The 1,023,659-nt window shown below is 42.3% G+C and overlaps 5 protein-coding genes and 1 pseudogene across 11 annotated transcripts; 2 read left to right on the forward strand and 4 right to left on the reverse strand.

Annotated features, from left to right (window-relative positions):
• Positions 1-684: 684 nt before the first annotated feature.
• On the reverse strand, positions 685-59,583 carry MDGA1 (MAM domain containing glycosylphosphatidylinositol anchor 1). Of its 2 annotated transcripts, XM_055407106.2 has the most exons (17): positions 58,705-59,583; positions 26,109-26,248; positions 22,012-22,186; positions 20,737-20,933; positions 19,849-19,981; positions 19,342-19,611; positions 17,063-17,392; positions 13,772-14,068; positions 12,428-12,709; positions 10,659-10,810; positions 9,469-9,646; positions 9,195-9,218; positions 8,045-8,197; positions 7,125-7,259; positions 2,167-2,297; positions 1,888-1,996; positions 685-1,030 (listed from the first exon to the last, which is right to left on the reverse strand). In XM_055407106.2, exons 1-17 carry the CDS (start codon positions 58,769-58,771, stop codon positions 939-941), a joined length of 2,865 nt encoding a protein of 954 aa, XP_055263081.1. In that variant the 5' UTR covers positions 58,772-59,583; the 3' UTR covers positions 685-938. The 2 variants fall into 2 exon arrangements, with proteins under 2 accessions (XP_055263081.1, XP_055263082.1); XM_055407107.2 differs by lacking the exon at positions 9,195-9,218.
• A 114,919-nt stretch (positions 59,584-174,502) lies between these two features.
• Positions 174,503-513,297, forward strand: ZFAND3 (zinc finger AN1-type containing 3). Of its 2 annotated transcripts, XM_055407255.2 has the most exons (6): positions 174,509-175,048; positions 282,951-282,991; positions 429,270-429,452; positions 456,059-456,124; positions 487,276-487,443; positions 511,082-513,297. In XM_055407255.2, the coding sequence occupies exons 1-6, from the start codon at positions 174,978-174,980 to the stop codon at positions 511,234-511,236; spliced, it is 684 nt and encodes a 227-aa protein (XP_055263230.1). In that variant the 5' UTR covers positions 174,509-174,977; the 3' UTR covers positions 511,237-513,297. The 2 variants fall into 2 exon arrangements, with proteins under 2 accessions (XP_055263231.1, XP_055263230.1); XM_055407256.2 differs by lacking the exon at positions 456,059-456,124 and having other exon boundaries at positions 174,503-175,048.
• LOC129543871 (SUMO-activating enzyme subunit 1-like) lies at positions 467,951-469,217 on the reverse strand. Of its 2 annotated transcripts, XM_088831127.1 has the most exons (2): positions 468,396-469,217; positions 468,029-468,259 (listed from the first exon to the last, which is right to left on the reverse strand). In XM_088831127.1, the coding sequence occupies exons 1-2, from the start codon at positions 469,125-469,127 to the stop codon at positions 468,182-468,184; spliced, it is 810 nt and encodes a 269-aa protein (XP_088687253.1). In that variant the 5' UTR covers positions 469,128-469,217; the 3' UTR covers positions 468,029-468,181. The 2 variants fall into 2 exon arrangements, with proteins under 2 accessions (XP_055263229.2, XP_088687253.1); XM_055407254.2 differs by having other exon boundaries at positions 467,951-469,214.
• Positions 513,298-515,063: 1,766 nt separating the features above from the next.
• Positions 515,064-952,426, reverse strand: BTBD9 (BTB domain containing 9). 4 transcript variants are annotated; one of them, XM_088831208.1, is made up of 12 exons: positions 952,296-952,426; positions 916,387-916,598; positions 912,605-912,968; positions 910,871-911,135; positions 903,777-903,996; positions 900,581-900,700; positions 678,121-678,230; positions 630,763-630,952; positions 599,921-600,028; positions 538,978-539,056; positions 519,420-519,513; positions 515,064-516,145 (listed from the first exon to the last, which is right to left on the reverse strand). In XM_088831208.1, the coding sequence occupies exons 2-12, from the start codon at positions 916,569-916,571 to the stop codon at positions 516,075-516,077; spliced, it is 1,806 nt and encodes a 601-aa protein (XP_088687334.1). In that variant the 5' UTR covers positions 916,572-916,598; positions 952,296-952,426; the 3' UTR covers positions 515,064-516,074. The 4 variants fall into 4 exon arrangements, with proteins under 4 accessions (XP_088687334.1, XP_055263226.1, XP_055263227.1 ...); XM_055407251.2 differs by lacking the exon at positions 515,064-516,145 and having other exon boundaries at positions 516,369-519,513; XM_055407252.2 differs by lacking the exons at positions 515,064-516,145; positions 952,296-952,426 and adding an exon at positions 927,657-927,761 and having other exon boundaries at positions 516,369-519,513.
• A 9,546-nt stretch (positions 952,427-961,972) lies between these two features.
• Positions 961,973-962,742, forward strand: LOC129543420 (large ribosomal subunit protein uL23 pseudogene; annotated as a pseudogene).
• Positions 962,743-971,097: 8,355 nt separating this feature from the next.
• On the reverse strand, positions 971,098-998,585 carry GLO1 (glyoxalase I). The gene is made up of 6 exons (XM_055406588.2): positions 998,407-998,585; positions 982,643-982,725; positions 979,856-979,996; positions 978,982-979,049; positions 977,991-978,080; positions 971,098-974,821 (listed from the first exon to the last, which is right to left on the reverse strand). Exons 1-6 carry the CDS (start codon positions 998,488-998,490, stop codon positions 974,733-974,735), a joined length of 555 nt encoding a protein of 184 aa, XP_055262563.1. The 5' UTR covers positions 998,491-998,585; the 3' UTR covers positions 971,098-974,732.
• Between the last annotated feature and the right edge of the window lie 25,074 nt (positions 998,586-1,023,659).

The raw sequence follows: 1,023,659 nt of genomic DNA on the forward strand, positions 1-1,023,659 counted from the left end.
CGGGACTTCTCTGCTCCTCTCAAAGTCAAACCTCACCCCAGAAAATGGCTTGGCCACCACCCCTCCCCTGGCTCTAGGGGATGCAGCGGGGGCTGGCGGGGGGAGGTTGAGGTTAGGCCCGTGGCCAGGGTGGGGGCTGTGCTCTCAGGAAGCCAGCTGCTTGTGGGGGGCGGGGGGTGCAGTGGGAGGGGAAGGTGTGGAGGGGTCAGTCCTCAGACTGCCCAGGCCCAAGACCCTGCACCGGCTCCCTTCAAAGGGGGCACAGTGCTGGGGGGGGCGTGGAAATGACACCCCAGGAGTGAATGGGCCAGGCGCTGGGGGTGACCTGGGCTCTCCGGCGTCTGGCCTTCACTCTGGGAACAGGGTTCCGTGCAGCTGGTGCCTCATCTTGCGTGTCGTCCACACAGCTCACAGAGTTCCTCAGGGCCCCTCCGACCCCGGCTTCCTCGGTCCCAGGAAGTCCCAGAGTCCCTCTCAGGGCAGAGCTCCTATGCCTGCTCCCCTTCTCCTGCTGGGGAAGCCACTGGGCTGAGCTGAGCCTTGAGTCAGGGCCAGGGAAAGGGCAGAAACACGCTGTGGCTGCAGCCCCGACAAGGACCACGTGGCGCCGAGATCCCTGGGGGGGCAGATGCCATTCAGGCGAGCCCCCTGTCTCTGCAGTAAAGAAGGTGCTGGCAGGTTGGATAGAAACTTGTGCTTTAATATACCTCTGTGTGTGTGAGTGTGGGTGTGTGCGTGTGTCACACAGCCGCCCCGGGGCCTCGGTGCTGGGCCTCTCTCCTTGTTCTCTGCTCCTCCTCGCGGCCGACGCCGGCCCCCTCCCTGGTGGGCGGCCCTGCCCCTGGGCACCCCGGCTGGCGTGGGGTCAGTCTTTGGTACGATGCGGACACTTTGGTGTGCCGGGTGGGGCGGGGTGGGGGCAGGCCACGCAGCTCTCATCATCTCTGCAACGCCAAGAGGAAGGTGGCCACAGGCCCCCAGAGCTGTGGGAGGGGCTGGCAGGGGGCTCCACTGCCCGGCATCACCACCACTGCGACGGGAGACAGAAGGGACACAGGCCGGGGCTCTGGTCAGCTCGGCAGGGCCAGGGAGGGGCGGGCAGGCCACGGGAGGGCCGCTCCTCTGCCCCTCTCTGTGCACACAGACACACTCGCAAGACGTGAGGTGGGCGCTAACTCTGCCTGCTGGGTCCAAATCCTGGCCTGTGGCTCACTAAGGAAGACACGGATCAATTCATTCAACTTCAGGGACCTCAGCTTCCTCATCTATAAAATGAGTCTAACAGGGAACTTTCCTGGTCACCCAGTGGATCAGACTCCACGCTTCCACCGCAGGAGGCAGGGGTTTCATCCCTGGTTGGGAAACTAGGGATCCCACGTGCCTTGTGGTATGGCCAAAAAAAAGAAAAGAAAATGGGGAATGATAAAAATAAATAAAGTAAAAATGAAATGAGAGGAAGAGCCACTCTGGAGGACTGTGATGAGGAGTGAATGAGACCATACATTTACAGGTGTCTGTACCTTGCCTGGTATGTAGTAATTTCCAGGCAACCTCGAACTGATATTATTGCAAACACCTGGCCCCCAGTGTGGGAAGGAGTTCACAGGTTCACACTTGGACACACACATATACATACAGAGAGATGTTCCCAGACACAGATGCTGCTACCATAAACTTAGTTCACAGGAGGGTCTGGTCGTCTCATTGTCCATGTAGCCCACAGCCTGAACCAGCGTGGGGCCCGAGGTGGGTACCAAACACACCAGCACCTGTTTCCACAGCTACCAACACGTGTACCCCATAACCCCGCCACTGGGAACCCCAACTCAGACACCAACAACACCTCCCCTGACACAGGCACCCCCCCACCCACTTTCTGCCCTGCACCTTTATTGGGATCCATCTGCTTCCTGGGACACTCCCCCTTCTTCAGGGTGACGTCATCTATGGCGATATCCCCCAGGTAGCCCGAGCCTCGGACACCCTCAAAAATAATCTGGGGTGGGATCAGAGAGCAGGGAGCATGGTGAGGGAGGTTCTGCTCCCAGCCTTTACCCTCTATCTCCCAGGAAGGTCCCCCCATTCCTGCATGCTTTCCTCCTCAGCTCCTGGGAGCAGGCCCCAGGCTGGAAGAGCTGTAAGCAGAGGCGGGCCCGGGCGACTCACCTGGAAGGGCCCACTCGGGTTGATGGGCACATGCGCCTGCTGCCATACATTGCCCTTATTGCCGCTGAGGGACCAAGCGTGCGTGTCCAGGGCCCCTTTGTTCCGCGACCGCACCAGGAGGTTGAGGGAGCCTGTGTCGGGAGTGAGGAGAGGTGGCAGTGAGGGGCCACTCTCAGCTTTCCCCATTCACCACCCTTGACTCCCCAGAAGGGCCCACAGCACTGCCCCCACTGGACGGGACCTTCTCCCACTGCAGACTGGTCAGCATCCTGTTATCCCAGAGGGGACCTTGGCGTGGGAAAGAGAGAGGATAGCAGCAGGGCTTCTGTTCATCAGGACAGTTTGCAAAGTTTCTTTCGTGTCTTCCCTTCCTTTCTAATCAGTAATTCCCCCCCCCGCTGCCGACCTTGGAACACATCCACACACATCCACAACCCTTCCTCCTCTAGGCAGGAGAGTTGTCCTAGGACACTGGGGCCCAAGTCTGAACACAAAGCAAGATTCCCAAAGCACGCAGTACACACACTTGGTGGTACACGATGCTACTGCAACGATTTTTGGAGGTAAGTGTGTGCTAAGTTACTTCAGTCGTGTCTGACTCTTTGCAACCCCATGGACTGTAGCCTGCCAGGCTCCTCTGTCTGTGGGGATTCTCCAGGCACGAATACTGGAGTGGGTTGCCATTACCTTCTCCAGGGGATCTTCCCAACACAGGAATCGAACCCACGTCTCTTATGTCTCCTGGATTGGCAGGTGGGTTCTTTACCACTAGCACCACCAGTGAATCCCCTGAAGGTACAGGAACCAAGTTTAAAAATTTAACACTTGAAGGGTGGCGGGTGGGTGAAATGGGTGAAGAAACTAAAAGGGGTTGAACTTCCAATTATAAAATAAATCCTGCGGATGTAATGTAATGGTGACTACAGTTACTAATACTATATTGCATATTTGAAAGTTGCTAAGAGAATAGATCTTAAAAGTTCTCATCATAAGGAAAAAAAATTCTGGTGATAGATATTAACTAGACTTATTGTAGCAATTATTTTGCAATATACACAAATGTCAAATCATTATATTGTGCATTTGGAACTAATATAATGTCAATTATACCTCAATAAAAATGTAATACTTATGTTTTAAGAGGTGAATAAAGTGAGTCCTTCAAATCCACAACTTCTCTAATATCGATGCTTAGGACAAAGCTAAGAAAAAAAGGATGTGACTTAAAGAAAGATAGTGTATGTGTTACAGAGCTGTGGTAAAATGTGAAATTTTGAAGGTATTAACCTAGGGGTTGCTGAGCCCCTCTGCCCACAGACCCAGGGGCCTGGAATTATGGAGGTGCTGACAGGCAATGGAAAAAGGAGTGGATCCAGCCTTGGCGAGGAGCACCCAGGCAAGGGCGTGCCCCTTCACCGGCGCTGCCAGCCTATCTTGAGCCCCCTGTGACATGAAGACCTGGCTCAGAGGGAAGGGGAATCAATCTTAGGTGGCACCTGGTGCCTGGCATTTTCATGGCACTGCCCACAGACAATGCCACACCATCTGTGACACCAGATAGACAGACCCCTGGTGGGGGAGGGCCACCAAATGTTACCTGCCTGAGAGCAAAGGAGTTGGCTTGGACCAAGGAGAGTCAGCGAGACACAAGGTCTGGGGACAGCTGGTGCCCGGAGCTGCCAGGTAGGATGAGAGGGGCGGGGAGAGGAAGGACCAGGACAGCAGGAAATGCCCACCCCTCCCCAGCAGCAGGCCCGGGCCTGGGGGAGGAACACCCCAAAGATCCCAGGTCTGTGGGGACCCTTGCCAGCAGACAGGGCCCTCAGAGGGCTGCAGCCAGCACCCACACTGTGGAGGAGCCACACTGGCACAGGCAGGGCCCAAGCCCCAGTGCCTTTTGGGCTTCTCACCAGCCCCCAAGGGGACCTGCCTCTCTTCCCCCTTCTTGGAGATTTTTCTCCTGTCCCAATCCCCGAATCCCCAGGGTCTAGCCTCAATCTTCAAACCTTTCCTTCCTCCTCCACCACCCTGTCCCAAGGACTCAAATGGGAGAACACCACCTTTTCACTGCTCAAACCAAAACTGAAGTTCTGCCCCCTTCTCTGGCCATTCCACCAGCTCCAAGATCTCCCCTCTTCCTGACAGCCGTTCACAGGGTCAGCCAGAGCCCTAAGGGCGCCTGCTCACTATGTTCTTTGTCACCTCCGGAGCTGAACTGAGCTACAAGCTGCAAGCTGGACATAGTCCAGCTTTGCAGACCCTGGGTTTTGCCAGGGTCTGTTTCCACAGCTTGAGATGCCCTCTCCTACTATGTTCCCCTGACCAAATCCTTTTTGTGCTTCAAGGTCTCTCTGAAACACCACCTCTTCCAGGAATTCTTCCCAGGTTGGAGGTGGGAGCCCTCTGTGCTACTTGTGAATTCTGAGACCTTAAACTGTAGCTCCCCTTGCCCAGAGCACTCCCCTCTCTGCAGAGTGGTAGTTACTAGGATTCTCATCTTCTCTCATTTGACTCCACAGGGAAAGCCCCCATCAAACTGCTACCTGCTCTCAGTATTTGAATGCTCAATGAAGAACTTTCTATGACTGTCATCAGGACTGAAAAGGGACTTTCACAGCATCTCAGAGTTAGAAATTACCTCAGGGGTCATCAAGTCCAGCCTCCACTACCTCCCTTTCATTCACTCATTCATCTAACTGAGCAGGCTCTGCTCTAGACTCCAGGGACACCTCCATGAATAAGACAAAGAGCCCTGCCTCCTGGAGCTTATGCTCTTTGGGTGGAAAGCACAATAAAGAATATAATGCAGGAAAGGGAAGGAAAAGTGTTTTTCGTGGGGCTGTCAGGGACCTCTCCAAGGAGACCTGAATGACGGGGGGAGAATATTCCAGGTCAGGGGAAACATCACAAGTAAAGGCCTCTAAGGTACGAAGGAAGCTGCCTCAAATATATAAAGAAAAGCAAGGAGATCAGTGTGCTTGAGCTGAGTGGAGTCACAGGAGAGCAGCAGAAAATGAGATCAGAGAACCAGGCAGGGGCGGACCAGGTCTGGGAGGCCGGGAGAAGACAGTGAGGGAAGAGGGCTGAGCAGGGGAGTAACATTACCCGGCACAGAGGTCCCCTCCTGCTAGATGGCCCTCCTACCCAGGGACAGAATAGCCGACTCCTTTGCTGGGCAGATCTGATACTTATAGCACCTTCCTCAGGTGGAATTCAGGTCTGCCTCCCAGAAGTTTTCAATGATTGGTGTTTGTCCCACCTACTGAGGGACACTTAGCAAGCTCTGGAACACAGACAGCTCCCTCAGGGCTTTCTCTGCTCCCAGGCACCCAGGCATCCCAGCTCTTAAAGCTTAATCTCCCAGGGCCTTACTGTATCTAACATGCTCTTCTTGCCAACTGGGTCCCCCATGCTTCTCCTGAGCTGAGGACAAAATGACCACCTGTCCTGGTTTGCCTGGGATGTGGGGCTTCTAGTGCTAAAGGTGGGAAAGGCTGGGGCAAACCAGGATTGGTTTGAACTGGTTACTCTAGCTGGGCAGGGCGGTCCTGTTCATCCCCACCCCCACCTATCTCACAGGAAGCTTCTCACGAAGTCCAGACCCAGTCACGAGTGAACTGACTTGTGCGGACAGCCTGGAAGACTCCAGCGGATGCAAAAGGTCCCATCCCCACCTCATTCTGGTTCATCAGTTTAGCCTGACCCATTGGTCCAGCTGTGGACACTTCACAATGAGCCTTTAGGTCTACACTTGGTTAAAGTCACTTCCTCTGCTGTGCAGCCAAGAAGAACAGTGAAGATTTCTCTGACCTCTTAAGGCATGATCGTCAAGAGGTACAGTTCTGAGGGAAAAGCAAGGCACAGAACACTGTATATAAAATGTGGGGAAAGAGGACACATGTGTACTGGCTTCTATACAAACAGAGCATTTCTGGAAGTGTGCTGCCCCTCCTCAAACCTAGGACCTTGATCGCCTCTGGAGAGGCACTCTAGGTGGCAGGGGCACTGGGATGGGAGGGGGACTCTCATTATGTACCTTTTGTACCTTCTGACGTGTGCAAAAGACATTACCTTTCCCGTAAATATGTAAACAAACAAAATTAGAATTAAAATTGTCACTTCCTCAGCAGTCTTCCATAATCAGGTCCCCAGAGTCGGTCAAGTCTCCCTGTTATCAGCTGTGTCGACCCCCGGCCTGCCCTTGCAGACACACATCACAGTGGTTGCTAAACTCTACCTGGTGCAATTAGTTATTTAACATCTGTCTCTCCCACTTGACTGGAGGTGCCAAGAGGATGAGGAATCTGTCCATCCTGTTCTCTGAAGCACCTGAAGCCAGGCACAGAGCAGGACGTCTGGAAGTGATGGCTGAACTGACAAGTTCACTGACTAATGTGTGACGCTCCTACCAGAGCCGTCTCTTCCCAAAGGGCACACTCCTTGGGTTCACAGTTGTGCGTAGGAAGTAGGACTTCCTCTCGCTGCTCACAAATCAGCTCCAACCCTGTGTTTAGGGCTTGGGAGAGTCAGTAGAATTGGGCTGCTGTGTGATCTTGGGCATATGCTTAACCTCCCTGGTTTATATGGTAACACCTCAGTTACCATATATATGAGACCACAGATGCAGAGCATCCAGAAAGTCACCTGGCAGGCACTCAATACATGCAGCCTCTTAGCTCACTTCTCCATCCCCTCTAAGACTTCCACCTCATCCTGCTGAAGCCATTTTCTTTGCAGACTCAGCAAGACTTGATCATCTCAAGACCTCAGACGAGCTGACTCTCTGGACCTGCCACTTGCCCAGATTCTGCTCACATTCTCTACAATCACACTCCCTGTGATCTGGCCAAGCTGAGAAGCCGAGGCCTTAGGCAGACCAGTCCCCAGCTTCCTGTGGACCCCTGCCCTCTCCCAGCAGCAGCACTCACTTGGGCAGGTGCCCAGGTCCTCTGACTCACCGATGTGCTTTCCATACATGTGATAGAAGAAGGAGACACAGTAGAACTTGGCGCTGGCGTTGTACAGGGGACTCACCAACCTCGCACGGTCCCCCAGCTCCCGGGGCCTTGACGTCTCAATGAACATGTAGTAGCCTGCAGAGAAGTGGAGATGTACCAACACTCTCCTCCTTAGCCTTCTTTCCACCTGGCTCCTTTCCTGCCCTTGCATCAGCTATCTGAATCCCAGGTGCCTCACACCACCCCAATCTGTCCTCCCTGCCTCAGCACAGCACAGGAGTCTGGGCCAGGACTTGAGAGTTCTTAGCTCTGTGGCAGCTTCTCTTCTTCCCAATCCTCTAGCAGATCAGGACTATGTCTCCCCTCAAACTGGGGCTCCCTGAGGCAGGGCTGTGTCTCCCTTCAGACTAGGGCTCCCCTCAGACTGAGGGTCCCTGAGGGCAGGGCTGTGTCTCCCCTCAGACTAGGACTCCCTGAGGGCAGGGCTGTGTCTCCCCTCAGACTGTAGCTCCCTGAGGCAGGGCTGCGTCTCCCCTCAGACTGGGGTTCCCTGAGGATTGGGCTGCGTCTCCCCTCAGACTGGGGCTCCCTCAGGACGGGGCTGCGTCTCCCCTCAGACTGGGGCTCCCTCAGGACAGGGCTGCGTCTCCCCTCAGACTGGGGCTCCCTCAGGACGGGGCTGCGTCTCCCCTCAGACTGGGGCTCCCTGAGGGAGGGCTGTGTCTCCCCTCAGACTGTGGCTCCCTCAGGAGAGCACTGTGTCTCCCCTCAGACTGGGGCTCCCTGAGGCAGGGCTGTGTCTCCCCTCAGACTGGGGCTCCCTGAAGGCAGGGCTGTGTCTCCCCTCAGACTGGGGCTCCCCGGCGCTAGACCCCTCCCTGAAGCAGTTCTCCATTCCAAGCAGCAGGCCATCTCCTCACCCTCAGGGGTGCCACTTATGTCAGTGGGGGGACCAGTGTTGGGGGAGCGCTTGGGGTTCTGGGTGAGGGCATTCTGCCGGGTCCAGTCAAAATTGTCTGTCAGGTCCTGGGTGTAGCCACAGATCTTCTCATCCTCAAAGTGGCAGGTGTTGTCTGCAGTCAGGGCAGGGTGGGGAGGGAGTGAGACAAAGAGGGTCAGCCTGCTCAGGTCCCCTCATCCAGTTTTAACTTTCTGGTCACCCCCGAGGCAGCTCCCAAACATCCAAGTAGTGGGCCTAGGATCCCAAGGCTCCAGAAACCAGGCACCAGGGCCTCTGACACATCTGTTCCCGGAACAGGACTTCTTAACCTTTTTGGTGCCACAAACCCTTCTGACGTCTCATGAAGTTAAGGACCCCATTGCAGATTATTTAAGTGCATAAAATGAAAAGCACAGGGTTACAAAGGAAATCATATTATGTTGAAATACAGTCATCAAAAAACAAATGTGTGAAAAATAATAAGAGGGCTTCTCTACTATCTAACTAAATCACAAGATCTAGTATTAGGTCTAAGTACTGTAGTTTTGAAATACTAATGAATGGAAATGATGTTTACAGATAGCTGCAACAACTTTTAGGTGATGTAAAAACACTGGATTTCCACTGGTGACAAAGTCAATCAGGTAATGATTACACCATATTCCTACATGCATCATTGAAGGGGATGTTAAATTTCTGTGAGAAGTAAGGAAAAATAAAGAAGCACTTGTAGGTCCTTCCAGGTTCCAGTTTCACGGGCCCACCCTGATCATTTGGCGGGCAGTCAGTCCATGGATTTCAGATTAAGGACCCCTGCTCCAGGGAACAGAGAAGGTGGATTTAACCTGATCTTTCCATTTTTCTTCTGGGGACAGTGAATGCTGCTGAGTGAGGACAAAAGACCCTGAGTTAGAGATGTCCTCTTCACTCCACCCTCCCTTCAAGCCTTTAAGCCCCAGAATAAACCCCAGATGCAAATATCTCCAAGCCCACCCCTGCTCCCTCCTGCTTCTCCTGCCAATGGCGGGCCTCCACGCTATTTTCTCTCTGGGTATCTCTTGGGGGTCCCCACCCCCCAGGGGAACCTTTGTGACCCTAAAGGTAAGGAGACGTAGGCAGGGATATCTCACCTGACAAATTGGGAGAGCTGATGGCTGAGAAAGCAAGCAGGAAAACCAAGTCAGAACCAAGGTGTAGGGCTGTGCAGAGGGTGCCTGGGCTTAGGACCAGGAAACAGGGTCCCCAGAGCAGGACTGGGGGCCAGAGGCACCTGGCCTGCAGTAACAGAGTAGGACACTGCAGATTGGGGAATCCCAAGCTCAGGAACCATGCGGGAAATATGGAGGGGTCCCCTGAGCATGAGATGGGCCCACCTATCCCACCACCACCGCCGCCACCACCTACGCTCCGTGTAGTGGATGATGCGGGAGGCCATATCTCCAGCCCCAAAAGTGGTGTAGGGCGTGAGGCGGACCTCGTAGCTGTGGGGCACTCGGAGGTCGGTAAGGATGTACTCCAGCAGCTGCCCCTTCTCCACACGCCGCACCGGGATGGCCTTCACCAGGGCGTTGTGCTGATTCAACTGTAGATACAGGGAGTCCCCAGATGCCCAACAGGCCATGCCCTCCACCTGAGCACCTGCCCAGACCCTGGTGTGACTTTGCAGGGGCAGCATTGAGGAGCAGAAAGAGCAAAGGACTAGGAAGCCAGGCCCTCAGTTTCTTCACCTGTAAAACAGAGCAATCACCCCTTCCATGACCCCCCTCCTGGGCTGTCTTGGGGCAATGGTAAAGAATCCACCTGCTAATGCAGAAGATGTAAGAGATGTTCGATCCCTGGGTTGAGAGGAAGAAATGGCAACCCACTCTAGTATTCTTGCCTGGAGAATCCTATGGACACAGGAGCCTGGTGGGCTACAGTACATGGGGTTGCAAGAGTCAGACACAACTGAGCACACACATAAACAAGTAATGAACAATTAATGTGTGCTAGGCACTGCTCCAAATGCGATGTGATTATTAACTTGTTTAATCCTCAAGATAATGGCCCTATCAGGTGGAATATTATAACTACCCCCATTTTATAAATGAAGAAACTGAGGCCAAACAGATGTAGCCTGCCCAAATTAATACAGAACTGATGTTCAGCTTAGGCAGTCTGCCCCGGAGTCACACTCTTACCCTCCACCCAACTACTCCTTAGCTGGGTGGAACCACATGGAACGAGACTGGACACAAGACCAGCAGGGTGGCTCTGGCCCTGCATCCTAGGGACCCTGTGGGTGAGACTTAAGCTCCTGCTTTAAGCTTCTGATGTAAGAGCAGACTCTGTTTTGTGAGCAGAAATGGCTCTGCTCCCTTCCCCCACATGAACCCAGCAGACTCCTGCCTAATTCCCAGGGCTGTGTGCAGAGCACGGGTTCAGCGGGGATAGGTCCCTAGAGCCTCCCAGCTCCTGCGGCTGTGTCCAGAACACTGTGGCTCTGGCTCAGAAGAGCCCTCTATAAGAGGGTCAACGTGTCTCCAAGCCCTTCCCCTGGCTTGACAAGCACTCCCAGGGCCAGCCTGCACCTGGGCCCGCCCCCCTCAGCCCACCTGGCGGACACTGAGCCTGTAGTTGAGCACGGGGTCGACAGCCTCAGGCTCCCTCTGGGTCCACTGCAGCACGTAGGAGTAGTTCTTGGACAGCTTGTGGCTGCGGGTGGGGTTGGGGGTGTCGAAGTAAAACTCCGGGCTGTAGGCTTTGGCTGAGAGGGTGGGGAGCGGGGCACGGGGCCATGAAGGGTGGGGGGTGGGGAGAGACACAGAGAGAGGAGGTATGGGACAGGCAGACAGAAGGGCATGGGCGGAACAGAGAGCAGGGTGGGGGGAGACAAAAACAAGGAATATTGTGAGGAGAGGAGGCGGTGGGAGAAGAGGAGATTGGGGAGAATGAGGGTGGGAGGGAAGGTGGCAGAAGGAGGAATGGGAGATTGGGAATCCAAGAGGTGGTGTTGGTGAGGATGGAGCGGAAAGGCCAACGAAAGGCCAGAGAAGAGAAATATGGAGAGACACAGGGAAGAGATGTTCGAGAAGACACGGGGGAAGAGCATTGGGGAGAAGACACCAAGAAGGGTCAAGGATTTTGAGGCAGGAGGAAGGGAAGAGAGATAGAGACCAAGAGGTGGGGAGACAAGGCAAGTGTGGGAAACAGGAGAGAGGGGGAGGAGGTGGGAAATGTCACAGGGGCCTCTGGCTGGCAGGGCTGGGCAGGGTGGGGAAGGACTGGGGAGGCGGCCGGTGACCTGCGGTCCTAGCCCCCACTTTTGGGTGAGGAGATCCAGAAAAGAGCGAAAGGGATACCAGGCCAGTCAGGGGCTGTGGGGAGAGCCATTGTGCGGTAAAATGGGGGACAGGAACATCCAGGCTCTCCTCGGGGCGCTGCTTCTGACAAGGAGCTGGCTTTTCCCACAGGTGGTGGAGATGGGGTGGTTCGGAAATCCCATCAGCTGCTTTCCTTTACCCTCTGCTCTCACCATGACCTCTACCCCTTTCTGCCCAGCTGCAGCCTCAAAGTGCCCTCTCAAATGACTTGAAGACATGGGACTGAAAGGGATTTCTGGGTGCCAAGAGGCCGGAACCTCTAGAATGACAGTTCAGGAACTGTGTGCTGGCTGGCCCAGCGCCACCCTCCATGTTCCAGAGAAGCTGTCGAGGGGGGGGCGTCTTCTCCCTTCCCCCCAAGCTACAGCTCAGGTCCCTCACACCAGGCCTGCAGTCAGGAACAGATTCTCTATATGCAGCTTCCGGGGCCAAAGACAAAGGAAGAGGGGCTTGAAGAGTGATGACTGAGATGGGGCGGTACCCAGGCTTGAGCGGGTGAGTCTAAACCTAATTGTGGACCCAGCTGGAAAAGACCGCCCTGCCTGCTACCCGAACAAGTGTAAGCGGAGAGCTGGAAGGGGCAAAGCCTATGCTGGATGGGCGAAGCCTATGCCTTATTCAGGCTGGGCGTGAGCGTGGTGAGAACCGGCAAGGGTTAGTACCCAAGGGCTCTGGAGGCGCGAAGCCTAGGCCTGGTGAAGGCCTGAACAGGGGTGGGGCTGTCAGAGCCCAGGTCTGAATGGGCCTTGAAACGGGAAGGCCTAGAGTGGACGTGCGGAGTGGGGAGGGCTTCGAGAAGAGGTCCGAGTTAGATCCGAGAGGCCTGCGCGAAGGCTACACCTGGCATGGGCGGGTCCTGGCAAGGTAGGGGGCCTAAACCGGGTGCACGTGGGCGGAAGGGGCTGGGGCTCCAGGCCGGGAGTGGGCGGGCTGGGTGGGCGGAGTCTTGGTCCGGGTGGGCGGAGTCTCGTCTGGGTGGGCGGGGCCGCCGGGACGCTCACCCGAGACCTGGAAGAGGCAGGCGGCCGAGCCCACATCGTTGGAGACGCTGCACTCGTAGCTGCCACTGCTCTCGCGGGTGACGGTGTCGAGGCGTAGCTCGGAGTGGTCGGGGGCTTCGGCGCCGGGGACGGCGGGCGGCGGAGGCAGCAGCTGCCCCTTGAAGCGCCACACAGCAGAGGCGATGCGCTGGGGGCTGCCTCGAAGCAGCGAGCAGCGCAGGAGCACCGGCCGGCCCAGCGCCTGGCGCACGTCCTGGGAGCCGGGCTCCACCTCCGGTGGGACTGGGGGCGGGGGCGGCGGTCAGCGGGGCCTCTCCCCACCGGGTAGGGTCTGAGGAGCTGCCCCACGGGGAGGCGATGCATTCGCCCCTACGCCCGCGCCCCGCCCCCCAGCCTGGAAGGGTCTCAGGGCCCACGCCCCCCCCAGCCTGGAAGGGTCTCAGGGCGGACGTTCACAGCGTACTCAACAGCCACACCTCCCGACCTGCATATGCCTACTCCTCCCCACCGTAACTTCCAGCGGAGCTTCCCAGACGGGGCCTCTATTCGTGCCTCAAATGGTCCCCTCACCCCGTGTGATGAAAAGCAACACAACGTCAGAGTTCAGAGCATGATGCCCGCAACAAGATGGCTTAGGTTCAAAGCCCAGCTCTGCCTCTAAATAGCTGTGAGATCTTAGGAAAGTTTCTTAATATCTGTGTGACCCAGTTTCCCTATTTGTAAAAATGAGTGAATAATAGAATCTATATACAGAGCTGTGAAGGACTAGATGAGTTAGTGCAATAAGATACTCAGAACAGTGCTTGACACATGGCAGGTTAACTCTCTGGCTTCCCTGGTGGCTCGGAGAAGAAAGAATCCGCCTGCAATACAGGAGACCTGGATTCGATCCCTGGGTTGGGAAGATCCCCTGGAGGAGGGTGTGGCAACCCACTCCAGTATTCCTGCTTGGAGAATCCCTATGGACAGAGGAGCCTGGCAGGCTACAGTCCATGGGGTCGCAAAGAGTTGGGACACGACTGAGCGACTAAGCACACAGCACAGGTTAACTCTCATCATCACACTGAGGCAGTGTGTTCCCTTGAAGGTCCTTCCTCCTTCAAACTCTCATTTCCACTTGTCAAAATCAGTTCTTTGCTCACTGTGTCCCCGGAAATGAAGATAGGGTACGAGTGCCGCAAGGGTCATGGGCCTCCATGTCCTACAGCACGGGGGTCAAGGAGGGGTTGGGGTACCAATAGTAGGCGGAGGGGTTTGGTCGGACGTGGAGGGTGGGGGTGAAAGGGTGAAGGAGACCAGGAGGGACAGCTCGGACGGTAGTCTGGATGGGGCGGTGGGACTCACACTGGACGTTCAGCTGCACCTGGGCTTCGCGTGGGCGCACGTTGAAGCCATTATAGCGAGCGGTCTGGCAGCGGTAGGTCCCACTCATGTCGCGGCTCACGCGCTCCAGCCGAAGCTTCCCGTCCGAGGTCTCCTCCAGGGGCAGCCCCGATGGCAGCAACGCGGCCTCCTTGTCCACACGGGACCACAGCACAGGCGGCCGAGGCTTGCCCCGCACTTCGCACTGCAGCTCAGCTGGAGAGCCCTCGCGCACGGTCACCACGGCCCTGCCCTTGGGCACGCTGATAGTCGGCGGCACTGCAGGATGGGGGAGAGATAGGAGCCAGGTTTGAGCTTCCCCTGACCCCACCGCAACCCAGACCTCTGCTCTGGGGCGTCTGCTTCCCTCCCGCCACTTTCCAACCTCCCTTTCCCATCTCAGAGGGCCCACAGACCCTGCAGTTTCTCCAAAGTAGAACTCCCCCCCTCCCCCAAACCCTCTCCACTTCCTGAGCCTCTACCTCTCAAGGTCTCCCAACTCAGAAAGAGTACTGAAGTCGTCCAGGCCAATTCCTTTTATCCCCTAACCCCAAAATTACTAAGTTTGGGGGATTCCATTTTTTATTCATTTATTTGGGGGATGGGGGGGTTCCGCTTTTTAAATAGTTCTGCTGAATAGCTTCTCCCTTAATCCCCTCTCTCCAGCCAACCCGCCCTGCTCTAGTGAAAGCTTCCATCTTCTCTTTCTGGAGTGTTATACAGATTCGTAGTCGGTCCCCCAGCATCCTCACCCTTCCTTCCAAAGTGATAGACTATCTGGGCTTGTGCAGGGCACACAGCCAGAATGAAGACTACTTCCCAGCCTGCTTTATGGCTGGCTGTGGTCATGTGACTAAGTTCTGGCCAAGGCAGTGGGGTCTTTAAAGGGAGAGGCTGTGCCTCTCTTCCTCCTTCCTGCAGGCTGGAATGCAGACTGATGGCTGCAGCTGGCACTGCCATTGTGTATGAGGTGGCACATGCTAAGGAGAACAGAATAGCAAGATGAGATGGAGCCTGGGGCTCTGAGTACTTGATGGAGCAGAGCTACTATTCCAGCCTGGACTGCTCACTGTTACAAGAAGAAGAAATACATATATAGCTCATTTAAAGCCACTATCATTTAGGGTTTTTCTGTCATTCACAGCCAAACCTAATCCAACTCAACACGTTGCCCAAATGAAGAGTCTTTAAAGACTTCTGGAGAGAGGATATTTGCATACATATAGTTGTATATACACTGTGTATTCACTTTGCTGTGCAGCAGAAACTAACACAACATTGTAAAGCAATTATAGTCCAATTAGAAAAAAAAAAGACTTCCATGGGTCCCATCTCATATCACATCAAACAAATTAAAATGTCTTCATTAAATATAAATTGTAAATAACTCTACAAGGCAAGTTGAGGTCCAGTTATCTAGTTGGCATAATTTATACTCTGTAAACATTTATACATTTATTGACTTTAATTCTGTAGTTTTCGTTTTGTATTTTGGAGCCAATCAATTTATTTTTCCAATTCTACTCCATTTCCATAGGTTCTTTAAAAGCTTCCATGCCCTAGGCATCAAGCTTATAAGCCAAACGAAGGAAATGGCCCTGTACCCTCATTGATTTCCCTGTTTCTAAAACATCCCAGCTCCCAACCCTGTTATGCCCCACAAGTTAAAGGGCTGTCCCCCCTTTTTGAGGCCATACTGCCCTCAGGTTAAAACTCAAACTCCTTGGCTCAGAAACAAGGCCCTCATGCTCTTACCTCTGTCAGCCCTCAGCTTCATCTTCCCTTTCCCATCCTGAGTCCCAGCTGTGGGATCCATTTGTAAGGAACATACTTCCTGGATACAGCAAGTCTCATATACCTTGGGGGCTCCCTGTCCCTCCTCTCCTGGGCTTGTTCCCTACACCTAGCAAATGCTCACATGGAACTTGGCTCCTCTAAGAAGTCATCTCCCCTGATGACCCCAGGCATCCTGGTCCTCTTCTCATGTCCCCAGGATGCTCTGCAGACCCCATCTTTAGCTCCTGAGTCTTATCTAAGGTTTGTTCTTCCTTTTCCTTCACCTTGCCTGACCCCTCCATAGCAGGTCTATCTCCCTAGCTAGGCAGAGAACTCAGAATGGGGCTGTGGTGTTCATGGCTGGGCTCCCCAGCTCCTCATCCAGGACTTGGCTCAGGATTTAAGAAATGGATTTGTGGAATCTGTGGAGCCTAGTTCACTCCCAAAGCCCAGCTCAGGTCTGTCTCCTTCTGGAAGCCTTTCCTGACACCTCCAGTTTCACCTGGCTCCTCCCTGTTCAGGCATCAGGATGGGAAGGGCCTCCAAGGCCATCTGTCCAGTGTCTCATAGAGGAGAGACTGAGGCCCAGAGAGTCAAAGAGGTTTAGCCAAAGTCAGCCAGCAACTCAATGCAAGGTAGTGGGGGCTAGAGATGAGATTCCAGAGACTTTGTCCAGAGTCACTCCCTCCAAACTCTTTTTCCAAGTGTAAACCTTTCAGGGGTGGCTGAGAGCAAGATCTTAAGTCAGGCTGCCTTGGTTTGAATCCCAGCTCCACCACCTATTGATATGTTAAACTCTCTGAGCCTAAGTTTCTTCACCTCTAAAACCTGAAGATGAACCATCTACCACACACAGTAAATCATGAACATGAATGAGATAAATATAAAATCATCAGAACATACAGTGAACACTCACTAAATGTTGGCTATTATTTCATTATCATTATTTTTTTTTATTATTGGTATAAAGACCCAAATTCTCTGCAAAATCTGGCCCCTCCAACCTCTCCACTCTCATCTGACTCCACTCTCCCAGCCATGCTCTCCTTCTTTCAGGGCTCCAAACGGTTCATAGACTTGCCTGCCTCAGTGCCTTCGCACATGCTGATTCCTTGGCCTGCCTTTCTTCCACCTCTCTTGCTCTCTTGTGTCTACTAAAATCCTGCCCCTCCCTCAGATCTATATCAAAGCTATCTTAGGAAACTCTTTCCTGACTCTCATGCATCACAGTTTGCAGTGATATCTTTATTTGTGGGATGATCTGAAATACATTTGCTACTAAGTCCAATGAGGGCAGAACCTGTTTTGCCTACCGCTTCACTGCAGTGCGTAGCACAGTGCCTGGCATTTAATATGTGTTTAATAAATGCATGCAGCATGAACAAATGGGGTCCTCCTCACTGTGGCTTCCCATTCTCAAGCTGCTGCCCCCTCCCCTCTGTGGGGTTCTCCAGCCCCTTCCATCCTCCCTGTTGCCCCCCAGCTCTGGCTGCCCACCTGTCTCAGAGGAGATGTTGACCTCGACACTCAGGTCGGGCACAGGTGCCCCCGGGAAGGAAGCCACACACAGGTAGGTGCCGTAGTCGCTGAAGTGCAAGTCAATGAGCTCTAGGCTGCTGGTGACGGCAGGCAACTCAGGGTCATTGCGAGTCACCAGCAGCCTCTTGGACATGCGTGCTGGCTTGCCGTTCTTGAACCACTGGTAGGTCACCTTCTCCTGGGGCACTGCATCCACATGGCATGACAGCTTCAGATCTTGACCCAGCTGAATGTTCTCGCTCTCTTTGATCACATCTGGTGTGATCTGGAATGTGGCGTTCTTCATGGCTGTGGGAGGAAGGGGAGGAAAGGGTGGCTGGGGCCAGACCAAAGCCAGGGTTCCCGGTCTCACCAGCGCCATCCAGATGTGGCTTCTCGCCTCCAGCTGGCCTTCCTGGTCTACAACCCCATTCCCAGGAGAAACCATCACGCTTTCTGCTTGGAAATTGTTCTGCTTGCTCAGATGTGTTTCCAAAAAGTTCAAAAAAAGCTAGCTGTAGAAAAGTCAGTTTTGGTAATCAATACAGCCATGGTTGACCATACACTATGAGAGGCCCTGTTCTAAGCACCTAAATGTGTTTCTTCATTTAGCCCACCCCACAATCTGTGAGGGAGGCATTTTATTGTCCCTGCTTTACAAAGGAGGGAACTGAGGCTCAGACAGTTTAATCCACTTGCTCAAAGAAGTAAATAGCCAACCTTGAATTCACACCCAGAGCCTATGTTGTTAGCTACTGTGCTGCTTTATATTTATTGTTGTTTTAAACCCAGAATATACAAAATTCAAGTTTTGGAAGGAAGCACTAGAATGTAATACTGGTTAAATGTTGAGAGTGGGACTGAAGGGAACTGAGGGGAGACTTTGAACTTGCCCTTTTATGCTGTTTAGTTCTTTGCAACAGTTTGTGTCATTAAAAAAAGAAAGACTAATACAATCATCTTACATGCAATTACATAAAAATACAGAGTTTAGAAAGAAAATGATCGGGCCTCTTTTAGAAATCTGAATATTGTTTTATGTATGCCAAGAGATAGAATGCTTAGTATTAGGTGCTCATTGGAAAGGATTCTGATACAACAGCCATAAATCAGGACTGGGCTTAGTAAAACAGGCTGTATGTCACCCCAAGAGGTGACCACAAGTATTTGATGTAAATCGCAATCTTATCAAGCCGGGTTTTAAAGGTCAAATGGAATCAGGTGGAGAAAAACAATCTTCTGATGGGAAAAGTACCATCAAAGGGAAAAGTAGTCATTAGATAACCACAGTCTGACTATTATCTTTCTCACTACTTAACCAGAATTAAATAAAAAGTCATAGAGCGCCAGCTTCTTTTTTTGGAGGAGAATCAGGGAGAGACTGGTCAGTGAGAGATGAACAAAGAAGAGTGTTCATTTCATCAGAATTCTCAACTGAATTTGACAAAAGCTGTATTTTACTTTCAAATGCTAAAAAGCTGGAAACAAGCCTGGATCTTTAAAAAAAAAAAATCTTTAAAAACAAATTTTAAAACAGTAACCTAAAGCTGTACAAGCAGAAGAATTTAAAGGTTTCTCCTTACAGCAAAGCAGTAAAATCAAGATCTTATCAAGCAGCTAATGATCATTACTGAGGCTGAAATCTAGTTAGGAAAGTATCTGTACTTCTTTAGATTGTGCTCCAAGTTTTAATCATTTTTACATTTAGTAATTAGCTTCATACTTACTGAAATGCTTTGCTAATAAAGATTTACATAGGAAGCATGTGCAAACGTGTTTTATTTTCACTTTGATTCTATTAATATCTTGCAGAAACCGTTGTACAGGGAGGAAGTCAGGAAATTTCTGTTAGACACTAGAATGTCCAAATTTAGCCTCAGGCAGCCTCAGTTTCCCAATCTAAAAAAATTCAAAGTGATCAACACCAGCCCTTCCCACATCTTGGCTTGCTGAGGTTATATTTGAAAATGTAGATTGTAAGCTGTAAATAAAACTCTACACATCATATTGTTAATTGGCTATAACCCCAATTACAAAATTAAAAGTTTAAAAAAAAAAACTTTATATAAATTTTTGTCCTGCCATCTGCTGGCAGACACCTGAATTGCAGGGAAACCAAAGTGCCTGGAACCTTCTTCCTCAGCCTCTCTCTCCTACCAAAAGAAAGACAGGCCCCTTTCCCCTTCCAGTTCCTGAGTAACAGGAACCCTGTCTGCTTCCCAAGTTCCCTCCCCCACCTCCCCCCCAAAGCCACGTACATCGCACCAGGAGGTTGACAGTCTTCTTGGCAGGGTTGCCCACATTGTTGGTAGCTGTGCAGTTGTAGTAGCCAGAGTCTCGGGCCTGCACTGAAGGGATGCTGAGGGTGCCACCCTGGGCCAGGGCACCCAGGGGCAGCGGGCCTGGCCCATGGGACCACTGCAGTTGGGGGAGGGGATCACCACCAGTCAGCAGACACTGTACCGTCACATTCTCCCCAGGGTTCACCACCAGAGTTTCGTTCACAGACAGCTTCAGGGCTGGTGGTGCTGGGAGGACAAGAATGGGGTCTCAGGGGACAGAGGCGGAGCTAGATGTGGGGGAGGAGAAGCAAGGAGAGAAGGCCTCTGGGGGGGCTGTTGTCGGGGGGAAGGAGGGAGCAGGCAGGAGGGAGGAGGGCACAGACTCGTGGTGATGTGCCTGGAGTCCTGCATAGGGTGGGCCCCATCTCCTGGTTGAGGACTCAGCACAGGTGGGCAAGGGGATGAGCAGGGAGGTGTCTGTACCCGTGGTATTGGTGAGCCGGAAGGTGACAGCCTTGTCTGGGATGCCGCACACGTTGCGTACAGACACCTGGCAGGTGTAGCTGGCATAGTCCTGGGGCCGCAGATTCTTCAGCTTCAGGACCTTGGTCTCCCCCTGGGCAGCGACCACTAGGGTGAGGCGCCTGCTTGGGCCTCCAGGGGTCTCACACACATTCACCAAGCATCAGAGGCTAAAGCAAATTCCTATTCAGGACTGAGCCTGCAGTGGATGCCACACTCCCCATACCCTGGCCTTGCATGGGTCCGAGGGTGTCCTGGTACACAGTGGCCAGGACCCAGCCTCAGTTTCCCCATTCTAGGAAGTGGAAGGGTAAGGCGGGAATCCCGCTCTGTCTCACAATCCATTACAAATACAGGGCTGGCCCTGCAGGCCATGGCCACATGTGGAGTCTTGACAGCTAGGAAAGCTGCCTCTGAAAGCTCTCCCCTGAAGGATGGCTTCATCACCATCTCCTGGGATGGCAGGAGACCCTTGGGGAGTGAGTCATCTTTATCCCAACCCCTCCTCTGCCTGCCATGGGTTCCCAAGACCCTGCCAGCCAGCGACAGGTGGGGATGACTTGTCTGCCCCCCAGGGATGCTTTCCTAATCGGCAATGTTCTTAAAGGGCTCTCCTGTCATCACTGCTCCCTGACCTTTCTGTCTTGGTTCTGTCTTGTTCCCAGGCTGTCTGAAGCCCAACCAGAATGCTTGCTTCTGATGTCAGAAGAAAATTGTTGGAGCCAGGGCAGTCCCTGGAACTCCAGGTGTTGAGGCCTCAGCCCCCCTGCACCTCTCCTTTGTGGGGTACAGAAGGAAGAGTGTGGGGTAAGCCATGAGGAGGCCAAGCCAGCTGCTGCCCATCCTGACCTGGGTGTAGAGGGGCTCATAGATGTCAACCCCATTGTCCTGGCTGTGAGACAGGGTGTCGGAGCCCCGCTTCCAGATGAAGCGGGCAGGTGGGTTGGAGTTGACCGTGCAGCGCAGAAACACTGTCTTCTCCTGGTAGAAGTTGCCTCGGACATCACTCACTGTCTGGTGCACCGTCAGCATGGGCTCGTCCAGGTCTGCAAGGGCACAGTCCCGGTGAAGTCAGAGCTGTATGACCCCTAGGTTGGTGGGGTGGGGGGGTTGCCTTGAGCCCCTGGCAGCCCTCAGGGAAAGTTAAGCACCTTGGGATGCTTCCAGAGAACTACATGCTCTGCCTGCCCTGCAAGTTGACCAACCTGTCAGAGACAGGGGACTGGACTTGTGGGAGTCTCAGCTATCCCTCCCCAGGGACCTGCACTGGGAGGCGGAGGCGGGGGGCTGTCTGTCTTCACCTTCCTATCACCAGATGGAGGAATCAGCTGAGACTGGAAATCAGGCCATGCCTGCCAGCTCCTTCCCGCTGCAGTAACTTGAGAAATGACCCTCAGACCCAGGGTTTGGCAGACTCCTGGGTGGCTGATGGGGGATAAAAGAGACGGCCTGGGGTTCCATTGCTCACCACTCTATCAGGTCCCACCTGGGGGCCAGGGGGTATATTTAATAGGTAGGTTCATTGTAGGTACTAAGATGGTGGCAGACAGACCACTGGGCCTGGCCCCACAGCTTCTGGGTACCTAGGTCAGCCTGAACGGGCACACAGATGGGTGGTAAGCAGACAGATAGCCTCCTGGGGTCAAGGGGAATCCATGGAGGGCAGGCAGGGATTGGGGGCTTCTCATTCAAACAGCAGCGAGGACTGAGGGGTGCCTGGTCCTGCAAGTGTTGGGGCAGGGAAGTTTTAGAGTTGCCCTGGGACAAAAGCAGAGATATGAGGTGCGGTGGAAAGGGCACTGGTCAAGAGACCTAGGCAGTGAGCAAGTCACAAGCCTTTGATCTCAGTTTCTTAATCTGTGACATGGGTATAATCCAAACTGTCTTGGCCTCCCTGGCCATTTTACAGGGATGCTGGAAAGTTCATATTTGATTATGATGGGAATGGGTCAGTGTAGTACACATCGAAGGAACATCAAAGATGCCCTTCTCTAACCCCGCAGAGAGAGTCTCTAACATTGTTTTCCATGGAGATGCCATGTCTCCACCCTCCTCCCCACTCCTTCTTCCCAGCCTGAGCCCCCAGGAGCAGCGCCCTAGGGACTGAGAGGGGACCCGACTCACACTGCACGTCCACCCGGATGGACTTGATGGCGGGTACGCCCACGCCGTTCTCAGCCTTGCAGTAGTAGCGGCCACCCTGCGTGCGCGCAATGCGCTCGATGCGAAGCGTCTCATTGAACACCGACGTCTCCTGGAACTTGTCCGAAGCGCTCCCAGCTGTCTTAGTCCAACGCACCTGGGCCCGCCAGGCAGGACACAATCGGACCCGGCGCGGGGGGGTCCCCGCCCACCCCCATACTGTTCCACAAGTGCACGCGGGCTATATGAAGGCCTGGGAAGCTAACCCAAACAGCCTTGAAGAAATGCACACTGGAGGTGGGAACTCTCAGTGAAGAGCCTGGGCAATCTAGGAGCAGATGGAGGAGGTTTTTATAAAGATAGTATGTGCAGTTGTTAAGAGAATCGATTTGTGGGCAAGTTACCCAACCTCTCCTGCCTTCCTTTCTGCATCTCTAAAATGGAAATATTACTCCCTTCCTGGGCTTACTGGGAAAACTAATCGAGTATACAGTTAGTGCCTGGAAGAGTCAGACTTTGATTAAATTTTTGTTATCCCACTTTTTAGCTTAGTGGCCTGGGTAGTTTACTCATCTCCTAGTTTCAGACTTCTCATGTATGAAAGAGGTCTATGTGGTAGCCAGCCTCTACCGTGGATGGCCCCCAGTGGTCTCCACCTCCTCATTTTCACACCTTTCTGTAGTTCCCTCCCATTTTGTACCAGGAATGGTCCGTGTGACCAACAGAATTTGGCAGGAGTGATGGTAGGTCACTGCTACTCTGATCTCACCACCCTCACTCTATACTGATAACCCAGGGGTTACAAAACTTGGGGAAGACTACAGCAGCTTCAGGCCATTCAGACGCTGATCAGAGGGTGTTTTGGAGAAAGAACAAGACCATGAAAAGGATTTTTGTCTTTTTGTACTTGACATTTTGCAGTTTTACCATGATTTATCTAGATGGGGTTTGTTTACAAACTGCTTAGGGCCTGGTTTATCTATCAAAGAATTTATAGCATTCTTCAGTTCTACAAAATTCTCAGCCTTTATCTCTTTAAAGATTGCCTCCTCTAAGTTTTCTCTAGTCCTTCTAGAATGCCTTGATTTATGTTATAGCTTCTCATTCTCCCAACTTCCTTTTACACTTTGCATCCCTCTGTCTTCTCCAGACTGCATTGTAGCTGATTTAGATCTATCGTCCAATTCACCAGTTTCTTCTTTAGCTACTTCTATGGCTCTGAGGCCAAATTTTTCGAAAGACTGTATCATTTTTTACTTCTAGGATTTCTATTTGCTTTTTTCCATATCCTTAACTGATCAGATTTTATAATCTCCTGTCTTGTGGATTCTATTTCTTCCATTATCTCTTTAACATTTTAAACATATTTATTTTAAGGATTCCCTCCAGATTGCTCTATGATCTCTGTTTCCTCAGATGTGAGTTGTTCAATTATTTGGGTCTATGGACTGGCTCTCCCAGGACTGCATTTTAGGATGTTTTAAGATTTCACCCCATGGACTTGTATTCAGTAGGAATTACCTCAAAAGTCCCACTTGGGCCCTGACATGCCTGTCTAGGGTGTAACTATATGGCTGCCTACACCCAAGATACATGGATTCACAGGTTCAAACCAGTTTTTATATGTTTCGCAGCTTAAGATTTCCTTACCACTTGGATAGTGCAAGATACAGACTGGATCAGGGTTATTCCCTCAAAGGTGACTCTGTCTGCACCCACACCCTGAAGCAAAAGTCTGCTTCCTGCTGTGACTCTGGGCTGTGGGGCAGAGATCTGGTGGGGACCAGATTCACAGGTGGTATCATTCGTATTAAGCTTCCAGTTTTAGGTAGAGGGTCCAGCTCCAGCTCTAGTCATAGACGAGCCTGTGGCCTCAGCTCATACCACCCATATGTATACTAATACTACTGTCTCTGAAGTGAGTATGTGGTTAAGTCCCTCCAAGGACCAGGTTCTTCAGCTTTTGCTCAGTGCCACTGCTGTAGAGTTCTTCTTCCTTTTGGCCCATAGACATTCCCTCTCTCTTGCTGTTAGCTGGGAGTAGGGAATTCCAGGCGCACTCATTCCCCCATGTGACCACAAAGCAGGTCATGAGATGGTACTTGCTCCACCCCTTGACTGTGGATACTCTATGACAATGGGAACTGCAGCTGTATCCTCAGGACCCATCATAGTATGTGGCACATAGCAGGTTCTCAATATTTATTGCAAGGAAATGAGCAGAAAAGGTACCGGAAGGCATTTCAGAAGAGGTAAAGAGCAGTGGCTGGGGACTTCCCTGGCAGCCTAGTGGTTAAGACTCCATGCTTCCAATACAGGGGCACAGGTTGGATCTCTAGTCAGGTAACTAAGATCCCACATGCCACACGGTATAGTCAAGAAAAAAGGGAGAGAGAGAAGGTGAGCAGTGGCTACAGCAAGAATGAACAGGGTGTTTCTGGACCGGTTCACCGAAGACAGGGTGTGAGGAGGATGGCGGTGGGAGATCAGACAGGACAGGTAGGTGGGGGCTGGATTGTGGGAGGTCTTCCATTCCACCACGAGGAGCCTGAACTAGGTCTGGTAGGTAATGCGGATCCATGTGGGCAGGGGAGTGATGTGAGGTAACAGGTCTGAGGGTGGTGACTCTGGGAACAGGGTGCAGGAATGGATTGGGGGAGGGGATGGGAGAATGGGAGGCCAGTCAGAGTCTACTGCCATAGTCCGAGGGACAGGACAGAAGGTCTGACCTCAAGGGGTAATGAGGAATAGGAGATCCACGCAAGAGACATAAAAAGATAGGCCTCAGAGCCTGGCTGCAGGTGGAGACTGATATGGGGCTGAGTCAAATATGAGCCCAAGGGATTGAACCTCAGCAGCAGGAAGAACAATGAAACTATAAACGGAAATAGAAACCGGGTGCGTGGACACACAGTCACATCCATGAATGACTCTTACACATGATGCACAAGGGGGACACCCACAGGTGGTCAGTGCAGCCTTAGGGAGAGCTTAGGGTTAGGCTTTAGAGAGGACCACCCTTAAAGTTACACCTAGACAAGCAGCATCCTGAAGACTGGCAGCATTGTTTTCACTTCCAAACAAATCCTTAAGAAGGAGCAAGCAGTGATGATCGTTTCAGACTAAAACCTTTGGGGGTTTCTTGTCTGTCTGTTTGTCTTAAGGTCAAACCTACTAAAGCTGTCCCTGTTCCCAATATTATCCCCCCCAAAAAAAGAACTTTGCAATCACTGTGCTTCCTAGGAGCCAACCAAAACCTCTTCTGCTGCTTTTAAAGGTCACAGCGGCTCACCAGCAAATTCCACCCGTCCCTTCAGCCCATCCTCCTACCTCTTCCTGTCAGCTCTCAGTGATGACCAGCCAACACTTCCTGCCTGAAATATACGTGAGTCTGGGACAAACTTCACACCTGGCTTTTCCAGATACCCATCTTCTGTGGGGTTTGCACACTGGAAGCCTCCTGAAGTAGTGATTATATGATGTGTTTTTTGTTTGCTTGTTGTTGTTGTTTGTTTGCAATTGTGTTATATGTTGTTGGTAACTCCTGGGTCCCCCAACCGAAAGAGGAAGTGTGCTAAGCCATAGAGAACACTGGTTCTGGATTCAAATTCTGCTTCCGCCCTCACAAGTGCTGGGTGACCTTGGGCGTTTACCTAACCTCTCTGATCCTTGATTTCCTCAGCTTAAAATGGAGGCCTTCCTCACAGCCTGGCTGTGAGACTTCAAGGAGGAAACACTGGAGAACGTACCTAGCACAGGGCTTGGCACACGGTCTGCCTTCACACAGTGGCTGAAGATTTTTCTGCAGGAGCATTTGCTCAGCAGGTACAGGGAATGGAGTGGAATGGAACAACTGACATTCAGTTGTCAGTGTTTCCAGGTGAATAAGCCCACAGCATAGCCCTTCCCCACAGAGTCTATTTTCCAGCCATTTCTCCAGCCCCAGGCTCCTGTCTTCTGCTGACCTGCTACCATCTGCCTCCAGTCTCAGGTCCCACTGCCTCTTCTGATCCTGGGATAGGGTGGGGAGTGAGGAGGCGAGGGCAGGGGTTCACCGACAAGCCAGGGCGGGGGCTTACCTGGGGCCGAGGGTGCCCAGTGACGAGGCACTGCAGCACGAGGGTGTCCCCCTCCCGGATGGTGTAGACGCGCTCACTGATGTTGTCCTCTTTCACCACGCACGCCTGGCCCGCGTGTACGATCTGAGCCTGGGCTGGAGCTGGCGGGAGACGGGGAGGTTTAGACAGGAGGCTCGGAGGTCAGAGGAGGTCTACGGCTCCCTCCTGAGTGTCTCACCCAGAACTCCCCAGCATATCCCTCAGAGGCCTCATCCCGTTAAGCTCCTCCTGGGGCCCTTAGGCCAGAATTAGAAAGGTCAAGGACTCAGGAAAGGGGCAATTCCTCCCCATCCCACTGCTCTTGCAAGAGATCTGTACTCTTTGGGGCTTCCCTGGTGGTCCAGTGGCTTAGACTCCACGCTCCCACTACAGGGGACTGGGGTTTGATCCCTGGTCGGGGAACTAGATCCCCCATGCCGCAGGTAAGAGTCCACGTGCTGCAACGAAGATGGAAGATCCCGTGGGCTGCAACTAAGACCCAGCGCAGTCAAAAAATAAATAAAAATATTTTAAAAAGAGAGAGGTGCTCTTCAACGAGCCAAGGATTGTGAGGAGGCTTGGTAATCTGTGCAAATTGGTTATCACTCAATGAGCATCATGTCTTAGACCCCAGTTGTGGAGGCTGCTCTCCACATCTGGCAGGTGCCTCCACTCCCAGCTTTGGTGTCAGCTGTTAGGCACACAGAGCTCACCTGCCCCAAGGAACTGCCTTCAGACAGTGAGCACTGCCTGGACTAAACATGCCTAGGAGGTCACCCCTTGTCCAACATCCCCCCACACACATACACACACATGCACACACCAGTGACCTGATGGACATGATGCAAAAGCCCAGTGGCCTTCCCTCAAGTGGGGTGACTATGGTTCCGTTCACGCCCCAAAGCCCTTCTGCCCCCACGCCTGGGAACTGGCTGAGACTAAGTCAACTAAACCGCATTGTCACCCAGCTGTTTCCCTCATCCCCTTTCAGTTTGTCCTGGGAGCACTTTCTCAGCAAATCACTTGCCTGAACTCACTCCCACCAACAACTCCAGGCTCAACTTTCAGTGAACCTGACCAAGATATCCCCCAGCCCCACAGACTGCACATCACTCCCCTCACCCAAAGGCCTGTTATCGTTCCCTCGTTGCTCGCAAAACCTAGGCCAGCCTCCTCTCCAAGGGACAGAAGTCTTCACCGGGGAAACTGGAAGTTCTCCTAAGACTATATGTCCTCCTTGACCCTCTCACAGTGCCTGGAGGCTGGGGGCTGGCCAGGGCTGGGGGACCAAAGCTAGGATATGGCTGGGGGATCAAAGGGAAAATGATGGAACCGGAGAAGTTCACAGCCCTCCTTTGGTGTCTTAGCCCTGCTGTCCTGAAAGCAAACCAGCCCCCAGCCCACCAGTACTTGGGCTCTGGGAAAGAGGGCAAGACCTCAAGTTCAAACATGTCTGCTCACAGATGAGGGTGGACGAGGTGGAGGTAGGAGAGCTAATTCAGGGTACAAGGGACACAATAGGGTGAAAACTTGAGTCCTTGCCCTAAAGAGGCACAGGGAGATAAAACCTGTTCATACAATGTGTAACGTCCTCCAGCAAGCATTCCGTGATTGACCTACCTCCTCCCTGCTTCCGCATCCATCACTTTTCCAGCACAACAACAAAGCATCAGTCTGTTTGACTATCAAATTCAGGATTCTCATCTTTCTTCCTACCCAACCATGAGCTTACATTGGTATCCCCAGCCTTGAATACAGCAGGTACTCAGTGAACACTGAATGAATGAATGTATAGGAATATTCCATGGTGAAGGTGCTAAGCATTGTAAAAGAGGAAAGAAAGCCCCAGGAGGTCAGGGGAGAAAGACATCACTGCTGGAGGAAGAATCACAGAAGACTGTGGAAGAGGTAGATTTTGAACCAGTCTTCAAGGAATAGGGGGGCTTCCTGCAGGTTGACAGGGCAGTCTAATTTTCCATATTCAGTTCAGTTCAGTTCAGTCGCTCAGTCGTGTCCGACTCTTTGCGACCCCATGAATCACAGCATGCCAGGAAAAACACTAGTGACCTCTGGACCTTCATTTTCTCACCTCTAAGATGAGAGAATGCTACCAACCCTGACAACTCACAAGGGTAGAAGTGATGATACGCGCAAGGTAAGTCGCTTCAGTCACGTCTGACTCTTCGCGACCCTATGGACTGCAGTCAGGCTCCTCTGCCCATGGACTTCTCCAGGCAAGAATACTGGAGTGGGTTGCCATGCCCTCCTCCAGGGGATCTTCCTGACCCAGGGATCAAACCCACATCTCTTACATCTCCTGCACTAGGCAGGTGGGTTCTTTACCACTAGCTTCACCTGGGAAGCCCTCAGGAGTAATGATAACACAGGATAAATGAGAAGTGCTTAGTAGAACTCTGATGTGTTCTTACTGTCGTCACAAGTAGTACCTTAATTAACAGAGTCTCTCCAACCAACAGTGACAGGACAGTCGTGAACTAACAACAGAGATAGATCCACAGAGGCAGCCTGGCCATAGGTCAAGTAGCTTGCGGAGGGCGGGGCCGGCGAGGGCGCAACCACTGGGAGTGACCTAGGTTGGGTTTAACCACGAGAGTCTCTGCAAACAGCAGCAGGTTCTGCAAACAGTGGCAGCTGCCACCAACCCAGAGTCTGAGTGTCCAGTCTGGCTGCCCTGGAGGAATGAGCCTAGGCTAGTGGTCAGGAGACAAGCTGTGTGACTTGGGGCAAGTCAGACCGCAAGGACCTCAGTTTCCCCACCTGTAGGAGGTGCGTGTACTAGATAACTTCTGACATCTTTTTTCAATTCATACTTTCTATGAATTTTATCAATAGCACGTAGTCCCTGTGTGAGGTGCACCCTGGAATCTGGGGAACAAGTGTGAAACTGTCACCCCTTGAAATGGAAATGTATTGGAAGAGATAGCCATCTGTGGCCAAGGTCCTCAGGAAATCTCATCAGGAAACAACCCACCAATGTATGATGTGTGTGCCAGTTGCTGGTAAGACCAGAGGCTGCCTGGATGTCTGCAAGTGGCCTGGGGTGCCTCTCAACAAGGAAGACATCGATTTAACAGGCTCCAGTGGAAGATAAGCTGTAATCTTGGACAGTGTGGCTTGCCCATAGCCAGGCAGTGTTGTAATGACAGATGCTTTGGTGACTGATAAGGAATTCTGAAAGTGAGTTAGAGAGCTGAACTTCCTCAGGGCCTGGACAGCACAAGCGGGAAAAGATGGGGCCTGACCTGCAGACACAAGCCTTCTGACTAACTGACAGGTTCGCTTCCTCATGGGCCATGGGGCTATGAGTTGGCATCATGGATGATGACACAATGAAGATTACCCAACTTCCTTTAATGACATTAACCACGAAGACTATCCAACTCAAAATGGTAGAACCTCTTTGGAAGAGATTCTGGCAGCACCTACACAGGCTAAAGACTACTGCGGAAGCTGAAGCTCCAATACTTTGGCGACCTGATACAAAGAGCCAACTTACTGGAAAAGACCCTGATGCTGGGAAAGATTGAGGGTAAGAGGAGAAGGGGGTGATAGAGGATGAGATGGTTGGATGGCATCACTGACTCAGTGACATGAGTTTGAGCAAACTTTGGGAAATAGTGAAGGATAGGGAAGCCTGGTGTGCTGCCATTCATGGTATTGCAACGAGTCAGATACAACAGAGCAACTGAACAAACAAAACTCAGGTTAAACAAGCATATACCCCGTGACACAGGAATCCCAGTTCTGGGTATGTACCCACCTCATGCGACGAGTTGACTCACTGGAAAAGACTCTGATGCTGGGAAAGGTTGGGGGCAGGAGGAGAAGGGGACGACGGAGAATGAGATGGCTGAATGGCATCACCAACTTTGTGGACATGAGTTTGAGTGAACTCTGGGATTTGGTGATGGACAGGGAGGCCTGGCATGCTGTGATTCATGGGGTCGCGGAGAGTCGGACACAACTGAGCGACTGGACTGAACTGCACTGAACTGAACCCATTAGAAATTAGTGCCTATGACAACCAAACAAAAGGTCCAAGAATATTCACAACAGCTTTATTCATTACAACTAAAGACAAGAAACAACCCCCATGTCCATCAAGAGCAACAAGGGTAAATTAATTCTCACATATTCATACAATGGAATATTACACAGAAGTGAAAAAGAACTACGGGTAGACACAACAATGCTGCTGAATCTCACAGCACAATTTGAGTGAAAAGAACTCAGACATAAAAGAGGAAACAGTGTATGGCTTCATATATTTAAAATTCAGAACTAAAAAAACCAATCTTATAGTAACAGAGGTCTAAGCCATGGTTGCCCTTGGGTGGAGGTGAGGGATTATTTTCCAAGCAGGTACAAGAGAAGCTTCTGGGGAGGAGATGGGATCCCATCTAATGAGACGGAAATATTCATAGCCCTAATCTGAGTGGTTGTTATAAGGGTGGATGCACATGTAAAAAGGCACCAAGGTATTTGCTCAAGATTTTACTGTATCACTTTTATTAGATAAAGAAAGAGCATCCACCCACCTCCCTTTGATGACATTGTCCACTGAGGTAATCCAGTTTCCTCAATCACCCTCTCCCTTTATTCTAAATCCTTCTTGATGAGCCGCTTCCCATGACTGACTTCTTCCCAGTGTAGATGTTCCTTCTGGAGCAAGTGCTGGCTAGTTGCAAGGCACCCAAGACCCCTTGGGCTTCCCAGGTGGTGCTAGTGGTAAAGCACTCAAATGCCAATTCAGGAGACATCAGAGACACAGGTTCCATCCCTGGGTTGGGAAAACCCCCTGGAGGAGGAAATGACAACCCACTCCAGTATTCTTGCCTGGAGAATCCCATGGGCAGAGGAACCTGGAGGGCTACAGTCTATGGGGTCACAAAGTATAGGACACGGCTCAAGCGACTAAGCACATGCACACACACATAGGCCCCCTTGGCCTAGGCATTCCAATTTGCCCATCACCCCCACTGTTTCATTAACATGAGTCAGCCTCCCAACTCCGTTTACCCCCAGAATGGCTAGAACTATGTTTCTGACCCTAAACCAACAGAGATCCCACCAAGTTACAGTCCCCCCCCAAAAGAGGTTGTGTCCCACTGAGTCTCAGCCTCTCGCTCCACACACTCCAGGACGGCACTGCCAGCAAACAGCATCTTCTCATTCCAAAGGCAACCAGGCCAGGGCCTGAGTCAAGAGGCACCATGACATAATCCCTTCATTCAGTCTATCAAACGACAAGTGCTTCCAGCCGGCCGCTGTGCTGGATGCTCAAGAGACTATCATGAAAAGCAAACAAGGACCAGCTCTGAAAGAGCACTCTTGGGGAGACGGATGGCAAAGAAGGAAACAGAAATGAACAGGATGGTTTCAGAGTGTGGTTATTGCTAGGACGACCCTGAAGCGGGGGGTCGGGGTGGAGTCGTGACGAAAGAAATTGGGCAGAGGAGGGATCTGCTGGAGAGACAGGGAAGGAGCAGACAACCCGGGGCTCATTTCTGGCTCTGCTACCCTCTAGCTGGGTGACACTGGGTAAGTTACTTCACCTCTCTGAGCCTCAGCCTCAGGAGCAAGAGATGGGAACAATAACTCCTTCTTTCAGGGCTGGTGTGAGGGTTAAATACAATACATGTAAAATACCTGGCCAAACAGTATGTGTTTCTTTTTAGTGCAACTGGTCTTAGTTGCAGCACTCAGGATCTTCAATCCTCGCTGTGGCATCCAGGATCTTTAGTTGGAGCGTGTGAACGATTGGTGACGGCATGTGGCTTCCAGCTCCCTGACCAGGGATCAAACCTGAGGGCCCTGCATTGGGAGTGCAGAGCCTTAGCCACTGGACCACCAGGGAAATCCCAAACAGTATATGTTCTGTCAAGAAGTGACAGCTCTTGAGATGATTAAACAGGACCAAGAGATGGGGACAGGAGACCACCCTCTGTGGCCCGCGCTATATCCCAGAGGTGGAGGAACTCAAAGCAGACACTAAACCATTAGGGATGTTTCACGAATTTGTTCAAAATTCATGTTGAGGGTTGTGAAGGACTTTAGGGGGTCAGAAAACCAGAGGGGAAGGATGGAGCCCTTTTACACACTCAACTTTCAGAAAGTTAAGACTTTCAGCAAGTTATCCTGGCCTTAGTTTTCTCATTTGTAAAATGGGGTTGTGGAAAGGAATAAGTAAGTAAACTCAGGTGAAGTGTTTAAAACTGTCTGGTTCACAGCAAGCCCCCAAGCACACCAGCCAGCGTTATTATTCTGTATATGATCTGCACTCCTCTCAAAACGCCATCTCCCCAGGGCCTGCAAGGGCTTTGCATGAAAGGACGCTGCCTTATCTACCACAGATGGCGAGGCCTGATACATTCCTGGGGTCCACTGTATATCTGCAGGCTCCTGGCCTTATTTCCAACAGCCAGAAAAGGTATTATTTCTAAAGTCCTATTTAGCCTCCTTTGGTAGGGAAGGAGACTGAGGCCTGGAGAAGGGAGCACTCTTTCCACTCATGGATACAGGCACTAGCAGAGCTGGAGCTCGAACCCAGGCTTTCTGTCTGCTAGCCTGGAACTCAGTTCACTGCCCTCCACGGACCTCCCCGGCCCCCTCCCTTGTGTCACCCTGTGGGGGACTGGTGGGGAGCCCTTTGCAATGCAGATTCCCAGGCCCAGTGCAGAACCACCTGCCTGACTCTTCAGAGTCCACATTTGTAACAAGCTCCCTGGGAATTTCAGAGGTACTGCTGGATTTGTTTATCTCTGACACCACCCTAGTGGACAGAAACTAGGACAAGATTTTGGAACATTTCCCTGCTTTTGATCTAGGAGACTTTTGCTACAATATTTCACTCTTCCAAGCTTTATCAACAAATCCCCCCAGGAAAAGAAAAAACAGTGTCTCCTAACCTGGGTGCCACATGAGGCTCACGGAGCCCATCACTAGATAAGGATGCTGTACCTTCTCTCTCCCTCTGAGTCACAGCACAAAAGAGCATAATCTTAAAGGCTCTGAAAAGGCCTGCAGTAAACACGGTGGCTCAGCGGTAAAGAACCTGCCTGCAAAACAGGAGCTGCAGGAGACGCAGGTTCGATTCCTGGGTCTGGAAGATCCCCAACCCACTCCAGTATTCTTGCCTGAAGAATCCCATGGACAGAGGAGGCTGGCGGGCTTCAGTCCACAGGGTCGCCGGATCGGACCTGACTGAAGCAACTGAGCATGCGGGCACGCACGCAAACACGTCCACATAACTTGGTTTATTCCAGTGCTCTCCATTTGACCATAAAGCCCTTTCTTCACAGAGTGTAATGGCTATGGAGTCGAGGAACATGCCCCTCCCCAGGCCCTTGGCTGAGAAGAGCCAAGCGGCAGGAGGGCTCTCACCAATGGGGCAGCATGGTAAAGAGGACCGCTGAGCAGGAATGGCAAGTCCCTGGCAGGTGCTTCCAGCTCAGTCCTTCCTTCCTCCAAAAGTATACACCCCAAGACACAGTTGCAGGTAGGGACTGCCAGCACCAGAAGGCCCAGCGAGGAAGCCACCAATTCTCAAAGATTCGTTTTAAGGCAAATTCCAACTTGCCCCCTGGGCTCCTGAAGAGAATTCTCACTGCAACCTGGAAGGGGAATTTCATCAAAGATCCCCATCCCATCCCCCATGGGAGAATTTCCTCCCTGGATGTTAGCCATGGGGGTCGGGGTTGGGCAGGGGGTCGGATGCTGGCCAAGTGCAGGAGGAGTCAACAGTAGGATGGGGGGCCAAACGAGGCTGACAGCAGTGGGAATTAAACCCCTTGATTAAAAGCCCCATCCATCGCTTTCCTTCAGTTTTCCTCTCCATCCTAAATTTTATTTATTTATTCTTCCCAAACTTTAAAGTGTTTATTTTGTATTGGGGTAAAGCCAATTGACAGTGTGTGTTAACAGTGAAGGGGCTCAGCCATACATATACACCTACCCTTTCTCCCCCAAACCTGCCTCCCATCCAGGCTGGCACATAATGTTGAACAGAGTTCCATGTGCTATACAATAGGTCTCTGATGGCTATCCATTTTAAATATAGCAGTATGTACATGACCTTCCCAAAGTCCCTAACTATCCCTTCCCCCCCACCCCCCGGCAACCATAAGTTCATTTTCTACTGAGGGGAGTAAGTCAGAGAAGGAAAAATATCACATGACATCCCTTATATGTGGAATCTAAAAAAAAAAATATATATGATACAAATGAATTTACCTATCCTAAATTTTAAAAGGCTAATCGTGACCGAGTGGGAGCTGGTGTCCTGCTCCCCACTCCTGATTTTCATGGAAAGTGTCTGCAGGCTGAAGGAAACTTCCAAACAGAGCAGAGTGAGGGGAGGACAAGAAGAAAAAAGAAAAGAAGCTGGTTCCACCCGCCCCGGTTCCGGGCAGCCAGGGCAAGCACCACCACCCTAACCACCTCTCAGAAGCATCACTGCGTGCTCCAGGCCAGGCGATACGGAAGTGGAATCTGTGCTCTATCAGATCGCCATTCAACAAACCCTCATAAGTGTGAGGTGCTGAGCTGGGTGCTGGCAAGAGCTACAACACCCAGACCCTGAACTGGGGAAGTGGACGGTCAAGGAGAGCTGGGATAAAGGCCTGCTGAGAGGCAGACAGGAAGCAAGGAGGGAGGGACTGCTGTGGGCTGGGGCTATGTCTCAGGTGTCCCCCATCACCGTCACATAACAATAACAGCATAACATGTACATAATAAGTTACTCTGGGCCGGCACTGTACCGAGTGTTTTATATCTATTGTTTACTGCTCATAACAAGCCTATTACTGTTCCCATTAATCAGATGAGGAAGCTGAGGCTTAGCAAGGGTAAGTAACTTGCCCAAGGGTGCCCTGCTGGTCTGGAGTCCATCTGACTCTCTGACATTTGTGCTAAGCCCTCCGCATCTCCAGTTTCCAAGTACCTGACACAGAGCTGGGGACCCGGGGCTCCAGGCATAGGTCAGAGTCTCCGCCTCACTTGTTGGGCTTGTCCCAGGGCGCATCCTTAGAAACTCTTCCCCCCTCATCCTCCCAGCTCCTGGTACCCACATGTTTATCGATCCCTTTTTGTATGTAATGCAAATGGACACTTAATAATTTAGCAGAGTTAACCGTGCTGAAATATTAACAGGCTTTTCCCTTTTAATTAGCTGCTCAGAGAATGGCGGCCGGGGTCTGAAATGAGGCTCTCAGGGCAGGCGCTTGGCTGGCTCCGCCTAGGCCTTGTGATGCTACATGATGCCACGTACCTTTCCGATGGACCACGGGTCATCGAACAAGGACCTTGCAGGGAAATTAACCTTGTGCACTGTGCTCTCCACAGTGAGGGTTCAGCTTGCCCTCTGCACAGACCTATGCAGAGCTGGCCAAAGCCTGGCCTCTGGGCTATTGGCCGGGGGGCAGGCCAGCTGGTTTCTCAGGAGTGCTGGGGTCTAGGGGAGGCTCCACTTCCATGCTGGGAAAACCAGTTTGAAGCCGTACCATCTCCTCTGGCCTCACTCAGTGCCTCTCATCTTGAGGGGAAGCATCATCTCCCCGGCCCTGTCCACTGCTGGTCACTCCCTCAGGACATTAGATATCGGTCCAGGATGCTTTCCTCTCCATCCTCCTTTTTGCTCCTTGGCCTCCCAACCCTTCAAACACACACACATCGCCTGCTCATCTGCACTGATTCCTGGATCCCTTCTGTAACAGTTCCTGAGCACCTATTGTCCTGCCCTCTGCTCTGGGATGCAGAGCCAATCAGGCGTGGCCCCGTTGCCCCGAAGAACCTCTGCCCTCCCCTTGCTACAGACTCTATCTGCTCTCAGCAACTCGGCTTTTTTGCTTATCAAAACCAAATCCACGTTCAGCCGACCTTCCCTTTGGCTGCAAAAATCCCTCCCCAATCTGACTGTACGTATCTCTGACCTCCGGGTCCAAGAGCACTGAGCGTGGAAAGCAGCCACAGCTGAAAGATCAGGGCACAGGCTGCCAGCCTGTCACCATGACGGAGCGTGAAGACAAGCGCTGCTCTCACAGTCAGAGGCAGGGCCTCACATGGCTAGAGTCCGCTATGATGCATAAGGCCTGGTTCTGTTTTCAAGACCTGATGCTGTCTGCAGAGCTTGCTGCTTCTGGCATAGCCTGGCACTCCTGACAACCCTCCTCTGCTGAAAGTGGCGGGCAGTCCAGCCACACCCCCATCCCTTGGAAGGTTTGGCATCACTGCACCTACATCCTGGCTCCATCAGAAGGCACACAGGTTTCAAGAGTGCCAGGCTCTGCTCAGAATCTTCACTGAGTATCAGTGGAAGTCTAGTCTGCACAAGACTAATGAACTCTAGAATGTCAGGACAGGTCACCGAGAAGGCCCTCTAAGTGAGGGCTCTGAGGTCCCCTGGGGAAACTATAAAAAGACGTTCTCTCTGTGGGCAGGGAGATCAATTCTCAACAATGAGATGCAGGGATGGAGGAGCCTGGTGGGCTGCTGTCTATGGGGTCACACAAAGTCGGACATGACTGATGTGACTTAGCAGCAGCAGTAGGGCAGTTCTGGGATTCCCAGGTGGTGCTACTGGTAAAGAACCTGCCTGCCAATGCAGGAGATGTAAGAGATGTGGGTTCGATCCCTGGGTCAGGAAGATCTCCTGGAGGAGGGCTTGGCAACACACTCCAGTATTATTGCCTGGAGAATTCCATGGACAGAAGAGCCTGGCGGGCTACAGTCCACGGGGTCACGCAGAGCTGGACTGAAGAGAGTTAACGCAGCACAGCACACAGGGCGATTCTAACCAGTGTAGGCAGGACACTCAGGGAAGAGAGGGCAGAAAGGCACATACTACAAGTCAGGCGTTGCTTGAGCTGAGGCTGTAAATGTAAGTCTGAGGGACTGCCTACAACCTTGGGCAAGCTACTTGACTTCTTGAGGCCTCAGTCCCTTCATCTGCAAAATGGGCATAATATTATATCTCAGGTCTGGCAGAAGTAACTTCTAGGTTGTGAGGAGTAAACAAGACAACGTGGATACAGAGCATAACCACCGGTAAGTAGTAACTGCTCAGTAAATTTCAGTTCCCTTTCCATTTGATCACAGGGCCTGGGACCCTGTTCCAAGGGCCTGCAAGAGGAAAATGTAAAACTGAATGAAGAGGTCTACGTTGGGGGGATGCCAAGAGCCAGAACATCAATGTGGACTGAGTGAGGACTTCCCTGGTGGCGCAGGGGATGAGAATCCGCCTGCCAATGCAGAGGCCACGGTTTCGATCCCTGGTCTGGGAAGATTCTACATGCCAGGGAGAAACCATCCTGCATACCACAACCACTGACCCTGAGTGCCTAGAGCCTGTGTTCCACAGCAAGAGGAGTCGCTGAACGGGAAGCCCACGTTCCACAGCCAAGAGTAGCCCACAATCACCGCAACTAGAGAAAAACCACGCAAAGCAACGAAGATCAAGCGCAGCCAAAAATAAATAAAATCATATTTTTAAAATGTGGACTGAAAGAGCTCATCACTGGGAGGAAGGCTCTCCCCAGGAGGATGGCGAGAAAGAGAGGCTACCACCCAACAGGGTAGAGAATGGTTGCAGGCCCCAGGACCTGAGCTTGACTAGCCCAGGGACGTGGGACTGGTGGACATGGTATTTCTCCAGGGGTCTCGCTATTCAAGCCCACCAAGGTCTGCAGTCCTAGAGACCCCATCACCGCAGTTCACTTGGCCTTGGGTCCTGGCAGTGGGCCAAATTCTGGATATGACCACACTCCCACCTGACAAACCCTAGCGCTTGAACTGAGTCCATGGGAGGGGCAGGGCTGGAGTAGATACAGGGGTTCTCCTTCAGGCTGTTGCAATAATTGCTGTGTGACCTGGGGCAAATCATTTAACTCTGTGGTCTCCAGCCCCAGCTCCCTGCCTGTATAATGGACATAAGAATGCTGCCTATTGAAAGTATTAAATACAATAAGAATGGAATCCACCAAGCACAGCACACGCTCTAGACGTATAGAGAGAAGGGAGCAGAATAAAACCACACTCATACCTCGGAGTGTGTCCACCATGAGAAGGTCCCCCTAGTCTGAGAGCTGCAGCTTCAGTCGTGGAGCCTGACAGGCCCCTGAGAGACCCTGTTCATTGGAGCCCGTGGCTCAGTCACCAGGGCTCCAGCGTACCTGTGACCAGTACTAGGGACAGGCACGTCCTGGGTGGGACCGGAGATGCATTGCCAGGTCCAGGTTCCCAACTCAGAATGCAGAGCCTGGGCTGCCCCAGGGTCAGGGCATGGAGGAGGCGGCAGCTCTGCTAAAGCAAAGAACCCCCAAAGCCCACTCTGACCCAAAAAGCCCAATGGCTTCCTCCCACCCCACAACCTGAGACCCAAGTCTGAAGCACAGGGCACAGCTTGCAGCCTGACACAGGCCTGGCTTTGGGAGCCGAGGGAGACAAAGGGACTTGAGGCAGTGGATGGGGGCTGAAGTTAGCATCTGAGGCCCTGGATGCTCAGAAAGGGTGGGATGGTGGTGAGCGGGCACAAGTTCTTTCCATCCCAACCTGCAAGGACAGGCTGGAAGCTCCACTCCAGCACTTGACATGACTAAACCCCCCAGTTCACCATATAAAACAGAAGCCAATAATATTAGATGCATCGTGTCTTATTAAGTGAGATGACATATCAGAAAGTGCCATGTAAACTGTAAAGTTCTGTGCAGATCAGGTCTTATTATTATTAGGTGTTGAAAAGACCCAAAGAAGCAGGCCATAATGCACCTATGACACCAGTGAAAATAAATTAAAATGATAAAAATCCACCGTGGCTGGCCTCTGCACAAGCCTGGCTCAAACTTTTTTTAACACAGCCTGGCAGTGCAAAAGGAGAACCATAAAACTGTTCCTATCTTATGACCTATTAGACAATCTCACTTTGGGGAATAGGCCCCAAGGAAATAATTTAAAAGGAAAAAGTAATTCACATAAGGATATTCACGGCAGAGCTCTTTAGAAGAAGAAGAAATTGGCATCTGCCCAAATGCCCAGCACTGGAGAAACGGTGACCAAACTCCAGCACATCGATGCAGGGGGTGCCCTGTGGCCATTAAGCTGACAGGTCTGAGGGCTCAGTCAATACCAGGAGACGTGTGAAGGAGATAAAGTCGTCCGAGAGTGCAGAGTGGACCGCTGTTTACTGCTATGTAAAAATATATTGACAGGTATGGGCAGGGAATTTAGAATGAATGGCTCATGTTTGATGATCATTGGATTCCTTTTCTTTTCCTATGAAGTTGTTTAAGTGGATAATAATAACAGTAACAACTCTGAAAGCAAAATCAATCTTGCAGCTCAAGAGCAGGTGGGGCATTAGACCCCAGGACAGGAGGGCAGGGGAGGGAAAGACAGTGTTTCTGGAGAAAGGGAAACACTGTCTTTCTGGAGAGCTTACCACCTCCACTCTGGTGGGGGTAGCACTCTGAGCCCCCACTCCCACCCCAGGCCACTGTGGGTTCCTGGGCATCATCCTACCCGGCTTTGGGGTGAAATTATGGGTGTCACAACCTGACAGCTTGAAACCTCTTCATGCAGCCCTTGCAAAGTTCCTCTGGGCTTGATCTTCACCCCAGCTAAGGAGGAGGGAAGAGGATTAGCTTTGAAGGCTTAAAAACCAAGGAGCAAAGATGTAAGGGCCTGATTAACTTTATGCCTCTCTCCACATCCAATGACATCAGGGGGACAGCACTTAGTGCCCCCCAGCAACCCCAAGGCCTGGGAGCCAGTCCTCACCCCCATCTTGAAAACACACCATCAGCCAGAAACCTGAGACTCAGGGCTACCATGGTGGTCCGGTGGCTAGGACTCTAAGCTCCCAATGCAGGGGGCCCCAGTTCGATCCCTGGTTGGGAGCTAGATCCCACGTGCCACAACTAAAGATCCCACGTGCCACCATGAAGACTGAAGATCCTGCCTGCCGCAAATAAGACCCAGCACAGCCAAATAAGTAAATTTTAAAAAAATAATAAAGTTTTAAAAAAGAAAGAAACCTGGGAGTCATCCCTGACTTCTCTCCTCCCACACCCTACGTCCGAGCCACCAGCTCAATCTTCAGAACTGATCCTGAACCCAACCCCTGGAATACCAACCTGGACTGAGCCAGCACCACCATCCCCTGCCTGGATTTTTATAACAGAGAGGTTGACTCTGCTTCCTTCCTTGCCTGGTACAGTCTGTTCTCCACAAGCAGCCAGAAAGATCTCCTTACACTAAGTCTGATCCCATCTCGCCTCTGCTCAAACCCAACCATGACTCCCGTCTCACTTCACATCAAAGCCACAGCTTTTTCCATAGCCTGCTATGCCCCGCGTCTGCTCCAACCCACCCTTGTATCATACTCCTCACTACCGCAGTCACACTGCTCTTTGCTGTTCTTCAAGCAGACCAAGCCCACTTCTGCCTCAATGACCTTTGCACTTGAAGCTCTGTTACTAGACTGCTCTTCCCTAGATTTCCAGAACTACCCCATCACTTCCTTCAGCTCTTTTATGAGCGAGGTCTACCCTGACCACCCTTTTTAAGTCAGCATTCCTGCCCCCACAGCCATCACTCTTGGTCGCCTTCCCTGCTTTGTGGGTTCTTCATATGACCCGTCAACACTGGCAGATTAGTCACTGTTCATTCTCTTGTGTCCCTTTTGAAGGACAACACCCCTGGGAGGGAAAGCAGGTTAAATTCCTGCTTTAACAACGGGATGAATAATCTTGTTTTTTTTCCAGGAGTCAATTCTAGAAGCATAAAGTTTGGGAACATATTTTCTTTACATCAGGTATATTTATAAATCAAGAAATGTAATACCTGCCACCCCCCCACGCTTAAGTATTCTGATTATTTTTTTTCCTTCCATCACGGAAGGGTTTCTCTCCTTTTTTGGCTAAAATTTTAGAAACCACATAAGTGGCATGCACCGTAGGATCTGATTATAATGCTGAGCCTCTGAACAACTTGTAAATGACTTGGAACCCAGTCGGTTGGGGGAAAAAAGTGAAGGATCTGTGGATGGGGGAGGCCAATTGGCCTAAAGTTCAATCACAGCTAGGAACAGAAAAGTCATTGCCATTAGGAGGCTCCTAGGGGCGAAGGACGGGGGGAGGGGGAAGCTGCCTCTTAGGAGGAAAGCGAGGTCTGGAATGGGCAGCCATGTGGGTGGCGGTAAAGGTGCAAAACACAGCTGTCTCCCAAGGCACAAAGTAGCTCAGAGAGGACATCCTTGCTGTAAAGATCCCCAGGAGGGAGATGGGAGGAGGGCTGGAATCCTGCCACTCTTTCTCCAGGGCCAGGGTCTTGCTCCCTCTTTCCCCCAGCACTGTGTCACACACCTGTATGTAGAGCCTCACATGTCCCCTCCCTGGTGGCAGATCTGTGACTCACCAAGCAGGCCTGAGCAGGCTGGGACGCTGCAGTCACTCACTTAGCAGGGCCTCCTCTGAACAGCCCAGGCTCTGGGCCCAGAATGGCTTTCCACACCTTTCCCCATTTCTTCTTCACTGCATCCCCCTGAGGAGCACGCTATTATCCTCATTGGCTTGTGCATGGGGGAAACTGAGGTGCCGTTATAACTGCTGTGCCCAAGACCACACAGCCAATGAGTGGCTGAGGCTGGACTTGAACCCAGTTCTACTGCAGAACCCTCTGCTATACGCCTTCAGGCCACACTGCGTCCCTACACTCCCACCTGAGCGAGCGAGATGATTATTCATCGACTTTGATATATTTAGTTGCATGCTTCTGAAATTAGACCTTGGTGGTGTCAGGGAGCCTGGCGAGTCATGTGCGACAGCTGACCTCAGAGCTGCGAGTCACTGACACCTCGGTGTGAAGAACTTCTCCACTTACTCTCCTCCCCGGGGCACTGAGGAATGAGGGAAAGAGACGGTGGAGGATAGGGGTTGGGGGGTGGAGGCAGGGAACTGCAGGACCACGTGGCTGACCCTTCCCAGAATCCTCCTCTCTGGTTGCCATGGAGCTACCTCTGCAGAGGACCGGACCCTGGTGGGGATGAGAAGGCAAGGTGCAGTCAAAGAAAGTGATCCAGAGAAAGGGAGCTAGCCTGTTTGTGGAGTCCCGTGGAACAAGTCGGGACGGGGGGGCGGCTGCAGAGACATCAGTCCTAAGGCCCTCAGTCATTAGGGCCACTCTCAGGAGGAAAGGAGACGTCGTTCCCAGGAGAAACTGAAAACACTGAGCAGGAATGGGTGACGGAGGTGGCAGAAGAGTGCGGAAGATTGAGGAGAATGAGGGGCAGGAGAAAGCTGGGACCCTGCAAAAACTGGGTGCTTGCCAGTGCCCGGCAAGTAGTTGGTACTTAATAAATATCAGCCAGAGCTATCGTTATCAGAGGTGCTCAAAAGAGACTTCCTAGGTTGGGACACCAGTGAGCTTCGGTCTACTCAGTCCAGGAATGAAACATGAGCACTGCACCAGGCAGACATGCTCAGGGCTCCAGCAATGAGGGGCTCTCTGCCCTGCCAGGGAACTCTCCAAGGTGCCAGCTCCCCTCCAGGCCTGAGCAGTTCTGTTCCTAGCTGGACGGCTGGGGAGGGCTTTAGGAGAATAAGAGTCCCCACCCCACCCCACCCTCAGCCACTCAACCCAGCTGGGGCCACTGGGTCCATGCGCCCAGCCCAGCCCCCACCCTGGCACAGGCACAGCGGGTGAGCGCACGCCTGGCACAGGCCCCAGTGCCTGGGAGAGAGGCTCCAAGCCGGCGGCTTTGTATTTTGTGAAAATCGAATCCACAACTGAGCTCTCCAGCCGAGCAGGGCCTGCTGGGAAGGCTGGCGGGTCTCTCTTCCCGTCCCCCCTTGCTGGGGCCCACCCTCCCCTCTGCAGCCCCCACCCCCAGGAACCACGGGGAGTGCCAGCTGCCACCCCAGCTTCCACAGGGGTGCCAAGGGGGGACAGCCCGGGGCCCAACTCTGGCCACCATGGCAGGGCTCGCCCCGCGCCCACCCTGACCCTCCTCCTGCTTGGAATAAATTGAAATACAAATCAGAGGGAAATGCTTCCCTCTGTTTGAACAAATTGCTATGGATTCCTCCCTGTCTCAGGTCAGGGCTTGCGATGGGGGATATTTTCACTCGCCGACTGCTAATAGACTCAGGAGAAGCTGCTGGATCGATGGAGGCCGGGAAAATTAGCCAGGAGCTTCGGGCCAGCCTCGGCCTGTCCCTGCCCCCACTCCAGGCCTCCTAGAAGGGGTGGCAGACAGTTATAATGCAGGCCAGACAGAGTGCTGGGCTGACGGCTCTAGGAGTCAAGGCAAGGACGACCAGGGGCTGCCAGGGGGACAGTGGGATAAAGGCAGATCCAGAGAATCCCCCAAAGCGGTCTGCAGTGCTCTCCACACACATGCATACAGGACTTCCTGCACATAAACCCACGTTCCTGTGTGTATGCCCACACATATGCATGCCTTCAGCACATGCATGCCCATGTGTATTTATATATGCATGAAAACACTGATGAAGTATACATGCCCAGGGGTGAGAGGGCTTGGGGAGTGCATTTCAGCGCCTGCTGAAGTTTCCAGTGAGAGCAGTTTATCTCCTGCCAATGGTTTTCCATACACAGATGGACAGACAGACACACACACACACACACACACTGATCTCTACCAGCAACCACAACTCCCCATCAGTCACTCCTTTCACCCCTCAGCCTGGCTCTGTAATTCTTCAGGGGGAGCCCAAAGGAGCCACTGCCTTCACTGGTCCCAGCTCCGATGAATGAGCTGGAGGAAACTGGGGGGTGCAGGCCACCCTTGCCTTGTGGGACAGCCCCACAGCCCCTGCTCCCTCAGCTCCCGAGAATGTGAGGGAGGCAATGAGCCAGACATGGGTGTCGGTGCTTCTGGCACTTTAGGGCATCCCTCAGTGCTGAGCTCTCCCAGCATTGCCCAAGGCCACTGTGCCAGTGGGCAACGCCAGGGGCCACAGCTGTACAGGGAGCTGGGGAGAGGCAGGAGGGGAGGGGAGGGCTTGCTGCAGCCTCTGAATGCCCCAGAAGGAGGTGGGGAGGCTTGGTCTGGGGAAAGTCTCTCAGGTCTCTTGCCCTTGGCATGTGAAGCTATGACACGCACACACACACTCCTCTCAGTAACCTACAGCCCAGACCTGACTTGGGAGATAGAAGTGGGAGAGAAGGCTGCATTCACTGGCAGGCAGAACTTGGAGCGACCTTTCACCTCTGACCACTGGTTTCAGTCTCTAAAAACTGACCAGCTCGGCTAGGTGATCTCTGCATCCGTTACCTCTGACTTTCCCCGATTTCTCAAGCTGGGCTGCCTGTTTGCTGTGATTTGAGAACTTCTCTTGCCCTCTCTCAGCCTCAGGTTTCTTTTCTGACAAATGATGACATTTGTTCTAAGTTTCCTCCTGGCTCTGATTCTACAGGCTGTGATTCTAGACCATCTCCTTGTGTTATGTTCTTAGCACCTAGAACAGTGTCTGGCACACAGGAGGTGCTCAGTAAACATCTGATTAATTAATTAGTTAATCGCAGGTCCCCGCTGGTAGTGGAAAGACAGAGGGAAATTCACAACAGGGCAGAGGTGTTGTTCTGATCCTGCCGCATAGGCCCCAGGACATCCAGGGAAGCAGGTGAGCCTGACCCACGCGAGAAGGTGTGATGCCTGGAGAGGGGAGTAGACAGAATGCAATCAGCCTTCTTACCCACACAGAATCCTGCCTGCAGAAAGAAGAGGCAGTCTTCTAGTCTCAGAGATCGTCCCTATCTCTTTCTTAATCTTGAATTCAGCAGATGGGAGGCTAATGGTCATGCCTCTGGTAGCATGCCCAAAGGACCTATAGACTCTTGAGTTTGTGCCCAGTGACCCTCCGCCCTACCCTCCCCCGCTATAAGGTCCCCTCAATCCTTCAGGGAGAGTCTGGATTCTATCAGGAAGGTCTTGGGGAAATCGACATGCTGGAGGTTCTGTTCCCAAGATCCTAGGAAGCAAATGAGCAACTCACGGAGCTCATGGCCACAGGGGAGAGTTTTCAGACTGGAATTGGAGATGATTCATACAGAAAACAAGTTCTAAGAACAAGGAGTTCAGCAAAGCAGGCTGGATCTGAAAAAGCAAGACTGATGGCTCAGCCAGGAGGTAGTACAGGCTGTAGGTGCCCCCTGCCAATTGTTGTCGTCCAGTTGCTCAGTCGTGTCTGACTCTTTGCTACCCCATGCACTGCAGCACACCAGGCTTCCCTGTCCTTCACCATCTCCCAGAGTTTGCTCAAACTCATGTCCATTGAGTCGGTGATGCCATCCAACCATCTTGTCCTCTGTCGTCCATATCTCCTCTTCTCCCGGATTCCTTCCCCTAACCATTGCAACGCACAATGGCCAGCACCTGCTTCTCTCTGCCCAAGGCCGCCTCTGGTCACTAGAGCTCACGCTGCCAGCGTGTGCAAGTGCAGTGGGCCGAGTGCCACCCCTTGGGGCAACCCTCCCAATGACAGATGGGAATTAGTGTATTCAGGCCCCAGCTCCCACATCCCCACGGTGGGATGACTCTTAAGTGTGTTTTACACAGTGTCCCAGAGGGCCCTGGCTTGACAACACACCTTCCATTGGTTGCTTTATGTCCCTGTCTCTCATCCCCATTCCTCTATCAGAGCTTCCTGGGCTCATCTTCCAAATAAACCACCCGCACTTGGCTCCCTGTCTCAGGATCGCTTCTGGGGAACTCAAGCTAAGACTATGAGTCCAAACCAATTATGACCATCATGGTGTACACTATTAAACCTCTCACATGGCCATACCCAGGGCTCTCATGTTGCTCAAGACACACACACAAACACACACCAAATACCCTACCACACTCCCTTACCTCCCTCCACCTCTTCCTTGGAAACCTCCTTTCCTGAATCCCAACACTTCAAGATCCAACTCAAGTGATCAACCAACCTGGATCACTGGAAAAAGGCTGGAAAGATGCTTGGTACTCCCAGGACAACCTTCTGGAAACAGTTACTGAGTTTCCATCAGCTAACATAAATAATGACTTTAAGATGGAACTTAGGCCATGTGACAGAGATGTGGGGCCTGGTGGAGATTGGTAGCAACCTCCAGCTCATCTACCAAGATGACTGCCTCCTCCACCCACAAGGAGCAGGGCCTCCTAGGGCCTCCCTGACACCCCATTAAAGGATTCTAACATCTAACCAGGAGGCCTGGACTCAGAGTGAGCCCCAGAACCTGTAGTCCCAAGGCAGTGAGGCCCAGGAATAAGAAATGGAGTTTACAGGGATGAGGGGAGCTTTATTAGAGATGTGGGTATGAACTGGGCTTATAAATGCCATGCAGTCATGTCCTGGCTTTTCCTGAGCCTACAGAATAATAGAGAACAAGAAAGACCCAACTGGAAAGTGCCTGGCCATGACTTTTAACTTCGGTCTTGGCACCTAGTTGCTGTGTGACCTTGACCTCACCTCCTCTGGTCTCAGTCTTCTCCTGCACTGAATCTTTGACATTCCACTGCCTCTGGGTCACTTACGACCACTGGTTGGCAGCCAAGCTCTTGCCACAACCTCAAGTTCCATCTCCTGGCCTTCTCTGTGTCTACTGTAGGGCCTTATTCCAGGAAGGCAAGTAAAGCCAGGTCCTGTGACAGCACAGAAATCCAGCTTGCCTTGTGAGCTTCTGTATTTTGCTGGGAATAAACTGGCCTCCCCAAGTGAAAGTCACTCAGTCGTATCCAACTCTTTGCGACCCCAGAATACTGGAGTGGGTTGCCGTTCCCTTCTCCAGGGGATCAAGGGCCCCCTGCATTTTACTGGAACACCAGAGCCAAACCCAGGTAGAGGAAGCCACCAGAATCTAACTCCCTCCTCACCTCTACCCTCCCGATGTCCCTCTCAAAGGTGGGGGAAGTACCTTCATTTAGAGTTTCTTAAGAATTACAGAGGGGAAGTCTCAGAGCCAAGGAGATATTCAAGTTCAGCTCAAAGACCTCAGTTCCTGAATCCTTCATATTTATTTATTTGGCTGTGCTGGATCTTTAATTGCGGCATGTGGGCTCTAGTTCCCTAACAAGGGATCGAACCCAGGGCCCCTGCCTTAGAAGCGTGGAATCCCAAGGGACTGGACCACCACGGAAGTCACCTGAAACTTTCTGATAAGATGTTATACTATAGCAAGTTGAAATAAGGTTAGACAATCGGAAGAACTTTCCTACAAAGGACCAGACATTGAGCAAACAGCAGTGGGGTGGCCTGGGCTCATGTGGGTGTGGGGTCTACTGAGAGGCAGAAAGACAGACGGGGTAGATCATGGCTTCTAGAAGAGTCCCTCGGTTTCTTGGTCCCTCGAATAAGAAGGGTCCACAGAGCTCTCCTGCAGTTGGGATTGAGAGGAGCCACCTGCTAAAGGAGAGAGGTACCAACCAGGGAAAATGAACAACCTCACAGAAGGATAAATGAACAGTGTGTGGGGTGAGGAGGGGGAAACGAGCACGAGCAGATGGGCAGCTGGACTCATAGGAATGTCAGAGGCGGGGGCGCTAGCAAACCTCTTCCTTGCCCTGGCTTCCAGTCTTCTCTAAGGTTCCTTCTGGGCGTCCTCAGAGCAGCCAGAGCCTCCCACCCACCTGAACTAGGCTGGCAGGGTCCAGGGAGGTGGGGAGAGGAACAGCTGTTCACATCCATCTAAATCTGCTCATTTCAAGAAACACCAGCTGATCCCGAGGTGGGGATTTGTGGTAAAGACTGCTCATTACCTACCCAGCTTTCATTCTCCCCTTCTATCTAAATAAACCCTGATGTTCGCTTAGGTGAAAATCCATCTAAAAGGCTGTATTTCTCAGCCTCCCTCACCTAAGAAGGGCCAGTAAGATGTAAGCAGACATCATTCGGAGGGGGCTCCTGGAAAAGCTGACTCAACTTTTCTGACTGGGTAAATGACTCGCCGTTGGAAGTGTTCCTTCCTTCTTCCTGTCTGGAATGTGTCGTGATGGCTGAGCCCCAGCAGCCCTTTGGTGACTTTGAGGCAAAACGCCCTAAGGCAAAGGTTCCCGAACTTTGCTGCACATCAGAATCACCTGGGGATTTTTTTTAAAAAATGCTGATCCCTGGTTCTCACTTGCAGACATTCTGATTTATTTGATATATGACCTAAACGCTTTTTTTTTTTTTAACAGTTCCAGGTAATTCTAATATGCAGGAGGTTTGAGAAGCACCACTGTAAGGAGATCAGAAGAACAAGATGAAAGGGACCTGGATCTCTAGTGAGCAAGGAACCACCAGAACAGCTGTGCATAGCCTACTTCTAGACTTTAGAAAGTCACTTTAATTTGTTTGAGACTCTGTAGTCAATTCTTTGGTTCTGGCAACAAAATGTGACTCTTTTTTTTGGCCTCCCAGCATGGCATGTGGGATCTTAGTTCTCCAACCAGGTATCAAATCCACGCCTCCTATACTGGAAGGGCAGAGTCTTAACCACTGGACCACCAGGGAAGTCTTCAGAATGTGATTCCTAACTGGTACAGGACAAGAGAAGACTCTTGAGAGTCCCTTGAACTGCAAGGAGATCAAATTAGTCAATCCTAAAGGAAATCAATCCTGAATATTCATTGGAAGGACTGCTGCTGAAACTGAAGCTCCAATACTTTGGCCACCGGATGGGAAGAGCTGACTCATTGGAAAAGACCCTGATGCTGGGAAAGACTGAGGGCAGGAGGAGACGGGGACGACAGAGGACAAGATGGTTGGATGGCATCACCGACTCGATGGATGTGAGTTTGAGGAAGCTCCGGGAGCTGGTGTGCTGCAGTCCACTGGGCTGCACGGAGTCAGACATGACTGAGTGACTCAACAACAACAACAATAGGACCGAGGGTCCTCATCAGCACCCCATCACCCACAGCATAGTCTGGGGAACAAAACAATCGTCTGTTATTGCCCTCAGGAAGGTCACACTCGGGGCAAGCATGAGACTTGGCATGGAGCAGCCTTGAGTTCAAATCCTGACTCCACTACCTGCTAACTGCTGGGCCTTAGGCAAGTCCCTTGAGCTGAGCCTCAGCTTTTCCAACTGTAAGATAAGGATGCTGGGAAAGACTCCGTTCTCCTGCTGCACTGCGAGCTCCTGGGGGCAGGTGTCCCTCACCTCTGCAGCCATAGCACCGACCGTCCCTCCAGATACTCAGCAGATACTCATTCAATATCTGCTTGTTTTACATTGAACTGCTTGCAGTGTGGTCCAGCTCTGGAAGTTTCATTTTCTCTGAACTAAAACGAGAAGAGAATAAAAAAAAGGCCACATTTCCAAAAGGTAACATAATTTGCCTATTGAAAATGACATTCCTGGAGCAGTTTCTTGGGATCTCTCTAGGAGAGAGAAATTTTCTCTAGGAAAATCCCTGGCTAGAAGAAGGGCAAGAGAGTCCAGTCTCCTAGGCTCCTGACCTAGATGCTCCAGTTAGAACCACAAAACTAGAAAGTCCCGTGGTTCATCATTTAAAAAATAGTGAGGTTTTTTTTTTTTTTTTTAAGACCTGAGTGTCCAGATGATCATGGTAGAAACAAAGCTTGGATAGTGACCTGGAAAACGCAGAGATGCCCTCAGAAAACCCAAGGGAAGACGGCATCTGCTTGGGCCTGACTCATTCAGATGCACTGTCTACACCAGCTGTGCCCAGGAATCAACTGGAGGGCTCTTCCAAACACAGCTGCCTTGATGCCACCTGCGGAGTTTCTGATTCAGGAGGTCTGGGGGCGGAGCCAGGCATCTGTTGTTGAAAAAGCTCTCCAGGTGGTTCTGACAGGCTGCCCAGGCTGAGAACCACTTCTCTGCACAGCTTCCAACCCTCCAGATCATCAAAGTCAATCTCGGCTGAGTTTCTGGGACTGGAAACGAACCAAGAAGAGCCTGGGGTGGAATCTCCAAGGCCAGCCCAGCAGCAACTCCGGGCCCACACACGTCAGCAGCCCCCCCACCCCGCCCCCGCACTGCATCTCCAGCTTCTCACGGGCAGAAGGCCCGGCCTGGCAAGGGAAACTGGGGTTCCAGCCCTCCCTGGCCTGTGGCCTGCACCTCCTGCTTCCATACGCCGCCCACACCCGGGGCTCCCTAGCATCTGCCCGCCAGCCCTAAACAGAGTCCTCATAGTGCGCCTCAGAGTTTACAAAGTGCTATCCCTCTCAGCTCCTCTGCAATCCCAAGAGGTGGGTGTGCCTGAACCAGCCTTCCAAATAAGGAAGCTGAGCTCAGAGAGTCAAGACTCCTGGGTTAGGGGCCCTCAGTGAGCTGACCCCCTGGCCCACCAACCCAAGTTGTCCCATCTGAGTCCAATCCTCTTTCCTGCCTACTCTTGCTGCTCAAAGAGCAACCCGTGGGCCAGCCGCAACAGCATTCCCCAGGAGTTTGTTAGAAATGCATTATCTCTGCTCAGCCTCGGACCCACCAAATCAGAAATCCCCGGGGGACTCCCACTGGTCCTCGAAGACCCTACTCTATGCTGCAGCCGCCTCCCCACCAACCTCCCAGTCCCCAGATGGCCCTTACTCCAGCTCCTCTCCCATCTCAGGTGGCCCTTTCTCCCCTGGACTCCATCCCTTCCCTGGCTTTCCCGTCCCTGTCCTCTCTTGAGTCTCCTCCTACCTCCCTGGGGCCACCGGGTCTGTCTCCACCTTCTCCTCCCCCACCCTCCAGGGCACTGGTCTTAGCCCAGTCTCCTCTCTCACTCTATCCTGTCTTCGTTGGCCACTTTTTAGAAAATGCTCACTCCAGTGTAGTTGCTTTACAGCACTGTGTTCATTCCTGCTGGACACTTCCTTGGCAATTTCATCCCAGCTCATGGTCTCAGCCCACAGCGCTGTGTGGACATAAATCCAGAGATGCGAGTCCATCTCTCAGAACAGATGTCTCCCTCCTGAGCACCCCCCACCCACATCCACCTGCTCCATCAACATCTCTCCCAGACATCCCAGTGCCAGAATCGCATGAAGTTCAAAACTGCACCGACACTGTCATTCAAATCAAGCTATTCACTGAGGGGACTTCCCTGGAAGTCCAGTGGTTAAGACTTCACCTTCCAGTGCAGAGGGTGTGGGTTCGATCCGTGGTAAGGAAGCTAAGATCCCACATGCCTCCGGCCAAAACACCAAAACATAAAACAGAAGCAATATTGTAACAAATTCAATAAAGACTTAAAAAAAAAAACAACAACTATTCACAGAGGACTTGCTGAGTGCCCGGCACAGTGCTCAGGGCTTCCCAGGTATGGCTCATTGCATGCTTATCACAAACCCATCTGACAAGCAGTAAAGCCACAGCTTTGAAAGCAGATGTAATTTCTCGGACTCTCGCAGCTGGTTCAAAACCGGGTCCCTTACCAGAAATCCAGACATTGAACTACTTTACTCCACTGCGCCAAACCTGTCTGACTTACTGTGGTCTTTGTTCTATCTCATTGCCATTGTGTGCCAAGCTTCCCAACTCCAAACAGCTCCTAGCCCTTCTCCGAGCTCTGAACCACTGTCAGGACCTAGTGACTGGGCAGTCTCACTTCTCGCCTTTTGTAACAGTCTCTACTGGATCTGTCCCCCACCCTCATCCCCAGCCTCCTACAGTCTAGTCTCTACATGGTGGCCAGAGAGATTCTATTAAAAAGGTGTCAGTTCATGTCCCTCCTCCGTTCAAAATCCTCCTTCCTGTCCATTCTCACAGCCACCATCCTGGATCAAGCTCTCAATACAACCTCGTCAGATAACTGCCAGATCTCCTGACCAGTTGACCTCCTCTTAACCACAGCCTCCTCAAAACACACAGCTACAGGACTACCCAGCCTAATATGAACAAGCTCCCTGGGTCATATCAACCCATTCACCTGCTCAAGACCCTGCCAATACTACCCCCAAAACCCAAGAGTCCAGCCTACTGCCTCTAGGCACAGGCCTTATAATCAGCAAGCCCAGCTCTGCCACTTGGGTTCAATTTGGGTTCAAGTCCAGTTCTGCCACTTGGACAAGTAAATTCAGCCTCTGAGTCCTCAGTTAACTCTTTGATAAACCAGGCTGATGAATGACTCTCTCCTAAGGGATTGTGATAAAGATTAAAGAAGACAATACATATTCCTGATCTCATCCTGGGAAGTTAATGTTAGCAATTTTTATCAGTATTCCTTTACTGCTCCAACTCTCACTGCCCTGACTCCCTTTCAACCTACACTCCAGCCCAAATGAATGACTCACTACTCCCCCCCCGCCCCTCCCCCACACACACATCCTCCTTGCCTTTGCCATAATAAGCCATCCACCTGGGATGCCCTTCTCTCTCCTTACTTCTATTTGTCAAGGCCAGTTCAAATGCCCCCCTCCTCTAAAAGGCTTTGGAAGTAATTTCCTCCCCCTTGGAATTCCCAGAGCCCTTTATCTGCCCTTGCCACATGGCATTTATCAAGATCTTCCAGGAACCACCGTCTTGTATGTGATTCCTCTCTCCTTCTCTTTGAGGGCAGAGCCTGCATCTTATTTATCTCAGTAGCCCTGTCAATGCTCAGAACAGGGCCTTAATCAGGAAGGTACTCAGTAATTTAATGGATAGTGAGAGGGACACCGGGCATTCCAGGTGGCGCCAGTGGTAAAGAATCCACCTGCTGATGGATAAGAGAGACAGAAGAGATGCAGGTTTGATCCCTGGGTGGGGAAGATCCCTGGAGGAGGGAAAGGCAACCCACTCCAGTGTTCTTACTTCGGAATCCCATGGACAGAGAACCCTGGCAGGCTACAGTCCATAGGGTCACAAAGAGTTGGACACAACAGAAATGATTTGGCACACATGAGACGGACACCATGTTGTTGTCCTACTTCCAAATCAGAAGGCCCACTGGGACCGAGTCTCCAAGCCACTGCCTACCAGCTGTATGACCTTGAGCAAATCCTTACACTCTTAGAACCTTGGTTTCCTCATCTATTAAATGGGGACAATAGGACCCACTGTTCTGACCTCTCAGAAGGTTATGGGATCAAAGCAGGCAAAGGTGTGAAAACGCTTGTTAATGCACATGGCACTTACACACCTATAAGATGTTGTTATAACCAACAATTCTCCCTAAAATATTCATTCCTAGGACTTCCCTAGTAGTCTAGTGGTTAAGAATCTGCCTTGCAATGCAGGGGACACAGGTTCCATCCCTGGTCAGGAAACTAAGATCCCACATGCCGTGAAGCAACTAAGCTCAAATGCTGCAACTACTGAGTTCACGCACCACCACAAGAGGTCCCACGTGCCGCCATGGAGACCCGATGAGGCTAAACGAGGAAAAGCTCAGTCCTCTTTGCACAAGAAGACGCCTGAAAGAATCACCGTCGAATGCAGTGCAGGATGTCACGTGAGTTTTACTTTCTTCCTTATGCTTTTATGTTTTCTCTGATTGTTTTTGCAGAAAACACATGTTATTCATAGGCGTGGGAAAAGGGAGATTGAATTAAGAAAAAATAGGTTCATTCCTTTGAGTTAGGCATTGCTCGTGCCTTCTGTATCAGCATCTAAATGCAACAGGGGCCCTTTAACACCTAGTACCAGTGCACAGCAGGGTCTTCTGACTGTGGAGAGGAAGATGCAGAAGAGGGGCCATACCCAGGTTCTCAAAGAGGCAGCTCTGCCAGAGCATGAGCCCCTGCTCTGCACACAGCCCCATGGGTCAAGAACCAACCCAGCCAAGCCCCAACCTAGGAAGCTCTCCTCCAATCTAGGGTGTTGGAAGTGTGGCTCTGAACATAGGCAAATGCCCTGGGATGCTAGGGTGGGAACATGGGAGATGGTGGGGGAAGTCTGGAGCTTCAGAAGGCCCTACGGAGCCCCCGTGGGCCCCAGGCTAAGTAATTAGAATAACTCTCATCCTACTGGGAGGCTTGAGGCCAAGGGAGCCCAGGAAAGGCAAGAAGCAATGTGATGGCCAAGCCCTCCCCCTGCTGGCCACATCTGGAGCGGCAGTGCCCATGGCACAGGGCAGGGTCCCCAGGCGCCTGGGCCCTTCTCAGGCCCCAGAGTCCAGAGGCAGGTCAGAGTCCGGGAAGGCTCACCAGGACTGAGCGACCCAAGGTCCCATCTCCCAGGTTCCGTGTTTTTGCCTGATGGGGCATCTCCTGGCCCAACCTCCGTGAACCCGGACCCCAGGAGATAACAGGTAAGAGTAGGGGAGAGGAAGACGGAAGGGAGCGGGGTGGGGTGGGGTTGGGGGAGGGTACAGGGGAGAGGAGGGCCTCAGACTCCTGGCTGTCTCACTCCTCCCAGTCCTGCCCGTGCCTCCTGCGCAGCTGGAGAGAAGCAGTGGCCGCTGCCACTGCCCGGATTTCCACTCCCGCCCCCAGGTATTGATTTCCTGCATCATTCATTTGCCGGCCTTGGCGGCTGTGATTAGCTCTCTCCATTCTCCCTATGGAGCCCCCCGCCCGGTCCCTCCATGTTCCAGCAAAGCAGAGCTAATACCAGGCTCTAAATGAGGCTTTGCCACCCTGGCCCCAGCAGCTCATAGTCAGGTCCGGCCAATTACAAGGAGGCTCTCAGCCTGTTCGCACCCAGCCCCTCAAAGAGGTGCTTTCCCGGCTAATAAACAAACTCCTCCTCTCTAACCACCCCCATTTCCCAGAGCCCCCTTCTAGGCAGGAAGCACAGATCTGCAGCCTGCAGTGTAGGGTGGGACGTCATGTGGCTCTTGACCTGAAGAGTGGACTCTCCTGCCTGAAATGAGGCCTGGGAGCCCTCAGACTAGCTGAGGGGCCAACTTAAACTTGGGGGGGTGGGAGGTGGGGAGGTGGTGCAGATAATGCTGACAAAGCAAACAAAACAGCCTGGATCTGTGAACACAAGGTCCTCTTTCTCCCTCGTTTAGTTTCCATAACTGAGAAGGAAGAAGGGACAAGAGGCAGGTACCTCCTCAAGGATACTTAGAAAACCTCAAGCCTTCTGCTTGCCCTTGGAGGCCAGAGTTTTCATATGCTATGACTTCCTTCACCAGTGGGCAGCCAGTTTCAAGGTATGGGGTAGAAATGTCAGTGAAAACTCCCAAGGGTGCCCACACCCAGATCAACACCCAGAAGGTGGCACTGGGAGACATACCTCCTCAAATTCCCTTTCTGCACCCCTCAGAGGAGGGGAAAAAACCTGACTTGGTGATAATTCTGTAAGCTATGTTGCTCTTGTCAAATTACTCAACATCTGTCTTCATGTTCCCACAAAAATTAGCATAGGATAGTAGTTTCTGATGACACCTTTAGTGAAATATTTTGACTTCCACCAGTAAGTTGCAAACAACCTGTCTTAAGGATAATGTCAATTCCCACTCCTGCATATTAAATAATCCAGGGGTTTGTTGTGTTTTTGAAAGGGAGAGGAGTCCCACTGACCTGCTGCTGGCTGGAAGTCCAGCGGCTATGGGAGGAAGAGAGGAAGCCAGGGTGGAGGAGAGGGTGTTCTCTGATGCTAACCACACACAGGACACTTCTCCTCCATCACCTGGCTACTGTCTTTGCCCCAAAACGAGGTCTCTGTGGCCAGCCCACCTCCCCCTGGCATGCCAGAAAGCAGACTACAAGATCCACCCCGGAGCACAACAAACTGGCCCAGGAGATTGGGAGGTGGGAGAGAAGAGGAGCCCAGCTCCAAACGGACCATCTGCTCCAGTACTCAGCTGCCGTAGCATCTGTGCTCCCCAGAGCAGAGCCACCTGACCAGACTGAGAGCACCTCCCCAACCCTACTGTGGACAGTGGGACTCGGAGCCAACAAGTGGACACTCAGAGGGAAGCTGGGCATAGAGCTCCAGGCACCTTCTTCCTACCAGCCTCAGCAGAGAGCCACGGCCCAGGCAAGATCCTGATGGCTTCATCCTCCACATCCTGTTCTTCCTCCCTCTTCTCAGTTCAGCTTCCATGTTAATCTGCCACTCCCTTAGCCACACAGGCTGGGAAGATGCAGGGACTCCCTTGCCCAGGCACACTTTTATCTTTTGTGCCTCGAGTAAAAGCTTCTGCCTCCCCGCTCACTGCCACGGCAGCTAAGGTGCCCTACGGCTGCCAGCCTAGGACTCCATGACTTGCCCTAAGCAGAGACTCTCGAAGAGCCCCCACTACCCTGCTGAAAACCATCCTGCACAGACTTCTAGGAGAGAAAGAATTTCAAGAAGCATTTCCTCAACTTCCTCCCAACAATGGCCCTTCATTCATGCAACAAATATTTGCCCGTGCCAGGCACCATGCTGGGTGCCTACATACAGGCATGGATGGGCATGAGCGACCAACTCTCACCCTCACACTCTTTTCTCACCTGCTTTGGAGTGGGGGGCAGGGCGCAGAAGAACTAGCTCTCCATACTGTTTCTTAACCCAGACCCAGTGATACAGTAGTTCTCCCTTCTGCTAGAGCTGACCAAATTTCTAGCATCATAGCCGCTTGACATCCTTCTCCTCACACTAGATCTTCCATTCTCTCCATCCACCCCGATTAAGGCTTTCCACCCTGCAATTCCCCAGGGGCCCCAGACTTCCTTGGAGGTAAACTCTCAAAGGGCAAGTGGAAAGAATGTCACCCAAGGGCTCCAGGTGGCCCCAGTGCACCAAGCCCACCTTGATTGGCTCTGAGAGCAGCTAGAACCCAGGCACGCGAGGGAGTGGAGAAAATACAGTGAAAGCGGGACTTATAAGGCAATGGCTAAATCCTGGCCCCAGAGTCCTATGAGTGAGGGTCCACAGAGACCACTGCCCCACCCCTTGCCCTCATGGCTGGGGTTTCCAGGCCAGGCTCACAAGAGCCTCTTTGAGATGGGTCTTATGCAGTCCTGGAGAAGGGTGAAGAAGCTAGAGGGGATGGAGGAGACGGATGGCCAGGAGATGAGCCTGCCAGATCTGCCCCAGGGCACTGAGAAGGAAGAGCAGCACAGAGGCCGGCAGCAGAGGCGGAGGGGGTGGGTCCCCATCACTCTCCAGAGCCCCTGGGGCGTGGTGAGAAGGCAGAGGCCTTGGCTGGTCCCTCCTGAGGTCAACACTTAAGGAGGCAGTGAAGCTGTAGGGAAATCTTGAGGAGAAAAAAGAAACAGGACCTGCTCAGTACACCCGGATATCCGCCCCTGCCCCGGGGAAGCCGAGGCCTCTGGAACCCGCTCAGTGGGCTCCTCTCCACAGCCCAGCCTCTCTCAGTCCCTGCTGCAATCCCTTCTTCCCCTTTCTGGCCTACGTAAAGGGCCAGGCAGTAAGAGACACACAAACTAATTAAGAAGCAGAGTTTGGCCAGATGCCTGAGCCAGCCTCCCCGGGGAATTAAACCCAATCTAGCTAGCTGTGTAGGGCCAGGAGGATGTCACCTCACAGATACACCACCCCAGGACACCCCTCCCGCTTGCCAGGCATCCCCAGAAAGAGGCATTTAGCATCTGCACTCGAGGATGGCAACCGAGGGGACAATACCTCAGCTCTCACCTGCTCCCCAGAACAGCTCAAACCCTCTCCTGATTTAGAGGTGAATAATCAGGTCGTCCACCCTAAAGAAAGAGAATTGTCCCCACTCCAGCTACAACGCATTAAAAAAGTGACCCACACAGACCACCCTGCAGTCAGGAGAAGATACGGTAAGGGCCACCGGGCCCCAAAGACTTTTTGTGCTGTGGGTCAGGGCATGACCGCCTGCTAGAACTCAGACGGAGGGTTTCTGAGAGGGATGAGCCCGTGTGACCCTGAACGGATGATGCCGGGCTCGCAGGATCTTTCCCCCGGAAAACCCAGGAGAGAGAAGGGAGAAGGGGGTAACCAGAGTTCCCTCGGCGTCTGAAAGCCAGACGCGGGAGCAAAGCTGCGTGGGCAGGAGGCAGAGTTTGGACACGTCACCTGACGGGCGCGTGCCGGGTTTGCTTTCCCGGGGACCGTGGCTGAATGTCTGTGTGCGCGCAGGGAGAAGGAAGGTGGAGCTGGGGTTTTGTAGCTGGGAACCAGGGACAGGAAGAACTAACCGGCTCAGGAGAGGTCTGAGAAGGGATCCTGGCGTCTGGGGAGCCGAATCTAGGAAATGCCTGCATCCGCTTGGGCTGTCAAGAAGCGAAGCCCAGCGAGAGAGCTGGGAAGGCGAGCCCGCCGCCGGGCCGCGGAGCTGGCAGCCAGCTCGCCCGCAAGCCGCGCGCAACTCCAGATCGTGCAGCCCTTGGCTTCCACTCCAGAGGCCGAGTCAGGGTGGGACAAGATTTCGGTGCAAGTCGCTTTCTCAGTTCCCGGTGTGCGGTCTGTCAGGGTCTCCCGGGCCAACTGGATGCTCTCAAGGCTTCCGATTCATTCCCGCCCCAGGCAGGGTTTGGGAAAGTGGGTACTACCTCCCCCTGGCATCCCCTGCTTAACGCCAGACCCTAAGACCTGCCTCTGTGCGCTGAAGCAGCTAGCTCGATTTCCTCGCGCTCTGGAAAAGGGCGGGGACCCGGGCATCCACTCCAGAGTCCGAACCGGGGTACCCACCAAACCCGCGCAGCCCGCACTTTGCGCCTCTTGCAAAGTTTCCGCGCGGGGCTGAACGGGCTTACAGCGGGACGCGGGCTCTTACCGTAGACTCCTTGTCCCCGGCAGTGGAAGGGGATCAGCGCTAGAAGTAGAAGGCAGGTCACCTCCATCTTCACGGCCCGTGCTTCATCCCCGCGAGGCGGCGCAGCCCGAGAGGCAGTGGGGGGCGCATCCGCCGGGGCCCCTTGGTGCCCCTTGCCTCTTCCCCTTTCCCGAGAGGCGACGGAGGGGGCAGCGGCGGCGACCAGGAGACTGAAGAGGCGGCGGCGGCGGCAGCGGCAGCGATCCGGGTTTCTCCGCCGGCGGGGCCGCTGCCCGCGTGGGGACGCAGGGGGCGCTGGCCTGGCCCCGGGTGCCTCGGCGCGCCCGGCGCAGCAGCCAGCGCCCCGGCCCAAGGAGCCCGGCCGCCGAGCCTCTCCGGGTCCCCAGGGCTGTCCGCTCGGGGTTCTGGGTTCCAGGGACCCCTCCGCGGAGGCGGAGGCGCTTGGATCCAACAGGCCACCGACGACTGACAAACTTGTCGTTTCCCCGCCCAGGGGACGCCCCTCCGTGGAGCGGGGGCGGGGAGGCTGGGGCTTGGCTCGGGTTATTCCGCTATCTCCAGTTCCGCGGCCGGTGCTGGGGGCTCAATGGCCCGATCATAGGGGGCCGGGCTAGGCGTCCTCTCGCAGGCGAAAAGCCCCGACTCTGGGCCTCCAGAGCCGGGGAGAAGCGCGGGCTGGGCTCCGCCGAGGGGCGAGAGCCACGGGTCCCCGGGTCCGCGAAGTTAGCCGAGCCGCGGAGGAACCCCGGGGAGGAATCGCGCCCCAGCGCCCCGCGGGAATCAGGAGAACAATTCCATCCAAGAGAGGCCCCAGAACGCGGGGAAAGAAGGAAAGTTTGAGTCGTTTGAAAAATATTCGCGCTTTCGCGGAGGCCGGGGCTGCGCAGCTGGAGCCGCTCGCCGCCTCCGCTCGCCGCGCTCCGCTCCCGCCGTCTGGTCGCGGCGGTGGCGCTCCCGGGCTCGGAGCTCTCGGGAGAGCGGGGCTGCGCCGCGCCCCAAGTTGGTCGTCTCCGCCCCCGCCCGGCGGCCTCTGCCGGCGGGGGCCCAAAGCAGGCGGGGCCGGGCCGGGCCGGGCCGGGCTCCCGGGCGCGGCGGCCGCGGGGCTCCGGGCCGTGGGAGCTCTTGGCTCGCTCGGCAACTTGGGCTTCGCTGTGCTGCGTTCTCCCCCCCACCCCGAGCTTTTCATTCCGCGCTCCCCCCCGCCTCCCCCGGCCTGCCCCCACCTCCTCCCTCCTCTCCCTCCCCTCCTCCCTCCTCCTCGCGGCTCCTCGTTCGGTCTTTCGCTCTCCCACCCTTTGTCGCTCGCTCTCCTGTTTGATTCCCCTCCAGTTAAAAAAAGGAGCCAATTAAAGGCAGCCCAGCTCGCCGGGCCCAGCCTCTGTCCAATTTCCTCGCCTCCCCCAGGACCAATTAGAGAAAACAAAACAGGGCTGGGGGAAGCTGACTGCCTTTCTGCCTCTCTCCCTCTCTCTCCCCCCACCCCTCTCTGCCCTTCCCCCCTTCTCTCCGCCCCCCCATCCCCCCAGCAGGAAAATGTCAGAAAGCAGAAATGGATCCATCTATCCCGAGGACAGTGGCGAAGGGACGTGGGTTTCGGCGCGGGCTCTGCAGCGCGCTCGCACTCGCTCTCCGCCTGCCCTCGCACACCCAGACCCGCTGCTCGAGCCGGGTGCACGGATCCCAGTGCTCTCGCCCGACAAGCACGGCCGTTCGCCCCGGGGACTCTAACCTAGCCCGCGGGGCACGGCACACTTTGTAAAATGTTTTGCACTTTTGGGGGGCGGGACCGAAGCGGGGGTCGAAGGGGGAAAAGCCGGGGCGCCCGCGGCTCTCGGGATCCTGCAGGCGCGCGAGCCGGTCGCCCGCTGAGTGGGTCTGCAGGGCTGTCTGCGTGGCCCTGGAGTCCCTCCGCCCCCGGCCGAGCCCCGCCCCTTTCCAGGCAGCCGCTGCCTCTCCCCCGGTCCAGCGCTGGGGCCTCCGCGGGAGCCGCAGGCTGAGCCCCGGGGCGCAGAGGGCGCGATCAGAGCTCCAGCCCTCGCCGCGCGCGGCCCCCAGGTTGCCAACAGGTCTGTCCGCAGGACCCCGAAATCCCCTGAAATTCCCCCAGGCTACCCCCGTTCTCCGCAGCTTGTCCTTCTCCCCATCCTGCCTCCGCTCAGGACCTCAGGCGCCCCCAAGCGCCCCAGGCGCGCCCTCTCTTCCGGCAGCCTAGCCAGGGGCCGGCTCCCGCTACGTGGTCCCCGCACTCCCGAACTCCACTACCTCAAACCCGCCCTCCCGGTGCAGGGATGGGGAGAGCGCGCCTCCCAAACGTGGGCAGGGAGAGGCAAAGGCGAGCAAGCGAGGCGGGCGGCCTCCCCCGCACTCCGATCACTTTCCCCTCCCCGGGTCTGGCTAATCTCACCTGCTCCACCTGTCGCCGTTATTTATCTCGGCGTGTGCGCAAGGATTGTGTTAGGGCAACCCGTGGGAGCGCTGAAAACCGCGACTAGCAAGAGGCTAGATTACAAACCTTTCTGCCCCCCACTCCCCGTACCTGTTTAATATCTTGGCTGTGATGGGGGTCCACGACTCGATGCATTTTTCAAACCTGAAAGAACATATAAAAGACTTAATTTTTCAGCATGTAAATTAAAGCAAAATTTTCAAATAATTAAAGGATAAGTCACTCCCTTTCCCAGACCCATTTTCTGCTGGGTCCCTCCTCTCCTGCCTCTCACTGGGGTACCTGCCCCTGACTTCAGTGGTGTGACGGTAGGACTCAGGCCTCTGGAGAAATTCCAGGCAGCCTAGGAAGGGAGGGGCGGGTGTGCCCACCTCCTAGGTTTCCCTCTGTCCATCTCAGGAAGTCGGAGACCATCGGAAGAATCTTTTTTCCCCCCTTATTTTATTGAAATATAGTTAATTTACAGTGTTAATTTCTACTGGACAGCAAACTGATTCAGTTACCATAATCTTTCACCGGAAGAATCTTGTTCTGCAGCCCACCTCCACTTGACTGAGCCTCCTGCGTCCTCTCCTTGCTTTCCTGTGCGTCTATGGCTGAATAAGGGAAACCAGACCCACTTAGTGCTGGGCACCCAGCAGATGCCAGCTGAAGATCTGTTAAATGAACCAGTGAATGATTTCCATCATAGACCACAGACCACCGACCTAGGATACCCTCAATGCCGACATCTTTTCTACTCCCCACTACCCCCAACCAAAGAGAAAAATCAATTTTCTGCCCTCACAGACATACAGAGTTATCAGGTTCTGTATCTTCCCATCCACCTTCCCCACGTAGCCTGAAAGGATGTGGTACCAACTGAGGGCGCGATGATAAGTACCTTCTTTTATTATCATCCTCTTCCCATTATTTGAAAATCGTCACCTCCTCCAGGAAGCTCTCAAGGAGTGATCACAGTGATTCCTGCCCTCCTTGACTTTGCCTGTTTTAAGTTGAATGGGCACTTGTCCATGTCATGGGAAACTGCCTGACTGTTTTACAGTTAGCCAACCCCAAATAGCAGTTAATTGCTCCTTTTTGGCTTTGGGATGCATTATTGATGGACAAGGAACCCCACTGACTCAGCTAACCATCTCTTGAGTTTACTGTCTCTGAACACCTACCCTGGCCTGGAGAAGAGAGAAGACTCATAATGGGAGAGGGACAAAAAGGAGGAGAGAGCAGAGGACCAAATTCTACTCCAGCTGGGATTGAACATTTGCTGTAGCTAATCCATTGTGAATACTCAGCAGCTAATTGTATGCAGTGTAAATACCTTGACAGCCTGCTTGTCTGTGCCTATAAATTCAGTCATCTCCTCCCCTAGGTGTGCCCGTCTTTGCTGCCTCTGATAAAGCCCTGGGCCTGACAATGAGAAGCAAATAGGAGAAGGAAAGGAACAGTTGGCTTGGGAGCCATGGGTCCTGAGCGCCAGTCCTAACCTCTAGGCCTTAGTTTCCCCAGTTGTAAAGTGAGTAGGATCCATATTTCACAGAATGATTGAGAGAAACGAATAATAATAGTAATGGGTGACACCACATGCCAAGCACAGTTCTGAGCCCTTCATGTGCATTAACTGTTTAATCCTCACAACAACTTCGTGAGACAGGACTGTTATTCTCATAGAATAGCATAGAGAGATTTAGTGATTCATGCAGCTGCTAAGTAGCTGAAGTGGACTCTGCAGGCTTGCTCTTTCCTAGGTATTTAGTAAATATTTTCACAAGAAGCATCCCTATTCTCTTCTGGAATAGAGAAAATTCTTCTGAGCCCCAGATCGGGCGGTTGGGGGTGGGGCATGAAAGCTAGACCACTGGACTCGAGGCAACAGTGAAGGAGGCCATTTGGCACAAGATGAGACTGAAGCCACCTGGAGGCCTGGTGGTCAACACCCACTGCCAACTCTTGGGTTCCACTCATGACATTCTAAGAAAACCTCCATCATTTTGCCCTAGAGAAAGCCCAGCCTGTGGGCTCCAGGAGGACTAAGTAGCTGCTGACTGAGGGCGTGCATGAGAGGCCGGACAACTAGGAGACCCAGACCTCCGTCAAGCAGCTCAACTTCGGGCTTTTGTTGTGAGAGTACTTTACTAGAAAGTTCCCCCATCTCTTCCTGCCTCTCAATCATTCGCTTCTAGCAAGTCAGAGCCTCGAAGAAAAAAGCAGGAGAGACAACACAAGAGTCTTTGCAGGGAGAGAGCGTCATCACCTTGCAAGGGAAACCGTCTTGGAAAATCGTGCAATGGGAGGTATTGATTCAATCTTAGGACCAAGCCACTTTCTGGTCAGGTAGGAGAGGGCTGGCTGGGAGGGGTGAGGAATGAGGAGAGTTATGACCCTACTGAAAGACCAGTTTATTAATTCCGGCTCTAACAAATAGCCAATTAATGGTTCCAGCTGCTAATTAGTAAGCAGTTAACTCCTGTTATAAATCGTGCTGCTGGAGACTAGTACCATTGCAATTCTGCAATGACACCCTTGGAAAAGAGGGACCATAAAGACTTTGGTCACCCACCAGGTCCTGTAGACCCCTCTACTCCCCTCCCCCAGACCCCCAGCAGGCTCTCTGCTCGTGGAATGCAGGATTCAGAGCAGGGACCCTGTCCACCGTCCACATGTCCATTCATGTAAGATATATTTAATGGGTTCTTGCTATGTGGCAGGCACTACCCTAGGCACTGCAGATTCAGCGTGAACAAAACAGATAAGAACCCCTGCTCTCTTGGAAGTAACATTCTGGCGAAGAGACAGAGGATATAGTCTGTCAATAGTATTTATTCTAATTTTTAAAGATTTTTTTTGATGAGGCCATTTTTTAAGTCTTCATTGAATTTGTTACAGCATTGCTTCTGTTTTATATTTTGGTTTCTCCGCAACCAGGGATCAAGCCCACACACCAGTGGAAGGCGAAGTCTTAACCACTGGGCTGCCAGGGAAGTCCCGATAGTATTTAGAAAGTAAGGGAGATACTCAAGCTAGGAAGAGGAGTAGGAAATGTGAGAGGTGAAATGTTAGCAAGAGTGTCCACAGAAGACCCCACTGACATCTGAGGACCTTAAAGAGCAGAGGGATCAAGCCGTGCCAGTGTCTGACAGAAGGGCATTGCAGGGACGGCGGGGGGCGGGGGCAGCAAGTGCAAAGGCCTTGTGGTGACAGGGAGGATTTGGTTGGAGCTGAGTATGTGAGGAAGAGTAGCAGGAGTGAGATCAGAGAGGTTTAAGGCGACAGATCATTCTGGTTTTGCATTCATTGCGGGATGTTGGATTTTAGTCTGAGCAAGATGGGAGCTATGGCAGGGTTATGAACACAGGAGGGGCAGGATTTGACTGTAGTGTATCAGGCTTGCTCTGGCTCTGTGTGAGGAATCGATTGGCGGGGGGGTTCCACAGCATCCCTAGCACCTAGCACTGTGCCTGGCACTTAGTGGGTGCTCAATAAATGTTTATCATATGAACCGGGTCCATGAAAATTGATAAGGCCAGACTGAGACTGGGAACCGTGATTGCTTTTGAAAGGCTAATTTATTCAGATTCTCTTGTAAATTACTTGAAAACCCTCTTTCATATTTTAATTGTCCAAGAAATTCTACATCCACTCTCCTTCTTGGTCCTTAAAATGTGAGGTGAGTTAAGACATGTGGCCCCCTCCATTTTACAGATGTGAAAACTGAGGCAAAGAGCCATTCGCTGACTGGCTTAACAGTGTGTTACTAAAATACCAGTCCTAGAACGACGGGATGGGGAGGCACAAAAGAGACAGGAGTCTCTTCCCTTCTTTCTGGCCACTGTGTCATGACTGCACCCTGCCCCACTGTGAGATCATCCCTCTCTCATTTCCACAATGAGCTGACGTGCCCCGACTCTAGAGCCTTGTGAGCTGTGTCTGAGACCTGGATGCTACCATTTCCCAAGTGCGGGTCACCTGGGTCATCCCAAGCTCCTTATGTCCACACTAACGTTAGAACAGGGGACATTTTTGTTTAACTTTTTTGAGCTGACAGTTCAGTGGATCAGAAGTAATTTGGTTTGAAAACACATGGTCTTCCCACTCAGAGGAGGTGTAAGGAGCACTGATTTATCCCGCTGTGCTTCCCCAGCTGGTTGCTGGGTCTGAGAAGCAGGTGAATGGGGTGGAAAAGCCAGGTTCTCTTGAATATTCATTAATTCAATAAATATTTATTAACTCAGGCATTGTGCCTACATCATACTGAGCATCCTGGTGGAGATGTCCAACAAGAAAAGACCCTCAGGGAGCCCCAGTCTGAGGGGAGACACAGTCCCGCCCTCAGGGAGCCCCCGTCTGAAGGGACACAGCCCTGCCCTCAGGGAGCCGCAGTCTACGGGGAGACACAGCTCCGCCTCAGGGAGCCCCATCCTCAGTAAGCCCCAGTCTGAGGGGACACTCAGCCCCGTCCTCAGGGAGCCCCAATCTGAGGGGAGACACAGCCCCATCCTCAGGAAGCCCCAGTCTGAGGGGAGACAGAGCCCCACCCTCAGGGAGCCCCAGTCTGAGGGGAGATGCAGCCCCGTCCTCAGGGAGCCCCAGTCTGAGGGGGACAGAGCCCCAGCCTGAGGGGAGACACAGCCCTGCCTCAGGGAGCCCCAGTGAGGGGAGACGCAGCCCCGCCCTCAGCGAGCCCCAGTCTGAGGGGACACTCAGCCCCGTCCTCAGGGATCCCCAGTCTGAGGGGACACTCAGCCCCGTCCTCAGGGAGCCCTGGTCTGAGGGGACACTCAGCCCCGTCCTCAGGGAGCCCTGGTCTGAGGGGAGATGCAGCCCCACCCTCAGGGAGCCCCAGTCTGAGGTGAGACGCAGCCTCGCCCTCAGGGAGCCCCAGTCTGAGGTGAGACGCAGCCCCATCCTCAGGGAGCCCCGGTCTGAGGGGAGACACAGCCCTGCCTCAGGGAGCCCCAGTCTGAGGTGAGACGCAGCCTCGCCCTCAGGGAGCCCCAGTCTGAGGGGAGACGCAGCCCCATCCTCAGGGAGCCCCAGTCTGAGGGGAGACACAGCCCTGCCTCAGGGAGCCCCAGTCTGAGGGGAGACGCAGCCCCATCCTCAGGGAGCCCTAGTCTGAGGGGAGACACAGCCCTGCCTCAGGGAGCCCCAGTCTGAGGTGAGACACAGCCTCGCCCTCAGGGAGCCCCAGTCTGAGGGGAGACGCAGCCCCATCCTCAGGGAGCCCCAGTCTGAGGGGACCCTCAGCCCCATCCTCAGGGAGCCCCAGTCTGAGATGAGACGCAGCCTCGCCCTCAGGGAGCCCCAGTCTGAGATGAGACGCAGCCTCGCCCTCAGGGAGCCCCAGTCTGAGGGGAGACGCAGCCCCATCCTCAGGGAGCCCCAGTCTGAGGGGACCCTCAGCCCCATCCTCAGGGAGCCCCAGTCTGAGATGAGACGCAGCCTCGCCCTCAGGGAGCCCCAGTCTGAGATGAGACGCAGCCTCGCCCTCAGGGAGCCCCAGTCTGAGGGGAGACGCAGCCCCATCCTCAGGGAGTCCCAGTCTGAGGGGAGATGCAGCCCCATCCTCAGGGAGCCCCAGTCTGAGGGGAGATGCAGCCCTGCCCTCAGGCCCCTCACAGGTAGTGCAGAGACTGCTACTGCAGGTTCATAGATTCTGGTATAAAAAAGAAGCCAGGACACAGAAACAGCAACAGGTAACTGTTGACGGCAATAAAGAACCCACACAGGTAAGTGTTAATGGGATGGGGAACAAGGACAGCTTGGGTGTGGTTCCTCTGACTTCTTAGCTCTACTGCAAGATTGTTTAATGTGTCTAAGTCTGGTTGCCTGAAGCCCTCCAAGTTTCAACCCAGAGCCAAAGAAGCAGCTTGGTGCTTTATTTGGGTGTTTCTCCCAACAGAAATGTCTCTCTGGGCTCCTGGGAACCAGGCCTGTTTGAAGATGAGACTGTGAAGCTGGCATGAAGTAGTCAATACCCCCTGGGAGGAAAACCCAGTCTCTCTGGGAACCAGGTCCCATCCCCACCTGACTCCGCTGCCCTCTCTAGGAGACACACCTGGCTCAGGGAGCCGCAGAGGACCTGCAGACCAGCTCCTCCCCGGAAGGCCCTGTCTGGTACTCCGGTCTCATGGATGTCACCTCCCACCCCAGGCTAGAGTGGCGTGTGTGCAGTGTGCTCTGTTTCCACGTGTGCTGTGAGCTCCAGGGCAGGATGGGGTATCCTGATACTGTGTGAATGAGCATATGGCAGCCGTTTGTCTGCTCGTTGAAATGAACTGAGGACTTCCCCGGTGGTCCAGTGGTTAAGAATCCACTAGCCAATGCAGGGGACACGGGTTCGATTCCCGATTCTCGAAGATTCCACATGCCGCGGGGCAACTAAGTCTGCGTGCCACAGTTACTGCTTCACAGTGTGAAGCCGGCGCACTCTAGAGTCCGTGCTCCGCAACAAGAGAAGCCACCACAATAAGTCCATGCACCGCAACTGGAGAGTAGCCACCGCTCGCAGCAACTAGAGAAAAGCCCACACACAGCAACAAAGGCTCAGTGCAGCCAAAACTAGATAAACAAAATGAACTAGTTCTGGTTACCCTGACTGCCCAGAACAAAAGTAAGCCCTGGACAAGATCTGAATCTCCAGGATAAGGAAGACCCAAATGATCCAGGCAAACAGCAAATATAGAAGAAGAAATGTTTGAGTTATGTAGAGGCTGAGGGGAAGCAAATTCTTGGGGAAGGGAAGTAGGCAAGCGAGGGACAGAGCGTTCTGGGAAAATCACTGTGTACACAAGTGGCCTCCACTGCTGCCTCACTCTGGGATGCCCTCTAGGGGAGGAAGTGTGGGTCAGGTGAGTTTCCTGAAAGCGGGGTGGGGAGGTCTGCCAGGCTGGGGGTGGCTCTCTGTCCTTTGTCCCCAGGGCGCCAGTGCAAGGCGTGTCAAATTTCACTGAGCTGGTTCTTTCTCACCTTCTCCAGGACAGCTCTTTCTCGGAAGCAGGATCAAATGTTCTCAAGCTTGAAAAGACAGGCTGGGATGTGAGGGGAAAGGAGGAAAGGAAGGAGAGGGGTGAATGGAACTTATGGGAGGAGAGGGGGCCAAGACTGGGCCTGGGGACTGGACCCGTGATTCTCCCAGGGCCCTTGCAGTTTAAGTTCTCCAGCAAAATTCTTTCTCCTTTAACCGTCGCCTCTCTTTGAGGCCTGCAAAGTGGTGGGGGAGATGGGGGCCGGGGGAGCAGGAAATCTGGACTGGAACAATTACTCACAGACAGGACCGCTGTGTGGCATAAACTCCAGGGGGCGCCATTCACATAGAATACGGCAGGAACGGCGCCCACCCCCCGCCCCCAGCGTGCGACGTGGTGGCCCCTTTGCAGCTCCGTCTGCTCTGACCCGACTCCAGGACAGGCTGATGTCATCTACTCTGTACTTCATTCCCCCGTCCCCCGCTCCTCGTCCTTCTCTTCCCATCCCACCCCAGCCCCCGGCCCCTCTGACCTCCAGCACGCCCGGTTTAGCCACCCCGCCCCGCCCCCCACCACTCCGATGCGCTAGGGGATGGGAGGGGTCCCAGGACTGGTCCCACACGCTCCTTGTTCCAAACACACGAGTCCTGGGGGCTCGCTGCCTCTTCGATTAACTCGTCTCTGGCTCTCCTCGGGGAACCCCCACGCCCACCGTCTCTGGGACCTTCAGGAGACACATCTGGCCCCTGAGCGAGCGTGGAAAGAAGACCCCGAAGGGGCTTCCCACTCAGCCCTTTGAAGCCAATCTAGCCCCACCTCACACTGTTTTCATCCTTTAACCCAGGACTTCTCTGAAAGAGTATGTAGACAGTAGCATAGCCATGAAATGCTCAGCCTAAACGCCATTTGCCCTCATATCCGCCCAGGAGGCAGTCCCTTGCACTGCAAGGAGATCCAATCAGTCCATTCTAAACGAGATCAATCCTGGGTGTTCATTGGAAGGACTGATGCTAAAGCTGAAACTCCAATACTTTGGCCACTTCATGTGACTAGCTGACTCACTGGAAATGACTCTGATGCTGGGAGGGATTGGGGGCGGGAGGAGACAGGGACAACAGAGAATGAGATAGCTGGATGGCATCACCGACTCAATGGACATGAGTTTGAGTGAACTCCGGGAGTTGGTAATGGACAGGGAGTCCTGGCGTGCTGTGATTCATGGGGTCGCAAAGAGTTGGGCACGACTGAGCAACTGAACTGAACTGAACTGAAGGAACAGAGAGGTTCAGTAATTCCCCCAAGGTCACACAGCTAAAAAGTGGCAAAGCTGGTTTTCCAATCAGAGAATTTGGCTCCAGAGACTGTAGAGTCTATACTCTTCTCCACTACTCGATGCTCCCTCTTACAGAGAAGAGGGACCAAAAGCTGACATAACAGAGCTATGCTGGCCAAATACGTAGCCAATGTATACTCGTATTTAAGTTTAAATAAAGTCAAATTTAAGATTCAGTTTCTCAGTCACACTAGCCCGCTTTCAAGTGCTCAACAGTCACACAGAGCCAGTGGCTACCATTCTGCCCAATACAGATATAGAACTCTTCTATTAAAGTAGGGGCTTTGTTGACAGCAATGTTCAGGAGTCCAGTTTCACCCTGTATCTACTGCTTACTGTCTGAGTAAATGTGGGGAAGTTGCTTAACCTCTCTGGTCACAAAAATGGTGATAAGAATAGTGCCAAGTTCATAGGACTGCTAAATTAGGGGGATTAAATGAGAAAATACACATGAAGTGCTCCATACTGTGCCTAACACATTGTAAGCATTCCAAAAATTATTAGTTTTATTATTAGGAATCCTAGTCCAGTCCTTCATTTAACTAAGTAGGTAACTAAGAACCAGAGAAATGAAGGAATTGATTCAAAGTCACACAGAAAATTTAATGCCAGAAGCTAGAGCTCCTGGTTCTTTTATCACGGCCTGCAAGGAGATCCAACCGGTCCATTCTAAAGGAGATCAATCCTGGGTGTTCATTGGAAGGACTGATGCTAAAGCTGAAACTCCAATACTTTGGCCACCTCATGCGACGAGCTGACTCACTGGAAAAGAGTCTGATGCTAGGAGGGATTGGGGGTGGGAGGAGACGGGGACGACAGAGAATGAGATGGCTGGATGGCATCACCGACTCTGTGGACATGAGTTTGAGTGTACTCCGGGAGTTGGTGATGGACAGGGAGGCCTGGCGTGCTGTGATTCATGGGGTCTCGAAGAGTCCGATACAACTGAGTGACTGAACTGAACTGAACTGAATGACACCACTACAGCTGATAGAGGACTTTCATATTTGCTGCACTCCAAAATACTGGGAGGTAGTTAAATGAGGTTTCATCAACCCCATTTTACAGATTAAGAAACTGAGGCACGAGAGGGTAAGGTGGCTTCTTCAGGGTCATGATGCTGTTTAGTAGCAGACTGGGGACTTATTACTTTTCAGCATTCTGCCCCCTGCTCCATTTTCCACTGTCTGTGCAGGTTGACATGTGAGTGTGTGTTTGTGTTTTTCATTTGTTTACGGTTCAGAGCTCAGGGACCTTTGCCCCATCTATACTCTACAGATATAATATAAATTATATAAATAATATTAATATGGTTTCAATTATGTAAAAGCTGTTATATAGACTGAAGATGAGAAGAACAGACAGTTCATTTTAATGATTATTGTAGGTGATGGGATTATGAGTGATTTTCATTTCTGTCTTTGTATGCTTCTATTATCCCTATATCTCTGCAAGCAGTATGTTTATTTTTATAATCAGAAATAAATGTGATTTTCATATACTTCTTTAAAAATGAAGTTCCTCCAGTGTTTCCCCCATGGTCTCCAGTGCCCTCCAAGCAGTCAGGAGGCCTGACCCAGGGGTTGGCTTTGCCTGGCCAGATCCACTAGCAGACAGGAGGTTGGTGGTGTGCCTCTCAGCTCAGTCACCTTCATCCACAGGCCCACAGGTCCCTCTGCACTGTAGTGGGTTTGAATTTACTCAGCAACATCCACACGCAATAAATGTCATATTGTTTTATTTTTTCAAGTCAAATAAATTCAGCTCCCAAGCCTCCAATTGCCAGAGTGTTGAAAAATCTGCCTTAGTTATGTTTGAGGGGAGTCTCCAGGGTCATAGAAGAATCCGGGACCCAGGGAAGAGGCCTCAGGCCTTGTGGTTGCCATGGTAATTGACTCTTGTTGCCTTGGCTCCTGAACCCTAGGCCAGGCCTCAGTCGGCCGGCTGCCCTAGACGTGCTCTGAAAGGTCTCCACCACAGCAGCCCTCTCAGTGACCACAGTGGGCCCTGGAGACCTCAGGGCCTCCACACTTATCATCCAGCCTGCACAAATATCCCCTTCTGGCACTGCAGGCCAGAGGGACACAAGGCCCCAAACAAAAGTCCCCAGATTTTTGTTCCTTGCTGGGCTGGAGAGGCCCTTCTCCCTCCTAGTCACTCACTTTTTCCTCCTTCCTTATCTAGTCCACTCTCTCTTCTCTCTCCCTCAAGAGACTTCCACCTCCTACCCTAACTGGGTGGGGGTATCCCTGCTGCATTGATAACAAAACCCAAAGCTCCTTAAGGCAAGAAAACCTGGACTCAGTCTCTGACCTTGGTCCTTTCTCGGGATGAAGGATGTGGAAATGTCAGTCATTATTCCAAGCAAAACGGGGGAAAAAAAATAACATTTCAGTGTAGATCCTGGCTGTACCTGAACCTCAACTGAAGGCTTCTCAGACCTGTCCCTGCCAGGTCAGACCGAGAACAGAGGAGCATTCATGTGCCAGGGATGTGGAATGGAGTCCAGGAAGTCACACCTCCCCCTCACTGGGACCCAGGCTAGGAGAGGACATGACTAGGGGGAAGCCCAAAAACTGGAGTCAGAGAGACTTAAAGTGCTGGACCCAAAGTGGGTGCTCAGTAAATACTTCCTGTTGTGGACAAATCTAATGTGGGCACAGTCCTTCATGCCTCTGAGCCTCATCATCTTTATCAGTAAAATGGGCATCTATTCATTTGACAACTATGTCATGATTACCAGACAGTGTTCCAGGCATGGAGGTTGTACCTGTGTACACAGCAAAGTCCCTCCCTTCCTTCCTCCCACTAAAGCGGGGAAGACAACATAATGTTGTTATGTCATATCAGGTCTAGAAGAGCCTGTGGGTGCTCAGCCCATATCCTATTGTACTAACTTCACTGCCCTCAGGCTGACTTCTAATTGCCTTTGCCCAAGGCCTTCATGCCTGCCTCCATAGCGGCCAGAAGAGCCAGAAACTCTCAGCTCCCTGGGAGCAACCCTCAGCCAGTGACTCACAGGGCTGGTACATAAACACCCCGGCTCCCTCACCCTTCAGGCAGAATGTCTCAGAGGTGTGTGTCCTACATTGGCTCCCAGAGTTCCCCAACGGGGTTGGGCCACAGATCCCCACAGCTAATAATTACTGCAACTTTTATTGGCTGCCTTCCCTCCCCTGTATCCCTTCCCCATCATCCCATGGGTGTTTCCTAGAGTCACTGATTACTGTTTGCCCTCAGATCCTTATCTTGGGATCTGCCTTCTGCCATCCAATCCGAGACATCAGATTATGATTGATACTAGCAAAACAAAATTCAAGTGGGAAAGGGAATGGAGAACAAGGAGAGGTGTCTCTTTGGACAGGGTAGTCAGGGACAGCCCCTCTGTGGAGGTAACGTTCAGATCAAGGACCTGAGTGAACAGAGGGGGATTTCCGGCTGCAAGGGTGTTCCAGGCAGAGAGAGCAGCAGGTACCAAAGCCCTTCAGTGGAAACAGCTGGGAGTGTGGGGATGTTAATGACACCTGCCCAGTGGCTCACAGAGAAGGGTTCCTTGAGATGGTTGGTCTGTGTAAAGCCCTGGACACATATGAACCATCAGGACTTTTTAAGGTCCCTCTCGGGAGCTGGCAAGCTCTCTTCAGGGAATTGCTCAGCCTCCTGGGCTGGCCGGATCCACACCTCCCCTCTGTGCTCACCCAGCCTCTCTAGCAGGGCTTGGTTTTTCCAATAACTCATTAGTGCGGCTTTTGTCATGATTGAAGAAACAAAAGCCCCAACAAAAAAAGCATGTTCAATGGCATTATGGATTATTTATGAGAGAAAGCAAAGCCGCTTCAGCACTGGGGGAGGCCTGCCAGGGCCAGGGGAGGCAGGAGGTCCCTTCAGATGGAGAACTGGGGTACTTTGGATTTGCCTGGTGCTGGACACCAGCAGCCCTGCCCAGCACAGAACAACCTCTTCTCTCTTTTCACCTCCTCCGGCCAAAGCCACCATGAGTCACTGCTGCCCGAGCAACTCGATTCCCATCCACCTACTCATCCAACTCTTCATCCATTTATTTATTTATGTATTCATCAATTCATTCATTCTTTCAAACATGCACCAAGGGCCTACTATGTGCCAGGCACTAGCTGATGTCAACATCTCTGGAGCATAGTCATGAATCAGCAATCATGTCCTGGAACCAGCTCACACGAGCTCACAGCTGAATATACACATCTCTTCTCAACTGCTCCTTCACTAGTATCATTTCTATAGCTTTGTCAGCCATGGTGGGAGTATTTATATCACGGAAATTGGCGTGTGGTACAAGTCAGGGTCTTTCTCCTAGAGAGCTGGCTGTTAAACATTTACTAACCCACCACTGCACCAGGCCTCAGTATCTTGGGCCACACAGAGCTGAACCCCAAGACCTTACAGCCTAAACCCAGGAAGGACATTGACCCAATGTCCAGTGTAACAGGCCCACTTAGATTTGTTGGCCTCGGAGCCATACAGGACGCCTACACGGTTGTTTTTGCAACCTGGAATACCTAGAACAGAGAATTCAATTCTATCACACGAGAGGAGAGGTAAGAAGGTACAATAAAGGAGGTGCCTTTGAACTGAGCCTTTGGGGATAGGTGAGATGTCAGCTCGAATGAAGGTGTTCAGAATGGTGGGAGCAGTCTGAGCAAAGGTTCAGAGGAAGGGCCAGGCAGAATGTGTTCACTCCACTTAAGTAAAAATGCCGTGGCAGGGAGTTGCTCCCACCTATTACCTTCCCAATCACATAGCAAAAGTGAACTGCTTTCTGGAAGGGAAAATTGATATTGCAAGCACTGAATTGTCAGGGAGAGGCTGCTGGTTGAACACTGAGTACTGAGGGATGAAGACACCCCTCCTCCTTCCACCTCCGTTCCTTCTTAAGGAAGGGTCTGATCTACAGGAAAAAATGTGCACAGTGTGTGGAAGGGGTAGCCACGGGGCCCCATCAACCCACCCTCAACACCACCGCCATGTTACCACCAGTGTTCGCCGTGGTCTATGACCCCTAGGCTGGCCTCACTATTGCCACTGGCCCCATCAGACAGACTCCCATGCACAAGGTTGGCTTAGAGACATCAGACTGGATACACAAACAAAGCCAAGTGTTCCCAATACTCCAACGCTATGCATCGCACGTAAGAGGAAGCTTCTCAAAGATTTAACATTTGCCACCTCCTTACTCTGGGAGATAGCTGAGCCTCCCCCAGGTATACACACACACATACGTGCAGAAGTAAGTATACATTCAGGACACTGAATATACTGTGTGCTGTCTATACTTCCTTTGCTGATGCCAAACCATTAGACAGGCATGGAGGAGGCTGCAGTCCATTAGCCTTAACAATCCCTCCTGGACCCAAAGAGCTGTTGGCGACCCACACCTGGCCCCCGTCCTCCGGACACCCTGCTGACCTCACCCCACTTGTCTGACAAGGAACTGAGCTTCCCACCAGTCCAAGGCAGCTCATCGTCCCTGGTGTGCTGCCAACTGCGTTCTGGGAGGGGAGGCAGAGCTTGACCGTGCACCGCATTTGGAGAACACTCCACAGTCCTCAAAACACAGAGCCACGTTCTCTCATTTCATCACTGGAACCCTGGGAGGTAGGGATGCGTGTCTCCTGTCTGCAGGTGAGGAAACTGAGGCCTCAGGTGTTTTGTCCAAAGAGAAGGTAGAAAGAGAACCGAGGTGTTCTGATTCAGGCATTCATTCCACAGGCGCTCGTTGAGTTCTCGATGCTGTGCTAACCCCTGGAGACTGAAAAATGAGTACCAGGGGCTTCCCTTGTGGTTTATTGGTAAAGAATCTGCCTGCCAATACAGGAGACACAGGTTCAGTCGCTGATCAGGGAAGATCCCACATGCTGAGGAGCAACTAAGCCCTTGTGCTGCAACTATTGAGCCTATGCTCTAGAGCCCGGGAGCCACAGCTACGGAGCCACAGCTACGGAGCCCGCGCGCCTGGAGCCCGTGCTCCACAACGAGAGAAGCGACCGCAATGAGAAGCCTGTGCACTGCAGCTGGAGAGTGGCCCCCATTTGCCGCAACTAGAGAAAAGCCCTCACAGCATGAAGACCCAGCACAACCAAAAATAAATAAATAAATACAATTATTTTAGAAAATAAGCACCCATAACAATAACAGTGGTAGTCAATAATAATGATAACTAAACTTACTGGAGCACATGTACTGCATTATCTCACCTTTCACCACAGTCCTTGAGGAGGTTCCACTTTTACCCACATCTTTCAGTGGAGGAACTTTGGCATTGTTCCTGTGCTGAAGGAATTCACAGTGAGCTCTAGGTCCTCTCAAGGTCGGCCCCGGAGCCTTGACTCCTCTCCAATCAGTGAAGCAGAGATTCTTGGGTAAGACGAAGGGATATGTTGGAAATGTATTGTTGAAAAACATTCCCAGGGTGAGCAGTCTGAGCATTAAAGCGTGGGCACCAGAGGGGCCCCCAGAGGATGCAAAGGAATTGAATGCAATTGGCAAAGGAACTTTGGGGACAGATCTGTCAGTGTTCCTTGGGCTCTTGCCCCACCCCCACCCCCACCGTCTTTATCGCTTTAGTGTGACCGCTGTGTGACTTCATCCAGGCCCCTCCTCGGATCACCACCCATACTCTATGACCACAGACAGGGTGATATGAAGTCAGGGGCACTGTCTGGGAGTCAGACTGCAGCTTCTTGCCTGTGTGACCTTGGACAAGCAAGGTTGTCCTTACCCACTTTAAGTCCCAACCCCCCTGTCTGTAAAACAAGGCTGGTAATAGTAATAATAATAGCAGTTTCTTCCAGAACACTTACTTTGCGAGAGGCGCTGTCCTGAACCTCTTCCATGTGTTAACTCACGTAATCCCCGAATGTCCCTGTGATGTTGGCTGTTAGCCCCGGGCCCAGTATGCTACATGTGATTAGTAATCGTTAGCTGTTATTAGCTGCATCTTCAGCCTCAGGCTCCCTGAGACTGCCCACCTCTCTGCTTAACTCTGACAACCTCATTCTTCCTCCTGCATTTCTTCTCTCAGCCAATGGCTCTCCATTTCCACATCACCCAGATAGACCGCTGGGACCAAACCCTCGCACCTCCTTCCCTCTTTAAATCCACATTCAAGTCCTTCAACTTCTGCCTCCTCCACATCTCTCTATCCATCCCCTGCACCCACTTCCTCCTCCTATCACCATCACCACTGCTTTTGCAGTTTGAGCCAGCTCACTTCTCACCTGGATTATGCCAAGGCTTCCCTGCTTCCAGCCTACGCACCCTGCAAACCATCATCCTGCTCTGCCGGAGATTTCCGAATAGCAAATCCACTTAAAATCCCTCTGTGACTCACCACAGACTCCAGGATCAAGTGCAGACTCCTTCAGCTTAGCTCACAGCTCTCTGAGGGACCAGGGTCTGACTTCCCACCCTCTGTTCCCCCCACATACTGCAGCATGGCCCTTCTGGCCATGCCAGTTCATTCCTCTGGCCCTTTGCACCTGCAGTTACCCCGGCCTGGAGGGTCCTGCCCTTCCTCCTTTCTCTAACTAGTTCCCCCACATCCCTAGTGACTCAGGCAACATCTCTTCCCTGTAGTCTTCCTGGATCTCCACTAAGTTCTCCTCCATGATCCTCAAGAAATACCTTTAATACTTGAAATTATAATGACCATATATGTGTGTTCAACAAACATAGATATCACCTTGAGTGGATGGTTAAAATTAGCATTATCACTGTGGTCAGACGGCCCCAGGCCCATCACTTACTGATTAATTTCAGCTCCACCATTTATTAGCTGTGTGACTTTGGACAAGTTACTTAACTTCTCTGACTCTCAGCTTTCTTGTTTCCAATTTGAGGTGAACCTACCATGTAAAGTAGTTGTGGGAACTGAGATATAGAAGGAAAAGTGTTTAGCACAGGGTCTGGTACAACCCAAGTTCTCAATAAATGATTAGCTATTCTATATACAGGATGCAAGGCATCCTGGGAAAATGAGCTCTGGTTCCTACTAAGAAGGAGGCAGACATACAAGATATGAAGTCCCAAATAAAGAAAACTTAAAGGCAGCTCAGAAGAATAACAAATGTCTACAACAATCCACCTCTTGGCTGCATGAGGTCAACATATACCCTTCTTCCATTCTTAAACTCATCCACGACCAGTACTACCACCAAAACCTGCTTCTAGATACCAGTGTCATTATTCCTCACTAATGAAAACTTACCCTTTTGTCCAACAGGGTTCAGTCCAAATTCATATCAGTAATTATATCTGGATATCTGGGATGTCCATTCTCTAATTCCATCATTATCCCATACTGATATTCTATAACCCATTGAACAAATTGCAAATATAACTATCAAAAAATCCCTATGTACAAATAATAGGGAATGGGGATAGGAGTTAAAAAAAGAAATTTTATTAAAATAAATCAATATAGTCATCACAAAGGGGTGCAATATGGGTAAAACTATAGTTCTTGATTCTGCATCTAATCACCATAGCTGGTCATCTAATGACCATAGCTGGTATTTACCATTAATCCCATGTCCCTTTTGCCCTTCACAAACACCTCAGTTGGTCAGGGTCATTTATGTAGTGGAACAGTCTTAATTTTTCATCTGAAGAAGGCTGAGCTTTTGATGGTATTGCCTGTTAGGGGTTGCTATGGTCTTCCATTAACTTCTACCACTTAACCCAGAATTACTAGGAGATACCCCCATATACCTCCTTGCCCCATTTTCTCCCCGTGGTTATTAAGGTCAAATACCCCAGTCAACACTATAATCCCCCTTTTAGCATGAGAAACAAAAAAGGGCCTGATGAAAAACCCACCTTCCAGTTCAATGAAACCATTTTTGTCCCCTGCTAGAAATACTCCTATTGCTTCTAAAGTAGTAAAGTCTGGGACTTCCCTCATGGTCCAGTGGATAGGAATCCACCTGTCAATGCAGGGGACATTGGTTGGATCCCTGGTCTGGGAAGATTCCACACGTCACGGGTCAACTAAGCCCGTGCCCACATCTACACAGCTCATGCACTCTTGGGTCCCAGAGCTGCAACTACTGAAGCCTACACATTCTAGAGGCCGTGCTCCGCAACAAGAGAAGCCACCGCAGTGAGACCCCCGCGCAACATATGAAGAGTAGTCCCCACTTGCCATATCTCGAGAAAGCCGGGGCAAAGCAATGAAGACCCAGAACAGGCAAAAATAAATAAATGAAGTAGCCAAGTCCGGAGCCATGAGGCTAGAAAGCAAAAATCTTACAAATAGATCTTTAGGTAAAAGAGTGCGAGGTCTGAGTTAGAGACATGAATCTGGGTTTCATCAGTGCATTGAAAGCAATATCATAGATGGGGTGCCCCAAATGAGCATGAAGATGAAGACAAGAGCTAAAAACAGGTCTCTGTGGGGAACTTGCCTAGTAAGAAGAGTTCAGCAGGGGAGGCAGAGAGCTGGGGAGCTAGCGAGGTGGGGAGTTCTTTCTACTGAGAGTCCAGCTCTCTCTTTAATGAACTTCTGGGCAACAAAATCCCATCCAAAGGCAGGCATGTCAAGAGTTCATGCTCCCTGGATAAACCCTACGCCCCTCAAGCCACGCTGTTGACCTAGTGTTAGAGTGAAACAGTGTCTTCCCTGCATTTCTAGAAATTCTCTTTCTCAAATTCCAAGTCTAGAGAAAAGTCAGTCAAGAAAACTGAAAAATGGGAGAAAGTATTGTAATTCTGTTGTGAGAGTTAAAACTTCATAATCAACATAGAGATGTGACTACTTTGAAGGGATCAACTGAAGATGTCAAGCTGAAAGCAAAAGTTGAAAACCCTGATACATGGAGTTGAAGGTTAAGGTCAGTGTCTCTGGGAACTGGGTCAAGAGCTCACAGGTAGGAATTTTACTGTCTAAACTGTCAGTCTTGCTTGTAGCTGCGGCTATTATTTCAGTGTATGTTGGGAGCCCTGTCTGCTGCCAATGGTGAGTCATTCTTACAAATAAAATAAATATTAATAAGTTTATATGCATAGTATATCTTATACAAATCCCCTGAGTGATATTCCAAGAAATAAGCTTTGGAAGCAAATAAGCCCTTAAATTGGCAATTTGGTATGTGTAGTCCTGTTAACTTTGCTGGCATCTGAATGTTACATTCTTCAAGTACTACCCAGTCACGATCACTGACATTTTCCAGGGCTTGAATATTCACTGTGGGAGAAATGCAAAGAGAAGAAAATAAGAATGTTGCAGAATTCCCAGACCCCAAATCAGAAGCTGATCTAAAATCAGTATGAGCAAAGGCAATATCAATTTTAGCGGCAAAAAGAAAATCAGGAAAAGCAGACAAAGCATTTTTGTTGTTAAACAAAAAATGAGCTTAGATGAAGCAATGTGAGTCCTAACCATCAAACTGAAGGCAATTTTGGACATTTGCTTGACAATTCCAACAATGGGGAAAAAAAGTTTCTGTTTTTTCCTATGTCTGGAATTTTTTTACAAAACAAAGATCAGATCAAGTGGTGCCTTGTTGGGTTTAAAATTTTTTATTCATTCATTTGTAAAGAGTATTAAATTTGTTACAGTATTGTTTCTGTTTTATGTTTTGGTTTTTTGGCCACGAGGCATGTGGGAATCTTAGCTCCCTGACCAGGGATTGAACCCGCACCCCCTGCATCGGAGGGTGAAGTTTCAACCACTGGACCGCCAGGGACATCCCTAAAAAATTTTAAGGATAAAATTTTTTAAGTATTAAATACTTGTATCTTTCAATTTTTAATGACTTTAATCATTGCTGCTAAGTTACTTCAGTCGTGTCCGACTCTTTGTGACCCCATAGATGGCAGCCCACCAGGCTCCCCCGTCCCTGGGATTCTCCAGGCAAGAACACTTGTGTGGGTTTGCTATTTCCTTCTCCAATGCATGAAAGTGAAAAGTGAAAGGGAAGTCACTCGGTCGTGTCCGACTCTTAGCGACCCCATGGACTGCAGCCTACCAGGCTCCTCCATCCATGGGATTTTCCAGGCAAGAGTACTGGAGTGGGGTGCCATTGCCTTCTCTGGATTTTAGTCATTAATTTTGTGTTAATGCTCCTTTATTTTAATGTTTTCTCTCTCAAATATCTACATTAGGAGGCAGCAAATTTACATGTTATTGAAATACATAGTCTTGTCAAAATATGTTGATTCAGAGTATGGGCATACCTTGGAGATATTGCAGGTTTGGTTCCAAATCACCACAATTAAGCAAATATTGCAATAAAGCAAGTCACAAATTATTTGGTTTCCCCAGTGCATATGAAAGTAATGTTCTTACTGTGCCATAGTCTATTAAATGTGCAATAAATATTAAACGTCTAAAAACAATGTATATGTCAATGTATGGCAAAACCAATACAATAATGTAAAGTAAAAAAAAAAGAAATAAAAACAATGTATATACCTTAAGTTAAAATACTTTATTGCTAAAAAATGCTAACATCTTCTGAGCTTTCATCAAGTCATAGTAGTAACATCAAAAGATCACTGATCACAGATCCCCATAACAAGTATAATAATGATGAAAAAGCTTGAAATACTGCAAGAAGTGCCAAAATGTGACAATGAGAAACGAAGTGAACAAATGCTGTTGTAAAAACATCACTGATAGGCTTGCTTGACACAAGCTTGCCACATATCTTCCTTCAATTTGTAAAAAAAAAAAGAAATCAGTATTTGTGAACAGGACAAACCAACAAAGCAAAGCACAATAAAACAAGGTGTGCAGTTAACAGTGTTACAGTAACAATGAACCACATGTTTATTTTATATTTTTGGCTGTGCCACATGGCATGCAGGGTCTTCTGTGACCAGGGATCAAACCTGAGCCCCCTGCAGTGGGAGTGTGGAGTCTTTTTTTTTTTTTTTCAGTTCAGTTCAGTCACTCAGTCGTGTCTGACTCTGCGACCCCATGAATCACAGCACGCCAGGCCTCCCTGTCCATCACCAACTCCCGGAGTTCACTCAAACTCATGTCCATCCATACAGTCGATTAACAATGTTGCAGTAGTTTCAGGTGAACAGCGAGGGGACTCAACCATATATATACATGTATTCATTCTCCCCTAGACTCCCTTCCCATCCAGGCTGCCATATAACATTGAACAGAGTTCCATGTACTAGGTCCTTGTTGGTTATCCATTTTAAATACAGCAGTGTGTACATGACCATCCCAAACTCCCTAAGCATCCCTTTCCCCTGGCAACCATAACTTCACTTTCTAAGTCTGTGAGTCTCTTTCCGTTTTGTGAGTAAGTTCACCTGTGTCATTTCTTTTTAGATTCCACATATAAGGGACCATATGATATTTCTCCTTCTCTGTCTGACTTCACTCTGTATGGGGAGTGTAGAGTCTTAACCACTGGACCACCAGGGAAGTCCGACATTGTTTTTTGTTTTTAATAAAAGACCCCTGAAACTTTTAACACAACCCCATTACAGAAAAATGATTCATCATTTATTATTTATGGTCATTCTACTTTCTATAATACAAATATAGTATTATAGAAAGTAGAAAATACAGCATGATTTCAGGAATTTCCAAGGATTCTCAGGATTCCAGTTCCAAGTCCACCAAATTAGTAGCTGTCAGGAATTTGGGAACACTGCAGACCAGTGGACTCACCCCTGGATGGGATCTCTGGATTCACCCGGCGCAAGGGGTGCTGGAGCAAGACTGAGAGGGCAGTTTAACCCCACACCAGTCCCGAGTAACCTCCAGGGCAGGATGTCAAGTCCACCAGCAGTGACCACCCTCTCAGGCTGCAGTGACCTCACACCCAGAACTCCAGCGCCCTCACCAAGCTTGAAACAATGCAAACCCTGGGTCAGCCTCTCTCTTCCCTGGTCCCCAGGAGAAGAGAAAGGTAACATTTACCTTCCTCCTAATTTTGTCCTTTTCAAATGTCAACAGGGAAGGGAAGGGCCCCATTCCTATTTCAGCTTCACATCAGACAGCCCAGCAGAGTCCCTCCCCTGACATCTCTTCATAGGGGGTGGGGGAGGGGTGTGAGTCAGGATGCCCCCCTAGGATCCCTGAAAGTTCAGGGTGGCTCAGGGGCCAGTAAGGCTTCCCCTATTCGGTGTGGAAAGCTGGGCACCTCTCCTTTGAGCTTCCTGGGATCCAGGAAATGCAGAAGGGGATGAAAGGCACATAACAAAGAGAGTGTCTGGTCCTTTGCCTCAGGGTGGACAGTGCTTCTATCTATTGATGCATCCTGAAGTCCCGAGATTTAATGGTTTAACACAACACATCTTTCAAATGTTCACAGCTCTGTGGGTCAGAAATTCAGACAGGTTACATCAGGACAGCTCATCTCCGATCCATGTGATGATATCTCCTGGGGGTGGACTGTCCATGGCCTCTTCACTCACGGGTCTGAGCAGGGCTCAGAAGGCTGCGGGGGGGTTGGAGTGGCTTGACCGGGTAATTTATCCAAGTTCCTTGGTTTTCCTCAATGTAATCACAGGAGCTCTCTCTCACTGTGGGATTTTTCCAAGTGATGGTCTTCCCTGAAAGGTGTGCGTGCTTAGTCACTCAGTAGAGTTCGACTCTTATCGACCCTTATGGACATTAGCCCACCAGTCTCCTCTGTCCAAGGGATTTTTCAGGCAAGAATACTGGAGTGGGTTGCCATTTCATCCTCCAGGGGATCTTCCCAACCCAGAGATTGAACCTGGATCTCCTGTGTCTCCTGCATTGCAGGCAGATTCTTTATCTACTGGCTGAACTTCTTATGTGGTGGTTTAGGTTCATGAAAGTTCAAAAGTGGAAGCTGTCAAGTAGTTGGGTGCTGGCAACTGGCCCTGCAGGAGGAAAAAGAAAAAGGAGACAAGGAAATAGGGGGAAGGGGCAGGAAGGATAGAGAGAGGGTGGGAAGGAGGACGGGGAAGGAGGGAGAAAGAGGCGGAGGGGAACCAAGAAAAGAAGGAAGTCCCCTAACTTGTATATAGGATTTGCCAATTTCTATAGGGCAAATATTTCCACCAAGATTAATTTCAGGCTACAAACTTGATGTCAATCAGTTCATAAAATTCCTGAAAATTTAACAATAAGCCCTTGCAAGTAGGTATGAGCCAGCTCCAGCACACCAGGGCCGCCTGGCCTTCTTAAGGTTGAGGCCGGGAATTGACCCAAATCAGTTCTACCATATTCTGTTGATTAAAGCACATCTCTGGCCAGCCTAGAATCAATGCGGGAGTGGGGTACACAGGCCATGATTCCTGGAGGTGTGTTTCATTGGGAGCCGTCACAGTAACAGATAACAAGGGACAATAATGCGGATGACGGCTATTGTTACCTGGTAGCCGCAGGTAACAGACACTCGGGCCAAGCATCTTATACATATTACCCTTTTTCAGTTTGATGAGGTAAGTGTTATTAACCCCATTTTAAAGGTGAAGACCCTGAGATCAGAGAGGGTAATAAGAGTATGTAACTTCCGATCCTATTTGCCTCCACAGTGAGGCATCTCCTTTGCAGGAGGGCAGGGGCATTGCAGTTTGGGGTTAGTAGTGGGGAGTTCAAGAGTATTGGGGAGGGACTTCCCTGGTGATCCAGTGGTTAAGACTTCACGTCCTCACTACTGAGGGCCCAGGTTTGATCCCTGGTCAGGGAACTAAATTCCGAATGCCACAATGAAGATCCTGTGTGCTGCAGCTAAGACCTGGCACGGCCAAATTAAAAAAAAAAAAAAATGTACTGGAGAGCACAGGAAATCAAACCTTATTAAATGAAAGTAAAGTGCAAGTGAAGTCGCTCAGTCGTGTCCGACTCTTCGCGACCCCATGGACTGCTGCACACCAGGCTCCTCCATCCATGGGATTTTCCAGGCAAGAGTACTGGAGTGGGGCGCCATTGCCTTCTCCATTATTAAATGAGCATTCATCAATTCTGGGAACGTGATGAGAAAGGACATGAATGAACATGAAGAGGAAAGGCAAAGAGAGTAATTCACTGAAATCCTAAAATATTATAGCACAGCCATCCAGCACTTACAATGTGCAAGGGACACTGATACGAATTTCATACCTGATCTCATGTAACCCCTACGATCCTATGTGGGAGGCTCAATGGTTACCCCCATTTTACCTATGAGGAAATAGGCCCAGAGGAGTTACCTGGTGTGTTAATCTGCTCAGGTTGCCTAGGAGAATTCCATAGACCAGGTGGTTAAAACACCAGAAATTTATTTTCTCACAATTCTGGAGGCTGAAGTCTAGGATCAAGGTATCAGCTGAGCTGGTTTCTGGTTAGGAGGCCTCTCTTCCTGGCTTGCAGACAGCGGCCTTCTCAGCATAGCCTCCCACAGCCTTCTCTCTGTACACTTGGGAAACAAGGGAAAAAGAGAGACCTGGTGTCTCTTCACCTGCTTATTAGGACACCAGTTCTATCAAATTAGGGCCCCACCCTTATGACCTCATGTAACCTTTTAAAAAATGTATCTATTTATTTATTTGACTGGGTCTTAACTGCAGCATGTGGGATCTTTTAGCTGCTTCAATGCAGGGTATTTAGTTGAGGCATAGTGGGATCTAGTTCCCTGACCAGGGATCAAACCCAGGCTCCCTGTATTGGGAGCTCAGAGTCTTAGCCACTGGACCACCAGGGAAGTCCCAGACCTCCTTCAACCTTAATTACCTCTTTAAATGCCCTGTCTCCCAAGGATCCATGGCCCAGAAAAGGTTAAGAACTCCTGTTTAAAGGCAAATAAGTAAGAGGGACTTCTCTGGTGGTCCAATGGTTAGGACTCCATGCTTCCAATGCAGGGGGCACAGGTTCAATCCCTGGTCGGTGAACAAAGATTCCACATGCTACGGGGTGCAACCGACAAATGAAAAAAGGCAAGTAAGAAGCGGCACCCTGCTGCCGTGTGGTACCCAAAGAGGGGATACTGGCTGAGAAAAGACAGGAGACTGGTTATAATGAGCACCCGGGTGACCGGTGAGGGTCTGAGGACCTGGTTCTCGTCCAGTAATGCTGCCCTAGTGGTCCACATCTGTGTCAGGCATCGCGAACCTGACCCAGACCAAGGATTCGACCTGGTAGCGCCAGCCAGGGAGCAGGAGGATGGACTCTGAAGGCGAGCCAGTCCATCCTTAATCCCGTGACTGCAGCCTCCGCCCCATGCCACTCGGCCCCCTTACCCACCACGTGTAGGCAGGCCGGGCATCCCGGGAGCCAGGTGCCTGTTGCACCGAGAGGCAATTTATGAACCATGAGTATTTTGTCTGTTTACTTGAAAGCACAAAAATTTGTCACTTGTGTGGGTAATTTGCTGCTAATTACGAGCTTACAATCTGCAGATAGGAAAATCAGGGCCAACGTGCGCTTCTTGAGGAAGAGGAAAATTACCCCAAGTAGTGTGTAATTATACACTTAGCGGGCACTGCGCTCCCAGCCCTCGCCCTTCCCACGGCGGGGCTGACGGTGCAGGGTGAGTTTGCACACACATGCCCGCTGGGGCTCCCTCCCCGGCAGGGGATGGAGGAGAGGGGAGGGGCCCCCTGCTGCTACCGAGGCCCCAGGACACCCCGAGGCGGCCGGGACTCAGCCTCCTCCACCGAGCAAAGAAAGGTGTGGGAAAAGGAGTCAGGCGCCCCCTTCAGGAAGCATCCAGTCTGAGAGGAGAGACATCAGCCTCTGTCCTCAGGGGCTCCCAAGGCCACTGGAAAAGGCAGAGGCCAAGACCTCAGGAAGACTCCAACCTGATGGAAGAGACATAGTTCCTGCCTACAGGGACCCACTCCGATTGGGGGGCACAGAGGCCTGCCCCCAGGAACTGCTGCTCTGACATCAGGGCAGACGTCATATCACGCCCATGCCGTTGGGGTTGCGGTGCTATTAGAGCCGCACAGCACTGCCCATTGGACAGGGAGTGTGCTTGCCCTGGGGACCTCTCTGATGAGGAAGGTATAGGCCCTGGCCTTGGGAACCCCCAGTTTCATGGGGAGACAGTTGCTGTGCTCAGGAAGCCTTTGGTCTGGGGGGAGAGACAAGCTCCTGCACTCTGGGTACCTCTCTATTTGATGGGGACACATGCTCCAAATTCCAGATTTCTTGCTGTCTGAGCTTCTGTCTGTCCTTCTCCATATAAGAGGAACAATTTGACAGTGAGACTGAGGTTAGCATGCTAATCACCCTGTCCTGCTGTGGAAGTCATGCCTTAGCCCGCAAAGCCTTCCCATAGATACGTCCAGCACCCTATCCCCCAAAACCCTCATGCTTTTCAATTCCCTCCAGCCATCCCCGATGGTGAGTTGGGTGATCCTAGAAAATCCCTCTCCCTTCCTCTCTTCCTGATCCCTTTTATTTCCTGGCCTAAATCATTCATGACTTGTAATAAAGGCCTCCACTGCCCCTCCCAGGCCCCCGCAGAAAATATTATTTAACAGAAAGGTGACAGTTATGTAATTTAGTCTCTGTCTCCATTATTGATGAATTTGACCATGAAATATTTAGGCTCCTCCGTGTTCTACTGCTCAGGGTCTGACAGTAACAGTGTCACATTCTGGTTTATCCTCATGGAAGATGTGTCAATCAGGAATGCCCTGCCTCATACACCCAGGGCTACACCCTGCTCAGCACAAACCGCAGCTCTCCACACTCAGGGCTCCACCCAGCACTGACATTAAAGCTCCTTTTGTCCCCCAGGGATCTGCTGTATCACCTCGCCACCAGCAAAGTCATCAGTCCACAGAGGGAGCTGTGAATGCAGTCTGAGATGGAAGAGAAGAGGGACAGAGGGAGGTGGGGAAGGGAAGAAGGCATTGTGTGTTAACCAGCTCTGTGTTTACTCATTTAATTCTCCCACCAACGCTATAAGGTTGAAGGGAGAAGGCAATGGCAACCCACTCCAGTACTCTTGCCTGGAGAATCCCATGGACAGAGGAGCCTGGTGGGCTGCAGTCCATGGGGTCGCTAAGAGTCAGACACGACTGAGCGACTTCACTTTCACTTACCACTTTCATGCATTGGAGAAGGAAATGGTAACCCACTCCAGTATTCTTGCCTGGAGAATCCCAGGGACAGAGGAGCCTGTTGAGCTGCCATCTGTGGGGTCGCACAGAGTCGGACACGACTGACGCGACTTAGCAGCAGCATTACAGTTCATTTGCATTTGAGGAAACAGAGGCTCAGAGAGGTTAAGACATTTTCCTGAGGTCACCCAGCTAGTCTCTGGCAGGGCTGAAAGGTAACACTAATCTGCCTTGCAAGCCTCTGTTCTCTCTTCTCTACCATGATGAAAACAGACTCTGCCAGAAGACAGATTGTGACAGAAGACACGACTTGGGCAACACAACACGTACGTTCAGTCCTAGGATCTTTCTGTTCTGGATCCTAGTTCTTGTCTGGGAATTCCAGATGGAGTGAGAAGACAGGGTTCTCGTCCTCAGAGGATTTCCAGCCTGATGGTGGAGACAGTGTCCTTGAGGAATCAACATGCTGGCCCAGGTGGGGGTAGAGCTGCAACTGGGAAAACTGAGGCCTGGGCATCATCTTCCTGCCCTGGAAGCTGGAGAGAAGGACTTTGAGCCTTTTAACATGACATAGCCCTCCGAGCTGCTGTAACCCTTGGGGATGCTGTGTCCCTGAAAATTCACTGAGAAGACCTCTTCCTCCTGGCTCTGCAGGTTGACTGTCTGTCTGTCTGTCCCCAGATGCAGGTGATTGATGAACAGTTCTGATGTGATGTTAGAATATGCATTAGGCTAATCGTATGCTAATTAAACAGACGAGGCCATTATGGCTGCTCGGGGGCCCATCTGTGCTCAGGGGTATCCCCGGGTGGCTGGCAGGGCTGGAGGCCTCAAGACACTGAGGATCCAGACTGCAGGGGGATGAACGAGGTGACCTTCAGAGGGAGCTGAAGGGTCATCAGGCTGAAGAGAGCTGGCAAGTAGAATTGGCAGGCATTTCAATCAAGAGCTTTCTAACCACATGTTATTAAATAAGGGTAATAAGCTTCCTGTTAGTGGAGTTAAGCAAACAGATAAGTAAGGTTTCTTGCTGCATCTGGTGGAGAGAAGAATGAATGAATTCTGTGATTGCTTCCATTTTCAAGATTTGGGCTCCTAGAATATAGGACAAGGCCCTTGCCTTCCTAGGGAGAGTGGGGGAGGGGTGCCTACACAGACAGCAAGGAAGAGTCTGGAGATCTGCTCTTCCCCCATCAAACAAGGACTCATAGTATGTGCCCTGGGGGCCCCAGAGCTCTGGGAGGCGGGATGGGACCCATGGAGGCACCCCCACTTCTCAGCGCCTTTGCTGTCCCTGCAGGAGAGAGGTTTCTGCTGGGGTCTGGGGATGGGCTCAATTCATTTCATCGTCTGGCGCCTTGTGTGTAAATATTTCATATCCCCATTGAATATTTTGGGATGATTATGAATTCTTGATGTGATAAGAACCTTGGTATGTATGAGATGCAGTCAGCCGCCGGGAGGGGAGGCACAAGGGAGGGCGAATCAGATAAATCATTACACGCTCTGAGCCCAGAGTGAACCAGCCAACACCCACACCTCACTCCCCGGCTACGTGCCAACCACACATCACACAATTTCCCACCTAGGTACCACGCCCAGGCCAACCACACCATAACACGCATGTCACACATTCCACCCACATACCGCCACATGCCACTACATGCCAACTGCATGTCACCCCTACTCCAACCACATGCATGCCCTCTACTTTCTTTTTTTTCTTTAATATTTATTTTATTTACTTGGCTGTACTGGGTCTTAGTTGCAGCACTCATGTTCTTTTAGTTGCAACATGTGGAATCTTTTAGTTGGGACATGTGGGATCTAGTTCCCTGACCAGGGATGGAACGCAGGGCCTCTGCGTTGGGAGCTCGGAGTCTTGGCCATGGACCACCAGGGAAATCCTACCATCGACTTACTTTCTGATCCTGCTAATCCTCATTGCTGTCATCACCATCTTCCATCCACCCAGTGATCATTCCCAGAAGTCCTCCATGGGTCAGCATCTTATATGAGGTCAGAAGGACAGGGATCATGACCTTGCAATAATTACAGCATAGGCAGGGGAGACATCTATCCCAAGCCCAAACAGTACCAAAACAACTCTTCAGTTCATTTCAGTCACTCAGTCATGTCCAACTCTTTGTGACCCCATGGACTGCAGCACGCCAGGCTTCCCTGTCCATCACCATCTCCCAGAGCTTGCCCAAACTCATGTCCATTGAGTCGTTGATACCATCCAACCATCTCATCCTCTGTCATTCCCTTCTCTTCCTGCCTTCAATCTTCTAGCAACAGGGTCTTTTCCAATGAGCCAGTTCTTTGCATCAGGTGACCAAAGTATCGGAGCTTCGGCTTCAGCCTCAATCCTTCCAATGAATATTCAGGACTGATTTTCTGTGGATTGACTCATTTGATCTTCTTGCAGAAACAACTCTTAGGCAGTAAAAAGTTCTCATTTTGCTTATGAAACAAAAAGTGTCTCATTTGGTAATTAAAATGTCCAGTCCATTAAGGGGAAAAAAGGGGGCGGGAGTGCAGATGAAACAAAACTGGCCATGTGCTGAGAACAGCTGAAGCTGAGCAATGGACCATAGGAGTCCATTACAGAATTTTCTCCACTTGAGGATACATTTAAATTTTTCCATGATAAAGTCTTTTTAAAGTCCAGTTTACGTCTTTCCAGAGAGGCACATTCATACAAACTGGAAGGCTCTTCATAGGTGCCCACCCAAGGTGGCCAGCCCCCTGCTGTGAGAAGGGGATGGACGTGTTTCACTTGCTTCTAAGTCTCTTTCCCCATGAGAGCCCCACTTCCTTCCCCCAATCACCAGGCCACTCTTCGCCCCCCCCCCCAAAGTCTGGGGATGAGGGGAGCAGGAAAGGTGTTACTTGCCTGGTACTGTCTTATACTCTAGTGGAGGTCTCCTAGGGCTCAGCTGCCTCCTCCTCACAAGGGGACCTTCACAGGTTCTTTAAAGACACCCCACTGCTAGCTCACTGCTGGGCTTTCTCACCTGACATTGTTCCCTGGCATGGGTGTGGCACTCTCCAGCTGCCATTTCATCTGCCACCAATCTCTGGGCATCTGCTGGTCCATTCCTTTGGAAAGACTACAGACCAGTACCAGTTGGCTCCCAGATGCTCTGTGGGAAATCCTCAGCATCCTTTGCCCCTACAAATGTGGACTCATCTGCCATCAAAGCAAGTAGCCAGGCATCGCTACTAGGTTCCCCATATGGTGTTCTCTCCGTGTCTGCGTCCAAATTTCCCTCTATGAGGATACCAGTTATTGGATTTAGGGACTAGCATTGATCACATCTGCAGAGACCTTATTTCTGAATAAGATCACATTCATGGGTATGCCCAGTATATCTTTTTAGGGAACACAATTCCACCTACAACAACCATCCAGGAGGAGAGGCCTAGTGAGAGTTTGAGAATGTGGGCTTGGAGCTCGGAACTGACATCTTCCAGGCTGGGGCCAAGAGGAGGGAGGGTCTTATGTGCTGTCCTCCTAACCTCCTGCATGAACTTCCACAAGAGGTTTTGAAGAAGGAAGTGAAAGAGAGGGGAGAGACTCTATGATAGAGCAGATACAACGGGAGAAATTCTAAGATGGGAATATTGAGGGAGGGGGGACTGAAGAAGGATAGAACTGTCTCCCAGGGGCCAATGGGGCAGGTGTTCAGGGGGAAAAAAAATCTCATATAGCTCCCCCCAACCAAAGCCTGAAAAGTCCACCATTTGGGGCTCTTTGATGCTGGGAGGGATTGGGGGCAGGAGGAGAAGGGGATGACAGAGAATGAGATAGCTGTATGGCATCACTGACTCGATGGAGGTGAGTTTGAGTGAACTCCGGGAGTTGGTGATGGACAGGGAGGCCTGGCGTGCTGTGATTCATGGGGTCACAAAGAGTCAGACACAACTGAGCAACTGAACTGAACTGAAACTGTACCTAGAATATTATCCCCAATAGACTGTAATTTCAGAGTGGGATTGTTAAGATAGTTCCTATAACATGCCAGACACTGTTCTTTTTAAAAATTTTCTCGGAGTATAGTTGATTTACAATATTGTGTTAGTTTCAAGTATACAACAAAGTAAATCATATATATGTGTATATATATCCACTTTTTTAGATTCTTTTCCCATATAGGCCATTACAAAGTGTTACACAGAGTTCTCTGTGCTAGACAGTAGGTTCTTATTAGTTATCTATTTTGTAAGCGTGTTCACTGTTAGACACTCTTCTAAGTGCTGGGGACACGGAGGGAAACAAAGCAGATAACATCTCTTTTTTGGGGGTTGATATTTTAGTAGGACCACATATTAGACTCATGTTTTAATAAAAATTCACCACTCAGTTCACTTTCTGGAGCAGCAGAAAGCCCAGAGCAGAGCCCTTAGTTAATGGGACACAGATCCAGTCGGTTTTGTTCTTGGTGATGAGGGAGACAGCTGTAGCTCAGAAAAGAACCAGGGTGAGATTTGGAAGACTGGCTGGAACACATGAGGAGTCTTGGTCAAGTTCCTTTCTCTCTCCAGGCCTCAGTTTCCTCATTGGTAAAGTGACAGGACTACAGTAGACAATATGTCAGGTATATTCGTTTCTGAACTTCTCCAGGTCTATGAGCCATTTGACAACTCCGGGTCCGGTTCTCTCCTCCCCATCCCTTTTTCAGCTTTTCAGGGTCCCTTGAATCTTTCTCACAAACTCTATTTCCCTCCCCAGGATCACTGCAGATGCCTCCAGAGTTAGACGATCCCTTCTCTCAGATGCCAAGCTCTCTCCACCCTTTAAGAGGTGAGGCCAAGGTGTAGACTGTTCTGAGTCTCTTTTCCCTCTAAAGAAAACTCCTGGGCCTGGGCAGTGCCTCCAGGGAGAAGACAACTCCCCGGATCCTGCCAGTAGGTTCAGATGCATGCAGTCTGCTGGTGACCTGTCTCCAGCCGCTGCTTTACTTGATAAATGGATAGAATCTGTCTCCACCTTCTTGCCCATCCACTCCCCCATCTTCAGGCTGCCCTTTGGGACATCTTCCCCCTTCAAAGTCTGGCTTACTCAGTCACTGAAAGATGCTGACGATAGGAGGAAAACAATAGATCATCTTGCACAAGCCCTTGTTTTACAGTGAGGAGACCAGAATCCAGAATGATTGAGTGACCTGATGGAAATCACTGTCAGTCTGTCTCCGAAGCTCTGTGGGCTTGGTCTCAGTTCCAGTTTGATGAGGAAGAGTCTCCCCAGTGTCTGAGGGAACACAGGATGTTCACTTCTGCCCAGTCCTAGACACGCTGGCTTGTTCCCAAGTCAGGGTAAGGGCCTGGGTGAACTGACTCTCCTCCCAGCCCAGGCTCTGTTTCATAGGTAAACAATTCTCTTGACCCATCTTGAGCATATCCTGGGTCTGTTTTTCAACCCATCCTTCCCCCAACTCTTTTCTATAATGGACTGACCCTTCAGGCTATATTTATCAGTCTCTAGGCCAACCAGTTTCCTGCTTTTTGGGACTTATAAAAAGCACTGGTGAGAGATTAGAAAGCAAGAAGAAGGAAAACGCCAGGGAATTTTTGCCCCTTCTCCCTGTGCCTCTTTAGCAGCTTTTACATCTTTTTCCAGGCAGCAAGTCCTGCTCGACAGGGCAACTGTGTTTCCCCTGAAGCCTGAGAATAACTTCTTCCATTCATCTTTACAAACCAGGGGTAATAGCAGATCTTGCTCTCACTAACCTCTGAGTCACCTCACCATCTTTTGTTCAGCTTCTCTATTCTTCCACCACTTGTGAAACCAATCCCCTGCATTGAGTTCCTACTGTTTGAAAGTGGCTTCTGCTTTGCTGTTTGGACTCTGATAGCCTTCTGGAGCCACTGAGCTGGGGGAGAAGAAAGGGGCCTTTCCACTCAGAGCTCCCTGGGGTCTTCCTGGGCTTCCCATCCCGTCACGGTTCATTCATTCACCCAAGCAGCCAGTTATTCAGTTAATGGCTGTTGAGTCCCTTCCATGCATCAGGCCCATGGTTCCTAAACTGTGCATCAAGGTGCCCTGGGATACCTCAGTGAATTCACAGAGGCACTGTGGGATATTTAAAATTTTCAAAGAAAACACCACATCTGTTGTATAACATACAAGCTACCAGTTTGAATAGTTCTCATTCAACTAAACACGAGATTGTGCTACAATTCTTTGGACAATGTCGTATCTTTGTGAAGCTAGGTTTTCCTCCATGTGACAATCAGTGTGGAACAGGAACTGAGGAAGAGGGTGGAGTTGTCCAATCTGATTTCAAGGCTTGGGAAGTTGTGCAGTGCCCAGCAGGTATACACATCCCACAAGTAAGAGATTGTGGTTAAGAGTAAAGTGAAACTTCTCTTTTTTCTAATGTATGTGTGTTATTTCTTCTAACGGTGGCTAAGTTGTTAGGACATTGATGCTTATTAAGTTGTTTGGATATAACTGCTTAATAAACGGAAGTGTTAACGTTTCTTTTCATTTAGGGGAATCGTGAAAAAAATTAAGACATTAAGGATACCATGAGTCAAGAAAGTTTGGGATTCATGTCGATGTTTGACAGAAACCAACACAATTGTGTAAAGCAATTATCCTTCAATTAAAAAAATGAATAAATTTTAATAAAAGAGAGTTTGGGAAACTCTATAATTAGAGGACAAGGATACCCACACTACAGGATAAGCCAAGGTCCCTTTACAGGAGGTAAAGGGAGGTGCATTAGCATTCTCTCTCTTGCTGTGAGTGGTGATGCATCATGACTCGAAGTTACTGACTGAGACTTAAGATTAGAGCACTTATGGTATATAGACCTCAGTAATGGTATAGAGACCTCTATATGGTATATAGACCTCAATAAAGCCTTTGACTGTGTGGATCACAATAAACTGTGGAACATTCTGAAAGAGATGAGAATATCAGACCACCTGACCTGCCTCTTGAGAGACCTGTATGCAGGTCAGGAAGCAACAGTGAGAACTGGACATGGAACAACAGACTGGTTCCAAATAGGAAAAGGAGTACGTCAAGGCTGTATATTGTCACCTTGCTTATTTAACTTATGTGCAGAGTACATCATGAAGAACGTTGGGCTGGAAGAAGCACAAGCTGGAATCAAGATTGCTGGGAGAAATATCAAGAACCTCAGATATGCAGATGGCACCACCCTTATGGCAGAAAGTGAAGAGGAACTCAAAAGCCTCTTGATGAAAGTGAAAGAGGAGAGTGAAAATGTTGGCTTGAAGCTCAACATTCAGAAAACGAAGATCATGGCATCTGGTACCATCGCTTCATGGGAAATAGATGGAAAAACAGTGGAAACAGTGTCAGACTTTATTTTTTTGGGCTCCAAAATCACTGCAGATGCTGATTGCAGCCATGAAATTAAAAGACGCTTACTCCTTGGAAGGAAAGTTATGACCAACCCTGATAGTATATTAAAAAGCAGAGACATTACTTTGCCAACAAAGGTCCGTCTAGTCAAGGCTATGGTTTTTCTCGTGGTCATGTATGGATGTGAGAGTTAGACTGTGAAGAAAGCTGATCGCCGAAGAATTGATGCTTTTGTTGGAGAAGACTCTTGAGAGTCCTTTGGACTGCAAGTAGATCCAACCAGTCCATTCTAAAGGAGATCAATCCTGGGTGTTCATTGGAAGGACTGATGCTAAAGCTGAAACTCCAATACTTTGGCCAACTCATGCAACAAGTTGACTCACTGGAAAAGACTCTGATGCTAGGAAAGGTTGGGGGTGGGAGGAGAAGGGGATGACAGAGAATGAGATGGCTGGATGGCATCACCGACTCTGTGGACACGAGTTTGAGTGAACTCCGGGAGTTGGTGATGGACAGGGAGGCCTGGCGTGCTGTGATTCATGGGGTCGCGGAGAGCCGGACACGACTGAGTGACTGAACTGAACTGAACTGAAAGCCCTGTTACATGGAAGCAAACCCATCACAGACACAAGGTAGTTCCACAAGTGTACCAGCTGTAGACAGCGATCCCAACAGTGACTAGGCACCTCCAAAGGCCAGAGTCCCCAGGGAGAAAGAACTCGAGATGCTCAAGGGCTTAATTTGGTCGAAACATACTCACCAAGCACCTTCTCTGTCCTACTTGAATCTGGCCATAAGGAGGCTCAAGGTTGTAGAACACTCTGCCCCTGCCCCCAGGGGCTCACAGTCTGGGAGGGAAGATAACTCCAGAACTAACTGTAAGAGATGGCAGAGGGAATTTCTGGTAAGTACTATAGTCAGGGACCCAGGGAAAAAGTGGTTAATTCCATCTGGGGCTCTGAGAGGGCACTTAAAGGGAGAGGCATTTAAATGGGCCTCTGTCTGATGGCATCAGAGACTTCTAGCTATTCTCCAATATCCTCTCTTTCTTTGAGACTAGATTTTTAGCCAGGCACATGATTCAAAATAAAGACTAAATTTCCTATCCTCCCTTGCAGCTGGCCAATGGGAGATGAGTGGAGATGCACTCTAGAAGCCTTCCTTAGAAGCAATCACACCTACCTTTTGCCTTCTTTGCTGCCTAGAACACAGAGGTGATGGCTGGAGCTCTAGCTGTCATCTTAGACCATGAGGATGGGGATCATAGTTGTGGGTTGGCAGTGGCTCCCAAGTTTCTGGATAAAGTGATTGAAGGAGCTGTGGTGCAGGTTGAAGGTTTAGGATCTTCAGATTTTCTTGGGCTCCAAAATCACAGCAAATGCTGATTGCCGCCATGAAATTAAAAGATGCTTGCTCTTTGGAAGAAAAGCTATGACAAACCTAGACAGTGTATTATAAAGCAGAGACATTCCTTTGCTTATAAGGATTCGTATAGTCAAAGCTATGGTTTTTCCAGTAGTCATGTTCAGATGTGAGAGTTCAACCATAAAGAAGGTTGAGTGCCGAAGGACTGATGCTTTCAAACTGTGGTATTGGAGAAGACTCTTTAGAGTCCCTTGGACAGCAAGGAGATCAAACCAGTAAATCCTAAAGGAAATAAAGCCTGAATACTCATTGGAAGGACTGATGTTATAGCTGAAGCTCCAATACTTTGGCCACCTGATGTGAAGCACCGACTCATTGGAAAAGACCCTGATTCTGGGAAAGACTGAGGGCAGGCTGAGAATGGAGCAACAGAGGATGAGATGGTTGGGTGGCTTCATTGACTCAACGGATATGAGTTTGAGCAAACTCTGGGAGATGGTGATGGACAGGGAGGCCTGGCGTGCTGCAGTCCATGGGATCTCAAAGAGTTGGGCATGACTGAGTGACTAAACAACAAAAATCTAACTTGCAGCAAAGATTCTGACAAATCAGTAAACTGGAATGAGTCTGGGTCCCTGAGAACTTTATGGAGTAGAGCTCCACCTGAATTTCTGCAGGAGAGAGAAATAACATCCATCTTGTTGAAGCCTATTATTACTTCAGGAGTGACTGAGCACACGCCTGTGATTTGAAGCTAAGCCTAATGTTGACCAATAAAGTAAGGAGAATTCCCTGGTGGTCCAGTGATCAGGACTCAATGCTTTTACTGCCAAGGGCACAGGTTCAATCCCTGGGAACGGAATTAAGATCCTACAAGAAAAGTGAATAGGAATAGAATGAGTAAAAATCAGAAATGGGCAAGGAAGGGCCTTCCCGGGTGAGGGACAAATGTATGCGAGTGTCTGGTATCTTCTGAGAAAGTTGTCACACCCAGGGTGATGTTTGTACAAAGCGTTCAGGGAAGGGAAGGGAATTGAGCACAGGGAGGTGAAGGGGAAGGAGTTGGTTGGGAACAACCATGGAGAGCCCACGTATGCCTTCCTGAGTCATCTTTATACTCTGGTTAGGGTTTGGAGGGTGGGTGGGAGATAGAGCAAGATAAGAGACCCTTGTGAGAGGGAGGAGGCTCAGCCCAAGGGGTGGTCAGTGGGGATGATGAGGAGAAGGTAAAAGGAAGAGATATTCAGGGTGGAACCCCCTGGATCCACGTGGGGACTGAAGGGGCTGCAGTGCCGGTTGAAGGTTTGGGATTTGCAGAGGATAATTTAATTTGCAGACGAAGATTCTGACAAATTGATACAGACAAATTGAATTTGAAGTTCCAGAATGAGTGTCTAGTGGAAGTGTCCAGGACACAAGAGGAACTGCCGGCCAGGTGTCCTTGGAGAAATATCAGGACGCGGGGTAGGGATATATTGGGGAGTCTGGTTGGTGGCGATAAAAGAGTCGAAGACAAGAGGATTGACGAGATCAGGGCAGGGTCAGGGGTTTGTGGTGCCAGAAGCGATGTCCACTGGGGATGACGTCTCAGAGCAGCTGTTTGTGCTTAAGGGGAAGACAGAGGGAGGATGAGTGGAGGAGAAGGAGGAGCCGCCTAAGAAGTAGGAGGAGAAGTGAATGAGTTCAGCGTCAGCAGAATGGAGAGAGAGTTCAAAGAAGGAAGCAGATGGATACCAAGCATCAATATTGTGCAAAGGGAGTAGGAAGCCCTGCTGGCAGAAAGTGGGACCTACCCACGGTGACATTGTGGGATGGGGAAGGGGAGGGGAGCAGTCTCACCTTGAGATATACAACACCCCCTGCCACGTGTAATCCATCAAGCTTATTTCCTGCACTCTGCAGACTGGCTGAAGGCAGCTGCCCTAGCACGGAAAACAGCTTGGTTCTTTAAAAAGAAAGCCTGTTTTTGAATTCTTTTGTGGAGTTTAAAATGTTTTCCTAATGCAACTTATCATACAGTCTCACCTATTTGGCAGAGAAATGTTTCTAAATGAACATGTTATTTCTCATACTGACAAAAGCTTCTGGGACAGGTGTGCCTTAACAATGTGTGGGCGGGACAGGGCATTTATGCATCAGGAGAGTGAGTCCAGTGTGTGCATACATGGTCATACCCCTGCTCAGGGTCAGGACCCCAGGAGGCCAGGCCAGGGGACTGATTTGGACTATCATGCCCCACCACGTGACAGTGTGTGTCCTGTCATGGCTTAACTCGCTGTGCTCCAGCCAGCCTGCAGGCTCCTAGTGACCAGGGGCAGCGGTGTCCACCACGTCTTTCCATTACCCAGTGGGAAACCTAGGCACAAATCCAACAACAGAGCACCCACAGCCCCCAGCACACAGAGGTCCTCAAGGGACCCCTCGGAGTTCCCCTGACTGGATGCTACGATGCTCACCTCTGAAACAGTTAGATCCGGTCCTCCAGAGCCCGTGGTTACCCACCTGCCTCTTTCCCTCAGCTCTTTCAGCCACTAAAGGAGAATTGGAGAGAGAAGTGTGTACTGGATGAGCCAAGTGGAACATGCAGGGACCCTGGCTCAGCTATAAGGCCGCACCTTCCCCCACAATCTCATTCCCCAGTCACAGCTCCACAGAGGACTCACACTCACGGGAAATGTTTTTAATAATAATTAATTTAATTTATTTATTTGGCTATGCCAGGTCTTACATGCAGCATGTGGGATCTTTAGTTGTGGCATGTGAGACCTAGTTCCCTGACCAAGGATGGAACCTGGGCCCTATGCATTGGGAGCATGGACCACCAGGAAAGTCCCTCATGGGAAATGTGATTAACAATCACTCCAGCCTCCCCTGCCCCACACCCCCAAAACCTGTCTGACAGACCCCTTCCCAGCACCCGAAGGCTCTCACACCCTTGGCTCCACCTTTTGTTTCTCCTCTAGACCCTGCAGATTTAGACAAGATTTGTAATAATAATTTTTGTAATAATAATTACCAATAATTACTTTTGTAATAATAATTACCAATATCTCTCGAGTGATATATGTCCTAAGACCACGGTGTCCTTAAATCCTTCAACAACCCTGTGAGGATTATTCTCTTACGATCTGCATCTCATTTTGCAGGTGAAATGATACAATGTCTGGGATTGCTTCTAAGATCTTCAAACACGTGCAAGAAGGGAGGGTAGAATAGAAAGAGCAAATTTAGAAAACCAGGAAGTTGTAGAACCTGGATATTGTGTACAAAAAAGTTTATCATTGCAATTTTCTCTTTATGTTTGTCTGGAAATTGCCATAATTAAAAGCAAAATTATAAAGAAGCAGAAAGGGCACATAGTGCATGTTCATTAAGGCGTTTATTTAATCCCATAGGATTAAATGAGATCATGGATGTAAAGAACCTAGCTCAATTCCTGTACTCTAGAAAAGAGCGGGATGGCTGTGGTTTGCTGCTGCTACTATTATTGCTATTACCTAGAGCAGGCCCCTCCTGCCGCCGGATCCACAGCCTCCTACTTCTGGACGGGATTCCAGTCCTGGCCTCCACACACCAGCTCCATCCCAGAGAGTTCCGCAGCACCGCCGTCGCCCTTGAAGCGACCGCCTGGCTGTGAATGATGTGAGTACGTGCCCTGTCTCCGGGCGTCCCCGGGAGCCCCGCGTAGCCGGCACACAGGAGACGGACCCGCATCTCTCCTCCATCCATTCAGCAAACATTTGTGGAGCCAGGCGCCCTGGGAACCCGCAGCCGGCTCCGGAGGCCGCGGGCTGCCTGGGGCGCGGCGGAGCCCAGTGCCAACCTGAGCCTGGGAAGCAGCCGTGACTGCTCAGGGTCGGGGGACGCCAGGAGACCTGGGGGACCCCAAGTCTGCTCTACAGGCCGTCCGAGGCTCGGACACAGGGAGCGGGGTGGGGGCTCCCCTGCTGGCCCCTCCCAACATCCCAGAAGCCCAAGGCTGAGGGCGGCCTCCTCTGGCTCTAATTTTAACCCCGAGGAAGGTGCCAATCGTTCATTTTCAAAGCTGTTTCAAAGTGACTCTGATAAGCAAATTGCTGGCAGCCCTGGCGGGTGATTATTCCTGCATTAATCAGGGGGAAATTATGCCAGTTACTGATTAACTAATTACAGCAATCAGATCGGCTGGGAGAACAGGGCAGAGGAGCAGGCCAAGGTAAACACAGCCTGGGAAAGGTGAAGGAGGCAGTTTGGGGAGGGGAGCAGAGGGCAGAGACACTGGGCTCCGCCTGCCTCCTCTTGCCCAGCCACCCCTCCCCAGCTGAGTGCCCCTGAGACTGGACTTCAACCTCCAGAACTGAGCGCCCCCATGGCAGGAGGCTTGTCCTCTCCCAGCTTTTGCCAGTTCCCCATTTGCTGGAGGACGTGGCTCTGGCCTTCAGGAGGCCCCTTTCTGGTGAAAGAGGCTGAGGTTTCTATACCTACCTCACCCCGCCCGTCTGAGGGAGGAGACTAGAGGACAGTCAGGAGCTGGCCCTAAGACACAGTCTCAGGGGGACTTCTCTGGAGGTCCGCTGGTTAGGACTTTGTGCTTCCACTGCAAGGCCACAGGTTCAATTCCTGGTCGGGGAACTAAGATCCCACAAGACTCCCAGTGTGGCCAAAAAGAAAAAAAAAAAATAGGCAGTCTTAGAAGCAGGGAAATTAGTAGCAAAAAAAAAATTGGGTTACGCATGGCAGCAAGAGCTTTGGAACACAGAACCCTGAAGTATCCTGGTCAGCCCAGTAAAGGGTCACCTGTCCAGTGACTCCCCTCCCAAAACCCTGAGAGGAGAGGGAGCCCCATCCTGCCCTCCCAGGACTCAGCCTCAGAGCCCACTAGGCACCGGAGGAGATGCATGGAGAATCCTTCCAGAGTCCCCTGCACTCACTTCCTAACCTCCTGCCTCCCAAATACTTCCGCTCAGGTTTGGGGTGTGGGTGTGGGCGTGGTGGGACAGTGACCAAAGTCGGGGCCTATTTCAACAGATTGCCGACTGCCACCTGACTCAGTCCAGAAGGTCTCACTGAATGAGATGCTGATTCTAGACCCAGCAGAAGCCAGAGGACAAGGAAGGGCAGACATTTTCTCCTCAAGGCTTCTAATTATGGGGAAGGGGTGAGAGGCTTGATGCCTCTGGTCACGGGACACTGTGGAGGAGCTGTAGGGTTCCCAGGGACATCACTGCTGACGTGTGTGTGTGTCTGAAACTCAGTTAGGGTCATCTACAGGCTGGATTCCCAGGGTTCCCAGGAGTAGACTAGAACCTTGTTCCTCTGCATGGAAAGTGACAGAGGATGAGATGGTTGGATGGCATCACTGGTTCAATGGGCATGAACTTGGGCAAACTCCAGGAGATGGTGAGGGACAGGGAGGCCTGGCGTGCTGCAATCCATGGGATCGCAAAGTCAGACACACTTGGCAACTGAACAACAACAAATGGGAAGCCTCTGTGTGTCCCTTCCCTAGAAAGTGAAAGTGAAGTCGCTCAGTCGTGTCCGACTCTTTGCAACCCCATGGACTGTAGCCTACCAGTCTCCTCCGTCCACGGGATTTTCCAGGTAACAATACTAGAGTGGGTTGCCATTTCCTTCTCCAGAGGATCTTCCCGACCCAGGGATCAAACCCCAGTCTCCTGTATTGTAGGCAGACACTTTACTGTCTGAGCAACCAGGGAAGTCCTTCCCTAGAGTTCAGGTAATTTCTCCTCCTGGGGTGGCAGAGCAGGGAATGGGTGCCCAAGGATAGGGGTGAGGGCAGCCAGGTCAGAGGCTGTAGGGGTTAGCTGCAAAACTGGGCATTGGCTGGCACTGGGGGTCACAGGGTAGGAGTCTCGGATATCCGTTCTCTTCCGGGTCCTGGAGAACCACAGGTGCCCCAGTGCCTCACCCCATCCCCAGGAGGGTGACTTAAGGTCCCGGAGGTGGAAGGGAACCAAAGGCAGCAGCAAAGATGCTCTGCCCCGAGAGCTGTGCTCTGGGAAGAGCTGGAGGAGGCTGAGACCACTTGAGGGCCGTCACACTTCTGTCCTCCTTCTCCCCTTGTTCCTCCAGCTTCCACGTCGGGGCTGGTGGGAGATTAGGCTGGGGCTGACCTGACCTGTCCTGGACCTGGTCGCAAGGCTGGGCAAAGGATGTGAGCAGCATGACTCCTCCCGACCAGAGGAAGGCTAAAGAGAGGAAGGGAGGAGGAGAGAGAGATTGTGGCCTCAGACATCTGGCAGTCAGTAATCACCACCATGTGTTGAGTGCCACCAGCTATCATGAACTCCAGCTTACAGATGTGGAACTGAGGCTTTAGAGAGAAATTTGCGGGAGTTTCCTGGTGGTTCAGTGGTTTAGACATGGCACTCCTAAGGCAGAGATCCCAGGTTCAATCCCTGGTCAGGGAACTAGATCCCACATGCCACAACTGAAGATCTTGTGTGCTGAAACAAAGATGAAAAATCTCATGTGCTGCCACTGAGACCCAGCACAGTCAAATAAATACATATTAAAAAGAAAAAAAGAAATCTGCTTCAGTGTTATTACCTGCATCCAGGCAGGCTTGTGTTCTATGACCACTACACAGCATTCCACCCACTCCTGTAAAATGGGGAATGATGGTACTGACCTGACAGGGTTCTTCAGTCACTGAGTTATATCTGACTCTTTGTGACCCCACGGACTGCAGCACACCAGGCTTCCCTGTCCTTCACTATCTCTCAGAGTTTGCTCAAACTCATGCCCATTGAGTCAGTGATGCCATCCAACCATCTCATCCTCTGTCATCCCTTTCTCCTCCTGCTTTCATTCTTTCCCAGCATCGAGTCAGCTCTTTGCATCAGTTGGCCAGAGTACTGAAGCTTCAGCTTCAGCATCAGCCTTTCCAATGAATATTCAGGATTGATTTCCTTTAGCATTGACTGGTTTGATCTCCTTGCTGTCCAAGGGACTCTCAAGAATCTTCTCCAACACCACAGTTTGAAAGCGTCAATTCTTCATTGCTCAGCCTTCTTTATGGTTCAGTTCTCACATCCATACATGACTGCTGGAAAAACCATAGCTTTGACTATACAGACCTTTGTCGGCAAAGTGATATCTCCGCTTTTTAGTATGCTGTCTAGGTTTGTCATAGCTTTTCTTCTAAGAAGCAAACGTCTTTCAATTTAGTGGCTGCAGTCACCATCCATAGTGATTTTGGAGCCCAAGAAAATAAGATCTGTCACTGTTTCCACTTTTCCCCCATCTATTCACCATGATGGGGACTGGATGTCATGATTTTAGTTTTTTGAATGTTGAGTTTTTAAGCCAGCTTTTTCACTCTCCTCCTTCACCCTCATCAAGAGACTCTTTAGTTCCTCTTCACTTTCTGCCGTTAGAGTGGTATCATCTGCATATCTGAGGTTGTTGATAGGCTGATGTGAATTAAATAAGACAACGCTTATAGAGAGCATCTGGCACATTCCTACTGTGTACATACCTACCATGTAACCGTGTTAGCATGAGTGCTGGAGAACATGAACCAACGAGAGACAGTCCCTGCCCCTGAGGAGCTCCTGCTCTAAAGGGAAAGTGAATACAGATGAGATAAACCACCAGAGGCACAGCGCCTGCTCCAAAAGAGGCCTGGAGGCAGCAAGGGTGCAGCGAGAGGGGTGACCACCCAGGGCAAGGAGGGAAAGTTTCTAGGAAATGACTTCTGAGTAGCAGAAATGAGGAGATGAAATGAGGAGCAGAGAGGGCATTTAGGAAGAGGAACCAGAGTGCACAAAGTCACAGATGTGGGGAGATCTTGGGAGCAGTGGACGCTCAGTGTGGCTGTAGCAACGTGCAGGGAGGAGAAAGGAGTCTGCTAAGTGTGGCCCAGGTGATGTGAGAGGGCTCTGAATGCCGTGCTGAGAGATTTAGAGTTTATGCTAGAATTACAAGGGCCATCAGAGAGGTTTTTAAGAAATATGTTATTGGGATTTTTTATTACAAAAGTAACAAAATCACTTTTTTTTTTGGTCTGTACTTAATGGCTTGCGGGATCTTAGTTCACGGCTTCTGCAATCTAATTTCCGGACCAGAGATTGAACTCACACCCCCTGCAGTGGAAGTATGGCATCCTAACCACTGGACTGCCAGGAAATTCCCTAACTCATTTTTAAATAATTCAAACAGGTAAAGTAGTAAGAATTAATATTTGACTACTCCCTATGTCTCCTCCCAAACTCCCTTTCTAAATTAATCAATTTAAAGTTTGTCTCCTTCCCCTCGTCTGAGTCAATTAGTTGTCCCCCATACCCATACTCTTCTTCCTAAAAGACTTCTAGCTGGACACATGGCTACCTGGGAAGAAAATACATTTCCCAGCCTCCCTTGCAGCTAGGCATGGCTATGGAACTAGGCTCTGGCAAATGGGGTGTAACCAAAATTTATATGAGACTTTGAGGAAACGACCTTTTAAGGGAAGAGGGCGTGCTCCTCTGGATGCCTTCCTCCTTCCTGTTGGTTAGGATGTTGAAGTAATGACTGAAGCTAAAGCAGCCATCTTGGGACATGAGGTAACCTCGGGAATGGACACTAACCATGGTGGATAGAAGGAACCTAGATGACCTCATGGAGTAGAACCACTGCACAAGCCCTGAACCACCTGCCTCCAGACTTTAAGTGAGAGAGAAGGAAGCTATCCTGTTTAACACATTGTTGATTTGTGGTCTCTTTTTCTGTCACTCATCATTGAAGCTAATCCTAATCTGACCCCTCAATGTGCTTTTCCTTTTCTGCTCCCAAAATATAAACATACAAAGATTTTTTAAAAAATAGTACCCAAATGCACATATCACTCTGCAACTTGATTTTCTCATGAGCAACTTAAAAAATTTTTTTGTTTGTTTTTGTATTTGGCTGCGTTGGGTCTTCCTTTCAGCCCAGGGGATTTTCACTGAGTCGTGAGGATCTTTCATTGCTGCACACACACTGTGTAGTTGTGAATCCTAGGCTTAGTTGTTGCGGCACACACAGCCTGCAGAGTGTTCAGGCTTCAGTAGCTGTGGCACGTGGGCCCTCTAGTTGTGGCACTCAGGCTTAGTTACTCCTTGGCATGTAGGATCTTAGTTCCCCAACCAGGGACCAAACTTGCATCCCCTGTATTGCAAGGCAGATTCTTAACCTCTGGAACACCAGGGAAGTCCCTCATGTGCAACTTTCTAAGTCAACAATTAAGTCAACCTCCTGTATAACAGTTGTCAGTTGTGTGATATTCCAGAACTGGACCATAATGTAACCAACGATTCTCATATTAATAGACATTCAGCTTTCCTGTTTTTGTTTTTTTTTTGCTATCATCAGTAATATGGCAGTAGATATCAAGAATAAAATTCTTGTGGGCTATGATTTTGTTTTGTTTTGGTTGAATAAATTCTGCAAACATTTAAAAATTAGGCTTGGGCCAATGAGGAAGTGTCCTGAGGCCAGACCTGCTCCTGAGTCCTGAGCCTTGAAGGCAGAATGAGAAGCCTTATCTGGGTGGCTTCCCAATGTAGGAAGGATCTCTTCTTTTCCTCCCCCCTCCTCCTCTCCCTGAGGTTCTCCTTTTATCAGGATATAAGTAGTTTTACGCCATAGGTAGAGAGGAACCTCAGAGAGGAACCATTTAAACTCGCTCAGAGGCACCAGCCCTTGGAAACAAGGTCATTTCCCCAGAGAAAATCCTGAGAGTGAAGGGGGCCTGGTCCCCTAAAGAGGGAGTGAAGAAGGCTTGAGATATAGGAAAGGGAGTTTAGAAAGGATACTGAGGAGTCCAAAGATAAAACCTTATGCCGAAAGCCAGAATACTGAAGCCCAAGGTTTCCAGCCCCTTCCATCATAACTTGCTGTGTGGGGGACTCCGCTGGTGGTCCAGTGGCTAAGACTCCATGGTCCCAGTGCAGGGAACTAGATACCACACACCACAACTAAGACCCTGGGCAGCCTAATTAATTAATTTGAAAAAGATAACTTGCTGAGTGATCTTGGGCTAGCCTCCCATTTCCCTTAGCCTCTGCATGGGTCTTCAGCTGAAAATGGAGCTAAAATTTACTGCACATTTTGCTCAGGGTGGGCCTGGTACACATCTTCCTAACTCAGGGCTCCCTGCCCCCTGCCACCTTCACAGCCACCACCTTATTCTCACACAGTCTTCTCTTCCACATGGCCCGGAAGAGAGAGGGTGGTGCTTCCTGCCTCAGTTTCCCTCCAGTTCAGGTTTGAGGCCATCATCTTTGTTCCCTGGACAGGAAGCAGGGGTGCAGCTCTCGAAAGAAAATTGCACGTTTAATAGGGGGGAGCCCCCTACCCTTCCCCCAGGCAGAGCTCTGGTGGGCTGTCAGGACACGATTTAGGACGATTGCTTTCCACCAGGCTCATTGTTTCACTGCAGCAAATATTTCCTCAGCATTGCCGCAAGACGTCTATTTGGCAAACCCCAGCAGGCCTCCAGGCCCTGCTCTCGGCCAGTTAAAGAGGCGGGCGGGCGCTACTGATGACCGGAGTAAATCTGAACTCACAATTAAAATCTCTTTAGAGATTGCAGCCAAGTGACTGATGGATAGGACCCCCGGCTCCATCCGTCCCCAGCCACGCTCTTCCACCTAGACAGATATCGACAGGGCATCATAAAGAGCTTTGCATATCCAGGGCCTTGGAGGCTAGCAGGAGGCGTGGTGGGGAAATTCAAGGGAAGGGCTGAACTGAGCCAAGTTGGGGGAGGGTGTTCTGTGCAAATTGCCTCAGATGGGTAGGGAAGGGACTTCCATCCCCTTTTTGTAGCTGAGGCCCAGAGGATGCAAAGCTGGGCTTCCTCAACTTGAATCTTGAAACCATCCCAGACTGTGTGTGGGCTCCTGGGGTCACCCCCACCCTTTGCCACTGGCCATATTTTCACCTGTCTGACATGCCCTTCTCCCCTCCCTCAACACCTACGGTAGCAGATGATGTCAGGGCCCCACAGCACCTTACCACTTCTGTGCACAACAACTTGACTACCAACGGCCAAAACCTGCATTGTTTTTTTTTTTGCTATAGACCAAGTGAAGTCACTCAGTCGTGTCCGACTCTTTGCAACCCCATGGAATTTTGCCTACCACGCTCCTCCATCCATGGGATTTTCCAGGCAAGAGTATTGGAGTGGGTTGCTGTTTCCTTCTCCAGAGGATCTTCCTGACCCAGGGATCGAACCCAGGTCTCCTGCATTGTAGGCAGACGCTTTACCGTCTGAGCCACAAGGGCTTCCTTTGTGGCTCAGCTGGTAAAGAATCTGCCTGCATTGAGGGAGACCCGGGTTCATTTCCTGGGTTGGGAAGATACCCTGGAGAAGGGAAAGGCTACCCACTCCAGTATTCTGGCCTGGAAAATTCCATGGACTGTATCTACATTTTTTTGCTATGCCGGGTCTTAATCACAGCATTTGGGATCTTTGATCTTCCTTGCAACATGATAGATATTTTAGTGTGTCATGTAGGATCTGGTTCCCAGACCGGGGATCGAACCCAGGCCCTCTGCAGTCTTAGCCATGGGACCACCAGTGAAGTCCCTAGAACATGCATTTTTTTTTGCTTGAAAGCTGTCTCTGGTCACCAGAGCCCACTTTGCCAACTGGGCAGGAGGCCAGAAGTGCTGAGGCATTAATGCCTCTCAGGGTGGCTCTCACCAGTGGCCAATGGGAATTGAGTCTAGTTGCTCACAGCGAAAACTTGCTCACTGATATTCGCTATATTGACTCTTCCTTTCGGGTCTCTCCTCCCCACTCCTGTACTAGTGTATCCGGTTGTTGTTGTTTAGTCACTAAGTCATGTCCGCCTCTTTGCAACCCATGGACTGTAGTCTGCCAGGCTCCTTTGTCTGTGGAATTCTCCAGGCAAGAATACCAGAGTGGGTTTCCATTTCCTTCTCTCGAGGATCTTCCTGGACCGGGGATCAAACCTGTGGCTCCTGAATTGGCAGGCAGATTCTTTACCGCTGAGCCACCAGGGAAGTCCAGTGCACCCTGGGATCCTTCCAGATTAACTCCTTGCACTCTTTTCCTAATGGCAACCCACTCCAGTATTCTTGCCTAGAAAATCCTGTGGACAGAGGAGCCTGGTGGGCTGCTGTCCACAGGGTTGCACAGAGTCAGACACGACTGAAGCGACTTAGCATGCAAGCGTGCATGCGTACTCCTTTCCTTGCCTTAGGGTCTGCTTCTGGGCGAACTCATATCGAGATATCTACTTATCCTTGGATTCTCAGCCCAACTTGCTCTTCACCCAGGAAGCCTTTCTCATTCCCTCCTGGGCCTCATCCAACACTTTGAGCTGACTGACACGGTACCTCTAACATTTTCTGCCACATATCAGCGCCCAGACAAGTTTCCCCAGATAGATAGGAACCTCTTGAGGACAGGAACACTACTTTGTGTTATCTTTATGTCCCCTGAGACTCACAACTGGAACACTAGTGGGACTCAATAGCTGTTTTCTGAATAATTAATTGAATGAAGGAGCAGTGAGTGAATTAAGTGTTCTTGTCAATTAAGCGAATGAGGATAAGGAGCTTTCCCTTCCAATGAAAAAAGAAGCAAGAAAGAGCCACATGAACCAAGAACAACTTAACTTAGCTCTGCTTTGTTTTAAGCAAGGAACATAAAGCATTTTATCGATCTGCCTTTTAAATTAAGAACAGGAAATGTTCGGCCATTCGATAAATAATACATAATGAAAACACTTCGGTTCCAAAATATGGCTAATTAAGGGAGACAAATAGAGAACAAAGGAGGAGGGAGGAGGAGAAATGAGAGACAGGGACGGGGTCAGAGACAGCAGGACAGAGACACAGAGAGAGGGAGAGAAGGCCAGACCGCAGTGGTGTCGGATCACAGGGACGGAGAGGAGCCTGAAGCCGGAGGTCTCTCGGCTGCTGGGGCCACTCCAGAGCCGGGCTGCGGGGAAGATGCAGAAGCAGAGCCAATTCTTTTTTATAAGAAAATGTGTTTATTTATTTGGCTGTGCCAGGTCTTGGTTGAAGCATGTGGAATCTTTGAAGTTGTGACATGGGGGAATCTTAGTTCCCAAACCAAGGATTGAACCTGTGCCTCCTGCTGTGGAAGCACTGAGTCTTAACCACTGGACTGCCAGGGAAGTCCCCCTTGACTGATGTTGGGGGCTGCTACAAAGATGATGTTCAGCTTTCTTGAAAAAGAAAGCTGAGCACCAAAGAACTGATGCTTTTGAACTGTGGTGTTGGAGAGGACTCTTGAGAGTCCCTTGGACTGCAAGGAGATCCAGCCAGTCCATCCTAAAGGAGATCAGTCCTGAATATTCATTGGAAGAACTGATGCTGAAGTTGAAACTCCAATACTTTGGCCACCTGGTGCGAAGAACAGACTCGTTGGAAAAGATCCTGATGCTGGGAAAGATTGAAGGCAGGAGGAGAAGGGGACGAGAGAGGATGAGATGGTTGGATGGCATCACCTACACAATGGACGTGAGTCTGAGCCAGATTCTGGAGTTGGTGATGGACAGGGAAGCCTGGCGTGCTTTAGACAATGAGGTTGCAAAGAGTCAGACACGACTGAGCGACTGAACTGAACTGAACTGAACAGAGATGATGTAGATCTAGAAGAACAGTGCTCTTTCATTTGAGACTTGGAGGGAGAATTCCTCAGGCTGGTCAGAACCACCGGGGATCTGAGAGTCTTTGTGATTAGGGGTGAGGCCAAACTGGAATGCAGAAACTGAGTCACAGGTGGCTGGTCACCTGCATTAGTTATTGTAATAACTCAGCCAAAAGAAGCACTTCCTGCCTGCCAGGCTGCACGGGCTATGGGCTTTATGTACCTAAGTGTGTTTAAACATTATCACAACTCTGAGATGGTTGGGCTTCCCTGGTGGCTCAGACGAAAAGAGTCTGCCTGCATTGCAGGAGACTTGGGTTGGATCCCTGGGTTGGAAGGATCCCTGGGTTGGAAAGATCCCCTGGAAGAAGGCATGGCAACCCACTCCAGTATTCTTGCCTGGAGAATTCCATGGACAGAGGAGCCTGGTGGGCTATAGTCCATGGAGTCGCAAAGAGTTGGATGTGACAGAGATTAACACATACAAGATAAGTGCTGTTAATATCCTTGTTTCACAGATGGGGAAACGGCGGTTCAGCAATGTTAAGTAACTTGCCCAACACATCACAGGTCAAAGAAGTGTCATCTAACTCCAGGGCCTACTGCCACTTTGAAGCACAGGGAAAGGGGACAGGCATTACGGAGTCTCATGAAGAGAGAGGAGATCTCTTACATACTATCACCTCTGAGACACCCAGCCCAGCACTGACTTTTTTCTCTGCTTTCTCTGTGTCCATTTGGTACTTTTTCCCCCTAACTTATAATAACTTTAATTTGCTAGTTGGCCATGGAGGATCTAAAAAGCAAAGTATGGTCGGGGAGGAAAGGCTTGAGACACCTTGATTGAGGGTGTTGCAGGTAGGTGGGTTGGGAGTCTAGAAAGGTGTCTTCTCCAGGTGCCATCACTCTGTGTCTTTCCATGCAAGTCCATCCATGAGACCAGGATTGCACCTGCCTGACCCACAGTCACTGAGACATCCGCCCTCCTCACTCCTGGAGCCTCGGACTCTCCCCCAGCTTTCTCCACCCCCACACAGCCCCTCTCAGTCCTGCAGGTCCTGCTCTGGGTCCTTCGGTGTCTATAGGCTGGGGTACTCCCTTTTCCTCTCCTCCGTCTTCTATCCAGCCCAGAATTAGCTGTGCTCGTGCCTAGGAGATCAGGGCTCAGGTCAAAATCCAGGAGCTCAGGACACTGCTGTTCTCTTAGCAAAGAAATCAGGGGAGGGGAAAACCTCCCATATGTAGTGGACCGCCCCTCCCCAACCCAGGGACCTCACATATCCCAGTCTAGAAAGAATAGTTATATGGGGGAGAGGAGAGTGAAAGAGGAAGTCAGAAAGTCAGAGAGGGTTTTGTGAGTGAATTTCTTAATTCCCAACCCCAAACCAACATCAGCCAAACACCCACGGAACCCCGCATCTCACGGTGCCTGCTCCAGCCACTCCCACATCCACGCACTCCAACCTTAGCCTTTGCCCGGCTTGGGACCCACCACTCATTCTATAACCTCCGAGGACCCCAGTGACTTCCTCAAAGAATTTTAATTGCCTGACAAAAGTAATACCAATATTTATAAGGGAATAAACACAGATACCATAAATAAATGCATTACTGACTCATTGAATTAATTAGTGTTTAATTACTCGAAATTACCAACAGTTACTACCAATTACTCCAACAACGAAAACATTCTTTCTCCATTATGGATGGCAATTCCCAGGGTGAGTCTAGGGAGCTCAGGCCCCATTAGATCTCACCTGGCCCTTCCCACCCTGCTGCCCTCCTTTATTCTTCTGTTTGCTCCTTCATTACATATTTCAGTTCCGTTCAGTCGCTCAGTCATGTCCGACTCTTTGCGACCCCATGGACTGCAGCACACCGGGCCTCCCTGTCCATCACCAACTCCCGGAGTTTTCTCAGACTCACGTCCATTGAGTCGGTGATGCCATCCAACCATTTCATTCTCTGTCGTCCCCTTCTCCTCCCGTCTTCAATCTTTCCCAGCATCAGGGTCTTTCCCAATGAGTCAGTTCTTCACATCAGGTGGCCAAAGTATTGGAGTTTCAACTTCAGCATCAGTCCTTCGAATAAATATTCAGGGTTGATTTCCTTTAGGACTGACTGGTTGGATCTCCTTGTATTGCAAGGGACTCTCAAGAGTCTTTTCCAGCACCACAGTTCATTACATATTTATTGAGCATTTATGACACAGCAGGGATGCATCAGGGGACAAAAAGCAGACAAAATTCCTGTCCTCATGGAGCTCACAATCTGTATTTTAGAAGGTGACAAATGGCATATAGAAAAATAAGCAGGGGTGAGGTATGAAGTGCTGGGAGGGATATTTATTATATATGAAAGTATTAGTCACTAAGTCATGTCCAACTCTTTGAGACCCCAAGGACTGTAGCCCGCCAGGCTCTTCTGTCCATGGCATTGTCCGGGCAAGAATACTGGAGTGGGTGGCCATTTCCTTCTCCCAACCCAGGGATTGAACCCAGATCTCCTGCATTGCCAGCAGATTCTTTACCATCTGAACCACCGGGGAAGCCTATATATATTTATATTTTTTAAATTTTGTTTGGCTGTACCAGGCCTACTTGCAGTGCACTGTATCTTCGTTCTTCATTTTGCCATGTGAGCTCTCAGCTGTGGCTTGTGGGATCTAGTTCCCTGACCAGGGGTGGAACCCGGGCACCCTGTATTGGGAGCATGGAATCTTAGCCACTGGACCATCCAGCAAGTCCCTGGGAGTGATATTTAGATAGTGTAGTCATGAGTGATGACCTGACCACCTTCCCTTTGCCTCTCCAGACTCAGTCACCACCCTTCTCTACCAGGTTCTGCATCACCTGGACCCCCTTGCTCTCTAGCTTCTGTTAAGTCTGGCTGATGGGGAGCCCCACAGATCAGGGGGAAGGGAAGAGTACCCAGGCTGGCTGCATCCCTCCACCAAGGATCTCAGCCCCTAGCAGGTTGCCTTTCCACTCAATCCTTTTTGCATCCTAGAATTTATCAATGTAACAGCTGCCTCCCTCCAGCCGGACCTCACCACCTGTTGTCTGTCCTCAGGATGTCACAGCCCCTGATTAAGAGCCTAGGGATCCTGCACTATCCTTCATGGGTTCTGAACACCCTGCCCACCTCTTTGTAAACTCTCCTTAAAAGATCTGAATTTGAGTGTGCCATCTGCTTTCTTCTGGGATCTGATGGACAAAGGTGGTTTCAGTGACAAGGTGACATTTAAGCAGAGGTCCGAAGGAGACAAGGGAACACGCCACGTGGGTATCTGGGAGGAGACTTTTCCAGCCACAAGAACAGCAAGTGCAACAGCCGGAGACAGGACTGTGCTTGGCATCTCCGTGGCTGGGGCAGAACGAGCAAGCGGGAGAGCTGTAGAGACAAGTCAGAGGGGAGGCAGGGGTCCAGGTCAGCTACAGTTTGGTCAACATTTTAAGGACTTCAGCTTTTACTCTGAGCAAAACAGGGACATTTCCAGCATTCAGTGGAAGTGACTTGATCAGACAGATGGTTTCAAAGGGTCACTCTAGTGGCTGTCCTGAGAATAGACTATAATAGAATGGGAGACCGACCACTCAGGGGACTGTAATGGTCAAGAGCCCATAATAATGACTATTAAGGCAAGAGGCCGTAGTGGCTTAGAGCAGGATAGGAGCAGTGGGAGTGGTGAGAAATAGCCAGATTCTAGATGTAGATGTTAGAGTACAGCCAACAGGGTTTGCTGATGGATTGGATACTGGAAGGAGGGAAGTGTGGACCATTACAAGTTTTTGGCCTGAGCAAGTGGAAGGATTTACTGAGGTGGGAAGACATCAGGAGAAGCAGGTTTGGGAGGGAAGAGTCAAGACTCAAAGAGGAACATGACAGTCTATAATGTGAGCACATGGTGCCCCAGGTGTTGGGAGGTCAGCTTGCCACTCCCATCCCAAATCCAGACAGCTCCTCTCTCGTCTTCTCCTGCCCCCTTCCCTGGGGAGCTGCTCCTTTCACTAAAACTGAAATTTCAAAGGTGTTTGGGCTTTGCTTTGTCCCTAGCCCAGGACTTCCTGCTTCCCATTTCATGGTGGAGTGCCCAGGTATGGTTGCCTTCTGGAGCAAAGCAAGGAGAAGAAATTAGGGAACCTGGGAGAAGATTCCTGCTTGGGTACCATGGAGGAGGAAGGAAGCTGTTTTCTTCTCCCCACGCCTTAGGAAGCTTGCGCCTAAAGATAAATGTGGATTGAGAGCAACCCCAATCTCACTTGGGTCAGAGCAATCAAAATGTAATTGGGTTTGTGAATAACTAATGTTTACACTGATGTTGTCCTAATAGGGCGGTGAGACCTGGAGATGTGACTCTGCCGTCTCCACTCAGTGAGACACTTGGGTTCTCACAGAATCTGGGTCAGGCGGCGAGAGATGGAGAGAGACACCACTGTCTTGGGCTTGTGGACCAGGAAGGGGAAGTGCAAGAGATTCTCTGGGAAGATGCACAGAGGCTGTCATTTTAGGAATTTGATATCTAGGAGAGCAGTTTCACCCAGGAATAATGTGATTTTTTAAAAAATATATTTATTTTCATTTATCTGGCTACACTGGGTCCTAGTTGCAGCATTTGGGATCTTCAGTTGATCAGAATCCTCAGTTGCAGCATTTGAACTCTCAGTTGCGGCATGTTGCAGCATGAGGGATCTAGTTCCCTAACCCTGGCGCCCTGCGTTGGGAGTGTGGAGTCTTAGCCACTGGACCACCAGGAGGTCCCAGGAATAATGTAACTGTGATCATCATTTCACGGGTCACATACTGAGCAACTGTGCCTGCATGCTTAGTCTCTCAGTCATGTCTGACTCTTTGCAACCTCATGGACTGCAGCCCGCCAGGCTCCTCTGTCCATGGGGTTTTTTTTAAGGCAAGAATACTGGAGTGGGTTGCCATTTCTTCCTCCAGGGGATCTTTCCAACCCAGGGATCAAACCTGCGTCTTCTGCCTCTCCTGCGTTGACAGGAGGATTCTTTACCACTGAACCACATAGGAAGCGCCACCGAACACTTACTATCTGCCAGGCATCTCACTCTGTTATCCCTGCAATAACCTAGTGAGGTGAATTCTACTCTCCTCTCTGTACTAACAAGGCTGCTGAGGAACAGGGACGCATGTGGCTGACTCTGCGCCTCTCACTTGGTCACGTGCCACAGACGAGTTCAGGTCTGTCTAGAGACAAGCTCCCCTCACAACTCCACTGCCAGCATAGAACCAGGGAAGCCACACAAGAAGGACACGACTTCTAGGAGCCAGGGAGGTCCCAGAGAGGGCAGAAGTCAAGAGTGGAAATAGAAACAGCTCAGAAATTTCTAACAACCTTGTTTTTGGAGCTAAGTTGAAGCGGGTAGTGAAGCCAGGCTGGTAATTATTACCTTCCTGTTGGTGATGATGGTGGTAATGGTGGTGATAATGTGATGGTGATGGTGGTAGGGATGCTGGCTGCCTCCACATGACAGTGATGTCACCAGTAACAGTGTTAGTTTTACTGGTGGTGGCAGTGCCTGAGGTGGTGGGAGTGGGTGTCAGGATGCTGTTAGAGATGCGATTAGAGCCGCCTTAGCTGTGGCAGGGAAAGTGATGTTCCACACTGTGGTTCTGGCCATGATGTTGGAGATGGAGACCTCCTGGAAAATGGGTTCAGGCTGGCATTGGTGCTGGTGCCTTGCCCCACCCCCACCTCATCCTAGAGTTCCCCTCTGCTCTCCATGAAGGGGACAAGCTCAGGGCCTCCTGTAGAACTAGTTTTATTGCGTTCCCCATTCTGGACAGTATAAGCGATTGCCCTGCCTCTCCAGAGGGACAAATGTGATAAATAAGCAGAGAGGACAAGCCGGAGGAAGCCGCCCAGCCACCAGAAGTCATAAGTCTCTGTCCAGCCATGTGGCAGGTTCATTACAGAAAGCTCCGGGGTCATCCCAGGTTGCCTGGCCTGGGGCTCGGGAGAGCCCCCCATGCAGACATCCTGTCTCCTGTGGCTCTGCAGCTCGGCTCCTGGACTCACCAACCTCATCTCCTCAGCCCTTCTCAGCACACCAGTCCGAGTACACCCAAGACCCCCTTGGGGCATCCAGGGGCTCAGGATCTCTTATCCCCACCCCCACTGTGAAAAATCCAGGGAAGCATTTGACAAGGCTTTCCTGATGTCCCTGAAAATTGGGTAGACAAATATGAGCTGGAGGGCAGCCCAGTTAGATGCACTGGGCTGTGACATATCCATAGAGTCCTGAGTTCAAATTCTACCTCAAGTACTTACCAGTCAAGTGACTGGCATTTCATTTACCCTCTTCTCATCTATAACATAGAAATAATAACACACACTTTGCTTCATTGGATGAAAATGTGAGAGGACATAGATAAGGTCCTGATTACAAATGTAATGTTAACATTTATGTGCTTTCTATGAACCTGGTATAGGTGTTTACATAAATGATCTAATTTAATTCATGTATGGATGCTGTGTGACTAGTACTATCCTATCCCTATTAACTCCTGGAGGAGTAAATGGCAACCCACTCTGGTATTCTTGTCTGGAAAATTCCATGGACAGAGGAGCCTGGCGGGCTACAGTCCATGGGGTTGCGAAGAGTTGGGCATGACTGAGCACACACACACACACATCCCCATTTACAGATAAGGAAACTGAAACACAGAGGTGCTAATCAACTTGCCTAATGACATACTGCTTGTAAGTGGTGGAACTGGTTTGTGAACTAGGTAATCTGACATCAGAGCCTCTTCACTGCTAGACTGCCTACCTTGTATACATCAGGCATCCAGTAATGCATATTTATAGAAGACTCTTGAGAGTCCCTTGGACTGCAAGGAGATCCAACCAGTCCATTCTAAAGGAGATCAATCCTGAGTGTTCATTGGAAGGACTGATGCTAAAGCTGAAACTGCAATACTTTGGCCACCTCATGCGACAAGTTGACTCACTGGAAAAGAGTCTGATGCTGGGAGGGATTGGGGGTGGGAGGAGACGGGGACGACAGAGAATGAGATGGCTGGATGGTATCACTGACTCGATGGACAAGAGTTTGAGTGAACTCCGGTAGTTGGTGATGGACAGGGAGGCCTGGTGTGCTGTGATTCATGGGGTCGCAAAGAGTCGGATATGACTGAGCAACTGAACTGAACTGAACTGAATAGGGCAGCTATTTTATTAAGCCAGATTCATGAGGTCCTCCCAGCTCTAAGACATAAACAACATTTGCATAGAATATTATATTCAATAAACTGTTTTCTTATTTAACCTCAGGAAACCCTATGAAATGGGTATTATTATCTTTATTTCCTTGAGAAGGGAATAAATGCTTAGGAAGGCTTAGTGACTTCTCCAATATCACACGTCCAGAAGTGGTAAGGCCAGTGCCTGAGTTCAGGATTTCTGACAAGGAAACTCACAGTCCCCTACTCAGTCTACTGGGCCTGCCCGCTTTTGCCCTGTTTCCTTCAAGAGGTGATCCCAGACACTTGGACCACTTTTCTAGAGCAAGGAGCCTGATTACAAACACGACAAGTGGACTCACCAGTCCCTCCGTGATGTGGCTTCCCACTAAAGAGACACTCCTTCCCCCCTTGGGATCAAATGCACTCATTTGCAAAAATAATTGGCTGAAGTTAAGAGCAGAGTCAGTGCACATCTAGAATACAAAAAAGAAACTACAGCAGATCAATAAGAAAAAGGCAGACAACCCAATAGAAAAATGAGGAAAAGATTTAAACAGAAAAAAAAAAAAGATACTTCACAAGAGGCCAGCCAAGTGGCCAATAAGCCCATGAAAAGGTGCTCCACACTATTAGTCATCAGAGAAATGCAAATTCAGTGAGATACCACGTCATGCCCAGGGAAGGAATAAAATTTAAAAGACTAACAATATCAAATGTTGGTGAGGAGGTTCATCTATTTCTAGTCCCTCAGTCGTGTGTATTTCTAGTGGCACAACTACTTTCCTAAACTATTTGGCTAAATCTACAAAATGCATACATCGTGACTCAGAGGTTGCACCCCTCAGGGTAGACTAAAATATGAGTACTTATGTGCACCAAATTTTAAAGAGTAGAGTGTCACAATAGCCTCCACTATAGGCAACTCTGGAGAAGGCAATGGCACCCCACTCCAGTACTCTTGCCTGGAAAGTCCCATGGATGGAGGAGCCTGGTAGGCTGCAGTCCATGGAGTCACGAAGAGTAGGACACGACTGAGCGACTTCACTTTCACTTTTTACTTTCATGCATTGGAGAAGGAAATGGCAACCCACTCCATTGTTCTTGCCTGGAGAATCCCAGGGACAGGGGAGCCTGGTGGGCTGCAGTCTATGGGGTCGCACAGAGTCAGACACGACTAAAGTGACTTAGCAGCAGCAGCAGCAGAGGCAACGCTAATCATCAACAGTAGGATGGATAAATCAACAGTGCTATGCTTGTATAATGGAGTGTTAAGCATCCACAAAATTAATACAGGAAATTCCCTGGTGGTCCAGTGGTTAGGACCCTGTACTCTCAATGCTGAGGGCCCCAGTTTGATCCCTGGTCCAGGAACTAAGATCCCACAAGCTGTGAGGCATGGATGGCCAAAAAAAAGGAATAATATGAAGGAATCTCACAGATAATGTTGAGCAAAGGAAACCAGATACAGATGAAAAGATCTTATATGATTCCACTCATACGAAGTTCAAAAATGGGAGAAGCTAATATATGGTGTTAGAAGTCACAAGATAATTACTCTTGGTAGGGGGGTAAAATGAAAGTCGCTCAGGCGTGTCTGACTCTTAGCAATGCTATGGACTACAGCCTGCCAAGTTCCTCTGTCCATGGAATTCTCCAGGCCAGAATACTGGAGTGGGTAGCTGTTCCATTCTCCAGGGGATCTTCCCAACTCAGGGATTGAACCCAGGTCTCCCACATTGCAGGGGGATTCTTTTCTAGCTGAGTCACCAGGGAGGCCCAAAAATACCGGAGTAGGTAGCCTAAGGGGAAGTAACTGTAAATAGAAACAGGGGTGGGGTTCTTCAGGCCTCTGGTATCCTCCCATTCCTTCATCTGGGGGATGACAACATCATGTGCCCTTGTGAAAAACTGTCAAACTCTATGCTTATGATTGGCGATCTTTTCTGAATACACGCTTCAGGAAGAAGTTTTTTTTTAAGTGTGGCAATGGTGACTGGAGAACAGAATCCACTCTTCTTTTCTCGACAAGGTTGGCAGCCTGACAGAAAGGAAACTGTGTCAGCCGCGGTGTGTCTGGACTTCACTGAGGCGCGTGACAAGGCATCTTGTGATGTCCTTGTGAACAAGATGGACACACGTGGCTGGGTGACCATGTCGTTGGGTGGATTGAACCGCTGTCCCCACAGGATGCTAATTAAGGAATCTGTGTCCACCTGGAGGGAAACTTCTCGTGCCTCCAGGCTCTGTCCTTGTCCTCGCTGGCCCAGCACTGTTATCAGGGACTGTGATGAAGACTTAACAGGCAGGCTTATCACAGCCACAGATGACAGGGAGCTGGGAGGGAGACGGGGGACGGGGCACGACAGAAGCAAGATCCAAAATGATTTTGGCAGCATGGCCAAGTGGAGGAAACAAAATAAGATAGAATTAGTCAAGCATCTGTGGGTAGGCCCTCCTGCTATGGGCACCAAAAGCTAACTTGATGGGTACAGGGTGGGGTGGGAGTCGTAATTTTACAGCCGCAGCTCTGTAAGTGGAAGGGTTGGACTCCCCAAAGGCAGGGACCCTCCTGCTTTCTCTCCAGATCCCCAGGCCCTACCTTGGGGCCTGGTTCAGACAAAGTGCTTAGAAAAGAGCCAAATTAATCCTTGAATGAAGGCACAACTGGGGTGGTGCCTGGTTTTGACACGCTGGCCTCCAGGCCACCGGAGGGAATGAACAGTATCCCACTCGGTTCTGGATCCTTTTAAATGGATGTGGGCAAACTGCTACCAGGTCAGGCAGGAACCAGAGACCTTTCTGTGTGGAACCATAGAAAGCACTGGCCATGTTGAACTAGCAAAAGAGAAACCTGGGGTGCAAGGATGGGGGTCAGGAGTGAGGATGGTCAGGATCCTCAAACCCCTACAGGGATGCCCAGCCCCCTAGGGACCCACAGGTGGAGATGAATTCTCCATGGGGCTGGTATAGTTTCTGCTTCAGGGCCCCCTCACTTAAACAAGCCCTTTCAGGATTTGGTGGTCCAGTGGTTAAGAATTTGCCTGCCAATGCAGGGGACACAGGTTCGATCCCTGGGCCGGGAAGATCCCACACGTGGCGGGGCAACTAAGCCGGTGAGCCACAACGCCTGAAGCTCAAGTGCCTGAGTCTGTGGCTCCACAGCAAGAGAAACGACTGCAATGAGAAGCCTGCACATCTCAACTAGAGAAAACCTGCGCACAGCAGTAAAGACCCAGCACAGCCAAAAATAAATAAATAAAATTAAAGGATCCTTCAAGGGGAGCTGGCAAGTGTTCACATGGCCGCATGGCTCTGTAAAATTTGCAAACAGAGATTTTAACTCTCATCAGTTGAGAGCCTTGTCTCTTTCCTCTGGGACTTCACTCTTCATCCCAGTTTCCCTTGTGTTGACTGGCACTGTGGGCATTTGTGAGACCCGGCGCCACGGAAGCTAAGCATCCACTGTGATCGGGCTTAGCGTACATGTTTCTGTGATTCACAGTCACTCCCATGTGAGTTGCTTTATTGGTAGCTGTTCTGGGGCGAGGATGAATAGTCCCGCCACCCACTGTGTTGACTCATTTGGTGACAACAGAGGGGCCGGGTCCATCTGAGTGTGTCCTGGATGTCTGGCCCTGGAAGTATCAGGAGAGTGGAGACGAAACCAAGTGCAAAAGATATGGGGCCAAAAATGAACCAAAACTAAACCCTGCAGGGCGGTCCTTTGAAGCTGACAGTCGCTTCCCTGGCCCTAGGACCTCAAACAGGGACCACGGGGCAGAGGGCAGGCTTCATACATGTATGTACAGACTTGGTAATGCAGCTCCAAAAAGAGGAGAGACATTCTTCTCTGTGTCTGCATCTTCTCTGCACCCAGCATTAGCTTGCATGACTTTTGTCTTAAGTGTGGGTGGAGCCAACACCCTGTCCCTAGAAGCCGTTTAAGCACAGGCTGGAAACCATCTACAGGGACGCTGTAGGAGGGAGTTCAGGAATCAAATGGGTCTTGCCCTCTCTGACTTCCAGACTCCCAAGTTCAAGCCAATTTATTCTGGAGGCCAGTCACTGGCCTGTACTATTCAAGGCCCATCATTAATCCTCGAGTGGTTCTTGACCCCACAAAGCATCTCAAATTTTGAGAGCTTTATTTTTAATACTTTTAAAATGGTGATAAAATACACATAGTATAAAATTTACCATCTGAGCTACTTCTAAGTGTACAGTTCAGTAGTGTTAACTATATTCACATTATTGTGCAACTGATCTCCAGAACTTCTTCATCTTTCCAAACTGAAACTCATTACTCCATTTATCAAGATCTTTCCTGTCCCCTCCCCCCAACACCTGGCACCCACCATCCTATTTTCCATTGCTATGAGTTAAATTAGTCTTCTTTTTGCTCAGTCACCCAGCCGTGTCCAACTCTTTATGACCCAATGGACTGCAGCATGCCAGGCTTCCCTGTCCTCCACTGTCTCCCACAGTTTGTTCAAACTCATGTCCATTGAGTCAGTGATGCCATCCAACCATCTCATCTTGTGTTGCCCTCTTCTCCTCCTACCTTCAATCTTTTCCAGCTTCAGGGCTTTTCCAATGAGTTGACTCTTCGCATCAGGTGGTCAAAGTATTGGAGCTTCAGCTTCAGCATCAGTCCTTCCAATAAATATTCAGGACTGATCTCCTTTAGGATTGACTGGTTGGATCTCCTTGCTGTCAAAGGGACTCTCAAGAGTCTTCTCCAGCACCACAGTTCAAAAGTACCATCAATTCTTTGGCATTCAGCCTTCTTTGTGGTCCAACTCACATCCTTACATGACTACTGGAAAAACCATAGTTTTGACTATACATACCTTTGTCAGCAAAGTAATGTCTCTGCTTTTTAATATGCTGTCTAGGTTAGTCATAGCTTTTCTTCCAAGGAGCAAGCATCTTTTAATTTCATGGCTGCAGTCACCATCTGCAGTGATTTTGGAGCCCAAGAAAATAAAGTCTGTCACTGTTTCCATTGTTTCCCTGTCTATTTGTCATGAAATGATGGGACTGGATGCCATGATCTTAGTTTTAGGAATGCTTTTTAATGAGTTTTAAGTCAGCTTTTCACTCTCTTCTTTTACCTTCATCAAGAGGCTCTTTAGTTCCTCTTTGCTTTCTGCCATAAGGGTGGTCATCTGCATATCTGAGGTAATTGATATTTCTCCCAGCAATCTTGACTCCTGCTTGTGCTTCATCCAGCCTGGCATTTTGCATGATGTACTCTGCACATAAGTTATATAAGTAGGGCAACAATATATAGCCTTGACCGCATATAAGTGAAATCATATAGTATTTATCTTTTTGTGACTGCTTAGGACTTTTACTTTTGTATTTTTTTAAATGAAGTATAATTTACATCCAACAAAATGCATAAATCTCAAGTATAAAGGTCAGTGACTTTTATCTTAGACACATACGGGTATCACCACCACCCAAATGAAAAATACGGCCTTTCCAGTAACACAGAAGGCCCCTGTGCATCCCATCTAATATCTAACCCCACCCCAAGGCAACCACTGTTCTCACTTCTGCCAAAATTGTTTATAGCAGAATACACACTGAGCTTGGAATTGAAAGGGCAAGTTCTCATCCCCTTATTAATGGTATCACTTTAAGGCAAGTTATTCTGAGCCACAGTTTCCTCAGCTATAAAACAGAGATGCTAATATCTACAACACAGGGTGCTGTAGGGAGGGATCAAATAAAATAGCTTGTGAGAGAGAGCCCAGAAGAGACTCAGTACATGCTGGTTGAATACGGATGCCCTCCCCTTACAGTGGTGTCACGGTGGGGGGCTGAGGGAAGAGATGGAATGAGGGGAGGGGGTCCTAGGCTACAGAGGTCTGTGAGGAGTTGGTGGAAAGTGTCACCGCGTCAGGAAATTCTAGTCAAATGAGCTGAGCTCTCAGGCACAGACCTGGGGGCACAAGCCCACAAGCAGACCCCTGTGCATCCTGCCGGTCTGGACACATCGGACTCTAAGGCTCTTGACCACTGAGATGGTGACTGTATTGATAATTGTATGTCCTCAGTTCAGTGTTCTCCAAAGTAAGCAGGCACCAGAATCGTCAGGAGGGCTGTTGACAACACAGCTTACTGGGCCTCATCCCCAGAGTTTCTATTTTGGGGTCTCTGGAACCAGACTTGACAAGTTTTATTTCCCAGATGATGCTGAGACGCCGGCTGGTCCAGAGACCACACGTCGAGCCCCTCTGGTGTAGTAGAACCTGCTGCACCCGGGCAGGTGCACCATCCCCTAGGCTACTATCAACTTTGGCCGCTAATGCTTCCCAGCTGTCCCTTCGCTGGAGCCTCATCCCAGGCTGATGGGAAACACCTTGTCCTGGCGGTCACCCACCTCCGTGGCTAACCGCCAATGACAGTCTGAGAAGGGGCTGAAAAGGGCTGGCCCTCCTCTCAAAGCCAGAGGTAACTCTGCGGTGCCATTTATACTCCAGAGCTCCCTACCGATCAGACCAAGGTGAGACGTAAGCTGAGACCATGTCTTTAAATCCTATTACAGACCAAATAGCTGTGTCTCCCCTTCAAACTCATACGTTGAAGACCCAATCCCCAGTGTGATAGTATTTGAAGGTGAGCCTTTGGAAGGTAATTAGGTATAGATTAGGTCATGAAAGTGGGACACTCATAATGGGGTTGGTGCCCTTATAAGAAATCCTTCTCTCTTTCTATGAGCGTGTGCCAAGGAAAGGCTGTGAGAGCACACAGTGGGAAGGCAGATGTCTGAAAGCCAAGAGGTTGGTCCTCACCAAAACTGAATCGAGGGACTTCCCTGGTGGCCCAGTGGCTAACACTTCACCTTCCAATGCAGGGGGCGAGGGTTTGATCCCTGGTCTGGGAGCTAAGATCCCACATGTCTTGCGGCCAAAAAACCAAAACATAAAAGCGATACTGTAACAAACTCCATAAAGACTTTTGAAGTGGTTCACATCAAAAACAACAAAAAACTGAGTCAGTTGGCACTTTGATTTGGATTCCCAGCTTGCACAACCATGAGAGATAAATGCCTTGTTTTTCAGCCACCCCATCTTACTGTTACAGCAGCTTGAGCAGACTGACAGCTCCCTCCTCTACACAGGGTTCCTGACAAGCACCCTCGGATGAACCACATGTCTCTGAATCCCTGTCTCAGGCTCTGCTTTCAGAGAGTCTGTCTGACCCAAGACACAGCAGGAGCTTAATAATGTTTGTTGAATGAGTGAACAAGTATGAGGCACATCGGGCTTGAGAAGATGACCCCCTGCTTCCTCTAGGCCCCTCTCAGACCTGGACACCAGGTCCATGTGGCCGAGGCTGGAGTTACTGCTGTCTCCATTCTCCGTGCTGTGTCTGGGAGATGCTGCCAAGGCCAGCCTTGGGCCTCTGGATGGGTTGATTGATTAATTACTGCCAGCCCCGGGAAGAGACACAGCCAGCCGCCAGCTCGGAGCTGCTGGCAGGGCTCCAAGCACCCCTCCTGGCTCCTCCTGTCAGGTGAGGTCTTCATTTCCACCAGTTGGCAGGGGCAGGCTGGGGAAGGGACAGGCCTGAACTGGGGTGCAGAGGACACAGGGGCCTTTGTTAAAGCCTGGGAATCAGCATTTATTAGCACCACCACTGTGGGAGATTCTCTTGAGGAAAATTAATCCCATTGTCCAGTTAGAGAAACTGAGGCCTAGAGAGACACAGGTTTGATGGGGGCGGGTGGCACCCCAGGGCCTCTGTCTCCTAATGTGGCTTTTGGCTTGCTTTGGAGTGTGGATGGTAAGGGGAGGGGGCAGATATCTAGTAAATTCTCTCCTTTTCTTCCCTCCTACTCTAAATCTTCCCCATCAGCAGGTGCTGTCCCAGCCTGAGACAGACCAGGAAAAAGAGAGAAGCAAATCCTAGGAAATACCCATATCTACTCCAGGGAGGGGCTTCCTTGATAGCTCAGTTGGTAAAGAATCTGCCTACAATGCAGGAGACCCTGGTTTGATTCCTGGGTCAGGAAGATGCCAAGGGGAAGGGATAGGTTACCCACTCCAATATTCTTGGGCTTCCCTTGTGGCTCAGCTGGTAAAGAATCTGCCTGCAATGGGGGAGACCTAGGTTTGATCCCTGGGTTGGGAAGATCCCCTGGAGAAGGGAAAGTCTCGCCACTCCAGTATTCTGGCCTGGAAAATTCCATGGACGGTATAGTCCATGAGGTCGCAAAGAGTCGGACACGACTGAGCGACTTTCACGGGGAGGGGCGAGGAATGATAAGTTCCTGTACCTCCAGCTCTGAGTTTCTCCATGGCTTCCCACTGCCCCCCTCAGCCCCCAACCTCCTCTCGCCATCCTATGCAGACTTTCCCAGAGGCCTGGACTGAGCCCATAGCTGTTGGGTTGTTAGGAATGGCAGCTGCTTCGGTGGTTGATCACTGTACGCCACACATGGGGGAGGGGGTTTGGGGGCCCTGAGATGGGAGGGCTCCCACCGCCTCTGGGTGGGAGGTTTCCAGGGAGGGCTCTGAGGTCTCTTTGTTGCCCTGCACACAGCTCTGCTGTGCTTACAAGCCTGGCATTGGACTTTACAAGGCCACCCATGGAGGGGAGATGAGAATTCACCTCCCTGTGCTTCGGTTTTCTCATCTCTAAAATGGGAACAGAAATAACTCCTACTTCAGGGTGGTTGGGAAGGACTAACGTGTTTATATGTGTAAAGGGGTCAGAACAGCGGCTGGCAGGAGGAGGTACTGCAAGCGTGGCTGTCACCCAGTTTCATCAAATCTGAGCTGCCATGGTTTGGATACACCATGACTTTATGTACTGCTGAGAAAACTAAAACGCTGCTGACGATCACTGTAGCATTCACTGCTTGTAAGATGCATCCTGGTCTCAGAAACGTTAAAACTGCGAGGAAAGTGTGCTTCTTAGGAAGATGAAATACGGCATTCTTCTCATTATTGCTCTCTAACAGAAGCACTTAGCCCCCCACCGGCGGCACGGCGGGTGGGGAATAAACATTTGCCCAGTGAATGAATGAGTGACAGGTCAGCCCCCCAGCACCAGCGTCGGGAGGCACGTGGAGCCCGGCGCCGCGAGGGCAGCCCCTCCCCCACCGTCCCCCGCCAGGTTCCCAACTCCCCCCGGGTGGGGCATGCCTGGCTCAAGGCGTCTTCTGTCCTCGCCTCTGCCCCTCGGTCCACATCCAAACTAACAAAGCCCTCCAAACGCCTTGCGTGGCTCCCAACAGGTTAACTGGGTAGACTGGCTAATGGGCCCTCCCTGGCCGCCCCCCTCCAAAACACACACACACACCCATCCATGGGATGATTTACATGCTCTGGTGCCCTGGCCCAAATAAATCACAACCCTCTGCGGGACCCTGGAGAATGAGCGGTCACACGAAAGTGCAGCTGAAGGAGTTCCTGGCTCCTGGATTAAATGCTTTGTGGGGGCGGGTGGAAGGGATGGAGGGCGGGGTACACTGCATGTGTACCTCTCTCTCCTTCTCTCCAACCTTCTAGAAGGAGATTCAAATCCCAGCTGACACTAGCAGCCTGACCTTGGGCATGTTACTTCTAGGGAACCTCAGTTTTCCCCATCTGTAAAATGGGAAGTGACAGTAGCAGTTCCCTTCGCGTGTTGAGAGGGTTAAATAAAATAGGCAGAGATTCTGGCAGGCAGAGTGTCCCCTTCCCCTTCCTCTTCCCCTCCCGTCTGTCACTCCTCCCCCGCCCACTTCTTTCTCTCTCCCGCAACCCTATTCCAGTCCTGCCATGTAACCTACTTAACACCAAGACTGATTAATTTTCCTTCCACCGCTAAAATGCACTTGAATCCTCCCCGTGGGAGGGAGGGAGATGGGGCCCAAGGCCAGGTGGAAGGCTGGGGCTGGGGGAGGGTGGGCCAGTGAGGAGCCGTCCTCTCACAGGGAATCTGCTCTCTGGCCATTCCCACAAAGATTTAATTTGTATCTTAATGGCCCTCAGCCTCCTCCATAAAAGCCCTAAAGTGCCTTTTTATTTAAAAAGAAAGAAAGAAAAAAAGTTGCTGATTGTGTCTGCTGCTTCCTAGGGGATGGCAGAGGGCAGGGCAGGGCAAGGGGAAGAAAAGGATGAGCTGGAGCGGTCTGGGGGATGTCTAGATTTTGCTTTCCGGCTCCCCTTGCCTGGGCCAGAGCCAAGGCACACCAGCTCTGCTGGGTAGTGAGGAGGTGGCTGCCCCTGGTTAATCTGGAGAGCACAGTTATGGCGGGAAATGCTGGACACGCTTTCCCTGGGTCCCAGTCTCCTGGGAGCACAGAGCATGCGGGATGCACACATTACCCTCAGTGCAACCAACGACCTCCACTGATCAGAACTCTGGCGCTGTATGAAGATCTGGCTGGGGCCCCTGGGGCTCGAGGGAGAAAGAGAAGGAGGAGAGGTTGATATTTCACCAACGCTTAGTGGCTCTCACTGGAGGATGTTAATCAGTTCTATCTCCCTCCCTCCTTTTCCTACCCGTCTCCATACAGCACCTGCTCAGCAACTCCTTCAAAGCCCCCCAGTCATCAGCTCAGACCCTGGCCTCTACCACTTTTGCATCTCTAGCTCCTCCCAGGCTCCTTCTTAAAGCTTTTCTGTCTCTCCTGTAGCTGAAAGATCCCTATACCCTCCATTATTGGAGGCAGAGGGATATGGGAATTGCTAAGGAACGGGCTTCCATCTATGGGTCACACAGAGTCGGACACGACTGAAGTGACTTAGTAGCAGCAGCAAGGAACCCAGAGTGTGGTATTCACGTCTTCCAGCTGAGAAACACCAATCTTTTTAAACTGTATTTATGTATTTATTTTGTGACCACATGGCGTGTGGGGTCTTAGTTCTCTGACCAGGGATCAAACCCGCCCCTACCCCTGGCATTCTTAAACAATGGACTGCCAAGGAGGTCCCTGGGAAGCACCCGTCCTAAAAACAGGACCCCTAAGCCTTTGACTCTTAGTATCAGGATTTGTCTTTCCAACACAGTGTTCTAGGCCAGTAGTGTCCGGGCAGTTAGTTCCAATGAGGAGGAACACATATATCTGTGCAATACAATTCAATATTGATCAAGATAACTTGTAAAGCTACAGATAAAAAGAAAATAGCCAAGCTCCCAGCTTTTCTTCTGTTGAGGATTTTTGTGTGTTTGTTTTTAAATTGAAGTGTGGTTGATTTACAATGTTATATTAGTTTCAGGTGCGCAGCATCACGATTCAGTATTTTTACAGATTACACTCTATTAAAAGTTACTGCAAGATAATTGCTGTGAATCCCTGTGCTATGCGATACATCCTTGTTGCTTATCCATTTTATACATAGTAGTTTGTATTTCTTAATCCTTTACCCCTAATTCGCTGCTCCCCCTTCTCTCTCCCCTTGGGTAACCACTAGTTTGTTTTCCAGGTCTGTGACTCTGCTTCTGTTTTTCATATACATGCATTTGTATTATTTTTTAGGTTCCACAGGTGATACCTTACAGCATTTGTCTTTCTCCGACTTATTTCACTGAGGATAATATTCTCTAGGTCTATCCATGTTGCTGCAAATGGTAGAATTTCATTTTTTTTTTTTTTCTGGCTGTTGAGGTTTTTTTATGTCTTATCTCACCATGCCAACTTCATTCCACTGGGCACAGATGAATGTGTTTATTAGCCAAATTGAAAAACTGAGGCAGAGGGGTAAACAGCAGGCAGGGGCCAGTGGATTATACAACCAAGGATTCAGAAATTCAACCAAACCTCAGTGAAGCAGCCTTGCGTCCATCCTCTCTTGCCTCAGTTTTTTGGCCACACCAGGCAGCAGATGGGCTCTTAGTTCCCCGACCAGGGATTAAAGCTGTGCCCCCTGCAGTGGGAAGCTCCGGGTTGTAATCACCGGACTATCAGGGAAGACCCTCCTGCTGCAATTTTCCAGCTGATTTTTTTCTACTTTTTCTGTCCAGTTTTTTTTTTTTTTTTTACTGTGTTAGTTGCAGCATGCAGGATTTCTGTTGTGTTATGCAGGATCTTTCCTTGTGGTACATGGACTCTAAGTTGCAGGGGGCAGGCTTAGTTGCTCCAAGGCATGTGGGGTCTTAGTTCCCAGACCAGGGATCAAACCTGTGTCCCTTGCACTAGAAGGCAGATTTTTAACCATTGGACCATCAGGAAAGTCCCTCTGTCCTGTTTTTTAAGTAGAGATTTTAAGTAACTTTTCAAGTGGAGAAACTTAAGCAGAGATTGTCTCATCAAATACCACCCCCTTCACCATGGTCCTCTGGAGTTCTGATCTCTCTGGAGGTTACCTAAACCAGTGATAACAGATGTAAATGCCTGCAGGAAGAAGCCAGATGAGAAATATAAATGTACAAATCAGACTAAGTGTAGCATTGTAGGGAGAGGTGAGGTCTGGCAAACTGGAGTGCATGAATTTCTTATTGCTATCAAACTCTAAAATAATTAAAGAATGTGAATCTTCTGAGCATGTTTAAACCTTCAGATTAAACAAAGTACTTGAAGGTACAGATTTTTCTCTGTTTCTTCCTAAAATACCACCAAATGACAGTTAAAGATAACCCACACAAAGAAAAAGAATGAAGAAGAACTGCTAGCAGATGAGAGATCATTAAAATTTTGGAAGTTGGAAGCCTGATGGATGGGTGGTAATGGACTTTTACTGTAAAAGCAGCACTTTAAGCCCCTAAATTGGAAGGGGTATGCCAACAAGAAGCTAGATGATTCTCAAGGTATATGCCCAGTAGTGGGATTGCTGGGTCATATAGTAGTTCTATTTTTGGTTTTTTAAGGAACCTCCGTATTGTTCTCCTTTGTGGCTGTATCAATTTACATTCCCACCCACAGTGCAAAAGGGTTCCCTTTTCTCCACACCCTTTCCAACTTTTATTGTTTGTAGATTTTTTTATGATAGTCTTTTTTGACCAATAAGAGGAGATATCTCATTGTAGTTTTGATCTGCATTTCTCTAACAATTAGTGATGTTGAGCATCTTTTTATGTGACTCTTAGCCATCTGTGAAGGCTTCCCTCATAGCTCAGTTGGTAAAGAATCTGCCTGCAATACAGGAGACCTGGGTTCAATCCCTGGGTTGGGAAGATCCCCTGGAGAAGGGAAAGGCTTCCCACTCCAGTATTCTGGCCTGGAGAATTGCATGGACTGTATAGTCCATGGGGTGGCAAAGAGTCAGATACAACTGAGTGACTTTCACTTGTCTGTTTTTTGGGCTTCCCTGGTAGCTCAGACAGTAAAGGATCAAACCCTGGGTCAGGAAGATCCCCTGGAGAAGGAAATGGCAACCCACTCCAGTACTCTTGCCTTGAAAATTCCACTGATGGAGGAGCCTGGTAAGATACAGTCCATGGGATCGCAAAGCGTCTAGACACAACTGAGCAACTTCACTGGTTGCAAGAAAGTGAGTGAGACTTGTTAGCCATCTGTATGTCTTCTCTGCAGAAATGTCCATCTAGATCTTCTGCCCATTTTTTGATTGGGTTGTAAAGCAGATAATTAGCAGAAACCTGATGTATAGCACCGGGAGCTCAGCTTGGTGCTCTGTGGTGACCTAGATGGTTGGATGGGGGAGAGAGGTCCCAGAGGGAGGGCATATGATGGTTCACTTCATTGTACAACAGAAACTCACACAACAATGCAAAGCCACTCTCTCGTTGTGTAGTTGTTAAGTCACGTCCAGCTCTTTGGGACCCCATGGACTGTAGCCCACCAGGCTTCTCTGTCCATGGGATTTCCCAGGCAAGAATACTGTAGTGGGTTGCCATTTCCTTCTCTAGGGGATCCTCCCAACACAGGTATTGCACCCACATCTCCTGAATTGGCAGGCAGATAGTTTACCACTGAGCCACCTGGGAAGCCCCTCAAAGCAACTATACCCCAATTAAAAAAAAAAAAACTAAGAAACTAGATGATTCACACCACAGAACCTCGGCAAGTTTTGAGGATTAAAGATGCCAAATACCACTGAAAGTGGGGGTAAGGAGTGAGACTGAAAACTGGAAGATTAGTTTGAAAAGTCTCTAGTAGGAGCAATTAGGCCTTCAGGTTTCCTCTCAGACCTTAGTCAATTACTGATTCCACCCCAGCAGACTGGCAGCATATTCCTAGGAAAGTTTGAAAGACAAGGCCTGTGGTTTCGAGAATAACAGGCCAGCTGGAAGTAAGGTGCTGGGTAAGTTTCCTAGGGCTGCCATAATGAATTCCCAGAAACAATAGAAACAATACTTGGTGTCTTCAAACAATAGAAATTTATTCTCTCATGGCTCTGTAGGCCAGAAGTATGAAATCAAGGAGTTAGCAGGACTATGTTCCCTCCCAAAGCTCTAGGGGAGAATCCTTTTTGCCTCTTGGAGCTTCTCGTGACTCCAGGTGTTCCTTGGCTTGTGGCTGCATCACTCCAATCTCTTCCATCTTCACATCGTCTTCTGTGTGTCTTGCCTTTGTATGTCACTTATAGGACTCTTCTCATTGGATTTAGAGCCCACCCTAATAGTCCAGGATGACCTTATTTGAAGATTCTTAACTTAATTACATCTCTGAAGTCCTTCTTTCCAAACATATTCACATTCACTCTTTCCAGGAATTACAACACGGACGTCTTTTGGGGGAGCCATCAAATAACTCACTACAGGTATTTTGCTGGAAAAGATGATAAATGAAAGTCTATATTCTGAACAGGGGGACTCTCGCTCCCCTATTCAGGTCTCAGCATCCTGACAGTCAGGTTTATACCTCCAGAGGGAAGACTGGAAATCTTTTCTAGAGAAATTCACTGGCTCAAGAGAAAAGTCTCTCTATACTGACACTGGGCTTCTATCTATGAAGCAGCTGGGTCCCCACCTGATCACCCTTCCAGGAGGCCCAGTAGTTGATAGCTTTCCCATGGAGCTGTCAAATGATTTCCTAGTAACCCACTATTAAATATGAACAGACCACAGGGATCACCACATATATACAAAAAGTCTCTAACCCAAAAGATAGAGACCAAACAAAAAAGCAGAGAAATAGAAATCTGAGGAAACAGAAAACAGGAAACAGATGAAAACTTAATTTAAAAATATATAAAAACAATTTCAGCAAGATAAGGGTATGTTGTATCCACGAAACAAAAATAAAATGCTATGAAAAGAATCATTCAGAAAACAAGTGCTCTTAAAAATTAAAAAATAATTTAAAAGAATAACTGCTTAATATAAAAATTTAAAAATGAAGTTGTGGAAATCTCCTACAAAGTAGAGAAAAAGAGAAAGAATGAGAAAATGGGAGAGAAAATTTAAGAAAATTCATAAATCAGTTTAGAAGATCCAATGTATGACTATTAGGAGTATTGGAAAAAGAAAAGCAGAATGTATGGAGTAAGAAAAAGAAACCAAGATACAATGCAAGAAACTTTCCTAGAACTGAAATACATGCTTGAAATCATCCAGAACAAGGAACAGAAAGACCCCTAAAAAACCACCCCATTGTGAAATGTCAGAACATCAGTGCTTAAAAAAGAATCCTAAAAGCTTCCAGAGAGAAAAAAATAGGTCGCTTGCAAAGAAAAGGGAATCAGAATGGACTCAGATTTTCAACCCTACCAGTAGAAGCTGGAAGACCACGAATTGATGCATTCTAAATTCTGAGGGACATGGTTTTCTATGAAGAATTGCATGCCCAGCAAAACTCTTCTACCAACAAGAGGGTAGAATAAAGACATTTTTAGACATGCAATATTTCAACACATATATATCTTTATATTCCCTAACAGGAGCCTTGAGTCTCCTGATCCTGCTTTTCCTTAAAACATTGATATTTGGCTTGATATTTGATATTGATATTTGTATTAGTTTCCTATTGCTGCCACATCAAGATGCCACAAAACTTAGTGGCTTAAAACAGCAAATTTATTATTTTATATTTCTGTAGGACACAGTCTGACGGTAGTCTCACTGAACTAACACCAAGGTGTCAGCAAGACTTCATTCCTTTCTGCAGGCTCCAGGGGAGGATCTGTTTTCTTGCCTTTTCCAGGTGTTAGAGGCTGCCTGCACTCCATGGCTCATAGCCCCATTCTGTCTGCAAAGCCAGCAGAATCTTCATCACATCTCAGTACATCATATCACATCAATCTGACCCTGCATCTATCATTATGTTTCCTTCCCTGATTCTGGCTCTTCTGCCTCTTTTCTACTCTTAAGGACTTGTGTAACTACATTGGTCCCACCTGGACAATGCAGGATACTCTCCCTATCTTGAGGTAAGTTGATTAACAATTTTAATTCTATTTGCAACTCTAATTTCCCTTTGCCATATAACCTGACATATTCACAGGTTCTGAAAATTAGGACACAGACCTCTGGGGGTGTGGAGGGGAGGGTAGTGTGGGGCACGTTCTTCTGCATAGCACGATGATGGATTTTGTTTTGCATTGATTTTGATTTTTTCATATATTGCATGAAAATGTTTGGGGGTGCTCCTTAAATTTTACGCCTGAGCTGAGTGAGGCAACTTAATCCAACACTCTTTTTTCCTTCTTGTCCACCCCTCCCAGCCTCAGGCCCAGCCCAGCCAAGCAACCCAGGCCTCGGGCGGCCCAGAATCCAGCTGAGTTCTGCAAGTCCTTTCCCAGCGATGCATTTCTCAGCTCCAGTTTTAAGAGATGGGGGCTCAGATTGCTGAGTTGAAGAAGGAAAGAGAAGTCCTTTGATTCCTCCTGGGCCCCAGGGAGGAGGTGGGCCCTAACCACCACCACCTGATACCCGCTTTGGGGCTGCCGAGATAGTCAGCCTTCCAACCCGCCAGCAGGCAGGGAGGATTGAGGCTGGAGGTTGGGGAGGTGGTAATGGCGGCAGGGAGCAGACAGGAGAGCTGAAAGAGGATCTTGGTGCCACCTGAAGGTCAGGGGCAGCCAGTGGTGTCTATGTCACCGCGGGAGTGGGGACACTAGAAAGCTGATGCTGCTCACGTCTAGAGAGGCCCTTGGGAGGTGGGGGTCTGTTTCTCAGCCTCCTAGCAATGTCACAGAGAACACTTCTGGAGAAGGATGGATTGGGAGGAGAGAAAAAGACTGAGGAAAGGGGGTCTTTGTCCCAGAGATGGGGGCGGAGAGGGGAGTGGCCAATAGCGGAGGCGTGTGTGTGTGTGTGTAAGAGAGTTCTCAGAATTCAGAGTCCAGGGTGCAGAAGGCAAAGGGCAGGTTTAACAAGCACACGCTAACTTCTGCAACGATGTGAGCCTGCAGAGCAGTCCTCGTGGGAGACTGCGCACTGGAGACCTTCCCCTTGCATAGATTTTTCAAGTGACAGAGCCCTTCACCATTCTCTCCTGGTTCTCACCGCAACCCCAGGAGGCAGGCCAGACAACCCCCATTGAGCAGGTGAGGGAGCTCCATGCAGGTAGTCCTAGCTGCCACCATGGCTCAGACACCAGATCTCCCAGTTCCCCGCTCATCGCCTCCCTGAGCTCTCTTCCTGGAAGGGAAGGGAGAGTGATGGAGGAAACGGGGAATGAGAAGGGGCCCCTGGGCCAGATGAGGGACAAATGCCATCACTGTCACCCCCAACAGCGACACATCTGGCTCCAGGTGTTACTGTTACAGGATGCGGGAACCCCTTCCAGGGCCCAAGAGTGGGCTCTTGTCTAACACCCGGAAATGAGTTGTCTGAAGAGACATGCTGATGAAGTAAGAGACTCTACTGGGGAGGGCCCCTGGACGGAGAGCAGGAGGGTAAGGGAACCCAGGAGAGCTGCTCTGCTACACGGCTTGCAGTCTTGGGTTTTATGGGGATAGGATTAGTTGGCAGGTTGTCTCTGGCCCATCATTAGGACTCAGGATCCTTCCTGGGGGCACACACATTGCTCAGCCAGGACAGATGCCAGTGAGAAGGATTCCGGTTGGTGGAAGGAGATGTGTCATCTCCTTTTGACCTTTCCCAAACTCTTCTGGTTGATGGTGGCTTATTAGTTCCGTGTTCCTTACCAGGATCTTCTGTCGTAAAATACATCACGCAAATGGTTACTATGGTTCCTGGCCAGGGTGGGCAGTTTCAGTCAGTGTCCTTCCCCTAACGTTACCATGTAGGATGATGTGAACCCCAGCTCTCCTCCTGGAGTCCGCACCCGATGCAGCTGGTATAGGAGTCAGCGGGGGTGGGAGGATAGAACCCCCATGGGGATGTCGGGGGTGGAGGTAAAACCTCCATGGGGATGGCAGAAGGGGTGGGGGTAGACCCCCCCATGGGGATGGCAGGGAGGTGGGGGTAGACCCCCCATGGGGATGGCAGGGGGTGGGGGTAGACCCCCCATGGGGATGGCGGGGGCTGGAGGGGGGTTGTCCAGCCCCTCCTGTCCTGTGCTCAGAACTGCCTGGTCCCTGCTTGCTGCCCACTGAAAAGGGTCAGACTATGGGGTTGAGTGTCACTGATCTCAGGCCCCTGTAGCCCCCACCCCTGGGGTGAAGGTCGCGCTGGTTGCCCACCCTCCGTACCCCTGGCCTCCCTCCCCACTGGATTCAGGGCCTCTCACTTTCCCAAAGAAACCCAGAGGTGTCTGGCCAGCACAGCCTGGTGGGAGCAGGGGGCAGACAGGGCGCCCTCTCGGGGTTCCCCTGGGTGGCTCTCAGAGGATGGCCCAACTGGCAACTGCAGGTTTTTTTTTTTTTGATGAGCTGTGATGATGGAGCAGGTCCTCCCTCCACCCCACCTCCACCCCCACCCCAGGACTGGCTGGGCCCTCTGAACCCATCAAATGAGAACCAGGGACAAATTAAGCGATTGAGGCACAAGGGCATCATGGCAGATTTTCCTTCAAGAGCACAGAGGGATGGTCACTGGGAATAACTAACAGGTGGACCAGGAAAGCAGGAGGTGGAGCTCTCCGGGGACCTGGCACAGAGAGGGGCCAGACAGAGACTCAGAGGCTGCAGGGGAAAGGGTGGCGTGAACTCAGAGGGGCAGGGGATAAGAGACGTTCACACGTCACATATCTCACAGGCCCAGAAAGTGAATGGCAAGGGATGCCCTGGACTCTGAAAGAGTGGGCAGTCTGAGGGGTGAACAGGGATTTCTGAGCCTCTGGCTGCCTGAACCCTTCCCTGCCCCAGGGGGTGGCATAGGAGCGTGCCCAGGAGGGCTGGCAAACTGAGGGGTCAGAGGTCCTGGTCTGATGGGCCCATCAAGGCCACTCTGCCTGACCCTCCCCTGGGCCCAATCAGAGGCTCAGAGCAGAGAGCTGTCAACTTTTTCCTCAAACGACCCAAGCTGTTGACCCACGACTAATCACTAATCGTTTGCATATTTTGCATATCATTTGCATTCTCCAAGGGTCTGTAATAACCTGCAATCGCTCCCAGAGGCCCCTGCCCCTGTTCCTCAGGTCTCCATTCCCCTTGTCCCTGTGTCCCCCATGTTCCCCAAGCCCGGCCTCTCAGACTCCTGTTTCCCTGCCGTGCTCTCTCATGGAGATCGGCTAGCACAGGCCGTGAGCGGGGGCATCTCTAAGGCCCCAGGGTACCGCAGGGGCGGCTGGGAGCAGCTGGGGGCACCATGGAAGGGGGTAGCTGAGACCTGCCTGGTGATTAATCCTCCTGCTAATGGAGGCCTCACTGCCACCAGGGCTTTTAAGAAAACTCAGGGAAGCCCTTTAGCGCCATCAGAGCCGCCTCCGAGGTCCTTAGCGGGCTCATTAGCGGCCCTCCACCCTGCAATTATCAGCCCCTCCTCCAAATGGCTGCAGGAGGGGAAGAAAACTCCATAGAACCTCTAAGGCCCAAGGCCCTGAGTGGACTGCGGAAGCCTCCATTACCCCACCCCCGCCCCCCACTCATCAAATTCTCTGAAATCAAGTGACACTGCCCCTCCCTCTCTTCCAAAGTACACATTGCAGCTGAAAAGGACTTGCATTCATCCTGACCTGGCCGAGACTAGGTAAGCAAGGTCCAGAGAGGATGTGAGGCTTGCCTTGCCAGCCAGGCCGTGGGGCAAGGCATCCAGCCTCCCAGCGCTGTGTCCCCAGCCTCGGGTCTCTCTCCTCTGCTTCCTCCCCCATCCTCAGGAAAGGCAGCCCCTTCTCTAAGGGCTTTGGAGAGCAGGCAGATCACTGACCTCCTTAGGACCGGTCCCCGGGCTGGAGGCCAAATGTGACGATCCCTGGAAGTCTCAGCCCAAACACTGAGTTCTCCCATATGCAGGGCAAGAGTGAATGAGGTGACCCAGCTCACTTTCAAAGCAGGCTATGAAACTCCCCATTGCTTGTTACTTTTGGGGGTGGGGGCTGCATCTGAGCTTAGTTACGGCACACAGGATATCTGTTCTGTCGTGTGGGATTTTTTGTTATGGCACATGGACTCTCTAGTTGTGGCTGTGACTTGTGGGATCTTTGTTCCCCGACCAGGGATCCAACCCGCATCCCTGAATTGCAAGGTGGATTCTTTAACCACTGGACCACCGGGGAAGTCCTGTTGCATAGTGGTGTGAGGTGCAAGATGTTTCTCTCTAGGGGAGAAACCATATGCACAGAGAGGCAGTCATAATTCCCCAGAGAATGACTGCCCAGGAGGAAGGGTTGGGCATAGGAGGGATTTCCTTTTCAGTCTATTTCACAAACAGGAGCACCCATCCTGAGCCAGACCCTCTGCCGGGTTCAAGAGGCACAGAAGGTGAAAGAGACGTGTCTTTACTCTCAGGTCAGATGGATGAGCGATTTGGAGCAAGTCTTTTCAAATATTCTGAGACTCAGTTTCCCCATCTGTAAAAAGGGACTCATTCCTGGTGCTCTGAGAAGCCTGAGAGGCCACAGAGAACTGGGTCTCATGGAACAGCCATAGATAATGGTAGAAATGACAGCAACAGTCATGAAAGCACAGCATCGGCTTGTATGAGTGCTCAACAAACAGTCATCGGTGCTGTCATTATTTGCTGTCATGCTGGTTGCTATGGAGATAGCTTTCTGACCTCAGGATCCCAGGCTGGGGATTATATACTGCAATCTCCCTTCCCAGATCCCAGTAGATTACAAGTTAGAGGAAATGGCATTTATTAAGCACCTACTGTGTGCCAGGCACTGCACTGGACACTCTGCATGTGTTGTTTAATCTTCATGATCTCTAACAGGAGAGTTAACATCCTTCCTCCTTCTCATTTTAGAGATGAGGAAATTGGGGCTCAGAGAAGTCAGGTAACTTGCTCAGAGATTCTGCACCCTCGATTCCAATATGTGGGTGGAGTGGTGGGGGGAGGGGTCTCCCGCATCCCACTGGGTAGACCAGTGAACTGGTGTCTCTGTGACACCAGCCGGTGTCCTACAACCCAACTCAGTTCTGGCACCATCTACTCAGAAACAGCACCAGATCCCGGGGGCTGAGGGCTCAGCCCCACAAAGCTGCCCCCAGCTTCAGATGCCAGTCACAAGCCCCGGTTGTTAACTGTGCTTCTGACCAACAGGCCACAGATTGGAGGTCCAACAAGTCTGGTAGAGCAGCTCACAGAACTCAGGAAACCCGTTTATCCACTAGACTGCTGGCTCATTACAGAGAATATTCAAGGATACAAGCCAACAGCCAGATGAAGAGATACACAGGGTGAGGTCCCGAACCAAAGAACTCATGTTCTCATGGGAGGTGTGGGGCCCAGCGCAATGGCACCAAGCAGCTTTCTGTTTCCCAACCTGGAAGCTCTCTGATCCCCATTCTTTTGGGGGTTTTATGGAGGGTTCATTATCAAGGCATGATTGATTAAATGACTGGCCATTGACTCAACTTCCAGCCCCTCCCCTCTGTGCAGAGTTCCAACACTTTATTCACGTGGTTGGCTCCTCTGGTTACCAGCCCTGTGCTCAGGGCCTTTCCAAAGTCGCCGTATTAACATAAATTCAGGTGTGGTGGGAAAGCGCTTGTTATGAATAATGAACCCATTTCACCTTGATCAACCCTGAATATTCATTGGAAGGACTGATACTGAAGCTAAAGCGCCAATACTTTGGCCACCTGATGCAAAGAGCTGACACACTGGAAAAGACCCTGATGCTGAGAAGGATTGAAGGCGGGAGGAGAAGGGGACGACAGAGGATGAGATGGCTGGGTGGCATCACCGACTCAGTGGACTTGAGTTTGAGCAAACTCTGGGAGATAATGCAGGACAGGGAAGCCTGCCGTGCTGCAATTCATGTGGACACAAAGGGTCGGACATGACTTAGTGACTGAACAGCAACAACAGGTGTGGTGAAAAGGGGCTTGTTATGAATAAGACACCCATTTCACCTTAATGGCTCTCAAGTGATTTCAGGAACTGAGGACAAGACAGCAAATACTAAAACAAAAGACGTTCTTATGCCTCGGATCATTCAGGAAATTCCAAGGGTTTTGGGACCTGTGAGCCAGGAACTGTAGGCAAAAAATATATGTATTTCTTACAAATCACAGCATCACAATTGCCTAAGGTTACACTGCTCTCAATCTGCAGAGCACAACAGGTACAAGAATGTTTTATTATTATAGCCCCAAACTGAAAACAACCCAGGTTATCTACCAAGAGAAGAACAGTTGAGAGAACCGTGGTATATATTCATACAGTGGAGTGCTCCTCAGCAACGAAAAATGATGAGCTACTTCTCCAGAGACGAACAAACCTCACGACAGAATATTGAGCAAGAGAAGCCAGATACAAAAGGGCATCTACCGCGTGATTCTACCGCGTGATACATAAACTTCACTAACAAGCAAAATTAATCTGTGGTGATGTTGCAGGAAGGGGGACCCCTTCCAGGGCCCCAAACTGGGCTCTTGTCTAACACTCGGAAACAAATTGTCCGAGGAGACACGTGCTGACAAAGCAAGAGATTTTATTGGGAAAGGACACCTGGCGGGAGAGCAGTGGGGTAAGGGAACCCAGGAGAACAGCTCTGCTACATGGCTTGCAATCTCGGGTTTTATGGTGATGGGATTAGTTTCCGGGTTGTCCTTAGCCGATCATTCTGACTCAGAGCCCTTCCTGGTGGTGCACGCCTTGTTCAGCCAAGATGGATGCCAGAGAGAAGTATTCTGGGAGGTGGTCGGACATGCGGTGTCTCCTTTTGACCTTTCCCGAACTCTTCCAGTTGGTGGAGGCTTATTAGTTCCCTGTTCCTTACTGGGACCTCCTGTCCTAAAACAACTTATGCAAATAGTTACTATGGTGCCCAGCCAGGGTGGGCGGGTTTCAATCAGTGTGCTTCCCCTAACAGTGATAGAGGTCAAAATAATAGTTACCTCGAAGTGGTAGGGAGTGGAATTGGGATTGTGGAGTGAAGGGGCTTCTGGGGTGCTGGAAATGTTTCCTATCTTGATCCAAGTGATTGGTGATTATAAGGAGATGTGTGTACCTGTATAAAAACTCATCAAGCTGCATCCTTGAGATTGTCCTCCATTTAAAAAAGGAAGAAAATGGATAAATAAGTAGATAATTCAATGTGTAATATGTACGCCTACTCACTCATGTCCAACTCTGCGAACCCATGGACTGTGGCCCGCCTGGCTCCTCTGTCCGTTAAATTTTTCAGGCAAGAATACAGGAGTGGGCTGCCATTTCCTCCTCCAGGGTGTCTTGCCAACCCACAGCTCCTGAGTCTCCTGCATCGGCAACTGGATTCTTTACCACTGAGCCACCGTGGAAATATATTTCATTTAAAAAGATGCCAGGCCAAGAGTGGAGTAACCAAGTAAATTCTGGCTTTGCATCCTGCAGGGAGTGGGATGTGGGAGGAGTGCCTGCATCCTATGTCCCCCCCCAGGACCCCCGCCCTGAGGAAGGGGCCTGACCAGTGCCCCCCCACCCCCAACTCCATCTGGGAGAGGAAGAGGGAATGAGAAGTAGGAAAAGAAGAAACCGCAGGCAGGAGAAAGGGGAAGGTGGGTGAGGGCACGTTTCCTCCACGCCTCCTGTGGTTCTGACTCTCAGCGGAGGAAGTTCAGGGAGACCTTCTGAGCCACCCAGGGAGCAGGCCTGGAGCTGGCAGGAGCCTGGGAGAGACGAGACATTTCTGTGCATTCTGATGGGTCTTGAAGAGCATTCGCCCTGAGTGCTGGGTGATATGCCAGTGCATGTCCTAGATGGGGAGGGCCGGGAGGCCGGCTGGCTGGCAGATTCCTGGAGAGGCAGACTCCGGCCACCCCCGCAGGTGCAGCGAGCCGAGCCAGGGCCCCGCCCCCGGGGCCCGGACTGGAGCCCACCCAGCCCTCCTTCCCTCGGCTCCTTCAGCCCCCTCTGCTGCTTCCCGTCCAGCCGCTGTCTTTTCTTCTGTTTCTGCATTTCCTACCCCTCCTCGGCCCCCGGCCCTGAGCTGTCTCCCCACTTCCCTGTCTCTCTACCTCCCACCTCTCGTCCCAGCGCCCCCCCTGCTTCCGCACCCTAGTCCCCAGGCATGTGGCGCCTCTCTAGCCCAATATAAATAATAGAAATTAATTTGTCAGCCAGCGCACGAGCGGTCCAGCCGGCGCAGCAGCAAGCTGAGGAGGAAAGCTGGTTGAAATAATTATTCTTGACTTAAGAAATCGTTCTTTTTATTCCTGAAGGCTAATGGAGTGAGAGTAGCGCCCGGCCGGGCTGCGCGAATGGCCGGCGGCGTGGGCCTGGGAGGGAGCGGCCTCGTCTGGTCCTCCGGTAGCAAGCAGCCCGCCCACCCGCTCCCCCACCCCCAGGCCCATCCCCTTCTCCATTTAAAAGGCAAATGAAGCACTGTGCAGCACTCTCTTGCAGAACCGTCACACACTTGGTTTAGAGACAGGATTTTTCATCAGGAGCACTCCCTCCAGCCCCTAACTACCCCCTCTCTTCAATGCACAGCAGCCCCCGCCCCCAACCAGGAGATGCTCTTACCTTCCCAGGTCAGCGGAAGGCGGATGTGGAAAGCAAGCCACTTCCAGAAGGGAAAAGCACCGAACACCTATCGACGAAGGCACTGTGCTAGACCCAGGACTCGGGAATTCGCATTGAATCCTTACAACCTCCCTCGGAATGAAGTCTGACAGTCAATCCACTTACCCACCTGAAAACTACTGGGAGCTTAAGAAACTTGTGCAAGATAGAAGAGAAGAATCACTAGTGTCCAAGAGGAGACATACAGACTTCCTCACCCCTGCGGGAGGGTGGAGGGATAGTGATGGGGTGGGGGAGGGGAGGTATGCATCCATCAGTCCTGGCGGGAAGGTGGGCATCCAAGGCATATAAATGGACTATTTACAGAGGGATGGGCCGCTTTAAGGTAAACTATTAAGAGATGAGGAAGCACCCCGGGCTAGTTACTATCCCAGGCTTGAAGGGGAATAGGGAGGGAGGGTATAGCTATTGGAGCTGGCAGCCCACCCAGCAGGTGCTACAACCCATGGCCTAGGTGAGGAAATATGGCCTTCCCAAACTGCAGCCCGGCTGGGAGAGAGATGTGCTAAATACCCGGCCTTTCTCTCCTGCTGCTCTCAGAGCTATTGCTAGCGCCTCCCATCAAACAAGCCCAACCAGAAGCCAGAGAGCCAAACAGACCGAAAGATACAGATCTGGAGGTCGGTCTTCCAGGGCATAAAAACAAAGTGGAGAAGAGCACAAGTGCATGGAAGAGGAGGAAGTGTGGGGTGGGAGATTCTTCCAGGGGCTTCCTGAGAAAGGGCCAAGTGGATCCAACTGAGGCTGGGGGGGACTAGAGGGAAGAGGAAGGGAGCACCCCCAGACTTGGAAACCCAATTCTGGCCTAATGGGAGCAGCACCCATTCCTGTCTAGTGGGGAGGTAACCAAGTTGGGCATCCTTTGGCTGAGACATCAGTTGGGGAGCCAGGGAAACCCAAACAGAACTGGGAACCCAAGAAATGGTTGAAAACTCAGCCAGGAGAGAGTGACAGTTCCCTGGAGAATGGGAATCCGCCTGCGAGTTTGGAGGAGGGAGGTGGAGGAGCTCTTTTTCTTTTAATTACATAAGTTTCAGGTGTACAGCATTATAATCAACGCCTGTATGCGCTGCAAAGTGCTCGCCACCGCACGTCTAGTTTACAGTTGACCACCTTCACCCGCTTGAAAAGGAGCTAATTGAGTGATTCCCAGGTGCCGAGCACAGACATACTTGAAAAGCGGTGAGGGCCAGCTGAGTCTGGTGGCAGAAAGAGCACACAGTCTGCATTAAAGCATCCAGGTAGGAAGAGGTGCTGGGAGGAGGGGTGGAGCAGGGCGGAGCTGGGGGGGGAACTCAGAAGTCAGTTTTCTCAGCAAGAGGCTGAAGTCATGGCAAGAGCTTGGGGCTCTTTTAAACCACTGCTCTGCCCCCTCCTACATTTGGGAAGAGAGGAAATGTGTCCAGAAAAGGCTGTGATGACCCTGCTGAGCCAGAGAGCGTGGCGAGGCCTCTGGCCCGGTGGATGGAGTGCCCAGCCGGCCTCCCTGCTGCTCGGGTGGTCTCTCCTCCCATCCATCTTCCTCCACACAGCAGCCACCGGGATCTTTCCAAAACACCAGCCTGATCATGTCAGTCACGCTTGAATCCCTTCCGTGTTCCCCACTGAACTGATCAAGCCTGGAGCCCTGCCCTGCTCTGTAGTTGACAGGGCAAGCCCGCCGGGGCCCATCTGACCTCTCCAGCCTCCTTTCCCATCCCACCCCCCCACCCCCACCCCCGTACTGAATCACTAAGTGCCCAGAATGTCTTGTGTCCGCTCCTTGTACTTGTTCTCTCCCCTTAAAATCCTCCTTCCTGTACTCCCATCTGGTTAATGCCTGCTCTGTCATGTCACTTAAGCCTTTCCTGATAATCGTTCGGCTTTCTATTTTAAAACATATTTCTCCCATTATTAAATATACAGCAAAGGTTCTTGTCTTTGTCTCTCCCTGACTGTAAACCCCATGAGGGCAGGCACTTTTTGGGGTTTCTATAACCCCAGTACCTAACGCAGTTCCTGGCACTTACTAGGTGCTTTGTATATACGGTATCATCCATACACAGGAATGCAATGCAGCTGTATAAAACTGAGGAAAGCTTGATATGTGCTCATATAGAATCACCTCCAAGATCCCCTGTGAAATGCTGAACACAGTGTGTATTTCTATAAAACAGGAACACAGAATATACATGTATTTATGGGTCTGTACATAATATTTTCAGAAGGAAACTCAAAGAAACTGACAAAGCTGGTTGTGTCTGAGAAGAACATGGGGGCTGGGGAGAGAAGTGGAGAGTTCTTGGCTTTTGGATTTGGGACCTATTCAGTAAAAAACAAAAAAATCATAATTAAAACTAAGAAGTATTAGGTATTTAAATAGGTGTCCCAGAAGCCCTGGAGCGTGGGATGCATGCGTTTGGTCCTGGTTTGTTCCCTGGTGGGGGTGCCCAGGTTGTGCCAGGTACCACCCCAGACCCAAAGAAGGACCCAGAAAGGAAGGTGCGGAGGGTCAACAGGTGGGTCTTCCCTGAATGAGGAGGGTCTGGGAGAGATTTCTTAGGAGCCCAGGAACTCAGGGTGAGGAGGTAGGGTCTGGAATAAGCATCTCTTTGCTTCCCTGCTCTACTGACCTTCTTTGGCCTCTGCATTTCCACTGAAGACGGAAGAAAGAACGGGCCAGGAAGAACTCTAACAGGAGGGATGAGAGTTAGACAGCAGAGAGAACTTCCTGGAAGGAAAGGGCTGAGCTAGTTCTCTGTCATCCTCAGTCCTCGGGGCTGGCTGGAGGGCAGGCTTTGTGTCTACTCATCTTTTTCCCAGGCAGGTTGTATTTTCCCTTGAACCAGGATCAACAAGCTTGATTCTGGATGGTTCTGCATCACGGTGGGAGCAGTCCACCCCTCTCCTTCCCCTCCTCTCTGCCTAGAGCTGCCTTACATCCCATCTCTCCTGCCTTAGCTTCCATCACGGAAAATCCTCTTAAAGCAAAAGCCACACCCTGAACTGTCCTGAAAGGGTTTGGCACCACCCAGGGTAGGAGAGGCCCAGTAGGAGGGCGGGAGGAAAGGTGTGTCCTGAGCACAGAAAAGCAGGGAGGCTTCAGCTCTCTTCTCCCTTGGGGTGGGGGTGAGGATGGAAGGAAAGTCTGAGCTTTTTTTTCCTTCTGATTTATTTATTTATTTTTATTTGGCTGCACCAGGTCTTAATTGTGGCACATGGGATCTTTGAGCTTTGTTGCAATGTGGGGGATCTTCGTTTTCAGCTTGTGGGATCTAGTTCCCTCACCAAGGGTCGAACCCAGGCCTCTGCATTGAAGAGTGAAGTCTTAGCCACTGGACCAGCAGGGAAGTCCCAAGACTGAGCTTTCAAAGCACCCCAGATACGCCCATGACCAGTCCAGTCTCCACACATCTCCCCACAGGCTGGTCTCCAGCTGACCTGTGCTTTCTCACCAAGCCCCGCCCTCTCTCTGAAAGACCGCCCCCTTCCCAGGGTCAAGGACCCCACCCCAACTCCCCATCCTTTTCCAGCTGAAGGGAGCCCTCAGTGAAGAGAGAAGAGACTGGGCTCCCACCCAGCTCCCCACTAACTCACCAGGAGACTCAACCGCAACAAGGCCCTCAGTTCTCAGGCTCCCCTTCTCAGCAGTAAAATCCAGTAAACTCCAGAGGTTTTAATGAGGTAAAGTACCTGCAAGGGCTTAGAACACTGTCTCTGCCTAAGAAGCAGGTCTTTACTGGGATTTGCAGGTTATTGGCACTATTCCTTTAGTTTGCTTATTGGGTCAGGAGAGAACCCCAGGGAGCAACCCCACAAACCAAGGGCAAGACCCCCTCAAGGTGATTTAGGGGACAGTTAAGGAAAGGCTGCTAGAACAAGAGGCAGGCATCTGAGAACAGTGGGTGCCCATCTGTCTCCTCCCTTGAGAGAACTCCTCACCTGCTCACCTGCCCAGACCCCTGCGCCTTCCTTAGGCAAAGTGTTCATGTATGCATTCGGGAATCTGGAGAAGTTGCAGGGTATGGGTAACCCCCTGGGAGACATTATTATTTTCTGTGAACTAAGTGGTTTGGGTTCTGTTTTTTCTTTGGCTGTACTGCGCGACATGTGGGATCTTAGTTCCCTGACCAGGGATCCAACCTGCTCCCCCTGCATTGGAAGCACAGAGTCTTAACCACTGGACCACCAGGGAAGTCCTGACATTATTTCCTAATCTGAGTTATAATATATATGGAGTAGAGTGCATGAACCTTAAGTGTACAGTTCAATTAATTTTTACATATGGATATACTCATGTAGCGCTTCCCAGATGGCTCCAGTGGTAAAGAACCCGCCTGCCAATGCAGGAAACATAAGAGACGTGGGTTCGATCCCTGGGTCAGGAAGAACCCCTGGAGGAGGGCATGGCAACGCACTCCAGTGTTCTTGCTTGGAGAATCCCACAGACAGAGGAGTCTGGTGGGCTACAGTCCATAGGGTTGCAAACAGTTGGACACGACTGAAGCGACTTAGCATGCACAAACTCATATAACCACCACCTCCATCAAGGTACAGAACATGTCTATATTTCTAGCACCTCAGAAGGTGCAGACCTCCTCCCATTCAACACCCCTGTGAGGGCAGTCACTATTACAGTTTCTACTGGCTTAAATTAATTCCGCCCCTTCTCAAACGTCATACTAATAGAATCATACAGTATGTGATGTTTTTGGTGCCTGGCTTTTTTATGGGCTTCCCTCATGGCTTAACCGGGTAAAGAATCTGCCTGCAATGTGGGTGATCCGGGTTCGATCCCTGGGTTGGGAAGATCCCCTGGAGAAGGGAAGGGCTTCCCACTCCAGTATTCTGGCCTGGAGAATTCCATGGACTGTATAGTTCATGGGGTTGCAAAGAGTTGGACACAACTGAGCGACTTTCACTTTCTTTCATTTTTTATATATATTTATTTTTAATTTGAGGATACTTGGTGGTTTAGTTGCTAAGTCGTGTCTGACTTTTTGTGATTCCACGGACTATAGCCCGCCAGGCTTCTCTCTTCGTGGGATTTCCCAGGCAACAATATTGGAGTGGGTTGCCATTTCCTTTTCCAGGAGATCTTCCTGACTGGGTCTCTTGCATTCCAGGCGGAGTCTTTACTGACTAAGCCACCAGGGAAGCCACCAGGAGGATAATTGCTTGCCAATATTGTGTTGGTCTCTGCCACACAGCAACATGAACCAACCATAGGTATACATATGTCCCTTCCCTCTTGAACCTCCCTCCCGCCCTGTCCCATCACTCAAACCAGTTGTCACAGAGTGCTGGTTTGAGCTCGCTGCATCATACAGCAAATTCCCACTGGTGCCTGGCTTCCTTCACTTCGCATTACCTCTGTGAGCTGCCTGCATGGTGTTGCGTGTGGTTATGGCAATTTTTTTCTCATTATCGAGTAGTTTCATTGTATACTATTAGCATTATTCTATATATTGTGTGTAAATACATATAATGTATATATATACATATATACAATCACTATTTACTTAACTTCTTGTTGGTTGGTATTTGTGTTGTTTCCAGTTGTTGGCTATTATGAATGAAGTTGCTCAGAACCATCTTCTGATGAATCCATTAACATTATTTTCAGACACACACTTGACTTTTAAAATAAACAACAATATAACACTTTCTGCTTCCTCCCGCTGAGCTGTGCCATGCTGGGATGAGATTGCTGCAAACTCTGCAGAGTGGACGAGCTAGTAGGAGAAGAGGCAGCCTCAGGACCCCCTGGACAGACCCCAGAAAACTTTAACTACAGCCTTGGGTTTTTATGCCACTAGATGAGGGCCTGGCCAAAGTCTGTACCCAGAACTTCGGAGCAGGGAAAAACAGAACAGGTTCTAAAACATGCCTGGCTGTGTTGAGCATGGACTTTATGACACATATACCACTTCACAGATGAGGAAACAGAGGTTTGGAGAAGTTGAGCAACTTGGGTTCAAACTGTGGCTCTGCCAGCTGCGAGCTGTTTGGTTTTAGACAACTTTAAGTTCTCTGAGCCTTCATTTCCTCATCTGGGTTGGGGAAGGTGGGAATAGTAATATTTACCTCATGGGGTTGTCAGGAGAATTAGCAGATGTAAATCACCTAACGCAGTACTTGGCATCTATAATAATGATTTTTTTTTCTTGTTTATTTTCTGTTCAAGGTCACACAGCTAGTAAGCAGGGGAAAAAAATCAAAACCAAAGGGAAGGGGAAAGAGTAAAAAGGAATATTTTTTGAGTGCCAAAGTAGGAACTGTGGCCATCCGTTGCGTCTTCGCATTCTCCGTATCTGGCATAATACCCTGCATACAGTGAGCACTCAATGCATGCTTACTGGATGATGGAGTGGAGGAGGGAACATATAAACCCAGTCATCCACACCCAAATTGCTTTGAAGCCTTGTTTTGGAGGGGCGACCCACGGGGATTTATTGGGATGGAGAAAGTGGCTGGGTGGTCTTCAGGGTGGACAGGTGTCCCTGGCAGGCTCTCACCTCAGCCAGGAAGGATTTTTGGCTGGGGTTAGAGAGTATGTGTCAGGGAGCAGGTAGAAGGGAAGGTAGAAAGTGAAAGAGCAGGTTCTTAAGAACAGTAGGCGAACCACATAGGCAATGAACGGGACTCTCAGGGGCCACGTTAGATATGGGGGCCCTGAGGGCTCCGCATGGAGCTGGCCGGCTGGTCAAGAGGACAGCCAAGGCCCCTGGGAGATAACACAGCCCTTCTGTGCCCCTCCCCTCCCCGTAAACGCAGGGGCCAGGCAAGCCAGTTCTGCAAAGCATGTGGAGCAAGGCAGGGAAGCCGTCCTGGGATTCCTGCTTCCACCTCAAGGAGGTGGGGCTGCTTCTCCCACTCATTTATCCTTTGGGATGACTCACGGTGGACTTGTCATGAGCGCCGAGGGTTCCAGAGAGGAGGGGCAGCTGCCACCTCGCCCATCTGTGCACGGCCGGGGCTGGCAGCCTGGCAACGCGAGTGTTCCCAGGCTGGCCACAGGGGGGCGAGGGAGAGCCAGTCCCCGGCGTTCAGACCATCTGGGCCTTATCTGGGCCATTCCTGGGCTGGGACGAGCACTGGAGTGGGAGTCTGGGTGGGGGCTGGGTGCGGGACCTCCCTGGGCCTCCTGCAGGCTGGCCATCGTGGGCAAGCCCCTTTCTCCCTCTGTGCCTGAGCAAACTCCAAAACGGGCATGGTGGGACCTCTCTTGCCTGACACCAGGATTGTCTCATTTGTCCTTTGTGTTTATGCCTCAAGTTTGATAACTCAGGGAAGTTTTCCCAGCTGATTGATGTAGTTAATCACACTCCTAGCTTTGTTCCCCAGAAAGACTTAGGGAAACTGCTTTTGTTGAGATTATGTCTTACAAATCCATCAGGGGTGCAAATTGGGAATAAGAGAACGCACAGTGCCAGGCAGACTGTGTGGAATGCTTTGCGTTCAGCCTCTCTGTGAATCCTCACAACCGCCCTTCACGCTGGACTTGAAAACAAGGGGCGTCTTCTCTGATGCTTTACTTTTGTAAAAGCTGTAACTAAACCTGGAATGAAGTGCCCTCACCTTAACTGCACATACAGCTCAACAGATCTTTAGCTGTATGTACACCTGTGGAAGCAACACCCAGACCTAGATCCAGGTATTCGCACTGCCCCAGGAGCCTCCTCCATCCCACCCCATTCAATAATCGCTACCTCTATTCTGATTGCAAAATAGTATTTTGTTCCCATTACCTAGATGGGGATACTGAGGCTAGTATTGTATACGTTTTTGAAGGGAGAGTGTGTTTGGAGAGCTTGAAAGAGGATGCGAGCATGCCGGAACCCAACTTCAACACCGTTCAGCACTGTCCAGCAGGTTCCCATCCTCCTCCCATCCTGCCTCCCATCCTCCCCGTGAAGTGGCAGCCGGCTTCAGCTTCAGGAAGGGAACAACTTCGCCTCCACTGACAGAGGCCGCATCTTCCTCTCCTTCTCATTCCCACTGGCGCCTGAGTGCCTCACCTTCCCTGGAGGGTCTGCCTGGGAGAACAGAACCCTGTCTCATCCAAAACAGCTTTAAGCCTAAAGCCTTTACTTGCGAAGTGATTGAGGCTTCATTCCGGGAGCAAAATCCAGCAATTTCCTATTAGTGGTTAGTAATCTCTCTCCACCTGGAGTGCTGCAGACTGTCAGCAGGAAACCCACCCCCTACTAGATCCTCCCTGGGGTCCCATCTGGGCTTGAGCTACAAACTCTGCCCCTTCAGGAAGCGACCGACCCCAGTCCTTCTGGGAGCCTCAGCCCAGAGGAGTTTCTGAGAGGATGCTCCGGCCACTACTGTCATTGATATGTGCAAGCCCCTCCTGTGGAAGTCGTCCATCCCTGTGGGGCTGACTCAGAAATTTATTTTAATGCACGTATGTGTTTTGATTCTGACCTCAGAATTCTCCTTATCTCTGATCTCTTACATGCTCTACTCCCTCCTTAAAGTTTGGTTAACACCTTGCCCTGCCCTTCTGATTGTAAGAAGCAGCACAATTCACCAAAAGGAATCCTGGGCCTGGTGTTTCACAGAGATGGACTTGAGTTTCAGCCCTGGAAACTTCTCCACTGTGTGACACTAGGTAGATTGCTTAACCTTTAGTTAACCAGTAGTTGCAAAACTACTGGTGTTACCTCTCTTCTTTCATAATCACAAAATCTCCAACTTTTATTTTTTTATTTTGAAATATTTATTTATTTGACTGCACAGGGTTGGGTCTTAGTTTTGGCAGGCATGCAGGATCTTTTTTTAGTTGAGGCATGCAAACTCTTAGTTGCAGCATGTGGGATCTAGTTTCCTGACCGGGGATTGAATTCAGGCCCCCTGAATTGGGAGTGCAGAGTCTTAGCCACTGGACCACCAGGGACGTCTCCAGAAACTCCAACTGTTAGTTCAGCACATGGCCAACCAGATGACACTTCCCAGCCTTTTTTGTATGCACATAGGTGACCATATCGGAGAAGGCAATGGCACCCCACTCCAGTACTCTTGCCTGGAAAATCCCATGGACGGAGGAGCCTGGTAGGCTGCAGTCCATGGGGTAGCGAAGAGTCGGACATGACTGAGCGACTTCACTTTCACTTTTCACTTTCATGCCCTGGAGAAGGAAATGGCAACCCACTCTAGTGTTCTTGCCTGGAGAATCCCAGGGATGGGGGAATCTGGTGGGCTGCCGTCTATGGGGTCACACAGAGTCGGACACGACTGAAACAGCTTAGCAGGTGACCATATGACTAAGTTATGGCCAATGAGAAATAAAGAGAAATGTCATGTGACAGCTTTGAGGAACCTTCCTTAAAGTCAAACTTTGCCCTCTTTTTCATTCTCCCTCATCCATCTTCTAACTGGAACAAAGGAGTGATGGCTGGAGCTCTAGCCACAATTTTGTACCATGATAACAAGGGCCACACTAGGAGTGGTGGAGAAGCAAACCCTGAGGACTGTGTGTGGATGAGCTGCCATACCAGCCTGGACAGCTCACCTATGGACTTTCACATAAGCTGGAAAAAAAATTCTCTCTTGGGGTCTTTGTTACATAACCTATGTATAACATAACCTATTCCTAACTAATATACCTGCTACGTTTCAGTTTCCTGAGCTGTAAATGAAGATAACAGTTTCTACCTTGAAGATTACTCTGAGGAAGATCAAGGAGGGTAACACAGAAAAAGAACCTAGTATAGCATGAAAATACTAATTTAATAAAACATACAGTATCAATAGCATGTGTAGTATACATAGTGTAATAGTAAAAATACTCATACTAAAACATCCGTCCACACCCTCCACTCCGATGTCTGTACTCAGTGCAGCCCAAGCAGCCCCTGTGTATCAGACACTGTGCTGGGCACTGGAGATTCAGAAATAAAAGCTGCAGTCACTTACCCTCAGGGGACTCCCAGGTCATGAGAAGTCAGATGGATAAACAGACAGTGTGGCCGGTGCTCAGCTGGTGAAATTGTCACCAAGGTACAGAGGAGAAGTGTTGGATGGAGGAGAGCAGACTGAGTAGAAGGGGTGGAGCCGGTGGGGGAAGCTTTCTGGAGGAGGTGATCCTAGAGCTGAATCTCCAAACAGGAGGAGTCATCGGCCCAAAGGAAGGTCTTCTGGGAGAGGATGCCAAGTGTGTACAGGCGTGGAGGCGTGGCTGCATGAGTCATATTTATGGAACTTTGGGAAGTCATTAGGACTGGAGCCTGAGTGGGAGGAAGCAGCTGCAAGAGAGGAAGGCCTTGACTGCCTTAAGCGTCTATCTTTTGGCCCCAGGGGCTCAAGTACCTGCATGACCTTGATTAATGACAGGAGTCTGAAACTGGAAGTGTGTGTATATTGGAGTGGGAGGATATCAGTAAACACACACAGAATAAGATTATACATGTATAGGAGACTGTGTTCGTTAGCACTCTGGTTATAAGCAACAGAAACTAAGGACGGAAGGTGGAATTTATTATTATAGAGACAGAGGTGTGTCTTGTGGAATCCACTGTTAGCATCACAGTTGGGCCCCAACGTAATGAGGTCTCTGCCCCAAAGGAGCTTAGATTACAGCACCAGCCTCCAGTTGCTTCTGACTCCAGCTCCCTAGAGGTCTCCTTTTCTTCATTTCAAATGCCCAGACAGAACCTCTGATTGTCAGAGCTCAGGGCAGCCACCATCCCTGATCCAATCCGAAGGGTCAGTGGACAGGGCCATAGTAAACTAACTTGGCCCCTGGAGACCTTGCCTGTGACAAGAGGGAGGAGGGGACAGCCCCACAGGAGTGGCTGAGATGAGAAGGAGAAATCTCAGAGACTAAGATGAGCTCAAGGTGTCCTCATTCTCAATTCAATGTCTTACGACAAATAACAATGGTATAATGACACTCTGTGACATAACAATGCTGCTAATAGTAGAATAATGGTAAGGATAGGAACCAGGATAAACCGAAGAGTTATTCTATTGCTGGGTGCTGGTCTAAGCATTTAAAGTATATTCATTCATTTATTCTTCAAAACAGTAGTTGCCTATTTTTTTCAGGCTTTTTATTTTCTATTGGAGTATAGCTGATTAACCATGTTGTGGTTGTTCAGGTGGACAGCAAATGGACTCAGCCATACACATGTGTGTATCCATTCTCCCCTATACTCCCCTCCCATCCAGGCTGCCACATAACATGGAACAGAGTTCCCTGTGCTATACAGAAGGTCTTGTTGGTTATCCGTTTTAAATATAGCATCACACCCATTATACAGATGAGGACAGTGAGGTGCAGAGAGCTTTGTTTTTTTAAGCCTGCACATTTAGAAGCAAGGATTTGCATCCAGGCAGTATGGTGTCAGATTATGCTTTTGTAATCATGGCGCTGTGCCTTCTCGTCCCTATAACACAGCAGATTCTACCGTGTGCCACAAAGTGTGTGTTTGAACCCCTTACCCACATGTCCTTGCACACACAGCACCACAGATGTGTACCATTCTCTATTTGGCTCCCATCCCAGAAGGTGCCTGGAATAAAATGCCTCACTCTGGCTGCTTGTGGTCTATATCCCCCTTATATTGGGGCCAAGTGTCCCCAGGCCAAATTTCCCCAAACCTTCGTGCTTTCTCTTCTCTCTGCTTTCAGAGCTCTTCCCGTGAAAGCATTTGCAATTCATTCTCACAAACACATCAGTGACTGAGAAAAGCGTAAAATACTACCCTATACTGAACAGTCCTTAAAAGCCAGCCCTATGGATGCTTAGACTGGACCACACTCTCTTGCTCTAACATCATCCACAGCTCTCCAGTTCTTGCAGAACAAAACCCAAACACTGGCATTCAAAGCACTGTATCCAAACCATCTGTTCAGCCTTATCTCTTACCGCATACAACCAATGTGTCCATTTTTAAAACATACGTAGTTCAAATAAACAGAACTACTTGTCCAGTGTATCAAGGAAGTGCAGAAGAGAGAGAACTTTGGGAGTTTTCAGAGGAAAAGTGTCCCCAGAGGTGGAGAGTGGTACTGAGAAGTGTTGGCAGAGGGTGTGCTTGGAGAGAAGGACATGGGCTGTGAGGAAGGTGGGGAGGTGGAGACAAAGCAGGCTTATCTTTCTCTCCAGGTGTCCTGCACTCCAAGGCTGGAAACTAGACATGATGATGATGGTAACAATAGTGGTGATGAAAGTAAGAGAGCTCATGTTTATATTCAGTGGAACATCCAGACACTGTTCTGAGCATGTCGGTATATTGATGCATTTGATCCGCACCATAATGCTGTAAGGTAAGCCACCACTGTCATTTTATAGATGAGGAAACTGAGATCCACGTGGGTAATACATTCAACCCCTCTGGCTCCTCCAATCAGCTCTGGTCTCTGTTAGAGCCCCATTTGACTCTCCCTGTCTCCCAACTCATCTCTTTCTGTCCTTCTTCCTCAGTCAACGATTGGTATCTGGGCCTCTCCCTCCTGTTCCTGGCTTCTTTCTCTGTCTGTCTGCCGGTCCTCCCCTCATTGGTTTAGTTTGCACACACTCTTCCCGCTCCATTCATTCATCATCCATCAAAGACTAAAAGGGAAACTGGCGCTGTGACCAAAGCTCTGCACCATCAATAACGTGCTGATGCCTCACCCTGGAAGAGGCCCAGAGATGCCTGGGGCTGGGGGAGTCAGGGTGGGAGGGCAGGGTCCAGGTGGGCCGAGGGGATCTTCCTTCACCCTGTTTGCCCTGAATGGGCTTTGGTGTGGAAGAGATGTGGATTTACCCTCAGCTCTCCAGGAAAGTTCTGGAAAACCATCTGGATCTGGATTCCTTACAGTCCAGCTCTGTTTCTGGATGCCTCCCTGACTGTGACACGGAGACACAGGGTCCGTCAAGTCCAGGCCTTCTCAGGGTGAGAGCTGGGAGGCAAGGACAGCCCAGGAGGGCTGCAGCAGGAGCAGGCAGGCAGAGGCTGGAGGAGTCGTGAGTCTGATACAAAGAGAGATTCCACGGGGGAGCTGGAGGAGTCACTGAGGGTGGGCGGCTTCATTCTTTCCCACTGCACTTTAGACCCACTCCTTTCCATCTGTCCTCTGGAGGGCGGGGCAAGTGTGTCTACCAGTGACGGGGTGACCAAAATAGCTCTTCTATACACCTGGAAGGGCGGCGGCTGTACTTGGAAGTCACTGCTGTGCTGATGCACTGATGTGAAGGTATGTGGATTGCTCACCCTTCTGTCTTGTCAGTGGATTTTTTTATCATCTGCATTAGGGTCTTCTAGAATAGTCAAAGGCTTCCCAGGTGATGCTAGTGGTAAAGAACCCGCCCCCCAATGCAGGAGATGTAAGAGACACGAGTTCGATCCCTGGGTTGGGAAGATCCCCTGGAGAAGGGCATGGCAACCCACTCTAGTATTCTTGCCTGGAGAATCCCATGGACAGAGGAGCCTGGTGGGCTGCAGTCCACGGGGTCACAAAGAGTCGGACCCGAATGAAGTGACTTAGTGTGCACGCGTGTGTGCGTGTGCGCACACACACACACACACACGCACACCATGGTCAAATTAGTGAAAAATTTCAAATCAACCCAAAGACTTTGTACACGTGCAACCAGGTCCAGATCCCCAGGCCTTGGTAAATTAATGGGTCCAGGAGCCAAGGGTCAAATAAGCATCCTACAGATGTGAAGCTGGTTGATGGACATCTTCCAGATAAGGAATGTACTTTTGAACTGTGCCTTTTACTGACTCTCAAAGACTGGAAATTCTGACGGGAACAGACTGTGGCACAAAGTATAAATATAGCAAACACGTGTGCAGGAGTCAGATTTTGCTGAAATCCAAGGGCAGGGGATGGGGTTTTAATTCTTTCTGTGGTAATAACTCCAGTAGGAAGTGGGGAGTCTTCCAGGCTTCTGGACTCAGGATTTGTCCTGTGATTCTAATTCATTTTCTTTGATTTCCTCTGTGTAAGTTGGAATGCTCTGGGAGGACTTCTTTAGGACCACATGAAAGCTTTAAGAGATCTATGCTGCTGGTGCTGCTGCTAAGTCACTTCAGTTGTGTCCAGCTCTGTGCGACCCCATAGACAGCAGCCCACCAGGCTCCCCCGTCCCTGGGATTCTCAAGGCAAGAATGCTGGAGTGGGTTGCCATTTCCTTCTCCAATGTGAAAGTGAAAGTGAAGTTACTCAGTCGTGTCTGATTCTTAGCGACCCCATGGACTGCAGCCTACCAGGCTCCTCTGTCCATGGGATTTTCCAGGCAAGAGTACTGGAGTGGGTTGCCATTACCTTCTCTGTAAGAGATCTATAAATAGAGTTAAAAACCCCAGATTGTTTTCCCACAGATGGCTAAGAGAGGTGGCAGGACCAGAGTAGAGGGGACTTGTCCCTCCTCCCCAACCGCCCCATCCCCACCCCAGGCACGTTCACTGCCATTGCCTTTGCTATCAGGACCTCTGAACCCTGGAGAATAAAGCTCCTCTCCCTTCCCAGCTCCCACCAAGCATGGCATGGCTGGGGGTGGGGGTGGGGGTGTTGATGGGGGGTGGGAGAGCTTTCCACCAGCCCCCAAATTGCCCCCTCCTGGGCCCCTAACCCCATGGGCAGTTGAGTACTAGGAAGAAATAGAAGAATTCTAACAGCCCAGTCTGTAAAAAGTGTTGGGGGCCTACTTCTTTCTGTTTATTTTTAGGTTATTGGGGTATAAAGTACAATATCCTTCGCCCCCCCCACATTTTCCCAGCTTTATTGTGCTATTATTGACATACAACCTATACAAGTTTAAAGTGTACAATGTGATGATTTGAAATGTAAAAATATTGGAAAATGATTTCCACAATGAAAAGTGAAAGTGTTAGTCACTCAGTCGTGTCCAACTCTTTGTGACTCCATGGACTGTAGCCCACCAGGCTCCTCTGTCTATGGGATTCTCCAGGCAAGAATACTGGAGTGGATTGCCATTTCCTTTTCCAGGTTATCTTCCTGACCTAGGGATTGAACCTGATCCCTTCACTGCAGATTCTTTCCTGTCTGAGCCGCCAGGGAAGTTTCCACAATAATGTTAGTTAATACCTCTATCCCCTCACATAATGAGAATTTTTCATGGCAATAAAATTTAAGTTCTACTCTTTTACCAAATTTCAAGTATGTAATGCAGTATTATTAATTATTGTCACTGTGTTTTACATTAGATTCCCAGAACTTGTTCATTTTATAGGTAGAAGTTTATATCCTTTGATCAGTATTTCCCCATTTCCCCTACTCCCCAGTCTCTAGCAACCACATTTTATTCTTTATTTCTATGAGTTTCTATGAGTTTGGGAATCCTCTGTCAGTAAGAAATTTCTTCCTTCATGGGAAATCCCAAAATTTCCAAGTGAAGTGAAGTCCTTCACTTGGGGCATCTCTACCAATGGAGAAATTTTGGAGAGAAATTGGTACTCAAGGAAAACCCCTTTGTTGGTTTCTTGGTGGGTAGTCCTTGAGGCTGGGCTGGGTAAACTGGGGACTGGAGTGTGAGGGGTTGGAGAGAGGCTTCTGGATGGAAGAGGTCAGGGTTCCTGGTGTTTAGTCCAAAGTTGGAGGGTCATTTACTACTTTCAGTACAATGTGAATACACTTGAAGAAATTGAATGGGGAAGCGGGATAGATTAACTTGATGGAGACTGAAAAGACTCCATAGGATTTTTTTTTTTTGAGGAATTAAATAACTATTTATTTGTTTGCTTATTAGCCTTATTATTTGCGGCACTTGGGATCTTTAATTGCAGCATTCAAGCTCTTAGTTGTAGCATGTGGGATCTAGTTCTCTGACCAGGGATCCAACCCAGGTCCCTGAATTTGGGAGGTAGAGGGTCTTAGCCACTGGACCACCGGGAAGTCCCGACATCACAGAATTTTGTAGTCCACCTCTCCCTCACACTTCTCCCTTCCTCTAGTCCCCCCACTCCCCTCCTTGAGACATCATTTTTGATTATCACAACTGGGAGAGTGGTTGCTGCTGGCACCTGGTAGGTAGACACAGGACAAACTCCCACAAATGAATGATTGGTCTTGGAATGTCAACAGTGCCGAGGCTGAGAAACCCCAATCTAGGGCAACAGAGCCCAGTCTTTGGGGGGGTGAGTAGACCCAGGGATCAAGTCCTAGTGAGGAGGCCATTTGTGGCTCTTGGCTTGGTGGGCAAAGAAAAAGCCCTTCCACTCTATTCCAAAGATCCAAAAGTTAGGGTGATGAGGGGCCTTCGAGAACAGGGAGGATGTAGGGGGTGCTTGGGTAAGGGGGACACAAAGCTGGTCGCACTGCTATTGTCTGGGCTTCTCTCTCCACAGCTGATCTCAGGGGCAGCATTACTGGAGCCCATTACAGCCCTAACCAGAGACAAATACAGTAGCATTAATTTAATTTTATTTACATTTCAGAGTCATTTAGAGGGAATACATTGAACTGAAGTTGATTGAAAGTGTCCTACAGGATAAGCCCTGAGCTTCCTCAGGCTGCCAGACCTTGATGAATGATGGCAGCGGCTTCTGCCCAGAGCAGCGGCCCCCTGGAAGGCTGGGCAGGAGGCGGGAGCAAGCAGCGAGGGGAGAGCTCCCTCCCTGGAAGCCAGAGAACCCTGTCCCCTCCCGCTTTTCTGCCTTCCGCCAACTCCTTAAACAGTTTGTCCTTTCTCCTCTCCAGCTCTCCTATGGAGGCCTAGGGTACATTCTTCCCGCAAATCCATCCTTTAACTCAGTTCAACTACAGCAGACGTTAATTGATCTCTGACACTTGGCTAAATTCTAGGGATCAGAGATGAACAAGCCACCTTGTGGACGTTGGAGTCAGGGCTCAATTTCCAGTTTTATCCATTAAGAGTTTTTTGATCAGGGCAAGTTATTTATCCTCTGCGGGTCTCAATTTCTTCATCTTTAAAATGAGACTAAAGCAGGAAAAAACCAAAGCGCTATTTAAGAGAAAGCCGATACAGGCTCTTCTACTTCCATTCAGGAAAACACTTTGATGAATCTCCATAGGTGATTTTGGCAAGAAAGGGGGGGTGCTCTTGGCCTGGCCTGTAGGCTAAGGGGAACGAAACTGTTTTGCATAACAACATGGGGGTGGGGGGGACAGACAATCACATGATGAAGGGACCAGGGAAGGACCCACCCAGTGACAGAGAATGGCCAGTGCACTTCTAGGGCTCGTGACACCTACCAAGGAACTTCAGGTTGTTTTCTATCCTGTGTTATAATTACTCCCAATTGACTCCAAATCTTCAGTAAAAATCAACATTGTCATGATGTGTTAGTGGCACTTCGAGGGGATGAAGAAAGACATGACGGGTGGTGTCCAGTGTGGAGCAGAGTGTTGCAATAAGGAGATAGTGGCCAAGGAGCCCAGGGTCAACATTCAGAGCTGCATGAGAGTAGAAATGGAGGGTGACACCCACGAGTGTGCACTCTGGGTGGTATTGTTCTGGGAACAGGCAACACTACGGTGACAGGTCAGGACAGTGGTTGGGGGTTGTTAGTGGTGGTGGTAGGTTTCGTGGGGGACTGGCTAGGATGGGCCTTCTGGGGCACCTGAGACGTTCACTTGATCTGGATAGCGTTTACGCCAGGGTATATATGTGTGTGAGGGGATGTCAATCAAACTGGTCATTTAGGGTTTGTGTACTTTTTTGTATGTATATTACACCTCAATAAAAATAAACAAATACTAGAGAACCACCAGACGAACAAGTTACAGAGTTGTGCAATCCTCAACACAACCTTTCTGCCCATTTGCTTTCATTCCTACCCAGCCTCTGGCAACCACAAATCTACTTTCTTCCTCTGTGGATTTGCCTTTTCTGGGCATTTCATATTAATGGAATCATAAATATGGAGACTTCTGCATTTTTCCCTGAGCATAATGTTTTGGACGTTCACTCAGTTGCAGCAGGTATCAATGTGTTTTTTTCCTTTTGCTGCTGAATCGTATTCTAATAGATCTGTTGTTAACCAATTAATGAATATTTGGGCTATTTCCACTTTTTGGGTACTGTTTGGCTATTTGAATATTTTTCTACAAGTCTGTGCAGACATATATTTTCATTTTCTTGGTGGGTAGATTCTAGGAGTGGAATTGCTGGGTTATATAGTAAACAAATGTTTAGCCTATTAAGAAACTGCCAAACTCTTTTCCAAAGTGGCTGACCCTTTCTACCTCCCTTTCAGCAATGTATGAGAGCTCCAGTTTTCCTGCATACTCTTCAGGACCTGTTAATGTCTGGCTTTTTGCTTATAGGAATACTAGTGGTTGTGAGTGGTATGTCATTGTGGTTTTTTAAATTATTATTATTATAAAATATTGGCTATATTCCTTGTGCTGTACAATATATTTTTGTGGCTTATTTACTTTAAAAATTTTTTATTGCACTATAGTTGAGTTACAATGTTGTATTAGTTTCCGCTATACAGCAAAGTGAATCAGTTATACATTAATACACATCCAGTCTTTTTTAGATTTGCATTTTTCTAATGCCTAAGATGTGTATCTCCGCTGGTGAAATGTCTATTCAAATCCTTTGTCCATTTTTAAATTGGATTGTTTGTCTATTATTGAGTTTCAAGTATTCTTCATATATTCTAGATTCCAGCCCTTTATCAAATACATGATTTGCAAATATTTTCTCCCAGTCTATGACGTGTCTTTTCATGCTTCTGATGGTATCTATTTTTTTTAAGGGTTTTTTGATATGGACCATTTTAAAAGTCTTTATTGAAATTGTTAACAGTATTGCTTCTGTTTTATGTTTTGGTCACAAGGCATGTGGAATCTTAGCTCCCTGACCGGAGATCAAACCCACACCCACTGCATTGGAAGGCAAAGCCTCAGCCATTGGACTGCCAGGGAAGTCACTGACGATACTTTCAAAGCACACGTTTTTCTGGACTTCTCTTAAATGAAGGTGAAATAAATGGCTGTCGTGTTTAAGACTATTACTTGGGTTTTACATTATGAGCAGAAAAATAATGCCGGCCTGTCTCCCTTCTCCAGGAAGCATGTCCCACAGGCCCATAGGCAGCGTGTGGCGTGCGCCTCAGGAGCGTGAAAGAGACAGCGCAGGTTTCTAGGTGGGGCACTGGGCAGGAAGCCTCTTGGGGTAGCTGACAGTTGAGTTAGGGGATGAGTCAGAAAGTTCTTCCTTAGATACCTCATTTCTCAGCTGTGTCTTCAGAAGGTTCGTGCTCTCTCAGTGTGGCTAAACTCGGTTCCTTCATCCGTTTCTTGTTTTTCTTTACTTGGCGGCAGTAGGTCTCAGAATGTGGGATTTAGTTCCCTGACCAAGGACTGAACCCGGACCCCTGCACTGGGAGTGCGGAATCGTAGCTACTGGACTACCAGGGAAGTCCTCCTTCACCAGTTTTTAGGACAAATTTTACCAATCTCTGTATTTTGTGGAAAAACTTTGAGGGGTAGACTCCACACACTTTCCTAGAGGAAGAACTTCAGAGAATGGGATGGCACCCCACTCCAGTATTCTTGCCTGGAAAATCCCATGGACGGAGGAGCCTGGTGGGCTACAGTCCATGGGGTTGCGAAGAGTCGGACACGATTGAGCGACTTCACTTTCACTTTTCACTTTCACACATTGGAGAAGGAAATGGCAACCCAGTCCAGTGTTCTTGCCTGGGAGAATCCCAGGGACGGGGGAGCCTGGTGGGCTGCCGTCTATGGGGTCGCACAGAGTCGGACACGACTGAAGTGACTTAGCAGCAGCAGCAGAGGAAGAACTTACAGCACACAGTTTCATAAGCCTCCATTGAATCAGATAGTTCTCCCCCCAATTTCCTCTCTGGCTAGGCTCCCAATCTAGAAACCTCTCCCTGCTGCCCTAAGCCAGGATCCTTTCCCTGGGTCTCTTTCCTAGACTCTCTGCAGCAGGACTTCTGCCGCACAGTGGATCAGTTTGTCCTAGCTGCCACCGCTGATCTGACTTCTTCCCTCCCATCACAGACCAGGTCCTAACTCATGGATGATACATCACTCTGCTCTGGCTTCAGATACCCAGAGTGAATGTGAGGCATCTTCTACCTTCCAGACCTCCTGATATTTGAGGGAGCTCTCAGATTTCAGAGCATCTTTTCTTCCACCTTCGAAACACACCTTTGCGGAATGCCTGCCAGGCACCATGCTCTGGGCCAGTGTTTTAACTGTATCACATCATTTAATACTCATAGCAGGCTGTGGTCTCAGTGACGCATTGCACAGGGGAGGTAACCTACTCCCAGAGGATGAACAGCTCTATCTACTTCTCTGGGCAGTGGAGGATGGAGCCAGGACGTCCACCTAGGTCTGTTGCTGTTGCTGCTGCTAAGTCGCTTCAGTCGTGTCCGACTCTGTGCGACCCCATAGACGGAAGCCCACCAGGCTCCCCCATCCCTGGGATTCTCCAGGCAAGAACACTGGAGTTGGTTGCCATTTCCTTCTCCAATGCGTGAAAGTGAAAAGTGAAAGTGAAGGCGCTCAGTCAGTCAAAGGCCACAATCTTCTCTTGGCCACTACATAACAACGACCTTTGAAAGTTTCTGTTGTGTCCTTGTCTATAGACTCAGAACTATCACTAATTCTCCTAGATCCTTATCATGCCTTTTTGCCAGCCCATGGAGCACTCAGCTTGGAGTCCATTAACCTTAAGCCCCGCTCCCCATTCCATAGCCTGGGGGCTTCCTGAGGCCCCCATCCCAAGGGCAGGTTTGGGGTGCTTTCTTTCTCTGAATCTCTCAAAACCCCTGGGATTTTTTTTTTTTTCCATTTTGAGCTCTTTTTTAGGTGAAACATTCAAACAGAAAAGTGCACAAATCATACATATGTAACTAACAAATCTGAACAAACTGAATGCATCTGTGTAACCAGTACCCAAGTCAAGAAATACTATATTACCTATTCCTAGCCCCTAGAAGTCCCTTTAGTGCCTCCTTCCAATAATCCCCTGCCCTCCGCAAGGGTAACCATTCTCCTAACCCTGCACAGCATAGATCAGTAATGTCTGATTTTGAACTTTACATTAATGGAATTATGCGTTTTGGAATCAAGTATTTTGCGTCTGACTCCTTTTGCTCAAGATTAATTTAATATGAATGGTTCCTATTGTCATGTGTAGCAGTAATTTGTTCACTCTCATTCTGAGAAGATCTGGGAGGAGATGGAAATTAGTTATCATGCACCGTGGAATCAGAGTCATGGTCTCAAATCCTGAAAGTTGCTCAGTCCTGTCCTATTCTTTGCGACCCCATGGACTATACAGTCCATGAATATTCTAGGCCAGAATACTGGAGTGGGTAGCCTTTCCCTTCTCTAGGGGGTCTTCCCAACCCAGAGGTCGAACCCAGGTCTTCTGCATTGCAGGTGGATTCTTTACCAACTGAGCCACAAGGGAAGCCCAAGAATACTGGAGTGGGTAGCCTATCCCTTCTCCAGTGCATCTTCCCGACCCAGGAATTGAACTGGGGTCTCCTGCATTGCAAGTGGATTGTTTACCAACTGAGCTATGAGGGAAGCCCTCAAATCTTCAATCTACCACTTAAAAATTAAGTCTTTGGACAGCTAATTTAGCCCCCAAAACTTCAGTTTCCTCATCTGCAGGATGAAGAAAATAAAATTTATCTTGCATGGTAGCTGTAAGGTTTATATTTACCACAATAACCAAGGTACATAAAGCACCTTCCAGAGTTTCTGGTAGGTGGAAATTATCCAAAAAAAATGATCACGTTATTATTCACCAATGACTTATTTGCTAAATGAACTCCGAGAAGGAAATAGAACCGCGATGGTTTTGAACTCTACATCTGGGTGCACATGCGCACACGCACACCATACACGTCCAGGTTCACACCTGTGTGCACACCTGTGCTTGTGTATATATACAACACACTCCTGCTCATACTCCAGCATGAACAGGATGCAGATTTTTCCTTCCAGCAGCTCTTTAAAGAAAGGTACAGCAGATGGGACTGGGTCTGCCGCACCACTGAGCAGCCCCCACATCAGAAAGTCATAATCATTGAATCCATCATGCGGTGTGGCCCTGGCTGGGCCACCGTTCCTCATCCTGCCTGATGGGCTGTGGAGGAATGGTCCATATCCAGAGCAGGGAGCAGACATGGGTGGGCAGTTGCCAGGCAGTGGAGCCAAGAGAACAGATGGCAGCTGCACAGCCTCCTCCCCGCCCCGTTCCCTGGCTGCAGGGAGGAAGCCCGGGCAGCATGGGTCCAGCGGGTACCTCCCCCCTTCCCTAGGCTGGCCTGCACTCTGTCCTCTTAATGGGCTTTGGAGTAACACAGACCAGGCCACAGTCCTGCCCCGGCTCATCACCTACTAGCTGGGTAACTTTGGATGGATGTGATGAGTAGCCTCTGAGTGCCCTTAACAAACCCTAATTCTCTAATCCTGTTGTAACCTTATCTGTGCTCCCTAACTCCTAATCAGAAGGTAACTAGCTTTACTGGATTAATCATAATCTTAGGAAGACACCCCTGGATAATTTTACCAAATATCACCCCCCACACACACAACTACACACACACACACACACACACACACACACCCTGGATAATTAACTAGCTTTACTGGATTAATCATAACCTTAGGAAGACACCCCTGGATAATTTTACCAAATATCAACCCCCCCACACACAACTACACACACACACACACACACACACACACCCTGGATAATTAACTAGCTTTACTGGATTAATCATAACCTTAGGAAGACACCCCTGGATAATTTTACCAAATATCAACCCCCCCACACACAACTACACACACACACACACACACACACACACACACACACCCTGGATAATTTTACCAAATATCAACCCCCCTACACACAACTACACACACACACACACACACACACACACACACACACACACCCTGGATAATTTTACCAAATATCAACCCCCCCACACACAACTACACACACACACACACACACACACACACACACACTGTTCCAGCTATGGCAGACACTGCAGGTGCCCCATCCATATCCCTCGGGACAGACCACTTCAGAATGATACCATTACTGCAGGCTAGTCTCTGCACCTCTTTGCCTGAAGGCTTTCTCTGAAAGCTTTTTCTTGTGCTCTGCCAGCACAAAGCTGACTGAAGTGCTATATGTAAATACTCAGCCTCCCCTCCCTCAGATGGGATACCATTAAGGTATGGTGGGATACCATTAAGCTGTGATGGGATACCACCAAGGTGTGATTTTATCAAGTTTTTGCAGCTCTACCCACTCCCAGTGATAGCTGCTTGATGACACACCCTTTATTGGCCACTTCACCACCCCTAGAAGTATTCTCTGTCTCTCCCAATCCTTGTTTCAGGGCCAGCTTTTGTGGGGGGAAAGGAATCCAGTCTAAGACACCAACCTTAGCCTTTCAACCCCATCCTGGACATCTAAGCCTCTTCTCCAATCATAAGCATTTACCTAAGCCACCAGTTCTGTTTGGTATTATTCTAAATTCCTTCTCTTGACTCCCCAGCCTAGTCCTTCCAACGCTGGCTTTCTCCCTAATTTCAACCTAACAATGAGTTCTAAGCCTTTTCCCTAACCACTCCACCTTCCTCACAGACCTTTGGTTCTTCCCATTGGGTCGTGGAGCCCAGCCTGGCTGTGTGTGGTGGTTGTCTCTCCTAGATAGGAGAGACGATCTAGGAGAGATACTATGTCTGTGAACTTGAGCGAGGGACTTGATGGGGAACTTCAGGCCAATCTCTGGGCGCTGACAGAATTATGCTGCCACTACTCTGGCTGTTTTTCCACCTGTAGACAGGAAATCAGAAAGGCTGAGGCAGATCCTGGGCAAGTCACCTCAGGGAGCTCAGGACTGGCACCTGAGTGCTGAGGAGCTAGGCTGACCCAAGGAGGCAAAGCTGAGCCTGCCTGAGATGAGCTAGGGTTGGGGGCCTGGGGGGATGGGGTTTCCCTCAGTGCTTGCCCCCCATCTCCTCCAATTTCCTGTATTTTTCCCTTAATTCCTTTTCTTTTTAACCTATAAACTAGAGGCCTTAAGAAAGAAGTGTCTGTGTTGGCAATTCAAACATTAGCCAAAGTTCATTTGCAGAGTTCCTCTGAATTTTAGATTCCTGAAAACCGAAAGTCTAGATACAGTTAAGAAATAAATAGCAGTGAGATGATTTGTCATACATATGATGAAAGGTTAATATTCTCAATACCAACAGTAATGTCTTTTTTAAAAAATTTAATTTACGTTTGGATGCAGTGGGTCTTTGTTGCTTTGTTTGGGCTTTTCTCTAGTTGCAGTGAGCGGGGGCTACTCTTTTGAAGTTGCTTCTCCTGTGGCAGAGCATGGGCTCTATCTAGAACGTGGGGGCTCAGTAGTTGTAGCTCATGGGCCCTAGAGGACTGGCTCAGTATTTATGGCGTGTGGACTAAGTTGCTCTGTGGCATGGGGGAATCTTCCCGACAAGAGACTGAGCTCGTATCTCCTGCAGTGGCAGGCAGATTTTTATCCACTAGGGGAGTCCCAACATAAATGTCTTAAATAAGAAAAAAAATCCTTGTAGAAAAATTGACAAAGGCTATAAATAGATAATGCACACAAAAATAAATCCAGATTCAAATTCAACTATTTTTATATCATATGATATGATATACAAAAATCTGGTCCTCATTAATAAACCAAATAAAATATCCGTTGGGTTTCCATTTTTTACCTTTGACCTCGGCAATGATTAAAAAGAGTAATGATATCCCAGTGCTGCTGAGGTGCTGGGAAATCTGCCTTCTTACTCACTGTTGGAGGGAATATAAATTGGTTCAGTGTTTCTGAAGGGAAATTGGTCTTCCCTGATGGCTCAGCGGTAAAGAATCTGCTTACCAATGCATGGAACATGGGTTTGATCCCTGGTCTAGGAAGATCCCCTGGAGAAGAAAATGGCAACCCACTCCAGTGTTCTTGCCTGGGAAATCCATGGACAGAGGAGCCTGGAGGGCTACAGTCCATGGCTTTGCAAAGAGTCAGACACGACCTAGCTACTGAAAACAAACAAATGTTAAATGGTATTGCAATTCTTTTTCTAAAAAATTTATCCAAGATATTAATAGGACTATTGGGGAAGATTCCTTGTAAAATTTTTTATAAAAGTTGAAAACTGGACCTGTCTTTCATTTTTTTTTTTGTTTTGGTTTTTGGTGGCCTGGTTCCACGTGGAGGGTCCCTGATAGCTCTGGGCTTACATGGGACCAAGGACACTTGCTATCAGAAGGCAAAGACAGCAAGTCAGGCCAGGGGTGGCCCTGGTTCTCCATGAGCTAATCTGAATTTCTATGGCCAGAGGTTAGGGCTTCCTAACAAAGCCTAGTTTGTGTGTGCGTCTCTGCGAAGGTCTGGCAACAGGAAAAGTAGGGCCATAAAAGAGAAACTAGGCATGTGAAAAGCACTCCAGTAATAAATGAGGAAACTGAGGCACAGACAGGCTAAGGAACTCCCCTAGAGGCTCATCTTATAGTTGGTAGGAGGTTAATTCCAACTCAGGCAACTTGATTTTGGAGCCTGTCATTTTAGTATGATGTTTAATTTTATGTGTCAATCTGACCTGGCCATGGAGTGCTCAGATATCTGGTTAAACATTCTGGGTGTGTCTGTAAGGGTGTTTCCGGATGAGATTAACATTTGAATCAGTAGAGTGAGTAAGGCAGATAGCCCTCCCCAATGTGGGAGGCTTCATCCAAACCTGTTAAAGGCCTGACTAGATCAAAATTTGAGCAGGAGAGGATTTACTCTCTGCCTGATGGTCTCTGAACTGAGACATGAGTTTTCTGTCTTCAGGTTCAGACTGGAACTTAAGCCATTGGCTCTCCAGGTTCTCAGGCCTTTTGACTACAGATCCTGTGATTTCTCAGCCTCTGTAATTGCATGAGCCAACGCCTTATAACATATCTCTTTTTACATACATGGTAAATATAAATAAATGAATAAATAACAATATATGATTATACTTTATAGATATAATAAAATTTCACATATATGGCCATCATATATATTTTTATATGATTTCATATTAACTATTAGTAGACAGAAGATATATGTGTGTGTGTGTATTCAATTCCTGGGTCAGGAAGATCCCTCGGAGTAGAAATGACAACCTGCTCCAGTATTCTTGACTGGAAAATTCCATGGACAGAGGACCCTGGCAGGCTACACACTTCGTGGGGCCGCAGAGAGTCAGACATGACTGAGTGACCAAGCACACATGCATACATGTATGCACATGTATGTACATATATGTATCACATATATCTCTGGAGAACCCTACTACATTTAGCTATAAGACAATACTGTAAAAGCTATATGCATAGATTATAGAAGATGTTCAAGACATATTTCTAAGTTAAAAATAATCAGCTAGAATATGCTATGTGTTGAATGACCCCATTTATATACTCACATATAAATGAAAAGCCTGGAGAGCTATATACCAAACTGTTAACAAAGCATATTTCTGAGGAGGGGGGTGGTATTAGGAAGAACTTTTACTTTCTCATCATTTGAATTTTTTTCTCCACAAAGGTCAAGTATTTCTGGGAAAAACAATATTCTCATTCTTGAAATTTCAGTCAGTAAAAATCAAATTTCACACCAAGACGCGTGTGAGCAGCAGGGAAATCAGCAATAGCTTCACGAGCAAGAGAACAGAGGACGTGAAATGGCAGCATTTTCTCCATTCCTCCCCTCTCCTCCCCATCACACTCTTCATTTTATTTAATTTATTTTTAGTTTCCTGAGAAGAGCTGGAGACGATACGCTTGGTTGCTCCTCTTCTCCCTTGGCTCTGAGAGTTTATCCATGCCAACTGGACCGTAAGTGACTAAAAGAATCAACTGCACATCTGAAAACTTGAGGGCCAGAAGGAAGCTCAGGGAGGGGCTGGCTTAGCGATTTAAAAAAAATAAGAAAAAAGTTTTTTTTTTTTTCTTTCCCTTTGGAAAACCAAACTCAGAAACCAGAATTCTTGCTCTGAGAACATGGTTTGCCAGTCACTCTTCTAATCTAACCTGATCATTTTGCAGAAAGATGTCAGGTCTCCGGCTCTTGGCCAGCTGTACCACAGGTTCCTGAGTCTATACTTGGATTGCATTTTTTTTTTTTTTCCCTAGGCTCTCAGAGGCCAAGCAGCTCCTGAATTGGGCAACAGGCCATGTTGTGACTGTGGAGGATTGCTGTGTCCTGTGCAGGTGAGAGACTCATCCACTTTCTCTTTCCTGAAAGCCCAAGGATCTTTCTTTAGGATTAATGCAACTGATTCCCAATCTCCCCAGTGGTTCAGGGTATTAAAGAGTTTATTGGAGTGGGTCAGGGCCAAGGGATACAAGAAGAGCGAGGGAAAATAAGACAGTGGGAAGGCAAGGAGCCTAGTTAAGCTCTTAGTATTAGGGTTGAGATTAGGTTTACAATCTAGCATTAAATTTTACAGATAATATTAGGATGAGGATGAAGACTGAAGCTAGAATTTGGACTGAACATCAGGACTAATATCAGGTTAAATGAATGATAATGATGAAAGGGTATGAACTGGGAGTTAAGAGTCATGGGGTAATGATTAGAATCAGAGTTGGAGGACCATCTGCTTTGTCTCAGGTCTCTACTTGTGCCTCCTTTTAGGTTGTGACTTTCAGGGCCAAGGTCTTTGGACTCAGTATTACCAAGAAAGCAGCTCTTCTGAGAGTGAAGAACACGGAAGCATGGTATGCTGCCGTCCCCAGGGTCGAAAAGAGCTGGATGTGACTTAGTGACTGAACAACAACAAGCCCTTCTGAGTTCCTGCCCTTGAACTACATCTTTCACATACAACCTTGGTTGGTACTTCAAGAGCGGCTGAAGCATTAATATTATCCTTTCCTAAACCCTGCGGGCCATGAGGATGGCTCCTTTTGGGCCAATGGTGATTGCAAACTACTCCCAAGAGTCACATTATAGGTTCATTTGGAATGTAATCTACAGTAGAAAATAGTCAAGACAGTTATGACGAAAGCACTTCTGCCAATTACCCCCCCATACTTTGGTCCCCCAATTTGATGATGTCCTGAACTTTTAGGTTTTCTCTGAGCTTTCGGCCAATTGAGTGGGCACTTTATAGGAACTGGTTCAAGGGCTCTTCACAAAGAAACCTTGGGAACTAAAAATGAAGAGTTAGCAGCCAGCTAGGAAGATAATAAGAGGAAGCAGATGAACACTGGGTCTTATTTCTTACAACTGCTGTGTAACAAAAAAGTTCACCGTGAGTTTCAGTGCCTTCAGGTGATTTGAGTGTTGATGGAGACGTTTCCCCAGGATAGCCTGATTAGGATGCCAATTCATATATGAGTCTCACATTGATGAACAAATTATTGTGCTTTTGTATTCATTCAACAAATATTTATTGAATGCCAACCAAATATGCCCAGGGCATTATGTATACAGCAGTAAACAGACATGATCTTTGGAGAGGAGACAAATAAATATTTAATTATAAACTGTGAACGGTGCTGCAAAGGAAGAGAGTGCCACAGAAGATAAAAATGGAGTAATATAATTTTAACTGGTGCTGGCTATCAGTGAAGGCTTCTTTGAGGGAGTGCCATTTAAATTTAGGCCTGAAATAGTTTAAATAGCAGTTCTTCTGTTGGAAAATTATTGAACCTGTCCATTGTTCTATATGCTTTTCAATTTCAGGCTGCCCATTTATTCCTGTTTTGGTCTGTGGTAGACACCTTTTGGAATCTTTGCCAAGGATATAACTGATCTTCTTTGAGAACTGCAGGCTACAAGGATGGGCCGCTTCTAGCAGCCATGTTTGCATTACAAAGCAAAGAGCCCTGACTACATTATGCTCCACTGGCAAAAAGAGATTATATGAGGAATAGACAATCTGTCATGATTTAGATCAATGAAGTTCTTTCTCCTGGGAAGTGGGGTTCATAGATACTAATTAATCTCTGCAAGTTCTAAATTCTTGGCTATCTCCAATTTCTTTTTAAAAATATATTTATTTGGCTGCACTGGGCAAGCCACTCCAGTACTCTTGCCTAGAAAATCCCATGGACGGAGGAGCCTGGTACGCTGCAGTCCATGGGGTCGCTACGAGTCAGACACGACTGAGCGACTTCACTTTCACTTTTCACTTTCACACGTTGGAGAAGGAAATGGCAACCCACTCCAGTGTTCTTGCCTGGAGAATCCCAGGGACGGGGGAGCCTGGTGGGCTGCTGTCTATGGGGTCACACAGAGTCGGACACGACTGAAGTGACACAGCAGCAACAGCAGGGTCTTAGTCGCAGCACTTAGGATCTTTGATCTTCTTTGAGGCATACAGATTAGTTGCAGCATGCAGGATCTAGTTTTCCAACCTAGGGGTCGAACCCAGGGACCCTGAATTCGGAGCACAGAGTCTTAGCCTCTGGACCACCAGGGAAGTCCCAGTCTCTGTTAGTTCTTGAAATGAAGATACGTCAGCTTGGCAGCCATGTTCTGGAAGTGAGGATATGTAAACTTGGCCTGCCATGTTCCCAGAGAAGCAGTGAAGGCAAGTCTGCAAAGAAGGATGAAGCAGCTCTGTAGAGAGACCATTCGACCAGGGAGAAAAAGAGATAATGAAGGAATACCTACTGGGCTTCATGCTGCAAGTTAAATCCTTGTTCCAGTCCTTCGTAAGATCTTGTTGCTCTCTGTGCCTTTGGGTTCTATGAGATTATTTCCTTAATTTTTTTTTTTTTGGCACAAAGAAGTTTCAGTAGGTTTCTGTACTGGCAGACAAAAGAGACTTGACTAAAAGTGACTTTTATCGGATTAGCTCTTTCATTCAACACACAGAGACTGAGTTTGCAGGAGTCCCACTGAGACTGGTGGAACCCACAAGTCCACAGAGCATGCACAGACAGAAAGGTATATCTAGAAATAAAACAACAGTATTTGGTAACAAAATTAACCTAGGTAATACCCCACTCGGTTGTGGGTACATTAACAGCAATTTCTAAGAGCTAGTCCTTTTGGAGCTAGGTTTTGTGAGAACACACAGACATACAAATTTCCTAGGCCTATGATGGGGACTATCTGCGCAGAGGAAGGAGGGACCAGTTCTGCCTGTCAGAGTATGGGAGGCATAGAGGTAATTAATGAATGAAGGGGTAGTGGAAGTGTGCTGGGTAACAGAGGACGGGGCAGAGGGGAACAGGAGGGACAGAGCCTCAGGAAATGCCTGGTGGATACTGGGTACTTAATACATGCTCGTTAAACTGAATAACTGGCAAACATACAGGTAGACAAGCAGTTTGTAAGATGACAATCATGTTTTACATAAAAATTTCCTTTTGCTTTCAGGGTTTTCTTTTCCACAAACAATAGAAAGTTGTCAAGATGCCAACAGCAAGAGTCCCACTTAATCTCAGTTTGTTAAACTCAAAGGCTGTAAATCTTTCATGAATGTGGCAATTTTATGTCAGTTTAAGTGAAGATTTAAGGAAACACAAGCCCAATGGGAGCTAGGTGTGCCGTATGACTTCATCCACTCTGTAGGCTTTTGACAGAAATATTTATTGAAGTCTTGCAAAAATCCACAGTTGAAACTAAATATTAAGCAAAATAAATCACCATTTCATTTGGGAGGTGCTTTGGCTTTAAGTGGTTTGATTTTTGCAATCACTGTCTTTATCAGTGAGAGTCTGTTTAGGAGGAATGCTAAACTAAGTGGGATCTTTGCTATTTATGACATAGGAGGTAGCTGGGCCCCTAAGATCTCTCTTCAGGCCCGCTCACTGATGTCTCTCCCAGATTAATTATTAGAGGTCAGAAGCAGCAACAAGAACCTTAATAAGTCCACAGAACATGTACAAACAAAATGGGCATTTCATACCAGTGCTATGAGCGAGGGAGCTCAGTGGTGTCAAACTTCTGCTTTCCCAAAGCAACTGGAAACCCAGGCATTAAGAGAAATCCATTGAACTTAAACGGAGAAGGCAATGGCAGCCCACTCCAGTACTCTTGCCTGGAAAATCCCATGGATGGAGGAGCCTGGTAGGCTGCAGTGCATGGCGTCGCTAAGAGTCAGACACAACTAAGCGACTTCACTTTCACGCATTGGAGAAGGAAATGGCAACCCACTCCAGTGTTGTTGCCTGGAGAATCCCAGGGACGGCGGAGCCTGGTGGTCTGCCGCCTATGGGGTCGCACAGTCGGACACGACTGAAGCAACTTAGCAGCAGCAGCATTGACCTTAAAATAATTGTGACTATTTAGAAAACTTTAATTGGTGAGGGGCAGGAGGGGACAGCAAGCAACGTCTGTTTACAATAGGGTTTGTGGTTGTCAACGGCAAGCCCTCCTTTTCTCTCTATGCCAAGAAAAGGGGTTCAAGGCCCCTGTGGATGGGCTTCAAGACCGTCTGTGAACATGCTAAACTGTGAGAAAAGAAAACAAGAGAACAACAAAAAAAGGAAGCCTCCCAGGGACTAAGAAGTTCGCCCATAAGAGCCTCAGCTTTGGGTCATTTCTCCAGATCTGGTGGAAATTTGCTCCTTGTTGAAATCTGTCATCAATAATTACCTTCTGCTCACGATTGGGTGGAACTAAGAATAGGTTCAGGATTAAACGACAATGAGCGCTAAAGGACTCGTTTTTTTTAGTGGCTCAAACTTTCTGGTCACTTCCCAAATTTCCATCACTGATTTGGTCATAGCTCCTCTCCGAAAACCAAAATGTCCACTCCAGTAAGAAGAGAGGCTGTCCTCGCTTCGGCAAAGGGAGTGAAGTCGTGTCTCTAAGGCTGGGGACACCGATAGGCTTAGAAGAGCACGTAATCTGACCAAGACACTACACTCTTGCCCTTCTCCATTGCTGGTGCGGAGAGGAGGGACATTCCCAGAAGTTTACCGCTGCCAAAAGGAGACCAGTTCTCCGGGTGGAACAGGAAGACTGAGCTTGGGTGTGGGAATAGAGATTTTCCAGAGGTTAGCAGTTCACTGAGAAGAGCCCCCCCGATCACCCAGGAGTAAGAGCGGAGGGTCCGTGCATCCCTCGGCTAGCTGAAGACCCCGACGGCCCCAAGAAGACCGAGCCCCACTTCCGGGTTTGGAAGCGCTCCTCCGAGCCCTTCCCCGGGCCGGCTTACGGGGTCTCCGGGCGCATGCGCGGTGCTGCGCCGCGGCTCCGGGACCGGCCCAACTTACCCTTAAACAACTAGTCTGCTCCTCCCCCGCTCTCGCTTGGGGCGTACCACTCCCGTTTCGGGGGAGGCAACGTGCCCCAGAGTACTCAGCAGCGTGCTTTCCCCTTCTTCATACAGGGCGGGGGAAGGTTAAGTTTCCCTCAGACCTTAAAAGTCCCGAAGGATACGAAAGCCGCCGAGTGACAGCCCCGCGGCCTCGGCTCTGCCCACGGCACCATCCTTTTCCTTTGAGGAGCTGAACAAAGTGGCACGCCCGGCGCCCAGCTGATCAGCTGCCGGGCTCCGGCGGCGGCTCCCCCCACCCCCCCGGGCGAGACCATTGTGTGGCTCCTCGGGAGGGGTGCGCGAGGCGCGGAGGGGGCGGAGCGGCCATTGTCCGGTCAGCGCAGCCTCCGGGGGAGGGGAGGGTGTTGCGGAGCGAGCGGGGCCGCGGCTTTCACAGCAGCCGCTGCTACGCCGGAGTCGGCGGGGGGGGCCCTGAGGTCCTTCCCAGCGCCGCCGCACGGGACATCGCTGTGGCTGGGAGCGGCGGGGGGCGCTGCCGAGGGCGCCGGGTCTTCGCTCCTCCCCGCCCCGCGGTCCTCGGTTCGCCCGCACGTCCCACCTCCTCAGCTCCCCTCCCTCTCACTCTCCGCGCCTCCTACCCGGCCTCCCCCCACCCCCACCCCCCGGCTCCGCAGGCCGAGTGGTGCGGCCCGCCTCCAGCTGACCGGCCTGGAATCCCGGCTCGGAGCCCCGGACTCGCGCCCGCCCGCGCGCCCGCCCGCTCCCTTCCCCTCCCCCCGCCCCGAGCCCCCCGCCGCCGCCGCCTTCGAGCCGGGCCCAGGCCCAGCCGCTGCCACCGCCGCCGCCGCCGAGCTCCGCCGCCGCCGCCGCCGAGCACCATGGGAGACGCCGGGAGCGAGCGCAGCAAAGCGCCCAGTCTGCCGCCTCGCTGTCCCTGCGGCTTCTGGGGGTGAGTGCCCGCCGGGTGGGCGCGGGCGCCGGGGCTGCCAGGGCAGGCCTCGGGGCCCGGGGAGGCCGGAACCCGCGGGCTGGGCCCAGGCCGGGCCTGCCGGGGAGGGGCTCCAGGTTGGGGGAAACTGGGGGGGAGCGCTGGGCCGAGAAGGCCCTGCCTGGGGTGCGCTGCCACCCTCGGGGACTCGCCTGCCCGAGGCTCGGGCCGAAAGGGGCTGCCCGGGCCACGGGTGAGGGGGGCAGGGCCGCGGGAAGGGTGAGGGGCGGCGTTGGCACCTCCGGCTGGAGCTGGGGGGTGCCCCCTTCCCTCGGCTTTTGGAGGCCGGCCCTTCCTCCCCTCCTTGGTCTTGAGTTGGTGCCCCCAGGAACCGGGAGGGTATTTCCTCTGACTTTTTCACCTCCCCTCCTCCCTGTCCCCCGGAGACTTGCATCATCACTTCCTAAATTATATCCTAGTGCCCCATTTGCTTTTAGGAAGCTGTTCACACGTCACCCATTTTTGAAAGTTGAGCCCAGAACCCAGGCTTGGGTAAAGTTACAAGACTCTTGAGGTCTCTCACGTTTATTTAAAACACGTTTCGGAATATCTGTAAGAGTTCCTTGTCAAAAAAAAAAAAACAAAACACCTTAGGTCAGCTTGACTTAGGAATGTGAGAGCCAGCCTGCTTAATTGGCTCAAATTCTCTTCTTCTGTCATTTTTTTTTTTTAATGATAAAAATGTTCACCTTGGCCAGCTTATATTATTACTTGGCCATCCTGTGTTAGAGTGAAAATGTATGAGGTGGGAAGTCAACTTTACCACCTGTAATTACAGTTTAAATTCTCCTTGTTACACTTGGAGTTTTTAAGGATTGCCACCCCTTTTACCCGACAGGTGCTTCCATTATAACTCATGACTCTATGTCTATTGGAAAGAAACTGGAGACCTTGAAAGCCAACTTTTGTGATTTAGCTTTTTTGTTTTTTTCCCCAAAGATTCAGTATATTCCGAGGTGCATAGAGGCAGTAAGGACGTGATTATTTTTTGTGAGAGCATTTTAGAAAGATGTATTGAAGATGTATCTTTACTGTCTTTCAGATCCTGGGGATGATTAAGGTAGAAATTAAGGCTATCATTTTTGGGAGTGCAGAGATAAATTAGAAAGTGGATCTTAATGTAGATTACTGTGGAGTTTGTAATATTCAAAGGTTATGACCAAAAAAAAAAAAAAAAAGATTCTCATTTCCTCATCTTTCTGCCTTTTTTTCACAGAAATTTCCTGCTGAAAAGATGTTAGTGAAAAATAAGTTATGGTATTACCAAAAGTTCTGAAGATATGAAAATACCTTAGGTTTTGTAGTCTCCCCGTCTTTTTGACTTGAAAATAATAATGGTGTTGTCTGCTAAGTATTTTCATAGGTTGTCTAATTCCCACAAAAATCTTATTAAGTGGGAACCATTCTCTATAGCTGGGGAAACTGAGACTTTATTTACAGATGGTAAGCTTCCCTTTGCATTCAGGGATTTCAGGGTGGAGCTGGTGCGCTCTTTAGAGTGCTTAGTACCATCACGTTTATGACATCAGTCTGCTGCCCTGGAAAAATCTGGTGTCACAAGCCTCAGATTGTAACTCATAAGAAGACATGTGGCTCAAAGAAAGTAGCTGCCAGTGGCAGCTAATGCCCAGGATGTATTAGAGGTCTATTTCCTGGCAACACGTTTATGTCCTTGGGACCATTATTCTAAGTGGAACCCTTAATGAAAGATCTATGTCAGGACTTAGAAACTGAGCAAGGTTCTGAGTAACGCAAGGCGAGTTTGGTGGTAGAGAGGAATGATTAGTTACGCTCATACCAGCCTTGATTGAGAAGCCACCAGAGCTGCTTTTTTGGTACTTTTGTTATGATACTTTTTATGAACTACAATTTGCCTAATAGGAATTTGTTATTTGTTGTTTAGTCACTAAGTTGTGTCCAACTTTTTTGCAACCCCATGGACTGTATGTAACCTGCCAGGCTCCTCTGTCCATGGGATTTCCCAGGCAAGAATGCTGGAGAGGGTTGCCGTTTCCTTTTCCAGGGGATCTTCCTGACCCAGGAATCGAACCCTAGTTTCCTGCTTTGGCAGACAGATTCTTTATTACTGAACCACCAAGGAAGACCTAACAGGAGTTGGAAAAAAACCAATATTTTAACGATGAAAGGTGTTCTTTTTAATGTATAATGTTTTAACCTTTCCTAAACGGATCTGTCGGAGAAGGCAGTGGCAAGCCACTCCAGTACTCTTGCCTAGAAAATCCCATGGATGGAGGAGACTGGTAGGCTGCAGTCCGTGGGGTCGCTAAGGGTCGGACACGACTGAGCGACTTCACTTTCACTTTTCACTTTCACATATTGGAGAAGGAAATGGCAGCCCACTCCAGTGTTCTTGCCTGGAGAATCCCAGGGACGGGGGAGCCTGGTGGGCTTCCGTCTATGGGGTCGCACAGAGTCGGACACGACTGAAGTGACTTAGCAGCAGCAGCAGCAGCAGCAAACGCATCTATAGTTTGCACTTTATATGAAAGTATAAGGAAATTGCTGCCTAGATTCCGTTATATCATGACTGACTTTGAACATGTTTCCCTTATTTATGGGCTACATTCATACTAAGTTACATTCATTAAGTAAACTTAGAATATATTTAGCAAATATTTGAGTGCCTCTGGTACAGTCGACAAGAGGGGCACTGGCACTGTTCCCTGGGAGCAGGGGGCATAGAATAGTGAAACACTAGTTACAGTGAGTGTATTCGGCTTGGTGTAGCGTGTATTAGACTCATTGGAAAAGACCCTGATGCTGGGAAATATTGAGGGCAGGAGGAGAAGGGGACGACAGAGGATGAGATGGTTGGATGGCATCACCAACTCGATGGACATGAGTTTGAGCAAGCTTCGGGAGTTGGTGATGGACAGGGAAGCCTGGCGTGCAGCAGTGCATGGGGTCGCAGAGTCAGACACGACTGAGTGACTGAACTGAGGGTGTACTGGAAGGAGCATCTACTACAGTTGAAGAAGAGATAGAGGAAGTTAGCCTGGAGAGTGTTGCCCAGCCTAGACCTGTAGGAAGATTAAGAGAGAATAGAAATAGAAAAGTGATTTCTCTTAGGTAGAGGGGATAGCATGGGTGAAGGACTGAATGTTAGGGCACTACAGATTTGAGCAGCTGAAAGTTCATTGTAGAGGATTGGTAGATTGTGAAGACGGGTCAGCTGGAAATGCGGCTGAAGTGGTGAGAGCAGTTAGTGACCCAGGGCTCCATAGGTGATGCTTTAGACTTTGGATTTTTGTCCCGAGTGCACTGGGGAGCTGTCGAAGAACTTTGAGTGGGTTGTGAGGTGACTTTCTTTAATGTAAAAGATTATTGGATGATCTTGAGAGTTGCCTGGGTATGTGGGTATGATTGTGTGTGTGTGAGAGAGAATGTGGTGTCTTGTGGCATGTTGCCAAGGCCAGAGCTACAGAAGACTTGGGAGAAGGTGTGTCTGTGAGCCAGGGAGAATGGAGAGACGCCATTGAGGCGGTATCTTGGCTTTTCCCTTCATGAACATGAAGGTGAGTATGTTCTGTAAAAACTTTAGTCAGCATTGAACTCTTTGGAAGCCACAGGTCTGTAAAGTCAGCTAGCCAGGGCCCACACCCAGCCCTTTGCAGAGGAGCCTCTTAGCAGAATGTTCTGGCACTAGCTGACTAAAGGCAGTTCCTCTAGGATTGCTCTTCTCTGCAGTGACTTAGGCTGTAGGATTTGCTGCCCAGCATTATCTGCTCAGGACACCAGTCAGTTGGGGTTGGTTGAAATAGCAGAGCTTTCAGGTGGGTCTTGTGGTAATGCAGTTAGAAAGGAGAATGCCAGGAGGAGCAGCAGTGCAAATATGTTAGTGCTTAGAACACATACTGTTTCTCGTTTTGTATTGTGAAATTGTGTGTAGGTAGTTAAGTTACTGTGTTACAGAGAGGCCAGTGGGAAGCTTTGCTACCTTGCAGATTGTTGAAGATTTACCTCTATAAAATATGGAAAATGTTTGTGTAGCTCATAAATGTTTTCAGAGTTAATGACCATAAACAATTTTTTCCCTGAAAATTTTTAGTGAAATACAAGCAGGAGCATTTTCCTGGCTTATTTTAGGCATTCAGTAATCATGCAGAAATCAGGTTAGTTTGTGATTGTCAAATCTGAAATGAAAGTCAATTGGTCCTTTTTCTTTAGTTGAAATACAGATATATATAAAAGCACTTTTAAATTATATAGGTACGAGTGGTATTCATTGAAACAATGTACTGAGGGATATAGTCTTCACAAATATTTTCAAAAGTTATTCAAAGAGTAGACCTAGAATATTATGAAATAAAAAAAGACAGGAAGAATACTGATTGTATTATAGGTTAAGAGAAAGGTTAATTAAATAGGATGGGGAAAGGTGGACTTTTTTTTTTTTCCTAATTCTAGTTAGTATAAATATCTAATTAAAACTGTTGATATACTGCCTTTACAATTGGAGACAGTCTCAATCACAGTGTTATTTAATGGCAACTTTGAGAAGTATGATTTTTTTTGTAAATAAATTTAAAGTATGGTAGATATAAAAGTGCAGTCATATTTAGGGAATAATGGAGTGTTTTAGATACAGGATTTATTAGGTAGAAATCTTATTGTTGTGATAAAAAGACATTCATTTATTTTCTAATGAATCATGTCATAAAAGAAATATTACATGGGTACATTTTCTTTAGGGAAATAGATTTTATTAGTATTTCATGTTTGTGATCTATTCTGTTGAGAAGCATTTTGCTTACCAACTGGAGCTGCTAAATAATAATGAATTTTAAATAAAGATGGTGTTAGAGCAGAGATCAACAGTAATCTTACAAAATAAATTCTATTCCTGAATTGGTTACTAGTAGAAAGTTGATTCAGCCAAGATACTGACTAGTTAGCTTAAACAGAGGTTATTTATTTTTATTATTTCTTTCATTGTCTCTGAGACCAGGCTTTGGGAATTGGTGTAGAACTCTGTTTCTGTCACTCTGTGAGTTATCTGCCAAGTATGCTTGGCTCCTGGCAGTGTGTGGCCCTCTTGCTCACATTCGTTTTTGATTTTTTCAGTCTGTCTTCCAATTGGAACATGTTGCCACGCTTCACCCAGCTTAACCTGGGCTTTTAAATTCCATGTGAACACAGGATGATTCTGTAGTTAATCATAGAATGTTCATTCCAGTGATGTCACTAATTATGCGTTTGATTAGAAACCCCCTCCTTAAACATTCTCTTAAACACAAAGCAGCTCATTTGTGCAGTTTTATTTATTTTAAAGTTTTTATATATTTTTAGGGCTTCTCTGGTGGCTCAGTGGTAGAGAAGCTGCCTGCCATTGCAGGAGATGCAGGTTGGATCCTGTAAGGTTGAGATGGCCCAGGTCCGCCCGGGGGCGCCTGCCAGTAAAGCCTGTTACATTATCTATTTGGCGTCTGGGTTCCTTTATTTAACAGCATTGGGCCATTTCGACCTTACAGATCCATGGGTCAGGAAGATCCCCTGGAGAAGGAAAAGGCAACCCACTGCAGTGTTCTTGCCTGGGAAGTCTCATAGACCTGGTGGGCTACTGTCTGTGGGGTTACAAAAGAGTTAGACATGACTTAGCAACTAAGAAACAACAACAGACTTTTTGAAACAAGATTTTATGTTTTTAGAGCAGTTCTAGGTTCAGAGCAGAACTGAGTAAGGTACAGAGATTTCCCATATGCCCCTTGCTGCATCCATGCACAGCCTCCCTTGTTACCAGCATCTCCACCACAGTGGTGCGTTTATAGCAGTGATGAATCTACCTCGACAAGTCTTTATCACCAGAGTCCATGGTGTATACCGCAGTTCTGTCTTGGTGGTATAGTTTATGGGTTTGGATGACTGTATAGTGACATGTGTCTCTTACAGTGTGTAGAGTAAGTTCTCACTACTGGAAAGATTCTCTGTGCTCTACCTGTTCATTGCTCCCTCCTCCCATCCCCTGTCAGCAACTCATCTTTTTGCTTTCTCTGTAGATTTGCCTTTTACAGAATGTCATATAGTTGGAATTATACAGTAGGTAGCCTTTTCAGGTTGGCTACTTTCACTTAAAACATGCATTTAGGTTCTTCTATGTGTTTTTGTGACTTGATAGCTCTTTTTTTTTTTTTAAAAGCACTTAAAAGGTTCGATTGTCTGGAGGTATCAGTTTATCCATTCACCTACTGAAGAACATCTTGGTTGCTTTTAAGTGTTGACAATTACAGATACAGCTGCTATCAGTATCCACGTGCAGGTTTTTTGGATGTCAGTTTTCAGCTCCTTTGGGTAAATGTCAAGGAGTCATGCAGTTTTCCTTTGCATCTTTTGAATTTTCTGTGCATCTGAAGATGCAGAATGAATTAAATGAAGTAGTGTGTGTGTGTGTGTGTGTGCTCACATGTGCTCACTTATGTTTGACTGTTTGTGATGCTGTGGACTGTAGTCCACCAGGTGACTCTCTTCATAGGGTTTTCCTGGATGATCCTGAATACTGGAGTAGGTTTCCATTTCCTCCTCTACATCTTCCCAACCCCAGGGATTGAACCTTTGTCTCTTGGTTTCCAACATTGGCAAGCAGATTCTTTACCACTGCACCACTTTGGAAGCCCATTCACCGTCAGTATGTTTATCTGTCTGTCACATTTTCCTGATTACATTTGGGATATCCAGAAAATACAGACTTTGCCCTTTGATGTGATGGAACACAGGGAGATAAATTTTTTTTTTTTTAATGAAAGCATGGTCTTTGCGTTGTTTTGAGTCAGTGGCTTTTTAGCGTTAGATCTGGTTTACCAGTGTCAGACATCATGCTTGTTTGGTGTGGTCTTTTCCTCCTCCCCATTCACGCTTCTCGTCCCCATTCAGTCTTCTCTTTCCCATTCACTCCTCTCACCCCCCCGCCAAAAAAAGGCAAACCAAATTTTTTGTCTGGTTGAAAGTTTTGACTAAAAATTTCTTTCATAGTCCTTAATTGGGTATTAAAGTTAACATTAGCTTTCACAAATTAACCAGAAACTAGAAAAATCAGAGGGCTAAGAATTCTTTGAGTATATAAAGTTCTTAAAAAAAAACCCAACCCAGTGTGTTAAATATTTATTGAGGACAGAGTATGAAGAGGGTGAGAACTAATATTTGAATTTATTAGGTCATGAGGAGGTCGTGTCTATGCAAACTGATGCAAAGTTTTGAACTACCACAATAATTATAGATCAAGATTGAAGTTAAACGTTCTTTTTCTTTTTGAAGAAAGATTAAATTCAGTATCTCAACAAACCCACATGTAGGAAGTTGGCCAGTCACAACTCAAACTTTTATTTATATAATTTTAATGAGACACTTAAACTGTTCAGATTCAGCCTTGTTGTGGGAATTTGTGCCAGAGTGGTTTGCAAAAGAAACCCTTCATTCCACCTGGGTGGATGACTGATACCCATCTGTTCTCCTAGGGAGTTTGAGAAACAGGTGGGTCATGCTTTGGGCTGGGTCCCTAGGTAACAAAATTATGTTGTTCAATGAGATAATAAAGAAGAAATTTTCTCTGTGTGTTAAATGCAGAAGGGAGGTCAAAGAGCTTCATTTGAAGTTTTTAATAATCAGAATCTAAGACTGTATTCTAGAATTGTGTGTTCAGTACGGTAGCCACTAGCTCCATATAGCTATTAAAATTCATACTAATTAAAATTAAATAAAAATTCAATTTTCAGTTATACTAGCTGTATTTTAAGTAATTTTTTTCAATAGCTGGTGGTTACCCCATTGGGGAACACGAATATAGAACACTATCCTCCTGAAAAGTTCTGTTGGATAATGTTCTTCTAGAATGTTGGCGTGAGAGGCAGCCAGGATTTTCAGACCTATTTTCTTTTGTTCTAGTTTTATTAAGATAAAGTTGACTTTCAAGTGTATTTACTTGTGAGTTCTTTGGATCCTTGTTTTCTTTCATAATCTAAAAATGTGAGGCTTGTTTAGTTCTTTTTCCAGCTCTAACATACTTTATTTCTTTTATCTTCTTTTTTAAAAATTATTATTATTTTTTACTTTACAATTTTGTATTGGTTTTGCCATACATTGACTTTAATCCACCATGAGTGTATATGTGTTCCCCATCCTGAACTCTCCTCCCACCTGCCTTCCCATCCCATCCCTCTGGGTCATCCCAGTGCACTGGCCCCGAGCACCCTGTATCATGCATCAAACCTGGACTGGCGATTTGTTTCACGTATGATAATTTAAATGTTTCAGTGCCATTCTCCCATATCATCCAGCCCTTGCCCTCTCCCAGAGTCCAAAAGACTGTTCAATACATCTGTGTTCTTTTGCTGTCTTGCATACAGGGTTATCGTTACCATCTTTCTAAATTCCATATATATGTGTTAGTATACTGTATTGGTGTTTTTCTTTCTGGCTTACTTCACTCTGTATAATAGGCTCCAGTTTCAACATATTTTATTTCTAAAGGGAGAAGCACTGCTATTGTTAATTCAGATTACTGGGAAGTGCTCCTTTGGTCATTTTTGGGAATTAAAATTTCAGTATAAGTTAGTCTTATAATTTGAACTTTTTCTTTCATGTTAGCTTTTGGGTCAGTCATCTTTGCCCCTTTCTTAGCTTTATTAAACTGGCAGCCTCAGAGGCTTAATCAGGAAGATGTTGGACTAATAGAGAATCATTTTTTTTCTCTTTAGTGAGAATTTTTGAAGGTATGCACCTTGGACTGTGACTTTTGTAGATTCACAAATGTGAATCTCATATGATAGCTTTTGATATGTGAACAGAGATAAATGCATTCGATTTTCTGATAAATTCAAGTCCCTATATTCAGAGGAAGGTGGAGTGTGTCTTGGACTATCCAGCAGCATTGGGCAAACCCATGCTGATCTGTGACGCAGTGGACTGAGGAAATGGCACAAGATGAATGAAAATGTCATGTCATCGAGGCCCGGGGCAGAGCTGCAGAGAGTGCTAGACATCTGAAATTATGGCTGCAGCTGTTCACCAGAGGAAGGAAGAATGCAGTAGGAAGAAGATGTAGTACTAGCTAACTGCATCTGTTCATTCTACTGTACCAAGTGTCCTGTATCAGAGACAGGTGCAGTTGTGTTTTAGGGCAGAAGAATGTTCTGGGAAAGATCGTGGACTGCAACTGTGACCAGTCTGGTGTGGGGAGAAAGGGAAGCAGGGGCCGACCACACAGCAAAACACCTAGGTAGTGGACAGGCTCTATTTAGCCTCACTGCTGCCTCGTTGAAGTCCTGGTAAAGAGTGAGGTTGGTGATGTACTTGGGACTTTTTGGGGAGTACGTTTTCTAATTTCTTGCTGCCTAAGTGGAGTGATGTGGAATAACAGTTATTCATGTCTTATCTGTCTCTTGGACTCACACACACCGGTAAGTTGAAGTGCATTTATATAAATAATCACACTCTTAGCCACACTTCTGGAAGAAGTATTTTAACCATTCAAAAGTATCGCAGATACGCTTCCTGCAGTCAAGTTCTTGGGCCAGACATGTGGTTTTCTTACATGTTTGTACTGGTAACATTCCTGAACACAGTGTGAGAAGGTTCCTCTAGATTAATGGATAACTCATGAGAAGAATGGGGCAGGAATTTGAAGACTATGGATTGGGTGGGGGCTTTGCATATCATTTCCATACTTTCACAGTCTCTGCCTATATCAGGTCATCGTTTTTCAATTTTAACCCTTTCTAGATTATCTTATATAGATAGATGTGCTGGCAAAGTTCTCCTGAAAATTTTTTTCAGCATAAAGAATGAGGCAAAATAGATTGAATAATAGAATCATTCTTAACTGTGCAGGTGTGTGTTAACCTTCAAGAAATAATAAACTGGAGGCGGGAGAAAGTATTTCAGTGTATGTTTTTAGATTTATGATTTTTTGGTGTCTGTCCTAGCAATGGATGGACTATATTCCTCTTCTTCAAATGTCATTGAAATCCAGAAAACCAGGTTTTTCAAGTCATTGTGTTTGCATATAAAACTTTGCATGTTATACAAAATCTTCACAGTGTATGATCCTAAACATTTTTATCTAGTTTGCCTTTCCCTTTTAGTATAACACAAAACTGTGCTATTCACCTCTAAAAATAAAGGTGTGTTTTTGCATGTTGATCCACAGAAATCCTTGCTTAAATCCTTTTGGTTTATTCTTTTGTTGATTAGGGGGGACGTAGTCATGTACTCTCTGTGGCCTATATTCCCTGTATCTGTATAGATCACTGTTAATTAGCTTTACCTGTTGTCCATGTTACTCCTTCTCCCACCCTGCAGTATTGTAGCACTTTCAAGATGTGTTTAAACTGTGCATTTTATTTGTAAAGCTAATCTTTGTCTTTGCTAAATGTGGGACAGGATCTAATGGAACAGTTGCTGTAACTTAAAGTGATAAAGATACAGTCTTGAATAAAAGTGTGGAGTGTTACATGGTGTACTCTGAGTCTTTGGGGGTTTGCAGTCTGAATAATACCAGTATGGATTAATTTAGAAAATGATAGCCACAGAAAACCTTTACTGTGGAAGTGTGTCCTTAAAGGCTTTTTTTTTTTTCTCTTTGATTTTAAACTGTCTGGTGACTAGATATTTATGATTCCATGGTTGAACGGGCCCTAAGTTTACCTAAATAGTTTTCAATGTAGATAAATTACTTACATTGTATGTATTTTTGGTTGGAGTTAGGGACAGGAAGAATGGATTGTTCTGGTTTTGTGTTTAACTTAGGGATGCAGAAAACTCACTAGACAGATCTGTATCAGTCACCTGATTTGGAGGTGAGTTGGAAGAGTAAGGACACACTAAGTGCTCAAGGGGGAGACTGGGTTGCAAGGGGGATGAGAATGGGGAAATGTGCTAATTAGGAATGAATATGCTTTATGGTCACCAACCTCTAGTCAGAATAGGAGGTGACCACATTTGTAAGGTTTTGAGAAACTAATGTGAACAGGTGGTGTGGGTGAGATTAAAGAAAACATTCTTTTTTTTTCTTGAAGTGTAGGGTGTGAGTCCCTAGGAGTCTTCCAGGAAAGTGCTAAAGATCATAGGATGGGAGCTGTAGTGCAAATTCCAAACTAAAGTTAGTGAAAGTGGCAGCCTTTCAGCAGGATTGGTGTTCCATCTGTTAGAACCCATCTTCTGCAAAGCCTCATGGTACCTTCCCTAAGGCGTGTTTCATGGTGTCTCTGCCGCAGGCCTTCAAGAGTCTGCTTTCTTTCGTTATTGGTGTTGCCACAACCAAGTCCATGCCTTCCTTTTCAACCTCCAAGCCTGATGAGGAGAGTTCAATGTTTTGCTCATTTCCTGCTTTATTTGCTGTTCTTGGGGGAAGAAAATCACAGCCCTTCTATTTTAAAAGATTTTTCAAGAATACACATGGGGGAAATTACATTAAATTTTAAAGAATTTAATAGTAGTGTTGGTTGGGGGATAAGACCTCTTTCATTTGCTAAGAGGCCAATGAAGGGCTCCTCTTTCATCCAGCCTGTTTGTTTTGTTGCCAAGTCGTGTCTGACTTTTGCTATTCCATGGACTGTAGCCCGCCAGGCTCCTCAGTCCATGGGATTTCCCAGGCAAGAATACTGGAGTGCATTGCCATTTCCTTCTCTAGGGGATGTTCCTGTCACAGGGATCAAACCAGTGTCTCCTGCATTGTTAGGTGATGTTTTACCACTGAGCCACTGGGGAAGCCCTTCATGCAACCTAGGCCCTTCCAAAATGCCTCCAAAGATGAAGGGCATGCTGATCTATTATCTTCAGAAAACCATCTGAGCTCAGTGGCTGGGTATGGCTTTGAAATCAAAGACCTGGTTTGAAAACTTGAGTTTATAATTTTCTGCTTGATTTTGGGTGGTTTACCTCTTTGGCTTTTTTTGTTTAAAAAAGAATATCCCAGAGTTTCTTTGACGTTTAGTGAACTAATGCCTGTCAAGCCCTTTGGCACAGTGCCTGACCAGGGTAGTTACATCTATTAAGGACTAACTTCTCAGCCTTGAATGAAGGAGCATTGGTGGCAGATTAATAGATGCAGAACTGTGTTTCAACTGGCAGTTTGCATTTATGGTAATCTCCAGGCCAGTTCCACATCGTTAGTTGATGTGGTTTCTGACCGGACTTAAGCTGATTTGGCTGTTTTCCAGAGCCTTGTTCAGCAAGCATTGTTAAGTACTCTATTGTGTGTCTTGAGCTTTGCTAGGCATGTTATACCCTGTTCTGGCTTCCGTTCTAAGAAAACTCACAGTGTGGAAGGGGTGGCAGACAGTAAATGAGCAGAACACCCTGAAGAAGGTGCTGTGGAGATCATCACAGAACTGTGAGAACACTGACATTGCATCTTGCCAAGCCTGGGAGCGGGGGATGGCCAGGAGGGCTTCTCTGAGGAGGTGGTGCTTCAGCTGGCAGTAAAAGATGAGCAGGGCTTAACCACCTGGAGAGGGTGAGGAAGGGCTTTCCAGGCCGGGGGAACAGTTTATGCAGAGACAGAGAGGAGTGAGAAAGCATACTGAATTCAGAGAATTGCTGATTCAATTCGGGATGTTAGCTGCATTTATGGAGGAAGGCAAGGTGAAGCTCAGGGGATGAGCAGGGGCCAGTCAGGAACCTACTGTTGGCTGTTGAGTTTAGATTTTATCCTGGAAGCTGTTGATACCATTTAAGGGTTTTAAGTATGGATGGCAGATGATATTTATGTTTCAAAAAATTTACCCTGACTACAGTGTGGAGGAGAATTGGAGGGTATAAGCATAGAAGCAGAATCTAGTTAGAGCGCTTAAACCTTTTTGGGTTGTGGATCTCTTTGGCAATCTCGTGAGGCCTGCAGACCCCTTTTTGGGATAATGCATAAAATAAAACATGATGATCACAAAGGAAACCAGTTCAATCTAAATGCATTTCTACCTGTGGACTATAGAGTCTCTGAACCCTAGATAAAGCAACTCTGAGTGAATGCTCTAGTAGGAGAGCTGCGAATGAATGTAGGCTAAAAACGGGGTATTTGGGCTGTGATAACAAAGTGCCATAGACTGGGTGGCTTGTAAACAACAGAAGTTTATTTCTTGCAGTCCTGGAAGCTGGAAGTTCAAGACCACAGCACAGGTGGATTTGGTGTCTGATGAGAGCCAGCTTCCTTATTGCTCTCTCCTCATTATAACCTTCCATGGTGGAAGGGACGAGGGACTTCTTTCCAGCTGCTTTTAAAAGGGTTTTGATCCATGATCTAAGCAGAGCCCTCATGATCCAGTTGCTTCCCAAAGGCCTCACCTCCAAACACCATCACACTGGGCATTAGGGTTCTACATGTGAATGCTGGGGAGGCACAAACATTTCACTCCATAGCACTGGGGCAGTGAGGACTGAAGAGGAGGGCTTAAGTGTAAGAGCAGAGACAGATCGGTTGGGGGGGTCATGGAAAGGAAAAGAGAGGCAGAAAGACTTCTGACGTGGGCAGTTGGGTAAAAGATGGTCAGTCACATATAGTGGGTATAGAAGTTCTGCCTACACACTGGTTAGCTTTTGAAAGGTCCTTTGTGAATCCATTTATTTGTAAGTCCAGTGTGAAGTAGAGGCAACCTCTCATGCAGCTCTCAGTTGTGCGTGAAATCTGGTTTGGTGGAAGAAAGTTTATACTTTGGAATTTCTTAAGTTGAAGTGATCCCATCTGAAAGATGATGAGCAGGTTGTGGGAAAGGCATGATTAACTTTAGAATCGAGTATGCATTTTGATGAATTAGCATGTCAGTATATTTTTATCATATTTTAAGAATTGAGGTGTAATTGATATATCACATTAGTTTCAGGTGTACAGCATTATATTTGCTATTTGTAGATATTGCAGAATGATCCCACAGTAACGAGTTAACATCCATCGCCATACATAGTTATACAATTATTTTTCTTGTGATGAGAACTTTTAAGGTCTACTTTTTGGCAAATACACAGATTTCAAATAAATACACAATACAATATTACTAACTGTACTCACCCATGACATTCATTTTATAACTGGAAGTTTGTACCTTTTGACCCCCTCACTTATTTCGCCCACCTCTCACCTGCTACCACCAACTGTCAGTCTGTTCTGTATGTTACCTTTTCCCCCCTAAAGATTCCACATATAAATAAGAGCATACAGTATTTGTATTTTTCTATCTGACTTATTTTCATTTAGTATGATGCCCTAAGGGTCCATCCATGTTGTTGCAAGTGGCAAGATTTCATTCTTTGGTATGTATGCGTGTGTATGTATATATTCATCAATGGATGAGTGAACAAGGAAAGAGTGTGCGCGTGTGTGTGTATGACAACTTAGGTTGTTTCTGTGGCTTGGCTATTGTAAGTAATACTGCAGTGAACATGGAGTGCATATCTGTTTGAATTACTGTTTTCATTCTCTTTAGATAAATACCTAGAAGTGGAAATGCTGGATCATACAGTAGATCAATTTTGTAATTTCTTGAGGAAGCCCTGTACTGTTTTCCATAACAGTTACACCAATTTACACTCACACCAGCAGTGTACAGGGGTTCCCTTTGCTCCATGTCCTTGCCAACATTTGATAGTTCTTGTCTTCGTGATAGTAGCAGTTGTAAATGGTGTGAGGTGCTGCTGCTGCTGCTGCTAAGTCACTTCAGTCGTGTCCGACTCTGTGTGACCCCATAGATGGAAGCCCACCAGGCTCCCCCGTCCCTGGGATTCTCCAGGCAAGAACACTGGAGTGGGTTGCCATTTCCTTCTCCAGTGTGTGAAAGTGAAAAGTGAAAGTGAAGTCGCTCAGTCGTGTCCGACCCTTAGCGACCCCACGGACTGCAGCCCACCAGGCTCTTCCATCCATGGGATTTTCTAGGCAATAGTACTGGAGTGGCTTGCCATTGCCTTCTCCGGTGTGAGGTGCTACCACGTTGTGATTTTGATTTGCTTTTCCCTGATGATTAGTGATGTAGAGCATCTTTTCATGTTCCTGTTGGCTATCTGTATGTCGTCTTTGGAAAAATGTTCACATCTTTTTAATTGGATTGTGATTTTGGTATTGAGTCATGAGCTCCTTATCAGATACATGATTTGCAGATATTTTCTCCCATTTGTTAAGTGCCTTTTCATTTTGTTACTGATTTCCTTTGCTATGTAGAAAAGGCTTTTTAGTTTAATATAGTCCCACTTATTTATTTTTTTCCTTTTATTATACCTTTTTTAATGTAAACATTTTATTGAAGTGTAACATTCATCGTGAAAAATGCATAAATCTTAAGTGTCTAGTGAAATGAATTTTCACAAAGTGAATCTTCACAAATATTCACAAAGTGAATGTTAACGAGGGCTTGTATCAAGAAATAACATTCCCACCTGTAAGAAGCCTTCCTCCTGCCCTTCCAGTCACTGCCCCTCCTCAGGGATAATCACTATCCTGACTTCTAAAGCTATAGATTATCTTAACAGTTTGTTTTCTTCTTAAATCTTTTCTACTTTTTTTTTTTTAATTGAGGGTGGGCTGCCGTCTATGGGGTCGCACAGAGTCGGACACGACTGAAGTGACTTAGCAGCAGCAGCAACAACCTTGTTTATGACACACATTTTAAGTGTGCACTTTGATGAATTAAAAAAGTAATTTTTTAGAGCAGCTTTAGGTTCAAAGCAAAGTAGAGCAGGAGATACAGAGAGCTCCTCTATTTCCTTTGTCCCCACACATGCTTGGCCTCTCTCACTGTCCGCATCCCCCGCTAGAGTGGTACACGGGTCACTGTCAGTGAAGGTACATTGACACAATCATTATCAAAGTCCACGTCTGATGTTAGGGTTCTCTCCTGGTGGTTTTACATTCTGTGGGTTTTGGCAGGTGTATGGTGACATGTGTGCATCTTTATAGTAGCATATAGGACGGTTTCACCATCCAGAAAATCCTCTCTGTTATGCCTGTTCATTTCTCTGTCCCCTAGCAATCATTAATCTTTTTATTGTCTTCATAGTTTTGCTTTTTCCAAAATGTCATGTACTAGTTGGAATCATGCAGTTAATAATCTTTTTAGATTGACTTCTTTCACTTAAGAATATGCTTGAAAGCTCATTTCTCTTTAGCAAAATGATATTCCATTGTTTGATGTATGAGTTTTTTTTTATCCATTTATCCACTGAAGGACATCTTGATTGCTTCCAGCTCTTGGCATTTATAAATAAAGTTGCTAATCAACATTTGTGTGCAAGGTTTTGTGTAGACATAAGTTTTCGAATTGATGAATGCCAAGGAGTGTGATTGCTGGAATGTATGATAAGAGTATGTTTAGTTTGAATGTTTAGTTTGGAAGGAACTGCCCAACTGTTTTTTCAAAGTGGCTGTACCATTTTGCTTTCCCATCAAGGGTGAATAGGAGGTTCTGTTGCTACATATCCTTCCCAGCATTTGATGTCATTGTTTTGGATTTTGGCCATTCTAAGAGGTGTATTTTGGTATCTTGTTTTAATTTGCAATTCCCTTGTGACAAATGATGTTGAGCATCTTTTCAGATGCTTGTTTTCCATCTGTATATCTTCTTTGGTGAGGTGTTTGTGTAGGTCTTATGCCTGGGTTTTGTATAACCCCTACCTACCCAGATTGACATAGGTTCACATTCTGGCACCCCAGCAGGAGTCTCCTTGTGTCCTACCCTAGTTGATAATCCCAGCTTACTCTGATTAGTTTTGCCTGTGTTTGAATGTTATGTAAGTGGAATCATATGGAATTTACTCTTTTGTGTTTGGCTTCTTTCCCTCAGCATTGTAACTCTGAGATTCATCTACATTTGTGTAAGAGAGGTAGTGATTTTTCACTGCTTTGTGGTACTCTATTGTATGCTCACGTAACTTATCTGTTCTACTTTTTAGAGTTTTTTGGTGTGGGGGTACTCTGGATAACGCTGCTGAGAACATTCTTGCACATATCTTTTGGTGGATATAGGTACGCATTTCTTTTGCTTTTTCACCCAGCAGTAGAGTTGTTGGGTTTCAAGGCATTGGTTTAAATTAGTAGGTTACTGCTGGTTTTCTAAAGTGATTGTGTCAGTTTACACTGCTGTCACCTGTATGAGAGTTTTGGTTATTTCACATCTTCATCAATACTTAATATTGTTTCGATATCGTCTTCATCAATACTTGATCTTGTAAAGAGACATCAATACTGTCTCGTTCTACTTAGTTGTGGAGGGTTGCAGCAATATGCAACCCTCCACAACTTGCATTTACTTGCATTAACTTGCATTTTCCTCATGACTAATGAAATTGAGTATCTTTCTTTGTTGGCCATTTGGCTAAAATTTGTTGTGAAGTGCCTGTTCAAACCTTTTGTTCTTTTTTTTTTTTTATTGTGTTGTCTACTTTTTCTTCTTCATTTGTAGAGGTTCTTTATGTATTCTGGATAAGCCCTTTTTCAGATAGCACGTGAAGATATCTGTAGTTTTAATTGCCTTTCTTTTAAATTTGAAAAAGAATGTATACATACAGTAAAAAATTTGATCATCAGAGATGAATATGCAGTGAAAGGGCTGTCTCCTTCCTACACTATATTCTTAGTCCCACTTTCTGGCAAGAATCATGGTTAAGTTTCTTGAGTGTCCTTCCAGAAGTTTCCTGTGCATACACTACATTTACCTCCTTTTTTTCCTTAACACTAATAATAGTAGTGAACTGCATACTATTCTTTACTTTGCCTTTTTTACTTAATATATCTTAGCGTTTTCCCCAAAACAGCATATGCATTTCAAGTTGCTTCTTTAAATGGCAATGCAGTATTCCAGTAGATGGAACAAGTATGTTTTTTTTAGCCAGATTCTCTAATCACTTCTTGGTGGGTGTTATCATTATTTCTGTTACTACTACTCCTACTGCTACGCTACAGAAATGGTATCAGGTATATTGAATTTTAGGACTTACAGACCATCCCATTGTGGAAATGCCTTAGGGCTGTGCCATTTAGGGTGACTTGAGTGCGTAGTTCATAGCTAAAGCCAGTAGAGCAATTAGGATCACACAGGAAGTGCTGCTAGACCAATGGTTCTCTTGAGTACAAATGGAGTTGTCAGAATTATTTTGGGAGTCTTTTCTAAAAATCACATCACTGCTGCTTTTCCCAGCTCCAGTTTAGTGGATCTAAGGTGGGATTTGTGCAGTTCATTCGTGCCTTTTTTTCTTATCCCATGACTGTTACCCCATCCTAAAGGGAATCAGTCCTGAATATTCTTTGGAAGGACTGATGCTGAAGCTGAATCTCCAATGCTTTGACCACCTGATGCGAAGAACTGACTCATTTGAAAAGACCTGATGCTGGGAAGGATTGAAGGCAGAAGGAGAAGGGGACGACAGAGGAGATGGTTGGATGGCATCACCGACTCAATGGACATGAGTTTGAGTGAACTCCGGGAGTTGGTGACGGACAGGGAGGCCTGGTGTTCTGCAGTCCATGGGGTCACAAAGAGTCAGACATGACTGAGCGACTGAACTGAATTGACTGTTACCCCTGTGTATCACTTTCTTTTTGAGATCCAGTTGTATAGAATGAGATGACAGCTGAGGATGGAACCCTGAGATACACAAGTGGAATAGGTGGAGCTTGGGAAGGGGGATGGATGGACAGAGAAGTCAGGTCAGTATAGGTTCTCTGAAACCAGGAGACGGGATAGTGCAATGAGGAAGTGGCAGGAGAGTCATGCTGCAGAGTGGTGCAGTAAGATGATGATTGGGACTTCTCTGCTGCTCAAGAGTGCTAGAATAACTTAGTGCCTTTTTAGTCACATCGTGCATCTCAGCAGTATTCTTGCCCAGCGTGATACTAAGGTACTTTTTGTGGAAAATTGCTGTAATTACGTTCCATGTGTACCCAAAATTAACAACTTCTGTTAATGATCCAAGAAGCCAGTAACCTGAATTAAGAAACTTTTCTTGCATCTGTTTATAATTTTGGTTTCTTTTAATTCTCGTCAGTAATAGTTTGTTTTTAGGTTATATTTAAAAACACAAAGCTTGGCCCTCCGCTGTCTTCAGCTTTGAGGGGCGCTTGAATTTGTGCTCGTAGTCGCTAGGTTCTGGTGGACAGGATGGCACTCAGTTCATCTGTCTTGACATTTTACTTAGGTTTGTAGAGTTTAATCCTCCTTACTCAACTTTGGTTTTTCTAGAAGGTCTATTTAGTCTTCACTTTCGTCCTTTTAAATGCACAGATGTCTTTTCTGAAGTCGTTCCAATTATATGTTGTATTTTTGAAGTACATCTGTGTTGTTGAAGACACTGGATAGATGTATTCTCTCTAGTCCCCACTCCCCCCATATGTGGGGATGGCGTAGAAAGAAACTGTGTGGGAGGTAATAAAATTTGTTTCTTAAAAATCCAGGAAAGATTAGGTGAGATATGAAGTACTGTGAGGGGCATACTTCTCGCTTTACACTGATTTATACTCTTATGCACGGTTATGGTTGTATGGGTTGGTATGACACAGAGTGCATATTAGTCCATACACAGTGTGATTTAGAGTTAAGGCTGAGTTGCATTTTTCAGGTACTATGAAAATGTGATGTTGCTGCATGTCATTTGCTGTTAAGTCTTCTGTTTATTTAGCTATAAGACTGCTTTATTATGATCTTGAGGAATTATAAGCATTTTAGCACTTGAATTCTGTGATCAAGGACAGTTGGGTCACTGAATTTTTATGTGAGCTCTTATAAAATTGTATACTGCCCTGCTAATTATTTACTGGAAGAGAATTAGAAGTAAATATGTTGATGTTAAATATGTGTCAATGGTAAATACACAAAGATACACTTTAAATTTATTTAAAATTATGTGAGTGAGTGAAGGTTGCTCAGTCATGTCTGACTCTTTGTGACCCCATGGTCTATATAGTCCATGGAATTCTCCAGGCCAGAATACTGGAGTGGGAAGCCTTTCCCTTCTTCAGGCGATCTTTCCAACCCAGGAATGGAACCGGGGTCTTCTGTATTGCAGTCAGATTCTTTACCAGCTGAGCTACCAGGGAAGCCCTTAAAATTATGTGGATATAGTGTAATAGTCTCATAAGTATATTGCCAACTTGCTGTTGCTGCATTTTAGAATTACCAGGCCGAAGCCCTTTTGACTTCCTGCTGCTTTACAACGTGAAGATTGACAGGAAGGTTGCCTGGATCTGCAGACAAGGTGGGCTTGCGCAGTGTCTTAACCCAGAAAGATTAGAAAGGTGGTGCTTGATCTCTTGGCTTAGAATTTGATCCATGTACGAAGTGCTGCTGCTGCTATTTGTTTCAGCTAAAACCTCGGGATTACCATTTTCTAGTTATGAAAGAGATTGAAAATTTTTGAATATGGCCTTAATATTACATTATTAAATGTAGAAAGTTAGTTTCAATTGCTTTGTCATTTTTTTTTTTGCTTAATTTTTTTAATATTGAGATAACAGTTCACATACTGTAAAATTCATCCTAATTGGTCTTAGTGTATAATCCTTTTTATTTGTTGCTGGATTTGGTTTGCTAGAATTTTATTGAAGATTTTTGTGACTGTATGAGTTTTCGGTTTCTAGTTTTCTTTTACTGTGATATCTTTGGTTCTGGTATCAGGATAATACTGGGCTCATAGAGTTGGGATGTGGTCCCTGGGAAGAGTGAAGAATTTGTGTTCATTCTTTAAATATTTGGTGAATTCATCAGTGAATGTGTTTGTGCTTGGGCTTTTCTTTGTGGAAAGTTTTAAAATTTGTCGTTGGTGTTGTTTTAGTAGTAGAGTCATGCCTAACTCTTTGTGATCCCGTGGACTGTAGCCCACCAGACTCTTCTGTCCATGGGGTTTCCAAGGCAAGAATATTGGAGTGGGTTGCCATTTCCTTTTCCAGGGAATCTTCCTGGCCCAGGGATTGAATCCATGTCTTCTGCATTGGCAGGTGGATTCTTTACCACTGAGCCCCTCAGAAAGCCCAATAATTTGGGTCTTCTCTGTTTTTTTTTTTTTTTTTTTTCGGTCAGTCCAGATAAAAGTTTGTCAATTTTGTTGATCTTTACAAAGAACCAACTTTTGATTTCATTTATTTTCTCTATTGTTTTCTCTTATTTAAAATAGCATTATTTTCTGGTTATCTTTATTATTTTCTTCTGCTTTCTTTGGGCTTCCCTCGTGGTTCATCTGGTAAAGAATCTGTCTGCAATGCGGGAGACCTGGGTTTGATCCCTGGGTTGGGAAGATCCTCTGGAGAAGGGAAAGGTTACCCTTTCCAGTATTCTGGCCTAGAGAATTTCATGGACTTTGTAGTCCATGGGGTTGCAAAGAGTCGGATACGACTGAGCGACTTTCACTTTCTGCTTTTTTAGATTTAGTTTGCTCTTTTTCTCATGTTTTAAAGTGGAATATTAGTTTGATTTGAGATCTTTTTTAATACAGATATGGACAGGTATAAATTTTCCTCTTAGCACTGTCTTAACTGCATCCTATAAATTTTGTATATTGTTTTCATCTCAGAGTATTTTCTAATTTCTTTTTTTTTCAGTTTTTTTTGTTTTGGGTATTAGCTCAAATATACATTAATACTGGAAGCAGTTAAGAATTGCTGCCATTTACAGGATAACTGTCACCCTATATGTATTATTTCCCTAATCCTCATAGGAATTGTGTCGTTGGTGAAATACTGGTAGTTTCTTGTTTTACAGACAAGGAAACTGAAGTTTAGTCAGTTAACCAAGGTTTTTTTTTTTTTTATATCTTTTTAAAATTTATTTTTAATTGGAGGATAATTGCTTTACAATGTTGTGTTGGTTTCTGCTGTTCAACAGCATGAATCTGCCAAAAGTATACATGCGTCCCCTCCCTCTTGAACCTCCCCAATCCCACCCCTCTAGGTTGTCACAGAGACCAGGTTGAGCTCCCTGTGTTATTCAGCAGCTTCCCACCAGCTCTGTGGTAATATATATGTTTCAGCGCTACTCTCAGTTTGTCCCACCCTCTCCTTCCCCTGCTGTGTCCACAAGTCTGTTCTCTGTCCGCATCTCTATTCCTGCCTTACAGATAGGTTCATCAGTACCATTTTTCTAGATTCCATATATATGTGTTAATATACAATGTTTGTTTTTCTCTTTCTGACTTACTTAATTCTATATCACAAGCTTTAGGTTCATCCATCTCATTAGAACTGACTCAGATTCGTTCCTTTTTATGGCTGAGTAATATTCTAATATTCAATTTCTTAATCCATTCATCTGTCAATGGCCATCTAGGTTGCTTTCATGTCCTGGCTATTGTAAATAGCACTGCAGTGAACATTGGGGTACATGTCATTTTGAAATTATGGTTTCTTAGGGTATATGCCCAGTAGTGGGATTGCTGGGTCAGTTTTCCAAGATTTTGTATTCTAAAGCTTGTGTTCTCGTTGTGCTACACTTCTCCAAACTGCTTGGAAATAGTGATGGTTCCTGTAACTAGAAGGTTAAATACATTTTCACGATGTACAGGCAGTAGCAAGTTGCCGGACTGTGATTAGTACTCATCATCTTCTATTCACATGGGGGTTCTCACCCTTTCTTTCATTTGACTTCCCCTCCCAAATGTTGCAAGGACTTTGGCTGGACTTGGCTTTTAAATATTTGTTTTGTGGTAGCTCTGCTGAATCAAAAAAGTAGCTTTAAATGATATTTTAAAGCTATTTGTCTGCTGATTCTGGTATGAAAGGTAACTTGTGTCCACAGTTTTAAGTCTTCTTTTAGGTTGGCCATTCCTGTGCTGAAGAGCAAATGTCTAAATATTTTCATCTTTATTTTTTTTCTGTACAGTTGAATTGCTTCTGGGACAAAGAAGAGCCTTTGTTGACCCTTTGAAAAATTGGCCCAAGGATTTAGTGTGTATTTCCTGCTTCTTCCCAGATTTCTGTTATTACAGGGTTGTATAAAGGATACATTTCTGTATCTTTTGTAATTTATAATGGTGCTGAGCACATTATAACTAATCAGTAAATAACGAATGATGAAGGCCTTGGGATAAACTTTAATCAGCCCCTTTTTCTTTTTGTTTCTTTTGTCCACAGGGCATGTGGTGATTATAAACTTTGAGCCTAGAATTTTAAACTACTTTTAAATGAAACTTAGTTTTTTCCCCTTCAATCACTATTTTAAAAAAAGAGAAAAATTGTACTTTTAAGTATATCTCAATTTTCTGCAGATGATCCTGTCTTCAAATATGGTACTGTTTCTCATTTGAATGAGTAATCTTTTTTGTTTGTTTGTTTTTTGTAGATTACATTCATTATGGGTTATTATTGGGTTGGCCAAAAGTTCATTTGGGTTTTCTGTAAGATGTTATGGAAAAACCCAAACAAACTTTTTGGCCAACCCAGTATAAGATATTGCTATAATTCCCTGTACTGTCCAGTAAATCCTTAATGAATATCTATTTAAAGTATAAAATACTTGTTAGTCCCATATTCCTAATTTGTTCTCCTCCTCCCTCTCCCTGTTTGTTGTTTTCTGTGTTTTGTGAATCTGTTTTGTATATTGATTCATTTGTGTTATTTTTTAAAATTCCACATGTAAGTGATATACAGTGTTTGTCTTTTTCTGTCTGACTTACTTATTTCACTAAGTATTATATTCTCTAGGTTCATCCATGTTGCTGCAAATGTCAGTATTCTTTTTATGGCCAAGGAATATTCCATCACACATATGCACATATATATGCATATATATATATATATATATATATATGTATTTGTTTTTGGTTGCACTGGGTCTTTGCTGGTACACGTGGGCTTTTTCTAGTTGCGATGACCTGGGGCTTCTTGCCATTGTGGCTTCTCTTGATGTAGATAGAGCACAGGCTCCAGGCACATGGGCTTCAGTAGTTGCAGCATGTGGGCTTAGTGGACTTATTTAATAGTACTTATTGTAAACATGTGGGTAGCAGCCCATGGGCTCTAAAGCATTGGCTCAGTAATTGTGCCACACAGGCTTTGTTGCTCCGCAGCATGGAGTCCTCCCAGAGCGGGTATTGAACCTGTGTCCCCTGCTTTGGCAGATGAATTCTTATCCACTGTACCACCAGAGAAGCCCCTATGTTATATCTTCTTAAACTAGTCTTCTGTTGATGGACACTTGGGGTGTATCCATGTCTTGGCAACTGTAAATGGTACTGCTGTGAACATTGGGGCCCATGTATCTTCTAAAATTAGTTTTCTTTTTCCCCAAAATACACCTGAGAGTGAAATTACTGGATCATATGGTAGTTCTGCTTTTTAGTTTTTTAAGGCACCTCTGTACTGTTTTCTACCATGACTGCACCAATCTATATTCCCACCAGCAGTGTATGAGAGTTCCCTTTTCTCCACATCCTCTCCAGCATTTATTTGTAGACTTTTTGATGATAGCCTGAAATGAATAATCTTAAAGTTTTGCTGAATCTGTTGAGTAACTGTAGGGATTGAGGAAGAATTTTCAAAATCACAGTGAGGTCTTGATGTAAATCCTTAGGTGCTGCTGCTGATCTTCATGGGGAGTCTGTCTGAAATGGTCAAGATAATTTATTTGATGATGACTGCTTGAATTAGGGCTTTTTAATTGCTTAGTAGTGTTGTGAACCTTGGATTTGCCAGAGGTAGCACTTACTGTGGAGAAGGAAATGGCAACCCACTCCAGTGTTCTTGCCTGGAGAATCCCAGGGACGGCGGAGCCTGGTGGGCTGCCGTCTATGGGGTCGCACAGAGTCGGACACGACTGAAGCGACTTAGCAGCAGCAGCAGCACTTACTGAGAATGCCACTGAGCCATTTTATCAATAGTGTGTCTCCCCTGTTACTTTGTATGCTTGAATGTGGGTGATACACAAAGACCTGTTGTAAATGGGGGTAGTAGTTCTTGACTCATACAGATATCTGTGAGTCAACACTAATTACTGGGGGTCAGGTGTTTGTGCTGGAAAGTTCTCTTAAGTGACCTTATTCCTTTATGGTAACAATGTGTTGAAATAATTCTTTCCTTATTTGTCCAACAGTAAGTGACATTGTGCAATCATAATAACTTTTTAAAATATTTTAATGTATGTTACCTCATTTATCCTCACAAGCCTGGTGTGGGCAGGACAGATACCTGAATTTTACAGCTGAGAAACCAGATGGCTGCTTCAGGCATGATTATCTTCACAGGACAGGTGTTAAAATTTTGAGATATTGCTAACTGTGGCCTGGTCCTTTGCTTCCAAAGCTAGAAACTCTTATATTGAAGGTTTCCTAAGACTTTTGGGACCATAATTATGCTAACCAAACACATGAGGCTAGTTGATTAGAAAAATCAGAGATAAGAGGAAGATTAATTACATTAATAAAACACAGAACCAGTTGATTACAATCTTTTTAGGTTATGCTACATCTGTGACTATAGTGCTTTTATAAGTTTGCCTCAGTTCAGAGCATCACTTTTGTGAATTCAAGGTACTTGAATTTATAGTCATTCTGCTCCCCGTCTTCTGTCCCTGGGAAAAATTTTTTCCTACTATAGATCAGTTTTGCCTGATTTGGAGATCATATAAGTGGATTTAGGTGGTATGTATTCTTTTTGTAAGGCTTCCCTGACTCAGTATAATGTTTTTGATATTCATGAGTCTTGTATATATCAGTAGTCTGTTCCTTTTTATTATTGTGTGCTTTTTAATAGTTTCTATTATGTGAGTATACCACTATTTTGTTCCTCTGTTCTCCTGTTTATAGATACCCTAATTTGCTTTTTAAATTTTAACAACAATGACATAGAAGTCACTTATCAGCATGCTTTCTTACCTAACATCAGGTAATGGACAGAATTGATTGTAATTTTCTTAGATAGCTTTATATTTCAGCCTTGTTTTTTCTGGTTTCCTTGATTTGATTTTAGATATGGTATGTGAGATACCCTAGCCCTTTGAGCACCCCGGTTGCAAACCATCTCATCTATTATGTATTGATTTCTACTAGGGGGTGATTTTTTAATTCTTAATGCCTTTAGCCCACTGTGTACTGACTATTAAGGTGATTTACTTTTTAAACAGAAGTGTGCCTGTTCTCATTTATGGTCCAATTTTGTAAAATCTTGCCTGTCTCCCCAAAGCCAAAGGCAACACTGAGAGCTAATATGAGAGTTTTGTTTTGGGAACTTTGTGGCCCACTGTATTTCTGTTCGGAGACAATGTTTGCCTAACGACTTGACATTTGAACCTGTTTTTTCAGTTACTTGGCATTTTCCTCATTAAAAAGCCTTTACTATATCCAACAATCTTTGGTAAATGAGACCCCTTTTCCTTTTCTTTTCTAAATCAGACATCTCATGGTCCTTTAACATTTTCAGAACTCTAATAATTTTTCTACCATCTATGTGGAACCTTGTAGTTTTTTAGGGGAAAAAAAAAGGGATTGGAACATACCCTGAAAGTTAATAGATGTATGATTAATGCTGGGTATAATAAGATCATTTCTTAACTTTGCATATATTATACTGCTTGAAAAATAGTACTCCATGATCTTCTCCATCTCTTGCTCTTCCACTTGCTCTGTATAAGGATCATTTTTTACTAAGCTTTTTTTAATATCTAAATTTGCCGAACTTGTACTTATATTTTTCTTTGTTTATCAAGTTTTTATAAAACTCTTATTTATCAGTTCATGTTATATCTTGATTTGTATATTCTGTAATTTCCTCTGAGGGATAGAAACTAAACTGTAGTATTAGGATTTAGTACGTGGAATAACTCGAATCTGAGATTGTAGGACTCTAATAAATAATGTTTTGGAAGAAAAAGTTGGTAGCTAGAACTTGCTGAACCTTTGTTTCTGTTCTTTAAGGGAATCTGCCATAAACTGAGGGTTGGGACAGGCCCTTGGAAAGTCTTCTAGACAACAGTGAGTCTTAAACACTTAATGATACATCAGAGAAGAACCTAGCAAAACCCTGTGATAATTTAGAAACCTTGTAGCTTTTCTTGTGTTGATTTCCTTCCCACTTTGGTTCTTTACTTGACATTAATAATTGGAAGTAGAATAAAATGTTCTGAATTTCATCTTTCTTATATCTGCTTCCTAATGGAGTTTCTTAGAAGCAAGGAATTGGTCTAAAGAGAATAGGTTAGAGATGTGGATAGTTTATGAAAACTTAAGATATTCAAGGGAGGAATTATTTTCCTTTTTTGTTAGCCCCTCATCTCTCTGATTTGACTTTTTGTCAGTCTTTTTCACATATATTCAGCCATCTTGGTAATTTTCTTCAGATGAGTGTGGCAGAGGCCTCAGGAAGAGAACACTATGGAAAATGGTTTGCAAGGAAGCCTAGCACAGTTGCTGGAGGCATGGGGGCAGATTCTGAAACAGTTGTCTTTTTACCTTGCTTGCTTGCTTGCTCAGTCACTTCAGTCATGTCCGACTCTGTGTGACCTCATAGATGGCAGCCCACCTAGTACTCTTCAAAGCTTGAAAGAAGAAAGTCAAAAGTTTCCAGTTTCATAGTCCTCCCTTTGCTGAGCTCTGTGTTAATTGGTGTGTGTGTGTGCACAGTCTTTTACTTGTGTCCAACTCTGCACCTCCATGTACTGTAGCCTGCCAGGTTTCTTTGTTCATGGGATTTTCAAGGCAAGAATACCTGAGTGGGTTGCTGTTTACTTCTCCAGGGGATCTTCCAGATCCAGGGATTGAACCCATGTGTCTTGTGTCACCTGCATTGGCAGGCAGATTCTTGACCACTGCGCCACCTGGGAAGCCCGTGCTAAATGGTAGTGCCATGCTATTCAGAGACATGAGGCTAGTGGGATGAGAAAGAGATACAGAGAAAGCATAGGTTTCCATTTGGGGGCTGCGACAATCTTTCATTCTGTGAAAGCCTAGCTAAGAATGGCGTTTGCTATCATCTTCAGTTCAGTTCAGTTCAGTCATGTCCGACTCTGCGACCCCATGAATCACAGCACGCCAGGCCTCCCTGTCCATCACCAACTCCCGGAGTTCACTCAAACTCATGTCCACAGAGTCGGTGATGCCATCCAGCCATCTCATTCTCTGTCGTCCCCGTCTCCTCCCACCCCCAATCCTTCCCAGCATCAGTTTTCCAGTGAGTCAACTCGTCGCATGAGGTGGTCAAAGTATTGGAGTTTCAGCTTTAGCATCAGTCCTTCCAATGAACACCCAGGATTGAACTCCTTTAGAATGGACTGGTTGGATCTCCTTGCAGTCCAAGGGACTCTCAAGAGTCTTCTCCAGCACCACAGTTCAAAAGCATCAATTCTTCGGCGATCAGCTTTCTTCACAGTCCAACTCTCACATCCATACATGACCACGGGAAAAACCATAGCCTTAACTAGACGGACCTTTGTTGGCAAAGTAATGTCTCTGCTTTTTAATATGCTATCTAGGTTGGTCATAACTTTCCTTCCAAGGAGTAAGCGTCTTTTAATTTCCTGGCTGCAATCAGCATCTGCAGTGATTTTGGAGCCCAAAAAAATAAAGTCTGACACTGTTTCCACTGTTTTTCCATCTATTTCCCATGAAGTGATGGGACCAGATGCCATGATCTTCGTTTTCTGAATGTTGGGCTTCAAGCCAACCTTTTCACTCTCCTCTTTCACTTTCATCAAGAGGCTTTTGAGTTCCTCTTCACTTTCTGCCTTAAGGGTGGTGTCATCTGCATATCTGAGGTTATTGATATTTCTCCTGGCAATCTTGATTCCAGCTTGTGCTTCTTCCAGCCCAGCATTCCTTATGATGTACTCTGCATATAAGTTAAATAAGCAGGGTGACAATATACAACCTTGATGTACTCCTTTTCCTATTTGGAACCAGTCTGTTGTTCCATGTACAGTTCTGACTGTTGCTTCCTGACCTGCATACAGGTTTCTCAAGAGGCAGGTCAGGTGGTCTGGTATTCCCATCTCTTTCAGAATGTTCCACAGTTTATTGTGATCGACACAGTCAAAGGCTTTGGCATAGTCAGTGAAGCAGAAATAGATATTTTTCTGGAACTCTCTTGCTTTCTCCATGATCCAGGGGATGTTGGCAATTTGATCTCTGGTGCCTCTGCCTTTTCTAAAACCTGCTTGAACATCTGGAAGTTCACGGTTCACATATTGCTGAAGCCTGGCTTGGAGAATTTTGAGCATGACTTTACTAGCGTGTGAGATGAGTGCGATTGTGCGGTAGTTGGAGCATTCTTTGGCATTGCCTTTCTTTGGGATTGGAATGAAGACTGACCTTTTCCAGTCCTGTGGCCACTGCTGAGTTTTCCAAATTTGCTGGCATATTGAGTGCATATCATCTTAGTGCAACAAAAAGGCATTTAAAAGCTGTTAGGGCTACATTCGTTTGGTTTCTTCAAAGGAAATATCTTTTTAAATATTTAAAAGTATTATCTGCTTATTTGAAGCAATTCAGAATTGTATATAGCATAAAGTGAAAATCACTCTTACCCACCTCCTTTCTAAATACTACTTTTGGGAGATGACTTCTTGGTATCTTAACCTTCCAGACCAGAGGGTTTTCTTTGGTGTAAAGAATCAATGCATCACTTGGGTATACTCATGGAGTTTGATTTTTATAACCTTTCCAAGGAACTTGACTGACATTAGGTCATTCTGGTTTCTTAGGAGAAATTAGGGCACTTTGGTTGTCTTTTTTATGCTCTAAGAGTTGACAGGATATTCTGTTAGAAACCTGTACGATAAGTTGTAACTCCTGAATTTTTATTTCCTTTTATAAGTGAAGCAGTATTTTGGTTGCAGTGTTGTGAAAGCCCCAGTTATCTTAGCAAATTACTCCAAAACTTAGGGCCTTAAAAAACAATTTATGATTACTTCTATGAGTTGACAGGCCAGCTTGGAAAGGGACATAGCATCACTTCTGTTACCTCTGTAATGGTCAAAGCAGTTACAGAGCCTGCCCAGGTTGAAGGGAGTGGGGTGGGGAATGGACTTCTCAATCAGAGGCCTATCAGAGAGTTGGGGCCATCTTTAGTCTTCCACTGGCAGTGTGACTGATGCAGTGGCAGTCTTGAGAGGGAGAGGTGACAATTACAGAATATCTTTCTTACCACTCACTAGTCTTCTGGGGTAAAATTTATCATGCTCAGGCACAGCCTCAAGGTAAATTTATTTTGTTGTTTTTGGTTAAGGAGAAGAAAACATCACTAAAATTTGTTTATAGGAAAGGTTTTTAATGATATAAGTAAGAAAATGAACTCTAGAGGAAGAAGGTAAGGTTTCCTACTCCCCACTGCTCTCAAGGAAGCATACATAACTCTTAAGAGTTAACTCGCTTTATTGCTTATTGGTACTGAGAACTCTGGTAGCTTGCAGAATTTAAGAAGATTGTTTTTGAAGCAGATTGATACATTGAATGTGTCATCAAGGGGGCTTCCCAGGTGGTGCTAGTAGTAAAGAACCTGTCTGTGAATACAGGAGACTTAAGAGATGTGGGTTCGATCCCTGGGTTGGGAAGATCCCCTGGAGAAGGAAATGGCAACCCACTCCAGTATTCTTGCCTGGAAAATCCCATGGACAGAGGAGACTGGCAGGCTACAGTCCATGGGGTTGCAAAGGGTTGGACATGACTGAAGTGACTTAGCACAAGTATGCATGTGTCATCAAGAGAGCCAGGTATGCCAGTCTCCACTTCCTCAGAGATTTGCTAGACGAGACATCCCTTCCCTGTAACTCAGTGCCCCATACACATATCCTGTTAGATCTTGTTTGTCAAGTGCTTTGGGAAATGATGATGAAGTGGGTTGAAGCTAGCTAGCATGGTTCATAATTTTCCCAACCCTTTAACTTAAAATGAGCCCCTTGCTTATCCTTCAAGATACTTGCTTTTCAGAGATTTAATGGGAGGATTTTTGTCTTCCGATTAGATTTTAAAAATGAAGCTGCCCTTTTGGAATTTTGGAACTTGAACTGTCCTGCGTTCCTGAGTGTGTGGAGTGTTCGCTTACCTCTGTATGTGCTTGTGCGGTTCCCTCTGTTGCAGTCTCTCTCCCGTCACCTACTCAGGCCCTTGTTACATACCCGTGAGACTTTTTCTTATCTTACAGTATTCATGTTGGTTTATTTGTTCCTCTTACAGCACTGACTGACCATGTCTACTTATTTGAGTTTATTCTCAACTGAGTGCCGAGACCATCTCAGTCATCTTTATTGCCCTCACAGAACCTATTTGCTTAAATTTAATGTGTTGAATGAAGTGTACTACTAGATGCACAGTATTCCTCTAAACCTGAGGCTTGGCAGAAACTAACACTGGAGGGTGGTTTAAAAAAGTGGAAAGAGATAATATGAAGAAAGCCATTGAACACCTAATAATGGCAGCTGATGTTCCTATAGCACTGTGTAGTACGCAAGACTCTTCGCCTAAGTGTGGTTATATACTTTTGACTCTAGGAGGGTTGCAAATATTTCCTCTCCTTAACAGATGAGTAAAGGGAGTCTGGGACTTGCTCAGGCTTACTCCTCTAGAAAGAGGAGGAGCTAGAACTCAAGTCTAGTTATGTAAGTGTGATGCAATCCTGTAATTTTTGCTTGTGATTTTTAATCAGGTAGGTTCTGCTTTCCAAAGAAACAGTATCTAAAGATACAAAATAGATTGAAAGATGATAACTGAATTCTGGGCTTTCCTATTTCTGGCAGTATATTAACCAGATATTTCTTTGTTTTTTCTTTCTGGCTGTGCTGTGCAGAATGTGGACTCTTAGTTCCCTGACTAGGGATTGAGCCTGTGACCCCTGCATTGGAAGCGTGCAGTCTTAACCACTGGCCCTTCAAGGAAGTCCCTACTAACCAGAGATTTAATTTGCAGTAGTTTGATTTATATTATCCAGTGCAGTATGGATTTTCCCTGGTGGCTCAGATGGTAAAACGTCTGCCTACAATGCGGATAGACCCAGGTTCAATCCCTGGGTCGGGAAGATCCCCTGGAGAAGGAAATGGCAACCCACTCCAGTATTCTTGCCTGGAAAATCCCATGGACGGAGTAGCGTGGTAGGCTACAGTTCATGGGACCGCAAAGAGTTGGACAGGACTGAGTGACTTCATATACTGGATATGAAAGTTCCTGTTTATATTTCTTGTATTTTGAGACTTTGCACAATTTAAAAGTTACTCTTCTTAATTTGTCCAAGTTAACAACTGCTAACAAAATCTCATCAGTTTCATACTAGACAGAGTATTATTGTATTACATAATCAGAGCACTGTAGACACACAAAATGATTTGAGTGGCATTTTTTCAATTCTTTGTAGTATGGTGTGTAATTAGTACCATTCTGCATGCATAAGAGAGAAGTTAATCTATTATATACAAAGGATGGTTTAGGGAATAGGTTGACAAACTGCTGCTCAGAGCTACATCTAGCCAAAGAACTAAAATTTTTTTATAAGACTCATTTTATGTTTTATGCTTATTGCAGAGAGAATAGTATTTCTGTGAATATTATATGAAATTCAGATTTCAGTGTCCATAAATAGTTTCATTGGAACAGTCACCCTCATTCATTTACTTAACTGTTGTCAGCTGCTTCAAGCTCCAGTGGCAGAATAGAGTAGCTGTGACAGAGACCATGTGGTCTGAAAGACCTAAAGTATTTACAGAAAAGGTTTGCCAGCCTGTGCCTTAGAGCATCATGCTTAATTCTGTCCTGCGGAACCTCAGCTGAGAAAGGGTAAGCTTATGAATGAAGACGCCTGTTCGACTGCTGCAGTGTTTAAGAGTGTTTGTATTTAAGAGGAGGGGAGTATGTACATCACAGCTGTTTTGAGAATTTGATCCTATTTTTGCATTGGAGTGATATCCTTTGTCCCTTGGCTCTGACAATTACAGCCTGGATTGGGCACCCAGGTTTTATTTTGTTCTAACGTGCTGAGTTTGATTTATCCATTGTATTTGACACTTTGAAAAGCACTTTTTTTAACGGCTTACATTGAGATTTGCTTTTGAGAAGCTACTAATTGGCAGTTCCAAACTGGACAGATTGAGGCCAGGTAAAGCCTGTAGGTGTCTGTCAGGCAACAGTGAAGTTAAAAATCACCTGCTGTCAACACTAGGGAATTTTACTATCATTTTCATTTTTTGAGTAAATGAAGAATCATTAGATTTCTGAAGTTGCAGCACTGAATGGGGAAACTGGGTAGTTTGCCTCTGTGGAGTGTTCCCTGTGTTTCTGCAGCCTAATCATGAATTACTTTCTGCTAACGTCTTTCTGGCTTTGGTTAGAAATCATTTTTCTGGTAAGTTTTTAGTTAGGAAATGCAGAAATAGAACTGCTTGAGTTGTCATAACTTGAACTTGCTGTGGAACTTTTAAACTGGAGAGGGTGCCAATGAAGACTTGTTTGGAAAAACAGGGGAGGGATATGTTTGCTGCCTAAATTAATGCTGTTGGTTTTGTATTATATGAAGCTGAAGACAGTTATAGATGGGGCTAATAAGGACTGTTGAGGAGAAAGCTATCGACTTCTTCCTTTAAACTTCTGTTTTGTATGGAACTTTCGTAACTTAGATCTAATTTTGACAAGTGAGGTTCTTCAACATCATGTTTTCCTATAGAAGTAGATCTTCAAATAAAAATAATCAACTCCAAAGTTTGACAGAAATCTTAAAACATATCAGTGAATAGTTATTCAGGTTCTATGCTGTGCTTCGATGCTCAGTCGTGTCTGACTCTTTGCAACCACATGGACTGTAGCCTGCCAGGCTTCTCTGTCCATGGGGATTCTCCAGGCAAGAATACTGGAGTATGTTGCCATGTCCTCCTCCAGGGGATCTTCCTGATCCAGGAGAGACCCTTCCTGACCCTGGTCTCTTGCATTGCAGGCAGATTCTTGACCGTCTGAGCTACCAGGGAAACCCAATCGTTCTGTGACTTGAACAGGAAAGCACTGAGAAGTGCTGTGAGCAGGATTCGAACCTGCCTGGGGAGACCCCATGGGATTTTGAGTCCAAGGCTGTAACCACTTGACCATCACATCTCTGTGCACGTTGCCTAATTAAGATTACTTTGGTTATAAGAAACAATTCCATTAACACGATTTTAGTAAGGGGGAAGTTTATTTTAAGGCCATTCACTCAGTTCATTCAGTAAACATTTATTGAGTCAGATAATCTGTATCAGGCACTGTTCTAGATATTCAAGAATACAGGGAAATCTCAACATTAATCGAAGAGCAAGCGCCATTGTGTACCTAATAAACTTGGATTCATGGAGGTGCTGAGGATCTTAATGGTAGGTTGTATCAGTAATGTGAAAGACTTATTGAAATGCAGAAGAATAATTTGCATTTCTGACAAGTTCCCTGGTGATGTGGAAGCTGATGTTCCTCTGGGGACCACACTTTGAGAACTTTAATAAGTTCTTAGAGGGATTATCTTGGAGAAGGCAATGGCACCCCACTCCAGTACTCTTGCCTGGAAAATCCCATGGACGGAGGAGCCTGGTGGGCTGCAGTCCATGGGGTCACTAAGAGTCGGACATGACTGAGCGACTTCACTTTCACGCTTTGGGGAAGGAAATGGCAACCCACTCCAGTGTTCTTGCCTGGAGAATCCCAGGGACGGGGGAGCCTGGTGGGCTGCCGTCTATGGGGTCACACTGAGTTGGACACGACTGAAGCAACTTAGCAGCAGCAGCAGGGATTATCTAATTGATTCACCTCTGACAACATATGAATGTTGTCTAATTATCTTTTGCCATCTGGGGTGTCTGATATCCATCCTTCATCTGAACAGGAATTTTTCGGGAGGCAGTTACTCTTGAGGGACATGATGGCAGATACAGGCTGTGAAACGTGTCCAGTGAAACACATAACGAACTCTGGCAGGTTGTGTGTTATAGTCATCTGTTCTCCTTTTTCTTACCTATCTGTTCTTATTCTTTGTAAAACTTCTGATTTTCTTTATAGAGCCTGAGTCAGTTTTGGAAGTTCTTTTGAAAGGGAGAGTGCATGATGTTCCAGCTTTCTACCCTTTTCTCTCTTGAGGTTTAACACAACGAGAAACACATGTTAACTTCTCCCTTTTTGTCCAGAAGAGTCAGAACTTCACAGCCAGGAGGATTTTGGGGGGTGATAGGGGGTCGCTAAGGTTCGGACATGACTGAGCGACTTCACTTTCACTTTTCACTTTCACACATTGGAGAAGGAAATGGCAACCCACTCCAGTGTTCTTGCCTGGAGAATCCCAGGGACGGGGGAGCCTGGTGGGCTTCCGTCTATGGGGTCGCACAGAGTCGGACACGACTGAAGTGACTTAGCAGCAGCAGTGGTAATGGGGTGAATTTTTTTAAAATTTTTTGGAAAAAGTTGGAGACTTTCAGGCTATTGAAGTATGTGGTATAGATCTGAAGTAGGAATGGGGTAGTAGGAAGTAGATAAAATGGAGTAGAAGAAACAAAGAGATGAAAAATGTGTTAATGGAAAAGAAACTTTAAGAATTAATGTCCTTGTAATTTTCCTGAAAAAACATGCTATAGAGAATGTCACGGCAGAGGTGAAACACGGTGCTGAAATAAAACAACCTGCACACTGGAACAGAAATGTCCAGGAAGAAGCCATTGGTGGCCTGAATGTGAATTATTTTAGGGTGATTGGAAAGGTTTTTGATAGGGAAATAAAGGTACCCAGTGAAGATTGTACTTAGGGGTAGTTTTGCCAGGAATTTAAAAAAAAAGAGGAAAAGCCAATTCTTAGACTGCTTCTTTCCAAAGTGCTGCTGCTGCTGCTAAGTCACTTCAGTCGTGTCCGACTCTGTGTGACCCCACAGACGGCAGCCCACCAGCCTGCCCTGTCCCTGGGATTCTCCAGGCAAGAACACTGGAGTGCTATTACTGTGTTATTCAGTCTTCACAAATAAATTGGATGTGTCTTATTTTCCCCCTTTTCACTGAGGGTGAAATTTAGTAGAGATTTAACTTGCTTAAACAAAATTTAGGTTACTGAGTTCATTGAGGCTAGACTTTAAAACCCAAATCTTACTTGTTATCTTTTTCCTTGGAAATGAGGTTCTTTTACTGTTTTCCCAGTCTTAGTTATGTCTATGTAGCTGGAAGCCAGAGTCATCTCTGAGCTTTATACTTCCTCCATTATTCGCCAATCGCATCTTCTACCTGTATCTTATATTTTCTCTCCCTCTTTGCCGTCACTGCCATCGTAGGTCAGGCAGCCTCTGCCTCCTGTTTGGCCTGTTGTGTTTAAATGGAACTTCTTACTGGGTTCTGGTCTTTCTCTCATTCCGTTAATTTATGATCTTTGGAAAACAGACCTGTTAATGTCATTTATGCACCAAAAGAACAAGATGAATGTTTACTCTTTGAAATGAAATTCAGAAACTCTGTAGTTTGACTTCAGACTATACTGTTTTACCTAACCACCTAATTTTATCCACATATATTTTGCTTAAAGCCACATAAAACTAATTGTTCCTTACTTACAATAATCTCTGATCCCAAAGTGTTGTAGTATAATTATGAATGGATTTCCTAATGACCCACATCTTAAAATAGAGTTAAAATTTTCTTTGGTATTTTTATATTTTTGCTTAAGAGGGCAAGGCAGTATATAAAATAAAGATAACTGTCCAAGAGAGTTAAAATTGGGGGAATGGGGAACCACAGCTTGGTACTTATAAGGATAGGTTTTCAGCTGTTAGGAAAAATTGGCCTCTTAGACTCCTCAGGTACTCAGGGATCTGACCAGTTAATGTTTTACCATAGTTGCCCAGTTCCTGCTTTGGTTCCTTTTGTAGCTTAATATATTTTTTGCTTTGTTTGGGACTTGTTGGATAAACATGAATTCTTTAAAGCAGTACAGAAACAAGAGAAAAGATTATAGCATATATAGTATGTGTTACATGTAAAATGTCCAGTTTAGGCGTCAAAAATAATGTTGTGGTAATTTCTAAAGAATCATTAGAAATCTTTCTAAGTAACCATTACTTAAGAAGATCGCAAGCCCAATTTAACATGCTTCTTGACTTATCTTCTAGCTCTTGACAAAAGCAGAATCAGGCTATGTGACCTTAGCAACTTACGTAACTTCCCTGAGACTCAGTTTCCTTATCTCATAAAAGGGCTTAGACTAGGTAAGTGGTTCTCCATGGGTAGTGGGGAGGTTGAATTTGTCCCCTGGAGGACATGTGACAGTGTCTGGAGATATTTTTAGTTGTTATCACTTAGTGGAGAAGAGGTGCTAATGACATCAAGTGGGTGGAGGCCAAGAATGCTGCTAAGCACCCTACAGTGTACAGGACGCTCTGCAAAACAAAGGATTACCTGGAAGTGGTCCAGTTTTTGTTCTGTTCAGTTCTGTACTGTACTGTTTGCTTGAGATCTTTTTTTCAAATTGGTCCCATATACCTCCAGATCAAAACCACACGCCTTTCCTTTTTTAACCTAATGTGGTATGTTTATTACCTCACGAACCTATCTTGCTTTCCAAACTCCTTGCTGTCCTATTTTCTCTCTTCCTGGAATGTCTTTCTGCCTCCTACTTGTTGTATACAGTTGATCCATGAACAACACGGGTTTGAATTGCTCAGGTCTGTTTATGTGCGGATTTTTTTTTTTTCAGTAGTAAATACTGCAGTATTACATAAACTCTGGTTGATTGAATCTGCAGATGCAGATGACTGACTGTAAGTTATATATGGATTTTTGATGGCGCGAAGGGTTAGCACCCCTGACCCCATATTGTTCCAGGGTCAGCTGCAGGTATACCGTCTCTAAAGACATAGTTTTTGTATTCCCTTAGCATCTGGTGTTAATTTAAACCCAGTCATGGGTTTTAATTTCATATGTTCTTTGCGTACTGTATTTCTAGACTTCTAAGTTTCTCAGAGGGCGTCCTCCCTCTGCTTTTAATCTTTTCTCCACTTAGATAGATACCTTTGATGGTTTGGTTCTTTTCAAACACTGGTGGGCTTAGGAAAAAAAAGAGTAAAAGAGTTGTGAGAAGTTGATTGTGACTGGTGCACTTCTAGGTCATAATGTCTGTTTTGATGTGGTCTGAATATTTCACTTCATTTTATAGGATCGGAAATGCTCCAGCTTAGAATTAAGGGATTTAGTATGAGTTGGTTCATTCATATCACTCTAAATTTAACACCCAGAAGTGACGCTTACATTGGTAAGATAGGTGTGAAGAGAGGACTGGGTAAGGTTGCATCTTGGGAGACCAGGCCTGTGGTGGAGTTCCATAATAGGTGAGGGCAGGGGTGGGGGAGGGGCACAAGCTAAGGGACAGTCTAAAGGTAACAAGGCAAGCTGCCTATTTAAAAAATGTGCAAGGAGTATTCCTGAGCTTCAGAAAAGCTGGGTTTTTAGAGACTTCTGTTTCTTGCTATTGTATAGGTTGACCCTGGATTTTGATACCTAGGTCAGTAATCCTATCACTAGAATTCAGTAATAATATGGTTAAATAATCTTTCTGGGATAATCTAGGAGCTTTAACCATACTTACAACTTTGCCTTTAAGGAAGGAGTTCTGATTCCAAACATTTGTTTTGTACTCTAGAAGGGAACTTATGGTATATAAAATTTGCTTAAACAATACATTTTATAAGTCTGTTTTGTTCCCAAGATTTTGCTTGTGAGCAGTGTCATATGTACAAGAAGTAGGAAGAAAATACTAAAACCTCTAAGACTCTATTGTTGGAAACTTGGGATAAGTAATAAGTTCAGTTCAGTTCAGTCGCTCAGTCATGTCCGACTCTCCGCGACCCCATGAATCACAGCACGCCAGGCCTCCCTGTCCATCACCAACTCCCGGAGTACACTCAAACTCTTGTCCACAGAGTCGGTGATGCCATCCAGCCATCTCATTTTCTGTCGTCCCCTTTTCCTCCCGCCCCCAACCTTTCCCAGCATCAGAATCTTTTCCAGTGAGTCAACTCGTCGCATGAGGTGGCCAAAGTATTGCAGTTTCAGCTTTAGCATCAGTCCCTCCAATGAACATCGAGGATTGATCTCTTTTAGAATGGACTGGTTGGATCTCCTTGCAGTATAAGGGACTCTGAAGAGTCTTCTCCAACACCACAGTTCAAAAGCATCGATTCTTCGGTGATCAGCTTTCTTCACAGTCCAACTCTCACATCCATACATGACCACGGGAAAAACCATTGCCTTGACCAGACGGACCTTGGTTGGCAAAGTAATGTCTCTGCTTTTTAATATACTATCAAGGTTGGTCATAACTTTCCTTCCAAGGAGCAAGCGTCTTTTAATTTCATGGCTGCAATCAGCATCTGCAGTGATTTTGGAGCCCAAAAAAACAAAGTCTGGCACTGTTTCCACTGTTTTTCCATCTATTTCCCATGAAGTGACGGGACCAGATGCCATGATTTTCGTTTTCTGAATGTTGAGCTTCAAGCCAACCTTTTCACTCTCCTCTTTCCCTTTCATCAAGAGGCTTTTGAGTTCCTCTTCACTTTCTGCCAAGGTAGTGGTATCTGCATATCTGAGGTTATTGATATTTCTCCCAGCAATCTTGATTCCAGCTTGTGCTTCTTCCAGCCCAGCGTTCCTTATGATGTACTCTGCATATAAGTTAAATAAGCAAGGTGACAATATACAACCTTGACGTACACCTTTTCCTATTTGGAACCAGTCTGTTGTTCCATGTCCAGTTCTAACAGTTGCTTCCTGTAATAAGTAGATTGCATAAAAATTCCTGCCAAAACAAATTATTGAGGGGAAAAACAAATCTTATAACATCTATTATATTTTTGATTACAAAAGTAATGTATGTTCAGGATAGAAAATTCAAACACAAAAATAAGGCTTTTATCTTGCTTTGCCATTTATGGTGGCCTAACCCCATGATGCTAAAGCTGAAACTGCCATACTTTGGCCACCTCATGGGACGAGTTGACTCACTGGAAAAGACTGATGCTGGGAAGGGTTGAGGGCGGGAGGAGACGGGGACGACTGAGAATGAGATGGCTGGATGGCATCACCGACTCTGTGGACATGAGTTTGAGTGAACTCTGGGAGTTGGTGATGGACAGGGAGGCCGGCGTGCTGTGATTCATGGGGTCGCGGAGAGTCAGACACGACTGAGCGACTGAACTGAACTGAACCCCACTATCGAGGAACACTGGGCTGGAAGAAGCACAAGCTGGAATCAAGATTGCTGGGAGAAATATCAGTAACCTCAGATATGCAGATGACACCACCCTTATGGCAGAAAGTGAAGAGGAGCTCAAAAGCCTCTTGATGAAAGTGAAAGAGGAGAGTGAAAAGGTTGGCTTGAAGCTCAACATTCAGAAAACGAAAATCATGGCATCTGGTCCCATCACTTCATGGGAAATAGATGGGGAAACAGTGGAAACAGTGTTAGACTTTATTTTTTTGGGCTCCAAAATCACTGCAGATGCTGATTGCAGCCATGAAATTAAAAGACGCTTACTCCTTGGAAGGAAAGTTATGACCAACCTTGATAGTATATTGAAAAGCAGAGACATTACTTTGCCAACCAAGGTCCGTCTAGTCAAGGCTATGGTTTTTCCCGTGGTCATGTATGGATGTGAGAGTTGGACTGTGAAGAAAGCTGATCGCCGAAGAATCGATGCTTTTGAACTGTGGTGTTGGAGAAGACTCTTGAGAGTCCCTTATACTGCAAGGAGATCCAACCAGTCCATTCTAAAGGAGATCAATCCTGGGTGTTCATTGGAAGGACTGATGCTAAAGCTGAAACTGCAATACTTTGGCCACCTCATGTGACGAGTTGACTCACTGGAAAAGACTGGTGCTAGGAAAGGTTGGGGGCGGGAGGAGAAGGGGATGACCGAGAATGAGATGGCTGGATGGCATCACCGACTCTGTGGATATGAGTTTGAGTGAACTCCGGGAGTTGGTGATGGACAGGGAGGCCTGGCGTGCTGTGATTCATGGGGTCGCGGAGAGTCGGACACGACTGAGCGACTGAACTGAACTGAACCCCACTATATTGGAGAAGGAAATGGCCACCCACTCCAGTATTCTTGCCTGGAGAATCCCAGGGACTGGGGAGCCTGGTGGGCTGCTGTTTGTGGGGTCGCGAAGAGTCGGACACAACTGAGCGACTTCACTTTTCCTTTTCACTTTCATGCATTGGAGAAGGAAATAACAACCCACTCCAGTGTTCTTGCCTGGAGAATCCCAGGGACGGCAAAGTGGTGGGCTGCCGTCTATGCGGTTGCACAGAGTCAGACACGACTGAAGCGACTTAGCAACAACAACAACAACCCCACTATATTGGAGAAGGAAATGGCAACCCACTTCAGTATTCTTGCCTGGAGAATCCCAGGGTCGGGGGAGCCTGGTTGGCTGCCGTCTGTGGGGTCGCACAGAGTCGGACATGACTGAAGCGACTTAGCAGCAGCAGCAGCAACCCCACTATAAGTCCACCAGACAGGGAGAAATCAACACGCAAAATATTTTTCTGAATGTGCCATCTTTAGGGAGACAGAAGTTCAGGTAAAAAGCGCATATATTGATTTAATTTAAAAATATAGTGGAGGGACATATTAAGGCATGATTATATTCGGTTGGTGCAAACATAATTGTGGTTTTGGATTGTGAATTTTAAATCATTATGACTAGGCTCAAACCCATCTTTATTCATCAAATAGGAATCATTGCAATCAACACATTTTTGCCAATGAGAAATATTTGTTTATTCCTGTAGCATAAAAATCCATGCTTTAAGATTCAGCGAACTCTTGGAAAGCATTTTCTGCCTCCTGCTGGTTGTGGAAACATTTTTCCTACAAAAGTTGTTGAAATGCTTAAAGAAGTGGTAGTCTTTTGGTCATGTGAATGTGGTGAATGAGGCAGAACTTGGTAGCCCAATCCTTTGAACTTTTGAAGTGATGGTTGTATGATGTGTAATTGAGCATTGTCATGGAGAATTGGGCCCACTGTGTTGACCAATGCTAACTGCAGGTGTTGTAGTTTTTGGTGCATCTCATCGATTTGCTGGGCCTACTTCTCAGATGTAATGGTTTCGTCAGGATTCAGAAAGCTGTAGTGTATCAGACAGGCAGCAGACCACTAAACAGTGACCGTGACCTTTTTTGGTGGAAGTTTGGCTTTGGGAAGTGCTTTGGAGCTGCTTCTCAGTCCAGCCACTGAGCTGGTTGTTGCCAGTTGTATAAAGTCAACTTTTTGTCATACATCACAATCTGATCAAGTAGTGGTTCATTACTGTGGTGTAGAATAAGAGATGACACTTGGGAACGATGATTTTTTTGATTTTTGGTCAGCTCATGAGGCACCCACTTATTGAGCTTTTTCATCTTTCCAATTTGCTTCAAATGCCGAATGACTGTGAAATAGTCAATGTTGAGTTCTTCAGCAACTTCTCGTGTAGTTTTAAGAGGGTCAGCTTCGACAATTGCTCTCAATCAGTCATTGCAAGCTTCTAATGGCCGGCCACTACGCTCCTCATCTTCAAGGCTCTCGTCTCCTTGGCAGAACTTCTTGAACTTCCACTATACTGTACCTTCGTTAGCAGTTTCTGGGGCAAACGTGTTTTTGTTGCGAGTTGTCTCTGCTGCTTTATGACCCATTTTGAACTTGAATAAAAAAAAAACAAAACACTGGAATTTGCTTTTTGTCTAACATCATTTCCATAGACTAAAATAAATATAAACAGCAAGTAATAAGTCAATAACAAAAAATAAAACAAGAAATGCTCATTAAAATGATGTATAACATAACCATATTTAAGAATGTATTCCAGTATCAAACAGCAAAGTTCAAAACAATTCAAAACCTCAGTTACTTTTGTACCAACCTAATATAGTAGTTAAGAGAGGATTCTGGAATCAACTTTTCTGTTACAATCCTGACTGATCTTGGGCAATGTCTGTGTTCTCATGTATAAAATGCAGGTATTGCTAATATTAATAATGAGACTTCATAGATTAAGCTTAAATTACAAAAAATTTTATTTCTTATTTCTCCTTTTCACTTGTGAGGACTGGGCTGGCTTAAAATTGTATCATTTATGGTTGTTTGTGCTGATCTGAAGCTTCTGCGGTTCTATATGTTTTGGTCTAAAAAAGCTAAAACCAATGAATTTATTACTAAGAGCAGTTTAGAAGGCAAGCTGTTAGAAGTTGAGGTTCACACGAGAGATACAGTAGTTCTTTGGTGAGGCATTTGGGATCTTGCTTGATTGTGATGTGAATGCTTATTAATTCTTTCTTCCAAGTTTTTGGTGATCCTCTCTGATATCAACTTTTTCTTGTACCTGTTGTCTATTTATGTTTTCTTTGGAAAAATGTACTTAGTTCCTCTGCTCATTTTTTAGTTGGATTGTTTGCTTTTTTGCTGTATGAGTTCTTTATATATTTTAGATGTTAATCCTTATTAGATACATGATTTGTAAATGTTTTCTCCCATATGTAGGTTGCCTTTTCAATCTATTGATTTCTTTGGCTGTGCAGATGTTTTTAAATTTATGTCCTAGTTATTTAATGTTTTGTTTTTGGTATCAGATCCAACACATTGTTGTCAAAGCTGATGTCATGGAGCTTACCCCCTGTGTTTTCTTCTTGGAGTTATATGGTTTCAAGTTGTGTTGGGAGTTGTTAATCCATTTTGAGTTGGTTTTCTGCATCTATTGATATGATCATATGATTTTTATCCTTCATTTTGTTGTTTTGTGTCACACTGATTGATGAGTAGATATTGAAACATCCTTGCATTCTTGGACTGCTGCTGCTGCTAAGTCGCTTCAGTCGTGTCCGACTCTGTGCGGCCCCATAGATGGCAGCCCACCAGGTCCCCCGTCCCTGGGATTCTCCAGGCAAGAACACTGGAGTGGGTTGCCATTTCCTTCTCCAGTGCATGAAAGTGAAAAGTGAAAGTGAAGTCGCTCAGTTGTGTCTGACTGTTCGCGACCTCATGGACTGCAGCCCACCAGGCTCCTCCGTCCATGGGATTTTCCAGGCGAGAGTACTGTAGTGGGATGCCATTGCCTTCTCCTGCATCCTTGGACTAAATCCCACTTAATTGTGGTGTATGATCCTTTTAATAATAGTGTTGAATTTGATTTGCTAATTTTTTTTAAGGAATTTTTGCATCTGTGGTCATTAGGGATATTGGTTTTGTACTTTCCTTGCCTCGTTTTGTTATCAGGTGATGCTGGCTTTATAAAAAGAATTTGGAAGTATTCCCTCCACTTCTGTTTTTTTGGAAGAGTTTGAGAACGATTGGTATTAATTCTTTTGAAAATGTTTGATAGAATTCACAAGTGAAGCCATCTGTGCCTGGACTTTTGTTTTTTGGGAGGATTCTGATTACTGATGCTGCAGTCCTTGGGGTCGTGAGAGTCGGATGCGACTGAGCAACTGAAAAGTCTATTTACCGGGAATTGGTTTGTTCAGCCTTTTCTATCTTCATGACTCATTTTGTTAGGTTGCGTGTTTCTACGAATTTATTTTTTCCAGTTGTCTAGTGTATTGGCATATAATTGTTTATGTATCTAACTAAAAAATATTTTTGTGTCTATGCTGCTGCTGCTGCTAAGTCACTTCAGTCATGTCCGACTCTGTGTGACCCCATAGACGGAAGCCCACCAGGCTCCCCTGTCCCTGGGATTCTCCAGGCAAGAACACTGGAGTGGGTTGCCATTTCCTTCTCCAATGTGTGAAAGTGAAAAGTGAAAGTGAAGTCGCTCAGTCGTGTCCGACCTTTTTTGTGTCTATGGAAGCAGGTTAACCACATTTCCTATACCATGTTCTAGCCCTTGCTTTAGAAAGACATCATGTTGTGATGCAAAGAGTTATGCCTTTGGAGGGAGAAAGTCCCAAGTTTACATCTTTTCCCCACCACTTGTTAGCTTTGTAAGACAAACTCTCTCTACATCTTAATATTTTTCATTGTAAAGTAAGAATGTTTCCTGCATTTCAGAAAGGTTGTGTTCGGGATCAAATATGGTAACATATATGGAAGTACTTTTTAAGTAGAACAGAGAAAATTTGGGTATTACATTTTATATACATTATTGTATTTGTAATACAATATTGTATTACATTACAGTATTACATTTCGTCTCAGTCCTTTTTTAAAAATTTAAAAAAAAATTGTTAATTTTTTTGGCTGTGCTGCGTCTTTGTTGCTGTGCAGACACCTCTCATTGCGGCGTGTGGTCTTCTCCCTGTGGTAGGCTCTCTTGTTGTGTAGCGCGCACCCTCGAGCGTGAGGGCTCTGTAGTCTCAGCTCCTGGGCTCTTGAACACAGGCTCAGTAGTTGTGCATGGGCTTAGTTGCGCTGGGACATGAGGGATCCTCCCAGATCAGGGATGTCTCCTGCATTGGCAGATTGATTCTTTACCACTGAGCCACCAGGGAAGCCCTGTCTCAGCCCTTTTTGATAAAGACAGTCATGACTCGCTTTTACCTAGAGCAGGTTTATCTGAGGAGTCTGTTTGCCAATTTGAACTTAACATTCAGTGTTTCCTGTTGTTGATCCTCTTGTTGTAAGTTCTTCTCCATATCGTTTGTAATTGTGCTCATCTGTACTTGTCAACAGTTACTGTGATGCTCCTTAAACTGAATCTCAGAGATATATAATCTAGGGCCCTAGCTATTTTCTGATGAATCTTAACGGTTGCAGACTAAAAATGAGGTTTGCTTTTGGGGAGGGTCCCCAAAGATGAAGCTTTGGGAAGAACAGCAGATGAAGACTAAATTGATAAGTGGTTACTGGGATTTTGTATAGTCCATGGGATCGCAAAGAGCTGGACACGACGCAGCAACTTTCAGTGCTGGGATTATGAGACTGGCCTTGTGCTTCAGTCAGTCTGGGTCATGTTTCAGAAAGTAGTGACTTTTCTCCACTGTCATTTGACTTTTGATTAATATTGATTTTTCTGGCTTCAAAAAGGATGTGTGTTTACATTTTATTTGTTTGGAATGTACTTCTGTATCCCAAAGAAGTTGAGGTAAGTAGTGACAGTTTTATGGAGTATTTCCATTTATATGATGTGAAAGTAATATTATAAAATATTATAAATACATGGGCACTGGTAACTCTTGTGATTAATATTCAGAAGTTTAATTAGATTTTCCACAGTTTAAAAATTTGTTAGCCTTATTATTTGACTAGTTAATGAGCTTCCTCTTCCCCTGCTGGCTGACTCTTTAGAAATACAATGAATTAGGGAGAAAAAGAATACTAATTCTGAGCTGAGAATATCTGTTAAATTTTATACTCTTTGTAGAAGTGGCTGATGTTAGAGGTGTCATTTGGGTAAGGAATTGATTGCATTATGTCTTTCCTTATTTGTAACTTGTTTCCAGTGGTATTTAATGCTCAGGGGGATACTCATTTAGCATTTCTTCTAAAAAGGTAGACTATATTTTAGTTATAGCATGTGTCATAAATTTCCTTTTTTGTGTTCTCAAGAGCCACCTCAGCTACCTTTTCTGACCAGAACAACTTGTGGTTTGTGTGCCTTTATTTGGTCGTTTATTTATATGGCATTTATTTACTCAATATTGCTTAGTGTCTATTAAAGCCCCAATAGGCATTGAGGTGAACATAAGATGAGATGATACTCCATGAAAGCTTGGAGCTTTTTCTCTGCTTGAGATCTATACTGTATGCCTTTGAAATATTAAATAAAATCTAGAGCAGTGTCTCATTAAATAGAATGATGAATGCTATTATATATTAAATACATTTGAATATTAAATACATTTGAATATTAAAGATTAGGAAGGCCATTGTTGTGTTAAAGGTAAGGCAGGCATCAGAATGACTGGAAAGATTCTGAAGAATGGATGTAGTTCAGATAGCAGAAGCGGGGGTGTGAAGGACAGGCCTTCCATGACAAGAGGCTTGAGTAGGGTGTTAGCGTGATTTAGTTAGGGTACAGTGGAAGGCACCACCCCAACATCTTTACACTTTCAGTTGATTTAATCCTCAGGTTAATCCTCTGATGTGGTGTGATTCTGTATTTCACAGATAAAGTAAGAAAGACTTACAGGGGTTAAAACTATTGTTAACATCTCCATTTACAAGTCATGAAAGTGCTAGGTTTTTATTCTGCATATGTCTGGGTGCAGATAAAAACCTGTGCTCCTCTGGCTATAACTAAGAGAGAGTTGGATAAGGGCCATGGAGCCTAGATATTATGTGTGATTTTCACATTCCAGAATTTACTTACAAATACTTCTTAGTAGGCATTAAGTATGGGTAACGAGCTTTATTTTAAAATTTCACTGTTGTTAGTGCTTGCTGAAATTTTGACCTGTTGGTAGTAGGGATAGAAAATAGTTCCACGTGTTCTGCTCTGCACACATGCTCTTTCCCCACCAGTGGGTTGGTAGAAATGGGAAAATTGAAACATGGCACTGTTTCCTGTTTAGTCTGGATCTGGCCTCAGTATTGTTTTTTAAAAATGCAGTCAAGAAGGGAATGACAAGAAAATTTTGAGTTTAATTTTATTCTTTAAGTTGTACTTTGTCTTTTTAACAGTGATCTGTTTGGTGTTATTGTTGAAAAGCTTTAGTTTTCACAGATTTTCCATCTGGTTTAACCAAATTGATTTATCAAACATATTTTCAAATGGTTACTCATGGCTTTGATTATAAAAACTGCCTAACTCTTAAGCCTAGTCATCCACCTATTCTGTGAGACAAGCCAGAAGTTCCAGACTAGTGGCCTTTGGACCATTTGTTGACATCTGTCAGGTCAAATCGTTTTTGTCCAAAATGGGTGGATGGATTGGGTTGATAGCATACACTAAGCTGCTTGAGTGTGGGGCATTCTCTGTATCATTGAGGACTTAGTTAGAGACATTTATTCTTTCCCAAAAGGTTGTTTAAGGGTAAAGGTTTTGTCAAGTTTATATGGCTGATGAAACATACCATGATTAATTAAGGTTAGTGACAACTTTAAAGCTAGTTTTGAATTTAAATAAAAAATTAAATAGGACTTTTGCTTTGAGGCCTGACTCTTTATCTACATGATTTCCATTTGCATTCACTTATGTAGGCAATTTCCCTTTATATTCTTACCAGATAACTTTCTCCATAAGTGCACACTTATCTGGGGATCTAAGACAAGCAATATGATAGTTTCTTAATTAAACATGAGAACTGTTAAATAGTTACCATGATTCTACATGGGAAGGTATATAGATTTTCCTGCAGGATTCTTACACCCTGTGGGACGTGATGAAGAATGGTTAGGAGAAGGGATATAGCATATTGTCAAGGGTATTATATTTGTGTGGAACAGCCTTTAAAAAAACCCTGAGATATAATTGACATAATGACTTAATATATGTTTATGTTGTGAAATGATCACTGCAATAAACTCCCCATCCATTACCAAACATAGTTATAATAATTTTTTTCCCCTTGTGATGAGATCTTTCAAGATCTATTCTCTTAGCAGCTTTGAAGTATACAGTACAGTTATCTGTAGTCGCCTTGCTGTGCATTACATCCCCAGGACTTACTTATCTTAAACTGGAAGTTTATACCTTTTAACCACCTTCACCACCTATTCATCTGCTGCCCACCCCGTCCTCTGGCAACCACTAGTCTCTTCCTACCTGAGTTTTTTTAAGTTTCCACATATAAGTGATGTCATAAAGTATTTGTCTTTCTCTCTCTGACATATTTCCCTTAGCATAATGTCCTTAAGGCCAATACATGGTGTGTCAAATAACAGATATGCCTTCATTCTCATGGCTGAATAATATTCCATTGTATCTATAAAACACTTGCTGTATCCATTCATCCATTTATACAGATTTAGGTTGTTTTCCATGTCCTGGTAATTATTAATAATGCTGCAGTGAATGTGGGGATGCAGATATCTTTGTAAGACAGTTATTTTATTTCCTTCGGGTAAATACCCAGAAGTGGAATTGCTGTTTCACATGGTAGTTCAATTTTTGATTTTTTGAGTAACCTCCATACTGTACACAGTGGCTGCATCTGTTTACATTAGCACCAACCATGCACACTGGTTGAACAGCCTTTTGGGTGTGAAGACCAATTCAAGAAAATTAAAAACACACATATTAAGACTTCTCAACATTTTCATATATATATAATTTTTTCTCTGTTGAAATTATGCTTTTTAAACCCATGTAATAAAACAGTATCTGTAATTGCAAATAAGCATTGTCTTAGCTTTTTTTTTAAACTGAAGAATTTCCCTTTTTGATGAAAATTTAGAAACTATGTTTGACATGAATTGTAAAATACCTGTAGTGGTTTAACAGATTTTAAGTGAAATGGAACTTTATAAGGCTTGGGGATGTGGTTTGAACAGTTTGAGTGAAGAAGTAAATTGGCCTCATAATTCAGTTCAGAATTTAAAGGTTCTGAGGGGACAGGAGTTGCCATTGGGAATGGAAAGCAAGGTTGAATAGGAATGGCTCACAGATAATGTGGTTCATCGTGTTTGAGGGTGGCTCAGATGGTAAAACATCTGCCTGCATTCTGGGAGACCCAGATTTGATCCCTAGGTCAGAAAGATTCCCTCTAGAAGGAAATGGCAACCCACTCCATTATTCTTGCCTGGAAAATTCCATGGATGGAGGAGCCTGGTGGGCCACAGTCCATGGGGGTCGCAAAGTTGGACACGACTGAGCGACTTCACTTAATGGGTGCAAAAATGTCTTCTCTGTGCAGACTGAAACTGGGAATTGGGTTTTCATCCTTAAGTCTTCCTGAATCTTTGACTGCTTTACTCGATTTCTTGTCTGTGCCTTAGTGCCAAAAATCTCCAGTGGCTATTCCTACCTGCTTTTAACTTTAACCTTGAGACAGCAGCAGCTCTGCCAGCCCCATGCTGATAGTGAGACAGTTGATTGGAATTATTCAGCTAGAGACAAGCTTTACAAAAAATATTTGTTAGAAGGTGATTGGTTGGGATTATCATTCTTTGACCATTTTATATTTCTTCTTGAAATTAGACTTGAGGGTGATATTGTGAAGTTAGGAATCTTAGTCTATAGTTTGCTCAGTGTTGTTACATGATGTTGTACTTGTTGTTCAGTTGCTAAGTTGTGTCCACCTCTCTGCAACCCTATGAACTGTGGCATGTCTGGCTTCCCTGTCCTTTAGTCTCTCCCAGAGTTTGCTCAAACTCATGTCTGTTGAGTTGGTGATGTCATCCAACTATTTAATCCTCTGTTGCCCCCTTCTCCTCCTGCTCTCAATCTTTTCCAGTGTTTAGGGTCTTTTTCAATCAGTTCTTGCCTGGAGAATACCAGGGACGGGGGAGCCTGGTGGGCTGCTGTCTATGGGGTCACACAGAGTCGGACACGACTGAAGTGACCTAGCAGCAGCAGCAGCAGTCATCTCTTTGCATCATGTGGCCAAAGTATTGGAACTTCAGCTTCAACATCAATCCTTCCAATGAATATTCAAGTGGTACTTGAGGGAGTATGAAATTAACTTGATAACCTCTCCTTTCTTTTTTCTTAGCTAATTAATAAAAAGCTATATTTTAAAAGAGCTTCTTATTTTTAAAGACATTATTTGAACATTTCTGAATTCTTGTTGGAATTAAAGTGTGAAGTGATTGGCTTATCCATAAAGTAATCATGACAAAGCTGTTTGTTGATTTCTTGATTGAAATTTTAGGTCAGCCACTGGTTTTTATGGGACACTCCCAAAGATTGTTAAAAGGAGACATTTTGAGTACAGACTGTCTGAGACGCTGGTGTAGTCTACTTCGTAGTGCATCATCTGGTGACCTCTGAATTTTCTGTCACTTGGAGAAGAGATGTCTTTATTTTTACTTCAGTCACAATAAACTCAGTGAGAGATACCTCATAGTCACTGACTTTCAGCAGTAGTAAGATCCGATAAGAAATTCACCGAGCCTTTTAGGAACTTGTGTATAAAGGGCACTCACTGTGTTACCATGAAACACTTGGGCTCTTTTATAAGGGCCTGGGATGTTCACACAGAAGAGGAATCCTGTGGAGAAGGAGAAGGCTTATTTTTGGAGAAGGCTTATTTTATCTTAATTGTTTAATGTTTTGTCCTAGACAGATGACTTGAAGTCAAATGTTCACCTTTAGGGAATACAAGAAGATACATAGAAATGACTGGTCTGTAGGCAGCTGGGTGGTAGTTCTTCCTATCTTTTTTTTGTAGTTTTCTGGACAGGTTATTTGAAGACACTTGAGTTTCCCTCTGTACTTTGAAGTGAAGTGCATATTGTGCAGTAAAGAAGCAAATCCAACCTCACTGTGGAACTTGCTGGCTGTGGGTGTTTCACAGATGGAAAGATGTTAAGACAGCATTCATATTTTCCTGCATGAAAAATTCATTTGAATCGGAAACAGAAACTCAGAAGTAGCCATGTCACTTTGGATTCTTTGTTACGGAGCTGTGGGCCTCAGCTTCCAGCTGACAGCTGTTAAGGCATGGACAAGTAGCAGATTAAAAATATAAATTCAGATTAGGCTTTGAATTACCGGTTTATCTGTTCCTTTTTAGACCTTTAAAGAAAAATATTAGAGACAATTCATTAGGCACTTTTCTTTTTGTGGCACAGCCATTTGAGAAAAGGGGATTTTAGGTTCTTTTTATTGCGGGCTTAAAATGTTTTCATTCCATGTTAGTGTTACGTACCCTGTTTTATCAACTAATGAAATATAATGGCTGTTTGAATAGGTTACTCTTTGCTGTAATCACCTGGACAAGATGGCATACTATAGTTGAAAAGTACTTTTGGTCAAAGACTGGATTCTATAGGCTTTCTTACTTGGGTATATGGTTTAACTTTTCTGATCCATAGTTGCTATTAATACCAGTTGGGAGGATAATAGCTGCCTACTTAAAAAAGAAATTTTTTTTTTTTAATAGGGGTTTTGGAGGGCCATTGAAGATAAATAAGCATATATAAATGTTGAATATTGCTACTGAGGCTAGCACTTCTTGGAAAGTTAAGTATGTGAGTTTGTTTTGGGTGCCTTTATTGACATTTTCTTTAATTATTGATTTTCTGAGAGTTTTTTTCTGCACACGTGCATATTGACTTTTTTGTCAGATGATTTTTCTGTATCTGTTGAAATGATCATATGATTTTCCTTCTTTATTCTGTTAGTGAAAAGATTTGACTTTTGCTGTGATGACTGAGGGTTTCCCAGGTGGTGCTGGTGGTAAAGATCTTGCCTACTAAATGCAGGATACTTAAGAGAGGTGGGTTCCGTTTTGGGGGTCGGGAAGTTCCCCTGGAGGAGGGCATGGCAACCCACTCCAGTATTCTAGCCTGGAGAATCCCGTGGACGGAGGAGCCTGGTGGGCTGCAGTCCATGGGGTTGCAAAGAGTCAAGATACAACCGAAGCGACTTAATCGTAGGTGGTAGTTGGATAGAGACTCAGACAAAGAAAGAATGGTAATATCTATTATGATTGAGGACTGCAAAAGATGCAGTGGGAATGTAGAGAGAGAAGTAATGAAATCAACCTGATGAAGTCAGGAAGGCTTTCAGAGGAACTCGGCTAAGGGCGGAGGTTTGGAATTTGAGAGTGAAAGGAAGGAGTGGGGAGTGCCACATCCCAGCAGAGGGCGCGGCCAGTGTAGCTGGAGTGTGAGATCCATAGTCACAGTTGGTAGCCAGATATAAGACTGCTGTGCAGAGGCAGTGTTATGAACCTTCTATTTTATGTTAAAGTTTCTATATTGTATGTAGGTGTGGGGGGTCACCAAACAGTTTTGAGAAAATTAGAGGGACATTGTTAAGTTTTTGTGATAAAGAGATCTCTTCTGTATTGAGTACTGTGGATGATGATGAGTTATTTAATATTAAAAAAATCCTTACATTTCTGGGATAAACCTCATTTGGTAATGTATCATATTTTTAATATATTGATGAGTTCTGTTTGTTAGTATATTGGTAATAATATTTGCAGATATGCTCGTGAATAGTATTTATCCATAGTTTTCTTTATCTGGTTTTGTTGGCCTTAAAATGAGTTGGTAAATGTTACTTCTGTTTTCTGAGAAGAGTTTGTGTTCATTGGCCTTGCTCCTTCAGCATTTGAGAGAATTAACCAGTAAAACCATCTGGGCCTGTGGTTTCTTTTGGAGAATTCATTTGATAAGGAATTCAGTTTCTTTGATAGAGTGAGGGCTTTAGAATATTTTAGTCTACATTATGTCCATTTTTAAAAGTTATATTTCTCACAGAACTTATGGATTTCATCTTAGTTGTCAAATTTATTGCCATAAAGTTGTTCAGTTAGTATGTGTAAAGTCTACAGTGATACTGCCTGTTTCATTTCTGATATTGGTAAATAGGTGTTAATCAACTTTGCTAATCTTTTTGAAAAAATTCTGATTTTCTTTGTTTTTCAGCTATGCTGGTTTTTGCTTCTTTATTTCTTTAGGTTTTCTTTGCTGTTTTTCTACTTTCTTGGGAGTGTTTCTTCTCAAATTTGGGCGTTTAAAAGTATAACTTTTTCCTCACAGTATTGCTTTAGCAAAATGCCACAAATTTTGGTATATTGTATTTTTATTTTGAGTTGGGTCAGAGTATTTTCTAATTTCATTTGTGTTTTATTTTTTAATCCATAGATTATTCAGAAATGTGCTGGAATTGATGAATATATATTTTGTAGTTGTTGAATATAGTGTTCTGTAAATGTCAGTTCAAGGGTATTGGTAGTGTTTTTGGACCTTTTTTGGTTTTGTTTATCAGTTGCTGAGAGGAGTATTAAAATCTCCAGCTATGTGGATTTGTCTTTCTGTTACTAAAATTCTGCAGGTTTTTACTTTACATATTTTGAAATCTTAGTATTAGGCTCATATATGTTTATTATTGGAGAAGGCAATGGCACCCCACTCCAGTACTCTTGCCTGGAAAATCCCATGGATGGAGGAGCCTGGTAGGCTGCAGTCCATGGGGTCACTAAGGGTCGGACACGACTGAGCGACTTCACTTTCACTTCACATGTTTATTATTGTCATTTTTTTTCCTGATGAATTGACCTTTTTTCTTTATGAAATGTCCCTCTTTTCTCTGGTAGTAAAGTTCACTTTCCTCTGAAAGGAATGTAGCCACTTGAGCCTTGTGTTTTTTTACTTACTTGGCTTATTCTTTAGCGTCCTTTTACTTTCACCTTTTTTGATCCTTAGTATTTAAAGTATGTCTCTTGTAGACAGCATGCATTTAGTTCTTGTTTTTAAAAATGCATTTGTTCAATATCTGCCTTTTAACTAGAGTGCTTATTCCATTAACATTTAATGTAATTGTTGATATGATTGGATTTAGGTCTACTGTTTTAATATTTGTTTTATTTGTTCCAACTCTTTTGTTCTTTTCTTTATCTTTCCCTGTTTCTTGAACATTTTTAGAATTTTACTTTAGTTTATTGGCATGTTTGCTATGTCTTTATTTTCTGGAGGTATAATACGCACAGCAATGCAATACAAATCACCAATTTCAATTATTTAATGCAGTGTTTTCTTTGGTATATTCACAGGTTTGTACAGCTATTCCCACAGTTTAATTCTAGGACATTTTTGCTACCCCTAAGAGAAATGATGTGCTTGTTAACAGTCGCTCCCCATTTCCACCCGTCCCCTTGCCCTCACTCTGAGCAACTACTAATCTTAATTCTGTCTGTAGATTTTGCCATTCCTCCCTTTTCATATAAATGGAATTATAAAGAATATGGTCTTTTGCATCTGGCTGCTTTACCGTAACAGAATGTTTGCGTGGTTCAGCCATGCTGTGTGCTAGTCCTCATTCCTTTTGTTGAAGAGTTTTGTCCATATGTGGTTTATGCTACTTTTTATTTATCATCGATCAGTTTATTTTTTTTGGCTGTCATAAGTAATGCTTCTATGAACGTTTGAATAGAAGTTTTGTGTGGATGTGTTGTGTGGCTTCTTGAGGAATTGCGAAATTCCTTTCCAAACTGGCCATATCATTGTTCATTTCAGACAGCAGTGTGTGATGGTTCCAGTTTTTCTGCATCGTTATCAGCATTTGATATTATCTGCCTTTATGATTATAACCATCATAGCAGCTATCTCATTGTGTTTTGTTTGCTAATGGCTAATGATGTTGAACATCTTTTCACTTGCTTATTGGCCATTTGTATATCTTTTTGGAGGAATGTCTGTTCTTTACACATTTTAAAATTGGATTATTTGTCTTCTTATTGAGTTGTAAGACTTTTGGATACAAGTATCTTTGCAGATATATGATTTCCAAAATTTTTTTTTTAATCATGTGAGTTGTCTTTTCACTGTTGATCATATGCAACATAAAAGTTTTAAGTTTCGATGGACCTAATTTATCTTTTGCTTGTGCTTTTTGGTGTCGTATTTAAGAAACCATTGATTAATCCATGGTCATAGGATTTTTACCTAAGTTTTCTTCTGAAAGTTCTATTAAATTTTTAATTCATATTTAGGTCTGTGATTAATTTTTGGAGGTTTTGTGTGTGTATAGTGTTTTTTTGTTTATTGAGATGATCATATGGGTTTTTGTCCTTGTATTAACATGGTATATTACATTCATGATTTTAAGTGTTAAAACTTGCTGTCCTTGGATAAATAGCAGTTTGTCAGAGTGTGAATGCTTTTTTTGTGTATTTGGTTTGTATTTTGTTGAAGATTTTAATGTTCATAGTCATAGGAATACTGGGCTGTAGTTTTTTTTTTTGTGTGTGTGTATGTGATGTCTTTATCTGATTTTGGCTAAGGGTAATGCTAGCCTTAGTGTAAGTTGGGGTTTGTTCCCTCTTCCATTTTGGGAGAAAAGTCTGTGAAGAATTGGTCTTAATTTTCCTTTAAATGTTTGGTAGAATTTGCCAGTGTGACAGTCAGGGCCTGGCTTCTCTTTTTGGGAAAGAATTGAATCTTTTCCCTGTAGATCTATTCAGATTTTCTGTTTTTTCTTGAGATGGTTTTGGTAGTTTGTTTCTTTCTAGGAATTTGTTCATTTCACCTAAATTACCTACCTTGTTGGCATAGTTTTTTTCTAAGTTGCTATTCCTTTATAATCAGTTTTATTTCTGAGAGGTGGGCAGTGATGTCTCTCTTTCATTCCTGATTTTAGTACTTGATTTTTCTCTTTTCTTGGTCAGTTTAGGAAAAGACATTAAAAAATATTTTCAAGGTATCACCTTTATTTCTTTGTTTTTTTTTCCCCCCGCTATTTTTCTTCTTCATTGATTTTTGCTCTGATCTTAACTTTTTTTCCCTTTTCACTTGCTTTGGGCCTCATTTTGTTTGCTGCTCTTTTTCTAGCGTTTAAGATGAAAGATAAGATTATAGAATTGACATTTTAAAAAACAACTGTAGTTAGTTACAGATACCAGTTTCCTTATGAATTTGCTCTAGCTGAATCCCAGAAGCTTTAATGTGTTAGGTTTTCATTGTTCTCAAAAATACTCTAAATTTCCTTCATTAATTCTTTGACCCATTGGTTATTAGTTGTATGCTACTTAATATTTTAAAAAGTCACATATGATTAAGGAAATTAAAAGAAAATAATATTATGTTTACCCACAGAGTTACCATTTCCTGTGTTTTTCATTTCTTTTTGAAGATTAGAGATTTTGTCTTGTATAATTTGCATTCTACTAAGTGAACTTCCTTTAACATTTGTTCTAGGTCTGCTGGTGATACATTCTCTTTGTTTTTCCTTAATATTTTTATTTTGTTTTCATTCTGAAGAATATTTCTGCTAAATATAGGATTCTGAGTTGTCAGATATTTTTTTCTTTTATCATTTAAAAGATTCTTCCACTGTCTTTTGGCCTCCACTTTTTTTTTTTGTCAGCAGTAATTCATATTTTTGTGATTTATCATTTTTCTTTGGCTGTTTTAATACTTTTTATTTTTGCTTGCTGACAGTTAGATATGTTTACATATTTTCTTTGTATTCTCTCTGCTTGTGGTTCATTGAACTCCCAGAATCTATAAATTTCCATCTTATACTCCATTTGGGAAATTTTCAGCCATTATGTTTTCAGATATTTTTTTTGGTCCATTCTTTCTTCTTATTACAGAAGTCCAGTTGCATAGATAACTGTTCACTTTTCTTTTTGTTTTTTCCTCTCTATTCAGATTGGGTAATTGCTATTGATTTTCAAGTGTACTGACTATTCTGTCTTTAGTCTGTATCCATTGAATATTTTCATTTCAGATACTTTATTTTTCATTCTAAAATTTACACTTTTTGAAATAGTTTCTACCTCTGCTTATGTTTCCTATTTGTTGTGAGCATATCTTCCTCTTTAATTCTTATTTATGGTCATAGTAGCTGCTTTTAAAATTCTTGTCTAATGTGTAGTGTTGTGTTAGTCGTCCAGTCTTATCCAGCTCTTTGCAATCCCATAGACTGTAGCCCGCCAGGCTCCTCTGTCCATGGGATTCTGCAGGCAAGAATAATGGAGTGGATTGCCATTACCCCAGTGTTTATCACAGCACTGTTTACAATAGCTTGGACATGGAAGCAGCCTAGATTTCCATCAGTACATGCATGGATAAAGAAGTTGTGGTACATATACACAATGGAATATTACTTAGCTATAAAGAAGAACTTAAACTGGAGTCAGTTCTAATAAGGTGGATGAAACTGGAGCCTATTATACAGAGTGAAGTAAGTCAGAAAGAGAAACACCAATACAGTATATTAATGTGTATATATGGAATTTAAAAGAATGGAATGATGATCCTATATGCAAGACAGCAAAAGAGACACAGATGTAAAGAACAGACTTTTGGACTGTGTCGGAGAAAGTGAGGGTGGGATGATTTGAGAGAATAGCATTGAAACATGTATATTACCATATGTAAAATAGATGGCCAGTGCAAGTTCGATGCGTGAAGCAGGGCACTCAAAGGCGGTGCTCTGGGACAACCCAGAGGGATGAGGGGCATCAGATGGGGGAACACATGTGTACCTGTGACTGATTCATGTCAGTGTATGGCAAAACTACCACAATATTGTAAAGAAATTGTTCTCCAGTTAAATTAATAAAAAAAAATTCTTGTCTATAAAGGAAATGACCTCAGATTGAGTAGACAAATGGTACATGACAATTAAAGGCCTTGTGGATTCTTGGGTTAGATGCTAGGTCCAAAAAAGGACATTAGTGGGTTGATTGACAGAATGCGCATAAGGTTTGTAAGTGAATAATTTTGTGGTAGCTCAGATAGTAAAGAATCTGCCTGCAACGCAGGAAAGCTGGGTTCAATCCCTGGCTCGGGCAGATCCCCTGGAGAAAGAAATGGCAATCCATTCCAGTATTCTTTCTTGGAGAATTCCGTGGACAGAGGAGCCTGATGAGCTATAGTCCAAAAGAGGTTGAAATGAGGGGTCGCAAAGAGTTGGACAGGACTAATCAACTAACACACATTAATTTACTGCTTGCTTGACTTGCCTCTTGAGAAACCTGTATGCAGGTCAGGAAGCAACAGTCAGAACTGGACATGGAACAACCGACTGGTTCCAAATAGGAAAAGGTGTACGTCAAGGTTGTATATTGTCACCTTGCTTATTTAACTTCTATGCAGAGTACATCATGAGGAACGCTGGGCTGGAAGAAGCACAAGCTGGAATCAAGATTGCCGGGAGAAATATCAATGACCTCAGATATGCAGATGACACCACCCTTATGGCAGAAAGTGAAGAGGAACTCAAAGGCCTCTTGATGAAAGTGAAAGAGGAGAGTGAAAAGGTTGGCTTGAAGCTCAACATTCAGAAAACAAAGATCATGGCATCTGGTCCCATCACTTCATGGGAAATAGATGGAAAAACAGTGGAAACAGTGTCAGACTTTGTTTTTTTGGGCTCCAAAATCACTGCAGATGCTGATTGCAGCCATGAAATTAAAAGACGCTTGCTCCTTGGAAGGAAAGTTATGACCAACCTTGATAGTATATTAAAAAGCAGAGACATTACTTTGCCAACAAAGGTCCGTCTAGTCAAGGCAATGGTTTTTCCCGTGGTCATGTATGGATGTGAGAGTTGGACTGTGAAGAAAGCTGATCGCCGAAGAATCGATGCTTTTGAACTGTGGTGTTGGAGAAGACTCTTGAGAGTCCCTTATACTGCAAGGAGATCCAACCAGTCCATTCTAAAGGAGATCAGTCCTGGATGTTCATTGGAGGGACTGATGCTAAAGCTGAAACTGCAATACTTTGGCCACCTCATGCGACGAGTTGACTCACTGGAAAAGACTCTGATGCTGGGAAAGGTTGGGGGCGGGAGGAGAAGGGGACGACGGAGAATGAGATGGCTGGATGGCATCACCGACTCTCTGGACATGAGTTTGAGTGTACTCCGGGAGTTGGTGATGGACAGGGAGGCCTGGCGTGCTGTGATTCATGGGGTCGCGGAGAGTCGGACACGACTGAGCGACTGAACTGAACTGATAGTTGTATAAGGGCTTCCCTCGTGGCTCAGATGGTAAAGAATCCTCCTGCAGTGCAGGAGACCTGGGTTCGGTTCCTGGGTGGGGGTGATCCCCTGGAGGAGGGCATGGTAACTCACCCCAGTGTTCTTGCCTGGAGAATCCCCATGGACAGAGAAGCCTGATGGGCTACAGTCCATGGGATCACGAAGAGTTGGATGTGACTGAGCGACTCAGCACAGCACATAACTGTATAAGGGTTATATAAGATGTTAACACTATAAATGTTGGTAAAGGTAATTTAAACAGTTCTTCTTTACTAATTATAGTATCCATGTTATGTTGGTGTTGGTCTCCATTGGTTGTCTTCTGTGGAGCATGTTTCCCTCTTTGGATTGTAGTAATTTGGAATTGCATCTTGGACGTTACCAATTCATTGTAGAAATTCTGAATCCTTTTTGTACCTCCAAAGAATATTGCTTCTGCTTTAGTAGAATGGCGTTGAACTACAAATGATCCACACTTGTGGTTGACAGTTTAGGTCTGTATTCAGTTTCTAGTCTTATCTGGGATGTTTGTAGTCTGTTCCATACATACATATTTCAGGATTCAGTCAGAGATTATATGTTTATATAATAAACATATATAACCAGGTTTATATGTAGACTCCGGACCTCTCCCTTTGTGGCTTTTCTCCTTTCCTTGGTTTCACCCTCAGTTTCTACCTGGTGGGGTCACTCTGAACTCTATCCTCTGGTTCTTCATTCCAGTTCATTCTGTTCAAAAGAAAACTTTGTCAGTGCTATCTCCCTTTTTCCAGTGACCTTCTTAAAGTGTCTGTCTGCTTTTGATTGCTCTCCAGTGCCTTAAGGCACTGGAGGCACTTTTTATATTTTGTCCAGAGTTTATAGTTATCTTTGGGAGAGTTAGTCCAGTGGGAGAATGTTTAGTTCCAGCAGTCTTAGGAAGCAGCTTCTGAATTGCAACCTAAGTTTTTGGTTAACCATTTTCTTGAGGTATGATAAATGTCATACAACACAGTGAAGCAGTCATAACTCTATAGCCCAGTATGCCTTTCTAAATCGGACATGACTTAACGGAGCGAAATAGAACATTCCCATCGCCTTTGAAGTCCCTTTCGTGCCTTTCTTCCCAAACACCATTCCCACCTGCCTCTCCTAAGTAGTCACTCCTGGGAATTCCTGTGTTGTTTAGTAGTTAGAACTGGCACTTTCACTGCTGGAACCTGGGTTCGATCCCTGGTCGGGGAAGTTAAGATTTTGCAAGCTGTGTGGCACAGCCAAAACATGTTGTTATTCGTATATCATGCTTTTTGTCATAATGTTTGTTATTTTATTCCATGTTGTGTGTAGGAGTAAATTCATTCTCACTGCTGCAAGGTATTTCATTGTGTGAATATGATAATTCATTTAACGCTTCAACTATTAATGCATTTGGGGGAGGGGAGTTCAGGATGGGGAACACATGTATACCTATGGCTGATTCATGTCACTGTATGGCAAAAACCACAGTACTGTAATTAACCTCCAAATAAAATAAATAAATTAAAAAAATGGGCATTTGGATTATTTCCATTTTGGGCCTATTTAAAAAAAGTGTTGCTTGAAGATTCTTTTGCATGTCTTTTGGTATACATGTGTATACAGTTCTAGTAGATGGTAGCAAGTAATTGAATTATCAGATCATAGGGTATGTGACCTTTTTGTTCAACTATAGTAGCTTGTTGCTGTTCAGTTGCCTAAGTCATATCTGACTCTCTGTGACCCCATGGACTGCAGCACCCCAGGCTCCCCTGTCCTTCACTATCTCCTGGAATTTGCTCAACTTAATGTCCATTGAGTCAGTGATGCTATCTAATCATCTCATCCTCTGCTGCCAAACAGTTGATTATAGCAGTAACACCCAATTAATTTTTTTGAATGAATGAATATTAGGAAGTTTTAGCTTTTAGGAAATTGAAACTAAACTGCAGACACAATTTATCATTCTTTCCATGTGCTAGCCCCCCCTAGTATTTGAATTGGTAGTTTGATAATAAAAGGCAGACACAGCCTTAATTAATATATAACACTTGTTTGCTTGCTTAGTCTTAACTGAGTTTTAGTGGGATCATTTATGTAGTTATGCTTCTTGGGTCTTTTATTGACAGTCATATTGAGATTATTTTATTTAGTCATATTTATCTAATTTTATTAGTTTCATAAATCTGCTAACATTTATGGATTTCTCAGGTTCATGGTGGTACAGGAATATGTAAGTTATTGCCCTTAAAATTGTTTGCTACAACTTGTGTGTGGTGAAATTTTGTATCCTTTATATGTTTATATTTTACAGCTTAAAGAAGTACATACACTTATCCATCACTTAATCTATACATAGTAGCCTTGAAAAGTGGGTGTGATGTAACTAATTTTTGGAAGAAAAACAGGAAAGTGAAGAGCAGCTGAGATGGAAAATGATAACATCTTGATCTTGCTGGGTGCATCTGCACTGTACGATGTGATGCTTTGTGCCACAAAAGTTATCTCGGATTCGGAAACTTTTCAAGAAAGGGCTGGAGAGTAAATATTTTAGTTCATATACTCTCTGTTGCAGATACTCAACTCTGCCATTGCAGTGCAAAAGCAGTTGTAGGCAGTGTTTAAGTGAAGCAGTGTGACTGTGTTCCAGTGAAACACTGAAATGTGACATTGTATAATTTTCACATGTTGCAGAATAACATTCTTAGATTCCACCCCCCCCACCCCACCCCCCCCCACCCCCGCCCTCCGTCCCCAAATGCTTGAAATGAAAAAACAACAACAACAAACCATTTGTACTGGTCTGCTCGGCTGCTGTAACAAATTGCCAGAAACTGGATGGCTTCGACAGCAAAACTTTTCTGTCTCAGGGTGCTGGTCGTTGTCGTCGTGAAGTCACTCATTTGTGTCCGACTCTTTGCGACCCTGTGGACTGTAGCCTGCCAGGCTCCTCCCTCCATGAGATTCTCCAGGCAAGAGTACTGGAGTGGGTTGCCATTTCCTTCTCCAGGGGATCTTCCCAACCCAGGGATCAAACCCGGGTCTCCTGCATTCCAGGCAGACACTTTAACCTCTGAGCCACTGGAGGTGTTGGCAAATTAGGTGTTTAGGGATGTTTTCAGGGTGAGGGGAGGATCTGTTCTGGCCTGTCTCCTTGGCTTGTAGGTGGTTGTCTCTGCCTGTGCCACTTCACATCCTCCCAGGTCTGCTGTATTAGGGTCCACCTTTATGACCTCATTTTAACCCCTTACCTCTTCACGTGAAGGCCCTGTACCCAAGTAAGAGCACATTCTGAGATATTGGAGGTTAAGATTCCAATGGATCTTTTCTTGCAGGGGGTGATACAATTCAATTTATGACATCATTCTTAGTTGTGGGTCATTAAAAAATAAATGGTGGGCTGAACTTCGCCAACTGGCTGCCATGTTGGTCCTTGGCTTATCTGCTTGGGGCAGAGTTTTTACCTGTGGGATTTTCCAGCTTATCTTTGGGTGAGATGGCTAATCTAGTGAACTTAGGTTACTAGAAGAACAGTCATCAGTTTTGTCTTTGAATATGAAGGGCAGCAGTTTATACTGATATACTGGAGTATAGGATTATATCTTCTTAGACATATTTAGAGTTCAGGGTCAAATAGTCATTTTAGTATTTTTAATTTTAGAAGGAATAAATCCTCTCCTTGCCCCCGTCCCTGCCCCCTGTCCCCTGCTTCTCCTTTGCACATGTTCCTGTGAGGCGGTTCAGAGCTATAATGTAGTAGACTGTGCCTTCGAGCATTTGAAATAGTTCCTTAGTGTTTAGAATTTTAAACATAAACTCAGTTTTAATACGTCAGTTACCACTAATGCATTAATTGTCGCACTTATGTTGTCATTTTTGTGTCGATCTTGTCATCTGTGTTTCAAGTATATCCCTTATGGCTCTGCTGTTAAAGAATCCGCCTGCAATGTGGGAGACCTGAGTTTGATCCCTGGGTTGGGAAGATCCCCTGGAGAAAGGGAAAGGCTCCCCACTCCATTATTCTGGCCTGGAGAATTCCATGGACTGTATAGTCGATAGGGTCGCAGAGAGTTGGACATGACTGTGTGACTTTCACTTTCAAGGCTCTGAGGTGACCTGTTTAAAATAAAAAACCAGTCTGTTATCATTAGCAATTTAAGTGTTTGAGTCAGTATTTTCTTGATTGCCATCTATATAGTCCTGTTTGTATAGTATTTTAATACCAGTATATGATCCTTATAATCCTTGATTTCAGTGTATGTTAATCGTTAGCGGTTTTTTTTTTTTTTACAGTAGTTAACTTTATAAAATATGAAGGCTTTACATTTGAACTTAGAAAATATTTTTACCTTAGAAGACTTTTTTTTTCAGTCTTATATTCATGTTCTTTGTAAGATATCATTTGAAGAAGTTTTTTATTTCTTGAATATTTGGAAATTTGCTGATTTAGCATGTGTAACCTAATGGGAGAAGGTGAGATGGAAGATAAAGGAAATTGATTATTTTAATTTGGGTTAATATAAAGATGGGGAAGGCACAGCAGAAATGAAATCAATTCAGGTTACCCAGATTTTGTTTTCATTTCCCTGACAGCTTTTAGAATCCTCTGAGTACTGATTTGTTTCTTCTTTAACTTTAGTAGATAAACCATTCTTTATTTCTTGGTATAAGCTATTAAGTAGAGTTGCTAGTAACTCCTGAGTAGGTGAAGGACTTGTCTATGTCTTAGTGATATGAGAAGGCATCTCTGTCAGTATTATAGCAGAACAAGTAGCTCTAGAAAGGTTTTTTAAAAATATTTTTATTTTTTAAAAGATTTACTTATTTGGCTGCTCTGGGTCTTTGTTGCTGCATGTGGGCTTTCTCCAGTTGCAATGAGCAGGGGCTGCTCTTTGTTGGGGTGTGCGGGCTTCTCGTGGTGGAACGTGGGCTCTCGAAGCGTGGACTCAGTAGTTGCGGCTCACAGGCTTGGTTCCTTGAGGCATGTGGGATCTTCCCAGATCGGGGACTCCTGCATTGGCAGGAGGATTCTCAACCACTGGACCACCAGGGAAGCCCTAGAAAGGTTTTATTTATTTTTTAAAGTTTATTTTTAACGGAAGGATAATTGCTTTCCAATATTGCTTTGGTTTCTGCCATACATCAACATGAATCAGTCATAGGTACACATATGTCCCCTCCCCTTTGAACCTCCCTCCCACCTCCCACCACTTCCCACCCCTCTAGTTTGTTACCTAGAAAGGTTTTAAAATAGACCCTTCTCGGTTGTGGTGATAAGCTATGGAAGAAAATACAGAAAGGGAAGGGTCTTCTCCCTGTTGTATGTCAAAGACTATATTTTTAGAATATGTTCTTATTGTAGCAGTTCTTATATTTGTTTAATGTACATTAAAACAGTGTGGTTCTTTTGAGGTGGTAAGTAGATAGTTAATTTTATCTTTGGTCAGTCTCTCATATTAACCTTTAAAAGTCTGGAAAGAACAGTGGTTAGTTACAGTGTGTGCCTGTTTAAGATAGAGGCAAAGGGCATTTTGGAGTGTGGTAGAAAGAGAAATGAGTCTCTTATGCACATATTCATGAAAAAATATTATTGTGGTAGAGCGCCATCTCTGTTGGCCTGGAATGGGGTGGTCATTGCATGATCTTTTGGACTTGTTTCTGAGATTAAAATACACACACATATAAATTGGCTTATTGAAGTAGGTTACTGTAAATATTTAGTTATTTATGCATATTTATTAAATTCCTTTTATTTGAAGAAATTCGTGCTTCATCGTGGAAACTCTCGAAATGTACTAATTAATTCTGTGCCTGCAGCAATCATATCCGTGAGTGACACATGGATCTTGGGTTTTAATATTGTATATTTATGCAAGCACTTCATGCATGTGGAAGGAGGGTGGAGAGTTTTGTATAGGTGTTCAGTGGTATATATATTTTAACAATGTTCTTGACACTGTGTCATCCTTTTTCCAGTGGGAATAAATACAGTGATGATTTTTATTGTTTATCCTGAGCATGGACAAATCATATCACTTCTCATTTGGAATCATTGCTTCATTGATGTTTTTCCCATGCTTGTGGAGGTAAAAATTCTTTAGTGTAATGTTCTCATTTAATATTTAATATGAGTCCCAGATTGCCATGGAAATTGATTATTTCCTTTGTTTCTAGTTGTGTAGATATATTTTTGAAGCTGAGAGAAGTAAAGGAAGCAACTCAAGCTGTTATGTTTGGGAAAATTAGTTGAGTTTCTCAGAAGTGTTTGTACTGATCCAGTTAGTCAGATTTCTTGGACTGGCAAGGGAGAGACACTTTATAATCAGAGGTGGAATGAGAAGTAAAAAAGGGAATTTTCTTCATTCACTGTGTAGGTAGTACTCAGTGCCCAGTGTTCCTGATAATGTTCTTAAAGAGCTAGAAAAGTGTTTCATTTTTGCTTCAGGACAGCTAGCTGCTCCAGATAACCGCTTCTCAGTCCATTGAAGTAATCCTACAAACAAGGTTTGATTGTATTGATTTAACATTGTGAGTGGAGCAGACATCCTTGCTGGTCACAGTTGGGGTCAGGAACTTGGAAGGGAAACCCCTCACATCCAACCCTTGTGTGGTTGACTATCAGCCTAAGTAAACATGCTGTTCTTCATTCAACCTCATGATCTGTGTTATTGCTGGCCTTCTATTCCTAGCAGACTGCGCCTTGGAGCAGGGATTGGATAGAATGACAGAGAGAATGGGTTGGGACCATCTTGCTCAGATTGTCTTTATTTGAGGTAGGATGCTTCACAGATCTTTGGTTCAGCAAGAAAAGGTTTCTGCTCTATCTCTTAATTTTCATTTCCGGATGCAAAAGTGTTTTTTTTTATGGGTTGTGTGGGAGATGGAATTTTAGAAAGTAGGGAGGATTGAATGGAACCATCTTTATTTGATACCCTCATGGATTTGCATACTAGAGTTAATTTTTTCTTGTGGCTATTCAGTACAGCCTTTTCTGTCTGTAATTAGCAAATATGTATGTATCTCCCTATATAAGAACACCCAACTAAATGGATTAACTGCATAATCAAAGGTAGTTAAATATGTGGGTCTGGAACTTTGTTTTGCCTGTATTTAGCAAGTATTTTAAGAGTATTTAGCTGACAATGAAGTGGATGAATAAACATGCTTTTTGTCTAAATATGGAGAGTAGTAAATTCATTATTGGTAGACAGTACCTTGTATATAATAGATTCTTTCCAATCTGAGTTTGGGTATGAAAAACTAAATAATACTTGTTACTGGATATATTTGATTTAATTCTTTGAACTAATTTTAAACTATACCTCAAAGATGTTGATTTCGAATTTTTTGAGGGAGTTGTGTAACAGGCTATGCATGGGTACAGACCATTAGCGCTAGCTCCTGACTGTATTATAAGGATTAAAAGCAAAACCTTTGCATGGGATGTTTTGTATATTTGTCTTAAAAAAAAAACCCAGAAGCTTTTAGAGGTTGTGAGATATGGGTTGTTTTTGTTCGGGTAGGAGTTAGGTCAATAAAGCATTTACCAACATGAAATGTTTTTTATCTCCCCCTTTCTTGGTATTAACAGAAAGGTGAATGGACAAAATAGCTATTAAAGGATTTAATTTAAAAAAATTTAGCAGCAAAACCACACACACTGGCTGTCCATGTTACTTGAAGCTTCGTATTTCAAAACTATATTCAAGCTTTAGATATAAACTCTCCAGTAGCTGAGTGGTATTAACCAGTGCTTTTCTTCTTTGCTTTATCCTATTGTGTCAGCAGGGATGCTGCAGCAGTTCTTTTTGATTTAAAAACAACTTTGTTCTGGAACTGAAAAAGAAAAATGTCCTAATCTGCTGCTAAAATTTTACCTGACAGAGAGGTCAGTCAGACAATGGAATAACTTGCTGAGGGAGTTCAGAGAGAATCTTTCACTGGAGATGTTCCAGAGTTGACTAGAATGAGCCACTTGGAACTGAAGATCAAGCTGGAAAATTCCTCCAGGATGAGATAACTCCTCTGAACTAAAATTTTTAAAGGAATTAAAAACATCTGTATTACAAGTTTTCAGAAAATATTGCCGAAAATAATTTGTTCAGAATTTAGTTTTTCAGGTATGTTTTAAGCTCTGCAAACATCTTTCATGAAGGATATAGTCATTAATGGAAAGTATTTTTAAAAAGGTATATAGTTTTAGATCATAAATTTCTGTTTCATCTTAAATGCTTTCAAAAGTTCCTTATTAGATCCCCTACTTTTGTGCGCTAGTGTGTCATAAGAGGTAGCCTGTAGGGGTGGGCTGGGATTATGAGGGCTAAATTATTACTGAGCTGGGTGGTGGCTGGCCAGACTGTCAGAGTCATTATTAATGTCCTGTAAAGTGATGCCAGAGATCTAGATTTGGTTGCTTGTTGTATCTTTCTACTTAGGCCAGCAACAGGTACCAGGAGGGAGGCTGTTAGCTCTGGGGCAGGCTAGATCTTTTCTTCCTCCACAGGTTCCCCCATTCACTAATATGAAAGGAAAATAGCTGGACTGCTGGGTTTTGCTGTTGTCCAATCTCCTTAGCCAAAAGGTACCCATGATACAGGGTTTTGATCTTAGCAATGACCTCTAAGGGGTAAAAATAAGAATTGTTAGCCTTTTGAATTTTCATTGAGATTTTTGTTCCTGGTTTCTTATGGTTTGAAAGAGATTCTGTGTTGAGAGAGCAAGGACTGTAGGGGTGGGGGTTGAGACAGGGGTGGGATTGAAGACTGTATTTAGAATTTCAACAGATGTAGTTTAAAAAATTATTCCTCTGGATGCTGGTTTATGGTTACATAAGTTCAAAAATGTCAGGTCATTGGGGTACATGTGGTGTATGTCAGTACAATTTTGTTCTTTTTACTTCCTAATAGCCAATTTAATTTCACTGGTGATGCAGTGGAAATGTGCCCAGTGTTAATTTTCCAGGTTCTCTAAAGCGTTGCTAGTGCAACACACAACTGGCTTGTCGTTTTCAATGACAAGCCAGTTGTGTGTTTAGGTCACTGAACATGGGGCTGGGAGGTGGGTATTTTAATGTAGGGCCACTGTTAACAAAAGTGTTCCTCCTTGTGTTTCCTCAGAAACAGAAGGGAACAACCATGAACTTAACACTGAATTAGTTAAAATGTTAAAAGCTGTTTGTACTGGCAGTGGTTTCTTCTTTTCTCTTGTTATGGGATGGCCAAATTAAGCATTTAACCATAGACTGTTCAGATTCTGTTCACTGAGGGGCTGTGATCAAATCAGATACTTGATACAGCCCTCTTAATCTATTCCTGTCCCTTTGCCTAAGGAGGGAATACTGTTAAGGTTAGGACATATAATTTGTTTGTAAAAAAGTCTTTACAATTCTGAGCAAAAGCAGCTGAGCACATGTTTTTATTTTTTAAGAGCAGTTTTAGGTTCATAGAAAAATCGAGAGGAAGGTATAGAAATTTCCCATATAGTTCCTGCCCACACATATGTATAGCCTCGCCCATAATCAGCATCACCCAGCTGAATCCCTTTGTTGCACCTGATGAACCTATGTTGACACCTCATATATACCCCAAACCTATAGTTTATGTTAGCCTTCACTCTTGGTGTGGTACTTCCTGTGGGTTTGGACAAATGTAACAACATCTGTTCATCACTGTAATATACAGAGTATTTTCATTGCCCTAAAATTTTATGTGCTCTGCCTTTTTATCCCGTTCTCCACCTCAGCCCCTGGGAACTCCCCATCCTTTTGCTGTCCCATAGTTTTGAGTTTTCTAGAATGTCATATAGTTGGAATCATACAGATTGGAGTCTCTTCAGATTGGATTCTTTCACTTCATAGTACTCCTTTGAGGTTTCTCCTTGTCTTTTCATGGCATGATAACTCATTTCTTTTTAGTTCTGAACAAAATTGAATTGTTTGGGATGTTGAAAAAATGTGTTACAAGTCTAAAGAATATGCTGAAATTCAACCTTGAGTACCACAACCAAACTAGATAACAAATGCTGGGTTTTAATTAAGGAGTAATATGATATTAGGCATGTCCCTTAAGCATTTCTGGGCCTCTCTTCCTTCCTTTCACAAGGAAGTCTAAGGTCAAATTTAGACTTAACCTGTTAAAGTACAAGCCTAGTTGCTTTGATAGACTGAATCCTGAAACAGTTCATATTGGGCAGGACTAGTGATTTCTGAAATTGGAGGAAACTTTTCATTATCATGACTTCCCTGGTGGCTCCGGCAGTAAAGCGTCTGTCTACAATGCGGGAGACCTGGGTTCGATCCCTGGGTAGGGAAGATCTCCTGGAGAAGGCAATGGCAACTCACTCCAGTATTCTTGCCCGGAAAATCCCATGGACGGAGGAGCCTGGTAGGCTACAGTCCATGGGGTCTCAGAGTCGGACACGACTGAGCGACTTCACTTTCACTTTTCATTATCATAGCATGGAGTGAAAATGAAAATGTTAGTTGCTCAGTCGAGTACGAATCCTTGTGACCCCGTGGACTGTAGCCCGCCAGGCTTCTCTGTCTGTGGAACTTTCTAGGCAAGAATACTGGAGTGGATTGCCATTACCTTCTGCAGGGAATCATCCCGACTTAGGGGTTGAACCTGTTCTCAGCATTGCAGGTGGATTCTTTACTGTCTGAGCCACCAGCAACTCATAGCATGGAAAGTGAAAGTGAAGTTGCTCAGTCGTGTCCGATTCTTTGCGACCCCATGGACTGTAGCCTACTAGCTCCTCTGTCCGTGGGATTTTCCAGGCAAGAATACTGGAGTGGGTTGCCATTTCCTTCTCCAGGGGATCTACCCAGCCCAGGAGTCGAACCTGGGTCTCCCTCATTGCAGGCAGATGCTTTACCATCTGAGCCACCAGGGAAGAACTCATAGCATGGAGAAAGGACCCACCATTTCCACACTGATCTCTTCAGCAAACGTTTACTCAGTTAGAGAGTTTACTGTGGGTTGGCATATGTTCGTGTGAATATCCGTGTGTGTGCTGCAAGTGGTTCCTTGTTATAGCAGTCATAATCAAGAAGCTGTTGGCCTTAGATTATGCATCTGTTCTTTTATCTGGTAATTTATTCTATCATTGAAAATTATAAAGCATAAAGAAAGTTTTAATGAGGTAGGGAAGTGTGGTGATGTGGTGAAATGAGCCACTTTTACTTTTCTTTAAGGCTTCATTCTTAGGTATAGATTTTGTTCTTGGATTTGAAAGCAGTGAAATTGCAGAGTAATGGAAGTAATTCTCTTGTAAAAAATGTACATGAGAGCTACTTCATAGTTTAAAAGAAATGCATTTATTGTTCTTGTCATATGTTAAGAATCTGTATTAAATATGTAATCATCATGACTTCTTTAAAATAAAAATCATTAGTGCTTTGTACCAACTAAAGCATTTGCTGTATATCAGGATTATTAAAAGAAATAATCTATCTTTTAAACTAGTTAACCTTAATGTATATTATGAGAAAGTCATAACCAAATTGGAATGTATGGTGTTGGGAATGAACTTGTGGAAAAAGAAAAAAAAAAACCCACCTTAAATTGTACTCTCTGATGAAAGAATCTTGTCTGTGGTTTAGACTCCCTCTCAATTTAATAACATTAAAAGCCTTAAATAAAACTGTGCATGCTATTCTATATGCTTTTGAAATATCAGTAGATAACTTATATTTGCCAGTTCTATGCACAATCACGACGTGTATAAAACTGATCTTTGACAGTATGTTTGCAGTTCTCTGCTTTTATAAAGTCTTTATATGTTGCTCCTCGTTGTGTATGTTTGTCTTCTCGCTGCTCCTGCCATCGCTGTAACATGCTTCGTGTGTGCCTTACGAATGTGAGATCTTCATTCTAACCTTTTTCTAAAAGATAAATATTCACTTTATGTGGATTACACCCCCACCCTTGGAGTGGGGAAAAGTATCTTGTTGATAGTTCAAGTCCAAGGCAATTTGAATGTACAATTGTGATTTAGTTTTGTTTCTGTGTAGATTGGTATCTATTTGATACTAGATGCAGATTCCATAATTTTTGCCAAAAATATGGTTACCTTGTTTAGTAGTTAAGCATTTAATCATTGAGTTAATCTAAGGCTCTTAAGATGTTTGTTAATATACCCATAATTTCAGGACAAGTTCTTTTAGCTATTGATTACAGAATCTGGCATATTTTTTGAGAAATTAATATGTAGCCTTTTGAAAAACAAATGGCCTTGACAAAAGCCTTGTAAAGTCATTCCATCTCATGTACAGTTGGGCTTTGCTTTGTGTTGAGATTTCTACTTTTATGTTCTCTTATCATGTTTGACTTTCCTGAGAGGCGTTCACAGACTCTTCTTCCTGTGTGTTTCCAGTGTGTGCATTGTGTGCTCATTTACCCAGTTACGTCCAACTCTTTTGCAACCCTATGGACTGTATGTAGCTCACCAGGCTTCTTTGACCATGTCCCAGGCAAGAATACTGGAGTCGGGTGCCATTTCCTACTCCAGGGTATCTTCCAGAACCAGGGATCGAACCATCTCTTGTGTCTCCTGCATTGGCAGGCGGATTCGTTATCACTAGTGCCACCTGGGAAACCCGTTTTCCTGGTTTATTTAACAGAAAAAGACTGTAGGGTGGAACCATGAGTTATTTTCTTAATGGTGTTACATCTTCCTGGTATAACTAGTTTTCTGTCTCCAGCTATAAATTTTTTATACTTATGGTGCAGCTTTTTTATCTCAGAGTATGATTAAAAATTTTTGTAGATTGTGATTTGGAAAAGTTGTAATAGATGAGTAAAAAAAAGTTTTCCATTGTGCATTAACTTTTTTTTGAAGCAAGACTGACTGGCAAGTTTGAATGTCACATAGCTCAGTCTCTGAACCTGTAATTGATCAGCTCAGCTGAGTTCTGGACTACTTTAATGAAGTCAGATAATATTATATTCTGAAGAGAATTAACATCTGAAATGTAGCTGCATAATTATGGCATCAGTAGGAATGCATAATGATTCAATCATTTATGCTTTATTCTTTTAGAGATTAGTTTTTTCATGTCATTTGGGTTGTATGTGCATTGAATTTTCTTACATGACTTCCCTTTTGCACAGTGCTTTGGGATTCTTAGAAATTATGATTAGATGAGAGACCAAAGTGCTATTCTCCAGATCATGTTTGTTTCTATTTTTATTTAATTTCACTTGGTAAGTTTTATTTGCAGAAAGGTTGCTTTTAAAATGAAGCGATAGGACCAGATGCCATGATCTTAGTTTTCTGAATATTGAGTTTTAAGCCAACTTTTTCACTCTCCTCTTTCATTTTCATCAAGAGACTCTTTAGTTCTTTGCTTTCTGCCATGAGTGTGGTGTCATCTGCATATCTGCGGTTATTGATATTTCTCCCGGCAGATTGATTCCAGCTTGTGCTTCATCCAGTCCAGCATTTCTCATGATGTACTCTGCATATAAGTTAAATAAGCAGGGTGACAGTATACAGCCTTGATGTACTCCTTCATGGCATCACTTCACATCACATCACTTCATGGCAAATAGATGGGGAAACAATGGAAACGGTGATAGATTTTATTTTTTTGAGCTCCAAAATCACAGCAGATGGCCACTGCAGCCATGAAATTAAAAGATGCTTGCTCCTTGAAAGAAGAGTTATGACCAACCTAGACAGCATATTAAAAAAGCAGAGACATTACTTTGCCAACAAAGGTCCGTCTAATCAAAGCTATGGTTTTTCCAGTAGTCATGTATAGATATGAAAGTTGGACTATAAAGAAAGCTGAGCACTGAAGAGTTGATGCTTTTGAACTGTGGTGTTGGAGACTCTTGAGAGTCCCTTGGACTACAAGGAGATCCAACCAGTCCATCCTAAAGGAGATCAGTCCTGAATATTCATTGGAAGGATTGATGTTGAAGTTGAAACTCCAATACTTTGGCCACCTGATGTGAAGAACTAACTCACTTGAAAAGACCCTGATGCTGGGAAAGATTGAAGGCAGGAGGAGAAGGGGACGACAGAAGATGAGATGGTTGGATGGCATCACCGTCTCAATGGAGATGAGTTTGAGTGAACTCCAGGTGATGGACAGGGAAGCCTGCTGTACTGCAGTCCATGGGTCGCAAAGAGTCGGACACAACTGAGCGACTGAACTGAACTGCTTTTAAAATGTGTGAGAATATAGGAGGACTTGTATAGACTACTTTCTCTTGGATAATGCTAAGCCCCGCAATGTTTTTGGCCCCTAGTGACTTAATACCCCAAAGAAACGACGTGAAGAAATGTTTTCCCACTATGTGATGGGCCATTTTTTTTTCTTCAAAATGTCAATTTATTGCAGAGCTATATTTCACAAAATTGGGAGAATTAAAATTGCTAAAAAGTTTCTGAAAACTTGCTCTTAACTTCTGTACTTTTCTCATTGTGGGCTAGTAACACACACTTTGTAGTCTGACGGTAGTCTGTGGACCACCACAGACATTTATTATTTCACTTAAGCAGTCTGGAGTTGGTGGTTCCAGGGTACAGTCAGCAGCTCTGCAATGTGCTTGTCCTAACCACTGTGATCATAAAATGCCTACTGTAGCTGCAGGTATCCCCCTTCACGTGAAGACATTTGAAGAAGCAATGAGGGAGGAAGAGAAAAAAGGAATTTCTCCTTCTTTCTCTGTCTTTTATATAATTAGAGAATAAAGCTTTTCCAAGTTACATCCTCTGCCACCTCCCACCTCCAGAAACTTCCCTTTATGATCATTTGCCAGAACTGAGTTACATAGCCACATCTACACCAGTTACTGGCAGAGAGAAGCAGTGGATGCCGTACAGTCCTAGACCAGTCTTGATTTCACCCCTGGTGCTATGGCTAGGGCCACAGGAAAAAAAAAAAGTGATTTTGTGAGTTATGAGGAAGGAGGTATGATTGGGTATGCTACCAGTAGTATCTGCCATGCTGAGGAGAGAGAGGTCAGGCATTGACTTCAATAGCTTACTTCTTGTGTTATAGTTAACAAAGGCATAGGAAGGTGAGAGGAAAATAATAAATGCCTCCGAGACCCGGTGTCCTTGATACTGGGTTATGGGGCCCTCTTGGTGAGTCTGGAATTTGCTGTGGGCATTGCTGCTGTAAAATACTTAACCTGCTGTCTAGAGTGTATTTGATTTGAGTATGATTCAGTAACCAACATGACTTGAAAAAATAGAAAATGTATTGTTTGTTGATCTAACCTTTATAATTATTTTTATTGTTTTCAAGTATAGATTTCATTTTTAGAAGCTCCACAGTATATATTTTAAGCAGTGATTTATTTTGATGATTTTTTTTTTTTCTGATTACTTGTAGAGTTGTGTCAGAAAAGTGAAAAGATTTGGCATGTTAATACATGTTCCATTCATCATCTTTAGGATACCTCTCATGATACTTCATTTGAACAACCAGGCTTTGTAGTTTGTTATGTTACTGCTTGCATTTAGCACTCATTCTTATTTTTAGATACGACAGAAACAGGAATTAAAAAAAATAACATGTACCTGCTAGGTGTAGCTGCTCATAATAGCAAGAATCACTTTAGTTCTTTCTGTATTCTTATCCCAGCTAAACACATACAAGCTTTGCTTTTCTGGAGTCATAATAATTAATAATTTTGAGAGAGAAATTTATGCCTATGATTTATGAATATGTTCCCATATTCATAACAGTTGTTTAATGACTGTGTTCTGCCTTTGAGGACCATGAGTCTGAGAGCCCGGAACTCTTGTTTCTCCTTCTGACTCTGTTATTGACTACTTATATGATGTGCATGCTCTGTCGCTTCGTTTGTGTCTGACTCTTCTTGATCCTATGGACTGTAGCCTGCCAGGCTCCTCTGTCCATGTGATCTTTCAGGCACGAGTACTGGAGTGGATTGCCATGCCCTCCTTGAGGGGATTTTTCTGACTCAGGGATTGAACCCATGTCTCCTGGTCTCCTGCAGTACAGGTAGATTCTTTACCACTGAGTCACGGGGAAGCCCACTTACATGATGTGAAGAAGGCATTTCCCTATTTGAAAGATGGTTCTTTTTTCTGTAATACCTATTCTGTTATCTCTCTCATTGGCCTGCTGTGTGGAATGGATTAGATTATGAATACTCTAATAAAAGATTTCACAAATGTAGTTGACATGTATTATTATCTTTAATAGTGAGTTTTATGGAGTAATCAGATAGTTAAAAGGTACCCAAAGCACCAGAAGTATGGCTGAAGGAACACTATCAGATTAATTTAATTTTTGATACTTCACAAAGCAATATCATTTTACCAGTTTAAGATATGCACAGTCGTGGTATTCTTGAGTTCTTGATAATCCGAGAATTTGAGCATTGCCATATAGAATAGCAGAAGTTATTGTAAATTCAGTTTTTTCTTTGAAACAGTTTAAACTATTTTGATAGTTCTCCCACCATAGAACCTTAAAAATAGCCACCATAATACCTTAAAAGTAAACCTAGGAGTGACCCCATGGACTGCTGCAGAGCAGGCAGCTTTGAACGCTCATCCCTCTGCAGAAACACAGAAAAGCAAGCAGAAACTGTCAGAGCTTCCTTTGTCAGCATCTGGAAAGCAGTCATAGAGGGTTATAGTAACCAAGCAGACATTTTCATCTCCGCACATTAGACTGTGTGTGCTTTAGCTATCACCTCCGTACCAACCCCTCCCCCTTCCCTCCCAGCCCTCAGCAACCACTAATCTGCTTTCTGTCTCTATCGATTTTCCTCTTCTGGATAGTTCATAGAAATGAAATAAGATGAAGCAGGGTCTTTTGTGACTGGCTTCTTTCACTTAATGCACTGTTTACAGAGTCCGTCTGTATAATGCCATGCATTGATGTTTGCTTTTTGTGCCCAGATATTCCATTTTATGGATATACTGTGTTTTATCTTCAACTTTCATTTTTTTTGTGTGTGTGAAATGTACATAGCATACATGTGTAAAATTGTGCACCACTGATCAGTGAACTGTCACATACTGAATTCTTGTGTAACCACTGCCCAGAACACAAAATAGAACATTCTTTGCATCCTAGAGCCACTTTGTACCCCATCTCAAGTCTGACTTCTTACGGTCAGTATTGGGAGAGGTATGCCCCTTGCTGGGTATAGTTTTAATTCATCCATTTTCATTACTGTATTTTATTCCATTCTGCTGTTGCTAGACCTTTGGGTTGTTCGCTGTGAACATTTGTGTACATATCCTACAGTGTACCTGAGCATGTGTTTCTATTGGGTATATAACTTGGAGTGTTTAAGACATAGATTTCTATACTTGTCTATTTTAATAGATGACAAACTTTTTCAGAAGTGTACGGATGAGTTTCTAATTGTTTCACATTCTTGCCAATAGCTGGTATTGTGGCTCTTTTTAATAATTATCCGTTCTCATATTATTGTAGTTTTAACTTAAAATTCCTTGACTACTGCATTATTTTTCATATTTTAAAAATATTTTCTTGGTCCTTGCTCCCTTTTTCTTTTCGTTTGTCTTTTTCTCATTGATTTGTTGGAGTTCTTATACATTATGCATATTAGCACTAAGTTATGTGTGCTACAGATGGTTTTTCTTAATTTGTAGTTTAATTTTTTATTTGGTTGGATCTTTCAGTGATGAGATGTTCTTAATTTGGATGTATATCAGTGGAGTAATTCTGTATGGCTAGTGCTTTGGGCATTCTGAGAAATCTTCAGAGCGCATGAAAACACTTTTCTTACATTAACTATTTAGGAGCCATGCTGTTTTGCCTTTTATAGTTGAGTTGTAGTCCACCTGAATTTAATTTCTATGTATGAAGTGAGGTAGGCATTTCAAGAATCTGCCGCACTGTCTTCCAAGTGACTGGGCCTTGTTGTGTACTCACCAGCCCTGATGCCCCACATCTTGCCAGCATTTGATGTTGTCAGTGTTTTGGATTTTAGCCATTGTAGTGGATATGGTAATGGCATCTTATTGTCACTGTAGTTGCATTTCCCTAATTACATATAATGGTCTTTGTGTATTTTGAATAACAGTTCTTTATCAGATATAGAAATACATATCTTAAATATCAGATATATTAATATGTCTTTTGCAAACATTTTCTCTCAGTCTATGGCTCATCTCATTCTTTTCATATTTTTGCATTTTAATATGGGAAAATGCAAAAAATAAGAATAGAATTATAAATCACCTTTGTAATTGTGATGTAGGGTTTCCCAGGTGGCACAGTGTTATAGAATCCGCCTACCAAGGCAGGAGATGAAAGACATGTGGGTTTGATCCCTGGATCAGGAAGATCCCCCTGGAGTAGGAAATAGCAACCTGCTCTATTAGTCTTGCCTGGAAGATCCCATGGACAGAGGAGCCTGGTGGGCTACAGTCTGTGGGGTTGCAAAGACTCAGACATGACTGAGCACATGCACACACCCATGATGTAGCTTCAGCAGTTACCAACTTGCATTCAGTTTTATTTAACTTATATCTCTTCAGTTCAGTCACTCAGTTGAGTCTGACTTTTTGCGACCCCATGGACTGCAGCACCCCAGGCTTCCCGGTCCATCACCAACTCCAGAGCCTGCTCAGACTCAATGTCCATTGAGCCGGTGATGCCATCCACCCAGCTCATCCTCTGCCATCCCCTTCTCCTCCTGTCTTCAGTCTTTCCCAGTGAGTCCATTCTTCGCATCAGGTGGCCTAAGGATTCAGCGTCAGTCCTTCCAATGAATATTCAGGGCTGATTTCCTTTAGGATGGACTGGTTGGATCTCCTTGCAGTCCAAGGGACTCTCAAGAGTCTTCTCCAACACCACAGTTCAAAAGCATCAATTCTTCGGTGCTCAGCTTTCTTTATAGTCCAATTCTCACATCCATACATGACTACTGGAGAAACCAAAGCCTTGACTAGATGGACCTTTGTCTGCAAAGTAATGTCTCTGCTTTTCAATATGCTGTCTGGGTTGGTTGTTGGAGAAGGCAATGGCAACCGACTCCAGTGTTCTTGCCTGGAGAATCCCATGGACGGAAGAGCCTGGTAGGCTGCAGTCCATGGGGTCGCTAAGAGTCAGACATGACTGAGCGACTTCACTTTCATTTTTCACTTTTATGTATTGGGGAAGGAAATGGCAACCCACTTCAGGGTTCTTGCCTGGAGAATCCCAGGGACCGGGGAGCCTGGTGGGCTGCTATCTAGGGGGTCACACAGAGTCGGACACGACTGAAGTGACTTAGCAGCAGCAGCAGCAGCAGCAGCAGCAGTAGCAGGTTGGTCGTAGCTTTTCTTCCAAGGAACAATCATCTTTTAATTTCATGGCTGCAGTCACCATCTGCAGTGATTTTGGAGCCCAAGAAAATAAAGTCTGTCACTGTTTCCATTGTTTCCCCGTCTGTTTGCCATGAGTGTTGGGACTGGATGCCATGATCTTATTTTTTTCAATGTTGAGTTTCAAGCCAGCTTTTTCACTCTCCTCTTTGACTTTTATCAAGAGGCTCTTTAGTTCCTCTTTGCTTTCTTCCATAAGGGTGGTGTCATCTGCTTATCTGAGATTATTGATATTTCTACCAGCAATCTTGATTCCAGCTTGTGCTTCGTCCAACCTGGCATTTTGCATTATGTTCTCTGCGTATAAGTTAAATAAGCGATGACATATACAGCCTTGATGTACTGCTTTCCCAATTTGGAACCAGTCTGTTGTTCCATGTCTGGTTCTAACTGTTGCTTCTTAACCTGCATACAGATTTTTTAGGAAGCAGGTCAGGTGGTCTGGTATTCCCATCTCTTGAAGAATTTTCCACAGTTTGTTGTGATCCATACAGTGAAAGACTTTAGTCAGTGAAGAGAAGTAGACATTTTTCTGGAATTCTCTTGCTTTTTCGATGATCCAGCGGATGTTGGCAATTTGATCTGTGGTTCCTCTGCCTTTTCTAAATCCAGCTTGAATATCTGGAAGTTCACGGTTCACATATTATTGAAGCGTGGCTTGGAGAATTTTAAGCATCACTTTACTAGCATGTGAGATGAGTGCAGTTGTGTGGTAGTTTGAACATTCTTGGTCATTGCCTTTCTTTGGGATTGGAATAAAAACTGACCTTTTCCAGTTCTGTGGCCACTGCTGCATTTTCCAAATTTACTGGCATATTGAATGCAACACTTTTACAGCATCATCTTTTAGGATTTGAAATAGCTCAATTGGAATTCCATCACCTCCACTAGCTTTGTTCGTAGTGATGCTTCCTGAGGCCCACTTGATTCACACTCCAGGACCTCTGGCTCTAGGTGAGCGATCACACCATCGTGGTTATCTGGGTCATGAAGATCTTTTTTTGTACAGTTCTTCTGTGTATTCTTGCCGCCTCTTCTTAATATCTTCTGCTTCTGTTGTGTCCATACCATTTTTGTCCTTTATTGAGCCCATCTTTGCATGAAATGTTCCCTTGGTATCTCTAATTTTCTTGAAGAGATTTCTAGTCTTTCCCATTCTGTTGTTTTCCTTTGTTTCTTTGCATTGATCACTTAGGAAGGTTGTCTTGTTATTTGTTGGAATTCTCCTTTGCCTTTTGCTTGTCTTCTTTTCTCAGCTAGTTTTAGACCTCCTCAGACAACCTTTTTGCCTTTCTATTGCTTGGGGATGGTCTTGATCACTGCCTCCTGTACAATGTCAGGAACCTCCATCCACAGTTCTTCAGGCACTCTATAAGATCTAATCCCGTGAATCTATTTGTCACTTCCACTGTATAGTTGTAAGGGATTTGATTTGGGTCATACCTGAATGGTCTAGTGGTTTTCCCTACTTTCTTCAATTTAAGCCTGAATTTGGCAATAAGGAGTTCGTGATCTGAGCCACAGTTAGTTCCTGGTCTTGTTCTTGCTGACTGTATAGAGCTTCTCCATCTTTGGCTGCAAAGAATATAATCAGGCTGCGAAGAATATAATCATTCTGATTTCATTATCAATCATCTGGTGATGTCCATGTGTAGAGTCATCTCTTGTGTTGTTGGAAGAGCTGTTTGCTGTGATCAGGGCATTCTCTTGGCAGAACTCTGTTAGTCTTTGCCCTGTTTCATTTTGTACTCCAAGGCCAAACTTGCCTGTTACTACAGTTAACTCTTGACTTCCTACTTAACTTCCAGTCCCCTATGATGAAAAGGACATCTTTTTGGAGTGTTAGTTCTAGAAGGTCTTGTAGGTCTTCATAGAACCATTCAACTTCAGCTTCTTCGGCATTAATGGTTGGGGCATAGACTTGGATTACTGTGATATTGAATGGTTTGCCTTGGAAACAAACAGAGATCATTCTGTTGTTTTTGAGATTGCACCCAAGAACTGCATTTTGGACTCTTCTGTTGACTGTGAGGGCTACTCCATTTCTTCTAATTAATATTTGCCCATAGTAGAAAATGTAGTGGTCATCTGAATTAAATTCGCCTATCGCAGTCCATTTTAGTTCACTGATTCCTAAAATGTCAGTGTTCACTTTTGCCATCTCCTGTTTGACCACTTCCAATTTACCTTGATTCATGGACCTAACATTCTATTCCAGGTTCCTAAGCAATATTGCTCTTTACAGCATCGGACTTTACTTCCATCACCAGTCACATCCACAGCTGGGTGTTGTTTTCGCTTTGGCTCAGCCTCTTCATTCTTTCTGGAGTTTTGTCTCCACTCTTCTCCAGTAGCACATTGGGCACCTACTGACCTGGGGAGTTCATCTTTCAGTGTCATATCTTTTTGCCTTTTCATACTGTTCGTGGGGTTCTCAAGGCAAGAATACTGAAATGGTTTGCCATTCCCTTCTCCAGGGGATCTTCCTGACCCAGGGATTGAACCTCTGTCTGCTATATTGCAGGTGGACTCTGTTTCTGGATTTACATAATTTAAAGTATGTAAATTAATACTTGAAATAAGCCAGTTGATGGATATAGAAATGCCTATTATCTTTGCATATTTTGAGTAAAATTTCTTTCTAATTTTATTCTGCAATTTCCCCCTCCGTTTGAAAAAAGAAAACTAATATTCACATCATAAAAATTCAAACAGTTTCAAATGCTTTACGGTGAGAAGTAAATCATTTTACTCTCGTTCAGTTTCTTTATCCTACGGCAACCTCTTATCAGCTTTTTTTGATGGTGGGTGGGCATCCTTCCATATTGATCTTGACAGTGGCACATTTACACAGTACGTGTTTGGGTGTGTGCAGCTTCCTGTGGTGTATCTTTTAGGTTGTTCCATATCACTGGATAGGATTATGTCATTCTTTTGGATAGCTCCACATTATTCTCAAGAAATACAGTATACTTTAGTCTCTTCATAGACATTCAGGTTTTTTTCCAGTCTTATTTTAACTATTTAGTCATTTATTTACTTGAAACAATGCTGCAGAAAACCTTTCTTTCTGAAAATGTGTGAAAATTTCTTTCCATGCTTATCCTTGATACTTAAAATGTATTTATACTTTGTTCTGAATAAACTGCATAACAGACTGCCTTTTTGGTGCTTTTGAGATGCAAATTACCATTTAACAATTTTACTCACTGAGATAGGCTTTTAGAAGATACCTATTTTCAGGAAAATCTCAGGGGAAAGTAATCTTCCAAGTAGAGTTTACGTAAAATCCTTTTGTCTAGAAAGTCAATGTAAAATTTATAATCTCAAATAATAGACAGTATTGAATGTTTGCAGTTTTACCGTTAAATTGATTTAACTCCCTAAGCAGAGTATATACGCTATTCCTGTACTTTTTTTTCCATTTGTGTTTTGTAGGGACTGGATAATCTGTTACTAGTGTTTGTGATAATAGGATTATTAACTCATTGAGCCGACTTATTCCATGCAGTGTTCCATGCTTTGGAAATACAGTGGTGAACACAGTTCTACATAGAACTTTTATTTTTGTTGCAAGTGGTGGTGAGAGAAGAAATAATTAAACAAATAGTAGTAAATAATGCGGAGAAGGCAATGGCAAGCCACTCCAGTACTCTTGCCTAGAAAATCCCATGGATGGAGGAGCCTGGTAGGCTGCAGTCCGTGGGGTCGCTAAGGGTCGGACACGACTGAGCGACTTCACTTTCACTTTTCACTTTCACACATAGGAGAAGGAAATGGCAACCCACTCCAGTGAGAATCCCAGGGACGGGGGAGCCTGGTGGGCTCCTGTCTATGGGGTCACACAGAGTCGGACACGACTGAAGTGACTTAGCAGCAGCAGCAGCAGTAAATAATGAGTATATAATGATAAACCCATTGGTGATTAAGAAAAATAAAACATGCAGGAAGACTAGAGACTCCTGAGGTTTGGGGCACAGGGGTTTATATTTTAAAATAGGATGTGCCTCAGAGAAGGGTCTACAAGGCTGACTTGGGTTTCTTTTACAAAAATCAAAAGGACTCACAGGTCCTTGGATTAGTTACTGGACAGACCTAGTAGCTAGGACCTTTAACAAAATTGCAGAAGATTAAAGTGACTTTAACCTCTGATGCTATACATCAAACCAATTAACTTGTAACACTGATGCTGTTGAGGGTTTATCTTGATTAGTTTGTTTTTTTGTCCTTAGTAAATCTGACTTTTTGACTTTAGCATTTATACTTATAAATTTGGCAGGTAAGGTTAATCCCTGCTGAAGGTAAAAGTAGAATCAGTTTGGAATCTGAATATGAGATATGTTATTAAAAGAATTTAACAACATCAGTGAAAATTCTAAAGCAAAATTTTGTGTTTTGATATTTGTTGGACCCTTCTAATGTCCTTGTCTGATCATTCGTGTTTGTGTTTCCAATAGCTATAATCATTAATTGGATCCCATTTACTCAACGTTTCGCAGACATTATGTTGTTACTTTGGAAGTGATTTCATAGATGGTTTTACTATAAGTCTGAGATTACAGCTAGTTGTCTTCAGAGTCATGTAAAGTTGGAATATTGGCAAAATATATTAAACAATATCAGTAGTAATTTGGAATGAGTGCTTATACTTCTCTAAAAAGTGTTCATTTTTAAAAGTTGGTTTGATCACTGATCTCCAGTTTTAGAGAGCCTTTATTTGTACATAATGAGAACTTTTAAGATTAGAAAACCATTCTTAAAACTCTGCTATTTATCGAATAGAGTTGTATCAAAAATATAATTAGCTATATAGTTGAAAAACCTTGTAATTTAAAGTGTAAATATTTAAACTTTCAAGTTAGATTCAGTAACAAGACACCAACTAAAATACTAGAACAGTCTTTTTCCTTGTTTGAAGCATGAAATATTCTGGCAGGCTTTCAGACTAATAGAACACTTTCCAGAGATTGGATGAAATTGTTAGTTTCTCACTAATGTACCAATCTTCTAGATTACCACAGTAGTTTTCTGTGAACTCTGTCGTTCAGGGACTGATCATCTTCTGAATTTTCTAAATTGCCTTCAGGCTTCTATCTACTATACAGTGTAACATTTCTTGGTATTGATGCCTACCTCTTACTTACAGAATTTTCCCCTTTAATTTGCAGGGTAAGAGGGAGTTGAGAGTAGGTAAAATTCACGTTAGGTCAGTAGTAGCTATGGTTCTTGAGTGGGAAGGATAAAAGACAGCTTAACAATTGATGAGAATTTAAAAACTATCCATTGATTTTAATATAAATGGCAGCTTACTCTGGTAGCATGAATAGTATAACTAGGTAGAACTGATAAAGTTTTAACACTTACAATTTGTTCATCAGAAATATGCTTGCTTTTTAGAAATTGTTTTCCCAAAATAAGTTGTAATTTGTGCTCTTTACCTTCTAGCTGCTATTGCCAAACAGTAGTCCCTTTGTGAGGTATGTGGTTTTTGTTCTGTGGATAGTCCCAGAGGGCTTTATGAGGAAATTCTGAAATAAAGGGCCAGGTTAACTAGAAAAAAAAACACCCAACCCCCCAAAATCAAACCAAAAAACAAACTACTTGGCCTACTTGGAAGGGAATAAACAACTATGGGCTACAGTTTTTGCTTTTCTGGAATGCCAAATTTCAGCTCAGAGCAAATTCTTCAGCAGAGCAATAAACCTTTGAAAATTGCTTTATAATGGAAATGCTGACAGACCATTAACTATAGTGGTGCACATGCACTGCTCTGACATACATAAGGTTGTCCCACGTTGCTCAGCACAGTAAACCATGTTGAGCAGTGTACATGCTGTGGATGCCCCTATGGGTGCGTGAGGTGTGTTACGTTTATGCTATCTAATTATTAATGGAGAAGCTCAAACATATCACCTTTGACATACAGGAGAAGTACCATTTTAGAAAGAAAGTGGTTTAGGCTCTGCTCATGCTGATAGCTCATTTTATATTTGCCACACTGGAAAAGGCCCAGGGTAAATTTAACATGATGCATTTAATCACCATTCCAATTACAGTGCCACTGAAGCAGATCAATGTTTTCTTACTACCAATTCATTGGAACTTCTAGGTCATAAAGTATCATTATTTGGCATATTGGAAAGTCTCAGACCAATGGAAATGTGGATTCTGGGATTTTTCCATTTGCTTTGAAATAGTATTGGAGGCTGCTTGGATGTACATTTTCCCCATGTAGAATGAAAATGGGAATTTAAAGGGATTGATACGACAAAGTGAGAATCCTATAATGCCCCAGGGAAAGATGAAGCAGAATGTTCACATCTAAAAGTAAAATAATGAAAATGATGAAAAGGGATGGATACTTCCATAGCAGCCTGCTTAATGACTGATATCCCTGCTAATAATAAGTGTTATGAGAATTTGTCTTGTTCTTGGCTATATTTGTAAGCACCTAGCACAGTACTTGGCATATAATGTGTCAGTAAATATTTATTATATTTATTTTTATTTGTTTATTTGAAAGCTACTTGAGGCTAGATTGTCGGGCACCTTGCTAAATGGTATAAAGGTTACTAATATATGAATGTGTACATTTGTATAATATAAATGCATAATACACATAATGCATATACATATATGTGCAGCTAGAATTATTCCATAAAAAATTTCTTAAAGGCATTTCTGGGTACAATTTGATATGTTGAGTACCATGAATTAATGCAAAAATGCTAGTGTATTTGGACAGAATTATGTTGCCTGAGATGTACGTGTACAGTAAAGAGATCTGATGATATAGCTAGATTATAAATGTCAGGTGCTCCTGTACTCTAAAGTCAGTGCTGATTGGACCATGCCTTTTTGCTTTCTTCTGTTTGACTAAAAAAAATTTTTTTCCCCATTTGTTTGTGGCAGTTCCGAAACTTGGCTTTCTGCTTGGGTGGGCTTTTACAAAAACGTAAGGATGCTAAGGTATTAGCCCAAAGATTTTGAACCACTGGGTCTGGGGTAGAGACTGGGAATATATATTATAAAGGAATTTCCTTTCCTTGTATGCTTATATACAGCTGACCTCCCACACCACTTCATGGTGAACTTCAAAATGAGTGGTGACAATTATCTTGGACCATTTGAGTTCTCTGGAAACAATAACCAGCACAGTAATTAAAGTCTGGGTTCTATTCAGGTGGAAGGCTGCTAGCGTGTGTCATACGGAAGATTGTTTAGGATTAGTGTTGACCTTCTGTCTGTATATTTTTCCAGAAAGCTACCATCAGGACAGTTTGGAGAAGGATGTGATTTTCTTTTTTTCATGCGGCATTATTCATAGAGATGTATTACCAGAAGGTGCCTTAGAAATCATTTTATTCCATTCCTTTATCTTTGAGTTAACCTTAAAAATGTAAAAAGTTTGAATTCCAGCTTTATCTGTTATTCATTGTTATCTCATTATCTGAGCCTTCATTTCTTATACATAAAATGGGGGTAATAATATTTACCTACATTATAGGTTTTTTAGGATTAAAATGTATAAAAAATACCTACTAGCATGTGTCTTGCCTTTAGTAAGTGATCAACAGATATTAGATTTTATGACATACCTGTTACATGATCTGTCTGTGTAACTCGCTCAGTCGTGTCCGACTCTTTGCAACCCCGTGGACTGTAGCCCGCCAGGCTCCTCTGTCCATGGGATTTCCAAGACAAGGTAACAAGTGGGTTGCCATTTCCTCCTCCAGGGAATCTTCCTGACCCAAAGATTGAACCTGTGTCTCATGCATTGGAGGCAGATTCTTTACCGTCTGAGCCACCAGGGAAGCCCTATGTGATCTGTGGTATACAGAAAGGCCAGAAGAAGTAGAAAAATTATGATAGTCGAAATTCAAAAATATGCCGTATACCCATAAGCACAGTTATTAAAAAATGTAAAATAATTGTAAAATATACATAACACAAACTTCATCTTTTTAACCATTTAAAAGTGTATAAATTAGCGGCATTTATTACAATCACCATTACTTTTTTATTTCCAGAACATTGTCATCATCACCCCGAAAGGAAACCCGTACCAATTAAGGGATCACTCTCTATTTTCCCCCTCTTCCCAGCCACTGGCAGCCATTAATATGCTTTCTGCCTCTGTGGATTTGCTTATTTTATATAACTTCATATGAATTTCGAGTCGTACAATTTGTGGCACTTTGTCTACTTCTTTCACTTGTATGTTTTTAAAACATCTGCATTCTAACATGTATCTTCATTTCATTTTATAGCTGAATAATAGTCCGTTGTGTGGTTATGTACCATAATTTGTGTATCCATTCATCAATTGATGGACATTTTGAGTTCTGAACCTTTTAGTGGTTGTGACTACTGCTGACACAAACATACATGTGCAAGGTTTAGTTTGAACACTTTTTCACAGTTCTTTTTGCTACCTGCTTATGAATGGAATTTTGTGGCTGTACCATCTTACATTTTAATAGCAGTGCTTGAGGATGAGGGTTTCAGTTTTTCCACATCCTGGTCAGAACTTTTTAAAAATTATAGCCATCCTAATAGATATTAAGTGTGTCCCATTATGATTTTGTTGTTGTTGTTAGACTTTAAAAAAAATTAATTTTAGGTGCACAACAATGACTTGATTTGTATACATTGCAAAATGATCATCACAAGTCTAGTTAACATCTGTCGCCTTACATAGTTGGCCAAAAAAAAAAAAGAATTTTTTCTTGTGGTGAGAACTTTTAAGATCTACTCAGTTGGCAACTTTGAAATATATGATGTATTATTGTTAACTATAGTTGCCATGCTATTCATTACATCCTCATGACTTATTTATAACTGGAAGTTTTTACCTTTTGCCCCTTTCACTTATTTGTCCCTCACCTCTGGCAACCACCATTCTGTTCTCTGTGTCTATGAACTCAAGTTTTTGGTTTTAAAAAAATGTAAGTGAGATCATATGGTATTTATCTTTTTTTTTTCCTGACTGACTGCAGTTAGCATACCCTGAAGGTCCAACCATATTGTTGCAAATGGCATGGTTTCATTCTTTTTTATGGCTGAGTAATATATTCCATTGTGTGTGTGTGTATGTCTCACATTGTTTTTTATTCATTCATCCACTGATAGATGCTTAGGTTGTTTCCGTATCTTGACTTTTGTAAATAGCTGCAGTGAACATGGGAATGCATTTATCTTTTTGAATTAGCCTTTCTGTTTTCTTCAGATAAATACTTCAGAAATGAAATTACTGCATCCTATGGTAGGTCAGTTTTTTAATTTTATGAGGAAACTCCACACTGTTATCCGTAGTGGTTGCAACCAATTTATATTTCCGCCAACACTGTACAAGGGTTCCTGTTTCTCCACATCCTCACAAATACTTATTTGTTGTCTCTGTGATACTAGCCATTCTAGCAAGTATAAAATAGTGACTCATTGTGGTTTTGATTTGCATTTCCTTGATGTTTAGTGATGTGAAGCAATTTTTCCTTGCATTTCCATATGTATGTGTTCCTTGGATAAATATCTATTCAGATCTTTTGCCTATTTTAAAATCAGATTTTTAATAAAATAATGAGTTATATGAATGAGCTGTTTCTATAACCCACTTGTTTATTCTTCCTTTTGTTGCATTTGATGTCCGATTGCAGAGGATCATTGCCAAGATCTAGATTCCTACCTATGTTTTCTTCTAGGAATTTTAAGGTTTCAGGACTTACGTGCAAGTCTTTTATAATATATCCACTTTGCCCACTTGGTTGAGAATTTTTATCATTGATGGCTGCTGAATTTTGCCAAGTGCTTTTTATGCCTCTACTGAAATTGATCATACGATTTTTGTCCTTCATTTTGTTAAAACTGTGTATCACGTTGATTTGCAGATCTTAAACCATCCTTGTGTTACAGAGTAAATCCCAATTGGTCATGGTGTATTATCCTTTTAATGTATTGTTGAATTTGGTTTTCTAGTATTTTGTTGAGCACTTTTGCTTCTGTGTTCATTAGGGAAGTTGGCCTGTAGTTCTGTTTTATTGTGTCCTTGTTTGCTTTGGTATTAGAGTAATGCTGGAGTTTGGAAGCATTCCCTCTTAATATTGTTTTGTTAAGGGTCTGAGGAGGATTAGTATTTGGTAGAACTCACCAGTGAAGCTATTTAGTCCTGTACCTTTTTTGTTGGGAGGGTTTTGATTACTGAGTCGACTTCATTCCTAGTAATTAGTGTATTCATGTCTTCTATTTCTCATGATTTAGTCTTGATAGGTTGTATGTTTCTTGGAATTTATCCATTTGTTTTAGGTTGTCAAATTTGTTGGTATCATGGTTTTGGTTTGCATTTTGCTAACAAGTAAGTGAAATTAAGCGTCTTTTCAGTGTGACTATTGGCCATTTGTTTATCTTCTGTGGAGAAATGTCTCTTTTTTTTTTCTTTTATTCCTCTCCCTTCTGTTTTTGGCTGTGCTCTGCATTGTAGGATTCTAGTTGCCTGACCAGGGTTCGAACCTGGGCCCTTGGCAGTGAAAGTACAGGCTCCCAACCACTGGACCACCAGAAAATTCCTTCCTTTGCCTGTATTGTAATTGGTTTATTTGTCTCTTGTTGAAGCCAGAGTCTTTTGATTATAAAATTGATTTATATACTATCATTTGGTTGGGGACCTTATTTGGAAATGGGACAATAAGTGGTTGGAGTTCTTTTAAACATTTTATTGAATGTTTTATTTTTATCTATTTTTAATAGAAATGTAACTAGTTTTATTATATAGCTTAGCTTGGTGTCTTGCTCCCTGCCTCCAGTCTACACTAGCAGATAACTGGATTTATTCATCTCCACATTGTTAATTGTTTTACCTTGATTTTTTTTTTTGATTATAGATTGTTCTTTCTCAACCTTTTTGTTAATATAATAATAAAATAATAAAGATCAGGTATAATTTACCTACCATGAAATTCACCCATTGTATAGTTTGATGATTTTTAGTAAATTTACAGTGTTCTACCACCATTACCGCAGTACAATTTTAGAACATTTCCATCACCCTGAAAAGTTTCCTTAGGGTTATTGGTGGTAAATTTCTTTGTGGACTTCCAGGCAGCTGATGGGTTTTGTGTTTCTGTAGATATATCTTTTCTTATATTTCACATAAATGGCATCATAATATATGGAACACTAGCTTTTGTTCACTGAGATAATTGTTTTCAAGGTTCATCCATGTCGTAGCATGAATCCATAGTGTGTTCCTTCCTATAGAATTGTAGCCCATCTGTGGTTAATACCACATTTTGTTTATGCCTTCATTCATTGATGGGCATTTGGCTTGGTTTTAGTTTTTGGCTGTCATGAATAGCAAAGATTCATGTACAAGTCTTTGCGTAGACAACCTTCTTCAACTTTTTGTTTTGAAAAATTTCAGCCCCACAGAAAGGTTGAAATAAGTGGTATACTGAATGTCTATAAACTCTTCACCTAGATTCAGTAATTTTTAATATTCACTATCATCTTTACCTCTTTCTATAAATATACCTTTTCAAACCATTTGCAGATATCATGACAGTTTGCCTCTTAAATATTTCAACATGAATCTTACAGGAATGAGGGCACACATTCTCGTACATAACCGCAGTGTCATTTTTAGACTGAAAAAAATTACTAAGAATTTTGTAATATCAGCTATTTTATATACATGTTAAAAATTTCCCAGTTGTTCCAGAAATGTCCTTTAGAGCTTATGTAACCCTCCTTTTTTCTTTTTCCCACTAATTTAGAATCCAAAAATGATTTTCTAGATGTTTGGGTAGTTGTTTCTCTTAGTCTCTTTAGAATAGTTCCTCTTTCTCTGTTTGCTTTTCATGTCAGTGAGATTTAGAAGAACATAGACCAGTTATCCCACCTTTTAACTTTCTCTCATTGCTTTCTTATGATTTAAGTTGGTGGCAAGGATACCTAATAGGTGAGATTGTGTACTTTTTTTGTACACCAGTGATTAAATAAAGTGAGTTAAAGTAGAGAATCATAAAAACACCTAATATAATCTAAATTGAAAAGTGTATATTGCATCAAGAAAAACAATGTCAGGCTGTCTCCTTACTTGTGTAGGTAAATTTGATCACTTAGTTAAGGTATTGGCAGTTGAGATTCTAAAGGCATGACTTTTTGTATTTAGTGAGTTACTGGTGGGATGAAACTTTGAGACGATGTTCAGAGTTCTTCAACTTTCAAGACGATGTTCAACTTGTTTTTTAATAACCTTTTACTTGGCGGTTTCAGCCCCCATTGCTTGAAGTAATTATTACATTGATGAGAGGGTGGCTATTGCATAGAATGCTTTAAAAATAATACCTTCATTAGCTGTATCATGGAAAAATATTTTGCTTTGCCTTCCTTAGATTTCTGTGCTTGGATAAACATATTCCAGATGTCTGCTTGACTCGTGATATTGTTTGTACTTACAGTTTCAAAGAGTAATTTTCTGTATTAGTATCTGAGGTATGGAGGTGAATTTTATAAACATAAACTTTTGTTTTTGTTATTTGATTGCAGTTTAATACTCATTAATATAGTAGAGAAATTAATGAAATCCAGAAAACATCTAAATATTTATGAATGTTTAGATTTCATTTATAGTTCATGTCTTTCTCTCTGTCTAAGATTTTTGTAGTTCTTTTGTATTCCTGAAACTCCTTGTGTTATGGCACTGATTAATCTTGGGTAAGATCTCAGAATGTTACATGTAATCCTGTGAATATTTTTCTTTTCCTGGGAAAAGAAAATGTGATATGTTGATAATATCAATAGTTAATATGAAGCCATTTACTCTGTCATTGTTTGTTGTGACTGGACTAACCTTGATAATATATTAAAAAGCAGAGACATTACTTTGCCAACAAAGGTCCGTCTAGTCAAGGCTATGGTTTTTCCCATGGTCATGTATGGATGTGAGAGTTGGACTGTGAAGAAAGCTGATCGCCGAAGAATTGATGCTTTTGAACTGTGGTGTTGGAGAAGACTCTTGAGAGTCCCTTGTACTGCAAGGAGATCCAACCAGTCCATTCTAAAGGAGATCAATCCTGGGTGTTCATTGGAGGGACTGATGCTGAAGCTGAAACTGCAATACTTTGGCCACCTCATGCGACGAGTTGACTCACTGGAAAAGACTCTGATGCTGGGAAAGGTTGGGGGCGGGAGAAGAAGGGGATGACCGAGAATGAGATGGCTGGATGGCATCACCGACTCTGTGGACCTGAGTTTGAGTGTACTCCGGGAGTTGGTGATGGACAGGGAGGCCTGGCGTGCTGTGATTCATGGGGTCTGGCGTGCTGTGATTCATGGGGTCGCAGAGAGTCGGACACAACTGAGCAACTGAACTGAACTGAACTGCTGCACAGCATGGAAAGTGTATACCAGAAATCCCTTATTTTAATAAAATTGATGAGTAAGTGGAGATGTTTTAAAGCACAGAATTCTGGAAAAAAAGCTTAGATGTGTTAGTTCAATTTAAAATATGCGTATGTATGTGTTTGGGTGGTAGGCTTAAGATACTTTCTTTGCACATCAGTCAACTAATTTGAGAGTCATACACATTTGCTTGTGTCTGCCACACAAATAATAAATATGCTATCTGCGATAACTTGGCTTATTGCTTCTGGAACTGGCCTCCTGGGCTGAAACGCTCACTCTGCATCTTATAGCGTGTGAACTTAGGCAGGTTACTCAACTTCTCTGCACCTCAGTTTTCTCATGTGAGAAATGCCAACGATAAAAGCAGTGTGTTAATAATTGTAAAATATATGCTAGCATAAAATGGTTAAGTCATTTAATCTTGCTGGTGACTGGCACATGAATACCTAAATAGATGTTTGCTAGTTAACATCCAGTCTTAGTGTTATTAATGGGGGTGAGAATCTAAAGACATTTGTGCAGCAATTTAAAAGTACCGTTTAGATTTGTATGATTTGTTTCTTAGTCTTTGAGTTGTCTTGCTAAGGCCTAATCTGGCAGCATCTTTCTTTCTTTCTTTTTAAAATAGTAACCTGTCTTTTAATAAATTTAAACTATTCAACATAGATTTATAGAAATAATGATTTCTTGTTGCACTTACTCATTTGGGTAGTAACTAAATAATCTGATCACAGCAACAAGTCAGATAGGTGTAATCATAAGACATGAACAGATTTGGGGAAATAATAACTGGTTCTTCATTAACATTCAGCTCAAATGTTGATAGTGGAAATAAGCCTCTATATTGGAAAATACCTCTGCTGGCTGAGAGAGCATTTGGCAACTGACATTGGGCATATTTGTCTGTCTCATGGACGGTCTTGGCTTCCCTGATAGCTCAGTTGGTAAAGAATCCACCTGCAATGCATGAGACCCTGGTTCGATTCCTGGGTCGGGAAGATCCACTGGAGAAGGGATAGGCTACCCACTCCAGTATTCTTCGGCTTCCCTAGTGGCTCAGCTGGTAAAGAATTTGCCTGCAGTGTGGGAGACCTGGGTTCGATCACTGGGTTGGGAAGATCCCTTCGAGAAGGGAAAGGCTACCCACTCCAGTATTCTGGCCTGGAGAATTCCATAGACTACAGTTCATAGGGTCACAAAGAGTTGGACTTGACTGAGCAACTTTCACACAACTGAGTGAAGATGGTGCTGCTGCAGACTCACCGTTGTAGGGCACCTGCTGTAGGCTCTCTGTTACCTGTTTTCTGCCAGGTTACAGCCTTTCATCTTGGTTTTCTTGTGATGGTTTAGGTAGCCTCTGTTTGTGAGAGGTGGCAGAGTTGTCTGGCCAGTCAGATAGACTGACTCGTGATTACAAGGTTCTTCTTGAACAGTTCAGCCCTGCCTCAGCACAGGTCCTCAGCGCTGGGAGGGGAGCTTTGTACTCTTAAGTTGAATTCTGTCAGATAGATCCTGAGCTCCATATAGTTCCAGCAGAGTCTTAGATGGAGGTGCACAATATGCTCATTAAATTTGTGAATGGCATCAAGTTGGGTGGGATAGGTCGTTCAATAGACAACTGGATTAAAATTCAGAATATCTGGTATTTTCAAAAAGTTGATGAATATGCATAATACAGCATTTAACAGGATTAAGACAAGATAATTTTCTTAAGGAAAGTAAACAGCTGTGGAAATACAGTATGGAAGTAGGATTGGGTTTATACCAGTGGTAGCACAAAACAGTCCCAAGGTGATAAGAAAATCAGTTAATAAATACGAGTCAATGATGCCTTTGCATTTAAAACCATTGATGACAAGTCATGTAATTGGAATGGTTCTTAAAGAAATCACAGGTTCTTTCCTTCACCGTATTTAGTATTTGACTGTCATGGTGCATTAAAGAAAGGTCTTAGGGGAAATGTTTCAGAGTGAGAAAATTGAAAAAATTAGGAAATAGTCCCTATCAGAAGGTTTTAGTAGGTATTTAGCTTAGAAATAGTGGAGAGTTTAGTAATTCTCTTATTAAATTATATTGTTGTTGCTGTTGTTTAGTTGCTAAGTCATGTCCGACTCTTTTTGACTCCATGGACTGTAGTCCGTCATGTCCCTGTGTCCATGGGATTCTCCAGGAAAGAACACTGGAGTGGGTTGCCATTTCCTCCTCTGGGGATTTTCCCAACCCAGGGATCAAATTCTAGTCTCCTGCATTGCAGGCGGAATCTTTACCAATGAATCACCACTAGATTATATATGGTTGTATTATTGTGTGATCATAGATTCATAAAATGGCAGTAACCAGTTTCATTTTTTTTTTTTTCCAGGCTGTGTCATGTCTTAGTTGCAGCACAGGGAATGTCTTTGCCTTATACAGATCTTTCCGTGTGGCACGGGGACTTTCTAGTTGTGACGTGCTCCACATGCTCTGAGTCATATGGTATCTTAGTTCCCCAAAGCGGGGATTTAACTCATGTCCCTTGCATTGCAAGCTGGATTCTTAACCACTGGACCATCAGGAAAGTATCACATTTTATTTTAATGGACGAGAAAACACAAACCTGAGGTCATACATTGAAGACAGGCCCTTTTCTCTCAGTCACTGCTCTTGGCACTTAGCTCTTTGGCAGCCTGTGTTTTCACCCTGATGACAAGATTATTAAGGCATTTACAATGGTGGGAAGGTTATGAATAAGGCATTAGATGTTAATAATTTTGAGGTTTGGGCCACAGTGAAATATGACACATAAAGTAGAAATGAAATCTCTTGTGGTCATAGAACAGGGATACTTTAAGTCTTTCTGAGGCCGAGGCAGAAAAGATATACTCTTGAGTTTCCTTCTAGCTCTTTCTCTTTTTCTGCTGGAGATTATGACTGCTTAGGTGATTAAATGGAGAATTTTCTTTTGCAGGATTTAGGCAGTCTTTGTAGTGAATGACTAAAATCGCCAAGAAATGGAAATTTAAAACTTTTAACTTTATTCCTTTTCCATGAGCATTGGGCTCAGAATGAGAGCTGTTTCTCTTTTGCTGTCACCTTTCATCCATTTCTCATCTAGATTCGTGGTTGGTGGGATCCCAACCTTTTCATTTACCCCCCTTCCCCACCCCGCCCCGAGAATATCTTGGCAGACTCATGTAATATATGAAATGTTTAGAATTTGAACAAATGAAGTACAAAAGACATTTATTTTTTACTGTCAGTGACATGAACTGGATATTAATTTTTTGTGTTTGTATTTTGCTGGATATTACTTTCCCTTCTTCCATGTTTAGTAGATCTTCTTGTTGGTACATGAGTTTTAAAAGAATGACATGAACCAAAATGTTTCGTCTTATAGATGTCATTTCACCTGGATGCTTTCCAGGGTTAGAAGCACGTTAGGTTTTTCTTTCTTGACCATACAGCTATTGGTGCCAGCTTGTTTAACCTTGAGGCTTGAACCCTGTTAGCTGTCATCTCCCACGTTTATGACTCATTTTCTGACAAAGAAAGATCTAATAATGATGTGTTGTTTACTTTTCATCTTTTAGTGAAATTACCCTGTGTTTGATCTGATTTTCCATAACTATGGATAAGTGAATACTCTGTTTAAAAGCCTAAATTATCTTAATAATAGATAAATTAGAGTAGATAAATGCACACTTCACCAGGATGAAACAGAAGTGTTTGTTACTTGCGTAGAACAGGTGCATATATAATTTTTTAATAGTTTTTATGTAATGGTGGTTGCAAAGATGATAGCAAATGCAAGGGTCAGTTTTTTTTTCTAGAGGAAGTAGTTCTTTAGTAAATTTCTCACCCATTACAGAAGTTTGATAGCCAGTTAATTGTTTTAATCACTGTTCAGGTGAAGACACTCTGACTTCTGTAAGTGTAGTGTCTCCTATCCTCAACTATTTGCAACAGCAGCATGGCTAACCAGGAGAAAAATAAGGGCAAGGGATACCTCATTGTTCTCTCTCTTAAATTGTCTGTTTTCAGTAATTCTCAGGTATTGTTTTCTATAGCAAATGCTTGGGAAATCTTTGTATTGTTTTCCGAGCAGCACAAATAATTCCTTTTGTAATGAACCAGTTGTTGCTTCATCACTAAATTGTATCCGACTCTTTGCAACCCCATGGACTGTAGTCCGCCAGGCTCCTCTGTCCATGGGATTTCCCAGGCAAGAATACTGGAGTGGGTTGCCATTTCCTTCTCCAGGAGATCTTGATCCAGGGATTGAACCTGTGTCTCCTGCACTGGCAGATTCTATACCACTGAGCCACCTTGAAAGCCCCAATAAACCAGCAGTAGTAACTAATGTAGTGTAGAATTAAAAAATTATCTTTTAACCAGTAATACTTTATTGAACTATAATTTATATGTAGTAAAACTCAGTCTTATATGTATAATGAATTTCGACCAGTGTATACAGTTACATAGTCACCACCCAGATCAAGATACAGAACATTTGTATCCCTCCAGAAAGTATGCTTCATCGATGTACAGTTGTAAAAAACTTAAATGGATTGGAATTACTTAAGAGAAATGTTTAATAATCAACTCGTATGCAATTTCTTAGGTAAGTGGAAGCAGTGAACTTAGTCCCCCGCCCCGCTATTTTCTTTACTGCAAAAGTGAATTATGCACAGCATTAGTTTTATTCTAATACAGAGTTTGAATTTCCTAAAATAGTACATATGTTTGCAAATGAAGAGATCCAGATATAAGACATTTCCTCCATCTTCTTAATAAGAACAATAAGAGCTTTGATCACCATAAATACTGGCATTTTTAGGCGCAGAGATAAAATAATTAAAAATTAAGTAATTAATATTAAAATTAATTTCACATATATAGTTTAAAAATCTTTTAACTTTTTCATTTTCAGAAAATTTAGATTTACATGTAGTTGTCAAAAATAAAATAGCGATCTCATATATTCTCAGTTTATACCAGTAGTAACTGTACGTGCATATTTGAGAATAGGTTATACTGTCAAATTATAGGTATTTGAATATATTCCTAATACACATTTAAAATACTACTTTTCCACACTCATGAAACATGAATGCTCCACATCTTCACAGCTATGAATGTCTTTAATATTTATTCACTAAAAACACATTTAAGATTAATTGGCCACAGTTTCCCACTTATTTACTTCCTTACAAGTTGTTTGAGGTTGAGCATTAAAAAAAACTGTAAATGTTGCTCTCTGGAAGTTGCATCTGAAGCCACAAGAATTCATCCATATAACATTAGGAGAATTGCCATCATTTTGGTGTTATTTGTGATCTTCCTAACTTTTCCAGGGTTTTTTTTTAATTGCATTATTTTCTAAATGATTTTCAGAGGTCATTTTCAATGGCAGCTACCTCTTGTAATCATGACCTCACAATCCAGAAAGAAGTAGTTCAGTTCAGTCGCTCAGTTGTGTCTGACTCTCCGCGACCCCATGAATCACAGCACGCCAGGCCTCCCTGTCCATCACCAACTCCCGGAGTTCACTCAAACTCACCTCCATCGAGTCGGTGATGTCATCCAGCCATCTCATTCTCTGTCGTCCCCATCTTCTCCTGCCCCCAATCCCACCCAGCATCAGAGTCTTTTCCAGTGAGTCAACTCGTTTACTCTGTGTTTAAAACTATGTTTTACTTCCTTTGGAAACTTGTTTGGTGCAGTAACTTTGACAAAGCATCCAGCATAGTGTTGTGTGACAGTTTTCCATACCTCAGTGTTTATACTCAGAGATGAGAACTTCACTGACTTGCCCTTTTCACACACTCTGACTGGGTGGATGTTCCTGGGAGTTTGATTCCATTGGCAGGGTCTTCCTGTTTTGAAATCCCAAATGCCATTCCTCTGGGCATGACTGCATGCCTAGAGTTTTCACTTCCAGGTTTTGGGGAAACTTTTTCTTTTTTTCCCTTTCTACCCTGTTTGTATTTAATTTAAAATTATTGGTGCTTCAAAAGTAAGGATTTAATTTTGAAGCAATTCCTGTTTCTTGAAAGATAACTTTAGGGAAGAAAACCTTTCTGTTTGTGTGGGCCTATATGGTAAGACAGCTATAGCCTCTGTATACAGAGTGTTAGAATTGATAGTGTTATTAAGTTTCTCTTGTGTGGAAAAATTATTTGGCATTTTTATTCAGTTCATTGTATTGTTTTCCACCTGCATGTGTACATAGGTTTGTTGTTGTTCAGTTGCTAAGTCATGTCTGACTCTGTGACCCCATGGTCTACAGCACTCTAGGCTTCCCTGTCTTTCATCATCTTCTGAAGTTTGCTTAAACTCGGGTTCGTTGAGTCGATGATGCCATCCAACCATCTCATCCTCTGTCGCCCTCTTCTCTTCCTGCTCTCGGTCTTTCCCAGCATCAGGATCTTTTCCAGTGAGTCTGCTCTTCGCATCAGGTGGCCAAAATATTGGAGCTTCAGCATCAGTCCTTCCAATGAATAGTTAGAGTTGATTTCATTTAGAATTGACTTATTTGAGCTCCTTGCTGTCTAAGGGTCTTCTCCAGCACCACAATTCAAAATCATCAGTTCTTCAGCACTCAGCTTATGTTCGGCTCTCATATTCATACATGACTACTGGAAAAACCATAACTTGGACTGTATGGACCGTTGTTGGCAAGATGATGTGTCTGCTTTCAAATACGCCATCTAAGTTTGTCATGGCCTTCCTTCCGAGGAGTAAGCAGCTTTTAATTTCGTGGCTGCCGTCACAAGGGGTTTATTTACATGTTTTAATGTTTATTCTTCTTTTTACTAGTTTATTGATAAGCATGCCTTATCTTGTTTTACCTTTTAGTAATGTGTACAGGGTTACAGATGATAATGTTACTTATTTTACATCTGTATGTCTTTTTAATGTAGGGACTTTAAACACAGAAAACAGAGGCCTGTGCTATGTCCTTCTTGTCCTTGAATCTGGGTATAAAATATTAAGGAACGGTTCATTACAACACTGTATTTTTTTTTTTTTTTTTAAAACACTGTACCTGGAATCTCAATTATTAGATTGAAATTAGCTTTTAAGTTGTTGTTGTTTAGTTGCTCAGTTCAGTCCAATTGTTTGTGGCCCCATGGACTGTAAGCAGGCTTCTCTGTCTGTGGGATTTCCCAGGCAAGAACACTGGAGTGGGGGTTGCCATTTCCTTCTCCAGGCAGCATGACTGGTACTGCTACATTCTAGAAACTAACCCCACTTATTAACAACTCAATTTTTTCCTTTGTAATACTCCCTTGAAAACTTTGCAGACATTGTCTGAATGATATTTAGAGTGATGTATTGCCTGGAGAATCCCACGGGGGAGCCTGGTGGGCTTCCATCTATGGGGTCACACAGAGTCGGACACGACTGAAGTGACTTAGCAGCAGCAGCAGCAGCATAACAACTAAGACAGGCTGGATGCACTGTTGAAAGCCTGGTTTGTCATTCTGCTAGGATGTCATCTGTATGAACTGGCCTTTTTCTTGTTTGCTTGCGGTGAGCAAAGAGTATAGCTTTAGTAGAGCTGTTTGCTGCTTTCTAGCTATTGTAGGAAATTAAGACTTTGCTGGCTGTAAGTATATGAGGTGGCATGCAGATTGTTTCTAGTCTTTAATCATCTAATCTTACTTCTGAGGTGATGGGAATGATTTTTAGAGTGGAGAAAGCATTGTGGTTTGTTTTTTCCGTCTTTGCATGTATACATACATCCTTGCCCAACTCTCCTCCCTTCCCTGTCTTCTCCTCCTTCCTTTGGATTATTAAAGGAGATTGAGTTAGGAAATGTGGTTAGTTGGTTTTTGCAGATTGATTTTTTTCGTTAAGAAAGAAATCCCTTTGTAGTCTAGAGTTTTTACAAATGTTATGATCCATGCCTAACCTAGAGAAATATAGAGATGTTAGGCTGGAACAGCTTGACATATTTACGTGCTGATACTTTTGTTTTTCTTTTTGACTCGTCTTTATTTTTATTGTGCCTCAGTTTCTTCCTCACTGATACAGCAGCAGGGTTGTTTTTTATTTCCACATTTGTGTTAAAATATTTTGAGGGGGACCTGGCATGTGTTCCTGCTTGCTGAGAGTGTTGTATGAATGTCAAAAAAATAGTATTGTAAATAAAATGTTTTTAGAATTCTCAGTTATTAGGAATTTCTCCTAATTCCTTGAGGTAAATTAGCTAGAAGGTTAATTTATTTTTCGTTAAAAATTAATATTCTTCAAATTTAGGTTTTTTCAAAAGAAAACACATTATTAAAGCAAGATAACCATTTCTCCCATCAAACAAAGATTTGAAATTAGTTACTAAATGTTGGTAGGAGTACATGGAAAAGAAATGTACTTTCAGATGCTTTTGATGAGAGTATAAATTGGTAGAACTTATCTGGGAAGTAATTTGACAGTATTTACCAAATCATACTTTTCATTTCAGTAATTGTCCTTCTCAGAGTAAGTTTTAAAGAAAGTTATTCAGCCAAAGACTTGTGACAGAAGATTTATGTCTAAAAATGCTCATTATAGAAGCATTTATAATAGAAATCTAGGAAAAAGATTAAATATTCAACAGTAAGAGAGTGACTAAATTATACTATTAGTATATAATGAGCTATTACAGAGCAGCAAGAATGTTTCTGAAGAATGGAAATAAAAAATTAAATTTGCGTATTTTATTATTTATTTTTGGTGAATTATTTGATATATGCAAGATAAAATATGCAGTGTGTATGTGTTATAAAAGCATATGTGTGAGCATACCACACAACTTTTCCAATACTGTTAAATATAATAAGTTCTTATTACATGTATCTATCCATAAAGATAAGGAAGTATTTCAGAATGGTACTCTTTTGTTTGGGGAAAGGATTATCAGTAATCTTCGGCATTTTTCTTAAATGCTTCTGTTCTCTTTCTAAATTTTGTACAAGGGATATGTATTTTCAAAACCAGCAATATCACTAAACAGTATTTATTGAAAGAAGAAAACAGTTTAAGCTGGATTATTTGCAACTTCATCTCATGGGAAGAAAACTTATGAAAGTGTCTGCCACCTGTTACCTCATGAGTGACAGATCATGCCAGGTACACAGGGTGGCATTAGCTAACCATTTATAGGTATTACAATGTGACAGAACTCCTAAGAGATGACAGGCTGGCAGCTGTAGGAATTGTGGATGCCCTGTCTACTAGGAGGTGTTTGAATGACTTTTACAAAATATATTTAAAATTTTTCTTAGATTTTTTTTAATGGTTCATACCACCTGACCTGCCTCTTGAGAAACCTGTATGCAGGTCAGGAAGCAACTGTTAGAACTGGACATGGAACAACAGACTGGTTCCAAATAGGAAAAGGTGTACGTCAAGGTTGTATATTGTCACCTTGCTTATTTAACTTCTATGCAGAGTACATCATGAGGAACGCTGGGCTGGAAGAAGCACAAGCTGGAATCAAGATTGCCGGGAGAAATATCAATAACCTCAGATATGCAGATGACACCACCCTTATGGCAGAAAGTGAAGAGGAACTCAAAGGCCTCTTGATGAAAGTGAAAGAGGAGAGTGAAAAGGTTGGCTTGAAGCTCAACATTCAGAAAACAAAGATCATGGCATCTGGTCCCATCACTTCATGGGAAATAGATGGAAAAACAGTGGAAACAGTGTCAGACTTTATTTTTTTGGGCTCCAAAATCACTGCAGATGCTGATTGCAGCCATGAAATTAAAAGACGCTTGCTCCTTGGAAGGAAAGTTATGACCAACCTTGATAGTATATTAAAAAGCAGAGACATTACTTTGCCAACCAAGGTCCGTCTAGTCAAGGCAATGGTTTTTCCTGTGGTCATGTATGGATGTGAGAGTTGGACTGTGAAGAAGGCTGACCGCCGAAGAATCGATGCTTTTGAACTGTGGTGTTGGAGAAGACTCTTGAGAGTCCCTTATACTGGAAGGAGATCCAACCAGTCCATTCTAGAGGAGATCAATCCTGGATGTTCATTGGAGGGACTGATGCTAAAGCTGAAACTGCAATACTTTGGCCACCTCATGCAACGAGTTGACTCACTGGAAAAGACTCTGATGCTGGGAAAGGTTGGGGGCGGGAGGAGAAGGGGACGACGGAGAATGAGATGGCTGGATGGCATCACCGACTCTGTGGACCTGAGTTTGAGTGTACTCCAGGAGTTGGTGATGGACAGGGAGGCCTGGCGTGCTGTGATTCATGGGGTCGCGGAGAGTCGGACACGACTGAGCGACTGAACTGAACTGAACTGAACCTTCAAGAGAGGATGCATTTTTTTCCACTTAACAAATATTTATTGGATGCCTATTAAGTACCAAACAAAAGTGCCCAAGAGGGTCTTTGCTCTTATGACACTTACATTCTGGTGTTGAAGGATAGTCAGTACACAACAGGCCAGTGATGAAGTATCAAAGAATGATGTGTTGTGAAGAAAACAGGAAGATGACTAATTTAAATTGGGGGGGTCAGTTGAAACCTACTGAGAAGGTTCCGACTAGGACCTGAGTGAAGAAGAAAGACGCAGTCTTACAGTGATTAAGGGTAGCGGAAACAGCATGGGCAGGAGCTATACATTGATTTCTAGGAACAGATGAAAAGGCGAGTGTAATTGAAGTGTGGTAGGTGAGAGGAACGAAATGTAAGGAAGGAAGAGGAGAGGCAGGTGGAGACAGGTCATGAGGGGCTAAGGCTTTCCTAAGAAGTTTGAATTTTACACTAAATGCAATAGGAAATTACTGGATGGAATTAAGAAAGAAAATAGCACAACTTACCTTTTAAATAAAAGATTGCTTTGGCTCCTGTGTAGAAAATCATTGTCAAGGGTGGCACATGGGACTGGGGAGACCAGTGGAAAGTCATTTACCGTGGCCGGGTGAGAGCATGGTGGCCACAGTGGACGCACTGGCGAAGGAGAGAAGTAGACAGATTTAAGTCTGTTTGGAAATAAGCTGGTGGATCTTGCTCTGTATTGTGTATGAGAGACTGCAGAAAAGAGGGAAGTCAAAGTTGATGCTCTGGATTTCTGACTTGAGCAATTGGGCAGAAGATGTTGCCATTAATAAAGGTGGGCAGAAAGGGTCAGGCAAATTTAGGGGGGCTGTTGAATGTTCTAGTTTGAACTGTTGTGTCTGAGCTACGTGTAAAGATGTCACATAAGCAGTTGGATGTATGAGTTTGGAGCAAGGTGAAGAGGTTTGGGACAAATGTATACATTTGTGAGTGTATAGCATTTTAAGTGTATAGCACTTAAAGCTGGAGAAGGCACTGGCAAGCCACTCCAGTACTCTTGCCTAGAAAATCCCATGGATGGAGGAGCCTGGTAGGCTGCAGTCTGTGGGGTCACTAAGGGTCGGACACGACTGAGCGAGTTCACTTCCACTTTTCACTTTCACACATTGGAGAAGGAGGTGGCAACCCACTCCAGTGTTCTTGCCTGGAGAATCCCAGGGACGGGGGAGCCTGGTGGGCTTCCGTCTATGGGGTCGCACAGAGTCAGACACGACTGAAGTGACTTAGCAGCAGCAGCAGCAGCACTTAAAGCCATGGGACTATGTGAGATCACTAAGTTGAAAGTAGGACTGAGTCCTGGGACCTCCATACAAAGGCCTTGACAGTGGAGGAGGAACCAGTGAAGGTGGCTGAGAGGTAGCTGTTATGTGGGAGGGAAATGGGGTGGGGGGTCGTGGGTAGATTAGATCTGGGACCTGAGTGACAAGAAGGTAAAATTAGAGTTTCGAGAAGGATGGATCTGGTTGAACAATGCTGAGAGAGAAGGGAGTAAGATGAGATCAGGGTCATAACCCTGTGTATCAGTTTTCTGGGGCTGCTCTAACAAATTACCACAAATCTGATGGCTTCAAACAATAGAAGTATGTTCTTCTAAGTTTCTGGAGCCTAGTAAACCCAAAATCTGGCAGAACTGCCTTCTTTCTGGGCGACTTTAGGGAAAAACCCGTTCCTTGTCTCTTTCCACTTCCAGTGGCTACTCCAGCCTCCCTAGCTTTCTGACCACATTCCTCCAGGCTCTTCCTCCATCTTCACCTTGCCTTCTCCTCACTGTGTCTTTCCAAACTTTCTTGCCTCTCACAAAAGCATTTCTAATCCACTCATTCAGGGCCCACCACGATAATACAGAGTAAACTCAAAATCTTTTAGCTTAATTTTTGTGCGAAGAGCTTTCCCCGATAAAATGAATTCCATGGATTACAAATTTCAGGGATTAAGATTTGACATCTTCAGATTTGGTTTTAGAAACATGATAGCCATTGGATATCTCAGTAAGAGCAGTTTCCTTGGAGCAGTGGAGACTTGAGAATCAGATTGGTACAAACATAATTGGGCCCTTTTTGTTGGTCAATGCCAGCTGCAGATATGTTGCAGTTTTTGGTGCATCTCATCAATTTTCTGAGCATACTTCTCAGATGTAATGGTTTCACCGAGATTGAGAAAGCTGTAGTGGATCAGATGGGCAGCAGACCATCAAACAGTGACCATGACCTTTTTTGGGGTGCAAGTTTGGGAAGTGCTTTGAAGCTTCTTGGTTCAGCCACTGAGTTGGTTATTGCTGGTTGTCATGTAGAATCCACTTTTCGTTGCGTATGACAATCGATCAAGAAGTGGTTTGTTATTGTTGCATAAAAAAACAGAAGAGGTCACTTCAAAATGACGATGTTTTTGATTTTCGTTCAGCTCAAAAGGCACCCACTTATCGAGCTTTTTCATCTTTCCAGTTTACTTCAAATGCTGAAAGACCGTAGAATGGTCAACACTGAGTTCCTTGACAACTTCTCATGTAGTTGTAAGAGGATCAGCTTTGATGACAGCTCTCAGTTGGTCTTTGTCAACTTCTGATGGCTGGCCACTACACTCTTCGTCTTCAAGATTCTCATCTCCTTTGCAAAACTTCTTGACCCACCACTGCGCTTGTACATTCATTAGCAGTTCCTGGACTAAATATGTTGTTGATGTTATGGGTTGTCTCCACTAATTTATGACCCATTTTGAACTCAAGAAAATCGCTTGAATTCGCTTTTTGTCTAACATCTTTTCTAATCTCTAAATATAAACAACTATCATTAGCAAAGAAAAAATCAATTGAGAAATAGTGCATTAAAATGATGTATGACATAACCACACTTGTTTAACGTACTCTAATATCAAATGGCAAATTTCAGCAATGCAAAAACTGCAGTTACCTCTGCACCACCCAGTATCTCTCTTTCATACTTGCTGCCATATAGAGTACTTGAAGTAGTCTGTCCAAGCTTGTGCAGGACAATCACACTATGTTTTTTGGTAGTTGTATGAGTGTGATTAGCTTCAAGTTTGATGTGTCAACCATGAAAAAGGAGCAAGGGTCTCAGAAGCCTCTGGCAGTTTTTTCAAGTTCACTGTTGCTGACATACGGGATCCAAGTTGCCATTACCAGTAGCTATTAATTCTATAGTCAAAATCTGGGCTTTTTCAGATTTTAGACATCTCTGTTTTGATTAATAGTATCAGTATCTGTGTTATTTCTTTCATAGCCTGATTAATAACTGTGTTGCTGAAAAGTTCCTACTCAGAAAGTAGGATGGATATAATATATGGATATAGTGGGTATATATGCATCAGCCATCTGAAGTGGGTATAATGCGTCAACTATCTGAAGAGCGATAAGGGCAAGCGGGAAAAAATGCTACATTGCCATTTTTTCTTACCAGCTTGTGAAACACAGACGTGAAAACTGGCACCCTTGGTTCCGTGCTGCCCTCAGTTCTTCTCTCAGGCTCTCCGTGATTCCTGCTGGATCCTGGGGAGCAGCAGAGGATAAACGGTTACCTCTGTCTCTCTGTGGCACAGCAGGGGCCACAGGAGAGACGGTGACCACATCAGGAGACCTTCCTCCCGGGGATCGTTCTAGCATCAAAGAGATTCCTTCATCCTCAGTTCTTCCTTGGGTTGGAACTGAAATGACTGGCATTCTTGGGTTGCTTTCCTGTGTGTTTTATGTGTATTTGGAGAGGAGGGCAGGAGTTGTGCTTCCTCCAGATGAAAGGCTTTGCTTTTTCTGTGTGCGGCCTTGATTACCATAGATTAAATCTTCAGTTGTGGGACCATTCTCCCCAGCCTCTAGAGTGTGTTCCTCGCATCTTCTGTACTGAGGCAGGGGCCTAGTTCAGCATGATGAAAAGAACTCAGGCTTTGGAATGAGATCAGGTACCCTCTTGGCGCTTCAGTTTGCTCTTTGGTAAAATGAGGTTAAAGGAATTTGGTGTTATGCTTAAACATGTGATAGGCATGTAGTAAATGTTAGATGTCACTGTTAACGCATATCTTTGTCCATTAAAAATCTTTTTTAATTCATTTTATTGATACTGAAAACTTTTCTTACCATCTTTGATTTCTTTATGTTAGTCCATGGGGTTGCAGAGAGTCGGACACAACTGAGTGCCTCACCCCTGTCTGCATGGCATCTCTTTTGTGATAGAGAACTCTAGTGACGTCTTCCTGCCTCCTTTCACGACCCGTCTCCTCATTTTACCACTCTGTGACAATTACCGACAGTTAGATCTTGGGTCTCAGTATATTAGAAGACAATCATAGTCATCAGGGACTACTTCCTGAGGGAGGCTTTCATTAATTGTAAAGTTTACTGAGGAGGGCAAAAGATTGTTGCCATATTCCATGGGTACGAGTGGCTCTGGGTAAAGACTCAGATATTGGAAGGGGAATTGCTGAGGAATGAGGCTGTAGATAGCTCAGTTTACTCAACCAAGAGTATTCTAGAAGGTTTTTGTAGTTAGCTCAGACCCTAGGTCAGAAGCTTCCTCTGCAGTCAGTTCCCCAACGATGTGACTGCGGGAAAGCTGCTCCCCTGTTAAATGAGGATGAGACTGTATGTCCTTGATATCTAAGACCACTCAGTTTAATAACTCCTTGGAGGACATGGTGGAAACATTTCCTCTTTAAATTATTTACCACTTGTAGCCAGTTCTATGATGTTTCCTGGTTGTAGAAATGTTAATGGGACTTTTAAAAAGAGTGTATTTTAGAAACAAAGCAATATGGTAATAGTCTCTGGATGTTGGGAAGATAAATAAGATAGTGTATGTTAAGTGCCCATCCCAATTTAGTATTCAGTGAATTGTAGTTATTATTAACAGTTGAAAGGACATGAAAAATAATTTGGTTGGGAACATCTGTAAAAAGAATTTTAAATGACAAGGTCATAATGTGACCAGGATCTGAAATTGGACTAGAAAGAGGGGAAAGAAGACAAAAGTTCAAGTAATATTATAGAGGTAATCGAATGTGTAAATCAGGAGCAAGTTTTACCTCTTTACGGATAAAATTTTCCCTTTTTTGATGAGTTTGTGATATATGTTCCATTATAAACAGAGGGTATGTGGCAATTGTGGGATAAATTCATTCTTTTGTTATCTTACTGGCCTTTTACAGTATTCCTGAACTTGCCACCACATAAGCTGCTAGTCAGAAAAAATAACGTATTGGCTAACTCGTAGATAACAACCATGTGCTTTATATTGTTATTTTATTTTTGTCCTGTTTTTGTTTTGTTATGGGGTAGGGGTGGCTGGCTGGCTAGGGATTTCTCATTAGTTTATTAGTTTAGTTCCTTGGCCAGGAAGATCTTGGCCTAGGTTTCAAACATCTTTATGTTTTGATTAGAGTGATAACTGAAGTTTTAGCTCTTCTTTCTTTTCTTTCTTTGTTTTTGCCCCAGGTCCAGCAAGACTATGAACCTCTGTTCCAAATGCTTTGCTGGTAAGTGCAGAAAAAGGGTTTTCAATTTATTTTTATTTTTCTTCTTTTGGTTGTTTTTAAGACCGTCTAAATTATTTTAAGACTGTTTATCTTCTTTTGGGTTTATGCATGGGTTTTTATTTTCTTTGCTTGTGTGTGAAAGCAGTTTCTCTTCACCAAGTTCCTTTATATATTTGTTTAGAACTGTTGAAACAGTCTTCCCTGAGTGAAATGAAATCTTATGTGTGCTTGTATCAAACAAACTTTCTTCAGTTTACAGTTGTTGGACTATAGTGGGATTGTAAACACTCACGTTATAGAAGGGTTTTATATATGTGTGTGTGTGTGTGTATTCATCTTTGATGTTGACTTGAATGATTAATGGTGAAGGTTACTTTTACCAATGAGAATACAAGAGAAAGAATATTTTCATGTTGGAGTCAGAAAGAGAATAATGCTGAATTGGCTTTTCTAATTTAGACCCTCATTGAAATCACCTTGGGTAAGTCACTTAACCTCTTTGGGCATTAGATTGATCATTTGTAACATGAAGAGCTTAGGCTTGATGTTTGCCAAGGGCCGTTTCCATCCCCTAAATGCTGATTTATTGACTCCTTGATTTATGACTCCTTCATGAAGTTAATGGGCTTCCCTCATAGCTCAGTTGGTAAAGAATCTGCCTGCAGTGCAGGAGACCCTGGTTCGGAAAGATCCGCTGGAGAAGGGATAGGCTACCCACTCCACTATTCTTGGGCTTCCCTGGTGACTCAGCTGGTAAAGAATCCACCTGTAGTGCGGGAGACCTGGGTTTGATGCCTGGGTTGGGAAGGTCCCATGGAGAAGGGAATGGCTACCCACTTCAGTATTCTGGCCTGGAGAATTCCATGGACTAGTCAGTCCTTGGGGTCACAAAGAGTCAGACACAACTGAGTTGACTTTCACTTTCACGAAGTTAAAACTAAGATTTTTTTGTTTGTTTTTTAAGAACTCCGCATCTAATGATCTTATGTAAGTCTTTGTTAATTGGGATATGTTTACCTTTCATTATTACCTTTTTTAATTACTTTATTATTGTCAAAGACAGAGCAGCACTCAGGTTAAGGACAGATTTTAATCAGTAACACACTGCTATAGTAGGGAAGAGGGGACTTGTCTAGAGGGAACTGGGCATTTTAAAGGGAGAATGAGGGAGTAGGGGAGGGATTGCTAGCTTGTCTCAGGATGATCAGGAGAGTAGGAAAATAACAAAGGGCTGGTTGTTATAAATGATGATTAGCCCGGCTGTGTCTGTTAGTTGACAGTTATTGAAGTTAGGATGTTATCCTCCTATGGAGACTGAGAGATTGAAGCCCTGTTCTTCCCAATGAGTACAGTTAGAGAGATGGCTTTCATGTCCTTGAGAAGGACACTACTGAGTGATTGAGTTTCAGGAGATACACATACATCTCAAAGGGGGACAAAGGAAGGATTCACATTTTAAGCCTTTTTAAGTAAATGCTGTAGGATAGGGTAGTCAGGGGCCTATGGTCAGCTTTTGGCTAGAACAGATCTTAAATTCTTTTGTCAGCTTTGAGCTTTCACAGAGAGGCACTTTAAATAAGAGGGACTAGGACTATCCTCGGGATGGGTCCTTGAACTGTTAAAAACTGTATTGGTGGTTATTTAAATCTATTAGCGTAGGGGGATATGAATGTATGGAATGATTTGTGCTCAGACTCTAGTTTTTATGGGTCACGGTTGAGGCATGGTTGAGAAGAGGACAGGCCCTGGCTGGAATTTGGTTGAGGAGAGAATCTTTTGTCAGTATTCATCTTCCATTCACTGTGCTATTGGACAAAGAAATAATCATAGTGTGCTCTTTAGACCTTTATGCCTAAACTAGGGGATAGGTTGCATGGAGCTGGGAACGTTGGGAAAGTTGGCAGTTTGTTTCTGTTAAAAGTATGGAATTTGTCATATTCTGTAGGTTTTTAAAAGGAAAAACGTACTGGTAAGGTACCTATTATTCAACTTTTAACAGAATCTCTGCTATATTAAGTGAATGTGTTCTGCTTTTCTTGCTCTGCTTATCTGCAATAACAGATATGAAGAAATGCTTTCTCACTGGTGAGAGTTTATGGCTCAGATGGTAAAGAATCGGCCTGCTATTCAGGAGACCCAGGTTCAGTCCTTGGGTTGGGAAGATCCCCTGCAGAAGGGAATGGCTACCCACTCCAGTCTTATTGAAGAGGAATTCCATGGACAGGAGCCTGGCCAGCTACAGTCCATGGGGTTACAGAGTCTGATATGACTGACAGACTTAACACTTTCATATTTGCATTTGTAGTAGAGATAGAGTAGCAGTGAGAGAGCATGTATATTGTGTGTCTTTCTCCATTTAAAACTGTTTCCCCCATATAATTCAGTGACGTGTAGCTGGGGGGAAAAGTCAGGTACCTTGAGTCAGGTGGTTCACGTCCAGTACTCAAAGAACTGTCTCATGTCCCTGAATAAATATAAAATTTAACAATTATCAATGAAGATAGTTCAGCCATGTTTCTTTGGATTTGTTACAGTTTCATTTTTATGGTTATCATTATTTTTTGAATCTCTGGTGGTCTGTGTCCACTTACTCTTTATACAGCTTTGTTATTTTTGCTTTTAAAAATATTGAGAATATTTTCAAGTGTGTAATGAAAATATTCTTTCCTTTCTTCTTTATCTCTACCCCTCCACTCCCGATTTCCCCAACCTCAGTTGAAAGGAATGACTCATAAACAACATCTTGCTTGCTGAAGCAGCATTTGGTGTTCGTTTTGAAATTCAGAAGAAAAAAGATCATTGAACTTTAAAGATACAGTGGTGGATTTTGTTAGTGTATGAAGATAAAGTATAGACATGCATTATTGCAGCAGAAGCATGAGATGTGCAGGACAACATGAAGATGACTTTGTTCAAAAGCCACTGTGATTTTAAATAGTCTTTTATCTTAAAGTGTACAATGTACTTTAAAAGGTGGAAAAGTTACTTTAAAAATAGCTGTTGTGTACCATTAGGTTAGTTAAAGAGATTTTTCAAGATTCATTTTCAAACCTGTGTGGTGGGAAAGTGAGTTTGTTATAATATATTTGCATTAAATTGAATGAAATAAGTAAAAACATGATTAAAGTCTTGTCTAGTTTTAACTTTTTCTACCCCCTTTATAATGTTACCTGCCATACTATTGTTTTTCATTAAACATTTCATATTGACTTTTTGTATGGCTTTACTTAACAAATCAGTAAATATTTATAATAGAAAGCAAAAAATTTCATGACATGCTACTGATAGTTATAGTAGGATGATACAAACATTTCATTGGTTGAAACACTACTTTTTAATGCAGTTTTTCAAACTGTATTGTGAATCATTAGTGGGTATAGAAATCAATTTAGCATTTAGAATTTGAGTACAATGGAAAACAGTCTGAGTGTATCACCAATATCAAGGGTAAGGTATTTGTGAAATTTCTGAGATACATACATAAATGAAAATAACATGCAGTGGATTGTGATATAAATATATGTTACAATGGAGTATGGTTTAAAAAGTTTAAAACCACTGAATTGCAGAAATTCATTGGAAAGTCATTGAGTTATTGGAGATCTCATTCTCTTTGGAAAATAGGGCATATTTCCTTTCTATCTTTAGGCAAGGTGTTAACCAGCCGATTTCTTATGATCTTTGTTTGCTCTGAGCTCTTGACTAATTTGGATTATGTGATTTTCTGTGTGGAAACATGAACTAATCCCAATTGCCTTGAGCTGTGTTAAGGTATACAAAAGGTCAGGCATAGCATCTGAAGGTGGTCTTGCCTCTTAGAACTATAGAAATGCCTGGGGTGTTATTTTCTGTTTGAGTGCAAACTCATTTTATGAATTTTTGAGTTTTAGATACCAACTGATCTAAATTTTTAGGGACATTTCTTCCCTGGTGGCTCAGAGGTTAAAGCGTCTGCCTGCAATGTGGGAGACCTGGGTTTGATCCCTGGGTTGGAAAGATCCCCTGGAGAAAGAAATGGCAACCCACTCCAGTATTCTTACCTGGAGAATCGCTTGAACGGAGGAGCCTCGTGGGCTACAGTCCACGGGGTCGCAAACAGTTGGACACGACTGAGCGACTTAACTAACTTCAGTTCAGTCGCTCAGTCATGTCTGACTCTTTGCTACCCCATAAATCACAGCACGCCAGGCCTCCCTGTCCATCACCAACTCCCGGAGTTCACTCAAACTCACATCCATCAAGTTGGTGATGCCATCCAGCCATCTCATTCTCTGTCGTCCCCTTCTCCTCCTGTCCCCAATCCCTCCCAGCATCAGAGTCTTTTCCAGTGAGTCAACTCGTTGCATGAGGTGGCCAAAGTATTGGAGTTTCATAACTTAACTAGTACCAAATTCACAACGACCTCCTGTACTACTGTATTGAAGCTCAGCTATCTTTAAAGCAACGCTTTTCACAGAATGAGTTTGCTGAAAAAAATATATATGACAGAAATATCAAACAGGATGATCACAAGTGGGGAAGGCAGAGATTTTAATGACCTGACTGAAGTAACTCATCTCCACCATCCTTGAAAATTCTTGCTGTGGGGGACAGAGGAGTCTGGTAACCAGAGAGTAGCTGTGATCCATGGACCATTATACTTTACAAGGGAGTGAGCCTGAAGATAGTTTCCAAGGGGTGGGAGATTGTTTTAGTAGATTCTTAGATGACAGATGCTTATCAGAAGACAAACTTAACAAGTGCTGAGTGTAAAAAGAACCAGTTTGTTCTTATGGACCTTTAGATTGCATATATGTGGTTTTTAATAATTTTTAGCAGTTTTTTTAAAAAAAAAGAAAAAGGACCCTAATAATGTCTATTTATTGACTGACAAAAGTACTTCATTGCAAAATCAATGTAAGCAGGTTCTTTTAAACTGCAGACATGATTTTCAACATATTGTTCCATTTAAGCCTAACTTTTAAGAAACGTACTATTCCGTGATTCACATAAAATTGGAAAAATAAGGGAGGGATGATTAATCACAGTGCAGGAAGGTGTTGGTTTCTAAGCCTTTTATAGAATTGTGTGTCTGTATGCTAAGTTGCTTCAGTTGTGTCTGACTCTTTGCAAATGCATGGACTGTAGCTGGCCAGTCTCCTCTGTCCATGGTTTTCTCCAGGCAAGAATACTTGCTTGGGTTGCCATGCCCTCCTCCAGGGGTTCTTACTGACCCAGCGATCTTATCTCCTGTTCTGCATTGCAGGCAGACTCTTTACTGCTGAGCCACTAGGGAAGCCCATTTTATAGAATATTTCCTTTAAAAAGTAATACTTTTAGTGTGTTACTATGTCAGTTTACACAAAGGGGTAAGACTAGAAGAACTAAAGTGTGAGGGGTGTCTTGTCAGTTGAAGATTAATTAAAGGAGATAAATCATCTCTTAAATTATAAGCTAATGGTTAACTTAATTTTCTGAATATTAGTTTCAGTGTAACTTTTCAGATATATATTTCTTAGTGGAAAGATAGTTAAGCATACTTTTGCTTCGTAATTAGTTGTGCCTTGTTAGTGGTGAAGAACATTGCGATAAAGAAAGAAAATGATATTTGTCTTGTAGGAAGCATGTTCTACTATGACTCTAGAGATAACTGTACTTGATTGCATAGGAATCTGTTTTCAGGTCCCTCAGTTCAGTTCAGTCACTCAGTCGTGTCCAACTCTTTGCGACCCATGAATCACAGCACGCCAGGCCTCCCTGTCCATCACCAACTCCCAGAGTTTACTCAAACTCATGTCCATCGAGTCTGTGATGCCATCCAGCCATCTCATTCTCTGTCATCCTCTTCTCCTCCTGCCCCCATCCCTCCCAGCATCAGGGTCTTTTCCAGTGAGTCAGCTCTTTGCATGAGGTGACCAAAGTATTGGAGTTTCAGCTTTAGCATCAGTCCTTCCAATGAACACCCAGGACTGATCTTAGGATGAATGGACTGGTTAGATCTCCTTGCAGTCCAAGGGACTCTCAAGAGTCTTCTCCAACACCACAGTTCAGAAGCATCAATTCTTTGGTGCTTAGCTTTCTTCACAGTCCAACTCTCACGTCCATACATGACCACTGGAAAAACTATAGCCTTGACTAGACGGACCTTTGTTGGCAAAGTAATGTCTCTGCTTTTTAATATGCTATCTAGGTTGGGCATAACTTTTCTTCCAAGGAGTAAGCGTCTTTTAATTTCATGGCTGCAATCACCATCTGCAGTGATTTTCCGTTCGGTTCCGTCACTCAGTCGTGTCCGACTCTTTGCGACCCTGTGGACTGTAGCCTACCAGGCTTCTCCGTCCATGGGATTCTCCAGGCAAGAATACTGGAGTGGGTTGCCGTTTCCTACTCCAGGGGATCTTCCCGACCTAGGGATCGAACCCGGGTCTCCCGCATTGGAGGCAGACGCTTTAACTTCTGAGCCACCAGGGAAGCCCGCAGTGATTTTGGAGCCCCCCAAAATAAAGTCTGACATTGTTTCCACTGTTTCTCCATTTCCCACGAAGTGATGGGACCAGATGCCATGATCTTAGTTTTCTGAATGTTGAGCTTTAAGCCAACTTTTTCACTCTCCTCTTTCACTTTCATCAAGTGGCTTTTGAGTTCCTTTTCACTTTCTGCCATAAGGGTGGTGTCATCTGCGTATCTGAGGTTATTGATATTTCTCCTGGCAATCTTGATTCCAGCTTGCGCTTCTTCCAGCCCAACGTTCCTCATGATGTAGTCTGCATATAAGTTAAATAAGCAGGGTGACAATATACAGCCTTGACGTACTCCTTTTCCTATTTGGAACCAGTCTGTTGTTCCATGTCTAGTTCTAACTGTTGCTTCCTGACCTGCATACAGGTTTCTCAAGAGGCAGGTCAGGTGGTCAGGTATTCCCATCTCTTTCAGAATTTTCCACAGTTTGTGGTGATCCACACAGTCAGAGGCTTTGGCATAGTCAATAAAGCAGATGTTTTTCTGGAACTCTCTTGCTTTTTCAGTAATCCAAGGGATGTTTATCAATTTGATCTCTGGTTCCTCTGCCTTTTCTAAATCCAGGTTGCACATCTGGAAGTTCACAGTTCATGTACTGTTGAAGCCTGGCTTGGAGAATTTTGAGCATTACTTTGCTCAATTGTGTGGTAGTTTGAGCATTCTTGGGCGTTGCCTTTCTTTGGGATTGGTATGAAAACTGACCTTTTCTAGTCCTGTGGCCACTGCGAGTTTTCCAAATTTTCTGGCATACTGAGTGCAGCACTTGCACAGCATCATCTTTTAGGATTTGAAATAGCTCAACTGGAATTCCATCACCTACATTAGCTTTGTTCGTAGTGATGCTTCCTAAGGCCCACTTGACTTTGCATTTCAGGATGTCTGGCTCTAGGTGAGTGATCACACCATCGTGGTTATCTGGGTTGTGAAGGTCTTTTTGTATACTTCTTCTGTGTATTCTTGCCACCTCTTTGTTATAACATCTTCTGCTTATGTTGGGTCCATACCATTTCTCTCCTTTATTTTGCCTGTCTTTGCATGAAAAATTACCTTGGTATCTCTAATTTTCTTGAAGAGATCTCTAGTCTTTCCCATTCTATTGTTTTCCTCTTATTTCTTTGTATTGATCGCTAAGGAAGACTTTCTCTCTCCTTGCTGTTCTTTGGAACTCTGCATTCAAATGGGTTTATCTTTCCCTTTCTCCTTCTCCTTTTGCTTCTCTTCTTTTCATAGCTGTTTGTAAGGCCTCCTCAGACAACCATTTTGCCTTTTCGCATTTCTTTTTCTTGGGGAAGGTTTTGATCACTGCCTCCTGTACAATGTCATGAACCTCCGTCCATAGTTGTTCAGGCACTCTATCAGATCTAATCCCTTGAATCTATTTCTCACTTCCACTGTATAGTCATATGGGGTTTTATTTAGGTCATGCCTGAATGTTCTAGTGGTTTTCCCTACTTTCTTCGATTTAAGCCTGAATTTGGCAATAAGGAGTTCATGATCTGAGCCAAAGTCAGCTCCCGGTCTTGTTCTTGCTGACTGTATAGAGCTTCTCCATCTTTGGCTGCAAAGAATATAATCAGTCTGATTTCGGTGTTGACCATCTGGTGATGTCCATATGTAAAGTCTTCTCTTGTGTTTTTGGAAGAGGGTGTTTGCTGTGACTAGTGCGTTCTCTTGGCAACAAGTCTGTTAGCCTTTGCCCTGCTTCATTTTGTATTTGTTAGAGAGAGACAGTTTAGCTCATCAGATTCTCTGAACCATTTTGTGTCCATTGGTGGGTATCTGTCTGGTGTGGATGTCTGAAATTCAGAATATTATAGAAAGTAGTCTAACGTCCACAAGCTAAAGCCAGAATTAGTAAACATTTTGTAGTTTTTTTTTTTTTTTCTTCTCTATAACATATCTTAAAAGGGAACTAAAATCTTACCGTTTTCTTTTACTGTAGTCAATCATCCTCTTTTTACCTTGGAGATAATTGTTATCCTTCTTATCGTTATACTTTTTACTATGAATAAGTATTTATATAAACAAATGTGTGATTCTGTTTTTGATATGTAAAAGTGGTTTGTTACACTACTTTTCCTGCAACTTGGATTTATTATTATCCTTGACCACGTGGAATGTGGGGTCTTAGTTCCCTGACCAGGGATCGAACCTTCATCCCGTGCTTTGGAAGCCTAGTGTCTTAGCTACTGGACCACCAGGGAAGTCCCTGTATTTTTCAAAATAATGCTTTTCCAAAGTAATCATTTTGACACATGTTGTTCTGGTTCATGTTAAGTATTATAATCTATTATCACTAAAGTCTTAGTTTCCTGGAACAGTCTTAGTTTATGATTTTTGTTTCTTAATTTCCTGGAACAGTCTTAGTTTATGATTTTTGTATCAGTGAAATCAGTATTATCCCTTTGTACTTCTCCGTGCCCCAGTTTAGTTGATAAATTATTGGTTACCTTCATTATACTCTGCTCCAGTTTATCTAGTCCTCTGCCGATAGACAGACATATATAAGTTGATTTTCAACTACTGTTTTTATACCACAGTTGTCATGACCTCCTGTTCTCTCTCTCTGTTTTAACACTTGTTTGAATATGTACCACTGTATCTGTATTAGAAACCGTATCTTTGTGATGTAGCTTCCTTGCTTTCAACTGAAAGCAAGTCAGAGGGCAGCAAGCAGGTCCTTAACTGATTAGCAAAGCCGAACTCTGGCAACCTTTTCTGACCTCTTAGTCTATAGCAGTTTGCTGTCTTACTAATAAGCATTTAAAAATTGTGTGGTTAATTATTATGCTAGTCACGATAAATTGAAGATGATCTTGTTATGGAAATTATGTAAAAAATAGTTGTTGCATTTCTAATGGGAAACAAAATAGTGCTTTAAGTAGCAGAAAGACAACTTATTTTAGGCCTTAAGTAGAAAAATTGTGACCGTGTGTCATTGTTTTAGGTAAAGTGGAAGAAATCTCAGAGTCACTGAGTGTTTTGAGATAGTTTTGCTCTGTTTCTTGAACTTGGTTCTGCCCATGTTATTGGTGTAAAGCTGTGGTCTCTAGTGGTGATAACTGCACAAGATTGTAGGAATTTCTACTAAGATTTGTTTTTTATCATTCTTTAAAAATTGCTGATTTTTATAATGTATACATTCTTACTGGTATCAGCGTCCTAAAGTTACTATAACTAATTACTACAAATTTGGTGGCTTAAAACAACAGAAGTTTGTTCTCTCAGAGTTTTGGAGGCCAGAAGTCTGAAATCAAGATGTCAGCCACAGGGCTGGAGCCTCTTGAGAGAGAACCTCTTCCTTACCTCTCCTGGCTTCCGGTTGTTGCCAACCCTCCTTGGCTTGTAGACGCATTACTCCAGTCTGCCTTTATTTACACATGGCTTTCTCACCTGTGTGTGTGTGTCTTGTCTGTGGATGAGTGTCATCGGATTTAAGGCCCCACCCTTACTTGGGATGATCTTATCTAAAAAATCCTTAATTATGTTTGCAAAGATCCTGTTTCCAAATAAGATTACATTCACTGGTTCCAGGTGGACCTTTTTTTTTTTGGGGGGGCACACCCAAAAAATCAGGCACACCCTGATTGTGAAGGGGGCACACCATTTAACTGGGGCTTCCCATGTGGCTCAGTGGTAAAGAATCCGCCTGCAGTGCAGGAGATGCTAGAGATGTGGGTTTGATCCCTGGGTCAAGAAGATACCTTGGAGTAGGAAATGGCAAGCTGCTCCAGTATTCTTGCCTGGGGAATTCCATGGACAGAGGAGCCTGGTGGGCTACAGTCCATGGGGTTGCAGAGAGTTGGACATGACTGAGCAACTGAGTACGCATACCATTTAATCCACTGTAGGAGTATATAACTCTTTTGAAAACAAAAAGGCCTATAAGAGGTATGTGCTTAAATTTTATACTGATGGGCACCTTTGTGAAAGAGGCTTGGAGATCCCCCAGTTCTGAGATCTGCTTTGGTTAGATATGGTTGACTCCTTTTCATGTAATAAAGTCGGCCCTCTATGACATGAGAAGTGATGAATGCAATGCTAATGCTTCATGGTTTTAGACGAATGCAGACTAAATAAAAATGATCACTCAGTTTTATGGGCTTCCTTTTAGATTTGGTGGGAAAATGGGTAACTATCAGGTAGACTCAGAAAGCACCATGATGCTTCTGTGCTTCACTGGTCTTAACCCCATGTACTACAGGCTCTTAGAGTAGTTTTTAGTCTGGTTGTTTCCTTTGTGCTTGAATTAAAGGGTAATCATAAGGTTGCTTTTTGATACTTTTCTTGGTTATACTTAATTCTTAGTCCGTAGAAGGGATGGTTGGTAAAAAGATAAGAGCATTAGTTTCAGACCATTAATGTATAACTAAAATAGGATTTTTAACGATACAAAATTTTGTATCATTAAAAAAACCTCAACTGGTTCTTAGTATATCAAGTAGAACTGACTATATGTTAATAGTCTTAAATATTAGTTGCCAAGTCATGTGTGACTTTCTTGCAACCCAGTGGGTTGTAGCCCGCCAGGCTCCTCTGTCATGGGATTTTCCAGGCAAGAATACTGGAGTGGGTTGCCATTTCCTTTTCCAGGGGATCTTCTTGACTCAGAAATTGAACCTGTGTCTCTTGCATTGCAGGTGGATTCTTTACCATTGAGCCACCTGGGAAGCAGTCTTAACTGTTTTACCAAAGTTTTAAATTTCTTAATTTACTTGACTAAATATTGGCTATAGAGGAGAAAAAAAAATACATTAAACTAAGACTTCTGGTTTGGAGAAAACCAACAAGGGTACGTAATCTTAAGAGAATGCCAAAAAAGGATACTTAAAATAGCAATGAAATAAGAATTAGTTTGTAAAATAAGGTGGAGGCAGTGCGTGGACAACTTTGTCTATGTTTCTAATAAGGCAGTAGAATCCTGAAAAGAAGTAATTGCAGTAGTAATAACTAACTTCTTTGCAGCCCTTTTATATTACAAAGCCGTCTTGTACAATATTATCCCATTTGAACTTCACAACCTTGGCGATTTAGTATCTCCATATCACAGATAAAGGCACCGCAGCTCTGATGGATTAAATAATGTTTCCAAGATTAAATAAGTCTTAAAGCAGAAAACTGAAATTTGATTTTAGATGTTTACACACCAGTCCCTGTCTTCCACCACTGTTTGATGTTATCAGCAGTTAAGGTGGCTGGTGTAGACAGGGTTGTACTGTAAACACTCTGCAAGAATGTAGCTGTTGGATTGTTTTGCATTTGTATGTAGAGTAAGGTTAGACGCTTTTCCTGTTATCTTTTCCTCTAGTTCAGTTGCAGTTTGTCTTTCGCTCTCAAGGGAAAACTGGAGAAACGGTGCTGGAAGCTTCACCGAGTAGCTGATTTGGGAAAAGATGTGCATATGTGGTGGGGGGAGTGTTAACGTCTAATCCTTTTTCTATTTTGGTGGTGAGATCTTCATTTCTTAATGTCTTTCTTGTTCTTGTTCATATAACTTTTAGCTCATTAACCCTGCTCTCTGTACTGCATAGTGATGCACTGTTTTTAGTCTCCTGTGTTTTGCTTTTCAGAAGATTTTTTTCAAAAATATTTGGAGGTGTGATTTAATTGCAGGGCTGTTTTGCACATTGTCAATGTGAAGGCGAAGATGAGTTTCATATTTAGTGCAACCTGCAGGTTTCATTTGTTAAACATTCTTGTTGGTATTCCTATTCTCTCATACACATGTATGCATAATAGTGTTGGGAAAAAGTCTTGTTTTGTCGTATCCATATTTAAGCAATTTGGTTGAATTATGGAAGAGCCTGTCCTCAGCCTTATGTATTTGCTCATTTGGAAACCTTGTTTAGTTTATTGAGACACTAGTGATTTGTTCCCCAGCCTCCCTGTGGATTTTGTTCCATATTACAGTCTAATTCCACCTCTCTGTCCCATACTCCTGCACCGTTAATTTGGACATTTCGATGCAGTTTGTTTCATTGTGTGTTTTTGTAATCCAAACTGAATGTAACGAGCTGTGTGCTTTAGGGACATGGCTTTGCCTTGCCAATTAGAACAAAGTGGTTACTGAGAAAGAGTATGTTTTAAATAAAACATGGCACCTCTTGAGTGGGACTGACACTCATTTGGGAATAAAAGAGATGGTTTTAACTCTTTGGCTCACAAAGAATAGCCATTACTAAAGATCAGCACTTTTAAAGAGGGGAAAGAAAGGTAAATAGTTACTACCTCCATAAAATATAGTTTTGTAAATTTCCTTATGGACTAAGTAACTTTTAAAGTTTGTCCTTTCAAATCTGCTTTTTTTTTTCATGATCAAGACGTGATAGCAACATTTTTAAAATTTCTGCAGACTTTAATTCTGCTGCGGTTTCTGAATTTTGAATTATTCATGTTTAGGAAAGTGAGGGTCTATAAAACATAACTGTGTTAGCCTCTTTATTTTTCTAATATATCAAACCAAGTTTTTAATGCAATAGAGCCCTCCTCCCCCCAAAGATACTTGAAAATTATGAGGAAAATGTAAGATTTTTCCTTTGTTGTGGGCATGTTACTTTATTTTTACATGATAAATAGAATTTTGAGCTAACACTGACTTGACTATTTGGAATTTCAGCAACACTTTCATCAAATATTTAAAACACAGATGTCTTTGAATAGGTCTTTATAGGCTGACAGTTTACTAATTCGCTCCATAGGGAGACCTCTCATAAGTTGATTCAAGTATTGTATTTATATTTAACACTTAAAAATAAGAGTTCTGTTTTTGGCAGATGTACCAAATAAGCTGTAGGATCTAACCTTGGCATAAGGAAAGCAATGAAGTTGCTTTTTGTTTTTTAAAAATGTTTTCCATTGGACTTGATTTGAAAAAACAAACACAGAACTTTTATCAAAAGCTTTGAAATATAGATACCAAGGGGAAAGTTACACATATAAAGACTGGTAATGGGCTTACACAAGCTTTTAACATTTATTAACCTATACATGCAAGAGAGAACAAGAGGAATACATTTCTATGGAATAGTTAAAAAGTATATAGGTATACCCTGTTGGGGGGGAAAAATGTTTCTGGAAAAGTGAACTCTGTACTGGAAGAAGCTAGTTTAATTGGACTGAGCTAGACTTAAACTACACCTTTTTAACACTGTCATAATGTCTTGAAAGCCCTATTGATGGTTTTAAAAGAAGGTCATTATAACAATATTAAAGGCTGCTGCTGCTGCTGCTAAGTCACTTCAGTCGTGTCCGACTCTGTGTGACCCCATAGACGGAAGCCCACCAGGCTTCCCCATCCCTGGGATTCTCCAGGCAAGAACACTGGAGTGGGTTGCCATTTCCTTCTCCAATGTGTGAAAGTGGAAAGTGAAAAGTGAAAGTGAAGTCGCTCAGTCGTGTCCGACCCTTAGCGACCCCATGGACTGCAGCCTACCAGGCTCCTCCATCCATGGGATTTTCTAGGCAATAGTACTGGAGTGGCTTGCCATTGCCTTCTCCGAATATTAAAGGCACTGTACTCCATTTTTGAAGGTGAACACTCAGAATGATAGTATTTTAAGTTAAAACAGTTTTCTGAGTAAAGAAAATTACCTAACACTGCCTTTTGCTGCCTTAACATGGTTCTGTTGACAGAACTAACAGGCCAAGACAGATGACTTAAAAATAATCAGTATCTTCAGAAATCACTGAATTTGCTAGCTTTGCATAAGATGACAATGGTGTTTTCTTTGGCTAATATGATTTAAGATCCAGTCGCTGTTAATTTATTCCCATGCTTGAAGCACAGATTAGTGTGAGAAAAAATTTCTCTTAAAATACTTTTAACGCAGATTGTACACTTCTAATGGCAACTGAAACCTAGATTGTTCATTTCTTCTCTGCCCATTCAGTTACTCAGTATATGTCATAAGTGTTTTATAACATTGTTTTTAAGAAGTCTAGAAATGTTAAATCTCCATTAATCAATAAGTATTAAGAAGTGGTGATCATGGAGTATTTGATTGCAAGAACTCTTACAGTCTTTCCTACCTAAAACACTGGTTTACTCCTAGTGTCTATTGAATTAATGAGTTTCAAAGTAAACTGAAGTAATGGGGATAAAAACTGGCTTGTTTTTTCATCTTTTATGTGTATCTTTCAGCTTCAGTTTCCTTTCTCCTTTCATTGTAACCATGCTGTGTTAGTAATCTTGAAGATAGGACCAGAAAGAAATCTGTAACAAAGTGGCAACAACATTTTTATTTGTGAATATTTATAAGGGATTATGTGTGTTATTCTGCCATCTGTTAATTCATTTGCTGATGTTTGTTAATTAAGTTTATTGTTGTTCAGTAGAGTAGGTACAGTTGACAACTTTGTGATTTTACATGCACAGTAGTATCCTTTAAGATACATTTATTACAGTTATTTTAATCTTAAAAATTTCCTTAAACGTACTTGTGTTATAAATGAAATTTATCTCATATAACAAAGAATTACTGAGATGTCCTAAAAATGTTTTCTGTATCATTAGTGCTTTAAGCCCCTAAACTTCACAAGTCTTTATGTATATATAGACACACACACATATGTATAAACACACACACAGAGACACACACAGACACAGACACCCCCCCCCCACCACACACACCCATCACCTCCCTCCTGCCCCCAATGTAAGATAAAGTGTTTCATGTCCTAAGATACACGCTGGGAATAGACCTTTTTATGATGTCCTTCTATCAGGTGGTCTGGTTTTATGTGATATCACAAAGCAGACAAAATTCTACTCTCAAAATTCTTAAAAGGTACTGCTAGAGAAGCAGTCTAAAAAAGAAAAGAGAAAAAAACCTTGTATGCTTCCTTCTGGCCAAAATTTGTCTTCATTAAAAGGAAAGTAAAAAACAATAAATGAAGTTTTCTTTTGGGATGAGTGAGTTGTGTTGTTTTGACATGTGGGTGTCACATGGAGATGGTGTCACTTACAGCTTTTGTAGCATTTAAGGGCTTAGGTAATGATAGTGTTGTATATGTAACGGGGTTGTGGCCAATTGCTTAGTAAATAACAATGAAGCAGGTGATTTTGGACAATGGGAACTTTGTGTTGGAACATCATCGACATAGTTAGCAGTGGTATTCATTTATTTTTGTGTATGCCAGATGGTATAATCTTTATAAGACAAAAATGAATGTCTTGCCTAAAACACTTAAAAAATATATGGTTATCATATAAAATATCTGACTTTGTTTTAAGCAAATTTTTTACTTTTTTAATAATATTTTGAACCTGTGAAAAGCATAGTTCTTGTTTAAGTGCTTGTCGGACCCCTGGACACTTGAGGCACTACTGGTTATCAGTCCTTGTTAAAATTCTGTGGGTGACTCTAGTTCCAGCATAAATCAGAATTCAGAGAACCAGCGCACCCCAGTATCAGAGTGGTATTTTTGATATCTCAAAGGGCTGGTGTCCTTTGTCTGTTTAGTGGCTGCATTGAAAGGCTGTCTGGGACCTCTGTGTGGGTTTTAGATGGAAATAAATGCAGGGTATTCAGGGTAGAGATTCCGAGTAAGAGAATGGAAGGGAATGGAAAGGTGCACAACAAACCTGTTTGTTTTTTTTTTTAAAAACACTGCAGCCAAAGGAACCTTTTCAAAGTATATTGTAAAGGTCAGATTTCATGTATTTTCTACTTTTGCTCTGTATGACTGAATGGAGGCTATTTTGCTACTGATTTATATGTACCATGACTTAGTATTTTGTGAGAAGGAAATGGCAACCCACTCCAGTGTTCTTGCCTGGAAAATCCCAGGGACAGGGAGCCTGGTGGGCTTCTGTCTATAGGGTCACACAGAGTCGGACACGACTGAAGTGACTTAGCAGCAGCAGCAACATTGTTAGCACTCTTGTCTTTGTGTGGCCTCACCCTTAAAATAGAAAACAAAGACTCAGTCTGAATTTACAGAAGCCCTTTCTTATGGAACTTTGCTGCACAACATATAAGTGCACAACCTTAGAGGAAAAGTAATTGTTTGCAGTTTTCAAAAGCAGGACTGGGTTTTCCCCTTCCTTCGTGCATATTGTAAAGTACCAGCAAACCCTTTCTTGGTGGTTTACAGTTGTGACTTACTCTTCTTATTCTTTAGTGTCCACTAAAGAATCATGATTGAGGGAGAGTGAACATTAATTTTTCTTAACTAGTATCTCTTCAATTCATTGGTGGTTTAATTTCTCACAGCATTATGAAAGAAATTGATATTTTTACTGCTTTGGAAACTAGTTTTGAAAAGTTTTGCATGGATGAACCTTGAAGACACTGTGCCAAATGAGATAAGCCAGTCAGAACAGGACATAACTGATTCCATTTATAGGAGGTACCTAGCTAGAGTGGTCAGATTGACAGGACAGGAAGTAGAATGGTGGTTGTCAGTGGCAGAGGGAGGGAAGGATGATTCTAGAGATGATTGTACAAAATGCCACTAAACTGTGACTTAAAATGGTTGAGATGGTAAATTTGATGTTATGTATATTTTACCACAATTAAAAATAATAATTAAAGGAGCTGTTTAGTCTTGGATTTTAAGTATAATTTTGCTCTCCACATTTGCCAAGAATCAATCTTCGTTCCAGTTTCTTTTAAAAATCCATTATCAATAGGACGTTAATTGTCAATATTCCTTCTTATTCTGTGCAACCAATAAACTAGTAATCTTCAGTAGAGGAGAGTGGAAACAAATTATTTACAGAAATGAAAATGAGAACAGAAAACTATTTTTTTCCCTCTTAATTGTCTGTGTAAATGATGCAATGGTAAGTATTGTGTATATATAATTTATCAAGAAAGTGTAGTGGCTTTGATTTTGGGCAGACTAACTGGAATATGGAGGTCATTATACCTCCCTCACTAGGAATCAAATGACATGAGGTAGATGAAATCTCTTTAGAAAGTATGTATTTTGTCAAAGTACTACGTGCAAATAGTTGAAATAGCCAAAATATTACATGTAGCAAAATGCCTCATCCTACCCTACTCTCTCTAGTTTTTCCCAGATGCAGCTACTTTCAGTTCTTCTTTTTCTTCTAAATTTATACTCTGTGTATTTATTAGTGTACATATATTGCTACATTTTGATTGATCACTTTTAGGCATTTTAAACTTTTTGTTACAATGTATAAAATGTTTGCTTTTTCACACCATGCTCCCCATCCCCTTCCCCTCCAGATATGTTTATAGTGCAACTTTAGTTAAATAATTCTTCTGTATTTACATTATTAAGGGTATATAAGTATTATGAGCTGTGGGGCATTTCAGTAGAGTATAATATTTCCTTTATTTTTTCCTTTCCTGGGTATTTCCCAGATATTTTCATATTATTTCTATTTTAATTCTCTTGAATTCAGAAAATATATTTTGTGTGAATTCAGTTCTTTTAATACTTTATTGCGACTTATTTTATAGCCCAGTATGTCATGTTTTGGTAAATATTTCATGTGTGCTTGAGAAGAAGGTATAGTCTCCTGTTGTTGAGTGGTATGTTCTATAAATGCCAACTAGGTCAGGTTGGTTGATAGTATTTGTTCAAGTGTACTGGTTTTTTTTTGTTTTTGTTTTTGCCTTCTTGTATTTATCAGTTATTGAGAGAGAGGTATTGAAATATTTGACTATAAATGTGTATTTTTCTATTTTTTCCTGTTATAGTTCTGTCACATTTTGCTTCATGTATTTTGAAACTCTATTATTAGGTTCATAAATGTTTAGGAGTTTTATGTATCTTTAGGAACTGATCCATTATTATGAAATAACTTACTTTTATTCTAGGTAATATTTGTTTTAAAATTTACTTGGGGATGTCTTTTCCCCTTTACTTTTAACCTGTTTATGTTTATAATTATTAATACATGCATGTAAATGGTTTCTCTTTAGAAGCAGTGTAATAAAACATTACTGATGAGCAGTGTTAATATCTAGATTTGTTTTTATTCAAGGAGAAAATTTGGCTCTAGTAGCTAGATGCTGGTGTGGAATAATTGTGGATAGATTTAAAATAAACTGAAAACTCTAAAGACACCGATGAAAGAAATTGAAGACACAAATAAATGTAAAAGTGTCTTGTTTTGATTAGTTTGAAGAGTATTGTTAAAATATTCAACTACTTAAAGCAATTTCCAGATTGATGCAGTGTATAAAATTCTAATGGCTTTTTTCACATTTTCTTCAGTTTTGTATGGAAGCATAAAAGACTCCAAATAAAACCAAGTTAATCTTGGTTAATTAAAGCTGGTTGTTACTGATTTCAAACTGTTTACAAAGGTATAGTAATCAAAACACTGTGGTATTGGCATAAAAACAGACACAGACGCATAGAGAGAAATCGAGTGCCCAGATATAAGCATATCTATTTATACAATCAACTAATCTTTGACTAGGCTGCTGAGAATATACAATGGGCAAAGAGTAGTCTTTCTATTAAATGGTGTTGAGAATGCCAGACAGCCACCTTCTGTCATGTTCATGAAAATGAACTCAAAACAGATGAAACACTTAGCTGTAAGACCTGAAACTATGAAACTTATGGAAGAAAACATAGGGAAAGAAAAAGCTCTTTGCTATTGATCTTGGCATTGGTTTTGGATATGACACCAAAAGTGCAGACAACAAAACCAAAAATAAATATGACTGCATTAAACAAAAAGTTCCAGACAGCAAAGGAAATCATCAACAAAATGAAAAGGCAGTATACAGAAGGGGAGAAAATATTTGCAAGGCATGTATTTGATGAGGGTCTGATACTTGAAATATGTAAGGAATTCATACAACTCAAGAGCAAACCCCTCCCAAGTAACCCGATTAAAAAATGGGCAAAGGACCTGAATAGACTTTTTTTCCCAAAGAAGCATACACTTGGCTGAACGATAAAAAGCTGAAATGAGCCAGGCAGAGACACAAACACTGTGTCATCTCAGTTATACCTGGAATCTAAAAAAGTAATCATCAGGTCAGTACAAATCAAAATCACAGTGAGATATTACCTCACACTAGGATGTCTGTTATCAAAAAGACAAAAGATGACAAGTGTTGGTGAGCTGCATGGAGAAAAGGGACCCTTTGTATACTGTTGATGGAAATGTAAATTCATACAGTCATTATGGAAAATATGTATAGTAAGCTTCCTCAAAAAATTAAAATAGAATTACCATATGATCCAGCAGTCCTGCTACTGGGTATATATCCAAAGGAAATCAATCAGTGTCTCAAAGAGACACCTGCATTCCCGTTTTCATTGTAGCATTATTCACACTGTAGTGTCTGTCAATGTGTGAACAGACAAAATGTCACACACCCCATACCCCACTGAAAATGTGACTCACTGTGACACACTGATACACACACACAGATGTCACACACCCCCACTGAAATGTTACTGTGACACACACACACACACACACACACACACACACACACACACTCACTCACTCACTCACTCACTCACTCACTCACTCACTCACTCACTCACACACTCTTCAGTCGTGTCCGACTCTGTGTGACCCCATAGACGGAAGCCCACCAGGCTGCCCCGTCCCTGGGATTCTCCAGGCAAGAACACTGGAGTGGGTTGCCATTTCCTTCTCCAATGTGTGAAAGTGAAAAGTGAAAGTGAAGCCGCTCAGTCCTGTCCGACCCTTAGCGACCGCACGGACTGCAGCCTACCAGGCTCCTCCATCCATGGGATTTTCCAGGCAAGAGTACTGGAGTGGCTTGCCATTGCCTTCTCCGGGATGAACCTAGAGGACATTATACTCAGTGAAATAAGCCAACAAAGAAACAAGCTCTGTGTCATCTCAGTTATGCCTGGAATCTGAAAGTCTGGTGCTCAGGAGGAGAGTGGAAGGGTGGTTGCCACGGGCTAAGGAATTGGTGAAATGGGAGACATTGGTCAAAGGGTAGACTTTTCAGTTGTGAGATGGGTAAATCAGGCTTCAGTCTAGCTCTGTGACTTTCATGCACAGCGGCAGCAGATGCTGTTTCAGTGTCATCAGGGTAGCTTCTCCACAATAGTTCAGTTCAGTTCAGTCGCTCAGTCGTGTCCAACTCTCCGCGACCCCATGAATCACAGCACGCCAGGCCTCCCTGTCCCATCATCAAACTCATGTCCACAGAGTCGGTGATGCCATCCAGCCATTTCATTCTCTGTCGTCCCCTTCTCCTCCCGCCCCCAACCTTTCCTAGCATCAGAGTCTTTTCCAGTGAGTCAACTTGTCGCATGAGGTGGCCAAAGTATTGCAGTTTTAGCTTCCCTCTAATGCCTTCAGCCTGACTTCATCGAGATGGAAATATTTGCATTGGACTCATGAAAATGGCTTCAAATTTGAAGTCTGGCCTACTGTTCACATTATGTACAGTGTTAAAAACAGATTTTTCTTTTTACTTAACTGGTTACAGTTTTAAGCAGTTAACCGCGTATTTTCTGTTGACTGTGGTGGTGTTTTATCTGTGTCGTTTCACCTCTCAAAGTATGTCAGTTTGAATAGTATGGATGCACATTGTAGATAGAAGTGGTAATGATGTCATGTAGATCATCAGATATATAAATATAAATAACTGAATATATGAGAATCTCATGTGAACTCAATAGGACCTCACTAGAAGACCTTATCCTTGTTAACTTTTATCTTTCAGATCCAAAATTAAGTTGAGACTAAATGCAGGCAAGTTCTTCAGGCTTCCAATTTAAACTTAAACTGTTTCTTTCTTTCTGAAAACACTTGTAACCTGGGCTGATGAAACTTGAAAAGAAGTACTATGGGGAAAGAAATTGTATTTGTTCAGAAGATAATTTTCTTGAATATCTGCTATGTTTATTGCTTACATTAAACACATATATAAATGTATATATAGAACCTACTCTCGGAGATGTTAAAGTTGAATTGGGTAGTTTAGGCGTGAACATTGAAGTAGCAGTATAGTATGCCCTTCAGATTTGTGGGAGATATGTTCTGAAACCTTAAAGATACCAGTGAAACATATCATTTTCTTAGTTTTCTTAAGCATAAATGTGGGTGAAAATACCATACCTCCCATAATTGTTCTGAGAATTACTTAAGACCGTGTGTGAAATAAAAACTGTAAAACCACAATGAACTGGTCTGCTTAGGCTTACAGATCAATCAGTTCACTAACTCATGCCTGCACAGCTGTCCTGCAACAGAATTTAAATTCATACTTAGCAAAATAATTACATGTAGTGAACCTTGAAACCTCAAGTGGTAAACCCTTGAAAGCCAAATGTTGAGTGTGAAGAATGTTTTTAGGTCTCTGTTGCCAGCACATATTTGTGTGCACCTCACACACTCTGGATAGAGCACGATGGGGATTATGAGGGTGCAGGCTGGCAACAGAGGCCTAATGTGTTTTGTAAGATTGTTGTTCCACATTTCAGATAATGGGTTGGTTCCCCACCCCCCGCTTTGAGCTGTGTAGTTCTTCCCTAGTTGCTCTTCAGTTGAGAAGACTCTGCTTGGTGAAATCACAACAAGCATGCATTGCCTTGGACAAATTACTTCTGCTAAGTGAGAGTAGGATACTGAGTAATGCTGCCTTGTGAGCTGAGGTAAAGCTATCACTGGCAGTGTGGTCAAGAAAATTAACTTAAAGATTTCTTAACGCACGACCTCAAACCAGACTGCAGGCCTGTGGACAAATGAGAACCATAGACAGTTTCGTTCGTGTTTTCCTTCTGTGCAAAGGCAGTGTCGGATCATGCATCTGTGTTATAGGATTGCAAATTGCAGCTGTGGTTGACAACCAGAAGTCTGCAAGATGCTAGATGCAGCCAGGATTGGGTACTTTCTTCCAGGTATTTTAGGGGAAATCAAGTGTTATCAAATTTTATCTTCAGAGATGGTATAACTGCCAGCATAACTAAGTGCCAGGAATTGTGTTAAGGTGTTTTATAAACACATCTCACTTAACTCTCACCCCAGATTATGAGACTGATCCCCATTATTAAATGAGCAAAAAAGATTTAGAGAGATTAAGCAGCTTCTCTAAAGCCTTGTACTTTGTAAGTGGCTGAATCTGGTTTTGAAACTAGATTTGCCACATTCCTAAATGGATTTTCTTTCTTTTTTCACCTTAAGAAACAAACCACAAGTAACTTCTAGAACCATTTGAGAGTAAGTTGTTGACCTTATCGTCCATCACTTCCAAATATTTTAGTATTTTCTAAAATAAACAAAAAACATTTTCTTACGTAACTGAAGTATAATGATTAAGATCAGGAAATTGCATTATGGGGATATACGATATCCCCAAAGAGCCTGGAAGACTACAGTTCATGGGGTTGAAGATAGTCGGACGTGATGGAAGTAACTTAGCACGCACATTGCTATTATCTAATCCTTAAACGGCATTCACTTTTGCTAGTTGTCCCAATGATATCTTTTATATCTTTTGTCCCCATAATGTGTTTGTTTCCTTCTGGAATAGTTCCTCAGTCTTTTCTTGACTTTGTGACTTTGGCACTTTTGAAGATTACAAGGCAGTTGTTTTGTAGACTGTCTCTTGATTTTTATCTGTTATTTCTTCATGATTCAAGTTATGTACTATTGGAATGTCTCACAAGTGTCAAGTTTGTTTGACCCATTGCTAATGATGACTGCTTTATTGAGGTATTGTCTGATAGGCTTCATTAGGTGATGTTACTCTTCGCTATTATAAGTAGTAAATGTTATGTGGAAAAATCCTTGTTAAGTCGGTAGTTCATCTCCATGACACCATTTATTTGTGTCTATATGGACTCATGATTTCCTCGTTTATTCAGTGACTTATAATCTGTTAATACCATTATATATTTTGATGTTCAGATTGTCCCAGTGAGAGCCCTTTTCAGGCTGATATCTGTCTTTTTGACATGTCCATTGACAAAATATACTTGAACATTTTCTTGTTTTCCAGCACAAGATGATGTTCTAGGCTCCCCTTGTACTTTCCCTGCCCCAGTCCAGGAGTCACTCATTTCTCCAAGGAACTTTGGTTCCTTTTAGAGGAAAAGAGTGTTCAGAAGCAAAGATCTGGGTAATTGGTGTGCTTATTGCTATTGGTGTGGTATTGCTTTCAGGCCCTCTCAGTGGATACATATATATTTAACCTCTATATTTATTCACATCTTTATCTAAGTATTAGAGAAGAAAATGGCAACCTACCCCAGTATTCTCACCTGGAAAATCCCACAGATGGAGGAGCCTGGCAGGCTACAGTCCATGGGGTCGCAAAGAGTCGGACACGACTGAGCGACTTCACTTCACTTTATCTAAGTATATTGAAAATCACAAATTCATATTAACTCCAGTTGCAATCTAACACCACAGAATTCATTTTAGTTTTCTTCTAAGAATTTCTTGTTTTTGTAATGCCATTCTTTCATAGTGAGGAACTTGGCTTCCACCATCTTTAATATACTTATTAAGTGTCCTTTAGTCTATTAATATAGTTACAGTCTCCCTGCATGTCTTGTCACTACTTCCTCCCCTGCATGGAGGCTCTGTTTTTCTTTCTTGGTCTCTGACTCCCCATTCCAGACATTGCCACATTTTCCTAACTTGAGTTTTCACGTGAATTTTCATAGTGACTGTAATATGTTATCTCAGTCCTCTTATTCTGGTGTTTTTGCTGCTGCTGCTGTGTCACTTCAGTTGTGTCCGACTCTGTGTGACCCCATAGATAGAAGCCCACCAGGCTCCCCCGTCCCTGGGATTCTCCAGGCAAGAACACTGGAGTGGGTTGCCATTTCCTTCTCCAATGTGTGAAAGTGAAAAGTGAAAGTGAAGTTGCTCAGTCGTGTCCGACCCTTAGCGACCCCACGGACTGCAGCCTACCAGGCTCCTCCATCCATGGGATTTTCTAGGCAAGAGTACTGAAGTGGCTTGCCATTGCCTTCTCCGGTGTTTTTGCCACTATATATAAACTGCAATGTTAAGAGTTCTGAGAAACAATTGTCATGTTTGTAGGAGAGAACCAACTAAAATGTTTAAGCTGGGGAAAAAAGAGCTGAAAAATAAAACTTCCAAGGATCAGCCTGGGTCACTAATTTGTATTCTGCAGATTATCACAGAACTAGAATTGTTCCTTTGACAAAAAATTGGGGCTTAATGGACTGTCTCTAGAAGTCTCATTAGAGATTAAAAAGAAAAACAAGTTTTACTGTTATGCAGAGGATGTAGAATGGGGTAGATCCTGGGTGGGCAAGAAGGCTTAGAATGGATGGAAAGAAAGGATCTTCTCTGTAGGCACTAATTGGGGTAAGTCTAACTGTTGGGAGGATATTATGCATTCAAAAGGCCAAACAGAATGGAGACTTAGGTTGGGGCAAACTAAATGCAGAGGCTCCTCTTTGGAAGGGTGCAGGAGCAGACATCTGACAGAGGATCAGTAGGAGGCAAGAGGCTAAGTGTTCATTCATATAAGGGGGAGAGGGGAGGGTGACATTTCGTCTGTGCTGTTCTTTGGGGTAAATAAGCAGGAAGGATGGCTGGCAGTTACAGGGAGGTTTTCAATCTCTTTAACAGTGAGAACTGGGACAGTGAATGAGCAAGATGGCATGCTGCCCTAGAGCATACTTATTTCCAGGACTACATGCTTTCTTTTCTTTTTTTGCTCATCAGAACAAACTGATAAGAAAATTTATTCTGTTTTTGAAACACCCCAGAATGTGTTCAGTAATTTGGGGATATCATGAAATTCTCTCCCAAAGTTCTTAAGGATGTAATTCAGGGCAGTTAAGGAAATGCAACCCATTCCAGTATCTTTGCCTGGAAAAATCCCATGGACAAAGGAGCCTGGTGGGCTACAGTCCATAGGTCACAAAGAGTCGGACATGACTTAGCAACTAAACAACAACAAAACAAAAAAAAACTGTAGACTGTTTGGAGGTTTGTTTTTTGTTTTTTCTTAATAAGAGAAAAGTATATTGGTGAGTTAAATTATCATTGTGGTCAGAGTAGTGAGCTACTCAGAAAAACTTAAGATATTGGAGAAAATTGGTTTAGTAGTTACTGAAATTTGTTGCAGTCAATTCATAATTTTTTTCTATCAATTTCCTACCTGAATTCAGTAATTAGGAATTACTTACTCCCAGAATATCTTAGGGAAACGATTTCTCTGGTAGGAATGAACCCTGCTTACTAAATCTTGCTGCATGTTTATCTCTAGGAAACAGTCAGGTTCCCTTGTGGTTACCTATTTGATTTAATATCATTAAAGTGAGAGAAATTAGAGGGTTTGTCATAATGTAAAGTTATTTCCAGAAAGGAAAAAAGATTATAGATTTAAAACAAACAACAACACTTACCAGATTTTTCATGCCAAGAGAATGTGAGAACTTGATGGATCTGGCTAAAAGGTAGAGAGTTCTGTCAGGCGAGTGTATGCTCCTCGGTTCTCTGTCTCATGACAACAAAGATTTGGAGTGACGGACATTAAAGCCCTCAGCGCATCACAGCTCTTGGGTCTTGGACAGACCGTGTTATAGCTCTCAAGTCTCGAATGGACCATGTTATAGCTCTTAGACAAATGACTGTTACAGCTCAGTGTTACAGCTCTATTTTATTTAGAAGATAGCAGGAAAATCCATCTTCAAGGCATGAGGGCACGTTGATCCAAAGACACAAAGAGAAGAGTGCCCCAGCGCGCGGGAGAGAGAGGGCTAGCTTTGGCTCCTCTTTTTGTGTGTTTTTTTCTTCCCCCTGGGTCTGCCCTATGCAAATTGGGCTTAGTCAGGAGGGCGGATCTTCCTTCGACCTTCAGCTGTTCTATTTTCCTGGGCTTTTCCCTTCCTTGTCTTTTAGCCACTGCCATTTTGGACTCCTTTCCCCTATTCTACCTACCTCAAAGAGTTGGTCACGACTGAGCGACTGAACTAACTAACAGTTCTTTGTACTGTTCTTGCAGTGTTTGAAAGTTGGGAATTTTGTAAAAATTAAGTCACAAAAATTTGTACATACTAAGGTTCCAGCCAGTTTTTTCTGGTGTACTCAGAGGCCAGAAGAACCCATTCCAGTAACTTGGTATTGACAGAATTTGGTTATTTAGTGAGAATTACCTAGTACCTTATCATTGAGGACCAGGATCCAGTAGGTTTAAGGGTCTTGACTCAAATAGCAGGCAGACTAGGTGGAATGGGAGCTCTCCTAGTCATTAAAAAAAAACCCCAAAACATAAAACTGAAATATGCCTTGATCTAGGACTCTGAATTAATTCTTCCTCAGATCCACAAGTATTCATGAAATTATTCATTAATGCAGTAGATTTATCATGCATATAGTAGCTAAATACTGTGTCATAGAATATGTTTAAATCAATACTGTGTCTTTAAAGTCATGGTCATGATTAAATAGTTAATTTATTTTTAATTATAAAATACTGTATGCTAATTGAGGAATATGGATACAGTGAAGTAGGAAAAGAGAAAATTAAAAGTAATTTCCTATTTTATCAATCTGAAAAAAAAATTCAGTGATGTGGTTTGTGATTTTGATAAAGGTGTTTTTTTTTTTTTCCCTAAGAGATCTAAGGGAAATCTAAGGCCATCCAACCTGCATCAGGAATATATCTTATTTTTTATTTGGCTGTACTTTTAGCTCCTCTCACTATCAAATTCTTTACGCAGAGCAAAGTAGTTTTGGAATTCTTCTTGTTGTTGAATTTCATAATCTAGGCCTTAGGTTATGTTGACTTTTTTCTCAGCTATCTAGTTTCCTGGTGCTTAATTGTAATAAAGTCACAGCTGTGTGTTTGTGTACATTCAAGTACATTTTGTAAATGAAAGAGATGCTGTTCTTTGTGCAAAGGAAATGGTTTTGGATTGGTCAACTGTCTCATGAATTGAGATTAAAATTTTGCTTTTGATACTTGTTCATTTGACTACCTTTTGAGTAACAGGATGAACACATTCTAAATTTGTTGCTGATTGCTGGAGGAACTTTGGGGGCACACTTCTTCATGTTGCTAAGTTCTAAAATGACTGAATCTATTCTTGATTCATTCTAGTCCACAGTTTCACACTTATTTCTAAGGTTTGCTTAAGCATCAACAACATTTGGTTTTCATATTTGCATTATTCCCCCTCTGGCTTAATAGCGGAAACGAGGGTTTCATATTGCATTTGTATCGAATTCCTGTACTTGATATTTCTTGTCCTTACTAAATAGTGGTTTCCCCAGATTGTTTTTTGGGTACATAGGAATGAAGAAAAAAATGAAAGCTAGTTGTGTGCGTTGAGTTTTTCTCCTGCTTCCTTCCTTGAAGTTAAACAACGTCTCTCCTATTTTTTAACCTGTTTGCAATTTATCAGGCGTGGAAGGACCCAGATGTTACATCTTCAGTGCAATACCCCCCCCCTTTTTTTTAAAGCGTGACTTAGGCACCAGCGCCTCTTTGAGCTCCACACAGAAGATTCACATAAAACTGATTTCAGCCTGTAGCATCAGTTCATCAAACAAGTCTTTTCATTTTGTCAGCCATTCAAAGTCTATACTTGCCTCTGTAAGACTTCAGAAATAATTGATGATTCTTCTGTTGATGAAAATACATCCCTAGATGTCTGATACACATCAAATATGTTGTTAGAATAACAGATGTGGCTGCCTAGCCTTTTTGGGACTTTTGCAGGTATATGGTATTGTGAGCATGTTCATTTTGAAGATCTATAAAGAGTTAGGATTTAACCAGAGTGTGATTTTTGAAACATTGAAGGATAGCTCTTAGTTTCACAGTAGCTGTTATTTTATTTGAGTGGGATTATGCTGTTAGTGGATTGATAGTTGGGACAAGGTGCTATACTTTATGTTCTTCCTTTCCTTCATGAGGTTTTTGGCCTTATTAAATTATATATGACATTGTGAAAATATCTTATTTTGACTGAAGCGATTTAAGTGAAAGAGTTAGGTGAGTGATAGATAACACTCACCTACACTCGACCGAGCGACTTCACTTTCACTTTTCACTATCACACATTGGAGAAGGAAATGGCAACCCACTCCAGTCTTCTTGCCTGGAGAATCCCAGGGACGGGAGAGCCTGGTGGGCTTCCGTCTGTGGGGTCACACAGAGTCGGACACGACTGAAGTGACTTAGCAGCAGCAACACTGTTGTCTGCAACCTGGGATTAGAGTGGGTTTCTTAGCAGTCAACTGAAAGACAGGTGCTGTGAAGTCAGTAATGTATGGTTTCAACGAAAATTCCACCTAAATGAAAATGAACCTGAATTCATGCAATTTAGCAGCATTTATATCCATTAATAAGGTGATAGTTTATTTTGAACGACGTTTGCACTTGGTGAGCTTTGTTGGCACTTCTCTCCTCTGAGTTCATTTGTCAAAGCCATTAATTAGATCTTCTGTAACTATATCCGTGGCTTTTAATTGTAGACTGCTTTGTCTCAATTCCTGAGTTGGTAAAGCTGTCATGATTGTCTTCTCTGTCAGCTTTCAAATGTTCCAAATGTGTAGAACAGCCTTAGTGCAGTAGATTAGTGATGGCTCTTTGGAAAGTAGTTAACTACACTCATGGTAAGGGAACATTATAGGATTAAAAAAAAATCTGTACTGCGTTCTGTGTTGATGGTGTCTAAAGCTTGAATTTCATTCTGTGAGTGGCCTTTAATTTTGGACTTTAAAAATTATCGATTCATAAGACTATTTTTTTTCCATTATGGTTTATTCAGAATATTGTATATAGTTCCCTATGTTATACAAAAGGACCTTATTGTTTATCTATTTTATATGTAGTAATTCGTGTCTGCTAATCCCAACTCCTAGTTTATCCTTCCCCACTCTCTTTCCCCCTTTGTTACCATAAGTTTGTTTTTTACATCTCTGAGTCTGTTTCTGTTTCATAAATGATTTCATATTTTAGATTCCACATTATAAGTGATATCATATAGTAATTGTCTTTCTCTGAGTTCGCTTTAGTATGATAATCTCTGGGTCAGTCCATGTTGCTGCAAATGGCATTATTCCATTCTTTTTTATGGCTGAGCAGCATTCCATTTGTGTAATTTATACCACATCTTTATCTATCCATCTCTTGATGGACATTTAGATTGCTTCCACATCTTGGCTGTTGTAAATATTGCTGCTTTGAACATGTATCTTTTTGAAATAGTTTTCTCCAGTTATATGCCGGGAGTGGGATTGCTGGATCATATGGCAGCTCTATTTTTAGTTTTTTTAAGGAACCTCCATACTGTTTTCGATAGTGGCTGCACCAATTTACACTCCCAACAATGGTGTAGGAAGGTTCCTTTTTCTCCACACCCTTTCCAGCATTTGTTATTTGTGGACTTAATGATAGCCATTTTAATCAGTGTGAGTTGGTACCTCATTGTGGTTTTGATTTTCATTTCTCTAATAATTAGCAATGTTGATGTGCCTGTTGGCTATCTGTATGTCTTTTTTGGAAAAATATCTATTTAGATCTTATGCCCATTTTTGATTGTGTAAAAGCTGTATCTTTTAATGAAAATGTAATTTTCATGAAAATGAAATCTCCTTTATCTAAAGGACTAAGGATTTTGTGAAAGAGAGCCACCATCTTACTGTAAATTTGGTCACTGGGGAAGCGTGCTCTTCAATACAAGTTTCTATGATGGTGGGATTGGTCTACATCTGTGCTGTCCAGTATAGTAGCCACTAGCCACATATGCTGTTGAACACTTGAAATGTGCCTAGTGTGACTTGAGGAACTGAATTTTCCATGTTATTTAATTTAAATAGCCACATGTGACAGCACAGTTCTCTTCTGATGTATTAGTGCTGTTCTGGAGCATTATATTGAGTGTCTAGGTTGGATGTTTTGAAAGAAAGTGATTCCGCTGGGGTTTTCTTGAAAAGGAGAACCTGAACTGCTTGCAGTTGTTATTTCTGACTTCTCCATAGAGTAAATTAAGAACTGTTTTCTACTATTCCCTATTTTTGCATTGGGGGAACTTCTGAAATGTTCTTATTTGCTTAGTAAAACATTTACTATCATCTTAAGTGAGCAATAGAGTAGCTAGTATATTGTGTTACAGGTTAGATTAATTCTCTATGTCAGAGAGATGGTTTTAGTAACCTGAGATTTTGAGTACTCTCTGTAGGAACATAATTGTTGCTTTAGTCAAAACTGTTGGGCTTAAAAATGTAAATGGCAGCTTTTTGCCTTTTGACAGCAGGTAATTCTTTTGGCTACCTCTCATTCCTGTCACTCTTACCATCATGATCTACTTTCTTTGAAAAAATTTCCTCCTTAAAGTATTTTTTGCTTTACAAGATTTCATATGCAGGTACATTTGGGAGTAATTTTTCACATCACAAAAGTATTCCTGATGTTCACAGTAGTCTTTACAGTTTTCTCTAGCTTCTTTATGGTTGTCATTAGCCTTAAGTCATTCAGTTCATCAGTTGAAGGTCAGCTGGAAGTGAAATTATGTTAACCAATGGGAAAGTAGAATTCAGTGTACAAAAAAGTAATTTTGATCACATATTAGATGAAGGGATACATCACTGCCCTAGTATAACTGGTCAGTTAGCCATGAACTGGTGAGCTGTCTCCTGGTATTTCCGTTTACAGACTTCATTCCAAGCTGCCTCAGTTTCCTTCCTTGTACTGTAGCAGAAAGAAGTCCATTTCTGTGAAGTTAAAATTAATATAAATAATGAAGAGAAATAGCTGTTTCACTCAAGTTCATTTTCTGAATGAAAAAAAAAAAATGGTTCATAGGAGGCACGGTGAAGGCTGATTTGACCTTTTTACCAGTAGGGTCTCACCTAAAGCAGTCTTAATATGTGTTTGTTATTGTTCAGTCACACAGTCGTGTCCGACTTTTTGCGACCCCATGAACTGCAACATGCCATGCTTCCGTGTCCTTCACTGTCTCCCCAAGTTTCCTTAAACTAATGTCCACTGAGTTGGTGATGCCATCCAACCATCTCATCCTCTGTCGCTGCCACCTCCTCCTCCCCTCAATTTTCCCAGGATCAGAGTCTTTTCCAGTGAGTCTGCTCTTTGCATCATTCTTTATGTATAATTCAGAATAATCCACTGCTGAGATAAACAGGCTGTAGGAAGATCAGTTTGGTGGAAGAACTTACTAAAACATTTCATTAAGTATAATAGCATTCCTTAGTTGTAATGCAGAATATCTGAGGGAAAATTTGCAGGACAGTATTCCAGTTTGAGACCTGCTTTTTACTGGTTGTATTGTAAATGCTGAAGAAAAGAAAGGAGAAAGTGTTATTAGTGGAGACAAGATCGTGGTCTGAATTACTTTATGTGGTTTGTATTTGAAATATTTTTATTGAACATTTACATTGTAAATGTAAATTTACATTGAATATTTACATTTACAATTTTGATATATTTATTGAGATATATTTGGCAAATGTATTATGCCTGTGAAACCATCACCACCGTTGAGGTAGTGAACATACTTTTCATCCACAAAAGTTTCCTCTTGCTCCTTTAGACAACTCTACCTACTATTCCTACTCTGATCTGTTTTCTGTCAGTTTAGATTAGTTAGCACTTTGTAGATTTTATATAAATAGAATCACATGGTGTATATACTCTATTTGAGGGGGAGGTGTCTGCCTTCTTTCAACCTAGTTATTTTGAGATTCATCCATACTGTTGGCTGTATCAGTAATTCATTCCTTTCAATAATTAAGTAGTATTCTATTGCGTTGAGGGCTTCCCACGTGGCTCAGTGGTAATTTGCCCTGCCAGAGATGTGGGTTTGATCCCTGGGTTGGAAAGATCCCTGGGTCAGTTGGAAAGATCCGCTGGAGAAAGTGATGGCAACCCAGACTAGCATTCTTGCCTGGGAAGTCCCATGGACAGAGGAGCCTGGCAGGCTACAGTCCATGGGGTCGCAAAGAGTTGGACGTGACTTAGCGACTGAGCACATGTACATTCTATTGTGTAGATACATTACAAGCTGTTTGTCCCTTTATATGTTGATGGACATATCAGTTTCCAGGTATTGGCAATTACAAATAAGGGTGCAGGAAATATTCACGTACATGTCTTTATATGAACATATATTCCTTTTCTTTGGGGCAAATTTCTAGGAATGGAATAGCTAAATCACATGATAGGTTATATGTTTAACTGTTGAGAAATTACCAAACTCACACCGTTTAACACTCCTACCAGCTGTGTATGGGGATTCTGGTCCCTCCATATCTTCCCCAGCAATTGGTACGATCACTCTTTAATTTTCTGATAGATGTGTACTGATACCTTGTTGTGGTTGTCATTTGTATTTCTCTAATGACATTGAGCATCTTCTCAGTACTCAGTAGGCTTATTTGCTGTTCTTATATCTTCTTCCATGAACTGTCAATTTTTTGTTCAGCTTGGATTGTTCATTTTATTATTACTGAGTTTTGAGAATTCTTTGTGAAGTCTGGATACAAGTCTTTTTCAGATAATGCTTTGTAAATGTTTTTCCTCCTCTGTGCCTTGCCTTTCATTCTCTTTAACAGTGAGTTTTGAAGAGCAGAAGTTTTAGTTTTGATGAAGTTCAGTTTATTTATTTGTTCTTCTATAGATTATGCTTTTGAAGACTTTTTTCCTTTTTTTTTCAAGGAAAAAAATTGTGCTTTTGAAGGCGTCCATATTTTCTCAAGGAGTTTTATTATTTTAGGCTTCATATTTAGATCTGTGATTTATGTTAATTTTTATATGACGTATGAGGCAGGGATCCATGTTAATTATTTATTTTTCAGCACCAGTCGTTGGAAAAGCTACCATTTTTCACCACTGTGTTTCCTTTGGACCTTTGTCATAAATCAGTTGTCTGTTCACATGTGGATTTTTTTTTTTTCCTGGACTTGCACTGATCTATTTGTCTATCTTTATGTCAGTACCACACTTTTGATTACTGAAACTTTATAATAATTTTTCAAATCAGATGTTGTTAACCCTTCAACCTTGTTTTTCAAGAGTTGTGTTGGCTGTTTCAGGTTCTTTTTTGTTTCAATATGAGTTTTAGAATTAGTTTGTCAATTTCTATGAAGAAGGTATCAGTTTGTGATTGGGATTGCTGTGAATATATAATCAACTCAGGGAGAACTGAGGTTTTAACAGTCTTAAGTCCTTTGATCCATGATCTAGAATCTTTCTCTCCATTTGCTTAGGTCTTTAATTTCTCTTGGCAGTATGTTACAGTTTTTACTGTATGGGTCTTTCACATCTTTTTCAGATTTATCCTTAAGCATTTAATATTTTTGTTCTTACTATAAATATTATTTGTTTTTCTATTTCTGGTCATTTGTGTTTTGACTTTGTATCCTGTTAGGTAAACTACTTAACATATTAGTTCTAGTAGCTTTATTGTTGATTTCATTTGGTTTTCTACATAAATAATCATATTTTCTGTGAATAAGGGGAATTTACTTCTTTCTCTCAAGTTTGGATGCCTTTCATTTCTTTTTTCTTGCCTGATTGTACTGGCCAGATCCTGAAGTACAATGTTGAATAGAAGTGGTAAGAGCAGACATCTCATCTAAGAGGACAAGTGTTCCATCTTGCGTCATTATGAGGTTAGCTGTAGGTTTTAAAATAAATGTTCTTTAATAGGGTGAGGAAGTTCTCTTTTATTCCTAGTTTGCTCAGAGCTTTTGTCAAGAATGAATGTTTAGTTCAGTCGCTCAGTCGTGTCCGACTCTTTGCGACCCCATGAATCACAGCACGCCAGGCCTCCCTGTCCATCACCAACTCCTGGAGATCACTCAAACTCAGGTCCATCGAGTCGGTGATGCCATCCAGCCATCTCATTCTCGGTCGTCCCCTTCTCCTCCCGCCCCCAATCCTTCCCAGCATCAGAGTCTTTTCCAGTGAGTCAACTCTTCGCATGAGGTGGCCAAAGTATTGGAGTTTCAGCTTTAGCATCAGTCCTTCCAATGAACACCCAGGATTGATCTCCTTTAGAATGGACTGGTTGGATCTCCTTGCAGTCCAAGGGACTCGCAAGAGTCTTCTCCAGCACTACAGAGAATTCTTCAGCGATCAGCTTTCTTCACAGTCCAACTCTCACATCCATACATGACCAAGGGAAAAACCATAGCCTTGACTAGACGGACCTTTGTTGGCAAAGTAATGTCTCTGCTTTTTAATATACTATCTAGGTTGGTCATAACTTTCCTTCCAAGGAGTAATCGTCTTTTAATTTCATGAATGTTGGGTTTTGTAAAATGCTTTTTCTGTGTCAGTTGAGATGATTATATAACTTTTCTCTCTTAGTGTGTGAATCTAGTAAATTGATTATGCCAATAAGTTTTCAAATGTTAAACTAGTCCTTCATTTTTGAAATAAGCCCCACTTTACATTATCCTTTTAATGGTTAATATGGATTCAATTTGATAAAATTTTGTTTAGAATCTTTGTGTCTGTATTCATCATTTAGTTTATAGTTTTCTTGTAATGTCTTTATTTGATTTTGTTACCAGAGTAAATTCTGACCTCACAAAATGAGTTGCTAAGTATCCCCTGCACTTCAGGAATCTATTAGAGTTTGGTTTGCATCATTTCTTCCTTAAATGATTGGTATAATTCACTAATGAAGCTATCTGTGCATGGAGTTTTCTTTGTGGGAGGGTTTTTAACTATAAACATGATTACTTAAAAAAAATAATTCTTATTTATTTGGCTGTGCTGGATTTTAGCCATGGCATGTGGCCGTCACTTCCCTGACCAGGGATCAAATCCGGGCCCCCTACACTGGGAGCTGGAGTCTTAGCCATTGAATCACCAGGGAAGTTTTTTTTTTCTTAAAAAAACAAAACAAAACACGATTACTTTAAAAGATACAGGCTGTTCAGGTCATCTGTTCCTTTTTGAGTGAGTCTTAGTGGCTTGTGTTTCAGTGATTTTGTCTGTTTCATGCAGCTTGTCATATTTGTGACATACTTGTTCATAATACTCCATTGTGTTTTTAATATCTGTAAAACTGTAGGGATGACCCCTCTCATTTCTGATATTGGTAATTGTTTCTTCCCTCCCTTTCTGTTCAGTCTGGCTGGAAGTTTATCAGTTTTTCGGTTATATCAAGAAGTAGCTTTTGGTTTCATTCCTTTTCTCTCTTGTTTTTCTATTAAAAAAAAATTTTTTTTCCCACTCTGATCTTTTAGATTTTCTTTCTTCTGTTTACATTTAATTTGTTCTTCAGCTTCCAATTTCTTAATGTGGAAGCTGAGTTTATTGATTTAAGATCTTCTTTTCTAATAAAAGATGGATAACGCTATACCATTCCACCTAAGTACTGCTTTAGTAGCAGCCTCCAGATTCTGTTGATAATGTTGTTTTAATGTCCTTATATGCTAATTTGTACATCTTTGTTAGTTCTGGGTGGGTTGCTGCCTTCGTTCCTTCAGACTGCTACAACAATACCACAGACTGGGTAGATTATCAACAGGAGGATATTTATTTTTCATTGTTCCGAAGGTTGGAAGTCTAAGATGAGGGTGCAGGTAAGGTTGAGTGAGGACTGTCTTCCACATTGCAGCCTTCTCATTGTATCCTCAGATGGTGGAAGTGCCTGTGTAGCTCTGTGGGATCTCTTTCACAGGAACACTAATACCATTCATGAGGGCTCTACACTCGTGACCTAATCGCCTCCCAGAGGCCCTTCCTACTAATATTGTCACCTTTGGGGTTAGCATTTCAATATACGAATTTGAGGGTAATACACACATTCAGACTTTAGTGATTGGGAATGGTTGATTATTCTTCTTAATATGGGTTGTGTTTTCCTAACTTGTGTCCCTGATAATTTCTGTTTAGAAGCCATGTATGTGAGCTTTACCTACTTGGAAGCAATTTGATCTTTTGGAGTTGTGCTTTTATGATTTTTTTTTTTTTAAGATGAATCCTGAGTGGGTGCTCTCCCTGGGGCTGATTCTTCACTTCTGTGGCCAAATCTTGGGTGTTTTTACGCATTGTCTTTGGATTATGAGTTTCCTCCATCTGACCTTTCGAAATAGGCAATGTTCCCAACCTAGAGTGTAAGACAGGTACCACCTAATCCTTCGGATGATTATTTCCTCAGCCTCTAGTTTTTTTTTTTTTTAAATAAGGATGTGATGATCTGTAATATTCTGTCCTGTTAACTCTAGCTGCATCAGACTTACCAGATTAATCTCATTTCTTCAGCTCAGGGCATCTGCTGGGCAGGAACTGCTATACAGTTTGCAGGTCCTACTGTAAAATGAACAGTGGGCCTTTGCCCGAATAATAATTAGAATTTCAAGATGGCACCAGTAGAGCATTAAGGCAAACACAGGTTCCTTCTGAGCTGCGGCTGCACAAGGTGCAGGCCTCTGAAGCCAGTGCTGCCGCTGGGCTTCACCTCACTCCCCTTCTGTGGCCTGGAAACTCTCTTTAAGGCAGTAAGCTAGACAGCCTTAGGGGTTGCCTCCTTTGTTTCCTGTATCTCGGGAACCACTGTCCTTTTTTACCAGATGTCCAGAGTCTTTGAATGGAGAAGGCAATGGCACCCAACTGCAGTACTCTTGCCTGGAAAATCCCGTGGACGAAGGAGCCTGGTAGGCTGCAGTCCATGGGGTCGCTAAAAATCGGACACGACTGAGCGACTTCACTTTCATTTTTCACTTTCATGCATTGGAGAAGGAAATGGCAACCCACTGCAGTGTCTTGCCTGGAGAATCCCAGGGACGGGGGAGCTTGGTGGGCTGCTGTCTATGGGGTCGCACAGAGTTGGACACAACAGAAGCGACTTAGCAGCAGCAGCAGCAGAGTCTTTGAAAACGATTCTCTCATGTTATTATGTCCATCTTGGCTGAAAGCAGACGTTATTTTTAGTGTAAAGATGTGGCAGCTTCTTTCTCTTTGTGTTTTGTTTCAGGACCTACTAACTTCTTTTGTGTCAAATGAGTATCCTCCTGTCTGGCCTGTTGGCTTGGCACCTGATTTTGATAACTGTTGGGGGTAAAATCTCTCTTTTGTCATTTTGTCTGGTTTCTACTCTTAATTCCTTGCCTAGAGGACCTTGAAGTGGAAGCAAATTTCCTGGCAACCACCAACTCATTTTCTGAATTGTACCACTTGATTTCAGGCAAGCATTAGCTTCCTGCTTGAAATCATTCTGCCTTTATTCTTCTCCACGTTACATTTAAACGCAGGTGGCAGAGGACAGTTCTCTTTTCTCCCTTCTGCTGCAAAACACATCCCCTTGCAGTGCAGTTTGATGGGCATTTGTGCAGTAAGGTATTAGCAGCCTTTCCGATATGCCCTGCCCTATTAGCAAGAATATACAGTGATACAAAAATGAATTTGTCAAGAGTTTTATAGCTCCATGATCTATCGTACAATATTAATCCTGCTACAGTGTTATTAAGTCATTTTTCATCTCCCCTCAAATTAATGTTGACGTTCTATTACTGGATTTGTTCTTGTCCCTAGATTAAAACATAAAGGAAAAAATCTTCCATGCTACAATATTAAAATTAATTGTAGGGTAAGCAGTACCTTGCTTCGTAAAGTAGAATTCTCCTGGAAAAATTACAACAGGAATTTATTTCTGTGCTTACTACTTGTTCATGTGCACAAAAAGCACAATTGGAATATATTTCCAAGGATAACGTGGTGAGGGAAGTGGGTAAACGTAAAGTGCATGAGGTTTTCCAAAGAGAGAATTAAGAAAATCAGGGTCCTGAGCCTGGGGGAGCCACACTTAGTGAATGCTTCCAGCCTAAAGGCTAATAGAGATGCTGGTGGTACAGATGTATAGATAGAAGAATTTGGATTGCCTTAGAATTCTGTTATCTTATGTTCATATCGTTAACATGTTTCTTCCATTCCAAGAATTCAGGGGCACTTTAAAAAATCACACGTTGAGGTTGATACTTAATAAATCAGGATAGGGCCATAGTCAGGACTCAGGAGTAAACAGAAGCTGTTATCATTATTTAAAAATTAAGACTGAATGATGCTAACATTTACCCATATGGGAGCAGATAAGATATCAGGGTATTTTGGTGATTTTGGTCATGGGTAGGTAGATAATCTGGAATGCCAGTTGTTAATGTAAGATTATTATTTAAACCAAAAGGTAAATTTTAGTTTAGTTTAAAATACTTGTTTTTTTTTTAATGAAAGAAGCTGAGAAATAGTTACAGTACTTCACTATTGTAAACTATGTTTATTGAGTATAAACATATACAAAGAGAATTAAAATTTTTTCTTTGTAGAACGTCAACATGAATTGTATAGTAAAAATTGAACCAATTATATATATTTTTATATTTATAAATGGTGTAAGCAGTGTAGCAACTTTCAAGAGAGTGAATATAGAGGACAGAATGAGGAAAATTGATGCTGAATCTCTGGTAGGTTGGGACCAATCACCATTTACCATCTAGGTATGGTGGGTATTCATAATTTTTATTATTTTAAGTAATTTTTATGAGTAATGTAAGAAGTAAGAATAAAGGGATGATGAAAAACTTAGGAATTTTAATTAGAATTTAAATGTAGTAAACTTCTTTGTATCAAATAAATTTTGGCATGCAGGCATCATAAAAGGTGAAAATGCTATCACATTTACTTTTAGCAGAATAGGGTAGTCTGTCTGCTTTTTGCAAAATACTGTGTGACCAGTGTCCTTTGTGATAGATGGCTATCATTTTCTTTTTATCTCTATAAATGTGTTCTCAGAGTCAGGGGTGTTGCTTTCTGTTTCTTTTTGTTCATCTGATTTGTTTAATAATTGTTTAACCGTCTTCTGTTAATTGTCTTTGCTATCATGGGCAGAAAATGAGAAGTTCTGAATTCTCAACTGCATTCAGTCTATAAAGATGGTGTCTCCAGTCTTTTATTTCTTCTTGAAAGATAATAGAAGTATCTTTCACAATGTAGTGAGAAACTGAAGGATATGATTTACTTCTCTGTTGCATCATCCTTCAGTGTAGACAATTCCATCATTTTTCTTTTTTCTTATTATTACAGTCTTTTAAAGCATGCATGTATGCATGCTAAGTTGCTTCAGTCGTGTCTGACTCTGTGCGACCCCATGGACAGCAGCCCACCAGGCTCATCTGTCCACAGGATTTTCCAGGCAAGAATACTGGAGTGGGTTGCCATTGCCTTCTCCACTTTTAAAGCATAGTTTGATATAATTGATAAATAATGATGAGTAGTAGTAACATAGTTTTCCAGGATGATGAAATGGCAAAATGTTTCAAGATATAGGAGAAATAAGATCTCTAAGCTCCTATAATGTAATTATAAAATGGATCTCCTGGACCAATATGGTAATTACAAGATAGTGTATAGGATTTCTTTCAGTGACACTGAAGGTCAATAAATACCAATCCTTACAATTAGTTAGAACTACTGAAAAGGAAACCAAAATCTACAATTGAGTATGATGAACTAAGGGTTATTAAGATAAAGCTGTCTGGGCCTCCCATTGTACATTTGAGAAGTGGAAGTGGGTTATAAGTGGCAGAACCATGGATTGGAATGGCGGATCAGAGATAAATGTAATCTTAACTGCTGCATACCCCCAGTTGGTGTCAGAAAGCAAACTAAAAATTTGAATACCAGTCACTTCCTTATAGGTTCCTCTTTAGTTGATGGTAGAGTGTAGACATTTAAGTTTCTGGCAACTTTTTAAAAAATTTATTTTAATTGGAGGCTAATTACTTTACCATCGGCAACTTTTAAATTGTATTTGATTACCTAATATGAACAAAGCGGTGTTATTCCTGATAGCACTGCTAATGGTGAGTTAGCATAAACTTTGGCTTCAAGGAAGGATGATTTGTTCAAAGCTTCTTTGGAAGCAGGATGGACTTCCACATCCCAGAATCCAGTGTTAGCACACTCCAGTCTATGACTGTGAGAGTGAGTTGCTCTTCCAGATGTAAGGGCAAGGTCCAGCTAAGCTGTGTAAGACAGTGAGCCAGTTACAGATGCTGTCAGCATATCTTTCTTTCGAGAATGTGAAATGCCTAGGACTTGGTCTGTTAATTTTCAGAGAGGACATTGCTGTATGTGTTATATATTCATGGGGCTGATGCAGCAGTTGTATTTTTCTTTTTAATACAGTCTCAAGTTGAATGTGGAAATTGTCTGGAAAAATTTAAAAGGAATATTTCATTTGTAGTTGTTCAGTTGTGTAAGACTTCAAGTATTTCGTTTCCTTCAGCTTTTCCTAGCTTGGTAAATAAAGATCCATAATGAGTATTTACTGAGCACCAGGCATTTGTGAGGCACTGGAGGAATGAGATATTTAAGGGAGTCCTTTTGTAAAATAAAGATTAAAACATTTCCTTGTAATGACATTCTGAGTGAAGGTCACTCAGTCATGTCTGACTCTTTGTAACCCCATGGACTTATTTACAGTCCATGGAATTCTCCAGACTGAAATACTGGAGTGGGTAGCCTTTCCTTTCTCCAGGGGATCTTCCTATCCCAGGGATCGAACCCAGGTCTCCCACATTGCAGGCAGATTCTTTACCAATTAAGCCACAAGGGGAAGCCCAAGAATACTGGAGTAGGTAGCCTATCCCTTCTCCAGTGGATCTTCCTGATCCAGGAATCGAACCAGGGTTTCCTGCATCGCAGGTGGATTCTTTACCAACTGAGCTTTGAGGGAAGATGACTTTCAGTTTAACAAATAGTTAAATATTAAGATCTTAGGTGGGGCGAGGAATAGGAAAGTGGTAGTTGGAAGATGCATGACTATAATAATTTTGGCCCAAAGAAGATCTTAGAATTTGATACCTTTTTATAAACACCTAATTTCTAACATTTTAACTTTCAAAGTAAAATAATCACTAAAGTTGAGATTGATGTTACCACTTAAGCTGTTAGTGCAAAACCAGCAGAGCAAAGCATAGCAGTTGTGGAAGAAAAAAGGGGAACAGGTAAAAGAGTATTTAGGAGAGGAGGTAAATAGGAGAGGCACATCTCTGTGAAACTGTGAATCAGTGTGAAATTTGCCTTTTATTCTTCTGGTTTAACAGCTAAGTTACCTTTTAATCTTAGATCTAGCCACCCTTCTAAAAAGTCTCTAAGACTTGTTAGTCTTCTGACAAGTCTCCACTGTGCTTGGCATTGTGCAGATATCCTTAGACTGAAATTGATAACCCGTTCTTCATTTGTATTAATATTTTAACAAGAAGTGGAAAGTTGAGATTGTCTGCACATGTGTTTGATTTGGCCTGCAGTGTTTTAAACTAGGGGTGATTTCACAAAATTTTGAATGTTTGGCTTCTCTATACAAAATGTAGTATTTTTCTTTGCTCTTTTAATTCCCGTGTAGCTCCAGTTTGTTGGAGTTGATTCGATGTTGCCCTTTCAGACTGGCAGGCCTTCTTGAGTTTGCCACAGATTGGCACTGCCTATAGTTTAAAATTCAGCTTACTTTACTCACTTGCATTACTTCAGGTAAAATATTTGAGTTTCTAACGTGTGACCTTAAGTGACTGAGTTTTGGTGGTATTTATCAGCTACTTCTTAAGAGAGGATTTAAGCAGACTCAGTGGTGGTGACAGTGGTTGAATGTCATAGTAAGCACCAAAAATTATGCTTTGTAAGCTACTACCAGTACCACCTGCACGTAGATATTTCCTTTGGTAAGTGAAGAAGTTGTTCTTCAGTCTCTGTGTCGTCGTGTCTGACTCTTTGTGACCCATGGACTGCAGCACTCCAGGCTCTTCTCTCCTTCACTTTCTCCTGGAGTTTGCTCACATTCATGTCCATTAGTTGGTGTTGCCATTTAACCATATGATCCTCAGCTGCCACCTTCTCCTTTTGACTTCAGTTTTTCCCAGCATCAGGGTCTTTCCCAGTGAGTCAGCTCTGCATCAAGTGGCCAGAGTATTGGAGCTTCGGCATTAGTCCTTCCAGTGAGTATTCAGAGTTGATGTCCTCTATTTTTTTTTGCATTGTTCATTTAAGAAAGCCTTCTTATTGCTCCTTGCTGTTCTCTGGAACTCCGCATTCAGTTGGGTGTATCTTCCCCTTTCTCCCTTGCCTTTCACTTCTCTTCTTTCCTCAGATATTTGTAAAGCCTCCTCAGACAACCACTTTGCTGTCTTGCATTTCTTTTTCTTTGGGATGGTTTTGATCACTGCCCCCTACAATGTTATGAACTTCTCTCTGGTTCTTCATTCTGTCTGCCAGATCTAATCCCTTGAATCTTTCTGTCACCTCCACTGTATAATCATAAAGGGTTTGTTTTAGGTCATACCTAAATGACCTAGTGGTTTTCCCTGCTTCCTTCAATTTAAACCTGCAGTTTGCAATAAGGAGCTCGTGAACTGAGCCACAGTCAGCTCCCGGTCTTGTTTTTGCTGACTGTATAGAGCTGCTCCATTTTCGACTGCAAAGAATGTAATGAATCTGATTTCAGTATTGACTATGTGGTGATGTCCATGTGTCTCTTGGAAGAGGGTGTTTGATATGACCAGTATGTTCTCTTGACAGAACTGTTAGCCTTTTCCCTGCTTCATTTTGAACTCCAGTCCTCTGTGATGAAAAGGACATCTTTTTTTTTTGGGGGTGGGGGCGTTGTTGTAGAAGATGTTTTATGTCTTCATGGAACCAGTCAACTTCAGCTTCTTTGGCATCAGTGGTTAGGGCATAGACTTGGGTTATTGTGATGTTGAACGGTCTGCCTTGGAAATGAACCGAGATCATTCTGTTGTTTTGGAGGTTGTACCCAAGTATTGTATTTCCGACTCTTTTGTTGACTATGAGGGCTACTCCATTTCTTCTAAGGGATTTTTTCCCACAGTAGTAGATATGATGGTCATCTGAATTAAATTTTCCCATTCTTGTCCATTTTAGTTCACTGATTCCTAAGATGTCAGTGTTAAATCTTGCCATCTCCTGCTTGCCCACGTCCAGTTTACCTTGATTCATGGACCTAGCATTCCAGGTTCATATGAAATATTGTTCTTTACAGCATTGGATTTTACTTTCCCCACCAGACACATCCACAACTGAGCATCATTTCCGCTTTGGCCCAGCCGCTTCATTCTTTCTGGAGCTATTAGTGATTGCCCTCTGCTCTTTACATGGGGTCGCAAAGAATTGGACACAACTGAGCGACTTCACCTTTCAACCTGGGGAACTCATCTTCTGGTGTCATATCTTTTTGCCCTTTTATACTGTTCACGGCAAGAATACTGGAGTGGGTTGCCATTTCCTCTTCCAATAGACCATGTTTTGTCAGAACTCTTCACTGCGACCCGTCCGTCTAGGGTGGCCCTGCACGGTGTGACTCATAACCTCATTGAGTTACACGAGCCCCTTCACCATAAGGCTGTGATCCATGAAGGGGAGTTAGAAATAACTCAACCAGTTTCCTTAGACATATAGTGGCTAGCCCCCAGTTTTAGGTTTTTATCCTTAGTTTCAGTTCAGTTGCTCAGTTGTGTCCGACTCTTTGCGACCCCGTGAATCACAGCACACCAGGCCTCCCTGTCCATCACCAGCTCCCGGAGTTCACTCAAACTCGTGTCCATCGAGTCGGTGATGCCATCCAGCCATCTCATTCTCGGTCGTCCCCGTCTCCTCCCGCCCCCAATCCCTCCCAGCATCAGAGTCTTTTCCAGTGAGTCAACTCGTTGCATGAGGTGCCCAGAGTATTGGAGTTTCAGCTTTAGCATCAGTCCTTTGGATAATAATAAGTGATTTAATTAGTGAAACCTCCTAAATCCTTGGTCCAGATTTACTTTTACCTAGTTTAAAAAAAAATTAAAAAGCATTTTTGCAAATCATTTACTTTTATCTTTCTATCCAGGAAAGTTTAATCATTAGAGCAAGACATGAATCTCTGAAGAAAGAAGGAATGTTCTATTTAAGCATTCTTAGGTAACCAGAAAGGAGGAGTTTTTGGTTATTTATTCCTTTATTATATGTTTAAAAGAGAACTTTGTTTCATATGCATTATGTTATAAGAAGCCTAAGTCAAAAACAGTGAAAAAAATTTCAGAAAGCTTATTAAATGTTCCAGGCGTGGGGAATACAAAAATGACTAACATTCAGATAGCCTGTGATTTATCACTTTTAAAACTTACTTCTGTGAATGTAAGTCAATGATTAATCTGAGAGACTTCATAGCCTTAGAAAAAATGAAAAGTATTTAGATTGGAGTAGAGTTTTGCTTTGAATCGGGTTATGGCAGTTGCTGGCGAAGTTTGAAATTTAACTCCTGTCTAGAAGATACTGGAAACCCTCAGAACAAAGGAGGGAACTCTGGTGAGTAGTCAGAAGATCTCTGAGCATGAGAAGAATGCAGTGCTGTGATAGGAGGAGTCAGAGGTTGCAGAGGTGATGTTTGGAGGAGTTACTTGCTAGGTTTTGAAACAGTCATTCAGAGTTTTGAATGTGCTGTTGAAGTCTTCCCAGTAACAATATCTAGCATTCCTCTAATTGGTAACTTTATTGGCAAAAAGTTAACGCTCAAATGGGAAGTCAGTAGGATAAACAGAATTCACATTATAAAGATTTCAAATGTCATCCTGGAGTGCATTCTTCTGAGAAAAAGAAAAATACCTGTACTAGTGTGTGGCATTGGGACTGTAAACCTAAACCTTAAAACCTAAAAACACCCCAAGCGTTCTCAGTGCAGTAATTGTCCGTTGTTAAACAGTAGTTCAGAGTTACCTGCAGGATTTCTGCAAACTCGAACTTTGCCCCTGCCTCAGACTTCCAGTTCCACTCGCTCAGTCGTGTCCGACTCTCTGCGACCCCATGGATTGTAGCCTACCTACCAGCCTCCTCAATCCACAGAATTTTCCAGGCACGAGTACTGGAGTGGGTTGCCATTTCCTTCTCCAGCTTAAGTGAATCTAAATCTTAATCCCTGTGTAGATACCACTGTCCTGATGAGCAGAGCTTCTGAGGATCATTTGCATACATGTGTTGGATCAGGATTAAGAGGAGAGGAGAACAGTAAGAGCCAGATAGGTTAGGTGACCCTGGGACTCTTCTCACTGTAAATGGAATGGATCTAATGACCCTCGGTCATGATTTGCTTGGTTTCAAATATACTTCCTTTAAAAGGGAGTATTATTAATGTTGGCCATACCTTCAAAATGAAACATCCTCTTTAAAATAATGGTTTCTAATAGCTTTGTTAGAGGAGGAAATGGCAACCAATTCCAGTATTCTTGCCTGGAGAAGTCTATAGATGGAGCCTGGCCAGCTATAGTCCATGGGGTCACAGAGAGTTAGTATTTTCTTGGAAGAAATTCTGAGTTTTTCAGGCAGATCTAAAAGTGTTCTAATTATTTGCATATATTTGCTCTTATAGCTCATATTTTGAAAACTGTTAAGGTTATTGGAGCTGAGAGAAAATACTGTGTGAGTTAGATTTTTTGGTAAAAGTTTTAAATGCTACATATGGAGTAAAATACTAATTTTGCAAAAAAGGCAGGAAGATGAAGCCAAATTCCCATAGTAACGTTATCTTTGCCTTCACACAGCTGTATTGTTACCCTAGTAGACTGTGTGGTTTAATGCTTTTTCCTGATAACTGTAGAAGCACATAGGATTCTTTCTGTATCACTGGGTATGAACTTTAGTGCTGCTTTCCCAGTAAGCTGTGTAAATATGTGGTCTCAATATGTATCTCCAGTTTGACCTTTATGCTTTCTATTCCTGCCAAAATTTGTCCTTGCTGTGGTATCTTGCTACATCTGTTGCAAACTCTTTCCTGTCCCCCCACCCCCTGCCAGAAATGTCACTGCTCTGAAATTTATTTTATCATTTTTGTCTCTCCATTCCTGACATATTCTGCGTTATTTTCTCCCCATGTAATTCAAGCTGTTCAGGTTCCCTCAATTTAGTTTCTAACAATAAGCTTATTGGATTTCTTTATTTTTGTTTTGCAAAATTAAAATAACTACTTGTTAAATGCTTTTCTTATTAGCTCCATGTCTCCTTTGAAGCCAGCCCTTATTCTGAGATAAATATTTGACACTGACTTGTTTTCGTATTTATTGCAACAACTCTTCTTGTTCCTCTTTTAAGGGCTCATTTAAGGGCGTGGCCTGAATATAGGTTGTTAGCTCTTCCCTTCTCACCCTCTCTCCAGCATTTACTGAGTATACTGTATGTCAGGGACTCTAACTGAACACCTGATGTATACTAGGCACTACCCTCGCACTGGAAATATAGCAGAAAATGAAGCTGGCCAAGTGTCTGCCCTTCAGGGACCTTATATTCTTGTGGGAGGAGAGATCAATATATAAATATGTAGTACGTCAGATGGTGATGAGTGCTTTGGAAGAAAAGAGGACGGGGAACAGGGAGTGCTAAACAGGGGGTACTAGGGAAAAGGATGTGTGAATATGTAGGTTTCCTGTTTTATGTAGGGGAAGTCATTAGGTAGAGACCTAGTCATGTGGTTACATAGGTCACGGTTATCCAGGCAAAGGTGACAGCAAATGCAAAAGCCCTGAGGCTGGATGGAGAGTGTTCAGGACCAGAAAAGATGCCACTGTTGGTTGGTGAAGAGCGAGCGACCAGTAAAAGCTGGAGCCAGGAATAGGGTTTTTACTCTTGGTGAGATGAAGGTCAGTGTAGAGTAGGGTTTGTTTGATATTATCAGAGCAGTGATGTGATCAGACTTAGTTTTTAAAGGATTACTTGGGCTGCTATATGGGCAAAGGAGGATGCAAAAAGACTTATTTAGGAGATTATTGCAGTAATTCAGCTTTGAGATAATGATAGTGTGGATCAGGGCTGTGGAGTTGGAAGGAATTGTTAGTAGCTTTGGATACACTTTGAAGATAGATCTGAGAGGATTTTTTTGGTAGAGTTAAAGATGACTCAAGGATATTTGGCTTAAGCAACTGGAAAAATGCCTTTTACTGAAATGAATAAGACTGCCAGAGAAGAACTTTTGATGGGAAAATGAGTTTTGGACAGATTAAGTTTAAGGTGCATAAGGGCACCAAAAGTTTTTTGATAATCATGTTTCTTTGGAATTAGCTGTTTGCTTGGTTAAAAAAAAAAAAAGTGATCTGCATATGCATAAGCTTAAGTTTAACTTTTTTTTTTCTTTTGCTTGCAACTCTGTCTTCCCACTGATGAGAATCACTTTTTTTGTTGTTGTTGAAGAGCATGCTATGGTTTTGTTATCAGAAATATCCATGTGGTAAATTTGAGAGCCACATTAGTGTTTTGCTCTTGGTATGAATGCCATTTGACTGAGTATAAGAGTCTAAATTCAAAATTATTTTCCCTCAGAAACTTTCCCTCAAAAAGTTTCCAAAATGAGAAAGCAGAGAAAAATGGGAGGAGGGTCAAAGTAATAATGAAAGAAAATGTCCAGTGTTAAAGACTGAGGTTTTCAAACCAGATAGTACACCAGATAGTAAGACAAATGAATTAAGACCCAATACAAGATAAAATTTTGTTAACTCAGCAGATTAAAAAAAAAAAATGAAGCCAAAAGAAATTTCACACCAGGTTCCCTACTTAAGGAGAATGAGATAGCCAGACTTTCTTAGCAGCTTTGGATGCTTATGAATCAGTGAGAGGATGCCTTCAAAGCAATATATGAAGTATGAGTATATGGAGAGTAAAATTTTAGATAGGGTGACCAGAGAATGCCATTTAAGTAAGAATCTGAAGGATGTGAGGTAGGTAGCCCTGTAGCTATCTAGGAGATGGGCACCCTAGGCAGAGGGAACACAGGTGCAGAAATCCAGAGGCAGCAGTGTTCTTGATGTTTAAGAACAGGGGGGAGCCAGTGTGACTGCAGCAGAGAGAGTTGACGGTGAGTGGTCAGAGATGAAGTCAGGGGTGAAGGGCTCAGGTCACGTAGGGGCTTGTGTATCATGATGAAGACTAGCTTTTATGGAATGAGATGAAAATCCATTGAAGGGTTTTGAGCAGAGTGGTAATGTAATCTCTGCATTTTAGCAGTTAGAGTGATTCTCTTGTGGTTTGACATGGCTGGGGGACAGGAGCACGGACAGTGAGGAGGTCGCTGCAGTAATCTGGGGAGTGTTCACGATGGCTTGGATCAGAGTGATGATAGTAAGGATGATGAAAGGTAGTTGAATTTGGAATCTTATTTTCAAGGTGGAGTTGGCAGGATTGCTGGCACATCAGATGTGGGCAAGGAGAGAAAGGGGAAGAAAGTAACAGAGACCAGAGATCGATATTAAGCTTTTTGGCCTAAGTAATTCCTGAGTGAAATCACCACTAACTGAAGGCATGGAAGTGAGGCAAGAGTATTCGAAGCTTACCTTTAGACGTGACTTCATACCTTCTGATCTTTGCCAATCTGAAAAGTGGGTGTAAGTCCCATTTTAATGTTCACTTCTCTTACTTTGAGTGAAACTGAGCCCTTGCATTTTATTGTGACCCGTCTATTTTAATTAGCTAATTTGGAGAGGCATTTATCTCTTGGGTGGCTCTCTTTCTTTCCATTTGTTAGGATTCTTTTTATAAATTAAGAAATTAGCTCTTTGTGATAGTTGTTGCAGAAATCAGCCTGCCCCAGTTGTTTTTGTTTTTAAACCTTGCTCTGGTGTTCAGTCTTTTTTGAGGGGGAGGGTGTATCATTCAGTTAATCAGTCTTTTATAGTGTCACAGTTTGGGTCATACTTAGGCTTTCACCCTAATGTCACTAGAAACATACATATATATATATATATATATATGTCTAAGGACATTAACAACTATATACAAATATATGTATATATATTTGTAGTATTTCTGTGATTCTGTTTGCATTTAAATCTCTAATCCATCTGGATGTTCAGTGAAATGTTGTCCTGGACGATGGGCTTGTTGAAGGGATGCTCTGGGAAGTCAGGATGTCTGTGCAGAGCCTCAGTGCTTATCAGACAGAGCAGGTCTCAAGAGCTTCAGCACAGGACACAGTGACAGGGACTAGCCTTTTCTTATAAGTCTCATAGTTAGCAGCCTTTGGGAGGGTTTGATTGGCTATTACCTGCTGAGGAAAGTAGTTCTCAGGCTTTTGGACTGAATCTGCATCATCTGGAGGGCTTGTTAAAATACAGACTACTAAGCGACACCTCCAGAGTTTGATTCTCTAGGTTTGGTATGTAGCCTGAGAATTTTCATTTCTAACAAGTTCTCAGGTGATACTTCTTGTCCCAGGACAACATTTTGACATAGAGGTTGTGGACTTATGGTCTGGAACCAGAAGGTTTGAGTTCAAATCCCTGTCGTGGTATTTACTAGCTCTGTGAATTGGAGTAGGGTTTTGTTTGTTTCTCGTCTAACCTCTCCCTTCCCATCAAGCCAGATTTTAATTTCCTTGAACCAGGGTGTGTATTTCTTAAAGCTGTGGGAGCTAAAAAAGATACTGTGTTTAAAGTAGTTAGGACCCACTTGAAACATGGTAACTGCATCCCAGGTGGTGTTAGTGGTAAAGAACCTGCCTGCCAATACAGGAGATATAAGAGATCTGAGTTCCATCCCTGGGTTGGGAAGATCCCCTGGAGGAGGGCATGGCCACCTACTTCAGTATTCTTGCCTGGAGAATCCTATGGACAGGGGAGCCTGGCTGCTGCAGTTCATAGGTCACAAAGAGCTGGACATAACTGAAGTGAATTAGCACAGCACAACTGCCCCCTAATAAAGTTGCTACTGCTTTCATCGAGCTCTCTTTTTGGTTATAGTGTCAGTGCTGTTCAGTAAGAATATATGAGCAGCATGTAATGTAAAGATTTCTGGTAGTCATATGTAAAACATAAATAAACAAAGTTAACTTCTATTATTTTAATCCAGTGTATATGAAATATTTCAAAATATCATCATGAAATTATTAATAAGGTATTGCACATTCATTTCTTCATAATTTGAAAATTGGTGTGTATACAGCACATCTCAGTTGAGACTGAATAAATTCCAAGTGCCCAATAACCACGTGTGACAGGGAACAACCTTTATAGACAGTGCCACTCTGACTTCACTCTGTCTTCCTGGCCTCTTCCATTATATTTAGCCATTCTTCAGGTACTGATTCTTAGTCTGAATTAGTCACAGACTTGGAAGTGAAGCGTACTGTTTCAGTTGATGTGGAAAGAATGACTCTGGGCGTGGAAAGTGTCCTTAAGCTGGGTATAGACTTTTTAGTCTCTCAAGAGACGAACCAGGGACAAGAGTGTGTATTGCTGGGAGTCAGTTTCCACCAAGGATATCTGTCTGCATTAGAACCCAGTGTCATCTGAACGGTCTCTGTAAGTTCTGCAGGCTTGAGTATTTCTCACTGGAAGAGTGGTTCTGGAAGCCTCCAGAGGTATAAGGAATAGCCTTGATTCTTAAAGCATATCTTGTCATTGGTTTCTCTTGGCTCATGGGAGAGGCATTTTCCTTCTCTGTGTCTGTGGAGGGTTTTCTTGTGAAGAGAATCCCCTCAGGAATTGTGATTAGTTTTTGATAGAGTCAATATACTACTTCAGACAGTCACTGTGCCAGTTTTCTTGCTAGGATTTTGCTGCGCTATACTATATATGTCTGATAATTGCAATGTTGCAGTCTTAATTAAGGATTTTTTTTTCACATGCCTCTTTTTTGCTGACCCAGTAGCGCATTTGAAAGGCATAGATTGTACTTTTGTCTTCTGTGAGTATTTAGCAAATATTTGACTTCCCACTATGTGCACAGCTCAGTTTTTTTATTCTTTACAGTCCCTATTTTGGAATTTCATATTTTTCATAGATTGTTCTTAATCTTCTAGGTTTTACATACTGTAAGCAACATAATGAAATCCTACTAGAAGAAAGATGTCTGGTTATTAAACTTCTTATATTCAGCATCCTTTTCACACTTAACTCATTTGAAGATAAACAAATGAAATGTTAAGATTTTCTTGCCCATGGTGATAAATCATGTTTGATAAAGCTTTTTAAATTTATAAATGGGCAATATAATTTACATTTTTTGACAATATTTTACTACTCTCACTGACTGACTTTAAATTGATTAGGGCTTTTCTTTTAACTTCTATAATAAGGTTTGGGAACTGTGTTGTTCCTTTGACTAGGCTTTTTAAAATTCACCCTTGAAGGTCTCTTCTGAATTTTTTTTTTAGGACAGTATTTACTGTACTTGGAAAAAGAATTTTATATCTGTACTGCTTATCACACATCAGCATTTAATTTATCATCTTTTGCTACTGAGAGAAAAGAAATGATGATTTGGGGATATAAGCAAAGCACCGTACTGCAATTGGATAACACCCCCGCCCCCCGCCCCGTTTCCGTTTATACTTTTTCCCTAAAATAGTCAAATCTCTGGAGTGTTACCTGTTTGTATATTCTTCGTTTAGATTAACCAGTCATTAGTATTTGAGGACATTTGCTTTTCCTCTCTTCCCGTGTTTCTTTGCTACCTTGCTGCTTGCAGATCAGTTCAGTTCAGTCGCTCAGTTGTGTCCGACTCTCCGCGACCCCATGAATCACAACACGCCAGGCCTCTCTGTCCATCACCAACTCCCAGAGTTCACTCAAACTCATGTCCACAGAGTCGGTGATGCCATCCAGCCATCTCATTCTCTGTCATCCCCTTCTCCTTCCGCCCCCAACCTTTCCTAACATCAGAGTCTTTTCCAGTGAGTCAACTCGTTGCATGAGGTGGCCAAAGTATTGCAGTTTCAGCTTTAGCATCAGTCCTTCCAATGAACACCCAGGATTGATCTCCTTTAGAATGGACTGGTTGGATCTCCTTGCAGTCCAAGGGACTCTCAAGAGTCTTCTCCAGCACCACAGTTCAAAAGCGTCAATTCTTCGGCGATCAGCTTTCTTCACAGTCCAACTCTCACAAACATACATGACCACGGGAAAAACCATAGCCTTGACTAGACAGACCTTTGTTGGCAAAGTGCTGTCTCTGCTTTTTAATATACTGTGTAGGTTGGTCATAACTTTCCTTCCAAGGAGTAAGCGTCTTTTAATTTCCTAGCTGCAATCAGCATCTGCAGTGATTTTGGAGCCCCCAAAAATAAAGTTTGACATTGTTTCCACTGTTTTTCCATCTATTTCCTGTGAAGTGATGGGACCAGATGCCATGATCTTTACCCCTGAATTATTTAGCAGCACTTCCACTTCTTACTTAAGAAAAGAATCCACAGTTTCATAACATTTTAGAAAACATAGTCTCTATTCAGATTTCTCTAACTCTCCCCCCAGTTTTTATTTTCTCTTCAGCTTTTAAAAAAATTTTGTTTTTAATCTAGGATCCAGCCAAGGTTCAAGCATTTGATTATGTCTCTATTTTATTTTAATTCACAGTGCTTTCTCTGCCATTTTTTGGTTTATTTCTTTGTTTTTCCTTAAAAAAAAAAAAAAAAAAAGTGACTGACTTGAAAAAAAACTTTTTTTTTTTAAGAATCTTAAGTCTTGATCAGATTGTAAATTTTATACATTGTTCAGCATTCCAGATTTCTCATACTGGTTCTTCCCTCATGATTAAATTCAGCTTAAACATTATTCTGCAAGAATTGCTTTATAGTTGACATATAAAGGTCTTTAGGTGTTCTACAAAGTCAGATTGTGTTGCTTTTGGTACTTAGCAGCTCAGTTAGCCCCACTCCAGTACTCTTGCCTGGAAAATCCCATGGACTGAGGAGCCTGGTAGGCTGCAGTCCATGGGGTCGCTAAGAGTCGGACACGACTGAGCGACTTCACTTTCACTTTTCACTTTCATGCATTGGAGAAGGAAATGGCAACCCACTCCAGTGTTCTTGCCTGGAGAATCCCAGGGACGGGGGAGTCTTGTGGACTGCCGTCTAATGGAGTCGCACAGAGTCGGACACGACTGAAGTGACTTAGCAGCAGCAACAATAAGGTACTGGTACAGATTTATCCATTTTCTTTAAAAGCTCAAGAATTTAACCCTAGAGTTTTTTTTTTAAGATTTTTTCTGAACTCAGCCTAAGCAAATCCAGATTGTCCCATAGTAATGGTAATTGGTTTAAAAATATCAATATATACATTGCAGACCACAATATAGTGATGTTTTCTTTCTTCTCTTCCTCCCTGCTTTGTCTCTCTTCTTCTTTCTCTCTAGCATGTAATTCTGAACTCTTTTGGGGCTGCTTGTGGTATTTTCTTTCTTTTTTTTTTTTGGAGGGGGGGGTAAAGCTTTGGAAATCCTCCTTTAAAGAATGAATTTCACCAGTAAAGACAAGTCATTATTGAACTACCACTACAGGGTATGCCATGGAAATCAGTGAGAGAATTTGATTTCTAACTTTTTGTATTTTACATTTACTTACTAGAATTGTGTTCATGTTTCAAAGAACAAGTTGATGATATATATGTTGGCTTCTGTTAGAAAAAATGATAGTTATGTAATGAATATGGTGTTAGGATTCCAAAAACAGAGCAAAGAGGTTAAAGTCCCTGGAAGAAAAACATCCTAAAAATGTCTTAAGAGGATAGGTGGCTTACTTCCCTTGGTGGACCAGGGAAATGAGAAGACACTTATTCTTTCTTTGATTTTATTTTTCTTGCATTTCCTTCTACTGTGAATCAGTTAGATTAGATAGACCACCTGGTGTCTGGCTCTGAGTGAACAGGAATATTTATGAGCAGGCTGAAGCAGTTCTTAAGTGTCCACTTCTTCGGTAGAGAAAGACTGCTTATTCCAAGCTCAGACATTACTTTTCCCACAGAAATTGCCTGCCATCACCTCCCTAGCAGTAGAATGACTAATTATGAGCTGGAGTCTTAGCATTTCTCACTGTTTTGACATTGTGTGCTTGGCAGGGTGTAGGGTACTTCTTTACTTCTTCAGGGTGTCTGTATTTATCAAATACAGTGTAGATGTCATTGTAATATTAAATATATGATTTGTGACTCTTACCTTCCAATTTCCATCAATAAAACACAGCTGCTTAGTTACAAATCAGGCTGGATTAAGCAGTTTGTTACATCTTGTGGTTCACTAGGGTAATTTGAAACAATGAAGATTTACCAAGCTGTAGGGCCAGATTTTTGCTGGTGCTCTTCTGAATGCTTCGTTAGCTTTCACGTTTGGTGGCTACACTTCAGGCAGGTTGTGCAAGCTAACTGGTGTACAATAAATAGCAATCAGCCCCAAGGTTTCCTATCTCAGAGAGGAGGGATGATCCTAATGATAGTATTCTAGAATGTTGTCTCTAGCTGATCCAGCGGTTCTTGCTGCCTTTGTTGCTGGCAGTGGCGTGGCAGTTGAACAGTTCCTTTGAATAAATGAGAGTAAAAGGAGGGTAGAAGTGCGAAAGTGACATAATGCTGGAGGCACCTGTGTGAGGATGTTGGCTCTGTAGATGCTGTATGCTGTGTCAAGGACAGAAAGGCAGCTTTTGACTCCTGGCAGATCCTTTTAACCAGTTTTTTCCCCTCTCCTTTTTAGGTGATTTACCTAGGTGAAATTTATTTCCGTCACCTTTCTTAGGTGAAGGTGAGGGAAACTTCTGTCTTGGGTGTCAGTCTCATCCACAATTGTAAGGGCAGGGGTTTTAGGAGAACTTACTTCAAGCACTAAATTCTCAACCTTAGTTACCTTTAGCAGCAGCTGAATTCAAAATGACTCTACCCTGTTTCTTGCGTACATTGTTCCTGGGTTTCTGTTAATGAGAAAGGAATTCCCTTTTGGAAATTGCATTAGGAATGCACAGTGATATGGCTATTCCTTAGCCAAATGTTGCATAATTTAATTTTGCAGTGGGAATAAAAATGTTTAAAGAATTCAGTTTATAAATATTTATTGAAAGTTGACAATATATGTTGGGTACTGTGCTGGGAGAAATTGTAAGATGAGTGAAGCAGAGCTCATTTTTCTCAATAAAAAAGAGATTTTATTTTTAAAAAAGCCTTTTAATGAGTACAAAAATTAAAACAAAACTAACCAAACAAGTGTGTTTGAAATATTAAAAAGTCAGTAGGTAATTTTTTGCAGGATACTATCAAATAAATAATTCTAATGAAAAGTATTTTAAACCTGTGGGCTCTTATTTTATAGAAGAAAATTTTAAGGCAGATTTTCAAAAGCTGCAGTCTTGCCAACACCAAATAGTCAATTCAAAATATGTGCTGCTTTAAGATTGTATTGATAGCCTTCATAGTATTTCTATTTAGCACTTTAATCTGATCAGCATGTATATCAATGGAATAATAACTGCTTACATTTATCATATACATGTTGTACCCTAATTCTTTTTTATTTATAAGACTTTAAGAGCAAATTTTATGGAGGACTTTTGGAGATTAGTAACTGTCCCACAGTTAATAGAGTTTAGCTGGCAGACCTAGATTCAAATCGGGCAAGTTAGATGTTTTAACTCCTTTTATTTCTTGGGCTCATCATCCTCTGCACCTCCTAGCTAGATTCTACACCCCCTTCCCCTGACTTTTCAATATGATTTGGAAGAACTTGCAAAATGCAATCTAAAGTAAAGGTAACTTTTTTCCTTCAAACTTCTCTTGTAGAAAAATTTAAGAAAAAAATGTAAATTTTATTTTCTAAGTCAATTTCTACATAAATACACATATTTTTGCGATGTGTAAATGTATTTGTCATTTTTATTCTATTTCTTTGTCATTATATCAGATATTTCATTTATTTCTGTTATAAAATCATTTTGAATTGTTATATATTATGCCGTTGACTTAATTTATCCACATTTGCTGTCTGTTTCTCTACTTTGGGACCGTTCTGGTTGTTTTCAGTTTTTCATCATTATATATAATGAAATAATGAATATTTTTCTACATGGAATAGTAGTGTTCTATTGAGTTATTTTTTAGGATAAATTCCCATAAGTGGGTCAGAGTAATACTCTTGAACCTCATATGTTAGTTTTTGCCTAGCACTGTCTTTATTATGTTAATTAGGTAGGGAGAAGTAAATTTGCAGAATAAAATGTGTTATTTTCCTTATAAAGTTATTTTGTGTTATCCAGTCATTTTACATATAAAAAATAGAAGTTGAGTTATTTAAACCATTTTCTTATTTCCATTGGGAAAAGTAAGTATTGTAGAGATGTAGGCAGTTTTAAGTTAGAGGAGCTTGTAGCATTTCAGCTTTAGTATTCTCTGGTGTGGTCTTTTAGTTTTTATATTTTCAGGAATGTAGCTGGTATGTGATTCCAAGCCCTGTAAAGGAGATAGGGATAAAGGGAAGAAAGGCATTGCGTTGGTGAGAGTAAGGCTCAGGAACACCTATTTGTGATGACGATAGTTTTATGTCCCATGTACCAGGCAGCTAGGCATTTAGCCAGCTCAGATGCATAGTGGCAGAAGTAGAGAGACTCACATAAAAATGCACAGCTGGGTCATATCTTTGGGGAGCCCCAGGCTGGCTCCTACTTTGGGTGAAGACAGCTCTTGTAGGGAGAAGTAGCTGTTGGGGGGGCTAGCTTGCATGTGCTGTGAAGCACTCCTGTGGTGCTTTTTATGTCAAGTGACGTGCTTTTATTCATTGAGGGCCAACATTACCGTTTCATTCATCTTTTGAATCCTAGTACAATACAGTGTCTGGCACATAATAGGCCATTCAGTTGAATTAAATTCATGAATGAGTTTTGAAAAGAGTGGTTAGCAGATATGTGGTGAAAATTGTACTAGATAACTTGAGGGTGCTTGGGCTGATGCACAGCGTTGGTGGAAAGAGATTTTGATGACTTCAGTGGACGGTTAACAGAATCGGAAAATTGGGAAGAGATGATGTTAACTGTTGTACTAAAGCCCCCTTAGAAAACTTAAAACCACACAAAAGCCTGCAAAAATGAGTTTTTAGTAGCTTCATAATGACCTTTAAAACCTGGGATTAACCAGGATGTCCTTCAATAGATGAATGAAGAAACAAACTGAGTTACATCCATTCAATGGAATATTATTCAGTAATGGAAAGACATGGTCTGTATGGTAATAGACTAGAGTTGGAAACATCAGCAAGAATTTATGTTTAGCTTATTATAGATGTAAATGGGGTAATTCAGTTCAGTTCAGTTCAGTTGCTCAGTCGTGTCCGACTCTCTGCGACCCCATGAATCACAGCACGCCAGGCCTCCCTGTCCATCACCAACTCCCGGAGTTCACTCAAACTCATGTCCATAGAGTCGGTGATATTAGCCTCCAATAAAAAAAGAAAAAAAAAAGATGTAAATGGGTTGCCTACAGAAGTATTTATAAATATGTGTACACACTGGTTAGTTTACATATATATATTTCCTTGCTCTGTCAGCTGACAGGACTTAAAAGCAATGACATCCCATTAGCAATGAGCATACTTAGCACCCAAATCTTGGTTTTTAATACCATTCTTCAACAAACAGAACCAGGGTTCTTGGAGAAACAGCCAGTTCTAAGACTGGGGCCAAAAATGTACAAGATGAGCATGGATCATATTGTAATGTCAGAAAGTAAAGGAAGTGCTTAAAAAAACCCACAAGGATGGGAGCATGTCAGAGGGATGTTGGAACCAATGTTTCCATTGTCAGCTCTCAGTAGTCAGAATTGAAACAGTTGGAGCAATAAGATAAAGAAGTAGTGGATTATACCATAGTAAATGTCCATGAGTCCATACTGATACAATTAGTGATTGATTAAATAAATAAAAGTGTGAGACCCACTTGCTGTGCAAAAAGAATTCCAGATTGTTTGAAATCTGTGCAAAAATCTCTGTAAAGAGAGTTCCAGATTGTCTCTGACAAGAAGGGGGAGCCCAGGTCTCCACCCCTTAAATGTGGGTTGTAGCAGTCACTTTTCCCCAAAGAATGCAATATAGAAAGGTAGGGGAGAAGAGTAACTTTACCTGACAAACACCACCTCAGCCAGGTGATCAAAATTAACATCAACAGTGATAATTCATGTTGATAGCATATACCCTTGATATGATGTGATGAGAAGGGTACTCACTCCTACAGTCTTCATCCTCCAAACTTTTAAAACCTGGTCTTAACTGTGAGAAAAACATCAGGCAAACCCATATCAATGGCTGTTCTACAAAATACCTGACCAGTACTTTTCATAACTATTAAGGTTATCAAAAACAAGGAAAGTCTGAGAAGCTGTCAGAGTTAAGAGGCACCTTAAAGTGACATGGTGAGTAAATGTAGTGTGACGTCCTGGATAGGATCCTGGAATAGAAAAAAGGAATTAGTGAAAACTAAGGAAATATAAATGAGTTTTACACTTCACATTTAATTTAATAAAGTTAATAGTATATCATTATTGCACTATATATAGAAAATGCTGAAGATGCCACCAAAAATGTTATTAGAGCTCATCAATGAATCTGATAAACTTACAGAAGACAAAATTAACATACAGGAGTCTGTTTCATCTCTACATACCAATAACAAACTATCAGCAAGAGGAATTAAGGTAACAGTTCAATTTATTGTCTTATCAAAAAGGATAAAATACTAAGGAAGTGTAAAAACCTGTACTTGGAGGACCATAAGGCACTGATGGAAGAAATTAGAGAAATACTACAGTCAGATGGAACAGTACACTGTGTTCATGGATCAGAAGGGTTAATATTGTTACAATGACCATGGTCTCCATGGTAATCTACAAATTCAGCACAGTCCCAATCAAAATGCCAATGACATTTTTCACAAAACTAGAATAATATTTTAAAAATTTTATGGAAACACAAAAGTTCTTAAATAGCCAAAATAATCTTGAGAAAGAAGAACAGTATGGGAAATATCATGCTTCCTTACTTCAGATTTTACTGCATAGCCACAGTAATCAGAACAACATGGGACTTGAACAAAAAACAGACACATAGATCAACAGAGAGAACAGAATAGAGAGCCCAGAAATAAATCCATGCATTTGTGGTCAGTTAATCTATGACAGTGGAGGCAAGAGTATACAATGGAGAAACAGCAGTTTCTTCAATAAGTGGTGATGGGAAAACTGGACAGCTACATGTAAAAATAAAAAAGAAATAAGAGCATTTTCTCACATCATATACAAAAATAAAGGAAAAAATGGATTAAACACCTAACTGTAAGGCTGTAAACCATGAAACTCCTAGAAAAAAACATAGGCAGAACTTTGACATGAATTGTAGCAGTATTTTTTTTTTATCTCAAAGACAAAGGAAACCAAAGCAAAAATGAAAAATGGGGCATGATTTTAAGTTAAAAACATTTGCACAGTAAGGAAACCATCAACAAAATAAGACGACCTACTAAATGGGAGAAAAATATCACAAATGATACAACTGGTAAGGGGTTGAGATTCAACATGTGTAAACAGCACATACAACTCAATATCAAAAAACTAACAACTTGATTGAAAAATGGGCAGAAGACTGGCATAGACATTTTTCCAGAGAAGATGTAAGGATGGCTAATAGGCACATGAAAAGGTGCTCAGCATTGCTAGTCATCAGAAAAATACAAATCAGGACCACAATGAGATGTCACCTCACACCTGTTAGAATGTCTCTCAGTAAAAAGACCAGAAATAACAAATGTTGGCAAGGATGTAGGATAAAGGGAACCCTCAAATACTGTTGGTGGGAATGTACATTGGTGCAACCACTGTGGAAAACAGTTTGGAGGTTCCTCAACAAAAAACTAAAAATAGAATTACCATATGATCTAGTAATTCCACTCCTGGGCATATATCTGAAGAAAATGAAAACATTAATTTGAAAAGATACCTGTACCCCAGCGTCCATAGCAACATTATTTATAATAACCAAAATATGGAAGCACCATAAGTGTCCATCAACCAGCAAATGGATGAAGAAGATACATATATATGGAATACTGTGTGTATGTTCAGATGCTTAATACCACTCAGCCATAAAAAAGAATGAAAATTTGCCCTTTGCAATAGCATACATGAACCTGCAGGGTATTATGCTTAGTGAAATAAGTCAGATAGAGTCAAATACTGTATGTTACTACTTATATGTGGAACCTAAAAATTAAAATGAATACAACAAAGTAGAAAAAATAGAGTGTCAATATTGTTTCATTAATTGTAACAAACATACAATTAACATTGTAAACATACAATATGATTGTTAATGTTAGGGGAAATTGGGTTCCGAGTATATAGGAACTCTCTATACCACCTTAGCAACTTTTCTGTAAATCTAAAACTGTCCTAAAAATAAAATTTATTATTAAGAAAATACTTCTGAGTGGCACTCAGGATTGCTAATAATTATCCTCTGTTGGAGTTTTAACATTTTTTAAAAAATGAAAGCAAATTCAAATAACAAACCAAAAGGTTTCCTGTGATAAACCTAGAGGTTCCAATATGAGAACTATCTTGATTCTCATGTTTATCACTTGCAAAGACCCAGTCAGTGTCTATTAATTAATTATAAACTCTAGAAACTGGCTTTCCCATCCCTCCAAACAAGTTTTTGAAAGAGTGAAAAGCCCACGGATCCTGATTATTGGTCTTGTGCTTATCTTCTACTTTGCTTACTGATTCTTTTATCTTTATATGTCAGTGGAAGTGTTCCCATAAGTGAAAGGAGTATAGATACTGACTCTTTCTCTGATGCACTGATAAAGCTCAAGGTTTGCTCTAATTACACACGAAGGAGAACATGTTGAAGAATGCAGGGTAATTTAGAAATGCAAGAATGCTTGTGTATCCTTTTGCAAAGGAGAATTTTTAATCCCCAAAGTGAATTCTGAGCCTTCCTGTGGAAAGCACTAGGATTCATCTTTATTCTTTGTGCTTAAACTTGACCTGTTGGAGAAGGAAATGGCAACCCACTCCAGTGTTCTTGCCTGGAGAATCCCAGGGATGGGGGAGCCTGGTGGGCTGCAGTCTGTGGGGTCACACAGAGTCGGACACGACTGAAGTGACTTAGCAGCAGCAGCAGACTTGACCCATAGTGGATGGTACCAACTTTCAAGTTGTATAATAACCTTAATTCCCTAGAAACTGTTTGTTAAGATATTTCTTAAACTGGTTCACAGTTGCCCTCTTTCACAAATCCATTTTCTACTAATGTTTGATTTTCTGGAAGGTACAGAGTGCCCCTGAAACTGCAGAGAACTAGAAGACTGAGGCAGATGTATCTTGTGGGGTAGTCTGCGTTCTGTTATAAATGATCTCCATCCTGGTGCTCTTTCTGCTCAGTTTATTTTGTGTTCCTGGGATCTTTCCACAGAGCAGCATAAACTGTATTGGAATCTTATCTTTTCATGGGATTTTGGCCAGATGTCCAGAGCTCCAGATTTTAGAGAATGTAGCATTTTACTTTTTATGCCATGAAATTGCAAGCTTGATGTTAGTGTTTGTTCTTTTTGAAAATCATTAATTAGGCCTGTGATCACAGATAAATATCTTAAATTTGTGTGATGTAATTGGTATACTGAGATGTCTATGTATCCAGTTTTGGAAAACCGTTTTCAGAACATGTATTTGTACATTCTCAGCTCCCAGCATGCTCTGTAGAGAATTTCAGGGATGTAGAACTAAAGATAATTTCTTTGTCGCTGGGAATAAAAATGAGTTGTGCACAATAGAAGTGAGTTGTGTTGGTTTGAGTTCTTCTCATCTCCTTTTTTTTTTTTAAGTCTAAATGTTGCTCTATTAAGTGAGTGGAGCGTTAATAGTCATGTGATACCTTTATGCTTGATTTATGCTTTAGTTTTCCCATTATTTGAAATAGAGACAAGAATAGCTCTCAGTCACTGAAATTTTAGGGCTCAAGATCTTACAGTTTTGACTCGGATTTAGATTTGATTTCAGGTGGCTAAAACATTCTACTAAACTTTTGATATTTCTCTTTATCTGTTGAAATCATTGTCATATTAAACTGAAAACAAGACTAATTCCAAGATCAAATTGCTCAGTGATCAAAATGAAATAGTTATATTTTCATGATTAACTCGACATTTATATCCTTGAAGGTGAGATGCTGGAATATCTGACCCAGTGCCTAGCAGGTGATAAATAGTGGTTGTTCAGTAAAATCTACCCTTTTCTCCTCTTTTATGTACAAGATCTTTGGTCATAATAGAATCTGAATTATAGAGTACCCGGAGAAGATGTGATTTTTCTTATTCAGAAAAAATTTTTGGAGATATGATTTAAAAAATAACAAAATATAGTACTGTGTCTCTCTGTGTTATAAAAGCCTTTGTATCCATAAATTAGGTATGGTTCAATAATAAACAGTTGACAGTCTCTCTGAAGACATTATGAGTACAAAGATGATACCCACAGGAAGCCTATAGTTATGAATTAGATTGCTGTATTTTAACTTAATTTATAATTATTAAAAAGTACACAGTGTTTGCTTATAAATGGAAATTAATGAGATTTAAGTGAATGAACTTGTAATGTTAAAAAACCTTCTGCCTTTGGACACCCCTCAGTCACCGTTTATTCTGTGGTTCTCTATCATCTTCTGAAATGAAAACACTCTATAATTTATTTTTCTTTAGGGCTCTAATATTGAGTGTCAACTCACTTTTTCTTCCTGTTAGCTTTCCTGTTTAATTTTCTTGTATTTCATATCAGACTGAAGGATGACCAAAGCTTGTCATTCAACTTCCTGGGGCCAGCTTTCTAGTTGAACAGTGTGGGTCCTTGGAGGAAATTTTGAGTACTGTATTTTTAAAACTTTGTTAGCATGGAGTTGGGTATAGAAGATGAGAGACTATGGTAGGGGCTTCAAATTAATGTTCCAGAACTTGGATATATTCAGTTTGGAATCTTGTGGTTATAGAAAACTTTTGTTATGAAGTTGATTTCTGATATTTAGTAGAATTTTGACAAAGGAAGAATCCTTTTCAAGACATTAGCCCTCAGCATTACTGTATTGTCCACCTTGAAGATGTGATGAGTGTTCTTTTTCTGTGGGATTTCTTTCCCTCTCCCTTCTCCATTCCTCCTCCCATCTGTCCTTCTTTCCTTCTACTTTAGAATAGTGTCCTGAAAAAGTCAGTGTACTGTTGTAAAGAGAGAAACAAAATCTGTTCATTAAATTGGAAGTGGCCAATACTAAATGCAACAAATTTTTCATTTGTGCCTTTGATTCTGTAACTTCTGAATTTTTGATAATTGAGTGTGGAACATATAAATTTATAACCTTCAAACTTGATTTTTTAGCCCAACACATGTTATTGTAGAGTACAAATGGTGTGGAAAAATGAGACCCAGAGATATTTTCAAACTTTAACCATTAAAATTTTTCATCCCTTTCATTAAATGTCTAGATGTACAAAGATAAACATCATGTAGTAAAGGTATACCAAAGTGAAAAACAGAGCGACAGTTCTTTGGGGGTTCATTCAGTAATCATCAAGGCTTTGCCAAAGTCTATAAAATGCAAGTCTTGAACTGGAAAATCATTAATATCCCTTTTAACTGAAAGTGGGTGATTTTCTTGGCATCACAAAATTGGTGGAAGTATATGTGGATAGTGAAATGCTCAGCCTGTAACAAGAAGAGATGGACAATCTTCAAGGAGATAATCAGCTTCCGAAAGAGCAGTGCTTTGAAGTTTTTTTATGAGCAAGATCGAAAATGAGAGCCTGCTCAGCACATTTGCAGAGAATCTGATAAGTTTCTTTATCGCCTTTCAACTCCCTGCAATTCCATGTAGGATAGTTTTATTTTGGGCTCTGTTATGGACACATTCCATATCTACTCTCACTGGTCAGATCTGTCTACACATTTTTTTGTAAAAGAGCACTGAAGTATCAAAGATAGGATTTAATATCTTTACCGGAAGATATAGACATTGATAGATGGTTTCTAAGGATAATTCCTTGCAATCAAACCTTAATTTCTTTTTAGTGCCAATATATAAAATGAGTATAGGTATGTATATATTGTTGGCATTGCCGATAAGAACTAACATTCATTGCCAAAAATACACTTTTAATAGCACCTAGCTTTTCTAGATCAGAATCATGCAGTATAGTAGAAAACATTCTTTTTAAACAAGATTGACAAGTCTCTGTCCTTCAGTTCTGGGCTCTTGAGCAAATCATTTAACCACTCTCAGAGACAGCTTACTTACTTTTTGCAATGATAATTGCTACTTGTTCCATGTTTATCATAGAATTCTTGTGAGCAAAAATGATAAGATATATATTAAAGCATTTTGAAAATGATATTTAAAGAATTCATGGCCATACAACTGTCACAAGTGCATTTTCTGATTGAACAGGGACATTTTTCAATAATTAAAAATTATTTATGGAACTAGTTTTCATATACTTTTCAGAATTAATGAAACTGAGGTCTGTCTCACATAACTAGTAAGTTGCAGATTCAGGACTGCATACCCTACTGATTATATTTTTCCCCCTTAGACTCAAATTTAGTTATGTACTTCTCATGGTGTTATTCTTAAAAGAGAGGAGGAGAGAGGGAGGGAGGGAAGGAGATATATAGAAAGGAGGAGAAAAAGGAGGAAAGAAGGGTTAAAAACTGGTTTTGTGCTCTTACTTCCTTTTTATATCAAAATATTTAAGATGGATTTCTGGAAGGATAATTGTAACTAAGTAAATGAAGTTAAAGTGTACAGTAGTCTCCCCGTATCTGCAGGGAATATATTCCAAGACCCCCAGCAGATGCCTCAAACTTCAGATAATACTGAACTGTACATATACTATGTTTCCTCCTAAACTAAGGGACTGGTGGTTGGTTGGTGATTTAGTCACTCAGGCATGTCCGACTCTTTGCGACCCCATGGACTCTAGCCTTCCAGGCTCTGTCCATGGGATTTCCCAGGCAGGAATACTGGAGTGGGTTGCCAGGGAATCCTCCTGACCCAGAGATGGGACCCAGGTCTCTTCCATTGCCGGCGGATTCTTTACTCACAGAGCAACCCAAGTGGGGGTATGCTGGACAGCATGAGATTTCATCATGGTACTTGGAATGGTGTGTAGCTTTAAACTTAGAAATTGTTTATTTCTGTATATATTTATACTATATATATATATATATATAGTATATATGCAGACTGGGGTTGACCACAGGTAACTGGAATTGTGGAAATCGGAGCTCTGGACAAGGTGGTACTGCTGATTCTAGGTTGTAACAGGCAAGCACCAGTTTGATTAAATCTGATCCTCCCTCTCATGAGGGAGGTTTGTTAAGACTGGGTCCATTTCATGGTTATGTAAAGAATGGAATAAGAACTGTGAGTTTTTAAACTTAAGTCAGTCATGATCATGTATATTTTTAGCTTATGTAGCAGAATTATTTATTGTAAGAAGTAGGAAATAGTGTTGACAGAAACTTTCTCCAAATACCATTGCAATCAGTAATTTTGCTTCCTTTGCTAGTTATGACAAATAGCTTTCCATTTATACAGTGTTACACAAGAATCTGAACACATTAAATCAAATAATCATTTTTCTACAATGATGGATTTTTAAAAAGTCTTTTTAATTACTATACAGTTATTACATTCTGCATAGTTAATAATGTGCGACTTGCCAAGAGGAGAATATTATAGCTGAAAAATCTTAAATTTGATCAGGTTCCTAGAGCGGGATGGGATTCAGAATATTACTGTAGGTTTATAGTTCTTTTTGATGTGTGTGGTGGACTACTTGGGTGTTACCAGTCTATACTGCTAAACTGAATGTACAGTTCAGGGGATATGAGCACATATATGGAGGTTTGGTGGATTTATTAAGCCTATAATTCTGTTTCTTTGACATCCCTTTAAAAAGTTATTAATTAGGTAATCAGATCATTGACCCAGAATAGTCTTCTTGTGGTGTGCCGGGTGAACAGTTACTTCAGCACTTCCCCGCTGCACAGTATAGTTCTGAGGCTCATATTCAGTTCAGTTCAGTCGCTCAGTCGTGTCCGACTCTCCGTGACCCCATGAATCACAGCACGCCAGGCCTCCCTGTCCATCACCAACTTCCGGAGTTCACTCAAACTCATGTCCACAGAGTCGGTGATGCCATCCAGCCATCTCATTCTCGGTCGTACATATTGAAGATACATAATACAGGTTACTTTTGCTTCAGTTTTCTGTAATGACAGTTCAACTTGCATCATACCTAGAGAAGGTCATCATCATCTTACCAGTTTGACACACAGTATATAATTTATATGTAACCTTTTGTATGGGAAAGACTTGGGGAGAGAGTGAGTTTAAAGGCCCTGAGGTAATATTTAATAACAGAAAATGTAAGTTAAATTGACCAGCTGTTGTGTGTCTCTGCGTTTAATGTAATAGAATGTGGGATGGTGAGACATTTCACACTAATTTTATTTCACACTAAATAATTCTAATTGTTTCTTTTTTATACAAAACTTGTGAAATTTGCCTAGTTAAGAGGCTGTCCTTTCCAAATTAAATATAAATTTGGCTTTCTTCAGGAAGTCTGCAATGTATTTTAATGCAAAATAACCTACTTGCACCTAGCTAAAACAGAACTTCTTTACGAATAGCTGCTGCTGCTGCTGCTAAGTCACTTCAGCTGTGTCCGACTCTTTGTGACCCCATAGATGCAGGGTACCAAATTCACCCATATGCTTCTCTTCAGGAGAAAACAAACTTCTGCCTGACACTGACCTGAGCTCAGCCTGCAGAGCACAGGGTGAGCTGTTTGTTTTTTTTAATTAATTAATTAATTATTTATTTTAAAATTTTTATTGGAGGCTAATTATTTTACAATATTATATTGGTTGGTTTTGCCATACATTGACATGAATCTGCCCCGGGTGTACATGAGTTCCCCCTCCCGAACCCCCCTCCCACCTCCCTCCTCCCCTTATCCTCCCTCTGGGTCATCCCCGCATACCAGCCCCGAGCATCCTGTAACATGCATCGACCCTGAACTGGTGATTCGTTTCACATATGATAATATACATGTTTCAATGCCATTCTCCCAAACCATCCCACCCTCACCTGTTTGTTTTTTTTTAAACTGATAGTTTTGTCAGCTCTGGGTTGTACAGAGGAGAGAGGAACAAAAGGTATAGATTCCATGAAATCTTAGGCTGTCAAACTTCCAAGGACCTTAGAATTGCCCCACCTATTGTGTATAGTATCTTAAACCACTGTCCCCACCTCCACCCCAAATTTAGACTCACTTGCGAGAGCCAGCACTGTTCCATTAGTAAATAAAGTCACAACCTAAAGCGACTAACATAGGATTGCCAACTTTTATTTAGTTGGACATTTAAAAAGAAATCACCAACATAGAGTTAGCATAAAGTATAACAAACATAATAGGTAATGATGCAGCTTTTGAAAAACTGTGTCCTTACTCTTATTCAGCTGTGAAAAATTTCATCAGCAGGTCCGTGGCCCAGGATTTAGGAATTACTACTAATCAAGTGGTCATAATTAACTTGAACATTTTAAAATTTGAAATTATGATGTTAGCCTGTAACAGCTCAAAGTTCTTGCCAAATGGTAAGCACTGCTGCAGAATAGTATTTTTAATTAATTTTTGGTTCAACACCTAGAGAGGCTTACAGAAAATTTGAACACAACTGAGAAAGCAACCCAAATCAGTAACAACGCAATAGGAAAAACAAGAGATCTCTTCAAGAAAATTAGAGATTCCAAGGGAACATTTCATGCAAAGATGGTCTCGATAAAGGACAGAAATGGTAGGGACCTAACAGAAGCAGAAGATATTAAGAAGAGGTGGCAAGAATACACAGAAGAACTGTACAAAAAAGATCTTCACGAGCAAGATAGTCACGATAACGTGATCACTGACCTAGAGCCAGACATCTTGGAATGTGAGGTCAAGTGGGCCTTAGAAAGCATCACTACGAACAAAGCTAGTGGTGGTGATGGAATTCCAGTTGAGCTATTTCAAGTCTTGAAAGATGATGCTGTGAAAGTGCTGCACTCAATATGCCAGCAAATTTGCAAAATTCAGCAGTGGCCACAGGACTGGAAAAGGTCAGTCTTCATTCCAATCCCAAAGAAAGGCAATGCCAAAGAATGCTCCAACTACCGCACAATTGCACTCATCTTACACGCTAGTAAAGTCATGCTCAAAATTCTCCAAGCCAGGCTTCAGCAATATGTGAACCGTGAACTGCCAGATGTTCAAGCAGGTTTTAGGAAAGGCAGAGGCACCAGAGATCAAATTGCCAACATCCGCTGGATCATGGAGAAAGCAAGAGAGTTCCAGAAAAACATCTATTTCTGCTTCATTGACTATGCCAAAGCCTTTGACTGTGTGGATCACAATAAACTGTGGAAAATTCTGAAAGAGAAGGGAATACCAGACCATCTGACCTGCCTCTTGAGAAACCTGAATGCAGGTCAGGAAGCAACAGTCAGAACTGTACATGGAACAACTGACTGGTTCCAAATAGGAAAAGGAGTGCGTCAAGGCTGTATATTGTCACCTTGCTTATTTAACTTATATGCAGAGTACATCATGAGGAACGCTGGGCTGGAAGAAGCACAAGCTGGAATCAATATTACTGGGAGAAATATCAATAATCTCAGATATGCAGATGACACTACCCTTATGGCAGAAAGTGAAGAGGAACTCAAAAGCCTCTTGATGAAAGGGAAAGAGGAGAGTGAAAAGGTTGGCTTGAAGCTCAACATTCAGAAAACAAAGATCATAGCATCTGGTCCCATCACTTCATGGGAAATAGATGGAAAAACAGTGGAAACAGTGTCAGACTTTATTTTTTTGGGCTCCAAAATCACTGCAGATGCTGATTGCAGCCATGAAATTAAAAGACGCTTACTCCTTGGAAGGAAAATTATGACCAACCTTGATAATATATTAAAAAGCAGAGACATTACTTTCCCAACAGTGGTCCGTCTAGTCAAGGCTATGGTTTTTCCCGTGGTCATGTATGGATGTGAGAGTTGGACTGTGAAGAAAGCTGATCGCCGAAGAATTGATGCTTTTGAACTGTGGTGTTGGAGAAGACTCTTGAGAGTCCCTTGTACCGCAGGGAGATCCAACCAGTCCATTCTAAGGGAGATCGATCCTGGGTGTTCATTGGAAGGGCTGATGCTAAAGCTGAAACTGCAATACTTTGGCCACCTCATGCTACGAGTTGACTCACTGGAAAAGACTCTGATGCTGGGAAAGGTTGGGGGCGGGAGGAGAAGGGGACGACGGAGAATGAGATGGCTGGATGGCATCACCGACTCTGTGGACATGAGTTTGAGTGAACTCCGGGAGTTGGTGATGGATAGGGAGGCCTGGTGTGCTGTGATTCATGGGGTCGCGGAGAGTCGGACACGACTGAGCGACTGAACTGAACTGAATGAGGTCCTCACAGAGGTGGGTGGTATACATTGCCAGATTGAATTATTCACAAATAAAATTCTCATAAGATTGTGGAGTAGATACCTTGAATTCTTGAAGGAATGGTTTAGGAACTTGATGCTCCAGGTATAATCCAGGGACAATCTATGTTAGCTTCACTGGAGAGCTCCTGGAAATGCAGATTCTCAGCCCCCACCCCCTAGACCTGCTGAATCAGAGTCTGCATTTTGCCAGTATCCTCATGCATAGCAGAGTTAGATACTCATTTAGGGGATCTTACTACAAGCTAAGAGTTTTTAAGTTAGGTAGTTTTCACATAGCCTTTGCCTCATCTCATTAACAAGTGTTCCAGAGCTAGGATGAGAAGTCATCTACTTCACCTTGTGCCCCTTTAGCCCAGCCAGTTTCAGGGCTCTGTTTATAGTAAATATTTTGAATATGAGGATTCCACTCTGTTTGGACATGTGTAGCCAGCCACCAGGAGATCCTGCCTGCCTCCTTGTTTTTCTGTCTCCCTATCTTTTGTTTTCTTTCTCCCTCTCTATTCCACAGATAATTTCACTGTTAACCTTAAATTTAATCTTCTTGAGGACAGTACTAAACTTTTGAGGAGTTTGTCTAGTATTTACACAAAGACTGTTGTTCTTCTGCAGGGCATAAGCTTAGTGCTGAGTGTGATATGATCTGTGAGAATCAAAATGGAATTTCTAGTAATAGCTATTTAAATGCATAATCTTTGTTTTTTTTTAATGCTGTGTACAAAGCTCAGAGGTCCCTGTAATTAAGAATTCCCTTTAGGATCCTCCCTGCAAGCAGTGTTGTTCCAAGGTTGGCTCTCTTATTCCTCTACTAGAATTGGTTCACTTATATCTGTTATTAGTAAATAGTAAGTACCTGAATTGCCTTCTCTGGAGGAAATGAGTGACTGGAATATCTGGGCAGAAAGGAGTCATTAAACCTTTTTGTGTCTTTTGAATATTGAACCCTATACATATATGAAAGAAAGTGAAAGTGAATTCGGTCAGTCATGTCCGACTCTTTGTGACCCCATGGACTGTAGCCTACCAGGTTCCTCCATCCATGGGAATTTCCAAGCAAGAATACTGGAGTGGTTGCCATTTCCTTCTCCAGGAGATCTTCCCAACCCAGGGATTGAACCTGGGTCTCCCGCATTGTAGGCAGACGCTTTACCATCTGAGCCACCGGGGAAGTAGTAGTAGAATAATATATATATTACTAATCAAAAAAAAACAATTTTAGAGAAAAATTTCTTGTGTACGTGATTCTGATGCCAGACGATATTGTGTGGAAAGGGAGAAAATATGAGCTTTGGATGGCATTTTGACAAAGGATAAATGCTTTTGGCCTCACTTCCCACTCATACCCTACACATTTCGAGGTGGATTTCTTGTTTTTCTTCCTCAGCAGCAAGTAACTTCCAGAACACTGCTGAAAGTCAGGTTGTAAAAGTCAGTGTTTATCTCCCTTCCTTCAGAAAATGGTTATATCAGAAGAGATAAAAGCATCTTCCACATGTTAGTGGAAGAGCCTGCCATTCGTTTGCCATCATACATGCGTTAGTTTGCAAGAGCCTGCCAAGGCTGTATTCTGAACGCTTTATGACACTCTGCCATAACCAGTAATGTGTAGCCACCATCCAGATTTTGTTTTGAAAGTAGGTTTGGTTTAGCTACTTTTGGAGAGGATTCCGCAAGAAATTTCTGGGCCAGATTAGGTCTTCTCTTTCCAACTGTATTCACATCCCTATTAGAGACCTTTCTTTGCTTTGATCTGGACACATTTTAAGGGAGCAGATGCTACAACTGGTAGTTACCATTGATTTTAAGTTGTGAACTGTAATTAGTCACCAGAATAAGGATCAGTTCAGTTCAGTCGCTCAGTCGTGTCCGACTCTCCGCGACCCCATGAATCACAGCACGCCAGGCCTCCCTGTCCATCACCAACTCCCGGAGTACACTCAAACTCAGGTCCACAGAGTCGGTGATGCCATCCAGCCATCTCATTCTCCGTCGTCCCCTTCTCCTCCCGCCCCCAACCTTTCCCAGCATCAGAGTCTTTTCCAGTGAGTCAACTCGTTGCATGAGGTGGCCAAAGTATTGCAGTTTCAGCTTTAGCATCAGTCCCTCCAATGAACATCCAGGATTGATCTCCTCTAGAATGGACTGGTTGGATCTCCTTCCAGTATAAGGGACTCTCAAGAGTCTTCTCCAACACCACAGTTCAAAAGCATCAATTCTTCGGCGATCAGCTTTCTTCACAGTCCAACTCTCACATCCATACATGACCACGGGAAAAACCATTGCCTTGACTAGACGGACCTTGGTTGGCAAAGTAATGTCTCTGCTTTTTAATATACTATCAAGGTTGGTCATAACTTTCCTTCCAAGGAGCAAGCGTCTTTTAATTTCATGGCTGCAATCGGCATCTGCAGTGATTTTGGAGCCCAAAAAAATAAAGTCTGACACTGTTTCCACTGTTTTTCCATCTATTTCCCATGAAGTGATGGGACCAGATGCTATGATCTTTGTTTTCTGAATGTTGAGCTTCAAGCCAACCTTTTCACTCTCCTCTTTCCCTTTCATCAAGAGGCTTTTGAGTTCCTCTTCACTTTCTGCCATAAGGGTGGTGTCATCTGCATACCTGAGGTTATTGATATTTCTCCCAGCAATCTTGATTCAAGCTTGTGCTTTTTCCAGCCCAGCGTTCCTCATGATATACTCTGCATAGAAGTTAAATAAGCAAGGTGACAATATACAACCTTGACGTACTCCTTTTCCTATTTGGAACCAGTCTGTTGTTCCATGTCCAGTTCTAACTGTTGCTTCCTGACCTGCATACAGGTTTCTCAAGAGGCATAAGGATAGGTTACAGTTAATATTACCTTCTTTAACGTTGAAAGTTTGTATCTTCTCATTTATTTTTATCTTCTTGATGAAATAAGAATATTGAGAAGAATGTGTGGAGAAAAAATGTTTACTCTGTTTCATTTCTGTCAGATAACTCATCAGAGGGATACAGGCTGCTTTGGAGCCTGAAGCCTCAGTACAGGATTTTTAAAGTTCATATATGATAGCATCATTTGATTAGATTAATTCAGGTTCAGTGGTATGCCTTTCATTTTCATCTGCAGCTGTTAGTCTTTTCAAGCCTTTGTTAGAGCTTCAGTGGGAATGTAGTAATGACAGATTGTGAAAAGCTCTAACTTTTCTGTTTTAGTTTGTTAATTTAGCTGAACTTTTCTTTAAATACTTTGTATGCAGAATATGAAAGTTACTGGTGAATGCTTAATTGCAAGGTCACATTTGAAGATAGATACTCCCATAGGGCTATGCTTTACATATCTAATAGTTTGTGATTGTCTCAGAACCCTGAAAAGAATATGAACAACTCCATTCTGCTAAATGCTCCATTCTGCTAAAATCTGTGACTTGATAGCAGAGCCTTTCTTTACCAGCTGAATTGAGTTTGTGTGATGGGGTATTGGGTGTACCTCTGATTGTATTAAGGGCCTCCCTGGTGGCTCAGTGGATGAAGAATCTGCCTGCAATGCAGGAGACTCAGGTTCAGTCCCTTAGTTGGAAAGATACTCTGGAGAAGGAAATGGCGACCTACTCTAATGTTCTTGCCTGGGAAATCCCATGGACAGAGTAGCCTGGTGGGCTATAGTTCATGGGGGTCGCAAGAGTTGGATATGACTTTGTGGTTAAACCACCACCACATGATTGTACTTGGCTTTTTTATAGTTCCTTGATAGCTCAGTTGATAAAGAATCCGCCTGCAATGCAGGAGACCCCGGTTCGAATCCTGGGTCAGGAAGATCCTCTGGAGAAGGGATAGGCTTCCCACTCCAGTATTCTTGGACTTCCCTTGTGGCTCAGCTGGTAAAGAATCCGCCTGCATCCGCCTGCAATGTGGGAGACCTGGATTGGAAAGATCCCCTGGAGAAGGGAAAGGCTACCCACTCCAGTATTCTGGCCTGGAGAATTCTGTGGACTGTACAGTCCATGGGTTGCAAAGAGTCAGACATGACTGAGCGACTTTCACTGGGGTAATTAGAAAACCATTTTCCATATGCATAAGGAATTTTATACATAGGAACATGATTATATGATTTTTAAGAAACAGTTATACCCTTTGTGAACTTCTTTTTTTTAAAAAAATGTTTGTTTATTTATTTGGCTGCTCAGGTTCTTGGTTGTGGCACATAGGCTCTTTGTTGCAGCATGTAGGATCTAGTTCCCTGACCAGGGAACAAACCTGGGCCTCCTGCACTGAGAACAGGACTCGGGAAGTCCTGACTCTTTGTGCACTTCTAACCTAGGTGAGGCATGCTGGTATATAAAATCAGCATTGGATTAGAAGTCTGTTTTTTCTCAGTTTTAGCTTGGTAACCTTGGGTAAGTCACTTTTTCTGTGCATAAATTTCCTCTTAATGTAGAAATAGGAAAATAGGTAACGTGTTATTTAACTTAAAAGGTCTCAATATTCTGTGATTATCCATCTAATTTTTTAGGGTGGTTGTAAAGGTGAAGAAGTAAATTAGTTAAGATACTTTAGTAGATGATTTTAAAAAGCTTGATAATCATGAATTTGGAAAGGAGAGGAAGAAAAAAAAAAAAACCCAACAAACCCAACATTACTGTTAGTTTGTAGAAAAACAACAAGGAAGGTTCTATTAAGGGCGACAGATGTTCAGGGCCAGCCCTGAGTGCCTTTAGGGGTCTTTCAGCATTCCTTCCTGAGGCTCACTCTCCCAGTGCTGAGCCGCTTCATGCGCTTTCCTCTCTGCCCATCCATGCTCCTCTCCCAGGGGATGCTGAGGCTCCCCCTCTGACACCTGTCTGTTTCCCATCATCAACCCATTCCTTCACGCTGCATTAAGAATTTTGTTTCCAGTATTGGATTTCTAAACTAACATGATAAACTGTGTTGAATAAAAAAAAATAACTTTATTGAGATACAGTTCACATGCCATAAAATTCACCCAATTAAAGTTTACAATTCAGTCGTGTTTAGTATATTGATGAGAGTTGTGTAGCCATCACCACAATCTAATTTTAGGATATTTTCATCTCTCTCAAAAGAAATTCAGTACCCATAATCTATATTGATTTGATCATACTTAATATGGATCCTTAACTGCATATTTTGTACAATAGTTGCAGACTTCTCGAACACCTTTTAGTAACTCAAAAAAAGTGTGAGTCTGGTAGTGGAGGATTTAGGCACCATGATAAGGATATAGGAGCCAGGTCATTTTGGTGTTTCTCATGCTGTGCTGCTGGGCAGGCCCAAGAGATGGAATGAGTGGATTGTTTGTATGTTCAGTTGCTTAGTTGTGTCCGACTCTTTGCAACCCCATGGACTGCAGTACGCCAGGCCTCCCTGTCCTTCATCATCTCCCGGAGCCTGCTCAAACTGAAGTCCATCGAGTTGGTGATGCCATCCATGCATCTCATTCTCTGTTGTCCCCTTCTCCTCTTGCCCACTATCTTTCCCAGCATCAGGGTCTTTTCCAGTGAGTCAGCTCTTCAGGTGGCCAAAGTATTGGAGTTTTAGCTTCAACGTCAGTCCTTCCACTGAATATTCAGGGTTGATTTCCTTTAGGATGGACTGATTTGATCTCCTTGCAGTCCAAGGGACTCTCAAGAGTCTTCTCCAACACCACAGTTCAAAAGAATCAGTTCTTTGGCGCTCAGCTTTCCTTAGGATCCAACTCTCACATCCATACATGACTACTGGAAAAACCATAGCTTTGACTAGACAGATCTTTGTTGTCAAAATGATGTCTCTGCTTTTTTATTCTGTGTGTATGGTAACTGTAAGAAAGTGGTAAATTGTCTTCCAGAGTGGCTATACCACTATTATATTCCCACGAGTAAAATGTATGACTGTTCCACTTTCTCCACATCCATGTCAACACTTGGTATTGTCAATCATTTCAAATTTTAGCCATTCCAGTGAGTGTGTGGTAATATCTCACTATGGTTTTAATTTGCATTTCCCCAAAGTTTGTTTTTAAAGGAGGTAGATATGTGCCTTGTGGTGCTTGTGTTTAAAGCACCAAACAGAAACGTGTTTTGCGTGTTTTTATTTTCTCCAGATTCTGTTACTATTTTGCTTTCTAATCTTTATGTTCACAGAGTATAAATTGATTCTTCACAATCAGCAGCACAGTTATTTTATATTAATTAATTTTTCCGGTTGTCTAGAAATCTGTTAAATTTAAAATATGATCAAATGCTGTAATTCCTTGTGAGTTTACCTTATCAATTAGGATTCTGGAGAAATAAAACAGTATGTATGTCTTCAAAATGATTTCGTTTGCTCAGGTAACTAAAGGATACATAGCTGTATTTCATAAATTTTTTTTTTTTCTTGGTGAAACAGTACTATGAGAATTTAAAAAGAGATGGGGACAGGGAGGCCTGGCGTGCTGTGATTCATGGGGTCGCAAAGATTCGGTCACGACTGAGCAACTGAACTGAATTCAACTGATACCCAATTTTGACATCTGAGTTTTGACTTTGAGGGAAATTCTGTAGTAGTGTTCACAATTGAGGTTTTCAGCCTGAGAATGCATTTTTAAGTCAGGGTGGGGCTGGGAGAGGCAGTGGTGGAATGCTGCTGCATGCTGGGTGATGCCAACACTTTCATCCCTGCTGGAGAAACTGTATCTTGTTCCCAAGAAGTCTGGGAGGCATTTGGTCAAATATCTGAGCAGCCAAATTTGATATCCCAACTGTTGATTGCCCCGAGGAAGTCTCTTCTTTCTGTTTGAAACTACTTTTTAATCTTTATGTAATGAGGTGATAGGGTCCAGAAATCTTAACCTGAATGTCAATTAAAGGCCTTTGAGAAAATAGGGGAGGCTGAGGGATACATCAGCCTTGGCCACCCTCTAGTGGCTGTTATGGCCATACTGCAATTTAACCGATCCTCTTTCAGTGTTCACCAGAAAGGATGGTGGCTGAGGGGCTCTGTTTTTTGTAGAATTCTTTTCCGCATTGAAGAGTAAAATATCTGGGTCGATGAACAAGTTTAGTAAGGAGTTACTTGAGATAACATTGGTAATCTGGGTAGTATGATTATGGATGGCTTTATTTTCATAATTATACTTCCTGTATTTTCTGAATTTTATTCAGTTAACTTTTTGTGTTTCAAACCAGAGAAATAAAAAGGGAGATGCAGGGACAAGAAAACTCTTAACTGATCACTTCTTTGTGCCAGGCACTGTTAAATACATCATCCCTAATCCTTAAAATACAAATTTGTGTTGCCTTGATTCCTAGGTACAGGATTCTCAACCTCCTTTGGGGTTTTAATGGAACACTGATCATTTGCTAACATTTCTGTGGCACAGAGTTCTTGTTGATTCTGTTTCCGAAAATGTTATTCCACTTCTACTTCAGTCTTCTCAGTAAACTCCTCTTCATCCTTTAATGACCATCTCAAATATCACTTTCTTTCTGGACCATTCACCATGCCTGTGAACTTTGGAAGTAAATATGGTCTGTGTTCCTGTTAGTCTTGAAATGTTTTTCGTATGGTACTTACTGCCTTCTGTTGTCTTTATTATGTGTGTTGCCTATTTCCTTTGCCGTGCCTTTTTGTATCCTGCAGCTCCAGAACAGCACATACAAAGTACATAATTAGAAGTATTTGCCTAAAACCATCTGCCTGCCTCCCTTTGAAATTTGATTGTATTTTCCTTGTTTATTTCACCAGTTTCTTGGAACTGTAATGTATTTTCCTGGAACCAGTATTTCAAACCGTGTGTAGATGCCCAATCTGTAAAACTGATTTCAGAACTTTGTTGCACATTTAAAATCTCCAGGGAGTTTGAATAATCCCAGTGCCTAAGTCACTCCCCATACCAATTAATAAGTAAAAGTGTTTGGGATGGGAGCAGGCACCAGTATTTTGTAAAGATCTCCACTGAGCAGGATTTGTGAAACACTGCCCTTTTTAACCTATAATGCATGGGTGAAGTTAAACTTATGCCATTTAAACTGTTGCTTCTTATAGGGAAATCTTTTCCTGAGTCAGGTGCAAGGTGTTTTGGCCGCTTGAGACCTATAAATAACAGATAGGCTTAATATCCAGATATTTACTGCTAAAAGAGGATTTTGTTTTCTTTTTGTATTTTGTATATTTTTTCAGTTTACTCTCATATTATTCCAAAAATATTCAGAGGAAAATGAATGATAAGGCAAATTGGGCAAAATGTAAACCATTGTTGAGTCTTGTAAAGGGTGTATGGGAGTTTTTTGTATTAGTCTTACATGTTTTCTGTAAAAGTTTATAAAACTATAAGATTTGGTTAAAAAAAAGTCTGTTAATTTTGATCTCTAATTGGTGAAATATTGAGAGGGTTTTGTTTTTAATTTAAAAAGCACAGATGGCAGAGTGCATCTTAGCTTCAGTCATCTCATTTCACTCACGTTGTCATTTATCTGAAATTCTCTCCCTCCCGAAGCCCTTTTTCTAAAGGGAGACCCCTGTGGGGCACCCCCCCCAGAAGGTGGTATTTAGTTAAGCATCAACTCACTTCTTTTTGTCTCTTTTGGCACAAAAATACTGTTTCTTCTAAGGGTGCCTAAAGGTGATATAGATACAGTTCTTCAAATTCAGAAAATAGTTTTCTAAGCAAAAGCCAGTTTGCGAGTTACTGTGTTATTGATTCATTCATTCATTCACACATGGAGGTGTATGATTTTCCTATGAAAGGCTTTGACTGTATTTTGGATTACATTTTTAATTTGAAAATACCTTTGACCATTTAATTTAGCCTTCTGCTTTTTGTAAGTACAAGACTGACAGATGAAAACATATTTTTAAAGCCTCAGGGAACGCAGAGTGTGTGTGTGTGTACGTATGTGTGTGCATTTTGTGTGTGTTTGTGTGTAAAACTGTTTCTCTTTGTTATCTAGAATTCAATATTGAATATCTACTTTTATGTTATATCCCCCTTTACATTGCATCTTTGCCCTTGATGCTTAATTAACTGTGCTGTTGTTTCTGTTTTAGAAAAAATTGTGGCTAGTAATTATGCAAACATGCTCAATCTCATTGCTAATCATATTAAAATAGAAATGAGATATTTTCATACCTTTCTTATTGGCAGAAATTTAAAAGTCTAGCAATATAAAGTGTTGGCAAGAATGTGAGGTTATATCCCTTTCATGAGCAGTCTGACAGTATTTGGTAAAGGCAACATACCCTTTGGACTGGCAATTCTACTTCTACGTCTATACCCTGGATATACTGTAATGCTTTTACAAAGGAGACAGTACGACAAGTGTTTGTATTAGCAGAAAAGTTAGGTACAAGCTAACTGTCGGGCATCAGATGAATGCATTAATTGTGGTTTGTTCACACTGTGGAACACTGCAGCTGTCAGTCGAATAGGTCTCCAAAACATAGCTGAGTAGAAAAGCAGATTTCTGAGTGACACACACATTGTGTCACAATTACCTAACGTTTAAACACATGCCAAAATCATGTATTTTAATGGATATTTGTTTGTAGAAATAGTATAAAAACATGCCTTGGAAAAGCAAGTTCTGAACCAAATTTTGGAAAGTGGTTAGTTCTGGGAAAAAAAGAAGGGAATGAAAATGGAGGAGTAACATCAGACCTTCACCTTCAACCTACAATGTTTTCTTTCTCTTTAAAGTCTCTGAAGCAAATACAGTGAAATGTTAAATTGGGCAAAGCTAGAAAACAGTTCATGTTATTCTCTATAACTTTCTGCATACTTGTAAACCTTGATCAGTTACATTCAGAATAGTGTGTTTATAAGGTGCCACAAATTCAGTAATCAGTAGTAATATAGAACAGCAGACCCCTTTTTGCATGTAACCCTGAGACTGGAAGGCAGTGGTTCAGAATTTAGGTTTTGGAGTCAACTATATCTGGATTAGAATCCCATTTTATGCACTCATCAGTCTTGATTTTGGGCTTCATTATGCTCTTATGAGAAGTAGCCATCAAACTTAACTTCTAGGGGTAGGTTGTGAGATTTGAAAAAGAAAAAAAGATTTGTGACAGTAAGCACGCAATATATGATTGCTGCACTTTGTCTTTAATCCCCCAGATTAAATCATCCTAATTTCAAGGAGCAGTTCTTTAGTAGAGATTAATGGTGATGTGGAGACAAAGTGTTCCATACACAGTGTTGCTTGTTTTCTGTATGGTAGGTGTATTTAAGAGTTTCTAAAATACAAAATCCATGCCGAAACCTAGAGACCATGTTAAAGTTTTGTTTCTACACTGAGTTCTGCCTACAAACTTAGTTGTAACGATCATTGAGGTTAACTTTGTTACTGTCCTTTCCTCTTGTGTAGCCTGGCTTTTTAAAAGAAAAAGCTCCTTAAAAATAGGTCAATTACTTGTAATTTTTCAGCAACTGAAGTCTCTATTCTTAATGGATTTCTCTGATGAGAGTTATGAATAAAAACAGATATGACTGCATTTAAAAAGCACAGCAGATGAAATGGTGTTCCATGGGCTGAAAAAAAATTTGTTTGAAGATGATATTTTTGGTGATTTTTTTTTTTTTTTTAGTATAGGATTAACATTAATATATTTTGCCAGCAAAGGTCCGTCTAGTCAAAGCTATGGTATTTCCAGTAGTCATGTATGGATGTGAGAGTTAGACTATAAAGAAAGCTGAGTGTCGAAGAATTGATGCTTTTGAACTGTGATGTTGGAGGAGACTCTTGAGAGTCCCTTGGATTGCAGGGAGATCCAACCAGTCCATCCTAAAGGAGGTCAGTCCTGAACACTCATTGGAAGGACTGGTGCTGAAGCTGAAACTCCAGTACTTTGGCCACCTGATGGGAAGAACTGACTCAAAAAAGACCCTTGCTGGGAAAGATTGAAGGTGGCAGGAGAAGGGGTTGACAGAGGATGAGATGGTTGGATGGCATCACTGACTCGATGGACATGAGTTTGAGTAAACTCTGGGAATTGGTGATGGACAGGGAGGCGTGATGTGCTGCAGTCCATAGCATCGCAAAGAGTTGGGCAAGACTGAGCGACTGAACTGAACTGAATGTTAATATATGGTTTTATCTGTCTTTTGAGAATTCACTTTAGAGACTTCTAGAAACATTGTATTCTACTTTATAAACCTTGTAAACCAGACTCATTGTAACCTAGGTAGAGGATCAGTGTAGAAGAGACAGTAGCCTTTTTTTAAAAAAATGTCTTGAATTTTCCTAGCGTGGTTGCTTGCCTTCCTGTCAAACTCATCAAATTGAGAGGTGGTGTTGTCATATCTGAGAGGATATCATCTTAAATGACCCCCTAGTGAAAGGATTATAGGCATAATAAGAAACTTTAGAGTTGAGAGTGTGTGGCAGGTGCCCAAAGCCAAGGGGAATGAGAGAATGGTTTTATGAGTCCAGCCATGTTGGGGAAATGGATCAACTTCCTCATCCAGCTTCTTCCCAATGATTGATCACTTGTAGAAACACCAACCCAAAGGGTAGCTCTCAACTCACGGAGAGGCAGGAAGCTTTGGGGTACAGCACAGGAGGAAGAGACACTGGGAGATCTGGGCAGGGACTGTTTGGCATTCAGTTAGAAGGACCGCCTTTGCATTCCACAATGACTTCAACCGGTATTTGAAGCTAGTTATTAGTGTGCCCAGTGAGCCATACATTCCTGAGGTAGTTCAGTGTTTTTAAAATAAAGTCTGAAAGCCTGATCGGCTTAGTTCCACTCAACCACTGTTCATATTTTTTTTTTTTTCCTGAAGGCACTTTAGCAAAGCCTGTCTTTTCATCTTGTGAATACTAAACTGCAAAGTAAACGATACTGTCATGGTAAATACGCATTTTAGAATTTCTGTGTTTGAGACTTGAAAAGCTGGTGTTGGGGTGGGGCAAAGATATGGTGTTTGTGTCTCACCAGAGAGGTATAGGGGACTTCCCTGGTGGTTAAGAATCCACCTTGAAGTGTAGGGAACACAGGTTCAGTCCCTGGTGGGGGAACTGAGATCACATGCCTCTGGGCTACTGAGCCCATGTGCCACAGCTGGAGAGCCCGCATGACACAACTAAGATCTGATGCAGCCAAATAAATGAATAGACTTCCCTGGAGCTCTAACAGTAAAGAATCTGCCTGCGATGCAGGAGACCAGGATTCCATCCCTGGGTTGGGAAACTCCTCTGGAGAAGGGAATGGCAGTCCATTCCAGTATTCTTGCCTGGAGAATTCGCTGGACAGAGAAGCCTGGTGGGCTATAGTCTGTGGGCTCGCGAAGAGTCAGACATGACTGAACGACTAACACACACACACAAAGAGGGATGCCCCCTCTTTTATAGAAAAAGAACAAAACGTTTCTAGATGTACATTCTATCTTCTAAGTAGTTAGTTTCTTTGGTTGATTCCCCCCCCCCCACCCCCAATTTCACTCCCTGCCTGCGGGGCATACCTCTCCCCCACCCCCGGCCAATCTGTGCTGTTTCTTTTATGAAAATAGGTGTTTACTGAGTATTTTCTTAAACAACAGAAAATAATATTCATGTTCGCATTCTTGGAGTTTGGGTTTTGGCCTATTCTCCCGTGTCTCCCTTTATTCTCAAAATTGTGCTATTCCTAGTTTCCTGAAAAATAATTATTTATCCCCTCTCCCACTTCCCCAGCTTTCACAGGCTTTTTAGGGTCAGCTCTCTTTTACAGGTCTTGGTGGATTTATCACAGCTGGAGAGCCAGTTATCCCAGTAGACTATGAGTTTAGCATGTTTTTATGTGGCTTTGAAAATAAGGTAGGTTAGGTAATGCCACTTTTAACCTGTTTCCTACGTAATTAAAACATAGTGTAACAGTCTATAAGGTGTTCTTAGCCTTGTCATCTCTAATCTTTGTTATAAAAGGGATCTACTGACGTTACATATTTTTTAAATATCTTCTCATATAACTAAATGAAGAAAATATTTTAGTTATTTGCACTTTGAAATAAAATACAAAGCACATTAAAATACTATATCTTGCTGAGTGAAATGAGTCAGATGGAGAAAGACAAGTAGTGTATGATATCACCTCTGTGTAATCTAAAAATACCAAACCCAGAGAGACGGAGAGTTAGAGTGGTGCTTACCAGGGGCTGTGGAGTGAGGAAAATGAGATGAAACTGGTCAAAGGGCACAAACTTCCAGGTGTAAGATTAATAAGTTCTGGAGATCTACTGGACACCATAATGATTACAGCTAATAATACTGTGTTATATACTTGAATGTTGCTAAGGCGGAAGAAGATCTTAACAATTCTCATCAAACACGCACAAAAACAGTGGTAATTATATGACAAGAGGGAGGTGTTAGCTAATGCTGTGGGGGTAATCATTTTGCAATTTGTAAATGTATCAAGCCAACAGGATGTGTGCAGCTTACAGTGTTGTGTATCAGTTCTGTCTGCATCAAGCTGGAGATGAAATGTTGTAGCTCATCATAAATGGTTACAATTTATCTCATAATGTTTTTCTTTTCTTCACTATCTTCAAATATAGTTTAAATTTAAAAAAATATAAGTGCCAATTTACTTTTGCACAGAAAGTATACACAAATTCTGCAGAAAATTTTGAAGGTACAAGAGAGTCCATCACAAAAAGTAAATCTCTTGCTGTCCCACATCCATAGTCTGCCTACCTGTATGTGTATTCATTTTGGTTTTCTTATCAACTGTATGTTGTTGTTTCCATTAGTTATATTCCGGAGGTCATTTCATATCAGTAGAAATAGTGTTAAAGTTGATTCTTCTTCTTATTTTAAAATGGCTGCATAGTTATACTGTAAATTTAACCAGTTCTCTGTTGCTTCATAGTTAGATACCCCTGTTTTTTACTAAGACAATGTCGCATCATTACCTGAGTGCATTGGACACTTTGCATAAGTTATTATATTTTTAAGGTGAACTACAAGAAATAGAATAGGTCAAAGGGTATGTGCACTTTTAATATGAATATTGCCAAATTGCTCCCCAGAGAGGTTGCAGCACATTTATACTTGCATTAGCAGTGTTTGAGAGTACATTCAGTCCCCTCTTTTGGCAGGAGAGGACAAACAATTTGATCTTGGCCAATCTGATAGATTTTAAAATATTTTAATATTGTTTTAATTTGTATAAAAATTTCTCCATATGCATATAGAGTGATTTAGGTTTCTGTGCATTTGTGTTTATGTCCTTTGTCCATTTTCTGTTAGGCTTTCTGTCCTTCCCCTTTGTATTTGTGAGAAACCTTATCAAGGACATGAGTCCTTTTTCTGTACTGTGTGCTGGTTACTTCCCCCGGTTATTTGCCATTTTAACCGTTTATGGCATGTGTTGAAATGCAGAAAGTTTTTATTTTTAGTTTGTTTGGCCGTGAGGCATGTGGGATCTTAGTTCCCTGACCAGGGATCTGACCTGTGACCCCTGCAGTGAAAGTGTGATGTCTTAACTACTGAACCGCCAGGAAAGTCCAGAAAGCTTTTTTTATATAGTCAAAGTTATCAGGTTTTACTTTTATGGCTTCTGAGTTTTATGTCAGACTGAAAGGCTGTCCCTTTCCTGAAATTAAAATGAAAGATCCCTGTTTTACTACTTTTTGGTTTTGCTTTTTATGCTTGAATATTTTTGTCAACAGAAGACATATCAGACATAAATATCAAAATAGCAATTTTGGTTTTATTATAATAATAGCCTTTGTTATTTAGTTGTAGGATGGCCTGTATGACATAGAGTGTATATTCAGGCAGATTAATAGTCAAATCATAGCTCCATTACTTTACTGCTTTGTGAACTGGGCAGGTAAATGAGTCTTTAAGTCTCTGTTGTCTCATATGTAAATTAAGGATGCTTGTATCTACCAGCAGAATAGTTATGAAAACTGGAAGATAATGTGTGTTAGTTATATTCTTAGGGGAGGGCGTCACAATTTATGATTTGGTACATACTAGTTTTCTTCCTTCCTCTGACCCCGGTGTTACAGTGAAGGGGCTGGTAGTGGGGGCTATTAAAAAGATAGGATTCAGTTGATGGTAAAAACATCTTCTGGGTTATCTGATAAAATACTGTGCTTTAGCAACACTTTGGTGGTAACAAATCTCTGACATACACTGTCCATTGCATAATTAAATAGTAGTAGTGAAATACTATTTAATAGTACTATTTGATTAAATAGTAGTTAAATACTAGTATTCGATGTCCACAGAGAAGGCAGTTGCAAGTGTGTGTGTTAAAATGAGAAAGCTACACAGTGTCGTGTGAAAAAGAAAATTTTTTAATGCTTCTTCCAGAAAGAGGAGTTTAGAAAACACATCTTCTTGTTTTGCCCCTTTCTCCATTATACAGTCCGATGTTGTCCAGATTGCTGTGGGTCTTCTCACCAAATGAGTTTTGTATCTCCAAGTTAATTTTCTGCCAGAATCACTTCAGGATGATGACTGTGGTGTTTGTGTATCCATTAAGCACACTGCCAGGATACGTCCACTACTTTCCACCTCTCCCATTAAACAGCTGTCAGCAGGTTTACAGGGCTGCTCCCTTGTTCTGCATTAATTGTAGGCAGCCACAGGAGGCAATGCAAAGGGTCCATAAAGGAGTTAGATAAAGCTGGCTTCAAGGTAAACATAAATGCTGGCTTCTGTAGGTAAACATAAACCTTGTCATCAGCTGGGTCCAGTTTATTAATGTTTATACTTAACATGCATAGAAAAGGTACAGAAGGAAGTGAATTTCATTTTTTGAACTCTGTATCTTGGTTAACCTTGCCATGACTTCATTCAACAACCTTCACCAGTAAAAATTCAACAATTTTGAACAAGCATATATTGGAGGAGTCTTGGGTAAGAAGCTCTCATTAAAGTTGTATATAGCACCCTGCTGAGCTTTACAATTGGTTTTGAAATGAAAATCTGTTAGATTAGAGCAAACATTATCCTAGCTGCAGTGATAAGTAATGTGGAGAAGATTAATGAATTTTCTTTGAAAGCCAATGAGCATTACGTCTGCTACTGTGCCCTTTTTTAAAAGGTGGAGGTGAGAGAGGTGGCAGGGTAGAAGGATGAACCATGCTTTTCATAGCTGAATGCTTATCTTCTTTATATAAATTAGTGATTCCCTAACTCTCAATTGATTATACCAAGGAAGTTTTAAATTTCAGTTGTACCCCCAAGGACTAGAACTTTGAATTGACTGGAAAAAGTAGGGTGGAACCTAGAAGGAGGAGGGGTTAGAAAAAAACTACCTTCTTTAAATAACATTAAAAGTTCTCACTTCTTTCTTCCTGTTGGTATAGGTATGGTTTTCTTCTTCTCAGTTTTCCTGGATAAGTTGTGGTACCATATCTTTTCTCTTGGGGTGGATGTCTAAAGGTGAAGGGTGAAAAATTAGTGGTGGTAGAAATAATACCTCTTCTCTTTACCCATTGCATGAGTCGTTAAAGATGAAATTGAGTTGGGCTGCTTTTAAAACCTTGGAATCCCTGATTCAGCAGGGCTCCCTAGGGCAGCCCCTGCTTTCCCATTCAGCCACAGGTGCTTCTGTTTTCTGAGATCTTCAGTGTGAGGCAGAGAGAATGGCATCAGCATCATTTTGAGGCAGTGTGTGCTCTGGAAGAGAAAAGCTGGCTTAGGTGAGTATTTTAGAAACCATCAGCACTTAAACATAGATCTGTGTATCATAGCGGATTTGGGATGGTATTAGCACCATTCTGATCCTGTGGTTTGGAAATCCAGTATATGGTGTTCAGACCACAGTTTGGCTTTTGTGGTTGTTTGAATATGGTATCCTGTGAACCTGTGCTGTTCACAGTGTGATCTTCAGACCAGCAGCATCCTTACCACCTTAGAGCTTGTTACAGAAGTAAAATCTTAGACCCTGCCCCAAATCTACCAAATCCAAATCTGCATTTTAACAAGACCTCCAAGTCATTTGAATGCCCATTAAAGTTTGAGAAAATGCCCATTAAAGTTAGCCAGCTTTTCCAGAATCAGCATTAGCTTATGTTTTTCCTTTTGTTCAAAGTAGTCAAAAAGGTTTTTAGAAAGAAAAGCCCTTTTATTTCACCAACAGGAAGCCTGATCATGATTTTAGTGTTATTACAATGCCGTGCTGTTTTGTACTGTTTCTGTATCTTCCTGGAGATGCTATTTATACATGCAGTTATTTCTGCCTAATCTCTGCAACAAGAGCAGGTCAGTTCTTTTTTTTTTTTTTCCTTTACATTTCTTTTAATAACAACAGCTACCATTTATTAAGAGTTTGCTATGTTCCAGGCACTATACTAAGTTTACAGAGTTCTCTGATTTAATCCTTGTAACCTCCCCGCCCACTCAAGAAATAGGCCCAGAGAATTCTAATGTGACTTGGTTAGGTCACAAATCACCTAAGTATTAAGAGGTCCAGAACTAAATTTTTCTGGCCCTTTCCCAGTGTGGTTTTCCTTTGCCATTTGGTCAAATTTTTACCTTAGAGTAGGCAGTTGAAATGTATAATTTTTACTAATTCAGAATATTTGACTTGAGGATTACCATTCTTTTGATTTTTATAGAGCACAATACAGCTTGGTACAAATAGCCTTAGACTGGAATCCAGGAGATCAAGATTCTAGTACAGTTCTGCTAAAATCAAGTTTTTTTGTTTTTGTTTTCACTTGTAAACTTGTGTGGGGGTAGTGGTGGTTTAAAGAACCTGTATATCCTTTGCAGATAAAAAGTGGTTAATTACCTTTCAACAAATCTATAGTGGTAGAAGAGGCTTTCCTAGGTGAGCTAGCGTAAATGCTCACCTTTTCATTGAACGTTAGTTGGTCTGATTGAGGTATAATTGCTAACAATTAAATGTTTTAATCACAACATGGAAGTTTTTGTATTTTAAAAGAAAACTAATTCTTCTAAAGAAAAATCCATAGTGCACTGCCTCTAAACTGCCTATAATCTTTTTGGCACAGGCAAGGAGGAAATATTTCATTTTGGCAAGAGAGAGAAATCCAAATGTAAGAGCAGTTTCATACACCCACAAGAAAAATGTCATTACTTTTTGGAAAATGAGAGAATGAATCAGGAATAGCTTTTGTAGTTTGGGGGAGAATGGATACATGTATATATGTGGCTGAACCCCTTTGCTGTCCGCCTGAAACTATCACAACATTGTTAATTGGCTATACTCCAGTACAAAATAAAAGGTTTAAAAAAATAGCTTTTGAAAAGATTTCAAGTAATTTAATTGGTATTTCTATTTACTTACTCAGTTTGGTCTTAAATACTTTCTATTGGAGTTTAAAGTACTCCATTATTAGGAAGAAAATCAGACTAGTATAAAGGCCGGTTGTAGAAATCACTAATTGTATTCAATATTCCTTTCTTCAAGGGTGTATTTGTTATTCAACCCAGCAACTCTCTTACTAGATATGTATAGCCCAAAGAATTGAAACAGGTGTTGAAACAAGTACACGTAGATTCATATTTATAGCAGCACTTTGTAGAAAATGCCCATATGTCTTATCATTGGATTAACAGATAAACAAACTGTGGTACATCTGTACAGAGGAATATTATCCAGCCATAGAAAGGAATGAAGTACCGATCCATGCGGAAACATGGGTTAACTTTAAAAACATTTATTGTAAGTAAAGAGATGTGAGAGTTGGACCATTAATAAGGCTGAGTGCTGAAGGATTGATGCTTTCAAACTGTGGTGCTCGAGGAGACTCTTGAGAAAGTAGCTTGAGAGTCCCTTGGACTGCGAGGAGATCAAACCAGTCATCCCTAAAGGAAATCACAGAGAAGGCAATGGCACCCCACTCCAGTACTCTTGCCTGGAAAATCCCATGGACAGAGGAGCCTGGTAGGCTGTAGTCCATGGGGTCGCTAAGAGTCGGACACGACTGAGCGTCTTCACTTTCACTTTTCACTTTCATGCATTGGAGAAGGAAATGGCAACCCACTCTAGTGTTCTTGCCTGGAGAATCCCAGGGACGGGGGAGCCTGGTGGGCTGCCATTTGTGGGGTCACACAGAGTCAGACACGACTGAAGTGACTTAGCTTAGCTTAAAGGAAATCAACCCTGTATATTCACTGGAAGAACTGATGGTGAAGCTGAAGCTCCAGTACTTTGGCCACCTGATGTGAAGAGCAACTCATTGGAAAAGCCCCTGATGCTGGGAAAGATTGAGGGCAGGAGGAGATGGGGGAAACAGAGAATGAGATGGTTTGAGCAAATTCCAGGAGATAGTGAAGGACAGGGAAACCTGACGGTGCTTCATGACCGCAGTTGATGTGGTCGCAAAAAATCAGACACAGCTTAGTGACTGAACAACAAAAAGAAACCAGACATGAAAGGTCACATGTTGTATCATTCTATTTATTTGAAATACACAGTCTAGGTAGATCCATAGATCCAGAACGCAGATTGGTGGTTAAGGGGCAGCAGGGAGGGGGAAATGGGGAGCAGCCACTTAGATGTGACAGTTTCCGTATGGGTTGGTGAGAATGGCTTGGACCTGAATAGAGGAGGTAGTCACACAGCATTATAAATGTGCCACATTAAAGTTTTCATTTTAAAATGGTTAATTCTGTGTTATATGAATTTTTCCTCAATAAAAAGTACACATATATTATTCACTATTTCTCCTTTGGTTTGACTCTCTCGTGTATCTGGTGATGTTCATATGTCACATACTCATCTGGGAGATGTTCTTTCTAGATTTCAGTGTTGAGGTCATTACATTTTAATATTGGACCCGTTTATTTCTGTTACTTTAGAAATAAGTTTTATTTTCTAACTCAAGGGCGTTAATTAAATTGCTGTAAGCATGGCAACATTTAAAAGCATTTTCCCCCTCTTAAGAATTCACAAGCCACATCCTTCTAGGAATGGTGTCACTTAGGAAAGGTGAAGGTCCTGCTCTGCTCACATCAGTATATTTTTCATAATCACTTACAGCGCTTTCACTTCTTAGCTAGAAGTGCTGGTTTATTTTTTTCCCTTAAGTGGGTAAAGTATCCAAGTCAAGAAAGAAAAGTGGCACGTTATGCATATCAAATGAGAAATAATTTCTCTGAATGCTTTTGTTTTTTGAAATGGAATTAATATTGCAGTCAGATTATTTTTAAAAGTACACATGAAAATCTTGCATAATTCTTTTGAACTCATCATTCTTTCCTCATCATTCTTTTTTGTCTTTTTAATCCATGTGAAATATTTAGTACTGCCGAATTAGTGCTATTTACAACTATAAAAACATAACCCTTTAAAGAGAAGATGAATCCAACAAAGAACTTGCTTGCTCATCTTTTAGCCAGTCACAGCCATACAGGGAAATACTATTCAGCCATAGAAAGGAAAGTACTAATACATGCTATAAAAGGGATAAACTTTGAAAAAATAATGCAATCTGAAAGCAGTCACTCATAATAGACCATATATTGTGTGATTTGTTTATATGAAATGTTCAGAATAGGCACATTATAGGAACAGAAAGTAGATTGGTGGTTGCCTAGGCCTGGGAGGGGAGCTTGATGAGAACTGGCGGGGGAGGGGTGGGGTGGGAAGGTCACTCTAATGGGCAAGGGTTTCTTTTGGGGGATGATGAAAATTTCTGAAATTGGTTGTGGTGATGGTTGCACAACTCTGTGAATGTACTTCAAACTGTTGAATTACATACAATTGTAGTATGTGAATTACATCTTCGTAAAGCTATTGAAAAGTTTAAAGTATAAATTGACATCCTTTTCCAAAAGGACATCCCCCCACCTTAATCTCTCTGTGCTATAAACAGTCTGTTCAGTTTATACTGGATCATTTTATACTTGACTCATTGTTACAGCTTTTCTTTATGAATCCTGTTTCTCCAGTCTCAGGTCCTTGAACAACTTCTCTTGCACTGTGTTTCAGCACTGTGATCAGGGTCTTTGTTTACCCACAGATGACATTAGGAATGCTTGATAGCAATATAAGTATGCTTACTCAGCTTTGAAGTTCTGCATCACATTATGCAAGCATGTAGTTTTTGTATTATTTCAGGATCTGTCTTTAGATGAACTTTGGGGCTTCCCAGGTGGTGCTAGTGGTAAAGAACCCGCCTGCGAATGCAGGAGACGTAAGAGACATGGGTTCAGTCCCTGGGTTGGAAAGATCTGCTGGAGGAGGGCACAGCAACCCACTCCAGTACTCTCGCCTGGGAAATCCCATGGACAGAGTAGCCTGGCAGGCTGCAGTCCATAGGGTTGCACAGATTCAAACATGACTGAAGCGACTTAGCATGCAGCACGCAAGATGGACATCTCCCATCTACATGTGTGATAGGTATCATAGCTCTTTATATTGTGTTTGTGTGGACAGTATAAAACTTAGACATCAGTCTCAAAGTGTGGGTCTTCTCTTTGGGCAGCAAATTTAGTTTTAGTTCCTGCCTGCACAGTGGCTTGTTTTCTTTCTTACAAATGAAATTCCAGATCTTGGTTTTTAAATTGATTAGTGTTTATAATATAAGGAATGGATTTACTGCCAATTGATTGGAACGAATTGGATTCCTGCTCCATTTTGTAAATATTTCTTCCAATCTCCAGTCCAGAAAGAGAGACTTTCAGGAGCCTATGGGCTGTAAGGACATGGACACTAGTGATGAATAATGAATAATGAGCAGCAGCAAAATGGTGTTCCTGGATATTAACATCTCTGTCAGTCCCTTAAGATAAAGGATATTTAGTGTAGATCAGAGCGATTTCTTTACATGTTGCTCTGCCTCTTGTTTTTTAAATATTGCTTCTTAACTATAAATTCAGCAAGCTTTAAAAATGCTTCATTGTTTACAAGTAGTCCATTCTCATTCAGTCCTTATTCAGAAACCCCACGGACTCTTTAAGGTCCTTCTCAAAAAACCGAGGAACCTTGAATAGCATGTGGAGATACCTTTCTTCTAAGGTTAACTTTTCCTTTTGTAAGTATATTTTAGGCCGCAACCTGCCCTTCTAAAGGAACCTCTTCTTTTAATAGAGCATTTTTAATAGAATATATTGTTTAGCTGCCTTGGAATTAAATCTATAAAATATTAATGAATGTACTAAGGCTTGAAAAACCCAGCGGTGTGTGTGTAACTTATCTGGCTTTCAGTAGCTCTGAGAGAGTAGCAAGGAATCAAAGCAAAATTTTGAAGAAAAACTGTTCTTCACGGCTGGCTGCCTTGGTAGGCATAAAATATTAATATTTGTACAAAAGGCTGATGCTCTCGGCAGAAGCTTTGAAACCAACCTGGATATATTAGAAGGGTGGGAGGTGTGGTAGGGTGTGGAAGACACTGACTCAGCAGCACAGAGCCCTCAGCCACAGTCTCAGGTAGGCACACAGCCATCTCCTCTGAGCCACCCCTGCGATGGAGTCTGGCTTTTGTTTTCTCTAATTCATGCAAACTTCTTGTAGGAAACAGGAAGACATTGCTTTTACCGAGGTTTAAGCTGGTTAACTAGCATTCCCCAAGGAGCTGTTCTCCCCAAGTCATCATACTGTGGAGGAGAGCACATTTGCTAACAACATGTTTGGGGAACGTCTTCAGTCCTTGTTGTGTAGAGTCCTATAAGCCTCCCTTAAGCCAATATTCCAGAAATAACCACCACACCCAGGAGCAGGCCGAGTTTCTTCCTTTCCTTTTGTTCTGTAGCTTGTACCTCCAACTGAAATTTAGAATTAAGAGCGCAGCGTTAGATGGCATACTTCTTTTTTTTTAAAACAAGGTAACAATGTATGTGAATTAGAAAACATAGGACTCTAGCCTCCATTATAAATTTTGGGTGGGTTTATAGGACCTAAATGTCTGTATGGTAAATTAAGAGAGTTTTAAGTGTTACACCAGATTTTCTATATTATGTTATGATTTTTGAGAAGATATTCCTGTCTCTTTGTCTTTTTTTTTTTAAAGAAAACTCATCTTTAGTTAGCCTTCATAAACTGCAGTCTGAATGTACAGTTGTTGATATTCCATACTTGTATTTATTGTCTAGTAAAGATGTCCTTTTTTCCCCATTAGTTTCCTTGGAAAACTGCAGATCTGCCTGATTAGGTTCAGAAGGTGATGTCCCATTGCAGCGAAAGCTTGTCTGACCTAAAGTGCTTTGGTAGTACGGAAGTCACTTACTGACCTGTACTATATGATAGCAAAATAAGGTAGATGTTAATGTGCCAGTGAATAAATTCCAAATTGCAGCTTTTCATATTGCCTTGATGTGATGCTGTGAGATCTTGGCCTAGCTTCTTGTTTATCATGGATAGATTTAACACATTCCATTTAGAATTCCTTGATAGAGTGTAACTAGATGACTTGCCTTTCTTTAGGAAGAAAGCATGAGGCACAGCAACCTACTGTAAATGAAGCTCTGTTGTTTGTAAGGAATTGTTTTAATTACCCTTGATTAGATGTGTTTTCAGTGAGGTTGACCTTGACTCTCAACACGGACACATCTGTTTCTCTTGATCATCTTGATTTGAGCCTTACTTAATAGAGGAGGAACTGGCAAGTTGGTCAGGGCCCACATCTTTAGTCTTGGACCTGCTATCTAGTTCAGTTCTATCTGAACTCTTACCTTGAAAAATTAAGATTTATAGAAGAAGCCATTAATATTCTGTTCAGTTCAGTTCAGTCACTCAGTAGTGTCCGACTCTTTGCTACCCTGTGAATCACAGCATGCCAGCCCTCCCTGTCCATCACCAACTCCCGGAGTTCACTCAGACTCATGTCCATCGAGTCGGTGATGCCATCCAGCCATCTCACTCTCTGTCGTCCCCTTCTCCTCCCGCCCCCAATCTTTCCCAGCATCAGAGTCTTTTCCAGTGAGTCAACTCTTCGCATGAGGTGGCCAAAGTATTGGAGTTTCAGCTTTAGCATCAATCCCTTCAATGAACACCCAGGATTGATCTCCTTTAGAATGAACTGGTTAGGTGTCTTTAATCATCTTAATCAATATAGTTATAAAAACTAATTTTTGAAATATGTATCTACAAATTATTGCGGGTGGATAGCCTTCTTTCTGATAGCTGATATGAGGTTTCCCTGACTAGCAATCATCCTATAAACTGTACAAATTTTCAACCTCCTCCTGATCTCAGGAAGGATAGCAGTTCTGATTTTACCATTTGCCTTTACCTCTACTTTATTTGGGGTTTTTGTTGTTGCTTATACTGAATATCAACAAGCAAAAAAAAAAAAAAAAAAAGATAGGAGTGTAGTTAAGTCTTTCTTGTGATTTCTTACCTTTCTTATTCGTATCTCTGTAATACTACGGAAACAACACAGTACTTGTGGTTATGATGGTTGTCATCTCTCAGGCAGTGACTAAAGTGAAAACTCATATCCAGAATACAAAAGGAATACCTATATATTAATTAAAAAAGAAGACCACCCCCCTTTAAAAAAACTCTATTGGTAAATAGGCAGAAAAAATGGGCACTTTACGAAAGGGGATATCCAACAGGCAATAAACATGAAAAAAATTCTTAGAACATTTAATCATTATGGAAGTACAGAGAAAGTATGATGTATTGGTGAGGAATAGGAATTGGTAGAGAATAGGAATTTTCTTGGATTTCCAGTAGGAGGGTAAATTGTCATATATTTTACTTTTTTCTTCTTACTTTTTATTGAAGGATAATTTTGTTGTTTTCTGTCAAACCTCAGCATGTATCATCCATAGGTATACATATATCCCCTCCCTTTTGAACCTCCCTCCCATCTCCCTCCCCATCCCACCCCTCTAGGTTGATACAGAGCCCCTGTTTGAGTTTCCTGAGCCATACAGCAAATTCCCGTTGGCTGTCTTTTACATATGGTAGTGTAAGTTTCCATGTTACTCTTTACATACATCTCACCCTCTCCTCCTCTCTTCCCATGTCCATAAGTCTAGTCTCTTAAGTCTTTTTCTCAATTGCTGCCCTGGAAATAAATTCTTTAGTACCATTTTTCTAGATTCTGTATATATGAGTTAGAATATGATATTTATCTTTTTTTTTTTTTTCTGACTCACTTCACTCTGTATAATAGGATCTAGGTTCATCCACCTCATCAGAACTGACTCAAATGCATTCCTTTTTATGGCTGAGTAATACTCCATTGTGTGTATGTACCACAACTTCTTTATTCATTCATCTGTTAATGGACATCTAGGTTTCTTCGATGTTCTAGCTATTGTAAATAGTGCTGCAATGAACAGTGGGATACATACGTCTTTTTCACTGTTGGTTTTCTAAGGGTATATGCCTAACAGTGGGATTTCTGGGTCCTATGGTAGTTTTATTCCTAGTTTTTAAAGGAATCTCCATGCCGTCTTCCAGAGTGGCTATATCAATTTACAGTCCCACCAACAGTGCAAGAGTGTTCCCTTTTCTCCACACCCATTCCAGCATTTCTTGTTTGTAGACTTTCTGATGAGAGCCATTCTGATGTGTGTGAGGTGATATCTCATTGTAGTTTTGATTTGCATTTCTCTAATAAAGAGCATTGTTGAGCATCTTTTCATGTGTTTGTTAGCCACCTGTATGTCTTCTTTGGAGAAATGTCTGTTTATGTCTTTCCCCCACTTTTTGATTGGGTTGTTTTCTGGCATTGAATTGTATGAGCTGCTTGTATATTTTGGAAATTAATCCTTTGTCAGTTGTTTCATTTGCCATTATTTTCTCCCATTCTGAGGGTTGTCTTTTCACCTTACTTGTAGTTTCCTTTGCTGTGCAAAGGCTTTTAAGTTTAAAAAAGGTCCCACTTGTTTACTTTTGTTTTTATTTCCATTACTCTAGGAGGTGGATTATAGAGGATCTTGCTTTGATTTATGTCATCGAGTGTTCTGCCTCTGTTTTCCTCTAAGAGTTCTATCGTTTCTGGTCTTACATTTAGGTCTTTAATCCATTTTGAGTTTATCTTTGTGTATGGTGTTAGGAAGTATTCTAATTTCATTCTTTTACATGTAGCTGTCCACTTTTCCCAGCACCATTTATTTGAACAGGCTGTTTTGGCCCTGTTGTATATTCTTCCCTCCTTTGTCAAAAATAAGGTGCCTGTAGGTGTATGGGTTTATTTCTGGGCTTTCTATCTTGTTCCATTGGTCTATATTTCTTTTTTTGTGCCAGTACCATACTGTCTTATTGACTGTAGCTTCGTAGTATAATCTGAAGTCAGGAAGGTTGATTCCTCAAGCTCCATTCTTCTTTCTCAAGACTGCTGTGGCTGTTTGGGGTCTTCTGTGGTTCCATATGAATTGTGAAATTTTTTGTTCTAGTTCTGTGAAAAATGTCTGGTAATTTGATAGGAATCACATTGAATCTGTAGATTGCTTTTGGTAATACAGTCATTTTCACAATACTGATTCTTCCTACCCAGGGACATGGAATATCTCTCCATCTGTGTCATCTTTGATTTCTTTCATCAGTGTCTTATACTTTTCTGTGTACAGTTCTTTTGTCTGCTTAGGTAAGTTTATTCCTTCAGTTCAGTTCCGTTCAGTTCAGTCGCTCAGTTGTGTCCGACTCTTTGTGACCCCATGAATCACAGCACACCAGGCCTTCCTGTCCATCACCAACTCATGTCCATCGAGTTGGTTTCCAGATATTTTAATTCTTTTTGTTGCAGTGGTGAATGGGATTGATTCCTTAATTTCTCTTTCTGATTTTTTATTGTTAGCATATAAAAATGCAAGTGATTTCTGTTTATTGATTTTGTATCCTGCAACTTTGCTAAATTCACTGATTAGCTCTAGTAATTTTCTGATACTATCTTTAGGGTTTTCTATGTACAGTATCATGTCATCTGCAAACTGTGAGAGCTTCTTTTCCAATCTGGATTCCTTTTATTTCTTTTTCTTCTCTGACTGCTGTAGCTAGGACTTCCAGAACTATGTTGAATAATAGTGGGAAAGTGGACACCCTTGTCTTGTTCCTGATCTTAGGGGGAATGCTTTCAGTGTTCGACCATTGAGAATAATGTTTGCTGTAAGCTTACCATATATGGCCTTTATTATGTTGAGGTAGGTTCCTTCTGTGCCCCATTTTTTGAAGAGTTTTAATCATAAATGGGTGCTGAATTTTGTCAAAGGCTTTTTCTGCATCTATTGAGATTCTTATATAGTTTTTAATCTTTCAGTTTGTTAAAATGGTGTATTGCATTGATTGATTTGTGTATATTGAAGAATCCTTGCATTCCTGGAATAAACCCAGCTTGATCACGGTTTATGAGCTTTTTGATGTGTTGCTGAATTCTGTTTGCTAAAATTTTGTTGAGAATTTTTGCATCTAGGTTCATCAGTGATTTTGGACTGTAGTTTTCCTTTTTTGTGTTTGTCTGGTTTTGGTATCAGGGTGATGGCCTCGTAGAATGAGTTTGGAAGAAACACATGGAGACATTTTTTTTCTCCATGAAAAAAATTCCTCTCAAATTTTTTTGAAACCATTTTAGAAGGATAGACATTAGCTCTACTCTGAATGTTTGATAGAATTCTCCTGTGAGGCCTTCTGGTCCTGGGCTTTTGTTTTTTTGGGAGATTTTTGATCACAGACTCAATTTCAGTGCTTGTTCATAATTTCTATTTCTTGTCAATTTTGTTTATCTTCTTAAAGAGCCAGCTTTTAGTTTCATTAATCTTTACTATTGTTTCTTTAATTTCTTTTTCATTTCTTTCTGCTCGGGTCTTATGATTTCTTTCCTTCTACTAATTTTGGTTTTTTTTGTTCTTCTTTTTCCAGTTGTTTAGGTGTGAAGTTAGGTTGTCTATTCAATGTTTTTCTTGTTTCTTGATGTAGGATTGTATTGCTGTAAACGTCCTTCTTAAAACGGCTTTGCTACATCCCATAGGTTTTGAGTTGTCATGTGTTCATTGTAATTTTTTCTAGAAATTTTTTGCTTTCCCTTTTGATTTCTTTAGTAACCTATTGGTTATTTAGAAATGTGTTGTTTAATCTCCATATGTTTGTGTTTCTTACAGTTATTTTCTTGTAATTGATATCTCGATATGATGCTTGATATGATTTCAGTTTTCTTAAATTTACTGAGGCTTGACCCAAGACATGGTCTATCCTGGGGAATGTTCCATGTGCACTTGAGAAGAAGGTATATTCTTCTGCATTTGTTTGGAATGTCCTGAAGATACCAAGGAGATCCATCTCATCTAATGTATTGTTTAAGACTTGTGTTTACTTATTAACTTTCTGTTTTGATGATCTGTCCATTGGTGTGAGTGGGGTGTTAAAGTCTCCTGTTATTACTGTGTTACTGTCAATTTCTGTGTTACTGTCAATGTCTGTTAGTGTTTGTCTTATGTATTGAGGTGCTCCTATGATGGACAGGGAGGCCTGGCGTGCTGTGATTCATGGGGTCGCAGAGAGTCGGACACGACTGAGCGACTGAACTGAACTAATGTTGGGTGCATGGATATTTACAATTGTTATGTCTTCCTCTTGGAATGATCCTTTAATCATTATGTAGTGTCCTTCATTACCTTTTGCAATCTTCTTTATTTTAAGGTCTATTTTGTCTGGTATGAGGTTTGCTACTCCTGATTTCTTTTGGTCCCCACTTGCTTGGAATATATTTTTCCATTCTTGTACTTTCAATCTATATGTGTCTTTAGGTATGAGGTGAGTTTCTTTTAGACAGCATATATATCGGTCTTGTTTCTGTATCCATTTGGCCAGTCTGTGTCTTTTGGTTGGGGCATTTAATCCATTTACATTTAAAGTAGTTATTGATATATATCTTTCTATTTCCATTTTCTTAATTGTTTGAGGTTGATTTTGTAGATCTTTTTTCTTCTCTTGTATTTCTTGACTATATAAATCCCTTTAATATTTGTTGTAAAGCTAGTTTGGTGGTACTTAATTCTCTTAAACTTTTGCTTGTCTGAAAAGCTTTTTATTTCTCTATCAATTTTGAATGAATATCTTTGCCAGATACAGTAATCTTGGTTGTAGATTTTTCCCTTTTAGTATTTTAAATATATCCTGCCATTCTCTTCTGGCCTGCAGAGTTTCTGCTGAAAGACCAGCTGTTAAGTGTATGGGGTTTCCCTTGTATGTTACTTCTCCCTTGCTGCTTTTAATATTCTTTCTTTGTGTTTGATTAGTATGTGTCTTGGAGTGTTTCTCCTTGGGTTTATCCTGTATGGGACTCTTTGTGCCTCTTGGACTTGATTGCCTTTTCCAAATTTTCCATGGAAATTTTCAACTATAATCTCTTCAAAAATTTTCTCATACCCTTTCTTTTTCTCTTCTTCTTCTGGGACCCCTATAATTTGAATATTGGTGTGTCTGGTATTGTCCCAGACGTCTCTGAGACTATCCTCAATTCTTTTCATTATTTTTACTTTATTCTGCTCTTCAGAAGTTATTTCTACCATTTTATTTTTCTGCTCACTGATTCATTCTTCTGCTTCAGATATTCTGCTATTGATTCCTTTTGGAGTATTTTTAATTTCAGTAATTGTTTTGTTTGTCTGTGTATATTTATCCTTTAATTCTTCTAGGTCTTTGTTAATTGATTCTTGCATTTTCTCCATTTTGTTTTCAAGGTTTTTGATCATCTTTACTATCATTATTCTGAATTCTTTTTCGGGTAGTTTGCCTATTTTCTCTTCATTTATTTGGATTTCCTGTGTTTCTGGTTTGTTTCTTCATTTGTGTAGTATTTCTCTACCATTTCATTATAATTATTATTATTTTTTTAACTTACTGTGTTTGAGGTCTTGCTTTCCCAGACATCAAGGTTGAATACTTTCTTCCTTTTGGTTTCTGCCCTCCTCCTAAGGTTGGTCCAGTGGTTTGTGTAAGGTTTGTATTGAGTGAGTTTTTGTTTGTTTGTTTTTCTTCTGATGGGCAAGGCTGAGTGAAGTGGTAATTTTGTCTGCTGATGATTGGGTTTGTATTTTTGTTTTGTTTGCTGTTTAGATGAGGTGTCCTGCATAGGGTGCTACTGGTAGTTGGGTTATGCTGAGTCCTGTATTCATGTGGTTTTCTTTGTGTGAGTTCTCACTATTTGATACACCCTATGGTTAGTTCTCTGGTAGTCTAGGGTCTTGGAGTCAGCACTCCTACTCTAAAGGCTCAGGGTTTGATCTCTGATCTCCACAAGTGGTTTGTTATGGCATTAAGTGAGATTAAAACAAATATCCAAAAATGAGAAACCCAAGATGAACCCCAGACAAATGGCAGTTACAAAATCAAGCAAATAAAAATTAAAATAATGTTATATACAGATATCGGAGAAGGCAATGGCAAGCCACTCCAGTACTATTGCCTAGAAAATCCCATGGATGGAGGAGCCTGGTAGGCTGCAGTCCGTGGGGTCGCTAAAGGTCGGACACGACTGAGCGACTTCACTTTCACTTTTCACTTTCACACATTGGAGAAGGAAATGGCAACCCACTCCAGTGTTCTTGCCTGGAGAATCCCAGGGATGGGGGAGCCTGGTGGGCTTCCGTCTATGGGGTCACACAGAGTCGGACACGACTGAGGTGACTTAGCAGCAGCAGCATATACAGATATACATATATACCCATGAGCAAAGTCAAAACAGTCCAACAAAAGTATATTAAAGTAGATTGACCTGGCAAACAAAGGAAATCAAGGATTATATTTACCAGTTACTAACGAAAGCACAAAGTGGAAAACAAAACTAAAGCAAGGTGCCAAGTGGGGAATAAAGCAATGAGAATAAACTAACAAATATGTTGAGAGGAAAGGAAAGAAAGAAAGAATAGATATACAGAGTTAAACAGAAGTAGATGAAGAAGATTTATATACATTAAAGATTAACTGCAAGGGGAAAAGAACAGTAAGAAAAGCAAAAGAATAAATGTATAAAAAATAGGTTTGAAGTAAAAGTCATTCAGTCATGTTTGACTCTTTGTGACTCCCTGGACTGACTATACAGCCCATGGGATTCTCCAAGCCAGAATACTGGAGTGGGTAGCTTTTCCCTTCTCCAGGGGACCCTCCCAAACCCAGGCCTCCTGTATTGCAGGTGGATTCCAATAGGTTTAAAAAAGTTAATTAAAATTATAAAAAAGAAGAGCTGAAGAAGAAAGCAAAAAGGAAAAAAAGAAAATTCTACAGAACTGCAAAAGCCCAACGTAGAGATAGAGGTTTAGAACAATAATAAAAAGTGTGACTGCATATACACATATATTTTACACCTATAAGTAAAAACAGTCCAAGAAAAATAAGAGTGCAATACATTGACCCAGCGAACAAAGGAAACCAGAAATTACATCCACCAGAACAAAACTAACTACAGCACAAACTGGAAAACTAAACCAAGGTGCCAGTTGGGGGATAAAGCAATGAAAATAAAACTAACAAATATGTTGAGACAAAAGGAAAGAAAGAAAAGAACGAAGAGCTATGCAAAGTTAAATAGAGGTAGATGAAGATTTATATACATTAAAGGTTAACTGCAAGGGGAAAAGAACAGTAGGAAAAGCAAACAAAGGAATAAATATAGAAAAAATAATAGTTTTAAAAAACTAAAAATAAAAATAAAAAAAAAAAAGAAAATTCCAGAGAACTTGCAAAAGCCCAATTTAGAGACAGAGTTTTATAACAACAACAAAAAAATGTGATGAGAAAACAATTAAAAAGCTCAAAAACTTAATTAGATTTCATAGTGCCTATAAAATAGATAACTACAACAGAGGAGGGGAAAAAGGAAAAAAAGAAAAAAAGATCAAAAAGAATCTACAGAACAAGTGAAAACATAAGAATAATAAATCTTTTTCTTGAGTCATTGCTGTCAGAGTCCTTTCCCTTGCTGGTAGTCACAATTCACCTCACCTCCCTAGGATGCCCTCCAACACTGGGCTGGTCTCTGGACCTGCTGTGGGGGCAGCTCAGATTCCAATCTGGTCCTACTCCTGTGTGTTCTTGCCTCCAATGTCCACAGCTATCAGAACCAGTGCATTTTCTTTTGCGTGAGCTCTCAATGACCTTTTATATATTCCATAGACACAGAGTCTGCCTACTTGATCATGGGGATTTAGTCTGCAGCTTGTACAGCTGGTGGGAAGGTTTTGGGTCTTCTTCTATAGCCACACTGCCCCTGGGTTTCAGTTGTGGTTTTATTTCCACCTCTGCGTGTGGGTTGTCCACTGGGGTTTGCTCCTGAGGTTGCCCTGGTGGACTTGGGTTTGCCCCTGTGAGGTGCAGCTGCTTGGGTCACAGGGGTTCTGGCAGCACCAGGTACTCAGGGGAGTTGGTGGCTAGGACTAGGACAGCAGGAAATACAGTGCTCTCGAAGGGTATGGCAACCAGTATTGGCCAGTATGCTCCAGTGTTCTTGCCTGGAGAACCCCCCTCCCTGCCAGAGAAGTGTGCCAGGCTACAGCCTACAGGGTCGCAGAGTTGGACACTACCAAAGCAACCCTGCGCGAATACACAAGACTTTTTTTGCCTGTGGCAGCTCTGCCCCAGTGAGAGTTGAGTGTGAAGGTGGCACAGCTGCTTGACTTGAGGGGACCCTGGTGGCACCAAGTGTGCAGGGACATGGACTGCCTCCGCCACAGGAGTTATGGCCCTATAAGAGTCTTTTTTCTAGCCTCTTGTAGCTGGTGATCAGAAGGCCTCTCTGGCCACTCTTTGTCCGTAGCTCTAAGGCACTTAGAGGGCTCCCTTGACTGGGGTCCTTCTCTGTTGTTCTGCGTGTCAGGCACATAGAGGGGACCCCCTGGCTGGGGTCCTGCTCTGTAGATCGGCACATCAGGCACTTAAAGGGGCACCCTGGGTGAGGTCCTGCTCTGTAGTTCATTGCGTCAGGCGTTTGATGGGCCAGAGTCTCTATTGTTCAGCTGCCCATGCTAGCGTGTGGGGGAGGAGAGGCTTTGGTGATGGCTCCACCCCCAACACGTGACTCAGCACTACTTCCTTGCTTCCATGGCTGCCTGGCTTTCCTCCACAGGCATTTCCCACCACAATCTCCTCCCTCACATCCCCTTGATCTGTCTCTCCACAGTCAACAGCAGCTCACAGCTGAAGCACCCTCCAGGGGATCTACATCCCTGTCCAGGGTACGTGTGGCTGCAGCAAGGACTGTCTGATTCTCATTCCATTTAGGCTGCCACAGATCAGCTGTTTCAGTCTCAGCCTTAAATGTTTCTCCCCTGCCTGAGACAATTGCCCTGATGTGAGGATCAGTTACCCCACTGTGCTTCAGTTCCCCCACCCTCTGAGGGCAGGTCCAGTTACCCCACTGTGCTTCAGTTCCCCCACCCTCTGAGGGCAGGTCCAGTCCTACTAACACTCATGGTTTTCCCCTTGTTCCTTCATCCTACCAAGTTTTATGTGGTTCTATATATTCTTTTCCGCTGGTCAGGTACTCCTGTCCACTCTTAGCTGGTGTTCTGCATGCAGTTCCATGTCTGAAGGTGTATTCCTGATGTATATGTGGGGAGAGAGGTACTCCACGTCCACCTACTCCTCTGCCATCTTGTTCTTCGTCATAGTTTACTTTTATATATGCTATATATAAACACTTATTGCATTGCTATTGCTTTGGCTTTAAACAGTCACCTATCTACTGGAGCAAATACAGTTAAGGAAAGCACTGTTTATGTTTACCTTATTCTGTTTTTAGTGTTCTTCATTTCTTTGTGAAGATACAGATTTCAGTCTGATGTGAGATTCCTTCTTCCTGAAGAACTTACTGTAACATTTCTTGTTATACAGGTCTGCTGGCAATAAATTCTTTCACCTTTGTGTATGTGTGGGGATGAAGATCTTTATTCATGCTTATTTTTTCTAAATATATTTCCCCTGGGTATAAAATCATGGGTTGACTCTTTTCAGCAATTTTGAACGTATTGCTCCATTTTCTTCTGGCTTTCATAGTTTCAATGTGAAGATCTGCTGTAATTCTTATCTTGCTGTTAAGCATGTCTTTTCCTTCAGTTATCTTTAAGATTTGATTTTTATCCTAGTTTTTTAACACTTTGAATGGAAGATGCAGTGTGTTGTGTGTGTGTGTGCAGGTGTGCACACACATGCATGTGTGCATGGTGTTTATATTGATCCCTGGTTTCTGAGTGTCTTGAACTGGGATTTGGTATCATTAATTTTGTAAAATTTCAGGTGTGATTTCTTCAGCATTATATTTGCCCTGTTTTCTCTCATTCTTCTAGTATCACAGTTACACATATGTAAGATTTTTTTTGACTGCCCTTGACACTTTGTCTTTATTTTTCATGGTATTTTTTTTCCTTTTAATCCAGTTTGGCTAATTTCTGTTGAGCTCATCAAAACACTGCATACAGAGAAATCCACACCAGTGCTTATCATAGTAGAACACTGTGGCAGCACAGAGAATTGAATAACTGTCACAGTAAAGAGGCTAAAGTAAAAAGCGTTTGGAGAAAAAGACACATTTCATTAAAAGAAGCAATACTAAGTCCATCAGCTGAGTATTCAACAGAAACAGTGAAATCCAGAAGTCAGTAGGATGGCATCTTTAAAAAATCAGAAAGAAAAAAAATTTTAAATTATAATTTAAGCACAGTGAAAATACCCTTCAAAAATAAAGATGAGAAGGCACTTTCATGAAAACAAAAACCAAGGGAGTCTGTTAGTCACATATCTGCTTTCTAAGAAGTATATAAAAAACAGAGAAGAAGAAGAAGCAAGGAAACCTTTAGGGAGGGGAAGGTGTGATGGCAGATGAAAAATCTGCTAGAAGAAATGAACAAAAGGGGATGAAATAAATTTGTCATTTAAGTGAACTTTGGCTGTGAAAACTAATAAATCCAGTTCTTGTGCAGTTTAAAATAGATGTAGAACCAAAATGGACGACAGTGACTAAAAGGAAGAAGGGCAATAAATGGAGTAAAAACCTGCTGAGGTTCTCAGTATCTGGAATAAGGTTAAAAACAATAGTTTGAATAAGAATGTGGTAGAGTAAGGGTGCCACTGAAGGACACAGCTGTCTTCCCCAAGGTCAGGTGGCAGAGATAGGACCCAGGGCTTTCTGTATCCAGGTTGCTGTCTTCCGCACCGCCTCATGTTTCTGTTTCTTTTCCACTCTCGGTGCTCTATGGCATTTGCTTCATGTTTGTGCCTTGTACTTTTTCTTAAAATGATACATAGTACCCCGTAATCCTATGGTCGTTTTTTTCCTACAACTTTCTTTCACCTCCTGCCTCAGTACTTAACACAGTTTCAGGTTCATCTTCGATTTAACTGTTGCTCTTCAGAAGAATTTATCTCTAATTATCCCACTATGCTGAACCTTACCTTTTCTTATCTTGCCCTCTGGAAACAAAAGACTACCCCTTGCTTGCTCAGTCCTGACCTCAGTTCTAGATACAAACCTGTCTTAGTTCTGGAGTCCTTCCTTGGTGCATAGAGGAAGGTACTCAGACTTTAGAGACCAGTAAACTTGAGTCTGTATCCTCACTCTGCCTCTGTCTAATTCTGTGTTTCTGAGCAAATTTACTAATCTCTCTGAGCCTCAGTTTCTCCAGCTGTAAGGGAAGATGATTATAACTACCTCAAAAACTTGTTAGTTAATGGAGCTAATGCTTAACTGCCCAGTAAAGTTCCTACCTAGACATTTTAATATATTTTAATGCGTATTAAATATACATCTTACAGATATATATTTTGCATAATTGGAAGCCCACTTAGTTTTGCATCCTCCATTTTTTGCTGTATTTTGAGCATTTATCCATGTTAATGATAATGCTAATAATTCTGTTACGTATTGCAGTATAATCAATATAAAGATAATAACTGTTTCATCATGTAGCAAAGATGATAATCTTTGGCAGTGTTCTTAATGGTGGTGTAATAATCCAAGCTATATGGACATGCTGTACTTTAATCAGCTTTTTCATTGAGCATATTTTTCTGTGTGAAAGTTTCACCAGTAGAAAAATAGCCCTGTGGAGAATATCTTTGTCAGGTCTTTGAGACAGTTATGTTACTTTATCAGGAGTGTCACTGGAACTCTGTGCAGTGCTCATGGAAGTATGACAGGAAGGGCCAGAAGTGAGAGAGCGGATTACAGGGAGACATGGACCTCATTGTTGAAAAGAGAACAAAACTGTAAGCTCCCACTTTCTGTAAAATGTACTGAAGAATTGCTGGAGAAGGTGAAAGTCTGGATTGTTTTCAAAAGGTGTAATTAAGGGCAACTGACATAAGTTGCTTATCCCTGAAAGAGATTGGTGCTCAGGAGAGCCCAAAGGGGTCCTTGAACTTTGTTCAGCTCAAGTGTACCGGCATTGTTGGACCATGTTTTATCTTACAGCTGAACCTCCAACAACTTGGATTTGAGCTTTGTGGGTCCACTTAAACATGGGTTTTTTTGTTTGGTTTTTAAAAAAAACTGTCCGACTCTTTGTGACCCCGCTGGGCTCATCTGTCCACAGGGTTCTCCAGACAAGACTATAGGAGTGGGTTGCCATTTCCTTCTCCAAGGGATCTTCCCAACCCAGGGATCAACTCGGGTCTCTCATATTGTGGGCAGATTCTTTACTGTCTGCTTTAAAAACTGGGAAAATGTTACATGAAGCTTTTATTTAAAAAAAAAATTTCTTTTTATATTGGGGTACAGTCAGCAATGTTGTGATATTTTCAGGTGAACAGAGAAGGGACTCAGGCATACATATATACGTATGTCCATTCTCCCCTCCCATCCAGGCTACCACATAACATTGAGCAGAGCTCCCTGTGCTGTGCACAGGACCTTATTGGTTATCCATTTTAAATATAGCAGGGTGTACATGTCCATGCCAAAATCCCTAACTGTCCTTTCCCATCATTCCTCCTGCCCCCCCGTAACCATAAGTTTTTTCTCTAAGCCTTTTTCTGTTTTGTAAGTAAACAGGAGTTTTTAAAAATAGTAAATACTATAGTACTGCACAAACCTTGGATACTGAGGAACTGAGGTTACTGAGAGCCAACTATAAAGTTATATGTGGATTTTCCACCGTGTAGAGGAAAACCTTAGCACCCCAAACCTCTGTGGTGTTCAAGGGTGAGTTGTACTTAGAATTGTACAGATTCTTTTGTTTATGATCAGCTTTTGTTTACTTGAAAGGTTTGTTCTAAATTCATTTATTATCATCTGTTCACATCTAGGAAATAGAAAGTAACAATCAGACCTGGTTTTGTAACTGTGAATTTACTGTACAGAGCTCATGTTGCTACTCTGTGTAAGTCCTAAGCCTTGGTTGTCTGCCCAGAATGCTGATACAAAGATTGCTAAGTTATAATAACTTAGCAAAAAATATATATATCCTTTTTGCATAGAGCTAATGAGATCCAACCAGTCTATCCTAAAGGAGATCAGTCCTGGTTGTTCATTGGAAGGAATGATGCTGAAGCTGAAACTCCAGTACTTTGGCCACCTGACATGAAGAGTTGACTCATTGGAAAAGACCCTGATGCTGGGAGGGATTGGGGGCAGGAGAAGAAGGGGACGACAGAGGATGAGATGGCTGGATGGCATCACAGACTCGACGGACGTGAGTTTGGGTAAACTCTGGGAGTTGGTGATGGACAGGGAGGCCTGGCGTGCTGTGATTCATGGGATCACAAAGAGTCGGACACGACTGAGCGACTGAACTGAACTGAATGAGAAGGTTAGGCTTCCCTGGGGCCTCAGATGGTAAAGAATTTACCTGCAATGCAAGAGACTTAGGTTCGATTCCTGGGTGGAGAAGATCCCCTGGAGAAAGGAGTAGCTACCCACTCCAGTATCTTGCCTGGAGAATTCCATGGACAGAAAGGAGCCTGGTGGGCTACAGTCTTTGGGGTTGCAAAGAGTAAGACACAAATCAGAGACTTAACACTTTCACTTTTCGATTAGAAACCTACTGAAAAGACATTATAGTGACCTGCTAGCTGAAAAATTTAAACAGTTTAGCCAAGATGGCTGCAAGTAAATCCCTATCCAAGAGATAGGTTCCTGAGATCTTAGTTTGAAATATCTTTTCTAGTCGTTTTTTTTTTTTTTTAAGGTGGAACATTTGCCTTTCTGAGTGTAAATCAAGTTGAAATGTTTTTCTAGCTAGAGTTGATATCATTGAGCCATGTGCTTGTTTGATCTAAATTAATAGAACTTGTATTTATTGCAATGTTCCCTTCCTTACCTAAGTGTGAGACCAAGCTTGTTGATTACAGGAGGCTCACAGGAATTGTGTGCAGTCTGCTTTAACCAGGTAATTAGAACAGCATGTGTGTGACAATCAATAGTTTAAAGTAGTAATTCAGCTCTGTCTGGAACGATTATTTACCCTTCCATTTATTCACATTTCTCTATTTGTGCCAAATTTTACATGCCAATCCACCTGTTAGTTTTCTGTGGTAATGTACTATACACAATTAACAACTGTGCCTTGAATCACAAGTCCTTTCATCTTTTTACTGATAGTCTAGAAGAAGGTATATTTTCACATTCTCCATAGAAGCCTTTTAGGGATGGTTCAGTCAGTCATTCGCAGGATGAGATCTCATAGTTCTCATGATGTTCATTTAATGGCACTTGGCAAAACAATTAAAATTAATAGCTTTAGGTATGTAAGGAAGTGAAATTAAAACTTTTGTTTAAATACTCTACTTCTAAATATATACTATTTCAAAATAAATTTTATTTTGTAAATAACTTAAAATTCTATAAATTAATTAACTTCTAATGAAAGAATATTTTCTAGCATTTACATTGATTTTCCATCCCCCTCCATCGTCTCTGGATCTGAAAAGGTGTTAATCTAAAATTGGTCTTTTTACTGAAGCTGATGCTTCCTCAGCTTTTGAAAACAAATTAGAATTTACCGGTTATGTTTTACGTTCAATTTCAGCCTTTATGTGAATTCAGATGTGCCAGATGACAGGCTTGAATGTTTTTATTTAGTGAGAGATACCAGTACCTCCCCTTTCTTGCTGTGTAAGACTTTTTCCTTGTCTCCCCCCACTCCAGCCCATATGAAAAATGGAGATTTTAAAGCACGATAATCCAGAAGAAAGGGGAAAGTCCATTGATACTAGTCTATTGTTCAGTCGCTCAGTCTTGTCCGACTCTTTATGACCCCGTGGACTGCAGCACACCAGGCTTCCCTGTCCTTCACTGTCTCCTGGAGTTTGCTCAAATTCATGCCCACTGAGTTGGTATGGTTAGATACTATCTAACCATTTCATCTTCTTTTGCCTTCTTCTCCTTTTGCCTTCAATCTTTCCCAGCATCAGGGTCTTTTCCAGTGAGTCAGCTCTTCACATCAGGTGGCCAGAGTATTGGAGTTTCAACATCGGCCATTTCAGTGAATATTCAGGGTTGATTTCCTTTAGGATTGACTGGTTTGATCTCCTTGAAGATTCTCAAGAGTCTTCTCCAGCACCACAATTCAAATGCATTAATTCTTTAGTGTTCAGCCTTCTTTATAGTTCAATTCTCACATCCATACATGACTACTGGAAAAACCATAGCTTTGACTATGCAGACCTTCATTCACCAAAGTGACGTCTCGGCTTTTTAATACACTGTCTAGGTTTGTCATAGCTTTTCTTCCAAGGAGCAAGTGTCTTTCAGTTTTGTGGCTACAGTCACTGTCTGCAGTGATTTTGGAGCTGAAGAAAATTGTCAACTGTTTTCACTTTCCCCCCCCATCTCTTTGCATGAAGTGATGGGACTGGATGCCACCATTGTAGTTTTTTGAATGTTGAGTTTTAAACCAGCTTTTTCACTCTCCCATTTCACTTTCATCAGGAGTCTCTCTAGTTCCCCGTCACTGTGTGCCATTAGAGTGGTATCTGCATATCTGAGGTTGTTGATATTTCTTCTGTCTTGATTCCAGCTGCAGATTCAACCAGCCTGGCATCTTGCATCATGCACTCTGCATAGAAGTCAAATAAGCAGGATGACAGTATACAGCCATGTCTTACTCCTTTCCACATTTTGAACCAGTCAGTTGTTCCATATGAGGGTCTGATTGTTGCTTCTTGACCTGCATACAGGTTTTGAAAGAGACTAAGTGTGGTCTGGTATTCCCATCTCTTTTAAGAAATTTTCCACAGTCTGTTGTGGTCCATGTAGTCAAAAGCTTTTGTGTAGTCAGTGAGGCAGAAGTAGGTGCTTTTCTGGAATTCCCTTGCTTTCTGTATGATCCAACGAATGTTGGCAGTTTGATTTCTGGTTCCTGTGTCTTTTCTAAATCCACCTTGTTCATCTGGAAGTTCTTGGTTCACATACTGCTGAAGCCTAGCTTGAAGGATTCTGAGCTTACCTTGATAGCATGTGAAATGAGTGCAGTTGTCCAATAGTTGGAACATTCTTTGGCATTGTCCTTCTTTGGGATTGTAATGAAAACTGACCTTTTCCAGTCCTGTGACCACTGCTGAGTTTTCCAAATTTGCTGACGTATTGAGTGCAACACTTTAACAGCCTCATCTTTTAGGATTTTGAATAGCTCAGTTGGAATTCCATCACCTCCACTAGCTTTGTTTGCAGTAATGCTCCCTGAGGCCACTTAACTTCACACTTTAGGAAATCTGGCTCTAGGTGAGTGACCATGCTATCATGGTTATCTGGGTCATTAAGACCTTTTTCATGTAGTTCTTCTCTGTATTCTTCTCATCTCTTCTTAATCTCTTCTGCTTCTGTTAGGTCCTTACTGTTTCTGTCCTTTATGATGCCCATCCTTGCACGAAATGTTACCTTGATATCTCCAGTTCTCTCGTCTTTCCCGTTCTATTTTTTTCCTCTACTTCTTTGCATTGTTCATTATCCCTCCTTGTTATTTTCTGAAACTCTGCATTCAGTTGGGTGTATCTTCCTGTTTCACCCTTGTTTACACTTCTCTTTCCTTAGCTGTTTGTCAACAGACCCTTGATCAATCTTCTTTGCCCAAAAGCCACCCAGTACATTATAATGGGATGCACCAGCCTTCTCAGTTTACTTTATTAGGGGAAAAAAAATCTTTGTATTTCCACTTCTAGGGGTTGGTGGTGGTGTTCAGTCACCAAGTCGTATCTGACTCTTCATGACCTCAGGACTAGTGTGCCAGGCTCCTCTGTCCGCCACTGTCTCCCAGAGTTTGCTCAGATTCATGTCCATTGAGTCAGTGACGCTGTCTAACTTCAAGGGACTAGACAAATGGTAAGGGAGCATCTGTAAAGAATTACTGCAAAGCCAGCAGAGGGAGTACATCTTTTATCTGCTGAGTTGTCTTGAAAAATATGCAACGTCTTTTTAAAGATTCTTGACCAAAGTAAGTAAAAATAAATACAATTTCCAGTGTCATTTCCAAAACTGAAGTTAAGTAAAATCAGTAGAAAAAAATGAAAAAGATTGTCTATTGATAGCTGATGATGGATCTTCTACCCAAATAGAGACTTTAGGTACACCATTTTATTGTTTTTTGCCTACTGTGCTTTCTGGATACTGTATTTTTTTTTGTGTGTGTGTGTGTGACATATTGAAGGTTTGTGACAATCTTGTGTTATCAGATGATGGTTAGCATTTTTTTAAGCAAAAAAGTATTTTAAAATTAAGGTATGTATGTTTTTTAGACTTTAATGCTATTGCACACTTATTAGACTACAGGATAGTGTGAAGGTAACTTTTACATGCAGCGGGAAACCGGAAAATCCGTATGATTCACGCAGCTCCGATCAGATTTGCTTTATTGTGATGATCTGGAACTAAACACCAAATATCTCCAAGGTATTCCTGTCTAAAACTGAGACCATCAGTTTTAAAGAATGATTCTCAAAGTAGAGTGACTTCAGCAGACATGTAAAATGTTGACCTACACATTTTTTAAAGAGTTAAATTGAATAACCAATGAGAATTAAGATTTTATTTACTGAATGGTATTTTGCAGTTCAAGCATTTAATTTGATAAATACAATTATTTTAATTCTCGATAAAGAGTTTTTAAAAAACCCTTAGTTTTTAATTTAGAGTTAAAAAACTTTAGTTTTTAATTTAAAAATTCTTTTTAAAAAGAATTAGGTAATAATGAATTGTATTCAACATGTAGATTTAATCATGGAATTATATCATAGTGTAAAGATTAAATTAACAAGGCAGATTACAATTTCGAATCTGATTTCTTCAAAGAAAATAACTGCAGTAGTAGTGTTTCATATTTTTTTTCTGGGTTGATTTAAAATCAAATCTCGGAGTTTAAGCATGATTGATACTAGGTTTACCTCTTTTCACCAGCGTTATCAATTCCTCACATTGAGGAACTTCATCCCCCTGGGACCATATGAATGCTTTAAGGAAACCACTTCCTAATATTAATTTTTTCAATGCATATTTGCTCTCTGGGGGTGTGTTCTGTTTTTTTTTCCCCTAGCTCTGTGACTTAAGACAAATTATTTATTCTCTGGATCCTCACTTACCTCATCTCTGTAAGCCCATATTTACTTAAAGTAGGGTAAGGCCACTAGCTACAGTATTTGACCCTCAGTAATCAGTTACTCAGTGAACAAGTGGTAGTCATTTATTTGAGTTATTAATCCTTATTATGTAGGCAGTATCGTCTTCCAGTATTATGACTATGCACCCCACTTCTTAAGGCTAAATCAAGCCAGAATATATGTCTTGAAAATCTTTAAAGTATATATATAGAGAGAGACTTTATTATTTTTTTAGGGTAGTTTTAAGTCCACAGCAAAATTGAGTGGACGGTGTAGAGATTTCCTGTATATTCCCTCACCTTCCCCCATGCACAGCCTCCCCTATTATCAACATCCCCCACCAGAGTCGTACGTTTGTTATGATTGATAAACCTACGTTAATACATCATTATCACCCAAAGTCCATAGGATTCACTTTTCATATTGTATAGTCTATGGGTTTAGACAAATGTATGATGATATACAGTCACTGTTTTAGTATCATGCAGAGTAGTTTTTCTGCTGCAGAAATCCTCTATGCTGTACCATTTCTTCCTTCCCTCCTTGTAACCCTTGGCAACCACTGATCTTTTTTGCTGTCTACATAGTTTTGCCTTTTCCAGTATGTTGTATAGTTGGAGTCATACATTATTTATCCTTTTCAAATTGGCATCTTTAACTTAGTAATATGCATTTCAATTTCCTCCATGTCTTTTCATGGCTTCTTTATTCGTTTCTCTGTAGCCATGAGTAATAATCCATTGTCTGGAGGTATAACAGTTTATTTATGCATTTACTTATTGAAGGACATGTTGGTTGCTTTCATGTTTTAGCAGTTATGGATAGAGCTTCTGTAAACACGTTTGTAAGGTTTTGTGTGGGCGTAAGTTTTCAGTTCCTTTGGGTAAATACCAATGAGCTTGATTCCTGGGTCATATGGTAAGAATATGTTTAATTTTGTAAGAAACCACCAAACTGTTTTCCACAGTGGCTGTACCATTTTGCATCCCCACTAGCAATGGATGAGAGTTCCTGTTGCTACACATCCTCACCAGCATTTAGTATTGTCAGCGTTTTGGATTTTGGCCATTCTAATCAGTGTATGATAGTATATTGTTTTAACTTGCATTTCTCTGATGACATGTGATGTAGAACATCTTTTCATATGCTCACTTGCTTATCTGTTCATCTTCTTTGGTGAGGCATCTGTCAAAGTCTTGGCTTGTTTTGTAATTGGATTGTGTTGGTATTCTTGAATTTTAAGAGTTCTTTGTATGTTTTGGCTAACAATCCTTTATGTCTTTTGGGAATATTTTCTCCTGGTCCTTGGCTTGTCTTCTCATCTTTTTGACAGTGTCTTTAGCAGAGCAGAGATTAATTTGAGTGTAATCCAGTTTATCAGTCTTTTCCTTATGAGTTGTTCTTTTGGTGTTATTGTCCTCATTAAACCTAAACTCATTAGATTTTCTATCTTGAGGATCTTGAATAAGAGACAAATTATAGAGAGAGTGGTAGCTATGGGGTCAAGGATCAAAAGAGAGCCTTGCATGTCTCATAGGACCATATATTGGTTAGTTTATATATTGATGGTAAGGACCTAGCCCATAGGGAGAGCTAGAAGGGCCTATTTGTTTTGAAGTCTGCCCCATTGCATAACTCTTTCTGACAGAGTTCAGTAGACTAGATTAGAAGACAACTGTGGGTCTGATGGACTGATTCAGATTTGCAGGTTTGCTTTTAGAGCCTATGGAACAGAAGACAAAAGGTGCAAGTGAGTTAGGCTTTTGTCACAATAGGCCAAATAATGGACCGTAGGAATTTGGACTGGACTAGATGAGGACTCATTGGAAAAGACCCTGATGCTGGGAAAGATTGAAGGCAGGAGGAGAAGGGGACAACAGAGGATGAGATGGTTGGATGGCATCACTGACTCAATGGACATGAGTTTGAGCGAACTCCGGGAGATGGTGAAGGACAGGGAAGCCTGGCGTGCTGCAGTCCATGGGGTTGCAAAGAGTTGGACATGACTGAGTGACTGAACAAGATAAGAATGAAAGAGTAACAAGATCTTGATCACTTAAGAGGAACTGGGAAAGAAAAGCATGAAAAGTAGGAATAAAGGAGAGGAGTGCAGACCTTGGAGGTACAGTAGATTGCGGTCAGAGTATGTGATAGGGAATTTAAAATGGGTCAGGTTATTGTCCTAAAGATCTGGGAATGGTTAGCTGAAGCAGAACGGAAATAAATGCCATTAGATACAAGGTAAAAGCCTCAGTGAGTTCTGTGTTGGAGAGGTTGTCTGCAGGATAAGGTTGAGGATAGCAGTTCCCACTTACTGGATTTTCTATATAGTAGGTACTTTCCTGTATGCCTTATTTGTGTTAACTGAACAGAAAGTCAGTTTGGATACTAAGTAAACTTCTGTAGCCCCAGAATTAGGTTGAATATAAGAGAATAGGAAATAGTCCATTTTCTCAGGAATTTTACACTGTTCATCATGTTTGAAGATCAAGAAATGATCAAGAAATGTTGAGTGGAAATCAGGTTGTGTGGTGACAATACTGTTACGAAATATGAAGAAGCATACAGGTCCCCTGCTGACCTTTAGAACATACAGGGGCCCACAACCCTTTCTGTGTGCTGAGTCCTTTCCTTTTATTTGATCTCTGTACAACCAGAAAGATGAACACCATTTGCAAATTGTGTAAGTCTCCTAAGATTTGTAGCCCACAAACAAATGAACCATAAAATTCTGTGAGAGAGAGACTGTGCCCAAGGATTTTTGATTTTTATATGCTATTTCTTATTGGTTGCTAAGGTAATGTTCCTGTCTGCTACAGGAACTATAACTATTGTCAGCTTTAGAAAACAGCCCACTCTTCTCCTTCTAAAAAGGAATAGAGCAGAACATCTTATTCTTGCTTGAGATATTCTTGCTTTAGCCACTTGCTCTTGCAGTTTATTATTTTCAAAGGAAGTTGAATATGTAAACTTACAGACACATACATCTTCTGAGAGCATAATGATCCAGGACAAGTACCACCAATTAGAATTTAAGTTCAGTTAATTATTACTGATTACTTTTTGCTTAGATATAACCAACTATAAATTGCGCTGGTTATTTCCTAGAAAATATAAACTGGGATCAATCTATGTAAACGTTTCCTCTGTGTGATTAGAGGCATTGCTTTCTTTACAGATCGTCTTTTATTGTTTTTAATAAAGTCAGGCTCAACATTTCTTGTTAAATAAATGTTCAGGATTGTTGCTGGTTGCCTTACATCTGATTCATTCTATTAATGGTCAGAATTGAGTGGAAATTTTTACACCTCCTGAGCCTAGTGTATAGTTGATTTCACACTGACCTTTGGGGTTCATAAATATAGGTCAGCTTTTCTTTCTTGGTGGATTTTTGACACTTTGATGCATGGGGTTATGGAAATTTTGTACATGCATTAAAATTGTTCTTTTCCCTTACTGAACTGCAACTGAGTTGAAGTATGTAACTCAAGAGCAGTAAGAATTAAAGTGCTTTTTTGCTTAAGAAGACATCTTTATATGTGACATCCTAAACCTTCCATTATGTTTGTTTACTTTGCAGTTTCATTTTCAAAATACATAATTACAGCCAAGACGTTTTCCTCTGAACCTCTTTTTAACAAAAGGGTTCTTTCCTTCTACTGCTTTAATTTTGCTTATTCAGGCCATGCCTCATGGTTTCTAAGCAACCGAGATGATACATGGCTGGGCATGTATATCCAACATTTAAGTAATGGTGTGTTTTACCTGTGAAACCCTTAAAAAGAATCCTTGCAAGGGAAGAAAGTGGTACATTTTCTAATGTACTCATATTCTGAGTTTTCATTAGTATTGATATTTAGTCACCAAACAGTAAACTTACGTTGCTTAATCAGTACTTGGGAATTTCTCATTAATGTAATTCTTAAAAATTTTTGCATTTTCTTTTTCTGAAATATACACTGTTGTATAAGCAGTGTTGAGTCATTCAAGAACAGAGCAAGCATGTAACAGTAATCTGGGAAAGGTGCAGAATCTATTATCTCATGTGCATGTTTTAATTTTCTAGAAGTAGTTCTGAGTGGGAATTTATTCTGTGGCTGTGTAAGAAGGTTGATGGACCCCCTCCCCTCAGTGAAGCAACCATTTAATGAAAATTATTTCTAAAGAAATTTAAAAAATTCTGGGAATTGTCTCAGTGGCACACAGCAGGTAGAGAAACACTTATTCAACAAAAACCTAATCTTGGTAGGAACGGCAAGAACATTTGGCATTTGAGTCAAAACCTACTCCCATCCACTACTTCTCCCAGCTCCCTGTCACAGAAGGTCTGCTCCAAGCAGATGTGGCCAAGAATACCGAGTTGTTTCTCCCTCCCCACTCCAAGTCCAGGGATATGGTTTCACCCTGAAAGAGGCAGGCAGCCAGCAGCTCATCTGCTTCCAGTCTTATGCTACAGAAGGATGTTCTGGACAGGCATGGCCGACAGGCTGCAGGTGCCTTCCCTGACCCAACTTCTCTTCTCCTCGGGCAGGGACTCTGCCCCAGATGTACCTGACCAAAGACGCTAACCCCTCGTTGCCCTTGCCTCAGCTTGCACAAAGGATTCTTTAGAGGGAGGAGCAGGCCAGGAAGAGCTAGGGTGTCACTGTGAGAAGGGAACTGCTGTCCTCACCCTTGGCGTCTGTGTACTGGTAAGGGTTCTGCATTGTTGGGAATGGGGGATGTGCAGACACTGACTTCATTTGGAACAAAGCCTTGACAAGAAGTCATACCTAAGGTCGTTGTTGAAAACGATGGTGCAAGAAAGAGAGGGACTATGCTCTGTGACGTTGGTAGCAATAAGCAAAAAGGTAAACCAGCCAGAAATTTAAGAGAACCAAGGAAAATGACAACCAAAAAAGAAAAAAAGAACACACGCTAAAACCCTCCTGGGATCACATTAATTTGGGGGATGTGGAAGGCTGTGAGCATGCATTAGATTGTACGCACTCAAGCAATTTGAGTTGGTTGTGGGGTGGGCCTGCAAGCATTCCTCAAGCCAAACACAGATCTAGGAGCAAAATGTGGAAATCTTACCGGTTCAAAATGCTTAAGCACAACCTAAGAAGAAACACTGACTAAACAGTAAGTTTTTCTGACCCCAGGTAAACTCCCAGAATGCCACACATTCATCCCCAGTCAAGTGGAATACTGTGTGCATGCCCAAGGATGTACTGCTCAGTAGTGACCAGAAAGAGGGCCCTGACTTAATGCAGGAGAAAATCATAAATTCCTTGAAAAGTGAAAGCAATCTCCAAGCCACACACGCATTCAGAGGTTGAAAACCTAACTAAGGAGACTTAAGCACAACCTCTGATCAGCGTGTGCTTTATATGGACCCAGCAGTGACCCATGGGAATCTTGGCTAAAAGATAAAAACAAAGCAGAAGTCTGAAGAGGGACTTTGGAAAGTCTGAGCTGCACATTGCAGGGTCAAAAAGACTTCACAGAACTAGTACAGTCAAGTCCCTAAACAAATAACCAACTAGCTAACCAAACAGGGGAAAAGTAAACAGAGTTGGTATATTATCTAAAATGTCCAATTGTCAACAAAAAAAGTTGTGACATGCAAAGAAAATGGTAAGTATGACCATACATGGTGGGGAGTGTGGGAAGCAGGCAACAGGGACCGGTTTTCAGTGGGCGCAGATTTTGGACTTTAGGCACAGATTTCAAATTATAGTGTATTGAGCTGACCAAAAAGTTCATTTGAGTTTTTCCATAACATCTTTGGCCAACCCAATATTTAAAAATTATGTAATTATAAATATGTTTCAAGGAAGGTATGATGTCAATGATTCATCAAATAGAGTGTTAACAGAAATTATAACAATGGACCAATAGAAATAAACTTAGGAGCTTGGTAAGCAGATTTTAACATATAATATTAAATATCTGAGTATAGTGAGTTGGTTAAAAAAGCCCAGTGTTGGCTAAAAAACCTTATATTGGAGTTTTTCCATAAGATGTTACAGAAAAACCCAAAGGAACATTTTGGCCAACCCAATATTTTAAAAGTTAAACTCTGTAATGGTGTATCTAAAAACTTAGAAAATCACAATTCAGTTTCTGTATAATACATACTTTTCTCACGTGCACAGACAACACTTGTCTATTTGATTCTGCTTGTTGCTTCAGAGCTTGTGTAAAATGTAATGTAGTTTTTGCCCTAGGAGCAGAATCTCAACCTTAGTCTGCTGATCTTTTGTTTTTTTTTTTTCCCTCTCTGAGTTCCCGAGTCAGTTAGGGAACAGAGAATAGGAACCCCATGGTCTCTTACGTGAGTTTAGAACCTCTTACAGAGTTGTAAAGTGTTGTAGGTAGGCACGCACAACATAAAATATCAAGAAATGAGTAGAGAATATTTTTAGTATTATCTAAGTGATAGCCAACCCTTGGGGTAGCCTTCGTATTGTGGTCTTCTGATGTTTGATACAAGCTGGAGTTCAAGCCCAGGGTAGTTGAGTGCAGTTCACCTTCTGGGATATCAGTAAACCCTGTTTTTTTGTCATACACTTCATCTCAGATTTTTCAGTTCATGAAGTATAGCATTCTGATCAGGATAAGCATGGTGGGGTACTCCAGCTAATTAAATAAGATAGTCACATTCATAGTGCAGGAATACATTATAAAGAAGACTTGAAAATCTTTTTCCCTCTGAGTGTTGATTTCATGCATACATCGTGTCAAACATTTTCATCCTTAGGGGCTTTCCTAGTGGCTCAGTGGTGAAGAATTAGTTTGCCAATGCAGGAGATGCAGGTTGGATCCCTTGGTCAGGAAGATCCCCGGAGAAGGAATTCGCAACTGCCTCCAATAATCTTGTTTAGGAAATCCCATAGGCAGAGGAGCCTGGTGGCTGTAGTTTATGGAGTTGCAAAAGAGTCAGACATGATTTAACAACTAAACAACAACAGTTTTCATTCTTAAATCAGTATAATATCTTACATTTTCCTTTAAGCTGATCCAGTATTCACTTGTCTCCAGGAAGAATTTAGGCTGTGTCACAGTTCAAATTTTTGTTTCTCAAAGTGTGAATGGTGCTTATTTAATAAGCACTATGGCCACTAGCCCATCACCATTTTAGAGGTAAGTGCTTAGATAACCACTTCTTGATAAAATTTTTCCCGCAATCCAGGTTGCCCATGCATTAGTTGATGTTGATAATACAATTAATTAAAAGGCGTTTGCTGCTGGGTAAAAGGTGTATATGTTTTAATGTAGATAAAGGAAACAGCTTGTCTCTGCCCAGAGCAGGGGCTGCAGTAGCACTTCCCATTGGGGAGGATCCACACAAAGGTACCCAGTCACTGCCAAGACTCCCTAATTAGGATGCGGGCTCTTTTTTGGGCCCTTTAAAAACTCATCTTTGCCATTCTGTTGGGGGGTATATAGGTTGTGCTCTCATGTCGTCTCCCAGCTCTTCTGGACACTAGCCAAGTGACTGCCTATTCACCGAGTGTAAGTGACTGATAGGAAACCCAGCGTATTACTGAATGTTCACTGCAATATTGGGTGAATCAAAGGTTAATTACCCAAACTACACATCTTTCATCTCGTAGGGACTAACTTTTCCTTCACGTGGTCTTAATGTGCGTAATCTGTGAGGGGGTTGTATGGAAGGATACAAGCCAGTTAGTGCCAGAGAACACACAGGGAGCAGAGTGAGAACAGAGTGAGGGGGCCTTCTCTGCTCCTTGAAGGGCACCCGTGTACAGAGCAGAGTTTCCAGGGCTGCTCTGCAGCCCATCCAAGCAGAGCGCCAGGGATCCGTCAGCTGGCCTGCGTCCTCCGGTATTTATGCATCTTATCCTGTCTTTTCCTCTGCCGTTTCTCTGTTGAGGAACCTGACGGTAGAAGTAACTCTATTAGAAAGCTGTGCCAGCCTCTGATCTGTTGGTTACACACAGACGTAATGCATATACTTCAGAGATTAAAATTAGTTAAATCTCGGTGGTAAGAATGCAGGTACCTGTCATGTTCTTTGTGTTTTCAGTGTTTAAAATTACATGGTGGTGGTTTAGTCACTAATTCGTATCTGACTCTTGCAACCCCATAGACTATAGCCCTCCAGGTTCCTCTCTCCATGGCATTTCCCAGGCAAACATACTGGAGTGGGTTGCCATTTCTTTCTCCAGGGGATCGTCCTAACCCAGGGCTTGAACCCTGGTCTCCCGCATGTACTGACTGAAATAGCCACTTATGACATAAGTGTAGAAAATATTTTCCTTTGTAATTTTACCACCTGGATATTACTATTCCTAAACTTAACGGTATATCACTGTTAAGACTTCTGGGGGAGAACAAAACAAAAAAACCCCAATCAATTTAATTTTTATGCACAAATAGTATATCTAATGCAGTATATTTGTAAGCCTCCATTTTCCACCCCTTTCCACTATGTCTGTACGTAGAGTCCTGCCTCATCTCCTCTTAAAGGACATTTTGGTTGTTAACACTGTTATAGAAAAGATTGTGATGACTTTTTTTGTATATATCTCTTTATAGAATTCATTATATATCTTTTATATTTCTAAGTTGTGGTAAAATTCACATACCTTAACGTTTACCATTCGACCATTTTTGAGTGTACATTTCAGTAGCGTTAAGTGCATTCACATTGCCATGCAACCAACCTCCAGAACTCTTTTCATCTGGTAAAACTGAAACTTCGTACCCGTGTAACGGCAGCGCTCTCCCTTCTTCTCTGGCCCCTGGTGACCACTGTTCTTTTCGGTCTTTGTGAATTTAACTACTCCAGATACCTTGTGTAAGTGGAACCGTATAGTGCTTGTCTTTTGGTGACTGGCTTATTTCATTTAACACGGTGTCTTCAGAGTTCATCCATGTTTTGCTTGTGACAAAATTCCCTTCTTTAAGACTGAATAATATTCCATTTCATACTGTGTTTTGTTTATTAATTCATCCACCAATAGATACTTGGGTTGCTTCCATGTATACTCCTTTTAAAAACTTTTAAAATTTGATTCAATTTCAACTTGAAACGTTGCAAAAAAGAATATAAGAAACTTGTATATATCCTTTATGCAGATTGAGCAGTTTTTTACCCCATTTGTTTTATCATTCTTTGTATATGTATGTGTGGATACACACGCACACACACACACACGCACACATCTTTGCGTTAACCATTTGAGCATAAATTGGAGCACTATGCCTTTTTAATCTTAATATTTCACTGTGTAGTTCCTTTAGAACAAAGATATTCTTTTACATAATCACCACAATAAAATGATCAAAGTCAAAAATCTATACTGATACCATTTTATTATCTAATCCATTACATGCATAAACAGATTATATTCACATTGCATCGTTTGTCTCAGTAATACCCCTTTTATATATTCTCTCTCACCCCCCGGGATCAGAGTTTAATTCATCACATTAAATTGACATGTCTCTTGTCTGAAATTGTCCCTCAGCCTGTTTTTGTTTGTTTTTCTTGACCTTGACATCAGTGAGGAATTCAGTTCAATTATTTTGTAGAATGTTGTGTTTGTCTGAAGTTTCTTTATGATTAGATTCAAGTTACGCATTTTTGGGGGAATATTACAACAGTGATGTTTTATCCTCATTGTGTCGTATCAGAAGACATGTGATTAAGGTGAAATCCCCAGGTTTTTCCACTCTAAAATTGCTGTTCCCTTTCTAATTATTAAGGAGTTTGTGAGGAGATGCTTTGAGACTATATAAATACCCTGTTCCTCAGCAAAATTTTACCCACTGGTTTTAGCATCCGTTGATGGTTTTTATTAACCATATTTCTTCTGTAATTACTAGTTTGCTTTCTACTGTAACAAAGAGCTTTCCCTTCTGATTTTTAAATTATATCAGTGTGAACTCATGAATTCGTGTTTTGTCTGTACATTATAATCCATTACTGTCCTTTTTGTTTTTAATGCTCAAAATGTTTTAGCTTTGGCCACTGTGGATTCTTTCAAGCTGATTTTTATGTCCTTTTCCTCTGTCACCGTTAAAACACACACACACACACACGCGCGTGCGTGCGCGTGCACACACATCTTTTTGTACTTTGTTTTCCTTAAAACAATTTTCTTAAAGTGAAAATGTTGGTTTATAAAACATGCACATTTCGCCCCTGTGTTTGGTTTGAGGGGAGGGAAAATTATGCTCATTTAAACTTTTGATATGTATTTCTTGTGTTGCTTTTTAAGAAGCAGTAGGAAATTTTTGTCATTCCTGGCTTTCAGCTACAAAGAAAGTGAAAAGTGAAAGTTACTCGTAAACAGTCGTGTCCGACTGTTTTCTACTCCATGGACTGTACAGTCCATGGAATTCTCCAGGCCAGAATACTGGGGTGGGTAGCCTTTCTCTTCTCTAAGGAATTGTCCCAACCCAGGGATTGAACCCAGGTCTCCTGCATTGCAGGCGAATTCTTTACCAGCCGAGCCACAAGGGTAGCCCAAGAATACTGGAGTGGGTAGCCTATCCCTTTTCCAGGGGATCTTCCTGACCCAGGAATCGAACTGGGGTCGCCTGCATTGCAGACGGATTCTTTACCAACTAAGCTACCAGGGAATCCCTTTAGCTACAAAGAAACATCTTTAAGAAAAGTAGATCAAGAAGGGTTTATCTTTCTTTTGGAGTTGTTCAGAACTGATAGTTCACAACTGTCTGAACGCTGTACCAAACTTTTAAAGAATCAGCAGTTAACAGTACTGTATAAAATCTATTTGGGAAAATTATGGATTAGGGTTCATAGTAGGGTGCTTGTAGAATCAGACATTTTTGTGTTTCTGATTTGAGCTCTTGCTTCAGTGATTTAAGATGCCCAGAACAAGTCTACTTCTTTCCTTCCCTGTGTCTGTTTCCTCATTTGTAGAATGAAGGTGTATTTGATCATTGGTATTACAACTTTTTTACTATGGCCTGTGATAAGAAACACATTTTGCATTGTGAATCAATATACACATATGTATGTGATTAATACATATGTATAACAAACTCAAAAGTTTTATAAAACAAAATTTAACCTTACTATCTGCTGTGCATTCTGGTACTTCCTTTTCTGTTCTCTTTCTTTAAAATGCTAGTGATCCCTTTGAAGATGTTTTTAGATCAAAAACCTTGTACTAGATTATTTCTAAAAGCTTTCAGTTCAAAAATTATGTGAGTATATTCTTTGAAATTACTTTAAAATGACAAGGTAAAGAATATAGATTTTTGTGACAAGGTCTGTCACTAGAGTAGTCACAAAGAATCACTTCTCTTATAAAGATACTTGTAGCCAATTCAACAAAAACCAGTCCAATAAAAATCTAGTCCATAGTCTTTAATATGTCCCTACAATTATAATTACTCCTAATGTAAGTCAGTTTTGCTAATTTTCTTCTTTTAACCTGCATCCCTTTCCTTCTTCCTTCCCTTCCATCTATCCATAGCAGTACATTAAGTATTACCTATGGCTTATTTATTGCTGGCTATGATGAAATGGTTAATGGAAAAGATTGATTTTTTTAAAAAGTATTGCTGGATTTTAACTTGGTTGACAGTAAGGCTTGTCAGTGCTCTTTTTAAATGATTTCTGGGGAAGCATTGTTATCTGTGCAAGTAAGGTTTGTAATGTAATGTTTTCCCTATCTGAACTGAATAAAACTGAAACAAAAGCTCATCCTTTAGCTATCTTGCTAGAGCCACTATTCATTCCTGACTGGGCATGCCAGCATCTCTTACATCTCAGCAAGAACTTGGCTGGGAAGAATGTAATTTTCCTTGTCACTCTCAGTTTTAGTTTTTAGAAAAAAAGATGATTGGAATTTAACATCAATCAGGTTCATAAACACAAAATTAAAAGAGAAACTCGGAATGTGGTTTAGCCTTTCTTGACATGCTGGCCTTTTCCCTTGAGTTTGTACTATAGTGTTACTCACATAGAGAGTCAAGTGAAATGATACATAACTTTCATGAAATGGGAGTTTTGGGGTTGGTTGTATTTGTGAGATGTTTTTGCTGTTGAAAAAGTACAGGTGAAGATGCGAAAGTGATGGAGCAGATCTCTTTTAGGTTTCCATGAGTAGTGCTGAGATAGTTGAAATGTGAGTTGCAAGGGAAAATTGTACTGCTTTGGCAAAGTTATACCTAGCCTCCTAAGCATCCTCTGTTCATTTCTGTTTGTCCATTACTTTTCAGCTCCTCACATTTTTAAATCTATCACTTAGACTCGGCACGTCTTACCTTAAAATTTGTTCAGTTATATTTAGTTGATATTTTTTTCTGCATGTGTTCTTGGCCCTGAAAGGTAAAATGAAAAAAGCAAAACCAAAAACCCAACAGCCATAACTATGGTCTCCTCATCAGTTCAGTCCCTCAGTCGTGTCTGACTCTTTGTGACCCTGTGGATTGCAGCACGCCAGGCTTCCCTGTCAATCACCTCCCAGAGCTTGCTTAAACTCATGACCATCGAGTCAGTGATGCCATCCAACCGTCTCATCCTCTGTCATCCTCTTCTCCTCCAACCTTCGATCTTTCCCATAATCAGGGTCTTCTTTAGTTGAGTCAGTTCTTTGCCTCAGATGGCCGAAGTATTGGAGCTTCAGCATCAGTCCTTCCAATGAATAGTCAGGACTGATTTTCTTTAGGATTGACTGGTTTGATTTCTTTGCAGTCCAGGGGACTCTCAAGAGTCTTCTCCAACACTACAGTTCAAAAACATCACAATTCTTCAATGCTCAGCTTTATTTGTGATGGATAGCCTCACTGACTCAATGGACATGAGTTTGAGTAACCTCTGGGAGTTGATGATGGACAGGGAAGCCTGGCATGCTGCAGTCCATGCGGTCACAAAGAGTCGGACATGACTGAGCAACTGAACTGAACAGCTTTCTTTATGGTCCAAGTCTCACATCTATACATGACTACTGGAAAAACCATAGCTTTGACCAGACGGACCTTTGTCAGTTGCCGTGGAGTAAGGGGCGCTGTTTTGAAGGAGTTCGCTATTATCACCATTACCCCTACCATAGTTTGTCCTTAGGCCAAACCAAAGGTGGGGAACACAGCCCTGCCCACCAACAGAAAATTGGATTAAAGATTTACTGAGCATGACCCTGCACCTCAGAGCAAGACTCAAATTCCCCCACAGCCAGTCCCTTCTACCAGGGAGCTCCCAGAAGCCTCTTATCCTTATCCATCAGAGGGCAGACAGAGTGAAAATCACAATCACAGAAAACTAACCAGACTGATCACATGGATCACAGCCTTATCTAACTGAATGAAACTATTAACCATGCCGTGTAGGCCCGCCGAAGATGGATGGGTTATCATGCAGAGCTCTGACAAAACGTGGTCCACTGGAGAAGGGAATGGCAAACCACTTCAGTAATCTTGCCTTGAGAACCCCATGAACAGTTTGAAAAGGTCTCCTCATACAGGGAGAAGGCACTGGTGACCCACTCCAGTACTCTTGCCTGGAAAATCCTGTGGATGGAGGAGCCTGGTAGGCTGCAGTCCATGGGGTCACATAGAGTCGGACATGACTGACACGACTTAGTAGCAGCAGCAGCAGCCTCATACAGAAGTTCTAATGCAGTTAATGTAGAATTTTATTCCTAATTTGATGCTCTCATACGTTTTCTAGTAAAGTAAGTCCCCTACATACGAAAGAGTTCAGTCCTGAGAGCGAGTTAGTCCAATTTGCTTATAAGTCCAATGTAGTTAGCCTAGGTACTCAACTAACACAATCAGCTATATAGTACCATACTGTAATAGGTTTATAATACTTTTTCACACAAATAATACATTAAAAATAAACACAATAAAGGAAACATTTTTAGTTTCACAGTACAGTGCCTTGAAAAGTACGATAGTACAGGACAGCAGCTGGCTTCCAGGGATGGGCGTCATGTGAACAGGAAAGAAGGGTTACTGACTGAAGGAAGGAGAGGGGTGGGAGGCAGGGGAGCTGAGGAGCATCAGCTGCAGGAGATGGAGGGCGAGCCGCGAGGTCACTCGTGCCTGACGCTGACGGCACAGGCTCTGGTTCCTTGCTGGAATCAGAGGCACATTCACGTCTTAAGTTTGTAGCTTGAAGGTGTGTACATAGGGGACTTACTGTAATTTTGTACCTTTTGTTTTTATCAACCTTCATTTCAGCATCAGTTCATTTCAGTCGCTCAGTCGTGTCCAACTCTCCACGACCCCATGAATCACAGCACGCCAGGCCTCCCTGTCCATCACCACCTCCCAGAGTTCACTCAAACTCATGTCCATCGAGTCGGTGATGCCATCCAGCCATCTCATTCTCTGTCGTCCCCTTCTCCTCCCGCCCCCAACCCCTCCCAGCATCAGAGTCTTTTCCAGTGAGTCAACTCGTCGCATGAGGTGGCCACAGTATTGGAGTTTCAGCTTTAGCATCAGTCCTTCCAATGAACACCCAGGATCAATCTCCTTTAGAATGGAGTGGTTGGATCTAAATCCCCATGTAAAATGAGATTATGGTATTTATTTAATTGTCACTATTTTCTAAACAAATGGTAGTTTAGTTAAAAAATAACATACAGAGTACAATATACTTTTTCTTTTAAAAAAAGAAAACAAGACAACGGGAACATTCAGATTTATTAGTAAGATGAAGAATTTGAACACAGAAATTCATGCCATAAATGTCTGTATAATCATTCAAGACAGAGTACAAATAGAGATCTGAGCTTCCTAGGCGTCACAAAACAGAAACGCATACAGGTCAGCACCCTGTGAACTCTGAAGTGGATAGTGAGAAGACTAGTGAACCATGGTCTCAGTTATAGTCCTTCAAAGAGTAGTGTGTTTCAGACTCACAGGTACAAAAAACAAACTGTGGTTACCAAAGGGAAGAGGGAAGTGGGGAGGAGCAAATCAGGGATATAGGATTAACAAACTACTATTATAAAATAGATAAGCAGTAGGAGTATACTGTATAGTATAGGGAATTATGCCCATTTTCTTGTGATAACCGATAATGGAATATTATCTTCAAAAATACTGAATCACTTGGCTGTATACCTGAAACTAACACAATATTGTAAATCAACTATACTTCAGTTTGTTTTTAAAAAGTGTGTTTTACATGGTTCTTATAGCATTCCTGTTAGAAGCCAAGGATATTATCTATGAAGGCTGAGTCCTAGTGGTGACTGTTGAAATGTATCTCATTTTCTTTTCTTTCTGATCAGAATTAACAGTAAGCAAATTCTCTTTAATGTAAGATCTAAGCCCAAATTTAGTTACCTAAATTAGAAGTTATAAAGGATTTGAATTATATAACCACTTATTGGGCTACCTAGAATAAAAGTAGAGGCAATTAGAGCTGTGTCTACACATAACATTGTCACTTAATTTGTTTAGTATTAATATGACCTTAAAACTTGAAGAATTTGCTTGTATCACGTCATTAAATATTTCAAAGATAATTTAAAAATGAATATTAGTAACTTCCTCTTCCTCATCCCATTCAAAATGCATTTACCCATACTTGCAAGTGAAATAAAAGCATATTCCCAAATGGAAAAAGTATTTTAAAATGAGTTATATCAAATTTCACCTGTCTTAAATGAAATTTAGACAAAATCATATTGGATTATTTGGTTAGTATAAGGCAGTTGGTTCTTAAGAATTTTGTAATAACTTATTTTTCCCATTAGAGAAGGACCTATAAATATTTCAGTACATTAACTTAGTAGCCTTCATCCATCTGAGACTCAGGAGCAAACCTGGGTTGCAGTCATTAAAAGAGAAACAAAATAAAGTAAACATAGCATGGCCTCATTAATTTAAAACAAATTAAATTTTGAATTGGTGTCAGAACATCTTGTATTTTGGGCTTTCCTGGTGGCTCAGTGGTAAAGAATCTTCCTGCCAACGCAGGAAAAGTAAGTTGGATCAGGCAGATCCCCTGGAGAAGGAAATGGCAACCCACTCCAGTATTGCCCCAGATCCCATGGGCAGAGGAGTCCGGTGGACTGCATTCCATGGGGTTGCAAAAGAGTCAGACATGGCTTAGCCACTGAACAACAACAATCTTGTATTTTTTAAAGAACAGCGTTTTCAGTTGTCTGGAAAAAACAGTTTTCTCAAGTAAGGCTTTATTTTCAATAAACTGGTATCATCATAGCATAGGTTTACTGCAATATTCAGATTTTTCATAAAGCAGTAATAGAATTTAATAGAGCCTGGTAGAAACTTAAGACTGTTTCTTCAGCCCACACTGTCCAGTAATCAGCAACTTGGAAAGTCGGAATTAGGTCTATTGTATTGATCAAGTGTTATAAAATCACTAGTAATGGCCATATATTTGAGACATGACTTCTTTCAAACTCAGTCTGACTTCCTTTAGTCCCTTTCCATCTGTAATATCTTTCAGAATTATAGTATCTGTGTTCCATTTTCTGAGGAGAAAAATGGGCCTCTGTGTATACACAGGCCTGTATAATTTTGTAAGGTTAACCTACAGTTATATGCAAAATTGTCTGTGCGCCTGTGTTATGAACCCTAGGTTGTATTACTGTTCCCAGGTATTTCCTGCCCCTTCTGGTAGGAGGATTATATTTCCCCGTCCAAATCATCACACTTGACGATGAGACATCTTTTAACATGTCTGATGCACTTTAAGACATCTAGTGCATGCTGCATTAGCCCAAACTGATACAAGGAACTGTAGGATAAGAATCTGTTCCAGACCATGTGACACTCGTTTGTTACTCCTTCAGAAATTTATTCATTGCCTCTGTTTCATGAGGGACACACAGGTTATCTCCCATTGTCACGGCAGTCTTAGAGAATAGATCTTTTTGGATAGATGTTTTTGTAGATGAGAACAATCATAAATAGAGTCAATAACTTTTTTGAGGTGATACAGCTTCTGATTAGCTTAGCCAGGATTTAAACACAGATCTGAGTCTCTCTGTATATATTTTTAATCTCTATATTTTCCTGTTTGCTCTGTATATCTAACCATGAATCCTTTCTTTACCAATATGTGGAATTAATAATGCAGTGTACAAACCTTCTACGTCATAAATACTCTGTTTCTATTTAAATAAAGAGTCTTATAAACTGCAGGCTTGCAGGTCACAGATTTGTTGTATTCAGAGGTTTTCATTTTTGTTTTTAAGTTTGGAATCAGGTACGCTTAGGTGAGGCTTAGAGTTGCCAATTAGCAACAATAGCCATCATTCCCTACTGTTTTTAGCCACCTGACTTTGTACACTTTTCAGTGTGGTCTCTGTAAACTTGAGTTTATAACCCCAGATTGGCTTACCTCATGTACATTGTTATGAAGACAGGGTAGATGAATAATTCCCTTCTGGTCATTCCTTGACTCCAGAGAAATTATTTTTCACAGTCTCAGACTAGCAAATTTTAAAATTATGTCCAAGAAGGCAGAAGGTAATAAAAAGTCCATAGTTAATTTGAGATTTACTAGCTGGGCATTGTTTTAAAACTTTTAGCATTTAATTATCTAACATAATCCACCTAATAACCTTATGAAATAGATAATGATGATTATTCCCATTTTAGAGAAGGGGAAAACTGAAGCAGGAGAAGTTGAATGGCTTGCCCAAGGTCACACAGCAGTTAAGGGGTTGGGCCAGGATGTGAACTCAGTCTGATTCTGCATTCCTAGACGTTACACTGTGATGGAGGTCTGTAGGTATCTGCACCAGCTCTTCTCATGAGTGAAAAAATCTATTAGGTCATTACTTGATACCTTTTTTTTTTATTATTTTTTTTGGTAATTTATTTTTTATTGGAGGCAAATTATTTTACAATATTATATTGGTTGGTTTTGCCATACATTGACATGAATTCGCCCCGGGTTTACATAAGTTCTCCCTCCTGAACCCCCCTCCCACCTCCCTCCCCCCTTTATCCTCCCTCTGGTCATCCCCGCATGCCAGCCCCGAGCATCCTATAACATGCATTGACCCTGAACTAGTGATTCATTTCACATATGACAACATACGTGTTTCAATGCCATTCTCCCAAATCATCCCACCCTCACCCTCTCCCACAAAGTCCCAAAGACTGTTCTATACATCTGTGTCTCTTTTGCTGTCTCGTATACAGGGTTATCATTTGCATCTTTCTAAATTCCATATATATGCGTTAGTATATTGTATTGGTGTTTTTCTTTCTGGCTTACTTCACTCTGGATAATAGGCTCCAGTTTCATCCACCTCATTAGAACTGATTCAAATGTATTCTTTTTAATGGCTGAATAATACTCCATTGTGTATATGTACCAAAGCTTTCTTATCCATTCGTCTGCAGATGGACATCTAGGTTGCTTCCATGTCCTGGCTATTATAAACAGTGCTGCAATGAACATTGGAGTACATGTGTCTCTTTCAATTCTGGTTTCCTCAGTGTGTATGCCCAGGAGTGCGATTGCTGGATCATATGGCAGTTCTATTTCCAGTTTTTTGAGGAATCTCCACACTGTTCTCCATAGTGGCTGTACTAGTTTGCATTCCCACCAACAGTGTAAGAGGGTTCCTTTCTCTCCACATCCTCTCCAGCATTTATTGCATGTAGACTTTTGGATAGCAGCCATTCTGACTGGTGTGAAATGGTATCTCATTGTGGTTTTGATTTGCATCTCTCTGATTATGAGGGATGTTGAGCATTTTTTCATGTGTTTGTTAGCCATCTTTATGTCTTCTTTGGAGAAATGTCTGTTTAGTTCTTTGGCCTATTTTTTGATTGGGTCGTTTATTTTTCTGGAATTGAGCTGCAGGAGCTGCTTGTATATTTTGGAGATTAATCCTTTATCCGTTGCTTCATTTGCTATTATTTTCTCCCATTCTGAAGGCTGTCTTTTCACCTTACTTATAGTTTCCTTTGCTGTGCAGAAGCTTTTGATTTTAATTAGGTCCCATTTGTTTATTTTTGCTTTTATTTCCAATATTCTGGGAGGTGGGTCATGGAGGATCCTGCTGTGATTTATGTCGGAGAGTGTTTTGCCTACGTTCTCCTCTAGGAGTTTTATAGTTTCTGGTCTTACATTTAGCTCTCTAATCCATTTTGAATTTATTTTTGTGTATGGTGTTAGGAAGTGTTCTAGTTTCATTCTTTTACAGGTGGCTGACCAGTTTTCCCAGCACCACTTGTTAAAGAGACTGTCTTTTCTCCATTTTATATTCTTGCCTCCTTTGTCAAAGATGAGGTCTCCATAGGTGCGTGGATTTATCTCTGGGCTTTCTATTTTGTTCCATTGATCTATATTTCTGTCTTTATGCCAGTACCATACTGTCTTGATGACTGTGGCTTTGTAGTAGAGCCTGAAGTCCGGCAGGTTAATTCCCCCAGTTCCATTTTTCTTCCTCAAGATTGCTTTGGCTATTCGAGGTTTTTTGTATTTCCATATAAATTGTGAGATTATTTGTTCTAGTTCTGTGAAAAATATCGTTGGTAGCTTGATAGAGATTGCATTGAATGTATAAATTACTTTGGGTAGTATACTCATTTTTACAATATTTATTCTTCCAATCCATGAACATGGTATATTTCTCCATCTATTAGTGTCCTCTTTGATTGCTTTCAGTAGTGTTTTATAGTTTTTTATGTACAAGTCTTTTGTTTCCTTAGGTAGATATATTCCTAAGTATTTAATTCTTTTCGTTGCAACAGTGAATGGAATAGTTTCCTTAATTTCTCTTTCTATTTTCTCATTATTAGTGTATAGGAATGCAAGGGATTTCTGTGTGTTGATTTTATATCCTGCAACATTACTGTAATCATTGATTAGCTCTGGTAGTTTTCTGGTAGAGTCTCTAGGGTTTTCTGTGTAGAGGATCATGTCATCAGCGAACAGTGAAAGTTTTACTTCTTCTTTTCCAATTTGGATTCCTTTTATGTCTTTTTCTGCTCTGATTGCTGTGGCCAAAACTTCCAGAACTATGTTGAATAGTAGTGGTGAGAGTGGGCACCCTTGTCTTGTTCCTGACTTTAGGGGAAATGCTTTCAGTTTTTCACCATTGAGGATAATGTTTGCTGTGGGTTTGTCATATATAGCTTTTATTATGTTGAGGTATGTCCCTTCTATTCCCACTTTCTGGAGGGTTTTTATCAAAAATGGATGTTGAATTTTGTTGAAGGCTTTCTCTGCATCTATTGAGATAATCATATGATTTTTATTTTTCAGTTTGTTAATGTGTATTACGTTGATTGATTTGCGGATATTGAAGAATCCTTGCATTCCTGGGATAAAGTCCACTTGGTCATGATGTATGATCTTCTTAATATGTTGTTGGATTCTGATTGCTAGAATTTTGTTAAGGATTTTTGCATCTATGTTCATCAGTGATATTGGCCTGTAGTTTTCTTTTTTTGTGGGGTCTTTACCAGGTTTTGGGATTAGGGTGATGGTGGCCTCATAGAATGAGTTTGGAAGTTTCCCTTCCTCAGCAATTTTCTGGAAGAGTTTGAGTAGAATAGGTGTTAGCTCTTCTCTAAATTTTTGGTAGAATTCGGCTGTGAAGCCGTCTGGACCTGGGCTTTTGTTTTCTGGAAGATTCTTGATTACAGCCTCTAGTTCCGTGCTTGTGATGGGTCTGTTCAGATTTTCTATTTCTTCCTGGTTCAGTTTTGGAAAGTTGTACTTTTCTAGGAATTTGTCCATTTCTTCCAGGTTATTCATTTTATTGCCATATAATTGCTGATAGTATTCTCTAATAATCCTTTGTATTTCTGTGTTATCAGTTGTGATCTCTCCATTTTCATTTCTAATTTAATTGATTTGGTTCTTCTCCCTTTGTTTCTTGATAAGTCTGGCTAGTGGTTTGTCAGTTTTATTTACCTTCTCAAAGAACCAGCTTTTGGCTTTGTTGATTTTTGCTATGGTCTCTTTTGTTTCTTTTGCATTTATCTCTGCCCTAATTTTTACAATTTCTTTCCTTCTACTGACCCTGGGGTTCTTCATTTCTTCCTTTTCTAGTTGCTTTAGATGTAGAGTTAGGTTATTTAGTTGACTTTTTTCTTGTTTCTTGAGGTGTGCCTGTATTGCTATGAACTTCCCCCTTAGTACTGCTTTTACAGTGTCCCAGAGGTTTTGGGTTGTTGTGTTTTCATTTTCATTTATTTCTATGCATATTTTGATTTCTTGTATGATTTGTTCATTATTCAGCAGCGTGTTGTTCAGCCTCCATATGTTGGCATTTTTAATAGTTTTTCTCCCATAATTGAGATCTAATCTTACTGCATTGTGGTCAGAAAAGATGCATGGAATGATTTCAACTTTTTTGAATTTACCAAGGCTAGATTTATGGCCCAGGATGTGATCTATCCTGGAAAAGGTTCCGTGTGCACTTAAGAAAAAGGTGAAATTCATTGTTTTGGGGTGAAATGTCCTATAGATATCTATTAGGTCTAACTGGTCTATTGTATCATTTAAAGTTTGTGTTTCCTTGTTAATTTTCTGTTTAGTTGAAGTATCCATAGATGTAAGTGGGGTATTAAAATCTCCCACTATTATTGCATTATTGTTAATTTCCCCTTTCATACTTGTTAGTAATTGTCTTACATATTGCGGTGCTCCTATGTTGGGTGCATAAATATTTATAATTGTTATATCTTCATCTTGGATTGATCCTTTGATCATTATGTAGTTTCTTTCTTTGTCTCTTTTCACAGCCTTTATTTTAAAGACTATTTTATCTGATATGAGTATTGCTACTCCTGCTTTCTTTTGGTCTCTATTTGCATGGAATATCTTTTTCCAGCCGTTCACTTTCAGTCTGTGTGTGTCCCTCGTTTTGAGGTGGGTCTCTTGTAGACAACATATATGGGGGTCTTGTTTTTGTATCCATTCAGCCAGCCTTTGTCTTTTGGTTGGGGCATTCAACCCATTTACGTTTAAGGTAGTTATTGATAAGTACGATCCCGTAGCCATTTTCTTTATTGCCTTGGGTTCGAGTTTATACAACCTTTCTGTGTTTCCTATCTAGAAAAGATCCTTTAGCATTTGTTGGAGAGCTGGTTTGGTAATGCTGAATTCTCTCAGCTTTTGCTTGTCTGTAAAGCTTTTGATTTCTCCTTCATATTTGAATGAGATCCTTGCTGGGTACAGTAGTCTGGGCTGTAGGTTATTTTCTTTCATCACTTTAAGTATGTCTTGCCATTCCCTCCTGGCCTGAAGAGTTTCTGTTGAAAGATCGGCTGTTATCCTTATGGGAATCCCCTTGTGTGTTATTTGCTGTTTTTCCCTTGCTGCTTTTAATATTTGTTCTTTATGTTTGATCTTTGTTAATTTGATTAATATGTGTCTTGGAGTATTTCGCCTTGGGTTTATCCTGTTGGGGACTCTCTGGGTTTCTTGGACTTGGGTGATTATTTCTTTCCCTATTTTAGGGAAGTTTTCAACTATTATCTCCTCAAGTATTCTTTCATGGTCTTTCTTTTTGTCTTCTTCTTCTGGGACTCCTATGATTCGAATGTTAGAGCGTTTAACATTGTCCCAGAGGTCTCTAATATTGTTCTCATTTCTTTTAATTTGTTTTTCTTTTTTCCTCTCTGTTTCATTTATTTCTACAATTCTATCTTCTAGCTCGCTTATCCTGTCTTCTGCCTCTGTTATTCTACTGTTTGTTCTCCAAAGTGTTTCGGATCTCATCTATTGCATTATTCATTGTATATTGACTCTTTTTTATTTCCTCTAAGTCCTTCTTAAACCTTTCTTCCATCTTCTCAATCCTTTTCTCCAGGTTATTTATCTGTAACTCCATTTTGCTTTCAAGATTTTGAATCATTTTCACCACCAAAATTCGAAATTCTTTATCAGGTAGATTCCCTATATCTTCCTCTTTTGTTTGTGTTGGTGGGCATTTATCTTGTTCCTTTACTTGCTGGGTATTTCTCTGCCTCTTCATCTTGCTTATAATACTTTGCTTGGGGTGGTCTTTCCCTCTTCTGGCCGTTTGTGGAGATCTCTTTATTATGTAGTTTCCTCTCTGTGTGTGGGGTTGGACAGGTGACTTGTCAAGGTTCCCTGGTTATGGAAGCTTGTGTCGGTGTTCTGGTGGGTGCAGCTGGATTTGTTCTCTCTGGAGTGCAATGAAGTGTCCAGTAAGGAGTTATGAGATGTCAGTGGGTTTGGAGTGACTCTGGGCAGCCTGTATATTGAAGCTCAGGGCTAGTTTCCTGTGTTACTGGAGAATTTGCATGGTATGTCTTGCTCTGGAACTTGTTGACCCTTGGGTGGTGCTTGGTTTTAGTGTAGGTATGGAGACGTTTGATGAGCTCCTATCGATTAATGTTCCCTGGAGTCAGGAGTTCTCTGGTGTTCTCAGGATTCGGCCTTAAGCCTCTTGCCTCTGGTTTTTGGTCTTATTCTTGGAGTAGCCTCTAGACGTCTCTATCTGTCATTTCCAAGGTGGTTCCCTCTGTTTTAGCTTCTGTTTGCTGGTCTCTTCAGTGTCTAATTTCCACCCTGATACTAGGGGGTGGGTGGACACTTTTTAAGGTTCAGTTGTTCAGTCCTGTTCTGGGAAGGGAGGGACGCTGCAGTCGAATATCTCTGGCGTCTATGGGGAGTGCTCGCAGCGTCTCGGCCACAATGGGTTTGCCCCCGCTCACAGCACGTTTGCAGTCCCAGTCTATACTGCACAGGCTCTAGATTGCTCTGCTGGGAACTGTCTGAGGCCGGCGCCGGGTTGTATGCACTTCCCAGGTCTGAGCGGCTCAAGTTCAGGTTCTCAGGTACTCCACAAAGGCGCAGACTTGGTTGGGCCTGCGTTTTGTGCCTTCCCCGGTCCGAGCAGCTCAGGGGACCAGGTGTTTGGTGAGCACGGTCTCTGCAACTTATCGCCTCCCCAGTCCCCGCCACTCAGTTTTCTGGGTGTATAACCGGCACACCTTCTCAGGGGGAGATCGACTGGCCCGAGCCCCAGAAGTCCTGAATAGCAACAAGCCTGTCTGCAGTTTGTATCAGATGCCTTTCTGGGGCCGTGGTTGCCCGCTCCGGCTCTGGCTGCCCTCCCTGCCTGTCTCGGTGGGGGATGGAGGATGGGCCAGCCGCAGCCGGCTCACTCTGCTCAGTCCTTTATTCTGTGAGCGGGGCTGGCCGAGTTGTGGGTTAGAGCTTTCCGCCTTTTCGTGGGGAAGCTATCCCACAGTCTGCTTTGCTCTCCCCAGTTCTCTCAAATTGTTCTCGCGGCATTCAAGCCCAGTCCTCTCTCTAAGCAGTTCAGCCGGCTCCTCCCTGACCAGCCCCCGCTTGCTAATGGCATCTGCAGGCGTCTGCGCTGCTTCTCCGCTGGGAGTTACCGTTTGGCGGGTAATCTGTGGGTTTTTAAAAAATCTTAAAAAAAAAAGAGGGTTATGTGGCCCTCTGAGCTTCCAAGGCTCGCCACTGATTTGCCAGTGAGAGTGTTTCCTGGTGTTTGGAAACTTCTCTCTTTTTAAAGCCTCCCTTCCCGGGACGAAGCTCCGTCCTTACTTCTTTTGTCTCGCTTTTTATCTTTTATGTTTTTTCCTACCTCCTTTCGAAGACAATGGGCTGCTTTTCTGGGTACCTGACGTCCTCTGCCTGCATTCAGAGGTTGTTTGTGGACTTTACTCCGCGTTCAAATGTTCTTTTGATGAATTTGTGGGGGAGAGAGTGGTCTCGCCATCCTATTCCTCCGCCATCTTGTTTCTCTCCCCTACTTGATACCCTTATGTGAAGAACTAGTTTTGCCTTCTTTCATGCTACAACTTTTTCATAACTATCCATAGTTATGAACTCATACTCTTTCTACGATTAGGCAGATGCCTTTTAGGGATTGTGAATCATATAGACATTATATTCTTTTGCTACTTTGAGTTCACTGTATAAACATCAGTCGGCCCTGAACTTTGGATCTTGTGAAAATCATGGTGTTCACTGAGAATCCCCTAGTATGCTTTAATAGATGTAATAAGAAAATGTTAGCAAACCTATCACTTCATCCTTTAAAAATATTTCTCTTAGCACTTTGAACCAACGTGTGGTCTGTTACTTTTTGAGAAAGACTGCCATTCTCAAAATACACCATTTTACTTTGTTTGAAAAATAATGATTTGTGCTGAACATTTACAAGTTTCGTCTTGAGGGAGAGTGTGTCTCAAGAGTTAACACTGCCACCCTGAATTGAATTTCCAGAAACTTTGAAGTACTCAGCTTGGTGGTATGTGACCCTATGTGACCCTGTTGTGAGATGGGAAGACTGAGAACTGAGTGAAAAATGTGATTAAAGGTACTGTCACACCTGGAGAGGGGAGCAGAGACAGTGGAGAGGGGAGCAGAGACAGTGGAGAGGGGAGCAGAGACAGTGGAGAGGGGAGCAGAGACAGTGGAGAGGGGAGCAGTGGGTAGGAGCACAAACACTGCTCTCCTTCCACTTTCCCAAAATGGGGGCCCAGCAGGAGCCACTTTATTTTGTCTTTTTCTCCTATCACTTCTGCATGGTAAAATGAAGGGCTGGTAGCATGAAGACTATGAATATAATTGTGAAAACAGTCAAAGATCTAAAAAAGGTAGATTTTCTTTTGCTTGTGTATTCCCAAAGCTTTGCTAATTTTCTTTTCTGTTGTCATTGAAGTCTTTCCGAGGCATTTGAAATCTTGGGGGAAAATCTTGGGGGGAAAAAGAAAATCTTCTCGGCTCCAGCCTCTCTAGCAATGTTCATGTCACACCTGTGCCATCAGAGTGACTCGTGAATGACAGGAAGGACTACTGATTCAGGGGAGGTCTTTAGATGGTACAAAGGATCAGCTGTAAACAGGTCAGGGTTTTTGTTTCGTCGTTTTGGTTCTGATTTGCATGTTTTATTTTGTCAACTTTGCCTAATATTTACACACTATGCCTACTCTGTTGTTTATTTTGATGGTTGAGCTATATAGGATGTTACGTATAAACACACACATCATCAAATGTTCATTTTGTTGAAACCAGATTAATGTCACAATATTCAGAAAACTTCTTGTGCTTTCAGCTTTTTTTAAAAAAATTGACACTTTGATAGACCAAAATGAGGTAAATGTGTCTTTTGTGCGCTATGTTATGTAGTACTAATGGATTGTTAGATATTTGCCATAGTGTTAACATGTTAATTTATGGCCTGTAAATGAATATGAGACTGTTGCTGGGAAAACTGTATAGTCTGCAGAATAAATGCTGTATAAGAAACAAGCCTTCTAAATAACTTTTTTTTTTTTTTGCTAGTTCACACTTGAGCAGTAGGCGCTATAGGTGTGAAGAATCTAGAGACTGTATAATTTGAGTGATAAACCAGATTATAAAATAAGCTTAATTACTGATAAGAGTTTTGCTCATAAGTTTGATGCCGTCATGTAGTATCTATTGGCTACTTTTGCAAGAAGCATTGGAAGACCTACTTTTGGGAGCTAGTCGAGTGCTGTTTCTAGTGTTTCGAAATAAAAGCTTGCAGCTCTTTGGTAAGCAGACCTTTTTGAATTCTATCAGAACCAGTTACCTATAGTGAGTAGTAAGGAGGAAATATTTTATATGTGCAGGGATAGTTTGTAAAATTCACACGTCTGCTTATTGACAGGGATGCTTAATATTTCTGCTGTTTGTAGACACATTCTTGTTTCCTAGAAATAAATTTTATAGCAATTTGAAGTCTGTTAATATCGAAGAGAACAAATGTTTTTAAACTTAGTTATCACCAGTACTAAATAAGTTAAATTCAACAAATCTATATTATGTGGTGAGCATTTTGCTAGGAACTGACATCCATAGTGAATAAGACATTCATTCATTCATCCAAAAAATATTTATTCAGTGCCTTCTATGGGTAATCTTAAGGGCTTCCCTGAGGAAAGAGTGCTTATGTTAAGGTTCAAAATGAGTAGGAGATACCAAGGTGTGAATAGCTAGACAAAGAAAAAGAGTCTGTCACGTGCCTTGATCAAAGAACTCCAGGTTGAGAAAATGAAAAGTTAAAAAAGCCCAAGCTGTCCAGAATGGCTGAAGCCAGGGGAGGGGAGAGAGGACCAGTGGCTTAAGATGGAACTGAAAGAGATAGCCAGAAGCCAGTTAATGGAGAGAAGTCTAACTTGCAAGGTAAGCTTAGGAATGTGAAGCTGATTATTAAGGCAATGGAAGGTCAGTCAAAGGATAAGGGAGGAAAATGAGTTTTTTAATATCAGTCTGATTGCTTTGTATAGAATGGATTAGAGTGTAGGACAAGAGAGGATAGGATATAAAGAAAGCAAGATGCTAGTGAAGGAATCTGACAGATGATGATGACTCAGGCTAGAGTGGTAATGGAGAAGTGGATGGAGTCCAGAAATCCTTAGGAGTAGTAAAGAGTAGATGTGGTGATTTCTGGGATGTGGAATTAAGAGAGGGAGCACATGGAGTCTGAGAGAATTCCCAGGCTTCTGACTTCAGCCTCTAGGAGAATGTTGGTCACATACCCTGAGAAGGTAAAAAGGACAGAAGACAATGTCCATTTTAATTTCTGAGGTAATACCTCAAAGTGGACAGATTTGAGGACATAAATAGGGAACACAGGACAACAGTCATTTATCTTCAACAGGAGATGTATATGGTGTGTACATATGTACATATATATAAATAATTATGTATGTTTCCAAAACTTGACTGAAAGTATCAGGCAGTATCAAAACAGTATCAGTCAATGAAGACATATAGATTTTAAAGAGAAGGAATCATCATGAGAGAGAATCTGGTAGGCTAATGGTTTTGTTTTTGTTTTTGAAAGAAGCTAGGAGGAGGTTTATGAAAGAAAGTTAGAATGAACCAAGCCACATTGAGCAGATTACAGTTTTCCCTATAAGCTAGGATCTAAGGTGACTTCATTTTAAGATTTTAATGGGAGTTAGTTTGTACTTTGGTTCTTGGTCATTCTTGATTAAACCAGTTTGTTTTTTGCTGTGTCTATTAACCCAGATTAACATTCAAATACTAGAGTTTAAGATTTTAATTAGAAGGCTGGAATGGAACTCTGACTTGTGAATTGGTTGGCTACTGCTAATGGCTTTGTAGCTTTTTAAAATTCCATATCTAAGGTTTGTGGTTGGGGTGGGAATGTGAAGCTTTAAAAACCTAGAAATGTGCTATGGGAGGAAGCTGTAGCCTGTTGTGGAGATAAACTAGGAGAAGGGATGAAGAAAAGAGGAGAAAGGACGCTGTTTCATTAGAGGAGGCTTTTTATATTATACAATGCCTTGCATGAACCAGACTTTGGAGATAACAGAACTGAATTTTTATTTTCAACATTTCAATTTTGCTTTAATTGGGTACTTGAAACATGAAGCATTTTATGGTGTGAAATACGAAATTAAAGCTCCCAGTGGCAACATGGACTTGTCATCTGTGATATATGGGGGGTTGGAGCCTGGGAATGGAAATGTGGAGACTGGAAAAGTCACCCTACAGGCTGGGCCAAGGTTGCTTTGGTGATGCATTCTGTAGTGGGAATTTCGGTGCCAGAGTTACCCGAAATTGGGTCTCACACCCTAGCTCCAGCATATTTAGGAGGGAGCAGGTTGCTCAGACTTGCCATGCCCCTCATCCTCTGCTGAAATGTGGAGATGACATCTGCCACCCAGTTTATTTTGAGAATTAGAAAATGAACGTAAGGTCTCTGGCAGAGTGTCTTATTCACAATAGGCACTTAATTCTTAGTTCCTCTTTCACCTCCAGTTTAATTTCCTTTATATCCAACTTTAGTGGTCTCTAATAATGATATAGAAGCCTTATTAGTGGCCGGTTAGATTTAATGAATGAATTAGAACAAATGCAGTTGAATTTCTCACCTCTCCTTATTGATTATGAAAACAGAAATTCATAGCACTTCATCTTTTAGAATTGCTAAACCAGATGATGCTTAGGACTGCCCTTAGAAGCACACAGAATAGTTTTTGAAGGATTTAAAATAACAATTGATAAAATAATTTGAAATGTAATTCAGTGATAGGCTTTCTGCTGAAAAACATTTGGCCACTTACTCATCCAGTTAACATTTATGAAGCACTGTTTTTGTCCCAGGCCTGTGTAATGTGGGAGATGGACAAGTGAACAGATGATTCTTACACACCATAGTAAGTCTTGTGCTATGGGGAATCACAGGGAATTGTGCCAAGAAAATCTGACAACGTGTGCCAAATGCTTTAAAAATATGCATCCTCTTTTACCTAGTTGATGTGCTTCTAGCAGTGTAACCTGAGGAAGTTTGATGAAATCTTGCTTATAATGTGAAAAATTGGTGATTGCAAATGTATAACAAAAGTGACATTACTTTGTTAAAGAAGGTCCATCTAGTCAAGGCTATGGCTTTTCCAGCGGTTCATGTATGGGTGTGAGAGTTGGACTATAAAGAAAGCTGAGTGCCGAAGAATTGATGCTTTTGAACTGTGTTGTTGGAGAAGACTCTTGAGAGTCCCTTGGACTGCAAGGAGGTCCAACCAGTCTGTCCTAAAGGAAATCAGTCCTGAATATTCATTAGAAGGACAGATGCTGAAGCTGAAACTCCAATACTTTGGCCACCTGATGCGGAGAGCTCACTCATTTGAAAAGACCCTGATGCTGAGAAAGATTGAAGGCAGGAAGAGAAGGGGACGACAGACAATAAGTTGGTTGGATGGCATCACCAACTCTACGGACATGAGTTTGGGTAAACTCCAGGAGTTGGTGATTGACAGGGAGGCCTGGCATGCTGCAGTCCACAGAGTTGCAAAGAGTCAGACATGACTGAGTGACTGAACAGAACATGTACAGATACCTTATGTACATTATCTTGTTTAATCCACACTATCCTGACAGGCAGAAATAACTCCTTCCCTGTGTTTTACAGACAAGACCCCCAGAGAATAAACAGTTTGCTTTTAGCCATATGCAAAGTCCGAATTTGATTCTAGATCTGACTTTAAAGCTTTTGTATCATATAAGCTGTTAACTTTTGCCTAGGAGTTAGAAAACTCTTAAATTAACTGCGGATTTCGTCTGGTGAATTGCATTAACTTTCTTTATCTGTAAAGTGAGAGGATTGAGCTGAATCTTTAAAGTTAATTCTGGTTGTAAAATTCTGTTATTTCTGATTTCTTTATTGAATTGAAATGGAGAGTGTATAAAGCTTCTACTAGTACTCTTGTTTGCAGCCGATTTGGTTTGTGAAGAATACTGTTAGCCCTGTGATTTTTTTTCACACCATCGTCCTGTGGTGGTACATAAAAGACATCAGTGAGAGGATGAGTTAAAAGAAGGTACATTATGTCAGCTGCAGATTCACGAAAGAAAACTTTTTTAAAGAGGAGCACCTGGGACATCAGGAAACATGGCAAACATGGGCTGGAGATTGTGTAGGTGGGCCCTGGTAGTTGTCCTGGGACACCAACGTGATTCAGCCTCAGAGAGTTACTGTGCCTCAGTCAGTGGTCCTCTGTGTGTGTCTGTCTTGGGGCATTGGGGATTCTGTTAAAAGGTACAATGATGACTCAGTTTCAATTCTTCTAGGGTCTTATTTCCAATTAAGTGGTAGAGAAGTGGCTATAGGAGGGACACAATGATTATTGACATAGAGCTAATGAAGTGACATGATATAAAAAAAGCATTATCTGCAGTATTTTTGTTCCACTTATGTAGTACCCTTTTCTCTAAAAGTGCTGTACAACTAACATTGGGATAATAAGCCATTTTAAAATGTCAAAACACTGAAGAGTAAGAAAGTGGCTAGGAGACATAAATACACAGAAGTAGTAGAGGCTTTAAATCACTGATGGGCACAGCAGATTAGTGATCCTTTGGCTAAATCCATTGCATTCACCTTTGGTGCTGTAAATGGGTGGGATTTGACATGGAGGCCTTTTCCTTGGGTCAGTCTGCTGCTGCTACTGCTGCTAAGTCGCTTCAGTCGTGTCCGACTCTGTGTGACCCCAGAGACGGCAGCCCGCCAGGCTCCCCCGTCCCTGGGATTCTCCAGGCAAGAACACTGGAGTGGGTTGCCATTTCCTTCTCCAGTGTGTGAAAGTGAAGTCACTCAGTCATGTCCAACTCTTCATGACCCATAGACTGCAGCCTACCAGGCTCCTCCGCCCATGGGATTTTCCAGGCAAGAGGACTGGAGTGGGGTTCCATCGCCTTTTCCATGGGCCAGTCTAGTGGACACCAATTTACATCCTGTGGTTAAGACTGAAGACCATGAATTTTCATGTCAGATAAACCTATGTTTAAATCCGGATTCTACTGCTTACTAGCTATTGGGACAAATTAACCTAAATTTTCCAAACCTCAGTTTCTTCATCAACGAAGTGGTGGTAATTTATACCTCCCTTGGTAGGGTTGTTTGGAGGATTAAAGTAAATGAGTTAAATAGATAAAACATTTAGTTCAGTGCCTGGTACATGGTAAATGTAACATAAATGCTAGTAATTGTTATGCTCAGAATATGTCAGAATAGTGACTCTGATGAGATTATTGAGCGTAACAACAGCTTCTCTGGTTCAAGAGATAAGGTGATGTGGAGTGTACAGAATCTTGTGTTCCTTCTCTGAATTGATACAGAAAAGTATTATCTGTATTTCATAGACTAGCATAAGATTTTTTAATAAGGAAGCATACAGAGACTAAGCATAATACTTGAAGCAGTCACATACATACCACTGGCTTTAAGATATAAAAAGGTTTCAGATGCCCCGGAAAGACTTCGATGACAACAGAAAATTAGAATAGCTTTGGGAAAGCACAGTGCAGGTTTTGATCCCTGAGTTGGGAAGATCCCCTGGAGGAGGAAATGGCAACCCACTCCAGTATTCCTGTCTGGAGAAGTCCATGGACAGAGGAGCCTGGTAGATTGCAGTCTGTGGGGCCACCGAGTTGGACTCGACTGAGCGTTCAGTTGCTCAGTCGTGTCTGACTCTTTGCGACCCCATGGACTGCAGCATGCCAGGTCTCCCTGTCCATCACCACTCCTGGGGTTTATTCAGATTCATGTCTGTTGAGTTGGTGATGCCATCCAATCATCTCATCCTCTGTTGTCCGTCCCCTTCTCCTCCCACCTTCAATTTTTCCCAGCATCAAGGTCTTTTCCAGCGAGTCAATTCTTCACATCAGGTGGCCAAAGTATTGGAGTTTTAGCTTCGGCATCAGTCCTTCCAATGAATATTCAGGACCGATCTCCTTTAGGATGGACTGGTTGGATCTCCTTGCAGTCCAAGGGACTCTCAAGAGTCTTCTGCACCACCATAGTTCAGAATCATCAGTTCTTCGGCACTCAGCTTTCTTCACAGTCCAACTCTCACATCCATACATGAGTACTGGAAAAACCGTGGCCTTGACGAGATGGACCTTTGTTGGCAAAGTAATGTCTCTACTCTTTAATATGCTGTCTAGGTTGGTCATAACTTTTTTTCCATGGAGTAAATGACTGAGCAAAACACACATAGCACATTAGACATATATATCTTTCTTTAGCTTGCTTTTCTCTCTCAACATTGTTTTTGAAATTTTATGTTGTACTTACAGCTCTAATCATTTATTAATATTTTAACTACCATACATTATTTCATCAAATGAATGAATATACCATTTTAATCTATTCTCTGCCAGTGGACATTACCTATAATTTTGAATATTTCTGCATAGCTCTTACTTCACATCCCACTTCTCACCCCCAATCTCATAGGTAACCACTGTCCTGAACTGTTAATTTTTTAGTGACTTAGAGATACATATTCTTAAAGAATAGATGATTTGTTTTGCATGTTTTTAATGTTTATGTAGTACAATCTTACTATATTATTTAGTGACTTTCTTTTTTGTTCAACATAATTTTGAGGTTTATTTATGTTGATGTGTTGTGGCAATAGTCATTTATTTTCACTGTGTACATTATTCCACTATTAGAATATATCATGATTTATGGACATTTAGGTTGCCTCTGACTTGTTAGTATTATAAACAGTATATAATCAGTATCCTTGTACTTGTGTGCTGATTTTCTCTGAGGTGTATACCTAGTAATAGAATGACTAGGGTATAGATAATGTATGTTCATCTTTGTCTTCACTGGATATTGATAAGTAGTAATTATATTATCATTTAATTGTACATATTTTCTAATTTCTAATTTGACCCTTGAGTTTAAAATGCATTTTAAAAACTTACAAATATCTATGATTTTTATTACCGGTTTTTAACTTAATTGCTGTCTGGTCAATTAATAATGCCTATTTCTTACTAATTCTTTATTATCTGTTGAGACTTTTGCTTTATAACATAATGTGCGGTCAGAATTTATCCAGGTTTTAGGCAGTTTTTAGAAATATTCCACATGTATTTGAAAATAATTCATTATCTAATTGTTGGTTTTCCATAAATTCCAATCATTGAATCCCATAGATTCCAATGATTTCTAATTATTTTTGCTTTACATATTTTGAGGCCTTGTTTTTAGGTGCATATATAAATAAGAGTTGTTTTATATTTCTGGTTTTTTTTTTTTGCTGTTATATAATGATCTTCTTTATCTCTCATAATGCTTTTTCTTCAAAGTTTACATTTCCTTACAGTACTATAGCTGTGATTGGCTTTTTAATCACTTGTATTTACTGGTGTTTTGTTTATATACTTTAAACTTTTTCTCTCATGTTAATATTTTTAGTATGTCTCTTCAGTTCAGTCGTATGTCTCTTGGAAACTCCATAATTTTCCAAACAGGATTTTGTTTATTTAGTTTTAATTTTCTGTATTTTAACTGCTGAGTTTAGCCTGTTTACATTTATTACCACTAGTGGTATATCTGAACTTACTCCTACCACATTATTATTTGTTGTTTGTTTACCCTGCTTTTTTCCTCGGCTGTTTTTCACCTTCTTATCTGTCCAGTATTGGTTTGAACAGTTTTTGTTTATTCCTTATATCCTTGTTTATCTCTAAAATTTTAACATGCATTTGGCTTTCCTGAGTCTTACATTAAAATCAGTATGTCCACCACTTACCTGAATAACACAGGGACCATGGAAATCTTTAACTCATTGACTCTCTACCAATTTTCTATGGTTTTGATCAGTATTTTAGTTTTTAATCACTCAAATTAGTTTTAATTTTTACACTAGCTTTCATTATTTTCTAATATCCAAGGTAATTGTGAACTCCTTATTTAAACTTGTTCTTTTCACTCTTTCTCTTCAGATTTTCAAAAGAAACAACCAGACGATGATTCCACTCCAAGTACAAGTAACAGCCAATCAGATTTGTTTTCTGAAGAGACCACCAGTGACAACAATAATACCTCGATAACCACGCCAACTCTTAGTCCTAGCCAGCAGCCGCTTCCGACAGAACTGAATGTAACTTCACCAAGTAAAGAGGAGTGTAAGTGCCCAGATCCTGTGAAGTGGTAGAGAAGGCAGCCTAAGAATCATACCATGAGTTTCTTTGTAATGCCTCTCCCAGGAAAAGGCTAGCAGCTCTTTTAATTCAAGATTAAGTGTTAACGTACAGCCACGTAGAGAGTAAGTTTCAGCCTTCCATTGAGCTTAAACTTTTCTAAAAAGAATGCCTTTTATGTTAACTGTCAAGTCCAGGTACATGAGATTTTGAACCAGTCTAGGGCAGTTCTCCGGAGAAGGCAATGGCAAGCCACTCCAGTACTCTTGCCTAGAAAATCCCATGGATGGAGGAGCCTGGTAGGCTGCAGTCCATGGGATCGCTAAGGGTCGGACACGACTGAGCGACTTCACTTTCACTTTTCACTTTCACACATTGGAGAAGGAAATGGCAGCCCACTCCAGTGTTCTTGCCTGGAGAATCCCAGGGACGGGGGAGCCTGGCGGGCTGCCGTCTCTGGGGTCACACAGAGTCGGACACGACTGAAGTGACTCAGCAGCAGCAGCAGCAGGGCAGTTTTCAGAGAAGGCAATGGCAAGCCACTCCAGTACTCTTGCCTAGAAAATCCCATGGACGGAGGAGGCTGCAGTCCATGGGGTTGCTACAAGTCAGATGACTGAGCGACTTCACTTTCACTTTTCACTTTCACATTGGAGAAGGAAATGGCAACCCACTCCAGTGTTCTTGCCTGGAGAATCCCAGGGACGGGGGAGCCTGGTGGGCTGCCTTCTGTGGGGTCTCACAGAGTCGGACACTACTGAAGCTACTTAGCAGCAGCAGCAGCAGGGCAGTTCTCAGCCTTGGTTGTAAATTAGAATCCACTGGGGATCTTTAAAACAATTTTACTCTTCAGTACCATTCCCTGAATCTAATTTAATTGGTCTGGAGGGAGGCTCAGTGATACGTTCTTTTTAATTCTTCAGAGACTTCTTAATATGCAGCAAGAATTGAGGAACCACTGGTCTAGGGAACTTACCCTGATTTAACAACCTTCCATTAAAGCCTTGCCTTTCTCACTACATAGGCTTTGAATGTTTCTAGGCAGTTAACTGAGATAACACTATATCCTGTATACATAGGATATTTGAAGGGAGGAGGAAGTAATTTCTGTTACTCTTCTGGAAGTCCTTAGTGACAGAATACTGTTATCATGCATATGATGTGGAAGTCCATTGTCCACTTAAGCTATAGCCATTTCCTTTAGAGCACAGCTATAATTGACAGAGTTTGTTGAAAATTATAGTGATATTAATGACAGCCATTTTTACCTTTTCAAAGCTTTACCTAACAGGTTGAAATTTGGTGTTTCAAATTTGCAGAATATCTAGAAATCCTTGGAATATGGTAGGTTAGAATATTCTGTCTTCTAACTTCAGCAGAGAACAAATATTTATCTAAACCTATCGTAACCATCATACTAGGTAAAATTGAGAATATAAAAGTAAAAAAGGCCATAGTCCCTGTCCTCAAAGAACTTACTGTTTATCAGAGGAAAGTAAATATATTTCTTATAATAACTTGGTAGTTCTCAGCCAGGAGTGATTTTGCTCCCCCCGCTCCCCCCAGTGCTGTAAACCTCTGACACTGTGTGTGAAAGCCCTCCACAGCAAGGGATTATCCAGCCTGATGTGTTAGTAATGCCACAGTTGAGAAACCCCGATACACAGTTGTGTGCAGCCATTTTAGTGGTCCTTTTCCATGTGTTAAAGACATCGACTGTTGAAGGAGGGTGTTGATTTACTGGTTTACTGGTTTTGAAGACAGACACACGGAGAAAAGCTGCATGGAGTCTGCAGTGGCACATGACTCACTCCTTTAAGACCATTTATGGAGGACAAGGCTGGACAGATTATAGCCATGCCATAGTGGCTTGACTGCTCAGTGAAGATACTTGGATGTTAAGACAGTAGTCATGTTTTTGAGCAAAGGAAGTAATATTGCCACAGTTATTCTGAGAAGTAACCTGGTAGTATTGAAAAAGGAAAGGATTATACTAGATAACATTGCATAGAGAGAATTTTTAAATTGTTGTAACCTGTTGAAAGAGGCCTCAGAGAAGGTGTAGAAATTATATAAGAAGAGAAAAATAGATGAAAGTGGTAGTGATGATATTAGGACAGTAGGCTTTGTTTTATATTTAAAAATCTGTTTGGGGTTATTGAGAAGCTGATGAGAAACTGTGACCCCTTGTCTCAGAAAAACACACACCATCCATTTATACTCAGTTTTGAATAAAAATTTTTGTAAAGCTCACTCTGACCTTTAGGTTAAGGACTCCTTGTCTAAAGCAAGGTTGGAGCTGATCAGGATCTCTTTTTATGGAACAGCATTTGATTGGATCCACACATCAGGATCAGGCCAGGATCAAAACAACTTGAGCAGCCCAAGTGCTCTGAGATAACAACAGCTTTTTTTTATTGAGCACTTTTTATGTGCAAGATGTTGTTCTATATGTTTCGTGTATTTTCTCTTTTATTCCTCATGACAGCTCATTGAGGTGTGAATACTCATTATCCCCATTCTATAGGTAAGGAAACAAGCACAAAATTATCAAGTAATTTGTTCATGGGTCCCAATGTCTCAGCAGGTAAAGAATCCGCCTGCAATGCAGGAGACGCAGGAGATGTGGGTTTGATCCCTGAGTTGGGAAGACCCCTGGAGCAGGAAATGGCGACCCATTCCAGTACTCTTGTCTGAAAAGTTCTATGGACATAGGAGCCTGATGGGCTACAGTCCAGAGGGTCTCAAAGAGTTGGGCATGACTGAGTGACTAAGCACACACACAAAACAAACTAGTAGAAACCAGAACAGGATCCAAAGTTAGGCATCTGTCTTCAGAACTCATGTTTTTAATCAGTTTATTCATAATGCGAAATGTAACTGCCATAGAGAATAGAAATATTCATTGTGGCAAGCCTGGCGTGCTGCAGTCCATGGAGCTGCAGAGTCAGGCATGACTTAGTGATCAAACAACATGTTGGTAAGATCAGCTCTTTCTCTGTAATTAAGGTTATGTGGAAACTTACAGGGTAACCAAAAGTTTCTTGATTAATTCATCATGAAAAATCCTTGTAACAGGATTGGAAATAAAAACACTATATCCATGTGACTATATGACTAAAACGTTTTCTCTGGAGTCAGATCTTTATGGGAAGCAGATCCATAAAAAGGATTTACATAACAAATAGCAAAATATGGACTTAGAGCAAGTGGGGTTAGATGAAGTGAAATTTTAATTGAGTGAGCCTAATTGTCAGGTGACTCTAAGGACATATAGGGAAGGTCTTGTGTTCAGCACAAGGTTTCATCTTCATACCCTTTTCCCCCTCCTGTGCCTGGGCTTAGACCTGCCCTGAGCTCTTGAGCCCCTGGGACATAGCACTTCCTCTCTTTCTATAACTTGCCATTCTAGGTTGCTGTAGACTGCTATGTTTTTTCTTTTGAAATGCATAAATACTTTTAAGTCTGATTAAGGATGTGTGGCTCTGTCAGGTTGGCCAAAAAGTTCATTTCGATTTTTTTTGTCATATGTTATGGAAAAACATGAATGAATCTTTTGGCCAACCCAAAACGAGTTTCAGATCCATTCTCTTTCTGGATACATCACTGCTTTAACTGTTTAAAGCAAACTCTCAGAAGCTAATCTCATTTCCCAATTCCTGTTGGGCTCGTAATTCTAAATCTTGGCCTTTCACAGACCTAGAGAAAGGAGATTTGCTAATCTGAGATATAGTGATGACTTAACTGTTCAACTAGGCAGTCTGAATTGGAGCTCAGGAGAGAGAAGTCAAGGTTGATTTCATCCACACACAGATGATAGTTGAAACCTTTGGTTCAGTGAGATGGCTGAGAGTGAGAAGAAAGAAAAGCAGTGAGGCTGGAACTTTGACAGAAACTGGAACAGAGTAAGCAATTGAAGTTAGAGAGGAGGTGAATATTAGTGGGCAAGGTACCAACTCCAGTATTCTGTCCTAGAGAATTCCATGGACTGTATAGTTCATGGGGTCGCAAGGAGTCGGACACGACTGAGTGACTTTCACTTTCAAGGTCATAAAAGCCAAGGAACAAATTTCATTGTATGGCATGGGCTTTGTTAATAATAATGAAAATATTCACTCATATTTATGAAGTGTTTGACTATCTTCTAAACTCTTTACATATAATTCTCACAATACCCTATAAGGTAGGTGCTTTTATTAACCCTGTTTTTACAGATGAGGCAGTTGCATAGAATGGTTCAGTAACTTCTACCTGAAGTTTAGAGCTCTTGCTTCCCGGTGTAGCTCATGCTCCAATCCACTGATTTGGCTCCAGAGCCTGTGAAACTTTCAAGGCCTGTGCCTGTGAAACCATGCACCTCAGACTGGGACTTGAACGCATGTGCCGGGATTGAACCCAGCCAAAACCCTGATTGGGATTTGAACCCATGGCCTTTCAGTTAGAATCACTCACTTGGCGTCTGGACTTAACTGAGGCTCAGGTTCTTTGTGTCTCAGTGTAGAAGGAATTCAGCAAGAGGCAAAGTGATAGGCAAGAAGTAGATTTATTAATATAGGATGCTTGTGAGAGAGATGCAGGCAGACGAGTGAGGGAGCTCTGCCTCGAAGGTTAAGTGGGCTGCAATAATATAGTCAAGGGAAAGTGAGGGAGGGGGAAAAGACTGCCTTCTTTGAGTAGAGTCAGTCTTGTATCACTCACTCCTCCTTCATATTGGGCGGGAGAGTGTCTGACCCTGTGAGGTCAAACTGAGATTATCATGATGCTTACTCAGATCAATAGGAGTTGTAACATTTTTCTTCTACCTCATGACCTGGTGCATATCTTGTGCTTTTATGTTTAGCTTTATAGTTAAGCATGCCTGCTTTGTTACACAACATTCTTTCTGATAACTTTCTTGAGTGATCATTAACTCACAGTGGTCTCCCTAGGTTTCCCTTTCTATCTGTAGTCCCCTACTGGGACCCCTACAGCTACCTGTATAACTATCCTATTCTGTCCCTACCACTTTCAGTAATCACAGCATATTGCCTCAACATTGTGAAAATGCTGCAGGAAGCGGTAAATTGACAAGAAATATTCAGTTTGGTGATGGTATGATTGGTTGTCTAATAAACTCTTTAATAAACTATTTCAGTGGTTTCATTTAGCAGTCTTTGCTAAATGACACTTGGTTAAGTGCTGGGTACTGAAATGAGTAAGATTAAGGTCTGTCCACCAGGAGGTCACTGTTTCAAATATATACGTCTCTTGAGATTCTGACTTGTTCTCCTAGACAGGTGCATAAGAATTTTAGAGTAAGAGGGAGGCAGTAGCAGAAATAGTGGTTAAGAAGCATGTCATTTGCAAAAGCTTTCTCAGGTGGGTCTTGCCATCTCATCTAGGTTGAAAACTATGCTAGAGTGAGGAGATGTGTTCCTGGTTTGTGGATGGGGCCTATGGGGATAAGAAAAGGAAGGTTTGTTAAAGCTCTCAGGGCAGATGCATTGTAAGTCAACAGGAGATAATTAAAATGATTGCCAAGTACAGTGAGGACTCAGGTGAGAGTAGACAGCCTGATCCACTGACACCTTGCATAGTTCTTCAACTGTGATGTACCTAGGTGGAAGAAGAAGCATCAGGGGATTATGTATATTAATCTTTTAGTATTCTTAAGAGATCAGAATTCCATCTGTTGACCCTTAGCTTCCCCACAAAGTTATGAAGAAGTAAGGTGTGGGAGTTGCTGGAAAATGGGTTTGGAATTCCAAATCCAAATACAGCCTAATTTGTAAACTGTACAGTAGTTATGGATCTGTTGTTACTGTGTAGGACCAGAAGTGCTGTGTCTTCTTTCCTAATAATCAAGAGAATGAGTATTGCTTACATCTACTTTCTGCTTCTCACTGTTAAATGAACATAACAGGTGGCAAGAGTCTGGGTATGTTAATATAGTTTTAAAAAGACTGCAGATAAAATAAGAACTATTGGTTAAGAGTGTATAAAGCAGAGAATAGGGCAGATTTTATTCTAAAAGAATTTGTTAAAACTCCTTGCTGCTGCTGCTGCTAAGTCACTTCAGTCATGTCTGACTCTGTGTGACCCCATAGACGGCAGCCCACCAGGCTTCCCCACCCCTGGGGTTCTCCAAGCAAGAACACTGGAGTGGGTTGCCATTTCCTCCAGTGCATGAAAGTGAAAAGTGAAAGTGAAGTCGCTCAGTTGTGTACAACTCCTAGTGACCCCATGGACTGCAGCCTACCATACTCCTCCATCCATGGGATTTTCCAGGCAAGAGAACTGGAGTGGGGTGCCTGAAGGTCAAATTAAACAGGTGTCCAAAAGCTCCAAGTGATATTTTTTGTTTGAGCACATGGGTCTCTTCCTATCTCATGTTTGTCTGCAGAAGATTCCATGGACCTTTACTCATTAGGAACATTTTCAAAACATGGTGTAAACAAAATGCTAACAGTGACCAAAAGGACTTGTTATAATAATTAAACGCTGTAAAAATGGTAACAGGTATCACTAGCGTACTTATAAGTATTAGGCACTGTTCCAGATACTTGTTTGTGTTAACCTGCCTCCTGTTCATAATACCCTGTAAGGTGGGTACTGTGACCGTACCTATTTTTTGCAAATGTGGAAATGGAGGCCCTGGATGATTCGGTATCTCTCACCCAAGATCCCAGAGCAGCCTGGCTTGCCAGCTGCTGCCGAGTAGCTGCCTGTCTGTGTGATGATTTGTAGTATAAAGGACTACAGAGGACAGAGTTTTGCACACTTAAAAAGAATAAAATCACATATATTTCTTAATGCTTTTGCTACTACCTAATTATTTTTCTGCCAATTTCCAGGTTTTCCACTGAGGTGCTAAATTTTGGTTTGTACTTTGTTTCTTGAGCCAACTTTTGAGGAAAGAGAAGATAATGTCAGGTTGTGGGTCGAACACTGGAGCTAGTTGTTAAAGCCATTAGGGTGGATGCATGATAGGAAGTTCTGCTCTCTAGAGGATACTGTTAATGTCCGCAACCGCCTGCTGCCTCTTCCTCCACTATTCTTCTCCTAGGTGGGTCACAGTTGAAGGTGTTAATGGATCAGGCTGTCTGCTCTCACCTGGGTCTTCACTGTACTTGACAATCACTTTCATTATCTTATCTTGACTTGCAATGCATCTGCCCTGACAGCCTTAACAAGATGGGCAGCTGACTGGTCACCTCAAGTGAGAGTCTTACAAGATTGGATTTAAAAGATTTTTTAGAAGACATTTTTCTCTATTTCTCCTATAAATTAGGTTTTCTGTTGTTATTCTCTTAAAAGGCCTGGACATCCCTACTTGTGACCTGTTTGGGAGCCTTACAATGTACATACCTATTTAGCTAGGGTTTGTGGGGGGTTTTTGTTTGGGGGAAGGGGAGTTTGGCCAGTCCCACTGCATAGTCGACGGAAGTTCAGGTGTTGGTAGAGAGCTGGCTTGTCTGTTTCTTTCTAGGCAGGAGAGGAGAACTGACACCTGCTACTCGGTAAGGGTAATGGCAAGAAATGGACTTGTTTTTAAATATTCTGACATTCTAATCTAATAGAGAGGGCCCTCCTCATACAGAACACTTTCTGAACTCTGTGGAGGCTCATATTGAGAGATGAACAGCAGCCCGTACGCACAAAAAGCGATAGTTTATGAGAGAAGTTGGCAAACTATAACCCACAGGCCAGATTGGCCCATCACCTGTTTTTATATGTTCCACGAGCTAAGAGTGATTTTAAATGAAAAAGATCAAGAGAACAGTAATTTTACAACATGTGTAAATTATATGAAATTCAAATTCCAGTGTTCTTAAATACATTTTTAATGGAACACAGCCATGCTCATTCATTTATGTATTGCCTGTTGCTGTTTCTGCATTTTAACAACAGAATTGGGTAGTTACTACGGAGACCCAGTGGTCCCTTGCAGAGAAGGTTCGTCAGCCCCCGTTTTACAGAGCCCTTTGTCAGACATTTTTCTGGGACTGTCCTGACAGTGTGCAACATAGGCAGGGCACATAGTCTCTTCCTTATTCTCCAGATGAGGAAAAGATATGAATGGTGACCTCCCTTGAGTCACATGACAGGGCTAGAAGTCAGCTCTGGGCCTTTTTTAATTATCCATAATGCTGAAAATTTTTTCCCCTGTTTTTCTCTACTACATATTAATATACACAAGAGATGATTTTGTTGTAACCAAAAGAAAATATACAGAAAAAGTGAGAACTGTACTAACCGGAATGTTAGTGAAGACTTCTAATGAATAAAGCCTCATTTCCAAGTGCTGGCTGGATTTTCCTTTAATATAACAGTGATTCCCAAAATAGAAATTTGAGAGCATTCTTATCTGTGGTTAAATTAATTTGGTTAAACAAAGAGATTTCTGTTGTTTCCTTGGAAACTGGTTCCTGGTCATAGCCTAGCTTCCCCAGGCATTTAAAAAATAAAATGGTGGTGCATTTTAACAGATTTCCTTGCTCAACTGCCTTTGGGTCTTTGAACGTGCATAGGGCTTCATTGGCTGCTAGTCTTGATTCCTGTCTGACAAAGCAGTCCCTTGGAAAATTAATATCACTGCCACCGAGTGGCTGAACTTTTGTCTATTTTTACCAATTAAATTTCTAATTATTGCTCAGTTAAGCTAGTTTTCTCTTTTCAGACTATGCCTACTTGAAGACCAGATAGTGTGCAAAACCAGCTGACTTATTCTAGTAGAACATTTAGAAAATATTACCTATTAAAAAATATTTTATGACTTCCTGCTGGGCTGGTTTTAAGTGAAATATGGTGAGGAGATTTATTTACAGTTCTCTCTGTATGTGTCTTTCCCTTCCCTTTTCTCTAATGAAGCTTGGAGCATCAGGCCATTTATCAGATATAATTATACAACAGATGGAGCTTTTCTGATATATAATAGTCTCAAAGTGGGAAATTCTTTCCCATAATGAAGAATGCTGAAAATTTAAATGTCTCTTTTGATTTTAATTTAAAGGTATTTTTTTCCAGTGCGTTTATTTATCTTGAAGCTGATTCTATAAAACATGCTGTTTTTATTAGGGCTGTGTTCTAAAAAGATTGATACTTTGCAGTACAGTATGATAATGTACAGTTTTATGCTATATTGAATTGAATGGTTGTAATTCACTAGGACTCAATGTATGGAGTCATTAAGTGAATCCTGGTCAAAATGCAGGAAGATTTGAGCAGTTCAGCAGTGTTTTCTTATGGAAATTATTTCTATCCCACAATGTTAGCTGGATCAGACCTTGTTCAGGCACTTTAGTGTCATCTGGCTGTTTTTGTAGTCTAAAAATGAGTCAAAATTAAAGCAAAACCAGGACTTTTAAATTGCTTATTTGCTGGCCACTTTGTTGTCTTCTTAAGTTTTAATTTTATTTTTTTAATATACAAGTAAAGCAAAGACAGGTTTATATAGAATAGAAGGTGAAAATACTCTTAATACCTTCACACCTTCTCCTTGCCTCAAACTCTTTGAAGAGTATATTTATTTACACTGTGTATTTATTTTGGATTATATATTATTTTTATATGCAGTTGTATACATTTGTACGTAAATACAAGGTTTTCTTTATACAAATGAGAACGTACTATATATATGATTTTGTAACTTGCTTTCTTACTTAACAATATAGTAAGAAATCTTTCCAGGTCAGCCCAATTCTTCTCAAATTGCTATGTAGTATTCTCTATTATTATTTCCTCTTTTTTTTCCAGACTGTTTCTAATATTTTACTATTATAAACCAGGTGATGTAAGGTTTCTTGTAGATATTATTTATCAGGTTAAGAAACTTATTTGTAGTGTACTAATTTTTTTAAACTCAGAAATATTGAATTTTATAAAATGCTTTTTCAGATGATCATATAGATTTCTCCTTTAATATGTAATCCCTCAATTGAATAAACTTCCAGTGTTAAACCACCTTTGCATTCCTTGGATAAACTCTCTTAGGTCTTTCAGTACTGATGAATTCAAATGCTAATTTTATTTTAGATTTTGTACGTTTTTAATAAGTGAGTTAATTTTGTGTATGTGTGTGCTTATATATGGTGGGCATGCTATTCTTGTCTAGTTTAGGTATTAGTTGCATTAATCTCACAGAAAGTTTTTCATCTTTTCTTGTGCCATAACACAAGCTTTTTGTCTTATGTTCTGGCATTATGTATCTATTCTTTGAAAACTTAAAGAACTTATTCATAAAACTGATTGGCTTGGTATGTGATATTTTACTATTTATATTTCTGACCTCATTTAAAAGTCAGTTTTGGCAGCATTATTATAAAAATACCTATTTCCTTTACATTTTTTAAATTTATTGGAGGGAAGTTATACATATTGTTCTTACTTTAAAATTTTCTTCTATTAAAGGTGCTCTTAACTTTAGGTATTCACAATTTAAATCTTTTTCTTAATTGCACTCATGCTGTTTATATTTCCTAATGTGTCTTTGTTTGTGTTCCTCTAGTGTTAGCTCAGTGGAGAAATATTAAAGATCTCGGAAGTTGTCATTGCCACCATTGTGTTTTCATAGGACTACAGCCATAGTCTTTATTTTTTAAATATTTATTTTTTTCTTTGGCTTCACCAGGTCTTAATTGCAGCATGTGGGATCTAGTTTTCTGACCAGGGATTGAACCCAGGGCCCCTGCTTTGGGAGCACAGTCTTAACCATGGACCACCAGGGAAAGCCCAGCCATAATCTTTAGATTGTTCTTGCTTCTAATCTTGTCCTAGTCCATAAACTTGTCAGATGAATCTCTTATTGATATTATGTTAAAAAGGGAATTATTTCACTGACTCATCACTGCCTAAATTTGATCATCCAGATTCTTAATCTTATATCAGAAATCCTTCCCCCATATAATCTGGAACCTCATTGTATTTGACCCCCCTGCCTTTCCCAGCGGTGATATTAGCTCTGAACTGAAACCAGATTCTTATTGTCCCCCAAAGACACCATGGCAGCACATATTGCCGTTTTTATTCATGCTTGTGGAAGCCTACCTCAGAACTCTTTCATCCACACTTGCTTCCTCCAAGGAATCCCTAACTTCTTCCCTTAACATGTTAATGACGTATTGTGGTGGTCACCTCATTGACATGAGAATGTCATCTCTGTACCAGTTTAGAGGCTAAACTCAAAATTAGCAGACTTGATTTTATTCTGCTTTGCTCTTCCCTATAACACCCAGCAAGGCAATATTCAGAAATGATTTAAATATTTAGAAAAGTTTATTATTTTTTTTATTTTTGAGAAGATTCATATGCTTGTGTGTTTTGATGTACTAAAGAGGGGCTTTGTATTGCCTGAACTGGATTTTGAGCAGCTATGTAATACTCTTTTTATTATTTTCTGTGCCATTCAGTAACCTCAAGATGAAGTAACTCAGGAAGGCAGTTTTCCTCCCTAATTTTGAAATTTGGTTTTCTTGTTGTGGTGACAGGTCATCTCTTTTAACAGAGCTTTTAGAATAATGAGACTTGTCTTTTTTGTTGTTTTTAACTGTGCTAATAGCCCCCTGCTTGTTGTGAAACAGCAAGTTTTGCCGATAGGTATTTCTTTTATCACCTGAATTTCCCCCTTCAAACTTCCCCTTTGCAAGAGATAGTAGCACACTTTCAGTTCAGTTCAGTTCAGTTGTGTCCAACACTTTGCCACCCCACGAATCACAGCACGCCAGGCCTCCCTGTCCATCACCAACTCCCGGAGTTCACTCAAACTCACCTCCATCGAGTCGGTGATGCCATCCAGCCATCTCATTCTCTGTCGTCCCCTTCTCCTCCCGCCCCCAATCCCTCCCAGCATCAGAGTCTTTTCCAGTGAGTCAACTCTTCGCATGAGGTGGCCAAAGTATTGGAGTTTCAGCTTTAGCATCAGTCCTTCCAGTCTTTCAAGGATTCCTTAAGAAGCCCACAAATCTGAAAGGTTAGTTTCCCATAAAGGTTTCCTCAGGCACTTAATGAGATTATACAGTTATTGATATTCATACTAGGTTTTGAAGTAGCATCATCTCTGCCCCCTCTTTGCAAATGCAGATTTTTTAATGTTCTTATTAAATGAAATGCTCTATACTTGGCTGTGAAAGTAAAGGTCACCGTGAACAACCACACTTCACATAACTTTAGCCCTTTGCAGCTGTCACACTGTTTTTATTTTGTGTAGATATAGGTAATACGTGACACTGTGCTGATTTTAAATTAAATCTAAGTTTTATTATGACAGGCGTGTTTGGCTAGGGAAAAATACCATATTATTATAGGGGCATCTATCTGCGTGTTATTTTAAACTTAAGTGAATATATTTTGATGGTGTTTGTGAACTCTCTGAAAATTCAGAGTTGCCCATGCCAAAAAATGACTGCATATAACTTTACATTTTGTGTTCATATGTTATGTTACTTCATAAAACATTTCACTTTTTGATCTGTCAAAAGGGTAATTCTTTAGATTTAATAAACAATAGGATGCCATGTTGGTAAGGAATTTTTAAAATTCCAGAATACCAGTATAAACACTTCTTTACATAATTCAGATTATGACATTTTCAACTATTGTTTGCAAAGAAAGGTCCTATTAGTAAGACCTGCTAGTGTTTATTTCTACAAAACAAAGAAGTTTGACTCCGGTTCCTTTTGATCATTGTCACATTTGCCAGCTGTGGTACAGCTACTGATAGGAGAGACTCAGCACGAGTCAGGGAAGAGGGGTACCTATATTCAAGATTCTTTTTACATGCCCATGGGACAATACCTGTGGCCTGAGTAGACGTATTTTTCTATTTTTTCTGAAGCCGCTTACGGAGAACATGCACAAGTCACTTTTCTGAAGATGGCAGTGCATTCTTTCATTTGCAGACACAGGACAAGATTGATGAAAACACTCTGGGTAGCTAAATTATGTCAAAAAACAAAAGCTCTTGTAATGCTGAGTGGTTTCTTCATTAATGTTATGAGATTCATGCTCACGTTGATGGTATAATGCAAATGTAGAAATCTGAGTTGGGCCTTAGTTAAGCCTGTAAATAGTCAGAACTGAAGTCTAAATTGGAGAAGTGACAGCTCCTGATTTCATATCCATATTAAGTATGCTTTGTCACAGAAACAAAAGTGTCAAAAAATAGAACTGACTTCAATCACCAGGTGATGTTCTGACCTCTCAAAAAAGGATTCTTTCTAGTGGTGTCTTAAGAATTTCAGTGTTCATTTCTCTTGGACCTTATCACAGTTTGGAGTATTGGTGGTCAGTGTGTGTGAGTATCTTAATACATGGGATGCTCTTTCTTGGTTATAAGGGCTCTAGGTAAGAGATCACATTGGAAAACTGAAATCAAACATTTAACTGCTTGCTCAGAACCTTTGAGTTACATGAAACATGGTTTTACTCTTCCTACATAAGTAGCAGAAATAGAATGTCCTGGGTTGAAGTTATAATTGTAGAGTTTATTCTACTATTCCTTGCCTTCATGGATTCATGGGTCAGGAGACTCAGTGTTGTTAACATGTTGTTTCAAAATAAATGGATTGATTTGCAGATATTGAAGAATCCTTGCATACCTGGGATAAAGCCCACTTGGTCATGATGTCTGATCTTTTTAATGTGTTTTTAGATTCTGATTGCTAGAATTTTGTTAAGGATTTTTGCATCTATGTGTATCAGTGATATTGGCCTGTAGTTCTCTTTTTTTGTGGCATCTTTGTCAGGTTTTGGTATTAGGGTGATGTTGGCCTCATAGAATGAGTTTGGAAGTTTACCATCCTCTGCAATTTTCTGGAAGAGTTTGAGTACGATAGATGTTAGCTCTTCTCTAAATTTTTGGTAGAATTCAGCTGTGAAGCCGTCTGGACCTGGGCTTTTGTTTGCTGGAAGATTTCTGATTACAGTTTCAATTTCCGTGCTTGTGATGGGTCTGTTAAGATTTTTTATTTCTTCCTGGTTCAGTTTTGGAAAGTTGTACTTTTCTACGAATTTGTCCATTTCTTCCAAGTTGTCCATTTTATTGGCATATAGTTGCTGATAGTAGTCTCTTATGATCCTTTGTATTTCTGTGTTGTCTGTTGTGATCTCTCCCTTTTCATTTCTAATTTTATCGATTTGGTTTTTCTCCCTTTGTTTCTTGATGAGTCTGGCTAGTGGTTTGTCAATTTTATTTACCCTCTCAAAGAACCAGCTTTTGGCTTTTTTGATTTTTGTTATGGTCTCTTTTGTTTCTTTTGCATTTATTTATGCCCTAATTTTTAAGATTTCTTTCCTTCTACTAACCCTGAGGTTCTTCATTTCTTCCTTTTCTAGTTGCTTTAGGTGTAGAGTTTGGTTATTTAAAATGTTGGCTTTTTTCTTGTTTCTTGAGGTGTGCCTGTATTGCTATGAACCTTCCCCTTAGCACTGCTTTTACAGTGTCCCACAGGTTTTGGGTTGCTGTGTTTTCATTTTCATTCATTTCTGTGCATATTTTGATTTCTTTTTTGATTTCTTCTATGATTTGTTCGTTATTCAGCAGTGTGTTGTTCAGCCTCCATATGTTGGAATTTTTAATAGTTTTTCTCCTGTAATTGAGATCTAGTCTTACTGCACTGTGGTCAAAAAAGATGCTTGGAATGATTTAAATTTTTTCGAATTTACCAAGGCTAGATTTATGGCCCAGGATGTGATCTATCCTGGAGAAGGTTCCGTGTGTGCTTGAGAAGAAGGTGAAATTCATTGTTTGGGGTGAAATGTCCTATAGATATCTATTAGGTCTAACTGGTCTATTGTATCATTTAACGTTTGTGTTTCCTTGTTAATTTTCTGTTTAGTTGATCTATCCATAGGTGTGAGTGGGGTATTAAAGTCTCCCACTATTATTGTGTTATTGTTGATTTCCCCTTTCATACATGTTAGCATCTGCCTTACATATTGTGGTGCTCCTATGTTGGGTGCATATATATTATAATTGTTATATCTTCTTGGATTGATCCTTTGATCATTATGTAGTGTCCTTCTTTGTCTCTTTTCACAGCCTTTGTCTTAAAGTCTATTTTATCTGATATGAGTATTGCTACTCCTGCTTTATTTTGGTCTCTATTTGCGTGGAATGTCTTTTTCCAGCCCTTCACTTTCAGTCTGTGTGTGTCCCTCATTTTGAGGTGGGTCTCTTGTAGACACATATATGGAGTCTTGTTTTTGTGTCCATTCAGCCAGTCTTTGTCTTTTGGTTGGGGCGTTCAACCCATTTATGTTTAAGGTGATTTTTGATAAGTATGATAACTGAACTGACTGATGATCCTGTTGCCATTTACTTTATTGTTTTGGGTTCGAGTTTATACACTCATTCTGTGTTTCAAGATTCAGTATAAACCCAGCAGTGTACTTTCTCTGTCTGTGTGTGTAGCTAAATTGACAAACTGATGCTAAAATTTTTGTAGAACTGCAAAGGACCTAGAGTAGCCTCCAGGGGTGGTGGTTTTATAACCCGACAATATAACACCAAAATATTTAATAGTTATTTAAATATTAATGCTTTGTTGAGAATACGCAAACCTTTGACTGTTATTTGTACTAGTGCATTGATTGGGCTTTGCAAGACTAGAGTAAGTCAGTTGGCATGTGAACAAAGCGTGGAGAACTTGCAAATTATATTAACCCATTTTGTTCTATACCAGTGGTTCTCAAAGTGTGGTCCAAGGACCTGTAGAGGTACCTAGGACCCATTAATGATGTCCACGAGGCCCTCCCCTTTCCAAGTATATATCTGTGTGAGGGCGGTGTTTCTTCATATGTTTCAGATGAGTGATGCCTTGTAATAGATTGAATGCAAATGTGAAAACCTAGGTTTCTTCCTTTAAGCAAGGCTGCTCTCATTTTTTAGAAATGTGTATTTTTCATAAAAACATGTTTTATGTTTATGTGTAATTATTTTGTGAATTTTAAAGGAAAATTTACAATTATTTTTTCAGTTTTAATTTCAAATAAGGTAAGCATCAGTAGCTATAACCCACATAAACAAAAGGCCTTTCATGTTTTAAGTGTAAAAAGATCCTAAGATGCAAATGTTTAAGAACTACCATGTTAGATTAAAACATGTAAATATGGTGAAAGTCAACTGTTTATTGATGGTTCAGTTTCCCTTCTGAATAGCTGTGTATGTGTGATAATTGATTTTGGCCTGAATCATTTGCATTCATTAGTGAAAAACATATTGAACAGCTAATATGCTAGAGTATCAAGATGCATAAAACTTTGCCACTAAAAAAAAGCTCATGCCATTAAGGCCATTGCTGGGGTCAAGAGAGCATTTTTTCTAGAACATATCCCACAGACCCCGTAGGGATGTCCATGCATGCTCCTGTACGAGTGTCTTTGAGTGCTGTGCAAATGCAAAGTATTCCTGATTTCATTTTGCTTGTCATGGTGTTCCCTGGGGAAGGTGATGTGGGAGAATTTTAAATTTTATTTCTATTGTGCAAATAGGCTAATAAGCACACTTACGTAAACATGTATACATAGAATATTTGCAACACTGCCCAGCTACAATTATTTGAGAGAGTGGGGGTGGAGTGATAATGAAATTTTGTTGAGAGGCCTTTTATGAACGGAACAGGGAGCTACCATAGCAGCTTCTTACCCACTTTGGAAATCCCCTGCTCATGAATGTCTAATTCAGATCCAAATGGTATGAGAGATCACGCAGTGAGTTAGGGTTAGAACTTCTGAGAGATTAACACTTAGATTCTATAACAAGTTTTGTAAATGTTTTAATTTGGAAATTTCATTTGGAGAAGTGGGAGGGCTATTATCTGGGCTGAGGATTTTCTGTAAACTTAGATTCCCACTTGTTATATCTTTATGTATCCTTGTTTTTAATCGATGGTGCTTTTCAAACTCAATTATGTAGACAGATTAGGTGTGTCCTTTCTGATTAAAACAGTTCAAGAATTGCCGGTTTAGGGTAAAGCGGGATCGGGTTTTCTTTTCTGAAGAGATGGCTTATTTTCTTGTACATCTTGATCTGTCCCTAATATTCATGTTTTACGATTTACTCTTTTAAGTCTCCATGTGTGTTTTGAAGGCTTTTATAAAAGAAATGTTTTATTGCTGAAGGAATATACATTCTTTGGATATTTTAAAAAGATTTCTGCATTCTTAACAATATGGCCACATCAGAAGACAGTGTTGAGTTTATTTCACTATCTCCATTGCATAGATTTTTTTAAGTGGCTCATCAAAAAAAAAAAACAGTCCATAAGATATGAATCTCTAGAGTGGGTAGAGAATTATAGCTCTTGAATTCTATTGTCTGAAATCACCTTTTGAACAGCAAGCCTGGGAAAGTGAGATGTTGCAAAGGTAAACAATGTCCAGATTATGACAGAGTGGAATTGACAAGCTGGTTAAAAAAGGATGATGCATTTCTAATTAGCCCACAGTGCCTTTAGTTAGAAATTAATTAGATACTGTTATGTAAATGTCATGTTAATTAAGCAGGAATATTGAAGTGTTATAAATCTACAAAAAGAATGGCTATTTTTGTGTTTTAATGTTTTGCAGTTACCGTGAAAGAGCTGATAGCAGAATATTTGATTATTGAGCTTCTGGCAATTTTTAACTGACTGACTCCTTGACAGACCATTATTCCTAATTGATGTGGTTTAGCATGGGGTATAACTGCAGCCAGTGAGGACTAGTGGAATCAGGAGCCAAAAATAACCACTTATCACAGCTGTTTTAATAAGACCTTTCTTGAAAATTGTTGATCTCTATTCAAGGTTAAGGAGAAGTACTGTTTTTCTGTATTTGCTCAGCCTTGGATTTTTGAGTGCCTGAGATGATGGGCCAGCATACATGCGGCTTGTGTTCTGGGCTTTTCCCTGAGTCATAGTCTACAGTCAGTCAGTGGGATTGACTGCTCCATGGGAAGCGCAGTGTTTTTTGACATGCCCAGTAACTCTACAGGAGGCTGAAAAAGAAAATTTAAGATTCCTGCCACTTCTGCTTGAAATGTGAAAGTTGATAGTTGACAGGATACCTTTATTCAGTCCTTCTGGTTTTGCAGGTTACAAATGAAGTTAATATGCAGATTTGACCCGTCTTTTACTTTACACTGCTGAAATCAGTACAGTCTCCTGAAGAAAATCCACTGCCCTATTGCATTAGGCTATAAAGATTTCTGGTTGTTGGGAATACAGTTGAAGAATTTCATTTCATAGCTCTCATGTGGAATTGCAAATGCGATCCATGGTGCTGCATTATGTATGACACTTTTGATACAAGAATAGAAGCATCCCTAGAAGACAAGATAGAGCATTCAGACTTAGTCACGAGCCACAAGCTACCACAGACATTATTTACATGCAAATTCCAGACTCTGAATTGTGGAAACTTAGGAAAAAGTTCTGAATATAATATCAAGTGAAAAATGATAGTATTAAGTATCTTCAGATAATGAAGAAAATTGAAAAAGTTCACATTTAATTTTGCTTTAGCAAAAGAAAGCAGAAAACACTCATGGTGATGGGCTAAAAAGTTCAGGTGAGTTAATCTTGATATTGTCTGATTTTATTTTTAATATTTAACAACCCAAAACTCATTGTTCCGAATTCACTTGCTATGAATATAGGATAGAGGGTAATGGTGTGAACTGTCTTGTGCTTGCTGCTGCTACTGCTAAGTCACTTCAGTCATGTCTGACTCTGTGTGACCCCCTAGACGGAAGCCCACCAGCCTCCCCCGTCCCTGGGATTCTCCAGGCAAGAACACTGGAGTGGGTTGCCATTTCCTTCTCCAGTGTGTGAAAGTGAAAAAGTGAAGTTGCTCAGTCATGTCCGACCCTTAGCGATCCCACGGACTGCAGCCTCCCAGGCTGCTCCATCCATGGGATTTTCTAGGCAAGAGTACTGGAGTGGCTTGCCATTGCCTTCTCCGGTCCTGTGCTTAGAAATGCATTTATTTTCCCAACCTTCCACTCTTGATCCCAATACACACAGCATCTCTAGGTTTACCTGTAGAACCCAGGCCTGAAAAGGTTTCTTCGTTTTGCTCAAGTGTTAGCTCTGCCCATCCTGCTGCTTGGAAGGAAGAGGCCAAAAATAGGAACAGAATTTATAATGATTTATGAGACCATATGCCAGCCACCCTCGCAGACATTAGCCAGCTCCATTCCCTTACGGAACAGATGCCCTGAGTTTGACCCTTACCATCAACTCTCAAAATTACTTTGTTTGCCATACCCACATGAGACTAATGCTGTATTTTTATTGTTGTGGACCAAAACCTGGAAAGGGTCCCTGTGAGTATCCCTTAATTTCCTGAATTCAGTGTAACAGAATTGACTTGCAGTTAATTGTGTAAGAGTGGATATTGTAACCTCCTGTGGTTACTCCTTTTATTTGAAAGTATAGGAATTTTATATGACAGCACACTTAGTGTAGAATATATGTGCATTGCTCATATGCATCTGTTCTGGATTTTAAAGACTTTCATAGGTTATAGTCTGCCAGACCGAACTTAATTCCAAGCTCTGTGTTTATAATATTGTCCAGTTATCAAAGCAGGGATATATTATCACTGCCGGTTACTCTTGCTGTCAATTTGTTTTGACTCGACTATGGTTCTATTTGTGCGTTACTGTAATGTAGTGAATACATTGGGTTGGGTTGTTAGTTTAACAAGCTCTCTGGAGAACACTTTCATGATGATACATGTTGAGATATGCTAGGTAGCCTTAAACTTATTTGTGTATTTTCCAAAACGTACAGAAATTCATTCATTAGGAATTTTCAAAAGGATAAACCTTCAACCTACAGATGAGGTAAAGATTGCATTTGTAAACATGGGAGAGTTAATTCATGAGTCCCAGCCAAATTTCTTCAGGGATTTTGATTAAACTAGTTTCTCTCTGTTCTTAACAATTTTAGTAAATGAATTATTTCATGTCCTTTTAAACAAATATTCTGCTAGTTAAGCTGTTATTGACCCTTGTGTTTTGTGTGGCTCACTCAATGGTCTTGGCCATACATTGAGCTGGGAATTAGTGTTATCAGAGATTGGAACTAACTGGGCTGTTAATAGGTACGTTGTGCTCAGCTGGTTTAAAAATGTACATTAGTCTCTTCCTGTGCCTATGCCAGCCTGTTGCATTGAAATTTCCAGAATCAAGATCTGGGAATCTGTATTTTTAAAATGTACCCTTGAACTTTCTGGATTCCAGAAATGTTGCTGTATTTTTATTTGGTGGTGGTTGCACAAGTATATATGTGTTTAAAACCCTTTAAGGTATATACTTAAGATTTGTATACTTCATTCTAGTATTTCATTCTCTTTATGTTAAACCTCAATTAAGAAAAGTTTTTAAAAAATGTATACTTCTCTCCTGATTTGATCAAGTTGCTTGCAGTGGTCACTTACTGAACATTGTTAAGTGCCCTTTGTCCATACAGTCATGCTGCTAAGTCACTTCAGTCATGTCCAACTCTTTGTGACCCCATGGACTGTAGCCCACCAGGTTCCTCTGTCCATGGGATTCTCCAGGCAAGAATACTGGAGTGGGTTACTATTTCCTTCTCCAATACAGTCATGACCCAAGAGTAGATGACAAAGTGAGTCTTGACCCTTGGGTTCATAAAAACCTCATGGCAGAGACGGTGAAGATGCATAACATAAAGCGTTATAGTTTGTGAAGTCTTTTTTGTATAGATGATCTCATTAACTTCGTGGTTTATGGGCAATTTTACTATCCTCATGTTTTTGTTAAAAAAAAAAAAAGACAAAACCCAACCTAGATAGTATATTAAAAAGTAGAGACATTACTTTGCCAACAAAGGTCCGTCTAGTCAAGGCTATGGTTTTTCCAGTGGTGATGTATGGATGTGAGAGTTGGACTGTGAAGAAAGCTGATCACTGAAGAATTGATGCTTTTGAACTGTGGTACTGGAGAAGATTCTTGAGAGTCCCTTGGACTTCAAGGAGATCCAACCAGTCCAGTCTAAGGGAGATCAATCCTGGGTGTTCATTGGAAGGACTGATGCTAAAGCTGAAACTCCAATACTTTGGCCACCTTATGCGACGCGTTGACTCACTGGAAAAGACTCTGATGCTGGGAGGGATTGGGGGTGGGAGGAGAAGGGGACGGCAGAGAATGAGATGGCTGGATGGCATCACTGACTCGATGGACCTGAGTTTGAGTGAACTCCGGGAGTTGGTGATGGACAGGGAGGCCTGGCGTGCTGTGATTCATGGGGTGGCAAAGAGTCAGACACGACTGAGCAACTGAACTGAAGGATCACTTATCTGGGGTTACTAAGTAAAGAGTAGTTGTAGACAACCCAAAACCTATGGGACACTGTAAAAGCAGGGGAAGGTTCATAGCAATATAGGCTTACCTCAAGAAACAAGAAAAAAGTCAACTAAATAACCTAACTCTACACCTAGAGCAACTAGAAAAGGAAGAAATGAAGAACCCCAGAGTTAGTAGAAGGAAAGAAATCTTAAAAATTAAGGCAGAAATAAATGCACAAGAAACAAAAGAGACCATAGCAAAAATCAACAAAACTAAAAGCTGGTTCTTTGAGAAGATAGATAAAATTGACAGATCATTAGCCAGGGTGAAGAATCAAATCAACAAAATTAGAAATGAAAATGGAGCAATCACAACAGATAACACAGAAATACAAAGGACCATAGAGACTACTATCAGGAACTATATGCCAATAAAATGGACAACTTGGAAGAAATGGACAAATTCTTAGAAAAGTGCAACTTTCCAAAACTGAACTAGGAAGAAATAGAAAATCTTAACAGACCCATCACAAGCATGGAAATTGAAACTGTAATCAGAAATCTTCCAGCAAACAAAAGCCCAGGTCCAGACGGCTTCACAGCTGAATTCTACCAGAAATTTAGGGAAGAGCTAACACCTATCTTACTCAAACTCTTCCAGAAAATTGCAGAGGATGGTAAACTTCCAAACTCATTCTATGAGGCCACCATCACCCTAATACCAAAACCTGACAAAGATGCCACAAAAAAAGAAAACTACAGGCCAACATCACTGATGAACATAGATGCAAAAATCCTTAACAAAATTCTAGCAAACAGAATCCAACAACATATTAAAAAGATCATACATCATGACCAAGTGGACTTTATCCCAGGTATGCAAGGATTCTTCAATATCCGCGAATCAATCAATGTAATATACCACATTAATAAATTGAAAGATAAAACCATATGGTTATCTCAATAGATGCAGAGAAAGCCTTTGACAAAATTCAACATCCATTTATGATAAAAACCCTCCAGAAAGCAGGAATAGAAGGAGCATACCTCAACATAATAAAAGCTATATATGACAAACCCACAGCAAACATTATCCTCAATGTTGAAAATTTGAAATCATTTCCCCTAAAGTCAGGAACAAGACAAGGGTGCCCACCCTCACCACTACTATTCAACATAGTTTTGGAAGTTTTGGCCACAGCAATCAGAGCAGAAAAAGAAATAAAAGGAATCCAGATTGGAAAAGAAGTAAAACTGTCACTGTTTGCAGATGACGTGATCCTCTACACAGAAAACCCTAAAGACTCCACCAAAAAATTCCTAGAGCTAATCAATGAATATAGTAAAGTTGCAGGATATAAAATCAACACACAGAAATCCCTTGCATTCCTATACACTAACAGTGAGAAAACAGAAAGAGAAATTAAGGGAACAATTCCATTCACCATTGCAACTAAAAGAATAAAATACTTAGGAATATATCTACTTAAAGAAACAAAAGACCTATATATAGAAAACTATAAAATACCGATGAAAGAAATCAAAGAGGACACAAATAGATGGAGAAATATACCATGTTCATGGATTGGAAGAATCAATATAGTGAAAATGAATATACTACCCAAAGCAATCTATAAATTCAATGCAATCCCTATCAAGCTACCAACGGTATTTTTCATGGAACTAGAACAAATAATTTCACAATTTGTATGGAAATACAAAAAACCTCAAATAGCCAAAGCAATCTTGAGAAAGAAGAATGGAACTGGAGGAATCAACCTGCCTGACTTCAGGCTATACTACAAAGCCACAGTCATCAAGACAGTTTGGTCCTGACACAAAGACAGAAATATAGATCAATGGAACAAAATAGAAAGCCCAGAGATAAATCCATGCACCTATGGACACCTTATCTTTGACAAAGGAAGCAAGAATATACAATGGAGAAAAGACAATCTCTTTAACAAGTGGTGCTGGGAAAACTGGTCAACCACTTGTAAAGGAATGAAACTAGAACACTTTCTAACACCATACAAAAGATAAACTCAAAATGGATTAAAGATCTAAACGTAAGACTAGAAACTATAAAACTCCTAGAGGAAAACATAGACAAAACACTCTCTGACATAAATCACAGCAGGATTCTCTATGACCTACCTCCAAGAGTAATGGAAATAAAAGCAAAAACAAATGGGACCTAATTAAACTTGAAAGCTTTTGCACAACAAAGAAACTATAAGCAAGGTGAAAAGACAGCCTTTAGAATGGGAGAAAATAATGGCAAACGAATCTACTGACAAGAATTAATCTCAAAAATATACAAGCAACTCCTGCAGCTCAATTCCAGAAAAATAAATGACCCAATCTAAAAGTGGGCCAAAGAACTAAACAGACATTTCTCCAAAGAAGAAATACCAATGGCTAACAAACACATAAAAAGATGCTCAACATCACTCATTATCAGAGAAATGCAAATCAAAACCAGAATGAGGTACCATTTCACACCAGTCAGAATGGCTGCTATCCAAAAGTCTACAAACAATAAATGTTGGAGAGGGTGTGGAGAAAAGGGAACCCTCTTACACTGTTGGTGGGAATGCAAACTAGTACAGCCACTATGAACAGTGTGGAGATTCCTTAAAAAACTGGAAATAGAACTGCCGTATGACCCAGCAATCGCACTTCTGGGCATACACACCAAGGAAACCAGAATTGAAAGAGACACATGTACCCCAGTGTTCATCACAGCACTGTTTATAATAGCCAGGACATGGAAGCACCCTAGATGTCCATCAGCAGACGAATGGATAAGAAAGCTGTGGTACATTTGAATACATTTGAATACATTTGAGTCAATTCTAGTGAGGTGGATGAAACTGGAGCCTATTACACAGAGCGAAGTAAGTCAGAAAGGAAAACACCAATGCAGTATACTAACACATATATATGGAATTTAGAAAGATGGTAACGATAACCCTGTATGTGAGACAGCAAAAGAGACACAGATGTATAGAACAGTCTTTTGGACTCTGTGGGAGAGGGCGAGGGTGGGATGATTTGGGAGAACAGCATTGAAACATGTATAATATCGTATGTGAAACATACTGCCAGTCCAGGTTCGATGCATGAGACAGGGTGCTCGGGGCTGTTGAACTGGAATGACCCAGAGGGATGGGATGGGGAGGGAGGTGGCAGGGGCGTTCAGGATGGGAACACATGTACACCTGTGGTGGATTCATGTCAGTGTATGGCAAAACCACTACAATATTGTAAAGTAATTAGCCTCCAATTAAAATAAATAAATTTATTAAACAAACAGCTGACCAAAAAAAAAAGCAGTTGTAGGACTTAACTGCTTTTTTTTCTGAAATAAGAATTATTCATTTAACAAAAGAACAAAAACAAAAGCCAAAAAAAAGTCACACCTGGGGACAGAGGCTGTATCATTTTACGGAGCTGCAGAGCTGGTGCCCCGTGGGTTTTGAGGCTGTGGGTCTGTGCTAGTTTTCCTTGCAATGACTGTCCCTCCGTGTTGCTTACTTTGGTATCACTAGTGCTCGTTTGGGCCTCTGGGATTTTAGTATGTTAAGCTTTCTCTGCTGACTGTGACATTTGTAGAAAACTTCTCAGTTTTTCTTGCCCTCTTCTTTTGGTCTTTGTAACTTTTAATTTATTCTTGCCTCATTTTCAAATCCTTGAGAAGTATTTCCAGGTAATGCTGGCCAATGATGAATAATCCTTCCTGATTACATTTAGCATTTATTACTTGTTCCATAGTCTTTGGCACTTGATCATTTTGCATCTAGCTGTTTATTGCTGTCATGTATTATTCTTTGTATAAGTGCACACATTTTGTCTTTCTAACAAGATTATAAGCCCTTGAACATGAGACTAACCTGTGGTGGCACATCAAGGTATTTGCTAGATGCTTTGACATTAACAACATGCTTACTTGGTTTTTTCCGCCTTTTACTGTTTTCTCTCTGTGTCTCCTTACACCCACTAAGGTTTGCTGCTGTTTTGGGCCTTGGTATAGGAAAGAGTAGACTAATGATTAACTTCTTTGGTGGGCTATCTAGGATCCTAAATCCATGGATCTTGGTGGCACAAACTCTGAGCTCTCTCATTTCCTTCTTTTTTGATGACTAAGTTCAGTGATAGGAAGTCTGGTCATAGATGACATGTTGTTGTTGTTTAGTCACTAAGTCATGTCCGATTCTTTGCGACCCCAAGGACTATTGCCTGCCAGGCTCCTCTGTCCATGGAATTTTCCAGGCAAGAATACTGGAGTGAGTTGCCATTTCCTTCTCCAGGAGATCTTCCTGACCCAGGGATTGAACCCGCGTCTCCTGCATTGGCAGTTGGATTCTTTGCCGCTGCCCTAGCAGGGAAGCCCCATAGGTGATAAACAGTTATGCTAAATAATCATGTTTTCCTTCATTCTAGTCACCTGTAGAGACTTGTCAAAATACTTATGTAACATTTGCTTGTGTGTCCCATTCCTTAATGGTCATCACTATTGCCTCACCCAGTGTATGTCAAAAACCTCTGGTCTTCAAGTTTATAAGGTAACTTCCTATTTCAGAAGTAGGGTGTTAGAGTATATATCAATATCAGCTTAACAGTTTGTTTGCGGTCCTAATTCTGTAGAATGAAATGGTTGCGTTTCAAGTCTTCACCTACTGACTGACTGTGTCTCTCATACTCTTGAATTATACCTATCCATCAGCTCCCTGGGCCACGAAAATTCCATGAAGGCCCTCTTTGTGTCATATTTTTATAATTAAACTAGATATTCTTTCTTGGTTAGCAGTGCTGTCTTTAAATATTAAAATGATCCTTATTTTTTCTGATAAGTAGTTTGTTCTTTAGGGACATTCCCCGCCTACTTTAAATAAGGCCAGTTTTGCAGTAAATTCAAAGGTGAGGTGATCACTGAGATAAACCTAAGAAGGAGACTCCTGCTTAGTACTGTGTGGAAAATTCATCTCCCCAAATTATGGGTAATTTACCCATATCAGAATTCTAGTTAAAATTTTGTTCTTTACTGTCTTAATGTTATGTGAGATTTGAGTTCTTTTTTTTTTTTTAATGAAAACTATGTTATGATATAGAAAGAATATGGACCTTTAGCTGAATTGCTGAACTAAAAATTAACCCCCACCCCCCCACCATCACCATCTTCATCTTTCCCTACTGCTCCTCTTTATGCATGTTTACAGGCTGATCCCTTCCATTTTAGGTTTCTCTTTATCCAGGACAGCCTCTCTGGGAACGCAGAGGATATGAACTGACTCTTGTGCCTGCCTTTCTGTTTCTAGGTGGGCCATGCACAGATACAGCTCATGTCTCGTTAATCACACCAACCAAAAGATCCTGTGGGACAGGTACGTACATCATTCTTACCTGGATTCATTCTTACTGGAATTATTCACGGGCATTAGCTGCTGGTTTTAATGTGGTGTCCTTGTCAGGGTACTCTCTGATTTCTTCCATCATTTGTGAAGTGATGTGTTATGTGCTTAGTATTGGGAGTGGAGTGTGAGCTGAGGTCAGAGTGGTGCTCTTGGAGGTCAAATTTGGCTGAGTTAATGCTGGCAGCTAGAACCAAGAAGGTGGACATCAAAATGTACCTACTTCCTAATGTCTGAAGGATGTTATTAAGATCTAAACCATACAGAAAATGCAAATCAATGCCTAGTATAGCTTGTGGCTAATTCATGTAAGTTGCGGGCCTACTAAAAAAAAATTACTTAAATTATGTGACTGAAGGGTAAATAGAGTACAGGTAATCCGCTTAACTGCCTAGTATAGTATCTTAATAGTTTTAGAAAATCATTTCCTTTCATTCATGTTAAAGCCATGGCGTGTACTGAAATCATTCTTTTCAGATACATGGAGTATCCCAGAGATCTTTGTGCATCTGTGACATTTTTATTAAGCATGAAGTCATGAATCTTGTAGTTCTCTAAAGAGCGCTCATAATGCCTGTTGCTCCCTTACCCTGTAGCTTAATTTATTTTCAACAGTATTTGCCTTTTTAAGTAATGCTGCTTGCTATTTAAAGTATCTTAAGGATTATATTTGAAAGAGTCAAAATAATCATATTGTTTCTCTAAAGGTCAAAGTCAGAGTATTTTTCATAACTTAAAAAGTCCTTTTAACTCCCTGGTGGAAATAGCACAAACCATCTCTGTGTACAGACTTACCCTGAAACCCCAGCCCCTTTAAGTGCTCATGGTTTTGATGTTAAAAACTCAAGCAGGCCTGTCTGTGCTTGGTGTCAGAAGCGTTCAGTCTCGGCATTGCATGCTGAAGAAGTTAATTTTATTCTCTTGTTCGCAATGACCAGTTTGCGGCAGGGCTGAGATAGTCCTGACCTGCTCCATCCCTCCTGTGTCCAGTCCCCAAGCTCCGCTGGGTAGTTCCTGATTGAGACAGAATAGAACTGTGCCCTGGAGTGAGAGCGACTGTCCTGCTTTGACCAGTGGGAAGTTGAGCACCATCTTCATACCGACCCCAGCCAGAAGCCTGAAAAACTTGCAGAGCCCTTTGATTTCAGGTCCAGTGTTTCACACACATGGTATACTTTGGTCTTTGTTTTTTCCTTCCAATCTTGCCCTCAGGACAGGGCTTACTGTTAGCACTACCAAGGTGTTCAAGTCACATTACGGAATGAGTCTCGAGCCTATTGGGTCTTCCTGAGGATTTAGGAAAGAGACTGCGTGCTCAGCTTAGACACTGCAACCCTACTAGGAACCCTTCCTGAATATCTTGTATTTGTGTCCTTCATCTTCTTGGCAGATCTGTTTTATCCTTTCTGTTGTCATACTATTTTGTGTATCTAAAGATAATACCATTTATTGCATGCTAACTGCATTACCAGGCACCATTCAATATTCTTTACATGCATGCATATTTAATCTTCATAACAATTCTACATGATAGTTATTCCTCTTTTACAGTTAACAAAGACAGGCACTCAGAAATATAAATATATTTCCTGGGGTAATATTGCTGGTAAGAGAGTTAGGACTTGAATACATCCTTTAGATCCTGAAGCCTGCTTTTCAATACAAAAATATTATTGCTTATCATATTTTATTGTAATTATGCTCTTAACCAGACAGTACAGAACATATCATTGGATGAAATGTAGAGAAAGAGAAGCATAGATTTGGAACTTATAACATATAGTGACAGTTTTTAAAATAGAATTCTAGAGCAGATCTTGTTGCAAATCATGGCCTGGCTCTCTCAAAATGTGATTTTAAGTAACATCTCAATATTTGTTTACCATTTGTAAAATGAGGTGTTAAGTCTCATAAGTTGAAGAAAGAAAAGAAATGATACACATAAAGCTGGCATAGTAGATCTTCAGTAATGGCAGCTGCTCTTGTATTTTAATCTTAAACATTAAAGATTATATGTATACAGTGGCCAGTCATTAGATAGTGTTGATAGCAATCAATAGGTGTTTTAGGCAGAAAGGAGTTAGAAGTATCAGTACCAGAATACATTGCCATATCTAGTATCATTAATTGATTTTACACTGATCACATTCCTTATTGCCTGTCAGTATTGCAGTAGGAACTGAAGGTAATGTTTTAAGATCTCCTTACATGAAATGGTAAGTGAGACCCTAAGTTCTCAATCGCACATTTCCAAGTCGTCTTTAGGTAAACACATCCCTGTTAACTAGAAAAAGATTGAGAATTTCTGGCTTGGAAGAAAATTAATGCAATGTGCAGGTCATCTCCTAAAAAGCTGGAAGAAAAGTTGAGATTCCTGACTGAAGACATTAAATGTCATCAAGTTCATCTTGCTGTACTTCTCAAGTAGCCGGCCTGTGCCCCCTTCAGGCTCCTTAAGCTGGCCTGCTGTCTCAGCCTGAAGTAATGGCCCTGACTGTAGAGGACAGAGCGTTCTGATTTTCAGAGGTAAATTAAATGATTTGCTTTGAGAACCACAGGCCAACTGTCTTTGTCTCCATCTTTTTGTCTATCCTGGAATCAGCGACTTGACCATAGTGGGGATTCTGAGCATTTTCTTATAAGTACAATACTTGTTAGTGTTACATTGCTGGATTGTTCTGTATTCTTAATGGCTTGATTTTTCAAAAATAGGACGCATGCCTCTAACACTTGCTCTGGTGCTTCCAGCACAAGTGACTGCAGCTCCCAGAGCACAGGGCTTCAGGCACAGATGATAGTAAATAATTACTGTGGTGCCATTTCTTAGGAGCCATAGAGTAAACCCTTTGAATTAGATGTTACTGATCCCCTCCTAGCCAGGCTATCCATATAAGTTTGCGCTAAAGCAGCCTCCTTAATAATGAAGTGTGCTAGAAAAAGGATCCTTGGGTATAGAATAAAGTTCTTTTTTGGGGGGAAAATATATATATATATATAAAACATATATGTAAGTTCTTTGAGGTGTGCAGGCTCAGTTGCCCCGTGGCATTTGGGATTTGAGTTCCCCAACCAGGATAGAACCTGCATCTCCTGCATTGCATGGTGGATTCATGGATTCTTAACTACTGGACTACTGGAGAAGTCCCCTAGAATAAAGTTCTTTAAGTCAGTGGTCTCTGAAGAAGGGCAAATAAGGTACAGTATGTGGGGTGTGGGTAGAAAATCAGGTTTTCTCCCTTCTTTAGCTTTCCTAACTGTGACTGGCTCCTCTTCTCTTTCCCAGCTCCCTAAGTACAACCCTCAGCCCCCCTGCTCTTCTGGATGCATCTCTGTGACCCCATGAACTGTAGCCCACCAGGCTCCTCTGTCCATGGGATTCTCCAGGCAAGAATACTGGAGTGGGTTGCCATTGCCTTCTCCAGGGGATCTTCCCAACCCAGGGATCAAACCCGCGTCTCCTGCGTCTCCTGCATTGCAGGAGGATTCTTTAGCACTGAGTCACTGGGGAAACCCCTATCTTAGATGGTAGTGTGCACTTTAAAAAGGTTTGTGTACTGAAGAAGCAGGAGACGCAGGAGACGTGGGTTTGATTCCTGGGTTGGGAAGATCCCCTGGAGAAGGCAATGGCAACCCACTCCAGTATTCTTGCCTGGAGAATCCCATGGACAGAGGAGTCTGGTGGGCTACAGTTCATGGGGTCACAGAGAGTCAGACATGACTGAAGTGACTGAGCACGCATGCACACCATCTGAGATACTTGGCCATGTATCTTTTATATATTTGTATGTGGGCTTCCCATGTGGGACTAGTGGTAAAGAACCCCTCTGCCAACACAAGAGACGTAAGAAATTGGGTTCAATCCCTGAGTTGGGAAGATCCCCTGGAGGAGGGCATGGCAACCCACTCCAGCATTCTTGCCTGGAGAATCCCATGGACAGAGGAGTCTGGTGAACTACAATCCATAGGGTCACCAAGAGTCAGATTAGCATTACACTCATTATTACGTCAAGGCCAAATGTAGCGTGAGTGGTTTGTGAGTGTGTCTCAGGTGACTACTGTTGATCAGAGGGTATTGCAATTTAGAGGGGTGGATAGCAGTGCAGAGTGCTGGGTTTTTAGCCATCAAGTGAGAGGGGTTGGGGACCCTTTAAGAAATTGCTGTCTGGTAATTGTGAGTCTGAGAAGAAGATTGCAAAAGGCAACAGTGGTGGCAAGTGAAAGTTCAGTTCGTGTTTGTGAACTTGGTGGGAAGTGCTTTTCTTTAGATGCTGGCTTTTAGTCACATACCACGATTGACAGTTAAACTCAGTAATCTTTAAATGGAAAAGAATAGTGGCACTATGATGGTTTTGGTATTTAAGAGAGAAAAATTAATGAAGGTGTGTGTGACTTTGTAAGCACTCTGAGGTGTCTGCAGTCAGCAAAGTTGAAAAGTGCTGCCAAGTCCCACGTTGCTTTTGGTTAGAATGTGAGAGTAAAAGTAGATCACACCTTCAGATTACTAGAGAGAGCTTACATTTCTTTTAAGAGCTCAGAATGTTTTGCACATATTCCCTTGTTAATTCTCAGAACATTCCTGCCAAGAACAAGTATATTGTGAAGGAAAGAGTGTGCTTTTCTTAGCAACACACAATCTGAAGTGTCCTTTTTGTCCTCATCTTTTCTATCAAGTTATGCTTTAAACCAAAACTTGTAATCTGAGCTATAGTCATCTCCTTGAGTCAGCTTTTTGGGGACTGTATTTGGATATTTAGGTGAGTATCTTCATGAGGTCACATTTTTATATTTAAAGTGTCTTGTGCGGAAGGAGGGCTTCCCAGGTGGCTCAGTAGTAAAGAATCCACTTGCCAGCGCAGGAGACATGGGTTTTATCCCTGGGTTGGGAAGATCCTCTGCAGTATTCTTGCCTGGAAAATTCCATGGACAGAGAAGCCTGGCAGGCTATAGTCCATGGAGTCGAATAGAGTCAGCCACAGCTGAGCCACTGAGCATGCATACATGTGGGGAAGGAGGGAGGTTTGCCTTTTCTTATAATCTCTTGTTTAAAGACATGTTGTGTAACTTTTTTTTTTTTTTAACTTAGACTTAATTTGCAGAGTTATAGCAAAAGAAATGTTATTTTATATTTTATTTGTCGGTGCTCGCTGTTGATTAACCTTAAAGTGTAAGCTGTAATAGGCAGTTGGAACCATGCCTTGTCTTAAATTTCCTGAGAGAATTTAGTCTCCCCTCAGCAGGATCCATAACTGTGACCTACCTAAGAATCCTGCTCCTTCCAGGTGGGGCACTAACCAGCTCTACCTCTCGGCTCTAGATTGAGTTTGTCAAGGTTGACTGTAGCACATAAAGAAAGGGAAATGGCTCCTTCCCTGGTTTGTCACGCTTGCATGACCCTTTTCATTTTCATTTCATTTCCTTTTATTTCTGAGGTTAAAATTAGAAAAAAGTTAATCGACAAGTTTACAGACTAGGTGGTACTATGAACAGACTTTTGCTCCACTGTATCTATATTCATTTTTCTTTTCCAGCAAGTGTGTTGGATAAATAATATTCTTTCTGATAGACTTAAAAAATGATGGTTTAATTTTAAAATGCAGTGTGTATATTAAAAACGTGATTATAATTAGTAGACTAGCAAGTAAAATAACCATTTGTGGGACCATAAGGGAGCTGTATTATTGCCTGAGATGAAAGCAGATGGAACTAGAAACTGTCCCATTAAACATCAAGGGAAGTATTTCCAGAAAGTATCATCTTTCCGCTCTGTAAGAGGCATGCTAATTCATATTAACTGTCTGTCCCTCGCCTGATCTCATCTCTTCTCTTTTCTTTTCAAGCACGTTTGTGCTTTTGGGTCACCTCTTTCAGTGTGATGAACAGTGACGTGAACTAGATAGCATAGTATTGTTCATTGTTTCCTTTTTTCCACAAAAACCTTTTCTTGACTCACTTCCCTCTGGCATCCTGCTCGTGATATTATTTTTTGTTCTTACAAAGACAAGAGTGGAAACTCCTTTTCACCTGGGTGTTAAGATTGATGTGCTAAGCACTTTCCACTTCAGTGTTCAGATGCCAGTTAAAGGGAAATATTTCATTGTCCTTATATTACCAAGAGGTTTATATGAGATCTTTCAGATTGATCTGGAAGCTAAAGGGTGCTAGTGTTAAATCAGAGGCAGCCCTATAAACCTTAGAAATACCTACGGTTGTGCGCTTTATCTCCAAGTAGAGTTGATACTCATGGAAACAGTTCAGCCAGCGCCTTTAAGCCCAGAGAGTTGAGTCAGTGACTACAGACTATTGGTCACTGTCGCACACTGTAGGTAACTCTTCTTGGAAGGACTTCTCGAAGCTTTAAAGGAGGGAAGGTAGCTTTTGAGTGTAAGTTGAGCTGTGTAATTCAGTTCCTTTTTCATTCTTTCTTTCTTTTTCTGGTCCTTCAGGTATAGCTTTTCCCCTCAGGTCTGCAGTATCAGCATTTGAGATGGAAAATTAGAAATTTGACCTACTTATGTAATATGCAAGTTCCCATCAGGAGAATATTAGGGAAGATATAAACCTTTCATTTTTTATTAGCATTTAATGTAACCATTGAAGAAAGATCAAAACAGTAAATCTGTCATGGCAAGGGAAAAAGTATTAAAAAAAATGTTTTACCTTGTGCATGCATCATCTTGAGTCCTGAAGGAATTCATTTGACTCCTGGGGTGGGGGACAAAATGAATACCAAATATTTGGCAAGACTGAAAAAATTTCTCTAATCTGAAAGGTACCATCTTGCTATGTTTTATCATAGGAAAAAAGCCACAGGTTATTATGGTGTCCACAGTGACTGTTTACTGACAGTGGTTTTGGCCATTGAATGGGTAACTGGGAAGGGAAATATCTGCTAAATGCTTTTTTTGGGGGGAGTGGGGGGTAAAATTTAATCTGCTTGATTTGTTGCACATATTAAAGAACAGAATTCAGGTAGCAAGGCTTATTATAATAAGATGTTTGGATACTCAGTATGTAAATAAACTCAGGTGAGTTTAAAAGCACCTCACACAATGTATAGAGTTCAGGAAGGTTTAAGGGAAGCTTCCTGGTTTTCACTTGTGCCCTGAGTGAGAGTTAGGCTCCATTGCTCCCAGGTGCTGTGTTTGTGTTACAGACCAGCTAGACAAGTGTGTTTAAGTTTGCTGAACTTGAAATCAGAGGCTTGTTTCAGAGGCCTTGTTTAGGTTTTACTTGCGAGAAGCAGTGGCTCCCCCTCTGAGAAAAGGCTGATATAAGTGAATATCAAGCCAGGGTGCCAATCTTGTCAAGAGGAATTTTTGCACTTGAAGGATGAAAATGCACTCCAGTATAAAGAGAAAAAAGAAATGTGATGAGGTTTGTTGCTAGTGTGTGTGTCTGTGTCTTTGTGTTTGTCCTAGGCTTTGGCGTTGAGCTGCTTGTGGTCCACATGCTTTGTGTGAATTCAGGTTGCTTGAATCCATGAATGCAGTTACAGCTGTTTTTTGTTTTTTTTTTTCTTTTTTGCCGTTATGGTCATTTATTTTATCACAGCTTGCACTCTTACCAAGGAGAAAAGCCCTGAAGTTCCATTAATTAGCTGTTCTCTTGCTCCACTGGGGCAAAATGCCTGAGCCAACACTATTTATAAAGGATACCAAGGGAATTTAACACCCCTGTCCTCCTCTGAAACTGGACTTTTGGGTGAGTAGATTCTGCTCCATAGCACGTGGGTGCCTGCTAGAGGACAGCGTGTTGGGAACACGGCTTTTCTGAAGCGTCTTCCCAGGAGCGGGTGAGAACCACCGCAAAGCTGCACTATAAATCATCTGAGCCTCACACTGATGCTGCCCATTAAGGAGACTTTTTTTTTTTTTTTTTTCCCTCCTCAGTTCCTGGCTGTACTAATAGAACAGCGCATCAAGCAAGGCTGTAAATAAAAGTTATTACCTAATAGGTGGGTGCCGAAGTGGAACGGACAGAGCTGAGGCATGGAGCCCTTATTACTGCTCATCAGCAATTATAAACAGGATAAAGTGTCTGGGACTTGCGCTGATGCAGCGAGGGCTAATAGAGGCTGGGAATGACACCAGACTCTGATAGGATGATGTATGCTGATGGGTTTTTACTGCCTCATCGTGCTGCTTGCTTCCCAGACAAGTTGTGTTATCTGTTTTCCTGCTTGCTCATCTATCTGAGGAGGCAGTCCCATTGCCTCTGCTGCCAGCAGGTGGGCTGGCACTTATTCCTCATACCTGTGACTGCTTCTGAGGCACCCTCATCGCGAGGAGTTTCAGAAATATTTCATAATCATGGCCGATTAAAGCTGTGATCTTATTGTATTGCCTGCTGTCGTGGTTATAGATCACACCTTCAGAAGTGGTTGCTTACGTGGGATATAGGACAAGCAGAGGCCCTGTAGTTAGTCAGCCAGTCTAATACTTTATTAAAGGACTGCTGTGACAGTCCTGTAGTAGATGCTGTAGGAACATGCACAAGAAGTGATAAGCATTCATCTTGCCCCTGGGAGCTTATACCATAAAGGGACAAAATAAGCACAGAAACATAAATAGAACTTATTCCAGCTTTAGAGAGCAAGAAATGTAACTAATGTTTATTTTTAAAAGTGAGGAAAGGGAGGATAAATTATGCTAATCATTAAGAACAAATATAATACAAATGTGTTTTTTTTAATGCTTAGAATTTAGTGCCTTAGAGTCAGTACGCGTGATTAAAAGGCTACTGGAATGTGGAGAGAAAGTCTAGCAATGGGAACTGTGTTTTCTAGTGAACAGAAAACTGCAACTATGGCCTGGCAGTGCTTTTGAGTAGCGGGTAAGCACCTAATACTTGGGAAAATTTAGGTATAACTCTGTTCAACTTGGATCACTCAACTGCACTCAACCACAGTGATTAGACCTTTGAGATAGAAGAAATCTTCGCTGAGCACAGAGGAATGCTTTGAAAAGGCTTTACCCATTTGGTCCAAGACTTGATGAGCATTCTGGAGTTCAGTTGTTTGTCACTTGAGCCTTTAAGTGAATACACCTCTTTATGCAGTACCTTCAAAACTAACCTATCAGGCGGCTTCCTGCTGTTAGAGAGATTGTAGTTTTTCTATGGAGTTCTCTGATGCCTTATTTTAAAGAAGCCTGATATGTGATCATCTCAATGTTACAGAGTCTCCTTCAGTATGCAGAGTGTCTGAGTTGTGTGGATAAGTTGTTTTTTTCTTTTGCAAATTAATATTTCATTTACCAAAGAACCATTCATTCAGAGTGCTCTGTGTGTGGGTAGTGGCCAGCAGAATGGAGGAATAAAGATAACGCTGAGAAAAGTGTTTTAAAATAACAAAAGCAGGATGCAGTGGTTGATTAGAGTTGGCTGAAGAAAGCATGCAAAGGTATATACTCAGGGAACTGGAGGAAGAACAATGTCACCGATGGCAGGGAGAGAAAACCTGGTTGTAACTATTTTCAGTTCTTGATAAGCTAAAATATAGGTTATTGTAGATAGTCCTTGTAGAAAGTTATTAAATATAGACCTAGCGTGAAACTCATCGATCTTGAGGCAGTGATGAAAGGTGTGCAGGTGGGGGAGGCGATGCATCCAGAAGAGCAGGGGGGCTGAGGGTTGTACTTAGGGAGCTGGGAAAGAGAAGAGGAGCCAGTCAGTTAGGAAAGCTAAAGAAGGGAGAAAACCTGATGCAGCATCATGAAAGATGCCCAGGAAGAGGGGCCAGGGTGTTTGAGAACCAACAAAAGCTGTTGCCTGTGGCTAGCAGATTATTGGAAAACCTGAAAGAAGTTAGTGTCTTATGGTAGGAAACCAGAGCCTGGCAGGGAGGTCATTAAAGAAACTTTTGATAATAAGGAAATAAGAGCAGCAGACAAGTCATTCAGTTAAGGAGTTAGTTGAGCCATTAAAATAAATAGTTGAACCAATAAAATAATGGTGGTTGGTGGGAGACATAGGATCGAGCATTTCTTGGTGCAGAGGCAGTTGAGATAGGGAAACAGTTTGCTCTTGTTAAGATACAAACAAAAGTACATGAGGAAGAGAAAGAAATGGAAAATATTAGAGGAGGGGTAGCTCAGACAGTAAAGAACCTGCTTGCGATGTGTGAGACCCAGGTTTAATCCCTGGGTCGGGAAGATCCCCTGGAGAAGGCAGTGGCACCCCACTCCAGTACTCTTGCCTGGAAAATCCCATGGATGGAGGAGCCTCATAGGCTGCAGTCCGTGGGGTCGCTACGAGTCAGACACGACTGAGCGACTTCACTTTCACTTTTCACTTTCACACATTGGAGAAGGAAATGGCAACCCACTCCAGTGTTCTTGCCTGGAGAATCCCAGGGACGGGGGAGCCTGGTGGACTTCCGTCTATGGGGTCACACAGAATTGGACACGACTGAAGTGACTTAGCAGCAGCAGCTAATCCGAACTGTCCTTAAATAGTTTATAGTGGGCCTTTCCTGGTGGCTCAGCAATAACGAATCAGCATGCCAGTGCAGGAGACAAGGGTTCAATACCTGGTTTGGGAAGATCATCTGGAGAGGGAAATGGCAACTCACTCTAGTATTCTTGCCTGGGAAATCCCATAGACAGAGGAGCCTGGCAGGCTACAGTCCATGGGGTCACAAAGAGACGGACATGATTTAGTGACTAAACCACCACCACCACCACCAAAATGAGACTCTGGCTGTTACACTTAACCCAGAAGAAAAAAGCAAAGATAGCTTAAGTGGTTCTCATTTCTTTGTTTTTTTTTTTAATTATGTTTTCATTTTTACGAAAGTAACACATGGTAGCACATCATAACCCAGAATAATTTATAAGAGAAAGATAATTTAGGGACAGAGCAGCATCTCTCGATAGTTTCTATTTTAGTACTTTCAGCCTTTTTTTAAAATTAACTGTAGAAGAAAGAAAAAAATGTTTATATCCCTACTTTCTGAGGTGTCATGTAATATGAAACACAACGGTTTAGCTCAACTGTTCTTCATCCCAGCATTTGGAATTTGTATTATTTGTTTTCATCCTTTTCTTTCTTTTTTTTTTAAAGCAAATAACTTTATTTCTATCATTCCTTTTTGAAGAACCAAAGAAATATAGAAAATATAAAAAACACACAAACAGGTGCGATTCAGGGGGGTAACAAGAAGGACCAACACAGCCCTTCAATGAGACAGCCTGCAGCGCGATCGCCTGCATCTGTGAGGGGCTCTGTGGAAAGACAGGCCGGCTCCCCCATCCCACCTCAAAGCCAAAGAGTCAGGCTCCCCAGGGGTGGGACCCAGGAATCTGCCTTTTTAAACAAACTTTCCCATTAATATTCCACTGGCAAGGCCTCACCCTAATACCCAAGAGGATTTGGTAATACTTCCTCTCTTTCAAAATCCAGGCTGGAACTCAACTAATCCTAAACTAAAATTCAAGAACAGCACACCAGATGCCACCTGTTGTTTTTCAGAGCTTCAAACTTTGGTGGAAATACACTCCGCCCGCCATGTTTTTGGCTCTCTAAGGGCACCTGTCTGCACTTGGAACTGTGGTTCCACTGGGTGGTTTCATGGCCCTGGGCGTTAGTCCCCACCTGAAGTCACGCTCCTCACTGTGCGACATCAGGTGGGGACTGAAGACAAGAAGGTGGCGAGACGCTCCGAGGCAGCAAAGTGTGCTGGCTGCTGGCTGGGGCTTTCAGGACTGGGCTGCGCAGGCGAGCTGGGAGGCCTGGGGCGGGGAGGAGACCGTCAGGACCCTGGTCCTTGCTCAGCAGCCACTGGTGCCGCACAGCCTCAGGGCTCACAGCAAATGGCTGGTACTGTTGGTGACTTGATTTTTCCCTTGCCTGGACAGGCGTTCATGGGGGAGGGGAGGGGATCGACCGCACAAGGGCACCGTGCGGTCAGCATCTCTGGGGCAGCGGAGTCTTGGGTTCACTTGGGGCCCAGGCACTCCACAATCCCGTTCCCCTTCATGCCATCGAAGAAGAAGAAGTTGTTGTGAGGGCGGTCCCTCTGAGACAGGGCCTTCACAATTTCCTGGGCCAGGATCCCTCCAACCACTGCACACACTGGGGCCATCTCAGAAAAGCAGTACCTGACAAAGTCTCCAGGAAGCAGGTCAGGATTGACACCCAGGGCGTCGAGCACATCATTTCGTATCTGGAGCAACAACTCAGAATCTTCTCCAAAGGTATCAGAACTAGGATCTCTTCCTTTATCTGTGCGAAACTTCAGGAGCACTTGAAGGAGGAAGTAATCCGGAGTCGTGCGCTTCAGAGCTGCCTTTGCTTTATCACTGCTCCAGTCCACTTCCAGCGCCTCTTTGACGGAGCAGAAGACCACCTTCTTCTTGACCATGGTCGTCTCAGATGAATCAAGTTTGGCTCTCTTGGTATCAGGTCCATCTTCTATTCCTTGACTGACTTTGGCAACTTTGGTTTTCTCCTCTACAAATTCATGCTCTCCAAGATTGGCAAATGTGTATCCATGATAGCCAAAAACATCTCCCATAAAGAACTTGATGCTATTTTTGTGACAGATCTGGTCAACTTTCACTATGACGTCCCTGGAGCAGCAAGTCAGACATACAGCATCAAATTGGGTGAAAAACGACTCAGATTTCTTTTCTATATTCTCAGTGTCCACCTTCACATCCACCATGGGGTTGAGATTCTGTGCTCGTTCCAAAGAGGCTTCAGCCCTGTTTTGGCCAACAGACCCAGTACGGATCAGGAACTGGGCTCCGGGGTCTTCTGGAGATACCTGCTCGTGATCCAGCATGGTCAGTCCTTTCACTCCAGCCAGGATGAGATTCTTGGCGATTTCAGCCCCAAGTCCCTTCATGCCGACAAGAAGCACCCGGGAGGCCCGCAGCCGTTTCTGGGCCTCCAATCCCCAAAGACGGATCTGCCGGTCATACTGCGCCGCCTCCTCCTCGCTGATACCGCCGCCCGCCTCCTCCTTCTCTACCATGGCGCCGGCTCTAGCTGCCTGAGCTCTGTTCCGCTCCCGGCAACCGCCGGCCGGCCCCACACGCCGCCAACCGCCACCGCCGGCCGCGCGCCCCGGAGGCGTCTGCGCCTGCCTTCTTTCTTGATCCATTAGTTTTTAGCATCATCTCTTAATGAGGATATTAGTACCTCTCATTAGAGGTACTTCCTTATCATACCTCCTGTCAGCTACACATGTATTTTTTACATTGTCACAGTTGTTAGCTATTTACTTTCAGCCTGTAACCACAGCAGGTCTTCCATGTCATGTCCACAGCGTGTTTCTAAAAATTGAAAGCCAATAAGTGACATTTCCATCGTTGCTGCTGCTGCTAAGTCACTTCAGTCATGTCTGACTCTGTGTGACCCCATAGACGGAAGCCCACCAGGCTTCCCCTTCCTTGGGATTCTCCAGGCAAGAACACTGGAGTGAGTTGCCATTTCCTTCTTCAATGTGTGAAAGTGAAAAGTGAAAGTAAAGTCGCTCAGTCATGTCTGACCCTTAGCGACCCCATGGACTGCAGCCTACCAGGCTCCTCCATCCATGGGATTTTCTAGGCAAGAGTACTGGAGTGGCTTGCCATTGCCTTCTCCGTTTCCATTGTTACGACTCTGCAAATGTTCCCTGCCAGGAGGCCAAGTTACGTCCTGGGAATAGATTCACGTTTTCTGTGAGTCTGATGTCACAGTGCCTGGGCCTTTAAGAAGACTGATCTTACATCAGAGCCAAATCAGGTGGTGGTGGTGTTTGTTGTGTTCCATCAGTTACTCAAAAGTCATGCTACATTTTAGTTTGCTTTATATTTGGATTGTGATTTTTTAGATACAGCTTTTCTTCTTGGTGCTTACACTTTCCTTTCTCTTTTTCCAACATGTATTTATCCCTTTCACCTGAGACCTCCCTCCTGGAGCCCACTATCTTTCTGCCTCAACTAGACTAGCTGTTCTTTAAGCCTCAGTTTCCCTTTACTGTTCTCTTTTCTTCCCTCGTTTTTGGAATACAGCCCCCCAAGTAAGTTCCTAAGAGTGTTGGAATTCTTGCATATCTGAAAATGTCTCTTTTTGCCTCCATCTTGATGGGAAGTTTGACTAGGTGTAGAATTCTTGGATGAGAATTGTTACTCCCTTGACTTCTAACATTTCATGTTACCACTGAAAAGTCAGATGACACTGATCCTAAGTAGTATCTGTAGGATTTTCCCACCTCTGGAGCTCTGTAGGACCATCTCTTCATCTTTGGTGTTCTAGAGTTTATAGTAAGTACCTCAAAAGTTGAAGCCTCAAAGTGAAGTCACTCAGTTGTGCCGACTCTTTGTGACCCCGTGGACTGTAGCCTACCAGGCTCCTCCAACTGTGGGATTCTCTAGGCAAGAATACTGGAGTGGGTTGCCATTTCCTTCTCCAGGGGATCTTCCCAACCCAGGGATTGAACCCGGATCTCCCGCATTGTGGGCAGACACTTTATCCTCTGAGCCACCAGAGAAGCCCCAGTGGTCATCCTTTCCCTTTGCGCATTCAAGATGCTGGATATTCGCTAGGCCCTGAGACCTGAAGACTGATGTCATCCCTCCTGGAGCAGTCTGATAGTCCCCAGCCCAGTGTTCTTGTCTCTTTTGGGACACCGTAGTACAGAGTGCATGATTAGTGGTTAGCCCTGTGCTCTTCTGCTTGGGAGTTCTCTGATCGCCTTGCTGCCAATTTTCCTGTCTACCTTAGTCTTTTACTTCACGATTCAGGTTCTCCTCTTTTGCCTGATGAAGCCAAGTTTTCTGTCTACTTTTAAGATAAAAGGCCTAGATGAGTGGGAAGGGTTTCTACCATGCCTGTCTCTTGAATGGGCGTTTTCACTGGGGCTCTGTGGAATGGAGTGGGGATGAGGTGTTAATGGGCAGGATTTGTTGTGAGGAAACTGAGAAACTCATAGAGGAGGAGGACTGGACTGTGAGGAACCATGGAAACAGCTTTGCCCGGACAGATCGTTCAGTTACTCTAGATTAGAGCTGTCCAGATTGTTGCCATGTAATCTGTCCTGCTCCCAGAGTCAGTACAGTTGTGTTACAAGTACACTTTCAGTGCAGCCCCTGCTTTCTACTCTGCTTCTCATTTTGCTGAAGACTTCCTTTGCACACAGTGGCTACCACCTCTGCAGTGACAAGGTTTTAGCCTTAAACTACTCCCACCCCATCGACATCTAGAAGTCTGTTTAAAATCTCTTGCTGATTATGTTAAAACACACACAGTTCTATTTATTACAGTGGGTTCATTCTTGTTATCTTTGTGTTTTTATTTCAATTGGATCTGGGGGGAGGGATCAGAGGAAAATGTGTTTAATCCTCTTAAACTAAAATTACCTGGGACAGACTGAGGATTATGCTTTCTGATTTAACTATTGGTGGAAGAACGGAAGGAAAGGGTATCCTCAGTAGAACATTGTGGTTCTTTGGAAATCAAGGGGATAGGATTGTACCCAGGGTAAAGCCCCTAATCCTGAAGAGAAAGGAGGTACAGATGTTGGAGGTTGAGAAAGTGGGCAGGCTTCCTGGGTTCACATTCCAGTGACTCCGTTAACAACCATAGAACTGGAAAAATGATTGGGTCTCTCTGTGAGCCTTGATTTTTCTCTCCTGTAAAATAACAGACCCAGCCATGGAGTTGTTATTAGGGAAATGAAATTATCTGAAGTGTATCAGTTCAGTTCAGTTGCTCAGTCGTGTCTGACGCTCCATGACCCCGTGAATCACAGCACGCCAGGCCTCCCTGTCCATCACCAACTCCCGGAGTTCTCTCAAACTCATGTCCACAGAATCGGTGATGCCATCCAGCCATCTCACTCTCTGTCGTCCCCTTCTCCTCCCGCCCCCAACCTTTCCCAGCATCAGAGTCTTTTCCAGTGAGTCAGCTCGTCACATGAGGTGGCCAAAGTATTGGAGTTTCAGCTTTAGCATCAGTCCTTCCAGTGAACACCCAGGATTGATCTCCTTTAGAACAGACTGGTTGGATCTCCTTGGGGTACAAGTAGTGCCTGGTAAATGCTCAATAGGTAAAAGAGATGTGGACAGAGGTACCTGATGGTCTGAGAAGTTTGAGGCAGTGTAGAGGAAAGTGAGAAAGAACTCACATAACTCACAACATCTGTTGGACAAAGCTGTGGACTCAGAAACTGGAAGTGACAATCCGAGGCCAGTCAGACTGGAGAGTGCAGACCTGGAAAGGGACAAGAGCAGGAGTCAGGGGCAGTTAGTTAGCAGCCTTGTTTCAGTAGTTTGAGGGCTGTGAATGACATGCTAAGAAAACCCTTTCTTAAGAAAATTGGGCATCAGAATAGGGAAATCAGACTTTTTATTCTCTTTTGTTTCTAGGCTTTGTTTAAAAGTAAAATTTTACTGTATGTATTAGTGTAAAGTAATTCTTACAGAAATTTGACAAGTTTGCTTTCTATAAGAAACAATACATACTCTTATTTTCTGAGCTCTTTTCTGAACTTTTAAAATTGAGAACTTCTTTCTGAGGCAAATCACCGTTTAGGAGCCACAGAGAGTTGATACTTTTCTCATGGTTATAAAATCTTGATAAAAAGACTAGCTGTCGCATCCCACCAACATGAGAGAACTTGAGCCAAGAAATTTACTTCTTTATGATTAAAAATAAGACAGTTTAACCTTGGAAGCATTCTTGTCATGGGGGACTTCATATTGTGATTAGTTATCTGAATAGCCAAGTGCCTCTGTGGGCTCAGTTAACCAGCGTCCCACTACATGTGTATAATTATTTTTAGTGCATACACACACTCTGCTATAAAAGCTTGTTTGGCCTTATGCTCCCCGCCGTTCTGAATTCTCTGTTTCATTACCAGCATCCACCCACAGAGTTTCAGAAAGCCATTCCCAGATAGCAGAACCACAACTCAGAATTTTAAATAAACCACATCTCTATTAGCTCAGTGGACAGGGGAATTAGTTACAAGCTATGCATTTCCCACATCTAACTATCCTTTCAAAACTTATAAAAAATGTATACATATATAAGCAAGGAAACAGGGCCCTATACTCACATTGTTGATTTTTCTGTTACTTTAGCAAGGGATAAGGGAAGAATACATGACACCGACTTTAAGATTTTTACCTTGAAAATAGGCCAGAATTTACCTGAAAAAAAAAAAAAATGTTGGGCATTGTTTCTTTGTTTCTAGAGAAAGTTGAACAACTCTTCTCCAAAAATGATATTATGTCATAGCTTGAATTATGTGCTCAAATAGGGAGGGTGCCTTTTAAAAGAAAATTGGGCTGGGGGAGGGGGTTTGTGTAGTACTAATCTGAACGGGAGGTGTTAGCTGCAGCAGAATCTCTTTTCAAGCTTGGCATTAACTGATAGTTCCTATAACACTAGGGTTCAGATTTACTTTTTTTCTTTGGCATCCTGTTGGTAAATCCATTTCTAAAAGATTAAAATCACATCTTAAGGTCTTGGGTCATCATCCTTCCTGGAACAGCCATTGTAGTAATTGATGGCAATTAAAATTGGGTCCTTATTGGGATTGGAGGAACTATAGACTAAAAGAATGACATGTGCAAGTCTGTGACTAATCGTTAGAGTGTACTTAGAAGTAAGTAAGTACAAACCTGGAGAAGGGTGAGCTTTGACCTTACTGTTACAACTATTTGGTCATGCGCTTTCCCATCAGACCTGAGCAATATCAGCATTTCTGAGAAGGGATTCAGTAGACACTCCAGCCAGGCATCCCCATGTAAGGCTGCTCTGGGATACAGTTGTCATTGCTTTTGTTTTTTTATAAACATAGATTCAGACTTACAGAAAATTTACAAGAAGACCGTTCTCAGGAACCTCCCTGCCTCAGATCACCCGAATATTAACATTTTACCACAGTGGCCTTGGTCTCTGTTCTCTTCTCTGCTCTTCGTGTGTGTGTGTGTGTGTGTGTGTGTGTGTTGCATCTGCATCCATAACCATTTCGGCAGTTACCTTTGTTGCACTGAAACTTCAGTGTGTGATTCTTAAAATCAAGATATTGTCTTACATAGCCACAGTACAACGTTCAAAATTGGAAAGTTAACATTGATCAAATATATAATTTTTTTAGTATGATTGTCCATAGTGTGAACATCTTCTTGATAAGTAATAATTCTTTAAATGAGAAGTATTGAGCAAAGTTGGTTGGGGAGGTGGTTAAAATGCTAGATACTTGTTCCTCTTGTATTTCAAATATGAACTAAAGATAATCTTCATAATAATTCTTTGTAGAGTTTCTTGCCTCTGGTTTTCCAGCAGCTCATTTTACAAATGGGGGTTCTCTTTCCTTCATAAGCTGTTCTCTTAAGGCAGTTTTCTCCAGCCTCCTGCACAGTTGGTAGTACCTTCGTCAGCACTGATACAGCCCTGAGTGATGAATGCTGAGTGCGCTCAGCTGGTGGTGGGAGTGGCCAGGACGTGGCTTTCTCCGGGCACTCTTTATCATCATGTCAGATTTTAACTTTAGGTTCATTTAGCCTCACATTGGAAAGAGTTAAAATGAAGCACAGATGTGTTTTTTTTATAAGTTTAAGGATTTACCCTGGGAGTAATGAGTCAAAAGACTAAAGTAAATCTTGGGTGGAAGAAACTAAGTGATAGGTAGAGAGACGAACTGAATTAAGTTGATGCTAAATTAGAAACAAAAATAGTTTAAAAGCAAATCAGCTATTTAATTTTAGCATCTACTTAGTTATGCATTCAAGCTGTTTTTTTTTAAATAGCAAAATATAAACGTTCAAACATTTTTCCTGTATATTAAACCTGGAGCAGAGAGCCCACAGGATGACAGCCTCTCATTGCAAGATTACTGTCATTAGGAATTTGACCTCTGTTAATAGAGTTTTTTTTCCACTATTATTACTGTTTTATTAGTACCAGTGGAGTACTAAATTCAGCCAATTCTGCGTCTGCTCCTAGTGGCTTGCATTATAAGTCAAGGTAGGAAAAACAGTTGTAAGCTTTAGAGGGGTAAGATGATTTGCATGGGCATATTTGACTTTTTGTCTGTATGTTTTTAACAAAAAGTCGGAAACATTGAACTAATATCTCATTCTTCTTTACCCATGTCCTCACCCTACCCTGTATTCAAGTGTTTTTCCATAAAGGACACCTATTTTTCAGTCTTCCTGGCAGAAGACTTGGTGGGGTCAAATCACATTAACCCTCAGGCAAGTCATCAGCTTTGGAGACCAAGATATGAGGGTGCAACATTATTTGAAGATGTCTAGCCTGTCCCTTTGGAGAAGGCAATGGCAAGCCACTCCAGTACTCTTGCCTAGAAAATCCCATGGATGGAGGAGCCTGGTGGGCTGCAGTCCGTGGGGTCGCTAAGGGTTGGATACGACTGATCGACTTTCACTTTTCACTTTCACACATTGGAGAAGGAGGTGGCAACCCACTCCGGTGTTCTTGCCTGGAGAATCCCAGGGACGGGGGAGCCTGGTGGGCTTCCGTCTATGGGGTCACACAGAGTCGGACACGACTGAAGTGACTTAGCAGCAGCAGCAGCAGCCTGTCCCTTCCCACCTTGGGACAGGAGCCTGGTGGGCTGCCATTGATGGGGTCGCATAGAGTTGGACACAACTGAAGTGACTTAGCAGCAGCAGCAGCAGCCTGTCCCTTCCCACCTTGCTTCTTCAAATATAAGTCATCAGTTCAGTTCAGTCGCTCAGTCGTGTCCGACTCTCCACGACCCCATGAATTACAGCACGCCAGGCCTCCCTGTCCATCACCAACTCCCGGAGTTCACTCAAACTCATGTCCATCGAGTCGGTGATGCCATCCAGCCATCTCATTCTCGGTCATCCCCTTCTCCTCCCGCCCCCAACCTTTCCCAGCATCAGAGTCTTTTCCAGTGAGTCAACTTGTCGCATGAGGTGGCCAAAGTATTGCAGTTTCAGCTTTAGCATCAGTCCTTCCAGTGAACACCCAGGATTGATCTCCTTTAGAATGGACTGGTTGGATCTCCTTGCGGTACAAGGGACTCTCAAGAGTCTTCTCCAACACCACAGTTCAAAAGCATCAATTCTTCGGCGATCAGCTTTCTTCATAGTCCAACTCTCACATCCATACATGACCACGGGAAAAACCATAGCCTTGACTAGACGGACCTTTGTTGGCAAAGTAATGTCTCTGCTTTTTAATATACTATCAAGGTTGGTCATAACTTTCCTTCCAAGGAGTAAGCGTCTTTTAATTTCATGGCTGCAATCAGTATCCACAGTGATTTTGGAGCCCAAAAAATAAAGTCTGACACTGTTTCCACTGTTTTTCCATCTATGTCCCATGAAGTGATGGGACCAGATGCCATGATCTTTGTTTTCTGAATGTTGAGCTTCAAGCCAACCGTTTCACTCTCCTCTTTCACTTTCATCAAGAGGCTTTTGAGTTCCTCTTCACTTTCTGCCATAAGGGTAGTGTCATCTGCATATCTGAGGTTATTGATATTTCCCCCAGCAATCTTGATTCCAGCTTGCGCTTCTTCCAGCCCAGCGTTCCTCATGATGTACTCTGCATATAAGTTAAATAAGCAAGGTGACAATAATCTACTTATTATGTAGTTACATGAAACCTAAATTTTTCATATTATGCATTATTAAATTTACACAACTGTTTTGAGCGGCTGGGCAGTATGTGTGGCTATAGTCCCTTCTCCCTACTGGGGACTTATATTTGAAGAATGAATATTCTAAGAAACTAATTGAAAATAATATTACCTGCCTTAGACCCAGATATATGAAAATAAAAATCTGAGTATGTAGATAGTTTATGGATCCTCTCAAATTTCCTTTTCTTTTTATAAATGAAAATAAACAGTGGCTGATCTAAGTTTTATGGAAATACTGGAAAAGATAGTAGAACAGAAGTTCAACGCTAGTCTTAGCCCTGAAAAAGGTCTTAGAAACCTTGTGGTCATAGAGCACGACTTGTGGTCACAGAACAGGAAGGCGTGAGGCCCATGAAAAGTATGTATTTCTCCTGGGTTTCTTAATTCTTGCTTTCTGTCTCTGTTTGTCTTACCTTAATCAGTTAAGTTCAGTTGCTCAGTCGTGTCTGACTCTTCGCGACCCCATGATTCACAGAACGCCAGGCCTCCCTGTCCATCACCAACTCCCGGAGTTCACTCAAACTCATGTCCACAGAGTTGGTGATGCCATCCAGCCATCTCATTCTCGGTCGTCCCCTTCTCCTCCCGCCCCCAACCCCTCCCAGCATCAGAGTCTTTTCCAGTGAGTCAACTCGTCGCATGAGGTGGCCAAAGTATTGCAGTTTCAGCTTCAGCATCAGTCCTTCCAATGAACACCCAGGATCGATCTCCCTTAGAATGGACTGGTTGGATCTCCTTGCGGTACAAGGGACTCTCAAGAGTCTTCTCCAACACCACAGTTCAAAAGTATCAGTTCTTCGGCAATCAGCTTTCTTCACAGTCCAACTCTCACATCCATACATGACCACGGGAAAAACCATAGCCTTGACTAGACGGACCTTTGTTGGCAAAGTAATGTCTCTGCTTTTTAGTATACTATCAAGGTTGGTCATAACTTTCCTTCCAAGGAGTAAGCGTCTTTTAATTTCATGGCTGCAGTCAGCATCCGCAGTGATTTTGGAGCCCAAAAAAATAAAATCTGACACTGTTTCCACTGTTTTTCCATTTATTTCCCATGAAGTGATGGGACCAGATGCCATGATCTTTGTTTTCTGAATGTTGAGCTTCAAGCCAACCTTTTCACTCTCCTCTTTCCTTAATAATGCTTCCTTATTCTGTACTCTGCTGATGCTATAAATGTATATATTTTAAAATATATTTAAAAATATTTTTAAAAATCAATGCATTGTAATGTTGTTGAACTCTAAAATATCCAAGCAGGTTATAAAAAGGAAAGATTATCTATTGAGGGTAATTTGTCAGTTACCATTAGTAACTGAAAAATCTATGGGGAAAAATAATATGGTTTAGTTGAGCAGGCAGGACAGGTCTTGCTGATGGAGAAACTAAAACAAGGAACGTTGTTACCAGGCCAGTGCCAGCTGCAAAGGGTAACTGTTGTTATTGAGATGTTCACCAGCCCCCCCCCCCCAACTCCCCCCATGAAACCAGTTGGAGTCAAAGAGAGGAGGAAGCTGTATTGATACAACAGCTTTATTTCCCTGAAAACATATCAATCAGGTGTTCTCCATGTACTTTTGCTCCTTAGACTGTGAAAGTGTCTACTGATTGAGAGAGTTTTTGGTAAAGAGAAGAGGTAGAAGTTAGCTGAGCAACAAGTTTTGTACAAATGGTATTTTGAAAAGCAGGGCTAACAAAAATGTGAGGGTGATAAATGAGAGCTGCAAATCGTCCTTCTGCATATGTATAATATAGTTTGTAGGTTCAGTAGGTACCTTCTTGATCTTTCTTCTGCTTCTTAATAACCCCCCTCAACAGAATTTATCACGTCCACGTTTTATGTCTGTAGTCTGTTCATACATTAATGTACTGTTAAGTTTACTTGTGTCTTTCCTGGAATGTGGCTTCCTTGAAGGGAGAGATCATTGCCATGTGTGGTTCTGATTTGCAGCCCAGTGCCTGGCACACAATAGGCACTTGATAAATAATTAATAAGATACTGACTGTTGTCTGGGCTTTTGGAGGACCACATAGATCAGATAAATGGAGAATGTTATTTTATTTAATGAGATTATGATGATTATTACAAGTGAACCTTCCTGGGCTTTTGCTTTGTTTTTTATTCTGGTGAAAGTTTTCCTTCAGTTTAGAGAGTTGAATGATCAGCAATGAAGAGATGTCTCAGGAACAATTAGCAACAGTGTAGAGTTCATCAGGAGGGGCAGGGCATTCAAAACCCATCAGGAAGCTATTGGAAAGCAGATAATGGGAGATGCGACTTGTGGCCTTCTGGGACCAACTTCAGTCGTAGGCAGTGCCATCAGACTAAGAAATCACGGGCTAAGACCCTGACAGCTCACTCATATCCCAACGCTCACCTAAGCACACCATTCCTTGCTGAGGCACAGGTGAGCTATAGCCTGATGTCCTATATGGCAGGTGTGCAGTGGGGCAGATTCGGGGAAGAACACCCCCTCCCCTGACGGCCAAGGTGCAGTGGGAACTGGGCTGGCAACCCAGTGCCCGCCCTTCCTCACCTGCCCTGACTTGTGCCAGCCCTCCGGCTATGAAGGTTTGGCAGGGGCTTGTCAGAAGTTTTAATTTCTGGTCTCAAATATGAAACAGAGGAAGTGTTCAGTTAAAAAAAAATCTCCTTCTTTACCAGTAAATGATACCATTAAAAATAGGAAGATAGATGAAATGGAGAAACAATCAGTCAATCCAGGATGATGGTATATTCCACGGGAAAACCAACCAGGATTGTCCAGAAGTCCATGTCATTTGAATAAATGAACAAGTGACCAGTTTGAGGGGCATTCTGTTCTAGACTAAAAGAGACCCAATTCCACATGTAACGCCTGCAACTTGATCGGACATGTCTTTGAAACAATGAAGATAAACATAGAAAACAATGGAGACAATTCGGATATGGACCGAATGTTAGGTGACACTGGGGCATTATGCTTAATTTTCTTAGGTATGATATTTTGGTCATGTAAGGAAATGCCCTTATTAGTAAATGTGTATGTGTGAGGTATTTTGATGTTTGCAGGTTAGTTTCAGATGGTTGGGTATTGCTGAGTATATGGAGGAGAGAGAGAAAGCAACGTGACAGATTATTTGTTGAATCTGAATGGAGTATATACAGGTGTTTATTTACTATTCTTTGAACTTTTCTATATTTTTGAAAATCTTCAAAATAAAAAGGTGAAAGCTGACTACATGCTTCTTGGGGTTGAGTTGGAGGTCTGCGTTCAGTCTTGAGGCTGTGATGGAGGAGACCACCACTCTCATGATAAGAAGCAAGTGTTACCTTGAGGGAATAACCTGGAGGAATGGGTCTGGTGATGGAAGGAGGGTTTCATGGTTCACAGTAGCACTGTCTGGCAATTTGAGAACACTTTTAAAATGCTTGTGGTATAAGACATGGCATCCTAGGAGTAAATCAGGCTAAATTCACCTTTGTATTATATTTCAAAAGAAAATGGAGGCATTCTCCACAAAATTTTAGTAATTGACCTCTTCCAAAGAGTCGAGCTTCTTTGTCTGTGTAACAGCTTTTTAACACATGTGATCTTCTGAAATAGTTCTAGGACCATGAGGAAGATAAGGAAGGAGGGGGCAATTCCAGTCGGATAAAATGGAAACAGAATTTTAATGGGTAATGAGGGAGTTTTCTCTCCTGAAGTCTTTCATGACACACAGAGTTAAGAAGCTGGGAGAGGAGGAAGCTAATCCCTGCACACACTGAAAGCCAGCATGAGAAGAAACAGAGAAGGTACCTTTCAGACAGATTTTTATGAAGTGTCTTTTATCCATTTTTCCAGTGAGAATGTGGTGTTTTTCATGGACAGAGGTTTTAGCAGCTTAAGCCTTCTTTTAAATGGTCGAAGGAGAGATGGCAGTGATGTGTGAGGGTTCATTAATTATTGCTCTTACTGATGTTTGCACAGGCTGTTGGGATCATAAATGTCAATCTGTCAAGAGACTGTGATAGGTTCTAAAAAAACTGATTGAGCACCTCAAAAGCTGTCACAGAGCCTGAGATTAAACAGATTCATCTCTCTTTCTTAGAAGTAAGGGAAGGTGTGAGTGGAGCAAATAGAAGATGCTTCCTTTTCTTTGTGGCCACTTTGCTGTACCCACTCTCCCCTTCTCAGCTCTGAGTGCTGACTCGTGCAGACAGTCAGGAACCCCCTGCCCCAAGGTGTCAGCGGGACATGACCAAGGTTAGCCCTGTCAGTTGTGTGCGGGCTGCCAGCTGCACAGCGACAGGAGATTCAGAGAGACTGGGATTCAACTCTAGACAGGCCTGACACAATTTATTTGGGAATCTTCAGGAGAGAACACGAGTAATAAAGATAAGAACAATGACAGTAAGGAACAAATGTGAGTTTCTGTCAGAGACGAAACAGAATTTTAAAAGAAGGAGGTCTGTTTGTTGTCCCCAGTCAAGTTTCCCAGTTAAACTGTGTTCCTAAATTGAAAGTCTTTCCTCCACTGTTCTCTGTTGACTGGGAAAGTACAATTAGAAGACTTCTTCTCTTCAGAGAATTGTATATTTTAAAAATCATGGTACTTGTTTATCTGTCACAAAGCAACGACTACTTTTAGGAAAGTAAAATACTTTTAAGATTTTCCTTTCTAATTTAATCACACTGTGATTCTTGATCGGACTTCCCTTTGACTAGAAGATCTGATGTGGTATCTTCCTCAGGCGATAACTGTAGACAGAAGACGGGGTCTACTGAATGTCAGGAACTGTGAGCCTGGCATGGGCGTGTGGGCAGCTCCTGTGTGGGTACACACAGACTAGGTTATGTTCTCGAGGAAAAGCATACTGGGGAAAATGTGCTTTGTTGGCCCTTTATGAAGGACCTTAATTAGAAGTCACTCCTAACTCCTGGGGTGGGAACAATTTCCAGCCTGCCGCCACACTCCTCCTGCTGCTAATGAGCATGCTCCTTGCAAGGATGAGTTTCTTCTGACAGTTAAAGCTGCATATGAGAGTTATTTCTGTTCACCTTTCTCTCTGCATTTAACCCTTACTGCCCACATTCAGATTGTGCAAATGGAGTGGTAGGTGTTTTCCATCATAGTTGAGGAGTTGAAAATGCTTCAGGGTAACAAGAGCGATGTTTCTGAGCAAGAAATAAATAATCAAAGTTTAATTTATTCAGATACAGACAGTAGATGAGGGTTCCTTTAGTGGTGACCATAATTGGATCTTTTCTTTCTGATGGTCCTTTTTAAATTGGCATGAAATTTATAATTGAATAGTTGAATTATTTAGTTCATTATTATGTAGTTAGAATCCCTGTCCTGGACATCTGTTTCTCTTATTTGGGCATCTCCCCCCATGGCACAGGTTTCATTAAGTAATTAGCAGAGGAGATGTAAATTTCTTATGCAGACATGATGATGATCCTGTAGACCGCTATTTATTTCATCAGCTTCTAATTAAAACACTAAGTTGACTTGTGAGGAAATGCCAAGGAATGGTTTGCTTCTCCAGGAAGTTATATATAACACAGTCACTTTCCTGGATGGCAGCTTGTGGAGGGTGGTGAACAGTCCTTGTGGTAGGGGGCATCAGAGGGCACAAGGATTCCACTCCACTTAAAGACCATTGACTGAGTGCAGGGTAAGTGGGTATATTCCAGAATGCTAAGGTTGTGAATCTCTTAATGTCTAGGAGCGATTCCTTGATTCTGAAAAATGACACATTCTGATAAACCTTTCATCTTAGTTTAGACTCGCTGAGGACTGCTTCTCGTGACTCAGGCTTTCTCTACATGGATGCGTTTGGTCTTGGGCTTGCACCAATTGTGAGACGTTGACTCTCAGAGGACCAACTAGAGCTGAGTGCTGTTCCTTTAGGAGGGCCAGTGCAGTGCTGCCAGAGGGTGTTGGCAGCATTGAAGACCTCCCTACCGACCTATTGTTTCAGAACGTCCCATGCACCCTACCTTCCAGAACAAATAACGCTGTGGTCTTTATATGTAAAATGGAGTGGGTAAAGGAAAATTTCAGGATGAGAACATGCAGACTTTCTCCTTAGTTTTTTTTTTTTTTTTTAATTAAATGCTCACTGGTCAGACAAGATGGGGAATTAGAAGAAATCAGGCTTGAACAGGCGTATCCTAATTTGGGGGGTTCCATCAACTGGGTTGTTTGGTGGTGATCGATGATGATTATGATTATATAAATATGAATTGTTTCTCAGTCTTAGAAATCATATATTAAAAAATACTATCTTCATATATCACTCTCTTGCTTATTTGCATATGGTTAGCCATTGATGGTATTGACATACTGAAAGTAAACTGTCTTCTTGTATCAGAGGCTTGCTTTAGAAATGGAATGCCATATAGGTAGACAGCACATTTGACAGTTTGGAACAGACTCACTCTGGAGACAGCTTTGAATGTGAACATTGCATTTCCAGACACAAGCTCAGTTGTATCAGATCACAGTGCAAATGAAAGAAGATCCGGGTGGCCCTTCCTTCTGAAAAGCGTGCTGGCATCATGTCATGGCCCTCTGAAGTTTAGGAGCTTAATAATGCAAAGGCTGCAACCACTTCCCCTTCTTGTGTGGACCCTGATCTCTCTCCTCACCACCTGCACCCGCCCAGAGTTGGGGGATAATTTCTTACCTAGATGCTCCAAATGTAGGACCTTCTCTCAGAACAAACTCCATTTTCCTGTTTCAATTTTTACTCTAGAATTTTCTGTTTTTGTCACCCAATGGAAAAAAGTCTAAATAGAGTTATTAATACAAAAAAATGCCTTGGTTTGTTTGTTTGTTTTTAAAAAGAACCCCTGGAGAGCAGTGTGGCCCCTACCTGGAATATTTCTTTTGGCAGGCTGCTTTGTAATGATTTACATTTAGATTGTTGCTTGTTGCTTTTGTAGGGGAAGAGGAGGGGTCTAGTGTGTCTGGCTGCCTCAGTCCTCACACCGGCTGGGTTTGGACAGCTTTGCTCAGCAGAGCTGGAAAATAGGCTGAACTTGGCTTTCAATTGTTTTCATCAAAGGCCTTATTTAGTTGGTTTGTATTGGGGGAAAATGTCATGTAGGACTGCAAGAACTAAATGAGATGAAAAATGAAGTTTACAATTGCTGTGAATGGTGCATGCCTTCTGAAAGTCAGTGCGCGGTGCAGTGGGGTGGCGGCCGTGAGGAACCATTACAGTTGTCCCCATCCAGGCCAGTAAGTGCTAGGGCGACATGCAGCATCCACTCCACACGGGGCGGGGCTGGGAGAGGGATCCAGGCAGCCTTCAGTGAAACACTGCCAGAGTTCCCTGCAGATCCGGTGGGTAAGACTCCAAGTGTGCTTCCACTGCAGGGGCCACGGATTCAGTCCCTGGTTGGGGAGCTTAGATCCTGCATGCTTCATGGAGCGGCCAAAAGAAAAAAGAAATGCAGCTAACAGCCTACTGGTTCTCACTGGAGGCACAGTATATAGAAAATAGGACTGCCTAAGGAGAAGATTTATTCATGTAAGAAATAATGAGTTTAGGCAAAGAAGGTGCATTAGTGAACAAAGCAGGTGAAATTTGCTGCCTTCCAGGAGCTTACATTCTCCTGGAGGATAAAGTGAAAAGACAGTGCTGTGGAGGAACAAAAGGCAGGAAAAGTGGGCAGGAGTGGTCTGCATAAGGTTTTCAGGGAAGAAGATCTCATTGAAAATATTGCTTAAAAGACTTAAGAGGTGAGATCCCCTGTGGATCTGGGCAAAGAATATTCCAGTCAAAGGGAATAGAAGGTGCAAAGACCCTGGAGTAGGAGACAGCAGGCCAGTGTGGATGGAGCAGAGGGCAAGAGCAGCAGGGGACAGGGTCAGAGGGCCCACCATGCAGGGCCTTTCTGAGGGTTGAAGGAAGTGTCTGAACTTTTCCTCTAAGAAAGGGAGCTGTTAGGATTTTGATCAGGAGAGTGAAGTGATTCTAACTTGATTTTTAGCAGGGTCATTTGGCTGCCTGGAGAACAGACTGTAGGGACAAGGGCAGGTAGCCAGGTTAAGAAGCTACTCTGCTAGGCCAGCAGAGATGGTGATGGCCGGGACCAGTGTGGTGGTCGTGGTGAGGCGAGAAGGTGTGGCATCTGGGTCTGTTTTGAAGAAGATCGTTTAGGAGACTCTCTTCCAGAGGCGGTTCAGCACAGATCACTTGGGAACCTTGGTGAGAGGTGCATTGTCAGTATGCCGTGACAGCAATTCCAGGCGCATAGAGCCCCACAAGAGCTGGCTCTTGTTTTGTTTTGAAGGCAAGTTATTTACAGCCTGCCTGTGACATGAACTTCAAACTTCATTTCATTTTACTTTTTAAGGTTATACAAAACAGTTGTTGCACCCTACACCACCAGCCCCAACCACCTCCGCCATCCCCCACCCCACTAATTTGACTTCAGCCCTGGGGTTGTAGTACCAGGTGCTGTCTCTGCCCACCCCATGAAGGAGGCCATGGAACAGCTTGCTTGAGAACAGGCAAGGATACTTCTTCCCTCTGAGTGAACTGGAATAGTCTTCAATATTAGAGCCTGATTCTCGTGCATTTAGTTGTGCATAGGAATAGAAATGTATTTTTACAAGAAAAGGTTATGGATTAGCCACAGAAGACTGACTTTAGGTGCAGAATTGGGCTAAGTATGGTGATATAAAGAAGTACTGTCTCTTTCAATTCTGGTTTCCTTGGTGTGTGTGCCCAGGAGTGCAATTGCTGGGTCATATGGCAGTTCTGTTTCCAGTTTTTTGAGGAATCTCCACACTGTTCTCCATAGTGGCTGAACTACTTTGCATTCCCACCAACAGTGTAAGAGGGTTCCCTTTTCTCCACACCCTCTCCAGCATTTATTGCATGTAGACTTTTGGATAGCAGCCATTCTCACTGGTCTGAAATGGTATCTCATTGTGGTTTTGATTTGCATTTCTGTGATTATGAGGGATGTTGAGCATTTTTTCATGTGTTTGTTAGCCATCTGTATGTCTTTTTTGGAGAAATGTCTGTTTAGTTCTTTGGCCCATTTTATGATTGGGTCACTTATTTTTCTGGAATTCAGCTGCAAGAGGTGCTTGTATATTTTGGAGATTAATCCTTTATCAGTTGCTTCATTTGCTGTTATTTTCTCCCATTCTGAAGGTTGTCTTTTCACCTTGCTTATAGTTTCCTTTGCTGTGCAGAAGCTTTTGATTTTAATTAGGTCCCGTTTGTTTATTTGTGCTTTTATTTGCAATATTCTGGGAGGTGGGTCTTGGAGGATCCTGCTGTTATTTATGTCGGAGAGTGTTTTGCCTACGTTCTCCTCTAGGAATTTTGTAGAATCTGGTCTTACATTTAGCTCTCTAATCCATTTTGAGTTTATTTTGGTGTATGGTGTTAGGAAGTGTTCTAGTTTCATTCTTTTACAAGTGGCCGACCAGTTTTCCCAGCACCACTTGTTCATGTACTCCAATGTTCATCGCAGCACTGTTTACAATAGCCAGGACATGGAAGCAACCTAGATGTCCATCTGCAGATGAATGGATAAGAAAGCTTTGGTACATATACACAATGGAGTATTTTTCAGCCATCAAAAAGAATGCATTTGAATCAGTTTTAATGAGGTGGATGAAATTGGAGCCTATTATACAGAGTGAAGTAAGCCAGAAAGAAAAACAGCAATACAGTATACTAACGCATATAAATGGAATTTAGAAAGATGGTAACCTTAATCCTGTATACGAGACTGCAAAAGAGACATAGGTATATAGAACAGTCTTTGGAACTCTGTGGGAGAGGGTGAAGGTGGGATGATTGGGGAGAACAGCATTGTAGCATGTATATTATCATATGTGAAATGATCACCAGTCCAGGTTCGACGCATGATACAGGATGCTTGGGGCTGGTGCATGGGGATGACCTGGAGGGACGATATGGGGAAGAGGGAGGTGGGAGGGGGTTTCAAGAAAGGGAACACATGTACACCCGGGGCGGATTCGTGTCAATGTATGGCAAAACCAACCAATATATTAATGTAAGGTAATTTGCCTCCAATAAAATAAATTAAAAAAAAAAATAGTGGACATAGTCCCTTCTCTGATGACTCGTGGTTTACTTGAGGACAGAGATCCCAGAAGAGATCACCAGTACAAGCAGTGAACAGTGAGGACCCAAAGGAGGGGTACAGAGAGAGAGGGGTCCTGTTTCCATCTGGAACAGTCTCCTCGTCGGCATGGCTGTTTTAAAAAATGACATAGAACTGATGTTTGCTGAGCCACCCCACCCTCCTCTCTCAGGCCTGGCTTGTGAGAGGTCAGCTCTGAAGGTGCACGCTTGTCACAGTTTGTGCCTCCTAGACCGGGCCAGTCAGAACTGGCTCTGGCTCACACAGGTCCGGCGCCTGGACAAGGGCAGTAGCCTGGTCCGCAGCATGCCTGGCAGGAGATTAGTCTGCTCTGGCTCGCCAGGCCAGGCACTAACTCTGATGTCCAAATGTGTTGTTTTGTGCAGATTCACAGTCTGAGAATGAGGCTTCGCCAGTGAAACGGCCACGACTACTGGAGAACACTGAGCGATCCGAGGAGACCAGCCGGTCTAAACAGAAAAGTCGACGTCGGTGCTTCCAGTGCCAAACCAAACTGGAGCTGGTGCAGCAGGAACTGGGATCGTGCCGCTGCGGTAAGCATCCAGCTGGGGTGGGGTGGGGGGTGGGGCGTTAACTTCTGAGAGGCTGAGCTCCTGGCTTCTCCTGAGTACCTCCCTGCAGGCTGTAGGTTTGGAGCTCAGGAAATCGGGAGTAGAGGAGTCTTATTTCTAAACACCCCTCATTTCCTTCAGACATAACAAAAAAGGCTAAAACCTCCACGACTGTTGTTACACATAGTTCATTAGCGTTGCATTGTCAGTGCCCTCAGCTTCTCCCCACTGCATATTCCCGGGGTTCCTTCTCATTGATGACCTGTTTGGAAGTTAACCAAACCAGTGAAAATCTGGGATATGTACCATAAAATTCATATATTAATTTTGAATGAGCTTTTTCCTATGTATAATAAATGGAAAATTTCTCCCCCATATCCCTTTTAAATTAAAGTTTGACTAGAAAATTATTTTCCTTGAACCATAATTCATTGTCAGTTAGCCCCTTGAAATAGCTTTAAAGTAACCTTTCCTTTGGTGTTATTCAGTGTAATACCAACTCTTAGAGTTGCTGCAAAGGGGTGTCCTTGTTAAAAACTTTATGCCTGCCCACAGTGGAGCAAAGCTTAGAACAACGCTTCTTCTCCCTCTGACCACGTGCATCACGAATTGTGTAGCTGTATTGTTTAGGCTGACTTCAGTGTTTCCGTATTGTGAATTATGGTTTGGGACAGAGCTCTCATCAGGCACGCTGGCTCTGGCCTCTGAGAACCCTGTATCCTTGTGCCTGGGTGGCCGTAGATCTCCTGTAAGTACTGATGCCAGTGCTCAGGACTAGGTGGCTCTCTGGCAGTCAGACAGTCACTCAAAGCCCTTCATCTTGTGAAGAGATGGTCGTGGCTGCTCCTTGTCCCTCAGTTACCTGCCCTGTTGGATTTGAGGAGGACAGGAGGGCATTCCAGTGTCGCATGGAGACAAAGTGGGAGCTCCTTTCCTGTCATGACTAGAAATCTGTTGCATTCTCTGCTGTGTGGTACTCGGCGATATCAGAGACGTGCTCGGCTGCAGAATGGGGACTGGCATGTGGAGTCTGGGCGTCACCAGAGAGGTGTGACACTTTGGCCTGACATTTATTTATCCTGTTCAGTGCTTGTGTGGGAGCGTGGGGAGAGAGGTGGGTGGAGGCCGTCGGCGAATTTTCAAGCCTAGCCTGTTTTCCCTCAGAACCTTGTTCTTAGGTTGTGCCTTGATGAGCCTGCCAGGTAACGAAACATTCTTGATGAGGTGGTGAAGGAATGCTGTGGTTAGCTGAGGAAGCTCTGGGATCTGCTGGTAACCAGCTTCGCCCACAGTGGTTTGTCTGATCTTTCGTTGTCTGCACATTCTTGCTCTAGTCTTATGTGGCCCGTTGCGGGCTTCAGCAGTTCAGTCTGTTACCAGCGTTGTGAGGCTCCCCTGACCATTTGCCTGTTGCTTTTGTAACACAGGCCTTTGGGGATTCCTAAATTAGAATCATGGGATTTTCCTGTACCTTACATTCTTCTTTCCTTCTCGAAAGTAACTGAATCCTGGGTATTACACGGGATTTGCCCTAGTGGATCAAGCTGGTCCGTCCCATGAGCTGTCTTGCCTCTGGCAGTGGCTGATACCTCCCCTCCTCGTCAGGTAAGCAGTGAGAATTCACAGATTAGCGCTGAGAGACCCAGAGGTGTTGTTGCCGAGTCTTCCACTTTGTCCTTGAGCTTTGACGCAAACCGCCTCGTTTCCCAAGGCCTTAAGCACCCAGCTGAAAGTATCTAGAAGTGCATGTTGGATGGCTTCATGTGTCCCTAGAGTGAAGCCAGCTGGCTGGCCTGGTAAGCACAGATTCCCCTGCCACGCTCGCCACCTCTCAGCAGGAGGCAGGCTCCTAAGTAAGTGCCGATCCGTTTGCCACAGATGTGCATTCTTTTCAGGTGATGTAACACGTGTCCCTTGGCTTACACCCTGTTTTGAGGGCCTGCCTATAGAGATTCGATTTTTCTGCTGGAGATGAAAGCCCTGAGCTTTCTGCAGTCCTTCCAGGTGTAACTGGAGAGAGCTGGGTGTTCAGTTGGACCCACAGAGAGCATCACACTTACGTCCCCAGAAAGATGACTGAGTCAGCTGCCACACTTGAAAAGACAAAGGACAGCGATGGGAACACACACCTCTAGGACTGTCCCCGACAAGTACCTTGTGTTCCTCCTCCTGTCTGCTTGGATCTCGCAGGGAAAGGTGAGTTGTGTAGTTAGTTCCTTGAGGCTGCACCAAGTGTTGGAGAGACATTGAACTGCCCAGGAAGGTTTTAGAGGAGGAGAAACACAGTAATTTACTCCTGAAAGTGAAGACTCGGGAAGGCAGTTTAAACTCAAACAGAACACCTCTCCACTGCAGAAAGCCTTTTTTTAAATATATATATATTCACAATCTTTTTTTCCATTCCCCTTCCACTCTGTACAGGTTATTAACTGCTGACAAGAAATTCACATCTCATAAATAATGCTTAAGAGCCATTGCTATATAAATTGAATGTGTTATGAATTGTGATGGGCCTTTTTGTAGCATTCGGTGCCTAGAGCAGGAAGAACAGAGGATGTCATTTTCATTAATTTCTAATGAGGTGCCAATTAAAGACAGGGAGGACGCTCCGAAGGGAAGAGTGGCCGAGCTCCCCGGAATCCTCCGCCTGGGGCTGTCATCCAAACACTGCCAGCAAGCCTCCTCTAAAAATTCCATTAAATCACAGTCTCATCGAGAGCACACAGACACATTCAGCTCCCCTTTGATCTTCAAAAGAGCAATTTGTAAGGCGAGTTCTGAGCCTTCTCACATAGGGAACAGCTAGAGGTGATAGGAATTGTTAATTGCCAAGACACTCCATGGTCTTTCAATGAAGAGGTGAATTTTGAAGATGAATTCTCCTCTGCCTCGCTGTGACAAGATAACCTTTAAGTCAACAATACCAAAGTAACACCCTCTTCCTGTGAAATCTTTCTGGGTGTCAATTAGAAAAGGTGTGTGGTGCGGCCGGAATGATACCCTGCATCCCAGTGTCTCTTCAGCGCCTTAACTTCTCAAGATGGAAAACAACTGCATAAACATGGATTTATTTGTTACATTTTCAGCTCAGTAGGTGGATTGATCAGTCCGTTGTGTTGTCGTTACAGGGGCTTGTCTCTCCCATTGCCACCTAGAGAGGGTTCTTCTGAAACCTGGCCATCCTTTTCATATCTGGGCCACATCACAGCCATGTTACTGCTGTGTTTTCTAAGCAGATCTTGCATGATGCACACCTCATGGTGTTTAAATTGCTGTGCATTGCCTTCCAAAACCACAGAATTAATTTTTAAATGCCAGCCTAAGAGCTTGTGTAAGTTATTGCTTATTTTCAGTTGACAGTGACTTAAACTGTGAGCTGATATATCCCCCCTTTTGGGACAGCAGTGCTTTTACTAACCTCTTGAGTAATCTGACTTCCTTTACTGCTTTCAAAATAAATTTTATTTTCACTTTAGAAACTCAAAGAGTGATGCTTTAGCTGGAACCATTAGTTTATCGCCTTCAGGTGCCTCAGTGGTCATTTCTGCCTTTTCATTCACTGTCAGGCTAAATTCAACAAGTATTTATTGAGGTATGATTTTGTATAAAGCATTTCACTAGGTTTTGTGATGACTATAGAAGCTCGAGCACAGAGTGTAGGAGCTCACAGTTTAGGTCAGTGATTTCAGACTTGAGTGGACATCAGAATCGCACAGTCTGCTGGGCCAACACTTCCGACTCAGCGGGCCTGTGCCTGTCTTAACAGGCCCCCAGGTGACGCTGGTGCTGATGCTCTGAGGAACCCTGCTTTGGGCACTTCTCACTCCGGGAAGCCTCTAAAATGTAGACTGTCTGGGCCTCACACTGAACCATCAAATCAGAAAGAGTATCCGGGTATTGTTTTTTAACTTTTCGAAAGTTAAAAGTTCTATTGAGAGCAAGTTGAAAACACTGTGGCCCTTTATCTCTATAAACTTCAGCGAGTGTTTCCTCAGGATAATTATTTTATATAACCATAGCACAGTTATCAGCTTTAGCAAATTTACACTGATACTTCTATCAAATCTATTGTCCATATTCTCGCTTTGCTAGTTGATCCTATAATGCACTTTGTAACGGTATTTTCCGCCCTGTAGTGTGGAATCCAGTCTGTGATCATGTATTGCACTTAGTTGTCATGTCTGTTGAAGACTCTTAGGTTGGAGTGTTTTCATTGCCTTTCTTTGTTTTTAGTGATCACTGGCAGTTTTAAAGACTGTATTTCTCTACCCCCTTCTCCTTACCCTTCCCACCCCCTCATTTTTTAATTTAATTTTATTTTTCTTTAAATAGAGCACTCCTCATTTGGGGTTCATCTGATGTTTCTTCATGATTAGATTCAGATTACGTATTCCCAGCCAGAATACTAGGTGGATGATGATATAGTCCCCTCAGGGTTCTACACTGAGAGATGTGATAGTCATGCAGTCGTGTCTGACTCTTCACAACCCATGGATTGTAGCAGCTGGGCTCCTCTGTCCATGGGATTCTCCAGGCAAGAATACTGAGTGGGTAGCTATGTCCTCCTCCAGGGGATCATCCTGACCCAAGGACTGAACCCGGATCTCTTGCATTACAGGCAGATTCTTTACCACCTGAGCCACCAGCAGAGCCCCCACATGGGGAGGCATGGATATTTATCTGCCTCTCGTTATTGATACATTAATGTTGATTCATTCACCCTGTCTGTTATCTGATGTCTCTAAGAATAGTGTGCTATTGCCACTCCAACCAGTTAAGCATCTGTGGGAAGCCCTTTGACTACATAAATGTCCTAATCCTCATCAGAAGTGTCTCCTAGATTTAGCATCCACTGATGCTTCTTGCCTGAACGGACCTTGACTGTGATGGTTGTGCAGGGATGCTCTTCTGACTCCAGTCCTCTGCGTTCAGCATTTTCATTCTCCTCTCCTATTTGTTTATCTCTTGTTGATATGAACTCATGGGCTTTCATATTTTCTCAGTGGTTTATAATTCACTGCTGTACTTAATTATTTTGTTAGTCAAATTGTCTCAGATTTGGCCAGTGAAGTTCCTTTGAGCTGAATTTCATGTTTTTGTGACATGCCTCCAATTTTTGAAAAGTATTTTCCTACTCTCTGGCACAACTTGATGTGTTCTGGGTGATCTTGTACTTAACATTTGCCTCGTCCTGGAATCAGCTAGTTTTCCAAGGATCCTCAAGGTGATTTAAATATACATTGAAAGTAGAAATTTGCTGATCCCAAGTGGAAGGCAGTCACATGCATGAAATAACCAGCATCCAGGGCAGCCTGCCATAAGAGTTTTAATCATGGTGCACGCCATATGTTACAGGGATCTGGGGAGGGAGAGGTTAATTCCAACTGGCAGACTCTGGACAGGATTCCACAGTGGGGGCATAAGAGGAAGGGTGGGACTTAGAAGTGCAGAAAGAGGGACTGCGTGGACCAAGCCGGGTGGTGGTCTGCACGTGACCTCTGTGCGGCCTGCTGGAGCTTTGGGGTTGAGTGAGGAGAGACTGCTCAAAAGAGAGGGAAGTGATTCCAGATCCCAGTTTGAAGAGCGTGGACATTGGTCTGCAGTGAAAATCAGTGCTTTTGAATGTGGGCAACACTGTCTAATTTTTTTTTTTTTCCAATTAAGCACACAGGAAAGCCCAGGGGGCTGTTGAGTTCTTTTAGAGGAATGATCTAGAGAAGATGTGAACTGATGCACACAGTGAAAAGGAATGTGCACGCATCACAGCCGTCCCCATCCACTGGAGGGGACTGACTGCATGCTGAACAGATGGTGGTGTCCTCGGGTCTGGGGTGGGGCGAGAAGCTGTAGTGATTGAATATGAAGCCTGTAGGTGACCTGCTTCACCAGCATCGCAAACCACCACAGATGAGCCCATGCTTAGGCCTTTATTTTAACTCTCTTTCAAGTGTGATTTAAAATTGTTAGGATGTTTGGTATCTTGTCCTGTGTCTCAAAGAATCTAAGGCAGTGTGTTCTTATAAAAGGCCTTATTCTGTGTAGAGTTCTAGATGGAGTCTGTCAGAAAGCCCTGGTATCCAGGGAAACTAGGTAGGTGTTGGTTTGGCTGGTTAGGTGTTGTTAGTACTGCCTTCCAGTGTCGAGTACATACTCTGCCGTGTGTCACATGGAATGTGGTGACCAAGATCCCAACCCTGTAGGGGCTCCTGTATTTTATCCCCAGTCTGGCGGTGAAAGGCTGAACTTGTCCCAGTAGTTCCGGGGCAGCAGCTGGCTGTGTGTTACCTTATGTCTCAAGGGAAGGAGGTGCCTGCCCACCCTCCCCAAAGCAGAAACATCAGTGTTGACAACAAAAAGCTTTTAATGGGAGCTTATGGTAGGTATGAGAGCAAAGAGGAACTGAACATTTGGGGGCAAATTCTAATAAAATTTTCTCCCTTTGCTACTCTCTTCCTTTCACTCATTATACTTTTACTTAAACAAGAGTATGCTTGTCCATATTCCCCATTTAGTCTTTAATGTGTAAGAGTTCTGGTCTAAAACCAAGCAGATTAGTCCCTCTGCTGCTCTTGTAAATTGCAAGTTGAGGGGTTAGAGCAAAACAAATCAAACCTTGACTGAACACCAGCTCCATACATTTAGCCCATTAGTTTACTGCGTCCCAGAGATCCAGCGTACCATATGTCTTTTAACAAGATGAGAGATAGTGGAAACATGAAGAGCTCCCCTCCCCAACAAAGGAGCATCAGGAACCAAGTTTCTAAAATACAAAATGTGCAGCTCACATTTATTGAAGCCTGCGTCAGTTCCCCGCTCATACCTTACTGACAGGTGTGACAGCGGACCTTGTCCCACGAAGTGACTATTTTCCATCTGGTTAGCAAATTTGCAACTATTTCTATAGTTCAGTCTTAGCAATAGCAACACAATAACAATTTTATAAAACTATTTGATAAAATTACCCTGATTTACGGAGAGGGAAAAAAATGGCTTTATTGCAAAACTAAACAAAATTTTTTAAATTCTAAGAGTAAATCGTTTCAGTCAGTTCTTTGCCCAGCAAGGTGTGTGTGTATGTGTGTGTGTTTTATAGATTTTTTGACATATAATTTATATAATCATAAAATTCGCTTGTTTTAAAGTTCAGTTAGTTTTAGTGACTAAGCTGTACAGCACTCACCAAGTTCAGAGTTTAGAATACTTCTGTTACCCCCAGAAGGTCCCATACACCCCATCTTCAGTCTGCCCCTGCACCTGCCCCAGTTGCAGTGAACCACTGAGCTGCCTCTGTTGGTATAATTTTGCCTTTTCAGAATGTTAGCGTCTGTGGATTCTTGCGATGTATATATACAGTCTTGTGTCCAGGCAGTGTGCTGGTTTTGACATTCATCCGTAGTTACATATCGGTAGTTCATTGCTCTTTGATGTTGAGTATTATTTCATTGTATCAGTAATGCCATATTTGTTTATCCATTTACCATTTGACATACATCTGGGTTGTTGCCAGTTTGGGTATATTATGAATAGAGCTGCTGTCAGTATTCACTCAGAAGTCTTTGTGTGGGCATATGTTTTAGTTCCTTGGGCAAATACGTGAAGGTGGAATTGCCAGGTTGAAAGGTTGTTAACATTTTAAAAGAAAATCCCATCAGCAGTGTATTAAGGTTCCAATTCTCCATAATTTGCCAGCATTTAATCTTGTCATTCTTTTTAACTTTAGCTACTCTAATGGTTGTGTGGTACCATCTCACTCTCTTATGTTCATTTTCATTTCTCTAATGACATGATGTTAAGCATCCTTTTCAGATGCCTTTTGGCTACTCGTAATCTTCTTTTCCAAAGAGTCTGTTTATACTTCAGATATCTTGCCCATTTGGAAAGGTTTACAGAATTGCCATTTTAACAGTGTTCTAACCCATGATATTTTAGTTTGTTGATGCTGTTGTAAATAAATATTTTTAGATTGTACTTTGCTGCCACTTAGAAATGCAGCCAGCTTGTGTATATGATCTTTTATCTTGCAGCCTTACTAAAGTTCACTTATTACTTCTGAAAGTGAAAGTGGCTCAGTTGTGTCCAACTCTTAGCGACCTCATGGACTATATACAGTCCATAGAATTCACCAGGCCAGAATACTGGAGTGGGTAGCTCTTCCCCTCTTCAGGGGATCTTCTCAACCCAGGGATCAAACCCAGGTCTCCCACATTGCAGGTGGATTCTTTACCAGCTGAGCTGCTAGGGAAGCCCAAGAATACTGTAGTGGATATCCTATCCCTTCTCCAGCAGATCTTCCCAACCCAGGAATCGAACCAGAGTCTCCTGAATTGCAGGTGGTTTCTTTACCAGCTGATCTACCAGGGAACCCAGAGTGAAAGTGTTAGTCGCTCAGTCGCTTCCAACTCTTTGTGACCCTGTAAACTGTAGCCTGCCAGGCTCCTCTGTCCGTGGAATTCTCCAGGCAAGAATATTGGAGTGGGTTGCCATTTTCCTCCAGGGGATCTTCCCCAACCCAGGGATTGAACCCAGGTCTCCTACATTACAGGCAGATTCTTTACCATCTGAACCCCAGGGAAGCCCTTCCCAATCTGTATGCCTGTAACTTCTTTTCTTGTGTTACTGCACTGGCTAGAATGAACCTCCTTGCCAGTTCTTTGATCTCAGGTAGAAAACAGTTTTGTTTTGTTTTTACCATTCATGTATGATTTGGCCGTAGATTTTTCATAGCTGGCCTGACAAAGTTTAATAGTTGTTACCTGTGGAATACATTTAGGAAACCACAGGAAATGTTCAAATACATTTCCCCCAGACAGTTGATCTAGTCCTGGTGAGCTACCATGTGGCCTAACAAAGGTGTGTGTTAGTTTTTCTGTCCTGTGCTTCATGGTTGAAACACATGCTCTTTGTTCCTGGTCATAACGTGTCTGTCTAGCTGTAGTGGGGAAACCTGTGACCTGAGGTCACTCCTCTTTTCTGAAGACCAAAATCATAGCAGACACCCAAGATACTGTTCTGGGTTATTCTCACTTGAGGTAATGAAAGCAACGCACACTGAGCAGTGCTTTGAAATGCTTTGTTTGAATTAAGTGCTTTTACCACAATACAAACACACACACACACACATTGTGGGTAATAGGTAATAGAATCACACAGCACTAGGATTAGAGGGAGCCTTAGCAATCATTCATCAGTCCAACCCCCCTGCCCTTTGGTAAAGGTGGAAACTAAGGCCAGAAAGATGGCCACAGCCTCACATCACACCTGTGTGCTTATGCGGGCTTTGATCTGAAAGGAGTGTTGAGGAGTTTCTGACGGAAAGAGTGCTCACCACTCCCTCCCTCCAGCACGGCTTTCAGCCCCCACTGGCTGCAGCTTCTCATTTCATATCCTTGCCTGTTGCCCAGTGGACTTCTGTTCTTATCTCCTCTGAAGTACCCAGAAGATTTCTTGGTCTTTCTTTCCCCCAAATTAATATACTTTATTCTCTTAACCTCTTGGTTCAGCCTCCAGAACCTGGTTCAGGACTTGGGACATATGGATCATTTGCAGCAAAATGTCACCAAATTAGAGCAGTTGTGGTAAAAAATAGTATTCAGTCAAAATAATAGGATTAAAATATTATTTCTTTCAAAATAATAACAAATTGCCCACAAAACATTGGTAAAGAAATGTCCTTTTTAGTGCCTTTTATGTGTGTAGTTAAACTTGTGTTCAGTGCATCGCACGTGGATAATCTGCTGCTAAACGCCGCCCTCCATCTTCCTCCTCGGCTCTTCTGTGGCCCCCTCCTGAGTGGAGCTTCCTGAGAAGTACTGGCCTGGGACCAGCACTGCGCAGTGCCTGAGGAGCTGAGGGCACTTCAGAAAGCAGGAGTGCAGCTGCCCAGGCAGTTCTCACAGACCCCAAGGTTTGATGCACTGCCTACATGCTTCGTACCTCATTTTTATAGGAATGCAGAGATAATTTAAGACAAAATAGAGTTACCCGAAATTTCCAGTGCGGTCACCCACAGCAGCGGTTCTGTGTCAGATCTGGAGGTCTGCATCTTCTTCGTGTGTGACACATGCCCTCCTCCACTGCTGTCCTCTCTCTTGCTAGATCCTGAACTCCTCAGAGGCCAGCACCATGTGTTGTTCTGTGGCTTCTCACAGCCCTGACTAATGTGGCCTGGAGTGGGTACCCCACCAGGAGTCAGAGAAGTGTGGTGCTCTGGTGAACCTCCGGGCTCTCTTTAGGGGAAAAATCCTTTTGTGGTTGTGTGTGAAGGCAGGCCTGAGCAGGGGCACAGGAGAATTTCGGGGCTGGTCTCCATGGAGATTCTTGATGCCAGAGTGCATGTAAAACCTGAGCTTTTCCCAAGGGAATAACTAGCTTAAGGAATAAGGTTTAGATAGAAAACCTTAGCATTATTTATTTTTACATACCTTTATCTGCCTTGAATTTTTATTGGTAGAGGGGGAAAATCAGTCAAGACATTCATGCTGTCAGAGGAGCATTGCTTACTTGGTCTAATTAAAATTATGTGATACGCTTTTGGCTTAATTAAATACTCTACTTTGGAGATGGGTGTATTTGCCTAAATAAAACCTGTGATTCACTTGCAGATGGACAAGATGGGCTCTTTGGAGGTCACAGAGACTGGCAGGTCACAGACCTACTGTGTGTAACCACACCAGTCTCCCGTTCCTGCCTGACAACCCCATTGCTCTCTGGGCTTGAGTCCTGAAATGACCCAGAAGTTACTCATCTGGTGCCTGTCCGGCTCCCTGACCCAGCGCTGTAGAAACGGCGTCAGCAGGGCCCTGGCAGGTGGTCCAGCCCCCATTCAGGTGTCCAGCCTGCCCTGTCCTGGGGATGAGGCGTGTCCTGTTGTCAGGCAGCTTAGACTGACTAGGTGCTTCCTCCACGGAACTAAAACCGCCCTCTCTGTATAACATGCCCTCCTTCCTCGGCGCACTGCCCTCTGGACAGACCTGTCACAATTCACCTTCCTCTCCTGCAAGCCGTCTCCTCACACATCTGAACGCGGTGGCTTTGGCTTCCCAGCACCTCTGGTCCTCCAGGCCCAAGTCCATGTACAGGGACTAGAGAACAGTGTGGGGACGTCAGAGGTGAGGCGGGGCAGGAAGGCCAGACTGGGCTCCGGGCTTGTCTCCACGGCTGTCTTCATCAGGGACCCTCAGATAAACTGGATGTCTCTGTGTTGAAGCCTTTCACCTGCTGACCTCTCCACGGGGCTGCTCAGAGCCGCCTGTGGAGTCCACGGTTGGCCCCCGTTGTAGCTCCCAGAGCACACTCGGGTTGTCTGTCTGCATGTCCATCCTTCCTCCACGCCATGAGCCTGGAGGGCAGGGTGCATACTGTGTTCTTCGGCTGCTCCCGGCCCCTGCTGGTATGTGGTGTGTGGTGCTGCCTCTGTGAGCGAGTGGGTGAGCCCTGTTACGTTGCAGTTGTGACCCTCTGGGTGCAGGAAAAGCAGCTTTATTGAGCACCTACTTGGCGCTGGATGCCTGCAACCGTGTTACATCATGTGACCCTTAGCATGGGTGGACAGATGGTCCTTTTTACAGAGGTGCAAAACTCAAGCTTTGAAGTCAAGTAACTCAGAAATATTAAGGGAGCAGCTGGCACAGGGTCTGTTGAGCTCCCACCACTTTCTCGTGTTCCCACCCTGGGCCGTGGGTGCCCTAGACAGCGAGTGTGTGACTGCACGGTGCGTTGTCCCTCTTCCCAGCCGTGTGGGTCTGGGCCGCTTCTCGAGCTCTTCCCCATCTTGGTGATGCAGTGTAGTGAACGGTAACAGTTTCTGTAGCCTGCAGTGTGGGATCCACTGTCCCATGTGCCCCTTGTCACTCCACTGGGATGCAACGCTTCTGGAGGACAGGGCCCATGGCATTGCCACCTCTGTGTCCCCCGCTGTGCCTGGGTAATGTGAGACACAGCGGCACTTAATTCTTACTGACGTGTTCATTCCATTTTCTCCTGAGTGCTAATTCATGTCCTTGTTTTCCTTGAAAATACCTCCTCCAGGACACCTTAGCCGGTGACCTCTCCTCAGTGCCCCCGATTTATTACACGGAGCTGGAGCGTATTGATTTTATTTGCAGTTGATTTCTTGCTTTGCTTCTTGTGTCCTTCAGCATTTTCCTCTCTGTGCATCTTTAGCTGTCTTTAAAGGCAGGAACTAGTGACTTTTTTTCTTCTTCTCTTCCACCCAGCCCCTAGAATAGAGCTCTGTAAACAGTGCACAGATGACCAATAAATATTCTTGACTCCTTGAGCCTGATAGCTCCTTTCCCTTCCTGGACTGACAGCCCAACACGAAGTTTGAATCCTTTATTTATTAGATGAGATTTCTATAGCACCTTTCTTCTGAAGAGATCAATATCATTGAAGTTGGTTTCTGCTTCTGGAAAGTGCTTTTACCTAAGCAGACCAAGGTTCTGATATGATCACGTAAGAGTCCTTACTCTTCGACTCTTGGGCCCTGGAGAGGTAGGCTCAAGGCAGAGCCTTGCCGCTTGCTTCAAGTTTGGCTGCCTGTTGCCAGCAGTGAGCCCGAATAAGACCGTGACAAGACAGCAACACACGCTCTGCAGCATCACTAAAAGGGAACTTGCATTTGGGGAATGAGGCATTTTTGGAAGACTGATGTGAGAAGGCTGCCCTAACCAGAGCCCCAGGTGCTGTGGTGGTGGGTCGCTGGCTCTGATTCGGTGCCTGGTGTCGCCCAAACTCTTCAGCCTTTGAGGTTCCAAGTCATGCCACCAGGGAGCTGGGTCCTGGGGACAGACCCACGAAGGGCCTGAGACCCAGAGACTCAAGTGCTGGTGAGGCAAGGAGCAAGCGCTGGGAGCTGGCGGGAGACACGCGGTTACAGTGCCCATGTAGGTGGTCAAGACTGACCGTGAGATCCTGAAGCAGAGTTCGGAGGCCCCCGACTGAATAGGGAGAGGAGTCTGTCCTGTACATTATTGAAGTGCCCAAAGTAACTGCATCAGCTGGCTTCTCTAGAAGTTCCCACCTCTCTGTGTCTCCTTGTTGGCCAGACGTCGTTCCCGTCCCTGCTGGGAGCGAGGCGGAACCCAGGAGGGAATGAAGGCCTCTTCTGTGCCCTGGGAGGGATGGGGGCAGCAATGCAGAGCCCGCCTGGTGTGGAGGCTCAGTCCTCAGACTTGGCCCGCCCTCGAGCTGCCGTCCAGAGAATACCCTCTGCTGTCGGTCCGGAGTTAAGGCAGCCGCAGTTACCCAGGCACAGAGAAGGGGGAGAGAGCAGCACGGGGGGCGGGGGGGGGGGCCAGTCCTGGCACGGGCTCCCGGGGTGTGTGCACTTGGAGGGGCCCCTCTGCTTCTCTCCGGTGGCTTGGAGGGTGCTGTCTTCCTCTGTTGCCGCCTGTGGAGTTGCGCTAGGGCTACTGCAACCGTCTAGTATACTCTTGCCCCGGAACAGTGCCTGGGACGTAGCTGGACGATAAGAAACACCCCTCATTGCTTTGGGTACCTCATCCACTGCTGTGTAGGTAACGCAGGCATGCAGTGCCTGGCGCACACCTGGGCACGGGTGCCTGGCCTGTGGGCATCTTCCCCTGGGGCTGTCTCCTGCAGCAGCCAGCCAGGCCCGTTCCCCTTATTCCAGCAAGCCCTCTGGGGCTGCAGGGAGCTGGGGGGAGGTGTTCACGCACGTGTCACATGCTCTTTTCTGGCCAGAGTTTCTGTGAAGAGTCCATGAAGATATTCCCTGTGATGCCAGAGATGGGTTGTTAGGCCAAAGGGTGGGAGGTGGTGGGCAGAGGCTGTGGCTGCTGTCCTGTGGGTCGCGGAGGCTTTGTCCAGTGGTGGCCCACTGGTCCCTCGAGGAGGGGAGCGGGGCTCTTGCTCCCTGGCCCGTGAGGACCCCCGCCCTGCAGCGGCCAGCCTCTGCTCTGCCGTGGAAGATGGGAGTGCGAGTCAGCACACGGTGGAGTTTGTGTGTTCTTGTGATTTTTCATTAGATGACTTGTGTTCTCTAGAGCTGTGCACTGCAGTGTTACAGGTTCAGAGGGGGAAGTTCCATACGCACAGATTAAAGGCCCAGCTTTGTGTTAATTCTCTTAGGTCAGTTGCATTGCTCTTTCCTTGACCTGGATGCTACTCCAGGATTAATTTTCCTCAGAATCTGCAGTAATTGGCCAAAATGCTAGGGTAAAATGAGAAATGTCAGTGGAAACCTACGTGGTTATATCCGGTTCTTCATTGTCTGTGCTCAGCTCGTTTGTGATCATGAGTTAGTTCCAGGAGAGCGTCTAATGCCTTCTTGGACGTTTCTGGGTTGCCTCTCAGAGTGAGCTCAGTGAATATAGGCTCATATTAATAATGGCAACAGAAAAGCATAATTAGGAAAGTAAACTTGCTACTGGAGGGAAAAACAAGGAATCCACCCGAAGCTGAAGCCAGTCACTAGTTGTCTTGAGAGTGTGCCTGCTCCGCCTGGTCCCCAGGGGCCGGGGGGCACAGGCACCAGGGTTAGATGTTCTTTTCATTGCTGGAGGTCCTTTTCTTTGTGTAAAATTTTTTACATTATTCATTCTGCTTACGAATCTTTATTGAGCTCCTGAGGAACAGGGAACAGAACCGTCAGAGTCCCTGCCCTCGAGGTGCTTTTCTTCTCTGGGGGAAAGATGCAGTCAGTGAGGCAGCGTGAACGAGACAGCTTCTGAGAGGAGTGAGTGCCGAGACGGGACAGGTGTAGAGCCTGCGGGGCTGGGGGTGAGGCTGAGCTGAGAGAGAAGCTGGGAGGGCGCTGGGGAAGAGCGGCCACTGCCCCGGTGTGGTTGGCGCCGCGCCTGGCACGCGGGGGGCGTGGACTGGCGGGCCGGGAGGCCTTCGCGGGCGTCAGAATTTTATTCTAAAAGTAGAGGGCAGGCACTGAGGGGTTTACACAGTGAGTTTCATGACAGGATTTACGAGTTTAAAACAGCCCTCTGGGACCTGAACACAAACATACATGTATGCTCACTCGCGAGGATGTGTCAGAACTGGTGGTTGCTTTGCCTCTGGGTTGGTAACTGAGAGAATGGGATGGGGGACTTACGTTTTGCTGAGTATCATTTTATACAAACTGAATTTGGTGAAGGAGCTGGGTATGAGGTCAGCTCCTCCCCCCGATCAAGACGGGAAGTCTCCCAAATCCTGGAGTGGGTTGTCCATTTGGTGGGAGTTTCTGACTATATATAGTTTATAGTCTGACTTCAAATTTGAGCTCATCTCTTCAGCTGAAACATGTCTCTGCTGCAGAGTGAGCCTCTTTCCCTCCAGGAGAGGTGTGTTTAACCAACTTTATGCTCGCTTCCCTGGCCTCTCCACCCTGCCCTCCTGCCACACACATGCGCGCAGCAGATGTTGTGGGGCCTGTGACCTTAAAGCCCAAATTTGTGAAAATAGAGAAAAGCATGCTTGTACTCTTGAGGTCCTCAGAATGACCTTTTTGAGTTGTGTGGTGAAAACAAAATGCATGAGCTGTTCCTTCAGAGACGCACATAGATGGGTGCGGGTGGCGCTGGCACAGCGGAGGTGAAACAGCACGTCTGCAGTGTCTCCAGCCCATTCCTTTCTCCGCTCATCCTTTCACACCAGCTCCCAGCCCGACAGTCTTGGGAAATAGACATGGGCTTTTCAGCACGCGGTCAGTACGTGACCAAACTTGGAAACACACACACTCTGCCTCTGCTTCGGAGAGAGGCTTGCAGACTTCTCAGCCGTTCCTGGGAGAAGCCCTCACAGGAGCAAAGAAGTTGTTCCCTGCTGTCCTTGGAAAGTTTCTGCATCCCTTTCATGGAGTCCCTAACCACTGACTACTTTCCAGGCTGCCCTGTGTAGTCGTCATATATTTAAATCAGGTTTTTCTAAAATTTGCATATCTTCAACAGAAACCTTTATTGAGCTTGTCAGCTTCTGGCAGCGCATTTATAGTGTGCAGAGGGGTGTATGCAGAGGGACAGAGGAGACGCGTGCATCACACACTCGCAGGCAGATTTCCTTATTGTCTCTCCTTTGTCAGAAGAGACAGGAACACAGTGTAGACTGAAGGGTGCAGGTGGCGCAGGAAGCCCTGCAGGTGGGGGCGGAGCAGCGAGGGGGCCCAGCCTTGAGGCCCGACGGTGAGTGGCTCTGTGCAGCCCGGTGAGTGAGTGGGTCTTCCTCGACTCTGACTTCAGCTGCTCCAGCCCTTAATGCCTGAAAAAACCCCGTTATCGGAGCCACGCCTGCGGTCTGAAAGGCTGGATGGCTCAGCAGCAGCCACATGGCTGTCGGGGCTGTGCAGCTGGAACGGAATCCAGCACTTGGACTCTGGTGCACAGGCTCCTCACTGGATTCTTCAGAAAGAACTTGAGCTTCCCCTAAGGGACCTGCCATAGCAGGGGGGCACTAACCGGAGGGTCTGTTGTATCTGTCCTCCCCCATGACCCCAGCCTGTCGGCTGGAAGGCCAGCAGAGAAAACGGGGCAGGTGTCCCTCTCTTGCTCCAGCGCTGCTCTGGAGGCGCACGAAGCATCTGCAGCCTCATGTCCCCTGACGGCCCTGCCACTCGGATGCCCTGTGACTTGGGTGGACTGGCTCTTGCCAGCGTAGCCTTCAGGGAGGCCTGGCAGCCGAGTTGCCCACTTTGCCCTCGGCCACTCTTGGGTGGGACAGGTTCGACACTTCTCTTGCCTCTGCTGCAGGTTTGGAATTGGTTTTCTAGGAGCCCTCTCTCTGTTTGAGATGGTAAACTCTAAGCAGAGGAGATTGTTGAAAGAGATGGCCAACCAGTCAGGAGCCTGGGAGAGAAGGATGGAGGTCTCTAGAAAGCAGTTCCTCACGATTCCCCCGAAGCCCCCCCAGGGTGGGGGCTGGAGGGGGGCGGGGGAGGTGGCCAGGAGTGCAGGCATCTTCTAGGGTTTTTGGATTTTGAAAACTGCTCCGGGTTCTAAGAGGCTAATGCTCGTGTTTTCAGCTACTGAAATAAAATGATATTTGAAAGAGCAAGTCATTATTCCTGTGGCAGAAACTGCCTTGAGCCATTTTCTTAGTTTTTAAATATATGTTCATCTCTAGATAACACAACCTGGTCGTAATGTGAGCCTACAGCCAGCCCCCTTCTCCTCGTGCACCGGGGGGTTAAAGAGCTAACAGAGGGAAGTCAGGGTGGGGGGTGCGGTTCTCAAAGGCCTGAGCTGATGGCAAGGGTTCCTTTCTGGGCGGGTGCCCAGCCCCAGGTCTGGCCCATCGTTTCTGTCACACACACACACTGTTGAAAAACAGGCAGAAATGATGGGTGGAAGGCCTGTTCCCTGGGTGTCGGCTGATAGAAGGAGCTGTTCCTAGAAGTGGACGGGCATTCCCTGTGGAGAAGAGAGGTCAGAGTTTTTGCAGGAATGAGGCTGGAAGGTTTGAAGAGACGATAAAGGAGACCAGGGTGGTGGGCTGTTTGTAGCTGTGAACACCCTGTCGGGAGCTCCATCAAGCTGGGCTGTGACACAGGCGTCTCTTCACCACTGACTGCACTCAGGGCCTTCGCACTGGCTCTGCACGGGCTCGTGTGTCTCGGCGTTCTGTCACACTGCTTTTTGTTGTAGCATTTAGCTTGTATCTAACTTGATATTTTAATTGATTTTGGGGAAAACAAACAACTGTGTCTGTTTTAGAGCTGTCTTGGTATTGTTTGCTGGTTTTTATTAAATTGGTCAGTACATTGCTTGTGTGCTAAGTCGCTTCAGTCGTGTCCGAATCTTTGTGACCCTGCGGACTTGTAGCCCACCAGGCTCCTCTGTCCACGGGATTCCCCAGGCATGGATACTGGAGTGGGTTGCCATGCCCTCCTCCAGGGGATCTTCCCGACCCAGGGGCCAAACCCACATTTCTTATGTCTCCTGCATTGGCAGGCAGGCTCTTTACTGGCAGCGCCACCTGGGAAGCCTGGTGAATACATTGGGCTCTTGTGAACTGGAGGTTCTCCTTCCCCTTGGAAGACAGACAGACTGATGCCCACTTGGTGATTCACCGTGACTTTGGTTCCAGCCCCCTGGGTGACTGACTGTTCTTCCATCCATTCTCTCCCCAGCCCTGCCAAGCTCTGTGTCAGCCACTCAGGGAGCAGGGGTCCAGCTCTGTTTCTTGGAGTGTGATTGCTTTTCCCTCCACTGTGCGAAACTGGTGATGGAGGAGAGTGTGAAAGAGGCACATTCCATTCCCGAGACACCTGCAGCTGCTTTGCCTGTACCGTGGGCCTGATAAAACAAAATGCATTAAGCTCCTGTAATGCATTTTTGTGCTACAAATTCTGCCTTGGGCTCTGGGTCAGTGGAGGTGCTGTAATCCAGGGATCACTTCTGGTGGGAGCGTAAGTGGCTAATGTTTTCTGACAAGCGTTCCTGTAGGCGCCTGCTGTTCCCAACGTGCACTTACAAATGAGCTCTGAGGTCAGTCAGCCACCCTGCCTCTTAAGAAACTTTCATGTTGCTGGAAAAGTGTGATTCTTTATAACGAGCTTGCCCAGTCATTTCAGACACGATTCAGGGATAATTGTTGTTTACATTTGAAATAGACAATTCAGAGAGCAAATGGTCCTTACTGATAAGTTGAGATTTGGAGGGTCTGTTACCGAGGTATCTCGGAGAGCTTTGGGAGGTCTTGGGTGGGCTCTGTTTGCTGTCTGAATAACAGGTGTCTGATTTTCCTCCTGCCGGGACACACCTGCCTGGGGCTCATCACTGGTGGGAGGTGTGCAGGGACAGGCGTGTCAGTGCAGACAGCATGCTCACACAGTGCCACCTGAGGCTGCACCCCGGAGAAGGCATCACAGGGCCGCAGTCCCCAAGGCTTGTCAGTGTTTTTAGGATCTGCTTGAACCTCTGACATTCTGAAATCCAAATGAGCAAGAAAATGTAAAACATTTCTTGTGAGTGGGGTGAAAACACCGAAGCAGCTGGAGCCGAGGCCCACCCTGGTCTGAGGCCTCACTAACATGGCCGTCTTGAGAGAGCCCCCAAGTGGGGAAGTCTGTTAGAAAACATGTTTAATTAAAGTCCGTAAGTATTCAGACCTGCGCAGTTTCGCCAGCTTTATTATCTTTTTAAATATTTATTCAGCTGCGCTGGGTCTTCCGTTGTGGCATGTGGGATCTTTGATCTTCATTGTGGCACACACACTTAGCTGTGGCGTGTGGTGTGTGGCGTCTAGTTCCCTGACTGGGGATCAAACCTGGGCCCCCTGCACTGGGCGCACAGAGTCTTAACCACTGGGGAAGTCCGATGCCAGCTTTAAGTGGGGCTTTTTACTCCAACATTAAGCCAATAAGCAACATTTCTGTCTGGCAGGGTGAGACTCTGCCAGGGGCTCAGACTTTGTGAATTTTGGCATCGCTTTATCTCCTTTAGGAAATCCCATGAAAGAAAAAGACAGCTCCAAACCCAAAGACAGTTCCAGCCTGCTCAGTTCCTGAGGTTCAGAGGGAAGAGAGCCTAGGGGTCCCGGCCTCAGCCAGTGGTGGCGGCTGTGCCACCTGCAGGTGGGAGGCTGGCTCCACCCTTGGTCCTCCAGCTCCTCCACCCACCGTCTGTCCGCCCAACAGCAGGATGGGGGGGGGGCGAAGAGGGGCAGGAGGAAGGGGGAGGGAGGAGGGTGGGGAGGACTGGCCGACAGGTCCGTAATCTGGCTCAGGCCCTGAGGGCCCCACTGCCAGCAGTGCTCAGAGGTAGAGACCTGTCTCCTCTGCCCTGCTGGTCAGGTGTTGGATTTATATCATCTTTGCTTAATGATGGCATCTGTCAAGACTGTTCTCAGTCCTGGTCGGTGGTCTTTCTGGGAGCAGAGGTGAGGTTTAGCTGTGGATGAGGGTCTGAGTGGAATGGATGACTTTCGGATGTTGGCTTTAAAAGCTGATGTCTGGTTCCCACCGGATGAGTGTTTTTGGAAACCTGCATGTCAGACCTGTGTGAGTCCTGGAAGAATGCGCCTCAGTCCACTTTCTGCTGGGAACGTCTCCCGGGCCACCAGCTGTTGGCATCTTCAAGTTTACGCGGCACCCAATGCACCTGTTTCTGCCCGCGAGCGGCCTCCCCGTTTGTCCTTCACCCAGGGTGGTGTCTGGCTGGGTCGTGGGTTGTACTTTCTGCGCTGCTTTGTCTCTTGCTGTGCACGGCCACAGTCCCCTAGGAGGAGCCCATGCAGGTCAGCTGCTGTGGTGACCTAGGCAGGCCTGTTCTTCGTCAGGCCCTGAGGGTGTAGCTGCTGGACCCCTTGCAGGGCAGTGTGGGGTGGGGTGGGAGGTGGGGGCCGGGCTGACTGATCCCACCTGTGCGGGTCTGGCCTCCCCCCTCACCCAGGATGGCCTGGCCGAGCTGGGCAGCAGAAGGGGAGGGGCCTGAAGGGGGGCCATGGGACGTGGTGCTTAGACAGCTGCTTCTGCACCCTCTGCTTTTCATCAGGGGCTCATCCCAAGTGCTCTTCAACGCTGGCAAACGCACGCTTACCCAAGTTCATGAGTGTTTTGTGCAGATGTACTAAGAACAGCTCTGCAGCCCTAACAACTCTTCGGCTTCCTCCTAGGTCAGTATTTCTTGGGGAAGCAATGAACAGGGCTCCCAGGAGCCAGGCGGCTCGTGTGTATGATACGCCGGGGGCAGCGGTTGAGGTTAAACCATGTTTAGCATTATGAACCAGTTGTTTTTCAAAAACTTGCACCTTGGCTATTTTCCTCTCTTTTGGAGGGTTGGCATTCTTCTAATCATATTCTTTACTGCTTATGCCTCCCAAGGACTGTATATACAGCTATCACAAGCAAAAGAGTATTGAAGTTGTTTTTAAAACTACTTGACGCTGAACTGTGGGGCCATAAGGAGCCTGTAGATGAAAATATATATGTATGTGAGTGAGAGTGATGATGATATGTAATATCAAAGCCCCTTTCGCAGCTGATCAGTTGTGTCCTTTCTGCTTTCTTTCCCCCGGCGCATTCCTTGCCCAACCCTCTCTGGAAAGGCCCCACTTGGTTTCTGATGAACAGAGTGAGGAAGCTTGAGGCTGGCCAACCCAAGACGGAGGCTGTAAACACCCTGTGCTCTGAAACTGCTCCTCACTGAAATAAGAATAATCTTGTTCCCCAGTGGCCTGATTTTGCATCTCTCCATGTGCCCAGCTTGGTCTCTGGAATTCCATCAGAGAGTAATTTAACGTTCATGACACTTGAGTGGAAACAGGTCTGTGGGTATCGAGGAAAGAGGATAAAGATTCAGCCCACCCACCAATCCCCTGCCCCCTTTCCTGTATCCAACAGGCCACCCCACCCACTGACACCGAAATACATGAGCCAGTTGGCTGTTGCTGGTAGACAATAACCTACTCAGAATTTGGGACAAGTTCTAGCACGTGTCTTCCACTTGGTGAGCGGTCCTGACAGTAGAGGGAATTGAGCTTAATTTATGTCATCAGATAGCCTCAGTGCAGCACCGAGGGAAGTAAGCCTTCCAAAATTGCCCCCAGACTTTTCCCCAGTGAATTACAATGCCATCTATACTGTGGTTTTTTTTTTTTTTTTTTCACCAGCTCTACTCCCACAATTACCTGTTTAGTAGTTTCCACATTTCAAAAATCAAAGCCAGGTGTCAAGGTGTGTCTGGCAGGTACATGGAACCTGCATAGAGAAACACGGTGTTCCTGGCTGAGGAGACTCCCGGGTGGGGGGAGAATATCCAGGATCATTGTGGTCATGGCGCTCGGTTTCCTTTTCCAGACAGAACGCGGGCCCTCTGGTCCACCCGTCGACTTGGCAGAAGGTGGGCTGCAGCCGAGCTGTGAGGGGGCGTGGCGAGACCTGAGCTTCTCCCCCCCTCCCAGTCTGCCTTTGACTAATGAGGTGCTAGACTAAGCCAGGGCTGATCCATTTCCTGCTGCTTTCACTCAGCCAGCACCATCCATCAGGACGAGAGGAGAGCCCTGGGGACCCTCTTCTGCATCACCCCAATATCTTGAAGGCAGGGAAAGGCAGCAAGGGGCCTCCCGCCCTTATTAGAGATGCTGAAAGTGTAGAAACATGTGAGGCCTTGGCAACAGAAATGTCTCCACTCACTTCCGGCTGCTGTGCGGCTGGCTGGTGTCCCCACCCCCGCCCCAACCTGGCAGCCGCTTCTCCCTGCCCGGGTGGGCTTTGCTCCAAAAAGATGATTGTGCTTGTCAGACGAAGGATGCATATTGAGGCCATCCACACTTGTGCTGCGAAATCCTTTAGGAGAAAGACAACTGGTATCCAATATCTTCAAGTAATGAACTTATCAGTAAATATAACACACGGGCTCATTAATCTTAACTTTGCTTTTGGGCCAAGTGGGAGCTCAGCTTCTCAGGAGATGCAGTTTCATCTGTTCCTTCCCTCAAACCTCATCCCGATTTAGACTCAAACACACTACCCTGCTCTCCCTGGGAAGCAGTTAATAGTGTTTTCACAAAACGGATTGTCCAGGCTTGGCCTGTTTGCTCAGGCCGTGGGCACGTGTCTGCACTGGGTGTGATCAGGACATCAGAGCAGGGCCGTGAGCGTCCTGAGAAATCTTCTCTGGGTAAAGAAGCTGTTGTCCTTCGTAGCCGGTCTTTGCTTCAGCTCCTGCTGTCCTGAGATCACTGCCTCTGCCAGCTTTTCTCTGAAGGGAATGGAGGATGGGGAGGGCCACAGGCCACGGGGCGCTGCCCTTCACTCTGCCTGAGGGGGTCTGGGCTTGAGAGAGATCTGAGATGAGATGCTATTTGCCTGGGGAGCAGTGCGGCGGGCACTGCCGGCCCCATGTGTACAGGCCCCAGGAAGAGGTTCAGGAAAGGGTTCTGATTCTCTGTAGCTCGGGTCTCTGGGACCTGGAGGTGTGACCAGAGAAGAACTGATGGGATGTGGTGATGGGGGAGCCAGCCCAGATCTCCTGCACCTTCCCTGAAAGAAAGGGCCAGACAGACCCAGGAAACTCCGATGACTGTACACCCCCCCGACGCAGCTCCTGCCCCCGTGCCCTCCACCTCAGCTCTTCCTTCGGCGGCATCTCGGTTGCAGAGAGCCTGGCCTGCAGCCCGCCCACTCCCAGGAGAAGAGGCGGGCCCAGGGCAGGGGGTGCTCACCTCCTGCCCCCCAGGTGGGGTTGGAAGTATCCAGCTGCACTGAGACACCAGTTGGACTCGACATTTTTGTTCTTTCCTCTTTGAATATAATACCTTCTCCAGCGTTGAAATGACCCATTTTTCCTGGAGAGCCCCATTCGTGTGTGTTTGGTTTCCCTCAGCCTTTTAGAAGCAGTGGGTGTCCTGAGGTGGGTACTGAGGCTTGCACCGGCTGGGAGTGCCCAGCCACCAGCTCTGTGCTCACTGACACCCGCATGGGGCTGGAGGACGGGCTGCTGGCCACACGTGTCTGAGGGAGGTACTGCGCAGGCGCTTTGGGATTCCACCCTCAGTGCAGCAGGAGCCCCTTGGACTCAACTGAACGCACTGGCTCTCTTGTTGGGGAGGGCTCGTAACAGCAGGAACCCGTGCTGTGACCACTGTCCCTCTCTGGACCTGAGCAGGAGCCGGGCTCTGGGCCCGCGGGGCCGCCCTAACCTTGTCTCCTCTGCTTTTCCCGCTGCTGCAGGTTACGTGTTCTGTATGTTGCATCGCCTCCCCGAGCAGCATGACTGTACGTTTGACCACATGGGCCGTGGCCGAGAGGAAGCCATCATGAAGATGGTGAAACTGGACCGGAAAGTGGGGCGCTCTTGCCAGCGCATCGGGGAGGGGTGCTCCTGAAGGCCGGCTCGGCCTCCACGTGACGCTGTTCTTAGTTCACTAATGTTAGCCTTATTTAGGACAAAGTCAGCCAGACACCTTGTACTGGGCACGCGTCAGACTACAGCCAGTCCGTTTCCTTTCCTTAGCCAGCCATCCTGGTACTGTAGTTTAGGGGTTGATGGTGGTTGAAATTGATTTCTGGCTGGTTACTAAGGTGCCTGCTAGCCATTGTATAAAATTAAAACATGAAGAATATTTTTTTTGAGCATGGCTAGTGGATTTAAAAACCACACATACCTGTCACTGCTGGAGTCAAACTTAAAAAAGCCTTAAGTGGAAAGCGTTCCAGACGGAGACTCTGAGTCACTAGAGGAGAAGCTGGTGTTCAAGTCCCCATGACGCACGTGGCTTTGCCGGAAGCTCTGGGTAGCGTCCAGCCTTCACCTCTCCACTGTCCTTAGTCCCGGTAGCCAGGACCCCTGAGGGCCAGACGTGCCTGGGCCGCAGGCAGCTGCTGAGATCGGCCCGTGGCTGGGCTGGGGGTGGCCTTGCTCTCCCACTGAGCAGGAAATGGGGGTGGGGGCAGGTTTGTAAGAAATTTTTTTACCTGAATTAATATGAAAAAACTCTCATCACACAAGACGAGAAACAGTAACCTCACTTTGAAAATTAGCTCCACTCAAGACTAGCCCACGAACAAGAACCACCTTTTCTACACAGGCCCTCCCCCGGTCACAAGAAGCGGCCAGGCGCCCTGACCCTACGGCTCTGGCCTGCCGTCCGCCGAGTGCAGGGATCTGGCACTGATCAAATACGGCTAATTGCAGCACAGCAGCTGTGGCCAACAGACTGGCCTCTGCAGCTAGGTTTTTTTAAAGATGTTTCATAGCCACCGGGAATTGATAGCCGTGCTGGGAGCTGCCCGCAGCTCCGTCCTGTGCAGCAGGAGCGTCCTCGCCCCTCAGGTCAGTGTGGCCCCGCGGTCCCCGGGCCGCCAGCCCGCCCTGCCACGCGGAGGCTCATTCGAGGGGGCAGCACCCGTCGCCGGGACAGAGGTGGGTCTGTCTAGAGCGTGGTTCGTGGGCGGGCGGGGAGGGCGTGTGGCTCAGTGTGCGCCTCTCCGGAGGGCAGAGGGGCGGAGTGGAGGCGGTAGCTCAGGCCAGGCGGGGACGGGCCTGTTTGGCCCCTGTTAGGAAGTGCTCACCAGTCAGGTGGGGGTGGGGTAGTAGGGAAGAGGGGCCCTTGAGAGCCTGAGCAGGGGTCTGGACGGCCCGAGCCCCATCCGACCCAGGCTGTTTGGAGCTGCCCATGCACAGGCTACTGGGAGAGTCGAACCCAGCAACATAACCCTTTCCTACCACAACAAATGGTCACTCAGCTCTGCCCACAAATTAACAGTAAATATCTGCAACTATAGATGTTTTTGGTCCAAAAACTGAAATAAGAAATCATGCTCTTTCCCCCCACACCCCGCCCCCAAGGCACCCCCTCCCAACCAGAGTGGAATCCGCTGCAAAATCTCCAGCCTTAATTCTTGCTTCAGGACCCAGACCAGGGTCTTGCTCTTGGGCAGCCCAGGGCTGAGAGGCCAGGCCTGCCCACGTTTACCACTGTTGTCAAGCCACGGCCCTCTGGCCAGTACCTGGCCATCCTCAGCGATGTGGCCCGCCTCAGCGCCCCACCCAGCTCCGATCTCTAAACGGCCACCAGGCGCCCTCCCGGCCCCGCTGCTGCTGCTGCTGCCGGTGGCGGCCCCAGGACGCGGGCTCTGGGGAGCTGACCGCGCACAGGGCTCGCAGCCCCTGGTTGCTTCCTGAGGGCAGAGCTGGGGGGTGGGGAGGGCTTGTTCCCCTGCAGTATCTGTTCTGTGAAGTTTGTTAAATGTAAGGAAAGCTTAAATTCTTGTATCTTTAAAAGAGAAAAATCTTATTTAACCCTTTTGTGTTCTAGATTTACTTACACACATAGCCTAGAGCCCAGTTTTAGTTTTAACATTGTGAAAATATTAAAAGAATCTTGTAACTTTATTCTTTTTTCTCCTGCTGAAAAAAAATTAAACCAATCGTATGACAGTCTGGATTTCTGTGTTTCGCCGGTTTTCCTAAGTGCCACCTGCATGAGCAGGAAAACAGTAAAAGGTCCCCCTCAGGCTGGAGAGTGAACGAGGTGGAGGCTCTGTGGGGTGCTCACTCGTCCATCAGAGTCCAGGCTCCGCAGCTGCTGTGCCAGGTTCTGTTGGGTGGCTCTGCCTCAGGTGACCCTGGGGTGGAGGTGCGTCTGCTGAGCCGGCCTTTGCTGGCACCAAGGGTACGTACCTGGGGGGAGACAGGAGGAAGTGAGCACCAGCCCCGAGGGCCCCCAGGGGTGTAGGGGTGGGTGTGCCTGTGTCCCGGCACATCTGAGACCCAAACCTCCCCCAGGGACAGCCCTGGAGATGACCAGCATCTGATCGTCTGTAAGTGCCGGATCAATGATCACCTCACAGGCCTTAAGCAGGACTAGGCCGGCTCAGGGTGGAGGCTGTGACTGGCGTCTGCAGCGCCCAGGAGCCTGGAGGCGTTCTGGGAAGATGCTGCAGAGCTGCTGTGGCCACCTGGGCCCGCACCCCTCCTGACGGTCCCAGGGGAAGTCAGCCACGCCCTCCCGTCGGCACGTGCGCAGGGCCCACAGTGGGCTCGCTCAGCTCACGGGACAGGCATGCCCGGATGCTGCCTGCCCAGAGGCGAAGACGGCACCGAGCCCTGGGGGAGGGCCCACAACCCACAGGAATCTGCATCGTTTCTGAAGAGAGCCCGTGTCGCATCTCACAGCTGTGAACTCAGGACTTGTGAACGCACACTTGTATATTTGCTCACCTGGGCTGTTGTGCAAAACGAAGCTTGCATTCTGCCCATAAATGAACCGTCTGGGCTTCTGGACCAAGTCCTCCTTTACAGATGGCTCAGAAAAGCAGTTCCCCACCCAAAGAGGCCCCAGGCAACCTTCACAGACCCAGAAACCCAAGACAAAGGAGGGCTGAGTTCTCTGCTGAACCCCCTGCCCACACCCCACCCCAGAGGCCGCGTCTCTGCCTCACGTCCCCCAACCCCCGCTTCTCTGCGGGGGCTGGGGGGTGTAGCCTCAGGACCTCAGACCTGGGGGAGCCTGACGGCAGATTCCTGGCGCTTCCTCCCAGGTCCCTCTGGGAGCTGGTGCTGCCCTCCGCAGAAGGCACCCAGGAAAGCCGGGCTCTGAGATCTGGGGAGCCCTGCCCGAGGCGAGCTGGTCAGCGTTCAGAGCTCCCTGCGGTCCCTGCCCACAGCGTCTCCTCTCTACTGTCAGGGCCCAGGCAGGTCTTGGGAAACTCTGGTAGCCGCTGGGAGTAAACCAGGAAGCCAGGGCTAGAAGCGGCCATCGGGGAGGACAGCCTTCCACCTGAACACGGGGTGGAAAGTGGAGGCCACCTCCCACCACAAGCGGCACGGCGACCTTGGGCTGGCCGGTCCGGTCCCGTCCCGTCCACCCCACTGCTGCTCAAGTAGGAGGCTCACCTGGCGACTGGCTGTAAGTGTGTCAGCAGTGTTCCTGGGCGTCCACGGGAACCCAAGCCCCAGGGTTCCGCTCCCACCTGACGGGCCTTGGCTCCTCCTGGAGCTGGCTCTCAGGCGGCAGCTTCAGCTGTCCCAGCTGCAGGGACGCCAAGGGGAGATGGTAGCGGGGGCGGGTGGCGGCAGCCTTGTCCTCTCCCCTGGGCTCAGGGCTGTAAAGATGCAGGATGCAAATGGTAAACGCGTGAGACCCCAGTCTCGATGAGGGGAGTCTTCAGGCCATGAGCCCTTTGGGAGTAATATTTGAGTTTTTAAAAAAAAAAAAAAAAAGCAGAAAGTCACTTGGGGTCAAGGAGCCCCTTCCAGAGTCTGCCTTCCAGCTGGCAGAGGACAGGGACACAAGGCTGGGCCCGTCTGGATAGTCGGTCGCAGAGGAAGTGAGTGACTAGCCCAGCTCAGAGCCAGACCTCTCTGCTAGGTTATTCCATGAGTATTCTTTAGTATTTTTTTTAAATAAGTTCTTTAAAAAGAGTGATTTTCAGCAGTGCACACCTGTGCTCACCTCTGCAGTGGGGGCAGCTCCCAGCCCGTGTCGTTTCAGCAGAAGGTCCTGACTGCAGGGCCCTGGGCTGTGTGGTGGGCACGCAGGCCCTTGGCTCTGCTGAAGCATGGCCCGTCTCACAGACACCAGCAGGATCAGCACATCCTCTCCTCTCTCTCCACCCCTATGCAGGGTAGGGCTGGGGTGTACCGAAAGCTGGCTTACCCTCCAGCGAGTCCCCCTCACCACTCATTTTCTGCAAAATGCCAGGGCCGATCCTGTCCAGTCACCCAGGTGTGACCAGGTCAGCTTCCGGGGGGAGAAACAGGTGTGTCCCAGCTGCCTTGTCCATCCTTCCCCAGCCCCTCCAGTGACTCCTGAGTGGACACCAGACCCAGGATGACTTCTGCTACAATAAAAACCACGGACTGCATTTTATATCCCTCAGGCTGCTAATGAGCACGGGACTCCCACCAGAGCCACTGTCAGGACAAACAACGTGGAGTCGATGGCTGCAGCCACAGAAATAAACGGAGCGTGGCCTGTACCGCTGGCCACGGCCACCACTGCCTGCCTGGCTGCCGCCCCAGCCGCACCCAGAGGAGCCGGCCACCCACGTTGAAGATGGGAGTGAAATCACACCAGGAAAAAACACAAAAAGCAAACCATTAATGAGGAAAAACTCCTAGAGGAGACACATTTAATTTTGTTTTCCTCCTTTGACACCTTTTCTTCTCTGTCCGAAGGGAGGTTCTTAATTGAAGCCGCAATGGAGAACGCTCCCTTTATTACCAGCTGGCCTCCGCACACAGGATGCTCTGCTTTTTATCACAGATAAGACCTTCCTTTCCCCGTGGCTCTAGAAAGAATAAGTGATTACAATTTTGTTATCTTCTAAATTTAAAAAAAAAGGTGAAGCTGACTGGGTCGGCACTGTCTGCACAGTGGTTTGAGAGTTGGGGTGACAGCATAACTCCTGAGCAATTTTTGCACAATTCAGAAGCTGCTTTTTTCTTGGCCAAGGACTCTGTCTAACAAACACATCCCACTCTTGCTGAAAATAATTCTCTTTTTCCCAACTCTTCAAGGGATAAAACACTTTTAATGTATTTGTCAGGAATCAACACACTTCATTTACTAAGATTTAAAAAGTGATCATTTAAAGAGCAATAGAGCAGAGTCCCACATCCATCATGGGCTCATGGTTCTAACTAAAATCAGAAGAACATCAGAAAAAGCACTGAGAATATGGGAAGTATGTGTGTTTCAAGTTCCAAGTGCTTGGCACCTGTCATGCCCTGAGCCGGCCTTGACTGGGGCACACGTGGCACGTGCCCTGCCCGCCTTGCGCAGAGCCAGCCCTCCAAGGAGCTCCGGGAGGTGACTCAGAACGCTCTCCCCCAAAGTCCCAAAGAAGTCTGCCTCTTACTCTGCACAGAGCTTTATCTAAAGCGAAGGGCAAGAGGCTCCACTCATTCTATCTTGTGACCTGGTTACAAAGGCGGTGTTTCCAACAAAGGGCCAGAGGCCACGAGCACCCCTCTGTCCATCTGCCCCGGCCTCCTCAGCCCCGCTCCATGCAGCTGCGTCCTCACGGGGTGCGGGGAGCCCCGCCGCCCCCTCCCAGCCTGGCCAGACGCACAACCTGGTGCCCACAGCTTCCCAGGGACTTGGCCTCCACCCTGTGCTGGGCCTCCCTGGAGCTGGGTCTCAGCCTCTGCACTCCCTCTCAGCTCCTTTGGTTTCTCCAAGTTTGGGGGTCATTTTGGTCCATTTGACCCCCGGAGGGGGGAGTCCTCTATAGGACTGTCCAGGGCTCTGGAGATGCCAGTCCCCTGGGGACTTGTTGACTGCCCCCCATTCCCCAAACCAGAAGGCTCATCAGGGAAGGCGGAGCCCCTGCCTGGTAGCTGGAGGCAGACTGGAGTGGCCCTGCTGAGCTTCGTCAGCGTCCAGAGCTGGCTTCCAGACAATTGGGCCCCGGGAGGCAGCTGCCAGGGAGGGGCAACCTCGCCATCTCTTCCTTCCCTTTACGTGATAACAAGGGCGAATTGAGTGCTGCAGGAGCAGGGAGACAGTTCTGTTCTCCAGACAGACCTCAGGGTGGAGAGAATTCACTGGGGACAAGACAGAAGGGCTGAGCTGCTGGCCAGTTGGGCACAATACGTGCCTCCTGGTTGGCAGCTAAGCAGCCAGGTGGCATTCCTGTGCTTGGACGCAGAGGGATGCTGCTGGGCCACGGCCCAGAAGGCTCTGGATTTTCCCCAGGTCAGCAGTCCCCCTCCAGGCTGGGACTCCTTTCTGGACAGGTGACTCTATGAGGAAGCCCCTGAACAGGTGCTACCTGCAAAGGATTTGAACTTTGCCCGCGTCTGAGTCCCCTGGTCCTCCTGTTCCCCTGTTGGCAGTGAACATGCGGCTGGAGGAGGTGCTGAGTGGACAAGAATTCAGGCTCTAATTGGCAACTGGGGGCTGGACGCTGAGGGAGGTGGTCACCCACTCACAGCGAGCAAGCAAGCGGCCCCATTTATTACTGGAGCCCTCCTCCCACGGTGAAAAGCTGCCCCCCAACCCAGGGGTTCCATTCACCCCACACGGGGGGATGCAGAGATCAGAGTCAAGGGCACTGAGGGGGACCCGCAGAAAGACAACCATTTGGTTTATTCATGCAGCTTGAAGCGCGACCCTACTCCTCCGGGACTGATAAGCCACTCACATCTATGTCACGCTGGGAGGAAAGAGCCGACCCACTGGCTCTTTGCACACCCACGACCAATGTGTGCTTAAGACAGAAAGAATGTGCCCACCCTGCCTCAGGCAGGGTACGTGGAGGGCCTGACCGCCACAGCCAGCCACCGGGAGAACCTGGGGAGGGTCTCTCCCAGGGTGCTCAGCGCTGGGCGGACATCACTCAGACACGCGGAGCAGATCAAGCGACAACTGTCAGATTAGATGGTTTCAGTGAGAATTAAGAGGAAAGCTTCTTAGAACTGATTTTTTCCCCCCAGAGCCTGGCTGAGTGTTATGGTCTGGGGGAAAATCAGCAACCACTGATCACCAGCGGGCGGGGGAGGCCCCTCTTGCATTCCAGACCCTGACCGGCAGGATGGCCGTCTCCACGCACCTCCACTAACCTGTGGCAAACTGAGGGGGGTCCAGCTCAGCCAGAAGCTGGGGCACGTTCATCTGTGCATACTTCTGAACGTTAAATTAGCTGGTGGCATAATCACTGTTTCCTTGTCAGCCTCCCAAGCTTAAAGGTGGGATATGTCTCAGGAATGACAGGTTAATAACCTGGCATTTTGAGTGATTATTAACTCCAGTGTCCGCAGATTGATTTGTTCATTGTGTAGTTTGTTGAACCTCCTCAAAGGATTTTCCTCGTCAGACCATGAAGCCCTGCCTCCATGCCTCCCTGAGAGGACACACACGCTATTCTTCTGCTCTACCCTACACTCCACCGTTCAAAACTAAGGAAGGAAAATGACAGCATCAAAAGGGATTAGAACAAGTGATTTGTGGTTTGAGCCTTTCAAAAAGATCTGGAATACCTATGATTCAGCAAATGGAGAGTAACTGAAAGAAATAAAAACCATTTAGTTGCCAGGGCAATGTGTTCCATAAACATACACACGCTACGAAACCTTCCCAGGGTGCCTCCAGGCGCAGGCCTGACACACCCTCCAGGCCCGGGTCCATGCGCCGTTTCTGTATGCTGACCCGGGCCTGTCCACTGCTTCCTTCTGTGCCCTTTGCAGGTTAGATTAGAGAGGTAGGGTGTTAATGGAGGACTTGATGAAGATGGAAGAGCCACTCTCTCCCTCTGGAGACCAGCCTGATTTGAACAAATTGAGGAGAATAGAGCAGCCCCTTTGTGTCCTTGGGAGGAAACCCTTCTGTGTCCCTTTTGGCGGCCAGGTCTGCTCCTCCAGGGGGAGGGTGTGGGGGGAGTCCACAGGGATCCCTGCTCGGGCGGGGGACACGGCTCTCGCGCCACCTGGCCACCTGAGTCACTCCACACGTGCGCCTCCTTTATTGGTGCTGCCGGTTGGGTGAGTGCGAGTTGGAGCCGGGGCTGGAGGGCAGGGAGCTGCCGTTGGGGGCCTGCAGGGCGTGGGGGTCGAGCTGCTGACCGGCCGCGCTGGAGTCCCCTGTCTCGGGCTCGTCACTGTTGTCCTTCTGGCCACTCTGCTGCTCGGGACACTCAAAGTGGACGCAGTGGAACACCTGGGGGGAGAGGAGAGGCAGTGAGTGCGGGCCGGCGTCAACCCCGGGCTGTGATGAGTCGAGTCGGGTCACGGTCCCCAGGGGAGTTAGAGAGGGTCCTCTGCCCCCTGCTGCGGGCGCAGACAGGAGCAACTAGAAGGCTGGAGCATATTTCAGGATAAAAGAAAGCTGGCTGATAGTCTAAGAGTTACAGGCAGCGTGGTGTGGATTCCTATAAAATGTTCCCAATGCATTTCTCTGTTTTGGGTTACTTTAGTCTCACGAGCTTTTCTTTAATTCTTACGTCTGGCAGTTGGGTTAGAAGCTAGTGGTGTTGATGGTGGTGGTGCTGGCTGCATGACTCTGAAAATACTAGAAACCAATGAACTGTATGCTTTAGATAGGTGAGTCGTATGGCATGGGAATTGTACTGCCATAAAGTCCTTTACTAAAAAAAGAAAAATCAGCAGGGCATTACCCCAGGGGAGGACCCAGGCTCATCTCCAAGGGACCAAGGAGCCGGCTGACCTCATGCCGTGGCCTCAGGAAGGAACACGTTCTTGGTATGAATTCCTCCTCTGGGCAGCAGTGCTCGGGGGTGGGGGACTTCAACCTGATGGGACTTGGGCCAACCGGGAGCAGAAACCCTCACGTGGAAGAGCGGGCCTCCCACAGGACCCAGGAGACGCTGGGTGACTCCCGTGTGACTCAGGAAGCACCACTGAGCAGATGGGTGGGTACCGGACAGAGCTTGGCGAGCAAGCCTGAGCCTTGGCCCTGACCTTGAGCAAATGCAGCATGACTGGGGTGGCGGGAGCCTCACGCCTGGCGCAGGAGGGACAGCTGGGCGTGAGTGGGGGCAGCGGGGGCAGTCCCCGTCAGAGCAGGGTCTGCAGAGGAGCCCTCCCCGGCGCACACGGGGAGTCCTCGTTCCAGTGTCTAACGACCATATCCTCCTGGGGTCCCTGCTCCCTGTCCTGAGCTCTCTGCAGAGCAGAATCACACCCTCTGCAGTGGGGTCTTCAGTCGAGGGAACACACATCTACTTTCCAAGAAGCATGCTGGCAGTCTTCAGGGAATCAATTTCCAGATGCTCAAATTCTGTATTTTCCAAAACTGCCTGAGAAGTGACTGAATCCTGACACCCTCGCCCACATCCTGAGAGGAAAGCACAGCCCTGAGCTGCCCTGCTGGGTGCCACTGGGTGAGCAAGCACCCTCCTGTGAGTGAAGGCCCTGGTGGCTCCTGGTCCCTGAGAGGGGAAAGCGTGGCCTGGGGGAGATGTTCTGAATTCAGAACTGAACCATATATGTGACTAATGTAATTCTTCTAAACGTTAACTGGAATTTTTCCAGAATTATGAAGACATTCTCAAAATACGCTGGCTAAAACACATGAATGATTCCACAATTATTTTCAAATTTGATGTCCCTTAATTCAACAAGTTGGTTAAAATCTTAGCAAATTATGTCATCAACTATGTATTCCTAATAATTAGTCCTCATCTTCCAGCTTTTAAAATGTTTATTTTTCCTATATCATATTAACACAAATAATTATATTTAAACTTATGAACAAACGTTTTACTTAAAATGTTTGAAAAATTATACTTTTTTTCCCCAAAACTCTTTTAGGGGAATTGCAGACAGAAGAACTGTACAAAGAAAGTCTTAATGACTGGAATAACCACGATGGTGTGGTCACTTACCTAGGGCCAGACATCCTGGAGTGTGAAGTCAAGAGGGCCTTAGGAAGCATCACTATGAGCAAACCTAGTGGAGGTGATGGAATTCCAGCTGAGCTATTTCAAGTCTTAAAAAGATGATGATGTTAAAGTCCTGCAATCAATATGCCAGCAAATTTGGAAAACTCAGCAGTGGCCACATGACTGGAAAAGGTCAGTTTTCATTCCAATCCCGAAGAAGGGCAATGCCAAAGAATGTTAAAAGTACTGCACAATTGCACTCATTTCACATGCTAGCAAGGTAATGCTCAAAATCCTTCAAGCTAGGCTTCAACAATAGGTGAACCAAGAACGTCCAGATGTACAAACTGGATTGAGAAAAGGCAGAGGAACCAGAGATCAAATTGCCAACATTCTCTGGATCATAGAAAAAGCAAGGGAATTCCAGAAAACCATCTGCTTTACTGACTATGCTAAAGCCTTTGACTGTGTGGATCACAATAAACTATGGGAAATTCTTCAAGAGATGGGAATACCAGACCACCTTACCTGCCTCCTGAGAAATCTGTGTGCCGGTCAAGAAGCAACAGTCAAAACCGGATGTGGAAAAATGAACTGATTCCAAATTGGGAAAGGAGAACATCAAGGCTGTAAATTATCACCCTGCTTATTTAACTTATATGCAGAATACATCCTACAAAATGCTGGGCTGGATGAATCAAGCTAGAATCCAGGTTGCTGGGAGAAATTCAATAACCTCAGACATGCAAATACCACCACCCTTAGGGCAGAAAGTGAAGAACTAAAGAGCTTCTTGACAGAACCTGAAAGAAGAAAGTGAAAAGCTGGCTTAAAACTCAACATTAAAAACTAAGATCATGGCATCTGGTCCCATCACTTCATGGCAAATAGAAGGGAAAAAATGGAAACAGTGAGAGACTTTATTTTCTTGGACTCCAGAATCAGTGTGGACAGTGATTGCCACTATCAAATTAAAAGATGCTTGCTCCTTGTGAGAAAAGCTATGACAAACTTAGTGTATTAAAAAGCAGAGATATCACTTTGCCAGCAAAGGTCCATATAGTCAAAATTATGGTTTTCCCAGTAGTCATGTATGGATGTGAGAGTTGGACTATAAAGAAAGCTGAGCACCAAAGGGTTGATGCTTTTGAACTGTGGTGCTGGAGAAGACTCTTAAGAGTCCCTTGGACAGCAAGGAGATCAAACCAGTCAATCGAAAAGGAAATCAGTCCTGAATATTCACTGGAAGGACTGATGCTGAAGCTCCAATACTTTGGCCACTTGATACGAAGAGCTGACTCACTGGAAAAGATCTTGATGCTGGGAAAGATTGAGGGCAGGAGGAGAAGGGGACGACAGAGGATGAGATGGTTGGATGGCATCATCAACTCAATGGACAGGAGTTTGAGCAAACTCTGAGAGATAGTGAAGGACAAGGAAGCCTGACATGCTGCAATCATGGGGCTGCAAAGAGTGGACGCAATGGAGCAACAACAATAAAAACAACTTGCTTGAAGACCATTGCTCATGGAACTTAGGAGACTAAGCCCTCAAGAGAGTCCTTTTAAAAGTTAACAAGCAGGGATTCCCTGGCAGTCCAGTGGTTAGGACTCCACACTTTCACTGCTGAGGGTGCAGGTTTGATCCCTGGTCAAGGAACTAAGATCCTGCAAGCCATGTGGCTGCCCGCTCCCACCCCCCACAATCTATAGGCAGATCTGCAGCAACGTGGATCTAGAGAGTAACATGCTAAGTGAAGTAAGCCAGGAAGAGAGAGACACCATAAGGTATCCCTTACATGTGAAATCCGAAACATACAAATCAACATATCTGTGAAACAAAAACAGACTCAGACACAGAGAACAGACTTGTGGCTGCCTAGGGAGGAGAGGAGAGGCAGGGGTGGGAAGGGTTGAGAGTTCTGGGTTAGCAGGTGCAGACTGTATAGAGCGGATGGACAAGGTGCTGCTCTATACGGACCTGTACTCAATATCTGCTGACGAACCACAGTGGAAAGGAATATGAAAAAAATGAATATATATATAACTGGAGTCGTTCTGCTGTTCAGAAGAAATTAACACAACACTGTAAACCAACTGTACCTCAATAAAATTAAAATAAAAGTTAACAGACTTGGAGAGAAGGCAAGGACATTTTAGGGTTAGACGTGTTCCGGGCAAGGGGAATAATATGGGTAAAGACGCCGGGGAGGAGACAGCCAGCCAAGTGACGTCTGAGAAGCTCCAAGCGGCCAACTGTGAGGAGAGGTGACGGTGGTGGTGGGTGAGGCTCTGGAGCAGAAAGCTGGAGTGGGATTTAGGGGTGAGTGCCAGTTACGGAGGGGCCTGACGGCACCAGACAGCCTTGGAGCACTGGTGTGCTGGGCCAATAACAGGACAGGAGCTGAGGGAGCCAGAGGTCACCATGGTTGGGGAACCAGGAGACAGAAGACCCGCTGCTAGAACCACAGCACTCTGGATGAACAGCTGGTGGGGCCTGGTTCTCACACAGCACTACTGCACCCTAAGGGTTCCTCCCTCGGGTCTCCAGGCTGCTCCTAAAGCAGCCAGGGTCCTAGATATAAGTAAGACAACGCGAGTTGTAGTAAAGCTGTCACTGAATTTATAGAAGCCTGTAACCAGTGTGCAGTGATTGCTTGGAAAGGACTGCTGGCTGCCTGGGCCTGTGTGGACAGCTGTAAGAGACGGCACACGCTCCCAGCCCTGGCCACCCCGTGCTCCCAGGAGAGCTCAAGCCTTACTCTGCTTGGGTCGGGCGTACCCTCTCCTTTGGAGGGGCCTACTGGCGAGACAGGAGCCACTGAACTTGGATCTGCCTGTTTCCTGAGTCCTGGATAAAGGCTGGTCTGTAGAGGAGAAAACAATGGAGTTCTGGGCAGGAAGCAGGCCAGGCTGGCCACGGGCCTCCCCCTCAAGGAAGGACCAGGTGGAGGAGACTGCAGGGGGCTCACGGGTGTGGAGAGCTGGGGGCGGGTCTGCCCCTTCCTCCTGGGAGCTCTATGACCTTACAGCTCAAGCACACATACTGTGCACACACGCATCACACACACCCACACCACGCACACAGGCATACGTCCACTAGGCACGCATACATGTGCACCCTCCTTCAGAATCAGGCTCACAGAGGAGAAGACAAATGTAATATCAACTGGGAAATTATACTTAAAATATAAATTCTGTGCTTACCTCCCTGCATCACTATTTTTTCTATATTCCCACTTCAATTCACTTGTCTACCGCTGTTTGAAATCCTGCCTTTCAGACTCGTAACGTGGGGCGGGCTGGCTGAGCCAGGGCCCTCTCTGTACAGCAGAGCCTGCTGCTTCTCACCGTGAGCCCCCCTCTCTCTAAAGCTCAGGCTGGTGCTGCCTCCTGTGGACCCCCGCGGCAGCAGCTGCCCGGGATCAGCCCCTGCCCGGGTCTCTTCCTTTCTTTTTCTTTCTCCCTTTTTTTTCTGGAGCAAATCTCCCCACTTGGGCCCATCAGCAGATGCTTACCTGTCAGCAGCCTGATGGGAGGGCCTTTTCTGGGGATTTAAAAACTGTCTGCAGGGCCACTGGCTCCCACCTGAGCTACTTGGGGTCAATCTGAAAATCCTCTTCTAAGCAGCAACTATTAATCTACACTCCATCAGCTGCACATTCTTCGAGCTTCTGAAGTGACAAAACCATCTCCTGGTGGGTTACTGACAGTCTCTTGCTTTATGAGCAAGGACATGATGGAGCCGTGGAGATGGCCCCCTAGAACACACCTCTGCTTCCCCAACACCCCCCGCCCCACCAGTGGATCCTCTCTCAGACTTCCCTGTAAGTGAACAAACATCCTTCCGTTTCTCAACACGACCCAGTCTTCCCCGGTGCCATGACTCCATCTGCTCTGAAGGAGCTTCAGCACGCCTTCCCCGCCTTCCCCGAGCCCGCTCCCCCGCCGGCCGTGGCCTGCCCCAGGCGGCGGGTTTCCCTCCGCGGCCCTCGCGGCCGCCTTCGCCTTCGGCCGCAGCTCCTTGGCCGCCTGCGGGGCTGCGGCGCCCCCGCCCCGCCGCGCCCTGAGCGGTCGGTGCCCGTCCGACTCAAGCACCCGGGCCTGGCTCTCCTTTCTCCCGCTCAGGGCCTCACACAAGAATACACAGATCAGCAAAAACTCTGAAGTAAACCAAGACGGCAGCGGCCGCTGACTGACCGGCCGTCTCCTGAGCAAGGGCCCCGCGCGGCGCCGGCCCGGGGGCGGGTGGTTCTGCGCGCTGGGCGGCGGGAAGCCTGGAGGACTGTCTGGAGCCTCCCTCCTCTACCTGCGAGACTGAACTGACCGCGCGACCGTCTCCAGCCCACCCACCCACCCGTTTTGAAAGAGTAATGCAAACGGCTGTTACTCCCAACACAGCCAGTGGGGCCCAGCACGCGGGATCAGGCCCACTGGTCCGCCTGACCCCGCGGAGCTCAGCGACCCTGAGGAACCAGGGCCGGTCAGAGCTGCGCTTCAGGCTGTGACCCTGGAGTCCCAAGGGTGTCACCAAGGGACCAGCTAACTGATCCGGGTTCCTAAGCATCTCCAGCACCCAGCGGGATCCGCCGACTCATAGGCAACACGCAAGAAACAGCTATCCAGTCACAAACTGCGTGGGGAAGAGCCCAAGTGCAAAGGGTGCTTTACAAACAGAAAGACACGTGCAGAGGTGGACGGCGCGGCCGGCCGGAGCGAGAGGGATCGGCATCCCCAGGTGCCAGGCTGGGGGGCTGGGGGTTCAGGACACGGGTATGGTCAGGACCCAAACGGGAGGAGGATCCACGGGGCTCAGGAGGTCCGAGTGCACACACGCGGTCACCCCAAGCATGAGGCACCTCCTGTGCCCCTCCAGTGAGTCCTGGCTCCTTGGAGGGCGCGCCACACACAGAGTGAGGTCAGACACACGAGTGGACGGCTCTGACCATGCAGGGGCTGGGAGGGTGTGGGGCGGGGCACGCCTCCTGAGCTGGGCCTGGACGGGTGAGGCAGGACCGGTCAGGGAAGGATCCTCTGTGGGCGCCCCAGCCCCGTGTGATGGCACAGGAAAGGAGCCGGGGAGGTGGGCTGCAGGGACGGTGGAGCAAGAGGCTGTGCCTCAGAGGGCTTGGTGGGGGCCTGGCCTGGACCCGGGCAGGAAGCCAGGGCCTCTGGACAGAGGAGACACTTAAAACACTTAAGTGTTGCTTCAATTACAAATATCACAAAAGGAATATGTTTGTGGTGACAAATAATACAAGGGTCTGAAGAAAGCAAGTTCAGTTCAGTTCAGTCGCTCAGTCGTGTCCAACTCTCCGCGACCCCATGAATCACAGCACGCCAGGCCTCCCTGTCCATCACCAACTCCCGGAGTACACTCAAACTCATGTCCACAGAGTCGGTGATGCCATCCAGCCATCTCATTCTCGGTCGTCCCCTTCTCCTCCCGCCCCCAACCTTTCTCAGCATCAGAGTCTTTTCCAGTGAGTCAACTCGTCGCATGAGGTGGCCAAAGTATTGGAGTTTCAGCTTTAGCATCAGTCCTTCCAATGAACACCCAGGATTGATCTCCTTTAGAATGGACTGGTTGGATCTCCTTGCAGTACAAGGGACTCTCAAGAGTCTTCTCCAAGCAAGTAGTTGACAACAAATCCTTAAACTTGAAATCCTCTGAGGTAGAACACAGCAATGTGGGATAAACAGGAAAGAAGCATTTTCAAAGGATAAAGTACAGCACCTGCTAACGGGCTTGGCAAGACTGACAGAGAACCCCTGGGGATGACAGAGCTGGGGACCCCTGGGAGGACAGAGGCTGGGGTCCCCCCTGGGAGGACAGAGGCTGGGGTCCCCCCTGGGAGGACAGAGGCTGGGGCCTCCCTGGGGAAGACAGAGGCTGGGGTCCCCCCTGGGAGGACAGAGGCTGGGGTCCCCCCTGAGAGGACAGAGGCTGGGACCCCCCTGGGAGGACAGAGGCTGGGGTCTCCCTGGGAAGACAGAGGCTGGACAGAGGCTGGGATTTCCCGGGGAAGACAGAGGCTGGGATCTCCCGGGGAGGACAGAGGCTGGGGGACCATGGTGGCCTGGGGCTTCCGAGGACTGGACCTGGACTCGGCCTCTGATCCTCCTTCCACTGGTTGTTTTTCAAACCTCAGCAACCTTGCTGAGCATGAACGCTGGTCAGGCGCCAGGCCACGCAGCCCCCACTGTCAGGACCCGGCGCAGAGAGACTCAGCCCAGGAGCGGGAGGGGGTGCACCTTGGGGCGGGGCCATTCCCACTCCTGTGCCCTCTGGGTGCCAGGACAGCTCCTCACTCAGACGACAGGGCAGCAAGCGAGCCGGAAGACACAGCCTGTGAGCGAGATCCTGCCTGAAGGTCAGGAGGGAGGTGTGCGAAACCCAGGCTCGCAGCCGGGCGGGAGTGGCCTCCAGGCAGCAGGCACAGGGAGGCCTCCAGATGCAGGGCTGGGCCTCGCCACCCCGCTCTGTACAGTGTGCCGGCTCAGCGGTCTCAGTCAGTCATTCAACCCACCAGCCTTGAGCCCTGCTCGGTGACCGTGCGACCAGGCCTGGATGCTGCAGAGGCGGTAAGCGCCACAGTGTTCGCACTCACTGCCACCGTCTGGCTCAAGGCTGGGGCTCTTCCCGCAGGACCCCAGACCCCCAGCAGCAGAGGTGGGGGCGCCGCGCTCTCCTCACACAGACACTGCAGGGTCACTGTTGCCCGGAGGAAGAGTCATCAGTGCCACGAGGGGCCTGTCCCGCCATACCTGGGGCCTCCCCCTGGGAGGAACAGCCCACTCAGAAGCTTGTGTAATTCCATTTCTTTCCTCCGAACCTTCCCAAGACTGAGACCCTTGCCCTTGGAAAGGCTGTGACAAAGAGAATGAGGCGCAGAGCTGTGCTCGGATTTATGCAGAACCATTACCCCCGTTGCCGAGTCACCCTCCCTCCCCTCTTCAGCAGTCAGGCCTCCCATTAGCCAGTTTGATGGCCACTGCTCACGAAGGGGCACCTTCGCTAAACCAGCTTCAAGGCCTCTGGATCCGTCCCCAGGGAGGAGCTGGTTAATTTGGAATGTAGTCGTGTGTATGAGGCTGACACAGCCTGAGTCACCATCCGCGTGTCCTTTTTTGTGGCTGCTGTTTATTATCCCTTTCCTCTCTGGGAGCTGTAATTCTCGACATGCTGGAGACAGTCTGGGGTACTCTTTTCTCTGGGAGCCCTGGAGAGGATGCACATGTACGTGCAGCCACTCCTTGGTGAACCAGGGAATCCCTTTGCTGGCCACTCTTTGCTGCTTTTCATAGAGTGATTCCCCAAGCACTCTGTTCAACATGTCTTCAAGGTGTTTTTTTTTTCTTCTTTTTTTTGAGACAGTTTAACAAATGCCATTCCCCCTGACATTTTTAAAATTTTTATTATTTATTTGGCTGTGCTGAGTCTTTGGTGCTGTGCACGGCCTTTCCATAGTTGTGACGAGCGGGGCTCCTTACTGCAGTTGGTGGCTTCTCTTACTGTGGGGTACGGGCGCTAGAGTGCAGGTTCAGGAGTTGTGGCACACATGCTTAGTTGCTCTGCAGCATGTGGAATCTTCCTGGACCAGGGATTGAACCTTTGTCCCCTAAACTGGCAGGTGAATTCTTATCCACTGTTCCCCTGGGGAGGTCCCCAAGGTTTTTAAAAGCAGAGAGGGAGGCCTCGTTAATTTTCCCAAGTTGGCCTATGAGTCCACTTGTGAACTGTAGCAGAACCCACTGTGAATTGTAGCAGAAATCAGGAAAATTTAATAAATGTTGATCAATGACTCTACCTTCCTTTTCAGGTTTCTCTTGAGTAATTTTCAGACTTCTTTCATACCAACCAATACAAATAGGATTTCTGAGCCAAGCTTTCAACTTACATTTACGAGGTGACATATCTTTATAAATAGATACCTACCTCTCAATGATATCTGCCCGTAAGTCAGACACAGAGATTTGGCTTCTGAATTACACACTGTGAAGACTTCCTCTCTCCTTTTCCAATGTGTGTATGGCAGCGTGGCACACACTCAGTGCTCAGCAAACCCTTCTAAGCTTGGTGATGCTGACAATTACGTCTTCTTACACTTGTCTCAGGAACAGAAGTTCCAAGTCTGTCTAGACCATATAGAAATGTTTTATCTTTGTTCCTTTAAAAATGAAGACCAAGTATTTCCAATAAAACATGGCACTTTAAAATCAGAGTATCATGTATGTACATCTGAACAGCCCCAAACATGGTTTTCAATTAGACCAGTTATAGCAAGATATTTCTTGCTATATTCCTCCCATTTCATAGCAAGATATTTCCAGGTTGTGAGCAACAACTTTTTAGCATTGCTTTGGGGTGACAGGACACCCCAATAGTTTTGCACAAGTATTTATTCCTACTAGGTATCAGAGTAAGCTTCTTGATGACACTGCTTCTATATGGCAATGGCTTTTTTTAACTTTCCAATGTCACTTTGCCATCTTCCCATAAGCCTGGGCACTCACAAATATCTGGAACTCCACTGCCTGGAAGGTTCTGGAGAAAAGCCTTTCCAAAACGTGTCACCTCTGGCAGCCCTGGAATCCCTGACCTCTGGTTTTCCTGTGTGCGTACTCCAGAGTTCCCAGGAGAGAGATTCTTTCTCTTAATGAACCTGGAAAACTAAGGCAAAAAAGGAGAAATGTTCTAGTTCCCAGGGGGAACTGGTAGACACTGCCTTACTGGGGCCCTCCGCTCTCCCCTAGAGGCTGCTCTAGTGGCCCCACCGCCCAAGGCAGTTGTTCACTTCATCCAGATGTGTCTGCTTTGTCTTGAAGAGCACCGGCTCCTTGGGAGATCTCAGGCCTGACTCCTCACCACTGGCTCCGTAGCAAGACACGGCTGGACGTCATCCTCACGAGCTGGGGTCTTCATCCATCTCACCGCCCAGTGGCCCCCAGGTCCCACCTGCTCAGGTGCTGTGGGCATCCCTCGCAGGCCGGGTGTTTGGTGCAGAACTGCTCCACTACAGCAGCCATAAGGCTTGTGGAACGTTTGGAACAATGACGTGCTCACTGTTGTGTCACTTTCCCTTTGTTTTCCCAATAAAATCTTTCCTAAAAGACATTTAAATATAAAGATGTCTATAAAAGGTCTTGTATAAACTGTATTATAAATTAAATATTTTTCTGATTTTTTTTCTGTCTCACTGGGAAGGAACCTTTAAGATCTAGTCCACTCTCCTTATTTTAAAGACAAGTGTCCTGAGAGCCAGAGAGGTGAGGTGATAAAGCTGGTTGGGGGCAAGGCTGGCACCAAGGCCGAGGTCTCCTGGTTCACACTGGACAAGGCAGGCCCCCTGCTTCCTTCCTTCCTATTTCTCTCTCCTCCTGGGCTCATCCCCCACCTCCCTGCCCTGTGTGTTGAGGCTGTTTCTCAGACGACATCCTTTGGCGGATGCTACCTGGGAGGGAATCCTCGAGGGAGTGACCAGAACCGGGGGACAGGGCCTGGGAAATAATTGTCACCATTGTCACCGGCATCACTGACTCGATGGACTTGAGTTTGAGTAGGGTCCAGGAATTCATGATGGACAGGGAAGCCTGGCATGCTGCAGTCCATGGGGTCACAAACAGTTGGACACGACTGAGCGACTGAACTGAACTGTCACCAGGCCAGGAGGGAGCCTTTTTTAAAAAAAACAAAAAACAAACAGAATCTGTTTCCTTTTGTTTTTTTCTTCACTAGAGCCACATGTTGCTATGGGAACAAGGATGGCACTGGGAGCCCACAGCCACTCACAGGCCTGACAGAGCCTGTAAATAAATTCTGCCTCACTCCAGGCTCGGCGCTGCCTGGTCCTGGAGGGCAGCTCAAGCAGTCACTTGCAGACTCTCTACTCTGCTGGCGTCGGCAGTGCAGACCCTCCTGCAGCCAGTTCCCGGGAGCCAGGAGGAATCTGCACCCTCCACCCTCCCAAAGCCTCCACTGCACAGCCTCAGCCCTGTCTGCCCATCCAGGGCCAGGATCACCCAATCCGTTCTTCAGATGAGAAAACCCGTCCAAAGGGCCGTGCCCACCTGCCACGACTGCCTCCGTTCACTGCAACCTCACTTGGGCTCCTGTGCTTCACGGCATCCCCCTGCCCCCACCCCAGGTTCAGGTGCTCTTCCTGTGGGTTGATTTCCGTCAGGCAGTGAAGCTATAGCCCCTCTAGGGAAGGGTCCTTGCCTGGGTTTCTCTCCTGGTTCGAGCCCAGGCTGGTGCATAAAGCCTGCCCACAGGAACCATCTGCTCACCAACATCTGATCTGATGGCCCAGCCAGGGCAGAGCTGGGCTCTTTTCTGTGGCTTTACTATTTATTGGGTTGGCCAGAAAGTTCCTTCAGGTTTTTATGTAAAAATACAAGACATTTTGCATTTTCACCAAGAACTTTAGTGAACAACATGTTCACTGTTTTGTTCCACTACCTTCTACCATTTTTCAGGCAACTTCATAATTCCACCTTCCTAAAACTTTTAATTTTTTTGAGCAAAGAACTGTTCCAGGTATCTTTTACAGTCTTCCAGGGAACTGAAACTTTTTCCATTAAGAGAATTTTATAAAGGCCAAAATAAATAGAAATCTGGTATGTATAGTGGATGTCCCAGCCAAGGACGCCCCAGTCAATGGTGAGTTTTTGCCTGTTCATCAAAGAAACTTGCGGTCTGCATTGTCCTGATGGAAGATAATGTGTTTCCTATTGACTAATTCTGGACACCTTTCATCGAGTGCTGGTTTCAGCTGGTCTAACTGGGAGCAGTATTTGTTGGAATTAATTGTTTAATTATGAGCTCCTTTTCCGGAAGGAGCTCATAACAGAGGACTCCCTTCCAATCCAACATATACATAACTTCACCTTGTCTGGATGAAGACTGGCCTTTGGTTGGTGGTGGTTCATTTCATTTGACCCACAAGCTGTTCTGTTCCACATTATTGTACAGTATCCACTTTTCATCGCCTGTCACAATTTGTTTTAAAAACAAAATGTTTTCATTACGTTAAAGTAGAGAATCACATGCAGAAATAAGGTCAAGACAGTTTTTTTCACTTAACTTATGTGGAACCCAAACATCAAGGCGAGGAACGTAACCAAGCTGGTGCAAATGATTTTCAATGCTTGATTTGGGTATTTTGAGTATGCCAGCTATCTCTCAATTGATTGTTCTCAATTAACGTCTCAATTTGATTGCTATCAACTTCGACTGGTCTACTTGACCGTGGAGCATCGTCGGGCAAGAAACCTCCAGCATGAAACTTCACAAACCATGTCTGACACATTCGGTCAGTCACAGCACCTTCTCCATACGCTGCACAAATCTTTTCTCATGTTTCAGTTGTCTTTTTACCTTTCTTGAAATAATAGAGCATAATATGCCAAAATGTTGCTTTTTTCTTCCATCTTCAATATTAAAATGCTTACATAAAAATGGCTATACAATTTTGATAAAGTTTTAAAAATTCACACTGATATGACAGCTGTCACAATACTATCTAACCAAACTGTTTCGAATGACGTTAAAGACAAATAACACTACTGGAGTCATGGGGAAGCTGAATGAACTTTTTTGGCCAACCCAACATTATGCCTTTTTGGGAAATAGAGCACCCTGGATGTTAAGAGCCAAATTGCCTGAATTCAAACTCTTACAAATCACTTAACATTGCTCAGTTTTAGTTTCCTCATCAATTTATCCCTTTTGCTTAAAACAGAACATTTTTTATTGTGAAAACTATGCACTAAAAGGTGCACAAAATACAAATGTACAGCTTGTTGAATAACTATATAGTGAACTCCAGCTACGTAAACCGCACACAGGTGAAGAACCAGAAACATTGCCGGCACCGTATGGTCCCTTCCTGATCTGAGCCCCTGCCCTGCTATTAAAGTCACAGCCTGCCTTTAATAATAATCACTTCTTTTCTGTGTGCACATCCTTAGATGTCATAGCTTCAGTTCAGTTGCTCAGTCGTGTCCGACTCTTTGCGACCCCATGAATCACAGCACACCAGGCCTCTCTGTCCATCACCAACTCCCGGAGTTCACTCAAACTCATGTCCACAGAGTCGGTGATGCCATCCAGCCATCTCATTCTCTGTCGTCCCCTTCTCCTCCCGCCCCCAATCCCTCCCAGCATCAGAGTCTATTCCAGTGAGTCAACTCTTCGCATGAGGTGGCCAAAGTACTGGAGTTTCAGCTTTAGCATCAGTCCTTCCAAAGAACACCCAGGACTGATCTCCTTTAGAATGGACTGGTTGGATCTCCTTGCAGTCCGAGGAACTCTCAAGAGTCTTCTCCAGCACTACAGTTCAAAAGCATCAATTCTTTGGCGATCAGCTTTCTTCACAGTCCAACTCTCACATCCATACATGACCACGGAAAAAACCATAGCCTCGACTAGACAGACCCTGGTTGGCAAAGTAATGTCTCTGCTTTTTAATATGCTGTCTAGGTTGGTCATAACTTTCCTTCCAAGGAGTAAGCGTCTTTTAATTTCATGGCTGCAATCAGCATCCACAGTGATTTTGGAGCCCCCAAAAATTAAAACCACGGCTATTGAAACCACAGTCTGCCTTTAATATAATCACTTCTTTTCTGTGTGCACATCCTTAGATGTCATAGCTTAGTTTTGCCTTTTTCTGACATTTGTATGGATGTAATCCCACCACATGGATTCTTCTGTGCTGAATTCTATCTTTGGACACGCTGTGATGTTCATTCCCCATGGACCGTGGGGATGAGAAGTTGTTTCACTGAACCTTTTCCTTTATTTGGATGCCTGATGGGGAGGGAGCGATGGACGGACAGACTGAATCATTCATCCGCTTACTCAGGAAGCAGGTACTCTGTGCGCACACGGGCCGGGCCCAAGATAGAGCCAGACATAAGACAAAAAATTACCACACAGCCTCTTTCCTCAGCGACATAAATTCAACACATAACGGGAGCCCTGAGAGCTGCCTACAGACTGTCCACCCCATCCTCACTCTCTGTTACTGACAAAAAGAAACCAAAGGCTTTCTTTCCTGCAGGTTCTTGTGAGCAGGAATTTGGCCGTTCCATAGTGCAGAAAGGAAGCTTTTCCTATAAGTCCTTTCTAGCCCGTGGGGCTGCTTGTGCCCCTGAAATCTCTACCTCCTGAAAAATCACTCCATAACCTGCTCTTCAGCCAGGCTTCATCAAAGCCAAAATAAGAAATAGCATAAGCGAAATAGACATAAGAAGAAACAGGCTGACAGACTGACAACCTCCTCAAGGACAAAGCAGTGTGCCTTTGCTGCTCTTCTGTGGTAACTAGCTGAATGCAAATGAAAGGTTTGTGAGAGACACTGCCTCGGAACCAGCAGGGCTGCTGCATGGGCACAAGTGGAAACTTCAGATCCGCCAGGATGTTTGTGGTCCTGTCCACAAGGCAGTTTCTAACCTCCTGCAGGCAGGAGAGCCATATCTGCCTCCCAAGTAGCTCAGAGTCAGGCAGCAGTCAAGGCAGGTGGGCTGGAAGGACCACGCAGCTGCACTGGTGACTAGACCAGTAGAGAGTGATGGAGGAAAAAGCCAGGGAGACCTTTTCAGCTCTAGGCACCAGGGAGACTCAGATGAATGAAAATAACTGAAGGAGATCAGGTTGCAGGGGAGGGACTCGCTGACAGACAAACTGACATGTGCCTGCCGTCTAAGGCTTAGTGAGAGAGGAGGACGGCAAAGTCGTCTCCAAGTGGCAGAGGGAGGGGCGCGTCCAGGGGCAGAGCCAAGGAGGAGGGGCAGGATGACAGGCTCCCTGGTGGGCAATGAAAGGAAAACGTTGTGAGAAGTTAAGATAGATGACAAGGAAATGCTGAGCAGACAAGGAGCAGGAGGTCACTGGAGCCAAGTGGTGCTGTCTTCGACAGGTAAACATTAAGGGTATTTATTGACAGAAGTCGTAAATGTATCTAAAAAATTAAATGAATTCATTGCCTGGTGCTCACAAAGGAAGATGAGAGACAGATGCCAGCAGCTGACATGTGCTTCCCAAAGGAGAGGCATGAAATGCCAAGGAAATCAGAAGCGTGCCCGGACAGGTGATCAAGAAATCTGAATGCCTGCAGCCTGCCTGACGGCCGTCACCAAAGAGCTAGCCCTGGTGGAGGGGTGGGGGGGGGGGCGGGGATCAGCCTGCGGCCAGATGTCGAGCCTGGTGCAGGGAGGCCGGGCTGACTAGAGCAACAGACTAGAGCAACACAGAAACGTGGCCACGTCGGGCAAGAAATCCCCGAGGACTTTAGCTCTGGACGCTTCCTGTTTCCACAGCCCCGGAGTTGCCAGCAGCTACAGCCACGAACACGTGCCACCTTCCCACCTTCTGTCCAGACAGCATGCCCTCCTGCCGAATGCTCTTCAACTCACAGAGGTGCCAAGCCACACTTCCCCGCCTGGCTGTGCTCTGACACCCTCTCTGGACGGGGCAGCGCCTGCAGCAAACAGCCTTACCTGGGAGAACCGGCATGCTTGTTTCCCTATCTGCATACATCATCTTACCTCTCATGATGGAAACCAGCTCCATCTACACTTCTTGAAATTCGCACAGTCTGTGGGCTGGTAACATTCACTATCTAAAGGGAAACAGGTTCTGGCTCTGAGTCAATGAAGGCTACTGATGGCCCTTGGCAGATAAGCCAGGACAGACTGAAGAATCCCGCCTGCCTTCCACCCCATCCTCCACTGTAAGGAAGAGGCGCCCTGACCCCGTCTTCTCATGGCGTGGTTCTGGCTCCATGGGACTCGGGACCAGGCTTGTCCTGGACCCCTGCCTGCTTTCCCTGCTGACTGTGCCATAAGAGTCCCCCCAGGAAGTGGACCCACCCCAGTCAGCCTCCTTCCCTCACTCCTCTGACTCTGCACACATTCCTGCCTCTCCAAGAAGGGAGATATGACGCCCAGAACCGGTATGCTACAATGAAGAACGTTCTCTCTGAGGCCATGCTGCACTCCTGATACTCCGTGAAATCAACTCTTGTGCCTTCTTGTTTGCTCTGAGAATGACACAGTTTATGGATCTTGCCTTATGATCCGGTCATTGTTTATTTTATGATTTGAGATGTTCCCAAGTTGGCAACACCACACTGAGGTTTTTCTTCCTGATCAATAACTCACTCGACAAAGCAGCTGAGCAAGTTGCTCATCAGCCAGATATGATGGGGTCACCAGTTAATTAGTGACCTAAGTCAACCCATTCAAACTGGGGACTCCAATCTCCAAACTGGCGGGTCCCAAGTGGCTGGAGCTCCTTGCAGATATTTTTGTAAACTCATCGGGAAGAGGGGATCTGGCATGCCAGCTTTGAGCTCTGTAAGGGGAAATTATTCCTCTGGTCATTGAGGTGAGGGCCTTGGGGTCAAGACCTGGAAGAACAACACCTTGACCTGACTTGCTCCAGTGCTTCTTAGCCTTCTCTGACTTAAGAATTCCTTCTACTGTTAAATGACAAAGTCCCGTTCAGGAACTAAAGAAAACAAAATGGCCTTTTAAAAAATGCATTATATAAGAAACAAAGGATTGCAAATAAAAACATTTAATTTTAGTTTCATATACTATTAAGTAAAGATACGTTCAAATTGTTTTCTAATTTAGTAATATATATGTAATTTAAGTGGTTAGAAAAACTGAGAATTATTGGTAAAATTTTAAAACTATGTTTTGTTTGGGGCTCAAGTGTCTATTAAAATACAGATTCAAATTTATACTTCTGTTACATCTTCAAAGAAGAAAAAAGTGTTTTTATGACCTGATGTTTAGAATTCTCTAATTTTGTGCTTTAAAAACTATTAATGGCTTTCTTTATTTTATAATTTTCAGGTTTGTTTTGAAATAAAAAGGTAAGCAAAAGTTTCAGGCTTCTGTTTCTAAGCTCTTCTCTGCAAGAAATATATTGTGGGTGTGTATCATTTTTATTCTAAATAAATACAAAGGCAAAATGAATATATGTTATCACAATATTTTCACTGCTTAAAATGCTTTTCAAAGAACCAGAAGCAACTTGATGTGCCCTGGAGAAATTTCGTCTGACAAATAACGCATGATCCAGGGTGTGTAACGTGTGGGGCTCAGTGAAAAACGGAAATGTAGCATCTCTCCTTCAAAAGGCAGAGACCCTTTTCTCCCAGGGTCTCTCCTGACGTGCCCCAAGTTTTTCATCTGCTGTTTGATGCTATAGCTCTCTCCAGCTCGGGGGACAGCGTTAGGTCAGGGCACCCAGGGCCCCATCCTGTGACTCGCAGGGGGGACCCACACCAGATCCTGACTCTCCTCACAAATGTGTGGGGGTCCCACTGGGAGTGGCAGTGGTCACAGGGCAGGCTGAGGAGGCTGCGTGGGTCCAGGTACCAGGGGTCAGGGTGGGTGGCTGAGAACCCATCCTAGGGAGGGAGAAGGGGCAGAGGCTGGCCTGCAGGGAGCCCCTGGTGGATGCTCTTCCCTTAAAAAGAAAATCCAAAGGTAAGATTACTAAGAATTTCAAGAGGATACTGGAGAGCATTAAACCCTAAGCACAGAGCCCCTTCTGGTGTGGAGCCCGACATAACAGCCCTGGCCACACGCCCAGGATACTGGTCCTGTACAGATCTGAGAAAGTTTACATAGGGGTGAAACTGCAGGATGGTTATTACTTTTATGCCTTTCATTTACTTCTTGAGCTTCAACCTTACCGTTTCTTACAACTGTGGTGTTTAACCAGCGGTCTGGCCTTCAGGGTGTGCGCTAAGCACATCTGACTGCGTAAAAGCAAGAGCGTGATGAGCAGATGGACCTGCAGCATGGCCACCTGCCAACTCCAACCCCTCACTGCCAGTGTTTACTCTATGCCCATCTGAGGAACAAAGGCTAAGCAATTAACTTACAGATGGATTATTTTGCACTCAGAATGGAAACAGACGTTCTTCTCACCTTAAGTGGTGTGAGGGGGCCCCAAGGTGGCTCTTGGAGCCCAGGGGGATGCACACTGTTGGGGGAGGCAGTCCCAGGGGTCTGGCACGGTCCTGGTTTGCACTCAGGACCTGTGCTGCTGTAGCTCACAGAGCCCTTCCTCGGACCCTCAAGGCACTGCAGGCACTGCCCACCCCTCTCTCATCTGAAGGAACCCATTGCGTCCTCCAGAGCCATTTCCAGCCAAAGAAGACAGCACGTTTGAGGCCCAGGAACCTCACCTGCTGGCCACCCTGGTCTTGGGAGCCCAAACTCAAGAGAATAACCCACCCATTCCACAGGTGGAGGGACACCCAGACAGTGGCCCCAAAGAACAGCTGCTGCCCCAGAAACAAGGCCCAGGCCCAGGCGAGGAACAGGCCAGGGGAGGAAGCGGCTCACCCGTGCATACTATGTGCAGGCCGGTGCAGGACTGGGTAGACGGACAGAGAAAACCTGCAACTGTGCATCTTGGCTGCCCCGTGGAGCTAGGGTTTCTCACACACCACACTCAGGGGCCCAGAGACCCTGAGAGAGCTGGCGTCTGGGAGGGGAGAGGACTCTTCAGGTCTCTGCACAGGGGAGGAAGTGAAGCTGCAGGGGCTTCTTGCTACTAGTGGTGAACAGACACCCAGAAATGGTAACAACAGTTCCCCATGAGAGAGCAGGGCTCCTCCTTCCTGTGCTGAGCAAGCTGTCTGAACAACAGGTCATTGATGGGCGGAACCAACAGCTCCAGTTCACTTGGTATGAGGTATCACCCAGATAGCAGGAAATACCACTGTGTCTTTCACCAAAGGGTACCCTTACCTCGTTTGCTGTGTTGTGTGTTCCAACGATTCGGATGAAGGATGCTGGACGTCTTTCAAAAGTTACTGACTGCCAGGACCTGTGAGGAGAAACATAAGCACTGCTTGGTTACACCGTCCTGTGATCCTGCTGATGGCATGGGCCCAGCAGAGCCCAGGATGTGGAGTGGGCGGGGGTCTCTACCCACTGTGTGGAGTGGGGACAGGAGCACACGGTGGCCCATGATCTCAGCAAAGGAGGTGTCTGCCCTTCTATGAAGGCTCAACACAAGCAAGCGTAAGATGCAGACCCGTGCACGTAGTGAGAAGAGTGTGGCCACACCGGGGAGGGATCAAGGCGGGCGGGGCTCATGAAGTAACAGGGCCATGATGGGGCTGCCCTCACAGGGCTGTGGGCTGAATGGCCACACCCAGATGGGCACAGTGACTTCCTGGGAGGGTCCTGGAGGAGGAGCTGAAGCAGGGTAGGCAGGCCAAGGGCAGGGCGGCTGGGCCCAGCACTGCAGGTTGGGAGGGGGGCATTCATTGCTGTGCAAGCCCTGGGCTCCCATGTCTGACCCCCCTCCCCCATGCAAGTGGTGGCAGCACCTGGGGAAGAAAAGGCAAGTTTCTCCACTGGCCTCCCTTCAGCCCTCTTTTTCTGCTTCCCAACATATCCCTCAAACAGTTTAGTCTTTGGATGGGTGGGCTCAAAAGCAGCCCTAGGATTTTAAACAACCCTCCTCACGGATTGTCAGGGGCTAGGCCAGCAGAGCAGGCCCCCAGTACCCCAGAGAGGAAGTGGTCTGCTCCCGGTTTACCACTCCTGGCTCGTTGGAAGGCACGAGGTGTTCAGCACCTGCGGCTGCAAACTCTGCTCATGCTTTCATAATTAGCGCGAGGCACTCATGGCTGCCGCAGCCCTCCTCCGCACACATGGAGGAGCTGCCAGCTGCTGGGACGCTGTTTCCTGTAATTGTCTAATTACCAAGTAATGCTACCAAAGAAAATACATGTATTTGTGGCTTTTTTCCCCCCCTTTGCTTTCAGGTATTTCATCTTCCCTCTCACCATGAGCCACCTACGGAGACTGATTCACTGCTGCCTGGACACCAGGCCCCTTGAGGTCATTAAAAAGTCGTTACCATCGTATGTGCAAAGTTTGTGCCTCTGGAAGCAGTTTTCTGGAAACGCATAAGAAAAATCACTCTGTCTGTAGAAAAGCTATTCATACATGAAGGTGATGCCATCTGACCATCCCCAGGGTCTGCATTCCTGGCCCATTTTCTTAGTGTTTTGTTCCTAGACCCACACAGCTCCCTTGGAAAGCCCAAGGGCCAGGGTGGGCCTGTGAGGAAGGCCCCATGGGGCTTCAACACTGGACCTGGGCTCCGACAGGCCTTGGGGTCATTTCTGCACTAAGCACGGGGGCTGAGCACAGACTTGCATTCTTCCTCCAGCAGGTCGGGGAAGCAGCACATCACACAGGCATCTGACCCCCATCCCACTGCCAACGGCAGTGACAGCACACACCAGAGCTGGTGCACTGCACTTCTCAGACCACTACTTAAGGAGTGGGAAGCAGAGCTAGGGCAACTGGCTCAGCCAGTGACAGCTACTCACTTCAGTCACTCGTTCATGTCTGACTTTGTGACCCCACGGACTGCAGCACGCCAGGCCGCCCTGTCCATCACTGACTCCCGGAGCCTGCTCAAACTCATGTCCATTGAGTTGGTGATGTCTTATCCTCTGTCGTCCCCTTCTCCTCCTGCCCTCAATCTTTCCCAGCACCATGGTCTTTTAAAATGAGTCAGTTCTTCACATCAGGTGGCCAAAGTACTGGAGCTTCGGCTTCAGCATCAGTCCTTCCAATGAATATTCAGGACTGAGTCCCTTTAGGATGGACTGGTTTGATCGCCTTGCAGTTCAAGGGACTCTCAAGAGTCTTCTCCAGCACCACAATTCAAAAGCATCAATTCTTCGGTGCTCAGCTATCTTTATTGTCCAACTCTCACATACATACATGACTACTGGGAAAACCATAGTTCTGATATTAGGTTCAGCCAGTTTCACAAAAGGGACTGGGATGGAGAGGGGGCTGGGAGTGGAGGAGACAGAGAAGACTCTTCTTAGCTTTTTAGTCCTGCGCTTATCCAAAAAAATTGTCCAGTGCTTCTGGACAGGAAGGTAAAACCTGACTCTCGTAAGCTCACGGTCCTCAACAACATGCTCAGGGCTCTGAGAGTGCAGACAGGCCTGGCATCATGCCCCTGCCCCTGGACGAACCCACCCCCACCCTGCCCTACTGTGTGGTGTGGAGGCCAAGGCCCTGAAGGGAGTGAGGGCTCATCGTGGGGCATCCTGGGGGAGCTGGGCCTGAACCCCACTCATCATCCCACTGTCGCCCCCTCAGCTCCATCTCCTGTCCAGTCTCCTGGGGACTCAGGCCCTGGCTCCACCACCCTCTGTAGGGGGAGCAGGGCTGGCAGGGCCACAGCCTGAGCAGGAGGGAGCACTGCTGGAGTAACAAGATCAGAAGGCCTCAATTTAATACCAATCTTCCATTGCACTGCATTAATATCTAATCATATTAGAGTTCATTTTCACTAACACAGCCCGAGAGGTGAACAGATGATTTCATCTTTAGCAAACTGGATGACAACCCTAAGACCAAAGCACGAGCAGGAAGGGAAGCCAGTCAGGATGAGGTAACGAGCATCTCTCCCTCCCAAGTATTGGCTTCCATTTCCCCTGAACGTCTGCGAAATGGCTCTTCGCGTGCCCGGCGGGGAATGACGAGGCGGCGGGGGACCAGTCATTGCTGTGTCAGAGCCACATGCATGGCCACAGTGCCACCCCAAGGAGGCTCACGCGTCACAGAGCCAGGCGCCGCCATTGCCGCTCGGTCTACGCAGAAGCTCAGATCCCTTCTTACTGAGCTAGAGAGCTGGATGAAGACTCCTACTCGCCCAGGACTCTGCATCTCCTCTGTAGCAGGTGACACTCCCAGAGAAACATCATCAGTCAGTTCAGAGCCAAGGCTGGGTGCTGGGAGGACGTGTCTGAACAGGAACTACCAGTGGCAAAAAATACGTGCGGCCTTTGCTCTGAGCACTTACCCCAAACAGAAAAACCCACACAGGAGTGACGTCCCAACCCTGGCATTGCCAGCTCTGCAGCGGACAAATCACAACCCCTCGCTGAGCTGTAATTTCCTCATTTGTCCAATGCTGATGGAAATAATACCACGCCCTCCATCACAAAAATGCATCTAGAATGAGGTCCCGATTATATTAAATTGTAAATATCTATACACATATGTGTTCTAAGAGAGAGGTCTACAAGCATGTTTGCCAAAATATTGTTTGGATGGAAGACCTTCAAGAGACATTAGTTGTACTTCTGCACTCTTTGTACTATTTAGTTTGGTAGAATGTATATTAGAAAAAAGTTTCTAGCTTGCCTACTATCCAAGCCTTTAACACAGATCACATGATGTGAAGCAAGTGAAAATGCCAGCACTGGATTACTATGTAAAATATTTCCAGTTGAGAGACTCACTGGGTGACAGTCAAGACAGCAGGTTTTAATCATGGTCCTTCATGAACCACAGGGAGGATGGCAAAGTGGCTGACAGCATGGGCTGTGAAGCCAGGCTCCTGGGTTTGAACTTTTAGCCAGCTCTGTGACCTTAGACAAGCTACTTAACCTTTCTGGGCTTCAGTCTCCTCTCTGTAAAATGAGGATAATAAACATAACTATCTAAATTTGTGTGTGTGATTGCTGGGAGAAATATCAATAACCTCAGATATGCAGATGACACTACCCTTATGGCAGAAAGTGAAGAGGAACTCAAAAGCCTCTTGATGAAAGTGAAAGAGGAGAGTGAAAAGGTTGGTTTGAAGCTCAACATTCAGAAAACAAAGATCATGGCATCTGGTCCCATCACTTCATGGGAAATAGATGGAAGAACAGTGGAAACAGTGTCGGACTTTATTTTTTTGGGCTCCAAAATCACTGCAGATGCTGACTGCAGCCAGGAAATTAAAAGACACTTGCTCCTTGGAAGGAAAGTTATGACCAACCTTGATGGTATATTAAAAAGCAGAGACATTACTTTGCCAACCAAGGTCCGTCTAGTCAAGGCAATGGTTTTTCCCGTGGTCATGTATGGATGTGAGAGTTGGACTGTGAAGAAAGCTGATCGCCGAAGAATCGATGCTTTAGAACTGTGGTGCTGGAGAAGACTCTTGAGAGTCCCTTATACTGCAAGGAGATCCAACCAGTCCATTCTAAAGGAGATCAATCCTGGATGTTCATCGGAGGGACTAATGCTAAAGCTGAAACTGCAATACTTTGGCCACCTCATGCGACGAGTTGACTCACTGGAAAAGACTCTGATGCTGGGAAAGGTTGGGGGCGGGAGGAGAAGGGGACGACGGAGAATGAGATGGCTGGATGGCATCACCGACTCTGTGGACATGAGTTTGAGTGTACTCCGGGAGTTGGTGATGGACAGGGAGGCCTGGCGTGCTATGATTCATGGGGTCGCGGAGAGTCGGACACGACTGAGCAACTGAACTGAACTGAACTGAAAGATTAAATACATTAACAAATGCAAAACACCAAGAACAGTACTGGCATACGCCAGGTTCTAAGAGAAAGAGCTGATATTGCTTTTACGACTGTAATTACCTGCCAGCCACATAAACCTGGACAAGACACACTGTTTCCCAGGGACCCCAACGTGAGTCACCAAGTTTGCTGGTGTTGATTTAGTGACTACTGCAGAGATTCCCTGGAGAAGGCAATGGCAAGCCACTCCAGTACTCTTGCCTGGAAAATCCCATGGACAGAGGAGCCTGGTAGGCTGCAGTCCATGTGGTCGCTACTAGTCGGACACGACTGAGCGACTTCACTTTCACACACTGGAGGAGGAAATGGCAACCCACTCCAGTGTTCTTGCCTGGAGAATCCCAGGGATGGCGGAGCCTGGTGGGCTGCTGTCTATGGGGTCGCACAGAGTCAGACACAACTGAAGCAACTTAGCAGCAGCAGCAGAGATTCCCACCACACTCCATCAGTACCCATTATACCCATTACTTGGAGGCAGACAAGGTAGCTGGGTTTTGAAGGAATTAAGCAAGTATCTGGTGAAAGCCCTCTTGAGGTTGGTACCTGCTTGGTGTTATGGGAAACATGCAAGATGGAGTCCTGCCCTGATGAAGTTTACAATCGCTCTGGGGAGATCAGCGGTCCTTTCATAATCAGAGGACAATGTAAACTGTACTACAGTCCCAACTCATAACCTGGTGGTGTTCCAAAACCTCCTTGGTAATTGGCTGTTTAAAGTTTGGAAGCAGTTTTTTCAGAGAAATAAAGCCATACATTTTGATTGAGTTCTAAGACCTACCCATAAAACTCACTTTAACCCATAATGAGGCTGAAATATTATGTATATGAAGTTTAAAAAAGGAAGGAAAAAATGTTGTTGTTGCCATAGTAGTAATTAAACAAGCCAGAAAAACAAGTGATTTAAAACAGTCTCTTTAAAGCTGCTGCTTGAGGAATGAGGATTAAATACTACAACACATATAAAATCCTGGGGCTGTCACTGAAATATGGTAGGTAGTCTGTTAACAAGGAGAGTGAAAAGTGGGTCAAGAACTGTCATCCTGAAAGGCTGACTGCAGACCACAGTGTGGTTTACAGGGGGCTTCACAATCGCTGAGCATGTTACTCACAAAAACCGTACATGTTTGGAAAGTGTGCTGCGATTATTCTGGGGAAGGAGATATGCTGAATTCAGGAGAGCGGCTGTCTCTCAGGAGAGGGTGAGGAGTGGGCTCTGCTGATGGGGAACAAAGGACACTTCAACACCAATTGCAATGTTTCACTTCTTTGATGAAAATAAAAAGATGATGTGTATGTGAAAAATATTAACTACAGTCAATTCCAGGGGTGAGTATGTGAATGAATGTTATAATAGTTTTTATTCTTTTCTGCATTTTAAATAGTTCTTGAAATAAAAAGAAAGGAAGGAAGGAAGGGATTAAAATGGTGTCTGCGTTTAATGTGAGAAAGAATTAGCCAGAGGTGAAATTAGCTAAACTGGGAATATAAAAATTAGGGGGATATTGGAGTCAGTCCCTCTGGCGGGGTGTGTGCCAGGTCTCTGGACAGCTGTGTCTTGTCCAAAGCAAGCAGAGGACAGGGAGCTGCCAGGTAGGAGAGGAGGGTGTTGCCAGTGGTGAGAGTGGGGTTTGTGAGGGTGGCTCTGGGTACCACACAGGCCCAAAGGGCTCGGCCGAGACTGCCTTTGCATCCTCAGCCTCATCCTGTCTTCTTTGGGGATCCTGCAGATCCCATGCCAAGGGTGCCTGGTCTTTTCAGCTCTGAAAAATTACGTAATTTTGCCACTTGTGGTATAATGAGAAAGCAAATGTCAGAATTTTTCTGTAGCAGAACTGGTGGACACTGGGGAGAGGGCCAGGAGTGTTTGGCCAGGGTCAGACTGACAGTAAACACAGCAAACTGAATACATGGGTTAACCTTTGCTCCCTCTACTCAAAGGGCAGTTAGGAAATTTCATGCATGTTCCATATCACATATGTGTGTTCTAATACACACACACACACACACACACACACATGAGCATGAAACAAGCACAAAGAAACCACGAGAGATGTCACCACCTTTCTTTGCCAACACCTCAGAGAGAAACACCCAGGAAGCAAGTGGATTCACACTGCAGGCCCCAGAAAGGCTCAGATCCTGAGCCACCAGCCACTGCCGAAGGTGGGGGCAGGCAGGGGGCTGGCTGAAAACAGGTCAAAGGAGCAGGTGGGCTCCCCAACCCCCCTTTTCTGCTTCCTACACAGCGATGAGCCCGTTTCCACCTCAGCAGGAGACAGCGATTTCACCCTGGAGTCCTTTAACAGAGAGGGTCTAGACCCTGGGACACCAGGAACAGCGGAGGGGGCCCTTCAGGGGCTAAGCACAAGGAATGCCCACGAGTGAGCACCCTAGACAGCATGACCTCCAGCCCCCTTCCCACTCGTGGCTTTCAGGCCACTGTGACTCAGGCTTACCCACAGGCAGGGGACTGGAGGATCCCTCTGAGACTCTGACCAGCCCAAGAGGAAAGAGCTAGAAATACTGACCTACCTTGCTCCCCTCTGTCCCTCCATGCTTCCTTCCGTTAATACTTCTTGAGAGCTTAATGAGGAAGCCCCTATTTTTAACTCTGCCCTATAGAAGCTTAGTTTCTAGTCAGGGAGAGAGAAATAAAAGAAATAAAGAAATAGAAGAGTTAAAGAAGGGTTATGGGAAAAAAAAAAAAAAGCCATGTGAGTAAATGGAGAGGAGCACACGGCTTTAGAAAACATCTTTAAAGAAGTTCTCTGGTGAAGTCACAAGTGGGCTGAGACCCACACGATGGACCTGAAGAGCATTTCTATGAGAAGGAACAGACGGTGCCCAGAAGGCTAGATCAGAATGAGCGGACAGGGGTCTCCCAGGGAAACGCCTGAGCCAGGTCTGATAACCCTGAATCAAGTCCACAAACCCCTGCACAGAAAAAGCTTTTTGACAGCTTTCTCAGTGCCTAATGCTTCACTGCAAACAACCAAAGATCACCAAAGACTCTAACATGAATGATAAGAGACCAAACACAAATGGAAAAGAAAAATAACTCAGAGGATATAGATAAAGTTTAGAAAGCAGAGTAAAACTTCAGAAAAAACTTATATTACCCCTAGAAAGGTAAAAGAAAACATTATCATACCCTTGAAATAAGAATAAAATAACGTGAAAAAGAAATATCTGGAAAAATAAGAAAATTATCTTGCAAATTAAAATTATGAATTGAAAGAAGTAATTCAACAAAATAGAAACTCAAGTCGAGGAAATTTCCTAGAATACCAAGCAAAATGACAAAGAGAAAATAGAAGGAAAAGGATAAGAGAATGAGATGATTAAACCAAGAGGTTCACTATCCAATCAGCAAATGCTTCAGAAAAAAAGAGCAGAAAGGACACAAGTTATAAAATATAAAAATAACACAAGAAATTTTCCCAGATATGAAGGACATATGTTTCTAAGTTAGAGGCCACTGAGTGGCCACTACAATGAGGGAGAAAGCAAAGCATCTTGCTGAGAAACAGAAGATCTACACGCTTCTGGAGGGGAGGAAGGTGTGGGAACCAGAACCACATGGGATTTTCCAAAAGCTCTAACTCAGGTGCGCTCCCAGCACAGGAGCATGGCAGGTGTAGAGCCGTCGCTGCAGTGCTGTTCGCCCCGCAGGAGAACAGAGCCAGCTTAAATGCGCATCACTCGGGCCTGGCTAAGTAGACTGGTGCATCTCTGTCCTAACCACCAGAGACTGCGCAGCAGGAGAGACGGGGAAGGAGAAACTCAAGAGATCTCCAAGGTGCAGAAAAATTTGTATTAAAAAAAAAAGGGAAAAACATACATTTTTATATGTTTACACATAAACTATCACCTACAGATGAAGAGGTGGGTGGGAAGGAGACATTTCACTGTTTATAGTTTTATATTTTTAAACCATATTAAATATACTTTCTTTGAACGTATTGTTTTTTCAAAATGAACAGGGTCTGGGCTGGAAAAGAGTGAAGCAGGGGATTGTTGCTCTTTTGTTATAAGCCTTGTGCGCCTACTTGACTTTGAAAACTGAACGTGTATATCTTTGATAAAAAATTTAAAGGTTCAAAAGTGAAAAAAAAAAAAAGAGCAGAGCCAAGAACAGGAGAGAAGCCTATGGTGGTGAGGAGTGGGAAGGGCACGTGGGGAGCATTTTATTTACAATCTGCGCGAGCAGGGCTGGAAGGCAAAGGTAAACCTTCAGAAAAGAGTCTCGAAAAGGAAGGAAATACTGAAGACGTCCCCTGTCAACTGAGCATCCACACTGGCACCCCCTCCCAGCCACAGGGCACAGAGCTGGGCGGGCGCTGAAGGTGTGGGTGAGCCTCCAGGTGTTGAACGGGGCCTGAAGACCTCTGCCGGGTGTGATGCGCCTCTCGAGCTGACCCCACAGCGGCCTGCCATCCCTCCTCCCCTCGAGCATGCTGTTCTCAGTCTGCCGCCCAGCTGCCATGAGCCAAGGACCACGCTCATCTCTTTAGCCACATCTAAAGATGCGCCCTGAGGGAGATGGACCAGGCACATGAGGGTGGGCGCGTCTTCCATGACGTGGTGAGGTGGGAACCCTGGCATCATTACCACCTTGAGACTGGGCCCTGGAGCACTCCCCCTGGCTCCAGGCCTGGCACAGCCTGCCACCCCTTCTCTCCCCCCTCTCTCCAGCGGCAGGCTACACTGAAGCCCTTCTCGGTGCAGGCCTCAGGGACCCATCTGGCACCTGGGAGTACATGCTTTTGTCTAGCAGGACGTTTAACTGGATTTTATGGCTGACTTGATGCCCCGACCTAGAGGGGATTCTGGGCTCGTGCCATTCGCTCTGTCTGTCCCTCCATTCAGCAGCTATTTATCGACAGCCCTCTATGTGCCAGGCTTAGGAAGAACAGTGCCAAGGCTGTCTAACTGACCTAAGCCCTGAGGGGGCAGGGACACAGCCTATCAGGAGCCCCCGGGGACCAGCGACCCTTTGGTCACAGGCTGGTTGGGTCACAAAGGGGAGGTTCACAGACGCACCTTGCTGGTTTACAGAGTAGTTTTTTAAAACTTCAGTTGCCATTTAAAAATTAGAAGATGTCACACAAAAATAAAAATTCTTGGAGACTTCCCTAGTGGCCCAGTGGCTGGGACTCCACACTCCCAATGCAGGGGAACCAGGTTCAATCTCTGGTCAGGGATCTAGATCCCACTAAGACCCCGGGCAGTCAGATAAAAAGCTACTTTTAAAAAGTAAAACTTCTGGTTCCTCTTGAAAACCAGATGAACTGGCGTCCTGGGGTCGTGTGGAGAAAACACTGGCTGGCGCCCAGGTGGAAGTGATGGCCTGGGCCATTCCCCTGTGGTATTGCCCTCCCGCCTGGGGGGCTCTGCCCTGGCCGGGTCCTCCTCACTCACTCCCACCACCCTCCGGCCCAGGAGGTGGCCAGCGTTCTACCCCAGCCTTAGATACAGCTCAGTTCAGTTCAGTCGCTCAGTCGTGTCCGACTCTTTGCGACCCCATGAATCACAGCACGCCAGGCCTCCCTGTCCATCACCAACTCCCGGAGTTCACTCAAACTCATGTCCATCGAGTCGGTAATGCCATCCAGCCATCTCATTCTCTGTCATCCCCTTCTCCTTCTGCCACCAATCCCTCTCAGCATCAGTCTTTTCCAGTGAGTCAACTCGTCGCATGAAGTGGCCAAAGTATTGGAGTTTCAGCGTTAGCATCAGTCCTTCCAATGAACACCCAGGATTGATCTCCAATGGACTGGTTGGATCTCCTTGCAGTCCAAGGGACTCTCAAGAGTCTTCTCCAACACCACAGTTCAAAGGAGAAAAGGAAAGATATAAGCATCTGAATGCAGAGTTCCAAAGAATAGCAAGGAGAGATAAGAAAGCCTTCCTCAGCGATCAATGCAAAGAAATAGTGGAGAACAACAGAATAGGAAAAACAAGAGATCTTTTCAAGAAAATTAGAGATATCAAGGGAACATTTCATGTAAAGATGGGCTTGATAAAGGACAGAAATGGTATGGACCTAACAGAAGCAGAAGATATTAAGAAGAGGTGGCAAGAATACACAGAAGAACTGTACAAAAAAGATCTTCACGACCAAGATAATCATGATGGTGTGATCACTCACCTGGAGCCAGATATCTTGGAATGTGAAGTCAAGTGGGCCTTAGAAAGCATCACTACGAACAAAGCTAGTGGAGGTGATGGAATTCCAGTTGAGCTATTTCAAATCCTGAAAGATGATGCTGTGAAAGTGCTGCACTCAATATGCCAGCAAATTTGGAAAACTCAGCAGTGGCCACAGGACTGGAAAAGGTCAGTCTTCATTCCAATCCCAAAGAAAGGCAATGCCAAAGAATGCTCAAACTACCGCACAATTGCACTCATCTCACATGCTAGTAAAGTGATGCTCAAAATTCTCCAAGCCAGGCTTCAGCAATATGTGAACCGTGAACTTCCAGATGTTAAAGCAGGTTTTAGAAAAGGCAGAGGCACCAGAGATCAAATTGCCAACATCTGCTGGATCATGGAGAAAGCAAGAGAGTTCCAGAAAAACATCTATTTCTGCTTCATTGACTATACCAAAGCCTTTGACTGTGTGGATCACAATAAACTGTGGAACATTCTGAAAGAGATGGGAATACCAGACCACCTGACCTGCCTCTTGAGAACCCTGTATGCAGGTCAGAAGCAACAGTTAGAACTGGACATGGAACAACAGACTGGTTCCAAATAGGAAAAGGAGTACGTCAAGGTTGTATATTGTCACCCTGCTTATTTAACTTCTATGCAGAGTACATCATGAGGAACGCTGGGCTGGAAGAAGATACAGCTCAGGGAGTGTTAAATAGAGGGAACTCAATTTCTAACTCTTATACAGGAATCCCAGATACGTTAAAATTCTTTGGGGGAATCTAACAAAAGAAGTGATACACAAATTATGTTTCTGTTAAAAAAAAAAAATCTATGTATTGTCTTACACTGTTCTCTTCTTGGCCTCAACACAGGTATGAGTGGGGTTCGTGGAGAGACCCTGCAGCTGACATGGTCTCCACTGCTGGATGCCTGCCCTCTGTGGCCAGCTTAACAGAAGTCAGGTTCCAGTGAGACCAAAGGGTTCTCAATCCTGGCTGCACTCTGGGGTAACTCATGGGGCTTCGGAACCTTCCATCTCGCAGGCCACACCCCAGATCAGTTAAAAGTCTCCGGGGGTGGGCCCTGCGTGAGCCTGTGTTCAGCTGTAGTGGAGCCCCTCTTCAGGCTGGGGTGTCTGGTGGGGAGCAATTTGCTAGGACGACGGGTGTCACCTGTTCCAGTTACAGTTCAGAGCAGACTTCCCCTAGCTTCCTCCCGCCCCAGGGACTTCTGGACCAAGGGTGCGCTGCAGGGGGGTGGGGGGTGGGTAGGTGGGCATTTTACACTTCCTGGCCAAGGTGGGTCTTAGGCCGCTCTGGTGAATGCACTCGCATTTAATGCTTTAACCTGAGCACGTCTTGGCTTTACTATCCCTGCTCAGAGCCTAATTTTCCCTGTAAGAGAAGTTTCCTCTCAAAGAGAAGGTCGAGACCTTCCTGTCAGCTCCTCCTAAGAGTTGAGCTGAACGCTTCTAGGCCTGTGGCAGCTACAGAAAGGCGTGTGTCCTGGGACCGCTGAGGAGTGTCTGAACCAGAGTGTGGGGGAGACGGACGAGGGGGGCTGTTTTCATGCACATCTCGCTCAGCCCCCATCCCCAAGCTCCCCGCTCCCTCTCTCTGCCATGCAGCTCTCCTTGATTCCCCTAAGGGGACGCAGTAATTGATGATTAGCATTCCAAAGCTTGCCTTACATCCTGCTAGCCCGTCATATTTAATTACATTTTAACTATATTCGTCTTCGATAATAGCACGAACATAATTTAGATAATTATCTCTCTCTCTCTCTTATTCTCTGGCTCTGTCTGTCTCACTTAGAGCTCCTCGCAACAAAAATCGCTTCCTCGGCTCAAACACATAAACAGACTCTGGGGCCAAGTGCTTTCCTCTCTTTCTCTCTTGCAAAGCAGCTGTGCCAGAGACGCAGTGGTTTTGAGTCTCATGCAGAAAAAAAGAAAATGCATGTTTCCTCCTGCCTCTTTACTCATGTTTGTACACAACCGGTGGTGGGAGTTGCTGTCTGTTTCTGTGTGCGCACACACACATCTGCATCTGGGCAAGAGCTTTCGTGTGGCGTAGAAACAGGGGAGGCCTCGTCAATCAAATTACTGTCTACAAAGGACCCTCTTGGTCTGGCATTTCCTTCTTACAAGGTTTAATGGTTTCCCTCACAAATTTAAACTCTGTTGAAACTTCTAAATGTCTGGTAAGTCTTTGGAAGAGATGTGTTCTTTCTAATAGGGTTTCTGTCACACTTGGATCTTATAATTAAAGACCTTTCCCCCGCCTGTTATCTGCCTCCTCAAGGAGACCGTCAGGAGGAGAGCAAGCTGGGATTCTCCAAGGGAGAGTGTGACTTCAGCTGACGGCTGCACAGAGTCAGGAGTCCCTCCTGACCCTCCCGAACACCTGTGTCACCTACCTTTGGGGTCCAGGTCTAACAGGCCCTCCCCTCCCCCCTCTCAGGGCGAAAGGTGTTCCTCAGCAGCCTTAGTTCATGAGTTTTTCTGAGGAAGCTGACCAATAGAGCTGAGCTTTTTAGGTACAAAGATTTTACGCTGCAAGGTTCACACCTCTAAGGAGATTTATGAACAAACAAAGGAATAAGAAATAGGTTCAGATAGCTTACTACCCAAGATCACCTTGCTCAGAATGTAGAGATCTAGAGCCTGAAATAAGTTTAACAAACCAATTCATAAGACACGCTGTGGAGACTGGGAGGTCCTCAACCACAAATTCTCCAAGTTCTGTCCATTTCTCTGGAGTTCTAGAAGGCTCCAGTAATAAGAATTTTGTATTAAAAATTCACTGTGGCTCAGGTTTCTCTGATACTGAAGAATTAGCCATTAATTGAAGATCACTTATTCATCTTCTTCAGACAAAATTCATTATTCCACATTACAAACAAACACCTTTTCTTCCCCCTCTGATGAATAAATGCCAGCAAACTGTCCCTACACTGGGGGCACTAGCAGGAGGCGGCTGAACGGGGCTGTGTTTGTAAGTTAACACGGGGACTCTGGCTGCCACACGTCCTTGATGTCCCTGGAAATACACACTCGAACAGACTCCAGAAGCCAGGCAGTGTTGAGACCAAGGTTTTGCCGTCCCTGGGCAGAGTCCACCAATGTGCCTCTGGGGTGCCAAGGCCCACTGTGAGTGGCTGATGGGCATAAGGGAAGTCAGCAAGCTGCCCACAGGCAAATGAGAAGCCAGTTGGCATGGTGAGCAGGAGAGGCTGTGGGGGGTCCTGTCCTCGGTGGGGTAAAGAGACACACCTGTGTGGCCCTGCCCTGGAGGTGAGGAGAGCAGAGGAACAAGGGGTCTCCATGCAGCTGGGGTTCCACACGCTGTGCTGCTCCTTTCCAGAATGGACTGGACCAAGCTAGGCTGGGCCTGTGGTAAGGTGAGGGAGGACTCACCTCTCCTCCCTTAGGGCCCTACACCAGCTCCAGTACCTTGATTTGCTCCACGCTGTTCATTAGGGATGTTCCTACTTTTGATCTTTCAATACCCATCTCAGGTGCTTGGAAATTTTGCTGAAATTTGCCTGGAATACAATCACCACCTGGGTCTGGGTCTCCCCTGAAAGGATGGAGGAGCTGGTGGCTTGGTCACACTTTTTGCCAGCAGGCAGCCCTGGGGGCTGGAGGGGAGGGCAGATCCAGCTCGCTGTTCCCCAGAGGATTCCCGGTCCCAGGCAAGCATGATGCTCAGCACAAGTATTGATTTAACGATACCAGTGGCTCCTTCTAGCCTCTAAGGAGTGTGGAATCACTCTGAAGAGGCCTGTGCCTCCAAGGACAGTGCCGCCTCTTCCAGGCTCTGGGTGACCACGGCCACCTCCACGTGTCCCACCACAGTACCCGCCCCGAGGTGTGCGCTGGGAACGTGAGGACCAGGCGTGGGCAGGAGTCGATTTTCAAATGTTAAGAATTTGGCAATTTCATTTCCTAGTGTTTTAAATACCAAAGGGATTTAGAACACAACGAGGGCGAAATTCCCCCTGAATTTTAGGTTTAATAAAAAAAAAGTCTGCTTTTATGGAAATTCATGCCAAAAGCCTATGTGTGCAGAACAAAACCTGGCCCTGACCTCAGAAACCCACGATAGGACACAGAGCAAAGCAAGCCAGCGGCCCTTCAGAAGGACCGCCAGACATTCTCTGAGTCAAACCTGACCAATTTCATACCTAAAAATTACACTAAGCTCCTTAGGGCTTCCAGATCTTATGACATGCCAAATTCGTGCAGCACCTCACACTGGGAGGGAGTGAGGGGAGATTATTCAGTAAAAACTTAAAAATAGACTCTCCCTCTCCAGCCATTAAGGGCTTGATATTTGCAACTGAACAGATAAGAAATTGGGAGCACTGGAGAGAGCTTAAAAAATCTCCAGAGTATATTAAAAAAAAAAAAAAGTTTCTTTTTGATGAAAACTATAGCTCCTAGCATGGAGCTGCCCAAGATGAGCCTAGAGCCATTTATCGCTGGGACTCTCTGGATGTGGGCTCTGTAATGGAAAGGTGACAAGTATTCGAGACGGCCCCATAAAGGTCTCTTCTGGGACCTGCATAAGCGAATGAATGTAACGCAGTTCGTGCTTGTACCAATCTTCCTTCAGGGACTGTTTCTGAGGGTAAAAAAGTTCAGTTTAAAAAAAAAATCACCACTTCCTCTTTTCCAACACTTCCTTGATTTAAAAAAAAAAAAAATCACTGCCACCTTCAACTCGGTGTTGGTAACTTTCCAGGCCCAGCCTTTGCTGGCCTAGACCTCTCTAAAGATTTACAAGGGGCGAGTGTTCTCTTGCAGGCGCCCTGCTCTCCAGGGCTGGTTTTGAGTCCTTCCCAAAGGGGTCTCTGACCCCTTCCCACATTCCTGTTGTACAGTGGCCTAGACCCAGGCAAGAATGAACTTTCCCGTGACCTTGATCCACCCATCTCAGCACCTTCAGCCAGGCCGCTGGGCATCATCATGCTGGTGCCATAGGAAGAGATAGCTGCGAGCTCCGGTAAATTCAGTGTGGTAGCCGAGGAGACAGGACAGGAGACAAGCAGGGCACGTGATAAGGGCATACACTGAATAATTCAGAAAATTTCTGATACAACAATCAGATGCGAAGCCAGGTAGGAGGATTCAGCTCAGCAAAGAGAGAGGCTAGAAGTATGGCAGGCCAGGGGTTATATAGTTAGATCCTTTCAATTAGGCTCAGGGAGAAAGAAACTGCATGGGAGGTACCTTGCTGTTTGTGGCAAATCCTGACTCAGCCAGCAACCTCAGAGATTTCCTCCTATTTTCTGAACCTAGGCGGTGCATATATGTGTTTGCGTGCCTAAGATTTGACGCAGTGTATTTCTTCACATCTGCTTTGAATTCTGCTCATGCCCCCAAGGCTAAGACATCAAACAATGACTTCTTTACTGCTTCATAGTAGACAGGCAGCCATGACACACACACAAATATGGCTTCCTTTCTGGCTGTGTTTCAATCTACCCCTAGTTATTCACCATGCTAGTCCCCTGCCCTAAGGGTTCTGCAGAGTTGAAGGCAGATGCCAAGAAGTCAAATTGCATTCAACAAGGTTAAAAGTTATCCTTGGCACATGGAAATTTCCTGCCATAAAATACTGTAAAACTGTTGCTGAAGCTAAATCAGCTTATTTTTCTGTATTATTTCTTGGGGAAGAAGGCTGCTGGGTGAAGGAGATGGGTGAGAAAACTAACCAGTAACTCTTTCTGATTCCACTGTCAGGCTTTAAAACCAGATAGATCAGCTATTAATCTCAGAAAGCTGGCCGTGAGTGTGTGTAATAAATTTGTCATCATTTTATGAATAAGCTCTTGGTCATGAGGGCTTACTGTCTGGCAGTTCACCTTTTCCATGATATTTTCTATCACTTGTATTTTGGAGCGGCTTAGAAAGAATATTATTTGTGTTCCTGGAGATCGGAACATAAAGAGCACTCTGAGTGATGGAGATGTACAGGCAGGCTTCGTGTCCGCCCCTGGGCTTGCTAGGCAAACAGTTTAGCGATGCTTGAGTGCACAGCACCTGGGGGCAGGAATCATGGGCCAGGCCCAGGAGCACCCTCAGCCCCCCAGCAGCTGCTAACCAAGGCCCTGTTAGAGCCGGATGATGTCGCGCATGCCCATTGGCTTTATGTCAAGGACTGTCAAATAGAGCTGTTGGTAATCACAGCTGGCAAGTGGTTTATTCAATATTTTTGAAAAGTTCAACCAAGTGTGTGAAAGCCCAAAGTAGATTTTCCTAAAGTTGCGAGATGATTTTTACTCATCTCCCCGCTTTGTTGTGGCTCAGCTCCCATCAGGATCACACTGGTGTCCTGCTGGGCAGTCCTGAAGGGCTATGGTGTGTGACATGTAGAAATGGATGAAATTTCAGCTGTTCTGTCATTCAGCTCTTTTTTTTTTTTTTCCATCCAGTCAGCAGAACTCTAAATCTGAAACTCTTTACTGAGAAGCCTTTAAACTAGAGATGAACAACAACCAAAAAAACCCCCAGTATTACCACCACTAATGACAATCCCAGCCCTTGCCTAGAGACGGCTCCAGGAAGAAGACCCCTCGAGGGGTATCGATTTTAAGGCTCTGGGGAAGATATCTTTATTTTCACCCTCTGCTCCTTGTGAAGGGCTGTTTCTCATCTATAACTGAAGATGACAAATGTCCTTTGGAACCATTTCTTCTGGATGTGACCAAACATCACGAGAGGGACCCGTACTAAATTAACAATGAAAGTGACACTGTACCACCTGTGGACTCAGTGCCCGTGAGGAGTACTGGTGCACCTTTGGGAGACCCAACTTTGGTTTTATGATTTTCTTATTGTCAGTTTCCTAATGTTTGTTGGAAAGATCATGACTCCCAACTTTGAGTCAAAATGTGTCATTAGCCAGTGGATCTGGGACGCAGAAGACTGGTACAGGCTCTGTAGAGTGTTTCTGAGAACCCCTGGCTGGGAACCCTTTTCATACCAAATTATAAGTCTGGTTCTAGATACACTAGTGTGCATTCTACAGAAATGCAGAATTTGGGAAATGCAGGTTCCCTCTGGAAACCTGGCTGTTGGGACCCCCCCCAAGTCTGGTAGTATTAGGTTTATGTGACATGTTCCTAAACGCCTATGATTTTCCCCCAGTATGGGAGTGCTCAGCAGTGAAATTCTCACTGGGCCTCGTAACAGAACCAGAACACAATGACCTGTGTTGCTGCTGTCACCAGCACCATCACAGTCAGTGAAAATAGAGCAACTACCTTCTGGAGAGAACAGAGGCAATGTTCCAGTCCGTAGAGTTGTGTGTCCAGGGTGATTCTTCTGTGTGTTGTGATGTGCTCTCCCCAGATCTCCAACTTGAGCTCCCCAGCACCGCCTGGAGGGAGCGCTGGCACAGACAGCCAGCACCTCCGCCCCAAGTTTCTGATTCAGGAGGTCTGGGTGAGACCTGAGAATTTGTATTTCTAACATGTTCCCAGGTGACGCTTACTGTCCGGGTACCACGCTTCGAGACCCACCATTCTGCTCTGTAACTAGGAGGAAGAGCTCACGTTCTAGGAAGCACAAGCTGGAAAACTCTAGGAAGGTTTAGAATCAGGCAATCAGGAAGACTTGGGAGGTAATTTTAGTGTCAGTGGGGATATTGTGAGAGGGAGGTTCCAAACCCAGCTTTCAAAAGTGCTCCACAGATACCCTGGCTGGGTGGAGGGGTCTGCTGGCCAAGGGTTACCGAGGGAGAGGAGCTAGGGTGAGGCAGGAACCCCACCATATAGGAGCCACAGTATTTGGGTCTGGGCTCGGGTTCTGCCTTGGCCAAGTCACCTGCTTTCTGAAGTCCTTGCTGTCTCACCTGGAGAACACCTAACCTGCAGGTAGTCAGGAAAGTTAAAGGAGGCAAAGGCTGGCACAGCACTTGGTAAACTGTCACTAGAAATGTCAGGTATCCTCCACTGCCACCAGCTGTGTCCATGACCAATTTCCTGTAGCAGCCCCCCAGTCCTTTCTTACCTGTGGATTCAACCTGGGCCCCAGCCCAATCTTAACCCAGTGAGGGGGAATACGGGAAATCACTCAATTGTTAGGTAAGCCATGCTCTGGATCCTGCTCTTGTGTATCTGAGCACTAGAATCTGGCCCTCACTTTATTCCTGGTAATTCCAGAAATTATTCTATATTCCGGTCTATGCCTAACTCCTCCAGGGTCAGCAAACTTTTACTGTAAAGGGCCAGACAGTAAATATCAATATTTTAGACCACACAGCTCCTTGTCACATAGGCTTTATTTTTTACAATCCTTTTAAAATATAAAACTATCCTTAGCTTAGTGGCCATATAAAAACAGGCTTTGTGCTGAATTTGGCCCCAACCCCAATCCTATTACTACCCAACACCTTTCTCTCCCTAAAGCCCTAAGGTCCTGCCCTAACCTTTCCAACCCTCCTAGGGCCACAGTCTGTTTCTGAATCCCAGTTTCCAAGGCTAGGTCCCTGCTGTCACCTGCCTGGGACACTCCCTAAGCTGTACTGATTGCCTTTGGTCTAGAACAAGCCCCTGGACCTGCCGATTTCCACCCAGTCCCATTACAGAGACCTTCCCAAATAGTCTGTTCCATCAAAGTAGGCTGGGCCCATGTACAGGTCCTAAAATTCCTGGTTTGGAATGTCTGCCAGCAACTGCCTGGGCTCTAACCTGAGACTGAGGGTTACTATGAACAGAAGCTCACAGAAAAGACAGCCACGGTGAAGTTATGACTGAGCAACTTTATAAAGGAAATACTTGACACCATCCTGATTTTTTATTCTCAAATCCCAATGTATATGCATTGGATGTATATAAAATGTAATTTCTCTTATAGTTCTCTATGGCATTTTGTCTGATTGGGGAAAAACAATCCACTTGTTGGATCTGGCTTTCTAGATAGACCCCCTCTCTGTCACTTTTTTTTTGAGTGCCCACCTAGATAGACTGTGCCCAGGTCTGGCAATACCAACAGTTACTGATGACTAACTAGTTCTTTGTGTAGGTCTAGTAAAAATCAACACGCATCCACATGCTGGTCAGTCTATTCCTTCAGAAGGAAAATGAGGCCATTCCTTTACTACTTTCTCTTCCTTAGACTAAATGTTCCCTCCTTACTAAATCAGCCACCCAAGACCAGCTTCTCAGCATTTGTCTTTCTGATTAATTCTCTGCCTTGAAATGGTTTCAGTTTTGTCAGACCAACTAGGAGTCTGTCATGCATCTCACATGCAACTTGACTGTGGAACAACATAGCCACAAAGTTTTGTTATTCACTGAGAATAAATAAGACCAGGTGGTTTTGAGATGGGTGAGTGTTACTAAGGGGAAAATTAACTCAGCAATCACACAAGATGAGAAAGCAGATAATGTTGGCCGTTTCTGCCATAAAAGCCACTGTTATACACTTGTTATATTTTCCACAAACATGATAACCTAAAATACATTCACAAATACAAATAATACCCAAACTGAGGAAGGCATTCTGCTATCCCTGTCATCTCAGAGATGCTCTCCAAAGAGCAGACAATTAGATCCTCTCTGGCTAATTTATTTTTAATATGGCATGTCAATGGTATTTAATACGGTAGTATGGTATGTCAGATTCACAAGTTAGCATTGCTCTTTGTGCTTGAAATACTGAATTGACAACTGCAATTGTGAATTTATTAAACATCGAGATGAAGGAAAAGCAGTCTGCAGTGTCTGGCTCTGGGCAGGTAGGTGGTGGAGGTGGGACGTCCACATGTGCTGTTGGGTGTAGTATCCCGGGGTGGGTGGCACCCACCTTGCTTGGCCCTATGGTTCTGGGAGACTGGGCTTTCCAGCCCTGCTGAAGAGCAAGCTGTGTTCAGCGCCAAGATGAGGACAAAGATCCTCTGAAAGGGAGTATACTCTTGGCTTTCTTTGAATACGCTGCTTTGGCAGTGAGAAAAGCTCCTTACCAGCCCAAAGTAGCTTGCACTTGAAATACTGCTCCCAAGAAAGGGGTGGAACCCCATCAGCATTCTCACTGGGGTCTGAAGCTATCCTTCTGCATGGTTTGACAATATACACTTGTACTGGCCAACAAGGGATCCTTTACTCAACTCTCATAAAGTTTTACAATGTATGATTCATTTCAGAAATGAGACTTGATAATGCAGATTTATCACAACGAGAAACCTGCCTTTAAAATGTGATTTAATGATGCCTATATTTATTCACTGACATCTTTATAAAACTGTAAGTGTGGAAATATATTTATCTTTTCGACAAATAATTCTTCCTTTTACAAGTGTCGTGCAATACGAGAGCGATACATTAGGGTGCAGCGGGAAGAACAGCCATGGTCTAATTACGCCGAGGCTGTGTTGCATGGAGCACCACTGCGGCCTTCTTCAGATCCTAGGTTTACCACTGGGCATAGCAACTGTCTCCCCCTTCCCTGCAACCTCCATGCAGGTGCACGTCCCAGCAGCTCAGGGTTGCTACTGTAACCGGAGGGGGGAGAAAGGCTCTGCAAGGTCAGGCAGATGTGATAATGCAGTAAATAAACAAGCCACTGATTATGAGTTAACACCGCTGTTCTTCCTACCTTAACGTGGTTTATGAGCAGATCTTGATGATTTAACCTTTCAGCCAATTAGAACAGAAGGTTTGATTGACAGTAAATGAACAAATAACATTTTAGCGCAGGAGACAGAATCACCCCTCCCCTGTTAATCAGTCCCTCTGCCTGTGTGCAGGTAACATGATATTTATCACGCCCTGTGTTACAATCCCTTGGGGTGTCATTTCATGGCCTACCAGTAAAAATTTCACATTTACAGCAACTGCCCCTCTATTACTGTCGATAACATCTAATTGATATGTCAAACCTCCAAGGGATGCAGTAAATTGAAATGCTGCCTCCCCAAAGAAAATAAACTGGCAAACAGGTAAATCAGCACCTGCCTTCCTGTAATCACCCAGCCGCCCCCAGTCCAGAGCCTCCCCCTAGAAGGCCATTGGCATCTTCTCCCCTTCAGTCTCAGACACCCAAGAGCTCAGTGCACAGACACACAGGCCAGGAGCACCACAGAGTCCTGCCCACAGAGTGCCACAGGAAACCTGAGCACAGCGCACAACAAGCCACTGCACTGAAATCTTTCTGCTGGTGGAAGCCCCAAGAGGCAGTGGTGCTGCAAGTATTAGGTGGGGTGCACTCTGGGAAAGAACAATATTAACCTAATAACAACAGTGCAGATCTCCTCTGAAGAGTAGGCAGTGCTGTCAGAGATGTGATCTCATTTACTGTCCAAATATCCCCACAGTGCAGGGAGGAGCTGGGATAATTACTCATTGTTCGGAAGAAATGAAGCCCAGAGAAGGCCTAAGCACTTACCATGAATCAGATACATTTGACACTGAACTGTAAGATTTGTATGAAAAACGGGGCTGGTAGCCACTCAAATACAACACTTACAAGTATTGATAAAAATAAATATCACACTGATGAAGGGAGAAAGGGCTAAATTAGCACGGATGATTCATTCAGTTTATTTACTTAACAAAAGAACTCTAATTTTAATTGTGGACAGAATGAGATTAAGTATGTAATCCTGTGGGGGTACCATGAGCTGAGAAGGCTCTAGTTGAAGAACCTCTGTCTCTCACAGGAAAAGCCCACCTGGCAAATGTGAACAGGCATTCAGAGCTAGGCTTGTTACACACACACATCACGGGTAGGTCATGTGGCCACAGGTGTTCTTTCTGGCTTCCCATTCTAGTTTTTCTTCCACTGCTTTATTTACGTATTCCTTTTTTTTTTTTAAATAGATCTCATGTAGGCAAGCCAAAAGAAATGAGGTTCTAACCCTGCGTTTGGAGGAAGATTTGAAGACTGTCACAATTTCCCCACCAAACCACAGTGCCAAGCCACCACTCTTCTAAGCAGGGGGAGATATGCCTACACAGGAATTAGATGAATTTAGATGCTCAGTCATCTTCCTTCCTACCCAATTCCTCACCAACCACAGGTCCGCACTCACCTTGTCACACCCCTCCAGCTCATTTTCACCCATTTCAGTCAAACATTTCTTTATTCCCTTTGTTTTTCCTCTTTCTTATTTTCCTTTTTTAAAAAAATGTGTTACACCCAGCTTCAACATCTTCCCCAAGTTTCCCCAATTCCTCTTCTTACTCTGGAAACCCCTGTCTTGGTCTTACGTCTTCCTATGCGACTTCTTAACAATTCTGAGGTACGGATAATTCAGTAATACAATTTATTTGAGTCTCATGGCTGTACAGCCTCCTTTTCTGCGCTGTCATTCCTCTTCTGGAATTTATCTGTCTGCCTGGCTCAGCTGGCAGGCCCCTGGCCAAGGATTCCTAATCTTGGACAGGGCCATGAGCACACTTCTGGATGAGGGCCATCTCATAAAGATGAGGAAAAAAAGGACTGTCAAAACCAGCACCGCTGCTTGGGGAAAGAGGAGCTTTGGGGCGAAGTCAATGTTGGATGAAACACAAAGGTTTTTAGAGACTATCAGCCAAAGTACACATGATATATAAACAGTAGCAAAGGAGAAGCTCTGCGACGGAAGATCCGCACAGGGGTAAGGGGGTGCCAGGAACCTAACAGAAAGAGATTGTGTAAGACAGAGATGTACAGGAGAGAGAGTGGTCCACCACCGAGCCACAGACCAGTGTGCAGCTGGTTCAACGAAAAGCTAACACTGTTTGTTCCATTTCTGACTTTCATGAATTATATATTCAATCAGAGTTCTTCAAATGTTGCCCACTACACACTTGCAGCTTAACACAGGGCTTTTTTCAGAATATGTGTCAGGTGGTGCTTACACTGCTTACAAGGCTTGGTCATTCAGAATGAAATTGTAATTTCAAGGTAATAATGAAATGTGATGCTGCAATTCCACAATCTAATTAGTGTAAATCCATAAATGTGGGTCGGAAAGTCACATTTAGTTTAAGGTAACTAACTTCTGATGGAATTTCCGCTGTTCATGGTGACTGTCTTAATGGGCTCTCCTATGAGACAGGCACGTCACCACCAGAGACAGATGATATGAAAGCACGTGCTTCCTCTGTGTGCCCCTGGGGGGCCTCTGCATTTGTCCTTACATGCTTGGTCAGAAGTCCACTTACCTTCCTTTCTGCATCTGGAGCCCTAAAGTCATCCATCCCTCCTTCCACAGACAAATGGGACAGGAACAAATCAGCTCAGGTAGCTGCCATCTCTTGCCCAGTGCTGGGCCCCAGTGTCTCTGAGATTCATCTGAGTCAAGTCACTAGCAGTCACATTCAGAGGTAATGGGGAGAGGAGGAATGCTCAGGGTGCATTAGGAAGCTAGCCCAGCAGAACATGAAGGTGAAGGCCAAGGGTGGCCCCAGCTTGTAAGAGCTACGAAAACAGAGACGTTCTCTGGCCCTAAACTTGATGTCCTCTTGGGGAACCATTCCTTTAGTTACTCAAAAAATATTAATATGTACCAGGCATCATATGGATGCTAGGAATGTACATATGAACAAAGCAGACAGGGTCCCCTACGGTTCAGTTCAGTTCAGTTCAGTCGCTCAGTCGTGTCCGACTCTCCACGACCCCATGAATCACAGCAGCCAGGCATCCCTGTCCATCACCAACTCCCGGAGTACACTCAAACTCATGTCCACAGAGACGGTGATGCCATCCAGCCATCTCATTCTCCGTCGTCCCCTTCTCCTCCCGCCCCCAACCTTTCCCAGCATCAGAGTCTTTTCCAGTGAGTCAACTCGTCGCATGAGGTGGCCAAAGTATTGCAGTTTCAGCTTCAGCATCAGTCCCTCCAATGAACATCCAGGATTGATCTCCTTTAGAATGGACTGGTTGGATCTCCTTGCAGTATAAGGGACTCTCAAGAGTCTTCTCCAACACCACAGTTCAAAAGCATCGATTCTTCGGCGATCAGCTTTCTTCACAGTCCAACTCTCACATCCATACATGACCATGGGAAAAACCATTGCCTTGACTAGACGGACCTTGGTTGGCAAAGTAATGTCTCTGCTTTTTAATATACTATCAAGGTTGGTCATAACTTTCCTTCCAAGGAGCAAGCGTCTTTTAATTTCATGGCTGCAATCAGCATCTGCAGTGATTTTGGAGCCCAAAAAAATAAAGTCTGACACTGTTTCCACTGTTTTTCCATCTATTTCCCATGAAGTGATGGGACCAGATGCCATGATCTTTGTTTTCTGAATGTTGAGCTTCAAGCCAACCTTTTCACTCTCCTCTTTCACTTTCATCAAGAGGCTTTTGAGTTCCTCTGCACTTTCTGCCATAAGGGTAGTGTCATCTGCATATCTGAGATTATTGATATTTCTCCCAGCAATCTTGATTCCAGCTTGTGCTTCTTCCAGCCCCTACGGTTATAGAACTTAAAAGTCCACTCGAAAAGACATACATAAAAAAGTTAATTACAAATAACATAGAATTATATGCTAAGACAGCTTGTTACAAAGGAATGGAACATAGCGCTGTGAGAGAATAGCAGAGAACAACCCTACCAGCCAGGCAAAAAGCAGAGAGGTTAGGGACTCTATGAGAATGCAACCTTGGCTTCAAGAAGTTTATGCTCTAGTTGAAGGGAAGCCAGACATCTTGGAATGTGAAGTCAAGTGGGCCTTAGAGAGCATCACTACGAACAAAGCTAGTGGAGGTGATGGAATTCCAGTTGAGCTATTTCAAATCCTGAAAGATGATGCTGTGAAAGTGCTGCACTCAATATGCCAGCAAATTTGGAAAACTCAGCAGTGGCCACAGGACTGGAAAAGGTCAGTCTTCATTCCAATCCCAAAGAAAGGCAATGCCAAAGAATGCTCAAACTACCGCACAATTGCACTCATCTCACACGCTAGTACAGTCAAACTCAAAATTCTCCAAGCCAGGCTTCAGCAATATGTGAACCGTGAACTTTCAGATGTTCAAGCAGGTTTTAAAAAGGCAGAGGCACCAGAGATCAAATTGCCAACATCCGCTGGATCATGGAGAAAGCAAGAGAATTCCAGAAAAACATCTATTTCTGCTTCATTGACTATGCCAAAGCCTTTGACTGTGTGGATCACAATAAACTGTGGAACATTCTGAAAGAGATGGGAATACCAGACCACCTGACCTGCCTCTTGAGAACCCTGTATGCAGGTCAGGAAGCAACAGTCAGAACTGGACATGGAACAACAGACTGGTTCCAAATAGGAAAAGGAGTACGTCAAGATTGTATATTGTCACCCTGCTTATTTAACTTCTATGCAGAGTACATCATGAGGAACGCTAGGCTGGAAGAAGCAAAAGCTGGAATCAAGTTTGCCAGGAGAAATCTCAATAACCTCAGATATGCAGATGACACCACCCTTAGGGCAGAAAGTGAAGAGGAACTAAAAAGCCTCTCGATGAAAGTGAAAGAGGAGAGTGAAAAAGTTGGCTTGAAGCTCAACATTCAGAAAACAAAGATCATGGCATCTGGTCCCATCACTTCATGGGAAATAGATGGGGAAACAGTGGAAACAGTGTCAGACTTTATTTTGGGGGGCTCCAAAATCACTGTGGATGCTGACTGCAGCCATGAAATTAAAAGACGCTTACCCCTTGGAAGGAAAGTTATGATCAACCTAGATAGTACATTAAAAAGCAGAGACATTACTTTGCCAACAAAGGTCCGTCTAGTCAAGGCTATGGTTTTTCCAGTGGTCATGTATGGATGTGAGAGTTGGCCTGTGAAGAAAGCTGAGCGCCGAAGAATTGATGCTTTTGAACTGTAGTGCTGGAGAAGACTCTTGAGAGTCCCTTGGACTGCAAGGAGATCCAACCGGTCCATTCTAAAGGAGATCAATCCTGGGTGTTCATTGGAACGACTGATGCTAAAGCTGAAACTGCAATACTTTGGCCACCTCATGCGACGAGTTGACTCACTGGAAAAGACTCTGATGCTGGGAGGGATTAGGGGCGGGAGGAGAAGGGGACGACAGAGGATGAGATGGCTGGATGGTATCACCGACTCGATGAACCTGAGTTTGAGTGAACTCCAGGAGTTGGTGATGGACAGGGAGGCCTGGCGTGCTGTGATTCATGGGGTCACAAAGAGTAGGACACGACTGAGCGACTAAACTGACTGACTGAAGGTGCGTGATCTTAGTCTCCTGACCTGAGGGCCAACCTGCGCCCCCTGTATTAGAAGCACAGAATCTTAACCGCTGGGCCAGCAGGGAAGTTCCTAATGATATCTTATCTTTGCTTAGAGTTTTACCACCGAGAGAGTACCTCCAGGAAACCAATCCACCTGAGGCAGACAGGACACACAGATAACAAGAGAAGACTAACAAGATGCATGCACGCTCAGCCAGTGAGCACAGTCCATCGCCAAGGAAGGAGTAGGAGGCTAAGGGTTAGACGTGGATTAGCTTCTCCACTGCCCAGGCATCCCAAATCCTAACAGCCTGTCTTGCCCGACAGAGGATGAGATGGTTGGATGGCGTCACCGACACGATAGACATGAGTGTGAGCAAGCTTGGGGAACTGGTGAAGGATAGGGAAGCCCGGTGTGCTGCAATCCATGAAGTTGCAAAGGGTTGGACATGACTGAGCAACTGAACTGAACTGTCTTGCCCCAAGGTATACTGAGCTATTTTTGTACCTTCTGCTCCCCGCATAAAAGCATCTGCTTTAACGTGCCCTCACTGCTCTGTGCAAAGGTTCAGGTTATGAGAAAGAGGTTTACCTCAGGTGTCAGAGAGGGGATGAGAGTGCAAGACCCTGTCTCTTGTGGAGAACTGATAAAATGCTGACCCCCACCTCGCTGATCAGACTGCAGGATCCAAAGAATGGCAGCCTGTGCATAAGGAACTGCCTGTGGCTGCCCTTCTCTGGACGAGCAGCAGGCAGGCCCCTGGATGCTTTCACAGCCACTGAGCAGAAAACCAGAGGGGAGCATGTGGGGGCCTTGTTGCTGCTGCAACCCTGCAAAGGAAAAGTCAGCAAGCAGGGGCTGGAGGAACACAGTGGCCCACAAGACAGTGGACGTGTGTAACATACCCACGCATGGGGATCAGACATACTCACGATGTGTCTGGCTGGGCTGCTTCAACTGGCCCCAGAACAACATACACAATAAACAAGCATGAGAGGAGAAAGGTTATGAATCTAGGGGAGATGCCATATTTTTGACTCCGGAAAAAACAAGTATTAAAAATTCTCAAACCTGAGATGTGGGTCAAAGAACACTTAAAACTCTCATGGTGCCTGCTCAGGTGTGAGGGCACATGGGTATGCACACATGCACACGCAGTCCCAGAATTAGCCCCCCATACACAAGAGGCTTCTAAAGCCATTTGTGGTACCATGGGGATCCAATTAACCACAATCTCTCACAAACATTAAAACACTAGTTAGACATGAAAAACACCGCTGTGCCCCATCAAAGGCGAGCCCACAGCTGACAGAGCAGCCCCGAATAAAACAAAGACCTAGAGACGGCAGGGTTGCTTTGCAAGCAATCGACTTTCTAACCACAATCTGACCCAGGATTTTAAGGCTGAAACAAGCAGAGGTAGGACAGTGTGAGTGTCACCACTTAACAAGGGTGTCCTGGAGTGGCCTTCTCATCAGGTGGGCGCCCCAGGCTCGCTTCCCAGGGAGACCAAATGCTGTGTGCAAGGAGATGGAGAGCAGCGTCTAGAGAGGCGGTCAGACGCTTCCTCTCTCCAAGTTTCCAGAGTTCTGGGATTCTGATTGCTCTCCAAAGGAAGCCACTTCTGGGGCTTGTGCTTTGAAGTCCTGGCTGAAGTCATTAGTGCTGCCACTTAATGTTGTTTCAAGAGCACATATTTATTATGTGGTTCACAGTTATATCCTTCAGATGTCGAATCCAAAGATTCCTGGAGGCCTAAACAATGAGCCTTTCAAAAACATGAAGAATAGAGAGCCACACAATGAAGCCCAGTTGAACACTCAGACACCCACCTGGCTCCCCACCAGTTACTGTCCTTGTCCCCTCTGCTCTGACAGGCAGGAGTGAAGGAAAGCGATCCAAGGCACAGGGCAGCCAGGGCAGCAGGGCTGGTGGGCCCTGGGGGTGGCTGAGTTACTGGTTGAGGAGCCGGTGGGAGAGCTTCAGAAGTGGCCACAGACATGTCTGCAGATGCTCACAGCTCCGTGTCCATGAAAAACGAGGTCGTGATTCCTTCGTGCTTGCAGTTCCTCCTGCTGACGGAGCTGGGGGTGACAGTGTAAGGGAGCAGGTGGCGTGGGGCTGGCAGTCTCCCCATGCTGAGAACCCAGGCACCTTGAGTCTGATGGGTGGACAGACTTGAGCGAGTTCTTTTGCCACCGGTGCTTCAGGAATGATGTGTGGGACCTCCCCCAGAAGAAGTCCCTCTGCCTCACCCTCTGGCCGTCGGCTGTCCACCCTGCTAACTGGCTACCAGGGCACAGAGCTACAGGGTTTTTTCTGTCTTCCCTCAAGGGGGCCACCCCACTTCAGGTTCTCCAACAGAAGACTTCATGTCCCCACTGCAGTGGCTCTGCTCAGATGCCCACGGTCTCTCGTCTCTCATTGCTGCTCCCGGGCTTTCCTGTCTCTAGTCTCTCTTACTACCAAACCGCTCTACTTACTGTTTTAAGAATAAAATAGTTAAGTGCCCACTTCCAGGGTTAATAGAATCAGGGTTTCTTTCCCACAAAAAAGCTCTGCACATATTTCAAGATACTTATCATGACCTCACAACTCCCTCAGTCCTGTCCTACCTGGTCTTATTTTACCCCTTGTCCCTTCAGTTGACTCCCCCCATGAAACAGCTTCCTGAACTCTTATCTCCTGCTCCCCCTTCAGTGTACTCCTTTAAGCATTAACACACCCCGGCCAGCACGGCGCACCACAGGAAGGTGGTGTGGGCATATGGCAATGCAGTCAGGGTACATCAAGGCTGCCTATGGTCTGCAGCAGCCTCATCCCAATCATTACCTCATACTGGGTTTGTGGCCAATTAAAACCACAGCACTTTTTCACATGAACTTCTCTCAAGCTTGACTGCCCCCATACTGTACTTATACAATTGATTTTCTGAGCCTAAGTAGAGGACATCACATTTATCCCCATTAAGTCCCATCCTGTTGGTTTGGTCCCACATTAGAGGCTAGAGAGATCATTTTGAATCTCACGTTTGTCATCTGTCACAGTTGTCATCCCTCCCAGCTTTAGAAACCCAGGAAGAAGGCCTTCTGTCTTCTTTCAGGGCACTGATAGAAACAGCAAAGTGCTGAAATGTCCAGGACCAAGGACAGAGCCAGAAGTGCTGCATCAAGGTCTCTTTCTCTCCTCTCCCCCATTCCCACCCTGGTCTCCAGTCCAGTCCATCAGCACTATGTTTTCCAAAGCCAACCACTCTTACTATCTCCAGCATCACCATCCCAGTCCAAGACCCTGTATTCTCTCATCAGGGTTATAGCACCAGCCTCCTGACTGGTCTTCCCGCTCCGTATTTACCTCCCTCCAAGTCATTCTCCATACAGCAACCAGCGTGATCTTGAAAGAGCAGAAATCAGTTTACATCATTCCCTTGCTTAAAACCCTCGAATAGCTCCCCATTACTCTTAGAATCAAATTCAGCCTCCTTAACAAGACCGAAAGATCATATACAATCTGAGATTCATGAGCCTCTCCATCTCCAATTCCTCCTCCAAACTTCAGCAGCACTAGCCATCTTTCTGTTTTGTATACACACCAAGCCCATTCCATTTTTATAGCCTTACCTCTACCTTAAATTCTCTTCCCCCAAGCTTTTGTAAAGCTGGCTTCTGTATCACTAAGCTCAAATGTCACTTTTTTAGAGTGGCTGTTCTGACCTCAGGTAGCTGCTTCTTGCAGATCACAGACTTACCACTATCTACCTACTACCCTGTGTCATTTTTTTCACAGCACTTATCAGCAGTGAGAACTTGCTTGTTATTGCTGGTTTCCCCCAACTAGAGTGTAAACTTGACGAAACTAGAGATCTTGTCTGCCTTGTTCAGTGACTAACACTTAGTAGGTGCTCAACTTATTTCTTGGATGAATGAAAAACAGTATGAGTTATAGAATCAGGAGAAGCCAAATATATTTGCTATGACTTCACTTGCCATAATAAAAATGGTCCTTGGTTCCATTCTTTCACCATTACTATAATCAACTTTGTAATTAATATTTATGATGTCATCAAATAATCAAATTGAATTACTAGCACTGAGTCAAGTCAGACAATAATTGGTAGTAAAAATGCATTATGTAGGATAACACAGACATGCTATTCAAAAAACATGTACTATGAGACACCTCTGTGATGTTGGTACAGAATCAACATCTCATATGCAGCTTTGTGGTTATAGGATTAGATTGCTTTCATTATCAAAAGAGCCATTCATCAGGGTTGTGGCTCAGTCAGGTCAAGTTCATGTAAATGTCTCTAACTCCTGCACTTATATATACTGAGATATTTTCCATTATAACATTAGGGACAAGGATCATTCTGACTTCAATATCTGAATTTTACTGACTTAGAATCCCATTACAATGCTGGTGTAAGATCTGATTTACAGTAGGGATAGGGACTCCTACTGTTGACCTAGTGGCCAAAACATAAAACCAGCTCTAAAAGGGGCTGACGGCCCATCAAGGGCCACTGAAGCTGCATTGGCTCCCCCTCCCATCCTATCCCCCTCCCCACCGTGTCTCCAGTGATGCTGTGGGCCAGTTACACATGCAGAAGGTGGGATCAGTGCTTTTAGTCTGATAGCAGCGCCCTCTGGTCTGGGCTTTGCTCTCTTCACACCCCAAAACCCCACAATGAACTCTCTGGATTTGCATGTAAAATTAACAATGTGTTAAAGCAGTAAACCCTGGTACAGCCACAGCTCTGTGAGGAGAGAGCCTGGAGTAATAAGAAAGAGGTGAACATTCATATACGAGTTTTCAAGGTGGACGTATGTTTTCATTTCTTTTGAGTAGATATATCTGTGAGTGGAGTTTCTGGGCCCCATAATTTCTAATGATTGTGCTATCCATGAGTCCCTTGAATTCCGTGATTTTTAAGTTCTAGATTAGGAAACAGATGACCTCCCAGATCATTCATGCACATTAACACATTACCATGTACTGAGCTTCAACCAGGTGGCAGGAATGTAGTAGTGAACAGACGAGATTCAGTTTCTCTCTCATCACTAAGAAGAGGTGTGCAATTGAGATGGTCTCTCTCGAATCCTTAGGTGGTTCTGTCATCTCACCAGGCCTGAATCCTCCCCTCTCTTGCCATGTCTGTGAGTCCAGTTCCAGCACTGATCGAGCACTGGCGGAGGGGCTTCCTCACATTTAGCCTGAGTTAGGGATTCTGCCTCTTCCGAGTTTAGTCTGGAGAGGTCAGGATAACATTCAGAGATGACAGTGAGCTGGACATAAAGAATGACCTAGAATTCTTCTCCAGTCAGAGAAGGGGCAGGAGTTGGGGAGGGACAATAAAGACTAGCATTCCAGGGAGTGGCCCCACCATATGGAAATGTCACAAAGAGGAGAAAGCACAGACCGCATCCAGAGAAAAGACCGTAGCCCGCAACAGTGAGAGACAAAGGCACAGGAATGGGCTGGCACAGTCTCTCCTTCCTCTGTCAGTCTTCCATACCCCTACATCTCCCACCCCATTCCCTTTTTCTGCTGAAAGACTAAAGCTCTTCTTTTAACGGTATATTTTTAATTGAATAAATGTGACATGTAACATTGTGTAAGTTTAAAGTATGTTACTTTGATGCATTTATTTATTGTAATATGATTGCCTTTATGGCAATACTTATCACATTACATAATTAAGTACAATATTATTGTTTATATTCATTATACTGTGCACTGGATCTCTATGGCTTATTTACTGTTCATTAAAAGTTTATACCCTTAAACACCATTTATCTTATCCTCCACCCTCAATCCCCTGGTAACCACCATTTTACTATCCGGTTTTTTGTCTGTTTGCTTTACAAGTTTGTCTTTTTTAGATTCCGTATTTGGGTGGATCACACAGAACTTGTCTTTCTGTCTGACTTATCTCACAGCATAATGTGCTCAACATCTATCCACTGTCACAACTGACAGAATAACCTTTCTTATGGCTGAATAATACTCTGTTATGTATATGTACACCTTTTTTTAAATCTACCCAATGACAAAGTCTTTAAGTCAGAGAACCTCTCTTACTGTTTTTGTGAAATCTGATCTTCTCATTTGCCTGTTGAGGCTGTGGAGAGTCTTGCCTCCCAAGGGTTCCCTAGGGAGGCCGATGACGTAAGAAATCTACTTTCCAGGATGCAGGAAAGAGTTCAGTGAATTCTCAACCTGAGCCTGGAAACAGGATGATGAGTAGGAATGTAACAATGACTCTGTACCTCAGGTGCAGTGGGTATTCAACGTATTTGTTTGAAGAAGGCTCTTTTATACTTTCTAATGTTTAGAGATAGATACATAAGTAACTTCAGCTAGATGTATTCAGAATACACCTAGAAAAAATTCTGAGAGCCATTAGCAGTTCAAAACAAGAGGCAACCACAGTCTTGCCTGCTTGGGCTGAGGAGAGTGCTAAAAGGACAAGCAGCAAGGGACCATGAAGAGCACAGGACTCTTGCCAATCTGAACTCTTCCAACAGGGAAGAAGGTGGGAACCTAGAGAACAGCCCCCAAAAGTTTTCATCCCATTCCCCAGGAAACTCGAGATAAATAAAGATTCTTCAACAGAATCGAGATAAAAGATACAATAAAGACGTTGTGTAGCACAAAACTCTTACCAGAAGGATCCTGGCTGCCACTGGACTCTCCTGGCTGCAGTTCCTTTAATGAGGCCTTTTAAAATAAGTCTCTCTGTAGGAAGCTGGATTAGAATCCCATAAAGAGGTCGGGCTTTCTCCTAAAGCTCAGGTTGAGTCTTGCCCACTCCAGCAAGCCCTTCCCAGGGGATGCTCTGCTCACTGGGGAAACCAACCACTCCCTTAATCTGCCCACTGTGGAGCTGGGCCAACTGGGGTTTAATGCAGATTTTCGGCAGGGTGGTCACACTTCCACAGCTGGGAGACCTCTTCTCTCCAGATCTGCAGAACTCTATGCTGCCTGCTCAAGTTTTTGATCTTCAGGACAGACAGCAAGAATTTGGTTTGGATTATTCCAAATCTCTTTTTTTCTGCTCTACCACAATGATAACCTTTATTTAATTCACTATAAGTCTTAACAATCTGTTACAATTCCATTAAGCAATAATATAACTCCCAAAGTATAACCACTCATTCATTCATAAATTTATTCATTCATTTGTACATGGATCATTTCTAAGCTCCTGCTCCATGTCAGGCTCTCCCCTGTTATGGCGATTCAAAGACACAGTCCCTGACTCTTGAGGGGTATCAGACAAACCTATAAATGCATCAGAGATTGTCTTTGCAGCATATATTTAACTTCTATGACCGCAGCCTCCAGATTTCCCACACCAGTCATGGGGTATATTCTGGGAAGACTCCAACCCCACCTAAACTTCATTCTGTCACATCCAGCACAGCACTAGGCAGAGAGCAGGGGCTGGATGGGAGCACACCATGAGTGTTCCAGCAGCCACTGTGCTATCAATGGGGCCTCACTCTGCCAGCCCCAGCCTTTCAAGTCTTACTTTTTGGCAGGTGGAGTTAAACATGAGGCAATAGCCTTTCTACTAAATGACAAAAAAGCACAATCTGAGGGTCGATGACCTTTGTATTCATTTAAACAACTCAACCTTTCTCAACCAGAACAGTCATCCACCTTCACTTGTGAACCTGAATTTGACTGCCACATTTGCATGCATAATGTACTGAAAAGCCTTCTTTATAATGTTTACTTCTATGTTTCTTCCAAATGAAATCACTGAAGGGCAAATTTGATTTTCAAATCAGTTTTAAAACATCTGCCTTCTAAAAATGTAAGAGTAAAGAGATAAGACTTTTAGATTACAGGCAAGGGCTGATTATCTTAACTGATACCACTGTATTCATGCTAAAAATACAAATATTAAGACATTTTTAATGCACACCTAACATTTAATGGATGTGAACAGTTCACTAGGAAAAGGTTTCCAGGCAGATATGTTCTCAGTGATTTTAGGACTACACGGTGACACTTCTTTAAACACCAACTCATCTGACCTGGGTTTCAGCACCTCAGTTTGTTGTTCCAGATGACCATAGTTCAAATATAATTTAATTATATACATTACAGTCTCCATTTCCAGGAAGCTCAAAAGTATTTAATACATTTCAACTTGCTGTTAATATTATTTTTCCACTTCTTAATAAGACTATATGAGGTTGCAAGGTTTTCTCTAGAGATGGGGGTCCTTATGGTTGCCTGGGCCCAGGTATATGTGATAAATCCAGAGTCTAGGCCTAATGAAATGCAGAGAAGCGGCTACAGGGTTGATTCTACCTCATAAGTAAGAGTCAGAAGCTCACGCACATGTTTTGTGTGTACAGCACACGTGTATGTCAGCATCTCTATACCTATCAAACCGGTAACCATTTCTAGGAGAACTTTAGAACCACAAACATAAATATTAGAAGGAGCTTTAGAAAAGTATGGTGGATTTTATGTTTTCCATAACTTTCACACTTTTACTGGTAATAAAACATTAACCTGTACTATTTTAATAAAAGCCATGGGAGTCCAGCACTGAGCCCCATTTGAGAGATGGTGTTCCCCAGCTGTGGAGGCAGAGGTACAGGGAGACTGAAGGACCTGCTGAAGGACACTCTGCCCTTGGTGACAGACCAAGGCTGAGAGCCAGGTCTCCTGGTTTCTGGTCCAGAGGTTTTTATTTTGCCTGTTTTACTTCATTCATGTGCAGTTAATGTTGCCATACTGCACACTTTTCTTTCTGGCAAGATACTGGTAATAGTTTAAGAACATAATCACTAAGATAAAGGCTGAGCTTGAAACCACTTTACGTTTAAAACAAACAATTCCAAAACAGACTTTCACATCCATGGCTGTGTTTTTTCCTCCATCAGGGTCAACTCTCCTTGGGGGTGGGGCAGTCACCCAGGGCAGCCACACTGCAAACATCAGTCCATGCCCACAGGCTCTTGAACTTTGTGATCTGGTGGATTTTTGTCTAGCACAGCACCAACCTCATAGTAGGTACAACTGACCGTTGAACAATGTGGGGTTTAAACTACAAGAGTCTACTTATATGTGGGTATTTTTCCATAGTAAAATCACAGCGCTGCATGGTCTGCAGTGGGTTGAATCCATGGATGTGCAGGAACTATGGGTACAGAGACTGACCGTAAGCTATAAGTGGATCAACCCCCATGCTGTTTGAGGGCCAACTGCGCTTCATAAAGTGAGCTGCACTTTATAAAGACAAAAGTCTGCACAGGCTTCCAGCAGGTAGATACCCTATGAGTCCTGAAAGAAGACAGGTGGGCCTGGAGGGTCAGAGCAAGGGCTGAAGGAAGCCTGGGGCTGCCACCCTTTGCCCAGCCTCGATCTCCCAGAACAAACCTTCAGGATTTCTGTGTAAACGCTGCTTCAGAGAGAGAAGAGATGCTGAAATCTGAGCCAGGGGAGGAGGGCTAGGGTTCCACTGCAGAGAGTTTTTTTGGCTTCCAGCACCCCTGGCTGAAGCGTAACAACTGAGGTCACCACACTTCAAGGTATAAGATGAGAAGGTCAGTGACAAAAGATGAGCTGACAAGCTCATCTTGGCGGCAAATGGCCCCAGACCAATAGTGTGCCCCAGATGGACAAGGTCACAGGAGATAAAGTAGAAATCAGGTAAGGGAAAAATGCAGTAACAAGGATGTCTGTAAAGCCATGCTTCCTGCTTTTTGAAATTCCACATCATCTGAAGGTTCTGAGTATATAAGTATTCGTTTCACACTTAGACCTTTCCTTTTTGCACCATGCATCTCTCTGGCAGTCTGGTGAACCACGAATCCCTACTCAGAGTATTTTCAAATGCTAAACTAAGCCACACAAGGAGACCAATGATACTGACACACAACGCTGCGCACAGAGCCCTTGAGCAAAACGACCTGAAGACCCCTGGCTAGAGGGGGAGGGGCACTCGCCTGGGCATAATGCTTGGCATAATGGTGCTGCACAGGACAAGACTTCAGAGCCTGGAACCTCAGATTCTGGATCTCCTTGTAGCCAGAATCCTCATTTCTCAAGAAGAACCTAAGTTAGATATTCTTAAAGGAAAGGAACGCCTCATTTAAGAAGTAATAACTATGACGATAGCTTTTATACTCTTTCCCTACACCCTCTTCCCCATTCTGTCATGTGCTTTTCCTCCTCAGCCCCCTTCCCAAACAGCATGCTGCTGGTGCTGCTGCTAAGTCGCTTCAGTCGTGTCCGACTCTGTGCAAAACCAGAGACGGCAGCCCACCAGGCTATTGCCTTCTCCACCAGAACAGCATAGAAATGAGGAATTGGCAACACTGGTACAACTGCTGGGTTCCCTCCTTGAAAATTCAATCCGTAGCTTTCCCCCATTACTTTACTTTTCATTGCACTAAAATTCACAAATCATGCGATGTATACATTTCCAAAGGAGAACACTGGTCTGTGACATCATTTCATACAATTTGAGAAGCTATGCCCAAACCTGAAAGTCAAAGACTCAACATCCTAACAGAAACTAAACAATAACATTCAAGTCAAATGTAGGGGAAACCACTTCTGCTTTGAAGACAAGACCCTCATTCTGATCATGACAGATTGCCAGCCCACGATGTTTGATCTCCAGTGAAGGGTCTCCAAGTAAAATTCCTAAGTAGAAGTATCATCAGTTCAGTTCAGTTCAGTCGCTCAGTCGTGTCCGACTCTCCGCGACCCCATGAATCATAGCACGCCAGGCCTCCCTGTCCATCACCAACTCCCGGAGTTCACTCAAACTCATGTCCACAGAGTCGGTGATGCCATCCAGCCATCTCTTTCTTGGTCGTCCCCTTCTCCTCCCGCCCCCAACCTTTCCCAGCATCAGAGTCTTTTCCAGTGAGTCAACTCGTCGCATGAGGTGGCCAAAGTATTGCAGTTTCAGCTTTAGCTACAGACCTTCCAATGAACACCCAGGATTGATCTCCCTTAGAACGGATTGGTTGGATCTCCTTGCAGTACAAGGGACTCTCAAGAGTCTTCTCCAGCACCACAGTTCAAAAGCATCAATTCTTCGGCGATCAGCTTTCTTCACAGTCCAACTCTCACATCCATACATGACCACGGGAAAAACCATAGCCTCGACTAGACGGACCTTGGTTGGCAAAGGAATGTCTCTGCTTTTTAATATGCTGTCTAGGTTGGTCATAACTTTCCTTCCAAGGAGTAAGCGTCTTTTAATTTCCTGGCTGCAATCAGCATCTGCAGTGATTTTGGAGTCCAAAAAAATAAAGTTTGACACTGTTTCCACTGTTTTTCCATCTATTTCCCATGAAGTGATGGGACCAGATGGCATGATCTTTGTTTTCTGAATGTTGAGCTTCAAGCCAACCTTTTCACTCTCCTCTTTCACTTTCATCAAGAGGCTTTTGAGTTCCTCTTCACTTTCTGCCATAAGGGTAGTGTCATCTGCATATCTGAGGTTATTGATATTTCTCCCAGCAAACTTGATTCCAGCTTGTGCTTCTTCCAGCCCAGCGTTCCTCATGATGTACTCTGCATGTAAGTTAAATAAGCAAGGTGACAATATACAGCCTTGACGTACTCCTTTTCCTGTTTGGAACCAGTCTGTTGTTCCATGTACAGTTCTAACTGTTGCTTCCTGACCTGCATACAGGTTTCTCAAGAGGCAGGTCAGGTGGTCTGGTATTCCCATCTCTGTCAGAATTTTCCACAGTTTATTGTGATCGACACAGTCAAAGGCTTTGGCATAGTCAATGAAGCAGAAATAGATGTTTTTCTGGAACTCTCTTGCTTTCTCCATGATCCAGCGGATGTTGGCAATTTGATCTCTGGTGCCTCTGCCTTTTCTAAAACCTGCTTGAACATCTGGGAGTTCATGGTTCACATATTGCTGAAGCCTGGCTTGGAGAATTTTGAGCACGACTTTACTAGCGTGTGAGATGAGTGCAATTGTGCAGTAGTTTGAGCATTCTTTGGCATTGCCTTTCTTTGGGATTGGAATGAAGACTGACCTTTTCCAGTCCTGTGACCACTGCTGAGTTTTCCAAATTTGCTGGCATATTGAGTGCAGCACTTTCACAGCATCATCTTTCAAGATTTGAAATAGCTCAACTGGAATTTCATCGCCACCACTAGCTTTGTTCGTAGTGATGCTTTCTAAGGCCCACTTGACTTCACATTCCAAGATGTCTGGCTCTAGGTCAGTGATCACGTTGTCGTGACTATCTTTGTCGTGAAGATCTTTTTTGTACAGTTCTTCTGTGTATTCTTGCCACCTCTTCTTCATATCTTCTGCTTCTGTTAGGTCCATACCATTTCTGTCCTTTATCGAGCCCATCTTTGCATGAAATGTTCCCTTGGAATCTCTAATTTTCTTGAAGAGATCTCTTGTTTTTCCTATTCTGTTGTTTTCCTCTATTTCTTTGCATTGATCACTGAGGAAGGCTTTCTTATCTCTCCTTGCTATTCTTTGGAATTCTGCATTCAGATGCTTATATCTTTCCTTTTCGCCTTTGCTTTTCGCTTCTCTTCTTTTCACAGCTATTTGTAAGGCCTCCTCAGACAGCCATTTTGCTTTTTTGCATTTCTTTTCCATAGGGATGGTCTTGGTCCCTGTCTCCTGTACAATGTCACGAACCTCCGTCCAGAGTTCATCGGGCACTCTATCAATCAGATCTAGTCCCTTAAATCTATTCCTCACTTCCACTGTATAATCATAAGGGATTATAGGTCACACCTGATTTAGGTCATACCTGAATGGTCTAGTGGTTTTCCCTACTTTCTTCAATTTAAGTCTGAATTTGGCAATAAGGAGTTCATGATCTGAGCCACAGTCAGCTCCTGGTCTTGTTTTCGCTAACTGTATACAGCTTCTCCATCTTTGGTTGCAAAGAATATAATCAATCTGATTTCGGTGTTGACCATCTGGTGATGTCCATGTGTAGAGTCTTCTCTTGTGTTGTTGGAAGAGGGTGTTTGCTATGACCAGTGCGTTCTCTTGACAAAACTCTATTAGCCTTTGCCCTGCTTCATTCCGTGCTCCAAGGCCAAATTTGCCTGTTACTCCAGGTGTTTCTTGACTTCCTACTTTTGCATTCCAGTCCCCTATAATGAAAAGGACATCTTTTTTGGGTGTTAGTTCTAAAAGGTCTTGTAGGTCTTCATAGAACCGTTCAACTTCGGCTTCTTCAATGCCAGCCCCGTCAGCGCAGACGCGGGAGACGCTGGACAACGGCCACAGCACAACCGACCACGCAGAGAGGCGTGGCCCTGAGGAGCTACCCCACGCCTGAGGCCAGGGCCAGCGGCCGAGAGGAGCCGCCCCACGTCCTACAGGGGTGGCTGCGCAGGCACAGGAGGGCCGAGAGGAGCTACTCCATGTTCAAGGTCAGGAGGGGCGGCCTTGAGGAGATACCCCTCATCCAAGGTAAGGTACAGCGGCTGCACTTTGCTGGAGCGGCTGTGAAGAGATATCCCACGCCCAAGGTAAGAGAAACCCAAATAAGACGGTAGGTATTGCGAGGGGGCATCAAAGGGCAGACACACTGAAATCATAATCACAGGAAACTAGTCGATCTGATCACATGGACCACAGCTGAATGTGGTCCACTGGAGAAGGGAATGGCAAACCACTTCAGTATACTTGCCTTGAGAACCCCATGAACAGTATCAAAGGGCAAAATGATAGGATACTGAATGAGGAATTCCCCAGGTCGGTAGGTGCCCAGTATGCTACTAGAGATCAGTGGAGAAGTAACTCTAGAAAGAATAAAGGGATGGAGCAAAATCAAAACCAATACCCAGTTGTGGATGTGACCGATGATAGAAGCAAGGTCCGGTGCTGTAAAGAGCAATACTGCATAGGAACCTGGAATGTGAGGTCCATGAATCAAGGCAAATTGGAAGTGGTCAAACAGGAGATGGCAAGAGTGAACATAGACATTCTAGGAATCAGTGAATTAAAATGGACTGGAATGGGTGAATTTAACTCAGATGACCATCATATCTACTACTGTGGGCAGGAATCCCTTAGAAGAAATGGAGTAGCCATCATGGTCAATAAAAGAGTTCGAAATGCAGTACTTGGATGCAATCTTAAAAACGACAGAATGATTTCTGTTCGTTTCCAAGGCAAACCATTCAGTATTACAGTAATCCAGGCCTATGCCCCAACCAGTAACGCTGAAGAAGTAGAAGTATCATAAGGCTACAACTTCTAATTTAATTACACTGATTTAAGTAAACCCCAAAGACAACCTGCTGGGATAGATATCAAATCCCAGTAAACATCTAGAGAATGTGGGCACCAGTGATACCACGGCTCCAGAGATTTCACTAGAAAATGGTTTGTTCTATTGGTGTTTGATTAAAAGTCTGCTTCCACCTGAGTCAGGGCATTTCTTGTGCAGTCAATTCAGTTACACCTGCAGGACAGCTTTTCAGTGGAAGGCCCTGAGGGAGGAAGAAGACAAAACAATAGCTCCCCAGAGTCACTGAGACAGCGTATCTGGACCTACATCTGAGAAACAAAAAGCTGTGAATACAAATGTGTCAAATGGGCGAGAAGCAACTTTTCTGAGCAGCACTGGACTTGCTGGCATCTGCAAAAAGCCTGGTCTCTGCCTGAGCACACATCACCCAAACCCCCGCTGATCTTCATTCTAACTTTGCAGAAGTGTGACTTGCTTGCTGAAAGTTCTAATAAACTTTCTTCATAAACTGCACACTACTTCTGTGATTTAAATGAAATTTTACGCAGACATGGGGAAGCAAACAGTTACTCAACCTGTTTGCTTTTTAGGTAACACTTGGTAGGAGTCAGCTGACAAGATAGTCTTTTGATATGTATGTTGTTTCTGAACTAGACTTCAGGCAAGTGGTCCATCTTCTCTTTTCTTTATAACCCCACACAGAGTTCTGCACACAGAGGATCAATCTATCATTCTGATGAACAAATCCAACCTTTTGTGCCAAAAAGGCACAATCATCCTTTAAAGGTGAGGTCAGCTCAAGCAACTTCTGCATCTTACTTGCCACCATTCACTGACATCTTAGTTTTAGCAAGTCAGACACACCGAAGTCTTAGGCAAGAAATCTGCTGAAGGCCAGCTCTGTGACAGATAAATGGCAGTGCCCAGTGATCATGGAAGTATCAAGGCTCCCATCAACATGATTCATAACACTTCCCTGATATCACAAAATCAACAGCTGCTGGTCTTGCTCAAGCCATCTGATAGGGGTAAGCAGTTACCAAGAGGCCTACAGAAATAAATGAATGAATAGATAATGCCAGCTATATCTCAGAAAGGGAGAAGGCAGTCTGATGAAAAAACCACCTTAATTTATACCAAAAAAAAAAAAAAACCCACTGAATTTTACGGCATCTCAAGCATCAAGGGAAAGTCAAAGGATGGTTTTAAATGGAGGTGAGAAGGCTTACAACGTAAAGCTGTGTCTGTTTCTTTTCTGGAATTAATTCCCAATGATTAAAAAAAAAAAATCAGAGCAAGAACTCCTACCAGTCTTGAGTGTGTGACTCGGGGAAGAAGAGTACACAGCATAATAGCCATCCCCCTCTCTCCAGGAAGGACACCAAAGTTATCTAGGGCAAGTTCACTTTATACTTAAGATACAATCTCTTACAGGAAATTTAAAACAATAACTTGAGATTTGGCAGTTTTATCATCCAAGCTATTGGGCTAAGCTTCAAGCTACTAATCCCCTGAGGAAGAGCACAGCCAGGAGACAGCTAAAACGATCTTAGGAATGTATATAGCCATTTTATTATAAATGGCTACTTCAGCACCATTTTATTTGACTTTGACTTTTTTAAAGGCAAGATTACCTATTACACATTTTGGACACACTTGGAAAACAACTTGTCAATCTATCTTGTGAAAAAAAAGATGACTCTGGAAATTTATCATACTGGTGAAGGGGAAAAAAAAAACCACCCACATTTTGGCTATCACTAAAAGCCAAGCAGAAAACTGTTATTAAGGATAAGTGGGAAATTACTGCTTATTATATGGTATTACACAGTTTACAGAAGCTGCAAGTGCTCATTACAAACTGAACATCACACTTATCATCAGAGAGGGCAGCCGGAGCCCTGGCATAGCCTGCAACAAAACATGCTCAAAGTGCTAAGGCTCCCTGTGGCTGAGGTTATTGTTTCCAGCACAAAGGTAACAAAGGAGTGGATGGGCAGAGTGTGCAGGCTGCAATCCTGCCATCCCCAGAAAGATCTTCTCTGCTCAAAGGCACACTTGAACTTCCCTCTGGCATGCTGAAGGCAGGAGTGATCTTTACTTATCCACCAAGGCCGAGCTCACTCCCGTCTATGTAGTACGTGTTTCCAGATTTAGCATACTGCTTGCTCCCATAAATGTTATCCCCACTGACTCACTCAGAGAAGAGCTGGTCTAGCTAAGTACGTTAGAATCCACAAATGCCTCTATTTACACTTGGATCAAGGCCCCTCAGTTACTACTGGTTCTGAGCCGACTGGGAAAGCTTAGCTAACGAGCCCATGAGGGAAGGGAAGCATCCTGCACAGCGTCTGACCTCGAGAGGTGGCAAAAATACGTCCCCTAAGTGACGGATGATCAATCACACCTTTTTGAGTTAACATGGGCCTATGCCCCATGAACTGGGGGGTTTTAGCAGGGCAATGATTCAATACAAGTTGAACGATAACTTTACATAAGTGACTTAAGGAAATAGTGCCTGAGACTATCAGTTGTTTCATCCACAAATAGGAATGACTTAGAAGACTGGCCCTGGCCTCCCTTCTCATCTCCTCAGAAATTTATAAAGTTAATTAATATTAATGTATGACTATGATATTAATGCAATGCGAAGGTATAAATTTCAAAACCAGACTAGAGATCCCAAATTGAATGCATTTGCAATTGTAGACCACAGCACATGCCACGTTTCACTAAAAACTGGATCACTAAATGTTGCTGTGGCCCTCGGTCTTCACAGGGCAATCCAGCCACACGGCTGTGCACCTGAGGTCTTCATAAGCCCCTATGAACAGGCAGAGGCTATGGTACAGGGGCCCACTGTGCTGTGAGAACATGAGAACATGAACTCTGGGGTCACACCCTCTTGGTAAACTTGGGGTCTCAACATTAGATTAGTATAGGTTTGGATTTTTATTTTAATTTAGGAAAAATGAAAAGATTCAGAAACGTGAAACAAATAACCAAGCTTCCACGAGCCCCTCCTTCCCCTTCCCCAGCACACCCTAAGGGAAAGACCATACATTTCAAAGCTCCAGCAGTCTGAGTTTCTATTAAGCCTATATATCCACTGCCAAATCCTACAGAGAATTTGGGAACTCCCTAGAGAACCAGGAAGAAAACAGGAGCAATATAAACAAGTGACTTTCATCTGACAGTGGCAGCACCAAGACGCGCTGCCCTCCTTCGCCTGAGCATCTCCCACGCATGAAATGTACACTGAAGGCTTTCAGAACCAGAGCTGAGGAAGCAAGGGCTATTATCCAGTGTTTCTCAGGAAAGGAAACTCACCAGCATTCTGGGACACGTTTACTGTGCAACCCCGCCTGGAGGCAGACGGACGAACAAGATGACTCCTCACCACACCTTCCCTTCAAAACTGTGCAGCCACATCACTAAGAACACAAACATTCTTTTGCTCACTTTAGTTTTTTTTTTTTTAACGTGGGCTGTGAACCACTGCATAAATTTGGATCAAGAGGTGAAAAGTATATGAGCAAAAAGCACTCACTAACTCCCTCCAAAACATCTGGTAAATGTGTGCAATTCTAGATGATCACCACTCTGAAACTGCACTTTAAACTCTGTAAGAAATGTTTATTACTGATACTCAGTATGTAATTTACAACCACCACGGTGAAATTCACTTACATTCCATTTCAAGGGATCATGAAAAGAAAATGTCAACTGAGGGGAAAATATGCTTTATGGATCTTGGCTTAAAACAGAGGAAAAACACAAATGCAAGTCTCTTTTAGTAGAAGGAAATAATCTAATAAATGGCCTAATGAACAATGTAATGATTTTTTTAAGTAGGCAATAGGAAGGAAAAGGGAAGAAAAACAGAGGCTAATAACTCTAAACCTGGATAATGAAGCCCTAGGTAATCTGGTTTAGAGACTATAATTTTAAAACCAAGTTTTAAAGTATGAATTATGATACAGCTAATAGGCTGGTCAAATTAATACTGTGTGGAGGAAGCCGTAGTGACAATAAGGTAGGAAATTATGTGGAAATATAAGTGGACTTCTTTGTAATCTATAGTCTTCATCCTTCCTTCTTAAAGAGTCTATTTCTGACTTGTATGTCTGATTTTAAAATCTGAAGTTCACAGGTTCCTTTGGTTGGGAAATAACCAGTTTTCCCAGCTACAATGCAGGCCAATAGTAGGTGGCTAGGCTTAAATGCTTTTTTCCAGAAAAATTACCTAACCCTACGCCACATTCTGATCATGTCTATATGCTTACAGCCCTTCTCTGCTTTGTTTTGTTTTTACTGTGGTCTTATAGGCCGTGCAAAATTCTGGGGAAAGGGGATTCAGAATCAGGAGATTCAGGTTCTAATCTGGACTCTCTCATTAGATGAGGACTTGGAAATGTACTATGCCTTCTGCCTCAGACCTGCATAAATAAACTGAGAGGCCTGGACTATGAATTCCAAGGTATTTTGAGTCACAATATTTTAGAACTGCAGGATCCTCTTTTGTATTTTACACTGTGTGTGTGTGTGTGTGTTATGATGGTTCCTAAATGTTTGGAAGTTGTGTAGGGTCTGTAAGTTTCTTCAGAGGAGAAACGTCTTCCTGGTTCCTCAGCATTTTCCTTCACAATGTTGCCTCTATCTACTAGGGTCACTCAATACGTATGACTCGATCAAAGTCAGTTGGGCTATGTATTTGACTGTAGATCTATTAACCAGAGGCTACTCTGAAAAAAATCTGGCTTGTGCTTCCAAGGCAGCATGGGAGGGGGGCGCATAGAACCTTGAAAAATGGCTGGACTGGTAAAAAGCAAACTTCCTCACAGCCTAGCCATTTCCTCCCTTCTCTGAAATGGATCCAAGAAAAAGTGAATGTTATTAACTTAGATGTAAACAGATTACAGTAAATATTCAGTTAATAGAGCAAATTACTTGTATTTGGGAGGAGAAAGATCAAGGAAGAACTCACAGCATTTCTGGCTGGGTCTTGAGGGGAACAGAGGACAGGCAGCGACTTGAAGATCAGCCAGCAGAAATAAAGATAATTAGCTGATCTAAAACATGGATGCATTTGGCAACAGTAATTGGGCCAGACTGAAAGTAAAGTAGGATACCTGTAAGGAGAGAATTAAAGTGATAAAACTAGAAAGTTTGCTGAGAGTCAGAGAGATGTGGTATTTATATACTTGAAATCTGAACGTGAGGTCTAACAGTAGGACAGATATTTGAATACAAGCAGTCTGGGGAGAGCTGGTCATGTGGAGACAGACGATGACACAAGCAAGGACCTGAGGGTTTCTCAGCTGACCACTGGAGGTGCCCGTACAAGGAAACAAGACACCACAGCCAGGATAACCCAGCAACAGTATTCCAGACACCAGGACAGCAACAGATGCAAACAGAGTATAGACTGAGGGAATGCCACTGGAGGCCAATATAATATTCTGGGAGAGAGGTATGAGGGTCTGAATTAAGATGGAGGCAACACAGGGAATAGAAATAAAAGAAGAAATGATACAAAACAAAAGACACGGTACCTGACTGGCTGTGGAAGGCAAAGGAGAAGAAAAGAGTCAGAGGGGTAAGAGGTGCCCAGGAGAAGCCGTATCACCACCAATTCGAGCAGGGACATCAAAAGAGGAGCTGCTTTATGGGGAAAGATGAAGATGAACCTAGTTTTAGACAAATTGAGTTAGAGAAGCCATTTGAGAAAGGGCCAACATTTAATAGAAAATATGAATGGAAAAGACCCCTGAGCCAAGAGAATAAATCAGATGGTCAAGGAAGAATGCCCTTTTAGTTCTATAAATTAATTCTATGTGCATGCTGGACCCCTGAATTCACAGGAACACTTTCTATCTTTTCTTTCTTAAACCTAGGAAGAAAATCAGGGCATGATTATCAAGACAGCACTTCTTATTCTGACCCAGGACAAACTGAGGCAGGTCACTCTAAGAAGATATGGTCAAAACAACACTGACTTTCCTTCCTGCTGCCTTTGTTCACTGACCAACAAACAGGCTCTGCTTTCCTTTTTAGCAGATCACACGCTGACCATTCATTTTAACGAATGGATTTCTGCAGCAACTGTTATTCTGGTGTCTCTAGGTGCATAGTTTGCTTGCCTACTCAGGGTTATGTGACTCTGACTAGAGGCCCAGGGTAGGAGGGAAGACTGCACTGTTTTATTGGCAACGCCTATCTGAGAGAAGGGGTTAATAATCAAGGGTTGCTCATGGTAAGGGGTGTATCCCAAGCACCTTTCTGAACCCTCTGCAAGCCATCCTAGAACTCTGGGAGGGATCCAGAGTGCCAGGATTCCAGAACGAGACCTGTTCTGTGGAAGACTCTACCCTGCTGGGAGAGAAAAGGCCTTGCAAGTGGTTTCGAGTTCCTCCCGAGATAATGGCTCCCAAGATAATGCCAGTTGTTGTTTTTTTTTTCTCTTTTTTTCTTTTTTAACCTTTTATTCTGAAAGTCCAGAGAAACAACTGAAACATATTAACCTGACAAACTTGGGATTTTTAAATGAAATCAATTTCCAAAGTGAAAGGGGCACAGCTGGCAAACGGTTTTTAAAGCACTCAACCCCTCCGTAAAGAAAAACTTCAAGAGTATTTAAAAACAAATGTAATGGACTTCCAGCCAGTAACCAATCTAAAGTGATAAACTGTTACTGGGGGATATAGTGACTAACTTGAGGGGCAAGGATAGACGGTGAAGACCAGAGAAAACTAAACCTCTGGCAATGACTGAATCTCTGGAATAAGACTATAAATGAATCAAGGATGATAGATCAATAATGGGTTAATAAAGGGAAGCTGGGAAGACACATTCCTAGTCCACGAGGACTATAGTATCAGGGCAACAAGCAACTTCTATTCTCTCCCACAAACTCCTCCTAGTTCTATGTGACAGCATTTGAGCTGGGATGGACAGAGGTCCTGACTGAGCCCTATGATGACAAGAGCTCTGGACAGAAGCAGGGCAAAAGAAACCAACGTGTATGCATGACTGGAGACAGAGTGGAGGCCCTCATCCATTCATCTGTTCAGACAACAGTGCAAGTGCTAGGTCCTTGCTAAGAGACCATGGCTACAGCAAGTAAAACAGACCAAATCCCCGCTCTGCTGGAGCTTACACTCGAGTGGGGAAAGAACAACAGTAATTTAATAATCTTGCTAAGCAGAGTGTCAGTGTAAACTGTAGTTATCACTTTTGAAGGAAAAAAGCTGGGTTCTATGAGAGGGAAGAGAAAAGCAATGGTCGTGACAAGTGGTCAGGGCAGTTTCTGAGAAAGCAGACTTGAGCTGAGAACAAAAGGATAATAAGGGTTAACCAGATAAAGAGCAGGGGAGTGGGCTCCTGTGAGAAGCCACTGGCACCTGCAAATGCCCTGTGGGAGGACAGAGTATGACTTGAGCTGGAATATGAGAGGAAGTGAGGATGATGTAAACAGGGGGAACACAAGGAGGGGAATGAAGACCAAGTCTGGAGAGGCAGGAGGGGCCAGGGTGTGAAGGCCTCAAGGTCACGTGAAGAACCATGGACTCCGTCCAGAGAGCAATGGGGAGCCAGTGAAGGGTTCTAAGCAGATAAAGGGCAAGAGTTGTGCTTGGAAAATGCCACTGTGGTGACAGTGAGTGAGGTCAACTTGAGAAAGGGTACAACGAGAGGCTGTCGGCGGGGGTGGATGGGTCAGTTAACAGAGAAAAGTAGACAGCAGAGAGAGGATGGTAGTTGGCCTAGGTGGTCTTGACTGACCTTCTTCATTAGAAATTTAATATTAATATGAAAGCTATTTCCAAAAAATGAAAAATCTTTCTGATTATGTCCATTTTAAGTGTGTCCATGCAGCTCACTGATAAAGTTTTACTGATGCATGCTTTTTTTTTTTTTTAATAAAAGGCATGGAAAAATTATTATCCTCACAGAATAATATGGCTCCTGGGTTAAGCAAGGGAGAGGGAAGAGAGCGCTCAGTTTCTCCCAGCTGATCACTGGTTATCCGAGGAGACTACATTTCTTTCCAGAGCCATCACCGGTCAAATGGTCTGGGTGGGATGGAGCCTCTCCACTAGCAGTCCACAGAAGCTGCAGACAGCTCTAAGCTTATAACTCAGTTCACATACTGAGCATTGAAATCTACTTTCCATATGGCTTCCAACATAGGAATAAATTTTTCCTTAAAAACTTTCTGCAATACACAGAGGTAAATCCCTTCTCTGGGTGTACAGGGAGGAGTGCCTGACTCCCTTTTGATGTTCTTTATTCCAAAATACTCATCGACTCCTGCTACTCATAAACCCACAAACAAAAGCTTGATGAACAAGTGTCTCCAAGTCTGGTCTGACAGGTAGATGCCTTCTAGGGGCAGGCTCTGCTACCTTATCGTGAACATAGGGGTCTTCCTTGAACCAGACTTGACCTCTGTGTTTTATCTGAATTCCATTGTTTTCTCATTTTTTTGCCATTCCTTTTACAGGTACATGTTTCTCTATCATTCAAGTTCTAAAACTCTTGACAAAATTAACAGCAATGTTTGCCCTTTTAAAAAAACACAGGAAAGAACATGACTAGCTTTTCTCATTGCTGTCAAATGCTGTGTAGAAAAATGGAATTAAGTACGAAAAGAGAAAAATAAAATCTCCATCGAACATTTAGAAGTGACAATTACACAACCAGAGCCCATTAATTGGCTCACACTTCAAGAAGGAGCAGCAAGCACAGTCCTCCAACCTTGCAGGGAGGGGCTCTGAGGAGGGCAGTCGGTCCATTACCCCAGCAGACTCCCGAGAAACGGTAACATTTCAACACAGGACCTACGTGACAGCCAAGAGCTGCAATCACATCCTGGAAACTAAAACTTGACACTAACCAGGAACTTCTCATCAGCAGTCTCAATGGTGAAGTTACTTCCTCTGTTAAAACCTACTTTCTTTCTATTGCATCACATTAGTGACTCCAAGCCCTCAACCTACCGCCCCCAGGACACATGGTTAGCAGTGCCCTCCTGGAACCAACCTGAGATTTTCGTTTTGTGAAATGTCAGCCTAAAAAACAAAGCTGGCGGCAAAGAAGCTTTTTCAGCTTTATCACTAACAATGGCAAAGAAGATGCAGGCAAGGTAAATAAAGAGTCTAGGTTTAAATGTCCCATTTTTCAATCTTGCTACACTTTGGCAGAGTTTACTGAGGCTGTAACTCTCCACCTTTAATTTATCCCCTTGTCTTCAACCACTGCAGCACTTAGAGGAAGAAACATGACTCCTGGTCCTGAGATTCCTAGTGAATAAATAGTACCAGTTACAGAAACAGTCCCCAGAACAGAATGTTGGCCCTCCCCAGCACTAAATGACAGCACATTCAGCAACGGGGACATGCTGCTTGTCAGACAGGAATGAGGTCAGGCTGAAGTTCAGGGAGCAGATCAGCTGTCCCCACAGAGGCCTTGGCAGGTGACACAGCCAAAGTGCTCCTCAGGGAAGGCCCAGGGAAGAAACTGTTTCTAAAGTTAGGATGCTACAGAAATTGCCTGATCCAAGGTGGTGCTCCAAGCAGGCCTGGCCTCCCTGAGTGGGGAGACTCAGTGGACATGGACTTCTAAAACACTGAGGAAAGACAAAAGGAAGAAGTACTCTTGGAGAGCTGGGCTCTGAGAGGACCAAGGGGAGAAGCATAAGGAAAAGGGGGCTCAGGGGTCATTTTCAGGGAAACGCTTGTGCTTAGGGTAAGTGGCTTCAAGGTTCTGAAAGGCTAGTAGGATATTGCTATGTGCAGCACTTATTTAATTTCTTTATTGTTGACAGTGATGAAACCACGCTACTCTGCCAGCATATGCTACTCAAATAATGGCAAGGATAAATCTCTACAAAACATTTACGGCTGTAGCTAGAAAAAATACTTTTAAAATAAAGTTTTCTTTTTGATTTTAAGAGAAGTACATGTAAATTGATCAAAAACGTAGGGAATCAGATATAATTTCCCTAACCCTAATATACAAAGTCAACCTTATTAACATTTTAGCATGTCTCCTGGTTTTCTTCTTCCATAGTTTTTTTTCCTACTTGTGATAATACTTCTATAATTTTCAGTCCTGTTTTAAAAATCTTGAATGAGTAGTTTCTTAAGTTATTAAAAATTCTTTTTTTTTGTTTTGGTTGCACCATGCAGGATCTTGGTTCCCTGACTAGAGACTGAACCCAGGCCCTTGGCAGTGAGAGTGAAGAGTCCTAACCACTGGACCACCAGAGAATTCCCTAAAAACTCTTCACAACATCATTTTTAATGAACACTTAAGCTGAAGAAGAAAACTTATTCAAAAGGAAATATGGGTAGTATATCTGGCAGGTACATAGATAGTTTATGAGAAAATGAGGCTAAACTCTAGAGATGCTAGGTAGTTTCAGATTAGGACGACAGAATTCTCAAGCAGAAAAAAAAGTTTTCAGTAATACCCAATTTTTTATATCTAATCTTTTATATTTGCCAAAATGTTTGCCAAAGGTACAGTCTTAGATGATGGCCGAGATCACCAACACTCTGGCAGACACAACTATTAGTCAATGGGGCCAGGACAAAATGAAGAAATGGTGAAAAAATGAACACAAATGAGGTCAGTATGAAAGGAGCTCAAGCTTTGCAGGAAGCAAGACAGCTGCATAAGATGAGAGAAGTGCAGCCAAGCACAAGCAAGGAAAGGAAAGGAATGGGGTCCCTGGGGAATATCAGCAGCCCACAGAGTAGAGCTTTTGGGAATTCAAGTTAAATACAGCCGACATTATAGGCACATTTACCTTGCTTACTTCCTGGAAACCAATGGGGGGACATCAAAGGAATACAAAGGGAATACATTCATAATAGTGTTGCAAACTGAAAGGAAGGCTATTAGCAAATCAAGATTTTGTTGAATTTCTAGAAAATGGTAGGTGGATGAAATATTATTCATAAATCTGAGGGGAATGAGGCAGATTTCCATAGAGCAGCCAACTGGGCAGGATGAAAGGAAAGTGATTCATACTCGGCCATATCTACCACTGTGAAATTTAAGGCCTTCAAAGGTGAAGAGAAGATCCTAACAGTATCTATGGGGAAAAACAAATTACTACAAAGAATAAGAACATGATTATATCAGATTTTTCTTGCTAGATGGAAATAATTCCAAGCTTTCAAAATTCTGAAGGAATTGAACACTATACCCAGTCAAACTATGATTCAGGCATGCAAGTATTCTGAAAATTTGCTTTCCACATATCCTTTCTGAAAAAAGTACCTACAGATTTACTCTATGTAATGCTCATGAGGGATCTTCTTAACTGAGACCACATCAATTCATATTTGGCTTCAAATGCACCCAGGAGTGAAAACAGGAATTTCTTACTCAGGGTAGCAGCAGGCATTTCTCCTCGGGGGGAGTCCTTACAGCAGTCCACACAACTGTACAAGAGCCATTCCTGCTGGCATGCAGGGTGACAGCTCAGATGAGCACATAAAACTTATATTGAGTAAGAGTGAAGCCACTCTGGTCTAGAAGCCTCATATTTCAAAATGAAATGAATCTCTCGTGGAATAGCTCCATAAACACAGATCCCAGAACTTTCACAAAGGACACGTCTAACTCATCACAGTCAGAAAACCCAAAGCCATGACTTCCAACCAGATATTTTAAAGTTCTCCCAGTTCAGTTCAGTCACTCAGTCGTGTCTGACTCTTTGGTACCCCATGGACTGCAGCACACCAGGCCTCTCTATCACCAACTCCCGGAGCTTGCTCAAACTCATGTCCATTAAGTTGGTGATGCCATCCAACCATCTCATCCTCTGTTGTCTCCTTCTCCTCCTGCCTTTAATCTTTCTCAGAATCAGGGTCTTTTCCAATGAGTCAGTTCTTCGCATCAGGTGGCCAAAGTATTGGAGTTTCAGCTCCAACATCAGTCCTTTCAATGAATATTCAGGACTGATTTCCTTTAGGATGGACTGGTTGGATCTCCTTGCAGTCCAAGGGACTCTCATAAGTCTTCAACACTACCGTTCAAAAGCATCAATTCTTCAGTGCTCAGCTTTCTTTATAGTCCACTCTCACATTCATACATGACTACTGGAAAGACCATAGCTGGAAGTTCTCCCAGGCTAGAGGCAGTTTACCAATCCAGTGGTGATTTTACTGCCTGATAACACAGCCAACATTCCATTTCTCTCAGGTTTTCAGGGGAAGAGATCTAGAAAGGTAACTGGGCCAAAGGACAATATCTCCTACAAAGGACAAAGGGTCTTATTACTCCTTTACTTAAATTCTACAAAAAGAAAAACAAACGATCACAGTTGTAGAGTAGGCCTCAGAAGCAATCTGTTCAAAAATTAACCAATGATGGGAATGTAAATAGGTGTGGCCACTGTGGAAAACAGTACAGCAGTGTCTCAAAAAACTAAAAACAGAACTACCACGTGACCCAGCAATTTCATTCCTGGGTGTATATATATATATATAACAAACCACTAATTAGAAAAGATACATGCACCGCAATGTTCATAGCAGCATTATTTACAATTGCGAAGATATGGAAGCAGCCTAAGTGTCCACCAACAGACGAATAGATAAAGAAGCTATGTGTATGTGCGTGTGTGTGTGTGTGTGTGTGTGTGTGTGTATACACATATACAATATACCTGGTCACAGAAAAGAAAGAAATATTGCCATTTGCAACAACACAGATAGTCTTGAGAATATTATGCTAAGTGAAATAAGTCAGACAAGGAAACACAAGTACTGTATGGTATCACTTACATGTGGAGTCTACAAAATACCACAAACTAATCAAAGGGAAAAAACCAGATTCAGATACAGAGAACTAGTCATGACAAGTGTGTGGAGAGGGGCAATATAGGGGTACTAAGAGGTACAAACCATCCTGCACAAGATAAGCTGCAAGGATATACTGTACAATGCTGGGAGTACAGCCAATAGCTTATAATTGCAAATGGAGTATAACCTTTAAAAATTGTCAATCACTATACTATACACCCATAACTTATGTAATATTGTACATCAACTATACTTCAGTTTAAAAACAGGAAAATAATGAAATAATGAACAAAAGTATGCTTCAGAAGTTTCTGTAACAAGAAAAAGAAGCAATTAGGAACTCTAGGAAAACAAAAAGCAGGCTATCATGAAGCTACTTATTTATCATTTATGGAATAATTCTGGGCACTTGTAATAAAATTTAATCTGTGATTTGAACACAGTACAACTCTTCCAAGAGCGACATAAGTTTAGTGACACAGAACAGCATTTCTTTTACTATAGAATGAATTACTAGGTCTATAGTGAACAATGTTTATATAATCATAATGTTACTGTGAGTTCTGAGTGGTTTTCCCTTTTCAGAATCAGTTTATAGCCAACACATGGAAGACTTAAATAAGTCAAAAACCAGAAAATGATACCATAAATCTCACAATTTCAATGAGGTGGGACAGTTAACTGATGGGGAGAGACAGAGGGAAACACAGTCATGGTAATTTCTTCACTAAATAGTAGGGAGTCAAGAAATACTATCTACAATTGATGGATCAAAAATAGAGGTTTAACTATTTTGTCTAATTTTAAAAGAAGTGACAGTAGTGGGGTTCTCACTTCCAATATTCATCGGAAGGACTGATGCTGAAGCTCCAATGCTTTGGGCACCTGATGCGAAGAGCTGACTCACTGGAGAAGACCCTGATGCTGGGAAAGACTGAGGGCAGGAGGAGAGGGGGACGACAGAGGGTCAGATGGCTGGATGGCATCACCGACTCGATGGACATGAGTTTGAGCAGACTCAGGGAGACAGTGAAGGACAGGGAAGCCTGGTGAGATGCAGGCCATGGGGCCACAAAAAGTCAGACATGACTTAGCGACTGAACAACAACAACAGAACAAAAAAGAAAAACATAACCAACAAAAAACGAGGCGTGGTTAAGTAAGCGACATTCATTTTTATACCAAGGAGCCAGTGAAGTGGCTAAACTAATAAGCAGAGACAAAAAAGCATTATTTATAATTCAGAAGTTATAAAGACTAAAAAAATAGTCAAAAGTAGCTACTGCTAAGGAACGAAACAAGATGGGAGGGTAGATATTTACTCCTCACTTATATCTTTTTGTATAGTTGAAAGTAACTTTCCACAGGCAGGTTTTACATTTGTAACAGAAAAATATAACCTGATGTTAGTATTTTACGGTCCTGACACAAATTTCAGTCCAGTTCAGTTGCTCAGTCGTGTCCGACTCTTTGCGACCCCATGAACCGCAGCACGCCAGGCCTCCCTGTCCATCACCAACTCCCAGAGTCCACCCAAACCCATGTCCATTGAGTCAGTGATGCCATCCAACCATCTCATCCTTTGTCGTCCCCTTCTCCTCCTGCCCTCAATCTTTCCCAGCATCAGGGTCTTTTCAAATGAGTCAGCTCTTCGCATCAGGTGGCCAAAGTATTGGAGTTTCAGCTTCAACATCAGTCCTTCCAATGAACACCCAAGACTGATCTCCTTTAGGATGGACTGGTTTGATCTCCTTGCAGTCCAAGGGACTCTCAAGAGTCTTCTCCAACACCACAGTTCAAAAGCATCAATTCTTCGATGCTCAGCTTTCTTTATAGTCCAACTCTCACATCCATACATGACCACTGGAAAAACCACAGCCTTGACCAGACGGACCTTTGTTGGCAAAGTAATGTCTCTGCTTTTTAATATGCTGACACAAATTTCGGGTTCAGCAATTTAGAAGACAATAGAGAAAAGGAATCAATGATTAAAAAATGGAATAAGGTTAAAAGGTACAGGAATAGGTTATATGAAAAAAGAATAAAAAGTAATATTATAAAATAAGCCAATACATTTGTGAAAACATGGATAAACCTTGAGGGCATTTGCTAAGCGAAATAACTTAGACAGGGACAGACAAATATTTTATGATCTCACTTCCATGTGAAATCTAAAAAAACAAACTTATAGAAACAGAACAGATTGATGGTTGCCAGTGACTGGGGGCTGAGGGGAATGGCTGAAGAGAGTTGAACAGTACAAATGTCCAGTTATAAGATAAGTTCTGGGGGTGTAATGCACAGCATGATGACTATAGTGAACACTGACTGCTGCATTGTATATTTCAAAGTCACTAACAGAGATCTTAAAAGTTCTCACCACAAGAAATGAAATTGTAACTAGGTGAGGTGATAGATGGTAATCTTACTCTGGTGACCGTTTCAGAACATATACATATACCAAATCATTGTGTTGTACACCCTAACCTTATACAGTGTTATATACCAATTACATCTCAAAAAGCTGGGAAAAACTCCACAGCAGTCAATATGAAAACAATTACTGGGATTTCCCTGGTGGTCCAGTAGTTAAGATTCCACACTCTCAGTGCAGGGGGCCCGGGTTCGATCCTTGGTCAGGGAACTAGATTCCACGTGCCACAACTAAAGATCCCACAGGCCTCAACAAAGACATGGAACACCCAAAACAAAAATGAAACAAAAAACCCACCAGAACTATCTATGATAGAAAATAAGCCTTTATCGTGAAAGTTCCAACTGTAGCAGAAAGGACACCAAAAAAAAAAAAAAAGGAAAGAAACTATCCTACCTCAGGAGCAGGAACTTACAAGGAGACATCAGAGAATCTCATTCCCTAGTCTTTTTCAGAGGACAGCAAAAATCTGTCCCCTGATTCCCTGACTAGGGAGAATGCTATCAAGAGGCAGGGCTATGATCTCTAAAGGTCCTATAGAATTTCATTTATGTTATTCACATACTTTATTTCACTAAAAAAACAAAAAAACACCTAGGCTATAATTTGTGAAGCTAACAGGATCCTCTCTTGGGGACTGCTCCAGAGTCCATTAGTTCAAAGGAAAGGCTCTCTTCTTTTATCATCTGCATATCTTCTACCATATCTCTCAGGGCCTTACTCAGACATGGAAGGCATGTCTATAAATATGAAATCATAACCTTTGGCTCCACTGATTCCTAGAGGGTTAACAGGCACTTGCCTTCTTGCTATTACTCTTGTTCTTCTAATATATTATTTATTTATTAGTCTTTAAAACACTTACTGCTATAGCATCTAAGTGCTAAAATACAAGATAAAAAAACATTAAAATTATTGAGCTCCACCAACTAATGGAAACAAAAAATTGAGAAGGAAAAATAGATGCTCATGACTTAATGGAAGACTACTGGGAGAAGATCAAATGAGTGAGTCAAGGAAAACCCATTTAAATAAATACAAAAATCATGACATGCACCTTGTCAGCAGTCAGTCAACCAGTTCTTGTTGAAAACCCAACTGTATAACATCGTCAAAGGGGGACATAAAAGTGATGAGGAATCCAATTTGTAGCACATAAAAAGACTGAAGAGATGGGGGACTGTAACCGGGGAGACGTGTAAAAGCTAAGGAAGCAGAGCGCCTGGTCTGTGAGCTGTATACCCAACAGCAATGACTCTGGAAAGATACACTGGTGGTGGTTCATGGGCCTTGAAGGCCTTCCTGGTGTACAAAAAGCATTCTGGGAGCTTGGAAATAAATGAATCACTTCAGTTCCCAGTTTTCATCATCTAGCTTGGTTTAGTAATGCTTTGGGTTCAAGGCGGCAACGTGATCCAGGTGAAAGAGACTTTCCTTTTCTCTTTTATAAAATCGGGACAATATCCCACACAACGTGATTTATATTCAGGACAAAATAAGGTAAAATACATGCACTTAAGAAATACTAGTTACTAAAAAACTGTGAGTTTTCTTATGTTATCATAGAGATGGCAACAAGATGTGTGCTCCTCTGAGAAGTGGCTGTCCAGCCAGGCGCTGACTCCTTTTTCCAGTCCTATTAGCATCTAGCGTGGCAACTGACTAGTGCTCCCTGATGAAATGGAAGTGGAAGTGATGTTCACCATACTCAGGCCAAGGCTTTCAGAGCCAGGGTTACTTTCTCTCTGCTCTTTCCCCATCTGCCAGCCAGATGATGCTGATGAGGCCTTCGGTGATGGCAGAACCACAAGAAGGAAGATACCTGGGTCCCTCAATCATCTGTGAAGTCACTTGACACCCAGGAACACTCCTGACTGAGAAGTACACTGCTGTGTTAAGCTGCTGACATACTGAAAGCACTATTTGTCACAGTAGCAAGTGTTACCCTAACCAATACACACGTTCTATATAATTAATATATAATAATGGTGAGGATCTCAGACACTGCAGCAAACAAGCCATCATTAATGCTATTATAAAATCTTGAAAAGATGTTCAGCATCATCAGCCATTCAGTTCAGTCCAGTTCAGTTCAGTTCAGTCGCTCAGTCGTTTCCGACTCTTTGTGACCCCATGAATCACAGCACGCCAGGCCTCCCTGTCCATCACCAACTCCCGGAGTTCACTCAAACTCATGTCCATTGAGTCGGTGATGCCATCCAGCCATCTCATTCTCTGTCGTCCCCGTCTCCTCCCACCCCCAATACCTCCCAGCATCAGACTCTTTTCCAGTGAGTCAACTCGTCGCATGAGGTGGCCAAAGTATTGGAGTTTCAGCTTTAGTATCAGTCCTTCCAATGAACACCCAGGATTGATCTCCTTTAGAATGGACTGGTTGGATCTCCTTGCAGTCCAAGGGACTCTCAAGAGTCTTCCCCAGCATCACAGTTCAAAAGCATCAATTCTTCGGCGATCAGCTTTCTTCACAGTCTAACTCTCACATCCATACATGACCACGGGAAAAACCATAGCCTTGACTAGACGGACCTTGGTTGGCAAAGGAATGTCTCTGCTTTTTAATATGCTGTCTAGGTTGGTCATAACTTTCCTTCCAAGGAGTAAGCGTCTTTTAATTTCCTGGCTGCAATCAGCATCTGTAGTGATTTTGGAGCCCAAAAAAATAAAGTCTGACACTGTTTCCCCATCTATTTCCCACGAAGTAATGGGACCAGATGCCATGATCTTCGTTTTCTGAATGTTGAGCTTTAAGCCAAACTTTTCACTCTCCTCTTTCACTTTCATCAAGAGGCCTTTGAATTCCTCTTCACTTTCCGCCATCAGCCATTAGGAAAATGCAAATCAAAACCTCAAGGAGATACCATCCCACTAGAATGACTATGAACAAAAAATAGACAATATCAAGCACTGGCAGGAACGTGGAAAAACTGAAACCTTGACACGCTGCTGGTAGGAATGCAAAATGGTGCAGCTGTTGTGGAAACGTTTGGCAGTTCTTCAAAATCTTAAACATAGAGTTACTGTAAGATCCAACAATTCTACTTGTAGGTATATTCATAAGACAGCTGAAAACATATGTTCACACAAAAACTTGTACAGGAATGTTCACAGCAGCAATATTCATAATAGCCAAAAAATAGAAACAATTCAAATGTTCACCAATTGATAAATGGATAAACAAAATGTGTTATTTATATATTTCCATGTTATGGAATACTATTCAGTCATAAAAAGGAATGAAGTACTAACACATACTATAACATGAGTGAAACCTGAAAACATTATACTAAGTGAGAGAAGCCTGGAACAAAAGTTCACATACTATGTGACTCCATTTATATGAAATGTCCAGAATATACAGATCCACAGTGACAGAAAAGTACTGGGGCTGTGGGAGGTGGAGGGAAACGGGGTGACTGCGAGTGGGTACGAGGTTTCTCTTTTGGGTGATGAAAGTGTTTTGGAACATTAGATACTCATAGTGATGATGGCACAACCCTGAACACACGGAAAACCACTGAATCGCATAATTTTAGGGTGAATTCTACGGTATGTGAATCCTCGCAATTAAAATAAAAAAGATATACCAGCTGCTGGCTTTATCTTGCGTCCCAGAGCACTGGTCTCCACACAGAAAGAAACTGAGTTCTATTCAGGTAATGAATGACTGGGAAAAGGGATGAGGGAACGTTCTAGGATGCTGCAAATATGCTAATCTCAATCTGAGTAGTAGTTACATTTACATGGTTCTAGGCTGGTCAGACGGAGAAGGCAATGGCAACCCATTCCAGTGCTCTTGCCTGGAGAATCCCAGGGATGGGGGAGCCTGGTGGGCTGCCGTCTATGGGGTTGCACAGAGTTGGACACAACTGAAGCGACTTAGCAGCAGCAGCAGCAGGCTGGTCAGAACTCAGAACCCTTCCGCCTGGCATCCCCCACAACCAGGTAAGGTCAGACAGAGCCCAGATGCCATATGCATGAATGTCTGTTTCCTAAGGAGACCTAAGGTACAAACTTTCCTTAGTTTAGGTAACAGTGTTACTAACATGGAGATGAGATAAATATTTAAAGGTAACCCTGAGAAAGACATGAGGGTGGGGAAGAGGTGAGAGTTCCAGAATCCTACTAAATTGTGTACAGCATCAGCAAAAATCTCTAAGGAAGAAAAAGGTCCCAAAGAGTTAGTGTGGGATGTGGGGGGAGGAACTGAGAGAGGATTGCATGTGGAAAGTATCTTTCTTGTCCCTGCTTAGATATGTGCCATTTTAAAAAGTCAAGTTCAAACCACAAAATAAGGACCACTTCTTTGGTCGTATAAATTTTCATACAAGTACTTAATAGTCAAAACTGAAGTAAAGGATCTTTAAAATGTTTTTACCTCCAAGCAAGAATATAATCTGATGATTCCAGATCTGACTTTTCATTGGAACTTTCTGAGTCTGGTGGAAAGACTGTCTTTTAAAGTAGCATATCTTCCTGAAAGAGTGGCACTTACTTGCAGGAGACTTTGGTTCTGTCGGCCACCATGGTCCACTGCTGCTGGTTGGTGGAAACCTCAACATAGTAGCTGTAGCTCCGGTCGTCACAGTCCCACAGCAATAACCTGAGCAGAGGGAAGACACAAGAAGGTGGTCAGCACTCTGCCTGGCTCTCTCCTTAGGCTGTAGGTGTGAGGGGATCCATGTCTTCTCTGTCCTTCTAATCGGTCTCTTCTGCCCACACACTTTCAGGACCAAGGAAAGAAAGTGAATCCCCAACAAAAGTATGATGAAAGGCAGAGTCAGTCTGCAGGGAGAGGCTTGTTTCTTTAGGGATTTATTTCACAAGGCACCCACTAGGCAGCCTCTGTCCCCCATGTGGCAAAGATCTTCACATGAGCTGATCAGGGAGACATCCCCAAATCCTCCTTCCTGCTTCTTTCAGCCCTCACCTCCAGTTGTCTGGGCTGAACAAAGGTAACATTCTTGAGAACACTGTTTATGGGGAAACCTGTGCTTTCTAATGGGTATTCTAAGCAGTACTTACTAGCATGTCCCAATGACCTTAATTATGTTTCAGATTCCTTCTCATTCCAGACTTCCTGCATAGCTTTGGTAAGATTACCAAAGATTGGGAGATACAGGCAAACATATGTTTATCAGGAAATCTTTGTTTCTTAAAGATTATGTTGGTCTTGTTCTTATACCCTTCTTGGCTCAGATAAGAACCAAAAGCATTGACTATGTGATTCCATTTACCAGAAGCTCAAAAGAAACAAGATATATCTACGATGACAAGAGTCAGAATGGTAGCTACCTCTTGGGGAAGGAATGACTGTGAAAGGGTGAAGGAGCCTTCTGCTGCTGCTGCTGCTAAGTCACATCAGTCGTGTCTGACTCTGTGCGACCCCATAGATGGCAGCCCACCAGAAGGAGCTGTCTAGGATACTGCAAATGGGGTAATTTTGATCTAGTGATAGTTACAATGGTATATACACACGCAAATATTCATATTCATCAAGCTATTTATAAAAATTTTGTGCAATATATGTGTGTTATTCCTCAGTTTAAAAAAACAGAATAAAAAAGAATCGAAATATTATAATATGGCATTAGAGTACAGTCCAGCATTTTGCTTCCGACAGTGCTGCTATGGTGAGAGATCATTGTTTTCTATTGTTTCAGTCCCAGAAGTCCTTCCCATACAAGATGCCAATCTTACTGTTTTACAGCTGGGCACGCACACCGGTCTCCTTCACTGGCTGGAACAGAGCGAGCTCCCTAAACTCAGCGTCTATGTCTCACTAGTTTTCCACACTCAGGACTTGGCATAGCGCCTCACACAGTGCCTGCACTCCACGAATATCTGCTGTGCAAATCACATTACTTGCAACAACTACAACACTGATCATTATCATTATAATGGTACATTTCCTTAATGCCTACTGTGTACCAGGCCCTATATTAAATGTTTTACATAACATTCAGTTCAGTTCAGTCGCTTAGTCGTGTCCGACTCTTTGCGACCCCATGAATCACAGCACGCCAGGCCTCCCTGTCCATCACCAACTCCCGGAGTTCACTCAAACTCATGTCCATCGAGTCGGTGATGCCATCCAGCCATCTCTTTCTCTGTCATCCCCGTCTCCTCCTGCCGCCAATCCCACCTAGCATCAGACTCTTTTCCAGTGAGTCAACTCGTTGCATGAGGTGGCCAAAGTATTGGAGTTTCAGCTTCAGCATCAGTCCTTCCAATGAACACCCAGGATTGATCTCCTTTAGAATGGACTGGTTGGATCTCCTTGCAGTCCAAAGGACTCTCAAGAGTCTTCTCCAACACCACACTTCAAAAGCATCAATTCTTCGGTGATCAGCTTTCTTCACAGTCCAACTCTCACATCCATACATGACCACTGGAAAAACTATAGCCTTAACTAGACGGACCTTGGTTGGCAAAGTAATGTCTCTGCTTTTTAATATGCTATCTAGGCTGGTCATAACTCCTTGCAAAAATCCTCTTAGCAAGCATTATTGTTCTCATCAAATGATACGTGGTGAAAGTGAGGCTTAAAGCTGATAGGGAATTTGTCTAAACTCAGTGACGGTTCCAACCTGGTGTCCTGACGAAAGCCCTCTTCTGTAATCTGTCAAATGTTTTCTTTACTCCTAGTTTATGGAGTGGGGCATAATTGACAACTTATAACCTATCACTCTACAAAACCAGTTTGTATTACTTTCTCTTAATCCTGCAATTACCATCAATGAAAATCCTTTGCACAAGTTCAGTGTCACCTTTAGTGTCACCTATAAAGCTATTACTGAAGATTAGAAATGCCACTGTGTCCCCCTTTCCTCTTACCCTTTGTTCCTTGCTTTCAGTTGTGATTTTGTTTGCTATCAATGATGAAATCCATATTATTGAATATGATAGAATTCATCTTTTAAGTAAACTGTTAAAAGATTTTGGAAAGCATAAACAGATGTGTAATACTGTAAATACTACCGATTCTCGAGGTCATCTGAGTTATTTAATCTCTCAAAGTACTCTGAATCAATCAGACTGGAATCTACCCTATTGTTTTTAGGGTCCAATAATTCTACTTGTAGATTAAACCAGCATGCTTGATAAGAAAGTGAATCATTTCTCTCATTAGTCATTTTCTCAAATATTACTCTAGTGTCTCAGTACTTTATGCAATTAGTCTGTTATTATAATTTATATTGAGTAACTTTTTAAAATGTACTTTTTGCTTCTATGTTTGTCTGCTCTCAAGATGAATACGAGCCTATTAGAAAAATGGTTGATCTCTCTCTTTAAAAAAAATTCTACTCCAAACATGTGGGCTCAGTTTATATAGCATATGTTCCATATATGTACTGGGTTGAAATCATTCATAACTCTTCCAGAGTAGATTAAAACCAGGGGGGAAAAAACCTTCAAAATAATTAACATTCACTTTATTTAACAGCCCTGGTCACAGGCTTTTTGAGAGATGTTGTTGAGGCTGTTTTCCCAATGGAATTTTGGTTATTTATGGAGAACTAGGCTTAACATAATCCATATCCTTCTGGATAATCATGAGTTAGTGTTTCTACCAGTATATCCAAATGAAAATAATCAGTCCCTCTGGGTTAGACTCTAACCAGATCTTGAAATATTTCACAGAAAAAGATTGCCCCAAGGATATAGGATACCGAGAAGATAAAAGGAAAACCAATTACAAGTAAGTTTCATAAATGGTTTAGTAGATTCTTAAAGTAATAGCAGATTAAAAGAATTTTAAAGTTGTGCATATCGTGTCTTACAGTAACTTATTCTATGAAAGTGAAAGTCATTCAGTTGTATCTGACTCTTTGTGAAACCATGGGACGATACAGTCCATGGAACTCTCCGGGCCAGAATATTGGAGAGGGTAGCCTTTCCCTTCTCCAGGGGATCTTCCCAATCCAGGGATTGAAACCAGGTCTCCCACACTGCAGGCAGATTCTTTACCAGCTGAGCCACAAGGAAAGCCCAAGAATACTGGAGTGGGTAGCCTTTCCCTTCTCCAGGGGACCTTCCTAACCCAGGGATCAAACCCAGGTGTCCTGCATTGCAGGTGGATTCTTTACCAGCTGAGCCACCAGCGAAGTCTTCCAATTTCTCTCAAGGTAACATGAAGATCACCCATAATTCCAGTAATTTTGTAAACACACTCATGGTAAAAATTGCTTCTTTGCTCGATGATTATGAGTATTTTTTTTTACTAATTTTTTTTGGGCATCATCAAATATTTTCCCTCATCTTATGTACTGATTTCATAGAATTTTACTGTATGGATGCCCCAGAATTTATCTAAATAGTTCCCTTATTATTGGACATTTAGGTAGTTGACAATATTGTACTGTTATGAAACCTCTGTGATGAACATTCTTAAGCTAGATCTATGATTATTGTCTTTGGAAGGTGCTATAAGTAAAACTCCTGCAACAGGGTTTATTAGACCTTGACATGTATTATGAAATAGCTGGATACCTGTCCTCATGCCCCCAATGACAGACTGTACCAATTTATACTCATATTACCAGCAGTGTATAAAAATGCTTGCTTCTGTACATCATCACCAATATTGTGTATTATCTTTTAAAATACTGCCAATTTGATAGATGAAATATATTTCATTACTTTAATTTGCAGCTTTTTACTTGTCATCGAACTTGAACATTTTTACCCATTTTCTACTTATATTTATTCATTTGTTAATGACTTACAAGATGCCCTTTATATTTAAAGGATATTAATCCAGTGCCTATCACAGTTTGCATGCTGAAGATATTAATTTTTATTAGCCTACTCTATCTTTACCTCAATAATTTCTCCTGGCCTAAATTCTTTTTTCTGAACAGCAGCCAAGTGCACATAGTGGTTGAGACATCTCCTCACTAGTCCTCTATTAAGAGTCCCTGGAGGCTGAAAATGTGGGGTCAGGGTGACTCCTGAGTGGAAAAGGGACATTGATGGATCTCAGGTTGTATTCACCTACACTTAGGAGTTTTAAAGAGAGATTCTTCTTTTTTTTAACTGAATGAAAAGAGTCTTTAAATTCTATGGGTCTATCTGCTCAGTCGCCTCCAACTCTTTGTGACCCATGGACTGGAGCCCACCAGGCGCCTCTGTCCATGGAATTTTCCAGGCAAGAATACTGGAGTGGGTTGCATTTCCTCCTCCAGGGTATCTTCTCAATCCAGGGATCAAATCCGTGTCTCCTGCATTGGCAGGCAGATTCTTTACCATTGAGCCACCTGGAAAGCCCCTTAAATTCTATAGTGCTCTACAATTTTCAAAAATTTCACACACACAATTTTATATAATCCCAAAACAACCCTTTTAAAAATCCTCTCCCCCTACACTGTCCCTCCCTCTCCCCATTCTTCCACTGGCAGCCACTAGTTTGTTCTCTATATAAGAGGTATTTATTTTATGTGCCCAGATGCATATTTGCTTAGAAGGTAGGCTTAGCCAGGAATGGAAACCCCTCTGCTTATTCAACTAAGGGAGGGGGAAAAAAAAAAGCAAGCACAGCTTAAGGACATAAAGGAAAAATTGGCTCCATCTCTTTTTTTTTTCCCCATGGAGAGAAATTTTAGTTCTAATAAGGCACAACGGTAAAGCCCACCAACTCCCTTCACTTCGTTCCCTGCCAGCAAAGTCTGTTCCTGTATCTTTGCACCTGCAACAACACAGCAATATTTCCGACTTGTAATCTGCCAGAAAAGGTCTGCCAGGTGAGCTGGGCCAGGACAGACACACTCCCTCTGACTCTAATTGAGAGCAGCTCCTTAAACATACCCCTGACATCTGCACGCCCCCGCCCACACATCAGAAGCCATTTTCAAAAGGAGCTGCATAAAGGCAGCTGCTGGCAAAGATCTATCGATGCAGATCGAGTTTGTGTTTAAGCTGTGGCCACAAACCCCTCCACCTAATGAGCACAGCTTGAAATGCCTGGTGATATTAAATGCTGTCTCCTCCATCTTCCTTATCCTCATTGTGGAATTTCCCTGAAAAGCAGTGAAGTGCTGGGCTTTTTAAAAAAATTGATTAGCAGATGTGATTTCCCTTACATCTTCCATAAATGCTCTGGCTGGCTGCATACCATTGATTACTCAGGGTCAGTTTACAGCAACTAATTGCCCTCCTTGCTAGTGTTTTGATACGAAATTCAATAGCGAATGTTTTCAAAACTCTTGTCTTTGTGGCTTGAGTCAGAAGTGACTTGAGGCAAACCCAGTGGACTGAGTTTTCGCCTCTTTAAAATAATTGCTCTCTCATCAGTCTGTGAAGAAAGTTTCCAAATTATAGCATTCTAATTGGAAAGTCTGCATTATGCATGCGATGACAAACTATGTTGTGCTGAGCGGCACTTTTTTCATCCCTTTCTTAAGGGATTAATTCCGCGCCAGACTGTGAACAATGGCTGAGGTTTAACAGTGGAGATCAACAGCTTCTCCACTGAATCTGTCTTTTGGATCAGCAGCAAGTATCTGTTTTGCCTCCTTCTAACTGTTCGTCATTCGTGCGAGACTCCACTGGAGGGCCAGGGGTCAAGACAGTTGCTCTTGCCGAGTTTTCCCGTTTGGGTGAAAACAGACAACTGAGGAAAGATCAACTGCCATGATATTAGCCATGTAACAATAACTTATCATCAGATCCATTTCCAATCTCTCAGACAAAATGAAAGGTACTTCTGACCTCAAAAATTCGTTCAGACTATTCTTTGTTAAAGATCTTCAGAAATTAAGTTCTTCAGAAATAACGGCCTTCCATTAACAATTCAACAAATATTTACTGAGTATTGACTAAGTGACACTAGGCAAGTCACTTAACTTGTACTTCAGTTTCATCCCTTGTAAAATGAAAGGTCTACATCTGATGGTTTCTAAGGGCTCTTCCAGTTCTAACATTCTGTAATTTTTTGCGACAGTCTATGCTACCATCTATGGGGTCGCACAGAGTCGGACACGACTGAAGTGACTTAGCAGCAGCAGCATGCAGAACAGGGTTTGGGTTTTTTTTTTTTTTTTTGTCTTTTGTTTTGGCGTACCTACCCATTACATAGTAACTCTTCTTTTTTTTAAAAAAACTTATTTATTTATTGGCCATGCTGTGTGGCATGCATGATCTTAGTTCCCCAACCAAGGACTGAACCTGTCCCCATTGTAATGGAAGTGAGGAGTCTTGAACAATGGACAGCCAGGGAAGTCCCAGTAACTCCCCTCTTTGAAAACGGATTCTGGCCCAACCTTAAGGTATATGTAGTGGGTTCCTGAGCTCTGTAGACACAGCTGTGTTACAGGAAGGCATATGACCCTTGCTGAGCCGATCAGATTTCATATAAAAAATTTACAATTATGTAAGATTTTACCATAATTGGTTCTGTTCATTTAAAATTATGATAAAAATGCAGATATTCTGGAGGGACCCTCTTTCATTAGAAGCTCAAAAAAGTAAAGAAAGTCATCTGCAGTGAGAAGCAAACAAGACAGATGGTATGGCCCAGGAAGAATTGTCTGGCCTCCTTTCAGGATGACCAACATCTGATTTTAGTCCCCAGTGCCCCAGTGGGGGCCACTGGAGTTTCTGCCCTAGTGTTCCATGAGAAATTTCCCAATCACTTTAATAAACTCACCATTTAAGGCTTAAGTCATCTTCATCTGGTTTCTGTAGCTTGGAAACAAAAGGGCCTAAGATAAGCTCCAAATAGAGCACACGAGGCAGAAACGAACAGACATTCTGATGATGAGGATGACAATGACAACGTGATGGCTATGAGACCAGAGAGACGATGAGGTGAAGAACTGGGATGGTGAGGAGGCTCACTCTCCACAGCAACCTTTTCATTGAATCGTGAAAGCAGAGCCTCTGTTGAAGCCAAGAGTGGGAGGACTGCACTGTGGGTGAAATGGCAGGACGGGCTTTAGAATAGGCTCCATGAGGCCTGCTGAGCTGCAGGGAGCGGCCCTGGCCCTACAAAGACGGAGCAGTCAGTGTGGTTATAACTCTCTCCATCAGCGGTACTGAGAAGGCAGGAGGGGAGGAAGCAGGGGTGTCAGGGACGAGGAAGAGACAGTGCAGGATCCGGGCAGTGAAGTGCAGTATGAGTGTTTGCCACTTGAAGCTGCTGAGGAGTTACCGGGGCTCAGAGCGGGCTGACCACCTGCCAGAATAGAGGGAGGGGGATGGGAGCTCATGAAGGGCTTCCGTGGTGGCTCAGACAGCAAAGAATCGCCTGCAGTGCAGGAGACCCGGGTTCGATCATGAAGCAGAAGAGAAGATGTGATGGACACAAAGGTGAGGGAGGAGTTCTGGTCACAAGAGGTGTGGTGGAGTTCTGGTCACAAGAGGCAATTTCATTCAGTGCTTTCTCTCACTCTTCTGAATGAGGAGCAGAAAGACAAACATCATGTTAGAGGCTCTGTTCTAAGCTCTGCTACTTAGAGGCAGGAGGGAGCCTGTCAGAGTGCCAGAAGGAGTGAGTACAGCTTCAGAGGAACAACTTTACCAGTGAGAAACTGGGATTTTCACCAAGATGAGAGGGCTCCTATTGCCAGCTGTGAGAAAGTTCAATTGTGCAGCTTCTTCCTCAGGTGAGGAGCAAGGTCAAGCTGAGAAGAGCTGCCGGTCGGCTGCAGGGCCAAGATGAGATTCCCAGCAGGAGCCTGGAGCCAAGAGCCAGCACCCTACCAAAGCATGTGGAGCAGACCAGGTAGCTGTCCTGAAGATCCAGACATGGAAACTCCCAGGGAGGAACCACCATGGGTCCCCACTTCTACGTGGGCCACCACCTCGCAGGGCCAAGGGGGCACGAGAAGAAGAAAACGCAGACTTCTTGCCAGATGGAAGGGGAACTTGGGAAATACCCTAGTCAGAGGACATTAGAGTGTGCACGTACTGTCTGACATTGTTTAATCTCTCATACCTCTTAAGAGGGTGACTTCTCTAAGAGAGAAAGAAATAATGACACTGGTTCATAATCTAATCTTGCAGTTGGTGTGGGAAAAGGTAAGCATAAGCCCTTGGCTATCTGGCATGGCAGCTTCTGTGTTTAGTCACTGAAGCTCCAGGGTGAGGAAAGGTGAGGAGACACACATATACTCGGGCTTCACCATGAAAATTAGTTCAATGAGAAAGGGGGGAATAAAAGGAGGGGCCTTCCTCTCATTAAATGCTATATCCTCTTCAGTATAACCCAGGGAAGTGATCTGAAATGCAGAATACACCTGCAGGATACAGCTAGACGGAAAGCTGGATGGGACACAACTTTGAGACAATGCAAAACTACCAACTGTTAACAGCTAATTTAGACCATCATTTCACTCCTTGGAAGGATTAAGTTTTTAATTTCAAGTTTTAGGTGATGACATAAAAGGTAACAGCAAACTACCAAACAGTATGGCTGCAGCTGCAACATTTAATAAATACTGAGTGTGGAACGAATGGTGAACAGCTAATCATAATCTCACCTCACATTCACACAGACCTCAACGGCTTCAAAATCTTTTTGCATATATTATCACATTTTGGAAAAAAAAACAATTTGTAATCAGCACATTTCCTGCTTTCAATGCAAATCTATTTTTCTAACTTACTTGGTTAATTTTTTTAACATAGGCTAAATACTGCCCAAGCAATCTTTTACAGATTATTCAATCACTTGGCAAACCCTTTATTAATAAGTAAGTTTTAGCCAAGGCTTAGATTTCATCCTACACAGTCCAATTTGATGAAAATTCTTTCATTGTATGCTTTCGATGTGGATATATGAGAAAATTTTTTCCAGGCCAAACAGCCCTAGAGAAGAAAAGCTGTTTTCTTCTATTTTCCAAGGTGACTCTATTCAATATAGCCCCCTTTCTTAAGCAAGATGCTGGCATCAAAAATAGTGGGAACCATTTCAAATGGTTTTGTTATATTTTAAAAGGTGAAGTCTCATTATGTTGCAGACCTTTTCAAGCAGTGACATGCTAAGCAGATAAGCGGCCTTTACAGATCCTTCCCTATGTTTAAATTTGGCATCATCAATTCCCCTCTCTGCAGCAAGGCCAGCTGCCTTGATCGCAGCAGCATCCTCATCATGATGTGTAGACAGTCAGTGAGACTGGCCCGATCTGGCTCACAAGCAGGATCCAAAAAGGACGTGGGAGAGGTAGAAATGGAGAGGCCCTGTCCTGACCACAGGACTTAGCTTCCTAGGGATCGAACTCAGCTCCATTTCAGCTCCATTTGCCATGAGGGGCTGTTGGGATTTCAAGACAAGAATCAGTTTCTTCCCTTAATAGCTGAAGGCAGTATGCACTTGTGTGAGCTTTTCTTTCCCTACCCGCACTTTTATGAAATTATTAGGAGGGTGAGAAAGGACAGGCATCTTAAATTAGAGCTCCAAGTGAAGAGGAACTAAAAAGCCTCTTGGTGAAAGTGAAAGAGGAGAGTGAAAAGGTTGGCTTGAAGCTCAACATTCAGAAAACAAAGATCATGGCATCTGGTCCCATCACTTCATGGGAAATAGATGGGGAAACAGTGGAAACAGTGTCAGACTTTATTTTTTTGGGCTCCAAAATCACTGTGGACGCTGACTGCAGCCATGAAATTATAAGACCCTTACCCCTTGGAAGGAAAGTTATGACCAACCTAGATAGTATAATAAAAAGCAGAGACATTTCTTTGCCAACAAAGGTCCGTCTAGTCAAGGCTATGGTTTTTCCCGTGGTCATGTATGGGTGTGAGAGTTGGACTGTGAAGAAAGCCGACCGCCGAAGAATTGATGCTTTTGAACTGTGATGCTGGAGAAGACTCTTGAGAGTCCCTTGGACTGCAAGGAGATCCAACCAGTCCATTCTAAAGGAGATCGATCCTGGGTGTTCATTGGAAGGACTGATGCTAAAGCTGAAACTCCAATACTTTGGCCACCTCATGCGACGAGTTGACTCACTGGAAAAGAGTCTGATGCTGGGAGGGATTGGGGGCGGGAGGAGAAGGGGACAACAGAGCATGAGATGGCTGGATGGCATCACTGACTCGATGGAAATGAGTTTGAGTGAACTCCGGGAGTTGGTGATGGACAGGGAGGCCTGGCGTGCTGTGATTCATGGGGTCGAAAAGAGTCGGACAAGACTGAGCGACTGAACTGAACTGAAGCTCACTAATCTACCAGTTGAGTTGTAGGGGATTTTCCTTCTTGGATCTTTACTTACATTTCTGACACCAGTTGAATCAAGTGGCCCCAGTGTGGTAGGAAAGGAAAGTCACTGAGTTCCAGGTGCCCTACGTACCACCACCCAATCCCCACCCCACACTCCCTTCAGCTTTCAGGACCAAGTCCAGTCAGGAGGAACTGCCCTGACTGTGCTTCTAGAGCCAGGGCCTCGCATGGTACATGGTTCCCAGCACAGCGCCTTACACATCGTCGGCTCCACTGAGTTGAACTGAAGGAGGACACGGGGACAGGACAGGATGATGGAAAGGAGACTGAACTGCAGATAAATCTCTTTTCTCACAGGATGAGTTACCAGCACAACATCTTTCAAGGATGTGTAGCCTGAGTTACATTTCAGTCCATACATACCCCAGCCAGTCTTCCATCCCCACACCATTTTGGAGAGTCTCAGTTGAAAGGTCATTTATGAAAGGTATCAACTCTGACTACAACTTCATCTTTTGAGCTCTCTCTCCTGCCCCTCCTCTGACCACATGTTAATATGTGCCCACATGCGCACAGCCTACGAAGCACCAAGAAACAGAGCCAAAGAGAAATTTAATAAGCTCCACAGCTCCTTTTCAGTCCCTTGGGTCAGGTGTTCATAGGAATTCCTGTCTGTGGCGAACTCACAGTCTAGCTACAGGCAGATCTTTGTATTCTTTCAACCTGGTGATAAAGGGAGAGAATGGAAGGGCAAAACAAGGTGGGAAGGCTCAACTCTGAATATTACAGGCGAGAGAATATTCCAGCAGGGGTGAACTACAAGGCAGAACTCTTCCCATCCAGTCATGTAATCTCTACATTTGTTCTCACCAAATCTCTTCTCTGGGCACTCTGAACACTGCCAGCACTGTCTTCCCACACTGGCTCTCTTTCTTATTAGCCTGACCTTTTCACCGAAATCAGATCTGGGTTTCAATCTTTGCCCCAGCTTTGAGCCCTCTTCTCTTTCCCACAGGGCACCATCTGCAGAGTCCTGAGCTCTTGCTGAAAATGATTTTAAAACACTTGTGTGTCCAATCCTTCTGCAGAAGCACCTGCACAGGGCCTGACTCGCTCCACCGTCACATCCTCTCTCTGCTAAGTGGCTGCTTTCCTTCTGTCACTTCCCCAAATTTCCTATTTGTTTTCATATTTACTCCTACACAATGAAGTGCTTGCCTGTGCTCTCCCTCATATTTACTCTATCTAAATTTCCTCCATTTAGGTCTCACCTCTAATGAACTTCCATCACAAAATTCTTCTGCAATGGCTTTAACATGACAACAGCCTTCTAAAACAGAAAAATAAAACTATAAAAAGTTGCAAGTACTATAAAATTTAAACACTTAGAGTAAGCAGATTATTCTATTTGAAGTCTGAGGTATCTTACAAATCATAATCATCTTTGGGGTACATGACATACCATTAAAATAAAGACAACATTAATGAGAATAATGACAACTTCTCCACAAATATGTAAGAGTGAGAATCCTAACAATGATAAGTACTTACAAACAAAAGATAATCAATCAGTTTAATAAGCAACTGTGTGATAAATCTTTTGAAGAATGGCGAAAAGCAAGAAGAAAGGTGAGATTTTATGTAATCTTTCATAACAGCTAGAGGGGAAAAATGGCTAATTATGTTTTTCAATGGAATTCTTTTGATCACTGGCCACTCAGTACAGTTTTCTTGATCCAGGTCTTCAAAGCTGAGATCATAAGTTTTAATTCAAATGCTTTCAACTTAACATTAATAACTCTAACTTTTCTAACTGCTAAACAGCCATAATTATATTAAACTAGTGTGGGTGTCGGGACCAAAGGCTAAACAGGCAGTTGTCATTTTCTTTTCTGGAATCACCTCTGCTGTTTCCCCAGAGTGGGGAGCCCCGGGTGAAGGCTCCAATGGGGAGGGATGTGAGGGTGCAGTTTCTGTCTCATAAACACTCACCGGAACTGCAGTGTGGCTTCCCCCTCCCTCCCATGTTTGGCTGAAGGATCATCAGACAAGAGAAAAACACTCCCTCTTTGGAATGTATTCTGCAGGAGTTGCCTTTTTAGAAATAACCCTCCCAGGTGCTGACATGAATATTCACCAGAGTATGCTGGGTACAGGGGCCAGCCTCCATGCCATGTACGCTAATCCTTCAAAACGTATTCCAGGCAAGCTACCAGGGTAAACTCCTGTACAGAAATCGGTGATGGATATTGGATGGCTGAAAGGAGAAAATCTGGGTGAAGGAGGCAGAGATGAATAAATTACTCACATCTGTCTAAGGCCCTCTGCAGCTAGACTTGTCACTTGGTCTCAAGCACAGCATGAGGCTTCATTAGAATACTATACTCTATGAATTAAACTGTTTCTTTTGTTCATCTGGCTTATCCTTCCTCATTAAGAAAAACAAACATGTACCTCCCCTGTGCCCCAAAGCCCTTTCTATTGGACCCCTTGTTACTTTCTTTCTGTTTGGCTGATAGGGTACACCAGGTACCCTGAGAACACAGGTCTGGTACCACACAGGCACCAATGCAGTCATACAAGCATGCGTACACACCCCTGCGCACACACACAGCACCCCACTCTGCCTCATTGCCCTGACACATTCAGAAAGATATAGGCAGAAAAGATTAAGAACCTCACAAACCAGGGAAGGAAGGAATTGTGCCCACGGTGGTGAGATCACAGGCTTCTCAGGACCCTCCTCAGGACTCTGGCACTGAGTCCCCAGGAGTTAACACTACGGTTTATGCTGAGGGCAGAAGGAACCTGGCTAAGGCAGCCTGTCAGAGTCACACATGAAACTGTTACAACTAACACTCTTCAGACAATGTTTAATTGTCGGGGGCTGGGAGACATCCCTGGGGGTAACTTCGAAGGAGCTAGCGCTGGAACTGTTGTAGCTGTAAGCACAGTTCAAACCCTAATAGTTTAGGGCATCCAAGAGGCTGGGGGATCCTGTCAGGTCAGAGACAGAAGGAATATGAGTAAGGAGGAAGGAAACCGTACCTTCTGCGACATTCCGGTTCAAGTTATCCCTCAGCCTATCACTCGCTCTCCTTCAGCCTCTGATGGACACGAGGACGCTCCGAGGCAAAAGGTAGCAGTGGCACAGCAGACAGGACCAGAGTCCAAACTCTGCATCTATCTCGAAACCTTATCTTCTCAGATTTACAAGCTGTTAAATGAGATGTGAGGTAGGGGAAGAGAGGGAGACAGAGTCTAATTTGGATGATCTGTGGTTCCTAAAGTAACACAATGATAAATCCTTCGGTACTTCTTATAAAGCATCCATAACAAAAAGGTGTATATAAAATGTAAACCAGTATTTTTTAAAATATGCTTTAGTAGCAGAACCCCTTTTAGAAATGTCTAAGAAGAACCTCAATATTCATAACAAGTAAAAGCAGAACCACTCTACCAAGGTCAGCGGTGGGGCCTCCTCTGCCAGACTTCCTCCTGTGGTCGCCAAAACTCAGCCCCAGTAAAACACAGTAGGAAAAAATCATTGGGTCATGGTGTATACTGTGACCCCAAACTAAATGCTGATATTAATGCTCATATCTTTAAATAACAGCCTTATATTAATAACTATTACTATTCACACTTTTTGAAACCATGAAGGGCAAATGGCTTCCCTAATTCTTCACTTTTACCTGTATGGACTAGAGCTGTTAGTGAGAACGGAGCTGAATAGATAAGAGCACTGGTAAACTATGGCCTGTGGCTGCCTCTTTTTGTAAATAAAGTTTTATTGGAACACAGCATGCCTTCTCACCAGAGTGGAGAGGCTGTGACAGAGACTATAGTACACAAAGTCTAAAATTACTATCTGGTGCCTTATGAAAAATAGTTTGCTAGTACCAGGAATAGAAAACTAAAGCTCTTCATATGGAGCAATAGAGTTATGACACCAAAGCAAGAAATAAAGGTATAGCTTAAGGCTGAGCTTAGTCCAGAAACATCTAAAATCCCTTTCTTCTGTTGAAAGTATTCAGTAGATTTTCATGTAGCAAATTCTACACAGAGCTGTTAGATTCTGCTTAGTCCTAATCCCACCACTATTACTCTGACAACTGTACAGACAATTCTTGGCTTGTTTTTCACCCCAAATTTCTGGTATTTCTGCTAAGAGTAAAGGAAGGAAAGAAGGAAAGGAAGGAATAAAGGAAGGAGGGAGGGAGATTCCAACTAAAAATGAAAACCTGAAAACCATTCCCAAATCTCTCTGTTCCCTGAACTGATGAAGGGCCTAGGCACTACATTCTCAAACTGAAGATATGTGCAAGCACAACAGACACTTGACCAAGACCCTCCAGATTTCTATGAAACAGAACGGAGGCAGCAGAGTAGGGTGAAGAAGTTAAAGAGACATTTAAAGTCAACAGTTCGGTTCAGTCGCTCAGTTGTGTCTGACTCTTTGCCACCCCATGGACTGCAGCACGCCAGGCCTCCCTGTCCATCACCAACTCCCAGAGCTTACTCAAACTTATGTCCATGGAGTTGGTGATACAATCCAATCATCTCATCCTCTGTCGTCCCCTTCTCCTCCCTCCTTCAACCTTTCCCAGTATCAGGGTCTTTTCCAATGAGTCAGTTCTTCACATCAGGTGGCCAAAGTATTGGAATTTCAGCTTCAGCATCAGTCCTTCCAATAAACACCCAGGACTGACTTCCTTTAGGATGGACTGGTTGGATCTCCTTGCAGTCCAAGGGACTTTCAAGAGTCTTCTCCAACACCACAGTTCAAAAGCATCAATTCTTCGGCACTCAGCTTTCTTTATAGTCCAACTCTCACATCCATACATGAACCGCTGGAAAAGCCATAGCTTTGACTAGACAGACCTTTGTTGGCAAGGTGATGTCTTTGCTTTTTAATATGCGGTCTATGTTGGTCAGCGCTTTTCTTCCAAACAGCAAGTGTCTTTTAATTTCATGGCTGCAGTCACTATCTGCAGTAATTTTGAAGCCCCCCAAAATAAAGCCTCTCACCGTTTCCATTGTTTCCCCATCTATTTGCCATGAAGTGATGGGACCTGACGCCATGATCTTAGTTTTCTGAATGTTGAGCTTCAAGCCAACCTTTTCACTCTCCTCTTTCACTTTCATCAAGAGGCTTTTGAGTTCCTCTTCACTTTCTGCCATAAGGGTGGTGTCATCTGCATATCTGAGGTTATTGATATTTCTCCCAACAATCTTGATTCCAGCTTGTGCTTCATCCAGCCCTGCACTTCACATGATGTACTCTGCATATAAGTTAAATAAGCAGGGTGACAATATATAGCCTTGACGTACTCCTTTCCTGTTGTGGAACCAGTTTGTTGTTCCATGTCCAGTTCTAACTCTTGCTTCCTGACCTGCATACAGGTTTCTCAGGAGGCAGGTCAGGTGGTCTGGTATTCCCATCTCTTGCAGAATTTCCTGCAGTTTGTTGTGATCCACATAGTCAAAGGCTTAAGTAGATGTTTTTCTGGAACTCTCATACTTTCTCGATGATCCAACGGATGTTGGCAATTTGATCTCTGGTTCCTCTGCCTTTTCTAAATCCAGCTGGAACATCTGGAAATTCATGGTTCATGTACTGTTGAAGCCTGGCTTGGAGGATTTTGAGCATTAAAGTCAATGGTCAACGATAAGGCAGTTAATATGACAGCAGTAAAACATTATACCTCAGGAAGATGACACCACAGACTACACCACACCAATTAGATAGACAGGGTTGTTTATCAGTCACCAGGAGAAAATGAATTTGTAAGGTTCTATCCCCTTGCTATCTCTCCAGTGCTGTCTACTGTGATTATACAAAGCATCATACAAGATACCTGACCAGGGCAGTCTATGACCACAGAGCAATAAAATCCTTATAGTGCTGAGTGTTTTAACACAGCTACTCATTTGACATCTTTAATGAAAATAATTTTAAATCAGTTCAGTTCAGTCACTCAGTCATGCCCGCTGTTTGAGACCCCATGGACTGCAGCACGCCAGGTTTCCCTGTTCACCACCAACTCCCGGAGCTTACTCAGACATGTCCATTGAGTCGGTGATGCCATCCAACCATCTCATCCTCTGTTGCCCCCTTCTCTTCCTGCCTTCAATCTTTCCCAGCATCAGGGTCTTTTCCAATGAGTCAGCTCTTCCCATCAGGTGGCCAAAGTACTGGAGCTTCAGCTTCAGCATCAGTCCTTCCAATGAATATTCAGGACTGATTTCCTTTAGGATGGACTGGTTGGAACTCCGTGCAGTCCTAGGGATTCTCTAATTTTAAATGGATGGGCTCTTTTTCAATGTTCTTCCCCAAAAGTTCCAAATAATATCCATAAATTCTTTACTTTTTCTCTGAGACTAAAATACACAGCTAAAATTCCACTACAGCAAACATAATCATGACAAAGCAATTTACCTTTCTACCAAGAATGCTATTATCAACAAGATATTATTCATTGGGTTACTGTTAATTCTCAAATAATTCTTTATAGATAATGCTTTATCTATTTCTAACAAGACTATTACGAACTTCATAATAAGTATACTATTTGGTTATAGATGCTTTATTATTCAGCTTCCCTGGTGGCTCAGATGGTAAAGAAGCTGTCTGAAATGCAGATCGAACCTGAGTTCAATCCTTGGGTCAGGAAGATCCCCTGGAGAAGGGAATGGCTACTCACTCCAATATTCTGGCTTGGGAGAATTCCATGGACAGAAGAGCCTGGAGGGCTACAGTCCATGGAGTGGCAAAAAGCCGGAACACAACTTTAATCCTCAGAGATGAAGTGACTACAGAAAGTTAGATATTGAGAAAAAAGTTGACAAGGGCTTGCATTAGACATCAGGGGACAATTAAATGATATATGCATAAGGGACTTAGGAACAAGATCTATTATCTTAGACCACAACTACCCCCTCCCACAAGGTTTTTGAGGTAAGCACCCACCAAGGAGTCTCAGCAAGTGGGAAGCAAAGGGACACTTTACTGCCAGTAGAATTTTGGCCCCAAACTCTAATGCAAGAGACATAAGACATGGCATGCCATACTCAAGTTCAGTTCAGTTCAGTTCAGTTCAGTTCAGTCGCTCAGTCGTGTCCGACTCTCCGCGACCCCATGAATCACAGCACGCCAGGCCTCCCTGTCCATCACCAACTCCCGGAGTACACTCAAACTCATGTCCACAGAGTCGGTGATGCCATCCAGCCATCTCATTCTCCGTCGTCCCCTTCTCCTCCCGCCCCCAACCTTTCCCAGCATCAGAGTCTTTTCCAGTGAGTCAACTCGTCGCATGAGGTGGCCAAAGTATTGCAGTTTCAGCTTCAGCATCAGTCCCATGCCTAAATAGCTTCACCCGAAGCAAGTTCGGAGGTCTGTTCTGTCCCTTCTTCCACTCACAAAACTTGCTTCTTATCACTTCCAAATGGAGGAAGGATCAACTCAATACACCTTCTAGTACCACCGAGACAGAGTGGGTACAGCACAGATCACGGTCCTCCGCTGCCTAGCCTGGAACTACTCCTGGGCTGAGGCAGTAACCTTACCCTGTCCACCCTAAAAGATAAAAGAGGAAATAAGAAAGTCCAAGGAGAGGAAAGATTGTGTCTGCTTGTTGTGAGGACAGAGGAGAAGAGAGAGAGATGGGGAAGAGGTAGGAACAGAGAGGAGAGACGGACTAGCAGAATTAGTCCCGGCCATGCCACATAGGGCCCAGTGGAAGACAAGAGACACAAGCAGTGCTTCCCCTGAACTGTGGCCCCTCTCACTCCTGCAAACTCACACATCTGATCAGTATCTCCCCTGGAAAAGGACTAAAGGCTCTGACTAAGACCACCATTTGGGGGAGGAGTAAAACGGGGACAGGGAAGGCACAAGAAACCATGGTAGGGAAAGAAGAGGGTATTTTAATTTTTTCTCCCAAGACAGAATTGTAGTATTGCTACACCCACTCTCTACTTACTGTTCTTTTCATTTCAAAAGTTCCAAAAACCAGGAATGTCCACTGCAATCTTACAAACACCACAATCCAAGAACTTAGGAGAAGACTGGATGGGATAAGACAGTTATTGTCCAATATTCCCTTGGAAAGTCAGAGGTCTTTGAATGTGTCTTTTCACTCTAGGGCTGATGGGCATGACTGTTTAAACTCCAGATGTTAAAAACTGAAAGTGTTATCTCTAGTGGGACTTTTGACATAATTAACCTACCATTATAAAATAACATGGATACGCAGTGAAATTCTGGTATTAGAATTTTATATGTACAGGAAAAAAGTCAAGTCTCTGTAACCTGAGGTATAGATAAACAGCTATTTTGGTTAATCAAATATGTCTGGTTAACAGATTCCATACAGACTGCCAACTTTAAAAAAAAATTAAGAAATGTTTAAAATACACTTAGCTAGAGTAAAACCACATCAAATAAAATGTATTCTCCTTTTGAGGGCACTTAGGATCTTGCCTGTCTCCCAAATTTTATTAGGTACATCCACTTTCACTGTGCTGGTAAAACACGAAGACCAATTGCAGTAAATTAAATGCTGGTAATAGTTTGTAACAGAAACTTAGTTTTTTCCAAGAGGTAAATTTCATGAATAAGAAATCAAATATAGATAAGCAGTAATGCTTCTCATTTTGGGTCAGAATTACCCAGTAAGCAGATATAGGCTTTTTATTTACAGAACATTTCTGAAACTGAGAATAATATAAAGTAAAATTATCATATTTACTGTTTTAGATACATCCAGAAGCTGTGGGCATTTTAAAAAATAGGAAAAAAAACTGAATTATATACTTTAAATGGGCAAATTATGCAGTATATGAATATCTCAATAAAGCTGTTTTTAAAAAATAAACCAAGCATATGAAATATGGAGATTTATAAAGATCCCAAAGCAGATGTGAAAAGTCAAGCAGGAGGTAGGGTCTGCAGCAGAGTTGTTGACTGGATGAGCCAATTCCTTGCTATGACCCTCAACTTCTTTGCCAGATGTGCTAGGGCGACGGCATGGCAGTTCTACCTAATAACTAAGTGGAAGTTGGCTAGGTGGGGCTTTAAATAAAGCTTTGGCTTCTCATAATAAAAAGAGACAGATGAGACTGGCAGGGTTCTCCACACTTAAAAGTTTGTGTTTCTCTTTGTTCTTCTTCCTGCCTAAATGCAGACGTGGTAGTTAAAACTGGAGCAGCTGTCTTGTTTCTCTGAGGCAAAAATACAAGGAGAAAAGACCAAGATAATAAAAAAACTCACTGAACTGCAGAACCAATACTAGCAGCCACCCACCCATAAACTTTTTATGTGAGAACCAAACAGATAAACAAAAGCAAAACAAAACCAAATAATTAAAAAAAAAGTCTTTCTTGGGAATTCGCTGGTGGTCCATTGGTTAGTATTCCACATTTCCACTGCTAAGGGCCCAGGTTCAGTCCTTGGTCAGGGAACTAAGATCCCACAGGCAGCGTGGTGCAGCCATAAATAAATAAATAGTCTTTCTTAATCAGTTTCTTTGTTATTTGAAGCCAAATGCAAGCTTCTTCGAAGCACATGAGGGTTAGGAATAAAAATAAATGTTGTCAAGTCTGAGCCACAACGTTTAATGAAAAAATTTCTATAATTTACCTTAGGAAATGAGGGTGGGTTGAACCAGAAGATACAATGCCTTCTCTCACTTTCTTTTTAAGGACATAAGAGGCTCTGTAGGATTGTGAAAACAATTGTAATTGCCACGGTCATGGTGGAGAAAAGGATCTCAAGTTATACTGCAGTCTCTTCACATTTTAAATGGAGACACTGAAGCAGCTAAACCCCCAGAGCTACTGAAAGACACAACTAAAAGGACCATTAAATTGTATGGAAAATCAAAACAGTCTTGACTGGTATTTGGTTACAGTAAAGGATAATGCGGCAAGGCTGGTAATGTCATCATCACTGAGGGACATAGTTTCAGACATCATAAGGTAAAAGGAAGAAAGAGGATCCTTACCACTTGCTCTTAAGGGCACAGCAAAGAAAATCCAGGCAGAAGGAAAAGCACACTCTGCATTTATCTATGTAACCAATAGCCCTTATACTGAATCTGATACATTGTTGAAAGAGGTAACACAGCAGGGAAAAAAAAGACTTCTCAGCCCCACCTAAGGCCCTGAGTGTCCAGGCAAGTTGCTGAAAGTAGTCCTTCCGTGGGGTCGCTAAGGGTCGGACTCGACTGAGCGACTTCACTTTCACTTTTCACACATTGGAGAAGGAAATGGCAACCCACTCCAGTGTTCTTGCCTGGAGAATCCCAGGGACGGGGGAGCCTGGTGGGCTTCCGTCTGTGGGGTCACACAGAGTCGGACACGACTGAAGTGACTTAGCAGCAGCAGCAGTCCTGTCAGGGCACCAACCAGCCTGTCGTCATAACCACTGTTCCCAGGAGAAGGATGCACAGTGGAGGCGGATGGATGGAGAAGATGGGGAGGTGGGGCAGCTGTTCTTGATCTCCGTGCTTCTGCTTGTTCTTAACCAGAGACGCAAGGATGTTACGGTCCAGTGCCTCTGCGGTTGTGAAGTGAAAGCTGCTCAGTCGTGTCTGACTCTTTGCGACCCCATGGACTGTATAGTCCATGGAATTCTCCAGGCCACAATACTGGAGTGGGTAGCTTTTTCCTTCTCCAGGGGATCTCCCCAACCCAGGGATCGAACCCAGGTCTCCGGCATTGCAGGAGGATTCTTTACCAGCTGAGCCACAAGTTACCAGGTTACAAAGTGCAAAGTTGAGAGAGAGAGGGAGGGAGAGACAGACAGACACCAGGTGCTACTGAGATCACCCACAGCATCTTCACAAGGTGACAAATTTGCGCTCCTGGTGGCAGTTGGGAAATCTGATTTGAGAGTACCTGAGGACTGAAGGTTTTAAAAGATAGATTACTGTGTTGTATTAATTCAAGGAGTAATTTCTTAAATGAAGGTGATCCTTCATCAGATTTCAAAACAGCTTCATTTACTTAATACTCAAAAGGTAGATTTGAGCAGTTTGATGTATTAAATCTGTAGAAACTGTGGTCAATTTGCTGAAAGCCCTGTACTTCTGCTAGCCTTCATGAGAACAGCCACATTTCTGTGATCCAGCATGGCCAGTCCTGGGGGAAGCAGCCTTTAAAACATCGCCAGACTCAAACCACAGAAGGAGTAGGTTGATGCTTTCCCTTTATTTGATCTTCCAAGGTGAATGGTTCCAGTTATAAAAAATGATTGTTTAAAACATTGTTGGTAAAGTATTTGTTTTAGAGGGGTCTCAAATAACAATTCTGGATAATTACTAAACACATATTTGCACATAAAATACTGGGTCCAATGGGGTTGATATCCTCTGTAAAAATGTCTTCTTGATGGGTTAATCTTTGAAAACTGAAAGGATTTTTCTTTTCATGTATTCAGCTATATTTTATGATGACTAGTTGTCAAGTTCTCTAATTGCTCAAGGGAGATAAATGGTTGACATGTGAGGTAAATCAAACATAAACAAATACACATACACACACTTTTTTGGGGGGGTGGGATTTAACCTTTCCTGTTTTTCCAAAGAATATCTGAATTCTAGTCCCCTTCCTGTATTTTTAACAAGCAACTGAGTTGCCATAGTAATATTTTCTGGTCTTGAAATACCTCTAGGATGAATCTGGCTGAGACATATTTACTGTTCCCCCAAACTCTGCTATCGTTTCTAAGCTCCAGGATTTCTTGTCCCCTTAGTGTTCATACGGTTCAGACTCTAGCATCTACTGGGAGCCACAGACAAAATTTTTTATTCGACAATTGTTCTAGGAACCAGAGTTCTGAGGTCTGAGGGTGGTAAGAGAAGACTTCAGTGCAATGCAGATAGGCTGAGAGAGAAACAACGCTTGGTAAATAAATCATGGATCAGCAAGACAAGGAAGAATTCTTTGGTTCAGGGCTGTGACAGACGACACTCAGCATGACTGATATGAAGCAAATTTTGTAAAAGATCTTTCCAATTTTCACTAGAATTATAGGCAATCTTAATCCAAGCCAGAGGAGTCATATTTTTAGATGTTTGTTGTATTATTTAGACTATAAAAAGGAAATTTTTAGCTCTCCAGGTCACAAAGAAGGTTTTCCTAGTGTAAATAAAAGTATGCTTGCCTGCATAGGACTCAGAATGAAATGGAAGCAGCGTGAAACGCGAGGCAGTCGTCCTTATCTGTGCTCATGTCAGCGCCTAACACCAGAGCTTCATCTTAGTCTTTTGCGGGAGATGCCAGATCTTTAGCAGTTTCCTCACATATGCTTAGAACAGACACACTGAGCAAATCTGATGTCCAATTTAGTTGATAGATAGAACTCCCTTTAGTTGCACTAACATACTATGTTGTCAGCTCAGTCAATGAGTGTTTATTGAGTACTCACAGCATGGAGTACTGTACCAGGCACTTGGAAATTGCTGCAAAGACCCAAGTTCATCTCAATACTACAATCACTATCTTCAACTTGAGATTACCTGTGGTACTACGAGAACTTGAGGGCAGCACACATGTAGAAAATACTCATATAACTATAAAGCATCACTTGAGTCATTGGTTCAATTTCCCTCCCCACCCTTATTGGACTAGGTGTTCATTTGAGTTTCTGAATGGGACAAAAATGGTATGGTTTGTGGTTCTTCTTTTTTTCTGTGCCTGTCCTGTGGGAGGGAAGTGGAACAATAGTTTGGTGTGGTGGTCAGCAGCAGTAAGAAGGAAAGAACTGCAGTAAAAAATTGTATTTTTAATTTATAGCCTGAATAGATAACCTGGAATGACTGCAGTCACACAACAATGAAAGGCCAGTTGAACTGAGCATGGACTTAAAAGCTCAAAAGGAAGGAAAAATATGTTGGGATGAATAAGGACCACAGTGGCATACCTAGGTGTTTTTTTCAAGGATCAACTTGCTATTGCTTTGTTTTATCCATGCTTAATAACTGCAAGACATAAACTAATTTGTGGTTCAGAAGTTCTGGGGCAGATTAACTTTTTAAGTGGCAGAATTGTTTTTTTTTTTTTTTTTCCCTATTGCAAAGTAAAAGACATCCCCACAAACTAAAGAGATTATGAATATCCACCAAGAACATACTTTGGGCTAGATTCATTTTGTTGTAACATACTATATTCATATAACATTTTCCAACTGAGGAACTCAAAATATTTTTGTGTCATTAACTCCTTAATCCTCATAACACCCGAGAAGGCTGTGGGTTTATTTAGCTTCATCTATCTGTGCTGTTTCAATCTTTCAACAGCCTACTTACTCACAATTAGGTTAGTTAAAGCATTATGGGTATTTTACTTACAGTATTGCTCATATCAATTACAAAACCATCATTTTCAAGCTAATGTAAGAATTGTTAATTTAATTGACTATCTTATAATTAGGGTTTCAAACAAAGTGCTGTCATTTATTAGCTGAAAAAGATTGGGCGACAGGCATGCTTAATGTACAGCATATGTGATTTCTCATACTAACCTCAAAACACTTAAAAGGACATCATGATTAGCAAGCAGAAAGACAGCAAGTTTTAACCTTAGGCAACAGAGGGACTATAACACATCAGGTGGATCTGGTTAGTTACTACGACTCTACCTTAGTCTTTTTATGTGGTCAGGCCTCTGAAGATTTCCTGTTATTTAAATCTTAATGTTTTTAAAATGGCATGAAAATGATATAATTACTACTCAGTTACCCACTTTTAAGGCATATTCCAGGCAATTTCTCTCATTTCCCCTCAAAATGAATAACTTTCATTGTGCCTGTAAACCTAGCAACAACAAAGACAAACGCCTTTATTTCCAAGTTAAACTGCCTGCTCTGGCTCTTGGGGATGAGAAATAAATGCCAAGGATGGGGAGAAAGTTTCATATAAACTCAAGGAGTCCTAGCCTCCTGTTTCTTTCCTGGGATCTGGTTGGACAAAGGCCGGTCAGGAACAAAGAAGGTAGCTTCTAAAGGCACGAGGGCTCCCCAGCTCTGCCCTCCCCCGCTCAGTGAAGAAACCTCTCCTCTAGCAGTGCGAACAAAACACTGGGATGGGTTTTCGGCGGTGGGTGGAACAGCCTTGGGAGCTGGTGACTGAGCATACCAACAGAAGCAGCGACAAGACATCTCAGGGCTGTCCCCCTGAGAACCCCCTGCCGCCCCCGCCTCTCACCCCCCTCCGTCACGTCACTCTGCTCCAGTCACCCTGGCCTCTCTGCCGCTCCTGGAACCCGCCTCGCCTGTTCTGTGCTCACATGCTTGCCGCAGGGCCCTGGCATTCTGCCTGTGAGGCTCATCCCCCAGGTCCCCAAGCGGCTTGCCCTTCCCAGCCTCCCAGTGCTGCAAGGTGAGGCCCCCCCGACCCCCCAATCTAACACTGCACCACCTCCACATGCAAGGCCTCCCTACTGACAGTTCCTCTCTGAAATACCTGACACGTTACAAATAGCGCTGTCTCCTGGTTATCCACCACGGCCTGCCTCCCCCCAACAAGAATGTCACTTCTGCGAGCACCGATGTTTGTTTTCTGTATTCAGTGCTGTATCCCGAGGGCTTAAACAGTACCTGGCACATAGTACAAGGCTCAATAAATGTTTGTTGAGTGAAGGAAAGAAAATGGAGGGAGGAGGAGATGATCAGAGATCACATTTCCAGGTATGCCTTTTCAGGACCCACAAGGGTACTTACTGTAGCAGACGCACTAGCAGGATTAGGGTCTCACAGATGGTGCTTAGCTCTGATCATTGTCTGCCAAGAAAGAAGCTCTGCTTGTCTACCCAGCTTCAGGGGAAACCCTCAGGAAAGGAAGAAACAGTTTATATGGATAAGAACACACAAGCAAGAGAAATCTTATCCACGCAATAACTCTGTCCTTTCTTAGGAATAAAGAATGCAATGATCAAGATAATTCACGTTTGAGACCTTTGCCTCTGTGTTCACCATCGACAAAGAAACCTGAAAATTTGCAGTTAGTGTACCATGTGGTTGGACCCCCAGAGGAAGAGGTTCCAGGACTGCCAGAACTCCTCCCTCTTGGCTGGAGAAAATGTTGGTAACCCAGCTCAGGAATGCTTTCCCTTTAGGTGCTGATTCAGAATCACTGGGCTTCTGTGGACACAGTGACTAGGAGAGCAACTGAATCATCACTGACAGCAGAAGCTGGGGGTCAAAGGTCACTGACTGATCAACCTGTCATTTGTCAATAAGCAGCTACCTGGACACATCAGCTGCTGCTAACCATGGCCTGCCAAGATATCCACTGTTGCCCATAGGCACTGACAGTGGAGAAATCCTTCTCCCTTTCCTCTTCTTGATCATGTCACAGAAGAGGCAAATGCAGTTCTTGACAACATAATGTTAGTTTCCTAGAGACGTGTCTCTTTGAGTGTTCAGCCAGTTACTTGGGGCTTCAATCGCATGGATTTTCTCACTGCAAAAGCAATAGCCGGGCTTAAGGACGATGGAGGCTTCACACAGCGCTGAGATACACAATTCTGCCTTCGATTGTACTCATGTTCACCATCCCCCTCTGAGTCAGGAAAAGAAAAATTGTTTGGGAGAACCATTTTCATTTCACTTTTAAAGAAAACCAAATGGGACTGTTCTCTCATCTCTCTCTTAAGCTCCAGTGACACCGTTTTCTGGAGTTAGGTTCAACATCTGTGATTCTTTGAGTACAGCTAGAAGCCAAGGTAGCCTTGCCACACAAAAAGTCTGTTTGTCTCTCTCTGAGTCGTCACCTTGGCAACAACCTCATGAAGTCCCTGCTGGATCTAAAATTCTAGATCTCCCACTATATCTGCTATAATCCCCCTTTTTTATTGACGGACTACCTCATCTGCACACTCAATTTGTCAAGGAACACTTATTCTGAGTTGCCACAGGCTTTATATATCAGATGAGACTGGGAGGAGGCAGTAAGTAAACAATTAGAATACAAACATGACAAATGCCCTGGGAGGAATTACACACAGAATAAACTCACTAGGGATGTCTTAATCAGCCCAGGAGATGACAGAAGATTACGGAAGCATTCCCAAAGGAGTAAAGTCTTAAAGGGGTCATAGAGCCAGGTAAGAAGTGATGAGAAGACAGTGAGATACACATGCAATGAGAACAGCATGTTCAAAGAATTGAAGGAAAAGAGGGTGATGTGCAAAACTGCAAGTAGCTGGATAGGCTCAGATAGTATGTGTGGGGGTGGGAGAAGAGGCAGGAGACAGGCTGTACAGACAGAAGGGAGCCACAAGTGATTAATGCCTTTGTCTGAACTTTCTCCAGAAGGCAAATTTTAGCCATGAATCCTCTGAGGAAGGGGCAGGACCACATCAGACGCATGGTAATAGTGTGGGAGGTGGTTGCAGGTAGGGAAGGGAGAGCTAGATAGAGAAGAGAACTTACAAAGGTGCAGCTATGGTGATGGCAGTGGGGGTGGGGACGACAGGAAGGGTCTGTGATATATATAGGAGCTGGTATTGACAGTTGATTGGTTCTGTGGGGGAGGTAAGGGGAAGGAAGGAATCCAGGAAGGTTCCCATGTTTTTGGCTCAGTGGATAGATGGTTGGGTGGGGTATACCAAATGAGATGAGAAAAATCACAGGATGAGGCAACCTGAACAGGGAAAGAGAAGAGTGGGACTCCACTTCTGACATTTGCTTTCAGATGCACATGGACCAGTGTTAGGTGGCAGGGAGATGTGTGGTACCAGGTAAGCAGACAGAATACAGGGAACATTAAAAGAGAATGGGCAGAGCTGCTAAGCAGCCAGTTTGCTTCTATCTTCACTGGCAAGAAGACGGGTCTTCAAATTAGAAATGGCAGAACAAACATAATAAAGAGAAAATTGAAGTCCCAAATAGTGAAATGAAAGAAAGAGAGTATCCAGTCAATTTAAATGATTTCAAGTCTCCTGCTCAGATGAGTTACACAACAAGCCTGCTGAAAGAAATTGCAGATGTAATCTCAGAGACACGACTGGTAATCTTCAAGAAATTGTGGAGACTATAAATCAAGAAATTGTGGAGACTATAAAACAAGAGAAGGACAACTGTTTTCCAGATTTTTAAAGTACAGAGGAAAAGATTGTAATGGGAAATATTCAGATAAGTTTTGCACCGTTTATGACAAGGATTGTAGAATGACTTATCAAATAGGTGGCTCATGATTACTTTAGTTAATGCATGCAGCTGAGAAAAAGGGAGGAGAGGGTGTTGTTTGCTGAAAGAAGTTTATTTGTACTTCTATTTTGTCCAGACTGAATGTGGCTTGTCTCCTTCCCCTTCTGAAGCACAGTGTGAGCTCTCAGGCCTACAGGACAAATTCACAGCTTCTCTATCCGTGATTTGTTGCCCAGAGTACTCAGCCTGTACACGACCCTTTATGAAAAGAGGTTGACAATTTAAATGAAGAAATTAATAGTATGAATTCTCTAAGAAATTCAGCATCAATTGTCAGTGTACCTCAGGAGTTGACAAGCAGACTTAACTTCTGTACTTATCAGCCTGAACATCAATAAACCTTTGCCTATTAGAATCCTACTACCTTATTTTTGGTGCTATTTCTTTCTTTACAAATACTAATTGTAAAATGAGAACAGGAAACAGTAAGGCAATTGGGAACGTTTCCCCCAAAGATGGGCACAACAAAGGACAGAAACGGTAAAGACCTAGCAGACACTGACGAGATCAAGAAGAGACGAAGGAATACAGGGAAGAGCTGTACAAAACAGATCTTACTGAAACAGACTACTATGATGGTGTGGTCAGTCACCCAGAGCCAGACATTCTGGAGTGTGAAGTCAAGTGGGCCTTAGGAAGCACTGCTGTTAATAAAGCTAGTGGATACGATGGAATTCCAGTACAACTATTCAAAACCCTAAAGGATGATGCCATCAACGTGCTGCATTCAGTATGTCAGCAAATCTGCAAGACCCAGCAGTGGCCACAGGACTGGAAAAGGTCAATCCTCATCCCAATTCCCAAGAAGGGTAGTACTACAGAATGTGCTAACCATTGGACAATGGCACTCAGCTCCCACGCGAGTAAGGTAATGCTTAAAATCTTGCACGCTAGGCTTTAGTATTATGCAAATCAAGAACTTCCAGATGTCCAAACTGGGTTTAGAAAAGGAAGAGGAACCAGAGATCAAATTGCCAACATTTGCTGGATCATAGACAAAGCAAGGGGATTCCAGAAAAGCATCTTCCTCTGTTTCACTGACTAGGCTAAAGCCTCTGACTGTGTGGAATATAACAAACTGTGGAATGCTCTAAAAGAGATGGGAATACCAGAACATCTTATCTGTCTCCTGAGAAACTTGTGTGTGGGTCAAGAAGCAACAGCTGGAACCCTGTTTGGAACAACTGATAGGTTCAAGGTTGAAAAAGGAATACAACAGGGGTGTCTGCTGTCACCCCATTTGTTTACCCTATAAGCTGAGTACATCACGAGATATGCCAGAATGGATGAGTTACAAGCTGGAATCAAGACAGGCGGGAGAAATATCAAAGACCTCAATATCAAACAGATATGCAGATGATACCACTCTAATGGCAGGAAGCAAAGAGCCTCCTGAAGAGGGTAAAGGTACAGAGTGAAACAGCTGGCTTAAAACTAAATATTAAAAAAAAGGGGGGGCATCTGGCCCCATTATTCATGGTAAATAGAAGGGGAAAAGGTGGAAGTAGTGACAGATTTCCTCTTCTTGGACTCTGAAATCACTGCGGATGGTGACTGTAGCCATGAAATCAGAAGGCAACTGCTTCATGGCAAGAAAGCTATGACAAATCTAGACAGTGTGTTGAAAAGCAGAGACATTACTCTGATGACAAAGATCTGTATAGTCAAGGCTATGGTCTTCCCAGTGGCCACGTACGGTTGTGTGAGCTGGACAGTCAAGAAGGCAGAGTGCCAAAAAACTAATGCCTTTGAACTGTGGTACTGGAGAGACTCCTGAAAATCCCCTGGACAGCAAGGAGATCAAACCAGTCAATCTTAAGGGAAATCAACACTGAATACTCATTGAAAGGACTGATGGTAAAGCTGAAACTCTACTATTTTGGTCATCTGATGAGAACGGCTGAATCGTTGGAAAAGTCCCTGATGCTGGGAAAGATTGAGGGCAGAAGAAGAAGAGGGAGTCAGAGGGTGAGATGGCTGGATGGCAACACTGATGCAATGAACATGAGCTTGGGCAAACTTTGAGAGGTGTGAGGGACAGGAAGGCCTGGAGTGCTGCAGTCCATGGGGTCACAAAGAGTCAGACACTACTGGGCGACCAAACAACAACACCTTATTTTTTGTGCTATTTCTTTTGTTACAAATTCTAACTTTAAAATAAAATGAGAATAGGAAACAATAAGGCAACTGTGGTGGAGAACAATGGGGGGGAAGGCAGTCATGTCTCACCAACATCTCCCACCTCTGGCAGGTTAAGATACAATGTAAAATATTCTTATGTTCATATATATATAATGTTTTATATATTAATATTGTGTGTATATACATATATATACACACACGACATTAATCTTTCAGAGACCTCTTAGAACTTTAAAGAAAAAAAAAAGGGAAGCCTATTTAAGATCCAGATGGCTCTTGAACTAAAGTATATCCTCTGGGGGATGTCACCAGTCTTATATTTTAAAATCACATGATCCTACAAATTAAGCAATATTGGATTCAAGTTCCCTTCTTAAGGCAAACCAAAACAAAATGAAAACACCAACCAAAAGTCCAGACATGAAGATTATTAAAAAGATCTTTTAGTACCAGGTTTCATACTCAGATCTGTTTGGTTCACATATAAAGTCATTTACTACAGCTGGAAATGAGTTTTGATTCCATACAGCCTCTCTTGACGTTATCCTGTAAGTCCTAACCAGAACAAGCTGAGTCATGGAGGTAAGCCACACCCAGGGACAGTCCTGGTCCTTTCCCTCCACAAGTCATCTCACCATCAGAAGATCCAAACAAGCACCTTGTATAGCTTTGTCCCTCCCTTTCCACCCCCTCCTCTTAACATTTAGAGGAAAGAACAGAGGAGGATCTTCACCGAAGTTACTGGGATCACCAATGTACCAAAACAAAATTTGCACATGTGTCTTCCATTTTAAAAGTAATAAATGAAAGGGAATCTTCTTACCGTATTGACCCGATCATGTAGGGCTGTGCCAGCTGAACCACAATCGCACCACTTCCTAGCTGATGACACGTGTAACCAGAATCCCAGTCATAGTTCTTAGTGTCCCCATTCAGCAAGGCATTTCGGCTCCGACTGACTCCTTCAATCACACTGGCACAATCAGCAATTGTTGCAACGTTCTCCATGGGAACTGTGAATCCAACACAAGATTCAGCATCAAGAAGCCAAATATATCCCAAGAGTTTGCTACAAACAAAATTAATTAATTACTATCAATGATAAAACAAAACTTAGAGCATATTGACTACATGAAGATATGAACACATTTAAAACACACGCCAAACAGGTTTTTAAAAAGTTGAACCTAAGGCTGAAACAAACCAAATCATAGGTGACAATTAACACTAAAGAATTTTATTATAAAGAAACATGATACCCTATAAAATATAGACGATACATTCTGTTTTGCAGTACAAAATATTACTACAATGGGAAACCACACAGTGGTTGAGATTAATAAACTTCAGCTATATCCAAATGGATGAATCAAAAAGCAATGCTGAGTGAAAAAAGCAAGGCGCAGAAAAACACAGTGTAGGATTCCAATTAAACAAAGTTTTTTAAAATGGCAAAACTAGAAATACAACTTGTTTAGGGGTACATATATAAATGTAAAATAAAAAGGAAATCCAGGGAATTATTACACAAAATTTATGCTTACTTGTATGTGAAAGAGGAATATGAAGTCTTGGAGGGACCCCTAAAATGTGTCTAAACATTAATTGATTTCATTTCCAAGATGAAATCCTGGAAGGGCTTCAACTTCTGGTCTTATTCTATTCTCAAGTGAGGCAATAGGTACATGGGCACTTGTTTTTATTAGTATTCTCTAAACTATACATATTTATTGTTGTTGTCCAGTCGCTCAGTCGTGTCCAACTCTTTGCAACCCCACGGACTGCAGCACGCCAGGCCTCCCTGTCCATCACCAACTCCTGGCGTTTACCCAAACTCATGTCCATTGGGTCGGTGATGCCATCCAACCATCGCATCCTCTGTCATCCCCTTCTCCTCCCACATTCAGTCTTTCCCAAAATCAGGGTCTTTTCCAGTGAGCTGGCTGTTTGCATCAGGAGGCCAAAATATTGGAGCTTCAGCTCCAGCATCAGTTCTTCCAATGAATATTCAGGGTTGATTTCCTTTAGGTTGGACTGGTTGGATCTCCTTGCATCACAATTTGAAAGCATCAATTTTCTGTTGCTCAGCTTGGTCCAGTTCTCACATCCATATATAACTACTGGAAAAAACACAGCTTTGACTATACGGACCATATGGTGACTACAGCCAGGAAATTAAAAGACTCTTACTCCTTGGAAGGAAAGTTACAGCCAACCTAGATAGCATATTAAAAAGCAGAGACATTATTTTGCCAACAAAGGTCCATCTAGTCAAGGCTACGGTTTTTCCAGTGGTCATGTATGGATGTGAGAGTTGGACTATAAAGAAAGCTGAGTGCCGAAGAATTGATGATTTTGAACTGTGGTTTTGGAGAATCCCTTGAGAGTCCCTTAGACTGCAAAGAGATCCAACCAGTCCATCCTAAAGGAGATCAGTCCTGGGTGTTCATTGGAAGGACTGATGTTGAAGCTGAAACTACAATACTTTGGCCACCTGACGCGAAGAGCTGACTCATTTGAAAAGACCCTGATGCTGGGAAAGATTGAGGGCAGGAGGAGAAGGGGACGACAAAGGATGAAATGGTTGGATGGCATCACCGACTCAATGGACATGAGTTTGGGTAAACTCCAGGAGTTGGTGATGGACAGGGAGGCCTGGCATGCTGCAGTCCACAGGGTCGCAAAGAGTTAGACCCGATTGAGCGACTGAACTGAACTGAACGGATATGGACCACTGTGGCAAAGTGATGCCTCTGCTTTTTAATATGCTGTCTAGGTTTGTCATAGCTTTTCTTTCAAGGGAGAAGCATCTTTTGCTTACACGACTGCAATCACCGTCTACAGTGATTCTGGAGCCCAAGAAAATAGTCTGTCACTGTTTCCATATTTTCCCCATCTATTTGCCATCAAGTGTTGGGACTAGATGCCACGATCTTATTTTTTGAATGCTGAACTTTAAGCCAGCTTTTTCACTCTCCTCTTTCACCCTTATCAAGAGGCTAGAGTTGGACTGTGAAGAAGGCTGATCGCCGAAGAATCGATGCTTTTGAACTGTGGTGTTGGAGAAGACTCTTGAGAGTCCCTTATACTGCAAGGAGATCCAACCAGTCCATTCTAAAGGAGATCAATCCTGGATGTTCATTGGAGGGACTGATGCTAAAGCTGAAACTGCAATACTTTGGCCACCTCATGCGACGAGTTGACTCACTGGAAAAGACTCTGATGCTGGGAAGGGTTGGGGGCGGGAGGAGAAGGGGACGACGGAGAATGAGATGGCTGGATGGCATCACCGACTCTGTGGACATGAGTTTGAGTGTACTCCGGGAGTTGGTGATGGACAGGGAGGCCTGGCGTGCTGTGATTCATGGGGTCGCGGAGAGTCGGACACGACTGAGCGACTGAACTGAACTGAACTGAAGAGGCTCTTTAGTTCCTCTTCACTTTCTGCTATTAGAGTGGTATCATCTGCATGTCTGATGTTGTTGGTATTTCTCCTGGCAATCTTGACTCTCATTTGTGATTCATCCAGCCTGGCATTTTGCACAATGTACTCTGCATATGAGTTAAATAAGCAGGATGACAACATACTGCCTTGATGTACTTTGTTCCCAATTTTCCCAACCAGTTTGTTGTTCCATGTCCGGTTCTAACTGTTGCTTCTTGACCTGCATACAGGTTTCTCAGGAGACAGGTAAGGTGGTTTGGTATTCCCATTTCTTTAAGAATTTCCCACAGTTTGTTGTGATCTACACAAAGACTGTAGCGTAGTCAATGAAGCAGAAGTAGATGTTTCTCTGGAATTCCCTTGCTTTCTCTATGATCCAACAGATGTTGTGATCTCTGGTTCCCCTGTCTTTTCTGAACCCAGCTTGTAAATCTGGAAGTTCTCAATTCAAGTACTCCTGAAGCTTAGCTTGATGCACTTTTTGCCTAGCATTACCTTGCTAGGATGTGAAATGACCACAGTTGTACAGCAGCTTGAACACTGTTTGGCATTGCCTTTCTTAGGGACTGGAACGAAAACTGACCTTTTCCAGTCCTGTGACCACTGCTGAGTTTTTAAAAAAGTTGCTGACATGTTGAATGCAGCACTTTAACAGCACCATCTTTTAGGATTTTAAATAGCTCATCTGGAATTCCATCACTTCCACTAGCTTTGTTCATATTAATGCTTTCTAAGGTCCACTTGACTTTACACTCCAGGATATCGGGCTCTAGGTAAGTGACCACAACATTGTGGTTATCTGGATCATTAAGAAATTTTTTGTACAACTCTTCTGTGTATTCTTGCCACCTCTTCTTAATCTTTTCTGCTTTTGTTAGGTCCTTACCATTTCCGCTCTTTATCTTGCCCACCCTTGCATGAAATGTTCCCTTGATACCTCCAATTTTCTTGAAGAGATGTCTAGTCTTTCCCATTCCATCATCTTCTTTTGTTCCTTTGCACTGTCCACGGAAGAAGGCCTTCGTATCTCCTTGCTGTGCTCTGGACTCTGCATTCCGTTGGGTGCAGCTTTGCCTTTCGCTTCTCTTCTTTCCTCAGCTATTCTGTAAAGCCTCCTCAGGCAATCACTTTGGCCTTCTCGTATTTCTTTTACTTGGGGATGGTTTTGGTCACTGCTTCCTGTTAGGAACCTCTGTCCATAGTTCTTTAGGCACCCTATCTACCAGATGTAATCCTTTGAATCTATTCCTCACCTCCACTGTATAATCAGCAGGGATTTGATTTAGGTCATAGCTGAATGGCCTAGTGGTTTTCCCTACATTCTTCAACTTAAGCCTGAATTCTGCAATAAGGAGCTCCTGATCTGAGCCACAGTTAGCTCCAGGTCTTGTTTTTGCTGACAGTATACAGCTTCTCCATTTTCAGCTGCAAAGATTATAATCAATCTGATTTTGGTACTGAACATTTGGTGATGTCCCTGTGTAGAGTCGTCTCTTGTATTGTTGAAAAAGGGTGTTTGCTATGACCAGTGTGTTATCTTGACAAAACTGTTAGCCTTTGCCCTGCTTCATTTTGTACTCGAAGGCCAGACTTGCCTGTTACACGCCAGGTATCTCTTGACTTCTTACTTTTGCATTCCAATCCCCTATGATAAAAAGAACATCTCTTTTTTGGTGTTAGTTCTAGAAGGTCTTGTAGGGCTTCATAGAACCAGTCAACTTCAGTTTCTTCAGCATCAGTGGTTGGGACACAGTCTTGGGTTACTCTGATGTTGAATGGTTTGCCTTGGAAATGAACCAAGATCATTTTGCTGTTATTGAGGCTGCACACAAGTACTGCATTTTGGACTCCTTTGCTGACTATGAGAGCTACTCCATTTCTTCTAAGGGATTCTTGCCCACAGTAGTAGTAGATATAATGGTCATCTGAATTAAATTCACCCATTCTTATCCATTTTAATTCACCGATTCCTAAGATATCTACATTCAATCTTGCCATCTCCTGCATGACTACATCTAATTTACCTTGATTCATGGATCTAATCTTCCAGGTTTCTGTGCAATATTGTTGTTTACAGCATCAGACTTAACTTTCACCACCAGACACACCCACAACTGGGCATCATTTCTGTTTTGGCCCAGCCCTCTTCCTGGAGCTATTTCTCCGCTTTCACCCAGTAGCATATTGGACACATTCTGACTTAGGGCGTTCATCTTCCAGTGTCATATCTTTTTGTTTTTTCATATTGTTTATGGAGTTCTTGAGGCAAGAATACTGAAGCGGTTCGCCATTCCCTTCTCCAACGGACCACATTTTTGTCACAACTCTCCACCATGATCCATCCGTATTGGGTGGCCCTGCACAGCATGGCTTATAGCTTCACTGAGTTACACAAGCCCCTTCACGACGACAAGGCTATGATCCATGTGATCATTTTGGTTAGCTTTCTGTGATTGTGGTTTTTGTTCTGGAGGCTGTGGGACTGTAGTTCTTATTTTGTCTATCTGCCCTCTGATGGCGGAGAAGGCAATGGCAAGCCACTCCAGTACTATTGCCTAGAAAATCCCATGGATGGAGGAGCCTGGTTGGCTGTAGTCCGTGGGGTCGCTAAGGGTCGGACACGACTGAGCGACTTCACTTTCACTTTTCACTTTCACACATTGGAGAAGGAAATGGCAACCCACTCCAGTGTTCTTGCCTGGAAAGTCCCAGGGACGGGGGAGCCTGGTGGGCTTCCGTCTATGGGGTCACACAGAGTCGGACACGACTGAAGTGACTTAGCAGCAGCAGCAGCAGCAGCCCTCTGATGGACGAGGATAAGAGGCTTATGCAAGCTTCCTGATGGGAGGGGCTGGCTGTGGAGAATACTGGGTCTTACTCTGGCTGGCAGAGCCACACTCAGTAAACCTTTAATCCAACTGCCTGCTGATGGGTGGGGCTGTGCTCCCTCCCTGTTAGTTGTTTGGCCTGAGACAACCCAGTTCTGGCACCGCTGTAGGGCTATTTCCCCCAGTTCTGTGAAAGTTCTGTAATCAAATCCCACTGGAATATTCAATATCAGATTCCCTGGGGATTCCCAGTCCCTTTGATGGATCCCCAGGTTGGGAAGTCTGAAGTCGGGCCTAGAACCTGAATATATTTATTTCACTTAATAAATATAGCTCATCTGTTTAAAGAAGCATTATATATATATACACACACATATATATATAAGTATATATATATTCAGTATTTTAGAATTCATCAAGTAGGAAAACAATCTAGAACATGGAACCAATCCCTTTTCAGAATATACAGTTGTCTTCAGTCATGATGCATTTCCCTTGTTTGTTTACTGTCCTGAGCATTTCAACACATATGCTCATCTCTTTGTTTAAGAACTGCTGCATTTTGAAACATCAGTTCTGTTTTGATTTCATGTCTCTATATATACTTCAAGTCTACATCAACCTGTTCATTTATAAAAGTCTAGGGTTTCCACAAAATGATAGCTGTTCAAAAATGATGTAGATTGTAAACACTGAGAAGAGAATGGTGAAAGATGAAGAGTCTTTTAAGTCCACTGGAACCTTTTTTGTGCATTTACTAGTGCTGGAATTTTCTTTAGATATTTAATGTATTTAAACAAAATCTACAATTAACCTTAGCTACTTGCATGCAAGCTATGTAGCTTACTTTATGTAATTTTAAAGTAGATTGAAAAAAAAGACAATTGCTTATTAGATACACACTGTACTTTTCAGTATATTATACTCCATGCAAAGAGAGAGGGTGAATAGTACTACTATCATGCCAAATCCTTTCTAACTGCATAATGATGGGGAGTAAATCATCTTCCACGTCCCATCTAAGCAATGCCTACACTTCCCAAAGTTGGGCATGCCTGTTCTCAAGCCCTCATCTCATACACATTCACTGCTTGCTGTACTCTCTGCAGGTGAGGACAGCCATCCACAGATTAGGAAGAGAGAAAGGGAAGAAGGGAGTGAGAGAGGATGGGTTTTCTGGCCATGAACCCCTTGAGTATGAAGCTTAACTCCAAAGCAACAAGCAAAAACGCTGGTGAAATAACCTGTGAGGATAGTTCCTAGCAGAGAGGGGCTTAGAGAAAAGCCCTCATCTGACTTTGAAATGAGAAGAAATAAAGGACTATATTTAGAGACTTAGTTGGCCACCTCATGCGATGAGTTGACTCACTGGAAAAGACTCTGATGCTGGGAGGGATTGGGGCTGGGAGAAGACAGGGACGACAGAGAATGAGATGGCTGGATGGCATCACCGACTCGATGGACATGAGTTTGAGTGAACTCCGGGAGTTCGTGATGGATAGGGAGGCCTGGCGTGCTGTGATTCACGGGGTCGCAAAGAGTCGGACACAACTGAGTGACTGAACTGAACTGAACTGAAGGATACTTCCACCTCACGGAGAAAAAGAAGTATTCTGTGGTTTGGAAGAGAGAACTAAAGGAAGTGGCACAAGATGCATAGTAAACTGAGCTGAGACATAAAATCACACTGTGGGTAGCTCAGGCTGCAGTAACAAGACAGCCTCCATCCTCCCAGTTGCTTAAGCAGCACACATTTACTTTTCACCCACAATATGCATTCAATGATGATCAGCAAGGTGGCTCTCAGCATTGCATTACACAGGGAACCTAGTGATGGAAGCTTTGCACTGAATTTTTTTTGTGCTTCTTCAATCACAGCAGCAGTGAGAAGGGAGTGAACTGGGCAGTGGCTCTTAAAACTCCTCCCCCAAAGCAATACACATCACTTCGCTCACACTGTGTTGACTAAGGCAAGTCACTGAGCCTTACCTAACTTCAGAGTGGGTGGGAGAGAACTAACTTGCTATGTGCATAGGAGAAGAAAGGGAATGTGTAGTCAACAATATTGACATCTATCATAAACAGTAAACCAGGATACAGGAACATTCAATAGATAGATAAATCTAGTTCACTGGTATAAAGTATATAAAATATTTCAATGTACAAATATACCAAAGGAACATTTAGATTGTTACCATTGTTTTCTTTGTGATTACAAACAAAGGTGTCTTCTTGTATACATAGGTAAGAGTTTCTTCAAGGAATACATAAGACATATACATGTATATATTTTTACACACACAAATGGAATTGTACTTGTGGCTATGAGTCACTTTCCTGGCAGGATGTCAGTCCTTTCTTGGTTAATGTATTGAGTTGAAATATTTCATCTTTTCCTCTATGTGATTTGTGCTTTCCCTTTCATGTTTATAAATTCTTTCCTACCCCAAATTTACACAGATATCTTCCTATATTTTCTCCTAAAAGTTTTCAAATTTTTTCATGTTTGGTTCTTTAATCTATTTAGGATTTATTTTTGGTATGCTATGAAATACGGATCTACTTTCATCTTTTATTCATAAGGTTAGCCGATTTCCCCAGCACCATTTAATGAACAGTTCGTCCTTTCCCCCACTAATTTATGTTACTTTAGTCATATATAAGGTTTTCATAATATCCAAATCTCTTAAGGTCTGTACTCTGTTTCCTTAATTTGCCTAGCCTTGTGCCTTTACCATGCTGTTTTAATGACTATAATTTTACAGTATCATAAAATCTGACAAAATGAATATTTCTCCTTCCCCTTCTTATTTCCTTCAAAATTACCTGTTAGTCTTGGTTCCTTCAGGAAAAATTTTCATTTTAAGTTTTCAAACATAGCAGCATAAAACTTTTCACAGGATGTTCTCATTATCATTCCAAGTATTTTATTTGTTCCTTTTCTTTCTTATTTGATCAGTTCTATACATGTTATTAGTGTTTTCAAGAAATCAGTTTTTTATTTTGTTGATTCTTTATTTCATACTTCACTAAATCAGTTTTTATTATTTCTTCCTTCTGTTCCTTTGGATTTATTCTATTTTTTCCAAATATTTGAAGCAAATGCTTAACTCGTTTTTTCTTTTTTTCTGATAAATGAATTTAAAGCTAATATTTCACCTCTAAATCCTGTTTTGTCTTTAAATTTTGATATAGTGTTTTGAACAGTATTAGTCAGGAATGGCGGAGAAGGCAATGGCAAGCCACTCCAGTACTCTTGCCTAGAAAATCCCATGGACAGAGGAGCCTGGTAGGCTGCAGTCCATGGGGTCGCTACGAGTCAGACATGACTGAGCGACTTCACTTTCACTTTTCACTTTCACACATTGGAGAAGGAAATGGCAACCCACTCCAGTGTTCTTGCCTGGAGAATCCCAGGGACGGGGGAGCCTGGTGGGCTGCCGTCTATGGGGTCACACAGAGTCAGACACGACTGAAGTGACTCAGCAGCAGCAGCAGTCAGGAATGGTGTAGAATGTCCCTCTATCTGGGTGTTTTCTGATACAAAGTGTTTTAAAAGCTGATTGCATCTAAGTATTTTCTAATTTCCACTAGGAGTTTTCTTTGATTCATAAATTATTCATAAGAAGGCTTTTTTAACTTTTCAAATTAATTACATTGCAATATGGATAAAAAAATATATTCTGTATGATTCTCTAATTTGGGAGATGTATGGTTATACACAGATCTACTATATCAAACTTATTGTGCTGTTCACATCACTTATATGCTTACTAATTAATGGGAGAGGTTTATTTAAATTTTCCATTATGACTATAGATCTGTCAATTTCTCCTTGTAATTCTGTCAGTCTTTGCTTTATATATTTTGAGGCCATGTTACTTCACATATATCATTTTAGAATTATATCCAACTGGTAGACTGAACCTTTCATCATGGTGCATTGTCATTCTTTATTTCGAGTAATGCCTTTGCCCTAAAATCCACATTGTCTGATGTCAAATAAATACAGCACCTTCATTTTGGCTACTATATCCTTAGCATCACTCTTCTCTTTTTCTGAATTCTTGTGAATAACATATAATTAGATTTTTGAAAAATTCTGTGTCCTTTGTCTTTTAACTGGGAGATTTACATGACTTATCAGTTCAGTTCAGTTCAGTTCAGTCGCTTAGTCGTGTCCGACTCTTTGCGACCCCATGAATCACAGCACGCCAGGCCTCCCTGTCCATCACCAACTCCCGGAGTTCACTCAAACTCATGTCCACAGAGTCAGTGATGCCATCCAGCCATCTCATTCTCTGTCGTCCCCTTCTCCTCCCGCCCCCAACCTTTCCCAGCATCAGAGTCTTTTCCAGTGAGTCAACTTGTCGCATGAGGTGGCCAAAGTATCGCAGTTTCAGCTTTAGCATCAGTCCAATGAAAACCCAGGATTGATCTCCTTTAGAATATATTAATTGCTATTACCAAGGTGTATACTAATTCACTTTTACTTCTACTTAACAAGACTTTACCTGTGCTGCTTCCCCAACCTCTCTGTCCGCTCTGTTCCTATTTTCTAATGGATTGAAATTCCTTTATTCTATTTCTATGTGGTTTTCTTTTAGTCACTAAGTGACATATATATTCAAGGGCTTAGACCTGGTAGACATATTGCCTGAAGAACTATGGACAGAGGTTCCTAACACTGTACAGGAGGCAGTGACCAAAACCATCCCCAGGGGAAAAAAAATGGGAGAAGGCAAAGTGGTTGTCTGAGGAGGCTTTACAAACAGCTGAGAAAAGAAGAGAAGCGAAAAGCAAGGGAGGAAAAGGGAAAGATATACCGAACTAAATGTGGAATTCCAGAGAACAACAAGGAGAGATAAGAAGGCCTTCTTCAATAAACAATGCAAATAAGTAGAGGAAAACAAGAGAATGGGAAAGACAGATCTCCTCAAGAAAATTGGAAATATCAAGGGAACATTCCATACAAGGATGGGCGCGATAAAGGACAGAAACACTAAGGACCTAACAGAAGCAGAAAAGATTAAGAAGAGGTGGCAAAAATACACAGAACAACTATACACAAAAGATCTTAATGACCCAGGTAACCACAATGGTGCTGTCACTCAAACAGAGCCAGACATTCTGGCCTGTGAAGTCAAGTGGGCCTCAGAAAGCATTACTACAAACAAAGCTAGGGGAAGGGATGGAATTCCAGCTGGGCTATTTAAAATCCTAAAAGATGGTGCTGTTCAACTGCTGCATTCTGCCTCTATTCTTTCACTAAAATCTAGATATGCATGCCAGACTTAAAAATGACTAAAACTAAAAATCACATGTTCCCTTGTCCTGAAAAATATAAAAGATATTAACACATTTTCATACAAATCATCTGCCTCTTAGCTTGTTATTCTTACCTAACATTTCACTTCTACCTTGTTTTATATTCTCAAAATCAGTCATTATGATCTTATATAGTCAAAACTTACTTATTCACATTCATCAATTTATTCAATCCTAACCCTCCTTTCTTACCGGTTCAACTTCCTTTTAAGACACATCCATCAGCAAAGTCTTTGTTTGAAAGTATATTTTGCCACCACTCTTGAGAAATAGTTTAGTTGGACATAGAACTCTGAGTGAAAGGTTGTTTTTCCTCAGCACTTTCAAGATGCTTTTGCACAGTTTCCGGCTTCTACTGTTAGGTCCGTTACAGTCTGCTATCCCTCTAACAGCTGTAATTTTTTTCTCTACAGTTAATTTTAAGGTTTTCGTTTTGATCTTGGTGTTTTGCAATTTATGTTATGCATGCATACGTGCTCTGTCGCTTCAGTTGTATCTGACTCTTTGCGACCTCATGGATTGTACCCTGCCAGACTCCTCTGTCTGTGGGATTATCAGGAATACTAGAGTGGGTTGCCATTTCCTCCTCCAGGGGGTCTTCCCAATCCAGGGATTGAACCCATGTCTCCTGAGGTTCCTGCAGGATTCTTTAACCCTCAGTCACCTGGGAAGTCCCACATTGTACCTATGCGTAGACTAAATTTATCCTGCTCAGGACTGAATATAAGTATTTATGGCTTTATCAGGTCTGGAACATTTCAAACCATTGTTTCTGTGAGTACTGATTCTCCCTCATTTTCTGATTTTCCCTTTTCTAGAATTCCCATTAGACCTCTGTCGGGACTTCCCATTCTATTCTCTCTGTTTCTTAACCTTTGTTTCATTTTTTCCCCTCTTCTTTTTGAAGCATTCCAGGAAATTTATTAAAATTACTATTTGTGTTCACTACTTTTCTCCAGGTATGTTCCATCTACTATTCAACCTGTCCACTGAGTTTTAAAATTTTACTATCAAACAGAAACTACCCAGTATTGAAAATAAGTGAACTGTAGCCCTGCATATCAGCAAGGGTCAATCTTACAAAGAAATTTGGTTAAGAAAAGCAAGTCAGAAAAATACAAAGGGTATTAATTCTACTTCTGTTGTTTAGTGATAGATACCTAGTGAATCCAAGATTAGAAAGGAGGGCTAGGGAGTAGGAAACACAAATTCAGATGAATGGAGACCTCTGGATAGGAAGATAGCAGGGATGTAAGTGGGGGAGGAACACACAAAGGACTTTAAAAGTTTGCTAGTGCTGGGACTTCCCTTGTGGCCAAGTGGGCATGGATTCGACTCCTGGTTGGGGATAAGATCCCATAAGCCTCTCGGCCAAAAAACCAAAATATAAAACAGAAGTAGTATTATAATGAATTCAATACAGACTTTAAAAATGGTCCACGTCAAAAAAAAAAAAAAGAAAAGATTTGGTAATATCCTATTTCTCAAGCTGATGAGCTTGAAAGTGTTCTTGCTCTCCAAACTTTACAGACATATTCTTTATATTTTTTCACAAACATGGAATACTGGTGTTTTTCTTTAATTCCAAATATTTTAACACTTTTTATGAAAACCAGAAAAATGGAAAGCAATTCAGGGGCTTGAAAGGGTAAACCTTTCAGAATTCTTTAGAATACTGATGTGCTCTATAGTATCTGCTGCTGCTAAGTCACCTCAGTCGTGTCCGACTCTGTGTGACCCCATATATGTCTTAATAGCTGTCCTTGTTGATTCTCTCTGAGTCTGTCAATTTCCTCCTAAGCTATCTTACTGCTTCACAGTTTTATCCCTAGATGATCTGATTTTAACTAGTAGTCAATTAGTACAGCAGCATCAGAGATAATCATAAAATCATTAGTGACATGGTTCTAGCTCTTTGGGAAACAAGGCTGGGGAAAAAGCACTCAACTCCTTTTCTAAAGACATATTTATAAATACTTACTAAAGAAGATTTTTTCAGTCTTAAATATTTTCTCTAAGCAAAACTGCCCTAGTAATACCACCCTCTTCGACCCTCTGAAATCTTAAGGTTGTCTAATATACACTACATTAAAGAACTTTGCCTTCTTAACAAAAAATCTTACATCTGTGTGCTGGAGAAGAGCAGTCTATGGTTTCCACTTTGATATTTCTTTTAAAAAATGTTAAACTCAGTTTATTTTTGACCATACCAGCACATGTGGGATTTTGGTCCCCTGACCAAGAAAGAATCAAATCTGCACCCCTTGCATTGGAAGCTCAGAGTCTTAACTACTGGACCACAAGGGATGTCCCTCTACTTTGATCTTGACATAATTATTCATTAATACTTGCAGTCAAAGTCTGAATCTACAAAGGGTGCCCAACACAGACACATATAACATATAATACACCAAGATGAACTGTATTACAAAATCTACCCCAACTCCCAAATTTTCTTTCAAGAAAGTGCTTTTGCTAGAACTCTACTAGCAACTTGATGAGCAACTGTATTTACTTCATAAGGTAGAAAATCTGAAGATCATCACTTAATTCTTATTCCTATTTTTAAAATATTCAGTCAAATTAACATATAACGATGAAATGATGCCAATAGGTGCAAAGAAGAGAGAGCAGGAACTTGGGCACAAAGCCCGTGGATAACGACTTCCTGTAAATATGAGACCACAGTTTCAGTGCTGTGTCCATTCTTAATATCCAGATGAGTACTTCAATCTGATCTAACAGATTCAGCATCGGAATCTCATAAGGGCAGGAACTTTTCTTTTCACTTCTGTATTCCCAACTGACAAGAAAGAGGGCCTAGCATCTAGTAGGTATTAAATAAATATCTGCTGAATGAATGAATCAGAGCTGGAAAAGCATGCCTATGTAGGTTATGGCACTTAACCTTGCTTAACATAGCTCCTTACCAAAAACTAGAAAATCTAAAAGTTCCTGAATAAAGCAGAAAAAATGCTTTCTCAGGGAAAGTTTTCTTAAAAAGTAACGTATGATCAATCTCTGGGTCTTGACCTAAACATTAAAGAGAAAACAAATATGCCCACTGCAGAGGAGCTGCTTTATAAGCACTATATACACCTCAGCTCTTTCAACTTCTCTTCCCTTCAAAGTTTATCCCACATATAGAAAGTTAGGTCACTCATGGCAGACTAAAATATTTTCTGATAGGGAAACTGTTTGGGAGAAAACAGGGGGAAGAGGAAAAATGTATATAATAATGTGACTTTTAAAGATTACAGAAGCTCTTCTATGCCTGATGGTACTGCTATCTGATCTAGTCACACTACAGGAGTTCTTACAGAAGAGATGTCCTAAATGTCACTGCTGGATTTACTAATATGGGCCACTTCCTTCATTTTAGCAGGAAGTAATTTGGTTATTTATTCTTCTTCCCAGAAACACAAACCTCAGCCTGCCTAGTTGGACTGCCTAATAATCACTCAATGATTTGAATAAGCTCCATGATCTTTTTTCCCAGGAAAAATTAGAGAGCGATTCTAACTGACTGCAACACACAGAAGGTGCTGTACTGTTTCCCTTCCCCGAGGGACCAGGCCACTCCCCACTTGAGTGTTCATTACCATCTTTCACATGCGTCTGATAAATTTATTAAAAACACCATCTGGATGGGACTCAGCTTTGTGCTGTGTTTCCAGTCTCCCAGTTTCCTTCCTTGTCCCACTGGAATTTCTGCCCCAATTTGTGTCACTTTGTTTACAAAACCACACTGCCAAAATCCAGTGTCTCGCGTCTGTCTCTTGCTGGTTTTCCTTTGCTATCCTTCAGCTATGTACCTCTTAATAGCTTGTGCTAGGAGCAAAGGCAAAAGGGAAGTGCCTAGGCAGAAATTATTTTTCCCCCTCTGTGCACACAGCAATTCTGTTCAGACAAATTTAATTTGCTGCTTCTGAATGCAAAAATTGCATGTTAACAAAGTGTATACATCTTACAAGTGTATGAATATTGGGATGACTCAGGCTTGGGGAAAAACTGATCTGAAAACAATTTTACTGTTCTCTGTTGTTACGCAGCACCAGGGGTGGCCAACTGCCGGCCTGTAAATTTAATTCAGGAGAAATAAATTTTTTAAAAGGCAGTATTACTTCACTAGGACATGACCTGAGGGCCACCTGTACCAGCAATATTTAAAGATAAGACTGACATGTTATTTAACTATCTCCAGGGATCACCTTTGAGAGATAGGGGGAAAAAACCCACTTGAAGCAGATTTTAAAAGTGAAATGGCACTTAGAAAGGACTGTCATCTTCAAAAAATAGTGCTTGTGTTGGGCTTCATTCAATGTTTCCCTGGCTATTTTCATTATAAATTGTTTTCTAACAGCACAGCAGTTCACGCAGCCATCAAGGGCTTAATGGTCTTAGGCTAGATTCTTCTCTGCTGCTAAGATTTTCAGAGATACAAAGTATTTCCTTCAAAAAGCAACTAGGACTATCAACTTAAGGTCACATCTAGATAGTCCCCCCTACAGATCTGCACTTTTTTTTTTTCAAAGGGACTCCCCCCAAGGGGACCATTCTCCAAGCCTACATAGGAACTGTTGCTGACCAAGCAAGCTTTCAAACAAATGCAATCCAACCTTCTGTCAACTTGCTTTAAAGGAAAAAATATTCACAGCTGTTATGTCTGAACAGCTGTAAAAGAACAATAGCTAATTAGAGCACAAGTCCATCTTTCTTTGAAGCTATCAAAAAAATAACCAAAATGTATTCACCACTGGTACTAAGTTACATTCATCCCTGGTTTCATCTGTCAAGGTGAAAAAAAAAAACACACTTTTCTTGGTGCAGTCGACTATGGAAAACAGTATGGAGGCTTCTCACAAAACTAAAAACAGAGCTGTCACGTGATCCAGCAATCCCACTCCTGGGCATATATCTGGACAAAAATATAATTTAAAAAGATACGTGCACCCCTATGTTCACAGCAGCACTATTCACAATAGTCAAGAATGGAGACAACCTGAACACCCGCCAACAGATGAACAGATAAAGGTGTGGTGCCATGCATACAGTGGAGTACTGCTTCACTATAAAAAGAAAGGAACTAATGCCACATATGCAGCTTCCGTCTATGGGGTCACACAGAGTCAGACACGACTGAAGTGACTTAGCAGCAGCAGCAGCATGCAGCATCATGGATGGAACGAGAGATCATCACACTAAGTAAAGTCAGAAAGACAACTACCATATGATATCACTTATACAGAGAATCTAAAATATGACACGTGAACTTTTATAAAACAGAAACAGACTCACAGACATAGAGAACAGACTGGTGGCTGCCAGGTGGGCGGGAGGGTGGGAGATGGATGGAGTAGGTGTTTAGATTAGCATATGCACACCATTCTATACAGGATGGATAAACAACAAGATCCTACTGAATACAGAGCACAGGGAAGTATATTCAGTATCTTGTGATAACCATAATGGAAAGAATATTTTAAAAGAATGTGTGTGTGTGTGTGTATGCACGTATAACTGAATCACTTTGCTATAGAGCAGAAATTCAGTTCAGTTCAGTCGCTCAGTCGTGTCCGACTCTTTGCGACCCCATGAACCGCAGCACACCAGACCTCCCTGTCCATCACCAACTCCCAGAGTCAAACCCATGTCCATGGAGTCGGTGATACCATCCAACCATCTCATCCCTTGTCGTCCCCTTCTCCTCCTGCCCTCAATCTTTCCCAGCATCAGGGTCTTTTCAAATGAGTCAGCTCTTCACATCAGGTAGCCAAAGTATTGGAGTTTCAGCTTCAACATCAGTCTTTCCAATGAACACCTAGGACTGATTTCCTTTAGGATGGACTGGTTGGATCTCCTTGCAGTCCAAGGGACTCTCAAGAGTCTTCTCCAACACCACAGCTCAAAAGCATCAATTCTTCAGGGCTCAGCTTTCTTTACAGTCCAAATCTCACATCCATACATGACTACTGGAAAAATCGTAGCCTGACTAGACAGACCTTTGTTGGCAAAGTAATGTCTCTGCTTTTTAATATGCAGTCTAGGTTGGTCATAACTTTCCTTCCAAGGAGCAAGCGTCTTTTAATTTCATGGCTGCAATCACCATCTGCAGTGATTTTGGAGCCCCCCAAAATAAAGTGAGCCACTGTTTCCCCATCTATTTGCCATGAAGTGACGGGACCGGATGCCATGATCTTAGTTTTCTGCATGTTAAGCTTTAAGCCAACTTTTTCACTGTCCTCTTTCACTTTCATCAAGAGGCTCTTTCAGTTCTTCTTCATTTTCTGCCATAAGGGTGGTGTTATCTGCATACCTGAGGCTATTGATATTTCTCCCAGCAATCTTGATTCCAGCTTGTGCTTCTTTCAGCCCAGCATTTCTCATGATGTACTCTGCATATAAGTTAAATAAGCAGGGTGACAATATACAGCCTTGACGTATTCCTTTTCCTATTTGGAACCAGTCTGTTGTTCCATGTCCAGTTCTAACTGTTGCTTCCTGACCTGCATACAGGTTTCTCAAGAGGCAGGTCAGGTGGTCTGGTATTCCCATCTCTTTCAGAATTTTCCACAGTTTATTGTGACCCACATAGTCAAAGGCTTTGGCATAGTTAATAAAGCAGAAATAGATGTTTTTCTGGAATTCTCTTGCTTTTTCAATGATCCAATGGATGTTGCCAATTTGATCTCTGGTTCCTCTGCCTTTTGTAAAACCAGCTTGAAGTAATCAATTATATTTTAATCAAAAAATCATTTTTCAATCACATAGCATATTACACCACATTGCTGAAGAAAAGCCTTTAAACTTTTCTTTTCCCAAATTATCTCCAAGTTCCCAGCTCTGTGGGAAGGCTGCTTCCTAACACAGTTCCAAAGGATTCAGTCACTTCTGCAGGGGAAGAGCATGGGAAGAAAACAGACCATGCCTTTTGAATCCTGGAGACCCATTACTCACAGCCTCTTTTCTTTTTTGTCTGTTTCAGTTAGTATAATCTCAGTGTTCTCATCATTCCTGTTACAGCTCCAATTGTGACATCACCAAAAGCTGCCCAAATAATACCATACCTTGAGATCATAAAGACTCTGACAATCATGCTGGGTCCTATTTAGCCAGTGATAGGAAAAGGTTAACACTCTTCCAAACTTTAAGGCTCTTCTTCCTCCCAAAATATGCAAGTTTTCTAACTTTAGAAAGCTATAGATCTGAACATTTTTGAGAACATGGCAGTTTTTCAGAAAATGGAGGTGAGAAATCAGAGGTGGCTGTTCCCAGGGGCAAAGGTGAGATGCAGTGGGCTAGTGGTTCCCAAGGGTGCAGGTTCACCAGGATCAGTGCCTTCTCTCTTACACTGAAGCCTTTGAGGGAAAGCATTCTCCAGATCTAACTGCTTAAGAGGTTTACCCGCTTATGTGTAGTTTTCAAACTCCAGCATTCATGCTGAAGGTTTTAGCTGTGAAAATCTTCAATTCAAAAAGACCTTAAAGGATCAAGCATCCCATGAAGCAGGGCCCTCAAAGTCGGTGCTCTGGGACAACTCAGAGGGATGGGGTGGGGAGGGAAGTAGGAGGAGTGGTTCAGGATGAGGGGACACATGTGTACCCGTGGCTGATTCATGTCAATGTATGGCAAAAGCCACCACAACACTGTAAAATAATTATCCTCCAATTAAAATAAATTAATTTATAAAAAAGAATCAAGCATTGGATGTTTAATAGTGGTAACCACTACAGTATATCAGAGAGGGATTCCTTCTGTAGGCAACACCTTTAAATTTAGGACAAAGGAATTTCCAGAAGCCAGAAAAAATAGATTCCAAACATCCAACTCTGTTTTGAACTAACAGGCAATATCTCAGTGGGGTGATTTTTTTCCTTTTCTCTGGAAATAATCTGTCAGAGAAATAAAATTCTACATCTGTCCCCTACATCAGGACAAGTCATTCATGCTGACATGGAGAAAAATACCTAACATGGAAAGAGTCATTGGAATTGGTCTTGCAAGTTTTGGAAACTCTTTCTCAAAACAATTTAAAAGTTATAATGTGAAGGGCATCTTTTTCTATGACTAGTATCATAAGAGTTTTACATGGATTTATTTTTTCTTATGTCCTAAAAGATGTTGAAATTAACAGTTATTTTTGTTCCACGCTACTAGCTGAAAGGTCGTGTCATGCCACAACAGTTCTGTGACTCAAGATCAGAGATGTCACCACAGTTTGGGGGGAATATTTCTCATTCATGTTAAGCACAGAAAAAAGGATGTGCAAAATGTTGTGTTTTATTTTAAAGGTACGCAAAAGAAGTTATGATTTGCAAGGAAATGTTTGTGCTTTTTTCAACTATCATTTTAACAAAGTAGTAGTTAACCTCTTTCTATTCTAAACTGGAGGATGAATCTGGTTCAAACTTTAAGTCAGAATGATTCTAAAATAATGGATAACTCTTTTGAGTCTTAACATCTTGAATGATGGTCTTTTAAAATGTATAAATAACTATTAAAATCTGCATTTTTACTAACAATAGTTATCAACAGTGAGGCATTTAAACATTAAGGGGAACTCTGTACATTTTACAGAAAATGTCCCAATCAGATCTGTGGCAAGTACAATTCCACATTGACAGAAACTTCCTGCCACAGATTTTGAAGGCAGAGAGAAAAATGTTCCCATCCATACCAAATTCTCACATGTTTTAGTTCCCACAAACCATTCTGAATTGAGTTGTGTGAGAAGGAAAGAATCTCTGAGAATCTCAAGGGAGCGAGACTGGAATTTAGAAGAAACATATGGGTAAAGGTGAATCTTAACTTGTGAATACTGAGCTTTCAGAACTGAGACTGTAATCAAACCCTACAGGATGCCTGAGGGAAAACTTGCTCCCTGGGCTCCCCTACTCTTTAGACTGAGGGGCCAGCACAGGGCTGAGCAATCCCCTGGGTCAGACTGAGGCTGTGCTTCCCAACAGGTGAACTGGGAGTCCCTGGGGAAATCTGTCTACCTCGCTTCAAAGACTGACAATCAAAGTCTTACCAGTGACCTGGAATGACTTTACCCATACTCCTAAGTAAAGCAGTTATGAGAAAAAAAAAAAAAACTCAGGAAAAAGGACAATTTATACTACCCCTGGAGACCAAAGTTAATATAGATTGAAGAATCATGTGGTGTTTCCAGGAAGCTTACAGTGTCTGATGAAAATACACTAAGAAAGAAAGAAAATGAAGTCACTCAGTCGTGTCCAACTCTTTGCAACCCCATGGACTGTAGCCTACTAGGCTTCTCTGTCCACAGGATTTTCCAGGCAAGAGTACTGGAGTGGGCTGCCATTTCCTTCTCCAGGGGATCTTCTCAACCCAGGGATCGAACCCAAGTCTCCTGCATTGTAGGCAGACGCTTTTACCACCTGAGCCACCAGGGAAGATACACTAAAAGGGAAAATACATTAAAAGAGAGCTTACAAAGCACCTTCTGCTATTATTCTCAATTAATTATTCTTTTAGTGGTTTACACTTAGTGCTTCAGGAAATGAAAAATGGGCATGAGTATTTTTAAATGGAATTATATTATGAATATTCTGGGACCTGATAGTTAGGAAGTAACTTGTTTCTGAATTCTTCATGTCTACATACTTTAATTCTGAGAGGGCAAATGTGTACTACCCTGCCTGCCTTCAGCTCGAACCTCCAGTGGAAAGCAGGTACCTGAAGTACTCACCTCAGTTCTGTAAACCAGGCAATCTCAAGGAGGCTGTTTAACCACCCTGTAACTTGGTTTCTTTACCTATAGGGAAAAGAATCCTGTCTTCGCTCTGCCTTCTTATGAATAGTGAAAAAATATATTAGACCATATTCATAAAAGCATCTCGAGATTTTCAAATAATCACAACATCCAGGCTTGGTACTTCCCTAGCCTTGAAGAGTCAGGCTCTTCCCAACATGGTACGGGTAGGTGGGAAAAGCATTTCAGAAATCTGGGTATTTCATAGAAGGGGGACTTTCATTCTCATGAGTTACCTTGTAATCGTAAAAGGATAGGAGGCAGGGGAGGGGAGAACCAGTAACAATTCTATTGACCAGTAAAAACCTATTAGCACCTGCCAGTGTAATATATAGCTGGCAGTTTCAGAATAACCAAGAAAGCAGCTCCTTCTGGTCGGTATTTGCTGGGGACAGCAATTTCTGACCTGAATCAGATCAAGATCATGAGAGCTATTAGAGCAAAGAAGGCTCTTTGCGCTAACAGTACAGTGGTTAGTTGTCTCTTTCCATTAAACAAAAGGGTCTGTCCACAACCTGCCTTCTAGGATAGTCACTAATTTGAGGTTTGATGAGTTATCACAATTGAGTGAACAAATCAAAGTGCGTTAAAAAAAATCACAGACACAAATAGGTTTATAGTTTATCAGTGATATGGACAGTGATAAATGTCTTGTGGGTGCCCTCCTCTTCTTGAGTGAAAGCAGGAGGGGGAGCAGCGGGAGAGGAGAGGAGAGAGAGGTTCCCTACAGTATTTAGATGGTCTTCAAATGTTCATAATTTCCTTAGGGTGTGCTCGTTGCCAAGTTGACAGATGTTGCTGGAAAAACCTGTACTATTCTGAAGAAAGGCTAACCTTTCAAGAGTGAGAGACGGGGAGGGAGGCAGTAAACCAGTTCAGAGAAGAGATGACATTGAACTGGACAGCAAGCTACCCTTAGCAAGCCTGGATGTTTGAAAAGCTGTGATAATATAGCCAAAGAGAACTATCTGGGGAGAAATCTCATTTCACCATGGTTTCCCTTGCTGTGAGTTTAAATTCGTTTTTAAAACTAAGTATTTGGTGCCCTAGACAAATCAGTAATTATTAATTATAACTTTTTTTAAACCACCAAGACTCTGAGTGCTAAGTTGTACATTCCCCCAAAATTGGTTATGGCCACGCCATTTTATACTCTCGCCTATGCGTCTGCCAACTTTCTTCAATCATTCTTCCTTGCTGTACTTTATACAGAAAGAGAAATGGGTTCCTCAAAGCAGACTGCCAAAGAGCTTGCCCCAGACTTCCCTGCTGAGTGCATACATGCATGCTTCTGTTGCCTGATCGGCCCTTGACATTTCCTAAAGACAGACTTCCAACAGAGAATTGAGAATGCAGAGTATTCATTTAAGGAACAAAATGGTGGTTTAGCAAAGCCCCAGTGCTTTTCCTCTAAGTAAGAGGGAAAAGCACATTGGGCCTTCTTTGAGATCTTCAGCCTGTAGGTCAGCCAGGGTGGCCAAGTCAGCATTTGACATGATCAGAGCCGGGGCTGGGGAAGAAGGGGAAAACTGAGTGTGAACCTTCCTTTCCAACATGTTTCATGCCTCTGTCCTCTTCCTGAGGAGGACCGCCTCTCCTTTTACCTCGAAGATAGTTCCCTTACTTTCCCAACTCTAAACCTCCCGCTCAAAAATCCATGTGCCCTTGCTCATTAATGTGACCATTAGTCAATTTTTCCGGTGACCTGATACACCCAATGTTTTTATCAGCTCTTGTAAGGAAAGAATCATCTAATGTCTGCTTATGAAAGGTAGATTACCAACCTACCCATTTAAAGATTAACAGTAATGTGCCATAAGGAAAATTATACCTCCAGCATGAAAACCTGCAATTGGGGAACAATTTTACAGGATCACATTCATTTATATCAATTATCTTGTTTATCAAAGACAATGAAACCCAAACTGGTGGTAAAAGGCACAGAGTGCACTGTGAGGAATCATTAGTTGTGTCCTCCCAGAGGCTGACAGCCATTTACCACTCCACTTTGGGAGGTGATGTTTACAGCGTATGTTTTATAACTCCCTTCACATTAACTTTCAAATGTCAAAAGCAGGCAATTAATTGTTTATTATACAAAATATCACATACGTAAAATGCTGAGATATAAAATTATTATAACTGATCTACCATAAGAAATCCTGCCTTTTAGATATAATAGCTTGTTTGTCAGTCTTGGGGTCTCAGCTTAACTGCCATTATACAGACAGTGAAAGCCAGGTAGCCGCTGTCTGACAATCTCTGCATGCGCTGCATCCTCAGCCAAATGAGAAAGAAAAATAAAATGATATGACAATTACTATTATAGTTTCAAGTAATATGTACTAAGAAGAATGGGAGACATCTGAACAGCCATGTCACGTATTCTGATTTCATCCTAACTCTGAGAACAAGATTCAGAGAATCATGATGTAAAGCTTATCAAAGCAGTTTAAACTGAAGAGACCGCATCATCCAAGTTCTCTGAAGCCACTGGGTGTCGACGCCCAGAGCCTGTGTCTACCCCAGAACCTCTCCACCATGAAACTACACACCGGCATGGGAGTTTCTTTTCTATCACCTGCCAAATTTGCAGAGATCAAATCCCCTTTCTCTCTGCAACCTAGTATTCCAATCTTACCAAAACCAACCTTTCTGGCAATCTCTTGGTCTTTAGGCTCAAAGAATCCAATTCTCCTCTAGAATCATAAAAATCACACAGGAAGGAGAAGAGCACAGCTGGAAAGAAAGGAGGAAGTAGAATAAAGCAGCATGTTTCTATGAGGAAGGAAAGGCAAGGCTAGGAATTCAACTGGGGTGGGAGGGGGGCCAGGAGAGTTCCTTGAAATCCATGATAGGATTTATACACCCAAATACTTATGGCTAAAGTTTCATAAAACAAATGAATAAAAATAGATACGGGTTGACTATGGAACTCCTGTTTCAGCTCATTTCCGTCGGCACATGATGGAAAACATACCATTCTGTACCCATAGTAGGTTAATCCCTTCTGACACCGAGGTCTTGAATAGATGTGAATTGACTTGACTAACCCACACAACCAGTGAAGCACTGGTAAGAAACTCACAGCTACAATAGCTCATCAAGTCATTGAATTTATAGTTAGCAAAGAACCTTGAGGACCACTTAGTTCAAAGCATAGGTAATTTATATCTTATTACATATTGATCCAGAAAACAGAAAAAGAGAGAAAGCTTCTCAAGTCATTTTAATATAACTTTGGTTATAAAATGACTGAGAGACAAGATAAGAAATTTATAGGCTCATTTTATCTAAGAAAATAGGTACAAAACCCCTAAAATAAATATTAGCCAACAAATCCAATAATTATTTAGAAAATACATCATGTCTAAGAAGCAATTATCCTAGAAATACAAGTATGGGTCATCATCAGAACATCTGTCATTTCAGTGGGTTAAAGAGTGATTGTGAGCAAAGGAGTGGTTCAGTAAATTGCTCTGGCTGAGGCTTCCCTGGTGGCTCAGTGGTAAAGAATCTGCCTGCCTATGCAGAAGATACAAATTCAATCCCTAGTCTGGGAAGATCCCACATGCTGCCGAGCAGCTAAGCCTAGGGACTGCAACTACTGAGCCTGTGCTCTAGAACCTGGGAACTGAAACCTGCGTGCCCTAGACCCCGAGCTCCAAAACAAGAGAAGACTGCATGCCATAATGAAGAGGAGCACCCGTTTACTACCGGTGAGAGAAAAGCCCTTGCAGTAGTGAAGACCCAGAATAGCCATAAATAAATTTAAAAAATTATTTTTAAAACTATGACTCTGGCTGGAGCACAGAGGACAAAAGAGGATGTGGGGAGACCCATGAGTAGAAAGACTAGAGCAGTGGTGAGGAGGGTGGTGGTGCCTCGCACTAGGGTGGCAGCAGCAGCAATGGCCCCCCAAATCACTAGGAAATACAAATTAAAATGACAACAAGATACTACTTTGTGGCCATAATAAAGGCAAAGAGTAGAACACATGTATTAAGTGTGGGTGTGGACTCCGGGAGAAAAAGGCTCTGTGATGTTCACTCCTGGTGGTGGGAGCGTAAACTGGCATCTGCCTTGCAGAAAGGGAGCATGGCAGGATGGATCAAAGCTGAAGATGCTTTAGTACTCAGGGATCATACACAGAATACAGGCCTCAGAAAAAAGGTTCAAAGGAGACAGACACAAGGGAACTCCCTGCAGCATTGCTTTTGAGAGCAAGAAGCTGAAGGTAACCTAGGTCTCCACCACCAGGGCAATGAATGGAACGGGTAAGACAGTAACAGTACCTACTTTACAAGACTGCCATGAAGGCCATATGATGATATGTAAAGAGCTTAGAACAGTGTCTGGCCAAGAGCAAGAACTTCATAAATTCACTAATAATATATTCAGTTATTATGATGAAATACTGAGTAACATTAAGAAACAATGATGTACAGCTCACAGTACTCATAATACTAGGTGATACATAGTACTTATACATAGTACTCATAATACTATAGTATACTATAGAATACATAGTACTCACAATACTAGGTGAGAAAAGTATGAAAAAGAATAAGACTTATGGCATAAAACATTATTGATGATTAAAATACATATACACCCTCCCTCCCCGAACATTACAGATTTTTCCAAATATACATATACATTAAGGACATAATGAAACATATTAGAGACGGTCAAAGGACAGGGGAACAGGAGTGGGATGCAACAAAGATGAGGAAACATAAATAAAAGAGAAGGCCTTGCTTGGATCACTAAGGATGATGTATTACAACCTAAATTATATAATAACATGGTTGCTGCTGCTGCTGCTGCTGCTACACCAAAAGGATACCTGTTTAAAAACAAAAGAATGTTATCATTAGGTTAGTTTTTTCATTTTATAGGTGAGAAATTGGAAGTTCAGAGAGACTGTGACTTCTTTATTACACAGGGAATCAGCAGCAGAGTGAGAACCAGAATCTGCACTGATCTGGTCTTCCGAGGGCAACACATCATTTCTTCCTTCCATGGGACTGTCTGTCTATTCAGTAAATATTTATTGAATATCAAGATTTCACATGCTGGGAATATAGCAGTGAACAAAACAGACCCTTCTATTATGGAACCATGTGAACAAATGAAGAATTATAAATGACGCTAAGTACTCTGAAGAAAAAAAAACCCTGATTAAAAAAACCACTGCCTTTCTGCAAGGTAGATGCCAGTTTATGCTCCCACCACCAGGAGTGCACGTCACAGAGCCTTTTCCTCCCAGAGTGCACAGCCACACTTAATACATGTGTTCTACTCTTTGCCTTTACGATGGCCACAAAGTTGCATCATACAAAGAACTTTAACCCAAACGGGGGAATAGGGTCAGGCAAAACTTTTCTTAAGAACCGACATTTAAACAAATTGAAAGGATCAATAGGAGGTTAAGGAGACAAAGCGGGTGGGGTGTGATGGGAGTAAGAATGAGGACAAGGTAAGAGATATCACAGAGAGATGGTGAATACAAAAAGCTAGATGGGACTGGCACAAGATGAAGCAGGTACACACAGGCACCAGATTACACAGGGCCTTGAGGGCCATGGTGGGGATCCTAAGAGCAATGGAAAGGCTGTGAGTGACTCTGAACAAAGCAGTGTTCCGACAGGCATGTGGAGAACAATGGAAAGGACAAGAGAAGACGCAGGGACACTGCAAAGCAGGCAGGCATGACAGACACGTGCAGGAGAGATGGGGGTGGTGTGCATGAGGGTGGTGGCAGCCGTGGTGGCAAGAAGGGAACAGATGGGACATCTGGAATACAGTCGCAGTATAAAGTTATGTCTATAATATAAAAAATATCTCTGATGATATATATTTTAGTGAGCTTCCACAGCTCACTGAGGTTTTACAGAGGTGTGCTTCCAATTGTCATCTACTGAACATTAATTCATCAAAGGATCATTGGAAAAAATACGATAATGCTCCTGGGGTGACAACTTCCTTGGTTTTGAGCAAGAAGGAAGGAAAATGGGGCTCCAAACCCTTTGCTAAATTATCATTCACAACCACAGACCATTTCTCTGTTATCCGGCTTCTCTGGTCATTAGTGAAATGGAAGCCACCCAGGCAGGATGCGGGTGGGGTGTGGTGCGTAGGCAAGCCCACTCCCATAGCCACTCCCACAGCCAGCTGCCTGACTGCTGACAGTTCTGAGATGAGAACTCAATCAATTCATATTTAATATTTCACAGAATCATTTCCTGAAGATCCTAATTTGAACATTATAACACCTTCTGCACTTTTACATCTCACTTGAGTCCCTCACTTTTACACTCCACTTTATTACCATTTTAGTTGATTTCATCACAGCTTCATGGAAAACAACTTTACCCACAACCATTTCCTGTCATTATGAGGGCAGAATTGAAGCAATCCCCTGCCTGAGTACCAGGGAGTTTTTATGATAATTTTTACCACAGGTAATGTTGTGATTTTTAAGTACATTTCTCTCTTGTAGCACTGAACCGATTCCTGTCCTTAAAAAGATAAGTATCAAATGCAGCTATAAAAGAAACATACCCATATCTTCACAATATTAATGAACCAATAAATTCAAAAAGATCGCTGTGTGCCAGACTGGTTCACCTACCAGGCACCTGACATCATACAATCGCTTAATTTTACTCAAATCAGTGACACACCGATACCCTGTTACACTGAATTAATGGGGCAGGAATAGGCCATTGGGTTTAAAGGCCCCCTCTCAAAACATTTTATACAGCAGTTTGCTTCAACAGCCTCCAAATATCAAAGATTTCATTTGATTCACAAAACCACAGCCTTCTCATCACTAGTTTAACAAATAAGTAATACCATAATGTCCAAAAGGCTACTGAAATCTTTCTTTCCATTTTTAAACATCTTTCTTGGGATATAATTGACACACAATAAACTGTACATATTTGAAATATACAATATGCGTTAGACGTATGGACACACCCATGAAACTGTTAGCACAGTCAAGAGAATAAACCTTTCCCTCAATCTCAGAAGTTTCCTCATGCCACTCTGCAATTCCTCCCCAGCCCCAGAGAACTGTGGATCTGCTTCCTATCATTATACACAAGATTTTGAGATGTAGAATTGTTTATAAATGGGACCATACAATATATATACATATACTTTTTGGTTTGGCGTCTTTTCTCTATATCTCCAGGACTCTTGGTTTACTCAGTAGAGCATCAGGTGAATGACTACACTCCCTACCTAACCCAGGAACAGGACTCTGCTGAAGTTAGTGGCTACATGTGGGAGCAAGTGAGTCCTGGGGTGCGTGGAAGGCTTAGGTATTGGCTCCACCCACTCCACCTTGTCTCTTCATATGCTATGTGGAAATAGTTTCCTTTGAAATAGAAACATTTTCTTCTGACTACAAAAGTAACACATATTCACTGATGAAAACATGAAAATACAGAAAAATAAGATTAAAAACATAAAAATTACCTGGAATCCCACCATCCAGAAAACCTCTATTAACATTTTGATAGTCTTCCTTATGTTCTTTTTTTAATGCACTGTTATAGAATGAAGTGTATCCCTCCCAAATTCATATTTTGAAATGCTAACCCCCAGTACCTTAGAATGTGACTGTATTTGGAGGCAGGGCCTTTAAAGAGGTAATTAAGATTAAAGGAAGTCATAAGGATGGGGCTCTGATCCAATAAGACAGGTGTCATTACAAGACAAAGAGACATCAGGGACGAGAGTGCATGGAGAAAAAGCCCTGTGGGGGCTCAGTGAGAAGACGGCCATCTGCAAGCTAAGGAGAGAGGTCTGAGGAGAAACCAAACCTGCTGACACTCTGATCTTAGACCTATAAGTTGTAGAACTGTGAGAAAATAAATTTCTGTTGTATAAGCGATGCAATATGCAATATTTTTTTTAAAGGCAGCCCTAGCATATTAATATATGCACATATAAAAATACAGATATTATCTTTAATTTTAAAATACTAGCATCTATCTGGCCATAAACATGGTATCCTATTTCTATTTTACCTTATATTATGGCTATTTCCTTATTTATGAATGCCTATACAGGAATTTTGATATGTTAATGTGCTACAATTTATTTAATCATGCTCCTATTGATGGACATTTGTAGTTTTTCCCATTTTTTGCTTATCATAAGTAACACCATGCTAAACATTAATGTAAAAAAAATGCTCTTCCTGAAGATTTCCTTATGATAAACTAAAGGTGGAAGTAGTAGATCAAGAGATATTTTTAAGACACTTAATACATATCATTAAATTGCCTTCTAGAAAACTTATACAACAAATCTCAGCAGTATATGACACTGCCCATTTTGTGACAATCTCACTCATACTAAGTATTCTCTTTTAAAACATCCTTGCCAACAGGATTTTAAAATGAAACTTGACAAGCTGATTTTCAAGTTCACTGGAAAAGAAAATTTGAAAAAATAGCCTAGAAAATTGAGAAAAAGAACAGCTATGAGTGTGAATTTACAGTAGCATTTTAAATGATGTGACACAAAATCTAGAAGAAATTTATAGATCCATGCTACATGCTATTTTTCCCAAAGTGTGCAAAATACCTAAACAGACATTTCTCCAAAGAAGACATACAGATGGCTAATAAACACATGAAAAGATGCTCAACACCACTCATTATTAGAGAAATGTAAATAAAAATCACAATGAGGTATCATCTCACACTGGTCAGAATGACCATCACCAAAAAGTCTCCAAACAATAAATGTTGGAGAGGGTGTGGAGACAAGGGAACCCTCTTATACTGTTGGTGGGAATGCAAACTAGTACAGACACTGTGGAGAATAGTGTGGAGATTCCTTAAAAAATTGGGAATAGAACTGCCATACGACCTAGCAATCAAACTGCTGGCCATACACCCCGAGGAAACCAGAATTGAAAGAGACACATGGACACATGTACCCCAATGTTCACTGCAGCACTATTTACAATAGCTAGGACACGGAAGTAACCTAGATGTCCACCAGCAGATGAATGGCTAAGGAAGTTGCGGTACGTACATGCAATGAAATATTACTCAGCTATAAAAAGGAACGCATTTGAATCAGTTCTAATGAGGTGGATGAACCTGGAGCCTATTATACAGAGTGAAGTAACTCAGAAAGAGAAAGACAAATACTATATATTAACATATACATGTGGAATTTAAAAAGACGGTAACAATAATCCTACATGCAGGGCAGCAAAGGAGAAATAGATGTAAAGAACAGACTTTTGAACTCAGTGGGAGAAGGCAAGGGTGGGGTGATTTGAGAAAACAGCATAGATACATGTACAATACATATGCAAGGGCTTCCCAGGTGGCTCAGACGGTAAAGAATCCATTTGCAATGCAGGAGACCTGAGTTCAATCTCTGGGTTGGGAAGGTCCCCTGGAGGAGGGCATGGCAACCCACTCCAGTATTCTTGCCTGGAGAATGCCCCTGGACAGAGGACCCTGGTGGGCTACAGTCCATGGGGTCAAAAGAGTTGGACACAACTGAGTGACTAAGCACCCACCACCATATGTAAAATAGATGACCAGTGCAAGTTCAATGCATGAAGCAGGATACCCAAAGCAGGTACCCTGGGAAAATCCAGAGGGACAGGGTGAGGAGGGAGGTGAGAGGGGGGTTCAGGATGGGGGGGACACATGTATACCTGTGGCACATTCATGTTGATGTATGGCAAAAACCATCACAATGTTGTGAAGTAATTATCCTCCAATTAAAATACATAAATTAAACAATGATGAAAAGAATGAAATAATCAATAAAGGATTTCAATTCAAAACAACTGTTTACATATTTTAGAAATAAGGGTAAACCCCTACCTCAGGTCATACACAGAATAAAATATAAATGAATTAAAAAGCTAAATGCTAAAAACAAACACACAACAATATAAGAAAATGATGACCAACCACTGCTACAGGGGAGCATATTTTTATAATTTGGACTGAGGAGGAAGATTCTAAGCAAGTCACAAAATCCAGATGATAGATAAGAAATGACTGACAGATAAGGCCAAATCAAACTAAAATAAAAAAGCTTTTGTACAACACAGACACCATAAACAAGTTTAAAAGGAACTAACAGTCTGGGAGAAGATATTTTCAAAATATATATAAAAGATGAACATGAATATCCATAATCTGCAAATTAATAATAAGCGACACAAGCAACAAAAAAAGGTGACAAAGAGTACAAAGATGTTAATTAAAAAAAAAAACAGAAATAGGCAAGAAACATAAAAAGATACCCATTTAGTAAAAACTTTAATGCAAGTTAAAACATAGAAATACTTTATTTTAGTTGTACTATTCATGTAAATAAAAAAATTTTAATTAGAAATATTTGCCAATAAAAGTCCAAAAATGGTACCATGATTCAGTTTGCCATTTCTTTGATTATTATGAAGCCAAACTTTAGGTTTGGCTATTAGGTTTTTCTTTCTTTTAAATAAATTACTGTTTGTACACATTTCCTATTGGGGATTCACATTTTTTCTTACTTAGTTGGGAAGTTCTTCATATATACTAAAGACAATTAATCATTGTCACATAAGTTGCAATTATTTTTTCCCAGTTTGTCAAACACCTTTGAATTCCATTTATAGTTTCTGCCTTTGTTTTTATGCTGAAGAAGTAGTTCTTACCTTGAGACCAGATAAATACTTATTAGTTCTCAACAGTTCTCTTAAGAGTAATGTAAAATCTGAGTCTTAACAGGAAACTAATTTAGTATATAGTATGAAGAAAATCTCATGTGTTTTCAATTGTCAACTGTCTCAGCACCATGTGCTACATTACCTTTCCATTCTCCATGGATGTGAAATATCATCTTTAATCTTGCACTATATTCATATGTATATGGAGATCAAATCCAGAGTTTGGATGATTCCTTAATTTATCTACCAGTTTATTCTTGCATTAATGTCACACTACCACAGTACGTAGTACAAATTTTAATATTTAGTGGTAGTAGGCTTCTTATTTCATCTTTTTCTCTTCACTATTTTGGGGGAAAGGGAATTCCATTTATTTATTCTCTTGGAAAAATTTTAAACAGCTTAGTTAAAGTTGTTGTTGTTTTTTTAAAGCACAACAGACTCTAAATAATCCTGCCTTAAATTAGTAGATTAAGATGGGAAGAACCAATGTGTTCACTATACTAAAGTTTCCCATCCTGGAATATAGCTTTCCATTATTCAGTGTTCCTTAAAGATTTATAGTTTCTTTACATGAGAACTTGTGGATTTCTTAGCTTTATTCCTAGACAGGTATATATTGTTTGTGGGGAAGAAAGTTAACTTCCAGCAGATTTCTCCAGCGTGCTCACCTCACATTCATGCTATTTCCAATCTCACATCATCTTCTGCCTCTCATTTTTGTTCTCGACTCTTCAGTTCAGTTCAGTCAGTCGCTCAGTCGTGTCCGACTCTTTGCGACCCCATGAATCACAGCACGCCAGGCCTCCCTGTCCATCACCAACTCCCGGAGTTCACTCAAACTCATGTCCATCAAGTCGGTGATGCCATCCACTCCATCTCTAATGGCATCAGGTGGTTCAGGGACGGACAATCCCTGTTAACATGGCTAAGGATGGACTAGGTATAAAGGAAAAGTATGGCTCCTGAATTGTTACTAACTGTGATACAGTTTTTATTGCTATTATGAATGAAAATTTTCCATTAAACTAATTGGTTATTGTTGATATTTGAGAAAACTTGATTTTTGTATATACTATATATCTGACTACATTCCTTAGAGTTCTTCAGTTCAGTTCAGTTCAGTTGCTCAGTCGTGTCCAACTCTTTGTGACCCCATGAATCACAGCACGCCAGGCCTCCCTGTCCATCACCAACTCCCGGAGTACACTCAAACTCATGTCCATCGAGTCGGTGATGCCATCCAGCCATCTCATTCTCTGTCGTCCCCGTCTCCTCCCACCCCCAATTATTCCTAGCATCAGACTCTTTTCCAGTGAGTCAACTCGACGCATGAGGTGGCCAAAGTATTGGAGCTTCAGCTTCAGCATCAGTCCTTCCAATGAACACCCAGGATTGATCTCCTTTAGAATGGACTGGTTGGATCTCCTTGCAGTATAAGGGACTCTCAAGAGTCTTCTCCAGCACCACAGTTCTAAAGCATCAATTCTTCGGCAATCAGCTTTCTTCACAGTCCAACTCTCACATCCATACATGACCACGGGAAAAACCATAGCCTTGACTAGACGGTCCTTGGTTGGCAAAGGAATGTCTCTGCTTTTTAATATGCTATCTAGGTTGGTCATAACTTTCCTTCCAAGGAGTAAGCGTCTTTTAATTTCCTGGCTGCAACCAGCATCTGCAGTGATTTTGGAGCCCCCCAAAATAAAGTCTGACACTGTTTCCACTGTTTTTCCATCTATTTCCCATGAAGTGATGGGACCAGATGCCATGATCTTTGTTTTCTGAATGTTGAGCTTCAAGCCAACCTTTTCACTCTCCTCTTTCACATTCATCAAGAGGCTTTTGAGTTCCTCTTCACTTTCTGCCATAACGGTGGTGTCATCTATGTTTTAGTTATTTTTCAGTTCATTCCCTTGGGTATATTATCACATCACATCATAAATAATGATATTTGTTTCCTTTCCTCCAATGTCTATCATACATATTTCTTGTTCTCCTCCTCCTCTATCCCCTCTCCCCACCCCCAAAAGTACAGAGTAATGTTAAATAGAAATAGTAATGAGGGGCAGCTTTCTTTCAGACAGGCCCTGCACTCAGAAGAAACCTAAATTTAGTTTAATGCTCCATGGCCCCGGTCTTTAAATTCTCATAATCTTATCTCTGAACTTTTAAAATAAAGTCTAAGGGGACAATGGAGCAAGTCCATGAACAGAGGAGATACGCAACAGTTTGCCACTGTCCCAATTTGTGTATAGGTTTATCAAGCCCCGGAAGTACAGAATTCCAGTGGACTCACAACATGTGGAGGTTGAGCGAGACTCAAAGCAAAGCCAAGGTCAAGGTGCCATGACTGTGCCTGAGTAATCTGGGCCTGAGTAAATTTACTGTGCCTGAGTAAAGTGGCTCAGAGAGGCCACTTTCTCTTCCAACTGGAACTTGCCTCAGTGCAGGAAAAAAGTCAATTTTTTAAAAAGCACTACCAACCAAAGAACTCTATCATATCCTTTTTACACTCTTGTTATTTCCCTATACTAGCCAGATGCTTATGCTAAAGATTATGATATGCTGAAAAATAGGGCAACTCGTAGATTCTTCGCCCTTTAGTACTTTCTTATTTTAATTTTTAATTGAAGTATAGTTGATTTACAATATTGTGTTAGTTTCCATTCTTCCTTATTAAGGAAGCTTACTGAGTAAGTCAAAGGTAGAAAGTTTTGGTAGAATGTGTGTGAACTAAGAAGTGAAACAAAGTTCAAGATGGGGAACACCTGTACACCCCGGGCGGATTCATGTCAATGTATGGCAAAACCAATACAATATTGTAAAGCAATTAGCCTCTGACTAAAATAAATAAATTTTTTAAAAAATAAAAAAAAAGAAGTAAAACAAAAATAATATAGTTTGGTGCAGAATTTCCATTGTTCTGACTAAGAAGTAATACATACACATGTATGAGCTATCAAACATGAACTGTATAACTTTGGTCATTTGGCATAGCAGATAATGCTCTTACATTTGCATTTAAAACCACCATTACACAATATAAAGATGAAAGATAAAATTCATGCTAACAATTTAAAAGTTATTTTCCTTAGAACATTAAACAGCAAATAAAAACAATATGCCAGGTTGGAAGATTGCAAAAGAAAGGGAAAAAATGTTTTTTTCTTGTTAAAATACTTTTAAATGCACTTGTTTCTTGCACTTGGAGCAAGGGGCTCCATATTTTCATTTTGCATAGTGCCCTGCAGATTACATAGCTGGCCCTGAGACTAATGATGGATTTTTTTGGTTTGTTTTAGGCTTTATTGCAACCATCTCTGATTAAACCTCACTATTTATAAAATAGGTCATTACAGAATTACTATTGATAATAAAAGATTGGAGACACCTACATATCTATCAAAAGGGACTGGTTAAATAAATTAAGTTATAGCACCTCTAGCCAATTCTGCACAAATGTAAAAAATATAAAGCATGAGAAAGTTTTTTTGTATTGGTAAGGAAAGATCTCCAAAAACATTGTTAATTTAAAAAATACATATATGAATATGTGCTACGTTTCTTAACAAAATGGGGAAATAATACATATTTGTATTACCTACTTAAAATATTAAGTTAAAAAATTACCTACCTGGTTCTGGGATGGAGGACTAGGGTACTGAGGTAGCAACTAGGCCAACAAAATTAGATTTTACATCCCCTTAGCTGCCGGAACAGCTTTCACAGTCAGTAACAGAGAACGATCCCGCCTATTTACAACCTGGCTATTCAAAATGCCAGTGAGGCAGAACTGTGGTTTGTGAGAAAGTGATATTGCTGCATAATATTGGATACAAGCTCCACGATGTCCCATTTAAAAACAAGTTGTGCATATTTACACTTCCCTGGACACAAACACACACTACTATGTTCCTTCTATAACAAGCAGGATCCAAAAAATTTAATCCTATAAAAGGTACACGTAAATTCTGTAAAGTAAGAGCAATAAAGACTGTTTCAGGCAATCTTTATTCTCAAACAAACAAAAAACCAACAAAAGAACAGGTATTAAAAGACAATGAAACTTAATTACACACAAAGGACCACATACCAAATTGAGAATCCTAAGTGACTGTGAGAAAGTCATTTTCTAATTAGCCCCAACTCTTTCCCCCAGATAAAAAATGGTAGCCCATTCTTGTATGAGAACCCAGGCTCTCTGGGTGGGAGGCAAACAAACTGTATTACATTCTTTATGCATTATTGTGGGGTGTTTATTTGAATTCTTCTAAAACTCTAAGACTCTGTGAGAAAATAATGCTTATCTTCTCCACAGAAAGGGTTGCTGCTGCTAAGTTGCTTCAGTCGTGTCCGACTCTGTGCGACCCCATAGACAGCAGCTGGCCAGGCTCCGCCATCCCTGGGATTCTCCAGGCAAGTAAACTGGAGTGGGTTGCCATTTCCTTCTCCAATGTGTGAAAGTGAAAAGTGAAAGTGAAGTCACTCAGTCGTGTCCGACTAGTAGCGACCCCATGGACTGCAGCCCACCAGGCTCCCCCATCCATGCGATTTTCTAGGCAAGAGTACTGGAGTGGCTCGCCATTGCCTTCTCTGACAGAAAGGGTTAAGAGACGAAAAATAACTCTTAATTCTTATTCCACTACCAGATGCAAAGTGGTCCACTGGAAAGGGCATTGGCTTTGAAATGGGTCAGAGATAAATACACCTTTGTACACTTGGGTCATTCTATGTGAGTCTCCCCCGACTCTGTCTTCTTCCTTAAGAAGATTTAAGGAGCTTCATCACCTCTATAGGTAGGTCTTCCCTGATACCATCTCCGAACTCAGGTTAGGTAATCCTGTTCCAGTGCTCCTATAGCATCTGCTGAATCGTCCCCAGAGATGACTTATTTTACTGTGTTGTCACCTTCTATTTAAGTGTCTTTCTCCTTCATTAGCTCAAACGCTCCTCCAAGGCAGAAACTGCACCTGTGTATCTTTCCATCCCCAGTGCCTCAGATACACTTGGCAGCCTCTTAATAAACCTCTGCTTAATGTCAAGTAATTTACAGTAGATAAAGAAGTTAAGCTTCACTGACAATTAGAACCAGCCTTAATATCTGATTAGAGAAACAGGCTGGGAAAAGCAAAGCCTCTTGGTCTAGACTAATCCAGACTCTATATAGTGCCATTTTTAGAAAACTCTCTGAATTAAGGACCCCTCTGCTACTCCACTTTCACTTTTCACTTTCACACATTGGAGAAGGAAATGGCAACCCACTCCAGTGTTCTTGCCTGGAGAATCCCAGGGACGGGGGAGCCTGGTGGGCTGCCGTCTATGGGGTCACACAGAGTTGGACACAACTGCAGTGACAGCAGCAGCAGCTGCTACTCCAACAAGTTTGCTTCTTTACCACATTCTAACACCTCCACCCCTGGTGAACTCCCTCACTCCCAAATCTCTGTTTCTTCTACAGAGGACACATTTTTTTAAAGGCGGAAGTCAGATCCCCAGTTCAGTGGATGCAAAAGCCGGTTACAGCAGACTTCCAATTGTTTACTTTCCCAGGACTTCACAGAATTCTAAACACACTGCTTCAAAGTATTTTGAGATGATAGTAGCAACTACAGACCACCTACTTTCTATTTCCTGCCTCCAGCTGGGAACAAGTAGCAGCCATTTTGTTGCCGTGTAAATCAGTACATGTGTATTGCTCTGCTTTATTTACTAAACTCCTCCAGGCCCAGCTCAAAATACTATTCTTCATAAAACCTTATCTTACTAGGCAAGAAAATATGTTGGGTTCTTTCACACACCCCCTAAACCTTGAACCTTTCTTTTTTTTTTTTGAGGACTACAACAGATGGTATGAGTTTATTTTGTGTATTTGTACTCAGACACTCAGTCATGTCCGAGTCTTAGCGACCCCATGGAATGTAACCCGCCAGGTTCCTCTGTCCATCGGATTCTACAGGCAAAAGTACTGGAGTGGGTTGCCATTTCCTCCTCCAGGGTGAACCTTTCTCCATACTCTGCTGTGCCTTTGTCTGGCATTCTCCACTCCACATGGCTCTATGCCCTGCCAGTGGGCTTCTCAGCTGCTGTGAGTCAGATGGGAAATTTCCTGATGACTGAAGCCCCTTTCACACTTTCTGCCTTTGCACTCATCATCTATCTGCTTTCAGCTCCATTCGCTCCCTTGCTTTACACTGTATCTCAGGGGCTAAAGCTGCATAAACTACATTTCCCAAACTTGCCAGCCTGGTGTGGGTTTCTCCCCGTGGCTTTGTTTTTGCTGAAGCTCTACCAGTAGAAGAAACTGATGAGAGTGGAAGATGGGAGGATGCTCCTGGTAGAACTGCAGTTAGCACAGAGGCGGATGAACACAGGCTCCAGTGTTCCTGTTCAGACAGCACAGTTCCTGGTGGCGGCAGCAGTGAGCATAACCAGAGCTCCAGCAACACAGACATCCAGCGCTTGTGCTGCCTGGTGTGGTTGCCCCACCTCAATTACTAACAAGAAGTAGAACAAAAAAGCCACCAGTCTTTTGAATCCATGCTGGTAGACACAAAGATACCACTTAATGGCCTAAAGTTGGTAATGGAAGCTTTTTCTTACTCCCTGAAAGGGTTAAAAAAAAAACAAACTCGAATTGTGAGCCTACAGCTCTATGTTCTGGTTGCCATCTCTTAAGGTAGAGCCAAGGAAGGACTTATGCTTATGCTTTCCAGGAGAACCAGGAGACCTTAAGAAGGGCAACCAGACTCATGCATTGCTAAACACCACACTCTAGTATCAGTGTTAGTACTGACTATTCTCTCAAGTTTTACTAAAAAGCATATTCGCTATTCATCTATAAGACTTATAAGAAGAGCAATTTAAAAAGAAAAAAAAAAAACGGAAATGGCCCTAAAAATATAAAAAGATGCTCAATTTCTCTTACAAGAGAAATGTAGTTAAAACTGTACTGGGATACCATTTCTCACCTATCGAACTGGCAAAAGTCCAGAAGTCTGACAATATGCTCCACTGGCAGGCTGTGAGGGAAACAGACATTATCATACATTGCCAATGAGAACTTTAAAATGTTACACACCCTATGGAGGTGAATTTGGCAATATCTAACAAAGAAATACATGCATTTACCCTTTGACCATGCAGCTATTAAAAAGAAATAAATAATTTCTTTTTATACAGCTAGCTCTAGAAAAGCATTAAATACTAAAAAAGCAAGGTAAAAAAAATAAAGTATGTATAGAATATAGTATGCTATCAATTATTTAAGAATGCTGGAGAGGATACAAAATACAAGTTACATATATATTTCCTTATTTTCCTTTTTTTTTCCTCCAAAAAGGATAACCCCAGAAAAAGGGGAAAAGAGATTACCTACAGGAGTAGAGGGGACAGAAATAGAAACTGAACTCCTCTAAATACATACAACAGCTTTGTATATTTGATTTTAGAACTATGTACATATTTTACACAATTATAAAACAAAAAAAATTTAAAGGCAATCACTGAATACTGAAAGCAAAATGGAATAAATAGCTATATGACCATCCAATGAATTATTCTAAGTGTCTTTAAAACACAGTAATTTTACTGTACATCTCTCATGGGATATACCTTAAGGGCCCAAAAGGTTACTGCAAAAATCTTGAACTATTTTTAGAAATCATGTGGTTTAAGGTAGTACTGTAATGTAATTCTGCAATTATTTTGTATGTACTGAAGACAAAGCAAATGAATTATACTGTGCTTTATCACTAGTGGCCAAGATTTTCAGTATGGAAAAAAGGAGATGAAAGATCAAAAGATTAAACAAAACTTTGTGTCAGTTGAGTTCAGTCGCTCAGTCGTGTCTGACTCTTTGTGACCCATGGACTGCAGCATGCCAGGGTTCCCTATCTGTCACCAACACCCGGAGCTTGCTTTGTGTACAGAATTTTAATTAGAAATGTCAGCATGCACTCTTGATATAATTTACCTGTTGAATATATGATAAATAAACATATGTGTACTCATTTCCTACTTCTGTCTACAGAAAAGGCCTAGGAATAGTGACCAACCCATTAGGAATTGATTAGGCTGAGATTTCCAAATGTCATTTCCCACTTCACAGAACCAGAGCTTCCTACAGAAATGGCTGATTGTAGATCAGAGACAATAAATGTACAAGACGAAGCTGGTACACTGTGTCATGACAGAAATCAAGGAACTACTGCAGACTACTGAGATCATGTTAGAAAGACTCAAAGGCCAATATGAAGAAGCTAAAGATGTGGACAATCTGAATATCAGTAAAAAATAACCCAAGGGATTAAAAGATGTCCAATATGTTTAATCTCATAAATTCAAAATGATAAATACTCTCCTTCCTCCCTCCTCCCCCTCAAAACCCCAGAAACAAATCTTACTGACTACCTTTGGAGGATGCTAGGTAACTACCTCTTTAATTTGAAAAGTGGTAAAAAAGAAGAAAGAATATGACATTTATCCTACTTTTCCTGGGCAAACTGCATTTTAGGATTACCAAATGAGCGTTCAGGAAACTTTTTCTAGTTATTAAACAGAGGAGTAATGACAGGATTAGAAAAGAACCATTATATAATTGCAAATTATAAAAGAATGAATCTAGGGAATATTAATAACCATGAGTGGATGTGACTATCCAAAAGAGAGAGGCAACCAAAGATTTCTCTCTGCTTCTTGATAGACATATACCACCATCTGTAGAGCATTTTATAAACAACAAACAAAAAAAACAAAACAAAACAAAAAAACCTGAATCAGATTTAGCCTCTATCGAACTATTAAACACAAGAATTACAACAGAGGAGCACGTTAAATGTTACTATGGGGATCTAATCATCAAAACCCAGGCTGTTTAAAACTCTGCAGGACAAAAAATTAGTTTCTTCAACAAACACATTATTATTAGAAAGACAGGAAAAAGAAAAGAAAAAGACAGGAATAGACATGTGTAAGGAAAGCTACAGATTTAAAGAGATTTATGAGTCAAAAGAGCTACCTGTTGACAGTATGGACCTTAACTGATTTAAACAACCTATCAGTTCAGTTCAGTTCACTTCAGTCGCTCAGTCCTGTCCGACTCTTTGCGACCCCATGAATCACAGCACGCCAGGCCTCCCTGTCCATCACCAACTCCCGGAGAACACTCAAACTCATGTCCATCGAGTCGGTGATGCCATCCAGCCATCTCATTCACTGTTGTCCCCTTCTCCTCCCACCCCCAATCCCTCCCAGCATCAGAGTCTTTTCCAGTGAGTCCACTCCTCACATGAGGTGACCAAAGTATTGGAGTTTCAATTTAGCATCAGTCCTTCCAATGAACATCCAGGATTGATCTCCTTTAGAATGGACTGGTTGGATCTCCTTGCAGTCCAAGGGACTCTCAAGAGTCTTCTCCAGCACCACAGTTCAAAAGCATCAGTTCTTCAGCGATCAGCTTTCTTCACAGTCCAACTCTCACATCCATACATGACCACTGGAAAAACCATAGCCTGACTGGACGGACCATTGTTGGGAAAGTAATGTCTCTGCTTTTTAATATGCTATCTAGGCTGGTCATAACTTTCCTTCCACGGAGTAAGAGTCTTTTAATTTCATGGCTGCAATCAGCATCTGCAGTGATTTTGGAGCCCAAAAAAATAAAGTCTGACACTGTTTCCACTGTTTTCCCATCTATTTCCCATGAAGTGATTGGACCAGATGCCATGATCTTTGTTTTCTGAATGTTGAGCTTCAAACCAACCTTTTCACTCTCCTCTTTCACGTTCATCAAGAGGATTTTTAGTTCCTCTTCACTTTCTGCCATAAGGGTGGTGTCATCTGCATATCTGAGGTTATTGAGATTTCTACCGGCAATCTTGATTCCAGCCTGTGCTTCTTCCAGCCCAGTGTTCCTCATGATGTACTCTGCATAGAAGTTAAATAAGCAGGTGACAATATACAACCTTAACGTACTCCTTTTCCTATTTGGAACCAGTCTGTTGTTCCATGTCCAGTTCTAACTGTTGCTTCCTGACCTGCATACAGGTTTCTCAAGAGGCGGGTCAGGTGGTCTCGTATTCCCATCTCTTTCAGAATGTTCCATATTCTGATTTATTATGATCCACACAGTCAAAAGCTTTGGCATAGTCAATGAAGCAGAAATAGATGTTTTTCTGGAACTCTCTTGCTTTCTCCACGATCCAGCGGATGTTGGCAATTTGATCTCTGGTGCCTCTGCCTTTTTTAAAACCTGCTTGAACATCTGGAAGTTCACGGTTCACATATTGCTGAAGCCTGGCTTGGAGAATTTTGAGCATGACTTTACTAGCGTGTGAGATGAGTGCAATTGTGCGGTACTTTGAGCATTCTTTGGCATTGCCTTTCTTTGGGATTGGAATGAAGACTGACCTTTTCCTGTCCTGTGGCCACTGCTGAGTTTTCCAAATTTGCTGGCATATTGAGTGCAGCACTTTCACAGCATCATCTTTCAGGATTTGAAATAGCTCAATTGGAATTCCATCACCTCCACTAGCTTTGTTCGTAGTGATGCTTCCTAAGGCCCACTTGACTTCACATTCCAAGATGTCTGGCTCCAGGTGAGTGATCACGCCATCATGATTATCTTGGTCGTGAAGACCTTTTTTGTACAGTTCTTCTGTGTATTCTTGCCACCTCTTCTTCATATCTTCTGCTTCTGTTAGGTCCATACCATTTCTGTCCTTTATCGAGCCCATCTTTGCATGAAATGTTCCCTTGGTATCTCTGATTTTCTTGAAGAGATCTCTTGTTCTTCCTATTCTGTTGCTTTCCTCTATTTCTTTGCATTGATCTCTGAGGAAGGCTTTCTTATCTCTCCTTGCTATTCTTTGGAACTCTGCATTCAGATGCTTGTATCTTTCCTTTTCTCCTTTGCTTTTCGCTTCTCTTCTTTTCACAGCTATTTGTAAAGTCTCCTCAGACAGCCATTTTGCTTTTTTGCATTTCTTTTCCATGGGGATGGTCTTGGTCCCTGTCCCCTGCACAATATCACGAACCTCCGACCAGAGTTCATCAGGCACTCTATCTATCAGATCTAGTCCCTTAAATCTATTTCTTACTTCCACTGGGAAGTAAGGGAAGTAATCATAAGGGATTTGATTTAGGTGATATCTGAATGGTCTAGAGGTTTTCCCTACTTTCTTCAATTTAAGTCTGAATTTGGCAATAAGGAGTTCATGATCTGAGCCACAGTCAGCTCCTGGTCTTGTTTTTGCTAACTGTATAGAGCTTCTCCATCTTTGGCTGCAAAGAATATAATCAATCTGATTTCGGTGTTGACCATCTGGTGATGTAAAACACATAAACTCACTCCAGACTTTGATTCAATGATGAACATCTGAACACTCACTGGGTATTTAATACTCAGAAGTAATAATGATTCAATTTTGGGATATTACAATGATATTGTGATTATGGCCACAAAAAGGAAGGCTTTACTTTTAAAGATGTATACTGAAGTATTTATGGATAAGATGATAGAGTGTCTGGAATTGGCTTCAAAATAATCTTCTGGGGAGGAAGTAGGTAGTATATAGATAAGACCAGGTTGTCTATGAGTCAGTAATTCTTTAACCTGAGTGGTGTGTATTGTTCCCTCTACTTGAATAACTAAGATGGTATTCAAAGAAGTGAATTTAAATACAAGATTAAATGAAAAGGAAGTTCTGGCAAGTATTATGAAAAACTAGAGGGATTAGGCATATGCCACAGACATATCACAAAGTGGAGTGCCAAGGCAAGCAAATACATTATTTGGGAGGTTTAATGTTTAAATAGCACTCATATCTATTCAGCAGTCATATCTATTCTAACTTTCCTCTATGCACCAGCTGTAAGAGGGTAGAGTTTCCTACAAATGCCTCTTAACAAAGAGGCAAGACTCTCCCAGGCAAGAATACATCCAAGCACTACCCAGAAGCAGCCACCAAATGAGCAAGGGCTGTGGTGGCAGCAGCAGATAAGGTGGGAGAAGAGTTGTGAGTCTGATGCCCAGGTCTGGTCAGTGCACTTAAGGTGGGCCCATTCCCGTGGATGCATGAACCCACAGAGTTCCAAAGCCTCCCCAAGAGTCTGTGTAAATGAAGCAGCATGAAGAGTGACATACTATCAACAAAAATGTGAAAAAAACCCTTTTGTGGAAAAGGAAGACTAAAATCTTACAAAGCTGGTATGGTTATTTTTATTCATGTTTCTCCTGACATCATGATACATTTAAAATAATAACATTAAATCTAATTTTAAAAGACACAGTTCAGTTCAGTCACTCAGTCGTGGCTCTTTGCGACCCCATGAACCGCAGCATGCCAGGCCTCCCTGTCTATCACCAACTCCCAGAGTCCACCCAAACCCATGTCCATTGAGTCAGTGATGCCATCCAACCATTTCATCCTCTGTCGTCCCCTTCTCCTCCTGCCCTCAATCTTTCCCAGCAACAGGGTCTTTTCAAATGAGTCAGCTCTTCGCATCAGGTGGCCAAAGTATTGGAGTTTCAGCTTCAACATCAGTCCTTCCAATGAACACCCAGGACTGATCTCCGTTAGAATGGACTGGTTGGATCTCCTTGCAGTCCAAGGGACTCTCAAGAGTCTTTTCCAACACCACAGTTCAAAAGCATCAATTCTTCGGCGATCAGCTTTCTTTCTTTATAGTCCAACTCTCATATTCATACATGACTACTGGAAAAACCACAGCCTTGACTAGACGGACCTTTGTTGACAAAGTAATGTCTCTGACACAAGTTTTTTTTAAAGTAATTTAGGAGAATATCGGGCTTTCCAGGTAGTACTAGTTGGTAAAGAATCTGACCGCCAATGCAGGAGACACAAGAGACATCTATCCCTGGGTCAGGAAAATGCCCTTGAGAAGGAAATGGTGACCCACTCCAGTATTTTTTCCTGGAAAATTCCATGAACAGAGGAACCTGGTGGGCTACAGTCCATGGTGTCGCAAACAGTCGGACATGACTGAGCACACACAGCAGTAGGAGAATACTACTTTAATGAGAGTAGCCTGAACTATGAAACAACGGCCAGGAAGTATGATAGAAATTCTGAATCTCGAAACGTAAGGGTAGAGCTAGATACCACTAGTTATTCATGATGACATTATTGTAGTTTTATATTTTCCCCCCATGGAAACCTGGCACTGGATCAGTGGCTCTCAAGGAAGGACAGCATATCTCATAGGATAGAGGGAGCAGTTCACTTCAGTTCAGTCGCTCAGTCGTGTCCGACTCTTTGCGACCCCATGAATCACAGCACGCCAGGCCTCCCTGTCCATCACCAACTCCCGGAGTTCACTCAAACTCATGTCCATCGAGTCGGTGATGCCATCCAGCCATCTCATTCTCTGTCGTCCCCGTCTTCTCCCACCCGCAATCCCTCCTAGCATCAGACTCTTTTCCAGTGAGTCAACTCGTCGCATGAGGTGGCCAAAGTATTGGAGTTTCAGCTTTAGCATCAGTCCTTCCAATGAACACCTAGGACTGATCTCCTTTAGAATGGACTGGTTGGATCTCCTTGCAGTCCAAGGGACTCTCAAGAGTCTTCTCCAGCACCACAGTTCAAAAGCATCAATTCTTCGGCAGTAGGCAACTACAATTTAAAAATAATTCCAGGTGATTCTGACATACGCTGTGGCCTCACTAAAGGACCACTTCTTTCTTGGAGGTCCCTATAGAATGGCCGTGGCTGAGGCCTGTGTGCAGCTAAAATGCACCTGGATCACCAATATGGAAAGCTGGCCATTACTGTTTCAAACGCCCCTGTAAATGTCGCACAGCTGCCATGTCAGAAAAAGGATAATGAAATCACCCTACACGCTCTCGTGACTTAAACCAGCTCCCTGTCTGCCCAGCATGGGGGCAACTTTGAGCCACGAAGACAGTAAAAGCAGAGCCAGAGGGGACCCCACTGCAGGCCATCTGCCGACAAGCACACACACCAACCTGCCTGCCTGCACCACTGTTCCTATTTGGATGAGGGACGACGACAGGCAAGTGACTGCAGTGCTCTTCGCAGTCAAACTTGTGAGCATCTTAGAAGAGGACTTGAAAAGTGTCTGACCAGACTCCAGAAATACTGGTAGCCTCTCTACAGTCTTCTTTCATCCCCTGACATGTCTGAGACTATTATGGCTTCTGATAATGCCGACTAACTCAGTTTGGACAGAACAGACAGACCAACAGCAGCAATCCCTCACTACAACTGATTCTGAGTTTCGTTCCTGCAGTGGCCTTCATGCCAGATAGATTTGTTTCTTCGATAATTACAATGCCTACAAACCTGTCCTTCCTCCAGTAAGAAGGGAAAGGGGCCTTCTATACAACATGCTCAAAATTCAGTGTACCAGGCTGAAGTGAGTAGCCAGATGCTCTACACCTCCTATGGCTGCAAAGGTGGTTTGGTTCCTAATAAGATCCTTCTCAGTAAGGATGCTCTTAACTATACAATCACATGCACAGTGAGGTCTGGTCTATAAAACAACATGGGCAGCAAGTAAAAGGAAATAGCCTTTCCAAAACACTCCATCATCACAATTCTATGCCCCCTCACAGAATTAAAAGCCTCGATAATATCAGGTGATGCCCACTGTTAACTTTCAAATGGCTTAAAAGTCACAAGGAGGGAGGTGGGAGAGAGGTCAGGATGGGGAACACATGTACACCCATGGCTGATTCATGTGAATATATGGCAGAAACCACCACAATACTGCAAAGTAATTAGCCTCCAATTAAAATTTTAAAAAATTAAAAAAAACGTTTCAAGGCTTATCAACATTTATATTTAATACTAAAAATTACACCCATTGCAAAGTCAAAACCAAACTGTTTATTTAATTGAGCTCTAAAACTTCTCTATATGCTGGAATAATTTCTACTCTTGCTACTTTATTAGTATTACTCTCAAATTTCTCTAAAGGATTATGTTTAGGAAACAAAAAGTGTTATGAAAATTTAGACTTTTGACCATTCATAGAATTAGTAAACATTTGTAAGCTACCCTCATCTTTCTCATTCTAGTTTTCACCATGTTTTTAGGACATTGTCAATATGTTCTGTGTCCCAGCATGAAAAGGACTTGGGGAGGAGATGAGAAATGAGTCCCTTTGTAAAGGTAAAGAAATACTTTAGGTATACCAAGGCATGGGTATCTTATCCCTTCACTTGAACATAAGAGAGCTCCTTTTCCAAGAAAGCTGCAGTAAAGGTGCAGATTCAAGGATCTAGTTAGTTACAAAACATGATCTTGGTAGGAAATGAGCAAAAACCTGTGGGCATGGATAAAAGAAGAATAATCAGTCTAGACAGAAAAAGCCACTCATGGTATCAAAATGTTAAGGCCTGAGGTGGACTAGAGACAGAGCCAGACTAAACATGACCAAAAACAAAAGCAAAACAAAGCACAACAGAAAACAACCAAACAACTGAATGAAATTTAAAATGTCCTTTCAAAAGATTAGCCAGGCTGAACTGGTCACAAAATAATCTTCATTACGGTAATTTAGTTACTTTGGTCTTATTTTAATTACATGCAGTCATTTTCTTGAGGTGAATTTGACAAAGAAGGGCAAATATGGACTGCTGTGTCTATGAAAAGGAGATATTCTCATAGCTGAGCACACTATTCATATCAAATCAAAGGCCAAAATACCTGCACAGCCTTGAAAAGTAGGAGCATTGGATCAATATTATACTGACTTCCTCCCTGATCTTACCTACCATTAAATATAGAAAAGCCTTTTGGTACAGGAGACTGTGCCTGACTATCACAAGCATTCCCCACATAGCAAATCTGAATGAATCACTAGAACATTTCCAATTCTGAACTACTAGTATAATATTTATACTCTTTTAAGTTTACTAGAATTATTATTTTGACTACTTCTAAAAATATAAGCCCTTTCTATGTCACTCAGCCATAAGGCATTCAAGTCAACCAGAGCTCTTAGTCAAAGCTGATTAACAGGTGAATTAAGATGAGTTAATGCAATAACAAAATATTTGCAGATAACATAGCTATGTGATACATAAAAAATATAATTGTAACACTTACCTATCAGCCCCTTCTCCAGAGTGAAGGTTTTGTTTGTAAACATACATTCAAAAGCCACAATGTGAAATATCTTATTCACTGTGTTGTGAGTCCCAACTATTCGAATATACCTGGGGGTAAAAAGAGGAGAAAATATGTTGAAGAAAATGAGCTTCCATCATAACAAATCCAAGGATAACAGAAAAAGATACACTATGTAAACATACAGTCTACCAGAGCATGGACTGAAAGAGACTGAATAGGCTTCAGACCCTGGACCTGCTCCTTGGGGCTAGCTCCAACTGAGTATAGAAAAATTACAGCAAAATTAGGGAGGTACCACTTTCCAGAGAATGAAGCAGAACTTAGATTTGGTTTAGCTAGAAAATCAAACCAGGGGTTGTTCAGCTCAACTCCAAAATGTCAGTACAATTATACATCCATGAGACATTTACACTGGAGAATAATAGCTTTTATCCTTACCTCGTGGTTAGGAATGTGCCTGTGCACAGGTGCACAAAAACACACAAAATCAAATACTTTCCAACTCAATGAAAGTTTTCACCCATTGGGTGAAATGTATGAAATCAATACTGCTTTCTCATTTAAAGGAAAAAAAAAAAAAACCCACAGAAACTACTGAAAACCACTCACAGTTTCTTGTATTTTAATGTTGCTCCTAAATTCTCATTGGGATGTGAACCCTACATTCTTACGCCAGTCCCCAACGTGACTGCTAGGATGCCTTCTCCTGGCCAGAGGAAGTGATGTGCAGAGGTGAGCCAGCCTGTTCTGCAGCCTCCCTCCTGGCCGCAGGGAGCTGGCATCTGCACACGGTGCAGAGTTTCATAGGGCAGGTCTCGAGCATCTCAGCCTATTCACCCTCTGTATCTCCCTGGAGGCTTCACCTCTGACAAACAAGCATTAATCTTGGAGCAACTTGCCCCTTTCATTCTCCAAAGGGACCTGACAGTTCACAGGTTAATGAACAGACAAACGGACTCTTCTGAGTGTCACTCAATTCCACGGGGAACGTAATGTGCTACACACATCCTGGAATTCAAAAGAAGAGCAAGGCAAAAAGTAACAGATGAACTGATAACGCTCTCCCAAATTATGAACTATGTGCTCTGAAGGATGCAGCGTAGTAAGCGTATTAAATGAACAGATTTCAATTAGATGACAGACTGGGCAAGGTTTTAGTAATATCTTCCCTCCGCTATGTAAAACAACCTTCCATTTAGATGATGTAATTTTACTTCTGAGTTAATCACTATTCACTAATTTGGTAATTTCCTTACATTTCTCATCCTTCCAAGTTAACTGTATAATGTAAATGCCAATTAAAAAAAATTCACATTATAGAGGCTATATTTGGGGGTTCTGTATCATGAGCTATTTTCCCTCCTGTTTCTTCAAGCCTGAATCTCACCGCAATCCCTGTGCACCTCATTTAGCCATCTGCTCCTTGACATGAGCTGATCGCTCATCTTCATAACCAACAGTAATGCCCTCTCCTGGACTGGCTGCTCTGTGTTCTCATCCCCGCTGCAGGGAGACACCATTCTTCCTGTGTGGAGGGTTGGGGCAACTGCTGTGCTCACCATCGCCCTCTGGGTAAGCAGGAGGTTGGCTATGATCTGTTCTCTCCAGCCTTCAGGGCAGACAGAAGGTGTTGTTGACTTTACTGGGTTTGGGTAGGTGGATGGGGTTCACTTAAAATAAGTTCTAAATGGTCTGAGTAGAACAGATCGTGTTGTTCTTTACTGCTGGCAGTAACAATCTCTCTGGGCTTTCTGGAACAGAAGGGGTGTGTTAAGCCTGGCACCTTGACCTGAGTCTAATTTTATCCATTTCCTTAAACCCACAGGAACTCAACAAGCATAGCATTTTCAACCGCACATGGTCATGACAGTGAGTGCTGTTATCTGCAACCTTGGAGGCAATGTGGTCTGGTGGAATTTGATCAGATCATTTTCCTGTTCTCTAGGTCAAATCTTTCAAAGGAGAGATAGCTTTCCTAATACTGAGGAGATAGAGGAGCAAGGCGGAGAAGGCAATGGCAAGCCACTCCAGTACTCTTGCCTAGAATAATCCCATGGATGGAGGAGCCTGGTAGGCTGCAGTCCGTGGGGTCGCTAAGGGTTGGACATGACTGAGTGACTTCACTTTTACTTTTTACTTTCACACGTTGGAGAAGGAAATGGCAACCCACTCCAGTGTTCTTGCCTGGAGAATCCCAGGGACGGGGGAGCCTGGTGGGCTTCCGTCTATAGGGTCACACAGAGTCGGACACGACTGAAGTGACTTAGCAGCAGCAGCAGAGGAGCAAGGGAGGGACTAATAGGGCCTTCCTCCAGTGGCAGTTCTTAAGGTTAACAGTTCAGGCTGACCTAAGGGGATGCACTAATGTTCCCTCCCTATCTTTTTAAAACATTATATGGAACCAGCCTCCAAGTTTAGGTAACAGTCATTTCCCAAATTTTACCCTGGTGTAAATATCAGGAATGGGAGAAATTAAAGAACTTTCCCCTCTCTCATCCCTTGATTAAAGGAAACTGAAAATAAAAAACTGTACTGGAATACATTTTACAGCCTTAATGATAGTGTTTGTGATAACTAATAAGATAATATATATGACTGCAAAAGCATTGAGAGATGCCTCCAGATAAAAAAAGTTCTATATAAATGAAGATAATGTTATCTCTGCTACACAATCCTGAGGTCAAATTAGCAATTCACCACTGTACATCACACTTCTTGATTAGCCTGTTATATGTAATGCTCATAACAAGTTTAATTATTCTAGTTCTACAATACTAAGTCTCCATAAAATTATAGCCTAATTTACAAAAGTGGCATAAAGTCCTTACTCAAATACACATTAAAAAATGGTAACAAAGTCACAGCAAAGAAGCTATGCTCCTTTTCTCCAGCAAGCAATCGTTTAGCCAAGGACTCTGTCCTTCACTGAAGATCTCAACTAGAAACAGAAAACAGGCTTTAACTAATCCCCCAACTTCAGTAGGGCAGCCTGGAGCTCTCCCTTAAGAACTCAGGGGCCCTGTCCAGCTCAGGGGAAAGTGTACCCTGATCCAGGAGCAATGTCCAGAGGGAGAAGGGGGAAGCACCATCAAGGTACCATCCTTGATCACAAGCAGATTTTCTTAATGAGGCTCACGATGGAACATCCTGAAGGCAGCAGTTACCACTATCCAAGCTATTGAAAACCCAAGGGCTGGGGATGGGAGAGAGAGAGTCCTAATATTTTTTTTTTTTTTTAAAAAAACAAAACTTGCTTCTGGGTCATGATACCTAACAAGAAGTAGATCCTACATTTTCTCTGTCACAAAAGATTTTGAGTAAAAGGTAAAACTTAAGCTTAATTTTTTTCTTTCAACATCATCTCTCCAATGCACACTCAGACTCTGATTTAACCTGATGATACAGGCAGTGGCAGCTAGTGACTTCATCAGTGTGCAGAAAGGAGGGCTGCTGAAAAATATGACAGCTATCCTTTGTTCTCTCTGAGGGTCCTCAACAGCAGCTCAGACAATTGGAAGATAGTTAAAACTTAAACAGGGGTGAGGAAGGCAGATATGCAACAGATTGGCCATTTCTGATGGAGATGAATGCTGTCCACATGAGCTCTGGTGTAAAAGTCTGTTTCCAACATTCTCCTCCCTTCCCTATGTTAGTTGTCTTCTAGTCCTACTCACAATGACTGGGGCCTCAACACAGTTCCAAACAGGATGCTTCAGTGCAGAAGTTTCTAGGAGCTATAATACTGTGGGTGAAAAGAGATTCTTCTTTGATAAAATTAAACCTAAACCCCCCATGGACAGCACTCTAAAACTGAGAAGCACTAGAGTTTTGAAGTACTAGCTTTAGTGTCTAACAGAGCCAGGTTTGTCACCCAGCTCCATCACTTAATTAGCTGTGTCACTATGGGAAAAAAAGCTTTAAATCTTTTTAATTTATTTAAAAAATTTTAATTGGAGGCTAATGACTTTATAATATTGTATTGGTTTTGCCATACATTGACATGAATCCGCCATGGGTGTACATGTGTTCCCCAACTTGAACCCCCCTCCCACCTCCCTCCCCATCCCATCCCTCCGGGTCATCCCAGGGCACCAGCCCCAAGCATCCTGTCTCATGCATCGAACCTGGACTGGCGATTCGTTTCACATATGATTATACACATGTTTCAATGCCATTCTCCCAAATCATCCCACCCTCGCCCTCTCCCACAGAGTCCAAAAGACTGTTCTATACATCTGTGTCTCTTTTGCTGTCTCACATACAGGGTTATCGTTCAGTTCAGTTCAGTTCATTACCATCCTTCTAAATTCCATATATATGTGTTAGTATACTTTATTGGTGTTTTTCTTTCTGGCTTACTTCACTCTGTATAATAGGCTCCAATTTCATACACCTCATTAGAACTGATTCAAATGTATTTTTAATGGCTGAGTAACATTCCATTGTGTATATGTACCACAGCTTTCTTATCCATTCGTCTGCTGATGGACATCTAGGTTGCTTCCATGTCCTGGCTATTATAAACAGTGCTGCGATGAACATTGGGATACATGTATCTCTTTCAATTCTGGTTTCCTTGGTGTGTATGCCCAGAAGTGGGATTGCTGGGTCATATGGCAGTTCTATTTCTAGTTTTTTAAGGAATCTCCACACTGTTCTCCACAGTGGCTGTACGAGTTTGCATTCCCACCAACAGTGTAAGAGGAGGGTTCCCTTTTCTCCACACCCTCTCCAGCATTTATTGCTTGTAGACTTTTAGATAGCAGCCATTCTGACTGGCGTGAAATGGTACCTCATTGTGGTTTGGATTTGCATTTCTCTGATTATGAGTGATGTTGAGCATCTCTTCATGTGTTTGTTAGCCATCTGTATGTCTTCTTTGGAGAAATGTCTGTTCAGTTCTTTGGCCCATTTTACTTTCTGGAGGGTTTTTATCAAAAATGGATGTTGAATTTTGTCGAAGGCTTTCTCTGCATCTATTGAGATAATCATATGATTTTTATTTTTCAGTTTGTTAATGTGGTGTATTACGTTGATTGATTTGCGTATATTGAAGAATCCTTGCATTCCTGGGATAAAGCCCACTTGGTCATGATGTATGATCTTCTTAATGTGTTGTTGGATTCTGATTGCTAGAATTTTAAGGATTTTTGCATCTATGTTCATCAGTGATATTGGTCTATAGTTTTCTTTTTTTGTGGGGTCTTTACCAGGTTTTGGGATTAGGGTGATGGTGGCCTCATAGAATGAGTTTGGAAGTTTCCCTTCCTCAGCTATTTTCTGGAAGAGTTTGGGTAGAATAGGTGTTAGCTCTTCTCTAAATTTTTGGTAGAATTCAGCTGTGAAGCCGTCTGGACCTGGGCTTTTGTTTGCTGGGAGATTTTTGATTACAGTTTCAATTTCCGTGCTTGTGATGGGTTTGTTCAGATTTTCTATTTCTTCCTGGTTCAGTTTTGGAAAGTTGTACTTTTCTAGGAATTTGTCCATTTCTTCCAGGTTATTCATTTTATTGCCATATAATTGCTGATAGTATTCTCTAATAATCCTTTGTATTTCTGTGTTGTCAGTTGTGATCTCTCCATTTTCATTTCTAATTTTATTGATTTGGTTCTTCTCCCTTTGTTTCTTGATGAGTCTGGCTAGTGGTTTGTCAATTTTATTCACCTTCTCAAAGAACCAGCTTTTGGCTTTGTTGATTTTTGCTATGGTCTCTTTTTCCTTTTGTTTCTTGATGAGTCTGGCTAGTGGTTTGTCAATTTTATTTATCCTCTCAAAGAACCAGCTTTTGGCTTTGTTGATTTTTGCTATGGTCTCTTTTGTTTCTTTTGCATTTATTTCTGCCCTAATTTTTAAGATTTCTTTCCTTCTACTAACCCTGGGCTTCTTTATTTCTTCCTTCTCTAGCTGCTTTAGGTGTAGAGTTAGGTTATTTAGTTGACTTTTTTCTTGTTTCTTGAGGTATGCCTGTATGGCTATGAACCTTCCCCTTAGCACTGCTTTTACAATGTCCCACAGGTTTTGGGTTGTTGTGCTTTCATTTTCATTTGTTTCTATGCACATTTTGATTTTTTTTTATTTCTTCTATGACTTGTTGGTTATTCAGCAGTGTGTTGTTCAGCCTCCATATGTTGGCATTTTTAATAGTTTTTCTCCTGTAATTGAGATCTAATCTTACTGCACTGTGGTCAGAAAAGATGCTTGGAATGGTTTCAATTTTTTTGAATTTACCAAGGCTAGATTTATGGCCCAGAATGTGATCTATCCTGGAGAAGCTTCCGTGTGTGTGTGAGAAAAGGTGAACTTCATTGTTTTGGGGTGAAATGTCCTATAGATATCAATTAGGTCTAACTAGTCTATTCTATCATTTAAAGTTTGTGTTTCCTTGTTAATTTTCTGTTTAGTTGATCTATTCATAGGAGTGAGTGGGGTATTAAAGTCTCCCACTATTATTGTGTTATTGTTAATTTCCCCTTTCATACTTGCTAGCATTTGTCTTACATACTGTGGTGCTCCTATGTTGGGTGCATATATATTTATAATTGTTATACCTTCTTCTTGGATTGATCCTTTGATCATCATGTAGTGTCCTTCTTTGTCTCTTTTCACAGCCTTTGTTTTAAAGTCTATTTTATCTGATATGAGTATTGCTACTCCTGCTTTATTTTGGTCTCTATTTGTGTGGAATGTCTTTTTCCAGCCCTTCCCTTTCAGTCTGTATGTGTCCCTCGTTTTGAGGTGGGTCTCTTGTAGACAGCATATATGGAGTCTTGTTTTTGTGTCCATTCAGCCAGTCTTTGTCTTTTGGTTGGGGCATTCAGCCAACTGACATTTAAGGTGATTATTGATAAGTATGATCCTGTTGTCATTTACTTTATTGTTTTGGGTTCTAGTTTATACACCCTTTCTGTGTTTCCTGTCTAGAGAAGGTCCATTAGCATTTGTTGGAGAGCTGGTTTGGTGATGCTGAATTCTCTTAGCTTTTGCTTGTCTGTAAAGCTTTTGATTTTTCCTTCATATTTGAATGAGATCCTTGCTAGGTACAGTAATCTGGGCTGTAGGTTATTTTCTTTCATCACTTTAAGTATGTCTTGCCATTCCCTCCTGGCCTAAAGAGTTTCTGTTGAAAGATCAGTTGTTATCCTTACGGGAATCCCCTGGTGTGTTATTTGTTGCTTTTCCCTTGCTGCTTTTAATATTTGTTCTTTGTGCTTGATCTTTGTTAATTTGATTAGTATGTGTCTTGGAGTATTTCACCTTGGGTTTATCCTGTTTGGGACTCTCTGGGTTTCTTGGACTTGGGTGATTATTTCCTTCCCCATTTTAGGGAAGTTTTCAACTATTATCTCCTTAAGTGTTTTCTCATGGTCTTTCTTTTTGTCTTCTTCTTCTGGGACTCCTATGATTCGAATGTTGGGGTGTTTAACATTGTCCCAGAGGTCTCTGAGATTGTCCTCATTTATTTTAATTCATTTTTCTTTTTTCCTCTCTGTTTCATTTATTTCTACCATTCTATCTTCTATCTCACTTATCCTATCTTCTGCCTCCATTATTCTACTGTTGGTTCCCTCCAGAGTGTTTTTGATCTCATTTATCCCATTATTCATTATATATTGACTCTTTTTTATTTCTTCTAGGTCCTTGTTAAACTTTTCTTGCATCTTCTCAATCCTTGTCTCCAGGCTGTTTATCTGTAACTCCATTTTGTTTTCAAGATTTTGGATCATTTTCACTATCATTATTAGGAATTCTTTATCAGGTAGATTCCCTATCTCTTCCTCTTTTGTTTGGGTTTGGTGGGCATTTATCCTGTTCTTTTACCTCCTGGGTATTTCTCTGCCTCTTCATCTTGCTTATATTGCTGTGTTTGGGGTGGCCTTTCTGTATTCTGGCAGTTTGTGGAGTTCTCTTTATTGTGGAGTTTCCTCGCTGTGGGTGGGGTTGGATGGGTGGCCTGTCAAGGTTTGCTGGTTAGGGAAGCTTGTGTCGGCGTTCTGGTGTGTGGAGCTGGATTTCTTCTCTCTGGAGTGCAATGAAGTGTCCAGTAACAAGTTATGAGATGTCAATGGGTTTGGAGTGACTTTGGGCAGCCTGTATATTGAAGCTCAGAGCTATGTTCCTGTGTTGCTGGAGAATTTGCTTGGTATGTCTTGCTCTGGAACTTGTTGGTCCTTGGGGTGGTGCTTGGTTTCAGTGCAGGTATGGAGGAGTTTGATGAGCTCCTATTGATTAATGTTCCCAGGAGTTCTCTGGTCTTCTCAGGATTTGGGCTTAAGCCTCTGCCTCTGGTTTTCAGTCTTATTCTTGCAGTAGCCTCAAGACTTCTCCATCTGTCACTTCCAAGGCGGTTCCCTCTGTTTTAGCTTCTTCTGTTTGCTGGTCTCTTCAGTGTCTAATTTCCGCCCTGACACAAGGGGGCGGTGGTGGACGTTTTTTCAGGCTCACTTGTTCAGTCGTGCCAACATCCGCTGGATCATGGAGAAAGCAAGAGAGTTTCAGAAAAACATCTATTTCTGCTTCATTGACTATGCCAAAGCCTTTGACTGTGTGGATCACAATAAACTGTGGAACATTCTGAAAGAGATGGGAATACCAGACCACCTGACCTGCCTCTTGAGAAACCTGTATGCAGGTCAGGAAGCAACTGTTAGAACTGGACATGGAACAACAGACTGGTTCCAAATAGGAAAAGGTGTACGTCAAGGTTGTATATTGTCACCTTGCTTATTTAACTTCTATGCAGAGTACATCATGAGGAACGCTGGGCTGGAAGAAGCACAAGCTGGAATCAAGATTGCTGGGAGAAATATCAATAACCTCAGATATGCAGATGACACTACCCTTATGGCAGAAAGTGAAGAGGAACTCAAAAGCCTCTTGATGAAAGTGAAAGAGGAGAGTAAAAAGGTTGGCTTGAAGCTCAACATTCGGAAAACAAAGATCATGGCATCTGGTCCCATCACTTCATGGGAAATAGATGGAAAAACAGTGGAAACAGTGTCAGACTTTGTTTTTTTGGGCTCCAAAATCACTGCAGATGCTGACTGCAGTCATGAAATTAAAAGACGCTTGCTCCTTGGAAGGAAAGTTATGACCAACCTTGATAGTATATTAAAAAGCAGAGACATTCCTTTGCCAACCAAGGTCCGTCTAGTCAAGGCAATGATTTTTCCCGTGGTCATGTATGGATGTGAGAGTTGGACTGTGAAGAAGGCTGATCGCCGAAGAATCGATGCTTTTGAACTGTGGTGTTGGAGAAGACTCTTGAGAGTCCCTTATACTGCAAGGAGATCCAACCAGTCCATTCTAAAGGAGATCAATCCTGGATGTTCATTGGAGGGACTGATGCTGAAGCTGAAACTGCAATACTTTGGCCACCTCATGCGACGAGTTGACTCACTGGAAAAGACTCTGATGCTGGGAAAGGTTGGGGGCGGGAGGAGAAGGGGACGACAGAGAATGAGATGGCTGGATGGCATCACCGACTCTGTGGACATGAATTTGAGTGTACTCCGGGAGTTGGTGATGGACAGGGAGGCCTGGCGTGCTGTGATTCATGGGGTCGCGGAGAGTCGGACACGACTGAGTGACTGAACTGTTCAGTCGTGCTGTGGGGAGAGAGGAACGCTGCAAACAAATAACACTGGCGTGTGCTCGCAGTGTCTCAGCCACATTGGGTTTGTCCCCGCTCACAGCGTGTGTGCTTTCCCTGTCTATACTGCTCAGGCTCTAGGTTGCTCTGCCAGGAACTGTCTGAGGCGGTCCCTGGGTTGCATGTACTTCCCAGGTCTAAGCCGCTCAGGTTCAGGTACTTGGGTACTCCACAAAGACGCAGATTTAGTTGGGCCTGCGTTTTGTGTCCTTCCCCAGTCCGAGCAGCTCAGGTGACCAGATGTTTGGTGAGCACGGTCACTGTGGCTTATCGCCTCCCCGGTTCCTGCTGCTCGGTTTTCTGGGTGTACAACCGGCGCACCTTCTCAGATGGATGTCAACCCTCCAGAATCCCAAGAAGTCTTAGTTAGCAAGGAAGCCTGCTTGTAGTTTGGTATCGGATGCCTCTCTGGGGCCGCAATTGCCCCCTTCCGGCTCTGGCTGCCCTCCCCTGCCTGTCTCAGCGGGGAATGGGCCGTCCACAGCCGGCTAGCTCTAGTCTTCCCTTTGTTCTGTGAGCAGGTCTGGCAGTGTCTTAGGTTAGGGCTTTTCACCTTTTCGCGGGGTAGCCATCCCACAGTCTGCTTTGCTATCTCAAGTTAGTTCCCTCAGATTGCCCTCATGGCATTCAGGCCTGGTCCTTACTCTAAGCAATGCAGCCCGCGGCTCCATGCCCAGCCCCCGCCTGCTAGTGGCGGATGCAGGTGTCTGCGCTGCTTCTCTGCTGGGAGTTACTGTTGGGTGCCTAGTCTGTAGGTTTCAATTATTTATTTTTCCTACCAGTTATGTTGCCCTCTGAAGTTCCAGGGCTCACCACAGACTCACCAGTGAGAGTGTTCCTGGTGTTTGGAAACTTCTCTCTTTTTTCAGACTCCCTTCCCGAGACGGATCTCTGTCCCCACCTATTTTGTCTCTCTTTTTAGCTTTTATATTTTTTCCTACCTCCTTTTGAAGACAATGGGCTGCTTTTCTGGGTGCCTGATGTCCTCTGCCAGTATTCAGAAGTTATTTTGTGGAATTTACTCAGCGTTCAAATATTCTTTTGATGAATTTGTGGGGGAGAAAGTGGTCTCCCCGTCCTATTCCTCTGCCATCTTAGGACCGCCCTCCCTTTAAACCTTTTGAATCACAGTTTCCTTCTCTATAAAATGGATCAACACACAAATCTTTTATGATATTTAAATGAGATAAGTAGTTAAATCTAGTGCAGGGTGTGGCAGAGTACAGTATCATTAAACAGAAATGCAAAGAGTAGATCCTTGGAAGCAGAATTTCTTTTGGACTTCGAGACTGCTGGGTATCTGGGAACACATTCCTAACTATGGGTGTTAAAGTGGTGCATCCAGACCCAAAGATGGGCTTCAAGAGCACAGGCCAGGGCTAGTTGTCCCTTTAGGGCCCCACAGTATAGGTGTTATGGGCCATGGCAAGAATCTGCACTTCAAATGCAGATTACCTGGCTCTAGGTCACTTCCTGCTTTAAGCCCCGAGTCTTCAGAAATGTCTATTTTAAATGTTCTTGACCTAAGTAAGCTCTGCATAAAGAAACAAGGGAAGAATCTTTTGCCTATATTTGGTCCAGCTACCTGTGCCTACAGAAGAATTTTTTTGTGTGTGCAAACTCTGGAAGTTTGGGGTTTTAATTTACCAAGAAAAATAGCACTTCTTACAAAGAGACACCATAATAGTGTGACCTAGAAAATGTTTGCCTTGGAGATTTCATTGTATTCCCTGCCTGTTCTGGGAAGGTACTACAAATGCCTATTCTTAATTTTCTTTCCATCATTTCTTGTCAGGATGCTACCATATTTCATTTCTAAGCCACAAACAACACATCTTTATCAAACTGAATACAAAAAGCAGCAACTTGCACCCCTCACTTTAAACCTGTCGGAATCCTTAGTCTTTAGTTTTTAGCCTACTTGTGGTTACAGTTAATCCTTAACCTTTGCCTCTAGTTATATGATCAACTAACTTCTGAACTGAGCAGAATCTATTACAAGATAAGGTTGAATTCAGCAAAAAATATTTAAATGAGCTCTCAAGGGATAAACTAAAGCCAAAACCCATCAGAATTTTATTCTCTGGTAAACAAAACTTTCTTCTCAAATTGAACTTTATATTCTTGGGTTGGGTTAAACAAAGACTCTGGAGAAAACTAGAGGTAGCCTAAGGCTGGGATCCTTAACAACACAAGAAGGGACCCCCTAACATTTTGGCTCTTCCTCTGAGGTCCCCATGGAGAATTCTGCAGAGGAAAACTGTCCTTTGCTGTGGCCAGAAGTAAGTCACCTGACAAGAACTTTAGCTGCAGCATTTTCTAGGGACTCAGGACCATGTAGGTTTTGAATTCACCATTTCCACAATTTCCCATTTTACCTTTCCTTGCAAGGAGATATGAAGAATGTACATAAATAACTCTGCAGCCCAAGAAGCTGGTAACGTCTGTGGGTTTCCCCAGGATGATATTTTCTTCTAGTTCTAGGTACAGTATTAACGCTCTTCTAATCAAACCCAGACCGGAGGGGAAAGTGACTTCAGGTCTTGTTGCTAAGGCAGCAAGTGGAAAACAGTTTACTGCCAGAATGACAAAAAGCTTCTAGAAAAAGCATGTTGCAACAGAACAGATTTGCTACTCTTAGAAAACCTTCCCTCTGGTGATCTGTGGAGCTATAGATTCTCCTCCACTGACTTCAGCAAAGGGCCCCAGCAGCATTTGCTTATTTGAGAGAGGAAGACTTAGTGAAAGGTTAAGCACTCTGCAGAGTTAGCCTAAGCATAGGCTACTGTCTTGGAGAACAGCCCTGATACTGTCTGACCATTAGCTCTGCAGAGGGAGCAGTTATGTCCTAGCAACTCCGCTACTCAACCTGAAGGGCAAACAAAACAAGCAGTCATTTTGTTTCCAGAGAAAATTGATGCTTTACAGAATCAAGAATGCAGAGCGGATAAGACTGGTAAATAACTAACAACACATCATAACCCAGTGCAACCCAAAACTGAAAGTCATTTCAACATCAGAGATAAATATTTAAGCAATGCTTTTTATTTGGGGGAAATGTGCACTTTGAACAGTAGGCCTTTTTCCCCATCTCTGCATATGTAGAAACTAAAACCTGCCATAATGCCTTCAATCTATGAAAACATATTTGAAATTAATATCTCAAAAGAACTATAATATTTATTTACACAAATCATATGAAAATGATATAATATGTAAATTTAATTCATTTCTGCTTGCACATTTACCAGTTAATAGCCCCTGTAGGTATACTGGGTAAATCTGCTATTGATCAGGATTTAACAAACACTTACTAGATACAAGAAATTCTGCTAAACACTGTTTGAAATGGACCACAAAGACAGGACATAAACCTTCATCTGGAGAAGTTCACAGTGCACGTTAGAAGGTAAGACTAAAACCCATCAAACTGTATGATTTTTGACAGGATTAAGCCGAAAGAATGATCTACATGCTAGTCAGAGCTTCACAATGCATTAGATATAAAATCGGGGGCAAGTTCCTTAATTTCTCCCAGTCTCAGGCTCCATATTGGTAGCAATGGTAAGTAAAAAGACATAAGAGCTGCTGACCTATTCACACATGGTAACCTCATCTTAAAATAGCTAATCTAGCAGCATGAACTCTAAAAGTCCTCCCTGCAAACAAAACAAACATAGCTAAAAGAGAAATAATCCCTTCCCTGCAACCCACACACACAACCACTGTCTTATCCAACAAATATCAATATTAACCGAGCATGTGTCAGCTACTCCTGCTGGGTGCTGGGATATGGGATTAGATACTACAGGTAAAATCTATTCCCCATGGAATTTACATTTCAGGTCAGGAGACAGACAACAAATTAAAAAAATCAAATAATTAGCCACTTGTTGGTAAGTGATCTATTGATATTTAGCATACAACTTCACAGACAAACTAGCTAAACTGGAAGGATAAACAGTTACATTAACAAAAACCTTTCCCTCCAAAAATAAAAGAAGAGTTAAAAGGGAAGGCGTGACTAGCTCTGCCTGAGAACATGGATATACTGTAAATGAGTGTATTGTACATATTTAGCAGGGTATAGGCAAACATCTAATTAAGTAGGTTTCTTAGGATCTGGAAAGAGGAACTGATTTGAATTCCATGGGAAGAAATGCCTTATTTATTTCATGGGTTAGTTTTCTATTCCTTTTTCTTCCCCCCGGAGAATCAGCTCTGCAAATTTTCAAGGGATTACAGAAACACAAGATGGCAAGTGAAAGATATAAAACAAAAAGTGAATAAGAGAGAGGTATGGAGGGAAGACGGAGAAGGCAATGGCAAGCCACTCCAGTACTCTTGCCTAGAAAATCCCATGGATGGAGGAGCCTGGTAGGCTGCTGCAGTCCATGGGGTCACTAAGTCGGACACGACTGAGCGACCTCACTTTCACTTTTCACTTTCGCGCACTGGAGAAGGAAATGGCAACCCACTCCAGTGTTCTTGCCTGGAGAATCCCAGGGACGGAGGAGCCTGGTGGGCTGCCGTCTATGGGGTCGCACAGAGTCGGAAACGACTGAAGCGACTTCGCAGCAGCAGCATGGAGGGAAGAAAGAAGGGAGAAAGAGAAAAGAGGGATAAAGGGAGGAGCAAGCGGAGGGAGGAGCAAGGGGAGAGAAAGATCATGAATATGCATAAACCAATCCCTTCTCTATCTCTGTTATGTGCTACTGTGAACAAATTCTCATGTGGGAATATTGCTAACCAATTTTACTACTCAATGAAACATTTGAAACCAACACAAAGCTTATTTTAAGAAATAGAACTGAATTACCAAAAGTTCAATATTTGCATTTTTTCATTAACTTTTCCCTTAGACCAAGATGCTGGGAGCAGGAGAGAGAATTTCACCAGTTTTATCTTTAAAATGGCTGCATTATCTTTTTCAGTTTATCCAGTAGGCTGTGCATTTCCACGAATGTAGACAAATGAGTCTAATGGAACTGTGCACTAGAGAAAAAGTAGAAGAAAATTAAATTTGCTAGTTTCCCTATGAATCTGTAGGAACTCATTCGGTGGCTATGACCTGTAGCAAGCCTGCTTTAGGATCACGATGGGTAAGGGAAGTTTCTCTCTGTTAAACCTATGGTGGGGATACGCCACTTACTGTAACTTATAATTTGAAGGGCTGGAGGAGCCTGTTCTTTTTTTCCTTTAAGAGTACAAGATTAGATACAGAAGGAAGAGAAGCAAACAGAAAGAGAAAGAATTTACCTCTCCCAGAGGAAAAATCTAAGAATCCTTCTAAGAATGTAAACATCTGACATACTGAGAAATAAGACAGGAATTGCCTAAGACGGTCAGAATGATGGAAGTAAAAACTGAGTCGCAAGTCAAGAAAATAATTAAAGAGAGCAAAGGGAGTAAGGAAGGCACAGATCTTCACTCCAGACCCCCGAGAAACTAGCACTGGAATTAGAGCAAAAGTTACCAGCTTCAGAACACATCCCATATGCTAGGCCTTGCATGCATTATTTCCATTCATGGAAAACTCATACCCTACACACTTACACAATCAAGCTGGAGATTTCAAAGCTCAACAGAACACACATCCATCAAAGTCTCTGTATTCTTTATGAGCTATGCAAAGAAACCTGTGTTCCAGGCAATAACAGGTCCTAACAGAGAACTAACTGAAAGGTATTTGGAGAAAACAAGCTCAACCCAGAAAGTCACACACTTGCCACCTACTATTCCCACACTGCTTCGATGCTCACAGAAAATTTCAGGGACCCTCCTTTGCCCTTTGGGAAATTCTGGACCTTTACCTAGAGAATCGATCAGGGAAAGGAAAAAAAAAAAAAAAAGATCCACAGATTTACCTAATTCAGGTATCAGTATAACTACGTACAAAGCTAATAACCAGAAGCAGAGTAGTCAAAGTAAACAAAAATAATATTACAGAAAACTTGAAAAGACCACTCACACTAACAGCACAGGAAAAGCGAATGATAACAGGAGACAGAGAAGCACTTTTGTCCTGGGCACCAAAACTGGTGTGGTATGTTGTCTCAGGGTTTGTTAAAGCCGGAAGCGCATGGTTGATTACACTGTAGAAGCCTGTACACTCCAGCTTCCAAATAGCATGAAGGAATACTAATTGCAGCACTAAGAGATTTTTGTTGTTAAAATCTGCAACGTGTTAGAACTTTAACACGAGCAAAACATAAAACAAAAGAGCACGATGCTCCAAGTGACGCTACTGGTGAACTACAGAGCCTGCAGCCTGTTGCAGGGGCTTGGCAGACATGCGACACCTTCATTTGCCCGGTCATTTTAAAAATGATTTAAAAATGATTTGCCCGGTCATTTTAAAAGACATTTCCCTGTACTCATGCCTTTTGTGTTAGGAGTCCTATGCACTGATCAAGTTTTGAAGCCTGTCCCAAACCATATTTCTACTGGATTAGCAAGCAGGTTGGGAAGTTTGGCAAGGATTTTTTTTCTCCCTCCCCAAAGCTTCTTAAGAGTCCAACCATTCATAACCTAGACTTAACTGGTATAGCATTAGTGTTAAGTCCGTGATCAGAAAGAAAATATCAATCTTTACACTTGGCTCAGAAGTTCACGGAAAGAAAAACTTACGAGTGAAATGCACATAAGGTAAAAGTGCACTTTGTAAGAGAGGATTTATTTTTTAACAGACAAGAGGATTCTATTATATGACTAAAGTCACTGTTACTGCTGTGGTGTTTGGAATTCTCATTAAAATACAACAAAACTGGCTTAAATGTTTCTTTTCTTTTAAATTTTAAAAGAAATTTTTACCCATTAGTACAGTTCAGTCACTCAGTCGTGTCCAACTCTGTGACCCCATGGACTAAAGCACGCCAGGCCTCCCTGTCCATCATCAACTCCCGGAGATTACTCAAACTCATGTCCATTGAGTTGGTGATGTCATCCAACCATCTCATCCTCTGTTGTTTCCTTCTCCTCCTGCCTTCAATCTTTCCCAGCATCAGGGTCTTTTCAAATGAGTCAGTTCTTTGCATCAGGTGGCCAAAGTATTGCAGTTTCAGCTTCAGTCCTTCCAACGAATATTCAGGACTGATTTCCTTTAGGATGGATGGGTTGGATCTCCTTGCAAGTCCAAGGGACTCTCAAGAGTCTTCTCCAACACCACAGTTCAAAAGCATCAATTCTTCGGCGCTCAGCTTTCTTTATAGTCCAACTCTCATATCCATACATGACTACTGGAAAAACCATAGCCTTGACTAGACGGACCTTTGTTGGTAAAATAATGTCTCTGCTTTTTAATATGCTGTCTAGGTTGGTCATAGCTTTTCTTCCAAGGAGCAAGTTTCTTTTAATTTCATGGCTGCAGTCACCATCTGCAGTGATTTTGGAGCCCCCCAAAATAAAGCATCTCATTGTTTCCAATATTTCCCCATCTATTTCCCATGAAGTGATGGGACCGGATGCCATGACCTTAGTTTTCTGAATGTTGAGCTTCAAGTCAACTTTTTCACTCTCCTCTTTCACTTTCATCAAGAGGCTCTTTAGTTCTTCTTTGCTTTCTGCCATAAGGGTGGTGTCATCTGTGTATCTGAGGTTATTGATATTTCTCCTGGCAATCTTGATCCCAGCTTGTGCTTCATCCAGCCTGGCATTTTGCATGATGCACTCTGCATGTAAGTTAAATAAGCAGGGTGACAATATACAGCCTTGACATACTCCTTTCCCAATTTGGAACCAGTCTGTTCTTCCATGTTCAGTTCTGTTGCTTCTTGACCTGCATACAGATTTATCAGGAGGCAGGTCAGGTGGTCTGGTATTCCTATCCCTTTAAGAATTTTTCAAAGTTTGTTGTGATTCACACAGTCAAAGGCTTTGGTGTAATCAATAAAGCAGAAGTAGATGTTTTTCTGGAACTCTCGTGTTTTTTTGAAGATCCAGTGTATGTTGCCAAGTTGATCTCTGGTTCCTCTGCCTTTTCTAAATCCAGCTTGTATATCTGGAAGTTCACGGTTCACATACTGTTGAAGACTGGCTTGGAGAATTTTGATTTTTACTTTGCTAGCATGTGAGATGAGTGCAATTGTGAGGAGTTTGAACATTCTTTGGCATTACCTTTCTTTCGGATTGGAATGAAAACTGACCTTTTCCAGTCCTGTGGCCACTACTGAATTTTCCAAATTTGCTGGCATATTGAGTGCAGCACTTTCATAGCATCATCTTTTAGGATTGAAATAGCTCAACTGAAAAAAAAAAAAACATGTCCTGCTCTGGAAACATGCAGATATTTTCTGCTTCCCTAACACGATGAAATTTCATGATGCCTTAGTATGGGTCTATTATCTTCAACTGGGTCAGGTACTCAGAAAGCCTTCACAATCTGGAAATCCATGTACTTCAGTTTTGGTAAATATTCTTAAATTATTGACTTTTTCCCCTGGATTTTTTAAAATCTCTCTTTATGAAACTCCTAGTTTGGAATATTGGACCTCCTTATCTTTCAGTTCAGTTCAGTTCAGTCGTTCAGTCGTGTCCAACTCTTTGCGACCCTATGAATCACAGCACGCCAGGCCTCCCTGTCCATCACCAACTCCCGGAGTTCACTCAAACTCATGTCCATCGAGTCGGTGATGCCATCCAGCCATCTCATTCTCTGTCGTCCCCTTCTCCTCCCACCCCTAATCCCTCCCAGCATCAGAGTCTTTTCCAGTGAGTCAACTCGTCGCATGAGGTGGCCAAAGTATTAGAGTTTCAGCTTCAGCATCAGTCCTTCCAATGAACACCCAGGATCGATCTCCTTTAGAATGGACTGGTTGGATCTCCCTGCAGTCCAAGGGACTCTCAAGAGTCTTCTCCAGCACCACAGTTCAAAAGCAACAATTCTTTGGCGATCAGCTTTCTTCATATTACCTGTACTTTTATACTTCCTCTATTTATCTTTTTTTTTTTTTAACTCCATATAAGTCTACCTTTTGTTCTAATGTAAACATTTCACTTCTGGGTATATATTTGAAAAAAGTGAAGACACTAATTTGAAAAGATACATGCACCCCAATGTTTACAGAAGCATCACTTACAATTGCCAAGACACAGAAGCAACCTAAGTGTCCATCAACAGATGAGTGAATAAATAAGACATGATACATATATACACACATATTCATACAATGGAATACTACTTAGTCACAAAAAAGAATGTAAATTTCCCATTTGCGACAACATGGATGGAGTTGGAAGGTACTATGCTGAGTAAAGTAAGTCAGAGGAAGACAAATACTGTATGACATCACTTACGTGCAGAATCTAAAAAGCAATAATAAACTAGTCAATATAAAGAAACAGAAACAGATTCACAGTGTTGAGAACAAACTAGTAGTTACCAGTGGGAAGAGAGAGGGAGGGAGGAGCAAGATAGAGGTAGGGAATTAAATACAAACTATGTATAAAAAAATAAGCTACAAGGATATATTGTACAACACAGGGAATATAGCCAGTATTTTATAATAACTATAATTGGAATATAACCTTTAAAAATTGTGAATCAATTTTTGGACACCCAAAACTTATATTCTATATCGATAACTCCCCTCCATACACAAAATGTATATAAATTCCTAACTCAGAGGGCAGGAATTCATACCTCCATTTTACGGCTGAAACTGAAATTTAGAGAACTTCAGTGCATTAATCAACTGAGTTGCTTATCCCGCCAAGTAACATATTAGTTTATGGTTTCTTATTGGTGCCAAAACCTAGGAATCAGGGGAAGGAGTGCAATGTATTGAAAAAGGGTGCCTTTACTGGTCTGAAAAACATTCAGGTCAAATTAGTAAAACGTGAAAGTGAAGTTGCTCAGTCGTCTGACTCCTTGCGACCCTATGGACTGTAGACTACCAGGCTCCTCCATCCATGGAATTTTCCAGGAAAGAGTACTGGAGTAGGTTGCCATTTCCTTCTCCAGGGGATCTTCCCGACCCAGGGATCAAACCTGGGTCTCCCGCACTGCAGGCAGACACTTTACCATCTGAGCCACCCCAGGTTAAATTAACAGAATAGCAATTCACATAGGTTGTATCAAGAAGTCAGTCAATATTTCAGAGGAGGCACGGTTAACATTGGTAGTGATGGGGTGGGCAGCTATCAACATGCTATGATGGGTGGGGAACCAAATATCTTCCTGCCCAAAGAGGCTTCTTCTCCCATCCTTTCTGAAAAATCCTCTTGGAGTCACTTGTATTGTCATTGTCTCCAGGTGGATCGGAGGCCAAGCAGCATCCCAGGTGCTCTCTATATAGTTTGAGTCCTGCAGTCATTGAGTTCAGTTCACTAAGAACTGGTTCCCTTGGTGCTCTTGTTGAATGCACCCTTTCTTAGAACTGACCACGTGCACTAGCTCTGCTCTCTGTGAAGCATGAGGAGGTGACCACAGGAGGGTTTTAAATCATTTAAAGTAGGGCAGGAGGTGTCTGAAGCAAGGTCCTGGAGTAACACCCCGCTGTGTGTGGCAGAAGGCGAGCAGGACATGGTGGCTCTCTTTATCATTTTTTTTTTTAAATTCTGTGCTATTTTTTGGGAGAGTTCCTCAGCTTTATCATTTGTGCACTCTACCAAGCTTTCCATTTCTGCTTTAATATTTTAAATTTCCAAATGTATTTCATATTTTTCAAATGCTCCTTTTTTATGGTTTCTTCTTGGTCTAAGATTGCTAGATTTACTCTAATCTCTCTGGAGATAGCAATAATTTTTTAAACGTTTTCATCTCCCTGTATAGTTTTTTTCCTATTTGTTTTAGTCTTCATGTTTCTTATTAGTTTCCTCGAATGTCTGGTTGTCAAGGAGGTTGTCAGGAAGGAACCCAGACATATAAAAGGAAATTCTGAAGATAGAGTTGCCTGAATGGGTCAACAGTCAGTAAAACCTCACTTTCACTTTCAGATTCTTTAGTTCTTCTCTCTTGGACTGATCATTATTCTAGAAAGATGTCTCTAATCGTATGCATGGAAGATATGGGCTTGACTACCAGAGTTTCAGAGTGATGAAAAAGGAAAACATATTTGTCTGTGTGTGCGGCAGGGGAGGTGTTACTGAAAGGTGGAGTCTAAGCCTCAGATCCGGAGAAGGCAATGGCAAGCCACTCCAGTACTCTTGCCTAGAAAATCCCAAGGACGGAGGAGCCTGGTAGGCTGCAGTCCATGGGGTCGCTACAAGTCAGACATGACTGAGTGACTTCACTTTCGCTTTTACACATTGGAGAAGGAAATGGCAACCTACTCCAGTGTTCTTGCCTGGAGAATCCCAGGGATGGGGGAGCCTGGTGGGCTGCCGTCTATGGGGTTGCACAGAGGCGGACACGACTGAAGTAACTTAGCAGCAGCAGCAGCAAGCCTCAGATCACCTCAACTTCCTACAGTATTATCTTTCTCACTTGTGCATGGTTTCCCAGTTTAGAGACCTTCTGTTTTATTTTCATCAAAGAAAAAATTTCCAAAGTCAGAAAGAGAAAGACAATACTATATGATCTCACTTATTTAAAAATAGATTAGAATGATAGTTGCCAGGGGCTGGGAAGTGAGAGAAAAGGGGAGATGTTGGTCCACTGCTACAAATTTCCAGTTATAAGTTCTGGGGATCTGATATACAGCATGGAGACTACAGCTAATGACTGTATTATATACTTGAAAGTTGCTAACAAACTAGATCTTAAATGTTCTCACCATTAAAAAAAAAAGATACTTCTCTAAGGTGATGGAGATGTTAAATAAACCTATTACAGTAATCCTTTCACAACATATCTCTGTCAAATCACCATGTTATGATCTAAATGGGAAAAGAACTTGAAAAAGAATAGATACCATGTATGTGCATAACTGAATCACTTTGCTGTGTACCTGGAACTAACACAACATTGTTAGCCAACCATGCTGTTGTTTAGCCACTAAGTCATGTCCAGCTCTTTGCAACACCATGGACTGTAGCCCCGTCAGGCTCCCCGGTCCCTGGGATTTCCCAGGCAAAAATACTAGAGTTGGTGGCCATTTCCTTCTCAAGGTGATCTTTCTAACTCAGGGATCGAATCTTGTTTGGCAGGCGGATTCTTTACCACTAAACCACCAGGGAAGCCCTAATCAACTATACTGCTGCTGCTGCTAAGTCACTTCAGTCGTGTCCGACTCTGTGTGACCCCATAGACGGAAGCCCACCAGGCTCCCCCGTCCCTGGGATTCTCCAGGCAAGAACACTGGAGTGGGTTGCCATTTCCTTCTCCAATGTGTGAAAGTGAAAAGTGAAAGTGAAGTTGCTCAGTCATGTCCAACCCATAGCGACCCCACGGACTGCAGCCTACCAGGCTCCTCCATCCATGGGATTTTCTAGGCAAGAGTACTAGAGTGGCTTGCCATTGCCTTCTCCGAATCAACTATACTACAATGTAAAATAAAAAGTTTTTCTAAAATCACCATGTGTCATCACGTTTAGCCTACACAATGTTATATGTCAGTTTTATCTTAACAGAATTGGAAAAAAGAGAAGAAATAAATTCTTCCAGTTTTCTATCAGAGTGGGAGAGAGGCAGTCAAAGTTGAATGAAGTGGGGAAGAGAAGCCAGAGTTCTTAATTGTTCCATAAGCACATAGTTAATGAATTATCCTCATTTTAGCTCCTTCCTACCTATCTCCTTCATCATAGCTTCAAAGGAGCTTGGTGCCCCTAATTTCTAAGCCTCTGAGGCTTTAGCAGTTTAGGATTCAGTTTTCTTTTTTAATTTACATTATTTATTTATGGCTGTGCAGGGTCTTTGATTCTGTGTGGGTTTTTCTCTAATTGTGGTGACTGGGGGCTACTCTAGTTGCAGTGCATGGGCTTCTCATTTCAGTGGCTTCTCTTGTTGCAGAGCATGGGCTCTAGGATGCTCAGGCTTCAGTAGTTGTGGCTCCTTGGCTCCAGAGCACAGACTCAATAGTTGTGGCTCATAGGCTTAGTGCTCCATGGCATGTAGAATCTTCCCAGACCGGAGATCAAAACCCCTGACTCCTACATTGGCAGGCAGACTCTTTACCACTGAGCCACCAAGGAAGCCCTGGACTTCTTCCATGTTTTTAATCTCCTCTTCCCATTTTTTTAATCCTTGTAGATTAATAATTTAAAAATATTCTTTACTGTCATTCTAATAGAATCTTGTTCTGAAGGATGTGAGAATCAATGTGTGTTCATTCTGCCATCATTATCTGAAAGCTTAAGTATAATATTTTTCACCAAAGTGTGTCCATGCCTGTAATTATTCCTATAAGGATAGAGGTTTCAATCACGGATGTTTGCTGGACTTACTCACTGAGTCTGAGACCTTGGGTCTTCCAAGCTGCTATGGCCACAAGGGTAAACCTTTAAATTGGTCTGGTACTTAGGACAATAACACGAGAGATAATAACCATTCTTCCTCATCTCCTTCCCTGTCTTCAGCCTGAGGGCTACAACTCTTTATTCTTATTCTTTCTTGTCTTGAAATAACATTGTCACCTTGTAGCTGCTCCTCCATCCCCTCCCCTTCCTTGTCCTATTCCTTCTACCACATCTTCAAATGGTTGCCTCAGATATTTAGCTATTTTATCTTCTGAACTGGTTTTTCACTAATTAAATGTCCAAACAGGGATATGTCCAGACAGTCATATAAATTATCACCATTCTGCAGAAAGATTCAAATCATTGAGTTTTTGTGTTAGCCATAATCTCCCTCTCTCAAAAAGAAAGAGGGGGGTGTTAATTCCCACTGAGTAAAAATAAAATAATTCCGTTCATCCTCACGCTGAAACAGCTGCACAGACAGTATTGGCTGATCTGTTTATCTTAATAACTGTGGAAAAACACCATCTCCTCCCCTTCCCACTCTCTCCAGAACAATCACCATGTTCCACATGCAGATAGGGTGATTAAGACTATCTGAAGCAGAGACAGGCCTGTCTGGTGCTCTTCCTGAACATTCATGCTGCACCCTTCCTCTGCTGCTGTCACAGGACCCAGTTGGTTCAGATAACAGCTGCTGCAGGGGACCTGATAGATTCAGCTGTGGGTCGCCTGGAGGCTCCCTAAAGTCCCAGCCTAGCCAGCTGAATCGAAGCAGAGCTGTGGGACGCAAGTGCCAAAGTGAGAGAAAGTACATACTGTACATCCTCTTTAATCCTTGCAGTTATTGCAGCAGAAGCAAAGAAGAAGGGACGGAAGAATAAAGAAATACCTCACAGGCGTGGGGAGTGGGGCGGCCAAGAATTCTAAGCCAGACAACTGGAGCACAAGACGCAGGGGTAACAGGAGGAAAGCTTTCACCAAGGCTCCATTCAATTTTACTGCTTATTCCAGGAGTCCAAGAAAATTCTCATGGTTTGTTTTCATTCAGTGAGTTAGGATTTAAAGGTAATAGGAAATAATTTCCAACTGACTGTGAACTTTTTGTGAAGATAAGGAAAGTTAAGCACACAGGATGCCCAACCATCCCTGTTTGCCCAGGACTGTGCTGGTTTTACCACTGAAAGTCTCACAGTCCAAGAAGCAGCTCAGTCTCAGGCAAACAAGGACAGATGTTCACCTTCCACCACCAACAGCTATTTCCCCTTCCAGGACTTTTGTGAACCTGGGCTGCATTCATTTTCTGCTCAGCATTCTCCTTATCTTCCAGGGCCACTCCTGCCACATACATGCTTTCCAGCCTCTATCACACATAGTCAAACACACAAGGGCATGAGAAGGCCATTGTGTGTTTGACTCTCAGTGGAAAAGAGAACCTTGTCATTCATTCAGAGTCCTCCCAGCTTCCTTTCTGGAGTCCCCATCAGAAACACAAGTCTTCTACCCACAGAAATGGATCAAAATGATCATGGCAGAAACTGAAAACATGGCTCATCTCAGTGCCTGGAGAAACAGTGCATCCCTCAGTATCTTTAAAATGCTAAACTCCAAAATGAAGGAAGCCAAAGAAAACTCAATTACACAGAGGTTGATAATTCAGTGTGCAGATTATTCAGACTTTCTTCTCTGCCCTCCCCTCCCTCTGGTCCCAGTCATTAGGCCATTTCACTGCTCATTAGCAGGGAGGAGGAGAAAGGTGCAGAGGGGGAAAGTCGAACTAGCCAATTTTTCTATTTATGACAGGTTTCTGAGGGAGGGTGTTCAAACTATTGGCTCCAGAGATTCTTCGGTAGGAAGAGAGGATGGGGAATTGGAGGCTGTGGCAGTCTATTGATTTTAATCATTTGCTCTCTCTTAAGTCCCAAACAGAACAAAACGGTTGCTCCTCTATTTTCACTGAAAAGGCTAGCAAAAGTATAAATGTTAGACAAAAAGAAAAAAAAAATACTAGCTAAGCCACTTAGGATCCCATCTTTTAAAAAAAAGTCCTTTGATAAACACCAGACACAACTAGTAATACAAAATAAATATAATTGGATGATTATGTATTACATTTTAGAAAATTTACAGCCTACATTAAAGAAGTCCTTCAGTTCAGGTTAAATGTGAAATTCCAATTTGAGAAAGACACCAAAAAGAGCAATTCAGTTTTCAAAGTTAACTTCTCAAAGCCTCAGTTTCCTCATTCATAAAAGGGAAAATAACATGACCGAGCTTTGGGAAGTTAAATGATACACGTGTTAAGTAGTTAGTACCTGACAAGGCACATACTAAGTGCTCAGTAATTGGCACAATCGCTAGCGAGTAGTAGATACTCGCTTTTATGACTATATCTGACATCATTACTTTAGCAATGTTTTAAATTGAGGAACTATTATATGCTGAATACTGTGAACCACTAGATACGGAAATAAATATGAATAAATCAATTCCTAAAAGGCCCACTGTTTTAATACAGATAAGTTATTACAATATATATTAATAAATGTTATTTTACATGTACTACACAAAATAGCATAATAGCACAAAGGAATGCCACCTAATCCAGACTGGGAAGATTAGAGAAGGCTTCTTGGGTGTGGGGGCTTCCCTGGTGGCTCAGTCAGTAAAGAATCACCTATAATGCAGGAGACCTCAGATGTGATGCTCAGTGCTGAAATATGAGTGGGGCATGTCAAGAAAAAAATGTGCATGGAAGAAAAATCCAGGGAGAAGAATAGCATGCGCAAATGCAGGAATGCAACATCCAGGAAGTCTGGGGGGATTGTGGACTAGGCAGTAGAACTGAGTCTAGATTGCACTTGACTGGAACAGAAATTGAAAATGGAAGCACAGGACTTGGCTATGAAGAGCAAAATAAGATGATGCCACAAGGATCTGTTTTACCCATTGGCAGGTGGAAGTTATCTGAGCATGTTTAAAGGCAAGTTGTAGGGGAAAGAACTCTGTGGAGAGGGGTAAAGGCTGCTCTTCCTACCAACCTATGGGTTGAATGGCTTCTGATTTAAGGCTATCACTTACCAGTTTCAGTGAGACAAGGTCTTCTTGGTACCTGTTCAAACACTGAGGGAGTTTGAATTGATGGTTCTCAACCCTGGCTACCCATCAGAATTACCCAGGGAACTTAAAAATACATGGATGCCACCCTTAGAGATTCTAATCAGAATGAGGCAGAGATTCTAATGCACACCTAAGGGTGGGAGCCATTAGTCTAAATCATAACAAACACCTATAGTCATACATATATAAAAACACATATTTCAAGAGCAAAGGTTAATTACCTTGGGGTTAACACTGTTCCAGATTACTGCATTCCACTACAGTGTACTGCCACTCCTTTTTCTGGCTCCATCACTAGCTACTTCAACCAGATGCCCTATGTTTGACTCATGGTTTATTTCTCAATGTACGTCGGGCCTCTATGCCCTGCTAGTGTGGTTTCTGCTCCTGGGCATACCTTTCTCGTCGTATTCCCTTACTTCTCCTGGAAAGCCAAACTCAAAGGGCACACGCTTCATGTAGACTCCCATTAGTACTGATTTATCTTAAGAAGCAGTAACTCCTCCCTCACCGTTGTTCACATAACTTCTATTACAGCATGTCTCACATTGTATGATTCCCAGGGGGTGCAGTGGTAAAGAATCCGCTTGCCAATTCAGAAGATGCAAAAGATGCAGGTTTGATCCCTGGTTGGAAGTAAAAAATGGCAACCCACTTTAGTATTCTTGCCTGGCAGGCTACAATCCATGAGGTTCACAAAGAGTCAGACACAGATGAGCACACACACACGTCTTGTATGATAGTTAAGTGTTTGCTTTTCGGCCTCCCCTACTGCACTCTGATATTTCTGAAAACAGAGACCTTTTCTTGCTTATTTTCTTTTTCAAAGCACCCAGCATAGTGCCCAGTAGAATGCAACAGTGTCCTCAAATGTTAGCTAAATGAATGAATCAACGTGGATAAACAAACAGTAATCATTATAAGAACTGTACTTAAGAATACAAGAATTTAAAAAGACTGTTAAAGTTCATCAAAGCAAATAATATTTATGTGCAACTACTTCTTAGAGGAATATAAGTTACTCCCAAAGAGCAAAGGACAAAGAATATTTCATGGGTGTTGTACAGAGTATGAAACTAGATGCTCATGTCTTGGTATATAAAAACCTCAATTAAACAGTGCATCTTATTTTTTAACTTCTGTTTGTAAGGTAGCCAAATGCTGGTGGGACAGTGCACTGACAGTGCACGGTGGCAGGATTTGAGGAGTACAGAGAAGAAAGGAAAACCACTAGTAAGGTTTTTAAGTGACAACTGTCAGCAGGTTGGAGAACTGCTTATAAAGACAACAGAATTAAATAACCATGGTATGATGGCAGAGTTGCTCAAATATCATCACAGAGGAGAGATAAAAATTCCTCTCTAGAAAGATGATGATATTGAAAACTGGCTTTCACTCATGGGAGTGTCAGTAATAGGAGAGAGTGGCCCGGAAATGACAGAACTGAATGATTTAAGAGAAGATAAATGTAAACACACACACACACACACACGAAATGACAGAACTGAATGATTTAAGAGAAGATAAACGTAAACACACACACACACACACACACCCCTCCTGCTTATTGCTATGAGAAGGTGTATATTGCTTACTTCTATGGGATTCATCAACATCTATTTTTTAAAAAGTTACTCTAACTCTGAAAAGTCTACATGTAATAATCCCTAATTCTATTATTATGATTACACTTATCCTGAATACTCTGGGTAAATATAACTGGGAAAAACAGGAAAGGAGAAGATAAAATTATTTATGTAATCAGAGAAGTACAAAGAGGATAAAATGGCTTGAGAGGTACACTACTAGGAGTAATGGGAAGAAATTAAGAAAACGGCAAAATTGGGTTGAACATCAGACATTCTCTCAGCATGATTTTTACTGCAGTGTGAAAGCATCTTCCAGAATAATAATGCTAATTTTAAATGCCCTCTTAATAAAATGCTCAGGTTGCTATAGCCTATTAGGCAGCAATTAAAATCATGTGAGTTCTGCCACTTCTTTCTCAGGTCTGCTGCAGCATGGCTGTCACAGGGAGTAACAAGGCCATGTGAATCTTAGGCACTCTGGGGTTACACTGGCCAGGTAAAAGATGGAAGGCCCATCATTCAAATCATTTAAAATTGGACACAACATTAGAGAAGAAGCAGTGGAGCTGAGTGGGGCGAACTAGAGAACCTAATGTAGCATTAAGGGAAAAAATCACATTCATTCATGCCAAGGGACATTTGGAGGACACTATGTTTAAATTTTTTACTCACTTTGCGGGAGGAGTTAGTGTCAACTGTCCTTGATCTTGCGGCTGACTCTACACACAGGATCTCCCTCCTAAAAAGACTAAGTAAAGCACTGATAGCCTGACAGGGAACAGTTTACATCTTCAGCTCACAAAGTAACTTCCTTTCCTTCCTTCTTTGGTTCAGTGATGATGATGTCATTGTACATCTGTGGCTTGTTATTTTTATATGGACACAAAAGCAGACAGAAAATACATTAAAGTGATGTGTAATTTTCCATGCAAATGTTTTCAGATTAATAAGAGTTGTGCTTTATGATTAAGTGGAAATTGGTTATTTGCTTTAAATATTTATGACAAAATATTTAGATTTAACATTTACGGAATTCAACTCATGAGATAAAGAAAAACACACACTTTGCAATATTCCTTGGCTGACCTTGGTAGCTAATGTGATATGGCACATACGGTACCTCAGCTGTGGAAAGACTTTATGTAACAAACCACATCCATGAAGAGCAGTCAGAGTGGTTTCTAAGACTAGTTCTGTTACCAAACCCAGGTAACCTAGACTAAATCCTTTAATCTTATTTTTTTTTCCAGTTCTCCTAACAGGATAAAATGAAAATACTGACATACCACAGACTGGAGAAAAAGTAAGCCAAATAGGTTAATGAATAAGATAAGGCCCTGTGGCTCTTGAGAGGTGATGAATTCTCTCTGCTCTATGACTTCTCCCAGAGATTCCTCAAAATCATTCAGTAAGGTACCAGCTTGGTGTAAATGAATCAAGATCTTAGAAAATGAAATCCTCTGACAATAGAAATTGAGAGACTGAGCAGTTTCCAGACTACAAAGGTGTTTTTAGGACTGTGCTAAAGTATAACACTTATAACATCAAGGCTAATGTTGAATGATACTAACATAATAATTATAGCAAGGAAAAGAAGCAAGCAGTTAACATTTATTGAACACAGATTATATGCCAGGCACTGTATTAAGCATTTAACCCATTTAAACTCATCAAATCCTCATGACTTACAAAGTAAAGCACTATCACACTATCCCCATTTTAGAGGTGAGTAAACTGAGAAACACTCATAGTGTTTAACTAACTTGCTCAAGGTCACAAACTGGGAAATAAAGAGGTATGTCATGAAGGCTATGTTTCAGTATATTATATAACTGGCTTGCCCAACCTGGGACAGGGATGGCTTGTAGAACCACAGGTTTCCCTCACCTTCTTTTTTTTTTTAAACTTAAACTTGCATTTGTCCATAAGTCAGGCCATAAACCTGGGGGCTAATCTGCATAGCTATGAGAACTGAAGGAAAACAAGTAGCAAATATCTGACTCATTTATAATCATGCCATTCATGCTACTATTACAGGGCTTCCCAGGTGGTACTAGTGGCAAAGAATCTGCCTGCCAATGCAAAAGATGCAAGAGACATGGGTTCAATCCCTGGGTAGGGAAGATCTTCTGGAGTAGGAAATGGCAACTCACTTCAGTATTCTTGTCTGGAAAATTTCATAGACAGAGGAGCCTAATGGGCTACAGTCCACAGGGATACAGAGAGTCAGACATGACTGAGCGCGCATACACACACAACTGAAGAACCAATCCCTGAAGGCCAATTCAACCCATAAGTAAAAATTTTGAATGGTCCTTAATGAACAATTTGTAGATAGAGCATTTTTTAAAATTTCTGCTTTAAAAAAAATGGAAGAAAAGACTGCTTATAAATTAGAAAACTGCTAGTTTCCAGAATCAAGGTTCAGAACAAACAACAGGAAAGAGATTTTTATCTCCATGTCACCTGGATATCTCTCACTCAAAAGGAAGCGGTTAGGGTGAACCCTGGTTCTCATCTTTGCTGCTGTAAGGCATCTGGTTCTCTAGTGGTTGCTGCTGCTGCTGCTGCTGCTAAGTCACTTCAGTCGTGTCCGACTCTGTGTGACCCCATAGACCGAAGCTCTAGTGGTTAAGGATGAGAAAAATGCCAGCTTCAGTTCTTCAGAATTGAAAGAGTAGGACCTGCTTCATAAGTGGACAGACTTGACTTACCAATATGTAAAAAAATCTGTAAGTGAAATATTTTTTTAAAACCCACTCAATTTTTCACTTGTTGAGAAAAGGCTTACAATTTAAATTTGCAAAATAAGTGTCCTCATTCCTTGCCTCCACCATGGCAATAAGTGTCTCCTTAGAATAATGTGCAGCCATTGCTTGGCAGTTTCCTCCAGCTTATTTTCAAGGAAAATCTTTTCCTGTCTACAGATTAATCTTGACAGCTATTGGGAGTCACCAAGGAACCACTCCATTTCCCTAGCACTGCGGGTGCCAGTCAGCTGACACAAAAAGCAAGGTTTGAAAAGGAATGCTGTCCCCGAAGCACGTCATACAAAGCTTGTATATACTGTACACTTCGTTACATGGCAGAACTGAAGAGTATATGTAACGCAGAGGCCTGGCCTCTGAATTATTGGTTTATGAATTGAAAACAAAATATGTATTTAAAATAGAGTATTTTAGAGGTTGCTAAACATCAAAATGTTCCTAAATAGTTTAAGCACACATCTGTGATTGATTTTACAAAAAAAAAGTAGAAGAGGATGATAGATGTAATGGTGATCTATTTTATGGGCCTTTTTGAAAGACTAGAAGGAAAAAAACAGACTTTCAGCTTTAAAATCATTCACCAGGAATGGAAAGAAGGATGATCTTTCCCTGCAGTGATATATGCTGTTTCTTCTAGTATTCCTGTACTGTTGCTATTGCAATTTGAGTGCATTTGGTCCTTAGTTAGGTAAGCACACGTGGCATGCTCTCAGTGTCCTGAGAGTAGAGGCCTGATGACAGCTCCATTTTCAGCAATAAGGCTTCCAGATGAACACAGCTTCACAGGGTCAAGTTGTTTTTCTTGAGGTGCACAAAGCAGACATCTACGCTATGAATACCTTCACCCACAGGTGTTTTAAAACGTGAACACTTTAGAACAAGAGTTAATGCAGATAAACGATTTCTGACTTGAACCACAGCGGCCAGAAACCTGCTGATCTTGCTTTCCCCTTCCAAAATTTGCTGCTCTCAGCTCTGGCCCCAAGGGTGGCCAATAATTTACATTAAAAGAATGGGAAGATTAGTGAAATCTGGTTAATTTGACCATCTTTTTTTATAAGCAATTCATAAAAGAATTAAGACTAGAAATGTACAAAATACATTACATAGTAAAGTGGCAGTCTCTTGATACTTTATAGTGACCTAGCTTTCCTTGAAAAGAAGGAACTTAGAAAGTGATTCCTGGCATTATACTGCAGTGGTGGCTTGCCTTTGAAAGGAACTGCTGCTTTTCCTTTGTGGGGGGCAGGGGGGTCAGGGCACAGAGACAAGCTACTCAAAGAGCGTACTGGATACTCTTTGAATTCTGCAAAGCTACTCAACACTTAGAGCTGGTGTCATGTACACAGTGAGGGCTCAACAGATACCTTCAGTGGAGGAAGTTATCAGCTATACATGAGGTGGAGAAAAGGCCCAAGGGAGAATAATTCTTGGAAGCTTCAGGCAGCCTCAGGCAACAAATGGTGCTTTCTTTCTCAGTCAGCAAACAGAGTAAGTAGGTACACCTAATCACGATGGCGTGATCACTCACCTGGAGCCAGACATCTTGGAATGTGAAGTCAAGTGGGCCTTAGAAAGCATCACTACGAACAAAGCTAGTGGAGGTGATGGAATTCCAATTGAGCTATTTCAAATCCTGAAAAATGATGCTGTGAAAGTGCTGCACTCAATATGCCAGCAAATTTGGAAAACTCAGCAGTGGCCACAGGACTGGAAAAGGTCAGTCTTCATTCCAATCCCAAAGAAAGGCAATGCCAAAGAATGCTCAAACTACTGCACAATTGCACTCATCTCACACGCTAGTAAAGTCATGCTCAAAATTCTCCAAGCCAGGCTTCAGCAATATGTGAACCGTGAACTTCCAGATGTTCAAGCGGGTTTTAGAAAATGCAGAGGAACCAGAGATCAAATTGCCAACATCCGCTGGACTATGGAGAAAGCAAGAGAGTTCCAGAAAAACATCTATTTCTGCTTCATTGACTATGCCAAAGCCTTTGACTGTGTCGATCACAATAAACTGTGGAAAATTCTGAAAAAGATGGGAATACCAGACCACCTGACCTGCCTCTTGAGAACCCTGTATGCAGGTCAGGAAGCAACAGTTAGAACTGGTCATGGAACAACAGACTGGTTCCAAATAGGAAAAGGAGTACGTCAAGGCTGTATATTGTCACCCTGCTTATTTAACTTCTATGCAGAGTACATCATGAGGAACGCTGGGCTGGAAGAAGCACAAGCTGGAATCAAGACTGCCGGGAGAAATATCAATAATCTCAGATATGCAGATGACACCACCCTTATGGCAGAAAGCCTCTTGATGAAAGTGAAAGAGGAGAGTGAAAAGGTTGGCTTGAAGCTCAACATTTAGAAAACAAAGATCATGGCATCTGGTCCCATCACTTCATGGGAAATAGATGGGGAAACAGTGGGAACAGTGCTAGACTTTATTTTTTTGGGCTCCAAAATCACTGCAGATGCTGATTGCAGCCAGGAAATTAAAAGACGCTTACTCCTTGGAAGGAAAGTTATGACCAACCTAGACAGCATATTAAAAAGCAGAGACATTACTTTGCCAACCAAGGTCCATGTAGTCAAGGCTATGGTTTTTCCCGTGGTCATGTATGGATGTGAGAGTTGGACTGTGAAGAAAGCTGAGCACCGAAGAATTGATGCTTTTGAACTGTAGTGCTGGAAAAGACTCTTGAGAGTCCCTTGGACTGCAAGGAGATCCAACCAGTCCATTCTAGAAGAGATCAATCCTGGGTGTTCATTGGAAAGACTGATGCTGAAACTGAAGCTCCAATACTTTGGCCACCTCATGCGACGAGCTGACTCACTGGAAAAGACTCTGATGCTGGGAGGGATTGGGGGCAGGAGGAGATGGGGACGACAGAGAATGAGATGGCTGGATGGCATCACTGACTCGATGGACATGAGTTTGAGTGAACTCCGGGAGCTGGTGTGGACAGGGAGGGCTGGCGTGCTGTGATTCATGGGGTTGCAAAGAGTCGGACACAACTGAGTGACTTAACTGAACTGAATTCTAGATATTCATAACAGCTATTATGTATATCATCTTGAAGGAATGTTGAAGCAGATATGGCCAAAAAAAAATAGACCTTTTCTGAAAAACGTCATGTTTTCCCTTTATTACCTGTACACTTAGTAAACATGAAAGTGAAAGTGAAGTCGTCAGTCATGTCCAACTCTTTGCGATCCCATAGACTGTAGCCTATCAGGCTCCTCCGTCCATGGGATTTTCCAGGCAAGAGTACTGGAGTGGGTTGCCACTGCCTTCTCCAAGTAAATGTAGCTCGGTGTAATATAATTTTTCAGAAAGCATGTACCGGGTATATGCATGGTCATGGTGATGTGACACTAGAAAGGAGAAAGGAGTGGCACAGCAATACTGCTATCAGCAAAAAAAACTATAGATTCTTTCTGTCTTCGGCTTTAAACCCACTGCTCCTCTCAGGCCACACCACTATTCTGCATCCTTTCATTCCCACCCTTTTATCACCTCCCTGAGTAGTCCTTTAAGACACTTTCTTGCTTATTGCCCCTATGAGTTTTAATAACCGAGGCACAGTCTGTATGTTTGTGTTGTGTATGTATATCTACATTTTACACATAAAGAGAGTAAGATTTTTTGGCCCCTAAAAACCAGCTTTCACTCCCTTGGGAGAAAGTATTGCTCCCATCCAGAATGCATGTTCTATACCAAAGCTCCTTAACCACTTTATGACTCATGGACCTCTTTGAGAATCTGATGAAAGCTGTGGACCCTTTCCTCATCCCCATTCCCAATACATTTGTATAAAAGTTTATACACAATCAGAGCATTCATTAGAACCTTTGGAACCTGTTAATGGGCCCTCACCTAAACACCCCTACTCTGCATGCTCTCTTGGGGTGACTGTATGTATTCTCATCCTTCTAACTACATCTGAGTATTTGTGAATCCCAATTAATCCCTTGAGCCCTGATCAGGCTTCAGACTCAGATGCTAGAAATATCTATTTAGATGTCCCACAGACACTTCAAACTCAATCGTTCAATTCTGAATTCACTGTCTTCCACTCAAGCCTGCTCTAGATTCACTATTTTTGATTCTTTTCCCTTCACAGCCATTCAACAACATGTCTTGCCCACTGTACCTCCTCAAGATTTCTCAAATATGTCCCCCTCCCTTTCACCACTCTGCCCAAGTTCAGACTCTCATCTCCCACCTGAGACACTCAAATGATGTCTCTGCCTCTATTCTTGCCCTTCCCCATCCAATCCATCCTTCAAACTTCAGCCCAAGTAAGCTTCTGAAAACACAAAATCTTTCCGTTTCTGATTAAATTTTTTGATGACCAACTAACTCCCTGGCAGGATAAAAGACAAACAGAATACACACATGGCCTTCAAGATAAAGTCCTAGAGTCCCAGCAGAGTCTCCAAATCACTGGCTCCTCAAGTTTCCTCTCTGTACCATTTCCTTGATACTCGATGAGGATCGACTGGATGCATTTCCTTCAACACACTGTGCAGTTTCTCCTTCCCGCACCTTCCTCTGCCTGAAACATCTTTAGTATCTTCTCTTCTGCAACTTTGGAAGTAACTGCTCTAAAAAATGTAAGTATTGTAATACTCACAGAAGCAGAGAGGCAGGTAAGGGAAAAGGGATAACAAGAAATATCAGCAAAATTGGAACTTTCTCCCTAGTGCCCTTTCAGTGCTGAACTACCTTGTCCCCTTGGCCACAGCTCTTTAGCCAGCTGAGAAAATGAGCCAAACTGAGTCTGTTTCTGGGAATTTGGAATTAGGAATTACTGCTCCAGCTAGATGGTTGGTATTTCTTGAAATCAGAAGTAATATAAATCTGAAATGAAGACAACCATGATTGGTGGTATATTGTCACGGAAGAAGAGAAAGTCTCTAGACGGAAATAGTGGGGAGACAGGGGACTGTACATCCCTGGAAGGACAACAAAAATAACACCAGCTCACAACCGCTTTTGAGTCCCTATTTTGGTCTCTAGTGAGGCCTGACCACATTTCTTTCCTTCGTTCCATCAGCTACCCCTGTATCCTGATTGCAAATTCCCAGTCTGTTTTAGCCAGTCTGAGTAGATTTCTATTATTTGCAATCTAAGGGACTTGATTATGTCAGTGTTAGTAGAGAACTGACATCCAGTATGGAATCCAGGTTGCCTTTGTTTGTTTCAAAGCCAGGACTACTCACTCATCCTGCCTTTTTGAATATAATATATTGCTTTCTGTGTAAATGGAGGGCACTCATATTAAAAATCATAAATGTACCTCATTTAAATAAACTATGCAAGCTTCAATGCTCCAAAAAACATAAAACAGAATTGAAAACAAATGAATCTTTGCTTTGGGCTTTAAGGCTTATGAATTAAATCAGCTATTAATCAGACTTGGAAAAACACTGGCTTCTTTCCCACAGTCATTACTATAAAATTATTTTAAAGAATCAATAGAACTCACTAACCTACATGACTTTCTGATACTTTCACTCACTAGTTTACTCCAGAACTTATTGCTAATTACTGTAGGTCTAAGAGAATCCACATATAAGAGACAAAAGACATAAATTATTTACAGGGCTATTCATCTGCAATGGACATTCCATCAGATTCAACCTTGTAAGTGTCACAGGACCAGTTATTTTTAAATCAGATTGTATTTTATAGGAAATAATAAAGATGCTAGAGCAGCACAATAAATTCATACTAACAGCAGATTTACATTTCATTGCAACAAATGTCTCTACTCTATTAAACAAGTACTGAAATTTGCCCTTAACATGCCACAGAGTTAAGGGTTTTCCCTGAGATGTTCTGCAGACATGCAGGTGTCTGAGACTAAGGGCCTGGTGTGGGGCGTTTTTTAAATGCCCTCACACCCAAATTTCTATATGGAATATCAGACTGTCATGGATATGAAAGGACCTGCTCTCATCTAAAAGGACCTTGTTCCTGGCATTTATTTTTCTCATCTGAAACATTTTTTCTTCTCTGCTGTGATCCATTCTGTCTCTGAAAAAGAACCATGTTTATCATCTAGGACTTATCACATTGCTCTTGCTGACTGACTGAGTGGTCAGCAGAAAAACAAGTTGATGAGTCTAGGATGTGAGTACTTGGCAGCCCCCTACTGCTTTAATGGATCTCGGCAGTATTAGTTTACTGAAAGGCGATCCAGTCCGCCTGGGACAATTTACCATTTCGTGTACTGTGCACAGATGAGATCTTTTATTTTGCTAGAGTTTAACTTTGGTTTTCGCTCCAAAAGACAGAAAAATTTAAGCTCTGAAGGGTGTTCCATCAGGTAGCAATGAATAAAAACAGCCCAGTGTGATTGTGAGGGATGCTGAGACCATGCAGGATCACCAGATCTTCACTAGCCAGGAGGACCAGAGAAGACCCTCCCTTCCAGCGATCTCGACCAACATGTGGCAGACAGGTTAGTTCTGCCCAGGGAAGTTTGAGAGATGCAGACCTGTGCAAAAACACGGGGTGAATGAGATGGATGACTTCTCAAGGTCACTGCCATTGCCATGATTCATTAATGTCAGACCGGCTGCTGCTCTGAGCTGTGTGTTTTCCTAAAGCAATAGACTCTACTGTCCACCTTCTGTAAATAATAAATCTCTCAGCTTCCCAATCTTTCTGTAATCTGCACGCCAGCACACTGAAAAAAATGTAAACAAGGTTAGCTCACAAAATAAGGCATGCACCCACAGTGAATCCAATAAACATGATGTGGGCTGATCTTCTTTCATGTCTCCAAACTGTTATTATCAGTATCTAACCTGTGATTACAACTGGGAAAATTAATAAAATTTAAAAATCCTTGTGCCTTCTGTGGCCTCAATGTCTATTTTTAAATTTTATGAAACTGAAGGGGAGATTTGTATATTGTTTTGGAAGACCTGAAAAAAACAGAAGACAGTTTTATACACAGACTTAACAACAACAACAAATCACAACACCTCAGTGTGAAAGAAAAGTTCAATTAGATGTTCTCCCCCGAGAATCCCACAGGAAAATGCAGTGTACACAATTCAGCATCTCCTGGGCCATCCAGTCACCTGTGTCAACAAAGAGACAAGCATCTCTGGGCCTTGAGTGACAGAATCTTTAGCCATGTATCTTCAGCTTACTCATAGCCCCAAATCGAAAGTGATTAAAATTTAAATATCACCAAAATCCCTAGGAAATTATATCTTTGTATAAACTGCCAGTCTATTCTCTTCCCATATGGAGTCACACTCATTATTAAAAGACACTAAGCCTAATCACTGTATGATGAGGTACACTAATTTGTCACTTCCTCAGGCTATTTCTGCAGTAGAGAGCTGGGGTTTTAGTGGACTGGTGTGGACTGACATAACCTATTTTCTACAAATCAAAATAGGCAACACCAACTAGATGAAACGCCTGCACCACCAATCTACAGATCCTTCAAGGAAAGAAAAAACACTTTAAAGTATGAAGCAGAACAGGATAAAATCCCTTTTTATGAAGAAAAATAAATTTATCATTTTCTGTGTTTATTTCCTTTTTTTAAGAGAATACATTCTTGGCACTCTCAGAGTTGAGATAACCATCTGGTGCTAGAAAGTCCTAGAAGGGCTGTTCAGACCTCCCCTGGCTTTTCTCGTCGTACCCTCCACTCAGGCCACAGGAGCCTCTTTCCAGTCTTCCTCCCACAATTTTCCCAAACCTATCATGGTTTCTACCACTTTCTACCTGTGATACATCCAAACACCTTGTTCTCTAGTCAAAAGCATCTTACTCTATCATAAAACAAAAACAGCAAAGGTCTGTCAGCTTCTATGAAAGCTCTAAGCTGGGCTTCCTGCTCTATCTGTTTTTCCTTGTTTCTCCCCACCACCTCCTCTGGTTTCTTTGCACAGTTTGCATGCATGTGTATGTGTGTGCATTTCTTTATCTTTGGGGAGGGGTAGAATTAGGTCCTTCAATAAGCCTTCAGAGCCACAGGCTATCTGTGTGGAGACCATAATTTGACAAGGACCATGGTGTTGGTCCTTGCTGGCTACTCTAACATAGCCACAACATATTAACAGTAAAATGTGTGATTAAACTTTGGACATTAATAGGTTTTAAGTTCACCTAATAGAGCAATCATGATTAAGTCATCATTGTGTTTGCCACATTATTAGTACATTACTTAAAAATACAATTTGTGTTGAGAGAAACTTATTGTGATTGTTTCTGTTTTAATGAGACCATTAAATATGCACTCCAGGAAAAAATTCTACTATATTTAGTGTTGGGCAGTACAAGCAAACTTTTTAATACGGGTTGAACAATCAGGGCAAAAAGTTGATATTAAAAATCAAAACTGGAAAAGAAATATATAGACATTAAAGTAAGCAGCAGTTGTGTCTTCAACGCTTCAGTGCTTAGCATCTTTCTGAAAAATAAGTTTTTTATCAACATTCAAGCTACATAAGGACAAGAGAAGAAAAGTTACATTCTGAAAACTTCAGAGCTAGATTTACTGATATTCAGAAGTGTATAGAATATTATAAATAGCATTTTAAAATCTAATAAATTATTTAAATTTACTGTACCCTATTAAGAGAAATGTCTTACTGAGGCTTCTCGTTTTAGTATAATCACCAGAATGAATAAAGTAATTGATGAAATGTTTCAATTTTAAACAAATTATTTTTTTAATTATGCATGCATGCACACAAATATCACCCCCAATACACACACACACATGCACATTCACACAAACCTACAAAAAGAACCCTTCACAGAAATCAGCATGAAATCAATACCTTTTATGTGTCCCTGAAAGCACTGATAGACCTATGGATACACCTACTGAGTCTTAGAAAAGAGTCATTGGCTTTTCTCCCCTGACTATAGTGACAAGAAAAGGAATTCAGAGTTAGCAGTGACATTTTAGTGATCTTTGGAACACAATGTGCAAAAAACACAAGGCCGTCTCCAGGAGGGCTTGAGATGTGATAGTCATCACTCTGGAGATTTGAGGGGGAAAAAAGAGGCTTACAGTTGTCTTTTATATGTTCTTGTCTTTAAGATAAGGCTATGGACTGAATCACATCTCAGTATTCTTTCTATCTATGGGATTCTAAGTCCCTTGGCAAAAGCAGAACTGTAGGAGTAGTCGGGAGGTGAGATGTGCCAGGACCAGATAAGTAGCAGGAGAGTCAACGGAAGAAATGCTGTTGAGTGTCCACATGAGCTCTTCCTCAGGATGCAAAGCACTGATGATATAATAATGAAACATAAATTTGGTTAAAATCATGTTCAACAAAACTGTGAAAAGGCTTATTTGGACAACTAAATTGCTTGTAGCCTACTTTTTATTAGCATCAAGTATTTATTGAGCAAACATAAGATGCATGCTATCGTGCTAGGACTGGCATTAAGAAGTCTTAGTGTAAGTTAGAAAGTGTGTGCCCTGAAAGGGCTTACAATCTTCTAGGCAAATTCAAATAGTAACACATGCTAATCACTGTATCGAGTAACAGAGGATGGAAAGTCGGCAAGCAGCTAAGTCAGAGAGCTGAGGCTGAGAACAACGTGTTGTTCCAGAGTGCTGTCTAAGACTGCTAACCATAACATGAAGGGTTATCAGATATTTGAACTCTGGCCACAACTTCAGACCTTTTCTTACTCAGAGGAATTTAACCATTTGAATTATCGAACAGACTTCTTCAAGAAAGACAAGGTCTGTGGGAAAAGGCAAACTGAAAATTTCAGGCATGCTTGAGTTGCTAGGGATGGACACACACACACAAACTGAGCAATTCCAGTTCCTTTAAAACAGAAGTAGTAAGTTTTGAACATCAGTTTATTACTCAACTAAAATGTAAATGTGGACTTAGCTAAAACTTTCCCAAAACAGTTAACCTTGAGCCAATAAAAAAAAAAAAAAAACAACTATGTAGGAATAACTGTGACAGAGAACTAAAGTCTGCAAGGAAACTAAAACCAAGTCTGCAATCTTATATGTCTTGCTCAATGCAACTAGAAAGCAGACTCAGGATTTCAGGGGCAAAAGGCAAACTCCAAATTACCCTCTGCTGCTTAACAAGCATGGGAATCCACAAAGCAGTAGTCTTTTTTTTTGAAAAACAAAAGTAAGATGTTATGCAAAGTGAAGAAAATTTATGGGTTTCCCTGGTGGCTGAAATAAGTAAAGAAGTGTTAGTCACTTGGTCATGTCCAACTCTTGTGATCCCATGGACTGTAGCCCGCCAGGCTTCTCTGTCTGTGGAATCTCCAGGCAAGAATACTGGAGTGGGTAGTCATTCCCTTCTCCAGGGGATCTCCCTGACCCAGGGATCAAACTCCAGGTAGATTCCCTGGTGACTCAGGTGGTAAAGAATCTGCCTGTAAGACTCAGGTTCAATCCCTAGGTGGGGAAGATCCCCTGGAGAAGGAAGTGGCAACCCACTTCAGTATTCTTGCCTGGAAAATTCCATAGACAGAGTAGCCTCGTGGGCTACAGTCCATTGGTTGCAAAGAGTCGCACAAGACTGAGCACACACACTGATGGCTAAGCAGTCAAGAATTCACCTGCCAATGCAGGAGGCGTGGGTTTGATCCCTGGGTGGGGAAGATCCACCACCCAGGAAACAAGAAAGGAAATGGCAATCCACTCCAGTATTCTTTACCTGGGAAACCACAGGGACAGAGCAGCTTGCCAAGCTACAGTCCATGGGGTCACAAAGGAGTCAGCAACTAAACAACAACAATGTATGTGAAGAAAAGCTCAGAGGGATGGTTCAGCAGAAAGACTGCAAGAGTTAAGCAAATGCAGTTAGCTAGGGGCTGACTAAATAGGTACCTGTTCTCCACAAATTAATGTTAAAGGGTATTCCTAGGATGAAGAATGTTTTTCTTAGGCAATATCTGTTAGTATGATAGGAAACAAGAAGTTGAGAAATATGAATTAAGAGGAGGAAATTTTTTTTTTTTAATCTGGAGGTGCTTGTGATTTTTGATTTGCGGAATCAATTTGTGGAATTGTCCCCGATGCATTTGAGGTCCATGTAAAGCAGTTTTATTCACAGGTTCTCCTCATTGCAGTTATAATTTATTATTTGTAAAGATGCTTTGAAACATATTAAATACCAAAATACATCTGAAGAAAAGAAAAAACAGGAGGAAATTTTATAGTCAATGCCAGAATCTTCCCACAGTTTAAATAATACAACTACTATGTTCAGAGGTTAATTTTTTAAATGTACACATCTTGAATGATAAAGGGATGTATGCAGATAGACATTTAAGTTAAATGAAAAGAAGGCTGTTAACAAAATCATTCTAAATCCAGAAACAAGAACTGTGCTAACTCTCTGATAAAAAGAAAATCATTTTGTAAGTCATTAACCACTAAGAAACCTCCTAACACCCTTCAATGCAAATCAAATTTTACTGCAATTGTGTACAGAGAAAATTGGAGACAAGCTGATGTATTCTGATACCACTCATTTTATCTACACTGTGCACTCTGGGTACTTGATAGCTCTATATGCTTATTACCTTATATTTGTCCTTCTTGGAGTGGTTATAATCATAAAAAGCTATCCAGTACCCTGAATGCACTGGATAATTAGAATTACAATGACTGCCATCTGAATATACTGTGTGTCATAATTTTCTTTAAGTGCATTATTCTGCTTATTGACACCCACTCCCCAACCCTGCCTTTTACTAAAGGTCGCTCTCCAAGGCAGAGGATAAGTTTCTTGAGGGAAGTTAGACTTATCTAAACCAATTTCTTGGGTTGATGTATGAGGTCTCTAATATTTCATCAGGTTCAGTTATTGACTCTACTATATATTTTTTTTATAACCACCTTATTCTGTTAAGAAAGTATATACATTTTTGGTTGAAATTGATGCAAGTCTGTTTTGATGTAAATAAATGAAATGTAAACCCTTTACATAACAATTTCTTATTCCCTTATAGAAGACCCACTTTAGTATGTAACTATATACTGCTGCCTAATACATTCTTTTCAGAAGAAACCATGTCAGACACAGCAAGGAAGCTACTCTGGGGTTAGTACTAGTGTTTCCATTGGAAACAATTACTCATAACAGAATGAAAACATCCTGTTTATTTAGTTATGAAGGGACAGACATTATTTATTACGGCCCCTCTTCAGAATATCAGAATCCAGTGATAGTATACCACTGTTACAGATGGGGCCAAAGCAATGCATTATCTGTAGATGAGGAACAGATTTAACCTCTACTTTGTTTTTTTGTTTCTCAGTTTACTTTGTATTTCATTTTTGGATTCATACAAATTAAGAACATGCACATGTACAGACACACACACTTTTATTAGATTTACCCAGAACTATCTCTCACTCCCTTTAATAATTCCAGACCCTCCTGGGAATTTCTAGTTACAATATTTGAGAAGGTTGTTAAGATATTCCTCTCTTTTTTCATAATCATATTATCTAAAACATTAATTTACTATACAGTACATTTTTCATTTTAACAGAATTACTAATTTTTCTAATCTATGAAATGTTATACAATCAATAAGGTGATAAAAGGAAAGAATGCAGAAAGTTCTTATTAAAAAAGAAATCTTCAGATTCTTTCTTAGAGTAGATCTTTTAAAAGAGGCATGACTTCTCTTTCCAGCAACACAGCTGACTGTATGTGTGGAGAAATCCCTCCTCATGATGAATATCTAAAATAATGAATAAAACATATTTTTAAATTCTTTCAGAAGTATGGTTAAGCTGGCAGTAAAGTACAGAAAATAACTGGAGGCAAGAATCTTTAAAAAAGAATCCTTTCCAGGGATGAGCAAGTTGTAGTGCTGATATCTGCCCTGTGGTAGGGTGACCATATAATTTATTACCCAAACCAGGACATTTTCTGAGTAGAAATAATTAAGCTATAATAAACTCATACTTTTCCAGGCATGCTGGATACATGATCACCCTACCGTGGGGTTACCTGCTGATCCCTGGGGGCAGTTTGGATTTTAGCAGGCCACATGTGTACATGGGGAAAGAAAACAAAGCCTAGGGTCTGAATAGGGTGAGTTGTTGAGTCAGGGACTCCTGAACAAAAGCCCAAGCTCACAAAGGGTGACACTTTCAGTGGTTAACTTTAAAACAATTAAAAATACAAGAAGAGGGAGGGAAGGGAGGAAAGGGAAAAAAAAAGAAAGAACAGAGAGAAGGAATGAAAAAAGGAAGTAAGAACTGTCTTGCAACAGGAGAAAGTTTTTTAACTGGAACTTGATTCTGAGTAGAACAGAAAACTATTCTTTCCTCTTTTTCTTTACATACATATTAAAAGAAAATAAAAAAGGAAAAAATGCCTTTAAAAATTCTTAAGTACAAGTACACTCTCATCCAGGTTTTAGGCCAGAATTCATACCATCAAGGGAACCTGAAAAACCTGAAAATAAAAATTAACTTTTAAATGATGTTTGGTTGGTAGACTGTCCTTCAGTTCCAGAGAAAAGCTAACCAACTCATCCATGGAGAAACATATTTACATGCAGTTCTGAAATAATTCTCATAAAAAATTCCAGGGAATGCAAGCTCTTAATAAAAAGAATCACTAAATACATGAGGAAAAAGTGTCAGTGAGTTAGAGTAAGCAGAAACAAGAGTCTAATGTTACCAACCTAATACTGTGAACAATATAAATGAAAATGCTTAACATGTTTAAATAGAGAGGAGACTGCAAGTGTGATAAGGAAACACAAGACTATCAAAATTGACAAAGTATATTTAAGAAAACTCACAATTCTTACAGAAACTTTATAAAATGTAATCTGTAAAAAAAAAAAAAAAAAAACTAATGAATTTAAGTTAACCAGAAGATCAAAGACAGTTGGAGAAAATTAATTTTAAAAAAGGAAGATAGAGCTAAAGAAATTATACAGAAAGTTGTATTGAGACAAAAAGAAATGAAGATTAGGAAATATGAAGATCAGAGTGAAGAAGCCAAACACATCTAATCAAGGCTCTAGAAAGAAGAAATATAAAGAAAGAGAGAGGGGCAATATTCAATTAGGTATAAGATAACCATTTTCCAGACTACTGAAAGACATTAATCTTCAGATAAATCCCAATGAACCCCAACAGGGTAAAGAGAAATCCATACCTAAATCCATTGCAGTGAAACGGAAGAACATCAAAACCAAAATGTAGATCTGGAAAGCAGCCAGAAAAAAAATAGAAATATTGTATGCACAGGCTTGCTAGATCACAAGACTGACAGCTGACTTTGGACAGTAACAATGGAAGATAGTGGAATAACAGCTTTGCGGAAAATAGGCATTGACCAAAAGTTCAGTCCCACCGAAATCACTTAAAATTTCAATAAAAAGATTAAAAAAAAAAGTCAAAGTCAAAGGACAGGAAGAAAAGAAGAAAAGATAATAAAATTTTGAAGGCTGGGAACTGTCTTAACAGATCAGTTCTCAGCTGATTCCTGGTTAGCAGTGGGGAGGATAAGAATAAATCTGTTAGGCTGTAGAGTCCTGAAAAGTCTCAGAAACCTCTGAGACTTGATGCCTCTGTAACTAGAACGAAAGATAGGTGAGGATGGGGTGAAAGCTATTAATGTTAAGCAGTTAAGTATCTAGACTCCTTCCTTATCACTCAATCCAATGGGTGATCCCATCTCCTACCCCAACAGAAAACTTGGCTTACCTTTCAGAGAAGACAAAAGAGTCTCTGGACTAGAAGTTGACCTAGGCAGTTGAATACATAGGTATCTTACTGAAATCAAGGGATTAATGGACCATACTTACTAAGGAATACTGAGGTACCCAACCCTCTTTTGCTGTTCATCAACTAGAATAATGGCAGCTAGACCTTTATTCTCTAGGCAAATATTTCTTTTCCAAAGAATCTGACTAGATTAAGGGGAGGAAAAACTCCTAAAATACTAGCATCTGGGATTCCATAACACATGACTCACCAATGGTTCTCAAAACTGACTGCTCATTGGTATCACCTTGGAAGCTTTAAAAAATAGTGATGCCTGTGTTCCACTACTGAGAGTGTCTGACTTAACGCCTTAGGGAGGGGCACCGAGGAGTGCCCTGGGATTTTTAAAAGCTCCCTAGAAGATTCTTATGTTTAGCCATGGTTAAGACCACTGCCCTACAGTGAAACTCAAACACATATTCAAAGCTTCAATCAGATTCTAGTTTTTTACTGTTAATTGCAAGAAGAAAATCAAAGGTTACTTAGAAGATCGTATGATAAAAATCTCTAAAGCAGAAGACAGAGGCAAAAACAAATAAACAGGTGTCTGGTGGAAGGCCTGGCTTGATAACTGGGAGGACAAATAGGAGCGTGGACTTTGAGTGAATGATCAAGATGTAGTAGAGTTGATGTCTTTTGTACTGGACGACTGGTGAGCAGCACAGGGACCAGCACTCTCCTTGGTCATACAATATCCCGCTTTGGCAAGCTGACATTTCAGGGCTCAGTGGAAAAACCTCAAGTATAATTTTAATGGCAGCACAAAAGTCACAGTGACTCTGACTCAGTTGCAAAATTAGAGTATATTCTGTCCTTAAATCTCACCTTAAAAGTTTCCTTTTTCTTTTAAGCTTGCAATTGACTCTTTCTGTAAAGTGTCTTGTGATATTGTGAATTAGGTGATATAAAAATAAAGCACATTGCATTATATAAAGTTTTACTGCTTCTATGCTATAACATCAAATGTGCTTGACTTTCCAGGTCTAATTTGTATATCTTTAGACTCACTGAGTAGTTTTCACCTTATGAAGAATTCAATAAAATGGTATTAAAAGACACAAAGATTGCTGTCAGATATAAATTCCTTTTTATCTTTCCTCTGAGCCCAGGTCTTTGGCAAATATTCTTTTGGATTTGCAAAAAGCATCTCACCAGCAGAGGCCTGCTTAGCTCACACAGAAGTTAGACCAGTTAGCATTTACAAACTGGAATAACCACCTCCAAAAGATACATATTAGCAGGTCTTCGCAACCAGTATTTTCTAAGAGTCACATAAGTGATAAGGAAAATCAGTGTTTTCAAGTCCCAGAAGACAGGGAAACGGTTTGACTGTGTACATTTAACAGCTCCTGAATGATTTCAAATGTCACAAGAAAATAACGCTTGATTGTGGTGGCCAATTCAATAGAAAAACATTCCCAGGATGTTTCCCAGGCCTTCCTAGGAAGGCTTCATAGGGAATTTGGTCTTATATGAAACACACTGACAAAAATATACTTGTTCCATATAAAACCTAGAAGTTCAGAGCTTCAGTTATCTGCTATTTGGCTTCAACCTTAGGCTTGAAGGGTGTTAAAAGCCTAAGGTCTGCTTCAGTGTCATTTTTGGCATCTGAATGCATTCACAATCAGTATCACATGTCATGTAGATTCCTATAAAATCTAACAACCAAAGTAATATGAACAAGGTAGGCCATTTGGACTTACAGTTAATATCTGACTGTTTGCTCTCAAATAGAGGTAAGCATGCTGGATGGATACAGTTTGGTTTGATAAGCTCCTTCTATACTTTTGATATTAAAATCTTAAGAGTAAAAAACTACAATAATAATGATTATTTTATTACTGATTTCATGTACAAAATGAATTACTAAAAACCAGAATGGTCAAATAAATGGGAAGTAGATTAATATTGCAAATATTAAGAAACAATGTTTTTTGGATCCCTCTCCTAAAGTAAAGGAAACAAAAGCAAAAATAAATAAATGAGACCTAATTAAACTTAAAAGCTTTTGTACAGCAAAGGAAACCATCAACAAAATGAAAAGACAACCTATTGAATGGAAGAAAATATTTGCAAATTACATTACCAAAAAGGGATTAATATCCAACATACATAAACAGTTTATTCAATTCAACATCTAAAAGACAAGCAACCTGATTGAAAAATACGCAGAAGAACCGAATGGACATTTTTCCAAAGAGGAAATGCAGATGACCAACAAGCACATGAAAATATGCTCAACATCATTAGTCATCAGGGAAAGGCAAATCAAAGCCACAGTGAGAGATCACCACACACCTGTATTTTGTAGTAACTGTAAACAGAAACAGCTTTAAAAATTGTATAAAAATTTTAAAGGAACAGATTTTCTAGATATCTTTAGGAAAAACATTATAAGCTTTGAATCAAAATACCCCATAAAAAAATTTAAAATAGCAGGCCAACTATTAGAGATTAAATAATATCATAATCCTAACCTTTATAATATTATTTGATAAGCTATCATTCATAACCTTAAGCAAAAACCTTCTATTTTAGTTCCATTCCACATATGAGTTTCAGGAAACAATTCTATTTGAGAAATTTTCATGTCATGTAAGGATAAATTTAAGGTAGATGTCAACTTTGCCACCTCAAAATTTCATAAGAGGAAAGACTCCAAAATAACATATGATGACATCTGTGATAAATTATCTTCCATTTAAATGGAATAAATATCAAAGGAAGGAAGAATACAGAATTAGAGAAAAATGAGCTGTTCCAACTCAGACTGGAGTTGAAAGTGTTCACAGAAGCATTATTGTGCTGCTATGCACTATATCATGTGATAGACACAATGTGCACAGGGGACACTGCTGAGAATTCTGGTTCTGATTAGGTCAAATTTTAATATTCTGACTACTAAAATGTAATAAAAGTATAATTTTATATATTTGGGATATATTTTCTGAGTTATTCTTATTTGCTAAAGGTCTACTCTATGTTGCTTATCATTTTGGTCTTGAGTTTCCATTTGGTCAAACTATGTATCCGATGTGCCTCTGAAGTGACATTCTGTATCACGTAAGAAGAAAGAATGAACAATGAGGCATTCAGAAATTTACTCTTGGAATTCACTTTACTAGGAACTTCAAGCTAAATAATCAAATCACATTTCTTTTTCAACTACTGTAGTGTTTCAGGGCGAAAATCTTTACATATTTATTTGTAGTAGGGAAAGATTTTATTGAACTTAAAATTATAAAACAAAAGCTAATAATGGGATCACATATCTAACATACATTATTCAGTAGTGGGTATCTGGTCAGTGTGACAGATTACACGTAAGGCCACAAGATACACCATATGGATTTGGGAGAAAACTCCTAAAAATATATCATTCATTTTGTTCTATCTGTGCCCAGAGGAGAAATCCAATAGATAAACTACTCCACTAAATACTTGGGAAAAGGACTTGCCTAGATGCCAAATACATTTATGCAAAACCATAAAAGAGAGAGTGAATTCACAGTGTCAGACATTTGTGGTAAAGAGGCCTGAAAACCAAAAGAGAAAAATAATGGTTCGTTTCATTAGTATTCTATGCTCTCAGAACTAGGTAGCATCACTTTGATTTGAAATGCATGTGCTTACCTCACACTGATAGGATGCACCAATTCTACCTTCTAATCATAGTCCACAGGGCCATTGTCTAAAGTGAAATGTAACCTCCAAGTGAAAAACATGAAATGATGGAAAAAGTATTTTCCTCACTCAAGTGAAATCTGGTTTTATGATGTTCTTGCTCAAGAGACATCTGTTAGCATATTTGGATTTAAATGTTCAGATGTGCACTTTGTGCCAAGAAAATGCATCCACTATAAATGCCCTGACAACAGTCTTCTTTAGGAGAACAGCTTTGAGGTTCACAGCTTAATTGGCTGGAGCCCGATCACGTTGTTGTTAACTAGGGCCTCTCTTCTATTTAACTTGTACAATAGCAGTATCAGCTCTCCAACATTAGGGGTTGTTTTGTTTTGCGTCTTAAGAAAAAAGGAAGATGGCATAACTTAGTACCTATAATAGCTGTTAGAACTGAAGTCTACTTATACTTTTATAATGATTTCTTTTATAGCTTTGTGTTTGTCATCAAGGAAAGGGAACAAAGAGCTTTGGAATAGTAAGTTTTGTGTATTTTCTGCACATGATATATTAGCTTTTTCCTATCTCTTCACAGTACTACTAGAGTTCACACTGACTGAAAAGTAACATACTAACAGAATTTAGTGTGTTTAGAGATTGGATACGGTCCTTTTCAAATGAAGTGTGTTGAAAACAGCAGTCCCCATCAATCCTTTGGCCCATAGTTTTTTGTATATGTATGAAAACACTTACTCTGTTTCTAATCTTTACCCTTGAAATGACTCTGTTTCTAATAAATACTAATACCTAAAACCCGAGAATCATTTAAACTGAAACTTAATGTTAAACCTTCATGACTTCTAAAATATTAAAATGTCATCATAAAAGCTACATTTTTAAAGGGGTTACATAAATTGTGTTTTATGATGCATTGTCTTATCATTTCTCAAAAAGGGAATCTGAGCTGTGTTAGACTGCAGGTTTTTATACTAGCTAAAAAGATTTTTAAACAAAGGGGGAAAAGACAATAGTGTAATAATAATTTTTTAGGAGTATGTAATGATGCTAAAGCTGAAACTCCAATACTTTGGCCACCTCATGCGAAGAGTTGACTCACTGGAAAAGACTCTGATGCTGGGAGGGATTGGGGGCAGGAAGAGAAGGGGACAACAGAGAATGAGATGGCTGGATGGCATCACCGACTTGATGGACATGAGTTTGAGTGAACTCCGGGAGTTGGTGATGGTCAGGGAGGCCTGGTGTGCTGTGATTCATGGGGTCACAAAGAGTCGGACACGACTGAGCGACTGAACTGAACTGAATGTACCAAATTCTCCATTTGGTCTTTTTACTGTCTTTAACTGGCAGGAAATCTGTGGTAATTTATAGTATAGAGATTAATTAATAGAGGTGAGGATTTAATAATCTTTTAAACTTATTTTCTCCACATTTTAAAGACATATATCTAGAACCAAATTTCTTTCTGCTTACCCTTGCTGAGAAAATTTCATTTCCTTTAACTCAATACATAAAATCTGCACCTCTGCCTGCCAGAGAAATATGCTCAAGATGTGGTCTGTTTCATGGCTTGATACACCACAATAAATTGTTAATGATACATTACTGCGCCAAAAAACAAGCAAATGCAATACCATGTTCTCTGTACATTTCAGAGCTAGGAAATTTTAAAATACTCTTTTTCAACTCTCTAACATCAATTTCACCACCAATAAACAAGTATTAAACACCTGCACTAAACTTACAGCCCCATGTTGGATGTTGTTGGGTGTCCACATTCATTCACAATAGCCTGTGCTTTACAGTATACAAATATTTATGAAAATATGCAGTAATTATTCACCACCTTTCCCAAGAACCAATCACTCAAATACAGAAATACTCAAATTGATTATTATCAGCTGATATATAAAGAAATGGCACAAAAGGTCAAGACTAGCTCACCTGAAAAAAGAAAACTGAATAAAAAATTAGATGCCTTAATTTAGTATATATGATAGCTTTAAAACCCTTGCCACTATGAATATTAAACTCTACCAGAATGGCACATTTTATAGGTTCTATTTTCTCTCTGGCTTCCGGTGCTTCAAGCTTCACGTTAGTGATTTATGATTTATAATGTCAGTCAAAGCTCTTAATAAAAATACAGCTTTATGTCACTCAGTTGGGAATAGAATATTTTCCTTTCTCTCTCTGTAGGTTCCCACATACATATTGAATATATTTTAGGAGTAGTTACAAAATATGAGGTTACAGGGCCACCACTGATTGTCATCACATGCCACTCAAAATTCTTTCTGATGGGACAGTGAATTGATCAGAAATACCTGTCTGCTGGTGCCATCACATATTTGAGTATTCTGGGATAAAAGCACACAGAAGGCTTTCATTCTCCCTGAAAGGCAGAGACCTCCAGATACCTTCACAGTCCAATCATGTCAGGCTCTTGGGATTTGAGAAATCCATCCTTCCTACACAGGCTTACCTCACGCATGTTAATCTCTATTACATGGTCAAAAAGAGTGGTTTTCAAAGTGAGCTACATTCACTCCAGGGGCTTGTAAGATTGTGATTCACTAGTTAGAAAAGAAAATAACTAGAACTTAACTACTAATACCTTTACTGTACACTGAATTTGGGCTTCCCTTGTTGCTCAGCTGGTAAAGAATCCGCCTGCAATGTGGGAGACCTGGGTTCAATCCCTGGGTTGGGAAGATCCCCTGGAGAAGGGAACGGCTCTACCCACTCCAGTATTCTGGTCTGGAGAATTCCATGGACTCTATGGTCCATGGGGTCGAAAAGAGTCAGACACGACTGAGAGACTTTCACTTTACTGTATACTTTGAATTGTCCAGATGGTGCAAGTAGTGAAGAACCCACCTACCAAGCAGGAGACATAAGAGATGCAGGTTCAATATCTGGGTTGGGAAGATCCCCTGAAGGAGGGCATGGCAAGCCACTCCAATATTCTTGTCTGGAGAATTCCCATTGACAGAGGAGTCTAGTGGGTGGCAGTCCACAACATAGCAAAGAGTTGGACATAACTGACGTGACTGAGCACGCACACACACAGTGTACGTAATGCTGGAAGAGTACACGTACAAAATTTATAAATACATAGATCAAGAGTGCCCACTTGAAAACCCTTTTTTAACAGCTTTAGCAAGATATTATTTGCCCATTTAATGTTTATAGTATATTCACAGAGGTGTACAATCATCATCACATAAAATTTAAGAACATTTTCATCACCTCAGAGAGCAGGCTTATATATTTTAGCTATCAGACGCCCTACTGCCCCATCTCTTCAGTCCTAAGCAGTCACTATTTTCTGTCTTTACAGATTTGCCTATTCTGGACATTTCATATAAATGGAATCATACCGTGTGTGATCTTTTGTGACTAGCTTCTTTCACTTAGCATAATGTTTTCAAGGTTTATCTATGCTGTAACATGTATCAGCATTTGACTCCTTTTAATGGCTGAATAACATTCCACTGCATAGCTATACCATATTTTGTTTAGCCATTCATCAGCTGAGGGACATCTGGGTTTTTTTCACCTTTTGGCTACTGTGAATAACGCTTTGAATACTTATGTTCAGTTTTTCATATGCACGTATGTTTTCACTCCTCTTGGGTACACAGCTAAAAGTGGAATTGCTGAGTGTACTGTAACTCCACCTTTAAGTTTTTGAGGAACGGTCAGACTCTTTTCCAAAGTGGCCATACACTTTTACGTTGCCACCATCAGTTTATGAGGGTTCTAATTTCTCTAAATCCTTGCCAACACTTGTTGTTACCAGACTTTTTGATCCTAGCTATCCTATTGGGCATAAAGTGGTAACTCACTGTAGTTTTATTAATAGCATTACCTTGATGACTAATGATACTGATCATTTTTTGATGTGCAATTTTTTTTTTTAAACTAATGGTGTGCATCATCAAGAAGTTGCAAGGCAAGTAGTATAAAGTCCCCCGGCAATTTCAGAGGCAGTTATCTAATGAAAGCCCCAGAACACATTCTGAAGTAAAAACATGAGCTCTTATTCAAGACATTTAGCTCCTTGTGGATGACATATAAACCAAGTCCAAAAGCATGCGAAACTTGTGTGGGAATCAAAGATCAACCAGATGTGGACGACACTTAGATACCTCCTCCGAATCAAGGTAGTTATATAACTCTGAGAAACATATGGAGAATCACCTCCAGTGATGCCACTGCTTAAGCTGATGGCTGGCTCAAGGTCCTGACAAACAGGTGGTAGCTGCAAAGCTATAGTCATTTCCTGGCACACCATCAGCTATCTATGAATGGCAACCTTCGCGACAACTCTGAGGGAGCACCCTATTAGCATTAGAGGACATGGCCTGTGTCTGTATAAACAGTTTTCCCTAGAACAGAACAAAAAGAATGACATAGAATTTTAAAAATACAGCAAAATATAAGTAATTTAAAGAACTGCCCCTTTTTGGCCAAAAGTATATCCATTCTATATTTTGGTATTATGGGACAAAGGTGACAGTCAACATTTTACTTAGCAAAATTACTTTTGGAAATTGCACAAGTTGGTGAAACCAGAAGTCTGGAAACTCTCACTTTAGTACATGCCTTCCACTCTATAAAGAACCTACGGTCTCCCTAACTCTATTCATTGCTGCTTTTATATGCTTATTCCTACTGCGTCCCTAACCCTAGAACACTGTTTTCAGATTCTATGTACTTTTTAAGATCCTACTTCTTATGCAGTGAGTTAGGGACTCTGCCAGTTTACTCAAATATTTATTGAGCATCTTAGTGGAAGGCACCACGCTTGGCTGAAAGAATTAGAGGTGTGTGTGCCAAGATGATTAGCTCATGTACCCTATTCTCAAGGGTTTTATATACTATGCTCTCCATCAAGTCTTCAAGTGTTCAGACTGATGAACAATTTCTGAATCACATCACCTAAATGGAATGGTGAGGAGCCAGACAATTTAAAATCAGAGTTGCTTTGGAAAATCTACCACATATAGGTCACAGTACCTAATACAGTTCAGTTCAGTTCAGTCGCTCAGTCGTGTCCGACTCTCTGTGACCCCATGAATCACAGCACGCCAGGCCTACAGTAGACAGTCTCTAAGAGAAGGCTTGCTGGATGAGTCGCAGCTTTAAATAGGAAAGAGGTCAATAATAAAGGTTTGTACCTTAAGTGAGATGAGCAAAAGCAGAGCTTCCTATCTTCCTAAATCTAAGAACTAATGTCAACAAACCTTCTGATTCTTTTACCAAGAAAGAAAATGCTCTAATGATTAATTCTTTTTAAACTAATCCTTTTTATACCTCTAACACCAGAGTGGTTGTTGCTGAATAAAAAGTCTCTTGTTTCTCTCTTTTTTCTGTTTTATAGCCTTTCTCACTCTAATCCTCACCCTGCTGAATTTAATTGCCTTGGCAATGCCAAAACAATGTCTGATCCAAATAGGTCAGAATTGATCGCTCTAAACCAATTGGTTCCTTCATTAGCAAGAAAATGAAGTAAAGAGAAAAGGCAGGTGGCTCTCGAACAGGCAGCTGGGCTTCTGCTCCTCTTACAGTGTCTCTCTCTCATTAAACAGTAACTGATCGATTGGCAACTTGCTCAAAATCCACAAAAACTATTTATCACTCCTGACACAGACCTGTTTTAACAGGCCACTCAACTCAAGATTTGGACACCCAGACTGTTTGTTTGCGTGGCCCGTCACATTCCCCCCCATACAGACCTCTCTGGAGATCATATGGAGAAAAAGGACAGAGCATCCAAATAATTACCACTGGGCAGGGCACCAAGTAAAACCTTGAGTGACGAAGCCCACCAATGAGTTTCAGTAGCAAAGGGTTCCCAGGGGGAGGCTCTAGAGTCTACAGCATGGTAAAGACAGACGGGGAGGAACTAGTCTTAGTGATACCAGTAAGTGTGGAAATAAGCAGGGATCTAAAAATATCAATTGTCACCAAAGGGAAGGAGAAGAAAACAAGGTGGGAAAGGTAATGAAAAAACATGAGAGAAAAAAACATACACAGGAAAAGCACAATACATTCATATTGTACCACTTCAGTTGGCTGGGAAGCAAACCAAGGAAGAAAGCAGGCAGTTTTGTCAGATGGTCTACGAAACTACTTTTCTGCCAGAATTAATCAATGTCTTATTTCTGGGGTCATGTGATTGATTACATCACATACTGCTAAGCACTGCTTCAATCTATGCAAAACAGCCTAGGGAAGGGAGGTATTACTTGGATTTGATAGCATGAAGGTCAAATTCCACACTTGGCACTTTACATAAGATATCTTATTGAACTGGATGCTAACCTTATAAAAGGTCATTTCTATCCTCATTTCACACACTAAAAAAGAAAAAATCATAAATATAAAGTAACTTGTCCAATGACACACAGCCAGTAATAAGTGGAAGTGAGAATCTGAATGCAGTTCTGTTCAATCACAAAGTACATGCCCTTTTAATGAACCTCCAGTAAGGAATATGAAAATGAAAAAAGTAAATACAGAATTAACTTATGGAGCTTCCCTGTTGGCTCAGTGGTAAAGAATCCACCTGCCAATGCAGGAGACATGGATTCAATCCCTGGTCCAGGATGATCCCACAGCTGCAGAACAACCTGGCACGTGCACCACAACTACTGCGCCTCTGCTCTAGAGCCTGGGGGCTGCAACGACTCAAGTCTATCCTAGAGCCTGCGAGCTGCAACGACTCAAGTCTATACTAGAGCCTGCGAGCTGCAACGACTCAAGTCTATCCTAGAGCATGGGAGCTGCAACGACTCAAGTCTATACTAGAGCCTGGGAGCTGCAACGACTCAAGTCTATACTAGAGCCTGGGAGCTGCAACGACTCAAGTCTATCCTAGAACCTGGGGGCTGCAAAGACTCAAGTCTATCCTAGAGCATGGGAGCTGCAAAGACTCAAGTCTATCCTAGAGCCTGGGGGCTGCAAAGACTCAAGTCTATCCTAGAGCCTGGGAGCTGCAAAGACTCAAGTCTATCCTAGAGCCTGGGGGCTGTAACTACTGAAGTCTATCCTAGAGCCTGGGGGCTGCAACGACTCAAGTCTATCCTAGAGCCTGGGGGTTGTAACTACTGAAGTCTATCCCAGAGCCTGGGAGCTGTAACTACTGAAGTCTGTCCTAGAGCCTGGGGGCTGTAACTACTGAAGTCTGTCCTAGAGCCTGAGCTCCAAGAGAAGCAATAAGCCTGTATGCCACTAGAGAGCAGCCCCCGTCTGCACAACTAGAGAAAAAGCCCACACAGCAATAAAGATCCAGCACAGCCAAAATAAACAAAAACTATAAAAAAGAATTAACTTGTAAATTATAAAAATAAAAAAAAAATGCGATATTTTTTAAAGAAAATGAAAATAGTGAAAGAAACAAGTAACCACATGTTTGTGTACTTCCACCCAGTGGGTTCTTAGTAACTAATCTCAGTTCTTCACATTCTTTGGGGAAGAATCAGAGTCAGAATTGTTGGCAAGCTTCCTCTCACTTGCTGCCTTTCGATATAGCTAACAGGATAGCTGAAGAGAACTGGCCTTAAACACAATCAAGGTCAATTTTCTTCTAAATTTCAAATCCAGAATCAATTTACTTACACTTACATGTTAGTAATTCTTGTGTTAACAGAATCAAGATCTGAGAAAAACTCTTCACTTCTCATATAATCTGAAGCTTTATCATAGTTACTCAGTAAAAAAGCACTTATCAATATACTGAATGTATTCAACATTCACAAAACACCTTCCATGTTCAAGGTACCCACTCAGCCTTAATAAACACTATTATAGTTATTAAACACAAAAATCAGTTATCTGAAATGCTGCTGCATTGTTGACATAAAGAGGAATATTGGCAATATTTGAAATAGGAAGTAATGAAGAGGTAAATTTTTGTAAATAATCAGATTTATCACTAATAATAGACCTGTAGAGATGCTGAAACTCTCAAAATCTTTATTCCATCAAAAAGAATAGGGGAAAAAAGAAGGAAGGAGAAAAGGACATTTATTAGGGGCCTATTATCTGCTGGGTGCTATGTCATGCCCTGGAGATTCATAAACGAAAAGACCAGGGCACTCCTCTGCAAGAGTTCAGAGTCTAGTAGAAGAGATGAGATGTCTGTTGTACCGTCCATCCGTCATCCACCCATCCCTTGCTTTATCCTCCCAACCAACAACTATTTACTGAGAACCCACACTGTGTTGCCAAGCATTGTCCTGGGCACTGGAGAGACAACAGTGGACCAGAAAGACATGGTCTCTGTCCTCGTGAACTCAGAGTCTAATGCAGGAGACAAGCCAGCCAACAGGCAACTATGACAAAAATGCACAGCTGATGGGAGGACAAGGTAGTCTGATAGCAGGGTGCCATGGGTGGTAGGTAGGGTAGGAATATTATGGGTTAAAAAAAAAAAGAACTTCTCACAGTAAGCGACCTCAGAGTTATAAAGGCAAACAAGGAAAAGAGAAACAGAAGAGGGAACTCTTTGGGGTAATACAGAATAATACATAGGAATGCCCAGATGCAAGTAGGGCATGCTAAAATGACTTAAGGAAATGCAACATATGTGTGTAACCAGCCTCCAGCATGGTCTCTGATGGCTGTCTTCCGCTATTCATGTTTTTGTGGAGATCCCTCCCATTTCAATAAGGAATCACGAAAATAATGATATATATTTCTGAGACTAGGTTAAAAAAAAGAAGAAAACATGGTGGCTTCTGCTTTGTTCCCTCTTGGATCACTTTCTCTGGGGGAAGACAGCCACCGTGCTATGAGGCCACTCCAGCAGTCCTCTAGAGAAGCCAATACAGAGAGAAACTCAGGCCTCTAAGAGTTAATGTCAACGTGCCGGCCATGAAAATGGCCACTTTTAAAAGTGAACCACTAAAGCCTAGTTAAGCCTTTGGATGACTACAATGGCTGACATCTTGACTACAAACCTGTAAGAGAACTCAAGCTTGAATCATCCAGCTAAGTTACTCTCAAATTCCTAACCCATTAAAACTGTAAGGTAATAAATGTTTATTGTTAAGTCACAACGTTTGGGGTAATCTGTTATCCAGCAGGTAACATACATCGTATTTAAGACAGGAGGGAGGACCTTGAGACCAGAAGCTAGAAAGGTAGGCAGGGCCAGATCAAGTAAAACTTTGAACAAGATGGGTGTTGGACTTTATCTTGGAAACAATGGGGAGTCACTGGAGGTTTTGAAATAGGAAAATGATAGGTTTGCATTTCACACACAAGAACACATGGCTATAGAATGGAAAATGTACAGAAGATAAAACTAGAGTCAAAACGCTCAGTCACATGTTGATGCAAATTTATTTATTGTCATTTTACTACAATTCTTTTTTTTTAATTAATTTATCTTTTACTGAATTGATTCTAGGATTCTCTCAACAACCTTCAACTTTCTCATTAACCCATGCTGCATTGCGCCCTGTGGATTTACATAAAAACATCATACTGCTTTCTGAACAGTTGTCAAGGGGGTAGAGGAAGCGCAGAGAAATTAGCTTCCCACGGGGTGAACTCAGATTAATGGGAAACAGAAGACGGAGGGAAACTATGCCTGCTGGACAATCTGCTGTGTGTCTCTACAGTGGTTGTGCGGTGGTAGCCAGCATGGTGGGCTTCCCCGGTAGCTCAGCTGGTAAAGAAACTCCCTGCAATGCAGGAGGTCCCAGTTCAATTCCTGGGTTGGGAAGATTCCCCCAAAGAAGAGATAAGGCTACCCACTCCAGTATTCTTAGGCTTCTCTGGTGGCTCTGATGGCAAGAATCCACTTGCAATGCAGGAAACCTGGGTTCGATCCCTGGGTATGGAAGACCCCCTGGAGGAGGGCATGACAACCCACTCTAGTATTCCTGCCTGGAGAATCCCCATGACAGAGAAATCTGGTGGGCTACAGTCCATGGAGTCAAAAAGACGGGACACCACTGAGCAACTAAGCACACGCAGCACACAGCAGCCAGCATGGTAAATACACTATATCATCATTTTTCCTTATCTGACCTTTGCCCTCACCATTCTGGGCTGGAACCTATCAAAGACAATGTCAGGACTCTAATCCTTGCTTCAGATTCTGTATTTTATAGTTATGATGTTGAATATAGTAGCCACTAGCCATAGCTGGTAGAAATGTGACTAGTCCAAACTGAGATGTGCTGCAAGTATAAAATTCACACTGATCTTTGAACTTGTTATTTGATAATAATTGATCTTGTTATTTGTGACAACAGGGATGAACATGGAGGACACTATGCTAAGAAGGACAAATACTACATCATATCAATTATATGAGGAATCTATAACAGTCAAACTCACAAAGACAGAGACAGTAAAACAGTAGCTGCCCGGGGAGGGGAAATGAGGCAGTATTAGTCAAGGGGTACAAAGTTTATACAAGATAAATAAAACCTAGAGATCTACTGTATAGTACGGTGCCTACAGTTAACAATACTGTATCGCTATACTTAAATATTTGCTAGAGAGAGTTATGTTAAGTGTTCTGATCATTATCACCATCATAACAGTTAAAAACAACAACAATAATAATAAACAAAGAGTACAGGAGAAAACTTTTGAAATGATGGATAGGTTCATAGCATAGGTTTTTGGCTTCGTGGGCATATATAAATTTATTTCCAAACTCGTCAAGTTGTATACATTGAATGTGTAGAGTTTTTGTATGTGTGTTGAAATATAATAAATGGTTTCAAATATTGATTACATGTTGAGTTGATTATATTTTGGATATAATGGCTTAAGTAAAATACATTGTTAAAATTAATTTTACTTGTTTCTTTTTGCCTTTTTTAATGTAGCTGCTAGAAAATTTAAAATAATATATTTTTATTGGATAGCACTGTTCTAGAGAACCGAGAATAATACAATACATAATTTAGTCAAGAAAAGAGCAGTGAGTTATTGCAATGGATATGTAGAGAAGAGGGTGGATTTAGAAAAGAATTTCATGAGGAAGAGTCGCCATAATTGAAACAACTGGATGGGGAAGAGGGAGGAATGAAAGATGATGCCCAGCTTTCGGGACAGGGCAACTGAGTAGTCTTTCCCTGAGAAGGGAATGCAGGAAGAAGACCATGGTGGAATGTAAAATTAATCAGCGTGAAGTGTTTTGCTGTGATCCGGGTTGCTACATAGCACTCTGAGGAAGCTATGCAGTGGCCAGTGTGCTTGCTGGATGTGCATGAGAAAGATCTAAGCAGGAGATGAAGTCTTTTATCAAATGATGCCACTCGAGCCCGTGAGATTGCCAGGGGAGAGTACACAGAGTGAGAAAAGCAGAGAGCACAAATAAACCAATACATTAAAAATATTGTTCTAGCTTGTGATTGGTGTTATACCAAAAACAGAGCAGGATCAAAGGACAGTGAGTGATGGGATAGGGTTGGGGGACTATTCAAGTCTGGGAATAACCGAGATGGGAGCAAAGAAGAATGCATGACAGAGAAAGTACATCCTGTGTAGAAGAAATATCAAGTACAAATGCAGAGAGTTGTGAAACAGTCAGACAAGTTGAGGGAAACACAGACAATGAGGAACGGAATGGGAGCAACCACATGGGCATACAGTGGGCAGATCATGAAGAGCTTTGTGTTTTACACTAAGGACCTTGGACTTTATTCCATGGGCAAAGAGGAGTCCTGAAAATTTTTAGGTAGGGGAGCGACATTTGATTTTTATAATATTCTTTAAGGTACATGCTCTTAACTGAAAGGAGCCCTTATTCACTTGGCCCTGTCATATCACTGGGTTCCATGGAGCACAATCTGAAAACCCCTGAACTCGATGACTTCTCTGGGCTTTAAGATCTACAGTCAATAGTTAAAAGATTTGGTAAGAAAAGTTTAAAGTTGTTGAGCCAGTTTTACAAGTCTTTCTCCCGGCTCTCCTTCCCCCACCCTCCTCTCTCATTCACTCACTCTCAGGTAATAATAAGCATGGTAAGACTGAATGCCAGGGACGTGAGGCTCTACCAAGGAACTATTACTGTTCATTTTGCAGCAGCATATCACATATTCAGACAAAATGCCAGGAAAAAGAATACTCTCTTGTTGTCATTGAACAACTCAAACCAAAAAGAGATAATGAAAGTCACAGGCTGATTATCCAGCAAAGACCTCCTGCAGGCACTTTCACCATCCTCCATGCACTGTTCTTTAACCCTTAATGACTCCATTGCCCACTGACCCTTCCGTCATAGGTAAACATGTCAGGAAGAGGAGGAAACCACAAAACAAGTTAGCTGTGATAACGAAGGAGAAGAAAACCAATCTAATGGTTGGAAGGCAGCTTAATAATCTGCTTAAGTCAACTATACAAGTCTAGGAAATTATTATTTTTTCCTAATTTATTCTCATATCCACTTTTTAAAAAGTATTTTATTTTACAGCTAGGACAGTGATTTGCCCAGAGTCACACACTCCCTGCTCCTCTGAGTTCAGAGTCCTAGTCATCATGTTACTTTCATTCCACTAGAATCTTCTAAGATGAAATACATTTCACAATGCTAAGACGGAAAAACATTTGTTTTTACTAGGGAAAGGTTTGCTAGATACCAAATAAATGGTATCTAACAACAGCCTTCATCAGTGTTCCTTATAATACAATAGCAGGTCCTAAGGTGGGAAAAATTTGCAAACACTTTGCACAACACTGAGAAATGAATTTGTTTCAAAAGCCAAATGAGTTTCTGAATAAAAACTAAATTAAACCCATTATAAAAAACATTTCAATGGACCATATCTAAATCCCACTGACTTCTTAAATCTTTCTGGACTTTATGTAATACTACCCAGATACATAATATTTAGAATATCTGGAAGTAAAGCTCTAAATCTTAAAATCACCTATTAGTTGAACTATAAATAAATATGCATATATTAAAATGAAAAGCAACGGTGCAACAGAAAGAATGCTGGATATGAGAGCATGAAGACTTTAGTTTTGCTATGCTACCAACTCATTGTGTAGACTGTACAGTTTATTAGGTTGGTGCAAACTTAATTGTAGTTTTTGTATTGTTGAAACTTTCCATTTGGTTTTGGAATACATTCTTGATAAATGTGGTCATGCTATACATCATTTTAATGCACATTTCTTGCTTTATGTATTTTTGCTAATGACTTACTACTTGTTTATTTTATATGTATTTTAGGCTGTGGAAATGACATAAGACTAAAACCAAATTCAAGTGGTTTCCTTATTTGAGTTCAAAATGGGTCCTAAAACATGGAGACAACTCACAACATCAATAACGCATTTGGCCCAGGAACTGCTAATGAATATAGAGTGCAGTGGTGGTTCAAGAAGTTTTGCAATGAAACCGAGAGCCTTGAAGATGAAGAGCATAGTAGTGGCTGGCCATCAGAAGTTGACAACAACCAGCGGAGAACAATCATAGAAGTTGATCCTCTTACAACTACACGAGAACTTGCCCATGAACTCATCATTGACCATTCTGTAGTTGCTCAGCATTTGAAGCAAATTAGAAAGGCGAAAAAGCTTGATAAGTGGGTGTCTCATGAGCTGACCGAAAATTAAAAAAAAACATGTCATTTTCCAGTTTTGTTTTCTCTTATTCTATGAAACAACAAGAAACTATTTCGCAGTTGAATTGTGATATGCAACGAAAAGTGGATTTTATACAATAATAAGCGATTACCAGCTGAGTGGCTGGACCAAGAAGATCCAAAGCACTTCCCAAAGCCTGCTGCTGCTACTGCTGCTGCTAAGTCACTTCAGTCGTGTCCGACTCTGTGTGACCCCATAGACGGAAGCCCACCAGGCTCCCCTGTCCCTGGGATTCTCCAGGCAAGAACACTGGAGTGGGTTGCCATTTCCTTCTCCAATGTGTGAAAGTGAAAAGTGAAAGTGAAGTCGCTCAGTCGTGTCCGACCCTTAGCGACCCCAGGGACTGCAGCCTACCAGACTCATCCATCCATGGGATTTTATAGGCAAGAGTACTGGAGTGGCTTGCCATTGCTTTCTCCATCCCAAAGCCTAATTTGCACCAAAAAAGGCTCATGGTCACTTTCTGGTGGTCTGGTTGCCCATCTGATCCACTACAGCTTTCTGAATCTTGGCAAAACCATTAAATCTGAGAAGTATACTCAACAAATTGATGGGATGTACCAAAAACTGCAATGTCTGCAGCTGGCACTGGATAACAGAAAAGGCCCTATTTTTCTCCACGACAACGCCTGACCACACGTCGCACAATCAACACTTCAAAAGTTAAACGAATTTGGCTATGAAGTTTTGCCTCATCTGCCATATTTACCTGGCCTCTCGCCAAATGTCTACCACTTCTCCAAGCATCTCAACAACTACTTGCAGTGAACACACTTCCACAAGCAGCACAATGCAGAAAATGCTTTCCAAGAGTTCATCAAATCCCAAAGCATGGATTTTTAAGTTACAGGAATAAACAAACTTATTTCTTGTTGGCAAAAATGTGTTGATTGTAATGGTTCTTATTTTGATCGATAAAGATGTGTTTGAGCCTAGTTATAATGCTTTAAAATTCACAACCTGAAACTGCAATTACATTTGCACCAACCTAATACTTAATCTTCCTGAGTGTCAGTTCCCCTGTTAGTAAAGTGAGGTTACCAGTGAGCTAGTAAATAACTTTAATTCCCTATTATATGCTCACCAACCACTCTGGGTGGGTTTGATTACCTACAGCAAAAACTGAATTGCCCACCCCAGAGTCTATTTCTCTCTACTTAGTAAAATAACCTTCATTTTTTAAGCTTTGCACATAGCTGCCTACCTGGGGAAAAAACAAACAAACAAACACAATTTCCAAACTCCCTTGCAGGTAGCAAGGAGTAGCCATTTGAATATGTTCTGACCAAAGAGATGTAAGGAAGGAGGATTGTGCAAGACACCCAAGAAGGTTTCTTAAAAGTTGCTGACTCAACTAAGAAATACATTCTTTTGCACTTATTCTCTTCTTTCTTCCTGCTATCTGGAATTCTGTCATGATAGTTGGGAGTCCCAGCAGCCACTTTGGACAAGGAGGCAATCTTGAAAACCAGAAGCTAGTATTACTGATGTCAGAACAGAGAAAAGGAACAAATTTTCACATTTTCGTGGAATTACCATAGCAGTCCCAGGGACTACCATATAGTCCCAGTCCTATATTCAACCTGTTTTCACATGAGGATATAACTCTTGTGTGGGCTTCCCTGGTGGCTCAGTGGTAAAGAATTCACGTGCCATTGCAGGAGATACAGGTTCAACCCCTCAATCGGGAAGATCCCCGGGAGAAGGAAATAGTAACCCATTCCATCATTTTATAAAATCTCATGGACAGAGAAGACTGGTGGGCTACAGACCATGGGGGTCACAAAAGAGTCAGACATGACTCTGGTGTGCTTAAGTCCCTAACATTTTTGGATTTTTGCTATATGCAACTGAGTTCTAGCTGATACAGTACCCTTCCCATGCGATCTCATACAACCCTACATTTCCCTCATTTTAATACTTATCATACTTGTACAGCAATTGCTTTTTACTTGTCTGCTTCCCCAACTAGACTTTAATTTTGGTGAGGGTAGCACTGCATCTATGTCATCTGCTGTTGAATTTGCAGTGCCTAGCATATAGTGGATAATAAATACCCATACAATGATTGACAACTTTCTCCACATGAAAAAGGAGAAAGAAGAAAAGACAAAGGAAGGTGTGATAATCAATGCATTAAGGCATCTGTCTGTTTCACAGAGTTACTGGAAGACAAAGTAAGTCAGCATATAAAAGCACTATAAATTATAAAGTGTATCACACATGTGGATTAACCGCATATAAGTGAGAAAAAATATATTACCATACCTCTTAGTTACACTGCGGCCATTAGAGTTAATCAGCAGTTCCTCTTCCCCCTAGGTTTTTCTCCATTATAGGGACCACTCTAACCCTTTAACCCTCCAAAACCACTGCAGATGCTGACTGCAGCCATGAAATTAAAAGACGCTTACTCTTTGGAGGAAAGTTATGACCAACCTAGATAGCATATTAAAAAGCAGAGACATTACTTTGCCAACAAAGGTCCGTCTAGTCAAGGCTATGGTTTTTCCTGTGGTCATGTATGGATGTGAGAGTTGGACTGTGAAGAAGGCTGATCGCCAAAGAATTGATGCTTTTGAACTGTGGTGCTGGAGAAGACTCTTGAGAGTCCCTTATACTGCAAGGAGATCTAACCAGTCCATTCTAAAGGAGATCAGTCCTGGATGTTCATTGGAAGGACTGATGCTAAAGCTGAAACTCTAATACTTTGGTCACCTCATGCGACGAGTTTTGACTCACTGGAAAAGAGTCTGATGCTGGGAGCGATTGGGGGTGGGAGGAGACGGGGACGACAGAGGATGAGATGGCTGCATGGCATCACCGACTTGATGGACATGAGTTTGAGTGAACTCCGGGAGTTGGTGATGGACAGGGAGGCCTGGTGTGCTGTGGTTCATGGGGTCGCAAAGAGTCGGACACGACTGAGCGACTGAACTGAACAGAACTGAAAGCACTCTACCCAACCCTTGCCTGATTCACTCTCAAGAGGTGACTCTACCTCCTACTTTATGAGGAAAATGGAGGCCATCAGACACTGCGTCTTCTAATTCTCCTTCTTTGCACTGTATTTCCCCATTCCTGTCACTTTTCTTTTTTAATGACTACCTCTCCACTTCTGTTCCTGATCCCACCCTGTCCTTCTTCTTTCACCAATTCTTTTCTTCATCTGCCCTATCAGATACTACTTCTCTCTAGAATCTTTAGATCATGGCATCTGGTCCCATCACTTCATGGCAAACAGATGGGGAAACAGTGGAAACAGTGACAGACTTTATTTTCCTGGGCTCCAAAATCACTGAAGATGGTGACTGTAACCATGAAATTAAAAGACGCTTGCTCCTTGCAAGAAAAGCTATAACAAACCTAGACAGCATATTAAAAAGCAGAGACATTGCTTAGACAACAAAAGTCTGTCTAGTCAAAGCTATGGTTTTTCCAGTAGTCACGTATGGATGTGAAAGACCATAAAGAAGGCTGCATGTCAAAGAATTGATGCTCTTGAATGTGGTTTTGGAGAAGACTCTCGAGAGTCCCTTGGATTGCAAGGAGATGAAACCAGTCAATCCTAAAGGAAATCAATCCTGAATATTCATTGGAAGGACTGATGCTGAAGCTCCAATATGTTGGCCACCTGATGCGAAGTGCCAACTCACTGGTAAAGACCCTGATGCTGGGAAAGATTGAAGGCAGGAGAAGGGGACAATAGAGGATGAGATGGTTGGATGGCATCACGGACTCAATGGATGTGAGTTTGAGCAAGCTCCAGGAGATAGTGAAGGAAAGGGAAGCCTAGTGTGCTGTGGTCCACGGGGTTGCAAAGAGTCTGACACAACTAAGTGACTGCACAACAACAAGAACCTTTAACAGCTCTCTCCACAAGCCACTTCCTCTCAGATCAGATCCTGAAACCACATACCTGCTGTTACCCTATTCACTTTGTAAGCAATCATCCCCTCTCTCATTTTTCTTAAATTCACAGTTCATACACACTATTTCCACTTCATTTCAGACTTAGCTTCTCTAACCTAACCTTTTCCTCCCTTGCTCCACTGAAACTGATCTTGAGATTTATACACGGAAAACCACAAGATATTATCTAAAGAAATTAAAGATGATCTAAATAAATGGAAAAATATCCTGTGTTCATGAAATAGATGATCTGATATTGTTTTGATGACAATACTCTCTAAAGAGATTTACACATTCAGTGCAATCTCTTTCAAAATCCTAGCTGGCTTCTTTGTAGAAACTAACAATCTGATTCTAAATTTCATATGGAAAGTATCCAAAATAGCCAAAAGAATCTTAGCGGGTGGGTAGAGTAGAGGACTCCAACTTCTTGATTTTAAAACCTACTATAAAACCACAGTAGTCAAGATAGTGTGGTTCTGGGATAAGGAAAGACAAATATACCAATGTAGTAGAATACAATCCAAAAAATACAGTCAATTGATTTTTGACAAGGGTGCCAAGACAATTCAATGGAGGAAAGAATAATCTTTTCAACAAATGGTGCTGGGACAACTAATATCCATATGCAGGAAAATGAATTTAGGTTCCTACCTCATACCACATAAAAAAATTAACTCAAAATGGATCAAAAGCCTAAACATAAGAGCTATAACTATAAAAGTCTTGGAAGAAAACCAAGGTATATATATTCATGGCCTTGGATTAGGCAATAGTTTCTTAGATATGGAATCTGAAGCACAAGTAACCAAAAAAATTGATAATTTGGACTTTAGCAAAATATACTTTAGTATTTCGAAGGACATTATCAAAAAAGTAAAGGATAAATGAATAACCTGGAAGAAATGGACAAATTCCTAGAAAAGTACAACTTTCCAAACCTGAACCAGGAAGAAATAGAAAATCTGAACAAACCCATCACAAGCACGGAAATTGAAACTGTAATCAAAAATCTCCCAGCAAACAAAAGCCCAGGTCCAGACGGCTTCACAGCTGAATTCTACCAAAAATTTAGAGAAGAGCTAACACCTATTCTACTCAAACTCTTCCAGAAAATAGCTGAGGAAGGGAAACTTCCAAACTCATTCTATGAGGCCACCATCACCCTAATCCCAAAACCTGGTAAAGACCCCACAAAAAAAGAAAACTATAGGCCAATATCACTGATGAACATAGATGCAAAAATCCTTAACAAAATTCTAGCAATCAGAATCCAACAACACATTAAGAAGATCATACATCATGACCAAGTGGGCTTTATCCCAGGAATGCAAGGATTCTTCAATATCCGCAAATCAATCAACGTAATACACCACATTAACAAACTGAAAAATAAAAATCATATGATTATCTCAATAGATGCAGAGAAAGCCTTCGACAAAATTCAACATCCATTTTTGATAAAAACCCTCCAGAAAGTGGGAATTGAAGGGACATACCTCAACATAATAAAAGCTATATATGACAAACCCACAGCAAACATTATCCTCAATGGTGAAAAACTGAAAGCATTTCCCCTAAAGTCAGGAACAAGACAAGGGTGCCCACTCTCACCACTACTATTCAACATAGTTCTGGAAGTTTTGGCCACAGCAATCAGAGCAGAAAAAGACATAAAAGGAATACAAATTGGAAAAGAAGAAGTAAAGCTTTCACTGTTCGCTGATGACATGATCCTCTACACAGAAAACCCTAAAGACTCTACCAGAAAACTACTAGAGCTAATCAATGATTACAGTAAAGTTGCAGGATATAAAATCAACACACAGAAATCCCTTGCATTCCTATACACTAATAATGAGAAAATAGAAAGAGAAATTAAGGAAACTATTCCATTCACTGTTGCAACGAAAACAATTAAATACTTAGGAATATATCTACCTAAGGAAACAAAAGACTTGTACATAGAAAACTATAAAACACTAGTGAAAGTAATCAAAGAGGACACGAATAGATGGAGAAATATACCATGTTCGTGGATTGGAAGAATAAATATTGTAAAAATGAGTATACTACCCAAAGTAATTTATACATTCAATGCAATCCCTATCAAGCTACCAACAATATTTTTCACAGAACTAGAACAAATAATCTCACAATTTGTATGGAAATACAAAAAACCTCGAATAGCCAAAGCAATCTTGAGGAAGAAGAATGGAACTGGGGGAATTAACCTGCCGGACTTCAGGCTCTATTACAAAGCCACAGTCATCAAGACAGTATGGTACTGGCATAAAGACAGAAATATAGATCAATGGAACAAAATAGAAAGCCCAGAGATAAACCCACGCTCCTATGGACACCTTATCTTCGACAAAGGAGGCAAGAATATAAAATGGAGAAAAGACAGTCTCTTTAACAAGTGGTGCTGGGAAAACTGGTCAGCCACTTGTAAAAGAATGAAACTAGAACACTTCCTAACACCATACACCAAAATAAACTCAAAATGGATTAAAGATCTAAATGTAAGACCAGAAACTATAAAACTCCTAGAGGAGAACGTAGGCAAAACACTCTCTGACATAAATCACAGCAGGATCCTCCAAGACCCACCTCCCAGAATATTGGAAATAAAAGCAAAAATAAACAAATGGGACCTAATTAAAATCAAAAGCTTCTGCACAGCAAAGGAAACTCTAAGCAAGGTGAAAAGACAGCCTTCAGAATGGGAGAAAATAATAGCAAATGAAGCAACTAATAAAGGATTAATCTCCAAATTATACAAGCAGCTCCTGCAGCTTAATTCCAGAAAACTAAGTGACCCAATCAAAAAATGGGCCAAAGAACTAAACAGACATTTCTCCAAAGAAGACATAAAGATGGCTAACAAACACATGAAAAAATGCTCAACATCCCTCATCATCAGAGAAATGCAAATCAAAACCACAATGAGATACCATTTCACACCAGTCAGAATGGCTGCTATCCAAAAGTCTACATGCAATAAATGCTGGAGAGGGTGTGGAGAGAAGGGAACCCTCTTACACTGTTGGTGGGAATGCAAACTAGTACAGCCACTATGGAGAACAGTGTGGAGATTCCTCAGAAAACTGGAAATAGAACTGCCATATGATCCAGCGATCGCACTCCTGGGCATACACACCGAGGAAACCAGAATTGAAAGAGACACATGTACTCCAATGTTCATTGCAGCACTGTTTATAATAGCCAGGACATGGAAGCAACCTAGATGTCCATCTGCAGATGAATGGATAAGAAAGCTTTGGTACATATACACAATGGAGTATTTCTCAGCCATCAAAAAGAATGCATTTGAATCAGTTTTAATGAGGTGGATGAAATTGGAGCCAATTATACAGAGTGAAGTAAGCCAGAAAGAAGAACATCAATACTGTATATTAACGCATATATATGGAATTTAGAAAAATGGTAACCTGAACCCTGTATAAGAGACTGCAAAAGAGACATAGGCATTTAGAACAGTCTTTGGGACTCTGTGGGAGAGGGTGAAGGTGGAATGATTGGGGAGAATAGAATTGTAGCATGTATATTATCATAAGTGACCAGTCCAGGTTTGACGCATAAATTTTCCTCTGTTCATTTCTTTGCATTTGTGCTTTTTTAATAAAAATACTTTTTTAGAAAATTAAAAAAAAATAAAATAAAATTATTTTAATGAAAAATTAAAAAAAAAAAAAAGTAAAGGATAACCTACATAATGGAAGAAAATATTTCTACATCATCTCTCAGATTAGGGCCTAGTATCTACGAATATGTAAACAGCTCCTATAATTAAATAATAAAAGACAAATAACCCAATTAAACAATGGACAGATAAACAAACAACAAATAACTCAATTAAAAAATGGGCAAAGGATCTGAATACGATACTTCTTCAAAGAAGATATACAAATATCCAAGAAGCATATGAAAAGATGCTCAACATCATAACTGCAAATCAAACTACAATATACCACTTCACACCTACAAGGATATCTAAAATCAAAAATTCTAAAACCATGAATGTTGAGAAATCAGAACCATTACACACCTAAGGTAGAAATGTAAAATGGTACAGCTGTGAAAAATAGTCTGGAAGTTCCTTAAAAAGTTAAACACAGAGTCAGCATATGACTGTGCAGTTCATATGTCCACACAGAAAGTTGTACATAAATATTGATAGCAGCATTATTTATAATAGTTAAATGATGAAAAGAACCCAAATATCCAAAAATTGATGAATGGACAAATAAAATACTGTATATCTATACCATGGAACATTATTCAGATGTAAAAAAAGAACAAAGTACTGAAACATACTATAACACAGATGAACCCCAAACACATTATGTTAAATAAAAGAAATCAGACACAAAAGTCATATATTACATGATTGCAATTTGTATGAAATGTCCAGAAAAAACAAATACATAGAGATTTAAAGTGGTTTAGTTGTTGCCAGGGATTGGGTGGAGGGGTAAAAGGGAGTTACTGCTTACGGGTGGGGGTTTGTCTTGGGAGTGATGAAAACATCACATTAGATAGTAGTAAAGGTTGCACAACCTTATGAAAATGATGAACTTTATGGTACGTGGATCATATCTCAACAAGAAAATATTTTTTTTTAAAGGTAGCAGAGACATTACTTTGCCAACCAAGGTCTGTCTAGTCAAGGCTATGGTTTTTCCTGTGGTCATGTATGGATGTGAGAGTTGGACTGTGAAGAAAGCTGATTGCTGAAGAATTGATGCTTTTGAACTGTGGTGCTGGAGAAGACTCTTGAGAGTCCCTTATACTGCAAGGAGATCCAACCAGTCCATTCTAAAGGAGATCAGTCCTGGGTGTTCATTGGAAGGACTGATGCTAAAGCTGAAACTCCAATACTTTGGCCACCTCATGCGACGAGTTGACTCACTGGAAAAGACTCTGATGCTGGGAAGGACTGGGGGCGGGAGGAGAAGGGGACGACAGAGAATGAGATGGCTGGATGGCATCACCGACTCGATGGACATGAGTTTGAGTGAACTCCGGGAGTTGGTGATGGACAGGGAGGCCTGGCGTGCTGTGATTCATGGGGTCACAATGAGTCGGACACGACTGAGCGACTGAACTGAAATGAATGTAAATCTATTCTTTCAGAGCATCAGCCTATTTCTTCTTCAGCAGACTTAAGAGAATAATCTTCATTTACCAGTGAACAATTTTTGTGAGTTTAATATTTCAAAGCAGCAGTAGGCCCAGTTGGGTAAACTCACTAGATAAAGAAACAGGATAGACAAATTTGCATCTTCTCCGGCAGAGTTCCAAAGCAGAGGATGCATTCTTTACTTATAGCACAGCTAGGACAATGGAAGAAGAGTCAGCTATTTAAAAACAGAAACCTTTAGCCCAAAGCAAGTCAATAAAAAAAGAAAACAAAAGTCCTACACTATTAAACACACATTCCTGAGCCTGCCTGGCATGCATGGGATCTCATTCTGCCAAAAACCAAATTCAAAACAAATACTAAGATTCTGGGGAGGGCAAAGCTCAAACAAGCAAAATCATTTCTGGTTGTTACCAGCCAATATGGGAAAATAAACAGATGTGTTTCATTCTGGGCTAGCTATTATCAAATTGGCTCTGGCCAGCAAAGCAGGGGAGAGATGGGGGTTGGTTTAAAGTCCCCCACAGAGGTGAAAAGGTAGAGCTCAGCTTCAGAGTGGCCCTCACTTGAGACACTTTCTACCTCAATCAATTCTCTCAGAAAAGAATCAAATTCAGAAATCTCTTCAGATTAAAGCCCTGATCCTTTTCTTTTCGGTGTTTTAAAATTCATACTGGGAAGCAGCTCAGGCAGGAAACATAGCTATAATCACTGAGGCTTTGAGTGCTTACTGTCCATTGTTACCAAGTGATCCTTGTCAGATTCACGCCTCTAAACAATCAAGAGGAATCAAAGTCACAATGTGAGAGTTTCAGGAACAAATACAAAACTGCCCAATAGTTGAGGCTTTGGCTTGTGCAATTCTAGGAATGTACTGTGACCTCTGGCTTCTGTCCAGAGTGCTAAAGAGAAAGTCTTTGTCAGAAGAAGGACCTAGCCCCTCTCAACTGACCTGGGCAGGGCTGTCACTAGATGTGTATCACCCACTATGAACCTTTTTGAGACAACAGATGCCCTATAACTGAAGATAATTTGGAAATTGGCACAATAGTTAAAAAAATAAATCCAACTGGACAGTCGTTGTAGGGCTCCTGCCAACTTCTGGTTTCTTGCCATAGAGAGTAATGATTCCTGTCAGTCACTTGGAAAAAGAATAGCTTCTAGAAAAGCCAAATCACCATGACCTAAAAACAGCAAACCTGCATCAGCACATAAAAACTTTCCAGAAGCCAGAAGTCTGAAAAATCAGATTCAAATCCAGAAGCTTAACCTCTGATCCAATATTGAAGCTATAATGAGAAGTAAACTGTAGAAACACATAATTATGTTACTGATTCTGTTGTTAAAAAAAGAAAGAACACACAGATAGGTTGTATTTCCAGTGTGAATGAGACACTGTTTTGACAACTTTATTTATTTTATCATGATTTGTCTATAATTTCTAAAAGCTGAATATCTTCATATAAATAGAAGCCAATAATATCAGGAAAAGTAGCCATAAAGCCAACGTGCATTTCCATTTTAATCATAAATATTTTAGTGATTTTTAACTTGCTAAGCAATTCAACATTTAGACTAATTTTACATGCCACATATGTGCAACAGTTAAAAAGCCTCTTGTGGGGAGTTAAGAGCTTGTCAAAGACTGTGGGGAGTAGGATGCAGTGTGGGTGTTTCATAGTTCAATAACAGTGGCAAGAATGCCACAGGGTTATGGGGCCAGCAGAGAGAAATACTAGTAAACTACCTGTCAAGTGGGCTAAATTTTTAGGCCTTTTAACCCAGAATCTGAAATTACATGCATCGGGTGTTCACAGGTCCTTAGGTTAAGAGCTGGGAAGATAAGGAAAGAAATTCTTTGCAGTTCTGTGGGTGGGGGATGTAGCACCCTCTTACAAATCACTGGCTTCAACACAGCTTTACCATTTTAGAGCCCCAGAAAAGAGTAACTATAAGGAGCATCAGCAAAGCCTAAAGGCAAATTCTTTGCCAAGTTGTAAGTACCCTGTTCGGAGAAGGCAATGGCAAGCCACTCCAGTACTCTTGCCTGGAAAATCCCATGGATGGAGGAGCCTGGTGGGCTGCAGTCCAAATTTTGATCTGCAGTCTGAGAATTGATTTTTAAAATAATCTTCAAACTCTACTGGCTACGAACAAGTATAAGCAAGCCCTACATCACACTGTATATAGGAATATACATACATTATCATTCCATTCCATTTCTTGTCAGAATTGGCACTTGGAAAGGCTGCTTAGATCAGGGAATTAAGTTTTCTTACAGTAAGGACTTGGCACACCCATTCCAGAGAATTTAGTGGTATAAGAAGGACTGGGAAAACAATTTTCTGATATACTCACCCTCAGAAACGGTGTCAGAAGGTTAAAGGGCTGATGCTGGATGTGTGATCTCATTAAAAGAAATGACACTGGTGGAAGTAAAAGTTTCTAAACGTATTGTAGTATCTGAAGATAACAATCACCCTGGCCAGAGAGGCAAGACAGGGACTTTTATCACCTTGCCCAAGGAAGCTCAAGGATCAGTCTGAGAAAGATTCACACAACCAGTTAAGTGGCAGGGCCAGGTCCAGAAATGAAGTCTTCAGAGTAAAAATTCTCTGTATTATTCCTGCTATCTGACTACTTTTGTAAATAACCATGTGAAGATAACTGAGGGGACAGAGATGAGAGTGAACAAAGAACAGAATAAAAATCTATATTGCCCAGATAAAACCATAATTCAAAAAGATACATCCACCCCAATGTTCACTGCAGCAGCACTGACATGGAAACATGGAAACAACCTAAATGTCCATCAACAGAGGAATGGATAAAGAAGATGTGGTCTACACACACACACACACACACACACACACAGACACACACAGACACACTGGAATATTACTTGGCCACAAAAAGGAACAAAATGGTGTCACTTGCAGAGATGTGGATAGATCTAGAGACTGTCATACAGAATGAAGTAAGTCAGAAAGAGGAAAAACAAATATGGGGTAATATCACTTATATGTGGAATTTAGAAAAATGAAACAGATTAACTTATTTGCAAAGCAGAAATAGAGACACAGATGTGGAGAACAAACTTATGGTTACCAAGGAGGGGAAGAAAGGGCTGGGATGAATTGAGATATTCAAATTGACATATATACACTAGTATATATAAAATAGACAACCTACTATCCAGCACAGGAACTCTACTCAGTGCTCTGTGGTTACCTAAATGGAAAGAAAAACTAAAAAAGGAGATAAAGATATCCGTATGACTGATCCACTTTTCTGTACAGCTGAAAATACAACGTTGTAAAGCAACTACACTCCAATAAAAATTAATTAAAAACTAAAATCCATTTGATTGGAATAAAGTGAAAAAAATTTATGTTGCACCTGAATATTTCTCAGATTTTAATTTTATTTTCCTACAAGTCTGGAAAATGATTTACTGACCACACTTTAACTGTTTAAACTTTTATTTTCATTTTGAATCTAACTTGCAGCACATCTGTTGATCACATAATAAAATGAAATTGCGAGAGATTAGGCAATGAGTTGTTTTCAGTAAATTTCCACATTTGTTCCCAGTCCAATTCAAATGGCACCTTTCAGAATGAGCCCCCAAAATTTCTGAGCAGTAAGAGAGGAAGCTCTTTTGGTGGGGGATCAATTCTGAATTCTGGTTCTTCAAAATTCTGTGTTCAAGATCAATTAATTATCTGGTATGTTTACCCTTTCTGATGCTAGTGCACCAGCCTGGATGTGCATGAATCAGGACAAGGAGCAGACAAGCCTCAGTTCTTTCTGTGTGCAATCTGCACTGTCCCCTTGAGTCACCTGGTAGAGGTTTTGAACAATTCTGGCCATGAACTTAAAAGTCATTTTCTCAATGTGCTCAACTTCAGTTCTAATTTAAACAAAGGGAGGTAGGCTGGGTGGCTAAATGTGGGGAAATATGCAGGATGAAATCTGTAAAAGGAGTATTTTCAACAAAAAGCAAAATAATGTTTTATTTTCCCAGGATATCTGCACAAACAGGCTTTCCTATATTCATGGTTGCTGCTGCTGCTGCTGCTAAGTCACTTCAGTCGTGTCCGACTCTGTGTGACCCCACAGACGGAAGCCCACCAGGCTCCCCCGTCCCTGGGATTCTCCAGGCAAGAACACTGGAGTGGGTTGCCACCTCCTTCTCCAATGTGTGAAAGTGAAAAGTGAAAGTGAAGTCGCTCGGTCGTGTCCGACCCTTAGCGACCCCATGGACTGCAGCCTACCAGGCTCCTCCATCCATGGGATTTTCTAGGCAATAGTACTGGAGTGGCTTGCCATTGCCTTCTCCGATATTCATGGTTACAAAGATAATTAATAGGAAACCTTAAAAAACTATTCAAATAGAACAGTGAAGGACCCTAGGCAAGGGAACCCTCTAAGTGCCTGAACAGGCAGAGCTATGGAGAAAGACTGGCCAAAGAGGCCTTCTGATCATCAGCTATGAGAGGCTCGAAAAAAGACTCTGATAGGGCCGTAACTCTTGCGGCGAGGCAGTCTATGGCCCTACACACTTGGTACCACCAGTGTCCCCGTAAGCCAAGGAACTGCACCACCTTCACACTCAACTCTCACTGGGGCAGAGCTGCCACAGGCAAAAAAAGTCTTGTGTCTATGCGCACAGGGTCTCTTCAGTCCTGTCTGACTCTTTGTGACCCTGTAGACTGTGGCCTGCCAGGCTTCTCTGTCAGGAAGGGGGGGTTCTCCAGGCAAGAATACTGGAGTGAATTGGCCAATATTGGTTGCCATACCCTTCTAGAGCACTATGTTTCTTGCTTCCATAGCCACCAACTCCCCTGAGTACCTGGTGCCACCAGAAACCCTGTGACCCAGGCAGTTGCACCATCTCCACACCTGGCCCTCACAGGGGCAAACCCAAGTCCTCCAGGGCAGCCTCAGGAGCAAACCCAGTGGACGACCCACACGTAGAGGTGGAAATAAAACCACAATTGAAACCCAGTGGCGGTGTGGCTAAGGAAGAAGACCCAAAACCTCCCAACAGCTGTACAAGCTGCAGATTAAATCCCCACAATCAACTGGACAGACTCTGTGTGTCTATGTAATATATAAAAGGTCATGGAGAGCTCCAACAAAAGAAAATGCACTAGTTCTGATAGCTGTGGACATTGGAGGCAAGAACACACAGGAGTAGGACCAGATTAGAATCTGAGCTGCCCCCACAGCAGGTCCAGAGATTAGCATGGTATTGGAGGGCATCCTAGGGAGGTGAGGTGGACTGTGACTCCCATCGAGGGAAAGGACCCTGACAGCAGTGACTCAAGAAATACATTTATTATTCTTATTTTTTATTTGTTCTGTAGAATCATTTGGATTTTTTTTTCCTTTTTTCCCCTGTTGTAGTTGTCGATTTTATTGGCACTATGAAATCCAATTAAGCTTTTGAGCTTTTCTTGTTCCCCCTCAGTCACATTTTTTATTATTGTTATAAACCTCTGCTTCTACGTTGGGCCTCTGCAGTTCTGTGGTTTTCCTTTTCTTTTTTCTTTTCCCTTTTTAAATTTTAATTTTTTAAACCTATTATTATATTTTTTACATTTATTCTGTTGTTTGCTTTTCCTACTGTTCTTTTCCCCTTGCAGTTAATGTTCAGCATACATAATCTTCTTTATCTAACTCTATTTAACTTTGCATAGCTATTCTTTCTTTCTTTTCTCTCCTTTCCTCTCAACATATTTGTTAGTTTTATAATCATTGCTTTAGTCCCCAACTGGCACCTTGCTTTAGTTTTATTTTCCAGTTTGTGCTTCAGTTTTGTTCTTAACTGGTAAAGATAATTTTTCATTTCCTTTGTTCATCAGGTCAATCTACTGTACTTTACTTTTGATGGACTGTTTGACTTTCCTCATGGGTGTATACATATATCTGTATATTCCATTATTTTAATTATTATTTGGTTGATTTTGTAACTGCCATTTGTCTAGAGTTCATCTTTGAATTTCTCTTTTTTGGATATTTGTTTTAATCTCACTTAGTGCCATAACAGGGAGAAGGAAATGGCAATCCACTCCAGTGTTCTTGCCTGGAGAATCCCAGGGACGGAGGAGTCTGGTGGGCTGCCATCTACAGGGTTGGACATGACTGAAGCGACTTAGCAGCAGCAGCAGCAGTGCCATAAAAAACCGCTTGTGGAACCTTCATTCCTGACCAGAGGTCAAGCCCTGAGCCTTTGGAGTGGGCGCACTGACTCCAAGACCCTAGACTACCAGAGAGCTAACCCTCAGTTCAGTTCAGTTCAGTTCAGTCGCTCAGTCATGTCGGACTCTCTGTGACCCCATGAATCACAACACGCCAGTCTTCCCTGTCCATCACCAACTCCCGGAGTTCACTCAAACTCACCTCCATCAAGTTGGCGATGCTATCCAGCCATCTCATGCTCTGTCGTCCCCATCTCCTCCCGCCCCCAACCTTTCCCAGCATCAGAGTCTTTTCCAGTGAGTCAACTCGTCGCATGAGGTGGCCAAAGTACTGGAGTTTCAGCTTTAGCATCAGTCCTTCCAATGAACACCCAGGATTGATCTCCTTTAGAATGGACTGGTTGGATCTCCTTGTAGTACAAGGGACTCTCAAGAGTCTTCTCCAACACCACAGTTCAAAAGCATCAATTCTTCGGCAATCAGCTTTCTTCACAGTCCAACTCTCACATCTATACATGATCACGGGAAAAACCACAGCCTTGACTAGACGGACCTTGGCTGGCAAAGTAATGTCTCTGCTTTTTAACATACTGTCTGGGTTGGTCATAACTTTCCTTCCAAGGAGTAAGCGTCTTTTAATTTCATGGCTGCAATCAGCATCTGCAGTGATTTTGGAGCCCCCAAAAATAAAGTCTGACACTGTCTCCACTGTTTTTCCATCTATTTCCCATGAAGTGATGGGACCAGATGCCATGATCTTTGTTTTCTGAATGTTGAGCTTCAAGCCAACCTTTTCACTCTCCTCTTTCACTTTCATCAAGAGGCTTTTGAGTTCCTCTTCACTTTCTGCCATAAGGGTGGTGTCATCTGCATATCTGTGGTTATTGATATTTCTCCCAGCAATCTTGATTCCAGCTTGTGCTTCTTCCAGCCCAGCGTTCCTCATGATGTACTCCGCATAGAAGTTAAATAAGCAGGGTGACAATATACAGCCTTGACGTACTCCTTTTCCTATTTGGAATCAGTCTGTTGTTCCATGTCCAGTTCTGACTGTTGCTTCCTGACCTGCATACAGGGTTCTCAAGAGGCAGGTCAGGTGGTCTGGTATTCCCATCTCTTTCAGAATTTTCCACAGTTTATTGTGATCGACACAGTCAAAGGCTTTCGCATAGTCAATGAAGCAGAAATAGATGTTTTTCTGGAACTCTCTTGCTTTCTCCATGGTCCAGCGGATGTTGGCAATTTGATCTCTGGTGCCTCTGCCTTTTCTAAAACCTGCTTGAACAACTAACCCTAGAGAGTATCAAATAGTGAGAACTCACACAAACGAAACCACTTGAATACAAGACCCAGCATCAACCAACCATCAGTAGCACCCTGTGCAGGACTCCTCATCTAAACAAGAAACAAAACAAAAATACAAACCCAATCATCAGCAGACAGGATTACCACCTCACTCAGCCTTGCCCATCAGAGGAAAAACAAACAAACAAAAACTCAGCACAAATCTCACCATATATGAAGTTTACACAACCCACTGGACCAACCTTAGGAGGGCAGAAACCAAAAGGAAGAAAGAATGTAAAAGTGTGTAAAAGTATAAAAAAGTATGAAATTAGAACACTTCCTAACACCATACACAAAGATAAACTCAAAATGGATTAAAGACCTAAATGTAAGACCAGAAACTATAAAACTCTTAGAGGAAAACATAGGCAGAACACTCAACGACATACATCAAAGCAAGATCCTCTATGACCCACCTCCTAGAGCAATGGAAATAAAAACAAAATTAAACAACTGGGACCCGATTAAGTTTAAAAGCTTTTGCGCTGCAAAGGAAACTATAAGCAAGGTCAAAAGACAACCCTCAGAACGGGAGAAAATAATAGCAAATGAAACAACTGACAAAGGATTAATTTCCAAAATATACAAGCAGCTCATACAACTCAATGCCAGAAAAACAAACAACCCAATCAAAAAGTGGGAAAAAGACCTAAACAGACATTTCTCCAAAAAAGACATACTGATGGCTAACAAACACATGAAAAGATGTTCAACATCGTTCAGTATTCAGTTCAGTCACTCAGCCGTGTCCGACTCTTTGTGACCCCATGAATCACAGCACACCAGGCCTCCCTGACCATCACCAACTCCCAGAGTTCACTCAAACTCACCTCCATCGAGTCGGTGATGCCATCCAGCCATCTCATGCTCTGTCGTCCCCTTCTCCTCCTGCCCCCAATCCCTCCCAGCATCAGAGTCTTTTCCAGTGAGTCAACTCGTCGCATGAGGTGGCCAAAGTATTGGAGCTCCAGCTTCAGCATCAGTCCTTTCAATGACACCCAGGACTGATCTCCTTTAGAATGGACTGGTTGGATCTCCTTGCAGTCCAAGGGACTCTCAAGAGTCTTCTCCAACACCACAGTTCAAAAGCATCAATTCTTCGGCGATCAGCTTTCTTCACAGTCCAACTCTCACATCCATACATGACCACGGGAAAAACCGTAGCCCTGACTAGACGAACCTTTGTTGGCAAAGTAATGTCTCTGCTTTTTAATATACTATCAAGGTTGGTCATAACTTTCCTTCCAAGGAGTAAGTGTCTTTTAATTTCATGACTGAAGTCAGCATCTGCAGTGATTTTGGAGCCCAAAAAAATAAAGTCTGACACTGTTTCCACTGTTTCCCCATCTATTTCCCATGAAGTGATGGGACCAGATGCCATGATCTTCGTTTTCTGAATGCTGAGCTTCAAGCCACCTCTTTCACTCTCATCTTTCACTTTCATCAAGAGGCTTTTGAGTTCCTCTTCACTTTCTGCCATAAGGGTGGTGCCATCTGCATATCTGAGGTTATTGATATTTCTCCCAGCAATCTTGATTCCAGCTTGTGCTTCTTCCAGCCCAGCGTTCCTCATGATGTACTCTGCATAGAAGTTAAATAAGCAAGGTCACAATATACAACCTTGACCCACTCCATTTCCTATTTGGAACCAGTTTGTTGTTCCATGTCCAGTTCTGACTGTTGCTTCCTGACCTGCATACAGGTTTCTCAAGAGGCAGGTCAGGTGGTCTGGTATTCCCATCTCTTTCAGAATTTTCCACAGTTTATTGTGATCCACACAGTCAAAGGCTTTGGCATAGTCAATGAAGCAGAAATAGATGTTTTTCTGGAACTCTCTCGTTTTTTTCCATGATCCAGCAGATGCTGGCAATTTGATCTCTGGTTCCTCTGCCTTTTCTAAAACCAGTTTGAACATCTGGAAGTTCATAGTTCACGTGTTGCTGAAGCCTGGCTTGAAGAATTTTGAGCATGACTTTACTAGCGTGTGAGATGAGTGCAACTGTGCGGTAGTTTGAGCATTATTTGGCATTGCCTTTCTTTGGGATTGGAATGAAGACTGACCTTTTCCAGTCCCGTGGCCACTGCTGAGTTTTCCAAATTAGAGAAATGCAAATCAAAACTACAATGAGATATCACCTCACACCAGTCAGAATGGCCATCATCAAAAAGTCTACAAACAATAAATGCTGAAGAGGGCATGGAGAAAAGAGAACGCTCTTGCACTGTTGGTGGGAATGTAAGTTGATACAGCCACTATGGAAGATCGTATGAAGATTCTTTAAAAAACTAGGAATAAAACCACCATATGACCCAGCAATCCCAGTCCTAGGCATATACCCTGAGGAAACCAACATTGAAAAGACACATGTATCCCACTGTTCACTGCAGCATTATTTATACAAAATAGAATATGGAAGCAACCCAGATGTCCATCGACAGATGAATGGATAAAGAAGTTGTGGTACATATACACATGGAATATTACTTAATAAAAAGGAACACATTTGAGTCAGTTCTGATGAGGTGGATGAACCTAGAACCTATTATACATTGTGAAGTAAGTCAGAGAAAGATAAATATCGTGTTCTAAGGCATATATACAGAATCTAGAAAAATGATACTGAAGAATTTATTTACAGGGCAGCAGTGGAGAAAGAGACATGGAGAATAGACTTATAGACATGGGGAGAGGGGAGGAGAGGGTGATATGTACAGAAAGAGTAACATGGAAACTTACATTACCGTATGGAAAACCGATAGCCAACCAGAAAATGCCGTATCTATGGCTCAGGAAACTCAAACAGGGGTTCTGAATCAACCTAGAGGGGTGGGATGGGGAGGGAGATGGGAAGGAGGTTCAAAAGGGACAGGATATATGTATAGCCATGGCTGTTTCATGTTGAGGTTTGACAGAAAACAACAAAATTCTATAAAGCAATTATCCTTCAATAAAAAACAAATAAAAAAAACTATGCAAATAATTATCAAAACTAGATTCAATTAGAAGACTAACAAATTCCATGATGCTTGCCTACCCCTCTGTATTGATTCAAGAATGACTGCATTCAAAGACCTGAATGGGCCCACTCAGATGCATGATCAAAGAAAAGCTGCTTTCTGTTTTCTTTTTGGAGACAACAGAGTTTTGCCCCCCAGGAAAGGAGTCCCAATAAAAAAGCTAATATATAACCTAAAAGTCAGCCTTTTTTACTTATTTACACTTGAAGGCCACGATCTAAAATTCTGACATCTCAATAGTGAGTGAACATGCTTCCCTGTGGTAGCCCACAGACAGGAGTCAACTATGTTGCTGCCAACTGGGAACACCTCTCTCTGAAGGCTGTTCCTTCTAACGCATTCTGTTTAGTCAAGGTAGTGATGTCATCTGAGTGACAATGCAACATCCTATACATTTTCCAACTTTTGTTTTTTAATGTTCTCACATCCTCTTATTCCTTTTGCCCACTTATTCTAATGCTCAAAGGTTCAATGCACTGAAGGTTAAAGAATCCAAAGCTTTGTAATACAGACAGGGAGATAAGCCCACCAAAGTAATTTTTTTTTTCTTCCACAACTGCACCCACATTTTTGCCCTGTGTTAAGAGACACAGTCATGGAGGACCATATGTCTTCCTATTGGGTTAACAAGAAAAATTTCTGAAAAACCATTTAACATACAAACTATAAATACTCCAAAGAAAACAGCTTCTGTGTAGAATCCATAAAGAGAGACATATGTGGAAACGAAGCAACAGGTTTATTTCCTAACTCTTGCTGACAATAGGATTTCCAAATTACTTCTGTCTTTACCGCTCTCTCACTGAAGCTAAAGCTAAAGGTAGGAGCATTTCTACCACCACCCACTATCGGCAGTTCATTCTCAGCAGACACAGAGCCCAAAGCAGTATCAAAAGGGAAAATGATATGAAATTCTGTTCCTTCTGGTACTCTCAATACTATAGGTACTGGTACTAAAGAAAAATAGATATCGAGACAGCCATACAATAGAAAAAGAACTGGTAGTCTATAATGTAAAGTGAATTACCCTAATTCCTTAAGCAAGCTTAATCTGCAACACTATGGCATCACTTTCCTGAGACTGTTCATAAAGGTTTTATATGAGTTAACTAATTTTGAAAAAAAGACAATGCATAAGACAGTATAGCCAGCAGGCTTTAAAAAATATATATATATTAAAAATCCCTTAAATTTAGAAAAAAATATTCATAAATCCTGCTTACTTTTTTTGATTAATAATTTCATGAAAAGTCTATATCTAGAAAATGTGACATTACAGGTGGTTATATGTATGCATGATTTCCTGAGAATAAAACTCAAAGCAAGACATAACTCATGTTAATTCATCTAGTTATCTCCTTATAGTGAGTCCAGATTCATAATTATTAAGTTCTTAGGCTAAATTATTAATTTTCTGGGCTATAGAACATTAATGAGGCTTTATTAACAAACACTGTTACTTTCTTTGCTCTATGAAACTGATGAATTAAAAAAACCAATGGTTTTATTTTAATATTTTTGTATTCTTGATAAAGTCCAAAGCAACTATATTCGTATCTTGGAATTAAAAATAAAAATTTAATCAGTGAAACAGTCTCAAAAATGAACCACTGTATTCCATGAAAATGAAAAATTGTGCTAGAAAACAGATAGTCCTAAAACATTTTTTCACTGCTAAGAAAACATTAAAATGTTACCTGGTCATATATCTACTATGAATTAAATGTTTTCAAAGAGGAAGTTCTTCAGAAAATGTCTTTGATTGACTAACTTAAAGATCCAAAAGTAATCAATGATGAAAAGGTCATATCATGAAATCATATATGATTAATGAATATGGTTCCCAGCAGAGTTCTTCAGTTAACCTCTCTCCACCTAGATCCTAACTGTTGGCCAGCTAAGCTCTTCAAATTCAGCCTGGCTCAAATGGAGGAGCAACATGTATAAGAAAGAACATGGGATTAAAGTAGACTTTAATGTAGACAAATGTGTGAGTGCTAAGTTGCTTTAGTTGTGTCCGACTTTCTTTTGAGACCCCATGGACTGTAGCCTGACACACTCCTCTGTCCGCGTAATTCTCCAGGCAAGAATACAGGAATGGGTTGCCATTTCCTTCTCCAGGGGATCCTCCCCACCCAGGGATTCAACCAGCGTCTCCTATATCTCCTGCAATGGCAGGCAGGTTCTTTACCACTAGTGCCACCTGGGAAGCCCTGAACAAATGTTAAGACATACTATATTTTTGGACATGAAGACTCAAAATTATAGGATATCACTACCCCGAATTCTTGGGCTTCCCTGATGGCTCAACAGGTAAAGAATCTGCCTGCAATGCAGGGGACACAGGAGAGATGCTGGTTCAATCCCTGGGTGGAGAAGATCCCCTGGAGAAGGAAATGGCAACCCATTCCTGTATCCTTGCCTGAAAAATCCCATGGACAGAGGAGCCTGGTGGGCTACAGTCCAGAGGGTAGTAAAAAGTCAGACACGACTGAGCAACTAAGCACACTCCGAATTCTTAACAACATCTCAACCCTTCTCACCCTCTCCCCACCCCTCAACTTAGACAAGTTGATTATTAGGTGAATTTGGAAGGGTAATCAAGAAAATATAGCCAGGAAAATCTTGAAATAGAAGAGCAGATATTCAAATGTATTATAAAGCCTCTCTAAAATAATATGATATGGGCACATGAATAAATAGCTCAATGGAACAGAGTAGAAAATCCAAAATATAAAATAAATTTTGCATATGAAAATATATGTATATTAGCAGATCAGGAGTTGGAGAAGACTCACTTTTTAGTAAGTGGCATTGAGTTAACATTCTTTACAACATACACTAGTACAAATCCTAATGAATCAGATTTAAATATCAAAAAAATGAAAAGATAGGAAGAACCAGGGGGAAAATACAGATAAATGCCTCTACATTTGGGTGAGAAGAAATGTAACTACAATCCAGAAGTTTTAAAGGAAATATACTGGCAAATTTGACTATATAAAAAGTAAACAAAATTCTACATAATAAAAAAATTCCATAAGCAAACCAAAAGTCCAAATAATAAACTGAGAAAAAATATCTACAGCTCCTATTACACACAGATGTTAATATTCCTAATATTCAAAGAAGTTCTAAAAATAAAGACTAAAACTCATGCAGAAAACTGGGAGACAGAATTGAGCAGAGTCTGAAAAAAAAAAAAAAAGAATCGCCAAGCCTCCCCAGAACATGAAAAATATGTTCAATTTCCCCTCCACCACAATAAGAAAAATAAAGATCTCTCATCAGCTAAATTCCCAAAAGTTTGAAAACCATACTCAACTGGACAGTTGTGGGGAAACAGGCCTCTCATGTGCTGCAGTTAAGCACTGCATTTGAAGGGTCATTTGATGGCAGGGATGAGGACTTCCTACTATGTGACAGTGTATTATGGATTCAGCAGTCATATAAAAAATATATATCAAAACCAGCTATATCAAAAATCTCCCAGTTGGAAATTCTGTGAGTTGCCTTAGAAATCACCAATCCAGCCCACTGCATACAGTTGTATATGATGGGTGTGTGTAACCCCAAGGGGCAACTTTCCCATGGGCTATACAAATCAGAGCTGTTAGATGTATAGCCCTGCTGCTAATCCTAGCCCTAACAAAATGATTATCTTCCTACCAAACTCTTATTTTGATTTGAATTAAGTTTCTTCCTTCCCTCCTCAATCCTCTCTAAAGCATCTGCCTACAATGCGGGAGACCCAGGTTCAATCTCTGGGTGGGTAAGATCCCCTGGAGAAGGAAATGGCAACCCACTTCAGTATTCTTGCCTGGTAGTCTACAGTCCGCGGGATCGCAAAGAGTGGGACACGACTGAGCGACGTCACTTTCACTTTCTTCCTTCCCTCCTGAATTCTCTCTCTCTCCTTCCCTTCACCTTCCCCTTACTTTTTTTTTTTTCTTAACTAAACTCGACAGGAGGACAACAACATCCCTCTTTTAGAAAGCATTTTTTCCCCCTCAAAGATAGACTCCTTTGCAGCCACATGGCTTACAGTAGGAATGGCAAACTGAGCTTTCCACGTGGGCTGCATGGGTGGAGGACAAGCGCATACTGGAGACCGTGCACTTAACCCACAGAACCAAGAGCAGCTGATGATTTTATGGGAAATTCTCCAATCTCTAAGAGCTGAAATCCAATTAAGATTTCTTTCTACTGTACAGGCAAGCAAAAATTCCACTGTTTAGACCTGTAGTTTGTAAGCACTATTCTGGATTTTTCAGGAGGGTTGCTTTTTAAAAAAGAAAAAAAATATTTATTTGGCTGTGTTGGGTCTTACTTGCAGCACACAGGATCTTTGCTGCACTGTGAGGGATCTTTCATTGCACTGCACAGATTCTCATTACAGTGTGACAGCTTCATTGCTCTGTGGCACTTTGTTCCCCAACCAGGGATCGAACCCACGTCCCCAGCACTACAAGGCAGATCCTTTAACCACTGGACCACCAGTGAAGTCCCCAGGGGGTTTATTTTTTAACTAAATAATGGTCTGGTTTGTTCTTCTCTAGATCATTATTTGTCAAAATACACCAATCCAAAGGGGCATAATTTTCTGAGAATGTGATGTGATTGGTGCATAGTGTGATATCTTAGTTTTACATGTCATTTTCTTGTATAAGCATTCTGGAGTCTCATTCTTTTTTTAAAAAAAAGTAAAGAAAAAGAGTAGTACACCATCTTATTCTAGAACTTTCTCTGGAACTGGAATTTTTTATTAGAATTCAGATTAAAAGCCAGCTCCTTTGATGGCTGATTCAGTCTTTCTGTCCCACTGACTTACTATGTGACCTTTTAGAAGTTCCCCATTCATAAAATGGGAATAACAACCAGTCCATTCTAAAGGAGATCAATCCTGGATGTTCACTGGAGGGACTGATGCTAAAGCTGAAACTGCAATACTTTGGCCACCTCATGCGATGAGTTGACTCACTGGAAAAGACTCTGATGCTGGGAAAGGTTGGGGGCGGGAGGAGAAGGGGACGACGGAGAATGAGATGGCTGGATGGCATCACCGACTCTGTGGACATGAGTTTGAGTGTACTCCGGGAGTTGGTGATGGACAGGGAGGCCTGGCGTGCTGTGATTCATGGAGTCACGGAGAGTCGGACGCGACTGAACTGAACTGAACTGATTTACTTGATGGGGCTGTTGTGAAGATTGAATGATCTGATATCTGTAGTGTTCTACACAATGCCTGTCTCATAGACAAACTTACCAGACAAAGAAACTAATATTGTCAATGTAGCTGCTAAACCAGCAGTATGTATATTTAACATTCATACAATACAGAATATCCCCCAAGTTTCACCAAGGTTTAGGTGTTACATTTATTATCTCCTCTTTTTAATCATGGCCTGTCTATCACTAAAGGAGACTTAACAACTGACAAAATTTACCATTTGCAAAAACACAGTCATTGCTATTCAGAGCCTAGTGTTTGTCAAGGTGCTCATTTTAAGTGGATTGTTTGATGATATGTTGTAATATCTTCCCTGCTATCTGGAATAGGAAGACATCTGTAATTACCAGGGTCATCCTCGTAGAAGCTATTCTCTAGTTTTCTACAGCTGTCTTTTGTGCTTCATGGCATCTCAAAAATAGTAAGTAATCGTTGCTCTAGCAATACATTTTACTAATTCTTTGACTAACAAAGGATACCTACAGTCACAGGGCCCTGCTGATCTGAACTCATCATTTTCCCCCAACCATTTATTATTATTATTTTTTAAAAATACTTTCTCAAGCTTCTAACCTCTGCTTGGCTACTGCCCTTTCTCTTTCTTCCCTTCACATCAGTCTCCACTTTCTGTCTCCCCGTTTATTCCTCAGGGTGCTGCCATGGCCTACCGCGCCCACCAGGCCACTAGATCTGTTCAGGTACTTTTTTAGTCCTGCCGACTGCTGTACATTCTTCTGTGACACTATTCTTCCCTTTTATTCTTCTGTTTCTTCCTCCACTTTGTTGTAAGTACCTTTTCATTCTATGTATGATTCTTTTTTGATCCTGTCCCTTAAACACAGGTGTTACTCAAGAGTCCTGCCTGGCCTTCTCTTGTTTTTACTCTGCGTACTTATCCTAGGCGATCTTATCTGTAATCATTACTTCAGTTAGCTTCCTTAAATGAACAACATTGAAATTAGTAACTACGAAGTTTCAGACCCACACTTCCGACTGCCCACTGGACATATCTCCTGGAAGGTTCCATAGGTACTTTAAAATCCAAACATCCAAGATAGAAATGATCAACTCAATGCTCCCACTCCAAATTTTTCCTTTTTTTAACACGGCAATGGCACCACTATCTTCATAGACCCTATGGTAAGGAGAGCAGAGCCCCCCGCCCCAAAGATGTCCTTGTCCTAATCCCAGAACCTGAAAATAGACAACGTCAATGGCAAAGGGCAATTAAGGGTGCTAAAAAAACTGACCTTGAGGTGAGGAGATGACTCTGGAATATCTGGGTGGGACCAATGTAATTACAAAACTTTTTTTTTTTTTTTCGTTTTTTATATTGGGTTATATAACTGATTTATAATGTGTTAGTTTCAGGTGTATTGCAAAGTGATTTAGTTATACATATATCTGTTCTTTTTCAGATTCTTTTCCCACACAGGTTATTACAAAGTATTTCATAGAGTTCCCTGTTCTATATAGTAGGTCTGTTGATTACCTACTTTATATATAACAGTAATCACAAGATTTTTAAGTGTGGAAGAGGAAAGCAGAGATTTGGAGTCAGAGGGATAGATTAATAATATAAGAAAGAATCCACCAGCCATTGTTGGCATTGAACTTGAAGGAGACCATGAGTTAAGGAATGTGGGCAGTCTAGAATATGGAAAAAGCCAAAAAAAAAAAAAAAAAAAGTTTTCTCCCGTAGAGCCTCCAGGAAGGAATGCAGTAGTGGTGACTTAGCTCAGTGAGACCCACTTCAGATTTCTGACTTCTGAAACTGTAAGACAATAAATCTGTGCTGCTTTTGAGCCACTAAATTTGTGATAACTTGTTATAGCAGCAACAGGAAATTGATCCAGCACCCAAGGCAGGAGGTGGAGAATTACCCTCCACTTCTAGTCAATCATTCTCTAAGTATTACTGCATTTATCACCTAAACAACTTTCAGTTCATCTTTTTCATCCCCATTACCACAAACTCATCCCATTTTATCTAGACTATGATCACAGTGTCCACTGGTTTTTCTGCTTTTAGTTTGGTACCTTCATCAACTTCATACCTATCCACTGATACTTGCTATCTACCAGTGGAGTTCTCAAAAAATAAGAAAAGCATACCTCTCCTGATCATATTTCTTCAAATTTCTCCCCAATGACTTCAGGAACAAGTTCATCAAATTTCTCCTCAATGACTTCAGGAACAAGTTCAAACACCCCTAGCAAAGCCTCTAAAACACTATCAGAACAGAGATTGACTATGTGTGTGCTGTGTTCTATCGCTCAAACGTGTCCAACTCTTTGAGACCCCATGGACTATAGTCCACCAGGCTCCTCTGTCCATGGAATTTTCCAGGCAAGAATACTGGAGCGGGTTGCCATTTCCTACTCTAGGGGATCTTCCCAATCCAGGGATCAAACCCACATCTCTTGCATCTCCTGTATCGGCAGGTGGATTTTTTACCACTGTGCCACCTAGGAAGCCCTGAGATTGACTATATGAAACACTGAAACATTGCTGAAAGCTAAACATTGCTACAAAGATGGAAGGCAAGAGGTGAAGGGGTGACAGAGGATAAAATGGTTGGATGGCATCACTGACTCAATGGACAAGAGTTTGAGCAAACTCCGGCAGATAGTGAAGGACAGCAAAGTGTGGTGGGCTGGAGTTTATGGGGTCACAGAGAGTCGGGCATGACTTACAACTGAACAACAACAAAACATTGCTAGGAATGTAAAGAGATGGAGGAAACTACGCTGAATAGAATTCCAAAGTACCAAGTAATACATGAGGCTGGAAGGAAAACCCTAGGATGTGGGGAGACTGAGGAGAAATAAAAGTCAAGGTTCCTGGGTGGCATGGGTAGGTGTTGAACTGTCATTTAAGAAAGGTCTGTGCCTTTAACTATAGGACTTAGTAAGTTGCTGGGGGGGCTGGGGTGGCTCTGCAACCTGGGACCTAGTCACTAGAGAGCTAAGCCCTTTTTCTCCATACCCCTCAGCATCTCTAAAGTACCGTTAAACAATTTATTTCTAGAAACGGTATCAAATAACTGGTCTGCCCAAGACTTAACTATGTTCTCTCACCGCCTGTCACTCTGTGACACCCAGTTTCTGCCCTTTGATCAAGCACCTCATCTCTACCTAAGGGCAGCTCCTAGGAGGCAGTGTCTGAGCTAGCCGCACTGAGCTGAGTCAGGCGTCCCCTCTGGTCTCTCACACTGCCTGGGACACTCTTGTTGCATGTATCTCATTGAGATGGAAAGATTGATTGGTTTTTAATCTATACCCTCTGCAGAGAATGGAACCTCTTTGAGGGTAAAACTTTGTCTTTGTCCCTGAGCACCTGAAAGGTATTGACAAATAACTGGTATTCAAATATTTGCTGATTAAATAAGTATGCAAATATTAGTTTTAGTTGTCTTTTTCATTTTCCCACAATATGAGTAACATTTGTTTTGGGTAACTGATCATCACAGCTTATGTTTTTTCCCCCACAGGGGAAGATGAAAAAAATGGAAAACCTTTTAAGTTATTTATCAGCTTTCTACCATGGGAAAAGAAAGCAGCTGAACAATGTACCCTAGAACTCTTGCCTGCTATAATTGAAGGATGTTTTTTTCTATTATCATTTATGTCTTTGCTTATGGCCCATAAAGAGTCAGATTTAACTGCACTGAAAATTTAAGGGAAAAATATAAAGGATCTTGATGAAACAAAAGTGTTGGTATGAGATGAGCCTTCCAAGGGAAAAAAATTACACAAAATCACTCTTTCTGACTCTAAGTATAGGGAGAAATATGTTCAGGGTTGCACAACTACCATGTAAATGTGTTAAGGCCCAGATGCAGAAATTGGCCTAATTGTATAAATCAGACAGTCTGGACTTATCTTCCCAAGTGTATTTTAGTCCTTTTCTTTTCTCCATCTCCATCACTCCATCCCATCACCACCCACTCCCACCCCTAAAGAGGAGTAGGGAAAGGAGTGGGGAAAAGATAGACATTTATCTATTTACATTTATTTAAAAACACTGTTAGGATTTCCCTGGTGGCTCAGTGGTAAAGAAGGATCCACCTGCCAAGCAGGAGACATGGGTTCTATTCATGGGTCGGGAAGATCCCCTGGAGAAAGAAATCCCATGGACAGAAGAGTTTTACACGGGGTTGCAAAAGAGTCAGACACAACATAGCGACTAAACAACAAAATACTGTCATCCTTTTAATTTATGTATTTCATAAAATTTTTAGGTGGTGACCCTGCCTTTTATTTAAGATCCGGTTCCAAATAGGAAAAGGTGTACATCAAGGTTGTATATTGTCACCTTGCTTATTTAACTTATATGCAGAGTATATCATGAGGAACGCTGGGCTGGAAGAAGCACAAGCTGGAATCAAGACTGCTGGGAGAAATATCAATAACCTCAGATATGCAGATGACACCACCCTTATGGCAGAAAGTGAAGAGGAACTCAAAAGCCTTTTGATGAATGTGAAAGAGGAGAGTGAAAAGGTTGGCTTGAAGCTCAACATTCAGAAAACAAAGATCATGGCATCTGGTCCCATCACTTCATGGGAAATAGATGGAAAAACAGTGGAAACAGTGTCAGACTTTATTTTTTTGGGTTCCAAAATCACTGCAGATGCTGATTGCAGCCATGAAATTAAAAGACGCTTGCTCCTTGGAAGGAAAGTTATGACCAACCTTGATAGTATATTAAAAAGCAGAGACATTACTTTGCCAACCAAGGTCCGTCTAGTCAAGGCAATGGTTTCTCCCGTGGTCATGTATGGATGTGAGAGTTGGACTGTGAAGAAGGCTGATCGCCGAAGAATCGATGCTTTTGAACTGTGGTGTTGGAGAAGACTCTTGAGAGTCCCTTATACTGCAAGGAGATCCAACCAGTCCATTCTAAGGGAGATCAATCCTGGATGTTCATTGGAGGGACTGATGCTAAAGCTGAAACTGCAATACTTTGGCCACCTCATGCGACGAGTTGACTCACTGGAAAAGACTCTGATGCTGGGAAAGGTTGGGGGCGGGAGGAGAAGGGGACAATACAGAATGAGATGGCTGGATGGCATCACCGACTCTGTGGACATGAGTTTGAGTGATCTCCGGGAGTTGGTGATGGACAGGGAGGCCTGGCGTGCTGTGATTCATGGGGTCGCGGAGAGTCGGACACGACTGAGCGACTGAACTGAACTGAACTGAACTGAGATTATACCTGGTTGAGTTCCAACCTGATAAAACCCCATGTTCTCTCCTCCCCCGCCCACCATCCTGACAGCCCAACAGGGATTCTGTTTGGGGTGGGTTCTGAGTAGATTTAATTTTTACCTGTAATCTCTATTCCAAGAAGGGCTATAGAAAATGGTCAGGACACCCTTTCCATTTATTGATTACTCTTGTTGGAGGCTTGTTATGGACAAAGCTTCCCATATCCATTCCTATTACCAAGTAATTACTGGTCAGTTCTAGGGATTTCAAGTTCTTGAAGAATTCTACTTTCAAATGATGAATATGTAGACAAAATGTGGCTATATATTTAACTATATAATGGAATATTCTTTGACCATAAAAAGGAATGAAGTACTATTTGTACATGTATCATGTACAATACGGATGAACCTTGAAAACGTTATGCTAAGTGAAAGAAGTCAATCACAAAATACCACATATTTTATGATTCCATTTATATAAAACATTCAGGATAGGCAAAGCTTTAGAAACAGAAAAATTAGTGGTGCCTAGAGCTGAAAGGGATGCGGAAATGGGGAAGAAGACAGCTAAAGAGCATATGGTTCTTTGGGGGACAATGAAAATGTTCTAAAATTAACTGTGGTGATGGCTGCACAACTCTGTGAATTTATTTAAATCAATGAATTGTACACTTTAAATGGATGAGTTATATGGTATGTGAATTACATCTCAGTAAAACTGTTACCAAAAAAGGAAGTGCTTATAATTGGGAAATGCTTCACATTTATGAGACCCCCCTGATTAGTCCTTTTACTTGGTCTGAAATTTCAAATTAACAGTGATTAAAATAATAAAGAGAATGATCTAGTCCAGCAAAGAAGAGAAAACGCTCATTTTGGAACACTCCAAAATACTGGCTTAGAAATATTAAGAGAAAACATTTTAACACTTTTCAAGATGCTCAAAGCAATTTTCCTTCTCTACAAACTAAATACCCAACAATAAGGGAATATAAATAAATCACACTAGAACCAAAATAGTAAAAACTGCTTCATCCCAAGATATTCATAAGTTTACACATTCTGAAAAACCACTGACAACATCTCATTTCCCTGGCAAAGTTTGGAAAAAATTTTAATCTTTCTAAGTTGTTAACTATTCTATTAAGTAGAAGACAACTATTTTAAGACTAATACAATCAGTTTTGCCACTGAGATGAACATGATTCCACACCGTTACTATGCTGACAATATCCAGAAACTGATATGACTCTCTGAGGGCTTTTTACTTTAATCACTTTATAAGAGCAACCCTGCACAAGAGGATCAGAAGAAAAGAACAGGTGGCACTCCAGTGCAATGTTGGGCAGAGGACTCTGCTCACTCACCAGCTAGGAAGCTCCCTGGTCACCTGTGAAGGAACACTGCTGCTGCTGCTGCTGCTAAGTCACTTCAGTCATGTCCGACTCTGTGTGATCCCATAGACGGAAGCCCACGAGGCTCCCCCATCCCTGGGATTCTCCAGGCAAGAACACTGGAGTGGCTTGCCATTTCCTTCTCCAATGTGTGAAGGAACACTAGCGGTGACCCAAACTCAGTCTCAGAAAAATTCCTGGATCACAGACGTTTGTGAACACCTCTGACTTGTTAAATCCAAAAGTACCAAGAGGTCAACAGTAGGGTTTTATAAAAAAGATGGAGTATCATGCAACCATTAGAACTGATACCAGCAACCACTACAGGAAAAGGTTTAAGAAAATGTTATACAAGAAAAGCACAAAATTTTAAAAAGATCTTTTAACTGTTGAATATGGTAAAGCAGTGATAAGATCGAATGAAAGTTTTAAGATTCTTATTTCCTTTTATTACATTGTAAAGTGTATTTAATAATAATGTTTTACAAAACATTTACAGTTTCAGAAGGCAGGATTATTTAGATTGCAAGATTATTTTATTCACTCGGTTTTGAACATATATCTTGTTTTTAAACTTTATTGTTATCTCTTTAACAATACACAGACACATACACACATACATGTATCTCCTAGGCAGCATTATAGATAGGATAGTCCATCTCAAAGATGTCTGCTTCTGTATGTTGGCCTCAGGATAGAGGCAAAGGATTTAAGTGGTTCATAGTAATATGGTCAGTTATAAAAATTTACATGTTCAACATGTGCATCCATGACTGGATAAATGGATGACAAGTAGACTCATGAATTTAGAGATGACACCAAACAGTAAGGCATTAGTTAGATGCTAGAAGTTCTGACTAAAGCTAAATTCCCAATGGAATAAATAATTAAGTTCATTATAACAGGTAAAGATTATGTCCATAAAGCAAAAGAAATAAAGTACAAATATTAAGATATGGAAAAGGCTGGACAAAACCATGCATGTTTGCCTCTGAAAATAATGATCAGCTGCTCTTAGTTTCTATTAGGCATTGGCGGCAATGGTCTCAGAATGCGGTCTGAGGGACTTAGGATAACTAATTAAGAAACAACTCAATTGGTTAAAGAAAACACCAGTGCTATCAAATAGAGCTGTAAAACCTCCCCATCAAGTTAATTTTCTAAATCAGAGGTTTTCCTAGAATGCCACTCTAGGAGGCATTCTAGAAATTGGCGGAAGTACTTTTATCTTCCAATCTAATCTTTTCCCCTTTCCCCTTTCGTGTTTTCTTAATGCCACAGCTAGAGCACAATATTGATTTAGTCAAACCTTCTTTTCACTGTGATATAACCAACATACAGAAATATGAATAAAGTATAAAGACAACTCAGAAGACACCTGCAAAACAACCCCTATCCAGCATCTCAGAAACCACTCATATGCCCCTTCGTGATACGCCATGACTGTCAGTAAAGCAAGTTCTTCCACCTTGATCTCCTTCATAGGTGACTTGGTTATTTTTGACCCTTTATACTTCTTTATAACTTTAGAATCAACCTATTAAATTCCACTTAAAAAACAGTTGGGTTTATAATAATATTGGTTAAAATTTTTTTATGTGGGTAGGTTATGTTTTCTAAAAATTTTATTTCAAGATGGTAAGGGCCATTACAAAATATTTCTTCTTAGAAGGGAATATTGCACCTGTTAGTGCTAAGAACAAATGTTCTAAATGAAGTAAGAATGTGGCACTACTCTCCCTTGTTGAATAGGGATTCAGTATTCTAAGACTAGAGCTTCAGTTAAAAAAAAAAATGCATTTAAGATGATCATACTCATATGCAAACCTTTCTAAGACAGCGTGACTTGCCCACCTAATTATTTTACACAGGGTTTTCTAGGCATAGATATGCCTTGATATCCTTTAGGGGTTTAAGTAATTTTATCAAAATCCATTATTTCTTTTTTCAATTATCAGAAGATGACCGAAGGACACACACACTAATGCCAAACAAGTCATCATACATTAACTCCCCATGTTTATTCTGGCAATTAAAGCCAACCTGATTAACAAGACTTGGAATATATGAAATCAAAGGATAAAAATTAGTATTTGGATTCTGTATTTAATCATATAATAAGAAAGTATAAATCTGATAATAAAGGGGTTAAAAGAATGTTTTTGGAATCTTAAAAATTTAATCCAGACCTGTTGGCTTATACATCTAAGATGAGTAAATGATTATATTTTTAAATTGTTCATGACAGGGTCTATGCCATGTTCAGCACTTTCATTTACTGGCTGCATGACCTTGGACAAGTTACTTGATCTTGCAGAAGCTTGGTTTCCTTATAGAAAAATACTGACACAACTTTTTGTATAAATTACTGACAATGAGTATGCAAAGCATCTAGGAGCTAGACACTTAAGAGGAACTAAATAAGTGAGGGCCGTTAGTATTATTTTTATACTCACTGATTGACTTGTGAATGAGTGAATGAATTTCAATGGATTATGTCTCAAAGGCATTTGCATTTTAAGGCTTTTACTTCTAATTGTGGAATTAAAATCTTTGTCTCCTTTAAAGGAACTTCAGGCATCAGCAAGCAGATGGCATAGTCCATTCAAAATTCATCCCACAAGGTCATACTGTCCATTCAGTTTATAAGCAAGAAATTCTGAAGCAGTTGAGAAATTCTCTGCAATACAGGAAAAAAATGTAATACTGCCCAACAATTGGTTCAATGACAAAGCTCCAGCTCATTGTAAATTTTCTGTCAATTATGGACCACAAGTATTAGATAGGTTTCCCATCCTACTGGGCTTGAATCAGAATGAGTTACAAAAGGTTAATCCATCTTCAAGATATAGATATATTCTACTGGAAATATTCAAAGGAATATACTAGAAGACAGCATGATGTATAGAAAAAGCAATGAACTTGCAGCCAAGAGAAGTGGGTTTTCATTTTCATTCTAATGCAACATTAGTGTGACATTAGTCAGTACACTAAATTTCTAGAGGTTTCACTCTTTCATCTAGAAATGAGGATGACTTATCATCCCTTCAAGCTTCTTCTAAGCTCTGAGAGTCTACGTGAAAGGTATATCCAAGCTGGTGAATGAGAGAGGGAATTCCAGATTGCTCATTGCAATCACATTGTATTTAACGGCAAGTCTAAACCAGAAGCTGTATCTAATATTATTCATGGTGCCTTTATAAAAGCAGGGTCAGGACAGACCTCTGGAAAGAGTTTTCTGGAGCTGCTACAAGCCTATTCCCAGGTGTAGCAGTAAGTAATGAAAAATGTCAGATGTGGTACAAAGCCTGAACTAGGCAGCACTCCCTGAATGTCACAATTCCTGGTATTCCCAGACTGCGAGTGAAGTCTCTCTACTCTGCCTCCTACACCCCCCAGGTGAGCATGACCTCTCTACAGCAGCCCCATGCAGTTCACACTGATGCTCCTGGGACACTGCACCTTTATGCACAGTTGATGCTCAGCTTGAGCTGCATATTAAAATTACCTGAAGAACTGTGAAAAAAATACTGATGGCAGCCACTCCCCTGCCAATTTAGTCAGACTATCAGTGAAGTTGGGAGGTTATAAGATCTAGACATCAGAATTTTGTAAAAGCTTCCTAAATGATTCCAGTGTACACTCAGAGTTGGGAAAAGTGCACACTAGGAAAGCAAGAACACATGCACGGATTGTCCAAGCAGAGAAGGACACTCTCTAGAAGTGAGCAGAGGGAATTCTAGACTGCTAGCAGCACCAAAACTATTTTTCTAACCTTTGTGTCAAAGTATTTGTGTGCATGTTTATGAGTGTACAAAAAGATACTGGTCTCAAGAAAAACTGTTAACAGTAAAGATAACTGAAGGTAATAGAAGACTAACACAAAGAACAGAAAACCCACAAAGATCTACTTCTGTGTATAAAAGAAACGCTAATTGCATTCTCTTAGGTCAACCACTCTCTATTTGACTAATTACAATGCAACACAGTAATGATAAGGTATGTTATTATTATTATGACTACCGCGTGTTTTGCATTAACTAGAGTAAGTTTTATTTTATTACAAGATTAAACTATTCCTGTTCGCTTAACCTTCATAGCTTGTTACTCCAGAAGAGTGAATGTAACTTTGAGGGAATGCTGCTCCTAGGCACTAGGAAGTGTTAATGTTCAATATTTGCATAAGTGAAGGTACTTTTCCATATTTGCATAAAAAGTGGTAACTAGGTCCCTTCAAAGGTTTGAGGAACAAAGCGCAGTTACTCTCAAGGTTAGAGGTTCTAGGAAGGGTGCTTTGTTGAGGGTAGTAGGGGTGAGGATGGGCAGAAAAGGAAATATGGGGCTGCAAAAATTACTGAGATATATTTCTGATATTTAACTATCAAGAGATACTTCTATAGAGGACTTTTAAAAAGGGGTGGAGGAACTTGAAGTGACAGCTCTTCTATACAGTGTGGAACAGCCCCTCGTTGAATTGACACTCCCTTCCTTAGGCCCCAAACCTCTTAGGCCCTAAACCTCTGTATGCTCCTCTGTGTTAAAACCTGCTTTATTAATGCATTTTTAGCACATTCCATGGGGTCACAGAGTCAAGACACTGAACTGAGCAACACAGCTCTTTGAAAGCTATGACTCACTTCTCTTTGTTTTCCTATGTATTTCTACCACCAAGAGGAATATTTGACACAAAGATCTCAGTAATTACCAATAAATGAATGAATTTATTAATGCTTACTATATGACTTAAATAACACAAATCCTTCGTAGCTCAGTCAGGAAAGAATCTGCCTGCAATGCAGGAGACCTGGGTTTGACCCCTGGGTTGGGAAAATCCCCTGGAGAAGGAAATGGCAATGTACTCTTCTTGCCTGGAGAATCCCATGGACAGGGAAGCCTGGCGGGCTATATAGTCCACGGGGACACAAAGATTTGGACACAACTTAGTGACTAAACATATCTAGTCATAGATGATATAGTCCTTTGACTCTATCATCTTCTGCATGAATTCTCTCCACAAGTCCACTGTGTTTCCATCTAGGTTTCTGAAGACCTTCATTAAGGACAGAGCTTAGAGCAGAATCCTGTGATATTTCTATCACCAGAAACCAGCATCAAGTGGGGGTCACGGATTCAGAAGCCAGCACTCTGAATGTAATTACACCCTTTTATCAGGTGCCTTGCACAAATACGGTCTTTAATGTTAGCTCATCCTTTATCTAAAAAATGTCATAAAAAACACCACCAAAATTTTGCCAAACTCTAGATACACTGTTTTCTATAGCTTACCCTGATTTTCTTACAAAACTCTAAAAGAAAATCCATTTAGTTGGGAATGACTTATTTTTAGATAACTGAAACTGGCTACTAGAACTATGCATTTTTCCCTAAACGCTCATAAACCATCAGGTTCAGGCCTATTGCTATTTGTATACAGAATTGCTCCTTTTTTGGGAGGGGGATCACCTGGAGTATTAGCCATCAAGCTAGCAATCATGGTGAGTGAAAATTCCAAAATCAGATCTGAAAGTCCTCCGAGTTCCCAGGGATTTAATTTAGCAAGAGCCTGAGTGTACAACTATTTTAAAGCAGTACATATATCCATGCTTTTCCTTTGACTCTCTTACCCACCCTGAGCTTCAATTTTTTCTCAAAAATGTTTGTTTTTTCCCTTTCCTGTTTAAAGGCCAAACTCCTTACCAAAGAAGGAGTTTAAAATAAAACTAAACATAAAAGTTAAATAATTCTGTTTTATCACTGGTAGCAAAGAGTATCACACCTTCTTTGCTATGTGAGGACTATCCCTTCCTTAACTTTCCTTATGGTTCAGAATGTGGTTCTGAATTTTTTAAAAACTGATTTGTGTTGCCTATAGCATTTGTTTAGATCCTCTCACCTGGGTTTGATCCCTGGGTTGGGAATATCCCCTGGAGAAGGGAACAGCTACCCACTCCAGTATTCTGGCCTGGAGAAGTTCATGAACAATATTATTTCTTGGGGTCACAAAGACTGAGAGACTCTGACTTTTCAACTCACTATGAATAAACACTTCAAGTCCTCCTGCATCTCTTATTCTCTAATGACTTCACCTTATTCTTTGTTTTACAAAGTACGCAAATTAAAAATTACCATCACTCCACCCCCAAATCTGCCATCTGACTTTTGTGTTATACTCGGACTTGCGTCCATTTACAATGGAAGAAGTATCTCTGCTCTCTTTCAGTGTCTCTGTTGGATCATACCCTTTTCTGATATTCAAGGACTTTGTCCTTATAATTATTCCCTTTCTCTCTTATATCATAAAATTCTCCCTCTCTACTGAATCATTCCAATTAGCATACAAATGTGTCTTAATACTCCCATATTAAAATAACCTTCCCAAGACATCTCCCACCCCTTACCCCTCTCTGGTTACTGCCCCATTTCTTCCCTCCCCATTCTTTCTAACCACTCCAATTGGGACTCCATTCCCACCTTTCCACTGAAATGGCTTGTCAAGGTTACCATCAATTTACCTTTATCAAATCCAATGGTCAGGTTTGTCCTCCTTTTTATTCTTATTTTACTTTCAGCATCATTTGGTATAGTCAACTTCTTCTCTTTTAATGTTTTTTATACTTTGCTTCCAAGATGTCACACTCTTCAGGTTTCTCTCCAGTCTCAACAGCTCCTTCTTTGTTGAGACTCAGCCTCTTCTTGACCTCTAAATACCAGAGGGCCCATTCCTCAGTTCCTACCCTTCTTTTCCCCTGTCTCCATGAGCAGCCTCACCTAGTCCAAGGGTTTTAAATATCCACCAATATGCTGGTAACTATCAAAGTTAATATCCAATCCTTGCTTCTATCCTGAGCTCCAGACTTATATATCAACATCTCACTTGCATATATACTATTACTAATATTACTGATAATAATATTAATAGCAGCTTTGCAATCTGCCTGCAAGACCCTGGTTCGATTCCTTGGTTGGAAGGATCCCTGGAGAAGAGAATGGCAATTCATTCTAGTATTCTTGCCTGGAGAATTGCATGGACAGAGGAGCGTGGTGGCCTACAGTCCATGGGGTCACATAGAATTGGACATGATTGAAGCGACTAGGCAGCAGCAGCAACAGTAGCAATAGCTAACTAACACTGACTCAGAAATTAATGTGTATCCAATCCTGAAAGAGATACGAATATCAGACCACCTGACCTGCCTCTTGAGAAACCTGTATGCAGGCCAGGAAGCAACAGTTAGAACTGGACATGGAACAACAGACTGGTTCCAAATAGGAAAAGGAGTACGTCAAGGCTGTATATTGTCACCCTGCTTATTTAACTTATACGCAGAGTACATCATGAGAAACGCTGGGCTGGAGGAAGCACAAGCTGGAATCAAGATTGCCGGGAAAAATATCAATAACCTCAGATATGCAGATGACACCACCCTTATGGCAGAAAGTGAAGAGGAACTCAAAAGCCTCTTGATGAAAGTGAAAGAGGAGAGTGAAAAAGTTGGTTTAAAGCTCAACATTCAGAAAACTAAGATCATGGCATCCGGTCCCATCACTTCATGGGAAATAGATGGGGAAACAGTGGAAACAGTGGCTGACTCTATTTTTCTGGGCTCCAAAATCACTGCAGATGCTGATTGCAGCCAGGAAATTAAAAGATGCTTACTCCTTGGAAGGAAGGTTATGACAAACCTAGATAGCATATTAAAAAGCAGAGACATTACTTTTTCAACAAAGGTCCGTCTAGTCAAGGCTATGGTTTTTCCCATGGTCATGTATGGATGTGAGAGTTGGACTATAAAGAAAGCTGAGTACCAAAGAATTGATGCTTTTGAACTGTGGTGTTGGAGAAGACTCTTGAGAGTCCCTTGGACTGCAAGGAGATCCAACCAGTTCATTCTAAAGGAGATCAATCCTAGGTGTTCACTGGAGGGACTGCTGTTGAAGGTGAAACTCCAATACTTTGGCCACCTGATACGAAGAGCTGACTCATGTGAAAAGACCCTGATGCTGGGAAAGATTGAGAGCAGGAGGAGAAGGGGATGGCAGAGGATGAGATGGTTGGATGGCATCACTGACTCGATGGACATGGGTTTGGGTGGACCCGGGAGTTGGTGATGGACAGGGAGGCCTGGTGTGCTGTGGTTCATGGGGTTGCAAAGAGTTAGACACGACTGAGCAACTGAACTGAAATGAATCCTATTTTAAATGCCTCAGGGATATTAATTAATTAAAATTTTACATCAGTCATACGGCATAGGTTTGGTTACCATCACCATTTTCCACTTGAGGACACTGAAACCATTTGTTCAATAGCCATCACAACTAGAAAGTGTCAGAACAACATATTTCAAAATTAACTCGGCTAAAACAAAACCTCCTGATCTCCATTCTTCAAAACTGCTCCTCCCCGTGGTCCTTCTCACTATCACTCATCCACATGCTCAAATCAAAAACTTCTCTCCTCCCTTCTCTGTATCTACTCTATTAATGAATTCTGAATATATCTTGAATCAGACATTCATAGCATTCTATTTCCATGACTAGCACCCAAGGCCCCACTACCATCACTTCTTCTCCAGGCCATGGTCTCTCTGCTTCTACTCCTGACTGTCTCTATGTCCACTACAACAAAAGAAAAAACTTTGCTGGGGGAGGGATCTTTAAAATCTTACTTGAACAAATGTCTAAATCCTGGGATTATATAACCTGCGTATAATCTGTGGTAAACCAGGACAATGTTTTATTCAAAGGTAATTTATGTATTACCACTCTCATGTCCAAAATAAATGTGGGAAAACATAAAAAAATAAAAATAAAAAAAAAATAAATGTGATCCTCTTTATCTTGTTAATTGCAAAAAAATAAATAAATAAATAAATAAAATATTCTAATAGCAACCCATCTCACTCGGGGACCCTACATGACCGGGCGGGCACCTTGCCATATCTCCAACTTCACCAATTACCACCCTCCCTCTTGCCACATGGCCTTCCTTCTGGTTCTGAACACACCAAGCTCATCCTAACATTGTGACTTTTCAAGGGTACTCCTGCCTTAAATGCCTCACCCTGAGATTTTTACTTACTGATTCCTTCCTGTCACTCAAGTCTCAGCTCAAATTTTATCTTCTCTGACTACCCAATTTAAAGTTTCCCACTTCTCTACCAAGTTTTACCATTATTTTCTTGCAGTGTTCATGTATGAAACTGTCGTATTTACTTATTTTTCTATTGTCTGTCTTTCCTCCACCAGAAAATATATGCTCCACAACAACGAGGACCATCTCTGTTGGTTCACTGCTGTGTATCCTCAGTGACTGGAATAGAGAGTACTTAGCACTCAAGCTCAATGAGTGCAACCAAATTCAAAGAACTCCCTCCAGTAATAGTCTGTATTGAGACAGCGTGTGATTACACATCAAATTTCATTTCAGTTGTTTCATGGATTACATATGCATATGTGTGTATATACAGATAGATACAGGTATACAGACAACACAATAGAGATAAAAGATAGGGATACAGAGGCAATGTGGGAGACCGGGGTTCCATAACTGGGTCAAGAAGATCCTCTGAAGAAGGCAATGGCAACCCACTCCAGTATTCTTGTCTGGAGAATCCCACGGACAGAGAAGCCTGGTGGGCTACAGTCCATGGGGTCACAGAGTCGGACATGACTGAATGACTAACATATAGAAGCAATATCTATACAGCTACATAGGAAACTCTCAGAGAATAGGAAATATGCTTTAATTCTGTGTCCCACAGGTTCTAGGAATATATATGATGCTTAAAACAGGTTTGACTTGTTTCGTCACAACCCAAGAGATATGTTCCTTTGGCTCCCTGTGAGCCCAGAGAAACACTCAGGCTGCTCACAGTTTTCCTCTAAGCCTTTAACAAGAATGAGACACAGAAGATTGCTAAATTTTATCTTACAGAAAGAAAAAAATCTTGACCACTCTAACAAACAACTGACCTTTAGAACAGAAGCACCCCAGAGATCTCTGTGTTTCTAATATATATTGAGGCATAAGAGTATTCTGTTAAAAACACAAATCTAAGGGAACTTTCAATATTAACATTCCAATTATAAAGTTAACAATTTGGAACAAAATCATTTAATTCCATACATCTTTTAGATATCTTAAACCTGAAAGTTATACAGAATCTCTTCCTAGTACTGATAAATAAGATTAAAAAGTAGATAAATAAGAGACTCAATTTTATTAAAAAGTTAAAAAAAATGAAGCTAAGAGTTAAGGATTCCTGCTATAACTAACAAAAGTAGCAGAGTGAGGAACATTCAAAAAGACAAACTCCAATTTTCCACCTTAAATCCAAATCTCCCACTACCCCCCACCCCTCTAATATTTTACTGCCCAGCACTTCAAGGAAAGGCTACAGAATCTTATAAATGAAACTAATGAGGCAACAGCCATCCAAATTCTAATTTGTATATATTTTAACATCAACATTTTCATTCATGGAGTTTTCACTTGAGAAAAGCGAGGAAGACAGTTTTGTACGCCTTGCTCCCTAGCCCTGTCCTCTTCCCTCAACAAGAACCAGAACCTCTCTGTGAGAGTCAGCTGTTGGCATTATTCAAGTCACAGAGTGAGCCCCTTGCAGTATCTGTAAACAGGAAGTGCTATGAATTACAAATCTACAACGATAGCTGCAGTCATAGGAATACACATGTGGCACCCTCTTCAAGCATCCAGCTTTTCTCTTAACTTCCTATGATACCTAAAGCATGCCAGTTTCTTCTATCCTCCTAAAGATGCAGAATCAAACATGGTATCAAAAGCAGCTGATGGGAGTTTCCCTAGTGGCTCCGTGGTAAACAGTTCACCTGCCAATGCGGGAGACATGGGTTTGATCCCTGATCAGCGATTTGCTCCCACATGTCAGGAAGCAACTAAGTTCATGTGCCACAACTATAAGCCTGTGCCCTAGAACCGGGGAGTTGCAACTACTGAGCCCACATGCTGCAACTTCTGAAACCCACGTGTCCTGGAGTCCGTGCTCTGCAACAAGAGAAGCTACCACAATGAGAAGCCTACACACTTCAACAAAGAGTAACCCCTGCTCGCCACAACTAGAGAAAAGTACAAGCAGCAACAAAGACCCAGCACAGCCTAAAATAAATCAAAATTTTAAAAAATGATAGTACATCATACAGCTGATAATGTATACCACAGTAATCTATCAGTTACATTACAATAAAACCAAGGTTTAAGGAGTAGGAATATATAAATGCAGAGTCTATAATGACAACCTGTGTATGTTTTAAGACTGAAAGGTCATGGTGACACAAAGATAAAGGGAGAACAAGGACATTAATGACAAGGTGCCCCTGGATGTGCCCCACTGCCCTAGAGTAGCCATGGGAGGGTGACAGCAACTGGTTGCTCCTTATAAGAGGGAAGGGGGTTCTAATCAGTTATCTTGCCCCTGGTTTCGAGACTCTGAGGTTTATCAACTGTAGTATTTGTCAGCTCCCAACAGCTTGAGGAAGAAGAAATATAGAAAGATGCAAATATCTTATTTGGATTCATGTTCTTTTCCCATTATTATTAATTTTTACTACTAGTCACTGAAAAGAAGTGTCAAAATAATATCTGTCTTTTTCTGGGTTTACTGTTATTTCTTTGAAAAAGAAAGACATTTTAAGAAGGACTATGAAAGCTGTAATACTCTTTCCACATGTTTTCTGATGCAGTCATCTTTAATCTTATATCCAAGACATATCTGTCTTACTTTGCAACGCTCGTAAAGTGAAGATTCTAGGCTTTTGTTCAGTACATAGTTCACGTACAGAAGATGGTTTCATTAATAACAATTAAGGGAGAAAGATCATACTGAAATGTACAAGATTAACCCTGAATACAAATTTAAAGCTTGGGACAGTTTTCAAATAGGGATCTCTGTATATAAGATTAGAAAAATCAAGCAATTAAATCTCTTCTCTGGAGAGGGATACAAAGAAAAGAGGGAAGCAGAAAAGGCAAAGGGAAGCAATCCATGTTAAAGGGTGATGTGTCAGACCCAGTCTCAGATTTTAAGAAATCTTTTCAAAGCCACACAGCTGGATGAGTGTGAGAGCTGGAATTGTAATATAAACAAAACCCACCAGCTAGAAAGCCCAGTGGTCTCTGGGGACAGAGAAGGGAGGATATCTTCACCTACGTCCACAGCACTGATTCTGACGTTCTAAAACTGTAGAAAGACATGACTAAGAATGCTATCACTGGGAATTCCCTGGAGGTCCGGTGTAAGGACTCAGTGCTTTCATTGCCAGGGCCTAGGTTCAGGCTCTGGAGGGGGATCTAAGATTCTGCAAGCATGGACACACACACGCACACGCACGCGCGCACACACACACACACATGAGATGATGGTCACCATCTCACTATAAGGTACAGACTGGCAGCTAACAACCTTTCAGAACTAAGACGGCAAGTATATAACTCCAGTTCTTCAGCAGGGATATGAGAATGACAGGCCACAAGTTCAGAGCAGAGCAAGTGAAAAGCACTACTCAAAACATCTCCCACAAACTACCAATAAGACAATATTTTCAAGTAGAAATACTACTAGGAAACAAGCCTTTGGATCAGTTAAGCCTCAATTAGATAAACAGATTCTTTCCTCTGAAACCTACAAAGGAAGAGTGGGCCTTCATTCTTTCAATAGTCCAAATGTATTTACTGAGCACCTACTCTGTGTCATGTATAGTTCCAGATCTTGGGAAGCTTCATTTTAGTGGGAAACATATAACAAATTTTAAAAAGACAAAATATAGTAAATATACACACTATGTGGTGATGAATGCTATGGAAAAAAACAAACAGTAAAGTACATAGGCATTTGGCAATTTTCAAAATAGGTAGTCAGAGAAGGTCTAACTGAAAAAATGGCATATGAGTGAAGACTTGGGGTAAAGAAATGAGCCATGCAGATAATCTGGAGGAAAAAGTTTCTAGCAGAGGGAAGAACAAATTCAAAGGTCCTGAGGCAAGAGCACCTGTGTGTTCAAGGACAGAAGAGAGGTCAGTGTGGCTGGAGTAGAGAAAACAAGGACAAGAGTAGGAAAAAACAAAGCACCCCTCTCCCCCCTCAAAAAAAAACAAAAAAAAAGCCCAAGAGGTAATGAGCACCGTATCTGTGGGGCCTTGGAGGCTACTCTACGGAGTGAGGGCTGTTTAAATAGTGAGCAAAGATCAGTTCAGGAATTATTCTGAAAGTAGAACTAATAGGACTCACTAATGGACTAGATTAGGACATGACTGAGCGACTGAACTGAACTGAATGGACTAGATGATGTCAAGGTTTTTGGCCTGAACCAAAGGATGGACTTGCTATCTACTGAAACACGAAAGACTGCGGAAGGGGGATTCTAGCAGCCAGCCCAGGAATATGACTTTGTTTATGCTACATTTCAGATGTCTATTAGACATTCAACTAAAGGTGTCAGGTGAGCAGTTGAATTTATGAGTCTGGAGTTCCACAGAAAAGTCTGGGCTCAATATATAAATTTGGGAACCCAGAAATGGTTTACAGCCCTGAAGCCTGGATTAGCGTGAGTATGACAAACAGAGAAGAACAGAGGGTCATGGACAGAGTCCAGGGCACTTCAACTTTAGAGGTCAGGGACACAGGAGGAACTGGTGACACGGACAAGGACTCAGAACAGACCACTGGGCTCGGCATTGTAGACATAATCGGTGATCTTGACAAGGGCAGGTTGGGGGGTGCAGTGACAGGAGGAAGAAGTTTAAGAGACTAGGACAACTTCTGGACAACTTTCTTAGTATTTATGTAAAGTGACAAACTTTGTTGAACAAGCTATCCAAATTCCTCCCATCAAGTCCCTTCTAAATTATAAAAAGACAAGCACCATTAGTGTTAATGATATGTTTATTGAATATTATAGCTAACATATCACTGTTAGGTTATGTCAAATTTATGGCATAGTAGACACATGTTTAATGTGTAGACTGTCTACTTTATAGTGCATCAGGGTCTCCACACCACACATACTAATCAAACATTTATGCATATTTTAAAAACTTTTAAAGGATAATGTGATAGAACACTGATCAGGGAGCCAGGAGATCTGGGTTTCATTACTGGTTCTTTCCTTAACTAGCCGTATAAATTCTGAAAACCATCAGCATCTCTGGATTTCTTTATTAAATGTAAAATGAGTGGGTTAGACTAGATCATTTGTAAGCCCTTCTGCAACCTCAAAATCATGACTTTCAGCAATTTCAAGACCCTAAAAATGATTTGATGTGCTTTGCTTTTTCAATTTATCAATAGCTTTGACCAAATCTAGAATTTTTGATGGCGATCTAAGATAGCAAAGTAATTTACCTGTATATTTTTCCTATAGAAAACTATAATCCTTTTTATTGTATGATCCCCAGAAGCACCCTGTGGAGAAGTGGAGAAGCTTAGTGACTGCCTATGAAGGCAATAAAGAGAATTATAACCCTGAGGGTTAAAAACCACTATTCTACAGAACTCAGAACTAACACTACAGTAAAAGAGAAACCTCTTGGGGAGCATTACTCTTGGTGATCTGACCCCAGGCCCAAAGTGCTGTGGCACCGCCCACAGTTCTAAAGGGGTCAGGTTAGAGGTTGGTTTCCATTGTTCTTGGGTGCTAATGGTTCCTTTGGATGTATCTAGCTCCTCCCCATTTCTTTACCAATTCTCACAATTTTCTTTTAGGGAAAAAGGTGGTTGCAAGAGGCTTCTGAACAAAGAATCCTATCTTAGATGTTATAGAGAGTTACAGAGAGGAAAACCTATCACCTCCATCCTGGGGGATACAGGGAAGAAGATAATAGCTAATGTTTACTGAGTTTTTGCTATATGCCAGATACTATTCAGAGTGATTTCCATGTAGTGTCTTGTTATTCCTGACAACAACCTAGGAAGTAGATGTTATCAACAGTCCAATTTTACATATGTCACAAACTAAAATAAGACGTACAATTACACTGCCCAAAATTATGGCTAAGAGGTAAACCAGACACTCCCTTAAGCATGAAGCTTCATCTAAAAAATTCCTCAGAGAAGGCCAAAGTTCCTATTTTAAGGGCCCAGGCGAAATCATGGCAAGAAAGAATGGCTTCTCCATATTAGAATGTACAGAAATACATATTACAAAACCATGGCCCTTTCATAATGCTGGTTGGACAGCAGGCTTTTTTTTGTTAGACTCTAATTTTCTGTTGGGACAGGATTTAGTCTGTAATTGACCTGAACTCATACAGGAAGAGTTGCTGTATGTATAAAAAAAAAACAAAAGTACTGAGTTCCTAGAGAAAAGATACTCATGCTAATATGATGCCATCAGAATTTTCATCCTTTCTGCTCTGCTTAGCAACAGATGCACCTTTCCTATGAGGAAGGAAAGGTGGAGGGAGTAACATAGAACAGTCTCACTTGAGATGTGGAAAACAGAAGTAGCAAGGCTTTTTAAAAACAACAACAACAACATTGTAAGGAGCTCAAGCCAGACAGAATCATCTTGATTTCTGCTTTGTATGTCAAGCAAATATTTACTTAGCAGGCAAATGGATTGTGGTGATAGGACCTTGTGACACAGAGGGCGACATAAACAATTTCCCAAACAAGACTGGACAACACTCTATATTGACTTAATCAGAGAAAAATAGATTCAAGTCTCCATGAGGAATACCAACAGAGACTGAAACCTTGACATTACAGACAAATATCCTCTATGAACCGAAAAGCAAATACATAAAACACTTTAGCTGAGTCTAGGCTGGTCTTGCATCTTTGTGGAAGGAGTGAGAATGTGTCTATTAAAAAAAACTTTCTTAAAATAAATATTAAAAAAATCTTCTTTTGGGGTTATCCACATCAAAGTTTTTTTTTCTTTAAATATACACACTTGAACAGAAAAAGCACACTGAATGATTACATATTGAAATAAATTCTATCATCAGCAGATCCTGAAATGAATGCATGGAATTTATAATTCCAGAAGACATTTGTATTGACATAGTTACCATATAATCTGGTGAGATGGATACATCAGGAGGGACAAAAGACCATGCGCTGCCTTTCAGCTAATAAGATTTATTGAGTATGTGTGTGTATATATATATATGTGTGTGTGTGTGTATATATACGTACACACACACACATTTATATATGTGTATTGCTGAAGAGGAAAAAAAATTGAAAAACTGTTCTAGAAGCACACAATCTAGGTAGTAGTTGAAAAAGTATATTTAAATATCAGTAATAAAATTCCTCTCCCTCCTGACAGAGGACTTACTGGTCCTCCCAGGAAAGTTCTCACTGAAGCAAAGGGTAAAACATTAGAGCAAAACAAAAGCAAGACAGCTGAATGGTGAGGACCTCACCCACATGACTCAGGTACCTGGGCATCGTCCGTCTAGCAGAAGACACAACATGCTCAGTCAGAGTGAACCTGCGCCAGAGACTGACCACAGAAACACAACCTCCTTAAAAATGAACCCTGTTCTTCACCCACACTGCTTAGGGAATCAACATCTTATGACTGCTCTTATAAGAATTTGCTTAGTTTCTGTCTTCTCAGCAAGCGGTGAAGTGGACTCTGTTCATGGACCACTCCTGCTCACCTCTGACACCTGCATTAACTGAGTGCCAATTTACACCAGGGACTGAGCATATCTTTACATTTATGATTTCAATTAATCCTGGACTCTATGAGGTAGGCCTAGTATTAGCCATTTTATGTTATAGATAAGGAAACTGAGCCTCAGAGTAGTACTCAAATTCACACAGTTGAATATGAACCCAGATCTGTTTGATGCCACAGCAAATGTTCACTATACTAAACAGCCAGGCAGGGTGGACTCAATCTCCCCAACACATTCTGACAAGTCGTAGGTCAAATCCTGCATACCAATCTAGGCAAATTAAAATAGGGATGGCAAAAATTCCTGAGCACCAGGCCAATTAGAAAGCCTGAATTATCCTTAAAAAAAAAATCCTTGTTTAAAACAACAACAACAATAACTCTTCCCCATTACATTTTTCTTCTTTATTAATGGCAATTTTACAACTCATTAAAAGAACTGTCATTGCTCGGATTTTTGCCAAGAGAACTTAACTGCAGTTTTTTTTTTTTTTAAAGTAAATGAAAATATATCAAGCTCTATAAAGTCGACTAGCACTAAGAGGAAACGCTGCAGGAAAGACTCCGGAAAGGCCTGCTGCCATGTTAATGGAAGGATATGTGACCCATCAAATAGAGACAAGGAATTTGGGTCCGTGTATACAGTCATTCATCACGATCCAGCTGTCAATTTTGGCACCAGAAAAATAGGAGAAGACTCAACGGACTTTTCAATCATATGGTACAACAAGCAACAAACAAAAGATGTTGCAAATTACTCAGCAAAGTCAAAAAGAAACTAAAACGCTCGTAATATTTGGAAAGTGGGTTGGGTTCATGTGAAGCCCATTGGCATCCTTATTCTAGAAGAAAAATACCAGCAGGAGAAGAAACAAGTGCTCTAACCGTCATCAACAATTCCGCATGTTGTTTAACAGCAAGAAAGTGGAAAAGTTCAAGGACATCATTGTATGGATCTTGCCCAGTCACACACTGAACTTTGACCCAAAGGAACTAATGACTAGACATCTTTTCTGAATAAGTAAGATTATAAAACAAGAAAAATTATTACAAGACTTCCTACAGAAAAAAGACAAAAACACTATCTCCCCTTCCCCTTTGCCCTACCCCCCAGCCTCTTATTAGAAGAAGGCTATATGATATATGTTGTCATATTAGGAATTTGCCTTATCTTGAAAAAAATCACAGTTAAGTTTTTCTGGGGGTAAACTCAAAGAAGTCGGTGGATTTTCAAAAAAAACAAGTTAAAACTGCAGCCACTGGAGAATGAAACCCACAGGAAGATACATGAACATTCTTCAGTCCTGGTTCAATAGCTTTAAGAGAGACCCAAAGACCTACATTTACATAACCCTCTAAAAGGTGATTTATGATTTAAATTCAGCTTGTTCAGCTTCAGCTCTGGTTAACTTAACCCCAGAGCCCAAGCCTAAGAATGTTCTGTAGCAACCAGAGGAGTGTCAAAGGCCCCGCAAGAGGAAGACAAAGGGGTGGAAATGACTGACTTTACTCTGTCCCTCAGCCAAAGTCCCTCCTCTGCTGCCCAGATTCTCCAGGACTGTATTACATTTGCCCTACTCAAAAAAACCTGAAAGGGAATAAATGCTCAGATAAACTCTGACATATGTTGACATATGCAAAATTTTTAACACACAAGGAAACAAAAAAAAAGAGAAGGGGAGAGAGAAAGACATAAGAGAGATGCATATTTTTGTTATCCAAGGTGGAGGGTAAAATTAAGCACAGGAGAATAAAAGGGACAAGAACAGTATTCTCCCTCACTGTATTACGCCCCCTAATTTAGAAGCTAACAATTACCAAGCACACAAGCCAGTTCCAGTCCCTTCCTTTTCTCGGTGGTACATAAGCTCTTCAAAAAGGTTATTCCAATCAATCCTTTGTCCCCATGTTTTCATTACAATATTTATGAGGACCATATGAGGAAATAATTGATAAAACCACATGGCTCATTTGGGTACTATTCACTCACAACTCAGAGACCGTGCAGTAATAATGTTTAGTTCTGGGCGCAACACTTTACAAAGGTCACAGAGAAACTGGAATGCATTCAGAGGCAAGCATCCAGGACAGAAAAGGACTCAAAACCAAACCAATGAGGACCTGGATGTGTTCAGCCTGCAGAAGAGATTCTTCCAATGCTTGAAGGGCTCTCATTTAGGAAAAGGCCTATGACTGTTTTCTGTGGCCTTATGCGGGAGGAGGTAAAAGCAACAGAACAGATTAAAAAATTTCAGCTCAATAAAAGCAAAAGCTTTAAAAAAAAAAAAAAAAAGCATGAGCTTTCTTAGCAGGGCTATTCAAAGACAGAGCAGACAGTATGAGAAGACAGAGTCCCAATTCATGCAAAGAGTAGATCACTCTTAGATGCTTAGAGAGGAGTTTAATTGATTGAAAGTTTATGATCAAGTCAGTGTTTCTTTGAGTGTATTTCAAGTACAAACAGAATTAGAACCACCTGAGATAATTATTAAACAGAAAATAATAGGATTTCAGGAAACAATGCATTCTCTAGGACCACTGTTTTGGTTTCATGACTCAGAGGGGGAAGGTGCCTGGGAATCTGCATTTTAACAAGTTCTCCAGATGACTGCAATGTGTACTCAAGACTGACAATTAAACTAAGTGACTGCTGAAACTTCATCCATCACTTATTCTCTAATAACACTTGGGCCCTGCAAATGGTTTCCCTGTTCTGATCATTTATTTTTGTTAATATCTCACTCAAGTTTCACTAACTCCTTCTTTTACTTTATTGAAAGCCTACCTTTTCAAGATTCAGCTTGAATAAATGATAAATGATTTATTTTCTGATTTTCCAACCACATGTGTGATCCCTGATAACTCCAAACTATATGGCTGCTTTGTACTATACCAAAGGAACCTGTCATAAACTGTTAATATATATCTATATACTATAAACACTTCGAGGGGACAGCCTCTGTTTCATTCCCTCTTTTATCCTCATTACCAACAACGAAGTTGGCACACAGTGTTATAACCATAAATTTAACAAACATCTGCTGAATGAATGTCTTGTATTGTGGGTATATTGTGTTTACTTAAGTGTAAGCTCTGTGAAGGCAGACACACATTTCTAAAGATCATGGTCCTTCCTAGCCCAGTGCTTAAACAGACCAGAAGGTCTGATAAACCCTGAAGTAAACTAATTGATGAGTCTCAGCCATTGTCTTTCTGGGTTTTTAAGTAACAAGAGATTATTACAAAAAGTTGTCTCATTTAGCAACTGCTGCCATTTTTTTTTAACTCCTACCGGCCTTAAAATGTGTTTTCTCAAATGTTTGAAAGTGGCAAGCACTGTGAGATTTCCTCAAAGAAGACAACAATAAAGAGATGCACAAGAGAGGCAGAGGAAGAAGCCAGCTCCATTTGTATGATACACGGATGATGACCACACATGAAGTGCCCCCAAAGCAGCACAAGTGTCATGCAAAAAACAACATAAAGAACAGTATCATTAATCTTTCCAACTCATGAAGGTCCTTATTTCCACACTTATCCTCCACACCGGTTCCCTTCTTTTTTTTTTTTATTGGTGAATATGTAGAGACATTATTTTTATTTGCTTTTTTTTCACTGAAGGCATTCCTTTACAGAATTTTATTGTTTTCTATCAAACCTCAACATGAATCGGCCATAGCTATATATATCCTGTCCCTTTTGAACCTCCCTCCCCATCCCACCCTTCTAGGTTGATACAGAGCCCCTGTTTGAGTTTCCTGAGCCATACAGCAAATTCCCGTTGGCTATCGGTTTTCCATATGGTAATGTAAGTTTCCATGTTACTCTTTCCATACATCTCACCCTCTCCTCCCCTCTCCCCATGTCTATAAGTCTATTCTCCATGTCTGTTTCTCCAATGCTGCCTTGTAAGTAAATTCTTCAGTATCATTTTTCTAGATTCCGTATACATGCCTTAGAACACAATATTTATCTTTCTCTTCTGACTTACTTCACTCTGTATAATAGGTTCTAGGTTCATCCACCTCATCAGAACTGACTCAAATGTGTTACTTTTTATAGCTGAGTAATATTTCATTGTGTATATGTACCACAATTTCTTTATCCATTCATCTGTCGATGGACATCTAGGTTGCTTCCATATTCTAGCTCTTGTAAATAATGCTGCAGTGAACACTGGGATACATGTGTCTTTTTCAATGCTTGTTTCCTCAGGGTATATGCCTAGGAGTGGGATTGCTGGGTCATATGGTGGTTTTATTCCTAGTTTTTTTAAGAAATGTCCCTACCATCTTCCAGAGTGGCTGAGTCAGTTTACATTCCCACCAAAAGGGCTTCCCTGGTGGCTCAGAGGTTAAACCGTCTGCCTCCAATGCGGGAGACCCAGGTTCGATCCCTGGGTCGGGAAGACCCTCTGGAGAAGGAAACGGTAACCCACTCCAGTATTCTTGCCTGGAGAATCCCATGGACAGAGAAGCCTGGTAGGCTACTGTCCACGGGGTCACATAGAGTCGGACACGACTGAGCAATGAAACGGAAACGGAACAGTGCAAGAGCATTCTCTTTTCTCCACACCCTCACCAGCATTTATTGTTTGTAGACTTTTTGATGATGGCCATTCTGACTGGTGTGAGGTGACATCTCATTATAATTTTGATCTGCATTTCTCTAATAAAAAGTGATGCTGAGCTTGTGTTTGTTAGCCATCTGTATGTCGTCTTTGGAGAACTGTCTGTTCAGGTCTTTCCCCCGCTTTCTGATTGGGTTGTTTGTTTTTCTGGTATTGAGTCATATGAGCTGCTTGTATATATTGAAAATTAATCCTTGTCAGTTGTTTCCTTTGCTGTTATTTTCTCCCATTCTGAGGGCTGTCTTTTCACCTTGCTTATAGTTTCCTTTGCTGTGCAAAAGCTTTTAAATTTAATCAGGTCCCACTTGTTTACTTTTGTTTTTATTTCTGTTACTCTAGGAGGTGGGTCATACAGGATCTTGCTTTATGTCAGAGTGTATTGCCTATATTCTCCTCTAAGAGTTTTATAGTTTCTGGTCTTATATTTAGGTCTTTAATCCATTTTGAGTTTATCTTTGTGTATGGTGTTAGGAAGTGTTCTAATTTCATACTTTTCCATGTAGCTGTCCAGTTTTCCCAGCACCATTTATTGAAGAGGCTATCTTTGCACCACTGTATACTCTTTTCTCCTTTGTCAAAAATAAGGTACCCACAGGTGAATGGGTTTATTTCTGGGTCTATTGGTTCGTTCCATTGGTCTATATTTCTGTTTTTGTGCCAGTACCATACTGTCTTGATGACTGTAGCTTTGTGGTATAATCTGAAGTCTGGAAGGTTGATTCCTCCAGCTCCATTCTTCTTTCTCAAGACTGCTTTTGCTATTTGGGGTCTTTTGTGTTTCCACATGAATTGTGAAATTTTTTGCTCTAATTCTGTGAAAAATGTCATTGGTAATTTGATAGGGATAGCATTTAATCTGTAGACTGCGTTTGGCAGTATAGTCATTTTCATAATATTGATTCTTCCTACCCAGGAACATGGAATATCTATCTGTTTATGTCATTTTATTTCTTTCATTAGTGTCTTATAATTTTCTGTGTACAGTTCTTTTGTCTCCTTAGGTAAGTTTATCCCTAGATATTTAATTCTTTTTGTTGCATTGGTGAATGGGATTGACCCTTCTATCTTCCTAACACTTCATGTCAACAGCCTGTGGTGGAAAAGCGCCCCTTATCCCTGTTGCCAGGGACACTACAGCCAGAGCCCTATATTTTATTCCTTCTTCTCAGCCTAAACTTACTAGATAACAGGTCTACTACTCTCTGTCTCCATTTTGCTGCCACAGTTTACTCCTGACACTGGCTGTAAAGTTCTCCTGATTCAACTTTGATAATCATCCTCACATCTATCTCTCTTTTTTGTTCCCACTTGGCACTGACTGCTCTCTATGAAGCTGCCATCTGGAAAGAGAGCATTAAGCTTTTAATCACTAAAACCAACAGCCTTCAATCCTTGGGTTTGTAAAGTCTTAGTTCATGTATCTGAAAATTTACATTCCGTACTCTATTTAAGGAGTGGAGACCTACATACATATAAGAATATAAACATTTTAAGAAATGAAATATTTTTAATTTTTCTTACTTTCAGAAGCATCTGCCAATGTAGAAGGGCTCTTGTCCCTTTATGCCTTCTAATCGGGAGCATCACTGCCGGTTCTATCCTGTAAACCCTGTTCCCTTTCTCCATTTTGCCCTAAAGATAACAACAATACTACTACTAATAACCATCACTAATTGAGCCCACTAATCTAGGTACTTCACATATGGCATCAATAACCATGATACTATTTTCGCTATTTTTAGTTGAAGACCTTGAGACCCCAAAAATCTCTAAGGTCATACACTACTAAGGAACTGATTTTAGATTCCAACCCAAGTTTGTCTGGTTCCAAAGCCAACATACCTATACTATGCCATCTCTTCATAACACTATTTCAATTATCTTTACAATCACTTCTAAACTTCCAAATTAATAAGAGTAAGAAAAGTCATGTTCCAGTAAGATAAATCTACTGGTAACATGCAGGATAAATTGGAAGGGAATTAACTAGAGGTTGGGAAACCAATTAAAGATGTAATAATTTAGTCATGAGTCCATAATGGCCTGCACTAGGATGCCGGCAGTGGGAATGAAAGAGAGACAGATATGAGAGAAATTATGAAAGATGAATCAAAAGAACTTGGCCTCTGTTTAAACATGTGAAGTATGAGAAAAAGAATCAAAGCTCATTTAAATTATTAGCCTGTCTGACCAAGAAACAACATGAACTGAAACAGGAAAAACCAGAGAAAGATCAGAGTTTGTGGGAGAGGAAATGATAAATTTCTTTTTGTAATTATTAGAAGTAAAACAATGATGTGACCGAGATAGAGGAAGGTGAACACTTTACAATATACAGATCTTTAAAATAAGAGTAAAAATGTCTTTCTGCTTTTCCTTAATGTGGCACTAAAACTAATGAAAAGGACTTCAATTAACATATTCACATAAGAACATTGATCTCTGATTGGAATAAATACCCTTGTGTTCCTTGCTTGTAATCCCTTTCTTTTCCCAACTTGTAAAAAGTGCAATGCCTGCAAATTCCAACACCATTCATTCAAAGGAGATGGTTAATAGGTCTCATCTGTTTAGCTGGAAAGCGTATAGCAGGTCCTTCATAAGACTACCACAGACAATCATTTGAGTGAAAATTTATGCAAAGTAACAGATTACTAATAGTTTTACACCAGCAGGGCTTCATGTCTCATTATTTTATACTGACTGCTAATAGAGTTTAGTATTAGAATTTGAAAAGGAACAGAAAATGGAAGGCTCTCCCCACAGAATTTATTGTACCCTTTCAGCTATTATGGGTTTCATTACAGATTTCTACTCCACGGCGTTATTCTTTGTTTTATTTTCAAAATGTGGCTCATACTTTAAAAATGGCTTTCTGGGAAACCTCTACATTTGCATGAATTCAAATGAAACTCTCTCCTCTGTCTGTTGTCATCATTCTGTTCAGCAGCTTGTTACATATTTTATAGGGTTAGGACGTGATTAACAATGGACTCCTCTACAGCATTCCATAAAACAACAAAATCAACAGTAAGGCTCAGCAAAGTAAACATCCAGAGTGCTTTTAAACATTTGGTTTTATGGGTTTTAAATGACGAGTTTTAAAAGAAATGCTATGATGTAGATGAGGATGTAGTTACAGTACCACCCTGTGATTGAGGACAGTCAGATGAATAGATTCTGCATGAAGAATATTCACTACTTAGCTCTTCAACATTCTCTTATGATATCCACTGGAACATCAAACGTCCCCCTGCATATTGCATATCATCCCAAATGGAGAGAGAAGATGATAGAGGAAATTAAAATGCTACAACTGCAGTAACTGTTACATAAATAAATCAAGTTGCTTTTTGGAAAAGAGAAGACATCCGAAAATGGCGTAAGTTTCAAACGGTGCAGGAATGTTGGGGATGCATTCCAAATTCAATCCTGTATTCTACAGACTCATGAAACAGAGCTATACACACTAAGTCACACATCAGCAGGACAAAAAGTGGTTTCCCTTTGTTGAGGGAGATAATAGAAAAATAAATGCCGGAAAGTTTTCAAAGGCGATCAAAAGGTGCAGTGACTAATGACTCCAATGTACTTCAAAATGGAAATTCTCCAAGCAAGTAGGTCTGGGTTTCCAGTAATTAACGTAAAATTTACACAATGGATTGTGACAAAATATAATGAAGTTAGCGTACAAAACACGGTCTGATAAATGTTAACTCAATGTTCTTATCCTCTGGTGGACACAGCTGTTTTATTAGAGATGAGCACAGAGTGTTAAAAATTGGGGAAAACACTGTATTATGTACCTTCTTAATCGATTTTTGAGGTTAAAGAGTTTACAGTTCACATACGGAATGCTGGGTTTATCATAAAGAACTGAAAACCATGCCACTCTTATAAAAATGTAAGTTTAAACAATATCTTTCCACAAGTAGTTTTAAAAAGCATCATTTCTATAAAATTAAAAATTAAATCCTGGAAATGATGCAAATTCATGGTAAGAAAATAAAAACCTCATTCATTTAAAAAAAGCTAATTGAAAATGAGAAGAATCAATACAGCACCACCAGCTCAAAGAATGTCACTATCAAACAGGCTGCCTGAGGGAAACCAACACTTCCTGGAACCAGATACCTCTTTTCCGGAAAAAAGATTAAAACTGATTATTGTTAGTCTGGTAGTACAAGAACCAGCATGATGAAATAAAAAACCAAAATCAGAGTTTACCCTGTACTTACAGAGTAAAGTCCATGATCTTTTCTAAGTTTATTTTGAAGTTAATAGACAATTAAATTCACTGGTTTTGGTGTGCTCTTCTATGAATTTAAAAAAAACTGCCACCACAGCAATCACAGAATAGTTCTCTTGCCCTCAGCACATGCCCTTGACCTGACTCTCTGCGGTGAAACCCTCCCCAACCTCTAACCCTGGCAACCATTGATCTGTTTTCCATTGCTATATAGCTTTGCTGCCTATAGAATGACATATGAATGCAACTGCACAGTAAGTAGCCTTCTGAATCTTGTTTCTTTCACTTAGCAAAATGCATCTGAGATATATCCATGCTGCTGTGTCTATTTTAACCTGTTCCTTTTTCACTGCCAAATAGCAGACCATAACATGGATGCACCCGATTTAACTATTCACTCACCAACTGAAGGGATATGTGGGTTATATACAGGCTTTGTAAATTAATAAAGTTGGCATAAAAATTCTTACTCAGATTTTTGTGTGGAATGGCAGGGTCATATGTAAGTGTATATTTAACTTTATAAGGAACTCCCAAACTCTTTTGCCAAAATGATCATGACACTTTGTATTCCGACCAGTAATGAATGAGAATTCCAGATGCTCCCTATCCTTTCCAGGACTTCCTAGTGTCCATTTTTTTTCGTTTGTTGCTTTTAAAAAAATCATTTTAATAGGTGTGTAGTGGTATCTTATTTTGGTTCTTGTTAAGTTGCCTTTTCTTAACGATTAATGATGCTGAGCATCTTTTCATGTGCTTATTTGTCATCAGGATATTTTCTCTGATGAAGAGCTTATTTAAATTTTCATGTTTGAGTTTTTTTAATTGGGTTGTCTGTTTTCTTATTGTTGAGCTTTTAGAATTCTTTATATATTATGGATACAGGTCCTGTGCCACATATGTGACTTGTGGATTTTTTTCTCCCCTCTGTATAGTTTTTTTCCCACACATCTTCTCAGATGTGTGAAACAATATCAGTTGTTTTATTTATCATTCCCCTCGTTCAGTCTGTCATAATCTTTCATTAAATTATCTGACATAGTATTATAATAATCACTTTGAAGGAAATAAATAAAGTGATATGATAAAGACTGGGTTATCAGGAAAGGCTTTCTGAGAATGTGTGACATTTGACCTGAGGTCCAAATAAGAAGCCAAAGCAAAGAACAAGACAGGCAGAGAGAAAACCAAGGCAAGTATCCTTTGGTGAGAAAGAGCTTGGCAAGTTCAAGGAAAAGAAGGCAGACCATCATGGCTAAAAACTCAGTGAGGGAGGCAGAATGGAGCATAAGATGAAGAAGCAGAGGCAGGGACCAAACCATGTGAAGTCTTACAGGCCTCAGAGAAGTTTTATGGTGAGATACCACTGAAAGGTTTTAAGCAAAGAAGGTAATTCAATCTTCCTCCATTTTAAGATTTGTCTGGCTACTGCATGAAGAATTAATTGGAGGGATAACAAGGAAACCAGTTAGAGGTCACTACAGTCCAGGTAAGAAAAGATGTTGGCATCAACTGGGGTGGTGGCGGTGCAGAATGACCGCAGTAGACAAGATTTAAGATATATTTTAGAGTTGAAACCAACAGGATTCTCCAATGGGCTGAAACATGAAGAATAAGAATCGGGGACACATGTACACCCTGGGCGGATTCATGTCAATGTATGGCAAAACCAATACAATATTGTAAAGTTAAAAAAAAAAAAGAATAGGGGAAGAATCAAAGATGACTCCAAGGCTTAAGATCCAAGATAAGATGATAGATGGATAATAATGCCATTTACTGGGAGAGATGCACTGATTACAGGAGTGAAAATCAGGAGTTCTATGTGGGACATACTAAGTTGAGATGTCTAAAAGATACCTATGTATAGACTTCAAGTCAACAGCTGGCGCACAATAAAGAGACCACAGTGATAAATTTGTTAGGAGCCTGTACTTGTATGAGAAAGGAGAGGAGAGGTAAAGAGGGGCATTGGGAATAAAGCCCTTAAGTACATCCACATCATAGTGAAATATCAGTTTACCTGTCTCTCTCCCCTAACTGGTCTGTAAGTTCCTCAGGTACACAGGCCATGTCTTCTTCAAAACTATATTTAATAAATCCTGCTGCCTGAAACGTATCAAGTGCTTAATAAGTGTTTGTGGAACTCATAATATATGAGGGAAGATGACATCAGGATGTCTAAGGTATACTGGGGTAGGCAAGAAGAGCAACTCTAAGGAGATTGTGGAAGATTCTCCGGTGGCTCCTGCAAATGCAGGAGACCCGGGTTTAATCCCTGGGTTGGGAAGATCCCCTGGAGGAGGGCATGGCAACCCACTCTAGTACTCTTACCTAGAGAATCCCATGGACAGAGGAGCCAGGCCAGGCAGTTCTCGGGGTCTCACAGAGGACATGACTGAAGAAGCTAAGCAGCAGCAGCAGCAAGGAGATTGTAGTCCCAGAGTGGAAGCTTCAAGTACCAGGTTTTGCAGGGTACATGATGGACAACCAGCATCTCAAGCAAAAAGGGGCTCTTCAGAACAGCAGACTAAAATACTTGTTTTCAAGTAAAAGATGTTGATGTTTAATAGGCATTTTTGTGAGGATTCTCTTTTCCACTGTTTTTTGTTTTTTGTTTTTTGGTTTCCTATGTGCAAAATAATAATGAGCTCTTTCCCTCTTTCCCTTTCAGTTAACAAGTTAATTGGGCTGATACTGAGTATCTTTGGATTTGATGGCCTGAATATAATCTCCTTGGCATTCCTAAGAATGCGAAGTACCTGTTGCTGCTACCCTAGATTCCTCCCATATTTGATTTGTCCCCTCAAAAGACTCAGGGGACAGCCTAAATAAAAGCTCAAGATAATTCTATCACAATAAAGATTCTCTTCCTCTTCCTCAATGGTTTAACTTTATTGGAGGTAAAAGGCACATTACAACTCAGCAAAAACTGGGACTGAGAGATCCCTAGCAGGAGAAACTCCAAACTAAAGATGCCTGAAATCACTCTTGCTGTTTTCAAAATACATTTCAAGTTTTTACTGTAGCCACATATTCCCAATCTCACTCTGTGGCCCAAATAAGGTCATTTTGATTATTCAGAAAGTGGAAACTGGAAATTTACTATTTATATGAATAATGGTAAACTAAAGAATGTATTGATTCTCTCTCCCCCTTCCTTATTAACAAATGAGAATACATAAAAAATTTATGTGACATAAAAAGGCCTTCTTATAAGCATCTTGATCACTTGGATGCTTTAATTATTTAACATTAAATGTTCTATTAAGGGTATTATTTCAAAGGTGCCAGGCCAAGTGGAACTCATGTTATATAAAAATTTGATCATCCTTCTGAGGCAAGGACATTTGACTGAATATCCATGGACTCCCCACCAATTCTCCAACTACTGTGCAGTTAAATGGAGCTATACCCCTGCTCTGGTCAATGTACTGTGAGTGAAAGAGCATGTCACTTTTATGTTGAAAAAAGGCTAGTGTGTGTGGCTCTCCAGCTCTCCCTTCCCTTCTGCAATGACCAACGAGGCCACGTGTTCCAGCTAGTACAGTTACAACAGTGGAGCTTCCATCAGTCTCAGTACTTGAAACACTAAAGTGAAAGTGAAAAGTCGTTCAGTCATGTCTGACTCTTTGTGACCCCATGGACTGTAGCCTGCCAGCCTCCTCTGTCCACGGACTTCTTCAGGCCAGAATACCAGAGCAGGTAGCTGTTCCCTTCTTCAGGAGATCTTCCCAATCCAGGGATCGAACCCAGGTCTCCCACATTGCAGGCGGATTCTTGACCATCTGAGCCACCAAGGGAGATGCTATGTGAGACAGAGTATCTGACCTATGGCGAATGTGTAACATCAACAAAAACCAGATATTTGTAATGCACAGTTCAGTTCAGTTACTCAGTTGTGTCCAACTCTTTGTGACCTGAAAAAAGGTCTGGACTGCAGCACGCCAGGCTTCCCTATATGTAGTGTTACTGAGACTGATTTTTTGTTACCACATAGCTTAGCCTACCCTTATTAATATACCTTCATGGTTGAAAATCACATTTAAAATTATAGACAATCTGGAGGAGGTAAGTTCAGCAGCTAATTTTGGTCACAGAATCCATTTCACATTGCTCAGATGTATATTTAATTTGAAAGCATAGCTACTTGCAAAGACGAATTCTTTAAAAGTAGAGGTTAGCATGTTGTCTTTGATTTTAAAAGAGCCACTTTATTTGCTATTGTTTCCTCCTGAGTTGCTTTGCGTATTGCGGCTCGAAGCACTCCACAGACAGTTATAGCTTTGCGTGGTCTCATTTGTTTCATCATCTTTAGGAGATCACTTCAAGCTAGCTTATAATAATAGATATCAGCTAAAAGTCCTAACTACCGAAACAGCCTATTTAATAGGATGAATGCTAATGTGATTCAGAGAGATAGTCAGAGAGAGAACCTTCTGAGAGATGATCTGTTTGCTTACACTTTTAAAACATAGTTAAGAGACTTCTCATTAAAACACTCAACTTCCAAGGGTCTGCATCTAAATGTTATACAGCAAGAAAATGAAAATGATCTTATTTCTACATGCGTTACCCCGTATATTTAAGTTTTGTGCTTTCTTCCTTTCCAACTTAGTAATATCACAGCAATCATCAAACAGTTGGATCTGAGAAATGATAAAACCAGTCTGCCCCTTATGTCATTTCTACCCAGGAAGCTGACAACACATTGCTATTTGTTTTTTGGTTGGTAACAACATTAGTCTGAACATCATTATGCACACTGCAGTTGCGTATTTATTTCTCCTTCTAAGAGAAAAAAAAAAGAATTTACTAGTGTAATATAAGAACAATGGGGCACTTTAAACTAATAGCTAGTGAATTTATAATAAACAAGAAGAACTGCTTCCTCATGGAGACACTGAGCCAATCCTTGGAATTAGTTACTAATTATTTCATAGTTGGGGCTTTTTGTTTGTTTAAAGCTGGATATCAACAATGAATGAAACCTTTCATTTTGGTCACCTAACTATAAAAGTAATTAAATTTGGTGCTTTAGGAAATCACTTCCCTAACCCTGACTGGGTCTTTCACTCTCTCTCTGTTCACCTTCTGGAGTGAAGGAAATACACAGGAAGTTTTATAGCCACATACCTCATTGTTTCCATTGTGAATACCTCAGGCAAGCTGAAGTCACACCCAAGTCCTAAAAATCTCTTCCAGGTTGGTAAAAACTCTGCGTTTCATAATTCCATTCTCCTTTTAAAGGAAAATAGTTTTGCTTTTAACAGCTTGATTGAAGTTTAATGAAAACAAACTGCATACTTTTGCAGTGGAAAATTGCTAATCTGACATATGAAACCATCACTATAACGAAGATAATGAACACTGTCCCCCAAAGTTTTCTTGGGCCCCTTTGTAATCCTACTGTTCCATTTATCCCCTCATAGTTCTGCTCCTAAACTATATTTCTTTTTGACACCATAGATTATTTTGAATTTTCTAAATTTTATATAAATGGAATCATACAATATGTACTTTTATTTATTTTGCTTGTTAATGTCCCAAAGAACAACAACCAACTACTAAGAGCGTACTAGGCTTTCCCAGAAAATACAGCCACTTAAGCTAGAGCCAATCAAATCACTTCCTTGCTTTGCTTCCATGTTCAGTTCAGTTCAGTCGCTCAGTCGTGTCCGACTCTCCGCGACCCCATGAATCACAGCTGCTTCCATGTAGCCTCTAGAAAAACCTTGCTCCAGCTCCTGTTGGTGGAGCAATCCTAACCACTTTCAGTTTGACACTGCTCAACTGGACCCTATGTCTGCTCAAATAACTGTTCAAATTTTAATGTACCTCAGTTTATCTTTTAACACACTCAACATAATTATTCTTAGGTCCATCCATGTTGTTGCATGTAACAACAGTTCATTCTTTTTCACTGAGTAGTACTCCACTGCACAGATGCACTATAATTCATTTCTCCATTTATCGATTGATAAACATTAGGGTAGTTTCCAGGTTTTGATATTACAAATGAAGCCGCTATGAAAATTCGTGTATAAGTCTTTGTATGGACATATGCTTTCATTTTTCTTGGGTAAATATCTATTTGTGGAATGTTTGAATCATATGGTTGCTGCATGGTTAACACTTTTAAAAGTTGCCAATTTAGGAATTGCCAAACTTTTCCATTATAGTTATACCAACTTCATTCCAATCCCAAAGAAAGGCAATGCCAAAGAATGCTCAAACTACCGCACAATTGCACTCATCTCACATGCTAGTAAAGTCATGCTCAAAATTCTCCAAGCCAGGCTTCAGAAATACGTGAACCGTGAAATTACAGATGTTCAAGCTGGTTTTAGAAAAGGCAGAGGCACCAGAGATCAAATTGCCAACATCCGCTGGATCATGGAAAAAGCAAGAGAATTCCAGAAAAACATCTATTTCTGCTTCATTGACTATGCCAAAGCCTTTGACTGTGTGGATCACAATAAACTGTGGAAAATTCTGAAAGAGATGGGAATACCAGACCACCTGACCTGCTTCTTGAGAACCCTGTATGCAGGTCAGGAAGCAACAGTTAGAACTGGACATGGAACAACAGACTGGTTCTAAATAGGAAAAGGAGTATGTCAAGGTTGTATATTGTCACCCTGCTTATTTAACTTATATGCAGAGTACATCATGAGGAACGCTGGGCTGGAAGAAGCATAAGCTGGAATCAAGATTGCTGGGAGAAATATCAATAACCTCAGATATGCAGATGACACCACCCTTATGGCAGAAAGTGAAGAGGAACTCAAAAGCCTTTTGATGAAAGTGAAAGAGGAGAGTGAAAAAGTTGGCTTGAAGCTCAACATTCAGAAAACAAAGATCATGGCATCTGGTCCCATCACTTCATGGGAAATAGATGGGAAAACAGTGGAAACAGTGTCAGACTTTATTTTGGGGGGCTCCAAAATCACTGCAGATGCTGATTGCAGCCATGAAATTAAAAGACGCTTACTCCTTGGAAGGAAAGTTATGATCAACCTAGATAGCATATTAAAAAGCAGAGCCATTATTTTGCCTACCAAGGTCCGTCTAGTCAAGGCTATGGTTTTTCCCGTGGTCACGTATGGATGTGAGAGTTGGACTGTGAAGAAAGCTGAGCGCTGAAGAATTGATGCTTTTGAACTGTGGTGTTGGAGAAGACTCTTGAGAGTCCCTTGGACTGCAAGGAGATCCAACCAGTCCATTCTAAAGGAGATCAGTCCTGGGTGTTCATTGGAAGGACTGATGCTAAAGCTGAAACCAGCACTTTGGCCACCTCGTGCGACGAGTTGACTCACTGGAAAAGACTCTGATGCTGGGAGGGGTTGGGGGCAGGAGGAGAAGGGGACGACAGAGAATGAGATGGCTGGATGGCATCACCGACTCGATGGACATGAGTTTGAGTGAACTCCGGGAGTTGGTGATGGACAGGGAGGCGTGGGGTGCTGTGATTCATGGGGTCACAAAGAGTCGGACACGACTGAGCGACTGAACTTAACTGAACTGAATGATTAATCATAGTAAGCATTTTTTTCCGTGGGCTTATCTGCCATTCACAAATCCTGCTTAGTGAACTACCTTATTGAAATCTTGTCCTTTTACTCTAAGGTTTTTTGTTTGTTTCAGTTATTGAGTTACAAGCATTTTTTATATACTCTGAATGCAAATCAGATATACGATTTGCAACTTTGAGTTTATGGCTCATATTTTCATTATCTAAATAGTGTCTTTAAAGGAGCCAAAGTTTTTACATTTAATAAAGTCTAATTCATTAATAAAAACCTTTGCCTGAGCCAAAATCACAATGATTATGATTTCTTCTAGAAGTTTTCTAGTTAGATCAATGATCTTTTGAGTCAATTTTTATCTGTTATACAAGGTAATGAAATGAAGTGTTGGGGCTTTTTTTCCATATGGATATCCATTTGCTCCAACATCATTTGTTGGAAAGACTTTCCCTTCTCCCCTGAATTGCTTTTGCAGCTCTGTTGAAAATAAGCTATCCATAATTATACGGGTCTACTTCCAGACTTTCTCTTTTGACAGATTCAGTCTGTCAGTTTTTACACCAATATCATACTCTCTCAATTTACAGAAAGTCTTCAAATCAGGTAGTGTTAGGTCTCCAATTTTGCTCTTTTTCAAAGCTGTTTTGATTAATATAGCTTTACATTTCCATATGAACTTTAGAATTTCTTCAAAAGTCCTGCTGGGGTTTTAACTGGGATTGTGTTTGAGTCTACTGATCAATTTGAAAACTGACACCCTAACAATATTGAATCTTCTGACCTGTAAACACAGTATATCTCTCCATTTATTTAATTGGGGCTTTAATTTCTCTCAGCAACGTTTTGTAGTTTTCAGTGTCTTATACATCTTTTGTCATTTCCGCCCTAAGTATTTGAAATTTTTGATACTATTGTAAATGATATTGTTTTAAATTTGTTATTGCCAATTATAGAAATAGATATTATATAGAAACACAGTTTTCTATTTGTAGATACTATATAGAAAAACAGTTGACTTTTGTACAATGATATTGTATCTTGCACCCTTGCTAAACTCATTTATTGGTTTTAGTGACTTCTTTTGTAAATTTCATTGGATTTTTCCACATGTTGTTGTTCAGTCGCTAAGTCTTGTCCGACTCTTTGCAACTCCATGGAATGCAGCAAGTCAGGCTTCCTTGTCCTTCACTATCTCCCAGAGTTTGCTCAAACTCATATCCATCGAGTCAGTGGTACCAGATGATGCCAACACAGATGATGATGTTGTCTGAGAATAAAAATGGTTTTACTTCTTCCTTTCCATTCAGAATGCCTTTTATTTCTCTTTTTGCCTTTTGTACTAGGTAGAACTTCCAGTACAATGCTAAATGGGAATCATGAGAATGGACATCGCTGACTTATTCCTGATGTCAGGAGAAAGCATTCAGTCTTTCACCATTAAGTATCATGTTAGCTCTTGACTTTCCATAGAAGTCCTTTATCAGTCTGAAAAAGTTTTCTTCTATTCCTAGTTTGCTAGAAGTATTAGGAATGGATGTTAAGACTTTGAAAAATCTTTTCTGCCTCTATGGAAATGATCAGATGATTTTTAAATTTTAGTTTGTTAATATGGTGAAATTATGTTTAATCAATTTTTGAATGTTACACTAGGCTTGCATTCCTTACTTGATTATGATACATTATTCTTCTAATGGATTGTTGGACTCAATTTGCTAAAATGTTAAGAACTTTTTAACTGTGTTCTGTACGGGAAAACTAGATACTGGTTTGTAGTTTTCTTATTATGTTTATGCAGTATCTTCATCCATTTTGGTACTGGGCCTCACAGAATGAACTGGGAAATATTTCTTTTGTTCCAGTTTTCCTGGAAAAGTTTATGTAGAATCTGTATCATTTCTTCCTTAAAAAATGTGGTAGAATTCACCAGTAAAGCCATTTGGGCCTAGCATTTCTTTATGAGAAGGATTTTTAGCTGTAAATTTTAATACATAATGGCTATTCTGATTATTTATTTCTTCCTGAGAGATACAGGTAGATTCTTTCATCAAATTTGTCCATTTCAACTAAATTGCCTAATTTTTAGCACAAAACTGTGAATAATACCCTGCTTTTATTCTTCTATTATCTGTGGAATCTATAGCAATGTCAACCTCTTTCAAGTTGATTAAAACTCTGAGTTACACACTTTCTTTTCATTCTTGAATAAGGCAAAGTGTTTTTTTTACTTTTTGTTGGTTTATGATCCTGAATTAAAACTTCAAAATATTTTTCTATAGATATAATTCAGTTATGAAAATGGATAAAGTATTTTAATTGAGGGTATATACTTCCTTCATAAATGACTTAGTATTTTAAAACCACAGAAGTCACTCTCCAAAAGTCAAAGGCAAAGGTGTGTGGTAGGGTAGTACTAAGACCGAAAAGAAAGGTCACACTGAATGAACAGAGATAGGAAGAAATTCCTGTCAATCATATTTTAAAGAAATGAAAATATCCTTGAAATCTGTAACACCCCAAATACCTAGATGAGTTGTATTATTGATAAATAAAAACACCAAAATTCAAGAACAGCAACAAATCTATGCATAACCAAACATACATACAGAATCCAGTAAATTTCAGTCAATAAATCAGGCAACACTTAACATTAGAATGTGGTGATGAGAGGGCTAATTAAATCAAAATGCAAATAACAGCTTTTCCTATTTGTGGTCTTGAATTAAGAAAAAAAGAAAGATTACAGAGTCAGAAAAAGGTATTAAGACAGTTTCCCAAAACCACACAAAGAAAGAAAGCTACAGAAAACAAGGATCTCATTTTACTTTTGTCCATTTTAGCTTTGGTTTCCAGAAACCATCAGGCCCTTCTTACACCTCAAAGTTTCTCCCCCTAGACCCAGGGAAGAAAATGCCTGTCTTTTTCACAAGAACAAACATAAAACTATTTATCTGTTTCTGAATTCATGTAGCTCCAATTAGCATCTCTGTATACAAACTCCCCAGTTATAAACCCAATGTAGAAATCACAGAAATTACCTCCACCCTATCAACAGAATATCAGGCCATAACACCAACTCAGATATTAGTCAAGAACGTTTGGGACAGTTTAACTTACACATTGAAAGGTTAGAATTACAAGAATTTGACAGGCATTCTCTTCCATCCACATCCACAGCTTGTGCCGGGTCAACTGAAAACCTAATCTACCCTATGAAATTCCACTCCACACTCTCACTTGCCTGCTGGACAAGGCCATTTTGACAGCTTGTACTTCAGCGTCAGCACATCCAAGAGATTCAGCAACTCAACAGAAAAGCTTTATTCTCCCTTCTCTTGACTTCTCTGGTGTGGCTCCACAATTTTCCTAAATTTTCCAAGCTTCACTTGATCATCTTTGACTCCTATATATTCACTCTCCATGATCTTCCATTTAGAGTTTCACACGGGCAGAAAAGGGCAAGTGCAGGGATAATCAGGGAAGGCTTCCTAATATTTATATTAGGCCTTTAAAGACGCCCAGGACTTTTCAGACAGAGAGACCTAGTATAAATATATTTTAGGAAGCCTTCTCTGATTATCCCTAGAAATATTGGGTTCCTACAGTATTCTATACTTGTTTCTCACTTAACACATACTACCTTTATTAGAGTTATTTTGTACCTATCAAATTGTAAGTCCCTTAAAGGCAGGAATCATGTTTCATTCTCCTCTGTAACTCAGTTTCCCTAGGATAGTATTTTAAAATTTGTCTTAAAGAGATTGAATACCATACTACAGGCAGTATACCACTGTACACCCAAAGAAGATACCCAAACATTTGGAGAATGACAAATGAATGAGTAGTACCTTTGTATGTAAAATTTTAATAACAGAGCATTTGTAAGAAGAGTTTATAGGTAGTTTCTATATTCTTCTTCAAAGATTACTTGACTATCTCTCAGAAGCAAATGGAGAAGGCAATGGCACCCCACTCCAGTACTCTTGCCTTAAGACTCGGACACGACTAAGCAACTTCACTTTCACTTTTCACTTTCATGCATTGGAGAAGGAAATGGCAACCCACTCCAGTGTTCTTGCCTGGAGAATCCCAGGGGTGGGGGAGTCTGGTGGGCTGCCATCTATGGGGTCGCACAGAGTCGGACACGACTGAAGCGACTTAGCAGCAACAGAAGCAAAACTTCTCCTAGCTTTGAGTAAGTGAAAGTGTCCAGTGCTTTGTGACCCTATGGACTATACCCTGCCAGGTTCCTCTATCCATGGAACTCTCCAGGCAAGAATATTGGAGTGGGTTGCCATTCCCTTCTCTAGGGGATCTTTCTGACCCAGGGATTGAATCCGGGTCTCCTGCATTTCAAGCAGATTCTTTATCTCCTAGCTTGTAACCATCCAAAAGATTTAACTACTTACTCTGCAGGAGAAATCCCAAGGATGCATTTGAGACTCAGAAGATTATCAAAGCAAAAAAAAAAAAAAAAAATACAAACCCCAAAAAACCCATCCCTTAATAAGGAAATAAAATATCATTCTTTTTGATAAAATAAAATATCATTTTTTACTACTATTCTTGCTTGTACGCTTTTAGAAAACCAAAGTTGCATTTAAAAAAAAAAAAAAAACTTATTCAGAAATGCTTGATGAGAAGCCAGGAAGTATAAGGCAAAGGAGTGGATGGAGCAGCTCATCATACTCCACTGCCTTTCAACAGTGCTTCATGATCTCTCATCTCTAAATAAAGGCTCTGAGACCTGCTTGACCATGTATCCTGAGGATTATGGAAGAGGGTGATCAGGAGGCATCACAAAGCCCACTCTTTAAATATCCCGTCTGATTTGTGGCATCACAACTACCTCATCTTTTAAGAAAGACTTTGCTAGAAGACCATCACCCAGGCAACTTGATCATTTCATCAGTGATTTTAATTCAGAATCAACAAATAATCACTCAGTTTTTACCTGCAACTATATCACCTGTTCTCTACAGCCACATCTTTGCCCTTTCAATAAACTCTCATACCCAGTTACATTCAATACATGTGATGTAGTCTTTTAGTCTTCAGACACTTGGAAATCAGACAAAATAATTTAATATTTAACTCAAAACTGTCCATGTACACCAGAACTTAGAATTACCTCAAAATTTTATTACTGGCAGGAAACACTGCAGTATTACCTCAGAAATCAAAAAACATTAACGTAATAGCCTGAAACCAAACTGTTTCACCCAATACCAATGATTTCCAGAGAGAAAGAACAGAGAGGGAAAATTTATCTAGTGAGTGGTAAATTTCAATTTCTTATTAAAGACATAAATATGTTTTGTTGCCAGTAATCTTTAAGGTCTCTATGGACTGTGTGCTTTACAGTTGTTAAATGGGCTTTGCTTTCCTTTCTATAAGAACGGAAGAAATAACCAGGGGCGGAAAGAAAATGACAAAGTGAAGAACCTGGCCATGAAATGCAGTTCAATTTTCACATTTATCAACCTGCCGAGTGCAGGCTTAAGCTTAGATGGGAGGGCAGCCATGGTCCTGGCGACAGAATCTCCATGTACCCAAAGGATGTCTTGGTCTTGAAAATGAAAGCACAGGTTGAAGATGGGGTGGATTTTAGCTCAGGGAGTTGTAGGCAACGCCTTGTCTATGGATATAAATGTTGGTTAGGGAGTGTTCATTTTATTGTGAACTCAGGAACAGGGTCCTTTTTGAAAAACTTTTATTACTCAGATTCTATCCCATTTTTTCTTAATAACCTAGTGGTCAGTTTTTGAAAAAAAAGCTTTGTCATTTTAATGTGAACATTTTTGAAGTTTCTAAATAACACACAATCAACAGGAGGGGAATGGGTGGAGTCTGTGTCCACGTAGAGACAAGTGGTAACAGCAGGACAGCACGAGCCATTTGAAAGCATGATGAGCAGCCGGCTGCTAATACAGCATCCTTCACACTCAGTCTGCCTTCATAAGAGATAAGAGATGAGCTTCTGAAGACCTCCTGCCTCAGTCCAACAGGCCAAGCAAAATGCCAGTGAGTATCAATTAGTAAGTGCCACCTCAGAGGCCTTAAAAATCATATTTAATTATATGATTCACTGCTTCTTCTTTAACATGCACTGAACAAGGTAGTAAATTAGAAACAGCAGTTTTCCAAGATTCATTTGCTACATTAAAACTCTTTGGGAGTTGTTTGTAAAAATTCTCCATCACAGATGATGGCTTTTGGCACTCTGGGGAGCCATGTAAGTACACGATGTTAAACTTCTCACCATAGCGTCACTATTTTAGAGGCAAAACCAATGGCCTTAGTTTTCTGCAAATGTACTTTAAACAAGTTGTAAGATTTCCTATTTATTAACCCAGTTATAAAATCTCACATACCCTTGAAAGATAATTTAAAAAAACTTCAGCTCTAGTGGCTTAGTGGGCACTTACATCAGTCTAGTTTTGAGACACAACCATCTTTTCAACTGGACACCAAGTGCCAACTTTGGGTTCCCCAAATGATGCCCAGTTGCTCTGCTGCTATCAAAGGGAGGAAGATGAGTGAAGACAGCATATAGGCTGTCTCACCAGGAGAATCAGACCCATCAGGATATCAGGAACAAAACTAACTTGTTTAACTGGGATTCAGTCATAATGAACGTACTTTCTTTCCCTCAATATTTCTGTGGAAGAACTGGATTAGAGCTCAGGTTGAATTATTTCAGGTGACCACTCTACAGGACTTGTACGAACTAAAGGTTCCTCAAAATGATCCAAATAAACTCTTCCAAAGTCTTAAACCTCTTATTCCCCAAATCATCTCCTCTAGCTCAAGGACACTTAAGAAAACAAAAATGTCATTCTTTGATATTACATTTCTCCACTACCAGAAAGAGGATCCAACTTATACTATTTCTGATCCATTTAATAAATATTTTTTAAGATAAAAACATGGTCATTAAAGCCTCTCTTGAACTGAATATATTTGCAGTTTCAACCCTCTATAAACCACTTAGCAATATGGAGAACACATGAAACAAACAGAGTTTCCCAAAACATTCTGCAAGATTTCACTTTATCTTTGTAGAAAAGGTAGATCTCGTGGCTGGAGATGTGTCATGAAGTGCCTGGTCAGATGTGGTGTCTGTATGTGTGCTTCTAAGTTGCACTGTCCTGGTTCAGCCTTTGGTTATTCTTCATGAAACTAGCATTGTTTGAGCCTCTGAGAACCCCGTCCTGTGTGTTTAGCTCAATGAAATGAAATGAAAGTCCCTCAGTCGTGTCCGACTCTTTGTGATTCCATGGATAGTCCATGGAATTCTCCAGGCCAGAATACTGGAGTGGTAGCCTTTCCCTTCTCCAGGGGATCTTCCCAACCCAGGGATCGAACCCAGGTCTCCCGCACTGCAGGCAGATTCTTTACCAGCTGAGCTACAAGGGAAGCCCAATAGATTTTGTTCAATTTAAAGACTTTTACTTTAAAAAGGTGGCACTTTTCGGCAGCCCCTCTAGTTCTCTGCCTTCAGCACCACTGAGACTCCAAAACAAGTTGCCAACCCTTCCTTTCTGGGCCCTTCTCGCTCATTTCCCTGTATTTTTGTACAGACTGAATTGTATATCACTGGGTAAAACCGTTCAGATTACTTGTTTAAATTTATAATCTTAATAAAAAAGTCGATTATATAGGATGGTGGTGCCTTATAAAAAACAAAACAAAACATAGGTAGTGTTTGCAAATATTCTGCAAAGCGTCCTGAAAATTCCATAAATCCCATCCTGCAGGGATTTCACTTTTCTATACTCTTTCTACTGCACTTGAGTTCCTATCCCTTCTAAATATATGCTGCAATATCAACATTTCCACAGACAAAGCTCTGCACACTAATAAAACACAACGCTGTTTACATACAGTGCAAATATATAACATATTTTTAGCGTAGGTTATGAGCAATATTTTTAGATGGATGGAGCCTGCAGTGATATTAGTAACAAACTTCTACTATAAATTAGTGGCCTAAATAGAAATTTATGTTCCATAAAACCCAGCATGAAACAATAAGTTAGAAATATTTAAATAACATTTTACAGAGCGTTAAGCAGCCAGTACAACTGTGTTAGGCTGAGTCAGTTACTGAAAAGGAGAGCTGGGCACCGTCACAGAGAGGCGCCCAAGCAGCAAGACAGTGTGTGGCCTTTCAAACAACTTTCAAAAAATCATGTATGACCTCAAGATTGTACCTGACTATTATCTCAAGGGTAGCCTCACCCTTGGAAACAAAAAATTACCATCTAGCCCAAGAACAAGTTTTACAACCTCTACAGACACAAGACCAAAAGGCACTATATGAGATGGGTTCTGCTTCATCTTTTCATTTTCTAAAAATATGCTAGATCTGTAATGTGAACAAATGAGATTACATCTAGGTTTGGCTTTCCAAGATCTATAATCCTGCTCAAGTCATAATCAAACTCATTCTTGCATTACTCACATTTCACAGGGCTGAGAATATGTCTATTATTTCTTAAGAAAAAGCAGCTTCCAACTTAAATTTATCTTGCAATTCTGCAAAATACCAAGACTTTAAATACTATATTCAAAACCTAACATTACAAGCCTGATACTATGGTTGAATCCCGGTAAGTACATGAACAATATTGAAGCTCCCCAGATTTACAATTTAGATTTATTTTTTCCAAAATAACTGAGATGGGAGTTGATAGTAATGGTTGGTGTAAGGAACAAAGAGTAAAGTTCCAACTTTTCTCCTCTAAACAGAACAGGTTAAGTGTCAGGGCTCCAGTAACAGGGATGGCACAAATAAGACAAAATGATGGCTTTATCCTATTTCTTCCTCTGCAATTTAGAAGGATTTTTTTTAAAGGCATCAATTATACAAAGAAAAGAGTTATCTGATTCACAAATAATATCTCAAAATAAAAAATAAACAATAGGTATGGAATAAGGCTTTACTTTATTAAGACAAAGAGACTGGTGCTGACCTGCTGGATTTTTCCAGTGGATTACCTCACATATTCCACTTTCATCCTTAAATTACACATCCCTAACGTTGGAACGGAGAAGGAAATGGCAACCCACTCTAGTGTTCTTGCCTGGAGAATCCCAGGGACAGGGCAGCCTGGTGGGCTGCCATCTATGGGGTCACACAGAGTCGGACACGACTGAAGTGACTAAGCAGCAGCAGCAACGTTGGAACAGTATGAAAAGGCAAAATGATAGGATACTGAATGAGGAATTCCCCAGGTCGGTAGGTGCCCAGTATGCGCTATTGGAGATCAGTGGAGAAATTACTCCAGAAAGAAAGAGTTGACTCACTAGAAAAGACTCTGATGCTGGGAGGGATTGAAGGCAGGAGGAGAAGGGGACAACAGAGCATGAGATGGCTGGATGGCATCACCAACTCGATGGACATGAGTTTGAGTGAAATCTGGGAGTTGGTGATGGACAGGGAGGCCTGGCGTGCTGTGATTCATGGGGTCGCAAAGAGTCAGACACGACTGAGCGACTGAACTGAACGGAACTGAACGTTGGATTCATCATTTCTCTCCTAATTTGACTTAGCCTAACCATTTCTCTTAATCACATCTTTATCCTACCGACCATCCAAAGTCCTCATTCATCACTTCTGCTTCCTCCTCTTCTCTTACCTTCAGAGCTAATATGGAAGTTTAGAAAGATTATAAGCTCTATGTCTGTCTGACTTTTCATTTATTCTTTCACCTCTACCACAACACAAGGACAGTGACAGGTACTGGGGAAAAGTGAGCAAGCAAGTCGTGGTCCCTGCCCTTACGGAGCTTACAGTTCAGTGAAGTCATACATTAAATAAATACACAAATAAAGTTCTCATTCCAAATTGTGACAAGTTCTTTAAAGAAAAAGACCTGGGTTCTGTGTATGACTTAGTTAAGATAAGGGTGAGTGGCTGTCAAAAGGGTTCTCTCAGTCAGTGAAAATTGAGGTGAGACTAAAGTGTAAGTCTGAGGTAGGCAAGGGAAGGCTGGGTAAGAGCACTCTGGGAAGAGAGGCACCATGGGGGCAAAACCCTTGGATAGGACAGAGCTCAGCACAGTTTAGAAAATGAAAAAAAAAAAGCCGGTAAGCCTGGAGGTAATAAATGGGCAGTACAGCTGCCATATTAAGATGCTGGACTTGATCTTGAGTATAATTGGAGCTGTACAGGGTTACGTGCATAACCTGATTTATGGTCTTGCAAAGAACCCTGTAGCTTCTGGGTGGGGAAATAAAGAGGAACAAAAATGTAAATGGGCAAATTAGTTAGGAGACTACTGCAGTAGTTCCAGAGAGAGCCAACGGTGACTCAAACTAATCCAAGCCATCCTCATTCCCAGAGTCTGGCAAAGCTCCCTGTTCGTATACATGAATGAACGAATGAATCAACAGATATAAGCACCAGTTCTTAGTCTTCTTGTATGATATTTCTACCCGTCCCAGGACAGAGGCATCCTCCAGTCTTTTTCTAAGATATAATTACATTTCTTTTCTAGAGTCAACATCATGATTAAAAAAAAAAAATTGGATACTATCTAAAGTTCAAACTCCTCAACTGCCACAGAAAATTCTATGAAAGTTGAAATATAACTTTTTGAAATCTCAAATAATCAGATAATTTATATATAAGATCAAGCAAAAATTTATATAAAAGTATTAATCAAAGTACTATTTACAATATTAAAACAAAATAATCTACATGTGCCTCAGATGACAGAATATCTGTGTAATGAAATCACATATAGCCTTGAAAAATGTTTTCAAGGAATATTTACTAATGTGGGGGAAAGCAATACAACATGAAAAGAAAGCAGGATAATAAAACATGTGTAATATGACCTGATGTTTATTTTTTAAAAGAAATAACACACATGACTAGAAAGAAACAGATCAAAGATCAAAGTAGTGATCTATGGGTTGGGAGGTTATGGGTGATCTTTTACTTAATATGTTTTTCTAGTTTCCAAATTTTCTACAATAATAATACTTTATTCTCAGAAAAATCTCCTAGTAATGGCTACACTTAAAGGAAGACACTTCAGCCTAGCTCCCTGCTGCCATCCAGTCCTCACATGCAGTCTGCACACAGCACACTTATGCTCTGCAGCTGAGGCTGTGAGCACCTCCCTGACTACTTCCACTCCTGCTCTCCACACTTAACCACACAAGGCACTCAACTGACATGACGTACGCTGCCTTGATTCATCAATTTATTTTCTGTGCCTTTAGTTCTCACTTATCTGTCAAACTGACTATGATTTCATTTCCTTGTCCTTCCCCCAGCACCAAATGCAGCATCATCAACAGAGGCATTTAATATTTGCTGATTGCTCAGAATGAAGTTATTCTATATATTACTTGGCTCTCAGAAGACCAGTATGGCCGTGATCTCCTGAGTCCCTGCTACTTCTTGGCCAAAAGCTGCCACCATACTTTCTCCTGTAAATCACAGATGTCTAGGGCAGAGAAGAGACCTATGGTAAGGTCTAACTCAACCACCAAAACTAATAAAAGAGAAAAATGACTTCTAAAAGTACCGAGAGACTATCTTGCAGGTCTGTGGGAGAAGCAGGGGCAGTGGCAGAGTCAGGCCTGGCAATGCAATGGCTCACGTTCAGTGGCCATCTCCACAGATCATCCTAGGGCAGTGACCATTAAGGGCCCTTTAACTCTTCAAAGAATGTAAACTGGCAAACAAGTTTGGAAATGTCCATCTGAATTCCTGAATGTTCATTTGATTGGCTAGAGAAAATGGGACTGCCATTGTGTTTTTCACTCTGTTTAATATAACTGTTGAATATCAAAGGTTCATTGAAAGTAAATGAAGGCAGCTTTTAAGCTTAACCATTAGACACTTCAGAAGTGTTTTCAAGGCAGCACAGCACAAAGGCCAGAACAATCTGATCATTAATTCCTCCCAGGGATATAAAATTAAAAGCATAATTCAGTGTACATCTTTTCTCCTACAATGAATGAACACAGGCCTGAATGAAACCAGGCTGTGTGATATGTGCTCATGAACCAGCATGGAAAGGATGCTTTTAACCATTCCAGAAAGAAATATTAAAGTCACTGATGAATAATTATTCTGATAAAGCACTAAGATCCTATGAGGTTAGGCTGTGATTTAAGCTGACAGCTTTGCTTATAAACACTGGTTCTAAAAAATACCAATTAGTGAGTCATTTGACTCCTGCTCTGCTCTGATACTGTCCAAATTCTGGCATTTCATGTCATACCCGCGTCTTGTACCACATAAACTTCAGTTTTATCAAGACAAAGAGAGTAAAAAATACTTTCAAGTGAAAATAATACAAATAACAAAGGAACTATTTTACTGCTGCAAACTCTGACAATCTCCTCTTTGCATTAAAAAAGATAATAAGTGTCAAACCAGTTATTACAGCTCATGACAGCTTCAGAATAGAGAGAGTGTATCTAGCTCTATATTATTCAATATGGACACATGGGAAAAGAGCAAGCAGTTTTTCTAACAGATTTCTCTACCTCAATGCCAATATGGCAAATAATCATATGAAAATGTTATTACTCTACCTAATTTTCCCTTGGAGCTTTTAAATGGAAACTTTTGTTAACTGATTTTTAAAATATGCCCAGGGAGGGAAGGGCAGGAACACCACTATGAAGGATCCTGCCAACGACCTCCAGGCTTAGGTGAGAGGACCCCTGGGATGGGTGGCATTCTGAAAACGAGTAATAAGGGCCGAGAACCAGGGATACCCACAAAGACAGATGTCTTTCCTAAAATGGAAGAGTTCCTGAAATGGCATGAATTCCACTGAGGCAGAAGTTGGAGGAAAGAAAAGAGAAATCTTAATCTGTGCTTTCTTCCTCTCATCACTGGGGATGACAGTCACAATTAGAGGTAAAAAGGAACAGAAGCAAAATGAAGTCGTCAAAAGGTCTCTTTATTAGAGACAGAGATGGACTCATTTCTTCTAGCCTGTCTTAGCTCAGCTGCCATAACAAGCTATAGACTGGGTCGCTTGAACAAACATTTCTTTCTCACAGTTCTGGGGGCTGGGAAGTCCAAGATCAAGGTGCTAGTCAATTTGGTTCCTGGCTGAAGCCCTCTTCCTGGCTCCCTGTGTCCTCAAGTTGCAGGGTGAGGAGTCGAGGGGAGCTGATCCCTTTTCTTTTTCTTATAAGGACACTGATTCCACCCCTCAGGACCTCATTTAAACCTAATCACCTCCAAAGGTCCCATTTCCAAATACCAGCACATCAGGAGGCATGGCTTCAACATATGAATTTTACGAAGACACAACATTCAGTCCAAAACATAACCTTTACCTAGTACCAACTAGGTGCTAGATGTAAAGTCTGAATAAAACTAAATGGTCATGAGAAGGGCAGAATCATGCTTGTAACAAGATGCTCAGAAGCAAGACTGTATTTTCACTTACACCTAAAAAAGCTTGTTTAGCAAACAAAGTTATCTTTATCTGAAATGCCTTTAATCCTGTGCTTTGTATTTATGTCCCTAATTTTTAGATAAGACCTTCTTCAACTGTTGCCAACTGTCACATTTTACTGATCTACTAAGCAGTATCTGTATTTGCTGATTTTATTTTCTGTCCCCCTAATGTTATCATAACTTAATATTATCAGGGAATAAGAAAGAATCAATGCTGATTATAGTTAAGAAAGTGAGGATAAAAGCAATAGTAACTGGGGATATTTGGTTTTTTGTAAAGCCTCGACAGGAGATCCTCATCCCAGTCATTTCAGAATCACTAACTTGACTCAAACCCAGCAAAGATTATATAAATACATGGAGTAAAGACATCAGTAATTTTCCAGTGAGGCAGCCTGGTTTAGCGGAAAGAGAATCCATCCATTCAAGGCCTTTGGAGTCACACAGACCTGGTTTTAAAACCTAGTCCCACAGTTTTTTTTTAAACGGTGTGATCTTTCTGAGCTTCAATTTCTTCATCTTTAAAAACGAGAATACCCTTGCTGCCCAGGAACACTATGCAGGATTAAATGAGAAGTGCATGCAAGTGCCTAACAGGAAGTACCATGTGGTCAATAAACTGTTTCCTCTCTGTTCCTTCAAATGCGTTCTGCTAAGGAGGGGTCAGAAGTTCAAAAAGTTTACTCCCAGCCTCTGCTTGTGCCTGTGTATGTGTGAGAGGGGTGCTGTGTGTAGAAGAAGGTTATGTATTTGTAAGTACTATGCTTTTGAGAGGCTGACCACTCTAAAATATTTTGTTTACTTTATTGATTTGAATATCATATTAAAATATTTTGTTTACTTTATTGATTTGAATATCATATTAATTTACCCATATATATCATCTGACACCTCCATTTACTGGTCTTTTAGGCATCTCTGGGCATGTAGATGCTTGATAAATAGACTATTAGTATGATTTGACGCGCTCTATCCTGTCTCCCATTTTTTTAAGAGAATTACGTGGCTAGCAGTGAGGATGGCGCCAAGTCTCATCTTTGATTTACAACCACTTTCTCCCCTTTCTGCATCACTGAATCTGACTCTGTTTATTCCCATATTCTGTGCAGAGGATCACAACTGGTGTGTCTTCACTGAGAGGAAATGTGGACAAGCAGACAAAGCAGAAGAATAAAGGAGGGAAGAAATGTGGGTCCTTATCTTCTGGATGGGCTCAGATCTACCTTATTCACCTTCAAACTCTGTGTGAATCTATTTAGCCACTGCAGGAAAAGGCTGATTTCCTGATTTCCCTGAAGAAGGGAATGAACAATCAACATACTAAAAATCAGAGAAAACTTTGGAAATTATGAGATGCTGCTACTGTTAACAACTAAGTTGCCTTGGTATATGTCTCGTGGGCTGAAATTCCATTTCATTTTTTCATCATACATAGAACTGGAATTATTGCTGCAAGAAGAGTTACAAGTTGTGTTCCCTTTGGTCTATCTGAACATCCCAAATAGTATCACATTCCACCTGAAGTTGTGCCCCTGAAATAGACTGACAATGTTTCAATCATCTTGGCTGCAGGCGAAGACAAAACAAGAGTCTCAGGAGTTCTCAAGAAGCTCAAAAAGTTCTCTTTAAACCATGTTGTTATCAGATGGAAACTACAAGAACACGACCAAAACTGTAAGAATGGAGATTTCCTTGGGCTTTGTTCTGGCTAAAAGACAGTTTCCAAATGTGCAATGAAAAGTAAGTAGAGGCTGACAGGAGACCATGTGGAACACATCAACAAAATCATATTTCAGACACACAACCCATTCAGTCCTACCTCACCCCACCCCTAGTCCGGCACACACTCAGGGTTACCCAAACTATGGTTAGTCTAGCATCAACTTTCCTTTAAGCTTATCTGATAATTCACAACATAATGAAAAAAATCAAAAGGACAGAGAGCAGAAAACATAAAACAAACACTGTCCTTCATGTCTGTAAAAACATAAATGATTTATGTGACAAATGTGAGGCAATGATTAAGCTGAAAGTCCAATGGCAAAACTATTAAAATCTTTAGAGGAAAAAAAAATCCCATTTCTTCAGTTTTCCACCATTTAAAAAATCAAGTTGAGACCTGAATCACTGCTATAAAAGGAAACACCTTTTCTGAACCACATGGGTGTAGCGGGGCCACTGATGCCACCATGACTGCTCCATCAACAGCCCAGAAGAGAACTTTCATTTCCAAATCCACGCTTGTTCAAAATCCTGCTGGAGAAGTAAACCTGCCTCTAAGCATCTTCTGCAGTAGAAAAATTCTCTTCTCTTACATCAGTAGCCTTATGTTTAGACTCAAAACTATCAGCTTCTCTCAGGTAAGAAGAAATAAAGACAGAAGCCAAGGGCCCCTTGGGTAAAATCCCATTGAGTAGGGAGAGGTAAAACTGGAAGATTTAATTCTAACATGAGATGACCCCATGATGACATGTGAAAGGGAAAGAAGAGAGAAGAGGAATGGCACCATTCACAGATAAATACTTTTCCAAGGTGTGCAAGAATCTGGCTTTCTTTGAGACAACCATAGTGTCATATCATTCAAATGAATTCCTTTCTGAATGAAAGCTGAGTAACAAAGACAGAACTTGGCAAGATGGCACAGCACAGTGAGGGCAGAACTGTATTCCCAGCTGATACTTGTCAAGATGTTAGGTTGTCAGCTCAACATAAAATAAAATGAGGCTGTGCGACAAAAAGCGTTTTGAAAAGTAAAAATCCAGGGGAAAGATGAAGACAGCATTTTAATGAATCTGGAGAAAATGAACTCTGTGGGGTGGGCAGCTCTGACGGTGACCTTTCTCCAGTTGACATCCTGGGACAAGAAGAGATAGGACAGAGAAGCCAGTGCCTGCCTCCTCCCCCCACAATGGAAATGGCAGCACCTGGAAGCTGAGAGCGAGGGAGAGCACCTGATGTGGATTCTGTCTATCCATTAAAGACAAGAGAGTGAAAAGTGGAAGAGAAAGCTCCTAATACCAACAGCAGGGACCTGGGGTCATGCAGTAAGGAGTTACAAAGGCATAAAAGCTTCTTTATTCAGATGGTTCCTTTCAGGCCAACTCATTTCATGATACTTAATGCAGGCAGTGAGAAGAACAGTTGGGTTGCATATAACAGTACGTCACACAAATCTGGAGCGCCCACGGAACATTAATTTCAGGGCACACATTGAGATTATGCTCTTACAACCAGCCTCTTTGCCAGGGGCAGCTTGTAACTCAGAAAGTCATGTTTCATTTAGGATGTGCTGTATAATGCTGAAGGGGAAAGTTAACTATTTTGTTTTGTTGTGTTGTGTCTTTTTCCCCAATCCAAGTAGAAAGCAATTGGGAAAGAGCTACACATGCTAAACTGAAATTTTCTGTAAAGTTGTTCTCACTCATTTCAGCATAAATCTGCTAAGGTCACATGTCTTGCACATTTACTCTTGTTCTAAACACAAAACATCCCCTGCCACTGGCATCCGCAAAAGAAAGCTGACCATTCTGGAATTTGCTTTTCTCATATAAATGATACTGAATATCACTTTCTCTTGAAGCTAGAACTGTGCTTTCTACCACAGCATGCCAGACACTAAATCATCCCTGCTCAAAGGGGCTGTTAAAACACCACCTTCCTGATGCAGTACAATGGAATAAAACACCACTGAGCCACAGAAAAGAATGAAATAATGCCATTTGCAGCAACATGGATGGACCCAGAGATTATCATACTAAGTGAAGTCAGAAAGACAAATATCATATGATACCATTTACATTTAGAATCTAAAATATGACACAAATGAACTTATGTATGAAACAGAATGACAGATAGAGAGGATGAGTTGCCAAGGGGAAGGAAGGGTAAGGGAGGGAGGGAGTGGGAGTCTGATCCAAACAATTATATATAGGACGGATAAACAACAAGGTCCTACACTATAGCACAGGGAACTATAACTCAGTATCTCATAATAAACCATAATGGAAACAAATACAAAAAAGAATGTGTGTGTGTATATATAACTGATTCACTTTGCAGTACAGCAGAAATTAACACAACATTGTAAGTCAACTACACTTAAAATTTTTTAAAACATTCTAAAAAGAATTTTTAAAAAATCCTACCTTCTTCCACGTGGTAGTGAGGTAGTCTTTTTTTTACCCTTAGCTACTCCTTAGTTCTGATAATCAGTAACTATTCAACTTAAATAAGAGAACCCATCTTAATTCTTCTAAGTAATGAAAACATCTAATTTTATTCACGCTCTCAAATTACTTTCCTTTCTACCGCATGTTTGTGTAGCTGTTACACGAGTCCTTTGTACTGATGTAGCTGTCATTCCTTCAACTCAGTTCTTGCCAAACACTGAGTTGTGTCTGGAGATACAAAGATAATCACCCTTGTTGAAGAGATGCCAGTTTAGTGGGAGAGACAGACATGTAAACAGATCTGTATGTGAGATATATGGCCTGGAGAGACAGAAAAAATATATGGAACAAATAAATCAGCACAATAACACAAAAAGAACTAGAGGGCCATAATATACCACAAAGATCAAATGAAATGCAAGGACTGTGAACATGAAGGTAATATTTCCATTCTGTCTCAGTCAGTCTACATACTCTGCAGCAAGAGGGGAAGTAACCTAGTTTCTCCTTAAAGCTAACCTTCCTCGTGAGCCCCAGGGCCCAGCCCCTCTCTCACATCAGGAACACAGTCCTGTAATGATCCACTCTCCTGCATTATCAAATTCTCCTTTCCTGTGGAGTCATTCCAATGTGCATACAAACATATCTTAATATCACCCTCCCTTGACCTTGAGTCCCCTCTAGCCTTTTTGCCATTTCTCTGCCTCCCTTCCCAGTGACACACTTCTCATCTTGTACGTTTACTGCCATTCCTATGAACTCACCCTCCACACTCTCCTCCCACTACTCCACCAAACTGGCTCTCAGTAAGGTCACCAGTAAGCTCCATCTTGCCAGATCTACTGGTCACTTTTCTGCTCTTATCTGTCTTGCGGAGCATCTACTGCCCACTCTCATCTCCCTCTGCCCATACTGAGAGGCTGTCTTCTTCAGGCTTCCATGGAAACTCTCTCCTTGTTTTCTTCCTGCAATACTGGCAGCTCCGTCACAGTTTTCTCTGTCTGCTTCTCCTTGTCTGCCTCACCCCTGTCCCTCCATAGCCCATTCTCACAGAATCTAGAACCTAGCCCATTCTCACAGAACATATATATCCAGGTTATTTCACCCCCTGACTTAAACCCTTCAATGGCTTTCCCTCATTCTTAGAATAAGTTCTGTATCACCTGGGTCTGTGGTTCTGGCTCCTGTCTACCTCTCTGCCCTCACGGATAGCCACACCTTCTCCCAACACCCTCAGACTACCCATCACCAGATTTCAAACTTATATTGCCTTTCCCTCTGTTCCTCAAACACCCCAAGGTAGCTCCCACTTCATAGAATTTACTATTGCTGTTCATTAGCCTAGAGGACTCTTCTCGTAGCCCTCCACATGGTCAACTTCTGTTAAGTCTCAGCTCAACTGACTTTCTCAGAGACATTCCCTGATCCTCCTACCCAAATGTCCTTTCACCAACTCAGTCACCTGCCAGCTCATCACTCCTTACCAATTTCTTCAACTACTACCAGCAAGTGTCATATTTATTTCTTTACATCTCATTTATTTACCTCTCCTGGTAGAACTTATGCTCGACAAGGACAAGGACCTGGCCTTACTCAGGCTACACGTTTAGCTCCAGGCACAGTGTTTAGCACGTGACAGGTGCTCTGTAAACACTTACTGAATGGAGGAGTGAAATGATGAGGCAGTCCTTGGTTAGGATATGGTGTCCAGCTCTTCAGCTACAGAAAATCACAGGAAGGGGAAAGTTGAACATAAAAATTACTAGTGCACAGGGAAGTCAGACTTATGGCCAAAGGTTAACAGAAATAGAATTAATGAGGAAACATTCTATTTTCATTCTCCAGGGAGAATGAAAATTTTCTTTTCCCAATGCGTGTGTGTGTGTTAGTCGCTCAGTCATGTCCGACTCATGTGTGTGTGTGTGTGTTAGTAGCTCAGTCATGTCTGACTCTTTGTGACCCAACGGATGAAGATTAAATAAAAATAAATGAGCTATAGGTTCATAGACTGGGTTTTAAGATTATAATGAGTTCCCAAAGAACACTGAATATTCTTTTAAAACAAAAAGGGACAATAATAATCTTGTTATCAGTTGAGTATCTCCTATGTGTCAAGAGCTGTGTACAGACTGTGCTATAAGTGTGCTCTCCTTTGACACTTGGAGCAGACCTGTGAGGAGAAACAGGCTACTACGGTCCTCCCAGCCATTAGCACACTGAGGCTGAGCACAGCTAACTAACTTGAAAAGGCCACAGAGTTGATAAAGGACCAAGTTGGAAACAAACACAGGTTTGACTATAAAATCTGTGCTACTGACCACTATGTTCACAAGGGAGAGTTTAAAGTACTGGATGCAGCTCTGCTAAAAGCATGAGGATCGGTTTTCTTAAAATCTTCACCCAAATCGAGGATTCGAAGATATTTTCAGGAATAATATAAAGAACAATTTAAAAACAGCCCTATAATGCAGATTCCATCTTAGAGCTTTTGGTTACACTGACGTTTGATGAACTAGACAAAATAATGTGCTTTTGGTTACCCATTACATAAATTCACTTCTGTCATCCTGAAGGATTACTTTATTTACAGTCTGAAGAACTGTCTTAGAAATATGAAAAGAGAAAAATAAGTTTACAAATATGCTTGTATGACAAGGTATGACAAAATAATTTTTTGTTCCTCCACAGTTATGAACAGAGGTCAGCAGATTACGGCCTGCGAGCAAAGAATGGATTTCACATCTTTTAAAAGGGTTGTTTAAAAGAAAAAAAAAAAAGGAGAAGAAGAATATGTCACAGAGACTATGTGGCCCACAAAGCCTAAAATACGTACTCTCTGGTCCTTTAGCAAAATGCTTGCTGACTGCTGGTCTAGAGCCTAAAAATGGATGCACAAGTGTGAGATAGCTGTAATAGACAATAAAATACCTGCTAAGAAAAAGCAACTACCTAAAGGTTTTAGAAAGTATCTTTAGAGGGTTTGCTTGTTTGTTTGTTTTACCAGAGACAATAAAACTTCCCAGAGTCAGATCATAAAGTGGGTCTGGCATCTCAGCCTAGGATCAATGTAATGATATAAGAGGACTAAGAAGGAAGATCCCCTGGAGAAGGAAACAGCAACCCACTCCAGTATTCTTGCCTGGAAAATCCCATGGACAGAAGAGTCTGGTGGGCTACAGTCCATGGGATTGCAAAGAGCTGGACATGGCTTAGTGACTAAACAACACTAAGAAGAAGGAAAGGAGAGTGCTGAAGAATGATCCCATTTTACAGCAGCATGGGGTCTTACAGATACCAGGAGCCAATACCTTCACAATGTAAATGAAGAAGCCCCCAGGGGAAAGGATGGGGCAGTGGCTTCCTCAGGCCATGCTGTGCATACACAACACAGTGGTTTGTCCTGGTTCTGAGGCTGGGTCTATTCTCTCTGTGCCACGTGGCCTTTACTTCACTATAGACACATTCTTTGCAACGCAAGGAGCTGGAGACAGCTTTTTAAAAGGTCAGATGAGAACCAGCAGATCTGCAAAGAATGTGTGATCTGAAGGTGAGGCCCCCATCCCTCTTACAAAAAATGTTTCTTTTTAAAAATTTTTTAATTAAAAAAATTTTTTTAATTTCAAAAATAGTACACATTAATTACAGAACATGCAAAAAACTGAAGAAAAGAATAATCATTCATAATCCTTCCATTTGATGATAAATACTTTTAACATTTGGTGTATTTTCTTACAGCTTTTTAAAAAATGCATATACATATATGTCACTTAAAAAATTAGAATATAGTTTATTTTAGTAACTTTTTTCCACTTAACTTGTTACAAGTCAACTTGTGAGCATTTTTGTGTCATATAAAATTCTCCTAAAACAGTTTTAATTATTGTACAATTCCGCTATACATATGTATGTATGTATTGCTGTAACTAATTAATCCTTTCAGAACCAACATGTATGAAAGAATATTTAACCTCACCCTCATCAACATGACCATGAGCATAATTCAAAATATCTTCCCATTTGATAAGCACAAGTGGTTTCTCTTTGCTTCACAATGAGATTGACCTTTTTTTCACCAGGATATTTTTTTTTGCCAGTTTTTGTGAATCACCTATTCCCACTATCATATATCCTATCCCCACTTTTCTTCTGGGGTGCTCATCCGATTCTTTTAAGAATCAGATAGCAAAGATTCTAAACATTTTTCCTGATATAAATTTTTTTTCAATTTTGCCATTTACCTTTTAATTTTGTCATTTTAATTTCAGATATATAACATTTCTATCTAATAAACCCCCCTGCTTTTCCTGTGATTTTGAAAAAGATCAGTAATAGTCCAAAGCCGATGTGGGTCATACAAGAGATGATCTCCTGGAGCTGGCTAGTGATCCATTAGTCTCTGAAAAGCAGCCAGTGTAAGCCAGCAGAGGTTCTGCCTGTTGGTGGCCAAAACGAAGGGACATGTAGTGGAAACACTACAGGACGGACTAAGAATCAGGAGGCCAGGATGCTAGGCCTGAGTTTGCTCCACAACTGCTGCGTCCTTAGACAAAACCCAGTCTCTCTGAGCAGCATGCACCTCCCCTGCAAAATGAAAGGACACTACAATTTCAGAAGACCAGTTCTAAGGTTCATGCTTATTTGACACATGGCATTAGATGTAGAGGGCTAGTCAAGAGCTACAGCCCAGAGAGATCTGTTCATGAAGAGAGTGAAAGGTGAAAGATATTAATAGTTGGCATGTCCTGTCGGTTACAGAAATTCTTTCAGGAATTCAGTATGACCTGCAGGGACCTGCAGGGTCAAAGACAGAGGGAACCAAAGCTGAAAATTCAGGGCTTACCACTAGTGCACAGATCTTTCCCAGAAGAGGCACCAAGTGAGCTCACTGTTGCTTCCTCTGAGGTAGCTGGGGACTGTAAATGTTGGGTGTGAGCAGAAAAGCCAGAAGACAAAACCCCAAAAGGGACCTGGATGAAAAAAAGTGGTGGTGAAAGTTTCGAGGTGAAGGAGGAGGTTTTACGAAGGTCATGCTGGGAGAGCTCTTCAAGGCCAGGCATGAATGGGATCACAGAAAGGAGAAGGAACAAGAGCGTGAAACTCAAGCAATGAGAGGAAATGTCCTCAAGAACAGGCAGGCAGGGCTGTTGTTGTTTAGTTGCTAAGTCATCTTCAACTCTTGGTGATCCCATGGACTGTAGCCAACGAGGTTGCGCTGTCCATGGGATTTCCCAGGCAAGAATACTGGAGTGGGCTGCCACTTCCTATTTCAGGGGTTCTTCCCGATCCAGGGATCGAACCTGCATCTTTTGTACTACAGATTCTTTACCACTGAGCCACCTGGGAAGCCCATGGGCAGGGCTATAGTGGATACCAACGTATCGTCTCCTGTTTCTGTGAAGTTCCTGCGAAGTTCCTGCAAATGCAATACTGTGAAAAACAACACATGCCCTGAAATATTGTGATGCTGGCAGGAAAGGAAGGGGATTGGTTAAATAACAGAAGCAGTGTTGTGGGTACTGCCAACTAAGTCCTGAGTCCGTCACACAAGACACAATGAAGTCCTTACCTTCTTTTGGTAACTAATTAGTACATGTACCTAACAAATAATTATTTTTTTCTTGCATAATATTAAGTAATAACACTACTTCATCTTCTTTACTTTATTGCTACTTTAGTAGTTATTTATCTTTCTCATCTTAGTACTGATTAAAACATAAAATGTCTTTAGGAAATGCTATGTCCCAATTTATGGTTTAATTTAATCTTAGCAGTCAAACACTGATAACACTGCATCTCTTAAAGAAATGAGCCTATCTATTATCATATACCAAAAAGTACATTAAAAAAAAAGAAGAGTCTCATCCTCAAGTGGGAAGAGAAGAAATGGCAAAGCTAGGAGGCAATGAAGAAGAGAAACAAATTCCAAGTCCTGAACCCAGCCCAACAAGGTTTATTAGGAATAATTAAAGAAAAGCTACAGTATTTATTTGCGGGAATGGGCTTGCAACCTAGAGCCTGTCTGGTCCACATGTGGGTGGGCTATGAGTGGTATTATAAAGGCTTTGAGCCTCTCTTTTCAAGGAGAAAGAAAAAAAAAAAAAGAAAAATAGATTCCAACTATATACCATTCTGGAAAAGGCAAAACTATGGAGACCATAAAGATCAATGACTTCCAGGAGTTTGTGGGGAGATGAATACACAGAGTACAGAAGTTTGTATGAGCAGTGAAGATACTTTGAATGACATTATAATGATAGACACATGTCATTATACTTTTGTCCAAACCCACCGAACATGCAACACTACTCACTTCATTCAAGTGAACCCTAAGATGAGCTGGGGACCTTGGTGATTATGATATGTCATGCAGTTCATCCTTGATTAAAAAAAAAAAAAAAAGTACCACTCTTGACAAGAGCTGTGCATGTGAGGGAAGGGGAATTTCTGTACCTCCCTGTCAATTTTGTTGTAAACCTAAAACCGCTTCAAAACAAACAAAAAAAGGCCTCCAAAAATTAAAAAAGTTAACACTCAGGATAGATGCTTTTGGCGGTAAATAAGAAATTAAAAAAGAATAATTAAAGAGATATTTCCTTGTGTTTCAATGATGGGGGATGCCTCACCATCTGTTTCCTTTGCTCTTCAAGCTTTTCTATTGTCTTTCCTGTAAAGGAAAAGGGCCATTTTGCCCTTCTAAAAACACAGAAAGGTAAAAACTACATTGTAAATAGCTTTTTGCCCCCAGGTTCAAAATTCTCAGTAAATTAAAACTCCATTAGTTTTTCAGTTCAGTTCAGTTCAGTCGCTCAGTCGTGTCCAACTCTTTGCGAACCCATGAACCACAGCACGCCAGGCCTCCCTGTCCATCACCAACTCCCGGAGTTCACTCACACTCATGTCCATCGAGTCGGTGATGCCATCCAGCCATCTCATTCTCTGTCGTCCCCGTCTCCTCCTACCCCCAATCCCTCCTAGGATCAGAGTCTTTTCCAGTGAGTCAACTCGTCTCATGAGGTGGCCAAAGTATTGGAGTTTCAGCTTTAGCATAAGTCCTTCCAATGAACACCCAGGATTGATCTCCTCTAGAATGGACTGGCTGGATCTCCTTGCAGTCCAAGGGACTCTCAAGAGTCTTCTCCAACACCACAGTTCAAAAGCATCAATTCTTCGGCGCTCAGCTTTCTTCACAGTCCAACTCTCACATCCATACATGACCATTAGCCTTTACCCAGTCTTAAAAAAGACTAATTAGATCCCATTTTAGAGATGAGAAAATAGACACACAAAAACAGCCTTAAGCCAGTCTAGAACATTCAGGGAAACAAGGCCAGCCTTCCTGCACAGGTCTCTCTGTTCAGGGTTCACAGTGGCCTTCAGATGAAGGGCAGAGGAGGGAAAGAGCAAGAGACTGAGCTCGGCCCTATAGGCCATGCCACTGCAGTGATCTTGGGAAAGTAGCTTTAATGTTCCGATGGCTCCATTTCCTTCAATGTAAAGTGGAACTGATATTTACATCCACTCCCTAGTACAGTGTTTGTAAGGATCAAATGAAGAGTTCTTTATAAAGTACTGAACGTTCTAGTCACTCATGGATTTAAGGAAAGAATGATGCAAATAAAATAATAATTCAAAAACGTACATTACTGTTATTCACTGATTTCAAGTCCATCTCCTTAAATTGCTATATAACATATATTTAAGAATAATTTTTGTTTCAATTATTTTGTTTAGCCCAACTGAGATAACTATCATGCATGTGTATACAAATACACACATAATATTTAAAACACATACAGATATATATTGATATTTACACACATGTAATTATGATAAGGAAAATTATGGTATCTCAGAAATATATAAATTCTTTTTAAAATTGTTAGTAAACAAATAAACCAGAGCCAATATGCATTTTGCTCATGAAATTAAATATGACTGCATTTTGTTCATGAAATTAAATTTAAGCTTTCAATTTAAGATTTTATATACAAAATAAAACAATGCCACTGCATATGAAGCACTACATGATGATATAAATACTTTGAGAAGGAGCTGACAAATTCTTTTATAGATGTGTTTTTAAAACTAAGACATTTTCCCCCCCAAGGCAACAATTCTCATCTAAAATTTAATCTAAAAAGAAAGAAATACTTCTGCATTTTTAACCCTTAAAAAACTGCCCAGGTTATAGACAAAACTTTCAGAGTATAGAGATAATAACAAAGCATTCTGTGACCTAACAATTACTTTGAATAAAGGACATGTATCAACAATTACAATGGATGAAATTGTTCCTTTCTCAGGCACCCTGGAGGAGCAATGTTTAACAAGAAAGAATTATTTATGCCTACAAACAGAGAACTGTAATGGGTTGTTTTAATATAACACATCACAGCAGTACAAGCAAGCTGCCAGAAAGGTGTTACCTGGTTTTGACTCATACTCATCCAATTTCAGAGACCAGACTAAAGCTTTGAAAACAGCAGGGGCTCTTGGTTTTGTTTTTCGTTATTATTGAGAGTCAGTGGCAACAACAGCTATGCTGATGGGGTCTTCAGGCAGGAATTCTGCGGTTCCACCATTTCCTGATAAAAATGAGTTCCCACCTAATCCCAGGATTAGTGATGTCAACAACACCTACTTTCATTTTCCCCCTTCGTTTAAGAAATTTAGTGATTTTAATCATTATTACATTCATTTTGGAACAATGAAACAATGCTAAGAAGCTCCTATCATAATGCATGACAAGTTTTCGGAGGAAAACCAATCTACAGTTCATCAGTTTTGCTACCAACTGTAGTAGTCGTTATACTAACATCAGATGAACTACAGAAACAGCAGGGAGATGGTGAAGTACGCGTGGTGGGGTGGGGGTGGGGCCAGGAGTTGGGCTGAGGGGAGAAGAGCACTGAACCCAGATTAGCCTGGGCCAGAAGGAAGCCTCTCTACAATCTGATCATGCAACAAAACAGGGAAATTGGTTTCAGTGTTTTTAACGTCAATTAGTCACATTAACTAATGCTAAAAACAATGTTAACAGTATATTATTTTCATCTAGTTAAATAAAGGATTATACACATTTGAGTAAATTACACAGCATTAAACATTTAAATAACTTGAAATGAAGCCATTACTGTCATTCAAACAAGTTTCTACAGCTAAAGGCTGAATGTTAAGTATGAACTGACTTGGCATTACAAGAATATAAATCCTTTATCTTTTTAGTGAGAAGAACAAATGAAGAGATTTGATGACTTTGGACTTAAATTAAGTGGTTTGCAGTAGCACAGCGCCCTCTAGTGGTCAAGGGTTCAAAATGCCATTTCCAAAGGCCAAAGTTCAGTAGCCAATCTTTTTCATTTTGAACAGTGATAATATAACCTTTGTTCTTTCTTCTTCTTTTAAAAGCAACTGTTTATCTAAGCATATTTTAAACACCAAGACATTTATCCATTGACAATTCTCCTCACCTAATTTAAAGTGGTTTTTTTTTAATCTAAGTTGTTCCTAAGAAACATTCTATAGAATTTTAAAAAAAACAAGGAAAACAAAGCAAAACCTTACATGACAGACATGGCTGCAGTGATGAACGAAATGGTTTCCTATAGTTTAGAATAATGGCAGAAATGTCAGCACTAGAGTAGTATTAATTTTTATGTGTTATAATCTAAGCTCTAGAGTGACATTATAAACATCATAGAACTCTGTTTTTGCCTGTTTTACACAATACAATGAGTACAAATGGCAAGTTCAAAATTACTTTTAATTTTTAACTCGCCAATTTTGAAATGCCTTTTAACTCATTTTTTCTACATGTAAACACTTTGGTTTTTAATAACAGCATAAAAGATTCTCTATATATAGTTTGTTTTTTTAAAATCACTACAACTCCTATTAGAATCCAAAATTAAGGGCTCCAAATAAAAAAGCAGGGAAAGATAACCTAGCGAAGTGAAGTGAAAGTTGCTCAGTCGTGTCCGACTCTTTGCGACTCCAAGGACTGTATAGTCCATGGAATTCTCTAGGCCAGCAGGGAAAGATAACCTAAAGGGTTATCAAAAAAGGCTTCCTTAGGCCAATCTATAATCCTTCTATTCTTGAAAACACTGATTTCTCATATGAAAACGGTTAATTCTATTTATAACAACTGAAAATATGAGTTAAATGATCATAATTTTCTTGGTTTTCTCCCCTATCGATAGCATGGCCTTAGATCCTATAGCAAATATTAATAGTTACTAGGTGGAATAAGGTAGTTATTTTAAAAAATGATAATGAATATCTTAATTAAATTTTTTTCTTCTTCTGCCTACCCAAAGAACAGAAAAGTTTGAACATCTTTTTGAAAGGATCATTCATTTCACTGGAACCAAGAAAGCAACTCTGTATAATGCAAATAGAACTGACTTTGGGTTTTGGATTTTTTACTCCATCATCATACAGCAGTGCAGGCAAACATCTCCGTGCCTTAGTTTCTTTATCTGCTAAATGGAGATAATTCTTTCTATCTCAAGGGAACCTTCTGAGGATTCAGTGTCATGATGCAAGTAGAATACTCAGCCCAGTGCCCATCCTCAAGGAATGCCCTTCCTACCACGGAAAGAACACAGAAGGCCTTTCTCCTTAGGTCTTCTCCTCAGGTCCAGAAGGATCAGAAGCAGGGTGAGGAGATGCGGAGTCACACTGATGACCATGCAGGCAGATCCGGGCATGGGAAGGGCAGCAAAGAGGAGGAGTGACAGCAGAGCCCCACGGGGCTGGTGGCTGAGAGACGGGGATGTGCTCATGAATAGGAATATCTTACTTATCCCGTCTTAATTACTTTCATCTGTTTCTCTCTTCATAGTTAAGTACTTAAAGCAGTAAGGTGGTGGGAGATGGTATGAGAGTGATACCAAATCTTTTCCAGGGAAGATGGGCCCGTGTGTAGTCTGAACATGTACTTTCAGAATTATAATAATAAAAAAAGAATTATAATAAAATAGACTACATTTGCAAAGAAGGCTCTCTTGCCCTTTGTGATCATGAAAACAAAGCAGTTGAACAAGCCTGATGTGAAAGTGACCTGTGCTGTGCTCTGTCACTAGCAAGAATAGGAAAAATGCTTGTGGCAAGCAAGCAGACCCCACTTTCACACTGATCTCACAAGACTGCAGTAAAAAAAAAAAAGCCATCCTTCTAAGACTGCCATTGTCCCAGATCTTTTGTTAAAATCCTTATTTTTTAATGGATATTTAAAATACTATTAACAGAGGTGTAAGAGTTCTGAGTTTATCAAAAAGGGCATGAGTTTATAAATGGTGAGATTTTCTTTTTAAAGATGCAAATCAGCTTCAGGAAAATGAGAGGGTGAAAGGGAAAAAGGGCCCAAGGGACAACTTTTTAAATTCAGGCTTTAGGCTACTGGTCACGCCAATTAAAATGCAAATAGATAAGGCTTCTAGCTTTCGCCAGCTTGCCAAATACCCTGATGACTTACTAGTGGCAATAGCTATTATGCCTTCCACTTCTGCATCAATGTCCTAAACAATGCCTAAAAGCTTAGGAGAGTTGATGCCAGATCCCAGAGTGGGCAGCTCCTGGCAATACAGATACACACACACTCCAACAATTACCCTGTGGGTGGAAACTTTCAACCACGGCAGTAAAGGTACCAGTATGTTCTTCCCATCCATGTGGGAAATATCTTTTTCTCAAAAGGGAAATCTCACAATGCAGAGCTAGGACTCTCTAGCAAGCAAATGACAGATGGGTCTGGATGCTGAAGGTAAAGGACAGAATTGGTTTTGGTGACTCTCTGAATATTCATAGAATCTATAAAAGTCCAATCCTTTTAAGATGCAGTCTGTTAGAAATGAATATGCAACTGTACCAAATAAAAAACACTGTACTTCTGAAAATGGACACAAGGAGGGAACTTTTCCCACCTCCCATTGCTGTCACAATTTCTGGATGAAATATTATCTGAACTTTATAGTGATTTGAGATTTATATTCTCTAATGGAGGTCCCCAAAATGATTTTTTTTCCAAGTTACATTCCCTCTTTTATCATTTCACCCATCACAAAAGATGCTATATTCAGCAAGATAATTCCTAAGGATAGTGTTAGAACTAGCGAGCTCTTCAAAATGATCCAGATTCCTGGCCCCCACACATGGCAGCAGCATGGGGTTCCTTTCTTCAAGTTTCTCAGAAAAGAGGGAGAGAAAAAGAGAGAAGGGGAGACGAGGGGAGAGTGAAAACAATGAGATATTCAGCAGGAAAGAACTATCGTCAATACTATGACTACTCCTTACAATCAGACCTACTACAGTGAAAATCATCATGTACTTGAGGGTCTCCAAACCTTGCTGTTCCAACCAACTAGCTAAGCAACCATGACGGCAAGCAAAGGCTTCAGACTTGGCTATTCTTCCAAGTCTGAATAGGACAGGAGGTGTTTTTTCAAGTCTTAATTAAACAAACTTGACTTAAGAGTCAAACTGTAAGCAACCAAGCAAGGTAGCAACAGCCAGGTTTATAGGAAGAGGCAGCCAAGGAGGATAACATGCATCAGATATGCTGATAACAAACAGATTTAAGGCTGAGGTGTCCCTTAGTCTTAACACTGTTTTTCTGAAATTTTTTTGGCTTTACAGAAACACTGACTAAAGTTACTTTCAAATTACCAAAATCTTCAGTAAGACCAACACTGGAGTAACTCCCAACAAAGTATTAAATATGAGAGAGCGAAATCTGGTCATCTGTATGAATTTGGCTGCCAAAGGCACCTGTCTATAATATCTAAAACCAAATTCAACCTATCCCAGTTTCTTCCACAATGAAGTCTTCCCAGGACTCATACGAGGTATCAAGGCTCAGTCAGAACACCAGAACTAGTCAGTCATTCACACTCCATATTCATGCAGAAGGGAATGCAACACATACTTCTAAATAGCAGATTGTTCCACAGGAACATAAGCTAAATTTCTGTGACTACTTAGAAGTACACATATATTTTTAAATGCTTTCTATTTTGCTCTGTTATCTAGCACCTGCCCCCCAAGCACCAAAAAACAACAACAGAGCAAGCAGGAAGCAGCCCACAAAGGGTTGGACCAAGTGCACTGGCCAGGAAGGGCCACGCATCCCTTCTGCTCAGAGTCCATGGCCTGAGCTAGCGACAGAGGCAGCAGCAGAAGCCAGTAACGGAAGGGGACACAGGAAACAGCTGACAAACACCACTGCTCCTGCATGCCACCCAATTTTCTAAATCTTTGATTCCAAAAATTAAGAAGCCCTGTGCCTTTCCCTCTTGTAAGCTTCACTCTCCATAATAAGGATTCGTGCCTATCGCTACTACCTTTGGTAATTTTCTCCCATTACCAGCTTGGGCCAGTTCTTGGTTCCATGTTGATTTTCTCACAAAATTACATCCAAAATGGATGGGACCCTGAGGATATAAGCTCCACAGAACAAAAACCTGTACAATCAAGTGAAGTCCCCACACGTTTTTCTCATACCAATTATGTACCATATTTTGAAACATACACACACACTAATGAATGATCTAGCATATCTGGAATCTAAACAACGCTTGTCAACAACGACTCGGGGTTTGTCTTTTACACTTGGCCTTCTGCCGAGCCTCTTTTCTGTCAGTTTTCTTATTTTCTCTTTCATTTTCCTAAGTGAACACTATTTTGACAAGGGGTTAAGCAATACAAAAAAGCAGAGAAAAAATATTAACAAATTAAGCACTTTTGTCTCACCCTCCTCAGAACACTGTGCCAAGTGTTGCACATTCCACGCTGCAGTCTCAGAAAACACTGCGCACAGGGACTGCCTGCTCTGCATTCAGCACACAAATCACTTTGACTATGATCACACGCATTTATCTTTATTTTTAAATTCTCCTCATTGTTACCAATGGCACTTGAACATTATTATTACTAACCCAGCTACTCCTAATAATAGTATTTAAGTAACTTGTCATCCTGGGAACTTTATAGACAATAGCTAATTAATTGTCAAGCATTTAATGTAACAGGATTCTAATCTCCAACCTCTGAAGCAGGGTATTTATGTGTTATAATGGTAAAACTTTTGTTTGAATTGCTTATTTATGCAGGATATATTCTCTATCACCTCAATTCTAATTTTTATATCTGCTTTGTAAGTAAAATAATCACACACCGAAAGACACAGACAGTACACTTCACAAACAGTAATGAATCTCCTGTGACTCCTTTTATTCACACTACAATAGATTCTATATTACCATGCAGAGAAAAACAAAACAAAACACCATAGATTATTTCCCTTGTTTGCAAGATATGCTCAGAGTATTCTGATAGGAACAAGAAGGTGCACCAGGCTATGTCTTAGGAGTGTGAGTAAATACAATATTCTGTTGACATCTTGTTCCTGCTTTCAAACAGCCAGGTATGTTACATATGAACTGTCAGGACAGCTAAGTAAGTTTTCCTGTCTAAATGTGCCCACATTCCTTTCAGAGACCTCATGTAAGGCTGAGGTCCCTATCTTAGTTGAACACTGTGGTAACAAATTTCGTAACTTGCAATATTTAAAAGGTATAAACACTGCCAGTTTTATCCACTAACCTCCCCTTCACACATATACCATACATACTTTTCATGTGACAATGCAAATAGTCTGAATCCTGCAGAAAACAGAAAGGTGTCAAAGAGAGAGAGATAAAATCCCTTTCTCGGGCCCTTAATGAGGTCTCCAGAGCCAAAGGCAAACCAATAACAAATTGTACTTTCCACATATGAGGGGGGGATGGTGCCGAAAAAAGGCAAAGGGCGGGGGTGAGCTTGTCATCTGAAATTAATTGAACTTAGCCATGCCAAGAAAACACTGGTAATAAACCCTCCCCATCTAAATTAAGGGTTTTATGCCATGAAAAAAAAATAAAAATTTATGGCAGTAATTTCATCTGGGTTTTTCAGGAAGTGCTTGCTGATTTTCTTGTACTCAGTAGAAAAATCCCCAAGGAGCAATGCAGACTGCAATAAGGCAGACTTCTAAAAAGATACCATTTAATTTCTCACTCCTCCCCTTGCACTATTACCACTCTTCCACTTTTCTCTAACTCAGTATTAACTCTCTCAATACAACTCTCTTTCGCTAGCTCCCAGCACCATCTTACAGGGCAGGGGAGATGGGCTCAGACTGCCACTGCCCATCTATTGCTCTTGGCAAGAGAAGTACAGGTGAAGAGAACTGCAGGCCCCAGAAACACACACATTTATTTGTTTTGGCTTTTTGGTTTTTTTTTTTAATGACACCCAGCCATCTTAACTGAAGTACCAAGTCTTAGTGGCTTCAAAACAACTATCAGTCAACATCTTTAAGACTGGTGACAAGAACTAACGAATGATTTCTCAGGGGGAAAAATACCACACAGAACCATGGTTCCCAGCCCATGGATCATACGTGGCGGGCGCAGCTACATAGGCCAGGCACAGAGTTACCTGCAAGGGCTTGACACTGAAAATTAGGTAAACAGGTCTGATAAGCTTATCTCGTTAAGACACCAGGATAGAGATATGTACAGCTGTGTGTGTGTGTGTGGAAAATTACTGTGAGTTAGGTAATTTGGAAATATGTTTTGAAAATGCTATATAACCCCTTGGCTCTGAATGCTCGGGGTCCTTGTTGAAACCCGCTGCGTCGGGCAGACACTTGGACCCCAGCTAGTTGGAAATAAACCTCGCTGTGTGTCTTGCATTATAAATAAATAAATCCTCATGGACCTGAGGATCAACTGTATAGGAACACAGACACAGTACTGGCTTTCAAATGTCCACAGACACTGGCATGATGATGAAAATAGGCATTTCTTACTTACAAACGGTAACTAAAATCACAGGAGCTTTTGTCATTTTCTCAACGGATGGATTCTATAAGTAAAATGGCTAATTTACAATCCTGAAATATTTTTTGAAGTCAAAGAGTATCTTCATATTGAAAAAGACAGCGAACAACTGATCTGTTAGAATTTCCAGTGCTTTACTAAAAATCAGGCACATGGTAGGGACTCAATATTTGATGGTAATTTCTTAGTCCCTTTTGTATGTATTTTTTTCTTTCATTCCAGTCTCTAACAGTTTAGTTCATCCATCTGTCTCATCTCTTGGTGTACAGACAGCAGTGGTTCTCAAAGTACGGTCTGGAGACTCATAGGGGTCCCTGAGACCCTTTTAGGAGGTCCGTGAGGTCAAAACTTGTTAATTCTAAGCAGTCATTTGCCTCCCATGTATGTACAGAGGCTACATGACCTGTGAAATTATGACAGATTGAATGACCAATATATATGAGAACCCCAGCTGTCTTTTATTTATTGTAGTAGCTATTAGGAACATTTGCAAGGCTGCTTTCCTCACCGAATTTGTTTTGTTTTGGAAAATAGTTATTTTTCAATAAAAATGTCATTTACATTGACATGTAAGGCGTTCAATATTAAATTTTTAAATAGTAAATAATCACTGATATGTATACTCTGCATATGCAAAAGCTCTTTGCGATCCTTAATAATTTTTAAGAGCATACAGGGCTTTTGGAAAGGAAAGTTTGAGAACTACTGTTACAGAGATAGCAATGCTGTGGTGTCCATGCAGAACTTAGATTCTGAGCTCAGGAAAACTGCTGATCCCTACAGGTATGCGAGCAGACACCTGACACCTAGCCATTGAGGATTTGAAGGAGGCTGCAAATGTTCAGGGTTTCTGAACCATCTGCTTTCCATATTACCTTCTAATATGAGATTCTATAATTCCATCTTAGAGGGAACCTAAGGACGCCTCCTTCCACAGTTGTGACTACTGACATGGAATATGAATAATACTTTATGTACCTTCATTTTCCTACCCACAAAACAATATGAGCACATTAATGGGCAAATTAATATTTTTCCATGGTTGTATAGTCTTCATGTCAGTACAATATTTCCAACATTTTGAAAGCAAGGTGACTTTTTTATTATGCTTATTGGGTTCTTTTTATAAGAAAAGCTCTCTCCTCCATGTCAAGCCACAGCTTTTAAATAACATAACATAGTACCATTCACTTCAAAGGGAAAAAATGTTAAGCACAATACCATTCACTCAGAAGAACATGGCCATTCACTGTATTCTCAAAGAACACCCTAACAGCCAAGTGGTCAGGTCAATAATGAGGCAGACAAAGGTTGTGCTGACAGAAATTCCAAAGGCAAATAAGTTCATGCCAAATCTGTAGAGATGAGTGGGATACTGTAATCTTCTGCACAAGTATTGCTCTTGAATGAGATGGAAACGGGACGGTTTACCCTTAGTGAGCACACTGCGTCCACAAAAACCAGCCAGTTGTTTAGAATATTCAGTGTCATATCAATGAAGAAAAAGAACTTTTAGAAAATAAAATAACCATACTTATGTAATTTGATTCAATTCAATGAACATTAACTGAGCACCTGTTATGTTCCAGTAACTATTCCAGGTGACATGAAGAGGCGATAAATGAGACTTAACCTAGGACACAGTCTGGGAACTTACATTCGAAAAGGTAAAACAAGTAAAGCACTGTAACACACTGTGGTAAGAGATATCAAAGTAGGTGTTTAATACTATTGAAACATAAATGAGAAAGTAATGAATTCAGGCTGGTGGGAATAAGAAAAAATAGATATTGCATATGCAATGGGAGAGGCAGGAAGGGAGAAGTTTATGCCTAACAATCTCCATCTCCAGTTGAGCCCTCAGACATCTCTTGACGACCCTTCTCTGTGTCACTTCTTCTCCCCACAGCTGTTATTTGAAATCTTCTCCATTCCTCTTACATCTCCTCAGCAGCTGTTCTTGCTGCCTTCTGCAGAGAAGACAGAGGAGGACTGGCCTCTGGCCACCCAATTCTAGCTGGGCTGCCCATCCCTCTTCCCTTTATGAGGCAGCCAAGGGTAACCCTCCACTACAACTCTATAGCTGATCGGGTCTCCCCTGTCAGGAAGCTCTGCTAGCCAGCCTCTCCCTTCCCAACCTCTCCCTCACTCCCTTAACACCAGCATATAAACATGCTTCCCCAGCAGCCCTCTCAAGAAGTGACTATTTTTCTCTCCATTCCCCTGTCCCATGAATTCCAGGGCCAGGAGGCGGGGAGGCAGTTCTGTCTGCTTCTCAGTGCCCTCCCAGCAGGCCTCTTCCACTCTGCCCACTTCTCCAGATATCTGTGTTCCTGCGGAGCTCAAGCCCCACCACTTGTTGGCTGCACCGTCATCCACTGTGTCCACCCTCATTCCACCCGAATGAAAACCTGCCCTCCTGACTCTCTTCCTTTCCACTCCCACTCCTGTCATCATAGGTCAACAAAAATGTACACTACGCAAACATAACTTGGCCTCCCAGATCCATCATAACTTCTTTCATGAACAAGAGTTCTTCTTCCACTGTATCTCAGTGATCCAAATGCATGGGCAACTCCTTGAATTGATCAACAGAAACACTTACCCATGCCACAATTCTAAATTCACACATCCCACATTCCAACACCCCACCTCATCCTTCCCATTCATTAGTTTTAGTATCTCTGTTGTTAAAAATTCTTCCCCCTCATTGAACCTTCTAACCTACTGATTCTGTCACAATCCTACAGCCTCTTTCTGTCCCTCTTTGTTCAGCTTAGATTTGCAATCTATGCATAATTCAATCATTCCACTGAGGAGTTCTCTTACTTCCTTTGCCCCGTGTCCAGTCACACTTGCTTATTAGCAAACTCTAGCCCTACTGACTCTAAGTATCCACTTTATCTGAGTACAAACCCACATCACAGTATACAGCTAGAGAAAATCATACACTGTGACTGTATTTTAAATTCAACATGGCCCAGCAATCCTACATCCTTTTTGACTTTCTAGGGTTGATTTCACACTTTGAGCTTTCCAAGTTCCTCCTTTCAACTGATGATCTTATATCCTATTTCACTGAGACTACAGACTGTCTCATGTTATTACCACCAAAACTACAAAATTATGGACAATTAAGTAATCTTCTCCTTCCTGCCCATTACAGTAGAGAAAGTATTCCTTTCCTTATCAAAGCCTTGGCCTTTTATGTGTACTTTAGACCCCACCTCCTCTACCCTATTCAAGGACTGTGCATCTTCCCTTTCAATGCATCATCAGTCTCTCAAAAAGACCAGGTGAAATGTGAATTTTTACAGTCTTTTGAGAAATTAACAATACCAGCAAAAATTAAATAAAATACCAACATATAAAGATGGAAACGGCTTCCCTGGTGGCTCAATGATAAAGAATTCACCTGCTGGTGTAGGAGACACACAAGATCTATCCCTTAGTGGGGAAGATCCCCTGAAGAAGAAAATGATAACCCACTCCAATATTCTTGCCTGGGAAATCTCATGAACAGAGGAGCCTGGCAGTAGGCGACAGTCCACAGGGTTGCAAAGAGTCAGACAGAACTTAGCAACTAAACAACAACAAAAGATGGATACACACACACACACCATGTAGGTTGGGAAGTGCAGAATGTTCATTATAGCCTATTTTCAAAGGCAAAAGAAAAAACAAAGCAAATACTCATCAGTAGTGAAAGCTTGAATAAATTACGACAGAATCATCACATGGACCATCACAGAGCCCTTAAAAGAATGAATTAGAGAGATTCTAATAGATTTAGTGCAATCAGTATAGCTCTACTTCCTCACTTGCTTTCACTCATCTTCTAACCCTACCACAATACTGAACATGATTCTGCAGTGATAACCATTAATTTAGATGAGGCCAAAGCCATAGCCCCTTTTATGACCTTATTCAAACCAAGAGAGTTGCTTACTCCCTTCCTTCCTTGAAACACCCTTCCTAGCCTCCATGATACCACCTTCTCCCAAGCTCCTACTTCACTGGCTGTTGTCTCAATTCTCTTTGCAAGCTCTGTCTCCTCTTTTTGACTTCTACATACTGTCATTGCTTACAGTTTGGCTCTACATCCTCTCTCAGGTGAATATGTCCACTCTCGTTGCTTGAAACACACCTATACACCAAATAATTTTAAATGTTAGACCAAACCTCTCCTCTAACCTCCACATAATCTAATTCAGTTGCTGAGTTAAAATATCTCTTATGCAAACAAACAAATTTAAGCATATATAAAATAGGAGATTTTGATTCTGCATGTCCTACCAGCTCTGACCCACACTGATAATCTGGGACCTTTCCATTCTCCCACCTGAGTCAACTGTGTTACATTCATGCAGATACTAACCAGATACCAAAGCATCCCCTCTTCGCCATCCCTTGACCTTTTCGGCAATCATTAGCCACAACATGTTGATTCTGTCTTCACACTATATTTCACTAGCTAGCCGCTTCTCCCTCCCTCCTGAGCCAAGTAGCCACTAAGTTACTTCCCTACCTCAGTTCTTGTCCCACCCTCATTCCATTCCGTTCCGTTCAGTCGCTCAGTCGTGTCCGACTCTTTGAGACCCCGTGGACTGTAGCCTACCAGGCTTCTCCGTCCATGGGATTCTCCAGGCAAGAATACTGGAGTGGGTTACCATGTCCCACCCTCATTAGTAACCCATTATCCACAAAACAGCCATTGTGAAGTTTTTAGAATTTAAATCAGATTGTGTCATTTTGCTTAAAATCTTCTAGTGGCTATCCACTGTTCTTGAATAAAACACAAACTAGAACCACGTTCCATGACCACACTCATGCTACTGCTCCAGCTCACCTCACTGTGGCCACAAAAACCTTCTGTCCTTGACGGTCTCTAGAACACGCCAAGCTGCTTCTGTCCTAGGACCTCACACATAACGCTCTCTGAATGAAATGCTGTCTCCAAGGCTCTCTACTCTTTGCCTCCTCACTCTCAGGTCTCAATGTTTTGTCCGTGGTTGTTGAGCAATTAGCTGTGTGATTCTAGCTGTGTGCTTTCATGAGAGGGGGTGAGCTCAAGTCCTTCTCCATCATCTTGTCTCTAAGGCCCAAGACTTAAATTTAAAATGACACCTCCTCAAAGAGGCCTTTCCTGACCACACTATCTTAGATAGGTCTCATTGTTACTTTCAGCCACTGTATCCTGCTTATTTCCTTCATAGTGCTTCCCATTATTATTTGTTATTCAATTATTAAGTAGCTATTCCGCTAGAATTAAGAGCTATTCTCAGCATAGAGCAGAGTTTGACTCATAGAGGGTCTTTAATAAATGATCACTCTAGGAGGGAATCAACAGGATAATTAAATTTCTCCTGTCTCAACAATTCTCCTTCAACGCCTGTGCCCCTGGTTACCACCCGTCCACCCTTTCTCTATTGTCTCAAACTTCATAAAACAACTGTCAACTCATGATTTTTTTTTTGTTTCGTTGAGATATAATTGACATACAACACTATATAAGTTTAAGGTGTACAACATGATTTTATTTTACCCGTGATTCTTTTACCTCACACCCTTCAACTCACTTCTCTCCATGCCATGAGACTGTTCTTCCTTCTGACAGAACATTCTTGTTGTTAAAGCAAATAAAACTTTCTTATTGATCTTATGACATTAAACCTTGTTGACCACTCCTTCCTTCTTAAAAAGTTCTCTTGGCTTGTATGACAATTCACCCTCTTGCTACTCCTACCTTTACCACTCATTTTCAATATCCTTCTAAAGTGTCCCTTTTCCCCCATTTCCTAAAATGTTGCTGTCCATAAGAGTTCTAACCCATACGGTTGACCCTCTCTACAAGCACTGAATCATCGCATGCACTCATATGATTTCAGGTACCTTCTTACAAATGCAAATGGCTTCCAAATCTGTGTCATTAGCCCAGATCCTATTCCCATGCTTCAGACCATTTATGCCTAAATGCCTAGTTGATATCTCTACCCAAGTAGATACAAGGGGCACCTCAAACTCAATATATTTAAACTAAACCGATGATCTTTCCCTGCTCTATCTGCCCATTCTCCTGTATTCCCATCTTAGTGAATGGTATCCATGACTCCAAGCCAAGAACCGAGTCTTTGACACATTGATGTCTCTCACCTCACTCCCTCAACACATCTATTTTAAACCAAGGTCAGAATATTCTAACAACTGAACAGTTCTTTAAATTGCCGACTTCTCTGAATCTCCACTGCCACTACCTTGATTCAAGCCATAGCATTTCCTGCATAGACTGCTGTAAAAGTCTTTAAATTCTGTTCTTAACTCCCTCAAAGGCATTCTCCAGAGAACGGGAGGAGTGCCTGTATAAAATAAACTCAATATGATATCCACTATTTAAAATAGATCAATGGCTTCAATTGTCTTCAGGATAAAATTCAAATTTCTTCACCTGGCTGACAAAGCCCTGAATGATCTGGACCCTCCTTGCCTCTCTAGTCTCATTTCTGGATTCTCCTTGCCTCCTCTTCTATGCTTGGACCACAGTAAACTACCAATTTCCCATGCTTTCTTTTCCAGCAGTTCATACATGTTATTTTCAAAAACCTAAGACAGGCTTTCACCTTCCACTCTGCATCCACATGGACATCACAGATAGTCAACATCGAAATCAGACTGATTATATTCTTTGCAGCCAAAGATGGAGAAGCTCTATACAGTTAGCAAAAACAAGACTGGGAGCTGACTGTGGCTCAGATCATGAACTCCTTATTGCCAAACTCAGACTCAAACTGAAGAAAGTAGGGAAAACCACTAGACCATTCAGATATGACCTAAATCAAATCCCTTATGATTATACAGTGGAAGTGAGAAATAGATTTAAGGGACTAGATCTGATAAAGAGTGCCTGATGAACTATGGACGGAGGTTCGTGACATTGTACAGGAGACAGGGACCAAGACCATCCCCATGGAAAAAAAATGCAAAAAAGCAAAATGGCTCTCTGAGGAGGCCTTACAAATAGCTGTGAAAAGAAGAGAAGCGAAAAGCAAAGGAGAAAAGGAAAGATATAAGCATCTGAATGCAGAGTTCCAAAGAATAGCAAGGAGAGGTAAGAAAGCCTTCCTCAGCGATCAATGCAAAGAAATAGAGGAAAACAACAAAATAGGAAAGACTAGAGATCTCTTCAAGAAAAACAGAGATACCATGGGAACATTTCATGCAAAGATGGCCTCGATAAAGGACAGAAATGGTATGGACCTAACAGAAGCAGAAGATATGAAGAAGAGGTGGCAAGAATACACAGAAGAACTGTGCAAAAAAGATCTTCATGACGAAGATCATCATGATGGTATGATCACTCACCTAGAGCCAGACATCTTAGAATGTGAAGTCAAGTGGGCCTTAGAAAGCATCACTACGAACAAAGCTAGTGGAGGTGATGGAATTCCAGTTGAGCTATTTCAAACCCTGAACAATGATGCTGTGAAAGTGCTGCACTCGATATGCCAGCAAATTTGGAAAACTCAGCAGTGGCCACAGGACTGGAAAAGCTCAGTTTTCATTCCAATCCCAAAGAAAGGCAATGCCAAAGAATGCTCAAAATACCACACAATTGCATTCATCTCACATGCTAGTAAAGTCATGCTGAAAATTCTCCAAGCCAGGCTTCAGCAAAATGTGAATCGTGAAATTCCAGATGCTCAAGCTGGTTTTAGAAAAGGCAGAGGAACCAGAAATCAAATTGCCAACATCCACTCGATCATGGAAAAAGCAAGAGAATTCCAGAAAAACATCTATTTCTGCTTCATTGACTATTCCAAAGCCTTTGACTGTGTGGATCACAATAAACTGTGGAAAATTCTGAAAGAGATGGGACTACCAGACCACCTGACCTGCCTCCTGAGAACCCTGTATGCAGGCCAGGAAGCAACAGTTAGAACTGGACATGGAACAACAGACTGGTTCCAAATACATCAAGGCTGTATATTGTCACCCTGCTTATTTAACTTCTACGCAGAGTACATCATGAGGAACGCTGGGCTGGAAGAAGCACAAGCTGGAATCACAATTGCCAGGAGAAATATCAGTAACCTCAGATATGCAGATGACACCACCCTTACGGCAGAAAATGAAGAGGAACTCAAAAGCCTCTTGATGAAAGTGAAGGAGCAGAGTAAAAAAGTTGGCTTAAAGCTCAACATTCAGAAAACTAAGATCATGGCATCTGGTCCCATCACTTCATGGCAAATAGATGGGGAAACAGTGGAAACACTGTCAGACTTTAGTTTTTTGAGCTGCAAAATCACTGCAGATGCTGATTGCAGCCATGAAATTAAAAGATGCTTACTCCTTGGAAGGAAAGTTATGACCAACCTAGATAGTATATTAAAAAGCAGAGACATTACTTTGCCAACAAAGGTCCGTCTAGTCAAGGCTATGGTTTTTCCAGTGGTCACGTATGGATGTGAGAGTTGGACCGTGAAGAAAGCTGAGCGCCGAAGAATTGATGCTTTTGAACTGTGGTGTTGGAGAAGACTCTTGAGAGTCCCTTGGACTGCAAGGAGATCCAGCCAGTCCATTCTAAAGGAGATCAGTCCTGGGTGTTCATTGGAAGGACTGATGCTGAAGCTGAAACTGCAATACTTTGGCCACCTCATGCGAAAAGTTGACTCACTGGAAAAGACTCTGATGATGGGAGGGATTGGGGGCGGGAGGAGAAGGGGACGACAGAGAATGAGATGGCTGGATGGCATCCCCGACTTGATGGACGTGAGTTTGAGTGAACTCTGGGAGTTGATGATGGACAGGGAGGCCTGGCGTGCTGTGATTCATAGGGTTGCAAAGAGTCGGACATGACTGAGCAACTGAACTGAACTGAACTGAACTGCATCCACAACCTCCTCACTCCTCCACCAACCCTCATCTTCTTAGATTAGACTAGGTGATGCTCCCCAGTACTAACTATCCTACAGCCCCACGTCAGAGAATTGAAATTTTCTATTGATCTGTCTGGGGCTTCTCAGGTGGCTCAGTGGTAAAGAATTCACTTGCCAATGCAGGAGACATGAGAGACTTGGGTTTGATTCCTGGGTCAGGAAGATCCCACGGATGAGGAAATGGCCACCCACTCCAGTATTCTTGTCTGGAGAATCCCATGGATAGAGGAGCCTGGCAGGCTCTAGTACATAGGGTAATAGAGTTGGATACGACTGAACACACACGCTATATATATATGTATATATGTGTACATGTATGTATATGTATTAACCTGTCTGCAATCCTACCTACTCATCTGAGAACCACTGAATCAGAATTTCCTGGGCAGGGACCCCAGCATCTATACTTCAAGGCTTCCACGTATGGCTAATGTTCAACCAGGGTTGAGAAGGGCTGCTGTCAACAGCTCTCCCTCAGGAAACAGAACACAGTGTGAACTGTTGTAAACCAGCACTTAGGACACTGCTGTAAACCAGTGCGTAATTCCCGGCACACTGCTGACACACACAAGTTACTCAAATATGTGAAGAAGCAAAGAAAGGAACAGGGCAGTGGGTGGAAGGAAGAGAAGAACTGAATGAATTTAAAATAATCCTCAAGAACCTTCCCCACACTAGTAAAAATGACATATTACCAAGAGTGCAATGTTTAAAAACAAAGTCTAAGGAATTCTCCACAGTCTAGTGGTTAAGACGCAGTGCTTTTTACTGCCGTAGGCCCAGGTTTAACATCTGGTCAGGGAACTTTGATCCCACAAACCATACAGCCCAAGAAAAAGAAAGAGTACAGCTCCTACTCTTTCAGGTTTATTCTGTTTTACTTCGCTACAGTTAAATTATATCCTCTTTGCATCAACTGTAAAGAATGGCAGCTAAGATACATTAGACCTAAAAAGTTCTGTACAAATCAGCTTTCACATCTGTAACACCACATGATCTGCCTTCTTGACCTTATAAATACTGGCTGCTGCTGCTGCTGCTGCTGCTATATCACTTCAGTCGTGTCCGACTCTGTGTGACCCCATAGATGAAAGCCCACCAGGCTTCCCCATCCCTGGGATTCTCCAGGCAAGAACACTGGAGTGGGTTGCCATTTCCTTCTCCAATGTGTGAAAGTGAAAAGTGAAAGTGAAATCGCTCAGTCGTGTCTGACCCTTAGCGACCCCGCGGACTGCAGCCTACCAGGCTCCTCCATCCATGGGATTTTCCAGGCAATAGTTCTGGAGTGGCTTGCCATTGCCTTCTCCGATAAATACTGGCTAGAAAGGCACAAAAATGTAGAAAAATGCCAGCCATTTGAGCACCTGCACTTTCCTCAAAATGCAGAATGAGAACTCCTGAAATACAGCAGTGGAGTAGGTTAAAATAGTGCTGAACCTTCCAGAGAAAGCAATAACTACACAGTGCTTTAGTAGCAAGTATGCATAAAACATAATAAAATGGCATAGAATTAACACTTCTCAAAAGAAAATCTAATAAAATCCTGAATTTGGAGAAGAGGCATTGCACAAACAGGGTAGAAACATCTTTATATCTCCCTTGTTGCTCTGAGTGCAGCAGCCTCTGTATATATTTGTTGAATGAATGCCTGATGAATGATGAATGAATATGGTCCTTAAAGGAATTACTCACATTTTCTTCTCCCCCTGATCAAACAGACAGCCACTCTGAGCCTCATGTTTCATCAGAAAAAGTGCCTAAACCAGCTGGTAATGTGCTAGTATAGAGCATTCTAAAGGAACCACACGGGCTTGGCCTCTACAGCTCAAAGCCTGTCATACAAATCCTATCGGTGATATAACCTCCCAGCACCAGCACCTAACAAGCACTCATACAGTAGAGGCCAGCAATGTTTCCTAAACATGACATGTTGCTTTATGAGGCCATAAATTTTTTTCTTTTTTTAAAATTTTAGTGTAGTTGATTTACAATGTTAATTTCTGCTGTACAGCAAAGTGACTCAGTTATACATACAGACTTTTTCATATTCTTATGCATTATGGTTTATCACAGGATATGAAATGTGGTTGCCTCTGCTATGGAGTAGGACCTTAGGACCTTGTTGTTTATCCACCATATATGTGATAGTTGGCTAGTCCCCAACTCTCAATCCTTCCCTCCTCGACCCCGTGGCAACCATAGGCTGTTCTCTATGCCTGTGAGTTTGTTTCTGTTTCATAAATATGTTCATTGCTATTGTATTTTAGATTTCACATGTGATATCATATGGTGTTGCCTTTTTCTGACTTACTTTGCTTAGTATGATAATTTCTAGGTCCATCCATGTTGCTGAAAATGTAAGATGTCATAACTTTTCATGTATTCTCCTCCCTCTGCCCAAAATACACCTGGAAAACTCCTACTCATCCATGAAGACCTAGATATACATTATCTTCTTTGTAAAATATTCTGTGAATTCCCGAGAATTAAGCATTTCCTTCCCTATGTTCATCTTCCATACTATTCTGTAAATACATTTAGTGTATTTGAATCCCATTTGAATGATGATGATTAATTATATAGTCATTATGCACAATTCAAAGTATGAAGGGAAACCATTCACTTTTCACATCTGGAACATTTTCACATGGAAGAGTAGAGAGTAAAGATTTACCTGAATAGATTACAGGAAGGGTATAAGGTGCAATTCTGGAAAAAAATTAACCTAAACGTGGGCATGCAAAGGAAAGGTAAAGGAAATGGTCCTTTTCAAAGCTCAGAGTTGACGTTTGGCATTTGATCACGGCATTTGATCCACAGGGCAATGGAAAACTACCACTAAGTTTTACAGAAGGCAAGGGACAATATGGATCACATCACCCTTTTCATTGCAGAATGTGTGCACACCAAACACCATATGGTGACTCTCAGTTAGCTGCCATCAAATGAGATGAACCAGACAGAGTTCACTCTTCCAGAGCACTTTGACCTGTTAAAGAAGAGGGATGCAGGTTCCTTCTCCATTGTACCTCCAGAACAAAGCAAAATGTGGGAAGCTTGCTTACTAAACTGAAATGAATCCTTCTTTAACAACTTTATGTTATATGCTCTGCAAAATCTTCACCAGATTCTCTGTCAGAGGTGCTGTTGAGAGTTGCCTGACCCTTTGCCAAAAACAAACATAATCCTTTTAGAGGCAATCATCAACAGTTCAATAAATGTTAGGAAACATCTTCATTACCTTTAAGAAGTAAATTTTTAATTCTGAAGAGGTGGATTTTAAAAATGAACCCAGGCCATTGTAAACTATTCTTTATATAAATACATTTAACTACAATACTGATAGAATTTTGTGCTTGAGACTTTAAGTATTTCCATGTACCGTAATGCTGAAGTTTAGCATTATTATACATGTAAAGATAAGATTTTAAAGTGTGCATAGTCTAAAATCCCCAAATTACAAAAATATAACAAAGATCCAGTCAAAAAACTACATTATTAACTGCAGTGGTTTCTGACTAGGTTGAATTATACACTCCAAGTATAAATTCTGAGGAAGTCATACAATCCCACCCTTAACCTAATAGCTAACTGTGGACCCCATTAGAGCCCTGGGAACCTTAGAGTTTATCTGGCTTATAGAATTTCTCTTATCAGGTTGATTTAATAAAAGCATGTTTTAAGAAGTGTTCCTAACTTGGTTTAAAAGTTCAATGATGCTTTCAACAACTCTGATGTAAACGGAAGAGAAAAAATGCTCCTTGGACTGATGTAAAATCAAGTTAGGAGTACTGCTCATAAAAATGACCCTAAGGAATGATTCTGCTTTGGAGAAAGAGACTAATATGAAGACACACACATATATATCTATTTATAGCCATTCTCACAGTCTACTATTAATTGTAAAACTATCAGGAGAGATGGGACAGACAAACAGAAGTACTAGACATTCAGGTATTGGCTTTTCTTTGGCGGGGGCGGGGGAGTGTTGTCTGTAGCTCACCATCAGTGCAATGTTCATTCAGATGATATTTTCATTTTTGAAGCCTTACTAACATACCCCAAGTTCTGAAATGCAGTATGTGAGCCTTGACTGTAGAAATAAATTACCAGCTGTCTCATAAAGGACAACCTCATTTAGTAGAAGGCAAATGCTAGCACAGAACAAAAGTAAATAAAGATGGCTACATATGCTCTAGTCTGCAAGCTGGAAAGTTGACAGTGATGAAAGAAGCAGAAGAGGGAAAAGATTAAACATGAAGAACAGCTGCCACTAATAGCAGACTATCTGACTACTCAAGCAGTTTGATAATACAGCACAGCAACAATGCTAATTAAAATTGCTGGTGTGAAGATTTAGATCCAGAGATCTTGAAGCTAAAGAAACGATGGGAGTCCAAGCAATCAACTCCTCTGCTATCATAAAAGGTCATACTAAACTCAGGTGAAGAGTAAATGGCAATGTTCTACGGAAACACATGGTACTGCTGTTATTCTTACTAATGAGTCTCTTCTTCTTTTACTTGTAAATTTACTAAAAGTCCCAATTCCTTCTGCATTTGTTTCACTGCTAATAAGCAGAGATGCAGTTGTTACTATTATGATTACTGTTATTACTTTACTTTTTATTTCCTCAAGAACCTTCAAACAGTATAGGCTACCTAACCTGAATATATTGTAGGTGTAAAACATAAAAGGAATATGTAGTTCATATGAGAATGAAACATGAACAAAGGCTTCCTCATTTCCATCCATAGAATGTCACTTATATCTATCAAAATTCTCACATGTCTTGGGAGCCCACATATCTTTACAGAACAAACTACTCATTAAAGGTTAGGGCAGGAAGGGGGAAAGGATGGACTGGCCTTTTCCGACAAAGAAGGAGGGCTCAGTGATGTGTTTTCAGTGAGTAGAATAAAAGAAAGGGTTTTTAAAAGGGTCAAAGGGAGCGCGTGAAGAGAAGCTTAAATGTCTGACTTCACCACCCCTCTTAAAAGGGCTACTTCATCCAACTGAACTAAAATAGACCGCCACTAGTTATTAGAGAACCACCCAAAGAAGAAAGAATTTCTACAAGTGACCTCTGGTTACCCTTCAACACTGCAGCCCTTCCAAACAAACTGGCACCAAAATAAATGTAGCCAAGAAGAATCTAACATTTATATTTTATGATTTTATTTCAATTTTTCATATAATTTTTTGTAGACCTATTTATGTGGATATAATTTGATTCTAAAGTATTTGGGAAATACATTTAGTCCAGTTGTGCCTGAAAAAGGGAAGAGAAATGTAATTTTCCAGTTTTACAGATGCTTCCAGAATTCTGTCTGAAGATGAATTAATCTACAGTTACTCAGCTGCAGAATATTACTTCTATTCCACAGACTTTGTATATGAACTATTAAATCCATTAAATCGATAGCAATTCCTCCCACCTACTCTTAAAGAGCTGATTTAATGAGAACATCATTTTCTCTTTCAAAGCTTTCTTTCTTAAGGGAACACAGTCCTATGTGAACAGTCAACATTTCCTTTCACATCGACAGCTTCATATAAACAGAGCCTGAGGCAGGGCAACGAGGCAAAATGTTCAGTGGTAAATAAGCGAATTTATTTAAAAGACACTGTTACGGGATCTGAGCTTAAAACTGGACTTAACTTAAAAGGTTAAGATAAAAAAAAAAAATTAACCATTTTCTTTCTCAAAAACTCATCAAATGATACAAGCACTACTAGCATCACATTATTGGAAAAGAAAGTGTTATTTTCTCACTACTAACTATTCACTATTAAATATTTCAAAACCCTCTCTTTCCACTCCCCTTCTGCAACAAAAAGATAATACTGGAAAGAAATGTACCCTTTTGTTCTTTCTGGACCTTCATATTAATAGAGATGACAGGGATATTACTGTCTGTTGTCTTAGACAATAGAAGCCATGGAAGTCTCAAGATACAGTCACTAGCAGTAAGTTCCCGCTTTCTCCTCTGAGCCTTTATACATTAAAGTACAGAATAAACCATAAAGTACTACTTAACACACCAAAAATTAAAAATGGAGACAGAGGGTGGATCAATGTGCATTGTCTCACAAATATAGTTTCAAAGATAATTGGTAATGTTCTCTTTTTCCAAAGAAGTGAGGGTTAAATATAGTCACTCTGCACAGAGACTGATGATCTTCAGGATGTGTAAATTATACACTACAGTTACATAACAGACTAAATCACAGTCATCAACAAAAGAACATTTGGCACAATTCTTGAATTTTTATGACTCTAGCTCATAAGTAGAGCCTCAAAAAGGAGAAAATATCCCACCTTACATCAGCCTTACAAGTAGCCTCACAACTGACAGCAAGTAAGAAGTATCCAAGGTGAATGGAAGAGAGACCATCATCTTCTCTGGACTAGAAAATGGTGGTGGGTGGGGGTCGGGGGTGCAGAGCTTTTATTTTCAGGTTATCTTAAAGCACATGGGAGTCATTTCTAAATTTTTAAAACAGGAAGATGAGGGTCAACTAACTAGATATATGTAGAGCCGTGTGTTTTAACACCAATAGACCTAAGGTCACTTTATGTCCCTAGGTTAAGTCAAGACACTAAAGTCTGATGAAAGAACACAGATCCTTTCAGAACACTTCCAAAAATCTGGATGAAAGTGTTAGTTGCTCAGTCGTGTCCAATTCTTTTCAATCCTGTGGAACCTGCCAGGCTTCTCTGTCCATGGGGTTCTCCAAGCAAGAATACGGGAGTGGACTGCCATGCCCTCCTCCGGTGTGTCTTCCCAACCCAGGGACTGAACCCGCATCTACTACATCTCCTGCATTGGCAGGCAGGCTCTTTACCACTAGTGCCACCTGGGAAGCCCTCAGCACAAACCAAAGACAAAACATTCTCATGCTTTCAGTGCAGTTCAATGGGCTATGCAGTGCCACAGTTTCATGCCAGTGCCACTCACTTTAGGCAATTCAGAATGGGTCAAGAGCACTCAGCTAGCGACATGCCAGCAACGGCCAAATGCTTGCCTCAGTTCCTATGACGACACAGAAGCAGGAACTATCCTCAGGCTTATTAGATGCACCCAATTAATATTCATCTCTGACAAACTCATCCTGTAAGCTCCCACACCAAAACAGCTACCATTACTCTGTAATACCTATTAAGCAATCATAGTGATTTAAGTAAAGCATATTAATGGGAAAAAACAAAGAGATCTTAACCTAAGAAAAGAAAAGACACACATGAAGAATGCAAAGACCAAAGCAACGCAGGAAAGATACTCTTTCTTTAATCCCATCAGATTGTGCCTCTTCCGCCACCAATTCAACAGGATTTTGTTTCTCTGCACTCCGAACAAAAAGCAAAAATTGCTCTCTTTGAAAAGAAGCTGGCCTGGTAAGAACACCTAGAACTCAAAGCCAATACTCAGAGGATGTCCAAGTGTCTGGAGATCCAAAGAACCCATCAATCTCGATAAACTTCAAAAGACTGGACAATCCAAGAGTGCCCAGAGCCATTCCACTCAGCCATGTCATATTTTGAGATGACTACAAAGAAGTCAATGTTGACCTAGATCCACAACAAGCAATACCACGTCTTCGAAGCCAAATGGTTGGCTTTGAAACACTGCCAACACCTCCTATAAGAGATTCCCAGATCAGAGAAAAGTAAAACATTTCATAAGGTGATGATCTTAAGCTTTATAGCCCCTTGAATAGTAAAAGCAGTCTCTGGCTTATTTTCTGAAACTACTGTTTCCAAGTGACTAAATACCAAAGTAATGTTACAACAAAAAAGTTCAACCTTCTTAGGTATAATGGGACACAAACCTGTACACTTTCTCAGATACCTACAACCATCTCTATGTGTGTCTGTCTCTCTCTTTCTCTGTTGGTACTTCATCCAAGTCACTTTGGACTCAGATGAAATACATACTGAGGGCATGAATCGAGCATCCTGAGTGGCTGCAAAGGGTCTTGATGATGCTTGGGAGTACAGAGGAGTTAGCTCCCCATGGGATAAATCTCCATCAGCCAGGACAGGAGACAGGAGGAAACCAGGCAGATAAACCCACCTCATCCCACCCCCACCCTTTCCTTTCTCTTTTCCAGTTCAGTTCAATTCAGTCGCTCAGTCGTGTCCAATTCTTTGCGACCCCATGAATCACAGCACGCCAGGCCTCCCTGTCCATCACCAACTCCCAGAGTTCACTCACACTCATGTCCATCGAGTCAGTGATGCCATCCAGCCATCTCATTCTCTGTCGTCCCCGTCTCCTCCCACCCCCAATCCCTCCTAGCATCAGAGTCTTTTCCAGTGAGTCAACTCGTCACATGAGTTGGCCAAAGTATTGGAATTTCAGCTTTAGCATCAGTCCTTCCAATGAACACCAAGGACTGATCTCTAGAATGGACTGGTAATTCCTCACTGCAACCATTTCAGAGAAATCCTGTAGGCAAGTGAACACACCTGCTGAAAGACCTGCTATTTCTCTTCACAGCTTGTTGTAAAGCAAGAGCTAGTTCTGTATCAAATCAATTTCTTTGCATCATTCCTTGATTCTTTTCCTTTTGCCCTGCAAAAGATCTGACCTGCAGTTTTCAGATTTGATCTGCACATTAATCCTTGTCTCAGGGTCTGTATGTCAGAGAACCCAGGCTTAGATATCAGTCTTATAGAAACTAATGTCAGATGAAATTAAGATGCAACAGTTAAAATGAACATTTTCAAAGTACAGTAAGACAAAGACTGATAAATCCCAGGATCCCAGGAAGAAGTGGAAAAAAATTTAAGTGCCTAAAATGTAAAAGATTGGGGTCAATATATATTATCAAATGTCACCAACAGAGAAAGCATTCAGATAGCAACGAGAATCAAATACAGCTATTTTTTTTCCAATGTGTCCAACGACCACGAACTTCAGAGGACAAGATCAGGCATTTTCATTAAGTAATAATGCTGTGAAACAGGTGCTACCTGTTGCCTACATAATCAATCTACCTTCTTTCCTTTCCTTTCCTTCCTTCCTTCTAAGAGTCCTGATTGCATCAGTGTCCACTCCTCTCCCATGTTGAAAGGGGAGAGATGACCTATATATGGGTAAATTTTGATCAGAAGTCACCATGATTCCATTATCTTCACAAGTGACTGATTTGAGTTTGTTAACATGAATGAGTTCTAGCCAGTAAAATATGGAGGTCAGCTAGAGGGCTTTTGGGAAAGGTTTCTTGGCTCTTTTGAGGGACAGAAGGGAAGAAATATTATTATTGCATTTATATTTAATGCTTGGACATGGACATATAACAGCCACCCTAGGACTGAGAAAGAATATAGTCTAAGGACAAAACTGACACAGAAATGATGCAGAGTCCAGGCAGAAAAATTCTAGGTTCTTGACAACGTCATTAAGCCACAAATTAACCAACCCTGAAGCTGACCAATATCTAGTTTTACATAAGAAAGTATACTTCCTGATTATTTAGCCTCTTTGAGTGAAGGTTACTGTTACTTGCGCTAAAAGCACCTTCACTGGTGCACAGAGGATATGGCTGGTTGGGGAAGAATTTGAGTATTTACCATCAATGCCATTATATAAGGAATAAAATGAGACTTGGGAAAAAAAAAAAGTGGTCTTTGCCCTCAAGAGTTTATGATCTGTTTTTTTAAGACATACAAAACATGTGACACATCAATTAAAGAAAAAAATGATGAAGCACAAGTACATAGAACAAAAAATCATTACTGTGGGACATTAGAGGCAGCATTCTAAAGGAAACAAAACCAACCTGCACGCTTTTTGCCCAGCATAAAGGCGTGCTGTCTAAGTTCCATCAGTGTAATTCGACTTTCAGGAAGCTCTCTCCAATAGGGATCTTTAGTTCTATCTGCCCAGCACCCTCTGATATGCTCAAAATGTTGCTCCCCTCATTTTGTGAGGTCAGACTGTCAAACCCAAGGTGGGCTAGTCAAAGCAATTTCCTGGGATTTCTTTAAATCTTAAGATCATAAAAAGTGATAAAGGTTGAGCATTCCAGGTATATGGATTTATCAAAAGTCAACAAATGTAAACTTAAAGATTTGTATATTTCTTTGAATGTAGATTTTATATCAAAAGGAAACATGTTTTTTAAAATGGTGAATTCTAAGTTGATAATAAGCATGCTGAAGTATTTAGGGGGAAGTCTACTAATGTCTGCAATTTACTTTGAAATGGATTTTTAAAGGATTCATAGCAGGATTGATAAACAAACAGTTATGTGATAAAGCAAATATAATAACATAATTACATAGCAAAGCCTGTTGTTTGAAAAACTCTGAAAATTTTTTGGGGGGAGAAAAACCAAAGTCCCAATGCTGGCAATGCTGTGAGCTATACCTCAGGAGATATCTGTGGTCATATTTCCCAGGGTATGGAGGAAAATTGTTCAGAAAACAAACATGCAGGAAGAATCAGAACAAAATACAGAAATGACTTGATCATCAACAAAAGAGAAATGGTGAAAGTTATGGTATATTTGATTATATGAAATAACACTCAATAAAATTTTTAAATGAAAATCCCACAAAATTATATATATATAAAAGAACAATTTACATACATATATAATACATACATACACACATACATAATATAATCTTAGAAAACAGCTACAAGAAAATATAAAAAATTGTCAACATTGGTTATCTCTGGGTTTGGGACTATTAATATTAAAATTATACTTTATTTTCCAAGTTTTAATTAGCATATGTTACTTTTAGAACAACCAACAAAGTAATTTTTCAAAATTCATTGCTATTAAAAAACATTTTTTAACTATAGCTTATGGCTTGCTTCCCAGGCACCATTTCTACCATAAATGTTCTGACTCTCATGAATGTTTGAAATCTTCTATTCATTCCTCAAGGCCTGGGAAGCAGGAGCCCAATAGTTAAGATCATGACCTATGAAGTCAGGCGATCTTGGTTCAAATCCCCAATATGCCCTTACAAAATGTACATTTTTGAACAAATTAATCTTTCTTGTCTTAATTTCTCCATCTAGTAAGTGGGGAAATAGTACATACAGGTTAATTTGAAAAATAAATGAGATAACACATGCAAAACACTTAAAATGGAGCTTGAACCACAGGTAGATGTTAACCATCGTTATCAACCTCATCAACACCTTGTCTGATGATCTTGTTTCCTACCTTAATAGCAGAATTTTACTCATCAGGCACTATAGACTCACTCGTTTTCACTGCCTCTGTGTTTTTAAACCTAGCCTGCCTTCTTCCTTTCAGTTGCACCTTTACATATATTTCCAAATACCTTCTAAGTGTCCAGCACTGCCCCAGGCACAAGATGCCACTGCCCAAGAGAAGCTAAGCCATAGGCTCCACCTGGTCTTTCCCATTGGCGCCAGCTCATTCCACCTTCCCACCAGTGCATTCCACCTTCTTCCCCCAAATCTTTAATCTTTCCCTCTCCGCTGGTTTCTTGTTCTGCCTGAAAATCTTCATTTGTACCTACTAGTGGTAGTGGTGCATGTTCAGTCAGGTCCGACTCTTTGCAACCCCATGGGCTATTCTGTCCATGGAATTTTCCAGGCAAGAATATTGGAGTGGGTTGCCATTTCCTTCTCCAGGGGATATTCCCGACCTGAGGACTGAATCCCCGTCTCTTGTGTCTCCTGAACTGGCAGGCAGGTTCTTTACCAGCTGAGCCACTGGGTAGAGTCACCATATATTTCTTCTTCCTTTAACATCCATACTTCTCAAAGAAAAGTACTAAAATCTGATTTCTTAAACTCTATTGAAACTTTACTTACCAAGATTCCTAATGGCCTTCTTACTGCCACATGCAATAACTGTTTTAGGCCTCCTTCTGTTTGTTCTGCAACCTCTAACACTGCTGACTATGCAGTCAGCTTGCAAACTCTCTTCTCTTCTTTAATGCAAGTTGTTAACACCATCGTGGTTTTCTCACAGTTCTTTGGCTGTTCCATCAAATTCCCTTAAAGCAGATGTTCCTCAAGTAGGAGGTCCAGCTCTTCCTATTCTCTGTCTCAAAGATCTTGACTCTCCCCATTGCTCAAACACTAGCTCTAATGAGATGACTGTTGTATTTCTAACTCCAGTTTGGACTTCTCCCCTGAGTTTCAGTCCATTTCCAACTGCCTGTCAGGCATTTCCAATTGGACTTTCAATCTAAGTATGCCACCCGAAAAATGTGATATTTCACCCATAGACTACTCCCTAATCTGATTTTCCCTCTGTAGTTAAAGATAACAAATGAAGGGAGAATACATACTAGGTAAGAGAAAACTTCCCCCAAAATAAAGGCAGGCAAAGCCTTTCAGTTTTCCACAATGATGTTTCTTACAAACATCTCTTTCTCACCATTTTTCTGTATTCACCCCATTTCAGGCCTGTGCACTGGCTACAATGTCACCTGCCACCACTCTCACCATCTGTCTCCACCAATCCAGCAAACTACTTCATAAAAAGATTTTTAAAATGCCTGTTACCACTCATGTACCTACCACCTACAAAGATTAAATCCAAATTCCTGACAATAACATTGAAAGTCTCTGAGAGCTGGGCCTAAGACTGCCTCTCTTCCCAGCACTGAAATCCTTATGCTTCAGACGACTGAGCTCACAACCATTCTGGTCAGTGTCTGCTACACATCTCGCACTCTCCCCACCTGCCTGCACAAGCCCCTCCACTCCTATAAATGATCCAAATTCCATCTCTGCCTCAAATCTTAGCTTAACCCACCACACACTCTTCCAACAGCATTTAGGTATACAGTGTTTTTCACTATTATTATTACATCATGCTTTCTATGTACAAGGTACTGTTCGAAACACTTTACATATACTAATTAATCCAAATCTTACAATGCTGCTGTAAGATGGATACCATTATTATCTGTATTTAACACATGGGGAAACTGGGGCACAGGAAAACTAGGCAACTGTCTAGACTTACAGTTTGTGAGTGGCAGGCTCACAATTTACATCCAGGCTACATGGTTTCAAAGTCTGTGTTCTGCTGTCTATCTGGAATTCTTTAGCAGTTTTGTCTGTACTGCTCATTTATCAATAAGCTACTTTGAGACATCTATTCAATTATTAGGAGATGACAAGACATATTTAAGTCTTTTCCCTTCAGCTAGATTAATCACTTAGGTAAACCTTCACTACTGAGGTTTCTCCAGTTACTAATCAGTATCAATAAATATTAGCTTATAGATTTGTTAAATAAAAAATACAAGAATGGTCAGAAATAAGAGTATCTAGCTGAGATTTTAAAGTCTGGGAAGTAACTTTAAACTATTTCCAAGAATAGAAGGTTTATTTTTTAAGCTGGTCATTGGGGGGTTTTTCATTTCCCTATGGTCCAGTGGTCATGTATGGATGTGAGAGTTGGACTGTGAAGAAGGCTGATCGCTGAAGAATTGATGCTTTTGAACTGTGGTGCTGGAGAAGACTCTTGGACTCTTGAGAGTCCCTTAGACTGCAAGGAGATCCAACCAGTCCATTCTAAAGGAGATCAATCCTGGGTGTTCATTGGAAGGACTGATGCTAAAGCTGAAACTGCAATACTTTGGCCACCTCATGCGACGAGTTGACTCACTGGAAAAGACTCTGATGCTGGGAAGGATTGGGGGCGGGAGGAGAAGGGGACAACAGAGAATGAGATGGCTGGATGGCATCACTGACTCGATGGACATGAGTTTGACTGAACTTCGGGAGTTGGTGATGGACAGGGAGGCCTGGCGTGCTGTGATTCATGGGGTCGCAAAGAGTCAGACACGACTGAGCGACTGAACTGAACTGAACTGAAAACAAAACCATAAAGAAAGAACGTTAGGAAAAAACTTCTAAATGGTTATACATCATGAAATGTTATAAGACAGGCTGAAAAATTTCTTCTCTTTAGGATTTCCAAGAATAAAAAATGCTTAGGAAAAATTATATAGTCTTGCTTGAAACTAGAGAAACGGATTCTCATTAGAACAGTGAGCACATAACAATGCTTAAATCAATGTTTATTTAATAAATGGATGAGCTACCTTGACCACAAAATTATCTAAGTTGTCTCCTACAGAACATAATTTTTATGCAGAGCTACATTCCAGTAAGTCCAACATTACAAGTCTTCTGAAAAATGTACACATTTTCAGAAGTTCCACCCATTTGGAAACTAGTTTTAGTTTTGGCAGAGCTGATATTCATTCTGATAGCTAAATACTTTTCAGCTATTTCTTAAAGCCACTCTTGCTTGATAAATATGATAAAATAAACCACAAAGAGGTAGTTTCTGCCCTCTAGCTAAAATTTTCAAGACTCGTAATGAAGACATGAATCAACAGAGATCAGAACAATTCATTCTCTCCTTCATCCCTCCTTTCCTGTCTCTGCATGGAGTGGCAGTAGGTATCAAACAAGAGAAAGCCAGCTAAATCTGGCATCTTGTCACTGTCCAGGAAAAAAGGCCCTTAGAAACCAACTCATCCTTAGTGAAATTAAGACTGAAGTAGTCACCAGAATGATTTTTGTGTGTTAGTCGCTCAGTTCTGTCTGACTCTTTCTGATCCCATGGACTACAGCCCACCAGGCTCCTCTGTTCATGGGATTCTCCAGGCCAGAATCCTGGAGTGGGTTGCTATTCCCTTCTCCAGGGGATCTTCCCAACCCAGGAATTGAACCTGGGTCTCCTGCATTGCAGGCTGTCTGAGCCATCAGGGAAGCCCAGAATGATTTACTCATTTACAATAAAAGTATTTTGTCACATGGGTGAAATAATACATGCTGGCACGATAAGCACATCCCATCCCTGTAGATAAGCTACTTCAGTATAAGTCAAAATCATAATCAGAAACTAATTTCCGAGAGAAGGAGAGAATATATCACTATGATTTCCAACTACTTTTTTTAATCATGAGAAATCATTTTTATAGCAATCAGAAATATCTACGGACTGCATGACTGGTGCATTTTCTCTATGTATGGAGAACTGTCTGGAAATCAGGAAGGTGTTTAATGAGTCTGTGCTCCAAAACAGAGAGGCAGGATTCAAATGAACAAAAGCATCAAACTGTACCAGTATTACTACTGGCACTAGAAATAAATACTCACCTAAAAGGGCTTAGATATGCTCACCTCAGTGAACTTCTTTTTATTATCCTTCCGCAAGTGGTCAACAGGCCTTCTGATAGACATATTTTTTTTAAATATATAAATATTATCAAAGACTTCTGCAGGGCAAAGAGTGACTCTATCAATATCTTCTGATTTTGCAGATCTAATGTATCAAGTTTATCTTCCATTTCAACAAAAGGGCAAGCAGATATCTTTCTTTATTCTTTTTGAGAGGTGGGAATGAGGGAGAGAGAGGGGAGATTTTGAACTGACACTGAATTTTATGTTATGAACAAAGAAAACATTATATATAAAATGAAGTGGCAGGACTTTCCTGTTGGCCCAGTAGTTAGGAATCCACCTGCCAATTCAGGAGACATAGGTTTGATACCTGGTCAGGAAAGAACCCAGACGCTATGGAGCAATAGAGCCCAAGTACTCCAACTACTGAGGCTGGGTACACCTAGAGCCTGTGCTCCGCAACGAGAAGCTACCACACAATGAGAAGTCTGTGTACCTCAACTAGAGAGTAGCCCCCACTCACTACAACTAGAGAAAAGCCTGTGCAGCAATGAATACCCAGCACAGCCAAAAATCAGTCAGTCAATAAATATAATTTTTAAATAAATTAAAAAAATAAAACGAAGTAGTAGACCTTCAAAACTCGTTCTCCACCCTTCAGCAAACTTTAGCTGATACAGAGCAACCTAATTGAGGCTACATTTTCCAGCTCCCCTGGCCGGTAGGTATGATCAGTAGCTAAGTTCTCACCAACAGAATATGAATGAAAGTAATGAATTACACTTCAAAGCTTTGGTCTTTATACACTGGGTGTACCACCAGAGGAATCACAGAAGTCACATCCAAAGGCTGGCAGAGCCACTTTGCCAGCCTGCATTCCATGAGGTCATAAGGAAGAGTGCCTGTCAGCCCTGGACTGTTAAGTTATAGAAGAAAACTTATCAAAGTCACTGGGTCTCTCTGACACAACAGCTTAATCTGTATTCTTATTGATAGAGATATGGATAAAATTAAACATCAGAACTGCATATCAGACCATATAACCACTCTGTGTAAATTCACAGCACTTAGGTACACCTTTAGCAGAGAATGTCACCCAGTATGTATCTACTCCTACATACTTGATGCTGAGGAATTAGTTGGTTTCTTAAGATTAAAAAAAGCAACAATTGAGTCCATAGTATTAAACTCAAAAGACAAGAAAATTATAAATACTTTGGGGAAATTAAGGGGTTTCTGAGGAGCACATGTATTGTCAACGCTAACGTAAAAAGCAAATGGGAGTGGGAGGAGTGGGAGAGATGATAAAGTATTCATTCTGATTTTAACTCTGAAATCCAAGTACATTTTAGGAGTGACAAGTATTATCTACATCACATTCTTTTTAACATTTCTTATATATAAGCAGGAGTAATTTTAATATCTATAGTTATTAGCTACATTGCTTTTTAACCTAAATTTACTAACTTTAGGGCCTTTTGTTTCAGTTCAGTTCAGTTCAGTTCAGTCGCTCAGTCGTGTCCGACTCTCCGCGACCCCATGAATCACAGCACGCCAGGCCTCCCTGTCCATCACCAACTCCCGGAGTACACTCAAACTCATGTCCACAGAGTCGGTGATGCCATCCAGCCATCTCATTCTCCGTCGTCCCCTTCTCCTCCCGCCCCCAACCTTTCCCAGCATCAGAGTCTTTTCCAGTGAGTCAACTCGTCTCATGAGGTGGCCAAAGTATTGGAGTTTCAGCTTTAGCATCAGTCCCTCCAATGAACATCCAGGATTGATCTCCTTTAGAATGGACTGGTTGGATCTCCTTGCAGTATAAGGGACTCTCAAGAGTCTTCTCCAACACCACAGTTCAAAAGCATCGATTCTTCGGCGATCAGCTTTCTTCACAGTCCAACTCTCACATCCATACATGACCACGGGAAAAACCATTGCCTTGACTAGACGGACCTTGGTCGGCAAAGTAATGTCTCTGCTTTTTAATATACTATCAAGGTTGGTCATAACTTTCCTGCCAAGGAGCAAGCGTCTTTTAATTTCATGGCTGCAATCAGCATCTGCAGTGATTTTGGAGCCCAAAAAAACAAAGTCTGACACTGTTTCCATTGTTTTTCCATCTATTTCCCATGAAGTGATGGGACCAGATGCCATGATCTTTGTTTTCTGAATGTTGAGCTTCAAGCCAACCTTTTCACTCTCCTCTTTCACTTTCATCAAGAGGCTTTTGAGTTCCTCTTCACTTTCTGCCATAAGGGTAGTGTCATCTGCATATCTAAGGTTATTGATATTTCTCCCAGCAATCTTGATTCCAGCTTGTGCTTCTTCCAGCCCAGCGTTCCTCATGATGTACTCTGCATATAAGTTAAATAAGCAAGGTGACAATATACAACCTTGACGTACACCTTTCACTTGTATCATATTTAACTGATATCAACTATTAATGTCAACAACTAATGTATTTCTAACTGTTCGTATCTTAACTGATTACCAACATCATCCTTATTTAAACGTATTTATTCCTCTAGCCAAATGAACTCAGGGTTAACACTAATTTCCAAGATGCATAGAAGTTAAGTAAAGAATCTGAGACTCTGGTGCCTGAATTCCTTTAGGACAGATGGCTGGTCTTCAAAGAATTTACAACCACATGACCACTGTTCCATTCAAAAATTATATTGTGCCACAGCCAACTTTGATTATTTATGTTAACTGAAGGCAGAAGCACAGATGATCAAAAACATTCTGCAAATCACTTCTAGTTGGCTTTGAAATATCTATTAATTTTTTTAAAGAGATTTTATTTGATTATCTTTTTCTCTAGATAATACGAAAAATGACTTACATTCCCTGGGTATAAGCCAAATGACAGGAGCATAACGGGTAGTTGGACCAATTCAATGTGGGTATAAAAATGCACCACAAATAAAATGGAAAGCAGACCAATTATAAGAGATAAATGAGACTTGACTACAGATATTAAAAATAAGATATTTTAAAACACGATTCTATATTAGGCTCTGTATGGAATTAGACTTATAGAGATATAGCTAAAGAGAAAGTCTGTGCTATATTAGAGTTCACAAGCTCAGGGAAATAAATATTTCTAGAAACCCCTTGGTGGATGGACTACCAGCCTTAAAGGTTTCTCACAGACTGAAGGACAGGGATGTTAATACTACTAGTGCTTTGCTCTATTTTTTAAAGTATTTCAGTACAATATATTTATCAATTAGTAAGGAAAAATAATAACTTTACAACACAAGAAACATGGCAGACAGCATATAATACAAAAGATCAAATTAACCTCACCAGCAATAAAACATGCCAACAAGTGCTTTACTCTTAAAAGTTATTAATACCTACAATGACTAGGACATATGGACCATGTGCATTGCTATACATGCTCCAAATTTCAAAATGGATCTGAAATCCCTCAGAAGTCACTAGTATAGCAAGGGTGTAAGCACCAAAACAGGAGGCGCACGGAAAAGAAGGACTCTTCCCTCCACTGCTTCTCTCCTGAGCCTGTGAGTCTAAAAGCCTTTTCACTTGGGTCAAATTCCATCTTCTGATTTTGTTCAATGCCTAAGAAATTTCTAGCATTTAATAAGTGCTAAGTAGTAAGACACACAGTGGAGGTATAATAAATTAACATGAAATGCTCCACAGTGGGGCCCATTTTATGGATTATGCTAGTAATCCAGGGGCCGTATTTTTGAAAAATAGATTTGTATTACAATAAACCTTATTGTATTACAACAGATTCACTGACTTACAGCATGTTGCACACTTTCAAATCCCAAACCTATAAAGCATTTATTTTTTATTTAAGATTTATAAAATCATGTCCATCTTAAGATGCCTCCAGGCGTTCATATGATATAAAAGCAGATACAAAATTCTAACAAGAAGAAAAGCCAGGCTCTGTTCAGATTTGCTTTTGTTCTTTTTTTAAGCACTAAACAAAAGCCATATGTCTTATACCTGAAGGTCAACCCAAAGGGCCAACTTTATAAAGACTTATAAAATAAAAAAGTCTATCTCAAGAAAACACTGCTCTCTCTGGACACCAAAGACTTGGGCCAACTAGCAAGAGAGCTTTGGTGGTGCCTCACTGGAAGCAAGTTTTAAGATACCTAAAGGATTAAAGCAGAAATTTTTTAAAAATAAAACTCACTACTCTGAATTTAACTCCAAAGCAAAGCAGAGCTGTGATGTGTCTCCTGCTGTGATCTATGATGCTAAATGCTGGAGCGGCAACACTCTGCACACAGCATCACCCCCACCTGGTCTTTACTGAGCAGGTCCTTCTCTTTCACATACATTCACAGCTTGATCAGAAGGAGGGCAAGTCAAGAAAATACAATAGCTGTCTTAATGTTGGGCAAAGGTGAAATGGTAAATAGAAACTTAATGACAATGTTTCTGGTAGCCTCTGGTGAATTATTCATATTTATTCTGATTTTTATTTTCAGACTTCCCAGACTACCCCTCCAATATAAAAAGCATGAAAAATCACAAAATGGATGTCAGAACAATAGAACGCCTGAGCATACATCAGATAGTCTCATGGTTTTGGTTTGCTTTTATTACTATATCACCTGTGCTGGTACAATGCTTGGCATGTAGTAGGTGCTCCAATGTCTGAGGAAGGTGCGAGGGAGAACAGGAAAGAGGGAAGAACTCAGAAGGAGAATTTGGTAAGTAGAGCAGAGACATAAAGGCCAACCGTAAAATTTTCATTCTGGGATTGACCCCAACCCTGAAACCTCTACTTGAAACTAGCCAAAACCCCGCTTTCTTTGTTTCTAGCAAGTTTAATATAAAACCAGACATTTCTTCTAGTCGTATAGGAGTAATTCCTCCTTGTAAGTTAGAATTCCTGAGGTTCCTAGGATCACTGTCACTAAAAAGATAAAAGCAGAATTTATTTTCTCACAGTAGGAAACATATAAATGTAACTACATGTTTAACCCATAAGTTTATATATAGCGTGTATAGAAAGGGAGCACAGGAATGATTAACAAGAGAATAGTTATGGCTCTAAGGCTGGACACATGCCCTCTTCTCTACTCTGTCTTAATCCTTCACCCTAGCTGAGCTCGTTGGCTCCCACAGCTTCTATATGTCAGTAATTACCAATTTATCTCCAATCCAAATCTGTGTTCCATGTGCCAGTCCTCTGCATCCAGCTTTTTCTGGAAATCTCCATTTGGATGACTCACAGGCGTCTCAAACCTGAAAAGACTCAATACTGAATGTTTGGTCTTAACTGCATGCACAATCTGCCTTTCCTCAGATTTCCCTCCCTTGGTAAATGGGTAAATGGACCACCACTCACCTAGCTATTCATGCAGAAATACAGTGCTAAAATGAGGCCTCCCTCTTTCCTGTATTTTCCACATCCACTCTATCATTATGTCTAATGATACTACCTTCAAAACATCCCAATCCCTCCTGCTCTTCAGCATCTCCACCGTCATCATCCTAATCTAGAGACTGCCAACTGTCATCTACAGAATCCTATCCCACCTGCAAGACTGCTCTGTTTGGCTTGCTATATTTTCATAAGCTATTTGGATCAGCTGTTAACATTTATAAATTTAAATATTTAACAAACAATTTGGATTCCTGGCTTCTCTTGGAAAACTGAAAGACCTGGCAACAACACCGGGTAGGTACATAATTCCACTTGGTCTACATTAGGTGGGCTCAGAAAAGAAACAACTCTGCCCTCTGGTTTCTTTGCTGGTCCCCTCTTCACAGTCTCACAACACTGAGGCCAAAGGAAAATTGACATTTATCAACACAGCTTTAATATTATTGCTTATGTGGGTCTGTTATATACTTTTATACCACCACTGAAGGCAAATGAGTATGTGAACCCATTCCAGTACGTTTCCTTTTAAAATGTGAATAAGATCATATCTCTTGCCTGGTTCAACTTTCTAATGACTTCCTACTGACTTAAAAACCTAAAAGCTTACCATCAACTATAAGGCCCTGTATGATCTAACCTGTCCAATTTCATCTCCTGCCACTGACCTCACTCACCAGGTTTCATCTGTACTATTCTCTTTCGCTTTCCTATTCCCAAGCTTGGAAGACACTTCTCGTTGATATCTACCTGGCTGCTTCCTCCTTGTCATTCAGGTTTCAGCTCAATGTCACCTTCTAAAAAAGTCCTCTCTGACCACAGAATATAAAGCAGTGTCTCCCCATAACACATCTTCATTTTCTACAAGGCGGTCTTACTTTCTTCACAGCAACCACTGCTTTTTTAATATTATCTTGTTCATTTACCTATTATATATATCACCCTTCTAGAATGTAAACACCATCACAAAAGGAACCACAAATGTCTTATTTGCCATTGTAACTGCACTGCTTAGCATTAGTAGTAAATATATGTCAAATAAATAATACTATAATAGCTCTTGCAACTTTAAATGGGCTCAGTCAACACCCATCCGCAACCCTCTACTAATCTAAAGGCTAGCTTCTTTTGCAGCTTGGGGTGCCATATATTATGGCTCAGTCATTCAACAAACATATACTACAATTATTCAAGGTGCTGAGATCAAACAGTAAAAAAAAAAACAACCCTGCTCTCAAGGAGTTTAAGTAGGGAAAGACAGAAAATAAACATATATGTCTGTAAATTATACATTATATTAGAACGTGATGAAGACTTAAGAAAAATAGTGGGGAAGGAACATAAGGAATGTGATGAACATGTGTCAGTAAGTATGTGAGTGTGTCTGTGTGTACAGAGAGGTGAGCTGCAATGTTAAACAAAATGGTCAGCAAAGGGCCTGCTGAAAGGGTAACATTTGAGGAAAGAGCAGGAGGAGGTAAGAAAGGAAGCATTCCAGGCAGAGAGAACAGCAAGTGCACAGATCTCAAAGCAGGAGCTTGTCTGGTGTGGAAGAGCAAGAAGGCCCATGTGGGTGAGGCAGAATGACGAGGGGAGAGAGCTGTAGGGGATCAGGTCTGATAAGCACGGGGACCCAGATCATGCAGGGCCTTGTAGACTGCTCAAGAAGTTTGACTTTTATCCTGAATGAGATGACAATTTATTAGAAGGTTTTGAGAAGATTTTGACTTATATTTCAAAAGTAAATATTTCTTTGGGCTTACATGGTGCTGTGGACTAAAAATCACTGAATTGTATACTGTAAAAGGGTGAATTTGGGGGTATGTGCCTTAAAAAAAAAAAAAAAAAAAACGGCATTCCAGGGACTGAGAAGAGATTATAGAACTACAAGAGTGGAGGCAGGGAGATGAGGTATTAGACCAGTATAACAATCTAGGAGATGGTGATAGCCTGGATCATGGTATATGCAGCAGATATGGCAAAAAGTGGTTCCAATTCTGGATGTATTTTAAGGGTAGGATGAAAAGGATTTGCTGATGGATTAGATGTGGCATATAAGAAAAAGAAATGTAGGGTGACACAAAAGCTCTAGCCAATGAGCTTTCCTGATACAGGTAATATAGATACTACTCCTTCCTGCTCATCTTCCTTCTTCCTGCCTAGAATACAGACAATGGCCTTGGTGCCCAGCAGAGATGAGCATGAGGATGATGCCAACATTCTAACGATATCACAATGGAAAGGAAGAAACAGCCTGGCTCCAGAAGGCATTACTGAACTGTACACAGGACTGCCAACCTCAAGGAGAATAAGCACTCCAATTATTTAAATTGTGGTTCACAGGGTTTCCTATGATTTGCACTAAAATGCATTCTTAACTAATAGTAACTCATTCTTAACATCAGTTCAGTTCAGTCGCTCAGTCGTGTCCGACTCTTCGCGACCCCATGAATCCATTAAACAATAACACCCCCCATCCTCCACCAACTGAGGCCTTCATAACCTCTATGCTACTTCTATCTCTAAGAATTTGCCTATTCCAGGTATTCATATAAATGAGATAATACAACATTTCCCTGTTGTATCTGGCTTATTTCACTTAACATATTGTTTCCAAAGTTCATCCATGTTGTAACATGTATCAGAATTTTATCCCTTTTTAAGGCTTAATAGTAGTCCACTGAAGTGCTGGATCACATGGTTTAACTTTTTTTTTTTAATGTTTAACTTGTATATATGTTTTTAAACCAAAGTTTTTAAATAAAAAGCTTTATATGTTTAAATATGTTTAACTTTCTGAGGAACAACCAGACTGTCTTCCATGGCAGTTGCACCATTTTACATTCCCACCAGCAATGCACAAGGGTTCCAATTTCTCCATGTCCTTGTCAAGAATTGCTATTTTCCTTTTTCATTCATTTTTTATAACAGCCATCCTTTTGGGTGTGAAGTGTTAACTCACTGTGATTTTGACTCAGATTTCCCTAATGACTAACGATGTTGAGCATCTCTTACTGACCATTTGTACATAACCTTTGGAAAGACGTCTATTTGAGTCCTTTGTCCAGGGTGATGATCTGAAAATGTAAACCTGTTAAAAATTCTTTAATAGTGTCTCCTTGTTCTCCAAATGAAGTTCAAAATCCACAACATGACCTACAAGGCCCTGTGAGACCTGTCCTCAGCTCACTACCCAGCCTCACTTTGTCTTTCTATACTCCTGTTTACTTGCTCCATCCACACCGCCCAACTCTCTGCTTCTCTCAGTTCTGTGAACTCTTCTCCCTTCCCCTATACTTGGCTTCAGTTCAGTTCAGTTCAGTTGCTCAGTCGGTACACCCTGTCATTCCTCAGGGGTCAAATTAAACATTATTTCCTCAGGGAAGATATCTTTTCTTTCACTGCCCTTATGATGTGACAAGCTAAATGATACAGTTATCTATGTAACTGTTTATTATCAATCTCCTCCTCTAGAATATAAGCTCCTAATGGAAAGGACTTTTTGTTTTATTAATAATATTATGGGGGGGAGTTCTAAGGAGTTTAAAAAATCATTTCTAGCCACAGTTAATTTCCAAATTTTCAAATTTTGTAGTGTAAATTATATGAAATACTATTATCCTCTTACTTTTTGATAATTATTTAGTTACCTCTGATTCAGTATTAAGTTTCTTTGTAGCAAATCTATAAGTACATTGCTTTAGAAACACATCAAAAACATATGCTATTTTTAGTAAAGAGTGATAGAATTAATTTCATTCATTTCACTCCACCAAAATGGTATAGATTTGTCAGGCTGAAACAATTCATTTCCCTTTCATTTGCACACTTATCTGTAAAGGCAGCATGAAGTATGCCATAGGAATCATCTCTCTTCGAAGCCTATTATGTATGCTTTGTAATCTACTGGAAATTGAAATCATCAGTAATCATTTCTTCCTTTCCTCTTGTCAGGCTGGAGTCCTTTTTTAACAGCTTTCTTTTCAGGTTTTGCCAACATATTTTTTATTTTCCTTCTTCTTTTAAAATGAAAATGTGCCTATAAAGTTCAAAATTTTTAAATAGTGCATTCCTAGATGACATCGTAAAAAAGAGCAATTTAAAAGCAAAATTTCTTTTTTGCCCAATTCAGGCATTGATCTTTCCCTAGAGATATGTAAATGAGAAAAGAAGCAAGGTCCACACATAAAAAGAAAACAGTCAACTAAAATGCTTACCTGTAAACCACACCATAATTCAAATATTGTTAAGGGTCATTGTCAACATGTTTAGGCCAGGAGCACAGTCTACCTTTAAATTGCTGTAATCTGATGAAAGGGATAAAAGTTTGATATAGTATTCCTCTAAAAAGAGCAGGGTAAAAAGATGAGCAATAAATCCATAAGGAATGGATACGGCCAGGCAGACATTATAGAAAAGGCACCAGGAAAAATCAATAACTGCAGAAAAGGACAACAGAACCCATGGGTAAAAGGGATGTGTAAATTCTAAGGATTTAAGATCTTTTGGAGGATTTTCATTGGATTGGGCTGTTTTTCCCAAAATCTAGCCTCTCAGTTAAGAAAAAAAAAAAAGTTATCTTCTCAACCTGAAGTTCATAATATTTTTTTAAAAGCATCCTACAATGTGACTCCTTTTAATGCCTGGTTCCATAAATGTGCCTGGCATTTCATAGTCATTCATAAAACATCCCTGGATATTCCAATGAGCTATCAAAGTTGGTAAGATAAAACACAATACTAAGAGGGTTGTCACAAATCCAGTTATTTACCTGTAAGATTTTCTTTATGAAGCTCTATCACCCCAAGTAGCTATTACAGTTAAATGGATAATGATGTAAAACACGCAGACTGTGCTGCCACAGAGGAAGCACTCGATAAATATGAGCTATCCTTCTTTGTGCACACAGCATTGCCTGCCTCAAGTCTTAGGAAATGTTGTGTCTCCAAACTCACCCTCCTATTAACCTGCTGTGGAGGACAGTATCTCTGTCCTCAAACAGAGGCTGGCTCAATATTTTTGCATCATATTTGAGGATCAGAAAGAAAACAAGATTTTAGTAGATCCTAACTTAGGCATGCAAGCCACTCTAGTACTCTTGCCTAGAAAATACCATGGATAGAGGAGCCTCGTAGGCTGCAGTCCGTGGGGTCGCTAAGGGTCAGACACGACTGAGCGACTTCACTTTCACTTTTCACTTTCACACATTGGAGAAGGAAATGGCAACCCACTCCAGTGTTCTTGCCTGGAGAATCCCAGGGACAGGGAAGCCTGGTGGGCTTCCGTCTATGGGGTCACACAGAGTCGGACACGACTGAAGTGACTTAGCAGTAGCAGCAACTTAGGCACCGGAGAAGGCAGTGGCACCCCACTCCAGTCCTCTTGCCTGGAAAATCCCATGGACGGAGGAGCCTGGTAGGCTGCAGTCCCTGGGGTCTCTAAGAGTTAGACATGGCTGAGCAACTTCACTTTCACTTTTCACTTTCATGCATTGGAGAAGGAAATGGCAACCCACTCCAGTGTTCTTGCCTGGAGAATCCCAGAGATGGGAGAGCCTGGTGGACTGCCGTCTCTGAAGTCACACAGAGTCGGACACGACTGAAGCAACTTAGCAGCAGCAGCAGCAACTTAGGCACTGTCAGAGCAAAGAAGGAAAGCAACTCAAAATGACAGCTGTCAGGAGGGAAAAAAACCTGAATGGTAATAAGTAGGTTTCTGCAAAAGTATCTTCCCCAGACAGCTGATACCAGAAGTGACTGTGTAGGGAAGCCTCCAGAAAGTAGGGAACCACTGCCCTTCTTTCACAGCTAAGCTTGTCAAAAATGTTGATATATTCAGTTTCCAATTCTTCCTTCTCTCTTGAACCTAATCCAATCAGGTTTCCACCCCACCACTCATCTAAAACTGCTCCACACCACCACTCATCTAAAACTGCTTCATGATCTCTATGTTGCTAACCTGTCAATTATCAGGCCTGATCGAACGTGAACCCTTGGCAGCACCACACAACGGGTCACTCTATTCCTTGGCTTCCGAGTCACCACCGTCCCCTGACTTTGCTCCCCCATCACTGGCAGCTCCTCCTTGGTCTGGGGTACCAGACCCTTCTCCTAACCTCAGCCTCTTAACGCTGGGCTTTCATCCAGTCTCACAGCGTTGAGACACGTGTCATGCTGGTAACTCCTAATTTATATATCTGGCCAGGATTTCTGCCTTAGACTTCAGACACATATTCAACTGCCTCTTCAGCATTTCCACTCAGACATCTAACAGGCATCTCATATCTATAATGTTTTAGAGTTACTCTAAAACCCACCTTGCACAGTCCTCCTATCTCAGTCACTGCAATTCCATCCTTTTAGTTCTTCAAGCCAAAAACCTTGGTGCCACCTGTGACTCCTTCCTTATCCCATGCATATCTTCCAGCCAATGCCATATCTTCCAGCCAATGCCATTAGCTCTCCCTTCAAATATATCAAAACCTCAAACATTTCCCCCCACTTCACTGCTTCTACTCTCAACCAAGAGACTGCCACCACCTCTTGCCTACATTCTGTTTTCTATCCTCACACCTCTTCAGCCTACGCCCCACCCAGCAGTTAGATCAATCAGATCACATGACTGCTCAGCTCACCACCCTCCAATGGCTCCCCTATCTCACTCCAAGCCCAAACAATCTGATCCCATAGACTACTTTCCATTCTGCTACGTTCAAGTGGCCTCTTTTCCATCTGTGGAGCACACAAGCATGTCCCCATGTCAGAGTCAGTTACCATTCCTTCAGCCAGGAACACTCCAACCACACTGGTTTGTTCCCTAATCTTCTTCAGGTCATTACTTAGATGTCACCTGTATAATGAGTCCTCACCTGTTTGAAGTTGCAAATCCCACCCCATAAATATCCTAGTCCCTCTTCCCTGCTTTATTTATTTTGTTTATTGTCTGTCTCTCCCCATTAGAACATAATCTCCATTAAGATAGACATTTTTGTGCAATCTGCACTTTGTTGAATCCTTAATGCTTACAATGCTCAGGTTGTTCAAACTAGTCTGGAAAAGTTTCAAAGGGAAGGGCAATGCTTCAGCATCAATCAGGTGGGGTGAAGTTCTCTTGCTTTCAGAGGACAGGAGTCCAGTAAATATTTGCTGAATTCATGAAAAAATGAATGAATAATGATGCTGCCAACATATACTTTAAGAACAGTTCCCTCAATCTAAACTCAGACTGGGGCTCTATAACAATCTAGAGAGGTGGAATAAGGAGGGAGATGGGAGGGAGGTTCAAGAGGGACAGTACATTGGTTGCATATGTTGATTGGTTGATTCATGTTGATGGTTGGCAGAAGGCAACAAAATTCTGTAAAGCAATTATTCTTCAATTAAAAAATAAAAAATTTTTTAGAAAAGAATAGTTCTCTTGATCTAGATAGAGGTGAAATCTTGGCAGGAACATGGGAGTGTTAAAGTATAAAAATTATTCAAGTTTTTAATAGGATCTGAAGATTAGCAGAAGTTCTCTACCTAAGAGAGGGAGAAGAACTTGGAAATTCTAAGGAAAAATCCTGGAGGAAGAAGACAGCCAACCAGACTGGGCTCCTAGAGATAGAAGTGACCAAGAGGAAATACAGATGGCAGCCCTGTGGAGAAGAGACTCTAGAAACTCACCTGTGTCTCTCACTCCTCACTCCTACACCCTACTTGGCCACATGAGTCCTTCTAATTTTCACCCACTCCCATCCGCCAAAAGGTCAAAGCTCTCCATTAAATGTTCTCCAGCACTGTGTACCTCTTTTACATAGCACTTATCACAGTTAGAATTCTACATCAATTTGTATGCCTGCTTGATTACCTGGCACCCCTACTGGTCTATGCGTGCACTCTGTTGCTCAGTTGTGTCCAACTTTTTGCAACCCCATGAACTACAGCCAGTCAGGCTCCTCTGTCCATGGAATTTTCCAGGCAAGCGGGTTGCCGCTTCCTTCTCTGGGGGATCTTTGGCCCATGAAAACAGGAACCTGTCTATTTTTCACTCATCTCTGACTACCCAGTGCCTGGCACAGTGCCTGGCTTGTTAAATATTTGTCAGTGAATAAATGAAAAATAATGTCTAATATAGATTTTTTAAGGCATTGATATTGGGATAGATAATGTTAAGCCCTTCCTTCTCTCTCCCAGAAAGTCCACATTAGTCTCTAAAGCTCCTGTTGGAAAGGACTCTTCTGGAGGAACTGGAAGCTGGCTTGAATTTCATATCTGGGACACCATGATATAACACAAAATTAGCACATAAGAAGAAAAGAAATGAGAGGCAGAGAAGCTATAAAGAATTAAGTCCTGGGACTTAGATTTCCCAAATAGCACAGAAGTTTTGGACTCTTCAAGACCATGGGACTGGGGGAGTTCAGCACTCTTACCTAAACTGCAAGAACTGGAAGAAACTTCAGAAGACCTCTGGATTATACATATGTAAACTTCAAGGGTCACTTAAAAACAAAGAGATCTAGGCAGGAAGAATATCACCCATGAGCTTCATTGGAAAGGACGAAAAAAAAAAAAGCAAAACTCAATAGAAGTTTAAATAGCAAATTTTAGGGACTTTCCTGGGTTTGATCCCTGGTCAGGAACATTTCCCACATGCCACAACTAAAAGTTCACATGCTGCAACTAAGACCCAGTGCAGCCAAATAAATAAATATTTAAGAATAAACAAATAGTAACTTTTTAAAAATTGTGTTTAAAAATATTTCATACCCTTATAAATACTGTAAACTTACTACAAAAGAAACTTGCTTCAAATTCTGTTCTTGCAGGATTATTAAAATACATTATCATAATAAAGGTTACATGACTGTTCATAAATCTCATTTAGTCATCAGACTAAATTATCCCAAGAATCAATCAATTAATTAATGAGCTAAGTCAACAAACAGTCACTGAATGCCAACTCTGGGCCAGGCACTGGACCAGGAATGAGAAGCCATCAATTATTCAGTCTGCTAAATGCAACTTCAATCAGATGGTACATTTCTGTAATTTTATATTACATACAACACTGTAGTTACAGATAACGTCAACAGATTTTCCAAAGCATTACTATATATGTGACATAATACAAGCTATATGTGGGACAAAAAGAAGGCTAAATTCTGCCCTGAAGGAGCCAGTCTTTCAAAACATAAATTTTTTTATTTTCTAAATAACTCAATCTAAGAGATTTATACTCATAAGCTAATTGGATGGAGGTTAAGAAGAAGAAAAAATGAGGAGAATACATCAATGTATCTACCTGTTTTCTCTTTATAACAGATGGCATAGTTTGATGAAAATACATTCTTAATCATACTAATAAAAAGAAACCATATGGTATTGAACCTTTTCAGCTCTAAGAAGGTGAATCTCAGAGTAAAATCCTTGGACAAACATGAATTGAGATTTATGGTTGGCATGATATATGAGCTACATAATTTTCCATAAAAAGGAGAAAAAGGAGCCAGTCACATGTCAGACATTTCATGAAAAGCAATCTCACAACTATTAAGAGATTCATGACGTGTTTCCCACACAGGTACCACAGACAACTCCACAAATCCTGCAATGTTTTGTCCCCAGATCAAGTAACTTATCTAAACCACACAATGACCAATTCAACCCCTCTTCAAAGGGAAGAAATTTCCCAATAAAGGAAAAATAAATTGAAATGCCAGCTACTTTAAATCAAGCATTTAACTAACATGTTGCTACTTAAATTGCACAGATAAATATACTGGCCTAAGTTCAAGGGAAGCAGGAATGTAAATGGGGGTCATAATGAATGAGCTCTATTTGGAGAATGGCTGTAAGGTATCATTACTTTATAGGTCTCACCAAAAAAAACAACCTTCTGATTCTGCTTAGAAAAGGGTCTGCACGTTGTTAAGAGGTTACCAGAAAACCAACTATGCATTATAATTTAAACTAATGTATGTTGTTTACATGTTTCAGAACCCAGAAAATACTTAATTCTCTGACACCAACACGACCTTGGGGTATTCCACAGACTCCAAGATTTAAAAAAACACCAAGAAGGAACATCATCTCCTGAAATAATGGGCATCCAGAACCTTGCCTGTGGTCAAAGCAGCCAGAGGGGACATTAGATTCCACTCTGGCTGTTGCAGCTGAGCCTGCCAAGTTTACCAGTGGGCCAAATTAAGGCTGGTAAAGTTATTACAAGCACGTTTTCCTTTTCAAATGGATTAGGAAGCTGCAAAATGTATTCATCTTAAAAAATGAGGAACATTAAAGCTATGGGCAATGTTACTGCACAGAAAAAAAAAAAAAAAAGACTTCAAAAACAATACTACTGCATTCCCCTCAACCATCCCCAACTGGAAGCCTTTATTTATGTAATGCTTTTTGATTCAATGAGTGACCTGAAATCCTTTCTCCAAGATAGAACTGTAATCTGCTTGTTGGCCATTCTGCTAGAAGAGACAACTGCTCACCTGAGTTCTGTTTCTTTGAATTACTGGTTAAAAGACAATATTACTCAAGATGAGTCAACCCCACAGCTAACTCACCACAACAGTTTTTGTTACTGCTGCTCACTAACATCATAACTAAGAGGAACAACATACAAATACATAAAGTATACAACCATTACAGAAGGGTCTCATTATGTGAGGATAACAATTATCTGAAAAGGATTGTTAATCTATTCACTTACAATAGGGACCAAAGTCTTATAGTGAATGTGTGTGTGGGGGAAATGTTTTCATCAAGGTAAAAAATTGAAATATCAAATATTAGTGTATTTTATCTTCAATTTAATAAAATCTGAATAATAAATGCAACTATTATACTAACCAAAGTAGTAGTAGCAACAGCAGTAGCAGATGAGTAATACTGATCTGACATCAGATACACTATTTATCTAATTAGCACTAGCACAATTACAGTGAGAGATATTCTTCCAAAAATACCTGGACATCATCAAATTTCCTCTAAGTTTTAATAATCAGATCCTTCTTTTGAAATAACATGTCATTATTCTGGTGGATTTTCTCTACTTCAGTTGTTCACTGGCTAATGCTGTCAGAATTGCATTGCCACTGGCTCTGCCTGCAAGTTTGGCAATAGTTCTTCAACATCACTTTTCTTGGTTTCGTTAAATTTTTATCTCCAGAATTTTTGCGAAATCTGCCATTATTCACTTTGCAGTTGAATACAATAATTTTACATCTTTCCAACAATCGGTGACACATTATAACTAACAGGATGGGCAAGGGATAGTATTTATCCGGGATGAGTGTTTGAGTGGGAACTAAATTTACATGTGGACAATTACTCAGTGAATATTTTTACTTTATGGTAACTTGTTTCCCTATGCAATCTTTGTGACTACACAGCATGAAATAAAAAATATTCAGATAAGAAGGGCATCCCATATATGAACGGCCACGGCCATCATAGAAATGTCTTTGGGAACTAGAAACATTTCTCAGGGAACTAGGAGCACATCCTAACATTTTAATATTGCCTGTCTGCATACCCTGTAATCACAGTATAAACAGACTGGATAAAATGATACCAGGATGCATCTCACTCTCTGGAAATAAGTTTAATCTGACACCATTCACTAACCATAGCAGCAAAATTAAAACCTTGACTTATCATTTTAAGCATCCAAATGTATGTCTGACAGCTGCCAGAATCTAGATCTACTGAGGGTACCAAGGGTTTTTATAAGATTAAAAAATATGTACCATATGAATATTTTCCTTATCCTATAAAGTATATGTGTGTTTTTATCACCCTTCAGTAAGAGCTATTACTTCAGAATCCTGAAGTCCAGAATAAAACAAATTTTAAGTATCTTTAAAACCTCACAAAAAAAGATAATGCCACAAGAAATGAAAAAGGCAGCAGTGTGTGTTTTTAAAAAAGCACAAAACTTTAGAGTCAAACAGACCTGGACTTCAATTCCAGATGTTGTGTAAGTTCATTACGCTCTCCAAGTCTCACTTTCCTCATTTGTGAAATACAACAGGCAATAAATGCTTAGCTTCCAGATAAGGCCAAATGAAATATTTAAAAGTGTGTGGAAAACTGTGGGTATTACCTGTGCTGTAAATCATATCCAAACTAATAAACAATAACTTCCCTTCTTTTTCTAGGCATTTGACAGCATGACAGTATATAGCCTCCAAAAAGTCTCTGATGAGGCTCTGCTGCTGCTGCTGCTAAGTCACTTCAGTCGTGTCCGACCCTGTGTGACCCCTTAGACGGAAGCCCACCAGGCTCCTCCGTCCCTGGGATTCTCCAGGCAAGAACACTGGAGTGGGTTGCCATTTCCTTCTCCAATGTGAAAGTGAAAAGTGAAAGTGAAGTCGCTCAGTCGTGTCCGACCCTTAGCGACCCCACGGACTGCAGCCTACCAGGCTCCTCCATCCATGGGATTTTCTAGGCAAGAGTACTGGAGTGGCTTGCCATTGCCTTCTCCCTGATGAGGCTCTAGCTGTCTACAAAGACAATCATCATCACGTGATGAATATCATCACGTGGACTTTGTCAGAAACACTTGATAAACGCTTTTAAGAAACAGTGAGGTCCCAGGCCCAAGCACATATCTGCTAAGCCTTAAAAAATAAGAGGGAAAATGTTATTTAGATACATGAATGGGTTCTTTCTCAGTGACATTATATGATATGATATAACTGTTTTTAAAGCTAGACATATCTAGCTAGAATTCTAGGCTTTTCTGGTTTTGACATCTTTAAAAGCACTTAACCTTCCTGAGGCTCTGTAAAATGAGAATAATCAAACCTATCTCCAAGAGATGTTTTAAGAATTTAATTTTTTCTTTAAGTTGTTTAAGGACATAAAATAATTTATGTAAAAGTGCTCAGTACTCAGAAGGCAGCCGTCTGATCACCAACACTTCTCAGATAATGTCATTTTAAAAATAAGACATCTACAATTTGTATTTGAAAAAAAAAAAAAACTACAGACCTCCAAAGATCAATATGTAGTAAGCCAGAGTCCTTCAGACTCAGATTCTGCAGGGTATATTTTGTTATGATAGCCAAACACATTCCTAAGATCTGTTCCTAAGATGTCACATCTACTGATCAGGTCTTCTCTAAGAAGACAACATAAATAACAAACTGATAAAAACCAATGGGATAACAGTCAAATAATGAGTACTGTCCAATGACAAGGTTCAAAATAATCTCTCAATTGACCAAACCATAGAAAAGTTTGCAAAAAAAACACACCATCTTTCTAGGTATGATGTGAGCAATGGCAACAGGAACAATCTGGGTCATATTCTCAGCTTCAATTAAACCTACTGCTTTTTCTTAGTTTGCTTTCTTTCCAGATTCCGGGCACACACACAGGTTTAAATAAGTTTTAGATTTAAAGATAAGCCCCAGGATCTGTTTTCAAGAGACAAAAGAAAACTAGAAAATAGCTACATCTTGTTCATAGTTAAGTCACGGCAAAAGAGGAGTTGTGTGTGTGTGTGTGTGTGCGTGTGTGCGTGTGTGCGTGTGTGCGCGCGCGCATAGTTGTGTGCCCACTCACATGCTCAGTCACATCCGGCTCTCTTCGACCCCACAAACTACAGCCCACCAGCCAGTGGTGGTCAAGGAAGTGCAGTCAACATAAGACAAAAATAGAAAATGGTACCTGGATGTGGGCAATTATTACTAGTGTCCCAGGGGTAATTACTCTAGACTTTTGGGTCTCTGCAAATCCTCTCCACTTTCCTGTCCCTCCCATCTTCCAGTGCACTGGACTAGCCAAACTCCCACCTATTCCTCGACTACTTACTTCTCTGAAACTAAGAAAGTGAACTGCACCAGAGAAAAACCACACAACAAGGCAGATGGAATCATGCTGCTCGATCTCAAATAAGCAGTAAACCAGACCTCGCACGACACAGCATTTCCCTATAAAGCGTACTCTCCCACTGCTGCAACACCTGGTTCCCACCTTTCTCCACTCTATTCAGACTCCCAACTTCCCCCTCACTCTCAGCTGATGACTCTGTTCCATTCATCCTAAAGAAAAAGAAGCTACCACACTAGCACTCACGGTATGAAACCAGGTTAGTCTTTTTTCTTTCCTCCCATCACACATAATTAAGGTGTCCCATTTCATAGACTATCTTCTTCTCTGCCTCTTCAATTTCTCTCTCCTGGATCCTTTTATTCAACATTTAAATAAGCTTTAGCACTTCTCATTCTTAAAAACACACCATCCTGTATCTTTATATACCTTCCCAGCAAAGTTTCTTAAGTTACTCAATTTTCTTTCTCCATTTCCTTATCTCCTGGAGTTCTTCTTTAAAAAGTTCAATCCTCTAAGAAAGCTTTGGTACATATACACAATGGAGTATTTTTCAGCCATCAAGAAAAATGCATTTGAATCAGTTTTAATGAGGTGGATGAAATTGGAGCCAATTATACAGAGTGAAGTAAGCCAGAAAGAAAAACATCAATATAGTATACTGACGCATATATATGGAATTTAGAAAGATGGAAACCTGAAACCTGTGTACGAGACTGCAAAAGAGACATAGACATATAGAACAGTCTTTGGGACTCTGTGGGAGAGGGTGAAGGTGGGATGATTGGGGAGAATGGCATTGTAGCATGTATATTAGCATATGTGACCAGTCCAGGTTCGACGCATGATGCAGGATGCCTGGGGCTGGTGCATGGGAATGACATGGGGGGAGGATATGGGGAGGGGGGAGGATATGGGGAGGAGGGAGGTGGGAGGGGGGTTCGGGAGGGAGAGCACATGTACACCCGGGGCGGATTCATGTCAATGTATCGCAAAACCAACCAATATATTAATGAAAGGTAATTTGCCTCCAATAAAATAAATTAAAATTAAAAAAATAAAATAAAATAAAATGTACATCCAAGAATCCTTGTAACAAATATTTTGAAATGTTCATACTGGTTTTAATATAAGAACTTTATTATGCATGAAAAAAAAAAAAAAAAGTTCAATCCTCAATCCTCTTTTTAAGAAAAACGGCATTACAGCAAGTATAACAAAAGATAAATAAAAATTGAATAGTATCTTTCTACTTTCCTTACTCCATCTTCATTTTCCTGGATAATCAATATTAAAGTTTGCTGTGCATCCTTCCATACCATTCACTATACTCATACAAATCCATATAAACATTTATATATCTATGTATATATGGTAGTTTACTGACAAAAAAAAGCATTATCCAAATCATGTTTTCATCTAACAATTTTTATGGAAATCCTTCTAGGATAATTCATAGAAGGATTTTAATTTCTAATTTTACTGAACTCCCCTTTTGATGGCATTTTGGTAGTTTACAACTTTTAAAATTTACAAACAACTCTGCACCAAGTGTCCTTATGTACATCCTTCCACTGAATAAATTTTACCCAAAAGATGATTGTTGCTAGAACGCGTATATGCATTTTCAATTTTACCATAAATTACACTTCTAATCTGGTTTCTGCCCCTACTGCATCATACTATGTCAGTAAAACTGCTATCTCTAAAGTAAACAGTGCGCTCTATGCTGCCAAGACCAACTGATATTTTCCATTCCTCATCCACTTGGTCTTGCGGCAACATCTGGTATTACTGACCTGTCCCCTCCTTCTTGAAATCACACTTTACTGCTTGTCCTTCTCTTGCTGGCTGCTCCTTTCCCATTTACTTTGCTGACTTCTACTTGATCAAATTCAAGAGCACCTCGGACTCAGTTCGAGGTCCTCTTTTCTTCTTCTTCATACAACTACATTCTATCTCATTTGAATCTAACCAACTCCACCCACAACTTCAAATACCATCCTCTAAGACAACTCTCATGTTTCTATTTCCAATCTAGACCTCCTTTTTAGTTCCAAGCCTGTATCTATACATCACTCCTTGAAAGTTTCACAAGCTGAAGAACACATCTTAAATTCATCCACTTCTTTCTAATTCTCCTGGCACCATCTTTATACAAGTAACCACCTTACCTCCTGAACTATAACAAAGGCCTCCTACTCATCTCCCTGCCTTTATTACCATCCACCTTAACCCAGAGATCAACCTCTTTAACAAGGTCCTCCAGGTCTAAACAATCTGGTCATTACCCACCTTCCCCTCTACCTCACCACTGCTCTTCGGCCATATGAACTTCTTTTCATTTCCTTATTCAGACCAAGGTATTTCTCTCCTCAAGGGTTTTCTATTTGTCTCTGCTCCAATTACTTCTCCCTCATTCTCCTCTTTCCTTTATCTGATTAATTCCTAGTCATCGCTCAGGTCTTTACTTAAACATCACCTCACTAAAAGATCTTCCCTGACTTGTCCAGTTGAAACTGTATTCTTCTGCTTCGGCACTAATGCTCACTTGTATTTTTCCTTCTTTGCATTTTTAAATCTTATAACCTATGATTCTTCCTTTACTTGTAATTATTTTGTTTAATATCTGACTCTCCTATTATGCTTTAAACTCTATAAAGGAAGAGGACATGTGCTTAAAGCTTTCCACTGCAGTTCCAGTACCTAGCACACTGCCTGCCACATAGCAGGCACTTGGTAAGTATTTTCTGAATAAATAAAGAAGAAGTATTTTTATTTCATTTGGAGAGATCATAGAAGATTTCCTGGAGGAAACAGCACTTTAGAAAGGGACAAAATAGTAGGACAGATGAAAGAAGCACATTTCAGAAAGAAGAAATTGCTTGCAACGAAATGTTTGGTACTAGTTAGTGATTTTTTAATTCAAAAATCCAAAACAATCCTGGCACTAAGTGTAAAATAAAAATCTCACTATATGAAAGCAAAGTAGATGAAATAGCAGAGTGTCACCATTTACTTCTTAAGTAACAATTCTGTAACAAGTTCAAATTGGCTTTCTCACAACTTCTCTCCACTAATGCCATCCCATGTCCCAGCCATCCAGCTTCTAAACTTTGTGACTCAATTTCTTATTTTCCCTCTCTGTATCCAATCAGGCATCAATTTGACTGTTTTTCTTTTTAAATGTCTTTCACAGTGGTTCTTTTTCTCCATTTTAACCAAAAACAACCTAATTCAAGACCTCTTCACATATAAAATTACTACAACCTTCTTTTAAATCAGGGTTTCTCACCCTTGGCATTACTGACATTTTCAGCTGGATAACTCTTTGCTGTAGGAGGCTGTTTTGTACATTGTAGGATGTTTAGCAGCCTACTTGACTTTATCCTGGGCTTCTCTGGTGGCTCAGATGGTAAAGAATGTGCCTGCAATGCAGGAAACCCGGGTTTGATCCCTGGGTTGGGAAGATCCCCTGGGGAGGGGAATGACAACACATTCCAGTATTCTAACCTGGAGAATACCATGGACAGAGGACCCTGACAGGCTACTGATGCCAGCTCAGTAATGTCCAACTCTTTGAGACCCTATAAACCGTAGCCTGCCAGGTTCCTCTGTCCATGGGATTTTACAGGCAAGAATACTGGTCAGTCAGTCAGCTCAGTCGCTCAGTTGTGTCCAACTCTTTGCAATCCCATGGACTGCATGCAGCACGCCAGGCTTCCCTGTCCATCATCAACCCTCAGAGCTTGCCCCAATTCACGTCCATCAAGTCGGTGATGCCATCCAACCATCTCGTCCTCTGTCATCCCCTTCTCCTGCCTTCAATCTTGCCCAGTATCAGGGTCTTTTCCAATGAGTCAGTTCTTTGCATCAGGTGGCCAAAGTACTGGAGCTTCAGCTTTAGCATCAGTCCTACCAATGAATATTCAGGACTGATTTTAAGATGGACTGGCTGGATCTCCTTGCAGTCCAAGGAACTCTCAAGAGTCTTCTGCAACACCACAGTTCAAAAGCATCAATTCTTCAGTGCTCAGCTTTCTTTATGGTCCAACTCTCACATCCATACATGACCACTGGAAAAACCATAGCTTTGACTAGACAGACCTTTGTTGGCAAAGTGATGTCTCTGCTTTTTATTTAATATGCTGTCTAGGTTGGTTATAGCTTTTCTTCCAAGGAGCAAGTGTCTTTTAATTTCATGGCTGTCATCACCATCTACAGTGATTATGGAGCCCAAGAACTGTTTCTGTCACTGCTTCCATTTTTCTTCCAGAAAAATGTCTCCAGACATCACCAAATGTCCTGAGGAGCAAAAATCACCCTTGACTGAGAACCACTTTCCCAGATGATCTCATGAGAAAAATCCTCTAACAGTACCCAATCAAAACTCAACTCATGGAACTTCCTTGGTGGCAGAGTGGTTAAGTATCTGCCTGCCAATGCAGGAGACACAGACTCAATCCCTGGTCCAGGAAGATTCCACATGCCTCAGAGCAAGTAAGCCCATGCTCCACAACTACTGAGCCGGCATGCCTAGAGCCTGTGCTTGTCAACAAGAGAAGCCACCACAGTGAGAAGCCCGTGTATTACAACAAAGAATAGACCCTGCTCACCGCAGCCAGAGAAAAAAAAATTAATAAAACTCATCCTTTCAGGCTTCCCTGTGGGTCAGATGGTAAAGCGTCTGCCTGCAATGCGGAAGAGACCCAGGTTCGATCCCTGGGTCGGGAAGATCCCCTGGAGAAGGAAATGGCAACCCATTCCAGTACTCTTGCCTGAAAAACTCCATGGACTGTCGCCTGAGAAGCCTGGTAGGTGACAGTCCATGGAGTTGCAAAGAGTCGGACAAGACTGAGTGACTTCACTTTCACTTTCAGATCAATTCAAATCTCATCTTTTCTATGAAAATATGTATTTTTGTCAAACAGATGCACAGTTGTTTAATTTTATAAATCATCAAAAATCTGCACCATGAAATAAATGTGAGACTACCACTTACTTATCAGTTTGATAAAAAACTTTAAAATCATAATACTCATTGCTGACAAAGATGTAGGGAAATAGGTACTATCAAACTACTGGTCAGAATAAACTGGTAAAATGCTTTGTATGGCATTTACCAGTATGTGTCATATTTTGAGATGGTAATATCTTCTGACTCTGCTTATGTGAAGAGATAATCAAATATGCATGCAGAGACTATATTATTCTATAATAGTAAAACCAAAAAAATTCTTACAGTCCCTCAAGAGTGGACTAGTTAGGTAAACAATAGTATATTTAGAATACTGTGCTATTGTTAAAAAGAATAAAGTAGATACTTATGTCCTGACATGGAACAATAGCCATAATGAATATGCACATGTGCAAGGTTTCAAAATAATATGTGCTATATACCATTTTTATAAATAACATATTTATGTACGCTTACACACAGAAGAAAGACTGGATGAATACATGTCAAAATACGAACAAAATTTCTGTAGTCCAATCACGTCTTAGATGTATAACAGGAACTGTTAAATTATCTTCAAAAATCTCCTGGAAAAGTCCAGTTTGTGAAGCTTTTACTTTAAATTTTTCAGTTTACTTAAAGCAGGCCTATACATTTATTTGCCACCTTTATTACAGGCAAATATCCTGAGGTTGAATATTCTGTTCTGAGCCATATTTTTGCCCTAGAGAAATCAATGGTAAAAAGGAAGTTTACAGAGAAAAATATATTTTTGTGCATTACAGCTTACCGGTGTGATGCATCTATGAATCATACTGAAAATAAGTCCCTTGAAATCAAAGAAAACAATGTGTTTATATAAAGAATGTGCCCCCAAATTCCCCCATAATGAAGACTGTTTAATCAAAATATTTGTTGACAGCTGGTTAGTGCTGATTCTAAAGTAGAAAAGAAAATCAGTATCATTGTAGACTTTTGTTTTGTGTATAAGAGAGGAATATGCAAATTAGCCCAAAATGGAGACTCATTATCTGTTTTACACTTCAAGTGTGATTTTAAGCACTGTAGGTATATATACACACACACATATCCAGAATACACATATATCTCAACAAATCATGCACATCATCTGTTCAGAACTGGGAAACGCATGCATGCTTCTACAACATTAAATGGAAGGCAGATGGTAGGCCCTGATCAACAGAAATAAAGTGAAATCCTTCTAAATCCTACTCCCTCTAACATTCCTCTTTTTCTTCAGAAAGATATCAAGCAGTTCTTCATTACAGTTGATTTGCAACTTCAAAATTACAATAGGCAATGTAAAAGAGCATTTCAAAGACGAAAAAACTGTCTTTTAGTACAGATTCTCTTTCATAGTCCTAGGCAGGAGATAACACTAACTTTGAAACTCACAGCTTACTGTAGTTTTATCAGTATCTAATGTGTAAATTAGCTCTTTCTGTAACTGGAAGTTTAGCTTTCAAAATACATAATTACTGATCATTTTAGCCTGCATCACATTTCTTTTGCAGGGTGAAATGAACTAAAACAGCTGTTACATCCTAATAGCTTCATAATGTGCATAGAATTTCTATGACTATTAGAAGTTAAACCTACAGCTTCCTATCAGACAGAACACATTCAATGTGTATATATGACCCACATTATTTGAAAGTACAATTATTAACTTATGAAATTATAATTTGAAACATAATGAAGTAAGGCTGCTAGAGAAAATATTGCAGCTCTTAAACGAGGTCAAAGCTGCTGGTCCACACCAATCAGTCCCCCCACCTTCCCTAGCATCAATGAAAGTACTTTGGGCCAAAGGAAGTCCAAGTATTCATGCTACCGCTATTCCTTGTCGGGATCAAGCCCTCTATTTTCATACCAGAAGATGAATTTTTAAAGGTGAACCAAGGCTGGCACTCTGCCCAGAATTTCTGGCACCTAACAAGCAATCTGGTTTCACTTCTGGTCCAGTGTCCCTTGAGCGAACCTTGTATCCACAGAAAGCACCCTGATCCAGAGAACCTGTACCATTTACAATGATGACTGAAAAAGCTCTGATGATTTTATTAACCATGGGACGTGTACATGCAGTTCTCTTTAAGCATATTTTCTGCAAAAAGAATAAAATATTTTCGTTTCCTAGTATCTCCTTCTAACACTGGGGAAAAAAATGTTAAAAGGATTTCTCCAGAAAAAAAATTACTATTTTCCAGCCACCTAAATTCAGGGATGTTAGAAGGCTAAAGGGATTCAACAAGATATCTGATAAGCAAATACTACCAAAGGAATATACAATGAGGTCCAGGAACCATAAAAAAAAAATTGGAGGGACATATAAAGATCTACTATGGCAAAATTGGGTGATTCAAACTATAAATGTTATGAAAGGTCAGAGCAATCAATGCTGGGCAATGTTGAGTAAAATTTAAATATACATAGGCCTAATTCTCCACTGAGAGAAATATTAACTACTCAACCAGTATCTTCTTTAGATAACCATTTCCCAAGTAAGTAGGATTGGAAAACGACTATGTAATTCACAAATAACCCCACATCCACGTTTGTTTGTTTTTAACCTCTAAGATCTAGCAGTCCTTCCTTCTTTTCGACCTTCCAAAAAAGAAAACTGAGTGAAAGTTCATTATTTCCTCATTCACTCCAGAGGCTGGGATGGAGGTCCCAGAACCACTTTTCCCCCATTTCCATTAATTACTGGGGTTCTGCTCTCATTTCTATAGCTCACCTTTGCTTTTGTTTCCTATGCTGGAGGCACCTCGATCATATAAAGGAGACTAAAGTCCCAGATGACTTTGTCTTCTATTCCTTCCCTGTTTTCTCCTTGACAGACCCCCAGTCTCATGCACAACAGTTCAATACCTGCGTTCCTGATTCAGCATTTCCTAAGTCCCATAAATAAGTGCGGGGAAATGGTCGGGGTTTTACAGACGAACGAACTTTCTGGCCAAACCAGTATATTCCAAAAGGAGATCTCGAAGTGGAGAACTGGTACACTCATGTCAACTTCCTTATAGACAGCATATACCCAACACAAAGTACCTACAAAAGTGCCTTATTTTTCTAAGCAAAAGACACACTGACTCAAATCCTGGCTCCAAAAGAGGGATTCTTTTTCCTTCACTTCTTGGGAATTTTTACTATTCTCTAAATATTCTTTGTGAAAATTAATCTAGTTTATGGTTCTTCATAGGGAATCTTCTAGTCTTACTGAAAGAAATTAAAAACAAAACAAAAACTAAATGAAACCAAGTGCCAGATAACTGAAACAGTTATACAGGGTCACATGAAAAGAGAAGTGTCAGTCATGTATAGTCTCTGAGCTTAGGGACATAGGTAGAAGGCATGAGCAGATGGCACATTCACATAGGGAGATGGCACATTCATAATTTTTTTTTTTTGGCCTTACTGCATGACTTGTGGGATCTTAGTTCCCCAACCAGGGACTGAACCCAGGCCCTCGGCAGTGAAAGTTTGGAGTCCAAACCACTGGAATGCCAGGAAACTCCCGTTAAATAGATGATTTTGACTGGTGAAACCAAAAACGGAATTTATACTAAGAACCAAAAAGAAGCTAGAGAAGCAGAAGGGCCCAGTGATGCAGAGCTATGGGTGAAGAGTTTAGATTTGACCAAGTCCACTGCAGACTCTGCCTTTGGCAAAAGAACAAAGAGCATCCTTTCTCCCATACTTTTTTCTGCTCAATCCCTTTGTCCAAATTCTCTCTTCTGTAGGATCCCCCATGACTGTGCTCTACAATAATATATATATATATACACACACACACACACACACATCTATTATTGTACCGATCACATTTTACTTTATCCATCGTTAGAAAGTTGTCACTCTTATTATATCATGAAGTTTGTGAGAGCAGCAACTGTGTCTTGTTCATCCTTTTATGCTGGAACCTAAACTAAGTGCCTGCAATATAACAGGTATTCAATAAATAAGTTTGTTGAATGAATGCCTGATGAGTAAGTCCTATAAGTAACAGAGTAGAATTAAGTAGAGGGAAGGACTTCCCTGGTGGCTCACATAGTAAAGAATCCACCTGCAATGTGGAAGACATGAGTTCAATCCCTGGGTTGGGACGATCCCCTGGAAGAGGGCATGGCAACCTACTCCAGTATTCTTGCCTGGAGAATCCCCATGGACAGAGGAGCCTGGCGGGTTGTTACAATCCATGGAGTCGCAGAGAGTCAGACATGACTGAGCAACTAAGCACAGTAGAACAAGCAGAGGGAAAACAAGGGGGAAAAAAGATGTTTAATCATCAACTAGGGAGGTACTATCTGAACTTAATCCTGAAATTGCTTGGGAAGCAACTGTACTACTACCAAATATAGTTCTTGCCCTTCCAGAATAAAAAACAGAAAATGGCTATTTGAGGAAATAATGACAGGTCATTGGTGTTATTAACATCATCTCACACTTATCAAAAGATGCTAATTTATACTGTAAAATTATAAGATAAAATTCAAAGGAAAATTTGTATTTTCCTGTTCTATTTTCTCGTGTTTCAACTCCTCCACTAACACAAAAGCAGCTCAACATGTTATTATCCTTTAAACTAAATAAAACAAAAACAAAAAGCCTAGATTCAACTGAAAAACTTAAGCACAAATAGCCATGTCTCAAAGGTCTTACTGAATACAAAACACAGTAGAAAATATTTTTGGCCTAATAAGAGGATCCTAAGTGAAAATAACATAAAATTCATCAACTAAAAAAGAAGCAATTCAAGATGTAAGAAGATCTTGTGAAGAGAAATTCTGTAATATATGAAACTTGTTTCTAAACACAGCTGAAGCAAAACAAATCAAGAGTTAAGAACATCAGCTGCACTCTGTAATAACAAAGCCTAAAATCATCTCATGAAGAACTAAGGGGCAGGAAAATTCAAAGGTCTATTGAAAAACTGACAAAACATACATAAAGGATTGCCACACTCCCCGTGGGGCATTTTAAAAGAGGAAATTGTTCTGCCTCCTCCTCCTCCTCAGTAGCCTTGTCACGACGGGGACTATGGCTGGCATGAGCAGAGTGTGGCCACCCCAGCCCTCTATTCCAGCACGCCTGGACACTGCTCCTGCCAAAGAGGCAGCAAGAGCTTGTCCAAGACTCCATGTCTCCCCCTACCCTTAAGCAGAGCAACTTCTTCACCTCAGTCCGCAGAGGCAATGTTGGACTGTGATGTTAACGGTAAACCGACAGACTGCATATTTAACTTCTCTGAGGCTCAGCTTCCGCATTTGTACAATTAAGGTAGTTAGTGGCGTTCCTCTCCTAGAGGTATCACGAGAATCATATAAAGGAGCAGTATGTGTCTGACCCACAACAGACACTCAATAAATGTTAGACGTTCTCCTCCTGTCTCTCCTCTGAGGTCCTGTAACCAACCCTCTCTCTCTTTTCTTCACTCCTCCTTTCTTCTGCTCCCTGATTCCTTATAAATATTTAATGGATCTATTTCCTTTGAGTTATTCTTCCATTTATTTAAAAATTTGAAAGGAAGATAAAAAAAGAACTTATTTGTATGAAACCAATAGTTGTACTACAGAAGCCCACATATCTGCTATAGTTGGCAGATGACAAGTCAAGGGCTGGCTAGCACCTGAATGTACCTCTGCGGACTTCAGGCATAATTAATGCCCCACATGAGTAAAAGACTTAAATAGTACAAATAGCTTCACATGTTATTTCACAAATCACAGACTTCAGAACAATTTATATTTAAATATGGTTTTTAAAAAAAGCAATTTCAATCTCTCGTCAGCCCCAAGTAAAACTGTTATGATTTAGTGACACCATGTGGCGACATTTCGCTTTGCACTCTTAGAAGAGAATGCTCCTCTGCTTGCAGGTCACTCTGTATTAGTTCAATTATGATATCAAAGTTGTAGGTGGAGGCACAATTCAAACTAAATTATTACTAAAGTATGAAATAAAATGATTACTTTTAAAAACTGAAACTGTTCCTTCTTCCTTTACATCTGAATAAGGCATTTCTTGAATTCTGACGACATGAATCATATAAATAAAGGCTCAGCATAATTCTAGGTATGATTATAAAGCATCCGGATGAGAACCACTGATTAATGTAAACGTGTCTGCCTTTAGAAGCAAATAAATACATCAGTGCCTAGGTATGAGGTTGGGGGAGAACAAAAGAGAAAAAATGGAAGACGCACACGCTTTTGTACAATGCAAATATGGTAGGGAAAGGATGCTTCCATAAATAGCAATGTTTATTTTCTCATTTGTTTTATGTCTTGTAGATCTATAGCACTGTTAGGTACTATAATCTAATGAAAATGGGTAGAAAAAATTATGCTGCATCTAATGATGGCAGAGATGAGAGGGGACTCGGAATGTATGGTAGCAATAAAAGAGATTAAAGTGCCCTAAACCAAGAAGCAGCACAGTTTTAGTATTCATCTAATGAGGCCTCCTACAGTAGACCAGTTACTCCTGAATAACATTCAGTGAACACCAAAGAAAGCCCAAATAGCTACAACAAAGACCAGAGAATATCATCCTCTTAAATCTCTGCTTGAAACACCCAGCTCCCCTCTCGGGCTTTCAACGATCGCCTATTTTAAATAACCACTCACTTCCTCGACCGTGGTCACCATCACAGTACCATTTTAACAACACTTAAAATTACCAGATGTTTTCTTACAGTTTATATCTGTTCCTCCCAAATTCTATGAGAGTAGAAACCTTGGCAGTCTTCTTCAGAGCTATGGCCTCAGTTCCTAACACAATGTATAGCACAAAGTAGGAGGTTATTTGTGAAATGAGTAAGTAATGGATGAATTCACAGATGAATAAATGAAGAAAAGTCTATTTTCTTAGCTGGTGAAGCACGCCTAAATGTCCTGCTGTATGTGAGAGAAGAACCATTCCAGTGAGATGGTTTTCATCATTTGTGACCTCTACTGTGACCAGTGAGACCAAGAGACAAGGCCAGCAGATGCTCTACGACACCCTTTTTTCCACACATTTGGCAATTATCTCTAGTTCTAAGAAGAAAACGGAGGGAAGGGAAAACCACAATGATTAAAACATTTTCATTAACAGTCAAAGAAATCAATGAACAGAGTAGAATATACGTTAGAATTTAGCACATGAAAAATACGGCTGTTCATACCAGTGTGGTAAGAACAATTATTGAATAAATGGTCTTAGTCAGCTGACTTTCCCTATCTGAAAATATACATGAAAAATATTCTGGCTGCACTAAATATTTAGATATAAGGATAAAAATAACAAGTAGAAAAACTTCTAAAAATATAACATCCTAATGCTGGAGTGAGGAACACCCTTCTAAACATAATATCAGACCACCAGAAACCAGAAAAAAAGATGGGACAGATTTGATTACTTTTTTTAAACATAAAATTCCATATGATAAAAAGTACTACTAATAAAAACTAATAAAAGATACATGATAGGCAAAAGTATAATCATATAAAACATACATATACAAGTAAGTATAAATATATATATACCACACATATACATTATATTATACACATATATCAAGATGCAAATATCAACATAAAGTTCTCACAAGCCAAAAACAAAAAGATAATCACACTGGAAGAAAAATATACAGAAGACAAAAACAGGCTTTTTATAAAGGAGAAATAATCAATGTCAAGTACTATAAGATATCCTACTTCACTGATGATAAAGGCAATCCACATTAAAATAAGGCATTTTTTTTACAAATTTTAAATCACATTGGCAAATGTTGACAATGCCTGCACTGGGATTCAGAAAAAGGGGCATTTCTATGTGCTATTGGTAGAAACTGAGTACAGCCTTATCAGAAGGCAGGCTTTATCAGTATTTGAAACGTATACTATACTATAATTTGGGCTTCTCTGGTGGCTCAGACAGTAAAAAAATCCACCTGCAAGAGACGTGGGTTCGATCCCTGGGTCGGGAACGTCAAAGAGAAGGGGACGGCTACCCACTCCAGTATTCTTGCCATGGACAGAGGAGCCGGGTGGGCTACAGTCAATGGGGTTGCAGAGAATCAGACACAACTGAGCGACTAACACTATATTACAATTTAATAATTAAAATGTCATAAAATGACATTTCCATTTTGATAATTAAAAACAAAAGGAAAGGAAGAAAGAACCAGTTTAGTGTTAACTGAGTTCAACCCTCCTGTGTCATGTTCGGAACTGTCAGGTTGCACCCTGCTCAATACCCTTTCTGGCTCCTCTGCATTCTCCTCTCACTTCTCTAATCAGCTCCAGCAGTAAACCTATCTGCCACCGATTCTCTCCTTTCCTCTCTCAACAGGTATATTGTTAAGAACTTGGCTTTCAAGCCAACTATTCTTCCCCTTCAACTCTCAGGTTTTACACCAAGATGGCTCTAGTAATTCTAGCTACCAGCCATATGCAGGCTACCTCTACACACATTCACATCCATGTTTTCAAGTCTTCTCATATTTCAGCAACATTATACAGCTGCCAATATACTAGCACCATATTGAGAAATAGCCAGAAAAAAATTTTAAAGCATCCCCAGGGCACTCAGTTTTTCCACTTCTTATTAGTGTTTTTTGTTCAGTTCCAGGCTCCACCATCTAAGAACTCTAAGCAAGGGCTTGAAGAGAGTTTCTTAGATAGCCAAGAAGACAATGTGAAGGTAGGGAAATTTATGGGTATAGCAGAAATTGTCTTTTCCTGAAAAAAACAAAGCTGATAAGATAGAAGATGGTTCTGAGTACCATATAAAACAGATAAAGTGCCTGAAGAACTATGGATGGAGGTTCATGACATGGTACAGGAGGGTGTGATCATAACCATCTCCAAGAAAAAAAAAAAAAGCAAAAAGGCAAAATCGTTGTCTGAGGAGGCCTTACAAATAGCTGAGAAAAGAAGAGAAGCAAAAGGCAAAGGAGAAAAGGAAAGACACATCCATTTGAATGGAGAGTTCCAATGAATAGCAAGGAGAGATAAGAAAGCCTTCCTAAGTGATCAATGCAAAGAAACAGAGGAAAACAACAGAATGGAAAAGACTAGAGATCTCTTCAAGAAAATTAGAGATATCAGGTAAAATTGCATGCAGAGATGGGCACAATAAAAGACGGAAACGGTATGGACCTAACAGAAGCAGGAAATATTAAGAAGAGGTGGCAAGGGTACACAGAAGAACTATACAAAAAAGATCTTCATGACCCAGATAACCACGATGGTGTGATCACTCACCTAGAGCCAGACATCCTGGAGTGAGAGGTCTAGTAGGCCTTAGGAAGCATCACTGAGAACAAAGCTAGTGGAGGTGATGGAATTCCAGCTGAGCTATTTCAAATCCTAAAAGATGATGCTGTTACAGTGCTGCACTCAATATGCCAGCAAATTTGGAAAACTCAGCAGTGGCCACAGGCCTGGAAAAGGTCAGTTTTCATTCCAATCCCAAAGAAAGGCAATGCCAAAGAATGTTCAAACTACTGCACAGTTGCACTCATCTCACATGCTAGCAAAGTAATGATAGTACATGAACCATGAACTTCCAGATGTTCAAGCTGGATTTAGAAAAGGCAGAGGAACCAGGAATCAAATTGGCAACATCCGATGGATCATAGAAAAAGCAAGTGAATTCCAGAAAAACATCTATTTCTGCTTTATTGACTATGCCAAAGTTTTTGACCATGTGGATCACAACAAACTGTGGAAAATTCTTAAAAGATATGGGAATACCAGACTACCTTACCTGCCTCCTGAGAAACCTGAATGCAGGTCAAGAAGCAACAGTTAGAACCAGACATGGAACAATGAACTGGTTCCAAATCGGGAAAGGAGTATGTCAAGACTGTATATTGTCACCCTGCTTATTTAATTGATATGCAGAGTACATCATGCAAAATGCTGGGCTGGATGAAGCACAAGATAGAATCAAGATTGTCAGGAAAAATATCAATAACCTCAGATAGGTAGATGATACCACCCTTATAGCAGAAATTGAAGAGGAACTAAAGAGCCTCTTGATGAAAATGAAAGAGGAGAGTGAAAAAGTTGGCTTAAAATTCAACATTCAAAAAACTAAGATCATGGCATCTGGTCCTATCACTTCATGTCATGGAAAATAGATGGGGAAACAGTGGAAACAGTGGCTGACTTTCTGGGGCTCCAAAATCAATGAAGATTGTGATTGCAGCCATGAAATTAAAAGATACTTGCTCCTAAGAAGAAAAGCTATGACCAACCTAGACAACATATTAAAAAGCAGAGACATTACTTTGCCAACAAAGGTCTGTCTAGTCAAGGCTATGGTTTTTCCAGTAGTCACGTATGGATGTGAGAGCTGGACTGTGAAGAAAGCTGAGCGCCAAAGAATTGATGCTTTTGAACTGTGGTGTTGGAGAAGACTCTTGAGAGTCCCTTGGACTGCAAGGAGATCCAACCAGTCCATCCTAAAGGAGATCAGTCCTGGGTGTTCATTGGAAGGACTGATGTTGAAGCTGAAACTCCAATACTTTGGCCACCTGATGTGAAGAGCTGACTCATTTGAAAAGACCCTGATGCTGGGCAAGATTGAAGGCAGGAGGAGAAGGCGACGACAGAGGATGAGATGGCTGGATTTCATCACCGACTCGATGGACATGAGTTTGAGCAAGCTCTGAGGGTTGGTGACGGACAGGGAAGCCTGGAGTGCTGCAGTCCATGGGGTCACAAAGAGGCAGACACAACTCAGTGACTGAACTGAACTGAACCATACGGAAAACTGTACCAGAACTGACAAGCCACTTTTCTTCATCTCCAGCTAGGGACTAGGGGGCTGTGATTAGTCTAAGCTTTTGGCTACATTGAGCAGCCCAACCATGCATTCCTGAAAAGGGCCCAGAAAGAAAAAGCAGACCACTTCCTTACATCTGCTGTCACAGCATTTACCAATCCAAAGTTTTCCAGCACAGATATACATTTTAACAAAGACATGGGTAAAAAACACCAATGAAAATATATACATATTAATACTGAATTAATCTCTTGTCGTTACCTGGTCAGTGCCTTGACCCCAAACTAGTGCTAGCATTTACAGAGTACCTACTGCATACAAGAGTACCTACCTCATACCTACATAGCCTGAATACCATAAAGAATACTAAAAGATTAGAATCCATACTCCTTACGCCCAAGAGCTTATAATTTGGTATCAGAGATAAGACAAACAGGTAAAGGAAGCTGAAGAACAAAGGTGACATACAAATATGCAAATTAACTAACATAATGCAAACTGAACACTTACGTGCTAAAGAAATAAAGAATTTATATGTGCCCAGTAAAGTCTCTGGAAGAAGTGTATTTAGAACATTGCTTAGGTAGTCAATAAATGACCGTGAAGATAAGAAACACCAAACACAAGGCATCTTTGGATAATCAACAGGGGCTCACTAAGTTCATTTAAAAATATACCAAAATTCCAAACTATCACAAAAGGCAGAGCTTATGACGGAATGTAGGAAGTAATATGATAAGTCAGGGGACTTCCCTGGTGGTCCACTGGCTAAGACTCTGAGTTCCCAATGCAGGGGGCCCAGGTTTGATCTCTGCTCAGGGACTTGCATCTCACGTGCTACAACCAAGACTCGGCACAGCCAAATAAATAAATAAATATTTTTTAAATATATGATAAGTTAAAGTGGTTATAAATATTAAAATATTTTCTCACTAAAAGGCATACAGGACTCCCTCCTTTTCTTGTCATCACTATCTCCAACAACACCTGTGCTCAGGTTTTCTCTACCAGCATTGGAAGCTGGCTATAACAGGACAAAAGTTAGCATTGCGAATACAGCCAGGCTCTACAGCACACAAAAGCAACAACAAAGGCAAGGCCACACAGAAGAGACAAAATAAGGAAAAGGGAGTATAAACAATGTCCTTTAGTGAACAAGAGAATTACATTTTCGGGCACATGTCTCCCTCCACAAGGCAGGAGTTTTCAGGTGAGTGAAGCACATGGCCTTTGTCATAGCTGTTATCATAGGCACAATTCATCCTGGGAGTCATGTTTCTAGGGTTTCAAATTAAATATAAAAACAGAGTCCTTTGGACCACATCAGACATTCTGGTTGTTACACTGCTTATTTTTTAACCTGATACAACCGTAATAATGTAAGTTGATGCAGATTCAATCCCGTCCTCCACTTCGGGGCACCTCCGTCACTCTCAAAGTATCCCTAGGCAGTTCTGAGACACAGAATCTTCACTCAATTTCTTGTCCCTCTCATTTTAATCCATTCAAAACCCCTCTGATAAAAGAGCAACTGCCAGACCTGAGACACTTTACTTCCTCTTTGGGGAAATGAAATTGATTTTCTTCATTTCCACACAAGAGGATCCCTGGGTAACAATAATGTGTCTGGTCATACCCATAAAAAAAAAAAATAAAATGTAGGCAACATTTGTTACAGTACCAGAGGCTGAAAGGTTTTGTGGTGTTCCTGTGGTGGGAATAAGAATTCAGCCTGATGCTGTTAGATCATGCGTTAAATAAGTATAAGGGTATCTGCTGACTAGGAGAGTAAATAATGTGGGGCAGCCCCATCTACCCCAACTCAGCCACACTGGATGTCAGTCGGGAACATGAGTAAGGGTGTGGAGGAGAGTCAGGGTTGGGGGTAAGGAGGCCTGCTCCACATGCTCCCTGGCTTATACCCACCATATCCCTTCCCTTCCCTTCTCGTCACACCTAACTAAACAAACCGATCACTTTCTGCCTTTGATCTCTTGAGTTAGGATGATATCTGAAAGGCAGTTTGCAAGGGGAAAAGCACAACAGAAAAAAAAAAACAACAACAGAATTTCAGGGGTCTTTAACCACTTTTACCAACTTCTCAATTCATCACTCATCCTGGTTTTACAGAATTTCAGAAAGAAAGCTTTAAAGATGACTTATACCCAAAGTAAGAATATGAAACGTTAGAATAGTTTATCAATACTTTTTAAAAAACAAACTTACATGGAGCTAAAATACATAACAACAATAAAACTTTAGGTGCTCTGGTTGAAGGGAGGGTGTGAGTCTAGAGCCCCACCAGCTCAGCCTCCCTCGCCCCAAACACAACCCCACTTAGAAACACCTGCTCTGTCAAATCCCACTGATATTCACTGACCTAGAAAAAGAACAAAGATATTCAGAACATGCACAATGGCATCCAAAAATCTCCTCCTGGCCCTAAGGACTGCCAGGGAAGCCTCCAAAACTATCTCTCCTGGCTTTTGTGGAAAGAACGCACCCCCTAACAATAGCTCTGCTTTCAAGGTATAGCATGGAACTTAAAAAGCATTTCCACATCTCAGTGTCCCTTCTTATTCATTTACAGGTCTATTACATAAACATGGTACAAAACAGTTTCACAGTACACTATAAATATTAAGACGTTTAATTTTCCACAGTTTCCCTAAGTGTTTTAGTTGGAATGCATTTGGTAACTGATACCCTGAAAAACTTTTCTTCTGTGAGACAGAAAACGAAATCTGTTTCTCAACATTCATAACTCTTTAGCCAAACATCAATATCATAAGCCATGCGAACTACCTGCAGACACGGGCTGGAAAATATAACTTTTGCCAGGAACGACACAAATACTGCGAATGATCAATCACTCTGATCCAATCAAGTTCATCCATTGATACTTCAATGAAGTATGAATAAGACCTATGAATCAAAAGGAAAAGGGCAGAAAAAAAGGACCATATTAAAATAACAAGTGGAATTTTAATAAAATGTTAAAAGGTACAAAAAATACACTACTCATGAATTAGGTTTTCTGAACAATGACCAAATCCTGATGATGAAATTTGTATAGATCCACCTAACACAGCATTTACAATATGTATTGAAGTTATCTCTTTACATGTCTGTCTGCCTTACTAGGTCTCAAGCTGCTTAAGAACATGTTGCTTAGTCACTAAGTCATGTCCAACTCTTTTGTGACTCATGGACTGTAGCTCACGAGGCTCCTCTGTCCATAGGATTTCCCAGGCAAGAATACTGGAGTGGGTTGCCATTTCCTTCTTCAGAGGATCTTCCTGACAAAGGGACTGAACTTGAGTCTCCTGCATCACAGGCCGATTCTTTATCGCTGAGCCACCGGGGAAAATCTCAAGTTACTTAAGAACATGTACTATGCCATATTTATCTTCATATATTCAGGGTCTAGCATGGTGCTTGGCATGTTATCAGGTATAGAAGACATAACAGGACCAGGATGCCCTGCACACACCATATTAGCAGATTAATAAAGCCATGACAGAGAGGACAGAAAATAGAGAAGGGTGCTTTCTCCTTCTGCCTTCATCGGCCTGGATGCTCAGCCCTACTCTCCCAGGAGGAAAGGCAACTCTGAACATTTCCTCACCAAGGCCAGCTTATCTCCTGATACCTCCCAGCCTCCTACCATCCCACACACAAACGCAGCCTGCAGAACAATAAATGACATGGGTGAAGAGATATTACGTGTTTATTTTCCGTACAGCTTAAAATTTGGCAGCTAATAATCTGCCAGTAATGAAAACAGCCTATCATCCTCCCCTGGTCAGCTACCCTGGACCACTACATGCTGTTCCCATCCTGAACAAATCCATATTCCCCTGTCATAAGCCAAATTTAAATTTGAGATGCAGTTATTACTTGTACTGTAATATCAACAGGAACAATCTCAGAAGATTTAGGTGACCATAAATGTTAGCCTGCAACCAACAGTTGTGACCAGAAAAGGTCAGCTTATTTTGTGTCATCCCCTCATTTTCTGCTGTCCCCTCACTCCCATTCATTTTATCGCTCAGTCTTAAACTGGTTATAACCTTTTATTGAACCTCTCTAGGTTATCAGCAATGTAGGATATAATTTTACAACACATGTCAGAATCTTTTTGGCTTAAGATTCTGAATTTTCCACCTTTGCTTAGAATGGTAACAACTTCTGTGAGATAACAACTGGTATATGGTAAAGTTAAGTCCCCTGTGAATGTTAACGCACATACTAAAACAAAGTGGCCTATAAATATTTAACATCCTGGAAATGATGATAACTACTTTCAGTTTCAAATGTGCTAATCTTTTTCTTTTATTATTTTTATACTAATTTCATCATTAACTTAATGAATGAATATATGTAAAACTTCTAGAACAGTGCCTACTACTATTATTAATCAGAGACTCATGGAAATAATACATGAATGTGTTCCATTTTGCCAAACAAACATCATATTATATCTAATATGATATATATCAGTATACATATCAATATATTCTTAATATAAAGGGAACAGACAACCAAGAGATAACCTCCAACATCCACACACATGGGAAAGGCTGGCTCTCCCTTCATAAAGCTTCCCTCACAGTTGGCTCAAATGGCTGGAAAGCCCAGTGTGGTGGTCATTGGTGCTAACAAGAAAAATGAATTAACCAGCAAGATCTGCAGGGTTTCATCATCCTTACTATTAAGCCCTTCTTGCCCAGACGTAAAAAACATGAGTAGAGCCTTAGAGACTGCACACCAGTATCTGGGTATGTAGGGTTTAGGTTAAAGATAAGCAGTAATGAGGGAGACTGTTCAGTTCTTAGTCATCCTACTGCTCTGGTACTTCTGCCATCATGGCTGAACACAGACACCACAGTGGGTGAAAACCAGAGTGGCTAGAAAGAAAGGTCAACTTTTGAAACTGGTGGGTTTCTAGGCTGAACCCCACCAAATCTTTTTCACAATTTTGTTTTGATAATGATATTTATCCACACTAAAAGACAATTTTTTCTTTATCCATAGTATAGATTTTTTTAAGTTTTTATAATATCTAAAAGTAATCAATCAAGTAAATAAATAGTGGTAATCCACACGGTGGAAAATACCAAACAATCATTAAACAAGGACCTACTCTATAGCACAGGGAATTATATTCAATATCCTATGATAAACTGTAATGGAAAAGAATATGAAAAAAAAAATATGTGTGTGTATATATATAACTGAATCACTTTGCTGTACAGCAGAAATTAAAAACATAAATAAACTATACTTCAATAAAATGTTTTATTTATTTATTTTGGCTGCACTGGATCTTAGCTGCAGCAAACAGGATCCTCGATCTATGTTGCAGTATGCAGGATCTTCAGTGTGGCATGCGAACTCATAGTGGCAACATGTGGGATCCAGTTCCCTGACCAGAGATTGAACCCAGGTCCCCTGCATTGGGAGCTCAGAGTCCTAGCCACTGGAAAACAAGGGAAGTCCCTAAAAAAATATTTTTTTAAGTAACATTTTGAAAGAGTAGAATATTCACAATGTTTTCATTAAAAAGTGAAGTTACTGTCTGTATAACTGATCTTTATTTTGTAAAACTATGTGTGGTTTTACAGGTTTCTGTTTTGTGTGTGTTTGTGTGTTTATATCACTATGCAAAACAAAAAATGCTAGTTAGACTAGTACAAAGATTAATAATAGCCAGTGAGATTACTAGTAATTTTTATTTTCTTCTTTTTGCTTTTCTGTATTTTCTATGTTTTTCACAATAAAAACATATTCATTACTTTCATACACAGAAAAGAAGCAAAAAATGCTGTTTTAAAGAAATGTACTTAATTCTTCCCCTAAAACTAAACTTCAAGAGAAATAGCAAAATGATGACAAAGATATAAAACATCAAATTTGTAAAACCAAAGCTGATGACCACAAAGTTAGGCCATCTCAATCAAACATGTCAGTTTCTCTCCAAGTCATGCTAATGACTCACCGGCTATCTCGGTCCCACAGGAGGATCCGTATATGATTGATAATGGACGGCTGACCTAGCTTAATCTCAATGCCAGAACGACAGTCATCATCAATTGGGTGCCTAGAAAATCCATGATCCAAATCATAATTCTGAGTGTCACCATCTAATAAGGCAGACTTCAGCTCCCCTTTCACAACCTGGGCTCCATACTTCATAGTTGCAATGTTTTCTTCTGGTACTAAGTGAAAAATAGAAAAAGCAAGGTTAACAGTTACTTATTAAATTTTCCATTTTGGGGGGAAAAGATTAAAATTCTAGTTGATTCTAGTGTATGCATTTAATGAGAGAGAGGAGATTTGGAATGTCTGTGAGGATTAAGATACCATCACAGTTGAAATTTAATGACACCACCATAGCCACTAAGTGCCTGGGACTAGTTATGACTTAGAAAAAGTGGTAAATACTAGGAAAAAACATGTTCTAGGACAAACAAATCAGCTCTGCTGAATTCATTCTATTAGAAGCTTTAATATCTACTTGACAAAAATAGCATGTAAAATGACCTATACCTGCCGCCTGGACTGAGCACAAAATATAAAAGCAAAGCAGATGGGTCCAATTTCTGACAGAACAGAAAGAGAAAATTTCCCATACAGCAGAGCTGTTGGTCATACAAGGACGTGTTGTTGAATCAATTATTTAAAAAACAAGAATATGTTTAAAAGAAGATACACTTTCAAAAATAAAAATTCAGTCTGTCATCAAAATTAATATTATGATTATAACTAACCCTCCTCTTCCCCTCTCCAACACTAGATGTACTAAGAGTCAATTGTTCCTAAGACTCTGAAGTTCTCTATGTGAATTTTGCTTCACAGATCTGGAAACTTGTCTTCCAGGTACTAACATTCTAATACTGACACTCTCTCCATGGAGTGATAGAGGCAACATAAAATAGACGTTAAGATCTTGAGCTTCGAAGTCAGGGTTTAAATAATGCTGCCACCTTTAACCAGATGTGTCACTTTGGGGAAGTCACATTCTCTGAACTTCGGTTTCTCAATAGGGCATCATCTATCCCACAGGTGTTTTGAATTAAGAATTAAATGAAAAGATCTTTGCAAAGCACAGACTAAACTCTAAAAAACTGCCATTATTTTTACAAAACGTGTAAAAAAGCACACAATAAGAGCAATGGCCAAGTTTACAGATGTTATAAATAAATGCTGAATTCTCACAGAATATATATATCTTGGCTGTGTGATCTGACTAGGTGAAAGCATGAGCTAAAATTAGGCTCTCAGGGAAAAGGAGCAATTTATTATTGCAGATTTCTAGGAAAATGCAGATTGAAAAACTTTTTTTTTCAAATGAAGACAGGTAAAGAGAACGGCTCCAGCTGATGATAAAAAATGCAGCTTAAAAATAGGGTTTGGGTTGAATTTAGTTAACCTGCAAAAGACTAAGGCAACTCAGAAACCAAACCAAATGAAAATAAAACCTAATCATGATCAGCTTCTTACCACCAGAGACTGATGTGCTCAGTTTCACTTTGTCGTTGCTCAGTCACCCAGTCGTGTCTCTCTGTGACCCCATGGACTGCAGCATGCCAGGCCTCCCTGTCCCTCACCATGAGCTTGCCCAAGTTCATGTTCATTGCATCGGTGCTGCCGTCCAGCCATCTCATCCTCTAATGCCCTCTTCTTCTGTCCTCAATCTTTCCCAGCATCAGGGACTGCTCCAAGGAGTCATCTGTTTGATCAGATGACCAAAATACTGGAGCTTCAGCATCAGTCCTTCCAGTGAATATTCAGGGCTGAGCTCCCTTAGTATTGACTGGTTTGATCTCCCTGTCCAAGAGACAGTTTCAGTTTATAACTTCCTAAATTCTATTAATGGAGGACAGAGGAGCCTGGTATTCTGCAATCCATGGGGTCACAAAGAGTTGGACACAACTTAATGACTGAACAACAAAAAAGTTCTATTAGCTCATGGAAATCACACATAGTGTTCATATTTATTTTTCATTTATCTAACAAATGTTATCAATTCCTTTGACCTAGTTCTCATAATAATCCTGAATGTAGGACTCCTATTACATTCATTTCACAGATGGGGAAGTAGAGACAGAGAAAAGTTAGGTGGACTTTGTTGCCCAAGGCTATACAGTCAGCAAGGAGCAGAGATGTTATTAGAACACAGGTGGTCTGTTACCAGGGCCCCTGCCCTGCTACCACCATCATAAACGGTTTCTCATTGGAAGACCATATTTTTCCCCTCTTACTAGCTCTTCCTTCTAAGGTTACTTAAGTCCCAAAGGAAAGAAACAGTCTGATAAAACTTTGTTGTTGTGTTTTTAAGTTGGACTTAAAATGAGAAAACCTAAGTTTGAGACTCAGGCTCTACCACCTACTATCCCTGATGAGGTCTCTTAGTATCTCTGAATCTGCTTTCTCATCTAAAATAATAATTTACCCAACCCACTCACAGTTACTGTAAAAATTATACTGCAAATATATACTAAAGTACTAGATATGTATAAGCATTCAATTAGTCAAAAAACATTTACTAAGGACCCATTCTGTACCATGTGAGGCACTGGGGGTCCCTCAGTGAACCAAACAGAGAAAAGCTGAGGCCTCCAATCTTGAGATGAAGCATTTTATAAAGCAAGCAAACAAAGGCTTCAAATTTGTGATTTTCAGGTATCAGTGATGTGTCATTACTTAGTAAAAATGAACTTTTGTTCCCTTACTGCTGGGTACAAAATGTGGGTGTCCAAAGTCTGCTGCTGCCGACCACTGGAAGCATATCCTCCAGCTCTGACACCACTAGTCAAGACCAAGACAAAGAAGGAGCCACTCAAGCTTTCAGATGTAGAGCCTGCTGCTATCCTTTGATTTTCTCTAAACATAAGCTTTTTCACTTCTAAAATTTATCAAGAATAACATATGAGGCACAAGAGTTTTGAGTGGCTGTAGCTGAATGCCTAAAATGGAAATGAAATTTCTACCACAATTCTAAGTTCTCTTTTGAAGTTTATTTCAAGAGGACTTGAGAACTTATCTAACTGTTCTTGATATAGATTCCCTGTGAGCATCTTTCACTTCAAAATTGGGAACATTTACAAAAATGGAAATTCTCTCATGGGAACTATGATCTCAAAGGATTAAAACTACAACTCCAAATATTTTTTTCCCCAGAATCCACAGTTAAATGAATTTAAAAAGGAAAATGATCACACAAAAAAAATTCAAGTCATAACAAAATAATTCAAGCCACGAATATTCTTACTGCCTATTATTTGTCTATCAGTAGATAAAAGAGCTCTCAAAAAAATAAGGTGGTAGAGATTAAACAAGACAGTAGACGACAATAATTGTTTTCTTTACATTTCTAAATTTTATGCATTTTACAAATACTAAGGAAAGAAAATGAAACTCTAAAGTTCCACAGTTATGGCAGAAAAAAGCCAATTATTGGAAAGAAAAACTAAGAAGAAATGCAGCAGGACCAGCCCCTAGCTACACAGTGCCAAAATGTGAATGGTGCTGGGTTAATCATCTTGTGTGTTTTTCTTTAATTGCTTCATGTTCTTAATCATCCTTTATTGAACTTTCTATTACATATAGGCTGAGATGGCTGTTAACCCTTAATGGATCATTTGGATCCACATTGAGTTCTCTGCCCTCTGCAATCTCTCTACCCAGTTTTGTCCTCTAGATCATACTCTACTCCCCAACTTGACTTCCCTGAAAAATGTATGGACCCTTCCTGGCAGCAAGAGAAGCAATAAAGATGACTTTCCTGATCATTCCTTACCTTAACCTTCCTCATTATCTACACTTCCTGTAGGGTTGTCTTCACATCTAACAGTATTGTATTTAAACACACCACAAAACAGAAACAGAAAATAACCCAGGCAGGAGACTGTCAACGAGTACTGGCCTCATGAGTCAGATGAGCACTTTGGTTCCAGCTCAGGCATCGATTTCCCTCTAACTCTAGTCAAGTTACTTACAAAGATCACAGAATGAAAACACACAAGAACTGAAAGGGATCATCGTCCAATTTATTTAAAGGAAAAATAAATTCCTAAGCTGCTTTCTGTGTGCTCTTCACTGTGCTGGACTCAGCCCTCGAGCAGCGCACCGTCTATTGGAGACAGAGTGCATATCAGACACGAAATGCATCCGTGGAGGAATCTCAGTAGATGACTTGTGAACCCCCTAGTTTACAGACGAAGATACTGAAAACTACAATTGGGAAGGCAATACTAAGAGAGTCAAGAATTTTCAAAATATTAAAGGTTCATTGTTATTACTGTCTTTATGCGATAGATGAGACAAATTTTAAATTCTACTTTAGAAACAACTGATAGATTCATTCATTCATTTATTTGGAAAAGTCTAGATTTAGACACTGTGCTAGGTGCTGGGAAAAGACAGGAGGAAAAATATAACTGCAGTCCTCAAGAAGCTCACTCTGAGTAGGAAAGTAGGCAAGAAAAACAACAATTATAGTTTCACAGTGGCAAGCCCCCTCAGTCTAGTTATTGAAAACTATGGGAATAGGTGTGTGGTACCATGTACCTACAGCACAGATTTAAACACACACACACCCAAACATAAACCGATACTATAAATTAGCAGGCCAAGAAAGCATATCGACTTTTAGCCAATAAAAAACATCTTAAGGACAGAAATTGTGATGTGCTATCTGTTATAAGCATGAAGAAACAAGAAATTACTGTTCTGTTTCCCAAAGCCTAAAATCTGAGATACACAAAACAAAGTATAACTCAGTCGGAAGAGAAAAAGCACTAACTTTCAAGGAAGAAATAGCTCCACAGCTAGGACAAAACTAAGTATTAAGGAATGGTCTAAGCACAAGTAGTTTAAATATCCTAAGGAAAAAAATTAATTAAAAAGTTAATTTCCCCCCAAAAAGTTAATTTCCTTTCCACAGATATATAGACTGATGCTCATCATTATATATGTACACAACTACATCTATAGCACATTCTCAAAAAGACAGACCACTGGTAAGTTAAAAAAAAAACATCCTTTGGATCCTCTTTTTTTTTAAGGGGTGAGTGGAAATTGCTTTAATTTGATATGCAACTGTAAGCATTAAACCATGCAGGAACCAATATTAATGAACTAAAAAAAAAAGGAGTTAGTATTTGTGCCCCTAGATACTAATTCCCTAGTCCCAAGATAGAAACTCTCAATGTTTCATGGGAAGTCCCCAAAGACTCCGAACCTATAACCAGGAAAGAACAAAGAAACAAACAAATCTCAACAATAATTTCAAAATAAGCAAAACTGTCTTTCTGGACCATCAGCTCAGGAACAGTTCTGAATTTTTAGACCTCTTTTCCCCAAACAGTGAAGAAACTGGATTTTAAAAAAATAATATGAATGTTTGAATAACATTTACTTAGAAAATAACTATCCTATATTTTAGGGTCTGAGAGGAAAGTGAAATGCTCAGTATTTCTATTATTAATTTTACTATTCATATAATGAAAAAGTCAGAAAAAAAGTCTGCTACTTAGTCATTTTTCAAGTTTATAAGTTAGAAGATTCCTAAGCATTTTGTATAATCTCCTCCTTGAGCTCCCACTGAATTATTCCAAAATGAAGAATTTTTCATTTATAAGCAGCGTATCAATCATTTTGGAACTGAACGCTCCTCAACTGGTTGATCACCCCCTTTCTTGGTAATTTCATGGGCCTACTGTAACCCAGGTCTGACACCTATATTGACCAGCTGATCACCAAGCTTCCAGTAACTACATGAAACATCCAAAGCATCTCCTCACTTCTGCAGCAATGTCCCAATTCTACCTACAGCAATAATGAAACTGGGCCTGGGGCCCTATCAACACCTCAGTCAAAACTAGGACAAGAAGGGGGAAAAGGGAGCTTAAGTAAGAAAGGATCCAACAATGAAGATTTACAAAGGCTAAAACTATATTACTCCTCTCGTTACTTCTCCCCTCTCCCTCCTCCCACCCTTTATCAAAGGCTGACCCTTAACCAGTACCATTTTCCAGCACCTCTAATTTCTTACCTGATCTTTCCTGACCTGTTCCCTCTAGCTACCATACTATTTCTCCACTACCTTTACTTCAATATACAAACCAGGCAGTCATACATGGTATTTACTATATTTTCAAACCTATGGCCTAATTCTCTGTATAGTTAAGCTTCTGTCCAGACTACTACCAATTTATATCCACACAATTGATATCCAAAAATTTTCTCTCAATTCTTCTTGTCCTCCCAGCACCACCAGATACCACTGACCTCCGTTCTCCATAGAAACGCTCTCTCCTCTGTAACTCTACCCCAGTTTTCTTCCTACCTTTAATTCTTCCTTCTCTACCTTTGGACCCCTGGCCAAAGGTCTTCTCCGAGTCTCAGACTTAAGATTTTCACTTCTTTCTCTATACTCTAGCCCAGGTTTCAATTCTTTTATTACCGGCTTTGACTACTTTCTATACAGCAGTAATATGCTTCCACTGCTTCTAGTCAGTTCTTCTTGCATTAATTCATCAAGCATTTGCTACAGACTACTCAAGTGTGTTGAATGTTGAGAAATGTTAGTTTTAAATGTTGTGTTCACTGCTATTATTTTTATTTATAAGAAAAACACCATGTAAGTATTGGAAATGCTATATAAATGTTACCCATTATTATTGTTATTAATATTTAGAATCTCCATGTTCATGGTACCTGAAATAATAAGTATATAGCATGTATTCGGTACTGATTTGATGGAGGAAAGGAGGAAAGATCTTAACATGAGAAGAAACTTCTCACAAAAGTATAAAATTTTTGACATTCTAGGGAGCACTAGAGAAGTTTGTCCAGAAATGGCAAGAAATACATATTTTGTGGTCTACAAAGGCTAAGCAATACTAGGGGGAGTTAGCAGGAGAAGGACTAGGCAACGCAATCCACAGGAAGCAGAGCTCTACGTTCTAAGACTGACACCTACCATGTACACCTGAACTACAATTTGGTAGCTAGAGTTCTGTCGCTGAGACTGTCATAGGATACAAACAAAACTTTTTGGTGAGACTGGCATAAACAGGTACTTACTGAGCATGCCTCTATAATTAAGGTCCATGTCCCGGCTCTCTGATCGAACTTTAATAGCATCCAGGATGGCATCAGGAGACAATAGTCCCGAAGGCCTCACGACATTCAGAAGTTCAGTGAGGCTCATCAGAGGCAAACGCACAGCCTGCATGATTTCAGCATGATTCTCCTTTGTATTATGCTTACACCAATTTAACAAGGCTAGGAAAATATCTTTTTCAGGAGCTGCAAATGAATCTCTTAATACGATGTTTAAAAGTGCTGTCTGAAAAGGATAAAAAGGAAAAAATTCCAGTTATTATGGAGCTCAACCATGTGTATGATCAATAAGTAAAACTTTCCTGAACTGCAAGTATCACTTATATTTAAGCAATTAACTCTTTTTGACCATCTTCTTTCCTCATTCTTTGTGCCATACACTCTTGCCCACTGTGGCTGTGTGAACAGCTGCAGGCATCTTGTACCTAGTCTTTTCAACACACGTGCACCCATCTTTAATTAAAATAACAAGAAAAATGGCAATGTGAGAAGCTGTTGCTCTGTACACGTTCTTTAGCAGAATTTACTTCTCTAAGTCAGTAAGATACATCTAGCTATTTAAAATTCAAAATCTGTTGTTCCACAGGATTACTGCTCTACCGTATTTTTGGGTCTTGTATTCCTAAACTGACTTCCAGCAACACTGGTGTAACCCTATAAGATCTGTGCCTCTAAAAATTAAGCAAAAATCATAGTTACACACAAAACAAGACATGAAGCTTTTCAAATAGGTTTTCCCATTCAAAATATTCAGGTCCTAGGAGCAACACAGAAAGGGAAAGGAAAGACAATCACCAGGGTTCAAAGGAAGACTGGGGAAAAATAGTTTTATTCTAGTTATTATATGATATAAAACATTGCACAACAGTGAATTCTGGGCCAAAAGAGGAAAACAAACAAACACACAAACAAAAAACCAATGACTTAAAGACCATAAGAAGGCTGAGCACTAAAGAACTGATGCTTTTGAACTGTGGTGCTAGAGAAGATTCTTGTCCCTTGGACTGCAAGGAGATCAAACCAATCAATCCTAAAGGAAACCAACCCTGAATATTCATTGGAAGGCCTGATGCTGAAGCTCCAATACTTTGGCCATGTGATGCCAAGAGCCAACTCATTAGAAAAGACCCTGATACTGGGAAAGATTAAGGGAAGGAGGAAAAGGGGGCAACAGGGTTGGATGGCATCACTCATGTCAATGGACATGAGTTTGTGCAAACTCCAGGAGACAGTGAAGGACAGGTAAGCCTGGCGTGCTGCAGTCCATGGGGCCACAAAGAGTCAGACATGATTTAGCAACTCAACAACAATACACATTATCTCCTTTATGAACTTCACCCCCATAAATAAGGACTCATCAGTTGCACTCTCTGTCAGAGAAATACTGATACAAACCAAAAATCAGTATGCAACACCACCAGAGTCCATCTGACGTCATGACATTGAGAACCACCACCCAGTGGCAGTCTCCTGCACACAGAACTTACCAGAAGAACCTTAAAAGAAAGCAGCAGCGACCTGCCTTCCTCTTATGTGATCTAGAGTCTCAGCAGCCAGAGGCAGATGGCCAAACAGACCACCTCTTCCACACTAACAGCTTTTCTTTTATTCTTAGTCCACTGTTATACTTCTCCTCTATAGATATAAATAAAACAGTGCATACTGCCTGCAAATTACTTGGAGACAATGACACACCTTAGAAAGGGAGAGGAAGCCTTCGCTTGAGAGTACCTCCTGAGCATTTCTGTCCATAAACATGCAGCACATGCAGGTTAACTTGGGAAGTGAGTAGAGACTGGCAACATCAAAAGTCATACAGACATTCTGAATGTTAAGTATGGTGCAGAGGTACTCAGAGGTGGAATCCTCCAGCTCCGGAAATCCGTATTTATGAGCCAGGCTCAAAAAGTCCAGCAGCACCTCCTCCTTCTCATCTGTCAGCGTCGCCCGCCCAGTGTAGATGTATTTAAGCAGCATTGTGAATGCTTCTGCAGTGGTGTCTTGAAGAGGGATTTCGGCTTCAGGCTGAGATTCTCGCATTCCACCATACAGTAATGCTCTGCACATCAGAGGAGAAACGCATAAGGAAAACTTCAAGTAGGATTTGCTACAAAATTATGCAATACAAGTTATCAACATAATAAAAAAAGGCATAAATGTGTTTAGTGACAAACATTCAGGTGAAGAAATACATAGTAATCACTTAAAATAGATCTCTAAAGCAAGAGAAATAATTTTAAAACTATTTTGAATTAATTCTATACACAACTAATGAATAATCTTAAGAGCTCAAGAAATAAAATAGACATTCATTAATTAGAAAGATGAAAGTGCTCTTTTGAGAGGAACAGTGAAATCAATATAAACCTGTTAAAGGTCAAGAAGGTAGTTTAAAAAAGTAAAGTTCCATAGGAAAAGATGTCATCAGATGAAAACAATTAAATATAACCAGGTGCTATGCTTCCCGTCAGACTGGCAGAAATTAGAAACCTGTTAATACTTTCAGTATTTTTAAGATTAAAACAAAATCCCCACATTATTGCTTATCTGTTCATCTAAATAATAAAAAAGCAGACAATCCAGTCAGGTAATAAATTTTAATTTCTACCTCTATTACTCTAGGGGGAAAAGAGGTTTTCTCGTGCACTATTTTAAGAGTATAAATGAAGACCTCTTTTTGGAAAAGAATTTAAGTAATGTCTATTCAAATCTAAAATGTGCATACCCTTCAGCTGAGTAATCTCACTTTTAGGACTCAATAACACAGCAAGATAAAGATAAATGTATAACAAGATATCTTGAAACAAAGGAAAAAATCTTAAATGTCCATTAAGTGGAACATGGTTGGAAAAAACTATGATATATACATTCTATGCAACCATTAGAAAGATCAAGGGAGAGCAATATATACTGTCTTGGAAAGATATCCAGGACATAGTCGGTAAGTCAGGTTGCAATCCTTATGTGTAGTGTAGGAAAAAAGTGTATAACACATACTTAGATTTGTATGCACAAAGGTATATATAGATACACCTATTTATATTGAGAAGAAATACATATTAAACTGTTAACAGTGGTTGTCTCTAGGAAATGGAAAAAGATGTCTGGGAGGAAAGGGTCTTCATTTGTCAGTTTACAAATTAAAAATGAAATTCATGATGGGATTATAGATGATCTGACTTTCCTATTTTGTCTTTCAGTATTTTTCATATTAAAAACAAAATCCCCACATTATTGTTTATCTGTTCATCTAAATAATAAAAAGCAGACAATCCAGTCAGGTAATAAATTTGAATTTCTACCTCTATTACTCTAGAAGAAATAATATGAACCAATTAAAGCTTCCAATCCATCAGCAAAGAACAAAGGAAGTGTGAAGAAAAGGAAGAGTAATGAAATGGGTGAGAAAGAAAACGTGAAGAAGTGAGAGCAAGAGAATAAGCGGGCAGAGAGAGATCCCCTCACTCCTGTGATTCTCAGAGCAGGACTAGCATTTCAAAGTGTCCCCTCATGCTTGCCTAGAACTCCTCCCACCCTCCCCCGACAAGCAGGACAGGACATTCTTGTTTGCCTCAAAGAAACAGCTGAAACTACCCACCAAAAGATTCATGAATATTTTGAGCATACTTCTTCACTGGGTTATACTCTGCCTAAAAACACTGGTGAAGGTTTCCATTAATCCAGAGCACATCCAATCAATGACCTTAAAGTTACTATTAACAGATTAAAGGACACCTTCCTGGGGAGATCTTGCCAAGACCTATTCTTACTCCATTGTGATCCATGGCACTTACTTGAATTCTCAATGCTTTAAAGGTGGTTTTGACAAGGACTCCTGGGAAGTCTTAAATATGAACCCCCAACTTGTGGAAGGTTCCCTCTGGTACCGTTAGCTTGCCCTTATCTGGAAATTGATAGGCTCTACGACCACACTCATAAGGCCTCTCCAGATGGCTAACAGTTAACTTTCCCTTGCACAAGAACAGTATCAGCAATGAGAATCAATCTAAGCTGGCATTGGTAATGACTGAGTTTAGCTTAGTGAACCACCAGATATTATAAAGGTCCAATACCCACAAAGAGACAGCAAGAACAAGGTCAGTAAGTGAGAGGAGTATATTCCATTCATTCAATAAGCTCTTCAAATGTCTAAGGATACTTGAGTTTCTTTTAAGAATATACTGATCACCTAAAAGATACCCAGATACAGTTGTCTCAAATTCTTTTGAAAGAGGAAAGATATATAATAGTAATAAACACTAAACCTAAGGCTGAAAAGTTCTAACTTAATAAAGACTGGACTCTCACAAGACACTTTAACAGAAATGAATGGAAGAAAGAAAAGGGAAATACAAAAGCATACAGAGGACAGACTGGTAAAAATAACGAGCTGCCTCACCTTGATAGGAGCATGTTAGCTTGAACTCTTAACAGATTACTCGTGTCTAAGCTCCTGGCTGCCTCTGTGTTGGCATTTTACATGTACAAGATAGAATGTTCTAAACATGTTTATAAAGCACTATAGTAAGAGTTCTAGCTAAAGAGTAAATATTTCCAAGAAACACACTCTACTACAATGTGTGTGACTCCAGGTGTAGGTTTTGCTTCTCAATTAATTATAATCATAAATAATATCAGACTGTGGTTTTCACTAGAAGGTAAGTGAAATTTTCTTCATGCTTTCCACATCTCAATTTTTAGATATCAAGTTTCACAGGCAAATCCATGATTTCAAGGATATGGACTCTACAGATTTTTCAAGGATATATTATCAGTCAATAATTCAGTAATGATTCCCTTTTAACTAACATTAGGTAACATAGACAGTAATTAGACCTTAGTTTAATATTTATAACCCTGGAAATTAGGGGTCTAAGTAACACACAATAGCTACTTATAAGTACAAGTATGCTTTCTACATAAATTAACATTTTGTTTAGTTTTAGCACTAATATAACTATGAAACTTGGTCTCAGTAAATATTTAAGTTTCCTTTACTTTGGGGTTGTCAAATTACATGTCTCAGAGATAGATCTGTTTGTTTACATATAGGTCCTGGACCTCAGTGATCTGAAACTAAGAGGTCTACATGTTCATTGGCAAGTCCAAAGGTCATTCTGCCTATACAACAAGAGGCCTGTCTGCCAATAAATCAGTTTAAGTTCCATTAGTCATCAACTGTGAGGCGAGGGTAAAGGAAAAAAAGACTCAGCCTGAGAAATATTGTTGAGAACATGGAAAATGGTTGATGGGGTACAGTTCAGCCTGAGAAGCCTTCCAACCCTATGATGATGACTCCTGAAAGGAAAAGGTATTTTCAAAACTATAACAAAAGTCAACAAAGATGAAATGCTTATAGATGCTCAACTGAATGATTGCTAGAATCTGTTATGTTTTGTTACATATTTTTCATAGAGTGGAAAATACCAGTGTTTTCTACAAGTGACTTGTATCTTCAAAAAGTAATATACACTTACCGAAAATATTGGCACCTTGCTGCTAAAATTACCCTGTGGGCAGGAAAACGTTTCTTTTCCACAACAAATGTGACGTCGCCATATTCTTCCCCAATCAACAAGGCGCCGATATGTTCTGACAAAATGTGCACATGGTCAATCTCCCCCACGGCAGCAAAGGGGCGAAGAGGGTGGCTGCTACTCATCGTGCAGAGCAAGTGGTAGTCGCTGATCTATCATATAAAGAAGGGATGGGAGACGGTGAGAGGAGGGGAGTACACTGCAAAAACCACACACTATAAACACAGACAGAGAAAAATGTATTTTCTAAAAAATCACAAAAGAGACCGATTTTATCATCATCATTGGTATTTCTATTAACCTATCTATTCTGGGAAGTAGTTCAGCCTATTTCCATTAACTCCACTATCCTCACCACTTTATCACACTAAAACTCAGGATCTTCAAACAGTAACAGCACTTGGATCTATTACAATCTAGAAAACTGTGTTCAAACTGTGTTTAGTCCCTTATTTCTAAGTATCTCAGGAAAAAGAAAATCAAGAACCAGAAGAGTTCCTCTTTTAGCACAGTTGTATTTACTAAGGTGGGTATAACTAGCTAGACCCAGTGGAAAACTCATTCAGGCATGGATCTAGACCTAAATCACAAAAAGAATAAACTAAATCTGATTTCAAATAATTACAGAAGTTTTGCTCTGAAACCATCTTAAGTATTTTATTAAAAGATTATAATCTTCTGAAGTCACAAAAATAAATGGACATTTATTAATGGAAGCTTGTAGTAAGCATCCTAACCTCCCTCTAAGAAAGAAAAACTCCAGTATTTTTCTGAAGACTGTAACTTCCAGTTCAAACTTTTATCCCTGACAAGCAGGTAGCCTGTGTTTATCACAACATCATTACATTTAATCTCACTTCCTTGCTTTTCTTTCCTACAAATGCAACTGAAAATCAAAAGCTTAAAACTTGATTAACGGCTTTACATATTAGAAAGGGGAGTAATTATCTTTGAAAGCTAAAAATGGTTATATTATTAACTATCTACTGTACTTGCAGGTAGTACTTCCCAGATGTAAGTAACCCAGCAAGTGGATGAAAGCCCTCACTAGCGTGCAGGTGTCTGAAGTGCTGATGTGGCTGACAGCTTAGAGGTGAGACAGCTCAGAGGTGTTGTACTTGAAACTAGAATTGAGTCAGATATTCTGTCTCCACTAGACCCTCCTCCTCCTTGAACTCTCCGCTTATACCAGGATTAAAGATTAAGCCACTCCTAACCTTTACACTTCCACATTCAGGTTCGTTGTCAACACGGTATGTGATGCTTTCCCGGTGGCTCAGAGGTAAAGAATCCACCTGCCAATGCGGGAGACGCTTGTTCGATCCCTGGTCCTGGAAGATCCCACTTACCACAGGGCAACTTGAGGTCATGCCCATGACTACTGAGCCTGTGCTCTAGAGCCCAAGTACCACAACTACTGAAGCACTCATGCCCTAGAACCTGTGCCCTGCACCAAGAGAAGCCACCACAATAAGCCCGAGCACCACAACTAGAGAGTAGCCCCCACTCACTGCAGCTAGAAAAAAAGCCCACACAGCATCGAAGACCCAGAACAGCCAAAACTAAATAAAAATATTTTTAAAACTAAAAGACAAACTATGTGAAAAACTATGTGAAAAAATTGTCTTTATCCCCAGAGACTGTAGTGGAATACCCTCACAGTCCAGTCTCCCCAGTTACCTGCTACTCCATGCCCACTCCCAACCGAGGGGAAGAGCAGCAAGGAATGTGATGTAGAGGAACACAGAGGATGAGTTAGGCAGGAAACACCCACCCCAGATGAGTAAAAGAAGCTCCCGGCCCCTGGTAGGACTATCAGAGGGCTACCAGCATACTCATTCTCAGGGCAAATCCCTCTCCCTCAACCGCAACCTGCATTTGAAAGCCCTAAAACGTGGATCATCTCCAGTCACCTGTGATTTTTAGGACCAAATTCAGCTTAAAAGGATCCATTTATGAGTGTCCCCAGAACATGTGAAATTCAATCCCTTAATATGTGATATACAACAGTCTAACACAGAAGTCGGCAAACTTTTTGCAAAGGATCAGAGAGTAAATATTTTAGGCTTTGCAGGCCACATAGCCTCTGTCACAACCATTCAACCCTATCATGAGTAGCCATAGACAGCAAGTAAATGAATGAACATGGCTTCGCTCCAATAAAACTATTTACAGAGAAGGGCTGGATTTAACCCTCAGATTATAGTTTGCCACCCCTACTCTAAGAAGTGATCAAGGACTGACTATACTCTACATAAAGGATCAGATTGTTTTGCTCTTTGATTTCTGGCTTGGTTATCCAAACAATGTTCAAAATAGTACTATCATTTCCTACGTCAGTCATGAAATTCTAAAACTCACTGGTACCTGATTTCAAAATTCCATTCTCCTTCAACAAGAACTGTCACAACACTATCCAATAGTTCAATGATGATGCATGACTCCAAACAAAATAGATGTTTTCCCTACCAGAAAGGATGCCATGAACATACCCAATGAATATGTACTCTGGTATATTATCTTAAAATTTTATCTAGGTTATCCGTGAGACTCAAATGATTAACTAATGACTCCTGATGGACAATGATAGATTCTTGGTTAACTAGCTCAAAGGTAAATTTATAATTCCTCAACTGATATAATAAACTTTAATACTACATATATAAATATCTATTTTAATAAGTTTTCCAGATTTGTACTTCTTAATATGTAAAATTTCTTTTTGCTAAATTTACATTCTAATTATGCTTTTCCACCTGGAGGCATGAAGCAAAGATTGTCATGTATACGAAACAGACACTTAGTAAAAATATTTTAACAAAACAATAATTTTTATTGGCATACAGAAATAATTTTAATTAAACCAGTGATTCTCAATGAAGCTTGCCACAACAGGAATCACTGAGGAGCTTAAAACCCAAAGATGCTTGAGCTCCACCCACCAGAAATTTTGATGCAATTGGCCACTATTCTGAAGTGATTCTAATGCTCAGCCTAGAAAACACTCATTTATTTAGACTCTACTGTTCTCGGTTAACATCCCTTCTCAGGTACATAAATATGCAAACAAAACTTCTGCTAAGAAAATTTATTTAGGATACGATTCCATTTTTAATCTTACTGCAAAGAGGCAAATGATGCTAACCCAGTTACCAGTGCCATAGCTTGTATGCAGAAAATATGTTCGCCCAATGCCCTAGCTTATCCATGAAGTGACAGCTTGGGTCCATCCACTTGCCATTAAAAAAAAAAACATGCTTTAGAAACCACACATCAATAAAGTTAGCATTTTAAAACATCAATTTAAATTTGATAAATAAAATTAAGAAAAAATTAAAGCTCACAGAGTAAAACTGTTTACTGACATATTTCTTATACTTTAATGCTAATACTTATTCTGCTACCAACAACATATGTGGTCTTTGACAAGTGTTCTAACTTCCATGAGATTATTTCCATACCTGTAAAGGCAAAGTTATAGTACATTTTTTTAAAGTTGTATTTTAGAACTCTGCCACCACATTTTAATACCACTGTTTTGTCCTGTCATATGAAATGACTCTCATGACTCAGCATATGGATGGACTCATGATTGTGATTTAATACAGCAAAAAAAAAAAACAAAGCAAAATCAGCAAAGGTTTTGAAAACGTACATGTAGCAAAGTCGGGGAAACCAGACGCAAACTTTCAAGGCCCCTCTCCCAGTGGAGTTACACTGAATGTGCTAAATTCCCCCAGGAAGTTGTGACAGCACATTGCCCACCGAGAAGCTTCCTAGCGACTCAGTACTCAGGGTGCTAAATGAGAGCTGTTGATATAGATAAGCATTGAAAACAAGGAGCCTAAAAACCTATCTGACATACTGATTTAACCTTAGATTTGGATAGGAGAAAGGGATACTAAGTAAATAACGTACCCCATCTGCCTAAATGAATCCCTAACCCCTGACCTCCCAATATGTTAGATCCAAACCGTTCCATGGACAGGTTTCTTCAAAACTTTAAGGATCAGATAATTACAGTGGTATTTAAACTATTCCTGTGCACCTGAGTTTTCTACTTCTCATGAAGCCAATTTAACCCTGACATGAAGATGTGATCATATCACACACTCAGTAAAAATGAAAAAAATCCTATGTATAATATTGGAAAACAGAATTAAGCAAAAGGAGCCATGACAAAGTTGGTCAATTCCAAGAAAGATATGAATATTAGCAAAAATAACTGCCATCAAAAGATTAAAGGAGAAAAAACCATGTATTAGCTCAATAAAAGCTAAAATCCCTTTTAAAACAATCATTAAGAAGTTTATTTTTAAAGTTTTAATTGAATAGGGATAAATGAATACTTTCTTAACTTTATACACACACATCCTAACTATAATAGATATGTGTGTTTAGTCATTCAGTTGTGTCTGACTGTGTGTGACCCCACAGACTGTAGCCCACCAGGCTCCTCTGTCCATGGGACTCTCCAGGTTAGAATACTGGAGTGGGTAGTCATTGCCTTCTCCAGGGATAATAGATATAAGAAACTATTAATAATAAAAAAAAAACTAGAAACATCCCTAGAAAGTTTGGAAATAAGACAAGGATACCTATTCACCATTATTAACATTTTTCAGAGGCAAAACACAATGCAATTAAGAAAGTTAAAGGTAAATGGATTAGGAAACAAACAAGCAAAATAATCATAATTTGCTGATAATCTCATTGCCTACCTGAAAAAAAATCCATGAGAATCAACTGGAAAAAAAAGTGAGAAAATAAGCAAGGTTCACTAAGGTGACCACATATATTATTATAGTTGACCCCGGACATGGGTTTGAATTGCATGAGTCCACTTGGATTTTTTCAATAGTAAATGCCACAGTACTACATGAGCCACAACTGTGGATCTCAGATGGACAGGGATAGAGGATACAGAGGAACCTCAGACATGGAAGGCTAATTACATTTGAATTTTCAACTGTGCGGAGGGTAGGCACCCCAACCATTGTATTGTTCAACAGTTGACTGTATATGAAAATATATAGTACCCTTTCATGTCCAAAACAACCAGACAGAAAATATGAGACAACCAGACAGAAAACATGAAGGGAAAGATCGGTAATCTATAACTGTCATATCTAGGAATAAACTCATAAAACATGTAAAGTAAGTTATAAAACTCTTCTGAGGGATTTAAGAAAAATAAATGAAAAGACATACAGTGTTTGGAGATGTTGTAAAGACACCAATCATCTCTAAATCACCCTATAGAAAAGAATATTTGATATTTTATTGTCCTTCATATTGTTAACAAAAACAAAGCTTTAGCAGCAGAAAACAAAATTCACCAAAATGTTCCTGGTAGGGATACACAGTTAAAAACAATAATTTGACAAATGGGCACACATATTAGTAAACTGAGAAGGAAAAATGAGAATTTTATATTTATCAAGATATTTTTTAAGATGAGAGAATGTTCTAATTAATACAGGAATTAAAAGTAATAATGATCAGAACCACAACTGAGTTTTTAAAGTAAATTGGGGTTAAGAAGTTTATCTGAAAGAATAAATATGCGATTTCACTTATACTCTAAAAAAGAAGAGCAATGAAAGGAAGCCAGTGTACTGGATGAGAAAGCAAATCATAAATTAGAACAATTAAGCGATGTCATTAAAACATTAAAACGTTAAACATAAAATTAAACATTAGTCCGGAAATAAACCCAAATATACACAGGTATTCAGTATGCTGAGAAAGACTGACGGCAAAAGGAGAAGGGGGAAGCAGAGGATGAGATGGTTAGACAGCATCACTGACTCAATGCCCATGAATTTGAGCAAACTCAGGGAGATAGTAGAAGACAGAGGAGCCTGACGTGCTATAGTCTGTGGGGTTGCAGAGTCAGACAACACTTAGCAAGTGAACGGTGTGTGTGTGTGGGTGTGGGGGGGTGTGTGTGTGGGGGGGGTGGGTGTGTGTGTGTAAATGTAGTAGCTCAATTCAGTGGGAGAAAATATAAATTTTTTCAATAAAAAATGTTGGCTAGTCATTTTGAAAAAAATAAGCTGGATATTCACAAAAGAGCACAAAACTAATTAAGAATGTCAACTTCAGCACTCTGTAACAGTAAAAAAAAAATAATAATAATAACCCTTAAATGCCCATTTAATGGGAACTGGATAAAGAATGATAAGCCTATACAATGGAATATTGTACAATGATTTAAAAAAATAAAGTTAAATACCTTACTGACATTGAAAAATCTTAAATATATGTTTACATGCAAAAAGGCAAGCTGCAAAACAATAATATAACCTTATTTTGTTAAACACATAAAAAGCACACACCAAATTGTTAACAAGGGTTACCCAATGGATTAACCATTGGGCTATGGGAAAAATTTTACACGGCATAAAATCTATTTCTATAATGTTTAAAATTTTTATAACAAGCAGGTTCTATTGTAATAAAACTATACACAAATATTTCAATAACTTTGACCACTAAAATCACAAATTAAATTGGTTTTTGTATAATATAGCAAAAGTTTTAATTTGCCACATCCAGTAGGACCTGACTTAGTGACTAAGACAGAATGGTAAACAGAGGGATTATATATTACGCTACAAGTAAAAAATAATTAACAATTTGAAGTCAAGGACAAAAAGTTCATTTACACTAAGACAGGCAAAAAGTAATGAATATCAGATACCTGGGTAGCATAGCCTACTAGGACTCTGTACAATACATCCCGAATAAACGTCTTCACCTTAAGAGATTTTCAGTATGACTTTTCTCCATTTACAGCATATTTTCTTGGATGTAAACAAAGTGGTCTGAAATTTGCTCCTGTTGACAGTCCCAGAGTCTAAACTTGCTGACGTTCACAGGATAGAGCAAGGGTAATCTATTCACTCAAGCTGTTCCTTCAAGGTAAGAGGAAAGAGACGAGTAGGAAAGCAAGGGGAACAGAGACTTACTCTAAGAGAGGAAATGGTACCATTCGTGATATCATATACAATTACTAGTTGAGGGTTCTGAGACTTCATAGGAATTCATTTACCAGGGATGGTGGTATAGAAACTATCCTATTTTGTGTGTGTGGTTGGTTAAACTTTCTTGGATTCAAATAAATTAAAAAAAAAAAAAACAGCTAAAGCTGCAGTATTAAAATTCTCAGGGTTACTGACTATTTATTATGCAATAAAAAACCCACATGCATTTGTTCTCACCGAAATAGCAAACAACGTCCATCAATAAAGCAAGAGCAACATATGTAGTTCATGATGTTGCTGTTGCTGCTGCTGCTAAGTCACTCAGTCGTGTCTGACTCTTAGCGACCCCATGGACCACAGCCTACCAGGCTCCTCTGTCCATGGGATTTTCCTGGCAAGAGTACTGGAGTGGGGTGCCATTGCCTTCTCCCAAGTTCACAACGTTGTAATGCTATAATTGTGAAAAAACCAAACTGACCTAAATATCAACTTCATTACTTAGAAGTCACTTCCAACAGAACTGTTTACAAACTTTTCTTTAACAAGGGTTTACTATAATTTTTGAACTTAAAGTTTACTCTCCAGAGTTTAATCAGGAAATAGATAAAGACCAAAGTCCTACCAGGTGGAGACGCCAGAGAGTCCTTGAACGCTGTATAAATCTCCCCTGGGAATCCCTCTGTGCCCCATGTATTTCTTGACTGAAAGAACTTTATGAGAAAAAAGACCTGTTCTTTAATTGCAAAATATAAATGATTCTTCTCTTGAGGAAAGAAATGGCATTTATAAGCATATGGTTTAGCACTTTCTTCTGCGCTTAGTACCCATGTGGTGTGTACTTTGAAGTAGTAATCCTTAAACTTTAAATTAATATCGCTTGGGGAGATAAATGATGTCCTGTCTGCATCTTAAAACACTCACAAAAAATCACATTCTACTTTCTCATGGGAAGGATGCCTCACTTCTTTTGATATATACTCTACCCTTGTCATCCAACAGTTTGAATAAACAGGTGTGGACTGACAATACTGGTAGGTGTAACCTTGATTCTGATATTCTGCAGATCCATTTTTAAACCTTGCAGAAGAGCAGCATCATCAGGCAGTAAAGTGCTACAGTGAGAAATGACTGGAGTTCATGGGCATTTTCTTGTCTTGGGATTCCTGAAATGTCTTTCTTTGGGAAAAATTAAATGATTTTTAACATCCAGTCCAGCTCCAAATTCTTGTCATTCTATGATTTTATATGTTTGTAAATAAATATTTATAGATATTCTCAGCTTGGAACACTAAGGAACTGTATCATAAAATATTTGATGAGATCATTTTATGGAGAGTGTATGTAATTCCATTTACCAATTAGGACATGTTTGCCAAAGGACAAAACTAGTTTCTGGAGCTATATATAATTCATTCCACAAGAGATTTATTGAGCTCTCACAGTGCTAGGTGATACAAACACAAAGATTAATAAAAGAAAGTTGCTACCTTTGAAGAACTCACTGTCCACTGAGGAAAGTAGGACTACATGACAAGTAAAGTCAACACCATAACTAGCCATGAGTTTATGATTTGTAGAAAGTCAAAGACAGTTATCTTCCATAGATACCGTACCAAAACATATACAAAAAATTGTTATACTCTTGTATCAGAATAAGAGTTAATATTCAAATAATTAGCTAATTGCTCTCTAAAATAGGGTATTCACATCCTAGGGAAAGTGAAATACAAACCATAGAAATTTGGGGAAAAAATCTTAACACTTGCATTAATTTAGTCACTTCAGTCATGTCCCACTCTTTGCAACCCTATGGACTGTAGTCCACCAGGCTCCTCTGTCCACAGGATTCTCCAGAGAGGAATACTGGAGTGGGTTGTCATACCCTCTTCCAGGGGATATTCCCGACCCCGGGACTAAACTCACATCTGCCTGCATCTCCTGCATTGCAGGCGGATTCTTTATCCACTAAATCACCTGGGAAGCCCCTCTTAACATTCATACTGATACATATTTTTAACCTAGAAAAATGAGCAAAAAGGAATTGTCCTCCTTTGTTCAAGGGAAATATCAGGTTTGCCTAGGCCTGCTACTTGAATTTAACAAAAATTATATAATTTAAGTTACTGCTCACAAAATGGCAAGTGAATTTTAAAAGGATTCTACAAGGAAACCACTGATTGAAGATAATATAACATTGCCAACACAAGCAGACAACAAGAAAATAGCCATTATGACAACTCTACTCCTAGTAATCCGATTTTATAAGGTGACCCATCCCCCAATAAGTCCTAGAGAGCTAATACACAATATAGTGAACATAGGCAACAACGTTATATTATAGTCAAACTTGCTAAGAAACTAAAGCTTAATTATTCTAACCACTAAAAAGAAATAATTACATAACATGATAGAGGTCCTAATTATTGTATCATGGCAATCATATAATAATAAATAAATGTAGCAAATCAACATGTTGTACATCTTGAATTAACAGTTATATGTCAAATATATTTCAATAAAAGTAACGCTCAAATTTTAAATTAGCAAGATCATTTGAAACATACTCTATTATTAACAATAAACTTTCATATTAAAGGCATTAAAATGACTTCAGACTATACTACAAAGCTACAGTAACCAAAAGAGTACAGTACTGGAGTAAAAACAGAAATATAGATCAATGAAACAGCATAGAAAGCCCAGAAATAAACCCATTCTCCTAAGGTCAATTAATCTATGACAAAAGAGGCAAGAATATACAATGGAGAAAAGGTGGTCTCTTCAATCAGCAGTGCTTGTAAAACTGGACAGTTACATGTAAAAGAATGAAATTAGAAAATTCTCTAACATTATACACAAAAATATACTTAAAATTGATCAAAGACCTAAATGTTAAGGCTGGACACTATACAACTCTTAGAGGAAAACATAGGCAGAACACTCTTTGACATAAATGGTAGCAATATCTTTTTTGATTCACCTTTTAGAGTAATGAAAATAAAAACAAAATCAACAAATGGGACCAAATTAAACTTTATAGATTCTGCAGAACAAAGAAAATCATAAAAAACAACAAAAAAAACACAACCAACAGACTAGGAGAACATATCTGTAAACGAAGCAACAACAAGGGATTAACTGCCAAACTATATAAGCAGCTCATGCAGCTCTTTCTCAAAAAACAACTCAATCTAAAAAAAAGGACAGAAGATCTAAATAGGCAGTTCTCCAAAGAAGATACACAGATGGCCCAAGTATATGAAAAGATGTTCAACATCATTAATTTTTAGAGAAATGCAAATGAAAACTACAATGAGGCATAACCTCACATCAGTCAGAATGACCATCATCAAAAAGTCTACAAACAATAAATGCTAGAGTCGGGGTAGACAAAAGAGAAACCCTTCTACACTGTTGGTGGCAATGCAAATTGGTACAACCACCTTGGAGAACAGTACAGAGGTTCCTTAAAAATAAAGGAAAAACTATAAACAGAACTACCAAATGATCCAGCAATCCAACTACTGGGCATATATCTGGAGAAAACCATATTTCAAAAAGATAGATGCATCCCAAAGTTCACTGACACACTATTTTCAATAGTGAAGACATGGAAGCCACCAAATGTCCATTGACAGAGGAACAGATAAAGAAGATGTGGTACATATATACAATGGAATATTATTCAGCCATAAAAAAGAACAAAATAATGCCATTTCCTAGAGATTATCATACTAAATGAAGTCAGAGAAAGACAAATATCATCTGATATCACTCAAGTGGAATTTAAATTTTAAAAATGATACAAATGAACCTATTTACAAAAAGACTCACAGATTTTTAAAACAAACTTACGGTTATCAAAGCAGAAATGTGAGGGAGAAGGCATAAATTAGGAACTTGAGATTAACATATATACACTACTATACATAAAATAGATAACCAACAAGGACCTATTGTATAGCACAGGGAACCCTACTCCATATTCTGTAATAACCTATAGGGTAAAGAATCTGAAAAAGAATAAATACATAAAAATATACAGCTGGATCACTTTGCTGTACACCTGAAACTAACACAACACATAGTAAATCAAGTATACTCTGATATATATATATATACGTATATATTTTAAAGGTAGAAACTTAAAACAAAGTAACAATCTATTAAATAATAACAAATTAATAATTTTGCAATAGGGACACAGAAAGTACTTCTTACCTAATAATAATGGTTATCTATACCAGGTGCACTGCAGATGCTGATTGCAGCCAGGAAATTAAAAGACGCTTACTCCTTGGAAGGAAATTTATGACCAACCTAGATAGCATATTAAAAAGCAGAGACATTACTTTGCCAACCAAGGTCCGTCTAGTCAAGGCTACGGTTTCTCCTGTGGTCATGTATGGATGTGAGAGTTGAACTGTGAAGAAAGCTGATCGCCGAAGAATTGATGCTTTTGAACTGTGGTGCTGGAAAAGACTCTTGAGAGTCCCTTGGACTGCAAGGAGATCCAACCAGTCCATTCTAGAGGAGATCAATCCTGGGTGTTCATTGGAAGGACTGATGCTAAAGCTGAAACTCCAATACTTTGGCCACCTCATGCGACGAGTTGACTCACTGGAAAAGAGTCTGATGTTAGGAGGGATTGGGGGTGGGAGGAGACAGGGACGACAGAGAATGAGATGGCTGGATGGCATCACTGACTCGATGGACATGAGTTTGAGTGAACTCCGGGAGTTGGTGATGGACAGGGAGGCCTGGCATGCTGTGATTCATGGGGTCGCAAAGAGTCGGACAAGACTGAGCGACTGAACTGAACTGACTGACTGATACCAGGTGGCTCAGTGGTTAAAAAAAAAAAAATTCCACCTGCAATGCAGGAGATATAGGTTCCATCCCTGGGTCAGGAAGATCCCTTAGAAAAGGAAATGGCAATCTACTCCAGTATTCTTGACAGGGAAATACCAAGGACAGAGGAGCCTGGCTGGTTATAGTCAATGTGGTCACAAAAAAAGTAGGACACAACTGAACAAAATAACAAATAATAATGGTTACTATTATTGAGGACTTAAGTATAAGCTAGGCAGAGTCCTTAGCATTTTACACACACCATCCTACCCAGTATTCAAACAACTGGATTAGGCACGTACTGTTCTTTTGTTTAACAGACAGGAAAAATTGAAGGACAAACAAGATTAGGCAACAAGTCCAAGGACACAGACAATAAAGAGCATATTTAAACCAAAGTCTGTCAAAGTTCTGAACTTATTAGAGCTATGCTGTAGTAATACGGAAGAAGTCAGAAATTATTCTCTGACTAGTAGACCTGCCAATTAACTTCTCAGACCAGCAGTTTTTGAAATGTTTTTTTTAAAATACACTCTATTCAGACCAGGTAAAATATGCCATGGTGTTATAAAAAAAAAAAAAAGGGCAGTGTCATTTTTCAATCCAACTTTTTAAACTACAATGTTTTAAAACTCTACTGAAAAATTATAGACCAAGAATATTATTAACACAAATATGCATCAATATACACTATAGTTAACTAAACAACTTGTAACAAATTAAATTGATAATGACAAGACTAAACAGTAATTTATAAGGGAAGAACAGAAACAACTTGAAAAACACAACCAACTCAACAGTAATATGTATCTTTTCAAAAATATAAAATAATTCTAACTTATGCATGTCCACATGTGGAGTACGAGTTCTATAATGCTGCTTCAGACTGCTTAAGTCAGACTTCCTAGTAGAACACCGAATCAGAATCTTTTATGAACTCTAGTATTACGCTAACATGGATTTATGAATGCCACATTGTGCATATTCTTAATGCTTCCCTTGTATGGTCATTAACAAGGTGCCAAAGGATATATAAATGAAAGATTATGAGATCTCCTGACATTTGCCAGTATTTTCTCATCAAGGCCTACCAGTGACCTTGGGCCATATTTTAAGAAGTGTTTTCCTCGACTGGGCAATGCTGCTGGCTTAGTTTGGCAATGACATCTAATTCTGTGGTGGCTGCAAGAAGCTACTGTATTATTCAATCACAAAATATCTGAGACTCCCAAAGCAAATATGGCCCAATATATACAATAATTTGCAGTATTATTTTTATTTTCTATTCAGTACTTCAGTTTCTCTAAATCCAGTCTCTAATTAAAACAATCTTTCCCAAACACCTTCAAACAAAAGCATTCAAATCAGGTATCCTAAAACAAAATAACAAGTGACTCAAGTGAGTTTCAGTGCATTAATATTATTATATTTCCCCAAATATTGAAGCTTCTTCCCTACAGAGTACCTTCCTGAGTTTATGCTTCAGAAAGGGATTAAAGGTACAGAAACTCACCACCAGATTTTATTAACCTATTACCCAAAGACCTACGTTCCTCAGTCACCAACCTACCCTCGGCCTCTCAGCTCTTGTCTGTGCCACCGTGTGTGTAACTCCCTGTAAGACAACCCTCTAAGATGGAAATGACAAGTCACAGACTGCAACTTTACTGAGAAGTGGCTATCATTTTTAGATCTCAGAGTTTATATAACTACCCTTTTCAGGGTTATCAGCCTTACTGATTTCAAATCTATTGAAAATTATATGAACTGTACACTAGGAACAGAAAAATATATGCACCAAGAGCCCAAAAAAAAAAAAAATGAAAAAGTCATGATGAGTACAGAGGTTATTAGTTGTAATAATATTTGAAAATACAGGACAGCCATTTCTTTTTAATTTCTTCAGTGGCACCTTATGGGTCTGTAATATTCTTGCCCAGATTTAAATTATATGATATTTTCCTAATTAATAAAGGTTATTATAGCATGAACTCCCATTAAAGCAGTGGAATCATCAATTGTAACAATTTAATTTCCTTGTAGTGACGCTACTGTGAACATTTGGATTATTGTCTGGGTAAAGGAAATTGGCTTTTCATTTGTAGATGTTATAAAAATGTTCTGCTGTGCATACTTTGATGCAGTTTGTTAAACCCTGCTATCTTGGCTATCTTCTGAGAAAACTGAAATAAAAGATCAACTGAGAAATCAGTCTACCTAAAAATCTTGATTTACAAATTTATCTGTTGCCATTCTAGCACATAATCTAACATGTTCACAAATTATACTAGTCTTCCTTTTGTCCCCCCCGCCACATATAATCCCTTCTCTTTGGTTTTATGAGCATTGTCTTTGTTCCTCCAACATACCATTCTCTACTGCAATGAAAAGAAAGAATAAAACTCAGAGATAATTATCCTCATGTAGGAGAAAGAAATGGCAACCCACTCCAGTGTTCTTGCCTGGAGAATCCCAGGGAAGGGGGAGCCTGGTGGGCTTCCGTCTATGGGGTCACACAGAGTCGGACACGACTGAAGTGACTTAGCAGCAGCAGCAGCAGTCTAGTAGTTACTGTACAAAATAAGACCCACTGACCCAAATCTATGGCTTACACCAAGTGAAAGTGAAAGTCATTCAGTCCTGTCCAATTCTTTGTGACCCCATGAACTATACAGTCCATGGAATTCTCCTGGCCAGAATACTAGAGTGGGTAGCCGTTCCCTTCTCCAGCAGACCTTCTCAACCCAGGGATTGAACCCAGGTCTCCCATACTGCAGGCGGATTCTTTACCAGCTGAGCTACCAGGGAAGCCCTTCTACAGCCAAAGCCAAATTTATAGTGTATACATAGAATAAGGGCATGAAGAGCACATATCAAGAAAATGACTCATTTTACGAACAAAAAATTTAGGCAAAGAGTTCAAGAAATCCACATCTCTTATAACTAGGGGGAGAATGGACTTTTCCTATAAAACTGTCATCTTTTCATGATCCAAACTTAATCCCACCCCAGATCTTCCACAAACCCCCGTGAATAAACAAACATGTGGCCTGCCTGTATGTGCACTCTTCTGGTGCAAATATAAACTTCACCCGCACTGTGGAAGAATAAAATGCATTAGAAAAGAATAATGCATGCTTCTCCCCTTCTGTCTTAGAACAAAAACTCTAAAGGGTAGTGGATAGGTTTTTTGTATTCTGTGCACTTATACCCTCAAGATGCTACTGAATAATTGATGAGCTGATGATTAGACTGCTATTCTCAGTTCTGAACAATATTCATAGGCCAAATTTAATTCACATCTAATACTGAATTTTATAATACTAATTCTACCTCTTTTATCATCATCAGAATATGCATCAAGGCTGTTCTCTGTTCCTTAGAATTCCATCAGTTGATTCTTTACCTAAAGTCATAATCTTGGTACGTAACCAGCTCAACCACAGTACCAACTTGGGATGTCACTGACACAAATTCTCATAGCCCATCAAGAAAAGCTACCAGGACCATGCCTTTATAAGAGAAGCAAGCCTCCAATGCAGACATGTTTAGGAATATAATTAGAAATAATTATATTCACAGAAGAGGAAGAGATACTAGTTATACTTTATATAAACAGACTACTTACTGCTTTTTCTAAGAGAAAAAATAAACTGTAAATAATAAAACTTTTAACATTAAGATGGAGTTCATTTAGTTTAATGCCATCATATTATCTGACAAACATAAAATGATCAAATGTAGCAGAAATCCTGCAATAGACAAATCCCTGCAATCCATTTTCTCCTCCAAGTTTATAAAAGAAGCTTATGTTTTACTTGGCTAACAGGGTGGCGTCTGCTGCTGATAAGGAATGTTCATAAAATACTTCCTTTGCTGTGTTATGCCTATCGGTAAATCTAAAGTAACCCATACACCCTGTAGAGAAGGAGGACTTTAAATAATGGAAGAAGGCATCTTTTTAAGGATATTAAATGAAAGATGTTCCATGCAGACAAGATGGCAAAGGCAAGAATCTCAGGGCACTATCAGAAAATGCGAAACTGAAAAGGAAGCGTGCTTTGAGTAACAACAGAAAAGAAACAGAAACAGACAGACAGCATGGTAGAATCTCGCACTGTGAAACCTGTCTAAACTAAGAGGCCGTCAAGGGAACACAGACCAGAGACTGGGACATAGTTCTGCTGGGTAAGATCTGGGCAAATCATTTCAAGTCTCTGAGATTCATCCTTTATCTTAGAAAAGGAGTGGATGGAGTTAGGCCACATTCTGTGGTCCCTTCAAGTTCTAAATCTCTATATAACTAAATCAAATATGTAGGATCTGTGATCTCATGTGACTGTTGGAAGTATAAACTGGTTCAGCTTTTTAGAGGTTAGCTTAGTACAATCTGTCAAATTTTTAAATATATATTTCCTATAATCCAGCAACTGTGCTTCTAGAATATTTATTTCAGCATTGCTTGCAATAGCAGACGGGTGAGGGGGGAGGTGATAAATTGCAATGCATTCATACAATACAGCCATTAATAAAAAGGGAACAGATCCAAAGTTCTGACCCGAGCTCCAAAACACAGTAAGTGAAGAGGACAGGCTTTAGTTCAACAGGATTCAACTACATAAATATATGTATATATACAATTAAGAAGGCACTTAAATATCTACTGAATGAATTAAGTAAATACACACATTGGAAACAAGAACTGCAAGGCCACACACTAACTATTAACAGCAGTAAGTAACCTCCAGGGAAGGGGTGGGAGTTGGGATGGAAGGGAATAAATGGGAAGGTTTATGTTTAAACTCCAGAGAAGGCAATGGCAACCCACTCCAGGACTCTTGCCTAGAAAATCCCATGGACGGAGGAGCCTGGTGGGCTGCAGTCCATGGGGTTGCTACGAGTCAGACATGACTGAGCGACTTCACTTTCACTTTTCACTTTCACACATTGGAGAAGGAAATGGCAACCCACTCCAGTGTTCTTGCCTGGAGAATCCCAGGGACGGGGGAGCCTGGTGGGCTGCCGTCTATAGGGTCACACAGAGTCGGACACGACTGAAGTGACTTAGCAGCAGCAGCATGTTTAAACTCAATGCACTTCTGAAGAGTATCCTTTTTTTTTTTTAATTGGAGTATAACAGCTTTACATTGTTGTGGTAATCAATTTATCTTTTAAATATTTCAAAAAATTTTAAGTGGAACCTTTAAAAAGTGATGAAATATCTGTTTATCTAAAGGAAGCCTCCCCCCTCCCCCCACCACCAAACAAAAGGATGAAAACACTGATATAGATGATCTCTGACCTGCTGTGCTCTTTTCTTCTCAAATTATCTCTCAGAAAAGTAAACATTGATGGAACAGATTTTTAGTAAATAAGAGATTTTTAATAGCTAAAATAAGCCAAAACAAAATCCTGGAGGGCAGTGACTAGGTCCTTCTCACATCCCACAAGGACAGTATTCAACAAACAAATATCACACTGGAATGAAATGATCCAAGCACAGGTTGGAGACACAAACTTGGGACTCCATGTCGCTCTCCCGGAGCTGATTATAAAAATACATGTGCTCATCTTAAAAATCTCTCTCAACAGTTTACAACCAAATGTTTTCATTAAGACGTTCTCCCTCCCTCTTAATATTCAGCAGGTGTTTGGTTTCCAAATTTCCACTTTGCTAATCAAGGCTATATTCCTGTATCACACTTTGCATGATGTTTCTCATATTTTTCAAGTATTTTAAAACTTAAAACATTATGCAGCATTTTTTTTTTTGGTGTTCTCTTCCTAAGTGTCTCGTGATTTATGGTTTTTCAATTGTAAACTCTATAGATACTTCAAGAAGGTAAACAAGCATTAACAGTATAGTCCTGAGAGTTAACATTCTGGTAAAAAATCTTCGCTATATCACTATTTTATTTTTCCATCCACAAAAATATAAAACACCGGCTGACGTGCTTTTTAGTGCACAGGTCTGCATTCTCAGAGGAAGGATAGGACTGTTCTTTCTACATACCAATATTATTTAGCTTGTTGGGATAAGCCTGTGTTGCTTTTCCTAAGGGGAAGGACTGAGGGAAAGCAAGTGTTTAAGAATGAAAAGTTCACGAAAGAAAATGATTCACACAGCTCAGTTCCAGGTATATTTGCTTCTCAGCTAATATTCAACTCAACAAGCAATTGGGTGTAGCCTAGCTACAGGGTGAAGAAAGTAACAGGTGATGAGCATTACCCATAAATACAAACTTGAAGAGCTAATTACTCTTCTCCTGTGCTGTAACGCCTGTAACTTAAAGCGATCACACAGCAAGTGATCACTACACTTTGTTCTCCAATCTTACCCCTTGCACATTTAACAGAAGATGACAGTCCAAAAACAAGTAATGTATAAGTTTTAGAATTCTTAAGTCTTTCCCATAGAAACAACATTCCAACATCTCATGGCCAGTCACAAATGCATCTTTATTTCCAAAAGTACTTAAAGATCAGACCACTATGGAAACTATACCCATAACACTATACAAAAATGGTGAGTCTCAACGTGGGAAGAAAAAAAAAAGATACCTCACGTAGCTTCAGGGCGATAGGAGAGAAAATTCTTCTCCACTCGTCCCTGCTTGCTGGATAAGACCTGGGAATTACCACTCTGCCTTCTTCATTGGTTTCATCTGCAGATTTTTCAGCAGGTTCTCTCTCTCTCTGGCTCCACTCAGCATAACAGAATTTTCACGTACTCTCCTGCCCCCTTGGAGTTGCACTGGCCAAAATGGTAGCTAGTCACTGAACCTTTGAATACATGGCTAGTCCAAGTTGAGACATGCTATAAAATAAACACTGTATTTCAAAGACTTATGAAAACATCTCACTTATTTTTTCACACTGAGATGTGAAACGGCAATATTTTAGATATACAGGGCTCAATAAAAATATCTCTAAATTAATTTGACCTGTTTTTCTTTCCTTCATCATGGCTACTAAAAAGTTTCAATTACAAACATAGCTTGCATTTGTAGCTCACATTATGTTTCTCCTGGCAGAACTGCTTATAAATTGTATTAGAAAAAGCAGTAAAAAGTATCCAGAGTCACACTGCCCGAGTTCAAATCTTGGCATCACCACTTATTACTATATAACCCTTGACACAGTGGGTTTCTAAGCCTTGTTTTTCTAAGCCTCCATGTTTTCTTCTATAAAATGTGGTGGTACTAAAGAACTATATCTTACAGGAGTGCTGGTAGAATTAAGTAAGGTAAAACAATTACTATGGTGCCTGACACATAATAAATGTTCAGTATTAACCACTATTATCACCCCACTATACTATTATTATTATTCGCTAATACATGGGGTGGGGGAAAGGACAGAGACAAGTGGATTAAAAAAATGGAAAGAGGGCACAAACACAGACAGTCCAGAGAGAATTTCACGTTTCTCTTCCAAAGACACAGCACCCATGGAGACCCACACTATTCAGAGGCAGCATCTGAGTATTTCCAGTACACTTTCTTCCACATGAATATGTCAGAGGACACGGAAACACAGTTAAAAGGGCATGGCCACTCCTGCAGCAGTTTGAAGAAGCTTAGCTTTGACACTGGAAGACAGATTTGCTAACAAGGTATCAGCAAAGTATACTCCTTGGCTACTGGTAACCTCACTCGTAAATGAGAAGAAAGGGTTAAAGTTCTCTGAAGTCCGTTCCAACTACTGAACACTCTTCTCTCTTTCCAAAATGGTTGCAAAGCAAAAACAGCTACACCAGAGGTCCAGACCACCACATAAACACCCAACTTAAGCACAGATGTTGCCTTATCACCACGTGTCCAGCCTATAGTGAAAACCAGGGATTTGGAATTTTTGGCTCTTCTGAGATTTCATTGTCTTCTCTCATACAACCAAGCTTTTACTACTGGAAATTCTTACATTCTCATCTGGCTAAATTCGCCTGCTCTTTCAAGGTTCAGGAACAGACCTCACACCCTTCAGCAACAGCCTCCACTGATACTGCCAACCTTCGTCAGGTGTCTCTTTTATGTGCTTTAAAATCAGCTTGTTTTCCTCCATCACTGTCCCATCAACAGCATGCAGTGATCTTGTTAGTGATTTGTCTCATCGGTAAGCAAACCTCCAGAGAGGAAGAACATGAGTTCACGCAACGAATCCTGAATCAATGTCTTAGTCGTCTTTACATTCCCAGTAGCTAATACAGTTTCTAGCATATTTAAGCCCTCAAAGTTAACCAAAAAAGGCCATATAGATATTAGCCGCTCTCTTCCCTGAACTCCAGATCTCAACATCCCACTGCCTACTTTATATCTCTACTTGGTTACCTCAAAAGTACTTCAAAATTCACTTTGTCCTGCCTACATCTCTCTGCCGCTAAAAAACCTGCCCTACAATGTTCCCCAGCTCTGTGAACCCAATTATGGAAACCAGAATGACATCTACTTCAACCTTACCTCCCATACCTAATTTATCAGCAAGCGTTTTAATTTTACCTCCTACATGAGCTCTCAAACTCATTTACTTCTTGGCAACTTCCATTCTAGTCCACACCACCCCTGTCTCTCACTCAGACCGCCTTTCTAACCCATCACTCTGTTTTTACTCCAAACTGTTCCCTTACAGCAACCAGACTGAATGTCACATTCTAAAACTGATTATGAACAATTTCCCTGAACCCCTCCATGACTCTCATCCCCACTTGAATACCGTCAGGAGCTTCCCAAGCCTCTTAACACAAGAGAAGGAAAAACACTTAACTAGGCCTTCGAGGCTTATGGAGTCTGGCTCCCTTCTGACTCCACAGTTATTTCCCTAATGTTCCTTGGCACATGATAAGCTCCCTCAGGCCAGAGGGCTTTGCCATAGTTATAGTCAATCCTGTAATCAGGCAACCTTATATGGGACACTCCAGTCAACTGGAGAGGTTCTCCTGCTGGCTTTGAAGAAGTTGTCAGGTTGTGAGAGGGCCCTGAAGTTAGACCTGAAAGTGGCCTCTAGGAGCTGAGAGGGACCCCCAGCAGACAGTCAGCAAAAAAAATGAGGACCTCAGTCATTCTGCTAACAACCAAAGAGGCTGGTGGAGGACCCCAAATCTCAGATGAAACCACAGCCCCTGCAGTCCCCTCAAATTCAGCCTGGTAAGACCCAGACCAAAGAATATAGCTATCCCATGCCTGGACTTCTGACCTACAGAAATTATCATGAGGGGCTGCAGTTTCAAGCTGTAAGTTTGTGGCACACCAACAGAAAACTAATGCAGTGGCCATCAACCCTATCAGACTCAACACCCACTTTTTATAACAAAAATTTTGCTATATTGCCTACTGTTCTGTAATATAATTCATAAATTGAGAACCTACTAGTTACTTATAAAAAATACATTAGCTATAAGGGAGAGATTTTTTAATAATTTATAATAAAATAATATGCATCTCAACCAAATTAGAAAACCAAACTGTCCCTATAAATTTTCATAATGCCTTCTGAGGAGAGAGTCCATAACCATAGCCACTGCTTGCCAGGACACTGTATCTAGAACACATTGACTCAAAATTAGAATATTTAATCTTAAAATGCTTATTACTTGCTAATTTTGTTTCTTTACGCATCATGCTGTAAAGGATGTCTTTGAAAATCACAGTAGCATAATATTGTTGTTTTAACCTTTTCCCAAAATGGACTTAAGAAGGTTTGAAAGCCTCATAATTTCCTTTTATCCCTCCTCCTTCTCAATTATTTAGTACTCACTGGGCACGTGATACTGTTACTCAAAATTAATTTTCACACTTAAATAGACTTTTAAAGCTTCTAATTAATTTCCCAACTCTCGTTTTTTAGATGTGAACAGAGAATCACCATCATCTAGTGGCTCATTATACACACTATAAAATATTTCACCCCAGCTGTGAAGCTGGCCATAGTAAATACATTTTGTTGCCTTAATCAAGATTTATGATAATATAATAATGTAATTTTTAAAGGCCACATGCCAAAGTACTTTCTAAATTAATAGAAATACTTAGTACTTAACCTATAACACACTTAAAAATCATCACACAGTCTCGCAGGTAGCTCTGTGCCTCTGTGCCCAGGGCTAGTAACAACTGATGGAGAGCCTGTCACGGAGCCCATTTACTTGATTTACTTTACAGTAGCCTTCTAAGGACACATACATAATGGGTACACACTGTGTGATGGGAAAATAAATTATTTAGTCTGGACAACCGGACAGTGTTACCACTAAGTTATTAATTCACTGAGAGGGGCAAATACCCTGCATAGCTTTTTTTCATACCCAATAGCAACACTATTTAGTAACTATTTACAGATCCCCAGGAACTGAGAGCTAGAAAGGACTAATCTACAGCCATCAGTGGCAGAAACTAGGATAAGATAAGGGGAGATAAGGCTAAGGGTTCTAAATCTCCTCAATCAGAAAATGGGGATAACCACAACCCTGGTAGGGTGGTTACGAAGATGCAGTGAAACAATATAAACACATGAAGGATACAGTATATGCTTGACACTTAATACCCCATAACTATCATTTTCTTGCCCTGGGTTTCCTCCACCAATTTCCCCTATCACATTTTTTTTTTTTTTTAACCAAAACATCATTTAGGATGATGTACATTTGGCAATGATCTTCTGACAGGTATACTGCATTGATATACAAATTAGAGCAAACTATGTATTTCATTCAGAACAGAAGGACTCACTAGGAGGCTACAGAGGAAGCAGCTGACTCCAAACCTCAGGAGTTAAGCCTATACCCCTCAACAGTTTAAAATACTTTCAACTTGTTGGACTGAGCCCATATCAGCTTAGCCACGGTGGACAGCATATAGGCCAGTCTTTTGGAAATTATTCATTTATTATTTTTGGCTGTGCTGGGTCTCCACTGCTGCACATGGGCTTTCTCTAGTTGCGGAGAGCAGGGGCTGCTCCCTAGTCGTGGCGCACAGACTGCGCACAGTGGTGGCTTCTCTTCAGGCGGGGTACAGGCTCTAGGTGCTTGGGCTTCAGTAGTGGTGGCGCACAGATTTTAGTTGCCTGCAGCATGTGGAATCTCCCCAGACCAGGGATCAAACCCATGTCCACTGCACTGGCAGGTGGATTCCCATCTACAGCACCACCAAGGAAATCTCGTGTCAGTTTTTCAATACTGTACTTTACACATAGTTTCTAACTCCTTTTCCAGTATTTGCTAAAACTTTTCATAAGATTATCTTTACCCGTGGTCACCTCTTCCTAATGTGCGATTCACTCCTGAATCCACTGAAGTCTCATTATCAGCCCACTGCTCTACTGAAACCGTTCTTATCGAAGCCATTAATAACCTCTTAATTGGAATAGATTCCAGCTCTGTTAGAAATAAAGCTAATAAGATGCAACAATTTTTAAAATATCCAACAGTAGGCAGGGGACACCGTCCTGGTCTGGGGCACAATGGTGCCAGCTCAGTTCTGGATGATACAGATGGGTCACCTTGCTACCTACTCCTTATGCCCATGGGGCCTAGGCCTCCCCAAGCAGCAGCCCTCATGCTTCACGTAGGGCAATTCCTAAGCTGAAAGGCCAGGAAGGGCTTCTGAAAGTCAAATGGCTACTGTAGGGACTTCCTTGGTGGTCCAGTGGCTAAGGCTCCACGCTCCCCATGCAGGGGGCCTGGTTCAACCCCTGGTCAGGCAGATTCCACATGCCACACCTAAAATGCAGCACAGTCAAATAAATAAATTAACTTAACAAAAAAAGAAATCGAGGGAAAAAATAACAAAGAAAAATCACCAACAAAACTTAATTTATAAAACCTTGCTTCACATTTCAAACACTACTCCCTTTTCTCCAAAGCATCCTTCCAGAAAATACTGTGAATACACAAGTCAGAAACACTATAGCATGTGCTACAACAAAGGTAATCAATTTCAGCTGAGAAAACAACTTCATATGACAGACTCATGGCTGTTTCAGAATATGTCTGCAAACTTTTTGACATCCTCCCCAAAATGGTGGAACCTAAAAGGCTTCCCTTGGACTCAGTGACCCACTTACAACAAAGAGAATTTTGTGGCAGCGTGTTGTCAAGATAGGGTATATAAGGCATGTGGTTTCCTCTTGGATCACTTGCTCTGGGTAAAGCCAGCTGACATACTGTGAGGATAATCAAGCAGCCCTACAAAGACCTGAGGCTGCAGCCATCATGGAGGCAGATCCTCCAGCCCCATTCAAGTCTTTAGATGACCTGTCACAGAATGTCTACAATTGAGTCAGAATCCACCCAGCTAAATTTCTCACCCAAAGGTACTGTTAGATAAGAAATATTTGTCATTTTAAGCTGCTAATTTAGAGGTAATTTGTTACATGTTATGCCATGTTCAATCGCTTCAGTCCTGTCCAACTCTGCAACCCCAGGCTCCTCTCTTCATGGAATTTTTCAGGCATGAATACTTGGGATTTTTCAGGCATGAATACTGGCGTGTGTTGCCATTTCCTCCTCCCCGGGGCCTTCCAGACCCAAGGATCAAACCTGCATCTCCTGCATTGCAGGCAGATTCTTTACAGCTAAGCTACCAGGGAAGCCCAAATTTGTCACATAGCAATAGATAACAAATATTTGGGTTTAATATTTGTCCATTTTTATAATTTTAATTTTATTTAAAAGTTTATTATGAAATTAGTGGAAATCAACTATGCTTTACAAAGATAATTATAGTCACTATTTCCAGGAATGTATAAAATTGGACTCAAAAGGTATCAGAATGAGAACATCAAACCAGAAGTAGAATATATACCCAAGTATCTAGCTTGTAAATAGATTTAAAAAATAAACACCTGAGTGGGTGAAAGGAATAAGTGGTGTGGAAAGAAAGACAATTAGCTGAGAAATTTCAATTCGGGGTGAAGCACCAAGATATTTTTCCCTAAGTGATAACAAAGGAGTTCTGAATTTACTTTAAATATCATTAGCTTGGAAAAGTACAATTCTTCCTCTAGAAGACTGCACCTATGCACAGAGAATGGAAAATCTGAATGTTTATGTAAAATAACCTGTCAGTCAACCAAAAACTTTTGGGTCAAATATAGCATGTCTTCACAGGAAAATCCGCATGGGGGCCTTTAACTGTCTACCTCCTTTTCTTCTCCATTTCTAACAATATTATCAAATTGCTTCAATCATTCAGGCAGTTATTAAAAGTCTTACTTCTCAAACAACTTCCCCCAAATCAGCAGACACAAGATTGGATTTCTTCATCTAAATATTTCCATGCTAGGGCCCCATGCTGACGGCGCTGAAGAGCACGGCTGTGGAGACCAAGCATGGGGCTGCAGACTTGTCCCACCTCACTGGTCACAAACACAGGCAAACTGTTCTCCCCATTCTGAAACTCAGCTGCCTAATTAATAAAATGAGGGTAATATTCAATTTACAAGGTTTTATTATGAGTAGAAAAGGCCTAGCATAATGCAGCCACTTGATAAACAGTGGCTAACTGTTTTTGCTTATATGCACTATATTTCCAACAGAGAAGGCAAAGGCACCCCACTCCAGTACTTTTGCCTGGAAAATCCCATGGACGGAGGAGCCTGGTAAGCTGCGGTCCATGGGGTCGCTAAGAGTCGGAGACAACTAAGTGTCTTCACTTTCACTTTTCACTGTCATGCATTGGAGAAGGAAATGGCAACCCACTCCAGTGTTCTTGACTGGAGCATCCCAGGGACAAGGGAGCCTGGTAGGCTGCCGTCTATGGGGTCGCACAGAGTCGGATGCGACTGAAGCGACTTAGAGCAGCCGCAGCGGCAACTATATTTCCAAACCAAGAAAACAAGGACAGAGACTGCCAAAATATTTACTGTGTCACATAAAGACCCAAAAGGCAGCCCAGGAGATTAATGAGGATTTAGCAGCAGCAGCAGCAGCATGGCACACTATTATTTCTGGAATATTATAAAAGCTTACAAGATGAAATCAAAACTGAACACTCAGGTGTTCAAATATTAGAGAACCTAGACTGTGATCAATATTTATATAACATATCATATTCTGTTTTGTTGTTGATCAGTCGCTTAGTCGTATCCGACTCTTTGCGACCCCATGGACTACAGCCTACCAGGCTCCTCCGTTCATGGGATTTTCCAGGCAAGAATACTGGTGTGGATTACCATTTCCTTCTCCAGGAGATCTTCCCAACCCAGGGATTGAACCCAGGTCTCCCACCTTGTAGGCAGACACTTTACCATCTGAGCCATCAGGGAAGTACAGGGAGCTTGCTTAAACTCATGTCCATTGAGTCGGTGATGCCATCCAACCATCTCGTGCTCTGTCATCCCCTTCTCCTCCTGCCTTCAAGCTTGCCCGGCATCAGGGTCTTTTCTAGTGAGTCAGTTCTTCCATCAGGTGGCCAAAGTAGTGGAGTTTCAGCTTCAACATCAGCCCTACCAATGAACACCCAGGACTGATCTCCTTTAGGATGGACTGGTTGGATTTCCTTGCAGTCCAAGGGACTCTCAAGAGTCTTCTCCAACACCACAGTTCAAAAGCATCAATTCTTCAGCACTCAGCCTTCTTTATGGTCCAACTCTCACATCCATACATGACTACTGGAAAAACTGAAAAAACTAGACAGACCTTTGTTGGCAAAGTAATGTCTCTGCTTTTTAATATGCTGTCTAGGTTTGTCTTTTTCTTTCAATGAACACCTTTTAATTTCATGGCCACAGTCACCATCTAGAGTGATTTTTCAGTCCAAGAAGATAAAGTCTGTCACTGTTTCCTCATCTATTTGCCATGAAGTGATGGGATCGACAAGGCTTCCCTTGTGGTAAAGAATCCGCTTGCAATGTGGGAGACCTGAGTTTAATCCCTGGGTTGGGAAGATCCCCTGGAGAAAGGAAAGGCTATCCACTCCAGTTTTCTGACCTAGAGAATTCTATGGATTGTATAGTCCATGGGGTTGCAAAGAGTCAGACACGACTAAGGAACTTTCACTCACTTGATGGGACCGAATGCCATTGATAGTCATTTTTTCAACGTTGAGTTTCAAGCCAGCTTGTTCACTCTCCTCTTTCATTTTCATTAAGAATCTCTTTAGTTCCTCTTTACTTTCTGCCATTAGCATGGTGTCATCTGCATATCTGAGGTTATTGATATTTCTCCCAGCAATCTTGATTCCAGCTTGTGCTTCATCCAGCCTGGCATTTCGTATGATGTACTCTGCATATAAGTTAAATAAGCAGGGTGACAATATACAGCCTTGATGTACTCCTTACCCAATTTTGAACCAGTCTGTTGTTCCATGTCTAGTTCTAACTGTTCCTTCTTGACCTGCATACAGGTTTCTCAGGAGGCAGGTAAGGTGGTCTGGTAGTCCCATCTCTAAAAATTTTTCAGTTTGTTGTAATCCACACATTCAAAGGCTTTAGCATAGTCAATGAAGCAGACGTTTTTCTGGAATTCTCTTGTTTTTTCAATGATCCAGCTGACGTTGGCAATTTGATCTCTGGTTCTTCTTTCTGCCTTTTCTAAATCTAGCTTGAACATCTGGAAGTTCTCAGTTCATGAATCAAGAGAAATGTTTCTCTCCTCTATCAAATTATATATTCTTTGATTGCTTTAAAAAAATTCTGGACTTCCCTGGTGGCACAGTGGATAAGAATCTGCCTGCCATTGCAGGGGACACAGGTTCAGTCCCTGCTCTGGGAAAATTCCACATGCTGCAGAGCAACCAATCCCAAGCACCACACTATTGAGCCAGTGCTCAAGAGCCCGAGAGCCACAACTAATGAGACCCTGTGCCAAAACCACTGAGGTCTGCATGCCCTAGAGCCCGCACGCTGCAACTACTAAGCCTGTGTGCTGTAACTACTGAAGCCCATGCACCTAGAGCCCAAGTGCCACAACAAGAGGGGCCACCACAATGAGAAGCCGGCACACTACTATACAGTAGTAGCCCCCGTTCACTGCAACTAGAGAAAGCCCGCACAAAGCAATGAAACTGAGCGCAGCCAGAAATAAAAATAAAGACAACTTAAAAAATTTTTTGTATCTCTCTATATTCTCTCTCGGCTCTAGCATACATACACAGGGCTGAAAAACTTTATCTTCAAGTCCTCAATGTCTACTCATGTTAATATTTGTTGTTGTTCAGTCACTCAGTCGTGTCCGACTCTTTGCAATCCCAAGGACTGCAGCCCACCAGGCTTCCCTGTCCTTCACTACCTCCCGGAGTTTGCTCAAACTCATGTCCATTGAGTCGGTGATGCCATCCAACCATCTCATCCTCTGTCAGCCCCTTCTCCTCTTGCCCTCAATCTTTCCCAGCATTGGGGTCTTTCCCAATGAGTCAGCTCTTTGCATCAGGTAGCAAAAGTATTGGAGTTTCTGCTTCAGCATCAGTCCTTCCAACGAATATTCTTGATGTCTACTCATAACAATATAGTCTTAAGACTGTAAAATTCAGGCAACAGAGCTTCCTTTCACAAGGTGTATATCATGCCCTGCCAAGTCGCTTCAGTCATGTCAGACTCTTTGTGACCCTGTGGACTGTAGCCTGCCAGGCTCCTCTGTCCATGGGATTCTCCAGGAAAGAATACTGGAGTGGGTTGCCATTTCCTCCTCCAGGGGTTCTTCCCAACTAAGGGATCAAACCCAAGTCTCCCACATTGCAGGCAGATTCTTTACCTTGGAGCCACCAGACCCCTAACTAAAGCCAGTGTTGGATAACCAGAGCAATGAGCATTTCTCTATGTGTAGCACTCTGCACAGTTTCTGGCACATAGTATATACTTAATGAATGAATGTTAGGAGAAAGAATAAAGTGAGTGAACAAGAGCCAAATGAAGCATGCTGAGTAGCTAACAGGTCTAGCTACAATTTAACTCCTGAAATCTCTTTTCAATGTGTTTATATCTTTGCACAACTATTATCTGATTTCCTTATATAGCAGTTTTCATTCCAATCCCAAAGGGCAATGTCAAAGAATGTTCAAACGACCAAACAATTGCCCTCATTTCACATGCTAGCAAGGTAATGCTCAAAATCCTTCAAGCTAGGATCCAATAGTATGTGAACTGAGAACTTCCAGATATATAAGCTAGACTTAGAAAACATAGAGGAACCAGAGATCAAATTGCCAACATCTGTTGGATCACAGAAAAAAGAGAGAATTCCAGAAAAACATCTACTTCTGCCTCATTGACTATGTTAAAGCCTTTGACTGTGTGGATCACAATAAACTCTAGAAAATTATTAAAGAGGTGGAAATACCAGACCATCTTACCTGCTTCCTGAGAAACCTGTATGCAGATCAAGAAGCAACAGTTAAAACCACACATGGAACAACGGACTGGTTCGAAATTAGGAAAGTAGTATAGCAAGGCTGTATATTGTCACCCTGCGTATTTAACTACTGTGCAGAGTACACCAGGCAAAATGCTGGGCTGGATGAATCACAAGTTGGAATCAAGATTGTCAGGAGAAATATCAACAACTTCAGACATGCAGATTTGTTGTTGTTCAGTTGCTCAGTCATGTCTGACTCTTTGCAACCCCATGGATTGCAGCATGCCAGGCTTCCCTGTCCTTCTCTACCTCCCAGAGTTTGCTCAAATTCATGTCCATTGAGTTGGTGATGTCATCCAACCATCTCATCAAGAGGCTCTTTAGTTCTTCTTCACTTTCTGCCATTAGGGTGGTATCATCTGCATATCTTAGAATGCAGATGAGAATACCAGACCACCCTACCTGCCTCCTGAGAAACCTGTATGCAGGTCAAGCAACAGTTAGAACCAGACATGAGACAATAACCTGGTTCAAAGTTGGGAAAGGAGTACATCAAGGCTGTATATTGTCACCCTGCTTATTTAACTTATATGCAGAGTACATCATGCGAAATGCCAGGCTGGATGAAGCACAAGCTGGAATCAAGATTGCTGGGAGAAATATCAATAACCTCAGATATGCAGATGACACCATGCCAATGGCAGAAAGTGAAGAGGAACTAAAGAGCCTCTTGATGAAGGCGAAAGAGGAGAGTGAAAAAGCTGGCTTGAAACTCAATATTAAAAAAATGAAGATCATGGCATCTGGTCCCATCACTTCATGGCAAATAGATGGGGAAACAGTGGAAACAGTGACAGACTTTATTTTCTTGGGCTCCAAAATCACTATGGATGATGACTGCAGTCATGAAATTAAAAGACACTTGCGCCTTGGAAGAAAAGCTATAACAAACCTAGAAAACATATTAAAAAGCAGAGACATCATTTTGCCAACAAAATTCCATATAGCCAAAGCTATATTTTTTCCAGTAGTCATGTACGGATGTGAGAGTTGGACCATAAAGAAAGCTGAGCACTGAAGAATTGATGCTTTTGAATTATGGTGTTGGAGAAGACTCTTGAGAGTCTCCTGGACTGCAAGGAGATCCAACCAGTCAATCAAAGGTAATCTACCCTGAATATTCATTAGAAGTACCGCTGCTAAAGCTCCAATACTTTGGCCACCTGATGCGAAGAGCCAAGTCACTAGAAAAGACCATGATGCTGGAAAAGATTGAGGGCAGAAGGAGAAGGGGACAACAGAGGATGAGATGGCTAGATGCCATCACCAACTCAATGGACATGAATTTGAGCAAACTCTGGGAGATGGAGGACAGGGAAGCATGGCATGGTATAGCTCATGGGGTCGCAAAGAGTTGGGACACAAGTGAGCAACTGAACGACAACAATACAGAAGAACTCCCTTCTAACTCCCTATCATAGATGCATGACTAACATCTAAGATATCAGCACTAACATTTGTGCTACATGCGTATATGAGGCATGTAAGACACAAAGTATATCAGCAGAGAAGAAGTCCTTATGTTCCTGTTCCTCTCCATCCGCATTTCTGTGATTTTATCTCATTCTATTTCTTTCCTTTGAGTTTTGCCCATTTTGCCCATTCTATAGTAAACATCCCAGGTACATAAAGTATATTCCTTTCTTACTCTATAAACCTTTGAAGTACCTAATAAAAGACACAGATTGTAATCTTGGCATTTTTTAAAGACAGAATGTTCAGACTTTTCAAAATAAATTTTTTATTTTGTATTGGGGTATAGCTGATTAACAAAGTTGTGATAGTTTCAGGTGAACAGTGATGGGAACTCAGCCATACATATCTTGTATCCATTCTCCCCCAAACTCCCCTCCCCTCCAGGATACCACATAACACTGAGCAGAGTCTTGGCTCTTGTTATTGACAATTATTTTGCTAACTGGGCTCTCAGACATTTAAAAGGGGGCGGGGGCATCTAATTCAGAGTCAAAAGCACCTAGTTATGCCTCAGCTATCTGAAAGAAATTTTCTGCAGTTATTGTGTTTGTGTGTGTCTATAAAATTAGAAACAGTATCTTCTCAGTGACCCTGCAGAGATATAAAAGGATGAAGGAATGTTAGTACGTGCAATCACCAATAAGGACATTGTTAAGAAGCCTCAAAGGTTCGTTCAAACAATGTTATGTGCCAAGCATTATACCAAATTCTGGATGAAACAGAAATAAGAATGAGTTGAAGTTCATAGAACTGGAAAGCAGAATGGTGGTTCTGCAGGCTCTTACTTCCTTATTTTGCTCTAAACTTCCTCTGAATTCTCCATCAACCTCAATCTATCCGTTAGCCTCTATGCTGGCCCCTCTTCCTTCACCAATCCTCTAAGTCAGAGGTTCTCAAAGTGCAGTCCTGGGGAATAACAACATTAGCATCACATGATAACTTATTCAAAATGCAAATTCAAGAGCCCCTGCCAGACTTACTGAATCAGAAACTGTGGAGGTGGGACACTAAGAAATCTGTGTTTTACCAAAGCCTCCAGGTATTTCTGATGAATGCTCAAGTTTGAGAAACCATCCAAAAGTTCCACTCCATGTTCTTTCCAGTTCTCATTCTCAACTTTTCTGGGTAGGATTATCTTCTTCCACCACCTCTGCAGCTGTAACTATTACAACTACTAACAGCAACAGCTGTCATTTATTAAGCATTTACCGTCCAGGCACTGTCCTGTGTGTACATACTATCTTAATTACCACAATTCTTTAAAGTATTATTAACCCCACTTTTCAGGGGAAAAAAAAAACAGGTTTAGAAATGCTAAATAACTTGTCTAAGGTTACTCAATCTAACCAACAGAGGCATAAGAGATTTGACTTTGGGTTTTCCTAACTCCAAAGACTATATTAAGTCCTAGAATGCTACTACACGGTAGCCTTGGAGGCTGTCAGTTACATGACAATTACTTCTAAACTGTCTGATAAACTCTGGAGTAAAACTTTCAGTTAGCTAATGAACCTCTCTAAACGCCACACAGGGGCCTTAAAATTAACACGCCATCATTTCTTTCCTCCATTGTAAATCCGTTCCTACCTCCCTCCTGTGTTTTCTAATGTCCTTATAATCATCAGTGCCACTTTTGACTTCTCACTCCCTCTCGCCTCAAGCTGTCCATAACATTCAGAGATTTTAACATCTAAAATATCTTTACAAGCCATTCCCACTGTCCCTCTTCAAGATATGGGCACCTCTCACCTACATCCTAATTGGTTTCCCTGCCTCTCCACTTTAAAGTAACTCTGCACATGAACTGCCACTTAACTTTCTGATCTGATTATTCTACCTTCCACCATTCTCTTATTGCCAACACAGGATTAGTGCTGGCAGGTCTAGGCTTTTTAGAATAAAAGATTTCCTCATAATTTGGCTCCAACCATAACTTTCCTGTCTTATCACCTCTGCCTTACAAGAAGCCTACAAAAAAGAACTCAAAGTTTTCCCACTTAATTTTAATCTTTGGTAATTTTGCTTATACTCTCCCCTCTGCCTAGAATGATTGTTTTTCCTTTTCCATGTGGCAAAATACTAATTAACCTTCAGGGCTAAGTTCCATAGTCTTTAAAGTTTTCCCTGACTCTCGATTTATTTCCCCAGCCAAAGTAATCTATTCCTTCAGCATTTTATTTATTCCAAAAATAGTGAGCTCTTATCATAACATGGCATGGTTAGTGTCTGTCTCCTCTGATGAACACTTGATATCTCAGGTATACTGTGTTTTCTTCGCTGTAAGAAAACACCCAACACAAAGCCCAGCCATAGCCAGTATCCGATAAATATTTGCTGAGTTGTTAAATAATGCAACATTTGGTGTTGCAACATTACACAGGTTAGCAATTCAAGTTCATGCAACACTCAAAAGAAAGCTCACATTACAACAAAAGATAAAGAGTGAAGGTTCAATATTTAGCAGCAGCATCTGTAATTTTCTCAAAATCTTTTTGTCAATATTTTTGAGTATCCCTCAAATAGACTCCTTTCCCAGCTAACATGATTTGTATATTTTACAGGATCAGCAGGAACTACAAACCTCACAGACTGCTATAAGAGATAATCCCAAGGAAAACTGTGTCACTGAGAGTAGTTGGATAATTGCTTTGGGTACATCATTTCAGTACATTTCCAATAGAACGGCCCCAGCACATCAGGCAGATTTTAGAAATGAGGGCATGCACTGCTGACTAAATACATAAGTGTACAGTAGTGAGGCATTTATTCAAATTAGTTTTTAAATCAGAGGTATACCTGTTTTTGGCTGAACTATAATATCCTTTCATTTTAAGTAAGGGTAACACTTATTCCTGTCTAAGACTCTACTCTGAGTAACACAACTCCCACCTCTCCCAGGAAGCAGGCTCTGTTTATCCGTGGGATGCTGATAAGCCTGCCTGAGTCTTAACACTTTCCCTCCCGAACCTGCTAAACCTTCTCTCTCCAATTATCCCCTCTCATGGGACATGTAAGTTGCTGCAATATATTCCCCCAGTGACCAAATTCACACTATTTTCTCAAACATGACTTATCTCTAAAAGAAAGTTTCCACTTTTTCCAAAGATGAGATCAACCTTTCCTAAGTTTGTACTGTACTTAAAGTATGTTCTGTTCTGTTCCGTCGCTCAGTCATGTCCGACTCTATGCGACCCCGTGGACTGTAGCCTACCAGGCTTCTCCATCCATGGGATTCTCCAGGCAAGAATACTGGAGTGGGTTACCGTTTCTTTCTCCAGGGGATCTTCCCGACCCAGGGATCGAACCCGGGTCTCCCGCATTGGAGGCAGAAGCTTTAACCTCTGAGCCATAGCACCTCACATAGCACCTGTTTACAGACTGCCTCATCTGGTTTCATAATTATTTTATATAATATGCTTTACTTACCTAGCTATACGGTTTTCACTCTTAAGGGAAAAAAGCCAGGTCTTTCAATGTCATTTGTAATCCCACAATCCTCCTCCCACATATAGCATAATACTGGGCACAGGCAGCATATGTATTAACTACTTGAAGGACGCTTGCTAAGCACTGATACACGACTTATCCACAGTGTCACATATAATAAATATCTACTGTGTCTACTCTGTGGCAAGCAGTTCTGCAGGTCCTGGAGACATGGCCCTGAAGGAAACAAATGTGATCCTGTCCTAAGAGCTACTATTGTCCAGAGCACAAGAAATATTGAAGTCTCAGTACTCGAAGTGCTACAGAGCAAGGTTATCACTGGCTCCAAGATATAAGAACCTCAAGTAACAAACATTACAGATCCTCAGTTGTGAAACTGAATCACGGACTTTTCGAACTGAATGAGAAGTTACAAGGTATTGTCTTCAATTTTCTTGCACAAATCATGATTAAATTTCAGTACAGCCTACCTTTCCACTGTTTCTAGGCTTTGCCGTCATCAACAATCAGAAAAGACTGACTTCTTTCCTACCTCCAATACTTCCTCCTCAGCATGGTCACTAGGCGAGGGAGTCCAAGGCACTAAGAAAGCATTGGGCTGATGATAAGCTGCACCCAATCAGGCTTATCCGACCATCAACATTTTCCAGTCCACACGCTGAACAGAATCTGTTTTCTGCCTTACAGTAAATACCAAGCCTGTACTTCTTTTAAAGGAAATAAAAGGCTGCGCCTCCACACTTACTTGCCCCTAATAATGACAGAAGTTCAACATGGTTTAGGGAAATAAAACAGCTGATTTGAGTATTTGGAGGAAGAACTAAGGATGTCTATCCACCCCTTGGCCTCAAAATCTGTAGCAACAGCGCGATAAAATGCTGCTGCTGTTTCTAAGTTGCTTCAGTCGTGTCTGACTCTGTGTGACCCCATAGACGGCAGCCCACCAGGCTCCCCCGTCCCTGGGATTATCCAGGCAAGAACACTGGAGTGGGTTGCCATTTCCTTCTCCAATGCACGCAAGTGAAAAGTGAAAGTGAAGTCGCTCAGTCGTGTCCGACTCTTAGCGACCCCATGGACTGCAGCCTACCAGGCTCCTCCGTCCATGGGATTTTCCTGGCACTATAAAATGCTAAGCGCCGACGAAGCTTTCAGCGTGCATCAAACACGTGCAGACAACTCCTGAAGTTGGAAACACCAGGCAACAAGTTGCCCGCCCCCTCTCCACAGTGACAGATCTCCTGCCCCCGGTCGTGGGTGTGTCTGACGCGGCGCGCGGGCACTGATTCACAACTCTCCATAACAACCGGCTCCTCCTCGGAGCCCGGCCAGGGCAGGGGCGTTGAGGGGCCCCAGCAGGGCCCAACTTATCCGAACCCCAACCACTGCGCTCCCGGTTCCGCCTCGCCTTCGGTATCGCGCAGCCTCGTCTCAGGCAGGATGCGAGGCTGCTCAGGGAGTCGGACTTCTCAAGCTTCAGATTCCTCGGCCCGGGAGCCTGGCAGAGCCGCCCCGAGACCCCCCCAGACGCCCCAGACGGTTCCAGAACTAAAGTCTCCGCCGGCCCCAGCCTGTTTCCGGAGCGCCCGCGCCCAGGAACTGACCCTCGTCAGCCCCCGTCGGCGCTCCTTCCCCGCCCCCCGGAGTAGGCGGCTGAGGACCGCGGAGGGGCGCGCGTCCCCGCGCCCCGGGGCCGCGCAGCAGGTGCGGCCGGGCCCCACCTCCCCCGGGAGGCCGCGGCTACTCACCCCAACGATGTTTCTCTGCGCCCTCACAGCCCGCACGGACGCCTCTTCCGCCCGCTCCGCACCCGCCTCGTAGCCGCTGCCGTCGCCGCCGTCCTCGCCGCCGCCGCCGCCGCCGCCGCGGCGCGCGTCCGCTCTCACGCACACCGCCGTGGCCGCGCACGCGCCTCTGCGTGCTTGCGTCACGTAGCAACCGATCGGCTGCGGGCCGGTCGGTTACACCGGTTCAGGGCCGGGAGGTCGCGTCTCGCGGGTTTTGCGGCTCTCCGACACCCGCCCGACCCGCTGCCCTCCGGATCTAGGGGCTCCAGAGTGTGGCTGCCCTACGGGCTCCTGACTCCCGGGGAGTTACGTCACTTCACGTCACTGTGTGGCGTCACCGATCGCGTCACTGCAAACGGGGAGGTCCGGGTCATGATCGCCCGGGCGCCTGTAGGGGAGACGGCAGGGTCTCCAGACTGCTATCCCGTCTGGAGCGGATCCCATCGGCTACTTCTGAAAAATGCAGGAAGGCTTTTCCCGGAACCGGGACCTTTGGGGCTGAGTGCACGGTTAATGTGAAAGAATGCCTAATGACACTAGTTAAGCCCGCAGCATGGACCCGGCCTTGAATTCCTCCGACTAGTTTCTTCGTTTTATAAGTGAGGATAACAATACCTGTCTTACCTACGTTGTAGAATTGTGCGGCTAAAACAAAATAATGTATGCAAAAGTGCTTTTTAAAGTATAAAGCTCACTAGACTTTAAAGTATCTTTATTATAAGGAAGGCAGACGAGCAAGAGCAGTTAAGAGCATAGACTGGAGTCAGGGAAACCTAGTATCAAGCCTGATCAGGAATGTTGGACGGTCACTTCTGCTTGACCCTTGGGCTTACTGGAGGTCCGGGGTGTGGGGCTTTGGAGAGAGTGACTAGAAAGGACATAATTCCAGCCAAAGGAAGCTTCCTGAGTAAAGGTATGGAAGTGAAAGTAGACGAGGCGGGGAGATCAGTTATGAGGCCCTTGCTGTACCCCAGATAAGAAGTGATCAGAGCCTTAACCAAAGCTTTGACAGGGGGAATGTAAAGGAAGGGACAGATGCGAAAACCGTTAAGGTGGTAGCATTGACAGCACTGACTGAGGGATAAATGAGTAGGCCAAGTTTCTAGAATGTCTGGGGTAGGTGGTGGAAACATTTAACAAGAAGTGAAGAAAAGTGAGTCTGGGTCATCCACCAGTTTGTAATCCAGGAAATCATATGATGCTGATGACACCGCCAGTAGGATGATCGGATTTGTGGGATATGATGATGTATTCTGTGGGAGTCTTCAGGAGCCTAGCAGGCTATGGTCCATTGGGTGGCAAAGAGTCGAACACGACTGAAGTGACTTAGCATGCACACACGCACAATGATGTATTAAAAAATGGGCATGTCTGTTGGGGAAACATTCTACACTCATACACATATTACATATTTTATCAACGGATGCCACTGCACCTGTCTCAGCTCACTCCTCGCAGGAGCAGTGACTTCCTGATTGGTGAGTTTAAAAGGAGAAACTGGATATGTGTAGCCCATCCATTCCCCCCCTCCCCACACTTAAAGGAAAGCTTCCATCAGGGAACTCTTTGTGTTCTTCTCTGATTCATCAGGAGTGGAGCCTGGGGGTGGGGTTGAGGGTGCTTGGGCCAGAGCTGCAGAGTTAATAAGCCTATGTAATTCCAGAATTTAGCATTAGGAAACTCTCTGTCCACAGGTAATATTCAATACCAGTATACAGAATTATAGGTCCTGAAAGATTTTCATGCCCTTATCTCCAGAACCTAGGAATGTTACCTTAGGTGCCAAAAGGTACTTTAAAGGGTTTTGCTTGTTTGCTTTTATTTTTTTAGTTGGTTTTTGTTTGTTTTGCTTTTTTGGTTTGGGTGTTTGTTTGTTTGTTTTGGCTGCACTACACAGCATGCAGGATTTAGTTCCCCAACCAGGGATTAAACCTGCTCCCCCTGTACTGGGAGTGTGAAGTCTTAACCATTGGACCACCCAGGGAAGTCCTGCAGGTGGGTTAAATTAAGGATCTTGTATGGGGAGATTATCTTGGATTATCTGGCTGGGCTGGAGGCAGGAGGGTCAGAGAGTGAGAGATGATGATGAGAGCAGAGGTCAGAGAGAAAGATGGTCAGAATCTGCACTGCCAGCTTTGAAGATGGATCCAAGGGAGCCGAGGAATGCAGGCAGCCTCTAGAAGCTGGAAGAGGCAAGTTAAGATTCTTCCCCAGAGCCCTCAGAGAGAACAGAGCCCTCCCAGTGCCTTGATTTTTAGATGTCTGATCTCCAGAACTGTAAGATAATAAATTTGTATTGTTTTAAGCCACCAAGTCTGTAGTAGCTTGTTACAACAGCAATAGGAAATGAATGCATTCCGTAATAAAGATGATAGTTGGTCCCCTGCTACATTCTCTCTCATTTAGATTAAAGAATGCAATTGATTAGGTTCTTTCAGAGATGACTGAAATGTGACTGTGACTTAATGGAGGGAACCTTCACATCCAGAGGGAAATAAACTTCCAATCAACAGTCGAATTATGCAGATTTGTCAGTGAGGAGACAAGCTGTGTTAAAATAGATTCAGTTCAGTTCAGTCGTTCAGTTGTGTTCGACTCTTTGCGACCCCATGAATCACAGCACACCGCCAGGCCTCCCTGTCCATCACCAACTCCCGGAGTTCAATAATTTGGTAATTTAAGTCCGGGGTGTGGATGAGATCAATCAAAACACAGAAGAAACGATAAAGAGGACCAAGGATAGATCCCCAGGAACCACTAAGGCTATGGCAGATGAATGGAAGCACACAAAGTCTGAGGGAAAATGGCCCAGAGAGATAAAAGAACTAGGTGAGTGTAGTGCCTCTGAAGCCCAGGTGGGAAAGAATTACAAGATGGTCTCAGCAGAGTCAGAGACCACAAATAGGGTAAGCATATGAAGGGCTGGAAAGCACTGACTGGATTAGCAACACTAGAGTGATTGGTGAGCAACAATGGCAGCTGAGTGAGGTAGCAGAGATATATACTAAGTTGTTGGGGTCTGAAAGGCAGGTCAGTATAGTGGGTTGCCATCTGGACTAGTTGATGGGAGTTTGAGATTCCAGTCTTGGTTCTGCCCACTAACTAGCTAAGCAACCTTTGGCAAATCACTTAACTATTCCATACTTTGGTTTCCCATCTACCGAAGGAGATGTCTATGATCTTCACATAGATTCCCAAAGAGTCCTCTTAACTTTACATTAGACTCATTCGTTTATAACAGCACACTTCAAATCCTCTTTTCACCAGTGAGAATCAGTATGTTATGTTTCAGCTTATGACCAGAAACTATGGATATGATATAGTTACTCAAGAAACTCACAGTTTTGAAAAGAAGATAAACATAAAAATAGGTGACTAATTCCCATAGTTCTTTTTTAAGCAAATCAAGGTATAAATTGAATGAACTGTGACTCTAACACAGTATGCTGCTGCTGCTGCTAAGTCGCATCAGTTGTGTCCGACTCTGTGCGACCCCAGAGATGGCAGCCCACCAGGCTCCCCCATCCCTGGGATTCTCCAGGCAAGAACACTGGAGTGGGTTGCCATTTCCTTCTCCAATGCATGAAAGTGAAAAGTGAAAGTGAAGTTGCTCAGTCGTGTCTGACCCTTAGCGACCCCACGGACTGCAGCCTACCAGGCTCCTCCGTCCATGGGATTTTCCAGGCAAGAGTACTGGAGTGGGTTGCTATTGCCTTCTCTGCTAACACAGTATGCCACATACTATATTAGAATTCTGTCTGAAGTGATTTGAGGAATATATAAAGTAATACAGATGAGGGAGCAATCATTTTTGCCAAATGGAAATCAAGGTGTTACATTTGCCTACTGTCAGGTAGACACAGTGTGCCTCAGAAATGACAAAACCAGAACCATAAGGCATTTCCATGTGTGTGTGTTAGTCATTTAGTCGTGTCCAACTCTTTGTGACCCCATAGACTGTAGCCTGCCAGGTTCTTCTGTCCGTGGAATTCTCCAGGCAATAATACTGAAGTGGATTGCCATTTCCTTCTCCAGGGGATCTTCCCAACCCAGGGATCGAACCTGGGCCTCCTGCACTGCAGGCAGATCCTTTACCATCTGAGCAATAGGGAAGTCAAGGCATTTCCATGGTGATTAAAAAAGAAAGAAAGAGGGGTTGTACTAATCCACCACTGATGATTTAACATTACTTCTAGATAGCTTTGTTGTGATTGGAATGAATATTTATATACAACTACTTCTGAACTTAAGTATACCATTTAATTGGAGAAATGGACATGTGTAAAAATTGAATGCAAGAGTAATTTATTTACTTTTCCACCAGATTTAAGTGAAAATGTTTATCTGTTATACATGCCACACTGTTCCATTTGCTCATCTAATCCTCATATACTATCTCATTTGATGTCACAAACTTCAGCTTATTGTATCAAAACTGATATTATATCTCCATTTTAGCAGATAAGGATACAAAGTTTAAGTAACTGGGCCACGGTCTTGCTAACAGCAGTTATGTAATAGACCAGGCATCCTCTTTTTAGGAAAGCTTCCCTCCCGCCATTGTTTAGTCTAAGTGTCCTTTCTCTGTACTGTTACATCGTGGTGGTGTTTGGTTGCTACGTTGCGTCTGACTCTTTGTGACTGCATGGACTATAACCCACCAGGCTCCTCTCCATGTTTCCCGCATTGGCAGGTGGATTCTTCACCACTGAGCCACCAGGGAAGCACTTCTTTATTTCAGCATTTACTGTAATACTGATGATGCTTCCTATGGGCCAGGTACAGTTTTAGGTAGTTCTGGGCATTAACTCACTTAAGCTTCATCATAACCCTTTGAGGCAGGTGATATTATTAATCACAGTGTTTTATAATTCAGGAAACTAAGGCATAGAAAGATTAAGTAATTTACTCAAGGTAACACAATGGTGATGGTGACGGATTCAAACCTAGATAGTTCGGTTCTAGAGTCCATGCTCTTAACCCCCAGATTGCTGCCTTCCTTCATATCATGCATCCTCTGCTAACATTGTGAGGTTCTAGACATACTTTAAAGTACTCTCTAGTGCAGTAATTATAAGGTTATTGTGTGTGATATTCCTGTGTATCCCTCATTAAAAGACCATAAGAGAATTTTTTGCTCTCAGCCAATTGCCATGAAACGGTTGACTATCCTTGAGTAACTGATATGTTTTCTGCTTATAGGCGATATGTATTACATAACTGGCTGTTTCCTCATTTCACTCTGACTGCCAAGAAGCTCTTGAGAAATTTGTGACTCAGCATTAGTAACTGGAAGGACTCTTGGCTTGCATATCTACATTCTGTTGATTTGAAATTTTTCGGAATTAAAAGCTGCGGGAAATGTAAATTCTTCTGCATTTTCTAGATTATTGATATTGTACATTTATTTTATAATTAGAGTAAACCTTGTTCTTTTTTAATTTTAAAAAATTTATTTATTTTAATTGGAGGCTAATTATTTTACATTATTGTATGGGTTTTGCCATACATTGACTTGAATCTGCCATGGGTGTACCTGTGTTCCCCATCTTGAACCCCCCTCCCACTTCCCTCCCCATCCCATCCCTCTGTTTCATCCCAGTACACCAGCTCCGAGCATCCTGTATCATGCATCGAACATGGACTGGCGTTTCGTTTCACATATGATAATATACATGTTTCAATGCCATTCTCCCAAATCATCCCACCCTCGCCCTCTCCCACAGAGTCCAAAAGACTGTTCTATACATCTGTGTCTCTTTTGCTATCTCGTATACAGGGTTATCATTATCATCTTTCTAAATTTCATATATATGCGTTAGTATACTGTATTGGTATTTTTCTTTCTGGCTTACTTCACTCTGTATAATAGGCTCCAGTTTCATCCACCTCATTAGAACTGATTCAAATGTATTCTTTTTAATTGCTGAGTAATACTCCATTGTGTATATGTACCACAGCTTTCTTATCCATTCGTCTGCAGATGGACATCTAGGTTGCTTCCATGTCCTGGCTGTAATAAACAGTGCTGCAATGAACATTGGAGTACATGTGTCTCTTTCAATTCTGGTTTCCTCGGTGTGTATGCCCAGGAGTGCGATTGCTGGGTCGTATGGCAGTTCTATTTCCAGTTTTTTAAGGAATCTCCACACTGTTTTCCATAGTGGCTGTACTAGTTTGCGTTCCCACCAACAGTGTAAGAGGGTTCCCTTTTATCCACACCCTCTCCAGCATTTATTGCTTGTAGACTTTTGGATAGCAGCCATTCTGACTGGCGTGAAATGGTACCTCACTGTGGTTTTGATTTGCATTTCTCTGATTATGAGTGATGTTGAGCATCTTTTCATGTGTTCGTTAGCCATCTGTATGTCTTCTTTGGAGAAATGTCTGTTTGGTCCTTTGGCCTATTTTTTGATTGGGTCGTTTATTTTTCTGGAATTGAGCTGCAGGAGTTGCTTGTATATTTTTGAGATTAAACCTTGTTCTTAAAAGAAAGGTTGTATCTTTGCATGATTTCTCAGACTTTGAATCTGTGGACAAGAACTAGTTTCAGATTAACTTCCATGAATTCAATGTAGAATCCTAGTCCCTAGAAAACCAGGACTTCTGTGACCTTGAAAGTCCAGATCAATAGAATTGGTGTTCAGACAAATCAGAAAGTATTTCAAGTATCATAAAACAAGAAAGTTGTGACCCTCCTTATTTTTAACTTATATCTAAGTGTTTTGGTACGTGTCTTGCAATTTAACTGACTTAGATCCAGTACCTCAATTCCAGATTCATTTCTTTACTTAAAGGTGTGTTTTATAAGGAATTCTTCCAGGTAGATTTACTGACCAGTTATTGATACGTTGCTAAAAGCCATACATTTCATGGGAGTATTATTCAGATTTTTCTATAGCCAGAGTGAGCAGCTGATAATTTCTTTGAAAATTTTTCAATCCAGATCTTCATCCTCCAACAGTTCAGATGCCTAAAGAGTGGGCAAATGCTCTACCCCCAGCCAGCAGATTGTTGCTGAGTGATGTGTGAACATCTTGGGTTGCCAGATTTTTAATTTATTCATCTCCTAATGTTGGTAACTAATGTGAACAAGGGTTATAAAAACAAATGACTTGTCTGTGAGTTTGCAGACCCTCTGCCCTATTATACAGAACTTCAACGCTTCATTCTTCTTATTTTGAAGAACTGGGTTTGTTTTTTTTTGTGTGTGTGTTTTAAAGAAAATTCTAGACTGCCTTCAGGTGCTCCCTCTGTCCACCCCCATGAAGAGAGGAATGTTCCTATTTAGGTGAGACTCTCAAGGAGATGACTCACTGTTCACAAAAGGCTGTCACCCACCCACCAACTGCTGATCAGATTACTGAACAAAATGTATTTGCTTTTAGTCAGCCTGGGTATTAGCTGGTCCATCAGAAAACTGCATCCCTGACCATGTTGTCCTGAGCTCATACACACAGAAAAATTTCTCACCCCCTTACCAGGAGTGTTTTACTGACTTATCTTTTGAATACTGTGGCTTTTACATACATTAAGGAATTCTAAAAGATACAGTTCTGCAAAGCACACTGTTCATTTGCTGCAGAGCTACTGTGCACTCAGTCATTTATGTTCCTTATGGAAAACCCCACAGGAGAATTTTCTTTCAGGGCCAAGTGTCAGGAAATGCTGGTTACCCTTGAGGAAGTGATGTGTTTTCCTCACAGGCAAGTAGGTAATGTAACCAGATGTGTTTCTCTTCACTTTCGCTGTCATGAAGCTCCAAGTTCATTCTTAGCTCAGCTTTAGTGCTTGCATAGGAACTGTGGCCTGCGTATCTATGTTCTAATTTATTCCTTGGTCCTTATCTTCTATTTAAATTTGGGTTTTCTCTTACTCAGATTTATCTGTAATTTTCTGGATAGTGTGTATAATTGCACTGGGCAACTCAGATTGATCATGGAAAAGCTAGGGAACCAGGGAAGTCCTATGCTTAATAATGACTACCTTTTAGATGGTTGGATGGCATCACCGATTCAATGGACATGAGTTTGAGTAAGCTCCGGGAGTTGGTGATGGACAGGGAACTCTGGTATACTGCAGTCCATGGGGTCGCAAAGAGTCGGACACGACTGAGCGACTGAACTGAACTGAATCCTGACTTCAGGCAAGAGTTAAAACTTATGGACCCGAATTTGTTCCTTTTTATGCTGAGTAATAGTCCATTGTATGTGTGCACTACATCTTCTTTATTCATTCATCTGTCAATGGATATCTAGGTTGCTTCCATGTCCTGGCTTTTATAAACAGTGCTGCAGTCAACACGGGGGTACATGTGTCTTTTTGAATTAGGAAGAATCTAGAGCCCGTTATACAGAGTAAAGGCAAAAACAGAAAAACAAATATCATATATTAACGCATATATATGGCATCTAGAAAAATGGTACTTAAAAACATGTTTTCAGGGCGGGAATAGAGATGCAGACATAGAGAATGGACTTGCGGACACAGCGGGGGAAGGAGAAGGGGGGACTAACTGGGAAAGTAGCACTGACATATGTACACTACCGTGTGTAAAATGGATCACTAGTGGGAAGTTGCCATATCACAAAGGGAGCTCAGCCTGGTCTCTGTGGTAACCTGGAGGGGTGGGATGGGGGTGGGGGGGGTGAGACCCTAGAGGGAAGGGGTGTGCGTATGCTTATGGCTGATTCATGTTGCTGTCTGGCAGAAACCAATAGACCATTGTAAAGCAATTACCCTCCAATAAAAAATAAATAAATAAAAACTGTGAACCCTTCCATGCTGATAAGAATATTTTGTTTATAAGGTGCCCAGGGTTTTACACTAACTAAACAACCAGAACAATAAATTATTTTCAAAGAAGTTTTAATATTATTGTAAATGTAAAGAATGTCACTTTTAACTCTGCTATTGTTCTTCTGAGGGAGGTATTAACACACAGATAAAGCAATGGCTGACAATCATAAATGAGATACTTCAAGTCCTAGAATCTCCAAACTCTTTTCTCATAGCCTCTCTCAGTACAGTGTTCTAGTAGGCCAGGATATAAAGAACTAGCTGTCCTGTATCTAAAGCATATTCTTTGTTTTAAACCATTTTCTATCTAATGTATTAGTGATCTGATTTGTATACACTGGTGTACATATTTGTACACATACACTTCAACTGAAAGTACATGGAAAGATCCTAAGCAAGATTCATCATTGTCTTTTATATTTGCTAAACCAATCATGGCATCTGGTCCCATCACTTCATGGGAAATAGATGGAAAAACAGTGGAAACAGTCACTGCAGATGCTGATTGCAGCCATGAAATTAAAAGACGCTTGCTCCTTGGAAGGAAAGTTATGACCAACCTTGATAGTATATTAAAAGCAGAGACATTACTTTGCCAACCAAGGTCCGTCTAGTCAAGGCAATGGTTTTTCCCATGGTCATGTATGGATGTGAGAGTTGGACTGTGAAGAAAGCTGATCGCCGAAGAATCGATGCTTTTGAACTGTGGTGTTGGAGAAGACTCTTGAGAGTCCCTTATACTGCAAGGAGATCCAACCAGTCCATTCTAAAGGAGATCAATCCTGGATGTTCATTGGAAGGACTGATGCTAAAGCTGAAACTCCAATACTTTGGCCACCTCATGCGACGAGTTGACTCACTGGAAAAGACTCTGATGCTGGGAAAGGTTGGGGGTGGGAGGAGAAGGGGACGACAGAGAATGAGATGGCTGGATGGCATCACCGACTCTGTGGACATGAGTTTGAGTGTACTCTGGGAGTTGGTGATGGACAGGGAGGCCTGGCGTGCTGTAATTCATGGGGTCGCGGAGAGTCGGAAAAGTCTGAGCGACTGAACTGAACTGAACTGAACTGAAATCAAAGGTAGAAAGGGACCCTTTTCATGAAGATGGCGCTGAAGGCGAAGAAGGAAGCCCCTGCCCCTCCTAAAGCTGAAGCCAAAGCAAAGGCTTTGAAGGCCAAGAAAGCAGTGTTGAAAGGTGTCCACAGCCACAAGAAAAAGAAGATCTGGACGTCACCCACCTTCCGGCGGCCCAAAACACTGCGGCTCAGGAGGCAGCCCAAATATCCTCGGAAGAGCGCCCCTAGGAGAAACAAACTTGATCACTATGCCATCATCAAACTCCCCCTCACTACCCAGTCAGCCATGAAGAAGATAGAAGACAACAACACACTGGTGTTCATCGTGGATGTCAAGGCCAACAAGCACCAAATTAAACAGGCTGTGAAGAAGCTCTATGACATTGACGTGGCTAAGGTCAATACTCTGATCAGGCCTGATGGAGAGAAGAAGGCATATGTTCGACTGGCCCCTGACTATGATGCTTTGGATGTTGCCAACAAAATTGGGATCATCTAAACTGAGTCCAGCTGGCTAATTCCAAATATAAAAGTTTCACTATGTATAAAAAAAAAAAACACAGGTAGAAAGGTAATTGAGTACCCCCATGACTTAGGTATTGTTCTGACACCAGTGTGTCTATGATTTAATATTTTAATCTTGTGTTTATCTTGAGAAAGGACAGTAAAGCTGCTTTGTAAGTAAAGATTTAGAATGTCCAGAAAACACTTTTGTTATCCTGTTTTGGCATTTCTTTTCTTAATATACCAGGAACCTCAAAAAATAAATGGGAGTTGTGTAGCCGTATTTCAGTTTTTATTTACTGGGTTATTCTGTGTCAGGCACAAAGAAGATGCAGAGACTGAAGATACAGTTCCTGCTCTTGAGGGCTAACGGTCCAGAACTGTGCTGTCTAACGTGGTAGCTTCTAGCTACGTGCGGCTATTTAAGTTGAATTAAAAAATCAGTTCCTCAGTCAGAATAGTCACACCTCAGGAGCTGGGTGAGGCTAATGGTTACTCTATTGGACAGTAGGTGTAAAGTACATTTCTATCCATGAAGAAGGTCCTGTTGGATAATGCTGCTCTAGAAGTTGTGTGGGAATCACGAGGTAGAGCAAGGTGGTTTCAGCCTAAGAAAGATCATGTGTGAAGTATGCACAAGAATGACTTGAGGGACTTCCCTTGTAGTCCAGTGGGTAAGAATCAGCCTGCCAATGCAGGGAACACCGGCTTGATCCCTGGTCCGGGAGCTAACATCCTGCATACCACAGGGCAACTCAGCCCAGTGGGCCACAGCGACTGAGCCCACACACCACAGCTAATGAAGCCCACGTGAGCCCATGCTCGGCAACAAGAGAAGCCACCGCCATGAGAAGCCCTGCAACCAGAGAAAGCCTGCATGCAGCAACCAAGACCCAGTGCAACCTATAAATAAACAAAAAGAATGACTCGGGGGCACATTGAGTCCTGCCAGATTCTGATTTGACAGGTAACGTGGGAGTCTATTTTTAACAAATCACCCAGGTGATTTGATACAGAGGGTGTATAAACTACATTGAGAAAAACCAATGTAGGGTAAGTGGGAATAGCTCAACAGAGTGACTCTGAACTTCCTACCTGATTGGCATCTGGGTGCTTGAAACAATTTAAATTTGAGTTAAAGCGACAAGAGTGTTGGGACTACATTTGTACCTTGAGTTACGGAGCATTCTCTACCCATTATGTGTCTGAAGACTTATTATTTTAAATGCCTCTAATTTGTCATGTATATTTTAAATACCTAAAAAGGTATATGATAGTTTCAGTCAAGATAGGCTATCCTATGCAACAGCAAAAAATAACCCTGAAATATAAGGCTTACACTAGCAATTAAATTCTTTACCCTCAGAGTGTCAGTTACCACTCCTACTGACAATTCATGCCAGAATTAGTCGCAGAACCAAACCATAGGGAAGTCTGGACATGCATCCTACTATGTGCCCAGAGGAGAGGAGTACCAGACGCTAGTGAGCAGCACTAATGGTTACCCCTGTGATGGTAAAGGAAACGGTGACCAAACTACAAGAGAGCTGAGACCTCCAGAAACACACAGCAGGGTGGTGAATGGCAAAGGCATAAAGGGCTAGGATGAACTTTCGGGAAAAACTTACTTGGTTTGGAGAAAGAAGCCAAGGTAAAGTGACCAAGAACAGAATGCTGAGTTAGTATTTTCTGGACAAACATCCTTAATTACTTGGACGTTTGATCCTGCAGAGAGGATTAAACATCCTTCTCTTCTTCCTGAAACAGATCTTATCCAAGGCTTAAGGTTCTTTAAGGTTCTTTCTTTAGAGGCTGATGTAGGGCATTACGACAGAGACACACAAACACACCTGTGTATGATGTTACTATGCCAGAGAAAGACGAGGAAGCCAGTGGCCCTGAAGGAAACCTGCCTCTTTCTGAATCCGGGGAGAAGAATGTTCAGTCTGGTAGCTGCCTGAAAGGCCCCTTGTGTACCTCTCAATGAAGGCAGCTCTTGGAGAAGCCATTTGTTCCACTGACACCAGGAGTTGCCTGTTGTACAGCTGCATCATTAGCTGAGGCTCAGAGAATCGGTGGATATGCGGTGTGAGGGAGAAATAAATCTTGTAAGCCACTGAGATTTGGGGGATCATTTGTTTCTGCAGTGTAACCTCACCCATACTAACTGATAGTATGTTTATTCTTTCAGTGTCTATGCAGATGAAGCCATTGAGATCCATCAGGCAGACAATGATAAATTTAGAATGAGAGATAAGGGAGAAATATCTGTTCTAAAATACTAGAGGAACTTACAGGTGATTTCTTGATTAAGGCATAGAGAGGAGAGTATTTTAGGTTCTCAGGCTTCTTTAGATGTGAGTGGGCAAGAACGGGGAGAATTCTCTCCCAATATCATGAAAGGGGAGTAAAAATCACAGTTCAGTCAAAAGATGAGAAATATTTCTAAAACTCATGACAGAAGAGTTAAGGAAAATAATCCAAAGTTAAAAGGAGCAAAGGAACTAAACAAGCATTGCATAAAATAGGAAATACAAATTGCCAAAAAAATATGAAAAAAAAAAGAGTCATCATCACTTATAAAAAGGAAAATTCAAATCAGATGGGATGTGTTACAACCTTCCTGGAAAGTAAACTGTTGACTTCTATTAAAATTTAATACTTATCTATAGATCCTCATAGGAGTCTATTGTCCTCTCCCCTCAAAAAAAATCCCAACATATAAAACACATACATACATTTCCTGCAGCACTATTTACAATGGGAAACTGGAAACTAGAAAGTCTAGAATGTTCAAATGAATTATAAAACATCTATACTATGGACTGTTGCTGTTGTTTGATCACTAAGTCATATCCAACTCTTTGTGACCTCACAGACTGTAGCCCACCAGGCTCCTTTGTCCATGGGATTTCCCAGGCAAAAATACTGAAGAGGATAGCCATTTCCTTCTCCAAGGATCTCCCCAATCCAGGGCTTGAACCTACGTCTCATCTCCTGCATTGGCAGGCAGATTCTTTACCACTGAGCACACTATGGACTATTACTTGGTTATTAAAAATAATGGCATCTATATATATATATATACCTTTGAAGATATAATTGATACATTATTTTTATATAATTGATAATTATTAAGAGGGATAAAAAGTTAGTTTCAGAGCACCATAAGAGTATGATGTCATATTTATCAAAAATATTAAAAAGGGGGAAACTTTAAACTTACATATTAGCTTTCTATTGCTGCTGTAAAAATTACAGCAGCAGAAAGATAGTGGCTTAAAACAGTACATGTTTATTCTATTCTCTTCAACTTCTGGAGGCCAAAAGTCCAAAATCAGTGTCGCTGAGTTGAAATCAACATATGGGTAGAGCCACACTCACTTGAATAGTTAGAGGAAAATGTTCCTTATATTTTCCACTTCTGGTGGCAGACAGCATTCCTTGGCTTACAGTCACATCACACCAATCACCACAGTCATTTTCACATCATCTTTTTCGCTTCTGTATCAAATCTCCATCGGTCTCCTTCTTAGGACACATATGGTTGCATTTAGGGCACATCCAGATAATCCAAGATAACCTCATCTCAAGATTCCTAACTGAATCACCGGTACTGTGACCCTTTTCCCATATAAGGTGACATTCACAGGCTCCAGAGATTAGTATCTGGACATGTTGAGGGCCATTATTTGGCCTACCACAACATATTTATACAGATTTAGGAACTTAGAGACTAAGGTTGAAGGATAAATATCACCAACTTTTTAACACAAGTTTCTTTCAAATGGATGTGGCTGGGGAAGGAGACGTTTTTCTATATACTTTGACTTGCTAAAAATAAAAAAATTGAAAAATTGGAAACAAAAACAGAGAAGAACAAAAATTTCAAGTAAATGCAAACAAAAAGAAAGCAGAGGTAGCAATATTAATTTCCCTATAATGGAATTCAGAAAGGGGGAGTAGGAGTGGGGAGAAGAGAGAGAAGAAGGGGAAGAAGAGGATCAGACAACAGCTTGTGTGGAGGATTTTTAGTTGAAACTCAGTGAGTTTGATCCCAGCAGTTTCAAACAGAACTTAATATCCCACAACAGAAGATACTGTTCTTGTCCAAGGAATATTCACAAAATCAAGCACATGCTTGTTCACAAAGAAAATCATAGTAAATTTCAAAAAGGAACAATACAGCTCACATTCACTGGACACAAAATTAACATCAAAAGATAGCAAAATAATAACAATGAGAGCCTACCTAGCAAAAACTGTGGGGCATGCCGCCAAAACAATTCTGAGGGAAAAAATAACATTTTTATATCCTGCAACTTTGCTGTAATCATTGATTAGCTCCCCTTTGTGGGAGAGGGTGAAGGTGGAATGATTGGAGAGAATGGAATTGTAGCATGTATATTATCCAGGTTCGACGCATAAATTTTCCTCTGTTCATTTCTTTGCATTTGTGCTTTTTTAATAAAATTCTTTTTTAGAAATAAAAAAAAAGAAAAAAAAATTAAAGGTGGTTTCAATAAGCAAACCAATCATTCCAGTTAAGAAGTTAGAACAAAGAACAAGATAAACTAAGAAATTTGGGGAGGATAGAGAGAAGTGTGTCAACCAGCTATTGCCACAAAATTCTGTGTAACACACATGCAGAAAGAATCAGTCACATACAATAAGGATTTATTTCTAGCTTAGGCAGATCAGCTACATAAGCAGATCACTCTGCTTCAGGCTGTGGGACAACTGGGATGACACTCTCTCTGTTCCAACTGTCCTATTCTAAGATCCCCTCTGGAAGGTCAATGGTTCTCTGGAGCATGTCCTTCTGGTGATGGCAGCCCAAGAGGCCCATTTTAGAGCACAGCAAGTGTGGCAGTAGACACATGACCATGGGATCCACTGAACCTGTCACCTACTGCACCATCAGAAGATGCTGCTTTGAGACAGTGATGAAATGGTCTTCTGAAGGTGCAGCTGAGGTACCAGCTTGGAGATGATACCCTGTAATGATGAGATGCCAACTGCCAGGACACATGATACAGTCAATTATCATTGCTAGCGCTCTATCCCAATAGGTATCATATGGGTTCAGGAACCAAGGGGGGAAATATGAGCAGCCCCTCTTACTATCATTGCTCCCAGGTATTCACTTGGATAACTCCAGGTTCTGCCTGTCTAGAGGTCCTTCTTCTAAAAAGTGGGACACTTTCACCAGAGCACACATAAATTTCTTTTATTGTGGTAAAATATACAAAAACAAAGTCTATCCTTTTAACCATTTTCAAGTATACAGTTCAATGGCTGTAAGTGCATTTCCATTGTTGTAAAACCTTTACCATCATCCATCTCCAAAATTTTTCCTTCTTCCCAAACTCTCCATCTATTAAAAAAATCACTCCCCATTTCCTCTGCCCTCCGGTCCTTGGAAACCACCATTCTTTCAGTCTCTGTGAATTTAACTATTCTAGGTATCTCATATAAATGGAATCATACTGTATTTATCTTTTTGTCTGACTTATCTCAGTCCAGTGTCTTCAAGGTTCATCCATGTTGTAGCATGTTTCAGAATTTCATTCCTTTTTAAGGCTGAATAACATTCCATTGTATGCATATATCACATTTTACTTATTCATCCATCAATGGACATTTGGGTTGTTTCCACCTTTTGTTATTGTTGCTCAGTCGTGTCCAACTCTGTGACCCCATGGACTGAAGCTTGCCAGGCTTCCCTGTCCTTCACTGTCTCCTAGAGTCTGCTCAAACTCATCCACGTTTTGGCTATGTGAATAATGCTGCTAACAAGCCTTGGTGTACAAGTATCAGTTTGAGTCTCTGTTTTCAGTTCTTTTGGGTATATATCCAAAAGTAGAATTGCTGAACAAATGGTAATTGTTTAATTTTTGGAAAGAACTGCCATACTGTTTTCCACAGCAGCTGTACTGTTTTACATTCCCACCAGCAATACCTGGGCCATAGCAGTGAAAGCCATGCTAATCCTAATCACGAGGCCACCAGGGAACTCCCAAATATCTTTAAAAATGATTTTTATTTATTCAATGACACAAAAATCACCTGCAGAGCCTGAAAGCTCAGTGTTCATTCCTTGTCTTGCTCTTTGCAGATTCTGATTTAGTGGGGAAAAAAGCTTCTAAATTCTTATAGGATATATTATATTAGGGCTTCCCTCATAGCTCAGTTGGTTAAGAATCCGCCTACAATGCGGGAGGCCTCGGTTTGATCCCTGGGCTGGGAAGATCCACTGGAGAAAGGAAAGGCTACCCACTCCAGTATTTTGGCCTGGAGAATTCCATGGATTGTATAGTCCATGGGGTCGCAAAGCATCAGACACGACTGAGCAACTTTCACTTTCATATTAATCCATAATATTAACATTTACAGGATGTAAATATTATAACTAGTGACCTATTAGGATAAATTGCATGTACAAATGAAGTTACTTGTAATAAAAGTATTAATCCAAAATGTAAATATTCAGAATTTCCCTAAAACATTTGTTATTTTCTGTTTTTGTTTTTATTTTTATATACTTCCCTGGTGGCTCAGCAGTAAAGAATTCACCTGCCAATGCAGGAGACTCAGGTTCAATCCCTGGGTCGGGAAGGTCCCTTGGAGAAAGAAATGGCAACTCACTCCGGAATTCTTGCCTGTGAAATTCCATGGACAGAGGGGCCTGGCGGGCTCCAGTCCATGGGATCGAAAGAGTCAGACACAACTTAGTCAGTAAACAACAGCCATCTTAATGGGTACGGATGGCATCTCATTGCTGTTGTGACTTGCAGTCTTCTGCTCATTTTAAAACTGGGTTGTTTTTGTTGTTGTTGCATGTGGTTCTTTATATATTCTGAATAGTGTATCAGATATATGATTTGCAAGTATGTTTTCCCATTCTGTGGGTTGCCTTTACACTCTGTTGATAGCATCCTTTGATTTAAATGTTTTAAATTTTAGTGAAGTACAATTTGTTGACTTTTTTCTTTTTGTTGTCTGTTTCTTGGTGTCATAGCTAAGAAAATATTGCTAAATCCAAGGTCATGCAGCCTTTTCTCACATTTTTTTTCTAAGAGTTTTATACTTTCAACTTTTACATTTAGACCTTTGATCCATTTTGAGTTAATTTTTATAGATGGTGTAAGATGAAGATCCACCTACACTACACTTACCTCTTTTTTGTCTGGATACCCAGTTTTACCAGCACTGTTTGTTGAAAACATTTTCCTTTCCCCATGGGTATCCTCATCAAAAATCCTCTGAACGTGTGAGGCTCAAGTGCCCAGAAACACACCCATTTGTCTGTATGTCTGTCTTCATGCCAGTACCATGCTGTTTTGATTACTGAAGCTTTGTGGTAAGTTTCGAAATCAGTATGTGTGAGTCCTCCAATTTTATTCTTTTTTTTTCAAGATTGTTTTGGCTATTTGGGTTCCCTTGAGATTCCATGTGAATTTTAGTTTGAATTTTTCTATTTCTGGAAAAAAAAAGTCATTAACATTTTGATAGGTTTTTAATTGAATCTGTAGATTGCTTTGGGATTAATCCCATTCATTTTAAGTTGTGGCCTGCCCTGTTACTTTGGACAAGAATAATCAGCATTCTGGTGTTAGTAACTGGCCCTTATCATTACAAAGTGTGGCTGCTGCTACACGATGGGAACAGCTAGGAGTACTGCTTCTTAGCATCCCTGTGCCCCCGTGAGGGCCTGCTGGTATTTGCGTGCCCAGGTTTAAGGGTAAATGGACAAGTGCAGCAACCTGGCTGGTCTGAAAAGGACATGTTGTCCAGGTACTCAGACCTCTCAGAGGTGACTGTATGGCCAAGTTTGCCACCTATACTAGTAGAAGTGCTAGCCAAGGATGGTTTTGCTTGTTCTTTTTTCTAGTTCCTTTAGGTGTAAGGTTAAGACTGAGATTTCTAGTTTCCTGAGGTAGGCTGGCTTGTATCACCATAAACTTCCCTCTTGGAACTGCTTTTGCTGTTGGATCGTTGTTTCCATTTTCACTTGTCTCCAAATGTCTTCCTCTTTGATTTTTTTAGTGACTCACTGCTTATTGAGTAGCATATTGTTCAGCCTCAGTGTTTGTGTTTTCTTGCATTTTTTTTCTTGTAGTTTATTTCTAGGCAGAGGCTAGATCTTAATTATTCCCATCACAAAAAAGAAGAGGTAATTATGTGATGATAGAAGTGTCAGCTAAGCCTGTGGTGGTAATATTGCAGACATAAATATCAAATCAACATACTGCACACCTTAAACACACGTCAACTAAAAAATTATAACACCTGCTTTTATCATCTGAGCCTAGAATTTCTACTTACTTGTATACCTAGTTTTAATATCCACTAGAGACAAAACTATTCGTAAACAGAAGGAATATTATTCTTTTATTCAGAACTTCCACAAGAATTGATCACCATTTTGGAAAATGATGTTTCCAACAGTAACATCACTCAAATTTCTTTGAGTGACCAATAAAACATACCTGTTATCAATATGCATTTAAAAGTTGTTAACAGAGCTCTTCAGGAATCGTGAATTCAGTCTCTATTTTGAAGTACCAATAGAGTTACCAGTGAGCTATTAAATAATTTTACTTCTTCTATATAGTAGTGATAAAGAATCCACCTGCCAATGCAGGAGATGCAAGAGACATGGGTTCCATCCCTGGGTTGGGAAGATCCCCTGGAGCAGGAAATGGTAACCCACTCCAGTATTGTCACCTGGAAAATTTCATGGGTAGAGGAGCCGGTGGGATCCAGTCCATGGAGCTGTAGAGGAGGACATGGCTGAGCATCTGAGCACACACTTGTACACAGAAGAGAAAGCACTTGACTATTCCACTGTTCCGCAGTGTGGTAGTATCTGGGCATTTACATACTGAAACGCACGTTTTATTACAAACTGATTTATTTTTTATTACAATAGAGGCATTGGCTTAATCCTTTCTGTGTATACAGGTCAGGTTTACATTATATATGAATTTGTTTCAGGATAGTGGTGTAATAGATGTTATAAATGTTCCCATGTTATAATGAGGATCTGCTAAGTCTGATATAGTTGAGAACAGTAATCTCAGAACAAGTTCTCTGAGGGCAGAAAATGCCTTATAATTTCTATGAGCACCCTTGCACCAAGTTCTGAATATTTAATCTCACCCTGTTGCAGTTTCTGTTTGCCTCTCAGAAGCCCCCATTTGCTCCTGCATTCTGGAAGCCTCAGTTTTGATGCAGTGTCCACCCTAATGCAGGTAACTCAGATAAATATGACCAATCCAAGTCAGAATGGCCTCATTTCCTGTGCCGATCATCAGAGTCAGGCGAGTGACCTGATCCCAGGTTTGAGACATGAAGTGGATTCTGTTGATGAGCTTTGAGAAAAGTTTTACACTTATTACAGACACCAAGAAGAAAAGGTTATTTTCTTTCACTGAACTTTGTTTATACAATGATGACACCTGGAATCATAGTAGGGGTTTTTTGATCACAAGTATTACTCATACCCCCCTCTCCCCAAATTGCTGAGAATGACAATTTGGGAAAGACAGGAGAAAACCATGAGACTTGTTATTTCTGAACCAGCTCTCAACCCATTCCAGAACCTCTGAGGTGTTTGTTACATCCAACAGAGCTGGGTCTTTTCTTATTGTCAGCAGTATCATGTCTACACAGACCTCTTCACAAGCAGTTGTGTTGCTGAGGAATAGTTACGTACACTGTACACAATCCTGGTGAGAATGCTACATGGGGAAGCTCTAAGTGACATTCTCTCAGCCATCAGCTCCTATTCAACCATCTGCGTTATAACTGAGTCCCAGGCTTAGCTGTGTAGGCTTCCTGAGAGACTGATTTATTTCACACTGACAGTGAGCTATACAGTCTTACTGTCCAATCATGGAAAGCAAGAAAATTCATCCTTTCATGTCACCACTGCTCAGGTAAATTAATTTAGAAGTGAGTTGTCCTAATCCCCAGCAAAGCCTGGTGAAACAACACATATTTTTTCAGTACATCTAAGGATGAACTTCAATAAGCAAGGGCTATCTTTTTGGCAAGTTTTACTTAGCAGGCAGAGAAGGCTTCTTTCTGTGGGAATAAGATTTAAATGATTAAATTGATGAATCTAATAACCCTCCCACTGCTGCTGCTGCTGCTAAGTCACTTCAGTCGTGTCCGACTCTGTGTGACCCCATAGACGGAAGCCCACCAGGCTCCCCCTTCCCTGGGATTCTCCAGGCAAGAACACTGGAGTGGGTTGCCATTTCCTTCTCCAAACCCTCCCACTAGGGGAGGCTTATTTATGAATCTAATAACCCATTAACCCAAAATGTTCTAGCATTGCTTAACCGCAACTCACTTTTGACATTCTGCCTTTCTTCTTCTCTGCACCTTTTCTATCAAAATCCTTCACCCTTATCTCCTCTCCTCTTATCTTCCTCACACTTCATTATTCATAGAAACTGTGTGCTCTGCTGGATGTAGAGAATTACAAACTATTTCCAGTTCTCAATGAGTCTGCAAACCCTTCAAATCCTTGCAGTACTCCTCAAGGGCAGTTTTTACTTTAGCTTTTTTTTTAAGAAAGAATGTACAGGATAGAAGTTTACAAATTAAGCATACTCTTATCTAAATCTTATTTTATTTCAGTCCGTGAGTATTGCCACTTGTTCAATATGCTCACATAAACCCATTCCATCCAAAAAGGAAATATAAAATTCTTCCAACAGTGTAAGCACAGTTGGCATGGCCTATCCAAAGGTCTTCCACTAGTGTCCGCACACACACAAAAAATCTAAATGGAGTTAAGCCACAAACTGGATGCTCTTATTATCTGTGCCATAAGAAATTTTCAACATCAGTTTGGTTTTAAAAACCCATCAAATATCAGTCATGGCAAGGAAGACCACTGAGCTGATTTCTGATAACTAAGTTATGTTATCACTGAACATAATTTATCCTACATGACTACTGGCATTCGGAAGACCTTGGGGTAGGGGCTCTTCACAAGTAACACAGGCACCACTTGCACAGGGACGGCCAGGCATCCCCAGAGCAGCCGTGTGCTCCTGACTTCCTCCACGGCTTCTTCCTCACCATGGTACTCAAGGCTCCAAAGTTGAGAGGGCAATGCTCAAACTGCCCCCCCAAAAAACTGAAGGCTTTTACAAAGAAGACTAATGAAGGAGATGTTGGGAGGTATAGCTAAATACTAAAAGTGATGATGACGATGAGATCTTGAGTACTTGAGCCTATTTATATTGCCTTGGAATCATTAATTTGCATGTTAGCCTGCTTTCTATCTCACAGGACACTGTGGAGGATTAAGGGAGATAAAAGTATTTTGACAGTCTAGTTTGTGTCTGCATAACCAGTATATAATATTCCCATCCTCCTCCCCATCCCCAAAGAGGCTAGTCCTTGAACTTTCAGAGTACTCTGTAAAGAAGAAATTAGTATTTCTATCTGCATCCGTGTCAGCATGATTCTAAATTTCTCCCAAGAGTCACTTCTCTTTTGTAAAATAAACTTCATACTATTTGAAATATACGTGAAGCTTCATTTTTGTTGAGGGTTTTTAACTTCCCATTGTGAAAAGTTACTTCTGAGGAACTGAAACCCCAGAAGGTAACCATAACAAAAACATGTTCAGTGTTTTTTTTATTTTAAATGATGGTTCAAAGGCAGACTTGTAGACTTGTATCTCTTCAGGAGATGGAAGGCAAATGCAGCCTCTGAAGGGAACTGTTCTAATTATTGCCTAAAAAAGTAAAGTTATACAACTATATTCAAGGACATAAGACAAGGCACTACATTAAAATTAGGATGACTGAACAGTTAGGGGGAACCAGCTGAAAGAGGAAAAGGAGATAGATTTAAGAATAATCTGAGTTGGGACAAGGATCCATCAGTCCTGGATGCTTCTGTTAGCTGAATATCTCGAATCACATGATTTCCTGTTTTACCTTCTACAATGTCTCCTCTGAAATTTCAAATCAGCATTCTCACAGAACTAAATAATAGTTGTCATTGTGTTGGGATTCAAAATTTCAATCCAGTAACCATCAGGATCTTGAATAAATGCCAGGCCTTTCATTTTACCTGTAAAACAAAATAATTTTCATTATTTGAGAGACATAAAAAAATATATATACAAATTTAAAATAACGTAAAAATATATATATACAAATTTAAAATAACGTTTATTAATTCAAGTTTTATTTTGCATTTTAATTAATTACATTATTTCGTTTATAGTTTTAACTTCAGAAAATCTATCGGTGTGGCCAGATGCATGATTTTCAGAATGACACATTTTATCTTCTAACATAGCTGTAAACCAACTATCCTGAAATAAACAGTGGGACCGGCTGTATCTTGTAGGTATCAGGTATCTACTTCACCTGCACAATGTAACTTCATGCCACTAGTTTAGTAGTCACAGAAACTGTCTTATTTTAAAGAGGAAAAGGAAAATAGGTGCTCAAGGGAGCCGGAAGCATGGCGCATCTAGACAGCCAGGGGACCCAGATGCTTGGTCATACACTATTCCGTGTAACCTAAGCTATGCTAATCAGATTCTTTCTCCCAGGACCTCATAACTGGGGCTGAGAGGTTAATAGGTTGAGTTGTTTGCCTAAATGGAAAAAGTGTGACCTCAGAAATTTATTTTGGTACCAAGATGCTGAATTAGTTTTGACTCCTATCTCTGGCTCTTCTCCTCAAGATCAACTTCAGAGGAACACAGATAAAAACAGGGGAAAAAAAGTATGATGCCTCTGACGTGCCAGCTGGGGAAAGAAATGGCAGGGGTGAGGTGGCAACTATTTTAACCCACTTTGTGTGGAAGGGGGTACTTGTGGCCAGACCACAAGGCAGTCCATCGTGGCTGCAGGAGAATAAACAAGGAGTTTTGCTAGTTTGGCTCTTTCTTCTCCCAGTGCCTTGGGCCTCAGCACCTACTCCCACAGTGCGGGGGGTGCGAACGACTGGTTCAGATGTCCTCAGGAGCGCGTAAGGGCAGAGAAACAGGTGGGGAGCAACTGATCTCCCAGAGGTTACACTTGCCCCACAACCAGGACTAGGGAAAAACAATGCCAGAAGCATCTCCTACAAATACTACATCAGGGACAAAGGTGGAAAAGGATATGACTACAGAATGTGAAGTATTTGTCTTAACTCTTATTTTCTCTCTCTGCCCTGCACATGTCCCTGAGATCATCTGGAATTTTAAGAACCAAGGTCTGGTCTTCCCCCATTCACATTGCCTGATGGCAGGACGAGAAGGGGACGACAGAGGATGAGACAGTTGGATGGCATCACTGACTCAATGGATATGGGTTTGGGTGGACTCCTGGAGTTGGTGAGACAGGGAGGCCTGAAGTGCTGCGGTTCATGGGGTCGCAAAGAGTTGGACATGACTGAGCGACTGAACTGAACTGATCTGATGGTTGGAATAGCTAATAGTTTCAATAAAAAACAACAACCCCCCCAAATCTCTGAGACCAAAATAATAAGAATTTGAGGAATATAACTATAAAACAAACAATGGATTATAAATTCTAACTTAAAAACAAATATGAGATCGATGGACCAAGAACTACTGAAATATGTAAAAGCAATAAGGAATATTAAATATAACCAATATGAAATAAGAATAAGAAAATATTAAAGGAAGTCAGCAAAAATTAGAAATCAAAATTATAATGAAGTGAAGTGAAAGTTGCTCAGTTGTGTCCGACTTTTTGTGACCCCATGGACTGTAGCCTTCCAGGCTCCTCTGTCCATGGAATTCTCCAGGCAAGAATATTGGATTGGGTAGCCATTCCCTCCTCCAGGGGATCTTCCCAACTCAGGAATCAAACCCAGGTCTCCCGCACTACAGGCGTATTCTTTACTCTCTGAGCCACCAGGGGAGACCAAGAATATTGGAGTGGGTAGCCTATCCCTTCTTCGTGGGATCTTCCAGACCCAGGAATCGAACTGGGGTCTCCTGCACTACAGATGGATTCTTTACCAGCTGAGCAATATAAAAGGAAGTTAGCAAAAATTAGAAATCAAAATTATAATAGCTGAAATAACACAATAGATGAGGATACAAAAAACGAATATAAGAACAGATACATCTGAGGAAAAATTAGCTAACTGGTATGCCAGTTTGAAGAAATCCCCAGAAGGAAGTCAGGGACAAAGAAAACAAATATAGAAAGCTTCCAGGACAAAACAGAAGAACATATACAAAGGAACACAAATCAGCAGATTTTTCAGCAGCAACACTGGATGGGAAAAATAAGACAAAAGAGTTGTATTTTCAAGACTGAAGGAAAATAAACCTAAGGTTTTATAGACCACAAAACTGTCACTCATATATATAAAGGCGTGGTTCTGGGGCATGTGGAATGCCTCAAGAGTTCTCCCTCACAAATGCTTTGAAAGCAGTTTTGGTTGAGGTACTTAATAAAGGGACAGAAAAATCCAAAAGATGTTACAGCAAGAGATATATGGAGAAAAAATATATACCTTTACATATTTATTATCTTAAAAAAACAAGCCAAAGAGAAAAGAAAAATAAATCAATACTATCCCAGCCTGGGTATAGTAAGATAATGGAGCAAGCTCTTGTCTTACTGAGGAGGATGATTTTTGGATAGCAAACCTCCTAACTGGAAAAAAAAAAGGATGGAAATGAAACAGTGAAATATTCCGAATGAAAATTTTTAAAAATAAATTAGGATGGCAAAAATAGATCTAAATAAAATAATTATAATACATGTAAATCCAACAAAATCCAGATACATACTATTATCAAGAGACATACCTAAATCATAAGGACATGCAAAAGTTGTAAAAGGATGAAAAAGAAAAACCAGACAATTATGAACTGAACAGACTTGCTGTAGTTACATTAACAGCAGAAGAAACAGACTTTAAGGGACTTAGTTTTTGGGTGGCTAGATAGACCTGAGATAGTAAAAGCTGGTGATCACTGAGACAAGGGTAGGGTTGAGGGGTGGAGAAGCAGCCTCAATCTTTGATGGCTCTCCAGATCCTGTGATTAGTCCCATATGAAGCCACCCTCGACGTTGCCTTTCAGTTTCCTAAGATAACTAAGTGTTCTTCCAATCATTTCTCTTCTTTCCTTAAGTTGGTTGGAGTAGGATTCAAAGTCACTTGCAACCAAAAGGTTTAACTACAACAGGACCCTCTGTGAGTGTTTAGTAAATGTTACAGAACTAAAGAGAGGCCTGAAGAAAACAAGTAGCAGACTCACCATCATTGGGTTTCTTCACAAATTTGACTCCCATTTCTTCAAATCTTTTACAAGCACCATGAACATCGGGAACAGCAATTCCAATGTGACCTTAGGTAAAACCGCCCCCAAAACAAGGCAGAGAGAAAGAAGGAAAAATTACAACAGGGTATCCATGTGCCCCAGGTGGCTTCAAAAACTAGTTAATTTCAAAACACAAGGCATCTGTAAACAGACTGAATCAAGCTGGTTCAAAACCTTTAAAATATTAAAGAACAAGAATCTAAGTGGCTGGGTATAATAGTCAGTTGCTCTAAATTATAAATTATTTGACATAAGCCCAATATTTGCTCATAAACAGTTCAATCTATTAAGAATAACCTACTTAATAAAACAATATCCATTCATTCATGCTTAATAAGCTAATTGTTGATAATGACTACATACTAGTCCATTTAAACTGATAATCCTGGCATTTTAGATTAAGGCAGAAATGTATGCTAGCAGAAATTAGGATTATTATTACCAATCATTTTTGGTTTTGTTCTTTAATTAAAATATCTACTGGAAATATAGTACTGAGACTGAAAAATGAAACCATGGTGAGAGAATAAATGTAAAGTTTAGACTGACATGATGAAATTACACTCCTAAATAAAATTAGGCTTCCCTGGTGGCTCAGATGGTAAAGAATCCGCCAGTAATGCAGGAGACACAAGTTCAGTCCTTGGGTTGGGAAGATGCCCTGGAGAAGGGAATGGTTACCCACTCCAGTCTTCTTGCCTGGAGAATTCCACAGACAGAGGAATTAGTCCTCTGTCTAATTCCATAGGGTTATAGTCCATAGGGTCGCAAACAGTTGGACACAGCTTACATGTGGAAAATAAAAATAGCCATACTAAAAAAAAAAATCTAAAAATTAATGTTTTAGATTGCTTATAACCATAAATAGGTACCCAATGCAAGATCACAAAACCATAAAAGTGTATTACACACAAATAGGCAAACATACCAAATCCTCGAGGGTCTGAGTTGCCACTGTGGTAACTCTGGGTCTCATCATCTTCCGTGCCCCAGTTGCTACAAATGGAGAGAAAACATAATTCTAAGTGATCTGGAGAACAGAAATTCTGAAAAGAAAGCTTTCCGTGTATATATACTACTTAACATACTTGGTCTAATCTCTGCTACTGTAAACCTTAAGTTTTCGACAACAGAAAGAGCCAATAGGCAAAGAATGATAAACTAGACTAAGGAGACAATAAAACTAGGCATCTGGATAAGAATAAAAATGATAATAATACCAACTATCATTCACTGTGCTACGGACTTTATATTTCATGAAGCCCTCAAAACAGCTGCATGGGTTAGATCTGAGTATCTCCATCTTATAAGTGAGATGGCCACTGAGGGAGGTGGTATAACTTGATCAGGGTCACAGAGCTATCAGAGGCAATACCCAGCCCAGGTCTGTCTGACTCCAGGGCTGTTCTGGTTCAGGAGACACATGAAATAGGACACCCTGAAACAAATCTGTTCTGTTCATTTTTAAAGACTGCACAGAAACAGCATAAAGAATAAAACAGAAAGGAGAATGCCTATGACAATCTCAGCTGTAGTACCCACACGTTCATTAGCTACAGTCTGACAGACATCTTGCCATTTCTTTATTGCATTCTCTGCAAATGATCTCATTTGCCCTACTTTCACCATAAGAACAATACAAAAAAGATCCATGAAAAAATACTCAAAGATACTGTTACAAATGGAAAATGGTTACACAGACCCAGTTTGAATTAAGCTGGTAAGTAAGGGGGAAAAGTTTAAAAAAAAAAAGCTTCCAAAAAAATGTAGAATATATAAACAAAATAAAGACTAGTACTTACTGTGTCAGTTCAAGTGTAGCTTTTCTGGAGAATACCCATGCTACTTTTTCATCTTTATCTTTTGGGATGTCATTTTTATCCTCATAAGCCAAGAAATAGAGTGAAAATTTCATAGTGGGGAAATCAAGTTTCTGGAGTAGTCTGAAATTAAACAACAACAAGCCTGACTCAACTTACAGCAAAAATCGATTAATACTAACATCAACACGACAATATTCAAGTTCTACTGAGAATAAGAACAGTACACAGTGAGCCTGTTTGAACAGAAAAAGGAAAAATCAATTAAAAAGTCTAATTTAAAAACTTATCTGTAAATATCAGTGAAATTTTAAAAATTTGAATGTAAACTTGTAATTCATCAGTTCTTCAAATACAATGAAAATTAGCTGGATTTATGGTATCTGTTTACAAGTGTCAAAAGATACCTTCAAAGGAAAATTTTGTTTCTCAGTGAAAAATATAATGTCTCACACCTTTTGGATATATGGCACTCGGTTAAACAAAATAAATCTATTGAGTTCTTACTGTGCCAAAACTCCTAGGAAGATAGGTTGAGGATAGGTGTTAAGAGAGGACAGATTAATGCCACAGACGACATGAATGTCAATGATAAAGTGGTGGACAGTATCAAATACTGCAGAGAGGTCAGCCAGGATTAAGCCTGGGGAGAGGTGAGTAAATACAGAAAGGTCCTATGAGGGCAGTTTCACCAGCATGCACAGCAGAAGCTGGAGCGTGGGAGGTGAGCAAGCGGGGTCTATCTGTAAAGACTATCTGTCATAATGATGGAATGGACCGTAGAGAGCAGAGGGCGACAGTTAGCCCACAACAGAAAGGACTTAAGTTTCTTTGGTAGGTTGAAAAGAGCAGTGGAAAAGGAGAGACTGATTGTGAGAGTAAGTGCATGAATTCCGGATCCTGAGGTTCTGAAGAAGATTCAACAAAGATGTGGATTCTAAAATGAACTTATAGAGTGCAATGTTATTCTGCAAGGAGTAGGGTGGAATGAGGAAACACACAGTATAGTTTTCTTTAGGTTATAGAGGGTTAAGTGCTCAAAGATGACTTCATTCAACACCAATAAGAGGGAATGACTGAAGCATAGCAAATAAAAAGTTTCTAGAGTTCTGTTCTAAATCTTCTACTTATTACTCTATGTAATATGCCTTGGTCCACTAAGATCTACCCATTGACCTGTCACAAATAACTCTTACTCAAACATGTTTATGATGAAGTATCAAACAACTCAAATACTCCAATCACAAAAAACTATCTCTGCACCTACCAAAGCAGACTGCCTAAGCTCTTACAAAACCAATCAAATGGAACACTTGAATCTGTTGTACATTGCTTTTCTCAGCACAGCATTATTTTTCATGATAACATCCAGTTGTACTCTTGTGTTAGTTGCTCAGTCGTGTCCAACTCTTTGCAACCCCATGGACTGCAGCCACCAGCCTCCTCTGTCCATGAAATTCTCCAGGCAAGAATACTGGAATGGATTGCCATTTCCTTCTCCAGGGGATCTTCCCAACCCAGGGATCGAACCCAGGTCTCCTGCATTGCAGGCATTCTTCACCATCTGAGTACTCTATTTGGGGCTCTTTAAAAATAATGTCAACATTGGAGCTGTTTGGACCTGGATTCAAATTCCAGCTTTGCCATGTTCCCACTGTGAGATTTGGTGCCGTAAGTTAATACCTTTCAGTTTTGGTTTCTTCCTTTCCATGTAAAATGGAAATATAAGCTATCTCATAAGCCTATTGTGAAGATTGAATGAAAGAACATATAAACGGCCTGGCAAATAGCAGATGTTCAATACATCTGTTTCATTATGCCCTTTAAATAAGTCATGGTGCTTTAGTAGCTAAGTCGTGTCAGACTCTTGCGATCCCATGAACTGCAGACTGCCAGGGTCCTCTGTCCATGGGATTCTCCAGGCAAGTATACTGGAGTGGGTTGCCATTTCCTTCTCCAGAGGATCTTCCCGACCCAGGAATCCAACCCAGGTCTCCTGCATTGCAGGCAGATTCTTTAACGACTGAGCTATGTACAAAACCACTTTTTCTGGAAAGAATGACAAGAAACTTAACAGCAGTTATCTTTGAAGAGAACTAGGAGAGGGAGGCTGTCATTTTTCACTTTGTTCTTGGAAGCAGTCAGATTTTCTAAATATAGACATACATACTGTATTACTTGACGTTTCCTCTTAATGTCAATGAAGGTTATCTAGGCAGTAAATTAAAGATCATTTTATTCTGCATGTATCTGAACTACCAGAAGTAAATAAAAACCCTCATATTATTTAGAGAAACAAATTGAGAAAACCAAATATGTTAAAGGTATCAAATCAGTGAATATTAGTTATTTGGAAAAAGAGAACATATCCTATAAAATGGGACAGATGGTCAACTTCAGGTAAACTCACTAAATTTCTAAGTAATGTGTCTTTATAGCTGTATCTTTTCTGAAGAAAACAAGAGGCTAAGAATGGCCATAACATCAAAATGGTCTGGGCATGTTAAGGATTTAACTGGCAGCTCTCAGTGAGAAGGGATTTAGAGAAAATTCAAGCATTGGTGTCTTGCTGCCCAGTAAGACCTGGGAGAGAGGAGAGGAACCTGATGAAAGCCCTGGCCAGTCAAGCCTAGTCCCAGACTCCTGACCAAAATCACTTTTGTGACCTTAGAAGCAAACTTAAATCTATTTTTAAAATAGATCTGAAAACATTGCCTATATTTGCAAAGCTATGTACTTAAACATCACAGGTACCAACAGTTTACTTACGTCATTCCAAGAATTCTGGTATAAAAATCCAGTGACTTCTTAGGATCCTTAATTCTCAGCATGGTCTGCTGCAAGAGAAAATCCTAAGGGGAAACAGTATGTATTAAACACCTTTAATTTTTACTACTTGTTACCAACATTAGCTTTGCTTTCTGTAACAAGATACCAACAGTCCACCACTGCAATCCCTTAGTCCATCATGACTTTATTATTGCTTTTGTTCAGCCCATAAAAGCTATGCTCAAATTTGTGTAGCTCGGTCAAAGAGTTGGGTTTTTAAATTTTTTTTCTTTTTTATAGATTTTGTGCCAAGTTCTGTAAAACAAGTTCAACAACCCTGTTTATCCTATTCTTATTTCTATTCTATCCTAAAATCTTTTTAAGCAGCAATCTGGATCTCAAGAATCCTAAAGAGCTCATACTCATTGATCAAGACTTCTAAAAATCTAAGGAAATAATTAGAAACTTTGACAAAGATTTATGTATAAAGACATTCATCACAGCATTTACATAGTAACTATGTGCCAAATACTGTTCTAAATGATTTACAGAAATTAACTTATATGATCTTCACAACAACCCCCCCTTATGATATATATTATATATATATATATAATATATATATTATACATCCCCATTTTACTATTGAGAAAGTAACTGGCAGAGAAAAAAAAAACCTCAGTCCAAACAGTTTGGTTCCAAAGTCCTTGCTTTCAACCACCTTGCTAAACTGCCTCTAACAATGAAGAAACAGATAAACTAATTGCTGTTGCTTAGTAGTGAAGTCGTGTTGAACTCTCTGCAACCCCATGGACTGTAGCCCACCGGGCTACTCTATCCGTGGGGTTTCCCAGGCAAAAATACTGGAGTGGGTTGCCATTTCCTTCTCTAGGGGATCTTCCCAACCCAGGGATTGAACCTGCAGCTCCTGCTTTAACACAGGCATAATAGAATATATGAAGATATTTAAAATGCTGTTTTAGGAGTATGTGGACATACATACAATATTATGACATACATGTTATATGTCAATTTTATCTCAATAAAGATGGCAAAAACAGTTTAGAAAATTGAAAGATACACCACTTTTCTGATTCCAAAGACTTAATACAATAAATATGCTATTTCTAAGAAAACACAGAGTAATATAAATTTCAAAATCATTTAACCTTAAAAAAAAGTCTATATATGCAAAAAGATTAACAAATATATTCAATGTTAGTGGATTTATTCATAAAAATATAGGCATATAAATCCTCTGCTGCCAAAGTATCACTTGGATGATATTTTAAAAACACAAGCAGGGTTTGCTTTTTGTAAAATGATTTAGTTATTCCATGGTCAGGTAACAGTTTTCTTTTTATCACCAAAACATTCTGTTAACTCTCTGTATCAGAATGTTAAACCACTCTGTTACTTCTGATAAATACTGAAATGATTTTGGAAAAAAGTTTCTTTAGAAGTTACTAAAAATCACTGTTTACTGCTATTGTTCTAAAATATTGTTTGAAATAAATATATCTTGTGTCTAAAAAGAGACTTTGTCTCTCCCTTTGGTTGTTCAGTGGCTAAGTCATGCCCAACCCTTTTGCAGCCCCATGGACTACAGCCTGACAGGCTCCTCTGTCTTTGGGATTTCCCAGGCAAGAATACTGGAGTGGGTTGCCATCTCCTTCTCCAGGGGATCTTCCTGACCTAGGGAACAAATCCTCATCGCCAGCATTGCAGGTGGATTCTTTACCACTGAGCCCCCAGGGATGTCTTTCCCTTATTATGCTCTAAATTCAGAACAGTAAAAGATATCTTTTATGCTCAAAAAGCTTCAGGCTTTCTGGGTTGACTGCTAAGCAACAAAGATTTGCTCCTTTGCCTTACAAAAAGAAAGAATAATAGAAATAATCAGTCTTTTGCAGGAGTAGGAGAGGGCAATTTCCAAATTTAATTAATTTAAAACTACTGTGCAAAAACATTAAAGGTACAATCAGGGATGTTTCTAGTATATGTACTATGTGCCTACAATATAATCCTGACAAAATTATAAAAAGCGGAGCTGGGAGTGAATCAAAGGATCAAGGTCAAGGTTCCTTTGAGCACTTCTAAATGGACTTTTTTTGGTATAAGACGTGAACGTAGGGCTTCACTTTTTACCTATGAATGTCCAATGGCTCCAGCACTATTTGTTCAAAAAATCTATCCTCTCTCCACTGAATTACTTTTGCATCTCTGTGAAAAATTCGTTGGGTGTTTATTAGTGAGTTTATTTCTGGGTTCTACTCTTTTCCACTGATCTGTATCAGCTTTAACTTACCACAGCATTTGGCATCATCATAAAATGGTTTGAGTGAAGTGTAGAAACCTTATCTCTCCTTATATCCCTTTACTCTCTCTGATTTATAACTGCCTTAAAATATTTCCACTGCTTGGCCGGGGCGGAATGCTAGGTTTTCCGTGTTTCTCCACTGATAACAGCACGAGGGGAAAGATTGTTACTGCCCGGCAAGACGAAATCATTGCTCCCTACTTAGTCTTCCCTGATGCCACTGTGGCACGGGGAGGCTGCTGCTGCTGCTAAGTCACTTCAGTCGTGTCCGACTCTGTGCGACCCCACAGACGGCAGTCCATGAGGCTCTGCCATCCCTGGGATTCTCCAGGCAAGAACACTGGAGTGGGCTGCCATTTCCTTCTCCAACGCGTGAAAGTGAAAAGTGAAAGTGAAGTCGCTCAGTCGTGTCCGACTAGTAGGGACCCCATGGACTGCAGCCCACCAGGCTCCTCCGTCCATGGGATTTTCTAGGCAAGAGTACTGGAGTGGCTTTTCATTGCCTTCTCAGATGGGGAGGTTGAGCACCTCATTATAGCCAGTTGGCTGGAAGACTAAACTCCCCACTCAGCCTCTGCTGGCACAGGTGTGGCTGAGGCCACGGTTTTTCTATGGGGTTTGGCTGTAGTAGAGCACTTGTCTAAAAGTTTTCTGACTTATCAGGAAATACTGTGTATTCCTGGTCCTGTGGCTAGAGAGAGTAGGCATTCATTCGGCTTTTTTTGTGTGTGTGTATCCATTGGCATTTCCAGATCACTAGCTTCTTTAGCTCTAAGTCTGGGCTATATGAGGCAGAGAGAAAACCCAGGAAACTTACTGCCATGATGTTCCTAAGATTTCAAAGTCGCTACCCAGTCTGCCTTCTCTCTGTTTTCAGAGTCTTCCTATTTTTGTTTTATATAAGCATATCTCGTTTTATTGCACATCACTTTGATATGGTTCACAGACACTGGCTGATTTCCTTCCCCCCCGCAAATTGAAGGTCTGTAACAACCCTGTGTCCAACAAGTCTATCAGTAATACTTTTCCAACAGCATTTGCTCACTTTGTATCTCTGATCACGTTTTGGTAATTCTCACCAATACTTCAAACTTTTTCATTACATTTGCTACAATGATCTGTGATCAATGATCTTTGATGCTATTATTGTGATTGTTTTGGGGTGCCATGAACCATATCCACATTAGATGACAAACTTAATTGAAAAACACTATGTGTGTTCTGACTATTCCACTGACAGACCACTGCCCCATCTCTCTCCCCATCCTCATGCTTCCCTATTCCCTGAGACATGATACTGAAATTAGATCAATTAATAACTGTGCAATGGTCTCTAAGAGTTCAAGTGAAAGGAAGAGTTCCACGTCTCTTATTTTAAATCAAAAGCTAGAAATGATTAAGCTGAGTGAGGAAGGTGTGTCAAAACCTAAGACAGACTGAAAGCTAGGCCTCCTGCACCGAGTTAGCCAAGTTGTGAAGACAAAGAAAAAGTTCTTTAAGGAAGTTAATAGTGCTACTCCGGTGAATACACAAATAAGAAAGTAAAACAGCCTTATTGCTGAGAAAGTTTTAGAGATCTGGATAGAAGATCAAACCAGTCACAACATTCCCTCAAGCCAAAGCCTGATCCAGAGCAAGGCTCTCTCTCCCATTCTAGAGGGCAGAGAGAGGTTAGGAAGCTACAGAAGCAAAGTCTGAAGCTATCAGTGGTTGGTTCATGAAGTTTAAGTAAAGAAGTTAGTTCCACAACACAAAACTGCAGGTAAAATAGCAAGTGCTGATGTAGAAGCTGCAGTGAGTTATCCAGATCTAACTAAGATAATGAACAAAGGTGGCTGCACTAAACAACAGACTTTCAATGTAGATGAAACAGTTTTCTACTGGAAGAAGATGCCATCAAGGACGTTCACAATTAGAGAAAAGTCAATGCCTTCGAAGCTTCAAAGGACAGGCTCATTCTCTTGTAGGAGCAACAACAGCTAGTTACTTTAAGTTGAAGCCAATGCTCATTACCATTCTGAAAATCCTAGGGTTCTTAAGAATCATGCTGAATCTCCTCTGCCTGTGATCTTTATAAATGAACAATAAAGCCTGGATGATAGCATATCTGCTTCAGTTCAGTTCAGTTCAGTCGCTCAGTCGTGTCCGACTCTTTGCGACCCCATGAATCACAGCACGCCAGGCCTCCCTGTCCATCACCAACTCCCGGAGTTCACTCAAACTCATGTCCATTGAGTCAGTGATGCCATTCAGCCATCTCATTCTCTGTCGTCCCCTTCTCCTCCCGCCCCCAATCCTTCCCAGCATCAGAGTCTTTTCCAGTGAGTCAACTCGTCGCATGAGGTGGCCAAAGTATTGGGGTTTCAGCTTTAGCATCTGCTTACAACATGGTTTACTGAATATTTTACATCCACAGTTGAGACTGCTCCGAAAAAAAATAAGATTCCTTTAATACATTCATTGAAAATGCACTTGGCCGTCTAAGAGCTCTGACAGAGGTGAACAATGAAATTAATTTTGTTTCCATGCCTGCTAACACAACATCCATTCTTGCGGTCCATTTATCAAGGAGTAATTTTGATTCTCAAGACTTATTCTTTAAGAAATACATTTTGTAAGGCTATAGCTGTCATGGATGATGATTCCTCTAACGAATTTGGGCAAAGTAAATTGAAAAACTTCCGGAAAGGCTTCACCATTCTAGATGCCATCTAGAACATTCGTGATTCATGGGACGAGGTCAGAATATCAACATTAATAGGAGTTTGAAAGAAGCTGATTGCAACCCTCATGGATGACTTTGAGAGGTTCAAGTCTTCAGTGGAGGAAATAACTGCAGATGTGGTGGAAATAACAAGAGAACTAAAATTAGAAGTGGATCCTGAAGATGTGACTGAATAGGTACAACCTCAGGATAAAAGTTTCAATCTTGGATTAGCTAAACTTTCAGAAATTTTTATACTTCTTTGTCTGAACTGTGTGATCTGGTCTTAATAACAGCGAGACCAACTCTCCATGGAGCCTATCAACTCTGTCTCCCAATGAATTATCAAATGTGATGCATCACCCCCAGCAAAGGGTCTTCTTCAGGTTCAATTAAGCATTCAGAGTCACAAGACAACTATAGGCTAGAAGGCTATCAGTCAGAAAAACACAGTTTACCAACAGAGCAGTGTCAGGTGTCTCTCTTCAGCAAGAGTTTGGAAAAACAATCTATACAGCTCAGGGGCAGGGAGAAGATCCACATTAGGGCAGGAGTGGGAATCACCCTGGTGAAGAAGCCCTATGTACCACAGAAGGCCACTATCTCTAGTAGCAACCCCACAGGCACAGCTTTCAGAATTTTCACATGGGACAGTTAGAAGAGTCACTGAATTCAGGCAAACCCAAAGCTATATTAGATATTTATAATTCTCCCTTTGCAGATGCAACCTTCCAGTCAAGTTATTTCTACCAAAAGCAATATTGTGAAGTAGCAAATAGCATTTTTCTGGGAAACAGAGCTAGAGATAACCAAAGGTCAGATTCTTATCAAGGGAAAAAAGCCTAACTTTTTACCCCTAGGTGTCACATCTCCTATGAATTAGAAATGGATAAAGTTTTGCTTTTTCCTGACTTTAAAAAAAAAAATCACAATTGCCTTCTGTGAAAGTTCATTTTGGAAAAAGAAGTATATTTGAGGGGAAGATTATTTACTATGTGACAGCTGGAGCACATGGTTGATATACAATGTGGTATGATACATTTTTTTCTTTACTATCTTTTTCCTACTATTACTTCTCTGATTCAACCTATGTCAGAGAGTAACAGTTGTTCCAGAAAATAATTCAGCCACTTCCTCTACACTTGTTGTCTTATCTAAATTGATTTCATGTGGTTCTTTCCTTCTTCCCACTCTATAACTCAACAGCTAACAACATATTGCAAGTATACTTAACCTATAAATAAGGAAGACAAAAACAGCGAGGAGACACAAAGGAAATTAGTTTTATTTTAAAAATTACCTATGGTATTTGTAAACATACCTGCACCCGACTACTCTTACAACAAATAAGAGAAACAGGAATATCCTAGAAGCACTCAGTATCATGAGGCCTTTCAAATCTCATGCAAAGGGAGAAAAACATACACAAGTGTGAAAGAAATATTAATAATTCTTCAGAGGCAATGTGGTTCAAATGCTGCCTCTATCACTGTTACCCTGAGTAAATCATTACTTTTCTTGAACATCAGTTTTCACATCTTTAGAATGGACATAATAATGGTTTTCAGCTCTTAGGGCTGAGTTGGAAATAAACGGGAAAATGCATGTAAGTGCTTAGCAGAGTTCTGTCTCAAAGTTACTCTACTTACTATTGCTCTTGTTGTTATTACTATAAAATATACCCCAGAATTTCTACTACCAACTACTGCTTTTGATTCCCAAGTCTGTATTCCCCAGTCCATACCTCTAACCTCAGCTCTGGATTTACATCTCCATCTGTCCACTCAACATTTCCACCTTAGTCAAATACCAAATTAATCACAGCCCAGATAAACACTCCTACTATTAATACATCTCCCTCAGCCCAAGTTAGACACATGGAATCTTTCTAGTTTCTTTCTGCCACTCCTTCTGTAATCCAATCCAAGAGCTGGATTGGACTGGATCAACCTGACTGCTCAAGTTCCTCTGGAATCTTTCTCCTTGCCTTTCCAATGATCACTACTACCCTGCTCATGTCTTCACTACTTCCTGCCTGGACGACTGTCCAAACCTCCCTGGAGGGACTTCCCTGGTGGTCAAGTTGGTGCAGTTTGATTCCTGGTTGGAAAGCTAAGACCCCACATGCCTTGGCCAAAAGAACCAAAACATAAAAACAGAAGTAATATTGTAACAAATTCAATACTTTGGAAGTGATCCACGTTAAAAAAAAAAAAAAAAAAGAAGCCTCCCGGGTCTTTCTGCTTCTTGTGAGCTTACCCAAATGCAATCCAGAGTGATGCAATCCAGAATTCTGATAATGCTACCAGACTGAACTTTCTATAATAAAAACCCAGTTGTGTCATTTCTGGGTTAAAGATGAGCATTACAATGGTGCCTTACAGCTTTAAGAAGAAAATCCCCAAAGCAAGCACATACAGTTGTTGCATACTTCTCTAACTGCATCTTTTGTCATCACTCCACTAAACCGGTCATCTTAAATGGTTCTGATTTCATACTCTTAGCAGTTAAAAGAAAAAAAAAGAGCATGCACCCACCATAAATGTGTGTGTCTGTGTATATGTGTATATATATATCTTTTTAAAATTATACACAGAAATATACTAAAAAAACCAAATATATTAACAATATATTTGCAAACAAAAATCTTCGCAGGATGAGAAAAACGAACCAAGTAGGAATGTTCACGTTTTCTCTGAGAATCCCAATGATTGCTTTGTGTACCTCACCATTAGCTCCCACTGCCTTATAACTTCAGTCCCGTTGCATACTTGCAGGTCCCTGCATCAGTTCTCTATTGACACTGTGCTTTTATATAAACTACAGTTCTCTCTGCCAAGAACAGTCATTCATCCATCTGGCCACTGTCCTTATTCTTTCCTTTCTGTTTTTCTTCCCTCAATCCCTGCACCCAGTTCTACCTAGCTACCTCCTTTGTATTCGGTAAAACCCAACCTGAGTGTCACCAGTATGCTTGCCTTGAGAACCCCATGAACAGTAAGGAAAGGCAAAAAGATAGGACACTGAAAGATGAACTCTCCAGGTCGGTAGGTGACCAATGTATCACTGGAGATCAAGGGAGAAATAACTCCAGAAAGAATGAAGAGACAGAACCAAAGCAAAAACAACACCCAGTTGTGGATATGACTGGTGATGGAAGTAAAGTCTGATGCTGTAAAGAATAATATCACATAGGAACCTGGAATGTTAGGTCCATGAATCAAGGCAAATTGGAAGTGGTCAAACAGGAGATGGCAAGAGTGAACATCGACATTTTAGGAATTAGAGACTTAAAATGGACTGGAAGGGGTGAATTTAACTCAGATGACCATTATATCTACTCCTATGGGCAAGAACCCCTTAGAAGAAATGGAGTAGCCATCAGAGTCAACAAACAGTCTGAAATGCAGTACTTGGATGCAATCTCAAAAACAACAGAATCATCTCTGTTTCCAAGGCAAACCATTCAATATCACAGTAATCCAAATTTATGCCCCGACCAGTAATGCTGAAGAAGTTGAAGTTGAACGGTTCTGTGAAGACCTACAAGACCTTCTAGAACTAACACCCCAAAAACATATCCTTTTCATTATAGGGGACTGGAAAGCAAAAGTAGGAAGTCAAGAGCTACCTGGAGTAACAGGCAAATTTGGCTGGAGTACAGAATGAAGCAGGGCAAAGGTTAATAAAGTTTTGCCAAGAGAACGCACTGGTCATAGCAAACACCCTCTTCCAACAACACAAGAGAATACTCTACACACAGACATCACCAGACAGTCAGTACCGAAATCAGATTGATTAAATTTTTTTCAGCCAAATATGGAGAAGCTCTATACAGTCAACAAAAACAAGACTGGGAACTGACTGTGGCTCAGATCATGAACTCCTTATTGAAAAATTCAGACTTAAAGAAAGTAGGCAAAACCACTAGACCATTCAGGTATGACCTAAATCAAATCCTCAAGGGATTAGATCTGATAGGCAGAGTGCTAAAGAACTATGGACAGAGGTTTGTGACACTGTACTGGAGGCAGGGATAAAGACATCTCCAAGAAAACGAAATGCAAAAAGGCAAAATGGTTATCTGAGGAGGCCTTACAAATAGCTGTGAAAAGAAGTGAAAGGCAAAGGAGAAAAGGAAAGATATATCCATTTCAGTGCAGAGTTCCAAAGAATAGCAAGGAGAGATAAGAAAGCCTTCCTCAGCAATCAATGCAAAGAAATAGAGGAAAACAATAGAATGGGAAAGACTAGAGATCTCTTCAAGAGAATTAGAGATACCAAGGGAACATTTCATGCAAAGATGGGCTCGATAAAGGACAGAAATGGTATGGACCTAACAGAAGCAGAAGATATTAAGAAGAGCTGGCAAGAATACCAAGAACTATGCAAAAAAGATCTTCATGACTCAGATAATCATGATGGTGTGATCACTCACCTAGAGCCAGACAACCTGGATTGCAAAGTCAGGTGGGCTTTAGGAAGCAACACTACAAACAAAGCTAGTGGAGGTAATGGAATTCCAGTTGAGCTATTTCAAATCCTGAAAGATGATGCTGTGAAAGTGCCGCACTAAATATGGCAGAAAATTTGGAAAACTCATCAGTGGCCACAGGACTGGAAAAGGTCAGTTTTCATTCCAATCCCAAAGAAAGGCAAGGCCAAAGAATGCTCAAACTACTGCACAATTGCACTCATCTCACACACTAGTAAAGTAATGCTCAAAATTCTCCAAGTCAGGCTTCACCAGTACATGAACCGTGAACTTCCAGATGTTCAAGCTGGATTTAGAAAAGGCAGAGGAACCAGAGATCAAATTGCCAACATCCGTTGGATCATCGAAAAAGCAAGAGAGTTCCAGAAAAACATCTACTTTTGCTTTACTGACTATGCCAAAGTCTTTGATTGTGTAGATCACAACAAACTGGAAAACTCTTAAAGAGATGGGAATACTAGACCACCTGACCTACCTCTTGAGAAATCTGTATGCAGGTCAGGAAGCAAAAGTTAGCAATGGAGATGGAACAACAAACTGGTTCCAAATCAGGAAAGGGGTACATCAAGGCTGTATATTATCATTCTGCTTATTTAATTTATATGCAGAGTACATCATGAGGAACTTTGGGCTGGATGAAGCACAAGCTGGAATCAAGATTGCCGGGAGAAATATCAATAACCTCAGATATACAGATGACACCACCCTTATGGCAGAAAGCAAAGAAGCACTAAAGAGCCTCTTGATGAAAATGAAAGAGAGTGAAAAAGTTAGCTTAAAATTCAACATTCAGAAAACTAAGATCATGGCATCCGGTCCCATCACTTCATGGCAAATAGATGGGGAAACAATGGAAACAGTGATAGACTTTATTTTGGGGGGCTCCAAAATCACTGCAGATGGTGACTGCAGCCATGCAATTAAAAGATGCTTGCTCCTTGGAAGAAAAGTTATGACCAACCTAGACAGCATACTAAAAAGCAGAGCCATTACTTTGCTAACAAAGGTCCATCTAGTCAAAGCTATGGTTTTCCCAGTAGTCATGTATGGATGTGAGAGTTGGACTATAAAGAAAGCTGAGTGTCAAAGAATCGATGCTTTTCAACTGTGGTGCTGGAGAAGACTCTTGAGAGTCCCTTGGACTGCAAGGAGATCCAACCAGTCCATTCTAAAGGAGATCAATCCTGGGTGTTCATTGGAAGGACTGATGCTGAAGCTGAAACTCCAATACTTTGGCCATCTGATGTGAAGAACTGATTCATTGGAAAAGACCCTGATGCTGGGAAAGATTGAAGGCAGGAGAAGAAGGGAATGACAGAGGATGAGATGGTTGGATGGTATCACTGACTCGATGGACATGAGTTTGAGTAAACTCCAGGAGTTGGTAATGGACAGAGAGGCCTGGCATGCTGCAGTCTATGGGGTTGCAAAGAGCTAGACACGACTGAGTGACTGAACTAAACTGAAGTGTCACCAACACAGAAAGTATTCCCTGACCTCCTCATCTACCACTCAGATGGGAAGGGACATCAAGCAACTGTATCAAAGAGGACTGACAAAGACAGTAAAAAGAATGTCAGGAGATCACTACTTGGGGAAAGAAGCATTTGGCTTTTTGAAGCAAGTTAGTAAGTCTGCCGAGATGTGGTGTAGCTGTATATTCTTTTGTCTGCCTCTATGACAAAGATGCAAATGATCAACAAACAAGTTGACCTTCTACCACTGCTCTCTCCTTTCCAAGCCAGGTCCTCATCACTTTTCTCACCTCTTAGGTGTCCTCATCATCTCTACACTGAGATCTCTCCAATCTATTCTATAGAATGATTTGAATCCCTCAATGGTTTCCTCTAACTATACGAAATCCAATTTTCTTAGAAGTGACACTCCAGGCTCTCTCCCAAGATCTGGCTCCAACCTACCATTCCAGTCTTCTCCACCACTGCTTAAATAACTTGAACCAAAAACACATAACTCATTTCTCCAGAACACGTTTCACACTGCATCTTTCTGTCACCTCACCACAGTTTTGCTCAGATGTCTCCTCCACCTAGAAGCCCTCCCATACAACCATCTCCTGTGTGATGCTGATATCCCATCTATCTTTCAAGGTCTAGGCTTACCCCTGCCTTCTGCTTGACTCACTCCCTGATATCCACAGTTGAAATACAACCTTGAATTGTATTGCTTTTCATAGTTTAGAGATCACAGATACATTTTATCCTTATAGCAGCTTTGTTTCTGCTGCTTTTACAAACTCGGCCCAAGTGTCCTGCTAAGATCATTACGGCCAATGATAGAATTAAGGATTCAAACGTAGGTCTTCAGCCTCCAAATACCCTGATTATACATCATACTACAGATGCTACTTATCTGGAGCCCAACATCCTGGAGTGTGAAGTCAAATGGGCCTTAGGAGGCATTATTACAAACAAAGCAAGTGGCAGCAGTGGAACTCTAGCTGAGCTATTTCAAATACGAAAAGATGATGTTGTTAAAATGCTGCACTCAAAATGTCAGCAAATCTGGAAAACTCAGCAGTGGCCACAGAACTGGAAAAGCTGAGTTTTCATTCCAATCCCCAAGAAGGGCAATGCCAAAGAATGTTCAAACCACCATACAATTGCGCTCATTTCACATGCTAGCAAGATTATGCTCAAAATTCTTCAAGACAGGCTTCAGCAGTATCGCCAAGAACTTTTGAGATGTACCAGCTGGGTTTAGAAAAGGCAGAGGAACCAGAGATCAAATTGCCAACAGTCATTGGATCACGGAAAAGGCAAGGGAATTCCAGAAAAAAATCCATCCACCTCTGCTTCATTGACTATACTAAAGCCTTTCACTATGTGGATCATAAAAAACTGTGGAAAATTCTTAGAGATGGGAATACCAGACCACCTTACCTGCCTCCTGGGAAACCTGTGTGTGGGTCAAGAAGCAACAGTTAGAACGGGACATGGAACAACAGACTGGTTCCAAATTGGGAAAGGAGTACGTCAAGGCTGTATATTGTCACTCTGCCTATTTAACTTACATGCAGAGTACATCATGTCAAATGCCAGGCTAGATGAATCCCAAGTTGGAATCGAAATTGCTGGGAGAAATATTAACAAATTCAGATATGCAGATGATACCATTCTAGTGGCAGGAAGTGAAAAAGAACTGAAGAGCCTCTTGATGAGGATGAAAAAGAGGAGAGTGAAAAAGCTGGCTTGAAACTCAACCTTCAAAAAACTAACATCATGGCATCTGGTACCATCACTTCTCGGCAAATAGAAGGTGACAAAGTGGAAGCAGCGACAGATTTTATTTTCTTGGGCTACAAAATCACTCTGGACAGTGACTGCCGCCACGAAATTAAGACATTTCCTTGGAAGGAAAGCTGTGACAAACCTAGTGCGTGCTAAGTCACTTCAACATGTCCAACTCTTTGCAACGCTATGGACAGTAGCCCACCAGGCTCCTCTGTCCATGGGATTCTCCAGGCAAGAATACTGGAGTGGATTGCCATGCCCTTCTGCAGGGCACCTTCCTGACCCAGGGAATGAACCCGTGTCTTTTTATGACTCCGGCACTGGCAGGAGGGTTCTTCGCCACTAGTGCCACAAACCTAGACACCGTTATTAAAAAGCAGAGACATCACTTTGCCAACAAAGGTCTGTATAGTCAAAGCTGTGATTTTTCCATAGTAGTCACATACAGATGTGAGAGCTGGACTATAAAGAAGGCTGAGTGCTGAAGAATTCATGTTTTCAAACTATGGTGCTGGAGAAGATGTGAGAGTTCCGTGGACCGCAAGGAGATCAAACCAGTCAATGCTAAATAACCAATCCTGAACATTCACTGGAAGGATTGATGCTGAAGCTCCTGCTCCAATACTTAGGCCACGTGATGGAAGGAGCTGACTCTCTGGAAAAGACCTTGATGCTGGGGAAGACTGAATGCAAAGGAGAAGTGTGTGGCAGAGGAAGACATAATTAGATAGCATCAACAACTTAATGGACATGAATTTGGGCAAGCTCTGGGAGACAGCAGAGGATAAGGAAGCCTGGTGTGCTGTAGTCCATGGGGTTGGAAAGAGTCAGACATGACTTGGCGACTGAACAACAAGAGATGCAACCCTTGAAAATCTCTATCTTCTGTGCTCCCACAGTGCTTTATAATTCCAACAGCATATAATCCAGTTCCACCTTATGTTATAGTTGGTGTATTTTTGGTGCAGGAAGGAACTTCATCTTTTTGTTCATCTCAATATCCCCCAAGGATATGCTCTTTACATATATCAGACAATCAATGATCACTGAATTTACGCTTTCCTTTGTGTCAAGTTTCAAAACACTATAGTCAGTATCTAGAAGCAGAACAGGATGGAGACTAGGAGTGTGGGCTCTCCCTAGGCAAATTACTCAGCACCACTATGCCATTGTCTACTTATATGTAACATGGAAATGAGTGTGCCTTCCTCACACAGTTGTGAGGATTAAATGAAGTAATGTACTTAACAATGGAGAAGGGGATGGCAATCCACTCCAGTATTCTTGCCTTGAGAATCCCACGGACAGAGGAGTCTGGTGGGCTACAGTCCATGGGGTCGCAAAGAGTTGGACACGACTGAGCAACTAAGCACACACACTTAACAAATCAGGGGCTGGCACAACTCAACACATACCAGCTGCTATTAATATTACATAGTCCATTTTATGTCCCCCATATGGCACCTCAAGAGTGAAAATGACTAATTCCCAAAAATAATCCCTTCAAATCAAGAGAAATCTATTTAAATTAAGAATGTATAAATTAAGATCACAAGGGATTATAGTCTATCAATTTTATCATGCTCTTTGGAAACTTTTTTTTTTAAATAGTCCAGTATATAAAATGTCCAGTTATCTGGGAAATGAATTTACACTGAATAACTCAATTGGTATTATGTGAAATAACAAGGTATTTAACATTAAAGAGTGTAAAAATAAGATAAGTGTGAGAGGAAACGTATATACTTATTTCTTCCCCCTTAGTCTTGCAGTGGCTAACATTTTTCCTAAGCTAAGTATTATTAGGTGCTAGTCAAACGCTTTAGCAATTAGAAGTGTTTGACTTTTCACCCTGAATGTAAAAACCAAGCAGGGAATAAAGTCAGCAACTGGTCTTAAAGGTCTGTACAAAGCACACACTCAATCTTCAAGGAATTACAGCTTTTCCAGTCAAATGAATGCATACAAAGGCATTTGCAGACAGTGTTGAGTATGCTGGAGCAAACCCCGGAGTGGCTGCCCTGTCTGATCTTGACAAGGCCTGTAGGCACCACACCTGAGTGAGTTACACTGACTCTCAGTACAAACACGTTAAGCAAGCTGAAAAGCCTTCCTATGCAACCAGTCATTCCTCTCACTGGGTCTCAGCTGCAATAAGAGGATCAGTGAAGGAAATGATTCCCTTTGGATCTAAACTCCAGGATGCTAACATCCCTCCTGTGGGGCACTAAGCCCAGGCAGAGGAGTGTCGCTGTGAACAACTGTAAAGGCCAACCCAGAGCGAAATTCTGGGCGGGGTTAAAGTACGGAGCTATCAGATTGGCTTGGAGGAGTTAAACCCGGAGCCAGGGCAGTTACAGAAAACCGACCGGGACTTCCCTGGTGGTCCAGTGGCTAAGATTCTGCGCTCTCAACATAGGCTCCTGATGGATCCCTGGTCAGAGAACTAGATCCCACAGGCCACAGCTAGGAGTTCGCCTGCCACATCTAAGACACGGCGCAAGTAGATAAAAATAAATAATTTTTTAAAAGAAAAAATAAATAAAAAATCATCCAGGCTGGGAGGAGCCGGCATGTAGAAACCTTCGACCAAGACTTGAGTTCTGAAACTGCTCTTATCCACCAGGGCTATTGACCTGGGGAACACTCACAACCCACAGACAAGGGCTCTGATTCTGGCTGAGCCAAGGTTTCAAGTAACCGTCCCAAATCAAACAAGTTAAAGCAAGCAGGGTCACAGTCTTTCAAACAACTTAAAAGAAACGGATCCGTTCTCTGATCTCCTGTTGGGACACCCCTGGCCCTCTTCCCAGCCCACTCCGATCCGTCCAAGGAGGGCGGAGCTGCAGCGGTGGCCGGATGAGGTTCGAGTCCAGAGTTCGAACCATCCAGCCAAGCCGGGCCTGGCTGAGCCCGGGAACTGCTCCCTCTGGGGGCCCCAGCCGCTCCACGCAGAGGGGGCCCCGACTCGGGGGAATTAGGTTCTGCGCCCACCTTGGTGCTGGGATCCGGGTCGGAGCAACAGCTGAGGGCAGCCTCGTCGGTGAGGCCGCCGGACGCGGGCTGTGGTTCTGCCATGGCCGCACTGCTGTATCACCTACGACGATACCCCGGGAATGCAAGAGGCACCCACACTCCGCCGGCTTCTAAGCGCCTTTCACCAGCGCCGGCGCGACTGCGCCCTGGGGCGGGCGCCGCTGACTTCCAGCCAATTGCTTGCTGGAAAGGAAGTTGGCTTTCTGCTGATTGGGTCCTAGTTCCTCCGCCCACAGCGCTCTACGCCCAAGACTACAATTCCCAAGGTGCTTTGCGTATGATGGAGGCCTGCGTGTGGTTTAAAAAAAAAAAAACCAAACCCAAATCGGCCCGAAGAAACAGGTTCTCTCTGTCGTTTGATGACCTAATTTTGTTTCTATTTAACTATTAAAGTTCAATAATCACCCATACCTCAAGGCTTCCACGTGGTAGGAGATAGGAATCTGATGAAAAGAGAATTGGGAGCTATAATTTTTAAAATTATAAGGATCCAAAACTATTTTCTCAGTTTAAGCAGCAGAGGATAATTAAAGCAACTCTGACTTAGTGAAAAACCTAGGTTTCGAGTTTTGGGTCCACTATTTATTAGCTCCAGAAGCTTGGAATAATTACTGACGCTTCTCTGAGCTTCCTTGATGCATTCTGGTGAGGATCAAATAAGATTTAAGTTACGGTTTCACTACTTATGTAAATGTCCGTGACTTTCATCGTCTTTTATGTTAATTTTGCTAATGCATGTATTTTAATTATGTTCATTGGACCACTTAGTCATCACTGTGTTTTGATGACTGGCACATAATAAATTGTCGCTAAATACTTCGTGTTGTTAAGAGTAAATGATCATGACCAGTGTAAAAATAATTTAGAAAAGGACTTTATGTTAATAAATGAATGTGGCGTGAGATTTGACAAGAGTTTCTAAGTGAAGAGCAAGGTCTTTCTAAGTTAGCAAGAAGATAGATGGATGTCTGGAATTTGGATTGCAGGGAGTTGGGCAAAATAGAAACTAACTTACTCACGAATTCAAACAAGCAGGGCAGGGAGGCACCTGATACCATGCACCTGGCCACCACCAAGATGTCTTCATCTCGCATCTCAGCTTCATTTTGTTCTGCATACCTGCTCCACTAGTCTAGAAACCCGGAACTCTCAGCCTCTCACCAGAGAGAGAGGGAACCTCTTCCCTGAATTCTGATTTTGATAAAATCCAGAGAGGAGCCTATAACTAGCCTAGACTAGGACTTGTACTTACTCCTATGGTCAGGGCACTGTGACTGACAGCCTGGGTTAGAACCACCAGGTTGGAGTTGGGGGGTGAAGCAGTTCTCCCAAAGGAAAGAGATGCTGCTCATATAGGAAGAAAAGTGAAAGTGTTAGTTGCTCAGTCATGTCCACTCTCTGCAGCCCCATAGAGTGTAGCCCACCAGGCTCCTCAGTCCATGAAATTCTCCAGGCAAGAATACTGAAGTGGGTAGCCATTCCCTTCTCCAGAGGATTGTCCCAACTCAGGGATTAAACCCAGGTCTCACATATTGCAGCCAGATTCTTTATCATCCTGTGCAAACTGAAGCATAGGTGCCCACTGCAAAAAGGCGGGCAGGATAAGCATTTCAAAATAAATTTTGTGCATACCTTGTAATGTAAAGGAACTAGAGAAGGCAAGGTTCGGAGAAAGGACAAGACCAATACTCTACAGGAACAGATCACCTTTAATGAGGCGAGAAGGGGCAGCAGTCAGACTGTGACCCGCTGCTCTAGGTCAAGAAAAGAGTAGGTATATATAGAAAACATATGTATGCAGAGATACATTGTTTTGAGGGGGCGTGTTTTTCCTCAAGATTATTTTGATTAGTTAGCTTTCAACAACTGGTTCAAGGAATTTCTGAGACTGGCTGGAGACTGGGATTGGCTGGGAGCTGAACGTAATCAGTCTTAATGTTCATTCCTTTCTTCAGGGGAGACAGTTCTTTATTTTTTATAGAATGGTGGGGAGGAGCTGGAGGGGGGTTTTAACTCCAGGCTATTTTGAGCCGTGTAGCTTTCCTTCATTCCAGACCCTAAGGACTATATAAAAATAGAAAGAGAGATGGGCGTTGTCAACGTTCAGGGCTTTCTTGTGCTGGTAAATGAGGGTCGGGGGTTTGTGATCTGGGAGGAAGGAAGTCGAAGGCCTGAGTGTTGATTTTCTATTCTAGCTGCCAGGGTCTGGAGCAGAAGAACAACAGTCTTGACTTGATCTTGAGAAATGGCTCAGATTCGGTCCTGGAGGAATCCCTTGAAAAGATTAAACAAACAAGGTCCAAATGTGAATGGGAGGATAATGAGTATGAATGATCCAAGAAGGGGCAAAACCCAAGGCATCCAACTTCAATCCATCAACCATGACTGCCAGGAGTTGCTTAATCTCTGGCGGAGTCGAGAGGCTCGATCTGTAAGGTTTTTTGCAGCTTCCCTGACAACACCCGACTAGTTGGCATACAAGCAGCAGGATTCATCCAGGAAAAGGCACAAACCTCCCTTTTCTGCAGTTAGTAGATCTAATCCCATTCTATTTTGTAACACTATGGCCACCAAGGAATTGAGATGATTTTGAGTAGTTATTAGACCTTGGGCTATTTCCTGGAGGCTGTCTGATAGGTCTTTAGATAATGCGTGGTAGCTTTGGTTGGAGGTGGTTAGGCTGGCAGTTCCTGTTCCAATTCTAGCTGCTATTCCTAGTCCCACTAAGAGGGGAATGAAATGAATGGCTCGTTTCATTTGTTAGTGAATGAGAGGAATGGGTAGGGGTTGATCATTGGGGGCTATAAAAATGTTTGGACTGGAGTATACCAGGGTGCAGGTTCCAGTCCAATTAGTAGGTAAATAGAGGTATGTAGACACCCCATACAAGAAAAACAGGCCAGGTGTCACGGTACAACAGCTGAAGTCGATGGTGAAGAGGAGTCAGGGGGTGGGAATTTGATCATTGAAGAACCGTCAGGGACCCCGCTAAGGTGGCCCCAACGATGGGAGAAGTGGAGGAATATGCTGAGGGAAATCGTCCTGTAACGGTTAAAGAGTGCCCTGTAGGACCAGAAACATTATATATAGCTTTTCCAGCGGCAAAGAGTAAAGTGGAGGTATGGTTACACATGGGTTTAGGGATTATGCCCACGGGTTGGTCATATGCGCTGTTTCAGGAATTTCTAGATGTGCAAAAAGGAGCTGGTAGTAGTAGTGTTACTCTCTGGGCGTTAGGGCCTCCTATTGGAGGTTTTCCATTGTAGGAGGGAAGGTCAGTGAGTAAAGATTCTAAGAGTTTGTCCGAATTTCAGATTTGATCATTAGTGTGAAGATATTTAAGATTTGAGACGTATAAAGGCTCTCCACAGTATGAGTGGTATAGGGATATGTTACCAGTCCAGTCAAGGATGGATGTGGGGACGGCTGAATCTCCCAGAGGAGTTATAGATAGACATATCCTGTAGTCTTTCGCCAATTGTGGGTTAGACACATTGAGGAGAGTATGGGTTAAATTAAGGGTCTGGAATAGATAGTTGAGGTGAGGATTTTGAAAGAGTTCTTTCAAAACTCTTTGAAAGAGTCAGAGAAGGGGTCAGAGGAAAGAGAGAAGATAAAAAGAAGATGTCAAGCAACATTTGGGGGAGTGAATATAATATAGACTACTGTGGATTTCAAAAGGGTAAGAGTTATAAAAGGTTCCCTGCAGCCACAGGGTGAAGATGTAATCTTCAACGTGTTTGAACGTGGATCCTTGAGAACTCATGGCCCAGATATCTGCCAGGAGTTGTTCCAGAAATAATTGTAGCCATGAAACCATCCATCATCAGTTGGGGCCGGTGGAAACCGGGAGAACTTTAGAGTTGTAGGGCCTCTGTGAGAAACTTGATAAGTATTAGTCTGATAAACATTCTCATCACTGGGCTGCATAACCTTTTTCAGTCAAGTAATGTGCACCCAAGTGGTGATTTCTTTTAGTTTTGCAGCAGTAAGTGTCAGCAGAATTACCGTGTAGGGTCCTTGCCATTTTGGGGTTAGATCCAAGAATGAAAATCCCCTACAACTCAACTGGAAGATTAGTGAGCTTCAGTTCAGTTCAGTTCAGTTGCTCAGTTGTGTCTGACTCTTTTCGACCCCATGAATCACAGCACGCCAGGCCTCCCTGTCCATCACCAACTCTCGGAGTTCACTCAAACTCATGTCCATCGAGTCGGTGATGCCATCCAGCCATCTCATTCTCTGTCGTCCCCTTCTCCTCCTGCCCCCAATCCCTCCTAGCATCAGAGTCTTTTCCAGTGAGTCAACTCGTCGCATGAGGTGGCCAAAGTATTGCAGTTTCAGCTTTAGCATCAGTCCTTCCAATGAACACCCAGGATTGATCTCCTTTAGAATAGACTGGTTGGATCTCCTTGCAGTCCAAGGGACTCTCAAGAGTCTTCTCCAGCACCACAGTTCAAAAGCATCAATTCTTCGGTGCTCAGCTTTCTTCACAGTCCAACTCTCACATCCATACATGACCACGGGAAAAACCATAGCCTTGACTAGACAGACATTTGTTGGCAAAGTAATGTTTCTGCTTTTTAATATACTATCTAGGTTGGTCATAACTTTCCTTCCAAGGAGTAAGCATCTTTTAATTTCATGGCTGCAATCAGCATCCGCAGTGATTTTGGAGCCCCCCAAAATAAAGTCTGACACTGTTTCCACTGTTTTTCCATCTATTTCCCATGAAGTGATGGGACCAGATGCCATGATCTTTGTTTTCTGAATGTTGAGCTTCAAGCCAACCCTTTCACTCTTACATATACTTGAAAAAATTTATTTTTTCCATGTAATGAATTTGAAATGTTTCTATATATATATATATATAGCTTTACCTCACTTTTATTGCTAATGTCAAATTAAAACTTTATTGAATAGAGTATTACAGTACAATTAATGGGTCCTTTTATTAAGGAACATTTTGGTTGTTTCCAAGAAGCGTGTTTGTGTAATTTCAGAAAACGTAAATGTCACAGAAAAACGTTCTGTCAATCCCCTCAAAGCCCTTGGAATCCTCCCAAATATTCCACACCCTTCCAAACATTCCATCTCTAGGCAGCTGCTCTCAGTGGCTGGAGAGCCCCTAAACAAGGTTTCAAGTTGCCGGGCTCGCGCGGTGAGTGTGCCCCGCAGCCTGTGAGCTCGCGGCGGTCGGGTGGGGAAGCCCTTCTCCCTGCGCCCGCCGCCCCGACGACGCCCCGCGCCCCGCGTGGAGCCGCGCCCGGCAGAACCGCGCGCGGGCGCAGGACAGAGAGCAGGCCTCGGGCTCCCAACGGCCGAGCCTCGGTGGCCGCGGAGGTCGAGCTGGAGCAGCGCCTGGCGCAGCCGAGCTGAGCTGCGCAGCGTCCTCAGGGACGCGCGGAGACCCGGTTCCCCGCCCGGCGGAGGCCCGGCCGACTCGCCTCCCTCAGCGCCCACCTCCCAGCCTCCCGGGTTCCCAGCCCGCCACAGCCCCCGGCTGAGCCCCACGCCCTGGCCGATCCCAGTATCTTCCGCCGGACGTCTGAGAGATTCCACAGCCCACTCCCGCTTTTGAGAATTCAAAAGTAAGACGAACAAAATGTCTATCCCTTCAGGCTTGTCTTCTGCTCCCGTCTCCTCCCCACTCCTCTGCACCACGAAAATCTCACCACTAAATTTGACACCTTTCCCAAGCACGCTGAGCCTTTCCTGCTTTCTTGCTAGAATACTCCCCTTTTCCGTCCTTTGGGGTTTCCCTGGGGTCTCAGCTGGTAAAGAATCCGCCTGCAACGCAGGAGACCTCGGTGAGACTCCTGGGTCGGCAAGATCCTGCAGAAGGGATAGGCAACCCACTCCAGTAATCTTGGGCTTCCTGGTGGCTCAGCTGGTAAAGAATCCACCCTCAATGCGAGAGAGCTGGGTTTGGTCCCTGGGCTGGGAAGATCCCCTGGAGCAGGGAACCCACTCAGTATTCTTGCATGGAGAATTCCATGGACAGAGGAGCCTGGCGGGCTACAGCCCATGGGGTCACGAAGAGTCCGACAGGACTGAGAGCCTTTCACTTTCTTTCCGGTCCTTTACTGACGGCTCTAGGGACCCAAGTCAAAGTCATCGCTGTCAAGTTTCTTCCAGAAGTTTCTTTCCCTGCTAGTCTGTCTCAGTTCTCTTGTTCATTCACCTCTTTCCTGGCGTCTGTCTGGCGAGCAGTCTGTCGTCTCCGCCACACCTCTTCCGTTGTGCACTTTGCTTTGGAGGGGCGTCTCCAAAGACGCCCTGTTGTGTACGCAGCCATAGGGACCCAGCACGCAGAGACCCTTAGTAACGGGGAAGGGATAGGCTTAGAGAGAAAGGGGTGTGATTGAAATGGCAGCTTGCTCCTGAAAATGACCAGGGATGCCTTTGTGGAGGTTCACTGAACCTCCAGAATTGAACTTAAAGGGAAGGAGTGGTGGGAATTTCGAATGATCGCGAGTGGCAGCAAGTTGTCTGGGGAGGAGGACAAGGAAGGATGTGACCAGCAGGAGAAAATGAAAAGGTGTGTATCCTGCACTCGCTCTGCACTCTTACAGCCAGCAAAGTGTCTTTACTTGGAGTGAAGACCTGCCCTTTCACTGCAGAAGTAGTCGCGCTAAATCCTAAAATTTAGAAGGAAATTTAGGTTCCAAATTTTAAGTCTTTGGATATATAGGAGAAAAATAGACACATTATTTGTGTTATAGTATATGATAAGACACACAGAACACAAGTAAAATATACAAATGATTATAATTTTCAAAAAACCATTAAGTTATCAAATTGAAAAGCACAACTCTTCCTCTACTCACATCCAGCCTTTCTCACTCAAGGTAATCGTTCATAATGTATTATGTGTCTTTCCCAAAAAGTTTTAATGTATTTTTATCAAATCTAAACTACTACTGATTATAATTTTATGCAATTACATAAATGGAAATTCCATACTATATGTAAACACATAAAGGAAAAATATGTGAGGAAAGGAAAAAAGGTTGCCAATTAAACTTTCTTAAAGTGAGCATCTTAGAATAGATGAAATATTATGCATATGCATACATATACTTCAAAAAATTTATGTTTTCCATGTAATGAATTTGAAATGTTTTTATATATATATAGCTTTACCTTATTTTTATTGCTAATGTCAAATTAGAACTTTATTGAATAGAGTATTGCAGTACAGTTAATTGGTCCTTGGTTGTTTCCAAGAAGTGTGTTTGTTTTCTTGCTTCTTTATGCTTTTGCAAATATGTTGCATACATACAAAGATATGAATGTGTATATATAGTAAGCTAACATATTTACTAAAATTTTTTTCTACTTCAACTATGTAATAAGGAGAGTGAAAAGGTTGGCTTGAAGCTCAACGTTCAGAAAACAAAGATCATGGTATCTGGTCCCATCACTTCATGGGAAATAGATGGGGAAACAGTGGAAACAGTGTCAGACTTTATTTTGGGGGCTCCAAAATCACTGCAGATGCTGATTGCAGCCAGGAAATTAAAAGACGCTTACTCCTTGGAAAGAAAGTTATGACCAACCTAGATAGCATATTAAAAAGCAGAGACATTACTTTGCCAACCAAGGTCCATCTAGTCAAGGCTATGAGTTGGACTGTGAAGAAAGCTGATCGCCGAAGAATTGATGCTTTTGAACTGTGGTGCTGGAAAAGACTCTTGAGAGTCCCTTGGACTGCAAGGAGATCCAACCAGTCCATTCTAAAGGAGATCGATCCTGGGTGTTCATTGGAAGGACTGATGCTGAAGCTGGAACTCCAATACTTTGGCCACCTCATGCGACGAGTTGACTCACTGGAAAAGACTCTGATGCTGGGAGTGATTGGGGGCGGGAGGAGACGGGGACGACAGAGAATGAGATGGCTGGATGGCATCACCGACTCGATGGACATGAGTTTGAGTGAACTCCGGGATTTGGTGATGGACAGGGAGGCCTGGTGTGCTGTGATTCATGGGGTTGCAAAGAGTCAGACACGACTGAGCGAATGAACTGAACTGAACTGAATCTATTAAAATTTTTGCTGCAGTTTTTAGGAATTCTTTATAAAACAGTTGTGTACATTTTCTAAGTTACAATGAAATAACTGCATCAGTCTTTGCAAATGGTAAACCTGATATTTTTTATTTAGAGTTCATTACATACCATATATGATTTCACATTTGGAAACCACATAGAAAAAGCAGCTCAAATGATTTCATTAGAACAAGAATTCTACAGCTTCCCTGAGCAAAATCTCCCCAAAACGACAGTGGTAATTTATTTATTTTGAGTGTCTCAGATATATGATTTTCTTTAAAAATGTAAACTATAACAAATTATTTAGAATTTACTTGTTTCTCAGTCATGATAGTGATTAATTCCTGGTTATCACTTTCCTGATTGTCAGTGTGTACAGACTACTGGCCATAAACACTCTTTATGTTCACAAAATAAGAGTTTATCCTGTCCTTAACTTGAAATATATATGCCAGCACTCAATTCATAGAGAACAAATTGAACTCTTTACATAAAACATGTTTTCTGAGAGGAATATTCTGATAAGTTTCAGAATTTAGATGCTGTTTTTTCCCTTCTCTAAACAGCTTCACATAAATGCCAAGGAAACTGAGGCAAGGAGACATACATAAAGATGGAAATGTTATATTTAAATGTTTCCCTGAATTGAGGCTATAGACTACGTTTATTAGATTACCATAGGATCAGAGTAACTCATGGTGACTTCTTTCAGCGTATTTTATGATAAACTGGGGGAATTCTTAATTAGGAGGTTTTCAAATATGACCTAGGAGTGCTGGAAAAAAGGCTCTGAGTAGAACTGAGCCTGTTCCATAAAATGTTGACATTAGGAATAGGTGCTTGTATAAAAACGCATTTTACTATTTATGTAACTGATTCTGAGTCCTTGCAATTTGTGGTCTTTGGGGAGAATAAACACAATATGGCATTATTCTAAGCATTGTTTCCCAACTAAATTCACCCCCCCTCTTCATACATTTTCATGGCTTTACCTTTTTACTTTTTTTTTTTTGTAGTTTCTTTTAAAAAATTTTTAAATTTTATCATTAATTGGAGGATAGTTACAATATTATGATGCTTTCTGCCATACATCAACATGAATTTGTCTTTTTAAACTTAAAAAAATTTTTTTATTATTAAAGTTTATTTGCTTTACAGTGTTGTGTTAGTTTCTGCTGTTCAACAAAGAGAATCAGCTGTATGTATACATATGTCCCCTTTCTCTTGAGCCTCCTTCCCACAGACCCCTGTCCCACCCACTAGGTTTTTATCATTTTACTTCTCTAGATTTTTTTCTTTTTGCTTCTAACTGAATCCTTTTAATTCACTGATTCCTAGAATGTCTATGTTCACTCTTGCCATCTCCTGTTTGACCACTTCCAATTTGCCTTGATTCATGGACCTAACATTCCAGGTTCCTATGCAGTATTGCTCTTTACAGCACCGGACCCTGCTTCTATCATCGGTCACATCCACAACTGGGTATTGGTTTTGCTTTTGCTCCATCCCTTTATTCCTTCTAGAGTTACTTCTCCACTGATCTCCAGTAGCATACTGGGCACCTACCGACCTGGGGAATTCCTCATTCAGTATCCTATCATTTTGCCCTTTGATACTGTTCATGGGGTTCTCAAGGCAAGTATACTGAAGTGGTTTGCCATTCCCTTCTCCAGTGGACCACATTCAGCTGTGGTCTGTGTGATCAGATCAACTAGTTTCCTGTGATTATGATTTCGGTGTGTCTACCCTCTGATGCCCCCTCGCAATACCTACTGTCTTATTTGGGTTTCTCTTACCTTGGTCGTGGAAAATCTCTTCACAGCCGCTCCAGCAAAGTGCAGCCGCTGTACCTTACCTTGGACGAGGGGTATCTTCTAAAGGCCGCCCCTCCTGACCTTGAAGGTGGAGTAGCTCCTCTCGGGCCTCCTGCGCCCTCGCAGCCACTGCCTGTTGGACGTGGGGCAGCTCCTCTCGGCTGCCAGCCCTGGCCTCAGGCGTGGGGTAGCTCCTCTCGGCCGCGCCTTTTGCCTGGTCGGTTGCTCCGCCAGGGCCGGCGTCTTATCCCTTAGAAGAAATGGAGTAGCCATCATGCAGTACTTGGATGCAATCTTAAAAATGACAGAATGATTTCTGTTCGTTTCCAAGGCAAACCATTCAATATTACAATAATCCAGGCCTATGCCCCAACCAGTAACGCTGAAGAAGCCGAAGTTGAACCGTTCTATGAAGACCTACAAGACCTTTTAGAACTAACACCCAAAAAAGATGTCCTTTTCATTATAGGGGACTGGGATGCAAAAGTAGGAAGTCAAGAAACACCTGGAGTAACAGGCAAATTTGGCCTTGGAGCACGGAATGAAGCAGGGCAAAGGCTAATAGAGCTTTGTCAAGAGAACGCACTGGTCATAGCAAACACCCTCTGCCAACAACACAAGAGAAGACTCTACACATGGACATTACCAGATGGTCAACACCGAAATCAGATTGATTATATTCTTCGCAGCCAAAGATGGAGAAGCTGTATACAGTTAGCAAAAACAAGACCAGGAGCTGACTGTGGCTCAGATCATGAACTCCTTATTGCCAAATTCAGACTTGGGAAAACCACTAGACCATTCAGATATGACCTAAATCAAATCCCTTACAGTGGAAGTGAGGAATAGATTTAAGGGACTAGATCTGATAGATAGAGTGCCTGATGAACTCTGGACGGAGGTTCGTGACATTGTACAGGAGACAGGGACCAAGACCATCCCCATGGAAAAGAAATGCAAAAAAGCAAAATGGCTGTCTGAGGAGGCCTTACAAATAGCTGTGAAAAGAAGAGAAGCAAAAAGCAAAGGAGAAAAGGAAAGATATAAGCATCTGAATGCAGAGTTCCAAAGAATAGCAAGGAGAGATAAGAAAGCCTTCCTCAGTGATCAATGCAAAGAAATAGAGGAAAACAACAGAAAAGGAAAAACAAGAGATCTCTTCAAGAAAATTAGAGACTGCAAGGGAACATTTCATGCAAAGATGGGCTCGATAAAGGACAGAAATGGTATGGACCTAACAGAAGCAGAAGATATGAAGAAGAGGTGGCAAGAATACGCAGAAGAACTGTACAAAAAAGAGCTTCACGACCAAGATAGTCACGATAACGTGATCACTGACCTAGAACCAGACATCTTGGAATGTGAAGTCAAGTGGGCCTTAGAAAGCATCACTATGAACAAAGCTAGTGGAGGTGATGGAATTCCAGTTGAGCTATTTCAAATCTTGAAAGATGATGCTGTGAAAGTGCTGCACTCAATATGCCAGCAAATTTGGAAGACTCAGCAGTGGCCACAGGACTGGAAAAGGTCAGTCTTCATCCCAATCCGAAAGAAAGGCAATGCCAAAGAATGCTCAAACTACCGCACAATTGCACTCATCTCACACGCTAGTAAAGTGATGCTCAAAATTCTCCAAGCCAGGCTTCAGCAATATGTGAACCGTGAACTCCCAGATGTTCAAGCAGGTTTTAGAAAAGGCAGAGGCACCAGAGATCAAATTGCCAACATCCGCTGGATCATGAAGAAACCAAGAGAGTTCCAGAAGAGCATCTATTTCTGCTTCATTGACTATGCCAAAGCCTTTGACTGTGTGGATCACAATAAACTGTGGAACATTCTGAAAGAGATGGGAATCCCAGACCACCTGACCTGCCTCTTGAGAAACCTGTATGCAGGTCAGGAAGCAACAGTCAGAACTGTACATGGAACAACAGACTGGTTCCAAATAGGAAAAGGAGTGCGTCAGGGCTGTATATTGTCACCTTGCTTATTTAACTTCTATGCAGAGTACATTATGAGGAACGCTGGGCTGGAAGAAGCACAAGCTGGAATCAAGATTGCCGGGAGAAATATCAATAACCTCAGATATGCAGATGACACCACCCTTATGGCAGAAAGTGAAGAGGAACTCAAAAGCCTCTTGATGAAAGTGAAAGAGGAGAGTGAAAAGGTTGGCTTGAAGCTCAACATTCAGAAAACAAAGATCATGCCATCTGGTCCCATCACTTCTTGGGAAATAGATGGGGAAACAGTGGAAACAGTGTCAGACTTTGTTTTTTTGGGCTCCAAAATCACTGCAGATGCTGATTGCAGCCTTGAAGTTAAAAGACACTTACTCCTTGGAAGGAAAGTTATGACCAACCTTGATAATATATTAAAAAGCAGAGACATTACTTTGCCAACCAAGGTCCGTCTAGTCAAGGCTATGGTTTTTCCCGTGGTCATGTATGGATGTGAGAGTTGGACTTTGAAGAAAGCTGATCACCGAAGAATTGATGCTGACTATGCCAAAGCCTTTGACTGTGTGGATCACAATAAACTGTGGAACATTCTGAAAGAGATGGGAATCCCAGACCACCTGACCTGCCTCTTGAGAAACCTGTATGCAGGTCAGGAAGCAACTGTTAGAACTGGACATGGAACAACAGACTGGTTCCAAATAGGAAAAGGTGTACGTCAAGGTTGTATATTGTCACCTTGCTTATTTAACTTATATGCAGAGTACATCATGAGGAACGCTGGGCTGGAAGAAGCACAAGCTGGAATCAAGATTGCCGGGAGAAATATCAATAACCTCAGATATGCAGATGACACTACCCTTATGGCAGAAAGTGAAGAGGAACTCAAAAGCCTCTTGATGAAAGTGAAAGAGGAGAGTGAAAAGGTTGGCTTGAAGCTCAACATTCAGAAAACAAAGATCATGGCATCTGGTCCCATCACTTCATGGGAAATAGATGGAAAAACAGTGGAAACAGTGTCAGACTTTATTTTTTTGGGCTCCAAAATCACAGCAGATGCTGATTGCAGCCATGAAATTAAAAGACGCTTGCTCCTTGGAAGGAAAGTTATGACCAACCTTGATAGTATATTAAAAAGCAGAGACATTCCTTTGCCAACCAAGGTCCGTCTAGTCAAGGCAATGGTTTTTCCCGTGGTCATGTATGGATGTGAGAGTTGGACTGTGAAGAAGGCTGACCGCCGAAGAATCGATGCTTTTGAACTGTGGTGTTGGAGAAGACTCTTGAGAGTCCCTTATACTGCAAGGAGATCCAACCAGTCCATTCTGGAGGAGATCAATCCTGGATGTTCATTGGAGGGACTGATGCTAAAGCTGAAACTGCAATACTTTGGCCACCTCATGCGACGAGTTGACTCACTGGAAAAGACTCTGATGCTGGGAAAGGTTGGGGGCGGGAGGAGAAGGGGACGACGGAGAATGAGATGGCTGGATGGCATCACGGACTCTGTGGACATGAGTTTGAGTGAACTCCGGGAGTTGGTGATGGACAGGGAGGCCTGGCGTGCTGTGATTCATGGGGTCGCGGAGAGTCGGACACGACTGAGCGACTGAACTGAACTGAACTGAACTGAACTGTGGTGTTGGAGAAGACTCTTGAGAGTCCCTTGAACTGCAAGGAGATCCAACCAGTCCATTCTAAAGGAGATCAGTCCTGGGTGTTCATTGGAAGGACTGATGCTAAAGCATCAATCTGCAGTACTTTGGCTACCTCATGTGATGGAGTTGACTCACTGGAAAAGACTCTGATGCTGGGAAAGGTTGGGGACCGGAGGAGAAGGCGACGACCGAGAATGAGATGGCTGGATGGCATCACCAACTCTGTGGACATGAGTTTGAGTGAACTCCGGGAGTTGGTGATGGACAGGGAGGCCTGGCGTGCTGTGATTCATGGGGTCGCGGAGAGTCGGACACAACTGAGCGACTGAACTGAACTGAACTGAGCCACTGTATAATTCTGGAACATTTCTGTCACACATTAAAAAAAATCTCATGCCTGTTAGCAGTTAGTTTCAATTCTTTCCCTTGCCTCCTGGCAACCACTTAACTACTTAGTCTCTATGGGTTTGCCTTTTCTGGATATTCTTTTATATTTATATTTTATGTAAATAGACTCAAAATGCGGCCTTTTGTGTCTGGCTTCTTTCACTTAGTGTGATGCTTTCAAGGTTCATCTATGTTGCAGCATATAAAGTCCTTTCTTTCTTTCCTGAATAATATTTTAGTATATTACCGTACCACATTTTGTTTATCCATTTATCATCTGATCAAGCATTTGGATTGTTTTAACTTTTTGGCTATTATGAATAATGCTACTGTGAACATTTGTGTACAATTTTTTGTGTGTATATACGTTATTCTCGGTTAGAATTGCTAGTAGAATTCCACCGAGGAGCAGAGTTGCTGAGTCATATGGTCATTCTATATTTGGATTTTGAAGAACTGCCAAACTATTTTTTCCATGGAGGTTGTACTATTTTAAACTCCCACCAGAAATGGTCATTTATTTATTTTTTATTTTATTTTTAACCTTTGCCTATTATGAGGTCTTTATTCGTATTTTTTAATTTATTTTTTTATTGAAGGATAATTGCTTTACAGAATTTTGTTGTTTTTTGTCAAACCTTAACATGAATCAGCCATAGGTATACATATATCCCCTCCCTTTTTAACCTCCCTCCCATCCCCCTCCCCATCCCACCCCTCAAGGTTGATGCAGAGCCCCTGTTTGAGTTTCCTGAGCCATACAGCAAATACCGGTTGGCTATCTGTTTTCCATATGGTAATGTGAGTTTCCATGTTACTCTTTCCACACATCTCACCTCTCCTCCCCTCTCCCCACGTCCATAAGTCTATTCTCCATGTCTGTTTCTCCATTGCTGCCCTGTAAATAAATTCTTCAGTGCCATTTTTCTAGATTCTGTATATGTGTGTTAGAATACGATATTTATCTCTTTCTGACTCACTTCACTCTGTATAATCTGTTCTAGGTTTATCCACCTCATTAGAACTGACTCAAATGCATTCCTTTTTATGGCTGACTAATATTTCATTATGTATATGTACCACAACTTCTTTATCCATTCGTCTGTTGATGGACATCTAGGTTGCTTCCATGTCCTAGCCATTGTAAATAGTGCTGCAGTGAACACTGGGATACATGTGTCTTTTTCAATTTTGGTTTCCTCAGGGTATATGCCTAGGAGTGGGATTGCTGGATAATATGGTGGTTTTATTCCTAGTTCTTTTTAAGGAATCTCCATACTGTCTTCCATAATGGCTGTATCAATTTGCATTCCCACCAACAGTGCAAGAGTGTTCCCTTTTCTCCACACCCGTTCCAGCATTTATTGTTTGTAAACTTTCTGATGAGGGCCATTCTGATCCGTGTGAAATGATATCTCATTATAGGTTTGATTTGCATTTCTCTAATAATGAGTGATGTTGAGCATCTTTTCATGTGTTTGTTAGCCATCTGTATGTCTTCTTCGGATAAATGTCTGTTTAGGTCTTTTTCCCACTTTTTGATTGGGTTGTTTGTTTTTCTGGCATTGAGTTGTATGAGCTGCTTGTATATTTTGGAAATTAATCCTTTGTCAGTTGTTTCATTTGCTAGTATTTTCTCTCATTCTGAGGGTTGTTTTTTCACCTCACTTGTAGTTTCCTTTGCGGTGCAAAGCTTTTAAGTTTAATCAGGTCCCATTTGTTTACTTTTTCTTATTTCTGTTACTTCAGGAGGTGCTCCATAGAGGATCTTGCTTTGATTCATGTCATCGAGTGTTCTGCCTATGTTTTCCTCTAAGAGTTTTATAGTTTCTGGTCTTACATTTAGGTATTTAATCCATTTTGAGTTTATCTTTGTGTGGTCTCAGGAAGTGTTTTAATTTCATTCTTTTACAGGTAACTGTCCGGTTTTCCCACATCATTTATTGAAGAGGCTGTCTTTGCACCGTTGTATATTCTTGCCTCCTTTGTAAAAATAAGGTACCTATAGGTGCATGGGTTTATTTCTGGGCTTTCTATCTTGTTCCATTGGTCTGTGTTTCTGTTTTTATGCCAGTACCATACTGTCTTGATGACTGTTACTTTGTAGTATAATCTGAAGTCAGGAAGGTTGATTCTTCCAGCTCCATTCTTCTTTCTCAAGACTTCTTTGGCTATTTGAGGTCTTTTGTGTTTCCATAAGAATTGTGAAATTTTTTGTTCTAGTTCTGTGAAAAATGCCATTGGTAATTTGATAGGGATGACACTGAATCTGTACTTTGTGTTTGGTAGTATAGTCATTTTCACAACATTGGCGTGCTGTGATTCATAGGGTCGCAAAGAGTCAGACACAACTGAGCGACTGAACTGAATTGAACCCAGGAACATGGGATATCTCTCCATCTGTTTTGTCATCTTTGATTGCTTTCATCAGTGTCTTATAATTCTCTGTGTACAGAAGAGTTTTAATCATAAATGGGTGCTGAATTTTGTCAAAGGCTTTTTCTGCATTTATTGAGGTGATCATATGGTTTTTATTGATATGGTGTAACACAATTGATTGGTTTGGATATATTGAAGAATCCTTGCTCCCTGGAATAAACCCAACTTGATCATGGTGTATGAGCTTTTTGATGTGTTGCTGAATTCTGTTTGCTAAAATTTTGTTGAGGATTTTTTTTAATCTATGTTCATCAGTGATATTGGCCTGTAGTTTTCTTTTTTTGTGTTGTCTTTGTCTGGTTTGGGTATCAGTGATGGTGGCCTCGGAGAATAAGTTTGGAAGTGTTCCTTCCTCTGCAATTTTTTGAAAGAATTTTAAAAGGATAGGCATTAGCTCTTCTCTAAATGTTTGTTAGAATTCTCTGGTGAAGCCACCTGGTCCTGGGCTTTTGTTTTTTTGGCAGATTTTTGACACAGCTTCAATTTCAGTGCTTGTAATTGGGTTGTTCATAATTTCTGTTTCTTCCTGGTTCAGTCTTGGAAGATTGAACTTATTTAAGAATCTGTCTGTTTCTTCCAGGTTATCCATTTTATTGCATTAAGTTGTTCATAATAGCCTCTTATAATCCTTTGTATTTCTGCATTGTCTGTTGTAACCTCTCCTTTTTCATTTCTAATTTTGTTGATTTGATTATTCTCTTTTGTTCTTGATGAGTCTGGCTAAAGGTTTATCAATTTTATCTTCTCAAACAACCAGCTTTTAGCTTTATTAATCTTTACTATTGTTTCTTTCATTTCTTTTTTCACTTATTTCTGCTCAGATTTTTATGATTTATTTCCTTCTACTAATTTTTTTTTTTTGTTCTTCTTTTTTCCATTTGTTTTAGGTGTAAAGTTAGGTTGTCTATTTGATGTTTTTCTTGTTTCTTGAGTTAGGATTTTATTGCTATAAACTTCCCTCTTAGAACTGCTTTTGCTGCATCCCGTAGGTTTTGAGTTGTCGTGTTTTTGTTGTCATTTATTTCTAGAAATTTTTTGATTTCCCTTTTGATTTCTTCAGTAACCTATTGGTTATTTAGAAACATGTTGTTTAATCTCTACGTGTTTGCGTTTCTTACAGTTTTTTTCTTGTAATTGATATCTAGTCTCATAGCATTGTGGTCAGAGAAGATGCTGATATGATTTTAGTTTTCTTAAATTTACTGAGGCTTGATTTGTGACCCAGAATGTGGTCTATCCTGGAGAATGTTCCATGTGCACTTGAGAAGAATGTGTATTCTTCTGCATTGGATAGAATGTTCTGAAGATATCACTGAGATCCATCTCATCTAATGTGTCATTTAAGACTTGTGTTTCCTTATTAATTTTCTGTTTTGATGATCTGTCCATTGATGTGAGTGGGGTGTTAAAGTCCCCTACTATTATTGTCTTACTGTCATTTTCTCCTTTTATGTCTGTTAGTGATTGTCTTATGTATTGAGGTGCTCCTATGTTGGGTGCATAGATATATACAATTGTTATGTCTTCCTCTTGGATTGATCCCTTGATCATCATGTCGTGTCCTTCCTTATCTCTTGTGATCTTCTTTATTTTAAGGTCTATTTTGTCTGATATGGGGATTGCTACTCCAGCTTTCTTTTGCTTCCTATTTGCATGGAATATATTTTTCCATTTTCTCACTTTCAGTCTATATATGCCTTTAGGTCTGAAGTGGGTCTCTTGCAGACAGCATATATATGGGTCTTGTTTTTGTATCCATTCAGCCAGTCTGTGTTATTTGGTTGCAGCATTGCATCCATTTACATTTAAAGTAATTATTGATATATATGTTCCTATTGCCATTTTCTTAATTGTTTGGGGTTGATTTTGCAGATCTTTTTTCTTCTCTTGCGTTTCTTGACTATATAAATCCCTTTAACATTTGTTGTAAAGCGGGTTTGGTGTTTCTGAATTCTCTTAACTTTTGCTTGTCTGAAAAGCTTTTTATTTTTCCATTAATTTTGAATGAGATCCTTGCCGGGTAATCCTGGTTGTAGATTTTTCCCTTTCAGTACTTTAAATATACCCTGCCATTCCCTTCTGCTTGCAGAGTTTCTGCTGAAAGATCAGCTCTTAAGCATATGGGGTTTCCCTTGTATGTAACTTGTTGCTTCTCCCTTGCTGCTTTTAATATTCTTTCTTTGTGTTTAGTCTTTGTTAGTTTGAGTAGTATGTGTCTTGGCATATTTCTCTTTGGGTTTATCCTGTGTGGGACTCTTTGCGTCTCTTGGACTTGATAGACTATTTCCTTTTCCATGTTGAGGAAATTTTCAACTATAATCTCTTCAAAAATTTTCTCAAACCCTTTCTTTTTCTCTTCTTCTTCTGGGACCCCTATAATTCAAATGTTAGTGCATTTGGTATTGTCCCAGGGGTCTCTGAGACTATCCTCAATTCTTTTTACTTTATCCTGCTCTTCGGAAGTTATTTCCACCATTTTATCTTCCAGCTCACTGATTCATTCTTCTGCTTCAGATATTCTGCTATTGATTCCTTCTAGATTATTGTCTATCTCATTGAAACTAAGCCATGCTGTGTGGGGCCTCCCAAGACGAACGGGTCATGGTGGAGAGGTCTGACAGAATGTGGTCCACTGGAGAAGGGAATGGCAAACCACTTCAGTGTTCTTGCCTTGAGAACCCCATGAATAGTATGAAAAGGCAAAATGATAGGATACTGAAAGAGGAACTCCCACGGTCGGTAGGTGCCCAATATGCTACTGGAGCTGAAACTCCAATACTTTGGTCACCTCATGCAAAGAGTTGACTCATTGGAAAAGACTGTGATGCTGGGAGGGATTGGGGGCAGGAGGAGAAGGGGACAACAGAGGATGAGATGGCTGGATGGCATCACTGACTCGATGCATATGAGTTTGGGTGAACTCCAGGAGTTGGTGATGGACAGGGAGGCCTGGCGTGCTGCAATTCATGGGGTTGCAAAGAGTTGGACATGACTGAGTGACTGAACTGAACTGAACTGAGAGTATTTTTAATTTCAGTAATTGTGTTCTTTTTCTCTGTATGTTTATTCTTTAATTCTTCCAGGTTTTTGTTGATTCTTGCACTTTCTTCATTTTGTTTTCAAGGTTTTTGATCATCTTTACTATCATAATTTTGAATTATTTTTCAGGTAGTTTGCCTTTTTCTCTTCATTTATTTGGACTTCTGTGTTTCTAGTTTGTTCCTTCTTTTGTGTAGTATTTCTCTGCCTTTTCATTATTATTTTTTTTAACTTAGTGTGTTTGAGGTCTCCTTTCCCCAGGCTTTAAGGTTATTTCTTCCTTTTGGTTTCTGCCCTCCTAAGGTTGGTCCAGTGGTTTGTGTAAGTTTATAGAGTGAGATTTGTGCTGAGATTTTGTTTTTTTGTTTTTCCCTCTGATGGGCAAGGCTGAGTGAGGTGGTAATCCTGTCTGCTGATGATTGGGTTTGTATTTTTGTTTTGTTTCTTGTTTAGATGAGGTGTCCTGCACAGGGTGCTACTATTGGTTGGGTGTATTCAAGTGGTTTCATTTGTGTGAGTTCTCACTATTTGATACTCCCTTGCCTGGAGAATCCCAGGGACGGGGGAGCCTGGTGGGCTGCCGTCTACGGGGTCGCACAGAGTCGGACACGATTGAAGCGATGCAGCAGCAGCAGCAGCATCAGGGTTAGTTCTCTGGTAGTCTAGGATCTTGCAGTCAATGCTCCTACTCCAAAGGCTCAGGGCTTGATCTCTGGTCAGGAATGAAGATTCCACAAGTGGTTTGTTTTGGCATTAAGTGAGATTAAAACAAATATCCAAAAATGAGAAACCAAAGATGAACCCCAGACAAATGACAGTTACAAAATCAAGCAGATAATAATTAAAATAATGGAATATACAGATATACATATACACCCATGAGCAAAGTCAAAACAGTCCAACACAAGAAAACAAAGGAAACAAAGGAAATCAAAAATTATATTTACCAGTTAAGAACAAAACTAACTAAAGCACAAAGTGGAAAACGAAACTAAAGCGAGGTGCCAAGTGGGGAATAAAGCAAGAAGAATAAAACTAACAAATATGTTGAGAGGAAAAGAAAGAAAGGAAAGAAAGAAAGAACAGATATGCAAAGTTAAATAGGAGGTAGGTGAAGAAGGTTTATATACATTCAATATTAACTGTAAGGGGAAAAGAACAGTAGGAAAAGCAAACAAAGGAATAAATGTAGAAAAATAAAAGGTTTAAAAAAATAAAAGTTATAATTATAAAAAAGAGAAGAGAAAAAAGCAGAAGAAAGAAAAAAGGAAAAAACTTCATAGAACTGCAAAAGCCCAACGTAGATGCAGAGGTTTATAACAACAATAAAAAGTGTGACTGAATATACACATATACATATACACCCATAAGCAAAATCAAAACAGTCCAACAAAAATAAAGTACAATAGATTGATCCAGCAAACAACAGAAACCAAAAATTATATCTACCAGAACAAACCTAACTACAGCACAAACTGGAAAACAAAACTAAAGTAAGGTGCCAACTGGAGAATAAAACATGAAAATAAAACTAATAAATATGTTGAGAGGAAAGGAAAGAAAGAAAAGAAATAATAGATATGTAAAGTTAAATAGAGGTAGATGAGGTTTATATACATTAAAGATTAACTGCAAGGGGAAAAGAACAGTAGGAAAAGCAAACAAAGGAATAAATGTAGAAAAAATAATAATAGGTTTAAAAAATTAAAATTAAAAAAAGAGAGAAAAAAAAAGGAAAACTCCCCAGAATTGCAAAAGCCCAACAAAGAGGCAAGGGTTTATGACAACAATAAAAAATGTGACTGAAAATAAAAGGAAAAAAAGCTCAAAAGTTTAATTAGACTTCATAGTGCCAATAAAACTGACAACTACAACAGAGAGGGGAATAAAAAAAATCCAAAAGAATATACAGAACAAGTCAAAACATAAGAATAATAAATGTTTTTCTTGAGTCACTGCTGTCAGAGTCCTTTCCCTTGCTGGGAGTCACAGTCCACCTCACCTGCCTAGGATGCCCTCCAGCACTGTGCTGATCTCTGGGCCTGTTGTGGGAGCAGCTCAGATTCTAATCTGGTTCTACTCCTGTGTGTTCTTGCCTCCAGTGCCCGCAGCTATCAGAACTAGCGCATTTTCTTTTTGGGAGCTCTCCATGACCTTTTATATATTCCATAGACACAGAGTCTGCTGAGTTGATTGCGTGGATTTAATCTGCAGCTTGTATGGCTGGTGGGAAGGTTTTGGGTCTTCTTCCATAGCCACACTGCCCCTGGGTTTCAATTGTGGTTTTATTTCCACCTCTGCCTGTGGGTCATCCACTGAGGTTTACTCCCGAGGCTGCCCTGGAGGACTTGGATTTTCCCCTGTGAGGGCCAGGTGTGGAGGTGGTGCAGCTGTTTGGGTTCCAGGGGTTCTGGCGGCACCAGGTACTCAGGGGAGTTGGTAGCTATGGCAGCAGGAAATACAGTGCTCTAGAAGGGTGTGGCAACCAGTATCGGCCAATACACTCCAGTATTCTTGCCTGAAGAACCCCCCTCCCTGACAGAGAAGCCTAGCAGGCCACAGTCTACAGTATCGCAAAGAGTCGGACATAACCGAAGCGACCCTGCACGCATAGAAGCAAGACATTTTTTTGCCTGTGGCAGCTCTACCCCAGTGAGAGTTGAGCGTGAAGGTGGCGCAGCTGCTTGGCTTGCGGGGACCCTGGCGGCGCCAAGTGTGCAGGGACATGGAATGTCTCCACCGCAGGAGTTATGGCCCTATCAGAGTCTTTTTTCGAGCCTCTTGTAGCTGGCAATCAGAAGGCTTCTTTGGCCAGTCTTTCTCCTTAGCTCTGCCCTTTCAGGCAGTTAGCAAGCTCCCTTGCCTGGGGTCCTTCTCTGTTGTTCCACGTGTCAGGCATATAGAGGGGCCCCCCTGGCTGGGGTCCTACTCTGTAGATCGGCGCATCAGGCACTTAAAGCGGCACCCTGGGTGGGGTCAGGGTCTGTAGTTCAGCGCATCAGGCATTTGATGGACCAGCCTCTCTACTGTTCAGCTGCTAATGCTGACGTTTAGGCGGAGAGAGGCTAAGGTGATGGCTCCACCCGCTGTGTGTGACTCAGCAGTATTGCCTTGCTTCCTTGTCTGCCTGGCTTTCCTCCACAGGCATTTCCCACCACAATCTCCTCCCTCACATCCCCTCGATCTGTCTCTCCCCCGTCAACAGCAGCCCTCACCCTGGGATTGCTCCACAATCCCTAAACTCCAGCTCCCAGCTGCTGCACCTTACAGGGGATCTGCGTCCCTGTCTGGGGTACGTGTGGATGCAGTAAGGACTGTCTAATTTCTCTTTCCATTTCAGTTCAGTTCAGTCGCTTAGTCGTGTCCGACTCTTTGTGATCCCATGAATCGCAGCACGCCAGGCCTCCCTGTCCATCACCAACTCCCGGAGTTCACTCAAACTCATGTCCATCGAGTCGGTGATGCCATCCAGCCATCTCATCCTCTGTCGTCCTCAGGCTGCCACAGATCAGCTGTTTCAGTCTCAGCCTTAAATGTTTCTCCTCTGACTCAGACAGTTGTCCCAATGTGGGGATGGAATCCCTGACTCAGTTCTCCACCCTTTGTGGGCAGGTCCAGTCCTACTAACACTCCTGGTTTTCTCCCTAGTTCCTTCATCCTACTGAGTTTTGCATGGGTCTGTATATTCTTTTCCGCTGGTCATGTACTCCTGTCCACTCTCAGCTGGTGTTCTGCTTGCACTTCTGTGTCTGAAGGTGGAGAGAGATGTACTCCACGTCCACCTACTCCCTCCGCCATCTTGTTCTCCCTGGTCATTTTTTTAAAAAAAGAAGTTAAACCTATCATCTTAGCAGAAAATAAGTATTGAAAGACTGAAATAGAGTTTACTAGTGTTAGAAAAAATGTTCAAAATATGTATGACTGTGCTATGTATTGGGCTTCCCAGGTGGTGCTAGTGGTAAAGAACTCACCTGCCAATGCAGGAGATGCAAGAGATTCGGGTTTGAACTGTGGGTCGAGAAGATCCCCTGGAGGAGTGCGTGGCAACCCACTGGCAACCCACTCCAATATTCTTGCCAGAGAATCCCATGGACAGAGGAGCCTGGCAGGCTATGGTCCATAGGGTCGCAAATAGTTGGACACGACTGAAGCTGCTTAGCATGCATGCATGCACAGTATACATCTACATATGTGTATGTAGGGGCACACACACAGAGACATGCTATGTTAACCAAAATTTGAGAAACAGAGACCTGATTGAAATTAAAAGGTGTTTATTTGGGGTTTGTTAGGACTGCAGCCTGAGAGAGACAGATTGATTCAAAAAGCACTTGAATTGTGTTATGCAAGGAGATCCAACCAGTCCATTCTAAAGGAGATCGGTCCTGGGTGTTCATTGGAAGAACTGATGCTAAAGCTGAAACTCCAATACTTTGGCCACCTCATGCGACAAGCTGACTCACTGGAAAGACTCTAATGCTGGGAGGGGTTGGGGGTGGGAGGAGACGGGGACGACAGAGAATGAGATGGCTGGATGGCATCACCGACTTGATGGACATGTGTTTGAGTGAACTCCGGGAGTTGGTGATGGACAGGGAGGCCTGGCGTGCTGTGATTCATGGGGTCGCAAAGAGTTGGACACGACTGAGCGACTGAACTGAACTGAGCACTGCAGCCTGAGAGAGACAGATTCAAAAAGCACTTGAATTGTGTTATGCAGGACTCCAAAATGAAGGAGGCTTAAAAAGGCAAAAATCACAAGTTTACAGTTAAATTACGTGAATAGTTTATCAAGAATAATAGTTGAAACTGGCAAGAAGTAAGGGTGCTTGTTAAATAAGGATTTGTTGGGATCTGAAATGGTTGCATAGTTAAGTACAAGGGGAAACCTTGAGACTGTAAGGTTGCAGCTGCGAGCAGGTGCTATTTTGAAAATGGTTGGTGGTGTCCTTCACTTTGATACAATTCAGAGAAAATTCAAGTTCTCAGTGGTGCGGGGATGTGTCTGAGACCAGGTCCTCAATGTCAGCCCAACTCCATTTTTTATGTCTAGGCTATGATTATTATAATGTCAATTTTCATCAAATATATATATTGAGTATTACATATATTAAGTGTATTAAAAATTCATATTATTTACATTCTCTCTCCATATATATTTATCAACCACAGTTCTATGTCTCAGCAAGCACAGAAACTGGCATTTACTTGCTGGCAATTAATATTACTTCCCCCATCTTCTCTGGGCTTCCCTGGTGGCTCAGTGGTAAAGAATCTGTCTGCCAAGCAGGAGACTCAAGTTCAATCCCTGGGTCAAGAAGATGCCCTGGAGAAGGAAATGACACCCCACTCCAGTATTCTTGTCTGGAGAATCCCATGGACACTGGAGCCTGGCGAGTCACAGTCGCAAAAGAGTCTGACATGACTTAGCGGATCAACGACTACAACAACTTCAGTCTTCTGCATGAACTGATATGTATCCTACCAAGACTTGTCTTAAATGACAGCTCTTTCTTAGAGATTTTCCTTCTGCACTTTCTTTTTTGACACTACAGATTTTTGTGCACACTTTGGCTGGTTCTAGTGAAATTATACGTGTTGATGTGTTTACTTCCCTCATTAGAAAGATCATTCTTGGCTGTGTAATTGGATAAGACCCGTAACTTCTCTGGATCTTAGTTTCATTATAAGTAAAAAGGGAAAATTAAACTAGATGATTTCTAACATTTATTTTCTAGTTCTAAAATTATGTGTCATGAATGTTAACTATCTGGAATCTTTAAGTAATAAAATTTTCTGAAAATTTAATCTGTGCCAACACTTAAGAAATAGTAGTAATTTTTAGATGGGAACCTCATTAAGAT

This window comes from Moschus berezovskii, chromosome 23 (genome assembly GCF_049115385.1).
Source record: "Moschus berezovskii isolate FMDL1 chromosome 23, NW_MosBer_1.0, whole genome shotgun sequence".
Taxonomy (NCBI): Eukaryota; Metazoa; Chordata; class Mammalia; order Artiodactyla; family Moschidae; genus Moschus; species Moschus berezovskii.

What these genes read in the sequence shown, in the direction of transcription:
- MDGA1 (XM_055407106.2), bottom strand. Translation starts at nt 58,771, where the DNA reads ATGGAGGTGACCTGCCTTCTACTTCTAGCGCTGATCCCCTTCCACTGC. An exon ending in CATCCGGGTGGACGTGCAGT is followed by an intron (nt 20,934 to 22,011) that starts GTGAGTCGGGTC and finishes GTGCCCTTGCAG; the next exon opens with ACCTGGACGAGCCCATGCTG. An exon ending in TGTCAACCTCCTGGTGCGAT is followed by an intron (nt 17,393 to 19,341) that starts GTACGTGGCTTT and finishes TTCCTCCCACAG; the next exon opens with CCATGAAGAACGCCACATTC.
- ZFAND3 (XM_055407255.2), top strand. Translation starts at nt 174,978, where the DNA reads ATGGGAGACGCCGGGAGCGAGCGCAGCAAAGCGCCCAGTCTGCCGCCT. An exon ending in CTGTTCCAAATGCTTTGCTG is followed by an intron (nt 282,992 to 429,269) that starts GTAAGTGCAGAA and finishes CTTTCTCTTCAG; the next exon opens with ATTTTCAAAAGAAACAACCA. An exon ending in ACTGGGATCGTGCCGCTGCG is followed by an intron (nt 487,444 to 511,081) that starts GTAAGCATCCAG and finishes CCGCTGCTGCAG; the next exon opens with GTTACGTGTTCTGTATGTTG.
- LOC129543871 (XM_055407254.2), bottom strand. Translation starts at nt 469,127, where the DNA reads ATGGTAGAGAAGGAGGAGGCGGGCGGCGGTATCAGCGAGGAGGAGGCG.
- BTBD9 (XM_055407251.2), bottom strand. Translation starts at nt 916,571, where the DNA reads ATGAGTAGCAGCCACCCTCTTCGCCCCTTTGCTGCCGTGGGGGAGATT. An exon ending in CTGTGGGACCGAGATAGCCG is followed by an intron (nt 900,701 to 903,776) that starts GTGAGTCATTAG and finishes TTTGATTCATAG; the next exon opens with GTCTTATTCATACTTCATTG. An exon ending in CACACAACACAGCAAACGAG is followed by an intron (nt 519,514 to 538,977) that starts GTAAGGGTACCC and finishes CTCTCCCCCCAG; the next exon opens with GTGTTCCACTGCGTCCACTT.
- GLO1 (XM_055406588.2), bottom strand. Translation starts at nt 998,490, where the DNA reads ATGGCAGAACCACAGCCCGCGTCCGGCGGCCTCACCGACGAGGCTGCC. An exon ending in ACCCGGATCCCAGCACCAAG is followed by an intron (nt 982,726 to 998,406) that starts GTGGGCGCAGAA and finishes GTTTCCCCTTAG; the next exon opens with GATTTTCTCTTGCAGCAGAC. An exon ending in CTCAGACCCTCGAGGATTTG is followed by an intron (nt 978,081 to 978,981) that starts GTATGTTTGCCT and finishes GTTTTACCTAAG; the next exon opens with GTCACATTGGAATTGCTGTT.